Raw genomic sequence first — 1,039,438 nt, 5'->3', positions numbered from 1 at the left:
AAGCTTAGGGGAAACTAAATAAACGAGTGAAGAGCGAAGTTAAAAAAGGAGGAAAACCAGCAGCTATTGGTTATATATATATACACATATATCTTACATTTTACTTCCTTCCGACATCCGATATCGGATCGAACAATGTGAAAACGCTCTTAGCTTGGTCTATGTTTCATAAATAATTTAAAACTGGCAAGACAGCTAGGTACTAAAGAGTGTAGACGCCTACAACGCCGCACAACTTTCCCGAAACTAAACGCAACAGATTATCATAAATTTCACAAGTTTCGCGCGGCGTCTTATTTGAAAGGCGATCGTAATTTTAAAAATAATCCTTGTTTATTAGTGATGCCGAGCGGTATTATGTAAAACAGTTGCTTAATGAAATTCCCGGGACTAAGTTAGGTGAACTTTATCCTTCGCAACAGAGGAAAGACAAAAAAAAAACCATTTCTCATGTTCTGAAAGAGGGTTATTGTTGTTCTAAAAGGAGTGCAGGAAATGATACGTTTCTGCACTAGAGCATTTTGAATTCCAAGTACAATTTTCGAAGATATTTCGAAGGTTGTATTAAAACAAGATAAAACCATACCGAGTTTCTAAGACAAAATCGGTCAGATTGAGTCCATATTGACGTGTATAGTAGCCCAAAAATGAAGTGAGCCGATGAATGCTATCTCTAATGGCTCTTACAATAGGGCAAAGATAGATATAACCCCGTAATAGATGGATGCAGTCTAAGGAAAAAACGTGCCTCGAAAATCACGAAAATTTGATTCTCGATCAGATGGCGCCACTACCTTTGGCCTACTCTCGTATAGAGGGCGTTGACGGTTTCGTTTGTTATCTATAATTTTAACGCATATCAGTGATAGAACATGGGTCAAAATCATATAAAAATAATTAATGCAAATAAAAAAATAATTTATCCGTATTTAAATACATTTTATCGTATTTTTATAAATCTTCATTTTTAGTTTTAAAGTATGTCGATAGATGGCAGTGAATTTACTGTGGTTACAAAATTTACTATGACAGTACCGCTCTATCTTAATATTATATCCTCTTTGCAATAGGGCAATGAAACAATTAAAGTTTCCTCCAAAATCAGGCGAACTAAATGAGGGCTATCGCGTATGAATTCGCCGCTAGGGGCGCTAGTGTAGATGGTGGTCTTTTCCATAGTTCGAAATGTCAAATGTCATTTGTCACTTCAATGACTGACAGCTGTTCTATAGTCTTTTGGACCACCATCAACAGAGGCGCCAACTGGTGAGCAAAAAAACGATAGCCCTCATTGACAAGTCAATGTGCACAAATGATACAACAGTTTGGCCAGTGCTGTTCATATCGATATTTTCAAAAAAGTTTGAATTAGAGTATATTGCGAGAATTCACCGCTAGGGGCGCTACTGTTGCGCGGTCAGTTCAAATTTCAAATGTAACTAAGTATTTTTGTTAACCTTACAAGTGGTATACGTAATTTTTGAGTTAAAAAAATTCCGATTTTATTTTAATCAAATTCCAAATTTAAATTATGTAAATTGTCTGGGAGCCGGTTCATGCCACTTCAAGGGTTGTTATTTTACAAATGTTCCTTGGTATTTCGAAAATTGTGTAATTTCATAGTAATAGAGACAAGGATATTGGATAAACTGACAGGGGTATTCTAATTTAAATAAACGTCATTAATTAGATCTGGATACGATATGGATCGGATCTCAGTTTTGACGTTTATTAAAATCAGAATAATACGCCTGTAATGCTCAAGGGAGTGATTTAATCAGATTGATAGTAGGTGGAGTTGGAAATGTATTCGTCAACCTTTTTGACCCATATTGTCTTCATGAACAAAGCGAGAAAGATACATTAATACATATCCTTAAGAGTACAAGGTTATATCGTCATTTTTGTATCGAAATAAACATATTACTATTTTTTTCCCTAACCCTGGTATCAGTCTCAGCTGTCAGTTTTAGTTCGCCTAATTTTGTAGGCGACGTACGTTGTACTGTTAAGGGGTCCACTGACTATCAGTCCGCCGGACGATATCGGCCTGTCAGTTGTTCGAAACTGTCAATTTTTTGTTCTAACTGACAGGCTGATATCGTCCGGCGGACTGATAGTCAGTGGGCCCCTTTACATTGAGTTTTACTAAGACAGTATAAAATTATCACATGTATAAAAAAAACACAAATTTTAGATTTATGGCGACAACCGAGCTCTTGAAATAAACAACTTGCCCTCAAACTTGCATACTAACATCGAAATTTATCAATTTCGCGCCTACACCTGGGCTATAACCGCGAAAATCGAAGTTCGCAAATTGCGGGGATCTTTCTCTTTTACTCCAATGAAGGTGTAATTTGAGTGACAAAGAAAAATGCCCGCAATTTGCGAATTTCGGTTTTCGCGGTAGCCCCTCTGATTTAATCGGTAACGTCACAATCTTACAATCGAATCAACCACTTTTCTTGTCACATTCATATAAATCGAAATCGTTTGTGACCCCTTTATAATTATACTGGTTAGTAGTTAAGTGCAATATCTTACATATCGATATCATTTTATCGACATATACTCGTGACTATTTTTCCTTTGCTATTCCTGGTGTCATTTTATCTGTCAATCTCATGTCAATTTAGTTCGCTCAATTTTGGAGGCAAGTTTAACTCCCGGTATTGCTTACGTAACGTACCTATCTACTTGGACTAAACAATCTTGATCACACTTTTCTAAATTTTAATTACTAGTATTATATGTGACATTTTCAACCAAAAGGTACCACATTGTCGCTTGTCAATAAGGTTGATTTCAAATTGAAGCTGTATGGAAATAGGGCCTTATTGACAATAAGTACCCTTTTGATTGAAAATAGCACATATAATAATAACTAGTATTCCAACTTTTCAATTCGAAGACTATTGATTTAATAGTTTTATGTAAAATAGTAGTTTGTGTGAATAATAATGAAATTTAGAATAGCATTGTAAATTACTATGACGTGTAAAATTTTAATTTTATTAATAAATGATTGTATTGTATTGTATTGTAAAGAAACATTGATTTCAAAGTAATGACTATTTGTGTCGAAAAAAGTTGTCTCCAATATGATTGTAGCAAAAATAGTAAGGAAAGTTCTTCTTTACGGTTAAATTAAATATATAAAAAATTCAAACCATTAAATGTCCTGTTTTAGCGGACGGGAAGTTATTACTGTATTTTCTTACTTTAAAAAAATATGTATTTCAGCATTTTAGGTAGCCAACCAGTAAGCGGCATTCGGATACTGGTTGAATTTTATTTTTTCATCAGTTAAAACTTAAAATCTGTTAACGTAATTTTTAAACTAAAATTTTATGCAAAAATTCAACCCCCGATTTTCGTGAATACAAATAATTTCTAGAGAGTAATTGCCATAATTAAAGGGTTCAGGAGGCATTTGAGGGCCCTCGCAAAGGGCACAACCTTCACGAGGACCCTTACCCTCAACTATTGCCACTGTAGCTTTCATATTAACGAATTAAGCCTTAAGTGCATTGGGTAATTTGGGTACTTATTTTTATTTTTAGGGTTCCGTACCCTAAGGGTAAAAACGGGACCCTATTACTAAGACTCCGCTGTCCGTCTGTCTGTCCGTCTGTCCATCTGTCTGTCACCAGGTTGTATTTCAAGAACCGTGATATTAAGACAGTTGAAATTTTTACAGATGATGTATTTCTGTTACCGCTATAACAACAAATACTAAAAGTACGGAACCCTCGGTGGGCGAGTCCGACTCGTACTTGTCCGGTTTTTTTTATTAATTACATATAATATACATATAATAAAGCGGAAGACGGTCGAAAGTCTGTACATGGAAGATATTCTAAAAAAAATTGGCTGGGGATACTTAGAATCGATAACAGAACATATTCCAACAGTTTTTAGAATTTTTGTCTGTTTATCTGTTTGTCTGTTTATCTGTTTATCTGTTTATCTGTTTGTCTGTTTATTTGACCGCGCATAAAATGAAAACGGCTGAACGGATTTTGATGCAAACTTTACTAATCTGTCGAAAAAATCCACGGCCAGGTTATAGGCTATAAAAATTTGAGAAATTTTACCCCTAAGGGGGTTAAAAAGGAGATGAAAGTTTGTATGGGGTTCAAGATTTATTTTAAGCTAGCAATTTGAAACTTCGTAAGAAGATATATTATTGAAATACAAGAAAACTAATTTCAGCGTTTTTGAAAATTCATCCCCTAAGGAGGTGAAATAGAGGTTGAAAGTTTGTATGGAGATCAATTTTTTTTGAGTGCGTTACTTGAAACTGTATAATGGGCATATTATTATAATACAGGAAAAGTTATTTTAGCGTTTTCAAGAATTCGTCCCCTAACAGGGTTAAACGGGGGTTGAAAGTTTGAAACCATTACAAATGCTTTGAAACTTCTTAGAAAGGTATGATAGACGATTACAAAAAAACTAATTTTGACGTTTTTGGAAATTTAACCCCTCAGGGGTTGAAAAGGGGATGAAAGTTTGTCTTGGGGTGCAAATTTTATTTTGAGCTAGGAACTTAAAACTTTGCAAAACGTTAATTATATTAAAAAGCAAGAAATTTTTTTTCAGCGTTTTTAAAAATTCATCTCCCATGGTGGTGAAAAAGGGGTTAAAAACTTTATCTTGATAACTATATCAATTTAGCTACTAGGCCAAGTTAGGTATCGTATTTGCATAAATCGGGTATGCCGAATTTATTTATGATATCAAAATGACACCATTCCCGAGTGAAAACACAAAAATTATGAAAAAAACTTTTTTTAATTTCTCTTTACGCTTAAACCGATAAACCGATTTAGATAAAATTTGGTATAGAGATAGTTTGAGTCCCTTGGAAGAACATAGGGTGGTTTTTATCCAAAAAATGGAGACTGCGTTTGCATGGAGAAGCGGCCGTGCCCTTTCCTCTTAATAATGGTCACGAAGGTGGGTACTTTAAAAAAACATTTTTCAGTAAATGTCAAACGATTTGGGACTTATACGCGTTACCATGCCTTCCCGAAAAAAATCGAATCTTTCGCGAAAGTCTCGCAGGCAGGTCGCTTCGCTTTCGGCTGAAACGGCAAGCCAGCGCGAGTCTCGATTGTGATCCCAAATACATCGTACGCAATACATATGTAGGCGCAGATCCTGACGGAGTGTGGCGCCGGAGAAGCCGTGTTCATCCTGCGTATCCCCCTCATTCCGAGCAACTTCCCGTTCCGCTTCAAGCGCCTACAGGTCCCTGTGAGCGTCTGCTTCGCTATGACCATCAACAAGTCGTAGGGGCAGACGCTACGCAGTTGCATTTCCCACTCCGAAAACAAAAAAAAGGGGCAAACGCTGCCCGCCGCCGGCGTCATGCTTAGACTGATTTGTCTGGAAGACCGATTTTGATGACATGATTTTGATGGTAACACCCAAATATTCCGAAATACGTTTTTCCGATTTTTATAACCACGACTTTCATAATCCCGATTATTTATAAGTCCGAAATATCAAAATTACGATTTTTAAAAACACGATGGAATAAAATCACGAATGTGCTATTTTCGAAAACTTTAAATCCGATTGTCACTTGACAGAAAGCTTAAAGTTCCGATTTTAGAATTTTCTGAAAATATTTTTTTCCGAATTCCTAAATTCCGAAAAATCATTGTCCGATCGGAAATAAAATAATTCGGTATTCAGAAATTCGGTTTTTTACAAGATCGGAAAAATGAAATCCGTGATATTCAAATGAAGACTCACGTTTTAGTAAATATTACGGGTACCTGTCGTGCCGCGTCATGTTAAATTCGGCATAAAATATCGTTGACATAAAAATTCGGCATAAATAAATTAGACAGAACTGCGAACCCGAACTGTTGCTAGAAGTGGGTTAGGTTAAGTTAGAACTGCGACCCCCAAGAAAACGAACTGTTGCCAGAAGTGGGTTAGGTTAGGTTAGAATTGCGACCCCCAAGAAAACGAACTGTTGCCAGAAAAGTGGGTTAGGTTAGGTTAGAACTGCGACCCCCAAGAAAACGAACTGTTGCCAGAAAAGTTGGAATATTTAAAATAGGAATCACGTTAATTCGGAATAAGGGCAATTCCGAATTCGTGATTTTGAAAATCGTAAATGTTATACGGTGTTTGCCACCATCGGAATTGTTATAGTCGGAATTATGTAGTTCGGAATTTACAATATTCGGCTTTTTGGGTTTTCGGAAATATAAATCTTCATCATTCGTAATTATGACAGTGGGAATTTTGATGGGTCGAGCATTTAAAAATCGGAATGTGAAAATTCGACATTCTAAAATTCGGAATAAAAAATTTCGGAATTATGTAGTATTATTTGCATAGGTACAGTCAAGGACGTAAAAATACAAAAATGGTACTGTATCGTTCGATATACACCTAACTATGCCGTTTAAATCACGTCAAAAATTTGAATAAGGGCAAAAAAATATTCATTTTGGAGTGTAATTTTATTTAGTGGTAGCAAAGAGGATATATATTATAGAGCGGTACTGTCATAGTAAATTTTGTAACCACAGTAAATTCACTGCCATCTATAGACACACTTTAAAACTAAAAATGAAGATTTATTAAAATACGATAAAATGTATTTAAATATGGATAAATGATCTTTTTTATTTGCATTAATTATTTTTATTATTTTGATCCATGTTCTTTCACTGATATGCGTTAAAATTGTTAAATAATAACAAACGAAACCGTCAACGCCCTCTATACAAGAGTAGGCAAAAGGTAGTAGCGACATCTGATCGAGAATCAAATTTTCGTGATTTTCGAGGCACGTTTTTTCCTTAGACTGTATCCATCTATTACGGAGTTATATCTATCTTTGGTGGTAGGTACCTAATTGTAAAATATTTTATCTGGACTACAGTCCTCTAGCGTATCCATCTGTCAACTTTACTTTAAGTTCTGTCTCCAGGGGACAGGGAGATAAATTAGGGGTGAATTAGCCGCTTACTGACACAGACCGAATTCCACGCAGGCGAAGCCGCGGGCACAGCTAGTTACATATAAACCCAATATGTACTAAGGATTTTCGTATGTATAGGTTTTTTAAACCAGCTTTTTGCCCTGCGCTAATGAAGTAAACAGTTTTAATTATTTTCTCGAATATGTATGGTATTATTAGAATAATGTAATAAATGGTTCTAGATATTTTTAAGCGATAGCCTAGGAGGATATAACCAAACGGAGTAGCCATTAACAGGCATTCCCCTCTGTCGAAAACAGTCGGCGAATGGTCATACACAATGTATGGACTGACGTTTATCTGACATGGCTATTTTGACGTTACGTATACATTTGACGTTCCCCTCCCCCGTAAGAATTGGCAGACTTTTTTGTACAGCAAATTACAGACGTGGCGGCTCCGTTTGGTTATATCCTCCTCGATAGCAATGAAAATACCTTTAAATTATTTTTGTTTTTGTTACAGACATAATTGTATGTATTTCGAGTTTTATGGATATAAAACTTTTTATTAGTTTCTCGAATCACTAAATTGCTGTTCTGAGTTCATTTAGCTGAATACAATTTGCTAATTAAGGAATTATTTAAACAAGATTTGGAATTTCTGTCTCTGTTCTGTGTTTGTGTCTGTTGGATGTTCTGTAAACATTTGAATGTCTATAAAAACTCACAATGAAATGTGTTATCTATTCTAAACTCAGAATCTTGTTAGAAAGGCTCAAACGGAATATATTTGAGATAAGAACTGTCTTGCGAAAAAACTGACAGTTAAAGATACAGCGTCAGATAAAATGTCCGAAAGTATGATTCATCCCGGCGGGCACAAAATAACGTTAAGGTAGAGTCACACGGAGCGAGTGAGCGTGCGAGTGAGCTGGAGTAAGTACGAGTAACAGCATGTTGAGTTGTATGGGCGAGTGTCTTGACTGCCCGCTAATAAAGCATTGAGTTGATGTGTCCATCGGGTGGGATAAGTAATCCAAAGTCTACAATCAACGCGCATGTAAATAATTCCTCTGGAGTTGCAGGCGTACATAGGCTACGGAGACAGCTTAACATCAGGCGGGCCATATGCTTGTTTGCCGCCGACGTAGTATAAAAAAATGTAAGTCTTTTTTTGTTTTGTTTTATTTTTCTGATATGGATAGTTATAATCCGAAAAAAATATTTTTTATTAATATTTCATAATCATAATGCGGACTGTGGCAGACAGTATCTCTGTAAGATGGCGCTGAAGCCAAAAATATCACCAACTCAGGAACAAATATTTGTTATCAACACCGTTAATTACCTTTACCCGGATTCGAACCCAGGACGTTCAGCTTCCTAAGCAGGGTCACTAGTCACTAGGCTAGGAGCCCGTTCTGATTACTTATTTTACTTGCATATTAGCACAATAGCGTGCAAGTGAGGAAAGATGCACGCAGGTTGTACAGACTGATGTTAAAAAAACCGGACATGTGCGAGTCGGACTTTGGTTTGGCTCGGTCGGGCTTTTTTCAGATTTATCCTCTACTTGTAGTATAAGACGATATTATTTGCCAAATTTCATAGTTCTAGGTCAACAGAAAGTACCCTATAAAATTTGGATTCACTTCGCAGTGTCGAATTATACGTTTTTGCGGCATTTATGGGCCTCCATGCGTTCCGGAGATAAAGGGTCTTGACAGACAGACAGACGGACAACAAAGTTAGGTCCTATTAGGGTTCCGTTTTTTCCTTTTAAGGTACGGAACACTTAAAAGGGTCAAAAATTTGTGGAAAAGTTACTCAAAGGTGTATTGCGCACGGCAGTTTTCTGGAGCGACTATATTGCACACTGCGCAATAGTACTTAAGGAAATAGGTAAGGTTCCAGTGTTGCACAGTGCTGCATTTTACTACTGTACTTAAGACGAATTTTGCATCTGCAAGTAATTTACAATATAATACGAGTTACTGTCAAGATAGTAACTCGGCCACTGTGACGCGCTTTAACACACCCAGCTTCGCTTACCCACGCAAATTAATTTATTATTCCCAACAGTTTAGAGGTCTATTTTCTTGTTGCTCAGCATTTGGATTAATGTTTATCTCCAAAAATGTGATGGGGAGTTCACTATTTATACCGCCCTTTTTGAATCTGACTATTGGAAATTCAATTCTCTAGTGTATACAAATTTATTATTCCCAACAGTTTAGAGGTATATTTTCTATTTGTTCAGCATTAGGATAAATGTTTATCTCCAAAAATGTGGTGGGGAGTTCACTATTTATACCGCCCTTTATGAATCTGACTATTGGAAATTCAATTCTCTGGTGTATACAAATTTATTATTCCCAACAGTTTAGAGGTATATTTTCTTGTTGCTCAGCATTAGGATAAATGTTTATCTTAAAAAATGTGGCGGGGAGTTCACTACACCGCCCTGTCTGAATCTGACTATTGGAAATTCGGTTCTCTAGTGTAAACAAGTCTTTTTTTGCCAGCGCGATAACGAAGACACTGCTTGTGACATTTCTATACCGGCATCAACGTCAATTACCTTGATAAAAATGTGACGATCGTCGCCGCATTTCTGCCTCGATTACTACCTACCTACGATTATTGAACCTGATTACTAGCGTGCCGCATATGTTTTTGGGAACTCTTTCCGGTTTGGGTCCCCACAAGTCCCACGACCCACGATACAGGCTGTGCCTAGTGTGGGGATCACTGTAACTTTTATGTGTACAAATTGACTTTTTGGCAAATAAATAGATTTTTTGTTTTTGTTTTTGTTTGTTTTTGTTTTTGATTATGAAGTTCAATCCGTCGCTTATTTTATCAAGGCAATTGACACATACAGCGTCGACATCAACACCGCAGCAGTAATGTCGCATTTGTCGCAACAGCAGCAGCAGTCGACATCTACAATATCTGCATGTCACCTTACCTAATAAATATTTATCTAAATTGTTTAGAGATTTATTTTTTTGTTGCTCAGCATTAGGGTAAATGTTTCTCAAAAAATGAGGTGGGGAGTTCATTATTTATACCGACCTTTCTGAATGTGACTATTGGAAATTTAATTCCCTAAGGTAAACAAGTCTTTTTTTAGCCCGCGCGATAACGAAGAACGTGTTCTATTTTTGACACGTTTTTATTCGTGAAACATTCCTTTGGATTACTCGCAAATACTGGGTGGGTTTGATTATTCGGATATTTTCATATAAAATACAAAAAAGCAGTACCTAGTGGAGTCAAAAATGGTTAAAAAAGAAAAAATATATTATTTAAAAACCTACTACATTAAAGTTTTTTTTTACTGTTTCGGCCTCCTTCCTGGTTGTCATGAATAACCGACAATTTTTTTTTAGTTCTAATACTTCCTCACAGTTCTAGCACTATATGCGTAGGTGTGATTAAAACACTGAATTAGTAGGATATAATATATACCTACTTACAAATAAATTCATAGTTACATTACCACAATGGCTTTAAATCACGAAAACTAATTTAGTTTCCAGCTAAAACAAATCCGAGCCGCAACCGGTCCGCAGCGGTAAAAACCGGTTTAAATACTTAGCGAATTTAATTTAAGATGAAAACAGTAGAATTAAACCACAGATTAATAAATAGTTTGATTAAACGTACTGTCGCCCGCGAGTGTAATTAACAGGCAAATTGTAGTTTTAGTTATTAGACCTGTTTCCAATATGATACTAATTTTAAAGGGTCGGCAACGCGCATGTAATACCTCTGGTGTTGCAGACGTCCATAGGCTACGGTGACTGCTTACCATCAGGCGGGCCGTATGCTTGTTTGCCACCGTCGTGGTATAAAATAATAATAATAATATGAACAAGCCTGACACTCTTTGATAGAGAAAGATAGTCTTATTGCGATTCCTATAAGAGAAATACCGAAATTTATAAGAGTGAAAGAGAAAAGTCCTATGCTGCCCAAATTTTATATGAATATTATTTCTCTTACCCCCGGTCGCTCGGTGGCGCGTCTATAACTACTTGTATATACTATGTCTATGGATATGAATGATACTGATCTGTGTCAAAAGTGACGTTTTTGGTTGAATGAATAAATGTCACTTTTGACACACAGATCAGTATCATATCAATAACACAGTATTGGAATGTAATGCCTCATCACTTCATAAGTCTGACGAAGAATGCGGGTTCATGTCTGCATAATTGTAAATTTTGAAATTTTAAATTATTACGTACTGTAATGTTTATTTTGCCAGTGTGTAACCGCCATACAATAAATAAATAAACAGTTATACCGTAAAATGGTCCTACTTTGCTCCTTGGTGTGTAACTATGCTCCAATAGGTACAAAAACAGGATAACGTCTATAATATATTCAAACATAATATTTCTATAATATTATTTATACCTTATACTCATATAAAGGAAACCGCCTGTGGGCAAATCCGATCATGATTTCTTGCTACTGTCAATGCAAATAGAAAACAATAATACATTAAGTAAAAGTATAAAATCGAACAGGAAAAACTACTTCAAAACAGACACAGAGAGTGTAGACTCGGCCTTATATGAACGCAATCTTTTAAATTTAGTAAGCACACATAATACAACTAACTGCAAATGGGAAGCATTTGAATCCACCTTCCTCGAGGTGGCCAACAAGCACACACCGAACGTGAGGCCACCGCGCAAACCACCACTGAAACCTTGGATTGACAAGAATATAAAACAAAAAATACAGGACAAACGAAAGGCATGGGACAAATATGTACTTACAGGATGCAGAGATGATTACAAGCACTACAGAACACTTAATAATGCACTTTTAAGTTTAACTAGGCAGTCTAGAACTGAGTATGAAAGCCGCATTTTAAATCTCGGACCTAAGGCGTTTTACGCCTACATTAGAAAACAACTAAGCACAAAAGTTTCAGCTCCCCGTGTTATGCATGATGGAGACAAGACAGTAACAAGTGAGGTTGACATTGCGAATGCCCTCGCCAAACGTTTTGAAAGTAACTATGTTAAGGAGCCACACGACACGGTACCACCTATTGCATGCCCTCGGATCCAGGAATCCTTATGTGACGTCACTATTTCGGAAGATAAAGTTTGGAACAAATTGAAGAAGCTACGTGAAGACACTTCCATGGGCCCCGACGGAATCCCAGCAGTCTTGCTAAAGAAATGTAAAGCTATTCTACCATCTCTTACGCATATAATGAAGGAGTCATTTCACACATCAAGCGTGCCGCAAAAGTGGAGGAACGCTTTAGTGACACCTATCTACAAAAAGGGAGACAAACTTAACCCCAGCAACTACAGACCAATCAGTCTAACTTGTCTAGCAGTTAAGCTAATGGAGGCTATTATAAACGACGAAATAAGGCTATTCCTAGATAGGAATCATATAATTGTCGACCAACAACATGGCTTTATGAAGAGAAGATCCACTGTCACTAACCTACTAGGATGTGTCAAGGTCTGGTCTAGCCATCTGGATAAGGCAGAACCAATCGACGTGATATACCTGGACTATGAAAAAGCTTTTGACAGAGTGCCCCATCATAGACTCCTGGCCAAACTCGAGCACTTTGGCATAAGAGGAAAGCTTCTACAATGGATAGGATCATTTCTAAGCGACAGAAAATTTAGAGTACGTATCGCTGACAGTGTTTCTGACGAATTTGATGTCTGGAGCGGCGTCCCACAGGGATCGGTCATCTCAACCACAATGTTCAGCATATTTGTTACCGACTTACAAACCACCATCGAATCCAACTTCAGCTTCTTTGCAGATGACTCTAAGCTTTTTGTAAACCCCATGATAGACCATAGTAAACTACAGTCAGATTTGAACCGAATTAGGGACTGGTGCCTAGACTGGCTTATAAACCTCAACGAATCTAAATGCACAGTCCTCCACATGCACAACAAAAACCCAAAGTTGCCATACACTTTAAACAGCGTAGCGTTAGCAGGAACCATGACCCAACAAGACCTGGGAGTCATAGTGTCTAATGATCTCAAGTGGGAACCCCATATTTCACGAATAGTAAAAAAGGCTAACTCTATAATCTACATAATTAGAAAAGCTTTTCGTATCCTCACCACCGAAACAATGCTAAAGATATATAAGACCTACATAAGACCAATTCTGGAATATGGCTTTCAGATATGGAATCCATACTTCAAAAAAGATATTGACATGATCGAGCGAGTGCAGCGTAGATTCACTAAAATTCCCGCACAACTAAAGTCACTTTCATACGAAGAAAGATTAGTCAAGCTGGGCCTGACAACACTGCAAAAAAGGCGTGAACGCGGCGACTTGATCGAAACGTTCAAAATAATTAACGGATATTACGACTGTCCAGAACTAAGCGATCAGGGGTCGTAGCACGGTACGCTTATCACACGCTTATCACCATGCCTGTCACGTTCTAACAAGTATGTGAGTGCGAAAGTGACGGACTTAGTGATAGGGGAACCATGCTGCGCGGGCTGTTCGCTCGAAACTCAAACACGCGCACAAGAGGACACAACCTTAAACTAATAACAACAAAGCACAAAACAAATATCGGCAAACACTTTATTGCAAACCGAGTAGTAAAGGCTTGGAACAAATTACCCTCAGAAGTTGTGAACTCTGCAAGTGTTAATCAATTTAAAAATAGACTAGACAAACTATGCTAACTGTGCTAAGTGAACTATGATTTAGACGTACCAGCATCAGCTGCCTGTCTAAAATGAAATAATAATAATAATAATAATAAAAATTGTATATTTTATTTATTTATTTATTTTATAAATACGTTTACACGACTTTACAGTAAACCAATACGTCAAGAAACTAACTCATATAACAACATAGAATCATTACACTAAGTATTACATTACATTTTACACACGGATAACAAACATTATGTTACACTCGAGGGCCTAGATATATATATATATAGTTTGAATTGCTACGTAAAGGGGTCCACCCATTACCAGTCCGCCGGACGATATCAACCTGTCAGTTAGAACAAAGATTTAACAGTTCCGAACAACTGACAGGACGATATCGTCTGGCGGACTGGTAATGGGTGCACCCACTCCTTTAGTAATAAAATTGATCTCACTTTTTTGGCGGGACCTATTTGGCGCTAAATGGAGTAACTTTGTACCCCTAAGTAAACTATAGGTAAGAGCAAAAATACCCCAAACAATGGGTATCTTGTGTTCCTTATTCATAGCTTCGTTTTATATACAACAACATTTCATAAAGTGGATGTACCTATAAAATATCTTACATAACATTTTCTTCTTAATATTCAATTCGTCTGAATATTTAATAATTAACAGTTTAAAATTTCCTTAGTGGAGCAAAGTAGGACCATTTTACGGTATCGCCCGCACCAACGTTGCGGCAGTCGTCATACGAATGTCACCTAAATGCCAAACGGTCAAGAAGTTAAGCCTTTTAAAGTCCACAGGAGACCTGCCAACTTGTTAACTCCATTGACAAACATTTCGAGATCAGTTTGATCTCGCTAAGCTCCTCTAAACGAGCTTTGGACAGAACTTTAGACGGTAAACTAAATGTGTCGAGATTAGTGTTAAGTATGTTGAGAGAAATTGTTTGTGATTTAACGTGATTTTTTTTATAATAAGTAAGAAAACTTAATACTACACTTAAATTTAATTAAAAAAATTACATCAGACATTTTTTTTATAAATATAAATAACATTTAAATAGTAAGTCATAAGATGAGAGATGCAACGACTAAATGCCGGAGAACACCGGCTTCGTGTGCGTTGACGTACACGCAAGCGGTGTCTTATAAGAATCTGTATATATTACAATAACACACACATGTACAAACACATTTACGCACACGCATCCGGTATGCACAATTTGCGCTCTAAATTTCAATGATGTTTTTAACGATGAAGTTGAGGCATTTTTGTTACGGATCTCTTTACGCCGACCAGATCGTTAGCTGGACTGACTCCCGTTTGTGTAAAAAACAGAAAAACGACCAGCTTCCCATTCGTCAGACAGAACTACTTAATTAGGGCTACCCTATAGTTAAATGTGAAGTGAACCCCACTTCGAAGATCAGCTACGACAGCCATCTTCGGGCGCACGAGCGCCGAACTATCTAGGAGTGGATTTGGTCGCCATGGCCGAAATCGGCCAATCGGCCGCAATCGACAGAGCAAAATTTACAAATCGACCTAGTTCCACAGTAAACTCCATAAATAAAAATAAATAGATCTACAGGCAAATACAGTGAGCTGCGAAATTGCATGGAGAAATTATGAATGGATTCATTGATAAAGTCGCCATGCACTTTTACGGCTGATGGTACATAGAAATAATCCATAGGTAACTCTCGCCACAAACACACAAATAGTAATTGCTTATACCGGCATTCGAACCCAGAACAGGGTTACTTACTACCGACTAAGCTAGCAACTTTTGATCTTCTTTTAACATTCAGATTAGATATTGATTATGTTGATCTAAGTCACCTTATCCATAATCTAACTTTATTGTTGTCCTTTTTAGGGTTCCGTACCCAAAGGGTAAAAACGGGACCCTATTACTAAGACTCCGCTGTCCGTCTGTCCGTCCGTCTGTCCGTCTGTCTGTCTGTCACCAGGCTATATCTCGTGATCTGTGATAGCTAGACAGCTGAAATTTTCACAGATGATGAAATGATGATGTCGGTTGCCGCTATAACAACAAATACTAAAAACAGAATAAACAGGATTTAAGTGGGGCTCCCATACAACAAACGTGATTTTTGACCGAAGTTAAGCAACGTCGGGCGGGGTCAGTACTTGGATGGGTGACCGTTTTTATAGTTAATGGTACGGAACCCTTCGTGTGTGAGTCCGACTCGCACTTGGCCGGTTTTTAAATATAACTTTGCCAACGCCCGTTGTGCTCCTAGTTACGGCCCGGCCACGACATTGCGCGACCGGCGGCGGCGGCGTCGGCAACCACAGGTGGGAACGAAAGGTCCGATTGCTGTGTATCGCTCCAACCTATGGTTGCCGCTGCCGCCGTCAGTAGCACAATGTCGTGGCAGAGCTGTTATGGAGGGCAACATGTCGAGCAATCTTCGACTTACATAAAATGCGTGAGTCGCCTGTTTTATTATAACTATTACAAAAAAATATATCAAGAAATTCCTACAAAACCAAAAAACAAAATAAACAGCCGGATTCCGTCCGCATCGGAAATCAGAAAACTGGTAACCCTACTGTAAATAGACCCCCTAAGTCGTTTTAATTCGCTCCTTCGATTGTTTTATGGGGGAGATTCTGGAGATTTGCAGCAGATTTATGAGTTTTCGTTGTTGTTGTGTTTCTGATACATTTTAACAGGAAAACGTGCTAGAAAGGGTGGAAGAAGGGGGGCAGTGGTAACTGAGCCGTAACTTCATTTCGGAAGATGTAGGTTTGAACGTTAGATAGCGCCATAGCTATAAATTTCTCGAGTATCACCTATGTATGAAATCTTATTTGATCATTCATTTATTAGTCTGCTGTTTAAGGAAAACATTGCGAGGAAATGTGAAATCCATTCAGGTTTGCATTTTCCGAAACGCTTTAAATATATTCGAGAGACTTGCTTGTCAAAATATCAAGTCTTCCGAAAATTTGAATATTTTTAAATCTATTGCGATTTGCAAACTTAACCTGGACCGACATTCAAGCTACATCTGACCATTACATTCAAAATTACTTTCTTTCTCTAAAATTGTATCTATCTCTGTTAAATAAAATACCTAACTATGTCTATAAAAATCCCATTAATATCTATCAAGACCGAAATGGGATTATAAAACTTTAGCTAGAAATTAGCAACTAAGCCATGAATTGATTTCTTAAGACGCATTTAATATTAACCTTCAGGCTAAAAATCTAACTACAGGCCAATTCGAATCATGCACGATTCAAGGTTCATGAAATGATACAAAATGCACTATAACTAATAAATAACATGATTCAAATATCATTCTGATATTAGTGAAGCAGTGTAAGTACGTTCGAATTGACCTGCTAGTTTTAAATTGACGAAAATAGCTGAAAACTATCTGAAAACATTGCGAAAGTGTGACTTGTCTTAATCAAAATACTCTCAATGCGAAACACGTGACCATTAAATGTACATTTACATTCGCCTTGCGCTTGACATCCGAATTATTTTAATACAAATGCCTCGCATAGCGGTCAAGTAATTATATTCTGAATTTGACATTAATGAGAGGAATGCATTCCGAATTTTAATTTCATGCGGGCTGTGAGATAAGAGATAATCTGATGACCAAGATATTGTCAGGCGTATTAAGACATAATAAACTGCTTGCCGATGTTTACTTTGCATATGGGATTGGCGAAGGGCAAACTGACCAGAAATAGGAGCCCCGCATAGCGGGGCTCCATCGACTCAAGGAACGAGGCAAAAAATTTCACGTTTCACGATACGCCTGATCTTACGATCGGCCGCCGACACATACATCTGATAGGTAACGATTTCCATAGTATGGCCAGGCGTGGCTCACTCCACGATTTCGTCGCGTCGCTACAAGTACATGCGGCCCACACCAATTTTGGTGTCTAGCCATAGTAAATTGCCGCGCACCGTTACGGAATGGACGCTGCTCGCGCTTACGCCACCTAGCGGTCATATTTGTCGTAGGTAATACCTACGCGTTTTGTTAGAGAGATGGTGGTACAGTAACTACAGAGAATGAAGGATGTCACATGTCACATTGAACGTTTTTATTTATAGCTTGTCCATGTTAATTATATAAAATTGATTTGGGTGTTCCGAAAGATTCAATACCCCGCAGCTTCGATTGGGGAATACGTTCAATTTGGCCCGACAAGAAAATGTCCAATTATGTTAAAAAAACCATTTATTTTCGATTTACAGTACAAATTAGTTCTTAATAAAATAATAGCGCTGGTGGTATTAGGGCGTGCGACTTTCAATCTGGAGGTCGCGGGTTCAAACCCCGGCTCGTACCGACGAGTTTTCCGGAACTTATGTACGAAATATAGTAATTTGATATTTACCAGTAGCTTTTCGGTGAAGTAAAAACATCGCGAGGAAACCGGACTAACCCCGCTAAGGACGTCTACCCTCTGGGTTGGAAGGTCAGATGGCAGTCGCTTTCGTAAAAACTAGTACTACGCCAATTTTTAGAATTAGTTGCCAAGTGCACCCCAGGCTCCCATGAGCCGTGACAAAATGCCGGGACAACGCGAGGAAGATGATGATGATTCGGATCTATAAACTTTTTAAATTTATGGTACCTAGGTACCGGTGGATCGATGAGGTCCAGAAGGACCTATGTGACTTCCAGGCGGCTGAATGGCGTCGGATCGCACAGGATAGGAACGAATGGCGAAACCTAGTATCGGAGGCCAAGATCCACTTCGGGTCGCTGAGCCAGCGAAGTAAGTAAGTAAGTAGTAAGTAAGGTACCTATAAATAAGGAATTTAGAGTGTGATTACTATCAACCTTAACAAAAATATGTTACTATTTCAATCGAATCGTACCCTCCTCGCAATCGTAGTGAAGAGTGTACACTGTACAACTCGTCCGTAAAACTCATTTTACACTCGACTTTATATCCATTCTCGCTCGAAAATTCGCTCGAATGAATAAACGCCTCGCATGAAATGGGGCTTTTTGTGCATTGTTAGTTGTTGTACAATCTACTAATTTCTGGAATTCGTTTGACCATGAGCCGGATTTGACATTATAGCTTATTGGCAAGATTTGATTTCGAAATTGATTAAAAGATTAATTTAATTCTTAATCTAGTCAATAAATCAAGGTAATGAAACGTACTAAAAAATTACGCCGCCCATTATTAACCTCTGGCGTTTAATTAACCACTTAATTGCCATTTTGACTCGAATTAATTTATGACCGCTAAGGCCTCCTAAGTAGTCTCCAGATTTGTAATAAGAGGAATTATTAAGATATTATATTTCTTGCTGACAACGTTTATTATATGAGATACCCAACTAAGTAGAATACATATAGAAGTCTTATTAAAGCTTAAAAACCGGACAAGTACGAGTCGGACTTACCCACCGAGGGTTCCGTACTTTTTAGTATATTTTTTATTTTTTTATACCACGTCGGCAGAGGCGTATTTACATATTTGGCGCCCCGGGCCATTGGGTCTCTGCCGCCCCCCATGACCCATGAAGTAAAAACAAAAGCTTATTTTATTGTTGCTTTGGCACATAGAAGGTAGGATCCTATAGAAGTGGCGTACCGCGTGCGCCCGTGAGGGACAGAATTTGTAGCCCACCAGGCCACCATAAACCATACAAATCGGTGGGGAAAAGCATCTATATTTACTTCAAAAAGCACGTACGGCGAGGTTTGTTCTTATGAGGATGTTAAATGATGTCGGATCTTTAAGGTAAACGGTCAGCCAATGGGGTTGGCAACTGTCAAAGGTTTGCAGAGATGGCGCCATCATAGCTTGCCCCTTTTTCTATAAGATTTGGCTTAAAGGGCTGGCATCCAGGGCATTAAAAAAAACAAAAAATTGACACAATTCTAGGGATTGACAGGGCAAGCTATGCTGGCGCCCTCTGTTAATTATTTCGACCGGCCAACCCCATTTTCCGCATCGTTCCGCGCCCTTGGTGCAGTGCAGCATAATTTTTTCTGTGTCTTTCTGCAGAACTTGGAATCGAACATATAGCCAATTGTGAGCGAGGCCGAAGGCCGAGCTCTGCATAGGCCGGAGGCCCGGGGCGTCCGATTGCGATGTGCTGCCCTATGAGGCTGAAGGCCGAATTGCAAAAGAGCAGAGCTAAAGAGGGAAGAGGACGGCTGCTTCTCCATACAAACGTAGTCCTTATTTTCCTCTCTGGATATTGACATAATGGAAAATATTTTTGCGTAATTTGATGTATAATAGCCATAGCTATGCCCCTACGTTTGACTTTTTTAGATTTCTGATTATTGTGAAACTTAGGAGCAAAAAACTGATTTCATACAAATTTGTAAATGCTCCTAACTCCTAATCTTAGTAATTCAAAATTAGAAAAAAAATGAAACGTAGGGGTATAGCTGTAGCTGATAGGTATACAACCAATTGTGTTAAAATATTTTCAATTATGTTAATATCCAAAGAGGAAAATGATGACTACGTTGTATGAAAAGGCGATTTCGCGCAGGTCCTCCACTTTCGTCTTAAAGCACTGGTCGTGTCTAAGCAAAGCTGAAGGGTACGAACATGATTAAAGTTTACTGCGGGCCCAAGGGACTTAAAGGCCGAGCTAAGTGGACTTGACCTGAGACAAAAACCTATGCCCAAGACGAGCTCTGCATAGTGCTAAAGTCACGGATCGTCCAATTGCGGCGCTCTTCTGTGCAAAGCCAAAGGTCGAGGTGGGAAAAATCAATGTTTGGGATTGGAACAATGACCAAGTTAAAGTGACACCAAAGGCCGAGCTCCGTATAAAGCGCTTCCATGCAAGGCCGAAGACCGAGCTGGAGGAGGGGAGAGCTTGGAATTGGCTTGGAGCTTAGAACCAATGTGATCTCGGCTCTCTTGCTACTCGACCTTTGGCGTTTGCTTAATAAATGCGAAAGCGCGACTTGCTGGTAATGCTGGAATACTTCGGGTCTTCTGGAAGCGCGACTTTTAAGCTTATCAGGGCTCGCAACCTGACCTTTTGCCACAATTTTTTTGACCGAAGTGTTAGCGAAGGTCTTCGTTTTATTAACTTGGGCATTTTGCTTTCGTTTGTCCGGATGTTCTCCTCTACAGATCGCAATTATTAACCGATTCTCGTAAAATTTTGTGACCACATTCTATGATTAAATAGATTTTTTTATCGATCCAGTTTTGTTTTTTTTTTCAAAATGGAGAAATTGGCATAAAGAACTTACGCGCCAGAAGCGTCTATATGGCGCTCAGGACCATTGTGAGTTCACTGTGATAAGTTGATAACGACTCAACGAATGTATTAGGACGGACTATAATGTATTAACGATTCTATTAACAATTCGTCTGTTTCTACATTAAATCTCTTAATTTTGTGTGACGCGAGAGACTACCTTCACACTGAAATGGTCCGAAATGACTAGAGACGCGGCGCACAGTGTTTAGATGCCGCGTACGACGTCAAGACGCCAACGTCGACGTGTGGAAGAGACCACAACAATACATCTCTATAGTAAGCATTGTGACGCAGCGTACGACGTGATGAGACGTCGCGTATAGCATAAAATAGGAGACCATAGCCTTAGGGCGATGTGAAGAGCGACGTCACAGGGCAACATCATGAGAACTCGACGACAATCCGACGTAGGTAAAGAAGGTAGAAGGTAAAGGGGCGCAAACGCGCTGTAAAAATTGTAATGTTACCACTGGCAAAGGACAACGAATAATTCATCATCATCATATATTTAAGAGATACTCTTGTCGGTGGAGCGATTTCCATGTGTGTCGGTCCTCTGCCTTCTCCTTGACAGCCTGATACGACACGACGTTGAGTTTTTCCTTTACTTGATCTATGTATGTTCTCCTAACGAACCACGAATACCACCACCACTACCACGAATAGTTACTTACTTTAAATTAAATTATGTCTAATACCAGTAACACTACAAAAAAAAATAATTAGGGCGTCACTGAGGCACCCAAAACTGAAAGCCAGCGGCAGCCTGCGCCGCCCCCCGCAGCCTGCCGCCCCGGGCCATGGCCCCCTTGGCCCTAGGGTAAATACGCCCCTGCACGTCGGTGGCAATCAAGCATACGGCCCGCCTGCTGGTAAGCAGTTACCGTAGCCTATGGACGCCTGCAACACCGGAGATATTACACGCGAGTTGCCGACCCTCTAAAAACCTGTACACTCCTTTTTTGAAGAACCCCATACTGTAGCCCCTCGGGAAAACCTCGGCAGGGAGCTCATTCCACAGCCGAAGCGTACGCGGGAGGAAATTCCTCTTAAACCGCACAGTACGCGACCATTTCGTGCTAGGGTGTGAGGATGAACACCCTGCCGATGGCGAGCGGTGCGTTAATAGAAAGTGGCCGTTGGCATATGTTGTTATAGCGGCAACAGAAATACATCATCTGTGAAAATTTCAACTGTCTAGCTATCACGGTTCATGAGATACAGCCTGGGGACAGACGGACAGACGGGACTAAAGGAAACAATACCTTTTGGTTAACACATTAGGGCCCGAGCCCGGAAAAATCATCTGAGATAATTCATACTATACGAGTATACCATAGTTATTTACGATACAAGTGCGGAAAAGAGGAAATTCGAAACGAGTGGCAATAAATTGAAACACGATTGCAGGGAGTGTTTTAAATCGACACGAGTTGCGAATTGAAATTGAAAATGATAAATGGAGCATTTTCTATGAAAAGGGACCTTATTGTCGATGGCGCTTACGCCATTATAAACGATGCTCCGATATAAATACAATGCCGCGCGACGCTGTGCGGCGTAAGCGCCATCGACAATAAGGTCCCTTTTCATAGAAAATGCTCCATTTATCATTCAAAATCATCATTTAAGTCAATTCTACCAGCCAACATAAGTAAACAAAATTTGCATTTGATTACTTTGCTCCACATGTGGATAAAATGCAACTTTCTGATCAGTTTTTGAACAAGCAAGAGAGCCTTTCCCAGCTGGTGTGGTGAAAATATTTTCTCGGACATTGGGGGCGCAGGAAAGCTAACAAGGATTTAAAATTGATTAAAGGCTCGTTAAAAGCACTTTTGTCCAAAGCTCATTCTTTGCTCAAAGCTTAAATCGCAGTAAACCTGACTTGTTAACGCTCACAAAAAGCTCTACAAAGCGTTTCTGCATCATTCAGATAAAATAAAATTTTAATGGAACCTAGAGACCAATTCATACTTTTTCGACATCTTTTTCAAATCAAAATATACGATACGATACTATAAGTATAGTCCGACAAGAAATTGTAGAAAATTATCGAGGGCGCCACTTCCTACGTAACAGTCTCATGTTTGACGTAAAATGCTTTAACATGGCAACAATTTAGAATGGATTTGTTTTAGTTTAATTTTATTTAATTTCTACTATTTTATGTCGCACTGGCCGAATTGGCCTCCCGGCTGCTTGTATTATTTATTTTATTAGCGTGCGAAATTGAAACGCACGCCTTTGATGGTTACAATTCATTTTACCAAGCCTCCTTTGCAAAGCATGTGCGGTGGAATTGAGCGAATAAAACGAACAGCAGTCAGCGGAGCACGGCGCGTTAAGCGGCAAATCAAAACCGTTCATGGGTGTTTTCCAAAATAAATATTGAAAACCTGATTATCACAGATCCTGGTGTTTTGGTGAGAGTGAGAGAAAAACCTGAACCCACGAGGCCATAACGTCCTCTGCTACAATAATAAGCCATAAGTGGGAAAGGACGTCTGGAACCATGTAGGCCTTTGTTTAAAAACTCTTGACTCTCACTGGATTACACATTTTTGAAATCGCAATATTTGTATACACAAATTCTCATTTATATACAACGGTTAGTACACACCCTAGGCTCAGACCCAGAGATCCTACAAAATTAGTTATGTTGAGATGTAGAAGCGCGCTACAGAGGAAAAATTGTCACTCTATGTCAATAAAAATATTTAACAATTTACCTCTCCAAATAAGACAACAACCATCGATAACCCATTTTAGGCGGCATCTATTTAAATGGTTGAAAGAAAAATGTTTTTATACAATGAATGAATTTATAGAATCTTATAACGATGAATCAAATGTGTTGTCCTTATTTATTTATTTAGCATTTAGCATGAACAATATGTTTGAAATTTGTAATATAATGTTGTATTAACTTAATTTTTAAATCATGGCATGTTTGTAAATATTTTAAATACCTATAGTTGTTAGTCTGTACAGTATAGGCATTAAAAAAAAAAGTTTTTGCATGCTTATTATTAGCTAAGTGTGTGATCTAATTTTACATATTATGACCATGAATGTTACCACACTTAATGCAAATAAATATATTTCATTTCATTTCAATATCCACGCTCGCTTTCCTTACGGTGACAACAAGTCTATATTATTAACCGGTCTCTGCTCCAATCCTTATAAGCCTCCACGGCATAATACGAGAATTCTATTAAAGCATAGGTTCATAATTCCATCACGGGACACTGGTCTAAAGGGTAGGGTAACATGCGTGAAGTGACGCACTAAAACGGGCAAACCAAAGGGTCTCTAAGGAAAATGATGTATGTTGAATACCCTTATGATATTTTTTGGGATGTAGGGGCTACATTTTATTTTTGTCAGAATAAAATTTTACATATAATAAAGTGCCTGCTGAGAATAGATCACGGGAATCTATTACTTTCCCCGTGAATGGGTTCCAGCAGGCGTTCTACATGACATTAAACTTGTCTTAAAGGGCCTCCGCGATGTTCGCTTCGGCCCCACGCACGCCTCCCAAAGGTCCGGACCCCATGGTCCCGAGATATGGTAAGACATGCCAATATATACTTCCCACTGCTGGGCACAGACCTCTCATAGTCTCCACGCTAGCCCAATGCGGATTGGGGACTTCACATACACCTTTTGCACGATGTTTTCCTTTACCGAAAAGCTAGTGGTAAATATCATATGATATTTCGTACATAAGTTTGAAATGGTACGAGCCAGGATTTGAACCCGCGACCTCCGGATTGGAATTCGGACGTCATATCCACTCGGCCACTACCGCTTTTTTAAATGCAGATAAAATTTAATGTTTTTAGAGTTCCGTACCTCAAAAGGAAAAAAACGGAACCCTTATAGGGTCACTTTGTTGTCCGTCTGTCTGTCCGTCTGCGTCCGTCTGTCCGTCTGTCCGTCTGTCCGTCTGTCCGTCCGTCTGTCCGTCCATCCGTCCGCCCTCCGTCTGTCTGTCTGTCTAGAATCTTGGGAACGCGTGGAAATATCGAGTTGAAATTTAAGACCATAATGCTTAGGTCTAAATTTATAGGGTAGGTACTTCCCGTTGACCTAGTAGAACTATTAAATTTGGTAAGTAAGTAGTATCGTCAATAATACTCAATAATCGTCATACACAGTACAGGGAAAAATAAAAAAAATAAAAATTTGTAAAAAAAAAAGAGTTTTATAGATCTGATATTATTCATTAAAAAATCAGATTTAATTCATAAATGAGAATACGTCGCCTTTTTTGTTCGCGTCTGTACTTCCATAGAATAGCTTTCGTACAAAGATGTTGTCTCGATATCACGCTAGATGTCGCTGAACCGACCGTGCAACTAGATAACGATATTCTTATCGGGTTTGTATACAAGATTTAAAAATTATTTGTTTGTAATAATGTAATAATTTTTAGGGTTCCGTACCCAAAGGGTAAAAACGGGACCCTATTACCAAAGAGGATATAATAACATAGAGCGGTACTGTCATAGTAAATTTTGTAACCACTGTAAATTCACTGCCATCTATCGACATACTTTAAAACTAAAAATGAAGATTTATAAAAATACGTTAAAATGTATTTAAATATGGATAAATATTTTTTTATTTGCATTAATTATTTTTATATGATTTTGACCCATGTTCTTCAACCGATATGCGTTAAAATTATAAATAACAAACGAAACCGTCAACGCCCTCTATACGAGAGTAGGCCAAAACTAGTGGCGCCATCTGATCGAGAATCAAATTTTCGTGATTTTCGACGCACGTTTTTTTCCTTAGACTGTATCCATCTATTACGGAGTTATATCTATCTTTGCTATTACTAAGACTCCGCTGTCCGTCTGTCCGTCTGTCCGTCTGTCCGTCTGTCACCACCGCTATAACAACAAATACTAAAAACAGAATAATATAAATATTTAAATGACGACCGGTCTGGCCTAGTGGGTAGTTACCCTGCCTGTGAAGCCGATGGTCCTGGGTTCGAATCCCGGTAAGGGCATTTATTTGTGTGATGAGCACAGATATTTGTTCCCGAGTCATGGGTGTTTTCTATGTATTTAAATATTTATATATAATATATATCGTTGTCTGAGTACCCATAACACAAGCCTCCTTGGGCTTACCGTGGGACTTGGTCAATCTGTGAAAGAATGTCCTATAATATTTATTATTATTTATTTATTTATTTAAATGGGACTCCCATACAACAAACGTGATGACAGAGGATTCTTGAATGTTGGTGTTCTGGCAACTGGGTGCGTAGCCAACATGCCAATAGTTTACGGTACGTAATAATGTTCAAATATATAAAATGATGTTAGTTGCATCCATATACGTCACTTTATTTCCAAAACTAATATGAAACTTAGGATGAAATTTCAGTGGAAGGTATTTTAATCATAAATATGTAAAAAATTAAATTGTCACTTGCCTCAGTATACTTAGGTAACGAATTTTGTTGGAGCACAATCTTATAACTTATGTATGAAGGCTCCTCATCAACCTAGGCCCATTATAGCGTGAGAGTCAGATGCGGATTCTCATGCGCCATCATGTATATATCGTAAAATTTAAATGATAGGCATTAGGTATGTATGTTGATATAGAGGGTGTTTTTTAGTCACCTGCAATAATTGAGGTAGTGAATATATAGGTCATACTGAACAACTTTCACTATGGGAGCAACCCTGAAATCGCGAAAAATAAATTGTTTTTCTTTTTAAATACATTTTGGCTGTTCTGATATTGATATTTTGTATGGGAGAGTAAATTTTTTTTGGCGATTTCGCGGTTGGATCCGTAGTAAAAGTCGTTCAGTATGAATATTCACATCGTAAATTATGGCAGGTGACTAAAAACACCCGTATAATATGCCAATTTGAAGTAAACAAAACCTACTATGATTTGCTATAATGTTTTAATTGTAACACTCAAATGAAGTTGTGATATAGTTTTTATATATTATATAAATACTTTTAGAATAGAATATAATATTTTTTATTCGTAAACACACAGACAATAGACATACATTTAAAGAACATAGTGAAAATAAAGTGTCACGAAATGGCCCCATCTCAGCATGCTGCTGGCGACTTCCAGCGCTGATCATCCGATGAGACCATCAGGTGAGAATCACGGAAGGTAACAGACAAAAAGAAAGCAACATAAAAGAAAGAGACATAAAATATGGCGAAAAAATAAAATAAAATTACACATCGTTTACACAAACTAATACAAAAAGAGATACAATATGACGACATAAGAACATAACATGAGTACATAACATTAAGTAGACTTACACGGATCAACCGACCGAACATGTACCGGTCCGGTCGGACCATATCGGGCGCGACATTAAGCGTGCATGACTAGCGCCAGTGGTGGCTACATGACATTAAATTCAATGACAATGACAATGACAGAATTGACAAACATAAGGATAGAATAGAAGTGAAGTGATTGAATCTAATATTTTATTAATTCTAATCCGTTATTGATCATGAAAACCATAAAACAATGTTATAAAGTTGATTAACATAAACAAAACAAACAAGAAAACATATAATGACACACAGACAAAAGGATGGCATGTCTGGAATGATTCTACAATGCATCTCGGGCAGTCTTTTCGTCGTTCGATTGGTGTAGACTCCAATTGAGTGGAGCACAATTACTCAATGGGGAGCAAAATAGGCACATTTTATGATATTAAAATAATGTAATAAATGTATATAGTGTTTGAAATTTAAATAAAATAGATGAAGATTCTGAAGATTGGAATGTGAATAGATACATATTCGCTAGCGTGTGCGTAACTTACTTTCTATGTATCTCGCTCGTACTCGCTTAGTGCGAGTGAGATGTAGGATGTAGGTATAGAAAGTAAGTTACTCAGACGTTAGCGAATATGTCAATGCCAGTGCTGATGCCAGAGTGCAAGTCTCATTTTGAATCTAAGTCTACGGAGTAGGTTAGTAAACACGTAGTGATTTTTGATTTATATTTGGTGTAGTTTAAAATAGTACAATTTCTATTAGATTTTTTGAGAACAGGTAAACCAAAATGAGCTAGATCGAATCATTGTCATTACCTAATTGAGGAATAAGGTTAATAAGGGCAAACATCTTTTTTTTATATACAAGAAGGTTACATACAGCCTCGCCAATTGAAACATCGTCTCTCGGACTACACAAAATGTCACAGTCACCTGTTTCACCGATGAGTGATGGAGCCATTATTTTCTTGCTAGTGTAGTACCTACGAGTATATTGACAAAAATGGCTTGATGACGTAACCAAATGTGAATAAAAATACAATTTGAAATTTCGGAGACGTTTACAAGCTTACTTAGGAGCAACAGTACCCAAATAATGTTATTAATTGTAATTGCATATCCATAAAATTTATACGCGTGGCTTGCATAGGCAAATAATAATAAATAACGTATTGAAAGTCAAATAACGAATTTCAAGGGCAGCATCCGCGCGGTGTACCTCTTACAATTAGCCTCATGCATGAAGTTTATATTTAAACGAAATATGTTTTATTCGGATGTTTGTTACCGTTATATCATGTTACAAATGCATTTCCGTTTTTAAATTACCATTTAATTACTTAAAATTTATAAATAAAAAGCTAGTGAGCGAAACGCTCGAAACGCCACGTGACGTCACGCGTTCGACAGATGAGTGACATTAGTAGCAAACGTCAGTTGGACCGCCCAACGTGTGACGTCATCACGCTCTGTCGAATTCGCGCCAAAAATTATGAGCGTTTCAACCGCTCAAAAATTTTCAACATTTTAAATATTTTTTAATAAAATAATGTTAAGGTTTACAAAAGTATTTTTATCATTTCCGGTGTTCCAACGATATAAATTATGAATCCAAAAATAAAAATAAATTCATGCATGGAGCTAATTCAATAAAGTGTCAAAAGGGCTTCTACGTGTATTAGCCTCGGCTCCGCGCACGCCTCCCAAATATCCGGAACACCATTGTTCTTTGATGGGAAACAAAAATAAATAGTACTTAATATAATGTTCAAGATGATTGATTCACTTTATTCTAACATTGCCTTTGAAGTCTAATTGCGTTATTCATAATTAAATAATCACAATTCATAAACGCTTGTTAAGTTTAATTAGCTCTTGATAATCGTTTGTCCTAATCTGTCATTTTGACATTTGCGTGATTTGCGTTTTGTTAAATAGGGATAAAATTTAACGAAGGTTTGTTAAGTTTTATGAATAAGGGGGTAATGTAATGATGCATTCTCTGGCCCCGATTTTTTCAATAGCTTAAGCTATGTTATGATACAACGTATTCAAATTAAAAGAGTCCTAATTAAGAATTCAGACCTTCATCTCTGTTCCTCATGACCCATAACTAAAATAAAATGATAGAAAATCACCCCTAAAGAGGGTGAATGCTTCTATAAAAAAAATACCAGTTAAAAATAACTAAGGGGAGCATAAGCTACGAACGCAATATGGACTTGTCATTGGGTTTACGTGTCTGCCGAATGCATTTTACTGACATGATGGATGGTATCGTGATAGTTCTGTTATTGCAGCCATTGACGTTTGCGTTTCATTTCAATATTTATAGGTTTGATTCTAATTTGATATCGAGCACTGGTAGCAAAATAATGAATTTCTCAGACGTTTTTACGGTTCCGTACCCAAAGGGTAAAAACGGGACCCTATTACTAAGACTCCGCTGTCCGTCTGTCCGTCTGTCACCGCTGTATCTCATAAACCGTGGTAGCTAGACAGTTGAAATTTTTACAGATGATGTATTTCTGTTGCCGCTATACAACAAATACTAAAAGCAGAATAAAATAAATATTTAAGTGGGGCTTCCATACAATTAACAAACGTGATTTTTTTACCGTTTTTTGCGTAATGGTACGGAACCCTTAGTGCGCGAGTCCGACTCGCACTTGGCCGGTTTTTTTATCGGTAGCAATCAAGAATACAGCCTTATGGTATGTGGTTGTCTTAGTTATGGATGCGTGCAAATGGATGTGTCTGCGCTGCGGTACTGTGAGTGCGAGGTGATGGACGAAAGTTGATTGTGATCCGATTTTACCATTGTGTATAACTTACGTATTTTATCATTTAAATTGTACAGTAATTTAGTTTCGACTGTAATGCTGTATATTATGTTTTCAATAAATACTAAATAAAAATCTAGAGTGTGACATGACAATATACGCGTTACCCTTTAGAAACATCTTAGGTACGATAGACCCAAGAAAACCCCGGCAGGATGTTCTATTTGCGGATACAGAATATGAATAAGTAATAACATAGGTATAGTATAGTATAGCAGTAGGTAGTTAGTAAGTGAAGGAAAACATTGCATTGCATATTATTGTTTCTCTATTGGGTCGAAAGGTCAGAAGGACAGCAGGTACCGAACCCTCCCGGTTGTGTTAAGTTCCTTATAGGATTACGTTGTTAAGCGGATCTCAGGCTAGGTTGGAATGCAACTGCGGATATTTATGTTATTAATTATGTGTGTAAGTGACGCATTAAAAATAATATCACGTTGGTGTTGTTAAGAAAAACCTGAATACGCTTCTAAGAAATAAAAACGTTACGAAAGTCTTTCACAGCTTAATTTACAAGTTCCACGAAAAACGATATTTACCAGCGGTAGGATTTATATTTAGAATTCAAATTACTGAATTATCCTAAGCCATAAAGCTTCTTAACAAAGATTGTGAAAATACTGAAATTAGAAAGTCTCCGAAAACGCTAAAAAACTGGGCCGCAATACCTATTTTTTGTACTTTGTAATACTTATTTGTCTGAGGATCTTGTAAATTTCTTAAAAGAGTTCTTAAGGTACTGATATACATAGTAAATTTTCGAGGCTAAAAAAATATATTCAGGTGTTTATGGCTCAATATGAAGCACAAAAAAATGTCTGAAGGCCGAAAACAATGTAATATTCTCTACATACACGAAACAAGGTGCAGTACCGCGACTGTCTATGTCTATGGCGACTGCCTTAGCCAGTGTCAAACTGACATTTACACTAACGTCTGCGACATGGAGACTATATAAAGGAGCCAAATCTCTATGTATGAAAAGTGTCCATCAAAAAACAGTAATTAGGCGGCGCCACCATACACCGAAATACTACCAAAAACAACCTACGTAATTTGGTCGGGTTATTTGTAGCCTTATGTCCCAGAGCCTAACTAGCGCCACCGGAGAGATTAGGAACTATTTTTTAAAGCTAAAAGCGATCACTTTTGCAACAATTCTGCCTTAAGAGATTGGCATCCTTTCTATACCATCCATAGTCTGCGAGACTGCGTAATTGACTTTCTATACATATATTATCTAATATGCAAAGAAGCGAAATGCATATAGAACGTAAGTTACGCACACGCTAGCTATATTCTAAATTTAAAAAACAGCTTAAGAAATACGTACTGGATACACTTACGATTAAGTGACACCTGTATCACAAACAGGACGTTGCTTAAGGGGCTACCTGAGGTTTTTATCGATTTTTGACAAGTTCTCGTATCTCCTACTTTTTCACTACATAATTTTAGTATTATAAGACTAGCGGCTATCGGTTCTTCAATCTTTTATCTCCATTTTTGTCTACCGGATTGTGAAAAAAATGAATACTTATTTATTTATGATTGATTTAAACATTGTCTAAAAAAACACTTTTTTCGTATCTCGATTGCTGTGAAAGATCTGACTTATACGAAATCTACATATTTGGGTTCGTCTTAGACGTCTCTAAAAATTTGTTTAAGGTTTTAATTTTAAACTAATTAACACAAAAGTTATGGCCAGAAAACCAGTTTTTTGGACTAAAATTGTTCAACTTTGATGCCAAATATTTCGAATACAATGAACTTTGAAGTAAATATGGGATACTATATTGCTAAAATCCGTTGCTGTTAATATGATAAGCTACAAAAAACATTAGAAAACTAAGGGATTCAAATCGAAGGTCATTGGGGCATGGGATCCCCTTAAGTGTGGCAATAATTAACATTTAGCATAACAAGCAATAAGTTAAGTAGCATAGCAAGTAGAATAATTTAGTTACCTATCTTGCCTGCAGACAAACTGTGAAAACAGTTTTGCAGGAAACTGTATAACTTGTATGTATAACTTTTAAATAATAAATCTCTCTATCTATGTCAGTGTCAAACTGGTGCTGACTTTATTCAAAATTAACCAGCGGTGTCAGCATGGTTGCATTTTTATCACCTGTCACTATGCCTGTCACTTTCGCACTTACATACTTGTTAGAACGTGACAGGCATGGTGACAAGCGATAAAAATGCTACCGTGCTAAGCCCGCAGGTATTGAATACGCTACATTACATCTTCTTGTTCCATGTGCCGATTTTTAATTTTTTGGCGGTTTTTTCGTCGGATTTCGGTAAAATTTGGTGAATTGAATAAATAAAGTTCCCTGTTCCGTAGAATATACGCGCAGTTTAACCGTATGTACTAAAACTCCTAAACAATCTTTCTCCAAATTATAAAAAACGTGGGATTCATCGTAATCGTAACTCAATGGAAAATTACATACATTTGTTTGTTCCAAATTCGGATTCCGTGTTTATTCCGCCCAGAATGATCTTCAAACGAAGCCAAAAAAATTTACAACAAAATAAATATCGGCCCGATACCAGACCTGGAACGTTAGTCAACGTTGGTCAAACCAAATTGTCAGTAAATAAGAACAAGAAAAACCATACTCATCCTTTCCTTTTGGGTGCTAGTACTAGTGTAAGGCAAAGATAGTATGATTCTCTGTGTCTATGTTTGAAATGAGACAGTCCTTTGACAAACTATAGAATATATCATAGCAGCCACAAGTTGATTTACCTTTGTAGACTATGTAGTATTGTTTTTACTAATTCACTAGTCAGTACAAACCCAGTCGCCGTGGCCGAAACCGGCCAGGACAGGATGATGATGGGAATTCAGTAATTTTTCTAAACCAAAATAATTCAATTCTGCTAACCAGCTTTCTGTAAGCGCCTTAGCTAAATTGTCTCGTAAATTGAACCTTTTTATGCATAATTATATAATTTTTCAACTCCAATTACGCACTTTGGTCAAAGTTGGTCGGGTTTGGGCACACGCCGTATACATCAGGGTGGGTTTTCTCTAATTACTCGCATTAGCCTGGGATTGATGCCCGGGGTTTTCTGGAAACAGTTGTTGACGAAAAAATGCTAACGACCATATATAACCTAAGCGTTTTTATAGTAGAAGAGTACGGCCACCACGATTTTTTTTCTATACATCTCGCTCGCACTAATTTGCGGACAAGGGACTGACACTCTTTGATAGAGAAAGATAGTCTTATTGCGATTCCTATAAGAGGAAAGAGAAAATAGTGCCATGCTTTGTCCTTATCACCGACCGGGTTTTTTTTCATGGTCGGGTTATGGCAGCATAGAGGAGGCGATGGCGAAATACCGAAATTTATGAGAGTGAAAGAGAAAAAGGATTATGCTGCCATACATTAACCTGTCCATACATGAATATGTCTTTCTCTTACCCCTGATCGCTCGGTTTCATGTCTATAACTACTATACTATGTCTATGTTTGCGGACGATATCGGCCTGTCAGTTGTTCGGAACTATCAATTTTTTGTTATAACTGACAGGCCGATATCGTACGGCGGACTGATAATCAGTGGGACCCTTAAAATATTTGTATTCTCAACAAATCGTCATTCCAATTAAAATCGTTTCTCCAAATAACCCCGTTATTTTTCGAGCGGAACTGTAACAAAACCGCCATAAAGCTCTTTTACGATCGAGCTGAAAACAATCGGCAGAAACAATGGCCGAGGAGGCACATTTACAAGTTGTTTCTTCCAATATAAAACTCTGAAAGGCGAACTGAGGACGTATACGGCACATTTATTCTCCTAGTCTAGACTTAGGGTGGTATTTATAAGGTCAATTCGGATAAGTGTGGCATACTTGTAAGTGTCGCTGGCTTTCATATTTGGGCATGTTTACACATTGATTAGTGTTTGAGCCATCCCACATCAGCGTCTTTTAAGCGTCGGTGTGTCTAGTCAGCGCTATGGAAATTGGCGTCGCTGCGCAGTTGCGCCAACGTTGCGTCGAGCAGCAGCCATAGAACCGACTAGACGACGACGCTCGGGAGACGCTAGTGTGGGCTAGCTCTTTATTGCGGTTCATACAGTTGCTACTTGCGTTTAGTGGAAAATGTATGAACACGTAATAAACACTAATCAATGTGTAAATAGGTCCTAATGTGGAGGCCAGCCACCACCCAAAAGTGCCAAATCTCTAACCAACCTCTTTGCCTTTGCATAAGTTAAAAAAGGTGACATTTTATCAAGGAGATTGACAATGTTACGGCATTATAATATAATATAATTATGGTATAATACAAAATAAAAACCCAAGAAATGTTGATATAAACGTACTTTCTTTCTTTCGTAAAATAAAATCTTGTCTTATTAAGTATTTTACTTTATTGTATTTAAGCTAATACATAAAGTCGCCAACCCTATTTGAGGGTTGGACTAATTTTAATTTATGAATTATGATCACGGAAGTCACGAAACCCAACCCCGGTTCCACCTTTTGTAAAGAGTTTGAAGTCGCCTTAGCGATTCTCGTCACGTAGAGAGGGGCAAACAGATGCCCGGTTTACGATTCGTGCTGTGTCGACTTTCCGATTGTTTATGGTTTTCGCATCCCTGAACCTGATTCAGATGTAACAAGTGGTTTTGATCTTATTTTGATACGACCTTCATGGTCGAATTTTAACTGTCGTGAATCATACTAACATTAAGAGTTCCCGGCAAGCTCGGTTCTCCATACAAACGTAGTTACGCTCTCATTTTAAAACGACTAGCTAGATTGCTCTGAAACTTTGTACTTACAATGGAATAAGTTATATCTAGGTCTGTAATTAGTTAATGTAACTTTTTTTTTAAATTTATTTATATATTCTAATTTACAACTTACTTACTAAACATTATTATTCTCGCCAAACTGTTACGTTTGATGGCTTCAGATGCTATAGTAAAAAAAAAACCAGCTAATTTAAGTTTTCCATACAAAACTTGTTTTTGCTCTATTTAGTTTGTTTTATAAACTGGAGCTATATAAACTAATAATATACCTAGATATACCTCATGTCATTATATATGCAGTTTCGTTACAATCCAACACGTAGTTTTAAAATGAGAACGATAGTTTGTATGGGAAGGTGAAATTTGGCAGAACTTGCTGCGGACTCTTAAGCTAATTATACGGTTTAACTCACGTATATCAGGGCTCCTCTACACGATGGCCCAGCGTAGGCCAGTCCAAGGGACGCATTTATGCGTTAGAGGGAGCAAGTGATATTGCTACCTCATTCCACCGCATAGCTGCGTCCCTTAGACTGGACTACGCTGAGCCATCGTGTAGAGGCTACCACGACTGTCTTAGCAGTTTCAGGCTGACATATACGCTAGCGTCTGCGTAACTTACTTTCTATACATCTCGCTGCACTAATATGCGAGTACGAGTGAGATGCATAGAAAGTAAGTTACGCACACGCTTGTGAATACGTCAGTGTCAAGCTGGTGACTGATGGTAGCCGTTTATGTAACCATTTTCAAGCACTAATAGAAAAACATACACACAGCAGCAACGTTTTCACATTGTCCGATCCGATATCGAATGTCGGAAGGAAGTAAAATGTAAGATACGAGTATATGTGTTTCCCTGTATTTATTTATGCGTTTAATAAATCATTATTACAAAAAAACCGGCCAAGTGCAAGTCGGACTCGCGCACGAAGGGTTCCGTACCATTACGCAAAAACGGCAAAAAAATCAAGTTTGTTGTATTTATTTTATTCTGTTTTTAGTATTTGTTGTTATAGCGGCAACAGAAATACATCATCTGTGAAAATTTCAACTGTCTAGCTATCACGGTTCATGAGATACAGCCTGGTGACAGACGGACAGCGGAGGTCCCGCTTTTACCCCTTTGGGTACGGAACCCTAAAAATGAAATGAAAGTCGTGCGTGAGATGCGCGCCAATCACTAAGACGATCGTCAAGATCGTACTAGTATCAAACCCATAACAAATTGTTAAATTTGAATCGACCTCCCGGTATTCAAGGCGCGTTAGTCGTTTAGAATTCGGATTACGTTTTATTACCTGAAGGGATGATGCGGAAAAAGTGAGACTCTTTGCAGACTTTCTGACATTGATGTAAGATTGAGTTTCGCTCATTTGAGATGTTTTTTCCGTAAACGTCTGTTTGAAGTGTTAACACTCGTAATTGGAAGTCTTTATGGATCCTAAACTTTATTCTAATTTTGACAAGTAAACGTTTAATTCCAATTTGGACGACAAGACTTATCGATATCTAAGTATACTGTTGAAAGTGTGACGGAACGGTCCAAAGGTACAATGGTTTTGTTCTTACATAAGCTCCAATGGCAGTTTATTATATGTATAAGAATATTACGAGAAAATTTGAGCCAATTAGCGTTTTAAAGATTTCACGTCATGTTAAACATGTTATTTTTAGTACTTACTTACCTACTTACTATTTATCTACCGTAATAATATTTTCCTAAAACTTACTATCAGAGTCATGACCTGTAAAATGAAAAATACATTTTAAATGAGTGGAAATATAAATTTGTTATTTACTTACACGTAACTCCGATGCCTTTTAGAAATGAAATAGGTAAAAACTGTAAAAACAGAAATTACTTTTATATTAGGTTAGATTAGATTAGATTCACAACATATGATTACAGTACAAATTACATTATTGCTAAGCAAATAAAGCTTACTACCTATTTATAATTTATCGTTTGGTTACTTTTTGGGGTTCCGTACCCAAAGGATCTTAGTAATAGGGTCCCTTTACCTATTACAAAGACTCCGCTGTCCGTCTGTCCGTCTGTCTGTCACCAGGCTGTATCTCATGAACCGTGATAGCTAGACAGTTGTAGTTTTCAAAGATGATGTATTTCTGTTGCCGCTATAACAACAAATACTAAAAGTACGGAACCCTCGGTGCGCGAGTCCGACTCGCACTTGTTTACAATCAACAAACAGGCTAATTCGAACGTGCATTGCTGCTATCAGACTGACATCTCACTGGGCCGTGTTGCATAATAAACTACAACTAATAACAAGCGGAACTCCTTTTCTAATTTCACTATTAGAAAAGGAGTTCCGCTTGTAATATTAGTTGTAGACGTTGTAGTTTATTATGCAACATGCCCTGATGTCTTAGTAGGTACTCATAAATCATTAAAATTCTCGTAAGTTTGTCCCATCCATTTCTCTATTCACGCTCTTATTACTACTTTATAAAAGCACTGGTAGGTGATTGTGGTTTACAAATAATTAGAGACCTCAGCTTTATTCTGTTTTCGAAACTTTTTAAAATATCAAATAAAAAATTGAGAGGTTTGCATTTGAACGTTGAACGTAATATATTCAGGTGTGTTGATAATAATGATAATGATTATTTACGAGTATGAACTAGCCCAAAATACTAATATCTAACTAAACTTAGATCTTTTAACAGCGTCTTAATCGAACTCCTTTTCTAATTTCACTATTAGAAAAGGAGTTCCGCTTGTAATATTAGTTGTAGTTTGTTATGCAACACGGCCCTGATGTCTCAGTAGGTACTCATAAATCATTAAAATTCTCGTAAGTTTGTCCCATCCATTTCTCTATTCACGCTCGTATTACTACTATATTCATACTATTTACGCTTTAGTTTTTAAGTGAACAAGCGTTGAAATTTGGTATGTATTCCAATGTAATGAAGCTAGGTTGCTTTTTTCATGAATAGTCAAAGGGGTCGTTTGATAGTCGGCGGTGCGTGAAAATGCTTTGTAGAATTGTTTATTTGTTCAATTGTTTATGTGTTTGTTAACGTGTCGCTACCTGTTTCTTGCTCTAATAGGGATGTTGCCCGTATTTAAAATAAATTATTTCACACCATGCACACCGCAAAGAGCGGTTAGTTTTTGAAACCGGACAGAACTAGATTATTTTTTGACACCATTTCTATTTAATAAATCGGATAGAACTAGAAAAAGTAATTAACTTGACCGTGACCTGACTTGTACAGTTTTCATATAAATTTCATAGTGGCTAATCGTTTTGACAGTTCGAATTTTATGGACTAGTATGAAAGTACCCTATTGTTGATTAGGTTAGCAAGTGTAGACCTTTTCGATGGTAAATATTACCAAATTCAATGATTATATTTAGTATAGGTATTTGTAAGATAAAAGCACTGGTAGGTGATTGCGGTTTACAAATAATTGTGACATTTTCAACCAAAAGGTACCACATTGTCGCTTGTCAATAAGGTTGATTTCAAATTGAAGCTGTATGGAAATAGCGCCTCATTGACAACCGACAATAAGTAAGTACCCTTTTGATTGAAAATGGCACAATTAGAGACCTCAGCTTTATTCTGTTTTCGAAACTTTTAAAAATTTCAAATAAAAAATTAAAGATGTTGTCCAGCATTTGAACGTAATATATTCAGGTGTGCTGATAATAATGATAATGATTATTTACGAGTATTAACTAGCCCAAAATATTATCTAACTAAACTTAGATCTTTTAACAGCAATATCATAATTATTAAACAATTGGAAAAACTCGAGACATAAGAGGTATCAAATAATTTCACGGTTTAGACTCACTTGTTTTATTCACTCGCGCGACATGTTTCGGAGCGACGCGGCGCGCGGCAGTACGTAATACACGGACCGTGTAACACGGTCGTCGTGAACGCTGCCCGCACTATTAGTGTTTGAGAAAGGAGACCTAGGCTCTCCGAAACACGTCGCGCGAGTGACTAAAACAAGTGAGTCTAAGCCGTAAAATTATTTAATGTTAGTATGTCTCACAACAGTTTAAATTCGATAAGAGGTATCTATACGAAATATATAATGCCCTACCTAATGTAAATCGTTCGTCCCCTTCTCTTAACCAACTTGATATTGAAGAGTACCTACATATTGTGAATCAGGCATTCCAACCGCCTATTAAATTCAAATTGCATCAGTTGTCATGCATGCAGGCAATTTATTCGAGTCTAACAATCCAATTCGAACATGCAAATGAGATCAAACCGATATTTGAATCATCTTGAATCATATCAGTTAAATGTCATTCGCGCGGGCGTCTCGTTCGCACTAATACATCAACGGACGGTTGTCCGTCCGTAAGATTCAGACTCGTGTCTGCGCGAAATGAAATGTACGAAATGTACGAGCGATGAGAAAAATTGGTCTCATGTAATGGTTTTTTCATAGGTTTTTTGTGTATTGTATTTTTAATGTATTGCCAACTTATTTTTGGTAGAGATTTTTTAGTAATATGCTGTCTCCTATAAATCCCGTCGGTACAGTACAGTCTTTCATAATACAATATTTGTATAAAATGACTAGTAAAATATGCAATCTACAAACTAACCTATATTGTTTATTCTATACAAGCTCATACAAAAACACTCAAAGGTGATAGCTAATATTATTGGCCGGTAGATACTGTAATTAAAATATCGGTTTGATATCAGGTGCACGTTCGAATTAGCTTTCATACAGCTGCAGAATTAATTCACGCGGTCACATCGTTTACTGGAAATTATTGGTAATTTTGAACGGAATTGTCCATTGAAATAGCGTTTTACTGTCAAAGAGAGAAGGTGTAAATTGCGATAACAGATCGTTAAGTTTGTTTACTGACTAGTGATGTACCGCGGGAAAATTTAATTGTTTCCGGGAATATTTTCCACACGAAACATTAGATATGATAACAATATAGAAAACATGTGAATTTTCTATTTATTTTCATATAGGTATTACCAAAATTAACCTTAAATCAAATTTCTTTGTGTGAGGAATTCATTCTTGGACCTGAAATATCTTAAATTTTGTTACAAAATATTAGTTATCAAAATTGCTTCGTTTTGATTTACAAAGGCAAATATAAATTTTGTATTTCTCTTTATAATCGAATTTAAACTGTCGCGAGACTAAGCTAATTTTACTCTTTATACTTTTTTTTTCTTTTTTTTTCTCTTTATACTTATGAATTTTATTACTCTGTATGTTTTGTATTAGTTCAGTGTACTAAATAAACTAAATTACTATTACTGCTACTGTTATAGGCATTTGAAATCGTTCCAAATAAGGGATAGTGCCTTGCAATAAATAAGGGTGGGCTATTTTTTTAGGTACCTATGTTAATAGTTGTTATTGTTACTAATAAATACTTCATTTAAATACAAGTACCTTCAAAGCCCCTCGGTTCTTCTGAAGTACTTGAAAAACCATGCTGTTTTTGTATATTTTAAATTTCGACAACTTATGTTACAGCAAAAGTCACTAAGAAAAATTTGACCACACTAAAACTTCACAATGATCCGGAGGGTTTCAAGGTCAGAAACCGTCCGGTAGATTTAACAAGAGCATTTTGTCACTATTATGTTATAAAAAACAACGGCAAAAAATCACGTTTGTTGTATGGGAGCCCCACTTAAATATTTATTTTATTCTGTTTTTAGTATTTGTTGTTATAGCGGCAACTGAAATACATCATATGTGAAAGTTTCAACTGTCTAGCTATCACGGTTCATGAGACAGCCTGCCGACAGACGGACAGACAGAGACAGCGGAGTCTTAGTAATAGGGTCCCGTTTTTACCCTTTGGGTACGGAACACTAAAAACAGCCGAACCTTCGAAATGTAGCATTTCAATGATCTGTTAGTATTTCCTTGAGTTAGGAATATTCCCCGACTTACTGAGAATCCCCGGAGCACCACATCACTACTGCCGCCTCGAATAATGTCCTATACCTGGCTTCGAATTATTTTCCCATTTCTGGTTTAACAATGCCATAATCCGGCCGTGATTGGAAATTCTGGATTTGTTAATTCACGGTCCGGAAAATCCGGATTTAAAGGGTATTTTTATTAAGCCGTCGGCAGGGTGTTCAGCCTCACACCCTAGAACCATTTAGGTCGCGTACTGTACGGTTTAAGAGGAATTTCCTCCCGCGGACGCATAAGTACATGTATTATATTTATATGCACCCCTGCTAAGCTAATAAGTTTTGCTGATTTTACGTCATTAAGATTAGTACTATTCCAAGAGAATAAAAAAATCTTAGCGCTATTAAGATCATAATACGGTTCCCAAAAAACCGGACAAGTGCGAGTCGGACTCGCCTACCGAGAGTTCCGTACTTTTTAGTATTTCGAGTTTAAACTAGTATTATTTTTAGTATTTGTTGTTATAGCGGCAACAGAAATACATCATCTGTGAAAATTTTAACTTTCTAGCTATCACTGTTCATGAGATACAGTCTGGTGACAGACAGACGGACTTTCGCACTTTCAATTCAATTCAATTTTTCAGGTAGTATGGCTCCATCGATACTGTCGATGATTTCGCCAACGTCAAAGTGGGATCCACGTGGGATCGAATTAATATTTCTTGATTAAAACATATCGGCCATCGGCCATAGCCAGTGTACGGTCAACAATAAAATTATGGGCCTCTAGGGCTCTAGCCAGACACGGTTAGAGGTAGAAATACCAAATGCTCTAAGAGCACGACGTTGTTCGGTGGTTGTTGTAGTTGTCTCGTAAAACCGATAGCTGGATTTTACGAGAAGCACGTGGACTACCGGCCGTTGACTCCAGAATGGTGGTTAAACACGCTTTGAGATTAATTCTCCATTAACTGCACACTACCACATTAGATTACTGTATAATAAAGCTATCGATATTACACATTAAACAATATTAATGAGCAAAAAACAAAGAAATTAATCACGAGGCTACTATCAAGATGGCGATCGAACCGGAAGTCCCACTTTCGCACTTACATACTTGTTAGAACGTGACAGGCATGGTGACAGGTTATAATAATGCTACCCTGCTAAGCCTGCTGAACTCACGGCGCTTTAATATGAATTACCTGAGGGCCTAGCCAATATGTCAATCGTTTGCGCCGTAGCGAACGAAATTCTCTATCACTCTTCCATAAAACGACAGAGACATTAGCGTTTCTTACCCCCTGTTTAACGGAGTTCGCTCGATCGAAAAACCGCAACACGTAGGTAATAAATAAATAAACTTCAACTTTTCAACATGTTTATGCGCTGTTTATAAACAATTGTGTTTAGCAGCCTACACGCATGCAACAAAGTTTTTATTCAATTTTTTAACATGCAGATACGTCTGCGAGCGATACTCCAAAATTTATATTAAAGGGAAAAATGGAAAAAGTTACACTTCCGGCAGGATTCGAACCCGCAACCTCCGCAATCCGTGCGTTACTCTTAACCAATTGAGCTACGGAAGCCTTCCGTAGGCTCAATTTTCCCTTTAATATAAATTTTAAAGTTTTTATTGTTATTTTATTAGGCAATCATTTTTAGGGTTTCGTAACGAAAGGGTAAAAACATGATCCCTATTACTAGGACTCCACTGTCCGTCTGTCACCAGGGTGTATCTCAGGAACCGCGATAGCTAGTAAGTTGCACAGATAATGTATTTCTGTTGCCGCTATAACAACAAATACTAAAAACAGAAGGTAGTGGTTGAATTAAGATTTCGGATACCAAACTATAATTGCGTACTTTTCATGTATGGACTCCCAACTCAACTATAATATTTATTTCGATACGCTGTAGTGTAAGTGTAAGTGTATAAGACTTATAAATTATTATTAAAATTAAGTATAAACTAAGTAACTATAACTTCTATTAAAACAGAATAAAATAAATAATTAATTTGGGCTCCCATATAAGAAACGCGATATTGTTGCCGTTTTCTGCGTAATGATACGGAACCCTTCGAGCACGAGTCCGACTCGCACTTGGCCGGTTTTTATGTTTTGTATCGCTGTTATGATCATTGACCAGAAATTAGTTTAAAAGTTTTCAAATGATAGAATGATGAATTAAAACTTCGAATAATTTTTGGCCTTAATAATATAAGCCAAAATGAATTAACTTTTATATGTTTTACCAAAAAGTCCAAAAACCTTTATTTCAAATAACCTACCTTAACCTTTTAACCTTTGTTTAAAATCTTTATTTTTCCTTATAAAATAATTCAGCAGAAAATGTACCTCTTTTTTTTTCAAATTGAAAACGTCGCCTTTACTGACGCGACGTGACGTTACAACTGTCACAAGTGTTGTTTACTTATTTAACTACGCAATACTTTGTCGCTCGAAAAATAAAATTGGACTCTTATTCGTTAAGGCTAAATTAAAAATTTCTCTTAAATTTGTTTCATAGCACTGAAACTAACGTCTCGTTTCTATTTGCAGTTGTTATAAAAATACCTACACACTGTATTACACATTTCAAAATTAATTTTCACAGAAATAAAGAAATGTTAAGTTCATTTTGAACACATTGCCCGTTTAGCTACTTATGATGCTGACTATTCAAGCTGCTGACATGAAAAATAATTTTCTGCAGGCAAACACAATTTTGTAAAATAAAGTTTGAGAAACTCAGCGTTGACTTTAAACTTATTAAAACTAACTTCCCTTTGCAGGCTGACATTAATGAGAAAGTAAAAAAACCGGCCAAGTGCGAGTCGGAGTCGCGCACGAAGCGGCAAAAAAAATCGCGGTTGTTGTATGGAAGCCCCACTTAAATATTAATTTTATTCTGTTTTACTACTCGTATTTGTTCGTGTCGTTATAGCGGCAACAGAAATACATCATCTGTGAAAATTTCAACTCCCTAGTTATGAGATACAGCCTGGTGACAGACAGACAGAGAGCGGAGTCTTATTAATATTTATTTATTTATTGTTGGGGTGTTGTGGGCCTGTGAGTGTCACACCGACCACTTGATCTATTGTGACGGCGCTTTAAAGTTCGTTACTAATGCCCGTTGAGTCCAGAAAATTCCAGATTCTTTGGGCCGTAATGTTCTGTACCTCATAGGGTTGCAGTATGTGCCGCCCTAAGTGGATACTTCTTTTTGACATTAGTGGTCCACAGGAACAGAGAATGTGCATTGCAGTCTCCTCTGACTCCTGGCAGAACCTGCATGTCGCATCCTGTTGCTTCCCAATTCGGAACATGTGTTTGTTCAACTTATTAATAGGGTCCCGTTTTTAACCTTTGGGTACGGAACCCTAACAACTTCCATCTGACCTTGCAGCCAGCCCAAGAGGGAAATACGAGTAAGATATTATTGGCATTATTCTGGTTTCCTCGTGGTGTTAACTAACGTTAACAAAGACTTGTAAATATCGGACGATATTACGTACGCACAGTCGCCATCAGATATATCGGAGCGGCTAAGGCGCTCACAAATATCTGAACACGCCTTTATTGTCAGGGCGTTAGTGCGTGTTCAGATATTGTGAACACCTCGGCTGCTCCGATATATCTGATGGCGACTGTACATAATATACCTACACAGGTTCTGAGAAACTCATTGAGTATGAACAAGGGTTGAAACATATGACATGCGTGATATATATATACAGTGTGTAAATTCAGTACGGGCGAATATTAGCATCGTTAGCATAGGATCTAAAAAGACTTATTGAGATAAATTTTGCTTAAAAATACAACGAAAATATTAACGATACAAAATAATTACGGGGTCATAATTAAGTGTAACTTAAATAAAACTTCTTAATCAAGTCTTTCACTGCCGCGCCGCACATGTGACCTTTAAATAGTATGTAACAAAATAAAAGCGCGGCATTCAATGTGTTAATGACTACACGGATAATTCTCTTATTCTCTCTCTCCCTCAGTTGTTCGGAACTGTCAAATTTTTGTTCTAACTGACAGGCCGATATTGTCCGGACTGATAGTCAGTGGGCCCCTTTAGACTTAAGTTTCTATGCCGCTAGTGGGTTGCCATCCGAATGTCACCATTATTCGTCATGTGAATCATGTAGTAAAAAAGCACTTGCAAAAGATAAGCCGGTCAACAAAAAGCATTGTTCACAAATTAAGCCTTGACAGCTAGGGTTGCCACCTTTTTTCTATACACACATAGTATTTTTGTCAAAATATTGAAAAAATACAGTATTTACTGGAAAAAAAATAGGACGCCGATTTGAGGCGAATTAAAAATCCAATTCGCATACGATGTGATATCGGTGACATTTGTATAACCCTTTCTTGAGTTATGAAAATATAGTATTTTTCGTACTATATTGTTTTTGTATAATATATAGTACAATTGACTAAAATATAGTACGGTACTATATATTATAGTATGGGTGGCAACCCTACTTGACACCCCAGTCACCATGCAATATTTTAAATTAACAATTTTAACGAACTTCACAATTTTACAAAATACACACATTTGTTACTCTGCAGGAAATGTGACCCTAGTGGAATCGGCACTTACGACGAAAATCATCGTAATTATATTGGACCATCGTAAACATTGGCGTAAGTGCCAGCCTTTGGAAGGTTCCTTGTAGTATGAAATGTGACATATTGTTATTTAAATTAGCCTCATTCGTACATCAGTTAACCTTTATGTCATAATTTATGTCATGGACACTTCAAAACTAGTGGAAATGAACGATTCCCTTTCGTAGGCAACTGTACCCGCATCACAGGAGTAAAGAAAAGAAACAGAGATACATACAGCTTAGAATTTGTTTACTCTTATGATAATCAAAAAATGTCAAACGAAGGGGCATTGGTATGGTTAATATACAATAAATTGTGTAAAAATATTTTCCATAGTGCCAATAACCTAGGAGGAAAATGGGGACTAGGTTTGTATGGAGAAGTGGTCGTCCACAATCGTCTTACCTTATTCATAAAACTTTACGGGCCTGATTTAGTTATATTATGTTTCATCCCTTTCTTACAAATAAATAAGCCAAAATGACAGATAAAGATAAACGATTCATAGCTAATTCAGGCCAATAACGCGTTTATGAATAACGCTATTAATATGTATATTTAGTCACCCGTTAGAATCCTCACCGTTACTTACTCACCGACTTAAATGGAATTGTAATTACACTAATTACATAAGCAAGAATCGTTAGCTGACCAGAGTTGGACCATATGGTCCTGGTGGTCAAATATATATTTGACCGAGCGTTAGCAAAGGTCTCAGTTTCAGCTTGGGCAAAAATGCTTTCGTATGTCCGTCCGACCGATTCTTAGACCTGTACCGCTGGCTATATTTTGACCCCTAGGTTATAAAAATATTAAAGTCAATTCTGTTTTCGCTTATGAATACTTTGTTAAGATGTAAATCTTACATTTTGTTTTGTGTCATATATATAATTTGCTTTTCTAGTAATTTGTTATTTTGTGGTAATTATTTTTTATTTTGAATTATCTTGGAGAAAAAAATGTTCGAGAGAAAACATGTAACTGTGTTGCATTTAGGATAGTGTTTTTAGTGTGAAAACATAGTTTGTGTCAATTACGTCCACTGCAATCTGATACTATGTCATAATATTCTAAATGACACAAAAAAAAAAGTTAAAAAAAATTACTTAGGTCGAATTTAATCGTTTAAATAGGTCCATTAAATGATTTTGTGTCTTATTAAGGCATAACTTCATAAGATATTTGATGATTTTGTTGTAACAGGCTGTCACCGTTACAAAAGAATATTAAAGATATTAGAGTTTACATCTTATTAATTTGAAATGCGGGATAAATAAGATGTATGAATTTGTGTCACTTGCATCCACTGCATAAACAAATATTACAAAAATATTATTTGCGTTCAAACGAAGCTAGCGGGCGGTCTGAATGGGCAACGGAGGCCGTGCAGGGTGAGGCCGCGGCGTGACCTTGCCGTACGCAACGCATGTTTACTTCGCCTGTGCGCCAAATTAACGCAACTTATTCAAAGAAGTTACGCAAACAACACAACAACAAGCAACAAGCAAGCAAAGAATGCGTCGAATTATCTTTTACCTATTTAATACTCATAGATATTGTACAATGTCACCATTATGCAAAAGAACTGTAAGTACATGTTTGATTTGCGAGCGAGCTGGCAACATTGCGCAGGGAAATCTTAAAAATATCGCGTTTACGTGAACGCCACATACATTTGTGACAGTGATAGGGAAAAGGTACCACTAAAGTAAAATTTGGTTATTAATACCGTGACTTTCTTTCATTCTTTGATAAAAAAAATTGCTATTTATGCAACAAGTGCGGAAATCATCTTTACGCACGTGTTTCATACAATGTTTTACTATGCATTGTGCGAGTAAATAAAAAAACATGTCATGGCAAATAAGTTTAATTATTAAAAGGAGTGTTTTAAATCGACACGAGTTGCGAATTACCTATTCGCACGTGTATCGTACGTTTTACAGTACATATGGCCCTTTAAACTTTCGACATATGAACGGTAAGTGCTCTTTTCCGCACTAGTGCGAGAAAGTAGCACCATATGTACTGTAAAAAAAAATTGAAAACAAAAAGCACTAGTGCGGAAAAGCAGTACTTTCCGCACGAAATGGCTCCGTAGGAAACGCACTTTTCGAGCACATGCATTGTAAAAAAATATATAGGACTGTATCTCCTAAACCATGCGTCGTAGCGCAAAAATAATAAAATTTTCGTTCCCCTTTATGTAACCCAAAAGTAATACATGAAAAATACAATGAAAAAAAAAAGAAACAAAATCTTTATAGGGCTGTATTAGCTGTATCTCCTATATCGTGCATCGTAGCGCAAAAATAATCAAATTTTCGCTCCCCTTTAAGAAGCCCCTAATTAAGATTTAAAAACGCAAAAAAGGAAAAAAAGAGGAAAATATCTTTATAGGGCTGCATCTCCTAAACCGTGCATCGTAGCACAAAAATAATCAAATTTTCGTTCCCCTTAAGAAACCCTTAATTAAAACTTTAAAAAAAAAACAGGAAAAAAACTTTATAGAGCTATTATAGCTATATATATAGATATAATATCTCCTAAACCGTGCGTCGTAGCGCAAAAATAATAACATTTTCGTTCCCCTTTACGGAACCCCAAAGTAATATACAAAAAACACAATGAAAAAAAAAAAACAAAAAAAACTTTATAGGGCTGTATCTCCTAAACCGTCGTAGCGCAAAAATAATCAAATTTTCGTTCCCCTTTGTGGAACCCCAAACTAATATACAAAAAAAACAATGAAAAAAAAAACAAAAAAAAATCTTTATAGGGCTGCATCTCCTAAATCGTGCATCGTAGCGCAAAAATAATCAATTTTTCGTTCCCATTTAAGGATCCCTTAATTAATACTTAAAAAAAAAACCAAAAACAAACAGGAAAAAATCTTTATAGAGCTATATCTCCTAAACCGTGCGTGGTAGCGCAAAAAGAACAAAATTTTCGTTCCCCTTTACGGAACCCCAAAATAATATACAAAAAACACAATGAAAAAAAAAAACAAAAAAAATCTTTATAGGGCATCTCCTAAACCGTGCATCGTAGCACAAAAATAATCAAATTTTCGTTCCCCTTTAAGAAACCCTTAATTAAAACTTAAAAAAAAAACCAGGAAAAAAACTATAGAGCTATTATAAAGCGGAAACGCTGCACATCCCTGGTGCGCAGAGTGCGGGCTAGTTCCAGCGGCATCTTGAGGGCGTTTGCGGAGAGGTTTGATTGCCAGTACTTGAATCACTGTCAGATGATGCACGTGCTGGTGTCCAAGCCTTCCTAAGGCTCGACCGGGCGTTATTGTTTAGGTTAGATTTTAAGTAATTATTTGATTTAATTAATTAATTTAATTTTAATGTTAATTTTAACTGCTATAATTTTATAATTTTATTATTTAATGTAATGTCCCAATGTAATGTGATATGATCCTAAGTTGGTCGAAATAAATGATTTTATTTATTGATTATTTATTTATTATTATTATAGCTATATATATAGATACTAGTTTTTTGCGCGGTGCGCGGGGCCCGAGGGCCCCGCGGTCATCGTGTTGTTGTTGTTTGTGCTGTTGTTTTTGGTGTTGTTTTGTTGTTTGTCTTGTTGTTTTGTTGTTGGTCTTGTTGTTTTTGGTGCAGTTGTTTTTGGTGCTGTAGTTGTTGTTATTGGTGCTGTAGTTGTTGAGGTGTTGTTGTTGGTGCTGTTGTTGATGTGTTGTTGTTGTTGGTGCTGTTGTTGATGTGTAGTTGTTGTTGTTGCTGTTGTTGGTGCAGTAGTTTTGTTTCCCAAAGGGAAAAAGTAATGAAATTTTACTTTTGGTAGAAAGAAAAGATCCGCATGCGAGCACTTCATACCCGCAGCTCGGCCTTCGGCCTCGCGTGCTTGGGAAATGGTAAGGGACGCTTCGGGCCTTCGGCCCTACGCGGAGCTCGGCCTTCGGCCTTCGCTGGGTTTCGAAGCTCAGCGTCGGGCCTTCGGCCCGCCGCTTCGCTTATTAAAACACTTGGAGGGTTGGTTCTGCTTTGGGCGGTAAGCGGGAAGTTGGAGCTTAAACACGACCCAATAGTAAAAATGTCTTGACAAGCTCACGTCGGGCCTACGGCCTTCGGCCTTCGGCCCGCCGTTTCGCTCGTCTAAGACATTTTCACTATTGGGTCGTGTTTAAGCTCCAACTTCCCCCTCTCGTGTGACGCTTCGGGCCTTCGGCCCTACGCGGAGCTCGGCCTTCGGCCTTCGCTAGTCTCGACGCTTCGCCGTCGGGCCTTCGGCCCGCCGGCTTCGCTTATCAAGACACTTGGGGAGGGTTGGTTCTGCTTTGGGCGGTAAGCGGGAAGTTGGAGCTTAAACACGACCCAATAGTAAAAATGTCTTGACAAGCTCACGTCGGGCCTACGGCCTTCGGCCTTCGGCCCGCCGTTTCGCTCGTCTAAGACATTTTCACTATTGGGTCGTGTTTAAGCTCCAACTTCCCCCTCTCGTGTGACGCTTCGGGCCTTCGGCCCTACGCGGAGCTCGGCCTTCGGCCTTCGCAAGCCTTGACGCTCCGCCGTCGGGCCTTCGGCCCGCCGGCTTCGCTTATTAAGACACTTGGGGAGGGTTGGTTCTGCTTTGGGCGGTAAGCGGGAAGTTGGAGCTTAAACACGACCCAATAGTAAAAATGTCTTGACAAGCTCACGTCGGGCCTACGGCCTTCGGCCTTCGGCCCGCCGTTTCGCTCGTCTAAGACATTTTCACTATTGGGTCGTGTTTAAGCTCCAACTTCCCCCTCTCGTGTGACGCTTCGGGCCTTCGGCCCTACGCGGAGCTCGGCCTTCGGCCTTCGCAAGCCTTGACGCTTCGCTTATCAAGACAGTTGACTTGGTAGAACGCTTGGGAGCACTGCATTCACGCAGCTCGGCCTTCGGCCTCGCTTTAAATTATTTGGGGTTGGCACGCTTGGGAGTCGGGGTGAAGGCTCTGGGCCTTCGGCCCTCCGCCGGGGTCAGCCTTCGGCCTCCCGGCCCGAAGCTCGCCCTTCGGGCTCGCTTAAGACACTTTTTGTATAGGATTTTGCTTAGTTCGTCCTTAACGCAGCTCGGCCTTCGGCCTCGCCCAAAATTACTGGGGGTTGAGGGTGCCTGGCCATTCGGGGTGAAGCTCCGGGCCTGACGGCCCGTCGCGGGGTCGGCCTTCGGCCTCCCGGCCTGAAGCTCGCCCTTCGGGCTCGCTTAACCTACTCGAAAATTTGACTTTGCCCCTGTCCGCCGCCATTTTGGATTTTTCCAAAAAAATTTTTCGACATACTAATCTGGGGCCCCGAGGCTCGCCGCATGCCAAATCTCAGCGCGCTCGGACCAACTTGAAAAAAAAAAAAAAAAAAAGTCGGCCATTTTGAAAAATTTTAAATGCAGTTTTACTTCTCTCGGGGCCCTCTATGACATTTGGTCGAGCACCCCCCACCTATCTAGCACTATTGTTTTTGGTGCTGTTGTTTTGGTGCTGTAGTTGTTGTTGTTGGTGCTGTAGTTGTTGAGGTGTTGTTGTTGGTGCTGTTGTTTGTGCTGTTGTTGTTGTGTTGTTGTTGTTGCTGTTGTTGTTGCAGTAGTTTTGTTTTCCAAAGAGAAAAAGTAATAAAGTTGTACTTTTGGTAGAAAGAAAAGATCCGCATGCGAGCACTTCATACCCGCAGCTCGGCCTTCGGCCTCGCGTGCTTGGGAAATCGTAAGGGACGCTTCGGGCCTTCGGCCCTACGCGGAGCTCGGCCTTCGGCCTTCGCTGGGTTTCGAAGCTCAGCGTCGGGCCTTCGGCCCGCCGCTTCGCTTATTAAAACACTTGGGGAGGGTTGGTTTTGCTTTGGGCGGTAAGCGGGAAGTTGGAGCTTAAACACGACCCAATAGTAAAAATGTCTTCGGCCCGCCGTTTCGCTCGTCTAAGACATTTTCACTATTGGGTCGTGTTTAAGCTCCAACTTCCCCCTCTCGTGTGACGCTTCGGGCCTTCGGCCCTACGCGGAGCTCGGCCTACGGCCTTCGCGAGCCTTGAAGCTCCGCCGTCGGGCCTTCGGCCCGCCGGCTTCGCTTATTAAGACACTTGGGGAGGGTTGGTTCTGCTTTGGGCGGTAAGCGGGAAGTTGGAGCTTAAACACGACCCAATAGTAAAAATGTCTTGACAAGCTCACGTCGGGCCTACGGCCTTCGGCCTTCGGCCCGCCGTTTCGCTCGTCTAAGACATTTTCACTATTGGGTCGTGTTTAAGCTCCAACTTCCCCCTCTCGTGTGACGCTTCGGGCCTTCGGCCCTACGCGGAGCTCGGCCTTCGGCCTTCGCAAGCCTTGACGCTTTGCCGTCGGGCCTTCGGCCCGCCGGCTTCGCTTATCAAGACAGTTGACTTGGTAGAACGCTTGGGAGCACTGCATTCACGCAGCTCGGCCTTCGGCCTCGCTTTAAATTACTTGGGGTTGGCACACTTGGGAGTCGGGGTGAAGGCTCCGGGCCTCCGGCCCTCCGCCGGGGTCGGCCTTCGGCCTCCCGGCCCGAAGCTCGCCCTTCGGGCTCGCTTAACACACTTTTTGTATAGGATTTTGCTTTGTTCGTCCTTAACGCAGCTCGGCCTTCGGCCTCGCCCAAAATTACTGGGGGTTGGGGGTGCCTGGCCGTTCGGGGTGAAGCTCCGGGCCTGACGGCCCGTCGCGGGGTCGGCCTTCGGCCTCCCGGCCTGAAGCTCACCCTTCGGGCTCGCTTAACCTACTCGAAAATTTGACTTTGCCCCTGTCCGCCGCCATTTTGGATTTTTCCAAAAAATTTTTTCGACATACTAATCTCGGGCCCCGAGGCTCGCCGCATGCCAAATCTCAGCGCGCTCGGACCAACTTGAAAAAAAAAAAAAAAAAAAGTCGGCCATTTTGAAATTTTTTAAATGCAGTCGTACTTCTCTCGGGGCCCTCTATGACATTTGGTCGAGCACCCCCCACCTATCTAGCACCGTTTAAAAGTTCCCATACAAAAAAAAAGTGGCCAAGTTTTCCGCCATTTTGAATTTTTTTGAAATTTTTTTTTTTCATACCAATCTAGGGGACCCCGAGATTCCGTGACCGAAATTTCAGCGCGCTAGGACCATTTTGAAAATTGGCCGCCATTTTGAATCCGCCATTTTGAAAAAAAAATGGCGGCTTCAAAAACTGCCCAGGGTCCTCTATGACATTTGGTCGAGCACCCCCCACCTAGCTCTCACCGTTTGGCCGGGCCGTCCGACATTTTTTGACCCAGGAGCCGGAGCCAAAAATCCATATTTTTCTGGACCTACATTTTTCGAGCCCTATACAATACTTTTTTTTTTTTCGGTGTAACCCTTTTAGTTTCCAAATAAAAGGCGTATATGAGAAATGTATCGGAATGTAGCTATATATAATATTAACTAGTTTTTTGCGCGGTGCGCGGGGCCCGAGGGCCCCGCGGTCATCGTGTTGTTGTTGTTGTTGTTGTTGTTGTTGTTGTTTTGTTGTTGTTGTTATTGTTTTGTTGTTGGTCTTGTTGTTTTTGGTGCTGTAGTTGTTGTTGTTGGTGCCGTTGTTTGTGCTGTTGTTTGTGCTGTTGTTGATGTGTTGTTGTTGTTGGTGCTGTTGTTGATGTGTAGTTGTTGTTGTTGCTGTTGTTGGTGCAGTAGTTTTGTTTTCCAATGGAAAAAGTAATAAAGTTGTACTTTTGGTAGAAAGAAAAGATCCGCATGCGAGCACTTCATACCCGCAGCTCGGCCTTCGGCCTCGCGTGCTTGGGAAATCGTAAGGGACGCTTCGGGCCTTCGGCCCTACGCGGAGCTCGGCCTTCGGCCTTCGCTGGGTTTCGAAGCTCAGCGTCGGGCCTTCGGCCCGCCGCTTCGCTTATTAAAACACTTGGAGAATTGGTTTTGCTTTTGGCGGTAAGCGGGAAGTTGGAGCTTAAACACGACCCAATAGTAAAAATGTCTTGACAAGCTCACGTCGGGCCTACGGCCTTCGGCCTTCGGCCCGCCGTTTCGCTTGTCTAAGACATTTTCACTATTGGGTCGTGTTTAAGCTCCAACTTCCCCCTCTCGTGTGACGCTTCGGGCCTTCGGCCCTACGCGGAGCTCGGCCTTCGGCCTTCGCAAGCCTCGACGCTGCGCCGTCGGGCCTTCGGCCCGCCGGCTTCGCTTATTAAGACACTTGGGGAGGGTTGGTTCTGCTTTGGGCGGTAAGCGGGAAGTTGGACCTTAAACACGACCCAATAGTAAAAATGTCTTGACAAGCTCACGTCGGGCCTACGGCCTTCGGCCTTCGGCCCGCCGTTTCGCTCGTCTAAGACATTTTCACTATTGGGTCGTGTTTAAGCTCCAACTTCCCCCTCTCGTGTGACGCTTCGGGCCTTCGGCCCTACGCGGAGCTCGGCCTTCGGCCTTCGCAAACCTTGACGCTTTGCCGTCGGGCCTTCGGCCCGCCGGCTTCGCTTATCAAGACAGTTGACTTGGTAGAACGCTTGGGAGCACTGCATTCACGCAGCTCGGCCTTCGGCCTCGCTTTAAATTACTTGGGGTTGACGCTCTTGGGAGTCGGGGTGAAGGCTCCGGGCCTTCGGCCCTCCGCCGGGGTCGGCCTTCGGCCTCCCGCCCCGAAGCTCGCCCTTCGGGCTCGCTTAACACACTTTTTGTATAGGATTTTGCTTTATTCGTCCTTAACGCAGCTCGGCCTTCGGCCTCGCCCAAAATTGCTGGAGGTTGGGGGTGCTTGGCCATTCGGGGTGAAGCTCCGGGCCTGACGGCCCGTCGCGGGGTCGGCCTTCGGCCTCCCGGCCTGAAGCTCGCCCTTCGGGCTCGCTTCACCTACTCGAAAATTTGACTTTGCCCCTGTCCGCCGCCATTTTGGATTTTTCCAAAAAATTTTTTCGACATACTAATCTCGGGCCCCGAGGCTCGCCGCATGCCAAATCTCAGCGCGCTCGGACCAACTTGAAAAAAAAAAAAAAAAAAAAGTCGGCCATTTTGAAAAATTTTAAATGCAGTCGTACTTCTCTCGGGGCCCTCTATGACATTTGGTCGAGCACCCCCCACCCATCTCGCACCGTTTAAAAGTTTCCATACAAAAAAAAAGTGGCCATTTTTTCCGCCATTTTGAATTTTTTCCAAATTTTTTTTTTCCATACCAATCTAGGGGACCCCGAGATTCCGTGACCGAAATTTCAGCGCGCTAGGACCATTTTGAAAATTGGCCGCCATTTTGAATCCGCCATTTTGAAAAAAAAATGGCGGCTTCAGAAACTGCCCAGGGTTCTCTATGACATTTGGTCGAGCACCCCCCCACTAAGTGTTACCGTTTCGGCGTGCTCTTATGCGGAATCCTCGTCTTCCACTTGTCCAAAAAATCCATATTTTTCTGGACCTACAAATTCCGCCCTCTATACAAAACTTTTTTTTTTTTTGGTCCAACCCTTCTACTTTCCAAATAAAAGTGGTACATGAGAAATCAGTCGTAATGTAGCTATATATAATATTAACTAGTTTTTTGCGCGGTGCGCGGGGCCCGAGGGCCCCGCGGTCATCGTGTTGTTGTTGTTGTTGTTGTTGTTGTTGTTGTTGTTGTTGTTTTGTTGTTTGTGCTGTTGTTTTTGGTGCTGTTGTTTTGGTGCTGTTGTTGATGTTGGTGCAGTTGTTTTTGGTGCAGTTGTTTTTGGTGCAGTTGTTTTTGGTGCAGTTGTTTTTGGTGCTGTTGTTTTTGGTGCTGTAGTTGTTGAGGTGTTGTTGTTGGTGCTGTTGTTGTTGTGTTGTTGTTGTTGTTGTTGGTGCAGTAGTTTTGTTTTCCAATGGAAAAAGTAATAAAGTTGTACTTTTGGTAGAAAGAAAAGATCCGCATGCGAGCACTTCATACCCGCAGCTCGGCCTTCGGCCTCGCGTGCTTGGGAATTCGTAAGGGACGCTTCGGGCCTTCGGCCCTACGCGGAGCTCGGCCTTCGGCCTTCGCTGGGTTTCGAAGCTCAGCGTCGGGCCTTCGGCCCGCCGCTTCGCTTATTAAGACACTTGGGGAGAGTCGGTTCTGCTTTGGGCGGTAAGCGGGAAGTTGGAGCTTAAACACGACCCAATAGTAAAAATGTCTTGACAAGCTCACGTCGGGCCTACGGCCTTCGGCCTTCGGCCCGCCGTTTCGCTCGTCTAAGACATTTTCACTATTGGGTCGTGTTTAAGCTCCAACTTCCCCCTCTCGTGTGACGCTTCGGGCCTTCGGCCCTACGCGGAGCTCGGCCTTCGGCCTTCGCGAGCCTTGACGCTCCGCCGTCGGGCCTTCGGCCCGCCGGCTTCGCTTATTAAGACACTTGGGGAGGGTTGGTTCTGCTTTGGGCGGTAAGCGGGAAGTTGGATCTTAAACACGACCCAATAGTAAAAATGTCTTGACAAGCTCACGTCGGGCCTACGGCCTTCGGCCTTCGGCCCGCCGTTTCGCTCGTCTAAGACATTTTCACTATTGGGTCGTGTTTAAGCTCCAACTTCCCCCTCTCGTGTGACGCTTCGGGCCTTCGGCCCTACGCGGAGCTCGGCCTTCGGCCTTCGCTAGTCTCGACGCTTCGCCGTCGGGCCTTCGGCCCGCCGGCTTCGCTTATCAAGACACTTGGGGAGGGTCGGTTCTGCTTTGGGCGGTAAGCGGGAAGTTGGAGCTTAAACACGACCCAATAGTAAAAATGTCTTGACAAGCTCACGTCGGGCCTACGGCCTTCGGCCTTCGGCCCGCCGTTTCGCTCGTCTAAGACATTTTCACTATTGGGTCGTGTTTAAGCTCCAACTTCCCCCTCTCGTGTGACGCTTCGGGCCTTCGGCCCTACGCGGAGCTCTGCCTTCGGCCTTTGCAAGCCTTGACGCTCCGCCGTCGGGCCTTCGGCCCGCCGGCTTCGCTTATTAAGACACTTGGGGAGGGTTGGTTCTGCTTTGGGCGGTAAGCGGGAAGTTGGAGCTTAAACACGACCCAATAGTAAAAATGTCTTGACAAGCTCACGTCGGGCCTACGGCCTTCGGCCTTCGGCCCGCCGTTTCGCTCGTCTAAGACATTTTCACTATTGGGTCGTGTTTAAGCTCCAACTTCCCCCTCTCGTGTGACGCTTCGGGCCTTCGGCCCTACGCGGAGCTCGGCCTTCGGCCTTCGCGAACCTTGACGCTCCGCCGTCGGGCCTTCGGCCCGCCGGCTTCGCTTATTAAGACACTTGGGGAGGGTTGGTTCTGCTTTGGGCGGTAAGCGGGAAGTTGGAGCTTAAACACGACCCAATAGTAAAAATGTCTTGACAAGCTCACGTCGGGCCTACGGCCTTCGGCCTTCGGCCCGCCGTTTCGCTCGTCTAAGACATTTTCACTATTGGGTCGTGTTTAAGCTCCAACTTCCCCCTCTCGTGTGACGCTTCGGGCCTTCGGCCCTACGCGGAGCTCGGCCTACGGCCTTCGCGAGCCTTGACGCTCCGCCGTCGGGCCTTCGGCCCGCCGGCTTCGCTTATTAAGACACTTGGGGAGGGTTGGTTCTGCTTTGGGCGGTAAGCGGGAAGTTGGAGCTTAAACACGACCCAATAGTAAAAATGTCTTGACAAGCTCACGTCGGGCCTACGGCCTTCGGCCTTCGGCCCGCCGTTTCGCTCGTCTAAGACATTTTCACTATTGGGTCGTGTTTAAGCTCCAACTTCCCCCTCTCGTGTGACGCTTCGGGCCTTCGGCCCTACGCGGAGCTCGGCCTTCGGCCTTCGCTAGCCTCGACGCTTCGCCGTCGGGCCTTCGGCCCGCCGGCTTCGCTTATCGAGACAGTTGACTTGGTAGAACGCTTGGGAGCGCTGCATTCACGCAGCTCGGCCTTCGGCCTCGCTTTAAATTACTTGGAGTTGGCACGCTTGGGAGTCGGGGTGAAGGCTCCGGGCCTTCGGCCCTCCGCCGGGGTCGGCCTTCGGCCTCCCGGCCCGAAGCTCGCCCTTCGGGCTCGCTTAACACACTTTTTGTATAGGATTTTGCTTTGTTCGTCCTTAACGCAGCTCGGCCTTCGGCCTCGCCCAAAATTACTGGGGGTTGGGGGTGCCTGGCCGTTCGGGGTGAAGCTCCGGGCCTGACGGCCCGTCGCGGGGTCGGCCTTCGGCCTCCCGGCCTGAAGCTCGCCCTTCGGGCTCGCTTGACCTACTCGAAAATTTGACTTTGCCCCTGTCCGCCGCCATTTTGGATTTTTCCAAAAAATTTTTTCGACATACTAATCTCGGGCCCCGAGGCTCGCCGCATGCCAAATCTCAGCGCGCTCGGACCAACTTGAAAAAAAAAAAAAAAAAAAGTCGGCCATTTTGAAAATTTTTAAATGCAGTCGTACTTCTCTCGGGGCCCTCTATGACATTTGGTCGAGCACCCCCCACCTATCTAGCACCGTTTAAAAGTTCCCATACAAAAAAAAAGTGGCCATTTTTTCCGCCATTTTGAATTTTTTCAAAATTTTTTTTTTCCATACCAATCTAGGGGACCCCGAGATTCCGTGACCGAAATTTCAGCGCGCTAGGACCATTTTGAAAATTGGCCGCCATTTTGAATCCGCCATTTTGAAAAAAAATGGCGGCTTCAGAAACTGCCCAGGGTCCTCTATGACATTTGGTCGAGCACCCCCCCACTATGTCTTACCGTTTAGCCGGGCCGTCCAACATTTTTGTCGTCTTCCACTTGTCCAAAAAATCCATATTTTTCTGGACCTACATTTTTCGAGCCCTATACAATACTTTTTTTTTTTCGGTGTAACCCTTTTAGTTTCCAAATAAAAGGCGTATATGAGAAATGTATCGGAATGTAGCTATATATAATATTAACTAGTTTTTTGCGCGGTGCGCGGGGCCCGAGGGCCCCGCGGTCATCGTGTTGTTGTTGTTGTTGTTTGTGCTGTTGTTTTGTTGTTGTTTGTGCTGTTGTTTTGTTGTTGGTCTTGTTGTTTTTGGTGCTGTTGTTTTGGTGCTGTAGTTGTTGTTGTTGGTGCAGTTGTTTTTGGTGCTGTAGTTGTTGGTGCAGTTGTTTTTGGTGCTGTTGTTGATGTGTTGTTGTTGTTGGTGCTGTTGTTGATGTGTAGTTGTTGTTGTTGCTGTTGTTGGTGCAGTAGTTTTGTTTTCCAATGGGAAAAAGTAATGAAATTTTACTTTTGGTAGAAAGAAAAGTTCCGCATGCGAGCACTTCATACCCGCAGCTCGGCCTTCGGCCTCGCGTGCTTGGGAAATGGTAAGGGACGCTTCGGGCCTTCGGCCCTACGCGGAGCTCGGCCTTCGGCCTTCGCTGGCTTTCGAAGCTCAGCGTCGGGCCTTCGGCCCGCCGCTTCGCTTATTAAAACACTTGGAGGGTTGGTTCTGCTTTGGCCGGTAAGCGGGAAGTTGAAGCTTAAACACGACCCAATAGTAAAAATGTCTTGACAAGCTCACGTCGGGCCTGCGGCCTTCGGCCTCCGGCCCGCCGTTTCGCTCGTCTAAGACATTTTCACTATTGGGTCGTGTTTAAGCTCCAACTTCCCCCTCTCGTGTGACGCTTCGGGCCTTCGGCCCTACGCGGAGCTCGGCCTTCGGCCTTCGCGAGCCTTGACGCTCCGCCGTCGGGCCTTCGGCCCGCCGGCTTCGCTTATTAAGACACTTGGGGAGGGTTGGTTCTGCTTTGGGCGGTAAGCGGGAAGTTGGAGCTTAAACACGACCCAATAGTAAAAATGTCTTGACAAGCTCACGTCGGGCCTACGGCCTTCGGCCTTCGGCCCGCCGTTTCGCTCGTCTAAGACATTTTCACTATTGGGTCGTGTTTAAGCTCCAACTTCCCCCTCTCGTGTGACGCTTCGGGCCTTCGGCCCTACGCGGAGCTCGGCCTTCGGCCTTCGCGAGCCTTGACGCTTTGCCGTCGGGCCTTCGGCCCGCCGGCTTCGCTTATCGAGACAGTTGACTTGGTAGAACGCTTGGGAGCACTGCATTCACGCAGCTCGGCCTTCGGCCTCGCTTTAAATTACTCGGGGTTGGCACGCTTGGGAGTCGGGGTGAAGGCTCCGGGCCTTCGGCCCTCCGCCGGGGTCGGCCTTCGGCCTCCCGGCCCGAAGCTCGCCCTTCGGGCTCGCTTAACACACTTTTGGTATAGGATTTTGCTTTGTTCGTCCTTAACGCAGCTCGGCCTTCGGCCTCGCCCAAAATTACTGGGGTTTGGCCACGCCTGGCCATTCGGGGTGAAGCTCCGGGCCTGACGGCCCGTCGCGGGGTCGGCCTTCGGCCTCCCGGCCTGCAGCTCGCCCTTCGGGCTCGCTTAACCTACTCGAAAATTTGACTTTGCCTCTGTCCGCCGCCATTTTGGATTTTTCCAAAAAATTTTTTCGACATACTAATCTCGGGCCCCGAGGCTCGCCGCATGCCAAATCTCAGCGCGCTCGGACCAACTTGAAAAAAAAAAAAAAAAAAAGTCGGCCATTTTGAAAATTTTTAAATGCAGTCGTACTTCTCTCGGGGCCCTCTATGACATTTGGTCGAGCACCCCCCACCTATCTAGCACCGTTTAAAAGTTCCCATACAAAAAAAAAGTGGCCATTTTTTCCGCCATTTTGAATTTTTTCAAAAATTTTTTTTTCCATACCAATCTAGGGGAGCCCGAGATTCCGTGACCGAAATTTCAGCGCGCTAGGACCATTTTGAAAATTGGCCGCCATTTTGAATCCGCCATTTTGAAAAAAAAATGGTGGCTTCAAAAACTGCCCAGGGTCCTCTATGACATTTGGTCGAGCACCCCCCCACTAAGTCTCACCGTTTGGCCGGGCCGTCCGACATTTTTTGACGCAGGAGCCGGAGCCAAAAATCCATATTTTTCTGGACCTACATTTTCCGAGCTCTATACAACAGTTTTTTTTTTTTTGTCCAACCCTTCTACTTTCCAAATAAAACGTATATATGAGAAATCAGTCGTAATGTAGCTATATATATTATTAACTAGTTTTTTGCGCGGTGCGCGGGGCCCGAGGGCCCCGCGGTCATCGTGTTGTTGTTGTTGTTGTTGTTGTTGTTGTTTTGTTGTTTGTGCTGTTGTTTTTGGTGCTGTTGTTTTGGTGCTGTTGTTGATGTTGGTGCAGTTGTTTTTGGTGCAGTTGTTTTTGGTGCTGTAGTTGTTGAGGTGTTGTTGTTGGTGCTGTTGTTGTTGTGTTGTTGTGTTGTTGTTGTGTTGTTGTTGTTGTTGTTGGTGCAGTAGTTTTGTTTTCCAATGGAAAAAGTAATAAAGTTGTACTTTTGGTAGAAAGAAAAGATCCGCATGCGAGCACTTCATACCCGCAGCTCGGCCTTCGGCCTCGCGTGCTTGGGAAATCGTAAGGGACGCTTCGGGCCTTCGGCCCTACGCGGAGCTCGGCCTTCGGCCTTCGCTGGGTTTCGAAGCTCAGCGTCGGGCCTTCGGCCCGCCGCTTCGCTTATTAAGACACTTGGGGAGGGTTGGTTCTGCTTTGGGCGGTAAGCGGGAAGTTGGAGCTTAAACACGACCCAATAGTAAAAATGTCTTGACAAGCTCACGTCGGGCCTACGGCCTTCGGCCTTCGGCCCGCCGTTTCGCTCGTCTAAGACATTTTCACTATTGGGTCGTGTTTAAGCTCCAACTTCCCCCTCTCGTGTGACGCTTCGGGCCTTCGGCCCTACGCGGAGCTCGGCCTTCGGCCTTCGCTAGTCTCGACGCTTCGCCGTCGGGCCTTCGGCCCGCCGGCTTCGCTTATTAAGACACTTGGGGAGGGTTGGTTCTGCTTTGGCCGGTAAGCGGGAAGTTGGAGCTTAAACACGACCCAATAGTAAAAATGTCTTGACAAGCTCACGTCGGGCCTACGGCCTTCGGCCTTCGGCCCGCCGTTTCGCTCGTCTAAGACATTTTCACTATTGGGTCGTGTTTAAGCTCCAACTTCCCCCTCTCGTGTGACGCTTCGGGCCTTCGGCCCTACGCGGAGCTCGGCCTTCGGCCTTCGCGAGCCTTGACGCTCCGCCGTCGGGCCTTCGGCCCGCCGGCTTCGCTTATTAAAACACTTGGGAAGGGTTGGTTCTGCTTTGGGCGGTAAGCGGGAAGTTGGAGCTTAAACACGACCCAATAGTAAAAATGTCTTGACAAGCTCACGTCGGGCCTACGGCCTTCGGCCTTCGGCCCGCCGTTTCGCTCGTCTAAGACATTTTCACTATTGGGTCGTGTTTAAGCTCCAACTTCCCCCTCTCGTGTGACGCTTCGGGCCTTCGGCCCTACGCGGAGCTCGGCCTTCGGCCTTCGCTAGCCTCGCCGCTTCGCCGTCGGGCCTTCGGCCCGCCGGCTTCGCTTATCAACACAGTTGACTTGGTAGAACGCTTGGGACCACTGCATTCACGCAGCTCGGCCTTCGGCCTCGCTTTAAATTACTCGGGGTTGGCACGCTTGGGTGTCGGGGTGAAGGCTCCGGGCCTTCGGCCCTCCGCCGGGGTCGGCCTTCGGCCTCCCGGCCCGAAGCTCGCCCTTCGGGCTAGCTTAACACACTTTTTGTATAGGATTTTGCTTTGTTCGTCCTAAACGCAGCTCGGCCTTCGGCCTCGCCCAAAATTACTGGGGGTTGAGGGTGCCTGGCCATTCGGGGTGAAGCTCCGGGCCTCACGGCCCGTCGCGGGGTCGGCCTTCGGCCTCCCAGCCTGAAGCTCGCCCTTCGGGCTCGCTTAACCTACTCGAAATTTTTATTTTGCCCCTGTCCGCCGCCATTTTGGATTTTTCCAAAAAATTTTTTCGACATACTAATCTTGGGCCCCGAGGCTCGCCGCATGCCAAATCTCAGCGCGCTCGGACCAACTTCAAAAAAAAAAAAAAAAAAAGTCGGCCATTTTGAAAAATTTTAAATGCAGTCGTACTTCTCTCGGGGCCCTCTATGACATTTGGTCGAGCACCCCCCACCCATCTCGCACCGTTTAAAAGTTTCCATACAAAAAAAAAGTGGCCATTTTTTCCGCCATTTTGAATTTTTTCAAAAAAATTTTTTTCCATACCAATCTAGGGGACCCCGAGATTCCGTGACCAAAATTTCAGCGCGCTAGGACCATTTTGAAAATTGGCCGCCATTTTGAATCCGCCATTTTGAAAAAAAAATGGCGGCTTCAAAAACTGCCCAGGGTCCTCTATGACATTTGGTCGAGCACCCCCCCACTAAGTCTTACCGTTTCGGCGTGCTCTTATGCGGAATCCTCGTCTTCCACTTGTCCAAAAAATCCATATTTTTCTGGACCTACATTTTCCGAGCTCTATACAAAACTTTTTTTTTTTTTGGTCCAACCCTCGTAGTTTCCAAATAAAACGTATACATTAGAAATCAGTCGTAATGTAGCTATATATATTATTAACTAGTTTTTTGCGCGGTGCGCGGGGCCCGAGGGCCCCGCGGTCATCGTGTTGTTGTTGTTTGTGCTGTTGTTTTTGGTGTTGTTGTTTTGGTGCTGTTGTTTTGTTGTTGGTCTTGTTGTTTTTGGTGCTGTTGTTTTGGTGCTGTAGTTGTTGTTGTTGGTGCAGTTGTTTTTGGTGCTGTAGTTGTTGGTGCAGTTGTTTTTGGTGCTGTTGTTGATGTGTTGTTGTTGTTGGTGCTGTTGTTGATGTGTAGTTGTTGTTGTTGCTGTTGTTGGTGCAGTAGTTTTGTTTTCCAATGGAAAAAGTAATAAAGTTGTACTTTTGGTAGAAAGAAAAGATCCGCATGCGAGCACTTCATACCCGCAGCTCGGCCTTCGGCCTCGCGTGCTTGGGAAATCGTAAGGGACGCTTCGGGCCTTCGGCCCTACGCGGAGCTCGGCCTTCGGCCTTCGCTGGGTTTCGAAGCTCAGCGTCGGGCCTTCGGCCCGCCGCTTCGCTTGTTAAAACACTTGGAGGGTTGGTTCTGCTTTGGGCGGTAAGCGGGAAGTTGGAGCTTAAACACGACCCAATAGTAAAAATGTCTTGACAAGCTCACGTCGGGCCTACGGCCTTCGGCCTTCGGCCCGCCGTTTCGCTCGTCTAAGACATTTTCACTATTGGGTCGTGTTTAAGCTCCAACTTCCCCCTCTCGTGTGACGCTTCGGGCCTTCGGCCCTACGCGGAGCTCGGCCTACGGCCTTCGCAAGCCTTGACGCTCCGCCGTCGGGCCTTCGGCCCGCCGGCTTCGCTTATTAAGACACTTGGGGAGGGTTGGTTCTGCTTTGGCCGGTAAGCGGGAAGTTGGAGCTTAAACACGACCCAATAGTAAAAATGTCTTGACAAGCTCACGTCGGGCCTACGGCCTTCGGCCTTCGGCCCGCCGTTTCGCTCGTCTAAGACATTTTCACTATTGGGTCGTGTTTAAGCTCCAACTTCCCCCTCTCGTGTGACGCTTCGGGCCATCGGCCCTACGCGGAGCTCGGCCTTCGGCCTTCGCTAGCCTCGACGCTTCGCCGTCGGGCCTTCGGCCCGCCGGCTTCGCTTATCAACACAGTTGACTTGGTAGAACGCTTGGGAGCACTGCATTCACGCAGCTCGGCCTTCGGCCTCGCTTTAAATTACTTGGGGTTGGCACACTTGGGAGTCGGGGTGAAGGCTCCGGGCCTTCGGCCCTCCGCCGGGGTCGGCCTTCGGCCTCCCGGCCTAAAGCTCGCCCTTCGGGCTCGCTTAAGACACTTTTTGTATAGGATTTTGCTTTGTTCGGCCTTAACGCAGCTCGGCCTTCGGCCTCGCCCAAAATTACTGGGGGTTGGGGGTGCCTGGCCATTCGGGGTGAAGCTCCGGGCCTGACGGCCCGTCGCGGGGTCGGCCTTCGGCCTCCCGGCCTGAAGCTCGCCCTTCGGGCTCGCTTGACCTACTCGAAAATTTGACTTTGCCCCTGTCCGCCGCCATTTTGGATTTTTCCAAAAAATTTTTTCGACATACTAATCTCGGGCCCCGAGGCTCGCCGCATGCCAAATCTCAGCGCGCTCGGACCAACTTGAAAAAAAAAAAAAAAAAAAGTCGGCCATTTTGAAAAATTTTAAATGCAGTCGTACTTGTCTCGGGGCCCTCTATGACATTTGGTCGAGCACCCCCCACCCATCTCGCACCGTTTAAAAGTTTCCATACAAAAAAAAAGTGGCCATTTTTTCCGCCATTTTGAATTTTTTCAAAAATTTTTTTTTCCATACCAATCTAGGGGACCCCGAGATTCCGTGACCAAAATTTCAGCGCGCTAGGACAAACTTGAAAATCGGCCGCCATTTTGAATCCGCCATTTTGAAAAAAAAATGGTGGCTTCAAAAACTGCCCAGGGTCCTCTATGACATTTGGTCGAGCACCCCCCACCTAGCTCTCACCGTTTGGCCGGGCCGTCCGACATTTTTTGACCCAGGAGCCGGAGCCAAAAATCCATATTTTTCTGGACCTACAAATTCCGCCCTCTATACAATACTTTTTTTTTTTTCAACTTAACCCTTTTAGTTTCCAAATAAAACGTATATATGAGAAATCAGTCGTAATGTAGCTATATATATTATTAACTAGTTTTTTGCGCGGTGCGCGGGGCCCGAGGGCCCCGCGGTCATCGTGTTGTTGTTGTTGTTGTTGTTGTTGTTGTTTTGTTGTTTGTGCTGTTGTTTTGTTGTTGGTCTTGTTGTTTTTGGTGCAGTTGTTTTTGGTGCTGTAGTTGTTGTTGTTGGTGCTGTAGTTGTTGAGGTGTTGTTGTTGGTGCTGTTGTTGATGTGTTGTTGTTGTTGGTGCTGTTGTTGATGTGTAGTTGTTGTTGTTGGTGCAGTAGTTTTGTTTTCCAATGGAAAAAGTAATAAAGTTGTACTTTTGGTAGAAAGAAAAGATCCGCATGCGAGCACTTCATACCCGCAGCTCGGCCTTCGGCCTCGCGTGCTTGGGAAATCGTAAGGGACGCTTCGGGCCTTCGGCCCTACGCGGAGCTCGGCCTTCGGCCTTCGCTGGGTTTCGAAGCTCAGCGTCGGGCCTTCGGCCCGCCGCTTCGCTTATTAAAACACTTGGAGGGTTGGTTTTGCTTTGGGCGGTAAGCGGGAAGTTGGAGCTTAAACACGACCCAATAGTAAAAATGTCTTGACAAGCTCACGTCGGGCCTACGGCCTTCGGCCTTCGGCCCGCCGTTTCGCTCGTCTAAGACATTTTCACTATTGGGTCGTGTTTAAGCTCCAACTTCCCCCTCTCGTGTGACGCTTCGGGCCTTCGGCCCTACGCGGAGCTCGGCCTTCGGCCTTCGCAAGCCTTAACGCTCCGCCGTCGGGCCTTCGGCCCGCCGGCTTCGCTTATTAAGACACTTGGGGAGGGTTGGTTCTGCCTTGGGCGGTAAGCGGGAAGTTGGAGCTTAAACACGACCCAATAGTAAAAATGTCTTGACAAGCTCACGTCGGGCCTACGGCCTTCGGCCTTCGGCCCGCCGTTTCGCTCGTCTAAGACATTTTCACTATTGGGTCGTGTTTAAGCTCCAACTTCCCCCTCTCGTGTGACGCTTCGGGCCTTCGGCCCTACGCGGAGCTCGGCCTTCGGCCTTCGCAAGCCTCGACGCTTCGCCGTCGGGCCTTCGGCCCGCCGGCTTCGCTTATCAAGACAGTTGACGAGGGTTGGTTCTGCTTTGGGCGGTAAGCGGGAAGTTGGAGCTTAAACACGACCCAATAGTAAAAATGTCTTGACAAGCTCACGTCGGGCCTACGGCCTTCGGCCTTCGGCCCGCCGTTTCGCTTGTCTAAGACATTTTTACTATTGGGTCTTGTTTAAGCTCCAACTTCCCCCTCTCGTGTGACGCTTCGGGCCTTCGGCCCTACGCGGAGCTCGGCCTTCGGCCTTCGCAAACCTTGACGCTTTGCCGTCGGGCCTTCGGCCCGCCGGCTTCGCTTATCAAGACAGTTGACTTGGTAGAACGCTTGGGAGCACTGCATTCACGCAGCTCGGCCTTCGGCCTCGCTATAAATTACTTGGGGTTGGCACGCTTGGGAGTCGGGGTGAAGGCTCCGGGCCTTCGGCCCTCCGCCGGGGTCGGCCTTCGGCCTCCCGGTCTGAAGCTCGCCCTTCGGGCTCGCTTAACACACTTTTTGTATAGGATTTTGCTTTGTTCGTCTTTAACGCAGCTCGGCCTTCGGCCTCGCCCAAAATTACTGGGGTTTAGGCACGGCTGGCCATTCGGGGTGAAGCTCCGGGCCTGACGGCCCGTCGCGGGGTCGGCCTTCGGCCTCCCGGCCCGAAGCTCGCCCTTCGGGCTCGCTTAACCTACTCGAAAATTTGACTTTGCCCCTGTCCGCCGCCATTTTGGATTTTTCCAAAAAATTTTTTCGACATACTAATCTCGGGCCCCGAGGCTCGCCGCATGCCAAATCTCAGCGCGCTCGGACCAACTTGAAAAAAAAAAAAAAAAAAAGTCGGCCATTTTGAAAATTTTTAAATGCAGTCGTACTTCTCTCGGGGCCCTCTATGACATTTGGTCGAGCACCCCCCACCTATCTCGCACCGTTTAAAAGTTTCCATACAAAAAAAAAGTGGCCATTTTTTCCGCCATTTTGAATTTTTTCAAAATATTTTTTTTCCATACCAATCTAGGGGACCCCGAGATTCCGTGACCGAAATTTCAGCGCGCTAGGACCATTTTGAAAATTGGCCGCCATTTTGAATCCGCCATTTTGAAAAAAAAATGGCGGCTTCAGAAACTGCCCAGGGTCCTCTATGACATTTGGTCGAGCACCCCCCCACTAAGTCTTACCGTTTCGGCGTGCTCTTATGCGGAATCCTCGTCTTCCACTTGTCCAAAAAATCCATATTTTTCTGGACCTACATTTTTTGAGCTTTATACAATACTTTTTTTTTTTTCGGTGTAACCCTTTTAGTTTCCAAATAAAACGTATACATGAGAAATCAGTGGGGATGTAGCTATATATATTATTAACTAGTTTTTTGCGCGGTGCGCGGGGCCCGAGGGCCCCGCGGTCATCGTGTTGTTGTTGTTGTTGTTGTTGTTGTTGTTTGTGCTGTTGTTTTGTTGTTGGTCTTGTTGTTTTTGGTGCTGTTGTTGATGTTGGTGCAGTTGTTTTTGGTGCTGTAGTTGTTGAGGTGTTGTTGTTGGTGCTGTTGTTGTTGTTGGTGCTGTAGTTGATGTGTTGTTGTTGTTGGTGCTGTTGTTGATGTGTTGTTGTTGTTGCTGCTGTTGTTGGTGCAGTAGTTTTGTTTTCCAATGGAAAAAGTAATAAAGTTGTACTTTTGGTAGAAAGAAAAGATCCGCATGCGAGCACTTCATACCCGCAGCTCGGCCTTCGGCCTCGCGTGCTTGGGAATTCGTAAGGGACGCTTCGGGCCTTCGGCCCTACGCGGAGCTCGGCCTTCGGCCTTCGCTGGGTTTCGAAGCTCAGCGTCGGGCCTTCGGCCCGCCGCTTCGCTTATTAAGACACTTGGGGAGAGTCGGTTCTGCTTTGGGCGGTAAGCGGGAAGTTGGAGCTTAAACACGACCCAATAGTAAAAATGTCTTGACAAGCTCACGTCGGGCCTACGGCCTTCGGCCTTCGGCCCGCCGTTTCGCTCGTCTAAGACATTTTCACTATTGGGTCGTGTTTAAGCTCCAACTTCCCCCTCTCGTGTGACGCTTCGGGCCTTCGGCCCTACGCGGAGCTCGGCCTTCGGCCTTCGCTAGCCTCGACGCTTCGCCGTCGGGCCTTCGGCCCGCCGGCTTCGCTTATTAAGACACTTGGGGAGAGTCGGTTCTGCTTTGGGCGGTAAGCGGGAAGTTGGAGCTTAAACACGACCCAATAGTAAAAATGTCTTGACAAGCTCACGTCGGGCCTACGGCCTTCGGCCTTCGGCCCGCCGTTTCGCTCGTCTAAGACATTTTCACTATTGGGTCGTGTTTAAGCTCCAACTTCCCTCTCTCGTGTGACGCTTCGGGCCTTCGGCCCTACGCGGAGCTCGGCCTTCGGCCTTCGCAAGCCTTGACGCTCCGCCGTCGGGCCTTCGGCCCGCCGGCTTCGCTTATTAAGACACTTGGGGAGGGTTGATTCTGCTGTGGGCGGTAAGCGGGAAGTTGGAGCTTAAACACGACCCAATAGTAAAAATGTCTTGACAAGCTCACGTCGGGCCTACGGCCTTCGGCCTTCGGCCCGCCGTTTCGCTCGTCTAAGACATTTTCACTATTGGGTCGTGTTTAAGCTCCAACTTCCCCCTCTCGTGTGACGCTTCGGGCCTTCGGCCCTACGCGGAGCTCGGCCTTCGGCCTTCGCTAGCCTCGACGCTTCGCCGTCGGGCCTTCGGCCCGCCGGCTTCGCTTATCGAGACAGTTGACTTGGTAGAACGCTTGGGAGCGCTGCATTCACGCAGCTCGGCCTTCGGCCTCGCTTTAAATTACTTGGAGTTGGCACGCTTGGGAGTCGGGGTGAAGGCTCCGGGCCTTCGGCCCTCCGCCGGGGTCGGCCTTCGGCCTCCCGGCCCGAAGCTCGCCCTTCGGGCTCGCTTAACACACTTTTTGTATAGGATTTTGCTTTGTTCGTCCTTAACGCAGCTCGGCCTTCGGCCTCGCCCAAAATTACTGGGGGTTGAGGGTGCCTGGCCGTTCGGGGTGAAGCTCCGGGCCTGACGGCCCGTCGCGGGGTCGGCCTTCGGCCTCCCGGCCTGAAGCTCGCCCTTCGGGCTCGTTTAACCTACTCGAAATTTTGATTTTGCCCCTGTCCGCCGCCATTTTGGATTTTTCCAAAAAATTTTTTCGACATACTAATCTTGGGCCCCGAGGCTCGCCGCATGCCAAATCTCAGCGCGCTCGGACCAACTTGAAAAAAAAAAAAAAAAAAGTCGGCCATTTTGAAAATTTTTAAATGCAGTCGTACTTCTCTCGGGGCCCTCTATGACATTTGGTCGAGTACCCCCCACCCATCTCGCACCGTTTAAAAGTTTCCATACAAAAAAAAAGTGGCCATTTTTTCCGCCATTTTGAATTTTTTCCAAATTTTTTTTTTCCATACCAATCTAGGGGACCCCGAGATTCCGTGACCGAAATTTCAGCGCGCTAGGACCATTTTGAAAATTGGCCGCCATTTTGAATCCGCCATTTTGAAAAAAAAATGGTGGCTTCAGAAACTGCCCAGGGTCCTCTATGACATTTGGTCGAGCACCCCCCACCTAGCTCTCACCGTTTGGCCGGGCCGTCCGACATTTTTTGACCCAGGAGCCGAATCCAAAAATCCATATTTTTCTGGACCTACAAATTCCGCCCTCTATACAAAACTTTTTTTTTTTTTGGTCCAACCCTTCTACTTTCCAAATAAAACGTATATATGAGAAATGAGTGGTTTTGTAGCTATATATATTATTAACTAGTTTTTTGCGCGGTGCGCGGGGCCCGAGGGCCCCGCGGTCATCGTGTTGTTGTTGTTGTTCTGTTGTTGGTCTTGTTGTTGGTGTTGTTGTTTTGGTGCTGTTGTTTTGGTGCTGTTGTTGATGTTGGTGCAGTTGTTTTTGGTGCTGTTGTTTTTGGTGCTGTAGTTGTTGAGGTGTTGTTGTTGGTGCTGTTGTTGTTGTGTTGTTGTTGTTGTTGTTGTTGTTGGTGCAGTAGTTTTGTTTTCCAATGGAAAAAGCAATAAAGTTGTACTTTTGGTAGAAAGAAAAGATCCGCATGCGAGCACTTCATACCCGCAGCTCGGCCTTCGGCCTCGCGTGCTTGGGAAATCGTAAGGGACGCTTCGGGCCTTCGGCCCTACGCGGAGCTCGGCCTTCGGCCTTCGCTGGGTTTCGAAGCTCAGCGTCGGGCCTTCGGCCCGCCGCTTCGCTTATTAAAACACTTGGAGGGTTGGTTCTGCTTTGGGCGGTAAGCGGGAAGTTGGAGCTTAAACACGACCCAATAGTAAAAATGTCTTGACAAGCTCACGTCGGGCCTACGGCCTTCGGCCTTCGGCCCGCCGTTTCGCTGGTCTAAGACATTTTCACTATTGGGTCGTGTTTAAGCTCCAACTTCCCCCTCTCGTGTGACGCTTCGGGCCTTCGGCCCTACGCGGAGCTCGGCCTTCGGCCTTCGCTAGCCTCGACGCTTCGCCGTCGGGCCTTCGGCCCGCCGGCTTCGCTTATTAAGACACTTGGGGAGGGTTGGTTCTGCTGTGGGCGGTAAGCGGGAAGTTGGAGCTTAAACACGACCCAATAGTAAAAATGTCTTGACAAGCTCACGTCGGGCCTACGGCCTTCGGCCTTCGGCCCGCCGTTTCGCTCGTCTAAGACATTTTCACTATTGGGTCGTGTTTAAGCTCCAACTTCCCCCTCTCGTGTGACGCTTCGGGCCTTCGGCCCTACGCGGAGCTCGGCCTTCGGCCTTCGCTAGCCTCGACGCTTCGCCGTCTGGCCTTCGGCCCGCCGGCTTCGCTTGTCAACACAGTTGACTTGGTAGAACGCTTGGGAGCACTGCATTCACGCAGCTCGGCCTTCGGCCTCGCTTTAAATTACTTGGGGTTGGCACGCTTGGGAGTCAGGGTGAAGGCTCCGGGCCTTCGGCCCTCCGCCGGGGTCGGCCTTCGGCCTCCCGGCCCGAAGCTCGCCCTTCGGGCTCGCTTAACACACTTTTTGTATAGGATTTTGCTTTGTTCGTCCTTAACGCAGCTCGGCCTTCGGCCTCGCCCAAAATTACTGGGGGTTGGGGGTGCCTGGCCATTCGGGGTGAAGCTCCGGGCCTGACGGCCCGTCGCGGGGTCGGCCTTCGGCCTCCCGGCCTGAAGCTCGCCCTTCGGGCTCGCTTGACCTACTCGAAAATTTGACTTTGCCCCTGTCCGCCGCCATTTTGGATTTTTCCAAAAAATTTTTTCGACATACTAATCTCGGGCCCCGAGGCTCGCCGCATGCCAAATCTCAGCGCGCTCGGACCAACTTGAAAAAAAAAAAAAAAAAAGTCGGCCATTTTGAAAATTTTTAAATGCAGTCGTACTTCTCTCGGGGCCCTCTATGACATTTGGTCGAGCACCCCCCACCTATCTAGCACCGTTTAAAAGTTCCCATACAAAAAAAAAGTGGCCATTTTTTCCGCCATTTTGAATTTTTTCCAAATTTTTTTTTTCCATACCAATCTAGGGGACCCCGAGATTCCGTGACCGAAATTTCAGCGCGCTAGGACCATTTTGAAAATCGGCCGCCATTTTGAATCCGCCATTTTGAAAAAAAAATGGTGGCTTCAAAAACTGCCCAGGGTCCTCTATGACATTTGGTCGAGCACCCCCCCACTATGTCTTACCGTTTAGCCGGGCCGTCCAACATTTTTGTCGTCTTCCACTTGTCCAAGAAATCCATATTTTTCTGGACCTACATTTTTTGAACCCTATACAATACTTTTTTTTTTTTCGGTGTAACCCTTTTAGTTTCCAAATAAAAGGCGTATATTAGAAATCAGTGGGGATGTAGCTATATATATTATTAACTAGTTTTTTGCGCGGTGCGCGGGGCCCGAGGGCCCCGCGGTCATCGTGTTGTTGTTGTTGTTGTTGTTGGTGTTGTTTTGTTGTTGGTCTTGTTGTTTTTGGTGCTGTTGTTTTGGTGCTGTAGTTGTTGTTATTGGTGCTGTAGTTGTTGAGGTGTTGTTGTTGGTGCTGTTGTTGATGTGTTGTTGTTGTTGGTGCTGTTGTTGATGTGTAGTTGTTGTTGTTGTTGCTGTTGTTGGTGCAGTAGTTTTGTTTTCCAATGGAAAAAGTAATAAAGTTGTACTTTTGGTAGAAAGAAAGGTTCCGCATGCGAGCACTTCATACCCGCAGCTCGGCCTTCGGCCTCGCGTGCTTGGGAAATCGTAAGGGACGCTTCGGGCCTTCGGCCCTACGCGGAGCTCGGCCTTCGGCCTTCGCGAGCCTTGACGCTCCGCCGTCGGGCCTTCGGCCCGCCGGCTTCGCTTATTAAGACACTTGGGGAGGGTTGGTTCTGCTTTGGGCGGTAAGCGGGAAGTTGGAGCTTAAACACGACCCAATAGTAAAAATGTCTTGACAAGCTCACGTCGGGCCTACGGCCTTCGGCCTTCGGCCCGCCGTTTCGCTCGTCTAAGACATTTTCACTGTTGGGTCGTGTTTAAGCTCCAACTTCCCCCTCTCGTGTGACGCTTCGGGCCTTCGGCCCTACGCGGAGCTCGGCCTTCGGCCCTACGCGGAGCTCGGCCTTCGGCCTTCGCGAGCCTTGACGCTCCGCCGTCGGGCCTTCGGCCCGCCGGCTTCGCTTATTAAGACACTTGAGGAGGGTTGGTTCTGCTTTGGGCGGTAAGCGGGAAGTTGGAGCTTAAACACGACCCAATAGTAAAAATGTCTTGACAAGCTCACGTCGGGCCTACGGCCTTCGGCCTTCGGCCCGCCGTTTCGCTTGTCTAAGACATTTTCACTATTGGGTCGTGTTTAAGCTCCAACTTCCCCCTCTCGTGTGACGCTTCGGGCCTTCGGCCCTACGCGGAGCTCGGCCTTCGGCCTTCGCTAGCCTCGACGCTTCGCCGTCGGGCCTTCGGCCCGCCGGCTTCGCTTATTAAGACACTTGGGGAGGGTTGGTTCTGCTGTGGGCGGTAAGCGGGAAGTTGGAGCTTAAACACGACCCAATAGTAAAAATGTCTTGACAAGCTCACGTCGGGCCTACGGCCTTCGGCCTTCGGCCCGCCGTTTCGCTCGTCTAAGACATTTTCACTATTGGGTTGTGTTTAAGCTCCAACTTCCCCCTCTCGTGTGACGCTTCGGGCCTTCGGCCCTACGCGGAGCTCGGCCTTCGGCCTTCGCTAGCCTCGACGCTTCGCCGTCGGGCCTTCGGCCCGCCGGCTTCGCTTGTCAACACAGTTGACTTGGTAGAACGCTTGGGAGCACTGCATTCACGCAGCTCGGCCTTCGGCCTCGCTTTAAATTACTTGGGGTTGGCACGCTTGGGAGTCAGGGTGAAGGCTCCGGGCCTTCGGCCCTCCGCCGGGGTCGGCCTTCGGCCTCCCGGCCCGAAGCTCGCCCTTCGGGCTCGCTTAACACACTTTTTGTATAGGATTTTGCTTTGTTCGTCCTTAACGCAGCTCGGCCTTCGGCCTCGCCCAAAATTACTGGGGGTTGGGGGTGCCTGGCCATTCGGGGTGAAGCTCCGGGCCTGACGGCCCGTCGCGGGGTCGGCCTTCGGCCTCCCGGCCTGAAGCTCGCCCTTCGGGCTCGCTTGACCTACTCGAAAATTTGACTTTGCCCCTGTCCGCCGCCATTTTGGATTTTTCCAAAAAATTTTTTCGACATACTAATCTCGGGCCCCGAGGCTCGCCGCATGCCAAATCTCAGCGCGCTCGGACCAACTTGAAAAAAAAAAAAAAAAAAAGTCGGCCATTTTGAAATTTTTTAAATGCAGTCGTACTTCTCTCGGGACCCTCTATGACATTTGGTCGAGCACCCCCCACCTATCTAGCACCGTTTAAAAGTTCCCATACAAAAAAAAAGTGGCCATTTTTTCCGCCATTTTGAATTTTTTTGAAATTTTTTTTTTCCATACCAATCTAGGGGACCCCGAGATTCCGTGACCGAAATTTCAGCGCGCTAGGACCATTTTGAAAATTGTCCGCCATTTTGAATCCGCCATTTTGAAAAAAAAATGGCGGCTTCAGAAACTGCCCAGGGTCCTCTATGACATTTGGTCGAGCACCCCCCCACTAAGTCTTACCGTTTCGGCGTGCTCTTATGCGGAATCCTCGTCTTCCACTTGTCCAAAAAATCCATATTTTTCTGGACCTACAAATTCCGCCCTTTATACAAAACAATTTTTGGTTTTCTCTTAACCCTTGTACTTTCCAAATAAAAGGCGTATATTAGAAATGAGTGGTTTTGTAGCTATATATAATATTAACTAGTTTTTTGCGCGGTGCGCGGGGCCCGAGGGCCCCGCGGTCATCGTGTTGTTGTTGTTGTTGTTGTTGTTGTTGTTGTTTGTGCTGTTGTTTTGTTGTTGGTCTTGTTGTTTTTGGTGCTGTTGTTGATGTTGGTGCAGTTGTTTTTGGTGCTGTTGTTTTGGTGCTGTAGTTGTTGTTGTTGGTGCCGTTGTTTGTGCTGTTGTTTGTGCTGTTGTTGATGTGTTGTTGTTGTTGGTGCTGTTGTTGATGTGTAGTTGTTGTTGTTGCTGTTGTTGGTGCAGTAGTTTTGTTTTCCAATGGAAAAAGTAATAAAGTTGTACTTTTGGTAGAAAGAAAAGATCCGCATGCGAGCACTTCATACCCGCAGCTCGGCCTTCGGCCTCGCGTGCTTGGGAAATCGTAAGGGACGCTTCGGGCCTTCGGCCCTACGCGGAGCTCGGCCTTCGGCCTTCGCTGGCTTTCGAAGCTCAGCGTCGGGCCTTCGGCCCGCCGCTTCGCTTATTAAAACACTTGGAGGGTTGGTTCTGCTTTGGCCGGTAAGCGGGAAGTTGAAGCTTAAACACGACCCAATAGTAAAAATGTCTTGACAAGCTCACGTCGGGCCTGCGGCCTTCGGCCTCCGGCCCGCCGTTTCGCTCGTCTAAGACATTTTCACTATTGGGTCGTGTTTAAGCTCCAACTTCCCCCTCTCGTGTGACGCTTCGGGCCTTCGGCCCTACGCGGAGCTCGGCCTTCGGCCTTCGCTGAGTTTCGAAGCTCAGCGTCGGGCCTTCGGCCCGCCGCTTCGCTTATTAAAACACTTGGGGAGGGTTGGTTTTGCTTTGGGCGGTAAGCGGGAAGTTGGAGCTTAAACACGACCCAATAGTGAAAATGTCTTGACAATCTCACGTCGGGCCTACGGCCTTCGGCCTTCGGCCCGCCGTTTCGCTCGTCTAAGACATTTTCACTATTGGGTCGTGTTTAAGCTCCAACTTCCCCCTCTCGTGTGACGCTTCGGGCCTTCGGCCCTACGCGGAGCTCGGCCTTCGGCCTTCGCTAGTCTCGACGCTTCGCCGTCGGGCCTTCGGCCCGCCGGCTTCGCTTATTAAGACACTTGGGGAGGGTTGGGTCTGCTTTGGGCGGTAAGCGGGAAGTTGGAGCTTAAACACGACCCAATAGTAAAAATGTCTTGACAAGCTCACGTCGGGCCTACGGCCTTCGGCCTTCGGCCCGCCGTTTCGCTCGTCTAAGACATTTTCACTATTGGGTCGTGTTTAAGCTCCAACTTCCCCCTCTCGTGTGACGCTTCGGGCCTTCGGCCCTACGCGGAGCTCGGCCTTCGGCCTTCGCTGGCCTCGACGCTTCGCCGTCGGGCCTTCGGCCCGCCGGCTTCGCTTATCAACACAGTTGACTTGGTAGAATGCTTGGAAGCACTGCATTCACGAAGCTCGGCCTTCGGCCTCGCTTTAAATTACTTGGGGTTGGCACGCTTGGGAGTCGGGGTGAAGGCTCCGGGCCTTCGGCCCTCCGCCGGGGTCGGCCTTCGGCCTCCCGGCCCGAAGCTCGCCCTTCGGGCTCGCTTAACACACTTTTTGTATAGGATTTTGCTTTGTTCGTCCTTAACGCAGCTCGGCCTTCGGCCTCGCCCAAAATTACTGGGGTTTTAGGAAGCCTGGCCATTCGGGGTGAAGCTCCGGGCCTAACGGCCCGTCGCGGGGTCGGCCTTCGGCCTCCCGGCCTGAAGCTCGCCCTTCGGGCTCGCTTAACCTACTCGAAAATTTGACTTTGCCCCTGTCCGCCGCCATTTTGGATTTTTCCAAAAAATTTTTTCGACATACTAATCTCGGGCCCCGAGGCTCGCCGCATGCCAAATCTCAGCGCGCTCGGACCAACTTGAAAAAAAAAAAAAAAAAAAGTCGGCCATTTTGAAAATTTTTAAATGCAGTCGTACTTCTCTCGGGGCCCTCTATGACATTTGGTCGAGCACCCCCCACCCATCTCGCACCGTTTAAAAGTTTCCATACAAAAAAAAAGTGGCCATTTTTTCCGCCATTTTGGATTTTTTCAAAAAAAATTTTTTCCATACCAATCTAGGGGACCCCGAGATTCCGTGACCGAAATTTGAGCGCGCTAGGACCATTTTGAAAATCGGCCGCCATTTTGAATCCGCCATTTTGAAAAAAAAATGGTGGCTTCAAAAACTGCCCAGGGTCCTCTATGACATTTGGTCGAGCACCCCCCACCTAGCTCTCACCGTTTGGCCGGGCCGTCCGACATTTTTTGACCCAGGAGCCGAATCCAAAAATCCATATTTTTCTGGACCTACAAATTCCGCCCTCTATACAAAACTTTTTTTGGTTTCCTCTTAACCCTTGTAGTTTCCAAATAAAACATCTATATATGAAATCAGTGGTTTTGTAGCTATATATATTATTAACTAGTTTTTTGCGCGGTGCGCGGGGCCCGAGGGCCCCGCGGTCATCGTGTTGTTGTTGTTGTTGATGTTGTTGTTTGTGCTGTTGTTTTGTTGTTGGTCTTGTTGTTTTTGGTGCTGTTGTTTTGGTGCTGTAGTTGTTGTTATTGGTGCTGTAGTTGTTGAGGTGTTGTTGTTGGTGCTGTTGTTGATGTGTTGTTGTTGTTGGTGCTGTTGTTGATGTGTAGTTGTTGTTGTTGTTGCTGTTGTTGGTGCAGTAGTTTTGTTTTCCAAAGGAAAAAGTAATAAAGTTGTACTTTTGGTAGAAAGAAAAGATCCGCATGCGAGCACTTCATACCCGCAGCTCGGCCTTCGGCCTCGCGTGCTTGGGAAATCGTAAGGGACGCTTCGGGCCTTCGGCCCTACGCGGAGCTCGGCCTTCGGCCTTCGCTGGGTTTCGAAGCTCAGCGTCGGGCCTTCGGCCCGCCGCTTCGCTTATTAAAACACTTGGAGGGTTGGTTTTGCTTTGGGCGGTAAGCGGGAAGTTGGAGCTTAAACACGACCCAATAGTAAAAATGTCTTGACAAGCTCACGTCGGGCCTACGGCCTTCGGCCTTCGGCCCGCCGTTTCGCTTGTCTAAGACATTTTCACTATTGGGTCGTGTTTAAGCTCCAACTTCCCCCTCTCGTGTGACGCTTCGGGCCTTCGGCCCTACGCGGAGCTCGGCCTTCGGCCTTCGCAAGCCTTGACGCTCCGCCGTCGGGCCTTCGGCCCGCCGGCTTCGCTTATTAAGACACTTGGGGAGGGTTGGTTCTGCTTTGGGCGGTAAGCGGGAAGTTGGAGCTTAAACACGACCCAATAGTAAAAATGTCTTGACAAGCTCACGTCGGGCCTACGGCCTTCGGCCTTCGGCCCGCCGTTTCGCTCGTCTAAGACATTTTCACTATTGGGTCGTGTTTAAGCTCCAACTTCCCCCTCTCGTGTGACGCTTCGGGCCTTCGGCCCTACGCGGAGCTCGGCCTTCGGCCTTCGCAAGCCTTGACGCTCCGCCGTCGGGCCTTCGGCCCGCCGGCTTCGCTTATTAAGACACTTGTGGAGGGTTGGTTCTGCTTTGGGCGGTAAGCGGGAAGTTGGAGCTTAAACACGACCCAATAGTAAAAATGTCTTGACAAGCTCACGTCGGGCCTACGGCCTTCGGCCTTCGGCCCGCCGTTTCGCTCGTCTAAGACATTTTCACTATTGGGTCGTGTTTAAGCTCCAACTTCCCCCTCTCGTGTGACGCTTCGGGCCTTCGGCCCTACGCGGAGCTCGGCCTTCGGCCTTCGCGAGCCTCGACGCTTCGCCGTCGGGCCTTCGGCCCGCCGGCTTCGCTTATCAACACAGTTGACTTGGTAGAACGCTTGGAAGCACTGCATTCATGCAGCTCGGCCTTCGGCCTCGCTATAAATTACTTGGGGTCGGCACGCTTGGGAGTCGGGGTGAAGGCTCCGGGCCTTCGGCCCTCCGCCGGGGTCGGCCTTCGGCCTCCCGGCCCGAAGCTCGCCCTTCGGGCTCGCTTAACACACTTTTTGTATAGGATTTTGCTTTGTTCGTCCTTAACGCAGCTCGGCCTTCGGCCTCGCCCAAAATTACTGGGGGTTGGGGGTGCCTGGCCATTCGGGATGAAGCTCCGGGCCTGACGGCCCGTCGCGGGGTCGGCCTTCGGCCTCCCGGCCTGAAGCTCGCCCTTCGGGCTCGCTTGACCTACTCGAAAATTTGACTTTGCCCCTGTCCGCCGCCATTTTGGATTTTTCCAAAAATTTTTTTCGACATACTAATCTCGGGCCCCGAGGCTCGCCGCATGCCAAATCTCAGCGCGCTCGGACCAACTTGAAAAAAAAAAAAAAAAAAAGTCGGCCATTTTGAAAATTTTTAAATGCAGTCGTACTTCTCTCGGGGCCCTCTATGAAATTTGGTCGAGCACCCCCCACCCATCTCGCACCGTTTAAAAGTTTCCATACAAAAAAAAAGTGGCCATTTTTTCCGCCATTTTGAATTTTTTCAAAAATTTTTTTTTCCATACCAATCTAGGGGACCCCGAGATTCCGTGACCGAAATTTCAGCGCGCTAGGACCATTTTGAAAATTGGCCGCCATTTTGAATCCGCCATTTTGAAAAAAAAATGGCGGCTTCAGAAACTGCCCAGGGTCCTCTATGACATTTGGTCGAGCACCCCCCCACTAAGTCTTACCGTTTAGCCGGGCCGTCCAACATTTTTGTCGTCTTCCACTTGTCCAAAAAATCCATATTTTTCTGGACCTACATTTTTCGAGCTTTATACAATACTTTTTTTTTTTTCGGTGTAACCCTTTTAGTTTCCAAATAAAACGTATACATGAGAAATCAGTGGGGATGTAGCTATATATATTATTAACTAGTTTTTTGCGCGGTGCGCGGGGCCCGAGGGCCCCGCGGTCATCGTGTTGTTGTTGTTGTTGTTGTTGGTGTTGTTTTGTTGTTGGTCTTGTTGTTTTTGGTGCTGTTGTTTTGGTGCTGTAGTTGTTGTTATTGGTGCTGTAGTTGTTGAGGTGTTGTTGTTGGTGCTGTTGTTGATGTGTTGTTGTTGTTGGTGCTGTTGTTGATGTGTAGTTGTTGTTGTTGTTGCTGTTGTTGGTGCAGTAGTTTTGTTTTCCAATGGAAAAAGTAATAAAGTTGTACTTTTGGTAGAAAGAAAGGTTCCGCATGCGAGCACTTCATACCCGCAGCTCGGCCTTCGGCCTCGCGTGCTTGGGAAATCGTAAGGGACGCTTCGGGCCTTCGGCCCTACGCGGAGCTCGGCCTTCGGCCTTCGCGAGCCTTGACGCTCCGCCGTCGGGCCTTCGGCCCGCCGGCTTCGCTTATTAAGACACTTGGGGAGGGTTGGTTCTGCTTTGGGCGGTAAGCGGGAAGTTGGAGCTTAAACACGACCCAATAGTAAAAATGTCTTGACAAGCTCACGTCGGGCCTACGGCCTTCGGCCTTCGGCCCGCCGTTTCGCTCGTCTAAGACATTTTCACTGTTGGGTCGTGTTTAAGCTCCAACTTCCCCCTCTCGTGTGACGCTTCGGGCCTTCGGCCCTACGCGGAGCTCGGCCTTCGGCCCTACGCGGAGCTCGGCCTTCGGCCTTCGCGAGCCTTGACGCTCCGCCGTCGGGCCTTCGGCCCGCCGGCTTCGCTTATTAAGACACTTGAGGAGGGTTGGTTCTGCTTTGGGCGGTAAGCGGGAAGTTGGAGCTTAAACACGACCCAATAGTAAAAATGTCTTGACAAGCTCACGTCGGGCCTACGGCCTTCGGCCTTCGGCCCGCCGTTTCGCTTGTCTAAGACATTTTCACTATTGGGTCGTGTTTAAGCTCCAACTTCCCCCTCTCGTGTGACGCTTCGGGCCTTCGGCCCTACGCGGAGCTCGGCCTTCGGCCTTCGCTAGCCTCGACGCTTCGCCGTCGGGCCTTCGGCCCGCCGGCTTCGCTTATTAAGACACTTGGGGAGGGTTGGTTCTGCTGTGGGCGGTAAGCGGGAAGTTGGAGCTTAAACACGACCCAATAGTAAAAATGTCTTGACAAGCTCACGTCGGGCCTACGGCCTTCGGCCTTCGGCCCGCCGTTTCGCTCGTCTAAGACATTTTCACTATTGGGTTGTGTTTAAGCTCCAACTTCCCCCTCTCGTGTGACGCTTCGGGCCTTCGGCCCTACGCGGAGCTCGGCCTTCGGCCTTCGCTAGCCTCGACGCTTCGCCGTCGGGCCTTCGGCCCGCCGGCTTCGCTTGTCAACACAGTTGACTTGGTAGAACGCTTGGGAGCACTGCATTCACGCAGCTCGGCCTTCGGCCTCGCTTTAAATTACTTGGGGTTGGCACGCTTGGGAGTCAGGGTGAAGGCTCCGGGCCTTCGGCCCTCCGCCGGGGTCGGCCTTCGGCCTCCCGGCCCGAAGCTCGCCCTTCGGGCTCGCTTAACACACTTTTTGTATAGGATTTTGCTTTGTTCGTCCTTAACGCAGCTCGGCCTTCGGCCTCGCCCAAAATTACTGGGGGTTGGGGGTGCCTGGCCATTCGGGGTGAAGCTCCGGGCCTGACGGCCCGTCGCGGGGTCGGCCTTCGGCCTCCCGGCCTGAAGCTCGCCCTTCGGGCTCGCTTGACCTACTCGAAAATTTGACTTTGCCCCTGTCCGCCGCCATTTTGGATTTTTCCAAAAAATTTTTTCGACATACTAATCTCGGGCCCCGAGGCTCGCCGCATGCCAAATCTCAGCGCGCTCGGACCAACTTGAAAAAAAAAAAAAAAAAAGTCGGCCATTTTGAAATTTTTTAAATGCAGTCGTACTTCTCTCGGGACCCTCTATGACATTTGGTCGAGCACCCCCCACCTATCTAGCACCGTTTAAAAGTTCCCATACAAAAAAAAAGTGGCCATTTTTTCCGCCATTTTGAATTTTTTTGAAATTTTTTTTTTCCATACCAATCTAGGGGACCCCGAGATTCCGTGACCGAAATTTCAGCGCGCTAGGACCATTTTGAAAATTGTCCGCCATTTTGAATCCGCCATTTTGAAAAAAAAATGGCGGCTTCAGAAACTGCCCAGGGTCCTCTATGACATTTGGTCGAGCACCCCCCCACTAAGTCTTACCGTTTCGGCGTGCTCTTATGCGGAATCCTCGTCTTCCACTTGTCCAAAAAATCCATATTTTTCTGGACCTACAAATTCCGCCCTTTATACAAAACAATTTTTGGTTTTCTCTTAACCCTTGTACTTTCCAAATAAAAGGCGTATATTAGAAATGAGTGGTTTTGTAGCTATATATAATATTAACTAGTTTTTTGCGCGGTGCGCGGGGCCCGAGGGCCCCGCGGTCATCGTGTTGTTGTTGTTTGTGCTGTTGTTGTTGTTGTTGTTGTTGTTGGTGTTGTTGTTTTGGTGCTGTTGTTTTGGTGCTGTTGTTGATGTTGGTGCAGTTGTTTTTGGTGCAGTTGTTTTTGGTACAGTTGTTTTTGGTGCTGTTGTTGATGTGTTGTTGTTGTTGGTGCTGTTGTTGATGTGTTGTTGTTGTTGCTGCTGTTGTTGGTGCAGTAGTTTTGTTTTCCAATGGAAAAAGTAATAAAGTTGTACTTTTGGTAGAAAGAAAAGATCCGCATGCGAGCACTTCATACCCGCAGCTCGGCCTTCGGCCTCGCGTGCTTGGGAAATCGTAAGGGACGCTTCGGGCCTTCGGCCCTACGCGGAGCTCGGCCTCCGGCCTTCGCTGGGTTTCGAAGCTCAGCGTCGGGCCTTCGGCCCGCCGCTTCGCTTATTAAAACACTTGGAGAGTTGGTTTTTCTCTGGGCGGTAAGCGGGAAGTTGGAGCTTAAACACGACCCAATAGTAAAAATGTCTTGACAAGCTCACGTCGGGCCTACGGCCTTCGGCCTTCGGCCCGCCGTTTCGCTCGTCTAAGACATTTTCACTATTGGGTCGTGTTTAAGCTCCAACTTCCCTCTCTCGTGTGACGCTTCGGGCCTTCGGCCCTACGCGGAGCTCGGCCTTCGGCCTTCGCGAGCCTTGACGCTCCGCCGTCGGGCCTTCGGCCCGCCGGCTTCGCTTATTAAGACACTTGAGGAGGGTTGGTTCTGCTTTGGGCGGTAAGCGGGAAGTTGGAGCTTAAACACGACCCAATAGTAAAAATGTCTTGACAAGCTCACGTCGGGCCTACGGCCTTCGGCCTTCGGCCCGCCGTTTCGCTCGTCTGAGACATTTTCACTATTGGGTCGTGTTTAAGCTCCAACTTCCCCCTCTCGTGTGACGCTTCGGGCCTTCGGCCCTACGCGGAGCTCGGCCTTCGGCCTTCGCTAGCCTCGACGCTTCGCCGTCGGGCCTTCGGCCCGCCGGCTTCGCTTATTAAGACACTTGGGGAGGGTTGGTTCTGCTTTGGGCGGTAAGCGGGAAGTTGGAGCTTAAACACGACCCAATAGTAAAAATGTCTCGACAAGCTCACGTCGGGCCTACGGCCTTCGGCCTTCGGCCCGCCGTTTCGCTCGTCTAAGACATTTTCACTATTGGGTCGTGTTTAAGCTCCAACTTCCCCCTCTCGTGTGACGCTTCGGGCCTTCGGCCCTACGCGGAGCTCGGCCTTCGGCCTTCGCAGGCCTTGACGCTTTGCCGTCGGGCCTTCGGCCCGCCGGCTTCGCTTATCGAGACAGTTGACTTGGTAGAACGCTTGGGAGCGCTGCATTCACGCAGCTCGGCCTTCGGCCTCGCTTTAAATTACTTGGGGTTGGCACGCTTGGGAGTCGGGGTGAAGGCTCCGGGCCTTCGGCCCTCCGCCGGGGTCGGCCTTCGGCCTCCCGGCCCGAAGCTCGCCCTTCGGGCTCGCTTAACACACTTTTTGTATAGGATTTTGCTTTGTTCGTCCTTAACGCAGCTCGGCCTTCGGCCTCGCCCAAAATTACTGGGGTTTGGGCACGCCTGGCCATTCGGGGTGAAGCTCCGGGCCTGACGGCCCGTCGCGGGGTCGGCCTTCGGCCTCCCGGCCTGCAGCTCGCCCTTCGGGCTCGCTTGACCTACTCGAAAATTTGACTTTGCCTCTGTCCGCCGCCATTTTGGATTTTTCCAAAAAATTTTTTCGACATACTAATCTCGGGCCCCGAGGCTCGCCGCATGCCAAATCTCAGCGCGCTCGGACCAACTTGAAAAAAAAAAAAAAAAAAAGTCGGCCATTTTGAAAAATTTTAAATGCAGTCGTACTTCTCTCGGGGCCCTCTATGACATTTGGTCGAGCACCCCCCACCTATCTACCACCGTTTAAAAGTTACCATACAAAAAAAAAGTGGCCATTTTTTCCGCCATTTTGAATTTTTTCCAAATTTTTTTTTTCCATACCAATCTAGGGGACCCCGAGATTCCGTGACCGAAATTTCAGCGCGCTAGGACCATTTTGAAAATTGGCCGCCATTTTGAATCCGCCATTTTGAAAAAAAAATGGTGGCTTCAAAAACTGCCCAGGGTCCTCTATGACATTTGGTCGAGCACCCCCCCACTAAGTCTCACCGTTTGGCCGGGCCGTCCGACATTTTTTGACCCAGGAGCCGGAGCCAAAAATCCATATTTTTCTGGACCTACATTTTCCGAGCTCTATACAACAGTTTTTTTTTTTTTGGTCCAACCCTTCTACTTTCCAAATAAAAGGCGTATATTAGAAATGAGTCGTAATGTAGCTATATATAATATTAACTAGTTTTTTGCGCGGTGCGCGGGGCCCGAGGGCCCCGCGGTCATCGTGTTGTTGTTGTTGTTCTGTTGTTGGTCTTGTTGTTGGTGTTGTTGTTTTGGTGCTGTTGTTTTGGTGCTGTTGTTGATGTTGGTGCAGTTGTTTTTGGTGCTGTTGTTTTTGGTGCTGTAGTTGTTGAGGTGTTGTTGTTGGTGCTGTTGTTGTTGTGTTGTTGTTGTTGTTGTTGTTGTTGGTGCAGTAGTTTTGTTTTCCAATGGAAAAAGCAATAAAGTTGTACTTTTGGTAGAAAGAAAAGATCCGCATGCGAGCACTTCATACCCGCAGCTCGGCCTTCGGCCTCGCGTGCTTGGGAAATCGTAAGGGACGCTTCGGGCCTTCGGCCCTACGCGGAGCTCGGCCTTCGGCCTTCGCTGGGTTTCGAAGCTCAGCGTCGGGCCTTCGGCCCGCCGCTTCGCTTATTAAAACACTTGGAGGGTTGGTTCTGCTTTGGGCGGTAAGCGGGAAGTTGGAGCTTAAACACGACCCAATAGTAAAAATGTCTTGACAAGCTCACGTCGGGCCTACGGCCTTCGGCCTTCGGCCCGCCGTTTCGCTGGTCTAAGACATTTTCACTATTGGGTCGTGTTTAAGCTCCAACTTCCCCCTCTCGTGTGACGCTTCGGGCCTTCGGCCCTACGCGGAGCTCGGCCTTCGGCCTTCGCTAGCCTCGACGCTTCGCCGTCGGGCCTTCGGCCCGCCGGCTTCGCTTATTAAGACACTTGGGGAGGGTTGGTTCTGCTGTGGGCGGTAAGCGGGAAGTTGGAGCTTAAACACGACCCAATAGTAAAAATGTCTTGACAAGCTCACGTCGGGCCTACGGCCTTCGGCCTTCGGCCCGCCGTTTCGCTCGTCTAAGACATTTTCACTATTGGGTCGTGTTTAAGCTCCAACTTCCCCCTCTCGTGTGACGCTTCGGGCCTTCGGCCCTACGCGGAGCTCGGCCTTCGGCCTTCGCTAGCCTCGACGCTTCGCCGTCTGGCCTTCGGCCCGCCGGCTTCGCTTGTCAACACAGTTGACTTGGTAGAACGCTTGGGAGCACTGCATTCACGCAGCTCGGCCTTCGGCCTCGCTTTAAATTACTTGGGGTTGGCACGCTTGGGAGTCAGGGTGAAGGCTCCGGGCCTTCGGCCCTCCGCCGGGGTCGGCCTTCGGCCTCCCGGCCCGAAGCTCGCCCTTCGGGCTCGCTTAACACACTTTTTGTATAGGATTTTGCTTTGTTCGTCCTTAACGCAGCTCGGCCTTCGGCCTCGCCCAAAATTACTGGGGGTTGGGGGTGCCTGGCCATTCGGGGTGAAGCTCCGGGCCTGACGGCCCGTCGCGGGGTCGGCCTTCGGCCTCCCGGCCTGAAGCTCGCCCTTCGGGCTCGCTTGACCTACTCGAAAATTTGACTTTGCCCCTGTCCGCCGCCATTTTGGATTTTTCCAAAAAATTTTTTCGACATACTAATCTCGGGCCCCGAGGCTCGCCGCATGCCAAATCTCAGCGCGCTCGGACCAACTTGAAAAAAAAAAAAAAAAAAAGTCGGCCATTTTGAAAATTTTTAAATGCAGTCGTACTTCTCTCGGGGCCCTCTATGACATTTGGTCGAGCACCCCCCACCTATCTAGCACCGTTTAAAAGTTCCCATACAAAAAAAAAGTGGCCATTTTTTCCGCCATTTTGAATTTTTTCCAAATTTTTTTTTTCCATACCAATCTAGGGGACCCCGAGATTCCGTGACCGAAATTTCAGCGCGCTAGGACCATTTTGAAAATCGGCCGCCATTTTGAATCCGCCATTTTGAAAAAAAAATGGTGGCTTCAAAAACTGCCCAGGGTCCTCTATGACATTTGGTCGAGCACCCCCCCACTATGTCTTACCGTTTAGCCGGGCCGTCCAACATTTTTGTCGTCTTCCACTTGTCCAAGAAATCCATATTTTTCTGGACCTACATTTTTTGAACCCTATACAATACTTTTTTTTTTTTCGGTGTAACCCTTTTAGTTTCCAAATAAAAGGCGTATATTAGAAATCAGTGGGGATGTAGCTATATATATTATTAATAAAATAAAATAATAATAATATCTCCTAAACCGTGCGTGGTGGCGCAAAAATAATTTAAAAAAACCCCTTTAAGAAACCTTACGGGTTTAAGGATCCCTTAATTAATACTTAAAAAAAAAAACAAAAAAAACCAGGAAAAAAAACTTTATAGAGCTGTATCTCCTAAACCGTGCGTGGTACCGCAAAAACAATAAAATTTTCGTTCCCCTTTATGCAACCCATAATTTATATATAAAAAAACGCAAAATTTAAAAAAAAATCTTTATAGGGCTGTATCTCCTAAACCATGCATCGTAGCGCAAAAATAATAAAATTTTGGTTCCCCTTTATGCAACCCATAATTTATATTTAAAAAAAAACGCAAAATTTAAAAAAAAATCATTATAGGGCTGTATTTCTTAAACCATGCGTCGTAGCGCAAAAAAAAACCCTTTAAGAAACCCGTAATTAATACTTAAAAAAAAAACAAAAAAAAAACAGAAAAAAAAACTGTATAGAGCTGTATCTCCTAAACCGTGCGTGGTACCGCAAAAACAATAAAATTTTCGTTCCCCTTTATGCAACCCATAATTTATATTTAAAAAAACGCAAAATTTAAAAAAAAAATCTTTATAGGGCTGTATCTCCTAAACCATGTGTCGTAGCGCAAAAATAATAAAATTTTCGTTCCCCTTTATGAAACCCCAAAGTAATATACAAAAAACACAATGTAAAAAAGAAAAAAAGAAAAAAAACAATAAAAAAATCTTTATAGGGCTGTATCTCCTAAACCATGCGTCGTAGCGCAAAAATAATAAAATTTTCGTTCCCCTTTATGCAACCCATAATTTAAATTAAAAAAAAAACGCAAAATTAAAAAAAAAAAAAACATTATAGGGCTGTATCTCTTAAACCATGCGTCGTAGCGCAAAAATAATTTAAAAAACCCCTTTAAGAAACCCGTAATTAATACTTAAAAAAAAAACCAAAAAAAAACCAGGAAAAAAAACTTTATAAAGCTGTATCTCCTAAACCGTGCGTGGTACCGCAAAAACAATAAAATTTTCGTTCCCCTTCATGCAACCCATAATTTATATTAAAAAAAACGCAAAATTTAAAAAAAAATCTTTACAGGGCTGTATCTCCTAAACCATGCGTCGTAGCGCAAAAATAATAAAATTTTCGTTCCCCTTTATGAAGCCCCAAAATAATATACAAAAACACAAGAAAAAGAAAGAAAAAAATAATAACAAAAAAACTTTATAGGGCTGTATCTCCTAAACCGTGCATTGTAGCGCAAAAATAATCAATATCCGTTCCCCTTTAAGAAGCCCCTAATTAAGATTTAAAAACGCAAAAAAGAAAAAGAGAAAAAAATCATTTTAGGGCTGTATCTCCTAAACCGTGCGTCGTAGCGCAAAAATAATAAAATTTTCGTTCCCTTTTATGAAACCCCAAAGTAATAACAAAAAACGCAATGACAAAAAAAAGAAAAAAAACAAAAAAAACTTTAGGGATGTATCTCCTAAACCGTACATGGTAGCGAAAAATAATCAAATTTTCGTTCCCCTTAAGAAGCCCTTAATTAAGATTTAAAAACGTAAAAAAGAAAAAGAAAAAAATCTATATAGGGCTGTATCTCCTAAACCGTGCGTCGTAGCGCAAAAATAATCATCTTTTCGGTCCCCTTTATGTAACCATTAATTTATACAAAAAAAAAAACGCAAAATAAAATAAAAAAAAATTATAGGGCTTGATCTCCTAAACCATGCGTCGTAGCGCAAAAATAATTAAATTTTCGTTCCCCTTTATGAAACCCCAAAGTAATATACAAAAAACACAATGTAAAAAAGAAAAAAAGAAATAAACAATAAAAAAAACTATAGGGCTGTATCTCCTAAACCGTGCGTCGTAGCGCAAAAATAATCAAATTTTCTTTCCTCTTTATTCAACCCTTAATTTATATTTAAAAAAAAAAACGCTTTCACTAAACTGCTGTAACTCGGAAACTTAGAATCCACAAAGGGGACTTTACTAAATTATGACACATATTAAAGCCTGACCAGTAATATATGATCATTGTCAAGAGGGCGCTGTTCATTCTCATGTATAGGGTGACAGTTCAGTATAGTATGAAAAAATATTGTATTTAATGAACATCATCATCAATGTAATTAATGTTGCTTGCCACGCTTAAACATAACAAAAATCACAATAAATTGCGTCTTAAAATAAACTTAAAAAGTCTACTAAAAATCGAAACAAAAGTAATTTTTAAGTCGCTGATGTGACATTCTCAATCAAAAGGTAGGTACCACTTTGTCGTTTACCATAAAGACGAAATTTGATTATATCTTTATACAAATAACCTGTCAGAGAAAGTGGTACCTTTTGTTTAGGAACGTCACAAATGTTGGTCAGTATGAGGAGTGCAGCCTACAGTTTATTTTTAATTATATTTATATACCTACTACGGTAAGATTGATAAGACAATGTAATTATGCCTCCGAATGAAATAAATACACTGTATCGCAAAACTAAGTGGCGAGACAGCTCATAATGCCATCTCTTGGTTGGTCTTAACAAGGGTAAAGGAGATAGTATTAAGATCTCAGTCGCCAGCTGATATTGCGGCAAGTATAATAAGCACCCCACCCGCGTAGGTACCCTTCCCCGCGCACGCCCTTCTTGCTCAATTGAGTTTTATTTTGCCAGATAGTAAAAAAACCGTGGATCAAAATGACCCAAATTATGAATGATGTCTCAATGTGGTATGATAATATTGTAGACGTAAACTTAATAATATGATTTTTTTTTGTAGCAGATACAGGGTGTTAATTAGAAAAAAATTTTTTTTAAATAAAAGCGGTGGATGAATTTGACACAGATTTGTTTGAATAACATATAACAATGTTCTGTAAAGTACAACACTTCACTTACCGACTCTAATATTTTTTTAGGCGTTTTAGGATCAATATTAGGTATTTATTAAATGCCATTATACCCGTGGATGAAAATGACACAAAATGCGTGTGTACGTCGGAAGCCACTTTGCCTTTACAGGGAAACAAAGAATTTCGTCTCTAATATTTTTTTTACAGAATGCTGATTGAAAAAAGAAATACCTAAATTTCTACCTAAGCAAATACCTAGGATGACACAAAATATTATTTTTAGGTTTAGTATATGGTCTGGAAACTATATATAAAAAATAAGCAACATTAATATTCTTATAACCTCAGAAGTTATTGGTACAGGTCTATCTTGAGAAATCTTGTAAGCAAGTGCGATGATTAAATAGATTTGTTTGTCGATTTACTTTATGGATTTTTTACAAAATAGCGGATCCATACATTTATTCAGTCTACAGCTAACGGTGCCACTAGTAGCAATTAATTGAGCATTAGTGGGTCTCCTTTTCAGTTTGGGCAAAACTGCTTTCGTATGTCCGGATGTTCTCCGCTAAAGGTCGCAATTCTCAGCCGATTCTCGTGAAATTTAGTGAGCTGTACCCTTACAACGAGTTACTGACAGTGTCAATATTGACATATTACGCTAACGTCTACGTAACTTACTTTCTATGCATCTCGCTCGTACTGACATATTAGTGGGAGCGAGATGTATAGAGAGTATATTACGTAGATGTTAACGTATATGTCAGTGTTGACAGTGTCAGTTATTGGAAATTATTCAAAATGGCGGAACCATACATTCATTCAGTTTTAAATTATGCTCACGAGGTATACAGCTCACAGAGCCACTAGTTAACAGTAATTTATAACTATACTTACTATGCCCATTTTAAATAATCGCAGCATAGTTAGGTACAGCACGGTGGTATGAAGCTGTTACTCTGGTTTGTTTATTTACTCCAGTACCCGCATGCCTATATTAAAACGAATCAGTTTTTACCGCCTCATTACTTGTCGTGTCTCGATACGAAACTGCCGATATGAGGTGAGTTTATGATTTATACTTGATCGCTTTGAAGAGGATAATGATTTATGAGAATAATATATTTACATGTAAGGGCCAACATACACTAGCGTCTCCCTAGCGTCGTCTTCTAGTCAACTCTATGGCTGCTCCTCGACGCAACGTTGGCGCAATTGCGCAGCGACGCCATTTTCCATAGCGCTGACTAGACGCCGACGCTCAAAAGTCGCTAATGTGGCCAGTGTTGGCCGAACGTTCATTGCAATTTACCATTAAGCAGTACAAATTGAATCATAAACCGTAACGGACGGCACAGATTTATAAATAGTTACTACGGACGGTTACAGTTTACGGTTCAATTTGTACTGGTTAATGGTTAATTGCATTAACGTTTGGCCAACACTGAGTGTGGGTTGACCCTTAAACATACCAGTGTACAAGTACAAACAAACTGTATGCAATTGCAGTGTCAATATTATCGCTTCGTCAATTTGTATCATGGATAAATACGTAGGTAAGCTTAAAGTGCTCACTCCATAAATATCAGTTTCCTAACTTAATAAATAAATAATACGGGACATTCTTACACAGATTGACCAAGTCCCACAGTAAGCTCAAGAAGGCTTGTGTTGTGGGTACTCAGACAACGATATATATAATATGCAAATACATAAATACATAGAAAGCACCCAAGACTCAGTAACAAATATCTGTGCCCATCACACAAAAAAATGCCCTTACCGGGATTCGAACCCAGGACCATCGGCTTCACAGGCAGGGTCACTTACCCACTAGGCCAGACTATTCGTCAATTTATTGGGATGTATGATGGTAAAACGTATTATTAATAAGTAAAAAAAAAACATATATATTCAGGGGAATATGTGGCTTGGCCGTTTCGTTACTAAAAGAATTGTATTACAGAAAAGTAATGAACAGTGAATATATGTTTCACCTTGGCTCCCATGTAACGTAGCGAAACGGCCAAGCCACATATTTTGACTAAGGTGTGAAGCTAGGGCTTGTAGAGTTAGGGCGTGTAGAGTTAGAAGCTTGGCTTTTTGACAGTGCGAGCCATATGTGACGTTTTCAACCAAAAGGTACCACATTGTCGCTTGTTGATAAGGTTGATTTCTAATTAAAGCTATATGGAAATAGCGCCTTACTGACAAGCGACAATAAGTACTCTTTAGGTTGAAAATGGCATATATGGTTTTACAAGATTTACAGGATACTCTGGCACAGCGTCCTTGTCAGTAAAAAAGGCGGCAAATTTAAAAAAAATTAGGCGCGTAGAGTTGACTTCCAAATTAGAATTTCGCACCTTTCTCTAATGACAAGTTGGGTGTTTCAGTTTTATTTTATTTTCAGGTATCTACTGGGTGCATTGTTGCTGGCGTCTTCGGTGTTGTGTGATCGTAATGGTGAAGTGATTTAATGTATATTACGCATTATATTTAAAACAGAGGAAAAACGTACACAGAACATTTTACGACATTAACTAAAAGATAATACTTCTTACAATAAAAGTGCTATATTAGGACATCGATACAAAAACTTTTAAATTAAACAAATGGGAAAAGAATAATGAGGGGCCATTTCTTATGGAGGAGTGACCACGTAACAAATTACACGCAATAACAATATCATACAATCAAATTCGTGATGATTTCTTTTTTTGAAGTCAGTTGAAAAATGGACTCACTTCGTTTTCCCTGGGCGCTTAATAATAATAAAAAAAGCCTTTATTGATTCTCTAACGAGATTACAGTATGTTAAATGAATATACAACCTTATGTTTAAAGTTTGTTCGTAAAGACCCCTCTTTGTCATTGACATTTGTATTTTTGATTTTTAATGGTTTTTTATTTTTGACATTTGTATATATAACTATATTGTGTGTTGTGTATTTTTAATTTTATTTGTATTGTAATTTTTGACATGTGTTTTTGACATTAAAGATTGATTGATTGATTGGGTGAAGGCTTCCAGTTTTCACCAAGTTTTTCTATACTTGGCCTTCTGTGGCCAATCTTTGCCAGCTGTTACTAGTACTGCAGTAGCCACTATTTCATCGGTCTACCTTTCTTTGGGCTTCCCGTGTTTCGGTCCCTTCATAACATTTACTATAAACACAAAAATATTTTTTACATAACCACATTAAAATTATCGATTATATTTCAGATGTAGAAAACTCGAAATTAGGTAGAAAATATAAGTTGGTGTACAATGCAGCGACATGGCAGGACGCTAAGCACACTTGTTTGAGCAACGGCGGCAAGCTTGCGGTTCCTAAATCCCAGGTAGCAATGTGCAAATTAGCTGAACATTATCAAAATTTTCATTAGAAAATTCTCATACAAGTTTCCACTTAGAAAATTCCCGGTCAGATTAGGGATTATATACCTATATGTTCACGAGCAAGCTACACACAACAACTGAAAGCGAAAGCAAATGTCGTGTCTTACAGGGACCTAAAGAACCTTGCCGAGGAACGAGAAAACTGGCGCATACTCCACCGACAAGCCATCATGCTCTTAAATTATGATGATGATGATGTTCTTAACTGTTGATGACTGTTTCATTTAACATTTACGTCACTCATTCACCAATGAAATTTTACAGTACCTACCTGAGTATAAAATACAACTCAATTTCAGGATGAATTCAACGTGATCCAAGGTCAGATCCGGAAGATGTATTATCCCAGCATAATCGGTTGGACTGGCAGCAGACTGCTGACGTGGGTCGGCATCAGTAGCGTCGAGGAGCCAACGTGGAGGAATGTGGACGGTGAGTGTAGGCAGGGGTCACCAATGAGTTTCTTCAAGGTTCCGGTTTTTAAAATAAAATGACAATCGCGATCCGTGTCTACTTGAGTTTCTTAAATAAGCAAATATAATGTACGTCATAAAATAGGTCCGCCATTTGTTGACCCCTCGTTCAGGGCGTCCGCTATTGTGGGTGGGTGCTTGGAACTCGCGCGCACACGCGGGTGCCATTGTTGGTAAAATCCGTCGCACCCGTCCGCACTCGCGTCGCGTCGCGAAGGTTGCTCATACTCGTACTCATACTATATGCAACCGCGCCAGCTAGCGGACGCCCAAGGACAGTAATGCAGCTGCAGTTGATATCCTAATGTCACCTTTAGTGGTATAGATGTCGCAGGCATTTTGTAAGAATCCGCCGTTTACAATTTGCCTGCGACATAGACATTCGCTTTGTTTACTAACCGGTCGAACTTTGGCTCAACTACGATTATAGGTATACATTATTTGCTCTAACCGATATAATGTCGATAAATTGAATGACATTAAAAGGTGACATTCGGTTTTCGACCGTTAAGGTGACATACAGATGACGTTTGCAGCAAAAATTGTGTAACTGCCGGCTGCTGCGATTAGGGCATTCAATACGTGACTCATTTTTGCAAGGTAATTGATAGTGGCATCGCTATCGCTATATCAATCAAGACTGCAGCAGTAATGTTCCAATAGTAACGCTACTGCAGTCACCATCCGTATGCAACCTTTATAAGATTGTTGAGTCATTATAGTGAAATTACTAGAGATGCCAAGAATAGTGGTTTTGGCCGAATACCGAATATTCACCCCCCCCCCCCCCCACCCCCCTCCTCTCAGACGAAGTGCCGAATATTCGGCGAACGATTATTCGGCATAACATGCGCACATTTTGAGTCACAGAACAGGTTTAGGTAGGAGCAACAGATATTCGGTATTCGGCCGAATTGTAGGCAACATTCGGCCGAATACCGAATAGTTGCCGAATATTCGTGGCATCTCTAGAAATTACGATTTTAATGCCCTTTTGAAATGTTTTCAGAGTTAAGATATTTTTTTGTTAAAGTAAATGATACGTATTAACTTTTCACCACTCTTTTATTTGTACTTGGTTAGAATTTCATAATCGTAATTTTATTATCATTTGCAGGTGAGGACATAGAAAATACTGGTTTTTCGACGTGGGCTATAGGGAACGGCGAGAAAAGTAGGTAAGTGAGAACAGTATTGTTTTTAAATATGTTTTTTATTTTATAACTAATATTATTATTTAATCCAATCAACTGTTCTGTTCGGCCCTATAGCTGACGGTAGAAAATATCCTTTGGTGTGCGCTATTTGTACATAATAAATAGTATTTTGTGTTTAATAGAATTAAAATGGTTACAAAATTAGCATTATTCTTTATTTACTCAAATTATTCATATGGCTACTTAGATTACTATTTATGAAATATTTTTTACCATATATCTTGCGTGAAAAAATATTGTGGCTTAAAAACTCAAATTTCAAAGACACCCGAATTTCAAAGCCTCATTTCAAAGTATCGTATGCGTTATTACATTTGTCTGTGTATTCCCCGCTTGGCACAGATGGGAATAGGCTCTTCATATAAACCATTCCCATTTTGTCCCCGCCTCATGTATGGCGGCGGTCACATGGGGCGGGGACAATGGGATAATTTTTTTTTTTTTTTTTTTTTATGAAATAGGAGGCAAACGAGCAGACGGATCACCTGATGGTAAGCGATTATCGCCGCCCATGGACACCCGCAACACCAGAGGGGTTGTAAGTGCGTTGCCGGCCTTTAAGATGGGAGTACGCTCTTTTCTTGAAGGTTTGAAGGTCATATCGGTCCGGAAATACCGCAGGCGACAGTTCATTCCACAGTTTAGCTGTGCGAGGCAGGAAGTACAATAATACACCCATTTGTCGATCTAAAGGTTGAACACGCCAAAAATGCACACAGTTTTGCATTTTTTTTTTTCATGGATGGTATATTTTTTTTTTGTATACTTAAATTCTAATAGCTGTAACATGAGGAATTAATGGTACCATAATAGTAGATCATTCTCGTTTTCGTGATAACGAGTAACAAGCTTTAAACATTGACATAGCGATATCACTTTGCACGAATTGTCTTGTAAATTCAGATTAGGCTAAAGAAAGGTGTTGAAATTTTAATTGATGAGTTTTTTGTTTTTTAAAATGTTGTGGAGACGGTTAATGAATAGAAAGAAAACCAGAGAGCAGAAAAGTACAAGAATTAAATGACAAAACAATGGAAACTTAGAACATACAGCGTTCTTATATGAACATCGAAATATTTCTTATGTTATGTTATGTAGCAAAAAAGATACAAATATCGCAATTTTATGCACGAAAACTGAAATTATGTTAGATTAAGAGCTTGTAAAGGGCTTGCCTGTATATATGCCTGTATATTACGGTTATAATCAGGGCTCATACCTTTAATACCGGTGATGTCAAATCACACAGTCATAAGATGATTTCGAATAGTGTTTTCGTAAACAATTACCACTTTTCAACCTCTTTAATTAAAATATATCGCCACTAGAAATAAGCAGTAGGTATAGTCGTTCGATTTGTAACTGGCCCCGAACGGCTAATCCTTTATACATAACGTCTTTCACTTACATTTTCATTCAGATCAACAATAAATTGACGTTGTGATTGTTTAGTTGTTATATTTCCACAATTATGTGTATTATTTGTTTTTACTACCGTATTAAAAGTCGCTGTAAAATGTCATGTTTACAAGTTTCCGGTAACTTTCGCCTACGGTATCTTTTTTTATCCGGTAAGTTTCATAAAACTTATTTTATTTACCACATCGTCCTGTATGAAAAACGACATATTTTTTACGTCATTCGCAAACAGTTCGAGCCGTGCTTCGTATAAATCATAAAATATTTGTGCTAAGATATTGATTGGGTGGCGCTATGTTACAGCAACCCTAAAGAGCCTCATTGTGCTGTGATGGACGCCGCCAGCCCTGGCCTACGAAGCTTCTGGTGCCACTACAAACAACCCTTCGTATGCGAGTTTCATCGCAACCCTTAATGTATATGGAGCCAAATACTATACAAGTATACAAACACTGCATTATGCTATGATTGTCGCCGCCAACGCTAGCCTACGAAGCTACTGGTGCCACTACAAACAACCCTTCGTATGCGAGTTTCATCGCAACCCTTAATGTATATGGAGCCAAATACTATACAAGTATACAAACACTGCATTATGCTATGATTGTCGCCGCCAACGCTAGCCTACGAAGCTACTGGTGCCACTACAAACAACCCTTCGTATGCGAGTTTCATCGCAACCCTTAATGTATATGGAGCCAAATACTATACAAGTATACAAACACTGCATTATGCTATGATGGACGCCGCCAACGCTAGCCTACGAAGCTACTGGTGCCACTACAAACAACCCTTCGTATGCGAGTTTCATCGCAACCCTTAATGTATATGGAGCCAAATACTATACAAGTATACAAACACTGCATTATGCTATGATGGACGCCGCCAACGCTAGCCTACGAAGCTACTGGTGAAACTACAAACAACCCTTCGTATGCGAGTTTCATCACAACCCTTAATGTATATGGAGCCAAATACTATACAAGTATACAAACACTGCATTATGCTATGATGGACGCCGCCAACGCTAGCCTACGAAGCTACTGGTGCCACTACAAACAACCCTTCGTATGCGAGTTTCATCACAACCCTTAATGTATATGGAGCCAATTAATATACAAGTAAACAAACACTGCATTATGCTATGATGGACGCCGCCAACGCTAGCCTACGAAGCTACTGGTTCCACTACAAACAACCCTTCGTATGCGAGTTTCATCACAACCCTTAATGTATATGGAGCCAATTAATATACAAGTAAACAAACACTGCATTATGCTATGATGGACGCCGCCAACGCTAGCCTACGAAGCTACTGGTGAAACTACAAACAACCCTTCGTATGCGAGTTTCATCACAACCCTTAATGTATATGGAGCCAAATACTATACAAGTATACAAACACTGCATTATGCTATGATGGACGCCGCCAACGCTAGCCTACGAAGCTACTGGTTCCACTACAAACAACCCTTCGTATGCGAGTTTCATGACAAAATTTCCAGGAATCTCAATTGTAAACAGAGATACGTAAATATATATGCTTTTACCTTACCAATTCTAAAATAAATATTCGGTTTCCTTATACGTCGGAAAAACGAGCAAATAACGTGTGTTCTTGGTATTGTCTTCATTTCCTTCTCTGTAGCATTTGTCTTTTGATGGTTATTATTATTAAATATAGATACAATACAAGCACAACCAGCAAGTGCAAATATGTGGGGGCAAACCCCTTCTCCTAGCTTATTTGTCTACTTATTTCGAGCTCGCCGTATGCGTAATAGACTACAATAAAGATTGTAATCTACATATGTATTACTTATAAGAAACTTGTGATATTAGTTTACATTCTTATAGCAATATTTGACTCCTATTTATATTATGTGAACGTTAGGTAAAGGTGAATAAAATTATGATAGCTCTTTTTAACAATTTATTGAATAGTAATAAAATAAACACATGGATATAACAAAAACGAATCTGAAACTAAACTAAAACCTGTTGCGTGCGTGCGTCATGCTGGTTTATAATAGAGGTAATTTATTTTGATGCTTGTTGAGTGAAAAATAAAAAAACCGGCCAAGTACGAGTCGGACTCACACACGAAGGGTTCCGTACCATTAACTATAAAAACGGTCACCCATCCAAGTACTGACCCCGCCCGACGTTGCTTAACTTCGGTCAAAAATCACGTTTGTTGTATAGGAACCCCACTTAAATCTCTATTTTATTCTGTTTTTAGTATTTGTTGTTATAGCGGCAACCGAAATACATCATCTGTGAAAATTACAGCTGTCTACCTATCACAGATCACGAGATACAGCCTGGTGACAGACAGAGAGACGGACAGACGGACGGACAGACGGACAGCGGAGTCTTAGTAATAGGGTCCCGTTTTTACGCTTTGGGTACGGAACCCTAAAAATTATATTTCAACGAAATATTTTATTTATTAAAAAATACACAAATCCCTCCGTTTTACATGATTATGATAAATTAAGTCATTTCTAAGAACTCTTTGTGCCGAAGACAATTTAAAAGCCAAACATCTTATGTAAACCTCGTCGGCTAGGTACATTAATTTAAAAACTCTTTGGTAAAGCAACTCATTCATTCCCTGAGGTAGTTTCGTGTAAAATCCTGCACAAAAATGCCGAGGTTTCCAAGGGTAAAGCATTCCAACTTTGATATTAATAAAACACTGTCAACTTTGAGCGTTGTAAGTTTTTCAATTTCTCATTTTTCTCAACATCGTGGCGAGGACGATTCGAACATACAAATGTCAATTTGAACGCATTTTGACAATTTTATGGGCGCAAACGAGAGGAGCTGCGAGTAACATTTCAATATAATATTTTATTACAAATATATAGGTAATTATTATCTAGTATCAATTAATCGAGATGACGTTTTTTTTAAATGAAATATCAATTGCAAACAGTGTGATTATTTGCCGCAATAGCGATTGTAACATGTGTGTAGATAAAACGATGGATGTACGAGTATAAAGCTGTACAGTCGAAGGAATAAATATCAATCTAGACCAATGGCTCAAAAATGAACACGACTTTATTGTCTAAGGTGTAAGAGCGTACGCATATTTTTGAAATTTTGATGGGAATGAATATATATTTATGCCCTTGACTGTACATAAATGGGCAATTTGTAGTTTTTGACGATCGTGATGTGAATTCTTATAATTTTGGCTTAGGCAAATTTGTACTGTAATTTATAACATGAAATAAAATAATCCAATATGTTCTAATCATTAAATCACTCGTTTATTTTAATGCCTTTCATTATGTAACAGTCATACAAACGACTACCTATACATCTCAACATCATCATCATCTCATCTCATCTTATAAAACAAAGTCCCCCGCCGCGTCTGTCTGTATGTCTGTCTGTCTGTATATTCGCGATAAACTCCAAAACTACTGAACGGATTTTCATTCGGTTTTCACCTATCAATTCAATTCAATTTTTTATTCATAAAATTTTACAATTACACATTACTACTATTACTATTACAATCTAAATACTTGCAATAGAGTGATTCTTATCTTAAGAAAGGTTTAGGTGTATAATTTGTTAAGGCTAACCAGTGCGAAGCCGGGGCGGGTCGCTAGTATAATTAGAAAAGCGGCAGAATTGTTATAAAATATTTTCCAACTTTGTAGGTCAACCGTGTGGTCCCCTTTAACCGCGCTGCATATTTCCCGCGGGTACCTCGGCAAACACTGCCCCGGGGCACGTGTTTTCTGTAATAATAGCCTTGCATAGACTACCCGTTATGGCTCCTCTACACGATGGGCTAGGGTGTAGATAGGGTAGTGGTGTCGGATGGCTTATGGCGCGGCGGGATGGCGATGGAATGGCCACGGTGTCGGTTTTTCGTCCGCACATCAAAGGTAGTGGGCCAGTCATGGTGCGTACGCATCTACAGTGTAGATTCTACACGTGGCCCATTCCATAGTGCGTGCTCTCAACCATCGCATGGCCATCTCGCTTGTCCAGCGCTGGGCCATCGTGTAGAGCAGCCATGATAATATTTATGTAAATTCGATTTCTTGAATGTAAACAATATATTCAAGAAATCGAATTTACATAAATATTACTAGTAGCTTTAGATTACAAACAGGTATTAAGCTTATATTCGGTTCAAACTGGAAACTATTCTACACCCGAAACTTTGGCATTAGCGAAGTAATAAATCAAACTCGACTACCTTAAACTATCATGATATGTAGCATTAGGTTTCGATATCTATTTGACACGCAGAAAGATATATGGCTGCGATACTGCTGGTATTATTAAGAACACTTAGTGTCAAATACTATCAAATACTATAGCAGTCAAAGTGGTCAAATAGTTCGGTACACCACTAAATATATGGTGTACCGAACTATTAATGTTTCTTTGGATTCTAATGACGTTTTTTTTAAACGATTGCAGCGCCATCTGCGCTAAAGATGACTCAAGCTAGAACGGTGTGGGTCCGGGCCGAGGCATCCGACCGGGTGATCGGTAATCATGTGATGCTTTCTATAGAAACCGGCCAAGTGCGAGTCTCACGTACCGAGGGTTCCGTACTTTTTAGTATTTGTTGTTATAGCGGCAACAGAAACACATCATCTAAAATGAAATTAAAAAAAATGAAATGAAATCATTTATTACAGACCACAGGTAGAAATAAAATTTCTGTAAAAAAAATTAACTGTCTAGGTCTAGCTATCACGGTTTATGAGATACAGCCTGGTGACAGACAGACAGACAGACGGACAGCGGAGTCTTAGTAATAGGGTCCCGTTTTTACCCTTTGGGTACGGAACCCTAAAAAAAGTGTCGGAGGACGCTTCGGCTCAGACCCGGACCAATTTTATACAATAAACTTTAAATAAATAAATTACATGACGATTTACGCAGTGATCATTAAGAGTGAGGTACTTTCGCAAATTACTCATACAAGTTACTTATAAATCTTATAATGGTAATGGCATTATTAAATATAGTGCAGAGAAACAGGGTAAAATTACATAATGTAGTAATGTAGAGGTATTAAATATCCCAGCTGTTGAGTGGGTAGCAATAAACTCACACCTGAACTTTTACGTAAACTCGTTATTAGTATACCTAATTATAATATATACTTCTTTAGGACCACACATATCCAAATCATAACATTTATACACAGTTGAGCAATTAAGCCAAACTGTCGTGGGACAGAATTTTGGCGAAACGTTCGTATTAACCCCGGCCGGTGTATGCTGTGTGTGTGAGCATATATTACGATATAATGGCCCACCGGGCAACAGTGACAATATGGCTGTCAGTAAAATAACTACTACGAGTAATACTATACAAATACATACATCGGGGTTTTCAGTGCGGGGATGATTTGAGTAAGAGTAGAGATAAACAGACAGGTTAGTCTGAGTAAACATCATATTATGCCTAATGAATAATAACGACCTCTCTGTGAATTTTATACACACTATGATACAATTTTATTTTCATCACATAAGCTTGTAAAGAAAGACCTTCTTTATCTTTCAAAAAACGGAAGAGAAAGTTGCAATTTATCCAGAAGTGGCAAAGTAATTAAACCAATATATAGGTAGGATAGGGTTGTTAGGTTGCTTCAGATGCCCGAAGGGCAAACTGTCCAGGAATAGGAGCCCCGCGTAGCTGGGCTCCGTCGTCTCAGGGAACGAGACAAAGATTTTCACGTTTCACGATATGCCTAGGAATTTTACGATCTGCCTGATCTTACAATCGACCGCCGCAGTCGACATACGGTAGGTAATCCACCTGTGAAGATACGGTTGCCGCAAACTGCAGTCTGCACGATATACGGCTGTTAAGGGGAGTGGCGACTATTATATTGAAATATTAATTTTTCTATTCGTCGACTGTAATAGTTGAATTAAGATTTCGTATACATAAAAGCAAAGATAGATATAACTCCGTAATAGATGGATACAGTCTAAGGAAAAAACGTGCCTCGAAAATCACGAAAATTTGATTCTCGATCAGATGCCGCCACTAGTTTTGGCCTACTCTCGTATAGAGGGCGTTGACTGTTTCGTTTGTTATTTATAATTTTAACGCATACCAGTGATGGGTCAAAATCATATAAAAATTATTAATGCAAATAAAAAAAAAATTATCCATATTTAAATACATTTTAACGTATTTTTATAAATCTTCATTTTTAGTTTTAAAGTATGTCGATAGATGGCAGTGAATTTACAGTGGTTACAAAATTTACTATGACAGTATCGCTCTATCTTATTATATCCTCATTGATAAAAGTAATTGGGTACTTTTAATGTATGGACTCCCAACAACTATAATATTCAATTTGGTAGTCTGTAGATATTTTGAGAATCTGTAGGACCAACCGAAAATTTTGAGGAAAATGTGTACGTAAAATGGTTGTATGTATGCTACCCTACTTTTCTATAAAAACAGTTCTTTTCTGTGGAGGGTTGCAGTTCTAACCTAACCTAAACTTTCTTTTCTACTAAACAATTCATTTCTGTGGGGAGTTGCAGTTCTAACCTAACCTTTCTGTAGGTAAGTAGTTCCTACCACGGGAGTTAACGGGAGTTAAGGATTAAGTCCCGTGGTAGTTTAAAATTATGATATTATATTTCTCAAAAATAAATAATTCAAGAATAGCACATTATTATCTTGTCTCTGCAGAGCTATCAAATGTAAAAGATCATCACTACATAGTATAAAACAAAGTCGCTTCCTGCTGTCTGTCTGTCTATGTATGCTTAGATCTTTAAAACTACGCAACGGATTTTGATGCGGTTTTTTTAAATAGATAGAGTGATTTAAGAAGAAGGTTTATATGTATAACACATCAGCATTTCACCCTTGAGAAGGCGGGACGGGTCGCTAGTCAAGAGCTATTAAAAGGGGTACCTACATATTGGTATTAGGAGTACGTTTTCGATAAAAACTACAATAAAGCGTTTCAGTACCCCTTTGCTATTTAAATGCTATCCTCTTAACAGCAGATTGTAAGTCAGCTTGCCATTTGCGGCAAACGTATCTTCAAGCGGATTATGCTATCGACGTTGCCGTTTCGAGGCTTCGCTTCGAGTTCGAGGGCGGCTCTTTATCGCAAAAGCTGCAGGAGATATTAAGTATAACAAACGATTTACACACCAATTCATATCTCTATTGCATAGGAATTATTTCCTTTGTTGTATAAAGTGTAATCGTGGTGTAGGGTTTGCTCCCGGTACTGAGTTTGTATGGCGAGAACCGGGAATCGTGGTGTCAAGTATGATATCATACCATAGATATATGTAGGTAATATTATGATATGTCATTTGACGACCGTGCCTGCCTATGAAGCCGATGGTCCTGGGTTTGAATCCCGATACGGGCATTTATTTGTGTGATGAGCACAGATATTTTGTTCCTGAGTCACGGATGTTTTCTATGTATGTATTTAAGTATTTGTATATTATATATATTATTATCATTGTCTGAGTACCCGCAACACAAGCCTTCTTGAGCTTACCGTGGGACTTGGACAATTTGTGTAAGAATGTCCCTATAATATTTTATATATTTAAAATTTCTTTTTAAAAGAGTTTATATGTGGTATTTTCTATAAAAAGGGACCTTATTGTCGATGGCGCTTACGCCATTATTAACGATGCTCCGATATAAATACAAGTAAGCGCCATCGACAATAAGGACCCTTTTCATGGAAAATGCCCCATATGACATGTTTGATTATAAAATGAGAACCCCTAGGGTAAATTTCATTCGATAGCACGAGCGTTCGCGTTTGCGTTATGTCTCATTTTGTATGGGATTTTGAACAGCGCGCCAAGCGGGACGTTTTGGAAACTCAAAATCTCTTACAAAATGTATGAGCCACATTAGCGTCTTTTGAGCGTCGGCGTCTAGTAGCGCTATTTAAAATGGCGTCACTGCGCAGTTGCGCCAAGGTTGCGTCGAGAAGCAGCCATAGAGTTGACTAGACGACGACGCTCGGGAGACGCTAGTGTGAGCCTGTGAGGTGACTACGTCTCTTTTATTAGAGTTTATTTAAGGGTTAAAAAATACCTGTATAATTTTAGTCTGTGTAAGTACAATTAACCTAGTGTATAAGTAGCTGAGTAAAAAATGTGGACTGTATTGTCTTAATAAAGAAATTATTTATTTATTATTTATTACATATTTGAGATAAAATCAGTTTGGTACTCGGTTTCGGCAGGTTTCGACCAAAAAATCATGCTGAGACCAATTTCGGCAAAAAATCCAGTTTCGATCGGGAACATAAATCAGTGTCGTGCACGTAGGTAATTCACAATTTGTTTTGAAAAAGCGATATGATATTTTTTATGTTTCTGAAATACTCGCTTATTTGGGCCGATAAGCATTATTATTGTGATGACTGTGCGAAAATGAATAAGTACCTACTAGGAAAGCACATTTTTATAAAATGTACAATTATTTGCCAGTTTTTCAAGTCTTCTATCAATCAGTGCTTCAATCAAAATTAAACTATCGTGAGACATATTTCAAAATATTTAGATCAGCTCTATTTAATAGACGTTCATGGTTGAAGAAATATCACTTTTGACTTTGACAGATCAGATCCATAGCTAATCCGAAATCTAATTCATAACCTGTTATTAAGATCAGAGTACGCCTGTTATACATAAGAACGTCCTCAATGGAACAGGTAGGCACGAGATTTCCCCGCTTTAAGCTTGCGGATATAAAATTGAATGGCAAGCGACGTGGCGTACCGAAATGCAAAATATTTTACTTTGCTGGCCGGGGGGAAAAGGATTTCCAGGTGTGCTCTTGGTGCATGTAAATCACGTTATAAAATACTATTTGAAACTAGAGAAATACTCAAACCTTAGTACATAAATGCAGAAATCATAATTTATAAAATAATCGAAATATAATTTGAATTACTGATTTTGTAAAATTGTCTTGTCTTGTTTGGTTTCCTCGCATTCGATATGAAAAGTACGGATGAAAGGCACCATTTCCGTCTCAGACTATTGGCTACTACCTCGACAGAAACCACCACCATACAGCCGCTTTTTAAACGACATTGTCGCTTTGGCACGCGCTCAAGATGGTAGCCCACCGCTCACGCAAAAGAAACAATGGCTTTTGTTTACCTAACAGATTAGGATCTTAAGAGTAAAAATTATTTGAGAAAATTCAGACTATAACCTGTGAGTTCCTGTAAATAATTGAGTTTCAGTTTTAATCTTGTTGTCCTATTGTAAGTTTAAAGCTGTTGGTTCTCCTTAATAAATAAATATACATTAAATAAATACACCGTACTTTTTTAACAGGTGTCACAGACAGTCCCCTATGCAGAGGATGCATGGAGACAGAAGAAACAGCCTCTCACGTGGTGCTGGAGTGCAGCGGAGTGGCCCCATACAGGGCAAAACATCTCGGATCCCCGAGAGACCTCCCCGAGGTCCTACTCATCATCAAAGGTTTGATAGGTTTCCTCAAGGAGCTGGGCTGGCAGGACTAGCCCACCCCCATGTCACGCAAAATAGGCGCCAGTCGTCGAGTTGCGGAAAAACGCCCGAACTACAATACAATACACCGTACTTTTACATGTGATCTGTAGAATTTATTATTTATATGAAGTTTTTATTTCCCATAAAAATCCAATAATCCTGCAGTGCCAACATCCGGCAAAGGGGAAATATTTCAGTTGTCGGATTACTGTACATAGTTGGGCCGGGAAATAATTTCCAGCCTTGTATTGCAGAAGGCCTCGCTTCGCTCAGCTGGCAATTCCCTATTATTTGATCTTTGTAGTAACTTATTATGACTAATTGGTACGCGCCGGGGTTTGAACCCGCAACCCCCAGATTGAAAGTCGCACGCAGCGTGGCTGTCCCTAGGCTACCAGCGCCAAAATTTTTTTTTTTAGGTTGAATGAACTTTAGAAATTCGAACGTTTTAGAGTTCACCTTTTACTTAAACACAAAGTACTTAAAAACTATCAGAAAACTTCCCGCGTTTTCAATTGCACAAAACGCTGAGCTTGCATCTAAGCAAACTTACCTAGTTTCGAATGAAGTCCTTGAATTCGCCTTCATGTTCTCGGAAACGATCTGCAAAGAAAAAAAAAAAAGATTTTTTAGCCACCGTGTATAAATAAATCAGTGTGTAAATAAATTGGTCTATGTAACTGTACTTAATCACTCGCTTTTTATTAACCCACACTCATATTACCTCATTATGTAGCAGTTACATAAACTACCATTATTTAATAACAGCCATATGTTTCTAAGGAACATATTATTTAGGCAGTATCACAACTAATTCAAAGACAATTTGCAATTAGGAGGGTCTACTCGTATCCTGAACATGGTTGGGAAAGTTAAGGGGTATTTACATGTTACGTGTTTCTCGATTAAAAAATCGGATTATAGTAGGTACAAGTAGCACGGTTAATATTATAATAGGTATTCATAATGTAAATTACACGTACCGTATTGTACCTAGACGGAAAATAATTCATTTTTTTTAAGGCCCCGTGGGTTCGGTTCTTCTCTCATTCTCATTTACGGAATGCTAAATTTAAGTTATGATTTGCATGTTAATACTAAAAACACAGTGTATAATGCCATACGATAAATAAATAATTGAGCGTAAGCGTGGCGGTGCGTGCCCGAGATCGCGGATAGCAATGTTCTTGAAATTTTTTTTGTAAGTTAACAAAAAAAACCCGGCCAGGTGCGAGTCGGATTCGCGCACCGAGGGTTCCGTACTTTTTAGTATTTGTTGTTATAGAGGCAACAGAAATACATCATCTGTGAAAATTTCAACTGTCTAGCTATCACGGTTCATAAGATACAGCCTGGTGACAGGCCAGCGGAGTCTTAGTAATAGGGTCCCGTTTTTACACTTTGGGTACGGAACACTAAAAATGACCCACATTGTAAAAGGGTCTTTACATGGCATCCAGAAAGTTCGTACGCTTCAAGTTTGCGCCTATTTGTTAGGTTTCACGTGGGTTTAACTAATATGTTTAAAAGCCATAGTGATACAAGTTACAGCGGAGTAGCTTGAGCGTTACGCGAGTTTCAAGGCACGAGGATTAAACAAACTTTGCTCCCGAGTGAAACACAAAAAAATTTATCACACCAACGCGCGAAAATACAAATTGTAAAATATTACAAATCAAATCCAAATGAACGTCATTAGGTATTACATATTTATTATTCAAAATCATGAATTAAAAGTCAATTCCACCTGCTGAAATGAGGAAACAACTCAAAAATTCCAATCTGAGTACATATTAATTTGCCACTCATGTAAATAAAATGCAACTTTCTCATCAGTTTCTGAAATATCAGCTGTACCAGCGTAGGTACCAGCTGGTGTGGTAAAAAATATACTAACTCTTTTCTAACAAGCAGTCCTACTGTAATCGAATTAAAACCACAGGGCGGACACGCTATACATCAAAAATCACTAATTGCGTTTTTATATGTGAACGGCATGTCTGTACACGCGGCATGCGTCAATGTGCAAGTTGCTTAAAAATAGTACTGAGCGGTCGGCAAAAGCTCGTCAATCTGCTGCCGCGGGGCGAGGTAATTCGAATCGGGGCAAGGCGGTGTGTGGCCGTTCTGTTTGGTAATACTATTACTTATTCTGTGTTTAAACTGTCGTGAGACTAACATTAAACTAAGTTTACGTTTTACTCACGCGTTTTTAGTCAGTCCTACTGTAGCACCTAATCTGACTAGCGCTCCTCAGACAGACGCCTCACCGAAGCAAGGAAATTGAATAGTTCGGGATCCCGCTCTTTGGGTCCCCTCGTCACCCTTCAACCTGCGGACGTTTCCTGTGTGTGTGTATGGCTAATCCTAGCCCAGCGCTTGGTAGTGTATGTGTCGGCGGCCGATCGTAAAATCCGCCCGATAGTAAAGTTTCTTTGTAATGTTTTGGTAGTCACATTAAACCAATAGTTAGATAGGATAGGTTCGTTAGATTGCTTCAGATGCCCGAACGGCAAACTGTCCAGAAATAGTAGCCCCGCCTAGCGGGGCTCCGTCGTCTCAGGGAATGAACCAATTTTCACGTTTAACGAAATGCCTAGGAATTTCATGATCTGGCGGACATTACGATCCGCGGTATTAAAACTTCAAAAGATTGTTTGAACCAAGATTTAGGAATTAGGAGTAGGAACAAGATGCACGAGCGATGTCAAATTAAGAATAAATTTATCGAATTTAAAATGTCGTGAGACATAATACTAACATTAACCTAATTTGACTGTTTAACCCACGTGTTTTTACGGTTTAACTTACGTGTTTTCACGGTTTAACTTACGTGTTTTTACGGTTTAACTCACGTGTTTTTAGTCACTCGCGCGATATGGTTCGGAGATCCTGGGTCTCCTTTTTCGAGCACTAACAACACCAACACGAACACTAACAGATGCTCCGTAAACAACCAATACTAAAATAAGATTGCTCCGTGTAAAGGCGGGATTCCACCAGTGTGCGGCACAAGCATTTTTGTACTGAATATGCATGTGCCGCACACTGGTGGAATCCCGCCTTAAGAAAACACGGACACAATATCCGTGAGTAATAAACTAAGTGAGAGTGAGAGTAAAACAACCTACGTTAAGGAACTTTTTGTCAACCCCTATTAGTTGAAAGTTGGTAACCGTAAGTGACATTTTACGCTCCGCTTACCCTCGACACCTGCGAATATCATACATATAGGTAGTGTAATTCTGACTCTGATATTCGAATCTGTAATCCATTATTATTGTTATGATTATTTTATTTATATTTTTTGTTAATTTTATTGTGTACCATATTTATTTGGATGCATTTAAGTATGTTTTATTGCAAATAAAATGATTGATTGATATGGTATGAGTAACTTTAGTCGCTTTAAACCTAGATTTTGTTTGTGTATGGCTCGATTACTTCCAAACACAAAATCATCAAACGTGTTTTTGCAGGATTCAAACTTTATTCAAAAGTTTTTAATATCCAATTCAATTCGACACCTTCAAAAGTTCTAAATTTTAAGGGGGATTTTAGGGAAAAAGTTCATCAGCGAAGGTATTCATTTCAGCTTGGGCAAAAATGATTTCGTATGTCGTAGTTATTTATTTACAGACGAAACAAAGTTTTGTAAATAATGTTGCGTTGTTTATTGTCCGACATTTCCGATATTTTTTGCAAAACTAGTCCGATCATTTAAGTTGGTTAGAGTTTCTATTGAACGAAATCGCGGAAAACCTTTGTTGGATACGAAAAGACAGTGTTTACAATGTTTACAGTTCTTTAGACTCAGTTAACTTTTACCACAAATACAGCAATGGACAGGTTATACAGTCTTTGTGACCAGATAAGCCTGTCCCTGACGGGGATTCAGATAGCGTCGCTTCGCGTAGCCTGTGGTGGATTTTATCAGGTAACTGACAAAATATGCGAAAGATTGTGAAAATTGTTCTATGTAGGTATTGGACTTTTATTTTGTTGTCCATTGTTTTCCTCAGATTTCGATAAAGTTTGGTGGATAAATAGAGTTCCCTATTCTGTACATACTTCATCGTATATTCTAAAATATCTGCTACGGAGTTATAAAAACGTATGGTATTTTTGCTGCTAATCAAAAATTACATACGTATCTATCTTTTTAAAGTAATTAGGATTTCTTATTTATTTCACCTTAAATGAGAAGCTCTTCAAACTGACAACAAACAAAAAAAAATACAACAAAATAAAAATCGGCAGATTTATTAAAAGTGTTTAAAATAGAATATTAAAACATACGGCAAACGAACAAAGGCAAACGGGTGGACAGAACCCAGAGTTCTATTTGTGACTATTCGCGTACGAAACCGTAAAAAAATGTGTATTTTGTGATAATATTAACAAAATGTTTGTAAGTAACAAAACCGACAAATGCATAGCTATAGGTTTGATTACAAAATAGGTACTCTTAACTCTAAGTATACAGAAAACCCAACATTTTCGGATAAAAAAAGGCTAAATAAGTATCTAATTTAATAACTTGCAACTCAGTAAAGTTTCAAAATCCCATAATAAACAAGATACTTTGCTTATCATGACGGAAGGCCGCAAAGGGCTTACTTTGCCCTCCACATCAGTCACTCCACTCACACCATGAACCTTCAAACGTCTTAGCACACTAGGGAACAAACAAATAGTAATGCAGAAGAGTTAATCCTATAGCTACTGCGAATTTGATCTCAGAAAACCAGTGAAAGTGGTCTCGGATTGACATAAGTTGGAATATCCCACGCTGACATTTATACTGGTTTTGAGATGAATGCCTGGTGTAAAGAATTGCAAATGCCTTGGAGACCATAATAACAAAAGAACAGTCTACACAGTAGATTTGGGCAGCGCGTCTGGATATAACAAATATTTTATGGCTATTTTTTTTAGTGACGAAGCCTGTTGCGGATATCATCATTGGTATTTTTGGGACGAAGCATGTTGCTGATTTGCATTTGTAGCCACCTGACGAAGCCTGCGTTGCGGATTTTTTACATGTAACTAAATATTATTATTTTTTATGGCTTATCAGCCTGAAATTCTAGAAAAGACGTTCTACTAACATACTTAAGTTACATTCTACCATAAATCAGTTAAATCACCAAATTAAAGCTACCTATCACTTAATTGTATATTTGTACAAGCTTTTATTTAATGTGCAATGTTTATAGTAAGTAAGTAAATAAAAATTTATTTCAGAAACACACAGGTTATTGTATACAGATGACAGTGGATTGGTTAACTAAACCATGTGATCTACCATAAAGATGTGCAAATATTTTGTCTTAAAACTAACTTGTTACCCAGACAACATATTTTGAAGAAAACTTACATATGTTAGTTACCTAGTCTACAAAATTTGCAAATCGACAAATTGTTGCTATTCGAGTGAGCTGAAAATTCGATTAAATTGAAAATTGCACCTTATCAGTAAATCAATCTATTTATTTTGCATAAAAAGTGCTACATAGAAGTAATTAAAAGATATTTACAGGTTCACACAATTTACATATTCACAAATTCATTTATAACCAAATTTGAATTGCTTATCGTAAATAAAAAAATGTACAGTCGCCATCAAATATATCGGAGCGGCCAAGGCGCTCATAAATATCTGTACACGCCTCTATTGTCACGGCGCTAGAGTGCATGTTCAGATATTGTGAACACCTCGGCCGCTCCGATATATCTGATGGCGACTGTACTTGGAACGTAAAATGCTCTAGTGCAGAGACGTGTCATTTTCGGCACACCTTTTAGAACAACAATGACCCTCTTTCAGAGCATTAGAAATGAAAATATTATAATAATACTTTGGAGTTTTTCAAACCGCTCAGTTTTCTCAACCGGCTAAGCTCTCCAGCAAGCTCAAAGATAAACTTTCCCGAAAAAAAGAAAGCTCGAGCCTTGTTCAAATGATATAAACCACTTCGCAGTGGGCCCGTTTCATCATAATTTCGCGAAAGTACCAAACACGACGTGTACTCGAAAAATGGGGCCTGAAGTCGGCTTTTAACTTAACTGCAAGTGGGTAATATTCTTCGCGTAAATGTACTTGGTGATACAGCGTGTATTTTTAATACAATCACAAATTGAAATAATTGTATTTTTTTTTGTTTACGAAATAAACGATATGATATGATGATATGATAACAGCCTCCGTAGCCTAGTCGGTTAGAAACCCCCTGCGTACGAAGATTTCCTCGTTGAATCGCAATGCTGATACGTTGTGCGAGGAAGCCGCCAGCTCTTCGGTCATCAGTTACGTCAACCAGACGCTTCGCGATTTCTGCAAACAACTTGTGCGCGGTGGGACCCCATGGACCTAGTTTCAACTCCAAATGGTACAAAATGATACTCTCTACCGAGGCTCTTCTATTTATTACATTTTTAAATACAGAACAATTAGACTGTAACAGACTTTTGACCGCGACCAATATACATAGATATATCTATGGAAGAGTATTCCATGGTGGCAGATATTTTTGGTGCGTTGTTTCATCCGCTACTGTCAATCATAATTTAGTATGTAAATATGGGTCGATAAATTCATAATCTTTAAAAACTTAGGGCACTTGCACCATCCCAGTAACCCGGGATTAACCGGTTAAACCGTAAACAAAATGTCAAATTGTACTGGTTACCATGGTATCTCCAGGTTTAAAAGGTTAAGCCCGGGTTAGGGGAATGGTGCAAGTGGCCCTAAGGTATCCTTTAAAATCCCTATTTTTATTATATCCTAAAATGGGACTTAGTCACGTAGGTATAAAAAGCTTTTAAATTTAGCTCCGACGTTTCAACGTTTGATAAACAAGACCAAGTGCGGGAAGCTCGAAAAACTCGCGCAGCTAGAAGATGTTGATGTCAACTTTAGCCAGTGTTCTCCGAGACCACGGGGACAACGCCATCCTCGAAACGTCGGAGGTACGCGACCGGTTTCAGTAAATAATAATGAGTAAAAGCTCGGTAAGTTATAATCAGTGAAATTCCTTATTTATCAGACAATTCATCGTGCATTCTAGAAAATCTCTTAGAATTTTAACGTCGCTTCGACATTATCCTTCCAAGCTAAACCATTTTATTTTGCATTCCTTTGCAAAAGAATTGAATTTCATCGTAGCGATCGCTAGAGCTTTGTGCTGTCAGTGCCAGCATTCATTAAGGTTTAATGCAACCCTTGAGAATCTAAGGAAATGTAAGGAAATGAGAAGAATAATCGATATCGCTCGCCAGATAGACCAGTCGACCCATTGAATGCAGGTTTATACGCAAGAAAATGTAGATTATTATCCTTTTTTATGTACCCATAGGTGTAAATAACAAAGTTTTTAACCAAATATTCTCGAAGGTAAAAAGTAGACCCAAAATGCTCTAAACTTTTCTTGAATGTTACCCATTGCAGACATATTTCAATTGGTACGTCACAATCACATACTTGGCCTACGTTTTAGCTAGGTAGCCCATGTGCAAATTATCAATATAGTAGATATATTATGTACTAACGGCGCGATTCGGGAAATGAATTAGAGATTCACTAGATATTTATTTTATTTTATTTATTTTATTATTCAAATTAGTTACACAGCATTACAGTATTACTACTAAGGCACTGCGAACTACAAAACAAATAAAAATACAAAGATACAATTATACAATACAATTTAAGTATTTAAGATTTGGGCGACGACATAACAGCGTGGCTCCGTTGCGTCGTCTGACTTGGTGTAGAATTCGGCAAGTTGCCCCGGAACCGCCGAAACACCACACCTTTCGGCCAGAAGTCCGCGCTAGCGATGGTGTCCTGCAGCTGCCGCGGCACGCGCACCACAAATGAACTGAAGTGCACATAGTGACGCGACTGTAGCTGGTGCACCCTCAGCGTGTAGCCAGTCTTCCGGCGGATGTACTCCACCACCTCGTCGGCTCCGGCGGAGTAATGCAGTCGAGACACGTAGAGCGCCTTACTCGGTGTTGCAATCCGTAGACCGGAATTAACCGGCTCCGCAGTGCCACACAGAGTCTTACGGGGCGACCTGCTTGCCTTTCTCTTCCTTTCCACCAGTGTGAATCCCTCCTTATCCACATTGGCGCGGGAGGACTTCTCTAAAAGGGGAGCCCGTGATTTACACGCCTTAGAAGGCGCGTTGACCCGGTTAGCTGCGACAGACTGACCGGCGACGTCAGCATAAGCACGCTGACGTGACTTGGAGGAGACAGGAGGCGGTCGCACGCGCGGGGGGTGCGCGGGCGGTGTAGCGGCGCGTGCGACACTTTTTACAGTGTCAGCAGCACGTAAACTAACCGACTCGACACAAGTGTCAGGTCGATAATCGCTCTTGAAATTTGAAACCGCCGACCGAGTTGGAGCATTCCGCAAACATGTAATTTCGTCACGTAACTCGGCGATAGTGACTAGGCTAGCTTCAAACTTCATAATAACTTCGGCTAATCTTGTATTTAGTGCCACGATTTCCTTAAACAAGAGGCGAACGTCGAAATTATCCGGAGCACACGACGGAAGGATAGGGGCATCCGTCGCCACAAACTCCGGAATCCGATCCTTGTTTTCACTCAGGATTTTCTTTATGTCCTCAAGGGACTTCTCCCCGGCTTCGTCTCCTCTCCGGTGAGGTACATATGTGCCGATGATCCCAAGGGACTGGCACAAAACTCGCTTCGCTGCACAGATGTCTTCCACGGTGAAACTCGACGCACGCGAATTCATCTGGACAGCAGTCATCGCATCCATCGTTCCTTCCTGCACCAGCTTGTTTTTTAGTTGCAGGAAGGCGAGGAACTCATTCACGATGGGTTGAGTCTGTTCGGAGTCATTCATCGCGTAAATTTCCGAGCGGCGGCCGAGCCGCGCTAATTTCGCAATTAATAATTTAATTACATATCAATGCGTCTATGTCGCTGCGCGCATTATATGAAATAGTAAATATATGTGACGTTCCACGGCAAAAGGTAAGGTAAATTTGCGGCGCTATGCGACGTAAGCGCCATCCAATATTATTTGGAGCAACGTTAATAATAGCGTAAGCGCCAACCGCCATAAGGTACCTTTACCCGTGGGACGTCACGTATCTTTACTATTTCATATCTAGTGTATCTCTAATTTATTTCCCGAATTGCGCCGTTAATCTTATATATTATACTTTTGTGAAATGATACATAGATAGAAATGAAAAATGGGGTGTTTAAACGAAACGTTTGTGTCTATACGAAAAGTGAGGTAAGTAGGTACCAGTAAAGAATGTAAAGTTGATAACGATTTCATGGTTATAGCTCAAAAAAGAACAGAAAGACTGTATTTAAAATTTCTACGTGATCTAGTCTACTGTTGTGTACTGTAGCGTCAACAGAAAAAGTTAAGATAGGCAATACATAGGTAATGGACAATATTCTCGCGCCATTAGTTTTTAAACTGGCGCGCTGAAGCCATTCCATTTTATAACGCGTTGATGCCTTTTACGGGTTTCCAACTTACGGCCTTTGCCACATCTAGCCCATGTAGGTGTGTTTTGTAGATAAAATATTGCATTATTTATCAGACTTGTACAGTTTTGTTTATGTAAAGAAAGAACAGCAGAACAAAAAAGAGCCTTTTTTAAACCTTAAAATTGCATGTCTGACTACGCTTTTTTACAACATGCAATTTTTTCCTGAATAACTACTAGTAACAGTTACAATCAATACCTCACAATTTATAAAGTGGCCGTTACACATGAGGTTCACTTTCATACTGCATTTTGTCTTTACACTTTTTACAAAAATCAGTACTTACTGCTGTGGCGCGCCGACCCGAAGTGGATCTTGGCCTCCGACACCAAAGACCCCCATGCTACTCTGTCCAAAGCCGTTTCTAAGCAGTCGACGGCGCCGAGTTCAAAAATCAGTCCGATATTAGAATTATATTGGAATTATATCATTTAGCTGTCATTTGCGGATACATAAGTGGACAAGTCTGAGCGAAATGAACGCGCGAATGACAGCTAATTGATATGATCCTAATATCATTCTAATATCCGTTTGATGTCAGTTGCACGTTTGAATTAGCCTGATAGCCCAAAACAATATATTCCTGACTTCTGAAAACAATTCCAACTAGAGTGAAAACTCGATATTCCAGTATGTGATAGTTTTACCTCTAAAACGCCCCGGAACGATATTTCAGACAGCTGAAAACGCACATCGAGCACCTCCGAAAAATCCAGGTTTTCGAAAAACTAATATTTTTTTTGGGTTATTTATAGAAGAAGAAATAATGTTGTCAGTTTTGTGACACATCGTCATAACACACACATTCACACACATTTTAACGGCCTCCTAGTCTAGTGGGTAGTCACCCTGTCTGTGAAGAAGGAGGTCCCGGGTTTGAATCCCGGTCAAGGCATTTATATTTGTTTACGAATATTTGTTTCTGAGTTATGGATGTTTTCTTTGTTATCTACAAGCTTTACTTAGTTTGGGGCTAGGTCGATTTGTGTAAGATTGTCCCCAAATATTTATTTATTTCGTATGGACCGTCACAAGATGGACGTTTAAACGTTGTATGGAAAAATTGGGATTTTTTTTCCTTCTTTTAAATCAATAGTCCTTTTAATTTTGAATATTTTTTTTAGTTTTTCGTAAAAAAAAGGAAATTGTCACTTTTTTCTGAAAAATAAGGGAAAGTATCTTTCAGGACTGTCCCTTCGACACATATCTTACACAAGCTGAAGAATTGACTTCATCAAACTAGCATAACTTGCTTACTTCCCTTGATATCCTCAAAGCTACTTAGCGCCACTTCCACCATTCCACTAACCCGGGGTTAACCGGTTAAACCTAGAGTTACCATGGTTACCAGTACAATTGGACACTGGTTTAACCGGTTAACCCCGGGTTATTGAGATGGTGCAACTGGCCCTTAGAAAATTTAGAAAAATCGTTAACGGATACTAATGTGATGGAAAAGAAATGAATAAGGTGGTCAATTCAAATTCAAACTTATATTTAGACATCAAAGTAATATGTAAATGATATCATTTTGTTCTCATTCGCCCGTGCGTCTCACTCGCGCCAATACATGTACGGACAAGTACGAGCGAAATGCACGCGCGAGAGATAACTAACTAAATGACATTATTTTGATGTCTAAGTGTACAATCGAACAAATCGTTCCGTAGCGGTGCGCGGCAACTACTATGGCTAGACACCAAAATTCGTGTGGTCCGCATGTACTTGTAGCGACGCGACGAAATCGCGGAGTGAGCCACGCCTGCTCATGGTCAAGTTAAACTTTGAAATAGCTCGTCTCTAACTGAAAGCTCAAACAACAGTATTCATTGCTAGTTAGAAAGCTCAGAGCTACTTGCAGTTATAAAGTAGTTCGAACGACGTAGTCATTTCAACGATTTCAGTCTCGGGAGCACGAGCCAACTTTAACGGCGCTGCGATTGTTGAAAAAATAACTTGACTATTCTTTTATTTTTTAGATCTCGTCTTTAGTTTAAAAATAAAGGAGAGGGTTATAGAATGCTACAAGTTACAATTTTATAATTGACACGCGCTTGACCCGGAGCCCGATACAGGTTTAAGAGGACGACCGCTTTCCCAATTTTCCCATACAATTGTTGTCCCCATTTTCATCCCTAAGTACCTACTAACATTATAGAAAATATTCTATATAGCTATGCCCCTTCGTTTGATTTATTAAGATTTTTTAATTAGGGTGCGTTGGGGTAAGATTGAACGGGTTTTTCATGAGGGGTAAGACAAAAAATCATCCGTATGCCGAAGCATTACGGGCGACTTTTCACCTTGGCAAAATATCCATATATTTAAACTAAGTAACTAAATTTCACGATAGTCGTTTGATAAATGCGACCTGTAGAGGAGAAAAACCGGACATACATTACAAAAGCATAACATTTTTGCCTAACCTAAAACTAAGACGCCTCGCGCTAGCTTGATTAAGCTCGCTGAGCACTGAGCGGACGGCCGTGCGTGTCCGGGATCGCGTATATCATTCGATCAAAAATAACATCACGCATTTTTAGGGTTCCGTACCCAAAGGGTAAAAACGGGACCCTATTACTAAGACTCCGCTGTCCGTCTGTTCGTCAGTCCGTCTGTATCTCATGAACCGTGATAGCTAGACAGTTGAAATTTTCACAGATGATGTATTTCTGTTGCCGCCATAAAAACAAATACTAAAAAGTACGGAACCCTCGGTGGGCGAGTCCGACTCGCACTTGGCCGGTTTTTTAGAAGCAATTTTCATGTTAACCTGTTGTCTACAAATAGGTACAAATTTTTAATGGTGCGTTTAGACCTATGTTCATATTTTGTTTCTATCGAGTGAAAGTTGTTTTCTCAGGTTTCTAATGAAATTACTAGAGAAAGGCCTCAAAATTGTTATCCATATTTTTGGCAATCGTATTATGATCTAAAAAAAGCGCTACGATTTTTCAAAAACTGCTGGCTGAACCCACTCACCTTAATTTTAGGGTTTCGTACCCAAAGGGTAAAAACGGGACTCTTTTACTAAGAGTCCACTGTCCGTCTGTCTGTCTCATGAACCGTGAGCGACAGTTGAAATTTTCACAGTATTTCTGTTGCCGCTATAACAGCAAATACTAAAAAGTACGGAACCCTCGGTGGGCGAGTCCGACTCGCACTTCTCCGGTTTTTTATATTTCGCTAACTTTTAAATTGACCAAAGTGGTTATCTAGATAAATGAAATCTTTATTTACTCCATGCCCAAACTTGATCCAAGATAATTTATCGTATAAACTAGCTTTAATGGAATCTTGGCATCTCACCGGAGAAATGTAAACATTGAGTTTGAACAATTTAATTGATTTAAACGAACTGGATGGAATTCGGATTCAGTTTGAAGCTGGTAAATTGGTGCTAGACCACGACTGATTAAATTTAGAGTTTGGAGTTAGTTGTTTATTAACTATTTAGGTGCGGACTATTGATTTTAGTGTAGCTGAATAGAATATTAACATTTATGTAATAAGTTGATGTATTATTCTTAAAGATTTCCGAATCCCGGTAAGAACTGTTGAAACTGGACATTAGGTACATACTTTTTATATATAACTACTGTAGTTTTCAAATGTATATTTGACAGATCAGTGGCGTAGCTAGGCGTGGGCGAAGTTGGGTCGTCGCCCACGGCCTCGCGCCCCAAGAGGGGCCTCGCGCGAGACTCCTTCGGGCACAGTGAAAGAAAAGGGCTTCGCAGATGCGATTTCGCCCACGTCTAGATTAGTTCACGCTACGCCACTGGACTTCATTAAAATTGTTTCGCTTCTTAAGGGGCCCACTGATTACCAGTCCGCCGGACGGCCCGGACGATATCGGCCTGTCATTTGTTCGAAACTGTACAATTTTTGAAGTAAAACTTCTTTAGGCGCGACTAGAGGGTAACTCAGATTTTTTTTCTGACGAAAGTAATGCTCACTAGTGACACACGCACATTAGGACACACGTCAAAGTGCCAATATAGCGATAAACGTTATCGTCAAAGAAGTTTTACTTCAATCGCGCGCAAAGATTACACGCACACACTTTTTTTTGTTCTAACTGACAGCATAGAGTAACTTATACTAGAGCGGTACTGTCATAGTAAATTTTGTAACCCCAGTAAATTCACTGCCATCTGTCGACACACTTTAAAACTAAAAATAAATATTTATAAAAATACGATAAAATGTATTTAAATATGGACAAATGATTTTTTTTATTTGCATTAATTATTTTTATGATTTTGACCCATGTTCTTTCACTGATATGCGTTAAAATTGTTAAATAACAAACGAAACCGTCAACGCCATCTATACGACAGTAGGCCAAAGCTAGTAGCGCCCTCTGAACGAAAATCAAATTTTCTTGATTTTCGAGGCACGTTTTTTTCTTAGACTGTATCCATCTATTACGGAGTTATATCTATCTTTGCTGACAGGCTGATATCGTCCGGCGGACTGATAATCAGTGGGACCTTTAGATTTCTTGAGCAAGAAATACGCCGATCGCTTATGTCCGATTTTGTTGCAGTGTGTACATTTAACATTTGATCTGATTCATTCATTCTGATTTTTTCATTTGATTTGATTTAAATCGAATGTTAAATGTATATGAGAGCTTCTTCGGACATAGATGTAGAGGGATTAGTACCAAGATCTCCAAGTCACTGCTCGCTAGGAACCCAGACGTTTCATGAGGGTGGAGATATTTCTATTATATTTAGGCACTGACTCCCAAGCATTTTTGAACTCGAGGTATGTTGAAGATAAGGTATTCAATATCCTGTTCATAAGTAATAAGATAAGATAAGAGTTGTTGCCATAATGTATGTAGCTTAGACACGTGCATAGCAATATCATCAGCTTCATCCATGATCGGTAAAAACTGTAAGAGTAAAAACACCAGGGCACCATTTAAAGCAGGGGTCGGCAACTTTTTAGCAGCCAAGGGCCACATAGTAATTAACGAAATTGACGCGGGCCGCACTTTGCTGATATACGGAATCACTAAATATGAGAGTTTTAGTTTTGGATTATATATGACGCCGTCCGTTCACGCTCAAAACCGATGTACAAGATGGACGACGCCACTAGTGATGTGGCATTCCCGGTTACGGTAGTGATGTGAAACACCGATAAATGACGATTGCACCTTTTAGAACATACATTTGTGTGTCGTCGATATTTGTTTTTGAGTTATTGATGTTATCTATGTATCTAGTATGTGCGGAAAGAGTTATAGAATGTATTGGTTCCCATATATTCCATGACTCTTTCCTTCCGCACAGACTCTATATGTATTTATCTATATAAGTATATATATATTATTAATAATAAATTGTTCTATTGTCTATGTAATACCTAAATTTAAGCGTTTTCTAAATAAATTTCTTCTAGCAGAACAGCAGAGCGCTGGAGTATCGATACAGAGGCCGTGAGTTCAAGTCTCACCCAAGGCAGTAATTTTTCCACTTTTAAATTTATTCTAAGCTTAAATTTCTTCTATTCTATTCTATTCTATATTTTCTGTGAGTGTTAGGCCCTAATCTTGTTATCTTGAGATCTATCGTAGGGGTGTGGACTGTATAGGGTGCGGCATAGGCGGCAAGGATGGAGTAAAACAGCTGGAGCTCTTCTTAAATCAGATGCAGGAGGGTCGAGGTCGGAGAGGTCTTCTTTTTCTTCTTTTGGAGAGGTGTTGCTTGCTTGCTCGCCGGCGCACCGCCTTTTATTCCCTGCATATTTAAAGACCTCGTCCCCCGCGCCTCACCGGCGCGGGCGTCTGCGCTTCGCGCATGCGCAGACCTCTCTTTCCTCGACTCTCCTACGTTTCTCTTTATTTATTGAAATTATATATTAACAAATTACATGTTTTATTTATTTATCCTATCTATCTTATTAGATTCTAGTCTATTATCACAATTTCCTATTAGAACAAAGTAGCGCATACTTTTGCCCTATTTTCTTATACAGATCTACGTAATGAAACACAATAGGGAAAATTCTTTATTTGTTATAAGCCTATCTTAATTAAGTTATATTGCAATCCTAACTTTACCTAATTGGAATTCTCTTATTGGATTCCTTTAAGAGGTGTACCTACTACTACTATATGCTACTCATACTTTGTCCTGTTATGAAAAACATACTAAACACATTTTATTTCTATACGTGACGTGACTTGAAATTATTACATGTTAAAATGACTCTAAGTTACAAAATACTATGCGCGTCGTGTACATTTTCATTTGGCCTAGGTAGATCTGTGTAAGATTGTCGAAAATATTTATTTCATAATTATTTTTTCATTCATATTGCATTGGTGCCTGATTAATTTCCGTTTCCGAACACGACCCAAGCACGACACGATAATAAGCACTCGAGACGAGTGTCGTATTCACAGATATTCACAGATCATTTATTAGATGGCGCATATAAATGAGACTACTCGAGGTTCTCATGCGGCCGTAGCATGTAGCAGACGTAGCAGCTATAACAACTTCAAATAGGGATTGATGAGTTTTTTAATAGTATTCAATGAATAAATAATAAATGGACATGTAATATATGACTTAAAATGTGTATTAATGTGTTAATAATATAAAACTGTACATGTACCTTTGTAAATTTGACGTGTATTGTATATTTTTTTAATAAAACATTCAGTTCGCATTCAAAAGTATCTGCTTCAGTGTAATTCTTCTACACATAAAGACATATCTTTTTGTTATTTTATTAGACAATGGTATTTAGATATTATTTTTACGCGAAGTCTGATCCGTTACTTTTAATGTACTTAGACTTCTCATAGCAATGTTGTATGAGAGTTGAGAGCGCGATCGTTTATTTCATGAGCATCCACGTTTTCACCCTGTATTCGAATAAAACAAATATCAATTTAATCTTAACTATTCAGAATCATATGACAATAAAACTAAAATATGACAACGTCCTATAAAGTTCTATGAAGCACGACTTATTCTGACCCTTTTCGTCAAAGTTTTTTGAGTATGTACTTTTAACTACGTCTACACGGTAGCGCAACAAACCCTAATAAAAATGCCTTAATGCCTGATACATTTGACACATCGCACTAGTTGTAATTTTAAATAAATCACGAAATGTTATAACTACATACTACTAATATGCTCAGTACATAGATGACCTATTATGGAAAGGGCTTATAACTGTCTTAAAAATGTTTGTTATTTTCCATTACTAGTTTTAATAGTGACCCAGGAGACCATAACCATGGCAACGAGTCACTAGAAAAATTGATTCGCCCTTATATAGTAGTGTCTAACGGCGGAAGTCTACGGACGCCGTAATACAATACTACGGCATCCGGAGAGGAATTTAATATAACATGTTCCACCGATATATGTGTGGCATATCGGCGCACTCGTCTGGGCAACACCACTCTCACTATGAATATTAAGGCCGTTCCATCGGTTTGCCGCTGTCTTTGTCACATTTCGCAAGAAAGAACGGGAAAGAACATACGCGCCAAGTGTCAATTTTGATCGAATTTTGTCGGTTTTTATTTATTTTGAAAACGTTACCTTACAATATCGAAATTCTAAAGCTATGGAATTACTATTTACGTTAAGATTGTTTTTTCTTCTTTTTTTGTTTATAGTATCACATAATAAATAACCGAGTAAAGTAGGATTAAAAGTCCGAGTTAGAGGTTACTTTGGGAATTAATTGTATCGAGCGAAGTGTCATAATTCGTGTATCGGAAGCTATGTTGTTAAAGATAATATAGTCAAGAACTACATATATTTTTTCCACGTCTACGAATATCAACGCCTCTTAGAAAAACATGATCATATAAGGAGATTTTTCGCCTTCTGGCTCAGGGAACCGCCTTAATAGGTGTGTGTGTGTCCAACAGAGTAGTAAATTTTACGTGGAGAGGTCCCTAGATATAGGGTATAAGCCGGACGTTGACCAAGTCATCTAAACTCACCCACGTCATGGGTCCCACTGTCTACAATAAGTTGCCTAAAAACATAATTAATGCTCCAAGCTTGGGCAGCTTTAAATTCCACCTAAAGCAGTGGCTTATCGAGCAATCGTTTTATAGCTATGACGAATTCATTGCGTGTAAGGCATAATGCTTACTATTATCATATGTTAATTCCACCATTTGCGGTATACATTATTATATTGACAATTATTATTAAAAACATTTAGTTAATTATCATTAATCAGAACTGTTTGTACCTAATAACTAGATCACTATTATTGGGAAATCACTATTATTAATTATTTATTATTGACGTGTAAATTGGTTTTATAAATAAATTATTATGATTATGATTAGATATAAACCTAATAATAATAATTTTAATTTAATTTGTGAGTACTTTTGCTCCCACTCATCTCGCGCGCACGGTAAACAAGGTGCAGCGGCTAAAAGTGCTGCTAGGTTCAAGCACAGCAAGTACGCGAACCTTGAACAGGTGTACGATTTTGTCCCGGTTGCCGTCGAGACGGCGGGGGCTTCATTAAGGATATAGGGCGACGCTTAAGGGAAAGGGGCGGCGACCCTCGCTCTGGTTCTTTCCTCGTCCAAAAGATATCCCTGGCCATTCAGCGAGGTAATGCCGCCAGTATTTTTGGCACATTATATTTTGGGGTAATATTGTATTTGTTGTCATTTAGTATTACTTTTTCGTAGGTTTATTTTATGACACTTATTGTACCCTTTTTCATTATTCATTAAATATATGTTTCATTCAAGATATATACAGTGGTACTACGTAAACGAAATTAATAACTAGCTTAAATCTAAAATAGGCCCTTGAGGCATTGTACCAAGGATGCTGGCGGCATTCCCCCGCTGTATCGCAATGCTGATACGTTGTGCGAGAAAGCCGCCAGCTCTTCGGTCACCAGTTACGTCAACCAGACGCTTCGCGATTTCTGCAAACAACTTATGCGCGCTGGGACCCCATGGACCTAGAGTTTCAACTCCAAATGGAATGAAATGATACTCTCTACCGAGGCTCTTATATTTATTACGTTTTAAAATTTCGGCGCTTTCCGTCGCTCCGCCCGCTTTTACATTAGTCCGTTGGAGGTGGGACGGTGCCAGTGTGTCTACGCAGGTAGCATCCCACACTAACATCCGTCCCAAGCTCCAAGGAACCAAGGACATCCCATCGGGCCTCTTGCCATCATCTCTGATAATGCCAGTCGGCTCAAGAAGAGCGGGTATGTTCCATTTAATATAATATGTTCCACCATTGTGAGTCAGTGTTGTGAGTAGCATATCGGCGCACTCATTTGAGCAATACTTACTGGTACCACTATCACTAATCACTATGCATATATAACTATTATATGATTGTTTGCGTCTGTCGGTCAAGTAAATTAATCGTGGATAGTATAGGTGTGTACTGTCTTAGGAAAATAAGAAATCTTAGATTACTTACGACCCGAAGTGGATCTTGGCCTCCGACACCAAAGACCGCCATGCTACTCTGTCCAAAGCCGTTTCTGTCCAGTCGACGGCGCCGAGTTCGCTGAGGTCTTTCTGCACTTCGTCTCTCCAGCGGTACCTAGGGCGTCCAGACGGTCTTGGGCCACTTGGTACTCCAGAGTACGCCGTCCAGACTGCGCGAGCTTCCCCCATCCGGACTACGTGCCCGAGCCATCGGAGCCTAGCGGCTTTCGTTTCTCCGATGATGTTCGGCTCGGACACCAGATCTTCAATCTCCTGGTTCTTGCGGAGTCTCCAGGTTCCATCCTCTCGACGTGTGGGTCCCAATATCTTGCGGTAGATCTTCCGCTCGGCTACCAGCAGCGCGCGCTCCTCTTTTTGTGTTAGTGTCCAGGCTTCGCATCCGTACATAAGAATTGGCCTTATGATTGCTCACTCCATATACCTATGGTTACCGTACATTAAGTTGAATGGAAATTGGGAGATTTGGTATGGTAAGTACATATTTGCGTTATTACAGCAAACCATTATTGCGGCAAACGCGCGCTCTACCCTGCATTAATTTGCTGCTGTACTTACTTGGACTCTATTGCCTAGGTAATAGGGTGACGACATTTTGACTAAAATACCAATATCTCAGTTCTGCAATGGAATTCCGCTTGGTGTCCATAGAACGAAATGAAGTATATAGAAATACCTATCTAATGACCTCTCTCATTTCTGTTGGTTTTTGGACCAGGCTCCATACAAAGTTGCCCATGGTCCTTTATAAGTACTATGACAATTGAATTATATTTATATTTATTTATATTTATTCAACATTACATGTCATGTGCATTACAAAAGATGTTAGTTACAGGTAGTTGGTACATGACACCCTGATAGGGCACAAAATGCTAACAGATAGGTACTTACAATTCTAGCGAAAATCAAAATGATATGAATCAGCAGAGAATATAAACCGCTTTTGTAAAAATATCGGTTTGTCCTGCAAAGCCTGACCGAGTTCATAAATGTCAAACATTCAATTACAAAGAATATAGGGGCACTTATTTGTGACAATAATGTCCCATCAAAACATTACATGTAAAAAGATGCAAGTCTCGCAACGCAATTCTTTCAAAGTCGGTTATTTTAGTCAGTGCCAGGGGGTGTTAAAACCGTATCAACATCTCCAGTGATGTCCAATTCCGTAGCCACCTGGAAGGGAAGGCTGCACTGGCATCCAAAAAACTCGGTGTGCTCAATAAAGCGAGGCGATACTTTACTCCGGGGCAAAGACTGCTGCTCTATAAATCGCAAGTCAGACCCCATATGGAGTACTGCTGTCACCTTTGGGCAGGAGCACCTGGATGCTCGCTTGGACCCTTCGACTCAGTCCAAAGGCGCGCTGTACGAATCGCCGACGATCCCAAATTCACAAGCGGTATTGAACCTTTAAGTCTAAGGAGAGACTTCGCCTCCTTGTGTGTGTTCTACCGCTTGTACAATGGGTTGTGCTCTGAAGAATTGTTTGACATGATGCCAACGGCCGCTTTCTATCATCGCACCGCTCGCCATCGGCAGGGCAGGGGGGGGGGGGGGGGGCACACCCTAGCACCTATTTAGGTGCTAGGGTCCATTTGGTCGCGTACTGTGCGGTTTAAGAGGAATTTCCTCCCGCGGACGCTTCGGCTGTGGAATGAGCTCCCTGCCGAGGTTTTCCCGAGGGGCTACAGTATGGGGTTCTTAGGCTACGGTAACTGCTTACCATCAGACGGGCCGTATGCTTGATTGCCACCGGCGTGGTATAAAAAAAAAAAGATCTTTAATTTTTAATACATTAATGACTTGGCCATCGCACATAAATGCTTTACTCGTACCGTACTATATACTTTGCGACATGAAAGAGTAGAAATTCAATAAAATGGAACTAAATAATTTATATTATTTCCATACAAAATATGTGAAAGTTACGAAGAAAGTGGCGCCCTCATTTATTTTGTACTCTTTTATGCCGCACTGTACAGATGAGAGCAGCTGAGCAGACTATTCAAAATCATTCTCACGTGCCTTTTTTGCGTTTGTGCTAACTTTGTATAACTTTTAAGTACCTACTTGTAAAAACTGTTGAACATAGTAAACAACAACTATCAAAGGCAAAATAGTTATTTGTTATACAAGGGTGCAAAGTTGTATTTTACCCGCGAGTGTTTCAACACACGAGAAGTAAAATACATTTGCACCCGTGTGTAACACAAAACTTTTCACCTCACTATAGCGAGGAAAGTGCGACATCCACAGGCGTTAGATCATCTTCATCACTGGAATCACTCATTTTTTTACGATATTATAACAAAAAACTGGAAATTCTGTATTTTTACGTGAGAAGTTTTTAAGTAAAAATTTTGTTGACAATGTTGACATTTCTGACGTATGAAATGTCAATGATGCGTTTTGAAATTGCATCGATTCAACTTGTGCGTTCCGAATTATATTTAACATCATTATTAAAAAACAAACGTTTCTAATGGAACTTTAAAGTTTAAGACATAAAATCATTAAATAAAGCTAAATTTGGCATTTTTTATTAGATTCTCAAAGCATTTGTTTAATGATAATTAATATCGAACTAACCATTATTATGAGCGTTTTACGTTTTGCTATCTGTCAAGCTACTTAAACACGCTCCATCCAAGGTCAAATTACTTTCCCCACTAGTGGATAAAATGCGTTTTTCCCCGCTTGTTTTAAAGGATAAAAGACAACTTTCCGAGCTAGTGAGGGGAAAAATATCTAACATTACTTATCTCTCTTATTTAAAAAGAGACTCTATCGCAAACGTATTACAGTATGATTTGCTCAATTTTGTACTTATCCAAGCCTGAGAAGAGTGAAATTAAAAGTCGTCCCTGCAAAATTAACAGATAAAACTCTCGAAGCTTTGACTGCCAGAAATTAGCATTGATATAATTAGACATAATCTCTTGCCGTATAATGTTACAGGCTTTTAAAGTAATAATACTTATTAAACTCATTTTCAAGAGTGTATAGCTACTCGTATTTATACAATTTAAAATGTACACAATATTTTATTAAAAATGCGTCCTGAATTGATTTAGGTATGAGCAAGATACTTTTACCTTTTAAAATGGTTTAGGTATATTTTCAATAAGTACAGTTAATTAAAATATACAAACGTTTAAATGTATAATAAAATAAGAATACCTATTTTAGCACATAATCTTCCACAAAATAACCGTTTTTTTATTTATTTAATTATTTTCCAATTATATTCCGTAACCTTTTTTAACTATATTTTTCCAATTTCATTAACTTAAATAATGTTATTTCGGTACCGTACAAAATACTGAATTATTGGTTAAAAGCGTTTTAAAATTACGTCTTATATGTTTATTTTACCTCAATCTAAATTGATAACATCTATTCTTTCAAACCAACAGATCCTTTTACCGCATCAAACGTATCAAAAGAGAAGGTAACTCTTAAAACAGCCATCAGCATAAAAATGGATGTTATTCAAGCAGAATTATACCCACATTTGAGAGGTTTCTTTACTTTCTTTATATTTCCCGGCGAATTTGGGAAGAGTTAATGCAATTTGTGTGAGTGTTCCACTCGTTTCTCAATTCTCATTTTGCCGGTGCGAAGTAGAAATGTTTTTACAGGAACAATTCAACCATGTCGCAGACTACGCGCTTTTTATCTGTTTGTCTGAAACAAATGTTTGCATAACAATAGTACATTACTACAGAGGCCGGGAAGGAATGGGTTGCCGGCCGAATAGAATATACGGCCGAACGTAGTGCACTGCTAATAAGAACACTGCGCCGGCGCCGCGCGCGCCGCGCTTCTTATGAACTTGATTTAGATCTCACTAGCAGTCATTTAATCTATAAATAAGTGCTGGAGTAGAAAAACTAAAATTATCAACATTTTTAATTATTTAGCTCTACTGTAATGATGAAATTAAACTATGAAAACGGATTATATCGCGTATATTGAATTTATAATACATCCCGACGTTTAGAACCGTTTACAACGTTCGTGGTCAACGGTTGACTGAGGAAAAGCTACAATGTGCAAATACCCACATACAAAAATAATTAACTATAATAAACTATACACTTTAAGGCTGGTTGTACATGCAAAGTCGGTTCATAAGGCTAGTTAGTCTACTGTACTGTTAATTCTTAGCTACGCCAGTCTCGGTTTTCTGACAACGGTAGTAATTGGTTTTAGCTCACGTGCTGAAAATGTAATTTTTACGACGTGTCGGCATGTTCTTCAAGTTTCGTGACATATTAAGTGGATTTCGTAGATTATGTGAATCTTATCTGTTTATGGCGTTATTCATAAACGCGTTACTGACCTGAATTAGCTATGAATCGTTTGTCTTTATCTGTCATTTTGACGTATGTGTTTGTAAGAAGGGGATATAACATAATTTAACTAAATCAGGCCCGTAAAGTTTTTTGTAGACAAAAGGTTTATGTGTGTGTGTTTGATGCCGCTTTGAAATAATATGAAAGCTTTATTTCAGGCAACTGACAACCATAGATAAATACCTTAAAACTAGCACACACACACACACACACACACACACACACACACACACACACACACACACACACACACACACACACACACACACACACACACACACACACACACACACACACACACCACGTTTCGCGTTTTACACGTGTAAAGTGAATAAACGAAACTTCATAAAGATAAATAAATAATAAATACTATCAATATATAATTATATAATACTATTACATAATATATTGTGTGTGGTGTGGTTACTAAATATTAATGGAAGTGCAACTAAATATTTAAAATCAAATCAGTATCGTATTTGAGAATTCGAATACGCATCAGGGTATTCTAATAAAAAATAGGATTTAAATACTTACCTATCCCAAAATTATGAAGTATGAAAACTACATAATATAAATAATAAAATAAAATAAAAATAGTTTATTTACCAAAAATGATACATATTGTTTTATTAACCTATGATCTCCACACAGCTACTATACACGTAAAATGTTTGTAGAAAAGTTTCCAAAGTTTACACATTTATTTAGAAATATAACGTTTAAGTAATAATAATTCGGTTAAAACATGTTTTAAGTTATTTTTTAAGTTAAGCTCAACCAAAAGAGTATCATTCGACGCAAGAATGAAAGTATAATATTTTGAAGACCTAAATACGCCTTCGGGCATATACTTAATTAAAACTTTGCAAATTCACATGCTTGCTGATTGCAACATTAATTTGGTAAACGGCTCTTGTGCAAGTAATTTGCGTTTGTCATTAAACAAGTGGAAACCTGAGCGTAGCGAGGGATTCAAGGCACCAGATTCAAATCTTCTTAATATAAAAGAAGCAAATGCGAGGTGTGAAAACAAATTGTAACGCCTCAGATACATTGATTTTGAGTAAATAATAATTTAACTATATTTTTGCAAACGGCTTCTTTACAATGTCTTTAAACTATAAAACCAAAATAAGGGTGTGATCTTAGTAAGATTCATAAAAAAATTAAATCTGATCAGTATTGTCGCACCAACTATGCTTCTCTGTTTGGCCTAAAGGTTGACTGGTAGAGAATGCCGTGTAGCATTAAGTCCGCCTTTTGTCACTATATATTCTTCCTGTGCAATAAAGTTTAAAACAAAAAATAAAATAAAATAAATGTTGTCTAAATGATATCCGAAAACGCCTCTGCGTTTTTTTTTTTTCCTAGCCGGTAGGGACTCGCCTGCAAGCTACGAATAAGGAGGTCCCGCGGGTTCGAATGCTGGTAAGAGCATTTATGTGTTTTTTTTTATTGGTGGAATACAAGCATATGGCCCGCCTGATGGTAAGCATGCAGTCACCGTAGCCTATGGACGCCTGCAACACCAGAGGTTTTAGACTCTCGGGAAAACCTTGGAAGGGAGGTCATTCCACAGCCAAAGCGTCCGCGGGAGGAAATTCCGCTTAGTACGCGACCATTTAGGTTCTAAGGGTGTGAGGATGAACACCCTGCCTATGGCGAGCGGCGGTGCGGTGATAGAAAGCGGCCGTTGGCATTATGTCAAACAATACTTCAGAGCACAGCCCATTGTACAAGCGGAGCGGGGGGGGGGGGGCTGAGGGGAGAGGACTAGAACACACACAGGGAGGCAAAGTCTCTCCTTAGACTTAAAGGTTTAATACTGCTTGTGAGTTTGGGATCATCGACGATTCGTGTGCCTTTGGACTGAGACGAAGGGTCCAAGCTGGCATCCAGGTGCTCCTGCCAGAGTACTCCATATGGGGTCTGATTTGGGATTTATATAGCAGCAGTCTTTGCCCCGGAATAAAGTATCGCCTCTCTTTATTAAGCACACCGAGTTTTTTGAATGCCAGCACAGCTGGCATATATTTGTCTGAGTTATGAGTGTTTTCTATGTATTTAATTATTTATCTTTATCTCTCTATTATATACTCGTAGGCAAGGCTACCCATTATGCTATGACGCATTAAAAGACCATAATGCGAAATACGATATTAATGCAAGTGAAATTAATATTGAATTAATATCAAATCATTATCATATGTCTAAAATCCGAATACGCCTCAATGCTATTACAACTTTGTCAAATTTACGTGCATTAATTCGCACGACTTTATTAGCGGAAGTAATTCCGGTAAAAAACTGCCTCATTTGTCATGTCCGGGATAAATGGTGGAGATTTTATCAACAAGGACTGTGTCCGATCCGTGTACTATTATTTATTTATTTTTACTACGCCAGCTCGGAAAGGCTCTCTTTGCACTTCAAAAACTGATAAAAAACCGGCCAAGTCCGAGTCGGACTCGCGCACCGAGGGTTCCGTACTTTTTAGTATTTGTTGTTATAGCGGCAACAAAAATACATCATCTGTGAAAATTTCAACTGCCTAGCTATCACGGTTCTCGAGATACAGCCTGGTGACAGACAGACGGATAGACGGACAGCGGAGTCTTAGTAATAGGGTCCCTTTTTTACCCTTTGGGTACGGAACCTTAAAAAGTTGTGCAAACTGCAGTTGGCATCCGAACATCACCTTAATGCAGATGCAGTCGCAATCCGAATGTAACTCAGACTTCTTGACTCTTTTCTCAAATTCCAACTGTCTACGTCAATTAGTTTTGACGATCAAAATGGCAAATTTCACTTCGGAATAACGTAGGTAATTAGTATAAAATTACACTTCAAAATTTCTGTTGATGCCAGACAATGAAATCTACTCGAAATTTCTGTAATAAGCTTTTACTGTACATTTTGAATTTAGGCCAAACGTAACTCACGAAAAGCTTTCGTTACCTGAAACATGATTATGCCTCTACTGAGAATTAGAATTGGAATCCTTTCTCAGTTTTTCCTAATTAAAGTATTTAAATTTTAGTAATTAAAGTATGTACGTATGTATGTATGTGTGTGTGTATGTAATAACACTAGACCCTACTAATAGTGTTGTGTTCCTGCCGGTGAGTAAGGTTGCCAGAGTTCGAGGGAGAGGAGTGTTAGGGTCGGCAACGCGCATGTAACTCCTCTTGAGTTGCAGGCGTACATAGGCTATGGAGACTGCTTAACATCAGGTGGGCCGTATGCTTGTTTGCCACCGACGTAGTATAAAAAAAAATGTACGAGTCCAGTCCGGATTCATCCTGAGGGTCGTGAAGTTGGAATCTCGTCGCAGTGTAAATTTTAATTCTTTTGTCGTGAGCGTTCCGACTGAACATCTAGCGACCTTCACAAAGGAGGAGTTCGGGCCGAAGAGTGTCAAGTATCGCGGCTCCCTAACACTGCGGGGTTGCGAACTGTATCGCAGCCATAATTGTGTGTTTTTAGTTTTAGTTTTTATTTTATTTTATAATAATATGTATGCTAGTTTTAAGGTCAATAGATCTATGGGCCAATAGTTGCCTGAAAATAAAGAATTTTATTTCATTTCAAAGGCAAATCAAATCTCGACAAAGCGACGAATCACAAGCTTTATCTGAAGCCAATGCCATTTCCATACATTACGGGAATCACGCTGAATGACAAGATGAAGGGAAAATGTATATAAATTATTCAGTGGTGGAAACAATGAAGGAACAAACAGAGTAATCAATGAATCAATCAATTTATTTGAGACATTAATATCCATACGATTGTTAGTAATTACAGATTTACAAGACTTATCAACTATCGTGATAATATGGTATGGTAACTGCATGTGGTATGGTATTGTGGTACTTAATAATGGTGGTGGTAATGGTTGTGCATCGGGATTTGCTTTTTTACTTGAGCGGGAGCACTTTTAGTTCGTCTCCCTTTAGTCTTTAGGAATCTTATACCTAAAGGTATAAAAACGAAACGAAAACGTTTAAAAACAAGCAATTCTTGTACATAATATATATATAAAACTCCCGTGAGACTCAAACATATTAGATTATTCTAAACCGGGTCACTCACGCCCGCAGTACACGCCGCGCCCTCGACCAGTGAAGACGTGTCGTGTCTCCGTGAAGACGGTCCTCGTAAATTGGACCGAAACATGTCGAGCTATTCGACTTAATAATACGTGAGTGACCCGGTTTAAAATAATCTAATAATATATATATTTATATATTTCGGGGATCTCGGAAACGGCTCTAACAATTTTGATGAAATTTGCTATATAGGGGTTTTCGGGGGCGAAAAATCGATCTAGCTAGGTCTTATCTCTAGGAAAACGCGCATTTTTGAGTTTTTATATGTTTTCCGAGCAAGGCCCGGTCTCCCAAATATTATTTTATTTTTAGAGTATCCTTTGCGACTTAAAATACCAAACATGAAAATTTGAGATAAATGACTTAAACTTAACGAAAGAGTTTTTTCCCCAGTTCCCAAACACAACAGTCACATCTAATACTGGCACTTCATATGGCGTTGCGTGTTCGAGTAAAGGAGCCCACTGACTATCAGTCCGCCGGACGATATCGGCCTGTTAGTTAGAACAAAAATTTTACAGTTCCGAACAACTGACAGGCCGATATCGTCCGGCGGACTGATAGTCAGTGGGCCCCTTAACATATTCGCCGTGTTTGTCTTAAGGCTCTCCAGCAAGCTCGGTTCTCCATACAAACGTAGTTCCGCTCTCATTTTAAAACGACTAGCTAGATTGCTTTGAAACTTTGTACTTACGATAGGATAATTTGAAATTTGAAATCATTTATTTCATGTAACTGTGACACATACATTTTGTTAGTAAAAAACAGTTTCAAAAGAGTTAACCTCCAAGTTACCACTGTATGGAGCCCATTGGGGAATGTAGTCCCGCACAGTGTAGCATTAGCGGACAATATCAGGCTTATCCGCTATCATTCTTAAGATGATTTTGGGACTGTCCCGCACCCGGCGCACCAGGGATGCGGCGCGCCTATATCTGTCTGTAATTAGTTTATGTAGCTTCAGATACCATAATTAAAAAATACAGCGAATTTAAGTTTTTCATACACAACTAGTTTTTGCTCTATTTCGTTTGTTTTATATACTAGAGCTACATAAACTAATTTCCGACCTACACATACCTCATGTCATTGTATGTGCAAAGTTTCATTACAATCCAACACGTAGTTTTAAAATGAGAGCGTAACTACGTTTGTATGGGAAGGTGCAATTCGGCCGAGCTTGCCGGGGACTCTTAATATTGTCTATGAATTTCGAACATCACAAACACGACATCCACACTTGGGGTGCCAACAGAAATGCTTATGCAAATGTTTGAATTTACATCTTACTATGAGTGAGCCATGTGTAAACGGTGAACGGAAATATTTGCTTTAGTTGCGTCCTTTGATGTGTGATCAAAAACCGACAAGCGGGCATATCGTCGCTATACTTACTCAACCTCATATCTGCAACAATCATTTGATGGAAATGTCGCTTTTCTTTCATTCCGAATACGGGTGTTTTTGTCATCAAAAAAGTGTTGCAGATACGAGGTTGAGTGAGTATAGCGGCGATATCCATGCGTGTTTGGCTTATTCGAGGGAAATATAGACGAATAAATCCTCGTCACGTGGTTTTTTTTTGGCCGAATAAATAATAATAATAATATAATTTATTTATTCAGATTTCTATGATCCATTGGTTAGAGTACATAATTACTTAAAATCTATTGTTAATGTTTGTAAAAAATTAATAACAAGTACATTAAATTAAAATAATTAAATTAAAAATATAAACTTATATTTGACAAAATCAGCTACCCATGACCATTAAATTGTTAAGATGTTTGTGCATGGGAGAGTCAGGCTTTTCTACAAACATTTTTAGGATGCCGTTAGAGCTGCTCCGCATCCTACTAACTAGCGAGGCAGTTCTTTTACGCACTATGGCGAGAAACCCATCTGTGCGTGCCTCCGCAAACATTTTAGAAGCACTGCAGAAGCGGGGCAGCTTCAACAACGCCCGAAAGCCGTTATTATATTGAACCCTCAGGGCACTGAGCGCCTTCTGAGTGCAGTTGAACCACAGGCTGCTCGTATAGAAGCTCTGACAGAACGCTTTAAAAAGCGTGATCTTAACTTGATCCGAGCAACGAGCAAATACACAAACACGCAACGCCATGTGAAGTGCCAGCATACATATATCCCTGACACTCAGATTATACAGGGTGGCTAAAACATAAGTGCATTCCCGTTGCCGGGGAGGTTTTGCGATTATACTGAGCAACATTTACTATGGGACCAACCGCGAAATCGCGAAAAAAAAAATTTTGCTGTTTCATACACTGGCTGGACCATTTTCTATGGGAGGTTAATTTTTTACCACGATTTCGTGGTTGGTCTCATAGTCACAGTTACTCAGTATAATCCCAAAACCTCCCTGGCAACGTGAATGCACTTATTTTTTAGCCACCCTGTATAACTATAGATAAGTTATGCTCATACATAAGGAGTACAAATAATACTTCCATATTTATTTCTATACCTACAAAGAAATCTATTATTTTTGATTAAATTTCGCATTCCAATCATCTTTGTCATACTAGTTCTTAAACATAAGCTTGTCTCTTTCGTTGAGCGGGAGCTCGTTAGCACGTGCACATTTCTCGCTTGCCTGGGCGCGACTAAAGGCAACTTGTACAATTTGTCACAAGGTGAGTGCTTCTGTTTTGGATCTGTAGACGGGCCACATTTTCACTGCAATATGTGGCCGGCAACTATTGGTGTCCCGCTCTTACTCACATGTTAGGGAAAGACACCAATAGTCGCCGGCCATATATTGCAGTGAAAATAATAATATGGCCCGTCTACAGGCCCCATAAGATTAGCTGAAGCCTAAATCTCGCTTCTGCGACACCGTAACGGTCAAGTTCAATTTGAATTTAGAATGCTACGCCCTGTGTTCCGAAAAGGCACACTGAAAGGTTAGGACAGATGACGCCACTGCAACCGGACTTTGTTTACGTTTTGTTGTCAAAAGTGTCAAGAGGGAATTTTTTACTAACACTTGTGATTTATCAAGAAAAATATAAACATTAAGGTAAATAAGGTAGGTAATCGCTTAATATATTTGAAGTTATCTTTTGTATTTTTACCGTTTATTAAAATTTTCCAAGGCTCACGTGCAGATTTTTCCTCATATTTTACAATTGAACACAATCGAAAACAAAGCTTTGGTGTATACCTGGATGTACAAGGAGGCGTTTCGTATACGCCCGCCCTACGGCACTGTCACAGAATAAGTAATAGTATTATCATACAGAACGGCTGCGCACCGCCCCGCCCCGATTCGAATTACCTCGCCCCGCGACAGCAGATTGACGGCCGTTTGCCGGCCGTTCAGTACTGTTTTTAAGCAACTTACTCACACAATGACGCATGACGCGTGTGCTGTTCACACATAGAAACGCAAGTGATTTTTGATGTATAGCGTGTCCGCCCTGTGACACTGTCTAGGTACACAAAGTAGTGATGCGTACGGAGAACAGCATATGTGGCCAAGACATGCCCTAAATTATGTACTACTTCGTTAAAACTTAGCTTACCCGTGTATTTACTCTTTCCAAAATATTTATCTTTCTTAAAATGCAACCTATAAAATCGGTCTTTGCCATTTGCTTTAGTTTTTGTTACCTAAAGCTTTTTCTCACCGATTGAATGTGATAAAATGTCAGTTTACCTCCTCATACTAACCCAATAGTAGGTATTCAGTTATAGGTTTGATATAATTTTTGCTCCCAAGTTCCGAAGCATTGTAGTCGCATCTAAAAATATCCCTGACACCTGTATCCCCTGGCGACTGGCAACCCTCGTCAGGCCACAGCGTCAGTTAAATTTAATTTGAAATTGGTACGTCGAATCGAATAAGTACGGGGCGTGTGTTCTGAACCGGAAATATAATGGTAAAGCAATAATACCTAGTCAAATAGCTGGTTTCATACAATTTTAGGGTATTTGACTGTATTTTACGCAGACCTTTTTAGTGTTAATAGTACATTGTGATACAAGTGTGCTAACTTGGTCATAACACACGAGGCGATATTGTGCAATAAGAAATCCGATGTGTGTAATGACCAATGCACACGCGTTTCATACGACGTTTTCAACAAACTTGCGAGGAAAAAAAAAACTCATATTAATCAAATTATAATTGTTATAACAGTTAGTAATCTGTCATACTGCCTGCCGCCCGTCTCCCCGCCAGTCCGCCGTTCATACATATTATTAGCAATCAGTTACCTTTTTAAGTCAGTCGGATAATATAATGAAAAAGCAGTGTTTAATATTCTAGGATTATGAGCCAAATATCGGTGAAATAAAAACGTCGTTTTGAGCAAGTGTGTTGAATAATAATATTTCAATATTTTACTTGGGCGAAATTAGGCTTCCCTACGTAAATACGGTTTAGTGACTAGATACAAAATTGTACAAAAATCAATTTACTTGACCGTACATGTCCTGTCATGTGAATTATATTTCATCCAGATTATTTGTAAGTAATATTAGCAGGATGAGCTTTTATTGTATCCATGATATCTTATATTTTCCGCTCTATTGAGCTTGATTTGATCTGTCATTTATTCTTTTCGCTTCATTTCCCGTTTTTGATACGAGCTAGGTACGAAGTTTCTATTAGTGAAGACAATCGGAGTATCGTAGAAAACTCCGGAAAAGTATTTCACTAAGGAATGAATCCAAGCAAGATGTAACGTTTTCTCTGGTCTTTATAAATGAAACCATACTCATAGGTAAGTATCTGGGTAACTTCAAAAGCAGAATAATTGCGAAAATTGCAAATATCCACTAAACTATCCAGCACTTTCTACTGTACCAACAGTAAGAGTCTTATGACCGTATAATTCGCTTAGTGTTTACACTAAGCTAATTTTGCGGTATCACTCACGTATTTTTAGTCACTCGCGCGACATGTTTCGGGGAGCCTAGGTACGGCGTCGAACGTGTTTCGCGGTATTAGGACCTCTGGCCTTAAAACGGGACGTAATCGTAGAAACTGCAGTGGTATGACAATAAAATTATCGTCTTTTTGTTTTGTTTTGGGCACTCATAGATTAGATTAGATTACATTAGATATTTATTCTCATAATATGAAATTACATTATAAATTATGCTAGACTAATCTACATGAATTTATATTATAATCGTCATGACTAGGTATAATTACATAATATTATTTAAATGTACAATCCATTGAATGAGTCCTAAGTTCAGAAGATCCCAGTGACAACAATAGTAAATACCTGAAACAAATAAAATAAATATTATTTACATGTTTTTGTTCAACAAGCTCATTTAAAAATATCTAAATGAATATATTCGAAAAAAATCTGTTTTATTTACAGATAAACTGGGGTTTACTTAGATTCATGGGGTAACATTGACCATCGATTATTCAACTATAAGGAATTAGCTTATTTACCGTTTCATCATCGTGTATTTCTGCTACACTTGTGCGAACTATTAAAACTCATCTCCCTATTCCTCTAAAATCGATTATCAACCCTGCAAATCAAAGTATAAGCCCAGTTCACGGTACCTACTTAAAATGCTTTGTTCCAAATGCAAAAATTGCTATTCTTGTAGTTTTCCAAAATATACATCTCAGAACCATCAGTAATCAATTACGTAAAGTACAGAAAGTATTTCAAAGTCAAACATTTCCGTATGTTACGTTCTGAAAACAACCTAGTCAATTTTAATCACGTATCCAACTTTCTAAGCAAACAAATCTGACTTTAACTTTGACTTCGAAGTCGATATTAACCGCGAAATATCCGCTTCAATAAATGTATTGAAAGCTCTTTGTGAACTTAAATGTCCAATCTTGAGACCTTTTCTCGTTTCAGCCGTAAAGTTGGCGGTTCTTTGGAAGCGGATTTATGTATAGAATTGGAACAGGACCAAATAGTTTGGAGAAGCTTGTGATCAATGGTCTAATGGCAAGGAAGCATAGGAATGGACCAGGCCACGCCACAGGGCGGACACGCTATACATCAAAAATCACTTGCGTTTCTATGTGTAAACGGCTCGTCTGTACACGCGTCATATGTGTGAGTAAGTTGCTTAAGAATAGTATTGAGCGGCCGGCAAACGGCCGTCAATCTGGTGTCGCGGGGCGAGGTAATTCGAGTCGGGGCGGGGCGGTGCGTGGCCGTTCTGTATGATAATACTATTACTTATTCTGTGGCCACGCCTTGGGCGGATAGAATAACGTCAGAGGATAAAGGCTCATCACAGGCTAGCGTACACCGGGCCCAAGATTTAGCGGCTTGGAGAGCACTTGGTTAAGAGTGCCTACTTCGTCGGCTTGTAAACTGGCAATATATACTGCTATCCTCAGGGCCCAAAATTTTAGTGTTAATGACGCGAAACCACACATAGAATGATTTCAAACAGTCTTTTCGTAAGCAAGTACCACTAGGTAATTTTCTTTGATTAAACGTTATTGTTACTTGATTGAAATAAATATTTGATTGATTGAGCTTGAACACTGGTGACCCACCCTTCTTCTTCTTCCTGCCCTTATCCCACGTTATCGTCACAACATGTTTTTCTCTTCCATTCTCCTCTATCTTTCGCGGCCTCAGCACTCACTCCTTTCTTTCTCATATCCTCTTTCATACAATTCATCCATCGTATTTTTGGTCTAACATCCGCTCTCCGTCCATCAACATTCATCTCTACCATTCTTTTACCTATATGGCACTGATCACCCACCCTAAGACCTAAGAACATTCCACGCTACACCTTAATACCCATAATATTAAATTTATTACGTGAATAATCCTTTTCAAATGATTAATTCAGAAAGGACGTTATTACAGGATTTCGTGTAAAATACGCAAACGACCCGAATGAAATATTAATATTCTATTTCCAGAGATTCTAATCCAAAAAGGGAATATCCATTTCACTCGGGTACATATTTTACTTTCTTTGCCATTTTATTATAACAGTAGGTTTTATTACGAAATAATTTGATTTGCCGCTTTGTTCTTTTTCACTGGATTGTTTTGTTGATGAGATTTATTTTCGATTGCAAAAATAAGTTGTCCTTGGTTCCTTGGAGCTTGGGACGGATGTTGGTGTGGAATGCTACCTGCGTAGACACACTGGCACCGTCCCACCTCCAACGGACTAATGTAAAAGCGGGCAGAGCGGCGGAAAGCGCCGAAATGTTAAAACGTTATAAATATAAGAGCCTCGGTAGAGAGTATCATTTCGTTCCATTTGGTGTTGAAACTCTAGGTCCATGGGGTTCCAGTGCGCACAAGTTGTTTGCAGAAATCGCGAAGTGTCTGGTTGACGTAACTGGTGACCGAAGAGCTGGCGGGTTCCTCGCACAACGTATCATTGCGATACAGCGAGTAAATGCCGCCAGCATCCTTGGTACAATGCCTCAAGGGCCTATTTTAGATTTAAGCTAGTTATTAATTTCGTATACGTAGTAAAGATATACAATTATAGACAAATGGCGGACTTAATGCCTAAAGTCAATGTCAATCAAGTTAATGCCAATTTTTATGAGAATACGCCCCAGGGATCACGTATCAAATCGCACGATCGGCCACATATGTAGTCGATCCACCACATATGTGTTTTATATCTATTGCGATGAAACCCGATCACTTGTGATATTTCATCGCATAATTTCCCTAAGCGTGTCGTCAGGGGAACGCTCGGAATTTCCGCTACTTTCTTTCTAGGGACACGGAGTAAACGATTTTAAAATTTTAAACGGGCAGATTCAAAATATACATAAGTATTAGGTACTTACTAAGATATACCTATTTATCAAAACTTGCAGTTTGCATTGAAGATTTGATTGGAAATAATAGGCAAGATACTAATTATAGTATATTAATTAGTATTTACTTTGTAAATACTATATTAATTAGTATATTAATTAGTATTTACTTTGTAAATACTTATTTTGTAAATAGTAGGTAGCGATTATCGTTTTAATTTTTCGAGTATTAATCCTGCACCTAACAACCATCTCTTTTTAGCCCAGTGGTTGACTGGTAGAGAATGCCTTATGGCATTAAGTCCGCCATTTGTACTCATAATTTTATGTGCATTAAAGTTTAAATAAATAAATAAATAAAATAAATTGTGTTATTTTCGTAGGTTGTTACGTTTTTATAAGAATTTCCGCGAGGTAGTAAAAAAGCCGATTTTCATGAAATATTTTTCTTATACTTCCAATATTATTTAAGTAAAGTTTACAGTTAATTTTAAAACAATGTTAAGTATTGCAGGAGAATTATAAAAAAATATCCAATATAATTGATCTAAAGTTATACTGTGTGTTACACCGGCCGGCCAACAGGTCGGTTTGTAACAATTTAACATACTTAATCGGTTTTCGGAAATTATTATTTTTTGAAATACGCACTCAATGAGCTCGGCTTATTATTATTTTCAGTGCATCAAGTTTTTCAGCACATTTTCTTCCTTTCATTAAAAAGGTGTGTGCTTTAGATCTACGTATTATTGTTTTAGAAATACAAACTCTAAATCCAGTCAAAGTCAAATAATTTAATTTCAGCACCATTTAGTACCTTGTCAAAGTGACAATCTATATGAAAGTACAAAATGTTACTGAGATTAAATTCCTCATGCTCTGTGAATTCACGACGAATTCCTCCATATAAGATTTTGCGGATAAAACAATTTAACTTTTCTATAGGAAACTAGCCTATTCCCGCATTGAACCACTATCGAAGCTATCAAAGTGTCAACAGAATGACCGATCATTACGGCCGAACGCACGTGAATGGCCGCTTTATCTGGCCAAAGTGGTTTCAGCTCCTGTGAGTGCCTTTGACGGTGTAAAGCGGTCTGGATGGAGCGATTGCAATTTCCATCCTTGATGGGATAATAGGCACACGGGGTGTTGAATTAAAATGCTATAGCTATGCTATGCTATGCTAGTTTACGCTGTTATAGTGTATATTGCGCTCCCGCCATCTGTATTCCCTAATCAATATGACCTCGGTCTCTTTAAAAGAGTGAATAGGCTGTTACTGAACCGGTGAGCTCCATCTTAGGCCCTGTCTTCACTTTCCATCAGGTGTGACTAGGGCCAATCGCCTATCAGTTTATAATAAAATAAAATAAAAATATTTACCACAAGCAAAAGTGCGACCTTGCATTTGATGCCTATGAAAAAACTGCGCAATAAGGAACGCATTTTTTTTACATAAGTGTCATGCAAAAGGGGTCGTTTCTATGGAAATTTCTACATAAAGGGACCCGCTTTATGCTTTTGCGTGTACTTACTTATCTCTGATGCCGATTTGGTCTTTTAATAGTTTTGTTAATAATTGTACTTTTTTTGTTTGGTAGATTTCTGGTCGGAATAAATAACTTTTATGGAATTTCGTAACTCAGTGAAAAATTTTGTAGGACATACGATGAAGTTGCGCTTATATTGTACAGAATAGGGAACTATATCTATCCACCAAATTTTAATCAAATACTGACAAAAATGCAAAAATGACAACATAATAAAAATCGGCCCAGAGATGCTACAAAAGTAACGTGATACTTTACATACAATATTTAAGTTTAATTTGTCGTTTACGAACAACCGTTGTTTCATGACTAGGCCCCCAAGCAGCAAACAAACAAACAAACAGCAACACTCTTAACTGTCCATCGGTGGACCTTATGCATTTTGTAATAAGGCTTACAAACTGTCAGTTATAGTCTGCATCTTCTCAAATGACTAACGCTTAAGACGGTAATCTGTTAAAGATAAGCCGTTGTCTCTTTTAAGCGAGCGGTCGGCCTTGGTGTGCCATTTTGTGTTGGCGCGTGTTGTGCGGCGCTCATACACAATGGCCGACCGCTCGCATAAAAGTGACATTGGCTTTTGTTTAACAGATAAATCATTTGAGAAGATGCAGATCATAACAGTGTGAGCGATGGTTACCTACCAGTCATATGTTACCCAAGTAACTTGCCGGATTTACCAAAGCGTGGCTGTATCAGCGAAGTTCGTGTTCCTACTATGTCGTAACAGTAAGTAAATTCATCATCATCATATCAGCCCTTTATCGCCCACTGCTGAGCATAGGCCTCTCTTCCAGTACGCCACTTGTCCCGGTCCTGGGGCTAATCTCATCCAGAAGTGACCCGCAATCTTCCGGATGTCGTCCACCCAACGAGCCGATGGACGCCAGGGGCTTCTTTTAATCTTACCGTCTTATATGTGAATACCTGCATTTAAATATACAAGCCACGATAATCCTGTCGTGGTGGCTTGTATATTAATCATCCGATAATCACCCGATTACCGTTATCGTGTTCGTGTCATCTGTCGTGTGAACACCTCCATTAAAATATAGGTAGACGACTATCTGTCGTTATAACTTAGTAAAAACGCAACCGAAGGCAGTACGTTACGTAAATGCAAAGATAGATATAACTCCGTAATAGATGGATACAGTCTAAGGAAAAAACGTGCCTCGAAAATCAAGAAAATTTGATTCTCGATCAGAGGGCGCTACTAGCTTTGGCCTACTGTCGTATAGATGGCGTTGACGGTTTCGTTTGTTATTTAACAATTTTAACGCATATCAGTGAAAGAACATGGGTCAAAATCATAAAAATAATTAATGCAAATAAAAAAAATCATTTATCCATATTTAAGTAAATACATTTTATCGTATTTGTATAAATCTTCATTTTTAGTTTTAAAGTGTGTCGATAGATGGCAGTGAATTTACTGTGGTTACAAAATCAACAATGACAGTACCGCTCTATCTTATTATATCTTCTTTGGTAAATGTGAACGCAGCCTTTTAAAAATAATAAAACATTCTATATGAAAAACTAAGTAACGTGTTATAACCTAAAATAAAGTGGCAGCAAGTTTGCGCCGTAAGCCGTAAATAATACCGCGCCCGAAAGCTTTTGGTTAAGAAAAGTCTGTGTTTGCTGACTCAGAATATCTTATCTGAGACTGCTTGTAAAATCTACTTTATCTCAAGTGAAAAGGGTTGAAATTAAAATAACGCAAATTTGAGCATAGTTTTTATAAGCAAGGCATACGTGACAACATCGTTACATGGATGTTGGTTAAAATTATGTTTGAAAAAATCTAAGCGTATATCATATCGCCGCTATACTTACTCAACCTCGTATCTGCAACACTCATTTGATGGCAAAAACACCCGTATGCCGAATGAAAGAAAAGCGACATTTCCATCAAATTCTTGTTGTATATATATATATGAGGTTGAGTAAGTATAGCGACGATATAAGCCTTAGGCCTAAACAACGGTAATAACAATTTCATACATGACCTTTTTTGACGTTCCTTGCAGCAATGCATTATATTGCAGTGAGAGATGACTGCCGACTGCATTGCTGCTGCCAATGTCAAAATCAATGTTGCAGTAATGTTGCCCGGAATACGGCAGCGGTAACGCTGGTGCTGGTTCGAAATTGTATGGAGAAATTATGAATGAATTCCATTCATAATTTCTCCATACAATTTTGAACCTCACTGTACTTACTTACATACAAATTCGTAGTGGTATACCGTGCAGTGTGGGCGAAGTCGCATCTGCGACGCCTTTTTCTTTCAATGTGTATTCCCAAGATAACATAGAAGGTTGGCTTAAGGCCCCATTAAGTAATTAGTTGTAAGAGTAAAACGTGTCACTAACGAGATTGATCCTTAGTTGGTCTTAAATAAATGAAATTTAATTTATTTAAAGTGCGAGGCCGTGGGCGGGGGTCCACTTCGCCCACACCTAGCTACGCCACTAGCATAGACATAGTATAGTAGTTATAGACATGAAACCGAGCGACCAGGGGTAAGAGAAAGACATATTCATGTATTGACAGGTTAATGTATGGCAGCATAATCCTTTTTCTCTTTCACTCTTATAAATTTCGGTATTTCGCCATCGCCTCCTACCCTATGCTGCCATAACCCGACCATGAAAAAAAAACCCGGTCGGTGATAAGGACAAAGCATGGCACTATTTTCTCTTTCCTCTTATAGGAATCGCAATAAGACTATCTTTCTCTACCAAAGAGTGTCAGGCCCTTGGCCACTAGGGTCTTCAGATACTTTATGGCTTGCGTCCGTACACACCGATAATTTTGCCGAAAAGTTGTTGAACCCTCAAGGTTATTGAGGGAGGGTTGGTAATTCGGTTAGCGTGTTTTCAGAGGCCGGTCACTGATTATTTAGAGTCCTGCCGGGCTGATAATTCTCACTGCGAACGCGGGTGAGTTGTTCTTAGTTGAAAAATTATAATTTTTTACTTAGTTGATTCAAGGACAAATGCCACGAAAATACACACGGAAACAGACTCCAACTAAAATCTTAAAAGGTGAAAGTTGTTTAAATTCATTTTCTGTTGGACTGCTAGGGTATCCGGGCTCCTCATTGCAATATAATTCTAGTATAATTTATCTACTGTAAAAAGTCATTTATTTACATACAAGATATATACAGTGGACAGTGGTACTACTAAACGAAATTAATAACTGGCTTAAATCTAAAATAGGGCCTTGAGGTATTGTACCAATGATGCTGGCGGCATTTCCTCGCTGTATCGCAATGATGATACATTGTGCGAGGAAACCACCAGCTCACCAGTCACGTCAACCAGACGCTTCGCGATTTCTGCAAACAAATTGTGCGCGCTGGGAACCCTTGGACCTAGTTTCAACTTTCAACAAAATGGTACTCTCTACCGAGGCTCTTATATTTATTACGCTTTAAAATTTCGGCGCTTTTCACCGCTCCGCCCGCTTTTACATTAGTCCGTTGGAGGTGGGACGGTGCCAGTGTGTCCACGCAGGTAGCATCCCACACCTACGCAGGTACCTACTTATCTTTTCAGATTAATTTTGATTAAAAAAACTTACGGGATGACCATACCTTCTGTCGCATGTATCGCGTGGGTCGCCATATCTTTTGTCCCCTTCTAATTTCCTGACTTTACGCCCTCTTTACTCAGTGTTTGTGTTCCTTAGTAGAAGGTCGCTGGAATTTTCAGTGAGCCTGAAAACTTTTTTATACAGCAAATCACGGAGATCATATATAATGGTTTACCTAAACTCATGGCATCTCATTCTTAGTAGGCGTTTGGAATGAGTCCGGCTGGTGGGCAACCCCCCTAATTTGACTGAGAGTCCATTATATGTCCGGTCCATAGAGTATTTCGTAGAAGAGACAAATCTATATGTATACCTAATATCTATCTGTCAATTAATCACCGACTAAGCGAGGGTCCGGATTAGAGAGGCTCTCCTGTAGTTCTTCACTCTGTCATTCACCTCTCTTGCCACCACTGTACATATAAGTATACTTATAAACGGTTTCTAAGTACAATAAAATAAAACAGGATTCAGCGAAGCATGTTCGTAATACGTTCGATAAATCCTCGAACACACGCAGAGAGCTTATCGGCTAAGTAAAAGCATAGAGTAACTTATACTAGAGCGGTACTGTCATAGTAAATTTTGTAACCCCAGTAAATTCACTGCCATCTGTCGACAAACTTTAAAACTAAAAATGAAGATTTATAAAAATACGATAGAATGTATTTAAATATAGATAAATGATTTTTTTTATTTGCATTAATTATTTTTATGATATTGACCCATGTTCTTTCACTGATATGCGTTAAAATTGTTAAATAACAAACGAAACCGTCAACGCCATCTATACGACTGTAGGCCAAAACTAGTAGCGCCCTCTGAACGAGAATCAAATTTTCTTGATTTTCGAGGCACGTTTTTTCCTTAGACTGTGTCCATCTATTACGGAGTTATATCTATCTTTGGTAAAAGAGTATAGCAACTGTAGCGAACATATTAAATATATGTACTGTATTTTAAATATATTTACTCTGTGCCTTTATTGCTTTGCTGTGCCTTTAAAATGTAGAACAATATACCATTCATCCAATATCACGATATTCACGATGATGCTTTTTTAATAAAATATGTCACAGACCGTCTCTTAATTATGACGTTGCCGGTATTTTTAAACACCGTGGCCGTATCCTTACTGGCGTGGTCCAGAAGATGAAGATACGCAACATTGTCATCCGCCGCGACTACCTGCATTACCTTCCCAAGTACAACCGTTTCGAGAAGAGGCATAGGAATATGTCAGTCCATCTGTCACTGTGCTTCAGAGACGTGGAACTCGGAGACATCTTCACGATCGGCGAGTGCAGACCTCTGTCCAAAACTGTGAGGTTCAACGTGCTGAAGGTCACGAAGGGCAAGGCGGGCTTCAAGAAATCCTTCAGAAAGTTTTAAATTAAAGTTACTTATTAAGTAAAATACTATAAGGCTTGCAGTTCAGTCGTGTCTCAACGAAGCACTGTCGCGTCTGACACATTTTCTCCTCGCGCCCTATTAGGTTCGATTGCGACTTGCGACCCGCTTGGAAAGCCTTATTAGAACACATTTTTTTTACATTTTATTGGATAAAATCGTAGAAGTGGTCTCTCGTTTTTATTAACTTTCCTGTCCATACATATTTTATCACCGCTCGGTGGTTGAGGGAAAGTTCACTTTGTTCTCGATTCGAATGAAAAGAAAATGATTTAATGCTTATTGAAATAATAGTTTCACATGAATATTTAAGCAGAACGATTTTTGCAAGTATAGGGCCTATACATATGTATAATTTGCGCAGGATGGCCTATAGATATGTAAAAGTAGATATTATAGTAATATCTGGTAGGTACTTACCTACATACTAATTAATTTATTGGACCAGTTTTTGTTCCTAAATAATAAACATTTGATATCGCAACTGAATTTACACACCGGGCGTATTCGAATTTTAGTTATTCGATCTGTATCCGATATGATACTGATCTGTCAGTGTCTAAAGTGACATTTCTTTAATCAAAAATGTCACTTTTGACAGATAGATCAGTATTATACAAGGGCCTGACACTCTTTGATAGAGAAAGATAGTCTTATTGCGATTACTATAAGAGGAAAGAGAAAATAGTGCCATGCTTTGTCCTTATCACCGACGGGGTTTTTTTCATGGTCGGGTTATGGCAGCATAGAGGAGGCGATGGCGAAATACCGAAATTTATAAGAGTGAAAGAGAAAAAGGATTATGCTGCCATACATTAACCTGTCAATACACGTATATGTCTTTCTCTTACCCCAGGAGTCGTAGCACGGTACGCTTATCACCATGCCTGTCACGTTCTAACAAGTATGTGAGTGCGAAAGTGACGGACTTAGTGATAGGGGAAACCATGCTGCGCGGGCTGGTCGCTCGGTTTCATGTCTATAACTACTATACTATGTCTATGTGTACTTTTTGTACCGAGACTGACTGAAATAGCAAGATACGTTCATACGTTTCCGTGAAAATACGAAGGAAAATAATTATGCATTACATCTGTAAAATTCCACCTTATATTTTACGAAGCATTCCAATATTGCAAACTTTTAAATCCCGCACCGGTGATAGCTCTTGCAGCATCCAGATACAAACAGCAACACTCTTTTAACTGTCCATCGGTGGACCTTATGTCTATGTTAATAAGGTTTACGAACCGTCAGTTAACAGTGTGAGCGATGGTACCAATGAAGTCGGACAAGCTTTTAGTTTCAGAGCGTGTAATGGAATGTTTCTACTAGAGATATTCACATTTAGCGATAGACGTTGCCTCGTAACTAGTTCAATCCTTAGTAGGGCAAGGGTAATTGTAAAATAATTGCAAACCCCCTAAAAAACAGCCGAAATTAAATACTAAAAATCAACTTTTCCCCATTTTCCGCTATTTCGTCTTAAAACAAATGTAATTTTTTTAAATTAAAATACTGTGCAAATTCGAATAAAACAACGGAAAGTGTATTAAGTGTGAGACATTAAACTCGAATAAATTACGTTATTGAAATGCTTATTTTTTTAATAGATACTTTTAATTTAAAAAACTTTTCAATCCCACACCAATCTGTCTGTCACCAGGCTGTATCTCATGAACCGTGATAGTAGATATCAACTGTCTGAGTTGAAATTTTCACAGATGATGTATTTCTGTAGCCGCTATAACAACAAATACTAAAAAGTACGGAACCCTCGGTGCGCGAGTCCGACTCGCACTTGGCCGGTTTTATTTATTTATTTGAGGTGTGAATACTATTTTTCTGTTCGACGGAGCCGGAAAGCGGCAATTTCGTTTAGCGCAGGAGGGCGAAAATTGATGTTTTCCGGCCGTAGGGCAAAAAACTAGTTATCCATATCGCCTCAGTGAAAACGCGTTTTCATTAGTTCAAAACACTGGCGATGCAGTAACAATCACAATAAACCTAGAACACGTGCTCTTCCGCGGAATGAAACTGTTCTAATGTTTGTTTCCATTTACAAATGCTCCTGAAAAACAAGCTTCGGACGTTAAAAGGATTGCGACTAGCGTAAGTGAAGTGAATCGTTTTTACTGCCAAGAGTGGTAAATGGGTGCATTATGCGTAGAACCACAGAATAAATAATAGTACTGTACAGAAGGTTCACTCTCTAACAAAACGCGTCTATTCGGACAGATATGACCGCTAGGTGGCGCAAGCGCGAGCAGGCGTCCGTTCCGTAGCGGTGCGCGGCAACTACTATGGCTAGACACCAAAATTGGTGTGGGCCGCGTGTACTTGTAGCGACGCGACGAAATCGCGGAGTGAGCCACACCTGGTGAGTGTCGACCATACTACAATACGACGCAACGTATACGTACAAAACGTGACGTGCCTTACGCGCTATGAGTATGACACAGCGTTTTATGTAAGCGAACAACTCGCGAACGCGAAGCCCACGTAGGACACTTCTATACGTATCAAAAGATTGATTCACCCCGCGCCGCATCGCTTCGCTTCGCGGTCGCGTGTTGTTCGCCTACGTAGTACGCTGCGTTACAGTTTGCTTGATAAAACATTGTATTTATTGTCATGTTTTCTCCATGTCTCTATTTCAACCCTGGAGATTTACTCTGGAGTAGGGTGTCCCTTATTATACGATTTTCAGAAATTAATAACGTATACCCCCTAAATCGGTTTCTTTTATCCCAAAACACTGAAAATAAATTTCAGGTCATTCTTGTAACTGTAACCCGTGCCGACTTTCATGCGCTTCTCCCATACAATGTATTTTTTAAATTTTTATTGTTTTATCCATCTTGTATAATACTTGTATGTTGAGATGGTTTGGACACGTGGAAAGAATGAGTGAAAGAAGGCTAACAAAGAGAGTGTATAAGGGAGAGGTAGAAACGGGAGTTGGAAGGGGCAGACCTCGGCGGACTTTCTCTGATCAGATCGGGGAAATCCTGAAGAAAGGCCAGGTCAAGAGCACCCTAAACCGGCGAGCGTGTATGAGGAATGTTATGAAAATGAAGGAAGCGAAAGAGGTATGTCAGGATCGTAGCAAGTGGAAATCCGTGGTCTCTGCCTACCCCTCCGGGAAATAGGCGTGATTATATGTATGAATGTATGTATAATACTGCGAGTGATGTGATGTGTGATGTGTGTAATGTAGTAAAGCTTTTTGTATGATACGATATTTAGTTTTTTATTCTTGTCATGTGAAATGTAATCTACAGCTAAAATTACATTCAATAGCACTCGTCTTTTTTTCAATTTATTTGATAAAATACAGAAATACATGCGTGACAGAGTGGTCCCAAACAAGACAACGAAAATAATTTTGACCCGGGTATGCGTTGTTAATTTTAAAAATCGGAAAATAAGGGACACCCTACTCTGGAGTCAAGGGCAAGATTGTCATAATCATAAACAACCTTTTCCGGGTAAAATCAGAACGACAGAAAGATCATTCCATTTCCAGGCACTTACATCCGATCGAGCCTTATATTGTTCTGAAGCATTGACTACCCTCTTTAGACTTTTCATTATGAAACAACTATACATACGAATGACATATTTGTATAATGCGGTATAACAGGCATTTGATATAATTTCTTTCGACCTAAGGCTAAGGACTACCTTCTTAAGACAAGAACAGAACAAGAGAAGAACTTGTACCTACTCGCTACGCTCGTGGTTCGATTTTGGGATCTTTTGCTTGCTCGGTTATCAATATTAGCACGAGGGGTTAAACAACAACTTGTAAAACAAATAACTGTAATATTCTGTTGTTGGTATTCATATTGTAAATGAATAATAAATGCTTAATTACAATTTTACAAATGAAACTTACATTATTAAAAAAAATAGTAAATAGAAAATCCATGCATAGATCGTGATCGGCAACGCAGGCTTCGTCAAGTGGACACAAAAGCAAAACAGCAACAGGCTTCGTCATCTACTTACAAATGATGTAATCCGCAACTGGCTTTGTCAATCCGTAGCCGGCCCAAACTTCCCCATGACACTGGCAGCGTTGCCCCGTTGAATTGCCATGGAGATCTGTTGGACCAGGTACGATCCAGAGTATTGTAAATTATATTAAATATATTAAATAAATTATATTACCTAAGATCCTTCAAAATTATAATTATGGCATAATTATCATATTATATACCATATCATATGCGTTTTATTTAACGCGCCGTCAACGCGCGTTTATATCGTTACCCACATGATACGTAAATTCCTAATTCGAATTACCTCGCCCCGCGACACCAGATTGACGAGTGACGACCTTTTGCCGACCGCTCAGTACTGTTTTTAAGCATCTAACACACAATGACGCATGCCACGTGTACAGACGTGCCGTTCACAACTTCACACATAGAAACGAAAGTGATTTTTGATGTATAGCGTGTCCGCCCCGTGCTAGGTGTGGAGTGGCTCTAAATGTCAAGTAAAGTTAAAAGCTCCATCTAGTGTGTAGGCTCTGCCAAGAATCGGAAGAGAAGAATTCGTTTATTTATGAGTGCTTCCGTGCCAAATGGGTTCATTCATGGCGAACTTAATCGGTTAGGAAGAAAACAAGGACGCGGGGTCATCGGTCTGTTAGTTTGACAGTATAAATCGCCAGCGGACAGCCTGGTGACATTCGAGCTTGGAAAATGTCGTCTAAAGAGTTACACGAACCTATATAGCCGCCTTCATACAATGGAAGTTACGCTCTCATTTCATTTCAACTGTGGTTACTACACACTGTGGTGTGGTACGTCTGAATGGTGGTCATTATAAAATGACATAGCTGTAGGTAGGTATTATAGAGAGAGACGGGTTAGACCGCGGGCCAGGAACAAATTTCCATGACCAATCGCCTCCCGGGCGAAAATCGTATAGTGGTTAACGGCTATGTATGATGAACCCTCGTGAACGTCAGTTGCCGCTCCGTTGGTGGGTTGAGGAATGGCAGGAAATAAATCGTGGTCAAACGCCTGCCTATTCATCGTTAAAAAAATCTATAAAAAAAATTTAGTCATCGCCAACCCGCTTGATACTTTGTCAGATGATAGTTTAGATGCTATTGTGAATAAACAAAATCGTCAGCCGATTGTATCGCTGTGGAAAGACCGTCAGCTGGTCACATTAACATGTAAAAAAATCTTTTCAGTCATCGGCGTCATCGCCTCCCGTTTGATACTTTGTTAGATTATAGTTTAGATGCTATTGTTAATAAAACAAATCGTCAGCCTGTTGTACCCCAGTGGAAAGACCGTGTTACGCGATTCGGTGGCTGCCATTCCTCAACCCACCAACGGAACGGCAGCTGACGTTCACGAGGGTTCATCATACATAGCCGTTAACCGCTATACGAGTTTTCGCCCGGGAGGCGATGACTGACGAAATTTGCGCCTGGCTCGCGGTCTAGCTAGTCTATCTCGCGATCGAGATACTGTCACGCCACTCCTGTGCCAGGTGTACTGCAACGCTAACTTGAAGCGTTTGATATAATAAAAGCCTCCGAAAATTCTTCAAGCATAAAATTGACTAGAAAATAATAGGTCAATCAACCGGCTCCAATCTTCCTTTTGTTATTTCAGACGGTTGAAAATTTCAAACAAAGTAATCAGTCTCCTTTTTCGTATAGTTGATACGGACGTCGAGGTCACCACTGGTTAGCTCTGGTTTCAAAGGAAAGGAGAGAGTTTTGATTTTCCAGCGCTCGACTCGAAATAAATATAAAAAAAAACTTCATACTTTAGCAATATAATATATCTGCGCTTACCATTATGGCATCTTACTTATTGTTTTCATTTGCCATTTTCAAAATTATCTCATTTTCGAAGTTATCCCAATGCACCTTAGGCCCAGTTGCATTTTGCACTTTCCCATAACACGGGGTTAACCGGTTAAACCGTTAACCCAGTGTCAAATTCTACTGGTAACCATGGTAACTCCTCATATATGAAAAAATGTGTCCCAAGATTTCCTTTCCAGATCGTCACATTTTTGTATGTGAAAAATATTTTTTCATACAAAATTTTAGGACAAATTTTTTCATGTATGAGGCGTGAATTTACAAATGATTCTGAGTAAAATGAGCCCAAGAAGTTAATACTTCGAAAACATGAATGAAATGTATTTTTTTTTTAAAACGCTTAGTTATCAATTACTAGCTTTAAAAAAACCGGCCAAGTGCGAGTCGGACTCGGGCACCGAGGGTTCCGTACATTACACAATTTAAACAATGTATTTTTATGTGAAACGTGAGTGAAAGGTAAATTGCGGTGTACAATTTATGACGTATTAAAAAAAAAAACTACTTACTAGATCTCGTTCAAACCAATTTTTGGTGGAAGTTTGCATGGTAAGTACATCCTATATTTTGTTTAGTTTTATCATTCTCTTATTTTAGAAGCTAGAGGGGTGGGGGGGGACACACATTTCAGCACTTTAGAAGTGTCTCCCGCGCAAACTATTCAGTTTAGAAAAAAGTGATATTAAAAACCTCAATAGCATTTTTGTAGACCTATCCAATATACACGTATGGGTTTGATGAAAAAAATTTTTTGAGTTTCAGTTCTAAGTATGGGGAATCCTCAAAATTTATAGTTTTTTTTTCTATTTTTGAGTGAAAATCTTAATGCGGTTTACAGAATACATCTACTTACCAAGTTCTTATAGTATAGTATAGTTCCTATAGTTTCGGAAAAAAGTGGCTGTGACATACGGACGGACAGACAGACAGACAGACATGACGAATCCATAAGGGTTCCGTTTTTTGCCATTTGGCTACGGACGGAACCTTAAAAAATATACTTACCTATATTACTTTCGACCGCTCGCCTACAATTTCGAGCGCTCCGAAAGTACGGAATAGGAACCCTGTTTTATTTTCAGTATTCCACTTTTTTCCCCTGGCCAAGACGCCTCATTGATTCTACGCCACGGAACCTTTTTCTTGGGCGGTGACAGATGCATTTTTAAAGGTTTCATGAATAAAAAATGGAGAAACACGAGTTCCTTGTTTTTGTGTGCCTCAGACTTATGCTAAGATGGGAATAAAGTATTGAAGTAAAATGTGATAAGTTTAGTTAAGTCTGATGACGCGGAATTCATTCATAGATACACTATAATGTTACAGACACATGGTGGTCCGATATCAAGCGGGAGATGAAAAGCCCAAAACCTAACCCCTATGACAACCCAGGATAGAGCGTCCAGCCGTACAAGGAGGCCCGACCCCAGATACAATTGGGACTAAGGGAAGGAGGAAGAAGAAGAAGATATGATTCCAGGGTGCTCAATTTAACGACAGGCAGGGAGTTCCTATATCGATGAATTAAATTTTCGTTAGGTACTTTTCCTTATACTAATTGATCGAATATTATTTTGGGGTTAACAAACCATATACAATGAAATAAAACTATGAAAACGGATTATATCGCGTATATTGAATTTATAATACATCCCGACGTTTCGAACTCTTTACAGCGTTCGTGGTCAACGGGTGACTGAGAAAAAAATTACAAAGTGCAAAAATACCCACATACTAAAATAATGAACAATCATAGACTACAAACTTTAAGGCTGGTTGTACATGCAAAATCGGTTCATAAGGCTAGTTATACAACTACTACTACTACTACTACTACTACTACTACTACTACTACTACTGTGTTGTATAACTAGCCTTATGAACCGATTTTGCATGTACAACCAGCCTTAAAGTTTGTAGTCTATGATTGTTCATTATTTTAGTATGTGGGTATTTTTGCACTTTGTAATTTTTTCTCAGTCACCCGTTGACCACGAACGCTGTAAAGAGTTCGAAACGTCGGGATGTATTATAAATTCAATATACGCGATATAATCCGTTTTCATAGTTTTATTTCATGAGTAACTATCGCGGTAACCGAAGACAATATTAAACCATATACAATATATAGTAGGTACCTAACCGTTACATAGGTTATCAAAGAATGATGAGTGAAATTTCAAAAATCTCTCTAAAATAAAGAAGAACAAAATCGAGTTATTATTTAAATTCAATAATATTGGCTTCTTCCCGCGACTTCGTCTGCGTAGGATGATGATGATGAAAATTGTTTAAAACTATCCTTTCCTTATTCGGGCCTCGAACTGTCTTCATATCAAATTTCGGTTCGGTAAAATAAGGTAAATAAAATATGAAGAGGCAACAGATAGAATTACTTTTGCATTTATAACAAATATTATAGTAGACTATGGCAGGCTTCGCACGGGTTATAAAAAACTAAACAAGTTATACATCTAAACCGTATGAAAATATAGACAGACGCAGCGGGGGACTTTGTTTTATAAGGTGTAGTGATGGGGATGAAATTCCACTAAAATAAATCACCACGCCCGTTCTTATGTCGGAATTTTCTAATAAATTAAAGCCTAAAATAAATGATCGGGACCGGATTGTCAACATTCATCATTCCTTTATGTAATATTACGGCGGTTGATATCTCCGTTGAAAACCTTTCTTTTATGACGGATCAAGCTATTTTCATACTATTTTCGTTTAAGGCTGCGTTTTCTTCGTATAAGGATGTGTTTGTTAAGAACCAATAGAATCACTTCATTTGTTTCCTTCACTCAGCGTGCAGTGATACTATTGGTTCTTAAAAACACATCTCTCGCTACCAAAGACCTATGTAACTCCGTATTAGATGAATACAGTGTAAGGAAAAAACGTGCCTCGCAAATCAAGAAAATTTGATTCTCGCACAGATGGCCGCTACCACCAATACCAACCTTTGAGTTATTCTCGGTTAAATGGCGTTGACGGTTTTGTTTGTTATTTAACAATTTTAACACATATCAGTGAAAGAACATGAGTCAAGCTCATAAAAAAAATATATATTAATAATAAAATCATTTATCCATATTTATACACATTTATCAAATACATAATAATTAGACTAACTATATATGTACCTTAAATAATTAAAACCCAATATTGTCTTCGGTTACCGCGATAGTTACTCATGAAATAAAACTATGAAAACGGATTATATCGCGTATATTGAATTTATAATACATCCCGACGTTTCGAACTCTTTACAGCGTTCGTGGTGTCACCCGTTGACCACGAACGCTGTAAAGAGTTCGAAACGTCGGGATGTATTATAAATTCAATATACGCGATATAATCCGTTTTCATAGTTTTATTTCATGAATTAAAACCCGTTCTGAGCCATGCCGGGTCCAAAGGTCCCATCACACTAGCAGCGTTACCCTGCTGTATGGCGATGGAGACCTGTTGGACAAGCCATATATGACTCAGAACAGGGGTTTATCCTATATACATTTTTTGATATTTTTATTTTTAGTTTTAATCGTGTGTCGATAGATGGCAGTAAATTTACTGCGATTACAAAATTTACTATGACAGTACCCCTCTATTCTATATATTCTCTTTGCTCTCTACGCATTCTCGCTCATCTCTGGTCGAAGTCGAAACGCAGTCTAAATACTAACCAACGTTCTAGACAAATATTTCGGTAAATTCTTCGAAACCATTTTGCTGAACGTCGGTTAACAGGAAATTGGCCTTCCTTTGATTTGTACTGAGCGCGACATCGATATTGTACTCGTATTTTAACATCAATTGGTAAAAATATTTAGCAGCAGTTTCGTGCAGATGTAGAAGAAAAAGGAATAGTACATTGTGTGCACGACGTACAACCGCCGCGGAGACTCGTGCCTGAGGATGGATTCCCAAAGAATCCGAAACATGTCGCCAAAAGCGACTAAAAATAATAGTGAGTAAAAACCGTACTGTTAAATATTTTGAAATATGTTTTACGATAGTTTAAGTGCGATTAGTACATTGTGTATTAAGGGCGGTGAACAAGAATTTACGAACGTGTGAATTGAAGCCCGAAGCCGAACGCGAAGACTTAATTAACACGAGCTCATAATTCCTGTACCGCCCGTGACACACACAATATTTTACACACTGGCGAGGAAAATCATATCAAGCAATCAAGCATCAAAATACTGTGAAAGCCTTATTAAGATCAAACCGCAGTACTTAGAGCAAGTGAGCCTCATAAAATATATGAACATGATTGCTGGATTTTTATTCTCTCATAACTTTTTATCGCGCTTTCATTGGTCGCTCGTTTCGCCTTGTAAGGTCTGGTCTGCGGCTATTTTTACGCTCAGCTAATATATAAAAGTAGTAAAAATGGAATCCACGATAATATAGAAGTTTTATACGGAATCTTTTTTATTTTTAAGTGAAGTGAAGTTTTGAAAGTAATCTAATAACGACGATAAAATAATAGATTTTTACTTAAAGCTTATTTTAGTGAATGTTTCGATGCAAATCACTATCGCATTGACACGTAAATTTTTACATTCAATATAAGTCATATTATTTTGCATCCACGTAATAATTTTATTAAAATTAAAAACAATTTCAATTAACTATCTAACTATAAATTGTAAGTTTATTATAGAAGTAAGTTTCAAGTAAGAATTTTAGAAGTATGTAATATAAAAGTTTAAAAATGCAAAGATGTTTCTGAATATACCGGCTAATTTAGTTTTGTCTGACCACACTGAGGGGTGAAAATGTAGGTTTACCAGACTTATAATTTAAAATTCCAAGTTTCTTTTACCTAGATGCCATATTCTCAAAAAATACAACGCCATCTATTACACTAGCGCCACACCCTAATGGCAAAAGATTTGAACAGGGAACACCTTTCCTGCCTCCGTAACGTTTTAATCAAAGTTTTTACAAAGTTTCAAACCGCATAATTAATCATAAAAGTACTTTTCAAACGGACTTATTTTATTATAAAGTTTCAACCAATTAAGACCTTGGGGTTTTACGAATAAGGTCTACTTTAGAATAAACACGAGGCTGGATTTAGGTTGTTCTGTTGGTTTCTTTAAATTGTGAACAATAGAAAGTTCGACCTTTGAGTCTGATCCTTATTGAATTATTTGGACGGAAAGTCGGTTAGGAAGATGGACGAGGATTGGATTAATGATTTGACGTAATTTGTAATTTGTAAGATATCCAGCCCGATTCAGGTTTACAACTTGTTATGGTTTTCCGATTTTGACACGACTGACAATCGTCTTGGTGACTGGTGCGCATTTCACGCACAACTTATTCACATACACACTCACATGCACACTCTATTTCACATACACCAATCAGCATGAGCCAGCTTCAAGGTCGTGTCAAAATATGATCAAAACCGTTACAAGTTGTTGAATCTGAATCGGGCACTTGGTCAAATCTACTTATGGTTTTCATCTTATTTTGATAATACCTTGCCTTGAGTCGTTATAACAGGAGGCCCCTGCTTCGACTCCCGGTAAGGGCATTTCTTTGTGTGTTGATCACAAATATTTGTTCTTGAATTAATTTTGTATTACGCAGAAACGTCTGGTTGCTGTCATCGAGTGGTCTCGGTAGCTCAGTTGGAAGATCGATGGGCTAGTGATCCAGTCACGAGTTCGAATTTCGCCCGAGGTAGTGAATTTTCTTCTTTTTATTTATTCTTTTTCTATGATTTGTTCCTGAGTTATGGATGTATTATATGTTTAAAGGAGTTTATATTATATCTACATTATATGTTTATCGCCGTCTAAGTATACACAACACAAGTCTTTTTGAGCATACCGTGGGCCTAGGTATAGTTGTCTTATATTTATTCATTTATTATTTCATTAACACACTGAGTTACTATAGAGACGACATACCAGACAATGAAATTGTCGCAATCACAACCTGTACCACGCGACCAAACCGTCGAAAGCGCCGGTTTGATGCCAAAACGGCAGCAACTCATGGCGCAAAATACAGACAAAATACTGGTTCTCTGTGCCGGTTCTATACGTTAGTCATAATAGTAGTTCAATGCATCAACACGACTTACACGACCAATCACCATTAGCGGCTGACTGCATGCACACGATGACACGACTCAAGATCGTATCAAAATAAGAAGGAAACAATTCAAATTGTTAAAATAGAATCGGCCTCCTTGTAAGCCATTGTAAAACTGAAATGAGATTTGATTTTGTCCTTCTAAGGGCCACTTGCACCATCCCACTAACCCGGGGTTAACCGATTAAACCTGGAGCTATCATGGTTACCAGTATAATTTGACACTGGATTAACGGTTTAACTGGTTAACCCCGGGTTAGTGGCATGGTCCAAGTGGCGCTAAGGAGTTTACCTAATCCGATGGTACTGCCTCAGGGCGAACAGAACACGATACATTACAAAATCACTTGCGTTTCTATGTGTGAACGGCACGTCTGTACACGCGGCATGCGTCATTGTGTGAGTAATTTGCTTAAAAACAGTACTGAGCGGTCGGCAAAAGGTCGTCAATCTGATGTCGCGGGGCGAGGTAATTCGAATCGGGGCGGGGCGGTGCGTGGCCGTTCTGTATGATAATACTATTACTTATTATGTGGTACTGCTTAAGCTTGAGCCACCTTTATAACGCTACTACTGTATAATACATTGTTAAACAAAGTCTAAATGAACCCTAAAGGTAACTATGGCACGTTTTACTAGAGGGTTTTCCTTGTTTTATAAATCGTGTACATTTTCCGAAGGTAGCTTAGTACAGTGTTTCACAATAGCTCCATATATCTTGCAGCATATGTTCAGAAATATCGGCGAAAAAACCGAAGCAGTTACAGCAATTCCGTTTTACGGAACGTTCGATTAAGGTGGGTCGACAGGTTGCGGTTGCGGTCGTGTCGAGTAGGGGTCACAAAACCGGTTTCACCGAATTCGGAAAAAACCGGTAAATCCGGGTTTGCAGTCACATTTAAAAACCGGGTTTCAAGTTTGATAAAACCGGCTTTTTCGATTATACAGTTTCGTATTTACATAGTTTATATAAATACGAAACATATTGTACATAGTTTAATAGTCCCCGGCAAGCTCGGTTCTCCATACAAACGTAGTTACGCTCTCATTTTAAAACGATTAGCTAGATTGCTCTGAAACTTTGTACTTACAATAGGATAAGGTATATTTAGTCATGTAATTAGTTTATGTAGCTTCAGATACCATAGTTTAAAAATAGATTTTAAGTTTTTCATACAAAACTTGTTTTTGCTCTATTTCGTCTGCTTTATATACTGGAGCTATATAAACTAATTACAGGACTAGATATACTTCATGTCATTGTATGTGGAAACTTTCATTACAATCCAACACGTAGTTTTAAAATGAGAACGAAACTCCGTTTGTATGGGAAGGTGAAATTCGGCTGCGCTTGTTGGGGACTTAATCATTTTGATATGAGAAACAAGCACTTGAGTTTACTCTTTTATAGAACAATAAATACATTACACGTATTAAATTTATTATTTAAGGTATTTTCGCTAATAGTTCGAGTCAGAATGGTGCGTCACTCTAGTAAGTATGTCTAATATGTCACAAATCACTTGTCATAGTATTTCTTTTGAAAGTAAAGTGTACAATAATGATCGTAATTGCTTGTAGAAATTATGAATGAATTCCATTCATAATTTCTCCATTAATTAACGTGAATTGGGTAACGTTAAAAAGCCCTGTAATAAAAAGGTAAATTAGCGAGAAAAGTAACGTTAACTAGGTAGTTATATAATGTTATGTTATAAAGTAAAACGTTACAATTTACTACCGGTATTTAGGTATTTTTATGATATTACCGTTACCTAACGTTACTTAATGTGAATTTGGTAACGTTAACAAGCCCTACTTTGTACGGGTCTTTACTTAGGTAAGGTCCGATCGTCGAATTAAAATTTAATTTGTTCTGGTTTGTCCATTAACCTTGCTATTTTAGCGGGAGCGGCTTCTATGTCAAGGTCACAGACGGGCTACAGCGCGTTAATTAGCCAAAGTGTTTTATTGTTTCAATGCTATTTTCAGACATAGAACTATGGAGGGTAGGGGTAAGAAGAAAACTCTCTTATGGGAGAAGAGTTTTAAAAGTATCCAGACTGTCAGCTATAAATAACAGTTTCAAATTTCTCCACAGTGGCGCTAGACGCTTAGACGTTATTGATGGAGTGAAGTGCGCTGTCAGTGATTTGAACTTTTTTATCAAATATTCTAGGTATTGTGGCACCACCTATTTAAGGTTTTTTGACGAACCTTTTTTCATACAAGTGTTCTCCTTTGGAAGAGCTCTACACTCCATACATATAAATAACTTTTCCTTGTGAAAACGAATGATTGACAATTTGAATCGGTATACCGTGTTATGGTGCCGGGTGCCGGTAATACGGTAATCTCAGAATTTATGATTTTTGAGATTATTGCAGATTCGAGTTTAAAATTGTTTGACTAATTGAAAAAAAGCGTTTAGACTTTTTTTGTCCAAGTGGCCGTACGGTACAGTCGCCGTCAGATATATCGGAGCGGCCAAGGTGCTCAGAAATATCTGAACACGCACTCTAACCGCCTTGACAATAGAGGCGTGTTCAGATATTTGTGAGAGGCTCGGCTGTTCCGATATATCTGATGGCGACTGTACCCACATCTTTCCGAAAATAGCTCAATTCACAAATCGAATTTACCCTTTTTATGATTATTATATTTCAATTTAGGCTGTATTGCACACTAAGTAACTTTTAGAGTTGCATCTTCATAGAATATAAGTACCTAAATGTGATTCTAATTACATAAAATGCATCAGTTAAAAAAATTACGAAATAAAGGATATTTCATGGTATCACAATCTGCAAGTTCTTATAATAAGCAGTAGTACTAATACTATTAAGTTTTTGGCAAATTTTTCAGTTTTGGTACTTTACACAGGTAACAAATATTTATCGAGACAATTATTAAAAAACCCAAACATGGCCATGGCCACCTCCTGTCTCCATCATCAGATCAGCTCGACGGTACCATAATAATGCATTGTCACCCGACTTACATATTGTATGCAAATGTAAATTTGTTAATAGATTTGAGCCGTACAAACATAGTTACATAGGTAGGTATAGTTGAAGGCGAAAATATCGATCCAGACAAATGACTCAACTCAAAAGTATGTGAACACGAATTTATTGTCTAAGGTGTAAAAGCGTACACGTATTTTTAAAACTTTGGGAATGTATATTATATATTTATGCCCTTGACTGTATATTGCAAGTAAATAAAAAGCTTGTAAAAACTAAATCATCATCACACATCTAACAAGTTAAAAATAAATGGTCTGCTCATAAAATTTATGTCCCCGGAGACTTGCTACGCTAACGGATATTAAACGAGTAGTTAAATAAATATATTATGGACATCATTCGCTAGATGTGAACGTTAATCTAGCAGAACTATTATGTTAGCAAGTTTATAAATACTCGTTACTGAGTTCAAGAGAGGTAATTTTTAAGAACGGATGTTAGTGTTAGATCAAATTACTTGTTAAACTGATTTATACTACGAAGCATACGTAATGTTGAGTTTTCGGATTGGCCCATGCTTACTTAGTTAGACCAAACTTCTATGAAATTATGACGTATAAATAACACCTGCACTGCGTATGCTATCAAAATCGTTGCAGACTTATCTTGGTCTGACTCTAGAAATGTTAGCGTTAAAATGTAATATGTATATTATGCCATTTTATTTTTACTCAGACCATTAAAAAATACATGCAGCTGCGGAATGCCCCGTGCCCCCGCCACCGCTCTGTTAACGCGCGTGCAGTGCACGGAGTGCAGCTGTCGCAAGCACGAGCACCTGAAGAAGGACCCCGGACGGGCCCGATACATGTCGTCAATAGCGACTAAAAATTCCAGTGAGTAACCGTTGTGATCTAAATATTTTAAAATATGTCTCACGCAAGTTAAATTGCGATTTCATGCGGAGAGTTATAATAATTGACTATTGTGTGATTGTCGTGATCATTTTATACGAAAGAAAAAGTTACATCTTCTGTCACCTTAAATTTATCTATTTAACTTGAAACTAGTATCGTATCTAGTAGTTTGGAGGAAGTGGGGGGGTGTGCGCCGCGCCCGTACGTACAAAATGACACCACTCTGTCATGACGCCCAACATTCCTAACATTCCTCAGCCGTGCACGGAATTCGCGCGCGGACAGTACATTTGAACCTAGTATTTTTAACACTCATAAATCAAGTCCCTCCCTCCCTCCCCTCATCCCCCTCCCCTCCCTCTGGTGTTGCGGGTGTCCTTGGGCGGCGGTAATCGCTTACCATCAGGTGATCCGTCTGCTCGTTTGCCTCCTATTTCATAAAAAAAAAGTCCTCGTTTCTCAAGTTAGTTCATTGAGGCGTGACATACGCGCTTGCGGTTGCTGGCTTGGAAAAGGGTCCGAGTTCGATCCAGGAAATATTTCCAGGGACCTATTTTGTTTCTATGTGTGTTTAATGGAGTTGGGAGTTAAGTTATGATTGATATGGAAAGTTAGTTTTGGGTAACACCAAAAATAAATCGTAAATCGTGGTAAATCGGGTTTTGGGAAGGTTACTTATAAACATGTTTATATATCGTAGAAAGTATTCATTAAGTCCCCGGCAAGCTCGGCCGAATTTCACCTTCCCATACAAACGGAGTTTCGTTCTCAAAACTACGTGTTGGATTGTAATGAAACTTTGCATATACAATGACATAAGGTATATCTAGGTCTGTAATTAGTTTATATAGCTCCAGCTTATAAAATCAACGAAATAGAGCAAAAACAAGTTTTGTATGAAAAATTTAAATTGGCTGTATTTTTTTAACTATGGTATCTGATAATCTAATGATCTGTTCTTTATGTAGCTACATAAAGAATTACAAACATAGATATATCTTATCCTATTGTAAGTACAAAATTTCAGAGCGATATAGCTAGTCGTTTTAAAATGAGAGCGTAACGACGTTTGTATGGAGAACTGAGCTTGCCGGAGACTCTTAAGGTTACATTTGGATTGCAGCAGCATGACCTACTCCTACAGCTTTACTGGAAACGGGCGGTGTCACCTTCACGACTGGAATGTCGCGACTGGAACTGAAATGCTACTTAATGCCCTTCATTATGTAACAGCCACATAAACTACGATTTTGAACAAATATGTGACGTTCCACGGGTAAAGGTACCTTAATGCGGTACTACGTGACGTAAGCGTCAACCGCCATAAGGTACCTTTTCCCGTGGAACGACACATATTATATTATAGTTTAATACCGTTCGGGAAATGGGCCCCAGAGTTGCACCTCGCTTTATCCAGCTTTTCCATTTTAAGATGCATACTTTATGCACACTTTATTTGAATACTTGCTTAGAAAATGCTTATTTCTTGGTACAAATAGCTACTCTACAAAAGGCATAGGGTCCATCGATGGACAGATCAAAGTGTGGGCGATGGTACAGTCGCCATCAGATATATCGGAGCGGCTAAGGCGCTCACAAATATCTGAACACGCCTCTATTATCAGGGCGTTAGAGTGCGTGTTCACATATTGTGAATACCTCGGCCGCTCCGATATATCTGACGGCGACTGTACGACGTCGAAAATCTTATTTTCCGGTTCCGATCACGTAAAAGTCGCGTCGGCGTCGCAGAAAACTCTACGACACCTACGTCCCAGTGGTCCCAGGCTTTCCAATTTTATGCACAAATAAAATCTCCTTCCTAGTATTACTGCATATTGCTTACGAGTATAGTAAATATTCACCGTGTTTGTAGAAAACTCGTATAATTCTAGACAGATTTTAATGAACTTGGTTATATTGTATTGTATTTATTTATTCGTGAACAATATAATTGTATTTGAATATAATTACATGTTAAGTTCCTTAAATCTAAGAATTATACAATCTAACATGCAGAACAATATCAGACGTATTAACCTAAATTAATTACTACCAACATTACGTAGACAAATCACTAAAGTAGGTCGTGAACTCCTCTATAGAATAGAAGCACTCTTTCAGCAGCAGTGTTTTTAATTTATTTTTAAAGATAACAAGGCTATCGATGTTCCTCCACTCACTGGGAAGCTTGTTGTAGAGCTGCACACTTTGAAATTCTGCGCAATGTGTAACTATATTAAGTTTAGGTTGCAGTTTACAGTGTATATAGGTATTTCCTTCTAGTACTTACACATATCTCCCTCTCTTCATTAGTCTCGTACTCCTTTAGACTTTTGACTAGGTCAGTGAGGAACAGAAGGATGTACAGACACGGGACAGTTAGTACTTTAAGGTTTATGAAGTCCTTGCAGGACTCAGTTTGTGGAATACGCACTATAGTCCTCATGGCTCGCTTTTGGATAACAAAGGCTTTATTCATATTGAATATAGTGAAAGAGTAAAAGTTAAATAAGTCAGTAATATGTATTATACTATAGTTAATGTACGAAATACTCGCATTTGCAAGTTCCGTTTAATCCTTTAAGGCCTCGTAGGCCTCTCACTCTAAATAAGCGTAAGCGTGAGCGAGATAGATGTGCGTGCTCGGGACCGTGGAAATCATGTTTTTAAATTCAAATTTGTTGTAAGCTTTAACAAAATAAAGTAATCGATGAGTTCCCTCGAAAATAAAATAGCGCATTTGCATTTGTGCATAAATTGTTACAATTTTTTAAAGTGCGTTTTAGACCTATTTTCGTGATTATTTTCTATCGTGCAAAAGTACAAAAATCGATAAAGTTAATTACTAGAAAAAGACCTCGAGCTTGCTAATTAGATTTTCGGCAACCGTATCACCTGAATGAATTAATAAATGTTTATGTATTCAGGCAATATACCCATTACATTATTTCAATATACAAATACAATTATTTTTAAAAGATAAAATCATCGTCACTCGCTAAACGTGAATATCTAGTAGAAACATTCCATTACACGCTCTAAAACTAAAGGCTTGTCGGACCTCATTGGTATCTGGACGTCGGGATAGCTATTGGTGTGGGATTGAAAAGTCTTTTAATTAAAAGTACGTAATAAAAACCCGGCTAAGTGCGAGTCGGACTCGCCCACCGAGGGTTCCGGTTAGTACTTGTTGTTAGCGGCAACAGAAATACATCATCTGTAAAAATTTCAACTGAAGCTATCACGGTTCATGAGATATAGCCTGGTGACAGACAGACGGACAGACAGACAGACGGACAGACGGACAGTGGAGTCTTAGTAATAGGGTCCCGTTTTTACCCTTTGGGTACGGAACCCTATAAAAGGAAAACAGTAAAAATAAAAATGAAAAGATCTAAAAACGCTACGATTTTTTAAAAACTCCGCTCTGTACCTACGGCACCTTAAGTCAACCAGGTAACATTAAACTTGTTAACTGTCTGTTACATCAAACCAACTAACCTTGAACAAGTTAAGCAACTCGACTCGGCACTCGACTGGTTTGAAACTGAGTCAATTTTAAATGGACTGAAGTTGGCGAGTTACTTGCCACAACGGCCAACGGGGAAAAACAAAGTTATTGACTTATGTGAAAACTGGCATTTATACTGTAGATTTATACAATTTTTTTATATATAGAAAAGAAAAAAACAGACAAGTGCGAGTCGCACGCGCCCACCGAGGGTTCCATAATTTTTAGTATTTGTTGTTATAGCGGAAACAGAAGTACCTACATCATCTGTGAAAATTTCAACTGTCTAGCTATAGCGGTCATGAGATACAGCCTGGTGACAGACAGACGGACAGTGGAGTCTTAGTAGGGGTTACGTGGTACGGAACCCTAAAAAATGTAGACAAATATAGTCATACACGGTGAATGTATAACACAAGTGACAAAAGTCCTCTGTCGGGATCGAACTTGAACCCTTAAGGTCGAATGACAAAGTCGCACGTTTGGTAATTTATGAGCTATTATATTTTACGCACTAGGGATTCATAGAACACTGAAAAAAAAAACCGGCCAAGTGCGGGTCGGACTCGCGTTATCGTTCCGTACATTACACAATTTAAACAATGTATTTTTTATGTGAAACGTGAGGGAAATGTCTAAAACACCCGTAGGGTTTGGATCAAAAACTAAGTAATTAAGTCCGACTTACGCTTGATTGCACATTTCCAATAGGTTTTCCTGTGATCTATAGGTAAAGATCTATTTTGTGCATTTTGTTAAAAATTTTAGACCCAGTAGTTTCGGAGATGAAGAGGGGGAATGTTCATTTTTTGATATTTTCTTGAATAACTTCTAAATTGTTTATCCTAAAATGATAAAAAAAATATATTTGAGATTCTCACAATGAGCTGTTTCATTTGATATGTAACACGATATAGTTTGAAAAACTTTACTTTTTAATTTTCTCATTTACCCCCCAAAAGTGGCCCCCATGTTTAAAATTCATTTGTTTACGTTACATGTTCGTCTTCGGGTCACAAACTTACATATGTATACCAAATTTCAACTTAATTGATCCAGTAGTTTCGGAGAAAATTAGGCTGTGACAGACGGACAGACAGACAGACGCACGAGTGATCATATAAGGCTTCTGATTTTCACCTTTCGGAACCCTAAAAAGGGTAACTTTTTTTAGCTAAGACATGAAATATGAAGGAGATTATACGAACATTATTTTTTTCTGCAACGCAGACTAAATCAGATAATGTTTTACGAGTACAGTCAGAAGCAATAATTTCTTGCACGCGTATCAAAATTGATACTATGAGGAAAGGGGACGGCCGCTTCTCCATGCCAATGTAGTCCCCATTTTCCTCTCTGGATATTTACATTTTGGAAAATATTTTTACATTATTTGATGTATATTAACGATAGCTGTGCCGCTACGTTTCACAGTTTTGGATTTTTTGATTATTGTAAAAATTAGGAGCGATAAACCGATTTCATGCAAATTTTCAATGCTTCTAACTTTTATAATAATTAAAAATTCGAAAAAAATCAAACGTAGCTGTGTTTGATATAACAAATTGTGTCAAAATATTTTCAATTATGTTAATATCCAGAGAGGAAAATGAGGACTACGTTTGTATGAAAAGGCGATTTCGAGCGGGGCACTTTCGTCTTATTTGCAAAGCCATTTAGAACAAGTCTTATATTTTTTAACACACGAGCTACTAAAGACTTTATTCTTTAAAAACTAATGAGAAAGTTGGATTTTTATCCACAACAGTGGCAAAGTAATGAAACCTGCAAGCGGGTATACATAATTAAATAATAAATAAATATTAGGGCATTCTTACACAGATTGACAAGTCCCACGATAAGCCCAAGGAGGAGGCTTGTGTTATGGGTACTCAGACAACGATATATATAATATATAAATACTTAAATACATAGAAAACACCCATGACTCAGGAGCAAATATCTGTGCTCATCACACAAATAAATGCCCTTACCGGGATTCGAATCCAGGACCATCGGCTTCACAGGCAGGGTCACTACCATGTCACTACTCACTACCCACTATACTCGCCCTCAACCAAAATGACGACTGAGGCCATAAAACTCGAGGCAGGGGTAATAAAGCTCGGCGGTCGTAGTGATGGCAATGTGTCGATTACTAAGTGTTTTAAACGTCGATGTAATTCTACTCTGCACAAGAAATGTACCTATTCACTCACTCAACTTATCGACAATATCGACATTCCTTTATGTGGGTTTACTACCTGCACTAATGGTCTCAGCTCGCTCCGTGCAATACAATGGGAAACTGATAACGCGAGCTCAAGGGTTTTATTGCCCTAGTCGTCATTTTGGTTGAGGGCGAGTAGGCCAGACCGGTCGTCTAATTATAGAGAATAGTTATTTGTGCAACAAGAGAGGAAAGTTGGTTTTTCTTGCGAGTGTTTATTTTGAGTCCCGAGAAAGCGAAAGATTCTAAGGTAGAATCTTGAGCGTAGCGAGGTACTCAAAAACACGAGATGTAAAATAACTTTGCTTTCGTGTTGCACACATAATTTTTCACCTCAGTAGTGAGAACATATTAAAGGTTAAAATGTATTTCGAATTACACAGAATAAACAGAAAAAAAAAGTATTATAATATGTACGATACGATAAGATACGATACGATACGATACGATACGATACGAGACGAGACGAGACCGTACCGGACCGGACCGTACCGTACCGTACCGTACCGTACCGTACCGTAACGTACCGTACCATACCATAAAAAAAATGTAATAAAAGTATGAAGTTCATGGCCTTCACTAAATTAAAAAGCTACATTGTTTCACTCCCTGGAGTGAGGAAAGTCGCACTTTCCTCACTCCAGGGAGTGACGAAAGTAGGCTTGTTCGAGCTGCTGAGGTGAAAATATATGTTCGTGAGATATGTCAGATGTCAGTGATTCAAACCTGCGATAATTCGTACATCTCTATAATCCGAAGTTATCACCAGTTCCCTAGAACATCTCATGATATTTGGAAAAAAATCTACATTTTTAAGCATTTGGTAATTCGAACAAAAAAAACATCGCTACGGAACAAAACGACGCGTTAATTCGAATAGGCGTCAAACACTCGACAATTCAAAGTTATCAGATTGCAGAGGTACGTACCCTACATTTTGAGACAATTTTGTTATTGTAAAAGAATTTCAGACATTATTTCTAATTTAAAAAAGTTATTGATCAGTCTTAGCAATGTGCTTTGAAGCAAACTAATACTACAGACTTAATTCCGAATGATATGTACTCGTACCTCTAACCTTTTGATATTGTTAAAAAATTAGCAGTTCATAAATACTAATTGATTATTACTCAATGATTCGAACATGTTTTCTCTCTCAAAAATTTCGAACCATTTGATATTTCAAACTCTCCATAATTCGTAATATCTTTAAAGTCCCTTGAGTTTCGAATTAACGAGAGTCGACTGTACTTTAATTTTGTCACGTGGAACGTGGAACGTTTCTTGAAGTCAGAAATGTAATAGGTAAAAGCTTTGTCTTTATTATTTACAACGACGGGACTTAATCGCGTAAAATAAGTTTTAAATTTACCTCCGACGTTGGACGGCGTTGTCCCCGTGGTCTCGGAGAAGACTGGCTAAAGTTGACATCAACATCTTCTAGGCGCGCGAGTTTTTCGAACTACCCGCACTTGGTCTTGTTTATTAACTTGAACGTTACGTGCGCCTAGAAGCGCGCGCGTACGGTGCGCCTAGAAGATGTTGATGTCAACTTTAGCCAGTCTTCTCCGAGACCACGGGGACAACGCCGTCCTCGAAACGTCGGAGGTAAATTTAAAACTTATTTTACGCGATTAAGTCCCGTCGTTGTAAATAATAATGAGTAAAAATCGTGAAAGTTTAAATCAGAGCTTTGTCTTTACCTATGGTTTGTCGTTGTTGTAAGCATTTGATGTTCAGATTTACATGGTTGCTCACAAAACGCTTTTACTATCCAAATAGTTGTACAAGTATCCATTTCAAATATTAGACTAGGAATGTCGCAATATCCAAACCAATTAAAGTTCATACGCGCTGACATAAAGTAATTATCAACAACCCTTTTCTGAGCCCCAAACTAACGTTTGCGATGTCGTTTCTATATACATGAATACTAATTTTGCAGAATCTAGACTATTCGATATACAATTTCCGTGTCAGAAAATGCTTGCTCTTTTTAGGGTTCGGTACCCAAAGGGTGAAAACGGGACCCTATTACTAAGACTCCGCTGTCTGTCCGTGTTTCTATCTGTCCGTCTGTCACCAGGCTGTAACTCATGAACCGTAATAGCTAGAAATACAAACAAATACTAAAAACAGGATAAAATAAATATTTAAGTGGGGCTCCCATACAACAAACGTGATATTTTTGCCGTTTTTTGCGTAATGGTACGGAACTCTTCGTGCGCGAGTCCGACTCGCACTTGGCTGGGTTTTTTTAATGTTAAGAAGAGTCGTAAGAATAAGGCAAACTACCGTTAAATGTGCCTACTTAGCTCTAAATTTAATTTAAATTTTAAAATGACTAGATTCTGGTAGGTAAAGGTATGTTGATATACATGCTGGCCAAAAAATAAGTGCATTCCCGTTGCCAGGAAGGTTTTGGGATTATACTGAGCAACTTTTACTATGGGATCAACCATGAAATCGCGAAAAAAAATTTCACCCTCCCATAGAAAATGAAACAGCCAAAATGTATGAAACAACCAAATTTCTTTTCGCGATTTCGGGGTTGGTCCCATAGTAAAAGTTGCTCAGTATAATCCTTAAACCTCCCTGGCAACGGGAATGCACTTATTTTTTGAAGTATGCTGATTTAAAGTAGAGTGATGGTCTGGGACTTAACTATCGTAATGTTGTAACACTTAAAAAATGAGGTTGTGAAATTAACTCATAGCGTTGCCATGCTGTATGGCGATTGGAACCTTTTGACAGGTCTTTTTAAAATGATATGAATATTACAACCCGCCTACGGAAAACCGCAAAGCCGAAATGATGATTACCCAAATTTTCCTATATGAGTATATTACTAGAAACTTAATTTATACCTACCTACTCAAAAAATGTACCTACTTCTTGCTATATTGTCCAGATCGATACGATATACCTAGCTACTGTTGCTGATTAAGATAACATCATCTTGTTTGAGTTCTGATGCAAAAAAGTATGAGAATCTATAAAAAATGATATATTGTTCTACAAACTAAAAAACTGGTTAGATATCTAGTGCACTGGAGGCCAAGAACATTTTTTTGGTATATGTAATCTTTCTCAGTTTATAATGTATATATTGCATTGTGTTTCTTCAGCAAAAAACACAAAAAAAAGAAGTTAACTAAAATTTTTGATTTGTTCTATAATTCCATATTGTAACTTTCTGGCAGAGTAGAATACACCCAGTGATTCTGTCGTTTGTAAAGGTACGGTTCTGCCATTTGGTATTCTCTGTGGGATGCTAATACCAACCTCAATTAAATCCAATTATTCCTATAAAGCCTTTTATAGTCCATTAACAAATCTGTTTGGACGTAAAACTTGCACGGATTGGTATCGAATTAACTTAAAACTGGCAATATAAACTTTTCAAAGTTTTCGAGGCTTTCAAGTTTTTGAAAGTTTTTTAATAAGAATTGATAAAACTATACCAATATACATTAATAGGTACTTTCTACTTGCTTTCTACGTTATTATTTAGCCATGCCTATAACACCTATAAATTTGTATTCGTGGTTTAATGACTATTAAAAGATATTGACAATTTATTGGAAGTAAAAAAAAAACAAAGACTATAAATGAAAATGAAGAAGATTTTTTTTCGAAATATACACAAAATGGAGAAAATTTACAGTTGAACTGATGAAAAAGATAATGTAAAAAAAAACACTGTATTCATGATCTGATTTTTAGGGTACCTATAAGGGTTAAAACAAGAATGATCAATGCTATATTGTTTTTTTTTTTGGCAATTTTCGATGACAAACACTTGATAAGTATCATTTTTCTAGATTGTCTTAAGTTCATGTCAGCAATATTACTTGTAGAGAAAGTAGGTACCTAAGTCAAGTCTAGACATTAGTTCAAATTTCCCAAGGGCATGTGACATTTGCACTAAATAAATAACCTTTAATAATACAGGCCCTTACATACCCTTCTAACTGTAAAAATAAAATAGTTACAGGTGGTTAAACATAGTGTTTCAAACGTCCCCGTCCTACCCTACCTAATATCGTCAATGGTTATCTGATACATGTTGAATTATGTATCAAATTAAATTAGTAGAATTTAAGGCTAAGGCAATTTAAGGGGATCCCATGCCCCAATGACCTTCGATTTTAATCCCTTAGTTTTCTAATGTTTTTTGTAGCTTATCATATTAACAGCAACGGATTTTAGCAATATAGTATCCCATATTTACTTCAAAGTTCATTGTTTTCGAAATATTTGGCATCAAAGCTGAACAATTTTAGGCCAAAAAACTGGTTTTCTGGCCATAACTTTTGTGTTAATTAGTTTAAAATTAAAACCTTAGACAAATGTTTAGAGACGTCTAAGACGAACCCAAATATGTAGATTTCGTATAAGTAAGATCTTTCACAGCAATCGAGATACGAAAAAAGTGTTTTTTAGACGATGTTTAAAACATCATAAATAAATAAGTATTCATTTTTTTCACAATCCGGTAGACAAAAATAGAGATAAAAGATTGAAGAACCGATAGCCGCTTGTCTTATAATACTATATGTAGTGCAAAAGTAGGAGATACGATTCAAAACTTGTCAAAAATCGATGAAAACCTCAGGTAGCCCCTTAATAATACGAGTATCTATAAAGTCCATCTTCACCACTGATTGCTAGCAGTTCGCACCTGTGCGTTATTAACTTATTAGGGTTCCGTACCTCAAAAGGCTAGTACCATCCTGGCTACTGTAGCGGGCCGATACGACTCACCTATAATGCAGCATTTTGAATGTGTCATAACCGCTATTACGTGATAGTTAGCTATTGCTGTCTGTTTTTGTTTGTCGCTTTCTGTTTTTTGTTCCACTAACACTTAGTTTTTAATCTTAATTGTTACTAACCGTTAAGGGCCATTGTTGTCTTTTTAATTAATAAATTAAAATTGAAAAGGAAAAAATGGAATCCTTATAGGATCACTTTGTTGTCCGTCTGTCTGTCAAGACCCTTTATCGAGTTGAAACTAAATCCATAATACTCAGATTTAAAGCCCCCTGAAGCTGTGAACAAATCATGTAAGTTAACGTAAAAAAAGTACAGCCGTTAAAGACTATTCCAGATGGGATGATTAAAGCGACCGATTGATATTTAAGCGCTCATAATTTAAAAAAATGCCCCCAAACGCGAATACTAGCGCCACCGTATTTGGCGGTAGAAATCGGCAAGCCAAAATGGCGTTGCGTACAAACTTCGTAACATCTCTCATCCCATTACATTTTTTTCTTTTCGTTTAATAGCGATTGTAATCTTGTCTAGGCCCCCCCGTCACATAGCCATCACAGATCCCTTCTTGCTAACCCGGAAATTACATCAATTTGCTTTTTCGCTACCAAAGATAGTAAGTACCTATAAATATTTTATTACTTCACTTAGACAGAAAGGCAGCTAAATTGACTTGAAGGAATCCTCTCTCCCTGGTTTCCGCATTGGTCTAATCATGCATTATTAATTTGATTGTTCTGGTATCCACTGTATGTGTGTTGGAGTATGATGGGTTTGTTTGTGTATACGCACACATAATTTATTCATAATAGTATATTACGATATGTGCGAAAACACCGGCCAAGTGCGAGTCGGACTCGGGCACTAAGGGTTCCGTACCATTACGCAAAAAACGGCAAAAAAATCACGTTTGTTGTATGGGAGACCCACTGAAATATTTATTTTGTTCTGTTTTTAGTATTTGTTGTTATAGCGGCAACAGAAATACATCATCTGTAAAAAATTCTACTGTCTAGCTATCACGGTTCATGAGATACAGCCTGGTGACAGACAGACAGACAGAGGAGTCTTAGTAATAGGGTCCCGTTTTTACCCTTTGGGTCCGGAACCCTAAAAAGGGAAATTCGCAATGAGTGTCAATAAATTAAATCGAGACGGAAGGGAATGTTTTAAATCGACACGAGTTGCGAACTAATTATTTGCACGTGTATTGTTTTACAGTATACAGGGTGGAAAAAAATTGTGGGCCCTGTAGGGAAAGTGCCTTAAATCCTTAAGTTAGCTCATTTTACTTAAAGGAAACATTCTTTTCATCATCATCATCATCATGTCAGCCGATAGACGTCCACTGCTGGACATAGGCCTCCCCCTAGGCTCGCCACTCCGACCGATCCTGTGCCGCTCGCAACCACCGAATTCCCGCGACCTTCACCAGGTCGTCGCTTCATCTCGTTGGAGGCCTACCGGCAGTTCGTTTTCCGGTACGCGGATGCCACACATTCTTTTATTTAAAAAAAATAAACAAAACTTATATAGCCCTTTAAATTTTCGACATAGTCACGTAAAGTGCTAATTACCGCACTAGTGTAGGTACTGTAAAGATTTTTGTAGACTATACACAGTTGGGTGGTTTTACGGTACATAACATTTGTAGATTAAATAAAAACATATTTATCTCACGTATACTTTTTTCACGTTACGTCAACTACAACAAACGTTTTACCTTTAACAGAAATTGCACGTTACATTTTATTTCAGCACAAAGGATATTTTTTACCATCTGCTGAGACTGCTATAAAAAGATAATCGTTTTTTTATGTGTAAATAGTAAATACCCAATCGGGACAGAAACGTTCGAGAACGATGCCAATTTGTTTCTTGATACAATTACTAGTAACTGGAAAATACCAACAAAGACGACTGAATGATAAAGACTGTATCCGTTTAGTCCGTTTTAAAATAAAAAAAACTTGTCTGTTTCAGAGATTCAGACACTTCATTGGATTCTTTGCCTCTCAGGTAAACTAAACCTGTATTTATTGCTGTGTTAAGACGCAGTCTCTTACTAAAAGATAAAACACAAGCCTTATAACTTAAGGTTAACTGGAAGAGATCCCTGAAAGGGATAAGTTCGCCTTTGTACAAATGATGCGTTTTTCTATTGTTTTATGTTTCTTTTTGTACAATAAAGAGTTTTACTACTTACTACTACTACTTATTAGAGTTCTGGCGTAGCGGTAGCCGGCCGCTACCTACGTACCTACCGCGGCTCGCTTCGCTCGCTCGGCTTCGCGCGCTGTTTGGTCACAGTCAACCTAACACGCTCCTGCTCGCTTTGCTCGACTTCACACCTACCTATATTTTGATTCTGGAAGAATACCGTGAAAACTGGTTTTAACTAGTAAAAATTAAAGCTAGTTTTCACCAAGGCATTTCGGAAAACTAGTTTTGATTAGTGAAGCTTTAAATAGCAAAAACGCGTTTTCACTAAAAAGGTTTTTTACAGTAATATTTTTTTATAACTTATTATTGTATAAAAAGAGGATATTGACAACCGCAGGAAATCGGTAAAATCTAAATCTACTATTACTTTCAATCTCATGACCCATTTGTGTGGGTATTTTTTAACAATTTGCCTGGTAAATGTTATTGCTCGTTTTTATCCCTATTCACATAAGTATTCTTATAAATAGGTTGACTGCAGACTAACTCACACTGATGAGTGAACTGTAAGGCAACTTAAAAATGGTAAAAGCCAATTATGATGTTACTAAATTCATACAAATAATAAGACACTTTTACAATAAGAGAGTAAATACCTAAGTAGGCGACTTCTAAATTAATTTTGTAAACTAATTACCTGTTAATGCCATTGTCATTTATAAATTCCTAGTACCCACCGAAATAAAGAATAAGAAACGTGAATAGGTTAGCAATCTTTCCTACTAACTCGTCTCTCATATCTCACTACACTATTAGAAAGATAGAAAGGCTATTTTCGTGGTAAGAGGTAATTCGGCGATGTTTACAAATCCCCTTCAATACGACAATAACGGATTTTTATAACATTTATTGGGGTATCCTTTTATTAGTTAGACCGTGCCCGTATGCCATTATGATCCCGTATAAACTTAGAATACCCGCTACTAGATCCCGCGTAAAACAAACTGGGAAAATTACTGTAGCTGGGATACCCACATGCTAGAGTGACATTTGACAATCGTTTTTATCTAGTCCGTAAAGGTGACTGTCCGTTTCCAACCGCAGCTGCACTGCTGCTCCGACACTACTGCGGCGGCCCAAACGCGTCGGTGTTATTGTCAATTTCCATAGTAAAATGAATGACGATATCGACTGCACGTAATATGGTGATTTTAACGTTTTCCCGACCGCAGCTGCACTACTGCTCCGACACGTCGGTGTTATTGTCAATTTCCATAGTAAAATGAATGACAAGACCGACTGCACGTAGCATGGCCATTTTTGCGTATTTGGTGTATTATTGCAACTGCGGCTGCAGACCGCACGTCAAATCTGTCACCTGCACTGAATTGTCTTTGATCACAGATATTAGTAGTTTTAAGCAAAGAGGATATAACCACTACGTTCTAAGGAGTTATTACACCCACGGATAAACAACCCCGATGGTACCGTCGCCATATATCGCAGATATATCTTGGCGGCCAAGGAGCTCACAAATATCTGAACACGCCTTTATTGTCAAGGCGCTAGAGTGCATGTTCAGATATATTTAGCACCTCGGTCGCTCCGACATATCTGATGGCGACTGTAGTACTACTGTAAACTTTTTTGCTAATCTATATTGAGCCATACGAGTATCACAGAGCCAGTTAGGAAACTAGAATGATAGGTCCGAAAAAGAGAGTGTCAAATTCGGAAGTTAACTATAGTCTGGCAAACCCTTCGAGCAACACCGGCTTCCGACACGTCGGAAGGGAGGAGCCCAAGCGATATCTTACCGTACAAATCGTTCTGCCATTTTTTGCGGGGGAAAACGTGCACACAGTCGCACTTCTCACTCACTACTTGCAAAATCCAATCTCTAATTAGGATTGTTAATTTTTTTTTAATGTTCTATTTCGAAAACCATTTCGAGATATTAGGTTTTTAAACAGTTTCCGACATTTGCTGCGATATAATAATCGAGGATTGAAGATATTTCAACAAATATACTGATGACCTTAGTTTGACCTTCTCGCGAGGCTGAATATAATAATGTCATCGTATAGTAAAAGTTATCGAACCATAGTAAATAAATCCGTCACTCACGTAATTGTCAAAGATGTTATTGTCATCAATTTCTTACGATTTGATTTATAATTTTTAATACCTAAACAGTAGATTTTGATTGCTTAATATATCAAAAACCTTGTTTCCACTTGTGGGAATGATTTACAAAAATTATAGTCCGCGAAGACCTACGTGAAAGACGGTGTTGTCGTGAAGTAAATGTGGAATGGAATACTTCAAGTGTTACACACAATATTGCTGTGAGGATCACGTCGATGTAAGTATAAAATTAATATTATTTTACTACGAATATTTAAAAGTCCATTTTGGTGGTCGGGTCACTATTACCTATTTATTTTCTGTGATGATGTGGCCAGAATATCTAAAGACAAACCGTTTAACACAGCTTGTCCGCTACTAGCTCCGTTTTACTGATTTGAAGTTAAATTCAACAAACAGACATACATATATGTAACTTGCAAGCAATAAATCATATACATACAAAAATACATAGTTATATTCAAAATACAACATGAAACTGAAGATAATTTCTAATTTCCAGGTACCTACAAGTTGCAGTTCAAGGCTCAAGCTGCTGATATCACGATCATGGCGGACAAAACTAAAGTTAATAAAGAGTTGTGAAAAATAAAACATGTCTTATTTTTTACTTTTTTATTAATTTACGAAAAACCTGTTTCCCAAAAAAGTGTATACATTATATGTTCAACATGTTCTGCACGTAAGGTTGACATTGAGGGCTTTGTTTAGTAGCATTCAGTTGAAGTTGATTTAGGTTCTACTCTTGTTGATCCAGAAAATAATTGTATAGTTTATTATTAAATCTATGCCCACGCCCAGGCACTATTCTTGCTATAACTTTACATTCTCCGCCTTCTCTAGAAATTTGTACATTATATACATCCAATAAAACTAAGGTATATAACTTAAGGCAGATTTGTGGAATCAGCTTTCACAAATTTAGCGTATTTTGAGATTATTGATTTAGGGATTCAAATAATACGACGATACTATTTATAGATTCAAACTGTTCTTTTATTTTTTCGTAGTTTTGCGAGGATAGCTATAAGCTCGACAGGGCACGAGCGATAGAGAGGCAAATAGAATACCGAATATCCGGCAAAGTGGCCAAATACCGAATAGTTGCCGAATATTCCTGGCAACTGTAATTGTATTGTAATATATCATATTATATAATGTCGTTTATGGTGACAATTTCTCATTTTGTCATTGCAAAGCCATTCCTGAGCTAAATAAAAGAAGCAATCATTTATTTTTATTACAAGGGGCAAAGATGTTATTTAATACCTCATGGTAACATATTGATATCCAAACATACGAAACGATACAAAATTGAACCACGAGAGAAGCGAATGGTTTAAAATTTAGAATATTGACAGTTGCGGAGGTCTCAAGGCATGAGGGTTAAACAAACTGTGTTACAGTGCAACACGTAATTCTTCACACCAACACGAGGAAACCATTTATTATTCAAATTAATTTATTAAAAGTTCTTTCTATCGGCCAAGGCGAGGGAAATATCTTTCTTCATAAAGGATTTCTTGTCTCGCCCGTCAAGTTTTATATGGATGGTGCGGTCATAAAAGGCCTGCTAAAAGAGCCTACCTGGCATGGTTTTGAGGGGACGTTTATTACAGACTTCTAAATCCAGCCGCACGTTTCTGACGGCCGAGCCGACCTATACGTGATGCAGGTGGATCAAGTGCGCACTCCCCCCGTATATATCACGAACTCCATGGGTCCCGTTTCCGTCGGATTGCTGTGTGCGGTGGTCACGCATTTAGGCAAGAGGATGGGGAAGAAAATTTCACATTGTGAACTTACCTTAATGTTAAGAATAATTTTTCCTCTGCATTAATTTTATTTGAGTAATTTGATTGTATTTCGTCAATTATTAAGTCTCATTCAATGTTGAATTGCTTTTCATTTAATCGGCAATATTATCTGAATAAAGGATCACCATTAAATATCAGATTTTTTATTAATATTGCGTAGCTGCCTTCGTCGGACTCTGACTATTGTAGAAAGGCAAACTGGTCTTCTTTTTCATGTAGCATGTAGCATTATCGTCACTCGCTTCCTCACGTAAAAAATACAAAAGTAAATTAGTATTTTATTTGTACGTCTGACATTATATGACTTGACATTGACAAGCCATCAACGAACGCTGTCGCGACTGCACGCCGCAACAGCCGCAGTCGTGCTGCTACAGTAGTGCGGCACCGCGTAACGTCGCAACTGCAGTGCAGCGGCAGTTACAAATGGACAGTCACCTTAAGTATAAAATACTTATTTCTTCTGTAAATTTCTTATTGCATAAAACTATTAAGGTAGTTAATTATATTACATAATCTCCACAAAGTCTATAACATTCACATATTTGTATGTTAAATATCACCGCACATCAAAGGTAGTGGGCCAGCGATGGTGCGTACGCATCTACACGTGGCCCATTCCATAGTGCGTGCTCTCAACCATCGCATGGCCATCTCGCTGGTTCAGCGCTGGACCATCGTGTAGAGGAGCCATAACCATCGCATGGCCATCTCGCTGATCCATCGGTGGGCCATCGTGTAGAGGAGCCATAATCATCGCATGGCCATCTCGCTGGTCCAGCGGTGGGCCATCGTTTAGAGGAGCCATAACCATCGCATGGCCATCTCGCTGGTCCAACGGTGGGCCATCGTGTAGAGAAGCCATAACCATCGCATGGCCATCTCGCTAGTCCAGTGGTGGGCCATCGTGTAGAGGAGTCATAACCATCGCATGGCCATCTCGCTGGTCCAGCGCTGGGTCATCGTGTAGAGAAGCCATAACCGTCGCATGGAGAAAGCCATTATAAATGCGATAGAATCATTTTAAAAATACAACAAATTAAGTCAACACAACTAATGGAGGATCTTTAAATTCACATTAGCTAATGAAAAAACCGTGTTTTCATCCCGTTGTCAGAAACATTCTACATAATCTATGCATGTCACTGTACGAGGAACTGAGCTTAATTAGATGGCGGGGCCATTAGCAAGCGTAGCAATAAGGTTGTAGGAGACCAGAGACAAGGGATGACACATGTTGAATTTTATAACAAAATTGAGTTAAATAGACAGAAAATGAGCCATTTATCAGAAAAAAAAGGTGTTATAAAACTATAACTCACGATAAAAACACGACATTAGGTCAGAAGAGAGGGACGAAATGTTTGCAAAAAAGTTGAAGGCATTTCTTATTAATAAAAACTATTATTCTCGTACAGTTGACGATTTTTTTTCAATAATTCCGATGTTTGTATGTACCAATATCAACTAAATATAAACTATATAAATTATTATAATTTTTATTAATTTAATATTTAATAGCACTAGTCCTAGTTTTAAGTTTTAATTGCCATACCCGTTCTGGGTCCATGAGATACTTTTCATGAATCAAAAGACTGGCTCAGGAAAGAAAGGACTGGCAATTACTCCACTGACAAGAGCAAAGCTCTTAAGTGATGATGATGATGCTGAGATTTTTACCATGGTGCAACATAGAAATACAGAAATAAATAAAGAAGGTTGGTATCATTTGATTCCATACATTATGTTAAAAATAGATTATGAGGCAACTATAAACGTAATATTTGTCTTTCAAAACAGTTATTTTTTTGTTTTTCCATTATCAAAAACGCCTTCTACTCAAGCGTAACGTGACGTCATTATTGACTACCGTTTAGTAAGGGGCGTTTCTTACGTTTTGTACGATTGTCAGACTGACTGACTTTTGTATTGTCCCGTATACATATTTCATTCTCAAAACAAACAGGACGTGGACTGATACCATTAATAAACACTTGCCATCTAGCCTATTACGATGTTTTTTAGGCTCCGTAGGGGGAGGAACAGAAGATGTTTGTCTATCTGTCCGTTCGTCTGCGATTAACCCATTTTTTTTTATACTACGTCGGTGGCAAACAAGCATACGACCCGCCTGATGTTAAGCAGTGATGGTATGCTGATTTTAATGTACTCAACGTGTAACTGGATATTATTATCAAATAAAACTATAAAAACGATTATATCGCGTATATTGAAATTAATTATAATCCATCCATTTTATAATACATTGATATTATTATTCGGATCTATAAATTGACAAAAAAATGTCTTGGTCGCCAAACAAATTTAAACTTTATTCATTTTACTCTATCTAATTTTGAATATCACTCTAGTGGTGTCATCGTCATCAATATACAACAATAACGAAATAAGCGATTGACAGTCTATATCCTTTAATTGTCTCTATTGTTTGTATTTACGGTAATAAGTTTGTACGAAAACGACCGCTCTCTTCACTGGGCCTGTTGTCTCCCGAATAATTAAACAGGAACCCTAATAATTTGAAAAGGGACTTTACGGCATTTAGAATAAGGCTCAAAAATGTTTACTGACGACACTTAAAATGTGAGTATTTTGGCTTGGTTTTTAATGAGTGTTTTGATTTATTCACGCGAGTTTTACTCTTAGGGCCACTTGCACCATTCACTTACCCGGGGTTAACCGTTTAAACCTGGAGTTACTATGGTTACCAGTACAATTTGAAATTATTTGTTACAATTTTGCAACAGATCGTGTAATAAGGAAAATATAAATACCTGAATACTGTCCCTTTTTGCTTTTCCTCACGTATATCCCATTAAGTAATTGATTTGTGTCCCGTACCTGGAAAGAAAAACGATATTTAATGCAACTGTTACATTTATGACTACGTATTTTAGGAGGAACATTGAAAAAATAAAGATACAATTAAATGTTATTGGATCCTGACACAAATCGAAATGATAATGATGGTGAACGTAGAAAAAACTCATCAAAACATAGTTGTCACTATCCATTTTTTCTTCTTTTAAAAACTGGCTTTCATCAAATTTATGATGTTTTAGCCTATGTCAAAATTACTCGTGTAATATGCTCGTAAAACATGATGTTGTTTGGTAGTTGCCTTTAGTAAAGGTATAGCTGGACTATAAACTGAAATAGATATCATAAACTAAAGAAAAAGTGACCAAGTCAAGCGGTGGTCGAGGCGGGAATCGAACCCGCGTCTTTAACTTACGCGGCTAACGTCCTGACCACTAGACCACCCGGCCACGGCGGTACCCGTCCCAAATTCTCTGGTGACAGGTAATAGCTGGACATTACAAATAGCCACGATGGATTGCCGGGGTTTGACTAAAAAACCGGCCAAGTGCGAGTCGGACTCGGGTTCCAAGGGTTCCGTGCATTACACAATTTTTATCAATGTAAGAGTTTTGAATGATTCACGGTTAGTTTCACTAGACCGACTATATTGACCGGGATATAGATCGTGATTACCTTTTGAATTGTGTATGAGCTCCCGATATTTCGACGCAGTTACATGCATCTTGTTCACGGGTGACCCGACGGGTGAGGCTCCGAGGTGTAGGGTTGGAGCCCGCGTAGTTTTTATCGCGTATATACATATATATCTTTACTTGAAAAATAGTTGTATTGTATAACTAGCCTTATGAACCGATTTTGCATGTACAACCAGCCTTAAAGTTTATAGTCTATGATGGTTCATTATTTTTAGTATGTGGGTATTTTTGCACTTTGTAGTTTTTCCTCAGTCACCCATTGACCACGAACGCTGTAGGGTTCGAAACGTCGGGATGTATTATAAATTCAATATACGCAATATAATCCGTTTTCATAGTTTAATTTCATAAACTATGGAGACAGTTTGGGCCCCGAGGGTAGGTTTTATCAATCATCATCATCATCATTCCACGCAGACGAAGTCGCGGGCAGAAGCTAATAATAATTTGTCATTTATAAGTCAAACGTGAATGAGTTACAAAACCTCAAACCTAAAAGCATTTATAAACAGTATTGTACTCAAGGATAAAAAAAATAGGTCACTGGATATTTTTACAAATTCGTCTTGATTGATGATAAATGAATTAGTAGATGAACGTGGACAATCGTGGAGATTTTACCTTTAAATATCTTTTCAATTCCTTTGTCATTTTCAAGTGAACTCCTTTGTGATTCAGTCACAATTCAATCAAAAAGTAAAATCGCTCTTGTTTGATCATTGCGGGAACTTCGCAAAACCACGCAAAACTATCCGACTGATGAATGCGCATATATAAGTTCTAGATAGTGTTGGTAACTCATGCAAGCTTCTAACTTCTAACAGCCATATCCAGATATAAGTAAACTAGTGATGAAAAGACAATAAGTTACTATTGATCGAGCAAATCTCTTGATGGAGGCAAAAGGTTCATGTGGAACTCTTCAGAGGGTAGTAGGCCCCAAGATATTGGGCTCATATGATTCGTTTTGGCATTTGCCAATAACCGTATATTTGCAAATTATATTTACAATAACTTGAAAGCTTGAAAGTACAGTTTGCGATAAATAAGGTTAAAATTTACGAAACGCCAAAATCCACCAATCCACAAATCCTCCAATTTAATTTCCCTAAATAAGTTAACACTTAGGAATATTCAGGGCTATAAGTAAGGGATGAAAGTGTATACGACAGGCTTATTGGTCTTACCACTACAATTATTTTCAAATCGCGTGTAATTCCTACGTAAATCCTGCTCAACCTTCGCAATGACCTTACACTTCTTCGCTTTACCTACTATAAAGCAATAAGCGTGCCATGATTACAGACGAGGGTGTTATTGCATAGAATAACAGAACATTTGACTCTGATTAACCAAGTATTCTGGCCACAGTAGGGTTGTCAATGTGGTATACAGTCATGCTTCTTGCTTTGCAAGCCATATCAGAGCTCACGCTCGATAATAGCCAGGTTCGCCGTTGCCGATAACGGCATATATTCAATCCCCAAGAATACAGACTGAGCAAGGTTTGAAAACCAACGAGTGAGCCCAAACATGAACCCCTTGGTACACAGCGAGCCCTGAACCCCTTTTTAACCTCCTTAGGATATGAATTTTCAAAAACGCTGATATTACTATTCTTGTATTCTAACAGCATGCCTTTTTAGGGTTCCGTACTTCAAAAGGAAAAAACGGAACCCTTATAGGATCACTCGTGCGTCTGTCTGTCCGTCTGTCACAGCCTATTTTCTCCGAAACTACTGGACCAATTAAGTTGAAATTTGGTACACATATGTAACTTTGTGACCCAACGACGGACATGTAACGTAAACAAATTAATTTTAGACATGGGGGCCACTTTTGGGGGGTAAATGAGAAAATTAAAAAATTAAAAATTTCAAAGTATATCGTGTTACATATCAAATGAAAGAGCTCATTGTGAGAATTTCAAATATATTTTTATAATTTTAGGATAAACAATTTCGAAGTTATTCGAGAAAATAGGCAAAAAATTACCATTCCCTCTTTATCTCCGAAACTACTTGTTGTAAAATTGTGAAAAAAATACACAAAATAGATCTTTACCTATACATTACAGGAAAACCTAATAGAAATTGCAGTCAAGCGTGAGGCGGACTTAATTACTTAGTTGTTTATCCGACCCCTACGGGTTTTTTAAAGACATTTCACTCACGTTTCACATAAGAAATCTTTAAATTATGTAATGTACGGAACCCTTGGAACGCGAGTCCGACTCGCACTTGGCCGGTTTTTACTTTTAAAATGTCCGTTTCCGATACAAAAATACTGAAATCACTTTTCTCGTTTTCTCTCTTATTCAAATTAAATTCCTGATGCAAACTTTCAACCCCCTTGTAACCCCCAGAGGACGAATATTCCGCTGATCTCGCTTGTCTTGTTTTCTAATTGTATGTTTTTCTTCGACTTTCTAAGTCACTGACAAAAAGAAGACCGAAACAAACTTTCCACCCTTTTTAATTCCCTTAGAGTAGAGTATTAAGTATATGCAGATCCATGTAAGGAAGTATTTCCGGTATTTATTGATCATTGAGCAGCAGCTTTATCTGAACTGTTTTTTACCACGTATGTGGCAAACAATTATACGGCGTGATGGTAAGCGATCATCGCATTTTATGGACGCCTGCAACTCCTCGAGAAAATCTTATAATTTAAAAGTGCTTGTTGCTAGGCCTATTTGAATAAAGAATATTTTGACTTTGACTTTAATACCTTGGTATTCTTTAGGAATAGCTCTGTTGACGACCTAACTCATTATCAACCTGAGCCTTGACCTGACAATTTTTATATCATAATCACTTTTAAAGTGTGCTTTTACGTCATCATCATCTTCCTCGCGTTGTCCCCGCATTTTTGCCACGGCTCACGGAGGCCTGAGGTCCGCTTGATTACTAATCCCAGGAATTGGCGTGAGCACTAGTTTTTACAAAAGCGACTGCCATCTGACCTTCCAACCCAGAGGATAAACTAGGCCTTATTGGGATTACTGCGGTTGCCTCACGATGTTATCCTTCACCGAAAAGCGACTGGTAAATATGAAATGATATTTCGTACATGTTTCGAAGAACTCATTAGTACGAGCCGGTCGCACGCTCTTACCGCTAATCCACCAGCGCTTAAAGTATACTTTTACGTAATTGGATATTTGGGTAATCGTTAGTGTGGTGCTTATAAATTAATTTAACGTAAAATAAATGTAGAGTTCAGAAGTCATTACTAAGAATACCTACAAAAAGAAAACGTATTAAGAGGTATTCGGGAAACTCCGTATCCCTTCTGAGTAACTTCTGAATAAATATCTTCTGAATAAACAAGTTTGGGAACAAGTCAAATTATTTTTTTTAGTAAATATTGTGATTTGTTTTTTTTTTTTTAAGTAGTCACACTACTATATATAAATTAAAAACTGTGTAATAGATGTCATATATTATAGAAAAAGTGACGAAGCCCTCGAGTGGTGAAGGCCGGATTCGAACCGGCGTCTTTAGCTATCGCGGCTAATGCCATGAACCCCTAGGCCACCCCGCCCGCCGGGTCACTTTTTCTATAATATATGACATCTATTACACAGTTTTTAATCTTCTGAATAATTCAATCATAATCAAAATCCATTCATAGACTACTCGATATAATAGTCATTTGGAACTACCCGATTACACCTTGGGACCAAGTGAAAATAGTTAAAAGAAAACGCCAATTGAAAGTGATACAGGTACTTAATGTATAATAAGTTTTTGGGGTTACTGACGTATAACCGAATTTTTTTTGCCAAATTTTCATATCCCAAACTATCTTTCCCAAAAATTTAAAACCCAACTAATCATTTCCCAATGTCGCATATACTCGTATATATTTCCCAAAAGAACGTTATCCAAAAAAATATTTAAACATTCCCTTACTTTGGCAACATTTATTTTACCAAATTTTAATTACTTGAAATGATTAGTTGCCAAAGAATACAAAAACCATAACAAATCATGACAAATGTATCAGTTAAAAAAAATTTTTTTGCCAATTTTTATTTTACCAAATTTTAATTACTCGAAATGATCAAATAAAGTGTATTTTGTTATGTAACATTTTTCTCTAGGATCAATAATTATGAAGATAGGTGAGGTTGTAACTAACAATAGTAGGTACAATAACATGCCCGTTCTGGTTTGATCGCGGTCAACCTAACACACTCCTCCTCGCTTCGCTCATCGTCGCACTTATCTTGCCTCTGCTACTTAAATTTACTGTTTACACATTTTTTATAACACAAAGTTTTGGATAGACATAATTTGTCAAGTAGTGGTTTTGCAATACAGTTATTTGAACAAACATTTTTTGAGTAAAGGTTTATCATTTATTTGACAAAAATAAATTTGAGCGAACATTTATAGTCCAAGTAAAACATTTGGGAAAAAAACAGTTGGTCTTATAAAAGTTGCTAAGTAACAGTTAGGGAAATGATCATTTGTCGGATTGTAAGTTTGTCAAATGTTTATATGGGAAAGATTGAGTTGACAAACGTGCAGTTGGTAAAGTTTGGATGGGAAACAAAATTTGGTCAAAAAAAATTCGGTAAAATTAAGGGATCCCAAGTTTTTGGCATAAATTTCATGTTTGGTACAAGCTGTTATCGCTAACTGTAATTTTCTTTTTACACTTCTAAACACCCCAGATTCAATTAGGTTTCGTTGTTTTATCACAGAGTTCCTATGGCCACCTTCTGTCTAAATCATCAGATCGGCTCGATGGTGTCATAATTTTGCATTGTCACCCGACTTACATATGTATGCAAATTTTCAGCTTCATTGGAAGTCGGGAAGTGGGTCAAATTTAGCCTGCAAGATTTGACCCGTACAAACTTAGTTATACGAGTATACATAGATACATTGCAAGTTAATAAAAAGCTTGTAAAAATGATTAACTTTTCGTTGCATCTGTCATCCCGATACTTTTTTATATTTTCGATAGACGTTTTTCGATGTAAGATTGACATCTTGTCTAGGCCCCTTGATCAGACTGAGCTCAAGAACTACATAAATAAATACTGATAAATAGAAAACAACCACAGCCCAATAACATATTATCTCTTTAATGGGTTCCTAACCGACGCCTGAATAAGTATAAAATGTAAATTATTAATAAATATCAAAGATGCCTACTGCTATAAAATTAGGGCAACAAAATCATCAAGTCAAGGATACAATGTAAATAACTTGATTAATTGTAACAATTACCCTTTGAAACAAGCCATGGTAATGAAACATGATTACATCAGACTCCCGCCCGCATCAAATCCGTCGCAGTAATATCGCAACAGTAAGCAATACAGCTACAGTAAAGTTGCCATTTAAATGTAACTTTAGATTACATTTTACAAATGCATAATAGGCGTTTTTACAAGCAGCATAATGTCTAGTGTGAAACTAACGTTCAGAACAGATGCTTGTGTAAAATTGGGTCGACTATCGAGCGAAGTTCCTACAATAATCAGTGGGCAGAGCTGAGTTATTGACTTAAAACCGGCCAAGTGCGAGTCGGACTCGCGCACCAAGGGTTCCGTACCATTACGCAAAAAACGGCAAAAAAATCACGTTTGTTGTATGGGAGCCCCCCTTAAATATTCAATTTATTCTGTTATTAGTATTTGTAGTTATAGCGGCAACAGAAATACACAAACCTCTTATAGGAATCGCAATAAGATTACCTTTCTCTATCAAAGAGTGTCAGGCCCTTGATAGAAGGGAAATCTTATTTGTTTCTTGCGGGAAAAATGTTTGAAAAATACTCATTTTTGATTCTAGATTCCGGGTTGATGATGTAAACTATACTTGTACCAATATTTTAAGTTTGTGTTTATGAAAACAACCAACTTACAATAAATATTCCAAGACTTCACTAAACTTGTCCGCATTCGAACTGGCCACTTGTCACTGCATACCCGCCTTTTTGTAAAAATTAAAAATGGCGCGAACCAGTGATAAGTAAGAGTCAATTGATACTCTTTTATAAGCAAATCGTAAATCAAAGTAAGAATAATCAAAATATGAAATTAAATGAAAATAATTTATTTGCAACAACAACCTTAAAATTAACAGATATTAAATACCTATATGACAAAGTTTTGTAACTTGTTGTCTCAAAGAGGATACCACTCAACACGTAAGCAGAAAATATAAGCTATTAATAAATAATGAATGATCCTTAACATACCCAACTCCATAACCATGACATAGGCCTCAAACACGCCGTTGAGGTTGTACCTACCTATTGTTGAGGTTGTACCTGCCTGAGGTTGTATATCGGTTGGGGCTAAAACGTTTGCAAAACGATAACGCCATTACTACGTGGAGCGATCCATAATACGCCTACAGCAGGCGTATAAAACGTACAGTTTATACAGTGTGGAAATAATGTATGGGCCCTGGAGGACAAGTGCCTTAAAACATTAAGTTAGCCCATTTTACTTAAAGGAAACATTCTTTCATTTTTAAAAAGAAACTAAACTGCATTCACAGAATTTTTAAAATTCGCTTGTCTCGCCCGGATATCGAACGTCTAAAAAATCCAAAAAATAAACACTCGCTATTTTTTTCTACTGGTTGATACAGTTAATGTTAATGATAACATTTCTCCAAGAAATATTAGGCCTTTGTCGTACCAAATATCCATAAATTCGAATATTTAGTACTCAAGAACATTTTTAGACATGCGTAATTGACAAAAAAAAAAACAATCTGAATGTAGTTTTGTTTATTTTTAAAATTAAAAGAATATTCCCTTTAAGTAAAATGGGCTAACTGAAGGTTTTAAGGCACTCCCTCCAGGGCCCATAATTTTTTTCCACCCTGTACACTGTGGAGCGTGACATGTCGCATTGAATCCCATTGGCCTAGTTTCAGGATAATATTATCATTTTTAAAGCATAGATATATTTAATAGCCATCCGGGACCGAGATAAATGCTCATAACTGCATAGTCTGCATTCATGAACTTTCCGCTCTAGTGCTTTTAATTTGCAATTAAACCGAACTTTGGATGCCAATGTTTACAAAACTTTGAGCTCCTAAGCTATCTATTAATGATTTATATTATATAAGATATAAGAGGTAATATAAAGTCGTGCAATCGTAAATAAATAATATCGTAAATTACATAAGATTCAGCCGAAATTGAATATTATTTCCTGGTACAGTACAGGTATTTTGTTTAGTCATGAACAACACCTAAAGGGGCCCACTGATTATCAGTCCGCCGGACGATATCAGCCTGTCAATTAGAACAAAAATTTGCGAGTTCCGATCAGCCCTTAAGAGAGTGGTAGAATGCGGCTTAATATTTCAACTATACCTAAGTACGGCGTTTTTTTTAATTGTGTGCTAATATTCAGGGCTGCGGGGGCGTAGTAAGTATATTTATGTGTGTCAAATAAGTGTCAGTCATATGGTCCGTTTTTCGCAGTCAAAAATGTACTGTGAGCTTCGTCTATTTATGTATGTCTATAAACAAATCGGCTTCCTTTGCAATGGTTGTTTTAAAGCTATTTTATTTAGCTTTTAAAACCTTACGGAACAATTCATCTTCAGAATGTCCCTTGTCTAACTGTGTAATTAGCTCAGCAATTATTCTTTGTCCAAAGTAAAACCTTAAAAATCCCCGTTCCAACAGAGGCACAGAAAAATGAAGAGAAAAACAGTATTAAAACAGCCAAAACACGGTAATAAAATGGTAATGTTATAGCAGGAGTGTGCAATGCTTGGATTTACGTGCCTTCTTTCTTAAAAAATATAAGACCGAATCCAAATCAACTCTATTTTATCCTCAACCGAAGCGCTTTTAAATTAAGAATGAATTTTGAACGAATTCGTTTGACAGTTAAGTTTTTTCTCGTATGCGACATCTAGTTCATTGGCCAGGATTATTTTAGTGAGGCCCGAAAGTTTTTTGGCTTCTTGCAAAGTTGTTACTAATTTAGATAGAGGATTTGATCGGATATTTTATACTTTCACAGAGGTCATGTGATGTTTTTAACAATATTGGAGTTTGGCAATCTAAAATGGAGGATTTAGGTTGTCCTCGGCTAGTAGGTATTGTATTATTAAGGGATCAGCGCTCAGTACCCTTGATCCAGCCGTGTATGAACTTATTTACAGTTTTTTTTAGAATAGGTTGTGTTATTGAAACTTGTTTCTTTTTGAAAGAGAAATATAATATATTTGTAAAATTCTTTAAGGGAATTCTGAAATAACAATTTGTTATGGTTTTGATCCTGTTCCGATACGACATTGAAGATCGATCAAGATGATTGGTGCAAGTGAAATTAAGTGAGATCTTCTTCTTTTCGTGTCGTGGTTCCATTTTTATACGATGGATGCCCACCAGGCGGCGGTGTTGACAGCCCTGGTTGTCGCGTCCCTCAGATCCAGCTCCGAGAGGCAGTGGAAAGCCTAGAATCACATATCTGAGCCAAGTAAAAGAGAATGAAGTTTCTACTTAGTCGTTTTTAGGGTTCCGTAGCCAAATGGCAAAAAACGGAACCCTTATAGATTCGTCATGTCTGTCTGTCTGTCCGTCCGTATGTCACAGCCACTTTTCTCTGAAACTATAAGAACTATACTGTTGAAACTTGGTAAGTAGATGTATTCTATGAACCGCATTAAGATTTTCAAACAAAAATAGAAAAATACAATAAATTTTGGGGTTTCCCATACTCGGAACTGAAACTCATTTTTTTTTTAAATAAACAAATCTGCATTCAAAGTTTTTTTAGAGTTCCTTAGCCTAATGGCAGAAAACGGAACCCTTATAGATTCGTCATGTCTGTCTGTCTGTCTATCCGTCCGTATGTCACAGCCACTTTTTCTCTGAAACTATAAGAACTATACTGTTGAAACTTGGTAAGTAGATGTATTCTGTGAACCGCATTTAGATTTTTACACAAAAATACAATATATTTTGGGGGTTTCCCATACTCGGAACTGAAACTAATATTAATAAATATTTTTTATCAAACCCATACGCCCATCTATGGATAGGTCTTCAAAAATGATATTGAGGTTTCTAATATATTTTTTTTCTAAACTAATCTAATAGTTTGTGCGAGAGACACTTCCAACGTGGTAAAATGTGTCCCCCCCCCCCTGTAACTTCTGAAATAAGAGAATGATAAAACTGAAACAAAAAATGGTATACATTACCATGCAAACTTCCAAAATTGGTTTGAACGAGATCTGGTAAGTAGTTTTTTTTAATACGTCATAAATCGTAAACCGCAATTTACCTTTCACTCACGTTTCACATAAAAAATACATTGTTAAAATTATGTAATGTACGGAACCCTCGGTGCGCGAGTCCGACTCGCACTTGGCCGGTTTTTCTAATGAACGTGTATTTTACTTTTCCTCGAATTCGAAATGAAAAGTAGTATTTAACTCGGGTGAAAGCCACCATTTCAGTCTCGGACTATTGGCGCCTCTAAACTACCTCGACAGAAATAGGTGCCTTTCATCCCTTAGTTAACAATCTACTATTAACTGGACAAATATCTCCGGGTCATTATTATAGTAAACTGTTGCTTAAGGGGCCCACTGATTATCAGTCCGCCGGACGATATCAGCCTGTCAGTTAGAACAAAAAACCGACTTCCGAACAAGTGACTGGCCAATATCGTCCGGCGGACTGGTAATCAGTGGGCCCCTTTAGAGCGTGTCACAAAAGACTTCGTCATTCATTGCATTTTTTTTTGACGAGTAGAGTTACAAGGACCACTAAATGTAATTTACGTATTAGTCTATAAAGTAACCTAAACATACCTTTTAGAAAATTGAACATGGGAAAATTTACTTATTAGGTATTTGTGCATGTTAGTTTTTATGTTATATATAAGGATTACTGTCTAAGCTGTTAATTATTTTGTTCAGGTGCATGATTCCATTTTGTTATTGAGCGCTTCAATCGCCAACAAACTGGTTACAGTTTGGCGATGCATAAATTTTGTTTGTAAGCATGTACCCTTTGTGTAAATAAATTAAATAAAAATAAAAAAAACCGATTTCCGAACGCGAAAGAAACGGATCTGTCAAAACAATTTTTTGTCACGTCTTAGTTGTCAAACTTAAATTGTCATTTTTAGGGTCCTGTAGTCAACTGCTGTCTGGATGTCTGTCCGAGGTAATCAATATTCAAATGTAACTGTAAGGCCTGTTTAAGGGTTTAAAATAAACACAAGTTTCCACATAATAACTAAAACTTTAAATAACTAAGTCAAGTCCTGTAGAGGAAAACTCAAAATAATTCAGCAATATACAAAAACGAATATCATGCCACCTAAATAATCTGATAATTTAGCAATATACAAAACGAATATCAAGCCACCTAAATAATCTGATAATTTAGCAATATACAAAACGAATATCAAGCCACCTAAATAATCTGATAATTTAGCAATATACAAAACGAATATCAAGCCACCTAAATAATCTGATAATTTAGCAATATACAAAACGAATATCATGCCACCTAAATAATCTGATAATTTAGCAATATACAAAACGAATATCATGCCACCTAAATAATCTGATAATTTAGCAATATACAAAACGAATATCATGCCACCTAAATAATCTGATAATTTAGCAATATACAAAACGAATATCAAGCCACCTAAATAATCTGATAATTTAGCAATATACAAAACGAATATCAAGCCACCTAAATAATCTGATAATTTAGCAATATACAAAACGAATATCATGCCACCTAAATAATCTGATAATTTAGCAATATACAAAACGAATATCAAGCCACCTAAATAATCTGATAATTTAGCAATATACAAAACGAATATCAAGCCACCTAAATAATCTGATAATTTAGCAATATACAAAACGAATATCAAGCCACCTAAATAATCTGATAATTTAGCAATATACAAAACGAATATCATGCCACCTAAATAATCTGATAATTTAGCAATATACAAAACGAATATCATGCCACCTAAATAATCTGATAATTTAGCAATATACAAAACGAATATCATGCCACCTAAATAATCTGATAATTTAGCAATATACAAAACGAAAATCATGCCACCTAAATAATCTGATTTAAGTTTATGAAAACAAAATAAATGTTAAATGTCATATCACATTAATCGCATTCATTTTATCAATAAGCTCCGTGATATGCAAATTTAATGATGACAAGCGCATTATTTGTGCGAAAATGCCACGTTATGTCCGGCATTATATTTTAACAAAACATTTTAGAGAGCGGGGCTTTTTAATAAAATGTGTAGCTTAAAAAGTCGTAATCAATTTTTACGGCGATATAGGCACGAGTCCTCGAGACAGTTTTTTATTCAAATAAATACTGGTTAATAGATTATACAGGTTGAATTTTTTAATGGTACAATTTTTGGTACAAGCTTTTATCGCTGACTGTACTTTTCTGTCTACAGGCAACTAATACAAATGAAGACAATTCCAAAAACCCCAAACACAATTGTTTTATCACAGAGTTCCTATGGCCACCTCGTGTCTCTATCATTAGATCAGCTCGATGGTACCATAATATTGCATTGTCACCCGACTTACATGTGTATACAAATTCTCAGCTTCATTGGAAGTTGGGAAGTGGGTCAAATTTAGCTTGCAAGATTTGACCCGTACAAACATAGTTACATATATAGATACATAGGTACCTACCTACTGTGCATTATTGCAATAAAATATGGTATTACAGTAATATAAACTACAACACACACACACACATATAACTTACATTGGTGTCACATTACTGTCCTTAGTTTGCTTCATGTGAAACTTTGTTCACTGTATTACTTAGTAGCAGTTAATTTTCTGTCCGTTGAACCACTATCCCAAAAAAAATATCCGATACACACACGACACGATACACGTTATCCGTTAACACTTCACTCAAACACTTATAGGAGCCGTACGAGCAGCACGCTGCAGCTCAGCTAGAGCGACCTCCTGGCGCATCCATTTCTTGTGGGTTTTCTTACACCTTCTATACAGGGCGTAACCTCCTCCAATGAAAGTTCCTAAAGTGGAATCGAAGTTCGTCGGTGTCGCAGAAGCCTTATTGTCACCTCCGGCGATCATAACCTCTTCCTTTAATTTTGTAGCCCCCATGACGTAAGGTGAATCAGCAACATTTAACCGTGAGATGCAACATTACGTTATTTTATTGTTCTATAACTGTCCACTTGAGCTATGTTTTTACATTGTAATAATCGTCACTCGGTGACTGACCGCACGCGCGACACCGTATATGGCAGGGTCGCCATGTAAGGTGAGGATTCGGAGTTGAGTAGAAACGAGTGTTCAGCTTAAACGATGCTTTATTACTGCTCTGCATACTTATGTAAATGGTCCTTATATATATCCTATGAGCTACACACATAACTATGTCTAGTATACACTACAATAGGTAATCATTATATGTTTCGGTCTCGGTACTAAGCTGATCTCTAGGGGCAATGCGGATTACATATTACCAACTATGTACTGCACGAAGGCATATAGCGTACTTGAGTCGGTAACTCCGTAGGTATATACATTACATATTTTATTAGGTACCTATCTCATTTCACGATTCATGACAGACAGTTTATTCTATATATAATAAGTGCAAGATATATAAATGTACAAGTGTGGGTAAGAAGAACACGGGATTCCCATTATTTTTATTATATTTACCTTGTAAATAAATATTCTATATATATTACGGGACTACACAAATTGACTAACGGCGCGATTCGGGAAATGAATAGGAGATTCACTAAATACGAAATAGTAAACATATGTGACGTTCCACGGGTAAAGGTACCTTATGGCGGTTGGCTCTTACGCTATTATTAACGCCGCTCCAATTAATATTGCCGCCATAGGGTACCCTTTGCCGTGGAACGTCACATATCTTTACTATTTCATATCTAGTGAATCTCTAATTTATTTCCCGAATCGGGCCGTAAGCCCGCGTAAGGCTTGTGTTGTGGGTACTCAGGCAACGATGTTTAAAACATACAAACATTTAAATACATAGAAAACACCCGTAAATCTAAGATATGCAAATGAGTCAAGTAAAAAATCCTATATGAACAACGTCAGAAAACATGAATCTTAATAGATACCTTACAAACGACATACAAAACTACTGAGGGCCCAAATTATCAATAAAAACTCCCCGAGGGAAAATGTGCCATATACATCATTGATCCTATTGTAAAGGAAAATTTGCACGCAATAAACAATTGTCACAAAGTGTTCAGAAGAGGGATTTTAAAAGAAAATGTTACATATTTACTGTACTCTTTGAGATTATAGGAACCCAAGAAAAGGTGTGTAATAGATAGATATGGATAAATACTAAAATACATAAAAAAAAACATCCAAACTCATGCACCAATTTCTGTGATAAAATACGCAAATAAATGAGCGTACCAGGACTCGAACCCGGGACCGCCTTCTTTGTGGGCTTCTTCTTCGACTCTGCTAGGAGACCGTAACAACAATGCTTTTACTGCTTCCATTTCATGATTATGACATGACGATACCCTCTAAAGCGCACTGGCCGAATTTGAAGAATAACTTTCCTAATAATCCATTCTTTCCATTCCATTATTGGCCTCTACATTTAACTTAACGTTGCTTAAAAAGGGCGAGAACAAAGATTAAATCTAAAAAGGTAATTAATTAACTCACCACAAAAGAGACTGTAAATCTTTAATAGTCCTCACAAAGTCACAAATATTCATTATCAAACAATCAAAATTGAATCTTGTAACATAAAGCTTAGGTTCAAATTCATTTGATTTAATACGTAACTTTACGGCTAATGCACTCGTAAATAGAATGCCATAAAGTGTATTTTACTTTACATTCTAAATGCAATCTTATTAGTATTGAAATAAGGCTCAATGTCGTTAGTTTCTCATGGGACGTGAGTAGAATGGAGACTGCGTCTAAGATCGTAAGTAGAAAGAAAAGGCTAATAATTCAAGCAAATATGTCGGTGGGTATCTTTCGACTATTTTAGGATCTTTTTCATAAAATAACGAAGTATAATAGATATCAGCCGCATACTACATTATACTATTGCCAGTAGTCGTGGTACACTCGTCATCAGATATATCGGAGCGGCCGAGGTGCTCAAAAATATCTGAACACGCACTTTACCACCTTCACCCTAGAATAAATAGAGGTGTGTTCGAATATTTGTGAGCACTGGCCGCTCCGATATATATGATGGCGACTGTACCAGCAGTCATTTGAATAAAGGTTCAATTCCGGTTGCGCCTGCAGCAGCGATAAGGTGACTTTCGGGTTTTAATTGTGGCGTCGTTGTTGCCGCCGCTGTATCTGTCAATATCCTTGATAATATTCCTGTAAATGAAAGTTTCCTTTGTTTCCTGTGAAATTCTCCTGATATATCCGAGAAATTTGAGACTTCGAAACTTTACGCTACTTCGCATGCGCGTAGATGCATGTGTGGCACATATATGGCTGTACGTAGCTATACGTTATCTTACCTATACTAGGAGGATATAACCAAACGGAGTAGCCATTAACAGGCGTTCCCCTCTGTCAAAAATAGTCGGCCAATGGTCATACACAATGTATGGACTGACGTTTATCTGACATGGCTATTTTTACTTTACGTATACATTTGACGTTCCCCTCCCCGCAAAAATCGGCAGACTTTTTTGTACAGAAAATTACAGACGTGGCGTCTCCGTTTGGTTATATCCTGCTAGCTCCTACGTTATCTTATAACTAAGATTTCATTTACAAATATAGAAACGTGCAGAAAATTAAACCAAAGAATCTTGTCTGTTTGGTTAAATCCGCGGGATCTATCTAGTGTCAGTATGTTCTTCTTCGATAACAAAAGTGTGCATCTCTGATACCATACACGAGGTCCCTAACGTTTTAACAACAGTGAAAATATTTAATCCAGTATGCCAGTGCGTATATACATATTAATTATTTATTTAAAATTTGAGTCAAATATACAAATGATCACGATGAGGGACGGTCGAAGAAGATATCACGTGTTATTTTTTTTTCAAAGCGGAAAAGCTAAAAACAACAATATTACTCAAAATTTAGAGACACCCCAGAAGTTCTCTGCATACTTAGAGAAATCGATGGTGCTGTGGCAGATGTTATATCTGAAATAAAATACTGTGTATGCATGATATTGTTACCGTAGCCCACCCGGCAATCTGCCCTTTTTCCCACGATATTCTCAGAAAATATCGGTGTTTTCGCGCAAGCAAAGTACACAATCTATTGTCCACTACTTCAACCTCATATTTCTCTTACCACACTTTCGAAAGCAAACCTTATCCTATAAGGCGTAAGGTTGCTTATCAATTGTGCTTCAAGTTAATTTTACGATGTTAGAATTCGTAATGTATTATTTACTTTTTGGCTTAATAGCTTTTATAGACATTTGATGTATTGAGCATTTAAAAACTGCCATTTGTTTTTGTTTCAATTTATACGAGTAATGTTGTTTTTTGGTAAAAATATTTTACACTTCAGATGAAACCAAAATATATTTATTTTATTAATAATAAAACGTGTATCTGGGGGCACGGCCGTGCCCCCGCCAAGACGAGACAAAGGGCAAAAGGCAGTGCATATCTTTTCTCGGCACGTTTCGCCGTATTTTCGAACTCTCGTAGCTTCGTCTTGGACAATGCTAGAGAGCTGTAATTTTTTGTATACCATGTACTCAGTAGACTTATCAAAAACACCAAGTTTTATTAAGATACCTATTATACTTAAAATTTTATAGTACCTTAATTTTCACTGTCCGAAACACATGAAATTCGCGTCATAGATAATACAGACTACTTCCTGAAGTCTTAGAAGGCTGAAATTTGGCATGTAGGGATGGGTCTGTATGCAGACACATATGGTGACCAGAAATCTGTAACTTTCGCCTTGCAACCCCTTCAAATGGGGGTACCTAAAAATACCTCTAATCCTGAAAACATTGGTTCCTGAAGTCCTAGAATCGTGAAATTTTGTGTGGTAGCAGTGATCGGAATGCTATTTTGTATTATGCAACGAAACGGCCAAGCCGTACTGTACGTTTGACCAAGATGTTGGCTTTATACAGTTAGAGCTAATAAAGTTAGGACTTACAGAGTAAAAGTCTTGGTACCTACTACGGGATCTGATAGCTTTTGAGTGTAAAAGCTTATGCGCCCAGTCTTGGCAACACTTTACATGAAATGTTTTTGGTGGGATAATGTATTTTTCACGAAGTGAACGAACTTATTAATAGAACGCAACATATAAATGCTTTTATGATTTTAGGCCACATAATTTCAGGTTTAGGCATACGATCAATTAATCTAATAACAAGCATTAGCAGTAACTTGTCAATTGAGAAATAACACGGGCGTAATGTAATTATACACTTAAGAGTAGGTATAGTACTCTTAGAGCATTTTCACATTGTTCGATCCGATATCGGATCCGATGTCGTGTACGATCACAAAGAAGTAAAATATTTTTATTGTGTTACTCATTGTTTAAATGTTTCTCTTGAGTTTATTTTGCACAAAGTGGCCCCGTTTTCAATCACTTTTAATTTTGAGTGTAGTTGGAAACGTGTCACATGAACCTAGTCACTGCTATACAATCGGAGTTACGCTCTCATTTTAAAATTATATTATGAAATAACTTCAAATTTTACATTAATATTCTAGTAACATATTATTATTGTATAGGCTTTTTGGCGGCAGGTTCGTGGTTCGTGTGACTAGTATGCATGAGTACGGCAAGAGATATTCGCATCTAGTATAGTCAAGCTAGGTTCATTTTTCCCGTATACCATAAATGTACCTACGGGATTTTATTGAATACCGTAGTGACAGCGGAATTTGTATGGCAACGTTCAAAATCGTTCACACGGCTAGACGGCTTTCGCGCATAGACGCCGATGTGAACGATTTTGAACGTTGCTATACAAATTCCGCTGTCACTAGGGTATTCGATAAAATCCCGTATACTCGTACTCGTACGGTACACGGGAAAAATTAACACCGTGTGAACCTAGCCTCAACGACAAAGATTATGTTTACATTTTTCGCTGTATTACAAAGGGGTAAGGTGCAAAAGTGTAAACGTATTTTTGACGTCAACTGTAGGTACCTATAAGTACTAGATGCAAAAGTTTAAGAAGTATTTTGAACTATAATTTTCACCTCGACGAATAGATGAATACGGGAAAAATTAACACCGTGTGAACCTAGCCTCAACGACAAAGATTATGTTTACATGTTTCGCTGTATTACAAAGGGGTAAGGTGCAAAAGTGTAAACGTATTTTTGACGTCAACTGTAGGTACCTATAAGTATTAGATGCAAAATTTAAAGAAGTAGTTTGAACTATAATTTTCACCTCGACGAATAGATGAATGAATTGTTGTCGGTAGAGTGGAGAGACTAACCATTAACTAAGATAACAGAGGCTCAGTTTACCTTCCTAATTAGTTGGAAGGTGAGATGAAAATGGCTGTCGTAAAAATAAAGGCTTGGGCCCATTCTTGGGACTACATACCTACCTATAGGCACGAGAGTTATATGTTACCCATCTGAAGGGTCAATATCTGTACAAAACGTTTAAAGGAATTTGTTTAAAAAATATTTATCAGTACGGTTTTTACTCACTATTATTTTTAGTCGCTTTTGGCGACATGTTTCGGATTCTTTGGGAATCCATCCTCAGGCACGAGTGTCCGCGGCGGTTGTACGTCGTGCTAAATCGTCGTCGAGCGTGGTTGTGCGTGGTGGTTGTACTGATAAATATTTCGAAATATGTCTCACGATAGTTTAAGTGTGAATTTGTTTATGTTAAATATATTATTATTTATCGTATGGCATATATCTTTACATGTCACTGCATTATAAAATTAAAATAATAAACTAGAATTCTTAAAATATTCCACGGCTTTGCCAGTCAAAGTCTGAGCCCCTCAATGTTGCCACCGAATTTGGTGTTGGGGTATTCTAGCACTATGTGACGGATTGTTTTTTCCGGGTTTTCCACATCCGCATGCCGATTCACACCATCCCCATTTAATATATTAAGAGCGGGTCACTCACGTATTTTAAGTCGGAAAACGCTCGACATGTTTCACTACGTACCGAGAAATTTTATTGGTTTTTAGGGTTCCGTACCCAAAGGATAAAAACGGGATCCACGGGACTAAGACTTCGCTGTCCGTCTGTCCGTCTGTCACCAGGCTGTATCTCGTGATCTGTGATAGCTAGACAGATAATGTATTTCGGTTGCCGCTATAACAACAAATACTAAAAACAGAATAAAATAGAGATTTAAGTGGGGCTCCCATACAACAAACGTGATTTTTGACCGAAGTTAAGCATTGTCGGGCGGGGTCAGTACTTGGATGGGTGACCGTTTTTATAGATAATGGTACGGAACCCTTCGTGTGCGAGTCCGACTCGCACTTGGCCGGTTTTTTTGTTTACCCAATATCCTGGTAGATGGCGCTGTTACGACCGGCGAATATCCTACATCGCATGAACGGTTCATCGTAGAATCCATAGTGTTAACTTTTTTCTGTACGTGTGGATTCGTGTGGAGATTATTTAGCTTGCTTAAACATGCATTTTTCTATAACTTAACTCGTTGTTTGATTCTTGTTTCCCGTTTCCCATCGAAATCTTAGTACAATATTGTACAATGTCACAGAATTATTGCCATCCTATTTTGTTTAAACACGTTTTGACGAAGAAAAGTAAGTTAGGCATTTTGTTTTTTGGTACAGGTCCCTGACTATAACTACCAAACAGCCAGAAATGTCATCAATATGTAGAAACTTCGTCCATAATGTGTCCAAAGAAATTAGGCATTTGAATCGCCTGTGATATTGAATCCTGCGGCGGTAACATGGTAGGATTTTTATCACCTGTCACTATGCCTGTCACTTTTGCACTTACATACTTGTTGGAACGTGACAGTCATGGTGACAGAGGTGATAAAAATGCGACCATGCTACAACCGCTGAAAAGCGACAAGTTGATAAACTGAGTTCATAATTTTCTAGTTTAAACTGGTATCTTATTTGATAATTTTACACCAGAGCATAATTACGTCCAAAGGGCGCCGTTTCATAGCGAGCCTTTCTAAATTTAGTAATTTTATGCCTACCGGGGTGTGCTTAATTAATGTTAAATTCATGGTTGAATAGACACTAAATAGGTTAGAAATAATGGTATCTATTAATACAACACACTGTCTATTAATATATACACGAACTGAAAGAACTTTAAATAGAAATGTCGCTATATTCAGTTAAAGAATATCATCATCATCATCATGTTAGCCGATAGACGTCCACTGCTGGACATAGGCCTCCCTCAAGGCTCGCCACTCCGACCGATCGTGTGCCGCTCGCATCCACCGAATTCCCGCGACCTTTACCAGGTCGTCGCTCCATCTCGTTGGAGGCCTACCGGCAGTTCGTCTTCCGGTATATTTTTCTAAAGAATATAGCGAAAAATAATTTATAGTTGGTCAAACCCGTTTGTCAGTCAGTAACAACCAGGAAAATTATACTCATCCCTTTCTTTTGGACGCTAGTACTAGTGTAAGTCAAAGATAGTATGATTCTCTCTGTCTACTCGTATGTTTAAAATGAGACAGTCCTTTGACAAACTATAGATATCATTTTATATTGATTTTATACTTATTTTATTATTGTGACATTTAATTTAATTTGATATGAATTTTCATTGCCATTTAACATTTTTAGCTATTAAGATCGTTTACATAAATGTCAACGATCTAAATATATACTTAATATACAGTATGGATGGATATACAGGAATACTTTTTTCAAAAATACAGATACATATCTCAACAGGTCGCGTTTTAAAGTACTAATATGTCACAGTCTAATTGTTCCACATATAGAGACATAAGAGAGAGTCGGCTATATTGTACCCCCGGATTAATCGTACCACCTCTAATATTGTCTTCGGTTACCGCGATAGTTACTCATGAAATAAAACTATGAAAACCCCCACCCGTCACCCGTGACCCGTTGGCCACGAACGCTGTAAAGGGTTTGAAACATCGGGATGTATTATAAATTCAATTTACGCGATATAATCCGTTTTCATAGTTTTATTTCGTGCTACCTCTAGTTTTCCCATGTTTTCCTATTCATTTTATTTACACGAAAGGCAATATTCCAACAACTTTATGGTTATTTATTTATTTATGCCCGAATATTGTGAGGCAGAGTTTTTCATGCCTCTAAAATTTCATAATTTGGCAATTCTCCTTAGCAGTTAACTGAATTAATTTTGATGCTATTTGTAATGCTTTCATTTCAACACCTTACACCGTAAATTATCGCTAAGGGCCCATTTGTACGTGAGGAACTTTTAACAGCGCCCTAACAAGGTGTTAAACGTGATTAGGTTCAACTTGCTGACATGGACACGGACCGTGTCGAGTTTTATTTCTAGCCTGCCCGCGCAGCATGGTTTCCCCTATCACTAAGTCCGTCACTTTCGCACTCACATACTTGTTAGAACGTGACAGGCACGGTGATAAGCGTACCGTGCTACGACTCCTGGTCGGTTTTTTTAAAAACAACTTACATATATACAAGTTTCAAATATAAGCAAGTTGAAAAGACCCGTAAAGTACCTTTGCCTAGGACACATGTTAGGTACATCAAAAGGTAAATACTTGGTAACGCAACCCGTACAAAACATAGGTACCTAACCTACACAAGTATTTTGGTTAGATTTGGATAAAATTTAGCCGTTTTAAAGATCTGCTCATTCTGGGTGGAATAAATACCAAATTTCAATTTGTCAATCCCGATAAAAAATTAGTTAAGTAAATTATACATTCAGTGTGGAAAAAAATTATTGGCCCTGGAAGGAAAGTATACCTTTAAACCTTTAAAGTTAGCTCATTTTACTTAAAGGAAATATTGTTTTAGTTTTAAAAAGAAACGATACTGCATTCAAAGATTTTTTTTTAAATTCGCTTGTCTCGCCCGGGAATCGAACTGACTTAAAATTAAAAAAAGTACTAAATATTCGACTTCTTGGATATTTTGTACGATAGGCGTGTGTAAGACCTAATGTTTATTGGAGAATTTAAACTTTTAAAACTAATAGGTTCCTGAAAAACGATATTTAATTATTTATATAGTAAGCATAAAAATATCGTTTGTTTTATTTCCCATCACTATTGATATATCGACATAAATAAGGTATGTGCGTTACGGGGTTTGCTAAGCCCAGTAGTTTTTAAATTTTAGTGCGATACGGGGAGAAAATAGTCCTTTCATTTCTATATAATTTCATGCGTTTTTATCGTAGAAACGATGGGAACATGACGTAGGTAATTTCATACTCTTTAAAGAATTATACAATAAAATATTTCAGGACTTTATAGCAGTTTCAACAGACTTGGATGTACAGGGCACTTTTATACCCGTAACGCACCACGGTGTAAATTACTACGGGGCGGATTAGGCCTCGTAACGCACTACATTTTAGGTAAAGTTTTTGGCTTGCCGCAGTAAACGTGTTAACGGAGCGTTTTAATCAAAATTGATACATTCAATAACCTAAAGTAGAGCAATTTAGATGAAGAATTATTTCAAGTTGGCGAAAACTAATTTGAGAGTTCGTTGGCAATTATTTTAACAAGTCCGCAAGTTAGTGTTCAAAGGCCGTGGTTAATATTTTACGAAACCCAGATTAGGATTCGCTGGAAATGACTTAAAAAGGAGTTCCTCCAAGTCGCTTTCGGATAGGCTTAATTTAGAAACCGGCCAAGTGCGAGTCGGACTCAAAAGGCAAATAAATCACATTTGTCGCATGGGAGCCCGCTTAAATATTTATTTTATTCTGTTTTTAGTATTTATTGTTATAGCGGCAACAGAAATATATCATCTGTGAAAATTTCAACTTCATCACAAAGTAGCTATGGCCACCTCCGGTTTCCATCATCAGATCAGCTCGATAGTATCATAATATTACATTGACACCCGACTTACATATGTATGCAAATTTTCAGGTTCAATGGAAGTCGAGAAGTGGGTCAAATTTAACTTGCAAGATTTGACCCGTACATATGTACTTATACATAGTTAGGTACATTGCAAGTTAATAAAGAGCTTGTAAAAATACTTACACATGCTTTATTTATCTAACCGTGGGACTAGGTTAATTTGTGCAAAATTGCCCCATTTGTTTCATTTCCATTACATCTAATTCTCTGTTGAAAACCCTTCCCGAGGCAGTGCAAGTGGAAAACCACTTACACTTATTGAAAACAGAGTTTGATGGAAAACAGAGGCTTCTGGGAATAATATTCATCACAAAGTAGCTATGGCCACCTCCTGTTTCCATCATCAGATCAGCTCGATAGTATCATAATATTACATTGACACCCGACTTACATATGTATGCAAATTTTCAGCTTCAATGGAAGTCGAGAAGTGGGTCAAATTTAACTTGCAAGATTTGACCCGTACATATGTACTTATACATAGTTAGGTACATTGCAAGTTAATAAAGAGCTTGTAAAAATACTTACACATGCTTTATTTATCTAACCGTGGGACTAGGTTAATTTGTGCAAAATTGCCCCATTTGTTTCATTTCCATTACATCTAATTCTCTGTTGAAAACCCTTCCCGAGGCAGTGCAAGAGGAAAACCACTTACACTTATTGAAAACAGAGTTTGATGGAAAACAGAGGCTTCTGGGAATAATATGTCGAGTACAGTCGCCATCAGATATATCGGAGCGGCCAAGGTGCTCAAAAATATCTGAACACGCACTCTAACGCCTTGACAATAGACGCGTGTTCAGATATTTGTGAGCGCCTTGGCCGCTCCGATATATCTGATGGCGACTGTACAAAGGCTCCCATCAATCGCAGTTCGATATAAAAATTCGCTAGTTAAATACGTTAGTTTGAATTGGTAGTTGCAGTTAGTTTTATTTATTATAATTATAATTGTTGATGTATTATTATTATTTTCTTGTATGTAAATTCAATGTTGACGTGTAACTGAATAAATGTTTAAGTTTGAAGTTGAAGTATGGACGTCAAGTTCGAAATAAAGAAATCAATTTCAATTTCAATAATTATCTTTAAAGCTATATAAATACAAAGCGTTTTCAGATGATAATGAACCGAAAAAGCGAGTCTTTGTCTTTAAAACCTTGAGCGACAGTTTAATTAGGTCTGAGGCTTTAGGCGATTAATTTTATGTATTTTTAACGAAGAGTTAGAATAGAAATATAATTACAGTGAAACTAATTAAAGTTGAGTCAATGTTAGATGACAGATATTCACAGTTATACTAAGTACAAATCAAAGAGGTTTGCAATAATATTCCTCTTAATTAATAACATTCCATCAAGATGATTAAGATTTATAATTATTTAGAAATTGCTTGCTATCGATATAGATAACACGTGAGTCGATATTTAGTTAATCACTAGCACCGATATTATTACGTTTTTGCTCTGTAAAACCCGGAATTTGCTAATAACAGATATTTAAAGTTCAAATTCCACTTCTAAACGTATTGCACATTCCACACGACTGAATGAATGAATGTGTTAAATAACGCTTCGTATCCGTTCACCTTCCGGTTCGTTCACTCTTTAGCTCCAGAATGTCCCGGTTCAGTGGGTACTCGAAATTGAAGATTTACGGCTAAACTATTGACTATTTGCACGAAAATCATGCCTGCATCGCTTATTTGACAGTTAACAGATGTGAAATATAGGCGGACCCAAAAACACGTTAACAATAAAATATGGTTTCTTTATTGGAACAAATCCAAAATCCTTACGACGAAACAAATACAATTATAAATCACAAAACAGAGAAAGAGACAAACATTGACTCAACATTTATATAAGTCAATTCGTGCCTTATAAATTTGGTTATTTATTACTAGAGTTAAACCAAAAAAAGTCTGCAGAGATTTTGATAGCACACGCAGTGCAGGACAAGCGGTTCTTTTATTTAAATAATTTGTAATTATAGTACCTACTATCTACTAAAAATACAACCATATTACAATAAGTGGGCTTCTGTGAGTTTTTGCTGAATATATTCCATCATATTTTTAATTTTTTGTAGGTACAGCGTTTTTTGATAACCTTCACTCGCTTCCTGCTACCTACAATGCCACGATTTTATTTATATTTTTATAAACAGTTTTAAGCTCATTACAATGTCATCTTACCAAATACATAATTTTTGAAACTTTTTTCTACTTGAGGTAGTCAGGAAGACTCGATTCCAAGCACTGAAAGTAAGTTTTTATATGGGAGGCATTTTTTTGTCAAAAAGTCAAATTCACTAAAGTTAAAACACCTCAGAACTATCTCAATCTGAATACAATTAGAAAAGTTTTAACAATTGTGAAAAGATAATGTAAAGAGGTATAATTAGGCTTGTATAATTAAAAATAATAAAATGTTTTTAATAGCAGAATTTGGTAAAGACTATTAGAAGACCGTGTACAAAAAAATATAGGTACTGTGTAATATATAATGGTACAAGTCACAGCCAACCAAATGTTTGTAATTTTATTATATGTAGTTTAATAACCACAAATTATAAAAAAAGTGTTGCATGATAAAGCACATTCATTTAAAAGATTTACCATATCATGCATGCCCGGATTTTGTCCTGTACAGTCTTTACTTGTGACGTTCTCAATCAAAAGGAACCACATTGTCGCTTGGCATAAGGACGCTCTGTCAGGGTATTCGTATAAAGATACAAGCCTATTTCGTCCTTATGGTAAGCGACAAAAGAGCGTAACATTTCTCGATTTTATTTAAGTACAACTACTTATTGATTTTCAAATAGTGGACCTTCAGCAGATTCTTTTGTAACTGTGGAAAAAATTAATCTACTCTGTTGCTACGTGGTTGCTACGGATATATGTACTCGTACTTGTATTTCTTTCAAGCAATGGCAGGTCCATTCCACTGCGAGGGAACAAAAGAAAGTTTCCAATAGAAGGATTCTTTCGTTTTTTATAAGTACCCCTTGTGTTCTGTATTACTTTATTATTAACAATAACACTACAGTTATACGCAAAAATAGCTGTTAAATTGTGTTAATTAATAAAAAATAATAACAACTGTCATGATTTATTTATGTTTACATGACAGATAGCAGTTGAATAATAATTATAATGTGGCAACATCATTGCGTTACCCCGATTAGTACGGGGTAGCTGGGAAAATACCTGGCAACACGGTAGGTAGCTAGGTAGTGGGGCACGGGAGCCAGTTGGACCGGCTCGTGAGACTGGTTCACTTAGATCGAGGCAGTCAAAGAGGCCACATCGTGCAGGATCAGTCAGATCAGAGTACCTGCAAGTACCTCCATTGTTGTATAAGTAATAATTAGAGTAACCCATAGAAGCAGAATCTTCACACAACGTGTAGCATTCTTTTAACTTTCACTTGTTCGTCGATTAAGCTGAAATTTAGTAATGTAATGTACCTTTGCCCAGCAATTTCGATATTAATGTATATTTTTAATGTCATAAGAGTCAAACAAGCAGACGAATTACGCAGCGTACTACGTAGGCGAACAACACGCGAACGTGAAGCGAAGCGATGTGGCGCGGGGTGAATCAATCCTTTGATATCTATAGAAGAGTCCTTCGTAGCCGATCTCGTTGCGAACGCGAACGCCTTGGGCCCGCCGCGCCACGCCGCTTCGCGTTTGCGAGTGTTCGCCTACGCGATACGATGGACTGCCTACTGGCCATCCGGTGTTGACGACACGACACGAAAAAAGTGTATTGTTCGGTAATATATGTCTACAAACTTTTCCATTTCGTAACTTTCGTTTAGCTTTTTCCTGATCAACAAAATAGTTTAGTTTAGTTAGGCCGTAAATGTGGCCAATACGGCAATCAATATAACCGTTGTCGGGAGCAGCTCGGCCCCTAATCGGGAAGTAACAGATCGTGTTAGGTCCTACGCATACTGACGACTTAAATATATCTTAATAATGAGGTGGTACGCGGACGCCACTCCAGAACCTTCCGGCCCCACCGGCCATCAGTTCTGCGAGCAATGTGCCCTGCCCACTGCCACTTAAGACCGGAAGACGAACTGCCGGTAGGCCTCCAACGAGGTGGAGCGACGACCTGGTGAAGGTCGCGGGAATTCGGTGGATGCGAGCGGCACAGGATCGGTCGGAGTGGCGAGCCTTGGGGGAGGCCTATGTCCAGCAGTGGACGTCTATCGGCTGAAATGATGATGATGATGATGAATGAGGTGGTTACTTCATACGCGTGACTTACACTAGTGTCTGATTAGACTCATAGGCCCATTTTCCGTTATTTGATTGATTTGAAACTTAACATAGGTACTTAGGTCAGTTGCACCAAATCGTCTGTCATCGTTAACGCGTTCGCAAAATTTTAATGTATGGGAAGTTTCATAGATCTCTGCTGCGTGATGTTGATCAGTCTTTAACTATGGTTGGTGCGACTGGCCCTTATATAAGTCGGGTGACAATGCAATAGTATGGTACCATCGAGCTGATCTGATGATTGATACAGGAGGTGGCCATAGGAACTCTGTGATAAAGCAATGAAACCTAATTGTGTTTTGGTTTGTTCAACTCGTCACTGAGGTTTAGTTGCTTGTTGAAAGAAAATTACAGTCAGCGATAAAAGCTTGCATAAAAATTTTTTTTTAAGTAAAACTTCTTTAGGCGCGACTAGAGTATAACTCAGATTTTTTTCTGACGGAAGTAACAGTAATGACACACGCACAATAAGACACACATCAAAGTGCCAACATATCGATAAACGTCATCGTCAAAGAAGTTTTACTTCAATCGCGCGTAAAGATTACACGCACACACTTTTTTATATTATTTCAATGCGTCTCAATCGCATAATTTCAGTCGCTAGTGTGCAACCAACCAACGCCGCACACGTACAGGAAATGGAATCGTTTCGGTTTATGTATTTATTTTAATGTGGGGTGGCCAATAGAATACTAACGTTGGTGATTTGTGCAAAATACCTGGCTTTAACACATTTATAACTTAATACTATCCAAGGTCAACTATCCAAAAGGTTAGCAGAGGTCACCGGTGACCGCAGAGCTGGCAGCTTCCTTGCTCAAGAATTAGTCTAGCGGTGCAGCAAGGAAATGCTGCCAGGATCTACGGCACCATCCCGCAGGAGGATATTTTTTAGTATTTTATTTTAAGATTAGTATTATTTATTTTAAGATTTAGCTTTTAAGTTTTCTAGTTTAGTTATCTATTGGAGACTCCGATAGATTTGGAGTTGTGATAAATAAATAAGTAGGTACTTAACTGTTTTACTAGTGTACCCTTTACTGCACACCTCAAAAATCAAGAAATCTAATACAGACGATATGTCCAAGATTGCACTATATCATATCATATCATATCATATATTTATTCTTAAAACATAATATTCATCTCTAAACTGTCAGACTGTACATATACATTTTCTTTATATAAATGAATAAATAAATAGAATAGGGAATATTACGTGAAACTCTGCGCAGGGGGCGCCACTACCACAATCTGAGGGTCTATCGCAAAACAAGAGAATCGATATTTCGTTATCTAACATCTCTGTCACTTGCATATTCGTTTGATTAAGAGACAGATAGCGAAATTTCGGATTCGCGTTTCCCGGTAGGTTCTCTGTAAACAGACCGCCTTGGTGCATCAATGTCATATTTTATTTGAAAACTTGTCAAAAAACTGTTAAAGGCACTGTATAAGTTACTCTATGGTTTACTAACCGGGCTAGTGCTGCACTCTGGTGGCAGAAAATTGCAGTAATACCCCCTATTAAACATATTAATAACGGGTCACTCACGTATTTTAAGTCGTCACCGTCGACGCAAGCTCCTGATCACGCTCCTCGGTACGGAGTGAAACATGTCGAGCGTTTTCGACTTAAAATACGTGAGTGACCCGTTATTAATATGTTTAATATGTCTGTGTCTCACGGAAGTTTTGTTATTAAAATACCCCCTATTACTCAAAGTTATTAAGATGCCTTACATATATTATTATTTATTATATCCGTTATACAATATTCACTGTTTTTCACAAGCCTCTATTTTATTACTAAATCCTTTTACCATAAAATTTTATCTGATAAAAGTTTTAGAGTGTCGCGAAAATCCTCGTAAATCAACTCTATTAGTTCTTCTCAGCCAAGAGAAGGCTATAACGTGATGCTTCCGGTACTTTATCTTATGTTTTATTTATCTTATCTTTCGCTTTAAATGTCGCTTTTCTGCTTTTAACTAGAGCGTTTTCACATTGCTCGATCCGCTTTTAGTTAGGGGTCGTCCATTAATTACGTACATCACACAAAAAATCTATTTTTTAGACTCGAGAGAGAGACTTAGACGAACTCTTTCTTGACGATAAAGCGTAAAATTGCCACTAAAAATAATATATTTTTTTGAAATTTTAATTTTACCTGTGGTTGGCATCACACAGTCGCTTACGAAGACGGCACAACACAGAGTACTGATGGCCGAAGTTCGCAAATTGCGGACCTCTTTCTCTTTTAGTCCAATTAAGGCTTAATTAGAGTGACAGATAGAGATGCCCGCAATTTGCGAATTTTGGTGTTCGCGGTAGGTCGTCAGATGTGCAAGTTGCGGAAAATTTCCAAAAAGTTGGAAATATCCATATTTAAGGAAAATTCCACAGGAAACAAAGAACCCTTTCATTTGGAAAATATATTTCGATTCCCGTACAAAAATATGACAAGTTTATGAATTTTTTTCATGCGGGAATTTCACAATTTTGGCAACTTGCCGGCATTCCGGCATATCAGTAGTGCAGAGTTAGCTTAGACTGACTAGAAGCATTGTAAGCCCAATCTGTCGCAGATTCGAGCTCTGGCTTGTACCAATGAGTTTCTCGAAACTTATGCGAGCGATTTTTCGGAGAAAGAAAACTTCTTGAGGAATCCTGCATGTGAACTGTATAAATCACAATAAATTTGACAAATATTTTATTAAAAGCAATACTCACGACATCTCTTTTCTGTTCGCGGGAGGGAAAGGCAGGGGAAGTGGGAGTAAGATGGAATTTAAATCAGTCAGGAATTGGAAAGAGTTATGTAACTAAGGAAAAAAGTTTCGGTAAGTTATGTAGAAGTCGAAGCTGAAGCTATGTAAAAAATCCGACTTATCGTATTTCTTATTATTATCTACTCTATCCAAAATGTCTTTAATAATATTATTTAACTTGAACATGGGAATAGGGGTTAAAGTGTATTGTCGACTTTTGGCTATTTTTTAAGGGTTCCGTACCCAAAGGGTAAAAACGGGACCCTTTTACTAAGAATCTGCTGTCCGTCCGTCTGTCTGTCTGTCACCAGGCTGTATCTCATGAACCGTGATAGCTAGAGAATTAAATTTTTTACAGATAATGTATTTCGGTTGCCGCTATAACAACAAATATTAAAACAGAATAAAATAAATATTGAAGTGGGGCTCCCATACAACAAACATGTTTTTTTGCCGTGTTTTGCGTAATGGTACGGAACCCTTCGTACGCGAATCCGACTCGCGCTTGACTGGTTTTTATTTTCTTTTGACTAGTGCATTTAGCAATTTTATATGTGGCCCTGCACATATAGTCTTCAAATAACTTTTTCGTCTAAGACTCTTTTGTGCGAGCTGTCGGCCTTTGTGTGCCATCCTATGTAGGCGCGTGCGGCGCTCACACACAATGGCACACAATGGCCGACCGCTCACATAAAAGAGACAATGGCTTTTGTTTAACAGATTACCGTCTTAGACGAAAAAGTCATGTGAGAAGATGAAGACTATACGATTACATATGTAATCCGACTTTACTGTAGGCAAATCTACATCAACTCGCGGAATATTCTTCGATCATAAAAAATAACCTGTACTCATTGTATACCTAATATATGATAAAAATATCTGATTGAACCAAATTAAATATACGAGTAGTAATAGTATCGCAACGATTAGTAAAACCGCATTTCAATCTATCTAACTTTAAATCTTATTCCAAAGTGCTAAAGTCACATTTTAAACAATCCTAATTAAACAAATTCTCGTTAACATCCATTTATTCCAGTTATTTAGTATGCATCGTTCGGTAATTACATTAAATTTATAATCGCCATCAAAAGGATTAATATTCATTAGTAATGTAATGGTTTAATCCACTTGTTGGAGAATACAGTGACTTTCTGCTACTGAGTCGATTTGTGTTCAGTGTTTAATTAAATTTGTAATATTTATGATCAATTAACCAAACAACAAATATATTGTCACGGAATTTGATTTCTGCGCCACTTCGTAGGTACTTTGTCAAATTGTCTAGTGTCAATATGAAAACCGGTATCTCATAAATTATTGTTACTATTAAAAAACCGACCAAGCGCGAGTCGGACTCGTTAGCGTTCCGTACATTACACAATTTAAACAATGTATTTTTATGTGAAGCTTGGACGCTGACTCAGAAAGAAGAGAGCATCAAGCTCTTAGCGGTGGAGAGGAAAATCTGCCGGAAGATTCTGGGGCTCATTAGAGATGGAGATGGAACTTGGAGGCGTAGGAATAATAGGGAGAATAACGTTCTCGTTGCGAACGCGAATGCTGTGGGCCCGCCGCGCCGCGCCGCGCTCCTTCGCTTCGTGTTCGCGAGTTGTTCGCTTACGTAAGACGCTGACGTAAGGGAAGAATATCAGAAAATTTTATATGCCGGTCTACTTGATATTGATCTTATTTGTATGGCAAATCAAAGCTGATTGTGAAACATACAAATTTCTAAACAATTTCACACTGCAAAATTCTAATTCTGATTGTGAGTAATTTAATTACTTAGCAGCTTAGCACTTTTCTAAAGAAGTCGGTTTAAAACATAACAGTTGCTAATACCGGGAAACATAGCTTTTATACTATAATACCTAAGTACTTAATAGAAATGAGAATATGGCTCCAATGGCTTTGTGTAAGAAGTCCTAAAAACTAACGACGCCCATAGAGTTAAAAGAGCACGAAGTGGACTCGCTGAGCCCAAGTGATAGTTTTATCTGTGACCCAAACCACAGAGCACTTGCCAACCCCTAGTGTAAAGTGTAAATATCATTCGATAGGGTATTTTGAGTTTCCAAAACGTCCCGCTTGGCGCGCTGTTCAAAATCCCATACAAAAATAGACATATATATACTTATTTATTTATTGAATCAAGTTATATAACATTACAGCTTACGCCAAAGCGATACATAGATTCATGACTTAAAACTACTTATTTACTAATTATTTCTTTTTTAACCCTTAACCGCATGAAAAGGTACTCCTGTTATTTGGATAAGTATGCTAAAATCATTACCTACATGCCCACAGGTTGTTAACTATTGTCCACAGCAGAGAAAAGTTGTGTGTTCATCAAATCTGTAAAGTTGGAATAATGGAAAAACTCACTGTTTCCGGCAAGACCCGAACTTGCGACCACTATTTTCTGAGGCGGCAATCTAAACGTTCAGACAACGTCCTCAGCAGCCTGTTGCTACTGCTAGGTACGCGCTTTAGCAGAGACGCTATTCTTTTACGCCTAATGGCGTAAAAGTCATCCATTCGCGCCTCTGCAAACATGCATAATGCGGAGTGTACGAAACATAGTCTTTGCCCTAGCACTTGACCTCTTGACCCAAGAAACGTTATCTTTATATGGCATTCAATGGCACTTGCTATAAAATTTACTGCCAATAATAATCTCAAATCATCCACATCGTCTTAAGGGGATAGGGAACGATCGATTCTCCATACAAACGTAGTCCTCATTTTCCTCCCTGGATACTGACATTATATTAAGTGTAGAAATGTATGGCGAAGTATGCTCTTTTTTTTCAGGCGAGGCCGCTTGGCACGATTGTTGATTGTTGACCTTTTAACATTTGTATGAAACCCGTTTTTCGCTCCTTACTTTCTAACTCTAGCAAGATTGCGACAGTCTTTTGTTTTGCCGCAAAAATTCCGGGCTCTGATAACATCCTAAACACAATTTAAAAGAATGGCTCCGCGTAAGGCCATGTATTACCTGAAGCATTTAGATGAGAATAACATGGCAGGGGCCGTATTCAACTTGTTTAGGTGACAGCCCAAGCAACACAAGGCAGCTAAATATTTTTTGAATAATAGAGCATGCCTTACTGTAAGCTGAATAAGCTAGCTGAATAATGTCTGTAACAGCGCTGTTACAGACGTTATACAGAAGATTTGGGCACAAATTAAACAGCTTACAACTGAATAACAGCAATAAAATAGCTGTATAAGGTTGTGGCATAGGCTTGTAATGTTTTTTATCACAGATGAAAATTAAATTAGAATTCTAACGCACTAAATTCAAATAGTCGAAACCCGATTTTTCACAGTTATATAAGTTTATCTTTGAGATATTTAGCCATTATATTATGCCCAACTCAGCTACAAACAATTTTAAACGCGTCTGTACGTCTTTTTATAGCAAATTAGGATTAGGATAGTAGCACTTAAAATTTACCAAATTATATCAAAATCTGACGAAAACCTGTAAAAAAAACCGAGTCGGATTCGGCCACCGAGGGTTCCGTACAAATGAATTTTTTAGTATTTGTTATAGCGGCAACAGAAATACATCTGAAAATTTCAACCGTCAAGCTATCACGGTTTATGAGATACGGCCTGGTGACAGACAGACGGACAGTGGAGTCTTACTGATAGGGTCCCCTTTTTACCCTTTGAGTACGGAACCCTAAAAAAAGTCGAATCAGCCGTAAATAAGGGAACTAAACTACATGAGACTGAGCGTTCCATACACGTGAGAAGTATTTCCGGGGCTCGCCGATCCGCAATATTGGGCGGAAACCACGCGCAATATGTTATTTTGTTATTTAGTCAATGGATCAACTGATTCTACACCTACAGAGTGGAGGCAACATAGGTCCAATATAATTTTTATCGGGCGATTTTTTTTTTTGTCGCATTTCGATTAAATTTGGTAAATCGTTAGTTTCCTAAACTGTACAATATCAGCGGAATTTCACCTCCAAAAAAATAATCCGAGTTGCGAAAGCGGAAAACATATATATACATTAAATTTTTGTCCCAAATTGCGATTCCAAATACTGAACATTCTCGGGTATAGTCCGACAAGAAATTGTAGAAAATTATTGAGGGCGCCACTTCCTACGTAACTGTCATATTTTTGACGTAAAATGCTTAAACATAGCAACACTTTTGTATGACAATTTTTTATTTCCATTTTATTTAATTTCTACTATTATATGTCGCACAATGGACTGGGATGGAATTAAGGGTGATTTTCGGATTTACCCGACATTCTAAAATATTTGGGATTACCCGAATATACTTTATCTAATATTATTTATTCACGCCTAAATGATACTAAGATACTAGGAAAGAAATCTATACTTAAGGGGCCAACTGACTATCAGCAAAGAGGATATAATAGGATAGAGCGGTACTGTCATGGTAAATTTTGTAACCACAGTAAATTCACTGCCATCTATCGACACACGATTGAAACTAAAAATAAATATATAATTTTTTTTTTATATATGGATAAATGATTTTTTTATTTGCAATATTTGCATTAATTATTTTTATATGATTTTGATCCATGTTCTTTCACTGATATGCGTTAAAATTGTTAAATAACAAACGAAACCGTCAACGCCATCTATACGACAGTAGGCCAAAGCTAGTGGCGCCCTCTGATCGAGAATCAAATTTTCTTGATTTTCGAGGCACGTTTTTTCCTTAGACTGTATCCATCTATTACGGAGTTAAGGGGCCCACTGACTATCAGTCCGCCGGACGATATCGGCCTGTTAGTTGTTCGGAACTGTCAAATTTTTGTTCTAACTGACAGGCCGATATCGTCCGGCGGACTGATAGTCAGTGGACCCGTTAAAGTTGGTCGTTTCATTCGGTCCCATCCTGTATAGGCTCAGAATAAATAATAATACCGTAGAGGTCAAATATTGGATGGCAAGGAATATCGAACAATCATTCGTTATGATCGTATTGTGCGTTTGGTTTGGCGTAATACCCAATGCTTGGAAAAAAGACTGCGTTCAACAGTATGTTTGACTTGGTTTTTCTTCGAAAAAGTAGGTAGGTATACTTATAGTTTGTCGAAGGATTGGCGTTGTATCAAATATGATACATATGATTTCCCGAAACTGGAAAACCATGGATTTCTTTTAATAGTCTAGTATGCTCAATAGGTGACGAAAATATATATATATTTTTAATTTAAGGTATTTTCAGCCTTGCCAAGATAAGGGTCAATTAAAAGTGCAAGCATGATGGAATAGGTGACGTTCGGATTTACAACTGCCTCTGCATTACGCAGCGTACTACGTAGGCGAACAACACGCGAACGCGAAGCGAAGCGATGCGGCGCGGGGTGAATCAATATCTTAACTTAATTAACTTAACTTTTCCTTTTACACTAAGTCTTAATTTTACATTACAAAAATAAAATAGGTATGTGTAATATTTTATTGGAACAAATTAAACAAAAATATAGTAACAAAACTTATAAACTAAACGTAAGTAAAATATACTACCTATCCTAAACCTTAACTAAAATAAAAATTCACCCCTCGGTAAGGTGCCGTAGATGCTGGCAGCATTACCCCGCTGAATTGCAATACTAATGCGCTGTGCGAGGAAGCTGCCAGCCCTACGATCCCCAGTCACATCCACCAGCCTCTTTGATAATGCTCCGAAAAATTTCAGGGCACCGGGACCCCACGGGCCGAGTGTTTCCACACCAAAAGGGGTAAAAAGATATTCTTGGCCGACACAGCTGTACTTGGCCCTTTTTCTCCGCTCAGCCGCATCCGCAGCCGCACCCGATGAGACGGAAGTGCCATGAAGATGGGACGGGGCTAGTGTATCCACGCAAGTAGCGTCCCACACCAACACCCGCCCCATCTCCCACGGAATCAATGACATTCCGTCCGGCCTCTTACCATCGTCCCTGAGGACGCCGGAAGGCTCCAGCAAAGCCGGCACGTTAGCGCTGACGAGCGCGCGTCGCAAGATGTCGTTGAGAGACGAGTGCCTGGAGAAACGCCCTGCACTCTTCTGGCACGAAAGCCCGTGGTGGCCTTGCATATCATATAATTTTTTTAATATTTTATAATGTCAACTGCATTCTAAGAGCCCAAGTCACAGGCATAGCGTGTGTCCAAATAAAATTAAGAATATCTAATGTAACCACTTCCATTCTTAGATACTTATTGCTTTCATTCGAATGTTGTCATAGCTACTTATGTCTATTCTATAGGTATTGAAGTAATGCTGTTGAGATATAAAATACGGCAAATACAATAGCAAATAGCAGCAAAAGAAAATATCAAATCAACATATTTCCCCCTCAGAAATCACTACTGGAGCCCAATTCAGATTTTACAACTTGTTACGGTTTCGATCTTGTTATGATACGAACTTGAAGATCGCTCACGCATCGAATAGTGCAAGCGATGTGAAGTGATAGTCAAGCGTGAGAAGCGCACTAATCATGAAGACGGGATACTAAAAATAGGAATAATTTACTAGATATAAGAACTTCAATGCGTCCAAGTCAAATACAAATTTAATGGTGGTAAATGCCGATGACAGGGTGGCAGGTGGTTTGCCCAACAGTGGGACGCCAAAGTAGGTTAATAAAATAAAAAAAACTAGGCTGAACAAAGTTCGAAAATCATTTTTGGGGCACGTTATAACAATAAGTTACCGGACCATATTGTTAATATTACAGAAAATAAGTTCAAAACTTATCTACAGTTAAGCGTGACATATAAAGTAGGTGTAAATTAATGTAAAAAAAATCTTTTTCTACAATTCTTGACCTTCAAAAAGTGTTCTCTAGGGGTCAAAAGTAGCTTGAAATGGTGTTAATAGTATTTAACAGACAAACACACGTGTTGGTGGATGATTGAGTCACTTTTAATTAAAAGAAAACTATATATTTTCACTAAAACATTAAATGAACACAGAGCGATGTTAATCATGGGAATTGTTGAGAGAAAAGAGTGAGTGAATCGGTGAATGGAAACAGGAATTTCCATTCGGTCATATATATGGTTCAGAAACAACCTGCCTTATCCAGTTAAGCGTGACATATAGGTAAATTATAATTTAATGCAAATAGGGTCAAGGAGGAAACAGTGGCTCGGTAAAAAAATAATTCCAATACGAGAGAGGCGATATTTGGGCAACTGAGCCACTGTTTGAGCTAAGCCACTGTTTCCGCCTTGACCCTACATCTACCTTCAAAAAGTGTTCTGTAAGAATCTATTTTGAATAAAATATTATGACTATTATCACGATTGTCTAGGTAGTATCAAAACAAGATCAAAACTATAACAGACTTGTTGAGTCAGAATGGGCCTCCCGGTAATTAATGACCGTATCGACAGGATCAATTGGGGGCCGAACAATGCCCCTGGTGCCATCCTTCACCGGTTGTTTACCGGGGAAAGTGGGACAGGGGACTTTTTGGAGTGCCGTGATTATTTTTGATATCGTTATTATAACAGATTAGTAGTACTAGACTTATATTGTCCGGGATATATAGACCGTGATTACCTTTTTAATTGAGCTCATAAACAATTCAAAAGGTAATCACGGTCTATATCCCGGTCAATATAAGTCTAGTGAAACTAACCGTTAATCATTCAAAACTCTTAGTTTGGTAAACAAGTAGGTTACGGTCCGGTTTGCGTAGCCCATGGACTCCAACTTATACTGTAGTATGTTATTGAGAAAACCTCAACAATATAATTTGACCTACTTTGACAACACAGCAAAATTGAAAAAAAAATCTTTGAATGTACAGTTTTGTTTATTTTCAAAAATAAAAAAATGTTTCCTTTGAGCAAAATGAGCTAACTTAAGGTTTCAAGGCACTTTCCCTCCAGGGCCCATTCATTCTTTCCACATTGTATATTTATACGTATGATTTACTGGCAGAGAATGCCTTCTGTTCCGTAAAAGGTACAAAAGGAACCTTTATTTACAATGTGATTATAAGGAGTAATTTGTAAAGGGGCCCACTGACTATCAGTCCGCCGGGCGATATCGGCCTGTCAGTTAGAACAAAAATTTGACAGTTCCGAGCAACTGACAGGCCGATATCGTCCGGCGGACTGATAGTCAGTGGGCCCCCTTAAGTTCGAATAGGCGTTCAGGCATGTTCGATAGCTAGATCACAGATTATAGAATACTAGTATAGATTATCTACTAACGGATTAATGTAAGCCAATGATGAAAACATCTGTATCTAGATTGTTTATGCTACGTTGGTTGCAAACAAGCATACGGTCCGCCTATAAAAAATAACGCCACCTAGTCTGCATCTTTTCAAACGATATTTTCGTCTAAGACGGAAACCTGTTAAACAAAAGCTTTTGTTCCTTTTATGCGTGCGATCGCCCATTGTGTACCATTGTCTCTGACAATGGCATGCGCTGTAGCTAGCGCTCAGACTCAATGGTACACAATGGGCGATCGCACGCATAAAAGGAACAAAAGCTTTTGTTTAACAGGTTTCCGTCTTAGACGAAAATATCGTTTGAAAAGATGCAGACTATTAGGTGGCGTTATTTTTTTACACATCTGACAGCTAAGATGCCGATAGCATGATAACGTTTGATACCTTACACGGAGAGCTAACCAACAATGTATAGTGCGACATAAAATTGTAGAAATTAAATAAAATTGAACTAAAAAGTTTCCACAATTTCTTGTCGGACTATAATATATGCGTTAATGAAAAGTGTGTGAAAGCTTTGACTCATCGTGATGTCGCAAAGCGCAAGTTTCTTTGAATAATTTTATTTTTTACTAGCGACCCGCCCCGGCTTTGCACGGGTACAATGCTGATGTATTATACATATAAACAGTTAGCTGGAAGAGATCCCTTAAGGGGATAAGTTCGCCTTTGTACACATTTACTGTATCCTCTCTGTGTTATGTACTTGTTTTGTGCAATAAAGTGTTTACTACTACTACTACTACTTAACCTTCTTCTTGAATTACTCTATCTAAAAAAACCGCATCAAAATCCGTTGCGTAGTTATAAAGATCTAAGCATACATAGGGACCATAGGGACAGACGGACAGCAGGAAGCGACTTTGTTTTATACTATGTATGTAGTGATAAGAACTTAAGTAAAATATTAAAACAAATCTCGCTATTAAGATTCCATAGTGGCAATAACGCATTTTTACAGTAACAAAAAGAAAAAATTATTATTTCATTCCACAAAGCATACAAACACAGCACCAATTCGCAGAAATATTTTACACATATCACTGGAGCTATCCAGCAACGTATGCGTGAAAAGCTTTGACTGTGATATGTCGTGCATTTTGCAAGTAAGGATAATTACAACCCCGATATTCTGTCACAAGCCTCTGAAACCAGAAGCACGATGAGAGCACGTTTGTATTTTGTAGTAAGTATACATAGGTATGCTTCATAAATTTCATAATGAAAGTGATGAAAGGTTAATACTAGCAGACCAATTTGAAAGCACACTGGCATCAGAATTATATTTAAATCATGTTATTTATTTATCGTGCATTTCGCTCGTACTTGTCCGTACATGTACTCAGTGAGCGAGACGCGTAGCTGAATAACATGATTCAAATATCCTTCTGATGTCAGTGTACGTTCGAGTTGGCCTGTAGCTTACACTTCCAATTTTGTTTTACTCGCTCCGAAAGCTCACAAAGCTTAATGTGCACGTGTACAGGACTTAGACAAGCTTTAAGCTTTGTGCTATTACGAGTAGCTACATCACTTAGTGATAGAACAGTGGTTCGACCTTCTAACTGAATCATCCATGTGATTCCGAGCTAGCGAGAGAGATGGGGCTGCCAAAATTAGACCTATGCCGCCGTGGCCCGATGACCGAATGGCACAGGCCGCGATAGCAGAGGACACTGGTTCGATTCCAGCCTGGGGCACTAGAGGCCTTGATGACATTTATTTCAGTTTATAATGTATTTCTTTGTAGTTTTTACATGTATGTAAAAGAAGTATTTAGTTCTAGATTTATTTATATATTTAAATAACCTCTTAGGTATTAATATATAAACATACAAAACGTCAAATAAACCTATGAATACAAATAATTACATGAAGTAACTATTAGTCAACCCCGTTCGTTATCACTCCCGGTGCAAAAGTGCCCATAATGCTCACAGCATTGCCCCGCTGGATGGCTATGGACAGCCTCTGCACCAGGAACGATTCGGGTCGGGGGTCCTCTCCCTTTTGTCTAAGTCGACGGCCTATGTCACGTACAAATTGTTTTGCGTCAGCACCCCAGCAGCCCGCCCGTGTATGTAAAATGTATATTTTGGTGCAATAAAGAATATTTTCGTCAAAGTACAGTTTCTAACAAGTAAAAATATACAAATTGGTAGTCACTTGCACGTTTCACTAACCCGGGGTTAACCGGGGACGGTAGGGCTGGCTCGTTCCTATCCTCGGCGGCCGAGGTGGGATCGCAGGGGAAGAGAAGTGATGGTATTTCGATGCGCCACTCTCCCTATCCCCTGCGAACTTGGCGGGGCCGTTCCGCTGTAGCGGCGTTGGTGGGGCTGCAGAGGAAGAGGAGTGTCGGTGTTACGATGTGCCGTTTCCCTGTCCTCTGCAACCGAGTTGTGGTTTTGCGGCAGAACCAAAGACCTGATCTGTCGCCGGGCGCCGGGGTTTCTGGCGCCCGTGGCTTCCTTGTGGCGGGCTCGGGGAGGTCCGCTACAATACAGAATGGAAGCCGAGGAGGAAGGCGCGTCCTACCATCTGGCGCGCCTAGCGTGAAGGGCCTTCGGGCATTCGCGAAGGAGCCGCGCTCGTGGGCGGCTGCCGCCGGTGAGGTCGCGAATGAGTACGCAAGCGTTCCTGTAACCCCACCAATAGGGCGGCGAGGCGGCATATGGGGGGATTTTTAGTGGGTACACCGTGGGCCTCATTAGCCTAGACGGGAGTCCCACATAACCACTCGGGTCACCCCCCGCACCCGGGTGGTATGCGGAATGCATTTTTCCCTCCTGAAAAAAAAAAAAAAAGGGCTGGCTCGTTCCTCGCCCAACGGGTCGGCATAGCCATCCAAAGGGGAAAGCACCCAGCCTTATGGGAACCCTTCCGCAGGGATTGGACCGGGGTGATCTAGTAATTGGGCTGTCACCCATATTATGATATATCAATTTTTTAGGTATTAGTTTTAGTTTTGCAGCTAGTTTTAATTTTAGGTTACTTTTTATTGTAAGTTTGTTATTAATTACACAATAGGTACCTAGTTTATTATAGGGTTATTGCGCTAGTTTTTGTCCACTTGGCGAAATTTGAATATAAACCTACATTGATGCACAAATGTGGATTTATTGCAATCCTTAATGTCAGGACAATATAATTGGATCAAAAGGCGAATCGGATCACTATGAAAAATCTGATGATATCTGAAATATTGCATTGATATGAGCACACTTAAATTTCACCGTACGTCCCCTCTCTTAGCCTGCGACGTCAGTCGTAAGAAATATTTTCAAAAGCAATAGATTTTTAGTCTGATCTATTTCGCCCCATGATCCGATTCGCCTTGGTCTACCCTATCTACATAAAAATGATATATCCCAAGTAGCAAATTTAAAAATGAAATATGTGGACGTGGACGAAAACTAGAGCATGGACGGAAACTAGCGCAATGCCTATAGGTAATTCAAGAATGAAAACATAAATGTGGATTCCAAAGTGAAATGAGATATATCTGAACAGAATCCTAAGTACGTACGAAGAATACAAAGTACCTCGTTTGAAATCGAAATACGTAAATACCTACTTTAACACGCTACATTGCAATAAACTGTTCGCACGCGCGAACTATATTTATTCTTTTTTAGGGTTCCGTACCCAAAAGGGTAAAAGCGGGACCGAGAACCGACCTTGCCGGGGACTCTTAAAAGGTTCGTTCTAATTGCAGCAGGCTAAAAACCAAGCATCCGCGTCGTTTTATTGTAATTAAAAATAATAAAATGACAGCAGAGAGCACAATTAATTTCCGCCTTGTCGGCGGAGAAAAAATGGGGTAGATTTACCCGGAAATGACATAAAAAACGGTTTTGTTTTTTCCAAACAGGGTAGCAAATAATCACAGTGGGATTCTTTCGAACAACAGTAGGTAATGTTGGCTGTTTAATTAACCCTTAGCCAAATTTTGCAATGTTAGTAGGTATATAAATTATGCCGAGCAAAGTTTTGTCTCTGCTATAGAAAATACCAACATCAATAGGGTATTATTTCACACCGTGCACGAAATAAAGCACCAGTTAGAAAAACATAGACAGCAGTTACTTTTAAACACAATTTCTATTTTATAAATCGGATATAAAAAGTAGGTGAGTTGACCATGACGTCACTATACTCGTTTTCATATAAATTCCATATTAGCAAATCGTTTTGACAGTTCTATAAAGGAAGCTGATTTGACTAGTAGGAAAGTAGCATATTCAAAATGTATGAAACAGCTAACTTGTTTTTCGCTATTTCGGGGTTGGTTCCACAGTAAAATTTATGACCTTTATGTTCACGTCGCAAAATCTGAAATTCATTTAAATAAACATTGAGTGTCCATAATTTCGGGACCGGACCTTTGGTTGCCATTATTGAGGTTTCCCAATTATCCAGGTCCCTACTAACCAAGTTTGTTCTAATTGAGGCCAAGACTTTTATTGGGGAATTGGGCAGACGGTTGCGGGAGAGTGGTCAAGACCCTCGCTCCGGGTCGTTCCTTTTGCAAAGGTTGTCCATCGCTGTTCAACGTGGCAACGCGGCGAGCGTGATGGGCTCCTTTGCATCTGGAGGGGCGCGGGGCGCATTTTGTGAATAGTTTTTGTGTTTGTTAGGTTCTAGTTTAGGTTAAGATCTTTGTAATGTTTTATTTTGTATGACATGTGTGTTATAACTTGTAATTACTAACTATTTGTAAAATAAACTATAATAAGTTTTACAATATATATTATAAAAGTATCAAATGCGTGATGATAGCGAGTTTTCATAAGAGTAACTCAAGAGTAAGTATTTCATAATATCTAGTAAATTGTGGTGTATCTAGTAGTTTGAATCTTTTAAAACAATGTCTCGCAAAGAGTGCAACCGGTGGCGGCGCCGAGTGCAACTGACAAAGGATGTTGAATTTCTTAAAATTAAAATTAACTTCGAGTACCCCGTTTAATGTAAACCACTTACATTTTGATTAATTTATATTAAAAATTATTGTTCTATTGACTACTGAAATTCACAAAAAATTACAATAGTAGAGAATAAGTTAAACGTAAAAAATAATTCTAATCCACATAATTAGAAAGCATACCTGTTCACCAAATTTCACCAAAAACACTAGCACATTAAACTCCAGAATCACTTCACTTCACCACACTTTACGAAGTTCCGAGCGTTCGCTAGGGCGGGCGGCGCAAGCCTCCGTTCGTAGGGCGGGCGCGGGACCAACTGCCAGGGCAAGACTGCCGTGAGTACCTTTAGCTGCGATGGTTTGCTTAATTATGCGTGGTAAATTAGAGAGTGGAGCTACTTTAGATGTAATGTTTTTGTAAACGTTTCTGTGTGATAGAAATTCCGGAACTAATATATTTTCTGTCACTTGATTTTGACATCGACAGATTTTATTCTCTTTATGTAAAGAGATCGTCAGATACCACACTATACTCCTCGCAGTGAATGAGGAGACACACTGATATTTTATCACGCCAGGTGGCGCCTTCATAACAGGACTGCTGTCACTGCCAAATCACATACATTATTTCATAGAAATTGTAAACATTCTCCGTTTCCTCCAAAATACTTTAATGATGTGCGACAGATTGTGGAAATATATATATGATCTCATTTTTTCCAAAGGACCCGATATGCATAAATCAGTGAAAAAAGCTTTGGGTATCAAAAACTAAAGCAAATGCATTGGCCAATACAAACAAAGACAGCTTGTATTGGCTGCATTTTATGGAAGATAAATATTTTGGAAAGAGTAAATACACAGGTAAGCTAAGTTTTAATGAAGTAGTACATAATTTAAGGCATGTCTTGGCCACATATGCTGTTCTCCGTACGCATCACTACTTTTTGTACCTATCTGATAGTGTCGTAGGCCCCCCCCCCCCCCTTATATGATATATGTTATATGAATCGCCTTCTTGTACATCCAGGTATACAACAAAGCTTTGTTTTCGACCGAACACTTGTAAAATATGAGGAAAAACTGCACGTGAGCCTTCGAAAATTTAAATAAACTGTAAAAAAAACCGGCCAAGTGCGAGTCGGACTCGCGCACGAAGGGTTCCGTACCATTACGGAAAAAAACAGCAAAAAAATCACGTTTGTTGTACGGGAGCCCCATTTAAATATTTATATTATTCTGTTTTTAGTATTTGTTGTTATAGCAGCAACAGAAATACATCATCTGTGAAAATTTCAACTGTCTAGCTATCACGGTTCATGAGATACAGCCTGGTGACAGACGGACAGACGGACAAACGGACAGCGGAGTCTTAGTAATAGGGTCCCGTTTTTACCCTTTGGGTACGGAACCCTAAAAAAAACAGAAGATAACCTCAGATATATTAAGTGATTACCTTATTTACATTTGTATCAAATCAGGCTTTTTTCCACCAACTGTTGCATTCCTCCTTGAAAGCTCGGTTTGCAGTTCCCGTACAGTCATAATTGTCATAAATGAATAAATTTTTCTTGATAAATCGCAAGTTAGTAAAAAGTTCGCTCTTGACACTTGACAACAAAACGTAAACAAAGTCCGGTTGCAGTGGCGACATCTGTCCCAACCTGTGGTGCCTCCTCATTATGAAGGCATTAATAAGCGAAACAAGCCAGCAAAACTGAAAAGTTACGAATATTTGGAGTATATCACGCCTTATCAGTCTTATCACTAAACTTTATATGTAAGTCCCACGCCGCGTCTATCTGTATGTATGTTTGTTCGCGATAAACTCAAAAACTACTGAACAGATTTTCATGCGGTTTTCACCTATCAATAGCACAGAATAACTAATAGTACTACCGTACAGAAAATTCACTCCTTCACAAAAGCCAGATTTAGGTACAAATTTATACCTACACTCGCCGCCTGCAAGCAAAATTGAAACTTATAACTGCGCACGAACCGTGAATCTTCTTTGCGCGCCGCAGTTTTATGACCGAGCTGCGAGTGTCGGCACGGGGTTGTCACTTGACAAGTTTTTGTACCTATACCTACTGATTTATTATTTTTAAGATAAATATGTAAGAATTACAAACGTAAACATAAAATTTTTAGCTGGAGACAGTATGTCTGATTCTCACGGAAGTAGGTATGCCACAGAAGTACTTATTCCTTTGGAAATATGTCGGTCAATATAGTCCGGAATTTAAAAAAAATGTTTTTTCTGCTTCCTTGTTCTTCCGTTTATTCAGACATCCGTAAACAGAACATTATCTTTTATACAGATTAGATCGCGATTTAGGTTTCGAAGCCATTGCGTATTTTCAATTTTGCGCGAGCGGCAGCCCACTGCCATACACCTGCCCGGGCGGTGCGCCGGCCAAATATACCTAAACTGGCAGTGACACCCCCCCCCCCCCTGTCAATAGAGTGATTGTTGAGGAAGGTCTAGGTGTATAATTTGTGTAACTCGTGCGAAGCGTAATGATGATGACGTATTTCAGGATCTGTAGGATAATAGTACATTGTGCAACGAGGGGGGTAAGTGGGGGGAGTAAGCGAGATTTTGTAAACGAGGTCTATAATCAAAGGCTCGAGTTTACAATATTTTTACCCCCGGAGTTACACACAATGTTATTCATCACACTTGCAAACATACAAATGAAGTATTTTGAAACATAAAGAAAAATATTAAATTATAAACGTCAGTATTTTAAAAGTAGAACTCCCTTAACTTTTAACAATGTATTTTACTTATAACCTACTTGGTTCGTATATGAATTAGTAATATAATTAACATAACATATGGGGAATCAGTAAAAACCAGATTGTATAAAAGATGCCCCCAGATACACATTTCAGGATTTTTTTATAGTAAATCCACCCCCAACATTTAAATTAGGGGATGGAAGATTGTCATAAGCAACTTACAAAAAGAAGTGAAAACCCACCAAAAACTTTTTCATGTAAAATGTTACCAAGACGAAACCATAAGGCTCGCACTGTCAAAAAGTTATCAACTTATCATATCTCGTGTAGAGCCAAGCTTCTAACTCTACAAGCCCTAACTTCACAAACTCTACACCTTAGTCAAAATATGTGGTTATAACGGCAATATAATATAAAATGACCGATCCTTATATCAGTCTTAATTAGACTTGAAAATCGTCCTAATAGTGAGTGGTTAATTTAAATATTTAGATCTGATTGGATATTTTGATTGAAATGCGAAATTAAAGTGAAGTGGTCATTAGGAGTGTTGCCTTGTCGGTGGAAGGGACACTTAGCTGGATACATTCTGAAATTAAAACTGATATTTTGGTATTAGTGGACTTTTATGTTCCATAGTTATGACCATAAATGGATCATCAATCGTGGTGCGCGATGGTACGTCTTTCAACAGTTTAAAAAGTGCTTGTTGTCTCTTAGTGTGGTAAGCTGCCAATAAATTGTAACGCTTTTTGTACACATCCAGTCGACGGCGCCGAGTTCGCTGAGGTCTTTCTGCACTTCGTCTCTCCAGCGGTACCTAGGGCGTCCAGACGGCTTTGGACAGAGTAGCATGGCGGTCTTTGGTGTCGGGTCGTCGCGCCACAGCAGTAAATAAGTAAATAAGTTTTGTACACATCTTTTTTCTCTGTGCTGTACGCTGTACAACTATTTTGAAATAATAATTACTAGTGGATCTGTGAGCTGTAGACCTCGCGAATCCCCGTGCCACCGCCATTTATCGAACCTGCTCGCCAAGTTTCGCGAGAATCGCTTAAGAATCCGGTGCCGTACAGTCAATATCAATAATAGCATAAATAAATGTTATTATTATAAATGAATGAGTATGAGTATGAGTAGTAGCGTATGAAGCAACGCACAAAAAGTATCTGCCACCCTCCCAGGTAGCAAAATGACGTCAGCGACGTCATAATGACGGCATTATTACGTCATAATGACGTCGCTGACGTCATAATGACGTCGCTGACGTTATAATGACGTATAAATGCTACTGGGGCTAGAATACTTTTCCAAATAGAGATAAATCTCTAAAGTTCGCATTTAAAAGTATATATTACAGTCTAATTGTTCTGCATATATATAAATATTAAATATATCTTTCTTCTGTTAAGCTGTAAGAATGAGTACCTATAGTGCGACATAAAATAATAGAAATTAAATAAAATGGAACTAAAAAAAAAACCATACTAAATTGTTGCCAGATTTAAGCATTTGACGTCAAAAATGTGACAGTTACGTTGGAAGTGGCGCCCTAAATAAGTTTCTACAATTTTTTTGTCGGACTATAGAGACAGAAAGTCTAACTTGCAAAACTAAAGTTAAGTTAAATTACTTACATCATTACTGGACTATACTTAGATACTTTTGACGCATACCTAATAGTCTGATCCATTACTTTTGGCGCTGACTAATATCATAAACGCAATTACATTTGGATTAGATTGCGATAAGCAGAATTTAGACCCTTAGCAATTTAAATAGGATTATTTTAATTGTAAATTAAAGTGGATGAATTGGGGATGAATAAATTTAGTTGAAGAGCTTTATGGCCAATAAATGCAAAAATACATTGAAAAACAAACCGTAGCTTTGGTAATAACGGGCGATTTTGACCGGATATGAGATTCAAATTAGGACCTAAATACTGAAAACGGGAGAGAGGTAGAAAACCTTACAACAGAGAAATATAATCCCTCTGGTGTTGCGGGTGTCCATGGGCGGCGGGAATCGCTTACTATCAGGTGATCCGTCTGCTATATATATACTAGCGTTTGCCCGCGACTTCGTCTGCGCGGACTTAGTAACAGCAGCTATAGTAAGTATAGCGCCTGGAAAAATTCTCATAGCAATCATTCAATTTGAGCATATTATGCACACAAATTAGTAGGCACTTCATTAATTATCTCAATTTCACCCCGCTTTTGCCTTTCTTAAGGGATGATTTTCGGGATAAAAACTATCCTATGTCCATGGGCGGCGGGAATCGCTTACTATCAGGTGATCCGTCTGCTATATATATACTAGCGTTTGCCCGCGACTTCGTCTGCGCGGACTTAGTAACAGCAGCTATAGTAAGTATAGCGCCTGGAAAAAATCTCATAGCAATCATTCAATTTGAGCATATTATGCACACAAATTAGTAGGCACTTCATTAATTATCTCAATTTCACCCCGCTTTTGCCTTTCTTAAGGGATGATTTTCGGGATAAAAACTATCCTATGTCCTGGCTCAGGGACTCAACCTATCTCTATGCCAAATTTCATCTAAATCGGTTCAGCGGTTTAAGCGTGAAGAGGTAACACAGACAGAAAGACAGACAGACAGACAGACAGACAGACTTTCGCATTTATAATATTAATATCGATAGATATGTATATAAGTAAGTAAAGACCGTTAATTCCCGTCCTTGTTGTAGATGGCGCCATTGGCGCCACGACGGGCCTATCTAGTTTATATAGATTTCTTCTTCTTCTTTGTCGATCCCTCATTACTAAGGATCGTGACATTCATGACCAGTACAGCAAGCAAGTAGTGCGTGCACTGCGTGTGCTGTTAAAATCTCTGCAGACTTTTCTTGGTCTAACTCTAAGTAAGTACTATTCTAACAACCTAAGCATAAACTGTAGGTACCTAATTAGCGTAATATACACCGTATCGTCGCCTTATGCCGATGAAGCAAACAGCGTTAATATGCTTAGCCACGCTCAGCTCCCGAAGGATTATGCGATTAATCCGTAGGCAAACACGAGTCGTAATTACTGTCTAGGGTGCGTAGCCAACGTGCAATCGTTAACGCTCCGTAGCGAACGAAACGCAACTGTCACTGTCACACTAGTAGGGAAGAGCGATAGAGAGAGATGACTAGGGAAACCCTCCAGTGAGTGACCCCCCCTTGGAAGCCATGGAGTTCCACTAACCTTACATCAGCCTTGTAGTATACCCAGCGCTTCAACCGAAATTCAGACAGATCTTCCCTATACTTTGTCCAATCTTGCAATAGCGGTTGTGGTAATTTTCTCGTCCCACAAGCCATAACTTCTGAATGAAAATCTTTGCTTGAAAATTATACTCGGTGCTATCCAACCTCGTGTATCATAGAACTTTAAAATATCCGAGATAATCTTTATTTTTGTTACAAGTGCAGACATCCAGACAAACAAATAGTACGTCCAGGTAAGTCCCAATATCTTGTTAGTACTACTACACTAGTTTTATAAATAAATAAAATAAAATAAAATAAAATAAAATAAAAATTATTTATTTCACACTTTCAAAAAAATCCATATTTTGTTAGTAATACTTAAACTAGGGAACCTATAAACTAAGTGTTAGTCTAATTATAACATTTACAACATTTACTATACAATTAAGAGCTAGCCATAAAAACAAAAACAAATACAAACAAATACCCACTTACTTACTTACTTTATTAATTTGTACTGCCTATTACAATATTAGCCCAGTGCCTTAATATAGAGCAGTCGAGGCGTCCAGCTACCATCCTCAGGATGCTGTTACTGCTGCTGCCTCTCACTCGTCTCAGCAAAGAGGCTACCCTCTTGCGTCTGATGGCATGGAAGCGATCCGTGTGCTTCTCGGCAAACATGCCTGAGGCACTACAGCGGCGAGGCAGCTTTAGCAACATTCTGAAGATATTATTAAACTGAACACGAAGCGCGTTATAAACACGCTTCGTATGCTTCACCCATAGACTGCATGTATAAAAAGATGTACAATATGCTTTAAAGAGTGTGAGCTTAACTTCCCTTGAATATTTTGCAAATCTACGGATGAGCATTTTACTTCTATCAGAAATCGTTTGTCTAATTATCCGTCAGAAAGGAATAAAACAATTTAACTAAATCAGGCCCGTAAAGTCTTTGAATAAGGGGTTAATTATTAAGTATTTTGTGATAATATAAAATATATTCATCATCATTGGCCACAGCATCTTGACAGATGATTGTTGCAGCCACAGTTTATTATGAAGAAGAGGTCTGTGCGCCGTCGGAGATCGGAGGTGCGGCACATCTTTTGCTGTGGCTGTTTACAGCTGTGTGTGTGTGTTGACTGTGTTGTGTGTGGCTGTCCAATCGCAGCACGACACTTTCTGCCACAAAGATCGCAGGTGAAACACGAGTCTGTTGGTGGTTCCTGTGAAGCCCGAAGTCTTTTCTGCTGCGTTGGGCGGGATGATCACCCTGCAGAACTTCTTCGTGTTGGATACGTGTCTTCACTGCTGTTCATTATAATTTCACGTTGCTGGAAAGAAGGAACTACCACAAGACATGAGAGACGCCAATATAGTTACCTTGTATAACATATATTATAAACACAGTGGAAAAGAGTGCCGGTTATGGTGTTGAAGTTTGGCTGGTCAAAAGATTGGGCTATTGCTGAGAGGTCCGGACACCTGCCATAACAATGTTGTACACGTTATCGAGGCAGGCGGTGACTCGCCGCTGACTAGATGGGCCCCTGAAACTGCCGTCGTGAAGACGACCAGGAGCAACACCGGTGTGAGTGGCTCAGGGGTGTCGAGAGGTGTGCGCCGCTTTCTACCCAGTGGCTGATAGCAGCCACTGTGCCAACTCGCGTCTTATGCATCTTTCACTTCCACCCCTGGAGCATATAGCTCTAGCGACTCCTCTCTGGACAGCCAATGAAGGCAAGCCAGAGCTGAGAGTCCTGCGGGTCCCCTTGGGGTCCACTCCGACCGACAAAGACACGCCGGAGACGGAGACCCTGACCGACTCTCGGGAGCACTCGGGTCCGTGCGGTCGTTATATGTATTATTATTATCTTGAGTGATGCTACATATTTATTTACGAAAAACGACTTATAATTTAAATTAACTATTACAACTCATGTATACCTAATGGAAATGCGGAGAATCTATTTACACTCAGTGAAATGATTAATAACGCATAATTAATGATTCTCCAAGTCACATTAAACCTTTTTTCTCATTCCAAGATTTTTTCCAAACAAATGTGTCGATCCGCACGTCGCACTAAAATAAACCTTATAACTCTTATAAGATTCGCCGCTTAAATCACATTGCGTCCCACTTATATTGAAACATCGCTAAGAATGACTTAAGCTCCAATATCCGCTACGGTTCTTTTTTAAATGCAATAACAAAAATGACAAACGCATTAGGGTTTATTTTTTACTTTTACCTGGTGGCTTTTCATTGCTTGATTTATAGCAGGTAATATGTTTTGTTTCAACTTTTTTAAGCTGCTGGAAAAACCTAAGATAAGCTTTTATTGCAGCTAATTCATTAATTCTATTACATTTCATTTGTTTCATTAATTTAGATTAGGCATTGCAAAAAAGCACTTTAGTTGGAGCAAAGCGAAGCGCAAGGGCACTGTGACCTACCTTTTCTCGAAGCGCTTCGTCGTTTTTTTGAACCCTCATAACTTGGGTTTGGATTACACCAGATAAACAAAATTTTCGGGATATGATGCTAATAGTGGACTTATTAAGCATAAAAAATTTCAATTGCATAGCTCTTATACTTTAGATTTTATACATATCTAAAAAACCCCGATTTCGTCACTCGCTCACTCCCTTTAGGGTACTTCCTGAAGTCCTAGGAAGCTGAAATTTGGTATGTAAGATAGTCTTAGTACACAAACAACAAAAAAATTCAAATAATTGAAATTTTTAGCCCCTAAGGGGGTGAAAAGGGGGGTGGAATTTTGTATGGAAAATCAATAACCGCTGTACCGATTTAGTTAAAATTTGGTATGTAGATAGTTTTTGGTGGGATGGGAAATGATAACGAATAGTTTTCAACCCCAAAATCACCCTGTAATGGTGAAAAGGGGGTAGATAAGGGCGTAATCAGTAAAAAAGCAGATTGTTTAAAAGATGCCCCCAGATACTAAATTCCAGGATTTTTAATAGTAAATTACCCCCAACCCTTTAAATTAGGGGATGGAAGATTGTCATAAGCAACTTACAAAAAGAAGTGAAATCCCACCAAAAACATTTCATGTAAAATGTTGCCAAGACGAAACCATAAGGCTCGCACTGTCAAAAAGTTAATATGGTTAAAGTATAAGCATGGTGGCAAGAGCGACGGATTATTATATAAAATAATTAAGTAATGTTAATACGAGCATTCGTGTTTAAATATACGTAATACCTAAGTACATCTTTAGAAAGCTAGCTTTCACATTCTTCTTTATGAAACTAATTTTAAACTATTGAAATTCCAATTAACAGTTCTTAATTAAGTATTGGAAAACCTACAAATAAAATTTAAACCTAAGTGCTACACTTAAATATCTCATTTAATTAATTTCAAAGCGTATTACCACACCAATAAAATTTTAAATATACGTTCTAAATCTCATTCGTATTTAATTTACCCTAAACCCAAATTCAAACTGAGATAATTTATTTTACAAAAGCTGTAATTAATTTTTTGATATGTTATTTAATCTTTACAAATTAAATAAGGACTTATTTGCGACGACTTTGATAATAACTGACGTCATTGGTATGTACTCGCCAATTCGAACGTACACTGACGTCAGAATGATATTTGAATCATATTATTTAGCTATCATGCATTTCGTTCGTACTTGTCTGTACATTTATTGCGGACTTTTTTATATGGGGTAAGTCGGCCAAGTTGGCCAACCCTCCATACAAATGCCAAATTTTTTCCTCGTCAAAAAAATTATTCTTCTACTTTTTCCTAATCAGAACACGACACCGAATATGCCCTTAAACGGATCCCCACTACTTTTGCTACACCTTGTATAATACTAGAATTATGATATATCCGTTCAACTAAAAACTTTAGCTATTATTAATTAAGTATCACCAATTCGCCATATTTCCCGTGTGTAAAATCACTGGATCACTGGATCTACTCGTAAGTTGAAATGCATGTCTGGTAAATTTAGATACCATAAAAACAAAGTTTTAAAGTTGTCCAGGAGAATATAACCAACGAGTGACACTAAAAACTTGTTTCACCCTATTATAAACAAAAGTTTGGCACTGATACCACCAAAACTTGGGTAGTAAAAATTTTACACATCTGTAAAGAAAAACGCTTCTCCAAAAACTGAGATTGAAACTATGTTTTACGTGAAAAGTTGCAATAAATCTTCGAGTTTCGAAATTTCACGGTGTTTGATAGAGCTAAAGCGGCAACTTTAAACAATTGTTATTGATAATATTGTTATTGTTGCGCTTCTTACTTTTTAGGGTTCCGTACCCAAAAGGTAAAAACGGGACCCTATTACTAAGACTTCGCTATCTGTCTGTCTGTCTGTCCGTCTGTCACCAGGCTGTATCTCATGAACCGTGATAGCTAGACAGTTGAAATTTTCACACATGATGTATTTCTGTTGCCGCTATAACAACAAATACTAAAAACCGAATAAAATAAATATTTAAGTGGGGCTCCCATAGAACAAACGTGATTTTTTGCCGTCCGACTTGCACTTGGCCGGTTTATTTTATTTTATTTATTGAACACAATGCAAGCTAGACCAATTCACTTACACGCTAGTAAAACTGATAAAGTATCCAAAAAACATGCAAACTAATCAAAATTAGGCTTACTTAACATAACATAAATATAAAGTCATGATAAAGATGGCTGCCATCCGTCCGGGTTTCCCCGGATTTGTCCTAGTTTGGAGGCCGTCCGGGGGGTTTTCAAAAAGTGTCCTGGGAAAACCCGGACACTTTTTATGTGAGGAAACATAATTGAATTTAAGTGAAACCTAATTGATTTTAAATATTTACCGGCATTACTGTGTACAAAGTAGGTAAAACCGTATAAATAATACAAAGCGCAATCAATAAGGCACAAGCTTCATTCAGCTTAAGTAGCGTAACACGGCAAAATAGCATCTAGCCCAAGAAAAGTACGCTCGGCTAGTATGGCGCAATGGAAATTAGTAATAGCTGAACTTTTCGGTGCAAGGGACAGATAATAAATCTAGTGATTACGTCAACACACAATCCAAATAAATATCTCATTTAGATATTTAAATAAAATGTAAAAATATAATAATTCAGAAAATCGGAAATAGAGTAATATTTGCTTTATAACATTGAGCATGATTCCTACAACTATCTTTTTCTGTGTGTGTGATATCTTTCCACCATAAAATACCTATATCATATTTCAATTAATTCCTTAATTTAATATTCGAAGTTACTTAGAACTAGTAATATGGAGTTGAACAAACTGGAAACTTTGTCCTGTCTCACCGAAATTCCGACGGCGTGTTAGCACTTACGTGTAAGTTTGGTGTACAGTTAGCGCCGAGAATACCTATCGCAAAAAAATTACGCTAAATTAAAATACTTCCAAAGAGACTTGATCTCATTCCGTTTTTCGTCGTTGTAGATCATTGTAGATATGTGGATTATCGTGACAAAAGTATCTGCCACACTTTTAGACCTTTTAGTTGCACAAAAATGGCGGTATAGAAACAAGCCAAAAACAGGAGAGTTATGAATTTGACCAATGTCCATTCTTACGGGCCAATTCGAACAATGATCTAGATATCAACTAGATGTCCACTAGATATGAAACAGAGACGATAGCGAGATATTTAAGAAAGTCATGTCAAATTTGACATTTCCGCGATTTTGAATGCCCTCTTGAACGATCTCTAAGATTTGCTTAAGATATTACTTAGACATCCAGCAATAAGATAAGATAAGATTTAACATTTATTGATAAAATTGTACAAATTGTACAAATGACAATGGATATAATAATGGATATCCCAAAACGTCACAATAATTGTAGCGTGAAATGACAATTAGTTTCTCGAATCGAACTGCAAAAGATAACTAGTTGAGAACTAAACTACAACGTATCTATTAGATCTCGTATTGTTCTCGTATCTAGTAATTATCACGTTGTTCGAATTGACCGGTTAGTTTCTCTTCTACTACAAAGAAGAGCACAGAAATAACAGAATAGCACAGAAGCGGCGCGACAGTATCTCGCCCGCTAGATATATATTATGCTAGATATGCCGTATTTTTCTAACTGTATTAATTAGAAAGGGCCCGGTAGTCTATCTCGAGGGTTAAATACGAGCTGTGGCGCCAATCCTCTGTTAAGCCTGTACTGTACCGATTTAAAAAAAATGGTATGTCGTTAGGGTCATTTTCATTGTGCGATTGCCACACAAAGGTTTATTTAAATGTTATAATTATATAGGTAATCAACAAAAACTTATATTGGGTGGGGTACGGAAATAAACGGTTTTTAATGATGATTATATAAGAAAACATGTTCCGAAGCTTAAATATTACTTACTTATACATATATATTTTATCCATTTTGGCCTATTTGGATACTATTGCAGCTGACTGTTCCTATAGAGCTTACCTAAATTTATGTTATCCAAGGTACATAATACCTAAGTACTTTAAGACCCGTCCATCAATTGTGTTCTCAAATAAACTTCCAGACTTCGGATTTAGGGGACATGTGGGGAATAATTAAATGACCGGTAAAGAGTTCCTATATCGATAAAAGTTTATCTTATAAGTGCGTATATTTGTACCTATATATACGAATAAATATGTTACAAGCGTTGGTGCCCTAGCGGTAATCTAGAGCCTGCGACTTGCAATCCGGAGGTCACGGGTTCAAACCGCGGCTCGTACAATACATACCAATAAGTTTTTCGTAACTTATGTACGAAATATTATTTGATACTTTACCAGTCGCTCTTCGGTGAAGGAAAACATCGTAAGGAAACTGGACTAATCCCAATAAAGCCTGGTTTACCGTCTGTGATGGAAGGTCAGATGGGGGTCGCTTTCGTAAAAATTAGGGCCTACGCCAATTCTTGGGATTAGTTGCCAAGCGGACCCCAGGTTCCCATGAGCCGTGGCAAAATGCCGGGACAACGCAAGGAAGATGGTGATGATACTGATGATCCTATTAATATTAATGTTATACAGCAACATGTTATAGAGATCACATGTGATAAATTAAACAAAAATTAACAGGAATCTTGTAGAGATTGCTTTAATTTTATATAAATACACTCGAGAAAAAACACGTGTCACGGAGTACAAGAGTATGAAGTGACATTGACATATGAACCGTCAAGTGCGAGACGGATTCAAATAAGGCGCGATATTCGAAATTAGAAATGAACATTTAACACTCCCTTTGAATTCGAGCCTTTTCAAAATTACAATATTAACATAACAATAGCAAAATGTAGTTTGACAGAAGTGAACATAAGAACAATTTTAAACAAGTAACAATTATATAGATCCAAGTGAACGCATTCCAAGTTTGAATCTAAGAGAATTGAATTTATCTTTTGACAAAGCTTTGGTAAGAATATCAGCATACTGATTTTCACTGATAACAAATTTTAAAGAGATAATCTTTTGCTGATACTTTTCCTTAATAAAGAAGTATTTTACTTCGATATGTTTACATCTTTTATGAAAGTTCACATTTTTAATAACACTAATGGCACTTTGATTGTCTAAGTGAAGGCACAGAGTATCTTGTTGATATTCACCAATGTTGCTGAGAAATTGTTTAATCCACATTGCTTCCTTAGTAGCTGCGCATGCAGCCATAAATTCGGCCTCAGTTGTTGAGAGGGCCACGGTTTGCTGTCTTTGACGTCTAGTTGGACCATCTTGAGATTTTGTTGAACAGCCAAAGAGAGTAATAACCGAATTGAATCATACCTTACAGTTGGTGCGAAGGTTTCTTGGTAATCAATACCTGCAGTCTGTGCAAATCCTTTAGCGCACAGGCGTGATTTGTAACGCTGACCAGTTGGTTCTTCTTTGATTCGGAACACCCATTTACATCCTATCACTCTAGCATTTGGGGGTTTTTCTACCAATGTCCAGGTATTGTTTTTTTTCATGGGCATCTAATTCTTCTTTTATAGATTTTCTCCACTTTTCTGCAGCAAGTGACTTAATTGCTTCTTTATATGTTTCAGGAACATTTTCCATAGGTCCTTCGTCATAGCACAGGTAAGTATTTTCTTCTGACCTTTTAGTATCCATATTCTTTCTAGGTCTCAGCTCTATCTTATTGACTGCAGTTATATCCAGGGTTGTATCAGGTACATATTCACTGTAAGAACTGTTTTCACATATTGTATCATATGAGCAGTCTAGACTTGTGACATCTGTGTCACTGTCACTTTCATTTGATTCCTCCTGGATATCATTATTTTCTGCCGGGTCACTTGAAGATAATTCAACAGGAACGTAATCTCTTTTCACAGTAGACTCTAGAAATATAGCATCTCTGCTCTTTATTACTTTAGTGGTCCCAGGTACTATGAATCGGTAGCCCTTAGTATGATCACAATATCCAATGAAGATCATCTTGTGTGCTTTGGGGTCCCACTTCTTACGTTTCTCCTTGGGCAGGTGGACCATAGCTTCACAGCCAAATATGCGCATGTGTTTCACATTCGGCTTTTGTCCGGACCACATTTCTTCAGGAGTTTTGAATGATAAAGACTTAGTTGGAGAGCGGTTGATCACATAAGCAGCAGTGTGTACTGCATCAGCCCAATATTTTTTTGGTAAGTTGGCATTCTGAAGCATACATCTTGCTCGTTCCACAAGGCTTCTATTCATCCTCTCTGATAATCCGTTGCTCTCGGGGCTATACGGTGTGGTTGTTTGGTGTATGATGCCTGCATCTTTTAAGTAGTCAGAGAATTTCTTGTTAACATATTCGGTTCCACCATCGGTACGAATCACCTTGATCCTGACATTGAGCTGGTTCTCAACTTCGTTTCTATATTCTTTAAATTTTTCTAGAGCTTCTGACTTGTTCCTGAGAAAGTACACATACACTTTCTTTGAGTAGCCATCAATAAATGTAATGAAATATTTTGCTCCGCCGAGCGATTGAGTTTCCATAGGTCCACATAGATCAGAGTGAACCACTTCAAGTAAACTTTTAGCTTTGGGGCCTTCACTTTTAAAAGGTAATCGGGTCTGTTTACCTTCTTGGCATGTTATGCATGTCAGATTTTCTGTTTTCGCTGAGAAAATTACATGATCAGTATTTTCTGTCATTTTCTTTAGACTCTGAAAGTTAAGATGTCCCATCCTCTGGTGCCACAAGTAAGTATCTTCTTGTTCTTCAACGTCAGACATGCATGCATAACCTTTTCCAGGTATATCTAGCCGGTACATGTTGTTGATATGGGTGCCTGTTGCTACTATCTGACCTCTATTATTTATAATAGCACAGCCTTTGTTATCAAAATTTACTTTGCCACCAGTTTTTGCGATCTCACTAACTGACAGGAGATTGTTAGCAAGATCAGGGGAATACAGCACATTTGTAAAGAGCACCTTGTTTGCTTTACCTTTATCGTCATATGTGTCTAAAGTTACTTGCCCTGAGCCATGCACGGATAACACTTCTTTGTTGGCAACCTTTATATTATTTATTGGAGGGGTTGTTTCATTCTGTAACAAATTTCTGTGTTTCGTAAGATGATAAGCTGCTCCCGAGTCTACATACCACACATCATCTTGACTTGATGTAGCTATAAACACTGCAGCATATGATGCACTGCTTGGCTTATGACGCTGTGTATCCTTTGTCTTCTCCTTGCATTCTGGGCTTTTATGGCCATATTTATTACAGGAATAGCATCTTGGCCCTTTAGACTGCTTCTTGTAGCTTCTGTGCAACTTCTTGCTAGCGACAAATACTGAAGGTGAAGAATCAGTGTCAATACATCTAACATCTTGCAATAATTTTGCTTTTACAGAATCTGAGGTTATTTTCACGCCAGAGCTTTCAATAGCTATGATCATAGGCTGGTATGACTCAGGTAGACCGGAGAGTAGCAATGTCCCGAGCCATTCATCATCTACCTGGAAGCCTATGTTCCGGAGCTTATGGGCAGTATTCATTATTTTGCTCACATATTCTTCTACATTTTGACATCCCGTTAACGAGGTATTACAGAGATCACGCAGTAAGCCGACTTTTCGTGTCAGCCCAGAGTCGTCGAACACTTTTGACAGGTTATCCCATACTTCTTTGGCGGTGCCGGCCTCTTGAATATGTACGTAGTTTATAGGATCTACAAGAAGAATTATCTTTGTTTTAGCTTTTGTGTCTCGTTTTGTAGCTATTACAGCGTCTGCAGCCGGTTCAACACAATCCCACAAATCTTCGTGTTGAAGGTAAGTTTTTACCGCAAATCGCCATGTAGCATAATTTTCACGGCCGGTTAGTTTTTCAATTAATGCCATTTGATTATTTGATGCCATTTTTCAATAGTTTTTGGAGAACACAAACGAATATTCACTTTTTTTACGACGAAACAATTAATTGCAAAGTCATGAAATTTTCAAGTACAATTTTACACTTTTGCACTGAGAGTTTTGCACTGCCTTCTTTTCTGGGCTTTACTGGGCCCTTAACCTGATAAATTAAACAAAAATTAACAGGAATCTTGTAGAGATTGCTTTAATTTTATATAAATACACTCGAGAAAAAACACGTGTCACGGAGTACAAGAGTATGAAGTGACATTGACATATGAACCGTCAAGTGCGAGACGGATTCAAATAAGGCGCGATATTCGAAATTAGAAATGAACATTTAACAACATGTCCTAAATTTTTAATTTAAGCGTTATGTTGTATCTTCTTGCTGTGTACCTTTTTCTAATTTAACTATTTGTTCAATGTATGTTATTTTATGTATCTTTTCTTCTTGTCTGTTACCTTCCGTGATTATTCTTACCTGATGGTCTCATCGGAAGATCAGCGCAACATGCTGGGATGAGGCCATTTCGTGGCACTTTCATCTTATTTTATGTTTTCTTTTATATTATGTAATGTCTTGTTTGTTTGTGCTTACGAATAAAATCTTATTCTATTCTATTCTATTCTAAAATGTAATATGCGTTACCCTGACTGACTGACGTAATTTAATTTTCTAGCAACAGTTCGCTTTCGTGGGGGACGCAGTTCTAACCTAAGTTAACCCATTTTTCTGGCAACAGATTTTTTTTCGTGAAGGTGGCAGTTCTAACCTAAAGGCTCCGTTACATTGACGCGGTAGCGGAACCGACGCGGATTGCGCGCGGTACCGCGCAACTGGGAATGCACAGAATGTTACGAAGCGCGGCACCGTTTTGAATCCGCTCTGTATACGCCGACCGAATGCGGAACCGACGCGGAGCGGTCACGGAGCAGAAGCGACGCGGTCGCGGTCACTCGTCCGTCACATTGGCGCGAATCGGAGGCGGAGCGGTTGTGCTGCCTGCGCCCGCCTACCTGTAGCCGTAGGTAACCGACAAGGCGGTTGCAACGCGGGTCCGCAATCAAAACGCTTTCAATCCGCCGACCGCGCTCAATGTGACATCACCGTCTTGTGACAGCGGCCGGCGAAAAGCCAGCAATCTGGTGTCGCGGGGCGAGGTAATTCGAGTCGGGGCGGGGCGGTGCGTGGCCGTTCTGTATGATAATACTATTACTTATTCTGTGCCGCACCGCGCCGCTCCACGACCGTTCCGGAACGCTTCCGCGTCAATGTGACGGGGCTTAACTCAACAGACTTTTCTGACAAAAGTTTACTTTTGTCGGGATCGCAGTTCTAACGGTCCTAACCCACTTTTCTTTCTGGTTTGTTTTTGATGTTTGGTTCGTGTTCATGGAAGCCGCAACATTAAGACAAAATGTCTAAGGCCAGTTATTTCAGGTCAAAACAGTTAGGGCAAGTGATTTAAGGACTAAAGTTATTAGGAATTGCGAGGAGGATCCCACCACAATATACACACATACATAATATATCTACATAGTACATAGGTGCCTAATACATCACTTTCCCTTTGTCCTTATAATAAAGGGACCGTACCATTACCATTATGTCAATCGCCGAGCTATTCATTACGCCCCTGATTTGATTTTAATGGAATGCATACCAGAGTATAGGGCAAGTACAGTAGCTCTCTTTGTCGAGGCTTTCAACCTTCGTGACTGAGTGACTGGCTGGAACATAGGACATCATAAGTACCACAGTGTAGATCAATTACAGTAGTGTATTGTCAACTTGCTAAGAGGGCAATTGATGCAGCACCTGAAACGGCAATTATAAGTCTCTTTACACACTGCACTACAAGACGTCAAACGAAGTGGTTCTATTTAAAAAAAAAAATAGTTATCCAGGCACTCATATTCATAGTTGTGTAATGAGTATTTCTACCGATTTATGTGTACAAAGGAAACAACGAAATCACTGCGTGTGTAGATTTCTCCGATTCAAAGCATGCAGTGTCTGTTAAAGATAAAGCAAAAACCATTATATTTTTCTTATACAGGATGTCTAAAAAATAAGTGCATTCCCGTTGCCAGGGAGGTTTTGAGATTATACTGAGCAATGGGATTATATTGGAATGATCGAAGCAATATTTATTTATTTATTTAATAAAATACAGAGTATTCATACAATAATCATAGCCCCGCAAAACTCAATAAAGGTATGTTTTTTATGTTAAGTATTAATGACGTTCCTTTCGGGAGTCGGGTAAAAAAGACCTGATACTTACAAGTTTGTGGACGCATCGCCGCCAAGCAACAATTTTCCCCAGTGTATAATCCCTTAACCATGTGCGTTTAAGACGAAGGCAGATGTTTACATTTGGAACTACAATTAGGGCAAAGTCGTGGTTGCGCATAATCGGGTGGGATCAACTTTATGGTTTTTCGGATAGTGAAAAGGTTGGGTATTACGTGAATGACATGCATAAACCCTTTTACGCTCGTAGCATATCGTCGCTATACTTACTCAACCTCATATCTGCAACAATCATTTGATGGAAATGTCGCTTTTCTTTCATTCGGAATACGGGTGTTTTTGTCATCAAATGAGTGTTGAAATACGAGGTTGAGTAAGTATAGCGGCGATATGAAGGTTTGTAACCAAATAATCGAATTTAAACCTCTCGTGCCGAATGATGGGATGGTCTCTATGTAATGTTTGCACAGATGTAGTGCATAATTATTTCCCATCGTATTTTCACGGTAATGCACCAACGTGTCTTGCTATTTCAGTCAGTCTCGGTACAAAAAGTATGGAGGTTGACTGAACTAAGTAGCATGACTAATACGAACGTTTCGTATTTGATGGAAAACAATGAGGGCTATCGTTTTTTTGCTCACCAGTTGGCGCCTCTGTTGATGGTGGTCCAAAAGACTATGGAACAGCTGTCAGTCATTGAAGTGACAAGTGACATTTGACATTTCGAACTATGGAAAAGACCACCATCTACACTAGCGCCCCTAGCGGCGAATTCATACGCGTTAGCCCTCATTATACGCTACATCTGTAGACCTAAGTAACAGAGAAAATACAAATTTAAAACGGGTCTCAAGTAATTTTCGGTACCTAATTTAAGTCAAATATTGCTTAAGATGTGTTGATCCCTCTAAGATTTACAATAAGCGCTTCACGTACGACCAAAGACTCAATAACAAGTTTCAAGTAAAAAAAATCCATTTTCTTTGTTATCTGTCACAAGCTTTGCATGTTTGATGTTATGTTTTTCATTCAAACATTTTCCGTAAATGAACAACGTAAATTGCTCCACAGCAGGTTCAAATACCATCACACAAAGGGGTTGGCGGAGTTATCCTTATTTTATTCATACTCGCACATTTTCCGTGTGCTAAAGGCAAATTCGCGGGCACAAGACCCGTGCAATTCAGGGTGCAATTTGAATTCCGCCCTGGAAACATTCTTGACAGTTATAAATTTCAGTGACGGAGGTTAGCAATAAGTGAAATCATTTAATAGGTACTGTTATATTCATAAAAACATACTACAGTCGTATTGAGATCCTTCTCAAAATAGGATTAAAAGGTCAAACGGTGTACTTTGTGATCAAAGTAATATATTTAAAAAGCGTTTAAAAGGTCGTATTTTATTGAGATAATTGTCGACTTTTCGTTTTTTACTTTTTGGGTTATCGCAGCCGATCTGATCAATGAATGTTTTGTGTTTTTTTCTGTATATCATGATTAAATAAACGGATGGGCAGATTATAATATGTCCTAACTTTATGATTTATTTTCCTTTATGAAGCAGATTAAATTGCTGGCTACCTATTTGTGTGTAAATTTATTTTTAATTTTACATTGTAAGTACCTACATACGAACATCGCAAATTAAATTAAAGGTCACCTAAATAGTATGGCAAAATATTTAGCCCAGGAATATTAGGTTTTAAACATAAAATCCGTCATAATTAGCTAAAAATTTGCATACGAACTCATTAATACTTAAAAAAATAATGTGCGATCCTAAATTCCCCCTTTTTCCTTACTTTGGGGGAAATTCAATCTTTCAACCCCTTTTTAACCCTGTGAGAGGGTCAATTTTTAAAAACGCTGTAATTACTTTTCTTGTATTCTAATAATATGCCTACAAAGTTTCAAATCCCGCACTCAAAAAAAAAATGATCTCCATACAAACATTTAACCCCTTTTTACCACCTTAGGGGATGAATTTTCAAAAACGCTAAAATGAGTTTTTTTGTATTATAATAAAATATTTTTTACGAAGTTTCAAATTTCTAGCTTATAATAAAATATGAACCCCATACAAAATTTAATCCCCTTTTTAAACCCCTTAGGGTTGAATTTTTCTAAATCGCTTTTTATCTCTTGTACACGTTGTAAATATATCCTGGTGTGCAAATTTCAACTTTCTAGCTTTTGTAGTGAGGAGCAAAACGGGGGAAATAATAGTGTCGATTGTGCTCACAAAAAAATGTAAACCTTCATACCACGAGTTTCTGTCAACTGTTAAATAAATTATGTGTTCCATAACCACCACTGTCGCACACACAGCCAAATTTCAATAAACTTTGTGAAATGCATATAAAATTCTCATCAACATTATCCTTTAACCCCCTGTATATATGGACACCGTCTTGGACAATGCTCGTCCTTTGTTTATCGCTATTCATTCCCTTCCAACAAAACAGTCACATGTCTCAAATGTCATCAACTTATTCCAAACTCTAATGTTTGTAATTAAGTTATATTTTAGAATGTAGTTGAACAGACTAGTCGTGTTTGGTGTTGGAGAGGGTATGTCCTACTAGCCTTTGACTTAGGGTCCGGAATGTCAAAGAAACTTTGTTAGGAATAAAACGCATTAGGCGCTGTAGGGAGGAGTTCGTAGTTACTACGACGTTTTGTTTTATAAAAGTTAATGCTGACTTTGGTAGGTATTTCTAGTTCATTTACTTTCATATTTTAATATATTAGATGGTATACTCTTAAAACTTTATTTAACGATCTAATAGCGAAGAGTCTCGACCAACATTTTGACTCGCTAGGTGGTTGGATCAAGGGTCAGATGCAGAAGGCGGTGATCTTGGACACGGAGCGGCTAGTCCGGCGGTTTCTCTCAGTGGCTCTGACCACCGGCAGCTCGGACCTTGCCCCGCTGCTGGCGGCACCCTAGGTTAGGTTTTTTATAATGTGTTTATATGTATATTTTAAGTGTTTTTATATTTTACTTTTATATACATATTATAAAGTGCCTAACTTAAGAAGAAGAATAAATAAAGAGAATAATAATAAGCTGGGCTGAGCTGTTGGGGAGTAACGACCCCACAACGAGTACTCCCCAGAGTCGGTCAGGGTCTCCGTCTCCAGCGTGTCTTCGTCGGTCAGAGTGGACCTCAAGGGGACCTCTCAGAACTCTCAACTCTAGCTTGCCTTCATTAGCCGTCCAGAGAGGAGTCGTTAGAGCTATATGCTTCAGGGGTGGAAGTGAAACATGCATAAGACGCGAGTTGGCACAGTGGCTGTTATCATCCACTGGGTAGAAAGCGGCGTGCAGCACCTCTCGACACCCCTGAGCCGCTCACCGGTGTTGCTCCTGGTCGTCATTATGTTTCTTCAACCAGAAACGCCACATTTGACACTGACAGATCTAATTAATCCATAACTGATCCAGTAGGGCTAAGATGGTCGGCTCTTTATCATTTGTCACCATGCCTGTCACGTTCTAACAAATATGTAAGTGCGAAAGTGACGCATGGCATGACAAGTGATAAAAATGCGACCATGATACCGCTGCTGATTTAATTGATGACCTGTTATTAAAACCAGATTAGGTACGCCTATTTATCTCTTTGCTATGAAATTTCCTGAGCTGAGCTGCCTAAAAAAAACCCCCCAGTTTTGGAAACCTCTGGTAAACAAAGCAGTATAATACACATATACGTCACAATTTATTATTCCCTCTCCCCCATATTTCATCCCTCGGGATTGCTTGTAGTATAATGTAGGTAGTAGGTAGGTCAGCTTAGTATTTAAGCTCTAGCGTTTAGTTCATGCTTTCTAGGATTTTCATAGAATATCTTATCAGCGAAGTGATTCGTCTTTAGCCAGCTGTATTGCATATTCGGAGCATTCCAGAAAATAGCCGGGTATATGACGCTATTTTTTAACACTTTAAAAAAAGCTAAGAAGCCGATATTTGATAACTTAGCTTTAAATTCAACTGTATATAATACAGATTTTGCAGGTTGTTAAGGTAGCTGTCATACGCGTTACGTCCCCGACAAAGTAGACCTTCATGGAACGCCCCAATGGGGGATATTTTTTGTGAGTATGTCTAACCGCACTCACACAACAGACAGATTAATTTATCTTTTCGGCGGAAGAAAACATGAGGAAATTGGAATTATCTCTATAAAGCGAGGTTTCCTTTTGACTTTAAAACCATCTGAGGATTCTTAACATTATGTTGCCAATGATAACGAGGGCAACTTTTTTTTTTTATGTGATAGTCAGCAAACGAGCAGACGGGCCGTCTGATGGGAAGCAGTCATCGTCGCCCATGGACATAAGCAATATCACAGGAGCCACTTAAGCATTGCCGACCCTTGAGAACCCTAAATACCCGCTTCTTGAAGAATCCCATGTCGTAGCACAAAGGAAATACCTCAGGAGGCAACTCATTCCACATTCTGCACGTTCTGGGAAGAAACGAGCGTGATGCCCGCTTATTCTTGGTGTGCCATGTGTCTAAGAAGTGAGGATGAGCTTTGCTCCTTTGGCGGGAGGTGCGGTGATAAAAACGAGACGATGGCATTAGATCAAAAAGTTCTTCGGAACATTCCCCATTGAACAGTGAGGGCAATGGAGCATAACTAGTTCCCCTCTAGGCTCGAAGCTAACTGGCAATCGCTAGCCCAAATTAGAACGATCCGGGTCCAGGCCGAGGCGTCTGACACTTCAGTTTTCTATAGAAAGAAATCGTCACGTGATCATCCGATCATCTGTGATAGAAAACGAAGTGTCGGTCATCTGGTATCCCAATACATTTTTACTTTTTGTTTGATGTTTGTTGATGCACGATTGTCGTCTTGACTAAGCCCCATGGGCTTATTCTTGAAATAAGGTTACTTAGTTAATTACCAGTGTAAAATGGGGAGTTCTTTAGATGAGAAGAAAGTAATAACATTGTACCATTTTGGTTTTAGTAAAAGTGACACATCTTCTTTCAATGTACTCTGCATTTACGCCCCTAGAGGGCTTCCGTTGAGTTAGATTAGAACAAACAATTACAACAGAAATACGGACGGACAAACATTCCCCTTTCACCCACACTAAATACTAGCTCGTTACGCCGATGTTGTGTAGTACAGAATTCCTGTAGGGTTTAGGAAAAGGATTCTTGCTACACCGTATTGTGTTCGATGTAGAGGTAAGGTTTGAGAAAACAGAGATATTTGAAGTGCAATGCAACTAAAGTGCGCTTGGTAGCATATTTCAGTATGGTGCTGAAACTTGCTCAAAAAGTGTGACGTGGCAAGTCATACTTAAGTATTTGGTATTAATTCCAGCTTGATACCTGACGACCGGTTTGGCCTAGTGGGTAGTGACCCTGCCTGTGAAGCCGATGGTCCTGGGTTCGAATCCCGGTAAGGGCATTTATTTGTGTGATGAGCACAGATATTTGTTCCTGAGTCATGGGTGTTTTCTATGTATTTAAGTATTTATATATTATATATATCGTTGCCTGAGTACCCATAACACAAGCCTCCTTAGGCTTACCGTGGGACTTAGTCAATCTGTGTAAGAATGTTGCTATAATATTAAATATTTATTATTTATTTACCTCCAGGAGTTTCTAAGAAAAAATGTCTTGATATAGTCATACTTGTTATGAACAAAATGCTGCACTTCATGATAAAAGCAAGCCGCTCTGCACAGTGATAGTAGGGACCAAACTGAGCGATTTGACCCGCAGCAGCGGCAGTTTCACCCCTTAGGAACAGAGATGGCGCCACTTCTTTAAAAAAATATTTCAAAAAATTCTACAAGCTAAACCAATGAACCGATTTAAATGTTTAATATCTCAAATGAAAGCGCATTATATACATTACTTTTAAAAAAATACTCAAAAAATATATACTCAATACTTTTGATAAAAACGGGAATTTTAAGTTTGTTTTTTTACTCGATTGATAGTTTTTACTTGATTTCTCAAAAAAATTGTATGGAATATGAATAGTTTAATGCATGTATATATTACTGAATAAATAATAAGTATTATAAGTAAAGTAAAGTTTGAATGTGAGTGTAAATTTCTTCAAGATATATTCCAAATAATTCTACAAGCTAAACTATTCGACCGATTTTAATGTTTAATATCTCAAATAAAAGCTCATTATATATACTACCTATAAAAAGATATTCAAAAAACATATACTGAATACTTTTGGCAAAAAACGGCAACTTAAGTTTTTTTTCTTACTCGATTGATAGTTTTTACTTGATTTCATTAAAAAAAATATGGAACATGAATAGTTTAATAAATATATATATAGTACTGAGTATATAAAAGTATTACAAAAAAACCCGACACCGATACCTTTCATTCTTCACGAAATATTTAAGTTCAATTATGCACGTTCTTACAAATAAATTCTTTAAAAGAAATCTTCAACCGCAGTAAGTGCACTGATTTTAATATGAAAAGTGTCATATGAAAAGAAATCACCCAATTTATTTTAATAAATAAAAAAATTAATAACTAAAAACTGAATAAAGTTTTTTCCTGGTGCTGAATTACAAAAAAATATAACAAATCTAAAATTAGGAATTATTTTTATTTAAAGTGACTACATTTGTAAACAAAAAACTTAAATGTCCTCTTCGGGTTCACCGGTAGATGTAGAACTGAAAAAAAAAGTCGTTTTGAGAAGTACTCGTACCATTTCAATACTACAAAATCACCGATCATACATGAACTGGTTGCTGTAGATTACTGTTGGATAATTTTTGTGCCTGTAGATTTACTGTTGAATTATTTTTGTGCTTAGTTGATTACCATTAAACCTATAATTTTGTGCCAGACCTATAATCAGTGGTCAGCATGCAAAATAACTCTGGATTGAAAATTACATTAACTTACTTTTGATTTGTACAGCCACCTTTGCATGATTTACACTAGGCTGTGCATGGTAAGCTGACGCGACGACACTCACAACGCATAGTTTCGCAGCCAGATTTGCAGCCACAATGGTCCAAGAGGCTTAATTGCGACCAAATCGCTGTAACTGCCGACCATTCCGGAGTCCAACTCTCTTTTTCCTTAGTCCATCCCCAAGAAGATGGACATGGTATGGAAACTTCTGGTTTCATAGCGTTTCCCCATATATGACCCTCTTGGTAAGCTGCTCGAAGTGCATGTTTATACAGAGCAGCTGATGTAGGTGGCAGGCTTGTCAGAAGCTTGTTTTTTGAAGCTAACAAATATTTGTGAACTTCATTTACGTTTATGTGTTCCGTTTGGCCAAACAATAACACAAATCTAGGGTAACTTTATACTAAAATTAAAATATGTAGTTACACACCTGACAACTGACAAATTCAAAAACTTAAAAGTTGACATACTCCTATTTTCCCGTCTTTTTATAGTGGCCAGAGAAAGGCAGCTTGATCTGAACGAATTCTTCCAGTACGAAAACCAAATTTGTCCACCTTCGTTGTCAGTCAATGGAGGGCGTCGTTCAGGGAACAAATCTGATTTGGCCGAGAAATTAGAACCTGCCAACCCTGCCACCTACATCAGCTGCTCTCTATAAACATGCACTTCGAGCAGCTTACCAAGAGGGCCATATATGGGGAAACGCTCTGAAACCAGAAGTTTCCATACCATGTACATCTTTTTGGGGATGGACTGAGGAAAAAGAGAGTTGGACTCCGGAATGGTCGGCAGTTACCGCGATTTGGTCTCAATTAAGCCTCTTGGACCATTGTGGCTGCAAATCTGGCTGCGAAACTATGCATTGTGGGTGTCGTCGCGTCAGCTGGCCATGCACAGCCCAGTGTAAATCATGCAAATGTGGCTGTACAAATCAAAAGTAAGTTAATGTAATTTTCAATCCAGGGTTATTTTGCATGCTGACCACTAATTATAGGTCTGGCACAAAATTATAGGTTTAATGGTTATCAACTAGGCACAAAAATAATTCAACAGTAATCTACAGCAACCAGTTCATGTATGATCAGTGATTTTGTAGTATTGGAATGGTACGAGTACTTCAAAACGACTTTTCTTTTTCAGTTTTACATCTACCGGTGAACCATATAATTTGACATAGAACGTAGTGATTATATGCTCTTTAAAAACACCTATTAATAATTAGTTGCCCGTTTATTTTTGTATTTAATACACTGACAATTATCTGACAATTATCTGATTCAATTCGGCTTATATGTATAAAAACTACTAAATTGACCTACTTTTATATTATACACATAGATTTAAGATTAGATCCTAAGTAAATTAATTTTTAACAAGCAGAAACGTCTGCGATCGATGCTATTAAGCTTAGAATAAATTTAAAAGTGGAAGTGTATAGATGAGGTCTTGGTGGCTCAGTTGGCAGAGCGCTGGAGTATCGATCCAGAGACCGTGAGTTCATGTCTCACCCAAGGCAGTAATTTTTCCACTTTTAAATTTAGATCCTAAGTATGCATGTAATATTGGTATGCCCCCACGGGGTCCATGTGGAACTACCAAGAATTTGTAATACCTATAAAACCATGGTTGCAATAAATAAATATGAACCCGAAGAGGACATTTAAGTTTTTTGTTTACAAATGTAGTCACTTTAAATAAAAATAATTCCTAATTTTAGATATAGATATTTTTTTTGTAATTCACCACCAGGAAAAAACTTTATTCAGTTTTTATTTATAATTTTTTTTATTTATTAAAATAAATTGGGTGATTTCTTTTCATATGACACATTTCATATTAAAATAAGTGCACTTACTGCGGTTGAAGATTTCTTTTAAAGGATTTATTTGTAAGAACGTGCATAATTGAACTTAAATATTTCGTGAAGAATGAAAGGTATCGGTGTCGGGTTTTTTGTAATACTTTTATATACTCAGTACTATATATATATTTATTAAACTATTCATGTTCCATAATATTCTTTTTAAGAAATCAAGTAAAAACTATCAATCGAGTAAGAAAAAAAACTTAAGATGCCGTTTTTTGCCAAAAGGGTTCAGTATATGTTTTATGAGTATTTTTTTGTAAGTAATGTATATAATGAGCTTTTATTTGAGATATTAAACATTGAAATCGGTCAAATAGTTAAGCTTGTAGAATTTTTTGAAATATATTTTGAAGAAATTTATACTCACATTCAAACTTTTATATTTCGTGAAGTATGAGAGGTATCGGTGTCGGGTTTTTTTTATAATACTTGTTATTTATTCAGTAATATATACATGCATTAAGCTATTCATGTTCAATACATTTTTTTTGAGAAACCAAGTAAAAACTATCAATCGAGTAAAAAAAAAAAACTTAAGATGCCGTTTTTTGTCGAAAGTAATCAGTATATATTTTTTGAGTATTTTTTTAAAAGTAATGTATATAATGCGCTTTCATTTGAGATATTAAACATTTAAATCGGTTCATTGGTTTAGCTTGTAGAATTTTTTGAAATATTTTTTAAAGAAGTGGCGCCATCTCGGTTCCTAAGGGGTGAAACTTGCGCTGCTGCGGGTCAAATCGCTCAGTTTGGTCCCTACTAGCACTGTGCAAAGCGGCTTGCTTTTATCATGAAGTGCAGCATCCGGGCAAAAAATGGCCATAACAAGTATGACTAATAGATGAACAGACTAACAAAAAAGGTAAGGAATCCCAAAAAATTTAAAAATAAAACACAATGACATCCAATTATTTTTGTGAAAAATGCGTCAAAATTTAAATTAAAACTTTGTATTGCGTCAAAATAAGGCGTCGTCGACCCATAAATAACCCACCCATTAATATTTAATAGAGTGCCAGATGACCTCAAAATTCTACCGGTGTCAATTTGAAAAAAAAAATGTTTCAGTGGATGCTTGGAAAATGTTTTTACTCTGTAGATGATTTTTTAAGATGATATTTATTATTAATTGTTAATTAAGTTTGCTAATCTCATACTGACTGCATTTTCATTTTTATGTTTAATTTTACGCCTCATGTAAATAGTTATGTAAATATTTCTACGCCGATGCATGCCGGCAGAGTATGCTGACCTAACACCTTTTAATAACCAACATTGTAAAATAAAGTATTGAAATTGAAATTGAAATAATGTTTTACTAAAAGTACTATGAATATAGAAAGCATCGTACATTTTCGCGCATGGCTGCGCCCGACGAAATTAACTACTTTGCCCCTTATATTGACCCTTTCTAAACCTCTCATGTGAATAATATGAAGAGAAGTATATTTCAAAAACAGCTGCATCAAAGTTATTATGTTCTCGGGCAATCTTGACTTGGCTATGGCTTGGTACTGTGGGGTAATTTTACATTACATTATCTAAGTCAGCAACCAAGATGTAGCAGTCGCAATAATGTTTTAAGTTGGTATTTTAGTTAACTATACATATTTTTGTCATCATGGGTTTTTATATCCATTAATTTAGTAAAGGCCTCATATGAAGTATTAAAAAATAACTGAAAACGACACCATAATCTTATACCAATTTAAAAAACATTCGACAAAATGATTCAAATGAAACTCAAATAATGACCGACGAGCAACGAACTAGAATAATAGATTACTATGAATGAAAACTAGAGCTCCAAAATGACCCCGAGTAAATTGTCCCGCGAACGACTCAGCTGTACTGCGCGCAACTTAATATCGTCAAATATTGTAATGCCGTGCCGCGCAAGATGATATTATTTTATTTCATCCAATCAAAAATTTTAGTGAGGGAAATTGTGTATTGGGTAATATGCACAGCTGCTGGCGGGTACAGTCATGTGGACCGCGTTTTGAAGTCAAAAATGTACTAAAAGCTTCGTCTATATAATAATATATGTATTCCATCGCTGCCCACGAGCAATTTCTGTTATATCAAATATCGATTGCTCTCAAGCACGTGGCATGCATATTCATAGAGATATGCAGAATGCATTGTACCACGCCTGCCTGCTCTCTGGAACCACTGACAATGTCGTGCTGACCGTCATTAATACAGGGTGACCTTAGCCATTAGACAAACCCTGAAATCCCACGTAGGGTTACTGCTCCGGAATGCTCTAACGTTAATATTTTTTTTAATTAGAACAAAAGATAAAAAAAAATTCAAACTAAAATTAATTCCAATGATCGACAATAAAATCATTGGCAGTGTTTTTGACAACTTGTTCGAAAATGTGCGGCAATGATGACATTTGTCAAAAGTCAGAATCTTATTAATGTCATAAATAAAAAAGATAATCAATAAGGTCGAAGGTTTCATACTATTTATTACCTCAGGAGCTGTTAACACATACAGGCTGCTCCAAAGTAAAAAGTGGTAATTTGTTAATTTCTTCGTAACCGCTGCACCGGTTGTTATGATACTTAGTATACTGATTCTAAATACCCTAATTCATATCTACATTTCGCCTTTGTTCAATGGCTAAGGACACCCTGTATAACCAGTTTGCTACGCAATATTCATGAAAAGTAAAACTCATAATTTATAAATGAGACTACGTTGGTAATAACAGCAGTAATGCGAACTGAAGATTTTTTCAATTTCGCTCTTACTTATTCATATCAGTAGTTAGACATTCAGCTGTATTTAAGTTTATTAAAGCTTCATAAAATTTATTACTTAGGTGTATATTAAGCTGATAAATCTTCTAGGGACCACGGCCACTTGCACCATTTACTATTAACCCGGGGTTAACCGGTTAAACCAACTTGACACTGGGTTAACGGTTTAACCGGTTAAACCCGGGTTACTATAATGATGCAAGTGGCGCTAAAAGATTATTCGCACTACTCTTTCATTGTCATTGAACATTCTGTGCAATGAATGAGTTGATGCGTTGACAACAAAGATTTAACTCCGTAATAGATGGATACAGTCTAAGGAAAAAGCATGCCTCGAAAATCACGAAAATTTGATTCTCGATCAGATGACGCCACTACCTTTGGCCTACTCTCGTATAGAGGGCGTTGGCGGTTTCGTTTGTTATTTAACAATTTTAACGCATATCAGTGAAAGAACATAGGTCAAAATCATATAAAAATAATTAATGCAAATAAAAATAGTTATACAACAAGGGCACAAAGCGAGTTACTTCTATATGAGGCAATTTATTGGTCCAAGCGGCAGCGAGGACCAATATAGCCGAGGAAAAAAATAGGCGTTTGTGCCTGAGTTATACACTCTGCTTTTCACTTCGATTGTGAGTAAAATAAAACAATGGCAAACAAATAAAATACATTTTTTTCTTTTTTATTTATTTTTAACATGTGATATTTACCTTAAGCCTCTAGGCTCAAAGCCGCGAACGCGAGTGTGGTGTCGATTTCGCTGATTAGCGAACTGTCCACACTCGCGTTCGTGGCTTCGCGCCGCAATTCGTGTGGAGGGAGCTTTAAGTCTTTATTCATACTGCCAAATTATAACTACATTTTGTAGTTTATTTCTATAATAACTATGCTGTATTGTAAGATTTTAATGATTTAGTAATATATAAAACACGGATTATTAAAAAAACGGGCCAAATTAAGTGGAATAACAATATTATCCGATTATGTTTTATTGTGTACTATGGCAGTGATTTGATTGTGGTTACAAAATTTACTATGACAGTACCGCTCTATCCTATTATATCCTCTTTGGTTGACAACAAACCATAGAAACGGAGCGTGAGTCTCGCGATTTTCACCACTTTCATTGTTTGGTATGGCTTATCTATAGTAATAATATCTCAATATTCATTGTCTGAATTTTTAACTGTGTTCTGTCTTATAGCAAAGATCTATGAAGTGTATAAGATAAATAAAGTCTAAGAAAAAAAGAGAAACATGTATGCTCGAGAAGATGGCGCCATTTTTTTGGCCTATACTATTGTAGATGGCGATACCGTTTGATATTTAATAATTTATACACATATTTCAGTGAAAGAACATGGGTTCAAGTCATATGGCGTTCAAACAAAAAAAAACATTTAACCAAATATAATTAGTTTTAACCCAGTGTCGAAAGATGGCAAGATATTTACTATGACAATAAGCCTCTATACACGCAATTCTCTTTGATAATAGGTAAGCAAATTAGGTTCATTCTACGGTAGGTATTTCAACGAACAACGGAACTAAAGCCCGTTAAGACCCAGACTGTTTACACCAGTATAATTTATAGGTACCCGGTGTAGGAACTAAACATAACCTAGAATAGCTGGTAACCTGAATCGCTTCCGAAGCGGACATGAAATGCATCCTGTGAGTACTTCACAAAGCTAACAGACTGATATGCTGTAAAAGAACCAATATTATCAGAACTTGATTAAAGCTTGGGTGTTAATGCATAGTGAAATAAAAGTTATAAATAAGCAAAGGTTTTTGTTGCCAAAGATCATTGTTGATTTTCTAAACATGGAGTTTGAACTCACGGAAGTGTGACTGATAGTTATAACATTTCTTTATGCTATTTATCTTTATTAAGGTAAATATGGGGAAGACCATATACCTATATATGAATACGTACTACGTCGCTCAGACACAGTAAGAAAGGAAGAACTTCACTCCTTCTGCTCTACCGACCTTTTAATTCTTGCGTGTGTACAAAAAGAATAAAAAGCGACGTAAGTCTCGGGGTTTTTTTATATGGATTTCCCCGCTTGTGGGTTTTGGCAGGAGGGATTTTGCCAATGACGACGTTTTATGAGTTATGAGTGTTATGACGTACCACTCACGATAAGAATGTTCGGTGAAAATTTTTGATTTGGTAGAAGTAATTGTGCTGGGAACCTAAAACAAAAACATTTATTATTATGGACATCATAAACAACACAGGACATTATGAAATACAGAATTACACAACACATTACATTATGAATTGCAGTTTATTAGAAAAAGAGCGGGAAAGGAGACAGTTTCGACAGTTAAGAAGCATGCCAACATAAAGAGAAATGAGAGGATAAGAAATGGACAATAGATATTTTTTTTTATATATAAGATAACAAATACCAGAAAGTGTAGAGCCGTTGTATTGTATTGTATTGTAGTTCGGGCGATTTTCCGCACCTCGACGACTGGCGCCTATTTTGCGTGACATGGGGGTGGGCTAGTCCTGCCAGCCCAGCTCCTCAAGGAAACCTATCAAACCTCTGATGTTGAGTAGGACCTCGGGGAGGTCTCTCGGGGATCCGAAGTGTTTTGCCCTGTATGGGGCCACTCCGCTGCACTCCAGCACCACGTGAGAGGCTGTTTCTTCTGTCTCCATGCATCCTCTGCATAGGGGACTGTCTGTGACACCTGTTATAAAAAGATGTTTGTTAAATAGTCCAGTGTGGCCGTTAAAGCTTAAATTATTTACTTGTATGTGTTGAACTGTTGAAGTGAAGGAAGGATTCATGAGAACCAGAAGCGTTTAAAAATTGATAGGCCGCGTTTAGCAAGAGTTAAAAATGGCGGTCGTCTTGAGTTTTTGTTGTTTTTGCTCATTCAAGTTGTTTTAAGTGTAATATTGATAGCTTATTATATAGTTAACTACGTGAAAGTGTGCAACTAAGAAGAATTAGTCTAGAAATGCGTTTAGAACCATTCTATAGTCCACACTCGGCATTCCATCGTGGCTATTTGTAAAGTCCACCTATCAGTTTACTAAAAGCAAGAATCGAAGCCATTTTTAGAAGAAGAAGTGTATTTAGATTTTGATTAATTGCTAGTTTATAGATAATCGTTATAAATTGTATTTTTTTTTTATTTCCTAATAAATAAATTACCTAAGCGCATTGTGCATTTATTCGTCAAAATGTTTCCATTTATTATGTGACGGTAGAACAGCGGTAGAATTAATGGAATTTAATCAAAAAGCCTATCGCGAACCACGTTCGGTGTGTTGCGCACCTCTCTGTCGCACTTGTAAATTCGTACGTAAGTGTGACATCGGAGGCAATACCTCGAACGTGATTCGCAATAGGCCTTCAGAAATCTGAATATACTAAGCGAACATATTACTAAAGTCTTTGTGAGTGTAACGCTTGCAACACGACCTGCTGCATGAAATAACAATTTATTATTCAAGTCCATTTAGTTTTGCCTGAATATCGACACCGAAACTTTACGTTGTACTTAGTTTAGGAGCAAACTATCAGTCAAAATCAAATATTTTCATTATAATCGAGAACGCAGGCAGCAATCGTTTTTAAATTATCCATGATTGGGTGGTTACACGTCGCTGGCCCAATATTAACAGGGTTCTATGTTTCACTTTTATCAAACTGAAATTTGAACTTTATCATAGTGACATTAAGTCGAATTTCAACTATCTTGAAAATGTAACATAGAACCCTTTAATATTGGGGCAGCGACGTGTATCCGTACTCTCCAACAATGTCCTTATTCCATGAAGGACAGACGCATTGTTGGCTTTACCTCTAATTATAACTTTTTCACTTAAAGACGTGACTTGGACTACTATTTTCTGATTTGAGGACCCTCCATTTCCTAATTAAAGTAAAAAGGAAAGTTGGACGCAAACAATGGTAAATAAATATCTCCGGTTCAGAAGGTATTGGAGGGCAAAGTTTATCCATTGATAAATCATGGACCTACAGACTACTAATATAAAACCCCGGTTTAACGCACTGACTTATTATTACTATAGTGACGACATACCAAACAATGAAATTGTCGCAATCACAACCTGTACAACGCGACCAAAATGTCATAAGCGCCGTAAAATTCATGGCACTTACGCGTTTAGATCGCGAGATTCACGCTCCGCTGCTATGGTTTGATACCAAAACGGCAGCAACCCATGGCGCAAAATACTGGTTCTCTGTGTCGGTTCTATACGTTAGTAATAATAGTTCAATGCATACAGAAGGTTAAATAAACCCTGGTGGACGGATGCAATTTGGTTTGGTGTGAAACTTAGGTGACGTTCGGATTCTGACCATTTAAGGATGACTCACGTTAGACCGGGCCGTGTCCGGGCCGGAGCTTCCGGCGCTTCGTTTTCTATGGAAAGCATCACGTGATCACCTGTCATGTCATAGAAAAGTAAGCGCCGGAAGCTCCGGCCCGGACAGGGCCCGGTCTAACGTGAGTCACCCTTTACTGCCGCAAATGTCAAAATCGATGTTGCTGCCTGGATTTTTGGCATTCCTAGTCTCTTGTTTAAGAGTCCCCGGCAAGCTCGGTTCTCCATACAAACGTAGTTATGCTATCATTTTAAACTGAAACTTTGTACTTAAATACAATAGGATAAGGTATATTTAGCATAATAATAATGTCTGTAATAATGCAGCCTTAAGAACTCGTTACTTAAACCTGACCTAACAGGTTTAATCAAGTTACCGCAGATCCTGGCCGATAAGAAAGATGGATACCGACTTTCCATGCAATGTTTAAAGATCGGGGAACTTTACACTATTTAGACGTCTATTTGGCTAAATTTGGTACTTACAGTACCTAGCGACAAAAAAATCTATTATAAGTACTGCTGTTTTTTGCAGTCATACATAAATAGACATAACGCAAACGCGAACGCTCGTGACGCTATCGAATTAAATTTACACTAGGGGGTCTGGTAGTTAAAATGTGGCATTTTCAACCAAAAGGGTACTTATTGTCGCTTCTCAGTAAGGCGCTATTTTTCCATATAGCTTCAATTAGAAATCAACCTTATCGACAAGCGACAATGTGGTACCTTTTGATTGAAAACGTCACAAATAAACAACGGTTGAAAACTTTATTCAAAATGTAATATTAAGTTCTTTAATTTTCCCACCGTTTCAGTTCAATGTGCGCGCTCCCGGTGATCATTAAAAACCTTTTAAAGTACAATTAGTTACCATCGACGTGTCAAAAACGTCCCCTGAATAATTTATATGACGTCATACGCAAGATTATGATTTATGGTCCAATTCGCCCTACTTTCCCCTTGGTATCGGAGAATTTACCTTAGTTTTTCTGTTATCGAATTTGCGTAGGTTTTTATAAGGAAATGTCGTAGGATCAGGGAAGACTGGGAAATACGTTTGTTTTGTTTTGCCATGGTTAGTGATGTCTTGTTAGGAAAAAAAACTAATAAGATTTGAATAAACAAGTAGCCTAGCTAGCTAGCAAAGATAGATATAACTCCGTAATAGATGGATACAGTCTAAGGAAAAAACGTGCCTCGAAAATTAAGAAAATTTGATTCTCGTTCAGAGGGCGCTACTAGCTTTGGCCAACTGTCGTATAGATGGCGTTGACGGTTTCTTTTGTTATTTATCAATTTTAACGCATATCAGTGAAAGAACATGGGTCAAAATCATAAAAATTATTAATGCAAATAAAAAAAATCATTTATCCATATCTAAATACATTTTATCGTATTTTTTAAAATATTTATTTTTAGTTTTAAAGTGTGTCGACAGATGGCGGTGAATTTACTGGGGTTACAAAATTTACTATGACAGTACCGCTCTAGTATAAGTTACTCTATGCTAGCTAGTATCTTTAGGGTACCAAAGAGAATAGATAGTATAGAGGATTATTATCATAGTAAATTTTGTAGTAACAGTATATTTACTGGTATCAGCTTACCCGTGATATGAAGCGCATGAAAAACCAAATGAAAGGGTTTTAGCTAGCAACTGCTTTAGTAAGAGAAGCCTTACGAAATACCCCTTCCAAAACCCTCGAAGGGGATCTCGGGCGGGTCCCTGACCTCTGTAATGTTTGCAACCGTAACCTCTGTAATGTTTGTAAAGCGTAGTCTGCTCTGAAATGAATGAATAGTTAAACCGTTTGTGTCAACTGTCAACTCTCAACACGTTCAAATAAATATTCCGAATCAACTAGACCACAGACTAGACGACTAAATAACTAGCGACTCGTGTTGCGGGACATTTGTCCCCAAGTGTATCCCTGGCTTTATGAATTTGCCAAAATATTCATTGCAGTACGTTTTGTAGTAGATTGTATCGTTACATTAGCGCTTAATTACACGAAAACCGCAGCAGTTGTGTTTCATCATTTTGTACACGTGCAAAAGTTAATGTTTGAGAGATTATTGTGAAATAGCAGAATATAATGTAAATTATTGTGTGTGTTAATGTGTGTGTGTGTGTGGGGCGAGCCGAGGTAGGCCTAGGAGAGGTTGGCGAGACGACTTTGACACCTTCCTTTCTGGCCGGTGGAAGCACACAATCGGGAGTTATGGAGAACCAGGGGAGAGGTCTTTGCCCAGCAGTGGGAGAAATAGGCTAAGAAAAAAAATGTGTGAAAGTTTTATAATGTTATATATGGCACAGAACGCCAATCTGCCTTGCGGGACTAATCAAGTTACAATAGTATATTTATATGAAACGCCACTCGAAACGTAAATAATATATGGAAATAATCACGTCACTTCTGCCACCCCGATTAATTTTTTACAAGCTTTTATTTAACTTTTCCTGTAGGGCTAAGATGGTCGGTTTTATATCACCTGTCATCATGCCTGTCATATTCTAGTATGTAAGTGCGAAAGTGACGCATGACATGACAAGTGATAAAAATGCGACTATGATACCGCCGCTGTTACGTATGTTATGGTGGGTGAAATTTTGGAAGCTAAATTTTGTTCCACTTCCCGATTTCCGATTGCATACATATTGTAAATCGGATGACAATTTAATATTTTGATGTCATGGAGCGGATCTGATGATGGAGACAGGAGGTGGCCATAGGAACTCTGTGATAAAACAACGCAAACTAATTGTGTTTGAAATTGTTAGGATTGTCTAGATGAGTATTAGTGGCCTGTGGAAAGAAAAGTACAGTCAGCGATAAAAGCTCATACCAGATTTTTTTTTTATCAAAAACTTATTTCAATTGTAGTCTGCCTCTTTTACACTCATGAAATATTCATATACATCATATTCATAGTGATGGCTTCCCTTTTACGTCATTCTTAAATAAGAATCTCGATTTTTAGCACAGATCTAGAATACTAAATACTGAAAACAAGTATTTACTTGTTTTCACATTATCATACTATTGATGTAACTTACTGCTTCTAGTTCAATCTATGTCTGTGCCAGAGATAAAATTGGGTGCCCGCTAATAGCCGTGGGTGTTTATAATTAGTATTTTTCAATTAAAATCTCGTAATTACTCTGAGTAATTTTAATTAAACCGGCCCGTATAAGTATTAGTAAATTGTTTACAAAATAAATGGCTGGAAGCCATTTAGGGTATTTTGATTTTGAAAACGTGTATAAAATAGCTGTTAGTCATATTATAAATTATTTATTAATTAGGTAAATGTTAATGTGGTGTATGGTGTATGTTTTAAATGCCATTTTATAAACCCCAGTAATACTTAAGCGGCAGCTTAAGTATTACTAAGGCGAGCACATCTTAGATACCCGTCTTTTACTAACTGTATGAATTAATGGGGGACGGGTAGTCTATGTCGCGGCTAGATACTCTCGCGCCAATCATGTGCTAGCCCGGCGGGGCTAGTAACTGATTAACAGTAACGCAGTTCTTTGGTATAATTTTAGTAACTTTTAAAAGTAGATCAAAAAGGTTCACGTATTAAATGTCATAATGGCGGCAGTAATGCGGCGACTAACGTCACTAATTTTATCAAGGTCATTGACAATTGCAGCGGTAGCGTTGATGCTGCAGCATGCAGTAATGTGAAAACGCTCTAGTGCGTTAACTAAACTTGACATAATATAAACTGTGTCGATTCTAATTTAACAATTTGTTACGGCGTTGAACTGGATTTGATACGACCTTATTGATCGTCTTGATAATGGGCCCTGTTTTTTTTTTGCAGATTTTGATAAAAATTGGTAGGTTTGAAAAGATCCTTATTCTGGTCGGCATAAACATGAAATCAAAATTTGGGCCAAAAAAATGTATGAAAATTCCCATTGAGTTACGGAAAATACCATACGTTTTCCGTAAGTCAGTGGAAGATTTTGTTGGACATACGGTGAAATAGCGCTTATGTTGTACAGAATAAAAAACTCTATCTGTCCACCAAATTTTATACAAATCTGAGAAAAATTAAAAAACGACCAAAATAAAAATCTTTTATCTTATAAGCAGTCCCAACAGCTTTCTGAAAGTATTATCCGATAGGTACGACTGTCGAATATGGAGGCACCTGGTGGTTTTAACTGGGCGACCTGTATGTTGACCTGTATGGTGTTTAGTTCTTTTTTAGTTGTAGGTTAACTTATTAAATACTAACACTAGTTATTAGGTACTTGGCTTAAGACAAACTAACACTGCAATAAATGATTATTTAATTTAACTTTAATTTATCACATCTTACGCACGACTTTTACATCATTTAGCATGCAGCAATCAGCGTGAATGTTTTTCAAAGTCGCCGAATCAAAACCAGTTCAAAACCATAACAAATTGTTAAATTCCCTGCAGTGTCATAACCTGATAACTAAACTCGTCATTATATAAATTAGACCAGCGACTCGTTGACATTTCAAGCGGCTGGTTAAGGCGGCTTTAGGGAACGATGCTGGAAAGATACTCACCAACTTTTATTTCATTCTTAAGAGGGCACTTCATACTTAAATTTTAGATAATATTTTTCCTAGAAAGAATTGGTATTATGAATACGAGTATATTTTATAAAAAAAAAAGTGAAATTTCACCGATTGATGCAAAAAACAACGTAAAAGTTTTAAAAATATTTTCAGAGCTGTTTTTGCATGTAAATGATGTAAGTACTAAAAATACAGTATGAATTTGTCATACGATAAAAATAAAGAAATCAATCAATCATAAATTGGTAATTCAAGGTCAAAATAGTGAAATTTTATATTACCTAACTATTTTTTTTCAACCTAGTGACGTCATATCCTTTTTAGTCGAAGCCTCCTTAAAAGTCCCCAAGTACCTTAACAGTTATCGTGACTCGGGGATTAAAGGGCCGGTGATAACGTCGTTTAAGGGTTAAGGTCGAGTGCAAGGGATAACGCGACACGGCCCTTTAGATGAAGGTTTTAAATTAACTCCCGGTAATTGCTTGCCAGCTTTAGTATTCTCAAAGAGAAGATAAATTATATGACTTAAGTCAAAAAATGTTACTTTTGCATTAAAAAAAACCGGCCAAGTGTGAGTCTGACTCGCGCATGAAGGGTTCCGTAGCATTACGCAAAAAACGGCAAAAAATCACGTTTATTGTATGGGAGCCCCACTTAAATATTTATTTTACTTATTCTGTTTTTAATATTTGTTGTTATAGCGGAAACAGAGTGCCATTGGCATTAAGTCCACCTTTTTTCGTTATTTATCGTTTTTCAATAATAATAAATTGTTAAATGCATGCATGCAAATATATACAGAGAAACACATATATCTTACATTTTACTTCCTTCCGACATCCGATATCGGATCTGACAATGTGAAAACGCTCTGAATCTGAACGGTACCTTTAGACAACCTTTTTTCAGTCATTTTTCCTTTCTCATTGCTATACCAAATTGAAAGTTTCTTTGACTTTAAACGTCCATTTAACCACATTAGTCGGTGATGCGTTTTGCCTGCGCTAGCAATTAGGCAACTAAACTACTGGAACTAAACTACGTCGGACTGTCCCTAAACTAGTTAGCTTCACTGGACTGCGCCACAGAACTAATACAACAGTACAGAACTTGTAACTTTATAGTATATTTTTAAATATACAAAGAAGTCCTCAGCTAGGTAAACCAATTATCAAAGTAGGCAATAAGGAATATTACGCAAAACTCTGCGTAAGTTGCGACAGTAGCACAAACAGTAAACAAGCCGCCTTAATGCATCAATGATAAGATATATTTATTCGTAACAATTTATCTGTGAAAACTTGTCAAAAAACTGTTCACGGCATAGTAGTTACTCTATGGTTTACGGTTTGTGCTAGTGCTGCACTCTAGCAACAGAATATTGCCCATATTGAATATTGAATACTCCCTATTAGTTTGATCACTTCACTACATCTCTTCTTTGAAATGGGCTAGATAACTAGTTTTATTAATTGCATCTGTCGATCGTTTGTTTTGAGGATCAAATGTCTGTATGGGACCCATTGTCTTAAAGCAATACAAAAGTCACAAATGATAGTCAAAGTCTGGCATCGCTACTTTACTGAGCAAACGCTCTAACACAAATAGCAACACATCGTGACGTCACTCTGTCACTTTGCTTAGAAGCAGTTTCGATGGAAAACAAGGAAATTGCGATTTGTCGGTGAAATGTTGCGTTTATGTATATTGTTGCCATACAATAATTTTTTAAATAAAATGAAAGGAATCTAATGGTACCATTACTTTTTTCCTATTTGAAAGTTAAGAAAAAAGTTTTTTTTTCGAAACAGATCTTCCAATATATTTTTGAAGTTTCCATATATTGTGATAAATTGCTCATTTTCTATCTGTTTAACTAGATTTAGTTATAAAATTCAACATGTGTCCACAACCCAATTTTCTTTTAATAAGCAATATGGACTGTACGTTGTGAGCTGGGATTCTCGTCTGAAATTCAGTTTGTACGGATAGTGCAATGGTTCGTCAGTACCAATGACTGCATTGTTTATTTGTGCGGGGAGCAGTCCCGGACACTCCTCAACAATTTTTTATCTTTTGCACCTGATGGCGACATGTTTGCCGACAAAAATCAAATTCTTTAAAGATTTTTTTACGTTTTTGTGAATCAACATAGGTAGCTTATTAATTAATATCATATTTATCGTATAATTTTATTACCCATAGCTTTAATTACTTAATTTTACAATGCATTAGCGCTGTAATGCTGTAAAATTTAATTTCAATAAATATTAATATCAATTACTTAACCTTAAGTTTTTAAAATAATATCAAACGTAGTGCGCCCAGACTACGTAAGATGATGTATGGAGCATCAACTGATTGCTCCATATATGCGCGGCATTCATCACGTCAAATATCGAGAAAGCTCAATACATCGCGGGGAAGTGTATTGCCACAGGGCGGACACGTTATACCTACATCAAAAATTACTTGCGTTTCTATGTGTGAACGGCACGTCTATTCACGCGTCATGCGTCATAGTGTAAGTAAGTGCGGCCGGCAAACGGCCGTCAATCTGCTGTCGCAGGGCGAGGTAATTCGAGTCGACGCGGCGCGGTGCGTGGCCGTTCTGTATGATAATACTATTACTTATTCTGTGGTATTGCACACAACTGATGAAATGTAAACACGTGTTTTTGAGATGATATGTTTGACTGTATATTATATAAATAAGTGGGTCATACAAGGACGTAAACCTAATTGGTTTATGTCTCTTCTAAATACTAAGTTTAAAGCGCGGAAATTTTCATTGGAAAAAGCAAACTTTCAGTTTCGATCCCCATACAAAAATATGAGAAGTTTCCGAAACTTATCAATGTGGAAATTTCTCAATTCGGTAGTTAACTATGTACGTAGTACCTAATTCTATAATAGGTACCAAAATAATAATATTTGAGGATTTATAGGTACATTACCTAGATCCATTAGTCCATTACTATATTTTCACGCCTCAGCAGCCAAACCTAATAAGAAAGCGTTATACCTATATTCTGATTCAAATCACGTAATATAGGCCAATTCGAGTTTTAGTTATTCGATCTGTTACCAATATGATACTAATCTGTCAGTGTCAAAAGTGACGTTTTTGGTTGAATAATGACACTTTTAACACTCACGGATCAGTATTATAAATCAGAATCAGATCGAATAACTAAAACTCGAATTGGTATGTGAGCCACATTGATCAATTAATTAATCGCGCCAATTTATCCGATACAGTATCAAGATATCCAGTAGTGACCTTTATACGTGAACTTTGACATTTGCGGCGCGATCCATCACTCTGTAAGTAATCATACATCCAATCATTAATTATACCGCTCATTCACTCCACGGTAATGTTAACAGCAAGTATTAATTTAGTATGCTCGCTCCTGTGTCGAAGAGGTATTTAAATAAGAAAATTCACCTTTGAATAAACGCTCTCAATATAAATATAGAAACATATTATACGTGTTTTCTATGGAACATTTATAAGAGTATCTAATATACTACTTCACAAAATAAAAAAATATCAACTCAATGATTTACTTTTTTGAAATTGTTATTACCTATAAAAATTTGTTTGCTGGCGAATGAGTCCTGAAATTAATTAATGTAAGGCTTTACGGTAACTATTGTATACAACCGATTTGTACACTGTAAGCGTTTTTCATACCCTCAAACTTCGTATAGAATCTTTTATTTTTTTACCACGACAGCAAATAACAGTACGACTGGTGCTGAAGAGCTATCGTTGACAAGTATTTTTATAGAAACTCTTTTTTTCGGAAATGAGCGTTTATGAGCCATTTTATTTAAAGTTGTACACTATACTTTTTTCCGATGCAGGATATTACTTAGAATTACAAGGATTTTTTGATCCTAATAGAAGAGAAAAAGTATCCCAAAATGTCTATTCATTTTTCGTTCTTTCCATTCCGTATACCGTTATACAAAGTCTATGAAAAATAGCAACGGAATGGAAATAACAACCTTGCGAAACCATTGTTTTCCTATGAGGATCGAAAGAGCTTGTAATTTTGAGTATTTTTGAGAAGGAATAATATAAAAATTCACGTACTTAAAAAATAGTTGTGTATAATTTTAAATCACTACATACTATAAAACAAAGTCGCTTCCTGCTGTCTGTCTGTCCCTATGTATGCTTAGGTCTTTAAAACTACGCAACGGATTTTGATGCGGTTTTTTTAAATAGAGTAATTCAAGAGGAAGGTTTATATGTATAACACATCAGCATGGCACCCGTGCGGAGCCGGGGCGGGTCGCTAGTATAATATATGATCCAAATGCGCGTTTGTCTCACAAAACGAACTTTCTTCTTACCGACTATTCTGTGCAACTATCGGACTCGCATCAATAAGGTTCCGCTCTGAAAACCTAAACGTCTCGGAAACGGAAATGAAAGCTCCGTATTTTTGGTCACAAAATATTTAGTCACAAAATGTCTACTTACAAAGTTAGTCGTGCAAGTTTGTTTAAATTTTATTTTTGTGAATTCTTAGCAAGATTTAAGTAGTCTCGACGAAGCATAAACAGTTTTATTGTTCTGAAATTTTGTAACCTTTTTTTAAGTCCCCGGCAAGCTCGGCCGAATTTCACCTTCCCATACAAACGGCGTATCGTTCTCATTTTAAAACTACGTGCTGGATTGTAACGAAACTTTGCATATACAATGACATGAGCTATATCTAGGTCTGTAATTAGTTTATATAGCTCCAGTTTATAAAACAAACGAAATGGAGCAAAAACAAGTCGCGTATGAAAAACTTAAATTCGCTATATATTTTTTACTATGGCATCTGAAACTACATAAACTAATTACAGACCTAGATTTATCTTATTGTAAGTACAAAGTTTCAGAGCAATCTAGCTAGTCGTTTCAAAATGAGAGCGTAACTACGTTTGTGTGAAGAACCGAGCTTGCCGGGGACTCTTAGTCTTACGAATTCGTCGCCAAAAAAGTCGCTTACCAGTGTGGCTACCACCAGTTTGGCACTGACATAAACGCTGTCGAGAACGTAACTTACTTTCTATGCATCTCGCTCGTACTCGCATACTAGTGCGAGCGAGATGTATAGAATTAGAATTAGAAAGTAAATTACGTAGTGTCAGTTTTGACACTGTCAGTGACTCATGGTACGGGTACAGTAGAAGTTCTGAGTTTGTTATGTTTGGTATCCTTATATTTAAATTAGTCAAATTTAAAATATTAATTGTGGCATATAACATTATCTTTGTAAACCATATATTAAAATTAAAATTAAATAAACTAACTAATCTCTAAAACTAAACTAAACTTAAAATAAACTTATAAATAAAAAATGCTCCCCAGGTCGCTATCATGTGTAATGGTGTCCAGAAGACTGGCAGCGTTACCTCTTTGGATGGCCAGACTTAGTCTCTGGCCGAAGTAGCTGCCAGCCCTCTGGTCACCAGAGGCGTCTACAAGGCGCTCGGAAATATCCTTAAATAATGATTTGGCACTGGGCCCCCACGGTCCCAGAGTTTCGACTCCGAACGGCGCAAATATGTAGCCCTCGCCGAGGATAGCATATTTGCGCCGCTTGTTTAGTTCTGCCGTTGTGGCCGCAGCACTCGCCTTGACGGAGGTCGCCTGTAGGTAGGACGGCACGAGCGTGTCAACGCAGGTGGCGTCCCACACAAGCGTCCTCCCCAGCCTCCATGGAAATTATCTTTTAACATTGATTTTATGTGCTTGAAGCCTAATATATGTGCCGGTTTCAACCAAAAGGGGACTTAATGTCGGTTGTCATTCGGCGCTATTTCCATAAAGCTTCAATTTGAAGTCAACCTTATCGACAAATGACAATGTGGTACCTTTTAGTTGACAACGTCACAATTATAGTGTTGGAAAACTGCATTGAAATTCCAAAAAAGAGTTTAATTTGTAAAAGCGTCAAAAGTTTATCTGGGGCGAGCTTTAAAACGATTGGAACGATATTGAGTTGTTATCAATAAATAAATCTCTTTCTATGGGCGACGGTAATCGTTTACCATCAGTTGATTCATCTGCTCGATTGCCACCGATATCATAAAAAAGTTAAATAAATTCGTAGCCAATCCAGACGAAAACAGAAAAAAAAATCTTATTTCATCATCATCACCAGTTACGATAGTCGATTACGAAACCAGAAAGTAAATTCTTGTTTGATAATTAGTAGTAGTAGTAGTAAATCACTTTATTGTACAAAACAAAAATTGTTAACATGAAATTCATATAAATTTAGGTACAAAGGCGAGCTTATCCCTATAAGGGATTTCTTCTAGCTAACCTTAGAGTAAATGAGTGGAAAATTCGAATTAGATAGATAGACAAACTTACAGAACGTACAATAATATTTAAAAAGGAAATAAAATACATCAATAGCATTATGCAATAAAATAAATATGTACTAGCATACATAAATATATAGTACTAAATAAATATTAAATAAATAAATATATTAAATAAAATATATATATTAGCACTCAACCAAATCAATCAAATAATTAATTATGAAACAGACATAAACCTTCTTTGGCAGCCAGTTACGAAAACCATAGTTATGAAAACGAACCAAAGGCAAATAACACTTCCACTGAGTGTGCTATCAAAATTATTGCAGACTTATCTTGGTCTAACTCTAGACCTTGAATCAATAAATGATTTATCTTGATCCGATTCACCCTGTGATCCGAATCGCTTCGGTCTACCCTGCGTCTATTACACTAAAATTTAGATAATTAGTCATACCACGAGTTTGACACTGACCTATTCGGTAATGTCTACGTAACTTTCTTTCTATACATTTTGCTCGCACTAATATGCCAGTACGACCGAGATGCATAGAAAGTAAGTTACGCACACGCGGCACACGCTAGCGAATATGTCTAGGTCAGCCTGTTTGCAGCAACTACTAAGTATGAGCGTGTTAAACCGCTAATACAAGTAAAGTCCTAACAAGTAGGAAAGCTGTAAAATATTAATTGCGCTGAAAACGCGGCGATATTACTTTGTCGGGTTTTATGAAAGGATCCAGAAGTTATGGAGGGTTGTAAACCGAACTATACACTACAAAGTTGGTGAGTGACGTACGGAGCGAAAACACGAGTAGGAACGTTGCTGAAGAAGCTTGATACATTTATAACCAAAGTTAAGTTGTTATTTACGAAGATGGGACTTAATCGCGTATAATTAAGGATCTCCGGCAAGCTCTATTCTCCATACAAACGTAGTTCCGCTCTCATTTTAAAACGACTAGCTAGATTGCTCTGAAACTTTGTACTCACAATAGGATAAGGTAAGTATATCTATGTCTGTAATGAGTGCAAGTGTTATTGATACGTCATAACTTCATAGAAATTTGACGTTTATAATAACACTTACACTGCGTGTGCTATCAAAATCGTTGCAGACTTTCTTTCTTTCTTCTTTTTTCTTTCTTTCTTGTTTTCTTGGTTTTCTTGGTCTAACTACACTGATTCTCATTTCTGATTTCCGTATAGCTTTAATGCAATCATCCCCTATAACAATTTGACATAGAATGGATTGACTTCTTAGAAGATCGAATTTAAACTCATTGAGATTATTACTATAGACGACATACCAAACAATGAAATTGTCGCAACCATAACCTATACCACGTCCAAAACATCGTCAGCGCCGAAAAATTAATGGCGCTTACGCTTTAGGTCGCGAGATTCACACTCCGCTTCTATGGTTTGATGCCAAAACGGCAGCAACTCATGTTGCGACAATTTCATTGTTTAGTATGTCGTCGTTTCTATCATAACTCATGAGCTGCGGTCACGATAGCCACGCGCCGCATATCTTAAAATATCAAATCATCATTGAAAATTTTGTAGGTAACCTATATCGCGGCGTTCCCTTCCACACTTTTCACGGTATATTTTATTCCTTGGAAACAGAAGGTTCTTCTATATCCCAGGTAAAGCTCGCTCTAAATGCTTCACCTCCATACTTTGTAAACGAAATTAAACAACAAACAAAGTTTTAAGAGTCTTCTTTAAGTAGTCTTGCGCTGAACGCGTTTTATCGCTGATTTGGCGCCAGAAGCATCAATTTTCTTAATGATTTAGAGGAAAGGGGAAGGCCGCTTCTTCATACAAACGTAGTCCCTATTTTCCTCCCTGGATATTGACATAATGTTTTTTTTTTATAATTCGGTATTAGGTATTAACCATAAGTATGCTCCTTGCTTACAAAATCAAAAAATCTAACGAAGGGTCATATAGCCGCCGAAAAAACCTCGCGTTATTTGTGCACAAGCCCATATAGGAAACAGATCGAATAACTAAAACTCGAATGGGCCTGTATGCTAGGACTTGTTGTAATCAATTCCTTTGCCTTTTGAAGTGTATCGAAATCCACTTAATTACGCTTGAACCAACGCGGTTTTATTAAATTAAATCGGCGGTGATAGTTAAGTAGGATAGATCGGCGGCAATTGTAACACCCTTAAATAATTAGCCTATGGACGTCTGCAACTTCAGGTGTGTTACATACGCGTTGCCGACCCTTTAAAACCTAAATACACTCCTTTTTTGAAAATCCCCATACTGTAGCCCTTCGGGAAAACCTCGACAGGGAGCTCATTCCACAGCCGGAGCGTCCGCCGGAGGCAATGTGTTTAAGTATTATGTGAAATCTTTAAATAGATCTCCCCCTGATTAACTACCATGGCCGGTGCAGTCAAACTTATCCCTCTTGGTAGCTCAGTTGTTAAGGGCTGCTGACTATCAGTCCGCCGGACAATATTGGTCTGTCAGTTGTTCGGAACTGTCAAATTTTTGTTCTAAGGGGCCCCTTTAGGGTGGGCGACCTATCCTGGAGTCGCGAGCTCTAGTCTTGCCCGAGACCGTTAATTATTCCACTTTACCTGTTTCTATTCAGTGTGGTATCATTAATGAGAATCTTTTCCTTTTCGAAGTCGGTTAAAAAAGATAGGACTTAATACTCGCAATCTTTACATCAGTATTAGGCAGAACACGTATTAAACTGAAACCGTCTATAAACTGACACTAAACTAATTGAAATCTGGTTTTACGAGCGACTGACACTACCACAGGTTCGCATAATCGTTGCGACCATTAGAAACTAGAGTTTTGAATGATTCACGGTTAGTTTCACTAGACTTATATTGACCGGGATATAGACCGTGATTACCTTTTGTATTATTTGTGAGCTCCCGATATTTCGACGCAGTTACATGCATCATGTTCACGGGTGAGATAAAGGTAATCAAAAGGGTGACACAAAAGGTAATCACGGTCTATATCCCGGTCAATATAAGTCTAGCATTAGAAACTATTTTATTAGTGAATCATGAAACTGATAATTACATACTGTAGAGCGGGGAGGTGAGGGCGAAAACGAAAAGCCGGGGTTAGGTACCTACTTAGCGCGTGTATTTACAAGTACAGGGAGGGTTTTACAATAGTGTGATGTGAGCACTTAATTGCCGAGCAAGACCTAACTAGGTAAGCGCGAGCTAGACCAGTAAGCTGTACTACGGCACAGACACTAGAATACCTACTTCAACAAAGGTGAAGGTATTGTAGCGTGCGGTATCGAAATCCCTACTTGCTTTTCATGTTTTTCATCTCATTCAATGCAAGAATTGTAAGATAAGAGACTTTAGTTTAGACTTTTAGAGGATACCCCTAAATTTGTATGTAGTAATTCTGTAGAGCGGTCACCACGATACAGGCCTAGCCTAGTGTGGAACCACTGAGCTTGTTGTGTAATTTTAAATTCTTTATTTTAATAAACAACTTTATTTTTTGATTTTTTTATTTGCATTTCTCCAATAATCCTCGGTCCTCGGTCGTGGTCCGAGTGTCATGATCCTACTTTGATTTGAACAAACGTTAGCATCATCTAACTCGATCGCGGCGCCATCTAGCGGTAGGCGGCGTAACTGGCATCCATAGCGTAGTTGTATCGGTGCGGCGGCTGCGCTGCACCACGAGTTGTGTACATTACGGTACTAGTAGCGCCATCTGTTGACGTGTATTGGTAGTGGTGTTACAATTCTGATTTTGAATATAATTTGAGACGGTAGGTACCTATTTCATTAGTGAATCATGAAACTAATAATTACATACTTCATTTTAAACTAAAGAGCTTTGTACGTTTTTCTACAAAATAGATACGGCCACATTATGGCATTTCAATATTTTCCAAATATTGCTAAAATCCTCAATCCCACGTCAAGACTGTAAAGTTTGTTGGATAGTTTTTAATTTAAAATTTAAGATTATTACTAAAACAGACGTTAAAAGCAAACTTGGTACGGGCCGCACGTGGCCTATAAAGTGCGCTTCATCATAAAGTTCTGCATTTTTATGCACCGCTCATCCCGGACAAGATTTGCTAAATTTATGGCCAAGCGTGCTGTAGCTCGATATAGGTACCTTTATTTTATAGCTTAGGGAAGTGAATGAAATGGCAGGAAATATAACCCCGTAGCCCGTAGGCATTTATTTATTTATTTATTTAATCTTTATTGCACAAAAGAAAACCTTACAGTACAAAAGGCGGACTTAATTCCATAAGGCATTCTCTACTAGTCAACCTTAAGGCTAAGCAGAGAAATTGTGGGCGGTGCTACAAATACAACAGCAAAAATAAAATAAAAATAACATATAATCACATATATACAAATATAATATACATATATACTATATATAATATATATATAAATAACGACGAGACTCATTATGAAACTAATAAAAATACACTAAGAAACTTTCTTTCCGCTAGCATAGAAAGCACGTAAGGATTTTTTGAACGCGAACTTATTTGGCGCATTTTTTATTATTTGGCATTATTTGGGTCAGACTATTTTTTCTTGTGGCTTGTTACCATGGATAGTGGATATATTTCGGACAAATGCCTGAGCATTTTTTGTGCTCTAGTATGAGTGCAATACAATAACATTCTCTATTTAACAGTCATTTAATAATATCAAAGAGGATATAATAAGATAGAGCGGTACTGTCATAGTAAATTTTGTAACCACTTTAAATTCACTGCCATCTATCGACATATTTTAAAACTAAAAATGAAGATTTATAAAAATACGTTAAAATGTACTTAAATATGGATAAATGATTTTTTTATTTGCATTAATTATTTTTAAATGATTTTGACCCATGTTCTTTAACGGATATGCGTTAAAATTATAAATAACAAACGAAACCGTCAACGCCCTCTATACGAGAGTAGGCCAAAACTAGTGGTGACATCTGATCGAGAATCAAATTTTCGTGATTTTCGAGGCACGTTTTTTCCTTAGACTGTATCCATCTATTACGGAGTTATATCTATCTTTGATAATATCGACGATGAGTCCTTTGCAACACAGTTTCAATTCAGTTGCAGCAAATAGAAGACAGACTTTTCTTTGACCAGAGATATGTAAATAATAAAGATAAATACTTTAAGTGTTTTATTACAAACTGATCAATGATAGTCTAGTCTTGATTGAAGGTCTTTAATATGAAGCTTACTGGTACAGTCATAGCCGACCCACTGTAAAATACGTATCTGGTACAGACCGTATCAGTCAGCATCAATAGTAACGAGTGAAACAATGAGCTAAAAATATCTGCCATCCTGGAAATACTTAATTTCAAATTTTGAACAGTGCGCCAAGCGGGACGTTTTGGAAACTCGCAATACCATACAAAATGAGACTTAACACAAACACGTACGTCACGTCACGTCACGTTATCGAATGAAATTTACACTATACACACTAATTTATACTATTTACACTGGTCTAAATTTAAACTATCCAAATATCTAACGTGCAACTCAACGCAAAAACTGCAAAGGTGGAAAATCAAATTTTATTACTTAGCAGACATTATGCTGTTAAGCAAAAGATACAGGCAATATCTGTTACACACTACATATTTTTACCTAATTTTTTTTTTTTTTTTACGAGCCTATTGTGTCCCACTGCTGGGCAAAGGCCTCCCCCCTCTTCTTCCACTCCTCCCGGTTTTGAGCTACATCTGGCCAGTCGCTCAAAAAGGAGTCCAAGTTATCTCGCCATCGCCGACGAGGTCTGCCGGATCCCCGGTTTGACTCATGGGGCACCCACTCTGTGGTTATTTTGGCCCACAAGTCATTCGGCATAATAATCAACCTAATAATCTTAATAAATAATGTAATGTGTGTGTGTGTGTGTAATGTATGTTAATGGAGATAGAAGGTCTTTATTCGTTATATATCTTTTCTTTAACCTACAAATAGGACAATTTCGAACCTTTGCTTCACAAAGCGAAGCTGTACGATGCAACTATTTGTATTCTAACGTAGAATATCACGTAACCGTGTGTGCAGGAAAATTGAATATTTTTATGAAAAATAATATTTTTCCGGACGCGAAGATATTATTGTCGTTAGACATCTTTTACTGAATGTGATATATTATGTTTTGAGAATGTTGTAAATATTCAAATTGAAATATTATCCAGAAATGAAAAAAGGCTATACTGCAGTCAAACTCCAGCAATAAATAAAAGTACAAAAAGCTGTCAGGAACATAGCCATAACTCTCCCGGTTTGACGCTTCCCTCATAAGGTAAACTTATACTTGCAGATATGGCGGTTAATAAATAACATTTCTTATAATGATATGCGGCGTCAGATCATTTTGCGTGTTCCGGTGCTATTTCAGCTACGTAGGCTGAGAGACGGACGAAAACAAGGCTACCGTGTTTACTACCGACAATCTGTATTAGGTATTTCAGTTTGAATTTGGAATATTACAATCAGTAATGAGTTTTCCAATGGATGCTATCATTATCATGCAGAGTATCATTATGCAATATTTTTAAAGTTCTACAATCAAATCATAATAACAGATTTTCTTAATTTAGATGTTTTCTAAAAAACCTGTCATACGCTCGAAAGTAACGTAATTTCTTGTCACGCTTTGGGTCATTAATAAGGACGACGACATAATTTTGATCCTTATTGACAAAACACAAAATTTACACTTTTTCACGAAGAAATATATTATTCGTGAAAACCCCTTATCACCCTTACCACGAGTCAGTCAGTGTCAACACTGACATGTCAACACTTAGCGTCTACGTAATTTACTTCCATACTGACACATTAGTGCGAGCGAGATGTATAGAAAGTAAATTACGTGGACGTTAGCGTATATGTCAGCGTTGACGCTGTCAGTAACTCGTCGTACGGGTATAAGTCACTCTCAAAAGTCTCAAAATTTAGTAAGAGAATGTTACGGTATCTAACCAATAATTTTTTCCCTATCCCAGGTAGCAGTGACGTCAACGACGTCTTAATTACGAAACAATGACATCATTATGACGTCATAAAGACGTCGCTGACGTCATCATGACGTATAAATGCTGCCTGGGAATATTCGACGACTTGCCAATATTCTCATTGACTCTCGTATCGTAGGCATTCCCAAGGCCGCCAGCAATGAGGATTTATGCTTCTCAGTTCAGAGTCTTCCGACCGGCGACACGCTTTCAGCCACTGCCATATTTATGTCTTGTGGGAAGCGGTCATCTTCACCAATAACCCAGGGTTAACCGGTTAAAGCTGAAGTTACCATGGTTATCAATACATTTTGACACTGAGTTAACGGATTAGGCCCACTTGCACCATTCCACTAACCCGGGGTTAACCGCTTAAACCTGGAGTTACCATGGTTACTAGTAAAATTTGACACTTAACCGCTTAACCCCTGGTTAGTGGGGTGGTGCAAGTGGCGCCAAGTGAGGAACTTAAACGAGCAACCGTTGTCAAACTGACAATCCAGTACGGCTACCACCAGTTTGACACTGACATACCTACATATACGCTAGAGTGTGCGCAATTTACTTTCTATGCATCTCGCTTGTACTCGCATATCAGTGCGAGCGAGACGTATAGAAAGTAAGTTACGCATACCAAAGATAGATATAACTCCGTAATAGATGGATACAGTCTAAGGAAAAAGCACGTGCCTCGAAAATCACGAAAATTTGATTCTCGACCAGAGGGCGCCACTAGTTTTGGCCTAGTCTCGTATAGAGGGCGTTGACGGTTTTGTTTGTTATTTATAATTTTAACGCATATCAATGGAAGAACATGGGTCAAAATCATATAAAAATAATTAATGCAAATAAAAAAATCATTTATCCATATTTAAATACATTTTAACGTATTTTTATAAATATTCATTTTTAGTTTTAAAGTATGTCGATAGATGGCAGTGAATTTACAGCGGTTCCAAAATTTACTATGACAGTACCGCTCTATCTAATTATATCCTCATTGCGCATACGTTATCGAATATGTCAGTATGACACTGCTAAGGCACCCGTGGTAAGGTTAATGAATGACTAGCTTCTTACGAATCCTCAATTATGCAGGACTTATATTATGGCTAGGCTCTGTATGAAGATATAGATAAATGAATATTTTGTAAAATCGAAGAAAGCAAACAAAAACATGTATTCGAGATTCGAGGTCACCCCACCGGGATTCTAATCCAGACCCACTAACTTCTAGATACAAAGAGATGTTAAACTTTTTATAATAATTAACCGGCGGAAACCTATCGGAACCAAGAGCATTTCTTGCACAATTTGCTTCTATATAATTTATTTCCTTACTAATTATGCATTGCCGTATGAAAATAACGGAGTGGTCGATTAACGCAATATAAGGACTAACAAAAGCGCGACCTCGACAAAAATTTCCATTCTTCACCAAATAGCGGAATCGCGTGCGCCCGATGAAGCGGTTTAGAACGTTTTAGGTGCGCGCATTATGGCCATTTAGGTATTACTTTCAAGGAATTGCCACACTGGATGCGTTCTGCGGTCAGCGGTCAGGTCAAACCCGCATTATGTATGAACAACATTGACAGCAACCTTTGAAGTTGAAGTTTGACCTGACCGCTGCCCGCAGAACGCATCCAGTGTGGCATATCCTTCAAAGATCAATTCGGTAAAACGTCATTATTTAGGATTTTTTCAATATATAATACATTAAATTCCCAAAATACCTAGGCAAATAAATAGTACTATTAGGTTTTTTATTATTTCGATTCATAAAGAAATAATGTTCTGTGCATAAGAACAAAGACGCTACCTACGCTAAAATACAATTACATATCTGTATTTATTTACTTGACTGGTATCAGGAACCATTTTAAAGTAATTAATAGTCCTTGTTTGGAATAGCTACCATCGAATTGATTTGTGTGAATAATACGAGTAGTAACTTGCAATTTGATATTCTGGTTGAACTCAACGTTGGTCAATTATTAAACATTCAAGCTTACTTATTTATTTATTTTGTTTTTACGTATGAAGACATACAAATCAAAATCCCTGTCCTAATGAAAATTCGTCAAATATATCATCTTATATATCGTAGAGTAATGCCATATAATATAAATCTCAATGCTGCAACGAAACCCTGGAAAATATTGAATATATCTCATTTACAGAACGATATTAATTCAGAATCCCTACCAAATTGCCCGAATACGAATCTAAACTACCACTTACACTATTCTCTATTAAAATCGTAACACAAAACGTAACCTTAAAACATTTGTCTCTTACGCCCTTTTCCGCTGTATTGTACAGTCTCCAATCGCCATCAGATATATCGGAGCGGCCAAGGCGCTCACAAATCGTCGCTATACTTACTCAACCTCATATCTGCAACAATCATTTGATGGAAATGTCGCTTTTCTGTCATTCAGAATACGGGTGTTTTTGTCATCAAATGAGTGTTGCAGATACGAGGTTGGGTAAGTATAGCGGCGAAATATCATGCATACGCCTCTATTGTCAAAGTGTTTGTTGAAATATTTAGAGTAACTTAGCCGCTCCCATATATCTGATTTCGACTGTTGAGGCATTTTAGAAGGTGGTAAGTGCCAAAGGCGTTAGTGCCTGAGCTAGAGGGTAATATTTTTGAGGGATACAGTAATAAATTCCCATCAAGGTGGTTACTTCGACCGTCATTTATCATAACTCGGATTGCATCCAGCGGCGAAATCGGATCTGAGACCGAGGTATTATAGGTGCCTAAATTTATTAAGGGTAGTTATTTACTTGTTCGGTTTAAGAGACCAACCTTCTAAGGAAACGGTGACGATTTAGTATTTTCATGCGTTCTCAATATGTTGGGTACCTACAATATTTGTATGGAATAAATGGAACAATTCTTACTCTAGGTATTTTTACTTTAGGTATTTTTAATTTTAAACTATTTCATATTCCCGATACTAAAATTACGTTGCGATGAGGCATTTTGCTACCTAATTTTCAAGCTTTTCTACTTATTTTGTACTAAAAAGGCAGATTGGTCGGACTAATTGAAACGGACTAATTGGACCCGGGTATGTCCTTAAACTACGTCCGGACTAGGGTGTGTCCTTAAACTACGTCCAAAAGAGAGGTATGGGCACTGTGAATGACATCTCGCTTTGTGTGGTAGGGCACAGGACAGCGGATATCATTCTAGATCTAGAGCAGAGCCCAACTGGGAAAGTACCTCCACCTTACAGAAAACCGCAGCCAAATAACAATAGACCCTACTCATAGTGTCGTGTTCCTGCCGGTCAGTAAGGTTGCCAGAGCTCAACGAGGGAAAGGAGTGTTAGGGTCGGCAACGCGCATGTAACTCCTCTGGAGTTGCAGGCGTACATAGGCTACGGAGACTGCTTAACATCAGGCAGGCCGTATGCTTGTTTGCCACCGACGTAGTATTTAAAAAAAACAAGCGGCTAGGTGGCAAAATTAACAGGGCTGACAGGTATAAAAACTTATTTAAAGTATTCCTAAGGAATGATAGAGATGTGGAAAGTTTCCTGAAGACAAGGGTATATAAATAACCGGCCATTAGACCCTTAACCGACTTCAGCTAAATGGGTTCTTTAATTAACTGTCCTTTAATAGAGCTTTAAGGCGACTGATATCTTAAGAGACCTTGGACAGGAGACGTTGGGCCGACACGTCAACCACACCCTCAAAATTTAGTGCTTCTCTTCGAGGTACATATAACTGTGTAAATTCAAGATAATTTAGGCAAATCATAAGTTTATTGTTATTTTGTTTAAATTATTTTATTTTATTCATATGTTTTATTTGAATAACGGAGTTTTCAAAGCCAAATAGTTTTGGTAAAAAAACCGTTAAGGCGGTATTCCATCAGTGTGCGGCACTGTGCGGTACAAGCATATTCAGTAAAAAATTTTTTTTACAAAAAAACAACGGTCTAATAAACGGGCTAATCATCACAAAAAATTTAAATTATTGTATGTAATTTATTTCAGAATTTTCTGTTCGTTGATTCCTTAGAACTTTTCCGAATATTCCTTAGGCTTCCAGAAATGAATATAACTAACCGCCTTAAATTGAAACTATACAGCCTGTTGGCACAGTAAGGCCAAACTTTAAATTGTTTTTCAATGCATTCAGTTTTGTTTGTCTAGTATATACAGAATAAATAATTGTCTATATAAAGAATAAATAATTCATTAGATGTGACATACTTTTCGATTTTCTTTCGCACTCTTAAAACCTTAAAACCTTATTTGAATCGAAAGATATGTATGATATTCAATGTTTGACTTTGATGCGAAATTTAAGTACGAATTTATATTTAGAGTTTTGAATGATTCACGGTTAGTTTCACTAGAAAACTAAAAAGGAAACTAGAAAGGTAATCACGGTCTATATCCCGGTCAATATAAGTCTATGAATTTATATTTTGAGTCGTCCATACAACTCAATTACCTACGGCTTACCTTATGCGAGAACGGCTGAGGCATTGGCGTTTTCTATCAACAATTATCATCTAGGCTAGGACTCCTGTAGATAGTAACTTAGCTCGCTACTGATAGGTACCTAAGTAAAACATTCTGTGCAACGTACTATCTTACGTCTTTATGCTGCGTACAATCGGGGACATTCCCGGTGAACCACTTCAGAATTTTTTTACCTCGATCCTCACGAGAGAGCTAAACTCCGCCTCCCATAGAGATAACCAATTACCATGCATTTAGGAGGAAAAGGGTAAAAACAGGAAATGAGACAAACAATAGGTTTTTAGTTGTTGTTTTTTAGGCTAAACTTCGCCTCCCCGTAAAGATAAACAATTAGGATGCATTTGGATTCCTTATCTTAGTTTGCAAATGCCGGCCGTCACAAAGACAATGAACGGCAATTAATTTTACCTGAGCTAACCTTTTTTTTCAACACCCAGATTTTTAAGAATAAGAATAAGAAAACACATATTGCCACACAAACAAAAGAGAGATTACAGTATTATATTTAAAAATAACATTAACAATACAACAACACAACAACAACACCACCAATAACAATAACAACACCAACACTAACATTAACATTAACAATTTTATTGGCATGCGCGACAAAAGGAACGGGCTCAGCGTATGCTGCGTCAGCCATTTCATTAAGAATTGACTGCACAGCGCTGATTTTCAGTCCGCCCCCTGAAGTGCCATGGTATTGGTCATCACTTTTATGGTATCGCCTGACCGTCTGCAAGACGTTTAAACGATTTTTTGCCTTTGAGGTAGTTCACCGGGAATGTCCCTGATTGTACATTCGTAGAATATATAGTGACTTATGGGGCCGCGTTTGTGGTTCTAAAGCCAGAGAAACTGCTGAATCCGAGTTCAGTCGGTTATTTATTGGTTTTACTAGCTCTAGAATTGCTTTTCTTGGTTTACATAACGCAAGCTTTTGTTCTTCTAGAGCCATGTCATTTGTACAGTCACCTTCAATAGTATTTAACTTATACGGAGCTGTTTTTTTTTTAAGATTAGAAGTTATGTAATCTTCATTGTACCTAAGTAGTTTTAAAACAAAGTCAATAGTAGATTCATACCTATCAAGTAACATTAAATTAACCGTAGATATATTATAATTAATATTATATTGTATCTACATATAGAGGCAGAATTACCGTTTGTGGCCACTGCACCCTTTGTGGCCATTTATTGTCTAAACTTAATTTAAAATAAATTTATTCATCATATATCATTACAAACTCAATTCGTTACCATATAAAGCTTTAAAAACACAAATATATGAAAGTTTTCTATAAATTTTTATTATGATTTCAACTGGCCAAAAAGAGTGCTCAAGTGGCCAAAAACAGTACTAGGTGCTGCTACTCAGGTATACATATATTCACAATGACGCCCAACTCCCAAGTCTCAGATAAGACACTAAATAATTACCGATAGACATCGATTGGCTCAATTATCGACGTCGACGTAATAACCGCCCGTTCCGTGAGATTTCATTACTCCGATAATGGGGGACGATCACGAGAATAGTGGAATATCCGTGTTGAGTGTTACGGGCGATTTGGGTTTAGAGCGGATTTCGATGGGTGATGATGTTTGTGAAGTTTGTTATACTATACTTTCAACTCTTTAAGTATAGGCCAATCAAATTAGATCCAAAAAAAACTGTTTTGAGGAAATAACTCTCAGCAAGCTGAAATTCTTTTCAATACCTTCATTTGGTCCTAAATGCGTGTAATCCGAGTTTGCGCAATCCCACGTGTGCATAAATTTTGGTAGCATTGGGAGATACCTACATTGTTCCGTGGATTGCCAAACCACACAATGTAGAAGGAACCCACCATCAATTAGAATGGCACTACCAGCAAGGTTTTGTGGATCAGACACTGGTAAAAAGTTTTCGGATTTTAACATGTCTATACCAAAAATAAAGAAATTCAAAATGGCGGCCAATTTTACAAAGTTTGACTAGTACGAATTAAAGGTAAGGTACCTTTCGGATCCTCAGATATCAATTTTCAATATTATTAGAGCAAATTCTCCGTCGCTCTTACCGTTTTGGAGCTACAAGCTAAAAAACTATAAAAGAGCAAAAATGTATGCAGGCACCTCCTGGGATTTCTCAAACTCGGAATATTCTCAAACTATGATTACACGCATTTAGTGATTTCCAGCTTGCTGGAAATTCATTCTTCGAAAAAATCTAATGTGATTGGCCTATTCGTTTTCAATCTGATATCATTTTATTATATTTAAAACCGCGAACCGGAGCGGAGGCGCCATGAAAAAAGTTTATCAGTCACGCATGGCTCAAATAACGGCTACACTGGCTTTTTATTTATTTAGTTTATATTTTATTACACAATTTAGATATACTGTAGTTTCCTCACCAATCTAATTACTCTTGGGATAATTAGGTATATTGTTTGTAGGTAAACAAAACCATTTATTATTTCTCCATACAGTGCCCTCGTAACACACATAGCCGGCCGCCATGCCTCTCTGTCACTGACTAGTGTTGCCAGAGCATCTGCCTATTTATTCCTGAACACCACATATACCTATTTTTGTTTCGTTTAAGATGTACGAGTATCCCCTTTATTTACGTAATTGTAAATACATATATCAAAAACTTTTTTTTTAATTAACTTTAACGTAACCGGACAGGTGACCTAGCCAAGATGACATGATGATAGTTGATAGAAAACGGCAATCAAAACTAAAATAATGTACCTACCTACATATGAAAATAGTCACGTGACTTTTCGTAGCATCTTTCTTCCTGATACATTTTTAGGGTTCCGTACCGAAGGGGTACAAAAGGAACCCTTATGGTACGACTATGTCCGTCTGTCACATTCTAACTAAAACAAATATGGACAGTTTTATAAACGACTGAAATAATAGGCACTGGTTTTTAGGAGAAAACAAAATGTAATGTCCAAATAGTAAAAAATAGACAAAACCATAAACATAAAATGCATAAAAAAGGTAAATTTGTATAAAAAGGTTGTGCAGTCTTGCACAGACAGCATAAAAATTCTACTTCTTACGGAGCCCCCGTCCCGTCAGCTGTCGGACCGATAATATTTGTTTGTGTGCGTATGCATATTGTTTATTGTAGTGTGCGTGACCGCTAAATACGGCGCCCGGGTGCACCCCCGCGGCCTGACTACGCGGTTGTAGGATCCTACATCCGATATCGGATCGGACAATGTGAAAACGCTCTTAATCTAAGAATATGCGGGGGTCCGCATTGTCCGCAATACTTTGTTTTTTACATACACGGAAAGCTTGAAGCTAGAAATCGTGACAACAAGACTTTTATAGTTCCCGGTTAGATTAGGGCTTAATCCGGATCCCGGCATAAATGAAATTATTTGTGATCTAGAAAGTGTGTAATGTGTAGGCGTGACAGTAACCGAGACTTATTGAATTATGGCTTTTATATGCCCAGACAAAAATACTTCTCTGCGCTTTCTATTTCCTGCATTTCATAATTGCATAGATTTCAAACGAATGGACTATATTTGCATTTGTAAGTTTCATCCGGATAAGAAATGTTCACATTATACGCACACAATAATATATATTGCATTTATTATATTTTGATCTGTCAGCGAAAATGCAGCAAATTTTGTGTTATTTCAGTAATTTACGATACTTTATAGCTTAACCCTTATTTTGGCAAGGCTGAAAATACTTTAATTAGTTTTTCATCATCTATTGAGCATACTAAACTATAAAAAATAAGGAAAAAATTCAGGGTTTTCCAGTTTCCGAAAATCATATGTATCATATTTGATACAATCCCAATCCCTCGACAAACTAGATATATATTATATATCTACTTTTTAGAAGAAAATGTGTATTTTAATAAAAATGAAAATGGAACAGAAATCATCATTTATTGGTAATAAAATGCAATTTAAATAAATTATATCTACGAATACCTGACTACTTAGTAGATTTTTTTTATCCCGAAGAGATTCAAAAAATCACGTCAACAAAAAATTGTGTGAAATAGGAGAAGAAAACAACAAATTAAGAGTAGAAAATGAATATTTTTGGACAGGGGGCCTTTTTTGCCATAAATATAATTTTCTGCGCTACGGTCTACGGTGTATCAATAAGGCTACAGCGTCTACGAATATACAATTAAATATCATCTATTACTTAAAAAAAAATAACTAAATAATCATGGTGTATATTTCATATGTCATAGAAATCGAAACTAACAGTAAGGTTTGGCAATAAACGTGTAGAAAAAAATAACGAAATCATTTCATGAGAGCTTTGCAATATTAGAAAATTCTCTTAGGCACATTGATAATTGCAACGTATGTAAAAGCTTGTAAAAAATATCTTTATATTTAAAAAAAAATGTTTTCTTGTTCAAATGAGAACGTCTAACATATATGTTTCAACTTTTGGCATTCAACAAGCAGGAAATTGCGCCGCTCGCTCACAGATGGCGGTAACCTCATCACGGTAACTTTCACGGCCTTTGATAAAAATAAGTTACACTTCAAAGTGGAAAGTTAAATGTAATTTATTTTTAACTAAGTTTAGCGGGCAGCGTCGTTGAAGCGTACAATACTTACGTATTTTTACATGCAGGATATTTATTTAGTTTTAATACCATACTCTTCGGAAGGCATCCTCAAAATTATTTCGTTATGCCACTTTTGTCATCTCTTTCAATCTCAACGATACGATACGATACGATCATTTATTGATAAAAAATATTTTTACATGTCATTATGTCTCAATACTAGGTACTTAAATCTATTACAGTATTCATTATTTGAAAATTACTTGGTTAACTAACCAGTTTCTATTTGTCATAAGGATCAATTTTTATTACTTAGTCTGGCACTCGAAAATAGGCGTCCAACTTTTATCCTATATATTTCCTACTATATATATATCTCGTTTGGGGCATGCGCATAACACAAGCAGAAGCCAAAACAAAAAGAACTACATTTGAATTTGATGTAAAAAAAAGACAGAAGAGAGAAAATGTCACAGAAAGATTTGGTGCGGTGAATTTTATGAAAAGCGATAGAATTTTGTTATTTAAAGAAAGTGAGACTTGCGGCTATTTTGGTGTGAAGTGAAATTATACGTACGTAAAGCAGAATATCTATATATATATAAACGTAAAAGGCCTGACTGACTGACTCACTTAAATCAACGCCCAGCTCAAACCGTTGGACCTACAGAGCTGAATTTTTCACAATAGGTAGCTTTTATAACGTTAGTATCCACTAAGAAGGGGTTTTTCAAAATTCATCCCCTCATCTCATCTTCCTCGCGTTATCCCGGCATTTTGCCACGGCTCATGGGAGCCTCGGGTCCGCTTGACAACTAATCCTAAGAATTGGCGTAGGCACTAGTTTTTACGAAAGCGATTGCCATCTGACCTTCCAACCCAGAGGGGAAAACTAGGCCTTGTTAGGATTAGTCCGGTTTCCTCACGATGTTTTCCTTCACCGAAAAGCGACTGGTATAAATATCAAATGATATTCCGTACATAAGTTCCGAAAAACTCATTGGTACGAGCCGGGGGTTTGAACCCGCGACCTCCGGATTGAAAGTCGCACGCTCTTACCGCTAGGCCACCAGCGCTTCTTCAAAATTCATCCCCTCAGATGGTGCATTTTAATTTAGACCATCTGTAGCCGCCATGCAGGTCTCGACGACAAATAAAAAGACTTCGATTTGAAGTAAACTTATAATTAATAGGTGCTGGTTAGTTTACAAGGTACAGTTGACGTAAACGGTTAAAGGTGTAGAAGTGGTGGTAATAGTATGGAGGCTGATGCGAAAGTGATTAAGCTAATTTTGAATGGTAAAAAGGTAGTCTAAATTTAGGTGCCTCTAATTGGCCGCGATACAGGTTATGTGGAGCGCTCCTATTGGTGCATTTAAATAAGCCTCCGCATAGTAAGCGAGCCCGACGGCTGCGTTTAGCTACTGCATTATATCAATAAAAGGTTGCGTTCGCAACAGTTTGAAACTTCGTGAAAAGGTATTTCATTAAAAGAGAAGAAAGCTAATTTCAGCGTTTTTGAAAATTCATCCCTTAAGGTTGTGAAAAGGGGTAGAAAGTTTGTATGGAGGTCAAACATTTTTTTAAGTGCGCGACTTGAATCTTTGCATAAAGGCATGTTATTACGTTATTAGAATACAAGAAAAGTTATTTCAGTGTTTTTTAAAATTCATCCCTTAAAGTGGTTAAAAAGGGGTTGAAAGTTTGTCGTGGTCCTAATTTTATTTTAAGCTACTTGAAACTTCATAGAAAGATATATAATTGAAGAGAAAAATATTTATTTCAGCATTATTGAAAATTCATCCCCCAAGGTGGTAATAATGGGGTTGAAAGTTTGTATTTAGATCAAATATTTTTTTGAGTGCGGGACTTGAATCTTTGTATAAAGGCATATTATTAGAATACAAGAAAAAGTAATTTAAGCGTTTTTAAATATTCATCCCCTAAAAGGGTTAAAAAGGGGTTGAAAGTGAATCTATTACAAATGCTTTGAAACTTCTTAGAAAGGCGTTGTATAAGATTCCGAAAAAGTTTTTTCAACGTAAAAATTCAACCCCTAAAGGGATTAAAAAGGGAATGTAAGTTTATATGTGGTACAAATTTTCTTTTAAGCTAGGAACTTAATTGAAACTTGGTAAAAAGTGTATTTATTTATTTATTTATTTATTTTAAACTTTATTGCACAATATAACAAATAAAGTACAAATGGCGGACTTAATGCCTAAAGGCATTCTCTACCAGTCAACCACCAGGCTAAACAGAAACAGTGATAGGTGCAGGCATTGAACAAAAAAAAAAGCAGAATAGGTAACTTAAAACAAAAAATATAGCGATAAATAATACACACTACCGAAAATAAACTTACATATACATACTATACATACTATAATGAAATAAACTTACATATATATTACTTTATTTTATGTACCCAGTGCAAATAATACTATGCCTACGATTATATTAAAATAGACGAAAACTGATTACTTACACCGTTTTTGAAAAGTTTGTATTAATAGTTTCGGGAGAGTTTTTTTTTTAAATAGTGGACTTGTAAATCTTCTAAGAGGGTCGAGAGGGATTATATCGGGAATATCTTTTTTCAGTTAGGGTCTTGAAACTTCGTAGTTTGTGAAAGACAAATTTCATGCGTTGTATAATTATTAACAAATGATTAACCGTCCCTACCAATATCTTTCGCTGCATAATGTTCTATATTATGCTTATGTAGAATATATAACCAACAACAAACAAATCCACGCGTACGAAGTCGCGGGCAACAGCTAGTAATAACATATTCATCAAACATTGCACAAGAAGCAAATTTAACCGAAGACCTGCAAAAGCGCCACGGGGCCCGGGGGTGAGTGTGTAGGGCCTTTATTTATCTTTATTTATCCTTTTGAGTTTACCATCCTGGCACAAGAAACGGGTATGGATTTGTCCGAGGTGCTGAACAGATACCGTGTAATTGAACCAGCGCAATCATCAAGGTCAAAATCCATGCTAGCCGGGCGGTTGGAAGGCTTTGAAACCAATTTATTACTTTCTTTATGTGAAAAAGGATATAACGTTTATATCCAGAAAAGAAAATCTGACTACGTTTGTAAAATAATCAAAAAAATTTCAAAAATTTCATCGCCAAAAAATTTTTTTCCATAATGTCCAGGGAGGAATATGGGAATTTAGTTTTAAGTTTATCACAAACAAAACATTTGATTCTTGATTCTTGAAAGAAAATTAAATGCATGTTTTTTTTATAGGTACATTATAAACATATATTTTACCTTGTTCGTAAGGTAGAGCGTTGATTTAATTTTAATCCTGAGAAATAAACAGTCAACTCCAATAACGATGCTATAAATCTTGGCGTCAGTCTGACGTGGTACAGTTGGCCACGGGCCAGCAATGTACCTATAGTGATAAAATTCAGGAAACTTTATTTTAATTCTTAGCACATTAATGATTAAAATTCTGCTAAAAGCAAGGAAAAGCTATGGTTACTAGTGGCACTATGAGCTGTAGGCTTCGCGAACTCCCATGGCTTGGCAATTTTAAAAAAACCGGACAAGTGCGAGTCCGACTTGCCTACCAAAGGTTCCTTACTTTTTAGTATTTGTTGTTATAGCGGCAACAGAAATACATCATCTGTGAAAATTTCAACTGTCTATTTCACCGGTTCATGAGACACAGCCTGGTGACAGACACACAGACGGACAGACAAACAGACAGACAGACGGACAGTGGAGTCTTAGTAATAGGGTCCCGTTTTTACCATTTCGGTACGGAACCCTAAGAAAACTAAATTGACGGGACCAAGTAGATGACCGATTATGTAAAGGGTACCATAAAAATATGTATGTACACAAGGCATCCGTACCAAGGCTCGGAACCGGTTTTTTCAAGACCACGAAATAGCCCAATATTGTTAAGTATTTTTTGCTCTTTACGTAGATTTCAATCATATATTTAGGTAACCACTTCGTATTATCATTAGATTGTCCCATTAAAAATTAAATAATAAACCAAAGAATGAAAACGTACGTAATAATACTGGTATTTTTTGCATGAAGAAAAAACCGGTTCCGAGCCTGGATAGTTGATACGTACCAAGTTAGGTATTTCACACGAGTTTTACTTTTAAAATACTAACGTTAATTACGTTAACATTTTTTTGTTTATGTTTAAAAATATTTTATTTGACGTGCAGTTTATCTTTTAATTAGTTTGTAAGTTAAAAAAAATATTTATTTTGTTATTTTTAAAGTAACTCTAGCAAAAGTTTCGTGTAAAATGTGCGATAAAGATATTTCGGAGACGCCACCTCATATCCGCGAATTCCGCCAGAGAGCAACTATGCCCCAATGTCGGCTGTAATATGAGGTTAGTGAATATATCATAGAAAGTTTATAATATGTGTGTAGATAAAGCAGTGTATGTAACTGTACATAATTAGGCATTAAAACACTCGTGTGATTCTATTATGAAACTCACTTCGTTCGTTTCATAAACCCACACTCGAGTTTTTATACCTTTGATTATGTAGCAGTCATATAAACTACTATTACGTTTACGTTTACTGAGAAGACAAAGAAGGGTGTTTCTTTTTTTTAATAAATGTATTGCTATTAACGCCATCTATATGTCAGTGTCGGCATGTGTTACAAAAGCGTACCACGACGAGGACTTCAGTCTTACCAAGTTTCGCTACTCGCCCAGAGGTGGCGCGTTACTTAATAATTCACATTCATTAGGAATATCCTGTCAATTTACGAAAATCCGGCATCTAAAGTCGTCGTCAATAGAACTTGCAAACAATGTAAACAAATCTTTTTACCTTCATTACTTCGCAATCTTGCTTTTTAAAAGGACAACCATGACCTTATCAACAGTCTATATACTTAAATATTTTATTTATACAAATTTTTATTTAAATTAAATGTTAATTATTAATATTTCAGCGAAAATAACCTTCGTAAAAATGTTAGGTTATGTGTCAAACGCTAACATAATCTGTCATATTTGTTTACATGTTTACATTGTTTGCAAGTTCTATTGACGACGACTTTACAAGCTCTCGTCGTTTCTTATATGAGTTATAACTAAGTTAACATACATCTACATGTGCATATTGTTTATCGCGCATGTTCAATCGAGTGCTTACACTCGGGTGGAAGTGGTGAAACATGGAATGAGTTTCTTTGTTCTATCCATCAGCGTAATAGTAGATTGTTAACCAAGGGATGAAAGGCGCTTTTCTTATCTTTTCATTTCATTTTGAATACGAGGAAAGTAAATGCATGTGTTTTTTAAAAACATTACTAAGTATACATTTTTTTAGTATTTCTTGAGATTTTCAATTAACAATTTAGGCAAAAGTATCGTTATTTATGGAATGGGAAGTTAAATATCAGAATGGAAATTTTATAACAAATTCATTTAAACCCAAATTTCAATTTCATATCGTAAAAATAAAAATAAATCGTACTTGGAACGTAAAATGCTCTAGTGCAGAGACGTATTATTTTCGGCACAACTTTCAACACAACAATGACCTTCTTTCAGAGCATGAGAAATGAAAATAGTTATTTACTATACAAGTGCGGAAGAGGAAATTCGAATTACCTATTCGCACGTGTATCGTACAACGTTTTACAGTACATATGGCCCTTTAAACTTTCGACATATGCACGAAAAGTGCTCTTTTATGCACTAGTGCGAGAAAGTAGCACCATATGTACTGTAAAAACATATTATTATGTAGTTCAGGCAAAGAGTTCACGATTACTTTTTTTTAAAGTCAGATTGTTAGAGCTAGATTTTGGTAGTAGATGATATGATACCAAGATAATGCAATAATATTCATAATTAAACCTAATGTGTTTTATTCCGAAGCAGCTGATATAACATACGGTGTTTACGTTCGTCAACCTAAGTTTGCTACCTGAGTTCCCATTTCACTAGAGTGCGATTTGGTGCGATCTAACTAGTCAAGCGTTAGTTTGTCCCAAGTTTGCCCAAACGCTTTAAGTGTCATTTCTCAACTTTACGCGTACCTTAATTTACCTCTGTCATGTATAATATTATGGTCATAGGGTTTAGAGCAATAGGTTACGAACCTAATTATGAAATAAAACAACAATATACATGAACAGATTTATTCGTTGACCTTCCATCAGGCAAACTTGATTGGTCCACCTTTATTGCTTCTAACTAGAGGGTTGATGCGCGGTGCGCCGGGGGACCACTTGTGACTTGACATGTTGTGACATGACGTATCATGATGTTGTGACGTATCGTGTAGGTGACGACTTGACGTCGTGATATTCGTCATGAAATCACGACGTCATTGGGCAGTGTAAGGATAGTTCGTGATTGTGATGTTTGTGAAATGAAATTGTGGATTCAATTTGATAATTTAAGGTCAGAAAACTTGGTTGGCTAATGGTTACACCTACACATTATATTTGTATTGGCTATATGGACATTAGGTTATGTCATAAATACTCTATTAACGACTAGGCATATGATATATCCCACCGGGCACATCGCACACAGCCAATAGGATTTAAGAGTAAGGACAAATTTCCTGCCGAGGTGTTATGAAGTAGGTGAGTCGAAATTATTTAGGCGTCATGGTTTTTTTGCCTAAAAATTCGACCAGGCGGAGTTTTCGGTAAGAGAATATATGCCGTACTACGTAAAACAAAAATCATACTTTAACAATGGCTTCTTAAATTTGTTTTCAGTCAAACTGTGACAAAGCGATCAAAAATAAGACAACAAAAATAATTTGGACCCAAATGCATTGTTTACCTACTGACTTTTTCTGCTTATATAAATATGATTATTTTGTTATAACATAAAAGTTATGTTGAATGAGTTGAATTACGTTCATGGTAATGACTATTTTCAAGATATATTATAAGTAACTATTATACTTATTGCTCTGACAGTTAAAGCCAAAAGGTTTGACTGCTAAAGAATTTCTTATGGAACTTATTAAGTATTTCTTTTGTACTCTAAGGTTCTTATTTATGCAATAAGCATTGACGATAACTTGGAAGTCAAATGGTAATAATCGGAATGTATAATGACAAGCACTTGACTTGATGACTGAAATATATGTATGTCATGTTGTGTACCGCCCGCGTTCAAAGGCGTTGATTGTGACTAAGTGTGTAGTGACATAAGTCATGACGTGCGTTGTAGTGACTGTTTTGTGTAGTGACATATCGTCGTAGTGACAAGTTTGGAGAGCGGTGGACCAGTGAAGTTGCCACGGCGCACCTACTTACCTTAACCTAACTATATACAAAATTAGTACCCGTTTAAATTAATTAATATTATACTGAGACTATTTACAGGTAGGGTCGTTATTGCAACCCATTGGCGGTTTGATCCCGACCTGGGCACGACTATATATCAAGACTGAAACATATAGCTAGCTGTGTGCGCTATGCTGGCTCAATTTGGTCGTCGTCTTAAAACACAGTTAAGAAACTGTGTAGTGACTAGATGCCCTTATAATGTACATATATTTATGGAATCAGTATCTGTGATTTACCGATTCGAAATATTATGTAACAATGCTCAGATTTTTGGGTTTTGTTTTTTGTCATTCTAACTTTATGCACATGGTGCCAAAGCTTTATCTAAACCAGACAACGGTAAAGTGACAAATTATCTTAAATACCGATCTTTATAATTCTGCATCATCGGATTTTACTCTATGACGGTATCTGAGCATTGTTAAATAATATAGGTAGTATATGAACAAGGGCTTAGACGAGACATTGTACTTTGCTGTGTTAGACCCGATGCCACATGTTTCTCGCCGTTACTTTACATAAATTGTTTCAAGTTTTAATTTACAATTAATACTTAAACTAAAATGCTTAGAACTAAACAAATTTCCTTCCATTAGGTACTATAGGGTATTTCACTGTATTTGAAATAAATTATTTTACACCATGCATGAAATAAAGCACCAAAAGATTAATAGAGTAACATAGTCAGCAGTTATTTTAAGATACAATTTCTATTTTAGAACCGGTATAAAACTATAAAGAGTAGGTAATTTGATTGTGACGTCACATGCTAGTGTTTCATATAAATTCCATAGTAGTGCCAAGCAAGCAAGTTGACAGTTCGAAAAAGAAACTGGTTTGACCAGTAGTCATATACCCTATTATACGATAGAGATAAAAAATGGCGGGTCACTGTATGATATTCTTTGTGCTTACTTTACCAGTTCGTGCACATCATTTTATTTGTACTTTTTTACTTGTCCCACAAAGCAGTCAGTTTTCAGTTGATAATAACAATATTTAAACAGTTTGCACTTTTAATTTTAAACTAACTTGGGACTTAGTCGCGTAAAAAACTAACGTTTATTTATAGCCTGACGTTTCGAACGTCACGTTACGTTCCTGGTCACAGGCAGACTGGCGAGGAATTGTATCAACATCTTCTTGCTGCGTGGGTTTTGCGAACTACCCGATCTTGATTATTAACTTCTAGTGCTTGTCACTTTGCCTACACACAACACTCGCGATATCCGATGGTATGTGATGGGATGTTTTTTCTCCCTTACATTTGCTAATCCCTTGATTCCACGAAGACGAAATCCCCTGTCCCTCAAGTGCGGGTAGTTCTCAAAACCCGCGCAGCAAGATGTTGATACAATTCCTCGCCAGTCTGCCTGTGACCACGAACGTAACGTCACGTTCGAAACGTCAGGCCATAAATAAACGTAAGTTTTTTACGCGATTAAGTCCAGTGTTAGATTAAAATTATGAGTGAAAATCGTGTTAGTTTAAATCAATATAGTTCGCACTTTTTTGTTACTTTCCTAGTCTTTGGTTTAAATTTGAATTATAAACTAGGTCAAATATAGTTTTTCTTATAATGACTAGATTACATTTTCGGGCATATTGCAAGTAGCGGCGAGCTTACAAAGGACATCTCCCTGTTTAAAGGTTTATCCGGTCATGGTCGTACCCATCATGAAAAACCGTACAGTCTTGAAAACAGTGCATTATAATTACATTATATTAGGCCTATTACTATGTGCTATACTACTGAGGCCTAAATAGGACTGGCCGGATCCCGGATGTCTTAAAAAAAAAGTACATATAAAAGTACAAGATTACAACATTTAAAAAGGGTTCACTAAAACTTGTGCACTATTCGTTTGTGCTGAGAAATTAATCTTAAATCTGAATCTCATGTCGCAGTGAGAGAAAACAGACATTGAGCCATCATTTTGCCTTTTCTATAATCGGAGTCCGAATACCTGAGTCTAACACAGCCACGGCACGAAACTGAGCAGAGCACAGTGTGGTGGGTCGGGCACGGTGGTTATTACAAGACCCAGTTGGCCAGACCCATCCCAGCGTCCTGGACGACCCAAGACAGCCGAAAAATTACTCTTGAACACCAGAAGGCCTACCGCGAACCGCCTCTCCGTCGCACTTGTAAATTTGTACGCAAGTGTGACAGGGAGACAACACGTCGAACGTGGTTCGCGGTAAGCCCTCAGCTCTACATACATGGTCAGGCGCTACATGCACTCTGATTGGCTGCTTGGGTGACACTTCGACACACAGTCAAGTGCAAGATGCGCAACGGCGAACTGAGACAAGTAGACGAAAGGTGTAGGGGCCCATATGTACTTTTAGCATTCCCAAGTTGAGGGAATATTGACTAGAATAAGTATAATTTGATTAATAGAGGCCTCTATTGTCCTTTTCATTCGGAACATAAATTCTTAAGTGATAGTGCTAGTGGTCGAGGCTACGTGCACGTCCAACACGCTGTTCAGTTTTACTATTCATGTGCCTATTAGTTTCTATAATAAATTTTAGCTTTAAGTAAGGTTTCAGTTAAAACTTACATAACAGGAAGATTGTATTTAGAGATAGAGGCCTCTCTATACTTCATTGGTCGATTCAGTATGATCCTCAAAGTAAACTAAGGTTTTATATACAAAAATCAGGTCCCATGTTAAGCTCAATGACTGCAAACCAGTTATCTGACTATGCTAATACGGCCCCTACACCCGTTTCATGGGCGTCTACTGTTAATGCAACGGGTTTAAAGACAATACTCATTGACGCTGTCCTGCGCTAAGAATATCTTCTTTACTATAGCTTATTATTGCCGTTTATAATGGGGTTATGAATTAGGACTCGATAATATACTAATTGCAAAAATTTATGACAAAAGACGATTAAAACGCTGTCATAAATTAGCTAGCAACTAGTAGATAGTAAACCCGCTACATTATGCTCAGTTGTTAGTCCAATTGTACACCAGATTATCTTATCGTAAATTGTTCGTTGAATCAGTCTGGGTGCCACGAACTTGTGGCATTTCACTGGCCAAAGTCATGTAATGGGTTGTTACAACTTTATAGTAGATGTCGAACCCGAGTTCGGAGCTGAAACCAAGTCAAAAATGATACGCCTGGATGTGTACTCTGAAGAAAAATATGCGTCACATTTATGTACCTTAAAAGATCCACCTGGCGACAAAAGTCCCGCGACATGTGTCGCCAGTGACGTCGAATGTAGTGGCGCGACATTGTCGAACTTATCTCGACATGTCTGGCAACACACGTGTCGCCAGCGTATGTCAATGTCGTGCAATGTCGCCAAGTATGTCAGGCGAAGTTTCGCGAATTAGTACGACTTCGCCTGTGGCATGTCGCCGACACGTGTCGCGAGACCATTTGTTTCCTAGTGTGTTTGGATTAAAACAAAACAATACCGAGATATGTAATTATTATCTTGAAGAAGAAGAAGAAAAGACAACAGACAAAGAAGACGAAGACAGTGTTAAAGAAGACGTATCAGAATGACTAGTGTTTCAAAGTGGCCACCCACATACGAACTAGCAAAATTACAGATTAGCGTGATAAAGATTCATCAACGTAAATTTCGTATTTATTATATGAGAGCCACTTTATATTAAAATAGCCCCTTGTTTGTCCATAGAAAAATTTAAGACCATAATAACTGCGCTTCGCTTTTCGTACCTCATCCCACATACATACATGTTTAATCGATAAGTTGTCTTTATTAGCAAATTAAATTATGTGAAACAGGGCACTCTATATCGAACCTTAGATCAGAAGATTGAAAAATTCATCAGCTAGAAACTTTCACAATAAAGCTGCCAATCTCAATCATAAAATTATATACGCTGAAATCTATCTCAATCCCTTCTTTATCTACGATTATGACTGATAGCTACAGGGGGCCTACCGCGAAAACCGAAATTCGCAAATTGCGGGGATCTTTCTCTTTTACTCCAATGAAGGCGTAATAAGAGTGACCGAGAAAGATGCCCGCAATTTACGAACTTCGATTTTCGCGGTTAAAGCCCAGGTCACAAAGAAATTTCAAGACTAGATTGGTTTAGGGACGGATAACCTAACGATGGTCTCAAAACCAAATGCTTTAACTGACCAGAAAGGCTGGCGCAACTAGGTCAAAAATAGATTCATTTCATGATCCCTATCGTTCCAGAAAGTCATAGAATTGAGACTTGGTATTCCTTCTTTGGATTAATTAATTTAGTAACTACTCTCTCAACAGCTCATCTTAAACAGGAAAATACCTAAATTACCTACATGACCCATTTAGAACTACGCGACGCGCAGCTCATTTTAACATCTCTCCCGCGCAGAAAATATGGAGCATCACCTGTGTCACATTCTCGAAACACAAGGTTATTTCTCTGGCATACAAAGATAATAATATTATAACCAGTTGAGCCAGCCTCGCTTTTCGTTCAAACGTAAGTCCTTATATTTGATTCCAGTGATAAATACGCATGTATAGAATTACCATTTAACTGAGACGGATCGTGATAAGTTAAGCGGTTGATTACAGTGGGTTTGAAGGTTATTCTGTGTGATTTGTTTTATATAAGTTATATAACCGAGCTACACCTACTGAGGATCACGGAAGTTGTTCACGGACCGTATGAGTTAAGTGGTAAAGCTATAAATAAATACGCTCACGAAATAATGCATTAAAGGTGTTTTGTATGCACCATCATGGAATCATCCATGAATGAGTTATTCGGGCTTTGTACGAAATCATTTTCGTGGACACATTTTAAAAGGAGTTAGTTTTTATGACTTCTCCGGTTATAAAAGCACAAGACTCCTAATGCCGGAGAACGCCATCAAAATCTACTGCCATTTTTATTCAGAAATGTATCCACGAAATTAAAGTTATCGAAAGACTCGAATCTGTCGTATAATGAACGCTTTAATATACAGCCTAAGTGGCGTGCGTCCAACGGAACGATCGACGGGGCGGGCAGCGTATCGTCAAGCGGAAAAGTGCGAGCATCGTGCACTAAGCCGCTCGGATACGTTTGCATTTGTTGAACATGAACGCTCTACTCGAAAGTCCACTCAGTACATAAACATAGCTTCACTGCGGCGATGCGGCCGGCGAGCTAGGCACATGTGCAAGCATCTTATACAGAGGTGAGTTGACGAAGCGCGGGTAGGAATCTCGATGCATCAGCGTGTAGATCTGCAGCTGCGCTTCGTCGAACGTGTGCGGGGTGGGTTCCACCATGTTGCGGTTTACCACCTCGCGCACTCGAGAGTCCAGGGATACCTGGAATTGATAAGTTTTTTTAAGAAAAGGATAACAAAAAGATGCTGGGAAAGAAAACAGAATACGATTGATAGATTAAGGAAGGTCAACAGTACCTCTACCTTCCATAGCCAAGTTTATGGGAACTCTACGTATTTGCATTGCATTTTCAGATTTCTGGAATATCACTGTTCCGTATACGGAGAAGAATAGAAGAGTAACAAAACGTGACTACAGTTACCTATATCATATCAGTTCCTGAGCCGTGAAAGGGGGATCTATTCACCTAAGTGTGGACTCTCCTTTTTATGTCCTTAAGTCATGAGAGAACGGTTAGAGAAAAGAAAGAAACTGACCTCTTTTGGTGAAAGTATGGAGATGTAGTCCTCGTATATGAAGCGAGCCTTCTCCTCTACAGCATCAGGGTCCGTCTCCCGCTTCAGCTCCTCACACGCCAGCCAGAACATGATGTTCTCCTCCGAGTACTCGCCACGCAGAAAGTCGCGGAACACCTTGCGCCCGGCTGAAACACAAGGAATATAAGGATTTTATAAATGTGACGTTTTCAACCGAAAGGTGCTATATTGTCGACTGTCATTGTCCTTAAAGAGATAGGCGTAGACAACACCGTAGCCCAAAACCGGCAACAGTGGAGAAGGCAGACAAGGAGAGCCGACCCCAGATAATGGGGTAAGGCTTAGGACAAGAAGAAGAGATTGTCGATTGTCGATAAGGTCTTTTTCAAATAGAAGCTATATGAAAATAGCGCCTTATCGACAACCGGCAATGAGTACCCTTTTGGTTGAGAATGGCACAAATAACTAGCCTTATCGTTAAATTTTAATCACATTTCTGTAGCCCTAGTGAAAAAGGGTAAAAGGGCATAAGTGTTACGTGGAATTTACACCCTTTTACACCTGCGCTGCCCGAGACTTGTACCAGTAGTACCCTTATTAACTAGGGCCACAGATTTAAAAACTCCCTTCGGAGATTTGAACAATATCTTTTCTTAGTGGAGCTCTTGTCTAACGGTCTACCGGTATCTAAGTAACTGAACTGAACGGTATCTAAGTAACTGAACTGAACGGGATCTAAGTAACTGAACTGAACGGGATCTAAGTAACTGATCTGACTTTATTATAAATTAAAAGTGAAAAATTCACTGTCTCAGGCGGGGCATGAACTCATTACCCCATCGCCCTGCCAACTGCTACCGGGACTTCACTCAAGGACAGCGAGCGAACGAGTCAGTAATTTTCCAATTTTAACCTTTTGGACGCCAATGACCGATATATACCCACCGTAGGTTAAACGTCAAAGACCGATTAATCGGTCATAGACCACAGAGCAACATAGACCTACGTGCATGCGCATAAAGTTCAATTTCAGTTTTGACACTTCGGTGACGTGGCGTTTGGATGACAGCTTCTGTGTTTGACACGGCGTCGAAAAGGTTAATTTATTTCTAAGCTTATAACATTGTATGCTGACATTTCTGCTTAATACAAAATTAATTTGACTATATTATTTTCAAAATGAGAATTATCAGTGGGATCGAATAATTATAGAAAAAGTACACACAGATTAACTCGAAACGGCACAGGAATTGGTTTATACGAATGTGACCTATCCCAGAAAAATCCCGATTTCCTCAAAACTTTACCGAACACCGTAGCACTGGTATGAAATGATACTTATAGAGTTAAGAATGACTTACGATAGAACGGTCTGGGTCCGACTTCGTTTTCTATGGTGGATGATCGATGATCACGTGATGCTTTCTATAGAAAACGAAGTGTCGGAAGCCTCGGCTCGGGCCCTAACCGTTCTAGCGTAAATTACTCTTAAGGGTTATTTTATAACTGCGTACACTAGTGTACAGTGATGTTGACAAAGATATTATTAGAACCAAATGTTTATACAGAAGTTCCATGAAACTCATTGGCACGAGCAATGGTTTGAACGCCTGACTTCCCGTTTAAAAATCGCACGTTAGTGCTTTTCTAAACGAAAACTTTCCCAGGTAGCATTATCACGTCATTATGACGTCGCTGACGTCAATTTGCTACCTGGGTTAACAAGTCATCATCATCTTTCTCGCGTTATCTCGGCTTTTAACCACGACTCACGGAAGCGGGGTCTGCTTGGCAACTCAAGAGTTGGCGTAAGCGCTATTTTTTACGAAAGCGACTGACATTTGACCTTCCAACCCAGATTGGAAACTAGGCCTTATCTGGATTAGTCCGGTTTCCTCACGATGTTTCCCTTCACCGAAAAGTGATTGGTAAATATTTTGATATTTGCTAGGCTACCAGCTACCAGCGCTCTTTGTAAGAAAACTAATAAGTAAAATGTAATAAATTATATATTTCCTACTGCACAAGTAAACTAAATAACTAGGAAAGTCGCAAACGGTAGATCACTTGGACAAGGTTCATATTGTTACTGGAACTTAAGTATGTGGCTCAAGCGTTCATTAGGGGTCCTATCTTCTCCCTAGAATATTATGGTCTCTGATAATTCAGATCGTGAAACAAAACCACATTTCTCGATCAAGCTTTCGAAGAAATTCGATCCGCTTTAAATATCTCACTTTAATGGATCTCGGTAATCTATAGTAGTGTGTGTGAATATGTTAATATGACAAACGCGAAACGTGATGAACTGTGACTAAGAATTTTGTGGTAGGTACTGATAGTTGGTAAAAATAAATTATGAAATAGAAATGAATATTTTCAAAACCGATTTAATATGCATTGGTATTTTTGGGACGAAGCATGTTGCTGATTTGCATTTGTAGCCACCTGACGAAGCCTGCGTTGCGGATTTTTTGTACATGTAACTATATTATTTTTTAAGAAAAAAAAAATGTTAATATGCATTGACTTCGAATACGGAGTAATTTTGCAGCAAAAATAAGCTAGTTGTCCTGATAAGTACTGCAGTACCTAGCGTAAGGGTTGTTGAAGTATGAAGTGCGTCTGGTTAAGTATAAGCGACTTTCAAAATTACGATGTTCAAACTATACATATAAAAACAGTAACACACACCTGCGCTGCGCATGAGTCTGTCAAACGACTGCCCCCAGCTCTGGATCTCCTCCAGCGACGGCCTGGAAACGGAAATTTACACATATACGTTATTAAGAACCATCGGAAATCGAAATGTGAAGGGGGAACAGGTTGGGACACCTATTACGACACGATGAATTTATGAAGACTATCATAGCCCATATAACCATTCCGGTCGCAGAATCGCAGAAAGTAGTAACTGAATTAAGATGTGTCGTAACAGTTACTAATACACTTTGCGACTGTGTACAGTTATGGTTACTTAGGGTCGAAACCTTTTTCATACTTTTCCTCTTACTAAATTAATTTAGTAGTGGATAGGAATTAATTTTTAAATTAATTTAGTATGGGATAGCGCATCGTTACTGGTGAATTTCCAATATGACTTGGAACTCCAGTAACACTCTTACGATAGATGTCGCTAGAACCTCCCAATGGCTAATATATGGTGGAAATTTTCGCTGCATTGGGTACGGTCTTGGTGGCTCAGATGGTAGAGCACTGTACTAGTGATCCAGTGGTCGTGGGTCCAAGTCCCACCCAAGACGGTGAATTTTTCCACTTTTAATATTTTTTTCTTTTTGTTTTTATCTGATGTCAATGCCATATAATGTGGGTATGAATAAAAAAAACCGGCCAAGTGCGAGTTGGACTCGCGCACCGAGGGTTCCGTACTTTTTAGTATTTGTTGTTATAGCGGCAACAGAAATACATCATCTGTGAAAATTTCAACTGTACTACCACGGTTCATGAGATACAGCCTGGTGACAGACGGACAGACGGACAGACAGACGGACAGACGGACAGCGGAGTCTTAGTAATAGGGTCCCGTTTTTACCCTTTGGGTACGGAACCCTAAAAATATCTATATATCTAAGGCTCATGTGGCTTGTAGATAGACTCACGGCGCATCTCCGTCGTTGAGCAGTGGGTCCTGCGGGCCAGGCTCCCGGGGCTTCTTGCCGGGACCTCCTTCCGACCCGCGCGCAGCCAGGCTGCAACAAAAAATATTCAATCTTTAACCATTTCTAAGATAAACGATATTTACCTGCGATAGGTACGACTTACCACAATGATTACCTATTAATTTTAACGGGACTTATTGCGCATGGTTAAGTTTAAAATTACCTCCGTGGTTTTGAAAAAAGACTGGCTAAGGCTGACATCTTTCACATCTTTGACATGGTCTTGATTGTCAACTTAAACGTTTTGGCCGTTTTGCACACTACTTTAGAACTTAAGTATACCCGAGCGAGTCCCGTAAAAGTAAATAATACTACAGTATTGACTGCCGCCGGAAGGTATCGCCGGAATAATATAGGTATATTTAGGTTTAGTTAATTATACAGTGTTTTCACACTATTGTTTCCAAACCCGGAATGACTTCTCTTGTATATTTCTGCACTCACCACTTTGCCCTGCAACAAAGACAAAATTATCTCAATTTATGTACGTAAAAATTAAAAAACGTTTTGCACGGTGATGTCACTCAGTCTACACACAACACTAACGATAGGTATTCGATTTTTTAACGGTCGATATTCGTTCGATATACTGGATTCCAGATCCTTAAACTCTGTTCCCGATTAAAATTGTAATGTTTTTGATTTCAATTCATTTTAAAACATAATTAATCCGCGATTAAGTCCCGTTTTATAATAAAATAAATAATGTGTAAAAATCGTGAGAGTATATCAGATTTGAATTTGTGTTAATTTACACTACTACGTAAATTATGAGCTGAAATATTGAAATTTTAAATAGGCTACAATCGTACTACCGTCCACCGCATACGCGGCAGATGCCTAGACCGCTTGGCCACCCGGGGTCGAATTTTCTCAATTATTATGCAATCTCTTTAAGGCTTTCGGCGCCCTCTGCCCTGGACACTGGAGGCCATCGCTTTTTCTTTTTAGTTATCTTTTGTACTCACCAGGAACAAGAACAACAGCAGCACCAGCAGAGGCAGCACGGCTTGGCGGCGGGCCGGCAGCCGCGCGCGAGCGCCGCCAGGCTGCACATCTGCCAACATTAACAACACTTTATGGCGCTAAGTGAAAAAATAAGGCAAATGTGGAGAAGACATACATAAGGTTGGGATGACCGTCATAGAGAAAGAACTCTCGTATTTGTATACGTACGTCGCACAGACAGTCAGAAAGAAGGAGCTTTGCTCCTTCTGCTCTACCGACCTTCTGTGAAAGGAGTTTTAGTATGTATATATACAAGAGTTAGAACCAACGAAAGATTATGTGTACGGTCTTACCTTATAGACGGTTTTTTCCACATTGACCTTAAGCAGGATAAATATATCTTATAAAGGATGGGCGAGAAGTTATTGATCCAATTCAAAAATTGTTTGCTAATCTTGCTTACAAATCACAGGGGAGCCCGAAGTAAGTTGACTCAACACCGAATCATTGTCTTCAGTTAAACTGTCTACTAAATTGATTACATTATTTGGAGGGAAAAGGGTTCTAAGAACTTTAAAAAACTAAGTATATAGTTTCAAAACACGATGTTGTGTCAACTTACCCCTTTTACAACTTACCTCGGCCTCCCCTACCATGAACATCTAGATAAACGGTCACATTTACATTTAGGTCGTTATTTCAGGACTAATTTATTAATCGATAGTTGAGTTCCCTGAAAAAAAGTCACTTTATAATTTTTAAGCACAAAAACTCACTCAGCGAATAACGAAATGCTCTGTCTATGTTGTTTTTATTAAAAATGTAAGAATCATTATTCGCTCGCTCTTTCTGACGAGTCTGGCCCTCGCGAATAAAACGCGGGTAGTAAGGGGATGAAACGCGGATGCTACGGGGATTATAGGCGGATGCTACGGGGGTTATAGGCGGATGCTACGAGGATTATAGGCGGATGCTACGGGGATTATAGGCGGATGCTACGGGGATGATACGCGGTTACTATGGTCACTAAACACGTTATGCACGGTTATGAAACAATGTCAATACATTCTAGTGGGCATAGTAGCCCGTGCCACGTTTCATTCCGTGTCTGATACGTTCATAGTACGGTCATGTCTGTGTCACGGTGGTACGGTGTAATGGGTATAGAGGCGTAAAGGTAGGTTTAAGTCAGAATAGAATAGAAATTAGGGTTAAAATAGAAAGAAGGAAAGATTTTATTTGTTACTAATGACATGACCAAAAAGTGGTAAAGTTCTAGACCAAGAGAAGTCTGCAACGATTTTGATAGCACACGCAGTGCAAGTGTTATTTATACGTCATAATTTCATAGAAGTTTGACGTTTAAAATAACACTTGCACTGCGTGAGTTATCAAAATCGATGTAGACTTATCTTGGTCTAACTCCATCTATCAGGTCAATACGGCTAAGTGTAGCATACGGGCAAGCATGGCTGGCCTTCAAATTGGAGCATGTTTAGAATAGAATAGAATACATTTATTAACGTCACATGATATTAGGTTACATAAGAAAGTGTATAAAAGGAGCGGACGAAAAAAGGATGCCACTCAGCGTAATGCCACGGCTAGCCGCAGCGTAATGCCACGGCTAGCCGCAGCGTAATGCCACGGCTAGCCGCAGCATAATGCCACGGCTGGCCGCAGAGCTGATTTTCGCTGGTTTACAGAATGATTAGTGTTTATTGTGAGTTCATATTTGCTACTACCTACTTGCATTTAGTTGTTTATGTATGAACTCGCAATAAGCACTAATCAATGGCTAAACACGTCCTAATGAGAATGCCAGCCACGCTTACCAGTATGCCACACTTACACATATTGACCTTATCAGAAATGTGGCTTGGAGAGGGCTCGACAACCTTGCTAAAGTTGTAATCGTCCAGGAGGCATATTCTGATTATAATACAAGATTATGTCTTTGATCTGGATTGTTGTGGATAGGTAGGCTGTCAGTGTCTAAAGTGACGTTTGTAGTTGAAAAAATTTCACTTTGACACTGACAGATCATATCCATAACAAATCCAAATCAAATACATAATCTATACTTATTACACTCGTCTACTGTTGCGAATATGTAAAACGAAAGACTAGACTAGGTAGGTACTGCATACGTATACCTACCTACCTATAATGTTTTTTGCAACCTGACAAGGTTGAAGTTTATCTGCAATTGTATTGTATTGACAATGATCCAAAATCATGTTTATAAAGTTTAGAGATGCAACTACATGCGCGGCTAGTGTGAATAAACATTTTCACACCTACATATTTATTTCTTCATTTATTTCATTTTGGTTTTCGCATTTTACTAGACTAAAATTACAAAACTCATGCCAGGCAGCTACAATAAAATCTATAAACATTCCCCAGTAACACCGAGTTAAACCCAAACACAACCCATGACCCGACATATATTTGAGCCATACATTGACCCACATTGCTAGTTTCGACACGACACGTTTGTATCTAACACAAGTGCAGTACTTGCTCGCACCAGGCCGATTCTAATGCAGCAATTTATTCACTGATAAAACTAATAAATAAATATTATAGGACAATTTGTGTTGTTGGCTCTAGTCGTCTCTTAGCGCAACTTGCGCCATCTCACTAACCCGGGGTTGATCGGTTAAACCGTTAACCCAGTGTCAAATTGTACTGGTAACAATGGTAACTCCAGGTTTAAACGGTTAGGTAACCCTGAGTTAGTGGGGTGGTGCAAAGTGTGTTAATAGGTATAACTAAATAATATATATAACTATACATGGTGGCTAAAAAATAAGTGCATTCCCGTTGCCAGAGAGGTTTTGGGATTATACTTAGCAACTTTTACTATGGGACCTATCACAAAATAGCGAAAAAAAATTTACCCTCCCATAGAAAATGGACCAGCCAAAATGTACGAAACAGCCAAATCTTTTTTCCGCCCCATAGTAAAAGTTGCTCATTATAATCCCAAAACCTTCCTGGCAACGGGAATGCGCTTATTTTTTTTCCACCGTGTATTTAAAATATTTATACCTATATATAAATACTTACATAAATAGAAAACATTGATAAAACAGGAACAAATATTTGTTATAAACACAGAAATAAATGCCCTTACCAGGATTCGAACCCAGGACGGGAAGCTTCGTAGGCAGAATGACTGCCTACTAGGGAGGCCGTCAAAATAAAAATCAATAAGTGCGAGCGAGAGAGACGAGACGACTGTGATATGACATGACATGGCTCAAGGTTGTATCAAATGATGCAAACCGTATCAAATTATGACATCAAAATCGGCCTCCAGTATTACTAACTACGTTATGACGTTTTCGGTTGAAGAAAGGTCACTTGACACTGACAGATCCTGTCCATATCTAATCCAGATCGAAGTCATATATAATTCAAATTAGAATATGCCTGTCAGTCTAATGCTATAGGTAAAAAACTTTACTAAAGCCCTTCTCGCGTGTGTGTGTACAGCAAAACACGCAAAAGCGTAATTAATTATATAAATATTTATTATAAGGGGTCTCTTTATTGAATTCGGCTAGATTTATTTATGGGTGTTTATAGGAAACAGTGTGCAGGAAACTATATAAATTGTATGTATAATTTTGGAATAATAAATCTTTCTATCTATCTATCTAAAATGTTTGTTTTGAAAACGTTTGGATATGCAGTGGTCGTCTTCTACCGAGTTCAGAAAAAGTTAAGAAGCCATATTCATTTGCCTAGCTGAATTTAAATTCGACGTTTTTTAATTTAGGTACTTCTGTGGTAAAAAATATTGTATACATTTTTTTATATGCTTGTACTATGTGTGCTAGGCGACGATATACATGCTTATATAGATAAATACATACTTATATAGAAAACACCCATGACTCAGGAACAAAAATTTGTATTTGTGTTCATCACACAAATAAATGCCCTTACCGGGATTCAAACCCAGGACCATCGGCTTCACAGGCAGGGCAGACTAGTCATCGACTTGCGTCGAAAATGCGCAGCATTGCCATATTTGACGTTGTCACCATGCGCTGCATAGTTGAGTTGTTCGCGGCACAATTCTCATGGGATCATTTTAAGCTCTAATCAGATTTATATATATATATATATATATATATTCTAGTTCGTTTGTAAAAGTAAATAAAAAAAGGAATCAATATAGTCCAGCAGAAATAGAAGTTATTACATGGCATCGATATAGCCTTTTTTATTGCGCCCCCACGCATTAAACCGAACCACCCTGAAAGACTCATTAGATGACGCACACTCGGTGCCAGGTTCGTCAACGCATTTTAACTGACTTATTAAATATCGTCGCTATACTTACTCAACATCATATCTGCAACAATCATTTGATGGAAATGACGCTTTTCTTTCATTCGGAATACGGGTGTTTTTGTCATCAAATGAGTGTTGCAAATACGAGGTTGAGTAAGTATAGCGGCGAAATATTATTACCTACCGCCGCAATTCGAACAATGCTTATGAGTTGTCACATTTTTGACACTGACAGATCGTTATCATATCTTCATCGCTATCTTATAAACAGAATCAAGCACCATCTTGATTAATTACTTTGTTTTTAGGGTTCCGTACCTCAAAAGGAAAAAACGGAACCCTTATAGGATCACTCGTGCGTCTGTCTGTCTGTCTGTCTGTCTGTCTGTCCGTCTGTCACAGCCTGTTTTCTCCGAAACTACTGGACCAATTAAATTGAAATGTATACATATGTAAGTTCGCGACCCAAAGACGGACATGTAACGTAAACAAATGAATTTAAACACGAGGGCCACTTTTGGGGGTTATATAATAAAATCAAAAACATATCAAATGAAAGAGCTCATTGTGAGAATTCCAATTATATTTTTTTTATAATTTTAGGATAAAAAGTTTAGAAGTTATTCAAGAAAATAGGCAAAAAATTACAATCCCCCCCCCCTTTATCTCCGAAACTACTGGGTCTAAAATTTTGAAAAAAATACACAAAATAGATCTTTACCTTTAGATCACAGGAAAACCTATTAGAAATGTGCAGTCAAGCGTAAGTCGGGCTTATTTACTTTGTTTTTGATCCGACCCTAACGGGTTTTTTAAAGATATTTCACTCACGTTTCTCATAAAAAATACATTGTTTAAATTGTGTAATGTACGGAACCCTTGGAACGCGAGTCCGACTCGCACTTGGCCGGTGTTTTTTGCTCATTAATATTGTTTAAAGTGTAATATCGATAGCTTATGAATCTTATTATACAGTAAACTAATGTAGTAGTGTGCAGTGAATGGAGAATGAATATTGAAGCGCGTTTAACCACCATTTTGGAGTCAACGGCCGGTAGTCCACGTGCTTCTTGTAAAGTCCAGCTATCGATTTACAAGAGCTAAATCACCGTACACTGTCTTGTACTATTTAACCGTATAATTTTTGTCGTATTTAAAGCTCCTAAGACCGTGCTACTGGCGAAATAGTCCCACTGGACTGAAGCCATAATTTTAAATGAATGAATGAATGAATCTTATAAGTATTGTTCGAATTGGGCCGTTAGTTTCCATGACATTGTCATCTTCTTAGCGTTATTCCGCTCGACAAAGTGAACGACAAAGACAATCTTGCCATAAAATAACATTTAGCAAATTTTACCAGGACAAAGCAGGAGATTCCTGATTCAAATCCTGGTCAGGGCATTTTATTTGTGTGTTTATCACAGATATTAAATCACATTTACAATCAGGTCTATCCGCCGTCTATCTATCTATCTGTATCTGTTAGCCGCGACCACGACCAGTGAAATCTGTGTCGAACTGTCGATAAAAAGGTAACAAAATAAATTCGCGATAGACCCGATTGTAAATGTGATTTATGTGTTCAAAACGCGAAAGTTTTAAATGTGTGTTTATCACAGATATTAAATCACATTTACAATCGGGTCTATCCGCCGTCTATCTATCTATCTGTATCTGTTAGCCGCGACCACGACCAGTGAAATCTGTGTCGAACTGTCGATAAAAAGGTAACAAAATAAATTCGAGATAGATCCGATTGTAAATGTGATTTATGTGTTCAAAACGCGAAAGTTTTAAATGTGATATTTATCACAGATATTAGTGCCCGACTTCCCCGAGTTATGGACGTTTTTAATGTCTACCAATTATTTATATCATCGTCTGGTACCCACAATACAAGCTTTATGAGCTGTGGGCCTAGGTCGATCTGTGTAAGATTGTCCTATAATATTTATTTAAACACCACGCTGCGCTCTAAAACCCAAATAATAGATGTAGCTCGGAAAGCGGACAAGTTAAAGTGGGACTGGGCTAGTCATGTCTGCCGCATGCCGAATGACTTGTGGGCCAAAATAACCACAGAGTGGGTGCCCCATGAGTCAAACCGGGGATCCGGCAGACCTCGTCGGCGATGGCGGGATAACTTGGACTCCTTTTTGAGCAACTGGCCAGATGTAGCTCTAGACCGGGAGGAGTGGAAGAAGAGGGGGGAGGCCTTTGCCCAGCAGTGGGACACAATAGGCTCGTAATAATAAATAATAATTTATTTAATAGTTGAAGCTCTAGGTCCATGGGATCCCAGCGCGCACAAGTTGTTTGCAGAAATCTCGAAGCGTCTGGTTGACGTAACTGGTGACCGAAGAGCTGGCGGCTTCCTCGCACAACGTATCAGCATTGCGATACAGCGGGAAAATGCCGCCAGCATCCTTGGTACAGTCGCCATCAGATATATCGGAGCGGCCGAGGTGCTCACAATATCTGAACACGCACTCTAACGCCTTGACAATAGAGGCGTGTTCAGATATTTGTGAGTGCCTTGGACGCTCCGATATATCTGATGGCGACTGTACAATGCCTCAAGGGCCTATTTTAGATTTAAGCTAGTTATTAATCTCGTTTACGTAGTACCACTGTATATATATCTTGTATGTAAATAAATTCTTTACTTAGTTTTTTTTTAATAGTCCGCTCAATGTGCACCAAAGATAGATATAACTCCGTAATAGATGGATACAGTCTAAGGAAAAACGTGCCTCGAAAATCAAGAAAATTTGATTCTCGTTCAGAGGGCGCTACTAGCTTTAGCCAACTGGCGGTTAGATGGCGTTGACGGTTTCTTTTTGTTATCAAACAATTTTAACGCATATCAGTGAAAGAACATGGGTCAAAATCATAAAAATAATAAATGCAAATAAAAAAAATCATTTATCCATATTTAAATACATTTTATCGTATTTTTATAAATCATCATTTTTAGTTTTAAAGTGTGTCGACAAATGGCAGTGAATTTACTGGGGTTACAAAATTTACTATGACAGTACCGCTCTAGTATAAGTTACTCTATGATGTGCACTAAACATTACAACCACGGTGTGTGCAGACACTGTGTTACACAGCCTACATGTTTTAGGCTTTTAAAAAGAACATGTAATAAGGTAAAAGACCTTTCATACCATTATTGGATCACCCGATCACCCCGCCTGCTCTCTAGGGGTGTACCCCTTCCAAGGGCGGTTTCCACCCCCTAAGGCCAGTGGGTCGCCCAATATGCCACGCTCGCAGTACTTATTCAAATGATGATACTTTCAATGTGTGATAGTTTGAGACCCTTGAGATTTTTTCAACTTCAGATTTTCTGTAGCCGAGCGGCGCCCCAGATATGCGAAAAAACATCAAAGAAACCCTTTAATTAATCTTTAGTGGCTGAGAGATATTTCGATCTACGCATCAGTCAATTCTTATTGAGCACGAAGACATGGTAATTGTGAAATACCATCAGGGACATTCCTTGGTAATTGTATTAGATCTATGTGTATAACTAAAACTTATTTATGATTACGAGTAAATAAATAAGTACAACAATTTTTAATTTGGCCTTATCGTATACTAATAGGGTAATAAATTATAACACAATCTAACGATGTTATTTAACACTTTCATCGCCATAAAACGCTTAAAGTCGTCGATCGTGTCGTGTGTTGCCCAGAGCGTCAAAAACGCGTTTAGGTAAGTGTTTCATAGCTATACACTTTGAAAGTAGCTGTAATGTTTAGTGAGAATTATAATCGTTAGCTTATACCGATGATGTTAACACGTGAGACTATTTTAGAAATAACTGGTGATAATAATGGCGGCCATAATAACCATTTGTTTCCTCGTTAGAAGGGACATTTTAGAAGAGTGTCTTACTGGTTATTTTTTACAGCTTGCCCTGTTAGTGTGTATGTTAGTTGGTTTGTGTCTGAGAGCGTGCCACGGCGCGTGCCATTGTGTCTAACAATGGCACACAATGGCCGACCGCTCGCATAAAATAAACAATAACTCTTGTCGAATTTAAACTGTTCTGAGACTCACTTGTTTTAGTACGCAATACACGGTCGTCATGAACGCTGCTCGCACTATTAGTGCTTGAGAAAGGAGACCTAGGCTCTCCGAAACATGTCGCGCGAGTGACTAAAACAAGTGAGTCTAAACCGTAAAATGATTTAATGGCTCTTGTTTAACAAATTAGGGTCTTAGACGTAAAAGTCATTTGAGAAGATGCAGACTATACCAAAAATGATATTTTTGGCAAAAACTTATTTACCATTTCTGATAAAGCTAAGAAGCCCATATACATTTGGCATGATAATGTTTGATAACTTAGTTATCAATTTAACGGTATATACGGATTTCTTTAGGTTATCAAGGTAGCTGTAGTTCCCAAGACTGTAGACCTTTTTGTGAAATGCCCCAAAATACAAATTCATCACGAAATACTCGACAAACAAGAGTCTATTTCTACACGTTCCAGTAGTAAAATCGTCGTGTTTCTAATCTATTTACATATGTATCTATTTAATTACAATATCAAGGCCTGGGCTATCAATCGACTGATTTTATTGCCTCAAATCCCACTCATTATATCGATTTAACCCAGTTTGCGCCTGTCTGTCCCTTTCTACGTGGTTGATCTTTTTCTGTCCGGTTCAGTGATTTTCGTAATTAAATCTCGTATGGCGTTCGTCACATAAAGGAGTCTTGAACATCAAAAGATGCATCAATTTACTTGAACATGTATTCACTGGTTCAGCTGGTCTAATTTGTTAACGTAGTACTTATAGGTCTACCACTTAACTGAGACAGTTGGTAAGAAGCTGTTTGGTTAAAGACAGAGTGGAAGAAACTAGCTATTATTTTAACTTTTCACCTATCTGATAAGTTTTAATGTAACTCTCTGTACAATTTATATCAATATATAGATTAAAAGAAACTAGTATAACGAAACTGGGTCCTGTAACACAGACACAGATCCCCCACGATTTTTGTTATATCTTCTATTGCATTAAATTGCAACATAAACTGTGGACACTAGCGTCGCCTAAGTTTTGTTTATCCCCGAACGAATGCAGCGTGCACCGCGATGGCGGAAGATCAAACATCGTTAGTGTGGTACTGGGTGAGGGTCGGGTATTTATAGTCTACATCTAAACAGCGGCGTCCGAACTCCACATGTGATTATTACGAACTGTACGGATTATGGGCGGTCATATGATGTAGATCAAAAATTCCAAATTCAAATTGGTGAGTTTACACAGGCTCAGTCTAGTCTGGGGCTCACCGGACACCATTTGTATATTTGACTACTGTATAGTGTATACTTGGTTATTATACTGTACTGTACCTACTGTACTGTACCTAGTGTGTAGTAGGTGTGTAGTATAATATTAGTTGGTGGTGGTTATGATCAATAAATTTATTCTTATTCTTAAATTGTTTATCTAGCAGTAGACCTGAATGGTGACATGACAATAAATTGAAATAAATGTCCAAGGCCTCTAATGCCCAAGGCTGGAATCGAACCAGCGTCCTATGCTATCGCGGCAGGCGCCTGAGCCATTCGGCCACCTAGCTCACGGCAGCATAGGTAGATTTTTTCCAAGTATATGCATTTCTTACTGACCGCTTATGGCTTTAGCTCGGACCTGAGTTAATTCGGTTAGAAGGTCGAACCACACTGTTCTACCTTAGGGATGGCCAGGGGATGCCATGATCCTTCATGTATTCGGGCATCATAAACGATTGGCATGTTGGCTACGCACCCTGATGGACACATTTATCCGTAGGTATAACGTTTACAAAATAATAGTATGACTCACACACAGTCTGCTCACAAAAACAAAGCAATCTTAACATGTAATGTTATGAATATGATACGGTGGCCGTATGTTTACAGGGTTACAATTATACTATCAATATACTATGGTATGCCTACGCATTTCAGGAATAGATTTAAAGTAGGAATGCAATTCGGTTTATAAATCGGTTCGGTTCGGTATTGGTTATAATCGATTATTTTGAAAAAATTTCATAACCAAATATTGGAAATTCGAATAACCGGTTATGGTTATTTTCGGTTATTTATTTATGACTTAATTTCTATGATTACAAAATCCTGCTTTTTTAGCTGTGACGCCTGTGACCATACTTTTTGTCATTCGTGTACTTTATTAACGAAAATATACCTTTACTTTCTAGGGGAATTTACTTCCTATTTACGAAATATTTTGATTGAATATTGTTTATTGTATCATGTCAAAGGTCATATTTTCACTTTTGCTGTATTTTGTGTTTTATTAAGAAACCGGCCAAGTGTCAACTGTCTAGCTGTCACGGTTCATGAGATACAGCCTGGTGACAGACGGACAGCGGAGTCTTAGTAGGGTCCCGTTTTTACCCTTTAGGTACGGAACCCTAAGAAGGCCCCTGCGGCATAGTACCGATAACGCTGGCAGCATTTCCTCGCTGGATTGTTAAACTAATACGCTGAGCGAGGAAGCTGCCAGCTCTTCGGTTTCCTCTGTGGCGTCTTTGAGTCTCTTCGACAGGTCTTTGCCGCTGCCGCTGCCCTCACGGAGGTTCGGTGCATATGTGACGGGGCCAGTGTGTCTACACACGTAGCATCCCATCTCAAACTACCACCCGTCCCAGACTCCACGCAACCAGTGACATCCCATCCGGTCTCTTGCCGTCCGTTCTGGATGCCGGTCGGCTCTAAAAGTTCCGGCACATTAACTGACGCGTGAGACCGGCGGATAACGTCATTGAGGGCAGCATGCCTTAAAAGCGGCCAGCGCTTCGTTGGCAGGAGAGGCCGTGGTACCCTAGTTGGTCAACATCATTTCCGCAGGGACAGCGATGGGGAGCGCAGACCGGGACCCCGAGACGGAGACATACAGAAATTCAAAGGGTGTCGGGATTTAAAAAGTAGTTTGGGGTGGGGTGCGCATGGAGCCAATGCCCTGCTTCCCTGGTTCCTACTGCTAGGAGTCTGGCTTGTCCCTCAGCGTCAGATTGGTCTAGAACGGAGGTTACGATTTTGCACGCAATGTCGTCCTAGCTCCTTTGAGAATTCGGGTGTTCGGGAAAAGTTTGACCGGGGCCAGCGATGGACCAAGCATTTTTGGCGTCAGCCAAGCCCGCAACCTCACAGTTTGTTCGTAGGATTTTTCCTATGAGACTAGATGAGCTATGGGCTGACGACAAAAAGCTGATAACGCCACACTGGAAATTTTGCGGATCCCTAACCCACCATGCCGAATGGGAAGGGAACCGTCACTGATCTTATTTTCAATTTTGGTCGGATTCTGGGTTGACGGACGGCCCGGGGCCCTCTCGTACAACCGGCGGGACAAAATGGGGTGAGCAATTACTTTGAATTTTTTGCGTCAATGATCTGATCGTCGTCTTTAGCATACAATATCGTGGAAAAACCAGCAGGTTGTGCCAATCTTGAGTCGAGTTTGACTAGAAAATGGAAGAGAAGAAAAAATAATTTCTTTACTTCCATTCTGATTTACGTGATTGGGTTTCATCTGAATTCATGAAATGTTGTCCGGCTGAAACGGAAAGCGACTTGCCAAGTTGCCAGCCCAGTAAGGACCGTAGTCGCGCTGGCAGTTGACGGTTGCAGAATAGCTCCTGGAGTCCTGTGGCTCTCTTTGGTGTTATTATGTAACTGCGCGCTGGCTGATCGCAGATGCGTAAGTGAGCATGAACAGAGGCTTAGCCGATTAAATTCGTAAGCTTTTAAGTTATATGTTGATATAGACGATGGTCATAACTCAAGGTTTCGTTGCTTGACGTGTAGTAATATAATCTAGCCCAAATCTAAATAAATTATTAGCACTGTGTATTAGTTGCAGTACATGTTTTTAAAACAACACACAGCTGATTTTAAATATTTTTTTCGGAGTAAAAATTCATTGCTTTAATTATTTACACGACGACTTTATTATTCATTTTTTGTGGAAGTTAGTAGTTTCTGTTATTTTCAGTTGTCTAAATATATATCGTACATTAATTGGGCCAACTCTAAGTGTGGTTACATAATTCATTGCCGTATGTCCGCTTAGATTTACATCTAGCTGGAGTCGGATCGCATTTTACTAGTTTAATGATTTTGAAGTTTATATACACATGGTTAAGCTCCATATTCGATTGGTAGCGTCGATGGTCGAGGAGCAGTCGTGAGCGAGTTACAGTTATGGTTTTTCATTGAAATATGTAGCATAACTACAGTATACAAGGCTGATTTTTCTTTCACTTAGTAAAATGCGCCCCGACTCAAGCCGGTATGCGATTCGTATATTTAAGAGTTTTCACGGTCAGTTTTTTTAGCGGATTGGTGACAATTCTTATTTATTTTAGAAAAAACGGTTCGAATCTCAATCGAGTACTTGGATCATACACATTACACATTTAACTGTATGCTTAACTCATTCGCGTCTTTCGTGTTGACAACTTGACATCGCAAAGAGAATCAAAAACTATTTTTTTACGCTGGACAATTTAGTTAGGTTAGGTAAATAAATGAGATTCATGTAACATATGTACTTAAGTCGTTAACTTTTATTGGGTTGTCCACAGAAGTGACCTTTTTCGAAAATGTATTTGACCCACTTGTGATCTGACCGCGCTCCACAAATTATTTTGAAAAGAATTATAGGAAGGTCAACGTTAGTAGGTATCAGTTTTTAGTCTAAAGTCATTTTATATGTGTATATATATATGTATATATGTTACACATATATTATATAGTACGTACGTTACGGTTATACATATTGTATACGGTTCAATAACTTATCTTCCACAAACAAAGACAAAGTTCTATTGATTTAAATTTGTCCATAATTATAGTCACTATCAAACAAGGTCAAAGATAATCGAAATTAAACTATCGTGTGACATATTTCAAAATATTTAAATTTAGACTAAAAATAATAGTGAGTGAAACCGTACTGATCTAAATATTTTGAAGGTCAAAGATAGTTGGTATGGTATGTCCTAATAATGTGTCAAACAGATCCTGTAAAATTGTAAAATTATATTCACGTGGCAGTTTATCAGGGTTGTTTTTTAGGGTTCCGTACCCAAAGGGTAAAAACGGGACCCTATTACTAAGACTCCGCTGTCTGTCTGTCTGTCTGTCTGTCCGTCTGTCACCAGGCTGTATCGCATGAACCGTGATAGCTAGACAGTTGAAATTTTCACAGATGATGTATTTCTGTTGCCGCTATAACAACAAATACTAAAAGTACCTACGGAACCCTCGGTGGGCGAGTCCGACTCGCACTTGGCCGGTTTTTTTATGTTGTCCAACATATTTTGTGGAAGAACCATGACTTCATACAGGTATAATCAATAAGTTTTGTTAAGTTGTCCGAGAATAGTAGATATTTTTGACGCGTAGTCTAATTCGCTACTTTTGATGCTGAACTGCACTTGTATCAAATGTATCAGAGGTAGCAAAACGTGATGTCCCTAATAACAATGACATCAATACCGGGGAACCAATAATGTACAAATCGGATACCTGTTGCTGGCCCTAATTCACCGCCTCCTGTCCGCCCTTCCCCTCATTCCCTGGGGCAACGCAAACTATTTGAATTTAGAACACCTCAGTGGTACTATTAGTTTTGACACTGCATACGTTATGGCGTAGCTGTCAAGTATAATGTTTGTAGACATTATTTTAAAGTTTAGCACATTAATTTATTTCAAAATAAGTTTAAGTAATAAAAATACGGTAATATTTCTTCTTATATGCTCTAAATTTAACGCAGCCAAAAGGGATTTGAGCTAATTGTCATAGGGACCATCATTCGACTCAAAAATGTAAAATAATGAAATTTAATCGCGTTAGACCCGTTAATGAAATTAATTATTAGACTCAAGTTTATAGTCTATTTTGGTCAAACTAGTATTTACTTATTGCGGTCTTTATGCAGGTAAATGAAATGAGAACTGAAACGAATCAGTCGAAAATTGGAATGGAATTTTTTTATGCCATTAGGCATACAGACAGCTGCAGAGAAAAGGTGCATAGAAATTTGTATGCAAATGTGCTAATGCTAATATTAAAAAGGCGCCTAGCCTTTTAATTCTTTCATAGATAGCATACACCAGAGAATTTGGGACGGGCAGGGGTCGGAAACCGGTATTTGCTCCATACAAAAATACCGGTATTATTACGTTCTTTTTCGTTCTTTTATTTATAATTTCATTTTTAATGGGACGTTTTAATAATGCAAAATTGTTTCCTAAATACATGATTCAGTCCTACGTAATGAGCATAAAAAAATTCAAAATATTGGGCTATTTCGGGGTTTTTAAAAAATACCGGTTCCGAGCCCTGGGGACGGGTACCGCCGTGGCCGGGTGGTGTAGTGGTCAGGACGTTAGCCGCGTAAGTTCGATTCCCGCCTCGGCCACCGGTGGACTTGGTCATTTTTTGTTTAGTGTATGATATCTATTTCAGTTTATAAGCTAATAGTAGTAATAGTATTGCATCTTCACCTTCATCCATTGCAATAAGGAAAAAATGTATTCATATTTTTTGAACTCGAATGTAGAATGTTTACTGTGTATGGATTTAGCAAAAACAGAGTAAGTGCCAATCGCACGATCCGCACTTGACAGACTGATTAACGTCACCCGGCGCGCCGCGGCGGTTTACTATAAAACCTTCCATACACAAAAAATTTGCGAACTCTTTAACGGCGACAAACAGTTTGGTGCAAACGACCCTGTCATTAAATTCAAAAAAAAAACAAAAAATGGATGCAATTGTAACTTTTCACTTTTTGTTTGCCTTTAACAATGTTCGTACCTACTGTCGTAAAAGATTGTTTTGTTCGTAATCTTTATTCAGAGCAACATTTTCGCCTCAATTGTCTCGGATAATGAACAAAATATTTAAAATCAGATACTGTGATATAATTTAGGGACTTGCATGCGTTCAAAATCAAAAATAGTAGCTGATCCAACTCTGTTACTTCGGATTTGAGTGGTGGAAATCACGTGTCAGTTCAGTAATAAGTTCGGCGCCTTCATCGGAAGGAAGCGATTCCTCTGAAGGGGGGCCTAAATGGGTAACTGGGTTAAACGCAATAAGTCTGCCGGATGGCGAATTACAAACGCATCGAGGAATTCGAAGAATATTGACGCTGCATCTTAATGTACTCAATAAAGTTGGATGCCGATTCTAAGTTTAAAATCATACGTATCAATCGTCTCATGAAAATAAAAACAAATCAAATTGCGATTTGTTTTTGTTATAATACGATTTTGACAGAATTCGCAGTGCAACTCGCACGTACGAATAAAGTCGAACGCCAAAAAACTTTCCTCGAACCTCTTATCATTTTGAACCTTGTTTGTTTGAGAAAGCAATGACACAAAATAAGTGTTATTTGGTTTTTGTTTTACTCCCTGCTTCGTCTTAAGGTTACCTGGTATAGAATGCCTTACGGCTCCAAGTCCGGATTTTGAAAATTAAGATTTTATTTTCTTACTACATTCTTCTCTCTTACAAAATTTACTCAAAGCTCTACTTTTCTGCTCATTATACTTAAGCACGTAATTAATAGAATAATCAATACATAGTATAAAACAAAGTCGCTTTCCGCTGTCTGTATGTCTGTCCCTATGTATGCTTAGATCTTTAAAACTACGCAACCAATTTTGATGCGGTTTTTTTAATAGATAGTGTGATTCAAGAGGAAGGTTTATATGTATAATTTGTAAAGGTTTTGTGTTAATTAGTTGAACTACCCGTGCGCAGCCGGGGCGGGTCGCTAGTTTGACTATAAATTTCATATCAAACAAAGTTATGATCATCCCACCAACAATGATTTGCGATTCTATTCACAATTATAACCAATAATTACTATCATCGCAGTCCAATCGAGCTGTCATGACGATTAAACCATTAACGATGGTAATTACAAGGACGAGAGCACTTAGGCAGTCATTGTCTTGGATCTTGCTTGCGAAATTGATACATTTTGCTTTTTTTTTTAAAGTCATTTATTGTCGCAGTAAGGGCCTGTTTCACAATGTCCAAGTAAAGTCCTGAATAAGCTACTTGCCACTTATCTGACGAATAAAGTCATCGTTGGCGTTACATAATCTCCAAATAAGCTTTATCTGCTGGATAGTGCTTTTTTTGTAGGAAATTTTATCTGGCAGTTAATTTATTTGTTAATTACATGCCAATGTACATTTAATGCCAATACACACGAATTACTATAGGTTTACCGTTTAATTGCATGAGATCAACTACAGACTGGTTTAATACTGCCTTTCAACTGAGATGAGACGATGTGCGGAGATGAGACGATGTGCGGAGATGAGACGATGTGCGGAGATGAGAAAATACTTGCGGGAATCAGCAAATAAATCTGCCTGTTTCATACACCCGTTTAAATTTTACGTTTAAATTAGTATTTTTTTGATCTAATTTAATTTATTTAACGGCTTAGCCTAGTCGGTAGTGACCCTGCCTACGAAGCAGGCGGTCCCGGGTTCGAATCCTGATAAGCGTATTAATTTGTGTGTTTATCACAGATATTTGTTCCTGAGTTATGGATGTTATTTATGTATTTTCATGCGGACTTCACCTATCAATAGCTTGATCACTCTATTGATCTTAGAGGATAGAACCAAATCAAATCTGCCCATTTTTGCGGGAGAGGGGAACGTAACGTAAAAAGAGCCATGTCAGATAAACGTCAGTCCATACATTGTTTATGACCATTGGCCGACTTTTCGACAGAGGGGAACGCCTGTTATTGGCTACTCGGTTTGGTTATATCCTCTAAGATTACTAGAGTGATTCTTGAGGAAGGTTTAGGTATATAATTTATTAAGGTTTACCCGTGCGAAGCTAGTAATATTTATAAATTTATTTCGCGGTCCAATCACTTTGAAATCAGTTTGCCACAAGGAAGACTAATTTCTCGTACTAAAGCGTCACAAACTCATGATTGTGTTTATGAATGGGAGATTGTATCAAGTGCCAAATAAATGACGTCAGAGACGGGTATCAATGAAAAGTGGATCGCGGGCTGAGAGAGATGTTTAGATGTGCTAAGTACTTATGCTGTCAGACTAGCTTATAAACTAAAATAAATGTCATAAAAAAACCGGCCACGTGCGAGTCGGACTCGCGCACGAAGGGTTCCGTACCATTACGCAAAAAACGGCAAAAAAACACATTTGTTGGGGAACCCTACTTAAATAATTATTTTATTATGTTTTTAGTATTTGCTGTTATAGCGGCAACAGAAATACATCATCTGTGAAAATTTGAACTGTCTAGCTATCACGGTTCATGAGATACAGCCTGGTGACAGACGGACAGACAGACAGACAGCGGAGTCTTAGTAATAGGGTCCCGTTTTTACCCTTTGGGTACGGAACCCTAAAAATTAACGCCGTGTGAACCTAGCCTGTGGGGACAACAATGTCAATAACGCGCAGTACAGTTGAGTCACTCAGCACGCACACAATTCCTGTGGGGTCACTTTTTACCTCAAGTCAGACTATACATATACAGGGTGGGGCTTGTAACATGAGCAAATAATTAAAACTTAGATTGTACTCCTCAAACTCACTTTTGTTAAATGACTTTTGAAAATTATGAATTCTTTAGACTTTCTATGTTTCCTTAGAACATATAATAGTACTAGGTACAGAACAAAGACAGATATAACTCCGTAATAGATGGATACAGTCTAAGGAAAAAACGTGCCTCGAAAATCAAGAAAATTTGATTCTCGTTCAAAGGCCCTACTAGCTTTGGCCTACTGTCGTATAGATGGCGTTGACGGTTTAGTTTGTTATTTAACAATTTTAACGCATATCAGTGAAAGAACATGGGTCAAAATCATAAAAATAATTAATGCAAATAAAAAAAATCATTTATCCATATTTAAATACATTCATAGAGTAACTTATACTAGAGCGGTACTGTCATAGTTAATTTTGTAACCCCAGTAAATTCACTGCCATCTGTCGACACACTTTAAAACTAAAAATGAAGATTTATAAAAATACGATAAAAAGTATTTAAATATGGATAAATGATTTTTTTTATTTGCATTAATTATTTTTATGATTTTGACCCATGTTCTTTCACTGATATGCGTTAAAATTGTTAAATAACAAACGAAATAATCAACGCCCTCTATACGAGTGTAGGCCAAAACTAGTGGCGCCATCTGATCGAGAATCAAATTTTCTTGATTTTCGAGACACGTTTTTTCCTTAGACTGTATCTATCTATTACGGAGTTATATCTATCTTTGATACATTTTATGGTATTTTTATAAATCTTCATTTTTAGTTTTAAAGTGTGTCGACAGATGGCAGTGAATTTACTGGAGTTACAAAATGTACTATGACAGTACCGCTCTAGTATAAGTTACTCTATGGTACAGAAGATTCACTCTCTAACAAAACGCGTCTACTACGTGCATGGCAGCGCAAGCGCGTGCAGGCGTCCGTTCCGTAGCGGCGCGCGGCAATTACTATGGCAAAACCCCAAAATTGGGGCGGACGCATGTACTTGTAGCGACGCGACGAAATCGCGGAGTGAGACACGCCTGATGTTTCATACAAATTTAATATTATCTTTAATGTACATACGCCTTCATCATTATAATTGACGTTGCTTGTCACGCCTTAAACATAACAAAATTCGCAATACATTGCATCTTAGAATTAACTTTCTCTCTCTGTGGTCGCTCCCTCATGACTGAGGATCGTGGTCATCAGTGGATGTGGATGCTCCACACCTGGTTCTTGTAATCTGCCTCCATCGGTGCCTGTCCATTGCGTCTCTGACGACCGAGCCAAAGCTGGTTCAGGATGGGGCCCCCTTTTACTTGATCGCTCCATCTAGTTGGAGATCGTCCCCGGCCTCGTTTGCCGGCTAGTAGTTAGAATTAACTTTAATGTGAACTAAAAATCAGAACACAAATTGTTTTAAAAGTCGCTGAACAAATGTTGGTCAGTTTGAGGAGAACAGCTAACAGCTTAAGTTTTTGCTCCTGTTACAGGCACCACCGGCCCCTATTTCACCACTGTGGCACCTGTCACCGTGGTGAAATAGGGGCCGGACAATTGTCATTAGCTTCGCAAAATAAGTACTTATATAATGGATTTTTTTAAATTAAAATGTTGATGGCAAACAAGCTCACCGCCCGTCCGATGGTAAGCGGTTACCGTAGAATATAGAGGCCTGTGACGTCAGTAACAGTGATGTCGACAATTGTCGCACCTGTCACCGTAGTGAAATAGGGGCCTGGTATATAGTCAAGTCTATAGTTAATCTACTCGTAGTTCGTTGAATGTAAGCAAATATTGACAATTGGGGGCCTAGCCAAGATGACAATCGTTTGCGCTACAACGAAACGCTAGCTGTATCTCTATCACTCTTCCATATTAGTGCGATGGAAAGACAGATAGCGTTTTGTTGTCCCAGTCCAAATGATTAGCCCCTGTTGTACATGGCGCTGTACAGTTATGTACCTACATTATGCAGTAACTCTGGTTGTTGAACAATCTGATTGTTGAAACTGTACTGTTCTGACGAACACACAAGTTTTCTCTCCTGTGGACAATAGTTAACAGTTTGTGGGCAGGTAGGAAATGATTTTATCATACTTATCCAAATAAAAGGAGTACCGTTTCATGTGGATAAGGTTAAATATGAAAATTAACCTTTATAGCCCTTAACTTTTGGGTATGTCTACAGGAAAGATGTGAACACAATTTAGTGTTTGAACCTTATCAACGATTTTAGAGTTCCGTACCCAAAGGGTAAAAAAAAAAGGGTCCCCCTATTACTAAGACTTCGCTGTCTGTCTGTCTGTTTGTCCGTCTGTCACCAGGCTATATCTCATGAACCGTGATAGCTAGACAGTTGAAATTTTCAGATGATGTATTTCTGTTGCCGCTATAACAACAAATACTAAAAAGTACGGAAACCTCGGTGGGTGAGATTTTAAATTTTACAAACGTTTAGGAATAACGAATATCTGGGTAAACTCAATTAGATCAAAGGTACGTATCTTTTAGACGAGCATACTAATATTTTGATATAATCACGTTCGCTTATTTCTGTAAATATGGATATGTTATATGCAGTCTTGAATATCGCATTAGTATTTGTGTGTACTTACTACCTTTCATATATTAATACCATACCCAGAACTCTTCCACGGCTATGCTACGCTCGTAGCCGATAGCATGGTTTTCCCGCTATGTAGCGAAACTCCTGCAAGGCGTAACGACAACGATTGACGCTGAGCTGGCCATGATATACGTACTGTTTTACAGATCAAATGGAGCATAAAATATCGCGTCTGTCCGTGTTTCATATAAGTATAGTTTGGGCAGCTAACCGTCAGTATACTAATAGTAGAGACGCTTGAACCCTGAAAAGGGATTCAGATATTAAGTAAGCACACAGCCTGAAAAGATTTACAAGGTTGAGGGTTTACTAGGAAACACAGACAAGATTAAAAGGGGATTGAGGGTTTCAGGGTTTAACAGAGATACGGTTGGACGAGGCACCAAAACTCCCGGGCATGCGACCAATGCGGCGCCATGCGCCAATGCAGGTACACAGACAGAGCACTTCACTTCACTGACTCCACGGCACGGGTCCGTCAGGGTTGGCACATTACCTGCCCGCTAGGCGCCGGCGTGGGCCATGCCGACGCTAGCGCGGGCGCCTCATACGAAGAAGCCGGTCGGTTCGGGCGCGGCCACGGCTGGGGCGCGACTGAGCCAGCGATCGACCGCGGGCTCCGCGCAAGCGCTAGGGCTGCTGAGCTGGAAATATTGGGTTTGAATGGTTTTCTTTGTATTGGTGAAAAATGAATGATTTGATTAATATTTAGTTGTTAAGTTTGGGAACAAATAAAATTATTTTAATAAATATTTGGATTTGTATCTTTTTAAGTAGACACACTAGGTGTGTATTATACCTACAGTGTGGAAATAGAGAATGGGCCCTGGAGGGAAAGTGCCTTAAAACCTAAAGTTAGCTCATTTTGCTCAAAGAAAACATTCTTTTATTTTTTTAAAGAAACAAAACTGCATTCAAAGATTTTTTGAAATTCGCTTGTTTCACCCGGATATCGAACCGATTAAAAATAAATAAAAAATACTCGCTATTTTATTCTACTATTCTATACAGTTAATGTTAATGAATTCTCCAAGAAACATTAGGCCTTAGCAATGACTCACGTTAGACCGGGCCGTGTCCGGGCCGGAGCTTCCGGCGCTTACTTTTCTATGACATGACAGGTGATCACGTGATGCTTTCCATAGAAAACGAAGCGCCGGAAGCTCCGGCCCGGACACGGCCCGGTCTAACGTGAGTCATCCTTTACACTCGCCTGTCATACAATAATGTAAATTACTTAAAAGTACTGTGTGTACTTGTGCATGTACACAAAATTCCTAGTAAATAAATAAATAAAAAAAAATCATGTCAAATTCATCCAATCATTCAATTTGAAACCATTCCATGTTTATCAATAAGAAATAGGTATAAATATTAAAGTATTAGCAACTACACCTGATACACCAAGAAAGTAAGTAAGTATATATAAAAAAAAAATTCCAGATCTGTAATGCATAATTAAGAATCAATTACAATTATATATATAAATTACATTTGCTGGTTTCTAGACGTCCATTTCGGGAAATCTTTTAGTTACAATAGCAAGTAGGCGACATATATAATACATGTAATTGTATATATTATATTATATAATAGCATGCAAAAACCTAAACATTAACGGGTTTGAGTATTTGCTTTACGTTCAGTTATATCCATACTAATATTATAAATGCGAAAGTGTCTGTGTGTTACCTCTTCACGCTTAAACCGCTGCACCGATTTAGTTGAAATTTGGTATACAGATAGTTTAAGTCCCGGGGAAGGACATAGGATATTTTTTATCCCAGAACTCACCCCTCAAGGGGGTGAAAAGGGGGGTGGAAATTTGTATGGGGAATCAATAACCGCTGAACCGATTTAGATGAAACTTGGTATGGGGATAATTTGAGCTGTGGGAAAGGATATAGAATAACTTTTATCCCCGAAATCATCCCTTAAGGGTGTAAAAAATGGGGTGGAAATGTATAGTGTGGACCAATTTGGGGGTGAAAAAGGGTGGATTAAAAAGCAGATTTGTTTAAGAATTAAGGTACCCAAATTACTAATTCCACGCAGACGAAGTCGCGGGCAAAAGCTAGTACTGTATATTTGCATGTAGACTTCTAAAACCGATGAAATTATTCAATAATTAAAACGAATAAAAATATTACTAATTTCATTATTTATGTCTTATTTTGTAAAACAGTAATCACCAGAGTAACATGATCCACTTGAACAACCCCTTTCAAATAAATGAAATAATACAAAATTTTGAATGACTTCCCTCCAAGAAGATTCTCATGGGTACTGGGTAGTCGATGTTACTCTTTACGGCCACCCGCATCAATATTTATATCCGTATCCTATGAATCCTATCACAAAACCAGTAATCTCATTAAATCAGTCCTATTTTCACATGACTTCTCGAACAACCCTTTTCAAATACATGAAAATACCAAAATTAAGTATAATTTTCATAATCGAATTTAAACTGTTGTGAGACGTACTAACATTAAATTATTTCACGGTTTAGACTCACATATCGCGCGAGTGACTAAAAACAAGTGAGTCTAAACCGTGAAACTATTTAATATAATTTTCTTCTAAGCAGTTTAGTTTCATAGGAATTATTTTTATAGGTACAGGGTAGGCAATGTTACCCTTTACATCAATATTTCCATCCTGTAATTCCTACGTGTCATAAAAACAGTAAAGTCCTATTTCCGTGGCAGCCCTACGGTCCGCGCACCGATCTTTACCGAGGGCGCGCGAAGCGCCGCGCACGCGCGCTGTCGCCGAGGATCGCCGGCCGCCAACTAATAGGCGAGCGCGGATATGCGACCTAAATTGATAGAGCGTAGTTTTAAACCACGAATTAATAAACTAGTGGATGTGAAATGACTCCTATTTAGTATGAAAACCAGTGTCGCTAAACTCACACATTCATAGCCACGTTAAAATACGTCACACACTTACAAAATTGCTCTGATTCGTAGCAACTTTCCATACCAAAAGGTTATTACCGGTGGACATTTCTCGAACGAATATCAACTGTAGGCTACATGAATGACGGTTTAAAATATAATGTCAAAGCTATATGACATACGACTCTTTCATTATCTCATTCATCTCACAAAAGCTCGCTCAACGTTCACCTAATACAACTACTCAACACCAGATGGCGTTATTTTATATAATTTTAAATCACTTACTTATTACAGGCGAGAAAAGGCCTAAAAAACCAGTATAAGTAAGGTCTAATTACGCATGGTTTGTTACGGATCTCACGGTCACGTTACACTGGTGTTTTCGAGATCTCTACACGCCTGCGAGTAGCTAACCGTTGGAACTTCTTTCCATTCGACGATATAGGGAGGAGACAGTGTAATCGGAGTGTTTTATCGATATTTGTGTGTTCAGTTAGGTATTGATATTTCATTACCGTATGTTTTAACACGTTTAGATGATACTTTATTTATGATTATAATATAGGTAGTGATAATCGTGATTGTATGAAAAATAATATGTAGTACAGTACAACAAATATCTAACTAGAAATTTGTTTCTTATTAATTGACCAACTAGGTTGTTAATGTGAACATTAAATATATCTTAAAGTCAAACAGATAAATTCATAGTTCTTTAAAGGTCTATTCACTCGGTATTGCTGTTATTTTGTAATCACAAATCTGCAATTACTTACATAGGTAAGTATTCGTCTTTAACAATATATTCACTTGTAGCAGCATTTAAGGCCAGTCTAGACGGGGCAACCTGATTAAATTGTCAAATTAATTATATGGTGTGAAAGCATACATGAAACTGGCTCATCGATCCCACTTGATTTCCTACTCATCAAATCAGGAAGGGGGGCGGCAAAATTCCAATATTTGACGCTAGTTTGCGTGGTACGGAACACTTTTTATTAATTTCGTGAGCCCGAATGTCACTAATAATTACTAAATTAGTAACTAAGTTTTAGGCGTGTGGACTCTAGATGAGATGTATGGCAATTTTATCCCCAGAAATCTTTCTCTAAGAAATGCTCCTAGCAAATGGTGCTATATTTTTGCGGAAACTAATTTTCTTGTCCAGTAGCATTGATCCATTTATTTTTAATATCGGCATCTTGTGGTAACCTACAATAATTAATAATAAAGAAATAGAAAATATAAAACGTTTATTCATGGCACATTGCATGCATTGTACGCATAAGTGCATTAAGTACCTAGTCTAATTATATTAACGATGAAAATATGATGGGTGTAAAAAACAAAAACGTATGTAAAGGAATACGAAGGTTTGAAAGGTTGCCATGAAATGACCCCGACTTAACTTAGTGCTTGATGACCAGCTGCCATATTTACTAAGACATTGATTATCCCAAATAATAATTAGAAACGTGTCTAAAATAATAATTTATTACCGAACCAAACATCAAACTTGAAATATCGTAACTTTAACTTTATCGATATAAATATCGACATTGCGCAGCATCTGAGTAGCGAAGTTATTTGACATTTAGGATAGCGAATATTCCAGATAAACGTAAAGAATAGTGACAAAGGATTGTGAACTCTAAGTTCTAACTGATAAAATATAGATTTACTTAACGAACATTCGTAAATAATGGAAAATAAACAGATTTTTCGTATTTATCGGATTATATTTAAATAAATAACCACCGGTGATAGGAAATACCTCCACGTGAAAGATTTTTTAAACCGCTGTGATTTCTGCAGCTTAATACTGCACAATACGGCATTTTAAATTTAATTATCAATTTTTGTTAGACGAGCGTACGTACGACGTGAATGTCATTCGAGCATGAAGTTTACACAACAACTGAGCATAGTCTGTGCATAAAGTGAGTCGGTCGCTACTAACTGTCGGATAGACGGGAACGCCCACTTGCCATCTCCATCCTACTCCGTGTTTTAAACCAACTCTGAAAACTCGAGAGTAAAAGGGTGGGTAACTCAAGTGCAGTAAAAACTGATCAATTTGTATGAAAATGACCCCAATAAAGTGTACCTTCAAAATAGTTGTGATTTTTTTCAAATGCTGCTATTTTAAAATGGGCAATACAATTAATATCTATTTACAAGTCAAGAATGGCTCACGAGCCGCATGTGACTCTTTGGACCTGCAATAGCGGCTCGTCAAGTTCAAAAAATTAAGATTCTCACCCACCTTAGTCTCTACAAACTAATTGTAATACAAAGAAATTAGAAGTTTTACGTACCAAAATTTCTACCGAGCGATGCTTTCTATGTATATATACCATTTTATAACAACGAAAACTAGTACTAGACATAGATATTTGTTACGTAAATGTTATATTGGGCACCGCAAACAGCTCCCTTAGCTTCATATTCTTTCTACGCCTCCAACGTCCATCTTCATCTCTGATAGGTCTCAGAATCTTCCGCCAGATTTTCCTTTCCGCTACTAAGACCTTGCTTTCGTCTTTCTAAGAATTCTAAGTAAGCGTCCAAGCTTTAGGTACATACATCAAAAGTCGTCTAAATATTACTGTCTTGTAGACTCGAATCTTGGTCGCCTACTGCATCTTAGGGCGTTTTGGATTCGAACATCAGTCTAATTGGCGAGATCGAGTGGGGCGCCCCCGCTCGGATGGAAACATTCGTCCAGGCGTCATAGATACCGCTGGAGTGACGACGCCGAAGCCCTAAAAGACCCCAGGGAACCCAACTGGCGTAAAGTGGCGCAGAATATGGCAGAATGGCGTTCTCTTCTGTCAGAGGACTCAGAGGCCAAGATCCATTTTCTGTCACTGAGCCAGTGAAGTAAATGCTCATTCAGTTTAATGTAATATTAGCATGTCGCTTTAAAATTAGAGCGTAACTTCGATTGTATGGAAGCTTTTTTCGGAGGGTTTGTGTGACTCTTAACACTTAATTATAGCATGTCAAATCAATTTCTGTGGGTCTTTGACATTACTAAAAGTGAGGATTTCTACCATGGTTGTCTGTTCGCTTCAAACCGGGCTCTTAAATTGAAAGCATGCGTTCTTGCTCTAGCCTAGCGATCCGATTCCGATTCGCGGCGGGGCATGAATGAACGCCGGGATCGTACCGATCGCGATGCGACGTCATCCTGCAATGCGTAGGGTTTATTATGAGTACATACAATTAATACAGGCAAGGAATTTGATTTCTGTGCCATTTCGTACAGTCGAGCTCACATCTTTAGAAACCAACCTTACAAAAATATATTTACACGCCTCAAAGACACTGACAGTAATCGTGTAAATATATTTTTGGAACGTTAGCTTGTAATATAGCTGTAGTATTATATATTTTTATTATTTTTTTATTTGATTTGTATAGCTGTTATATTATATTTAAGTTGTATTTGTTGCGCTCTCTCGGAAAGGTTTTCACGGAAGACCAGCGTCGGGGACCTCAAAGGTTCCTTGACATGAAGCTGAGTGGAGACCATTTCAGGAACGCTTTATAACCAGCAATCTATGTTAGCGTCATTAGTTAAGTCTAAATTAAGCGTTTTTGAATAAAGCATCTTCTATTCTATTCTATTCTATTAATACCCCGGTCACATACTCGACGAGTGGCATTGGGAAGTAGGCGGAGACGTAGTGTGGCCGCGCTACTCGTCATCGGCCGCCATACTGCCTTGCATACTTCCCTCACTACTTCCCATGTCACTCGTCGAGTATGTGGCCGGGATATATAAAGATGTTTGTGAACTCGACCGTACCTTGCTACAGTGACAATATGAAAGACGCTAGGGAGATTATATTACTATGACTGCGATTCAAAGTGGCACGAAATCGAATTCGTTGACCGTACCGTGAAACCGTCTAACTTTACCCCGAATAGGGTTGCCATATGGAAGAACTAAAAGTCCTGATAAAAATCTTGACATCACCCTAAACATCCTGACACTTGTAACAGAGATTTGGCGTAGCTTGAATGACGTCCCGGCGGCGCGCTGCGCTCTGCAGTGGGTCATTCCTAAAAATCCTGACACTTGCCAAGTCCGGCCGAAATCCGGACAAAGGGTCGAAAATCCTGATATGTCTTTTTTTATGAAATAGGAGGCAAACGAGCAGACGGATCACCTGATGGTAAGCGATTACCGCCGCCCATGGACACCCGCAACACCAGAGGGGTTGTACGCACTTACAACCGGCCTTTAAGATGGGAGTACGCTCTTTTCTTGAAGGTTTGAAGGTCATATCGGTCCGGAAATACCGCAGGCGACAGTTCATTCCACAGTTTAGCTGTGCGAGGCAGGATGTCTCGACAAATCCTGACGTAATGCAACCCTAACCCCGATGGAAATATCACTAATTACATAATAAGGAAAAGGGGCTCAAGTGGCAGGGGAATCAAAGCATGAATTAATCCAGTACCCCTACCATGAGTCACTGACAGTGTCAACACTAACATATACGCCAACGTCTACGACCTACGTAATTTACTTTCTATACATCTCGCTCGCACTAATATGTCAGTACGAGCGAGATGCATAGAAAGTAAGTTACTGTCCGTCTGTCACAGCTCTTTTTCTCCAAAACTATTGGAACAATTAAGTTGAAATTTTTACACGTATGTAAATTTGTGACCCAAAGACGGACATGTTGCACATATGTAAATGTGTAAAGACATTGCTCTAGAGTCTAGCCCGTTTTACCCGCTCTTCTCTGATTTAATATTTCTCACAAAGAATACGAACAAGGAGCACTGCGAGTAAGTTGAAATCAATATTTTTAAAGTTCAAATACCTATACGTAGGCCTCCATACCTAGGCAAAAGTTAATTCAAATAAATGCAAGCGTAATACGACATTACTCAACTAACCAATAGCTAACGCCTTAAGCAGAATTAAAAAGAATATAAAAGAAAATCCATTAAAACAACGATCCAATATTCTCAGAACGACGCAGCTAATCTGTACCTATCACGCATTCGACTAAAGTACATCAAAAAACGACTCTATTTCTATAGAACTACGATTCAAAATCACTTGTAAATACATGATATATGACAGCTAATTCACAAGGAACGATCAAATTCCGACAACCTCTGAGTGCTGTCGACTTATTATAAAACTTGAGAAAATAAACTCTATTTCTTTTGAATACAGTCTAAATTCGTTTGGCCGGCTGGGAAGGGTAGAAACGGTAGTTACGGCTCTTTAAATATGGTTGGATTGGATCAAATTAAAAGCTCATCAGATATAGACGTGCATCTCGCTCGCACCGATTATTGGAAAGAGATGCACTGAGACTTATCAACTTTCCTATTTCCCAGAGTTACCAGACTTCGTAGTAATATACTTTACAGTACATATGGTGCTACTTTCTCGCACTAGTGCGTAAAGAGCACTTTTCGTGCATATGTCGAAAGTTTAAAGGGCCATATGTACTGTAAAACGTTGTACGATACGAGGTAATTCGCAACTAGTGTCGATTTAAAACACTCACTACGATCGTGTTTTAATTTATCGCCACTCGTTTCGAATTTCCTCTTTTCCGCACTTGTATCGTAAATAACTATTTCACCACACCAGCTCGTAAAGGCTCTCCTTATTCGTCATAAACTGATGAGAAAGTTGCTTTTTATTATGTATTACTAGTATTTGTAATTATGTAGTACTAGTATTTGCCCGCAACTTCGTCTGCGTGGAGTTAGTAATTAGGTTAGCTTATTTTTATCCAATCTGCTTTTTATCGATTCCCCATATAGATCGTTGTCTGAGTTCCCACAACACAAGCCTTCTTGAGCTTACCGTGGGACTTATGTCCCTATAATATTTATTTATTTTAATTAATAGGCAACTAATACTTATCGAGACGATTCTAACTTATTTAAGAATCGATGAGTATTAGTTGTCTATTAAAATAAAAAAATTAAACACAACTAGGTTGCGTTGTTTTATCACAGTTCCTATGGCCACCCCCTTTGTCCATCAGATCAGTTCGATGGTACCATAATATTGCATTGTCACCCGACTTACATATGTATGTGAAGTTTCAACTTAATCGAATAATGGAAAGTAAGTGAATATAATTTAGCTTGCAAGATTTGACCCGAACAAACATATTACAAACATTGCAAGTTAAATAAAAGCTTGTAAAATTTTAATTCACATAAAAGTCGTAGGTATCATATTAAAATTTATATCAAATCATAAAAAATGGAAATACATACCACTTTCAGGAGTCAAAGTTATGAAAGTATTTATAGGCATTATAGCTAATCTACGTTAATACCTAAGACTAAAATAAAACCTGATAAGTGCGAGTCGGACTCGCCCACCGAGGGCTCCGTACTTTTTAGTATTTGTTGTTGTAGCGGCAACTGAAATACATCATCTGTGAAAATTTCGACTGTCTGGCTATCACGGTTCATGAGATACAGCCTGGTGACAGACAGACGGACAAACGGACAGCGGAGTCTTAGTAATAGGGTCCCGTTTTTACCCTTTGGGTACGGAACCCTAAAAATAACTTGATGAATAAGTGAAATACAACACAGTAAAAGCTGTAGGCGAAACGTGGGACGTAACAGTTTACGTCCCACGTTACTAATCATATTTCTAACGTAACAAATATTATACTTAAACATGTTTTTAACAGGATATTTGACTGTATTTAAAATAAATTATTTTACACCATGCATGAGGCATGACATAAATGACAGAATGACCAAAATATTAATAGAGAAACGTGGACAGCAGTTATTATTAGACATAATTTCTATTTTAAAACCCGTATAAAACTATAAAGAGTAGGTAATTCGATTGAGACGTCACATGCTAGTGTTTCATATAAATTCCATAGTACCAAAATCGTTTTGACAGTTCGAAAAAAGAAACTGATTTGAGTTGTAGTCAAATACCCTATTGTCAAAGAGTGGAAGCGTAGCGCGTAGCCTACCGCGTAGCCCGTAGCATTGCTACGGGTGACCTACAAGTTTACAAGGCAGAATAGATATGGGGCATTTTCTATGAAAAGGGACCTTATTGTCGATGGCGCTTACGCCGCACAGCGCCGCGCGGCATTGTATTTATATCAGAGCATCGTTTATAATTAAAATAAAAATAAAAAAAAAATTTAATTAAGAAAATTTCCAGTGTTATGTATAACTATAGAAGACTGTTTGTTTCTTAAATAAATAAATAAAATAAAATAATGGCGTAATCGCCATCTAATAGACAATAAGGTCCCTTTTTATAGAAAATACCACATATTATGTTCTTAAGTGAATTTTGAACTTTTATTACTTGAAGTACATTGGGGTAAGACGAAAGAGAGTTAATTTTCAAAATAGCTAATGTCTTCTAAACCAAAAGTATTTTATACTTTAGCAGCAGAGCTCTTAGAGCGTTTTCACATTGTCCGATCCGAAATCGGATGTCGGAAGGCGCCTATGACAAAAACAACTACAGGAGAGTGGCATTAGCATTAAGTCCGCCTTTTTGCGTTATTAATCGTTTTTTAGACACAATTTCTATTTTAAAACCCGTATAACTATAAAGAGTAGGTAATTTGATAGTGACGTCACATGCTTGTGTTTCATATAAATCATAGTAGTAAAATCGTTTTGACAGTTCGAAAAAAGATAGTCAAATACTCTAAATGCTTTCTGCATAAAAAGGGAATCCCGTGAACAAACTTTACATTGTAATCAAATTACACAATGATGATCGGCGCGATTCGGGAAATGAAATAGAGATTCACCAGATATGAAATAGTAAAGATATGTGACGTCCCACGGGTAAAAGTACCTTATGGCGGTTGGCGCTTACGCTATTATTAACGCCGCTCCAATTAATATTGGATGGCGCTTACGCTATTATTAACGCCGCTCCAATTAATATTGGATGGCGCTATGCGACGTAAGTAAAAACGATCTGGTTTGTTTTATTTCCAATAACTTTACAATTTACGCATGTGAAAAAAGTACAAAATTTTAAAAAACTTTTATTAAATATTCTATGAACTGCTATATTCAATAATCATAACCTTTCATCTGTGGCTTGTCTGATCTGCTATTTAAATAGTGACCTTGAAGTTCAAATTTTGAATTTGAAATTGCCGCAAAAACTGATGCCCGATTCGGGTCTCCCACAGATGAAAGATTAAGTGAAATTCTAAGTTAGTTTCAGTGTAATATGATATGTGTAACGATTAAAGACCTAACGTTTCCGACATTTCGAATTTAAACGGCCCACCCCTATCTTAGACCGAAACTTATCCTATATAACAAATAGAATAAAAGACTCAATAATTCAGCTTCCCTTGTTTTTCCTTTTGAACCCCGGACCTCGAGACCCGGAAAAATGACGGACCATCGCGGCCCCTGGGGAAATCAGCTAACCCACCAAGAAGCTTATAGGATAGTGGAGGTTGCTTGTATAACAAATATTTGAACCAAGTAATGAAGACTTAGCTTATGAATAAGCTTGTTTTTCAATAGAAATATTCAATTATTCTACAGCAGTCATGAACAAACCTCGTTATTAATGTTGCAATTCATTTAAAATTAGTTGGCAAAATTATCTACCTACTGTAGGAAACCCTAACTTCACCGTTGGTGAAGTGAAATAATAATTTTAACCAAAAAATGGATGTACATTGAATTCACAAAAAATAGAGCAGCAGAAAAAAATATTATATATTTAAAAAAAAATACCCTACTTCGCCGCCCGTCGCTAATTTCGCCTAATCTTTATTTTTTGTTCCGAATATTATACTATTATTCGTTCTAAATCCCAATGTTGAATTACTAGATAAACGCCCATACAAGTCATAGTGGAGTTATAATTTAAACGTTAGCATATTTACACATATCTTTTTATTAAGAGTATTTGATTTCATTTGTTAGGAAACTGGCTTCTTATGTCACTGGATAAAAACTTCCAGGATAATATAGTAAAAGTACAGTAAAAGGCTCTTGAAAGGAATAACATGCTACTTACAGGGGAATCGTTCTATTGAAAGAGGCAGAAAATTTTGACAGTCATATTTTCTTACCCCGAAAGTTTGTTAATTCTATTCTGCGAATTTAAATTATCGTGAGACATACTACCTTTAAAAATACGTGAGTGAAAACGTAAAATGTGCTTAAAATTCCATTGTTCGTGTAACCTCCATTATTTTTATGCTCCGTGCCGCTGGCCCTAGTTTTTGCTATTTCCCGACACTTGTCATCGACTGATACTCCTTCGATATTACTCACAAAATCCTCGTGTGAGTGGAGAGAAGAAACTGCATCAACCTTCTACTTACGGTACTTACACCAAATATTCCTTCAATGTGGCGTATTTTTTTTCAAAATTTTAGACCCAGTAGTTTCGGAGATAATGGTAATTTTTTGCATATTTTCTTGAAGAACTTCTAAACTGTTTATCTTAAAATTATAAAAAATATATATTTGGGATTCTCACAATAAGCTCTTTCATTTGATATATGACACGATATAGTTTGCAAAACATTGTTTTTTAATTTTCTCATTTACCCACCAAAAGTGGCCCCTAAGTTTCAAATTGATTTTTAGACGTTACATGTCCGTCTACACGTGTGTGCCAAATTTTAACTTAATTGGTCCAGTAGTTTCGGAGCAAAGAGGCTGTGACACACGATTATATCAGAGATCCCGGGCACGCACAGCCGTCCACTCAGTGCTCAGCGTTTGGAGAAGGACCTGAACTCACTTCACCAAAAAAGTTAAATTGAAGTTACTACCGTGAACACTAAGATGTACACTTAGCTAATTACATACTAAGTAAGCCTATTACTTAGTATGTAATTAGCTAAGACTACCCATCTGTTTTAAGGGAGTCCCCTCTGCCAACAAACTGTCTTGCAGTTTGGCAGAATAATTAAATGTAAAATAGGGTTTATTTCGCCAGAATAAATGTTTTTTTTTTATAGTAACAAAAAAAACAGAAATTAAAAAAGAAGCCGTGGCGGGGTGGCCTAAGGCCTCATACTCACGAGCGCTTTTTCAACGCGCGTTAAAAAAGTGCTTGAATCTGCCCGCACGCTAAATTCGATTTAAAGACCAAGGCTGAAAGTTGAAAATCCAACAACGCTTGATGAAAAGCGTTACCGCCATCGTGTGAATAAATATACATGTTTCCATTTGTGTCATTCAAACGCTTTTTTAACGCGCGTCGTGCGCTCGTGAGAAGCGCATAAAAAGCGCTCGTGAGAATGAGGCCTAAGGGTTCAAGGCGTTAGCCCGGATTGCTAAAGACGCCGCGCCGGTTCGAATCCGGCCTTCGCTACTGGAGGGCTTCGTCACTTTTTCTTTAATATATGACATCTATTTCAGTTTAAAAAGAAGCTTTTTCTTTCATTCGTATTGTGTAAAAAGTATTACTTTTATATCTGTTTTCCCGTGGGCGCCTTAGAAGTTCAAATCATGACAGTTTATAATATTATTTCATTAAATATTGTATGTTTATTAAATTATGAAGATTTTCTTAAGAATACAATGTCTGGGCTCTGACTAGTGGGCGATACACCTACAGTAATCGTAGGTGTATAATAATCTTACTAAAACTTGGAGGATATAACCAAACGGAGACGCCATGTCTCTAATTCTCTACAAAACAGTCTGCCGATTTTTGCGGGGGAGGAGCACGTCAAATGTATACGTAACGTAAAAATAGCCATGTCAGATAAACGTTAGTCCATACATTGTGTATGACTATTGACCGCCTATTTTCGACAGAGGGGAACGCCTGTTAAAGGTTACTCCGTTTGGTTATATCCTCTAAGTACTAAAAGGAGCTACAGAAGGTGGAGGTCGATTTGAAATAAACAATTTATAATTTTGAACTGGTTTTGATAAGACCTTGACGATCGTCTTGGTGCTTGGCGCGCATCGCTTAGCTGCATCCTGTCGCTATATTGAAAGTATCGTTACCACTAGCTCCATCATTTAGCATTAAGTTTATGGTATAATATTGGGAATTTAAAATAAATAGCTATTGTTTTTTCGATTTGACATTTTTACATTCTTAATAACAGATTAATTTAAATTTAATATTGAGTGTTTTAACATTGGCTATTAATTCGTTTTAATTGTTTTTTCTTAAAAATTATTATGAAACAAATGTAATATGTGTTTTGTATGTGACATTTATTCCGGTTTAAATTAACGAAATCTTATTTACTTAAGTTGCAATTTGTATGTCTATCTTTTTGTTTTTAGCAATTAATGCATGTTAGCCATTAAGTATTAATTATAATGCCACGTAAGGTTTAGCTGTTAGTGCTTATTGAATGAAATAAATGAAATGAAATGAAATCTCACGCACGACTTTCACTTCATTTTGCACGTATCAATCAGCGTGAGCGATGTTCAATGTCGTATCAAAATAACATCAAAACCGTAACAAATTGTTAAATCTGAATCCGGCTATCTTCAATTTATCATTCCAATTTGTTGTCGCAGTTGGCCGTAATATACATACGCACCAACTCGAATACGTTTTCATTCAGTTTTGATACAATTAGGTATACAGTGTGGAAAAAATTAATGGGCCCTGGAGGGAAAGTATACTTAAAACCTTAAGTTAGCTTATTTTACTTAAAGGAAACATTATTTTGTATATTTAAAAAGAAACAAAACTGCATTCAAAGATTTTTAATATTCGCTTGTATCGCCAGGGAATCGAACCGACTTAAAATTAAAAAAATACTAAATATTCGATTTTGTGGATATTTTGTACGATAGGCGAGTATACGACCTAATGTTTCTTATAGATATTTTAAGACTAACATGAACTGTATCGAGAAGTGAAATAAAATAGTGTTATTTTTTAAGTTTCAGTCGGTTCGATTCCCGGGCGAGACTAAGCGAATTCGAAAAAAAACATGAATCACTAAACATTTAATACCTTTCCCGCCTATTCAATCTCAACATTAACATCCCCCTTTAAACTAAGCCAACGTCCAGGCCTTATCTACATTAGGAGTATGCGTGGGCAAGTATTTAGTCAATACCGTGCGGGGGGCGCCCGATCGATCCCTCAGTCGGCGGCGGCGCGCCGGCCTGGCTTGAGCTCCATGCTACTTCAGGTAAGAAACCTATTATTTGTAATCCTATATTTCTTACCACACCTTGCCTTTGTAAAACATAATATTTGAACTAAAAAACACGCGTAGTGTTTGATGCACCGCGCGTGAAGATTTCTCCCGCCCGCCTTGCTAACATGGTTCAGATGTAATGTTTCTGTTATTGATTTTTTTAATGGTACTGTAATGGGAGATTATCGAGCCATTTTGGATTTTCTTTGTGCCTAGTGAGTGGTTTTCTTTGTGTTTTATGGTGGACTAAAAGTGAAATTATTGTTAAAATATGGACAAAGGTTTGAAAGTAAGTTTTTAATCCCCACCCGCCATCGCGTTAAATTTGGTTGTAATTTTATTTTAACATTAAGGTTGACCTTTAGAAAACGAACAAAAATAATAATGTTGATAATTCACCAAAATTACATTCAAATAAAATACTAGTTCACTGTGTCCAAATAATTACTCTGTATTTTTTTCCATACATAATTTATTTGTATCAAACGTATGAATGTGTATGAGACGTCAAATGTTTTCAATGTTCGGTTACTCTGAGGTATCTTTGATATTTATATTAAGTTGAAAAAAAATATTACTTTACTCTCTAAAGAACAATATATAACTGTTTAAAAATCTTATAAAAATCTGCGAAAATTAGAACGTAGCTCTAAAAAACAACATAAATAACATTATTTTAGATTTTCACTTGCTTGCAAATCGTCATACCTCCAATCTGTAAAAGTCAAACTTCCCTCTACGTCCGCCTTTTGTCACCCCTCGCCGCCCCAGGGGTGGGGGCATATCTGCACGCGTTCGGGGAAGCCCGGGTGACGCGTATCAGATGGTCGAATGTAGGGAAGGAAAAGTAGCGATTTAGGCTATATAAAAAATAAATTGCTAGATGGCGTGGCGATCGCTGGTCACTGTAACCTTTGCTTTCCTTTGTTCAATACGTGTAGTAAACTGCAGATTGAATTGAGATCTAAGGAAAATTACTCAAAAAGTTATTAAAATTAATTTTATCGGATATGGCGTACTAATGACAGTGAGATATATTTTAGAAAGTTTATAAAATTTACTTGTTTTCAATATTCACTTAACCTCCTGACGACCAGCGTCCTACGCATAGTACATAGACCTCCATTAAGCTTTGACTCTTTGTCAATTTGACAGAGTTCAGTTTAGATTGGCAAATTTTGAAACCGGGTCTTCGGAATATTAATTTATATTTTAATATAACTACAATTAAAACGTCCAAAATGCTTCGAAAAATTCCTTTCGGTAGTCAGGTTATTTTTTAAGTTTTGTTTTCGTATCTATTCTGCCCATAATGTCCATATTCATTATTTTTATTAATAATTTTGTACGTTCTGAACTAGCTAGATTATTGTCAATGTAATTTTATTAAATATTGTAGGAGTACAATGCAAAAACAGGTAAAAACAAACTTCAATTTGCAATGTGGGTTATTAACGTTCGGGAAAATGGGTTGAATAGATTTTACTTAGGCTTTCATCGCATAGTTTTAGGAATTAGAAGCATTCAGGAAAAAAATACCTAAGGCTTTAAGTCCAGTTATTTTTAACCACAGGAACGCATACCCACTTGTATTTTGCATAATAATAGGGCAGAATAGGCTCTTTTAGGTGGTTATTCAATAGAGTTGACACAAATTATAAACTAATATTTATAAATTTCATATATATATATATATATACACTAGAAACATTAGTAAAGTCCTCAAGTGGCGGAGGCCAAAGTCGAACAGAAGTCTTCCGCTTACGCGGCTATAATGCCTTGGACCTCTAGGCTACCCCTAGTATATAACTACTTAAAAAAACATATATTAAAATAATTTGATTTGTTCCCAAAGTTGTAGGGTTGACACAATTCGTTTGTTGCAGCGCAGCGTGTAGCGCGGAATGGAGAGCACAGTGTCGAGCGTTGCAGCCCTCACCATGGACTGCGAAGATATGTTTAAGGAGATCACTAAGAAACTCTACGGGGAGGAGGTACGACATATTAATACCTAACTTTTCACTAGGGCAGGATGGCAATGAAACACAACTCACGGGGCTTTTCAAGCCCCTTTAAACCTTTCAGACTTCCATGAAATAAACACTACTACTACTAAGTACTACTATATTTATTACCTTATTTCTACTACCTCTAGATTAAAGTCGTTTAGATCAAATTCATATTTGTGACTCCTTTAGGTTGCTATATTTCGCTGTTGATTTCTTTCTCATCAAAAAATTGCCTAACCCTGTTTAAATCCAAGAAAGTGACTTCATGACAGATCCATTCGAACTTTTCAACTTAACATGTTCTTAACGAATTAACTATGGGTTTTGTTGATATTTTTAGTTCTTTAGTGGAAGTGGAAGGCCTGTACATCTACCAGATATCTAAAAATGCCACCAAAATATACTAAAGGAACAGTCAGAACAAACACGTCAATTATAATTGTCCTAACCCAATCCAATCTGCAATACTGTTTTCATATTTATATCAACATGTGATTTATTTACTAGCACCGAGTGCAATTATTGAGAAGAATCAGGCCTTTTAGCTTCAACTTATATAGTGTTAGTTATGTGTGATACCTCACCACTGTTAACATGACCTGTATTTAAAACGCACATCCATTATACAAGCCCTCGGGGCGGCTAACTGTAACCAGACGTTGGTGTGGCAGGCGACCGTGGGTGGCGGCGTCATCGGCGTTGAGTTCCCAGCTGCTGAGAGGGATCTTGAAGAGGAACTGCGCCCTGAGGAACACATCACTGCCTGGGGCCTTGCTGCGTTGATGCAGAATGGGTTCCCGCCTCCTGGGATCTTGCAAGTAAGTACTTCTCCCAGAAAATTCTATCCAAATCCTCTGTAACTTCAACAAAAATGTGTCACATGCGAGGCTAACGTGGGCGGCGGCGCCTTCGGTGTGGGGTTCCCAGCTCCTGAAAGGGACCTGGAAGAGGAGCTGCCCCCGGAGGACACACTTAAACGCTCAAACAAAACCCTACAATGACTTAACTCTATAGGTATTAGGAATTGTCTGATACTAACAGGCAGTACTTTCCAGACGCTGGAAGGCAATTTTTGCAAATCACAATTTAGGGAACATTGCAAGCTTCAAGTAATACATAAAAATAGTCATTATCGTTACCTGTTCCTTGACCCATGCCCCATTTGCTCGGAGTTGGCATTTCTTATCTTTTTCTTTACGGTTCCTAACATTTTCTGCGTCAGCATTTGGATCTTTCTATTCTTTTTTACTATGACCAGTCAGGAATAATAACGAAAATTTTCTTGTTTCTAGGCTAACTTCACCCCCCGAATCGACCCAGCTGCCGAAGACCGATGGACGGCAGCGGAAGAACCTTTGGCCTGGGCCCATTCCCGAGTGGCTTCTTACAACCCTGCCCAGAGACTATTCAAGTGTACGGAATGCGAATGCGTCGGCTTCCTGGCGAGGGTGGCTGAACACTGGCTTGGGACTCATTCACATGCCCGGGTGTTCCATTGCCCGCTGGCTCAGGTAATTTTTACAGACACTTATGCTAAATACCTTAGTTTACAAGAACCTTTAGTCTGGGATCATTCCCGAAATGGCTGCTTACAACCCTGCCCAGAGACTGTTCAAGTGTGTCGGCTTCCTTGCGAGGGTGGCTGAGCACTGGCTTGGGACTGATTTACATGCTAGGATTTTCCACTATCCGCTGGCTCAGGTAATATATGTTTCTGTCGCCTGGGCCTGCCTAGTGCCTGGGTATCTTAAGTAACGACAAACAAACCTGACCAAAGAAGTGATTAATGTACGGAATGCAGTGTTTACAAAATAACCTCTTATTACTGTGTTTGTTTACAGTGTGGCTTTGCAAGCGGATGGGCGCGAGCAGTGAGACAGCATCTCGCGCGAGACCACCACTCGGACCCCGCGGCGGCCGACCAGCTGCTACGGGAAAACCCGGCTCTCGATGACGTTACCCGATACCTGCAGCGACTGAAAACAAAGGTACAACATGACAAACTTGCAGATAAATTCAGATATTTATACTTTCTTCTTGCTCGGCCATTAACCGGTGTCTTACATCAGTCGTAACTTTTGAACAGTTACTCTACTCTTAGTTAGACAGGACAAGCAAAATCTTTTCTGAAAAAAGTATAGTTACATCCTTTAACTCTCTCCAACACATTCCTAACTTTTTTCTCCAGGTGGAAAACCAACGTAACGAGCGCCGAACCAACCCCGTGCCTGTCGCAGTCGCCGTGGAGCCCCCGGCGCCAGAGCCCGCGCCCGCAGCGGAGCCCGGCAAGCGCTACGCCTGCCCTGCCTGCCCCTACGCCACCGACCGCCGCGACCTCTTCACCCGGCACGAAAACATCCACCGCGACGAAAAACCCTTCCACTGCTACCTCTGCCAAAAACAATTCAACAGAGCCGACCACGTCAAGAAACACTTCCTACGCATGCACAGAGATCAACCCTACGACCTAAATAGAATAAGACGACCGACCAAAAACCAACCAGCGACCACGACTAACGTCTATTACAATTCAAAACCTCCGGCAGAACCTCCACCTATCCAAGAGTATCGGGCGCCAGTTAAAATCGAACGCGCGCCGCTAGCGAAAGCAGAGGCGCCTGCGACTATACCGCAACCGAAAACTGTAGCCAATACCACCCCTGTAGTAACTAATAGCCCGACAGTGACCAATACCACAGCGGGTGTACGACGGAAGGGAGAGAGACGATACGCGTGCTGCTATTGCACGTGGTCAGGGGTGGATAACTGGTGTCTGAAGCGGCATCTAAATACGCATTTGAAGCCGTTTGCGTGTGCGCTCTGCGAGTATAAGGCGGCGCGCGCTGAAAGGTTGGCGACGCATGTGCATAAAGTTCATAATAAGAAGGCGTGCGCTAAATGTCCGTTTTTGGCGGATGATCAGCATCAATTGGCACTTCATTTGCGAGAAGCCCAGTAAGTACCTACTAACTCGAATATAACATTTATTGATAGATTTATTTACATACAATATATATACAGTGGTACTACGTATAAATTTTCTGTATCATGAAAGGAGTATCTCTTAGTCTCTGCATGAGTTCCAACATTGGGGCGTAAGCTATCAGCTTGTAATATTTTTTAAGCACGTAACGTACGTAAACTGTCGTGATCTTATTCACTTAGTAGCCTTGATAGCGTGAGCTTAGGTGATAACCGTTTAGTTGGTAGGGGTGGGTAATCTCTGGGTGTTGGGAATATGTGATCATTATTTTTTGGCAATAACTTACTCCATTCCAGTCATATCGAGAGCCGCAACCTCAAAGTGCCGACCGGCGTGCGTAACTTCACCACGCCGACGCAGCCCACAGAGGACGCCACTACGTCCGCTCAGGGACGCCGGCGCGAACAACGCGCCGCCGGCGCCGCTAGGCTCTTCGGATACTTGGAAGCTTCAGGTATGTTTAAACTCATATTGAGAGCCGCAACCTCAAAGTGCCGACCGGCGTGCGTAACTTCACCACGCCGACGCGAACAACGCTTTTCGGCTACTTGGAAGCTTCAGGTATGTTCCCAGTTATATCCAGACCGCAATCAAGGTCGGTGTGCGTGAGTTCAGCTCGGCACAGCCCATAGGCCATTACGTCGGTCCAGGGACGACGACGCGAACAATGCGCCGCCGGTGCTGCTAGGCTCTTCGGCAATTTGGAAGCTTCAGGTATGTCCCCTTTTGCTCTTCCCTAGCTGACGCACATACCAATCGCGGAAGCATTGTTACATAGGTACTGGCTGTTTCATTACTTTAGAAAGAAAGAAGTCTCCACCGTTCTTTATTCTAGACAAACTTTTTATGCATACACTTTATTTCCCCATATTTAGGCTTGACAAACTTGAACAGTGTTCGGCGTTGTTTTTCACGGTATACAGTGGTATATTACTTACCTTATCACTATTCTCCCTTCTTGTCCTCGGTTCGTGTGCTAGGAGAGCGCAGACTTTCGTTATGCGTAGCTCTTACGTAGTTTTGTCCACACGAAACTACAATAAAGAATGGTTGCTCTTTGTCGCCATTGATTGGCCCTGCGGCTCTAAGCTCAGATCTATAAGGATACAAAGAGCCGCCTGTCAATGCACTTCAGCCAAATCTCTACTACGATGTTCAACATATTTTTATTACGTTTCCAGACAACTCCGGCGACGAATACGAAGCCCCGATCCAGGACCAGTTCCCGACAACGGTGGCGGCGGCGGTGGGCACCGCGGCGCCGCACTACGCGCGCGACAAGGAAAACGCCGCGCCCATGCACCACGCGCACCACGACCACTGCCTCCGATACTAGCCGCCAGATTATATATCATTGTTGCATATGTTGACTTTTATTTACAACCCCGAAGAATGGTCGGCTTTAGGCTGCGAAACGCTCCGTCATCAATATGTCTGCCTATAGCCACTAGCTAATGTTACACCGAGAAACGCTAAGAATAATTATAGACCGCGGGCCAGGAACAGATTTCCATGACCAATCGCCTCCCGGGCGAAAACTCGTATAGTGGTTAACAGCTATGTATGATGAACCCTTGTGAACGTCAGCTGCCGCTCCGTTGGTGGGTTTTGGAATGGCAGCAAATAAAGTCTATAAACAAATTTTAGTCATCCCTCCCGCTTGATACTTTGTCAGATTATAGTTTAGATGCTACAGTGAATAAACAAAATCGTCAGCCGAAAAAGAGAGTGGAAAGACCGTCAGCTGGTCACATGAACATGTAAAAAAGAAAATTATTTTCAGTCATCGGCGTCATCGCCTCCCGTTTGATACTTTGTCAGATGGTAGTTTAGATGCTATTGTTAATAAAAACAAATCGTCAGCCAGTTGTATCGCGGTGGAAAGACCGTTGTGTTACGCGTTTCGGTGGCTGCCATTCCTCAACCCACCAACGTAGTGGCAGCTGACGTTTACGAGGGTTCATCATACATAGCCGTTAACCGCTATACGAGTTTTCGCCCAGAAGGCGATGACTGACGAAATTTGCGCCTGGCTCGCGGTCCATTAGAAATGTTAGCATAAAAAGGTGAAAGTTAGTGAGATATTTAGAATACCTCTCGCACTTATTGTTCCATCTGTGCTTGTCGAGGACAAAAGGGTATACGGGAGTAGCAGGAAATTAAGATAAAAACACACTAATACGCGGGTAATACTGGTTTATTGTGAAAAGGTTACAGAGGTACAGATTCGATACAATATATCACAGACGACGGCCGCCGCTCTCAACCTTAACTCACTACCTCATTACCTCACTTCCATCTCACGTGTATACCATACCCTCAAATGAGGCAGCCGACCGTTATTGTTAGTTATAGGCCTAATTTAGAATATGACCGTTGCTTAATAACTTAATAGTTTTGACGCTCAATCTTTACATTTAAATTGTGCGCCTTGTCACATAGGTAAGTATTTAGACAGTGGTCGCAAAATGATTAATTCAACATTGTATGATCAATTCTAATTGAGCACATTTTTGGTGGACTAACAAATTAAGTAGAATCGGACCATGTCAACTCTGCATAGACTTTGAAGCGACAGAATATCAAAATGTCACCACTCACCATATATCAAAATACTTTTAAAATATGACGTTCGTACTACTTCCTCACTTTAACTAATGTCGATGCAGTTAACTTAAATTGATTTTAAATATTTATTTGTTTAATCACTGGTTACTTTTGCGCCTCTTAAAAATAAAACACAAAAGTAAAAAAAAACGCTATACCGTATGCAGTTTTAAAGGAGCTACCCAATATTACTTATGTATCGTATTAGCATATTATTTTTCCTGCTTTCATTCTACAGCTTCCTAATATACTAGACACCATAAAACGCTTAATTTAAATAGAATTTACCTAATCTTTAGATCGACTGCCGCATTCGAGAAGCGTATAAAAATAATGATATATAAAATAGATCTTGTGTCCATATAAATACGATTTAATGTCCCATACACGAGCAGCGGCCGGCTAGCCCGAGGGCTGGATATAAGAAAGAGAAATAACTAATTCGCGATCTGAGAAAAAAAACAAACTTGACAATTGTGATATGACACTAAAAATTCACCGCATATTTCTGAATTAACACGTTGAGTGCCGGAAACCCGCTCGGCGGTTTCTCGGTGTTCGTAGTCGCTTTCCTATAGGTACAAAGCCGGAAAACCGGGATCGGCCACAAGCGTAGCGCTTAAAAAAACGTTGGCAGAGAATGTGTTAACAAGTAAAGACAATCGCTAATCGCTATGTACTTTAGAACTTTATTTTTATAAAGCCGTATGTACGACAAAGTATTAATGTCAAATGACAATTGTCAAGTTTATAAAAGAGCCTAGTTGAATGACAAATAATGCCATGCGCACTTAACCGAGTAGTTTAAAAGTTTCATTTCTCAGGTCACGATTTCAGGGGGGTTAAAATGGTCAAATCTTTTGAGAGAAGACCAGTTTTTTGAAGTTTTTTACGAGACGACTCTGCAATTTCTTTTTGGTGTTAAAAGTATTATTTTTCCCAAACTGATATTTGCTGCCATTTCTGAAGGAAGAGACCTCCATTTTGTAAAACAGGCAGTTTATACATATACAAGACTAGGTATAGAATTTCAATCTCGTTCTAACCTGTGGGATGTTAAACCCATTTCTTTCTTACAATACGTATAATTATGTTTGACCATTTTAAGCACCACAAGCTTACAGACAGGGACCGCTAGTACGAATAAAACTTACCCTAGTAGAAATTGAGTACATGAGATGAGCACACAAAAATACATCCATCCATACAAATTTGACAACTATTGATAATAACGTTGTCAATACAATACAATAATTATTAAAATAGCAATACATTTATAACTACATTCTGAACTCGTATAAGTCGAATTATTATGTCAATATGTTCTAGAAAAATAATTATGATTAAAACGCTGTTTTATACTGGATCAACAAAAATGTAAAAACGTCTTTTAAGGAAGGTAAGAAAGATCTTACAAGTGTAATGTAACCAGTTTTGCCATAAGTTTGTTAACTTGTGACATGTCAGATTAATTAAAACATTCTTTTAGAACGAACATTTCTCTAGTCTGCAGTCTGGTTGAACATATCGATCTCTAAAAACGCAGTGAAATTCAAAATTTGTCACCGTAACGCGTCAAGATTAAAACCCTACAGATTAAAAAGGTTCCAACTGTATTTTATTATTTGGTTACGCTTAAGTTAGGTAATCGATTGCAGTGCTATCTGTGCGCGTTTATCCTCTTCTTTCTCGGATTAGCCGGCATTTTTAGTGGCGTAAATGTCTAAAAAGCACCCTCTCACACAAGCTCAAACGTTTTTCAGACTTGTCGATCCAGCAAAACCTCAGCGATAAGACATCGCAACATAAGAACGTTTGTCGGACGACATTGTGACCAAAAGGTCGATGATTTTAAGCCTCTTATTCATTTTCGACGATTGCATCTTTAAAAAAAATACTCAAAAACATTTCAATGAGCAATTAGGTTTGTTTGAGCACTTTGCTTGATATGTAACTGAGCTTTTTTAGTAACTTGACGATTGACACTGACAATACACTGCTACGTACACTACGTACGGTTGTTACTTGTCATTTTGACAAATTGCCAGTGTCAAGTGACAATTGTGATGTTGGTGTAAATACGTGACGGTCATAGTCGCATCAATAAGGTTTATTTTAGGGCAAACTGGACGTATATATAAAATTATTTCTAAAATATGAATCCTCATTCACGCAACCATGAGTTATATATAGGTATATTATAAAGATTATTATTCACAACGACGAGACTTAATCGCGTAAAATAAGTTCGTAAATCGTGAAAGTTTAAATCAGTATTATAAAGATTAACATTGTAAGTACATTCAAGGGTGTAGACGATAAAAGAGCTGATAATATCGATAGATGCAATCGTCTCTAAGCGCCATTTTAACCAAACAATTATGGTCCAACAAGACCCAGTTATAGTTCTGAATAGTTTGCGATGTGTGTGCTTATGCAAATATTACGTTACAAATTATGTAGCAGTCAATCGGTAGGTACGTATCAGATTGAAACCAGACATAACTACTACAACACAAATTGATCTTCGACTTCAGCATTGAATACCAATACTACCAATTTCCTTAAAACAGGTTCGCATTCAGAAATTTCGAACTACAATCGAGTCCTGGAGACCTATAACTGTCAAGCTTTAAATGACTTCATCAGGCGGCCAATGATACGGCTTCAGCAACGCCAGTTTCGCCAAAGCCGGCTTGGGCGTCTCAGCCGAGGACCACGGAACGCACGCTACGAGAGTGCACGTTCGACTCTTAAGCGGGATTTACATTACGAAATTAGTGGCGTGAAATTAATGTCGTGACAGTAGTTTTACCAACAGTTTCACGTGTAATTTAATACTTTCGTAATGCATGTTATAAATTACGCGTAAAACTGTTGGTAAAACTACTATCACGACATTAATTTCACGCCACTAATTTCGTAATGTAAATCCCGCTTTACGTCCTGGCCACGATATTGGTGAGCGACCGGCTTCGGCTAAGGCGAAAACCATAAGTGGGAACGAAAGGTCCGATCGCTGTGTCTCGCTCCAACCTCTGGTTATCGCCTTAGCCGAAGCCAGTCGCGCAATGTCGTGGCCAAGATGTTACGCCAACGGCATTGTTTTTAGCCAATATAGCGGTCGACGTCAGCGCCGATTGTGCGTTTCGTGCCCTAGGCGTCTATTTGTACCCTAAGTGGTTTCGTCAGGCGGCGGCTGCGGCCTCGCATGTTGCGGATGTGGCGTAGGCCTCCTCAGCAAGGCCGGTTTAGCGGCTAAAGCCGGTTTGAGCGAGCCGCCGGTAAGCGTCAAGTCGGCGAATTTGGCGGCGACGCGGGCGGTGTTGCGTGCGGGTACTGGGCTTTCAGGGGCCGCCGAGGCCGATGCTGAGGTTTCGGCCTCGTCAGGCTTGTCTGTGGGGTCGGGAGGGTCGTCGGGGGCGATTGTGCTGTCTGATGATGATGGTCTGAAATAAAAATAATAGGTAGGGTTAAAGTAATGATGACAATCTTTCACTTTTTTTTTTTAATACATAAGTATTTAATCAAGGCGATTAACATCAGATCTCATCCAAGTTATTTCTTTGCTTCACCGCTATCGCTCTTCGCACACATATGTAAGTACTACCTAGGTACTTTTATATACAAGTCAGTCTTGTAACACCCATCATGTAAATATTTTGTTGAAGAGTAATTTCGGTCGAAATTCTTATGATCGAATAATTTACAAAACAAAAGAATCGTTAATATTCTACGAGTATCAAAGTTTCGATTTCCATTCATTTGGAGTTTGCATTGAACATTTTCAATTGCCAGAAGAGCTTGGCATTCCTGCATACCTACACATTTGTATGCAGCGGCGCTAAGCTAATAGCTTTGCTGATTGTAAATATGTACCTACATAGGTACCCTGTAAGGTGTGCCCATGCAAAGGAGCTCGGTGAACATTAGGCTTTAGGAAGGAAAACGTCCTTCAGCTTATATATATGGATGGACTTACTTACTTCAGTCCGCGTCCGTGTCGGTAAGTTTATGAACTTACTTGTGCGAGGGCCGCTTCTTGAGCGTGTCGCGGTTGCTAGCGAACGTTTCGGCGGCGTCGGCGGGCAGCGCACTCGCTTCAGTCCGCTTCCGTGTCGGTAAGTTTATGAACTTACTTGTGCGAGGGCCGCTTCTTCAGCGTGTCGCGGTTGCTAGCGAACGTTTCGGCGGCGTCGGCGGGCGGTACGGTGGCCTCAATCGGCGCCCGTGCTGGTAAGTCCAGCACTAGGTCCGGCGTGGCCTCCGCTAGCCTCCTGTAGAGTGTCGAAAAGTGCATTTTGTGAAGGTACACAAATATACAGGATATTGAATAAGTGGGTCCAAAAGAACGTTGACGGATATTTTAGTTAAGTGTACCATGTACTTTTTTCCAACAACAGCCAACTTTTAGATTATTTCTTTTCAGAATCACGAGGACTATTGATTTAAAAAGGAAAGTGTCCGAAAAAAAGAGAGTTTTAAGACGCATTTTCACATACATTTTGTATGGACCGTCACAAAACTGATACCCAAAATATGTATGAAAAACTGGGGACAGTTTTTTTTCTTTGTTTAAATCAATAGTCCTCTTGATTCTGAGTCATAATAACCCAAAAGGTTAATTTTTTCCAAAAAAAGTACCTACACTTTTTTCTGAACACCCTCTGACATCAGATCAGACGATATGTATTAAACTGTAATTTTTGCACGATATTGTGTTAGACTCATAGCTACTCTCAAGAGAATCACTCAAGAGAGAGATGACAATTCCCACGTGACATCATTGGAGATTTCGCGCCACAAATTTTATGCCTCGGCTATCCAGGTTGAATACCTAATGGTGTTTATTTTGGGCCCTAGTTTTAAACGGTATTAGGATAACTGAAATCGTACGGGTTTCAATGAAAACAGAATTATATTATAATTTTAGTGCGAAGAATGTGCCCTTTTTATCGAAGTTAGCTTAAAACGCAATATGAATGTCAGCCATGGTGCGAATATTCTGTGTTACAATTGGCTTTAAGCAAAAGGCTTACGACACAGGTTATATCATTATTGTGCTTAGCAATATATAATTAGTATATTATTATGCCATTGCAATCTTAAAACGTAACTAGGCGCGACATTTTTAACTTTAGGGTAAGGCAGAACAATGTCTATAAATTAATGTCAAATTATCGATTAAAAATTTTCTTAATCGTATTAACCAATGTGTTTAGATTTGCATGGCTATTATTGATATATAGGATAAAGGATGACTCAAGTTAGAACAGTCCGGATCCAGGCCGAGGTGTCCGACACTTCAGTGTTCTATAGAAAGCATCACGTGATCACCATTATCACTAATCACCATTCATAGAAAACGGTGTCGGAAGCCTCGGACCCGGACCGTTCTAATGTGAGTCATCCTTTAGACGATTACATTCGTAAAGCTGTGAAAATTTAACATATAGGGTGCGTTGGGATAAGATTCGACGGGTTTTTCATGCGGGGTAAGATGAAAAGTCGCCCGTAGTGCTTGGGCATAAGGACGATTTTTTGTCTTACCCCTCATAAAAACCCGTTCAATCTTCTCCCAACACACCCTTAAGGATGACTCACGTTAGACCGGACCGTGTCCGGGCCGGAGCTTCCGGCGCTTCGTTTTCTATGGAGAGCATCACGTGATCACCTGTCATGTCATAGAAAAGTAAGCGCCGGAAGCTCCGGCCCGGACACGGCCCGGTCTAACGTGAGTCGTCCTTAATTTGTTGACTAAAGGAATAGTATATAATGTGCAACTAGTCATATTTTAAGATATTATCCACATGTATTGTTGTTGCATTTCGCGAAGGCAAGAAGATTTGTCTACCGTCATAATAAACGTCGGTACGCACCGAATGCAAGTACCCAGTTCACATGTAATGTAAGAATCCTAATAAGAGACGTCACACTGCAACACACACGGTACGCAAGCGGTCTAAAGCCTCTTATGAGGGTTCGAACATTACAATGCGAACGTGCACGCATATCATGTGCATCAAATCTAAAGGCATGCCACACCGCGTGTAATGCAGCGCAGCTCTGGCTATCTTGCTTGCGGTGCGTGCATTTGTTATTAGTACGCAACGCAAGCGATGTAGTCTGGCAAACCAATCATCCACTAGCAAAATGCGCCAAATTTAAAAATAATAGATCGATCCCAAATAGTACATTTTAATTTCACGTTTTTTTTTTCAACCGACATCGGCCAGACTATATTGCACCGGAGCAGTGCTGCGTTACGCACGCGTGATGAGACCTTGAAGTCAGAATGGCCTTCGTGAAATGCATGTAGCAACACTTACCGGCATTGTGCAGAGGTGGAAGGGGCGGGAGCGGCGGGGGACGGCTCGCGGACCTGCGCGGGCGGACACCACAACATTTAGGACTTTCATTCACGCAGTCAGAGCTACATACGAAAATTGTCTTCTTCATCAAGCAAGAGCGATTGAGATAGAGATTAACTCTTCGAATTCGAATTATTTTTTTAGGGTAACCGTCCGCAGTGGCCTAGCGTGAACCAATCTAGCCGTGGGCGAAAACCACATCTGCGACGTCCTTTTCTATGTGTTTTCCCAAGGTAATGAAAAGGTTGGCTTTTCGATGCCCCCCTAAGTGCGAGGCCGTGGGCGAAGACCCCATTCTCCCACGCCTAGCAACGCCACTGACCGTCCAAAAGTTCTTACGAAGCTTTCATCGAAAAGGAAACCGTTTTACAATCATTACGCGCCGGTGAAACAACTAGGGTTGGCTACGATTCGATATGATTTTATTTAAAAAAACTGAATGAAGAAAATTGTGTATTTTTAAAACTATCTTAGAGAAAAAAAGCTAAATGATTTTACACGTTACAGTAATCTCAATATGGGTATAGTTTGAATCTTCTCAAATGATTTTTACGGCAAAAACCCTAATCTGTTAAACAAAAGTAATTGTTTTTTTTAAGTGCTTGGGCATTGTGACTGAGCGCGTGGCCATTGTGCCTGAGCGCGTGCCACTACTACTACTTGAACTATTATTACTAACGTATAGAACTGGCACAGAGAACCAGTATTTTGCGCCATGAATTGCTGCTGTTTTGGTATCAAAAACCATAGAAGCGGAGTGTGAATCTCACGACCTACACGCGTAAACGCCATGAATTTTACGGCGCTTACGACGTTTTGGTCGCGTGGTACAGGTTGTGATTGCAACAATTCCATTGTTTGGTATGTCGTCTATACTATGAATACGTATGAAGTATTAGGAATTAAAAGCATAAGTAGAATATAGGTACTACTGTCATCCGCAACCACTGCATTGCTAATTTTAAACAATAAAAATATTCCAAAATTGTCTTTAATAATATTAGATACTTAACATTTATAACAACCGACCTATCCTAACTAAAAATAAATGAAAATCGATTCGCATACGCCGAAAACTAGTTAGTTTAAAACCTTTATATTGGAAAGACTAAGATCAGAGCTACCACCATATGAAGCAAATGAACACACAAACATAGAAAGCGGATGCGAAGCGACAAAATAAAACACACACATGCAAGAATACGTTTATTGAGTAAACAGCACCATTACATACTTAGTATATGTTCATAAAAAGCTAGCTTCAGTCTTATATTAATCCAGTAACTTTGTCGCCTTGTGTAAGGGGGTTCTTTTGCGTCAAATCTGGTAGTTCTTATATTTTACAGACTTGTTTACGATGTTGGCTTAATGAATAATGCAAGTTTATGACTTTGAGCGCCGAACAATTTTGTCAAAAATCGAAAAAACCGCTAGTTTCGGTTTTGTTTTTTAGATTTGGGTAATTATAACCCTAAAGGACTAGTTTTTAATGGTAGGGCAAACCTTGGCTTATCGGTGATACTTGGTAATTCGGTGATACTGCGTTATTATCTTACGCTAAGCTCACACTGGTGAAATGTAAGCAATTAAATCGCTGCCAACCCGATTGCAAGCATCAAAACTGATAGCTGCCATCGATCTTATAGCTTGTATTTCCTCATGGTGAGAGTTGTGTAAGATAATAACGTAGTATCACCGAATTACCAAGTATCACCGAAAAGCCACAAAGTTTGCCCTACCTTCTCAAGACTTCAGATACGAGACTAGAATCGTCTCTGTAAATCTAATAGTTTCCAAGATTAAAGCCTTTCAAAATTAATTTATATTTGAAATTGAATTCGTAGGCTAAGTGAGTGCAGTGAGTATGCAGTTTAGTCTCAGGCGATGCCGCTTGGCACGATTGTTCCTAAGGCCAAACAAAGCTGATTTGGCCCGGTAGCCACGAGATTGTACCGTGCCTACCCCCCAAAAAGGGAGGGGAAAGGGTCGGATCCCGAGGTCCAATCTATGCTATATTTCTTCCTGCTCTTAGCAACTAGGGCAAGTGATATATCGTTTTCATATCCAACATCATAAACAAGTCAGCAAAATATGAGAACTACTGGATTTGACGCAAAACGAAAATGTCTAAAGTTACTGTATTATATAGGCAATAACAAATATTAATAATGTTATTTTCATGAAAAGGTACTTAAAAGAGTAAGTGTAAATACTGTGTATATTATGTATTATGTATGTGTATATTGTGTATCAATGTACTTATAGCATTTAGTGAGTGATTATCTATATATGTAATCTCAAAATAATAGTTATTTATTTTACAAGGGGGAATATGTGTTAACTGAACGTTCTATAATTTGATACCCGAGCAAGCGAAAAAATTCAAAATTGAAAATTCGAAAAGTGGAATCTTGATTATTACGGTTTCAAGACACTTTGCTACCGAATGAACGCAAAATTTGTCACCACACGTGTGGAAAATACTAACCGTAAAATATTACAAATCAAATCCAATTTAACAATATTAAATATTTATCATTCAAAATCCACTCGTGTGGACTAGATGTAACTTTCCCGTCAGTTTTTGAAGAAAAAAGGGAACTTTTACGAGCTGATGTGGTAAAAATTATTATTTGTGAATTGTGACTCATTCTTACACTTCGAGTTAATGTAATACTACACTATGTACGTGCAGTGCATGTACTACATAATCTTTTAAATACCTTTTTATGTTTATTACACATCACAACCAAACCAACAAAATAGCAAAACAAATGTATAACAATGATATGTTTTGATGATAATTAAGACCACCCACCTCTTGATTTAATAGATGACACTTGACACAGGTGTTAGAAATGAACTCTACCTTATTAACATTAAAAATATTTTAATAACAAAACTTCCGTGAGACATAGACATATTAAATATATTAATAACGGGTTACTCACGTGTTTTAAGTCACTTAAAACACGTGAGTGACCCGTTATTAATATATTTAAAACATTAAAAATTATAAATAGTGTTGTTGGTGAATATTTTAAACATGAAATGAATAGGTTAAAAAGTTAAAATAACGATACCTAATCAAAGCTTTAAAAAATAAGTATGAGAAGTAATACTAGTCTATTCCACGGATTTAAAAAAATGTAAACAGAAAAAACCACCGTGGCTCAGTTGTTCGGCCAATGACATTATTCCATAAGTATAATGTTCCTTCTTATTTGTCAGATTAATAATTTCACCCCCTCATTTTACCACACTGTTATAACACTACATACATGCAGTAAGCTTAATATAGTCCCATTTCACGGAAGATAGATGCTATATCTACATTGCACTATAATTAAATATTATAAAGTACCCACATTAAATTTTTGTAGGTATGTATTTGTATATCAAATACGTTACGTTAATAAATAGTTAGTTTCGAGATCTAGATCGCCCTCGTTTTTTGCAGTCAATATTTTATTATCTTAAAAGACAAGTTAACTAATAGATGTGCAAAGATTTTACCTCATTACTTAATACATATTCGTGCTTAATATATAATACATCTTCCGACAAATATGACAGTTATAACTGACACCAACATAAAACATAAACGCACAGACATCACATATTGTTTGTAGTAAAATACTTTAAATGCAAAGCAAATCTCAATAATCCCAAGCAAGTTAAAGAAATAGTTCAGATGAATGAATTTCCCACTTGCTTCTTAATCTACATACTTTAAATAAAATAAAAAACCTAACTTAATGATTAAACTACTGGCAGTTTTAGGCTAAGATATATTTAGGCGTTTGTATTCACTGTTTAGTACTATTTTTTTAATGGTCATTAGTACTAACGAAAACCATTTATGCCACCATTAGTAAACCTATATGAATTAAATTAAGATTTACTATTGTCATTAAATGGACTTACTAAACCAGAATCAAATTTACAATGATTTAAAATATTTGCATTTTTATCATTGTTACACTTGAAGCTGGTATTACACACAGAGTGCAAACCGGGTCCAAAATCTTAATAGTCGGGTCCACACAGAACAAGCAGCCTCGCAAGGGAATTGCCGCGCGAAGCAGCTCGGTCGGTGGAGACGTGCCTCGCCCGAGGCAATGCGGCCGAGGCACGTCTACACAGACCGAGCTGCTTAGCGCGGCAATTTCCTCGCGATATAATCATGTAAATTATGTGAAGTGGACTAATCGATAGGCATATTTAAATTATCGCTAATAGCTATCTATCACTTGACGTGGTTCCCAGATTTTCCGAAATGCAGTTTTCGACCCAATTTACTCTAAGTGTTTGCACTCATAAATGTCTAAACAGCCGTTTCGAGCGGTACCTGAGGAGCGGGCACGGACTGTCGCCGCGGCAGACTCTCCGATCTGAAACAAACATCAAAACTATGAGCACTTAATCCTTTTACCGCGGCCACGTTACTCGTCCTGCCCACCGCTCCCTATTTTATCGGTTTTTTCGCGAGTCAAAGGACCGGCAATATGAAGTATGGAACATTTATTAATCTGTGATGGAGCGTCGCGATTAATCCCGCCAATAGAGCAGTATGGCCAGAGAGGGCAACATCGCGGCAACGCGAGGAGCAGAGCGAGGAGTAGCGCGAGGAGCATGGTGTGGCCGTATTTGCATGCCACGCCTATCGTGTGCGGCGCGTCATCCTGAACCTTATCGAAATGCACGAAGGTTGATATTGAGCTGTAGCTACTAGGTCAAAAGATTTACGACAAAAGCTCGTGAGATCATTCATTTATGAGCAAATTTTATTCTATATATATCTTATGTGTTGGTAAAGGTTACGAAAAACTCGTGCTTGTTTGACAGCCGAAAAAGGTAGTATTTTGTAGTCAGTCTGAATATTCAAACGACTAACCGAAGCGCCTAGGTTAGCTCGCTTTGAAGCACTGTCTTTTACGTGATACATCTAAAACAATCAATGAACCTTTATCCATTTAAAAAGTGACTAAAATAATCTCAGAGTAGCTAACTTAAGTTGAACAGGTACTTTAAAACGATTATGTATTATGTAGATATTACCAAAGATAGATATAACTCCGTAATAGATGGATACAGTCTAAGGAAAAAACGTGCCTCGAAAATCAAGAAAATTTGATTCTCGTTCAGAGGGCGCTACTAGTTTTGGCCTACAGTCGTATAGATGGCGTTGACGGTTTCGTTTGTTATTTAACAATTTTAACGCATATCAGTGAAAGAACATGGGTCAAAATCATAAAAATAATTAATGCGAATAAAAAAAATCATTTTTAATACAGTTGCTCAAAAAGTGGTACTTTTTGTGGCTGCGTAGCGTGCGAGAAGCTCAATTTCTCGAACTAGTGCTTTTTACTTTTTAGTTCCAAACTATAGTTTCGAAACGCAGTTTTTATGTAATTTAGCTTGAGCAGGTACTGGGGCCTCACTCGTTACTCCTCGGTGTCGTTGAGCAACCCGCGCCGGGCCCGCGGCGGCCGCGGCCGGGGCGCGCATGAGTATGAAGGTATCGCGGGCTGTATAGCTTGAGCAGGTACCAGGGCCTCACTCGTTACTCCTCGGTGTCGTTGAGCAACCCGCGCCGGGCCCGCGGCGGCCGCGGCCGGGGCGCGCACGAGTATGAAGGTATCGTGGGCTGTATAGCTTGAGCAGGTACTGGGGCCTCACTCGTTACTCCTCGGTGTCGTTGAGCAACCCGCGCCGGGCCCGCGGCGGCCGCGGCCGGGGCGCGCACGAGTATGAAGGTATCGTGGGCTGTATAGCTTGAGCAGGTACTGGGGCCTCACTCGTTACTCCTCGGTGTCGTTGAGCAACCCGCGCCGGGCCCGCGGCGGCCGCGGCCGGGGCGCGCACGAGTATGAAGGTATCGTGGGCTGTATAGCTTGAGCAGGTACTGGGGCCTCACTCGTTACTCCTCGGTGTCGTTGAGCAACCCGCGCCGGGCCCGCGGCGGCCGCGGCCGGGGCGCGCACGAGTATGAAGGTATCGTGGGCTGTATAGCTTGAGCAGGTACTGGGGCCTCACTCGTTACTCCTCGGTGTCGTTGAGCAACCCGCGCCGGGCCCGCGGCGGCCGCGGCCGGGGCGCGCACGAGTATGAAGGTATCGCGGGCTGTATAGCTTGAGCAGGTACTGGGGCCTCACTCGTTACTCCTCGGTGTCGTTGAGCAACCCGCGCCGGGCCCGCGGCGGCCGCGGCCGGGGCGCGCACGAGTATGAAGGTATCGTGGGCTGTATAGCTTGAGCAGGTACTGGGGCCTCACTCGTTACTCCTCGGTGTCGTTGAGCAACCCGCGCCGGGCCCGCGGCGGCCGCGGCCGGGGCGCGCACGAGTATGAAGGTATCGCGGGCTGTATAGCTTGAGCAGGTACTGGGGCCTCACTCGTTACTCCTCGGTGTCGTTGAGCAACCCGCGCCGGGCCCGCGGCGGCCGCGGCCGGGGCGCGCACGAGTATGAAGGTATCGTGGGCTGTATAGCTTGAGCAGGTACTGGGGCCTCACTCGTTACTCCTCGGTGTCGTTGAGCAACCCGCGCCGGGCCCGCGGCGGCCGCGGCCGGGGCGCGCACGAGTATGAAGGTATCGCGGGCTGTATAGCTTGAGCAGGTACTGGGGCCTCACTCGTTACTCCTCGGTGTCGTTGAGCAACCCGCGCCGGGCCCGCGGCGGCCGCGGCCGGGGCGCGCACGAGTATGAAGGTATCGTGGGCTGTATAGCTTGAGCAGGTACTGGGGCCTCACTCGTTACTCCTCGGTGTCGTTGAGCAACCCGCGCCGGGCCCGCGGCGGCCGCGGCCGGGGCGCGCACGAGTATGAAGGTATCGTGGGCTGTATAGCTTGAGCAGGTACTGGGGCCTCACTCGTTACTCCTCGGTGTCGTTGAGCAACCCGCGCCGGGCCCGCGGCGGCCGCGGCCGGGGCGCGCACGAGTATGAAGGTATCGCGGGCTGTATAGCTTGAGCAGGTACTGGGGCCTCACTCGTTACTCCTCGGTGTCGTTGAGCAACCCGCGCCGGGCCCGCGGCGGCCGCGGCCGGGGCGCGCACGAGTATGAAGGTATCGCGGGCTGTATAGCTTGAGCAGGTACTGGGGCCTCACTCGTTACTCCTCGGTGTCGTTGAGCAACCCGCGCCGGGCCCGCGGCGGCCGCGGCCGGGGCGCGCACGAGTATGAAGGTATCGCGGGCTGTATAGCTTGAGCAGGTACTGGGGCCTCACTCGTTACTCCTCGGTGTCGTTGAGCAACCCGCGCCGGGCCCGCGGCGGCCGCGGCCGGGGCGCGCACGAGTATGAAGGTATCGTGGGCTGTATAGCTTGAGCAGGTACTGGGGCCTCACTCGTTACTCCTCGGTGTCGTTGAGCAACCCGCGCCGGGCCCGCGGCGGCCGCGGCCGGGGCGCGCACGAGTATGAAGGTATCGCGGGCTGTATAGCTTGAGCAGGTACTGGGGCCTCACTCGTTACTCCTCGGTGTCGTTGAGCAACCCGCGCCGGGCCCGCGGCGGCCGCGGCCGGGGCGCGCACGAGTATGAAGGTATCGTGGGCTGTATAGCTTGAGCAGGTACTGGGGCCTCACTCGTTACTCCTCGGTGTCGTTGAGCAACCCGCGCCGGGCCCGCGGCGGCCGCGGCCGGGGCGCGCACGAGTATGAAGGTATCGTGGGCTGTATAGCTTGAGCAGGTACTGGGGCCTCACTCGTTACTCCTCGGTGTCGTTGAGCAACCCGCGCCGGGCCCGCGGCGGCCGCGGCCGGGGCGCGCACGAGTATGAAGGTATCGCGGGCTGTATAGCTTGAGCAGGTACTGGGGCCTCACTCGTTACTCCTCGGTGTCGTTGAGCAACCCGCGCCGGGCCCGCGGCGGCCGCGGCCGGGGCGCGCACGAGTATGAAGGTATCGCGGGCTGTATAGCTTGAGCAGGTACTGGGGCCTCACTCGTTACTCCTCGGTGTCGTTGAGCAACCCGCGCCGGGCCCGCGGCGGCCGCGGCCGGGGCGCGCACGAGTATGAAGGTATCGCGGGCTGTATAGCTTGAGCAGGTACTGGGGCCTCACTCGTTACTCCTCGGTGTCGTTGAGCAACCCGCGCCGGGCCCGCGGCGGCCGCGGCCGGGGCGCGCATGAGTATGAAGGTATCGCGGGCTGTATAGCTTGAGCAGGTACTGGGGCCTCACTCGTTACTCCTCGGTGTCGTTGAGCAACCCGCGCCGGGCCCGCGGCGGCCGCGGCCGGGGCGCGCACGAGTATGAAGGTATCGCGGGCTGTATAGCTTGAGCAGGTACTGGGGCCTCACTCGTTACTCCTCGGTGTCGTTGAGCAACCCGCGCCGGGCCCGCGGCGGCCGCGGCCGGGGCGCGCACGAGTATGAAGGTATCGTGGGCTGTATAGCTTGAGCAGGTACTGGGGCCTCACTCGTTACTCCTCGGTGTCGTTGAGCAACCCGCGCCGGGCCCGCGGCGGCCGCGGCCGGGGCGCGCACGAGTATGAAGGTATCGCGGGCTGTATAGCTTGAGCAGGTACTGGGGCCTCACTCGTTACTCCTCGGTGTCGTTGAGCAACCCGCGCCGGGCCCGCGGCGGCCGCGGCCGGGGCGCGCACGAGTATGAAGGTATCGTGGGCTGTATAGCTTGAGCAGGTACTGGGGCCTCACTCGTTACTCCTCGGTGTCGTTGAGCAACCCGCGCCGGGCCCGCGGCGGCCGCGGCCGGGGCGCGCACGAGTATGAAGGTATCGTGGGCTGTATAGCTTGAGCAGGTACTGGGGCCTCACTCGTTACTCCTCGGTGTCGTTGAGCAACCCGCGCCGGGCCCGCGGCGGCCGCGGCCGGGGCGCGCACGAGTATGAAGGTATCGCGGGCTGTATAGCTTGAGCAGGTACTGGGGCCTCACTCGTTACTCCTCGGTGTCGTTGAGCAACCCGCGCCGGGCCCGCGGCGGCCGCGGCCGGGGCGCGCACGAGTATGAAGGTATCGCGGGCTGTATAGCTTGAGCAGGTACTGGGGCCTCACTCGTTACTCCTCGGTGTCGTTGAGCAACCCGCGCCGGGCCCGCGGCGGCCGCGGCCGGGGCGCGCACGAGTATGAAGGTATCGCGGGCTGTATAGCTTGAGCAGGTACTGGGGCCTCACTCGTTACTCCTCGGTGTCGTTGAGCAACCCGCGCCGGGCCCGCGGCGGCCGCGGCCGGGGCGCGCACGAGTATGAAGGTATCGCGGGCTGTATAGCTTGAGCAGGTACTGGGGCCTCACTCGTTACTCCTCGGTGTCGTTGAGCAACCCGCGCCGGGCCCGCGGCGGCCGCGGCCGGGGCGCGCACGAGTATGAAGGTATCGCGGGCTGCGGCAGCTCAACTATCAAGGGCTGTATACGTACTTTTGGTTTTGGTTTGGTTTGGTGGTATGATTCTACTAATGATATATTAATTTATTATTTTTTCGCAATTGTATTAAAAAACGTCGTTTACAACACGTTTGAAATGTCTTTTCACACTAGTTGTAAAATGTACTATTATCTATATTTAAATACATTCTATCGTATTTTTATAAATCTTCATTTTTAGTTTTAAAGTGTGTCGACAGATGGCAGTGAATTTACTGGGGTTACAAAATTTACTATGACAGTACCGCTCTAGTATAAGTTACTCTATGATATTACAATGCTAATTTTTAACTAAACCAGGGACCACACATTCCTTACCTCCTTTCTATTGAGTCCCTGTCCCGTTCTCTCCATTCTCCGTTCTCACCGTCTTCGCTTATTTCATCTGCCGAAAAAAATCACTGTCAGGAGATTCCGTATGACATTTTATTGATTTTATGGTTAAAGTTGGTCGGGTTTTTCAGGCACATTGTACACCGTGTCCAATAAGTCCGAATATAGTACAAATATTAAATAAAATAAATGTATGAATAGTTACTACAATTAAAATTATATTTTATTAATGGCACACTCATATAATAAATATTTACAACAAATGTTTTTCAAACGCTTCTTGACTGAATCACACGCAGCACGCAACATTTCCATTGGCATTTTGTCCCAAAAACGCTCGATAACCTTTTTGAAATGTCCAGGTTTAAGGATTTTGTAATCATGTAGTTTCGTAAGCATATACGCCCAAAGAAAAAAAGCTAATACGTTCCAGTATGGAGAACTTGTTGGCCGGCCATTCATGTTTCGGCAAAAAATCTGTCAAATTAGCCTGACACCAAGGTTGTGTGTGTGAGGTGTGTGAAGAACCTTGGTTTTATAGTAAAGTGCGTTAATTTTAACGCCTTTATCTATAAATACTAAAGGCATTCTTCTCCCTCTTACATACTGCACCCCATATCATGACCGATGGTGAGCTCTGGAACCTAGGAACATTTTTCTGGTTGTCCGGAATGTCTTCTATCCGTGGTGCCCACAATCGATCATTTTGGGCATTATGAGGCTGTTCTAACACAAACAGTTTCTCGTCAGAAAAAACAAACTCGTCACCTGCGTGCCAAGAAAGTATTATGTTCGATTTTTGCACTCTTTTTCTTGGTCGCTTCGGAAATGTCATGTACTTTGCGTTTTCTATAAGCATGGCATAAAAGATCCACCCTAAACGTCAAAATACTTTTTTACTTATAATAAGAATTTTATGGCCTATAATCCCTGTCTTTAGAGCCAAGGTAAAAATATGTGTATTCGAACTTATTGGACACGCTGTATGAATTTTAAGGATTGGTTGTGGTCGAGTGTATGGTACTGACAGCTAGATGAAAAGGAACGATGGAATATGGTTGGGATGGTTCTGGAACTTACGCATTGAAAAAAACATGCGAAAGGGTGAACACACATTATAATTAGTAATTACTGTCAATATATAGTAGACATTGAAGGTAATCTGTTTGTATATCTGCTGGAGTTCCTGTAAAGGAAACAATCCTGAACTGTCAAATCCACAAATTAATTTTTGTTTTTGGACTAGGCTTTAATAACTTAATTGAAATCCACGTGCCATTTTTTTCACAGAATAATAATCTTTATCTGCTCTAGCGCTTAAATCTGTCAATTCAATGATTGACAGCAGTATTCGTACAATAGACCTTAGACGACCGGTCTGGCCTAGTGGGTAGTGACCCTGCCTGTGAAGCCGATGGTCCTGGGTTCGAATCCCGGTAAGGGCATTTATTTGTGTGATGAGCACAGATATTTGTTCCTGAGTCTTGGGCGTTTTATATGTATTTATGTATTTGTATATTATATATATCGTTGTCTAAGTACCCACAACACAAGCCTTCTTGAGCTTACTGTGGGACTTAGTCAATCTGTGTAAGAATGTCCTATATTTATTTATTTATTATTTATTTATATAATAAACTTTTTAGTAAACTATGAATACTGGTAACAGTGTTCTTATATACATTAGAGAATAGTTTCATGTTTTATTTATAACATTAATTAATGCCCGTATGCTGACATCATTTGTTTGCCGACAGATAGTCTCTGATCGACGTACAATCAAGAGAAGAAGTAGCTAAGTCAGTCAAAATATTTTTTCCCCTCACTAGCTCGGAAAGCCGTCTTTTATCCTTTAAAACAAGCGGGGAAAAACGCATTTTATCCACTAGTGGGAAAAGTAATTTGACCTTGAATGGAGCGTGTTTAAGTAGCTTGACAGATAACAAAACGTAAAACGCTCATAATAATGGTTCGTTCGATATTAATTATCGTTAAATAAATGGTTTGAGAATCTAATAAAAAACACCAGATTTAGCTTTATTTAATTATTTTAAGTCATAAACCTTAAAATTCCATAATAAACGTTTGTTTTTTAATAATTATGTTAAATATAATTCTGAACGCACAAGTTAAGTCGATGCAATTTCAAAACGCATCATTGACATTTCATACGTCAGAAATGTCAACATTGTCAACATAAATTTTACTTAAAAACTTCTCCCGTAAAAGTACAGAATTTCCAGTTTTTTGTTATAATATCGTAAAAAAATGAGTGATTCCAGTTGATGAAGATGATCTAACGCCTGTGGATGTTGCACTTTCCTCGCTATAGTGAGGGGAAAAGTTTTGTGTTACACACGGGTGCAAATGTATTTTACTTCTCGTGTGTTAAAACACTCACGGGTAAAATACAACTTTGCACCCTTGTATAACAAATAACTATTATTCAAATAGGCCTAGCAACAAGCACTTTTAAAGCTAAGCGGGCGAAGTAATTGAAATGAGAATAAGTCTGTGATTTATTTTAAAATACATTTGAACGCGTCATAGGGTCAAGATTCAAACTTACGAAGAGCTATTGACAGTTCTCACTCAAGTTGAGTGCATATTAAATTCCCGCCCTCTCAGTGTTACCGATGTTAATGCTTGTCAGTATTCATTGGCCCGATTCTGCTCTGTTTTACGATACGCACCGTCATCGTTTTCATCGTCGTCGTCGTACAAGGACAGGTCGTCGTTGACGTCGGGCTCCTCGGCCGCGTCGACGTCGTCCGAGCCGGCCGCGCTCTCGCCTTCCTCTGTGACGGTCTCGTTCTCTTCACTGTGAAAACGAGTTATGGTCATTTTATATAAACGCTTTTGTTGCCGTATTTTATCTAGAGCTTCAAGACGTAGTGTTGTAGAACTAAAATACATTTTCTTCAATGCTGAGTTTTTCTAGAGAGGAATTAAATTAAACAAAATCAACAAAACTCATAAGTTGAGGTGGATTCATTACGACACTTCTCGTTATATATTTTTACGTTTGTATCTACGAATAAGGTACTTCTTATCAAAGATAGATATAACTCCGTAATAGATGGATACAGTCTAAGGAAAAAACGTGCCTCGAAAATCAAGAAAATTTAATTCTCGTTCAGAGGGCGCTACTAGCTTTGGCCAACTGTCGTATAGATGGCGTTGACGGTTTCGTTCGTTATTTAACAATTTTAATGCATATCAGTGAAAGAACATGGGTCAAAATCATAAAAATAATTAATACAAATACAAAAAAACATTTATCCATATTTAAATACATTTTAACGTATTTTTATAAATCTTCATTTTTAGTTTTAAAGTATGTCGATAGATGGCAGGGAATTTACAGTGGTTACAAAATTTACTATGACAGTACCACTCTATCTTATTATATCCCTCTTTGTTGTTATCTAACCTTGGTCGCTTATAGAGCGCATGCGGCGCGAGGTCCTGAGGGAAGATGGCGGCATGGTGTATGATAGTCCTCTTGACTAGCTCGTTGACGAGGTTCTGCGCCGCGAGCTGCGCGCCGCCCTCGCCCCACGCCGCGAGCAGCGTGGGCCCCACGCAGATGGCCAGGTTCCACGCGTCCATCATGTTGTATTCGCTGTACTCTGTTAAACTGATACATAAACGAAGGTTATCATAGGACGTTACCTCAGAACGGTATAGTTTAAATCATTTCAACTGAGCTCATTCACTTACCTGTACTAACAATGGCATTGTATTATTACAATACTATTATCTGCTTCTGTTCTCGTAGCCGCCAACCAGTTACTTACAAAATAAGTTAGAAGTGCATTGCATGTATATTGAATTTTTAACCTTATTCCTTGTTGAATGGGGTTAAAATGGTCTAAAAAGATAATATCATATTGAATCTTTTGTGAAATCATATGCACCTTAGCCACTTTGAGTGTCGACGGTTGTAAAATTATTTAGTTAGTGTATTTTGTAGTCTATTGTTTAAAAAAAGAGTCATTTATCTATACTAACATTTTAAGGCGGTTATAATCTGCTTACACTACAAGGTAGTTATCCTAGTTTGTGGTTTACCGCTCAATGGTATTGAATTCTTAAGACTCTTTGAGTAAACAAGCTCAATCCAAAAATTAACACTATACTAACGTTAGTCAAGTAAACTTTCCTATAAATTAATTTTATTCGACTTGACAGTCTGAAATCCTGGTCACTGGCAGTGATAACATAGGAGGCGGAGCGAATATTTTGGCTATAAACTATATGTGTAGACGCAAGTTTTGAGTATAACTTGATAGCCAAGTGCAGCTAGCTTCAGCGATCACCTTCAAAACCAATTTGAACCCTAATAGCATAGCTATAAGACTCACTGTGCCAAGAACGCCAGCAGATACCGCAACACCAGCACAGACGAAGCCGGCAACGTCGCTAACAGTTCACGCATGCGCCGTACAAAGTCCGCGTCGCTCGGTAAAGCGGCTAAACGTAGTAGGCGTTCTTGTAGTTGTGGCGGTAGAAGCGGTGGACGGAGCTCACGGAGGTATAGCTTTAGGAGGCCACACACCTAGAAAGGGTATCTGGATTAATCTCAGGGTATTGATAATGATACTTCTACCATTAACTACAAATAAGAATTGACCAGATCTGATCAGTGTAGCGAAAAACGATTTTTGTTGGTGTTTTATTTTTCATAGATCAACGAATAATACCAATGCACGTCTTTCGCTCAGGCAGGATTTACATCACCAGGTGCGTTTCTTGCGCTTTCTACAATCACTTTAGGCTAGGTCAGGGCCGCACTTGCAAGGTTAAATCTTAATCTCCGTGCCCTAACCTGGTTAGGCTATTCGAAATAGATATGTACATGCTGAGGAGGCTTGCCTCATGGCAAGTTTACTCCTTCCTCATTTACTGTAGACAGTAAAGAGGAAACCCCTGGGCTAGGTAGCAAATCGTTAAATATTATAAGTTACTGAGTGGCATGGTTTCAACCATATTACAACAGAAGTTAATTTTACCCTAGCGGTTATTTGCAAGGTGCGAAGCCGGTGGATCCTTCCCAAAGTAGTGCCGATTGTCACAAATACACGTATCCTTGTGGAATGTCGCACAATAATAATAGCGGCAGCCATTGCAACTAATATCACTAAATAAGATTTAACGTAGAAAAACCCACAAAATGAGGGCAGTACCAGTCGTACACCTAGCGAATAGAACACGTTAGTTATTTGTCAAATAGTCCCACTAAAGCTTAGATTAGTTATTGCCACTAATAGATTAGGTACTCACAGAGTTGATATCGGAGGCGTCCCTCACATGTGCCAGCGGGTCATCCCCCCTCTCGAAGGCCGCGCGTAATGCTTGCATTTCCACTTGAGACCCTGACACGCGGAAGATGCCTTGGTGTCGCAGACCTGGGAACAAAACAGTTGATGTGAGGATCAAATACGCGTTGCCTATTAAAATTTAACTTAACAATAAAGCGTGGGAGAAGCGCTGGTGACCTAGCGGTAAGGGCGTGCGACTTTCAATCCGGAGGTCGCGGGTTCAAACCCCGGCTCGTACCAATGAGTTTTATTTATTTATTTATTTTTCGGAGAACCAACAGCTATCAATTATACAATAGTTATATAAGAAGTTTTTCGGAACATAAGTACGAAATATCATTTGATATTTCCCAGTTGCTTTTCGGTGAAGGAAAACATCGTGAGGAAACCGGACTAATCCCGATAAGACCTAGTTTACCCTCTGGGTTTGAAGGTCAGATGGCTGTCGCTTTCGTAAAAACTAGTCCATTGCCAATTCTTGGGATTAGTTGCCAAGCGGACCCCAGACTCCCATGAGCCGTGGCAAAATGCCGGGAGAACGCGAGGAAAATGATGAAAGCGTGGGACTTTCAAAATCAGGCCTAGATATCTCTAGGTTGGAAAAGGTTGGAAATCCGACTCACCGTAGCCGGATGACTCGCACACACGACGTCAGCACTCTTGGTAAATCTGCTCTCGCCGCAGCCAGCTGATCATCCAGCGGCGCGGCGCGGGGTTTGAGGGAGACGACCTACAGTTAACTAGCACACACGTAGACACCGGAGCTCGATAGTACTGTCCTCTTTCCAGCCTAGGGTCGAGAGAAAGACAGATAAGTTACCGTAGCTGGATATGACGCGCACACACGAGGTCAGCACCCTCGGCAGGTCGGCCCTGGCGGCCGCGAGATGGTCGTCGAGCGGCGCGGCGAACTGTCCGCGGCGCAGCCGGGCGGCGGCGCGGCGCGGCGGGGAGGGCGGGGAGGCGGGCGCGGGGGCGGGCGCGGCGGGGAGCGCGGCCAGGCGCACGAGGCGCGCGCGCATGCAGGCCGCCTTGCTCTCCAGCCGCGCCAGCCGCCCCGCGCTACACACGTACGACCGGAACTTCTGTCCAACCATACAAATTTACTCGTAACTAAAAAGCTTACAAAAATATGTAAAGTCGCTTGCATGGAGACTGTATAAAGGAGCCAAATCTCTATGTATGAAAAGTGTCCATCAAAATACAGTAATTAGGCGGCGCCACCATACACCGAAATACTACCAAAAACAACCTACGTAATTTGGTCGGGTTATTTGTTGCCTTGGTTCATGTTATACTCATGTCCCAGAGCCTAACTAGCGCCACCGGAGAGATTAGGAACTATTATTTAAAGCTTAACGTGGTCACTTTTACAACAATTCTGCCATAAGAGATTGCGATCCTTTCTATACCATCCATAGTCGCTTGGACAAAAAATTGTCAATTCCAAATGACACGTCGCTTTTTCACGCACACATACGAGTACTTTTCGGGTTTAAGCTGTTCACCGCTCAGCAGCAATATCATGGTCGCATTTTTATCATCTGTCATGTCATGCGTCATATTTGTTAGAACGTGACAGGCATGGTGACAAATGATAGAGAGCCGACCGTCTTAGCCCTACAGCACTCGAGTCGTAAATGTGTGCAGCCGTGCTAAAAAAAACGCAGTTTTGTCTTAGTGACCCTTTCTACCTATCCCTCTAAATGTCTGTTCGATTCCCAGACGAAGCAAGTAATTTTTAGAAAATCTTTGAATGCAGTATTACTAACTTTTAAAAATAACAGTCTTCTTTCAGCAAAATATCCTATCTTCGATATTTAAGGTACTTTCTTGGGACTGCCTGTATATATCGACCGCTGGCACTTTGAAGTTTAGACATCGACCAGTATTTACACTGGCGAAGTACAGAGAATGGACGCTCCGTACAGCGTTTAAGTGAAAACCTTGTACTAACCGCGAGATAGTAGTCCTCCTGCTCCTTCCTCGGCCCCTCCTGCTCGTCGGGCGGCGGCGGCGCGGGCGCGTCCGGCCCGAACAGCCGCGCCGTCTCCCACTGCGCCCCGCCGCCTTCCATCTCCAATACAAACGGATTCTAATATTAGCCGTAATGTAACGTGCGTACTCTGCCGGATATTAAAAGGCAGTCTTCTGAAGAATACTGCCTTTTAGTATCCGACGACAATACTCTAATAGGCACCTAAACAGAACAAGCCGTAAGGAAATTACCACATGAAAAGGCTTTTGTTGATGTGCCTCACGCGAGGCATTGCACAGCAGTCTTCACAGACCGATCAACTCCACGCGGAAATTTCTTCACGAGTCGTGTTCTGTATGCTCGCCTTTTCATAATAACATTTGACAGTTATTAAGAATAAGAATAGTTAGAACAATTCATTTATTCATGGCAAACTGCATTTCATACAAACGTATTACAAAGAAAAAGTATATTTAAAACAAAAATTAAAAGTATATAATGTACCACAAAATGGTCCCGCCTCAGCATAATTCTAACCCTAAAGTCCGCGCTGGTCTTCCGGCGAGACCATTTGTGGGCCACGAACGCAACAAGTTTTTGTTCAATAAAAGTTACAATCTAGTTTCAAATATCTAACTAAAAATTTAGGTACTTTGTGGAATGTGACCTGTTTCAGTCGTATCTAGAATTTCGTCACTTTCCCGACACTTGACTGAAAATCACACTCTAGAGCTCTTGCGTATTGGTATCATACTTATCCTCTAGTCATTTGTATAACATGCTCACCTCCTGATAAGTTTTAAAAGCTGACTACTTTTGGTGACGTTCTTAAAGATCTGGACATACAGTCATCTGACTCTGTAGTCTTAAACATACCTGTTTAACAAGTTCAGCTTCAGCCGCATCAAGAGTTTTAGCACTCTCTCTACATTCAGCTCTAAGCGCCCTCGCACCGTTCTCAAGTTGCTGCAATCTTTGCGCGAGCTCTGCTGCCACCGCTGCCGCCGCTGCGTCCTGTTCTTCTGCTGCCCCGTTTACTAGCTCACGCATTTCTTGGTCCTGGAAGACATTTTTATGGTTTTTAAGGTTAATTTTGCGTCGAGGTGAACAACTGAGGATCCTACCGACTACGCCAGTAAGATTATAACGGATTTTCTATTTTAACCCCTATTTTTGCACAAACTCATATACCCACGCACACGTAAATACGATTCTGCATTGGTATTGTATACGCATAACTGAGAGAAATATAGAATGAGATAGTCAACAACAGTAACAACACTAATTACTTGTTCTTCAGGAGGTGTCCCTTGATAAGGCAGTGGCCGTGGCAACGCGAAAGTCGGCGCGTGAGCGTCCAGCGTCGTTTGTCGGTCCTTCAAAGAGTCCAGAGCCGAGGCCGCGCCCCGCAGCGCGCCGGCGGCCGCGCACAGGGCCGCCGCGCGCGCGGCCTCGGCCTCGGCGGCGGTGCGCACGCAGCGCCCCACTACGGCCTCGAAACCCACCTCCATGCACTGGGGACAGCAATGAGTTCGTTTAGATTAGAGTGACACCTTAAGGCCTAACCGATTGTTAATAATTTAAAGATTAGGTAATTTGACCGTAACGTCACAGACAAGTAATTCGTCTCAACTATGGAGTTTCCTAATATTACTTGAAAGTTCGAAAAAGGGTGACCCAAGATGACAATCGTTTATCGACCAACTCCAATCGAAAAGTAAAAATGACAAGATGAGAACGTAACGTCACGTCTCCATTTCCTCATATTAAAGTGTCGTTTAGCTTTCTCTATATACATACATCTGATACATCTCTATTATCATGCTATAAAACAGTAACTCACAAGCATGATATCGGGGATGTCGTCAAGGTAGTACCGCTGCAGAGTCGCGTTCGCAGCTTCCAGACTCAATACGTAGTCCGCGCGTGCGCGCAGGGCCTTAGCGCGAGCCTCGCTGTGCCGGCCGCGTCGCTGTAATGGTAACAATTAAAATGATTAGACAACTGGATTTTTAAATCATTTTAATAAATTATTGTTTATTTTACGTTTAGCCATAGTTTGCAAGGTGAATAAGTATACCATCAACAACATATGTATGGGACCAACCCCGTCATCGAGAAACAAGAATTACCAAAATGAGGGCGATCGTGGAATCAGAGAAAGCAAAAATTTCTTTGATTGGGATTTGGGATACGAGCACGGTATGTGTTTAATGTCAAAAAAAATACAGATGAAAAAGGAAGAGGAATAGGAATAGACCATTGTAAAACTGTATCCTCTGCCTTCACAATATTCCTTCCTCTTCCTTTTTCATCTGATTTACATGCGGTGTGAGTCAGGAAGACTTTCTATAAACGCGGGCGAGCTGCTGGACCACTTGACTAAGTGAAATGCACCAGCTTTGAAGAGAGATATTAACTCCATAAGATAAACTTAACCGCGAATGTAGTAATCACCGCATTGAATGGAAAAAGAATTGGATGTTTCATATATTTATGGCTGAACAGATGATCGATCATAGTTCATTATATAGGTAGATGAGTCACGTTATACAGATCCGGGTCCGCACCGATGCTGCTGCCGCTTGGGCCTTGTTAGGCTAAAAGTGTAGCCTACAATATTCCTCTTTAGAACTGTCCTACAGAATGCAACTAACCTTCTCTAGCTCTTTATCCAAAGCCTTCAGCTTCTTAACCCTAGGAGGGTCGGCGGCAGCCAGCCGAGTCTTCTGATCATGGGCGTGTCTCAGCTTGGCTGCTGCGGCGCGCCATTCTGCGGCCGCTGCAGCTTGCGCCTTCCCCGCGGCTGCCGCGTCGGCTAAGGCTGCGCCTACTTCTTCATGGCGTTCCAGTACTGAAAAAAAAATGCCAAGGTTCTAGTGTTCCGTGTTTGGAGTGATTATTAGGAATCGGATTTAGGTATTAGAAGTTATTGTTATGAAATCAGATCCGATCAGATATTATAAGGCCTGAGTGGACGCTCGAGTTCGGCGTGCAGCGGGGCGGGGCGTGCGGCGTGCATGTTAAACAAATGCAAACGTATAGGAGCGGCCTTAATGCACGCTGCTCACATCCCTTGTGAGCCCGACGCCACGCTGCACGCCCCGCCGAACGCTCAGCTACGAGCGTCCACTCAGGCCTTTGCGTTGCGTTCAGTAGCAGTTCAGGGCGTCCAGCAAAGACCTTACATATATCTCTTGTAAGCAATATATTTATACGGCGCACAGAGGTTTGCTACAGAAACACTCACCTATGTCCCGGCATTTCCTATGTAACCTCAACGCGTCGTCAGCCGCCCTTTGCAATCTTGACGCTAGTTGCCCTCCGTATAACGCGGCCAACGCCGCATGGTCTTTGGACAGCGAGCGCGTGCTATCCAGCGCAGCCTGCCAACACGCGTAGGCGCCCGTTAGCGACCATTGCTCGCGTCTGGAAAAGATGGTTACAAATTAGAAAAGGAAAGATTGCAGATGACCTTCTTGGAGTTCTAGGCTGGTTTCATCCTACAGCATTAAGGGAGGAACTGTCTTTAGGCCGGGTTCTTTTTTTTTTACAGCCTATCAGGCCTGTTTGCTAAAAGAAGTTGACCATTGTAGAAGACTTTATTTATCTCCCTTGAATTCGACAATTATCTTGTAGTCCCGCCGCGTCGCACTTCTAATACCAGCAGTCTGTACAGTAACCTACAGGTACCATATCATCTAAATACGGACTTAATTTTTCTTTTTCTAGTGCTTGAAAATACCTACACTGCTTAGATTCCGGGCATGCCGGCTTACCTAGCTACGGCAGTACCGTGTAACTCCACTGCGAACCCTTGTAATACCAGCTTTACTGTAGCACTAGCTACCATCTATAAGTATATCTTACTTGTGTTTCTGCTCCTTGTGTTGCTCGGACTAGGTGGTCAAGTGCTCGAGAATACTCTACCTCTAGTTCGGCCCGTCTCCGGCAGTAGTCGTGTAGTTCTGCTGCGGCACCCTTTTACTACCGGCCTGGGTTATTAGGTAACTTTATATTCTATCTATATCTTACTTGTGTTTCTGCTCCTTATGTTTCTGATGCGCGGCTCGGACTAGCTTGTCAAGTGCTCGAGAATACTCTGCCTCTAGTTCTGCCCGTCTCCGGCAATAGTCGTGTAGTTCTGCTGCGACGCCCGCTGCCGCTTCGGCCCGTGCTTCTAGTATTCGCGTCTGTTCTGTCAGTTGTACGCGAATATCTGGAAAACACAAATATAATTCAATTTGAGGAATTAACAGATTCATGTCTATATCTAAATAGATAAGTGTTAGTTTATATTCTTAGATAAAGGAAAGCATTTTAAGTTATCCAAATACGAACCTCAAAAGAATGAGGATTGAATACATCTTTAGTTTTTTTTTTATCAGGTAGTCACCCTTGTGCTTATTTCATCTATTATTAAGGTTGCCTACTTAGTTGTACGGCCAGTTAATAAAATTACAAATCGTTAAATACTTAGCAAAAAAAAATATTTTCGGTGGGGCAGGTCGCCTAAGTCGGCCAACCCTACATACCTACCTAATACACAGACCAATTTTTTTTATTAAATAGATAAAGAAAATGCGGTCTAGGATGGAGCATGCTTACCTAAGAGATGTCTATTCACTATCAATTTTGAAAAGATCCAAGTTATAGTGGGCTGCGTAGTTGCTTTGTTTTTAGTTGGTTAGATCTAGTCGCCTACGAGTAGATACTGAATATGGATTGGAATAGACAAAATACGAGAAAGAATAACAAGCAGGTACCAGGAACATAATACCTATAGTATAAATTTTACAGATTCAGGCAACATACGAAGCAATTGCTCTCAGCTGCAATCTCGAACCAAAAGCACATAGTCAAGTAGTCAACTACAGATATTATAAATGCTAATAAATAAATAAATCGACAACAAAAAAAATCCTAATACCTAATACTCACACATGTTATGTATTCGTCTAAGGTCTTGCTTTTACAGCGAATAAACAGTTACAAAAATCATTTTTTACAAATAAAATTAGTCAAGTGAATCTCCAGCCACAGCAGCCACTTGAGTGGCAATTTCGTACGCATTTATGGAAAATTAAAGCGATTATTCCGAGTCCCAAAGCGAGGCCAACGGAAATTGGTCCTTAAGGGTACAAAACAATATAACAAGAAAGCCTCTTGAAGCACATATTGTTTGATCTTTAGCTTTACATGTACAAGGTTGGCGGGAAAGGGGGCAAGGTTGGTATTGGTAGCTGTTATTAAGATTTCCTTCTTAGTTGTAGGGCCTGTTAATAAAATTGCAAATCGCCTTTTAAGTTTAATCAAAAAAATACATAGCAGAAGTTTAATTTTCCGTGTAACACTCTTAATCCTACAAGGCGTAACAAACGTAGTAGGAAGCCGTTTAAGGGCATATTCGCAATCGTATTCTGATTAGATAAAATTAGAAGAAAAAGTATTTTCCACGCAAAAAAAAACTCTATGCCTATGGCCAGTCCTTTATACAAAGACCAAAATTTTGTCGCGTCAAAATATGTTTCTTCTACTTTTTCCTAATCAGAACACGATATCGAATATGCCCTTAAGTGGATCCCCACTATTTTCGTTGCACCTTGTATAACTAAAGGAGCAATATACGGTTTTTGAAAAAAGCTCTAACTATTTTGATGATGCTTACTTAAATTGAAATGAAAAGATTTGTCAACTAGGCTTTATTCTTGGGAAAAAATCTTTCCTATGTTACCTACCCGCACAATATATAAACAGTTTTATTTTTATAACTTTGAAAGTAAGTTCCAATCATAATATTACATAGGTAACGGTATAGAATAATCATAGTCTCCTTCAATAGAAATCCATATAAAAAATATCGCCCATTTGTGCTATGTGCCAAATATGTGGTTGGATTACTAAAAGTTACATCAACGCACGATAAAATAGTAAACATAGCTTGCAAAACAATACGCTCAAATAATACACAAACAAAAATAAACTATAAGTTTACACGCTCCAGACAGTTAAAGCAAAACAAACGGCCATTTTCCTTTAATTACCAAAGTTCATTGACCGGCTCCCACAGTCCCTCAATTCCCTCAAATCCCCCTCAATTTTATGTCCAATTGATATTGACAATCGGCAATGACGACAATTTGACGCACAAATGCGTCAAATTATTGCACTTTTTGTTTCCGTGCTAAATTTGTCTCGACGATTTTCACGTCTGGCTGTATTCCCATTGGTCGAGCTCTGGGTATAAACCAGTATATCGTGAACTAAAGCTGATATACAATTGTTCGTAATTTGACAGAGAAGAGCACCAAAGCTCCAAACCACCAAACTCCTGCGTCAATCCCGCAGCAGTAACATTTCAACAGTAATACTGCTGCAGTTGTCAAATGTGTGAACTAAAGCTGATATACAATTGTTCGTAATTTGACAGAGAGGAGCACCAAAGCTCCAAACCACCAAACTCCTGCGTCAATCCCGCAGCAGTAACATTTCAACAGTAATACTGCTGCAGTTGTCAAATGTTGGGATCCGAAATAAGAGACATTTATTCGTGACAGTCACAAACGTACAGACAATAAAAACAGAGAACCATGTCACCTTTATACTGATATTACCGATTCACCTGTCCTCGACTCCTGAATCGATTGGAATAACCATACTGTCAACGTAAAATAAACGAATGCAATTCAAACCTTAACCGCGTTGACATAAAATTGTATTTACAATGTGTTATTCCAGCAAGCTTATTGTGGTCTCGCGGAGATGTTTATTTTACATTGTGATGTTATTTATAGAATAATTTGAATTTTGTAGAGTAAAACCGTTATTCGCGTTAAGTGGGGTCTCGACATGCAAATCTAAACCATAACACAATGGTATAAAAACTAAATTTAATAAGTAAATATTTTTAGAATTTTTGTACCTACCTTTTCTCGCTCTATCTGGTAAAATAGCTTAATATGCATAATTTGAGCATTAGTGGTTCCATTCTAATAAATAATAATGTTTTTTTCTCTAAAAGTAGATCATATCAACAATAGCAAAGCCAACTAGGTACATCGTTATTTGTCTCTGTCTGATGCACTAGTACTAGTATCTCGCTCCTTTTCTTTTATGCATCCGTTATCTTATCTCATTTTTGTTCTATAACAACAGTTCTATTTTTAAATATTTTCATCTCAAAATGGATGTTGATGTGGAACGGTTTACAAAAACGTTCTGATTTGTCATGCTAAGGGGAATCTTTGTTATTTAATTCAAAGTATTCGAACACTAATAAGAAGACAGCAATATTGTCTCAGTTATAAAAGAAAAAATATACATCCATTGCCTTAAATGCATACTTATTTCTTATTTACTTAAAAAAAATACCGATTTGCAAGACCGAAGTGATCCCATAAGTGCTCCGTAAACAAAGTTTTGTACGGAGCATTAATAACCCTTAAGAATCATACTCAATTAAATCTTTTGATTCAGACTCAATTAAAGCAAAATATTAAATCATTAAAAAAATAAGCCAAACGTAAACCGCAAACCAATCCAATTATTTTTTCTTTTTAAGTCATACACGTCATACATCACATAGAACACGAACAACACAACTCAAATCTACTGCTAGTTTCATAATAGACTCAACACTACTTAGTTTAAGGTTCAATTTAGAATGTGTAAGAACTTAATTTTAATCCCTAACGGTTTAGTAGTTGTTATTTTTGTTTACAGCCAGAACGAAGAGTCCTCAGATGCGAGGTTGCGAGGGGAGCACGCGACGCGACAATAGGTAGGTCATAAGTCGTATGGATATCCTATTGAAATTGGACCATTTATGCTTGAGGTGGATAAAATGGGGTCCGTGGTGCTACTACCGACCGTAATCCACACATATATCAATAGATGAGTGAGTGCGTTTGTGTGTATGTTTATTGGTAAAATATGACCTTTACCAGTAAGATTAACAGTGCAAAAGAACTTAATTGAAAAAATGATACTTGACTACTAAGAGGGGCTACCGCGAACATCGAAATTCAATCATTTTATATCTGAGACCTTGTCACTCGGATAATACAAGTTCGACAGAGATGCGACTTAATTCGATTTTTTGCGGTAACCCGTACGTCTCGGGTGTACCTATAAATAGTTTTTTCACGTCAGCAGCTCGAACAAGGGTGCTTTATGGTAAAAACATTGCGCAAAATTCGATTTTGCTCACTGTATGATTTTTGGCTTAGGTAGGACCCTCTCTACGCTAAAGGTTCTAAGTTAGAATCAATTTATATGAATTTCATGTTAACAATTTTTGTTTTGTACAATAAAGTGATTTACTACTACTACTACTACTACTAGTTCTTCCTCTGGACTCAAAATTATAACTGTAGCAAAAACTTCTCTTTGCTGTTTTGTTGAACAAATAACTATTATTGGTGAAATTATAGCAATTGACATCAGTTTTTATATAAAATGATAAAAGAAAAGCATCTAATCGTTATAACTGCAATAATATTCTGCCAAGGCAATAATTTTTAGTAAAATTTAGGCGGTTTTCATACTGGTGCCACACCCGGAAACCTCATCAGTGTATTAACCGCCTAAGTTTTTAATTAATTTTACCCATAGACCTAGCATTACATAGACCAGCTATACGCGTGCGCCCGTAAGGGATAGACATAGATGACGTCATAAACGTGGGGATACCATATTGGTAAAAATTACCCCAATATTTGATATCACGTTGGGGCGATTACCCTGGAGGCAAAGTTAGCTTGTTTGACGGTATTAAAAAATTGTTAAATAAAATGTCAATGGGCCGTTCTTTTTAGGCGTATAAACAATGATATACCTCCTATATGGTACAAAACTAAACATGTTTAGTAAATAAAACGTAAAATAAAATGTATTATGGGTTTTAATTTAAAGAAATCACAAATCGCAATCACACCAATTAATGTACACCACATTTAATCTTCACAACATTTGTTTATTTATTTTTTGGAATTAGAAGTACAAAAAAACTTGGAGGTCAAAATTACCCATAAAATTATGATATTTTCATCTGGTATCCCTAACATGATTGTTATGCAGCTAAATTAAGAAGAAGTTTAAAAATGGCTGACCTCAGACTCCTACCTACCTACGTAATTTGGGCGGATAATTTTACAAATAATGTTTTGTTAATTTGCGTAAATAATTGTGATATTTTTATTGAAATCGTTTGATTCTACATTGCTTTGAGTGTAACGTAATTTTACGATGTTATTCTCACATATTGCGTTAGAGCAAGGTGTAAAATACCGTACTTACGTGTGAAAGGTTATGATCTCATATTTTTGCTCAGAGCGGCTATTACAGCCGATTACAGAACAATTCACCAGTATTTTATCAAAGTTCAACCATTCAAAACGCTAACCATCACTATATTTCATAAGAGAAAGCACAATTTTATACAAAACAACGATAATTAAACAAGCAACGAACAAACATGACATGTCACGTACTTATTTGTTTGCCACAACCTCGGTTGTGGCAGCGGTGGAAAAGTGAAACTATGACAAGGACAAACAATAACAGCGCTTTCTCTGCTACTCCTACTGAAAGATACATAAGACTATCCCGTTCGGTCATTTACCCCCACCCCTCATGACCGATCCAGTTATACTAGATTCATGATTTTACCTAATATTGTCTTCGGTTACCGCGTTAGTTACTCATGAAATAAAACTATGAAAACGGATTATATCGCGTATATTGAATTTATAATACATCCCGACGTTTCGAACCCTTTACAGCGTTCGTGGTCAAAACGGGTGACTGAGGAAAAATTACAAAGTGCAAAAATACCCACATACTAAAATAATGAACAATCATAGACTACAAACTTTAAGGCCGGTTGTACATGCAAAAACGGTTTATAAGGCTAGTTATACACTACAATTATTTTCAAGTAAAGATATATATTTATACGCGATAAAAACTACGCCGGCTCCAACCCTACACCACGGACCCGAGAAGATTTAATTCCCTCCTAAATTGTAGGAAGGTATCCCAATATGGGACCGGCAACAATTAATTTTAATTTTACCTGTTTTATTCGGCCTGTCCTATATGCTACCAATCCCTAACTACCAATACTTAAAAGGGACAGGTTACTTTAGATTAAATTACAATTTTCCAAACGAGAGCATCCACGGGCCGAGCGTTCGTTATATTATAATCTCATTATCTTCTGACTGACGATAAATCAGACCAGTTATAATGCTTCCGGAGTTTTCGGCTTTAGTTATGATTTATTTGAACGACTTTAGTCTTTTAAAAGACATGAACGATTGAAAGACACTCTTTTCTTGATGGACTTGAGGGCGGTGTTGCCCGTAGCCAATGTCACGTAAAAGGGTAGGAACAAAATAAATGCTCTTAGAGCACGACGCTGTTCGGTGGTTGTTGTAGTTGTCTCGTAAAACCGATAGCTGGATTTTACGAGAAGCACATGGACTACCGGCCGTTGACTCCAAAATGGTGGTTAAACACGCTTTGAGATTAATTCTCCATTCACTGCACACTACCACTTTAGATTATTGTATAATAAAGCTATCGATATTACACTTTAAACAATATTAATGAGCAAAAAACAAAGGAATTAATCGGCGTTCGAACCGGAAGTCTGAAAGACACTTGTGTCTTTAGCTTTTCGAGTAAGTATAAAGGATGCCTCACGTTAGACCGGGCTGTGTCCGGGCCGGAGTTTCCGGCGCTTACTTTTCTATGACATGACAGGTGACGTGACGGTCACGTGATGCTTTCCATAGAAAACGAAACGCCGGAAGCTCCGGCCCGGACACGGCCCGGTCTAACGTGAGTCATCCTTTATAAGACGAAAGTGGAGGACCCGCGCGAAATAGTCTTTTCATACAAACGTAGTCTCATTTTTCCTTTGTAGATATTAAACATTATTGAAAATATTTTGACACAATATGTTGTATATCAACCACAGATATGCCCCTACGTCTGATTTTTTCGAATTTCTAACCATTATAAGAGTTAGGAGCATTTAAAAATTTGTGTGAATTTTCTTGCCAAGTTTTTAACAATTAAAAAAAATCTAAAAAAAATATCTAACGTAGAGCTATGGTTAATATACATCGAATTATGTAAAAATATTTTCCATAATGTCAATATCCAAAGAGGAAAATGGGGACTACGTTTGTATGGAGAAGCGGCTGTCCCCTTTCCTCTTAAGTTGTCTGAAAGTTTTTTGCCTACCTACTACCTACCTAGGTCGCGACCTACCTACTCATTTCACTACTAACTTCTCAATTTATCATCTTAATGGTATTACATATACTCATTGTCGTTAATTCCATTTTATGGGTTGTTCATTTTAATTATAGTCCCATAATTTATATCGAAGCATACTCAGTCACTTTCCGATACTAATTCACAATAATAATCGTTAATTAAATTTGCTATTTCATTTTATTTTAACCATTAATTTACTAAATTACGACTACAGTAATGAGAATTACGTAAACGTATGTCAGCCTTCACAGTTTCTCTGGTAATTAACATAAATATAATAACAAACGATAATGTACTGGACACCTTTTAATTCACATATACACGTAAACTGGGCAAACTGGCCAACTAAATAACTTTAACGTGAGAACAGTGAGAAATCGTAGTATACCTATACTTTTATGAAAAAAAACCGGCCAAGTGCGAGTCGGACTCGCGTTTCATGGGTTCCGTACATTACACAATTTTTAACAATGTATTTTTTATGCGAAACGTGGGTTTTTTAAAATCCGTAGGGTCGGATCAAAAACTAAGTAATTAAGTCCGACTCACGCTTGACTGCACATTTCTAATAGGTTTTCCTGTCATCTATAGGTAAAGAAGTATTTTGTGTATTTTTTTCATAATTTTCGACCCAGTAGTTTTGGAGATAAAGGGGGGGAATCGTAATTTTTTGGCTATTTTCTTTAATAACTTCTAAACTATTTATTTTAAAATTACAAAAAATATATATTTGAGAATTGAGATTCTCAACCCCCCCAACTCTCTCTCTCTCTCTTACCCCCTCTCTCTTTTACCCCCCAAAACTGGCCCCCATGTTGAAAATCATTTGTTTACGTTACATGTCCGTCTTTGGGTTACAAACATACATAATATGTGTACCAAATTTCGACTTAATTGGTCCAGTAATTTTGGAGAAAATGGGCTGTGACAGACGGACAGACAGACGCACGAGTGATCCTATAAGGGTTCCGTTTTTTCCTTTTGAGGTACGAAACCCTAAAAAGGACGGACGGACACCGGAGTCTTAGTAATAGGGTCCCGTTTTTACCCTTTAGGCACGGAATCCTAAAAAAAGCTTATTACTCACTACTCTCACTAGGGAATAAAATGGGCTATTATTCTCGCTACTCGTGTGTTACCAAGATTACCAAGCTTTATAATAATAAAGTGTTCGCACTTAAACTATCGTGAGACATATTTCAAAACAAACCAAAACACCAAAAGCCAAAAGCGACTAAAAATAATAGTGAGTAAAAACCGTACTGATAAATATTTTATAATAAAGTGTGTTGAAAATCACTATCGTGAAAAATGAGATCTTATAGTTACCTCGCAATTATCGAAAAGGAGTAAATATTTTATATTTCACAACACAACGATCGTGGATAAACGAATCAAAGGCAAAAAACAGCATTTAAGCCCTTTATCTACCAAGAGTAATTTTCTAAAGATCCCATAATAGTTCTAGCAATAAAAGCAGATTTTTAAAGCCACGTCCAACCTCCCCCATCCATAGATTCAGCAAAGCTTTTAATCTAATTGTTTTAAAATCGGGGGGACCATGGAATGTCGTGTACGGCTTTACAATTTTAATTTCAGACAATGGGCTTAGATGGTATACCGATTTGTAAAAAAGCTTGCGTAGTGTTTGAGATACGTTATATTTTAATTTGAGTATGTTCAAAGCTATTGTGGACTTTTTATAATTTGTGTGAAAATAGTTATTTACGATACAAGTGCGGAAAAGAGGAAATTTGAAACGAGTGGCGATAAATTAAAACACGACCGCAGGGAGTGTTTCAAATCGACACGAGTTGCGAATTACCTATTCGCACGTGTATCGTAAAACGTTTTACAGTACATATGGCCCTTTAAACTTTCGACATATGCCCGAAAAGTGCTCTTTACGCACTAGTGCGAGAAAGTAGCACCATATGTACTGTAAATATATTTTCGTTGGTAGTTTGTGAAATCATTTTTTGTATGGAACTATGTTATGTATCTTAACTGTCATTTTTTGATTACGAAATGTAAGCAGGTAAAACATATCATACTAGTTGTTTTTTGATGTGTGATATTTTGTATGTATGTAAATGTTTTATAAAAAAATATAGATTTTATGCATTCGGGTTTTCTTTATGCTAAGTAACAAACAACTAACGATACACTTATTAGTAAACTAACACCGTAGTCTGTGGACATTTGCAACTGTAAAAGTATGAGGATTCCCTACATTTTGAAAATAGTAGCAGTAAACATTCAGTTTCAATCTACTAAAATGTTTACCTACAAACATCAGTCCCCCCATACGTATTAATATGAACATTGACTACCTCCCACAGATTGCGCATTAGGAAGCGCTTATTACTTTCATCACCTCTAAAGTGGTGCCGTTCTCGATAACCTCCATTTACTATGGGTAATATTTTCGAGAGAGAACTTCCACGCAAAACCGAGAACGTTCTCGAGAACGGCACAATCCTAATCACCTCACATATGTGACCTTTAAAATAGTACGACTCCACGAGGCGGTCGTGTTATAAGTCCACATTTAGAATTCAATTCTGGCAGATTGGGGGTTACATACATTTCAGAAACGCTCAGTTGCGCTTTCATACCTAGTCATAAGAAGATCAGCGCTGACTTTCGGGTTAGTATTATGCTGAGGCGAGACCATTTCGTGGTAAACTTTAACTCTTACCTATTTTATGAATGTTTGTAGTTTTAGATATACTTTTGTATGTCATTTTAATTTTAGGTTTATCACGAATAAAACAATATAACTATGTCATAAATATCAAAATGTCTCATATAAATAAATAAATAAATAAATAAATAAATATAGGACATTTTTACACAGATTGACTAAGTCCCACAGTAAGCTCAAGAAGGCTTGTGTTGTGGGTACTTAGACAACGATATATATAATATACAAATACATAAATACATAGAAAACACCCAAAACTCAGGAACAAATATCTGTGCTCATCACACAAATAAATGCCCTTACCGGGATTCGAACCCAGGACCATCGGCTTCACAGGCAGGGTCACTACCCACTAGGCCAGACCGGTCGTCAAATCGTCATATGAGGATATAAAGCAGCGTTTTCACTTAGTGCTCTGAACAGTTCTGAGCGAGCAATCTTTCGTTCGTTTGGTTATTGGAAACACTTATTCCAATAGTAAATAGAAATGGGAAGAGCAACCATTTGCACAAAACAAAATGTTTGCTCAGAACACTAAGTGAAAACGCGGCTTATGAGTGCCAATGAATGATGATCGTGAGTTTCGTGAGTCGTGTTAAATGCTCTATCTACCCAGGTGATATATGATCATGAAAGATGATCCCAGGTGCTCCCCCATCAACAAAGCGATCCACATGACAGACAGATGAATTCCCTTTCGACCCTTTTCACCCCAGTATTCATCAGTCGCATTTTAATAGGATACACACCTGAGATGTAATCTTTTGTCGACAGAAAAATTGCCCGAAAATATAGGGCCATCCATGAACATCGAAATTTCGTTACTGCCTATCGATCGATAATGCAAGAGCGATTGAGACGCACATAACGAAACCTCGATTTTCAACTTTCGTGGTAGAGGCCCTTTGAGAACGCTTTTCAAAAAGTATTCATCAGTAGGCACCCTAGGTAGGGTAGGTAGGTTAGGGTAGGTGTCCTATTAAATAGGACAAACACCAGGGGGGCTAGCCAAGATGACAATCGTACATCATCAAACGCCGAGACAAAACGAGACGAGAACGAAACGAGAAAAAATGTGTCTGAACGAGAGGCCCTCTAAGATACAACATTTTGTCGATGGGATAGAAATAGAACCCCAAAACCGTCGTACGTTACTAGAATAGACATCTCAAATACAACCTTCTGCACAGAAAAGGATGCCAAATGATGGTCGAATTCTTTGCATTGACGGGGGGTGAAATTTAATAAGCGAGAAATTTGCGCTTTCTCAATTATTGGAAGGGTTCCCAACCAAAAGGAACAATGACATTTCGTTGAAATCGGAAAATAAAAAATTATCAAGGTAAAATTTGGCAGGATTTAAGATTAACCCTTAAATGCATAATGATGTATATATGCATCGTATATTTGATGGTCCGTGGCTCAATATGCAGCTATCCAAAATATTATTCCCTCAATCTATACAACATGACACATCTATTTCAATTTATTAAAAAGTTATACAAAAAATCATGCATTTAAGGGTTAAAGGATGACTCACGTTAGACCGGGCCGTGTCCGGGCCGGAGCTTCCGGCGCTAACTTTTCTATGACATGACAGGTGATCACGTGATGCTTTCCATAGAAAACGAAGCGCCGGAAGCTCGGGCCGGTCTAACGTGACGTAAGTCATCCTAAAGGGCAGCGACGAAACATTAAATACATACATATATAGAAGTAACTTTTGGTACATTTTTGACTTCGACAAACGGTTCACATGACTGACACAATATCACTGTCCGTTCTCCTTAAATATACCCAGCCCGCAGCCTTGATTATTATCTATGTAATACACAACTTCCCGCTATTAAAAAAAAATATTTTTGTTTTATAAAAGTTCTGATTTACTTTTATCTTATTGCTAAAACTATGAAATGTTTGTTTCAAAAATCTCTCAATATTTAACAAACAATACTCCGTAAAGTCCTACGGCTGCAATGGCTGCAATATAGTATAGTTATACCATAGTATAGAATAGTTCCTATCGCCACAAATCCGATTAAACACACCATACACCACCATACAATACAACCAGCATCCTTTCAAAACTAGCCGGTTATAAATTCATAATTGATAGCTGAAAGCCATTTTGCATTACAATGAACGACATGGGTACTTCTTTAAAAAACAAAAACGCTTCAACTAAAACCTTCACTTACTTGCAATTTAGACTATTTTAAATAGATTAAGGTTGCATTTAGATCAGGAGGGTTTTGGCACTTAGTGCGTTTTAAGTAGTTGATACAAGCTTGACAAACTGCAGGTATTTGAACACCCGCATCCCGTATGCTCCGGTGCAATTAAATTATTTTCATGCTATGCAGTCATTAAATAAGGATTTCAAGTGGAATGGGATAATTGCCTGTCCAGATGGGAAACATGGCGAATGTATATAAGTACATACATACATAAGGGTGAAAAAAAATTGGGCTCTGCAGGGAAAGTGCATAAAACCTTAAGTTAGCTCATTTTACTTAAAGGAAACATTATTTTATTTTTAAAAAGAAACAAAACTGCATTCAAAGATTTGCTTTTTTTCTTCAATTTCGCTTGTAAATATAAATTGTAAATATTCTTGAGTTCTAAATGTTCGATTTTATGGATATTTTGTACGACAGACGAGTGTAAGACCGAATGCTTCTTGGAGAAATGTTATCATTAACATTAACTGTATCGACTAGTAGAATAAAATAACAAGTGTTTATTTTTTGGAATTTTTAGTCGGTTCGATTCCCGGGCGAGACAAGCTAATAAAAAAAATATTAAAAGCAGTTTAACGCAGCTAACTTAACGTTTTAAGGCACTTTCCCTCCAGGGCCCATTAATTTTTTCCACGCTATATTGCTATAATATAATACAGTTGGTGTACCTATGCAAAAAAACAAAAAAAATGTCGAGTTATTCTCATTGAAAGTCTAAAAATTACTGACATAAACGAAACACCATCTAATAACAAATACCATATATTAATAGCTATAGATAATTCCAAATGTCATTCCACCGTCATCATAAATAGCTTTGTGAAGCCTGACCTAGCCCAACATTATCGTCGCCAACTTCCGTCGACAGACAAATAGAGCCATAGACAAGAGGAGCAGACAAATAGAGGGCTGGTTTTGTTACTTGGAAGCGGGTGTTTTGAATCATATACTATTAGTAGAACGATCTTAATGGTAGGTATGGCTGCGAATGTTGGACACTGACGCTGAAGGAAGAAAATCTGCTTGTCGTTGAAATGAAAATATTCCGGAAGATCTTGGGGCCAACACAACGAGATGATAGCTGGAGAATCTGGAAAAAGCAGGAGCTTAAAGACCTAGTGTCCGAGCGGAAAATTATAGGAGCGTTCAAGTCAGGATGCCGCTGGCTTGTGCATCTCGAGAGGATGCCAGCAGATAGGTGGACAAAAAGGGCCGACGTGGGACGACCATCCGGTCGACCCAAGTCGTCTCGTCGTAAACGCAGAAAACTAGGAGGAAATCGCAGAAGACAGGGCTCGCTGTTGCGAACTCGTATCGGAAGCCAAGACCCACTTTGGGTATGTAAGTATTTACTCGTAGTATACCGAGATTTTACTAAAGTAAATTTTAATTACAGCGGGTACAATTTTGTAAGTACAATGTTTTGACTTTCATTCATTTGAACAAGTTTGAGAACAAATCAAATTCTTTTATTAAATATTTTGATTTGTGTTTTTTAAAGTAGTCACACTACTCAAAGACGCCTAGTCTTACTAAGATGGCATATAGTCGAGAAATTCGGACGGGCACCGCCGTGGCGGGGTGGCCTAGGGGTTCATGGCGTTAGCCGCGATAGCTAAAGACGCCGGTTCGAATCCGGCCTTCACCACTGGAGGGCTTCGTCACTTTTTCTTTAATATATGACATCTATTACAGTTTTTAATATCATTCATTTGTTTGACAATATGCTGTACATGATAATCGTGGTTAAATGGATAATCGGTAATTGGTGCCTCAGTTGCGTAAATGCAATTATTTGTCATCTCCATACTCAGCCCTAAAGAAATTAGTAAAATATTCTAGGTTTTCTTTTTCAACAGTACTTATTTGCGGCGATACTAAATTTACTTTCCGAAAGCTCAGGCGATGACTGATGGCCGTCTCTGGGGTGGTTTTCTAGTTTCTACACAAGTTACCCCCCACACAGGGTGGCGTCTAGTCAAACATAAACACGCTGTATACACATCTTTCCCCTAATTTGTCAGGAACGAGTCAAAAAGTCTGTGATGAAATATAACGCGCGGAAGTAATTACTAGGTATTGTCGTCAATATCTGTTTGATGCTGACTGTATGATCGGAGAATATTAGTATAAGGTCAGGGGCCCCTTTCTCGAACGGTATTAAACTAATCGTATGGGTTACCATGGCAACACACTAATAATATTAGTCTAATATCGTTCAAGAAATGGGCCCCAGGTGGGGTAAGAGAAACATTTAAAGTTTTTATAATCTTATGTTAGTGACATGATACATGATTGAATTATAAGTTTAATGTTAATTTAGTTATAAAATTGTATAACGCTATATAGATTCCTTACTGTACGAAATAAATGAATTTTTTTTTTTGCTCGGCGCAAGAGAAACAGTATGAGGATTCCCTACAAGTGTTTCTCCTGCCTCGGTGTTTCTCTTAACCCATCTAACCGGTGTTTTCCCATTTATCCCCGCCCACGTGACCACCGCCGTACATTAGGCGGGGCAAATGGGAATGATTTATATGAAGCGCATATTCCTATCTGTGCCCGGCGGGGACAAATGGTAATACTCAATGTTACCTTGCTCTTGTTTGGTTGAATTGTTGCAATAAAGCTTTCACAAGGTCGAAAGTTTTATTTAAGGCAACAGGGCAACGCAGCTAAAGTTTTCCCATTATTCATACTTACGTTTTCTATCCAACCAACAATGAGAACATTACTTCTTATACTCGTTGCCGCCAAAGTTACAGAAAGCGTTGTTTCGCCTCTAGGCCGGAAAGCCTCAACAATGTTGTACCATAGTCGCGTTGTCCAAAGAAATAATATGGCCGACTAATTGATAAAACCATATCAGTAACCTTTGATAATTATATCACTAGGTCGAAAGTATCATTTGGAGGAACTTTCGACCTTTATGGAGAACAAAGTACATTTTTTCTTACAAGCAATGGCAAATAGGCGCCAAAGTCGCAAGCGTTCATTTTCGCCTCTAGGCCAGCTTCAATAATTTCAATATTCTACCATGCCTTTTATGCCTGTAAAATTTGCCTTTTTTATTACCCAACTAGCTAATTGTGTTCCAACAGTATTTTACACAATATAATAATTTTAAGAACAAATTTCTAATTTTGGAGCTATATAGGCACATTTTACTTTAAAAGTATTAAGTCTAAAATTTCCCTGGCAATTGCCTCTAGGCCGTAAAGTTTCGATATTCTACCATAGTATATGTCCGAGGATTTTATGTCCCGTCCGGAATCTGGTTTTCCAGCTTCGCTATTGTAAGACGTGTAGACGTGTGTGTTGTGTGTGTGTGTGTGTGTGTGTAGTTATCCGACTATTGAATGATCATTAGTGTCCTTTCATGATTTCTCCATAAGGATGTGTATGGTTTTTCTCTTGTTATGAATATGTATCTAGCTTAGGGTTTATTTTTCTTAAAAGGGCAAGTTAAATGCGTAAACAGATTGTTATTAATACTAGTATGTAGTTTTTTCTTCCTAAAGTATATCTTTTTCAAGTGAATATAGGAATAAATTGCATTAATGCAGAAGTACATTTCTGCAATAGCGGTTTTTAACCGGTTCATTCCTCAGCTGGATGTGAGGGTTTTTAGGGTACCGTAGTCAACTAGAAACATACATATTAGGTATTATTTCCAAATATACCTAAAGTTCTTTAAGAACCCATTTAACTTCCCAGTTTAAGATTTAGCGCCATTACATCATTTGAATTTAACACACTAATAACTGTATATTTATTTACTTATGTTATATTTCAATCATAAATCATAGCGCAATAATTATATCACTAATACAATTGCGTGCCAGTAAACATTCTACTTTCTCTAATCAAAATCAAACCGTACATATAATTAGTTGTTTACAAAACTATGACGTCATTCCTTTGTTTCCTTCTGACCACTCATCAAAAATTTATCTTAAACGTCTAATGTGATCCGCTTTATCTCAAGTTATAGGTCTGACATGTGTTATCAGTTCCTCCTAGTGTGAGTAACTATTTTTAAACCGATTTCGACTCTTATCATAATTTGACCCTTGTAACTATGATTATTCGTTATCAGAGCAACAGATAAAGGATGATTTTTCAACGTTTAGCCAAAGACATATGTAACTCCGTATAAGATGAATAGTCTAAGAAAAAAACGTGCCTCGGAAATCAAGAAAAAGTAATTCTCAATAAAGAGTAAAGAACAAGAGGGTGTGCAATAAAGAGTATTTGTATTGTATTCTCGGATAGATGGCGCCACACCTTTGGCCTATACTCGGCTAAATGGCATTGACGACACCGTTTGATATTTAGGAATTTTAACACAATCAGTGAAAGAACATGGGTTAAAATCATATAAATATATTAAATAAAAAAACACATCCATATTTATACTATACATTTTTTGATATTTTATACATTTTCATTTTTAGTTTTAATCGTGTGTAGATGTCGATAGATGACAGTAAATTTACCTTGTCTACAAAATTTACTATGACAGTAACCCTCTATAATATCTATTCTCTTTGGTTTAGCTATCCCCTGCGAAGTGGATTGTTTTTTTTTATATTGCGCATAACTTAATAAATCGCTAAAAAGTGTATATGTTTAATACATTTCTTCGGATGAGATGTCCCTGATATAAAACAGTGATTCTTGACCAGCAATGTTCCATGGATCACTGGCGGTACCACATAAATAAATATACCATAGAAGACGCAAATGCATCTACTTCGCGTGTCCGAACCCCGACCAAGCGTCGAGGTTGACCGTCGCTCTTTACAGTCCACGCTGCCGGTTGTTGCAGCCGGACGTCCGTGAAAACTTAAAAAATGCTTCGTTGCATGATAATTAACTGCAACAGCCCAAAAATTGCGAGCACCCAAAGGCAAGAACATATTTCCTATCACAGATAAGTAATTTCAAAATTATATTATGCGTAAATTTTGTATAAAAAAGTCGGCACGCTTGGTTTCAATACAAATCGTGGTATTTGCGTCATCTAGCGTATATAAATATATATGAAATCTGTGGGCGGTACCATGGGCACTGGGACAATCTGAAGTGGTCCGCAAATTTATCAATGGAATATCCCTTTGCTGACTATATTCGTTATAAACTCATAATGACGGCCAATACCACCATGGATGACCATTTTTACCATATTTTAAGCAAATAAAGAATATTTATTATTATTATTATAATAAGACCAAATATATCGAAAAAAGGATGTTTTTCGATATAGGTATTTGGCTATTTTGGTCGACAGGTCGTCACTAATATGTATTTGATATTCAATCTCAAATTGCACTTGTGGATTGAACAAAATATATACCGTAAAATGGGGTGAGTAGGAGCAAAACTGACATTTAAACCTCGATAACATTTTATTTTTACATATGCAAACTGAATGGTGTATATAATAAGTGTTCCGGACGTTTGTATTTTAGCTTTTATTTATTTTGGGTAGTTACATTTCATAACTTTGACGATAAACAGGAAATCCCACCTCACCCCGTAGTCCCTCGTAATTAGGGTGAGATGGGTTTTCATACAAAGGTGATTTTGGAAGATTGTTGGATCGATTTTGTTTTATTATGAGTATTACTATAGCTCCATTTTCAATTGGAATACATTATTTTTTTAGCAGTAGCCTTAAAATCCTATCTCACCCCCCTTTCATCCCTTCTGTCCCCATTCATAACCCAACTCTCCCCGCGAACCCTACTTACCCCATTTTACGGTATAGGTATTTGGCTATTTTGGTCGTCACTATGTATTTGATATTCAATCTGAAATTGCACTTGTGGACTGAACAAAAATATATTTATAATCTTTAAGCGAGACGTAACGTAAACACGTCTTGAAATAGTGAAGCTAGAAAACCAGATTCCGAACAGGCCATAATATATATCGAGCCTCAGACAAAAAGCAATGGGAACGGAATACCTATACAATATTTACGGCCTAGAGGCGACAATGAACGCATTCTGCTACTTCGGATGCTACAAGGAATGTTTGCTTTTTGCCTTCTTATTCTGTTATGTTTTGTACTGTTTGTTTATCTGTATTACGTACATATATTGTCGCCTAGTGCCCATGTAAAATCTTGATTATTGATCTTACTGCAGGGTAGAACTAGGCCGATTTATGTTAAGATTGTCCCATAAGCATTTATAAGGCAGAGGAACACAATGTTCATATTTCCCACATGAACTTTGTTCAAAGTGATAGTGTGTCCAATTTCGCATAATTTCTGATACCCTTATGCCTTATAGTGTTCTTTATGTAAATTGACTTGACGTGGACTCCCTGTATAATCAAAACGTGGAACTCATCTAATCACCGTGATTGATGAATATGCCAAGCCGTACTGTCCCAAGCAAGACGTAATGACTTCTTCGTTTACCAGCAAAAAACTCGAGCAACAATGTTAGTTTGTTTTTGTACCGTGCTGTCTGTGCTACCGTGATAACGGGTATTTCTGTCCCTCTCTTTTAACAGCTGAGTGAAGGTGAACGATAATAAGAATCGGTATCGAAAATCGACCGCTTACGAGAACCGTTAGGTAATTTTGAAACGATAAAAAAACGGTAACATCTGCCGGCACACGTGTGGATTACAATACAAACACGTGCAAAATGGAATGGACAAAGACATCTTGAATATGTATTTTGCTGTAAGCAAACCACATATGCTTTATTATTTAAAATTCGATCTAGCAGGTACCATCTCTTTGTTGGTACATAGTGCGCTTGCAACACTTTTTTAATTCGCAATCACTAAACGACACTCATATTACGCGTTCTGCCAACGTTCCCACAAAACAAAGCACTTCGCGGCTTTCCCAGGCATCTTCTCACCAAAATAAAAAAGTAAATACGTAAAACAGTTATAATTAGTTATTGGCATTTACACAACGTTTTTGCTACTAATAGATCATAACGGCGCGATCGTTGCAGAGTGAACCGGTTTTGCGTGCACTATGTCGATCAAAAACTTTCGAGATTTAAAATTTGTTTTTTTTTCGTACCAGGGAAGGCATTGGCGTCGTCCGGAGGTCCCCATTCATGGCGCGGTTGCACTATACAATGGAACATCGCGGTACCGGCGCTCGGCAGCGCGCGGCGCGGACTGCCGCGCAGCCTCCGGGGATCCGGGACCTCACCCCCCTCCCCTAACGACCCCATAGACGTTTTTCGGGAGCCAACTAGAGTGCGTTCGTAAACAAAAATAGTTTCATTACTTTCATTCATGATTGTGACTTCGGTGTTCGGTGGCTATTTTGAATGCGATTCATTATCGATTGGGCTTGTCCGCGCTCGCTGTTCAAGTGTGTTCGTTCGAATGATCTTAGATAGTGAAGGTATGTTGTGTTTCCTGTTGCACCAAGCTGTGATATCGAGATGAAGTTTAACGCGAACATAAAATCATTATATTACATTTTCCTCTCGGTAATACTCTCACACAGTCGTAACAATAGTCGGATACAAAATAATTTTCATCTCGTTAATAAGATAAGATAAGATAAGATAATATTTATTCATTTAAAACTTATGCTAATTGGTTTTATACAATGGTAAATATACAATTTATACTTAAATACTAGTACATTCATAGATTCAACTCAAAATAGGTACAGGTCAAGTTAAAAACTTTAATACAGAACGAATTTGTATTTTCTGTAGCTCATGGAAATTTGATAACAATACCTAAACTAAGTAAACATTTACTTGTAATATATATGCGTAAGTATAAAAATGACAGGTCTGTGTTAATACTACACCACCACTCACGAGAGTCATGAGAATCGTAATTGATATCGGAAAAACAGTTTGAATTTAGAATTGAATGCGAGACATGCGAGATAATAATTACGGTAAACAAAATGAGTTTTCCAGTGAGTTATGCTGGTTAGTGTCAGACCGAAATTTCGGTTTCGGCATAAAAATCATGTTTCAGCAACAAAACTGCCGAAACTTTCGGCCGCGCCGGTTTCGGTTTCGGTATCAGTTTCGACAGGTTTTGGCATAATAATCATGTTTCGGCCGATACTAGAACTACTAGAGCAAAACCGAACGTTCGGTTTCGGCAAAAAGTCTTCGGACACAACACAGAATATTCATCAGATGTGATAAATAACTGTTGAAATGAAAATAAATTGGAACACAATCTTTAGCGTGTACCTTTGCTTCTCTTCAATACCTACTAATGTTTAAAAACAAACAGCAGTAACAAAAAAAAAACATTTGACTTTGAAGCAACAGTTATTTTCGTAAGACCGGAAGTCAGAGATCACCACGAAAGCTCGGAGAATGCTTTCATTGTCACTACGGGTTTGTACTACTTTGTACGGCAACAGCCAAACGAAGAATGACGTATAATATTGATATTACAACTGTCAATTTGACATACGGCTTTTTAGCGCAGGCCGATTGATTTAAGACAAAATCAAGACAAAAGTACAGGACAGTATCAGCATTGCGATACAGCGAGGAAATGCCGCCGGCATCCTTGGTACAATGCCTCAAGGGCCTATTTTAGATTTAAGCTAGTTATTAATTTCGTTTACGTAGTACCACTGTATATAAATAACACTGCACGGCACTGTATGTAAATAAAGAGTTAAAAAGACAAAAGGCCTTGGAGGATATAAAGATACCCAACGGAGTAGCCATTAACAGGCGTTCCCCTCTGTTGAAACTCTATGACCAATTTTTTTTTACACATTGTATGGACTGACGTTTATCTGACATGGCTATTTTTACGTTACATATACATTTGACGTGCCCCTGCCCCTCCCCCGCAAAAATCGGCATTGTTTTGTACAGAAAATTACAGACAAGGCGTCTCCATTTGGTTATATCCTCCAAAACAAAAGGCACACTAACTCGTTAACTTATAAGCCTATAATTAAGAAAAGTTGGCGTTTTATGTATCAACCTATACATATATCATCTGTAGACAAAGGATTCTGAGGTGAAATTGCAAATCGTTTGTTATGAAGGCCAGAGTGTCCAGACAGTGTGATTCATGTACAAGTTAATGTACATATAATATTATTGATTCATCCTATGATCGATTTAAACCTCTCCATCGTTTTTATGCTAGTACGGTAACTAGGAAGCTTGTCATATTAACTTAAAACTGACACCTAATTGAGAACTATCTACTCTTAATGACTGCCTCAAATACTTATATTAGGACATGCATCACCCCCAACCCCCATTCTACCCCGAGATAGGTAACTAAGAAAAAGTTAATGTTTGCTTTTCATCTCAACAAAACATAAAATGTGATGTGATACATGCTTGAACTACAAATGCCGTCTTAATTTAGACAAAAGACCCACTATCCCGTTAGAATTTGGGATTTGTTTGAAAATGTGTATAGAAAGCGTTGTGAACCGAAACTGATTGTAAATAACAGATCTATTGAGGCATCAGCACCGTGAAAGAGTTTTGACCTTTACGTAAGAATCGGATGTTTTTGTTTTTGTATCAAAGCCTTTGTTGGAATCAGAACTACGTCCGTAAAATCGGCAATTAGTCGGTTGTATTTGCTTAAATATTCTTGTTGATTTTTTTTTTGTAGTTGGGTTGTATAAAGGTCGATAGGTTTTAGATTTTAAAGAATCAAAACCCCATTTGTTTAACTACGAATAAGTGACTTTTAGTACTTGATTATTGCTAGTTTACTTATCACTAATAGCTTTCTGATTTAATTTCATTTCCTTTAATAAAATACAAATTTGTATTTCGCTTTCTGTATATTTTTTTTAACTTTATGGTGCACAATAAAGAATATTTACTTACTTACTTACAAATCGATGTTTAATCAAAATAAAAACTACGTACAATACGGATACGATTTCAACCCTGTTAAGTAAATTAAAACATCAATCTAACTTTAAATTGCTTACAGTCTATATAACCCGCATACTCGTAAAGTCAAAAACTTAGGGGCAGAAATGCATTTTCTGAAGCAGAAATTCCCGTCACGTTCTTGACTGTTTACTGCACTTATGGATCGTATTTTTATTCTAATCTAAAAGGCCGTAAAAGTCTTAGTACCAACAGTATATACGCCCATTTGGTTATAAAATTGGAGATGCAAGGGGCGAAGTGCAGGGTAACGATCTTGGCCATGTATTCTGCTTCGCAGCGCGCGACAGCGATTTCCGGAGCTTTCGGCCATCCAGTGTAAGATGACCCAGAGATCCCTAACAACTACAAACGCTCTTAAACTGGTTTGTGGGAATATTCATATCGTCCTTGCTTGCTAAGATGTTGGAATGAAACTTAGACAGCTATAAACATGGCTAGCCGAACGTCCGCCTTAGGCAAACCAGTATTATAAGCGTGACTTCGAGGTTCAGCAACAGTTCGTAAGCGAAGATCACATTTATATCTGTTTGTGGGCATCACTCGCTTGTTGATAAGATAGGAATAGCAGCTGTAAATATGAGCGATAAATCGGGAGACTCGTCGGCGGATGGATCCGGACGGTGTATTAGCATATCAGACGGTGGAAGTTTAACGAGATCGAAGATTAGATTTGGAGGAGCAGGATGAAGTCGTGGAAATTAGCTTCAGGATTATCTGATGCATATCGGAAAGTTGTTGGTACCTTCATTTATTTATTTACAAGCGCGATTTAACAGTCTACATCAATTACAATTGTATTGTATACAGTCGAATTTAAACTGGTGAGACATACTAACATTAACTAAAACAAGTGAGTCTAAACCGTGAAATTATTTAGTATTGTATACAGCTTTAAACAGTCGGAATACTTCTTGTTATATCCTGTGACGTTGCTGGAAAACAACTTATACCAGATGGGTATATTTTGCTGTAACAGCATTCAACAGTCGGAATAGTTATATTTCATGTCTTTTTGTATCATATTATATGACTGTTAGAAAATAACTTTATTTAAATGAACTTACACCAGAATTACCAGATGGGTATATTTTGCTGTAAGATTCCCTAACACTTTTTTTTAATATTGCCAAAAACAAGCCACAAATATGCAGATGCAGACACGAGTTAGGAATTCCACCATTTTGTTTTATTTTCGCGCAGGATGTTGTGAAACTCTACGAATATTTTGCCAACATACAACATATCTACTTGCTATATTTCAACTTTGCGGAACGAAGAAATATTTCATAGGCATACTCCGGTCTGGAGGATGCATATAAATCTTTTGAACGCGTTTTTCACATTCCTATTATGAAAACTGCTCCATCACAGTTTTCATGTCATATTTGATTTTACTTTGCTAAGAGGAAAGTTATTAATAAATTAAAAATACAAAATCCCAAAACTGTAAAACGAAATTGGAATAAAAATATTTCATACTTATCCTCACCAGATTTCTTGTCAAATATGTGTTAGAAGCTCAGAAGGACCAAATGCAGAACTCATTTATGCGGAAGAAAGTCAAAGTTTGAGATTCAACCATCATGTGAATGCATCATCAATATCATCATAAATAATAATAGGTATACAATATACATATTTATGTATAATGTTGGCAACTTATGTTCAACGACCCCAATTATTTTCTACTCTTTTTGTGGCTGTATCAGGAAACCCAATTTTACTATAAAAAAGAAAGTAGCAGAAGGTGACGTTTCTATCGTATTCCCACTGTAAAATTTCGGTTCCAGGATTAAGTCCTCGGCAAGCTCGGTTCTCCATACAAAAATACAAACGTAGTTACGCTCTCAATTTAAAACGACTAGCTATTGCTCAGAAACTTTGTACAAATTCGGCCGAGCCTACTGCGGACTCTTAAGTAGGTCGGCAGAACATTTATGATACCTATATTAATAGTTCCACGCCCTATCACGAAGTCCTGTTTTAATTCAACGATGTGTGAGTTTTCCATTAGCACCAGTTCCATAATTATCCAGCGCTCCAAGCGTTTATAATCCGTAGCGCATAAAAATTTAATTACTCGTTAAATGCAGTTAATGCCACATCAACAGCAACATATATATGTATACAGATTATCGACCAAGCGTTTGCGAAGGTCCCCGTTTTAGAGGGACTATCGCGAACAACGTCCAACGTGTTGCCTCTCTGTCGCACTTGTAAATTCGTCCGTAAGTGTGACAGGGACGTGTTGCCTACGTCCAACGTGGTTCGCGGTAGGCCCTCAGCTTGGACAAAATGCGTTCGTATGTTCTGATATGCTCCTCTACAGGACGCAATTCTCAACTGATTCTCGTGGAATTTTGTGAGCAGCTTTGATGATTAAATAGTTTTTTTTTCTTTCAGTTTTTGGAAAGTTTTCATAATGGCGGAGTCATACGTTTATTCAGTTTTAACCTTTTCGACGCCGTGTCAAACGCGAAACCAGCCATCCAGACGCCACGTCACCGAAGTGTCAAAACTGAAATTGAACTTTATGCATATGCATGTAGGTCTATGTTGCTCTGTGGCCTATGACCGATTAATCGGTCTTTGGCGTTGAACCTACGGTCTTGGGTAACGTTGATAATACAAAGGACGATGATTATGGCGACGATGATGATAAAAGGGACGATGATGATGATGACGACGACGATGATGATAAAAATGACGATGACGATTATAAAAAGGACGATGATGACGATAAAAAGGACCATGATGATGATGACGATGATGACGAAAAGACTAACGTGTTTAATATTGTACGCGGATAATAATATTTTCGAAGTAAGTACTATATAAGTAAGTAGTATTAGTATTAGAATTTATATTTAGAAAAAATTTTTTCGCATCGCACTGCACTCACCTTAACTAATTTCTGTTTGGCCCAGTGGTTGACTGGTAGAGAATGCATCAAGGCATTAAGTCCGCCTTTTGTACTTGTTCTTGTGCAATAAAGTTTAAAATAATAAATAATATATAATAGCATCTACGTGCATGGTTGTGGGGTGAATATTTTTTATCTAAAATACATGGAATGTTCAAATGTAAATTGTAAACTTACGATTTTAAAGTGTCTCGCGTTACAACCGTACTTATGAAGATGCATTTATTAGCTGAACTTACCTGTAACAAAAATATCTTATTAGTATACAATAGGGGAGACAGGGATCCGAATTACCAAAATGTATATTTTCAGCTGTAACAACCGCTTAAACAATCATCTAAGTTATATGTGGTAGACCCTACCTAATATGCTCGTGAAATTAGTTTTAGAGTTCGTAAGCTACATAATCTATCTGTAATTCAGAAAAATTATAGGTTATAGGAAACACTTGTAGATTGCCTCATACTGTTTCTGTTATCCCGAGCAACATAAACTATGTTTCTCTTACCCCACCTGAGGGCCTAGTCAAGATTACAATCGTAATCGTACATCGACAAATGCCAAACGCAGAGAAAAAATATCGGAATGACAGTTGCTACTAAAAGTCACGCGACTGTTTCCGTAGATTGTTTAACCCCTCGTATGGAGCCTGTCAAAATTTGATCATAGAAATAAAGTTCAAACAATAGATTTAAATTTCCCAAGCACGGATCCGTGTGTAAGCATACGAGGGGTTAAGTTTCGATTGCTGTTTTCCAGCAACGATTATTATCTTAGCTAGGCTTAGTGCCAGTTGCACCATCCGCACTTGACAGACTGATCAACGTCAACCGGCGCGCCGCGGCGGTTTACTATGAAACTTTCCATACAATAAAATTTAGCGAACTATTTAACGATGACAAACAGTTTGGTGCAACCGACCCTTAACCTTGCAATGATTCAGTGCTCGTTGCAATGAGAATATCAGCCATGTAATGACATAAATCATACGCCAGATACATGTGCAATCATTCACTAACCACAGGGAATTACTAGCAGACACCGACGGTGACTCATATAATCGACGATCGATCTAGTACTAGTATCATTGTAATATAAAGGTAGTGATTGACTTGACAGATGGTTCATCCATTTGATTTTCTACCTCAACACAAACATAATAAAGACGATATTTAAAAATATGTTAATGGTTGTAATATTGACAAAAAGCTTGTCCACGTACCTGACATCTACTCGAATTCAATGTGGTAAGGCTAAGGGGCCCTCCAGTCCGCCGGACGATACCGGCCTGTCAGTTGTTCGAAACTGTCAAATTGTTCTGACAGGCCGATATTGTCCGGCGGACTGGTAACGGGTGGGCCCCTTTAGTAAGTAATTTTATTTATTTATTTATTTATTTATTTAATCTTTATTGCACAAAAGAAAACCTTACAGTACAAAAGGCGGACTTAATGCCATAAGGCATTCTCTACCAGTCAACCTTAAGGCTAAGCAGAGAAATTGTGGGCGGTGCTACAAATACAACAGCAAAAATAAAATAAAAATAACATATAATCACATATATACAAATATAATATACATATATACTATATATAATATATATATAAATAACGACGAGACCCATTATGAAACTAATAAAAATACACTAAGAAACTTTCTTTCCGCTAGCATAGAAAGCACGTAAGGATTTTTTGAACGCGAACTTATTTGGCGCATTTTTAATTTTAATGAGTTCCTACGTTCCTACCTAATTTAATCCTAAAACTAAGACTAATCTAATGCTAATGACACTTCACACACTGTAATCCGTCAAACGGTAGGTATAAGGGCGTAATCGTACCAAAGACATTACATAGATACATACGCTCGAAAAATACAGCCCTGCTTCGCCAGTCGGGTATATTTCATATGCATTAAAAACCATCTGTTTCTCAAACATATACATATAGGTATTTAAATTAAAAGCATGCACGGCTATACGTAGATAGGTTTACAGATAGAAATAGATCGGATTTTAAGATTTCCGGATGCATTTGGCACTAGATTTGAAAGGAAAATGTTTATTTTACAATCAATCGCTGCAATATACATTGTACATTGTTTATTACTTCCGAGTTGTAAACCATCTTGTGACTGCGATGACCGTTCTCGCAATAATATTAATTTAGTAGCATATAAAATTATTAATTAACTAGCCTTAGCCAAGCCGCTTCTTCTTCTTTGTTTGCCATGCCCTAACGGACGTAGGCGACCACCTTTGCCATCTCTCTCCTGTTCCATTTGAACGTAGCCAAGCCGCTTAGAAATTGATAAACGCAGTCTCGTACAAATTTGCAACACGTTTAATCCCAATAGGAAATGGAAAACGGAACTTTCAGGAAAAATAGGATTCTATATTGATATTGCGTCATTGAGTGATAAACATACAAAGTGAAGAATTTCATCGATCTGATGCGATAATGCAAATAAGAACACTTCCACTAAATTCTTTTAAATAACAAGGCACTAGAAGTTAGCTTCACCCCCACCCTCCGGTAATTCAAGTATGTTTTTTAATACAATGGTGTATTAAACAACATACTAGCAAGCGTGTTTTGACAAAGTTGTAGTAGGGAATGGTCCCTACTACAACTATGGCAAAATACGCTTATACACGAATTATTTCCCTCGATTGGCAATTTTTCTTCGGTCGTTTGGTGAGCTAAACAATTATGCTCCCATATTGGTAACCAGTTACCGCCTATATCCAAATAAGACACGTTAAAACCTTAAACCTGTGGTTTGAGGACAATCTTGTTATATAATTTGCATTATGTAACCCTTGTTTATTTCTCTCGGTATTAAATATTATTCGCGAGTGTGTATGCATAAAAAACCGGCCAAGTGTGAGTCGGACTCGCGCACGAAGGGTTCCGTACCGTTACGGAAAAAACGGCAAAAAATCACGTTTGTTTTATTCTGTTTTTAGTATTTGTTGTTATAGCGGCAACAGAAATACATAATCTGTGAAAATTTCAACTGTCTGATATAGCCTGGTGAGTCTGGTGACAGACGGACAGACAGTTATTTTCCTAACATACATAGGTATGTGAAACTCATCTGGTCCACCAGTCCACCCCATTACAATAAACTTTACTTTTACTTATGGTTGATACCATTCATATTGTTTTCAAAGGGTTGTTTTTTATAAATTATATGTAGAGCAGTGTTGCCTATCCATGCCGTAACAGCCAATGAAAAACCAGTTTGAATTTGGAATGTATTGCAAGAGAATACGATAAACAGTTGAAGGAGTTTGCCAATGGCGGTTGCGGCTTTCATGCGTAGTAAGACCAACTGTTCAACGTATGCCTGTAGCAAGGAATACCAACCCTAATAAGGCTTGCAGATTTAAACTTTGCGTGTAACTCAGACTGGTTGCCCCCTTCTCCCCTTTACCCCCATGACGAACCATAAAGTTGTAACTAGCCGAGGACCGTTTGGACATACGTCGTTTTAGCTTTGACGCGGGGAGCCAGATGTTCGGAAAGTATATATCCTTTCCAATATCCTTATTAAACCAAGGTTTGGTAATGCACGCTATTTGCATCAACTTTTCCTTTTCAAAACGGGTTTTGTAACGTTATTCAAAATGCTCTCCTGTTCTTACATACTAAAAACCCGGATCCAATGGCCAAAGCATGGTGGCCTCAAAGCACGAACTTCTGAGTATGAAATAGTGCAAATTGCAGGCAAAACACAAAACAGGAAAAACATTGGAAAATCAATCCTTACTCAGACAAAAACTGAGTCAGATGCCTTGTTATTTTGTTTTAGTCTATATATGAACTTAACTGATACGGAAATAATATTCAGAATAAACTTTTATAATAATAAATGTGCTCGTTTTCTACGTTATGTCTATTCAATTATAATATCAACCCATGTTATGTATCAACCCTATTATTAACAACTAGAATGTTAACGCTATCGTCAACCCTAATTTCTTCCACAATATGAAAACAATTTCGCGATGAATCCTTGCTCAGCTAAAAATACTCGTAGTTAGCTAGGGTTGTCAACGTCTATAAATTCCCTTAGACGAGGGTGTCACTAATGAACCGTCACGAGGGTCCGCTGTCACCGATAAATAAGTTTATAAAGATTCACTTGAACGGGCAAGTGTGATGTATCGAGTGGCATGCGACATGACGACAAATCATTAAATTTTATTGTAGGTTAAAATGTAAATAAACTATGGACCAGTCCCTATAACTAAGAATTTTAAGGATGAGGAAGACAACACATAATGAAGAATAAGCAAAGCAAGTTATTTTCACTTTGTACGACAATCTCCGTTTAGTGTAAGTTTTTTCAACTTTTGTCGACTTAACTCTAACTTTAGACATTATGACTAGGTTTCATACGCACTTTCACGTATATTTACATTACAAGTCATTGACTATCGATTTGTTCAACGTTAGATTACAGCGAAATTGCATCAGACCTCTCACTTGACCGGTTGGGCTCACTAGAACGGTTTCTAGGCCCCATAGGCCCTATAATTTCTTTATCTGCCTCTTTTTCGCTCGAATATGCAAGAAAAATAGAGAGGCAAGTAGCCTCAGGACGTTTTGTGGCACAGTGTAAAGTTCTTTTATTGTGGCATTGTAGGAACGTGTAGCGCGGCTTAACGCCCCCTTGTATCGTATAGCATGCAGCCTTGAGAAAAACGGTTGAAGACTAGCGTAATGAACCTTCAATTCGACGCAACGCTGGCGATCCAACGGGCGAGGATAATAGGAGCGCTGCGTCATCTATTCTGCTCTAAAAGGCTGTATGTTACTTTGAAACTGGTGTGAAATAAGACTTAAGCTTGTTAGGGCATTATCGATAAACTAGGCTCTTGGGTTTCTTATTTTCTTATTTATTACCGAGCCGTGTCGTGAGGTTCTATAGCTAGTTGAAAATTGTGAAATAAAAATGTTATGTACCTCTGAGTGAGTCTGAATTTAATACAAGTCCTTACCGTATCTATCGTATAAAAAAACTGAAATTGGGTCACCAACGAACGACCGAAGTTTTCTCGTAACATTAAAAAAACTAATCTAGTTAAGAACCCTGGTAAAGGAAGTGACCGACTCCTAATTATAATTATGTGCTTTTGAAACATAAAACTGTTGATGTAAGAACTTATAAATTGATTGTTCCTTCTCCAAGCCACACACAGTTTAAAGTTCATTGAACTGAGAGAAACATCAAAATAAATTCTTTAAGTAGTCTCTAAATTGAATATAATGACAACTTAAATATCACTCTCAAACTCTCCAGGTATTTTCGGCTTTAAAACAAAAAATGCTGCAGACTCGAGCGGTTCGGCCAAATTATGTAAATTTGACAGGTGCGTGGCACCCCGACGCCCCCCATTGGTCCGTGACCGTATTAAAAAAAACGTTGGCACCTACTTGGAAAAATATCGGGACTGCTTAGTTGCATTAGTTGTCCTTTTCGGTTATCATTTACATTAATGCAGTATGAAAAAGATAGGACGATGCTTGTTTTCTTTTAAATTTTGTTTATGGTCGTTGATATTATCAAAATAATTAAGACGTGGTTTATTTTTGTTTTAGCGACTTAAGGTCCAAAGAGATTGCTAACAAATCGGCTATAACATTTTAATACTTTGTCAGTCGTGTCACATATTTCTGATATCTTTGGGTTACTATCAGCACACCTGCATTCGCCGTGACTTTAAACGTGTATTTCGACAAAATTCAAAGCAAAAGTGCACGTACTTTACTGATAAAACATTAAAACAAGTATTTAGCCCAATAAATTTTACGATAAAACAAGTTTTGTCGCTATCACACCAAGAATATAAACCGTATGTTTGCAACTCAAGTTTTTTTTTTATATATCTTAATTACAGATGTGTAAAGCAAGAGTATTAAATTTTGTGACTAATATACTCTGGCAAACCAACTGTCAGGAGAAAAAGGCACGAAATTAAAAAAAAAATATGGGTCTCGCGCCTACAATGTTCAAATTTGCCGCCTTTTTCTACTGTCAAAGCTGGCTTGCCATAGTATAGTTTATTAACACGTACTTACCAACCAGCATTTTTACAGCCTTAATCATTAAAAAACCTTAATCGAAGAATGATCAGTAGGTATAGTTGGTTAAGCAAAAAATATTGTCAGTAGAAAAAGGCGCGAAATTCAAATTTTCTATGGGACGATATCCCTTCGCGACTACATTTTTTAAATTTGCCGCCTTTTTCTACTGACAAGATTTGCTTGACCAACGGTTGCTAAAACAATTTATGTACTTTTTTAATGTCTTAATCTTAGATCACAGACTTAGACCGAGCGACAGTCTACGTTTGGAAAAATTAATGTTTTTTTATTTTACTTAATGCATACCATACCAGCTTGCGAAGAAAATATTAAATAAGACTTCCTATTAAGGTTAATAATTACCTACTTGAAAAACAAGACAATTTAAATTTGTACACTGTTCAAGGAACATTGTACTGGTTTAGCAAGCCTGTCCAAAATCTCGATATAAACCGCCTTCGACATTGACCAAACGTAAGGTAGGCTTTACACGGACGACTTTAAGAAAAACGACTGTTGTTGATACCTATATTAACAATTACCTATACAATCGTTCGTTCACGATCACACACTTTGAAAGTAAACAGGCTATATGCAACTTGGCAGCATCTTCTTATGAACGAGGAAGCTTGCTCGAGGAGATGAGTTCAACGAACAAGTGTGCGAACGCCCTAAAACCCTCATTAGCAAGCTGCAGAAAGGTAAGATTGCTTCAAAGAGAGTTCAACGATTAGTCGGCCGTATGCGAACGCCCTAAAGCCCTCATTAGCAAGCAGCCGGCGCGCCTCGACGGAAGCCTGTAATCGCGACCATTGTTCGCGGCCAGCCTTATTGTTCTTCTGAACTTGACTGGAAGATGGCGGCGAGAAATGGTGAATCGATGCTTAATCGATTTTCTTGCGCTGCTTTGTTTTAGTTTTACTGATATATTTACTTCAGCTTAATCCAAAACAGACCAATTCGAACCTGCACATGACTTGATGTCATGTGCAGGTTCGAATTGGCCGATATTTAAATCATAGGAAACATATCAGTAAGCTGTCATTCGTGCGGGCATCTCGCTCGCACTAATACAAATACGGAAAGTCCGAGCGAAAATAACCACGATCGAATTAGCCTGAGTGGTCGCAGCAGCAGAAAGGATAAACAATAGCAACTTATTCTTACTAGAACTATGAGGTTGTGGTAGGTGTAGAGAGGGCCAATAGAGAGTACTCTCTCCAGGCGGGTGTTATGCCTGGGGACCGAAGTCCACTGAGAGTTAGTCAGAAGGAGTATATATAGTAAGTGACATTTGAAACTTCGTAAGCGCGATGTAGGTTTCTAGCTAATTGCGTTCTAAGCTCCCTAACGCCATCTGTTAGATGACGTCGACAGTGGCAGCTAGTGGGGACGCCACAAGGTCTAAGGCCAAGGGCCTGACACTGATAAAGAAAGCTAGTCTTATTGCGATTCCTATAAGAGGAAAGAGAAAATAGTGCCATGCTTTGTCCTTATCACCGACCGGGTACGTGGCATCATAGGTAGGAGGTAGGAGGCGATGGCGAAATACCGAAATGTATAAGAGAGAAAGAGAAAAAATCCTATGCTGCCCAAATTATATATGAATATTCTTTCTCTTACCCCCGGTCGCTCGGTGGCGCGTCTAACTACTTGTATATACTGTCCATGGTCAAAACAGTTCCCAATTTCGTTTTGATCTGTACTCAAATTCTGAGCATTGTTCAAGTTTGCCGAATCTTAACCTAGAACCTAGAAAGTCAATAGGGAATGGTCTATATTTAGTTCCACATTCCACTAGCCCATTGGACTTCGTACGCTTTTTGCCTCGTGAAAAAAAACATTGCGAAATATTTTTCCCTGTCACTACCGTGTTACGATCAAGTATGATTCACGTTTGTTATAATGTTCACGTTTGTGGTCCCCCTCTCGCTACCTAGCCGTGATGAATGAGTCAATAGGTACAGGAATAAGAAACGGTTAATTAAAGTAATTACCAGTTATTCGTAAACCTCGATAACGGTATCCTAGTGACCTTAATTGTTATAAAACATTTCGATTCTGTTCTTCGAAACCGTAATAAGATTACTGAGAATCTTGCATAAGCAATGAGTTTATTTTTGACTTCGTTTATGTACCTACTTCGTTCGAATTTCGATAAACGGTTTTTTGATCCGAGTTTTGCTCACTTTACCAGTTTTGAATGCATTATTTTGGGATTTATATCACATTTTATTTGCTTTGCAATCTGTTTTTGGTTGGTGTGTGTTAACTTTAAAATTCTGTCATTTATCCTGGCTTTTAATCTTTACCAATAAAGAGAACACAGATTTGTTGGTCCTTAACCATTAGTTTTCATACGGGGGGCTTCTTTGCCATTAAAGGGTGAGGCTTGATGGAAAAAGATTGGAAACTCAATAACAGAAACAAAACGATGTAGGAACCATTTCACCCAAACGCGTGGAGGTAAATCGGGAGCAAAAGCATGTAATGTAGTGTAATGTTTACACAGCGAGACAGGAACTTGGCATCATGGACGAATTATAGCGGAAGCTGCGGATAACATTTTAGTGAGATCAAAATAGGCGTCAATGTCAATCTTTAATCGATACTTCTGCTTTTAATTCTCAAGATAATTCTCCTTATTTTTGCGCTTTCTTGGTTGGATCCTCAAAGCCCTGCTTCTCTTGGTAATCTAATGTAAGTGTACGGAACCCTAAAAAACCCATCTGATTATTGATAGAACAGCCGATTGCAGATTTAGTTTAAAAAAAGTTAACTTGTTAGTAAAAGTCGTGAAAGTTCAAATCAGTAAAGATATAGTAAGGTTCTTTGTTAATAAGATCCTTAAAAAAAATGGTTTACTTGCAATTTAATCCAACGATGTAACGTTATCAAGTGTAGCAACAAGAACCTTTTGCCAAAAAAGAACACAATGCATGGATTTAATTTGATCTAAAGCAAAAAGGTACAAAGGGCTTACGCCTGTCAATTCTGAAAGGCAGTAGTAAGTTATGTCCTTTTAAGTGTAAAGAGTCGCGCAGGTAGCATGGCATATTGTCGATGACGTCGATGTGGATACATCGGCAACGGCCACGTATGTATTTCGCAAGGATATGATGAGGCGTCATACGAATGGATTTGATAGTTCAGTGAAGGTAATAAAACATAAAACTTATTTATTTTAACTATCTCGCTCGATTTAGCAGTAGCCGAACTGGAGAAGTGCATTATTGCAAACCAAATCAAACACAACACTTAGGTACCTACTCAAGTGTTAAACAAAGTTACTTCTACGATAAATATCAACACCACCACACTATCACCTTTTAAAGAAAATACTGTATTCCACCGAAATATTTTAGTATAAATGTAAAGGTCTGTATTAGGTATATGTTTTAGATGTTTAAGTGTTTTGATGTTTATTGCTTAATCAAACAAAACCGGTAGAACGAATTCACATGGATGTGGTACCTACAGACATACGTATTTTATAACAAGCATGTGCATCATGGATGGTTTTATCAACGTGATAAAATAAGTGTCACTTTTTGACACGGTTGAAAGAGGCATTGTCATAATAAACCATCATATTCGTACTGCAATGAGAATGGAAATATTTTGAGAGAAACATTTGTAGGGGAAATAAACAGTTATTGATATTTAAAGATATTAAAAACTAAATTAAATGAAAATACATACTAAAAATTAAACGAATGCAAAATACATAAAAATACTTACGTAGAAGGACATTCCTCATACGGTTTCACTTGCCCCGAGCAAAATAAACAATTTTTGTCTCACGCCACCCCACCTGACTATATGTAGGTATTTAATTTACAACATAACTGCATCTAGTATTTTAACACGAAATGACTTCGAATGCAGTTCGGAGCGGTGTCGGGACAGCAATTACACAAATTGCATGACAGCCAGACGGTGTCAATGCCGCTTCTTCAATTAAATTACGCCGTTTTTTTGTGCAGCCTGTGAGCCGGGCCACTGACGTTTATAGACCGCTTTGCTACTAGCATAAATTTGTAAACTGAGATTAGGGTACAGTAGGATCTCGCCAATCCGAGCTGGCCAAAAACAGGCCGTTGACGGATTATCCCCAGGTCTCGTGCGGGATTTTTACATTAGAGTAAACTAATAAAAAATCCATTAACAAATTGTTTAATATTTGAGTGATAAATAAATAGGTTGGTGTACATATGTACCTAAATAATATTATTTAATGGTACAGAGAAATGTCGTTCATAAAGGAAATGCCAAGAATTTACGACGTTTTTAAGACGTGACAAGTGCTAGGAATCCAGCGTGTTCGGAACTCTTGTGGGATGTAATTTATGTTATGATAGATGTTTCGTACGAGTTTAGCTTTCAATGTATAGTATACATTCTATTTTTTATTAGGTACTGTTTGGTTTTACATGTTTTGATCATTTTTTATTGTAAATTGTTCTCATCAATTCAATTTATCTATATAATTATATCAAAGCTCCCCTGCAGGTGTATTAAGGATGGCTTTATCCACAATCCACATGATAAAATAATCGTCACTTTTTAACTCGCGCGATTAAAAGTGACGGACACCGTTTTATCACGCTGTCACGTAGACAATCACAAGCATCGTATCCTATACTAGGAAGGTCAAAATTTACAGCCATTTCTACCACGACACCTATGGCGGTTGCCATAGATACAATTAAATATAAGCTGGTTATTAACTTATTAGATACTAACCAAAATATTAGCGGTAAGGCTGCGAGCCCTTAATATATGGTCCAACATCATAGGAGCTCTTCACACAACTTGCCTGGATAACGAATGGATGACGAATTTCCAGTGCTCAATTCGGGCACGGATCGGATTCATAAACAAGCTATCTTCGACAAAAGGTACAAAATACAGTTATACGAGGACGACAATTACGAAGGACTCAATCCTCGGGAGCTCAGAATCTTCACTGATGGGTCCAAAACAGACAACGGATCGGGCTCTGGAACCTTCTCAGAAGACCTGAACATGTCAATCACCACTCCGCTAGGAGCCCATAACTCGGTATTCCAGGCTGAGTGCATGGGCATCATAAACGCGGCGGCTGCCATCACTGCAAGGAAGGTAGTAGGATCCTCCATCCGCATACTCTCCGACAGTAGAGCAGTCTTGATGGCTCTAAAAAGCCATATAGTCACATCCAAACTTATACACGAATGCCACGAACGACTAATGGAGGTATGTCATAACAATAAGATCACCCTACAATGGATCAAAGGACACAGCGGATCCCGGGGTAACGATGCTGCGGACGAGCTTGCCAGGCAAGGATCGAGTGCGGGAGCGATTGGCCCAGAACCGATCCTGTCGATACCGTTTAGCAAGGTACGCTCAATGCTGCTGGCACGTACAGGGAAACTACACACAGAACATTGGCTAAACCAGACTGGATGCAGACAGGCCAAACAAGCCATGCCTGGCATCAACGGAAAGCTCACAAGGGTGCTCCTTCAATTAGGAAAGACCCGACTGAGCATGGTAACCAGTGTCATAACAGGTCATGGACTATTTAACAAACATCTTTTTATAACAGGTGTCACAGACAGTCCCCTATGCAGAGGATGCATGGAGACAGAAGAAACAGCCTCTCACGTGGTGCTGGAGTGCAGCGGAGTGGCCCCATACAGGGCAAAACATCTCGGATCCCCGAGAGACCTCCCCGAGGTCCTACTCAACATCAAAGGTTTGATAGGTTTCCTCGAGGAGCTGGGCTGGCAGGACTAGCCCACCCCCATGTCACGCAAAATAGGCGCCAGTCGTCGAGTTGCGGAAAAGCGCCCGAACTACAATACAATACAACCAAAATATTTAATATATGTCTCGCAGTTCAACGTTGCCAATTCCCCTAAATAGTAAGCACCTTAAGAAGGGCCTATAAGGTAAAATTTTAGTTTTTTTATTATCACGGGCAAATGCTTTAAAATGCACACGGAACTATATTATATTGCAGACTTCAACGAAAACCTTAAAAGTTGACCAGCAAAATGTTAGACAAAAGAATATTTTTAGAGTTATTGAAGTAAAAACCGGCGGAGTGGCCATAATCTTCCGTCGTAAGTTTCGCGTGGACCGCCATATCTTTTGATCCCTTATTATTAAAGCCTGACCAGGAATATATGATCACGCGCCATGTTGCGGAATTTTAATGGAACTAATTTTTTCATACTATACTGAACTGTCACCCTATACATGTGAATGAACAGCGCCCTCTTGACAATGATCATATATTACTGGTCAGGCTTTAGAAAATAATAAGGCCCAACCTTCAATATTAATTCCGGTGAGGTGACCAACAAGCAGTCAACTACTGAAATTAGACTCTAATACTAGGACGCTTTTAACTTATCTATTCAAATTACTGTATATCATTGTTTAAATTATTATCTTCACTGGTAAACACGTTTGATAACGAAGGTTATCGTTCGTCTTAAAAGTTGATAAGATCTTCATTTATGTTCAAAAACAATAATTATCATGTATTTTTATTTTATTCATTCAGTGATTTAATAGAATGTTATGCTATTCCAATTTTTACGAGTAACTATGTACCTATCGTAATCGTTTTTCGGCATTTTTTTCGCACAAAGCGTTTTTCATCATCGTCTTTTTTAATGCAAACTGCTAAGAAATGGTATTCGAGACCCGTGAGTGAATTATGAACTATGAAATGAATGAACCAGTCGTCGTCTTAGACCTTTACTATACTTATTACTAGGATCAATCATTTCTTAAATATGTAAAATAATCTTCCATAAACTTACTGGGAACCATATTCTTGTGTATTTTAATTTTTTCGCCAGACCTCGTCATCCTTGATCACTATAATCACATCTCATACCAAAAATCTATAAACATCAAAACACTTCACAATTTTCTCATTAGTAAACACTTCACTAGTCAAACTATCAGAAACCGATTTCGCGACCAGAATTCAAATATGGAACACTGCCTCTTCGAAAAGACAATGGCAAACTGTCAGAGCACCGCCAAACGAAATGCTATCTTCATCCAAACCAGTCGATTATAAATCTCAAGACAACGAATTAAGGTACAATTTTATAACAGCAAAAAAAAGTATGATAACGGGGCGATAACGTGATAGATCATAATCTCATACATCACGCACGTGTGTTGTTTTACAAAAGGTAGTATCTTCGTATAGAACTTGTATGAACTTACGAGGTTTTATTAGCAACAGTCGTCTTAGTTCGGAAAGTGCCGCGCGGTGTTACATCACTAGCTGATGTAGAAACGGTGTACCTACTGGCTAATTATGTGATTTAGCTGAGTAGTGTTGAATTACGGTGTTATAGGTTTGCTATTGCTATCCCTATAGGTATCTATAAATTGGCTATAATTTTCGTAAAAGTTTCTATACGAAGCGTTCTCTTGGATTGGATCCATGGAAGGCAACTTAACATCAAGCTGAGTGAAAACTGTGTTATGGTAGCTTTCAAAGTTACTTACCTACGTTTATATTAATAAAGTGTTTTATTCTTAAGTTATTTGGTTATAATGTAGGTCTCTTGAATTAATTTATTATTTGTCTTCAAAAGTAGAAAAATGCGGGGGCGCGATATGTTACGTATTTCATTGGTAAATAAACTTCAGCTTGTAAATAAGTAACCTGCTCTGCTGAAATGAGCCCTAGAACTACTAAAATAGCTACATCTACACTACATTTTGTTGCACATTATCATTTAAACATCCACGACATTAAATTTTGTTTGCTTTCCGTATAATCTGAAGTTGATATATTTATGTTTCCTGTTATTTAAATCATAGAAATTTCATCTCACTTCGAGCGGATTCACTGGAATTAAACTTTAACCTCATAATAATAAAAGCCACATTAATTTACTGTTGTTTCGTAGCTCCCATTTCCAAGCGGCCTTGCCTTAATTAAAGCTAGAAACTCAAGTGGAAAACACAAGACTTTAATCATAAGCTACGACACACAAACCAGACATATTCATAATATAATTTGTACTGTTCCTATATCTTTGTACTGTACGTAGTATAGTCTCGTTTCTACTAGGGCTCGCGGTCGAATCCGTGTTTCGTTTACACGTTTCGAATACCCGTCTCCGAATAATACGTAAACGGTTTTCTGGCCCGTTCCGCACGTTTAATTAAGAAACGTGTAGTTAAGACCCGTGTACACGGATAAACGGGTATTCGAAGATACGTATCTTATTTATCCGTGGCTCCGGACACGTCCTTGACGATAGTAGCGAAGGAACGAACGCCAGCTACAAATGAATAGACAAAAGATTCATGACGAGTTTCTGTCATATTTAACCTTATTCCGTGGGGTCATAGAGTCGAAATTTAATAAACGGTTTAGAAAACCCTTTCTTGAGCAGGTAGTTTTTGCTTGCAATAGGTATTACGAGTATTCACGCTTCTTATCAAAGTAGTATTTTATATAGCACTTTAAATTGCTACTTTTTTTTACGTTGCGGGTTAGCAATAAAATAAAATAAAAAACTGCTAGTACCTATTTTAAAAAAAATTAGAACCATCGAGTTCAGTATGTAGGCAGGAAGTTAAACTAATGTTCGAAATTGGCATTAGGTAAGTATTTATAAAAAAATAAATTTTTAACTTGCTTCTTCATTTTTAGTTTAATTTGAGAACATGATATGTGTTAATAACTATACTATCATAAACCCCATGTTCAGGCAAATACACATCATCAACTACACAAACAAATAACACGGTAATTACCTGTTGCTAACCGCCTCGAAGCCGGCTTCAATGGGGCATGGGGCAGAGCCCCCGCTCTCGTTGGTTCTTAAATTTAATGTTCCGAGTTCCTTAACACCTTTTACACAAACACAGAACCGCCACAGGTCAAATGTACAGCATTTTCACAATAAAACAGTTTTTATTACAGCGCGACAGCAAAAACGTGCCGCCCGTATTTTGTTTTCTCTTGCGACTTGATTCCCTTTTTTAGCCACGGGCGGAGCTCACCGGAGAGTGGCGTGACTGTCGCGCGATCGGCGCAAGGGCGGCGTTTTCCCGCGTCATTTGAATTATGTAGCCGATAGACATGTTTTATTATGCCTGAACATACACTCCCCCCCCGAACCAAGTAGAGCTTGGTTGATCTTAAGCGTCAAGTGGAAGTCTAGCTAATTTAGCAACGGGTCTCATTAGAGTCCCCTTTTGAGTACGAAGTTCTACAACTCTTATTACGTTATCATTACCCGGTAGTAACTTAGTTATTCGTCCACGTCTCCATTGTAAGGGAGGATAATTATCTTCCTTAATAAGGACTAGGTCCCCGATTTTAACCGAGTCTGTCGGATCCGACCATTTATGCCTTAACTGTAGGGTATGTAGGTATTCGTTACGCCAACGTGACCAGAAGTGTTGTGAGAGACGTTGTAACAATTGAAAACGATTAAGTCGACCGATATTTGTCTCCTCAAAGTCATACTCAGGCAGGGCCGTCAAAGGCTCAGTTATTAAAAAATGTCCGGGAGTAAGGACATCAAGATCATTTGGATCCGAACTTAAGGGTGTCAAAGGTCTAGAATTCATAACTGCCTCCGCACGGGTGAAGAATGTACTAAGCTGTTCGAAAGTCAGGTTTTGTTCGCCGAGAACTCTACGCATAAGCGTTTTAGCTGTTTTTACTGCTGCCTCAAAGAGACCTCCCATATTAGGACTACTCGGAGGATTGAATAACCAGGTTATTTCAGATTTAGCAAGTTCCCGACTAATATCTGTATTATGATTCCGCAGGTACACATAAACGTCCTTTAAATATTTATCAGTGCCAGTGTAGTTAGTGCCACAGTCGGATCTAACGAGAGATGGTAATCCGCGTCTCGAAACAAAGCGTGTAAAGCAGTCCACAAAAGCTTCTACGGAAAGTCCAGAAACCACTTCTAAGTGTACAGCTTTTGTAACCAAACAGACAAATATGCATAGATAACATTTTTCTACTCGAGCATTTCTTAAAGTGCTGGTCTTAATGTTAAAAGGTCCTGCAAAGTCCGTGCCTACACCTTGAAATGGACGTAAAGACCTAACACGATCTGGTGGTAAATCGGCCATGAGTGGTTGAGTAAAGCGTGGACGCACTCGAAAACACTGAACACATTTAAACGTTACACTTCGAGTTATTCGCCTGACTGTCAGGATCCAGTATTTACGTGATAATATTGATTCGAGCGTATTAGCTCCAATATGACAATATGTGATGTGATAATCTTCAACTAGACATTTAACAAACGAACCCTTCCCCGGGAGCAATATTGGATGCTTCGCATCAAATGGCAAAGTTGAATGTTGGAGGCGGCCACCGACCCTGACAATACCTAAACTGTCCAAAAAGAGATTTAGCTTTTTTAAGGGTGATTTTATCCTAGTTTTTAAGTTAAGTGAGTTTATTTCATCGCTAAACGCATCTCTTTGAACCAGAATAATAAGTTTTCTTATAGCATTCCTACGTTCGTTCACTGTAAGGTAAGTCCTTGAAATTCGCGAATTAGGGTTACGGATATTATGGAGAAAACGCAGTATAAATCCCGTAACATTTACAATTTTTTTAAAGGAGCTATATCGCTCAATTATATCGCATTTTTCGTCTATAGTAGGCATAGTAGCTGCAACATTTGTGACAAATTTAGATTTCAAGCCAGGAAGTAATATTTCAGGAAATTCGGGTCCTTTACTTGGCCAAGTGCTGGGTTTACCGGTTAACCATGCCGGGTTCCACCATAACGAATGGTTTAACAAATTAGCAGCAGATGTACCACGTGAGGCCACGTCTGCGCAGTTTTGATCAGTTGGAACATGTCTCCAGGTAATTTTTACTTCAGATGTTATGATTTTTGATACACGATTACCTTCGTAAACCTGCAATTTGTGAGGTTGTGTCCGTATCCAAGAAAGTACAATGGTGCTATCGCACCAGCCAATAACGTCATTGATCTCTATAGACAATTCGTTAAGCAGTGTGCTGTATACATGATTAATAAGGTTAGTCAAAAGCAAAGTACCGTTCAATTCCGACTGAGGAATTGTCATCCTTTTCCGTAGGGGAGAAACTCGCGATTTTGCTATTAAAAGTCTAATAGTAACTTCACCACTTCCGCTAACTGTGCGTAAGTAAACCACAGCACCATAACCTACAGCAGATCCATCACTGAATCCGTGCACTGAGTAGGTATTATTTTTACTATCCGATAATTTCAAACATCGAGGTATTGAAAGCCTCGTTATGTTAGGTAGATCCGAGAGGAGTTCACGCCATTTTTGTACAAGTTCTTCAGGGGCGGGTGAATCCCAATCGACGGCGTTATTGCCATCTCCATTACTGAGTAGCTCTTGTAATAGCAGTTTGGCCCGAAATATTACTGGACTGATCCACCCGAGTGGGTCGAATAATTTTGCAGTAGATGATAGTATAGTGCGCCGAGTAACTTGTTGTTTTTCGTCGGGCACATTGACCTTATAAGTGAAACAATCAGTTTTCGGATCCCACTGTACACCTAAAACCTTGATACATCCATATTGGTCATCTTTATCGAAATTGTTGGGCATCTCACAATGGTCTCGCGGAAAGTCCTGTATTAACCGAGCATCGTTAGCTGCCCATTTACGCAGTTCGTAACCCGCAGTGCTCATCAAGGCAATAAGCTCGTCACGCACGCTTAAAGCCTCCTCTAAAGAATCACCTCCACCGTTCAAATCGTCTACAAAACTATTGTGACGTAGAATTTTAGCCGCTCGGGGAAAATCTACTTCTCCGTCATTCGCTAATTGTTGCAAGCAACGATTCGAGACATACGGACTTGACTTCAAGCCATACGTATTAGTGGTAAGCTCGTATACAGTCAAGGGTAACGAACTGTTTTCTCTCCATAATATTAGTTGATATTTTCGATCATCGGGGTGAATCCATGTTTGCCTAAACATCATTTTTACGTCCGTGGTGAACACAAATTTATGGTATCTAAAGTTCAAAATTATATTAACTATATCGTTCTGCAGTTTTTCACCAGCGTATAAACAGTCATTTAGAGAAACACCGTTCGACGTTTTTCCACTTCCATCAAACACCACACGAATTTTTGATTTGTCATTGTCACCACTGTCACCAGATTTAAAAACTCCATGATGAGCTAGGAAATAGTGTTCATCAGTATAGTCACAAAAGTCTGACTTCTTCATATGTCCCAGTTGTATATATTCCGTCATAAATTGCATATATTTTTCCCGGAATACAGGCTGAGCCTTAAACCGACGCTCTAAAGCTTGAAATCTCCGATAAGCCATTTGTCTAGAATCGCCTAACCGAGGATGTGTAGGTATAAGTGGCAGACGTACCGTGTATTTTCCATCAGACCCCCGATTTGTTGTTTCAATAAATAAATTCTCACATTCAATATTCATGGGGTCCTTAATTTTCATCATAGGTGGTTCTTCCGAAGACCAAAACCTTTCAACAGCTTCGACAAGTGCGCTTCCCGAAAACAAAATATTATCAGCATCTGTATTATTATTTAAAACCGTAGTGTACTTATGAACCGAATTTAAACCGAATAAAACCGAATTGTCATTGACAGAGGTTGATGTATTCACCGAGACCGAATCAAATAAAGCCGCATTATCACTAACCGAATCAGAACCGACTAAAACTAAATTTTCTCCAACCGAGTTAAACATATTACCCGAAACCGAACCGAATGAAACCGAATTTTCATTAACTAGGTTATGCGAAACCAGGTTTTGAGCCGAAAAACCACTATTAAATGGCCCGAATACCGCATAGTCGAAAATCGTATTTAACGCATATGGCCCACCTGGCCCTAACGTTACAATTTCGCCGGTTAAAATCTCGCCTAAAATATCACATCCTATAATAATATCGATCCTTGATAGATGTAATAAATCCGTGTCTGAAATCGGAACCTTATTTATGAATTTTATTATATTCGCTAACCTGCACATATAGGTTGTAGGAATATTCATAACAATGGCCGTGCAAGATAAAACCTTATTATCATTACCTTTAGGCTTCAAATTCAATACTACCATTTGATCATTAAGCCTACCTTTTCCGCCAACACCGTAAACAGAGGTTTGACAGTTATGTCGCTTTAATAAAAGTAAATTACTAAATGCACTTCTAATTATTGTTAATTGTGAGCCAATATCTAACAAGGCGCGTGTAGGTACAAAGTTACCGTAAGCAGATTGTGCATAAACAATGACAGTAGGTAGTAATATGTTATCCGGTAACTTAGGAACGGATGAAGCGACACGACTGTCAATTAGTTGCTATGCGTTTCTATTCTGCCCAGCAGTGGGCGAAGTCGAGAAATGAGAATCGTTATTCTCGCGTACATTTTGCGTCGCCGGCGCCGGCGCCGTCAAACGATTGTCATTTGAGTCGAAACGGCACGAGTACTCACGACTCGTCTCAAATCGCCCATAAGCCGAATGCGGGGCGTTATTCTCAAATCTGTCGATCGACCGATTGTCGAAATGATCGTTATCATCGTTACAATAAGTATTGCGTTCACCATTGTAATCGAATACACCTGCGGATACGTGACGCGTGTTTTTATTTATTTTTTCATTTTTATTTAACTTGTCGTTTTGGGTCAAACAAATCAATTTATGATGACCAACGTTACCGCAAAAGGCACATGCTACATTACGTGTGCATGAAATAGCCGAATGTCCACCGAAACATCTAAAACAATACCCCTTTGTCTTAACCCACGTACGCCGTTCATCGGGAGTCGAGCCTAGAAATTTAAAGCAATCGAATACCTTGTGACTCGCATTACTACAGAATAGGCACCCGACGGATTGTTTACGTTGCTCATAAGTATTTAACTTTCGAGTCCGTTCATCAGGTTTCACTGTAACCGAATTGTAATCCGAGGCAGTGTCAATGAAATGGCATTCATTTTGAATAAACGTTATAAAATTTTTAAACTCCGGTAATCCATTATTTAACCCACCGTGTTTTTGTTCAAATCTAGTTCTTAACTCTGTGGGTAACTTCCCAAGCATCATATATAGAACCATGTAGTCTTCGATAGATAATCCTAGATTTTTTAGGGACCTGGTACATTCTAATAGCGGATTAAGTAACCCTACGCGAAGATTTCGCGAATTCGTCAAGACGGGCAAATTAATCAAGCGTCCTAAATATCGGTCAATCATCATCCTTTTATTATCATATCTACTCTTTAAAATTTCTAGGGCGGTATCTAGTGACTCGTCCGTCATAGTCAGGTGTTGTATAAGCGTCCGGGGCTCATCATAGACATGACTAAACAAATAGTGATATTTTTGCGTCTTGGAGAGATCATTTCTGGACAATATTAGCGAGTTGAACAAACTAATAAATCCGAACCATTCGAATGGTTCTCCGTGATAGTTTTGGAGATCAATATTAGGCAGACGGCCATGCACTGAACTTTCCGTTGTCATGTGTGAACCATCAGAATTCGGTAATTTTACAGAAAAAGCTTCAAGTTCATTGTAACAGATATTAGCCTTCTTATATTGCTCATCATATACCGACACGCGTGCCTTATCCTTTTCATCATCTAATTTTGTTAACAAGTTCTCATAAGAGTCCGATAGATTCTTATAGTGGTCTTCAAGTTTACGAATACGAGCCGATAATATCCCTGATGAGTAATCCTTTGATTTAATCATAACAGCCGTGTCCGTAAACCACTCGCATTCAATTTTAAATTTTACTTCATAACTTTTAAGCGCCATCTTGAATCATAAAACTTTTCACAACACAACAGGCACGCCGTAATAACAATACCAATACCTATGAATTAAATATGCACCGAAAGCACTATATTACCTACTTAACAACAATCTTAGATAAATCTACTAAAAACCGAACTAACCGCCGATATAGTAATGAATAGGTACTTAAATCAAATGTTCGCGCCGCAATCGAAGACGCGTCTACTAATAGGTACCTAGGTCGATCTCAAATCCGCGCTCTTAGGACCAAAATTTATGTTAATAACTATACTATCATAAACCCCATGTTCAGGCAAATACACATCATCAACTACACAAACAAATAACACGGTAATTACCTGTTGCTAACCGCCTCGAAGCCGGCTTCAATGGGGCATGGGGCAGAGCCCCCGCTCTCGTTGGTTCTTAAATTTAATGTTCCGAGTTCCTTAACACCTTTTACACAAACACAGAACCGCCACAGGTCAAATGTACAGCATTTTCACAATAAAACAGTTTTTATTACAGCGCGACAGCAAAAACGTGCCGCCCGTATTTTGTTTTCTCTTGCGACTTGATTCCCTTTTTTAGCCACGGGCGGAGCTCACCGGAGAGTGGCGTGACTGTCGCGCGATCGGCGCAAGGGCGGCGTTTTCCCGCGTCATTTGAATTATGTAGCCGATAGACATGTTTTATTATGCCTGAACAATATGAAATTATATTTCTTGTCATATAATGTAGTGTAGGTACACCTTATAAAACAAAGTCCCCCGCCGCGTCCGTATGTCTGTCTGTATGTTCGCGATAACCAGACCTCACCTATGAATGAAGTTTTTCTTTGGGAATGTTTATGTGTATATTTTGGTAAGGTTTTGTTTAAATTGGTAGAAATATGACGATGTTTGCTAATGAAGTTAGAAAAAATCACGCTGGCCAGGAGCTTAATCGGAAACGCTGCCCAATCTATTTGAGATATAACGACACAATGTATGGTGGAAAAAAGTCTACAAAAAAGTGCGCGATGGCTGTCTGTCTATATTTTAAGAATAATTAACCCATTATTAACTTCTAAAAAAACCGGACTAGTGCGAGTCGGACTCGCCCACCGAAGGTTCCGTACAAAATTTAATTTTAAATTTTAGTTGTTATAGAAATGAAATAGAACAGAAATACATGTGTAAAAATTTTAACTGTCTAGCTATCACGGTTCATGAGATACAGCCTAGTGAGTGGTGACAGACAGGTGGATGGAAGTCTTAGTATTATTGGGCTTCCGATGTGAATACTTGTTACAGAATGTATTTTATTATGCTTGACTCTCCATGCGAAGCCGGGGCGGGTCGCTAGTTATTAATAAACATTTTAAATCAACTTGATAAAATTGCAACTTCTCAATAAATTCTAATTGTTTTTGCTCTAGGTACCTCTTACCATAATAAAACGCTTTTTAGTGCGGCGCGGCTACAAAACAATGGAAAACATTTTCTTGTGCAGATGTTTTGACCTTATTACAACGACATAAAGCTTATATTTCGCGGTGACACTTGTGATAATAGTTTGGGAACCTACATGTTTTCGACGATGACAAACAAAAGGATATTGGAAAACAATGGATGGATGGACCATTTAAGTTTATTACCTGAACGCTAGTGAGAAAGTGACCAAAGTGAATTATGAATGATTACCAATTTAAAGATCTATCTTAATGTAATTAGCAATATTATCGCAAGTTATCCAAGGTAGTATGGGTTTTTATGGTTCTTGGGTAAAATTCTGCTTTTCATTTGAGCATGATTACTCGATAATCCCGCTTTTGTGTACCTAACTTTTTATGCGCCGTTGGCAGGTTTGTTGTTTTCGCAAAGCAGTAATACACCTGAGATAAAAATAACCACGAAATAATTAAACTGTTATTTTTAATGAATATTGTATTCTGTCTGCACACCTATTATTAATGAAAAAATACAATACCATAATGTAATTATAAAAAAAAAACTATGATCGATATCAAATTTATGTAATTAGCTTAGAAGCAATCGGTTTTATTAAATGATATAAATAGTTTAAAATAATAATTATATATACCTACTATTAAACATAGGATGATGGCTCAGTACCTATGTTTTATCAATACGGTTAAAAACAATTAAAAAAAAAGTAATTGTGCGGTTTTATGAAACCACGATGCAAGTGAAACTTTTTTCGGATTGTAGGCATTTCACTAAAAAATTTCGGAAATTAATTCGAATTACGGTATTAAAATCGCGGTTTTAATGTTAACTTAATAAATTGGGGCGATAGAATAAAAGTTTTACTTTAAAAATCGTACGACAAACGAATTCATCTGAAGTCAACATAATAATAGTGGAAAGTGGACCTTGTTACCATTGTACATTGGCTCAAACTGGTTCGGAGTATTCAGACCCGTTCGGAACGGTCTTAAGTACCCGTGTAAACGGAGATACGTGTCTGAGATACGTTTCTTGGGAACGTTCCTTCGAAACGTTTTCGAATCCCGGCGGTTCCGTGTAAACCGGGTTCTTAGTACCGCCGGGCTTAAGAACACGGGTATTCGTTTCGGCGTGTAACACGGATACCGGGAGCCCTAGTTTCTACGTAGTTTAATTAGACGTTGGCGCTGTCTGTAGCAGCGGCGGCCTCCATTACAAAAGGCTTCGGGCCGCGGGCGGCAGATTTTTGCTAGGTTCTTTGTCTTTTATTTAAAAAAATCTATTCGAGTAGTTGCGCGAGGACCCTGCAAGTAGGGTTGACATAGAGATCCTGTACTTATGTGATCTCCTAGTACACATAAATGCAATTTCTACGAATGTGTCGAGTGTAGAGGTCAAATTAAACTTGTTTTCTTGTGACTATTGTGTTGAAAGCGATGGTAAGAGCCCTGTATTATTGCAGTATAATAATAGACCTCATGGCTAATTAATGGATACTACGGTTACCAACGATGAAATCTTCGCTATAAGAATCATAAAACATTGAAAGATAGATTGTTAAGATTCATAAATATGTTGTATGTGTGTAAAACAAGAAACATGTTTTAACCAATTAGAGATTTTCATGGATCAAGTAATTCAAGTAGAGAAGAATATAGGGAACCTCCACCCTATTCTCAAATCATTATATACATATATTTTACAGAATACAGTATACCTTTACAGAATTACCAATTCAAGGTATACAATCCAAAGTCCTAAATTAAAATAAAGGTACTCGACCTCAAAGGTTACGAAAAGTGGGCGATTAATTAATTCAGATGTTTATTTTTATGTTAAAAAGTACCCACCTACTTTTTAATCCCATTTACGGCTCACCTACTTATTTCCATTACACTTTCGAACGCTTCCACCTTCATTTGTTACAGTTAGTAACGTCCAAACTTTATCGCCAGTAATTAGTTGGCCATTATTTATCGTACAGGGTGCGGTTACTTAATTGCCGGCCGGGGGTGCGGCCGGGAAACCTCGCGGGGCCGTCTGCCAATTATTGCTGGACAGGGGATCGTATCGGACAGAAATTGCCAATTGTGTAGGATAACGGGCAGCATTGTTATGCTGTGCAGTTGCACAGTATTAATACCTAGTTGATTTAAGGACCATAGATAGTTAACCAAAGTCCCCCGCCGCGTCTGTCTGTATGTTCGCGATTAACTCAAAAACGACTGAACGGATTTTCATGCGGTTTTCACCTATCAATAGTGATTCTTGAGGAAGGTTTTCGGGGCCGGTCGCTTGTAATAAATAATAATAGGCAGACCTATGAACGTAAAGTGCGGACTGCGGAGTAGGGTCATACACATTTTATTGTATGCTTACCTAACTCTTAACGTCTTTCCTGTACACATCACAAAGTTAAGATAATAGGGTAGTTGACATTTTTTTTATGGTATCAGTCGAACAGGTTTGTTTTGAGGATCAAATGTCTGTTCGGGACCCATTGTCTTAAAGCAATAAAGTCACAAATGATGGTCAAAGTCTGGCATCGCCAGTTTACTGAGCAAACGCTCTAACACAAATGGCAACACATTGTGACGTCACTGTGTCACTTTGCTTAGAAGCCGCTTTGCTTAGAAGCCGCGTTTCGATGTATAGAAAAACAAGGAAATTGCGATTTTGTCGGTGAAATGTTGCGATTATGTATATTGTTGCTGTACAATATTTTTTTAAATAAAATGTAAGGAGTCGAATGGTACCGTTATTTTTTTCCTATTTGAAAGTGATTTTTTTTTTTTCGAAACGTATTTTTTTTAATTCCCATATATTTTTTAAGTTTCCAATTTATTGTGATAAATAGCTCATTTTCTATCTATTTAACTAAATTTAGTTAAAAAATTCATTATGTGTCAACTACCCTATTAAAAACGATTTTTTACGCTGATACTTTTTTCAGGTTTTGAGACTCAAATAAGATATGTACCTAGATGGTTAACTTCTATTCTATCGTCCACAGAAGAAACCTTTTTCTGAAATTATATGTATTTATGATTTTCATATACAGTTATAGCTGAGGAATTAAAATCCCTGTACGTATACTCGTACAATACAACTCAATTAAAGCGACGGTAAGAGCCATGCAAGTGGATTCATAACAGCTGACGACATGAAAAATAAAACCAAACTTCTAATAAAGTATGGGTCGGTAACGTTTCCCTTGACTTTGACCCCTAATTAAATCAGTGATTCATACCTGATTAAAGTGATTAAGCGATACAAACTGAACGTAACAAGTCACAAGTAAAAATAAACTTCGCGTGCAAGAGCAAAGGATAAAACAAAAAAACCTATACTCATCCTTTTCTTTTGGGTGCTTGTACTAGTGTAAGACAAAGATAGTATGATTCTCTCTGTCTATGTTTGAAATGAGACAGTCCTATGACAAACTATACAACGTAGAGCGATTGCTAGAGCGACTTCACATTTGTCCGATCCGATATCGGATGTAGGATACATTCGCAGCAGTATCACAGTATTCCGCAGTATCGGATGTAGGATCCTACATCCGATAACATGCATCCGATGTCGGTCCGACAGCTAACAGGGGTCCGACATGGCTGATATTATCGGAAGTGCCTCTCCAATGTCGGATGGTGCCTATGAGAAAAACAGCTGCTATATAGAGAGTGCCATATGACATCGAGTCCGCCTTTTCTTGCATTAACATTTTTTGTATAATAAAGATTTCTTATATGAATAAATAAATACAGGAAAACACTAATTTTATACATTTTACTTCTATCCGATATCGGATCGGACAGTGTGAAAACGCTTTTAATGTAACAGCATTCTTAATTGACCAATCATAGTCCCTATTGCTTTGTAATACGGTTTACGAAGTTCCAAATAACTTTAGTCCACACACATGATGATGTTGATGAATATACGGCCACATTATCGGCCGAAGTGCCGAATATTCGGCTAATGAACCATCGGCAAAGCAAGTGTACACTTTGAGTTACATTTATTTTCGCTTTCAAGGGACTAAGTAGAGCTAAGAAAATATATCTAAGTAAAATTATAGGTAACTATGCTATTCGCAAATGCTAAAAAAGGTCTTTTGTTCTTTGAAAGTACACAAGTACTTACATTTTCTTTAAGTAGGTATAGTGCGCAATATTCGGCTGAATACCGAATACCTATTCGATGAAGTGGCTTAATATACCCAATAGTTACCGAATATTCGTGGCATCTCTAGTACGGACAGTACCTACTTCAAGTCGGGACCTCAGTGAACTCATCGCATCTGGAGCTCTTAATAAAGCCACTGTATTAGTTTTTTTGCGATGTTCTATCGGGCCGAACAGATGTGTTTATAATAAAATGATTAAGTATTTTTAGGGCTATCATATCAATCACAGACATCTGGATTCAGAGCCGGACTGTATTATCTTAGTTGGTTCTGGTCTCGGAAATCTTTTGGGTGAAATAAATCATCATTTCCACGACCATGGAAATTAGATCTAAAAACTTAAAAAAATCAAAATTAATTGTGTACGGATGAAAACATTGAAAACGGTTTATGATTGCTATCAAAAATAAAATTATAATACAGCATACCACTAAACAAAATATCAGTGACGAAAAGAAGTTCAAGCGAGGAGTCCAAGATTTTGTGATTTTCTTTGATTCACCTTTTAAGTGTGAACGACTGAACATCATAGAATCGGTGGTAAAACGACTATTTTTATATGTCCTCGCCTCATTTGCCGATGAAAACGCATCGTTAGACGATAATGTAGATCACATTTCATCCCGGGTTTCCTTTCCTCTACTCCATTCGCAAACTGTCCTCCTAATAACCTGCTCTTTTCAAAGTAACACCTCATATTTCCACATCAGTCGGGCTGCGAAATATTTTGCTAAAATAAATTGGCGTGTGCTTTCCAAGTTAATTTATACCACAGTACTTAATAAACCCACGACGAGGAAGTGTCTGTGAAATAATGTATTAAAGCATGGTGTGCGTTTGGAGTGCGTAAGGCGTGGCTCCATTCTGGCGCCACTAAATATAGCTTGTTGAATCACAGCGACAACCCGCCACAGACAGCCACAACCATCGAACATAAAAACCGTTTTATGCGTTCTGAATTCAAAACACAATTGAGAGCCTTTTGGATCGGCGCCATATGCTGATAATTGAGCTGATTGTGAGGAATACGTTATGCGACAGACAGGTTGAATAAGGGAAACTTGTGGTAGAAATTGTTCTGTGTGTAGATGTAGGTCCAGAAAAACAAATCTCATAATTCTTCTATATGTACTTATTTTTATAAAATCAATACGTTCTAATATACACAAAGGTATTTTAACATAACGTCTAAATGTGTCATTTTTTCAACCTCTAACATGTCTCTTTAATTTTACATATATTTTTGTTGGCACTCTTTTTAAACCACTAACATTCATTGAGCTATATCTATTGTTTACCATGATTAATCAAAGATGGACAAAGATTGGCCACAATAATGAAGGAGAGAAAATTTACTATAAAAAGCTTGAAACCCCCCAATCTTCTCACACACATTTTGAAGGACCTCCATCTACACTAGCGGCCCTAGCGGCGCGAAATTAAACGCGGTAGCCCACATTGGATTTACAACAATTTAAACAACTTCTTGACAACAATTTAAATTCAATAATAGAAGTCTCAGCTCTGTTGATTTGTTTCTAGTAATTCTAGTATTAGCTAAATTACGGAAGCCTCAAGGTTACCAGTGAACAGAAATGTAAATGAAGCAATATTTCTCTTTACAAAGATAACGAGTGCTAAATGATAGCTATTAGACACAATCGAAGTATATATTTCAGCATGAATATTCAGATTTCTGAACAAACAACTTTTGAGGAAGCCATCAGCGATCCATCTTAGTGCTGCATCACGAAGAGCAAAACTACTAACAAAATTCATATGTGGTCACGGCTTTAATAAGTTTGCAAAGCGGGAGTTGGATTCTAAGCCTAGACCTAGTAATGTAAGTTCTTACTTAGTTCTCTCTAATACTTCAAGAGTACTCAGACAATTCCTTTCGTTTCTTTCTTCGGTAATAAATATTATGTGTAGTGTGACGTATTCTGCTCTACTTCTGTAAATAGGTTTATATACGATACGGTTTATATTATTATTTTATTTATACTTTGTTTTAGAACCATGTATGTCACTGTAAAAAGTTGAATACCATGGCAGTCTGAAAAACATCCTCGTCAAACCAAAACCTATTATTGTAAAATTTTCCCTGTAAATATATTTAAATATATTATATATGTGCTTCGTTATCAAATCGTTTCTTCTATAGCGTGGCGTATCTGGCGACACTTCGGCTATTCATTGTATTCGTACTAATGTTAATCAGAAAATTTTAAATCTTGAGGATGCTCTTTTTACAATTTGAACACGATCGAAGCCCCCATCGGTACATGCTTTTTTTTAAGGAATGGTAGTAGCTAGTAAACGGACACCATAGAATCCATAGATACTGGTGTGCCATCGGAAAATCTCAAAATTGCGTAATTTCCACACGGGACAAATTCGTAACTTCTTATTTTTGTATAGGAACCGAAATTTTCCATTTCCATAATGAAAGTTTCCCTTGTTTCCTGTCAAATTTTCCTAGAACTTTTCCAACTTTTTAGAAACTTTTCGCACCTTGCACTTGTGAAATAAGAAACGTTGCAGATACTCTGCAGCTGCAGTTAGCAATATAGCATTCACTGTGCTAACAGCTCAAGACAAATGCATACATGCTGGGATCAGCACATTTCCACTTCATTACCCCCGAAACAGATTTACCGACGTGCTGAGGGGGATACTGTGTTTGGCAGGAATACAAATTATAGCTGAACTGAAATGGCTAAATTTAGAGAATCCAGATGAGTTCACGGCCGCTAGATGTGATCTACAGTGTTTTGATAATCGGAAATCTTGGGACTTGAATCGATGTAAACTATTCTGGCTCTAAAATGAGATTGTTTATATTATACTCGTTTAGTCAGAGAATCCGTGTTCACATTTATGTATTAATAGCAAGTACTTATACCGTAAAACGTGGATATACGAGTACCATTCTGAAAATTTTATTAAATACGTGGATTACTGAATCGTCACTATTGTCGACATCCCAATAGTAAATACAGGAATACTAACTTTTATTTTATAAACGTATAGTCGTTTATGCAAATACCTAACAAATACTTATACGGATTGGAATAAATTTAATTTATTCTTGTTATCTTAAGTGATCATATATTAACCTATTCAAAAACTAACCTAACCGGCGTATAAAAAAACCGGCAGTTTAGAAAAAAACAAAACAAAGTATTTAAAAAATCAAAGCCTCTCAACAAATATCCGGCAAGCGCAAGACATGCCATGTTGTTATGGTAAATTCTAAACGTAATGGCGCCAAAAGTCTCGAGTCATAAATTCGAAAATTGTCTATGACCAGACGTCCACAGAGGATGTGGATTAACGAGCTCATTATCACGACGCATTTATTGTTAACATAAATCCTGTTTGTAAAACAAATGAAGAATGTAATAACAGCAAAACTTTTAGGTGACCATCGATGGACTATGTTACATTGCAATAAGGTTTAAAACTCGTCAGATAACTGTGAGAAGGATTGAATAAGGTTCTTAGCGCTTAAAGCGTTTCGGTTTTGGTATGTAAACGGCGTTATAGCACGATGTAGCGCCACAAACTGGCTTGACCCCGGCGATCATGAATCGAGCATCGAAAGCCCTCATGAAAGTACCATAGAGTAACCTCAATGCTTTCTTTGGCAATCTGGAGCACGATGTCATCGAGAATGTATTACTGACATTGTTTAAATAAAGTCAGGTACCTACATACTACATTTGTTGACTTTATTGCACAATAATAATAAATTATTTATATTTATATATAGATTAGTCTCCAAATGGCGATTGGCAACGACAATTTATTTTAGTTTAAAATGATCTCATCGCTAAAGCACACAAAATACATAGAACGTTGAAAGTATAGTCTGCTGAATATTCTAATTAAACATTTTACTTGACCTACCACTACCACATAGAGTGTGTGCGGTAAGAGTCGTAGAATATATGGGAACCAACTCTACACTGCATATCTCACTTCTTACAAATTGTATGTAAACTTTTGACCACTGTACTGAATAATATAGTATATTATTCAGTAAGTCCGTACCTAAGTAACGGGAGCTAACTTAGAACCAAAGCCTGTGAAGTTTTAACCACAACTGAATTAGTTAGTGTCATGGTTGGCGCCGTTATACGGCTTCGGATTTAACTCGGATCGATCCGGAACGTTAAATCAAAGGGTTAAGTCTGTCTGAGTGGTTATTTAAACCAGTTAACTGAGGTTATGTGTTTAGTAACCTTCTAGACAACCAAGTGACATCATAAAATGTTTATATGCTCCTAAAAGCTTGATTACGTTGCTTTTACTTCACCATTATTTTTAAAACCTTCAAAATGTTTTCCCTAAAAAAAAAGGATTTCGCTGAAACTATACTTAGAATTATAAATCCTTCCGAAATGCGAAAGTGTGTTTGTCTGTGTGTCACGCTTAAACAGCTGAACCAATTTAGTTGAAATTTAGCATAGAGATAGTTTGAGTCCCGGGGAAGGACATAGAACAGTTTTTATGTCGGAAATCATCCCTAAAGAGAGTGAATCCACCCCCCTTGGTGGATTGAGAGAGTTAATGAATTGCCTGATAATTGTTGTAAACAATCAAGCTTATGCTCAAATTGAATGATTGCTATTACACTTTATCCAGGCGCTATACTTACTCTAGCTGCTGTTACTGATTCCACGCAGACGAAGTCGCGGGCAAAAGCTAGTTTAATATAAGGACGATTGCGCAGCAAATCAAACTTTAACTTGTACTGTGATGATCTTAGAGTAAAAATAGTCTACAACTCTTTTAAAAGTAAAAATAGACACAAGATCAATTTGTAATGCAAACACGCTTACCCATACAGTACAGTATTACATTATCTGTGGCTGCGACGTATTCATTTCACGCCTCATCTTTAAAAGCGTCCAGTGACACCAATTTCCAGAGAATTTAAATTTCGAATCCCATTTGCTGGCCACATGTGTGTGATCGTCTGGAACTCAACTCCTTTATCACAGTTGAGTTAAAATTAACGGATTAGGACATAAAACTCACAAAATCCGTTGCGTTAATGGTTACAGAAATACCAGAAAGTGGTGTAGCCTATAGAGCTCTCACGGGAGTGTTTATCTTGAATTTAAACACTTACGCGTTTAAAATAGGCTGTGTATTTTGGTTTAGCTTTACCTGTGGATACAGCTATATTATTTATAGTTTCAAGACTTTCAAGAAGAGAGCACGTGCAAACCGCGAAACTAACTAGTCACCATGTTGGTTACTTGATGTACAGTCCTGCATAAATAGATATTTTTTATTTATAAACAATTACATTTTATGTTAAATATGTGGCGGATCATCTATAGAACTCGGTTGCATGTTGTATTGTATCTAGCACGTCTATTTCAAAATGATACGCTTAATTTGTCCAAAAAATCTAAATTTAATGTGGCCTGCCCTGTTTGACGCGCGGCCACTGGTTGGCAGTAGGCAGTCTATGATCTTCATCATCATCATCTCAGCCTTTAATCGCCCACTGCTGAGCATATAGACCTTTTTTCGTGTATGCCACTTGTTCCTGTCCTGAGATAATCTCATCCAGAAATGATCCGCATTCTTAAAAATAATATTTTGAAAATAAAATCAAACTTAAAAAAAATACGAAATTACTTAGCTCTAATTTGTATGTGTAATTAAATCACTAGTTAACTTCACTTAAGAAACCGCGTAGCAATAATAAAGCGAAGAAGCAGGGGCACTAACATGCTTAATTGATATTCTTGACAAGCACTGAGCAACTTACAAAAAAAATTAGAAAGAATCTCGAATATGCCTGCGAGATTTCGAAATTGCGAGATCGAGATTGCATTCCCTACTTAACATTTTGGCCATCCTGCCATAATCCTGCCTAGCAACATGTCCCACCCCAACTCCATTTTAGTTTGGTAATGACGTATCTCAAATTTACACCTTGGTCTATAATATCATTATAATATAATAAAACCATAGACCATATTATGGATTATGGATATTGGATAGCATTTTGGGAAAAAAAAAGAGAAGAAGCCTTTGCTCAACAGCTCAAAGACTAGTACGTAAGAGAATATACACGGAGTTAAGGGGCCCACTGACTATCAGTCCGACGGACGATATAGGCCTGTAAGTTGTTCGGAACTGTCAAATTTACGTTCTAACTGACAGGCCGATATCGTCCGGCGGACTGATAGTCAGTGGGCCCCTTTATTTGCTAGTACACAAATAAATAAAAACTAAAGGGGCCCACTGACTATCAGTCCGCCGGAAGATATCGGCCTGTCAGTTGTTCGGAACTGTCAAACTAACTGACAGGCCGATTTCGTCCGGCGGACTGATAGTCAGTGGGCCCCTTTATCCTAAGGAAAATCTCTGAATAAACAGAATATCTTTACTGCCTGTTTTATTATGCATAAACACGTACATGTGAACTTATGCAATATGCGTAAGCGGATCGATTATTATTCAATGGTAAAGATTTCGCAGAAATCCGGCAAAAACAACTCAACTTGTGGGAAACTGCATTTCTTGAAGAAATCTCAAAACAACAGTCGTACCGTAAAGGATGACTCACGTTAAACCGGGCCGTGTCCGGGCCGGAGCTTCCGGCGCTTCGTTTTCTATGGAAAGCATCACGTGATCAACTGTCATGTCATAGAAAAGTAAGCGCCGGAAGCTTCGGCCCGGACACGGCCCGGTCTAACGTGAGTCATCCTTAAGTCTGACAAACAAGTTTTTTTAGTAATAGTTGAATAAAACAAACCGGCCAAGTGCTAGTCGGACTCGCGCACCGAGGGTTCCGTACTTTTTAGTATTTGTTGTTATAGCGGCAACAGAAATACATCATCTGTGAAAATTTCAACTGTCTATAGCTATCACGGTTCATGAGATACAGCCTGGTGACAGACAGACAGACGGACAGCGGAGTCTTAGTAATAGGGTCCCGTTTTTACCCTTTGGGTACGGAACCCTAAAAACTAAAAACCCCTAAAAACTATATTTATATGAATTTCATGTTATCAATTTTTGTTTTGTACAATAAAGTGATTTACTACTACTACTACTACTATACTTATCCCTGTTATTTTTAGGGTTGTAATAAGAAAATGACAGTTATGATTCTCTCTGCCTATAATATGAGCTACTGGCAAACGCCTTATTGCCAATTATAATAAAATGGTTGTTAAAAACTAAAGGGGCCCACTGACTATCAGTCCGCCGGACGATATCGGCCTGTCAGTTGTTCGGAAGTGTCAAATTTTTGTTCTAACTGACAGGCCGATATCGTCCGGCGGACTGATAGTCAGTGGGCCCTTTAAAATAAATATAAATAATGTTTAAGGCAGTAATGCGTATTAGTGTAGGGTAACCGTAACTAATTAAATGAAAGCACTTGTACCTTAAGTTATTAAAGTCAAGAATACTCAGAATCGACAGTTTATATAAGATGCACTTTTTGTTTGTCCGGTTTATATGTACAATATACAATTATATATTATTTATTTTATAACGACTAAATTAAATTAAGATTATTGATATAAAACAAGCATCGTACTCATAACACTGTATCGGTCCGGTCCAACCATACCTTGGCTGACCATTACAGCTACATATGCAACTAGCGCCAAACGAAATAAAGGCAATGACAGACCAAACTAATCAATTTTATAAGATTGCAGCTATTGATCTCTCAATTGACTGACTAGTGACTAGGTCAATCGGACATGCGAATAGTGAAGTCAAATTGACTATGGGGTCAATTAAAGGATTGAATTACACCTGTGGCAGTTGCGCATATTTTTCCCTTGTTTGATTGGCGATAGTTTTGGCGCTACACATCGAAACTCATTGAAACTGTTCCTTTACGTCACACTTTGAAATCTTAGGGCGGTTTCAGACTAGAGTATTTTCTGCGCGTCGTATACGGTCGTTTCGACTTTCGGCGGTACGAGCTTACACGCGTGTTACATTTCCCTACATTTGGGTTTTTACGAGCTTACGCGCGCGTTACTTCTCCCTACATGGTCTATACGCTTGTATAGACCATGTACACGCGCGTATAAAACGCTAATCTGAAACCGCCCTTAGTCCATATAAAGTTTTTTTTTTACCATCGAGTCAGTTCTGCGAAATGAGTGTTTGTGTGTTACTCAACATCTCTCACCGTGGGATTAGTTAATAAATCGCAAACATTTCAATGATTTCATACATTTCGGCCGATCTGATGCCCAAAAAATTCCTATCTAGTCACTTAGTTTGAAGACCCTACGCTTGCCCAATACAAAAATAAACAAATATGTAAGTACATTATTAGGCACAATTAAGAAAACTCAAACGATAATACACGCGAAATGGCCAGTTGTGTTAAATAAACGTCCGTAATCGCGTGTTAATAGACAATAAAGTTCACGTGTAGCAATTAAATAAATAAAACATGTCTAGGTCCCGAGGTGCCTCGCATCGTAATGAGATCGTGGATGACCGTCGAACGCATTACGCATATCCCTTAAGACGAGTGGGGTGCAGTTAAAATGTACTCTGCGAATTGAAAAGGGATATTTTTAAAATCATTTGAGTTTTGCGTGACATATTATGCTTCCAAAAAAAATTGCCTGATGTGTCATTTAAACGAAATCGTTTCTTTTTCAAACATTATTTTTAGGCGTCCTGTAAAAGCGGTTAGTATATTATTATTAATTGTCACTTCTGAAAATCCGATTTTTTTTTTTAAATAAACGCGTAGATTAACCAATTGTCAGTTTTAGCAAAGGGATATACATATATATCTACTCAATTTGTACAAAAAATAGGCGGCCGCGGTTATCACTTATGACACTAATGCGGTTATCGGATGCACCAGTGGGACAATGATAACCGCCGTAGACTAAAAAACTATAACAATAAGTTTCCTAGATACGATCGTGAGCGAGTGTTCGTACGTATCTATGTAAACAAATAGTTTGGTACATTTTGCATTTTAACAACAGTTATTCTTACAACATTTCGAAATCATCTGAATAAACGAGTCAAAACGATTTGATTGAGCAAATGTCCAACCCATCACAATAGCTAAATGTGTTGACAACTGCCATTTCCTTCGAGACGTGGAAGGCAGTGCATTATGCATTATGCGTTTATGCATCATTCATTGATCAAAGGTGTGACAATGATGGAATAATCTCTACCATGCACCACAGTCGGATTATACAGTTACAGTTGTGTTCAATATGGAATTACGTTTATAGAAAGTTGTTCCTAAATGAAATATGTTACCTATAGATCATTAAGTCCGTCGGTAAAATATGAATCCCTCCCTACGACTATTATAAATCAAGATTAAACCGTTGAACCTATTTAACCCATGTAATTCGGTTATTCGGTATGAAGATATTTAGTTTGAGATCTGGGGACGGACATTAGTTTTCGTCACGGAAATCATCACTCTACTGGAGTGAAGTCACGTGAGTCACGGACAAAGTTAGTGGAAAATAAAATTACCTACCTATCTAATATATTCTAATGTCTTTTTCTTACACTAGTAGGTATTATCACCAAGAGTAAGTATAGTCAGACCAAGAAAAGTCTGCAACGATTTCGATAGCACACGCAGTGAAAGTGTTATTTTAAACGTCAAACCCATGGAGACTATATAAAGGAGCCAAATCTCTATGTATGAACAGTGTCCATCAAAAAACAGTAATTAGGCGGCGCCACCATATACCGAAATACTACCAAAAACAACCTACGTAATTTGGTCGGGTTATTTGTTGGTTCATGTTATACTCGTGTCCCAGAGCCTAACTAGCGCCACCGGAGAGATTAGGAACTATTATTTAAAGCTGAAAGCGGTCACTTTTGCAACAATTCTGCCATAAGAGATTGGCATCCTTTTTTTAATTTCACTGCTACTGACAGCTTTAGTTTATTTTATAGTCTTGACTGGTGCAGACTTTAACTTTTAAAAACAACTTTACCAAACTTTAAACAACAAATGGCCATCTTTTCAAGTGACATCGCACCGCAAAGGAAATAACCGATCCTCCAAGTCTTTCACTTACAGAGTAACAAACTTTCGCATTGCATACAATGGCAAAACAAGTTCCAACTTTACATAAACTGCGAATAAAACGCAAACACAGAAAAAGATAGCAAATAATATTCAGTTTACAGGTTTATGCAAAAGAAAGTTCTATCGCGTAGGCGATAAGGGTGTATCTACACGATTATGAAAGTGACATACGATTTTTTGGGTTAGGTTGGCAGACTGCACTCCAAGCTTGGGACCGTAGGCGTGAAACGATTTTAGCGCAGATGCGACCTCAACATCCCTGTTCATGATTTCTCGTCTGAGAGCCCGTCTCTAGTATAATCTGACCTCTGATAACTGGCATATTAGACTCGAGAATGTGGCTACGTGTAACGTCTGCGGCTCTTTGAGATTCCCAAAAATGGCGATTTCAATTTCTTCTGCGGTTTGCTCTTCGTCCCAAAAGTTTGTGGATTGTGGATCCCTAGTTTAGCCAATTCGACTTGCACTGACCATAAAAGTAGCCATCAGTAGACCTCTCTAATTAATTACAGTTAGATAAAGACGGGTAGTCTGTCTCTCGGGCGAGAAACTGTCGCGTCGCTCCTGTGCTAGGCCTACTAGGCCCACTACGGTAGTCGGTTAGTTATGCCGGTTTATTATGTTTATGTGAGCTTTGCGAATAGCCCAGGACATTGGCTTGGTTATCGCTGGTCAGTTACTCAGTCAATAACTGTACTGGTATAGATTCTAGAAATCTAGAGTCCTAAGCTAACTTTATATTTTATACCTGACAACACGACATTTCTTGTTGTGCCATTTTCAAGCACATACATTTTCGCTTGCCATAAGGACGCTCTGACAGGTTTTTCGTATAAAGATACAAACAATTTTCGTCCTTATGGTAATCGACAATGTGGTAACTTTTGATTGAAAACGTCACATGTATTGTAAATATTGTAATATTGCCTGCTTACGCTTAGTGGCGCCCTCAATTATTTTATACTCTCTGTTGTCAGACTATTAATTATTGCTGTGTTCTCATTTGTCCCCGGCCCACGTGACCGCTGCCATACATGATGAAAACACCTATCCCCTTTTGTTCCCGGTGGGGACAAATAGGAATGCACCCTCTTAGTCAGTGTCTTATTAGCGTTTACAGGTTTTTAATTATCCCACGGTAAGTTTAACAGCTATGTAACTATACTACCTTTAAAATTATTCTACTTATACCGTTAGAGAAACGGGCCCCCGGCAGGAAGTCTGGTTATTAATAAATAAGCCCTTATTAGACAGCTCCGTATTCAGGGTCCCTATCCCTAATCCTAATCAAGGTAAGAGCCGGCGGCGCGCTCTTTTTGGCCACGGGCCACGGGCTTAAATGCAATTTGGGCCTGTAATCATTAAATCCGTTTTAAACTTCCAATACACATTATGTACCTAGTAGTTTTGAATGATTCACGGTTAGTTTCACTAGACTTATATTGACCGGGATATAATGGAACGCGATTACATTTTGTATTGTTTTCGAGCTTCCGATATTTCGACGCAGTTACCCGTGAAAGATGCGTCGAAATATCGGGAGCTCGAAAACAATACAAAAGGTAATCACGGTCCATATCCCAGTCAATATTCGCGAGCTTTTGTGAATCAACCTATACATTTAAAGCCTGACCAGGATATATGTGACGTTTTCAACCAAAAGGTACCACATTGTCGCATAAGGTTGATTTCTAATTGAAGCTATATGGAAATAGCGCCTTACTGACAAGCGACAATAAGTACCCTTTTGGTTGAAAATGGCACATATCATCGCCATGTTGCGGAATTTCACTGGAACAACAATTTTCATACTATACTGAACTGTCACCACATGAGAATAAACAGCGCCCTCTTGACAATGATCATATATTTACTGGTCAGGCTTTACATATGAGATAAGACAAATGCCTTACAGAGCACAATAATTATGAGTTGTGTCCATTCGGTGTTTCGTGAATATAAACTAGTGTTCATAAGAATAGGTCAGGATTTGGCAAGAAAACTGGCACAAATCTCTTGGCAACCCCGGCCTAATAGTGTCTGCGATAATGTTTCGACTGACTTATATCGTCTCGTTTTAGTATAGTTGAAAAAATATCACATCACCTATTCGAAAAAGGGCTTTTTCTCCCCCGCTATAGGAGGGATCAAAGTGGCATTTTTCTTCCCTGCTAGGAGGGATCAAAGTGTCACTTTTCTGTTCTATAGGAAACGTTATTTTTTGCTTTTTTGCATACTATTTTTTTAGATTAACATAATTTCCTTATAGGTGAGGTGCAAAGCAATATGTGTCACATGGTAGCAAAATTATTTCCACCTTGGGCGTAACACTTGAATCCCTCGCTACGCTCAGGATTCAATGTACGCCCTAATAATTACACCCTCCCAATCTACTAATTTAAATTGTTACAATTTCACACTTTATAGATCAGATATTTATTTATGACCGTTCACCAGACCAGACTACACAGAGCAACAATACGATATAGGCAACAAGGGGGAGCTGGGGCAGTAACGAGGTGGTCTTACTTATGGAATTTTCAGTAGGAGTAACAGAATAAGCGATATTATTGTTTGTCCTTGTCATAGTCACTTTCATTTCTACCAACGTCTAAAAAGTCCTAAGTGCTACGTCAAATCGGTAGACGTATTCTTGTTACCCACCAGTGCTTGGTGGGCAACAATGAACCCGACTTAATTACGCAGGTTGTTTTTACAACGTGTTTATAATTTCGTCGCGTTGCGTATGATTAGTGTCCTTCATGGGCGCACGCATGTGACAACTTTTTAGTAAACTTGTTTTGAGCCAAACTATAATATAGTTTGTCAAAGGACTGTCTCATTTCAAACATAGATATAGAGAATCGTTCTATCTTCGTCTTACACTAGTACTAGCACCCAAAAGAAAGGGACGAGTATAATTTTCCTGGTTGTTACTGACTGACAAATTGGTTTGACCAACTATGATAAGTATAGTCATTTGTCACAGGCATGCTGTGCGTACCTACACGATATTTATGAACTTTGTAACTGAGTATACCTTACTGACCAACGTATTTTCCCTATAACTTGGCTATCTTCCGTAATTAAAAGTGCAAACCCTGTCACATTAACATTTCCAGTTATTGTATAAAATGTTTTGATTAATAATTGATTGTTAAAATCTTGATAGAAAAATACCGCCGCTTTATCCCCTCTGGCAACCCACGCAAATTATTATTTAAAAAAATCGGCATCGCTCTCTCTCTAACATTCCCAGTTAAAGCTTCGTGAGACAGGGACCGCTGCTTTATCCCAGAGGGGGAGCCCAGGCCCACGCAGGAGCCGCGGAAGTGGCCAATGCCGACCACTCACACTACATTAGCATCATTTATTCATTACCCGAAGGAAACAACTCAAAACGGAAATATTACTTATGAGACAATGGACGTGAGTGCGGTGTGCTTAATTTTTAACGGCTTAAATCGGTGCACTTTTTTGATTGTCAATACTGTGACGTATTACAGGAAGTTAAAGCACGGTTTTGAACGACAAGAGTTCTGGTGTTAATACGTTTGTCTATGATTTTTACATGCGTTACATGCAGTCTGTAATTAGAGAGTTAATTTGATGATTGTTTGAATTAGAGATTAGAGTTTCATATGATAATGATAAGCGCTGGTGGCCTAGCGGTAAGAGCGTGCGACTTTCAATCTGGAGGTCGCGGGTTCAAATCAAACCCTGGCTCGTACCAATGAGTTTTCCGGAACTTATGTACGAAATATTATTTGATATTTACCAGTTGCTTTTCGGTGAAGGAAAACATCGTAAGAAAACCGGACTAATCCCAAAAAGGCCTAGTTTCCCCTCCGGGTTGGAAGGTTAGATGGCAGTCTCTTTCGTAATAACTAGTGATTAGTTGTCAAGCGGACTCCAGGCTCTCATGAGCCGTGGCAAAATGCCGGGATAACGAAAGGAAGAAGAGAGTTTCATATGATGATCCGTGTAGCTGAATTTCTCGTTTTATTAAACATGAAGGTTAAGTGGAGTCCAGACGGGACAGTTTTTCGCCAATCTGATTAAATTATCCGATCAACTCAGGCACGCACACTGACCTGACATGACCACTTTTTCCAATTTCATCGCCCTCAAGTCCATACAGAGAAAAAAAATGTAGTCGTATCTAGACTATTTATAAGGTGTTATTACTGTACTTGACATGTAAAGTTCTGTTTTATGAAAGGGTTACTTACTTACTTGGCTGGCGCGATGACCCAAAATGAGTCGGCCTCCAAAACAAGAGCACGCCACTTTGCTCGGTCCAGAGCAGTATCACGCTCCAGCTTTATTTTATAAAAGAGTTAATGAATGAAATGCATATCTGTACTTATAGCGGCTGCCTACTATGTTAACTTAGCTCTTATCTTCAAACAATTAGTAATCCATGCTAAGCAAAACTGGCTTAACTGGTAGTAGCTATTTACCATAAGTAAACCACATTGAACCAGGAAATACCGCGAGTGTCAGTCAACTTACCTAATCTGGGATCTGGCTGAGATCGGGAATATTCCGCGTAAACCAATTCATAATTTATTAGCAAAGCGGGACTGGCGCCTGCATTCTAGCTACTTGCGAACGGTCGGTATTGCAATTTATTACAATGTTATTCAGCAAGAGTGCAGCTGTTTTTCGCAAGTACATTTTATTGTTATGCGACGAGTTTTACTTCTTGAATTCATAGTAACTTCGTACCATTTTCGTAGACACAGATGACACAGAACAAGTTTACTAAGGAAGTTGACATGAATGGAGATGGTATAAGTAAATTTGTATTGATAAATGTGAATTATAACTTGGCATTAAATTTGCACTCTCTTACGTGCGCGAGCAAGCGATGGTGTGGTGTGTACCTACCACGTACCTACTACCTACCTACCTACCTAAACACATAAATACAAAAAGACAAAAATATAAAAGGCTTTTGGCCCTTTATTAACTTTCTTCAAAAAGCTTGTGACTGGTCAAAAGTTCGTTATTGGCGCGAAGTGTAAATGTCAAATTTATAGCCTGTCAAACAATTTTGTCAGTAGGTCAGTAGAAAAAGGCGCGATATTAAAATTTTTTATGAGACAATAACCTAGCGCCTACATTTTTTAAATTTGCCGCTTTTTTCTACTGACTGAAATATTTTCTACTGACTGAAATAGCTTGACAGACTATAACTTTCCATACACCGGCTACAAACTGTCAAAAAAGGCTATTGTGTGCCTGTTTTCTGGGTATTTTTTTCTAAAATGTTACAAACGTGAAAAATACTCTGGATTATCTATGGCATCTAAAATGGCGCCAGAAGGCCCACAACCTCAAGTAGTTAAGCTCATCACAGACGGAGCGATAATATATCGGCAGATACGGCATCTGTCGATATCTTTTACGTACTATTTGACAGAGTCCACACACGAAGCTGTTATATATATTTTGGTATCTGCCGATATCTTATCGGGAAGCATCTGCAGATGCCTTAAGATTCCATGCAATGTATCGGTCGGTATATTTCGTCTCTCTCACAATGTAGGTGCTAGAGAGAGAGCGGTATATATTTTGGTATCCTTGGCGTGTGTGGCGCTTAGTGGGTGCTTAGCAATACTCTAAACTCTAAGATATCTGTCGGTAGTTGGTCAAGCAAATCTTGTCAGTAGAAAAAGGCGGCGAATTTAAAAAATGCAGGTGCGAAGGGACTGACTAGATTTGCTTGACCAACTATATCTGCCGATATCGGCCGATAGAGGTATTATCGCTCCGTCTGTGACGAGTTTTAAACGTCGATCGTACAAAGCATAGGTATTTTCCTAATTCCCACACCTCACTGTTTCCAATCCATCCACAATACGAAATTAGAGGCATTCGCCGGAATCGAACATGTAGTGTAAACAGCAGCTGTGCACTGTCAGCGTATGTGGAACGGAACTCGTTCGTTTATAATGTATTTTTGGAGCCTTTGTTATAACAACAATTATGAAATTTTAAGGTTAAGGTGGTTATGATTTTTAATTTATGAATTTGGTTATCATTAATCTAATTATACATACCAGTGTTGGGCCATAAAACTTGATTGTTACTGGCTAGTCTATTTAGCACTTCTTATTCCTTAAGCTTACTCTTATGTAGAAAAGGCATGCCAAATTAGCTGCAGTTTACATACATTTTTTTTGACATGCCTCCACTTACAACCCTAATACTAGATAATTTAACTACAATACCTATAATTTACACAGATAATGAATACCTTCCTACCACAATCATTCTGGATGTCATGTTAACTTTAATTTTATTTCGAGGTCTTACAAGAGAATAGTAAGAATACACACTTTAAAGGGGCCCTATATTTTATATTTAGGGGGTGATATCAGCCTGTCAGCTAGAACAAAAATTTGACGGTTCCGAACAACTGACAGGCCAATATCTGGTAGATAGATAGCCTAATTCTGAATTCACATTATTACATTAGCATTGTTTTCAGCCAGTGTTCTTTAACAGAAGCAAAGTTCTTTCATCCTGACTGCATGTGAGCAGCATGTGTATATAAATACGAGACATCTTGACCCAATGACGATCTTCCTAACAAAAAAAATTGTATGCCGATCTTCTTCGCATTAACCAAATAACCATACTATTTGCACTATACTATACATAAGAGCTACTTACATACATCACAGGAGTACTATTTTTTCTAGTTACTCTTCTAATCATAAGACAAATTAAAAGTATTGAATTATCATTGAATATAAAGAAATAGAATTGAAGGGAAGAGGGAACAGACTGTAATCAAGGAATTTTAGTTGAGATCTATACTATGCTTCCTCAACTTTTTTTAAATATTAGCCAAGCATCACCAAGAAATATGAAATCAAATTTAACGTTATCTAACACATTAGCTTAAGACTACAAGCGTAAAACACACGGCTACTGATAACACTGTTAACTGAATATGATTTGCTAGCCTTTGAATTATTATGCTGTATTATGTATTTCAAATATTTGACTAAAATCATGAAGTATTCTTCTTGAGCCTATGTATAATATCTATCTTAGATTTACTGTTTAGTCAATAATATGTGACGTTTTCAACCAAAAGTTACCACATTGTCGCTTGTTGATAAGGTTGATTTCTAATTCAAGCTATATGGAAATAGCGCCTTACTGACAAGCGACAATAAGTACCCTTTTGGTTGAAAATGGCACATATAAGTATTTATTTTAATAATTTCAAATAATTGACAAAAGGGCAATGTGCATAAAATATCTTGTAATTTATAATTGTGACACATTCATTTTTTCCTCATAAACACAAGCAACCATCTCTCCATTTTCCTGTTCTTTAAATGCTTCATTGAAAACAATACATGTAGGAAGGATATTGTGCTAGGATTCAGGAAAGGTTCGGTCATCTAAAATGTCTTGGAACTTTGAAGGACCAGGCATAGGACAAACTGAAAGAGAAAATACAAATAAATTTTAAATTCTAAAAATGGAGTAGTGAAATTGTATAACTACTGGATTTGATACTTCTGACACAAAGGAGTCAAATAAGCATTGCAGGTCTATACAAAAAACAGGACTATTTCGGTAGATACCTAACCTAAGCTCATCAAATTAAGAAGTCATTGCATCCTGAACTGAAAAAAATCTTTAAAAAACAATTGCCTGAAGCATGGACAAACTTCCATCAGAGTAAAGTTTTACCAATGTTGGCACTGTATGCACATTCCAAATTTGAACTAAAGCGCACCTCCTAGGAGCAACCAGCCAGTAGTGCTTAGTACATCAAGTGAAAGGTTATTGGGACTCACTGTTGAATGCAGCCAGCTTCCTCGTGGAGCCGAGCCGCTTCATCGGGGTCCGGGGCTCCGCGTCCCGGTCGTCCAGCTCCAGCACGGGCGCCTCGCCCGTCGGCGTCGTCGCTTCCGACATCGTAGGAGCACTAACCGACCACCATCACCGACAAACGAACACTAGCCTCACAGACTCCAGAAAAAATAAATACACCGAACGTATTCCACATGTAAAGTATCTCTTCGCGGTTACGAATGGTAAAGCTATGCGCGCAGCAGGCGAACGAAAATATAAATAACGGCGCGTAATTTACTATCAAAATTCACGCGCCCGCCGGCGTAAACCAAACAAAACAATATTCGAAACGAAAGTGCACGAACGCCGACCGACGAACCAACGACAATAAAAATATGAACAACAAATGCACCCCCCTCGCGTTTGATGTTTAGAACCGGGCCAATCACGGCGCTTAATTCTACCGCCGTTATTGGAGTTGAACCAATCAGTAGACTGCCGTGTCAAATGTCAAAACGAGCTTTATAAGGCTGCTTACATACTTCAGAGAGAGTTGTCAATAAGCGGAAATTTTAATGCCGAATCTAATATATTTTAATCATTAGTATTTTATATTAAAAAACACTGCAGAAAATATTCACTTTTCAATTTTGTTAACATTAAGCTCTTTGTCAAATAATTTGCATGTTATAAAGTATGTCTTGTAATTGTACTCTTTAACATTAGTTTTTTTTTTACGTATGTAAGTTACTAACACATATATGGGTTGTATTATGCCTGAAATAAATGATTATTTAATTAAATTTACTTTGAATTCCACTAAAAAAAATTGAATTTATAGTTTTTCAACGGACTGTCTCATTTCAAACATAGACAGAGAGAATCATACTATCTTTGTCTTACACTAGTACCTAGTACTTGCACCCCTCTTGCACCCAAAAGAAAAGGACGAGTTTAGTTTTTTTGTTCTTATTTACTGACAAGATTTGCTTGACTAACTATAAATTGTTTGAAAACGCTTTGAGTGGAGACCAAGCCTTATTTGGTAAAAATAAAAAATGTTGCCACATATATTGCAAGGCACTAAAATGGTAGTTTTTAAGCGTAGTTTACATTAAAATTAAATTCTACTGAAGACTTCACCGTTCAATGAGATTTATAATGGTACTTCCACATTGGCTGTTATAAAATGTTATATAACATTGTGTGACAGGGATAACATGATAGTATTCATAGTGATTAATAAATAACTAGTGACACGGTTTAAACTAGCATGTAAGTAGTGTCAAATGTGATTTAGAGAAAATATTTATTTTTAAGCAGGATAACTACAGTAGTAAGACTAAATTCGGTAATCATCAACCAGGTAACCGTGAGGAATTCTCAAACTGCTTCTCTAAAAGGAATGTTTTGAAATGAAATTTGAAACTACGCTTAGTTTTCATAACACGAATAGGTGGAGGAATATTGTTCCAACACCTGGTTGCGAGATACTGCGAGAAAGCAGCCTGTAAAAGCAACGGTTTTGTGAGGGTGTGCTTCTAGGAGACATCGTCTGGTAGAACAAGTACGTAGGATATACGAATTTTGGTAAACAGGTATTCGGGCTTTTTGTCATTCAACTACGAGAGGACATGTTTAATATAAGACGTTATCACGTCAAAAAATATTGATTATCTCCGCAATGGACTTAATTAGAATACCGATGTCTGAGAAAGTTACTTGATTTAAGGCCTGAAATGCACCCTTGTAATTAACGGAAATAAAAAAACAGCATATATATGACTATTAAAACAAACATTTATTCAAGTATATAGTCGTAGAGTAGAGTCAGCACCCGCAGCAAGTAGCCAGGGCTGCGTCGGGTGGAAGCGGATGTCCAGCACACACAGGTCCTCGCGCTTTTCGGGGCCACGGAGCTGTTTCAGCGGCACCAGGAGAGGGTTTTGTAGAAGGTCACTGGTACAAACAACAACATTAATTACGTATGAATACGCTGCTAATTTAGGCAAAGTCGATTGGTCAATATCAAATCTACATCCATTCATGTTTCATGAGTCAACTTGTACCTAATTTAAAACAAAGTACTAAAGCCTTAATTAGTAAAAAAAATAAAGCAAAATACTAAGTTTTTTTGATACAGGCTTTTATTGCTGGCGAAACGATACCGCTTGTCTCTTCCTCAAGAACTTTCTAATGAGCCTTTTTCTCGTTTAGAAGTTCCTTAGACACCTTCCGATTGTATCATAGTCATAAGATCAGACGAGACGTTCTGCTCAGCGATGGAGATCAGGGGCATTAGGGCTATAACTATAACCGCGAACACCTTGGTTCGGTTTTTCGTCTGTTTGTCTCTCTGTCGTCTGAATTCGAATCGTAAGAGCGATAAAGAGGTAAACAACGAAATTTCGATTTTCGATTTTGTGGCATTCCACTTGTACCGTACAAACGCATTTTTCGATTTTGTGGCATTCCACTTGTACCATACAAACGCATTTTACTTCGTATTTCACTCATTTTTTTTTCATGGTTCAAGTCGATGATTATTTTACTGAGCATTTCTCACATCCATTGTGCCAAAAAAACTCCTTCACGTATGTACGGGGCAAAGGACAAAGGTAGACAATTTCGTGGAATGCGCCTTTTCGTAGTAGGTGCTTAAACTAGCAGACTAGCAAAGATACTAACTTGTAAACCATGCCATGGGAGACCACGATGTTGTGGTCGTCGCCGGCGGTCGCGAACAGCGGGTAGCGGCGGTGGAAGGCCACGGCGCGGACGGCTCCGCCGTGCAGGCGGAGGGTTTGATACGGTTTGGATGACAGCTCCAAGTCAAACCTAGAAAAAAAAAATTGGAGTCTAGAGAAAAGCTTTAGATTTACGGTTGAATTACGGATGGATACTTAGGATAGTACTGAATTCAAAGTTTTTAATAGTTTAATTCAAATATTAATTTCCTAAGGTATTTCCTTTATTGAAACAACGGTATAAAAGAAAACATTATTTTTTCATGTTAAAATCAAACGAAACCAAACAAATATAAAGCTGTTTATAATTCTTAACATGGACGATAGCTAATACAACAAAAACAAACAGAAAAACAGAACGATAAACAAAATTCAGACAAAATAATTTTTTTTAGAAATGGTCAACATTATTTTCACAGGTAAATTAAGCAACAAAGGTTACCTAGCCACTAGAAGTAAATTAAACAACAAAGGTTACCAAGCCACAAGAAAAAACACTAAAATTAATTATGTAAATAATAAATACTCACCACATGCATTTTCGATCATAGGACGCGACGAGCAAGTTGTCTCCAGCAGGGTGCACGGCCATTGAGCTGACCCACTGCGCTCCAGTCAGAAGTTTCTTTATCAACTCTTGTTTCACAAGGTCATAAATTCTAACCACACGCTGAGTCTGTAATAGATTTATTTAATTAATACAACGTTTAACGGTTTTCAATCGCGTTTTATGCGAAGATGATAGGTTACATCTGCTAGCAAAATAACTCTTTTTAAAGTGGAAGAGTAGGTATGATTCATTTATCTAGTCAACTCCGATCTATTAAGTAAAATTACCTTGCAGATTTAGAGAAATGAAACTGTTGTATCCAATAGACATTATTACTATAGCCGATTTCGTTATATATATTTTTATTTTATTTAAATTTTCCCATGTACACGAGGGCCAAAATGTATACCTTCATCCTAAAAATTTTTTTATTAAAGTGTAAAAAAAAACAACTAGAAAAGGGTACACACTCCATTAAGTACTCTTAAATGATACACCTTCGAAAAACGAGCATCGTCTTATCAACAATACACTTAATAAAATTGTCGTTTATTTTTGTGCCTTTTTTATTTAACACCATAACTGTTATTATTACTCAATGTTATTGTTAAATTCAACTTTAAATTCAAAATACCTAATAATTGTACTTTTTTTTCGGAGCAAGGAATTTTGTATTAACTATAAGTGGAAACTCTTTTGGCCTATGTTCAAACTATATCTTTTACCTTATTGTATTATTATGTGCTGTATGTTTCCCAAATAAAAAAAAAAAAAAAAAACTTACAGCAACAAACAGCCTCGGCGTAACCGGATGGAACAGCGCACACTGCACCAGCCCCTTCGCTTTAGAGAACGGCAGCTGACTCCTCCGCCTCGACAGCTGGTGCACGATCACCGCGCGACTAGCGCCATCTTGTAGCGTCACTGCGATGTAGTCGCCTTTCCCGTGCCAGGCGAGCTAGAAAATGGTAGATTTTTATAATTTGCTATTGCAACCCTAAAAACTAATACTTGTTTCAATGCTCCACATCAAACTAAAAAACTTTCGTTCTTCATCCCAAGTTAGCCAAATTTGTGAGACCGATCTGTCATTTTTAATACAAAAGCAAGTTAATTAGTGACCTGTCTTTCCTTATATAAGGGTGGTATTCCATCTCTCCAATTTCTTTGTCCAATGTCTATTGCGTTGCGTCGCACATTTTGCTTAATGAGTGTGAGACGCAATGACTTTGACAAACAACATATAACTTATTGATATTTCGCGCCGGTAAATAGGCGCTGGCCTATGAACAAGAAAGTGACGACCATGCTAAAAACATTTCAAATTAAAAAATTAAGTTATGTTTTAAATTTCAAGTTTAAAAGTTATTGTAGATTTCCTATTTATAAAAGGCAATGAGTTCAGGTTCATCTCTTACTCTTACACTGCGTAAGCGTGAGCAAGACGGCTATGCGTGACCGGGATCACGGATATCATGTTTTTAAATTGTTATTTTTAGTAAGTTTTAACAAAAAAAAAAGGAATCTACGAGTTCAATCAAAAATAAAATTGCGCATTTTTAGAAGCTATTTTCATATTTTTAGCTTTTATACAAAAATGTTACATTTTTTTTTCTGTCGACCGAAAGTCAAATCAGATTTCGAATCGATGAAGTTACTAGAGAAAGGCCTCTAAATTGCTATTCATATTTTTTGGCAACTGACTAACACGATGGTAGAAAATGGTAGATTTTTATTACTGTGATGGCAACCCAAACTTTGAAGACTTGTCGTTATCGTTTTGTTTTCGAATTGTTAATCCAAGGTCATTGCGGTTGTCCGTTGAATTCGTAATTACATGGTAACAAATATGAAAACAATTCAAATGAATCAATTTAGCAGTTACAGTTTCGATGTAAAAAATATCTTCCTACTTAAACGGTTACCATGTACGTATTTTGTACAATCATCATGAAATAAATAGTGACAGCCAATGTGGCCAAATATAACGTAACACACTTTTGTTTCAATAGAAATGAAGATGGGTTTGATTTATTTGGCCAATTTTGCCGTCACTGTCTACATAGCGCTAACTGTACAGCGTCTATATAACACATCACTATAAGTCAGTACTAAATGGAGCATATAAGACAACTCAAAATATGGAATGCGACTGACTGGTTGCGTCCACGTTTCGACTCATTTTATATAAATTACAAATATCGACAAAACTCTAGTTCTAGGAGTCAGTTGTAGTTTTATTTGATGTAAAATGGTACTGACATTGACTTATTATATCTAAGGACGGGCCTTACGGGCAATCATGGGCAATAATAACCCCGCTGAACTAGTCAACTAACAGTCCTCAGACATACGTCAATGGTTACTGAGCATTAGTACAAGACCGAAATCGCTGTTTAACCTCTAGCGGCACACTATACAAAAAAACTTGTCAGTCAAATTTGAAATAATGGTATTAGAAAATAGAATTGAATTGGCTTCGTTTTTAAAGTAAACTAAAAAAAACAAAAGCAAGTTTGGAAACAAATCAATTTTATTTATTAAATATTATTGATTTGTGTTTTTGAAGTAGTCACACTACTATTATAATGTGACGTTTTCAACCAAAAGGTACCACATTGTCGCTTGCTGATAAGGTTGATTTCTAATTGAAGCTATATGGAAATAGCGCCTTACTGACAAGCGACAATAAGTACCCTTTTGGTTGAAAATGGCAATTATAAACTGTAATAGATTTTTTTTCTTTAATATATGACATCTATTACAGTTTAAAACAAAAGCAACTCTGTTCCATTTAATAATTATACAAATTTCATTGGAGGTAATTTATACTACTATTAATTAGGAATTTGAATACGATAAAGTGGCATCCGTGGGACTAAGCAGAGTATGAAGGACTCACGTGTATGACGGGCTTGAAATGCGTGACAGCGACACGGACGCCAATGGCCCACTCTTCGGGCTTCACCTTGTCCCACTGCACCGCTGTGGTCGTGCGCTGGTCCACTGTAAAATGCGCATTATTGTTAGTATTTTCATGCTGGCAATTTATTTTAGGAGTTGGTGCGTTGTATGGTTGCGTCATTTTCGTTTGCCGTATACCTAGGTGCAACAAAATTTGTTGAAGTAAATTCCGATAAGGGTTCATCCATTAATTACGTCACACGAATTTCGAGATTTTTTGACCCCCCCCCCCACCCCTTGGCAAACCCCTCCACCCCTGGTGTGACGTCACATTTTTTCAATGAAATCGGCGAATCGAATTGAGTATTATTAAGATTTTATCAAAATATTTTTGACAAGAGAAATGTTAGTAATTTTATAACCCAAAACAGATTAGGAAAGAAAATTAAACGATTATCGTTCCAAAAACTTGTTATTTAACTGTACAGCGAATTAAATAATTTAAATAGTTAATGTGATGTCACAAAGTTTATGACTCCCCCCTCCCCCTTGTCACATTTTCACATCCCCCCTAAACGTGTGATGTAATTAATGGATGACCCCTAATGGCAGCATTAAATGTATCATCGTTGTGCAAAATAATGCGAGCTAATAAAAGTTTTAAGTAACTAAACCGAACGTTTTTTTAGTAGTATACTCACTGACAACATCATGTTGTGGGGGTGGTTCCTCAAGTAACTCATCGGTTCTAGCAGCCACCTTATGAGCTCCAATATCTTGCCCCGGATTAAGCAGGAGCAGTCTGTTCCCCACAGCGGCCGCCACGAGACTGAGGCCGAGCGCAGGCGTCCAGGCGACGCGCGCGACGGGCGCGGGGAGGGGGATGGTGCGCAGGCAGCGCCCGGTGCTGGTCTCCCAGACTAGAAACAAACAAATATTATATACAATATACAGGGTGGAAAAAAGAAGCGCTGGTGGCCTAGCGGTAAGAGCGTGCGACTTGCAATCCGGAGGTCGCGGGTTCAAACCCCGACTGGGTTCTGAGTTTTTCGGAACTATGTACGAAATATCATTTGATATTTATACCAGTCGCTTTTAGGTGAAGGAAAACATCGTGGGGAAACCGGACTAATCCCAACAAGGCCTAGTTTCTCCTCTGAGTGGGAAGGTCAGATGGCAGTCGCTTTCGTAAAAACTAGTGCCTACGCCAATTCTTGGGATTAGTTGCCAAGCGGACCCCGTGCTCTATGAACCGTGGCAAAATATCGGGAGAACGCGAGGAAGATGATGACAGAGTGGAAAAAATTAATGGGCCCTGAAGGGAAAGTGCCTCAATAACCACCCCCACTTTTATATCCCCATTTTTAAGTCTTATAAATTTTCATGAAAACTGTGAAAGCTGCAATAAAAATGTCTTGAAGTATATTCTCCATAAAATTCTAGGTTTATAATTTTCAAATTATGCTTAATTTGTCCTTGTAATATTTGCGATTTTCATAGATTGTATGGAAAATAAACATGACAAATGGGGGACAAAAAAGGGAGGGAAACAATAACTTCTCGGCTTGTTCCTACTTCTATTCATTCTTATAAACCTAAAAGCTATATGTATGCCAAGTTTCGTGCTTTCTGCCAGATGGGACCATACCTCCATACTAAATCGAGCTAAGGAGCCCCACTACAAGCTTTTATTGATGCCTTTTTAATTAAAATTATAATATATACGTTAGCTTAAGTCGAATCTTGAAAGCTAAATTACTATAATCATGTTTTGAATCTTTAAGGTCTTTTAAAAGTTCTTACAAAATACGATTGAAAAATAAAATCATAGAAACTTATACAATTTTAAGGCTCTTAGGACTTACTCTTAACAGTGCCATCATCGCTTCCGGATACGGCATATTGCCCTGTAGGGTCGAAATCAGCACTCCTCACCAGACCGCTGTGGCCCTTGAACATCAGGGCCTCGTGGGTGGGGAAGGGCTGCAGCTCTCGAGGAGATGGCAGTTTGGGGATTAGGTCTTCAGGGCTGATCGTTAGCTGAAAGAATAAAAAAAAACATTGTTTCAGGCAACAAAGGCCCATAAGGTCACCTTACAGACTAACAATTCTACTACTATTGAATACTGTACACCATATTTTAACAAAACAATACCTATATTTTAGAATTAAGTATTCTTGCAAATAATAGTACATTATGATACAAGTGTGCTAAGTTGGTCATTACACACGAGGCGATATTGTGCGCGCGAGCTGTAAGCGAGCGCGCAATAAGAAAGCCGATGTGTGTAATGACCAATGCACACGCGTTTCATACGACGTTTTTCAACACACTTGCGAGAAAAAAAAGAAACTCATATTAATCAAATTTTAATAGTTACAACAGTTAGTATTGTGTGTTGCATCTGTCATACTGCCGGCCGCCCCTCGCCCCGGCCGCGGGCGGCGCAGCGGTCGGGCGCGCCGGTGCCCGCCAGTCCGACCAATTAAAGAAGGCTCCCTTTCTATGCATATTATTAGCAATCGGTTACCTTCTTAACTCAGTCGAATAACATAATAAAAACACGAGTGGAATAATACACTGAAAGAGCACGCGTGTTTAATATCTAGGATTATGAGCCAAAAATCGGTGGAATAAAAACGTCGTTTTGAGCAAGTGTGTTGAAAAGAATCTTTATATAATTATAGCGTTAGAAACTAAGAGCAATTTTGGAGACAACAGTTTTTAACTTAATAATAGCAAAGTGAAGTAAATTAATAAAAGTAATAGACTGTTTTTACATCGCCGCGCGTCTTAGCACTGTTGTTGATTGCGATAAATGTTTGCATTTAGGATTGTGTGTATAAAAACTTAATATTAGATTTGCCTGTCCACTCGCATAGATACAATGCCAGTAATTACTCTACACTTGTAATCCTCTAATATTGGCACAGAATAACTAATAGTACTACCGTACAGAAAATTCACTCCTTCACAAAAGCCAGATTTAGGTATAAAATTATACCTACACTCGCCGCCTACAAGCAAAATTGAAACTAATAACCGCGCACGAACCGTGAATCTTCTTTGCGCGCCACAGTTTTATGGCCGAGCTGCAAGTGTCGGCACGGGGTTGTCACTTGACAAGTTTTTGTACCTATACCTAGTGATTTATTATTTTTAAGATAAATATGTAGGAATTACAAAAGGTGATTCTGTAAACATAAAATTTTAAGCCGGAGATAGTATGTCTGATTCTCACGGAAGTAGGTATGCCACAGAAGTACTTATTCCTTTGAAAATATGTCGGTCAATATAGTCCGGAATTTAAAAAAATGTGTTTTTTCTGCTTCCTACATTACCTTTTATACAGATTAGATCGCGATTTAGGTTTCAAAGCCATTGCGTATTTTCAATTTTGCGCGAGCGCCACGTGACACGACTATCGTGCGAGCCGAGCGGCAACCCACTAACCCACTGCCATACACCTTCCCGGGCGGTGCGCCGGCCAAATATACCTAAACTGCGCAGTGTCACCCCCTTGATATTGGGCTAGATTAGAAAGTACATAATTAACTGGATTCAACAACATTTTTTACGTGTTTAAGAATATTTCATGAATTACATTACGCGCCAAACAATCATAAATATAGGTAATATTAAAGAATGCGTTATGCGACTGTCTCATCAAAGGTGATCAATTATGAGATCGCTTTGCAGAGTATAACCAGGGGTGCGAAACTCCTCGCTTCGGTCAAACTCGGCTTCGTTCGGCAGCATTGCTGCGAGGAATTATTAGGGTTAGCACAACTTGACGTCCCTTTGCGTGCACGAGCACGACCACAGATAAGATAATGACTTGAATTTTGACAACCCTAAATAGCCGAAAGGGATACTGCCATATATTAGAAAGGGATAGCATGATTCGACCCATGAAGTCTGAACCGCTGTCAATCTTCGGTTTTGTATGAAGTTTACTTTCTGTACGGTAGTACTATTATTTATTCTGTGGTATAACATTTACTTACCCTCATATGTATAGAGCGTGGCGCCAAATAAAGATCCAAGCATCTCAGGAAGCGTATATTAGAAAGGGATAGCATGATTCGACCCTGAACCGCTGTCAAACTTCGGTTTTATAGGAAGTTTCCTTTCTGTACGGTAGTACTATTATTTATTCTGTGGTATAACATTTACTTACCCTCATATGTATAGCGCGTGGCGCCAAATAAAGATCCAAGCATCTCAGGAAGCGTTCGCGAATGAAGCGAGGGTAGGCGGCGACAGACCGCAGGTTGTCGTGCTTCGACGGTAAGAATGTGTATTTGCGCTTCCACGGGGTTTCTGCTAGCTTGTTCCATTCTTTCATCTAAAAAATTTTAATAGTTAGACACAGCACAGGCTATTGCTATGTCTAGCAGTCTAGTCATGCGAAAAGTGGTGAAAATGTAGGTCATTCTAAGAAATTTTGCTATGGAAATAAAACCGAAATCGAGAAAAACTGGCTAAATAACAATATCACTGTATACATATGAATGTATAATATTTTATGAAAGAACTCGCATATTACGGTGAGTACTGATAAAACCAATTAAGATTCAAGCTAATTTGATTGTCCAATACTTAAGTTATTAGGTTATTCAAATCATTCAACAATGGGGTCGAAATATTTAGCAGATGGCGCCAGAATAGCTTGCCCTGTCAGTCCCTAGAATAGTGTAAAAAAAATTTACGAATTTTATGCCCTGGATGCCAGCTCTTTAAGCCAAATCTCATAGAAAAAGGGGCAAACTATGTGGCGCCATCTATGCAAACCTTTGACAGTTGCCAACCCCATTAAAGTCCGATTGTAGCTCATGAAATAAACCAAATTTACCACAAAATAACTGCATTAAAATCAACAAACCTCTTTAGCATCGAGCAAGTACTCCGGCGGCGGGTTGTAGCTTTCTGCGTGGGACGGCAGGGCTCGTTTAGGCGCCGGGATGTGTTTGTGGATGCCTCGGATGTTCTCATCTTCTGTAGTTGAGCCCCACAGGTTGTAGAATTGCTTTGCCTGATTTGGAAAATTTAATTTCATGGTAACTGAATATAGGTTAAAATCTTTATTACATAAAACTACGAATATGAATTAAAGAAACACTTCAAAAATTCATATTTTTCAAAATCTGACGATCAAAAACTTTTTTTTGATTCTTAAACACCATTTCATTATTGCTTGCATTTCCTCAGAAAATCACACCGTCTCTAAAATCGGTCGTTACATGTGCGTGGTAAACAGACACGGTATAGTAAGATATTTTCCTCAAACATGCAATGAAATATTGATATTATGTTCTACAGGCTGGGAAGTATCACCTTTCGGGCGTAGCTAGACGAGAGGTATTTAATGAAATGTCATACAAAATTGCAGGCCTAGGCCGGGAAGTACCTCTTTTTAGGGTTCCGTATCCAAAGGGTAAAAAAAGTCCCGTTTTTACCCTTTCGGTAACTAATTACTAAGACTCCGCTGTCCTTCCGTCCGTCTGTCTATATGGCCCGGGCCTGATCTAGCAGATGTAGGATCCTACATCCGTTATCGGTTCGGACAATGTGAAAACGCTCTTAGGTGGTCTGTACACTTCAGATGGAAGTTTGCAACTCCAGCGGGGTCACAAGACAAGCGCGTTAAATAAAAGAAATCATTATAACTTAATGTTTACCCGTTTCTTCCTCCTCTCCATTGCGATTTGTCGCCTCGTCTTAGTCCAGCCCATTTTCAACGCGTGAACTATCTTGGAGATGTGTTTCTGTTCCTCACGAGATGGTAGGAACGATCGTTTGTGCTCAGGGAACGCGCGAATTGGCGTCGCTAGGACTTCGCGGGAGAACCATTCCACCCACGGCTGAAAAAAAAAAGTATTATAACAATTTTATGTCTCTACAAGGATTTGGGAGGCGTGCGCAGTCGAAGCCAACATCAGGCCCTTTCGCCAATTTAATGAAATTTAACCGTGTATTGTAACGCAAACTTCGGCAGCGTCCATCAAGGTGTAGGTAAGGACTATTTTGTACGTAACTTTTCCTAATTGTAAGTGACTTTTATTGTATGTTTTTGTACAATAAAGAGTTTACTACTACTATTACTATTTATAGTACCTAATATAGAATTGGTCAAGCAAATCTTGTCAGTAGAAAAAGGCGCGATATCATCCCATAGAAAATTTGAATTTCGCGCCTTTTGATTTGCTTGACCAACTAGTTATCATTTTATTAAGGTATGTACATCATAACATCACACAAGAGCATACTCATCCAACGGAGTTTCGAAAAAAATATTTGCTGTCCGCCCTTTCGAAGGCTTTTCTCCTATTAGAAGAATTATTTCCTTGAAAACGATTATATGTGACGATTTCAACCAAAAGGTACCACATTGTCGGTTGTCGATAAGGTTAATTTCAAATTGAAACTGAATGGAAATAGCGCCTTATTCTTAATGGACAATAAGTACCCTTTTGGATAAAAATGGCACATATCCTTATTAGAAAGTGTACATACACATGCCCTACATCTTGTAGACCCTACCTCATACTCATCATGGTCAGCATTGGGCACTTGACCGTGGCGGATGCGGGAGATCAGCTCCAGGTCCTGCTTGCTGAGGATCACGTCCTGCCCGGTGCTGGGGTCGCGGACCGTTCGCCAGAAATCGGGGTCTTCGCACTTCCTGTACAAATAAACAATATTTTGGTATTAAGCTAGTCAAAAGGGAACAAATTAAAAGGCATTGGAGATGGGAAATAGGATAATAAAGCTGATAAAAAAGAAAAAGAAATACAAGTTACAAACACAGGAGGTTACGATTTTTTAGGGTTCCATACCTAAAGGGTAAAAACGGGACCCTATTACTAAGACTCCGCTGTCTGTCTGTCTATCTGTCCGTCTGTCACCAGGCTGTATCTCATGAACCGTGATATTAGCTAGACAGCTGAAATTTTCACAGATGACGTATTTCTGTTGCCGCTATAACAACAAATACTAAAAACAGAATAAAATAAATATTTAAGTGGGGCTCCCATACAACAAACGTGATTTTTTTGCCGTTTTTGAGCGTAATTTACGGAACCCTTCGTGCGCGAGTCCGACTCGCACTTGGCCGGTTTTTTTATACTCAGGTGTCGTCATGATGAACAAAGAGAATTTATGCCATGAAAAAGTATATCTATAAAATAAAAACTTGAAAGATATAATTTTTGATTAAATTTTAAATGTCAGTGTTACCAAATCAATCAAGAAATCTTAAAAACAATTATAGAAATAAATTGTGACAATAATTCTTTCCCTAGCAATAGCATACATAGTAGCAAAAAGTAACAACCAGAGAAGTTGTCATTTAACCATGTCAAAATGGTACTTACTTAAGGAACTCATCAATCTGGTCTCTCTGCGGCGGCTTGATGATCTTCCGTCCGTCCAAATCGTAGCCAACATGCTGGTACTCATTGTACCACCACATCGGGATGTCACCGACCGTGTTGCGGCGCTCTTCTTCATCTGAGGTGTCTCCTGACTCGTATTCATCTATGGAGAAAAGTTACATAGATTTTACATAAATATGGTAAAATGTCAGTACGAGTAAGCAGAATCTATAAACAATGTAAGTACTGACAATAATAACTATTCTGACTGAATTAATAGCATTACAGGAAAATGTTTGCTGTCTGGCACAAACCTGATTTTTTTAAAGAGATCCAGACAAATATTTATATGACAAGGGGACTAAAACAAGCCCAAACAATAGCCATCATTGTTAGAAGAAAAAACTCTACAACACACTACAATGCACAAAATCCTGTCAGAAAACATACCAATTAACCATGCTGCAGAATAAATTAAGTAAAGTAAGTAGCGTTTTGTGTCTTAAATAAAATATTAAATATTCTTTATTTGACACACAATATGAACCTTCACCTTTTTGAGCTACTGGCTGCATCTTAACACTATTTTCCTTAATTTTATCAGCTAACACATCCACACTGTCCTTGGTCTTTCCTTTTACTTCTTTTCCTTTCACCTGCTTTTTTTTCTCTTTCACTTGTTTTTCTTTTGTGTCTTTTTGTTTAGTTTTCTTTTTAACTTTCTGGTTTATCTCTTTGTCTGACTCATCACTGGAACCGGAGTGTGTTTGTCCGATACCAGACTCTGCACCACTGTCTTCTTCACTCTGTTGTGATGCTTCGTCATCATCTTTATCATCATCTTCTGATTCATCATCAGCTTCTGAATCTGTTAGGTCCTGTGAAAGATAACGAATATTGGTGAAAATGGATGAACAGGTTTAATGAGTATGATCAGCTATGTGCTGTTCAAGTGTATTTGTTGAGCTAAACAATTTTTAAATTGATTGTGAAACATATAACCTGTGTACTACGTGAATGATACTTGTTTAAAGAATTTTGGCAGAAAAAAATTGGTAATAAAGAAAAAAAAAAAAGTTGCACAAATATTTGTTCTTACAGTAAATTGATAAGGATAAGGCTTGATTTGTATCCACTCACAATAACATAATTATGTGATGAACAACAGTTATAGTCTGTCAAAGGACTGCCTCATTTCAATCATAGACAGAGAGAATCATACTATCTTTGTCTTACACTAGTACTAACACCCAAAAGAAAAGGATGAGTATAGTTTTCTTGTTCTTATTTACTGACAATTTGGTTTGACCAACTATAGATAACATGCAGTGAAATGAGACAATAGACTAAGGGCCAGGTGCACCGACCACTGTTAACAGACTGAACAATGTGACACAGCAGAGATCTATGAAACTTCCCATACAATAAAATTTAGCGAATGCTTTAATGGTGACAGACAGTTTGGTGCAACCGACAGTAAGTTACAATTATACAATCACATAAATAGATTTTGAACTTAATGCTATCAGCTTCAGAAGATGGGTCTATGTACTCATAAAACAACAATAGGATGCTTACTGATGATGCATCTGAAGCATCTTCAGGCTGCTCTTCGTCTCCGAAAGTAGAATCGGCATCGTCATCAAACAGTACCTCCTAAAAATATACATACCAAATAGTTAAGGATATTGTCAGTATTGTAAGTAAACTGAACTTTGTAAATGTTTCTACTACATTTACAATGCTTACCAGCAAGATGTAATATTGAATATTAATATATATTATTGAATATGTGGCTTAAATAGTGACGAAAAAACTATTAAATGCTTACATCTTGTTCTGCATCAGAGTTAGCGCCTTCTCCTTCCTGTTCCGAGTCTGTAGCATCTTCTGTCCCATTCAAAACACCGCGGATCAGATCCTCGCTTGCCCCAGAGTCACTTCCCTACGACAAACCACAAATATAATTATGAACAAAATAACACGCTAAAACTATCAACTAACACTACGAGTCTTACCTCGTCTTCTGATGAATCTTTGGCACCTATTTTCTTGGCATTCTTTGCGTCTATTTTTCTTTTCAGTAACCCAGCTTTAAATGGTGGCATTTTGTACAATATCTATATCATAATTCAGAAAATAAAGCGCCTTGGATTGGAAACTCCGAGCCACCAACAAACACGTGTTGTAATGTTCATTCACAGCAGTGAGCTGTCAAATGTCAAAGTGACATGACATTGACACATTGAATTTCAACTATTTTAGATGAGTGAATCGGAACGCAAATACAATTTATTTGTCTTAAGAAAGTTAATGTGAGCCGCAAACTAAAATGGTGCTGAACAGATGAATGGAATAGTTGAAAAAAATATATCAAAATAGAGAATGCATTTGAGGTGGAAAAGGGTAGGGTAGTGGCTGAATGACCATCATTACTTTTGCCAGAGAAAACTACGATTGTCTATGGATGAATTCCATTATACGCACAATTTTAAGTACAAATTTAGTTTATGAAATAAGTGTTAAAGTTGAAACATAAGAAATTGACAAATGAAGTGAGGTTATGTAAAAAATTTAAGATAAATTTGTCATAATAAAATACGTAAAAAGACCTAATAAAAATATTGAGTAATACGAGTAATATAATGACGCAGAACTAAACAAGAAGTGATTAGTTGAGTAGATTCAGTACAATTATAATTAACTACTATACAAAATGTTTCGTCAATTTTTAAGGGCTTTAGAACCAGTTAGAAATAGTTTGGTGAGTACAATAGCCTTGTGCCTCGAACTTAATGTATGATTTTATATCCCTGTACTAATTGCAACATTCTTTTCATTAGTCCCGAAGTGTAGTGGGCAACGGAGCCGGAGCAACCGGCAGCAAGTTTGAACAAAACTGCGTATCTAAGGAACAACAGCTCACTGAGGCCCTCAAAAAGTCGCTGCCAGGGACTACTTATGTTAGCGTGGAGGACATTTCAGGTGGCTGCGGGGCTATGTTCGAGGTACTGTATAGATGAATAAACTATTTAGTTGTTTGCCACAATACACACATATAAAAAAGAAACAAAGAGCAACACTAAGATTTAAAAAAAACAAAAAGCATAAATGAATATAGTTATCATAAACAAGTAAATAATCGAGAAAACCATATAGTTTGGTATTTCTCATGAGCCTTTATTGTGGCTTTCTCTAAATATTAGCATGAAATTACCATAGTTCTGTAGAAAGCAACCAACTTTTTATTTTTCCAAAATGACTTACACCATAACTCGGCGGAGTTGGTTGTTTTCTGCATAACTTCTGTCAAATAATTAACTGCTTCAGATGATGTCATCTAATCATATGTGGTTAAGAAATATCAGTAAATCATCTGTTCATCATTTATTTGTTGCAGATCAGTATAGAAGCTAAAGAGTTTACTGGGCTGTCCCGTGTCAAACAACACAGGCTTGTCACAGACTCGCTGAAAGAAGAAATCGCTGGGATGCATGGGATCCGCATTCATACCAACCCCACACCGGACAGCAATTAATTTATGCATACTGTTTAATACCAATGCAAAGGATAATATGTGCAAGTCTTAAATTTGTGAACTCTAAAATATAGGAAAAAACAAGACAAAGAAGCTGGAATAGCTATGAGTAGTTTCAAATGCTATTATAATGTCCATTAACCTTTCATATGTGCATGTCAAAAAATTGCCATATAAATAGAAATCATGACAACTTCATGTCTAAGTTAAATGTTTATTGAGTAGTTAGGAGCAGATCTGCTCCTAAGCATATGAAAGGTTAACCCTAAAGACAGAAACAAACCTGCAGCCCAATATTAACCCTTGCACATCTTGACAAGGTTCGCAAGGGCGCATAACACACAATAGGCACAGTCTGTGTGGAAAGAGAAGTCGTGGAATATAAGGCAACCCATACATTTTATGACTTCTCTTTCCATACAGAATAGCATTCTATAGGTTAATCCCAGCTTCTGCACTCTAGTCATAAGCGAGGTTTAGACTAGCAAGAACTTGCATGCAATTTACGTTACATTGCTGACTACTGAGGTACACTGCATTGAAAAGTTTGATCAGATACTGCAATGTAATTTTATTTATTGATTAAAAAAATTACACAGCATTACAGTAGGTACTAATGCACTGCGAAATTTAGGACAGAAAGTAATACATACAAACAAGGTACAGTATACAATCTGGGACTAGGTATGACAATTTTTATTTATTTACACAAATTCAAAGAAACGAGGTATATACACAAAATAAAACAATATACAAAGAAATATTAATAACTGAGGATGGACCGTCATCCATTGCCTCAAAAAGGTTTTTGAATTCCTCACAAATTAGCCTCCAACTACCAGCAAAAACGTCACAGTCCGGAGCCGACTTGAGAAGTGCGTTGATGTAGATTGTAGTGCAAAGCGCGAAGCCGTGGTGATTGCCTGTACGCCACAGTGCGCGCTGAATGAAAATTGCATGCAAGTTCTTGCTAGTCTAAACCTCGTTTTAGATGGACTGAATATCAAATGAAATGAGTTTGCTTAAATAATCTACACATTTCATGTACTGCAGGTACCCATTAACAGATGTTTCAATATTTATGAATAAAATTAAGAAAAAAAAATGTAAATAACAAAACATTTACATTTCTGTTGTTTATTACTTTGTTGAAACTTATATTTGTTACATTATTTTGGTATTAATTAATAGTTATGTTAACTATACTGAATTAATTGTAAATGTAGATAACAAAGTAATATATGGGTGGTCAACCAAATCTTGTCAGTAGAAAAAGGCGCGAAATTCAAATTTTCTATGGGACGATATCCTTTCGCGTCTACATTTTTTAAATTTGCCGCCTTTTTCTACTGACAAGATTTGCTTGACCAGCTATAGTAGATCACTATATTTTGGTTGTTTGATTGTTAGTTTCTCACTGGTTTTACCAGATATGCTTAGGTTTATGTAGTTATTTGATATTTAAAAAAATTGAGAAGGTAAAGATTTTTTGTCCTTATTTATTTATATTTTTTATGAGTTGGAAGGGCCCTCCACACCTCAGCTCAGAATAATGACTAAGTAAACATGTTGTAAACAAGAAAGATGGCGATCCACATTCCACAGACAGGACATAGATGACACACGATTTTGGAATTATTCGAACACAGTGTTGCTAACCCGCGATTTTTCAAATTTGCCGCCTTTTTTAACTGACAAGATTTGCTTGACCCACTATATAAGCTGATGCATTTTGGCGAGATCCAAACTGCGAAATCGCCGTGAAGGCGTGAAGTTTGCGAACTTTGCGAGTGTGGAGTCATAAGGCCCTCAACACTCGCGTTCGCGGCTTCGCGCCGTGATTCGCCCATGAGTGTGGAGGGCCTATACGTCAACATTGCGACATGTTCTCTCCGCGAAGTCGCGCCGTGATTCACTCACTTAGTCTGGAACCTTTATATTATGCATTTAGCAAGCAGAATATTTCATCACATTCATTCCAGTCTCACTAGTACAAGCACCCAAAAGAAAAGGATGAGTATAGTTTTTTTTGTTCTTATTTACTGACAATTTGGTTTGACCAACTATAGTTCCCTTGAACATTCAAGTTTAAACGATGAAAAACGCTTCTGCATCTGTCAACTTACACATGTGGGACTGTGGGTTGTAGGAGGTGAAAAACGGCCTTAGTTCCTTTCAAACGAGCCAAAATGGCGCTCAATCTGGTTGTCAAGGTTCATCCCGTAGTATTATTTCAAATAGTGGATGCTTACGAGCGCCGAAATGCGGACTCACACCGGGTTATCGGGACTTTATTGGGTAATTGTTTTCATCGGCCAATGTTTCTTAAAGTGAAATTTTTGATGAGTTGTTGTGCCGACGTCATGCCTTCAATCTTGCGTGTTATTACTGATTTCTTAACATTTCAAACAACATTCGTATAAAAAGTTACTTCTATAGTGCATATATTGTGTTTACATAGGATTTTCGAATGAAATCCTAGTACATTTTTGTAATTTTAAGTATATATTTGAGGTTATGATTGTTGGTGTGTAATTTCCAGGAACTTGTGACAAAGGGGTGGTGGAAGTCACAAACTGTTTCTGCGTGCCACACAAAGAGCATGCAGACCAGGTGGAGGCCGAGCTCAACTACGCCATGGACGTGTATGAGCTAAACAGGCGTGTAAACGCCACAGAGAACATTGTTGGTAAGTGCTTACTAAACAAAAACAATTCATTATTTATTGCCTGTCATACAGAAACGAATATTACAATGATTTATTTATTTAAACTTTATTGCACAAAATGTACAAGTGGCGGACTTGATGCCTAATTGCATTTTCTACCAGTCAACCTTAGGGCTAAACAGAGACTAAAAATGGTGTCAGAAGAAAGGTAAGAAAATTTAATTGTATTTTCAGATATGAGGACATGAGAAGTAAGAAAATATGATTTTTTTGTTTTACCTAATAATTTGTGACATTTTCAACCAAAAGGTACTACATTGTCGCTTGTCAGTAAGGTTGATTTCTAATTGAAGCTGTATGGAAATAGCGCCTTATTGACAACCGACAATAAGTACCCTTTTGATTGAAAATGGCACATTTAGCCATGGCTAATCTAATAGTTGTCAGAAGTATTGGACTAAATTAGAAATAGGATATGGAGGGCTAGCAGGCGTCATGGAGGATGTGTGAGATGAAATATACACAAATCATGTCTCAAGTATCCAAACCATCCCCTAATTTGCACCTGAAGTATCAGCAAACAAACACACATCAAGATTGTTTACCCTTTCTCTAATGCTAAAAAAAATAAGTATGATGTGCACAGTTGTAGTGTAATATAGACTGCATTCCTAAATTAAGGTTTATGATAGTGCGGTATTTTAGATAGGTGTGACGTTCACAGAGGGTGCGATGTACTGTACAAATACAAATTTCTTTATTGTGATAACAAATGATCCATTTTTTTGTTGGTACATTAAATGGTTTATAAGAAATCTTAAAAATGTGCCAGAGCACTGGTTATTTTTATAGGAAGCAAGTAAATATAGGCCCTCATAGGCTTTAGGGTCAATGTTATTATTTCATTTTAGACAGGCAGCTGATGCTGGTACGTCTAAATCAAATCTTAGATAACTTTCACTGTTTTGTATAGTTTATCAAGTCCATTTTTAAGTTGATAATGATTTTAAATGTCTGAATCTTTGCCGTGTTGTCAATTTACGGTCTATTAACCTCCATCAGAGTTATTGATTGTAATAGAGAGGTAAACTTGAAGTAAAAAACGTGCCCCCTAATTTGACAGCTGAAACAGATGGCGCTGTACTGCGCCATACGTTTTGTGGTCACTTAATTGTCAAATGTCAACTTTTGACAATCAGAGTAACCGCATATTTGTACAGCCATACAGCTTTATCTCATTTAGCTGTTAAATTAGCACGAAATGTATCTTTGCCTCCATTGACATGAAAATATGTGCCATTCTCAACCAAAAGGGTACTTATTGTCGCTTGTCAGTAAGGCGCTATTTCCATATAGCTTCAATTAGAAATCAACCTTATCGACAAGCGACAATGTGGTACCTTTTGGTTTAAAACGTCACATATTAAATAAATTAAAATTCATTTTTTTCGAGTATCTGTGACTCATAAGTACATAATACAAACATTAAACAAAACACAAACATTAACACGATAACATTAAACAAAAACTACAAAAATTACATTACATTAATTTACATTAATTACAAAAATTACATTAAGGTAGTAATTACAATAAGGTATACATTGACACCCTTCACCTATTTCTCAATGTGTTTACCACAGTGCTGCTGGGCGTATGAAGTCCGCAGCAAAATGTGATATACGGACAAAACTTGTCCGCAATCATTTCTAGGACGCTGTTGGAGCTGGCGCGGACGCGTCGCACCAGGGACGCGGCTCGCAGGCGCATAGTAGCTTTAAAACACGCCACATGCGCTTCCGCAAACATCCCTGACGCGCTGCAATATCGTGGCAGCCCCATCAGCGCTCTAAACGCGTTATTATATTGTACTTGTAGGGCCTTATACGACTTCTAGGTGAACTTTCGCCACAGACTGATATGTTAAACAAACTTATTTTAAAATGAAACTTATATTCCAGGCTGGTGGGCTACCGGCAACGAAGTGACCAACCACTCATCCGTCATCCACGAGTACTATGCACGCGAGTGCCGAGAGCCCGTGCACGTGACGCTGGACACGTCGCTGCAGGGCGCGCGCATGGGGCTCCGCGCGTACGTTTGCGTGGCGCTCGGCGTGCCGCGCGGGAAGCAGGGCTGCATGTTCACGCCCATCGATGTCACACTCACTAGCTATGAGCCTGAGGTAGGTTCACTGCAGCACTATCCATGAATGTGGCACATAATGGTCACTGATATATAGGCACACCGAGAAAACAAAAAAGACCAAATACAAGATGGAGAGATGAGCTAGGGAACTTTGACAGATACTGGTGGAGAATAGCACAGATTATAAAGGAATGGGAAAAACTGGGGGAGGCCTTTTCCCCACACGCGACATGCAAATAAATACATATAATAAAATTGTAATTTAGTGTATCTAAAAAAAATATACTATTCAAGGATAGTGTTTTAGATAGCTGCAGTTTAAAAAATATAATTCGATAAAATTGTGTACCATTAACTGTCAATGCACAAATTCATTACTGCTTCACTAGTGACGCCCTTGTAATTGATCGATATTTCGCTACAATTTATTAAATTTTCATGTATCTTTCCAGATTGTAGGTCTACAACTGTGCCAGAAAACGATGGGTCCCGGCGGGCGCTCGCGGCAGGTGCAGCCCGCGCCCGACCTGGCGCTGGTTGCTGAAGCGGCCACCAAGCTGGCCTCGCTGCTGGACCAGGTGTGTGGAAACGGTTCAAAATAACGTTACACGTTACTTTTATAATTTTAAACTAATACAGGACTTAATCGCGTAAAAACTTACGTTTATTCCTTTCCTTCCTTCCTCCTATATGGAATATTCGGTATCTGGCCGCCGAATATTCAGCCGGCGGAACTGTACAGGCGGCACATCGTGCAGATTTTGACCTGTTTCGTAGTGAACATTCGCGCGGACTTATTTCTAGGTTCGAAATAAGAGAATGGAATGTTTCAATTGTTTTAAAATAATAAACGAGTACGATTATGACTATTTATGATCATGCCTGTTTCTTAAATGCAATTTGTTTACTCCGAAATCAAACAAAGTTACTATCTGGTATCCGGCCGGGTAGTAGGTAATATCCGGTGCAACTCTAGTCAATTCGTACGCACACTGACATTAGTATGGATATGATGGTTGTTCTTGTCTATTTGACAGCGTGATAAAACGATGTCCATCGCTTTCAATTCCGCTGTAGTAGAAATTGACTGTTGTTTTATCACGTAGATAAAGCTATCCATCCATACTAATATTATAAATGCGAAAGTCTGTCTGTCTGTTTTCCCTCTTCACGCTTAAACCGCTGAATCGATTTAGATGAAATTTGGCATAGAGATAGGTTAAGTCCCTGAGAAGGACATGGGATAGTTTTTATCCCGAAAATCATCCCTTAAGAAAGTAAAAAGCGGGGTGGAATTGAGATAATTAATGAAGCGTCTGCTAATTGGTGTACAAAATATGCTCAAATTGAATAATTGCTATGAAAAATTTTCCAGGCGCTATGCTTGCTTTAGCTGCTGTTAGTAAGTCCGCGCAGACGAAGTCGCGGGCAAAAGCTAGTAATACCATAAATACATACGTTTGTAATGATATTTAAATGATGTCATTTAGTTGTCGTGAGTCTCGCGCGCACCAATATATATACAGACAAGTACGAGCGAAATGCACGATAACTAAATGACATCATGTACATATCATTCTGATGTCAGTGCACGTTCGAATTAGCCCGTGTCAGGCGTGGCTCACTCCGCTATTTCGTCGCGTCGCTACAAGTACATGCGGCCTACAACAATTTTGGTGTTTAGCCATAGTAATTGCCGCGCACCGCTACGGAACGGACGCTTGCTCTCGCTTGCGCCACCTAGCGGTCATATCTGTCATAATAGGCGTTTTGTTAGAGAGTGAACCTTCAGTACCTAGTATTATTATTTATTCTGTGCCCGTGTGAATCCCGCTTACGAGTTTAGGGTCTCGGACGAGAGTTATCTTATCTTATCTTATAGTTTCGGGGGCCCTTACGGATACACTTCGACCCATAGGGATCTTTTGTGCAGTTACCCCCTAGGAAAGATCCGTCCGCTACTCAACGGACGAGAGTTAGTAAGAAAGGCATTTGTACAAAATGTTCCAGGTGCTGGGCTACGTGGAGGACGTGCTGGCCGGGCGGGCTGCACCACACAACGCCACGGGGCGCGCGCTGCTGCAGCTGGCGCAGGCCGTGCCCGGGCTCGCGCAGGACTCCTTCGCCGACGCCTTCGCTAACAGCGTCAAGGACCTACTCATGGTACGGCTTACAGTATTAACTTCTTGTCACGTTTCACGTTGCCAAAACGCCTGAATCACTATTTAAGCCTTTATGAGGCAGAGGGAATATATTATTCCCATAAACTTTTTTTATTCAAATCTTGTGGTACAGAAGATTTGAGATTTTAGTAGAAATGGCTTCACCGTTATCAAATAAAACGTTCACGAAACTATCGACACCCAGGAAACCGGAGCTTGATCGCGAAGTGCATCCGTACTGACGAGCGGACGACCTTAAGAGGCCGGTGTCGATTTTAGTCGCATAAATGTAAAATTGATAGATTTAGTCCGTGAAATTTTACACCTTTTGTTGCCTAATTGAAATAACAAGTACTGGTTTCTATTAGCACGTCTTCTTATCTTACCTTTTATCAGATCAGTTTTTTGAAAACATACTCACTAAATTAGAAATGTTTGCTTTTCTGATGGACGTTTAGGTAAACGCGCGTAAAGCACTGATTTTGTCGCTCTTATTTGTAAATTTCGTAAAGTTTGGACTGCTAAACATGGTAATTTTGTATTACACATATCCTGTACTTGACGTTTATCAGACTACATTTTTATTATTATGACTTTGAAGTAGTGTAAATGAAAGTTAGACGAAATCGATTTTCTCCAGAAATTACTTCAAAACAAGTGACAATTTCTCTGTAAATCGAATTAATTTCAACGTAATTTTGATACTTAAACAATCTACAACATTTGCTGAAACTATTCTTATACATGAATTTGTATAATTTACCACCATGATTTTTTGATGAATTTTTATAAACTGCCCCTTCTCTTCATGCATTACCGGTGACGCACGGTCGCGAGCTCATTATTAAAAGGCAAGATGAGAAGACGTGCTAATATAAATCAATACTTGTTATTTAGATATTACGTAACAAAACGTGTATAATTTCAACGACTAAATCTATCAATTTTAAATTTTTGCTCCAAAATCGACTACGGCCTCTTAAAAAAAATTGTTTATTCGGTAAATATTCGGCAGTTCGAACCGAACTATTCGGCCGAATACAAATATTGAAATATACGCCGAATACCGAATATTTTCTTTTCACATAGATTTTACAACAATTATTTATTAACATTATTTTAATGTAAACTATTTCTTTTTTCAGGTGGTGACCCTAGCCCAACTAATTAAAACCCAACTTCAACTCAACGAGAAACTTACTCTCCTCACCTCACAGTAACGTCTCAAATTATTTCTTGTCCATTGAAAATACAATTTTCGCGATATAATATAAATAACCATACAAACGTGAAGTGTAATTGAAATAGCGGATAAAAAACAATCATTTTATTTGTCAATAAATTGGTTATTATAATAACAGTTTTGTTTTGATTATCATTGCAAATCTCAATCCTTACGCGGTTAACACTGGCGCGGACCCGCACGCCCTTACGGTGTGTGAGCGAGACAGCGCTCTTTCCGTCTTCCTAGCATAGTCACGGCTTCAGCCACGGCTTATGTGAGCCTGTGGTATGCTTGGCAACTAATCCCAAGAATTGGCGCAGCCATTAGTTTTTAGAACGACTGGTAAATATATATCGTACCGAAAAACTCGTTGTTATTATCGCTCCGTCTGTGATGGGCTTTATTGTTTCCATACGTCGGATTTTATGGCTTTGACTTTCCATAATCAAATAACCAAAATTAAATTCTTAGTTTAAAGCTTATATTCTTCCACATCAGCAAGCTGTTTGTCCTCATGGCATCGCCACAGCCAGTCCGCGCGCACACGGAGTCCATTTCTACTGTTACCGGCGCCGAAGCTCAGGACGAAACTGATTTCGCTGTCCGAGTCGACTGCGGACGCCTGCAACAGTTATAAAAAAAATATATGAATCTTCTCAAATGATTTTTACGCCTAATTAAACAAAAGCCATTGTTTTTTTTCTGCGAGCGGTCGGCCATTGTGTCTGAGCGCGTGCCATTCTTAGGCGTAAAAATCATTTGAGAAAATTCATAAACATGGTTGTTACAGTTGTCGGTAGTGAACGGTCATCTAGTTTCATTTTCATGGCGGCGTAGTTGAGTTAACGCTGTCAAAGGAATTAGTAAAGCTAGTTGTAAGGCACTTTTTAACATAAAACTGCTTGTAACTTTGCTTTTAAAGTTTTAATCAACTACTAGCACGAAAGAAACTGAAACGAGTGAGAAACGATTTGACCATGATTAAAGCAATTGTAAGAAAAAGTTATCAATCCGGCGCTCCTGCAATGGGGTTGGCCTGTCGAAATAATTAGCAGATGGCGCCAGCATAGCTTGCCCTGTAATTGCCCTAGAATTGTGTCAAATTTTTGTTTTTTAAATGCCCTGGATGCCAGCCCTTTAAGCCCATTCTCATAGAAAAAGGGGCAAGCTATGATGGCGCCATCTCTGCAAACCTTTGACATTTGCCAACCCCATTCAACAAGAAATCGCCCATATGGCTAACCAATAATATGTTAAGTTATTTCCCTAAAACGTGACACGTATGAACATATTCCGGAGAATATTAATCCTATCCTGATTTGTATTTATCGCAGACGCAAAAAAAACTAGTATACTTACATCCATAACAACCCCACCATACGCCTTTACATATCTGCTCAGTAGCTCCTTATCAAACCCAGCATCCTCCACACAATCATCTATCAAAAACGTATATCCATCGAAGAAGTCTGGCAACACACGCGACTTATCTATCTTCTCCTTGACCACTGGTTTCTCTTCATCTGTAGAATCTCCAGAATCTATAGTAATATTAGCTTGGATTCTTTCATCTTTAACGAAAGCCACATCCGAATCTGAAGACATGTTAGAATAGTTGAGGTTTTGTTTCGCTGATTCTTTATCTGACCGTTCTCTGCTACGTTTTCGTGAGTTGTCTTTACTAGAACTTGATTTTGGTGACTTATCTCTGCTAGTATGTGGTTTTGGTGATTTTTCTCTACTAGTATGTGGTTTTGGTGATTTTTCTTTGCTGGTTTGAGGTCTTGGTGACAAGTCTCTGCTTGAATGGGGTTGGGGTGGATCTCTACTGGTGGTTGGTTGTGGAGAGGGTGATTTATCTGTGCGTTGTTTTTTTTGTTTTCGTAATACTTTCTCGATTTCGTCGTCAGTATCGCATTCTGTAAATGAAAATGATTCGTTGGGTATAGTTGAATTTTATCGAAACCGGCTTATTATTACTGTGATAAACAAAAAAATATGAATTAAAGCTTTTAGTTATCGCCATTCCATTACTGACACAGCTGATACTTCTTCGAGTAGTTTTTATGAGGGTTTTAAAAAGAAAAATTGTCATTTTGTAGTATTTCTCAAACAGGTAGCTAGCAGTTATACTGTATTGTACTGTAGGTATAAAGATAGTTTATTTTTCAAGTAGGCATATTACAATGGGCTTATGAACGTCAAATAAAGCTACGCCGGCTCTAACCCAACACCTCTGACCCCAGAAGATTTAAATCCCTTCTACTTATAGGAGGGCATCCCAATATGAGAAATGAAATCATTAACTTTAGTCAATGGATTATTCGCTCTTTAGGAGTATTTGGATGTCTAGTGGCAATTACCTGAAGCAGTCTTACCAACGTCATCCCATCCAGCAGGGGGCTGGACTTTCTTCTTAGGTTCCGTGGCGAACCATTGCCACGGAAGCAGCCTTCTCTTAGTTCTCTTCTCGCAGCACTGTTTGATCCACTCTCCTACCATACCGTTACGCTATGGCGCCCCAACAATTTCGAACTTTTACTTGAATTTAGTCCGAATGCTTGGATATGTGTAAAAATGTTTTTTAGTTACCTGAAGCAGTCTTATCATCGTCATCCCACCCAGCAGGAGGTTGAATCTTCTTTTTGGGTTCCGTAGCGAACCACTGCCACGGAAGCAGCCTTCTCTTGTCGCAGCACTGTTCTATCCACTCTCCTAATACCACTATACAGTTGCCGCCAGATGGGGAGCTACGGACTGTTCGAAGTTTTGGCGTGTTTGGGAAGGCGCATCTGTATGAAAATTCAAGAATAAAAAGTTCAGTAGGACCAAGTTAACTCTGCATGGCATTTGTCATTGCAAATAATAAAGGGATATTAATAAAGGGAGAGAATATTCTAACATACGAAAATAATATTAATGATGCCTTGGCTGACATACATAATTGGACATTTCATAATAATTTAAACATAAATATGACAAAGAAATTTTTTATTCAATTTCATTCATATAATAGTAATCCATTGCAATTAAATGTTAATCATAATAACTCTTCCATATCGAGTTGTGAAAGTATAAAGTTTTTGGGATTATATATTTACCAGCATCTTAATTGGAAGGAGCAGGTCGACTTTGTCTGCAGCAGATTAGATCGATTCGTATTTGCGTTAAGAAAACTGAGACACACTATGAATACTGCGGCGTCGATTACAGCCTATCATGGTTATGTGTCCTCGGTGCTAAATCGGATTGCTACTTTGGGGTAACTCCGTAGATGCCGAAAGAGCCCTCCTGTTACAAAAGAAATGCATCCGCGCAATAATGGGAGCTTGGGTACCCGACAGTTGCCGACCACTCTTTAAGGAATTAAACATACTACCATTACCTTGCATGTATATTTTAAAAGCGGTTCTATTTGTAAAAAATCGCCCAGACATATTTAAAATGAGATCTGAGTTCTTCTCAGGGACTCAGAGATCTCAATATCAAAATCTAATATATCAGCCAAGATGCAACACGGCTATATACAAAAATAACGCGTATAATATGTGTATCCTACTATACAACAGTATGCCTGTCAATTTAAGAAGTCTAAACACAACTGAATTAAGGAAGAAAATGACAAGCTTTCTATTAGAACATTGTTTTTATAGTGTCAAGGAGTATATTGAGCACAATAATGCGAATAATTAATATTACATACTTATAATAATCAAATTCAATATAAATTTTATGTAACGTAGTTATAATCAACCAATGTGATGTATTATATGATACTAGTCCAAGTGAAATATATTAATCGTAATTGTAATTGTTATTGCATGCATTAAAATTAAATTCAATAATAGAATTATTTTCAGTCTAACATATGTGCTAGACTGATAATTAATTGTTATGTAGGGACTATAAAATTTGCGCATCGTTTAATCACGATAGAATACTGTTCAATATACTACAATAACATCCTGTAACTAAAATTAAGTATTCTTGCAAATAAATGATATTGATTGATTGATTGATTGAATAACAAAGTGTGGCCATGTCGTCATTTATGTCAAATTTCTAGGAAAATATGACATATAATGAATTAATGACACGCCTTAACTTTTGTTTTATTAAAATCAGTGCAAATTAGTTTAGACGGACTCATCATTCATCAAATGATTTCTAAAAGTATGGAGTTCTACTTTTTACTTGTGGTTAATTGATGGTGAAGCTGCCTTCTTAGACAACATAGTGTGTACCTAACCAAGTCCGAAACCTCCTTGATGGCTTAGATGGCCCAACATATGCTCGAAACTTGGGTTATTTTGCTTGTATAAAAACAGATAGAGTATTTAGCTATGCGAACTTACCGTAACATGGAAAAAAATATCACTATGAAAACTAAACGTATAATACCGCACCTCTCGAAGGACCATCATTCGGGCTAGTCATTTCCTCCCGCGGGAAAGTGGTTAGGTTAATGTATCTTCGTGTACGTCAGCTACCGCTCCGTTGGTTTATGGATAACTTATCCAGGATAAGCCAACAAAACACGTCAGCTCTTTTTTGGCCAGATACTAAAATGACCGTCAGATTGTGATTGCAGGACGATACTCTAAAAAAGTTGTCCACCCTCGGAGTTTGTATGGCGTGGAGGGGCGCAGAATAGGGCAGAGTGGCGTTCTCCTGTGTCAGAGGCAAAAAAGTAGACTCACATAAGATGTGTGCAGGTGGGGCTCCAGTCGCGCTCGAAGCGCGCCCCCATGGCCACGGCGGCGTCGCGCAGGCTCGCGCGCCGCGGGTTCTCGTACCCGCTCAGCGCGAACACCACTCCCGACAGCAGCGTGTGAGGAGTGGAGCTTACTGGCCCGGGGCGGACCACATCTAATTTTATGAATAAATTATTAGATTAGTAGCCAGCAGAAAATAAAACATGATTTTTAAAAATTTATGAAAAATTGAAATTTCATTGAAGTTTGGCCGCCTCAAAGCGAGAATTTGTTGGAAGTAATCACCGCAATCGGCCAAGTTTCGTTAGGACAGTACTTAGCTGTTGTCCAGTGAATAGGGCGGTTGGTTGGTATACCAAGGGCCATAAGTTCGAATTTTACCGGAGGCATTGATATTTTTCTTTATTTTCGATGATAGATTGGTAATAATTCAGAGCGCAAATTAAAAAAAAACTATCTCGCTACCCTTACGAAAACAAAATAAAAAAGGCTTTGATAACAAAATTCTTACCTCATCAACAAAATACTCATCATCAAATACTTACGCGTATTTTTTTTAAAGAATATTGAATATAAAAATTAAAATTGTTTGAAACCTCACCTTTACCTTTCTGCCGGTCATCAGAATGTCGTCTTTTTCTATTATCTCCGCTCGCTCCTGCATCTTTTGTCCGCGATTGTGAACTATTTCCATCGTCTCTATTCCTTCTGTCATTATCTCTAGAACTATTCAAATTATCTGTATTTCTTTTACTGTCTTTAGAACTTTCTTGACTTCTAGAACTACTCAAATCTTTGTTTCTTCTGTCATCATGTCTAGAACTATCCTTACTTGTAGAATTATTTAATTCTTTATTCCTTCTATCATTCTCTTTAGAAGTGTCTTTACTTCTAGAACTATTTGAATCCTTCTTATCTTCTTTGTCATCAAGAAACTCTTTAAAGTTCTTACTGGCTTGTTCTAATCTGTTAGTTTTTTCCTTATCTTTTCTAAACAGATTTTGCACAGCTTCCTTCTTTTTAGTTTCTTGTTCTTTCTCATCCTTATGCCTCTTTACTACAGAGTCTATTTTCGCGTGCGGTTGTTCATCATCATCAGTATACATGAGGTTGTCTTTTTGTCTGCTTGTGTTGAAGTCATTGGTTTGGTTGGTCCGATGGGTATTAGTTTTAGCTATGGGAGTTTTAACTAGTTTTGTTGAGGAGTCATTTATGTTTCGGAGTGCTTGGGATGATGCTTGTCGTATTTGGGCTTCTGCAAAAAAATATAAATGACATATGTTACATTGTTGTTGTATCTTTAAATAGGAGGAAGTAATTTTTTAAATTAACCGAGTAATACAATTCCAAACCCTAAAATAAATATATATGTATTGCTTGCAAAACAATTTTACATATGTTTAATTAGACTTCATATCAATATTTTTAGTATCGGCGGCTTGTTGCACTCCAACCGAAAATGTAGACAAAGAGACGATAGGTTATTGTGTTTGTGATTTGTATCGTATGGATGCGATTCGCAAGTCGCTCCCATGTTTGAGCGAGACGACGCTATGCACGTATTATAGCGACATCCCGCATGTACATCGGAGCGACGTGCGAATCGCATCCAGTGTGATAACCGTCATATTGGAACGAAACGAAACACGTCGTTAGGTATTTTGGTCCTTACCAGTATTTTTACTCCCTTCACTCAGTCGATGCTTAGCGAACAGCTCCCCCGGCCTGAAGTCATCCTCATCCGAGGAGTACTGTCCCACTGGCACGGGCACTGTTACTCGAGTAGGTACGGCCGGTGCTGGCACAGGCTGCGGTGATGGCGGCTTGTCAGACTCGGATTTGTCTGTCTCGAATATGTGCACGAAGGAGAGGCCGTACTGGAACAAAAATATATAAATATCCAAAAATAAGTTTTTTAAGAATTTTAAGGAATATTTTTCGTACTTACACGTCTTTCATAAAATGTCATTAAATATTATAACTAAAACAAAACGTATTATTAGGGTTCCGTACCGAAAGGGTAAAAACGGGACCCTATTACTAAGACTCCACTGTCCGTCTGTCTGTCTGTCCATCTGTCTGTCACCAGGCTGTATCTCATGAACCGTGATAGCTAGACAGCTGAAATTTTCTCAGATGATCTGTTGCCGCTATAATAACAAATACTAAAAAGTACGGAACCCTCGGCGGGCGAGTACGACTCGCACTTGTCCGGTTTTTCTTTCAAATATTTCCCTTTAGCTTTGATACATAAACATTAATTTAAAAAAAAATATTGGTTATTATATAAAGTTATTTATAAATTAAATCTATGAATACAAATAATAACATGAGGTAACTATTAGTCAACCCCGTTCGTTATCGCTCCCGGTGCAAAAGTGCCTATAATGCTCACGGCATTACCCCGCTGGATGGCTATGGACAGCCTCTGCACCAGGAACGATTTGGAGCGGGGGTCCTCTCCCTTTTGTCTAAGCCGATGGCCTATGTCACGCACAAATTGTTTCGCGTCAGCACCCCAGCAGCCCATCATAAAAATATTTAACATAGTTCAAATTTAACATTTTTAACTTTCGCGGTTTGAACACTTATTAAATCACATTTACATTTATGTGTAGTGGATGGTTTGAAAATGTGATGTCTACCTCAAACTTTAAATGCACTTTTCGTGGGGTAGTCACACAAATCTCTGTTTTGACATTTTGCTGGGACGTCAGTTAGCCGCGACCACGACCAGTGAAACCTGTGTCGAAGCTTCGGTAAATAAAGGTAACAAAATAAATTCGCGATAGACCCGTTTGTAAATATGATTTAACATATAGTTCAAATTTGATTATGGAACAATAATATATAACACAATTCGACCTAGTCTGACAGAAAGTTCAAAGCTTATGTTGTGAACTAGCCTGAGACTACTACGATTTATTATAATAGAAAACATCCTTAGCTCAGGAACAAAATCCATGCTGCATATTATTGAGGTAATCAATAAAGAACAATATGAATGCCAGTTCAAGGCCAAATGATAGTTAGCATACCTTGCAGTGCTTGTTATAAGGCTGCGAGCACACAACTCTGACTCGATCCCACTTCTGAGCTTTAGCAGCTGCAAGCTGCTCAGCGCTGAACGAGCGCACGCGCTCCACGCCGGTCCCGCGACGCGAGTCCATAGGCGATAGGAACACGCTTGATGGGACCAGTACCTGAAAACAATACTTGTTATTTCAATGCAAATAATTGTGTGTAAATTAAATAAATAAATTCTTAAGGTCTTTTAATAGTTACAACGGTATATAAAAATATTGCTGTTTTTCAGTTTATTATATAATACTTTAGTTACTAAAGATATTTATTGAAATAGAATTAGTGAAATGCTAGGAATGTAATTTTTTTTAATTTTATCAATAAAAGGAATATGAATTTGAATGGCTTGCTATTGGATAAGTAATAACTTTTTGTATGATTTTATTTATTAGCAGTCTGTATATAATATTGTCTTCGGTTACCGCGATAGTTACTCATGAAATAAAACTATGAAAACGGATTATATCGCGTATATTGAATTTATAATACATCCCGACGTTTCGAACCCTTTACAGCGTTCGTGGTCAACGGGTGACTGAGGAAAAATTACAAAGTGCAAAAATACCCACATACTAAAATAATGAACAATCATAGACTACAAACTTTAAGGCTGGTTGTACATGCAAAAAAAAATCGGTTCATAAGGCTAGTTATACACTACAATTTTTTTCAAGTAGATATATATATATATACGCGATAAAAACTACGCCGGCTCCAACCCTACACCACGGACCCGAGAAGATTTAATTCCCTCCTAAATTGTAGGAGGGTATCCCAATATGGGACCGGCAACAAACTCGGCGGGACACATCTTTTCAAAACATCAGAATGTCCAGCATCATCCAACACTAAGGTCTCACAGTCTATGTCTCGCTTGCTCCTTTATCAGATGGACTACAGGATCCCAAGCTGGTGGTAGAGAAAAGCCATCTTCCCTATTAAAGGTTGGATATTTCTTAGTCTCAATGGCCTCGCGCAGCATTCTGGGTATGTAACGCTTCTCCTTGGCAAGAACCAGAGGCTTATCAAACTTGATTGAGTGATTGGCTTTATCCATGACATGCTCACAGACTGCAGACCTAGGTCGACGGTGCTTGACATCAGCTATGTGTTCCTTCACCCGAGTGGAAATGCTCCGTTCATATGTCGGGCAGACGAAACGGAGCATTTCCACTCGGATAAATTCAATATACGCGATATAATCCGTTTTCATAGTTTTATTTCAGTCTGTATATTTTTAGAAATCGTAAATTCTTAATGGTTATGGCGAAATATTGGTACCATTTATGAATGTATACTCAGACACACTCACTTTGTCAGTAGGAAAAGGCACGAAATTCAAATTTTCCACGAGAAGTCAACTCTTCGCACCCAATTTTTTTAAACTTGCCGCTTTTTTCTACTGACACCAACATGGGTGTGCCAGAGTTTAGAAAAAAAGCAATTAAAACATTTCCTTGCAAGTACTTACTTCAAATTGGTCATTTGGAGTCTCTGAGCGCCCCACCAGGACTTCTACTAGGGCTGCATGGTATGCACCAATGTGAACTGTAGAAATCTGCAATCAAACATACATCTAAAATTATTTACATTAGCCTAAATTATTTATATTATAAAGTATGCCATTTTGAGTCTAGTAACTGAGTAAAGTTGAAATAAATTAGAGATGTAGTTATTATGTAACTATACGGTATTTGTCAAGTTTTCCAATGTTCGTATTTGGCCGAATTATTCAGCTAAAGTGCCGAATATTCGGAAAATACTTTAATTGTCTATTATACCTGAACTGCATGTTTGAGCTGCAGCACAACTGAGCAGGACGCCTCCCCCGCTTTGCATAGCCATTTCTTCTTGCTCACTTCGTATGCTAGCAAATTGCTTGCTGGATTCTCCTGTTATCAATAAACATACATTTTAGGATTTTTTTTGTAAATAAATAATATTATAAATTATAAATTTTCACAGATTGACCTAGTCCCAAAGCAAGGCTTGTGTTGATGGTACTACTTTACCAAATCTCTCGTAGGTAAACTGGACAGTAAGCTTCACTGCTATGGAATCTTCCTCGACCTATCTAAAGCTTTTGACACCGTCTCTATCCCCATTCTCGTTTCGAAGCTAGAAAAATCGGCATACATGGCGAATCTCTCGACATTATTTATTTATTTAAGCCTTTATTTTTCCTTAAATAGTTTTACATGATAAAAAAAAGTTTTCTAATATTATTGTTTTCCATTTTTACTATTTTAAGGACCCCTGTTGGGTATAGGCCTCCTCCATATCTTTCCACCTTTCTCGGTCTTTTGCCTTGATTAGCCAATTTTCTCCGGCTGTGGCTATAATATCCTTGGACCACCTTGTTATGGGTTTTCCCGCCTTCCTTTTGCCATGGGGTCCTGGCCACTTTGTGACTTTGTTGGTCCATCTGTCATCTGTCAATCTTCCTATGTGGCCGGCCCATCTCCATTTCTGTTTCAGCACAAACTCGAGGGCATCTATGATGTTTGTTTTGGATCGTATGTACTTGCTGTTGTCCTTTAGTTTTATACTGAGAATGCTCCTTTCCATGGCTCTTTGGCAGGTTCTTATCTTTAATTTGTTCTTGTTTGTGTGCACCCAAGTTTGAGAACCGTATGTAAGGCATGGTAAAATGCACGTGTCCATTGCTGTTTTCTTATGTTTTAGATTGTAATTTCCTTTTAGAAGCTCTTTTAAAACTCCAGTACTTCCTCCAGCTGTTATGGATTCTACGGTCTATCTCCTGGCTGTTGCTGTCAGTGTCGAAAGATATTCTCTTGCCCAAGTATATGTAATGGTCTACATATTCAAGTTCTTTGCCTTGTATGTGTATTTTTGTAGGGGCTCCGTTAGTCATAATTTTTGTTTTTGTATGGTTCATTTCTAATCCGACTTTACAGCTTTCCTCGTTCAGCTCATTTAACATTATTTTTAGAATGCTGGTATTTTCTGAAAATATAGCTATATCATCTGCGAAACGCAAATGACTTAAGTGTTTATCGAATACTTTAATTCCTTTTTTATCCCAGTCCAGTTGACAGAATATGCTTTATAGCACAGCTATGAATAACTTTGGTGATATTGGGTCCCCTTGTCGGACTCCTCTGCCTATTTTGAAGTCTTTTCCTCTCGTTTCGAGTTTGACTCTGCTAGTACTGTTTTCATATATATTCCTTAGAGTGTTGATGTATTTAGAGTTTATCTTGCAGTCATTGAGGGCCTTCCAGATTGCGTTGTGGGAGATGCTGTCAAATGCCTTGGTGTAGTCTATGAAGGCTACATAGAGAGGTTTGTTGTATTCTTTGTATCGTTCTATGATTTGTTCCATTGTGTGGATGTGGTCTGTTGTTGAGTAGCCTGACCGGATCCCCGCTTGCTCTACTGGTTGGAGATTGTCAACCTATCTAATCGCACTCAATGTGTTAAAATCGGCACTTACTGTAGTAATGACGAACCTATTTGCTACGGGGTACCCCAAGGAAGCATCCTTGGTCCAACTCTCTTCCTTGTATACATTAACACAATTTAAAATATCATTAACATCCATTTAATGATTTTATAAATGTCATCATCGTCCAAATATTCTTTATAAATTGCTGTTCTGTTTTAATTTAATTTTAATTATGATTTTTTACATTGTGATGTGTGGACCTATGTTGTCTTTTTAATAAACGGATTTATTTATTATTATTAAAAGTGCTTGTTGCTAGGCCTATTTGAATAAAGAATATTTTGACTTTGACTTTATCAAGCTATGCCAAGTTTCTATCCCTAACTACGAGATATTTACATACGCAGACGACACGGCTCTGCTTGTGTACGATAAAACCTGGGAAGGGGCCAAGATCAACGCTGAAACCGCACTAGTCAAGGTCATTAATGCCCAAAAACGACAGGGACACCCTGTCTGTAAAATGGTTTAATTTATTGAGCTATATCTATTATTATGAAATTATTAATCAAAGATGGACAAAAATTTACCACATTTATGAATAAGGAGTGAAAATTCCCGATATAAAATATAAAAATTTTTACATTTTGAAAGACCTCCATCTACACTAGCGCCCCTAGCGGCGAAATTAAACGCAGTAGCACTCATTCTAGGGATTGACCTCCATTAATATTGGAAGCATATTAGTATGATTATGATTCCGTTAAGGGCTTATTACACTTTGCTAAATTTAGTGACTAACAAGGGGGACGCCGCTATACGTGAGACCTGAGACGCGATAATAGATACATCCTATCGTTTACCCTCTTGTTAGTCACTAAATTAGGATAGTGTCAAATTGTAAACAAAGTCCTAACCTGTAGAAACACGTTTATGCATTTGCATTTTATTGCACAATACCTTAAGGTTGTAACCTTGAACGTAATTCCGTGATTCTCGCCTTACTAATAAGGATTAGTTTTACGAATGACATTACGAGATACGATATATAACGACGATAACATGTACTAACCGAATCTTCGCTGCTAAAACTCACAACGTAGTCTAGTTTTACTCGAGGCATGCTGTCTGTTTCAAAGGTAAGCGCGAGATGAAACACTGAAGGAAAATGTTACTTGACGTTCCAATAACGACTGTAAAATAGTTGTAATCATAATTAACTTGCTGTTAAGGAAAGAAACAAACGGGCGGAACAAGCGCGTAATTTTACAAACATTTGGCTGTCAAGTGTCAATGTCACTATGACAGTGACATTTCGATTACGCTTGGTTTTACGCATAGGATTTAAAGCGGCGTAAAATGCGATTCAGTATTTTTATTTTTCTGCTAGGCTAGCACATGATTGGCGCGACAGTATCTCGCCCGCGTCCTCTTTAATTAACAAAAATAGAGAAAGTCGGGTAGCCTATCTCGCGGGAGGAATGAGACATCATTTTAAACATATATAGACAGAGAAAATCATACTAAAGTTGGTCAAGCAAATCTTGTCAGTAGAAAAAGGCGCGAAATTCAAATTTTCTGTGGGACGATATCCCTTCGCGCCTACATTTTTTAAATTTGCCGCCTTTTTCTACTGACAAGATTTGCTTGACCAACTATATCTTTGTCTTACACTAGTACTAGCACCCAAAAAAAAGGATGAGCTAGTTTTTTTTGTTCTTATTTATTGACAATTTGGTTTGACCAACTATACATAATAACGGTGTGTGTTAGTATTTTATTTGCAAATGTATGGGTGCTGGACCAGATTTTACTTTTACAATCACATATCTTTTTACTAAAATCAATGGAGTATAGACTAAGTATGCTTATTCTACTGTTACACTGTTAGTGACAAAATTGGTTTGCCAGACCATATCAAAGATTTATGCATAAAGTTGGTCAAACCAAATTGTCAGTAAATAAGAACAAAAAAAACTATACTCATTATTTTCTTTTGGGTGCTAGCACTAGTGTAAGACAAAGATAGTATGATTCTCTCTGTCTATGTTTGAAATGAGACAGTCCTTTGACAAGCTATAGTTGGTCAAACCAAATTGGCAGTAAATAAGAACAAAAAAAATTATACTCATCCTTTTCTTTTGGGTGCTAGTACTAGTGTAAGACAAAGATAGTATGATTCTCTCTGTCTAAGTTTCAAATGAGAAAGTCCTTTGACAAACTATATTAAGGCTATATATAGGGTGAAGTTGGGTAAGTAAAACATACTTTATTTTGCTTGGGGCAAGAGAAACAGTATGAAGATTCCATACAAGTGTTTCCCTTGCCCCGGTGTTTCTCTTACCCCACCTGACATATATGTGCCCTTTATGTGCCTATGAAAATTGAGAAGTTCGCTTAATTTCCACTGCAACACAAATCTTTATTCCGGCTTTACATGGTGTGCTGTGGTCACTTCCTTTAAAGGCCGGCAGCGCACTTACAACCCCTCTGGTGTTGCGCTTGTCTATTGGCGACAGTAATCGCTTACCATCAGGCGATTTTTGTCTGCTCGATTGCCTCCTATAACATAAAAAATAGTAGGAGTAAGTGAAGGGTACACGGAAAGAACATGTCTAGTCACTTTAACAACATTTTGAGTTATCGGATGTGGGTAATATTTTCGTGTATAGGTGTTTTTAAAGTGAGACAAAAACGAGTTATATTTATAATTGCAGCGGGAACAGAAGTTGTAACTAATAGTTCATTAAGGGCTCTACATTTTGAGATTAAAATCTCATGTTCCAAAAAAAGTGACTAGACATGTTCTTTCCGTGTACCCTTCAAGTATATTGACATCTAATTCAGCTTATTATTCCCATTATTTCCCTCTTCTTCCACACCCATCCATACTAATATTATAAAATAAATTATATAAATGCGAAAGTCTAGCTGTCTGTCTGTCTGTGTTACCTCTTCATGCTTAAACCGCTTAACCGATTCAGTTGAAATTTGACATAGATATAGTTTGAGTCCCGGGAAGGACATAGGATAGTTTTTTTCCCGGAAACCATCCCTTAAGGGGGTGAAAATTATCTCACTTCCGCCCCGAAAGTGAGATAAGTGATGCATCGCGCATCGCCTGACAATTATGTAACTATTATGCACAAATTGAATTATTGATTTTACATTTTATGAAGGCGTTAGAAGTTAAAGGGTCGGCAACGCGCGTGTAATATCTCCGGTGTTGCAGGCGTCCGTAGGCTACGGTAACTGCTTACCATCAGGCAGGCCGTATGCTTGATTGCCACCGACGTGGTATAAATAAATAAAAAAGTTAGAATTGTCTCTCAAGTGTGCCCTTTTCGACCAAAAGGGTACTTATTGCCGGTCGTCAATAAGGCGCTATTTTCATATATGGCTTCATGTTGTAATAAACCTTATAACAACCGACAATGTGGTTGAAAACGGCACAAATCCACAACTTCTACGGCGCCCAACATTAAGAAATTCGTATTTGATTAGATCCAGGTTGTTCAACCATACCTTTAATAGCTCGCTAACCCACGTTTTGCTCCCTTATTACCCAAATCAGAGTCTCATGTTACTTAGTATAAGAGCTAGCTAAATTTAGACGTTTAGTAAGGGAACGGTGCTCTTAAGGCCCAGTTGTAAAAGCAGTTTGTTCTTAATAAAAATTGTTACAGTATTGTCTGGTTTCCCTTATCTCTGTATTCCACAGTGATTCCACACCCTCAAAATAATACTTGTAACAGGAATCTATAAAAAGCAGTTTGGATAAAAAATAAGCTACCCAAAATACTAATTCTACGCAGACGAAGTCGCGGGCAAAAGCTAGTTTCTTATAAAAACGGAATTAACAGTAGGTTGATGATAGATGTTTAACGCTTTAATAAATTCAAATTGCGTGTCAATCAATGCGTAACTGCTTAATAAATTAATTAGATTTCAAGTAGCGGTTAACAATGTGTTGTTTCCTGTCAGACAAAAAGCGCGGGAATTTAAATACAAGACCGAACCGTGCGTGTAACATGATCGTAACTATAATGCTTCCGTAGGCAGCAAGCTGTTAATTTAAATAGCAGAACGTAAATCATATCATTGCGTATCTAGAATACTAAATGTGATAATTTGATTTTCTATTTTTTTTTTTATAAATAATGGTGCTGATTAACTGATTACATGCATTTTGTTTGATGCCTTTTTCGAAGCGTCCACCCAGTGGTGCATTTACCCCAAGGCCCAGTAGGCCCGGGCCTAGGGCGGCGAGATAAATGCGGGGCGGCAGTCTATATGATAGGTGCGGTGAAAGGACCGCCTAGTGCCCTAATAGTAATAGGAGGGCTGCGGCCCGCAGTCTGCGCCGGTCCGTCACCGTCAACGCAAGCTCCTGATGACACTACTCGGTACGGGGTGAAACATGTCGAGCGTTTTTCGACTTAAAATACGTAAGTGACCCGTTATTAATATATTTAATATGCCCTAATAGTACTTATTACAGGGTCTGGGGCCTAGGGCGGCTAAGACTGCAAATCCGATTGTATATATTATGTACTTGTACGATGTACGATAGAAAAGTCTTTTACAAATGCTCCCGCGTATGAGTTTGCATGTAGGGGCCAGATTCAGCTGAATTCTACTTTTTCATGAATTTTCCACCCCAGACCCAAAACTCAGTTTAGACGATCACACGTAAGTGAACCAAGGTAACTCTGCATGGCATTTCCAATGACAAAGTGTGGCTATGTCATCAATGTCATCATTGATGTCTTATTTCTATGAAATTACATTTCTAATGTCACCTCACTTTGTTCTGTTCAAGTTGAAAGGTGCAAAGTTAGCTTAGTCCGACTACTGATTTAACATGATTTGGTACTTACGCGGTAAAAAAGTAATTGAAATGTACTTAATAAAGCAATGTGGAAGTCTGTATACAGCTGTTGTGCCGTAAAAAAGCAATACATCAGCAACCGGTAGCGAGCCGCGACAGGCGGAGTGAACACGCGACGCGATTACCATCACATTATACTTACTTACTTACTTACTGCTGTGGCGCGACGACCCGAAGTGGATCTTGGCCTCCGACACCAAAGACCGCCATGCTACTCTGTCCAAAGCCGTTTCTGTCCAGTCGAAGGCGCCGAGTTCGCTGAGGTCTTTCTGCACTTCGTCTCTCCAGCGGTAACTAGGGCGTCCAGACGGTCTTCTATTTCTACGTTCTCATTTATTCTGGGCCTGCGTTTGTTGTTGAAATAGTTATTTGTTATACAAGGGTGCAAAGTTGTATTTTACCCGCGAGTGTGGAATTGATACACGAGCAAGCGAAATGATTCTATAGTTGAACCACGAGCGTAGCGAGTGGTTCTAAAATAGAATCCTGAGCGTAGCGAGTGTTTCAACACACGAGAAGTAAAATACATTTTTGCACCCGTGTGTAACACAAAACTTTTCCCCTCACTATAGCGAGGAAAGTGCAACATACACAGGCGTTAGATCATCTTCGTCACTGGAATCGCTATTTTTTTAACGATAATACGATATTATAACAGAAAACTCTGGAAGTTGTGCATTTTTACGTGTCGGAGCCGGTGAGCAAAATTTTGTTGACAATGTTGACATTTCTGACAATGCGTTTTGAAATTGCATCGACTCAACTTGTGCGTTCAGAATTACATTCAACATCATTTAAAAAACAAATGTTTCTTATGGAATTTAAGGTTTATGACTTAAAATCATTAAATAAAGCCAAATTTGGTATTTTTTATTAAATTCTCAAACCATTTATTTAATGATAATTAATATCGAACGAACCATTATTATGAGCGTTTTACGTTTTGTTATCTGTCAAAAGCTACTTAAGAGCCAACAGGAGTGGTCAATTCTCCATACAAACGTACTCGACTGTTTCCTCCTTGGTCTTTGAAGCTAGAGCAATAATTTTTTCAGAATAGATTGATATTATCAATATCTGTGTCGGGCTGTTTTGCTTTTTTTAATATTTTGTTTTTTTTAGGCGCTACAGCCCTTCAAACATTACCAAAAACGGCCTAATTGACTATGCCGCAAAGAAAGGCGTGGTACACAAATTTGATAACGATTATCCAAAAAAGCAAAACAGTCCGACACAGACAATTTATTTATCATTCAGATTTCAAAATTTCATTACGATTGGTTAAGTTTTGGAGGAGGAAACAGTCGAGTACGAAACCTCGATTTTCGAGATTTTTACGCATGATTTTTCACCTAAGCTGCAGTTGTCCTTATCGCACTAATTTTAGGGGCGGGGTCAACTTTCTAAATACATACACAGAGCAAAAAGTATTGGACAATAGTCGACATTAATAGTCGATAAACTAGTGATGTAAAAAGTTATCGATATATTATGGTCTTGTGTGGAAATATCTAGATCCTCCTAAGACACGAGACATGAGGGGTTTTGGGTTGAGAGGGAACACACTTTTGTAGTTACATACCTATACCTACAATCTATTTTAAACTTTTTGATTCTAATATTTCAAATTAGAAATCAAAATGAAAAATATTTTATTGCATGGCTATGGGTTTACAAAGTTTTTAGTTACAAGTGGTTCATGTTCTGTATGTTATGTCATGTCTATCTATACTTCGTTTTTTAGCATTATTAAAAAAAAAGTACATAACCATTACATAACTATTACTTATTACTTTATTAAGCAAAATAATGTAAATGATCGTATATGAATATGTTACATATTTGCCGTGACTTATTTTTCAAAAGTGTTTTTCTATAAAAAGACACGTCAAGATCGCTTACCTTCATTCTGATGCTAATAAAACCGGCCAAGTGCGAGTCTGACTCGCGCACGAAGTGTTCAGTACCATTATGTATGCCGTATAACGACGTTGTATGAGAGCCCCACTTTTTTTAAATTAATTTTATTTTTGTGGTGCAATAAAGAAAATTTAACTTTACTTTTTACTGCACCAAATAAGGCCCGCCCATCAATTTTATTTTTCTTATGTTTAATTAAACTTGATATTTTGCCTATATTATTAGCGGACATGGACTTAAAATTTAAACTCATTAACACGTTTAAAAACTGGGCCTTATTTGGTGCAGGTACCTTACCTGTATTGTATAGGTATAATTATACAATACTACCTATAGAAGCACTGTTTGACTAGACAATGAACAGTATTTTTAAAGGGCAACGGTGGCAATCTTTTACGGTCTGTATGATAAATAAAACAAATAAAAGTAACTATAAAATAAGTGTATTAATAAGATACCGATCTTAAATAACGATATCAATGTTAGTGAATGTTACTATGACTAGCAAATTATTCCAAAAAAATTGTCTTTCTATTTTAGGGTATTAATTTTTTTATACGAATAAAATAAGCTATCTAAGTAAAAACAAACAAGTTGATAAGTTACCTTACCTGTATTGTATAGGTATAATTATACAATACTACCTATAGAAGCACTGTTTGAGTAGACAATGAACAGTATTTTTAAAGGGCAACGGTGGCAATCTTTTATGGTCTGTATGATAAATAAAACAAATAAAAGTAACTATAAAATAAGTGTATTAATAAGATACAGATCTTAAATAACGATATCAACGTTAGTGAATGTTACTATGACTAGCAAATTATTCCAAAAAAATTGTCTTTCTATTTTAGGGTATTGATTTTTTTATACGAATAAAATAAGCTACCTAAGTAAAAACAAACAAGTTGATAAGTACAACCAATTTTGCTTTATATCTTTTAAACATGCCGTTTACAGAAATATAATTTTAAAGGGCAATTAAATAACAATCAAACAAATGCGACAGAATTCGCCAGCTAACATTGTAACATTCGGACAGTTATATAATCTGAAATATGAATTATTTAGTAATATTTTAAATAGGAAAGTAAACCGAAAATTTTGGCTTTTTTCAAGACGCAAGACACAGTCACAAATATGGTTGATTATGATCTTTCCCGTACAGTTCGTTTTTTTGGAATGCGGCCGTCAATTATTTCGGGCATCAAGCATTGATAGTAAAATCGTTCTAACGTGGGTTCCTTTTTTCCCAGAAGGCGTCGTCTTTTTACGTTTAGCATTCATATACAGTCTCTTTTTCGGTCCACTTCTTCCTCCCCTCCCCATGGTTACTTATTCAACCTACCTGAAATTATACAAGTAGGTAAGTGAATTATATCATTTTATGTTATGAAGTTAAATGTTTAGGTATCTCAATCAACTCCTCGGTCAATATTTTGTGTGCTTGGGTGTTAATAATTTAATGAGGTGTTAAACAACAGCTACGCCCTTGTTAAAGAAATAACTGTTACCTACTGTCATTCTTAAGAATTGCGCTTACTTATTGAAAAATACTTAAATATTTGTTAGATATAGGATACCTGCATCAAGTAAGGCCCATCGTTTTTTTTCTTACTTTTAATACTTACGTTAAATCTTACTTGCAGTTTTCTTTACAGGTAGTACTAGTGGACATATTAACGCATTTACACTTATAAAAGTTTGAAATGTTGAAAGTTAGCACCTTAACCGGGCCTTATTTGGTACAGCTACCTTAGTAGGTACATCGAATATTCGAGGCCCGCGAGTTTTTACGTAAATAACAAAATGGTGACATGTGTTAAGAGCTGACACTGTTGAACTATTAGTTCTGTGCGATAAGTATAAAAAATAAAATACTTCCTTCAATAATTATCAATTTATCACAGCGAACTCATAATTGACTCTAGAAAAGAACCTACACCCTACTGCCACTGAAATCCTTTAGATCAATTTCCGTAGTACTATTACTACTACTACTAAGGTATACTTGAAGGTAATAAGGCCTACATTACAATAAGGCCTAACTGAAAAATAATGTATACAGAGTAGGTTCAATTTTCTCGTGCAAATATCGGATTGGACATTTTTCTTGTATGGCTGGGCTGGGCCTTAGGAGGATACAGTAGGTGTATTGGGCTTATAATAATTATGTGCTTCTTAAAACGAAGTAGGTATATTAACGTACACAGGCATTTTACAATACATATATGTATATTATGTGTGTAACTAATAAACACGATTTACCTATACCTACCTGCACTTTGGCAAGCCATCTTTGACATTAGAAAAGGGCGGCAAATTTAAAAAAAACCCGGACAAGTGCGAGTCGGACTCGCCCACCGAGGGTTCCGTATTTTTTAGTATTTGTTGTTGTAGCGGCAACAGAAAAACATCATCTGTGAAAATTTCAAGTGTAGCTAGTCATCACGGTTCATGAGATACAGCCTGGTGACAGATAGACGGACAGACGGACAGCGGAGTCTTAGTAATAGGGTCCCGTTTTTACCCTTTGGGTACGGAACCCTAAAAATGTAGGCGCCAATAATCGATCTCCCATAATAAATTAAATTTCGCGCCTTTTTCTAATGACAAAGTTGGCTTGCCAGAGTAGGTACATACATACATATGGTACACGGTTTATATTCCCTTTTGACTAACAATTTTACAAAACTAACCTAATAACTTCATTTCGTTATCATAATTCCTTTATAAGTACTTACCTACTTATTATAAGTAGGTACCCTTACCCTACATACAACACATGACATATTGTAATATTATAACGAGAAGTTTTGTAAGATATAGGTACTTACTTGAATAAAGGCAGATGAATTGCGTACGGTCCAATAGGTAACCACAACTCACGGAGTCCAAAACAATAAGCTGATCCGCAAAGTCAAGTAAACAAAAGCCAAGTCACAAGTAGTAGAAAGATATCGAGTTCCGTAAACGGTAAGCCGGGTCAAAAATTTCAATCGCACGATTTAGGAATAGACGAAAAGTGACATTGCAAATTGCGAGCATTGAGGTGCGCTGCGCGCGGGCGCGAGTACGAGCGCACTCGTCTGTGTGCGTGCATTACACACACAAATACAGTCTCTTCTGTCGCGGTGACGCCCCGTCAGCGCGACGGGTATATTCTCTTGAAAATCTCAAATCTGAAAAGGCGCTCAGCTCCTGTTGGCTCTTAAACCACAGAACTAGGATGACATAAGCATAAGTTTTAGGACTGTGACTTAAACACGCTCCATCCAAGGTCAAATTACTTTCCCCACTAGTGGATAAAATGCGTTTTTCCCCGCTTGTTTTAAAGGATAAAAGACGGCTTTCCGAGCTAGTGAGGGGAAAAATATAATACTAATATACTAGCTTTTGCCTGGCACTTCGTCTGCGTGGAGTAGTAAGTAATTTGCGTAGCTTATTTTTTATCCAATCTGCTTTTTAGGGTTCCGTACCCAAAGGGTAAAAACGGGACCCTATTACTAAGACTCCGCTGTCCGTCTGTCTGTCACCAGGCTGTATCTCATGAAACGTGATAGCTAGAGAGTTGAAATTTTCACAGATGATGTATTTCTGTTGTCGCTATAACAACAAATACTAAAAAGTACGGTGCGCGAGTCCGACTCGCACTTGGCCGGATTTTTATGATTTTCCATATAAACTACCACCCCCATTTTCACCCTCTTAAATGATGATTTCTGGGATAAAAACTACCCCATGTCCATTCTCGGGACTCAAACTATCTCTATACCAAATTTCAACTAAATCGGTTCAGCGGTTTAAGCGTGAAGAGGTAACAGACAGACAGACACACTTTCGCATTTATAATATTAGTATGGATTTTATGTCCATATAGTCTAATGTGTTCGTACACATCAATGCCCTGCTCCTCTCACTGTTAAGTATTGTAGGTAGAGTCAGGCTAAGCTAACTTTGCATAGTGTTTGATAGCACAGTGTGCAATTGTTATTTTAAACATCATAACTTCATAGAAGTTTGACTTTTAAAATAACACTTCCACATTCTGTGCTGTCAAACACGGTGCAGGGCCTACCGCGAACACCGACGTTCGCATCGCAAATTGTGAAAAAAAAACCCGGCCAAAGGCGAGTCGAACTCGACAACCGAGGGTTCCGTACTTTTTAATATTTGTTGTTATAGTGGCAACAGAAATACATCATCTGTGAAAATTTCAACTGTCTAGCTATCACGATTCATGAGATACAGCCTGTACTGACAGACAGACGGACAGCGAAGTCTTAGTAATATTAGGGTCCCGTTTGTACCCTTTGGGTACGGAACCCTAAAAACATAAACATGTTTTCTTGATAAGGTTCTGACATCTTGTGGGCTACATCGGAAGCATGAACTTCACTTTACGCCTCGCGCCAAAAATCTGACGGCTCCTATGCTCCCTATAATGTTTAGGATGGATTTTAAAATTTTACCCATCCATCTTCCCTCTCGTGGTGAAGGCCGGATAATTTTTTTTAATTTTTAATTTATATATGTATAGTCACTACTATACATATATAAATACTTAATATATATATATATATATATATATATATATATATATATATATATATATATATTTAATAAAATAATTTAATTAGTTCCCAAACTTGTTTACTTTGTATGGAGTTTTTCATTGATCTTGAAGTTAGAATATGAGCAGCTGTATACGTGGTTGATGGCTTATACACTATTATTGTTACCTTAGTGATAACAAATTATTTTATTGTACAAGTTTCCAACTTTGTGTGTGTATAGGCGAGGGGTCGCACAGGACAGGACCGAGAAAAGTGGCGCTGTCTTGTGTGGGAGGCCAAGTCTCATTTTGGGTCGCTGAGCCAACGGAGTGAGTAAAGTAAGTAAGTACAAGTTTCCATGGGGTAGGTATTTTTTTCGAAGTCGTTTCGTGTCACAAAAATAGGTATAAAAGTTCCTATTTTATCTAGGTTTGGATCTGGACTTAGTAATTACCCAATTACGTTTCAAGATGTATTTTATAAAACGAAATGCAGTAGTTTTTGAGTATACATTTATAATAAAACAATGATTAACATCACTTTCTATAATACTAGACACAACCGCAATAAAAACTGCCCAGGTAGCATTTATACGTCATTATGACGTCAGCGACGTCTTTATGACGTAACAATTACGTCATTATGACGTCGCTGACGTCACTTTGCTGTCTGGGTGCGTTCGATTATTTATAACAAGATAACTATTATGCTAGTAAATTAGATTATACAGGTAAAAAAGATTATTTAGTCTACTTATAAGTTATCAGTCATTTTACTTGAAAAAATACTTTGGTGAAGTACCTAATTAGAAAGTAGATTGTTTAATCTAAGACTAGGCACATTGTTATAAATGCATACATAAAAAATTAAGTCTTAAATTCATTGTTAAAACTAGAAAAACTTTTTGAATGTTTTAAAAAGCTGGCTTACATTTTGTTTCTTTTTGTTTACCTACATTTTAGATTTTTGCATTGGTTATTTTCTGTTTAAACTTTTTGCTAAACAGATAACGGTTAACAAGTATTTATTATGCAATCTTAACTAACTGTAAAGATCAAATTGCTAAAAGTTATCAGTAGGTACAATGTCTCGAAAATTCTTTAAAATATTATAAATATACGACTCTAGCAAGTTTAATCCAAAAAATTTACGGATTATCCTCTTGCGTCGAATAATATGGCCCCTATACAGTTCCTTCAAGTGTCTTGGTTGGGCTTCATTTTGAAAATAATCGGTAAATATGATTTTACCGTATTTTTATTACTTAAATGTTACATTTCTAAATAAATGAATGTGTTTAACTTCCAAAAGATGACTACAAACATCAAACGTGACAGCTACTCCATAATAAAAACCGTACAAGTACGTGCGAGTCGGACTCGCCCACAGGGTTCCGTACTTTTTAGTATTTGTTGTTATAGCGGCAACAGAAATACATCATCTGTGAAAATTTCAACTGTCTAGCTATCACGGTTCATAAGGTACAGCCGTAACAGACAGACGGACAGTGGAGTCTTAGTAATATGGTCCCATTTTTAGGGTTCCGTACCCAAAGGGTAAAAACGGGACCCTATTACTAAGACTCCGCTGTCCGTCTGTCTGTCCATCTGTCCGTCTGTCACCAGGCTGTATCTCGTGATCTGTGATAGCTAGACAGCTGAAATTTTCACAGATGATGTATTTCGTTTGCCGCTATAACAACAAATACTAAAAACAGAATAAAATAGAGATTTAAGTGGGGCTCCCATACAACAAACGTGATTTTTGACCGAAGTTAAGCAACGTCGGGCGGGGTCAGTACTTGGATGGGTGACCGTTTTTATAGTTAATGGTACGGAACCCTTCGTGTGTGAGTACGACTCGCACTTGGCCGGTTTTTACCCTTTGAGTACGGATACGGAATCCTAAAAATGAACTGTCATAGGGACCATCCATCGACGCGAGAGGTATAATATTCGGCCATCATGACGTGAACCGCGTCTGACTCAGACCATGGTTTATAGACAGATAGATAAAAACAAAACGCCACTCGAATGCTAAATTACACCTTCACTTTTTATCTCATTGCGGATCAATAACACAGTGTAGTCTCATCACATAAGCCACCACATTATGCAACTCTTTAAAAGCAGGTAAAACACTAAATCACAAAACACTTTATAAGTTGATATCAGGCTCTGATCTGCGACTCCTAACCACCCTGTACTTATGAACCCTTATAATAACTGGCTTTTGTTTCTGAGGCCTCTTCACATTCCTTTTCTTTAAAGGCCTTCTAGAATACGTGTATCCTCCATCCCCATTCGGTCTCGCGTATAGTATCGTCGGTTTTTCTTCTGTTGCAGTCGGCCTCTCGCGTACATACTCTTCTCGGTACGGCATGTCGCGTACGTACTCTTCTTGGTACGGCTTCGTGTATTCTGCAGAACGATATGGGTATTCTACAGTATACGGCTTAGGGTATTCCACGGGGTAAGGCTTAAGGTATTCTACGGGGTATGGCTTAGTGTATTCTACGGGAGGGGCCGGCTTATTGTATTCCACAGGATGGTAGGGCTTCGCGTATTCCATAGTAGGATACTGCTTAGCAAATTCTATAGATGAATAATACTTCGGGTATTCCGGGGGCAAGTACGGCTTCGATTTTAGGTGTTCGTAAGGTTTTTGGTATTCTTCGTAAGGTTTCGTGTATTGGCTTGGATACTCGGTTTGGTCACTTATGAAGTTTTGTTGATAGTCTGGTTTCGCGTATGCTTGCTTGAGGGACGTGGCCACTGCTTTCTGGAGCTGCTTGGCTTGTTCTAGTGGGTTTTCTGAGAGCACGGCTATTATTGGCACTGGGCTGCCGAGGGGGACGGCAGCGAAGGCCACGGGCTCGTAATCCTGGATGTACTCGTTGGCGTATGGGTCGAAGGCATCGCTGCGAGTTTTGAGGACTTGCTGGAGGGGCTTGAGAGGCTCAGGGGCGTCGTTGGCCCCCGAGAGAGGCTCTGCGTAGACGACGCATAGCGCGAGGAGGGCTAACGACCGCTATAATAAAAGGCAACATGTTATAGCTTAGGAAATCCCGTTTCTAAATCGAATGCCTAAAATGTTATCATATTAAATCTCATTAGCTAGCGGTTACTTTTATCGCTTGGATTATACAATTTACACCTAATCAAAACAAAACTGGCTTCGCCTGGATTGAACGAAACTTTTGAAAACTGTAGAAACAGTTCAAATTCAATGATGTACGGCGTACATTATAACGCTTTGCCAAAAAGATCATTATCTAGTGTGTGTAGATTTTTTAAGTACATAGATGCACATATTGCGTTGCGTATAATTCGTAAAATCAAATTTATTTATAAGGTAAAAATAGAAAATCTTATACCCTATATTATTTAGCAATTAAAACTATGATATTATACAAGATAAAAACAACATCATTTTGAAAACGCGGTCAATACGTTTTCAGGGTTTCGTCCAAAAATCGTCATAAATACGTCATCACACTAACTTTTTCAAGCACCACTAAATCTATTCTAATAAATGTATGTAAACGAAAGTGCACTCACAGTTTCCATGTCGATGTCCGCGGCGCGCGTCGGCGTGGGCGCTACTGATGCGCACGCGCCGCTTCAGTTTCAGGACGATGTCTATAGAGCTACCACTACCACCTAGACAGTACCTAGTGCTGTTGCATCATGATTACATGAGTTATTGATAATGTATTGATTGACGTTTGTTGTTAGTAATTACGTGTAATTTCTATTATTACTTTTTCATTCTTGAAAAAGTATGAATTAATCATACCAAAGCATTTATAAATTATTAATTAAAATTAAAAAAGCGAAGTAAGTACGAAGTAAAAAGTGTAAATAGACAAGTTTCAATGTTTATAAATTCAAATGTCAATATGATTGATATTAATTTGTCTCGCAGTGCATGCCACTCGTGCTCGCATTTTCAATTTTAATTCCACTGAATTAATGAAGTCCAGGGGACTTTATTTCGGCCCGAGAAATTTTATTTGTGGGCCAAATATAACTTTTCCCCTCACTAGCTCGGAAAGTTGTCTTTTATCCTTTTAAACAAGCGGGGAAAAACGCATTTTATCCACTAGTGGGGAAAGTAATTTGACCTTGGATGGAGCGTGTTTAAGTAGCTTGACAGATAACAAAACGTAAAACGCTCATAATAATGATTCGTTTGATATTAATTATCATTAAACAAATGGTTTGAGAATCTAATAAAAAATACCAAATTTAGCTTTATTTAATGATTTTATGTCATAAACCTTAAAGTTCCATAAGAAACGTTTGTTTTTTAATAATGATGTTAAATATTATTCTGAACGCACAAGTTGAGTCGATGCAATTTCAAAACGCATCATTGACATTTCATACGTCAGAAATGTCAACATTGTCAACAAAATTTTTACTTAAAAACTTCTCACGTAAAAATACAGAATTTCCAGTTTTTTTTGTTATAATATCGTAAAAAAATTAGTGATTTCAGTGATGAAGATGATCTAACGCCTGTGGATGTTGCACTTTCCTCGCTATAGTGAGGTGAAAAGTTTTGTGTTACACACGAGTGCAAATGTATTTTACTTCTCGTGTGTTGAAACACTTGCTACGCTCAGGATTCTATTTTAGAACCACTCGCTTCGCTCGTGGTTCAACTATAGAATCCTTTCGCTTGCTCGTGTTTCAATTCCACACTCGCGGGTAAAATACAACTTTGCACCCTTGTATAACAAATAACTATTATTATATTATAAAGGGGCATACATATACAAACATATTATACCTACCTACGTAATAAGCGGCATCTTTTTCAATCAATAACTGTATTTTTATTTTATTTTTTTTCGACCACCGGTTGAACATATTCGGCAGTGACTCCTCCTATGAGCAACAATGTGATAGGCTGAAACCCCGGTATAATCCCCGGCCTATCTATTGCAAAAGCCTTCTTTTTTTGCTTGCTGCAATTGCATATATGATTTTAATAATATAACATTTTGCACCAGCAAGAAAATGCTGAAAAGAATCTTGAACGACAGGAAACAGGATTAATTCCAGCAGCCTGTCCTTTATACGATACTCTGGAAGGGGCAAAGTTTTCTATAATAATATATAATAATAATAAATTCGCCTTTGGAATAATTGCGAAGATTAATTGCGGGACTTATGACTGATTATCTGAAAATGATGTAGGGTATTGCGCTATTACCTTTTCTTACATATGGAAGAGCGGTGCCTCCTAGCACAGGTTATTTTGTAAATAACTTAAAAGGAGATACCAGCCACTGTAATATTTGTAAAGTTTTTGAATGCAATAAACAATTTTGATTTTGATTTTTTTGATTACCTACTCAAAACGTAAACGCTACTTAAAAATCACGAACTGTAAAATATGGCATTCGAGTCCAATTAAATTAAAATTAAATTAAATAATCATTTATTGCAGATCATAACAATCCATAGATTTTGTTAGTTTGTCTTAAGCTAAGTACCTAATACTAGTGATAATTGGCCTCGGTGCTGGTGGTCCTTTATTTTCTCCGTGCGTCATCGCCGGCGCTAGTTTAGTTTCAAGCTGGTGGTATTATCAGCTCTATACAATTCTAATGTCATTGCGCTTCCTTCCCGGTACGGCGACATACTAACAGCAACAATTAACTGACTACCAGTAGTCTTTAAATCATTGCAATAAGGTTGAAAATGGGTTTTTAATTGTTGATGGTACTCGACACAGTGATCCATTGCCCGTTCCTACTACTAATTGCTCAGTTTCACTTTATAACGCGTTCTGCTTCCTCTTTAACATAATGTACATGTCAAATTTCATGTTATTTAAGATTGCCGTTTTAACATGAGAGCGTGACGTCGATTGTATGGCAGCGGGCAGGTTCTAACACCTGTTTGCCACCATAAAAATAAATCTTAATTAAACATTGAAACAAATTTTATGTGTTTGTCCGACCTCCATAAATGTGGATGAACTTGACACTGACGTAACAATTTACATGCAACAAAACTATACCCGTACCATGAGTCACTGACTAGTGTCAAAGTCAAAACTGACATATATACGTTACCGTCTACGTATTTTACTTTCTATACATTTCGCTCGCACTAATATGCGAGTACGAGCGAGATGCATAGAAAGTAGTTCTCGATAGCGTTTATGTCAGTGCCAAACTGGTGGTAGCCACACTGATCCCCGTTAAGAAAACTGCACGTTTTCTTACAGGCCTATACTAGGTTTGTACGTTTGTACGTTTTACGAATAGTTGCGTGTTCGGGGGCCCATTGCGTCGTAGACGTGTGTACTAAATACATGTCATTGATGTCCTGTGAATGAGAATAGGTATACTATGAGATGAGTGTTAAAACACTTTAAGGCTAAGAAGTGATATCGTGATTATATGAAAGTAATATAATACATATTAATATATGTTATTTCTGCACAACTATAGGTTAGCTGCTGGTTTTGCTGCTGTGTATAGGCGAGCCTTGGGGGAGGCCTATGTCCAGCATTGGACGTCTATCGGCTGACATGATGATGATGATGATGATGATAGGTTAACTGGACCACAATAACAAATACAGAATCAGAATCAGAATCAGAATGCTTTATTTGTAAAACATAGGTATACATGGGTCTTAGGTGTAGGTATACATTGAGCACTATGTTTTACATAACAAGAGATAAACCTTGTTGGGTTGAGCTTGTTCTAATCGACCCTTTACAGAAGGATTTGATTTTATTATTGACTTGACCATGTCGCTATGTAAAATAAAACTGATCTAGTTAAAATTGCGCAAGCTACCCCGCGCATACCTTTTAATAAATCATAAAGTCTCATATCTTTTTCAATCGTATAGTCTTAAAAGCAACCTTGATGCGTATAACATAAAGTTCACATTTAAAGCCACCGTCAAATAAGATACGAGGTTGATTCTGTGTATGTATGTAGATTTGCTGAATGACCAGGGCCGCGAATGTGTATACATATAAAAAGAAGGGGCGACATGTCAAAAGCATCAGTTGCTCTGTGTCTTCAGACGAATCTACCAACATGAAATCTTTCGTAAGTTTCAACTATAAGATCATGTCGGAGGCACAATTCAGCATTCTTTTGACAGCTCGTAACATTGATATCATTCGTTTACTCGTAATTCACATTTTGTATGGAACTTCTAGATTAACTTAATGACATTTCTGACGCTTTCAAACTGCTTCCAAAATTAAAGGCAGGTGGCATCGTCACCAGTAATTAACTAATTAAATTCAGTTTGCTTCTGAACTACGTTAATCACTCCGACTCCGACTATTTTCCTTGTCATACCCTTACAATTTCCTTCTCTCTCCAATAGAAACATCTACTGTACTCTATTTTAATATCCTAGAGAAAAAAAATTTATTATGTATCCAATCTATTCGGTTCTAAAAACATTCTGTAGGGCTAATATGGTCGGTTTTTTATCATCTGCCATCATACCTGTCACGTTCTAACAAGTATGTAAGTGCGAAAGTGACGAATGACATGACAAGTGATAAAAATGCAACCATGATAGCGCCTCTGCATCAGTTAGATAAATTGGGGAAATCGAACTTAGAACTATCATTTTAGTGTCAGGTATAAAAACAATTGCACGAATATAAAAAAAAAAAAAAAAACAGGGAGCGTCGTACTTAGTGCACGGTGAGGCGCACACCGTCCTGCTTCCTTAGGTAAAAAATGCACGGAGCACTTACTTGGACTATAGGTCCATATGCTTAAGTATATTTACTTTAATTCATCTTTCCACCACCAGGCTTGCGTTGTCCTCCTCGCGGCCGCCGCTATGGCCGCCCCCGGCACACAGGGGCAGCGCGACAAGCGCGGCTACCTGTCCGGCTGGTCGTCGCTGGACCACCACGACTACAGTTTGGACTACGCGCCCGCCGTCTCCTACAGCCTGCACGAGCCGCTCCACAGCCTGAGCATCGCGCCCGCGCACAAAATCGTATCATACGACAAGGTCGTGCATGAGCCTAAGGTCAGTATTCACAAAAAAAAAGTGTGCATGAATTTCAAAAATCTAGAGCTAATTGCAATGGTAAGTCCGTGGTTGAAAATTAGTGACGTTAAAAAAATGAACCAACTCATTTATGAGATGCATTAATAGTTATTTGTTATACAAGGGTGCAAAGTTGTATTTTACCCGCGAGTGTGGAATTGAAACATGAGCGTAGCGAGTGTTTCAACACACGAGAAGTAAAATACATTTTCACCCGTGTGTAACACAAAACTTTTCCCCTGACTATAGCGAGGAAAGTGCAACATCCACAGGCGTTAGATCATCTTCATCACTGGAATCACTAATTTTTTTACGATATTATAACAGAAAACACTAGAAATTCTGATTTTTTCGTGAGTCGGTGAGAAGAACAGTAAAAATTTCGTTGACAATGCACAGAAAAAAAATAGTTCTCCAGCCAAGTAAATCCTCTTGTGTCAAGATATTTTGTGTTTCCTATATAAGGAAACAATAAAATTCTTGCGTCAAGATATAAAAGGTTTCAAATTTTATTATTTAAGGTAAAAAAATCAATACTTTATCCGAGCTATAAAAAGTTTTTTTTTTAAAAAGCTCAATATTCCCACCAAGAGCGTTTGCGTTTTGTTTTATGTATTGTATTTTTTGAAATTGAACCTAAGTGTCTTAGTGCAATACTTAAAGAACTTGTGTCAAGAAACTTTGTTTCTTGGGGTATAGACTCATAATTTCAATCGAGAATTGCATTTCTCCACGAAAACAAGAAAACGCATTGGCTTAAGAGTATGTTACTCAATGTAATTTTTTTATTTTTTCACACGAAGAGCCGAAATTTCTTAGCGTATGAAACCGGTAACTTAAGTCAAATCATAGTATTTTCTGAATTGAATCTTAAGTGTCTCAGGGCAATACTTAAAGAACTTGTGCCAAGAAACTTTGTTTCTTGGGGTTAGATACTCATAATTGAATTGAGAATTATATTTCTCCATGAAAACAAGAAAAAGCATTGGTTCAAGAGTACGTTACTCAATGTAAAATATGATATTATTTATATCTAGAGTAGAAATTTCTTAGCGCAAAGTTTAGTATGTTTTGAATAAAGAATTAATTTTCTTAAACCAAGATGATTTTCGTGATTCGTTGAAGATGTAATGTTTGTAGTTCTAAACTTTTCCATATTTTGAAGCGAGATACTACTGTTGCTTATGACAATTCAAAAGTTACTTGAGGTTAATAATTAGAATGTTTTAAATCAAAAGTTGTCCTCTTCATCAAAGATATTAATATTATTTCATGTAAAAGCTTGAATATTTTAATTAAGATATGTTTAACTGATAAACAAAACAGCTTTGTTCGAAATAGGCCATTGTTTATGATTAGTTTTAATAAATACATCATAAGTACGCTTGTTTGTTATTTAGGCATATAATGTCGGTTTTCCTTCAAGTACGTAATCATATGGCGTATTTCGATACAATACTGTTTTGTTTATCAGTAAAACATCTTGATAAAAAAATTCAAGCTTTTACATAAAATAATTATCCTTGATTAAGACAATATGTGATTTAATTAATTATAAACATTTATTTCAAGTAACTTCTGAATTGACGTAAGCAATATTAGTATCTCGCTCTAAAACATAGAAACAGTAGACTACAAAGAGATGTATCCACTTTTGGACCTTATTACAACGCAAAAAGTGGTTACATCTCTTTGTATTCAAATAAACAACAAACATTACATCTTCAACGAATTACAATAGTCATGTTGGTTTATAAAAAATAATCCTTTACATCAAAAATCTTGTCTACGTTAACATGACTCAAGGGCACACAAGGACAAACAAAAAACCCAGATTATAATGTTAACGTACACAACCTCTACCTACTTTTTTATTATTTTATGTAGGAAAAGTGGGTAACCCTAATAAATAATATCCAAAATAATTAACATGTATTTATTTATTAAAAGTCATAATATTATTTTGCCTCTATCAAGGTTGTACCTATTGCAATTTAAAAATTCACAACATAAAATTAAACTTCTAAAGTAACCCCCTCATTCATAAGTCTCTCAGGTCTCAATTACTTAATTTATGCTTTGTGTCGTTTTAATAAAGACAACTGTCGAAGTGAGAGATAAGGACAAAACATAAATTAACTAATTGAGGCATGAAAGAAGTTTATAAGGGGGTAAGTATATTCAAGTAGGTACCTATTTAAGGTGAACCGGAATAATTGCGCCAGTTGAGGTAAATGCGTCTTTTTACAATTACAAGAAAATGTTATTTAAGTGTAAAGGAAATTAATTATACTAAAAGCGGTCTTTCATCGGTGCCTGAAATGGCCTAATTGTCGCCTTGGTAAAATTTCGTCGAAACCTATCCATCTTCTTGTAATTCTAAAAAGACTCACTTACCTCAACTGACGCATTTGTCCCAGTCGACCTTAACCATAAACAGCTGACAGAGTGACGCCATTTTAGCGAGCAAACTGCCGCGCGAGGATGGGTCGTTTGCTTCGCGCGGCAATTTCCTCGCGAGGTTGCTCCCTCTGTGCAGAAACCCCTAATTTTATAACTACAAAGTGTCATATTTAATTTAAAGTAATTTACTGTACGTATACTTAAATATGTATAGGGTGTTAGGCACCTGCCATATTAGGTCATATACTTAATCATCTAATACAACTATGTATTTATACAATGAAATGTACAATTTATTTATTTATTAAAAGTCTCATGAATATACATTTATTTTGCCTCATTAAGTTTGTACTTATTACAATTTAAAAATTCACAACATAAAATTAAACTTACAAAGTAACCATAAACGTCTCTCAGGCCTCAAATACTTAATTTAAATACTTAATCAGTAATCACCTAAAGGTTCGACCACACCGCTGCTTAAAAAACGGTGAGGGTACGGAATCGCAGTGACGCGTCGTAAGCGTAACGATTTTATCGCATGCCCTTGCCCTCTCTAAAGTAAACCAAGAGTTTTGACTAATTGGCCATTAATAATATACAAAGCACTACATACCTAATTAAAATTTGTATTTATATACGTGTATATGTGTTTGATGATAATGTCCACCAGTATATTGCGCTTCTTTGCATTGAGTATCTTAAATGACTTATAATAATTAAGCACACTATTGCCATGGGCCGATGTTTGCAACAATGTGTGCATATCAAACTCAGGCAGCGGGGGTAGACATTTATATCTTCGAAAATATTAGTGATGTCATTGAGTAATGAAAGACTTAAATTTGAGTCGTCTAATCCTAAGTTACTCTTGGGAGAATTGGCATCCTTATTCATGTCCATAGTAGTGTCTGTTGTTTCTGTTTCAGCAAAAGAATCCAGCAACTCGTGGTTGTGGGTTTACTCAGTTTACAGCTCAATTTACGGTGCATCTGCGTCACTTAAGAAGCGGCATGGTCGAACCTTGATACAACTATTTATACAATGAAATGTACAATCTTTCGCCAACTGAGCGGAGTGTCATAGGCAATTGGCTATGACAATCGGTCAGGGACACTAACTTACAGTTATAATGATCATAGTCTCGTTCGACCTGATAAGCTTTAAAATGGTTGCTATAACCATAAACTTGTATTTTTTTGCAAGAAAATAATACTGAGTTCAAATCATTGTTTTTCACAAAAATGTTATTAACCATTAAAAAATCCGGGTTATCGTCTACGCAGTCAAAGAGCAATACACTATTTGTGTTGTAAATAATGCCGTTGATTTCATAAGTTGGAACTGAAAGATAATCATCCTCTAATGCTTTTGGAATGTTAAGACGGCTCGTTTTACCAACATTGATAGCGTCGTTAAAGCCAATTTTCGTTATATATCTTGAGCTGGTTTTCAATTCACACCGCAACGCGATTGAATAACACAAATTTTTGCGACATGTTATAGACTGGGCCACTCGTTTCAAATCTTTATGTTTAGCTTCGAATTTGAATGCAGAGTAAAAAATAGGTGGACCGCATTTTTTGATTACTGAAGGATAATGTAACAAGAAGTGATATTTCGGCTTCAAGTGAGTCTGGAATAATTGACAATACATTTCGTGATGTTCTTTGATAACTTCTTTTAAATTTTGTAAATGTTCTAAGGAAATTACTTGACTTGTTAACACATCAGTTATTTCTAGCAACATCAAATAGTATTTCCATATCTCATCGTTATCAGCGATCAGGTCACCAATTATATACCGAAAATTTCTTACTAAACATAGCATTTCAGAAGCTGACATAATGATTGATCCATTAGTTAAATGTTTGTTATTAATTGGCGGTGGATGATTATCTTCCGAACTGCTGTAATTAAAATACTTAATTCTCGAATTTAGTTGTTCTAGTGAAAAAAAGTTTTTATTTATTAATGATTTTATGATAGCAGCCATGCTATATCTATGAACGCCTTCGCAAAGATCGTGCATGACGTCTACACTAATATTGTCACAAATATGAAATCGTTCCAACCTATTCCACAAACAATTTTCTTTTACGCCGACATTATTTTCTAAATAGTAATCGTAGTCTTCTTTTTTACGCATTTTCTCTTGGTTTTCAATAATTTCGGTTTGACATTCTTGTTTTCCCATTGTACAAATTCTACAAAACACATTTGCTGAGAAACTTTCTACACAACCTAAAATGGAATTTAGGCCTAAGTTGTCTCCACAAAGTACTATCAATGTAAACTTAATATTGAGTGTCTTGTTTTCATAACAAACGTTAATGCCAGTAGCTTCTAGAAATAGTAACTCACTAAGTAGTGGCTCAAAAACTTTTTGATTACCAAACTTTGTCCGCTGGCTAGTATAGAAAAGAAGAGTTAAAAAAACATTTTCTAACCTGCTAGCATACTGAGGAGGAACAGTTCCTACAGATGAATAAACTGCGCCAATTTTGTGCTTGCCTGCGTGGCTGCCGAGAGGGTTGCCTGCTTCAAAATCATCGTAGTACACATATAGAGGAAGAACTGTATCTAAACAGTTATCCATTTGTTGTCTCCACAAAGAGCCATTGACTACATTACGTAATATACCGTTGCCACTAATGGAGATCTTTTTCTGATAGTCTAGTATAGTGTTTAAAACGTTCGGTAACTCCAAAAAAAGTTTTAATGTTTTTCTCAAGGGTAAAATATACACATATTCGTCTTTGAGGCTCATTAAAACTGTATCTTTTTTTTTCGGCGCTTTAGAGACACCAATTTTTTTTTTTACCGGCGCTACTATTTTCCCGTTCGTATGTAATAAATTAATAATTTTATGCTCTGTGTCAACCGAGTTAAAACAGGTCTCAAAATTATCAACTGCTTTTTTTATTATTTCAAAAGAGTTTTCATCAAATCCGTTATTGTTTTTTATAGTTTCAATCAGTTGTTTCAGTGGACACAGACTTTGAGTAAGAAATAATTTAAAGTTAATAATTATATCTTTAACTTTATTACGAGGAATCGCAAGGGCACTGTACAGATTAACTATAAGCCCTAGAACACCTAAATTAAGAGCATTTTGAATTTCTAGTAATTTATCGTCTGCATTGCTACTGACATTGTAAGTTGACTGTGTTTCTTTTATGTCAGAATTATCTTTGTCGTGTTGAGTCGACGAAGACGCGGCATCTGATTGGCTCTGCGTGCCTTGTGATCTTAAGGTCACTACTTCATTCGTTTCATTACTGTCGAGCTTACGCTCTTTAAATAATTTGTGAAAACCAAACAAATGATCTTTCAGATTATATTTTGTATCATAAGTCCGGTTACAATTTTCTATAGGACAAACAAAATAATTCGTGATGCTATGAATTAATTCCAAGTGTAAAATATACCTTTTGAAGTTTTGGATGTCTAGCTTACATTTAGGACACAACATAATGACAGGTTTGCACGATTCTCAGCAATACAATGTGCTTGCTTATATAATATATCAATTTTAAAGAAGAAATATTTTAAAGCAGACCTGCTATTTCATGTTTAAAATTTCTACAACATGTGGAGGAACCCTATCATACTTGGTTACTATTCCGTAAACTTTCCTTTGTATTGTTAAATATAAATATTCAGAAGCATTTGGGTATCGCACATGAAATACATGATACATTTTAAATAGTAGGTCAAATGCTTTGCTTGCGCAATCGAATACATACTTTATGTCATCAATGACCATGTACAAACAGGTGAAATTATGTAAGCTGCCCTGTAGTAAGACGTACGGCTGCACTGACAGTTTCCGCGCCAAGTTCTTAGATTTCTGTTCTTGTATCTTCTTGTCGATATCTCCGGCGGTCTGAAATCAAATACATTATAAGTGATATGCTAAGCAGACGACGTACAGTAGCGGCGATAGTAAGAATTATTAGTTAAACAATTCGTTTGAATAACAAGTTTGCTATAAAGTTCAAATTACCAGTAATACAACTCCCATGATATGATATAGAAGTAATTTTTTTAACTGATATTTCTATTATTGAGAGGTCTTTCTATAACATACCACATAAAAAAGTACTCAAATAGATAGCCTACAAGGGTACACTATTTTCTGAAAACTCCCATTCAAGGATTAATACGCATAAATAGAAACAAACGCATTATGAGTGCCACTTGCACCATCCCACTAACCCGGGCTAACCGGTTAAACCGTTAACCCAGTGTCAAATTATACTAGAAACCATGGTAACTCCAGCCACTTCAGGTTTAACCGGCTAATCCCAAGTAAGTTGGCTTAAGAGTCTCCGGCAAGCTCGGCCGAATTTCACCTTCCCATACAAACGAAGTTCCGTTCTCATTTTAAAAATACAATACAATACTACAAATACTCTTTATTGTACACCTCATTACAGGAAACAATACAAAGAATACAGTAGAGAAGAGGTTACGTGTTGGATTGTAATGAAACTTTGCACATACAATGACATGAGGTCTGAAATTAGTTTTTCACCTCAGCAGCTCGAACAAGCCTACTTTCGTCACTCCCTGGAGTGAGGAAAGTGCGACTTTCCTCACTCCAGGGAGTGAAACAATGTAGCTTTTTAATTTAGTGAAGGCCATGAACTTCATACTACGGTACGGTACGGTACGGTTAAAAATTGTTAAATAACAAACGAAACCGTCAACGCCATCTATACGACTGTAGGCCAAAACTAGTAGCGCCCTCTGAACGAGAATCAAATTTTCTTGATTTTCGAGGCACGTTTTTTCCTTAGACTGTATCTATCTATTACGGAGTTATATCTATCTTTGATAATACACATAGGTAACTTACGTCTGTTTGTACGATGATGCCTTCAGTTGCTTCCGTCGATGAGTATTTGACAGTTCTTGAAAGTCTGCCTTTTGGAGGGATTAAGTACGCCAATAAGCTTATTTGTACCGGAATCCTTTTATCTATTAACAAAATATAGAATTAGAATTTGGAGAAAACTATTAATATTAAAGGAGCTGATATGTGGCAATACATTCGTACATCATACAGCTTTACATCATACATCTTACAATACAAACTTTAAACTCTTTCAGAATTATAATACCTGATGTTATATTAATAATGTACCTAATAATATTACACGAAAAGGTAAAGGGAACCGCTTACCTTCATCTGTTATGGCACTCAATGTTTCGATTAGAGAGAGTGCATTTTTATTATTTATTTGGCCCTTCTTTGCTATAAGAAGCTTCTGAAAAAAGTCATGCCAATTCTTATGGAAATTCAACGACTTTTCTTTGAACAGTTCTTCAAAATCGGAATTAATCTAAAAAAAAAAATATTAACTATTAAGTAACTTCAGAACCAATTCACACACTATGGAGATGGAGCATACATGGTCGCAATCCTCAGCAGTGAGGGACCGAGGAAGAAGAGAAAATAATTTTATGAAAAAAAAAAACCGACTTCAACATGTCAGCCCAGCCCAGCGTGTCAATGACAGTAGGTAAGGTACGCTCAACAATAAAATGGGCCTAATCTGGAACCATTTTTTTTTAATCGGTAACAAACATAAAAAACATTTCCTCCTCCTCTTGAAATTTTGAAGTCAGTTGAAAACAGTTTTGTTTGAGTTCAAAATGCATAAAGGACTTACCAGGACATGTCCTCTATCACTTTTTAAAATGCTCCAATTTTCAAGAAAATCATGGACTGTAGATGAATTGGTGTGCCTCCTTCTCAGTCTGAATGTTTTCTTCCATTTGCTAATGACATCTTCCCAAGGCTCGTTATTATTATTCAACCATAAAACGTCATCGTCATCTGAAAACAAACACCACATTTTATAAATCAACCTGTCATACTTACAATACAAATAATACAAAATATTGTAGTCATTGCATTTTTTTTTTCTTAACTAATGTAAGTAATAAAATAATAAATTGGAGTCTCCCGAGAGATACCTAAGTAGAATATATTGAATAAGAATTTATCACAAACCTAAACATTCAGTTTCAATTAATTCTTCTCCACTCGCAGTTAATGTGTCAATCTTAGTAGCAGAACTCCTTCGTTTTTCTCCAGAAATGAACAAAAGGTTTCGTACTTTATCAACTAGCTTTCCTTTTGCAGGAACGTATTTTCCTGTAAGCGACTTACAAGTGGGGATGGCTTTCACGTAGTAAGTTTCTAGAGTCTCACATGGAAAAAGTGATATTATTTTGGCACCGAGTATATTGTAGTCCTCGGGTTTCAATTTGCTGAAAGCAACATTTTTATATGTTTAAGTAAAACACAGTTAATAATGGCAAAACAAACAAAGGTAACATAATAATATTATTATTAAATAAATATGTATTTTGTACTGATTTAACATGCACAAAGGGGAACTTATCTCTTATACTATTTTAGACTAAGAGCTGGCTACGTCAGAAATGACATAACAATGAGAGCAACCAAACCCGTATAGTTAGATTACTATACTGTCCTTAATACTAGATTCGGAAACCTGGAAGCTTTTAATGGGTGGAGGTCAGAATAACAGACAAAAAAAAATAAGTTTGGAAAAAGTCTTATTTATATAGGACGGCCTATATTTTCCCATTGTAACAAAAAACATTGCATATTATTTCAGAATCCAATACAGGAGGTGAGCCATTTGGCACTACTTCCTCCCAACAGAAACTTCTGGAAATATATTAAAATGCACTGCCTTTTGCCCTTTGTCTCGTCTTGGCATTTTTACTTTTTATAAAATAAAATAAAAAGTAAAAATGACCCGCCCTAGTAGCCAGCTCTCCGGCTATATGCCATCCAGTTAAAGTAAAATGTGTTTTTTTTTACAAAGATGGGCCAAAAATCGTAATATGCCAAATAACCCAGGAAAGATTGTTAGAAAGAGGCATCGGTTTGGGCATCAGAGGTTTAAATATTAAAAAGAATTGTTTGCTCTAAACTAAGACTTGACTACTAACTAAGCCTTTAATAATCTACAAAGCACTACATACATTCTAATTAAAATTTATATTTTTACTTGTTGTCAATATATGTATATAATATACTAGGCATTCTCAAAATGTGCTCCGCGGAGCCCTAGCTTCTGTAGGGGCTCTGTGAGAAATTTACTTTTACTAAACCATTTTAATATACTATAGGTTTAATATACTAAACTATCTCTATAATAAATTTCACTATGATAAAAGATAGACAGACAGACACACTTTCGCATTTATAATATTATAATGAATGAATGAATGTTTATTTATTCTGGCAATAGACCCATTACATAATTTTACAATACAAATACAATAAATTTAAAAGACAAGAAGAAATACAGTAAAAATAAAATAAATAACCACTTAAAACTACTAAAATAATGATGTGTTTGATGATAATATTCACCAGTTTAGGTTGAAATATAAAAATCTTTTGTTTGCTCTAAAGTAAACCAAAAGTTTTGACTACTTGGCGATTAATGATCTACAAAGCACTACATACAAACTAATTAAAATTTGTATTTACTTGTTGACAATATATGTATATATGTGTTTGATGATAATGTCCACCAGTATATTGCGCTTCTTTGCATTGAGTATCTTGAATGACTTATAATAATTAAGCACGCTATTGCCATGGGCCGATGTTTGCAACAATGTGTGCATATCAAACTCAGGCAGCGGGGGTCTATTTGTATCTTCAAAAATATTAGTGATGTCATTGAGTAATGAAAGACTTAAATTTGAGTCGTCTAATCCTAAGTTACTCTTGGGAGAATTAGCATCCTTATTCATGTCCATAGTAGTATCTGTTGTTTCTGTTTCAGCAAAAGAATCCAGCAACTCGTGGATGTGGGTCTTTAATGTTATTCTTTGTCCAATATGAGGACACAGTTCTTTGAGATATGCATCAGTCAAGTCTTTAAATTTTTCGATTGAAAGATCATTATCTAAAATACAAAATAACATTAAGTAACGGCACCAGTGGTAGCACACGGCACACAAAGGGTTCCGTACCATTATCTATGAAAACGGTCACCCATCCAAGTAGTGACCTCGCCCGACGTTGCTAACTTCGGTGATTGGACGAGAACCTCGAGATTGGGAAATATGGGTCAGACTATACCAAAGGGGGGCCGGCTTGTCCAATATTTACAAAATAGGACAACAAGACACACAAGATTAAAGAAAAATATAGGTAATCTATCTTTGCTTAGGCTTTACCACGGAAATATCCACGCCGCCCACGCCATTGATAGTTGATAGGCACAACCTAAAACTTTCGTCCAAACAGATCGGGTGACATTTAGATATAATTATTTATAATAATACTTACTTACTACTACACGTAAATGAATTTATAATTACTTGAATAACTGACTAGGTACTTACCAAGAAAACTTTTCACCACTTCGGGTGGCATGCCCCACGAATGAAGTAACACGCTCGTTTCTTCCATTATCTCTTGTAATGCACTCGAGTCCCCTGTGGCCACGTACAGCAGCAGATCACACACAAATAATAATAAACTACTATCGTGATATTCGTGATATCCATAAACAGATAAACGGTAAGCGGCGCAAGCGTTGAATATGTTCCGGAAGAGATTGGAGAGAAAAAAATAACGATAGGAAAGGATACTATCAGTTGAGTGTTGCCAATTTACAAATTTTATTTCCCGGTTCCCGGGAAGTCTTTTTATTAAGGGGCCTATTTTTTTGTCAAAATAAGAACTTTAAAGGCTCCTCTACACAATGGTCCAGCGTAGGCCAGTCTAAGTGACGCAGCTATGCGGTGGATTGAGATAGCAATATCACTTGCTCCCTCTAACGCATAAATGCGTCCCTTAGACTGGCCGACGCTGGGCCATTGTGTACTGGGGCCTTAAGGCCAAAGACATTCTATATTAAATAACAAGACAGTGTACTGAAGATTTTTGACTAACCATATTTCAATATAAGGCCTCATTAGCACGATCGCTTTTAAAAAAAAAGCGTTTAAATGACACAAATGGATACATGTGAAAATGTGTGTGTGTGTGTGTGTGTGTGTGTGTGTGTGTGTGTGTGTGTGTGTGTGTGTGTGTGTAATGTGTGTGTAATGTGTGTGGAATGTGTATTTATTCACACCACAGATTATTAACTAGTATTCACACGATGGCGGTGGCGCTTTTTATTAAGCGTTGTTGGATTTTCGACTTTAAGCGCTGGTCGTTAAATCGAATTTAACGTGCGGACGGATTAAAGCGCTTTTTAACGCGCGTTGTCAAACGCAACTTGTCACTGTCAGTATGTAAGAACAATGAAAACTATACTGATCCCCTTCTTTCGGGTGCTAGTACTAGCGTAAGACAAAGACAGTATGATTCTCTCTGTCTATATGCTTGAAATGAGACAGCCTGGCTTGACCAAACTATATATATTATAGTCTGGCAAACACAAATTAGTTGGTCAAACCAAATTGTCAGTAAATAAAAACAAAAAAATCGGCCAAATGCGAGTCGGACTCGCACACGAAGGGTTCCGTACCATTATCTATAAAAACGGTCCAAATACTGACCCCGCTCGACGTTGCTTAACTTCGGTGATTGAACGTGAACCTCGAGATTTTAGTATTTGTAGTTATAGCCGAGCAGCAACAGAAATACATCATCTGTGAAAATTTCAACTGTCTAGCTATCACGGGTCATAAGATACAGCCTGATGACAGACGGACGGACAGACGGGCAGCGAAGTCTTAGTAATAGGTCCCTTTGGGTACGGACCCCTAAAAAGCCGGCCAGTGCGAGTCGGACTCGCACACGAAGGGTTCCGTATCATTATCTATGAAAACGGTCACCCATCTAAGTACAGACCTCGCCCGACGTTGCTTAACTTCGGTGATTGGACGAGAACCTCGAGATTGGAAAGAAATATTTATTTTATTTTGTTTTTAGTATTTGTTGTTATAGCGGCAACAGAAATAGGTACATCATCTGTGAAAATTTCAGCTGTCTAGCTATCACAGATCACGAGATACAGCCTGGTGACAGACGGACGGACGGACAGCGAAGTCTTAGTAATAGGGTCCCGTTTTTACCCTTTCGGTACGGAACCCTAAAATCTATACTCATCCTTTTCTTTTCGGTGCTTGTACTGGTGTAAGACTAAGATAGTATGATTCTCTCTGTCTATGTTTGAAATGAGACAGTCCTTTAACAAACTATACAAACTAAACGGATAATCACAATTACCAATTTAAAGACATTTTTTGTGCAGTGGCAACACCACGAAAAGTGTAAGAAACTCTAATGTTTTTAATATTCCGTTTAAGATATGACTTTTTTATATGGCGTATTATTCTTTTATTTAAATATCTTGAATCTTCAATGTAGTTTCAAGAATATCAAACCAAGAATTAGTAAAATCAAGCCAAGAACGTATTAACTCTTGACGCAAAACTTTGTTATTATTCGATTTTAACTTGTTGATTCTCGAGTGGAGATTGTAGACATTAAATCAAGAATATGGGATATGAAGCCAAGAATGTAATAAATCTTGACGTAAATCCGTGTTAATTTTTGATTTAAGAGCTCTTTGAATTTTAAAAGGAGTTTATAAGCATCAAACCAAAAGTTGTTAAAATCAAGCCAAGAATGTATTAGCTCTGGACGCAAAACTTTGTTATTATTCGATTTAAACGTGTTGATTTTCGAATGGATCTTGTAGACATTAAATCAAGAATTTGGGATATGAAGCCAAGAATCTAATAAATCTTGACGTAAACCTGTGTTAAGTTTTGATTTAAGAGCTACTTGAATTTTGAATAGAGTTTTTAAGCATCAAACCAAGAATTATTAAAATCAAGCCAAGAATTAACTAAATCTTGGCGTAAAACCGTGTATTTTTTTATTTGAACTTCTTATATCTCGACTGTAGAATGTATATGTCAAACCAAGAGTTAATCGCTCTTGCCTAAAAACTTAAAAGTCTCAAAGCAAAACTTTGGTGCTTCTTCTTTGAAATAGCTTTGGCTCTTGACTATAGGTTGAAAACATCAAATCAAGAATTAATCGCTCTTGCCTAAAAACTTAAAAGTCTCAAAGGAAAATTTTGGTGCTTCTTCTTTGGAATTGGGTAATATTTTTGGTTTGATGAAGAGTTACTCAAGCTAAAACCGTTTTTTAAGAGCGTGCAATATCTCTTGCTAAGACGTTTTTTTATTGCGGCGAATAATTAATATCTTAACTCAAATCACTACCTTTAGCTTCAAAAATGTGTAAAGATAAAACTAAATAATTTTTATTCTGCTTTAAAAAATCATGATGTTTTTAACTCGAGACATATTTATTGGACCAAGCAATTTATTATTTTCTTTAAGCAACCGTGCGCAAGAGAGTTTTGCGTTTTGAGTTAAGATATCTTTTTTATCTGTGTGTTGACATTTCTGTTCTGACGTATGAAATGTCAACGATGCGTTTTGAAATTGCATCGACTCAACTTGTGCGTTCAGAATTATATTTAACATCATTATAAATAATCAAATGTTTCTTATGGAATTTTAAGGTTTATGACTTAAAATTATTAAATAAAGCTAAATTTGGTATTTTTTATTAGATTCTCAAACCATTTATTTAATGATAATTAATATCGAACGAACCATTATTATGAGCGTTTTACATTTTGTTATCTGTCAAGCTACTTAAACACGCTCCATCCAAGGTCAAATTACTTTCCCCACTAGTGGATAAAATGCGTTTTTCCCCGCTTGTTTTAAAGGATAATAGACGGCTTTCCGAGCTAGTGAGGGGAAAAAATATAAGTTAATGCTAAGTTTAAAAATGCCAACGCTGTACAGTCAGCTGCAGAGAAAATGTAGCCCCCCCCCATCTGAATAATAGTTTGTATGCCCTTGCATACTGAGAAATGGTATTTCCTTAAGTACCATTTCTCTGCAGCCGACTGATGTTTAATAGTATCGTTTTTCTAAAAATTTCTTTTTTTGTCCCCAGGTTGTGAGCGTAAAGAAAATAGTGTCTGTCCCGAAGTTGGTTACCGTGCCCAGGGTGGTCTCCGTCTCCAAGATCGTAGAGGAACCCCACATCTCCTACAGCAGCATCGGATCCAACGGCTGGTGGTGAACAACTCAACCAAATTATAGGATAATTTTAAGTAATGCAATTAATTAATATATTTTTACAAACAAAGTTTCCCTTTCTTTCATTTTTATCGCCTAACGTGTAGAAAATAAAGGTCGTCACTTCATTAAACCCGTGACTGTGACTTAAATAGATCGCCTAAAACTGGTCCCGTGTGCCGACGTAGTTTTAGGGTACACTAAAATGGTTGACATTTACTTTCACTAATAAATGTCAGAAAATATGAACAAGGTACTATCATTACTATTGAAATAAATGTTTATCAAGTACATCTCGAGACCTTTCTAATGAAACTAAACTGTGATAAATTTCTATTTATTCATCAAGGAGTTCCGTTTGCTAAATGAAAGTAAATAAAAGCGTGTAAAATTTAGAATCTAAATCTATCTGTAAAGGCCCAATCTTAACTTACTCGCAATGAAGAAATATTGTTATGTTTTATCATATTTCTAAATATTAAAATTAGAATTTGATTTTGGGTGCAAGGTATCAAGATTTCAAAATACAGCAACATAATAAGTAGTGGATCAAAAACGTTCGGGAAAACGCATTCCTTGTGGAAATATTTGGGTACAATTTATTAAGGCTTTTATCATACAATAAAAAAAATAAAGGTCTGAACATGGCTATAAGAAAAAGGCTAAGTCCATGTCCATATTAGGTAGGTATTTTAATAGAATAATAAGTAGGTACTAAAAAAGTTTTTGACCCACGAATTGATAGGCCCAAGCAAGTAACTTGGTCCGGCCAATTTTTGATTAATAACATCCAGTTTAATTACAACATAATGAAGATATTGCAAGATTTGCAAGCCGTCCGCGTCCGTGAAGCGATATTGACCTTGCAGTAAACGGCTAGGTCAGAGTTACGAGATGCGTACGAGTGTGTGAGATGTTCACGTAACTAATGTGAGCTACTTTCGATAGGCAACATTTTATCGGAACGGCGCTTCTTTAGGTCTACCATTTAAATCAGACAGTTGTTGTATTTGCATGGTGGTTTTCCAGTAGTCGGTAGCTCAATTTTTACACTAAAGTTAGTTAAAACAAATTTCCTACTTTTTTTGGTACATATTCTCTAGTTAGCAATGTATATTGTATGCAAGTTCTTGATCCGTCTAAATGAGGCTTTATACATAGCCCGCACCTGAAATCCTATTCGAACCTTAAAAATCTTACCTTAATCGGTTTTCGATACCCGTATACCTCATTTGCACCAATAGTGCGTACGAAATTAACATATACATATCAATATAAGGTATGATGAGATTTTTAAATTTTGCTTACTTTTGATTTGATTAATGATTATGTTATTAGAATTTTGTAAACATTGGAAACTCATGTCCGTCCGTATAACGTCATGTAAACCGTATTTAGATGTAAAGCATGACCAGGAATATATGATCACGCGCCATGTTGTGCGAAATTTCATTGGAACTAATTTATTCATACTATACTGAACTGTCACCCTATACATGACAATAACAGCGCCCTCTTGACAATGATCATATATTACTGGTCAGATTTTATACTTTTCTAAAACTCATGTCAACGTAAAAATGAAATGGTATTTGGCAATTCAAAGTAAGTATGTTGCTCTGTGTACAGTGTGTACTCGTAATACCTACCGAGCACTTGTTTTTTATTAGGTTACCGTAATTTGATGCAAATCTTGTAAACTAAACAGTATAATTCAGTAATTAATATCAATGGCCGAATATTAGATTTAATTTTTTCCAACAATGACTGCCGCTTATCAGCTTGCGATTCACCACTCACGCCGGAGGATGCGCACCACAGGGCTATTTGTTTAGACTTAAAATTTAATACTTTATCTCACTTAAAGCCGGCGCCGCACTTCGTTTATAACTTTCATGCTGGTAATTTTGAAAAAATTAATGCTGAACTTTCTGTTATTAATTGGATTAATTTCTTTAGAAACTTGAACATAGATGATTGTCTGACAAAATTTAATGACTTGATTAAAACTTTAATTTCCAAGTATATTCCACAACGAATTGTTCGTCAGCCTACTCGTTCTGCCCCTGTCTGGCATAGTTTACCCCTACGTAAGATATTAAGAGAAAAACGAAAATATCATAAACGTTGGAAACTATATCGCAACCCCTTGGACTATCAGACTTTTAGTACTCTGCGTAAACGAGCCAATAAATTAGAGCTGGAATGCTATAATAAATATATATCTTATTCAGAAAGTAAAATCAAAAGAAATCCAAATTTTTTCTGGTCTTACGTAAAGTCTATATTTTCTAAAAATAAACCACCTCAATCAATGCACTATAAAGGCATAACTAGTTCTGACGGCGAACAGATATGTAATTTTTTCAATTGTCATTTTCAATCAGTTTTTGAAAAACCTAGTAATCTAGACCTGGGCGATATAATAAAAAGTCCAACGCCTGATTCTATTATCGATCTAGGTACCATAAAGATTAATTACAACACAGTTTTACAATATTTAAAAACAGTTAATGTCCATAAAGGTGCTGGACCCGATGGCATTCATCCGCTACTAATTAAATCCTGCAGTTCTGCTCTTGCAACTCCTGTCACCTTATTATACACTAAGTCAATTAAAGACGGCGTTGTGCCCAAAACTTGGAAACAAGCATGGGTCACTCCTATTCCCAAGGGTTCAGTTAGTAGTGATGTTGTAAATTACCGTCCTATTTCTAAATTATGTATTCTTGGAAAGTTGCTTGAAAAAATTGTTACTGACCAATTTTTTAATGTTGTACGTCGCCATATCATTCCAAATCAGCATGGTTTTTATAAAGGTCGATCTGTTGACAGTAATTTACTAACTTTTACTGATGAAATTTATAGTGCAATGGATGATGGTCATAGTGTGGATGCTATTTATACTGATTTTTCCAAGGCATTCGATAAGATTTGTCACTATAAGCTATTGTCTAAGCTTTGGAGGCTTGGTATACATGGCGACCTCTTTCGCTGGATCAAATCCTACATTGAAAACAGGAGTCAGGCGGTTGTCTTGTTGGGCTATCAATCTAAATGGGTGTCTGTTAGTTCTGGAGTCCCTCAGGGCTCTCACTTGGGTCCTTTGCTCTTTACTCTTTATGTAAATGACATGTCTAATTACATCCAGAACTCTAAATTATTACTTTACGCAGATGACACAAAGATTTTTAGGACAGTTAAAAATATTGGCGACTGTGAAAAATTACAAGATGATTTAAACAACTTAGTTAGATACTGTGCAATAAATAACCTGTTTCTTAACTTAGAAAAATGCAATGTCATCACTTTCTCTAAAAAGAAAAATGTAATTAATTACCCCTACACCTTATCCGGTAAAACCTTAAACAGAGTAACCGAAATCAGAGATCTTGGTGTGATTATGGATACCAAACTCACATTTATCCCACACATTGATAAAATGCTAGCAAAATCATATAAACAGTTAGGTTTCATTATGCGCGTTGGCAAACCATTTAAAAGCCGCCTAACATATAAAATTCTCTACAACAGTTATGTTCGAAGCCATCTTGAATTTTGTAGCTCAGTATGGAAACCTTTCTACAAAGTACACATTGACAGAATTGAGAGACTTCAAAAAAGATTTATTAAATCACTGGCGTTCAGGACTGGACTGGCCTATACTGCTGACTATACCTATATCGACACTTGTAAACGTTTTAATATTCAAACTCTTAGTGACCGTCGTGATTCCACTGATTCCGTTTTGCTCTTTAAAATTTTCCATTCTCAACTAGAAGCCCCTATTCTTTTACATAAAATCTGTTTTAGAGTTCCGCGAAGACGAGAGCGCCGTTGTCGTAAAAGAAACTTATTTTCTATACCATTCAGTAGGACTGGTTACGGTGGGAATGTATTCATCAAACGCGCATGTAAACTATTTAATGAGAACCTTAAACTTAATGATATAGACATTTTTAACTGTACACTAACACAACTTAAGAATGCATTTAAATAGTAAATATCTATAACTAAATTTAAATCTTGTTTAAACTCACTTACAATTTTAATTTTTACAAAGGTATCAATTCATTGATTTACATATTTTAAGTATATTTATAGTAATTGTAAAATACAAACTAAGTCTTTCTCTTATGTAGTTAATAGCCACGAGCCTATTTATATGTTATTTTGTTATGAAACTATAGGTCTGATTTTCTTGTCGTTAAACTAAGTTCATAAACTATGTATGACTGTTTGTTTCTGAATAAAAAAAAAAAAAAAAATTTTTATTGCGTTGACATTTTATACGGTCATAACATAAACCATTTGTAGCAAGCAACTTCAATTAATGATTGAATAGAACATTTAAACTCTGAAAATACTTATGAAATTCCTAGAAACATTACTTCTGGGTCGTACACGCGGGCGCTGTCACTGTCAATTTGCTTGATAGAATGATTGACCGTCATAGCCGCATTACTGCCGCGATTTGAACGTTCAATCGGTCACTCATTGGTATCTTTGTATCAAGGAAATTGACAGTGACAGAACTCGCATCAATATTGCAACAGAAACGCAGTTGCAGTTGACATCCGCATGACACTTTGTGAATGTTTTCTTTTAACGGCACTTTAGACAATTCTGAATATTCTTAGATACCCTTTAGCTACTTAGGTACCTAATTACGTAAGGTAGGTTAGGTATCATAATCATCAAAAGGGACGGGGCCGTTTTTGGTACTCATGGTGTAATAAAAAAATATTATTTAATCTCATCCTTTTCCTCAAACCCAAGGTAACCGTGGTCAATAAAAGTGCTAACATGTTGAAATATGCAAGTGATACCAGCACAAGGCTATATTTTATTATTTAGAACGATTTAAACTGGCTGTTAAGTTAAACTACAGCCTATCTTATTGCAATAACTAGTGGTTTAGACCAGAATTAGATAACCACTAATAGAGAATCGTAATTATGGTAATAAGCGTTGATTATGCCTTATGGGATCTCTTTAGTATGAAGGATTTCGGACTTTCATTCAGACAAGATTGTTTTGTCAAGAGTTTGTCAAGCCTTAAAAATGTTTTCTTAATATTGTACCTAGGTATAACGCTTAGTATAATATACAATTGTATGGACATCAAGCTGTAGATATTATGCATGGGTCGCATTATGAACGAATTCATTTATAAAGTAGCCATTCAATTTTTCGGCTGGGTGTACCTCCATTAAATAAAATGGATAAAAATACTAGTTCTATAGATCTAAAACTTACAAGCATGCAAAAAAATATGTTAAACTATGTATATTCAATAAATTTTTGAAGTTTGAAGTTGAAGTTTGAAGTCATGTGCTTATCACATGTAACTTTTAGGGATTTGCGGTTTCTTTTTCTTTGTCGAATACTTAGTTTTGCACTTTCCCAGATTTCTTCATATACGAAAATTCACTAAATATCACACACAGTCAGAATCAAAAGTAACGGAAAAGACTACGCGTGCCAAAAGTATTCTCTAATAGCTTAATAAAAAAGAGACATGTCTCTGATAGTGTAGAATTAGACTGTATATAGGTAGCAAATAATTTTGAATAAGGACTGTTCAGATTTATCTCTAATTGGAAAATTATTCGTCGTAAATACTGATGCTGACTATACAATCAACATCTGACAGACCAAAGTGAACAAATAATATCGCAATATGTCATTATTCCTACGTATTTGATGCTGATTGTACCATGATCTAAAAGCACGTCTAGTTCGTATCAAGCTTTGAATCAAGATGTGCTAAAAAGGTGAAGTCATTGTTTAGGTACGCCAATTTATGGGATAATGTTGTCAAAGCGAGCCCGGGCTGCTAACGCCACTAGGAAAGCCTGCAGGAGGAAAGGAGAAGAAAGACAAAAGCTAAATTAAACGTAATATATTAAATTGTCCTATAATTAGTTGGTTGTTCACCACCAGCCATGGGATCCGATGCTGCCAAGGGATCCGATGCTGCCGTGGGATCCGATGGATCCGATACTGCCGTAGGATCCGAAGCTGCTGTGGGATCCGATGTTACTGTAGGAAATGTGGGGCTCTTCCACGATCTTGGAGACGGAGACGACCCTGGGCACGGTCACCACCTTCGGGACGGAGACTATTTTCTTTACCTCCACGATCTAAGGAAAAACAAGGTTATTTTATAATTGGATTTCCATAGTATCTGATCAGTACTATTTGTAAAAAGTGAAGACTGTAACTCTTTCAATTTTCAGGTGCAATCGGGAAAATTCTAAAATGAGAATAGAGTTGCCTCAGAAGAGTCAGAAGCTTTTGCTTCGAATTTCAGTTTGAAATCATTTCTTGTCTAAAGTTCTGAACAAGTTTTGAAACACTTGAATAAAACTCAACATTAGGCTAGCAAAAAGTATTTAACTGAACCTTATAGATAAACTCACTCACCATAATAAGTGAATAATAACAATATCATTTGAACACTCATTTAATTGTCTCAGCTCACTAAAGTGCGAGTAGGTACAAAGTTGTCGTACTGTTTTAATGCGCGGTGGAGTAGTGATCACACCCATCGTTAGGAACTGACCTTAGGCTCATGGATGACCTTGTCGTAGGACACGATCTTGTGCGCAGGCGCGATGCTCAGGCTGTGGAGCGGCTCGTGCAGGCTGTAGGAGACGGCGGGCGCGTAGTCCAGACTGTAGTCGTGGTGGTCCAGCGACGACCAGCCGGACAGGTAGCCGCGCTTGTCGCGCTGACCCTGTGTGCCGGGGGCGGCCATAGCGGCGGCCGCGAGAAGGACAACGCAAGCCTAAAGGTAGAGAAAAGGTTGATTTTGGGAAATGTGATCAAGCATAAATATAGCAAAGGACAGTAGTTAACCTTTAAATTAGCAAAACTCAAGGAGACAGGGTCCAGTCTACAGCTCCTGTGAGACAGGAAATCTCACATGATCTATAAAGGGAATGGATTTTTACTAGTCATAATATAAGTAATTTAGTTTAGAATCTGTCGAGAACATTTTTTTTGTCTTGTTCACATTATTGCATGTTTTAATAGGTACTCAAAAGCTTTTCACAATTTCGTGGCGCTTCGTTTTACCACGTTGAATTGAATCCAGTCACAAGCAACTTCTATATTATTTGCCAGTACGTTCAAATCCACTGTATGATGTTAATGTTGAAACTTACGAAAGATTTCATGTTGGTATGGTAGCCAGAAGACACCGAGCAACTGATGCTATGACCATCTCGCCCCCTCCTTATATAGGAATATACATTCGAGGCCTCGGTCATTTTGCAAATCCGACTATCACTTACTCAACCTCGCATCTACCTTCAACGACGTATTGAAATGTAAGCTCTATTTTCTGCAGATTACAGTTACTTTTAAGAGTGTAGAATGGAGACAGATGTGAGTTTAGGAGATGGATCATAAGATATGCGCAGGGTGTCTTGCGCAATTTTAATTAGATCGGTACGAGTAATACAGTCACATCGTTAAAAGTATGGCCAATGAAACGTTTTGGCTACTTGGGTTCAAGTATGGAGAAGTTATATCCTGTATATACCTTAGCCATTGGACAAACCCTGAAATCCCACGTAGGGTTACTGCTCAGGAATGCTCTAACGTTAGTATTTTTTAATTAGAACAAAAGATAATAAAATAAATTTTCAAACAAAAATGTATTCCAATGATCGACAACAAAAAGAAACGTAATGTACAGTACGTTTCTGTACAGTACGTTTCTTTTTGTTGGCAGTGTTTTTGACAACTTGTTCGAAAATGTGCGGCAACGATGACATTTGTCAAAAGTCAGAATCTTATTAATGTCATAAATAAAGAAGATAATCAATAAGGTCGAAGAAGGTTTCATACTATTTACCTCAGGAGCTACTAACACATACAGGCTGCTCCAAAGTAAAAAATCGTAATTTGTTAAATTTCTTCGTAACAGCTACACCGGTTATTATGATACTTGGTATACTGATTATAAATACCCTAATGCATATGTTTATTTCGGCTTTGTCCAATGGCTATAAGGACATCCTGTATATGTTACTTTCAAATAACTGATAAAGTACATAAAACATATTGTAAAATAAACACCTCTTTACAAATCGCCTGTAAATGATTGGAAGGGGTGTGCTTTATGAGTCATAAAGCATCCTGTATGTGTGTGTGTGTGTGTGTGTGTGTGTGTGTGTGTTAGTCCTATGGGTGTGCTAAATATTTTCATGCAAGAAATAGACATAAATTAGGTACTACTATTTTAGGCACAAACGAGGCAAATTTAAACTCACAAATTTTGCTGATTTTTGCACTACAAAGTACCTACAGAATGAGGTCTGAACTTACATACTTTTTCTAATTTCGAGAAAGGTTTCAATCTACTTTCAATCCATCGCACTTAAACTATCGTGAGACATACAACCGCCGCACGACGTACAGACGCCGCGGACACTCGTGCCTGAGGAAGGATTCCCAAAGAATCCGAAACATGTCGCCAAAAGCGACTAAAAATAATAGTGAGTAAAAACCGTACTGATCTAAATACTTTCAATCCATTGAAGCGCAACTACTGAATTCAACCTTCTTAATGATTTTGGTTTGGAAAAATTTAAAAAGAGTGCCTATATAATTGATTAAGGTACATTACGTAATTAAAAGGGTAAAGATGGGTCAATAATAAATTAGTAGGTAGAGTAAGTCTAATCTAAATTGCACCAACTTTAATAGAAGTGAGGGAGTGTCATTACAAATACAAACACCATATTCTCATAGAAATTTCACACTTTATTATTGTAACTGAAATTTGCAAAAAAAAGCTCATTCATTCATCATTATTGACATATTGAACCATATGGTATCTTTACCACTAACTCATCTTGATTGAAACCTTCAAATAAAATTAAACCTTATTGCAATATCCGTAATGTTGTCTTTCGGCCAGTAAAATAGTTTTAAAATACCTTATGAATGAATATTTTGACCACATAATCGGTATTGGCTCACGGCAGAGTATATAAACGAGTTCAAGGGCACGATTTGTTTACAAACTAAATTAAATACATAATAATGATTAATGACAATCCATGCTGCATTATGCGATGATCATTATTTATTATACTAAGCAAGCACGCATAGTTACAACATGCTAGTACTGTTTTTTTATTTGTTTTTATAACTTGTGGTTAAGCATACTAGTTAAGAAAGGATCTAATTAGTCATAAGTTAATTCCATTGTGTTACGAAAATTAACTAAGTATATGTAAATTGTATTACTCGTACACATAATAATAAGTCTATAGCATATGCTAACACGCTTTCATGCATATAACTTAGGTAAATAGAAACGGCTATTGTGGTACTAAATACAGGTCCTTAACTATGCACTTTTTTTTGCAATTCACTTTTACAACTATTTTCTACATATATATATATATATATATAGATTACTAAACTTTATTATTTTTCTATACGTTACGTAATATTATTACGTATTATTTGTATCTCCTCGGATTTCACGGGCCTATAAATCCCGGTCTTTTGATAGGCTTGCGTGGGGATATAGATCCAACACGTAGAGGCCCCTTGGAGAGCTTTAATGTCATGTTATTACGTATTATTATTATGAAAATTACGTAGTATTATTGTTATGAAAATTAGAGAGAGACACATACCTACGTATTTGAAAATTCCTACGCCCTTCAACGTGTAGGGAGCCTTCCCACGGTCAGCGTACGACCATACAATTCATACACTTACCATCAAGATCCTTCACTTGGTTGGTGGTCGGTTAACTTTTCTCACGATAAATCTGATACAGCCAAGAGTTTTGTTAAATAATGTTGTTAACAGAAAAATAACCTGAGGGCCTACCGCGAACCACGTTCTCTGTCGCAATAGTAAATTCGTACATAAGTGTGACAGGGAGGCAACACGTCGAACGCAGTTCCCTCTAGTCTGATCTTTATCATTTATAATATATTTTTAATATTGAAAACTTGCCGCCTCAAGGCGAAAATTTTAAATATCGCTTTGCCGCCCGAGTGGATATTTGAAGAGGTCCCTGAATTTCTCCCTTATCCCATGATCGGATCCTGACTTGATAACAATGGGGTAGCATATGTAGGCGGAGCCTTAGTAGGAGTTGCCATTGTGATAAGAAAACCAGGAATTACTTTGACAAATTAATCGATGACCCCGAAAACCCCGATGTACTTATGCCCTAGGAGGATATAACCAAACGGAGTAGCCATTAACAGGCGTTCCCCTTTGTCGAAAATAGTCGGAAAATGGTCATACACAATGTATGGACTGACGTTTATCTGACATGGCTATTTTGAGGTTTATACATTTGACGTTCCCATCCCCCGCAAAAATTGGCAGACTTTTTTGTACGGCAAATTACAGACGTGACGTCTCCGTTGGTTATATCCTCCTAGACTTATGCCATTATAAAATGGGTCATTTTCTATGAAAAGGGACCTTATTGTCGATGGCGCTTACGCCGCACAGCGTCGCGCGGCAATAAATACAATAGTATTTATATCGGAGCATCGTTAATAATGGCGTAAGCGCCATCGACAATAAGGTCCCTTTTTATAGAAAATACCACAAATATAGCCCTCTTCTGAAATCGAATATCATACATATATAAGAAAGAATACAACGAAATAAGAACTTCCTCCCTTCCTTTTTTAAAACCAGTAAAAAAATTAAACAATGCCGTTTAATTGAAAATCGAACCGATTATTATACAATTAAGCAGTTGTTTAAGAATCATTTGGCTCCGTTAATAAAAATATACGTCTTTAAGCATAATTTTAACGATAACTACGTAAAGTGTTTGGTAATGGTGTTATTTACACTTTCTGAACTTGTCATGAATGCGTATTAAAATAATAAGGAATGTACGAGTAAACAAGGAATCGGTACAAGGTCGGTGCTATTGACCTTTTCTTTAAACTATTAAAGTTCATTGTTTAAATTAAAGTTGATTTAAGTTGGGCATGTAAGGCGTATATATATATTAATCGTGTATTGTCTTTATTGATATACATAAATGTGGGATTGAAACATTACTATAAGCTAAAAATCATGGATTTCGAAAAACTCCACGTAATTAAATAAAAACTTTAAAAACGTTTCAGTATTTATCATAGACTTTGCATTACATAGATCAGCTATACGCGTGCGCCCGTGAGGAATAAAACATACGCAATGCGACAATATGATTGGTCGAGAAGATTTGTAGCCCACCATAAACCATACTAAATTTACGGTCTCACATTTATAAAAAATGTAAGACTGTGACAAGGACAAACAATAATAGCGCTTTCTCTGCTACTCCTACTGAAAGATACATAAGACCAAAGAGGATATATATATTTGATAAGAGTATCCCGTTCGGTCATTTCCCCCCGCCCCTCATGACCGATCCAGTTATTTATAACTAGATTCATGACTTAAATAGTGTTTTTAAATAACTAAATAAATAAGTAAATTTAAATTTAAACAGTAAGTAAATCCGTATTAATAATAAATTAATAATATTTACAGTTTATTTTTAAGGTTAGTATGTAATTTTTACTTTAAGGCCTAATTTTATTGTTTGTTGTTTATATTGCTTGTATTTGGAATATGTTAAGTAAAAAAAAAGTGGTGAAAGAGCAATTATTATTTAATCCGAGACGAGTCGTATAAAATCGCCGCAAATCCAGCGTTCGTAAATCGTTCGTCTCTCGTATTGGTATTAGGTAAAGACATTTTTATGAGGGGTGCCTACTCTTTAGATGTCAATCGTTTGCGCCGCAGTATATTTCGCTCGCACTAATATAAAAGTATGAGCGGGATGCACGGTAACAAAATGGAATAATATCGGCCTCCAGTTCGGAAACAGTCTTGAGATCGTCGTGCGTCGTTTCGAAATCACTAATCATGCATAATAGACCACGCGATACTAGAGCGTGTTGTGGCCTTTGGGAGTTATGGTAGGCAGCGGTAGCACCATGGTTCCATTTTTATCGCCTGTCACTATGCCTGTCACTTTCGCACTTACGTACTTGTTAGAACGTGACAGGCATGGTAACAGGCGATATAAATGCGGCCGTGCTTAACCCGCAGTATTGGAATATTGGTGGCTAACTTTGACTTCTCAATTAAGTCCTAATTAGTATTAAAATATTTTTACAGTAACAAGCAAACACGCATGCGTTAAGTTTTGAAATAAATGAAAAATGCAAAAAAAATTGAGCTTGGGTGAGACACGGAAATGTACAAACTTAAAGGTAACATTTGGATTTGGACTGAACCAGTGTTACTGCTGCAGTATTACAACTAAATTGCTGCTACACATGTCAAATCAATGTTGGTTTATTGACATTTGCAGCGGCAATGCACGACAATATGCCGAGTTTATTGCTGCAGTTAACCATTGAACTATTATTACTAACGTTAGAACCGGCACAGTGAACCCATATTTCGCGCCATGAGTTGCTGCTGTTTTGGCATCAAACTATAGAAGCGGAGCGTCAATTTCGCGACCATGAATTTTACGGCACTTACGACGTTTTGGTCGCGAGGTACAGGTTGTGATTGCGATAATTTAATTGTTTGGTATGTCGTCTTTATAGTAATAATAAATCAATACTCAATGCAGTCAATTCGACATTTCCTGTAGTAATCCAGTCGGCAGCATTACTGCTGCAGTCGCATCGGTGCCGTAATTAATAAAAGTGTATAATTGCGCCTGCGGTTATTGTCAAATCGGCTTATTTATCACTAGCTTCTCACGCGACTTCGTCTGCGTGGGATGATGACGAAGATTGATTAAAACTATCCTATTTCCATCCACGGGCATACAAAATTTCATATAAATCGGTTAAGCGGTGAGGGCGTGAAGAGGTAACAGACATACAGTTACTTTCGCATTTATAAATACCTACAATTAAAACCGAATTTTGGTGCCTTATCATTAGTTCTTATTGACATTACCATCGTAAAATCAAACATTACAATAAAATTTACTGCATCCTCAAATTCTGTAGCATTTAATTTGGATGTTTTTATAAGGTTGTAGTAAATTAGGAGGTATCAGTGTAAATAATGAAGGATTAAAATCATAAAGAATGATGTTGGACGGTGCAATGTTTTACGCGTATTGCACAAGATGCAACGCGTGCAACATGTAATGCACTTTAGTGATATCTCGCAATTTAGCTGCAGCTGCTCTGGTTTTAAAGTCACGTCTAAAAATAATATTTAACTTTGCTGTTTCCAAATAAATAGACGCAGTTACTTAACCTCGTGCCGCACAATGCAATTCATTGTACAAAGTGACACTTAGCATAACTGCCCGGACTTTAGAATTCAGATTAACGCCCAGTGTACAATACGCTGTACATAAAGTTTTATCAGTTGTCAGTTTTAAATTTTCGCGCTAAATTGGAATTTACCTAGAGGTCGTGAATGGTATTCGTAGACAATTGTTTCAACTTCCCATGCCACTCGTCGAGTATGTGGCCGGGGCATAGGTCCACCGATAGTAATGTGAAATATGGATGGTATAGAAAGGATGCCAATCTCTTATGGCAGTATTGTTACAAAAGTGACCGCTTTCCGCTTTAAATAATAGTTCCTAATCTCTCCGGTGGCGCTAGTTAGGCTCTAGGACATGAGTATAACATGAACCATATAACGCAACAAATAACCCGACCAAATTACGTAGGTTGTTTTTGGTAGTATTTCGGTGTATGGTAGCGCCGCCTAATTACTGTTTTTTGATGGACACTTTTCATACATAGAGATTTGGCTTCTTTATATAGTCTCCATGTGTGAAACTTTACGCCACATATGTAAAGTGTCACATTACGTTTCATAAGCTCATGCGACATCTGTCAATGTGACGCTACAATTGCGACGATATTGATCTCATGGACATGGTTACTACTTCTTTTGGAAATAAAAAATTAGGCCATTTAAAAAACCGGTTAAAAGATTAAATTTTAATTACGGTGCAAGTGTAAGTTAGGAAATACCTACTGTATTCAGTAGTGTATATGGTAAGATTATCATTCTCACTTTATATGCCTACTTAAATAATATACTGTCTTTACCTTTTCAATTAGCACTCTATGTATATGTGTGTGTACCATCCTATAGGATTTCTGCCGACACCTAAATATTATTAATATTACGTATATATTCTATGTTATAGAGGTAAAAAATATCCAAATACTTATGATTTTCCTATACATACAATAGACATCAACGGGTTGTCGTTTGCGTTTTGTTTTATTAAATTAATAATTAGCCAAAAATGTTTCATTATTTTAGAACATAAATTTAACGTTTCGTTATATTTCGTCATGCAATTTTAATCATTACAATGATAACAGACGAAGCGATAGAGATATAGATGTACAATGTTTTCTTCTCGACTTGTTTTGACTCCTGACGAAAAGCTATTTGCAAAAACACGATTCATCTACACGTCTATGTTCCTTTTATTAAACAGTATTAAATTATGAATATCAGGGAAAATAATAAGAAACTTTTGTAAATAAACACGTATAATTCAAAAATAAGGACGAAAATACAATATAATGAGTATCACATATTAAAATATCAGTTAAACACAAGTATAATAATTTGATTCTTATTAAACTGTTGTGAGCAAGTCTTAATAGTAAAGCACTTTGACTAGATTTAAAAAATAAACACATCACCACCATCCCCCGTAGCTTCTCCCGCCATAATGGCCCACTGATTTTTTATACGTCACCACTTTCGGTACCGAAACGTATTTGGTGACATGAACCACTTTAGGAACGGTGATCGCTTTCTGTACGTGTACCACTTTTTTGGCGGTGACGTAGCGACGGCCGCCGCATCCGTAACCCCCACAGCTGGGCTTATGGATGATGATGGGGGGGTGGCAACCACCGCCTCCGCAAGGGCTGTGGCTAATGGGTGCATGGCTTATAATGGGCGCAGAATAACTAATGGGTGCAGAATAACTAATGGGCGCGGAATAGCTAATGGGTGCAGAATAACTTATGGGTGCGGAATGGCTAATGGGTGCAGAATAACTAACGGGTGCTGAATGACCGCATCCGAGACTACCGCAAGGACTAGAACTGAAAGCTGGTGCGTAGCTCGAAATGGGAGCTGATGGAATAGAGATCGGTGCAGAAATTGGTGCAGAGATGGCGGGTGCTAGAGAGTATGAAGATACGGGAGAGGAAATTGGGGCGGACCATCCGGAAGAGATCCCAGACGAAATAATCGGAGAGGATATGGCTGGAGACGACCAGCCAGAGCTGCCGGCATAGCTGGTGCCGTACCCGCTTCCGTAGCTGCCATAGCTGGTGCCGTAGCTAGGGGAGCTATGCCAGCCGCTAGCACCACGTTTCACCCTCTCCCCTGATGCGGTCACCAGTAGAACGCATATTGCTATCTGAAAAGTCATTAAATGGTTAGTTAGGTAAGATTTATGGGTAAAGTGATCTTGAAATGTTAATTGAAAAGTGTTACCAAAATATACTAAAATTCGTTAAAATAATCTTGAGTTTTCATCAAACTTCTATGAAATTATGACGTTTAAATAACACTTGCACAGTCTGGGCTATCAAAATCGCTGCCAACTTTGCTTGGTCGCCTAATATTGTATATGAAGTTGAATATTGTTTAATTGAATTTTATAATACGAATTATAAATTATTCTATTTATTCTTGGTCTTTATACAATGTGCCATAAAATTAAGTAATTAAGTAAAATTGACAGTTAACTGTATCTTAAGGGTTCTCAAGCTCGGTTCTCCATACGAACGTAGTTCCGCTCTCATTTTAAAACGACTAGCTAGATCACTCTGAAACTTTGTACTTACATTAGGATAAGGTATATCTATGTCTGTAATTAGTTTATGTAGCTTCAGATACCAAAGTTAAAAAAATACAGCGAATTTAAGTTTTTCATACAAAATTAATTTTTGCTCTATTTCGTTTGTTTTATAAACTGGAGCTATATAAACTAATTACAGACCTAGATATGCCTCATGTCATTGTATGTGCAAAAGTTCATTACAATCCAACACGTAGTTTTAAAATGAGAGCGGAACTGCGTTTGTATGGGAAGGTGCAATTCGGCCGAGCTTGCCGGGGAATCTTAAGATATTATTTAATGAATACTTACTAGAGACCTCATGGTGGCGTTGTCCTGCCTAATGCCTCTTCCGACACATCTGTCTCCTTTATACAGTTTATACATGGTGCGCTTGCGCAACCGGCCTCCAACATATTATTATCATATTATAATACACTGTTAATATTCGATAAACTGAATAATTTCCAAATTTACCTTCGTTTCTTTTGTCGATGGTCGCAGATGGAAAAATTACGGAGTTTGATGTAGTGGGACTGGAAAAATATAAGAGACTAGCTTTTGCCCGCGATTCCGTCTGCGTGGAATAAGTAATTTGGAGAGCTTATTTTTATCCAATCTGTTTTTTATTGATTCCCCATCTAAACTTCCACCCCCCTTTTCAGCCTCTTCAAGGGTGTGTTCTGGGATAAAAACTATCCTATGTCCTTCCCCGAGACTCAAACTTAGATATCTGTACCAGAGATATCTGTACCAAATGTCAACTAAAACGGTTTAGCGGTTTAAGCGCGAAGAGGTAACAGACAGACAGACAGACACACTTTCGCATTTATAATATACATACATACACATACATACATATAATCACGCCTATTTCCCGGAGGGGTAGGCAGAGAGAGACCACGGATTTCCACATACCTCTTTGACATACCTCTTTTGCTTTCGCTTCCTTCACTTGATATACGTATAGCATTATTGACCGATGACAAAACGCGAACTTGACTTCATTCGACCTCACCCTTCATTATGTAAATGCGTATTTACATGCCCTTTACGGAATTCAGTATGATGAGAGTAGGATGATATTAGCACCTTACCTGTTAACTCAGTGTAGCTGATGCATATATATTTTAAAACTTATGTTTGGAAGCAATTACAGTTGACAGTTGCCAACTAGGCTAGGTTCCTAGGTACTTAATGAATCAGATAAAAAGGTGCGGGTAACTTAAGGCAAAATATGCCTCAGACATTTTTAACTAGGTGCATATATTTTGTATACTTACAGTCATTACAGAGTATATTATTATTTTTGGTAATGTAGCGTGTATTTGAATCCAATAATTGGTGTAGGTAAGTGTGTATTATCGCAATTATATTGCATTCAATTTACTCACTGTTATAGCACAGAATAAGTAATAGTATTATCATACAGAACGGCCACGCACCGCCCCGCCCAGACTCGAATTACCTCGCCCCGCGACAGCAGATTGACGGCCGTTTGCCGGCCGCTCAGTACCGTTTTTAAGCAACTTACTCACACAATGACGCATGCCGCATGTAGGTACAGACGTGCCGTTCACATATAGAAACGCAAGTGATTTTTGATGTATAGCGTGTCCGCCCTGTGGTTATAGTGTGTGTTTTAATTGCATTCAATCAACTACTACTACTACTAACATGAAATCGCGAAGCGTCTGGTTGACGTAACTGGTGACCGGAGAGCTGGCGGCTTCCTCGCACAACGTATCACTCGTATCAGCATTGCGATACAGCGAGTAAATGCCGCCAGCATCCTTGGTACAATGCCTCAAGGGCCTATTTTAGATTTAAGCTAGTTATTAATTTCGTTTACGTAGTACCTACCACTGTATGTAATTTATTAACTTGCTTGGTTTTCTAATGACAGTAATCAAGTTATGCAATTTTTAAACAACTACATATACATAACATACATAGTACTTAAATACCCTATTGTCACAAATAGTCAACAGGTAACTGTCGAATATTTTTTTTGTGACACACTTTTATTGCTGACAATGAGCCTAAACTTAATGTGTTTGTGTTTTTCCATCGAGGAGTTCCTTTAGCTACCTACCAGCTGCATCATCAGATCACCTCCATGTTAGCATATTATTGCATTGTTACCGGAATTACGATATATAGTGCTCTAAATTTCAACTGAAGTGTTTCAAATTTTAGTTACAAGATTTGAAGCACTATACATATATACAAAGGTATACAAAGGTACACTACACGCATTACAGTGAAGCCAAATAAAAGTGTGTACTAATAAAAAGTGTAATAATAACAATAAATATCGCAATGCACACGCATCGAAATGCAAAAAAGGATTATACGTAACACTAATCTGTATGGTCATACCTTGCTTTAAAATGTAACCGATTTGTGAACTTGTTTGCTTATCAAGCACATATAAGTAGATAATGAATATACAAGATTTTATGGTGACCGAAACTGGTATCTACGACTACCGGTACTACGACATAAAGTATCAAAAATATATTCATTTCTCATGCTCTGAAAGTGGGTCCCTGTTGTTCTATGAATTGTGCAGAAAGTGATACGTTTCTGCACTAGAGCATTTTACATTTCAAGTACTTTTTTTACGAATAGCAATTAAAATTTCGTTTTAATCGTCGTTTCGTTTCGTTTGTCGTTGGACAATTTCCATTTTGATATTAACTACCCATTATTGATAATGATACTTTTACCTAAATTGTTAGGTAATTGAAGTATCCTTTAAGTAAGCTTATACTTAATCTTTTTTTAATACACGTGTATTTTACTTTTCTCGTTTTCGAAATGAAAAGTAGTGTTTAACTCTGGTGAAAGGCACCATTTCATCCCTTGGTTAACAATCTACTATTGTTGATTTGCCGTCTAATGTTCAGTACTTAAACTTTAACCAGCCTATTGCTTAAGTTATTAACTTATTGGATTTATTCGTAAAATATACAAAATGTCAATAATTTAATTAATAAATTAACAGTTAAATCTACGAATACAAATAATTACATGAGGTAACTATTAGTCAACCCCGTTCGTTATCGCTCCCGGTGCAAAAGTGTCCATAATGCTCACGGCATTACCCCGCTGGATTTATTGGATTAAATAAATATAAATTAAAAAACGGCACACTTGAAAATCAAAAAGAAAACCAGTAGGTAGATAAAAACAGCATGATAATGACAAAGTTTTAAATAAACCTTTTTCAGTATCACAGTTGATTATGTGAAACAGTTAAATAACTCAATGAAAGCCGATTTTATACTGCAAAAATATTTATTTCCTATATTTTACATCACAGAAAATACAACCATAATTCGCTTAAAAAATAGTTTTTATTTTTCTTACAACAAAGAAAAATATTGCTTAAAGTAATACAATTAAACAGTTGATGCCATAAACCATTAATGAATTTTCTTAACATTAATTGTGTTTCTATTTCTAAAGACATTTAAAATACTGTAAGAATATAGCTCTTCTCATCCCATCGCAAGTAGGAAATGATAAATAAACTCAACATTTTCCGCAATAGATGGCGTTTTAATACATGACTGACAAAAGTGATCGCACCAACAGAATTGTTCAAATCTATTCTATTTCTTTTTCTCCATAGAAATGTTTGCAATAGCCTGTAGAGAAACCTCACCCGATTGGTATGGAATGTATTAAGCGTGATACATTTATTTGGTCTGTTCGGCGTCGGCGACCGCATTCGAAGTAGTGTAACTGCCGCATTACTGTTGTAAATGACTTGTCTGTAAAATTTGATGACATATATTTGCTCGTAGTCCAAAATTCTACGAGATATCTACGAGAGTTCGGTTTAAACGCCGAAAAAAGACTCAATCATACGTCAATTTGTTCTTTCCCTAAATTGCTACAGTATAATAAAAGTCACAGCTACTTTCCCATTCAACTCCCAAATCCTCAAGATTACCACCATCCGTTCCAGCCATTATTCCACCCTCTGTTCCATCCACCGTTATAGCCACCGTTCCAGCCACCGTTCCAGCCATTGTTCCAGCCACGGTTACCGGACCAGCCGGAATAGCCGGATGAGCGCCGGATGATTATTGGTCCGGAGGAGCCCCACCAGACGTTGCCTGCTGCAGCCAGGCCCAGGGCTAGGAGGAAGATGAAGGCCTGAAAAAAAAAAGGAGATAATTCTCAAATTATTACAGTAGGTACATGGGCGTCGCCAGGGGGTGGCAGGGGGAGTCAGCTGTCTCCCCCTAGATAATAAAATTTGTAAGTAAGTAATATATTAGATTTTCCATTGTGTTAAAAATAAGAATGTTTTGATACAAACTTGTGTCACACGTTTAATGCATTAACGAAATTGAAATGTTAGGCCTCATTTGTAGCCAATATAGCAAAAACAATTAAGGTAATTAGTTAATTACCTATGTAAAAAATACAATAGAGCATCTAAGTAACTATGTGTATCTATTATGATTGTCAACGAAAGGGTTAGGAAGGAAGAGGTAATTGTAAATGACATTTTATAAATTTTGCCAGAATATAATTGTTAAACTAGGTCATTATGAATATGAAGGTACTATTCGTAAAAAAAAAACAAAAAAAAACAGTATAAAAATAAAACAAAGATTTTCAAAAATAAATTTGAAAATTAAAAAATTTTAACACTTACAATAATCTTCATGTTGACTCAGGATTGTTGTGCATCGTAAGCGCATCCTCGCGCTTATATAGCAAAATCCTGCGCGCAGGACCTTGCCAAACACATTAAAATTAAACTGACCTAAGTACAAATGGGCTTAAGTACACACACTTTCTTACACACATACGATCTTTTAGATAAGAGCCTTTATAAGTTTATTCATGCAGTGCATTATACGTTCTGCAGCTAGACGACTGTCACTTGTTTTTACACATTTTCGTATTATCACCATTTTCTACTAGTTAGTAGCACTCTTATCGCTTTACTTTAAAGTTCAGTTTTGAGCGAGAGACACGAAATGTTACTAGTAGTGGACAGCGTACGAGCCCTATTCCAAAGAAAAACAGCAAATCTATGTACAGTTTAGCCATTTGGCACACGCATTAGAGGTCAAAACAAATTTTTTGAAAAAATCCCTTAGAAGGGATGTCCTGCTGTCATAATTTTTTTTGTATGCGAAAATTTTTTTCAGTTACCAATCGTGTGTTGTATCTTATGAAAGGGCTTTTTGAGGCGATTTTAAAAATATTTCATTCAGCCATTTTTCCATTGAGACATTTTTTTTAAATTAAAACAAAACAAAACGAAGTCCTTTCATAAGATACCACAAACGATAGGTTTCTGAAAAAAAAAAAAACATTTTTCCCATACAAAAAAAAAAATTGACAGCACTCCTAAGGGATTTTTTTAAGAACTGCGGGTGAAAAATTTTGTTTTGACTAATATGCGTGTGCGAAACGGCTAAACTGTCTGGACAACAATTTGCGGTTTTTTTTTTGCGTAGACCTTCCACTATAGTAGTTTGCGCATTTTGGGAGTTCAGAAGGTCAGACCTAGATATTTTTAAACAGCGCTCGAGTATGTGTCCATATTTAATGTTGAATTTTGCAAACCATGATCAAATGTGACATGTTGTACAAGTTGTACTAGTTTCAGAGTAAAGTGGTCTGATTTGGACATGTTGACGTGTATAATTGGGCAGTTGCGAGATGACCCGAGAGATAGCAGGCTTGTCAGTGACAATCGTTATAACATAATACAGCTATTTTTAATTTGGTAAAATCTCAGATTTTGATGATGATGTATCTATTTCGATACCCCCTTTTTGGAGGTATGAGTGGTTATGTCCCTGTTTACGCATTTACAGCTGTTGTTATAGATTCTAATGGCAATGGGGCTAGCTGGAAAGTTTATACAAAAAATATTCTCCAAAACTGTAAACTGTCCCATTGAAGAAATAACATGCCATGAAATAAAAGTATGAAAACGGATTATATCGCGTATATTGAATACATCCCGACGTTTCAATATACGCGATATAATCAGTTTTCATAGTTTTATTTCATGAGTAACTATCGCGGTAACCGAAGACAATATTATGCCATTTATTTTTATCGTCTGACTAGGATGCGTTCGTTGTAGTTAAATGTCATGGGCAGCAGTCAGACAAATCTAGTTTTACTAGAAGTTAAAATGCAAAATACCACCTACGACCTACAATTAACTGTTATATGAAACATTTAGTCTGTATATTTTCTTGTTCCTGGTTTTGTAAAACCTTGCCAGAAGCAATAAATTTTTAGAAGTAAAACATCTTTAGGCGCGACTAGTCGCCCTCTAGAGGGTAACTCAGTTTTTTTTTCTGACGGAAGTAACGCTCTGTAGTGACACACGCAATAGGACACACGTCAAAGTGCCAACATAGCGATAAACGTCATCGTCAAAGAAGTTTACTTCAATCGCGCGTAAACATTACACGCACACACTTTTTTTTATACCACGTCAAACAAACAAACATACCTACGGCCCGACTGATGGTAAGCAGTCACCGTAGCCTATATATTTTTCAACTCAGCAGCTCGAACAAGCCTACTTTCGTCACTCCCTGGAGTGAGGAAAGTGGGACTTTCCTCACTCCAGGGAGTGACGAAAATGCGACTTTCCTCACTCCACGGAGTGAAACAAAGTAGCTTTTTAATTTAGTGAAGGCCATGAACTGCCACTTCATACTTCTATTACAAATTCGTTTTTTTTCTCTGTATTATTCTGTGTAATTCGAAATACACTTTAACCTTTAATATGTTTTCACTACTGAGGTGAAAAATTATATGTGCAACACGAGAGCAAAGTTGTGTTTATTTTGAGTCCCTGGCTACGCTCAAGATTCTAACTTAGAGTAACTCGCTTCGCTCGTGATTCAATTATAGAATCTTTCGCTTTCTCGGGACTCAAAATAAACACTTGCAAGTAAAACCAATTTTCCTCTCCTTTTGCACAAGTAACTATTAATTGCATATGTTAATTGTAAAGGGCTGTGATCTAGATATTTCGCCATGTACCACTTAGGAATTATAAAATATGTGAATCACGAATAGCACAATGCACATTCCTTCGTGGATCTCCGTTACGTAAACTTAGTAAGTACTTTGTTTTACACGTCTTGAAATTAGAATACATGCCACATTAAATCTGTGGTACATAAGTTATTGCTAGGTTCGACTTTTTATTAAGTATAATTGAGTAGAATTATATAAACGTCACACATACCTACCTTACTTCAATTTGTACCTAAATTATAGGTACCTACATTTCATCACTACCCGCAACTCGGCTGGACAACTCCACTGTCCACTGGTGACCGCATCTTCAAAACAAAGTTTGGTTTTGCGAGCCACATTATGCCTCCTCTACACGATCGCCCAACGTAGGCCGATCTTAGGGACGCATTTATGCGTTAGAGGGAGCAAGTGTTATTGCTTTCTCATTCCACCGCATAGCTGCGTCCCTTAGATTGGCCTACGTTGGGCGATCGTGTAGAGGAGCCATTAGAGCGTTTCATAGTCCGGAAAATAACTGTTGATGGAGTCGCCATTGCCGGATACGGCAAGGAAGGAACAGGAGAGATACCTACATTTATATGAAGGTAGAGCTGCTCATTTTAAAAGAAAGATGAAAATGAAATTTTAAGCTATCGTTCGGACTCGGACTACAACGCCGCAAGGACTACAATGCCGCAGCGTCGTAGGCTTCGTAATGCGGCGCGATATTAATATTATTACCATAGAGTATATTAGATATCAAAATAAGGGCCGGATACTGGATAGTAACCGAATATCCGGTGCATCTCTACCGCTAAGGCAGTCGTTGTAAGGCTATTAGTTCTAAACTCAAACTCAAACTTCAAGTCAATTATTGGAATCCTAATTACGTATTTAATAAATGCCATATCGGTCTGGCGATCAAAGCCAGGATCGCCTATCCTACACTAGAGGAGTTTAGGCGCGTACACGATGACATTAATGACTGTTTTTAGATGCATTTAAAGGTTAGTTTCATAAGTTTGCTTGGTTATAGACGAATTGATAATGTACTCATTATATATTGATAATACTGAAGTGCAATGCAAATAATAATAGGTTGCTGTGTATCAAATTTTCCGTACAAATTGACCCGTTTTCATTGATCTTAAGTGTACAGTCGCCATCAGATATCAGGGCGCCCAGGGTATTCACAAATATCTGAACAAAGTCTCTATATCAAGACGTTACAGAGCATGTTTAGATATTTCTGAGCACCTTAGCCGCTCCCATAAATATATTTATCTGGTTGCGACCGTACATACAAATGTGATTTGATGTTGGCATGGTTTGCATCATTTATTAATATTTAAAATACAATAGTGTATTTATTAATATTTAAAATCGATTTAAAATATGTTAGCAGGCCTTGCAATAGCCAAGAATAGGTTGTATACTAAATAAATAAAAAATAAATTATCCTTAAAAGTATATTTTCCGGCAGATATATCGGAGCAAACAAGATGGTTATGTTTATTCACATTCGAAAACGGCTCGTAGATTAGGACGTTAGAGTGCATGCTTATAGAATAAATATTTTTTAATGGACTGCATAATCAGCATACTTAATGGTAACTAAAAACTGTGGATCATGGTCGATCGCATCACATTTGTCGGCTAAGAGTTGTCACCTTTGTGTTGTTTTTAAAGAACTTATTTAAATGTCACTGAAATAAAATATCTTTACCTCTAATCTCTAATAAGTTCTCGCGTGTTTTCGTTAGTTATCGCTTGCTATCCAGCGCGGCAATGCCGCAAGTATATTTGGCACGTTTGGACAGGGTGGGGGTCGGAATGGGGTTTATGTTTAGTATAGATAATGTGTATTTTCTAGTTAGTTTTAGTGTTTTTCTTTAGTTTTATGTGTACGTGTTTGTTTTAGTTTTTAACATTTGATAATGGTTAAAATCTATAATATGTGGAATGTGTGACAAGTTATATGTTATTTGCTTATAATAAAAATTTGAATAAGTTTTACAACTGTTGTCTTGCCTGACTTGTCGAATTTTGTCTGGTGTCAGCACTATCTGCTTTTAGAAAATCTTGTTTGATTGACCGGTTGATGTGTGCGTATATATTAGGTCACTCTAGACTCTAAAGTACCTGATTGCTACCTTTGAGACCTCAAAGACCTAAAGGTATTATTCACTTTGTGTTATTATCTGCTTATGATTCAGAAGGTTGAGGCGAGGCAAGGCAAATAGTGCACCCATCTCCAAAATACCAATCGGTTCGATCCGTTACCAAGGAAAACCAGCTAATCGTATTTTCTGATAACGTCGTTATTGACAAAATGGAAGCGATCGCTTTGCGCAAGAGTGGATCCGATTCCGGTGGGCGATACATTTTTTCTGATTTTTCGTAAACCTTATTTCCTTGTAATAAGGTTAAATATTGGTCAGTCTGTGTGTTGGTTTAATACCTAAAACCCATTTAAAACCTGTTCATAACTGGGCTAATGATATGAGACAAGGTCAATTTTTATGCTGATTTAGGCTTATTTTTGTGACAAGTATTTAATTATCAAGTTGGAGATGAGATTAAGGCGGTTCCCTGAGCCAGAAGGCGAAAAATCTCAATTATATGATCATGTTTTTCTAAGAGGCGTTGATATTCGTAGACGTGGAAAAAATATATGTAGTTCTTGACTACATTATCTTTAACAACATAGCTTCCGATACACGAATTATGACACTTCGCTCGATACAATTAATTCCCAAAGTAACCTCTAACTCGGACTTTTAATCGTACTTTACTCGGTTATTTATTATGTGATACTATAAACAAAAAAAGAAGAAAAAACAATCTTAACATAAAAAGTAATTTCATAGCTTTAGAATTTCGATATTGTAAGGTAACGTTACGTAAAATAAATAAAAACCGACAAAATTTGATCAAAATTGACACTTGGCGCGTATGTTCTTTCCCGTTCTTTCTTGCGAGATGTGACAAAGACAGTGGCAAACCGATGGAACGGCCTTAATAATTATTTGATTTGGTTTTATTGATCTGTTGGATTGCAACAAACAGACTGCATTTCAACTGCATAACGACTGTGCCGTAGTCATGCTGTTCCTTACAAGTTGCAGTATGCTTCTGCTTTTACCTGTGTAGATAACTTTGTAGTGTTACAGAAAATATTTTTTCACTATCTTGTTAAGGTAACCATCTACTGCTATGGTTCGCAAACTTTTGCAACGATTGCACATAAATTCGCTTATTCAACTAAAATACGTCAGAGCAAAATTTAAGGATGACTCACGTTAGACCGGGCCGTGTCCGGGCCGGAGCTTCGAGAAAAATTAGTAAACGTTTCATTGCACTTAATTCAAAAGGAAAATGAAAAGGATAATTGGGGATAAAAAAACAGGAGATAAATTAAAGCTTTTTTATTTGGTATGTGCAGTTTACCACCCAGCGGCGTACCTCGGGGCAGCGATCAGTTGGGCGGAGTGTAGGGGTTCGTGCAAGGACGTATGCAGGGGGGCAGAGTGGAGGAGTGGGGAGGAGTGGATCTGGGGCGCGGAGTGCGCGGAGAGGAGAGGGGCGGAGTGGAGGGAGTGGGAAGAAAGCAGAGGAGCTGAGTGGAGGGAGTGGGAAGAGAGCAGAGGAGCAGAATGGGAGATTAGAGGAGCGGAGTGGGAGAGCTGAGGAGCAGAGTGGGAGAGCAGAGGAGCGGAGTGAAGAGAGTGGGAGGATAGGAGAGGGGCAGAGTGGAGAGAGTGAGAGGAGAGGAAAGGAGAAGAATGAGCGGAGTGGAGAGGGGCAGAGAGTAGGGAGTGAGCGGAGAACAAAGGAGCGGAGGGGAGAGAGTGAGAGGAAAGCTGAGGCGCAGAATGGAGGGATGACGATAGCAGAGGCGCGGAGTGTAAATGGGCGCTAGCGTACGGAGACAGTGAGTGAGCGCTCAACAGCGGTGTGTGGCTCAGCAGCGGTGAATGAGCGCTCAGAATGGGCGCTGACTCTAGGGAGTGAGCGCTCAGGATCGGCGCTGAGTGGAGAGAATGAGCGCTCAGGGGCGACAGCAGGCCTCCGGGCTCGCCGTAGATTCCACGCTTGTCGCGGGCGGAGGCCGAGGCCGCCAGGCAGAGAAGGGCGCACACCTGGAATTACACACACATTCAGCAGATTATATAGGTATATACTTGAATTTGTAGGTTGAAATATGTTGTTTTCGCTACGAATGATATTAGTGTTAGAGCCGTTGTCAACTAATTTTTAAGTTGATGTTGATGCTCGATTATCGTGTATACTGTATAGTATACATTTTAGAGCTTAGTATTCAGACTCAGAAAGTTCTCATGACGATAATTAGTTGGAAAACTACTAGGCAGTATTAAGGATGACTCACGTTAGACCGGGCCGTGACCAGGCCGGAGCTTCTGGCGCTTACTTTTCTATGACATGACAGGTGATCACGCGATACTTTCCATAGAAAACGAAGCGCCGGAAGCCGGCCCGGTCACGGCCCGGTCTAACGTGAGTCATCCTTTAGGTAGGTACAAAAGTAGTTTTTCATGTGTGGAGAATGAAAAGAAATAACATTCCAAAATACTAACGACTTGACAAAATCCGTGTTTAAATATTTATGAGCACCTCTCTCCTATGCATAGGTACTTATATTTAATAGCAATTAACTGAATACGTGTGAGAACAAGAGTTTAAAAGGTAAAAACATTGATGATTCATGGAATCGTTTTCTTCAAGTGAAAGTTCACTTCGATAAAAACTTAGCCCTTGATTCAAATAATATGTCACATATATTTCGCGTATTATCCTCCAAATGGCAAGCCTAATCAGTTTGTAATGATCAGTACCGTAAAATGGTGTGGTGTGGTGTGAGTAGGTGCAAAACTGACATTCAAACCTCGATAACATTTTATTTCTACATATGCAAACTGAATGGTGTATATAATAAGTGTTCCGGAAGTTTGTTTTTTATTTTGAGTAGTCCCATTTCATAACTTTGACGATAAACAGGAAATTCCACCTCACCCCGTAGTCTCTCGTAATTGGGGTGAGATGGGATTTCATACAAAGGTGATTTTGGAAGATTGTTGGATCGATTTTTTAATGAGTATTTCTATAGCTCCATTTTAAATCGGAATACATTATTTTTGTACCAGTAGCTTTAAAATCCCATCTCACCCCCCTTTCATCCCTTCTCTCCCCATTTATAACCCAACTCTCCCCACGAACCCTACTCACCCAATTTTACGGTAATGTACCTAATAACTTCACAAAAAAAAATTCAACTTACGAAAAATTTCATTTTCACCGTTTTACTCGACGTTGTCCGAAACAATGTTGCCATGTGTTGAATCTGCCGTAGTTTTATAGTAACTTAGGCTCTAACGGAATGTCGCAAGGGCTTACATCCCTTCTTCTGATCCAGTTGTCGAAACCGTGTCGACACCTTAAATTCAATGCTACACATTCAAATTAGAATATATTAACGTCACATGGGATGACTGACTTTCGAAGAATCGAGATTAATTACCGACAGTGTTTGTACAAAACGTCATGCTTGAGCGATAAGTCCCTCTGCAAGAGGGTTTGCGTATCAAGTAACTAATTTATATTTGTGATATTGCGAATGTCTTATTCACTTAGGTGAAGTAATTATTACCCATATTAATAACCTCACTACGTAGTATCAAAATACGATTTTATATTACATTTTAGGCCTGGTTACCCTGCGTAGAGAAAATTATGAGTTGATAGTGTTTAATATCACGAAATATGCACAACTGAGGATTTAATTAACGATTGCACGTTGGCTACGCACCCAGTTTATCCATTAAATATTCTCGGCCCGCGAGTTAACATGTCCGCTTAAAATTGATCAAATTAGTTACATTGCTTTTAATGACATTCGTTTAGTTAGAGTTATTCGCTAATGTTGCGAACTAAATAATAAAATGAAAAAATAAAAATCATTTATTGCAGACTAAAAGGTCCATACATGGTTAGCAATCATTACAATCTTATTACTAGTGTTAGTAGCGCATAAAAACTAAAACTAAAAACTAGACGGCGAGTGCATGAAGCCCCTGCCAACGGTTGAGCATGGGGCCATTTTCGCGCTCCATGAACACGCCCAGAATGCTGTTGGGGCTGCCGCGCAGGCGACGCATCAGTGAACCGCACCTCTTGCGCATTATCGCCGCAAAGCTGTCAACTTGTGCCTCCGCAAACATACCAGAGGGCCCAGAGGCACTACAAAATCGATGAAAAATATCTATCTTATATTATATGTTTGTAACTTTTGTAAGTTGTTTGTGTCTAATCAGATCAATCCGTAAATGAGGTTTGAAAGAAAAGTATAGTCAGAGATAAAATATATATGTACTTAATTGAACATTTTGACAATACGCTTGTCTTACAGGTTTTGATGTCTGGCGAACTATACGGCTACTATCATCAGTTTTACACTGACATAAACCGAAAACGCTGGCGTGAACGTAACTTACTTTCTATGCATCTCGCTCGTACTGTATATAAAGTAAATTACGTAGACGTTAGAGTATATGTCAGTTTTGACACTGTCAGTGACTCATGGTACGGGTACTTGTTTATTTTTGAGGATCGGTTTTGTCTATATCATGTGAAGGGTTACTAATATCTAATATAAATTCGGATTTGGTACAAAGCTTTTTACCAAAAAGCTTGGAAGTCAGCCTACTGGCTGCCCATAAAAGATTGTTGAGAATAGTCCAATCAGAAACATAAATGTAAAATGAGAGCCAAGTTCAATATTATGAATATGCGTCGTTGTTGACTTCGCCGGAAAAAGTATTTGAGATCTAAGTTCTAGTTCGCTTAGGATGTAATGAAAGTTCAGGATTTGTCTTGGCTAGTTTTTCTACCAACAAACTAAATTTTTGAAAAGTAATATAAACAAATATAATACAGCGTGTACCTACGTAAAAACTAGCCAAGTCAAATCCTGAACTTTAATTACATCCCAAGCGAACTATAGAACTTGTCACCCATATAGAACTCAAACCTTTTTCCAGCGAAGTCTTGATTGGATATAATTACTTTTTGTACAGAAATTATTAGTATTAATATGTAGTTGATTTCGAAACTAATTTATTTTTGCTATTCAAATTCGTTAGGCGCTTAGTGTGTAAATAAAAACTGTTTTTGGAAATATTACAAATCGCAAGAAAAACACTGTTTCTTTATCTTAGTTTGGTAACCACTCAATTACCCATCTGGATGCCAAATTTTAACCTGCTAGGTAATCTGTTTTTGATGTTAGGTTAGTTAGTCAGTACATGAGTCAATAAGTTAGTGACAAAACAAAATCTTAATAATAACCGATTAAGCTATATTCACGAAATTTGGGGTTCTAGTTAGCCTTAAGGGTCTTGATAAATGAACCAAATTTTATATTTTTATGTTAAATAGATTTTGAGTTACGTAGGGGTCAAAAGAGGCTCTAAATGATTCGTGTAACACACGGCCGCTGCTTCGCCAGTTCTCTTCTTTTGAACTTGGCCTGACACGCTGCCGCGTGTCTCGATATTTTATAATTTATTTATATAATGTCATGTCAATTAATAACATTGATAATAAATAAATGCATTGAATAAAACATTGCTTTTTGAAGACCGTACAAGCAATACAATTTAAATAATAACGCGAGGCTGTCTTTAAATTTGGTATAAGACCGATGAGACTTGTGGATATGGAGCCAACCAACAAGGATTACAATAGCCAATTTTGATGACTCATAGAGGAGCAGAATTTGAACTTAGGAATGAAACACAGCCATATTTAGAGAGCTTTTATTATAACCTACAAGTATTCAGGTCACTATGTACATAACTACGCACTACAATTACACTTTAAAACAAAAGTTCACACAACCTTAAATGCCACACCATAAAAATACGTTTGTACAAAATTTGCGTGTTGTTTCAAACGCTTGCCAAGCGCGGACGAGTTGATCGCTTAGGACCGAACCAGTGAAAAAGCGTTCTGTTATTACACAAAGTTGTTATGGGTCTCGAGAAAACTTTGCACTAGATCGCTGGAGATCTTGACTCGCTGTAGGCCTAGCACAAGATTGGCGCGACGGTATTTCGCCGCGAGATAGACTACTCGGACGGGAAGTCTATCTCGCGGCGATATACTGTCGCGCCAATCACGTGCTAGCCCGGCTGGCACACGCAACTATTGGAATCGTAGGTACACGTGAAGAAGGAGCTACCGCAAACATCAGAATAAAAGGTCGCCTAAATTATCTGCATCTCTGTCGCTCAATGATGCAAGAGCGTTAGAGATAGAGTCGGACCAAGATAACTCTGCAGCGATTTTTATAGAACAGACGTGCAAGTGGTATTTTAAACGTCAAACTTCTATGAAATTATGTCGTTTAAATAACATTTGCACGTCTGTGCTACAAAAATCGCTGCAGAGTTATCTTGGTCCGACTCTAGACGATTTGTCCAGGAAAATAATATTGTATAATATGACGTAAGTATATAAAAAAAACTTCTGAGACACAATTGCAGGAGCCATTTATATAATAAGAAAATGTAAGTCCCTGAAGATTAGTTGATCGTGAGACATATTTAAATAATTATCATCACATGAAACCGTGTGAAAGTTACGAAATTTCGTTTTAGTCATAAACTCATAAATAAATGCACGAAACGTCATTGGCAAAGTACTAACATCGCAACTCGTTTTATCTGCAAATTATTCCAGTAACATTCCGTTCATTTTAAATGTCACTTTGTCACCGATTTGTACTATCCTCCTATTCGCCTTTTGTACTGTTAGGTTTTTTTAGTGCAATAAAGAATAAGTAAATAAATTGTTTATCACAATGTGACGTAAAGGTTATTTCAAAATGGCGGGCGGACACAGAATCTTAAAGTCGAATTTGCTAAATATTCCGAGTAAACACCTCATCACTTGACATTCCAAATGAACCATAAATACACTTAGGTACGATCGAGTAACCATTCATTCTTCACAAGATTAGGAATGGTCCACAGGTGTGTAATGGGGTTGGCCGGTCGAAATATTTAGCAGATGGCGCCAGCGTAGCTTGCCCTGTCAATCCCTAGAATTGTGTCAATTTTTTGTTTTTTTAATGCCCTGGATGCCTAAAGGGGCAAGCTATGATGGCGCCATCTCTGCAAACCTTTGACAGTTGCCAACCCCATTTGGTCGCGCTCGATTGACATGATACATCTTAGACATCATCAGATATGATGGATGGACATTTAATTAACACCAGGTACTAGCATAACGTCGATAAGGCCAAGGAGACACGACGTTACTGTACACCGTCGGGCTATACACTTGCGGCGTATAAAACTGAGATGTGTACTGCGGTACGTTATACACTGGCGTCTGCACCGTGTTATAGCCGTTGTAATACGTGGTTGGCGGGTTGTGGTAGATGACCTGCCGCGAATATTCCGGCTGTTCCAAGTGGACTGTGCGTGTGATGGGCACGGAGACGGAGTAGACGGTATTGGCTTGGGTCTGGATCTCCGTGGATTCGGGGTACTCGTAAACGGGCAGCTTAAAAGAAAAAAACATATTTAATTTTTATTAGCAGTGGCGTAGCTAGGCGTGGGCGAAGTCGGCCGTCGCCCACGGCCTCGCGCCCTAAGGGAACAGTGAAAGAAAAGGGCCTCGCAAATGCGATTTCGCCCACGGCTAGATTAGTTTACGCTACGCCACTGTCTAATAGCCATAATGGCCTTATGCATAGTGTACGATTAGCGGTTATGGGACAGAACAGTCATTATCTCTGACGGCAACCTACCGGTCACAAATGTAACCTAGATGTCATGCGCAAACCATCAAACCATGAATGTCGGTGGATATATACGATATGATTTTAAAAATCAAAATTTAGAAGTAGATTAAGGACAAGCTTGAGCAATAATAAAGTCACAGACAAGTATTTTTAGTTAAATCAATTTTTGTGCAGGGCCTGCCAAGTTTGATTTGATTGTGATTCGAGATTAGTAAATAGTGGGAAAATAATTTGGACCAATGTCTCATTTACTTACACGTACCTACGCATAGAGATTTAGTAAGATGTGCATGTGTAATATTCGAATTAACATAATGCATGGACCGTTAATTCATTACCAACGTCGTATTCCTCAAAAAAACTGGACAAGTGTGAGTAGGACTCGCCCACCGAGGGTTCCGTACTTTTTAGTACCTATTTGTTGTTATAGCGGCAATAGAAATACATCATCTGTGAAAATTTTAACTGTCTAGCTATCACGGTTTATGAGATACAGCCTGGTGACAGACAGACGGACAGAACTGTCGGTACCAGCCCGCGTCTAGAGCCAGCAGCGTGCACATGCACAATGCGTGCAGGCAGACGAGATTGAGCTCGTGGTGGGGGGCGTGGAGTACCGTGTTGGAGGGGTGGACCACGGTGTGCACGGAGACAGGGTAGGAATGCGTCCAGCTTCGCTTGTCCCGCACGGCTGATGAAGTTGCCAGCGTGGCGCAGGTCAGGACTAGGATCTATAAGAAATAATAAAGTGTTACTGCACAGTTCACATAAGTAAATTCATAAGCATGTTATTATAAGCCAAAACTGAAGCTCCCCCGAACTGATATCCCGGTCAATATAAGTCTAGTAAAACTGAAGAATACGGTTTTTGAAGTAAGACGTCTTTAGGCGCGACTAGAGGGTATCTCAGTTTTTTTTCTGACGGAAGTAACGCTAAGTAGTGACACACGCACAATAGGACACACGTCAAAGTGCCAACATAGCGATAAACGTCAAATGTTTTACTTCAATCGCGCGTAAAGATTACACGCACACACTTTTTTATCCTTGTTTTTGTTGTGTAAAAGTAAAAATAACATGTTTTTTATTGTCTGTGTTTTTGTTTATATTAAATTGAATTCGCTGGTGGCCAAGCGGTCTAAATATTGAAGCTTCCTAACATTAATATCACTGTTAATGAAATATTGTCATTTAGTATTTTATCATTATTTTATGTTACATACATACCAACATGAATAATTAGTATTTAACACGGTTTTGCAGTAAAGGTGTTTTTTTCTTTCTTTGGGGTAAAGGCACAAAAACCATTACTCCTAAACCACCTGCGAACGGATTTTTTTTTGATGTTTTGATGTTTTATTCCTTATCAAGGTCTCTATCAAATTCCATCAAAATAAACGAGGGTATCAAAAGTAACCTCAATATCACTTAATAGTTGATTACCAACTTAATTTTTTTCAACAGATTACACTAAGGGCCACTTGCACCATTCACTTACCCGGGGTTATCTGGTTAAACCGAGTGTCAAATTGTACTGGTAACCATGGTAGCTTCGGGTTTAACGTCACGTTAGACCGGGCCGTGTCCGGGCCGGAGCTTCCGGCGCTTACTTTTCTATGACATGACAGGTGATCACGTGATGCTTTCCATAGAAAACGAAGCGCCGGAAGCTCCGGCCCGGACACGGCCCGGTCTAACGTGAGTCATCCTTTAACCGGGATGGTGCAAGTGGCGCTAATAGATACGGAAATATTTCTTAATATTGTAATCGATACAGAAACAAAACCCGATATTGTAATTTTTTCTGTTCTTATGGATAATTACAGCTGATTCTCAAAATGATTTTAACCGTATTGTAATAAACTCATAGTATAGAGTTACAGAACTACTGAGCGTTGAGATAAACAAATAAATTTCTAAAGATTTGTTTTGGTAAGGCGCCTGTGAATAAAATTGGTGAAATCTGGGTACCTAGTGAAGTTATTAGTCTAAGATACGTTATATATGGTCGACCTTCACCCATACGTCTGACGGATGAAACTTATATTTTATGAAAGAAAATATGTTCCTGAACATAAATAAATAGGGTTGCCTAATGAAATATGGTCAAGGCTATTTTTAATAAATTTTTGAAATTTTTTTTTTTAAATTTCACCGATTTGTCTGACGAACGAAATAAGTTCCAATGGAAAGTATACAACTTCTATAACATGAATAAGTAAATTAGGTTGCCTATGCCTATTTCCGGTCACTATTATGAGGTTGCCGTGTTTAAACAGGTGAGTTAAAATGGATAATTGCACCCATCTGTCTGACGCTTGAATTATATATCAAAATAATGGTAATTTTATTGCGAATACAATGGTATAGGGTTGCCTGCAAAAATCCGGTCACAAATAAGGGTTGCCAGGCTTTTAAAGAAAATAAGAAGGAAAGACTTTTAGCGATAACTCAAAAACGGCTTAACTGATCACGATTATTTTAACTATTTTCGAATGTGTTTATTAATCACTATTTTTGTGATTTTTTTCATAATTTTTGGATCAATGGTTCAAAAGTTAGAAGGAAAAACCCTTTTTTTTCTTTCTAAATAATTATTTCCGCAATGATTCACTTTATCAAAAATGTTGTTCGAAGACCCCTATTTATTTTGAAAGACCTATCCAACGACACCCCACACCATAGGGTTGAAACGATAAAAAAATGGTCACACACATTTTGTTCCTTTCAAAGCGTTTATTTCCGAATATATTCACTTTATCAAAAAATGTTTTTTTTTTTAAAACCCCTATTTATTTTAAAAGACCTATCCAACGCCATCCTACATCATATGGTTAAAACGAAACAAAAAATCCTTACATACATTTTGTTTCTTTCGAAGGGATTATTTCAGAAAATATTCACTTTATCTAAAATTGATTATCATTTTAAAAGACCTATCCAAGAATACCCGGCACTGTAGGTTTGAAATGAAAAAAAAAATCCTTACATACATTTTGTTTCTTTCGAAGGGATTATTTCCGAAAATATTCACTTTATCTAAAATTGATTATCATTTTAAAAGACCTATCCAACAATACCCGGCACTGTAGGTTTGAAATGAAAAAAAAAAATCCTTACATACATTTTGTTTCTTTCGAAGGGATTATTTCCGAAAATATTCACTTTATCTAAAATTGATTATTGAAGACCCCTATTCATTTTAAAAGACCTATCCAACAATATCCGGCACTATAGGGTTGAAACGAAAAATTTTTTTAGGCAATTTTTTTTAAAAACTTAGGCAACCTAATTTATTCATGTTGTAGAAGTTGTATAGTTTCCATTGGAACTTATTCCGTTCGTCAGACAAATCGGTGAAATTTGAAGAAAAAAATATATTTTCAAAAATTTATTAAAAATAGCCTTGACCATATTTTTTTAGGCAACCCTATTTATTTATGTTCAGGAACATATTTTCTTTCATAAAATATAAGTTTCATCCGTCAGACGTATGGGTGAAGGTCGACCATATATAACGTATCTCCTACTATATGGACACAGAGCTTTTAGTCTCTTCGATATCACTCTTGTACGGATGATGGTGGCTAATCCATTTGATTTGAATAATATTTATACTTCGTTTAGATAAAAAATTGAAATTAGACAATCAAAATTTATTAAAAACAATCCAAAAAACAGGAACATATGAAACACTATTTATTTTGTTTTCTAGGTATGTTTATGTAAGGGTACTTGGATGGATATTGGTCATTTTAGTGATCATTCGGTGTTAAAATATACAAGACTAAGGGCAAATATTCTTAACCTTTTCTAAAATTCAGAATGGCTAAACATAAAAAACCAGCAACGTACCACAGTCTTCATATTGCAGTCTATCACGTTCAGGTGTCCGTTTTCTTTCGAAATTCACTATCAACCTTGCGTCGGTCCGTTTTATATAAAAATGCGGGCACGCGGACCCAGCGCCGCGCCGACAACATCGAAACAGGATTTGGCGACTCGAATAACAAAAATATAAATCCTTTACCTAAATGCTAAAGGCCATGATGATGTGTGAATGAGTTTTCCTGCAAAGAGAATATATAGGATAGAGGGGTACTGTCATAGTAAATTTACTGCCATCTATCGACACACGATTAAACTAAAAATAGCAAAAAATATCAAAAAAATTATATAAATATGGATAAATGATTTTTTTTTTGTATTTATTATTTTTATGATATTGATTTGACCCATATGTGTTAAAATTGTTAAATAACAAACGAAACCGTCAACGCCATCTAAACGAGAATAGCCGCAGTGGCGTAGCGTGAACTAATCTAGCCTTGGGCGAAATCGCATCTGCGAGGCCCTTTTCTTTCACTGAACCCCAAGGGGCCTCGCGCGAGGCCCCCTTGGGCCGCGAGGGCGTGGGCGACGGCCCACTTCGCCCACGCTTAGCTACGCCACTGAGAATAGGCCAGAGGTATTGGTTTAGGCAATGAATTTACAGTGGTTACAAAATTTACTATGACAGTACCGCTCTATCTTATTATATCCTCATTGAAGTCATTGGTTTAGGATGGTTTAGGTATTGGTGGTAGCGCCATCTGTGCGAAAATCAAATTTTATTGATTTCCGAGGCACGTTTTTTCCTTAGACTTTATTCATCTTATACGGAGTTATAATAGGTGTTTGTTTCCTGGGACAAATGGACGCAGTTTAGCGCAAAGCCTACTTATTCATACTCAAAAATAAGGAGTTATCACGTCTTTGACAGAAAGTTTAAATTGTATCGAAATAATTTTGGAGCTGCATCCTTTTCCCTCAATTTTATCGAAATGAGAACTAAGCAATATTTAAGAACTCATTTAAACTCGACATGCGGTTTTTATCTTAATGCACCTATATATAGTCTTACTTCACAATTAGAATTCTAGGCACTTTTTGGCGATAGAAAGTAGAAAGTCATATTCGTACTAAGTAATGTAACAAATTTTAATTAGACCGGCTTATCAATCAAACACACAAATCGTCGGTGCGGTTATCGTAGGTACCCTAAGGACGCCTGCAACTTCAAATGTTAGTATGATCATATGATGTATCTGAAGTTTTAATTTCTAGACCGGTATCTGCCCAGTCTATTCCTATGTTTTATCTACCAATGGCTCGCTTAAGCGGCCCCACCCTGTCATATTCACCTTTAAAATTAAGATAGCACTGGTAAACAAACTGATACACGATGCCGATCCGATGGCACTTAGACCGGGAGCGGTTCCATAAATAATAACAGAATATTTTATAGTTTATCAAGCAAAAGTGGCGCTTAGAGAGATAAGATAATAAGATAATAATAATAAGATCTTCCCGGAAAGGTCTTCAAAGGTCTTCAAAAGCCATACTGGGTAAATAAATAAATCATAGTTTTTATGCATTGAACTATTTTTACTAACGTATACATACATAGATATATCCACCATCGACGCAGAAGAACATTAATACAGTTATAGGTCAAGCTTAGATATAAATAACATGGGGTTATTTTAATACAAAATGAATGACACACATACACACATACACGGTCTAACGTGAGTCATGCTTTAAGGATGACTCACGTTAGACCGGGCCGTGACCGGGCCAGAGATTCTGGCGCTTACTTTTCTATGACATGACAGGTGATCACGTGATGCTTTCCATAGAAAAAGAAGCGCCGAAAGCTCCGGCCCGGTCACGGCCCGGTCTAACGAGAGTCATCCTTAATCTACTACTACTTAAGTTACGGTATTTCTTGTTATATTGCATCCTTTCGCTTATTCCGGTCTCAGATCTGGTATAATTATAACTGTGATGAATGTGTTCCACTTAAATGGGTATAGTGACGCAAACTCAATTTCAAGTTCAAGAATTTGATAGATATGTTTGCCTACGCAAGAGCATCGTATTAATAGTATAAAGTATGAGTATGTAAAAATAAAATATATATTTTATCGTCAGTCTGCTCCTTGTTCTAGATGAATTTTTGGTGTGACCAGCTACATAGCGAGCGTACCTACCTATCTACCACTTACCTCCTTTCTCCTTTACCTTCAATTTAAAATTTTCGAAAAATTACTAAATAAATCCGGTCGGATTTTAACATTACGTGCCCGCGCTAATATTCTACCGAGAACCTCAAAGTTCTTAACGTCCTTGCGACATAAACCATAAAAAGCATATCTGTATAAATCAATTCTAAAACTGGACTAATGTTTACGAACGCGCGAATTTTTCAGCGGTTGACTGACCGATTTATATAATGGCTGTTTTCTATACTGCGGTTAACGGTACACCTTTAACGTAAAAGCTATTAAAGTTGTTTTTGTAACAGATAAGCTAGAAGCTTCGACTTTAATATCTAACTGTCAAAGTTTATGAGAGTACATAAAGGGAAACAGGTTATAGAATATACATATTTTAAATATATATTTTCAACATAGTCTGTACTTTTTGAGATTTTACCATTTGAGGACATGTTGTAGGTAGGTATTAGCGACGTTATACACTTATGCAAGTTATGCAAGGCCACTTTTTCAAATAGTGGAATACAGAGCATTTTAAAGGAGGTTTTGATGTAAGTATGCATATGGTCACGGCGAGGTCAATAGACCTCACACGGGTTTTTGGTAATTTAATCTTTGCCCGAGTATGTTTTGAAAATGACTGCGCAAAAAAAACACTTGAGAATGACTATGCAAAAAAGCACTTGTTGTTTTTGATCTTAGGTATTGATTAAATTAATGGAGTGTTTCATCTACATTTCATCATAAATAAGCTCAGAGCGGTATCGGTACCACGGTACCTAGGGTGCGGTACTTTCATGCCTGAGGTCGTGGGTTCTAACCCAGGCTCTAATTAATTCCTTCGTATTTTTAATTTTATATGCGAATATTATATTATTGGAAAGTTCATCCATTCGCCACGTCACTATGCACCTAATTATTGGAGAGTTCAATCTAATTGGCACATCAATTGAAAGTGATAAGGTTGATATAGTATACTCATGGAGTCAAATTTAGAGGAACGCAAAGAAAGGTTTAATTATTATTAAAGGTAAGATTGAAGTAATTTCAAAATTTGTTAAAATAAACTTTTTTTTGCGTTCTTTGAAATTTGTCCTTGGTGAGTGTATTATTATTAGAATATGGTCGATAAATAGTGGGTAGAAAGGTACAAATATTGTTTAGCCTTGGACTGTCTCATTTCAAACATAGACAGAGAGAATACTGTCTTTGTCTTACGCTAGTAGGGGAAGTACGGAAGTACAAAAACTACAAAATGACAGTGTTTTGTTTATGATTCATGTCTCTTTATTTAAAGTAATTATATTATAAGCGGTTTTAGGTATAAAATATTCACCATTTGCTCATTAACTAACAGCCCTTTAATTGAATAGAAACCATATTAAAATATATATTTTGAAAAATATACAGGCATGCCAAAAACCATTTTGTCCATATATATGGGTAAAATGACCAAGTAACGATATAATGGCATACTAAAATTGTAAGGACATAGTTCACATAAAAAATTTGGTGTTTTTAAAACATTAGCACATGAATCCAGAGCCCAACGAGACCGAGTAACCGGCATTCTACCAGACTTAGAACGTCATCATATACGTATCGAGAAGCAATGGTTCTGGGGGCCTGGCCACGATGACAATCTCATATCGACAAACGCCAAACGAAAATAAAAATGTACGGATGACAGATGCTACGATAAGTCACGTGACTATTACTGGAGGCACTAATAGGAACCTTCGATTTACCTGCACAATCTGAAATGCTACAATATATAGTTACGTGTGTAGCCGGCATATATACTGATTTGTAATTAAATTCCAAAAAAGTTACCTCACTCAGATCCTTCTTCTTTCGTAATAATGGAAAATATGTAAAGAAGTAAACTCAAATTACCCTTTTGCATACTCTAGCATTTAAAATAAACATAGATGTATCCTTTTAGCTTTGTTTAGTTTCTTAAAACATACGGAAAAGAGAAAAAGTGAGGTTAGATTATTGAAATTTAATTATAAATCAGAGTTTAAGTAAGTTGCGATTGGCGTCTATCAACGATTGTCACCGTGGCTAGGCCCCGATATACGAAGCAGATATATTTTGTGCTATAAGGCGGACTTGTCAGTTATAACAACCGTCTAAAATTAGCTCTCTATCAGACGGGAGTGATTCTTGAACATCGCCTCTCTGCCCAACTTCGTGTAAGTCTTGTATACTAGTACGAGAAACAGGCACTGGACAACTGAAAACAGAAATACATGATGTTAAAATCAGAAATACGTAATCTTAAACATTGCATCTGCCTATAGTGCCTATACGGCGTGAGCGGTGTGAATTTGAGAAGTTGTATCATAAATTCATCTCAATCATATATGTGCCTAACAATGTAACCTGTTATCCTGTCGCATACTTCTGTTGTTTCTCGAATACAAATAAAAAAAACTATATATTTAGATATATCATAGAGTAACTTATACTAGAGCGGTACTGTCATAGTAAATTTTGTAACCCCAGTAAATTCACTGCCATCTGTCGACACACTTTAAAACTAAAAATAAATATTTATAAAAATACGATAAAATGTATTTAAATATTGATAAATGATTTTTTTTATTTGCATTAATTATTTTTATGATTTTGACCCATGTTCTTTCACTGATATGCGTTAAAATTGTTAAATAACAAACGAAACCGTCAACGCCATCTATACGACAGTAGGCCAAAGCTAGTAGCGCCCTCTGAACGAGAATCAAATTTTCTTGATTTTCGCTGCACGTTTTTTCCTTAGACTGTATCCATCTATTACGGAGTTATATCTATCTTTGGATATATATATACATAGAGAAAAACATAGAGGCCAATTAAAACTTACATGTTATTTTGTTATCATTTGCGCGTGAATTCGCTCGTATAAGTTTGTACAAGTATGGGTGACATCATTTTAATTTAGACAACAAAATGTACGTATGAATTGGCCTAATTGAAAATACGTACAGTTGAAAGAGAGATTATAATTAACATAATTCTATACAAAAAACTGTTAATAAAGATAAAAGACAATTTTTTGATGACAGTTAACTCTGTTACTCGCATAAAATAGCTGTTTTATCTTCTGGAGGTTTTGCTTCTACTTACTTACTTACTTTTCTGTCGTTATCACGCGGTAGATGAAGTAGGCCTTCACTCTGTATTACTCACCACAACCAAGTAGCGACAGAAGGCCGGTCTGCAGGTCACGACCGTCGAACAGTACAGCGGCTGTGACGTGGGCCGCCATTGCTGTCGTTATCACGCGGTAGATGAAGTAGGCCTTTACTCTGTATTACTCACCACAACCAAGTAGCGACAGAAGGCCGGTCTGCAGGTCACGACCGTCGAACAGTACAGCGGCTGTGACGTGGGCCGCCATTGCTGTCGTTATCACGCGGTAGATGAAGTAGGCCTTTACTCTGTATTACTCACCACAACCAAGTAGCGACAGAAGGCCGGTCTGCAGGTCACGACCGTCGAACAGTACAGCGGCTGTGACGTGGGCCGCCATTGCTGTCGTTATCACGCCGTAGATAAAGTAGGCCTTTACTTGCCCTGGCTGGCGCTGGAAAACGGGTTATAATTTATATGACATTCTAGAATACCTAAATGAATTGTTACCTCATGATCAGATCCCGTTATCAATGGAATACGTTAAGACAAGGGTTGGCTAAAATATTTACCTTCATTCGTCTTTGGTGCCTAATTTCGGTTGAATAAAAAGTTTATAAACCAATCAACCCTTAAATGCCTCACATTTAACTCAATATTTCGGCTTAGCCCATGATTGGCTAGTAGATAATGTCTTCTGGCATTAAGTCTTAAATAAAGTAAGTAACCTTGTCTTTGTTATTCCCCAATTTTGCCTGTTCAAAAAATAAATAGCAAAGTGCCGGCCGGACTTACGTTGCAAATTCCGTTGCAGAGGAGCACAGCAAAGATGAAAGAGATAAGCGAAGCCAGCACCAATATGGCAATAAAGGTCCCCAAAAACGTGTTGAATACGGCCTCATCTGATACGAACATCCTTTGATATATTTCTTGACTGCTGCCATCAAATATTTGTTCACCTGCCCATAAAAATGGTGTGGTAAGACAAGGATATTATTGCGATACTGTATGTACTGTATATTGCTTAAAATAATTAAGAAAGACAGTCAGTCTTTAAACGGGGGAAATTTTGACTACATTTATTTAGGTAAGGACCTATATTAAAGTATTTAAATAAGGTTTAGATTATATGTGTTAAAAAGTTTAACTGACCTAGATACTTCGTCTCGCTTAGAGCAGTGGCGATAAATATGAACATCAAGACAGTGCTCCCCAACAGGGCCAGTCCTGTGGTGATCTGAAAATCAAGACGTCGTGTTATTAGTTAAGTCTAAATTAAGCGTTTTTGAATAAAGCATCCTCTATTCTATTATAGTCTAATCATTTTGCACAATGTATGTATTCTGTTCTAAAATCAAAATTAACGCTAAAAGTCTTTGATTGCTCTTTAGTATCACGACCAAAGACCGAGTCCACGAGGCCCATTTTCGTTGTAATAGCTGATTATAAATCTGATCTCTGGATTTGTTAAGGAGGATTGGTTAAAGAACATAGCAAATCCAGATAAATTCAAATCCTGACATTACAATCAGAATACGCCCCCATAGGCCGTAGCCAAGATAACAATCGGATATCGGTTCGAATGCCATCTTGATAGTAGCCTCGTGATTAATTCCTTTGTTTTTTGCTCATTAATATTGTTTAAAGTGTAATATCGATAGCTTTATTATACAATAATCTAATGTGGTAGTGTGCAGTGAATGGAGAATTAATCTCAAAGCTTGTTTAACCACCATTTTGGAGTCAACGGCCGGTAGTCCACGTACTTCTCGTAAAATCCAGCTATCGGTTTTACGAGACAACTACAACAACCACCGAACAGCGTCGTGCTCTAAGAGCATTTAATTTGTTCCTACCCTTTTACGTGACATTGGCTACGGGCAACACCGCCCTCAAGTCCATCAAGAAAAGAAAGAATCGGATATCGACAAACGCCAATCAAAAAGTATAAACATTCTGCATGACAGACGCGATCATGTCTCATGTCATTGTTGTATGGAAATATCATCATTTTAGTAACGAATGTTAAGATTGGCGTTTATAAAAGACTAAGGTAAATTGGCTAGGCCTCCGGTTTCCAGCAGTTGAAATTACCAACAAAATATTTTTAAATTAAATTAAATTAAAATTCATTGATTTCGAGTATCTGATGTGACTCATAAGTACATAATACATAAAACATTAAACAAAAAACTACAAAAATTACATTAAGGTAGGTAACTGTGGTAAACACATTGACACCCTTCATCTATTTCTCAATATATAGTATATATATATTTTTTTATTTTTTTTTATTTAAGAGGGCCATAATTTTAATAACTATTCTGTCACTATCTGCTAAGACCGCCTGAAATGAACATTCAATTTCTAGGTACTTGCTAGAACAATAAAATAGCACTCATACCGCATTTACGATGGCCAGGGCAAGGCAGACATCTTCAATGCGAATCTTCATCTTAACCCTGAAAACATTTACATTTAGTTTTATTGTATTTAAATGTAGTTCAAGTGAATGACACAATCATATTTTACTATACGTACACATTATAAACTGAAATAGAAGTCATATATTAAAGAAAAAGTGACTCCAGTAGTGAAGGCCGGATTCGAACCGGCGTCTTTAGCAATCCGGGCTAACGCCATGAACCCCTTGGCCACCCTGCTACGGCGGAACCCGTCCTAATTTCTCAACTATATGCCATCTTACTAAGACTAGTCATCTTTGACAAGCTCTAAGGGCAAGCAGTAAGCATCTCTTTGATTACAAGGATTGCATAATTTTTATAATTTATATACCTATTCTATTAATCATAAAAAGTACCGATCAAAATTATGCCATCCTTGTACTTAATCAAAGAGCTGCCTGCAACAGATTTTTTGAAATTGTTGCGTTTTTCCAGGTGTCTTTCATTAGCCAGACTACATATAAACACATGTGGGAGTAGAAGAGGCGTCGTAATAATAGAAAGTACTCTCTCCAGGCAGAATTGTGCCTGTAGACTGTAGACCGAAATCCACTGAGAGTTGAGTGGGAGTAATTACTCTATACTCCATGTTGTAAATATATTTTAGAAACTGGCTTGTGACCTCGTCCGTACAAACTAAATGAAACTCTAAGCACCAGCTTAAGCACTAGTCCCTTTAAACAGGTGCATTTTTAAACCACTAATTTAAATACGCTATGAAAAACCTTTGATATATTTCAAATTACACACAAATACTACCACACACACAAACAAATACTAGTCCTTATTAAACCGATTATAAACAAATAGCCCTTACCTAAATATTAAAAAAAGTACTTACAGTTTTGTAGGGCACAATTTTATTTTGTTTATCACGATTCACAACTGACATGCGTTGGGACAAACTCCGGAGTGGCGACTGGTATAAATAGCTCAATGAGACTGCATATGTGTCCAGTGATAAAAAGGGGAATAACGTTTGAGCTTGTAGGTAGTTTAAGTTTATTATTTATGAATATTGTGTGTGGGGACAACACATTTCAGATATCTGGTTGCAGAATTTTGCTGAAAGTGACGCGATCGATTTTGTCTGATGATTACATTCAATTCATAGATGCTATAGAGAAATAAGTAAGCTTAGAGTGCTAACACCACACACGGCCATCCTTACTTGTTTAATACCTATAATAAGTTTTTAACTCGCTTAAAAGGAAATGGGGACTTATTAAACTTAAATCTTATTATTAAATAAGTTTTGGCAAAGGTCACTTAAAACTAGGTAATTCTAAATGGGTTTTTGTCTATGCATGGAGTCTGCCGAGTGAGACTTTATGCTTATTAAAATGATGACCATTTTGGAATCCAAGATGGCGGCTACATACTTCGACAAAAAGTCGTCATGGATGTCGTTTTATAGGTTTTAGGGACTGCCGGTTCAATATATTATATGACAAATTATCAATTGGGAGGCGATGATTAACGATATATGCTTCAGGCTCGCGGTCCATGTACCAATACAAACTGTTAACATGAAAATCCTGAAATCAGTTTTTAAAATTGTGACACTTTAATTAAGTCAACTGAAAGGTCTGAAAGTCTCTGTTATTTTGTGTATTATTTTTAATTTATAATGTCAGCATACAGCATACACTAATAATAAAGAAACAATGTATTTTATGGTTAGTTAAGCACCAGTTAGGCCAGTTATCAAAATTTAGTTTATTCATTTTTTTCATTAATTTGAAATCAAGCAATCAGATATGGCTCATATGGCCAAAAACAAGTCAATTTGGTCAGTGTGGTTTCGAATTTGAATTGTCGCCGTTGACCTATTTAACTCGGATAAACTTGTAAACAACTTGTTCAAGTACAAGTAGCCTTACCACGAGTTTGACACTGACATTTTCACTATCGTGTGCGTAACTACGTACCTACTGAATTTATACAGAAATGAATTGCCAGCGCAGTCTTAAACATAATACTACGAATAAAATAAAATAAACATTTGTCTTGAAATTTATTTTCTATACTTTTCGATACAACTTTAACAACTAATTTATTTCACTAGTTATTCATCTAACACAGATATAGTTAAGGACAATGCCTATTATAGGATAAATAACGATTAAATAACATTTCTATACCATTCATATATATATTTATTTGTCTACATTTAAAATATCTAATCTTTACAGAAGTGTAAATATACTACAAAAGAATGTTGTATATTGTAAAGATTTTTTTAAACTATTAAATTATTTAAAACAATAATGTTATTGTATATATATAGACGCAAAGGCTTAATCACATTTAAAATGTGCTCAATTAAATAGTATTATTCTTTGCCGATAAATAATGTTTAACCAAACTATTGGTTTAAAAACTATAAAATAATATTTATTTTTAAAATATAAATCTTCCACAAGAGATTCGTGTTAAAAAATGACAAATACATACAAAATTATTACAATTAATATTGTATATTCAAGAAAAGTACAAAATATTGTGCATATAAGAGTAAGAGCGTACATATATTTTTGAAACTGGGAATGTATATATGTGGTATTTTATATAAAAAGGGACCTTATTGCCGATAGCGCTTACGCCATTATAAACGATGCTCCAATATAAATGAAATGCCGCGCGACGCTGTGCGGCGTAAGCGCCATCGACAATAAGGTCCCTTTTATAGAAAATGCCCCATATTTATGCCCTTGACTGTACCTATCTAAGGTTAGCTCAGATAATAAATATAGTGGTACCTACATTATTGTCGAGGCAGGGAAGGGAAGTTGCTGGTTTTTGCAACAAACTTGCAAGTCTTAAAGACAATATGAAGCTAGAGCATTTACCACTCTAGCCAAGTCAAATAGTTTTTTAAAGAGGCAAAGGAAATACAATAACGTGAACTTTGGTAGACATTAATCTATTTCATGTGATATTGGAAAAAAGCAGTTGATCAATTTGTAGGTGTTTACCATACCTAAACTGATTTTGTTTCGTGTTATATAATTATTACGAAAAATATAATATTTTTTAGTCTATATAAACAGCAATTATGTTTCCTTTCCTGTCTCTTTTTATTTTAACTCCATATTTTATATATTTTATGCATTATTTTCTATTTTGATTTAATACTTAACAACTTCACAACTTAAAATAATTATCAATGGACAAGAATTCGCACCGAACCTTAAATGTTAGACAGCAACACCAGTGCAGGTATTGACGAGATTAGCACAAAAAGCATAAAATGTTTGAAAGTTCACATCCTCGAGGATCTTACAAATTGCCTCAACAAATGCTTAAAATATGCAGTTTTTCCGGACGAATTAAAAGTGGCAAAGGTCAGCCTAATTCACAAATCAGGCCCAAAGACCGACCCTGGGAACTACCGTCCAATATCGGTTTTTCCGGTGATTTCAAAAATCTTCGAAAGGGTTCTATACAATCGCCTGGATAAGTATTTGAATGGTATAGGTTTTCTTTTTGAACGTCAATACGGCTTCCGCAACAAATCTAACACATTATCTGCAACTGTTGACCTAGTGACTAAAATAAAATCTAGTATAGATGCTAAAAACATTGTTCTTGGCGTATTTATCGATCTTAAAAAGGCCTTTGATACGGTAAGTCACCCGATACTACTTCAAAAGCTTTCTAGCATCGGTGTCACCGGCAATGCTCTCAAAATGTTTGCGTCATATCTTTCCAATCGGCTTCAAGTAGTTAAGAGCCAACAGGAGTGGTCATTTCTCCATACAAACGTACTCGACTGTTTCCTCCGTGGTTTTTGAAGCTAGAGCAATGATTTTTTCAACACAGATTAATATTGTCAATATCTGTGTCGGTGTGTTTTGCTTTTTTTGATATTTTTGTTTTTTAAGGCGCTAGAACCCTTCACACATGGCCAAAAATGGCCTCACTGACTATGCCGCAATGAGAGGCGTGGTATTCAAAACTGGTATCAATTAGCCAAAAAATCAAAACAGTCCGACACAGACAATTTCATAATCATTTAGATTTCCAAATTTGGTTACGATTGGTTAAGTTTTGGAGGAGGAAACAGTCGAGTACAAAACCTCGATTTTTGAGATTTTTACGCAGGATTTTTCGCCTAAGCTGCAGTTGTTCTTATCGCACTAATTTTAGGGGCGGGGTCAAGTTTCTAAATACGTACACAGACAGAAAAGTGATGGGCAATAGTCGACATTAAATGTCGATAATCTAGTGATGTGATAAGATCGATAAACCTTTTCAAAGTCGCGATTTGCCTCTTAGTAGGCGAAGTAAGTAAAGTGAGTATGCACTTTGGCCTCAGGGGATATCGTTTAACACTATTTATTATTCCTTGGTTCATACAAAGCTGAGCTGACGCACTAGCTACGAGATTAAGTCCTGGTAACCCGCGAAAAAGGGAGGGGAAAAGTCGGCTTCTGCGGTCCAGTTTGCTTCTATTTCTACATATCTGTTGCTATGAGATCAAATTTGGTATAATTATTGTGTAAATTAGGGACGAATAATTTATTTTAGAAATAATAGTTTCACATTTTCATACACAAATCTGAATATATGAACGAAACATTAAAATCATATATAATTTTTGGTCACTGATTTGCTCTTTAGAAGCAAATTGTGGTGATTTGCACTAAAAATTAATTACACAATTGTATGTATTTTGCGTGAAAAAACAATTAATTCTCGTGTAAGTGAATATTATGTATTCTTATGAGAAAATAAAGATCTTTAAACCTAACTGTGTCACTTTGTATTTAAAAAAAAACTAAATAAAATTATTTTTAAAATTCCTTTTTTTGGGTTAGATATGAGGAAATCACGTATCATTTTTGGTATATTGTACAAAAAAAAATCAGCCATATCGTATCTGGAGGAGCCCAAACTTGGTATGTTTTGAAAATTCTTTTTGTTTCAATTTAAGAAAAATGGCTAAAATGTAATGATGTGATGTGATATATTTTCAGAATCGCTTCAAAAAGCCCTTTCGTATGATAGATAAGAGAAGAATACGATAGGTTTAAAAAAAAAAGTTTTTTATACAAAAAAAAAGGTTAAGTTTTGGAGGAGGAAACAGTCGAGTACAAAACCTCGATTTTTGAGATTTTTACGCAGGATTTTTCGCCTAAGCTGCAGTTGTTCTTATCGCACTAATTTTAGGGGCGGGGTCAAGTTTCTAAATACGTACACAGACAGAAAAGTGATGGGCAATAGTCGACATTAAATGTCGATAATCTAGTGATGTGATAAGATCGATAAACCTTTTCAAAGTCGCGATTTGCCTCTTAGTAGGCGAAGTAAGTAAAGTGAGTATGCACTTTGGCCTCAGGGGATATCGTTTAACACTATTTATTATTCCTTGGTTCATACAAAGCTGAGCTGACGCACTAGCTACGAGATTAAGTCCTGGTAACCCGCGAAAAAGGGAGGGGAAAAGTCGGCTTCTGCGGTCCAGTTTGCTTCTATTTCTACATATCTGTTGCTATGAGATCAAATTTGGTATAATTATTGTGTAAATTAGGGACGAATAATTTATTTTAGAAATAATAGTTTCACATTTTCATACACAAATCTGAATATATGAACGAAACATTAAAATCATATATAATTTTTGGTCACTGATTTGCTCTTTAGAAGCAAATTGTGGTGATTTGCACTAAAAATTAATTACACAATTTAGTCCATTTATTCGTTATTTAGAAAAGTATCAGTTCTAAGTACGTATTCATACATTTGATTGTAAAAAGAATTAGTAATACTTTGGTTAAAATATTGTTTTATATTTTACAATTTTCACTATTATTCTAAAATTTATTTTAAATAAAGTATTACTTTTATTAAATCGTTTATGACGTGATCTTATTAAGTATGTATATGAAACGGGCTCCACGAGGCGAAATACTTTTTACGCCAATTATTTTCTTTTTTTTTATTTACAACAAAGACGAAAGTTCGAGAAAAATGTGGTTACTTAATAATTGCCTAACTTATTGAAAAAATAACTTTACATACTATCAACTTATAACCGTAGTATATTCCATGATATGTTTTAAATGCACCATATTTTTTTCTAATTTTTATAAGAATATTTAATACCTTTAAAATAATATCTGTCTGTCTGTCAATCTATCTGTCAGTCTGTCACCAGGCTGTATCTCATGAACCGTGATAGCTAGACAGTTGCAATTTTTACAGATGATGTATTTCTGTTGCCGCTATAACAAGAAATACTAAAAACAGAATAAAATAAATATTTAAGTGGGGCTCCCCAAACAACAAAAGTGATTTTTTTGCTGTTTTTTGCGTAATGGTACGTTTGCGTTTTTTGTTAATAGCTTTTGAACTTTTTTTATGTGGGAATGCTTCGAATACATTTTTCTAGACATCATTCCGAATCTAATGAGGTATCAAACGTATTTTTTAGGAGTTAGTATCTCTATTAGTGGCAGCCGTACAAGCCCAATTTCAAAGAAAAACCGCAAATGGATGTACAAGTTAGCCGTTTGGCACACGCATACTGAGGTCAAAACAAAATTTTTGACCCGCAGTTCCTAAAAAAATCCCTTAGGAAGGGTGTGCTACAACATTTTTTTTTTTGTATGGAAAAAAACATAAGTGTGCGCTCACCGATAAAATGTATTTTGCGTGAAAAAACAATTAATTCTCGTGTAAGTGAATATTATGTATTCTTATGAGAAAATAAAGATCTTTAAACCTAACTGTGTCACTTTGTATTAAAAAAAAAACTAAATAAAATTATTTTTAAAATTCCTTTTTTTGGGTTAGATATGAGGAAATCACGTATCATTTTTGGTATATTGTACAAAAAAAAATCAGCCATATCGTATCTGGAGGAGCCCAAACTTGGTATGTTTTGAAAATTCTTTTTGTTTCAATTTAAGAAAAATGGCTAAAATGTAATGATGTGATGTGATATATTTTCAGAATCGCTTCAAAAAGCCCTTTCGTATGATAGATAAGAGAAGAATACGATAGGTTTAAAAAAAAAAGTTTTTTATACAAAAAAAAAGATTTTTTATACAAAAAAAAGTTTCAGCACTCCCCTCCCAAGGGATTTTTTTTTAGGAACTGCGGGTCGATAATTTTGTTTTGACCTCTAGTATACGTGTACCAAACGGCTAACCTGTACATCGATTTGCGGTTTTTTAATGCGAACAGCTTACACTATATTTTTAACCACCTTGAACGTTTTGTAGACTAGACTATTGTCCCAAATTGGGGTTTCTTATTCATTCCGACCAGGATTAGGAGCTCTTCAAACATACCTATTTTAATTAAAATCTGACTCATAAATAAAAAACGGACCATTAATAAAACTGTATAATTACATCAACGTAAGAAATATCTCATGTCACATGTTTCTTTGTTATGATAATTTTATCTAACCTGAGGCTTTCTTTTTTTCTAATCAACGAAGCCGGAGAGCGACAAATTTGTTTTTCATCACACTTGCTCGAAAAAATCTTATTTCATGCAGGTGTACTGAAGGGAAAACAAAAGGCCTATATTGTTCCCGCGGGAGTTATAGCTTTCTTTTTTTAATTAGATATGTCACTAATTCATACGAAGTACGAACCAAGTAAGTTATAAGTAAAATACTTTGTTTAAAGTATAATTTAGTATTTTTGTTTATAATATTTAATTGGATTAATTTAATAGCCGTTTTTACACAAAATCTTCAATCGTGGCTGAATGCCGAAGGTCTGTGCCTTAGATGCCTAACCTGTCAAGAAATGACAATATGGCGGACGAATATTTGAAATGTCACCGTATTTTATAATTATTTCCCTGAAAATTTAGTTTTTCATCACAAGTGTAACGAAAACCATTGTGTAACTCCGGGGGTAAGAATATTGTAAACTCCTCCTTTACAAAATCTCACTTACCCCCCTCGTTGCACAATGTAGGTACTAATAGCACAGCGTGTCGAAAGTTGATACTTTCCGCACGGAAACGAGAAAAGAAATGATTGTTTTTTTACTCTCCTGTAAAAGTCAAAATGTTATTTGGATTGCAGGTTGTAGAAGGATATTGAATTCAGCTACCTAAAATCAAGAAGTTAAATCACAATAACAGGAAATAAGTAAACGCTCAGTGGTGGTAGCGAGCTAAGCTAACAGAAAAAGTTTGTAAGAACTAGCTATAGCCTATGATATGCCTATATAGCGGGCCGCGACCGCGACGCGACTTGCAGGCATAAGGTCCGTGAGCGCAAATGACGTGCGCGTCTGTGTGCGTGCACCACACACACGGGGATATGGCGGCGCCGCCCCCGTCAGCGCGACGGAGATAATCAGTTTGAAATCTCAAAATTGAGAATTCGCTCAGCTCCTGTTGGCTCTTAAAATAGGTAATTACCAAAGCACAGCACAACCAATTACCTACGGCGTGCCACAAGGATCGATTCTAGGACCGCTTTTATTTCTAATATATATTAACAATATAAGCACGCTTAAACTTAACGGTGAGATATCGCTTTATGCGGATGATACGTGTGTTTTTTATTATGGAAACTCAATTACTGACATGGTAAAACTAGCTCAAGATGATCTTAACGTTCTGCATAATTGGTTTCAATATAATCTGCTTACAATTAACACTTCTAAAACCTCATACATCATATTCAAAGCTAAAAATAAAACAATACGTAATCATACCCCATTATCAATCAACAATATTACCATCAACCAATCAACACAGGAAAAATACCTCGGCTTGATTTTGGATAGCGGTCTAACGTGGAAGGCACATATAGATAAAATAAAATCAAAATTGTCTAGCATCATGGGTTCAATAAGAAACATAGTCAAATTCATTCCCCCTACTGTTAAATTTAATATATATAACTCACTAGTCAAATCGCACCTTAATTACCTGATTGAGATATGGGGCTGTGCCGCGAAAACAAATCTTCATTCTCTCCAAATTGCCCAAAACAAAATAATAAAACTATTGTTGAATTACGACTACTTAACCCCGACTAATACAGTTTATTTCAAATCTAAACTAATGAGCCTCAAACAACTATACACTTATAATACTATATTACTAATTAAAAAAATCCTCAATAAAACCATGCACTGTCAAACTGCTTTCAAAACAAATGAGGAGAGCGGCAAGAGAAACCTGCGTAGCGCAAATAAGTTATCCCTACCATTTATACGAACAAAAAATTTTGGCACAAAAAACGTAACATATCAGGGAGCGCGCATGTACAATGATTTACCACCAAATATTAAGAATGCACCGACTCAACATTTTCAAAACCAAACTAAAAACATTTATTTTAGATAATATTTCAGCCATCTAAATCCGGCCCTGACAAACGGCAACACGTTATCGCCTTAAGCCGGGAATAAAAGAATCTATGCCTACCCGCCACATGTTTTAGAATCGCACACTTGGGAATATAAAAACACCACAAGAAGTTATTATCTGTTAATTAGCTTATGTCAGTTTTTATTGTTTTGCTCATTTTGTTATTACTGTCCCTCTAAAAAACATAATATGTATTTTGCATTACTGTTAACGCTCAGTAGCCAACATAATTTTTGCATGTATTACTATATCATTAAGTGAAATGTAATATTTCTTTTGAGACAAATAAAATATCTTTAACCCGAAATGTAATCAAAATAATTCTCTAACACCAACTTCTCCTTGTTTTCACATCTTTAGTAACCATTTGTTTTTTTTCTCAAACATGTGCGGAAATATTATTCTTGGGGTAGATTTAGTTAGATGAGCCGGAAATTGATTTAACATTACTAGTAACTAGCCTAGGACGGCCATGCTGAGTCGGGACCATTTCGTGGCTAATATCGGTCGTGTGATGTAATGTAATGTTAAATATGCGTTGTAATGTTATGTGTAAGTTTGTTTTTGGTTCTTCTTGTGTTATAATGTGCCACGAATAAACTATTTCTATTTAAAAAGTCTTCAAATTGCTCGTCAAGTCGTCACGTAAATCGGCTGTCAGGCTGTTTTTCTCCATAGGTCGCATTTCTCCATCGATTCTCGTGAAATTTTGAAAGCAAGTTCAAGTATTATATGTGGCTTTCCATCAGAGAAGGGTCCAGCTTCATGTGCAATGAGGACGTTTATATCACAATTTCTTTAGGTCTTTATTGCAAATGAACCATAAGGACCCTTCTGAGCTGGAAAGCCACATATGTCGATCTATATTCTGGAAATTATTCAAAATAACGGAGGCAAAAGTAAAGAGTACAGTACACATAGTAAAGTGTACAAGTCTGTGAGCCACTTGTAGGTTATTTGCTTCTAGGTGGTATTAGGTATGTCCGCTTATGTTAGGTATTTTGAGAAATATACTATACCTACATACCTATACAAAAGGGATTGCCAGCCTCGTATCCCTAAATCCCTATACTATCCGTAACTATGTACTTTGCCGGTAATCTCTTATTTCCCGGCTGCTAACGCAAGAGTTAAATAGTCCTATCTTCTTGGTTCCTTGCTTCCTTGTGTCACTCATCGAACACAATAGTAAATAATAAGTTAAATACGATTAAGCAACATCCAATCAAATTAAAATTACATTCTGCATATTTTAATAGAGTTGGACCAAGATAAGTCTGCAATGATTTTGATAGCACGCACTGCGTGTCATGCGTGTGCTTATCAAAATCGTTGCAGTCTTTTCTTGGTCTAACTCTAAGAATAATTTTAATAAGTAGGTACCCAAAAATAAAGTTATATTACAATTATTGTATTAATTAAATAATTAAAGCAAGAAATGTGATGTAAATAAAATAGGTCGAACAGGCCGAAATATTTTTCTTCTGGATCATAATTTGTGCAATATGATAAACATGAAACATCTAACATTATTATATTACATTAAATTATTAGCACATAATATTACATTTTTATAAAAGCTCATATAATTATTACGACAACAGAGCAGTTATAGTTTAATTTTGAGCGATATCACAGAATAAATAATAATACTAACTACGGCGACATTCACAACACAAAACATTAAAGTATAGTAACAATAAAATAGGTATAAGTATTCCGCCTTTAAAGATTCAACACCACGTTAAAATAATACTTCAGATCGGTATTGTACAACTATGTAAGGACCTATGGGGAATAAAATTACTCTACAACTTCTTCGAGTACTTCATACTGACAGGTAACACAATTAGTCGGATCAGCACATTCCAAAATATATGAGAAATCTACATTATTTCGCAAATCGGAGATTTTTTATAGATGTGATTACCTATGTTACAAATACTATATATTTTAAAAAACCTCCCAAAATATGTCATATTTTATTAATAAATCCGAGTTATTTAAATAGAAAAATAAATCAAAGCATTAATACCCATACGACATTTTTTAATATGCTGTTCTCAAACATATACTCATTATGTATTTATATTTTTCTCCCAGCTTGGCACCGAACCCTGCCCCCAATAATTTTCTTTGTATATATACATAACAATTATAAAGGTTTTTTTATCCTTATTTAAAAAGCTTTGTCACTTTTGTCGCTCTGATAAAAAGGTAAAATGCAGCTTGTCTAGAGAATTTATACAATGATATTGTAAAATTTTGGTAGATAATTAATCAGTTAACAAACGACTTCTGAAACTCAGGCACAATCTAAATCTACTTTCGATGCCCTTCTAACTCAAACCTGCTAATTTTGATTCATTACCTATCCTCATTTAACCCGCAAAGTGTTTGACCCAATGTAACATTTTGTAATTTTTTACATAAAACAGTGACAAACTTTTCTAGAATATTGTAAACCTAACTTAAATTAAAGTTCTCGAGAGCTTTGAATGGGATTAACACAAAGGTTTCCACTTCATCTCGAGCTTTTTAGTCGCATCATGTGTTAACAAACTCGAATTTAGTGAGTGGATATGTAAGAAAAGTACATATAGGTTTATTTTCTGTAACAAAACGCCGAAAAAATGTGACGTTTACAACCAAAAGTTACCACATTGTCGCTTGTTGATAAGGTTGATTTCTAATTGAAGCTATATGGAAATAGCGCCTTACTGACAAGCGACAATAAGTACCCTTTTAGTTGAAAATGGCACAAATAGTCTTTAATTTACAGCGCAGAATCCAACTCTAAGGGCCGATACAGACGGACTACAACCCGACTGCAATTCGTATGTAAACTGCACGCTAAACGCAACGTCGGCGCCGGTTTCTTATTAGGTCCGACTAATAAGAAAAAAAACTTTCGACGAAAAATTGCATTAGATCAAGCAATTTTCGGTCAACGTTAGGAATCGTTAATTCAGGGTATCTCTAAAACCATGATACATAAAGAGTCGTGTGGTGGAGGCACGTTGAACACGGGTGCTCCGTTGGCGTCGCAGTACTCCGCGTACGGAACTCGGCGCAGCGTGCGGAGGCCTAGGCTCAGGCAGATGCGCTGGGAGAAGGCCCCTGTTGCGTCCACTTTAAAGAGCTGAAAAAATTGAAAAATGCTTTTTTAGTAAAATCGGTTTTAACATTGTTTCATTCAATTTTATTATATAAAAAAGTAGTCGTTTGTAGCTTAATTAGTTGTGTTCGGTCATATTATATAATCTGTTGGATAATGAATTCAGAAATTCATTCATTTAATACTATATCTACCTATATCTTTGATACTACGGAGATCCTACGGAGCTAATAGTGTCCTGTTTGGGCTGTTTGCACCGTCTTGGCAGAAATAATGTATGGCCGCAGTATACTTGACAGGTCTTCGCAAAAACGGACGGTATAAAGGTAAGCAACCCGGGTGCGTAGCCAACGTGCCAATCGTTTACGCTCCGTAGCGAACGAAACTCAACTGTCTCTGTCGCACTAATATGGAAGAGTGATAGAGAGAGCAACGCTACGCCACGGAGCGTAAACGATTGGCACCCAGGATATGACAGTAAATACCTTAAATCCATTATCCTTAGCAATCTCGGTGCTCCTCCTCATTAATTCTTTGGCTAATCCTTGTCCTCTGGCCTGCTCTGACACGGACACTATGCGGCACTCGAGGATTCTGTAAGACCCCACAAGCTCTTAGTAAAAATTGCATGTAACTTAGTTGGAAAAATGCCGCCGTCACCTACACCGTTAGGTGGCCGATTGGCTGAGACACCTGCCACGATAACAGAGGAGAGGACGCTGGTTCGTTATGTATATGACATGTATTTCAGTTCTGTAAGAGGTTTAGACATTTGGGACCTAAATATTTAACAATCGCAGTCTCACGCGATTGCCAATCAAAATTGACCGTTCCCAAACCCGATTAAACACATTATCAAATACGGTTATTATGTTATTGAAAGTAATCAAAAATGTACTCAGTGGCCTATTAAACCGCCTGTTATTGTTTTGGTTTCGTCTACTCTCGATTTTTGTAGGATTGAAGTTAATAAATTGAAAAATATAGACAATTTCATTTAAATTGCATCAATCATTCTTTTATCAAGATTGCTAATAACGTACCGTTTCAATGACGTCGATGATGGACGTCTCATATTGGGTCAACAGGTCAATCTAAGGCACGCAGCTACTTATATGTAGGAATAAGATCTCTAACGTATGTATGGAGCTGGGTGGGACATGTTGCCAGAGTGATGGCAGGTGGGCCAAAATGTTAACGGAATGGTGGCCGCTTTTACATGAAAGGAGTGCCTGGCGTCCGTTGGCTCGTTGGGTGGACGACATTCGGAAGAGGTTAAGTGGCGTACTCGAAGAGAGGCCTATGATCAGCAGTGGGCGATAAAAGGCTGATATGATGAACGTATAACCGCGTTCCTTAGATTGACCCAAGTTGGCCCAATATGTCTATTCGGCATACTTTATCATCAATAAACGTTTTCATTGGTCTTGAGTATACCTGTCGACTTGGAAGCTCTCGAAGAGGTTCAGCTCGTGGCTCACATTATACAGGATTGTGAAGATCTTGTTGTATTTCTCGTCTGATGATTGCTGGATCATGTCGATGGACTGCTCGATGTCCCCTGGTCATAAGATGCCGTTTAAGGCCACGCCTAAAACCTGAAAGGTAAGAAATATTGAGGGTGTCTGTCTGCCTTCTGGTCATCTAGTGATACATAGTACCTACTGGACCTCTACCGAATAACTGGAGATGTTATGGAAACCCACAAATGTATCGTTAAAAATATGTCCACGGAAGTTTAAAATATTGAACTAGATGCCTGTACCGTTGTAGCTTTGATATAATAACTCCCTGATAAACATAAAAATCAAATTCAGACATACCTAATTTGCTGTCAAATTATGGGGGATGAGATTAGTTACATGTCTATCTTGTTGAGGGTCGCGAGTCGCGAGGTCAGCCACCGACAACCCATCAGCGATGGGGCAACACACAGCCGCTCGAGCGCGGCGTGGGGCTGCCCCCGCTGGCAAAACCCGAAAGCTTTACTGAGGGACTCATCTTATTGACAAACTTACCGTGTCTCCGTTCACAGCAGCCACCGACAGTCCATCAGCGATGGTAGCGACACAGAGCCGCTCAAGTGCGGCATGAGCCTCCCCCCGCTGGCACAGGCCTACCGCCTTATTGAGGGGCTCATCTGCGAAGAAACTCTCGCGCAGGTGCTTGAGCACGCCGTCGCGCATGTCCTGGGTTATTGTCACGAAGCGCGCCATCTCTGGAATTTCATGGGAACTGTTCTGAATTCGTAAAGAAGACAAACTGGAGCGCTATTTGAGTGGATGATAGGTAAAAATGGTAAAATCAACTACGTATTAGACTATGAGTAGAGTCTAATACCTAGTCGTTTTGTTATTACTGTTCACAGGGATACGTTCCGGGTACAATTTTTATTATGCATGGATGCCGCATGTTAACTGCATAAAAATTCTCTGACGCGATTTACTACACTGGGGCGAGTGCAGCGACGTACGCATTGAAAAGGATTGTTGAATAAATAAAAAAATTGGATTTATCAGAATGATAAAAGCTAACGCTAAGCAAGTTATAATTTATATCTGTTTGTGTCTGTTGATGCTCCAAAAATTGTGCCGAGACAATAAATAAACATTTCAAATAAAGGATTAGTAATTTATGTGACTGCTACGTAATTAAAGGCATTAAAATACGAGTGTTGGTTTATGAAAAAAATTAAATGAGTTTCATAAAAGGATCACACGAGTCTTTTAATGTACAGTTACATTACATATAGTGCGACATAAAATTGTAGAAATTAAACAAAATGGAACTAAAAAAAATCCATACTAAATTGTTGCCATGTTTAAGCATTTTACGTTATCGATAACGTAAAGTTAAAATTACGATGCACCCACAGATTTGTTAATATAGCTTATCTTTTCTAAATATGTATATATGTATATTATATAGGTAGGGAGGTTATGATATTGATGTAGATAAAACAATTAATTATGCAACAGAAGCGGTCAGAAGCGACCTTCATAACTAATTCTTGTTTGTAATTATTTTTAACCTACTTTACAGCAGGGTATTAAATATCCATAGACAATACGTATAAACAATAATAATAATAAATATATAAACTGGCCTTGAACTGTCCTGCCAACACTAGATAACCGGCTACCTATCCGGCCTTGACCGGTTATCCGTGTGTCGGAGAGCAGACTGATGGGCCGCTCGATACCGATCTAATATAAAACAAGTAGACCGATACGATATTAAAAAACCGGCCATGTGCGAGTCGGACTCGCGCACGAAGGGTTCCGTACCATTACGCAAAAAAAGGCATAAAAATCAGGTTTGTTGTATGGGAGCCCCACTTAAATATTTATTTTATTCTGTTTTTAGTATTTGTTGTTATAGCGGCAACAGAAATACATCATCTGTGAAAATGTCAACTGTCTAGCTATCACGGCTCGTGAGATACAGCCTAGTGACAGACGGACAGACAGACAGACAGCGGTCTTAGTAATAAGGTCCCGTTTTTACCCTTTGGGTACGGAACCCTAAAAAGAAAAACAGAAAATGTCTTGATTTAAGGGAAGTAAACCGGTAAATATTCAGTACGAAAAATACCTATCGTTTACTAGTTTACTGGTAACTATACAATTTTTTACCGGTTTGTATCTACCTTGAACCGCTTCTACCTATCCGGCCTTGACCGGTTATCCGTTTCGGAAGGGAGGCTGGGCCGCCCGATACCAATCTAGTTGCTCTCAGCGGGACATTTATTTTCATTTTCCTGTACTACTGGGGGCACTGGGGCATACTGGGGGTCACGTCGCTTATTTCACGTTCCGAAAAAACACTCAACTAAAGTCCAGTACCAAAACTATAGTTCGCAATTTCAATACGTAATTTAGTGCCATAATCTATGTTCTTTTTGTCTAAAAATAATTTTTTGAAGTGAAAACTTCTTTAGCGGCGCTGTGCACTTTTTGTGATGGAGAAAAAAAATTGCTTTAGGCTACGACATTAAAATAAGATTCAAGAAGATTTGCTTTTACGGCTAAGCTTTTGGTTTTACGGTTCTTTATCTCTAAATACTATAATGGTATTAGTAGCGTTCAGTAAGGATCAAACATTAAACGATGGCCAATGATAGCGGACAGTAAGTAGATTGATTTGAGCTGCTGTCCGGTTTTTTGAGCTGCTTGTAGAATTAGCATCAAAAGAAGTTGATGAAACAACGCGCCAAATTTATCTGCCACCCTGGTTTTTTTTTCCAAATAAATAAATAAGTATTAGGGGACATCTTACACAGATCAACTTAACCCCAAACTAAGCAAAGCTTGCACTATGGGTGCTAGCAGGCGACGATACTTATATAGATAAATACATACTTATATACATATAAAACACCCATGACTCAGGAAATAGAGATTAATCTTCATACAAATTCATAATTTTTTTAATTCTTTTTTTTTATATAGTTCGCATTTAAAAGTATTTGTTACAGTTTAATTGTTCTACATATAGAGAGATATCGACGAGTAGTCTGTCGATAATAAGTTATTACCTGTACAGCAGCAAAATTATGGGTTTTAGTACTAAAACTATGACGTATGTGTATGTCTGTTATCTCAAACCGTATAGACATATGGATGATTGATGCGGTCCCCGGTCGACCTTGGCCGGATAATCTGGGTATTCGGGAGGCTGGGCTGATACGAGTATTCCAATCTCTAGCCGAGCGTAGGCAATTCAAGCTCTCTGTCAAAATGTATGGCGCAATCTTCAAAAATTCTCCACTTAACTTTTAGAACTAACATCTTCCAAATATGGCCACCATGTTTTAAATTTATTTATTTTACTATGGACTAGCGTTAAAAAAACCGGGATAATTTCAAAACGGTTCTTTTTTTTCAAGTTTCTTTCGAAAAAAACAATGTATTTTTCAATATATACTTAATTAGGAATTTAAACAGGTAGGTGGCATTGTGTGTGACGTATTTAATTTTTCTGAATAGAACTGGAAAAAAACCGAAAAAAATTAAATTTTGTAAAATTCCCGAAAAAATAACTTGATTTTTTCCGGAATTTTCATCCCTACTACGGACGTCTTTGGGTCACCGAATTACATTAGTGTACCAAAAACTCAACCGGTTCAGTAGTTTCGAAGCAAAATGGACTGTGACAGATGTAATACAGACATACAGACAGACACACGGGTGATCAACGGGTTCCGTAGTCAACTAGGAACCCTTATCGTTTCGCCTTGTCCGTCTGTCCTTCCGTCCTCGGCTTTGCTCCGTGAGTCCGTCTTTAGTGGTAGAAATTTGCAATTTGGCATGGATACATAAATCATGCATGGCGAAAGCAAAAGGGGCGTGGCACAGAAGGGCGTGGCTTGGCGCCAAAAGGGGAGTGATCAAAAAAGGGGCGTGGCCAAAAGGGCGTCGCTAGGGGCCAAAAGGGGCGTTGCCCCTCCCCAACCTCATATTTACCCTACTACGGTCACAATTAAATTTAAAAAAGCTGGAAAAGTAAAAAGCACTAGTTCGCGAAAACCGAAAACCAACTTTCCGCACGCTAAACAGCTACGTAAAGTAGCACTTTTTGAGCAACTGTATTAAAAAAATAGTTTTGACAAAAAAGTCGGAAATCGAGAATTACACTGGTTCCACTGAAGCATTCCAGCTCGGGACTCGGGAGGCAAAGGCATCAATATGGCTGCCACGGCCAAATTGCTTCCAAAGGGAATTTTTATTGAGCCCTTCGTGAATTCTCGCTTGATAGACGTCAGGGACATTTTAGATTATCGTTATTGTCTTTTTGATTTGCATTACATGCTATATGAAGTTTTTTTTTTGTTTGAGGTATTTAGTTGAGGTTAAGGGAGATTATTAACGCCAAATGAATAGAAATAACTGTCAATTTTTTTTAGTGACACACACTTTTATTGCTGACTGTACTTCTTTTCATTTGCATGTCTATCGAGTACTTCTTGAGACCTTTCTAATGAGCCTAATCTTGATGTGTTTGTGTTTTTCCATCGAGGAGTTCCTTTGGCTCCCTACCGGCTGCATCATCAGAACACCTCCATGTTGGCATTGTCACCGGAATTACGACAGTACTCCAAATTTCAACTGAATCAGATAACGGGAAGTGGTTCAAATTTTAGTTACAAGATTTGAAGCACTATATATACAAAGGTATGTATATACGCAGTGAAGCTAAATAAAAGTGTGTAAAAATGTAAGTAGTGTCATTAACACGATGAAATTTCACTATTTTACCTTTTTTCCGACTTTTCAGCTATAGTTTGTCAAGGGACTGTTTCATTTCAAACATAGACAGAGAAAAATCATACTATCTTTGTCTTACACTAGTACTAGCACCCAAAAGAAAAGGATGAGTATAGTTTTTTGTTCCTATTTACTGACAAGATTTGCTTGACCAACTATATATACAAAGTGCGTTTTGTACAGTGTACAGTGTTATATAGAGTTAGACCAAGAAAGGTCTGCAACGATTTTGATAGCATACGCAGTGCACGTGTTAATTAAGTCAAAATTATACGTCATTTATACGTCATAATTTCATAGAAGTTTGACGTTTAAAATAACACTTGCACTGCGAATCAAAATCGTTGCAGACTTTTCTTGGTCTAACTAGAAAAAATGTATCGGGATGACAAATGCTACGAAAAGTTACGTGACTATTTCCGTTTATTATATATTAGTGTCGATTGGCGTTCTTTATCAACGATTGTTATCTTAGCTAGGCCCCCTGGGGGCTAGCCAAAGTGCCAATCGTTGACGCTCCGTAGCGTAACCGTCATTATCGCCAACTTTGCCGCTTTTTTTGATTAAACACAAAATTAGATCAAAGAAAATTTTATGGCATCAATAGGTATTACTTTTTTTTCAGCTCAGCTCAGCACGTCCATTGTGATATTTGTGATCAAACGCATCAGTTTATTGGAAGAAAAAAAAATTAAATCATGTTTTTACCCACTTTTTTGGAGTTTTAAATGGCGGGCCAAGATATCCGGAGTTATCGTCAACATTGCCCACTTCAATTTGCAGCGCATGAGATGCCCGCTGTGTAAGTTCACCAAATTCAATTGATTGATCAAAAGCTGCCATGTACTCGTACCTATTATGCTACGTAATGCTACGTTTCCACAACTAATATGCGGTGGAATGAGATAACAATATCGCTGGCTCCCTCTAACGCATAACTACGTCCCTGTAAAATGACATCTAGCATATATTATTCGTGTCAGTGTAGGTACGTTCTCTGAATAGGAAATATTACGCGAAACTATGCGCAAGTGCTGTCACTACCACAATCTGAGGATCTATTGCGGAAGAAAATCGAAATTTCGGTATCTAACATCTCTGCCACTCTTGGTCTTGCATGTTCGAGCGATAAAGAGGCAGAGAGCGAAATTTCGGATTCGTGTTTCCCGGTAGGTCCTATGTAAACAAACCGCCTTGATGCATAAATGTCATATTTTATTATCTCTGAAAAGTTGTCGAAAACCTGTTAAAGGTACAAGTATATACAAGAGTTACTCCATGGTTTACTAAAAAGGCTAGTGCTGCACTCTGGTGGCAGAACATTGCAGTAATATCCCCTATTAGCCTGACTGTCAATATTAATTAATACGGTTCATTACTGTTGTGAAAGTGCAGTCTACGAGCCAAGATCAAAGAGGGCGGACGGAGGCTGAGTTGCCAACTCAATTAGTGGAGTCTTGAGTTCCAACATGTCGTGAACAAGTTGGGAAATAATTAAATTTTGCCCTTCGAGGCAAACAAAGCATGATTAAGCATTTATTATGGTACGGACAAATATACTTAAATTAGTTGAAAGTTATTTAGGGCTTGTGCCTTAGTTAGAGGAAGAGAATGTCAACAATTGTTATTTACAGTACATATGGTGCTACTTTCTCGCACTAGTGCGTAAAAGAGCACTTTTCGTGCATATGGCGAAAGTTTAAAGGGCCATATGTACTGTAAAACGTTGTATGATACACGTGCGAATAGGTAATTCGCAACTCGTGTCGATTTAAAACACTCCCTGCGGTCGTGTTTTAATTTATCGCCACTCGTTTCGAATTTCCTCTTTTCCGCACTTGTATCGTAAATAACTATTGAGCAACAAGAGAGGAAAGTTGGTTTTTCTTGCGAGTGTTTATTTTCCTCGCTACGCTCAAGATTCTAACTTAGAATCTTTCGTATTCTCGGGACTCAAAAACATGAGATGTAAAATAACTTTGCTCTCGTGTTGCACACATAATTTTTCACCTCAGTAGTAAGAACATATTAACGGTTAAAATGTATTTCGAATTACAGAGAATAATACAGAGAAACAAAAAAAACTGTAATAAAAGTATGAAGTGGCAGTTCATGGCCTTCACTAAATTAAAAAGCTACTTTGTTTCACTCAGAGGAGGAGGGAGTGACGAAAGTAGGCTTGTTCGAGCTGCTGAGGTGAAAAATTAATTAAACATTATTAGCAAGAGAAACAGATCTGTCGGTTGAAACAATGAAAATATACAATACAAACCAATGCAAAACACACAATGAGCCCATTTACTCGTAACTGAATAAGTCACTTCCGTAGAACCGTTTTAATGATACCGCTGGCTGGCTGAAACCGGCTGGATAAAAAGTTGTGAGTAATCTATTATTATTATTAGGTACCGTAAAGCGGGGTGGCTTTGAAATGGGGCGACTTTGAAATTTCTATTTTTAAAGCCAAAATTTTTTACAGTACGTGACTGTCAATATATATTAATCTAACTAGTTACACGAATAGTTTCAGTAAATAATGTATAATGGTAATTTTGTAGCCATTTTAATACTATCAAAGTAACCCCAAATTGTCCTAAAGCCACCCCGTTTTACCGGTACCTACTTAAGTACTACCTACAATAAAACAGAGCCGGAAACAAATTGTTGTTATAAGTTTAACGTGTGTATCTGTGTCTGTCTGTGGTTAATACTCCCGAATGGATGAACCGATTTGAGTGCGTTTTTATTTTTAAATAGGTTTTTGTGCTCACAAAAAAGTTATATAAGTTTCTGTAGCTAGTGTATCATTGTGAATAATAGAGGGAATAATGTTAATTCACAGTGTTTTTTTACCTTGTTTACAATGAAAGGTACTGCCTTCCTTCGCTTGTACCGGCCTTGATCTAATAACATTTTCTTCTCTATCCATTTTTTCACACGACCTTCACCCATATTAGGCGAATACGCTTTTCCCTTAATATTTTCTTCAAAAGTTTTATTATACCAACAACATTTCCTCGCCTCTTCTAGTTATACCAAAGATAAAACTCTGTAATAGATGGATACAGTCTAAGGAAAAAACTTCTCGAAAATCAAGAAAATTTGATTCTCGATCTACTCTCGTATAGATGGCGCGGGCGTTGACGGTTTCGTTTGTTATTTAACAATATTAACGCATATTAGTGAAAGAACATGGGTCAAAATAATATAATATAAAAATAATTAATGCTAATTTTATATACCTATTTCATACCTAGCAAGGGCAACATCCTTTCCTAACCTCCCCCCCCACTCCCCTCACCTTCAACCGCCAGTGCAAAATAAAATCTCATCGACGGCGCGCCCAAATTCGCACTCATCTAATTAAACTCAAAAATCGAGTAAAGAAGTACTCGAAGAAGATCAGTGACGTCCCATTTAACCCTAGCCACAGAATAAGTAATAGTATTCCCTAGCTGTGCATTGTGAATCATCGAAGTGTCGTGTTTGTGCCGAAATACGAACCCAAAAATTGGAGTAGACGGTCTACGAGCTATAATAGAGGTTAGTCCCTGTCCCTGGCCCTCCACCGTCCATTCATCACAATGAACAGCTGAAGCAAATCAATACTTCATCGGACAAACTTTACTCAGGTTTAATGAAAAGAAAATGCTTTCAACGGGATTGGATTTACGAAGAAACTGCCACGGCCTTGAGCCGATGACCGGAAAAGTTAAGGTACCATTCGGATTAAGACTGCACCAGCACTACTGCTGCTGTATTGCAGCGCGACATTACTGCAAATGTCAAAAATCCGGACAGCAACCTCGATTTTGACATTTGCGGCAGTAATGCAGTCGGTAGTAATGTCGTGCTGCTGTCAAATTTCATATATTTTTTCCCCTCACTAGCTCGGGGAGTTGTCGTTTATCCTTCAATACAAGCGGGGAAAAACGCGTTTTATCCACTAGTGGGGAAAGTCATTTGACCTTGGATGGAGCGTGTTTAAGTAGCTTGACAAATAACAAAACGTAAAACGCTCATGATAATGGTTCGTTCGATATTAATTATCATTAAATAAATGGTTTGAGAATCTAATAAAAAATACCAAATTTAGCTCTATTTAATGATTTTAAGTCATAAACCTTAAAATTCCATAAGAAACGATTGTTTTTTTATAATGATGTTAAATATAATTCTGAACGCACAAGTTGAGTCGATGCAATTTCAAAACGCATCGTTGACATTTCGTACATTAGAAATGTCAACACTGTCAACAATTTTTTTACTTAAAACCTTTTCTCACCGACTCGCGTAAAAATACATAACTTCCAGAGTTTTCTGTTATAATATCGTAAAGTAATGAGTGATTCCAGTGATGAAGATGATCTAACGCCTGTGGATGTCGCACTTTCCTCGCTATAGTGAGGTGAAAAGTTTTGTGTTACACACGGGCGCAAATGTATTTTACTTCTCGTGTGTTGAACCACTCGCTACGCTTAGGATTCTATTTTAGAACCACTCGCTTCGCTCGTGGTTCACCTATAGAATCCTTTCGCTTGCTCGTGTTTCAATTCTACACTCGCGGGTAAAATACAACTTTGCACCCTTGTATGACAAATAACTATTTTCTGATTATGACATCTCATGTCTCATGTCAACGACGGATTGTAAAGATCAAGGGCCTGACCTCTTTGATAGAGAAAGATATATAGTTTTATTGCGATTCCTATAAGAGGAAAAAGAAAATAGTGCCATGCTTTGTCCTTATCACCGACCGATTTTTTTTCATGGTCGGGTTATGGCAGCATAGGTAGGAGGCGATGGCGAAATACCGAAATTTATAAGAGTGAAAGAGAAAAAGGATTATGCTGCCATACATTAACCTGTCAATACTTCATGTATGTCTTTCTCTTACCCCTGGTCGCTCGGTTTCATGTCTATAACTACTATACTATGTCTATGGTAAAGATGAATCGTACCATGAGTGAACCTCCTTTTTCTTCACGAGTTTCACGACCGAGGATTTTATTTCTCCAACCTACCCTAATTAGGGTAATAATGGTGAGAATTAATTAATTTGAGCGGGTCGTCGTCAAGAGAACGCTGGAACAATGAGTGGCTTAAGCTTCCCTTTCTGACATGAAGTCACGAAGATAGCTTTTAACTATGATCAGACTAATTCAAACTTACATTGTGATATTAAAATGACATCACAATGAGATACAATTTTTTTAACCATCAGACATTTCTCTATCTCAAACATACCTCTATGTACCTAATCAAATATTATATAATCTCGGACCGCGCATATTATTCAAGACAAAAGTATATTGTAAAACTTCAGCTTATATAACTTTAGCTTCAGCTTGTTTGTTGCCTAAATAAATAAAAATAAAAAATAAATATATATCGTTAGTATTGTCTTCGGTTACCGCGATAGTTACTCATGAAATAAAACTATGAAAACGGATTATATCGCATATATTGAATTTATAATACATCCCGACGTTTCGAACTCTTTACAGCGTTCGTGTTCGTGGTCACCCGTTAACGCGATATACGCGATATAATCCGTTTTCATAGTTTTATTTCATATATATCGTTACTTTCCGAAACGCCTGTTAATACAAATGGAACTCTATTTTCAAGCGTTTATAAAACGTCCCCCAGGGACAAAAATAAGCAAGTCACGTAATGAGACTAATACATACATACATAGCACTGGTAGTGTTACAAAAGTATACATAACTTACAGTGCAACTCGTGTACGGTTGAGTTCACAAATATCTTTACAAGCTAACGTTTCGAAAATATATTTACACGACCTTATTGTCAGTGGCTATAGAGGCGTGTAAATAATAGTTATTTGCTATACAAGGGTGCAGTTGTATTTTACCCGCGAGTGTGGAATTGAAACACGAGCAAGCGAAAGGATTCTATAGTTGAACCACAAGCGAAGCGAGTGGTTCTAAAATAGAATCCTGAGCGTAGCGAGTGTTTAAACACACGAGAAGTAAAATACATTTGTACCCGTGTGTAACACAAAACTTTTCTCCTCACTATAGCGAGGAAAGTGCAACATCCACAGGCGTTAGATCATCTTCATCACTGGAATCACTCATTTTTTTTACAATAATATGATATTATAACAGAAAACTCTGGAAGTTGTGTATTTTTACGTGTCCGAGTCGGTGAGAAAATTTTTGTTGACAATGTTGACATTTCTAACGATGCGTTTTGAAATCATGCATCGACTCAACTTGTGCGTTTAGAATTACATTCAACATCATTTAAAAAAACAAATTTAAGGTTTATAACTTAAAATCATTAAATAAAGCTAAATTTGGTATTTTTTATTAAATTCTCAAATTATTTATTAATTGATAATTAATATCGAACGAACCATTATTATGAGCGTTTTAAGTTTTGTTATCTGTCAAAAGCTACTTAAACACGCTCCACCCAAGGTCAAATTACTTTCCCCACTAGTGGATAAAATGCGTTTTTCCCCGCTTGTTTTAAAGGATAAAAGACGGCTTTCCGAGCTAGTGAGGGGAAAATATATTTGTGACCTCGACTATTCACGACATACTACCTACTTATACAGCTAAATCATCATTTACACGACCATTTCGGGCCTTTACGCCGTCAGCGTTCATTTAATCGGAATATCTTCACCTCCCTCCCCACCCCTATCCCGACTATCCCCTATTGATGGGATCCCTCCCTTGTAATGAATTCGGTTCAGATGGAATTGTGTAGGTTTATATTGATAGAATTATCTCGGTAAGCTGTCTTGGGTACAAGTATAGTTTTCGAGTTTAAATTAGCATGAATTAAACCGACAAAAGATTAACATTAAAACACTTAAATTAATTTCGAATTTATTGTTATTATATTCAACTATTTGTCGAATAAGAGTTTTTTATTTGAAGTTGAATCAGTCAGATGGGCACAGAAATGAGGGCAGTAAGTGCAGTCCGTTCGACACACATTTTGAAATAGACCGGAGAGAAACGCTCCAGGATCTATGTACTTACCTATTTAAGATAAAGCGTAAAAATGTATGGTATTCGCAATAAGTACACATATATCTATCTATTCTAAGTCCAGTTTTATGTGCGAAGAAGCTATGATATGCTGCTTATTTTATGTCTCACCTTCCGTGTTTCCTATCAATTAAGCGATCAAGTCACGCACGCCCCGAAAAGCAACATAAAAAAAAGAAAACGGAGCCCCTTAAAATAAATCTGTCAAATCGTTGTGTAAAAGTCGTACTTATACGTAATTACGGCGTGAAGTAAAGGGGGCGGCACAGTGGTTTGTATATTGGCGCGAAGTACTTAGTAGGTAGGTAGTGCTAAGTTTAAGTTACCGTTTTAGGCCACAAGGTAATGGACCTCCTAGGTACCTATTCATTTTCATTCTACCAACATAAAAAAAACTCTTTCCCAATTTCCCAAAAAATACTTCCATGCATGAACCAGTGGCTCTGAAGTTCTGAACTAAATCAATGATTTTTACTCGTAATACGGTGCATAATGTATTGGCTGGGGCCAATTTATCGAACCATAATAGTCTAATATGATTAGTGTGTTGTCATGGCAACCCATACGATTTGACAGTTCGTGGCATGGAGACTATATAAAGGAGCCAAATCTCTGTGTATGAAAAGTGTCCATCAAAAAACAGTAATTAGGCGGCGCCACCATACACCGAAATACTACCAAAAACAACCTACGTAATATGGTCGGGTTATTTGTTGCCTTATATGGTTCATGTTATACTCATGTCCCAGAGCCTAACTAGCGCCACCGGAGAGATTAGGAACTATTATTTAAAGCTGAAAGCGGTCACTTTTGCAACAATTCTGCACTAAGAGATTGGCATCCTTTCTATACCATCCATAGTTCGTGGAATAAGAATATTAAGGGGGCCACTGACTATCAGTCCGCCGGACGATATCGGCCTTCTTCTTCTTTTAAAATTATGGCTTCAGCCCAGTGGGACTATTTCGCCAGTATCAAGGTATTGAGAGGTTTACAAACGACAAAAATTGTACGGTTGTACAAGACAGTGTACGGTGATTTGTTAGCTCTTGTAAATCGATAGCTAGTCTTTACAAGAAGCACGTGGACTACCGGCCGTTGACTCCAAGATGGTGGTTAAACGCGCTTCAAAATTAATTCTCCATTCACTGCACACTACCACATTAGTTTACTGTATAATAAGCTATCGATATTACACTTTAAACAATATTAATAAGCAAAAAACAAAGTAATTAATCACGATGCTAACTATCAAGATGGCGCTCGAACCGGAAGTCCCCGATATCGGCCTGTCAGTTAGAACAAAAATTTGACAGTTCCGAACAACTGACAGGCCGATATCGTCCGGCGAACTGATAGTCAGTGGGCCCCTTTAGTCTAATACCGTTTGAGAAATGGGCCCCTGGTATCACAATAAGTAAAAATCGATTAAGTAAACGTCATAAGTAATTACACAGAAGTTACACCCTCATTTTGTTTGTTTAGAGCATTTTTTTGCTCTATCGAGCACAATCGTGGCTTGAACTAACGATTTTTTTTTATTTGCCAAGAAAAGGGTAATTTAATATTTTCGCCAAGATACTTTATGTAAGGTCTTAATAAGATCATGTTATAAAGTTTGAACAAGGCTGAGGATTGAATGAGAAAAAAATATAAATAAGGGCAAGTAAAAAAGAGGATCACTATAGCTTACACTACACACGTTCCATTTTCCAATTTCTTTAAAAATAATTATTCTGAAGTTTATTGTAGACCGACGCGCGCTTGACCGATTTTCGTTAATTATATAGGTCTACCATTTAACTCAGATAGTTGGTGGAAGTTACCTAAATACTAACTATACTGTATGGGTAACTACGGTGAGGTTTGGCCCCATAACCATGGGAGTGATTTGTTGTTTTTTACTTAGTATTTAAAGATTTACAAACAGCTGTTACATTGAGATTTACGGTAAATAAATAAAAATGTAATAGGTACTAAAAGTATGATTAGACAAAAACAAACTACCTACCTACCTTATAGGAAAAAAAAACCACATAACTGTCTCACCAACTAAGTAATTTAAATATACATAATTAGTGTCATTAACGGGTCTAATGCGATTTAATTTCATTATGTTACCTTTTTCCGACGTTTCAGCTATGTTGCACTAGCTGTGGTCACGGAAGACTGACATCTCAGCAAAATGTCAATTGAGATATTGGTTTAGTGTTGTTTACCAATATCTCAATTGACATTTTGCTGGGACGTCAGCCTTCCGTGACTGTACTGTAGTGCAACCTAGCTGAAACGTCGGAAAAAAAGTAAAATAATAAAATATAATCGCGTTAGACCCGTTAATGACATTATGTGTACAAAACGCGAGAGTTTAAAGTGTTAATTTAAATATACATACATACATATAATCGTGGCTATTTCCCGGAGGGGTAGGCAGAGACCACGGATTTCCACTTGCTACGATCCTGACATACCTCTTTCGCTTCCTTCACTTTCATAACATTCCTCATACACGCTCGCCGGTTTAGGGTGCTCTTGACCTGGCCTTTCTTCAGGATTTCCCCGATCTGATCAGAGAAAGTCCGCCGAGGTCTGCCCCTTCCAACTCCCGTTTCTACCTCTCCCTTATACACTCTCTTTGTTAGCCTTCTTTCACTCATTCTTTCCACGTGTCCAAACCATCTCAACATACCTTTCTCAATTTTTGTCACTACATCTTCGCTCAGTCCACACTTTTCCCTTATAAATATTTTATCTTATCAATATTTAAATATACATCTATAATAAGCGACACAATTCGATAAACATATTATTAATCTACTTATTAGGTACCTCCGTAGGTACTCCTATCTTAATTACAATCACCAATAATGAGCTTCATCAATACTGCTTAATATCAGAACTAAAAGGTTCCTTATTACATGAGTATCTTAAAGCTTCAAGCTGTATTAAATCAAATAACATTGATACAAATGGAGATTTGTATAAAAACCTAAAGCACGGACTTTAACGCTCTAGTAGCGTAAGTAGATGGTAGTAATAGGTAGTATAGTAGTAGTAATAATAGTAGAAATGGTAGGAACACTCACCGCGTGCGGCTGGGCGGGCGCTCGGCTGCGGACTGATAAGAGGGCGGCTTGGAGGCCCGCCCGCCCTGCATAGAATATTCGAACAGATACGTAAGGCAATTCTTATTAGAGTCAGCCTAAAAATCAATGTGTTATTTTTATTTACCTTAGGTAGTCATATTAATCTTTATAGTCGCGTTTTAGCGATAAGATCGCCTGTAGTTTACCTCTACTTGTGTTTCTGTTTTCTTTTATTGAGCTGTGCAATAAAGAGTAGTTGTATTGTATTAATGTAATTACGAGCAAAATTCTAACTTTAAAAATCTTAACCTAATTTGATTCAATACGAGGGATGCATTTCCAGCAAATGCCAAATCAAGTTGGGATTTTTAAAGTGAAAAGGCATTCTAGTTGAAGGATTGTAATTCTTAAGACGATTTGGATCTTTAATTAGGATTTGACTCTTGCTTATTCAAAAAGATGTCAATTTGACGGACATTATTAAGCAAAAATAAACGAATACTAAAATAGGAAATTCACTAAAATAGGTTTAAGGCGCAATTTCGCCGCTCATAAAAAGGACAGGATATGACATGGGACATGGCTCTCATAAGGCTACTTTTTTTGCGCTAAATTGAAAAATTGTCTTACCGTCTTATTGTCGTTTGGTATCTACGTTACCAAACTATCACCCGACTAAAAGCTTTATTTTGATCTGATTCTTGAACATCTCTGAACTTAAACAGCCGACTGTATGTCGCTTCTGCCACAGCATTCCTATATTCTCTGCCCTTCTCGGCTTAGACGAGATCCTCGCCTCCGTCCTCTGTCCCATTATTGTCCGCCTGCTGAGCTCTTTTGTACAGTACTTCCCTTATACCGTATCTATTGCGTACCTACTAGGTTTATAATCCTAAAGACTATTGCAAACAAACTAGCATAGGCCATATAACATATGTTAGAATGAAAATGTGTATTATTTGAAGGATGGCTATAACTATGGATGCTTTCTACCGCACAAAACTCCTTGAACACTGCTTTCATCGTCACACCGTTTAACCTAAATGGTTACGCACTGTGAGGTTTAAAAGAAGTTTCCTTTCGCGAAACGCTCCGGCTGTGGAACGGACTCTCTGTCGAGGTTTTCTTCTAGAGACTTTGTACCTATAGGTTTCTCAAAGAGTATACAAGTTCTTAAAATGTCGGCAAGGTTTATGTGACACCGCCGGAATTAAACGTTAAGACGTTAGTTGGGTACGGTAACGGTAACACTTGAAACACTATGAAAGTCAGTCAGAAGTCAGCAGGAGACCAGAATGTCATCTAGAAGGAAAGACATACAAAACAAGATAGTGCCAAGACTAAATATTATGAAACACGCGGCTTGTTATCAGAGCGTCTTATTGCTCAATAGTCTGCCATTACAATATAAAACTATTACCAACCATCGCGTTTTCAGTGCAAGACTAAAGGAGTTTCTTTTAGAAAAATGATATTATTCTGTAATAGATTTCATAAATGATAAAAATAATTAGCTAATTATGTATTTTTTTTTCTTGTATTATAACTGCCTGTATGACTTAAATGATCTCATTAATCTAGACATGTAAGAATTATTAATAATTTTAACTACATATAAAACTCCCGTGAGACTCAAACATATTAAATTGGATCGAAACATGTCGAGCTATTCGACTTAATAATACGTGAGTGACCCGTTTTAAAATAATTTAATATGATTATAATTATTAATAATACCTAAATTTTATGACATTATTTTTTATTGTAAATTTTATGAGTCATATTTTTTATTGTATTTTTTTTTATATTTAATGTTAATTAAGATTGTAAAATATAATGACATTTAAATACAATTTAGGTATATTACGTTAGTGAACAAATAAATAAATGAAATGTCACTTCATTTATTGAATAAATATTTTTTTTGGCCACTACCAAGTCACTATTGGAACTTGATCTCGTTTACGACACACAAAACTTACAATTTTTTTTTGCAGAAACTGTTTTCGATTTATGAACTTGCATATCACAGGATACCAGACACTCGGCAGGTTAAAATTCAATTTATCATTATGGAGAATTCAATTTATCATTTATCACAAAGGAGAATATCGCCGCTATACTTACTCAACTTTGATGACAAAAACACCCGTATTCCGAATGAAAGAAAAGCGACATTTCCATCAAATGATTGTTGCAGATATGAGGTTGAGTAAGTATAGCGACGATATCTTACAAAAATTAAACGATCATAATGAAGGTTAACGAGTTTTATTACTAGTTTTGTGTAAACTATATAAACTTATAATTATTTTAACTTAACTCTTATTTCTTTAGCAACAATCTTAAATGTGTACCAGGGTATTTAGGTACATAGCAGTCGTGGCTCACTCCGCGATTTCGTCGCGTCGCTACAAGTACATGCGGCCCCGCGCGGCGCACACCAATTTTGGTGTCTAGCCATAGTAATTGCCACGCACCGCTACGGAACGGACGCCTGCTAGCGCTTGCGCTACCTTGCGGTCATATCTGTAGTAATAGACGCGTTTTATTTGAGAGTGAACCTTCTGTACCTAGGACTATTATTTATTGTGTCCATAGGAAAAATTTGACCGTTTAAGACGTCAACTGACGCGCGCGGCTGTGCAGCCCAATGTCAACCTTCCAGCATTAGGGCAAGGTTCATGAAAACGCGGCACACGACACGCACCATTCAAAGGGTTTAAACAATTTGAACTTTAGAAGGCCAAAATAAAATAAGGACATCTTTACTATTTCGCTTCTTGACAACCATTGGCACTATACAAAATGTCTCTTGTCTGTTGGCTCTTTGAAAAGCGAGCTTTTGCGTATCCAGGCATAATTTAGCATGCAGAAAACGACTGAGGTGCTGTGAGGTCGCATGTAGCAACAAGTACAGCAGCCAATAAGTTTGTTGCTCGTCTAGCGCCACCCAGGGGACACGTGTAGGGCGTATGTGGCAATCTCCTACGGACGTGAGCAACGGTCAATCCCCCTATCCATCCAGAGTGCGATTGCGGGGCTCCTGTGCAGGACATCGAGCACATCATTCAGTACTGCCCACTTAGCAAATACGACGGAAACCCTGCAGACTTGTTTACCCTCGACAGTGACGTAATCCAATGGATACAGAACCTTAGAATATCCTTATAAACGACTGAACAATTATGCCATACAAATAAAAAACATAAAAACTATACAAAATGAACACACATTTAAATAGTGACAGTTCGATTTTTTAAAGGATTTTGAATCACAAATGATTTTGTATAGTGCTTCTATGGTTCCCAAAGAGCGATTTCACAATTGCTATTTTAAGCAGAAAAATATATAATAAAAGTAATGGATGACGTATTTGTTAAATCTCTTTTTTATAAAAAAAATCTCCTATTAAAAGAAATCTTTAGAAAAATCTTGTTTGTATAGGAAACATACTGTATAATTTTTTGAGGAATGCTTTCAATGATCACTTGAACCCATTGTATCGTTTTAAATATCTTTAGTAACAAAATCATCACATTTCCCTCCCACGTCATTCATCTCTCGAATTTCCCTCGTGTAGTCTTGGACAGGCTTTTCCTTCGACTCTAAGTTGCCAACCACAGATGCTAGTTGTGTCGCGAAGTGTTGCGAGATGTGATTCTGGAGTTCAGCCTTTAGACGGAAACTTTCTGGACATTGCGCACACCTGGGAACAAAATTAAATATTCTATAAGAATGGGACTCTATTCTAACGTACGTCACACAAGAATTATCATGGATAAGGAAAGATCCCGTAAACATAGAAAACACTAACTTGTACCTAAAACATATCGTGATAAGTCTGCCTGTGTTTGGTAAGAAGTTACTCTGCGTAAGCGTGCGTGCACACAGTTCGCAGTCGTATGATTTCTCCCCACTGTGTATATTCTGTAGTATTGCTTGAGGTGGTCTTAGTGAATGGTTTAGAATAATAACCTAGTGGTTTAGATGAGACTGCCTGTGTTTGGCAAGGTCGTTGCTCTGTGTAAACGCGCGATCACACAGTTTGCAGCGGTATGGTTAACTTTATGTATCCTTTAGTAGCGCTTCAGGTGGTTGTTGTGAACTTGGATTGAGAATACTAACTTTTAAAGTATGTTGCCGAGATTAGTCCGCCTGTGTTTGTTAGTCGTTACTCTGCGTAAACGCGCGTTTGCATAATTTGCAGTGGTATGGTTTCTCCCCACTATGTATCCTGTGCGCTTCAGGTGGTCATGAACATGGATTTAGAGTACTAACTTGTAAAGCATGTTGCAGAGATGAATACGCCTAGTTTGGCAAGGTCGTTGCTCTGTATAAATGCGCGGTCACACAGTTCGCAGCGGTATGATTTCTCCCCTTAATGTACTCTGTACTGGCGCTTCAGATAGTCTTGTAAACCTGGGTTTAAGATACTAACTTGTAAAGCATATGGCCGAGATGAATCCACCTGTGTTTGGTAAAACAGTTACTCTAACGCGCGTTCGCACAGTTGGCAGTTGTATTATTTATCTCTATGTATCCTGTAGTACTGCTTCAGGTGGTCCTTGTGAATGGTTTATAATACTGACTTGTAGAGCATGTTGCCGAGATGAGTCCGTCTGTGTTTGGCAAGGTCGTTGCTCTGTGTAAACGCGCGATCGCACAGCTCGCAGCGGTACGGCTTCTCACCAGTGTGTATTCTGTAGTGACGCTTAAGGTGGTCCTTGCTTGTGAACCTGGGTTTAGAATGGACTTTAGTAGTTAGTATGTAGACTATACTTATGCCAAATGAGTGCCCTATTTGCATAATATTATGTAATCTGCTTTTTGCATGATTTTTTGAAGCCTATTTTTTAAGACTGTATTTTAGGATTAGTAAGAACTTCACAGAACTAAGCAAGTGACTATTCATAGTATTGTACAAATTTTTTAAACTTTACAGACTTTACTGCAGAAAAAAGTGATTATTGATTTATTTACTTACTTCATGGGACAGGCGTCGCACTGGTGTGGCTTGATGCCACGATGCCTCAACATATGTTTGGCCAATGAACTGCGCTTGGTAAAGGACCCTCCACACTGCTCGCAAGTGTACGCCCGTTCACCGGAATGTGTGGTGCCGTGGGACTTTAGTTCACCTAGAATTATGTGGATTAATTAATAAACTAAGTGTAGAAGTTGTTGTATACTAGTGATGTCCAATGGCCTGCCAGTTTCAGCCCGTAAAAAGTTTTATACAGACCCACGAAATGTTATTGTAGTTCTGGCTGTGGCCTTTTTTGGAGACCTCTGTTGTAAAGCATAGACTAATAATAACTGTGCTTGTAACCAAAATACTGCTTATTTTCGTAGTCGACATCAAGCCTCAAGTAGTGGGTTTATCAGTACCAAAGTCAAAGTCAAAGTCAATATAATCTTTATTCAAATAGGCCTAGCAACAAGCACTTTTAAATTGTCAAGTTTTAAATATTACCTTAGTCTAAATATCAGAGCAATTTACCACCACTTGACACTAGATGTTGCGACAAACGAAAAGTGTTTTGCTCAACAATTTACAAGTAATATTATAACCGGAACTCTATTTTCAACTCCTTCCGGTATTACTGATAAATCCGTTACTTGACGCTAGATATCGACTACGAAAATAAGCAGTATTTTGGTTTCAAGCAAGTCAAGGGGATAAGCCATCTATGTATTATTAGTCTATGACTACAGGAAAAATTTAATAGGGCCACTAAAAGTGTTGTTCCAGTAAGGTATTAAGATTAACATAGTTTATTTTGCTCGGGGCAAGACTAACAGTATGAGGGAGCCCTTGCACATGCCTAAGTACCAAGCAGTAATTAAGGCACAGTCTGGCGAGCCAGAAACAAAACATGTCACAGACAAAATAGACTATTCTGTAGTAAAGACAAGGTCAGGCACTGGCGCTGGGGCATTCTCAGAGGATCTAAATATACACATCTCGACACCACTTGGTACTCATAACACAGTCTTCTAGGCAGAATGTATGGGCATCATAGTGGCAGCACACGCAATCGTCTCAAGGAAAGTACTGGACTACCCCATCCGCATACTCTCCGATAGTCGGTCAGTACTACAAGCCCTGCAAAGTTATACTTTGACCTCAGGGCTAATCTACGAATGCCACAAAGCTCTGTCAGAGGTATGTACCACCAATAGCGTAACTCTGCAGTGGATTAAAAGACACAGCAACTCGCGAGGTAACGATGCAGCCGACATATTAGCAAGAGGAGGCTCGGAACTGAAGGTGGCAGGACCGGAGCCAATCCTACCTCTGCCATATGCCTGGCTCCGGAACATGCTGCGACACAACAACAAGGTAAAACAACAACAGTACTGGACTAACCTAGGTACTGGCAGACAGGCGAAGGAAGCCCTCCCGACGATCAACCCAGGTCTGTCACGGAGGCTGCGACTGCTGAAGAGGCCACAGCTCCGGCTACTAACTGGAGCCATAACTGGCCACGCCCCACTAAACAAGCACTTACTAACCATGCGTGTTACAGATAGCCCCCTTTGCAGGGCATGCATGGAGGCAGAAGAGACAGCCGCCCACGTAGTCCTCGTATGTCCAGGGGTGGCAGAATACCGGGCACAATACCTCGGTTCGCCGGGGTCTCTCCCAGAAGTCGTCGGCAACATCAAGGGTCTGCTAGGCTTCCTGGAAGAGTTGGGTTGGCAAGAGTAGTGCCGTCAACCCATCACGCAAAATAGGCGCAATATATGACGTCGAGTTGCGGAAACCAAGCCCGCAAAAACCTATAACCTATAGTATTTGGAAAATTGTCTTCAAAATTCATAATGCCATTTAAAATCCAGCCTTGATCACTGGATGCCTTTAGTCACTTTTTCCTTGAGTTTATGAAATTTGTTCTAATATAAATTAAAAAAAATACATATTTGATTTTTATTTTATTATAAAGAATCATTCAATTGTCTTACCTTTGCTGACAAATCGTTTGGGACACAAACTGCAAGCAAACAGCTTCAAACCTATATGCCTCTTTGTGTGTTCATTTAGATTGGTATTAGAGTCAAATTTCTTTCCACAGAATGGACACAAATATGACTTCTCTTTGGTATGTATTTTTACATGTGTATTCAGTGTTGATAAATGTGAAAATGCCTTAGAACAGAATGGACAAACATGACTCTTCACACCCGCATGCTTGTTCTCATGTTCCTTATAAATAATTTCTGAAGTAAATGTCCTCGGACAAATAGAACACTTGTAAGGCCTATTCATCTCATGGATAAGCTCATGTCTTTTCAAGTGACTCATTTTCTTAAATACTTTCTGGCATACCACACAACTAAGTATACGGGCTTTGTTACTATGTTTACGCATATGCCCGGATAATGATTGCGTGGACTTAAAACCTGCCAAGCATATATTACAGTCAAAGCTTTGGTTCTCATTTTGGTCTACAGTTTCTACTTTATTTACTTGATTGTGTTGAACTAAATGCTTTACGTACGTGGAATGGTATTTGAATGTTTCCGAGCACAAATTGCAAGTGTATGAAAAATTTTCATGTGTGCGTTCGTGTCTCTTTAGTTTTGATTTTTTTGTAAATTCTTTGTCACAAATATCACATTTATGTAATTGTTTTGTATTATGTTGTACATTTGACAATTCCTGGAATGATTCTGAAGTCATACTGCATTCATATGTTGAATCCTGAGCACATTCCTGTTCAGACTCAACTTTAATATCTAAATGTTGAGGTTCTTCAAATTTTATTTCAACTGTCTCATGTTCTATTTCTTTGGTGTGAAATTTAAAATCAACTTCTTCAGCATGTTTTTTAAACTCATAAAAGTTTATTAAAGATTTGTAACAACTATCACAAATATTCTTCGGTAATACATCTGTATAGCTTATCTGAAATAATAAAAAGCAACTAATTAAGCACAACTTTGGGAACAAATCAAATTATTTTATTAAATATTTTGATTTGTGTTTTTAAGTAGTCACACTACTATATATAAATTATAAACTGAAATAGATGTCATATATTAAAGAAAAACCAGCCAAGTGCGAGTCGGACTCGTGTTAGAAGGGTTCCGTACCATTACGCAAAAAACGGCAAAAAAATTACGTTTTTTGTATGGGAGCCCCACTTAAATATTTATTTTATTCTGCTTTTAGTATTTCTTGTTATAGTGGCAACAGAAATACATCATCTGTGAAAATTTCAACTATCTAGCTATCATGGTTCATGAGATACAGCCTGGTGACAGACGGACAGAGAGACAGACGGACGGACCCTATTACTAAGACTCCGCTCTTAGTAATAGGGTCCCGTTTTTACCCTTTGGGTACAGAACCCTAAAAACTGACGAAGCCCTGCAGAGTGGATTCGAACCGGCGTCTAGCAATCTGGGCTAATGCCTTGAACGCCGGTTCGAATCCACACTGCAGGGCTTCGTCACTTTTTTTTAAATATATGACATGTATTTCAGTTTATAACTAATTAAGTATAATTTTTTTTTAGAAAGTAGATTCAGTCAAAACCATGTTTCGTAAGTTAGTTTAAAAACTATTGTAAACTTATTAAATGTAAGTATTCAAACATGACTAAGTTTTCTTACCTTAATTGAAGTACAAGTTGTTATTATATCAGCTGGACTCACTGAGTTTTTAACAGCAAAAATATTAATCATATTAGTTGCTGAATTGGCCATGCAGGTTCGACAACATTCCGTAAAGATTGTAGTGTCCTCAATGTCCGTCATTTCAGAAGCTTATTAATCTTATGAACAGAGGAATTATTTTCATTAAAGTATCACGAAACAAAGTTTTCAGGGGAATCAAACAATAATCATCGACAATATGATGTGACACATGTAGAATGACATTATTATTTGTTTCACATTAGGGCTCTCCACACTCGTGCGCGAATCACGGCGCGAAAAAAAAAATCTTTTATTTGCACAAAATATGGTACAACAAGGTGATATTGGAAAGGTTTTCCCGTACAGTGACATATTTTGGTGGTTAAGCATGCAAATGTTATCTTAAAGCTATACGTCTTAATCTATTACATTGTTTACTTAAAACTATAATTTCTATTTAATATTACTATATTTGGAGGACCTCATTTAAAGAGTAAAACACCTGTTTTTTGAGCCAAGTGTATAGTTTGGCTTTGAATGGATTTAGAGGCAGGGGTTTGATATTTTTAGGAAGGGCATTAAATATTTTCATACATAAATAATAGCTATTTTTCATAAAAAGTTCGGAACGAAGTCTAATACAAGTTTGTTAGGATATCTTGTATTTCTATGGTAAACATCTATGGCCTTTTTAAAAAGATCTGGGTATTTTTTTACAAAAACTGCTGCCTCGAAAATGTACATGCATGGTAGTATCAAAATTTCATGTTTTTCGAATAAAGGTTTACATGAATCCCGAGTGTGGAGTCGATTTCGCTGATTAGCGAACTAGACTTGGCACCAAAGAGTAGTATAATACTTGGCACCAACTCACAGACACCAACTCCACACTATAAAGGGCCCTCCATACTCATGCGCGAATCGCGGCTTCGCGCCGTGATTCGCGCATGAGTGTGGAGGACCCTTAATAATTTGTAGAGTTGATAAAGTACGACCGTCTGTAGAACACTTAAGTAATTATTTAAGATCGTGTCGGACTGCCTTTATTTATTGGTATTGTGGTGACTAGTGGTAACCCTAATAATTTACAGATGGCAATGGTACTTTTTCTGTCAATGTCATTTCAAATGTTTCAATCAATACTGTCATTAGTGTCATTTGCGTAGCTTACCTCGTTTTGTAAAGTTCAAATCGTGTTAAGTAATCATTCGGAATATTAATAAAATATAGTAAAATACTAACGATTAAATAGTTCTTTGTAAGAATAAGGTGTTAGTTTACCCTGAGGTGTGGAAAAGTGACCATTTGGTGAGTTTTAAATAGTTTTATGATTAAATATTTGCTTATTTATTTAGCCCAGCACTGTGCACTCGCAGTCGCGTTGTTTTATTAATTTTCGTGTTCAGGTTCGTCGTGAAAACGGATCACGACTATATACTCGTTAAGTAATGAACTACAAATTAAGTTTCTAAATAAGAAATACATATTTAAACTTCTTTTTATAAGTATTTTCCGTGCTCTAAAATAAAGTAAAAATATATATATTTAAATACAATGGATAACACTAGGGCAATAAAATTTATTTGTATTTGTTGTTTATACATTTTAAATTATTTATTCGAAATGTTCATTTGTAATTATTTATATGAGGTATTTTAAAGCACCCAAATATTTACTACCGATGTATAAACTACTAATTAATTTAGTCAAAGTGACACTACTATTTGGACGCTATTCAAGGAAAAGGATCCATAGGATCCATCCTCTAAATTTTGCCATTTAAATCAATGACTTTTCTTTTTCACAGAAATTTAAATCAATGACTTTTCATTTTGACAGAAAGTTCAAATTCTATTGACAGTTCCTTTTCCTTAAATGGCGTCCATTTTAAAATTTGATTATTTAGCAAATATATTTAAAAATCTTTCCTAATATAAAAATCAGTACAAGATAAATTAGTAACATTATTTAAATTACTATTTCTTTACTGTGATGAATAATATAATGGATTAAGCAATACTTTTCCTGATTGGCAACAGTGTAAACAAACACAGTTACTGACGTTCAATGCCATGAAAAGTACTCAGTAACAGTTAGTAGATCAAGGTTTACAACTCGTTCAACTGTTTGGATTGGGATCCGGTTGTTTGACATAATTATTGAAAGTCGTAATGTAATGATTGTCAGATTATCATTAGTCATAATTCTGAAACTGTTAACATATCAGGATTTTCGTAAGGTTATTCTGTAGATAGGTTAGGTTAGGCTTGTTTTATGGCAATCCTGAAAATTTACGTGTTTCTGAGAAAAAACAAATTATGACTAATGAAAATTCGGACAAACAATACAATGACTTAAAACTTTATGAAAAACAGTAGAGGCCCGTTTTGATTTACAGTGCAACATAAAATTGTAGAAATTAAATAAAATGGAATTAAAAACTTCCATATTAAATTGCATTTTACGTCAAAAATGTGACAGTTACTTAGGAAGTGTCACCCTTAATAATTTTCTACAATTTCTTGTCGGACTATACCTTTATTTTTACTCATGGGCAGATTTTATTGATCTTATTTATTTATTTGAACTTTATTTAACACAAAATACAACAATGTATGGTCTTAATGCCAAATGGCATTGTCTACCAGTCAACCATATGATGAAACACAGATACAGCTTGACCCAGGACTGTCTCATTTCAAACATAGACAGAGAGAATTTACTGTCTTTGTCTTATGGTAGTACTAGCAACCAAAAGAAAGGGATGAGTATAATTTTCCCGGTTCTTACTGACTGACAAGTTGTGTTTGCTAGACTATACATATAAATACAGAGTAAAGTGAATGAATAAATGAGTTTTTGATCTTCAGGTTTTTTTTGGCTTTACCTGGTATTAAAAATACAAATTTATTTATTATAGAAAATGTTTTATTTTAATATTGAAATTTTCGCATTTTGAACATATTAAAACATTTAAAAAAAATTATTGCCTTAATGTCCTATGTTTTATTTACACACAACTTGAATTTTTGAAAATTACAATTGTGAATAATATGCAATAATAAATTGTTTTTTAAGTAATACACAGTAAAAATAAGTAAATAAAAAGCTTTTATTTCAGGCAGTTACCCATATTGCATACAAAAGTGATTTAAAGCTACTTAAAAACTAATTAACATGTTATACCCACCATATGATAAATTAATAGAAAATTGTACATATATTTATATATTTTTTTAATTACAGTGCATGTAATACAGAAATCAACCGGAAGGCTTAGCAAATATATGTACAGAAGTTACAAAGAGAAAAAAAAGAGAAAGTTATAAAATATAATTATTTCAATTCTTTTTTTAACTCGGGGATGTATTTTGTTTACAAAAGAAACAATGGCTTTTGTTTAACAGATTAGGGTCTTAGGCGTAAAAATCATTTGAGAAAATTCATACTAGGTATATTTGATATTATTAATATATATCACCATAGAGTAACTGACTAAGCACTAGTAACTAAGAGGTACTGTCATAGTAAATTTTGTAACCCCAGTAAATTCACTGCCATCTGTCGACACACTTTAAAACTAAAAATAAATATTTTTAAAAATACGATAAAATGTATTTAGATATGGATAAATGATTTTTTTTATTTGCATTAATTATGTTTATGATTTTGACCCATGTTCTTTCACTGATATGCGTTAAAATTGTTAAATAACTGTTGGCCAAAGCTAGTAGCGCCCTCTGAACGAGAATCAAATTTTCTTGATTTTCGAGGCACGTTTTTTCCTTAGACTGTATTCATCTATTACGGAGTTATATCTATCTTTGATATCACTCAGGCCCCGCCGACGCGACTTATTGGAAGTTCCGGCGGCTCGCACTGTTTCGCGTAAGAACTCGCCACTTCTTCGTACTCTCACACTATTGAATGCGCTCCTGACATCAGCTACTGACTGCGATATGTTTGCGTGGCGATGGACGGCTGTGTGCAGTGAATATATGTCTGAGGTTTTGTGAGAGGATGGATGATAGGTGCTCAACTGTAGTAATTTAGTGTTGTAAATATTTCATAGTAATAGTTGTAATTTAAATGTAATTAACTTCATGGCGCACTAGTTTTACACTGTAATGTCATGTAAATGTGTTTTCAATATATAAAAATAAATAAAAAATAAAAATATACCATGCTATTAATACCAACTAATAATAATACATATCTTTGTTTACAACTTCCATAATGATGCAATCGATAACTATTAAAGAATTTCGAAATATGTGCCGTAAACAAACTTTCACTTGACTGTGTCTGATAACGCTAATAACGCGTGGCCGTTCGTGCGTCCGAAAATTAATGATCTACTTAAATAATTTAGAAACTATATATAGTCTCAGGTGGTATGGCTATTAGTTCATAACTTGCCATAGATAATCCTTAACCTAAGTCACTATGGATATCCTAGACTTGGCCTACCACGGGGTAGGGTTGCCACCTTTTTTCTATACACATATAGTATTTTTGTCAAAATATTGAAAAAATATAGTATTTACTGGGAAATTTGAAAAAAAAAAATAGGGCTTATTTGAGGCGAATTAAAAATCCAAGTCGCATACGATGCGATATCGGTGACATTTGTATACCCCATTCTTGAGTGATGAAAATATAGTATTTTTCGTACTATATTGTTTTTGTATAATATATAGTACAAGTGACTAAAATATAGTACGATACTATATATTATAGTATGGGTGGCAACCCTACCACGGGGCCACTGTGTGCACCTCATCTCGCAGTGTGAAAATTGGGGGTCGGCAACGCGCGTGTAATATCTCTGGTGTTGCAAGCGTCTATAGGCTACGGTAACTGCTTACCATCAGGCGGGCCGTATTCTTGATTGCCACCGACGTGGTATAAAAAAAACCGCGTAGTGTGCAAAGCCTCCACACAGTTCTAATACTAGTTCCATTTTAGCACGTAATTGTAGTTTATTCATTTGTCTTAAGGGCGAAATCAATGCGTACATACTACTAATGCATAATTTATTATCACAACTACCAGTTGTTTACTATTGAATCAAATCCTTATTACAATAGGGATTAAGTCTTAATTACATTTCATTTGTTATTGTATAATAATGAATACGAAATGAATTTAAACTCCAGACCAGTGCCAAGGTTTGCACATGTGTATACAAAAATAAATTGTATAACGCGTTTTGGCATTTGTTACACTAAAAATAGCTGAGACTTCACGAAATCTTGACGTGAACTGGCAGCTTTGTGAACTAGAGTTAATAATTTTTTTTAAATCTTGTTTCTCTTAATTGTAAAAAGTTTCCGAGAAGAGTCAAGAGTAAAGCAAAACTTCAAACTTCAACATTTATTCAAACAATAAACATTTATTTACATACAAGATATATACAGTGGTACTACGTAAACGAAATTAATAACTAGCTTAAATCTAAAATAGGCATTATTTAGCAAGTAGGCCACAAGGGCACTTTTACACGTCAATATTGAATTTACATACAACCAAAAAAATTCTAATAATACATCAACAATTATTGTATACAACTAACTGCAGTTCTACCAATTCAAACTAACGTATTATAATTACTTTGAGAAACCGGACAAGTGCGAGTCGGACTCGCCAACCGAGGGTTCCGTACTTTTTAGTATTTGTTGTTATAGCGGTAACAGAAATACATCACCTGTGAAAAATTTCAACTGTCTAGCTATCACGGTTCATGAAATACAGCCTGGTGACAGACAGACAGACGGAAAGTGGAGTCTTAGTAATAGGGTCCCGTTTTTACCCTTTGGGTACGGAACCCTAAAAATAAATTCAGGTAATGTTACCTCGTACCTCCCTAAATATTATTCCAGAAGGTTGACTGGTAGAGAATGCCTAATAGCATTAAGTCCGCCTTTTGTACGATTGTATTTTATTTTGTGCTATAAATATTAAATAAATGTGACGTTTTCAACCAAAAGGTACCACATTGTCGCTAGTCGATAAGGTTTATTTCAAATCAATTTGAAATAGCGTCTTAATGACAGCCGACAATAAGTACCCTTTTGGTTGAGAATGGCACAAATAACTTCTAAGGCCCATCAACACAAGATACAAGAAAAAAATAACAATTTATTAGTGTGGAAAATAAGGTAGATTTTTTTTAAAACACATCTTTTGAACAGTTGCATTTCATTTAAGTACCTATTTCATTAGATATGAAATTTAAAATGGTTTAAACTTTCATCATTTCGCATAACTCTCCTGACATAGTTCTGGCCCATAACCAAATTAATCAAATTATACTTGTGTAATGCGCTGTCCACGACTATCAGAAAATACATTTTATCATACGAAATAAGCAAATAAACATACGTGAACTGGAGACCTTTCTTATAAATTCCGATGAATAAACAACAGTTTTACTTAATACGCCCATACAACAATACTTTGTGGTTACTGGTTACTAGATAGTCGATGATGCGTCATTTAATAATTTTCCTTACCTGTGTTGGACTTTGGTACTGTTATTAATGCTTGTTCTATCCTATGATTAGATTAGATTATTAGAAAGACAATTACATAATAAGTTTGCATTGATGTCAAAGATATAAGAATTTCTATCATGATCGTCAAAGTAAATTAATTTATAATAACAATTACTAAATACTAATGAAATAAAATTATAGCTCCAATAAGAATTGTCGACACAGTTAGAATACGAGTAAGTAATTAAGTGAGAAATTTCAATTCGCTGGGAGTAAACCCTAGTAGGTTACGGTCCTGCGGGCTAAGCACGGTCGCATTTTTATCGCCTGTCACCATGCCTGTTACGTTCTAACAAGTACGTAAGTGCGAAAGTGACAGGCATAGTGACAAGCGATAAAAATGCAACCATGCTGCTACCGCTGGTTGACTATTGAAAATATCGCAATGCAGAAAATACCGATTTGCGTCCGAAGAAGCGATTCAATTTTCGCGGTACACATTTTGATTGCAGTCCTTAATGTTCAATAGAAGATTATAGGTATGGCATTTAGAGTCACTTGCACCAAACCCCCTCTCACCGTGAAAACGTTTGCTAAATTTTATTGTGCTCGATGGCATTGATCAGTCGGTCAAGTCTAGTTGTTGCAACAGTCTATACTCTAGCAGACTGGTAACGTCCATCGGACATAACTACAAGCTCCCACTTCTTACTCACGGTTACGCAGCGTAGGTACTACGTAGGCGATTAACACGCGAACGCGAAGCGAAGCGGGGTGAATCACATAGAGTATATTGAATGTGAATCAATACTTTGATACCTTACAGAAGTGTCCTACATGGGCGATCTCGTTGCGAACGCGAACGCCGCGCTGGGCCCGCCGCGCCGCGCCGCGCCGCTTCGCGTTCGCGAGTTGTTCGCTTACGTGACGCTGCGTTATGGTTATGGCGGAGTAAAGCCGCTACCGCAAATGCAATCGTAGAAAAGATAATTAGTAGGTATCGCGTGTATAATACAGTGCAATAACTCCTTATTGCACACCTGAAAAATTAAAACACAAGAGAAAATAATTGCTATTTTAAACTTATTTCTCATTCTTATCTATTAAGACGGCAGTGTTAACAGAGATGAGTCGTTAGGTCGTTACGTTACGTATATGTATCACGTACGTAATGTAACCACGCAAAAATACCGCCACTTTCACCAAGGGATTTATAAGGTCTTTAACTTTGACATAAACTTGGCAAGACACCTACGCAAAACGTCAAAGTGGCGCCTAATCGTAAGTGACATCTTGGCTCCATTTCTAACGTATTGAACACCGATTGGCTTTTATTTGAAATCTACGCATTGTGATAAGACGGGATGAGTTGTGAATGGTCTGCGGTAGTGCCAAATCAAATAGCCAAATCATTATACTTATAGTTACAGCTTGGCAGATGTCCCATTGTAATATCCCGTCGCGACGGCCTCATGCATCCGCATCACTCTGGCTTTCTGCATAGTACATCAGTCATTACTATCGTTGCGTACCCTACGCATTCGATAAGAGTACGCAACGAAAGCGATGTACAACGCAGAGAGCCGGAGCTAGTGTTGGTTAAAACTCAACTGCTTTGAATCCTCTGCTTTAAGACTCGACTTTGTTTTTCAGACTAGTCCTTTTCAACTAATTAGAGACCCGATAAAACTCAAATAAGATTTTTTAGCGCCATCTCTTAAAAACGAGTCGAATTCTTAAATTTTAGACTCAAAAGTTGCTACTAACACTATAGCCGGAGCCGTGTTGCATGTTCATTACGCATGCGGTGTGTGTGGTCCCACCCAAGACCACTAACAATGGGTTATCCACTTTGCCACAATACCTACCTTTCAACGCGAAAATCCTGTGACAGAATGTGATGAGAACGATATCAGATTGTACATGTATATTTTTGCAGGTAGAAGGCACGCATTTATTTTGCCTTTTTAAATCGGATCATGTAGGGCATATATATGGTTCGCATGCGAGCTCAGGTTGTGGCATAATGGCATTATGTATCCCATGGCTTCCTCTTTTACTTTAGCAGCTCCACAATCAATGATCACCATCTTCTTCATTTGAATCTGCTAATAACTTCTAATGGAAATGACGACTGTATCTCGTTGACCAAATTAAAACACCATCTGTTGACTTCGCAAATATCACAAAATGTCCATTTTTGGACTGAACTGCCGTGGCGATATAAACGTAAAATCCAGCTACTGACTCATGTCCCTGAAATTGAACTTGCATTCATTATATACTGAGAGCGTATGTTCACGACTCGTGAATCGTGAACACACGCCTTTCAGTATCACGAGACATAAATTAAAATAGTGCTCGCACTTGCTTGAGGTTAAGTGGATTAACAAATGTTTCGCATGAGTCAAAATACGATGAGTTTAATAGATGTGTTTTTCGTATTATAATATGACATTGTGGTCACCACCGTAGTTCCTCAATTTCCTATAGTTTCCTGTTAACTATGTAGACGCCCCACAATCGCAGTACAATCGTATATATTACGAAACCTGGCCTGCTATATAAGCATGAGTTGCGTTCTCGCGGAATACATCTTGCGCGACTTCAAGTATGGACTAGCGCGCACGCTACCTGCTACCACGAGAACGCAACTCATGGCAGCAGGTCAGAGGGTCTACCACAAACCACTTCGTTCGTTAATTTGTTCGTCTGCTTATGCAATGCTCTTCAGTACTTATGCAAGAGCGATAGAGAGGCAGATAACGAAATTTCGATATTCGCGGCCGGTTCTCAGGATCACCTTCCACTGTCACTGAAACCCTTGGAGTTCTTCTTCTTCTTTTCGTGTCGAAGTTTCTTTTTTCATACAAGGGATGTCCAGTAGGCAGCGGTGTTGACAGCCCTCAGACAGTCCCTCAGATCCAGCTTCGAGCATGCAGAGTACGCTAGTAGATGCGCCATGGTTTGCGATGCTGTCGCAGATACATTAAGTCGAGGAGCTACGGAGCAGTCTCCATTTGGCCATGTTTTGCTTACAGCGGCTTGGAGTTCAAGTTTCATTACCTTGCATTGGTCGCATTGACGCATCAAACTTTTCGAGCTATGGCTCATATTTGTCACCACCGTTCCTGTGGGATCGATTGTGGTAAAATTATGAATCCCCAGTCTTCACAATTTTACCACAGTCGTACATATTACGAAACCAGGATCACGCTCCACTGCCATTGAACCTCGCTGATAACTTAGAGGTCGCTTTGACCTGCTTACAAACGTCAGTGTCGCGGCGACCGCGACCGCATATACCCGTACGCGTGTGCTCTGTTCAAACTAATCTAAGGTACGTTTGTTTTAACGTTTTATTACAGGGATTTAATCGTTTTAAAGTACTTTCTTATCACATGCATAAACTTGAGGTAGTAATTATCTTGAGTGTTATATTGCACTTGAGCCTTTTTGCAAGAAATTATCAAATATTTTTTTGTTTTGCAAAAACTTTCTGCTGATCTTAAAGTACGTGCCTAAATGAGATACCTACTAATTTTGCTGTTGCTTCGTCATTCTAAGTTATAACCATTTTGCGATTTGCTATTTATCTACTATATTTATATGTATATTAATAAAAATATGTACAAATTTACATGAATACTTGAGGTCACCTCTATCTCCAATATTAGTGATATGAGTGGACAGAAAGTGAATAAGATTTTTTACTTTGTATTAGTGTGTGTTTACTTTACATCATCGTGAACTCTGGACCTGTTATTCTGTTGGCAATAACGACGTCCCTGTCCCTACCAACAGTACCAACATAACGTGGTCTTCTCGAGACGACACGTATCGTTCAGCGTAACGTATAGACGCAGAACCCCCGGATTTTGACGTGATAACATCTTATAAATCGATGAACATCGGTACGTAGCATGCACGAAAAAGTGTCACGTTGTGGACAGATCTCCATGGTAACGTTGTGGACAAATCTCCATGGTAACGTTACTGCCATGTTGTGGACAGATCTCCATGGTAACGTGACGTGACATTCTTATGTCGTTCTTACAGACAACCATTTATTTTTACTCTTCTTCTTCGTTGGTCGTTATTAAGAAAGTGGTCGTGGTCATCGTTTCTGCCATGGTGACTAGCTTCGCAACACGCCGCCATTCTCTGTTAACTACCTTCTTAGCATATTCATATGCCGACCCATTCATTGCAGCTTTAACCTGATCCGTCCATCTGATTGGTGGTTTTTGACATCCATGAGTAATTGGACTTCTGATACATTGGTTCGTCCAGGCCTGAGGCAGACCTAGGGGCATCGTTGGATTTTTTGTAAATTGCCCTTTTTTTTGCGAATGCTTTTACGCACCGTCCCCCGGCCGGAGAAAGCCGTTGATGGGGGGGTGTGTGGGACTCGCCGCTCCTATCCCCTCTCAACTGGCGAGAGGGGAGGGAGAACCCTACCCACTAAACCCACTCCGGCGTTTCATCCTCTTTGCCGTTTGTGAGGGCGCCATGGGATCGAGTACACTCTACCATATTTGTAAATTGCCCTACTGATATAGGGATCAATGTCAACCAAGACTGATAATAACTCAATCTTGAAATCTGTGATAACACTAACCCAGATGACGCTTGAATCCTAGATCTATACTCGCTCAGACGACCTTTCATTATCTTATTACGTAAGTTAACTCTGACTTGTGACTATATTTTATTCGTTGTTAACCGTGATCTGCTAAGACTAAGAATATCTTATATTCTATTCAATACTAAACCAAACCCTTAAGTTGTAGTACCTGCGTACAGTAACAACCCAATTCGAACGTGTACCTGACATCAAACCGATATTTGAATGATATTGTAATTAATAATATATATAGCTACATCCCCACTGATTTCTCATGTATACGTTTTATTTGGAAACTAAAAGGGTTACACCGAAAAAAAAAAAAGTATTGTATAAAGCTCAAAAAATGTAGGTCCAGAAAAATATGGATTTTTTGGACAAGTGGAAGACGAGGATTCCGCATAAGAGCACGCCGAAACGGTAAGACTTAGTGGGGGGGTGCTCGACCAAATGTCATAGAGGACCCTGGGCAGTTTCTGAAGCCGCCATTTTTTTTTCAAAATGGCGGATTCAAAATGGCGGCCAATTTTCAAAATGGTCCTAGCGCGCTGAAATTTCGGTCACGGAATCTCGGGCTCCCCTAGATTGGTATGGAAAAAAAAAATTTCAAAAAAATTCAAAATGGCGGAAAAAATGGCCACTTTTTTTTTGTATGGGAACTTTTAAACGGTGCTAGATAGGTGGGGGGTGCTCGACCAAATGTCATAGAGGGCCCCGAGAGAAGTACGACTGCATTTAAATTTTTTCAAAATGGCCGACTTTTTTTTTTTTTTTTTTTCAAGTTGGTCCGAGCGCGCTGAGATTTGGCATGCGGCGAGCCTCGGGGCCCGAGATTAGTATGTCGAAAAAATTTTTTGGAAAAATCCAAAATGGCGGCGGACAGGGGCAAAGTCAAATTTTCGAATAGGTTAAGCGAGCCCGAAGGGCGAGCTTCAGTCCGGGAGGCCGAAGGCCGACCCCGCGACGGGCCGTCAGGCCCGGAGCTTCACCCCGAATGGCCAGGCACCCCCAACCCCCAGTAATTTTGGGCGAGGCCGAAGGCCGAGCTGCGTTAAGGACGAACAAAGCAAAATCCTATACAAAAAGTGTGTTAAGCGAGCCCGAAGGGCGAGCTTCAGGCCGGGAGGCCGAAGGCCGACCCCGGCGGAGGGCCGAAGGCCCGAAGCCTTCACCCCGACTTCCAAGCGTGCCAATCCCAAGTAATTCAAAGCGAGGCCGAAGGCCGAGCTGCGTGAATGCAGTGCTCCCAAGCGTTCTACCAAGTCAACTGTCTCGATAAGCGAAGCCGGCGGGCCGAAGGCCCGACGGCAAAGCGTCAAGGCTCGCGAAGGCCGAAGGCCGAGCTCCGCGTAGGGCCGAAGGCCCGAAGCGTCACACGAGAGGGGGAAGTTGGAGCTTAAACACGACCCAATAGTGAAAATGTCTTAGACGAGCGAAACGGCGGGCCGAAGGCCGAAGGCCGTAGGCCCGACGTGAGCTTGTCAAGACATTTTTACTATTGGGTCGTGTTTAAGCTCCAACTTCCCGCTTACCGCCCAAAGCAGAACCAACCCTCCCCAAGTGTCTTAATAAGCGAAGCCGGCGGGCCGAAGGCCCGACGGCGGAGCGTCAAGGCTTGCGAAGGCCGAAGGCCGAGCTCCGCGTAGGGCCGAAGGCCCGAAGCGTCACACGAGAGGGGGAAGTTGGAGCTTAAACACGACCCAATAGTGAAAATGTCTTAGACGAGCGAAACGGCGGGCCGAAGGCCGAAGGCCGTAGGCCCGACGTGAGCTTGTCAAGACATTTTTACTATTGGGTCGTGTTTAAGCTCCAACTTCCCGCTTACCGCCCAAAGCAAAACCAACCCTCCCCAAGTGTCTTAATAAGCGAAGCCGGCGGGCCGAAGGCCCGACGGCGGAGCGTCAAGGTTTGCGAAGGCCGAAGGCCGAGCTCCGCGTAGGGCCGAAGGCCCGAAGCGTCACACGAGAGGGGGAAGTTGGAGCTTAAACACGACCCAATAGTGAAAATGTCTTAGACGAGCGAAACGGCGGGCCGAAGGCCGAAGGCCGTAGGCCCGACGTGAGCTTGTCAAGACATTTTTACTATTGGGTCGTGTTTAAGCTCCAACTTCCCGCTTACCGCCCAAAGCAGAACCAACCCTCCCCAAGTGTCTTAATAAGCGAAGCCGGCGGGCCGAAGGCCCGACGGCGGAGCGTCAAGGTTTGCGAAGGCCGAAGGCCGAGCTCCGCGTAGGGCCGAAGGCCCGAAGCGTCACACGAGAGGGGGAAGTTGGAGCTTAAACACGACCCAATAGTGAAAATGTCTCAGACGAGCGAAACGGCGGGCCGAAGGCCGAAGGCCGTAGGCCCGACGTGAGCTTGTCAAGACATTTTTACTATTGGGTCGTGTTTAAGCTCCAACTTCCCGCTTACCGCCCAAAGCAAAACCAACCCTCCAAGTGTTTTAATAAGCGAAGCGGCGGGCCGAAGGCCCGAGCTGAGCTTCGAAACCCAGCGAAGGCCGAAGGCCGAGCTCCGCGTAGGGCCGAAGGCCCGAAGCGTCCCTTACGATTTCCCAAGCACGCGAGGCCGAAGGCCGAGCTGCGGGTATGAAGTGCTCGCATGCGGATCTTTTCTTTCTACCAAAAGTACAACTTTATTACTTTTTCCATTGGAAAACAAAACTACTGCACCAACAACAGCAACAACAACAACAACACATCAACAACAGCACCAACAACAACGACACATCAACAACAGCACCAAAAACAACTGCACCAACAACTACAGCACCAAAAACAACTGCACCAACATCAACAACAGCACCAAAACAACAGCACCAAAACAACAACACCAAAAACAACAACACCAAAAACAACAGCACAAACAACAACAACACGATGACCGCGGGGCCCTCGGGCCCCGCGCACCGCGCAAAAAACTAGTTAATAATATATATAGCTACATCCCCACTCATTTCTCATGTATACGTTTTATTTGGAAACTAAAAGGGTTGGACCAAAAAAAAAAAAAGTTTTGTATAGAGGGCGGAATTTGTAGGTCCAGAAAAATATGGATTTTTTGGACAAGTGGAAGACGACAAAAATGTTGGACGGCCCGGCTAAACGGTAAGACTTAGTGGGGGGGTGCTCGACCAAATGTCATAGAGGACCCTGGGCAGTTTCTGAAGCCGCCATTTTTTTTTCAAAATGGCGGATTCAAAATGGCGGCCAATTTTCAAAATGGTCCTAGCGCGCTGAAATTTCGGTCACGGAATCTCGGGGTCCCCTAGATTGGTATGGAAAAAATTTTTTTTGAAAAAATTCAAAATGGCGGAAAAAATGGCCATTTTTTTTTTGTATGGGAACTTTTAAACGGTGCTAGATAGGTGGGGGGTGCTCGACCAAATGTCATAGAGGGCCCCGAGAGAAGTACGACTGCATTTAAAAATTTTCAAAATGGCCGACTTTTTTTTTTTTTTTTTTTCAAGTTGGTCCGAGCGCGCTGAGATTTGGCATGCGGCGAGCCTCGGGGCCCGAGATTAGTATGTCGAAAAAATTTTTTGGAAAAATCCAAAATGGCGGCGGACAGGGGCAAAATCAAAATTTCGAGTAGGTTAAGCGAGCCCGAAGGGCGAGCTTCAGGCCGGGAGGCCGAAGGCCGACCCCGCGACGGGCCGTCAGGCCCGGAGCTTCACCCCGAATGGCCAGGCACCCCCAACCCCCAGTAATTTTGGGCGAGGCCGAAGGCCGAGCTGCGTTAAGGACGAACAAATCAAAATCGTATACAAAAAGTGTGTTAAGCGAGCCCGAAGGGCGAGCTTCAGGCCGGGAGGCCGAAGGCCGACCCCGGCGGAGGGCCGAAGGCCCGGAGCCTTCACCCCGACTTCCAAGCGTGCCAACCCCAAGTAATTCAAAGCGAGGCCGAAGGCCGAGCTGCGTGAATGCAGTGCTCCCAAGCGTTCTACCAAGTCAACTGTCTCGATAAGCGAAGCCGGCGGGCCGAAGGCCCGACGGCAAAGCGTCAAGGCTCGCGAAGGCCGAAGGCCGAGCTCCGCGTAGGGCCGAAGGCCCGAAGCGTCACACGAGAGGGGGAAGTTGGAGCTTAAACACGACCCAATAGTGAAAATGTCTTAGACAAGCGAAACGGCGGGCCGAAGGCCGAAGGCCGCAGGCCCGACGTGAGCTTGTCAAGACATTTTTACTATTGGGTCGTGTTTAAGCTCCAACTTCCCGCTTACCGCCCAAAGCAGAACCAGCAATCTCCAAGTGTCTTAATAAGCGAAGCCGGCGGGCCGAAGGCCCGACGGCGGAGCGTCAAGGCTTGCGAAGGCCGAAGGCCGAGCTCCGCGTAGGGCCGAAGGCCCGAAGCGTCACACGAGAGGGGGAAGTTGGAGCTTAAACACGACCCAATAGTGAAAATGTCTTAGACGAGCGAAACGGCGGGCCGAAGGCCGAAGGCCGTAGGCCCGACGTGAGCTTGTCAAGACATTTTTACTATTGGGTCGTGTTTAAGCTCCAACTTCCCGCTTACCGCCCAAAGCAGAACCGACTCTCCCCAAGTGTCTTAATAAGCGAAGCCGGCGGGCCGAAGGCCCGACGGCGGAGCGTCAAGGCTCGCGAAGGCCGAAGGCCGAGCTCCGCGTAGGGCCGAAGGCCCGAAGCGTCACACGAGAGGGGGAAGTTGGAGCTTAAACACGACCCAATAGTGAAAATGTCTTAGACGAGCGAAACGGCGGGCCGAAGGCCGAAGGCCGTAGGCCCGACGTGAGCTTGTCAAGACATTTTTACTATTGGGTCGTGTTTAAGCTCCAACTTCCCGCTTACCGCCCAAAGCAAAACCAACCCTCCAAGTGTTTTAATAAGCGAAGCGGCGGGCCGAAGGCCCGACGCTGAGCTTCGAAACCCCGCGAAGGCCGAAGGCCGAGCTCCGCGTAGGGCCGAAGGCCCGAAGCGTCCCTTACGATTTCCCAAGCGCGCGAGGCCGAAGGCCGAGCTGCGGGTATGAAGTGCTCGCATGCGGATCTTTTCTTTCTACCAAAAGTACAACTTTATTACTTTTTCCATTGGAAAACAAAACTACTGCACCAACAACAGCAACAACAACAACTACACATCAACAACAGCACCAACAACAACAACACATCAACAACAGCACAAACAACAGCACAAACAACGGCACCAACAACAACAACTACAGCACCAAAAACAACAAGACCAACAACAAAACAATAACAACAAAACAACAACAACAACAACAACAACAACAACAACAACAACAACAACAACAACACGATGACCGCGGGGCCCTCGGGCCCCGCGCACCGCGCAAAAAACTAGTTAATATTATATATAGCTACATTACGACTCATTTCTAACCTCTCCCTATTTCTCGGAAACGGCCCAACCGATCGGGACGAGTTTGACGGTTTCGTATAGAGGGCCGCGGGAGACGTATGGGAAAAATATGGATTTTTGGCTCCGACTCCTGGGTAAAAAAATGTCGGACGGCCCGGCTAAACGGTGAGAGCTAGGCGGGGGGTGCTCGACCAAATGTCATAGAGGACCCTGGGCAGTTTTTGAAGCCACCATTTTTTTTTCAAAATGGCGGATTCAAAATGGCGGCCGATTTTCAAGTTTGTCCTAGCGCGCTGAAATTTCGGTCACGGAATCTCGGGGTCCCCTAGATTGGTATGGAAAAAAAAAATTTTGAAAAAATCCAAAATGGCGGAAAAAATGGCCACTTTTTTTTTGTATGGAAACTTTTAAACGGTGCGAGATGGGTGGGGGGTGCTCGACCAAATGTCATAGAGGGCCCCGAGAGAAGTACGACTGCATTTAAAAATTTTCAAAATGGCCGACTTTTTTTTTTTTTTTTTTTCAAGTTGGTCCGAGCGCGCTGAGATTTGGCATGCGGCGAGCCTCGGGGCCCGAGATTAGTATGTCGAAAAAATTTTTTGGAAAAATCCAAAATGGCGGCGGACAGGGGCAAAGTCAAATTTTCGAGTAGGTTAAGCGAGCCCGAAGGGCGAGCTTCAGGCCGGGAGGCCGAAGGCCGACCCCGCGACGGGCCGTCAGGCCCGGAGCTTCACCCCGAATGGCCAGGCTTCCTAAAACCCCAGTAATTTTGGGCGAGGCCGAAGGCCGAGCTGCGTTAAGGACGAACAAAGCAAAATCCTATACAAAAAGTGTGTTAAGCGAGCCCGAAGGGCGAGCTTCGGGCCGGGAGGCCGAAGGCCGACCCCGGCGGAGGGCCGAAGGCCCGGAGCCTTCACCCCGACTCCCAAGCGCGTCAACCCCAAGTAATTTAAAGCGAGGCCGAAGGCCGAGCTGCGTGAATGCAGTGCTCCCAAGCGTTCTACCAAGTCAACTGTGTTGATAAGCGAAGCCGGCGGGCCGAAGGCCCGACGGCGGAGCGTCGAGGCTCGCGAAGGCCGAAGGCCGAGCTCCGCGTAGGGCCGAAGGCCCGAAGCGTCACACGAGAGGGGGAAGTTGGAGCTTAAACACGACCCAATAGTGAAAATGTCTTAGACGAGCGAAACGGCGGGCCGAAGGCCGAAGGCCGTAGGCCCGACGTGAGCTTGTCAAGACATTTTTACTATTGGGTCGTGTTTAAGCTCCAACTTCCCGCTTACCGCCCAAAGCAGAACCAACCCTCCCCAAGTGTCTTAATAAGCGAAGCCGGCGGGCCGAAGGCCCGACGGCGGAGCGTCAAGGCTCGCGAAGGCCGAAGGCCGAGCTCCGCGTAGGGCCGAAGGCCCGAAGCGTCACACGAGAGGGGGAAGTTGGAGCTTAAACACGACCCAATAGTGAAAATGTCTTAGACGAGCGAAACGGCGGGCCGAAGGCCGAAGGCCGTAGGCCCGACGTGAGCTTGTCAAGACATTTTTACTATTGGGTCGTGTTTAAGCTCCAACTTCCCGCTTACCGCCCAAAGCAGAACCAACCCTCCCCAAGTGTCTTGATAAGCGAAGCCGGCGGGCCGAAGGCCCGACGGCGAAGCGTCGAGGCTAGCGAAGGCCGAAGGCCGAGCTCCGCGTAGGGCCGAAGGCCCGAAGCGTCACACGAGAGGGGGAAGTTGGAGCTTAAACACGACCCAATAGTGAAAATGTCTTAGACGAGCGAAACGGCGGGCCGAAGGCCGAAGGCCGTAGGCCCGACGTGAGCTTGTCAAGACATTTTTACTATTGGGTCGTGTTTAAGCTCCAACTTCCCGCTTACCGCCCAAAGCAGAACCAACCCTCCCCAAGTGTCTTAATAAGCGAAGCGGCGGGCCGAAGGCCCGACGCTGAGCTTCGAAACCCAGCGAAGGCCGAAGGCCGAGCTCCGCGTAGGGCCGAAGGCCCGAAGCGTCCCTTACGATTTCCCAAGCACGCGAGGCCGAAGGCCGAGCTGCGGGTATGAAGTGCTCGCATGCGGATCTTTTCTTTCTACCAAAAGTACAACTTTATTACTTTTTCCATTGGAAAACAAAACTACTGCACCAACAACAGCAACAACAACAACTACACATCAACAACAGCACCAACAACAACAACACATCAACAACAGCACAAACAACAGCACAAACAACGGCACCAACAACAACAACTACAGCACCAAAAACAACAAGACCAACAACAGCACCAAAAACAACAAGACAAACAACAAGACCAACAACACAAACAACAACAACAACAACAACAACAACACGATGACCGCGGGGCCCTCGGGCCCCGCGCACCGCGCAAAAAACTAGTTAATAATATATATAGCTACATTACGACTCATTTCTCATATATACGTTTTATTTGGAAACTAAAAGGGTTAAGTTGAAAAAAAAAAAAGTATTGTATAGAGGGCGGAATTTGTAGGTCCAGAAAAATATGGATTTTTGGCTCCGGCTCCTGGGTCAAAAAATGTCGGACGGCCCGGCCAAACGGTGAGAGCTAGGTGGGGGGTGCTCGACCAAATGTCATAGAGGACCCTGGGCAGTTTTTGAAGCCACCATTTTTTTTTCAAAATGGCGGATTCAAAATGGCGGCCGATTTTCAAGTTTGTCCTAGCGCGCTGAAATTTTGGTCACGGAATCTCGGGGTCCCCTAGATTGGTATGGAAAAAAAAAATTTCAAAAAAATTCAAAATGGCGGAAAAAATGGCCACTTTTTTTTTGTATGACAACTTTTAAACGGTGCGAGATGGGTGGGGGGTGCTCGACCAAATGTCATAGAGGGCCCCGAGAGAAGTAAACCTGCATTTAAAATTTTTCAAAATGGCCGACTTTTTTTTTTTTTTTTTTTCAAGTTGGTCCGAGCGCGCTGAGATTTGGCATGCGGCGAGCCTCGGGGCCCGAGATTATTATGTCGAAAAAATTTTTTGGAAAAATCCAAAATGGCGGCGGACAGAGGCAAAGTCAAATTTTCGAGTAGGTTAAGCGAGCCCGAAGGGCGAGCTTCAGGCCGGGAGGCCGAAGGCCGACCCCGCGACGGGCCGTCAGGCCCGGAGCTTCACCCCGAATGGCCAGGCGTGATTAAACCCCAGTAATTTTGGGCGAGGCCGAAGGCCGAGCTGCGTTAAGGACGAACAAAGCAAAATCCTATAGAAAAAGTGTCTTAAGCGAGCCCGAAGGGCGAGCTTCAGGCCGGGAGGCCGAAGGCCGACCCCGGCGGAGGGCCGAAGGCCCGGAGCCTTCACCCCGACTCCCAAGCGTGCCAACCCCAAGTAATTTAAAGCGAGGCCGAAGGCCGAGCTGCGTGAATGCAGTGCTTCCAAGCGTTCTACCAAGTCAACTGTGTTGACAAGCGAAGCCGGCGGGCCGAAGGCCCGACGGCGAAGCGTCGAGGCTAGCGAAGGCCGAAGGCCGAGCTCCGCGTAGGGCCGAAGGCCCGAAGCGTCACACGAGAGAGGGAAGTTGGAGCTTAAACACGACCCAATAGTGAAAATGTCTTAGACGAGCGAAACGGCGGGCCGAAGGCCGAAGGCCGTAGGCCCGACGTGAGCTTGTCAAGACATTTTTACTATTGGGTCGTGTTTAAGCTCCAACTTCCCGCTTACCGGCCAAAGCAGAACCAACCCTCCCCAAGTGTCTTAATAAGCGAAGCCGGCGGGCCGAAGGCCCGACGGCGGAGCGTCAAGGTTCGCGAAGGCCGAAGGCCGAGCTCCGCGTAGGGCCGAAGGCCCGAAGCGTCACACGAGAGGGGGAAGTTGGAGCTTAAACACGACCCAATAGTGAAAATGTCTTAGACGAGCGAAACGGCGGGCCGAAGGCCGAAGGCCGTAGGCCCGACGTGAGCTTGTCAAGACATTTTTACTATTGGGTCGTGTTTAAGCTCCAACTTCCCGCTTACCGGCCAAAGCAGAACCAACCCTCCCCAAGTGTCTTAATAAGCGAAGCCGGCGGGCCGAAGGCCCGACGGCGGAGCGTCAAGGTTCGCGAAGGCCGAAGGCCGAGCTCCGCGTAGGGCCGAAGGCCCGAAGCGTCACACGAGAGGGGGAAGTTGGAGCTTAAACACGACCCAATAGTGAAAATGTCTTAGACGAGCGAAACGGCGGGCCGAAGGCCGAAGGCCGTAGGCCCGACGTGAGCTTGTCAAGACATTTTTACTATTGGGTCGTGTTTAAGCTCCAACTTCCCGCTTACCGCCCAAAGCAGAACCAACCCTCCCCAAGTGTCTTAATAAGCGAAGCCGGCGGGCCGAAGGCCCGACGGCGGAGCGTCAAGGCTCGCGAAGGCCGAAGGCCGAGCTCCGCGTAGGGCCGAAGGCCCGAAGCGTCACACGAGAGAGGGAAGTTGGAGCTTAAACACGACCCAATAGTGAAAATGTCTTAGACGAGCGAAACGGCGGGCCGAAGGCCGAAGGCCGTAGGCCCGACGTGAGCTTGTCAAGACATTTTTACTATTGGGTCGTGTTTAAGCTCCAACTTCCCGCTTACCGGCCAAAGCAGAACCAACCCTCCCCAAGTGTCTTAATAAGCGAAGCCGGCGGGCCGAAGGCCCGACGGCGGAGCGTCAAGGTTCGCGAAGGCCGAAGGCCGAGCTCCGCGTAGGGCCGAAGGCCCGAAGCGTCACACGAGAGGGGGAAGTTGGAGCTTAAACACGACCCAATAGTGAAAATGTCTTAGACGAGCGAAACGGCGGGCCGAAGGCCGAAGGCCGTAGGCCCGATGTGAGCTTGTCAAGACATTTTTACTATTGGGTCGTGTTTAAGCTCCAACTTCCCGCTTACCGGCCAAAGCAGAACCAACCCTCCCCAAGTGTCTTAATAAGCGAAGCCGGCGGGCCGAAGGCCCGACGGCGGAGCGTCAAGGTTCGCGAAGGCCGAAGGCCGAGCTCCGCGTAGGGCCGAAGGCCCGAAGCGTCACACGAGAGGGGGAAGTTGGAGCTTAAACACGACCCAATAGTGAAAATGTCTTAGACGAGCGAAACGGCGGGCCGAAGGCCGAAGGCCGTAGGCCCGACGTGAGCTTGTCAAGACATTTTTACTATTGGGTCGTGTTTAAGCTCCAACTTCCCGCTTACCGCCCAAAGCAGAACCAACCCTCCCCAAGTGTCTTAATAAGCGAAGCCGGCGGGCCGAAGGCCCGACGGCGGAGCGTCAAGGCTCGCGAAGGCCGAAGGCCGAGCTCCGCGTAGGGCCGAAGGCCCGAAGCGTCACACGAGAGGGGGAAGTTGGAGCTTAAACACGACCCAATAGTGAAAATGTCTTAGACGAGCGAAACGGCGGGCCGAAGGCCGAAGGCCGTAGGCCCGACGTGAGCTTGTCAAGACATTTTTACTATTGGGTCGTGTTTAAGCTCCAACTTCCCGCTTACCGCCCAAAGCAAAACCAACCCTCCAAGTGTTTTAATAAGCGAAGCGGCGGGCCGAAGGCCCGACGCTGAGCTTCGAAACCCAGCGAAGGCCGAAGGCCGAGCTCCGCGTAGGGCCGAAGGCCCGAAGCGTCCCTTACGATTTCCCAAGCACGCGAGGCCGAAGGCCGAGCTGCGGGTATGAAGTGCTCGCATGCGGAACCTTTCTTTCTACCAAAAGTACAACTTTATTACTTTTTCCATTGGAAAACAAAACTACTGCACCAACAACAGCAACAACAACAACAACTACACATCAACAACAGCACCAACAACAACAACACATCAACAACAGCACCAACAACAACACCTCAACAACTACAGCACCAATAACAACAACTACAGCACCAAAACAACAGCACCAAAAACAACAAGACCAACAACAAAACAACAACAACAACAACACGATGACCGCGGGGCCCTCGGGCCCCGCGCACCGCGCAAAAAACTAGTTAATATTATATATAGCTACAAAACCACTGATTTCTAATGTATACGTTTTATTTGGAAAGTAGAAGGGTTGGACCAAAAAAAAAAAAAGTGTTGTATAGAGCTCGGAAAATGTAGGTCCAGAAAAATATGGATTTTTTGGACAAGTGGAAGACGACAAAAATGTTGGACGGCCCGGCTAAACGGTAAGACTTAGTGGGGGGGTGCTCGACCAAATGTCATAGAGGACCCTGGGCAGTTTCTGAAGCCGCCATTTTTTTTTCAAAATGGCGGATTCAAAATGGCGGCCAATTTTCAAAATGGTCCTAGCGCGCTGAAATTTCGGTCACGGAATCTCGGGGTCCCCTAGATTGGTATGGAAAAAAAAATTTTTGAAAAAATCCAAAATGGCGGAAAAAATGGCCACTTTTTTTTTGTATGGTAACTTTTAAACGGTGCTAGATAGGTGGGGGGTGCTCGACCAAATGTCATAGAGGGCCCCGAGAGAAGTACGACTGCATTTAAAATTTTTCAAAATGGCCGACTTTTTTTTTTTTTTTTTTTCAAGTTGGTCCGAGCGCGCTGAGATTTGGCATGCGGCGAGCCTCGGGGCCCAAGATTAGTATGTCGAAAAATTTTTTTGGAAAAATCCAAAATGGCGGCGGACAGGGGCAAAGTCAAATTTTCGAGTAGGTCAAGCGAGCCCGAAGGGCGAGCTTCAGGCCGGGAGGCCGAAGGCCGACCCCGCGACGGGCCGTCAGGCCCGGAGCTTCACCCCGAATGGCCAAGCACCCCCAACCTCCAGTAATTTTGGGCGAGGCCGAAGGCCGAGCTGCGTTAAGGCCGAACAAAGCAAAATCCTATACAAAAAGTGTCTTAAGCGAGCCCGAAGGGCGAGCTTCAGGCCGGGAGGCCGAAGGCCGACCCCGGCGGAGGGCCGAAGGCCCGGAGCCTTCACCCCGACTCCCAAGCGTGCCAACCCCAAGTAATTTAAAGCGAGGCCGAAGGCCGAGCTGCGTGAATGCAGTGCTCCCAAGCGTTCTACCAAGTCAACTGTGTTGATAAGCGAAGCCGGCGGGCCGAAGGCCCGACGGCGGAGCGTCAAGGCTTGCGAAGGCCGAAGGCCGAGCTCCGCGTAGGGCCGAAGGCCCGAAGCGTCACACGAGAGGGGGAAGTTGGAGCTTAAACACGACCCAATAGTGAAAATGTCTTAGACGAGCGAAACGGCGGGCCGAAGGCCGAAGGCCGTAGGCCCGACGTGAGCTTGTCAAGACATTTTTACTATTGGGTCGTGTTTAAGCTCCAACTTTCCGCTTACCGCCCGAAGCAGAACCAACCCTCCCCAAGTGTCTTAATAAGCGAAGCCGGCGGGCCGAAGGCCCGACGGCGAAGCGTCGAGGCTAGCGAAGGCCGAAGGCCGAGCTCCGCGTAGGGCCGAAGGCCCGAAGCGTCACACGAGAGGGGGAAGTTGGAGCTTAAACACGACCCAATAGTGAAAATGTCTTAGACGAGCGAAACGGCGGGCCGAAGGCCGAAGGCCGTAGGCCCGACGTGAGCTTGTCAAGACATTTTTACTATTGGGTCGTGTTTAAGCTCCAACTTCCCGCTTACCGCCCAAAGCAGAACCAACCCTCCCCAAGTGTCTTAATAAGCGAAGCCGGCGGGCCGAAGGCCCGACGCTGAGCTTCGAAACCCAGCGAAGGCCGAAGGCCGAGCTCCGCGTAGGGCCGAAGGCCCGAAGCGTCCCTTACGATTTCCCAAGCACGCGAGGCCGAAGGCCGAGCTGCGGGTATGAAGTGCTCGCATGCGGATCTTTTCTTTCTACCAAAAGTACAACTTTATTACTTTTTCCATTGGAAAACAAAACTACTGCACCAACAACAACAACAACAACAACTACACATCAACAACAGCACCAACAACAACAACACATCAACAACAGCACAAACAACAGCACAAACAACGGCACCAACAACAACAACTACAGCACCAAAAACAACAAGACCAACAACAAAACAACAGCACAAACAACAACAACAACAACAACACGATGACCGCGGGGCCCTCGGGCCCCGCGCACCGCGCAAAAAACTAGTTAATATTATATATAGCTACATTACGACTCATTTCTAACCTCTCCCTATTTCTCGGAAACGGCCCAACCGATCGGGACGAGTTTGACGGTTTCGTATAGAGGGCCGCGGGAGACGTATGGGAAAAATATGGATTTTTGGCTCCGACTCCTGGGTAAAAAAATGTCGGACGGCCCGGCCAAACGGTGAGAGCTAGGCGGGGGGTGCTCGACCAAATGTCATAGAGGACCCTGGGCAGTTTTTGAAGCCACCATTTTTTTTTCAAAATGGCGGATTCAAAATGGCGGCCGATTTTCAAGTTTGTCCTAGCGCGCTGAAATTTCGGTCGCGGAATCTCGGGGTCCCCTAGATTGGTATGGAAAAAAAAAATTTTGAAAAAATCCAAAATGGCGGAAAAAATGGCCACTTTTTTTTTGTATGGAAACTTTTAAACGGTGCGAGATGGGTGGGGGGTGCTCGACCAAATGTCTTAGAGGGCCCCGAGAGAAGTACGACTGCATTTAAAATTTTTCAAAATGGCCGACTTTTTTTTTTTTTTTTTTTTAAGTTGGTCCGAGCGCGCTGAGATTTGGCATGCGGCGAGCCTCGGGGCTCGAGATTAGTATGTCGAAAAAATTTTTTGGAAAAATCCAAAATGGCGGCGGACAGGGGCAAAGTCAAATTTTCGAGTAGGTTAAGCGAGCCCGAAGGGCGAGCTTCAGGCCGGGAGGCCGAAGGCCGACCCCGCGACGGGCCGTCAGGCCCGGAGCTTCACCCCGAATGGCCAGGCTTCCTAAAACCCCAGTAATTTTGGGCGAGGCCGAAGGCCGAGCTGCGTTAAGGACGAACAAAGCAAAATCCTATACAAAAAGTGTGTTAAGCGAGCCCGAAGGGCGAGCTTCGGGCCGGGAGGCCGAAGGCCGACCCCGGCGGAGGGCCGAAGGCCCGGAGCCTTCACCCCGACTCCCAAGCGCGTCAACCCCAAGTAATTTAAAGCGAGGCCGAAGGCCGAGCTGCGTGAATTCAGTGCTCCCAAGCGTTCTACCAAGTCAACTGTGTTGATAAGCGAAGCCGGCGGGCCGAAGGCCCGACGGCGGAGCGTCAAGGCTCGCGAAGGCCGAAGGCCGAGCTCCGCGTAGGGCCGAAGGCCCGAAGCGTCAGACGAGAGGGGGAAGTTGGAGCTTAAACACGACCCAATAGTGAAAATGTCTTAGACGAGCGAAACGGCGGGCCGAAGGCCGAAGGCCGTAGGCCCGACGTGAGCTTGTCAAGACATTTTTACTATTGGGTCGTGTTTAAGCTCCAACTTCCCGCTTACCGCCCAAAGCAGAACCAACCCTCCTCAAGTGTCTTAATAAGCGAAGCCGGCGGGCCGAAGGCCCGACGGCGGAGCGTCAAGGCTCGCGAAGGCCGAAGGCCGAGCTCCGCGTAGGGCCGAAGGCCCGAAGCGTCACACGAGAGGGGGAAGTTGGAGCTTAAACACGACCCAATAGTGAAAATGTCTTAGACGAGCGAAACGGCGGGCCGAAGGCCGAAGGCCGTAGGCCCGACGTGAGCTTGTCAAGACATTTTTACTATTGGGTCGTGTTTAAGCTCCAACTTCCCGCTTACCGCCCAAAGCAGAACCAACCCTCCAAGTGTTTTAATAAGCGAAGCGGCGGGCCGAAGGCCCGACGCTGAGCTTCGAAACCCAGCGAAGGCCGAAGGCCGAGCTCCGCGTAGGGCCGAAGGCCCGAAGCGTCCCTTACGATTTCCCAAGCACGCGAGGCCGAAGGCCGACCTGCGGGTATGAAGTGCTCGCATGCGGATCTTTTCTTTCTACCAAAAGTACAACTTTATTACTTTTTCCATTGGAAAACAAAACTACTGCACCAACAACAGCAACAACAACAACTACACATCAACAACAGCACCAACAACAACAACACATCAACAACAGCACAAACAACAGCACAAACAACGGCACCAACAACAACAACTACAGCACCAAAACAACAGCACCAAAAACAACAACACCAAAAACAACAAAACAACAACAACAACAACAACAACAACAACAACAACACGATGACCGCGGGGCCCTCGGGCCCCGCGCACCGCGCAAAAAACTAGTTAATAATATATATAGCTACAAAACCACTCATTTCTCATGTACCACTTTTATTTGGAAACTAAAAGGGTTACACCGAAAAAAAAAAAAGTATTGTATAGAGCTCGGAAAATGTAGGTCCAGAAAAATATGGATTTTTTGGACAAGTGGAAGACGAGGATCCCGCATAAGAGCACGCCGAAACGGTAAGACTTAGTGGGGAGGTGCTCGACCAAATGTCATAGAGGACCCTGGGCAGTTTTTGAAGCCGCCATTTTTTTTTCAAAATGGCGAATTCAAAATGGCGGCCGATTTTCAAAATGGTCCTAGCGCGCTGAAATTTCGGTCACGGAATCTCGGGGTCCCCTAGATTGGTATGGAAAAAAAAAATTTGGAAAAAATTCAAAATGGCGGAAAAAATGGCCACTTTTTTTTTGTATGACAACTTTTAAACGGTGCGAGATGGGTGGGGGGTGCTCGACCAAATGTCATAGAGGGCCCCGAGAGAAGTACGACTGCATTTAAATTTTTTCAAAATGGCCGACTTTTTTTTTTTTTTTTTTCAAGTTGGTCCGAGCGCGCTGAGATTTGGCATGCGGCGAGCCTCGGGGCCCTAGATTAGTATGTCGAAAAAATTTTTTGGAAAAATCCAAAATGGCGGCGGACAGGGGCAAAGTCAAATTTTCGAGTAGGTTAAGCGAGCCCGAAGGGCGAGCTTCAGGCCGGGAGGCCGAAGGCCGACCCCGCGACGGGCCGTCAGGCCCGGAGCTTCACCCCGAATGGCCAGGCACCCCCAACCCCCAGTAATTTTGGGCGAGGCCGAAGGCCGAGCTGCGTTAAGGACGAACAAAGCAAAATCCTATACAAAAAGTGTGTTAAGCGAGCCCGAAGGGCGAGCTTCGGGCCAGGAGGCCGAAGGCCGACCCCGGCGGAGGGCCGAAGGCCCGGAGCCTTCACCCCGACTCCCAAGCGTGCCAACTCCAAGTAATTTAATGCGAGGCCGAAGGCCGAGCTGCGTGAATGCAGCGCTCCCAAGCGTTCTACCAAGTCAACTGTCTCGATAAGCGAAGCCGGCGGGCCGAAGGCCCGACGGCGAAGCGTCGAGGCTAGCGAAGGCCGAAGGCCGAGCTCCGCGTAGGGCCGAAGGCCCGAAGCGTCACACGAGAGGGGGAAGTTGGAGCTTAAACACGACCCAATAGTGAAAATGTCTTAGACGAGCGAAACGGCGGGCCGAAGGCCGAAGGCCGTAGGCCCGACGTGAGCTTGTCAAGACATTTTTACTATTGGGTCGTGTTTAAGCTCCAACTTCCCGCTTACCGCCCAAAGCAGAACCAACCCTCCCCAAGTGTCTTAATAAGCGAAGCCGGCGGGCCGAAGGCCCGACGGCGAAGCGTCGAGGCTAGCGAAGGCCGAAGGCCGAGCTCCGCGTAGGGCCGAAGGCCCGAAGCGTCACACGAGAGGGGGAAGTTGGAGCTTAAACACGACCCAATAGTGAAAATGTCTTAGACGAGCGAAACGGCGGGCCGAAGGCCGAAGGCCGTAGGCCCGACGTGAGCTTGTCAAGACATTTTTACTATTGGGTCGTGTTTAAGCTCCAACTTCCCGCTTACTGCCCAAAGCAGAACCGACTCTCCCCAAGTGTCTTAATAAGCGAAGCCGGCGGGCCGAAGGCCCGACGGCGAAGCGTCGAGGCTAGCGAAGGCCGAAGGCCGAGCTCCGCGTAGGGCCGAAGGCCCGAAGCGTCACACGAGAGGGGGAAGTTGGAGCTTAAACACGACCCAATAGTGAAAATGTCTTAGACGAGCGAAACGGCGGGCCGGAGGCCGAAGACCACAGGCCCGACGTGAGCTTGTCAAGACATTTTTACTATTGGGTCGTGTTTAAGCTTCAACTTCCCGCTTACCGGCCAAAGCAGAACCAACCCTCCAAGTGTTTTAATAAGCGAAGCGGCGGGCCGAAGGCCCGACGCTGAGCTTCGAAAGCCAGCGAAGGCCGAAGGCCGAGCTCCGCGTAGGGCCGAAGGCCCGAAGCGTCCCTTACGATTTCCCAAGCACGCGAGGCCGAAGGCCGAGCTGCGGGTATGAAGTGCTCGCATGCGGAACCTTTCTTTCTACCAAAAGTACAACTTTATTACTTTTTCCATTGGAAAACAAAACTACTGCACCAACAACAGCAACAACAACAACAACTACACATCAACAACAGCACCAACAACAACAACACATCAACAACAGCACCAAAAACAACTGCACCAACACCAACAACAGCACCAAAACAACAGCACCAAAAACAACAGCACAAACAACACCAAAAACAACAAAACAACAACAACAACAACAACACGATGACCGCGGGGCCCTCGGGCCCCGCGCACCGCGCAAAAAACTAGTTAATAATATATATAGCTACATCCCCACTGATTTCTAATATACGCCTTTTATTTGGAAACTAGAAGGGTTACACCGAAAAAAAAAAAAGTATTGTATAGGGTTCAAAAAATGTAGGTCCAGAAAAATATGGATTTTTTGGACAAGTGGAAGACGAGGATTCCGCATAAGAGCACGCCGAAACGGTAAGACTTAGTGGGGGGGTGCTCGACCAAATGTCATAGAGGACCCTGGGCAGTTTCTGAAGCCGCCATTTTTTTTTCAAAATGGCGGATTCAAAATGGCGGCCAATTTTCAAAATGGTCCTAGCGCGCTGAAATTTCGGTCACGGAATCTCGGGGTCCCCTAGATTGGTATGGAAAAAAAATTTTTTGAAAAAATCCAAAATGGCGGAAAAAATGGCCACTTTTTTTTTGTATGGTAACTTTTAAACGGTGCTAGATAGGTGGGGGGTGCTCGACCAAATGTCATAGAGGGCCCCGAGAGAAGTACGACTGCATTTAAAAATTTTCAAAATGGCCGACTTTTTTTTTTTTTTTTTTTCAAGTTGGTCCGAGCGCGCTGAGATTTGGCATGCGGCGAGCCTCGGGGCCCGAGATTAGTATGTCGAAAAAATTTTTTGGAAAAATCCAAAATGGCGGCGGACAGGGGCAAAGTCAAATTTTCGAGTAGGTCAAGCGAGCCCGAAGGGCGAGCTTCAGGCCGGGAGGCCGAAGGCCGACCCCGCGACGGGCCGCCAGGCCCGGAGCTTCACCCCGAATGGCCAGGCATCCCCAACCCCCAGTAATTTTGGGCGAGGCCGAAGGCCGAGCTGCGTTAAGGACGAACAAAGCAAAATCCTATACAAAAAGTGTGTTAAGCGAGCCCGAAGGGCGAGCTTCGGGCCGGGAGGCCGAAGGCCGACCCCGGCGGAGGGCCGAAGGCCCGGAGCCTTCACCCTGACTCCCAAGCGTGCCAACCCCAAGTAATTTAAAGCGAGGCCGAAGGCCGAGCTGCGTGAATGCAGTGCTCCCAAGCGTTCTACCAAGTCAACTGTCTCGATAAGCGAAGCCGGCGGGCCGAAGGCCCGACGGCAAAGCGTCAAGGCTCGCGAAGGCCGAAGGCCGAGCTCCGCGTAGGGCCGAAGGCCCGAAGCGTCACACGAGAGAGGGAAGTTGGAGCTTAAACACGACCCAATAGTGAAAATGTCTTAGACGAGCGAAACGGCGGGCCGAAGGCCGAAGGCCGAAGGCCGAAGGCCGCAGGCCCGACTTGAGCTTGTCAAGACATTTTTACTATTGGGTCGTGTTTAAGCTCCAACTTCCCGCTTACCGCCCAAAGCAGAACCAACCCTCCCCAAGTGTCTTAATAAGCGAAGCCGGCGGGCCGAAGGCCCGACGGCGGAGCGTCAAGGCTTGCGAAGGCCGAAGGCCGAGCTCCGCGTAGGGCCGAAGGCCCGAAGCGTCACACGAGAGAGGGAAGTTGGAGCTTAAACACGACCCAATAGTGAAAATGTCTTAGACGAGCGAAACGGCGGGCCGAAGGCCGAAGGCCGTAGGCCCGACGTGAGCTTGTCAAGACATTTTCACTATTGGGTCGTGTTTAAGCTCCAACTTCCCGCTTACCGCCCAAAGCAGAACCAACCCCCCCCAAGTGTCTTGATAAGCGAAGCCGGCGGGCCGAAGGCCCGACGGCGAAGCGTCGAGACTAGCGAAGGCCGAAGGCCGAGCTCCGCGTAGGGCCGAAGGCCCGAAGCGTCACACGAGAGGGGGAAGTTGGAGCTTAAACACGACCCAATAGTGAAAATGTCTTAGACGAGCGAAACGGCGGGCCGAAGGCCGAAGGCCGTAGGCCCGACGTGAGCTTGTCAAGACATTTTTACTATTGGGTCGTGTTTAAGCTCCAACTTCCCGCTTACCGCCCAAAGCAAAACCAACCCTCCAATTGTTTTAATAAGCGAAGCGGCGGGCCGAAGGCCCGACGCTGAGCTTCGAAACCCAGCGAAGGCCGAAGGCCGAGCTCCGCGTAGGGCCGAAGGCCCGAAGCGTCCCTTACGATTTCCCAAGCACGCGAGGCCGAAGGCCGAGCTGCGGGTATGAAGTGCTCGCATGCGGATCTTTTCTTTCTACCAAAAGTACAACTTTATTACTTTTTCCATTGGAAAACAAACCTACTGCACCAACAACAGCAACAACAACAACTACACATCAACAACAGCACCAACAACAACAACACATCAACAACAGCACAAACAACAGCACAAACAACGGCACCAACAACAACAACTACAGCACCAAAACAACAGCACCAAAAACAACAAGACAAACAACAGCACCAAAAACAACAGGACAAACAACAAAACAACAACAACAACAACAACAACACGATGACCGCGGGGCCCTCGGGCCCCGCGCACCGCGCAAAAAACTAGTTAATAATATATATAGCTACATCCCCACTCATTTCTCATGTATACGTTTTATTTGGAAACTAAAAGGGTTACACCGAAAAAAAAAAAAGTATTGTATAGAGCTCGGAATTTGTAGGTCCAGAAAAATATGGATTTTTTGGACAAGTGGAAGACGACAAAAATGTTGGACGGCCCGGCTAAACGGTGAGACTTAGTGGGGGGGTGCTCGACCAAATGTCATAGAGGACCCTGGGCAGTTTCTGAAGCCGCCATTTTTATTTCAAAATGGCGGATTCAAAATGGCGGCCGATTTTCAAAATGGTCCTAGCGCGCTGAAATTTCGGTCACGGAATCTCGGGCTCCCCTAGATTGGTATGGAAAAAAAAAATTTGGAAAAAATTCAAAATGGCGGAAAAAATGGCCACTTTTTTTTTGTATGGCAACTTTTAAACGGTGCGAGATGGGTGGGGGGTGCTCGACCAAATGTCATAGAGGGCCCCGAGAGAAGTACGACTGCATTTAAAATTTTTCAAAATGGCCGACTTTTTTTTTTTTTTTTTTTCAAGTTGGTCCGAGCGCGCTGAGATTTGGCATGCGGCGAGCCTCGGGGCCCGAGATTATTATGTCGAAAAATTTTTTTGGAAAAATCCAAAATGGCGGCGGACAGAGGCAAAGTCAAATTTTCGAGTAGGTTAAGCGAGCCCGAAGGGCGAGCTTCAGGCCGGGAGGCCGAAGGCCGACCCCGCGACGGGCCGTCAGGCCCGGAGCTTCACTCCGAATGGCCAGGCACCCTCAACCCCCAGTAATTTTGGGCGAGGCCGAAGGCCGAGCTGCGTTAAGGCCGAACAAAGCAAAATCCTATACAAAAAGTGTCTTAAGCGAGCCCGAAGGGCGAGCTTCAGGCCGGGAGGCCGAAGGCCGACCCCGGCGGAGGGCCGAAGGCCCGGAGCCTTCACCCCGACTCCCAAGCGTGCCAACCCCAAGTAATTTAAAGCGAGGCCGAAGGCCGAGCTGCGTGAATGCAGTGCTCCCAAGCGTTCTACCAAGTCAACTGTCTTGATAAGCGAAGCCGGCGGGCCGAAGGCCCGACGGCAAAGCGTCAAGGTTTGCGAAGGCCGAAGGCCGAGCTCCGCGTAGGGCCGAAGGCCCGAAGCGTCACACGAGAGGGGGAAGTTGGAGCTTAAACACGACCCAATAGTGAAAATGTCTTAGACGAGCGAAACGGCGGGCCGAAGGCCGAAGGCCGTAGGCCCGACGTGAGCTTGTCAAGACATTTTTACTATTGGGTCGTGTTTAAGCTCCAACTTCCCGCTTACCGCCCAAAGCAAAACCAACCCTCCAAGTGTTTTAATAAGCGAAGCGGCGGGCCGAAGGCCCGACGCTGAGCTTCGAAACCCAGCGAAGGCCGAAGGCCGAGCTCCGCGTAGGGCCGAAGGCCCGAAGCGTCCCTTACGATTTCCCAAGCACGCGAGGCCGAAGGCCGAGCTGCGGGTATGAAGTGCTCGCATGCGGATCTTTTCTTTCTACCAAAAGTACAACTTTATTACTTTTTCCATTGGAAAACAAACCTACTGCACCAACAACAGCAACAACAACAACTACACATCAACAACAGCACCAACAACAACAACACATCAACAACAGCACAAACAACAGCACAAACAACGGCACCAACAACAACAACTACAGCACCAAAACAACAGCACCAAAAACAACAAGACAAACAACAAGACCAACAACAAAACAACAACAACAACAACAACAACAACAACACGATGACCGCGGGGCCCTCGGGCCCCGCGCACCGCGCAAAAAACTAGTTAATAATATATATAGCTACATTACGACTCATTTCTCATATATACGTTTTATTTGGAAACTAAAAGGGTTAAGTTGAAAAAAAAAAAAGTATTGTATAGAGGGCGGAATTTGTAGGTCCAGAAAAATATGGATTTTTGGCTCCGGCTCCTGGGTCAAAAAATGTCGGACGGCCCGGCCAAACGGTGAGAGCTAGGTGGGGGGTGCTCGACCAAATGTCATAGAGGACCCTGGGCAGTTTTTGAAGCCACCATTTTTTTTTCAAAATGGCGGATTCAAAATGGCGGCCGATTTTCAAGTTTGTCCTAGCGCGCTGAAATTTTGGTCACGGAATCTCGGGGTCCCCTAGATTGGTATGGAAAAAAAAAATTTCAAAAAAATTCAAAATGGCGGAAAAAATGGCCACTTTTTTTTTGTATGACAACTTTTAAACGGTGCGAGATGGGTGGGGGGTGCTCGACCAAATGTCATAGAGGGCCCCGAGAGAAGTAAACCTGCATTTAAAATTTTTCAAAATGGCCGACTTTTTTTTTTTTTTTTTTTCAAGTTGGTCCGAGCGCGCTGAGATTTGGCATGCGGCGAGCCTCGGGGCCCGAGATTATTATGTCGAAAAAATTTTTTGGAAAAATCCAAAATGGCGGCGGACAGAGGCAAAGTCAAATTTTCGAGTAGGTTAAGCGAGCCCGAAGGGCGAGCTTCAGGCCGGGAGGCCGAAGGCCGACCCCGCGACGGGCCGTCAGGCCCGGAGCTTCACCCCGAATGGCCAGGCGTGATTAAACCCCAGTAATTTTGGGCGAGGCCGAAGGCCGAGCTGCGTTAAGGACGAACAAAGCAAAATCCTATAGAAAAAGTGTCTTAAGCGAGCCCGAAGGGCGAGCTTCAGGCCGGGAGGCCGAAGGCCGACCCCGGCGGAGGGCCGAAGGCCCGGAGCCTTCACCCCGACTCCCAAGCGTGCCAACCCCAAGTAATTTAAAGCGAGGCCGAAGGCCGAGCTGCGTGAATGCAGTGCTTCCAAGCGTTCTACCAAGTCAACTGTGTTGACAAGCGAAGCCGGCGGGCCGAAGGCCCGACGGCGAAGCGTCGAGGCTAGCGAAGGCCGAAGGCCGAGCTCCGCGTAGGGCCGAAGGCCCGAAGCGTCACACGAGAGAGGGAAGTTGGAGCTTAAACACGACCCAATAGTGAAAATGTCTTAGACGAGCGAAACGGCGGGCCGAAGGCCGAAGGCCGTAGGCCCGACGTGAGCTTGTCAAGACATTTTTACTATTGGGTCGTGTTTAAGCTCCAACTTCCCGCTTACCGGCCAAAGCAGAACCAACCCTCCCCAAGTGTCTTAATAAGCGAAGCCGGCGGGCCGAAGGCCCGACGGCGGAGCGTCAAGGTTCGCGAAGGCCGAAGGCCGAGCTCCGCGTAGGGCCGAAGGCCCGAAGCGTCACACGAGAGGGGGAAGTTGGAGCTTAAACACGACCCAATAGTGAAAATGTCTTAGACGAGCGAAACGGCGGGCCGAAGGCCGAAGGCCGTAGGCCCGACGTGAGCTTGTCAAGACATTTTTACTATTGGGTCGTGTTTAAGCTCCAACTTCCCGCTTACCGCCCAAAGCAGAACCAACCCTCCCCAAGTGTCTTAATAAGCGAAGCCGGCGGGCCGAAGGCCCGACGGCGGAGCGTCAAGGCTCGCGAAGGCCGAAGGCCGAGCTCCGCGTAGGGCCGAAGGCCCGAAGCGTCACACGAGAGAGGGAAGTTGGAGCTTAAACACGACCCAATAGTGAAAATGTCTTAGACGAGCGAAACGGCGGGCCGAAGGCCGAAGGCCGTAGGCCCGACGTGAGCTTGTCAAGACATTTTTACTATTGGGTCGTGTTTAAGCTCCAACTTCCCGCTTACCGGCCAAAGCAGAACCAACCCTCCCCAAGTGTCTTAATAAGCGAAGCCGGCGGGCCGAAGGCCCGACGGCGGAGCGTCAAGGTTCGCGAAGGCCGAAGGCCGAGCTCCGCGTAGGGCCGAAGGCCCGAAGCGTCACACGAGAGGGGGAAGTTGGAGCTTAAACACGACCCAATAGTGAAAATGTCTTAGACGAGCGAAACGGCGGGCCGAAGGCCGAAGGCCGTAGGCCCGATGTGAGCTTGTCAAGACATTTTTACTATTGGGTCGTGTTTAAGCTCCAACTTCCCGCTTACCGGCCAAAGCAGAACCAACCCTCCCCAAGTGTCTTAATAAGCGAAGCCGGCGGGCCGAAGGCCCGACGGCGGAGCGTCAAGGTTCGCGAAGGCCGAAGGCCGAGCTCCGCGTAGGGCCGAAGGCCCGAAGCGTCACACGAGAGGGGGAAGTTGGAGCTTAAACACGACCCAATAGTGAAAATGTCTTAGACGAGCGAAACGGCGGGCCGAAGGCCGAAGGCCGTAGGCCCGACGTGAGCTTGTCAAGACATTTTTACTATTGGGTCGTGTTTAAGCTCCAACTTCCCGCTTACCGCCCAAAGCAGAACCAACCCTCCCCAAGTGTCTTAATAAGCGAAGCCGGCGGGCCGAAGGCCCGACGGCGGAGCGTCAAGGCTCGCGAAGGCCGAAGGCCGAGCTCCGCGTAGGGCCGAAGGCCCGAAGCGTCACACGAGAGGGGGAAGTTGGAGCTTAAACACGACCCAATAGTGAAAATGTCTTAGACCAGCGAAACGGCGGGCCGAAGGCCGAAGGCCGTAGGCCCGACGTGAGCTTGTCAAGACATTTTTACTATTGGGTCGTGTTTAAGCTCCAACTTCCCGCTTACCGCCCAAAGCAAAACCAACCCTCCAAGTGTTTTAATAAGCGAAGCGGCGGGCCGAAGGCCCGACGCTGAGCTTCGAAACCCAGCGAAGGCCGAAGGCCGAGCTCCGCGTAGGGCCGAAGGCCCGAAGCGTCCCTTACGATTTCCCAAGCACGCGAGGCCGAAGGCCGAGCTGCGGGTATGAAGTGCTCGCATGCGGAACCTTTCTTTCTACCAAAAGTACAACTTTATTACTTTTTCCATTGGAAAACAAAACTACTGCACCAACAACAGCAACAACAACAACAACTACACATCAACAACAGCACCAACAACAACAACACATCAACAACAGCACCAACAACAACACCTCAACAACTACAGCACCAATAACAACAACTACAGCACCAAAACAACAGCACCAAAAACAACAAGACCAACAACAAAACAACAACAACAACAACACGATGACCGCGGGGCCCTCGGGCCCCGCGCACCGCGCAAAAAACTAGTTAATAATATATATAGCTACATTACGACTCATTTCTCATATATACGTTTTATTTGGAAAGTAGAAGGGTTGGACCAAAAAAAAAAAAAGTTTTGTATAGAGGGCGGAATTTGTAGGTCCAGAAAAATATGGATTTTTGGATTCGGCTCCTGGGTCAAAAAATGTCGGACGGCCCGGCCAAACGGTGAGAGCTAGGTGGGGGGTGCTCGACCAAATGTCATAGAGGACCCTGGGCAGTTTCTGAAGCCACCATTTTTTTTTCAAAATGGCGGATTCAAAATGGCGGCCAATTTTCAAAATGGTCCTAGCGCGCTGAAATTTCGGTCACGGAATCTCGGGGTCCCCTAGATTGGTATGGCAAAAAAAAATTTGGAAAAAATTCAAAATGGCGGAAAAAATGGCCACTTTTTTTTTGTATGGAAACTTTTAAACGGTGCGAGATGGGTGGGGGGTGCTCGACCAAATGTCATAGAGGGCCCCGAGAGAAGTACGACTGCATTTAAAAATTTTCAAAATGGCCGACTTTTTTTTTTTTTTTTTTTCAAGTTGGTCCGAGCGCGCTGAGATTTGGCATGCGGCGAGCCTCGGGCCCCGAGATTACTATGTCGAAAAAATTTTTTGGAAAAATCCAAAATGGCGGCGGATAGGGGCAAAGCCAAATTTTCGAGTAGGTTAAGCGAGCCCGAAGGGCGAGCTTCAGGCCGGGAGGCCGAAGGCCGACCCCGCGACGGGCCGTCAGGCCCGGAGCTTCACCCCGAATGGCCAGGCACCCCCAACCCCCAGCAATTTTGGGCGAGGCCGAAGGCCGAGCTGCGTTAATGACGAACAAAGCAAAATCCTATACAAAAAGTGTGTTAAGCGAGCCCGAAGGGCGAGCTTCGGGGCGGGAGGCCGAAGGCCGACCCCGGCGGAGGGCCGAAGGCCCGGAGCCTTCACCCCGACTCCCAAGCGTGCCAACCCCAAGTAATTTAAAGCGAGGCCGAAGGCCGAGCTGCGTGAATGCAGTGCTCCCAAGCGTTCTACCAAGTCAACTGTGTTGATAAGCGAAGCCGGCGGGCCGAAGGCCCGACGGCGCAGCGTCAAGGCTTGCGAAGGCCGAAGGCCGAGCTCCGCGTAGGGCCGAAGGCCCGAAGCGTCACACGAGAGGGGGAAGTTGGAGCTTAAACACGACCCAATAGTGAAAATGTCTTAGACAAGCGAAACGGCGGGCCGAAGGCCGAAGGCCGTAGGCCCGACGTGAGCTTGTCAAGACATTTTTACTATTGGGTCGTGTTTAAGCTCCAACTTCCCGCTTACCGCCCAAAGCAAATCCAACCCTCCCCAAGTGTCTTAATAAGCGAAGCCGGCGGGCCGAAGGCCCGACGGCGGAGCGTCAAGGCTTGCGAAGGCCGAAGGCCGAGCTCCGCGTAGGGCCGAAGGCCCGAAGCGTCACACGAGAGGGGGAAGTTGGAGCTTAAACACGACCCAATAGTGAAAATGTCTTAGACGAGCGAAACGGCGGGCCGAAGGCCGAAGGCCGTAGGCCCGACGTGAGCTTGTCAAGACATTTTTACTATTGGGTCGTGTTTAAGCTCCAACTTCCCGCTTACCGCCCAAAGCAAAACCAACCCTCCAAGTGTTTTAATAAGCGAAGCGGCGGGCCGAAGGCCCGACGCTGAGCTTCGAAACCCAGCGAAGGCCGAAGGCCGAGCTCCGCGTAGGGCCGAAGGCCCGAAGCGTCCCTTACGATTTCCCAAGCACGCGAGGCCGAAGGCCGAGCTGCGGGTATGAAGTGCTCGCATGCGGATCTTTTCTTTCTACCAAAAGTACAACTTTATTACTTTTTCCATTGGAAAACAAAACTACTGCACCAACAACAACAACAACAACAACAACAACAACACAACAACAACAGCACCAACAACAACACCTCAACAACTACAGCACCAAAAACAACTGCACCAAAAACAACTGCACCAACATCAACAACAGCACCAAAACAACAGCACCAAAACAACAACACCAACAACAAGACCAACAACAGAACAACAACAACAACAACAACACGATGACCGCGGGGCCCTCGGGCCCCGCGCACCGCGCAAAAAACTAGTTAATAATATATATAGCTACATTACGACTCATTTCTAACCTCTCCCTATTTCTCGGAAACGGCCGAACCGATCGGGACGAGTTTGACGGTTTCGTATAGAGGGCCGCGGGAGACGTATGGGAAAAATATGGATTTTTGGCTCCGACCCTCGGGTCAAAAAATGTCGGACGGCCCGGCTAAACGGTGGGAGATAGTGGGGGGGTGCTCGACCAAATGTCATAGAGGACCCTGGGCAGTTTTTGAAGCCGCCATTTTTTTTTCAAAATGGCGGATTCAAAATGGCGGCCAATTTTCAAAATGGTCCTAGCGCGCTGAAATTTCGGTCACGGAATCTCGGGGTCCCCTAGATTGGTATGGAAAAAAAAAATTTCAAAAAAATTCAAAATGGCGGAAAAAAAGGCCACTTTTTTTTTGTATGCCAACTTTTAAACGGTGCGAGATGGGTGGGGGGTGCTCGACCAAATGTCATAGAGGGCCCCGAGAGAAGTTCAACTGCATTTAAAAATTTTCAAAATGGCCGACTTTTTTTTTTTTTTTTTTTCAAGTTGGTCCGAGCGCGCTGAGATTTGGCATGCGGCGAGCCTCGGGGCCCGAGATTAGTATGTCGAAAAAATTTTTTGGAAAAATCCAAAATGGCGGCGGACAGAGGCAAAGTCAAATTTTCGAGTAGGTTAAGCGAGCCCGAAGGGCGAGCTTCAGGCCGGGAGGCCGAAGGCCGACCCCGCGACGGGCCGTGAGGCCCGGAGCTTCACCCCGAATGGCCAGGCACCCTCAACCCCCAGTAATTTTGGGCGAGGCCGAAGGCCGAGCTGCGTTAAGGCCGAACAAAGCAAAATCCTATACAAAAAGTGTCTTAAGCGAGCCCGAAGGGCGAGCTTCGGGCCGGGAGGCCGAAGGCCGACCCCGGCGGAGGGCCGAAGGCCCGAAGCCTTCATCCCGACTCCCAAGCGTGCCAACCCCAAGTAATTTAAAGCGAGGCCGAAGGCCGAGCTGCGTGAATGCAGTGCTCCCAAGCGTTCTACCAAGTCAACTGTGTTGATAAGCGAAGCCGGCGGGCCGAAGGCCCGACGGCGAAGCGTCGAGGCTGGCGAAGGCCGAAGGCCGAGCTCCGCGTAGGGCCGAAGGCCCGAAGCGTTACACGAGAAGGGGAAGTTGGAGCTTAAACACGACCCAATAGTGAAAATGTCTTAGATAAGCGAAACGGCGGGCCGAAGGCCGAAGGCCGTAGGCCCGACGTGAGCTTGTCAAGACATTTTTACTATTGGGTCGTGTTTAAGCTCCAACTTCCCGCTTACCGCCCAAAGCAAAACCAACCCTCCAAGTGTTTTAATAAGCGAAGCGGCGGGCCGAAGGCCCGACGCTGAGCTTCGAGACCCAGCGAAGGCCGAAGGCCGAGCTCCGCGTAGGGCCGAAGGCCCGAAGCGTCCCTTATGATTTCCCAAGCTCGCGAGGCCGAAGGCCGAGCTGCGGGTATGAAGTGCTCGCATGCGGAACTTTTCTTTCTACCAAAAGTACAACTTTATTACTTTTTCCATTGGAAAACAAAACTACTGCCCCAACAACAGCAACAACAACAACAACTACACATCAACAACAGCACCAACAACAACAACACATCAACAACAGCACCAACAACAACACCTCAACAACTACAGCACCAATAACAACAACTACAGCACCAAAACAACAGCACCAAAAACAACAAGACCAACAACAAAACAACACCAACAACAACAACAACAACAACAACAACACGATGACCGCGGGGCCCTCGGGCCCCGCGCACCGCGCAAAAAACTAGTTAATAATATATATAGCTACATTACGACTCATTTCTCATATATACGTTTTATTTGGAAACTAAAAGGGTTAAGTTGAAAAAAAAAAAAAGTATTGTATAGAGGGCGGAATTTGTAGGTCCAGAAAAATATGGATTTTTGGCTCCGGCTCCTGGGTCAAAAAATGTCGGACGGCCCGGCCAAACGGTGAGAGCTAGGTGGGGGGTGCTCGACCAAATGTCATAGAGGACCCTGGGCAGTTTTTGAAGCCACCATTTTTTTTTCAAAATGGCGGATTCAAAATGGCGGCCGATTTTCAAGTTTGTCCTAGCGCGCTGAAATTTTGGTCACGGAATCTCGGGGTCCCCTAGATTGGTATGGAAAAAAAAAATTTCAAAAAAATTCAAAATGGCGGAAAAAATGGCCACTTTTTTTTTGTATGACAACTTTTAAACGGTGCGAGATGGGTGGGGGGTGCTCGACCAAATGTCATAGAGGGCCCCGAGAGAAGTAAACCTGCATTTAAAATTTTTCAAAATGGCCGACTTTTTTTTTTTTTTTTTTTCAAGTTGGTCCGAGCGCGCTGAGATTTGGCATGCGGCGAGCCTCGGGGCCCGAGATTATTATGTCGAAAAAATTTTTTGGAAAAATCCAAAATGGCGGCGGACAGAGGCAAAGTCAAATTTTCGAGTAGGTTAAGCGAGCCCGAAGGGCGAGCTTCAGGCCGGGAGGCCGAAGGCCGACCCCGCGACGGGCCGTCAGGCCCGGAGCTTCACCCCGAATGGCCAGGCGTGATTAAACCCCAGTAATTTTGGGCGAGGCCGAAGGCCGAGCTGCGTTAAGGACGAACAAAGCAAAATCCTATAGAAAAAGTGTCTTAAGCGAGCCCGAAGGGCGAGCTTCAGGCCGGGAGGCCGAAGGCCGACCCCGGCGGAGGGCCGAAGGCCCGGAGCCTTCACCCCGACTCCCAAGCGTGCCAACCCCAAGTAATTTAAAGCGAGGCCGAAGGCCGAGCTGCGTGAATGCAGTGCTTCCAAGCGTTCTACCAAGTCAACTGTGTTGACAAGCGAAGCCGGCGGGCCGAAGGCCCGACGGCGAAGCGTCGAGGCTAGCGAAGGCCGAAGGCCGAGCTCCGCGTAGGGCCGAAGGCCCGAAGCGTCACACGAGAGAGGGAAGTTGGAGCTTAAACACGACCCAATAGTGAAAATGTCTTAGACGAGCGAAACGGCGGGCCGAAGGCCGAAGGCCGTAGGCCCGACGTGAGCTTGTCAAGACATTTTTACTATTGGGTCGTGTTTAAGCTCCAACTTCCCGCTTACCGGCCAAAGCAGAACCAACCCTCCCCAAGTGTCTTAATAAGCGAAGCCGGCGGGCCGAAGGCCCGACGGCGGAGCGTCAAGGTTCGCGAAGGCCGAAGGCCGAGCTCCGCGTAGGGCCGAAGGCCCGAAGCGTCACACGAGAGGGGGAAGTTGGAGCTTAAACACGACCCAATAGTGAAAATGTCTTAGACGAGCGAAACGGCGGGCCGAAGGCCGAAGGCCGTAGGCCCGACGTGAGCTTGTCAAGACATTTTTACTATTGGGTCGTGTTTAAGCTCCAACTTCCCGCTTACCGGCCAAAGCAGAACCAACCCTCCCCAAGTGTCTTAATAAGCGAAGCCGGCGGGCCGAAGGCCCGACGGCGGAGCGTCAAGGTTCGCGAAGGCCGAAGGCCGAGCTCCGCGTAGGGCCGAAGGCCCGAAGCGTCACACGAGAGGGGGAAGTTGGAGCTTAAACACGACCCAATAGTGAAAATGTCTTAGACGAGCGAAACGGCGGGCCGAAGGCCGAAGGCCGTAGGCCCGACGTGAGCTTGTCAAGACATTTTTACTATTGGGTCGTGTTTAAGCTCCAACTTCCCGCTTACCGCCCAAAGCAGAACCAACCCTCCCCAAGTGTCTTAATAAGCGAAGCCGGCGGGCCGAAGGCCCGACGGCGGAGCGTCAAGGCTCGCGAAGGCCGAAGGCCGAGCTCCGCGTAGGGCCGAAGGCCCGAAGCGTCACACGAGAGAGGGAAGTTGGAGCTTAAACACGACCCAATAGTGAAAATGTCTTAGACGAGCGAAACGGCGGGCCGAAGGCCGAAGGCCGTAGGCCCGACGTGAGCTTGTCAAGACATTTTTACTATTGGGTCGTGTTTAAGCTCCAACTTCCCGCTTACCGGCCAAAGCAGAACCAACCCTCCCCAAGTGTCTTAATAAGCGAAGCCGGCGGGCCGAAGGCCCGACGGCGGAGCGTCAAGGTTCGCGAAGGCCGAAGGCCGAGCTCCGCGTAGGGCCGAAGGCCCGAAGCGTCACACGAGAGGGGGAAGTTGGAGCTTAAACACGACCCAATAGTGAAAATGTCTTAGACGAGCGAAACGGCGGGCCGAAGGCCGAAGGCCGTAGGCCCGATGTGAGCTTGTCAAGACATTTTTACTATTGGGTCGTGTTTAAGCTCCAACTTCCCGCTTACCGGCCAAAGCAGAACCAACCCTCCCCAAGTGTCTTAATAAGCGAAGCCGGCGGGCCGAAGGCCCGACGGCGGAGCGTCAAGGTTCGCGAAGGCCGAAGGCCGAGCTCCGCGTAGGGCCGAAGGCCCGAAGCGTCACACGAGAGGGGGAAGTTGGAGCTTAAACACGACCCAATAGTGAAAATGTCTTAGACGAGCGAAACGGCGGGCCGAAGGCCGAAGGCCGTAGGCCCGACGTGAGCTTGTCAAGACATTTTTACTATTGGGTCGTGTTTAAGCTCCAACTTCCCGCTTACCGCCCAAAGCAGAACCAACCCTCCCCAAGTGTCTTAATAAGCGAAGCCGGCGGGCCGAAGGCCCGACGGCGGAGCGTCAAGGCTCGCGAAGGCCGAAGGCCGAGCTCCGCGTAGGGCCGAAGGCCCGAAGCGTCACACGAGAGGGGGAAGTTGGAGCTTAAACACGACCCAATAGTGAAAATGTCTTAGACCAGCGAAACGGCGGGCCGAAGGCCGAAGGCCGTAGGCCCGACGTGAGCTTGTCAAGACATTTTTACTATTGGGTCGTGTTTAAGCTCCAACTTCCCGCTTACCGCCCAAAGCAAAACCAACCCTCCAAGTGTTTTAATAAGCGAAGCGGCGGGCCGAAGGCCCGACGCTGAGCTTCGAAACCCAGCGAAGGCCGAAGGCCGAGCTCCGCGTAGGGCCGAAGGCCCGAAGCGTCCCTTACGATTTCCCAAGCACGCGAGGCCGAAGGCCGAGCTGCGGGTATGAAGTGCTCGCATGCGGAACCTTTCTTTCTACCAAAAGTACAACTTTATTACTTTTTCCATTGGAAAACAAAACTACTGCACCAACAACAGCAACAACAACAACAACTACACATCAACAACAGCACCAACAACAACAACACATCAACAACAGCACCAACAACAACACCTCAACAACTACAGCACCAATAACAACAACTACAGCACCAAAACAACAGCACCAAAAACAACAAGACCAACAACAAAACAACAACAACAACAACACGATGACCGCGGGGCCCTCGGGCCCCGCGCACCGCGCAAAAAACTAGTTAATAATATATATAGCTACATCCCCACTGATTTCTAATATACGCCTTTTATTTGGAAAGTACAAGGGTTAGGTAAAAAAAAAAAAAAGTTTTGTATAGAGCTCGGAAAATGTAGGTCCAGAAAAATATGGATTTTTTGGACAAGTGGAAGACGAGGATTCCGCATAAGAGCACGCCGAAACGGTAAGACTTAGTGGGGGGGTGCTCGACCAAATGTCATAGAGGACCCTGGGCAGTTTTTGAAGCCACCATTTTTTTTTCAAAATGGCGGATTCAAAATGGCGGCCAATTTTCAAAATGGTCCTAGCGCGCTGAAATTTCGGTCACGGAATCTCGGGGTCCCCTAGATTGGTATGGAAAAAAAAATTTTTGAAAAAATCCAAAATGGCGGAAAAAATGGCCACTTTTTTTTTGTATGGTAACTTTTAAACGGTGCTAGATAGGTGGGGGGTGCTCGACCAAATGTCATAGAGGGCCCCGAGAGAAGTACGACTGCATTTAAAAATTTTCAAAATGGCCGACTTTTTTTTTTTTTTTTTTTCAAGTTGGTCCGAGCGCGCTGAGATTTGGCATGCGGCGAGCCTCGGGGCCCGAGATTAGTATGTCGAAAAAATTTTTTGGAAAAATCCAAAATGGCGGCGGACAGAGGCAAAGTCAAATTTTCGAGTAGGTTAAGCGAGCCCGAAGGGCGAGCTGCAGGCCGGGAGGCCGAAGGCCGACCCCGCGACGGGCCGTCAGGCCCGGAGCTTCACCCCGAATGGCCAGGCGTGCCCAAACCCCAGTAATTTTGGGCGAGGCCGAAGGCCGAGCTGCGTTAAGGACGAACAAAGCAAAATCCTATACAAAAAGTGTGTTAAGCGAGCCCGAAGGGCGAGCTTCGGGCCGGGAGGCCGAAGGCCGACCCCGGCGGAGGGCCGAAGGCCCGGAGCCTTCACCCCGACTCCCAAGCGTGCCAACCCCGAGTAATTTAAAGCGAGGCCGAAGGCCGAGCTGCGTGAATGCAGTGCTCCCAAGCGTTCTACCAAGTCAACTGTGTTGATAAGCGAAGCCGGCGGGCCGAAGGCCCGACGGCGAAGCGTCGAGGCTAGCGAAGGCCGAAGGCCGAGCTCCGCGTAGGGCCGAAGGCCCGAAGCGTCACACGAGAGGGGGAAGTTGGAGCTTAAACACGACCCAATAGTGAAAATGTCTTAGACGAGCGAAACGGCGGGCCGAAGGCCGAAGGCCGTAGGCCCGACGTGAGCTTGTCAAGACATTTTTACGATTGGGTCGTGTTTAAGCTCCAACTTCCCGCTTACCGGCCAAAGCAGAACCAACCCTCCCCAAGTGTCTTAATAAGCGAAGCCGGCGGGCCGAAGGCCCGACGGCGGAGCGTCAAGGCTTGCGAAGGCCGAAGGCCGAGCTCCGCGTAGGGCCGAAGGCCCGAAGCGTCACACGAGAGGGGGAAGTTGGAGCTTAAACACGACCCAATAGTGAAAATGTCTTAGACGAGCGAAACGGCGGGCCGAAGGCCGAAGGCCGTAGGCCCGACGTGAGCTTGTCAAGACATTTTTACTATTGGGTCGTGTTTAAGCTCCAACTTCCCGCTTACCGCCCAAAGCAGAACCAACCCTCCCCAAGTGTCTTAATAAGCGAAGCCGGCGGGCCGAAGGCCCGACGGCGGAGCGTCAAGGCTCGCGAAGGCCGAAGGCCGAGCTCCGCGTAGGGCCGAAGGCCCGAAGCGTCACACGAGAGGGGGAAGTTAGAGCTTAAACACGACCCAATAGTGAAAATGTCTTAGACCAGCGAAACGGCGGGCCGAAGGCCGAAGGCCGTAGGCCCGACGTGAGCTTGTCAAGACATTTTTACTATTGGGTCGTGTTTAAGCTCCAACTTCCCGCTTACCGCCTAAATCAAAACCAACCATCCAAGTGTTTTAATAAGCGAAAAAATAAAGCTTCGAAACCCAGCGAAGGCCGAAGGCCGAGCTCCGCGTAGGGCCGAAGGCCCGAAGCGTCCCTTACGAATTCCCAAGCACGCGAGGCCGAAGGCCGAGCTGCGGGTATGAAGTGCTCGCATGCGGATCTTTTCTTTCTACCAAAAGTACAACTTTATTACTTTTTCCATTGGAAAACAAAACTACTGCACCAACAACAGCAACAACAACAACTACACATCAACAACAGCACCAACAACAACAACACATCAACAACAGCACAAACAACAGCACAAACAACGGCACCAACAACAACAACTACAGCACCAAAAACAACAAGACCAACAACAGCACAAAACCACAGCACCAAAACAACAACACCAAAAACAACAAAACAACAACAACAACAACAACAACAACACGATGACCGCGGGGCCCTCGGGCCCCGCGCACCGCGCAAAAAACTAGTCATATATTATATAACTACTACAAACAGCTTGTTTGGTTAATTGAAATGCCATAAAACCAGTTTTGTTTTACACATTGATATTTTATTTTATTTATTTCACGTACATACAAGATTAAATCAATACATAATGATTTAAAAAATGGTACTATTTACACCTAACAAAACAAAACCTTAAATGATGTATTAAAAAAAATCTTAACCAAATAAAACTTAACCACATAACTTATACAGATTTAAAGAGTGACCTAAGCGACCGTAACTATGGAAACGAGTGACGAGAAAAGGTTGATTCACACATTTACCATAAACACTTTTTATAAAATCACAAATTAACACATTGTAACGCAGCGCAGCGTACTACGTAGGCGAACAACGCGAATGCGAAGCGAAGCGATGCGGCGCGGGGTGAATCTATCCTTTGATACTTATAGAAGTGTCTTACGTGGGCGATCTCGTTGCGAACGCGAACGCCGCGCCGCCGCCGTGGGCCCGCCGCGCCGCGCCGCACTGCTTCGCTTTGCGTTCGCGAGTTGTTCGCTTACGTAAGACGCTGCGTAACAGCACAAACATTTAGTTGTTATCTTTCACTTAGATACGTGTAGGCATGTTTACTTATATGATAATAGAAATTACGATGTTAAATTATATCTAAATGTTGCTTCCTTAAAATATTTCTTAGATATTATTAATATGTAGGTATTTTTTTTATTAAGTGTTTTTTGGCGTACGCCTATGTAGGTACTAGGGGCTTAGTTATTTAATCAGGGAAACAGCCTGCAACCAAGATTACCAAGAGCTTACTGGCACGCCCGAAACGTCAAGAAAAACAATAAAAGAAGTCACACGCGATAAGGTCCCGTTTTAGTTTTATTATAAGTTATAACGTAGAATTTCTTCTTTTCCCAACTTGAACTGTTGCTCGCGGCATTCTTAAACCGAAAGTACTTTACTTTAACTTTTACATTTAAGTATTAACATAGTTTTTAAGCCTTATAATAGTTATAATATGTATTACTAATACAGTGGGATTACTGTTATCTTGAAAAGTGGGTACTACTAAAGTCCTAATCTTAAAGACCGGCAATACACTTGCAACCCCTCTGGCACCTTCAGGCGGTTCGTCTGCTCGTTTGCCTCCAAATCCTCCTTCTCGCGTCGTGTTCCTCGCCGCGGTCGTGAAATCCCCGTGGACTCAGAGCTATAACCGCAAAAATCGAAACTCGCAAACTGCGGGCATCTTGCTCTGTTACTCTAATTACGCCTTCATATGCAGTAAAACAGAAAGATCCCCGCAATTTGCGAATTTCGGTTTTCGCGGTAGGCCCCCAGTTTCTCTTTGACGATGTCCCGCTATCTCTGTGCCTGTTTTTGGCGCCGTGAAGCGCAGACGTGCAGTTGGGTGTCCAGGGTAGAACGGACTTGAGGCGCTACGGCCTAAATATATCATAAATGATAAACTTGCATCAAATTCTTCTCTCAGGGCAGTGAACTCCAATAAGACTGCAAAACACTTATCTTTATTGTTAAACAATACCTTCTGTAAGTCTTACTGATACGGTCACGAATATAAAGCATGAGCATGAGTACTCCATTGTCATGGCAGTTTGCACCTTGACACTTTTATCACTTAAATGTTACGGGCAATACTAGAAGGTTATGTAAACTTAAGTTTACCTGGGTATTCCTAAGGATTACCCAAGCCTCTTGGGTAAATCCTGGAAATTAAATTGAGGCATTTTCTATGAAAAGGTACCTTATTGTCGATGGCGCTTACGCCGCACAGCGTAGCACGGCATTGTATTTATATCGGAACATCGTTAATAATGGCGTAAGCGCCATCGACGATAAAGTCCCTTTTTATGGAAAATATCACAATTAACCTTCTAATATTACCCGTAACATATACTGCAGGGTGGCTAAAAAATAAGTGCATTCCCGTTGCCAGGGAGGTTTTGCACTGAGCAACTTTTGCTATGGGCCCAACCACAAAATCGCGAAAAAAAATTACTCTCCCATAGAAAATGGACCAGCCTATGAAAGCCAAATTTTTTTTCGCGATTTCGGAGTTGGTCCCATAGTAAAAGTTGCTCAGTATAATCCCAAAACCTCCCTGGCAACGGGAATACATTTAATTTTTAGCCATCCTGTATATATTACACACTGCGAAATGCTATCTTGAGATTAGATATTGCGAAACAACAAATAAAACGAATATTATCTTTGACCGATAAAGGATTGTTTATAGTTATGTTCGTAAAATGTTTCGCATAAGCTGTATTATCTGTAGCCTTACCAGTCTGACCACGCCTGCCTTAGCGGTGTCAAACTGACATATTCCGTATTATTACGTAACTTACTTTCTAATACATCCCGCTCGCGCTCGCACTAATATGCGAGTACGAGCGAGGTGCATATATATGTCAGTGTCAAACTGGTGGTAGCCATACTGTTTCTTATCTTCCATTTACGACACTAGGAATTTTCATATTAAAAGAAATATGGAAAAAATTACGCTTCCGGCAGGACTTGAACCCGCAACCTCTGCAATCCGTGCTTAAAAAAAAAATTGTTTTTTAAAATTTGTAGTACCGGCCAAGTGCGAGTCGGACTCGCGCACGAAGGGTTTCGTACCATTACGCAAAAAACGGCAAAAAAATCACTTTTGTTTTATGGGAGCCCCACAGAAATACATGATCTGTGAAAATTTCAACTGTCTAGCTGTCACGGTTCATGAGGTACAGCCTGGTGACAGACAGACAGCGGAGTCTTATTAATAGTGTCCCGTTTGATTCCCTTTGGCTACGGAACCCTAAAAGTGGTTTACTTAGAGACCAAAATGGTTGTAGTATTTTTTAAATTGTGGGTTAAATTGGAACCATATCAAACATGTGCATCTCGACACCAAACAATCCCGACATACTTATTACTCTTATTAGTTATAACTTTACAATGAATATCTCCCGTTGCCATTTTTAGGTAAAGTCCAACACAAAGTAAAAAAATAGACATTGTGACCTAAAAAAATATTATCTCTAGTTTCAGTTAATAATCATATTTTACCAGTCGAAATAACACCACAAGAAATTACCACCACCAAAACTCCCGAAAACTCGTTTTACCATGAAATTTTGTCTACCAAGGAAACTAAAGCACAGAATAACTAATAGTACACTAAAGCAACATTACCATTAATCGATACCGCTTGGATATTAGTTAGTATGTCAACAAACTCGGGTTCGTTGCTCGCCAACACCGGTTGTTGCCAAACAGACGTCAGGTGTAGGTATAGTTAGTTACCTATTACGCGCGCGCAGCGGCTGAGTTCACGTAGTGCCAGCGTAAAATGGCCCCCTCTGTGTACAGGGTGCCTAGCCAACATGCCAATCGTTAACGCTCCGTAGCGAACGATGACGCAAATGTCGCTGTCGCACTAATGTGGAAGAGTGATAGAGAGATGATTACGCTACGCTACGGAGCGTAAACGATTAGCATGTTGGCTAAGCACCCAGATATATAGTATGTATAGCGAGTTAGAGTTACCTACGCGCGCGCACACCCCTGTAATATGACCCCTTCTGTACTGTACCCTGGCCATGAGCACATTGAGCACAGAATAAGTAATAGTATTATTATACAGAACGGCCACACACCGCCCTGCTCCGATTCGAATTACCTCGCCCCGCAACAGCAGATTGACGACCTTTTGCCGACCGCTCAGTACTGTTTTTAAGCAACTTACTCACACAATGACGCATGCCGCGTGTACAGACGTGCCGTTCACACATAGAAACGCAAGTGATTTTTGATGTATAGCGTGTCCGCCTTGTGCCATGCTACAGCGGCCACAGGTTATATAAGTAATAGTTCTGGCTGTATTCGCTAAGGGTGGTATTCCATCTGTCCAATATCTTTGTCAAATGTCCTACACTGAGAACAAATTAAATTACTTTCTTATGAAAATATTTTCATTTGTGTTTTTTTACAAATTAAAATATTTTCATAAGAAAGTAATTGAATTTGTTCTTAGAGTATTAATGGCACCGCCATCTCTCTTCGCTAGCCCGTAATCACCTGAGTTTGATTCGGTTAGGAGGTCGAACCATACTGTTCTATCTCAGGGATGGCCAGGGGGCGCCACAAGCCTATGGAAATTGTCATATACTTGCGCCACCTTACCTTGCGGTCATATCTGTCGTAATGGACGCGTTTTGTTAGAGAGTGAAACTTCTATATAGGGTTGCCACCTTTTTTCTATACACATATAGTATTTTTGTCAAAATATTGAAAAAATATAGTATTTACTGGGAAATTTAAAAAAAAGGCACGATTTGAGGCGAATTAAAAATCCAAGTCGCATACGATGCGATATCGGTCACATTTGTATACCCCATTCTTGTGTGATAAAAATATAGTATTTTTCGTACTATATTGTTTTTGTATAATATATAGTACAAGTGACTAAAATATAGTACGATACTATATATTATAGTATGGGTGGCAACCCTACTTCTATACCTAGTAGTCCTAGTACTATTATTTATTCTGTGACTCTGTATGCAATTGGAATGATATCTCAGGGCCACTATGTACAACAAACTTACCTATTTTATCATTGTGCGCACAATTTTAAAGATAGCCACATTGATTAGAATCCTGTCACTTAAGCCTTAAGGTCTGTATTTGACTTAACCTAATAAACTTGTTATGATTCGGCCAGAATATTTTAGATGTTTAAAATGTTTAATATTGTTTAACCAAACTTTCTTCTTTCTCTGTTATAAATCGAAATCAGGTTTTGCCTGTTTTGTTGGACTTTGAGCATTTTAATTTTATCTTGTGTATAGTTAGTATAAAATGTACTTGATCACCGGAATTGGATAAAGAAAACTTGAACATTTATAACTATCAATTTTAATTACCTTATATTTTTGTTTGTTTTTATTTTATTCTTATCACTAACATAGATTTATAAGTTTTGCTGTGCCTTGTACTAAGTGGCAGCTGGCGTAAGTGGAATAATCCCTAACAATACAATAATATTGATTTTTTTATTCGAAATAAAAATATAGATTGATTGAATTCTGTTTTTCAAAGTTAGCTCCGAGTTTGCATAATTTGTACTAAACACCTAAACAGTTTAATTATTACTTAATGTTTAATATTTATTTTTGTTTTATTTTATGCTTATTTATTTACGTCCGCAAAAAAAAACAATTTGAGCAACGTAAATTTTTCTTATTCTTTAAATTAAATAATTACCTTTAGGTTTATTTGACTTGCTACAGACTTAATATTTCCAATTTTCTTTTAGGCTGATTATAGTGTCACGGGGAGCAATCCGCGCGGACGGTCCGCGTGACACTAAAATTAGCCTTAATGCTCGTCAATTACGTAGGTTAAAGGACGAGGCGTCCGACATGTCATTTTCTATGACGGCTGATCGGTGATCACGTGGCACTTTCCATAGAAAACGTAGCGCCGTAAGCTCCGGCCCGGCCCCGACCCGGTCTAGCGTGAGTCAGCTATGATGGTCGACTTTATAAACGATATTGTTGCATGAATGATGATAAAACTAACATTTTATCGAGTTTTTATTGATTTAACGTCTTTTCCACTTTTGACAGCGATAGTCGTTAAACGATTTACTTACATGGTCGTTGGACAATATGTCATTTGTCTATATTTCTAACTTAAACTTAGTTGATATTAAGTGGATGTTAAATGATATAAATGACACTTGTCTATACATACCGTTTTATAGCATTCATGCCGTTTTGACAGACATAATACTAAGTCGACTTTTGACGGCTAGACTTTGATTATTTTATCGTAGTCCTCATTAGGCGACGATAAGCTTAATCGAACGCTACAACGTTCAATTCACGAAGGCTGATATTTGTTTGTAATTTCATTCAGCATTTTAAGGACAGTATACGTTTCGTTCATTCTTTTAAAATTATGGCTTCAGTCCAGTGGGACTATTTCGCCAGTATCAAGGTCTTAGGCGCTATAAATACGACTAAAATTGTACGGTTAGTACAAGACAGTGTACGGTGATTTTATTAGCTCTTGTAACAAGATAGCTGGATTTTATAAGGGCCACGTGGGGCTACTTGGCGTTCACGCTAGAACAGTGGATAAACTCGTATCTAGATTGATTCTTCATTAAGTATCCACACACTTCCACATTAGTTTACTGCATTATAAGCTTGTAACACGTAAATTACCGTGATAGCTTATAACGTATTTTCTATCTTGTGCCTTCTCATAAAATACTGTTATTTACTTAATTGTAATAAAACAATCAATGCTTATGTCATGCTTTGACATAAGTTATGGAACATTTTATGTGGTCCGAGTGATATGAAAGCGATAACCTTGTAACAATGAGTACCAATCATTGTGTCCAATGATATATATGTAGTTATCATGGTTTGTGTCCATGTTACGCCATTGTTACGCAGTTTAAAGATAATTAGCTCGAGGGCCAAATTCGCTTTCGAATAAAAAAAATGGTTTTTCATAATAATAAAATATGGCCCGGATTGGTTTGAAGCAATTAACAATTTTAACGCATATCAGTGAGAGAACATGGGTCAAATCATCAAAATAATTAATGCAAATAAAAAAAAATCATTTATCCATATTTAAATACATTTTATCGTATTTTTATAAATCTTCATTTTTAGTTTTAAAGTGCGTCGACAGATGGCAGTGAAATTTCTGGGGTTACAAAATTTACTATGACAGTACCGCTTAAGTTCCTCTATGGTTTGAAGCTAAAACTACAATATCACTAGAGAGTATTAGAATTCAAAATCTGTACTGTATTTGAAGCCTGCTCATACCTACGTATGAGCTCTAAATCTAATATTTTTTTATAAATTAAAATACCTAACCTTTCATAGTTATTTCAAAAAATCAATGACTTAAGAATAAAATAAAAATATGATTTATTTACAAACAGCCGCCGTCTAATTACTGTAAATCTGGTCAAAAATTACTAATACCTACTGATGTTAGTTTAGGAGGTAAAATTCCGAGTTAAACTATAATAACGTTAGACAATAGTGATAATAATTGACCAATAGATAATAAATTATTAAAAACAATTGCAAGGGTTTCATAAATGTGTTTTATTAATATAACCTTCACTCTCTTGACCGCAGTTTCTAACCAAAATGCAATAAGAGATCGACAGATTGATTGAAACCTCGTAACAACTCGTAAGGGCTTCGCACAATCAAATGAATCAGTAAACAACGTGATGAGTTTTCTTTTGGGTGCTAGACTAGCATTCACTGCTAGTACGTAGTAGTAGTAGAAAATTAAAATATTGAGTATTAAATATAATTCAATATTGAATATTACTATTTTATTACTAATAATATGAAATAACCGCTTAATACTTAGTACTTCAGGCGCAACAATCAAAGTAAATAAAAGGCTTAGTTCCGGCCTCGCTATAAATGGACTACATATGACCAGATTAGATAAAACGTGTAGTTATCGTTCGTTATTTAGTAAAACATTGCGTAGGTACTAAAATGCTTCGTAAAAAAACCGGCCTAGTGCGAGTCGGATTCGCGTGCGAAGGGTTCCGTACCATCACGCAAAAAACGGCAAAAAAAAAACGTTTGTTGTATGGGAATTATTGAGTCCGGTCAATTATTGAGTCTAAGGGCCTGTTTCACAATGTCCAAGTAAAGTCCTGAAGAAGCTACTTGCCACTTATCTGACGAATAAAGTCATCGTTGGCGTTTCACAATCTCCAAATAAGCTTTATCTGCTGAATAAAGTGCTTTTTTTGTAGGAAATTTTATCTGGCAGTTAATTTATTTGTTAATTAACTATCCAATACTTTACTTGGACATTGTGAAACAGGCCCTAAGAGGGGTCTAGATTATGCAATACCGTATCTTGAACTTACCCATAGGTTCTCATTATCGATTATCGATTATCGACATCGACATAGTGTTTCAAAGTCATTCAGGTCATCGCGTTCCACTCGTTGGCCGAGGAGATTACTGTGGCTATCATCGTCAACGCACCTGACCATTTTTACACCTTAATGCAATGACTTAAGGCTTACCCTTGGTCAGTTAAATGTGTTGCTGTTAATTCTTATCCTTAGGTTATTTGTTTTCCATTTGTTTTATTTTTTAATATTATTTTACATTGTAAAATATTGTACAATCTAGTACAACAAGGGCATAAAGCGATCCATTTTTATCCGAAGCGCAGCGAGGACCAATATAGTGGAGGATAAAACTGGACAATTATGCCTGTTTTTCACTTCGATTGTAAGTAAAATATACATACAAAAATATCCAATATTTTAGGTAATTTTACAGATTCAAGATTGGTGATTCAAGACTAAAAAAAATTTTACTCGGGCCGGTCGGGGGCGCGGGGCACACCGGTCGGGAGCGTATCGGTCGGGGGGCGCGCCGGCAGGGCTGGCCGTTTGCATTGCAGATTTTGGACTTTATTGCTATGTCAATAAGGGTCGTAATAGATGATTTTACTTTATGCTCTAGAACATAATAAGCAACTTTATGTCGTATACGCACGACCTATAGTCGAACTTTACGAGCATGAGAAGTATTAAGAATATTAGTATCAACACTATCAACTTACATTCTGTTATAACTTAATTATTTGTAAAATGGGATCTAATCGCGTATAATTAAGTTAAAAATTACCTCCGACTTTTCAACTATGGCATTGTCTTCGTGGTCTTGGTCTTGTTTATCAACTAGAACCTTTTGAACTAGGTAGGTACCTTTGTTACTTGGTCGACACACAACACTCACGATGTAGGTATGGTTTTTCATTGGGCAATATTCGTTTTCGCTTACATTTACTAATGACTGGATTCCATATAGATGAGATCCTAAAACCATCGTCCCGATTGTAATTGCTGTTTTTTTATTTTCAATGGCTTCTTGAACTTTAAAAAAACATAGCAATTTCATTCGGGAATCGCATCCAAAGAGCAAATATCGCCATAAAAGAACAATTTGACACTGAAGGGACAATATTACGGAGTACAAAGTCCTTAATGGACATATATATGTGCATATTACCTTTTAAAATTGCGCTAACCGCTTCAAGTATGCAAGTCTAATTGAGCTAATCATCTACGTCGCTTACTGACTATCGTTTACATTGATATATGTAAATATACACACATCATACACTGTACCTATGTGTAAACCGTTACAAGATATTACGTGTCCGCTATTGACTTCATGTGCAGACTAGATTATAATGGTTGCTATCTTTAGATCTTTAATCTTATTCTTGATTAACTTGCAGCAGTTGCAGTCTCAAATGCCCTATGAATTCTATGTTTTGTATATGAATATCTGAGCTAGCTTCTTGTTTTTTTTTCGATTTGTAACAAACAACAGCTTCATAAAATAAAACTATGAAAACGGATAATATAGCGTACCGGGTGTCACCCGTTGACCACGAACGCTGTAAAGAGTTCGAAACGTCGGGATGTATTATAAATTCAATATACGCGATATTATCCGTTTTCATAGTTTTATTTCATGAGTAACTATCGCGGTAACCGAAGACAATATTAACAGCTTCATAACATAACAAATGAATTTCAGAAAAAAATATACACATTAACACTAACTTTTCTTTGTTTCAGGAAACGGAACGATACGAAAACGAAAAATAGTCTAGTCATTTTTTTTATACAATGAATTAATTATTATCTTAAGCTATAGTGCTATTTACTTAGCGCGGTGCTTATTGTTTTTGTAACTTTTTTTATTTCGATAAGTGAAGATGCAGATTCTCAAAGTGCGCCATGTTTATTTGACGGCCAATCAGTTTCAAGCATGGAGCTGCGCAAGGGCACGATATGCGAGCTCGGTAAGTACTTCATTTCATTTCATTTATCCACTAACAATATACATTTTGTTTGAATGTCATTCTATTTTACAATCTTAATTAACATAAAATATATAAAAAAATAAAATAAAAATATTAACAATATAAAAAAATATTACAATTCTAACGTGTCCACATTAATGAGATCATTTAAATCATACAGGTAGTTATTATACAAGATTTTTTTGTAATAACAATGTACATAATTAGCTAATTATTTTTATCATTTACAAGACGACCCGCCCCGGCTTCGCACGCGTAGTTCAACTAATTTACACAAAACCTTTACAAATTATACATATAAATCTTCCTCTTGAATCACTCTATCTATTAAAAAAAACCGCATCAAAATCCGTTGCGTAGTTTTAAAGATCTAAGCATACATAGGGACAGACAGCGGAAAGCGACTTTGTTTTATACTATGTAGTGATGAAATCTAATACGGAATAATAACATTTTTCTAAAAGAAAATCCTTTAGTCTTGCATTGAAAACGCGATGGTTGGTAATAGTTTTATATTATAATGGCAGACTATTGAAAAATAAGACGCTCTGATAACAAGCCTCGTGTTTCATAAATCATAATATTTAGTCTTGGCACTATCTTGTTTTGTATTCGTCTGTGGTGTCTTTCCTTCTACTCAGACTACTAACAACTATAGTTGAATTAAACGCTCGCTGCACACGAAAACGTAGTGTGCTCTCTGTCACACCTACCTACGGCGGGTAGGTGTGACAGACACAAAGACACACTACCTATTCGTGTGTAGCGAGTGTTTGATTTAACTATAACATCCACACATTTAATTGACTATTATTAGACCTTATCTCGTTGTATTAAGGTTCATAAATAGTTAGTTAACTGTGTCTGCGAGGATACTAACTAGTTCTTTCCAGTTAAATGGTTAGATAGAAAAAGTGAAAGTCACATAAGCTCCCTAGCGTATGTGACTCACTTTTTCTATCAATTACATGAAAATCAAAAACTCGCTAAAATCTAAGACGTAAATAATTAACACCCCCCTTATCCTAGTATTTATTTTATAGGTATGCCAATTCGAACACACTGACTCAGAATAATGAATGTCATTAAGTTACAGTGCGCCTATACATGTACGGACAAGTACGAGCAAATTGCACAATAACTGAATAATCCTGAATTCCAATGGGCCTGCCAGTCTAGTCTTTTTTTGTATCCTAGCCACGACTAACAATTAACAAAATACTAGAATAGGATTCGACATCTAGTTCGTTTCTAGTTTTCTATAAAGGGTATCTTTATTGTCAAAACAACGCCCCCGATGGAGCAACACACGATCTCAATATTCTGAATTGTATCCTGCAATGCATTATGTGTTATATTTTCATGTGAAATTCTTAATTACAATTTAATATATATCATCATTCATCTTTCAGAAAGCAAACAAACCGATCGAGTACAAACCAATAAGGAGTGTTTTGGTAGCAAATAGAGGAGAGATTGCCATCAGAGTGTTTCGAGCATGCTCCGAACTCGGCATACGGTCCGTCGCCATCTACAGCGAGCAGGACAAGCTGCAGATGCACAGGTGAGAGAGGGAGACAGTAAATATATGCTTTTCTTAAATAACAGAACACGAAACAAGGTTCTACTTGTGTGTATAAAACCGCTGTACGTCCCGCAATGCTGTATGGGTCAGAATGTTGGGCTACTACCAAACAGCACCTCAACAAACTACACACAACTGAAATGCGGATGCTTCGCTGGTCTGCGGGTGTCACCAGGTTAGACAAAATCCGGAATGAGTTTGTCAGGGGAAGCTTTAAGGTTCTGCCTATCACAGAAAAAGTTAAAGAAAACCGCCTCCGCTGGTACGGCCATATCCAAAGACGGCCAGAGGACCATATGGTAAAGCTAGCCCTAGATTTGCCAACGACGAAACGGGGACCTGGAAGGCCACCCACCACTTGGCTTACGACGGTCGAGAAAGACCTAAAACAATTAGGATTGGACGCCTGCACAGCTCAAGACCGAGCACAGTGGAAGAGAAGGATAAGGAGGGCCGACCCCAAGTAGATGGGAAAAGGTCGCGACAAAAGAAGAAGAAGAAACAAGGTTCTACTTTATCAACCAATGTCGGATGGTGACAGTCTGGTCCAAAATCTCCAAGACAAGCCTAGCATGCTTTGGCATTACTTTGTAGAATGTAGAGGGAGGGCAATAAAGAGTACTCGCTTCAGGCGGGTGTAGTTCCTCGGGACCGTCCAATGAGAGTTGGTCAGGAGTTGTTAGTAACTGTCATTCGGAACTCCGTAAGCGTGATGTAGAAAGTGCTAACGCCATCTGTTACAATCTTGTGGCACGACGTTGTCAGTGACAGAGGAGACGCCATAACTTGTCTCTTTGCATAGGTATGGAGACCTCAGCTGCTTGGCTTTGTACCGTAAACTTGCTCAACATTGCCAGCCGCGCCAAACTTTCTCTGGTTTGACGAAACATTTCTCTACCAAACATAGGTCGTAGCCAAAATGATAATCGGCTATTGATAAACGCCATTCGAAACGTAAAAAAATACCACGTGAAGCTTCACTTTTAAAGCATTATTTAAATTTCGACTGGGTTTTCTATAAACGACTAGCTTGCTAGGTGTCTATCTCATCCCCAATCATTGAAGAAAAGTGACCGAGAAAAATGACAAAAATTGTGTTATTCTTTCAGACAAAAAGCCGACGAGTCATACCTGGTCGGCAAAGGTCTGGCTCCCGTAGAAGCGTACCTTAGCATCCCCGAGATCATCAGAGTAGCTAAAGAGAACAATGTGGACGCTGTTCATCCCGGTTATGGACTGTTGTCAGAAAGGTATGTGGCTTCACAGTTTTTATAACAAAAGCCGACGAGTCATACCTGGTCGGCAAAGGTCTGGCTCCCGTAGAAGCGTACCTGAGCATCCCGCAAATCATCAGGGTAGGTAAAGAGAACAATGTAGACGCTGTACATCCCGGTTATGGACTGTTGTCAGAATGGTATGTGTCTCATAGCTTTTATAAAAGCCGACGAGTCATACCTGATCGGCAAAGGTCTGGCTCCAGTAGAAGCTTATCTCAGCATCCCCGAGATCATCATCGTAGCTAAAGAGAACAATGTGGACGCTGTTCATCCCGGTTATGGACTGTTGTCAGAAGGGTGTGGCTTCACTGTTTTTATAAATCCCTTGTGTGTAAAGCATATTTTATAATCTTTATGTATATTTTACAAAATCTTGACGCGTATCATCAGTTTTATAGCCGCATTAGGGTCCATTTTTACGTATCTTGCACAACTTTGGGCTTCCCCCTTTGTATCCTTAAGACTTAAGAGGAAAGGCCAGCTGAGCCCCTTGTCCGATTTGAAAATTTTAGGTAAATATCTCCGTCGCGCTGACGATGGCGGCTCCTAAAATTAGTGCGATAAGGACAACTACAGCTCAAGCGAAAAATCCTGCGTAAAAATCTCAAAAATCGAGGTTTCTTACTCGACTGTTACCTCCTCCAAAATTTAAACGAATCGTAATGAAATTTTTACTTAAATCTAAATGGTTATGAAATTATCTGTGTCGGACTATTTTGCTTTTTGGGACACCTAATTGATATCAGTTTTGAATACAATGCTTTTCATTGCGGCCTAGGTCAATTAGGCCGTTTTTGCGATGTTTGAAGTGCTCTAGCGCTTAAAAAACAAAAATATCAAAAAAGCAAAAAAGTTCGACACAGATATTGATAATATTAATCTGTGTTGAAAAAACCATTGCTCTAGGGTCAAAAACTACGGAGGAAACAGTTGAGTACGTTTGTATGGATAAATTACCACTGGTCTTGCCTCTTAATTGGCAACAAATGAAACTCGAAATGAATCAATGATCATTCATTTCATATTATCATTTATTTCATTCATTAATTCGAATGTTCAAATGAATGAATGATGAAATAAAATGAAACTCTGTACTGTATAACGTATTGTACGAAGTTGTATATGTTCACAGGTCAGATTTCGCGCAAGCAATCGTTGATGCCGGCATGCGTTTTATCGGGCCGCACCCCTCCGTGGTGCAGAGAATGGGAGACAAGGTGGCCGCCAGGAAAGCTGCCATTGAAGCCAGTACGTGTTTGAATTTGAAATGCTTAAATTAACAGGGTAGACTCGCAACTGATGGTGGTTTGCGTGCGGTTTATCGGGCCGTACCCCCCTTGGTGCCAGGGATCGGAACTGGTTTTTAGCAAAAACTTCGAAATAACCATATATTTCGAATTATTTTATACTCAAAATGCCTCAGTTGTGATTTTAGGTAACGACTTCGTATTATTAGATTGCCCATTTAGAAATGAAATAATTAACAAAGAACGAAAAAATACCGTTTTCGTTCCCATACAAAAAATACCGGTATCCGATCCCTGCTTGGTGCAGCGTATGGAAGACAAGGTGGCTGCCAGGAAAGCCGCCATTAAAGCTAGTACGTATTTGAAATGTTTTCAGTTAATGATAAAAATAAAGAAAAGGAATAGATTTACTGCTATAGTCATTCATGAAAACTATTTTAACGGATTATAAAGCGTATAATAAAACCAAAATACATCCCGACATTTCAAACCCTTTACAGCGTTTGTTGTCAACGCGGACACCACCCTGAGATATGCATTTAATGTGACTCTTAATAGGCTGTCAATACCTAATGCGCGCACACTGTCTATTTATAGCGGAGTAAATGAGATAGCACTGTCGTTGTTACTGGGTCTGGGCAAGGGAATAATAAGAAAACTATTGTAATAAAAAATGTGGAATATTTGCGTAATATTACTCGTTAGCGGTTTAGGTATTAATGTTTTGAAATTGTGATTTTAATTGCAGACCCATAAGTCAAACAAATAAAGACATAGAACCGGTTAATGGTGATTTTAAGACCAATCTTTGCAATTATTTTCTATAGAGCCTATTTCGTTCTATCATGTATCGAATACGGCCACGGTCTTTGAAATATAATGAATATTAACACATTATTTTTTGCTTTACTAAAACAAAGAGTTTTCTTAAAAACTGCTTTAGTCTTTAGTAACATCGATTTCAAGAACATTGGGTGTTGACAGCCCCTTAACAATTTCTAAAATGCGGGGCCTAAATATATCTGCTTTTTTTGTTACCTAATGTAAATGAAATAAAACTATGAAAACGGATTATATCGCGTATATTGAATTTATAATACATCCCGACGTTTCGAACCCTTTACAGCGTTCGTGGTCAACGGGTGGCTCACCCACCCGTCAATCCGTGTTCATAGTTTTATTTCATGAGTAACTATCGCGGTAACTGAAGACAATATTACCTGTAATGTTTATATATTCCAGAGGTCCCCATCGTACCGGGCACGGACGGTCCTATTACAAACAAAGAAGACGCCGTGGACTTCTGCAAGAAACATGGTCTTCCAGTCATCTTCAAGGTATTGTGTAATTCGACATTTAGAGACTGGATACACGCAGCGCACGAAGGGTTTCGTACCATTACGGAAAAAAACAGCAAAAAAAAACACGTTTGTTATATGGGAGCCCCATTTAAATATTTATATTATTCTGTTTTTAGTATTTGTTGTTATAGCGGCTACAGAAATAAATCATCTGTGAAAATTTCAACTGTCTAGCTATCACGGTTCATGAGATACAGCCTGGTGACAGACAGACAGACGGACAGCGGAGTCTTAGTAATAGGGTCCCGCGTTTTTACCCTTTGAGTACGGAACCCTAAAAAGTATCTAATATTTCATCGATTCCATATTTGTATTTTTTTTTGTAATTTTGGTTATATTTATTGCTTGTAAAAATTTACATGTAAAAGTGTCCCTGTGGCCTATTTGCTGAATAAATGTTTGATGTATTCAATTATTTTCTGCAAGATACAATGCATTTTAATATTATAGTCATATAGTTGACAATGACGCCCTATAGAATCTCGTGAAAGTCTCCACTCACCACTAAAAGTACTCTTAAAAAAAGGGTTTTAAACGCAGAGTTTTGTAAAATTTGCGAGCCTTTTCAACTAAAGACTCATTTAGACGCTGCTAAAAGTCAAATGCAAGTTTCGTTGCATTGCCTTCTGACGTACAGTACTACTGATTCAAGATATCGACTAAACATCTCTTTGTGAAAAACACTTTCGCATGCGGGTTCTCGCACCGTGTAAATGAGCTGTTAAACTCATAAAAACCGAGTCCTACAACATCTAACATTTTCCTCTTGCAGGCAGCGTACGGCGGTGGCGGTCGCGGTATGCGAGTAGTACGGGACATGTCCGAAGTAGAATCAGCCTTTGAGCGTGCTTCCTCAGAAGCGTTGGGCGCCTTCGGCAACGGATCCATGTTCATTGAGCGCTTCATAGAAAGGCCGAGGCATATTGAGGTCCAACTGCTTGGTAAGTACCTCTTGCTATGTTATATAAGTCAGCCCATGGAATCCGAGTAGTACGTGACATGGCTGAAGTGGAGTCAGCTTTCAAGTGTGCTTCCTCACAAGCGCTGGGCGCCTTTGGTAACGGGTTCACGTTCCTTCTTCAGGAGCGCTGGACGCCTTTGGCAACGGGTCCACGTTCCTTCCTCAGAACCGCTGGGCGCCTTTGGCAACGGGTCCATGTTTCTTCCTCAGAAGCGCTGGACGCCTTTGGCAACGGGTCCATGTTCCTTCCTCAGAAGCGCTGGGCGCCTTTGGCAACGGGTCCATGTTTCTTCCTCAGAAGCGCTGGACGCCTTTGGCAAAGGGTCCATGTTCCTTCCTCAGAAGCGCTGGGCGCCTTTGACAACGGGTCATTGTTCCTTCCTCAGAAGCGCTGGGCGCCTTTGGCAACGGGTCCATGTTCCTTCCTCAGAAGCGCTGGGCGCCTTTGGCAACGGGTCATTGTTCCTTCCTCAGAAGCGCTGGGCGCCTTTGGCAACGGGTCCATGTTCCTTCCTCAGAAGCGCTGGGCGCCTTTGGCAACGGGTCATTGTTCCTTCCTCAGAAGCGCTGGGCGCCTTTGGCAACGGGTCATTGTTCCTTCCTCAGAAGCGCTGGGCGCCTTTGGCAACGGATCCATGTTCTTTCCTCAGAAGCGCTGGGCGCCTTTGGCAACGGGTCCATGTTCCTTCCTCAGAAGCGCTGGGCGCCTTTGGCAACGGGTCCAGTTCATTGAGCGCTTCATAGAAAGACCTAGGCATATTAAGGTCCAACTGCTTGGTAATTAGATTTCTCATTGACAGAACTAGCGCAAAACGCGACCTATTATGTCTCCATTTCGTCTTGGCTAAAAGTTCTTTCTGTATGTCGGTTTCTGTTCTTCTCTACGGGTCGCCTTTTTCGAGAAATCTTGTTAGCAGGATCGATAATTGTATGGATTATTTGTCGATAAGGTTTTTTGGATTAAAAAAACCTGAGCCACTTGTAATTTCTCCTTCATTCATTCACTTTGGTAAATTGACCTAATACCATGTTTTAGAGAAAATTACCCATTATGAATCGATATGACACTGGTTCATTTCATTGTCAATGATATTAATTAAAAAGTAATTACTTATATGCAATTGGAAAACATATCCATTAAGTATAATGACACAACAGACGAGCCCCCGATACTTATCGTTCATACAATAAAATGATAATTGTTTTGTTATCAGAAAAAGGACCTTATTGTCAGAGGCGCTCGCGTCGTTATCATTTATCAACGAGACGTTAATACAAAATGTGACTCCTAAAGATACAAGTGGCATTGAGTATGAACTCCCTTTTGCCTGTTAATAGCATATTTAATATCTTAGCGGACCTAGCATATTGTTTATTCACTGTTACACTTTGCATAAATAACATAAACACTTTTGAGAACTCATAAAATTTGATGCCTTGTTGTCGTACAATAAAGTTCACATTTGGTTACTTAGTCCGTTTTAAATTCATAATATATTTGTGTATGACATTATTGTTTGCATTGATTTTTTTTTTAAAGTAATTTTTGTACTTTGGATTCCATTATTGTATTACTTGCACGATGTTTGTAGATATATCTATATGTGGCTTTAGCAACATTATTTGATTTGTGATTGGAAAAATGATACGTCTATGAAATGATACACTCGTTCCCAGCGGGGGTAGCATGGTTCCATTTTTATCGCCTATCACTATGCCTGTCACTTTCGCACTTACATACTTATTAGAACGTGACAGGCATGGTGACAAGTGTTAAAAATGCGACCTTGCTACGGCCGCAGGATAGTCTTACAGTAAATTCACATTGAATACACCAATGAAATGATCGCGTTATGATATCCATATTATACTTATAATGAATGAACCTACTCATTTGTATTATTACAATATATTTCTTCTCTTTCAAACTTCAGTTTATTTACTGTAGTTCTGGTCTGGATACGATTAAATTTGAACTATGGCTTCGTTATAGGTAGAGTAAATTAGCAAACAGCGCATACAAACACAATTTTATTCTAGAATTTGCTCGTCAGTTCGTCTTTTTAGATGAGAATAGATCTTTGTGATGCTGTAATACAATGCGTGAAAGTAATATATGTATTTAAAAAAACCGGATAAGGGCGAGTCGGACTCGCCCACCGAGGGTTCCGTACTTTTTAGTATTTGTTGTTATAGCGGCAGAAATACATCTGTGAAAATTTCAACTGTCTAGCTATCACGGTTCATTAGATACAGCCTGGTGACAGACAGACGGACGGACAGTGGAGTCTTAGTAATAGGGTCCCATTTTTACCCCTTGGGTACGGAACCCTAAAAAGTACTTTACAGTACATATGGTGCTACTTTTTCGCACTAGTGCGGGAATGAGCACTTTTCGTGCATATGTCGAAAGTTTAAAGGGCCATATGTACTGTAAAACGTTGTACGATACACGTGCGAAAAGGTAATTCGCAACTCGTGTCGATTTAAAACACTCCCTGCGGTCGTGTTTTAATTTATCGCCACTCGTTTCGAATTTCCTCTTTTCCGCACTTGTATCGTAAATAACTATTTGATTGCTTGTTACTAATGTCATGTTTTGTATTTCAGGTGACAAGGCTGGCAACGTGGTACACTTGTATGAGCGCGACTGCTCGGTGCAGCGCCGGCACCAGAAGGTCGTCGAGGTGGCCCCTGCGCCCGGTCTTGACCCTGAGGTACAAAATGTTTACAAAACATTTACATACTCTTCTTTGAAATACTAGAAGTATAACACTTTAAACTCTCGCGTTTTGAACACATATTTAATTAAATAAGGCAGTACCCGTTCGTATAATTATACGAACGGGTCTACCGCGATTTAATTTCATTTTTTTTACCTTAAATTCCGACGTTTCAGCTGAGTTGCACCAGCTGTGGTCACGGAAAGACCCTCCGGAGTCTTTAAATTAAATTGCGATAGACCCGTTCGTATAATTAAATATGTACTAGAAGTATTTTGAAATGTTAAAATACTTTTTATAGGTTCGCAAAAAGATGACCGACTGCGCTGTTCACCTGGCCAAGCATGTGGGCTACGAAAACGCCGGAACTGTGGAGTTCCTCCTGGACAGCAAAGGCAACTTCTACTTCATCGAGGTCAACGCTAGGTCAGTTTTGTCCCCTGTAATGTTCTGTTACCACAGTAAATCATACGATGTAATGTATTTCCAACGGCTCGCCAACACAAACATCACTTGACACGACTGCTCTGCTCGCGGTCTGTTATCGACTGACTCCTAACCTAACTGTCAGTGACGTCACTATGACGTAAGCGCTCGAGACGACACACTACATCTTAGGCCCTGTCTTCACTTTCCATCAGGTGTGACTAGGGCCAATCGCCGATCAGTTTATAATAAATAAAAAATAAAAATAAAATCCCCTATTCATTGTGTCGTGATATTTTAAATTTAAAATTTTCATCTCCATGTTTTTACATGTGTGTGAGAGCTACTCTACATCTTTCAGTCCATTGGCCAAAAGATACAAGAATCACTACATCTTATAAAACAAAGTCCTCCGCCGCGTCTGTCTGTTTGTATGTATAAAGGGTTTTAAAACTCAAATATTAATTATTGATTGAGCTTGCAGTGTGACTAATCTTATTTGTGTAAGATTTTCGTATAATTTTTTTATATTATTATTGTATACCTCAGGTTACAAGTGGAACACACAATCACAGAAGAAGTCACAAGCATCGATTTAGTCCAATCCCAAATCAGAGTTGCCGAAGGCATGACCCTACCAGAACTGGGTCTGACACAAGACAAGATCAAGACGCAAGGATTCGCTATTCAATGCAGAGTCACTACTGAAGACCCAGCCAATAACTTCCAACCCAGCACTGGAAGACTTGAAGTATTCAGGTAAGCTTATAGTTAAGTGTCTTGGGTGGTACTACCAGAACTGGACAACATCAAAACACAAGGATTTGCTATTCAATGAAGGGTAACCACTGAAGACCCGGCGAATAACTTCCAACCCAGCACTGGAAGACTTGAAGTATTCAGGCAAGCTTGTGTCTTGGGTGGTACTACCAGAACTGGATCTGACTCAAGACAACATCAAAACACAAGGATTTGCTATTCAATGCAGTGACCACTGAAAACCCGGCGACTAACTTCCAACCCAGCACTGGAAGACTTGAAGTATTCAGGCAAGCTTGTGTCTTGGGTGGTACTACCAGAACTGGATCTGACTCAAGACAACATCAAAACACAAGGATTTGCTATTCAATGCAGAGTGACCACTGAAAACCCGGCGACTAACTTCCAACCCAACACTGGAAGACTTGAAGTATTCAGGTAAGTAGGTACCGTACAGAACCCCTGGGGAAAAAACTGCGAACCAAAGACGGACCTAAAGTCGGTCTTCATACTGGCGCCCTATGATTTATTATAACTCAAGATGGCGTTATAGGCGTTTCAAAATTGAAGCGCTTACCTTGTGACAAATTGTACAAGTTGCCTTTAGTCGCACCTGGGCAAGCGGGAAATGTGCACGTGCTTACGAGCTCCCGCTCACCGAAAGAGAAAGAGACAGCTCATGTTTAATAACGAGTATGACAAAGATGAATGGAATGCGAAAATTAATCAAAAATAACACATTTCTTTGTAGGTATAGAAATAAATATGGAAGTATTTGTTGTGTTCCTTAAGTATGAGTATAACCTATCTATAGTTATATGATTAATAATATCATTGCTGGCGCCACAATCATTAACTGCGAAACAAAGAGCGATGATCAGGTTAATCTGCGGCAAAAGTGCGTTATTCCCAACGATATTATTATAAATAAATAAATAAACAGTTAAATTTAGAGGGACTTAGCTTTTTCATTGTATGTTGTTGGATTTTTAGTGCACTACGCATTAAATTCTACTTAACTATTGCTTTGCGTAGTCGCAATCATAGACGGTGACATATCAGAGCGCGTGTTAAAACGTATCTGTACACCTGCCTCAACAATAGAGGCGAGTTCGTAATTAAATAGGGATGTTGACTATTTTTTTGAACTGTTTTCATTTTATAGATACACACGTAATTATTGCAAAAAATATATTTTTTTGATTCAGATTTATTTATTTCAGGATAAAAATTACACTATAAATTTACTTATTTACTATTTATTTTTATTCATTAATTTTTAATAAAAAATCGACGTTAATTAGTGTTGAACGCGCAAAAACGCTCCAAGCTGTCACGTGATCTGGATGACGTAACGAGGTGATAAACAAACGATTGTCTTGTCTGTGCGTGTTTCTCACTCCGTGACGTCACGCGCTCCGATTTGCGTTGGCAGTCACGTGATGCTGGGCATTATTTTAAATACTTTTATTATTTTTAATTAATTTATTACCCATATTTATATTTACAAAATATGATTTTCAGCATTCTAATATTACCTGCTATGGTAAAAACATAAAATTTTATATATTCACGATTCATGTCAACATCCCTATTATTGCCTCGAATACATCTTGTTTTGTTTTTTCTTGTACAACATATTATTTTGTTGCAGGTCTGGAGAAGGTATGGGTATCCGTCTCGATTCGGCGGCCACTTACGCTGGAGGCATCGTCTCACCATATTACGACTCCCTGCTTGTTAAAGTAAGAAAACACAATTTAGGTTAATCTGAAGTATAAGATCCAGATGTTAATAATAATTATGCATCGCCACTTGACACTTTACTACGTGTACGGTACGACTGTACTCATTTCAATGAAAAAAACCGGCCAAGTGCGAGTCGGACTCGCCCACCGAGGGTTCCGTACCCAAAGGGTAAAAACGGGACCCTATTACTAAGACTTCGCTGTCCGTCTGTCACCAGGCTGTATCTCGTGATCTGTGATAGCTGAAATTTTCACAGAAGATGTATTTCGGTTGCCGCTTATAACAACAAATACTAAAAACAGAATAAAATAGAGATTTAAGTGGGGCTCCCATACAACAAACGTGATTTTTGACCGAAGTTAAGAGCCCGGTTACGATTTTAGTCGCAAAAATGTAAAGTTGATAGATTTCTTCTGTGAAATTGTACACCTTTTGTTACCTAATTGAAATAACAGGTACTGGTTTCTATTAGCAAGACTTCTTATCTCTAGGTTTATCAGATCATTTTTTTGAAAAAAGGCTTACTAAATTAGTAATGAATTTTTTTCTGATGGACGTTTAGGTAAACGCGTGTAAAGCACTGACTTTGATGCTCTTATTTGTAAATTTCGTAAAGTTTGGACTGCTAAAAATGGTAAATTTGTATTACACATATTCTGTACTCTAGGTTTATCAGATTACATTGTTGTTATATGACTTAAAGTTCGAGGAAATGAAAGTTAAACGAATTCAATTTTCTCCAGAAATGACCTCAAAACAAGTGACAATTTCTCCGAAAATCTACTTATTTTCGACGTAGATTGCATACTCAAATAATCTGCAATGTTTACTTAAACTGTTGCTGTACTTAATTTTATTTCAATTGCAACTTTTATTTTCTGACGATTTTTTAAAAACTTCCCCTTTTACTGCTATAACATCGGTGACACGCGCCCGCGGCCTCAGTCCCGCGCGGGAGCTGGTAGAGGCAGGACGTTTGTTGATCGGCTCCGCACGTTGCATCGACGACGACGAAGTTATTTATCATTGTGTGCGTCGCTCGCCGTGTAAAAAGTTATATTTGTTTGCGTGTTTGGCTGTACTGTGTGCGTGTAAACTGCGACCAGAAACTTTAATCCTTGGGTTGTAAGTACTTGTTTATTAACCGCCTTCAAAAAAAGGAGGTTCTCAGTTTGACCCGTATGTTTGTAGGTATATGTATGTATATGTATGTATGTATGTATGTTTGTTCGCGATTATCTCGCATTTGGCTGAACCGATTTTGATGCGGTTTTTAGAAAAGTGTTTGTTACATTCTGGAGAAGGTTTTAGTATACATAGAGCTCGGCTGATGCTGAACCCTGGCTGTACCTAGTGGAACGCAGGTTTTGTGCAACATAGGCACACGCTGTTTTGGTCTGTCTTGATGAGCAATTAGGAGAGCAGTACCCAAGATGGAGCTGATGCTGAACCCGGGCTGTACCTAGTGGAAATCAGGTTTCGTGCAACATAGGCACACGCTGTTTTGGTCTTCCGACACGTCTTGATGAGCACTTGGGAGAGCAGTACCCAAGATAGAGCTGATGCTGAACCCTGGCTGTACCTAATGGAACGCAGGTTTGGTGCAACATAGGCACACGCTGTTTTGGTCTTCCGACACGTCTTGATGAGCAATTAGGAGAGCAGTACCCAAGATGGAGCTGATGCTGAACCCTGGCTGTACCTAGTGGAAATCAGGTTTCGTGCAACATAGGCACACGCTGTTTTGGTTATTCGGCACGTCTTGATGAGCAATTAGGAGAGCAGTACCCAAGATGGAGCTGATGCTGAACCCTGGCTGTACCTAGTGGAACGCAGGTTTGGTGCAACATAGGCACACGCTGTTTTGGTCTTCCGACACGTCTTGATGAGCAATTAGGAGAGCAGTACCCAAGATGGAGCTGATGCTGAACCCTGGCTGTACCTAGTGGAACGCAGGTTTGGTGCAACATAGGCACACGCTGTTTTGGTCTTCCGACACGTCTTGATGAGCAATTAGGAGAGCAGTACCCAAGATGGAGCTGATGCTGAACCCTGGCTGTACCTAGTGGAACTCAGGTTTCGTGCAACATAGGCACACGCTGTTTTGGTTTTCCGACACGTCTTGATGAGCAATTAGGAGAGCAGTACCCAAGATGGAGCTGATGCTGAACCCTGGCTGTACCTAGTGGAACTCAGGTTTCGTGCAACATAGGCACACGCTGTTTTGGTCCTCCGACACGTCTTGATGAACACTTGGGAGAGCAGTACCCAAGATAGAGCTGATGATGAACCCTGGCTGTACTTAGTGGAACTCAGGTTCATTTATTGTTATCAGAACTTCCACCCCCTTTTAACCCCCAGTACCTACTGCATGTTAAACGTGTGGTAGCTCTGGTCAGGTGCTTGCTTCATCTGGCAGCCCTCCAGGTGTTCCAGGTCTTGAAGAACTTAACCTGCCTACAGCATACTCTACCAACTTCAGATTAAAAGAGTTTTACCCCTGACCCTTTGCACTCAGCAGCACTCCAGGTGTTTCAGATCTGGAGCTTTCCCCATCATACACTACCAGCGGCACGTTGAGCGAGTGTTACCCGTTACCCCTGACCCTTTGTACCCAGCAGCACTCCAGGTGTTCCAGGTCTGGAGCTTTCCCTATCATACACTACCAGCAGCACGTTGAGCGTGTGTTACCCCTGACTCTTTGCACCCAGAAGCATTCCAGGTGTTCCAGGTCTTGAGCTGTATCCATCGTACACTACACACTACCAGCGGTATGTTGAGCGAGTGTTACCCCTGACCCTTTGCACCCAGCAGCACTTCAGGTGTTCCAGGTCTTGAGTTTTCCCCATCATACTCTACCAGCGGCACGTTGAGCGAGTGTTACCCCTGACCCTTTGCACCCAGAAGCACTCCAGGTGTTCCAGGTCTTGAGCAGTATTCATCGTACAACCAACAACACGTTGAGCGAGTGTTAGAAGAGTGGAGAAGAGAAGAGGATGACTTTGGAAATAAAAATTATTATACACCCTTCCCAACGATTAAGACTATCTCCATAATATCAAATTCCATCCAAATCGGTTTTATTGGAGCCCATACAAATTTCCATTACCCCCCCCCCCCCGTTTCTGGGGTAAAACCTATCCTATGTCCTTCCCCAGGACTCAAACTATGTCCATACCTCATTTCATCTTAATCGGTTCAGCGTTTATTGATTCCCCATACAAATTTCCACCCCCTTAAAGGGTGAGTTCTTGAATAAAAAGTATTCTATGTCCTTCCCCGGGATTCAAACTATCTGTATACCAAATTTCAACAAAAGGCTAGTTTCCCCTCTGGGTTGGAACGTTGGAAAGTCAGATGGCAGTCGCTTTCGTAAAAACTAGTGCCTACGCCAATTCTTGGGATTAGTTGCCAAGCGGACCCCAGCAGACTTCTATGAGCCGTGGCAAAAAGGCTGGGATAACGCGAGTAAGATGATTATATATATATATATATATATATATATATATATATAAGATATTGCCTTAGTGCAAATCATTATCATCATGCTATATAATTTGTATGTATTATATGAATACATAGGTAAATTGTTAACAGTAATAAACGATTATATCAAATTTACCGAAAGTTTTATTTTAACCTAATTAAAGTTATAAAGTGACGCATAATGTTGCGAAAGTATCAATATTGTTTAGGCGGTCGCGTTATTTCAAGCAGCGGCCGGCGTTCGGTTACTGTGTAAAAGTCGTATCTTCGCGCGTTTTCAAATCGACTACGGGCTCTTAAGCAACGTCGGGCGGGGTCAGTACTTGGATGGGTGACCATTTTTATAGACAATGGTACGGAACCCTTCGTGTGCGAGTCCGACTCGCACTTGGCCGGTTTTTAGTATTTGTTGTTATAGCGGCAACAGAAATACACCATCTGTGAAAATTTCAACTGTCTAGCTATCACGGTTTATGAGATACAGCCTGGTGACAGACAGACGGACAGAACAGACAGACGGACAGCGGAGTCTTAGTAATGGGATCCCGTTTTTACCCTTTGGGTACGGAACCCTTAAAAGGAAATTCTAGTTGTAAACGGGCTGTTCTAGTACAAAACGCTTTAGGATGCAACTGAGTTTTGCGGCTTGTGGCGTAGTATTTTGTAAGAAAAAGAGTCGTATTCTGTTTGTTAGTTGTCTATGGTCGCCATAGACACATTTTTTTTCATGTCAAAATGCTAGATTTCTTATTGTAAATCAATGTGTTCTTCAAGGTAATCTCCCACGCTAACGACTTACCAGCTTCAGCCGCTAAGATGACGCGCGCTCTCAGAGAGTTCCGTATCCGCGGTGTCAAGACCAACATTCCTTTCTTGCTCAATGTAGTCGGCAACCAGAAGTTCCTCTCCGGTAAGTTTACTAAGTTTAGTCCAGTATTAACTTGTGTGTTCTAAGATCCTTAATTAAGGAATCTATACCCCCATTGGGTAATATAATATCCCACGCCAACGACCTACCAGCCTCAGCCGCTGAGATGACGCGCGCCATGAGAGAATTCGGTATCCGCGTTGTCAAGACAACATTCCTTTCTTGCTCATTGTAGTCGGCAACCAGAAGTTCCTTTCCGGTCTGTAACGAACGAAACGCAACTGTCACTGTCGCACGAATATGGAAGTGATAGAGAAACAGGCTTCGTTATCGCAGTGCGAACGATTGTCACATTGGCTAGGCACCAAGGTATGGGTGTAGCTGGTGTAAGATCCATTAATAAATGTAGTATATCATCGGCTGTTGTTTGAATTTGACAAATAGTAAATTGACTGTTATGTACAGTCGCCATCATATATATCGAAGCGGCCAAGTCGCTCACAAATATCTGAACACGCCTCTATCGTCAAGGCATTAGAGTCGTGTTCAGATATTTTTGAGCACCTCGGCCGCTCCGATATATCTGATGGCGACTGTACTCCGGACGTTAAGAAAACATAAAATGGGTGGGGGTAATGACTATTCGTCCATGACACGTGTACATTTTTGATAAAGTCACGTTTAACTCAAATGTCCCTGACTCGATATCGGATCAGTAAAGAGCCTCAAAAATTAACTCTCATGATCGTTTTAGCTGATATTGAGCATGGAATTATTTTTTTGAAAGAATTAATCTTTCTGGTATATTTTTGTTAGAATTTACTCTTATTTCTCAGGCGCCCTGGACACGTACTTCATCGACGAAAATCCTCAGCTCTTCATGTTTAAAACTTCGAAGAACCGTGCTCAGAAACTGCTCAATTATCTCGGACAGGTACCTATATATACTTATACTAAAAATAATGGTTACTTTTACTAGTTTTTTTAGGTAACGATACAAGTAACTATGTATTTTATTGAATATGTACCTATAATAGCATTCAATAAGGGAATTATGTAAAAAACGAAAACTATAAAACTAAACTAAAAAAAATACAATTCTAAAAACGTTTCTTTAGGTGTACACATGACCTTAGGTTGTTAAAACATTTTTCTTAAATAAGTAAATAACAAACAAGTGAAGAAATACTATCATCTTTTTTGATATTAATTAGCTATAAAAATAACATAGGTCGAGTCTCGTTTGTTTGTTTACTTATATGAAATATTTATTATTTCAAAATATAATCTTTTATTACGCAAATAATTGACCTACAACAGGCGTGACTCACTCCGTGATTTCGTCGCGCCGCTACAAGTATAATTGCCGCGCACCGCTACGGAACAGACGCCTGTTCGCGCATGCGCCACCTAGCGGTCATATCTGTCGTAATAGACGCGTTTATTAGAGTGAATTTTCTGTACCTACTACTATTATTTATTCTGTGGTACAGGTGCTTGTGAACGGCCCAGCTACGCCACTGGCAACCTCCATTCCTCCCGCGGACATCACGCCATACATTCCCCCAGTTCCTTTAGGTAAGTCATCATATATGATTATACTCTTAAACTTGCCAGCCAAAACAAAATTGAGGTTATACTTATATCTCGTGAGTGACTTGGCCTGATTCGAACTTCAAAAGTGAAGTTTCTTCAAACAAAAACGTCACTTGACACTGACATGTCCGATCCATATCGTATCTTTAGCAAATTTTTGGCGTATCTTAAAGTTCGTATCAGGGTGAATCAACTTTTAGAACACTTAATTTCGTGTCCCTAGACTAACTAATCAGATTTTGTCTGATCAAGTTGTTAATTTTAATGTGTTAAATTAATACTTCAGGATCTAATGATGCCCGTGTAAACAATAAAGTAAAAAAATCAACATGGTTTTTGAAAAATCGATTTTTCTTTGCTAGGGAGTCTAAAACACGAAATCAGTGTTCCAAAAGTTGATTCACCGATCAGCGGTGGCAACATGGTTGCATTTTTATCACTTGTCAATATGCCTGTCACGTTCGCACTTACATACTTGTTAGAAAGTGACAGGCATGGTGATAAGCGATAAAAATGCTACCGTGCTCAGCCCGCAGGCCGCTAGTTTCACCTTACTTACCGTAAAATTTGCCTACCCAGCTCCCCACAGGGTAATTGTGCTCTAACAGTTATTATGTATGAAAACTATATCACAACCTCATGTAAGTGTTACCCAATTATTGTAGTGATGGTCTTTGAATCGGCATACATATCAACATTACCGCAATAACAAGTTTTAAAATTAAGTATCGAATATTGAAGCACAGGAAGCAGATTTTACTGTATACGTTTTTACCTTACTTATATACACATACCTACTAGAATTCATAATTCACCTCGATTTTTTTTATATTAATTCGAAATTAACCGAATGTCTATTACGAAAGAAAAACTGTTTTTCATTCAGTTGACTGTTGAGAAGTTGCATGGATAAAAATATAAAGATTTGTTGGTTTCTTGCAGCCCAACCTTGGTGTGGTAGGTAATATATTTAAATCCCGGTTATCGCTTTCCGTTGGGGTTTAACTCATTTTTATTTATCACCCTACACACACTTAGGGTTACCAGCAGGGCTCGGAACCGATTTTTTTATAAACCCGAAATAACTCAATATTTTTGAAAGAAAGGAAGAAAGAAAATACATTTATTTAACGCCACAACATAACACATAAAAAAGAAAGGAATGCAGACATAAAAAAAAACATTTAGACGCTAAATAGGATCCCCACTCAGCATAATGCCGCGGTAAACCGTGGCGCTGGTTTTCTGTGGGGACCTGACTTAATCTAAATTTAATGGCAACACGTACGCCAACGACACACAAATAAAATTAACATTGACATTTTTTGATTATTTTATGCTCTTTACGTAGGACTGAATCATGTATTTAATAATAAACCAAAGAACGAAAAAAAAAACGTAATAATACCGGTATTTTTTTGTATGAAAAAAAAACCGGTTCCGAGCCGAGCCTTGGTTACCAGTACGGATATGATGGTCGTTTTTGTCTACGTGACAGCGTGATAAAATGGTGTCCGTCACTTTCTATCCCGTGGAGTTAAAAAGTGACAGTTATTTTGTCACGTGGATAAAGCGATCCATAATACGCCTGCAGGTATACTTAGATATAACAATGAGGCCCGGGCGATCTGCTACATTTCAAACCGGGATTTCAAAAAGGCTGTAAAAAACTGTACTTATAGTTTGGTTGTATTTATTACATTTTTCTAGTTATAGAAATAAAGCTTTATATCTACTCATACTCATTCGTCATTCCTTATATTTCCGTAAACCTGGCACAGTCCCAAAAATCCTGAAGTTTAGTAACTATACACATCAAATTTATAATAGGGCTGCACGCGCATTTTGCACACGGTTATACATAATATATGTGTGTAAGGTTGAACGGGTTTTTATTGCGGGATTAGATGAAAAGTAGCCCGTAATGCTTCGGCATACGGACGAATTTTTGTCTTACTCCTCATGAAAAACCCGTTCAATCTTACCCTATATGTAATTAATTAACATAACTTAAGTACATATCCTTACTTTACAATAGTACTTTATCCTGGTAAGGCTCAGCCATACAAATGAAAAATCCAAAATTTTGCACTGAAATTTGAACCTATAGTGTAGGAAATAAAGTTGATTTTGCGTTGTTGTAAAATTAAACGAAACAAAGCTAAAGCGACTCTGTTCTAATTGAATAGGGTTTGAATTTCATCGAACTGAAGAGGTACTATAGGTAGGACCTTGGGCCTTAGGAGGATATTAGTATTTAACCCCCAACGCATAAAGAGGCTTGTTATATGTTTGATGGCAATGTCTGTCTGTCTGTGGCATCGTAGCTCTCCAACGGATGGACCGATTTCGATCCGTTTTTTTACGTGAAAGCGAGTTTCCTTGCAGTGCGGTTGCAAATCGATCCAGCAGTTCGAAGAGTATCAGCTTATTTCCAAAATTATGTATAGCATGAAATTGATTTTTTTGGCATATAGCGTAGGTTTTAAAATAGTACATTTTACAACTAGTGTGAAAAGACATTTCACACGTGTTGTAAACGACGTTTTTTAATACAATTGCGAAAAAATAATAAATTAATATATCATTAGTAGAATCATACCACCAAACCAAACCAAAACCCGGCGCGGGTTGGTCAACGACACCTCCTCATAACTCATGAGGCCCTGGTACCTGCTCTGCGCTAAATTCAATTTTAACTGCGTTTCGAAAGTATAGTTTGGAACTAAAAAGTAAAAAGCACTAGTTCGAGAAATTGAGCTTCTCACACGCTACGCAGCCACAAAAAGTACCACTTTTTGAGCAACTGTATTAAAAAAAATTAATTTAATAGTTATATAAGTACTTCTACATATAATAATAAATCATTAATGTAGTAGCAATTTCCGGGAAGCGTTATAAATTTTACCCCATAACCAATTTTACATGTACCCTTACTATGGAAAAAAACGTTTGGCCGTCACTATATATTTGATGCTGACGTGACTGCTGGGCGGGACCGAATAACTCTTACATTCCCATGCTTATTGAGTAAGAAAAGTTTTGTAAGTTTCGTTATTGTAAAGTATGTTATAATATTTTTTACAGTACATATGGTGCTACTTTCTCGCACTAGTGCGTCAAATAGCACTTTTCGTGCATATGTCGAAAGTTTAAAGGGCCATATGTACTGTAAAACGTTGTACGATACACGTGCGAATAGGTAATTCACAACTCGTGTCGATTTAAAACACTCCCTGCGGTCGTGTTTTAATTTATCGCCACTCGTTTCGAATTTCCTATTTTCTGCACTTGTATCGTAAATAACTATTACTCGTAACATCATCTGGAATAACAGGTGTAGATTTAGAGTTTTGAATGATTCACGGTTAGTTTCACTAGACTTATATTGACCGGGATATAGACCGTGAATATCGGGAGCTCATAAATAATACAAAAGGTAATCACGGTCTATATCCCTGTCAATATCTAGGTGTAGATTATTCGGGTTGTTTGCTGCCATCCTGTATAGTCAACAACAAACAACGCACCAAAAGTATCTGCCATCCATACTTTCCATGATATATCTTTACATCAGCATCAAAAGTAACAGTTAAATTGTTCTACATATCATATTAGCGCAGCTCAAATAGGAAAAGGAACCTAGACTATCCACCATCTGTCTTCAACGAGTACTGAGATACTTCGGTCACATAACTCGCAGAGACCCTGATAGCTTGGAGAGACTTGTGGTGATGGGAAAGACGGGTGGACGGCAGACGGCCTAGAGGACCAAGTCCAACGAGATGGTGTGACCAAATGTCCAGATGGACATTACTCTAAGCAACCAACAGGGAGGTGGAGAGCTGCCGTAGGGAAAATTAGCAAGCGGAGTCACGATCCTCAGCAGTGAGGGACGGACTTAGAAGAGAAGATAGAGACATGTCCCTTTTGTTAAGTTATTAGAGAATGTTAAATACTTTTGACGCGTAGTTTGATCCGCTACTTCATTTTCTGACTGTACCTACCTATTATTGTCTGAAATTCATTAGAATTGTCAATGTTCGGTATCTGTTATTCATTTCATAACAATGTTCACGTGCCATGTGTACAGTTTCCTCATTTTACTAAACCTATTTTCAGACCTTTCCCCAGAGGCTGTCAAGAAATTTGAACTAACCGGAGAAAATACAGGTAAAAAATTAAGAATCAACTTTTGTAACTGCTATAATTATAAGTATTAATTCACATTTGCCCTGAATTTATTTACAATATTTTTGCACTCGCAATGAATTTTTTATTTTAATATTTTATTCATTATTTTGCAATCATAGAACTACATAAAGGATTCGCATCTTCCTATTTAAACATCAGTAAGGCATTTCAATTATTTTTCATTTTCAATGTTTTACTTATTGCGCAAATTAAACGAACCGAGTTTATTAGCGACATACTCATACCTGGATGTAAAACTTGAGGCTATTAAACCGCTGTGGGTTCAAATCCTGGCGTGTTATGTACAAAATATACCAGAAGCCCAATAAAAAAAGAATGTCAGGTGTCAGTTGCTTTCAGTCAAAAGTGGACTGTGTGCTTAACTATTTAGTATTTATACGGAAGACGATCTAAAAAGAAATAAAACAACAAACGTTCTTTTCTTACAGCCATCCAGCCTCCAAAAGGCTTCAAACAGATCCTCCAAGAAGGGGGTCCCGAAGCCTTCGCCAAGGCCGTCCGCCAACACAAAGGTCTCCTCCTCATGGACACGTCGTTCAGAGACGCTCATCAATCCCTCTTAGCCACCAGAGTTCGGACACATGACTTATTGGCTGCCTCGCCATATGTAGCGCATAACTTTAGCAACTTGTATTCTATGGAGAATTGGGGTGGAGCTACTTTCGATGTTGCTCTGAGGTGAGTAGTTCATATTGTTGTCATTTACAGATCTTTATATGATATGCTCAACAGTCTCTCTTAGCCACCAGAGTTGGGACACATGACTAATTGGCTGCCTCGCCATATGTAGCGCATAACTTTAGCAACTTGTATTCTATGGAGAACTGGGGTGGAGCTACTTTCGATGTTGCTCTTAGGTGAGTAGTTTATATTCTTGTCATTTACAGATCTTTATATGATATGCTCAACAGTCTCTCTTAGCCACCAGAGTTGGGACACATGACTTATTGGCTGCCTCGCCATATGTAGCGCATAACTTTAGCAACTTGTATTCTATGGAGAATTGGGGTGGAGCTACTTTCGATGTTGCTCTTAGGTGAGTAGTTTATATTCTTGTCATTTACAGATCTTTATATGATATGCTCAACAGTCTCTCTTAGCCACCAGAGTTGGGACACATGACTTATTGGCTGCCTCGCCATATGTAGCGCATAACTTTAGCAACTTGTATTCTATGGAGAATTGGGGTGGAGCCACTTTCGATGTTGCTCTTAGGTGAGTAGTTTATATTGTTGTGTCATTTACAGTATCTTTATATGATATGCTCAACAGTCTCTCTTAGCCACCAGAGTTGGGACACATGACTAATTGGCTGCCTCGCCATATGTAGCGCATAACTTTAGCAACTTGTATTCTATGGAGAATTGGGGTGGAGCTACTTTCGATGTTGCTCTTAGGTGAGTAGTTTATATTCTTGTCATTTACAGATCTTTATATGATATGCTCAACAGTCTCTCTTAGCCACCAGAGTTGGGACATATGACTTATTGGCTGCCTCGCCATATGTAGCGCATAACTTTAGCAACTTGTATTCTATGGAGAATTGGGGTGGAGCCACTTTCGATGTTGCTCTTAGGTGAGTAGTTTATATTGTTGTGTCATTTACAGTATCTTTATATGATATGCTCAACAGTCTCTCTTAGCCACCAGAGTTGGGACACATGACTAATTGGCTGCCTCGCCATATGTAGCGCATAACTTTAGCAACTTGTATTCTATGGAGAATTGGGGTGGAGCTACTTTCGATGTTGCTCTTAGGTGAGTAGTTTATATTCTTGTCATTTACAGATCTTTATATGATATGCTCAACAGTCTCTCTTAGCCACCAGAGTTGGGACACATGACTTATTGGCTGCCTCGCCATATGTAGCGCATAACTTTAGCAACTTGTATTCTATGGAGAATTGGGGTGGAGCCACTTTCGATGTTGCTCTTAGGTGAGTAGTTTATATTGTTGTGTCATTTACAGTATCTTTATATGATATGCTCAACAGTCTCTCTTAGCTATCAGAGTTGGGACACATGACTTATTGGCTGCGTCGCCATATGTAGCGCATAACTTTAGCAACTTGTACGAGTATTCTATGGAGAACTGGGGTGGCGCTACTTTTAATGTCGCTCTTTGGTGAGTAGTTTGTATATGTTAATACGGTTTGTTTCGTTTATTGTATTTAGTTATGGACTGATGTTCGAAAAAAATATATATAAAATTTTAAACTCGTCATCAGGACCATCTCAGCCCTAACTTTATCTAAGCAAGTTCTAAATCTATATTCTGTTTTTTTATTCCGTAGACTAAAATGACATTTCATGTGGTACTAAGAAATGTCATCACACACATGTGTACACATAAAACGTCATTTTAGTCTACGGAATAAAAAAACAGACCTTAGTCCTTTCATTTCGTGAGTGTTAAATCGATTTACACTATCGCAATCTCTTTAAGTAACACATTTCCCATTTGTCTAGGTTCCTGCACGAATGCCCTTGGGAGCGACTAGAAGACATGCGGCGCCTCATCCCCAACATCCCGTTCCAAATGCTGCTGCGTGGCGCCAACGCCGTCGGCTACACCAACTACCCCGACAACGTGGTCTACAAGTTCTGCGAGATGTCGGTCAGCGCCTTATCATTTATATACAAAAACTATATCATGCATGCATCTTGTCATGCTCCGGCCATTTTAAATCATATAATGTCCGCCTGCGGCCGATCTTGTCCTGCTCCGGCCATTTTAAATCATATAGTGTCGGCTTGCGGCCGATCTTGTCCTGCTCCGGCCATTTTAAATCATATAACGTCCGCCTGCGGCCGATCTTGTCCTGCTCCGGCCATTTTAAATCATATAATGTCCGCCTGCGGCCGATCTTGTCCTGCTCCGGCCATTTTAAATCATATAATGTCCGCCTGCGGCCGATCTTGTCCTGCTCCGGCTATTTTAAATCATACAATGTCCGCCTGCGGCCGATCTTGTCCTGCTCCGGGCAGTTTACATCATATTTTAATCATTTAAGCCCCTTATTCGTAAAACTTAGCAAACATTTGCTAAATGTTGTCTCTTTGTAACAAACACAAATGTCATATTAATTGTGGAACAAATCATTATCAATATATTGTTGAAATTGATAAACGTTTATGGTTAACACTATTAGTTTTATTACAGGTTAAAGCGGGCATGGACATCTTCCGCGTATTCGATTCTCTAAACTACCTCCCCAACTTAATTCTCGGCATGGACGCCGCAGGCAAAGCCGGGGGCGTGGTCGAAGCTGCCATCTCGTACACGGGCGACGTGTCCGACCCTAGCAAGAAGAAATACGACCTGAAGTACTATTTGAACCTGGCCGATGAGCTCGTGAAGGCTGGGACACATGTGCTGTGTATTAAGGATATGGCGGGGCTGTTGAAGCCCCAGGCGGCTAAGTGAGTATCTTAATTTTCTTAGGTTTCACATTTTTCACAACCTGTTCGACAAGAATCAGTCGAGCAATAGTAGTACTGATGCTTTTAGATCGGGAAAGGGAGAACGGAACAAGGAGATTCTCAATTTTGCCAATGACAGATTTTTTTTAGGTATCTTAACTACATATAATTTCGGATTATTTTAGGTAGCTAATGCGTTTCCCAATTTCTCGAAGGCTGGGTCTATTTGCATAATTTTTTTTGTATGTACGGTATTCTTCAGTCAGTGCCATCATTTTGTAGTGCTCAGCAATATACTCGGAACTGAACACTTTAAAACGAAGGCACACTGTTTAGTGAACTTGTTTGTTTTTTGATAAAAGTAATCTCTATACTGGGTGGAATTTCTATGTATGGAAAAAGTTTTTATTTTATTTCTGGCTTTTTAGTACATTACCTTAAGTTGACCCCTAGGAAACTATTATACTGGATAGCAATAGAATCGATTGGCATAAAAAAATAGAATGTGAAAAATAAAAGTTAATTTTCATACAAATTGTATGGGAAAAGTTTTCCTCGATTTTTGGCTTTTCTAGCCGTTTATTATTTTTTGATCCCATACAAGCTTTTGATCCTGGATAGGAATGGGATCGATTGGCATCAAAAAAAAAAGTTTGTCAAAAATGACCTTTTTCTCGCACCCTGTATGTTTTTTCCAAAATCTGTAAACGCCAATCTTCATTAATTTGAAATCGAGGGAAGGTCTTCTAAGACCGATTTCGCGTAGCAGCACGGGATCTGTAGCTGCCTTCACTGACCCGTTTAGAAATTCCACCCTGTATATAATGAATATTCCCAGGCTCCTGATCTCTGCGATCCGCGACAAGCACCCCGACGTGCCGCTGCACGTGCACACGCACGACACGTCGGGCGCGGGCGTGGCGGCCATGCTGGCGTGCGCGCGCGCCGGCGCCGACGTGGTGGACGCCGCCGTCGACTCCATGTCCGGCATGACCAGCCAGCCCAGCATGGGCGCGCTCGTCGCCTGCCTCATGGGCACCGACCAGGACACCAGTCAGTACACTATACAGTATACACACTACAGATGCAACCAATATTCGGTATCCGACCTATTCGGCCGAGTACCGAATAGTGGCATAGTATTCGGCCGAATACCGAATAGTACGTTAACACGTAGATAACGGTAAACGAGGGGTAAAAAAAGTAACAAACTACAGGTAATCAAATATTAAAATCGGTATCAATCTTTCAGACTACCTTTATATTCGAATTTAAACTGTTGTGAGACATACTAACATTAAATCATTTTACGGTTTAGACTCACTTGGCCCTAGACCTAGGCTCTCCGATACATGTCGCGCGAGTGACTAAAACAAGTGAGTCTAAACCGTAAAATGATTTAATACCATAGATAGTACAAAAATATGAGAAAAATAATATAAAACAAAATAACACATGAATTCCTGACACCGCTTATAAAGGGTTAACGTAGGTTGGTAAGCAATGCTTTTTTATGTTTTTTTTTATTGCAGACTAAAAGGTCCATACATGGTTAGCAAACATTACAATCTTATTACTAGTGTTAGTAGCGCATAAAAACTAAAACTAAAAACTAGACGGCGAGTGCATGCAGCCCCTGCCAACGGTTGAGCATGGGACCATTTTCGGTACTAAGAGAGAGTATATCTAACTTATAATTGAAACTTATTGAAAAACAATGTTTCCCACAGAAATCCCCCTCCAAAAGGTATCGGAATACTCAGCGTACTGGGAGCAAGCTCGAACCCTGTACGGGCCGTTCGAGTGCACGGCCACGATGAAGTCCGGCAACGCGGACGTGTACCTGAACGAGATCCCCGGCGGACAGTACACCAACCTGCAGTTCCAGGCCTTCTCGCTGGGGCTGGGCTCGCAGTTCGAGGAGGTTAAGAAGGCTTACAGGTGAACATTATTATATTATTTTCCTTTAACACATCCACCCCGGGATTAGGTCGAAAGACCCCATGCTAAGTATGTATAATTCCAAACCTACACGTAATGTCTATATATGTTAGCCTCATTATTTGCGCTTTATAAATCAGGGAGGTTGCGGATGCCGATTTTTTGACATCCGCGGATGCGGATTTTTAAAGGCTCACATCCGGGGATACGGATGCGGATGTCGAGATTAGGCACATAAAAAACGTCAAATATTACCTACACTTTAGTAATAAATAAAAAAAACTTAGTATTTGAATAAGAATATAGGTGCCCCACAATCGCATTACTATACTAAAGTCCAAACAAAACAGTTTATTCACTTCTTGCCGCTGTCCGTCATAGGCTAAAGTGCTCGATCGTCGAATCACAAAAACGAAACGAGATTCCTATTGGCTAATGACGAGATTACCTAGCATTTACGCCGGCGCTAAAACGTTCCTATACCTACCTGTTCCACATTCGCATCCGCATTAAGCTCCGCATTGATTTTATGCGGATGCGGATGTTCAAAATAATGCGAAAGTTCCGCGGTTGCAGATGCGAATATTCGCAACATCCCTAGTATAAATAAAACAAGTTATCAACTTGAAATAACCATTTTACTGGGTTTTAGTTACAATAAATGTATGCATAAGTTCTTTAATTATTTAGGACACGCGCATTCTGTGTGAAGGTTAGATTGCAAGAGGCTGCTGAGAGCGCAGCGCTGCCCGACGATGCGTCATATATGCGAAACTCTGGCGCTAGCATCGCGCTTTCTGGTTGGACGCCGATCCCGCCGTCTATGTTGGCACCTTGGAGCTGCAGGGCGTTTCCACACATCATTGGTTGTGACGAAGATAACAGTGTTGCCACAACGCTAACAGTCTACATAATCTTGTTCAGCACTCGCGCTTAATTATGAGTTACACTAATTGCCGCAGCGAAGGTGTTAAACGACATTTATTAACGTGTTTATTTGAAATATCTGTGTGGTGGGTAAAAATAGTGGCGTAAAAATCGTTCTTGAAAAAAAAAATGCAAAAAAGAGGACAAAAATTCGGCCAGAAACTTTATCATCCACAGACAAAAGGTTAACGCCTTAGGTTGGTATTCCACCTGTACAATATCTCTGTCCAGTGTGCGTTGCGCCTCACTCTCAATAAGCAAAATGTGAGACGCAAATACACATTGGACAGACGGAATACCACCCTTACACACAAATACTAACTACCTATTTTCTTTCACAGAGAAGCGAACCTCCTCCTCGGCGACATCATCAAGGTCACCCCCTCGTCCAAGGTCGTTGGTGACTTCGCTCAGTTCATGGTGCAAAACAAACTCACCGCCAAAGACATCGAAGCTAAGGCTGAAGAGCTGTCCTTCCCGAAGTCCGTTGTGGAGTTCCTGCAGGGAGCTATTGGGCAGCCGCATGGAGGATACCCTGAACCTTTAAGGTTTGTATGCCTTCATCATCATCTGTTATTTGACCTTCCAACTCAGAGAAAACCAGGCCTTATTGGGATTTGACCGGTTTCCTCACATTTTTCTTTACCAAAAAGCGATTGGTGAATAGCTAATGCTATTTCGTACATAAGTTCCGAAACACTCATTGGTACGAACCGAGGTTCGAACCCGCGATCTCCGGATTGAAAGTTGCACGTACCGTTAGGCTACCAACGGTTTCTTTAAGGTATGTATGCTTACATGTAAGCTCAGTTGCTGGTGCAAAATAAACTCACTGCCAAAGACATCGAAGCTAAGGCTGGAGAGCTGTCCTTCCCGAAGTCCGTCGTGGAGTTCCTGCAGGGAGCTATTGGGCAGCCGCATGGTGGATACCCTGAACCTCTAAGGTACGTGTGATTACAGTGCCTGTCTTGTTGATCGAGCGTTAGCGAAGGTCTCCCTTTCGACATAAGTAAAACTGCTTTCGTATGTCGGAATGTCGGAGTCGGAGCTAACGCTCGGCCAATAACTTGTTTTACGTCATGTCTAAAAAATTAATGAGAATACAGCTAATTAAAGCTATTTCTCCACAGATCTAAAGTACTTAAAGACATGAAGAGAATAGACGGCCGGCCCGGCGCTGAAATGCCGCCACTCGACTTCGACAAACTTAAGGCCGACATCCAAGAAACCTACCCGCTGGTAAACAATATTATTATTATTTATTTAACACTATATGGTAAATCATATGATGTAACTGAACAATGAGTTTGTCTGTGGGATCATCAATCTCTAGTTATTTGTTTTAAAACAATCGGAATGTAGGATTATAGGACGACATAATAAAAAATCTTACTTGGCGTGTTTTATTACCTATCTATGTGTATGCTCTTTACATTGATGATGTTTTCAGAACTTTGTGACCGGTGAAATAGACTATGTGGTAGGGAGAAGTTTTTCCAAATGTCAATATTGTTTACAATGTCATTAACCGAATTTTTTATTGACATGTTTTTGAACCCCATGTTTTGGATCTGTTGTTTGAAACCTTTTGTAATCCTTTGGTACTGTTAAGAGTTTATATGTTGTTTGGATCATTTATTATAAGTAATTTCTTAAACCGTGTGACCTCCTGTTAGTCTATCCCCTAAGTTACCAAGCTGAAGGATTAGGTCCGACATCATTATGTCATAAAACATCAAGATTTTTCCAGTTTGTGAATTTAAGATGTATTGTATTTAACCCATTTAGACCCAACTAGTACCCAAACCCTTACGCAGCGTACTACGTAGGCGAACAACACGCGAACGCGAAGCGAAGCGATGCGGCGAGGGGGAAACAATCCTTTGATATCTATAGAAGTGTCCTGCGTGGGCGATCTCGTTGCGAACGCGAACGCGAACGCCGTGCTGGGCCCGCCGCGCCGCTTCGCGTTCGCGAGTTGTTAGCTTACGTAAGACGCTGTGTAAATCCTTTGACCGCCAGTCTTCAACTGACTCGTGCCGCTTCAGCCCAATATCAACCTTCTTGCATTCCGACAAGGTTCATCACGGTGACACGCCGCAAATGATATTCCAACATACCGCACATTGCCATCTCATCGAAATTACTTACAACTACAATTGCGTTAAGCAATAAAATACGAAAAGCACTATCATTCATAATATCGCGTTTTTATAGTTAAAGTAATTTTCATTTTAATAGTGTTTATTTTAGGCAATATTGTGAGTTATCATTATGTCAAGCAACCAACAGAATATAATTGGTGTATACTAGCAGCCCATATGCCCATACAGTTGCTTACTGATTTTAATTACAATGGCACCCGCCCACGCGACTCGGACGCCCCAAAGGGTTTGGTCATGAACAATATTCCAAATTATTCAAATATTTTCACATTTATGCGTAAGCTAATTTACCCGTTGTGTCTCACTGACGGAAAGAGCAACCCATCTTCTCTGCTGTTTTATGCAAGCCAACGATCCGCAACGTTGAACAAAATGTTAAATTATATCTACCGCCAATTATTTTTTTCTTTAATTCTGTAATTTGTATTTGAAGTTTGTGTTGTAACTCGTTTAGTTTTAGTTTAGTTGTAGCTTAGATTTAAGTCAGGTACCCACTGAAAATCAGCGTCACGGCTTGGCATTATGCTGAGGGGGGATCCTGTTTTAGCATCTAATTTGTGTTTTATGTGTTCTTCAAAGTTTTGTCTAATGTTTATGCTGTTAAATAAATGTATTTTCTTTTTCTTTCTATTTAATGTCCACAGATCTCCGATTACGACGTAATGTCAGCAGCCATGTACCCGCAAGTTGCCAACGATTTCTTCCGCATCCGCGAAAAGTACGGCCCCGTCAAACATCTTGACACTAAGACTTTCCTTGTTGGACCCACGGTGAGTACAATACATGGTTCCTATCCTAATGTAAGGATAACGAAACGAGATAAAGAATGTACCTAAACAATCTGACTGAGTTAAGTTACGATAGTCGCATACAACTTCCGCATCCGCGAGAAGTACGGCCCCGTCTAACACCTGAACAGTAATCTGGACCTTCCTTGTTGGATTTAGATTTACTGTGAGGGTAATACATGGTCCTATATCCTAATGTTAAGGCTCACGAAAGGAGATAAAGAATATGAACGATCTCATAACTGGTAAAACTTGATGCGGATGCTAATAACCTCCAAAAAAAAAACCTTAAAAAAATCCAAGCATATGGGCTAACTTTTTATAAGAGCACACATGTGCTTCCCTAATGTGTTTCAATTTCTCGCATATTGGGCATATTATTGTCACTCTATCACGTGATTTTTATTAGTCATTTACCTTGTACCATTACGAAACTCCTCGCTTCGAGCAATCTCGGCTCCGTTCGGCTCAGCATTGCTGCGAGCAATTATTAGGGTTGGCACAACTTGACTTCCCTTTGCGTGCACGACCACAGATAAGATAATGACTTGAATTTTGACAACCCAAAATAGCCGAAAGAGATAGTGCCATATATTAGAAAGAGCTAGCATGATTCGACCATGAACCGCTGTCAAACTTCGGTTTTGTAGGAAGTTTCCTTTCTGTACGGTAGTACTATTATTTATTCTGTGCCATTACTTACCTAATTAACCTAATACATTATATTTTTCAGGTCGGCGACGGCATCGAAGTGAAGATCGAGCGTGGAAAGACGCTAGACATCCGCACATTAGCCGTCTCAGACGAGATGACCGCCGCGGGCGAGAGGGAGGTGTTCTTCGAGCTCAACGGACAGCTTAGAAGCGTCTTCATCAAGGACGAGACTGCCAGCAAGGTAACTTGGCTACCATTATTGTATTAAGCGGGATTTACATTACGAAATTAGTGGCGTGAAATTAATGTCGTATAAATCCCGCTTTAATGGGCGTTTTTAAAATTCCGAGAAAACAACTCGGCGTCAGGAAGCCGGCCGCGAAACCGCCGAAACTTGACACCTTTCGGCCAAAACTCCTTTATACCTATGTCAACATTTGATTTGATTTCTATGAAGTTTGTTATCGTTTTAACAACATTAAAGCCACGATATTTTCTCTTTATAGGAAATGAAGATCCACCCTAAAGCCATCAAGGGAGACAAGAACCAAGTTGGAGCCCCGATGCCAGGCACCGTATTATGTAAGTAAATGTAGTACTTTTTCCATGGTGAAATTTCTAAAATAGCCTTTTGGACGCCAATGACGGATATATCGGTACCGCAGATCCAACCCCAAAGTGGGATTAAACGGTCACAGACCACAGAGCAACATAGACCTACGTGCATGTGCATAAAGTTCAATTTTAATTTTGACACTTCGGTGACGTGGCGTCCGAGTGACAGCTTTTGTGTTCGACACGGCGTCGAAAAGGTTAACTTTTGTAATATTTTTCATAAGTTGTATAAGTTTCGGAGACCTACCTACAACTTCCTGCAAATTGTATAATAATTCAGCAGCGCAACCGCAAAAACGAACGAACGTATAAAATAATAAATCACAATTTATTTCCACAGCGGTGAAAGTGAAGGAAGGCGACAAAGTAGAAAAAGGCCAAGCCATCGCAGTCCTCTCCGCCATGAAGATGGAGATGATCGTCCAGGCGCCCAAGGCCGGCACCATACAATCCGTACTCATCACGAACGGACAGAAGCTCGAGGGCGACGATCTGATCGTGACCATCGAGTGAACTACATAAGGTGCAATTTTGAATGACTCGTTTCGTTTCTTTGATATTTTATTGCATAAACGGTGGGAGGCCTGGACAAATCGTTTTTAAACGCCGATCGATACTTAAATGTATGGAAATAATGTGCCGTTCTTGAAAATGTTCTCCGTTTACTATGGGAAATATTCTCGAGCAAGAACATTCTCCATACAAAACGGAGAACGTTCTCGAGAACGGCATAACTCTACTTCAGTCGAATCATCCACGTTTTTTCGATTAGCGTTTACGATTCTCATTTTCGCCACGGCTCCTGATATTAATGTTGAAAATCGCTATAAGTTGGAAAACTGAGAGATTTTAATACCTAAAAAGTTAAGTGCGATTTTATAAATCGAATTTTTATGTATTTAGGTTTACCAACAGTATGTTTTTTGTTGAGTAATTTATGAAATTATTTTTACTGTTGTTAAATTAGTTTTTTTATAATTGTTTTAATATCTAAGAAACGCAGCGATTCTAAGAGTGATAGTTATACGTTGAAGTCCGAATGTTACTTAATTTTTAATGATCCTGTTTTTATTTATGTATTTTATTAATTATTTGGCACAAGCATAAATGTTTGCAGCATTTTATACGAAGTCGATACTATTGTATGTATGAAGTTTTAAATCTTTTTTTACTAATGTATTTTGCGATTTTTTAAACTGTTTCCTTTTTATTCGAATCATTGTTATTAAAAAATTATGTATGTACTTAGTAAAACATTCGGCGAAAACTGAAAAATAAATAAGCATTTTAAGCATTTTTAATCAAATCGCGAAATACTTGTAGCTTAAAATCTTTACCCAACCGCGGCATGGCCCAGAAGGGTAATGTTAATTGAACTGTGATATCATCCACTAAGTGGTGAAGTGACTTAATAGCATCACAGTACAAAATTAAAAAAAGCACTAGGGACCGTAACCGGTATTGTTTAAAAAAACCGGTTACCGCGAGTGGCCCTTTTGTCTGATATAATCAGCGAAAGTATAATAAAAGCCTATACCAAACAGCTATCTCAAAAAGAAATTATTTTGAAAATGTGTCAACTATAGAAACTAAGTAACTTTTCAATGGATTTCTATTTTTCTATTTTCTCATAATAGAAGTTACCATTACATTTTCTCATTTAACTATTTATAGTTTTCGGTTAAACCGGTATCGTTTTTAATAAAGGTTTTCGGTCTCTGAGCATTCGCTTGTTCATATTCAATTCAATTTGCTCCTAGTAGTTTTCATTCCATACAACAGGGTTAAATGAAAAAGTATGGGCATATCACAAACTAAAAAGACTACCTTTAGTTGTAAAATAAATTAAACCGTTAGATGTAAGGTGATCTGTCTGTACTTGAAGCTAAGTTTAAGTGTTTTTGTATGTTGGTGCTAATTTTGTTATCATTTTGTAATATTATTGTTATTTTCATTTTTACGTTTATGCAATATATTGATTTTATCATATCGTTTTTTTTTTTCATCGCTGTTTTTTTTTAAGCCTTAGTCTAAAACCGCATTCACTGTTAAAATTATCTGTAAACAAAATGGATGGAAGGTAATAAACGCAAGATAACAATAAGATATATATGTATTTTATGAAATCTGAAAAAATAAAACGGCAACTCTTATTAAAAAGTATATTTTGAAACTAGTTTACTTTCAGTGCTTACTTACTATTAGATCCTAGCGTATAATTAATACTAACGAATATGTACACAACACCCATGCGCGAACGCTTCCAATTTAACCCATCAGTGATTTTATAACAACAATTAAGAGGGCGCCGACCGTCCAGTAGTATGAGGGCGTCATTAGGGGGATTGTGGTTTTCTAATAAACCAATCCATTTTTGTATAATCCATCAGTGATTAGTTGTAGGCCTACTAATTCATTAGCTTTTGGTCTTTGTCACATAGTTTTATTTGCTTATTATTTACTTAATTATCTAAACTACAAATGGTGGCCACTTTTTTCCATTTAGGTGATGAAGTGGAAAGTAAGCAATATAACACTATTATATCACATCTAGATCAAAAGTTGGGGAATAAGTAAGACTAAAACTAATCACTGGTGGATTATACAGAAATGGGTTGGTTCATTAGAAAACACAATCCCCCTAATGAGGGCGCCACTGGACTGTCGGTGCCCTCTTAAGTAAAATAGACAAATCATTTGTGGCTCTAATTGCAATCATATCAATCTTGTGATCAACAAAAAACTACATTGGTTTGGTTTGTTTTACGTAGTCACATGTACAAAATAATGCCTATAAGCACGCATAGAAATAAAACTTTTAAGTACTTACGTCTTTGTTTACAATAATTAATGAATATACGTTCTTAGTGACATTTCAGTGCTAATAAAATATGAAATAAAACGAACGGCAAATATGTGACAAACATTGAAGATGGTTAATACTTATTTTAAGACCGCATAATGTTTCTGGATTCGCGTGTATTGTTTGAAAATAAAATAAATAGTGTAATGTTCAATATAGTCGTCAAATAGTAGAATTTAGTAACAAACGTCCATTATCAATTACGTATTTTCAATCAATTTCACTATTGAAAGAAGTTAAAATTTGAGTAAACTTTATGATATGATAAATATATAGCGCCTACCCGGTCTACCTATCTAATCACCTACCTGTGAAGTTCTTTTCCTTTTGTACAAACAGCTTTAAGGCACCATGAGTTCAGATGCAACTCGTTAAGCACTGAGCGGACAGCCGTGCGTTCCCAAATTCGCGGATATCATTGTTATTAAATCGTTATTTTTTAGTAATTTTTAACACAAAAAAAAACGATGATGTCGATCAAAAATAAAATTGCGCATTTTTAGAAGCAAATTTGATATTTATAGGTTTTGTGCAAAAGTTGTTACAAATTTGTAAAGGTGCGTTTTGGACCTATGTTCGATTTTTTTTTCTTTTGAGCGAAATTTGTTTAAAGAGGTTTTGAATCGATGAAGTTACTAGAGAAAGTCCTCAAGATTGCTATATTTTATGGCAACCGTATTATGATCTAAAAAAAGCGCTACGATTTTTCAATAATTGTTGGCTGAACCCACGGCACCTTAAGTTATCAAGTGACATCTACTTTCTACGCCCGAACCAGCAGGCAATTGTATTCCCTATATCAACATTTGTGCAATTCTCAACCAAAGGGGTACTTATTGTCGGTTGTCAATAAGGCGCTATTTCCATATAGTTTCAATTTGAAATCAACCTTATCGACAAGCGACGATGTGGTACCTTTTGGTTGAAAAAGTCACATTTTAAATGTTTATAACAGTATGTAGTATGTTCACTTGACGACTCCATCTGCGGACTGCCCCGCGCCCCCCGCCCCCGCCCCATCAGCGCGTGCGCAACGAGCGACGAGGCGGGCGGCGCGGGCAGTGCACGACGAACAACCGCCGCGGACACTCGTGCCTGAGGATGGATTCCCAAAGAATCCGAAACATGTCGCCAAAAGCGACTAAAAATAATAGTGAGTAAAAACCGTACTGATAAATATTTTGAAATATGTCTCACGATAGTTTAAGTGCGAGTATGTAATCCTTTAACAGTTTTACAATGTTATTAACAACCTTTGCTGTAAAGCAGTGAATACTGCATAAAAACGACATCTTTTATATATAAAGTTACATATGTTTTTACCTACTTAAACATACATATTTATTTGACATGAGTATTTATCTCATGCATAAGGTCGACCGGGATGGATGCGGTTATGGGGTTATCGCGTCTATTTGAGTTATTTTTTAAACAACGCGAATTACAAGAGCTCTCGGCATCTAGTGATAAAAACCTGAGCTACTTGGATATAAGCGTAACATAGAGGGCGTCCCGACCAATCGTACTCTAAAAATAACAGACGTAATAATCCCACAGTTTCAATTACCCCGGTTGATTTTTACTAATATTCAATACACTTCTGAGTATGTCAAAGACCTTTCATAGGGCCCGTTTTTTCGCATAAGTACACGGTCTTGCCATGCCAGGTTACCTACGAATAATTTCATACAAAATGATTTGGTTTTATTAACGGATAGAAACAAACACATAAGTATAAATGAAAAACATCAAAACCTCGTTGTAAAATCATCACAACTATGTATACATGAAATCAAATCCTTGGTCCCTAAAAACTAAACTCCTTGTGCATCAACAGTTAAATATAAATAGGGAGTAGAAATACCTAGGTATATAAATAAAGAAAACTGATATGGCGTACCCACAGAAATAAATATACCATAGAAGACGCAAATGCATCTACTTCGCGTGTCCGAACCCCGACCAAGCGTCGAGGTTGACCGTCGCTCTTTACAGTCCACGCGCGTCAGTCGTTGCAGCCGGACGTTCGTGAAAACTTAAAAAATGCTTCGTTGCATGATAATTAACTGCAAGCAACCAAAATTGCGAGCACCCAAAGGCAAGAACATATTTCCTATTACAGATAAGTAATTTTAAAATTATATTATGCGTAAATTTTGTATGAAAAAGTCGGCACGCTTGGTTTCAGTACAAATCGTGGTATTTGCGTCATTTAGCGTATATATTAAATCTGTGGCCGTACCAAACTGCGAGCGAATTTTTGAAAAACTTCATGGACCTCATGGTGTCACAGATACCAACGGTTTTGTTATAAGAAAAGACTTCTGTGAATGCACTGGTACTAAAATAAGCCACCAACTAACAGTTCATTTTTGTAAACAGTTTCAGAAAGCCGTTAGTCATATTATTTATAAGTTCATCAATTATACGGTTTACAAAAGTTTGAACCGGAACATCACGCAAAAATGCATAGACTTGCAAGAAAAATTAACCGGTATAGCCTTAGAGATTTTAACAACTGGAGACGCCTTGTCTGTATTTTTCTGTACAAAACAGTGCCGATTTTTGCGGGGGAGGGGCCGGTCAAATGTCTGGCTATTTGTACATAACGTAACGTACAACAAAAGAGGATATAATAGGATAGAGCGGTATTGTCATAGTAAACTTTGTAGCCACAGTAAATTCACTGCCATCTATCGACACACGATTAAAACTAAAAATAAAAATATCAAAAAATGTATTTATGTATGGATAAATGACTTTTTTATTTGCAATATTTGCATTGCTCATTTTTATATTATTTTGACCCATGTTCTTTAACTGATATGCGTTAAAATTGTTAAATAACCAACGAAACCGTCAACGCCCTCTATACGAGAGTAGCCAAAGGTAGTGGCGCCATCTGATGAGAATCAAATTGTTTTGATTTTCGAGGCACGTTTTTTACTTAGACTGTATATCTATTACGGAGTTACATCTATCTTTGCGTACAAATAGCCATGTCAGATAAACGTCAGTCCATATAATGAGTATGACCATTAGGCGAGGGTTTCGACAGAGGCGACTCCGATTGTTAAATTCTCTATGGGCATTAATATAAAATTGTAGAAGTCATATAACTATTCATAACTGACCGGTTAAAAACCGTCATTTATAGTTTGCGTCAGACAGAAACCGGTTTACAAAATTAATCAGTTTCTAACTCTCAATCAATTTTACCTGGATGCAGCAGCGATCGATCTACCGACTAATGCGAGAATGAGTCTGCAACAATCTCTTTCTCTTGATCATTCAAGTTAACCGAATCACTGAGACTCGAGTCCTGATGTCATAATCTCATTATCAACCGGTTAATAACCTAAACCGTCGTTTATAATTGACGTCAGACAGTAACCGGTTTCCAACTCTCAATCAATTTCACCTGGATGCAGCAGCGATCGATCCACCAACGAATGCGAGAACGAGTCTTCAGCAAAGTCTTTCTCTTCATCGTTCGAGTTAACCGGATCACTGAGACTCGAGTCCTGGTCTTCGCCGTAGCAACGTCGTTTGTGATCAGACGGGAAGTTGTGGTAGGAATGCTCCACTCTTATAGCTTGCATTGTGTTGCTGGAAATAAGGAATATAAAATTAATTGAGTAATTTTTTGCATCAGCACACGACATCATACTATTTGGCAGCTGCCAACTGTTATTATAAATGCGAAAGTGTCTGTCTGTCTGTTACCTCTTCACGCTTAAACCGTTGAACCGATTTAGTTGAAATTCGGCATAGAGGTAGTTTGAGTCCCGGGGAAGGCCATAGGATAGTTTTTATGTCGGAAATCATCCCTAAAGAGAGTGAAAAGGGGATGGAATTGATTTAATGAATTGCTTGATAATTGATGTCAAGCAATTAAGCTTATGCTCAAATTGAATGATTGCTATTACACTTTATCCAGGCGCTAAACTTACTCCAGCTGCTGTTACTGATTCCACGCAGACGAAGTCGCGGGCAAAAGCTAGTAAGCAATATGTCTCACACCCACTAGGGCGACGCCACTGTCAAGCACGGAGCGAAAATTTTGACAAGCATATTAGAGTGGTATTCCACCTGTCAAATTTATTTGTCCAATGTGTATTTGCATCTCACATTTTGCTTGAGTGATACGCAATGCACATTGGACCAAGATATTTGACAAGTGGAAATACCAACCTTAGCCGAAGGGAAACGGCATTTTTTTCTTGTTCATATAAAAAAGTTATGGTTTAAATTTCTTAGTTTTTCTATAACGTTTAAAAGTACGAGAATTTTGAAAGTAGGTACCTAAGCTTAAGAACCAGGCCTTTTTTGGCAAAAATCTCCTTAATCGCATAGCGGCACTATGTGTTGTAAACAAAGACGAAATGTCTTGTCTGACCTTGACGTATTATCGAATGAATACAGGTTCGTGTAACTATCGGTCACTCGGCCGAAACAAGCGCTTTACGCAATTATGATAATGTACTTATTGTTTGCAATCCAGTCTTTTACCTGAAACTAGTAAACTAGTTTCTTTTTATCAATTTTATTGCGACACATCAACATGTCTTTAAACAATGCTCAATTTTTTTTTAACGTTTTACATTTGATTTACACGGTAAATGTCAAAGTTCAGACACGTGACGGTAAAGATTGTTATAAGTAAAAATCACAAATAATGTATAAATACTAATACACTTATTATACCAGTAAATAACCCAAGTTAAGATTAAGAAATAATCAGTAAAACTTTTATCATGGCATTGACATGATGAATACCTACCATACCAAATACCAAAGATAGATATAACTCCGTAATAGATAGATACAGTCTAAGGAAAAAACGTGCCTCGAAAATCAAGAAAATTTGATTCTCGTTCAGAGGGCGCTACTAGTTTTGGCCTACAGTCGTATAGATGGCGTTGACGGTTTCGTTTGTTATTTAACAATTTTAACGCATATCAGTGAAAGAACATGGGTCAAAATCATAAAAATAATTAATGCAAATAAAAAAAATCATTTATCTATATTTAAATACATTCTATCGTATTTTTATAAATCTTCATTTTTAGTTTTAAAGTGTGTCGGCAGATGGCAGTGAATTTACTGGGGTTACAAAATTTACTATGACAGTACCGCTCTTAGCAAATACCTATGCCTTTGGCAGATACCTATGCCAAATTTCAAGCTGACTGTGACGAGATAAAAATTGATACCGTCAAGTGGGATAACTGGGGACAGGAAGGGTTACATTAGATAAAGGATATATTCCACAATTATAACGTGGACGTGGTTAACAGCAGTGTACTTTTTACAATCTTTGAATCAGGATTTACCAGTCTTAGGGTAAAATTTTCAGCTCTAGATTAGTTTATACTATAGTAAAAAAATATTGTCTAGTCACCCCTTTTCCCCAGTTACTCCACTTGGCGGTAATTAACAAGCAAAACATTCATACCTAGTTTTCCTCAATACTGGCCGTCCCATTTCCACCTGCAGCTCAAGTGAATACAGCTTCGCTAGTGATTCTAGCTTCTCCTTCTCTTCAGGGTCATTTAAACTTGGCAACTTCAACTCTGACTGACAGGAATCCTGAAGGAACTTTGAAAGCTGCTCATTGGCTGCACTAAGAATTAAGAACCCTGGCCTTTCTTCTCGGATCCTCCGACAGCCTGCCCTAATTTCTCTGACGTCGGCCACAGTGGCTATGCCCATGGAATGTTCGCTGAAATAATGATCGCTCTGTGGACTTCTCTCACTCACATTTAGATCACTAGAAGAAGTCTTTTGTAAAGAAAAATTCGTTCGCGGCGTTTGGAACCCATCCTGGTCGCCAGTTTTTTCTTGAAAAGCTAAAAATGATTGGAAGAAGGATTCGTTTGCGCTCTGCCCGGATATGCCTGCATTTTTGATATCACTGAATGTGGAAAAAGAAGAGTGAGGTTGTAAAATATCTCTGTTCTCTTTCAAGATCCCATCTTCGAGATCTACTACGGTTTTCGAGTCTGACATCATAGCGTCGTCATCGTTTCCCGAGTCTATGTTAGCTCGTTTCTTCTTAAATCTATTCTTGCAACTGGCCCAACCGCTTTTGACTAGACTCTTTTCTTTTTTCAGCCGTTTTGGAGGTGGCATGTTGCTGACTGATTTTGGAGAGTTGTTGTTCACGGATTTGGATGATTTGAAGGTTAGACTCTTGTTGAAGACTTTGAGTTCCTCAATGCCCGGCCAGTCTGTTAGTTCATCGTCTCCCTCTCTGTCACTATCATTAGTTACGACTCCATCTGAATCGCTACTGCTTAAAGAACTAGACTCGTTTCCGGCGCAGTCCATTCCACTATTCTGATCATCAAACAACAAGGGATTTCTTAGCGAATTAGGCGGGTGACTTTTGTTCAGCATTTTTGATTTTCTGTACATCTTTCCGTCAAACTGTTTCCCTGTACTTGTGGTTGGTTTGAAAAATGGGGGCAAGTCTGTGGCAATTTTATACCCGGTCATTTTCGATAACGTTGGCGTGCCGTTTTTAGAGTTCTTATAGACAAAGTTAAAACTAGAGCTCCCGGGGAGAGATGGAGTGTTTGTAAAGCTTGAGGGTTTAGTTCCTTCTGTGTTCTGGGATTTGAGGACAATCTTGCCTGGCTGTAAGACTGGTTCTTTCCTCTTTTTGTCTGTTTCATGCTTTTTCGACTTAAAGTCGTTTTTGGAGAAGAAAGTGGATTTAGACGAGCACCCGCCACTAAACGATCTCTCTCTCATTTCACATACATCTCCTTTATCTCTGTGCGACCATTTCCTTTTGCCACAGAAAGCGTTTCTGAAATACAAATTGCAACATTACTTTTTGTCTGCAAGAGGTTATAAAAAATGGCTTATCTAACTGAATTAAAAGGGGCTGGGATTGGATGATGAAGACATACCTTTCGTGTTTTAAAAACGATTTATGGCGGTGCATATAGACGAGTGGCGCCAGACCCTGTGATTGCAGCATTATTGTGGATGGTGATGTATTAGGCTGAAAAAAGACAAATAAATATAAGGCTATGCGCTATAAGCAATATCCGACCTTCACCACTGGAGCTTCCTCACTTTTTCTTTGATATATGATATCTATTTCAGTTTATAATTTTATATATAGTAGTGCGATTCTCGCCTCACCCCTAGAGAACGCGTCCCCAGGTGGCGGATAGGGGAACACTCACCAGGTTCTTTCTCTAAAAATGAGAAAAGTGTGCATAAAGATAGTAAGCTCACCTCAGTTGCAATAGTCAAAATTTCCACTGGGGGAGACCGGTTTCCTTCTGCATATTCCACCGGCATCTTCTTATACTTCCGTTTTCTTCTCGCATTTGAGGGCCGGGTGGGTGAAAAGTTCTCATTGAAGGAGTCAGACTCAAAGTTGCCAATCTGACAGTAATGTCGGGACTTCAGGCCCTTGTGGGGGTTGAGTTGGGGGTCATCGGAGTCCGACAGTGGCTGTGTTATTAGTGGTGCTTGTGGAGGGCTACTGGAGCTCCCATCTTCTGTGAGTAGGCTTACTGCTACTGCGGCCGCTGTCAATGATTCAAAGGTAAAGCGGGATGGAAATTAGTGTCATGCATGTTGAAATCAGTTTCATGAAAGTAGTTTCGATATATGTGAAAGTGATTTCGTGAAATAATTAGTGTCGTGAAATTCACAGTATCGCAGTGACCATGGCCCCATCAGCATCGAAGCTACACGTCCGCATAGCGCAGGCACTTTCGCGACCCTAGTTTTTCACGTCGCATTTACACTACGAAATTAGTTGCATGACACTAAATTCACCAAAAAATCGCACAGGGCACGAACTTGATTTGCTTTCATGAAATTAATGCATGCATTACGAAAATATTAAATTACACCTGTTGGTAAAATGTATGTCACGAAATCAATTTCACGCCACCAATTTCGTATCGTATTCCGGTTTAAATACTTAATGCAAGACTTGGTAGTCTAGAACCAATAGGGATGATGACACATGTTGAATTTTATGACAAAATCTGGTAAAATGGATAGCAAATGACCAATTTATCACAATAATGTGGATGTTAAAATAATATATGGAAATAATACAAAAATACAAGACCTGAAAGTTTCAAACTTTAAGTTTTATTTTAAACTTCCAAAAAGGTAAAAAGTAAGGATACTATTTGATTCCTTACATTTTATCCAACAATTGAACTTAATAAATGTAATTTGTTTGCTTTCTCTATAACAATTTATAAGGTGATTAGACTCAGCTAATTATATAATCTTTCACTAAAAAAAATCTAGTATTTTTGTTACTTCATGGGTGTAAATAAGTAGTGACCATAAACTAGAAAAGTTTAAATCCCGACTACAAATGAAACCCCCGCCCAGACACTGAAACAGGACAAATCTGGGAAACCCGGATGGATGGCAGTCCTGCTTTAAACTGAACAATGGCTAAGTATGCAAAGTAGGTTATAGGTTTTCACGGGCTTGGTTTCCGCAACTCACAGCGCAGGCACTTTACACTACACACAACGTCATATTATTGCGCCTATAAGTATGCAATGTAACAAGTCATTTACCTATTCTAAATAAATGTTCTTAATATGATTACAATTTTTACTTTGCTCTTCGAATGTGATAATACTAAGTTTATGTTAGTATTGGTATCTCTATGGCCTATATAAGTTCACATCCTAAACTTAGTGCTATTGTTAACAAAACAAGATTTTGCTGAAATGTAGCGTAAAATACGAATTTAACGAGTTGTAAACATAAAGTTATGCAAATTCTGTACTGAACGACTAAGTTAAAAATACTTACGCAGGTTCCCCGCCGAGCGGGTCCGTCGCCGAAGGCCTAACTTGCGTCGCTCCTGCCGGCCGCAGTTACTCTCCTCTAGGGCCAGGTTTAGGTCATGATACAAACGCTCCATACTCCCTAAACAGTCACAAATCTTCCCATGGTGGCGTGCAAAACGTCTAGAACATACGATCGAACCGACTGTTTCTTTGTTTATTTACACACGCTCACGGTGCCCCACTTTGACGCAACATTTACAAGGTGTTTATTGAGGAATGAACTACGACGTGTAGAAGTATTACTTAAAAATAACATATGTTTTCGACGATAAAATGAGCGTGTCCACTTTGCACAAGGTCTTTGCAAATACAAGTTCAATGAGAGAAATACAAGTTATAAACTTTATCCGCAACGCAAGACCGTAAACACATTTCCGAATGGTGAAAAGTTGAGACGATTTTTAGTCAGCAGTTCTTGAAAATTATAGCTAAACACTCGCGTTATTTTTCTTTTGTCAGCGTATTATTTGACATTTTTAATTGACACAAAAATGATGAATGAATGACAGCTTGACAAATGAATGGATGTCTTCGATTTCGACTCGACTTGCTATTCCGTTGGTGTTCCATAGACTAAAGAGTTGCAGCTTAAAAAACATTTAGAATACGTACACACGATCTGACAATTCAATATTTAAGTGCTTAACACACCATCGCACCGCACCAAGGTCATTGTGTGACACAAACATAAGAAAAAGCGAGAAAGCAATATCTCTTTCTCGCTCTCTCATAAGAAGTTTAGATACCGATAGGATATAACCACAGATTATTAACTAGTTACTTCGATATAACCAAACGAAGACGCCTTGTCTGTAATTTTCTGTACAAAAAAGTGCTGATTTTTGCGAGGGAGGGGAACGTCAAATGTGTAGCCGATTTAAGTCTGGTTTACATTGAAGGAGTCAGATCGAGCCGCGAGCCGACCACGAGACGCGAGAGTAAGCGGTGGGCTCGTGGTTCGTCTCGCGGCTCAGCTCGCGTGGAGGAGCGGTTATTTGGGCACGAGTCAAAGCGGCTCGCGCGGGACGCGCGCTTCCTGTTTACATTCACGTTCGGCTGTCATTCGGATACAAACCTTATACCTTACCGTTTGCGTTTAAAATCGATTAGCTCGACGAGCTTACGAGCTGTGGCCGAGACACGAGGCGAGAGTGTAATCATTAGCTTACGAGATCGAGGCGAGACGAGCCGCGAGCCGAGCCACGAGCCGCGAATGTAAATCGATTATCTCAAACACATCACTATTACGCACGACCGTTGGATGGCGTCTGTCAGATCGCGTCAATTTGTGCGCCAATTGAGCTAAACAAGTTTATTGTTTTTCTTTATTTTAAAGAGTTTATTAAAGGTTTGGGTGTCAACAAACATCGAATATCACGGTAATTATTTACAATAAACACATTCTAGCGTTGAAATAATTTAAATCATTGTTTTTCAGTTTAGTGCACCTAACGATAATTTATTTTGAGCGGGAACCTAAAATGTACAAGTTTTAGGGCGTTTTAATACACCATGAGCCAATAAATTTGTTGCTTTAATATCATAGAACATCCTCCAATAGCAGCGTCGCGACTGTATGCATTTTCCTCTATGAAATTGATAAAATACTTATGTAGTATTCAGACGTATCTTCCTGTAATATTTTCGTTATCTCTTAGAGATCGTGAATTATGTAATAGATTCTTAAATGGGTTGATAAGCGTATGATTACCCAAGTAGTCCAATGTGATTAAAACCACATTAAATTACCCCATAATGGTTTTGGATGTATACTCTGCTCAGACCTTGCGATTTTGCGATGAAATAAGTACTTGGCGGGTGTGGCAGTTGTAAGCTTGTGTTTTATTATTAAATCTAGCTCCATATATCTGGTAAGATTTCTGGAAACTGCTAAATGAGGCAGTAGGTCAGTTGTTATTGGGTCATTATCATAATTCATAAGACAAATTCACACTGGTGTTAGTGCAGATACCGCTGGGGAGACAGTGTAGAATCGGATCTGCGTCAGCTTCAAGCCGATAATTGGCAGGAAACGGCGCAGGATTTTTTTAAATAAAAAAAAAGTATACTGTTTAAGCGGTTTATTATTCATGCTGATGCTCAAAACAACTACCAATGCCAGCAAACCTGGTTATTTGTTTCAATGACAAGTGCAATGTGGCAAGCTTTTAAAAGCGAGAATTTGTTTTGAGCATCAGCATGAATAATAGACTGTTTAAACAGTATACCTTTTTTCAGAAGTCACTAAACAAAATGTCTGCACAGCACAAGTAAAAATCTATATTTTTAATTTAGGCATAAACGGATCCTTACCTATAGCAGCTGCATAAAATCACGTTTGATATGGAAGACCACATTTTTTGCGTAACTCCTATAACTTTATTACTGTAATAATAATAACTGTGGCGAGTGGTGACACACACAGAGTGGAATGGCAAGAGCGGGACCTATGCTCCAGGTTGGAAGTGTAAAATGTCATAACGCCGGCGGCCTAATGAGTTCAGCAGGCGCTGAACGGATTACCAGGAACTGGCTACCGCAGACTCACCTCTCGATAACCTCACAGCCACTTCAAAGTGTTGCCCTGTTGTCGCACTGTGCGTGCGGCCATTGCGGGGCCCAATCAATGAGTTGGCGTGGTGACTCGCCTGTCTTTTACAATTCTGAGACTAATTGTCACGGCAGGTGTCCGCTAGTCTCCTCCCATAGCCCGATATTCAGTCAATCCAACATACAAATCAATAGCCTATGACCTTAGTTCCCATCGCAGCACAGAAGTGCTGCACTACAATAGTCTTTGCACCTGGCGGGGACCATCTCTGGATGTATCATATTGTGCGCTCGGGGATGATCAGCCATGCGCTGTTGGCTTCGTCCTCACGCACGCCTCCCAAATGTCCGGGGTCCCATGGTCCCGAGATATGGAAAGGACGAACAAATAATAATAAAATGCTTTAAGGTGCACAGTTGCACACTACATAAAAAAAAAGATACAGAAATTGAGAAAAGATATAAATTGGTAGGTAACAACTGTAATTAATTTGCACTTAGCACAAATGGAGCAGATGCCGGCCGGCCGCACACGCGCCGCGCTGGCCGAGATCCCGCTGCGCCTGGACCGCCTGCGCGTGTCGCCTCCCCCCGCCCCGCCGGCGACCGCGGCCGCCCTGGCCGGCACCCGCACGCCACTGGCGCCCCGCACGGCGCCGCTGCAGCCGCTGGCTAACACGAGGCTGACCCCTAATGCGAGGGAGCGCTCGCCGGCGCTGCCGCCCGGGTACCTCAGCCCGGCGGCTTCGCCGGATGAGCTGCTGATACAACAACGAGGTCGGTTTGGGTTTAACTTTTTTGATGTTTTTATTTAATATTTATTATTATTTATTTACCCTTTTTTGCCCAATACATGAAAGTACAAATGGCGGACTTAATGCCATAAGGCATATTTTTTTGTCTTTCAGTTATTATCAATATATGTGCCATTCACAACTCTTTTGTTTGATAATAGTGTCGGTTGTCAATAAGGCGCTATTTCCAATGGAAATAAACCCTATCGACAAGTGACAATGTGGTACCTTTCGGTTGAAAACTTCACATATATATTTCTTAGAAACAACTTTTTAAGTAACTGGTTTTTTTTTTTCAAAGTTTCAAGCGGGACTGAGTCCCTTGCACATTTCCGGTTTTACGTATCTTTGTTTTTGTTTATTAAATAAAGATGCGAATATTCAAACAAATACGATCACGAAGTCACCGGTCTTCATGAATCTGACCGGTATTTGAATGACATACATATACTATGACCTCTTCTATTGGCGTCTACCTATCATACTTTAATAGCACGCAAACAATGAGAATGATTTGCTTAGTTTCAATCTGGCAGTCAAAAATATTACCAAAATTGTAAACAAATAATCTACCTTGGTTCAGACATATCTAGGTTACTAAACCATATTGTTTTATTTCCAGGTCGCAAGCGGCTCCCGGTAACATGGTCTCCCGACATCGATCTGAAGCGCCAATCCTTCCACTCAACAGTCCGCACGCCACCCAAGGTCCTCCCCAGCCGTCTGTCCCCGCCCAGGCTCGGCGTCACCCTCCGCTCGACGCCAAGGAAACGCCTCATCTTAGACGAGAGGATCCCGCTCACGCCAGAAAAAATAGATTTCAGTGACATCAGCACCCCTCAGAAATTCAAAATCACCAGCCCTATTAAAGGCACACCGCCTATCAAGCGTCCTCGTATAGAGAAAACTCTTGAAGCTGATTTTAAGAGCCCGATCGATATGGCTTTGAAAGGATTAAGCCCGACACAACTGATCAACGTCATTAAAACTATCACTTACAAACACCCAGAAATCGAGAAGGAGGTTCGCATGGAAATACCTATTCCGGATTTAGCGCCGCTCGAAGAACGTTTAAGCTACTTGAAATCGAACATATTTAAAAGCTTACCATCTTCACGTTTGTCATCCAAAACTGATTCGCCGGCGTATTCGAGGGTTGCTACGCATTTAGGAGCGTTTAAGAAGTGCGTTATCGAGCAAGGGAAGACTTTAGTAGAGTCTCAGCACTGGAATAGTGTAATGGATTACGTATTCCTCGCATGGAGTTATGTAAAGGCGACACCAGTGTGGGACCACCAGCCGCACAATGCGGCAAGAAAACAGTGTTTCAAAGCACTGATTAACTTTTGCATGAGTGCCTTAAAGAAGGCTACGTTTGATAGAGAATTTCTGGTGGATGTGCAGGACAAACTGCAGGGCATGGTTTCTGATGCTGAGGAAATACAGTCTTGCCTCAAACATGTTCAAGGACAACTGCAGGAATTTTAAGCTGATGATATAGGTACTGCATAGAGGAGCCACGCACACAATCGCACGTCATTTACCGTCAGCAAACCTATTAGCTTAGCACCCTAGCATATATTTTTATATGCAGGCAGCTAATCGGTTTGCTGGCTGTACATGGAAAAGGTCTTTAAAATGTAGAATTTTTATTTCCATGTTTGTTTACTTATGCGTGTAATATTCATTTATCATTCGTTCCATACACGTCTCTGAATAGCGAGGACCTATACTTGTCTCTGCTTAAGTTGTCTATAATCTATTTCTTTTAAGTTTATCGATTTAATATCTTGCATTTATTCGTTCGGGATTTAGTAATTGGTCAAAATGTTTAGATAATTATTTGATTTTTCATTAGTTAATTGAATGTCGCGATTAAATGGTTTTATTATTATTGAACAATCAATTTGTATTATCTAATTTTAACTGCCATATTTTTGTATTGTGTTATTCTTTCTAAACGACTGATGGTGATAGGAATCAATAATATTTTTATGTGTAAGATTGTCTTCCATAGGCGGAAGTTTTATTGTTTGATTCTTTTCGAAGCTGTGAAAATGCCAAATCTTCAGTCTTAGCAATAATCATAATTTAGGTTTTTCACAAGATGGCTCTTACATGCATGATTTGCAAAATAAATTTTTGTAACAGTTTTGACCATCAATAAATATTAGATGCTCAAGTAATATTTGTCATACAATTAAGACTGAAATATGATTTTAATTTCAGTTTTAAGTAAATGAAATTGAAAAATGTGCCTTAATCTTAATATTCTTAATTAATGTTTAAATTGCCTTAATATGACGAAATATCACTTGATATTGTGTAACGGTTTTGTGTTCTAGTGTTAAGTATTTTTTACGCTTAATAAATCGTATTAAAAAAAAAGAAAATGGTTTTTTTGGTCACGCCGTTCTGTTGCTATAATAAGCTAATAGCGAAGCAGTTTTATTTCTTATGAATATATTTATTTATATATATTTATTTCAATGTTAAATCCCTTGGTCATCCATAAATTACGTCACACGAAAATAATGTTTTTTTTACCACCTCTCCCCCCCTTTGTCACACTAGGTCACATTTGGCAACCGTCCTTATGGTGTGACGTCACATAGAATTTATTTTTAATATAAATATTTTTTTTTAAATTAAAGCAGTATCTGAAATTTTATGACACGAAACCGATTAGGAAAAACAAATAATGAATAAAACGATTTGTCATTGCAAAAACTAGTTATTTATCTGTAAAGCGAATTAAAAAAAAAACATCAGTTTTCGGTTACAGGTGAAGTTAAATTAAATTGTCATTTATTTCAGGCCTAATACACCCATATGTGTTAGTAACTTACATAGCTAATAAAAATAATGTTAGTGCAATTACAAAACAAATTAACATGCAAACTAACTAATGACTAGGAGCTAACTTAGGGCTAGGACATACCGGATGATCCTTATAAATCTAACATATCACCACAAATTATCATCATTTTTGACTAGAAAATGCAACAAATAATTAAAACTCAACACAATACAGTTCAAATTAAATAATTAAATTAAAAATTCAATAATAATTAAAATTACAATTATTACATTTAAAATTACAAGTATTCACATTTGTCAAATTTTATAAATTAAAAACACAAAGAATATTCAATAGATAATAAATGCTAATTAAGACAACGCAATCCGCAATAAAGTGACGTCATAAACCCTGTGACTCCCCCCTCCCTCCACCCTCCCTCACAACATGTCACATTTTCTTGACCCTTTCCTACCCCTAAGTATGTTTGTTACACATATATATATTCGGTAGGTAATTGAGGCTATTTTATTTCCTTATTTATATATCTCGTTATCTAGTTCAAACGGAGGACTAATAAAACGTAGGTAACTAATAAACTTACCTACACAAATATGTGTGTTAAAAAAACACATGCATACTTTCATTTTCGCAATAATAACATTAATAACCGAATTGTAAACAATGCTCGTTATCATTAAAATTTAATGAAAAGTGATTAGAGCGCTACCTGCTAATTTGTTTTCGCTCAAAGGGTTATCAATTTTCACGGGGCTTGATCATTAACATATTCAGATTATTTAATTGGTATTTTTGTTTTGTACCTTGAATATAAAGATGCGACAGGTTATCGTACGATTTATTGTTAAGCAATATACTACAGAGAGCACTAGTCGAATAGTCCTTTGTAACGGTTTAAATAAAAATTCTTAATTTCAAAAGTTCGTCGTCATACTTCGTAGATCCGTTAGTGTTGTGATATTTAATAAAAATATTGACAATGAATCATAAATCAACAGTTTCGGTCGTGTTAAACAATTATATCGTACAAATTACTATGGGTAAGTAAAATATTTTATTACTTTAAATTGGAATTGGATATTTATCGTATTCAACTGATTTATTATTATATATGCCGTACATTCCTTATAGTTTATGATCGATTTTATTATTACACACGCACGGGTTACACAAAACCTTTACAAATTATACACTAAAATCTTTCTCAACAATTACTCTATTGATAGGTGAATCATCATCAAACGCATCAAAATCCGTTGCGTAGTTTTAAAAATCTAAGCATACACAAGGACAGACATACAGCGGAAAGCGACTTTGTTTTATACTATGTAGTGATTTTCCCAAGGTGGGTCAAACTTTTTTTAGTAGGTAGGTATGAGTTATGGGTCTTTCCTATAAAATAAACGGACTACATCCTAATTTCCTACTTCATATTATTTGTATTATGTCTCATAAAATCTACATAGAAACATATATCTAAGAGAATGGTGACTTTTGACGCGTAGTCTTATCCGCTAGTTTTGAGGCTGACTATACCTCAGTACCTAGGTAGGTGCCTACTTACCAAGTCCACCTGAAATTGTATATATACTTACCTTTATTTATTTTTACTTACAGAATGCAACGTGACCTGGTCTCCAAACATAGACTCCTCATCGACGCCACTTCCCGCCAAGTCTGTGTCACAGACTCAGGAACACATTCCTATCCACCCTACCCCGAAAAGCCGTCGGGACCGCAACGTGTTGGCTATGTGCAGAAAACTGGACTTCAGTCGGCCGGAAGAAGATTCGGAGAATATTGGATGAACTGCATTTAACATAGGTACTTAGTATGACTTAGTATACTTACCTATAGGTACCTACATAAAGAATGACACGCTAGAACAGCCCAGGTCCGGGCCGAGGCGTCCGACACGTCAGTTCTCTACATAGAAAACATCACACTTCACGTGGTCACCGATCACCCATCATAGAAAACAAAGTGTCAGCCTCCTCGTAGCGTTGTCCGGGCCTTTTCGCCATGGTGTGCTAAACAAGCCAAAGGAGGCGTGATGCTACTTATGCTTCTGGTTAATTTTTGGAAACCAAATATATAACTATTAGGTGTATGTTAGGATTAAGTAAAAAAACCTTTACTTAAGTAGAAACTAAATCACTGCTTTATTTTAATTATTTTTATCTTTATGATGAAAGCATTAGTAAAATGTACCCTAACCAAATCATTAACTACTTATTACCCTCAGAGAATATTGGTAGGGTAGTACCTTTATTATTCACAGGGAAAACGCCCGTTTTCTGGAACGTTTCCCACCGTCAAAAGTGGTATCAATGTAATTTTAATAATTTTTGGCATTTATTTCCAGTTATTCACGGATACGTCCTACTGTTGTTACGCAGCGAGACCTCAGGGTAATACCAGAACGACAGAGGTGAAACTTATAACATTGAGGAGATAACCCCATTTTTGGCCGGACCTCATCCAACCAACCTCTCTTTTTCTTGAGATAACGTTAGTGAATTGAATGTGGAATAAACATTTTTTTATTGAATTTGTGTTATTCTTATTTTAAAGAGATATACGTCTTTTATATTAAAGGAAAAGTATAAAAATTTACGCTTCTGGCAGGACTTTTACCTGCGATCTCTGCAATCCGTGCATCGTAACCAACTGAGCTACGGAAGCCTCTACCAGTCAGTAGGGCTAAGATGGTCGGCTCTTTATCATTTGTCACCATGCCTGTCACGTTCTAACAAATATTTAAGTGCGAAAGTGACGCATGGCATGACAGGTGATAAAAATGCGACCATGATACCCCTGCAGAAATGCGCAAATCTTTCCATTCCTTCCTTTATGTGACTACCTATTGCATTTGTCTTTGTAAGTTTTGATTTGCGGAGATGGTTGGACGAGCTTAATGCCTGAGACAGAGACTGGTGGGAGGTTTCCGAGGATAGGGATACGTGGAGAAATAAAAAGGGAGGCCTTTGCTCAGCAGTGGGTGTTGAGGGGCTATCCTGGTGTTTGGATGCTAAATCTGAACTCCATAATAATTATGCTATGAGTTTAATGACATAAAATATCTACAAATGCAACCCGCGGTGGCTAGTAGGCAATAAGTCATCGGTCACTTGGCTGCCCCCCCCCCCCCCCCCCCCGCTCGCACCTCACCCCGCGGTCGCCATGCTGGAGTGGTACGCGACAATATGGGCTCATAATGATAATAATGAGTTTTAGCCAGGCAAATGCCTAAAATTTTACCCGTCATAACGATTCGTAAAATGGTACGAAGCACTTACCTGCTTATCACCAGTCGTGACCCGGGCTTGGCCAATCATTTATCAAACATTCACTCTGGAAATCCCTCCAACGGGGCATCAAAATTATACAAAACAGGCCATAAGTACATAGGGTCGGTGGTACCAAACTGTGTGTCATCGTTAAAAATAGCAAAATTTTATTGTATGGAAAGTTTCATAGTAAACCGCCGCGGCGCGCCGGGTGACGGGATGGTGCAACTGACACATAATCTGGGAATACCTAGTGTTTATATATTATGTATTTACTAACCTTTATAACTGTACACAATCTTATCTTTGCGGTTACAAACGGCGCGCAGGCATCGCTGCCGAGAGCTAGATGTGATGCGGTAACTTAGTTCGAAATGTTACCGCATGCAGAGTTATGTTTGTAATTGTTTTATCTATCTGCTTGGTTTCGCCGGGCTGCATCAGCTGCATGCTATAATTAATAACAAAAACTGAGCCACGCCAGTCGACAGTGGGAAGTGTGTGAATAGAGGCGCGTGCTAAATTATATTGAAGTGTTTTTATTTAGTGTTTTGGTTGAACAAAATTTATAAAAAATTGTGCAAGATATAACATTTCATAGATGTTAATAAGACTACTTAAAATTTGTTGTAGTTTTTGCATAAGTGCCCAGGATTGAACTTGTAATTTCGGCGTGTATCAGTTTGGTGAGTAATCAAAAGTTGCGTTAAATATTTACAAGTTACGCGTAAAGTTTGACCTACTATGCTATAAGTTCGCATAGGTACCGTCAAATGGGGTGAATAGGGACGGCGGGGGGAATAGGAACGAGAACCGGGAATGACATTTACCTGATAATTTAAAAGAAAATGTATATCACAAATTGTATCTTGCGATTGAAAATAATAGCAGCGTTTTACCTGAAATAAAACGCATATTAAAACACTTACCTCTAGGGTAAGGTAGGGTAGGTGTCGCCACTGTTGCCGGAAACAAGAGTCAAATAAAGCACTAGACTTGTGATAATTCGACGGAAACAGATATGCTCTCTCAATTATAAAGCTTCCAGTGACGGTCAAGTAATTTAATAGTATATTCTTTTGGTAACAGAAACACTGGAAAAGCATGAGTCGTGATATATTGTCAAATTAACAGTTTAAAATTGAGTCTGTCATCAATGATTTATTATTACTCAAGAATATGTTATAGGCGTTCCAAAATTGAAGCGCTTACCTTGTGACAAATTGTACAAGTTGCCTTTAGTCGCCTGCCTGGGCAAGCGAGAAATGTGCACGTGCTAACGAGTTCCCACTCACCGAAAGAGAAAGAGACAACCTCATGTTTAAGAACGAGTATATATGTAATTTATTCAGGCGTTATTATTGTTTTATTACTGAATTATTTATTTAATCACAGCAATTTATGGAGGATACATAAAAAATTATAAAACGTAATATATGTTTAAATAGTTGGTCAAGCAAATCTTGTCAGTAGAAAAAGGCGGCGAATTTAAAAAATGTAGGTGCGAAGGGATATCGTCCCATAAAAAATTTGAATTTCGTGCCTTTTTCTACTAGCAAAATTTGCTTGACCAATTATATATAATCATATTACATGTTTTTTTTCTGTCTCCCCCATAAATTGCTCTAATTAAATAAATAATTCAGTAATAAAACAATAGTCTAACTATACCTACTGTATATAATCTTGAGGGCTCTTCAGTATAATTTTCAGTACAGGATTCCTGCTCCGTCTTCGCATTCGAACGCTTTGATATGTCTCTCACTCTCTGACTCTTATAAAGAGTCAGCTCTTATTACATAAATTTGGACTCGGCCAGAAAATTATTTGTGAATATGCCTTTCCCCATTTATCATTTAATTTCCATGTGTTTTCTTTAAGAAACTATTGTATTCAGTTCCTAGGGCTCCATCGCATGACATGAGTGGTGTAAAGGTGTCTTAGGTCCTCTGTTGCTCTGTCGTATTTTAGATGTTTCTGTCGGCTGTGTCTCTGTGCAGTTTTTTGCCAGGTGAGGGTACTGTAAGAAGCGTCAGTATTTACTATGCTTTCCTTTCCCACACACTGTTTAGTAATAAATCCTCTATAAGGGCACCAGCCCAGTGACGCAGTGGCATCGCTCATTATGGGTTCAATTGTTCCCGTCTACCAGGCTCGGCTCGGCCCAGTGCTTAGGTCATCTGCGTGTTGGTCATGGCCTTGTTTTATTAAACCGCCTTTTTTACAGTTTAGTGCGTGGTTTAGGTCAAAGTTATCTTCCGTGCATCCATCGCATGCCTGAGGGAGACATGCAGGTTGGTGCGCATAACGAATGGCTAGCCATCTTTAACTTGAGTTGCTGTGAGGTCAGTGTTGTTCGCGGTGGAACGGATTTCTGATAACCACGAGTTTATTTCATCGATCCTTTGGACACTTCTTTTCATTTTGTTTGGTAGTTTGGATTTCTTTTATTCGTCTCGTTAACTTTTCTCCTTTTTTTAAAAAAAATTTATGGTGTCCGCAGCATGAGTATGGTGAGCTAGCTAGGTTTTCAGCATTTGTATTGCATTAATAAGTATTTTGTTTGCTATGGAAGTCTTGAAGCAATCAATATTTTGTTGGAGTACCTATTAATGCCGAGGCCTCCTAGTTTCACTGGCAGAACGAATAATACATGTTCTAATGATGAGACTTCTCTGTCTATAGCATGGGTTCCTCCTTCAATGCCTGATTTTATTCCAGCACAGAGCTGATCGGATCCACATGCTTGTTGGACGTCTAACCCTGTTGCCCCGGTAGCCATTGTTTTTGCAATAATGCGTTGCAGTATTTCGCCGATTGCGATTGGATGAACGCCTGGACATTTGTTTAGTGCTATGCCTCTTCTAGCTAGTTGCTCTAATGCAGTTACGCAAGTTTTCTTTTCAGTGCTGCTATTGATTCTCTCAGATCGGAGCTGTGGTTTCCAAAACGAAGGAGGAGTGACTTCCATTTTTCAGAATCTGTACCGCAGGGCCCTGTTCCCTCAGTCAGCTTATCTTTTATTACTGTTTCAGAGTATCAACACGATGTTCTTGTTTTTCCTGATTTTTGGGGTGATGTTCGCGGATGCAATGAGAGGAGGTGGCCATCGCTACGCCCCTGAGGTTTTGATAATATTGATAATCTCATTGGTTTTAATTGCCGACGTCGTGCACAACGTACTCATCATAGGGTCTTCTCTTGGGGTGTGTATGGTATTACCCGATTGGAGAGATCATGGATTTAAAGATATGTAGAGTCTGTACGGAAAACGAAGAGTCGTGGAGTATAAGGAAACCAATACATTCTATGATTTATCTCTTTCCGCACAGACTGTCTATAGGTATATAGGAGAGAGTGGCTTTATTGAAGTACAAGAAAAACTCGTTTCCTTTATGCAATGGCCAAAGAACAAAAGTTTGGTGACAAATATCAGTAATGTTACATATTTTAAATATATAGTTACATATTTTAAATATATAACTTTATTGTTTAGTTGAGTCCGTCTAACTCACCACCATGTTTGATAGCACAGATTGTGTAAGTGTTACTTTAAATGTAATTATTTCATAGAAATTTTACGTTTATAATTTCCCTTCCCTGCTTTGTGCTATCAAACATGTTGCACTTAACTTAGACGAACTCACCCACTATGTTCGCGACAAATACTATCTCATTAACGGCGTCAATAAATGTGTAAGAGCTGAGAGACGTGCGGGGAGCCGCGGTGCATCCAGATTCCAGGCATTTCCGAACAAACCCAAATTGGTTCCGATCTAGATTCCGCGCCAGCTGCACTTCTCTTGCGCTCATTTTTTATATGTGTACCTACTATCCTTTTTTTAAATTAGAATAATATAATATTGTCTTCGGTTACCGCGATAGTTACTCATGAAATAAAACTATGAAAACGGATTATATCGCGTATATTGAATTTATAATACATCCCGACGTTTCGAACTCTTTACAGCGTTCGTGGTCAACGGGTGACTGAATAATATAGTTTTTGCGCATTTTTCGGATTTTCAATGGTGTTTTAACTCCCAGCCGTTACAAAAGCTGGCCTTCGAGCCGGATCGTTAATGTTTCATAGGCCTATTAAGATGTCAAATGTTAAAACACGCAGTGTTGCTAAGCGGGAACAATTGCAATTGGAGGGTCCAACAAAGAAGCGACCGGTATCGACATGCCGCAGGATACTGAAGCTAAAGAAGAACAAAATGAACTTTCAACATCACACAAGCGGATATTGGATACGACATCAGTGATCGCGAGTACCGTCAAGACAGAAAATAATCGCAAATCTGAGCGCGCTGTTAGTGTGTCGAAAACAAAGAAATCTTCTATATCTTCTGTAGATGCGCGCAGAAAGAAGCTGGAGCTAGAAGCGGCGGAAGAGAAAGCACGAATTAGGATAGAGGTAATTGACAAGCGATTGAAATCCGAGATAGGTAGCGAAATTAAATAACGATTACCGTCCACATTCATCGGAGGCCGACAGTTTAGTTTCCAAACGCAGTGAGGTTGCTAAATGGGTGGAGCGAAGTCAGCAAGAATTGGAGTCACGGCCAGTCACTGAACGGAACGAGGGTTCCGAAGGGCCAGGCTTGCCGTGCCCGCTAGCGTTTAAGGCTAATCCCACAAGATGTTTAAGAACCTGAATTCTAAACAAAACATCAGAGACCATAGAGAAGAGTCGTGGAATGTATGGGGCCCAGCCCAATACATTCCACGACTCTTCACTTTCCGAACAGACTCTACATAATTTGTTCAGTATATTAGTATAGTCACAGTATTGGTCACGGTATTGTTCTTTCTGGTTCCTCGCATTGTCCCGACTTTTTGCCACGGCTCATGTTCTTGGGGCCCATTCGGCAACTACCTAGGTAATCTCAAGAATTATCGTAGGCACTAGTTTTTAACCGACGAAAAAACGGAGGAGGTGTATATTTTTTTTTGTGTGACCACGCATAACTCTTTCCAGAGTAGTCCGATTTTGATCATTATTTTTTTATTTTAAAGGGTATACCCGAAGTTGGTGGTTGGATATAAATTTGAAAAAAAAAAACCAACCCTAAGAGTAGGAAAATAGGGGATGATTGATTGTTCACTCACTGATTGTAATGTATGATCACGATTGGCGTTGACTCAAACTTACTTAGGTATACTTACATTAGTTTAAGAACTTAGTTATTAGGGTTTAATAAAAAAAGGTTTATTATTTTTTGCTTTTCAGTTTTTCCGGCGGTTTATTTTTTTTGTCAAAAAGCTTTTATTACGAAAGCGACTGCCATCTGGGGCCTCTTTCTCAAAAGCTTGTAACGGATGTCACTTATTGACAGCTTTTGTTAGAAAGGGACTTCCAGTTGTAATACAAGTAACAAGCTTTTGAGAAACGGGCCCCTGACCTTCCAACCCAAAGGGTAAATAAACTAGATCTTATTGGGAGTAGTCCGGTTTCCTCACGAAAACCGACTGGCAAATATCAAAGGATATTATTATTCGTACACAAGTTCCGAAAAACTCATCGGTAATCGGTACCCGATCGGTACGTACAGTCAGCAGCAGAAGTTGCTAAGCGGGCGAGGTGTTCAAAATTACCATGACACGCTCTTATTCTCTTAACAATAAAGTCGCGTCAATATCATTATGAACACCTCGCCCGCTTAGCAACTTCTACTGCTGACTGTACGAGCCGGGGTTTGAACCCGCGACCTCCGGATTGAACGTCAGACGCCCTTACCGCTAGGCCACCAGCGCTTCTCTCAACGGTTTTGACAGTATTGTTATTTATTTATTTTATTATTGTTACAGAGACACGCGAAGCTGTTCAACATTTCCTATTACCTCGGTGCCGTGCTGCTGTTCGTTCTAACAGTAAACCTAATTTTGGGTTTTGCGTCTGCAATAGCGATAGGACCATTAGATGCTTCGGCGCGATTTTATAGATATTCGGCAATTTTTGTCTTACTGATAAGTAAGTATTTTGTGCTTTGTATAACCGGGATAAGTGCAACTATGGGATTATTGCGTCTCTTTCGTTCTTTCTCGAAAACGATTTGTCAAACGCCCTCTATGTTCGGTTCTATTATCCAAGTACCTCGGGCCTTTATCACTAGATGACAGAAGCTCTTGTATTTCACGTTGTTTAGAAAAATCAATTACATTACAATTAATAAATGTAATGAAAATAACTCAAAATATAAGAAAAATAAGTAAATTTTGGACACAATAAACCCATAGTTGCATTTATCCCGGTTGGCCTTAATGAGGTGAAATAGGTTTAAAAAGCTTCCAAATTCACTTTGTAAATGGGTGCATCACTATTTCTTTAACTGTTACTCATTGACATGGTTACAATCCAGGTCCACACTTTTAACATAATTTTATGGTATTTAAATTTAACAACCAAACCATGCATTTTTGTGGTAGTTAAGACATTTTAGAGACTGAAGCCAAGTAAGTGCGTAAATAATGTAACTTATCCGTTTTTGAATCTTTTTTTATTCACAAAAAAAATCTGAAATATTTTAATTGCATTCTAAATCCGATTTCTTCCAACCGTTTATGCTAGCGACTGACAACTGACTGATGCGGCCTCGGTGCAATCATTAAAAAAACTTTTTATTAGCTATGCTAAATCCAAAGCACAGTGGTCTGTCCCCCCCCCAAACCCCAATTATTAGACAGAATACCACTACACGTAAGCGCTCTCATACAAATTTTGTACAAGAGCGCGACCGCTTATTTTAGTTGTGTTTACAAATAAGGCCATTACTCTTAGTAGGAGATAAGATACGTTATATATGGTCGACCTTCACCGATACTTCTGATGGATGAAACTTATGTTTTATGAAAGGAAATATGTTCCTAAACATAAATAAACAGGGTTGCCTAAAGAAATAAGGTCAAGGCTATTTTTAATAAATAAAACTCACCTGTTAAACACGGCAACCACATAATACACACACAATAACAGTGCGTCGGGTATGTTCGCAGAGGCGCGCACTGATGGCTTTCACGCCATCAGAAGGAAGAGAGTAGCGTCTCTGCTGAACAGAGTGCGCGGCAGCTCCAACACCATCCTGAGCATGTTCGCTGAACGCGCGGACTGCCCCATGACTAAACACTGGGTACAAATCATCACTGGCCAAACAAAGTGATGATTTTTACCTAGTGTCGATTCGTAATTTATTTAGTAAGTAATTAATTAATGTACATATATATAAAAAGCATGTTTGTAGGGTTAATAATGATAGGGTTAATATTGTATAATTTTAATTTTGAATTTTTATTAATGTTATTTTATATTTTTCATTTTTTTTTTCTATTTTTCTTTTTGTAATTTTTGTAATGTGTTAAAATATGGGTTTGTAAGACCTGAAATAAATGATTTTTATTTATTTTTATTTATAATAGTGACCGGAAAAAGATAGGCAACCTAATTGATTCATGTTGTACAAGTTGTATACTTTTCATTGGAACTTATTTCGTTCTTCAGACAAGTCGATGAAATTTGCAGTTTTTTTTTTCAAAAAATAATTAAAAATAGCCTTGACCGTATTTCTTTAGGCAACCCTATTTATTTATGTTCAGGAACATATTTTCTTTAAAAAAATATAAGTTTCATCCGTCAGACGTATCGGTGAAGGTCGTCCGAATGTTGTCCTAAAATGTGTTACTAGTAAAATACTAGTCTAAAAAATATTGTGATTATTGTTATATTATTTTCAGAATGTTATTGTAATTTTTTGTAACTAAGTGCATTTCACAACACACTACCTTGTATTGTTGATAAATAAATAATGATGAAACAAACCATAGACTATACATACTTTTGGTTCCAGTTAGAACCAGTATATAATTTATGGGTTTACCTTGTCAGATGATTGAACCAGCTTTTGTTTTTCAGTTATGCGAGGACTCATGCTCCTGATGATGCGCGGCGTAAGGTTGCAGCTACAAAGCCATGGACACATTGACTTGGACATGGACAGGACCATTTAAACATTTAAATGGGGAGGGACCAGGAACCTCCAGTTCGACGCGTCTATTAGTTATGCTTCGGCAACGGAACCCACGCTCCGAGCGTCACGAGCGTGCACGCTCGCCGACCGCCATACGTGGCCAATTTGGAATATTACGCGAAACTGCGTAGGGGGCGCCAGGGCGCCACTACCACAATCTGAGGGTCTATCGTGAAACAAGAAAATTTATTTATCTAACACCTCTGTCACCCTTGCATATTCGAGCGATAAAGAGGCAGATAGCGAATTTTCGGATTCGCGTTTCCCGGTAGGTCCTCTGTAAGCAAACCGCCTTCATGCATCAATGTCATATTTTATTATCTCTGAAAAGTTGTCAAAAACCTGTTAAAGGTACAGTATGTATAAGTTACTCTATGGTTTACTAAAAAGGCTAGTCCTGCACTATGGTGGCAGAACATTGCAGTAATACTAATATCCCCTATTGGCCATACGTTACATTTGTGGCGTCGAGCGTGCACGCTCGTTGACGCTCTGGGCGTGCGTTTCCAGGCTCTCGGGTAATCTTTTGTAATAGAGGCTCTGGGAGCTGCACTTGGCGAACCCCCATGATTCCGCCATTTTGAACATGTTTTAATAACAGAATTGACAAAACAATCTATACTTGATGGGCACTTTGCCAAGAGGTCAGGGTTTGTTATAGGGATTTTTTTTTAGGTAGGTTTAGTTTTAATCGTTTTATTTTATAAGTAGTCTTAATTTTGTTTTATACAATTAATGTAAATTTTATTTATTATCTTTTCAATAAAGTTACAATCTATACGTATTTATTTAATTACGTAAAGGTCTAAAGATTAAGTCTGATTAATATAAGTTAAGCAGTAAAGACATAAGACATTAAAACTTAAAAAATTAAAACATAAAAAAAATGTTGTTTTTATTTTATTCTAAGGGCGTTAACATTCAAATTAAATGATCAAAGACTTTGCATTATGATGTTATAAATATGTGGCTTGGCCGTTTTGTTACATACAAAATAATGTATAGTGAATACATTTTTCACCTTACGCCCATGTGACAGTAGCGAAACGGTCAAGCCACATATTTCGACTAAGGTGTAGAGTTTGTGAAGTTAGGGCCTGTAGAGTTAGAAGCTTGGCTCTACAAAAGATCTGATAGCTTATTGACAGTGCGAGCCTTATGGTTTTGCCATGGCAACATTTTACATGAAATGTTTTTGGTGGGATTACATATTCTTTTAAAGACTAGATCCATTACTGGTTTATTTTGGAGAGCATTCTATATTAGTCCGGCTGCGCCGATATGTTTGGTGATAACATTTGTTTTTACCACAACAGCTCGTCTTAGGCTCTCTTTATTCTTAAAAATGAATGAGAAAGTTGCATTTTATCCACGAGTGCCAAAGTAGTTTGATACAAATTTTGGTTTATTTCTAATAGTATTACCTATAGCAAAACCGAGCTATACCTGCATATTTAGCAGCAGTTAGTATTTTCCTCATATTGGAGTGTGAATAGTTGTGTTTCAGTCGGTCGCACCGCTTAAATTTTTCACTTTTCGAAAAACTCACTACGCTCGTGGTTCCCCTTCTAAAACAACTGTTTTATTAGCAAGCAGGTCCGAAGAGGTATTCATAATTGTTTCTTATTAGAAACACTTAGTATTATGGAGTATCCTGGTGTTAGGCCATATACTTAATGGGTAATTTTTTCCATCGGCCACGGCCTTAGGCCTCATTCGCACGTTAGTTTAAAAAGCGTCGCGTTAGAACCTGACTGACTGACTATTCGGTAGGTAATAGAGGATATTTTATTTATTTATGTCTCTCGTTATGAAGTTCAAACGCAGGAATAAAAAACGTAGGTAACTAAAAAAAACTTACATACACAAATATGTGTGTTAAAAGAACATACATACTTTTATTTTCGCAATAATAACATTAATAACTGAATTGTAAACAATATTCGTTATCATTTAAATTTAATGAAAAGTGATTAGAGCGCTACCTGCTAATTTGTTTCTCTCAAAGGGTTATCAATTAGGACGGGGCTCGATCATTAACAAATTACATTCAGATTATTTAATTGGCATTTTTGTTTTGTACCTTGAATATAAAGATGCGACAGGTTATCGTACGATTTATTCTTAAGTAATCTACTACAGAGAGCACTAGTCGACTAGTCCTTTGTAACGGTTAAAAAATATTCTTAATTTCAAAAGTTCTTCGTCATACTACGTAGATCCGTTAGTGTTGTGATATATAATAAAAATATTGACAATGAATCATAAATCAACAGTGTCGGTCGTGTCAAACAATTATATAGTACAAATTACTATGGGTAAGTAACATATTGTATTATTTTAAATTATAAATATGACATTTATGAGAGCTTTGTCGGCACGGCTGGTCGATTCCACAGGGGACCGTAGGGCCGGTGCGTACCTCTCTCAGCGTATCGCCCTAGCGGTACAGAGAGGTAACGCCGCCGGCGTAATGGGGTCCATGCCGCAGGCCGACCTGTTGGACGGGGCATTTTTTTTATGATTGGGTTTTATGTTTTAGTTAGTTTAATTTATATACTCTATGTTTAGGTAGTTATTTATTTAATTTTAAATTGTATTTCAGTAATAAAAACACTAAATAACTGAAAAAAAAAAATTGAAATTTTATATAATTAATATAATATTAAATCAGTTGAATACGATAAACATAATATCGTATTCAACTGATTTATTATTATGGCGTACATTCCTTATAGTTTATGGTCGATTTTATTGTCAGTGAACTAAATATAAAAAACCGGCCAAGTGCGAGTCGGACTCGCGCACGAAGGGTTCCGTACCATTACGGAAAAAAACAGCAAAAAAAATCACGTTTGTTGTATGGGATTCAAATATTTATATTATTCTGTTTTTAGTATTTGTTGTTATAGCGGCAACAGAAATACATCATCTGTGAAAATTTCAACTGTCTAGCTATCACGGTTGATGAGATACAGCCTGGTGACAGACAGACGGACAGACGGACAGTGGAGTCTTAGTAATAGGGTCCCGTTTTTACCCTTTGGTTACGGAACCCTAAAAAGAAACAAATTAAAAAAACTAATCGAACAAATTAACAATCATTAAAAATGTTTAAAAACTTTTTTAGTAGGTATTTATGAGTTAAGGGTTCTTTCCTATAAAATAAACTAGACTTTACAGCCTAATTTTCTACATACTTCATATAATTTGTATGATAAGTCTCAGGAAATTGTATCCAGATAATCAAATTTTGCAACGCGAGATTTCCCAAACGTTTTTGACCCAAGTATAGGTACAGTTAGCATTAAAAAATAAATAAATAAAATTTAATATATCTTTATTTCATACCTAGAAGTCCAAAATTTATATCTTTATGTATGTTTACTTACAGAATGCAACGTGACAACCTGGTCTCCAAACATAGACTCCTCATCGACGCCACTTCCCGCCAAGTCTGTGTTACAGACTCAGGAACACATACCTATCCACCCTACCCCGAAAAGCCGTCGGGACCGCAACGTGTTGGCTATGTGCAGAAAACTGGACTTCAGTCAGCCGGAAGAAGATTCGGAGAATATTGGATGAACTTCATTTAACATAATTTGATGACGTTACCCGGCTCTTTCGCCACGGTGTGCTAAACGAGCCAGCAGGAGGCGTTATGCTCCTGGTTAAGGCCCAGTAGATTCGTGTTTTCTCACTCTCTGAGCGTAAGCATGAGCGAGATGGATGGGCATGCTCGGGACCGCGGATGTCATGTTTTTATTTAAAATTTATTGTGTGTTGTAATAATAAAAAAAGTAATCGCTGAGTTCCCTCATGCATATTTTATTGTTTTATTTAGAACACAAAATAGATATATACATACTTATAGTATACATAGAAAATTCCCATGACTCAGGAACAAATACTTGTTTCATCACACAAATAAATGCCCTTACCGGGATTCGAACCCAGGACTAATATCGCCTTCACAGGCAGGGTCACTCCCACTAGGCCGGTCGTCCTGTTAATCATTATGTTGTCTTCATAATGAGATTAATGAGTTTCATTTTAACTCGAACACTTTTATGGGCATAAGTTTTTGAATTTCGAGCGCTCGATTGTGTGTGGCTCCCTTCAATATATCTCTATTTATTACTAGGCATAAAATTCTACTGATAGAATTGAAAACGAGTGGTCAATACCACTAGATTCCGAATTTCTATTGCTTGTATTTAAAAAAATATCAATTCGCCGACCACAGATCAGACCACCGATTTTCGAGTGATGACGTCGAGAGCTCGAAATTCGAAAATCGGGGAAAATGACAGGGGAGTCACAACAAAAAAACTAATCGCCAATACTTGTTGCTAAGCAGTTCCGTTCTGGGCCGTGTTGCATAATAAACTACAACTAATATTACAAGCGGAACTCTAATTTCACTTATTAGAAAATGAGTTCCGCGTGCAATATTTCCCTAGTAGTTCCATTTTAGAGACCAGGGCGCGTACCTAACATGCCAATCGTTAACGCTCCGTAGCGTATCGTAGTAATTATCTCTATCAGTCTTCCACACTAGTGCGACAGTGACAGTTGCGTTTCGTTCGCTACGGAGCGTTAACGATTATAAATAAATTATAATATGTTAAAATCATAACAGTTATTTTGGCATTTTACTTCTAGTCGGGACAAAAGGCATTTTTGTGAAATAAATTGTGAAAATACTGTACAGTAATAAGCATGTTTAACAAAAATTGTTCATGAAATAAAACTATGAAAACGGATTATATCGCGTATATTGAATTTATAATACATCCCGACGTTTCGAACTCTTTACAGCCACCCGTCACCCGTTGACCACGAACGCTGTAAAGAGTTCGAAACGTCGGGATGTATTATAAATTCAATATACGCGATATAATCCGTTTTCATAGTTTTATTTCATGAGTAACTATCGCGGTAACCGAAGACAATATTAAAAATTGTTCAATTTAGCGCCCTCTGGCGTTTAGTATCCACCCTCCGTGGTTGAAACGGTATGTAAGTACGTGGCTACGTCGTGCTACAACCTCCGCTACGCACTGCTCTTTTCTGACGATCTCCGCCAGGTGGCGCGTGGAATAACCGGGTTATGGGGTGGTGGGGTGGGGGGTTATCTTCCCCTTAAGGCCCTTAAGGGTAGATTTTAGCTATTATTTGGTCGATCGACTGAATTCATTGTACTCTGTAGTTAGCAAACGTATCGAATATTGTATGCAAGTTCTTGAACCGTCTAAATGGGGCTTAACCCTGTGACCGTCAAGCCTAGGTCCCTAAAAATGTTACCCAGATAAATTAATTAAATTTTGTATATTTAAGCTATTCGTGGATGCAAAGAAATTAATATTTATAGACGTCAATTATGACGTCAGCTATAATATTTTTATTAACTAAAACGTGTACTTTTGAATCAAAAATAAAACAAGTTTAACCCGGGCTGCCATTCCACCATTACCATGATTACTTATTTGTTAAAATCGTCTGGATGAATAGTTGAAGAATAGAGTTGGCTCCTGTTAAAAAAATCGCCGAAAAACTTATTGTAATTAAGAAATATTAATGTAAGTTTGTAATATTTTAAAGTAACAAGTCAAAAATAGCTTAATAACATTAAGACTAGCACTAAATGAACGGGAGCGCCGCTAGACAATGGTTCCCGATTGGCTTAATCGACTACCAGCTTTTTAGTTCGATTAATTAGCTCTGACTTGGACCGACTTGTTCGTTAGTTGGTCATTTGTTTTCAATGGAAACTGGAAAAGTCTTGTGATAAGGTTTTCTTGAGAAATAAAAGGCATCTTAAGAGACAAAACAGTCTTGGGAACTGATAGAGTGACTCCTGACTTACTCTAAATAGTTTTAGGCTTTTTGGCGTTAAATGGAGTGAAATTAAGTAGGTAACATGTTCCCAAAAAAATTACTATAAATTGAGTCGTAACACGGAGAAACAGTTCCGTCACGAAATCGCCACCTAATTGTGAAGTATCGCTCGTACGTGTTGTAAATCTTTCGACACTGTGACTACCTTTACCAATAAGTCTATATGACTACTAAATATATGGATGACAATAATGGTTGTCTGTGAAGAGCGGCAAAACTTGCTAGGCCTATTGGTCTACAAAACGTTCAAAAACACATTTTTAAAATATAATATTTTTATAATATATATTTTTATTTTATTTTTATTTTTAAACCGTAAAATGATTTAATGTTAGTATGTCTCACAACAGTTTAAATTCGATTTTAAAATATGGTTTACAAAGTTATCAATTAATATGATCGCCTTGTGTTTCACGTAGCAGTGTCATTAACGATACGTGTTGAGTAATGGATTATACGTGAGAATCTGCACCTTCTGCTGAGGAGCCTTATTCAGGATTATTAACCTCTAGCTACTTCGCGATAGAGATGAAAATAAACGCATGTTCATTTTCATCCCTATCGTTGCTCTCGCATATTCGAGAGACAAAGATAAGAGCTAAATGCAACAAATGCAATTTTGACTCAAGATAATTGACATTAAACTGTCGTGAGTCATACTAACATTATGCTAATTTTACAGTCTAACTTACGTATTTTTAGCCACTCGCGCGACCGGTTTCGCAGAGGCTCCGGGGCTTAGGTCTCCATCGTGAACGCTACTCATACACTGTTAGTGCTTGAAAATGAAGACCTAAAAAATTAGCTTAATATTACCCGAGATAATAATTCACATCCTCACATTCCTCATTTACAGAGCTATTTAATTATTTGTGCATATTGGCCATTAAATAAGTGCATAAGGAGTATCAAAAATCTTCCACCGCAGTGGAACGTGTCTCAATATTTTAATTTCATGTAAAATTGTTCTTTCAATGGCGTTTCATACGCACCCACGCTCTGTCGGGCCACTCTTTCATACATAAAATATGTGCCGAAATAATATTTATTTAAATTACTGTTCCCTCGAGCTTGTACCCTTTTTACGATTGGGTATTTTAGCGGATATTTTATGGATAGGGTTACCTGTCTTAAATGATAACAACAAGCAAAATTTAATTGAGGGTCTTCTCGAGTACCTATATTTGAATTTATGGTGCTGGTGTTGAAAGCTCTCTATTACACTAAAGTACCTACATCACGATTACCAAGTTATACTTTCATCATATCAGCGGAAACGCGTCTATTGGACTAAACTGTCAGATCTCCCTCAAGGATTTCCACATATACCTACATGCATGTTTAATTGCTAACGCCCGCACGCACGAACGTACGCATTGTACGCAAGCACCTGCGTGTGCAAGTGCCTGACTTAATAACTAACGCATTCGCAAACATTTGACATCAACAGCTTTATATCTATACTAAGCTATGCTGTAAATACTTGGTTAAACTAGCAAACGTTACTACTAGAAAACACTTTAATAGATAAGTAAAACAAAAAGATGAAAAAAAAATATAGGCATAGTCTCAACAATTAAAACTTGTTCAAACAAACTTGTTTTCAGCAGATGAAAGTTTAAAGGAAAGTTAATTTAAGATACTACGTTGAAAATCCAATGTTAAAGTTACATTAGATCTTCCTCCTTATTTGGTCCTTAATTATCGGGGTTGTGGCCAGCAGGGAATTGGAGTGGACATTTGGACAACCTGCCTCCATCGGTTCGGGTTCATTATTGCGTGCGCTTGACACAAATTAGGGATAAATGCGTCTGGCCACTGTACCTACTTCCTACATACCTTTTTGTACAATAATAGGAAAAAGTTTGAAGGATTAATACGTTTTATTTTAGTAAACCGTGCTAAAGAATAAATTTACCTAAAGTACATATTCAAACATCAAATAAATCCTCTTATTTACTCTTAGTTCGTTTTAATATATATATTATTTTGCATAATTAGGTTGTAATTTCACAGAGCGTATTCTACGTGGAATTTAATATATAGGCACTAAAATAACAGAATAATAATAATTAATAAACATTCACTCAATAAAAATAAAGTGAGCCCCCTTCGGGCTATGTAATTTTTTGGTGTTTTAGGGATACATAGCCGAAATGGCAAAAACAGAACCTCACAAGAAATCATTTTTGTACGATAGTGTTCATTCTGTACAACTAATGTTCATTGTGTAGACAAACCTTACTGGTTTAAGGATGACTCACGTTAGACCGGGCCGTGACCGGGCCGGAGCTTCCGGCGCTTCGTTTTCTATGGAAAGCATCACGTGATCACCTGTCATGTCATAGAAAAGTAAGCGCCGGAAGCTCCGGCCCGCTCACGGCCCGGTCTAACGTGAGTCATCCTTTAACGATATTTCTGTAATTAGGTTTAGATATTATGTTGTAATTACCTAAAAATCTGTATGATCACGTTTTTTATACTTCTATTTTAACAAACATTTTTTATACACCCATTATACCTGCAACATCCACGCCACACTCGACACACCTTCAATAGTTTCGGGATTATTTTTCCAATGCATTTCCGAATCTGAACCAGCAGTGATGGATTGGCGAGGAAGCGGTCGCGACGGACCCCTGACGTGCCCCTGGATTGAATTACACGCGTCGATAGAAAAATACAGGTTGCTGTGTTTCAAGATACAATAAAAAAACGCTTTTTGTTTAGTTTAATATAATACTAAAAAGTAAAAAAAAAAAAAAAAAAAACAACTTTAGACTTGGTTTAATTACTAGCTAACACAACTCTGTTTAGTTTAAGAATCTGTTTATTTCACCACCCTGTCCGTTAGTTTCCGTATTTCACCTCCGTCTAGCGTAGAAACGAGATCTCATCTCTAGCATTATAATTTTACTTAATGTATTTTCAGATCTGAACTGTAAGCCAATACTGTAATTTCTGCAATTGTCTGTAACTTGTTTTGTGAGCAAAATTATTAAAATTAAATACATTGTTTAAATGTCCATTGGATTTCCAGAAAGTTATTGGCATCATAAAGCCTGTGCCGTCACTACTCTTTTCGTAAAAAGCATTAGAAGGATATCACTGAGGGCTAGTATTCTAGTGCATCCACAAAAAAAAACACATTTTCTTAGTAGGTCTATTAGAGTTTCACATCGCTCTATTAAAGTTTCCAATAAGTTGTTTTAATTATAACTTGTGATTATATCTACTAAGTCACACCAAGTTTTATGGAGCCCTACCAACCTGCAATTACTTTACACTTGATTATAGATCTCTCTTATCACCGGCCCCTTCAGTCATTAATAATGGAGTAAATAATGGCATAATTCGCAATAGAGACTAACGAACGAATTGTACCGAACAAGGCTATTGATTAGTTGTGCTGGAATCTGGGTGCACTACGTGTGACTTGCATACAGAATTACATCCGAGCGACTTATATATTAGGGTATCAGTTTCGTATTTTGGAGAAAACTTTTACCTTTGGAGCTTAGAAATATTTACGGATACACTAAATTTTATTGCAAATCTTCCTGATTTGTTTATGCTTTGGTATTTTATTATTTTGGTAGAAATAGTCCAATTATATGTGCACATTTTGAAAACGTGGAATGATGTTAGAAGCACTCAAAGCTATTTAATTTTGTAGCTTAAATACTCACGTTCTTTTAGAAAATTCGAAGTCTTATTCTAGTCTATAGGTAAAGTACGATATTGGCACCGTAAAAAAATTGCAACACAAAAATTTAAAAAATGTACAAAAATAATTACGTTACGTTTATAGAATGTCATTAAAATCATTTAAAAATTAATTAAAATATCACTAAAGCAATTGTGCTGCACCTGGCCATTGAATCCGTCCAATAAATGCTCCAATAGAAAATACCGCTGCAGTCTGCGGAGTTCAATTAACATACAAATTAATTTCCATCCTGATGCGGCATTCGGACGTTAAATATTTATGCGTGATTTGATACTAATCTTACATTTTTGAAACCGCGCTCGCTATCTTCAGATCCGCAGCGCAGGCTTCCAGGCCAATTCGAACGTTGACATCTGATTTATATCTGGGTGCGTAGCCAACATGCCAATCGTTTACGCTCCGTAGCAGACGGAGCGCAACTTAGATCAGGCACCCTGAGTGCCTAGCCAAGGTGATAACCGCTTGTGCTACGAGGTAAGAACACGAAACGCTTAGTGTCTCTATCAAGTAATAGACGTAAGTCCGTATAACCGCGTAGCGTTCCGCAATAGTGACGTAAACGATTGGCATGTTGGCTACGCAACCAAAATGATGTCATGTACATATGTAGTGCATAATTATTTTCCATCGTGTTTTCACGGAAACGTACGAAATAAGACACGTTGCTATTTAAGTCAGTCTCGGTAAATAAAGTACTGAGGATGACTGAAGTAGCAGGACAAAATACGAACGTTTTCGAGAAAATACGATGGAAAATAAAGTTATTGTTCATTTCGCTCGTACTTTATAACCAGTGATCGGAATAGGCAGCGTAACTATAAATACCTAAACTTGGTAGAACAAAGGCTAGGTATTTATAGTTACTCTGCCTATTCCGATCAATGTTTATAACACCGCGTCGGCAGCTGTCACCCCAAAGAGGTTCGTCAGACTTTTTACAATTAAGGAACCACTATTAGTAACAGATGGTTTAGTTAGTAAGATAGTAATTATTAAGTTTAAGAATCAATGATAACTAAATTATTGCAATCATATTTACCTTCGTCTCAAAACTGGAAATTAAACTGCATTTTCACGGTTGTGATTTATCGTCAGGCTAAATAGTAGCAAAAAGACATGAGTCACATGGATCCGCCGCCGTTTGCTAGTCTGAAGTAAAGCGAGTTTTTAGATTTTTTATACAGCAAATCTGCACGAACTACGAAATATCCAGGCGGTTTGTTGCTCCAGCCCTAAAGTTTACTCACCTTGAAATTACATTCATATTTCTCTCACAACTCAGAAGTAACACATTAAGTGCAGGAAACCCGCTCGGCGGGTTTTCGACCTGGAGTTATAATATCATTGTTCGACCCTATGTTTACTCACCGGAAAATTATTACAATGAAATTCATATGCGTAACACATCTCAAGTTTAATGAAATCGCATTTTCACGGTATGATTCATCGTCAGGCTAGTGACTCGGAGGCTGCCGAGGCGCCGCGCCGTCGCGACGCCTCGTTGCCGAGCAACCCGGGAGCCAGCGGCGTGTTGATGACCCTTAAGTGACTAACAGCGTGGTACGGCCTTTATCATTATGTTGTGCTTTATTAGTAGCAAATGTTTATGAAAGTTTGTGTTAACACTTTGTACTTAATTATGAACCTGGACAGAAGAAATGTCAATTATGATATTGTCATTAAGAGGATACACTTCGGCCGCTTCTCTTGTACAAACGTAGTCCCCATTTTCCTCTCTGGATATTGACATTATAAAAATGTTTTAACGTATTTTGACTTTTTTTATGTGTAAACATTAGGGGCAGAAAACAGATTTCAATACAAATTATTAAGTCCCCGGCAAGCTCGGTTCTCCATACAAACGTAGTTACGCTGTCATTTTAAAACGAAACTTTGCACATACAATAGGATAAGGTATATTTATGCCTGAAATTAGTTTATGTAGCTTCAGATACCATAGTTAAAAATGATACCATAGTTAAACGCAGCTGGCCAACTTTATTGTCACGCGTGCAATAGAACATTTAAGAACAAGTTCGGCCCGGCCAGCCACATTAGGGCTCACGCTAGACAACGTCCATAATGTTTATTTGGGGTCGCCGTCATCGAAAACGATGAGGAGGACTATATATATATAAAATACAGATAATTTAAGTTTTTGATACAAAACTTGTTTTTGCTCTATTTCGTTCGTTTTGTAAGCTGGAGCTATATAAACAAATTACAGGCATAGATATACCTCATATATCATTGTATGTGCAAACTTTCATTAGAATCTAACACGTATGTTTAAAATGAGAACGAAACGCCATTTGTATGGGAAGGTGAAATTCGGCCGAGCTTGCCGGGGACTCTTGAACGCTCCTAACTCTTATAATAATTACAGATTCGAAAAAAATCAATCAGGGGCATAGCTGTGGTTGATATACAACAAACTGTGTTAAAATATTTTTAATTAATTCGATTTTTTGATACTTTTAGTGTCGATTTGTATATAACAGCAAATAAGAAATAAAATGGCTTGTGAAGTCGGTACACGGCTTCTTTGTGAACAAATTAACGTGTCATTTAATGCAATTATTAAACATTCATTAAACAAATTATATGCGCAAAGTAAGGTCTAAATCGAAAATGTCATATACCGTCGCCTTAATATTCAGAGAGGGGAATTAGAACTACGTTTGTATGAAAAGGCGATTTCGCGCGGCCGCGGTCTATAGGAATGTTTCCATTTCAACTTTCATATTTATTTCAGAAAATCATCAGTACTGAAACCCTAACAAAACAGTAACCGGACTCAATTCTCTCATCTTTCCCACTCAATGAGTTTTTAATGGATTTTTGTTCCTATTTGAATATATTTGCATCTTCAATGTCCCGCCAGTAATTTAACACCGCTCGCAGCGCTTTGTTTTTTAATTTGTTATTGATAGCTGTATTTTTATATGACTTTAAGGGAGAAAATTAAGAAAATAGCTCGAATGCTAGTATTACATCCCCTCGTTTACATGGCTATAATTTCATTTCAATAGACGAAACGATATGATTGATTTTTTCCCACAGACGGCACAGAGACTATTCAGATTGGAAGAGTGCGAGGTCACCACGTGCAAAAACATGGAAAATGCTAAGCCGCAAGTAGCACTACTAGATCCCATTCTACACCACTTAATACTACAATAGCCTATAATATATGTGTGTTTGGTTTTGAGTTTTGCCTGACTTTTAGTTAACATAAGTAAATAAATAAATATGGCAAACGTGGACAAAAAATAGATAAGCGGCCGCGACCACGTAATACATTATAGTTGAAATTTTCCGAGGTGATTTTTTGGGCTTAAACCACTAATCTGTTAAACAAAAGGTATTGATTATAATTTTGTTACCACTGCTACTGACTCCGTCATAAGTGAACGGGAACAAGCTCGTTTAAAAAGCAATTTTACTATCCTATTCATATAGTTCTAAATCATGTATGGATCATCATCATCATTAGACTTATATTGACCGGGATATAGACCGTGATTACCTTTTGTATTATTTGTGAGCTCCCAAATCACGGTCTATATCCCGGTCAATATAAGTCTAGTGAAACTAACCGTGAATCATTCAAAACTCTCATCATCATCATATCAGCCGAATTACATCTACGGCGGACATAGGCCTCTCCAAAGATGTCCACAACGATTTGCCGTGCGCTGCTCTTATCCAATGGTTTCTTGCGATCTTATTATCTTGCAATTAATTTAGTAGATTGTTTTCAAAAGGCGCTCTTTGCATCTCTTTCTTCAATGTGCTAATCGAAAGTGACACAGCGTTGCATCGCGAATCGCGACAACAAACCGCGAAGCTAATTGTAAAACGCCGTAGTACCAGTATTTTCTATCCCGTTCCTATGTAAATCCATTTCCTAACAGAAGGCAGGTAATGTTGAGCAGTTTAAAAGATTGCCCAGTTTTTATCTCACACGTTGTAGGTAAAATAAAGTGAGATGCGAGATGAAAAATATGCGTTATTACCACGGCTGAGAGACTTCGTGTCAGGATGATAGCCTATTCTGACTAGACCGTGCGTGTACAGTACATTTGAACACAGCAGAACATTTATGCAAAATTGGCGGATGAGATTACCTCCTGACCTACTTAAGATATGCTTAATACCTATCTTTATTACTATTACGCCTTGAACTATGGAAATATAAAACAATTTTTTACCATCTTAATAGTGGGAGCAAATACGATACAAATAGTTAATGGTGCAATATAAAACTATTATAAGTATAATATTTGTAGGTAGTAACTTCATACATATCCAAAAAGGGTTTCTGAAAAGTTAACATTAAACTTAAGCTTGCTGATAAAACATTTGATTCTATCGTTTCACTTATATTCATGGGCTCGTTCGAGCGATCATAACCGCGTTTTTTCCAATTTGCCATCCGAATTATTGTTTCGTCGCTATATACACCGTCATATGGGCATAAGGTGAACAAAATATTCAATGTTCATTACTTTTCTGTTATACAATAGTTCTTGCAGTAACGAAATGGCCAAGCCACATATTTTGACTAAGGTGTAGAGTTTGTGAAGTTAGGGCTTGTGTTATAGTGTAGTAACGAAACGGCCAAGCCACATATTTTGACTAAGGTATAGAGTTTGTGAAGTTAGGGCTTGTAGAGTTGGGGCGTATAGAGTTAGAATGTGTAAACTTAGAAGCTTGGCTCTACATGAGATTTGATAACTTTTTGACAGTGCGAGTTGTCTCGTCATGGCAACATTTTACATGAAAATGTTTTTGATGGAATGTATGTTTTCTACATCACCTTGCCCGCTGTGGTCCGCGTTAAGAGCATGTTTTCCGAGCGGGCGGGCCAGGAATTTATCGCAGTCATCGCTTGCTGGTCCCTGTGGAACAGCGTATGCGAGAATGCCTTCAATCTAAAACTAGGTAACTACGAGTATTATTTCCAAAGGCTTTTGATCCTGGAATTGAACTGATATTTCTCGTACTAGGCAGAACGTAACTGCCAAAGAAATCATGTAAAATATACTAATAAAATAATCTTTATTGCAACTTTAAGTTATTTGTACATAACATTGGTACCTCTCTCAAAGTTGGTTTAACTGTGTCTCAAGAGCCAGTTCCTTCCCGATTACAAGCGTAATGTAACCTTACGCTTGTGACTTGTGACATTGTAATGTTAGACATTTTATAATACAATTTTAACAATATTTAATCACGTTAATAAGTTTAATGTTAAAATTCATTATAATTAGCTTTGAATGGAATTTAGTATCTGACATTCTGGGCCGGTCGCTACGCTCCCTGTGATACCGGAGACGTGCTTGGTGAATTTTTACATATTTTAAAAATTAATTTCCCGTTTATAGACGTTTTTATCCTTAAGCATAAAATAAATTCAGGATAAAATTTAATATCTACCTATAAGCCTGATGTTCCACGCCGCAGACTAATGCCAACATAAATATTTGTCGTATTCTTTAGGATACAGCAAGTATTAATGTAATCAAAGATAGATATAACTCCGTAATAGATGGATACAGTCTAAGGAAAAAACGTGCCTCGAAAATCAAGAAAATTTGATTCTCGTTCAGAGGGCGCTACTAGTTTTGGCCTACAGTCGTATAGATGGCGTTGACGGTTTCGTTTGTTATTTAACAATTTTAACGCATATCAGTGAAAGAACATGGGTCAAAATCATAAAAACAATTAATGCAAAAAAAAAAAAAAACATTTATCTATATTTAAATACATTCTATCGTATTTTTATAAATCTTCATTTTTAGTTTTAAAGTGTGTCGACAGATGGCAGTGAATTTACTGGGGTTACAAAATTTACTATGACAGTACCGCTCTAGTATAAGTTACTCTATGATGTAATACTTGCATACATCATCCCGGTGTATGTTGTGTGCAATTTTCTCGAAATATAATATTAAAGTAATCTAGTTGTTTAAGTTACATGAAAGATTATTTCGAAGCGTGAGAAAATTAGTTGGTAGCGTTACTTCGTACTCTTCGCAGTCTCAACAGCTTAGGGCACCGAAGCGGCAAAGAGGCTTCTCTGGGCGTGGAGATTAAAACATACGAACATAATTTATTTGTACTGAATAAAGGAAGGTGTTTACCTTAAGAACTATATTTATGAAATACAGTATTAAGTTTATTACTAAAATATGTTTTATTTATTAGACAAAAATAGCACAAAGGGAAACAAACATAGACTACCCGCGCGTTTAAAAAAATCCCCGTCGCAGGTAAAAACACGAATAACCATCACGCGAATAAACATCATAATGAAGATAATTTGGCTATAAACGGCAATCACTACCTTAGAAACGTTTTTTTTTATTTATTTCCCAAAACATATAACGTACGTAACACACATCGTAAATCCTCACAATACTGGCCATCGGAGGCCATAAACTGGCGGGAAAGTGGAAAAATAAAAGCATTTCTGGCCCCGACGCACGATTCGGGCCCTCTAATTGTGCATTTCCCGCTGTTTCCGTTAGACTTTCGTACGGGTATGAAATGGATTTACTTGGAAATCTTGCTGAGGTGTAGTAAAATAGCTGTGTTTCCTTTTTCAGTCAAAATGTTTTAGGGTTTTACTGGTTATTGAGGATTAACGTAGTTGGAGAATTTATGGCTAGACTAGTATCCTTAAGCTTGTCACTGACATGACTGACATATTCGCTAGCGTGTGCGTAACTTACTTTCTATGCATCTCGCTCGTATAGAAAATAAAAGTTACGCGTTAGCGAATATGTCAGTGTCAGGTCAGTACCATGAGTCACTGACAGTGTCAATACTGACATATTCGCTAACGTCTACGTAATTTACTTTCTACACATCTCGCTCGCATCGCACTAATATCCCAGTACGAGCGAGATGCATAGAAAGTAAGTTACGTTCAAGCTAGCGTTTATATACGTTACACGTTAAACGTTAGCGTCTTTAGTGCCAAACTGGTGGTACCTAGCTGTAAAGCTCGTAGTAGCTGTATACGGTGTATACTTACTTACTTACTCCTCTGGCGCAGCGACCCAAAGTGTGTCTTGGCCTCCAACACGACAGTTCGCCACTGATCCCGGTCCTGTGCAGTTTCTCGCCAGTCTTGGACCTGGAGCTCGCGCAGATCAGCGTCCACCACATCCGCCCATCGGTACCTAGGTCACCCGACCGGGCGGCGTGCTGTCGGTTTTCCCTCAAACGCTCTTTTCACCGCCCGATCGTCTCCCATTCGCTCCAGATGGCCGAGCCACCGAAGCCTTTGCGCCATTGTCACACCAATGATGTTTGGTTCAGCAACTAATTGTTCAATTTCGGCGTTTTTGCGGATTCTCCAACTGCCATCGGGTCTCTGCGTTGGACCGAGGATTTTGCGGAGAATCTTCCTCTCAGCCACCAGGAGCTTACTTTCCTCCTTCAACGTTAGTGTCCAGGCTTCACATCCGTATGTTAAAATAGGTCGGATTACGGTCTTGTAAATTCGGATCTTAGTGTTTCTGCTGAGAAGCCTGGACACCAAGACTTTGTGCAGAGCTGCACCGTACCGCAAGGCATTCTGAATGCGAATGTCGATTTCCTCGTCGCGGGTATTGTTGTCGTTGATCGTACAACCTAGGTACGGTGTATAGGAATATCTAAAGTAAACTACATGGTTCACTTAAATACTCAATCTTTGGTAGTGAAAATTACCAGTCCAAATGCACCTATTTTTGTAGCAGTCACCATTGCTGCTTCGTTACAAGGTTTCAGGTGCCAACCGTTGGTGGATTAAATTTAGCCTTTCCTGTGTGTTGATAGTAAATTAAATTAATGGTGCTATTAAAAAAAATATTAATATAACATTGTGTGACAGGGACAACATGATAGTAATGGTAGTATTTTATTATATTGTCCCTGTCAATGTGGGAGCACCATTAGGTAATGAGCTAGAATTATAATAATATTACTTATAGGTCTCGGTTTATATTTAGAATTCACATCTCCATACTTTTTACTTATGTCTTACCTGTGTGTGTCTATATATTTCCACCGCCGCTCTTTAAATGGCGAGCCGTTTATTTTCTTAAGGAAAATAAAGGAGCTCGTTTTAAAAAACATTTAAAAGAACTACTTATACCAGTAGGTACACCTCTAACCTGATTCACATTTATTATGTCTAGGTATGTAAGGTGAAATGAAAGTACTCCGTACTTTCTGCCAACATTCTGTCGAATATGCAGACCCCCGCGCATTCGTATTATTTTTGAAAAACGAACGAGGACTGGAAACACATAACATGACAAGTTGTAAAAGCTAAGCATGAGATGTGCACATAGCACAAATTAAATCAAAGAGACCGAGTTACCTTTAGTATTCACGGGAGCCGAGCGAACAGAATCCAAGCGTATGACAAATTGAGTTTACAATTTCTCAATTTTTTACAATTCGAGTCTAAAAATTAATTCAACTGCACCAAAACTCATTGGTATGCGCGCAACGGTCCGAAAATCAACAACTGAGTGAGCATTGTCTATTCAGACCGCGTCCGATTCAACCCTTTCTCCTCTCAGTTCATTTCTTTCCAAAAATTGTGATTTTATTTCCCTCAGTAAATGCAATGAAATGTCCTTTTGTCAATGGCTCCCCCTTTTGCAAATATCTCTTTCTTGATAATGCTCAGTCTTTTTGTACCAATACTTGTCGATCAACAGTTTTATTGTCTGAAACAAAATAGATATTGTATTTCACAGTTAACAATAACGTTTGTTTTTGCGTCTTCATTATTTCAACTTTCCTTTACGATTGTATTTTCGTTATCGATTTCCAAATTTCAGTTCGGAATCTTTGATATTTTTATGTTTTTCCTTTCCAATTTCTCGCAGGTCCAATGTCAAAATGGTCATTTAATGATGGCATTTTAAACTGTTTTGTGAAGACGGTTTTTTTTGTTAAATATTACTATTATTTAGCCAACAGAAATTCGTTTGTTTACTACTGGCATTTAACTGTTCCTGCCTGACAAATAGACGCACTCCCATTTTTCTTGCTTTCTGGATTTTACAAAAACGTCAAAAACAAATGCCAACTCCACTCGACTGCACTCTGTTACAACAGTTTAGCCACCAATTAAAGCCTTCTTTTTATCCGACAGTGTCACCAGGAGCCGACACTATCCCCCGAGCCCGTTTACGTTGGCGACCGCCGAAACAGATTAATTATGGAACCTTGGTTCACTCAGCTCGTATGGCACGGTAAGCGTCACGTCAAACGCATTTAAGCAGTAAAGTAACTTAAATAACATTTAATTATATCCAACCTACCTTCCTAAATTTAGGATTATTTATATTCTCTATAGAATTCTTTTTACCACCAATACCAATAAGGTAAACTAACCTCATGTAAACAATGGATACTTATAAATAAACCCAAAGCTAGTATTCATTGAACTACCTCTACATATACATTGTCAAACAAATAGACCGCTCGTTTCCGCGTAACGAAACGTCCATGTTTAAAATTACCATAAACGCTTATATGTATCTCATTTTGCTGCATTGTTTGCTGTTTCATTTGAAATTCAAGTATCTCCGCGATTATTTTAATATGTACGTTTTAGTTTAAATAAAGGAAAAAATTAACTGCTATTTATTTATTACAAAAAACCGGTCAAGTGCGAGTCGGACTCGCGTTCCAAGGGTTCCGTACATAACACAATTTAAACAATGTATTTTTTATGTGAAACGTGAGTGAAATGTCTTTAAAAACCCCGTAGGGGTCGGATCAAAAACTATAGAAGTAATTAAGTCCGACTCACGCTGGACTGCACATGTCTAATAGGTTTTCCGGTGATCAATAGGTAAAGATCTGTTTTGTGTATTTTTTTCAAAATTTTTGACTGTAGTTTCGGAGATAAAGGGGAATGGTCATTTTTTGCCTATTTTCTTGAATAACTTCTAAACTGTTTATCCTAAAATTATAAAAAAAAAAATTCAGATTCTCACAATAAGCTCTTTCATTTGATATGTAACACGATATAGTTTGAAAAACTTTATTTTTAATTTTCTCATTTACCCCCCAAAAGTGGCCTCCGTGTTTAAAATTCATTTGTTTACGTTACATGTCCGTCTTTGGGTCACAAACTTACATATGTGTACCAAATTTCAACTTAATTGGTCCAGTAGTTTCGGAGAAAATAGGCTGTGACAGACGGACATACAGACAGACGCACGAGTGATCCTCTAAGGGTTCCGTTTTTTGCTTTTGAGGTACGGAACTCTAAAAATCACTACATCTTATAAAACAAAGTCCCCCACCGCGTCCATCTGTCTGTATGTCTGTATGTTAGCGTTAAACTCAAAAACTACTGAACGGATTATAATGCGGTTTTCACCTATCAATAGACTGATTCTTGAGGAAGGTTTAAGTGTTTAATTTAATAACCCGTGCGAAGTCGGGGTGAGTCGCTAGTAAACTATAATTTGTAAGCTTAAGCACTTTATGGCTGTTATGTGCTTCTCGGCGCCGTTTCAGAGCGTAATGAGACCTTTGAAAAGATTTGTATGTTTCGCCGTAGTTTATGAAGCGAAACATTTTCATATATATTTTTGTCAAGCATTAACTTTTGAAAGAATTTCATGTAAGTCATCTTTTGTCAATCGTATAGAAATTACATTTAATTATAAATTATAATTTTCTGTATTAAATATAGGTTTTGGATAATTCGCAAAAAATAATCACATCACCATTCATGCCGCCCACTACTGGACACAGACCTCATCAGACTTCCACATTGGCTAGATAAATAGAGGCAATCCGCATCCAGCGAGTCCCTGCCACCCTAACCAGGTCGTCCTACCATCTTGCCTCGATATGTCCTGCGCTTGCCAGTACGAGGTCTCCACTCGAGAACCTTTATGCCTCAACGGGCATCGATTCATCGAGCTATATGCCCTGCTTAGTCATTGCCACATCAGCTTACTTGCCGGGTTTGCTATGTCGGTTTCACGTCACCACTTGTCACTTGTTCCGGTCACGTCATTTAACTGCAATATGTATAATAGATGTAGGTATGTAATATGTAAATATATTATATCGCTGTTAAGGAAAGCAATTTATTGACGATTCTGTCAACTTTCTTACTGTTTCGTGATTGGATTTTTTTGAGAAATACAATACAATAGAAATCCTGTTTATTGCATAATCTCAGAATAAATGTACATGGAAACACAAATAATATACGAAGACAGAGGTAAACAACAGGAAATACCTATATATTTTACACGTATCGTAAAGCCAAATTATGTAAGACTTCCTCGTAAAATAACATGTAAAATGATTTATACATAACTTTGCTTAAATATAATGTACCTATTGAAATATTCCTTTGTTTGACTCTATACAGGTGATCCGACAAAAATTGTACGCCTACAGGCCAATTTGAACGTATTTTTAAATTATAATGATGTTATTTAATGTATTTATAGTGCTTCTCGTCCGCGCCAATACATGTACGGACATGTACGAGCGAATTGCACGATACTGAATGACATCAGTTAGATGTCATTCTGATTTCAGTGTACGTTCGAATTGTCCTGATAGTTCAAGAACGATGACAACAGCAATACGGGCTCAGCTCAAGTAAACCGCCACAAAAAGGGTAGAAACACAGATTGGCATGTATCGAACGTATGATATTTGAATATTGAGGATTTCAGCAATACGTGCCTGCCAAAATATTACCACGATTTTATTCCAAAAAGTTTTAGCAGGTTACTGAGTGGGGCGTGCGGTAAACCGTTATACCGGTATATTTTATATCAATAAATAATGATCGCAGGTGTAGGTTTGAACAGATAACGTCTGGTCTGAATATTTATATTTTTTATTAAATATTACGAGAATACATAACACTGAAATAAATTATTTTTCCCCAGACCAGCCAAAGCTCTCTTTATTCTTAAATCTTATCCAAATGTTTTTTTTTACAAAAAAATCTCCGATTTTAATAATAAAACTATCATTTTATATCTGCTACCTTCTGGCGAATTTTAAGATATAAATGTGATGTACTTGACAAATATGCCTTCAGAAGACTACTTTATCACGTGCAACTGCAATAAACAAAGCACAAATTAAATAAAAGTCTTCCATGATTCATTGTTAGCGCCCTCAAATCTCGATACTCGTAGTTTGGGGGCAGACCCCTCGTAAACGGAGATTGGGTGAGATGACCAAATTTACTTAGACGCGAGTACTGTGCCAATATACCACGGCAGTACTATCGTGCGCGAAATATCGCACGCCCTTTTCAAATACGGTAACGAATCGGTAAAAAAATTACCGAGCGTACTTTACTGCACCGATACCGTACCGCCAAGTCAGGAAACGGGCTAAGACGTGCTATGAAAGTCGATGACCTTGCGAGAACGCCTTTCCATACACACGGACGTCGGAGATGGCGGGACGAGCTTTTGATAGAGACTGGTGGGAGACTTCAGGGGATTACGTGGAGGAATAGGAGGGAGGCCTTTGTTAATATCATGACGAATAACTACCGGAGATATATCCTGAAGGACGGCACGGTCGACATTTGCCGGGCATGTGAAAAAAGAGTATTGGGATGACAGATGCTACGAAACGTGACTATTTCCATTCATTATTTAAAATAAAATAATAATAATAAATAAAAAGTTTTTATTTCAGGCATTTACCCATATTGCGTACAAAATTAAATACTACTTAACAACTAATTGACACTGTAAAGGGGTTTATGTTCGCGTTTTCTATCAACGAGTGTCATCTTGGCTAGGCCCTCAATCAGAGTGTTGCCGTAGTACATTACGTTAATGTAGCCTTGTAGCATCATAAACGCAAACCGACGTCAGCGGCACGACCTGTGTGAATAATATATGCATCATATCATGCATTGTGGTCAAACATTTGCAACAGTAGTAGCTATTTAGGTTATACATAGGTTTTAGCTCGCGGCCACCTCCTGTGTAGGACATAGGTACAGTTAGAATTTTAAAAGCAGATTTTATTTTCAATATTTTTGTTGAGTTGAGAAATAATTATAGTTTCTTCGTCTGTTTTACCAGTGACAATGTGACCATTGTCACTGGTAAAACAGAGGCTCACAGTGACAATTCGCCGTTCATTGCTGGTACAACAAGTATGTAAATATTGACGCTGGGTACCATCGCTTCTTATAAGAAAAATATCTGGGAAACCAAGCTTTGCTCGGAAAACATATAAAAACTCAAAAATGCGCGTTTGCCGAGAGATAAGGCCGATTTTTCGCCCCCGAAAACCCCCATATAGCAAAATTCATCGATATCGTTAGAGTCGTTTCCGAGATTGCTCGTTTAAAGGTATAAGATTATATACAAATTTAATATACATATTAGACAAGAAACGAATTAATAACCTAACAGATAAAATGATTAGAGAAACATAGAAACGACTACATCCGTGACAGCCTCGCGGAGAAGCTCCAAGAATGTCGCCTTCGGTGGTTCGGCAACGTTTGTCGCAGGCCAGCTGCCTACGTGGGAAACATATGCATTAACCTAGCCCAAGGGCTAGACGGCAAGACGTCAAGACGGCTCCCGACCCCAGGGCAGACCAAAAAAGCGATGGTTCGATGTCGTGAAGGCGGATATGAGCGCAAACGGCCTTACGCTAGAGGACGCCCAGGATCGAGCAAAGTGGAGAAAGGCAAGTAGGAAAGCGGACCCTGGCAAAGGCCGGGATAACGCTAGGTAGAAGAAGAGTTCTTATAAGTACGTTTATTTGTAGCAGAAGTTCTGAAGTGGCTAAATGGCTCAAACAGGCAACTAGGGATACTTTAGCAAATCATGTTTTTATAATAAGACAAAATACTGTACCTACACAAAGTGACTTGCGTTGTCGACTGTACAGTGTACACTTCCACACCTATCACAATCTTTCCGCAGTTCCACTCGTAAGGGTCTACAAACACAGGAGATGAATCATAAAAATGAACAATACTTCAGCACGCACTGAATTTTATGGCCGTTGCATCCCAGCGTTTTATTTTGCACTTGACAAAACTTTCGTGATGAAATGCCCGTAAAATTGTAGGTTGGTGAAAATGACTTTTTCACCTCAGCAGCTCGAACAAGCCTACTTTCGTCATGAACTGCGACTTCATACTTCGGGGTCTATTACAAATTCGAAATACATTTTAAGCTTTAATATGTTCTCACTACTGAGGTGAAAAATTATATGTGTCACACGACTCACACGAGAGCAAAGTTATTTGACATCTCGTGTTTTTGAGACTCGCTTCGCTCGTGATTCAATTATAGATTCTTTCGCTTACTCGGGACTCAAAATCATTAAAATCAACACTCGCAAGAAAAACCAACTTTCCTCTCTTGTTGCACAAATAACTAGTGACCAGTCGTAAAATAGTAGACTTTTAAAATCACTAAAATCATAAATTATTTTTCTATAATATGGTAGAGTTGGACCAAGTTAACCGCACGGCATTTGCAATGACAAAGTGTGGCAATGTCATCGTTAACCCTTGCATGCATGCATGTTTTTTTGCCCGAAATGATATATGTGTTGCATTATGTTTGCTGATTATGGGAAAAATGGTAAAAAATTATAACCTCGATTTTCACTGCGAAATCAGTGTTAGAAGTTGCGTAGGTGCCAATCATATTTATGTAAATATATAATTTTCAGTAAGATATATACGTATGAAAAATTTTACTACCATCAGAAAATTACACTATTTGTGATATAACTATTATAAAGTTTTTAAATATAAAATAATTAAAAACCCCGAAAAAACGCTTATAATCACATACTAAAAATCACCAAATTTTGGATATTTCCAAGTTTTCGGATATTTAGTCTTAAAACACTGAAAATTTAAGTAAAAAATCGGAAAACTGATTATTTTAATTACTATTGTAATAATATATCCCTATATAAATAGATTTTATCTAATTATGTATACAATTAGATGTTTTTGTTGTGTAGGCTGCATCCATCACTATGCATTAAAGGGTTAATGTAAAATGTATATGAAAGTATGACGTTTCATAATAACACTCACTCACTTTGTTCTGGCCAAGTCGGTGCAGAGTTAGCTTGGATGGATTCTATGTATTTTAATCAGAATAAGCTAAACTATTTCGTTAAAAATCCTAAGCATCATTTAGTGACGCCATTTTACTGCGGTTTCTACTAAACTTTTAATCTGTATTTTTTTTAATGATGAATTTTTGAGTTTGACCACGATCCCACCTGATGGTAAGTGATGATGTGGTCTACGGTGGAACATGCTTACCTATGAGATACCTATTAACTCTTGCCTTGAAGAGCCCCAAATTGTACTCATGCGGAAACACAGACTCGGGCAGGGCGTTTAATGTATTTTAGTTTTTATTTAAAACTCACCCTTTTGACAAGTTTCTAGAACTGAGTTTACATTTAAGAGCCAGTGGGGAACATGCATATTTTATCTGCTTTTTACATTTAAATACATGTCCCATGTTCAGTTCGTTTTGTCGGGAACCCCCAGTGGGTTGACCGAATTTGTATGTTAAAATGTTTCACGGAATATTTTGCACAAATTTCAAAATACCCGACACATTAACAAGAAATAAATCACGAAGCCGCCAAGGATATAATCCTTATGACAAGACAAGGATTCGACGAATTTATGGATAATGGGGATTTAAATTCTGCTTTTATAATTTCCGTCCGTGTGCACCCTTTTCGTAATCCTCGAAAAGACAACAACTCAGTAAAGGGTTCCATATAGCTTAATTCCAATAAAACTTGGACGTGCAACGAATAACGCTTTCGGCTCGGAGCATAGAGAAATAAGTAAGGATAGAGTGCTAACTCCATGCATCAGTTTTCTTACCAAAACGCGGGTTATTTCCTAATTATCAGTACCGCTACTTGACACCAGATGTCACGAGTGTCGCGACTGACGGAAAACGTATTGCTGAAATTATTTACAATACAACTAATATTACAAGCAGAAGGAGTTGAAAATGGAGTTCCGGTTAATCCGGTTATAATATTAACTGAAAGTTGTTGAGCATTAGACTTTTCGTTCGTCGCGACATCTATTGTCAGGTAGCAGTACTGATCGTTTTGGTAAGAAAACTGATGTATGGCACTCTATCCTTACTTATTTCTCTATAGTTCGGAGGTTTTCCGTACGAATTCTGTAGGGGGCCAAATCTGCATCAAAAGACAAAACTTGACAATGTGTTGCGAATAAAAATGTTTGAGAAAAGGCTTTTTATGGAACTTTAGAATAGGTTTATGGATTTTGTCTTCGTATGGAAAATGAAGTTATGCCAAGTGAGCGAATACACGATGTTTTCATTTTAAGCCAACTATTCTGCCTAAGATGAAAAATAAAATACCTAAATGTGGGTACCTACTTAGGTTTAGGCATTCTGCAAACCAATAACTATTTAGAGACCTATATGTAAACTATAAAAAAACTTAAAATAGAATCGCATATATATATAAATGCGGTTATCGATAACAATTTTTATGAAAAGGGGGTTAAAGAGATGACAATTGGACCTAGCTTTGAATATTGAGTACTGGAGTTAGGTATAACGGTGTTGGTGGACAAATATGTTGAATTGATGGAATTAATAATTAAAATGAGTTTATTTTATATGAATACCTCTTTAAAATCAGCGAGCTTTTCATTTAGAATCTCTCTACATCCACTAATGTTAACGTAGAATGCTTCAGAATTTGACGACTAGAATTGATGTCTTCGCTATATGTTATACAAGTTTATGATATGGGTCAATCAACTGCAAAAATTAGTAGAGAAGTATTATTATTTAATCTTGGAAGTTACGTCGAAGACAACTCGAAAACTATGTGTTATTCACTTCCTACAAATTAATGAAACTATAATTTGTGAGAGTTGTCTTAATTAACAGAATAAAAATATCAAAGAGTTATTTGCAGGGACTGGTCAACCAAAAAGGTAAAATATTTAACAAAATGTTATATGCATTAAAAAACTTACAATGTTGTTACCATTCAGTAAATAATGTTTTCAACAGTTCAACAGTTTTCTCCGAGACCACGGGGACAACGCCGTCCTCGAAACGTCGGAGGTGGGTTTAATACTTATTTTACGCGATTAAGTCCCGTCGTTGTAAATAATAATGAGTAAAAATCGTGAAAGTTTAAATCAGTGTTGTGAATAACCAATAGTCACAAAGTTTCAAAAATTAGGCCATTTTGTATATTCTCACAAAGTGTTTTCGTTTTTAGCCTAGAGTTGGTATACCTTACGTATAGGTATACCGGTTTGCAAGCCTGCACTTCGCTCAGCCCCCCTAACGGCTCCGTAATGAAATGCTATAGGTATTCATGTCGCCTCAGCGATACACCCCCGGCATACTGATACTGTAAATTCCGGACGAAGTTTCCTTGACGGATATATATTATCGTGCAAGAAATTCGCTTTTATATGATTTTTGAGAGCATAAGCAGTGTCGGGTATGATGCTGAAATTTTGGGAATTAATGGGATTGAAATTTGGCTGAAATCGGCGTTTTTTTGCAGTACGTGTTCGTATCGGCTGCTTACAGTGCTTACTCATATTGAAATACTGACGCTACTAATAAAACACTAGAAATTGGATAGTAATTAATTTGAAACGATTTTAAAGCATTACCTAAACGCATTTAAACGAAGCGATTTCAGATATAATTAGAACAAACTAAAACTAAAGACTGAATATGCCTACTAAGTACAGGTACATGGAGACTGTATAAAGGAGCCAAATCTCTATGTATGAAAAGTGTCCATCAAAAAACAGTAATTAGGCGGCGCCGCCATACACCGAAATGCTACCAAAAACAACCTACGTAATTTGGTCGGGTTATTTGTTGCCTTATATGGTTCATGTTATACTCATGTCCCAGAGCCTAACTAGCGCCACCGGAGAGATTAGGAATTATTATTTAAAGCTTAACGCGGTCACTTTTACAACAATTCTGCCATAAGAGATTGCGATCCTTTCTATACCATCCATATACAGGTACTTTTTAAGAAAACGAATCGAAAAGAAGAATAAATATACCTACTGACATATCAGACCCATACCCATACATATATTATTTTTTCTATACGACCTCAGTGGTAAACAATCGCAGGGTCGCTCTTAATTACAGTGGCGCGGAAATGGGAGTTTCTAAACTGTTACAACTTTACTTTTTGTGGCTGATGACTAAAGTATATAGGTACATAATATAGGTATGCTCCCTCGTTTCACGCAAAATAGGCACATTGGATGTCGATTTGCGGAAAATGCCCAGCAAAACTAACTAACTAACTAACTTTAGGTATGTATAAAGAAAACTAGTACTTACATCTAATTTCAATCACTTTTATTGAAAAAGTAGTAAATGACTCTATACCACTGGAGCGTTCTAAGGCCCCAGGTTACAAACCCTTTAAAAATCTGTGCAAGTGTTCAATGTGCACTCTTTTATAAAAAAATCTTATTCATTGTTTTCTCGAGAAAATCTCATATCTAATACCACGATAAGCTCCGACGCTGGTTTTTCGGTATCCATTTCTATATGTATATAAATTTTAATTTCGGTGCGTACTTTGACTCAAGATTCATTAATAAATTATATATAATTTACGCAAATCTTTATCAGTCTGGTAATTGAACAAATGCTGAAATTAATTAGCGTCAAAGTCTCGGTCGTAAATTACACGCCGCTGTGTTAGTCCTCTCTGATCTGTTTTCTCTAATTAATGGAACGAGAACTTTCTTTCCGAACCTCTGAAATACGGTTGTATTAATTTTCCATTTATTATTAACGTTATTAGTGTTCCGTGAAAAACTTTGTTTTGACAAACGGAACACTTATGGGATCACTTCGGTCTTGCAAATCAGTTAAATGCGTTTTTCTCAGAGACCTGCATTTGACGTAGATACCTAAAATTTGAAACAGTTATTGCAATTACCACCACTAACTAAGCTTTTCGTGGGAGCTTTAGGTACATGGCAAGCCGCTGCTGGAACAACATTCCTCCACCTCTCAGGAACCTACAAAGTGTAGTAAGTTTTAAAGCAAAGCTTAAATTATATACACTACAACACCAGCGGCAACAGGAGACTTTAAGACACGATACTAGCTTCATTTAATGTAATTTTTTATCCCAATAGTTATGTAGTTATGTGGTTTATTACTTGTTTTGTGAGCAAACCAATAATATAAATATAGATACCTGATTTTTTCTGTCCTATCCTTATGTTAACTCAATGAGACTGTATAATTTTGTTTTGTTGGCATTTCTATCTCTGTCGCTGCCTTGCAATTCTTACTTCACTATTGTGTGTTATATTTATATCTATATGTGTAATTCATCTTCCTCGTGTAACAATTGTAACAAACTTGGAGACTTTCATTGTCAGTCGTATGTACGAACTTTCACTTTGGCAAAGTAAACACATCCACTATTTTATATTGTAAGATTGTATTTTTAGTTTTTGTTATGTAATCACGTTGATTTTCTTTTGCTTGTACCAAATACTAGTGTTATATATTATCTTCTTCTTCTTCTTCTTTTAAAATTATGGCTTCAGCCCAGTGGGACTATTTCGCCAGTATCAAGGTATTGAGAGGTTTACAAACGACAAAAATTGTACGGTTGTACAAGACAGTGTACGGTGATTTGTTAGCTCTTGTAAATCGATAGCTAGTCTTTACAAGAAGCACGTGGACTACCGGCCGTTGACTCCAAGATGGTGGTTAAACGCGCTTCAAAATTAATTCTCCATTCACTGCACACTACCACATTAGTTTACTGTATAATAAGCTATCGATATTACACTTTAAACAATATTAATAAGCAAAAAACAAAGTAATTAATCACGATGCTAACTATCAAGATGGCGCTCGAACCGGAAGCCTGTTATATATTATTTTTTTATATAAATAATACATTAATCAGCACATGTACGACATGGCCCTCTATGTCATCATGACATCTCACCGGCAGATTAGATGGCGCTGATCGCCGCCCATTCGCCGCCGCAAAGTCGCGTTCTGTGTTTTAAAATAGGGCCGTGTCGTACAGCTGCGTTCGTTCGTGGCCCTCAAAATGGTTTCGCCGGAAGATCAGCGCTGACTTTTGGGTTAGCATTATGCTGAGGCGGGACCATTTCGTGGTAAACTATTTATTTTTATGTTTATATTTCTTTGTTCTTTTATACTTTTGTATGTCATAGTTTATCACGAATAAATGCGATGATTCTGATTCTGATTCTAATATTGTAAAAAAGTCAAAATCGCTTATTTCTTATTTTAGGGGGAAGTTTAGGGGTAACCAGATTTTTTATTTCATTTGTAAGAATCGTGTGGGATACCATTAGAAAGCTTGCAAAAAATTGAGTCGATGGACTGATTTTGACTTCATTTTAGACTGCAGTAGATTCGATAAAAATGCATTTAAAGTTGCAAGTTTTCATACAAAAATATTCGCCTCTGTCCCGGGGATTTTCGCTAAAACTATAGTTAACAGGCAACTAACCAAACAATAACCAACTAAAACGAGCATGAAGACGGCGGGAAAATTATCAGGATAACGTAACCTTTACTAGTTTTTTGACTGCAGCCTGATCTTAGGTTACTTAGGGAATCAGTACTTGGTAATTCTGTACTTTACATTGGTTGCCCTATACCTTAAAAAAATAACCTTATTGGAATAGAAATAAGTTTAAATTTGGAACGGGATATTTCACATACTTAAGTCATTTAGTTACTTTGTTTGTGGAATTTATATGTGCACAGAGTTACTAAATCGTAGATACTAGCTATCTATTAATTATATTATATTATAAATTAATTTAATATTTATTTAATAGTGTTGATGATTTCTAATTTCGACTATGACTGACAGTTCAGTATCTGATTAGTCAAATTACTGTCGAGTTAAGTAAACCTGAATAAGGGTTGTGTGATGAACAGATAGGAACCCAATATATATTACAAATTAATGGTCATTTATGGTAATGGTACAACACAGTTTCATGGTAATAATGCATGTGCTACTAAAAAAAGGCGTTTTCCCTAGTTAAACTAATTTTATTAAAGCCCATTTTCACGAGTAAAACTAGTATTCCAAAACGCATTTTCACTAGTTGTAACTCGGATTTTTCAAAACTAGTTGTCGCAACAACACACTGGTGAAAACAAGGCAGATTTCACTAATTATTTCAAATTGATTGCAGTTAAAACTAGTTTTGACTTTTCGGGAAAACGCATTTTCACTAGGTGAAACTAGTTGTCACTGTAGGTATTCTGCCAGAGTTAAAGGATAGGTGCGACGATGAGCAAAGCGAGATCCTTCTATATATGTTAGGCTAACCGTGACCAAACAGCGCGAATTCGAGAGAATGGCGAGAAATTGAATGTCCCAAAATTTAATAGCTACTGAAACAGGATTTAATAGAATGCACTTATTTTTATCATTTTGGCCTGACGTTTTGAACATCACATTACGTTCGCGGCTACAGGCAAACTCAATCAATATACCTACCTAAATGTCTCAAGTTTTACCTCATAGATAAAATGTATTTTTTGTCTTATTGCTACTTTCATATACCTCTTATTAAAAATTTTGGGAAAGGGGTATTTGTAAGAAACGAACCTAAAAATGATTTTCCATTTTGAGTCGCGTCCAGTCTATAAGTTTCAAATACGTACAACAATTGCGACTATGTAAATAATTGTCATAGGTTATCATAACTTGAGGTTTTAAACCTACTTACTGTTTTTGACGTATTTAGTTTCTCACGTACGAAGTTGTCATGTTTATTGTCAACTTTGACGTACAAGTATATTACATTGTAATTTAAGGTATAATTTAAGGTTATAAGTGTTATAACAGTGCCAAAGATTGTAATGCAGAGAGTGAGGGAGAATGAGGTGGACTCCGTGGTGGCTCCGTCGCTGCGGGTAGCGAAGCCCCGCCGCCCTGTCGTAAAAAAGTGCGGCACCAACGCTCGCCTCCGCAGCTTCTCCTTTTTGGTCGCCTTCGGCGACCAGCCTCAGCCGCTTCGGCTCGCTCGGTGCCTGCACTTTCTAACGCGGGCGGGGGCTGCCCTCCCTCCGCGCCTCCTGGCTTTTATATACACTCTAGGGGTAGGGACCACAAAGATCACGTGGGGTCGGGGCTGACAAATTCGGTTCCATTACAAATTTGAACTTTAAAACAGAAAATATGCTCGGCTCAAGATAATTGAGTGCTCCGATTCGATTTTTGGTATGTATGGTGTACAAAAGTAGCCACAAAATATTCAATGAAATCAAAAAATAGTAATATATAATAGGTGATAGTAGATAGATTACCTACGCACGGGACACTTGCTACCGCAGTTATGACTGCGGGCTTAGCCAATTTATTTTTAGATATTATTTGGTGTATAATATGTTTAAAGACCTTTTTCCGCTGGTAAGCGAAACGAAGTGAACATAGTTTTTTTTATAAGTCGCCCAGTCAGTTTAAGATCAGCGGGCTTAGCACGGTAGCATTTTTATCGCCTGTCACCATGCCTTTCACGTTCTAACAAGTAGGTAAGTGCGAAAGTGACAGGCATAGTGACAGGTGATAAAAATGCTGACACCGCTGGATAAACAATATGTTAATTTATCAGTCTCGGAAGAACACTACTTGCATGTGATACAAAAAATAGTTAAGTATAGGCGAAAGTGTAAGCACACTTCAGTCGCATTTACTTAGCTAGCGCCACTTGAATCATCCCACTAACCCGGGGTTAACCGGTTAAACCTGGAGTTACCACGATTACCAGTACAATTTGACACTGGTTTAACGGTTTAACCGCTTAACCTCGGGTTAGTGGGATGGTGCAAGTGGTGCTTAGTGTTATATGAACAAGTTACCATCCCATTTGTTGTTCCATATTTTTTATCAGACGGTTAACTTTCACTAAAAACGCGAAATTTCATTTAAGTTCCAAAATAGATTACCTACTTATTGAATAAATCTAGAAATAACTATAACTAACACACTACCCCACAGCCACACCCACTAACAGCACAGCGTATTGTCTCAATTAATAAATAAACAAAACAAATAAGCTATATTCAGAATCAATAATAAATTAACTCTCAATAAATCCCAATAACGTTAATAAACCCAAATTTTAATAAAGCTTTGCTCTTTGTTCGCACTGAATATTAAATAATATGTTATTTATTGATTGTTAATTAATTATCATAATCTATTTTCGAAATTGGACAGTACGCAAATGAAAAAGGAATAAAATTGTTTCTACCGACTTGTTACAATTGTTACAGTGTGACGGAAAAATATTAATTTAAAAGCTTTATGTGTATTAAATTGATAAAAATATATACAAATGTGATTTAGATTACAACAAAGAGAAATGTAAAACGACTTTTTGTTTTGTACATTTGCTAATGCCTCCAGAGTCCTCTCCTCAACCGAATTTTATTTTATTTTATTTTATTTTATTTAAAAGGCACACTAAACAGACAACATTCAACATAGTTACAAAGAGTACATGAGTGGTAGGTATTGCATAAGAATGCCATCCAAAGCAAGCATGCAAAGCAAGAAAGAAATATAAGGAGCAAAAACTATCCTAAAACTATAAAAAAGTATCCTAAAACTACTCAAAATTATAGTTATACTCGAATTCCAAAACCTGGTAACTACTTCGTCCCCTAATCTGGCCTCTAATAAACCCTGTTCCCTCCTTCACTTGCTAAATATACTCTGGCACACCCACATTGTCAGTAGGAAAAGCCGGCAAATTTAAAAAATGTAGGCGCGAAGACCTATTGACCTCCTAATCTTCTCCTCACCTTAGAAAATATGAATTTCGCTTTCTATTGACAAAGTGGGTGTGTATATACCTACTTCTAGAAACTTATTGTTACGAGCCGGGTTTTGAGCTTGAACCCATAACCTCCATGATTACAGTATGGGCACCTATCTACTAGTTAGAGCGTAAATTTATTTTCAATGTTTGTTTATTGTTTTAATGGTTTATTTCATTTTTCCGAAGACCGAAGTTCGCAAATTGAGGGCATCTTTCTCTGTCAATCTAGTTAAGTACTTAATTGGAGTAAAAGAGAAAGATGCCCGCAAAAAAGAGAAAGCAAGAAAGAGAAGTTGTGAAGTTTGGTGTTCGCGGTAGGCCCTTTGTACGGTATGTACCTATTTACCGCTATGCCGTTGCGAATTTTACATAAGCTCAATAATTTTGATGACGCCAAATGTCACATTCTCCTAATATTATTTATCAACATTAAGTAGTATATGTATATTAATAGTGACATCTATTGTTGGAATGAAATTTATTTAACCATAATGTTGTTTTGTTTTTTTTTGTTACCTATTTATATTTTAATTTAATTTGAACTAATTTAATTTATTGTAATTTTATTTTATTTTAGTTATTGAATTTAATGTCCTTTCTTTTTATTTCCTTTTCTTTTAAAAATATTATAACATAGTTCTTAAGTAAAGAGACTAGAGTTAAACCAAGAAAAGTCTGCAACGATTTTGATAGCACACGCAGTCCAAGTGTTAAATTAAACGTCAAACTTCTATGAAATTATGACGTATAAATAACACTTGGACTGCGTATGCTGTCAATATCGCTGCAGACTTTTCTTGGTCTAACTCTAACCATATTATAGAACCTATGTTTTCTGAAATAAATGATTTTTATTATTTTATTTTTATAATGCATAGCTTACATTTTTCATAGAACGATAAATGGTAGAAAATTTCACAAGTATCAAGACTAGAGCCTATTCGTCCACTTTGCCGAATATTCGGTATTCGGCCGAATGTTGCCTACTACCTTAAATGAAAAGTAGATATTAAAATAACCAAAAACTAGGTATATTTAATATTTAAACCATATTCATGGAAAGTTGTTAAATACGAGGACCCTTTTTTGAGCATTTGTTAATTACGAAATATTTTATTTATATCATGAGTCTGACTTGATTGACTAAACATCACTAATTAATTCTGACATTAATTAATTCTGTTCAACAAAAATATATCTTAGCAAACGATGTGGTTTATTGGCGAACAGTTTTCATAATAATTGTGACTCAAAATGTTCGCATGTCATGCCGAATATTCAGTGCTTCGGCCGAGAGACGGGCCGAATATTCGGTATTCGGCAAAAACCACTATTCGGGGCATCTCTAATCAAGACTATTCTCTGGTGTTGTTACCTACTGTTTTTTTTAAACTACTTTTTATCGAGCGCTGCTGACTTTTCTTGGTCTTACTTTAAATCACATCTAAATAAAACCTAATATAAATTTTAAAACAAAATATTGTCACTTGTTTATTTTTATTTTACCTGTTGGCACACTTAACGGATTGCATTCAGTAACAGTTCCGAACATGGATTTTCCGCGCTCATAAACAAGTATTTATACTGGCACATTATTTTTATTTCCATACTAAAGAAAGCGGGAGATTTGCGATAGGAAAGTACAATAAAATTCATAAGCAATATTTATTATTTTATCGTGAACGCGACTTTAATAGTGACTCTGATTTATGGGTGAACAATTTTGGGGCGGACGCTATTTCCGATTTTACGCATCGCAGACGCTTCCGCAAATCTTCTTGGAGTTTTCTAAATATTGTAACTAATAATAATTTCAATTGTTCATGGCAAACTACATTTTATTAAAACGTATTACAAAAAAGTATATTAAAAACATAAAGTAGATATATAGTTTACCACGAAATGGTCCCGCCTCAGCATAATGCTAACCTTAAAGTCAGCGCTGATCTTCCGGCGAGACCATTTGTGGGCCACGAACGCAACCGTACACGGCCCTATCAGTAATCTGAACGCTTCCACTTTGCGCTTTGCGGTAGCGATCAGCGCCATAACTACTTTTCCAAATATCAATAATTCGGAAATCTAACTGGCGCAGTACGGGCTCCGTACCATCCGTACGGTACCATTACATATTTTTTTATACCTATTTTTACTCACTCTCGCTTTCTAATCGCAACAAGTTGAATTAGCAGGTAGGTTTTATCGTTCTGAAGGTGCAACAAAAGCAAAATAAAATCATTATCCCCTTTTTGGAGGGAATTCCTTATATAAAATTAAAATCTATTTGTATTAAGTCTTCTTTTTGTTATGCGGCAATTAAAACACATCTGTGAAACTCTCTATTAGCCTCATGGAATCCTTCGAGTACGGAACCCTAAGAATATTTTTTCAGCCTGCAAGCAGTTTAAAGTTACTGATATAATGCCGATATAGAATAGGTATAAGAATACCAAATATATATACATAAGAGGAAGTTTTGATGAAATAAGTAGATTTCGTAGTAACAAGAAAAGTTCGCAGCCAAACTCTAGGAAAAGGAGAAGCATTCGGGAACATTTCGAAAACAGAAAGTTTTGGGAAAATATTTAATTTGGAGTATATACGAATTAAAATATATTTTTAAATACGTAAATTAAACGACTTAAGCTTAGCTTTTGAAACTGTGTAAAAAAAAGAAGCCAGTAGTTTGACACCTAATAATATTTTGGATATAAAAAGTTAACATCACATGATACACAATATGATGATGATTTTGGGTGTATATCAAGAAATAGATATTGGATGAAACACAAGTAACATAAATTTCGTACTCCCATCAAAGCCCACAAAAAAACATAAAGATTCTCTTAACTCGAAAAGATACACGACAAGTACATAGTTTGGCGCATTTAAAATTCTGTTTGGTATGAATTGTTTATCTTCAGGTAGGTTAGTAAACTTGTTTCGGCGGAGTAAGACCCGGCTTTACTGTTCCCTTAGCAGCCATTCCTGGGAGCCTGGGATCAACATAAAATAAAATTGAAGTATCCATAGAGAAGGTGCGGTGCATTACGAGTTTGAGACTGATTTCCTTGCGTTATTTGCTGTTGCGGGGTTCATTTGGGCGTAAAAGGTTGGTTTTGAGTAATATTTTGTTACGCGTGGTGAATTATATAAGGAATGGAATATAAATTTGTATATTGTTGCTTGAATACACTGCTTTATTTTGCAAGTTAGGATTTCGCATTCGGCAAACAACTATAGGTGCATCCACACTATAGGTGCATCCACGCCGTAGTTAACTTTTGTGAAACAGCACTGTGTATATGCAATAGAAAGTACCTATTTTGTAAATTACCTAATGTTACCGTGTTGCTCCAAAAAGGATAACTGTGGTGTGGATGCACTTTATTGTATTGGTACATATACTCGTAGGCTACCCAATCAACGTCAGGGTACATAAATATAGGTTAGGTTAGGTAGGAAAGAAAGGACTGGCAATTACTCCACCGACAAGAGCAAAGCTCTTAAGTGATGATGATGATGATTATAAATACAGATATTACACAATAAGTGGGTGCCTATAATAGCCAAGGTGACAATCGTTTGCGCTACGATAACGAAACGCTTTGTCTCTCTATCACTCTTCCATATTAGTGCGACAATGACAGTTGGCAAGTTGGCTTCGCACCCTGGACGGAGTGGACCGACGTAGTTGTAAGTTTTCAAAACTTCTCGTAAGTATATACAATATTAACGATTTTGATTTCTGAGACGGATTTCATGGGAAAACGATGTTTCCTAAGAATCAAATCTAGTTAAATCAATTTTTCTTACGATCTACTTTGGCTTAAGTTTCAATATCGTAAAGTATTTAACCGTTAGGAACAGCTGTATTCGAGAACCAATTTGCAAGAAAAATAAGCAAATACGAGAGCCTAAGAGAGGTCGTTAAATTGCATCGGTGTACACAGTTACAAGCATCTAGCCAATGTTTTTATTACTTTATTTTCTATGTAGTTGTACAGTTTCACTTTTGGCTTCGAATCAAACAGCACTTAACTAAATACAGGTACCCCTAGTGACAACCCTTTGACTTTTCCGATTCCCATCGGCTTACCAGAAATTTTTGGCTATGTTTTCGCTCAAAATATAGATTTACTAAAGTACCATTCGGCAAGCAAAGTACTAAAATAGTAAGGTAATAAAGCATACTCGTATTTGCTTGACGAGTATGCAGTTGCAGATTCAGATAAATAACTGTTCAATAACTTGTTTAAAAAAAGTAGGAGGATTGACTATACTAAAAAGACAGCTTATAGCAGAATTATTTTGTTAAATAATAAAGTGGTATGAGCTCGGTGGTGACACGGGTGTCACAATGCCAAGATAAGGGTTAAGAACGTTTACACGGAATGTACCCTTAAAATTGACGTAGTTCAAAAAAAACATGTTATATGCTCAATTTAGCAGAATATAATACCTACAATAAAATGGTGTTTATTTAAGTAGCGCAAAAATATTTACACTGAAAGCACACATACGAAATAGATAAAACAAACAAATAACAAAACATGTCCACCCTAAATGCCTCCACTCCATTCGCCGGTTCGTTTGTCAAGTCCAGTCATAACATGGGATATATACGTATGTATCTACGTAGGTACCTATAGAGCTATCAAAAAAAATATACAATTTAGTTCGCCAACTTCAAAACACACAAATTTACTATAAAAATAAAAAACACAATGAACTCTTAAATCGGAGTACCTGTAGAGCGTGGAAGGAATCTAAAAAAAACCGGCCAAGTGCGAGTCGGACTCGCGTACGAAGGGTTCCGTACCATTACGCAAAAAAAAACGGCAAAAAAATCACGTTTGTTGTATGGGAGCCCCACATAAATATTTATTTTATTCTGTTTTTAGTATTTGTTGTTATAGCGGCAACAGAAATGCATTATCTGTGAAAATTTCAACTGTCTAGCTATCACGGTTCATGAGATACAGCCTGGTGACAGACAGACGGACACTCGCACTTGGCCGGTTTTTATATTTCAGCTCCATTTGTTCACTTTTGCGGAAAGCGATTGGATGAGTAAAAGCGCTGCGAGTACCGACCGGCATAGTTACGTACCTAAAATGAAAGACGAAATATGCTTACCCACACATTTGTTGTTCTGGATAACCCAAACCTAAGCTCATTACCGTGTCTGGCGGACAAAGCATCAAAAACACTCCCTCATTATTGGACGAACAAACCACGCTCTCATCTCATGTGACCAAAATAACAATTTTAGGGAGGAGGGGGAAAAACAACAAGGTATGTTGTCAATAAAATCAGCAGGTGTCCGGAGGGATGGGGTCGTTCACCTTTGGACTGTACTTAGCCTTTATTACGAACTGTGGTTGGGGTTAACAAGTTACAGTTTGGGTTTATTGAAATGTATGGGTGTTTGCAAATTAACCGTGTGATATTGCAGAAAATTAAAGTTGGGTAACGAACTTTCAAATTGGTTTTCGATACCGCTAGGGAACTTTTTCTTTTATTTTACGTGTCGAGTATAAATTTAAGACTAAGAATTCAAATGTACTTTTAATTAGTAAGAGTGCTATGTCCTCTATAAGTGAAAGTGCTATCCTCCCAGAGACCTATAAAAAGGTATCCGTTCCATTTCATTTTGGATTTTGAATTTTGACAAATCATACCAAATTGGTATTTGCATTTGTCTTGACAAGTTTTGACGTGTGCGGTGAAAAAAAACCCAGTTAATTTTAGTAGTAGTTAGGTATAGGTAGGTATTATTTAAATCGGCAGTGTGAGTAAGTTAAGGTTAACGAATTGCGATTTTTACGGCAGTGTTTTTGTAACAAATTGTATTCCAATTAATAAAAAAAATCATTTAATTCAGAAAACACAGGTTCCATAATATGGTTAGTAACTCTTTACTTAAGAACTATGTTAGAATATTATTAAAAGGAAATGAAAACTAAACTAAAATTAAATTAAATTAAAATTACAATATATTACATAAATTACATAATATCTTGAAGTTCCAAATAGCAATGGTAGGTGATTATATACCAGAAGAATTATTTATGAAGCGATCAGTTTATTGAACACGAATAATACGAAAAATAGACCAATTGCAGTTTCAAATGAGCAAAATATGCATTTAGTTCTAAACGCTGAAAAATAAAATATGTGCTGTGTCATCCTTATGGGCTCTCGCAGAAGTATCAGCGCTATAATAAAATTGTTGTATTTATACAATAAAAACAAAGGGCAGTAGGTCCCGGAGGAGCGAGCGGTGCCTGTCCGTTTTGTCCCTTAATAAATTCTTTATTCCCTCCCAGATCTCTATTGCTGCCATTATGTGGGTGTTACGAAAGATTCTCGTAATCTTCTCGGCTTTTTTGGATTTTTCTCGTAATTTTTCTTGATTGAGACGATCAATGTTGTTACTGTATCAATACTGTGTCCAAGTTTTTTTTTTTAGGGATTTTTAAAGTATGGACTCAAAATTTTAGTCTAATAACAAGGTAAGATAGAGGCGTACAACTATACCACTATTTACAATACCTTTATTATAGATATTAATGCTACTAAAATGATCAAAGTGTCCGGATGTTCTCCACTGCAGTCGCAATTCTCAACCTGTTGTTTTTTTTAGAGAGCCACTATGAGGGTGGCATTTGTTTAAAACTTAAAACCCTCTATAAATAAATAAAGATTAAAAAAAAAAAAAAATATAAGGAGCAAAAACTATCCTAAAATTATAAAAAAAATATCCTTATACTACTCAAAATTACACTAAATTACAAATTACAATATTTCGCAAATACTTAATTATTACATGTCAAAATGCGTACTATTATTGGGAAGTGTGATGATCTGATGATGGCCGAGAACCCTAAGAACCTGCCTCCTAAATACTGCCTGCCGTGAGTCGAAAATGTCAATATCTCTGTGTTTAAATACCAATTCATTACACTGACAATTACAGTAAATAAGTATAAAGGGAAAAAGTCAACGGTGAAGTTATAATTATGAAATGGAATTAAAATAGACAAATTTAGAGGACCGCAAAAAAAGTTTAATTACTTATTTTGAAATTACTTAGGTGCTGTAGTATGTTTTAATGTTTATTTGGGCACAAACGGTACATGTTTCTTATAACTAGTGTCTTATACATAATTCATAAACCAGGACAGTTGCCACCACTTAATAGCTCATTAAAGAAAAACAAAATACGGGATAACTAAACTTAAAGATTAACAACGAGGGTCGAATTAGGACAAGGGCTAAATTAATGAAGATAAATTATAATATAATATATAGAATAAATTATAATATCATCATCATACAATTTCATAATATACTTTTTTGTAACATACTGTAGATGCAGGAGGCTGACTTTAAGGTTTTTAAAGCTGCCAAGCTAACCAAAGGTATGTAATTTAGGTAAACAAATAAAAGATGATTATTGATTCAAGTACTTACTGTTTATTATCACAAATATCAAATGTGTCCTCACACTTAACTCACCAATGCAATCATAGAACGCTTGCTTTACTATATTTAAAGCATAAGCTTTAATAAAATAATTTAACCATACAATTCACAGATTAGTAAATACCTACTTTCTTTCTAAATCTCCTTTCCTGTTGGTGGTTAGAACAAGACTCGCTCACGGCCGTTGCCACTATTTCCGCTACTTCAGGCGTCATCACTGTCGGCCAATCAGAACGCCGCGCCACCATTTTAGCAGCGCCCTGATTGGTCGACGTGCCAACTGTCAGTCTTGGTTTAATCATTACACTAACTTCTTTTACGAAATAAATCAGAATGTTATTAATAAAAGTACAAATGTATGTAAATAATATGTTATTAATTTATATAAAGCTAACAGTCGGCCATCCAAATCGATGCAACGACCTCGTAAATCTCATGATATATAATATATGAAACATGTTGAAGTTCACAATACATATTATTAAGACAAAGTTTAGTACAGATTGACTAATTAAGTATAACCGATCAGTTAATAAGTAATAGGCTCTATTGACTTTAGGATATTTAAGCAAATCATTGTTATTACATTGTAACAAATTAATATTAACAAAGACTAATAATACACCACAAAGTTAATAAAATAAACAATAGTTCATGGCACATCAAAAGTACTTTAGGTAATAAATTGATAGTTATATATATAAAAGGCATTATTTGGCCTTGGCTTAGTCAAAAACATTATTACATAGCCCATGTAGGTAAAAAAGAACTATACTTATCTTATCTTAGCAGGTATTATTTCATGGCCTGCAAAGTACATACGAACAGGCGTTATTTCATGGCCTGGATTTATATATGAATAGGCATTATTTCATGGCCTGAGAGCATTTGCAAGCAGACATTATTTCATGGTCTGTGCAAGCTATAATAAAATTATTATTAGTTAGCAGGCATTATTTCATGGCCTGGATTTATATATGAATAGGCATTATTTCATGGCCTATGTGTATAATTTGCAAACAGACATTATTTCATGGTCTGTGTAAGCTGAAAAGAAATAATAATTAGTAAACAGGCATTATTTCATGGCCTATGTGTATTTACAAACAGACATTATTTCATGGTCTGTGCAAGCTGAAAAGAAATAATAATTAGTAAACAGGCATTATTTCATGGCCTATGTGTATTTGCAAACAGACATTATTTCATGGTCTGTGCAAGCTGAAAAGAAATAATAATTAGTAGACAGGCATTATTTCATGGCCTATGTGTATTTGCAAACAGACATTATTTCATGGTCTATGCAGGCTGAAATTAAATAATTATTAGTAATATTGTCTTCGGTTACCGCGATAGTTACTCAATATACGCGATATAATCCGTTTTCATAGTTTTATTTCATAATTATTAGTAGACAAGCATTATTTTATAGCTTGTGTATTTGAAAACAGACATTATTTCAGGGCCTGTGCAGACTAGATAAGACATATGAAATATTCTTGATTTAAAATATTGTAATTAATATCGGACTATAGTAATATTATAGTAAAATAAGTATTTGTGCCATTAAACACACAACACAACGTATGTTTCACAACAGTTTAAATTCGATTATTTGTGCCATTCTCAATCAAAAGGGTACCTACCGTCGGTTGTCAATTAAATAAGGCGCTATTTCCATATAGCTTTAATTTGAAATCAACCTTATCGACAAGCGACAATGTGGCACCCTTTGGTTGAAAACGTCACATTTATTATCAGTTTTCAAACACTGGCAACATTTTACCATAAACAAAGCCATCGGGGTGCTTACGATGGATGTTTCATTCATTTTTGGATGTTTTAAAATTAATAGCGCCATACTGCCTATGACTAGAGCAAAAACGTAGTTTTAATTTGTTAATAATATTAAAGCCAATTGATGTATCTTTCATTAAATTGAAAACATAAAGGACGAATAGTAATAATATAATATTCAACTTTTAACGCATAAAGCAGTAGAAAGTGTCGGTAAAATATCAAAAATACTCCAAATTTACTCTCAAATGTCCCGTGATTAGTGCCGTTAATGCCTTCAGTCAAATATGTCATACCTAATACGACTCACAAGACCGTTGGCCCTGGATGTGAAAACGGAATTTAATATATAATAAGAATTTCCTAAAGGATTCGCTAATGAATGAAGTGCTACTATCGGTAATAATTCGGCGAGAAACACTAAAAATTTCAAAGTACTTGTGAAGAGTATTGATAGTTATTTGAGACTTGGTGTTCCAAACAGATTTGAAATATACATAAGTATGTAGGTATTTATTGAACGAATCTATTATGTAAACGTAACCCTTCTACTCCTAACAAATGATCCAACCGATCCAACTTGATTAGCATGTACTTAGCAAGTATCGACCTTCCTAATTGAATGCAGATATTCAATACCTCCGCCTAATTTAGATCAGGCGTATTGGACTATTATATATAATTGGACTTAAAATCAACAACATTGTTTAACAAAAGGTTATTTAGGCTGCCAATTATTCCCTGCACCTCACTGTTTGCGTTCTGAATGGTAGCTAACCAATATACATTCATAATATTTATTAGTATTCATTATATTGAAAGCATACTATGTGATCTGATAACTAACGGCAATGAATCAAGGACACGGTTGCGGCTAAGTGAATCAACTGGAGGTACTACTTAGCCAAGCCTGTATAATGTTAAAATTGTGCTCTTGCATTTGCTCCAACCACCTAAGAATGCGAGGCAGCGAGTAACAGTCATTTACGATCTTTAAACGATTCTTACTAATTAGGTATACTATAAAATCTATTAATTTATGTAAAGACGCTACAACATCGAGCATGATACATGATCATGGAACCAACAATTTCGCTCCTCTGGGGCTTGGATGGTCTATTTACTGGACACGCCACACCGGCTTAAGAGCGTATAATAACGTCATCCAAATAGGAAAAGGAACTGATTACCCGCTAACACATGTAGGTGGCTCAGGCTTTGGCTTAATTAGACTGGCATAGGGAGACGTATAATGACAAACAACAATGTTATTGTCCTCTACGCAGCTAATTTGTAACTACAAACCACGGGTGATCATCTTAAAGGTGTATGCATGGACCTACTGACGTGATACCCAGTTCTGATAAATCAAAGCGAAGCAAGTCCTAAATTCATATAGTAAATCCAAAAGTTGGATTCTATCATGCGGATTGAGGTGAGGTCTTCGCCACATTTTAAATCAAAGTTGATATGCCAGTCTTTCTCTCCGTTCCGAGTGTTGACATTCATAAGTGGTCTCTTCCTAAACTATCCGCCCACGTGCAACCAAAGTATCTTTGACTAGCCAACAAGCATTATGAACGGAGCAATTTTCCATAACCTGATCTATCCCACCAATACTACTCGAAATACACCGAACAAAATTAAAATTGGGTCAATTGCTTAAACCCTTTATCGATAACAATCGGCATCATCTTTATTAATCAGTGTGCATCTTAACGATGATCGAAATCACTATCGCAACGTAGTTTGTTTTTATTTTTATTTATTTTTTATTAACAGTTGACCGACCTGAATTAAATCTAAATGAGACAATCAATATGTAAGAATAACTAGTGGACGTATCTACATAGCAGCAACAGCAACACTATCCAACGAAATTTGAACATTGCGCCTTTCCAACGTTTGCAGTGCCCCATTTCAAAATCCGTTGAGTACAGTTGAGTAGTGCCTTAGCATTAGTTATAATGATTTGTTTATTAATAAAAATAATTTTCCATAATTTTCTTCGGACGGAAAAGCTGATAATAGTCGTCCCTGCCATTCGGCCCATGAAAAAAAAAACAGATGGGAGACTTTCGTACCACCTCTGTGCAATACCTTTCAATTGTTATTTTTTTTGTTTATTTAGAACACAAACAGTCACATATACAAATGGATATGGATGAATTTTGGCAATGCAAAGTGCACAATCTGCTTTTCTGTCCAGTTGTAGATACTGGCGCATTACCTTATGTAGCCACATAGTCATAGTCTGTTCCTTTTTACATGGATCGAATTCAGGTACAGTATTATTCATAGAGCCAAGTTTATCTAAATTAACATTAGAATTACCAAGTGTCTTCAAGGCTGATACTAGGTCCGCAATATTAGTATTACTCAATGGCTCACCAGTATCCCTTGTTCTTCGCTCGTAACGACTGCGTGCCCTGCGTCTGCTCTAGTTGCTACGTCGAGAAGTTGAGCGGCGCGATGGGCGGTTGCGCTGGCTCGGTGACCGACTTGTCAGGCTACGCGAGCGGTGCCTCGACGGCCTCGGAGCAGCCGCGTCAAGGCTGCCGCTCACGTGGCTCTGCTGAATGCCAGGGTCCCGGCTGCGCGTCCGTAGGTTCCGCATCCGACGGCTGCGCGACCGTTGACTGCTCGGGCGTCGGCTGCGCCTCTGGCCCCGCCGACGCTGATCTTCTTCCGGAGAGCAGCGGCTGATACGCCCCCGCGAGCGCCAACTGGTGCGACTGCACGAGCGCCAGCTGGTGTGGCTGCGCGACCGCCGCGGTGCCCGACTGCTCGTTCGCAGCCTGGCTCTGCTGCACGACCGTTGGTGCCTCGAAACCTCTCTCGTAGGACTCGAGGGTGTATACAGGACCCGTCTATGAGCTCCAGTATCCATAACAACCTGGAACGTTCAAGTTATTCGCGAAGATCACAGCTGGCGTGAACGGGTGTACATGATATATTACGTTAAGAAGTAGATAAGCATAAGTAAAGTTAAGCACAAGTCATTTATAAATAAGCTATTTATACGACCTTTACGCGACGGTAACTCAACTAATGTAAAGTTGTATAAATATCTTATTTCGCTCTTCCTTAAGTCGAATAGGCTTTATTTATGCGACGAAGTGTCGAATCGGCGACGCATGTACAACTAAATAGGTATTAAAACGACCATTACTTAACATTTTTTTTAGTCTTTAAATTGAATAACATGCGCCCAAATAGCTCCGTATTAAAGTATATGCGACGTTTGTACGACCACAAAATTTAGTTGCATAAACGTTCATTCTACCTCAAAATTATTAATAAAAAAAATATTAGCAATAATTACATATGAACAGAGAAAGAAATATGGGTTTTGCTACTACGATTGTAATTGGACCTATGATAATAGATTTTAAGTTGATTTTATCGTTTAAGAAAGATCACAATTAATTTAAATTAGCACAACACACACTATTCAACTCTTTTCCAAAATAACACATGTACTGTGTCAACCAACACTTGTTTTTTTGATTAATTAACACTTGCAGCAACTCATTTGCATATATGACGTAATTTCTTAACAAGAACTACATACCTTTGTTAAATTTGTAAGCAATCGGTTAAGATAAAAGTTTATAATTCAAAATGAAGGTAGTGGACGTAGCGGTTTAACGAAAACAAAAGAATAAAGTAGAAAAGAAAAAAAAAGTGTAATTATATTTATCACTTTAATGGTTCATATATCCCACTGGCTGAGATGTAGATGCAGGAGGCTGACTTTAAGGTTTTTAAAGCTGCCAAGCTAACCAAAGGTATGTAATTTAGGTAAACAAATAAAAGATGATTATTGATTCAAGTACTTACTGTTTATTATCACAAATATCAAATGTGTCCTCACACTTAACTCACCAATGCAATCATAGAACGCTTGCTTTACTATATTTAAAGCATAAGCTTTAATAAAATAATTTAACCATACAATTCACAGATTAGTAAATACCTACTTTCTTTCTAAATCTCCTTTCCTGTTGGTGGTTAGAACAAGACTCGCTCACGGCCGTTGCCACTATTTCCGCTACTTCAGGCGTCATCACTGTCGGCCAATCAGAACGCCGCGCCACCATTTTAGCAGCGCCCTGATTGGTCGACGTGCCAACTGTCAGTCTTGGTTTAATCATTACACTAACTTCTTTTACGAAATAAATCAGAATGTTATTAATAAAAGTACAAATGTATGTAAATAATATGTTATTAATTTATATAAAGCTAACAATACATTATACGTTTGCATGAAATGTAGTTTGCCATGAATAAACGAAATTATTCTTATTCTTATCATTAAAAGCTTTTTTTCGTACACAACACTTCTTTGGTAATTTTACATAAATGTCATGTTATAAATCTTACAAAAATCAAAACTTTTCATTGATATAGTTCATCCTGAAGCTTGTTTTGTCAGATCCTAATTTAAGTGTGCAATTTTAAAAACCGTTAATAGGTTCTAACAGTCTAAATCACATTTTTGATAAATTCTTTTGATATGAATTGCCGAGTTATATAAGCCAATAAGTCCTGTTTTCCCAAAGCCGTGAGTCCGATCAATATTTATTATCATTTCCAAAGTCACTTACATCTCAACATACTATACGACACTATTACTAATACATATACGCAAACATCGCGCTCGGTCAATTTGGATAATTAAATTTTGGTAGCCAGATAGATCCGTCTGGCTTTCGCCGTAGATAATTAATTAATTGGCAGGACAATGGAGGGGCAACTGTTCGGGGTCACTCCGCTATTAATAACGTTTGTTTTGCGTGACTAATCACCACATGTCACGGCCCGATTATATTTATACGATATATCGATTTCGATTGCGTGCAATAAATAAATTTGATTCCGCAAATGTTGCTTACTTTTCACACCTCGTATTTCATTTTCATCCTTTTGAAAAGGCAACTTTATTATGTGGTTACATGGTGGTGATTGGAATTTTAACGAAATTATAAGAGATTTGAAGAATTATTTGTAAAAATGTGGGAGCAAATGTCCGAGGGTTGTCCTATAACTGTCAATAGTTCGCGTGCTCAAGTAGTAATATATTGGGCTTCAATCTGGCACGTATTATATTTGAAATCTGGCGAATTGGTGACAGAATACGGGAAAATGCTGGCTGTTATTGCAGAACAGTGCTGTACCCCGCATAACAGTCGTAATAGCCACTGAAAAATCAGTTTGAACTTGGAATTTATTGCCCGAAAATACGGTAGGTAAGTACCTTTATTGCATTTTCCAGTGGTTCGAGTGGAACACCGCGATTTTCCCTGACGCATATCAGGCTGCCACTATTTATTTCGTTTTATGCACTATTTATTTTATTTTCTATTGTGCATTTTATGCACTTGTGTTGCAATTTAGCTAGGTATAGTTTAACGTAACAAGGTGTGGGGCGGAAGCCGATATGTACAATTTTGCATTCGATTTTCTATCGAGTGAACTTTATATAATCCTTTATCGATGTCACTATCGCTGATTTACATAAATGTTATTACTTTATTACAACATGCAAGTTAAAAAATACTGATGATTCGTTTAAACCCATATTTAATCGGTATTTTACTCTAATAAGATCTTGTAAGTACTTATACAAAGTTTTCCTATTTTCATGATCTGCTACACAATAAAAATAAATCACGTCAAACGTATCCTATATTTTGTGCTTGAAATACTATTATAAATCATCTATCTACTAGAATTGTAGTGGTATAAGCCTCAAAACTTTTATTTTCGTAATTCCTAAAGGATGACTCACGTTAGACCGGGCCGTGTCCGGGCCGGAGATTCCGGCGCTTCGTTTTCTATGGAAAGAATCACGTAATCACCTGTCATGTCATAGAAAAGTAAGCGCCGGAAGCTCCGGCCCGGACACGGCCCGGTATAACGTGAGTCATCCTTAATAGCGTAATATCTACCACACAATAGCCCAAAAAGATGGTATTGGTACTATAAACTCTTGGGTTTAAATTAATATTGCTACCATAGTTTTTTTATAGATTACAGACTACAGACATACTTAATAGAACAAAATTAATTTAGCTAACAAATGATTGCAGATACAGTAAATTAGTACACTTTGGAAACTGCTCGTAAATACTCCAAAATGCAGTAAATACCTACAGTAAATACTGTCACCAGAGACAATAAATAATACAGACAGTTCACCCAACAATTTCTCAATATTATGAACACCTGAAACATCTGAAAATTTCAATATATTTATGTTTACTTTATATATGAGTTTGTACTTCGTTGAGCTTTTGACCATCTACATATAACAACAAGGGCTCAGTTCCTGCGACACTCCGGCTCGTAGGTACCTATGAGTTCTTCGGAACTTATGTGGGATATATCATTTGATATTTACCAGTCGCTTTTCGGTGAAGGAAAACATCGTGAGGAAACCGGACTAATCACAATAAGGCCTAGTCCACTCTAGCTTGGCTTGACGCTTTCGTAAAAACTAATGCCTACGAATAACTCTTGGGAGTACTTCACAAGCGGACCTTAGGTTCCCATGAGCCATACCAAAAAGCCAAGAGGTATCAGTTCCATAATGTGTAATTTGTCAATTTTTGGAAGAACACTATGCGAAGGCGAATTATGATAGTCAGACCATTATTTTCTCGTCTTTGCCTGTGGTTTAATTTAAATAGTACCGTGTAGTCGTAGCGTTCACGCTTTACCTGGAAAGTTTGCAAACTACGGGCTCAGTGTTTTGTTTAGTTGTTAAACCTTAACTATGTATCACAGCTACTAACTTTTGTGTTATAGGTAAGCGTGTGCCTATTTATAATGTTAATAATCGTAAAGAGTTTCACATAGAGACTGAACTGTACAAATGTCCACGCTAAAAACACGTCGCACGTCATTGTAGTCGTAGACACTAACGCACATTAACACTCACTATAACTGAATGATCTATCTGATTCAGTTATCGTGCATTTTCATCGTACTTGTCCGTACATGTATTGACGCGGGCGAGACCCACGATAACTAAATAACATCACTCCGTTATCATTCTGATGTCAGTATACGTTCGAATTGTTCTCTCTAGTTTCACACGTAACAATTTTTATGCCGCCTATATCCTTCAACAATTGCTCTGTCTACCTACCTATATATATTTTTAATTTCCAATATATTTTAAAATATTACATACTTAAAGGGGCCCACTGACTATCAGTCCGCCGGACGATATCGGCCTGTCTGTTGTTCGGAACTGTCAAATTTTTGTTCCAACTGACAGGCCGATATCGTCCGGCGGACTGATAGTCAGTGGGCTCCTTTAGGCGGCCATACGAATTTTCTATTTTGCGATAGAGGCAATAACTTTTTATTATGTCAACAAAAATCTGTGTGCCGTGTGTCAATAATTTCGGAATTCTGGAAAAACTGTCCTTTTCAAATAGTTAACGCCGCAGATGTAACGTTCTATTTTTTTAATAAATGTAAAACTAGCGATGTTAAAACAGCAAAAATGTCTGCTATTTTTCACATTGCACCAATTTCATAAAGGAGCAGCCATCATAAAACACTAATACGTCGAGGCGTTCACTTGTTATCCATATCGGAACATTTAAAGCCAGCCTCGTTAGCAGGCCTGCTGTGCAGTAGTTTCATTTTTGACAATATTACTGAACTGAACATATTATATATAATTTGTAAAGACAATTACATAATACAGTATGTTGAGTGAGATTGTCGAGTCTACTATTTCACTAGACTTATATTGATCGGGATATAGAACGTGATTACCTTTTGTATTGTTTGTTTTGTATTGTTTTTTGTTGTTGAGTCTACTATTTATCTATCCTTTGGTGACAGAATCATGATAAAGCGAGAGGAACTAGGACGAAAATATCGAGACGAAATTTATTGGAAGAGTTGCATTGGTAAGCTTTAGAATCAGCTAATTTTTTTTTTATTACAAAAAGGCAAGCATTTGACCGCAATCTCACCTGATGGTAAGTGCCGATCTGCCGATGCAGTCTAGGATGGATCATGCTTACCTAAAAGATGTCTTTTCACTCTCGATTTAAAAAGAGGTTTTAGTCCTTTATAAAGGATACCGGGCACTCAATTCGACTTATTTAGATAAGGTAAATAAAATAGAAGTAAATTGCATACACACGTTGCCGGGTTTACCGTGCTAGTGCTAGGTTGTGTCGTTTCACATATAGTCTTACGGATTATGGCGTTGTTCATAGTTTATATGCATAATGTGGTATAGTATTATGACGGTGCAAATTCACAGTAATTATTAGCTCTTTATCTTTGTTATCTGTATCAAATGGTGCAATATTGCCCCGAACAAGGCAAATTCTCGGCGTGCACCAGGATCGCATAGTTGTAAACAACGTTAAAACAGGATGGATGCAAGCCTGTCGTCTAGCAGAGTAACTTAGCCGGCTATGTAATTGTTTTATAATTGAGTGCCTTAGAATATACTCTGTTAGAATTATCTTAGACTTGATGAGAGTATGTTGACGATCTCTGTAGAATAATAGTTAAGTAGTGACCCCGCCTATTGCTTATGTATATGATATGAATATAGCGCTTTTTGTGACCGAATTCAGTAAGCCGATACACCTTCTATAAATATCCCTAAGGTTCTCCTAAATTTTAAGTCTTTGAGACACCGAGAATTATAAATAAAATAAATAAATAAATAAATAAACGTTTATTCAAAGATCTTACTTACAACTAAATACCTATTTTCTTCTGCCAAACCACACAGTGGTTTGTTGGCAGACGAGGCTCCTTTGCGTTTGTGTTAGCTGTTGATATGCAACTTAACTTTATCTTAAACCTAAACTTACCTACTTAACCCTTTACTGCACGCGCAGCCTTATATGGTTGTTATGTTTTTAGCTATTAAAGTTTACTTTTAACCAAATACTTATTTTATTTTTGACATGAAGTAAGGGGTTAACTTTCCAATCTGAGCGTACAGTTTACAAATGTAATGTATTATAAGGGTTATGTATTGTAATGTATTTGACCCTTTATTTTATTTAATAAAAAGTAACTTAATTTCTTTTTAAATGTTTGTTTTGTCATCCTTGTGGTCTTTAAATCCGACGGCAACTCGTTACAGATCATAGGGATTAAATATTTTCTACATCTTTGGCCAAAGTAATTCGTAAACCTAGGTACCAGCAATTTATTACTATCTCTGTTTCTCGTTAACCTTTGGTTGACAATAGGTATTTTAAACTCATCATTACACATTTGTTCCAAAGCTAATAATAATGTGACTTGTTCATGGACTGTTAAAATTTTACATTCTAAGAAGAGTTGTTCATAGGTAGTACTTTTACATTTAAATTTAGTTTTTTCGTCAACCATTAATTTCATGAATCTAATCTGCAATGCCTTTATCTTATCTAGATACGTTTTAAATGTACGGCCGTAGCTTGACAGCCCATACGACAAAAGTGAGTCCACTAGAGCATAGTACACTGCATACATAGTAGCCCTATTTAAAACGAACTTCAGATGGTGGAATTTTTAGTTTTGTTACCACATCATAATCCTTAACAGCGGGAATGTATGTGAGTTGTATCTTGACGCAAATTATAGAAAGAGCATTAAAACTAGGTGGGTAATCTTCTTACGTTCCTTGAAGGGAAAGAAGCCTAGTAAAAACAAAAGAACGTTCACAATATTTTTAACAAGCTCAGACGCTCAAAAGAAGCTGAAAAAGGGTATAAAAGTCGCTTTAGCTACATCAAGAAACGTTGAGAAATTCTAAGCTTGCTTTGTTAAATGAAAATTTCCTAGTTTTTTTTTTTTTTTTTTTTTTTGGCTACACTGTTTGGCCTCTCCTGGGGCCAGTTACAGTTTGTGGTGTGAGTGAGATCAGTGTCACGGCCTGAAGGGCCGCGATACTGCCAAGAGGAAAGGAAAGAGAGAGAGAGAGTATGGAAGAATGAAAGATGACAGAGATATGAATAGAGGAGAGTAGGTAGAAAATTTCCTAGAGATATCGTTGCAGTAACAAATCATGCTTTTGTCCTTGCTAGCCCCCTCGCGGGGACGTTTTCCACTCCATAAAATTAAATATTGCTCTGAGAAAGAATAATTTTATTACAGGCATTACGCTGTGAATGAACGTTGGTTATTATTGTATTCTTCTTTTTGTTGTATTGTTACGGCCAGATACGCGTTAAGAGGAAACTGTTTATGTTAAACAAGGCCAATTTTGTTTTATGAAGTTTTACGGGGTTTTAAAATGAGCTTTAATATTTAAGTTTAATTTGATTCAAAAGAGCAAGTGAATAACATGTTTTGCTATACTCATAGGGTCCATTATGGACCTATGCTACTGGTATGCAAATAAAGATCTCTATCTATATCATATTATAACAACTAACAGCACTCGAATTATATTCTCTGTTAAAGGTCGTGTTTATCAACCCAATTAAAAAACTACTTCCTTATTGAAAGGATCAATATCGAACTAATGTTTATTATAGAAAACTGTTATTAATTAAAATAAAATTAGGCTATCGTATACAGGAAGGTACGCCATCAAGTAGGTACTTTATTGTTATATCGCTACAAAATTAACAAAGCGCCTGCAAAATGTATATAGCAACGAGTTTACCGCACAAACATTTTCCATTAGCACTTGCTGTGCATCGGACAAGCTTAATAACTTCCACCTTTAATGCACTTAGGTACACTTACCGGCTATATTATCTAAATATACACCTAAAACTGTGCAGCCTTTCCTAAGGGGCTGTCCGCATGTCCACAGCACGGCGTCGTTACTGCGAAACGCTGTGGTGCAGAAGAAATTTCCGCAGAAAATATCCACGACGCATGAATTCCATTCATAAAGTGGATATGCACTTTACATAGAACCGGATAGTAATAGAGTTAGAGCAAGATAAGTGTGCAGCGATTTTGATTTGAGCCTAGACTATGCAAGTGTTTTTTTAACCGTCATACTTCTAATATGAATTTATGACGTATAAATAAAACTTGCACAGTCTGTGCTGTCAAAATCGTTGCAGTTACCTTGCTCTAACTTTAAAGATTACGGTCTTAAAGAGACGATCTACCTAGAGGATTATGCCTCACTGTCACGAGTTAAACTACCTAGTAAAATTATACATTGACATATTAACTATTGACAATTAAAACGAGATACGATTTTGTTTGTTCACTTTTTTTAGTGTACTGGCAAAGATAGATAGATAGATATATAACTCCGTAATAGATGGATACAGTCTAAGGAAAAAACGTGCCTCGAAAATCAAGAAAATTTGATTCTCGTTCAGAGGGCGCTACTAGTTTTGGCCTACAGTCGTATAGATGGCGTTGACGGTTTCGTTTGTTATTTAACAACTTTAACGCATATCATGAAAGAACATGGGTCAAAATCATCAAAATAATTAATGCAAATAAAAAAAAACATTTATCTATATTTAAATACATTTTATCGTATTTTTACAAATCTTCAATTTTAGTTTTAAAGTGTGTCGACAGATGGCAGTTAATTTACTGGGGTTACAAAATTTACTATGACAGTACCGCTCTAGTATAAGTTACTCTATGGTACTGGGTACAGGATCTGTACAGAGGGCCTACCGCGAACACCGAACTTCGCAAATTGCGGGCATCTTTCTCTTTTATTCTAATTAAGGCACAATATTTTTCAATATATATGCCCTCAGGCCCGCGCGTGCCACGACGTTTCACAGCGTTTCACCATGACGACGCTACGCCGTGGACGTGTGGCCAGGCCCTTAGTTCTTGAGCTTTCTGAATATCAAGGGTGGCGACACACGTAGCGCCGCTTTAAATAAAGAGTGCAGTTTAGTCATAATGGACAATTTTTCATATAAATTGAGCTTTTGAAGTTTTAGCAGCGTTGGTGAAGAATCTTGGAAAGTATTGTGTTTTAGCGCACAGGGTGAATTTTTAAGACGTGATCAGAAATAACAAAGAAAATGTGGAAAAATTCTGTGGGCTCGATGAAAGTTAAATTTTAACAAACAGACTAAGGTATAGTAGTAATTATTTATTCAGAAATCAGAAATCAGAAATCATCGCATTTATTCGTGGTAAACTATAACATACAAAAAGTAAAATAACAACAAAGAAATATAAATATTAGCTGTTGCATTTATAAATTTCGCTATGTATTTTTCCGAATCCCTTTGTTCGACATAATTATTGATAGTCATAACGTAATGGTAGTTAGATTATCATTAGTCATAATTGTGAAACCGTTAACTTTCAGGATTTTCGTAAGGTTATCCTATAGATAGGTTAGGTTAGGTTTGTTTTATGGCAATCCTGAAAAGTTACGCGTTTCTGAGAAAAACCAAATTATGACTAAGGAAAATGCGGACAAAATTATGAATTGAAACTTTATGGGAAACAATAGAGACCCGTTTTTTTCATGTCACTATATGATGTCACTGTAAATGTATTGACTTGTGAAAGAGCCCTTGAAAATGTACACCTCGCAGACTTGTCACTAGTCTCGTTTGCAGCCGCGATAAAACAAGCGCAGCTGCGCTCAGCGGGTGAAAGTGGAGGGAGCCATTTAGCCGGCCCTAGTGAAGCACTTATCGAACCTTAGCTTTACCTTCCCGCAGACTTGCCCAATGTTGCACATGACGACTTTATGCGACAGTGCGCGATGCTAAACCCAATAATGTTATACATTTAACTATAGATAGATACATAACATGAGAAACACAAAAACACTTCCGTATTTATTTTTACAGTACATATGGTGCTACTTTCTCGCACTAGTGCGTAAAGTGCACTTTTAGTGCATATGTCGAAAGTTTATAGGGCCATATATACTGTGAGACCTGCGGTCGTGTTTTAATTTATCGCCACTCGTTTCGAATTTCCTCTTTTCCGCACTTGTATCGAAAATAACTATATTGTTATAATGAATCTGTTTTTGTTGGTTGATTTTCGCATAACATTTATCTTTCTTACACTCGTTGAACATAAGTTTGTCTCTTTCTTTTTCGGTGTGCGAGAGCTCGTTAGAACGTATATATATATATATATATATATATATATTTTTTTTTTTTTTTGTTTGTCCAAGTGCGAATAAAGAGCAACTGTGCAATTTGTATAATTTAAGCGCTTCAATTTTGTGAACGCCTTTAATCTATCTGGAGTTGTAATATCATTGACTAAGCATTTTGAGTCACATATATTTATGTATCTCCATGCGACGCGTCACATAACCACATTCCATACAATTTTGCGCACAGATTTCTTACGTAAAGCTCACCTGATAAAAAATATTATCGAAAATACCGATCTCCTAGGTACATGAACATATTACTTGTACATTTAGTAACAATTGTGTACAGGGGTTATACAAACCAAAGTTAAAACTAAAACTAAACTAAACTTAATATTTATATCCCATATGCCGCTGCCGCTGCCACTTAGTAGCCCATAAGACTGGCTGCGTTATTATCTCGCTGAATGGCAATGCCAATATCTGGGTTTAAATATATATATATATTACGTAAGTATCTATGATACATTCTGTCTGAGATTTCCATATTCACTCCTTTATATTGTGCAAATGCGAATCAATACTGGTAGTGTCATTTTGTTAGTGCATCAATATGGCTAGACTTTTAAAGCTTTCATCTGCTATTGTGACCATATCGGATACCTTTAAGTTTTAGATACATACATACATATAATCACGCCTATTTCCCGGAGGGGTAGGCAGAGACCACGGATTTCCACTTGCTGCGATCCTGACATATCTTTTTCGCTTCCTTCACTTTCATAACATTCCCCATACACGCTCGCCAGTTTAGGGGGGTTTATTAACTTTATATTATTTTACTGTCCAGCGACAGATATCCGATTTCTAAAATTTTATTAGTCTGTCTGAGCTAACTCTGTCATTAGAAAACAAAAACATTTTAAACCAAATCTATATTTTTTTTGAAAATCACATCCCAATGTCGCTTCGCTTCGTTGTGTACGCCCTCCTTTATCATTTTCCGCATATTCTGGAATTAATGCAAAACTTACGCCTTGCTAAATGAAAAGAGTAACCTAAAATTAAAACTACCTACAACACTAAAACTAATACCTAAAAAAGAAATAAAGCATAACATGGGTGACCTAGCCTAATATGTGAAAAATGAAAAGGCTTTGGTAGGTACGATATTATATATTCGCTATCAAAAATGTTTTTAAGACCGACCTTTTAAATTTCACCTATCTCAGGCGTAAAGCGAAAATATCATGCACCGCTAAAATTAGCTTATTCGCATATTACCTACGTTCGCCTCATTCATATTTACCCTATTCTTATTCAAAGGATGTTCATTATATTTATAACTGACTATCCCAAAATTAAGCTTCTAAATTCAAATTATTATTGTTAGCCAGGCGGCGGCGAGAGGCAAATTAAAATTTACATTCTTATATCAAAATGATGTCATTTTGTTATCATTTGCGCGTGCATTTCGCTTATAAGTAGGTACTTGTATAGGTATGTATAAAGTCAGCATCAGTTGTAGCGGATGAAAAACGCGCCAAAAGTATCTGCCACCCTCTAATACTTTTAAAAATGTAAATAATTCTTTAGTTCTCGTTCAAAAGTATTTTCTAACAGTAAATATTCTACAGTCATATAATATATGTATTATATCATTTTGTTAATTAAGGCCCCGTAGGGTCAGGTTCTTCTCTCACTAAGCGTAAGCGTGAGCCAGATACGGTACGTGCCCGGGAGCGTGGATAACATGTTTATAAATTTTAATTTTTTGTACGTTTTCTTAAACAAAAAAAAGTAATCGATGAGTTCGATCAAACATTTCATGTGCTCATTTTTACAAGCATTTTTAGATTTTGTGCAAAAATTTATAAAAAATATATATTTTTTTTAGTCATTTATTGGGTAGATAGGGTGGAGGCAGACCTCTGTGTCGGCGTAAGCTGGCGTGATACTGCTCTAGACAGTCTAGATCGAGCAAAATGGATGGCGTGTTCTTGGTGGCCAAGACCAAGACTCGTTTTTGGTCATCGCGCCAGCCAAGTAAGTAAGTAAAAAATACCTATATTCGGGATTTTTTTCGATCGAGCACATACACAAATCAAGATTCGAATCGATGAATTCACTAGAGAAAGGGAATTTTTTGCCAAGCGTATTGTGATGTAAAAATATTTGTACTAGCTATTTCAGAATGGCAGCTTCTTTTGACGCGTAGTCTGATGCATGTATTGGCGCGATGGACGGGCGAATGATAACAAAATTTCGACAGAATCATTCTGATATCAAAATGTAAGTTCGAATCAGTCTCTGGCTCTAGCTCTGTATGCAAGATTCGCTAGATAACGACTCCTAAGGGCGTTGTAATTAAATTATAAACTTTTCTAGCTACGGGCGGAGGGTCAACTGGACCGTTAAGTAAATGCTATATCGTAAAACTTTATTACGTGCCAAATAAAAGGGTTGTAAACTTTTACATTTTGTTCTGTACGCGGTAAGATTGTAAAAGTAAATTGCTAAAGTAATTGCCGCTTTAGATTCCGGATACAAAAATCGTTATCACCTCCATTGTTGTGTTTTTAAATGTTATTGAGTGAAATTTGACTTGGTATATATTTTTTTTTTTTTTTTTTTTATTATAAACTGATCGGCGATTGGCCCTAGTCACACCTGATGGAAAGTGAAGACAGGGCCTAAGATGGAGCTCACCGGTTCAGTAACAGCCTATTCACTCTTGTTTTAAAGAGACCGAGGTCATATTGATCAGGGAATACAGATGGCGGGAGCGCATTCCATTCCTTAGCCGTCCGTACCAAAAAGGAGGAGGCAAAACGTTTCGTCCGAACGAATGGAATGTGGACCACGAACGGGTGCATACGCTCCCCGCGCCTGGATGTCCGATGATGGAAAGGGGAAGGTGGGATCAGGTCGTGCAGTTCCTGTGCGCACTCCCCGAAATGTATCCGATAGAACACCGATAGGCAAGCGACTCGACGGCGATGCTCAAGGCTCTGTATCCTTGACTTGACCGATGGATCATCACCAAAGAGTCTATGAGCCCGGCGCTCTACCGAGTCCAGGGCCGCCAGCTGATATTTGGCAGAACCGTCCCATAGGTGGGAGCAGTATTCCATGCACGAGCGTACCTGTGCTTGGTATAGGGAGAGAAGCTGATTCGGCGTGAAATACCGCTTCACCTTAAATAGGACACCAAGTTTTTTGGCAGCAGTTTTAGCCCTAGACTCAATAGTCGACCCGAAGTTTAAGTTATGATATGAGAATGTTAAGATATGAGCCTTTACACCTCCAAATCTTATTAAAAGTTAAAGTAAAGTTTTGACCATTGTGAATTCACCCTTATATAGGCTATTAAGACCTACTTGTCTAACTGATAGCTTTAGCTTCATGTATATAAGGAACAATTCATAACTGTCATAAAAAATCTATTCTTGCGCTATACTTGCGCTGCTTCAACTAGTTTTAGAATATTCTCTGACATTAAGGACCTTTTACTTCCTAAATATAATGTATTATCAACCATAGAGATCGTACGCTGTAGTAGTTGATTTACTTTTAAAATTATTATAATGTAATTTTTAACCAAGTATGGCTGTTTCGTTTGTAAATGTTGCTATATTTAAGTCTGGTAAGCCAATTTGACAAGCGAAAGGCGGGTTTGAAAAATGTAATCGTGAAGGGTCGATCATCAATGAATATCACGTCTTTTCTACTAAAAAAATTAGCTTGCCAGACTATATGTATTTTTTATGCCAGTATATGATGTCGATATTAATTTTGTATTGACTTGTGCAAAAACCTCTGGGGCCTTTTGCAGAAGACATTTTAGAATTTTGAATTTTTGAGAAATTTCAGTGCAACGTTTGCGTTTTATCTCTGTGTTAGTTTATTAGGAAGGTTATGGTGGGAGAACAAAGCGTACTACACGTACCGTACTCGTATCCTATGTAGTAACAGCCGTTAGTCAGAGCTAGTGCTGCGGTAACTCGCGCACACGTTTTTATTACTTTTTATGCGGCTGACGTGCCATTACTATCTTTGTAAAGGTATCTTGGTTTATAACCGGTATAGTTTGTGGATAATACGGTATATCTCTGTATGAATTTTAGACGACCGGTCTGGCCTAGTGGATAGTGACCCTGCCTGTGAAGCCGATGGTCCTGGGTTCGAATCCCGGTAAGGGCATTTATTTGTGTGATGAGCACAGATATTTGTTTCAGAGTCATGGGTGTTTTCTATGTATGTAAGTATTTATATATTATATATATCGTTGTCTGAATACCCATAACACAAGCCTCCTTTGGCTTACCGTGGGACTTAGTCAATCTGTGTAAGAATGTCCTATAATATTAATTTATTTATGAACGTGACCTGTTTTCTCCCCGTAAAAATGACAAAATGGCAATTATAATTATATTATTTTATTCATAGTTTGTATGTAAGGCCATATGTCTCCATTTTTGTTTTTTTTTTCTTGATATTATGGATTATGGTGCGTCCAAAACCGCGCAAGGTGCACTAAATAATCAACTCTTAAAGTATTTCTTATTTGCACCAATATAATATTAAGGAATCCAAAACATGGGTACATATTCGGACATATCGACACCTTAAAATATCCACAAGAAAAAACGTAACTATGAAAAAATGCTGGAGAAAGCTTTCTGAAGGCCATTTCAATGTCACTCACCTTTTCAATCCAAAGAAATCTTTTACCTTTTCAAATGATTCTTCAGTTATTTCCACTCAAACGAAATGCCCAAAAGCCTTCGCTAAATACCGAAAAACTTTTCGGACGTGACCCCAACAACCTGCTCGAGGGACCCGAAGGTTTTTTCTTACTTTTATTTACCTAGTAATATATGTGCCCTACTTTTTATATTTTTTGTAGTTATTTGAGATAAGTTTTATTTTATAGCGTTCGAAAACATACGAAACTATTTAAGTACAGTCCATTTTATGGAATCCAGATAGTAAGTTTTACTTTTTAAAATACGAGTTTGGTTGTTGTTATTCCCTGGGTGCCTACCGACATTATTGAAAAGGACTTTATGTTAGTCATATTTTTCTATGCATTTTGTTTAATTTAGTTATTCATAATATTGTCTTCGGTTACCGCGATAGTTACTCATGAAATAAAACTATGAAAACGGATTATATCGCGTATATTGAATTTATAATACATCCCGACGTTTCGAACTCTTTACAGCGTTCGTGGTCAACGGGTCACCCGTTGACCACGAACGCTGTAAAGAGTTCGAAACGAGTGTAAAGAGTTATTCATAATTCAAAAAAATTAAGACATTTCCACCAATTCATAGCTTAATCAGCACAGACGTCGAAAATTGTGCATTTCTGTAGACTAAATTAAGTCTAGTCAGCGGAATGCCAATGCGAGTGTTAGAGTTAGAGAGTTAAGCGAAAAATGGCAGGTTTCAAGACACTTTTGGTCGAGCAGCTAGTACCTAATTAATTGCTAATTACGGTTCGATTTCCTTTCTAGCGAACTACATGAGTTTGGAGCTTTAGAGTTTCAACTAAATGATTTTGCGATAGAAAATTAAAAAGGAAAAAACACAGGCATAGGCTTTGTCAAACCACGAGCATCATGGGCAGGTTGCAAAATTTCTAAAGAGTTCTTCAAGGTACTTATTGTCGCACACTATTAGTTGGATTACCAACAAAACGGTCGCAAAACCTATTTATACCGACATAATAGGAATCCATCTTCATTCAGTATTGAGTATGTATGGGACGGCATTGTTATTGGATCACAAAGCGAGTGAAAAGCCTATTGATATACTCGTCCGTACAGTCGGTATTGAGTATTTGTGACATTATTACGCGTGATATGACAAAATATCTCATGGAACAAGTATTGAATGGGCTTAAATATAAAACAGGTAAGGTAATGAAATTTAATTTTCACCGCTAATCTCTACTAAATTAATATTTACTTACGCACTAATTCGAGTAAAATTGTATTTCATCAATAAGTTTCCTCTTCCTACTCATAGTTTAAAACGTGTAACAATATAAAAAAACCGGCCAAGTGCGAGTCGGACTTGCGCACGAAGGGTTCCGTTCCGTACCATTACGGAAAAAAACAGCAAACAATCACGTTTGTTGTATGGGAGCCCCATTTAAATATTTATATTATTCTGTTTTTAGTATTTGTTGTTATAGCGGCAACAGAAATACATCATCTGTGAAAATTTCAACTGTCTAGCTATCACGGTTCATGAGATACAGCCTGGTGACAGACAGACAGACGGACAGACGGACAGACGGACAGACGGACAGACGGACAGACGGACGGACAGACGGACAGCGGAGTCTTAGTAATAGGGTCCCCTTTACCCTTTGGGTACGGAACCCTAAAAAATGCAAGCGGCAAACATATGTATATTACTTACCTAGGTATACTCGAAATATCATACTTGAGACATCAATTTTCTCATTTTTATAAATTAAACTCTGAACATTGTTACTTCAACGGTACTTCTCAAAAAATAAAAAATAAACTAGTTTTACTTTATTACTTAGTGTTGCGGCGTACTGTACACATACTATTCAATACATGGAAAGTTTAATGTATCGTAATAGTTAGTAGGTATACTGCGTATTGAGTTGCGTTTGATCAGACAAAATGTTTTGGCTAAAGTAATTCATTCATTGAAGTACCTAACTAGTCACTAAATTCCGACAACCCAACGCTTAAAAACTAAAAGTATCTTTCGTCATGTTATTTATTCGATATCAAGAACCAAATTTTGGTTCTTGTCTCGTTTTAAAGATAAGTCAAGATAGTTTGAAAGAGTGTGATCAGATGTTGAGTAGTTCATGATAACAGAAACTTATCTACTAGTTCACAGTACCTACAGAACGTATAGTATGCCCACTATAGTTTTACTGCCCAATTTTATTTCTCGTATGAACACTAAAAACTGTGCACCAGATAATTTATAAAGCAGTACATAGTAATAGTAAACAATCCAGTGCACCTACTGATGAAAAGTTTAATCCACGATATTCAAAGTGATGCTAGATAAATAATATTACTGATCGTGGAAGGACTTACTAACCAAATATACATTAACAAGGAAAGCTCGGCTACCGGCTACAAGCGGTGCACCAAACTTTGACGACGCGCCCTGAGTGAAATTTAAACCAACAGGCTCGCCAGTAAACTTCAATTATGATGGGTTTATGATACTTATCTACCTGAATAATTACTTACCAACAACCTTATAAATTCTTAACGACGGAAAATTTGGTTAGCAAAAAATAAAGGCGGATGTTTAAACCTGTGAAAAAATCATCGTGTAGTCATTCGGTTAGGTTATACTACACTTACGTTTGCGACCTACCGTTTTTGAAAAAAAACTCGTTCTCTGACTAATTAAACTTTGCTAAACACCAGAGAGGTGTATGCCAAATTTGAATGATCTTTCGTGACACCTACATTTCGATAACAAGAGCAGATAAAAGCAGGTGTTCTTTGCTTCCAAGGCGGCTACGGGTGAGCATATAAAATCGTTAACACAAAATCAGCTTCCAAGTATCACAGTATACGCAAAGCATTGCAATAGTTTCACACACTTCTTGCCGTTAAGTAACCACTTTAAAGTCGGTGAATCCTTGCGATGCGTTAGTAGCTTTCCCGGCAAGCTAACTGTCGTTAGTTCCAGGATTTATGACCACCCATACAAGCCTGCACCAGTGGGTTTCTATAAATTATTTGCCAGCATGCGTTCTCTTACATAACTCCAGTTATAGTAATATTTGGTTCATCCCGGTTAGATACTCATAGTATTTATTACAAAAGCGATGGTTTCAGTTATGTGACCACTGATCAGTACAAGTCTTGTCATGTACTCGTGATTCTGAGTCTAAATAATCCAAATGGTTTTTCGAAAAGAAGTAAATGGTACGATTTTTTCGGAAAATAAAGAATGACAACTACCTACAATCAACCAATGACAATTTTTTTAATTGTTTATAAATAGATTTATATACAATTCTGCGAGATATGTTGGTGACCCTAGTTCTACTGCGGATATCATCATTTCTGATTCTATCACGCAGAGAAACCCCGAGCATAGCTCTCTCCATTGCCCTTTGCGTGACCTTGAGCCTTCATAACCTTAAGTGGCAGTGGGCGGGGCACATTGCTCGCGGAACTGATGGCCGGTGGGGCCGGAAGGTTCTGGAGTGGCGTCCGCGTACCGGAAGACGAACTGCCGGTAGGCCTCCAACGAGGTGGAGCGACGACCTGGTAAAGGTCGCAGGAATTCGGTGGATGCGAGCGGCACAGGATCGGTCGGAGTGGCGAGCCTTGGGGGAGGCCTATGTCCAGCAGTGGACGTCTATCGGCTGACATGATGATGATGATGATGAGATTTAGATAAAGATTTATTTATTTCAGGATGAAAATTACACTATAAATTTGCATCAATGTAATAATACTTCAACTGAGAGTGGTACCTACGTACTTACCTACTATTCCTGTCCAAATATCTACACAAAACCATTGTTACCGTTCTATCGGAATCGCAGTGATAATCTATTGTGTTGAGTGATTGAGTGAATGAGAGATGAACAATTGGTAGTGAAAGTCAGGTGGTGCCTTTTACTCGCGCCGTAAACATTGATTAGAATAAAATAAGGTGTGAATGATATGCTATGTTTGGGTTATCCTGTCTATACAAAGGCCTTTATATTATTCGTAGTTGTATTTCCAAATTGGACCTTAGTGACCAGTGAGAAGTTTTATTTTCAAGAATCACTTGAATACGAATAACCGCTTTTTGACAAGTTGTTTCCTATTTGGTGCCTTTTGAGACGTTTTTTTCTAAACCTCGTATGTGGAAAGTATTTATTTATTTCATTGTCCGAACAATGAAATATGCACTTTATGTTAATTTCAAATAAAGCATATTGTGCTATGGTAAACATTGCTGAAATAGGTGAAATTCGTACTTAGCTTACAAGTAATATACTCGTATTATAATTTTTAATAATTGGTATTCTTTTTCTTAAAGCACCATACAAAACTAATAACCTACAACCATACAACACCAAACCATCACAGGACAAACAAAATTGGTAAACTATCGAACAACATCTGTTGCGAGCAATATTCGAGAGTTAGGTGAGATTTTGTACAGAAATGAATCCGGTCAATTGGCTCGCCATCTGGCGGTGGCTGTAGTGTGATAATACTCACAGTAGACTAGGTTCATTCGGTTCGTTTTTGACTCCATTGAAGACTCATAAAATTCATTTATTGGTAATGAATTTTATAAGTCTTCAATGGATAAATCAATATATAGGTACTTACTTTTTTTAAAGATACAGGCAAGCTATGCTATAATATAAGGTAGCTTAGAACATAAGTAGTCTGTGCTTAGACCGATCTGTGGTAGGTATCTTCGATTCGATTTTGTATCACTGTTGACATTGTTAGTTCGGAATTTACCGGTGGCACGGCTATGTTTGAGCTCTTGATTGAAATCGAATCAAAAATACAGGCATAGCCTGCATATAGAAATCTTCATCTTTGGGAATTATCAGATTGGTGAGGCTCTTATTTAATTAAACTAATGAATAAACAGATAATAAAAATATCTTAAGCTCAACTGAGTCTGTAATTATAGTTCGACAAGAAATTGTAGAAAATTATTGAGGGCGCCACTTCCTATGCAACTGTCACATTTTTGGCGTAAAATGCTTAAACATGGCAACAATTTAGTATGGAAATTTTTAGTACCATTTTATTTAATTTCTACTATTTTATGTCGCACTATAATAGCTATTTATTTACTGAGTAATGTCTCCCTAGTAGTTCTTCAGTAGTACTTATAGCATTCATAAAACTATTTCCATCGACCCAGCTATTATTGAGGACCCTCTCTTACAAATCTCAAAGGAAAATTAAGCAAATTATTTCCGGGTTGCCCAATGGATGCATTTGAAGCTCCGGCACTTCTAATCTTATGGATAAACATTTGCTTGCCCACTGTAGGTATTTTGTTCTATACGTCACAGGGGTCCAACTGGTCACGAGTCTGATAAATGTGTGGTCACGCCGATTTTCGAACCCCGACCGGCGTGTCGTCCGGAGCCGAAGCTAATGAAAGCCAATCGATTTGAACTTGCTATTCTAAATTCTAAGGGTATCAACAACAATAAGCTTTGTGCCTGTGTGATTTTGTGTACAAATTTTATACATACGATATTTTTAATCGTGCTGACAAGCCTGGGGTTAATTAAATCAATCGTTTTGAACTTGCAATTTCACCTCAGTAGTGAGAACATATTAAAGGTTAAAATGTATTTCGAATTACACAGAATAAACAGAAAAAAAAGTATTATAATATGTACCATACCATACCATACGATACGATACGATACGATACGATACGATACGATACGACACGACACGACACGACACGACACGATACGATACGATACGATACGATACCATACCATACCATAAAAAAAATGTAATAAAAGTATGAAGTTCATGGCCTTCACTAAATCAAAAAGCTACATTGTTTCACTCCCTGGAGTGAGGAAAGTCGCACTTTCCTCACTCCAGGGAGTGACGAAAGTAGGCTTGTTCGAGCTGCTGAGGTGAAAAATTATAAGGGTAACATTAACAATAAGCTTTGTGCGTATGTAATTTCGTACAATACCTGTATTTATTAGATATGATAATGTAAGGCGTGCTGGTTCATCTTGAGCTAATGAAAACCGATTGATTATATCGCTCTAATGAAAACGGGTATAAGTCTCACGCAGTTCAGGTGAAAAAGGGTGTAAGTATTATGTGAAAATTATACCCTTTTTTATCTGCGCTGCGATAGACTTGGACCCCATTCCATTGAACCACAGAAATTTATTTTAAGATTCTAAGGGTTTGGCCTTAAACAATCAACAAGCTTTGTGCCTGAGTAAATCTGTAGGTATACACACAATTTATATGATATAGGGTCGTGTCAGCACTAATCTAAGGCAAATATGAAACCGATCGATTTGCACTTGCTATTTTAAATGTAATCTAATAACACCAACAATGTGTTTCAGCCTGTATTATTTTGTTCTTAATTATTATGAAGGTCATCGCCGATAGACCAGATAGTTCCATCCTGTGTGCCATTGTCAGACACAATGGCCGACCGCTCACATAAAAGGAACAATGGCTTTTGTTTAACAGATTACCGTCTTAGGCTTAAAAATTATTTGAGAAGATGCAGACTATTACCTACTTACATAGTGTCCTGTAATCCCTCATCAGGGAGCCCTATGGCTCTCAGAAGGGATTTCCATTTTTCACGGTCCAGTGCGGCCTCCTCTAACTCCGCCCAGCCGAGGCCAACTGGTGCAGCCTCCATTTCCACTGTGCACCTTCAGGCACCTTCTTACATATTCATTAATAAACAGAATTTGATGATATATCTGTTTCATATAAGTAGGTTACATTAATTCTAAATTGATTGACACATACCTAGTACCTAATAAGAGATACTAGTGTAGGTTAATGTAATTAGTTGATCAAAGCTTTGGCGATTTAATCTGATAGGTAATAATTCTGTATATCATAAATTAATTGATTAATTTTAGAAATATTATGCGTATAGTTATTTTATGGAAAGTTTGACATCTTGTTAGAAGTGGTGGAGGTACTGGGATCAGTGGTGAATTACTCGTACGTTAAACAGTCCGAAAAATGCGCTCTGCGCTACAAAAAATATATATTTAAAATTCTTCTACACACAGAAGTATTTTACAATGTAGCTTAAAATAACATACCATGGTATAGCGTGACATTTTTCAAAGCGCTGCGTAATTTTCAGAACAACCAGATGTTTCATATACCCACTGATGTGTATCTCACTGTACAATTAAATGCCTACTATTTCGTGTAATGTTATTTTGTGTATTTACCAATATTTATCCAAGATATAACAGGACTACACCCAAATTGTAACAACAACTGGCATCCCGACACGGAGCGAGGGGCTTTGTTCCAAACGGTGTCAATTAAGCCAACGTCATAATCCGGCCCATGTTTGCCGAAGGCCGGCCCGCGAATAAGGTATTGGATTAATACGTTTCTTGACATTGATACGTCACGAATTCGGGAGCTAATATGTTTGATTTATTAATGGAAAATATAGTACTCGAATCAAAAATATCAGTTAACTACGGAAAGTCCATTATTTGATTTTGATTATTGTTAAACTCTTGTGTGAGAGCTAATGTGAAAAAATTAGTAGCAATACCATTAGTAGGTACGATAGTGCGATAGATAGGAACAAGCGGGTCAATGTACGGAATACTTCATGGTTAGTGTCCATACTTTAAAAGCGTTACGAACGTCAAATTCCTTTAAAATAAGTTTTTGGCAAAAATTTCATTTTTGGTGCAGGCTTTTATCGCTGACTGTAATAATAATAATAATATATTCTTTATTGTGCATAGTTAAAACAAATTTAGATACATTATAATTAACATAGCGAACTAAGCAACAACAGGCGGTCTTATCGCTAAAAAGCGATCTCTTACAGACAACCTTCAGGTAGTAGAATTTACCGTATGGAAGAAATAAATGGGTAGAAAAATAAACGGATAACAAGAGTAGGAGAATTTTTTAAATGAAATCAGCACAGATAAATATATAACAATATACATACATAAATAGTTAGGTACATACATATTAAAGATCATACTAATAAATATTAAAAATAAATACATATATAAATATCTATACATATACATACATATATAATATAGCAGAGATAGTAATCGAATGGTTAACAAGCTTAAGGAAGTGACAGATAGTGCATTTTAAGTTGAGCCTTAAAAATAGGAAGCGATTTAGCATGTCTTAGATCAGACGGCAGAGCATTCCACAACCGAATCGCTTGGAAGGTGAAAGAATCCTTATAGAATTTAGAAGAAGTAGTAATTTGGGCAAGCAGATAATTCTTGGAGCATCTTAAAGAAGAAAGGTATTTGAAGTGCTCTTTTAGGTACAGGGGGGTAGTGGGGTTGAAGAGTATACCATACAGGAGGGCTAGAATGTGAGAATTGCGTCGCAAACGTATGGGAAGCCACTTGAGCTGCGAACGGTAATAGGAAACATGATCATATTTTCGCAGGCCATAAATGAAACGGATGCATAAATTTTGAAGACGTTCAAGTTTATTAAGTTGTTCTTCACAAAGATCGAGATAGCTGATGTCCGCATAATCTAAAATGGGAAGGAGCAAAGCTTGAGCTAGCGCAATTTTGGTTGAGAGTGGTAAAAAGTTACGAAGCCGCCGTAGAGATCCTACAGCAGCAAACATTTTCCTACTAACCTCATTGATCTGAGGGATCCAAGACAGAGTACGGTCCATAATTATGCCTAAATTTTTGACTTGACTTGAATAGGGAATCTCTATGCCGTTAAAAAATATTTTAGGTATGTTGGAAAAATCTATTCGGGAAATTAATTTAGAACTACCTGTAATGATAGCCTGCGTTTTAGATGGATTAACGTTAAGTCCATAACGATGACTCCAATCTAAGATCGATTCTAAATCATTATTCGTAGTATTAATAACTTGTGGCAAATCGTCAAGCACACCCTGCGAATAAATTTGTAGATCGTCAGCATACAAATGGTAAGAAGAGACAATATTCCTAGTAATAGAATTAATAAACACTGAAAAGAGAAGTGGGGATAGGACGCCACCCTGCGGAACGCCGGCAAGAGTGCTACACCATGAGGAATGAGAACCTTCTACCTTAATTCTTTGCCGACGGCCAACAAGGTAGCTTCTAAACCAATTGAGAACCGGAGGAGATATATTAAGTAAACACAATATTGCAACTAAAATGTCAAAATCGACGGTATTAAAGGCGTTACTGAAATCTAACAATGTTAACACTGTCACCATCCTTTTGTCCATCCCCGCTCGGATGTCATCAGTAATTTTAATAAGTGATGTGGTCGTACTATGACCGGAGCGGAAACCAGATTGGAAAGGGTTCATGAGATTATTTCTATTTAAATAAGAAGTCAGCTGTTGATGGACTAAGCGCTCAAGAACCTTGGAAAGAAAGGGAAGAATAGAAATAGGACGGTAGTCAGAAAAGGATGAAGGTTTGGACTTTTTGGGTAAAGGAATTATATATGCTTCCTTCCAAAGCGTTGGGAAAATACTAGTAGAAATTGAACTATTAAGGATGTGGGTAATGATAGGAACAAGGAGGTCAAGGAGCGGGAGGATCATATTACGGCTCACATTGTCAACGCCAACAGCATTGGAGGATATCGATAGTATGTTCTTCCTAACATCACATTCCGAGAAATCAGTAAAAGAAAATTGAGAAGAGGTAGAAGCAGTGAAGTTAGAAAGAAGGTTTAGAGTCTGAGTCTTGACTGGCCCACTGAAGGTGGCAGAAGCGGAGAAATGTTGGTTCAGTAGATCAAGGTCTACATCATTAGTAGCGGATTGCTGAGATTTCCCTACTCCTAAAGTCCTAAGAAACTTCCAAGTCTTAGAAGGTTCGCCATTTTCGATAGAACAATGAATGTGACGTCTTTGGGCGTCACGACATACTGTGCTACATCGATTACGCAACGTATGGTATTTGTCCTTGTTCCTGTCTGACGGGTTTATCCTATATTTTGCTTTAGCTAGATTTTTCTTAGCAATCAAAGATCGTATGCTGTCGGTCAGCCAGGGAGCCGGGAGATGCTTAATCTTAACGGGGCGTATTGGTGCATGAATATCATAAAGCTGTGATAAAAGAGAATTAAACAAAAGGAGCTTATCATTAATGTCACTAGCCTCAAATATCACACTCCAATCAATCTGAAGAGCATCATCACACAATCTTTCAACACTCATTCTACCAAAACTGCGCTGCAACAGGATTCTAGGCTTAGGTTTTGGCGGCCGAATTTTATAGGACAAGAGAAGCAAATCGTGGTAAGAGAATTCCACCGCCGGGTATTGCTCGTATTTAACAACATGGCTTGGAGAGGAAACAAGAGTGAGATCCAGTAAAGAAGGAGAACAGTTAGGAAAGTGGTGAGTAGGCCCAGAAGGAAGGATGGCTAGGTCGCAAGCGCGTGCTAAGGAATTCAATGAATTAGATCGGAAATCATTTTTTAACAAACAGGTGTTAAAATCGCCCATAATGATATGGTGATTGAATGAAGGCTTAAGGTCTTCGAGAAGTTTCTCAAGTGAAGAAAAGTAATTTATATGCATAGAAGGTGAATAAAAAACACCTAGAAGAACCTTTGTGTGGGATAAGGAAATATCAAGAAATAAATACTCGGCTTCGTTGGAACAAGGGGGTGACATACTAATGATAGAAAAAGGAATGTGAGATCGAAGATAGATGGCAACCCCACCACCGCCTCTACCAGAGCGGTCGTTCCGCACCAACTGAAATCCTGGCAAGGAATACGAGGTGGTCGGTAAACATGGTTTGAGCCATGACTCAGAAACAAGAATGGCATGTAAGTTATTTAAATCTAGAGTTAATAAAAGGTCATTATAATGGGCGGGAATACTCTGGGCGTTGATATGTACAACATTAAAGTTTTTAGGCACGTTATTTAGTTGTCCGTCAAGTATGTCATGAAGGGAGGGAGGGAGACTGTGAAAGCTGTCGTCGTCGCTGCCGGACGAAAATGAAATATACTCATCACTACTATCACTGTCGCAAGCTGAACTGCATAGTGTCATAAAAATAAATAGTAAAAAATAATATGTATATAATTATAATATAAAATGATAAAATACGGCTAAATAACATTCTACTACCCGCCAGCAGTACATACATTTACATTATAAGATTTACTAAAAGATTCCAACACAATGTAATACAATAAGATGACAACGGAAACGATCTAAATAAAAAAGAAACGTTATTAGTAACGAAACGTTACTTTAAGCCCTGGCAACATTATAAAACTTAATTAAAAAGAAACGTCAGTACTGTCGGTCTGTCACTGTCAAGTGTCAGGTCAAGTTCAAACAACAAGATACCTTAGTTTAACAACATAAAATAAGTAATTACAATATTTAGATAAGAGGGTAAGAAACAAGCTACATTATACGACTAAGGATAAAAGTCACACTAAAATGAATCGTGGGAAGACTTGTCCAGGGTTACAAAATATGGAAGAAAGATGAAATACCATGACACGACTAAGTGCGTAACTTCGCTGCTTGCCTTCGGAGCCTTTTAGCTTCTTTGTCCGACTGGTTTGAAGAAGTCCCAGACTCCGCCGTAATAGCTGATCCGTCCACTTGGATTTTATTCACGTCCTGTACTTTTTTTCCGCAGGTAACTAATACTGATCGTGACAATTCTAAAAACCCCAAACACAATTAGGCTTCGTTGTTTTATCATAAAGTTCCTATGGGCACCTCCTGTCTTCATCATCAGATCAGCTCGATGGTACCATAATATTGCATTATCACCCGACTTACATATATGTGCAAATTTTTATCTTTATTGGAAGTCGGGAAGTGGGTCAAATTTGACTTCCAAGATTCGACCCGTACATACATACATAAGTACATTGCAAGTTGATAAAAAGCTTGTAAAAATATGACGGCCTATCACTTGAAGGGTTGTCTCTGCCAAGTCGATACAGAGATAGCTTAGTTCCGACTATCACTTACAAAAAAATACATACTATACGAATAATAGTCTATAGCTAAATCTATATAAATCTATTTCTGATATCTAAAAAACAACAAACTCTCCAAAAACTTGCCCCATTTTATCTAAACCGATCCGCCATTTCATTACAAAATTGGTACAAAAACAGGATTATACTTGAAGTCGCGCAAGATGTATGGAACGCGCGCTTGAACGCAACTCATGCTAGGAAGTCTAAATCAATAAAACATTGGTAACAATCTAACAATACCACATAATATTCAAAAGTCAATATAATTTTATACGACACTCAAATAAGTAAAGAAGTAAACTTTCTTGGCTGCTACCTAGTAAGAAATTTATTGTCCAATTTTGCGATTGGTTACCGCTACTGAGAAAATAAAGGCTTAAACTTTGTTCACGTGAAATGTGCCACGGCATTGTTAATTTATTATTGTCTTACTTGAATTGGCGGTGGAATAAACTAGATTGGAGAAAAGTAATTAGAGTATAGCACCCGCTTAACACATTGATTGCCGGGAACCCGCTCGGCGGGTTTTCTCTGTTCGTAGTCGCTTTCCTGTACAAAGCGGGAAAACGCCAGAATCGGCTACGAGCGTAGCGCTAAGAAAACGTCGGCAGTGATTGTGTTAATAGGATCACCGATTTAATACGATTTTTCGCAATAAACCATTTTACACTGCTTAATTTCTTAGAAATAAAGGTAAAAAGTGAACTCGCAACTTAGGATACCAGCCCATCGCTCTGCCAACTGAGCTACCGATACTTAACCGTTGATAGCGAATATTTCCACCATATCCTTAGTATGTACCTTAGCGAGGCATTTTCTAAGCATTGTAGTATCGTTTGCAGACGTTTTGGCTTAATACAAATACTATTAATTTATTTCATTACTTTTTTTTTATTACTTTTTACATCTGTTTTTAGTTATACAAAATAAATTAGCTGTTTAAATTTTATTGAACACGGGAAATTCACCTTGTTTATTTGTTATGGTGAGCTCCCGATATTTTAGCACTATATACAACTTCACAGAGTAACTGAACAAATAATCCGTTTTCAAAAGTATTTATTATAAATCGTAAATGTTACACTGATCCCTGCAACTCGTTTTATACATTTTTTTACGGTTATACCTACGCTTTCCCGATTAAGATTGGTTTTTGACGTGGTCGCCTCAGAATCGTCAAGCTGGTTTTATAATAAGGACGCGATTGGAGTAATATTTAAAGCGAGTTAAGCGAGTGGAGTAATATTTACCATTAGGCAAAGCAATGGGTACAACGATAAATTGATTGATGAGAATTAAATAGGACCGACAAGTCCAAAATGAAAGCAATTATTTGTGGGCGCAGTATACTGCCAAACCCCCTAACTGTAGTAGTAACGGCCGATGAAAAGGTAGTTTGAATTTGGAATTTGTTGCACCAGAATACGTTATACAATTGTATGATTTATCCAATGGCTGTTTATGTGGGGTGGAGTATCGCAATATGAGTTAAGGCGCCTGTTGACGAGTTGCGAAAACCTGCCCGTGCTACAATTAGAGTATTTGACTACTAGTCAAATCAGTTTCGAACTGTCAAAACGATTTTGCTACTAGAATTTATTTGAAGCACTAGCATGTGACGTCACAATCAAATTACCTACTCTTTATAGTTTTATACGGGTTTTAAGTTGGCAGTCACAAGCAAAGCAAGCTTATAGCTAGTAGGAATATGTTCGAAGTTAAGGTATTTATTTCCTGCGCCATACCTCAAATATTCCTTTAGTAAAATCCCACGTTTCCCAGTATCTCGTGTCACGTTGTTTGATTTTGAATCTGTATGTTGATTGATATCAGCGCCTCTGTGCGACGGTATTGGAGGAAGTTGGTACAGCTACAGTGCAAGTTTTGCTAGTTTGCAGCTTGTGTGCCGAACATATCACGCTATGCCAAAGATCACACTCCTACTAGATGGAGTGTAGACGATGACTCGCGGATATAGTATGAATTTTCTTAAATGATTTTTACACACACCCTAATCTGTTAAACAAAAGCCTTTGTTTCTTGTGTTCAGCGGTTAGTCGGTTACCAATGCTACCGCTACTGACTGAACTGGAACGAACTCGTTTAAAAAGAAATTTTACCGTCCTATTTATATGGTTCAAATATATGTAACAGCTGTTCGAGCGCAACCGATCGTCCTTCATCACCCATTCTCGTTATCTCATAATGAGCTGTTACATTAATTTGAACCTTAATACTATCACGATAGTTGTTTTTTAACGACATGGTTGCTTAGGCACGCGCTCGGCACGCGACTAAGGCGCCTCTCCATAAAAGAAACATTAGGCTTTTGTTTAACGGATTAGGGTCTGAGGCCTAAAAATCATTTGAGAAAATTCATACTATACCCAACATTGATTTCTGTATGTTGATTGATATCAGCGCCTCTGTGTGACGGTATTGTAGGAAGTTGTAGTGCAAATTTTGTAAGTTTGCAGCTTGTGTGTCGAACATATCACGCTATGCCAAAGATCACACTCCTGCTAGATGGAGTGTAGACGATAACTCGTACATTGATTTTTGTATGTTGATTGATATCAGCGCCTCTGTGCGACGGTATTTTAGGAAGTTGTAGTGTAAGTTTTGTTAGTTTGCAGATTGTGTGCAGAACAGATCAAGCTAAAGACATAGAGATAGGCATTTCTGGAATGTAAAATGTAACGTGACAGTCGAAGAAACAAATCGTTATACCACTTAAAAACTTAAAATTTAACTAACTGAAATAAACTAGTTTCAAGGCAGCGCCATCTCTCTCGCTAATAGGCATATCGTAATCCCATCAACTGAGTTGTATTCTACACCATTTTATACTAAAATAGCCCAGGTACACCCGTAAAGCTTCAAGCTTTTTTTTTGTTAAATGTTTTCAATTACACAAGTGGTCGTAATTGTAATTGCTTGTGAAAAAAAAAACCGGTCAAGTGCGAGTTCGTTTAACTCGCATACCAAGGGTTCCGTACTAACTTTAAATTTTTTCATGTACTCGTAACTATATTCACGAAAGACTACTAAGCTTAATTGTGTACAGCGCCATCTATTGGCAAATTGGCTAACTAATTTGCGCGACATGTATGTAGGCCAAAGCGGTACAGACACGGTAGCCCCCACCCGCACAAAAGAAACAATGGCTTAATTTTGTTTAACATATTATGGTCTTAGGCGTAAAAATCATTTGAGAAGATTCATACAAATAAGCATTTCTATTTATATTTGAACACTTCATATAAATGAGTCTGTAGGCGGTAGTCTGTGTTGTGCACCCTTCAGGTAGTTCTCCAGTATAATGTGAAAGCGAAACACGTAACAAAAGTGCGTAGTCAGGGGTCGCTCGTAACTGGTCAGCTATTGCGTTCGATTCGTTATTGGTCGGCAAACAATTTAAGTAATGATGGATGCAGAACTTGTTCGAGGTTGTTTTCTCCTACAATTTTAATGACCGAGCAAAAGCGAAGGTCTCCGTTTCAGCTGGGGTAAAAATTGTCTTGTATGATGTTCTCTTTTACTCGTACAGGTCACATTTTTCTAGCAATTCTCGTGAAACTTGCTAAGCAGTGAGCAGATATAGAATTTTTGACATTTTTCGAAATGCCATGGGGTTTCGCGAGCTCTACAACTCACATAGCCACTAGTAGGTAGTAAAGTAGGTAGCTTTTTGATGTGCGATACGAGGTACAAATGGTACAATACCTAATACATATACCGCAGCAGTTCAACAATTATGAAACGAATTATATATTTCCGAGGACCATCCAATTCAACATCCAAATCATGAATTAGAAGAAATAGAAATTAATGTTCTGAAAAATAAAATAAACAAAAAATATTTTATTTAAATTTAACAAATAAAAAATATAAAATAGAAATTTAAATTATTTCAAAAAGAATTTAAGTTCTTTACGGTATATTTTAGTGTATGATGCACAATAATTTTTGAGGTTTTTAAATTACAGGCGCAAGAATTTACGAAATTTAATCAAAACTAATAACGCAAAACAAAAATATCAGTAAAAGTCAAACTAATGTTAGGTACTTACTTATTTCTTTGTAAGGCGCGTAAAATACTAACTATTTTTGATCAGTGATCCAAAAATAATCTTGGCCTCCGAAACCAGAGCGTGCCAATCCTGCGCAACTTCCTGCCAGTTACTGACGCTAAGCTGAAGCAGATCCGTCGTCACACTGTCTTCCCAGCGATACCTGGGCCGACCCAACGGACGACAACCGGACCAACCGGACCGGACCGGACCGGTTGGACCAGATAAAGTGTTGGTGTGTCCAAAATACCCACGCTTTTATTTTCTTGACAATAAAGCTGTCTTCATATCATTTTCACCACCATGGGCTCAATGCTCACTTCTACTGTTATTCCTATCCCAAAAAGAAGAGTGGGCAACAAGTATGTAGTCGCCATCACATATATCGGAGGCCAAGGTGCTCAAAAATATGTGAATATGCTCTTTAACGTCTTAAAGAGGCTGTTCAGATATTTGTGAACACATTGGTCGCTCCGATATATCTGATGACGACTGTACCAACACTGAAATCAAAATACCTATACAACAAGTGCAGTCTTCTTATAAAATTGTTCCCCATAAACTAAATAATAATACGTTACAAAAAGTTTAATCTGTATTGAGTGATGGCGGGCCACTGGCAGGCACACGCCGTATCGACGTTACACAGAGTTAATTAAATAGGGTAGTTCTTAGTAGTTACCCAACAGCTGCTAAATATCAACGAACTATAGTTAGAATAGATATAGTCAGTCAATATTTTGTTTTTAGGGTTCCTTACCTAAAGACATTCAGTCGAACTTAAGGCGGTTCCCTGAGCCAGAAGGCGAAAAATTTCCTTATATGATCATGTTTTTCTAAGAGGCGTTGATATTCGTAGACGTGGAAAAAATATATGTAGTTCTTGACTATATTATCTTTAACAACATAGCTTCCGATACCCGAATTATGATACTTCGCTCGATACAATTAATTCCCAAAGTACCATCTAACTCGGACTTTTAATCCTACTTTACTCGGTTATTTATTATGTGATACTACACAAAAAAGAAGAAAAAACAATCTTGACTTAAATAGTAATTTCATAGCTTTCGAATTTCGATATTCTAAGGTAAGGTAACGTTTTTAAAATAAATAAAAATCGACATAATTCGATCAAAATTGACACTTGACGCGTATGATCTTTCCCGTACTTTCTTGCGAAATGTGACAGTGACAGCGGCAAACCGATGGAACGGCCTTAAACATAAAAATTGTAAATATGGTGTAAGTAATAGGTACTGTTACGGAACCCCCAGGGCGCAGGTCCGACTTGGCCGATTTTTAAGGTTCCGTAACCAAAATAGTTTGTACGTATCACAGCTATTTATTATGAAATTCGAAGGATTAAATACCATTTAAATTGTATGTACAGGGTGTACGCGCAGTGCGAGCGAGACGCCGGGGACTGTTTTAGTTTCGTGAGTATTGCTGATGCTATTAGAGTTTAACAAACTCGCACTTGACTGGTTTATTTTTGTAATCAGTATCACGTAATGAAGACAAATGAAAATTGCCAGTTATTACAGCATTTTCCTTCAAATCCGCCGGGAATAATGGCAGCTATTTTTAAAAAGTTCCAGCGAGCATTATTCTTCGTTCGCATTATCGTTAAGTTCGCACTAGAAGAGTGATAGCTTCAGAACTTGGCCGCGCTCATAGATCTCAACCCACTACATAGTAACTATTTTGTAGAAAAGTTTCTATTTAAGTTGAACTCGGAGTTTGGTTCTGACCGCGGCCGGGGTCGGTTGTGTTCCGGGAGCCCTTTACAATGGCATTCGCAATTGCATCTTGTCGCCAGATGTTGACCGGACCGTGATAGTTTTTACCGACGCGAGCATCTAGATAGATATGCAGTTAACGTTTTTCTAGAATATCTGCTTATCTCGAAAAACGTGGGTTGGTTGTATGTGAAAGTGAAACAGTGAGTGGCAATGTTAACAGTGCAATTTACCGGTGAGATTTTTCCATTTCACGTCTTTTAAATAACGGTCCGTTCTTAACAGTGTTTGTAGGTACAACTACATTAGGTATTGTTGGGGTTAAGTTAGTTTAAAAGCAAACGACTTATTAGGCTACAAATTGTACGCCTGAGCCTTCCTCGGGAGTAGGCCTGTCGCATGGGGGTCCGCTCGGTGGTTTTTAGGGTTCCGTGCCCAAGGGGTGGAAGCGGGGCCCTGTTGCTGGGACTCCGCTGTCCGTCTGTCTGTCGCCGGCCTGTGTCTCGTGAACCGTGATGGCTGGACGGTTGAAGTTTTCACGGATGATGTGTTTCTGTTGCCGCTGCAACAGCAGATGCTGAGGAGTGCGGAGCCCTCGGTGGGCGGGTCCGGCTCGCACTTGTCCGGTGTTTTGAGTTTATCCCGAACGTGCAAGCCGACGGACGCGGGGGAGGGGGCTCAACGAACAAAGAACTTAACGAAACCATCGTATTATTACTGACTGCGAGTGGTCAACGTTACGCTTCAAAATTCCTTTTGCATTGTCTACACGATTTCCTGCATGTGCAGTCAGTGCTACAACATGTGCAGTGACAAAAAAAGGGTATCGCCACTTCACTACGCGGAATTAGAGGACTCTACCACTCAAAATTGATAGCTATGCAATTCAAGTAAGGTGCTATTTGTGTGTTTTTTTGTGGTGCTATTTGTGTATGAATTGTTTAAATGAGTGTTGTTTAAGTGACAACGTGCCGTCCTCTTGTGCTCGAAGTATGGGCATTTTGGTAGACTTAGTTTTTTATAATATAGGAGGCAAGCGAGCGGGGAGAATCGTATGATTGGGAATTGATGTCACAACGGCAAAACAATAAACAAGAGGATAAAATGCTACCTAGGACATCCTAAGACGCCCAAAACCTCATCTCTTCGAAGCCGCATAAAATATAGCTACAGAGCTCCATCCCGGAATCCACATTGAGGAGAAACTCGCTGAAACCCGTCTAAGCGAGGATCATATGACCAGAAAGGTCCTCAGTATAAACACCGGTCCGAAGAATCCCGGTAGACCCCTTCAAACTTGGATGTCTGTCATCAACAATGACCTAAAGAAAGCCCAAATCAACGACACGACGACCCAGAACCGAAGAGTGTGGCGAAGATTGACGAGGAGAGCCGACCCCAAATGAAATGGGACGTGGCTAGGCAAAGAGAGAGAGCTCCATCCCGGAATCCCTCTGAGTGGCTCAAATGGCAGACGATAAAGGCGAATTCATCAAAGCAGCAAGAGAAATATATCAACTGGACGATACCGACAGCGAATCAGACGAAGAAGAACCAACACCTCGAATCGACGAGCAAACGGCATCTCAAGATGATATTGGCCTCGCTTGGCACAAGATGTTACGAAGACCGAAACAAAAACGACGAGAAGCATATCACCAACGCTCTCCCTCGACGACATAACCTACCCCACCTACCTTCCAATATTGGCTTAAGGCTGCATAGCCGGCTGATTATAACTATCCCTTTCCCATCCCAGAGCGTGTCACTCCCCATAAAATTACGTCCCCTGGTATGCCGGCTAGTCCGGAGCAGGCATGTTCCTGGCTGGGTGTGGCGTCTCTTGTCTTGTCTTGTCTTGTAAGTTTCTATTTAAGTTGAACTCGTAGACTTATATGTACTTACATAAGTAGGTAAAGAAAAGAAAAGAAAACTTACCTACTGTAACCCGCCCCGCCCGAGCTGTTTATGTTTTGTAAAATAGATACTTATTACGGAGACTGCTTAACATCAGGCGGGCCGTATGCTTGTTTGCCACCGTTTAAAAAAAGATATTTATTTATACACGTATAACTGTCAAATCCTACATTCCTAAACCTACTACCGAAGCTAAACATGTACCTAAAATCAGTAGGTATGCTAAGAGATACGGGCTTAGAAGTGGCTTCAATATTTGCTAGTAGCTTGGTTGTCAACTGAAGATATCAGATTGACCACGAGGACATTTTAAACAGTCTAGCGGTAAGAGACTAACTTACCCGCAGTTCACGGGGTAAATTTTATCGCGCTCCCCAGCGATGGGGTTGGCTGGCACTTTGATGGATAACATCGGCGGGGTGTCAATAGGCGAACTAAATTGATAGAGCACGTATGAGCATAAGCTAATTGAGGCCTACGTGATCGGAAAGTGCCGTGGGGACAGTTCTGCTGGTTAGGTATATGCACAATATGCACTGACTGTGGCACTGTTTAATGTAACTGTTGAAGTGTGTTGAAAACACTGCTTAACGCTTTCGTGTTAAAGTTAAGTTTAGATTGAAAGCCGGTTTTGAATAGGATGACACATTCATTTGTGGTGCTTCTTGACATCACTACATAGTATAAAACAGACGCTTCCTGCTGTCTGTCTGTCCCTATGTATGCTTAGATCTTTAAAACTACGCAACGGATTTTGATGTGGTTTTTTTGAACAGATAGAGTGATTCAAGAGGAAGGTTTAAATGTATAATACATTGTACCCGTGCGGAGCCGGGGCGGATCACTAGTCTTTAATATATTTAGAATCTAGAATATAATATTTTCTGCATTTAGACAAACGCGTATAGTACGCGTCGGTGCACGTATTATGCGAGGTTTTAATTTAGGTAATTGCAAATTTAGAAACAAACGTCGGTACCGTAAGTCCGTAACCCGTAACGCTTCTCTTTTAATAAGTAGGTACCTCTAAAAAGGCTAGGAAGCGAATTAAACCTATATCTTATGTTTTGATATTTTATTTTTTAAACTGACGACACATTTGCTGAAGACTGCACCAAATCAAGACGACTAAGGGCTAGGGGCTGAGACCTTTCTTATACATAATAACGCACTACTTAATTAAAAAGCTTAAACCACATCAATGTGATAGCCACCTAAACTACAAAGATGCGTGAGTGACCTCTTCGCGATTCGCATCTACCACCCTTGTAAACTTCTGTGCATTAATCATACGTATTTGTGTGTCTAGTGATGATGACAATCGTTTGCAGAAACCAAACGCTATTGTCTCTCTATCATTCTTTTATATTAGTATGATAGAGACAGATAGCGTTTCGTTTCGTTTCTCTGCAACCGATTGTCATCTGGGCTAAGCCCCTTGTTGCTGACTATATAAAAATATTCCAATCCACTCATACAACGATAATGTAAAACTCGCAACCGAAATGCAAACGTTAACTTTGCAAATTACATACAAATAGGGATGTTGACTATAGAACTGTTTTCATTTTATAGATAGACACGTAATTATTGCAAAAAAAAATATGTTAATTTTTAATAAAAAAAGTTTAGTGTTTAAATTTCGGACAAAAATGCTCCAAGCTGTCACGTGATCTGAATGACGTAACGATGTGATAAACAAACAACTGTCGGTGCCAGAGGACCACGGTTTGACAACTTGTCTGTGCGTGTTTCTCACGCCGTGACTTCACGCGCTCCGATTTGCGTTTGCAGTCACGTGATGCTGGGCATCATTTTAAATACTGTTAATTATTTTTAATTAATTTATTACGCATATTTACACTTACAAAATATGATTTTCAGCATTCTAATATAATATTTAAACCTACCTCCAATACCTCCTCCTCCTTTTCCTTTTCTGTCTGCTCTCTTTTATTTTACCTGCTATGGTAAAAACATAAAATTTTATATATTCGCGATTCATGTCAACATCCCTATTAATTATACAAACAGTGCCATTTTCAGTAAAAACAACATCCGACCCATTTCATCGTGCTCTAGTTTCTGTAACGTGTTATAAGACTAATAATTAAATCATTCCCACTAACGTAAACTAGAACACCTTATCAAGAATGAAACTTGAAAGGGCCTAACCGATGCATATTTTGTATAAACATTTGTCATTTCATGTAAACAAGGTTGAGCACGAACCCTAATTAACATTACCTTTTGAATTTCATTTCGTATCTAACTAGTCCGACCGGGCCACCTTAGATTAAATATAATCATAGATACGTCATGTGTTTATCCTTTACTCTAAAACTATTAGATAACTTATATATCTCTAGCGTCTAATGATGGTCCCTAAGATGACAGTTCCTTCAAATCTCTGTTGGTTGGGCTTAGTAAAAAAAAATGAAGATGTATTTTTTAGGTACCGTATTTTAATTAAATGTTAAATTTTAAATGTTCTATTTCTAAATAAATGAATGTGCTTCCAGAAATTGTCTACAAACTTTTACGTGACAGCTACTCCTTATAAAAACCGGCCAAGTGCGAGTCGGACTAGCGTACGAAGCGTTCCGTACCATTATGCAAAAAATCACGTTTGATTTATGGGACCTTAATATTTATTTTATTCTGTTTTTAGTATTTGTTGGTATAGCGGCAACCGAAATACATCACGGTTCATGAGATACAGCCTGGTGACAGACGGCCAGACAGACAGACAGCGAAGTCTTAGTAATAGGGTCCCGTTTTTACCCCGTGGGTACGGAACCCTAAAATGAACTGCCATAGGAACCATCATTTGATGAGAGACGTATAAAATATCCTTTGAGATCGAGATTCTTGTCTAGGCACTGTGCACTATGTTTGAAGTTCAAAGAAAAAGTAGGTACTTAACCTCCGGCTTGCCACGCGAACATGTTTCAATATGTTACGCCACTGAAACTTGTTATAACTTTACTCACGCTGCAAAAAAAATGAACATTTTAAAACTTGCTCGAACAAGTTTAGAAGTTTTGGAACATTTTAGATTATGATTGTGATCATTTTTTAGTGATCTCCACCGTGTGGATCAGGACTCAGGAGGGAAGAAAATAAGTACATAGTTTTGTATACATTTTCTCTACATCACATAGGTAGTAAGTACTTATCTATACTTACACGTGTTTCTTCGTTTAGATAAATTACTGTCTACTCTGTGTTACGATGACAAAAGATATAGCCACTTAGTATATCATTAATAAAACGTGAATAAAACGATCATTATATATATAAGTAGGTAATAATAGGCCAGTAAATGAATGCCCAAAAAAGTTATAGAGGGAAATGCTTGGAACACAATTTTTTTTTGACTTCGTAGCTTTGTTTGGGCTAGTTAGAAGGTGAACATATCAAAAGTCCCCGGCCCTAATCCTGGTGCTGGGGGGGAGTGGGGTTTGAAGGTTAATTTTTTCGGTTTTTCGATTATATCTCGGAAACTATGCGTCAACAATTGTGTTCCTAACATTTCCCTGTATTGCTTGGCCTATAAGACAAAAACATGGTAGGTATACATGTACGCTGCCTAATCTAAATTATAGGTTTTTAATCTAAGTTACTACATTTTATTTTTCATACACCAGGGGTGGTACACTATAGTTAATCCGTATCATCTGTTACCCGGGTAATTATTTAAAAGGGAACAGTATGAACCGCACTTAAGCCCCAGCGCAGCGCGTGCGAGACCCTAATTGTTGCGTCCGATAACCAATATCGTGTGGGGTGACCTTATGGACATTTGTTGCGAAATTACAATCCTAGAAATTATAAGGTTGAACATACGACTAATATCATGATCACGGATTTAACTAATAATGTGATCATATATTTAACTAATAAACAGGTAGTCAGTATGATCGGATATCGTTTGTAAACTATAATTTGATTATTACCTAGTTTTTTATACTTAATTTAATTATATATTATGTATATGTATTTTGGACTGCTCGAATTTGTTTTCTTGTTTCCTCAACAATAGCACTTTCCTGTTTTTAGACATATGTAGTTATGAATATATTTTGCCTGACATATTCAAGATGATTTTACTACTTAATAAATGAATTACTAAGATTGTAAATATTAACCCCCTTATTCATAAAACTTTATATGGGCCTGATTTAGTTAAATTATGTTTTATCCCTTTCTTACAAATACATAAGTCAAAATGACAGATAAAGACAAACGAATCATAGCTAATTCGCGCCAGTATCGCATTAATGAATAACGCCATAAATAGGTAGAGTTAGATCAAGAAAAGTCTGCAGCGATTTTGATAACACACGCAGTGCAAGTGTTATTTATAAATAACTAATTAACCGTGTTCACTTATTTTTATTTCAAGAAAGTGATTATTTGTGTCTAAACTCGGTTATTTCAACTTGCTTGGCAAGATCTTACTCACGACATCGAGATTTGCAATAACAGGAACTCGCGACTTTCAATACAGATTGCAGTCCATATTGTCTTTGACATTTGTAGCTCCTAATAAAGTTCAAGGCACTATTTTGTTCCGTATATAGTCAGTAACATAAACCCTAAATAAATTTATTGTCAAAAAGTCTTACAAGCTTTTATTGTTAACTGTTATTTTCTTTCAACATGTGTAATAATGTCCTATAATATTTATTTATTATAACAGTCAACTACAATTCTGACAAACCCAAACGGATTGTGTTGTTTTATCACATACTTCCTGTGCCACCTCCGGTCTCCATTCTCCAATCAGCTCAATGTGGCTTTGGAGTGGCAGGTGTCCATAGGCTACGGTAACCGATTGACATTAAGCGGGCCGTATGCTTGTTTCCCTCTGTCGCGGTATAAAAAAGTAGAGAAAGCTACCTAATTTATTACCTTTATGAAAAATGCCCGAAGAATTCCTAAATTACAAATAACTAATATACCGGATGTTTTTTTTTTTCAATTTAGATTTGACCTTTATACCAAGACATTTTACTTGCTCTGGTGCCATTGTAAAGGACACGGGTGGTTCCCCGCCATATTATAAATTACATGCGGCGTGGGGTGTGTCATTGTTGCGTCCATTTCTCAAAACATAACCCTCACTAGTTTATAACCGCGTATAATAAGGTTGCCAGTATTTTAAACCCAATCCCTTTTCACTTACGACAGTTACGACTGACTGACACTGTAAGTACGAGTAGGAATGGTGTTTTCCCATTTGTCCCCGCTGGACACAGATAGAAATAGTGTGTTTTGGGAGCTAATAATAAAAAATAAAAATTAGGCGCCAGATTTGGCTGTAAAACTCGGAAGCACTATTTATTCTTATCCCCACCTTAGTCATTTATTTATTGATAACGTTAAAATACTGGTATATAAATATTTTAACTGTCGCAAAATGTATTAAACTGCATCGATTGACTGCACCCTGTGGCTTCGTGACGCATATAGCGGTAGTGGCGGAACACTCCATACATTTAAACGATGTTTTCTTTTGGGATTACTTTTTTGGATCACTTTATCAATGTCACAAAGTTGACATTACTGTTGATAAAATGATGATAAAAGCCCAACTTTTATTACAATTTTGTTATTTTTTTAAATCTTATAATTAATATGTGTTAGCATTCATGTACATAATTATTTTTTAGACGAATGAAATTGTAATAAAACTACTTACAAAAAGGTACTTTCATCTAGATATTTCCGTTTTTTTTAACTATTTAAGCGTTTTGGACTAAAGTTTCCAATCAAAAAATTGTAGCTAGTCGATTAAACCCAATTGGAAACGCCAATAAAATACCCTATTCATTTTGTAAGCTCCTAAATATTGTTACCACAGATGTACACGTATATCAGGATGTTATACAACATAACCTATTGTCATTGCTCTCGCGCATCTTCGACAAAAGCCAACATAATTAACTTCAAAACGACATTTTCGTTTTACAGATCATTCGAAAGTGTATCTTGTGTACATAACCCTATGGTTGAAATTACAATAAGCGTTACAAGTGGGTTAAGCTCGGCATTCTACCCCTCGATAATCAAAAAGTCCGTAAAAAATTACATTGTAATAAGGAAGGCGGTAAAAGAACCATTGGTCTCACTAACGAGTATAAATCATCATATTGTCGTATTTTCACCTTTAATAGCTGGTAATTTAAACATCAATGGAATAAATTAATATTAATGATCCTTAAAGTTTTATGGTCACCCTAGTTTAAAGGTGCGATATGGTGGAAATGGTGTAATTATTAAGTTTAACGAACTTGGCTAGTCAGGAGAGATATGAGCGAAACTCCAAAATAAATGATATTATAAAAGAAAGTTTGTAATGCTCGACTTGAAAGCTTTATAGGTATAGCCAACAGCAGTAGCGCCGCGGGTGGATTGTACAAAGTTATTTGCACAAACGCTTACTCCTTTATCAAGAAATTTGTTCCCAGAACAATTAGAAAACCTCGCCTAGCAACTTGCTCTGATGAAATTTAATCACCTGTATAATTTTGTATATAGATATAAACCCCAAGCACACTATTAAGACTGATATTTTCTGTCAGTATCAGTGGCAATAAAAAAAAACCTACATTTATACCTAGTCAGCATCAAATCAAGTCGCGCGGATGAACCAACGCGCCAAAGGTGCCATGCTGGATAACTTTTCCAAATAGAGATAAATCTCTAGAGTTCGGGTTCAAACCCAGGTAACAAAGTGACGTCAGCGACGTCATAATGACGTAATTATGGCGTCATAATGACGTCGCTGACGTCATAATGACGTATAAATGCTGTTAGGGAACGCTATTAGAGTAGATACTTTTGACGAGTTGATCAAAATCCGCTACTATTGATGCTGTATGTACCTACCTGGGAACTATTTTGTCTTAATTTATAGTTATAGAACTGATCGGAAATTTTACCCGAGTTCTAATTAAGCGTACCTACCAGGTAGGTACCTAATTTACTTGGGTTTGTTACTATCAATACAATTTGATACTAACAGCGTATCCACTACCTACTTCTTGAATAGCAAAAATTTTGTCCGCCAAAATTTAAGATCAGCCCTGTACGAGTATGTTTTGATGACACAATTTATATCTTAGTAGTCTGTCTGTAGTCTGTCAAAGGTTGAAAAAGAAAATTGCCCAAATTCAGAGGCCCCAACATTGTTTTTTTTTGCAGTTATGTGGATATGGCATAAAATTAATTGGCTTTATTGAAAAATGCTTAAAAATTAATTTCTTATGCCTTCGGTTTCGGTTAAGCATTGCGTAGGTATATTCTATTTCATTTTAATAGTTTTCAGCCGACTTTAACCTAACTCTTGAAATACTTGTCTGTGAAATTCTAGGATTAGTAATTTGATGGCAGAAATGAGACAATCATTAATTTTGAGACATTTATTTTTTATAAAAATGTGCTTCAGTAATATTCTTCACCGATATCCGTCAAGCCGACATACATACATCCATACAGACAGACATTACATGCGATAACGTATTCAAGCTTCGACATTATAGGTAATTAATATAATTTAAGTAGATAAGGTAAGGTGGGATAAGACTAACAGTTTATTTTTCTCGGAGGAAGACTAGTGGGTATGAGGTTTCCGTACAAGTAATAGTCTTAGAGCATTTTCACATTGTCCGATCCGATATCGGATGTCGGAAGGAAGTAAATTTGTGTTTCTCTGTATTTATATATGCATTTAATAAATCATTATTACTACAAAACGTTACATAACGCAAAAAAGGCGGACTTAATGCCAATTCCACTGTCCTGCAGCTGTTTTTGTCATAGGCGCCTTCCGATATCTGATATCGGAAAGGCGCTTCCGATAAATTCAGCCATGTCGGAGCCCCCGTCAGCTGCCGGACCGATATTTGTTTGTGTACGTAATGTGTAGGCATAATGTTTATTGTAGTGTGCGTGATCGCTAAAGAAGGCGCCCGGACGCGCCCCGGCGGTTTGAATACGGGGATGTAGGATCCTACATCCGATATTGCATCGGACAATGTGAAAACGCTCTTACAGTGTTGACTGATTTACGGTTAGTTTCACTAGACTTATGTATACGTCTAAATATCGGGAGCTCGAAAACAATACAAAAGGTAACCACGGTCCCTATCCCGGTCGATATAAGTTAAGTGACAGTCTTACCCCGGTTAAAGTCTTACCCCGCCTTAAGTTAATTCGATTTTACTTTCATTTGCAATTTTATGAACAACAATCTTGATAAAAAATAATATTATAAATCTGCTTTCAAACTACACGTAACTAACTAAAAATTAAACTCAATACAAATCCAGTTTTAAATTGAGAAAGAGGTATGAATCTAGTTTTTATTTTAATATTTATGATATAATTAATTCCGGTATTTACTTCAATGAAGATAATAAAGCTTTTACAGCAGATGTACTCGTTTTAACTTAATCAAAAAAATTCGTAGATTAAGTATTTTCCATACCTTGTCAGAATGCTTAAATTTTCTTTTGTGTATCAAAATGTTTACCTTCGAATTTTTTATTTCATTCTTAAGTAACAATTATGACTGAATAGTTTTTTTTACTGTTTGTTCCCGGTTCTCGACCACATGTCTTCTACTAACATTTATTTGTGAATTGCATTATGTTTATAAAATTAAACACAACATGACTTATAAAAGCTTACTCGTAGTATAAGCAAGTAGTTTTGCATAACATTGGGGCCACTAAATGCAAATACATGGCTCTAATTTGCATATTCAACTTTAAGTAGTTGTATTTACTATTTCATGACCCCAAATACCTAAATCTAAAAAATAAAACAATTAGAGATATAGATATAATATAACCTAGAAAATATTTACAGAACTTAACATTTATATATTTACAAAATCTAAAATAATAATAGCGGCTATATTTTCGTTAAGCTAAAACATTATTTGTGACATTTTTAACCAAAAGGTACCACATTGTTGCTTGTCAATAAGGTGGATTTCAAATTAAAGCTGTATGGAAATAGCGCCTTATTGACAACCGACAATAAGTACCCTTTTGATTGAAAATGGCACATTTTGTTAGAGGTATTTTTCGCTGACTATAATACCAAATCATGAGACTTCAAGGTACTCAGCATTATTTGATCATTCTTTAATGTTTTGCTAGCGGTACATTTTGGTCATAGCAAAGCACTAAAGGCATAAAAAAATTAATAAACATTATAAGATTAGAGAGACATACATGTATAACTGATAAATAATTAATTTTAATAGTAAATATTAGGTTACATAATTAGGTACTTTTGCATCCGTGATGTAAAAAATGAAAAGGTAAAAAAACTGGTTTCTAATTGTGTAGTAAAATCCTAATTAACTATTGTGTATGTACACTTAAATATAAAAATACCCTCATTTAAAAGTACATACTCTAGAAGGCACGTTTTGTACCTTAATAAACGGCTATAGTGTATAAAGATCGAAATTTTAATTCTAATCTTGAGAAATTCGCGTTCGGTGGATACAGATGCGTATAAAATGCGAAATATAAGCGATATGATGTAGATAGTACAGTGATAGGTAATAAATAATTATATCTAAGGACATAAAGCTGCTTACGTATGTACTTAATAATAAAGTAACAAATTCGTTTTGGCAGTTTCAAAATACTGGTCACGCTCATCACATCTACACAAGCTTTATTCTCACAGGTAATACGACAGATTCAGGAACTGCACACAATTCATTAATCTATTTATGTATATTCCAGATTCCAGGAGGGAAAAGGCCGAAAAGAGTCAACCGATGGTTCACTTTGTTATAACAAATAATAGGAATATATTCCTAAATATTAATTTGCTACTCACGTATGTTATTCTTATTCACTTCAATAAGAGTAGGTACTCAGTTACTAAGTGTCGCACGAAGCTAGAAGGCTATAATAATAAAATATTCCATAGCATCAGAACTAATCACAGTCAACTTTAGAGCTTGTCAACTTTTTCAACTCGACAGCACAAAAACATTGACATACCTATATATTATGTTTTAAATTTTGGGCATTTACCGCCATGCGAACATACATGGATAAAACAATTGTAAAAAAAGCAACTTTGTTAAAGTTGAGTCATACAGAAGACTGTGTATATAGCCTGACTAACCAATTTGATGATTTGAAGTGAAGCCAAACGTGTACAGTCCCACATTCGCGGAGATTATAAATAGAGCTTAACGTTATATAAAACTACATGAGATGTCTCCAATAAAGCCTAGAACGACATAAGTTTCAGCGTAAAACAAAAAGCATAGCTGCGCGTTTTCTAAAATAAATATTGATAACCTGTTTCTCACAGGTCGTGGTGATTACTTCTTTCAACTCAGAATCACTAGCATATTCAATTCTGATGATAAAAAAAATGTGCCAAAAATTTGTATGAAATTTTTACGTTCCACTACGTCACGCACATACAAGTGAAAAAATTGTTCACGCTAAAACGAGACGTAATGGAATGGACATTTTGGGACATCTTTTTTTAACAGTGGGATGGAGAATGCTGCCGATTCAGAGTAGAATGAGCCCAAGAATGTCCAGATTTGAAAGAATCAGATTTCAACATTTATTTAAGAAAACGCCCAGCTATAAAACGATATCTTTTGCCAACTCAAAGTCAAAGAGTCTTATTTTAATCTTATAGCTGTTTCTAAGCCAAATAAGTCGTTCTTGGCACAATACACGTATCCAATTTTTAAGTCAAATTGATTATACAGCGGAGTTTTTGCCAATGATTGTGCCTCCGCTTGTGGCATAAACTCGCCGACCATCAAATTCTACAGATGAGTTCCTCTTTAACGCATCTTCAGCAGTGTCTTTAAGGGGCTCCTTTTCATCTCTGTAAAAATATAAATTGTTAATATACTATCTAGCTTTCTAGCACGACATATTTTCTACGTGAGCCACTATATGGCGATTAGATTATTAAATTGAGTCCTTGTGCGTGGATAATCACGTATTTAATAGTGTAGTTGGCTAGGTTTTTCAATGCGTCCCTAATATACAAAAATAATATTATACTAGTAGGTACTTTACTTATTTACAAGCTGCAGAATAAATCAGGTTTTCAACAAGAATGAAACTGTATTACTCGTACTTAATCATTTTTATTGGACATGAAAAAAGGCGTCGCCTGTCGTTTTTTTGGCTTTATAGATATTTAAGTATGTTAGATGTTTCCAATACTTCTTTAATAGTAGCTTTTCGTACTTGTTTTGTACATTAAGTTTACTCTGAGCATAGAGTAACTTATACTAGAGCGATACTGTCATAGTAAATTTTGTAACCCCAGTAAATTCACTGCCATCTGTCGACACACTTTAAAACTAAAAATGAAGATTTATAAAAAAACGATAGAATGTATTTAAATATAGATAAATGATTTTTTTTATTTGCATTAATTATTTTTATGGTTTTGACCCATGTTCTTTCACTGATATGCGTTAAAATTGTTAAATAACAAACGAAACCGTCAACGCCATCTATACGACTGTAGGCCAAAACTAGTAGTGCCCTCTGAACGAGAATCAAATTTTCTTGATTTTCGAGGCACGTTTTTTCCTTAGACTGTATCCATCTATTACGGAGTTATATCTATCTCTGCTCTGAGTTACCGACGAAATTTCCACGAATGTCTTATCAGATTCTTATTTACCGTCAGGAGTAGGTATTAAAACTTATAATTTAATACTTGTTAACAGTCTCAACTCAACAATCAACTTTTATATTAGATACTTATAGGGTAAACTATTACTGCCCACCTTATACTAAAATGGCCAAAATAAGAATTCTATCTAAATATTCACACAACATTCGTTCTGAAGATTCACTTGGATTGTGTCAATATTAAACAGAATCCTTTTTAGTATAAGGTGGCCAGTAATAAACGGTTTACCCTATACATACTGCGAGTTATGTCAGTCAATATCATATCTAGATGAGGTTATGAAGGTTTGAATGCTGCTCCTGATTTTTAAGATTATCCCAAGGATATCTTTATAAGGATATTTTTGTTTAACATATCTGACACCTTTTCATATCTTCTATGCTATGGCTGTTTGTACTAACTACATGAAACTACCGAACGACAAGCAACATCAAATAGACAGTGACAGGCAAAATACTTATATTTACCAACATTTTTAACTTTCAAAACTTACATAGAGTTAGACTTACATAGAGCACACGCAATGCAAGTGTTCAAAATAACACTTGCACTGCGTGTGATATCAAAATTGTTGCACTTATCTTGGTCTAAACTCTAACTCTACAGATCTTGTATCATCATTACAGGAAAAAAGCTCATCGAAAAAGCGTATTTTCAATCTACTCTTTACAAAAGGAAATATTATAATCCATTTGAAAAGCTACACAACAGAATTTGGCTTTTATCTTTACCATATCGTAATAATTAAAGCAAAATCCGTGCTTCAAATCAAAGTAATTATTTAGATATATTCAAGTAACGTCATGCAACCTTTCAAAAGGGATTATGAGATTTAACGAAGGGTGAATTCTCAAAGCATATAAACAACATCAAGCATAAAATACAAGGCCATTTACTACATTGCTAAGCAGTGTTGGTCGAAACGTTAATGCAATTAACCATTAAGCAGTACAAATTGAACCGTAAACTGTAACCGTCCGTTACGGTTTACGGTTCAATTTGTACTGGTCAATGGTTAATTAACGTTCGGCCAACACTGTTGCTAAGTCATTTCTGTGAACTGGTGTGAAATTGTTAGGAAAGTTTTCTTACACTGGCGTGGTCGGGACATAGCTATGGTGGCCGGAAGGCAGCGTGAGGGAGAGACAATTGTCATTAGTTTTCAGTGCAATTTTAAACAAGGTGCATTATTTAAAATAGTATTAATAAAAAACAAACCAAACTTGAAATTAGAATGAAAGGTGAACGGTCGCAAGAGATGTTCCAGGCAACTGGCACAACAAACGTATTTTCACGATTCAGACAAGAACATTTCCGAAGCTTTAATTAAGTTTCAAGTCTCGACATTGATCCTACATCTAAAACAAGACGTATTTACACAGATCTCTAATTACAGAACATAATTAAATCAAGCAGAATTAATATGTACGCAATTTTAAGTTAAATCTAAATCCAGAGCTGTATTTACACGAGGCTTGGGCAAGCGCAACGCTTTGGTCAATATTTACAAAGGCCAAGGGCTAATAATAACTTAGTTATTAGCCGGTGGCGGCATCCGCACAAACAAAGCATGCAGACAAACTAAAGCCTTACGTCGGAGTCGGTACGAGCTTGACGGGCGGCGGCAAGGGCGCGGGGGACGGAGGCGCGCGCGGCTTCGTGCTGCAATAAGGGAGCGGGAAACGCCAACCGTACAGACTAGCGGGCAGAAACATCTCTCATCGACACTAACACTTAAGAAGGAAACTAAAGGAATCACGTAAACACAAGAAGGAAATGATTGTTAAAATGTCGACGGACAGTGATGTCAATGAAATTAAACTATTGATTAACGAAATATAATAATAAAAACTGACAAGAAAAATAAATTGATTCATTACCTTCCCAGCTTGGCTTCGTCTTCCTTGTGCTTCTTGCCACGTCTGCCACAGAGAGTGGCGATAACGCCCTGGCGCCTGAAGCAGAGGAGCAGGAGATCCACGATGAGGAGGCAAATGAAGACTCCGGCTAAAGCCAGCCCGATGATGGCGCCGCTTGATAACATTTGAGAAGGTGCATATCCGGAAAAGGGTACACCTGCAAGATTACAATAATTTAAAAAAAAAGACTCCTATATGCTTTAGAAGGAGCAGTAGACGCTAAAGTAAATAATGACATAAGTGTAATACACAATAGGTATCAAGGTATATTCAAAGATAATAAGAGTCTACTGCTCCTGTCACGGTTAGTTTGTGCATCACGTCGCAAAAGCTGTAATGTTAATGACATGAATGTGATTGTAATAAATGAAAACGGAGAATTGGTGCATAAATATACCTACATAATTATTAATTTGGTACGAATTTGTGAATATCTCGAAGCAAACATTCATTACAATCTCAATGGTGACAACAGAGGAGTGCTTTCTGTCGAGGAACACGTGCACCCAATCACCATAAGAAGAGAAACTTCAACAACATACTTTTCAGATAGTTAACAAGAAAGCTCTCCGCTAGAATGAAATGGGGTTTGAATGAATGAAAAATGATGATATTGAAAATGATAGACAATGATGCACAAATAAAAATACTTATAAGTACTTCATAAAAAAATTCAAAAGAAAAGTTGTCAAGATGCAAACATTCCAATTAATGTCAATAAACGCAACATAAATAATGTTCAAACCCCATCACAACTTTGAACGATTGAAGCGAATGTCGAAGTCTAAGTTTTAATCGTTAAGAAAGACGTGTATAAAAACAACATTGATGGGAATCTATAGAACCATCACCGCAATAAACACCCTACAAAACATTTAATTAATGGTCATTAGCCATTTGAATTTATCAATCTGTTTCATCTAGGTGTTGCTAAATTTGATAACTTCAAACAACAATGAACTACCGTCAACAAAAATTTCAAATATGTATGCGTAATGAAACTGCCAGATTACGGGAGATTATGTAAATTTTGGATAGCGTAACTTGCCCAAATTTAGTTTATATAATTGGCAGTTTCAAGATCTGAGCTGAGCAATCCATGCCTGGATGTAAATAAAAAGGGAAACTACATGATAACCTACAGACCCAGTAATTTATTCAATGCTACATTGATATCCTCTAAAAGGCTTAATAAGAAAAAAACATCTTTATGAAATGGAAGTATGGTTGGCTATGTTATTTATGTTGGATAATATTTGAATACAGAGGTAGGTAGTTACAATGACCATGCTAAGGGTATATTTGAAGGTGTACACAGCTAAGTGGATCATGCAGTATAGTAATTAGGTCATTCCAAGGGAAACTATACAGCAGAGTTGTTAACTATTAACTATTTATCAATACAAGGTATATTTACCCGGAGGCAGTCAGGGCGACACAAACACTGGTCGAGTGAACGACATTCAAAGGTTAATTAATTAATTTCTTGATAAGCATCTTGACAGCTTTCTTTGGGAGTTTTTCTAGGGTTAAGGGATCCTTCAAACTAACACAAGTCGAGGTGGAACTTAGGAATGAATTACGGTCGGCATAACAGTACTTCATTTGTTACATTAAACAAAAAATGAGAGGGTATTTTTGTTTTGGAAACATTTATTATTTTTGACATTGGTCGTTTTTTCTAATAGATCACATTCCAATCCTTCATTTTTAAATATCTTTTGCCTAGCTGATATCTTATACTCTACTACTTTCAATAGATCATTTCTACCTAAATCTTTCTGCAGGACGACATTCTTCACAGTATCACTACTAAATATAACTATCGATTTTCACAATATTCTAATAAAAGATAAAATTGTTATCAAAAACTCGTACACACATATTTCAAACTCACGAAGTTTCAAAACCTTAAGATTACGCATATTTATTAATGTACACTGATACGACATACGTTATATTTTGGCAGTGTTAATTTATTAGCAATTATTCTATCTAATTCAGTACTTAAACTTCTTTGACACATAATATTAAACAGTCAACGAAGGTCAAAAATCATTATTTTTTAGTTTTGATTTCGATAATCATATTATTTACCTAGAAAACTTTATACCAAATCATTTGATGATATTTAACATAAATTATACATTTATTTACAAACCAACGTATTGCTTATCACAACGAGTCTTTTTCTAGTTATATAACAACAGTCGTCTTAATTAAATTTTAAGCTGATGATTGACTACATATATTAATGTTTTTATACTAAATACTTTGTTAGCAATATAGTGATCAGGATTTCCGTTTTAGTCCATCTGATTTTTGTTGGACTTCCATTTGGATTACCTAGAAAATATTTGTTATGATAATATTGCATATAATAGGTAAATATTATGTGGCCAAAAAATAAAAATTTATAAAAATAAGAAAACATAACTTACCAGTTACAATAAATTAACACCAACATAATATAAGGTCCTCAATTCTAAACATAAGGAAAACGTTCTACATACAAATCATAATTAATGTACTAATAAACCAAATCAATCACTTACAAATGCAAAATCATTAATACTCACAGTCACAAATAAACACATGCCAACTTAATTAATTTTCAAACAAATCACATAAAAATCATGGTTATTATATATTTGTACCTTTAATGACTTATTATAATAGATATGTTTGTATATGTATGATATAAGGCAAGATGTCAAAATGTCATAATAGCAGAATAAATTGTTAAATACAAAAACATGTACAGAACTTGTAAAAAGTAAAAAATAAACAAACATTGAAATGAAAAACACATACTTAATCTTAAAATCAAAAGTTCTTTACAAAATGAGTAAGAAAATGATTGTACTTACACAAAATAAAATCATTTGAAAATCTAATTTCAAACAATAAACAACTATGTTGCGGCGTCATAGTTTTCAAAAGTTACGTGCACTGAATCAAATTATGAGACACATCACAAAAACAAAGACACTAAAGCAAAAGTGATCAGTAAAGAAGATGCAGCAGAGGATGCCGCAGATGGGTATAATGGGTTAGGAGCTGTATAGACGTCGTAAAAGCCAGCTCGGAGAGGCACTTCGTTAGTCTCTTGGTACTCACCGAGAGCGGTCTGGACATAAAGAGTCGCGTGCTTAGAGTAGCCCAAGATATTGTGGGCGCGAACACTCATGCGGTAGCGCGTGTCGGGTTGCAAACCGGTGATTTCGTAATTAATAGCTTCATAGGACTTCAGTTCATGCGTGACGCACAGAGATTCAGATGATTCACGCCATTCACCGCTCACTTTCAGCACCTGGTAATTAAAATAACGGATTCACTTATGTTGTCAAATTAAAACATGCTGGTTTTTTCGGGATTGGACTGTTATTAAATTAAACTAATTAATTACACCATTTTGCTAGCTGAATACTTACTGGACAATAGCTGACTTCATACATATCGATGGGTTCTCCGTTATGAGCTGGAATTTTCCATTGTAGTTCATATCTGTCAGCATATTTCCCGTGCTGCAGTGATTCCGGACTGGGTGTGGGTGGCTGTCTCCATTTCGGTTGCTCAGGTGGCGACCTAAATATAATTAAGTCGTTTTAATTTCGCAGCAGGAAATAAAATGCAAAAAAAAGACTAGCGAGGGGGATTGAAATGGAGCAATTAGACTGATCTGGAGCGAGGCAAAACATGTTGCTGAAGATAGAAAGGTTTGGCACCATTTTATGAAGAGGAACTTAATGCACACTAGAGGTAGCCTTAGGAAATTAACAACAAAAATGGAAGAGTAAAGAATTGGAGTGAAAATGAAAATGAGAAGGAAGGAGGAAAAAGAAAGGAAAAAAGAAAACAAAAATAGAGCTTTGAGTTACCTCCTCGGCATGACGACAGTAATTGGTGCTCCCCAGCTACCGCCTCCGACTATATTTACTGCTGCGAATCTAAAATCGTATGAAAACATCGGTTTTAAATCCTCCACCACGTACGGCGAGCTCACAGACCAAGTTCGGTTCTTCGCAAAGTTCCAATCATAATTGCCGTTCTCTTTGTATTGAGCAGTAAAAGCCTGAATCGGTGGATTCATTTCTTCAGCAGGTCCCACGATATTGAATGTTACTGATGTAGCTGTCAGTATTTCTTGACGCACCTGCGGGCAAAGAGAAAAGAGAAACATAATTACCCTTAATTTAGTAATAGCCATGGTAATACTCGTAACATTTTTAATAAAAGAAATGCATACTTGAGTCACAGGTCCTGGCACAAAGGCTTCCCTGAGTTCTGTGGAATGAACGGCTTCGCCGTGTCGGTTGGTGGCGATGCATTTGTAATGTCCATACAGAGTTCGTGCAGTTGGAGTTACTCTTACGGTGCTGTAAGGCCCTGCTCCATAGATCCTCACATGGGGAGTTTCTACCAAGTCCAGCTCGTGGAATCTGATTAAGGAAAATAAATATTGTTTAGTTTGACTGACATATTAAATAACAGAAGCGAACCCTTTGAATACCAAAACCATACCTCCATTTAATAGTTGCGTTGGGGATACTCTCCGCTATGCAACTGATATTACGTGATTGGGAATTCCAACTCCAAACCAATGGTATATTTTGATTGGGGTTAAATACAGGCTTGAATTCTACCATAAGATGTCCATTCTTCCTTGCCTCGCCACCTTAAAATATTTTTGAATTATAATCCGTTAGGTACTTAATTTTTGTTATAAGATTTTATTTGGTTTCTCTCTTAAACATGAGAAAATCAAATTTTTGCTAAGTACTAACCGTCATTATTTGCTATACATTCGTATAAACCATCATCTGTTCTATTTACGTTTGAAATATTAATGACTGCACTAGTTTGCATTTGATCACCGGTTTGATGAGAGCTAGTTTCAATGTTTATTCTGAAACAATACAACACTAAATCAATATGCCAGACAAATAAAATAATAGAAATTTAATATGGATTGTGCTGTTAGGTTTGACCGTGAAATCTTGTTCCACAACACACCGGAAAATAAATAGAGAAAATGTTATATGCGACACCTTCTGTGCTTTGTTCGTATTCGTAACCGAGAACAACTTATGGCGACGTAATTTATCTCATTTAAAAGCTATTTGTTAGATTTTTATAGTGGAATTCACTCATGGCGTTGACATTTTCCGACAAATATGATCTAGGTAGATTTAAATTTCACACTTTTCACAGACTGAAATTGAATAGACTGAACATAAAAGTCTGGTGTTAATCGCTGCTAATAAAACTTTTTTTAGGTCAAAGCGGTCGGGTTACACTTACCTTCCATCATCGTTAGGTCCATTTACAAAAGGTTCTGTCTTAGAATGTTTACGGAACCTAATCCTAGGTGCAGGTCGTCCTGTAGCTTTGCATTCCAACCGCCCTTCGGCCTTTTCAGCGACAGTCATATTTTGCAACTCGAATATCTTCGGCGGAACAAGTACTTCCACTTCGATTTCAGTTTCGTTTTGACCAGCCTGGTTGACAGCGCTGCATATGTATTTACCGTAATCTCCTGCTTCGACTCTATCGAACGTTAGCAGTCCGGTGATTTCGTTTACACTAAATCTAGATGTACTGGCCAAGTTCTGTAAAAATAAACAGATTGTTTTTAACAACTGTCGACGCCTGTCCAGCCTTGCCAGCCTTGGCAGCAGCAGGACCAGAGCAGGCAAAATCTTCTAGCAAGTTTTTCACTTGTATTTTCGTTTAACTGAATCGTCGTTTTAATACTTTGATAATTTGGACTTACATATTCGTTTATTTCCTTTTTTTTGGGATGGTGTTAAACTAATCAGTTTATAATTTAAAAGTGCAAGTCACAAGTTATCATTAGAAACTTACCTCTCGTGTCGATGCTTTAATCCAGGAGTATTTCGGCGGGGGTTTGCCTCTAGCTTTGCATGTGATGGCAGCTGATCCGCCTTCTTTAATTTCCACTCTTGGCTCACGTTCTTCCATCTCTGGTGCAGTGTAAACCTAGAATCAATTGATTCAATAAATACTTGTATCCATATCCATAACTGCATTAAACTACTTTGTATCTTTTCTGCCACTTACCTCAAGTTTTATATTCCTTTCTGCGAGTTCACCAGTTTGGATGACAACAGCTCGGCAAGTGTATGTTCCATCGTCACTTTCTTCGATGTTTTTAATCATTAGACCATTGGCATGAATAACATATCTGTCGCCAGTCGAGATCTAGAAAAAATAATTCAGTTGTAAACTATTATATTAGGCTATTCTCTGCCTTATCTGTGCCTTTACAATCATATGCTCAGGGTAAAATCTTTAAAAGAATTTTGCATGCGAAGGTACCTAATCTATGACATATTTAAAACTATTCTGAGTAATTTTACCGAAGTTCCTTCTTTGAACCAATCAACAGACGGTGCAGGCTCAGCAGCTACCTCGCACATTACTTTGAAGTCCTTGCCTTTAGTTGCGAATTGATTCTCATTAGCGTTGATCCATGTAATGGCAACTGAAATAAAAATAAATATTAAAAATATATTATATGTATTGTAAATACGTTTATCCATAATATCAACGACAAACGTGTAGTTATAAATATATGATACTATACTTTGAACTTAACGACCTATATCAGATGGATTTTTAATAGAACACCTTACGAACATCTTACGTTATTTTCTTCTGTAAGCTCCCATGTCTCATGTTTGCCTAGTTAACTATGTTACGAGAGCACTCTGTGATGAAGCACTATCTACTTTCTCTACACAAGTAAAATATTAAAATAAAAACGTACCAAACGTGTCTAAGACGACGCTAGCGCTCAGGGGCTCGTTAGTGTAGGCAGACACGCAGGTGTACTTGCCAGCCATGGCAGGCGTGATCGACGATATGTACAGCGTTTGCAGCTGCTTTGTGGGGCTCGACTCCGTGTAGATCTCTGGTCGAGTGCTCGGGCTGTTAAATAGTTAAATGATTTATGAAAAGGTACGACGAATCGAAATATGGAAACGGATCGAGAAATACCGCAACGATTGGCATGCATTAGGAGGTAGCCTATGCACAACCTATGTCTTTGAATGAACCTGCTGATAAAAAATTGAACGGTGATGAATCTTCTTGTTTCAGAAGATAACCTTCGATTGAAATATTGTATTTATAAAAAAGACTCGACTTTTTCCGAACGCACTGCACTGCGCTAAAGTGTATTAAATATCTTCTTAAAATCTTACGACCCTCTTCATAGACTTGAATCATCATCATCATCAGGGGATGAATGATATAATATAACAGACCTGAATAATATAATATAGTAAAGCTAGCCCTAGATTTGCCAACGACGAAACGGGGACCTGGAAGGCCACCCGCCACTTGGCTTACGACGGTCGAGAAAGACCTAAAACAATTAGGATTGGACGCCTGCACAGCTTAAGACCGAGCACAGTGGAAGAGAAGGATAAGGAGAGCCGACCCCAAGTAGATGGGAAAAGGTCGCGACAAAAGAAGAAGAAGACCTGAATAATATAATAACATAGGTCTTTCCACCTGCGACTGCCAGTCGAGTGCGGAATTGGGTGCCTTGACATGGCACTTGAAGAACGTATATCTCCAAGCAGTCCTAGCATACTGCTGTTTAGTTAGATAATCTACTTTTTGGTCCTTTTCGGATCCAAACCACGAGAAGTTTACGGGCGGCTGGATCTATAAGGCATGTGGCTAAAAGATAATCTAAGTACTAAAAATACTTACGAAGCCGCATTGATGACCTGACCCTTAGGGTCCTTCCACTGCGGCTGCGTGACGAGCGCGGGATCCGGCGCGTTGGCCTGGCAGGTGAGCACCACCGACTTGCCCACCGCCACCGTCTGCTGCTCTTGCTTCGGGAAGATCTGCAGGCTCTGCGCTGAACATCCTGGGGACAAAAAGAATATCGTTAGTTTAGAAGTTTAGTTTTCTTACCGAAAAGGTGAAAGTAAGAAGTGGACACGTTAATCTCGAAGGACTGATACGCTTCCCCTTTTCACGCATAAACACAATAGATGTCGACTCTCAGAAAAAAATCAGGAAAAACTAACTAACTAGCTGCGGAAGGAAGGATGTATTGTTTTTTTAACTTGTTATTGTGTTAGTCTGCATATTTATACAAGTATTTTTATTTAAATTTAAACTGCAGGTATCCTGCACTTAAATACAGAATTTTAAAATCCACGCTCATTATTTCGATGGTATATTTTAGGAAAATTTTGCCGTATCAAAAGAAAACAGGAAAATTGTTGCCTGCAGCGGAGCAATGTTTAATTAACTTTACTGCTATTTATTTCGAGGCACGTGACGCTGTAACTCTTACGAGTAGTTAGTTAGCCCTCTGACTCAGTACACAGATTACTGACAGCGATGTAACTTTATACAAAAGACTAAAACTAATTGTAAACTAACAGGCTAATTTGAGTTATAGTTATTGGATCTCATTCCGATATGATACCTACTGATTTGTCTGTGTCAAAAGTGACGTTTTTGGTTGAAGACATGTGAATGAGATCCGATAACTAAAACTCGAATTGGCCTGTAGTTCTAAGGCATAAAGCGTACTTAGTGTATTTACATACGTACTGGTAAAAGTGACTTAAGATTGGCACTATACAGCACTATTGGCACTATAAATGCATTTTTTAAGACCTAGGTTTGTAGTCTAGGCTTGAATATGAGTTGTTTTTAAATAACCAGACCAGTCAGTGAGTCTTAGAATTTGCGAAGTATGTCGCTCGTGTTTTCTAACCTTAATCTTTACTCGAGAATGGATTTCTTTATCGATGGGGGACATAAATAATTCGTATACCAATTATACCACTCGTATTTTGCTTTGGGAGATTTCACTGCTGCGACAATGCCACAAGACAATTTCGCAACTAAAATCAGAGTTCTGTGCAGCCCTGTAAGTTATGTCTAGCCGGGAATAGCTGGCGGTTTCAGTTGCCTGAAAAGTTTGGTAATAGCAGAGGTTAACTAACATACACCTAAAGTTACATAAAATAAATTCATTACTAAATCATAGAACTGAAAAAGCATTATATTACTGAAGACCGTTGGATTAGTCAAGTCTTTTCACTTATATACTGTCATAAAAAAAAGATCCGTCAGTATGTGGTAGCGCATGCATTTTACCACATTGATGTGTGGTCTCTATAAAACTTTTTCTCACAATAATATGTCAACAGGGAGCGCGTCTGGCTTCTCCGCATAGCGAATTTTATACAATTTTCAATATAAAGTTGGAATGAAAAATTCCATCATATTTATTCAAAATAGCATGTTTTGAGATAAAACGTTATCCCTAAAATAAAGGGTTGATTCCTCCCTCTTTTGAGATATCGTGTAATTAGTGTCAACTTTCCACGGACGAACATCGTTCACTGGCAGGAGTCTTACTTTATCAAGACGGCTACCAAAACGACAATTGTTTCATTAAGTAAGTAAATATTCTTTATTTGCACCATGAGGAAAACCAATTCAAAAACAGATTTACAATTAATATTCGTTTTCTAGTAGTATTTATATATTTTGCTGTTATTCTTTGGCATTACATTATTTGATACCGTGTCTTTTTTATTATTAAATATACTTTTTGAGTGTGTATAATAAATTATGTTTAAATAATATTTAGGTTTATTCAAAAATAAAAAACACAAAAAATAAAAAAGTAAACTTTATTGATGTGGGCACAACGTAACAGCAAAAAGGTCTGAGAGCTCGAGGGTATCTGCCTCATTATACTCGTATGCTTAAATACATAATTATGCCTGCGTATTACAGGTGGATTAAGAAAGCTTTGTTAACGTTAAGACGAGAGAATAATAGATACTCGTATATGGCTTAGCGATATTCATTAAGTATAAGTGTATTTTAGTTATTCGTAGACGTTAATATTGTAGTTTTCCTTTTTAAATATTATTGTACGTTCTGTAAGTTTGTCTATTTATCTAATTCGAATTTTCCACTCATTTACTCTAAGGTTAGCTGGAAGAAATCCCTTATAGGGATAAGCTCGCCTTTGTACCTAAATTTATATGAATTTCATGTTAACAATTTTTGTTTTGTACAATAAAGTGATTTACTACTACCACTACTACTACTAAGTTTGTAGCTTCAATTTTGGAGCGCCTACCTATCTATAGTTTTCTTATATCATGGGTTTGTAGCACTTGTAGTATAGATCGACCACACATATGTTTATCACATTCACTGTCGGCGCAACCTACGGCGCTACGAGCGTAGCCGAGAACACCAGTATCTCAAAAATGGGTTAAATAAGTATAATATCAATTAATTTATGAGGGACATTTTAACTTATTTTTTACCTGACCATGACATTCGATTTGATTTTAGTTTATTTGAAATTTTGTATTAATCATACTTTATTTATTCTTTTATTTTTGACATGTTTCCTGTAAGTTAGCTAATATTTTAGTAATACATATTTAAATTTTTATGTTTCAAAGCTTTTATGAGCCATGTAACTTGAATTAAATGAATACAATTACAATAGGAAAACCGTATGTAGCGAAAAGCACCAAATAGAGAACCCGAATGAACGTGTTAAAATATGTTTTCACCTATAGATTTTTTTTATGAAAATAAAACGCATATGATTCAAATTCAGGTAATGATCGATTTTAACCTAAAGCGAATACCGCATGGTTCTGATTGCATTTTTTAGTGTTAATTTTGCAATCTTGAAACCATTGGAAAAGGAGATTATGTTGTTGATGCAGTCGTAAATTTTTTTTTTATGAATTATTAAAGTAATAAAAATAAAACAATTCCTACAAGAACATAATCAGGGAAAGTTTAAACAACTACAGTTCATAACTATGTTTATGTCACGATACTAAGGCAAATCTAAAGCTTTACTCTCTTTACGAGGGTTTATATAATATAAGATACAGTACATTTTAAATTCAAATGAAAAACTTTATGAAACGTGTAGCGTTAATAAAATTTCCATACGGCTTACGAACCCTAATATCTATATCATAATCATATTCTCCGTGCGTAGGTCGTCACATCTTCAGCTGTTGACAAGTATCGCGGTATCGCCCGCCGGGAGGCTGCGGGTGCGGAGGCTCCGAAACTTATTACGACGCCATTTGTTCAGAATCACAAATGTATTTTTTCTGGCTTCATTGTACTTACCGATTACACGCTGCAAAAGAGTATTTGCCTCAGGACAACCCTAGTAAGCTTACTCTCTGGTTACAATAATATTAGGGAACTCAATTTTAAAGTTTTCCTGGTCTGCTCGAGTTGAAGGTTTGTCTATGTTCGTAAAGCAACAGGAATAGCGCTTGCATCGGAGACGCATGGAGTTTTTTTTACAATGTTTTAAGTATGCAGTCCGCGTTCCATAGACCCTTCCCTCCCTCTTTTCCAACGAGCCGCATTTTATACGGCACTAGCAAAATTACGTCTACGACAAAACAACAAAATTATACAGAATCGAAAAAGTCATTTCAGCAATAAATTCTCTAGATAATTTCTTAAATAAGAGCTTGTCAGTGTAGATGAAAATAAACGACACAGATAACAAGATTCATGTTGATTTAGCAATGATGAAAACCGACGGACGAGGGAGATGAACTTTTATTATATAAAAAATAACTTGAGGAAAACCTCTGGCACACAGGCATGCAAATTGGCTGGGGGAATTTGTATTGAATTCCCATATGAAAGAACCATCTCGTCGGCTTTATAACCGTACGAAGTGAATTTTCAAAACATGGACTGACAAGAGTATCATTGCGATTTTGTTTTTGAGTAAAAATATTTAAGTATAAAACAAGTGTTAATCTCCATGAATTCACAATTGGATTTAGCGATCCCCAGAGCAGCATTTAACAAGAAAACTTTCGCAGTACGGAAAGAGGTTATATGCAAGATCGGCGCATCAAAGCCTTCTATGAATTTTGCAGACATTATACCTGGGAGGCATAAGAGAATTGAACTGCTTGTGAACGCTCTCATTGCTCTCATCTCTATCCCACTTTACATTAAACTATGAGCTTTACCATTTGTAAAACAAGGTTGCTTTTCTAGTTGCATAAATGCATAAGATACGCGCTTGGCAATGTAGACGGTCATGAAATTAGACGAACAGGCATCGGGGAGAGAGGGGAAGGACCAATTCGCAAACGAGGGGACAAGTGAAATAAGCGAGCGGCGGATTAAAGGGTTTGCGGAAAATTTGTATGCTTCATAACGGCTCCCCACTCGGTTTTGTATTACCAATTATGTTCATTTAATTCCTAACAAGCTCTTCGGTCGGATTTGCGGATGCGTGACGGAAAATTCATTAACGAGCCTCTGTTGTTCTGCTGAAATGACTGTCGGGATGTGTACAGATGTAGAATTAAATTTGCTAAACCCTGGCACTGAGGCGCCACGCCGGTACAACAATAAAGAGGAGAAAATTGCGGGCGCCACTGGCTGTAAGCAGTCAATATTATCACGCTGCGTTTATATTATGGTTACAAATAGCATATAGACATACATCTATGTCGTATATTCATGTTACGTGAGTATGTTAGTTGTTTGCCACCATGTGAATGCAAGTTTATTGACAGATACTTAGCAAGAACTTTGGTGTTCTGAACTATTTTAGTTCTTCTTTATTTAATTTCTACAACTGTTTATTGTTTACATACTAATGAAAACTTTTTTATCACGCATACAAGATTATATTTACAATTAAAAATATCTAAATCTAAAATAAATCAAAAATAAAAAGGAATACCAAATAGACATCTAGTTACTTCTATAGTGTAAGCCAAACCCTTTACGAGACAGAAAACGGAATGATGTAAAAAACGACCCTTTCCCCCTAAACACCTTTTAACATCACCTTTGACTCGTACAATAGGTAAATCGTAATACGGCGGTGCAACGAACCGAGACAGTTTCAGGTCTACCGGAGACGTCCCTCGGCCCCATTGGAAATCAGTCTCAAGACCGCACGGCGATCCACCATGTATATATAGGTACTTACATACAGTGTATAAGTATATCTGGATAACTCAAGTGCGACAAGTAACATTGTTTCAATACTGCAATGTTTATTCTTCGGGAATAATAATTAAAATTTGTTTAGTAATTAGCTTTTTTGTACAAGACGAATTTCATCTCGATACGGTAATAATTGTAATAAAATAACAATTGACTGTTAAGAACTAGCAGCATAGGTATGGCATTAAATTGATTAAGATATCAGGGACCCTAGCCAACTGGTTTATAGAAAACATCAATCGAAATATATAAAAAAAACTTTCGATTAGCATTAGCATTAACTATAGGGTATTTACTGTATTTAAAATAAATTATTTTACACCATGCATGAAATAAAGCACCAGAAGATTAATAGAGAAACGTAGACAGCAGTTATTTTTAGACACAATTTCTATTATAAAACCCTTATTAAACTATAAAGAGTAGGTAATTTGATTGTGACGTCACATGCTAGTGTTTCATATAAATTCCATTTTGACTAGTAGTCAAATACCCTATTGTCATTTTGGATACGGCTCTTGTGATCCTAAAATCCCTAAGCAAAGCTTTGAAGATGTTTGACGTGTTAAAGAAACTAGAAATTATTTCTCAAACAAAACGTTTTTTGCGTTAACGTTCTTTCTTTACTTTGATCAGACACCGGAATCTTTAGCTAAAGGTTGAGTTTTGTTATTCAGTAGAGAATTTGAGAATAAAACATAACAAATACGAACAGGGTATAGTGATTAATCGCGTGGGCATTATTTCCCAATTAAGCCCACCTTCCCCATTGCCAGGGGAGCGTCGGCGAAGTTGGAACAAACAGGATTGTGCTCCGTCGCGTCTGTTGCCGAAAACCCCGAAATCTGTTGACGATAGAAAAGCCGAAAATTAACGTTGCGCGCATAATTAAGGAACTCGGCATGTTAGTTGGTTCTAAGCACACAAGATGTTGCCTAAGTCTGTTTGTTGTACTCGAAGGATTTCCAATATCTTCTAAATTTAGCAGAATAACAACGGCGTTGTTAGGTATGCTTATAATGTTGACCAAGACAAGAATAAGAAGGTAAGCATTTGGGTATATTATTTTGACTTTTATTTCCCCTGAGCTTTAAGATTCGTTAATAAATAGATTACCTATGATTAAACAATCTTCTATTAGGGCCCAGTGGCCTGTAAAAGCAGTAATAACAATTCCATTTTTAAATTTCGGGTCTTTGGTTAGAATTTTGAGGTCTATTTCTAAGCAGACCTCTAAATTGGTTTCTAAAACAATCTACAAAACAAAGAGGTTGCAAAATAGACTATAAAAAATAAAATAAAATTCATTTATTGCGGAAAATTCGGAATCCATATATCACATACCTACAATCTTATATACATACAACTACATTACTAAATTACATTAACATTAAAATTTTAAAATTAAAATTAAATCTACTTTAAAATTAAAATATGCATTAGACTTATATTGACCGGGATATAGACCGTGATTACCTTTTGTGTTATACAAAAGGTAATCACGATCTATATCCCGATCAATATAAGTCTAGTGAAACTAACCGTGAATCATTCAAAACTCTTAAAATATGCATTGTTTATATTACAATTAAAATGAATTAAAATAAATAAATTAGATTATAACCATTACAATTTTAAAATTGATAAAACGATCCTATTATAATTAAATGAATCAATAAACTCGGGTTAATCAAATATAAATATAAAGTATTGTAGGTGTATATATTATAACGTATCCATCATAATTTTTCGGTACGCTTGCTAAATCCATTCCTCAATCAGGCTAACAATATGAAGCGTCTGTTTTCCTGTGTTGTAAACAGATGACAATGGAATCAGACAAGCCAGTTCACCCCATTTGACATGTGACTCCTCAGGCTCCGAAAAGGCCGTCTGAGGGAAATTAGATAAATTACAGCTGTGGTTTGTGTGTTCAACGAAAGGGGCCAAACCACCTGCGGCGGAACGTTACTCATCTCACAAAGCTCTTGTAATCGAAGAAAAGCGTAATGATTCTGCATAAAAGCATCGTATACTTATACAACCTAACTCGAACCAGGTGGTCGAGTTCCTGGGATTACCATTAACGTGCCTATTTAGAGTAAACGAACATCCGTAACAATAAATTTTCAAGGTAATGCCGCTAAACTTGGCTAGGGGCGTCGTCATTATCAGTTTAGCGGGAGGGTCTGAAAAATATAAAAAGGCCGATCTCCGTTGAGTGCGAGGGCGTAACGAAGTGTGGCCCACTTAAAACAATAGCTGAATGCGAGGGTCGATCCGCGAGCCCATTGTGCTCAAAACCGGCGACCACTCAATATGTGCTGAATTCGTGGAATTTTTATGGGGAGCGTTGGAGTCCGTTATTGCTTCGGATATGTACGGCGTCCCGCGGGCCATATAAATTTGAGTCGTTTTTGGAAACTGCTCAGCCTGTTGCGTAAACCGTAAATATAAAATTTATATTGTATGAGTTATTGTTAAAGTTGACTTGCAAATACAAGTAATATTTGTATTCGGTAGGATAAAACTACCTGCAAAGGTAACTCTATTTTCCATTAACATTACACTTAACATTTATTTATGAATACATAATGGAAGGGCCTGTATTTTTATCATTCCTAACGTAAATTTTGCGGTAAGCGCCTTTAATGTTCTTAAGAGGCAGTGTAGAAAAAGAAGTCATACTCGTAGAATGTATTGTTTCCTTTATATTCCACAACTCTTCTCTTTCCGCAGATACTTTAGTATAGATTATATTGATAACACAAGGGTTATTAACATCAAGTTTTAAATTCATTTTGCAAAAAAATAAGGATTTCACCTCTCCAAAAACATAAGATATCGCAAATTGATCTAATTACACCCCTGTCTTTGTCAGACCATTAATTACTACTTGATGCTTACCCCCGCACCCCTTGCACCCCCAGTGCAACCCCGGTTTATTGGCCGCAAACAAACCGAACCTTCACCCCGCATTTGTTTATTACCTTTGCGAACTTCAACTGTAATGGACTTTTACGAAAATATTTCGGTTTGTTTTAACGAAGAATCTTCACTGGCAAAGAAACCTGTTTTGTTTGTAGTTTGTGATTGGGTAAAGATACCTACTCGTGTGTGATCTAGTATGTTTTTGAAAGGGTTCCGTACCCAAAGGGTAAAAACGGGACCGGTATTGGCCGGCCAACCCTATATTATTTAATTCACTGTTTGTTGTAACTAAGGCAATTTGTGTCAATTTGCCGTCAGATAATTATTCATCATTATTTTCCATAAATGTCAACCTTGGTCGAACGCAAATGATGTAGGTATCAATCTAAAAACTATACCTCTAATACTTAAAACCGACGTTTCAATGTTTCTGCTATAACTAAGCTTCTTACCTTAATTCTCTACTAAAAATAGGTAACTATTAACTCAAAAATCCGTGACGCAGACCGAAGAATTAATGAAACATAATGATTGCGGTTTGTCTTGCTATCCAAAGAATGTGATGACGTCACGATCCGGTGGAGTCGAAATGAAGCTTTGATTATTGAAAGGATGTAAGTGCATAGTATTTGCTAGACATTCATAACATTCTATTTACGGAGTCCTCGGACCACCTACGAGTCGATTACAGTCAATTCTCAACCGAGGCTAATCTCACTTTAGTCGTGAAACTTATTCATGTAGGTAAAGATGTTATGTACAAGTGTTAATTACTTTAATCTGTACCTACGCTATTAAAGTTATAAAGAGGAGTATTCGTGGCAACTTGTCTGATTGTGATTAACTACATAGTACACAGTGTTTTTAGGGTTCCGTACCCAAAGGGTAAAAACGGGACCCTATTACTAAGACACCTCTGTCTGTCTGTCTGTCACCAGGCTGTATCTCATGAACCGCGATAGCTATAACAACAAGTACTAAAAACAGAATAAAATAAATATTTAAGTGGGGCTCCCATAGAAAGAACGTGATTTTGTTGCCGCTTTTTGCGTAATGGTACGGAACCCTTCGTGCGCGAGTCCGACTCGCGCTTGGCCGGCTTTTATAGTATCTATTTAAAATGAAATAATTTAGATGGCCACCCTTATAATTGCAATAAAACTTGTGTAACTTCAAAGGGAAATGCCGACCCGCGAGGAATGCCAATTTGTTTTGGCAAGATAAACGCCCCGATTTCTAAGACGCGTAATTAAAATTATTCGGTGAAATATTGATTAGAAACAGCTTTGTAAGATCCATGCTGAATTAAATAATAGGCGAATTATTGATATTGAAATTTGTTGCAGAGTCGGTTTTTTCGGTCACTGGTTAATCAGATTCTCAAGACAAAACATTAAATGTTGGCTTTTTGAGTGAGTTAAAGGTTTTAACTCAAAGACAGACAGCTAATAAGCAGCATATGGTAGCCCATATGCCTACCACATAGCTGTTTATTTAAATAAAAACCGGACAAGTGCGAGTCGGACTCGACCACCGAGGGTTCTGTACTATTTAGTATTTGTTGTTGTAGCAGCAACAGAAATACATCATCAGTGAAAATTTCAACTGTCTAGCTATCACGGTTCATGAGATACAGCCTGGTGACAGACAGACGGACAGACGGACAGCGGAGTCTTAGTAATAGGGTCTCGTTTTTACCCTTTGGGTACGGAACCCTATAAATGGCGATGTCACGCACGGCCAAGTTGTCAAACGTTGCAATTTCAAATATCGCCTTTTAAAAATTCTCAACTTTGCTACTTACTTGTCACAAAGTTAGCGATATGGCAGCTTTTTCTATCGTATTGGGCCCTTTTAGCTTTTATGAGGACTTTATCTACTTCACAGTAACTGCACAGAGCTGCTCACAACAACTGTAGTCTGACAGCATTAGTGTGGCTACCACGAGTTTGGCACGGACATAAACGTAACTCACTTTCTATGCATCTCGCTCGTACTGACATCGAGCGAGCGAGATGTATAAAGTAAATTACGTAGACGTTGGCGTATATGTCAGTGTTGACACTGTCAGTGACTCATGGTACGGGTACAGGTGCTCTTTTATTTACTCCACAAAAGTAGTGGCCAAGAGCATGTCAGGCCATGCTCAGTGTAGGGTTCCGTAGTTACCATTCTGTCAGAATAGGCTTAACGAGAGCTATTTAGTAAGAATCATGTACATTACAAGCAAAAGGGAGTACTTTCGCAGCGCTTTGTACGTATTTATACTAAGAAGACTTTTTTTATTGTAATATGTACTTAACTCAAAAACGGTTGGACCGATTATGTTCGCTATAGTTTTCATTGAAAGTATTTATTGAGTTTTTGTTTTGGCATTTTTTTTTGGACCCATGGTTCAAAAGTTAGAGGGGGGGGGGGACACATTTTTTTTTCTTTCGGGGCGATTATTTCCGACAATATTCACTTTATCAAAAAGTGGTTGTTGAAGACCCTTATTCATTTTGAAAGACCTATCCAACGCTGCCCCCCACCATTGGGTTAAAGCGAAAAAAAAAAAACATTTTGTACCCAAAAAAACATTTTTTTTTTTTACTTTTTATTTTATCGTTCTCTCGCAATGCATGTATGTATTTATGTATCCATGCCAAATTGCAGCTTTCTACCACTAACGATCATGGAGCAAAGCCTCGGACAGACGGACATGGCGAAACTAGGGTTCCTAGTTGACTACGGAACCCTAAAAAGGAGCGATATGGTAGCCCGGCACTTTCTATCAAATTACACTCTAGCTTTCATGACGACGGGTCTGCATATAAGTCATTGCCCAGATTATATATACTTTGATAGGCACCAAATGCATTATTTATGTCACATATTTATTAAATTGGCAGGCGTCCTGCAATTTCATTACCATGGAAATAATAACGCGCGGCCCTTGAAAAGAGGCGATGTCGGGCCAAGCTGTCAAATTTCTTCATTTGGGTCGCCTTTTAATAGTTATCGTCTACCACTTATCACAATCCGATACGGTAGCCCTTTCGGTCACTTCTTTCTAAAGAATTGCTATCAGATACAAATAACTTTATTTTGCATGAAATATGGTACAAAAGGTGGTCAGACAATATTATACATAACACATATTTCACCAGCATCTTGTATCTATTACGAGGACAGGTTTATCTGCATAACATTAACTGTATAGACTAACGCAGTCTGACAGCATCAAGTGCATTATTTACGTCACATACTAAATTAGCAGGCGTTCTGCAATTTCATTACCATGGCAATAACGCGCGTCCCTGCGCGCCCGTGATTTGTATTCCGTTCCTCGCCGCGTCTGACCAGATTAATTACCAGCCCTATGTTTGCCAATAAGCCTGACTTTCTAATCTTTGATGAAATGCAGATTTACGTGCTACCTGATAAGGTTGAGATTCAAGCCGGTAGGAAATAATTTGACTAATTGAAGTTACCTAAGATTTAGAACGAAATGAACATATCATCAGATCGTACCTATAGAGATGAAGGATCTAACTTAAAAAAAAAGGATTGGAGGCAACTGTACCGACAATAGATAGGTAATTTCTCAAATTAAACAAAATAAAAGAGACATAATTAAATTAATTAATTGCGTAAATTATTAAAGAATTCATAACTTTTCTCAAGTAAAACTCAGAAAAGCAAGCCTAGTAAAAACTAGTCTACGGTTTTTTTAAACTTGTTCAAAATTCATATCCGCCATGTATCATTATAGAAACGATTAGTGTTTTGATTGATTGTTGTGTTTACAAAAATGTTTTGACATTTAAGCTCAAAGCGCCGTGAGTTTTCTTTAATAAAAACTACGGAGTTAAAGCCATTAATTTTCGAGATATTTACGTTTAACCATTGGCTATTTTTCTTATTTACTACGTTCTTTCTTCACAAAGAACTTCAACGGACTTTCAAACAAACTTACTACTTACTGTTTGTTTGAAAGTCCGTTGAAGTAAAACCTTGATATTTACCAAATAAAAACCTTAATATTTCTCTTAAGGAAATATATTCCAAAATAAAAAATTCTAACAAACCAAAAACGCAGAAGTTACACAAACTCGCTACAAGTCACCATCATATTTACCGAAATCTTACCGATATTTTTTCGCATCCATAATCCAAAGACAAACAGGCAAGCGTGAGCAAAGCAAACGCGTGTAGCTCAGAAAGCTGATCACTCGTCCTCCGATCACGTGTTGTTTGCTGAACATTTACTACACGTATAACAGCCGTAAGAGACATTGGGAAACGCACTGAATCATTTACCTTCTTACCGCGCTGTAAATTTTACATTCGCACTGATTTTACAATGGGTGTGAATACTTATGCCTTATGGTAGTTCTGTTGTTACAGGGGACTGAGAAGCGTGCCTCACACTTCTGTTAAGATATTAAAAGAAGATGCTTAACCTTATTGGTAGTTGACAAAACTAAGTAGGTACACATAAGGTTTGAAAATATATACATATTTCAAATTTCAAAAATCACAGTTTACGTAGACTTAAAGAATATTTAATTTAATTTTTTATTTTATTTTATTTATTTATTAACCAACTTTACATTTACAGTTAAACCAAACATGCAAGTTATGGGTTATAAACATATATGTACTTAAAACTAAAATAATATGCTTATCACTAAATTAATTAATATTAATAGTTGTGGGCGTGGATATTGATTCTAGGTAGCGGGCTGCTGTGGCTAGGAATTTCGGTTCTGATTGAGAGAATATGTCAAGGGTGGGATTATGTAAAATTATGTTATTAATATGGTTAAGTGCGATAAATAGAGGACTACTGACTAGTGTCATTGTGCTGGTCTTGGGAATTACGAACATGGGTGAAATGCGAGGTCTGAGAGTACCTATAGCTCTAACGAATGGTGTCGGTACCTTAAAATGAACATATTCTAGTAGCAATGGATTAACTATTGATCCACGTATTACTCTAAAAAAGTATTTTACTGTTGCAAGCTGCCTACGTACTTCAAGTCTTTGATATGAGACCATTCCTAATACAAACGGCGTGGGATACATGTAGGGATAGTACCCATGTGTTTTCCAGTAGAGATACCTAATAAATGACTTTTGGATTTTTTTCAATAAGAAGAATGTATTTTTTTTCGTGCGGGTTCCATACAATACAGTTAGTTTCCAGTAGGCTTAATAATAACTTAACGTAAGGGAGGTTAAAAAAATATTTCATAATAGAGTGATTTAAGACAGCTACCTACTACGAAATATATTCTAAGCAGTCTTGGAGATTTTGAGCAAAGCAAAATCGCGAAGAAAGCAAGTTTGGTGCAATTCTTTTTAGTGTAATTTAATAATTTTGGACTAAGTCTTGAAATCTTTTGGAAAAGTTGAACAATATGACCTAACATCGGGTTAGGAAGGACCAAATATGACAAAAATCCTCTTCACGTGGGTAAGCAACGAATAGCCCCTAAATAACTTAAGGTACAAGTTTAGTTCTAACCCGACACCGACACCCGTAAATTCTACGTAAGATACCACCCATTATTTAAGGCGAAGTAGAACCCACGAATCTCTTGAGACAGATATTGTAATTGTGGCTGGCAACATTTCATTCTCGTAATGTGTGGGTGTTTTAAAACTATTGCGGGCGAGTTAGTTAATGTAATTTGTAGAGCTTTGAGAGCAGGGTTTATTTGGAGGTGTTTTGGTAGGGGAGATCGGGGCTAAAAGTGCCGGGGATAAGTTGGTGCTATGAGAATAGGAACACAAGTAAACAACGGAGCGAATCGTATGATATTTTTTGTCGCGAATAAAGGTTGGGATACTATGTCATTGCAGGAGCCGTTTTAGTTGCTTCCGTTATAGTAGAATAGTAGTTACGGAAAAAAACAAAAATGACGGCTCAACTTACCCCACGGTATATATTTTCTTACGTTTATTTTATTTTATCAACTGTTAATAAAATAGTACACAAAAAATAATCACGTATTTCGATGAATTGCAAAACACTCGTTTAGCGTATGGAACCGAAATTTCAATTTTTGAGGGATGAGTTAATTTGAATTGACGGAACAACCCGCCCAGCGGGTTTAGTTGTTCCATTCCGACTGATCTCATAAAAAATATTCTGGTAAGAAAACTGTTTAACGATGAACAAAACAATCACTTTGCAGAAAAGCATATAAACATGCCTTAAAGTAGCGCAAGCCCGTCTAAACACAGTGTTTTCATATCCCAATTTTGTATTTTATAAAAATCGTAACTTCTAGACCTTTCCTCCCCTACATTATACCTCTAAGTCGCGTCATTACGTCTTAACAGAATACAGAATACAGAATACAGAACTTTATTGGTAAAAGCAAATTTTACACGTCACATTTTACACTTATAAAAAAATATATGTACATATGTTCGTTAATATAATTAATTACATATTTCATAACATTTTTAAACTTAAAAAAACATTATTAGATTTAAATATAACATGAATATATTTTTTTTTTAAATTACCATGCAGAAGTCAACGACCTCATCGAGTATTTATAAATTCGTCAATGCTGTAGAATGCTTTTTCTATAAGCAGCAGTTTAAGTTTAGATTTAAATACTTGGTTACTATTTAAGTTAAGTATATCTGAGGGTAATGAATTGTAAATAGTTGGTCCCATGACGCTGAGTGACCGTCGTGATTTGGCGAGTCGGCGCCTCGGGGCAAGTAGCCGGGGACGTCGCCGTCGCTCACTACTAGAACGTTTATAGTTCTGTATGTTTTGCCTAACGTACATACACGCGGCCAGTATGTATACACAGGGTAGGGTAAGGATCTTGTGTTTCCTAAACAACTGTTGTGCCGGATGGTCCACCGGCTTTCCATCAATTACACGAATGGTGCGTTTTTGCATTTTGAACGCTCTGTCCCTCTCCGCAGCCGTGCCGTAGCCCACAGTTCCACTCCCTGAACTAAAATCGAGTGAAAATAACCATAGTAAGCCATCTTTAGGTTTTCGATTGATAGACTGCCGGCTAACCGGGACAGGGCGTAACATGCTGAGGCCAGTCTGTCACAGATCATTGAAATATGAGACGCCCAAGTCAGCCCAGAGTCGATCATGTATCCCAAGTACTTAGTAGTATCAACTTGTGGTATTATTGTGTCATTTAGTACTATATTAAGTTTATTTTTTATTGAATTCCTTAGTTGAAAATGTATAATATTGGTCTTTTCAGGTTTTAACTAGATTCGATTGGCATTTTCTATAAGTTTACGTTCCTTCAGTTTTAGTAAGAAGGCAAAGATAAATAGATACACACACATATATTATTAGGTACGCTTAAGAGCTATAAAACGGATCACTCTGTATGGAAATTTTCATTGAAATACCACGTTTTCTCTCCTTATGAGTGTAGAACCAAATACAACCCTTCTGTAGCTCCAACCCATTTAAACATGAGGCGATAAATATATCACTTGACTTCGTTTAAGCAAGCTGGTAGCATGACGCCATCGTTGGATTCTAAAGTGAGCAAATAGTTAAGGAAAATTCCTACCGCTTTGTCGTGTGTGTATAATGGTATCCTGTGTTAAATACGTTTATCGTATAATGCGTTGAGCTTTCTTCCACTAGTTATATTATTTAGGTTAGGGTTCATATATTAGCTAGTCATGAATAAATCCCTAAAATGTCGTAGAACCTAGGCCCTAGTTAGACGGACAGACCAATTTGAAGGTACACTGACATCAGAATAATATTTGAATCATGTTATTTAGTTACCGTGTGTCTCGCCCGCGCCAATACATGTAGGTACGGACAAGTACAAGCGAAATTCACGATAACCGAATGACATCAGTCATTCTGATATCAGTGTACGTTCGAATTGGTCCGTGAGCATCTTGTTAAATCATCATTCGTTACGAGTGCTTTAGCAGTTCATAATTTCATCAACAGTATTCTTTAAATCGAAACAAGTATAAATAACTAGTTATTCTCAGTTAAGAATGTACATAATGGTACATGAAGTAAATAAATAGTGTCAACTTGCTAACAAAAGTACTGATAAACTCAGTAAAATTCAACTACTTAAAACAAGTCGTTGATAGAAGCGACTCAGGAAATTTGGGACTTGTTGAATATTTTCGTAATCAGCACAGGACTGCCGGTGTAAAACAACCCATCATCAAGACTTTCAATAAGCCACTTTTTCAAAATTGCCTCATGTGTGCTCAGAAACGCATAAAAACGTCAAAGCCCTGCCCGAAGGCTCATATGATAAACGAGATATTACCTAATTAAATTCTCAAAAGATTCTTCAAAGTGACGGGTTGATTTAGGGCGAGTGAAATTGGATGAAGAGCCGCAAACCGCTTTATTACCATTGCGACTTTATTACAAACTCCAGCGACAAATGTGACAACGACAGTCGGGAAATTGGAAACTGTGACGTGTCAAAAAAACAGGAAGTGGCTGTGCGACGATGGAAAGGGCGGGTCTTTCCGTCTGGGCGAGAGAGATGTGTTCATTCGAAATGACGACTGACCGCTTTCCGATTGGTTTGATGAGGGTGATGTAATGATGTTTTGTAGCTGGGATTCCTTTTACGATTTCAAACTAACATTAAAACTAGGTACTATAAAAACGGGATATTTACTACAAACATACCTAGATGGTAAATACCACGTTTTTTATTTGTTCTAAATATGTCAATAGACAGCAAACTAATTCAAGCGCATTAAAATGCAAGATATTATTTAATGATATGCATTTTACGAAGCACCTTATTGGAATGGGATTTGATGGGAGTTTTGGTGTATGATCGCAAAATTATGAACGTATCTAATATCAGAGTGCGTAGCCAACGTGCCAATCGGTTACGCTCCGCAACGCAACGCAACTGTCACTATCGCACTAATATGGAAGAGTGATAGAGACACAAAACGTTTCGTTATCGTAGCGCAAGCGTTTGTCACCTTGGCTAGGCAACCAGTATAGCATTATGATTTCGTATATTTTTAGCTACAACCTTTTCTTGTTGCTGTCAAAGCTTTAGTTCCAAAATTGCGAATTCCCCCAAGTGAAAGGAAAAGCTTATTGACAATAAACTGCCAATCATTTGTTGTCGTGAAGGCACGTTTCTTCGCGGGATACGAAAACACTTTTACTACCTTCAATAGTGACTAATATGGGCGGAGTGCGCTGCGTGGGAAAAATGTGAACTTTGGTGGGACATCTTCATACTAATTGACAGCTGTCCACTGTGAGATAGCTAAAGGGCGGCGGTTATACACAGAGCGCATAAATAAAAAGGTCATAGTTTTTAATTCAGAAAAATATTGTAATAGAGTATAAATACCTAAACTTGGTAGTACAAAAGTCATAAAGTGAAGACTGCATTGCGATAACATTTTGTTCGTTATAAGTAACTGTGTCAAAAAAAATGTCGGAACAAAACGCGCATTATATACAGGGTGAAATTTTAACTACCGTTCATACACTGCGTCTTGACTTTTTAGGTCATACCGAGCAACTTTTATTATGGGACCAATGCCGAAATCCCGAAAAATTTTTTGGCTGTCCCATAAAAATCTGCGGCATCACATCAGCCAGAATGTATGAAACAGCAAAATTGGTCGCATAATAAAAGTTGTTCAGAATGACCTATAAAGTCACTACGAGGAGTATGAACGGTTAAAATTTCACCCTGTATATAGAGATAATCATGTAATTGTTTACGTATTAGACGAGAAAACTAATTCCAAACTGTTACGCATTGGCAGTAACAACAAGTGGAACAAGTGGAGTTAGATTAATTCTTACTTCGTAACAATTTTATTCGGCAGTCTAGTTAGATTGAGCAAGTTTAGGATCAGTTCGGAAGTGCTCTGTATGGTGGATGGCAGGATGTTGGGAATTTAGGCCCAACATAATTAATTGGCCCTTAATAGCAATTGTTACACTTAAGGCATTATCTTGTATATTAACCTATATTTTTTCGAGTATGTAAATAAACAAAGCCTGACCAGGAATATATGATCGCGCGCCATGTTGCGGAATTACACTGGAACTAATTTTTTCATACTATACTGAACTGTCACCCTATACATGCACAACAACAGCGCCCTCTTGACAATGATCATATATTACTGTTCAGGCTTTAAAACAGTATCTATCTATAAAATAGGTAAGCTAAATAAAATGAGTGACGGATTGAACGTTCTTATCGCGGTAGTAATGCGGTAACAGTAATGAAGCTGCTATCCGAATGCCATCGTGATTCTAAAAGCCACGTTTATTAAAGCTTTGTTTGCAACCGACGTGATATAAAACAAGTGTTCCGTGAAGTTTTGTACGGAACACTAAAAACTCGATGCGTTCTTTTCCGGACATCCTTATGGACATCCTTTGCATAAGAATTTGTCTGATTTACATATTTAGCATTAATAAAAAAATCCAAATGGCAAACTCCTAAAATGGTTCAATGTTTTTGCATTTAATTTCGGGGCCGGTAACACAATTTAGGCTATATAGTGTACGCTTGACATCAAGCAGAGTGTACCTACGCTCGTAATGCCACTGTGTATGTATAAAAAAATACCGGTGAACAGGTGAGCTCCATCTTAGGAGTGAAGTAAAGACAGGAACACTTTCCATCAGGTGTGACTAGGGCCAATCGCCGATCAGTTTATTAAAAAAAAGTAAACAAAGGCCAAGGATAATTTTCATATAAAACACCTGTTAAATTTTCAATTTAAAATCCCCTTATCCGGTTAAAGCTATTAACACACGCGAAAACAATATTTACCCCGGGCACTCCGGTAGATGCACTAACTGGGAAGTGGCGCCCGCATAATTTTCCAATTATATTTCCCTTCCAATTTTCCGTGGTGTCGCCCGCGGCACTCGTCAAGTGCAGCCTTACGGAACCCTACGGACTACGGAACCCTAGGGTTCTACGGAACCCTCGTAGTTTATAATGTGCAGAAGTCAGGTGCACCGCAATTACTACTCTTTTGTAAGGTTCGAGATCGAGTCAGCGGAGCGTTGTGGGACTTGTGGGTAATTTGATTCCGCGCTTGGAATCTAGTGTTAATTAACGGTTTCTTGTAAGGTTTCTTTGGTAATTTGTGGGGTTGACTGTTCTGTGTATTGTTTTGATTATTTTTTTGAACAGGCATTAGGAGAAGTTGGATACCGAAGATTAAGAAAAATTGATTTTGTACTTTCGTATTTCAGGAAACTTTTTCAGCCCAATGATTACAAATTTCTCTCTCACCTTAAATTTATTGCAAACTTTATATCGTTACCTAGAATAAACCGGCAATAAAACAACTGACAGTCATTACGATTAATTGAACTATGAAAGTGTAAGTAGTAGCAAAGCGTAGCCGAGATAAGTAAATGCCTCAGTGATCCAATTTGTCTAATAACTACTACTGTGTATTGTATACCTGAGAAAATCGAATCGATATTACTTGATGATCAAGTAAATTATTGGTTAGGCACCGCAAGCTAGATAGCTTGCGATGCGGTACAGAAATATATGTAACGTTTTTAACCAAAAGGTACATTGTCGCTTGTTGATAAGGTTGATTTCTAATTGAAGCTATATGGAAATAGCGCCTTACTGACAAGCGACAATAAGTACCCTTTTGGTTGAAAATGGCACATATCTAAAGTACGCATTAGATAAGTAAAGTAAAATTTAAGTGTTTAAGGCGACTAAACTCAAAAACGTCGATTTACAATACTCTGGATTACATTTTTTTGAAGTAATTCAGAATTTTTCCTAAGCAGTTAGTGACTAAGTCAGTTAAATAAAACTCAAACTTAAAAGCTTCGACTTTATGCGAAAGTGACAGGCATTACATGCTCAGCCTGCACTACAACGCTCCGCTACCTCGGTAAGTACTGGTGGTTGGTCAGCAGCAGTATCATGGTCGCACTTTTATCACCTGTCATGTCATGCGTCACTTTCGCACTTACATACTTGTTAGAACGTGACAGGCATGGTGACAATAGATAAAGAGCCGACCATCTAAGCCCTGGTCACTACAAATCAATTGTCTCTTAGCGAAATTATTTATTTAGTCACTTGCTTTAAGGAAAACGGTCGAAAAGATAAGTACGGGTGTGTACCTAGCTGTGTACTGTGTTTTCTTGAAATCGGTTTTTCCAAGTTGCGATTTCTACCATTCGCAATTTTTACCACTATTTTTTCTCTCAATGGCTTCCTTTCCCGAAAGTACTTCTAACCATTCGCATATTTTGCCATTATATTTGTTTTTCAATACCTATTTTCCAAATAGGTTTTATAACCATTCAATTTGGATATATTTTCTTATTATAATAAATATGATGAGAAAATATGCGAATGGTTAGAAATGCATTCGGGAAATGAAACTATTGAGAAAAAATTGTGGTAATAAAAATTGCGAATCGCAACTTGGAAAATACAGAACAAGCTCATAAGTACACCCATTAGCATTACTTAATAGCTACTACTAGCTCCTGTGTTTCTGGAAATGTAATAAAACTGTGAATGAACTGTAAAAAGCAACTCCTTTTAAAACGTTCTCTTCTTACACTTGTTTAAAATAAAATGCAAGTGCAACACAATTGTGCGAGCAATTCCTTCGAGTACGATTTCCCTAGTATAATGGTGTGCGCGAATAAATGGATGTCGAGGAAGCTTCGTTACTTAAGTCGGTCGTGACACCTCGTAGCATTTATTTTCCAGTTTGCCGCGTGCGCAAAATGACGTGCCGTTGTAATAATTATAAATGCAATACAATATTCAGATACGATTTAAAAAAATTATTACCTCTTAATATTGTCTTCGGTTACCGCGATAGTTACTCATGAAATAAAACCATGAAAACGGATTATATCGCGTATATTGAATTTATAATACATCCCGACGTTTCGAACCCCCGAACTCCCGTCACCCGTTGACCACGAACGCTGTAAAGAGTTCGAAACGTCGGGATGTATTATAAATTCAATATACGCGATATAATCCGTTTTCAATGTCTGCGAGAAATTAGTAATTTGGGTAGCTTGTTTATTATCCAATCTGCTTTCCCCATATGCTTACGTCAATTATCAGGCGATGCATGTCAATTATCTGAAATATCTCACTCCTACCCCGCTTTTCACCCTCTTAAGGGATGATTTCCGGGATAAAAACTATCCTATGTCCTTCCCTAGGACACAAACTATCTTTATACCAAATTTAAACTAAATCGGAAGAGGTAACAGAAACACTTTCGCATTTATAATATTAAGTATGGATAGTATGGAAGTATTATGGGTTAATTCTAAAAATGTTTTTCGTGAACAAATGGAGATACCGAGGTAGCTTCGTTACGTCGGACGTGACATCTCAGTTTGCGACGTGTGAACAAAGAATCGTGTCACTTGCGTAAGGAGATTGGGTCACGGTTTTACTTTTAGAACAATTCAATTAACTTAATTGTAATGAGTTCTTCGTTCAAGAAACATTTTATTAAATAACGAGGAAACTTATAATTTATATTACTTATAATTTTATATTTTGTTTTCGACTTTAGAAGTTTCTTTACAACTTTTTTGATTGGCTTTTAATTGCAATAATTGTAATTTTAATTATTATTGAATTTTATTTATTGAATTTTTAATTTAATTATTTAATTTGAATTGTATTGTGTTGAGTTTTAATTATTATTATTATTTATTATTCAGAGCCCTATATCTGGCCAGCCTGCCAAGAAGGAGTCCAAGTTATCCCGCCATCGCCGACGAGGTCTGCCGGATCCCCGGTTAGACTCGTGGGGGTCCCACTCCGTGGTTAACTTGGCCCACAAGTCATCCGGAGTTTTAATTATTTGTTGAATTTTCTAGACAAAAATGATGATAATTTGTTGTGGTATGTTAAATTATAGGGCTCATCCGGTGTGTTCTAGCCCTAAGTTAGCTCTTAGTCATTAGTTAATTTGCATGTTAATTTGTTTTGTAATTGCACTAACATTATTTTTATTAGCTATGTAAGTTACTAACACATATGGGTGTATTAGGCCTGAAATAAATGATAATTAAATTAAATTTAATTCTTTCGTAAACTTTACGTATTTAACCTGTAATAGCTCCTCTACATGATGGGCCATCATACTGGCCCACTAAGACGGGCCATTGTGTAGAGAGGGTAGTAGTGTCGGATGGCTTGTGGCGCGGCGGGATGGCGATGGGATAGCCAAACGGTGTCGGTTTTTCGTCCGCACATCAAAGGTTGGGCCACTATGGAATGAGCACACACTATGGAATGGGCCAGGTGTAGATCACGTGGCTCATTCCAGTGCGTGCTGGTACGGAACCCTAAAAACAAGTTTAGATCTAAATTAAACAATTCCAAGGCTTTGTTTGTAACTCAATTCCTCCAAATACCTCTCCTCAAAATTAATTTTCGCGCACGTGTTTCGTAAAAACAAGAAAATCTTAATAACTTTTCTTTTTAAAACGCGACCCACTTTTGAACGAAAACTCTTTGCGAGTGAGCGTTTTCACGAAAAAAAAAGCCGAAGCGGGTCTATTCACGATTAACTTTATTTGAATTCATTTGGACGGACGCCTGCGGCCTGCTGATGACCGCATTATGCATAGATTCGGGATTTGGATAAACAACTTGGATAATATAAATATCAATGAGAATTGGACGCTTTGAACGTTTATTCAAAGGCTTGAAACTATGATAATATTTATTCATAAAAACAAACATATAAACAAACACAATAAAACTTACTATTTAAGTACAAAAAAAAACCTACTGATAAAAAAATTGGCCCAGATCGCCGTCAACGGGCAAGAAGGCTGGCCGTATTTCCTCGCTGTACGGTAATACTAATACGCTGTGCGAAATCGTGGCCATCAGCCCTCTGGTCACCAGAAGCCTCTATTAGGCGCGGCAACAAGTCTTTGTACCTACCTACAGTCGACTTGGCCCCCATGGCCCCAGTTTCATAAGTGTCAGTGTGATAATTAAATACACATTATGTGTGATATGAACTCAATGGTATACATAAACGAGTACATATAGGTTACATTCGGAGGGTGACTGATTGTTGGATTAATTATTAATTACATTTTGTAAAAGACGTGTAGGTAAGTAGGAAAAATATTCCAAAAAAATATTTCTTACCGTCTTTTTGGTAAATAGATTTCCTAAAGATTTCCAATGGAAGCCTACGTTCATTTGTAATGTTTCACGTGTGTTACAGGCACTCCAATTACGAGCAACCCAAATGTGACTAGACTAGACGCATATCAATTCATCTCACATGACGGACAGTTTACATTATCTTGCTCAACCCAATTTAATGTATTAAAGGACGTCACCCCTGTACTAACAACACTGATCTAACCTGCACCTTATGTGCTTGTAATAAAGTTGACGAACTGTCAGGGACATGCGTGGACGATGGAACGTTTAACTGATCATCTATGGACTTTATGTCGTTGTAATAAGGTTAAAAATGTGTCAGGAACTGTGGACGTCACGGTACGGTTGGGGCTCAGGTGGGCATCATTTGTCAGATCACTTTACGACCGAGATCAAAACTACAGGCTTAGTCGGGTTTAGACACATGTTTACGCCAGCTCTGCATATGAGACACATAATATATATACTTGTTCAAACAAGGAATATTCCCGTATAAAGGGTCATATACATCCTGGCTTAGACATATATGTTACGTCAGCTCTGCAAATGAGACATAATACCTACTTATTCAAACAAGGAATAAATCATATAACAAACTACAACATAGCCTAATAAGAGTATAAAACTAGACCAAAAAGTTTATGAAATACATCTTGAAACCGGCAAATGTTATAATAAAAATTAAAAATATAATAGCGATTTTTATCTTTAAAGTATCTATCAAATATGCTATCCAAACTAATTTAATTTGTTACCTTAATTCAATGCATCATGGTTTGATATTTCAAGCTTTTTGTTTAAGTCGCGATTTCAGCACAGTTAGTCCGCATTTATGAATAAACATAAAGGTCACAGACAGTAACAGCTCGGTCACTCCGAACAAGGCTGGCTCATTGCATTGTTCACCAATTAGTGAATGAACGTTACTATTGACGTTTGTCGTTTCAGCTCATCACAAAGAGGGTTTGCGAAACTAAATAAGGCTGTAAACAGAGGCTGTAGTGAAATCACTGTGCTGTGGTTTTTGTTACCGGTTACTAAGAATGCTATTCTGTAGGCGTAACGCGCTGTAGGCCTAGCAGATGACTGACGCGACAGTATCTCGCCGCGAGATAGACTACCCGTCTTTTACTAACTGTATGAATTAAAGGGGGACGGGTAGTCTATGTCGAGGCGAGACACTCTCGCGCCAACCATGTGCTAGTCCGGCTGGCCACGAAATTGTGCGACTGGCTTCGGCTAACGCAGCGTACTACGTAAGCGGACAACACGCGAACGCGAAGCGAAGCGATGCAGCGTGGGGTCAATCAATCCTTTGCCTAAAGGATTGGTTGACCCCGATTTAAAATTTCAGTTTAAAATAACTCGATTTTCCATATAACACTACCTGAGTACAAACAAATAAAACCAAGGTTCTGTTTACAAATACGCGGACCGCTTCAGACGAAACGAAACGTTTCATTTTCTGCAAGCGATTGGTCATCTCATCTTAGCTTGGCCCCAGGTGCTACCAGCGACCATTGGACCGCAGGCCGCCGCTTAAAACCACTGACCTAAAGTCAATGAACGGCACTATCATCTTTTGTAATAGTATCAAGAAGTCGCGCTTGAACAATCGGATTTCTTCCGTTACATTAAGTCATTGGACTTGAAATGTTCAGTTGTGCTACCTACATTAGTAATTTCGATTACTTCGCAATAGTAATCATAAACATTAATCCTCTTTTTTCATTGGACCGTTGGCAAAAAATTGACAAGTAGGTTAGAGAACTTTAAATCTCACGCTTCAACAAGAATACTTTGTAACTTACAAAGACATTTTCTTGTCACAGTTTACAATTAAATTGAATTAAATATCACTTATTATCAGGCAACTAAGATAAATACCTTATAAACTAACATACATACAATAATAAAAATCTTAAAGGCTAATAATAATTTTGGCGAAATTTTCTGTTGTGTCGCGTACCCCGGTGTAGGATTTGGTGGACTCCCACGGAACCGCCGGATTACCACATCCTATATACTTCTTTACTCTGACCACAGCCTTCGGAATACATTACAAATATAAACAGATTAAATGAAACAGGTAGGTTTTTATTTGGGTACACACAGCTGCAAAAGTGCATAGGTACTCACTTTATGAATGAATCCATTATGCACTTTTGTAGCTCGCTGTACATAATTCGTATGTCAAAATTAATTTTCTATGATTTACTTCATTGGACGTTGTTTGCTATTTAACTAACTAAACGAATAATATACGGCATCACGTTTTGTACGAAAAACAGAAAAGGGATAAAGAATTGAATGACCTAAAATGGTCAAAAACAGTATACCAGAAAACTTGGACGCCTCAGAAGAATTCAGGTCAGAATGCATTACTGTAGTTAAAATGGTGAGTTTTGTGGTATCTCGAATTTCCCGTTCCCATTTTCCTTTCAGCCTGATAACAGCAAAAACAAAACGTAGTGTTGTATCGGCAGACGAGCACGGGCAGCTGTTCCCCGCAAAGAACCGGCACATCTGTTGCTTGTCAATTTTTTGTCCGTTTCCGTTTCTCTAAATCGGCAAAACACAGCGTGCACAATCCTATTTGTGGAGATTAGGCAAGATTCAACTTTTTGTCGGGGAGATAAGAGCTTTGACGTGTTATAGGTAAGTTTGTAGGCGTGTATACTGCTGACGAACGTAACGCACGTATTGACGTTTTGTTTCTGTCATAGTAAAACACGATGTCTTGATTAGTTTCTTCCGGTTTAAGCTTACATTGCAATTGAGATACTTATAACATTTCTGATGACTTGTAATTTTGTAGTTTTTGCATGCGTATTTGGTCACAATATGCAATGGTCAAAATCGTTCACCAAATTTTACGTGAAGTTTAGCGCTACCATACATTGTCACTTTTCAGTGCCAAGACGGTGTCGGCCAACTAAAATAGGGCAGTTATCTGCGTACAACTTGGATATATTTAAAGAGTTTTTCATCTATTATAACGAGATCGTTTTTTAGCGATAGAGACGTCTTCCTTTTTAACCGACTTCCAAATCTCAAAAGGAGGAGGTTATCAATTCGGTTGTCGGACCCGGACCCGGACCCGAAAATGCTACTAAAAAAGTGGGTTAGGTTAGATTTAAACTGCGATCCTCACCGAACCGAACTGCTATCAGAAAATTGGGCTAGGTTTGAACTGCGAATACTGCGATTCTCACAAAAACGAAATGCTACTAGAAAAGTGGGTGGTTTTACCTCCTTTTCTACATAATTAGGCAAACAATGCTGTCTTTATCATTTCATTGTATGGAATCGTGCACCATCAACAATAATCTTTCACCGGCGTCCCACATGGAAGTCCGCTTTTTTTTTCTTAAAAATTATAATTGTTGTATTTTTTTTGTCGCCGGCCAGAGAAATTTCGCGAGTGTAAACTCACACAGCCTAACTAGCTAGCACGGGGGACGCGGCCCATTTCCCTCCTGTTGGCCCTGTTGTATCGTAGTACGCCGATGACAAATAGCAGCCCAGTCAATGATGCATGCTAGGCGGGCGCTGGAATAATAGACCTTGACGTTACGAAAATGTAATGGTTTTATTGTGTTTTTGGAAACAGGATTTATTTGGAACTTGCTCCTGCCTGCTGATTGATAAAAACTGTCCTATGTCCTTTCTGGGCCCCAAATTAACTCGATACCGAATTTCATCTAAATCGGTTTATGCGTGAAGAGGTAACAGACAGACTAACACGAGTTACTTTCGCGTTTATAATATTAGTAGGGATTTGTACTATAATTAACGGTGATCAGAAATTTCTCCGCAGACTTTTTCTTGTGGAATAGCTTCATGGGGAAGACTGTCTAAGACGGCAATCGAATTCCCTACAAAGAAAAATATAACCTACGAGAAAACTACAATTGGCTTTGATCAAATGTAATAAAAAAGTACATAATTAATAATAATGGTGTACCCCTTACATCTCATTAGTGTCAAAAGGGTGACGTGTTGGCTTCGGCTCCGCGCGCGCCTCCCAAATGTCCGGTCCGAAACATCATTGCTCGGTGATGGGTAAAGATATAGACGTCAATTTCTAGACAAAAAGATACTATCACCGACGCCATCTACGATTAGCGTCGATTAGTGTTTACCAGCCTTCCCCATTGTTTAAACTCTCTTATCTAACCAACCGTAAAGGCTACCCGTTAATTTTCCGTTAACAGCCTACAGACCTCATTAGTATCAGGAATTAGATCAGCTATTGAGCTTGACGAATAGCGTCGGTTGTGGGCAATATAGCCTTACAAATTATTCACGCGGTTGCGGATCCGCATGCCGCCACGGTGTGGGAGCGAGAAAACGCTATGCGCGTAGCTGTCCCGCTCGGAGCTGCGTGAGGATCCGCATTTAATGTAACGGCCGTCTGCCTCCAACAGGACTATTGTGCGGCCAAAACCAACGTGCCGGTAGGGCAATAAAATCGAAGAGAGAAAGCTGTAATACGCATTGCTAGAGATCGCGAGGGCGAGCGAGACAGCCAGCTTAATCATTTACGACTGCAAGCACGTTCGTTTTGGCCTTACAATAACAAGAAGCAATCGATACAGCACATTTGCAGATTAACAAAAAAGTTACCTTTTAGATTTCTGTACTGCCCTAACAGCTAACACGCACACAAATGTCAACAGGAGAATTGAACTGAATGTTTACACACACAGCTACTAAAGTTAAGTACTCGTTGCAAAAAAGGTAACGAGTGGAAGGAATGAGTGAATTTTTTGCATTGTAGTTCCAAGTTAAAACATTTTTAAACGTGTTTTTAAATGTCACAATCGTTTTGCGTGGTGAGGCAGGAATGTCAGCATATTTCAAGGGACCTAGAGTCGGACCAAGCTTACTCTGCATGGCATTTGCAATGACAAAGTGTGGAAATGTCATCGTTAAAATTCTATAAAAATATGACATTATCTCACTTTTCTGTTAAAGTCGGTGCAAAGTTAGTTTAGGCAGAACACTAATGGTGTTATTCATAAACGCTTGTCAAGGCTAAACTAACAAGCTCTTGATTAATGAATCGTTTGTCCTTATCGGTCATATTGACATTTGTGTTTGTTGGAAAGGGACAAAATTTAACAGAGGTTTGCTAACTTTTACGAATAAGGGGGTAAGACTATACAAACATTTTAGTGATGGTATAAAACCCTCAGTGTGCGAGTCCTACTTCAGTTGGTCCGAGTTTTTGCATTAAAAAAAAAGCTTCTAGCAGTTGTGCGTCACTCGTCCTTATCTCTTTTTCACAGTCCAGCTTTTAAAACCACGAAACTTTATCTCCGCAATTTGTTGTTTTAATGGGGTTGGCAACTGTCAAAGGCTGGCATAGATGGCGCCATCATAGCTTGCCCCTTTTTCTATGAGATTTGGCTTAAAGGGCTGACATCCAGTGCATAAATTTCCATTAAAAAAACAAAAATTTTACACAATTCTAGGGATTGACAGGGCAAACTATGCTGGAGCCATCTGCTAAATACTTCGACCGGCCAACCCCATGGTATCCGGCGTGCTAGGGGCAATATAAATTTTACACTCGTTCGCGCATGAGGCAAAAACCGGAGTTTGAAAATAGTTTGTCTACTGGAGCCGATCCCATATTCGTTTATTTGCAAATAGAGCTCGGGAACCGGGAATATTTTGGCGTGTTTTTGCGATTTCTCAAGGGACGCGTAGTCGTGCAACTCGCTTTATTGTACAATACACTGTGTTAGACCATTGTCCTGCCTCCCAGATCACTTGCTGCAGACGCAGCATATAAAACGAGTAAGGACCACCCTACCACAGAATAAATAATTATTATCATACAGAACGGCCACGCACCGCCCCGCCCCGACTCGAATTACCTCGCCCCGCGACAGAAATCTGGCCGACTTCTGGCGTGCTCTCAGTACTATTTTTAAGCAACTTACTCACACTATGACGCATGCGCATGACGCGTGTACGGACGTGCCGTTCATACATAGAAACGCGAGTGATTTTTGATGTACAGCGTGTCCGCCCTGTGACCCTACACTAGTGTCTTTTGAGCGTCGGCGTCTAGTCAGCGCTATGGATTATGGCGTCGCTGCGCAGTTGCGCCAACAAAGCGTCGAGCAGCAGCCATAAAGTTGACTAGGCGCCGACGCTTAAGACGCTAGCGTGGGGTGGCCTTAAGGTAAGACAACTAGCGTCGCGTCGATACCTATGACACTTCATTTTTAAATGGAGTAACTGTCACGTAAAATGTTTGTTTGGAACTTCAGTATAGTATGTATGTCTGTGTCTATTATATTTATAGTGTGTATTGTGTATGTATGTTTGTATTTATATAATACTCATATATGTAGTTTTTAAGTATATTAGCTTGCTTTTCTTTTAATTCATTGTTTTTTTTCTGCACCAATTGTAAGTGTCTCTGTTTGGCCCTATGGTTGACTGGTAGAGAATGCCATTTGGCATTAAGTCCGCCATTTGTACATTATTGTATTTATTTTGTGCAATAAAGTTTAAATAAATAAACTTCAGCACATACATTTACTTAGACATATATTTTTTACGTAATAAAAACACGGTGATAATATATTTCTTCAATATTTTTTTTTATTTAAGCCTAACCAAAAGAGACCTTGAAGGAACTGTTATAGGGATCAAATATATCTATACTCCGTAATAGATAGATACAGTCTAAGGAAAAAACGTGCCTCGAAAATCACGAAAATTTAATTCTCGATCAGAGGGCGCCACTAGTTTTGGCCTACTATCGTATAGAGGGCGTTGACGGTTTCGTTTGTCATTTATAATTTTAACGCATATCATTGAAAAAACATGGGTCAAAATCATATAAAAATAATTAATGCAAATCAAAAAATCATTTATCCATATAAATACATTACAACACATAAATACATTTTAACGTATTTTTATAAATCTTTATTTATAGTTTTAAAGTATGTCGATAGATGGCAGTGAATTTACAGCGGTTACAAAATTTACTATGACAGTACCACTTTATCTTATTATATCCTCTTTGTAGGGACCATCATTCGACGCGAGAGGTATTAGTGTGACTGCGAGTCTTCAGGTGCTTGCTTCATATTGAGGAGTCTAGTGGAGGTAATCTATGACATATCCATGTCCATTTTCGGCGCTACGTCCGTACAAATTTAAACTGATGGTCGTCGTGAAGCGTACTGGACAATGGATAGGTACTCAACTACTCACGTACTCACGATTTTATGTAGTATTTCACAAGAGATGAATGTCATCCATTTGTTATCCGTACCTGAAATATAAGAAACATTGTTGTTAATAACTTTCACGATCACTGTAATAGTACATTACTACAGAGGCCGGGAAGGAAGGGGTTGCCGGCCGAATAGAATATATAGTTATGAGCGGCCGGATAGTTATGAGGCCGACAACCCCTTTTCACGCCGAAGTAAGTATAGTGCTTTTCTCAAACGTTTAATAAATCATTTTCAATCATACTATCTTTGTCTTACACTAGTACTAACACCCAAAAGAAAAGGACGAGTATAGTTTTTTTTTGTTCTTATTTACTGACAAGATTTGCTTGACCAAATATATATATAAATCAAATATCGTTTATTGTTTTTTTAATAGGCGTATTGGCAGAATGTCATAAACGAACCAAAAAGCAAATATTGCTTATAGTTTTTTTTTATGGCTGAATGCCATGATGCTGTGTCACAATTATATGTGAAATAGAAATTAAAAAAGAGCCACTTCCCGGCCTAGGCCTGCAACTTTGTATGAAATTTCATTACAGGCCCCTCGTCTAGCTGCGCCGGAGACGTGATACTTCCCAGCCTATTATAAAGAACGTAATATCAATATTACATAGCATTTTAATCCTCGGTACGGACATGTCGAGCGTTTTCGACTTAAAACACGTGAGTGACCCGTTATTAATATATTTAATATTACATAGCATGTTTGAGAAAAGGTATTTTATTTATGTTTATTTTTTGTAAAGTTTGTCATCGATTGTGAAATAACTTCATATTATCACTTTTATGAAAATCTTGATGTTAAAAACCGATACATGTTGTTGACGAAATTTACTCATAATTTGCACCGATTCCCTTTACAAGTTGTTCAAAAAATTATTTTGTCAACTGGGTATAATCCATAAAATTAATAATTATTTTAATGCCAAAGTCACGATGTATCATAACAATATAACATTTAATAGTATTTTATGCAATCGTGATATAATAGAGAGCTTTTTAGTCGAGTACCGTGTTTAAGCAACGAAGCTTGCTGAGTTGCTTAAGTTAAGGTACGAGATTGAAAAGTTTCATAACAAAATAACCCGAAAAAGTATTGCAATACCAATAGGGTTTCACAATATATCAAATTAGAGCACTCGCACACATTCCTATACATTCCTATAGTGCCACGAAAAGACAAGCAGCAGCAAAACAAAAGCACCTCAGCGGACCAGCGACGCGTCCTGAATGCCAAATGATGGTCAAATAATCGCATCCAGGGGTAACAAAGTACGGGGCCCTTGCGCTCAACACTGACTAATACGGCGCTCTGCGACTAACGTTTGCTTTCACAGACATGTTAAATCGCTGGCTTTAAATCCGGAAAGGCATCGGTCAAGTGGGAAATGCAATTTCTGGCATCAATGTGAGCCCTTGGGGGTTCTACGCAAAATGTAGGTACGAATATCTATGCTTTTATAGAACTAAGCAACTCACTTTCGCACTCGTGAAATGTTCATATACACGATGGCTTCCCTTTTGCACACTTTCATTGTCTTTAAGGTGCAGTGAGTTCAGACAACAGTTTTTGAAAAATCGTGGCGCTTTTTAGGGTTCCGTACCCAAAGGGTAAAAACGGGACCCTATTACTAAGACTCCGCTGTCCGTCTGTCACCAGACTCATGAACTGTGATAGGTAGACAGTTGAAATTTTCACAGATGATGTATTTCTGTTGCCGCTATAACAACAAGTACTAAAAAGTAAGGAACCCTCGGTGCGCGAGTCCGACTCGCACTTGGCTGGTTTTTAGATCATATATATACAATACAATTAGCCTTTAATCACTGACTATTTAAAACTATGTTTAGTTTCTTTATAATTGATTATTAATTTTCACTAGTCAGGTTGTCGGGGTTTCCGACAAAAGCCTCCTAAAGCTTTCCAGTCATTCATAGAAATATGAATAGTCATCTTTGTTTCGAGCGGTTCTTATCCATTTTGGTGGGGAATCGTCCTCCCATCTAATTTTCGGGTGTCCCTTACCTCTCTTGCTGTACGTAGGGAACCAGTTGCTATATTTTGTGTCCATTTGTCTATTTTCGATCTTGACATGTCCATGGACAGGACAGATCATATATGTACGGTTGCCAAAAAATATAAATATCAATCTTGTGCCCTTTCTCTAGTAACTTCATCGAATCGAAACTTGATTAAACTATCGCTCGATAGAAAAAAATCTAAAACATAGGTCTAAAACGCACCATTAAAAACTGTATTTTTTTTGCACAAAAAAAAAAACAAATAAAGAATTGCCTCTAAAAATGTGCAATTTTATTTTTGATTAATTTTTTTTTGTTAAACAGTAACTAAACATAACAATGCGATTTTTTTTTTGTTTTGTTTTTTCTGTTTTTGTTTTTGCTATTATTTTTATATTCCCTTTTTTAAACATCTTTTTTCTTTCATTGCATTGTCCTGTGTATGTGTGCTTTATGGAATAAATGTCTTTCTTCATCTTTCTTCTTCTATCCGTGTTCCCTGGCACGCGAAGCCGTCTCGCTTACTCTCACGCTCAGTCAGAGAGAAGGGCCTGAACTCACTCAAAATCGATGGCCTAAGCTAAGCTTTGAAGAGCCTGTGTGGACGTGCCAATATAAAACGTCAACATTCCAAATCATGTCACTGCAAAGTCAATGCCGAGTTAAATTGGTCCGACTATTGATATAAGTAACTGACATAAATGCTTCTGAATGAAGCTAGTGTTTCAAATAACCTATTGAATTGGAAAACAAAACGAATGCGTAAATTCGACAGAGCGTACGCTTGTTTCGGTGGGGAGTTTCGGCAGAATGGAGTGGAAATAGGAATACCACGCGGATTTTCAGTTTTACTGTCACTGCGTTAGTTTTACAACGATCCACCATGTGAAATTTTGAAACTGTGGTCGATAATATAGTTTGAACCTGCATGAGCACTTCAGTTGGTTGGTTGTATGAAGTATAAATAGGTGCGGTGCGGTAATTCTCGGCGAATAAAGGAATACCTACATATCGAGTTAGTTAGGTATGGTGGTTTATATGTGTAGCTAATGAGTGTACTCGTATTTTATGTATCCGTTTTAATATTACTTTAATGATGAGATAGGATAACACTAGTAATATTTCATTTTTAGGGTTCCATACCCAAAGGGTAAAAACGGGACCCTATTACTAAGACTCCGCTGTCCGTCTGTCTGTCACCAGGCTGTATCTCATGAACCATGATAGCTATATAGTTGAAATTTTCACAGATGACGTATTTCTGTTGCCGCTATAACAACAAATACTAAAAAATACGGAACCCTCGGTGGGCGAGTACGATTCGCACTTGACCGGTTTTTTAAAACTTAAAAACCTTTTTTTATAACTGTAAATTATTTAGCAAAATATAAACAGGTTTATATCAATTCAGCATCTATCATCGCTCTCCAAAATTCACTCAAATGTATACAGAAAGGGGAATCGCTTAAACAATCAAGAAAGCAATATGAGCTATTAGGAAAGTTGGAGGAACCCTTTGTTCATTTTATTTAGAGTACGTACAATTTGCCTCCCCTAAAACTAATTTATATTAAGGTATTACCGTTGAGGTATGAGGTTCATATCGAGTTAGTTCCAGATGGGATTGTTCGCAACCCCTTCATGTCAAAACCGAGGTTTGTTACACATGGAATGATTATACGTTACATGGGCACATTGACTAGTATAATACCTCATTAGAATACGTTATGTTACCTATCATTATGATTTATGATTTACCATGTTTTAAGTGATAAAATGCAACTTAAGGTTGCATATCGGCAGCAGCATGAAATTCCGATGTAGATGAACATTTTGAACGAAAACAAAAAAAACCGGACAAGTGCGAGTCGCACTCGCCCACCGAGGGTGCCGTACCCAAAGGGTAAAACGGGACCCTATTACTAAGACTCCGCTGTGCGTCTGTCTGTCCGTCTGTCTGTCACCAGGGTGTATCTCATGAACCGTGATGGCTAGACAGTTGAAATTTTCACAGATGATGTATTTCTGTTGCCGCTATAACAACAGATACTAAAAACAGAATAAAATAAATATTTAAGTGGGGGCCCCCATACAACAAACGTGATTTTTTTGCAGTTTTATCCGTAATGGTACGAAACCTTTCGTGCGCGAGTCCGACACGCACTTGCACTTGGCCGGTTTTTTAGTATTTGTTGTTACAGCGACTACAAAAATGCGAAAATAAGAAGCTTTATTTTTTTATTCCTTCCGTAGCCCACTGTAGCTTTTGTATAGCTTTAAAATTCCTACATAATTTTTACATAGGTACCTACTCAAGATGGTTATATGTATATAACTAAAATATTATATAGCTCATGCTTACTCATGCGTAAGAGACGGCATAAGGGTTTCAAAATTAAATCTCATAATAATGTAATTTTATTAAAACAACTACGAATAATGTATACAGTAATTTCTGTTGTTCCTTGTCAACATTTTCCCATTTTTCTCCACCTGACTCGCAATCCTTTGCTCACCCAGTCACGTAAACATTTTTATCTTTTTTTGCGACAATTTGAAATGCCCAAGCCGTAATTTAGGAGGGAAATTTTGATGCAGATAATACCGTAGTACGGCTTAATTAAGTTTATTAGAATTTATTTTGTTGGAACGTGCCCCGAAGCGTTACTGAGCCCTTTATCCAACTGGTGAAACCTGCTTTCGGGACGTAAATGCGTTAATGCGCTTAGGCGTACATTTGCTATCTTTTTTAATTGGTTTATGATTACTGAGTTATACAATATTTGTGTTTTTCGCAAATTAATGCAATGATAATCTTGTTTTCGTTAATTTTGCTTTATTAATTAGCACGTTTAATTAAGATTATCAACATATTTAATTATTTACTCGCATTCTGCCGACGTCAAGTACAGAATTCCAATTTATTAATAATATTCTTATGTACATACAACAGGTAATTATTTTATTCTACCTTTTAATAAACTAATTGAGTTAAATACGTAATACTCGTACATGCGAAAGTAGTCTCTCTCTGTTTGTCTGTGTTACCTCATCACGCTTAAACCGTTGAACCGATTTAAATTAAATTTGGTATGGAGATGGTTTGCAGCCAGGAGAAGGACATAGGGTATTTTTTATCAATCATTATCATCAGAGTCGCGGGCTTCTGCCCGCTAGTAGTGACAAAAGTACCAGCACGGTTACAGTTAGCAATGACTAGAATCGGAGAAAGCTAACTCTGCACAGAATTTGCAATGACAATGTGTGGATCTGTAGATGTGTCCACATAAATGTCAAATGTCTATGAAAATATGACTTTTTTTTCAGTCTCTGTTCTGTCTAAGTTGGTGAGAAGTTATCTCAGATGGACTCTAGTATTGTAGCCACGACACCTGTCACTTTTCAAGTCAAATTGAGAAGTTGCCAACGTGCCATGAACAATCAGTTCTGTATTTTGAATTTTTGGCTTAAAGTCCCTCAAGTGTTCTTAAGGCGGCTGGAAGACGTTGGAGGCACGTTCTGTTTACATTGAGAATCACTTTGCATTGGGGGCAAACAGTTACGTAGGGCTGGTGTCAAACAAGAAGAAAGTTATATGAGATGTACCCGCTGGATTGTGTTACTCGTAATCTGTGTTTATCGGGGATTAGTCTGACAGTTTGATTGGGATTTGATACCTTTGTTTTAATTAAATGTTAAGAACTAATCCGCTAAGATAGAAGCACTCCTACACATATTGGTTCGCTAACAGTCCTAAACGAAAAGTTTTTGTTTGGCTGTTTGTAACTCAAAAACAGCTTAACATATTTGGACAAAATTTTGCTCACATTTAGTTTAGACCGTGGTTAAACATAGATACATTTGAAGTGGGGGGAGAGGGGTTATATGTTTGAATAGGAGTTCTATTAGGTACCAAGTTTCACGCGAACAAAGACGTATATAGGTAGAAAATAAAGTTATGATAAATTAAATGGCTCAAACATTAAAAGTTAAATGAAAACGCTAACTTCTATAACTTGAGGAAATTCAAGACCGACTTCGTAAGGAGTTTGAACAGATATTATTATTTAAATACGAAAATATTTACTGAAGCTCGCGATAGAATTCCGACTGACAGTACTTCAAAGAGTAATCTCTCCGTTAAACATACTTGTACAGTTAGCGTCATATTTAAATACACGGAGTACTTTATTTCATAGTAGTAAAATAAGGTCCTAAATGTATACATGTAAAAAAACAGTTTAGGTATCGTTGGATTTTTGAAGTGTCTGAATGTTACTGAAAAATTGTTCACAACATTCAGTCATTTTAAAAATATTATAATAATTATAAAATTATTTATTGTGCACTACTAAAGAAATGACAAAGAAGGCGAACTTATCGCTATAAAGCGATCTCTTCCAGACATCGACAATATTATATTTACATCAACAATGTAATGATTGAATGATATTATTTACCATATAAGATAGATACTTAATTCTTCTTTGAACTGCCAGCAAAGAAATCACGCACATATTTTTTAAAAGCTAATTTAAACTATAATTATTGTCCCATACTTCGACATGACGTCAGTCCTTGGCATTAATTTCTGCCCTGTTATTAAAATATCTAGTTATTCCTTTACAAAATGTCGCAGGCTATCGTCGTTAACTTGTCATAATGACAGGTTCAACCCTCTTCGAGTGAGAAATTGACACTTGTTAGAAAACAAGCCTTTGCTTACACTACTTAATGATTAATAGATCCAACCCTTTTCATTATAAACGATTTATTCAATAGCAATAACATTGTAATTTTTATGCCATTTATTTTAACCACAACGGAACAATGTTGTTCCGGACATTTAGGACCGAAGTCACGTAGAAACTTATTACACTTTAATGTGATGGTAGGGTATGCCTAGCGGATGCTGCTCTTGCCCGTGTCGTGGGACGCACGCAGAGGCAGCACCCGCCAGGGTGTAAGGACTATTGAGAGCTGATAAAATTTAAAATGAACTAGGGTATTAGGTGAAAGCGATGTACTAGATACTGGGCTACTTATGTGCCGGAACCGGAAACCTGCCTAATGATACCTAATTATAAATGTACATACAGTCCGTGAGCTCTTAGAATGATATTCGGGTTTTAGTATTCATCATCCCTAGTAGTTGTCGTGTAAATTGGGGATACATACCACGGGAAATCTTTATTCATTTTACATAACTGACGAATAAATAGCAATCAAGTTAATTTTACTTCGCCTCTTTACTAAGATATCTACAGGGAATTGAAGCAACTTCAACAACGGACACAAATAGTTAACTTTACGACCCAATACATTTCTGTACGCCCCCCGATTCAAACTCATTGAAGCAAGATGCACTGCACAATTAAGTTGGCAACTGTCTCAGATGCAGTGACGATCAACTAAGTTACTTGTACCATTCCGAACTGTACTGTAACCAAACTTACCTGCTCTATCTCTAATGTTGATCTCAATACAAACTAGGGTTCAAGTAACCTGGTTGTCTTATTGGTCTAATCCAATCTAATTTTGTGCAAAGTTTTCCAATAACCTCGGCTGTGGGGTCATGACATGACGCATTCCTTCAACCTGTGTCATAAAACGTAGCTGATCTCGTAAAAACTGATGTTCCGGGTGATTTGGTACGTTTGAGGTATGATTGGCTGTGATTATATTTTTCTTATCCGGGTATGAGTTTGGCCAAAATAAACTCTTTGTAAGTACATACAGGACTTTGAGTCTATGTAAAGAGGAGAAGGTTAAATGTGTAAGCTTCATTTAGGCATTAGATATTTGCGATTAAAAAAATAACATATTTCACTCTTTTGCATCGCGCTCCCCGTTTTTGAAGTAATTTTAATGCATTTCACATTAATTTCTAGTGTTAAATTTTAACGTGTAGGTATCTCAACACTTTTACATTCGATAAATTGGAAGTTAGTGACAGTTTAAAATTGCCGACAATAAAAGTATCTGCTTCTAATTTACAATTACATGTTTCATTAAAGAACCCTCTGGTGGTGGTGGAATTTTGACCACTCAGATAAGCCACTGTTCTAGACATATTTACAAAATAGGCTGTGACAGACAGACATACAGACGGTCAAAGATACGCACGAGTAATCCTATAAGGGTTCTGTTTTTCCTTTTGAGTTACGGAACCCAAACAAAAAAAAAACACATGACTAAATGAAATCACTTGAATACCCACTATATACGCACACTTAAACATGAAAAGTGAAGCAGGGAATTTAAAATTAACACAGCCATTAGCTTTAAACAATTCTCCGCAAAACTTCTCTTTTTCCCAACCCTTCCAAAAAAGACGCTCAAATTCACAAGTCGCCGTATTTCTCGTCGTCTAGACGCACCATTTAACTAATGAGATAAATCTTCTTAGGGGTGATTTTTACCCCAGACAAGTGAAGTAATCTTTCAATCTTTTAATGACATAAGTTTGGGCGTTTGGATTGTTCAGTTGGCTCGATCGAGCGGTGTAAAAATACTTGCCGGGGGTGTGTACAGATGTACAGATTAATTGGATGTATTTATTGTTATTGTATCATCCTACTTTATCTTCTTCTTCGTCGTTTTACTCTTTGCAGAGTGTCGTGGTCAACTGCTGACATCAGGCACAGATGTTGCTTGCCGTACGATTTCTCGCCATTTTCCGCGGTTGGAAGTCATTCTGGCAAAGAACTCCGTATTAAGCAGCGCCTTTCGACTCTCGTAAAGACCCGCATGCTCAGTTTCTTCGGTCACGTCTCAAGGCGAAACAATGACTCCATCGAGGGTCTAGTGGTGCAGGGTAGAGCAAACGGAGCAAGACCGCGTAAAAGGCAAAAGGCCACCTATGCGATGGACTGACCAAATCAAATCTGCCATGGAAGGGCCCCTGAACGCATTACTTTATAGATGTAATTATAATTAAGTATATTTTCATTTGTTTTTTCTGTACGAATATCATCGGCGCCGAACTTAATACCATCGGCGAAACGAAAGCCCACAGACTTGGCTGGTCTGGTCACCTACTCAGAATGGGAGGATCGGGCTGCCAAGAGGGCGTTCTTGGGACGACCGACTGGTAGCCATCCGGTGGGTCGGCCCAGGTATCGTTAGGAAGACAGTATGACGGATCTGCTTCAGCTTCGCGTCAGTAACTGGCAGGCAGTTGTGCAGGACAGGTGGTACGCTCTCGTTTCGGAGGTCAAGATTCTCTTTGGATCACTAAGCCAAAACAGTTAGAGGAGGGTAAGCGGAAACTTGGCGGACAACTCCTCCGATACAAAGATGTTCATATATACGATTATCTTATGTAAGTTAGCATGTAAAAAATATTCAAACACAATACTGTATTGTTAATGAAAAAAAAGGGTGACATTTTTACCCTTTGGGTACGGAATCATAAAAAGGTGCTGATGATTTGTCTAAGAATGGGCTGTAGTTTATTTATTTGTTACACTAGACTTATATTGACCGGGATATAGACCGGGATATAGGGGGGTTATATATCTCGAGCTTATAAATAATACAAAAGGTAATCACGGTCTATATCCCGGTCAATATAAGTCTAGTGAAACTAACCGTGAATCATTCAAAACTATTTATTTGTTAATTCGTAAAGCCAAATCTGAAAGCTCCTATATTATGTAGTTAAAAGTTCTTCCCTTTTACAAAATAACAGCATAGAATATCAAGGATTGCATTACACGTATGATTACTCTTATCAAGAACAATTTATTGGTACCTATTAAATGTAAAACGCGTCCGTTTTTCACATAACTTCTTTCTCTCAGAATTAATATATTTAAATAACGACCGGCTCTACCAATCCGCAATTTGTTTGCAAAAAGAAATTACAAATTTAATCTAAGAAAATAACCTCCAATGGGTATCATCAGTCAAATTGAGCCCCCAGCGAACGGGGGCAATGGAATGGAAACTCAAAAATGTAATCCATTTCTCAGTAGATGAGTCACGAGATAATGACGCTGAGAAATATATCTTGCGTAATGATACTTAGCTATTCGGAGTCTAATTATTTGTTATCTGTAATCGTAAGATCTTGGAACTTTTAAGTGGTTTTCATGGTGGTGTGAAAAATGCGTGTGGGTATGTAAAAATTATGCAATGCTATATGCTTAAATGCGTTTGTAGATAATGCAAATAATAGGTACAAAAATGCATACAAGGGTAACTTACCTATAACCTATTAATGTGTAAATAGTAAAGTAGGCCACACATTATGGGTTTGTACACACAATTTTTATCGAACAGTGTATACTGTACTCGTAGGTAGAAGCGTGAAAAGGTAGTATAGTGTAAATAATGTTAAAACTGATCGCTTGTTTCCGCCTTGATGAAATGGAATGTTGTACTAAGTCAAGAACAAGTTTAAAAGTAGCAATATGACTAACTTTCAATAAACTTAGTTGAATTATGAGTAATACAACTTCTATTACGAGTTTGTGACAGAAATGGACTGTATTGATTCCAAATTAGCCATTTAAAAAGCGGCAGCGGAATAACACATAGGTTTACAATATAAGATGAGAATTCTAAATTTAAAATAATACTAAATGCATCATACGCCATATTGTTGTGTACGTGGTCTGGCGAGACCTTTATCTGTTAAACTTTTAACAAGACCAATCGAGTCCAAAATTATTGATAATTCGTCTCGACGCAAATGGCATCGTTACTTAGGTTTCGAGTGACTCAGTGAATTAGGGGAGCAGACGGCACTCGAGTCGACTTATTTTCTCTACCTCGTATGAAATGCAAATATTAGCTAAAGCATAAACAATTTTATCCACAAACTTTTAAAGTTAAAATTCGCGTAGCTGAAACGCATTACACAGGACACCACGCGATTGGGCTCATTGTTCCTCTTAACAAGTCATTCAAGTACGGAGTTGGAAAATGTTATTTTATTCTCTTTTTGAAAAAGTTAAGAATATGCAGTAGTTTTGTTCGGAGGTGTCGGTGAATTGCTTTTACATATATTACGAGCAATTTCTTTCTGGGTTGCATTTTTAAATCTTATTTTGTGCTAAGAAAAATAATACTTAACTGATATTTTCTACGTAAAGCTGAGTAAAATATACATACATACATACATATAATCACGCCTATTTCCCGGAGGGGTAGGCAGAGACCACGGATTTCCACTTGCTACGATCCTGACATACCTCTTTCGCTTCCTTCACTTTCATAATATTCCTCATACACGCTCGCCGGTTTAGGGTGCTCTTGACCTGGCCTTTCTTCAGGATTTCCCTGATCTGATGAGAGAAAGTCCGCCGAGGTCTGCCCCTTCCAACTCCCGTTTCTACCTCTCCCTTATACACTCTCTTTGTTAGCCTTCTTTTACTCATTTTTTCCACGTGTCCAAACCATCTCAACATACCTTTCTCACTTTTTGTCACTACATCTTCGCTCAGTCCACACTTTTCCCTTATCACACTGTTCCTAATTCTATCTTGTAATCTCACACCACACACACTTCTGAACGCTCTCATTTCCACTGCATTCACTTGGCTCTGATGCCTCTTCTGCCATACCCAACTTTCGCTACCATACATAAGTGTAGGCACCAGCACCCCTCTATGCACAGCCAAGCGTGCCTTTTGCGACACCTTCTGGCTGCTCATAAAAGCGTTAAGTGCCCCATTCACGCGATTTCCAGCACTCACTCTCCATTCAATATCTGTATCATGCTTACCGTCCCTAGTGAATAATGTTCCCAGATACACAAACTCTTTCACTTGTTCTACTCTTTCTTGACCAATCAAAATTTCACAGTTTGTCATATATTCCTCCTTTTCAAATACCATAACTTTCGTCTTACTTACATTTATTTTCATTCCTTTCCTTTCAAAAGATCCATGCATTCTAGTTACCATCTCCTGCAACTCTTCACCCGATGACGCTAGCAATACCAGGTCATCAGCGTAAAGAAGACATTTGACGGGTAACCCACTCATTCTCAGCCCACATTCATCATTTCTCAAATCATGCAAACTACTGTCCATGAGTAAAATATGTAGCAACAATATGAATATGGCACCATTCATTATCATGTTTAACATTTAAAGATAAAGATTTAAGAATTATATTAAACAATAATTTGGATTTCATCACACAACTTACTAAATAAATAAATAAATTAATATCACTAATTTCCACCTCTTTTGTTCAGCGGGAGAAACAAAAGAATTAACTGCACCCAAATGCAACGTAAATAAATTCATACAACGAGCTCAAATTAGGCAATTGATGCTTCCTGCACCATACATCATGTGGCGTTAGCCCCACTCTTGCACAAATTGATTGAAAGAGACACTCGTACCAGAAGGTCTACCGCGAACATCGACAATTCGTTATCTGCTTCTCTATCACTTGCATATTCGAGACTCGAGAGAGATGCAAACAGATAAACGAAGTGGCTCGCAGTATGCTCTCAGTTTATGCTATAGGACGCATTTATTACTGGTCGTCTGCCGGGTACGACAATTTCTGTCACTCAAATATCGCAAGAGCGATAGAGATAGACAATGCTCGCTGAAACTTCAATGTCCAGAGACGTATATACCTAGTATGAATCTTCTCAAATGATTTTTACGTCTGAGACCCTAATCCCTAACAAAAGTCATTGTTTCTTTTGTGCGAGCGGTCGGCCATTGTGTCTGACAATGGCACAATGGCCGACCGCTCGCATAAAAGAAACAATGGCTTTTGTTTAACAGATTAGGGTCTTAGACGTAAAAATCATTTGAGAAGATTCATACTATAATAAATTGCCCCGTCAACTGTTTTATGCGATTTTATTTTGCGAGTATCCAGTGTTTTCTGTAAGTCATCCATCACCCGCTGTTTAAGGTAGGTACATAATTGAATAAACACCCTTATACATTACGAAATTGGTCGATATGTCTTCTTATTTAATTTGTCTTTAAACTGCAGGGAAACCTAAATACTCAGTCAAAGTTATTTCAAAAGCCGGATGCAAGTCTGTGAGGAATTTTCTCTTCTTTCTCTGTTTGAATTGAACTTTGCATTTTTATAGAGATTTGCATTCTACACAGCAATTCAAGCCATGTTATAAAATAAAATTAAAATAATCCTCCAATTTTTTCCACTCACAGCCAATTAGCGCACTTGTTAAAATATGACGAAAAACATTGGTAGAATTTATAAACAATTTCCAGAAATGGTTTCATTCCAGTTTACAATGTCCGCAACTATTTTTTGTTAACGCAGATACTAGGTATTTCATACAAAAATCTCTGTTGTAAAATATTATTGTTATTTCGCAAGTTTCAACAAACAACGGTGTCTCAATTTCAAAATGCATCACCTCCAAAACAATTCGCATACAGTTAGCTATCAGATCAACTTTTGTTTAAAATTCGAAACCTTTTGTTTACAGAATCCGCAATTTTTCATTGCTGTCGCTTTCATCTGTTTCCGACAATGTATTGTGTAATGTATTGTTATTTTTTAACGAAAGTTTTTATTAAAAAACCGCTATTAACGACGGGTGGGTTCGACACATCATGAAAACAAAAGGGCATCAAATCGTCAGGGCATCAATTTAATTCTAGATTAAAAATTACACGCAATATGGTTGAAATTTGCTTGACATGTATATACAAATTGAGTTATTTTTAGTTGTAATGTGAATTGTGCTGATATTTAAATGTTCACGCGATGTTGGACAGTATGGTCGGAATGTTTGATACGCCGGTTGAGCGACGTGGGAATCTGTGTGATCTTTCATACACATCGTCTTGGCTAAAAATAGAAACGCCGTTATAAGGATGTTGGTTTTCAGTAAAAATGTTCTGAAAATGTTATGGTTATGAAGATATCCTGGTAGTCGTTTTAGTTTTGCCGCGCGTATTTGCTGTTTAGTAAAATAATACACTGAACCCAGTATCGCTGCAAATATATGTTCCTCAAGTCCATTAAATAAATAATTAATGTGATATATATTCCCTAAGCCAAACTGGTTATTACTCAGCTAATTTGATCTGACCACCCCTAGGTTCCTATACCAAAGGTGCAAGAAACCAGTATAAAAGCGCTCTTTGTCTACGTACAACTGCTAAGAATCTAGAGGTCATGTTGTACAGGCCAAGAAACTTATTTCGTGCTAATAATGGGAATTGACGGTTCTGATTGCGGGTCAAGACCTCGTCCATTACGTCTTAGTCGGATTAAATGCCCTGTCAGGTGACTGGCAATATTGGCATGGAAAGTCTATTAATTGGTTAATTGTTTCCATTAGATGAACATCAAGGAAAGGCTATTTTAGTCAAATAGTGTTCTAAGTTTGCAAGTTCGATGTACGACGTGTGTGTTGTTTATAGTATTAAGCACTGTAGTCTGTGGCTGAACGTAAACACGGGAGTTTCTCTTCTACATCTTCGAGTCCCGGGTTGATCAAGTCCATAAATGAGGTAAATGTAAAAGATAGATCGTTTCCCATATTTGCGTAGGTTTACTATTGTTCTTTACTCACAAATACATAGGCCATTCAACTCATTCGAAGCAGTCCAGAAAAAGTAAATAAAAGCGTAATAACAACGGCTTGTGATTTAGGTTCAGCACTTGTAGCCTGTGGCTGAGAAAATAAACACGGGAGTTCATCTCCCGACTTTGTGAACCAGCCAGATAAATTCAATACCAAGTGAGGTGAATGAAAAGGAAAGTGTAATAACAAACGCTTATGATTTAGGTTCAGCACTTGTAGCCTGCGGCTAAACGTAAACACGGGAGTTCCTCTTCTGCCTCTTCGAGAATCAACCAGTTCGAGTCTAAATGAGGTAAAAGATAACTCGTCATCCCATATTCTTAACAAAAATATGTTGCTCTTTGCTAGCAAATACATAGGCCATTCAACTCACTCGAAATAGTCCAGAAAAAGTAAATAAAACCGTATTAACAAAGCTTGTGATTTAGGTTCAGCACTTGTAGCCTGTGGCTGAGTAAACACAGAGTTCCTCTAAACTGCGCGGTTATTTGCGGTTAGGATAGCGTAGGATTTGCTCGGCCACCATTTGATACAGAATTTCCGCCTATTGAAAGTAGTGAGCTAATAACCCTTACTGTGTTGTATTATATTTTGTTTTTGTATATTACTTACGAATATAGTAAAGTAAAGTACGTCATGGAGAAAATATATATTGCACCGTGTCATGCTAATTAAGACACATTAGTTTACCTATACATATTTTATGCCTACAATTTGTAGTTTTTTTGGCAAATATTCTCATAACACAACATCAAAATACACTTAAAAACGGATGTAAGTGTATAACAATTCTTAAACATAATATACTTTCACAGTTTTTTTAGTTTATCATATTTATCATCCCTAACTTCTAAGAACAAACAAGGCAGGTGTAGTATATTCGAAATTAAATAAACTCCCAAACAACATTTAAAAATGCTCTATTTTTATTACGAATCATCAAAGCCGAAAAACTCTAGCAGATTTAATCGAGCACGAATACCTCATTAATTCGATTAGGGCACCGAGTGAGCTGAACAACAAAAACATTTTAGCGCTGGACTCTAAGAGGGCTGTTTTAATGCTACTGATGGCGAGACATTACGATTTTGATCGTTCGTGAAATGGAAAATTGAGAGGCTTTTGCAAAAGGCATCGAATTATTTAGATTTTTTCAATTGAACGTTGTTATAAATTAACAGTCTTTAGATTAAATAAATAGGTTTTGTTTTTAGGTATAGTCAGAGTTACGTTAGAATTGATTTTTGTCAATTAAAAATTTAACCTTATAAGTATATAAAGGTAAGACCTACCGTTTAACTGATAGCCTTAGCTTCATACAGAAATTCATTCCTACCTACTATGGAAGTTATTCGTACCTAGTACATTATATAAAATAGAATTAGACTCTACGTTTAACTGATAGCCTTAACTTCATACAGAAATTCATTCCTACTATGGAAGCTATTCGTACCTATTTAGTACATTATTTTAAAAATAATTAGACTTACATACATAAATACACGTGCTTGATATACCTATAACCCTTCTGCGGCATCCGGGTAAAAATGGTAAAACGCGTGACATTACTTTTTGATTTATATACTGTAACAATGCCTTCTCGAAAAAATATTAGGTAACATTTATGGCTGTTACGTTTTCAAATTAAGCAGGTTTGGTGTAAGTACTTAAGAGCATTTGGTTACATCATCGCATCACTCGAAAGGGATTAGATTAGATTAGTCTTTAATGCTTTATCGAACCAAATCCCCTTATTATGTTATAAACCAGAACACGATATTATATTCCATGACAACAAAAATCAAATATAATACCGAACATAAAGAGCCATAAAGCATAAACGGCTCGAAAAACTCAATGACGGGTGACATAATATAGCTCACAATGGAAGCTCGTTCGATATCGAGTCGACACAAAAGCTCTCGGAAGCCTCTCGTACACCCGTTCTAATAAAAACCGGATATGGTCGGATACAGGATGCGATCACCGCAAACTCCCTTACTATAAAAAAACTCCCCGATAAAAAAGGAATCCTTAAATTCGAGCGCACTTTGTCAAATGCACTCTTCAATTTAAACTTCTCCACAAGTTTTTAACGACGAGTTTTTATTTCGCGCGTCCTAAACGTGAATCATATTTTCGCTCCGGGACGCTTGGAAGTGTCGATAAGTTGATTTTACGACTCGATGAATACAGAGTGTGGAAGCGAGGGCGTCTGGGCAAACAAAGGCCGAGAATGTTGCTCTTCTAGAGTATGCCTGAGATGCATCGAATATAAGCACAAAAGTAAGGCGATATGTCCCGGGGTAACCAAACAAGCAACCCCAATAGAAAACAAATTGACATTTCAATGAAACCCGCCCAAGGACTAGCCCATTTGCAATTCAAAGAAGCACTCTTCAAAAACATGCCCAGAGCGTATGGAAATAAGTACCCGTGTTTTGAAAAGGACCTGATTTCTGAATAGATAGCCTTCTTGAAGCCAAGTATTTGCAGATTAGGTGAACGGCACGATAACTTGGAAATAACCTGGTTTACATCGATGTAAATTCATTGATGTTTATAGTTGGATGTGAACGACGTTAACCTTTTAAATTGACGTGTTAGTATTTGGTTCAGTAGAGCGGATGATTAGGGATGAGCAACGAGCTAGTAACATTTACTTGCATTCGAATGACTTTCCAGAGTAACGAAATATTAACGTCACTTAACATATACATCATAAGTGCGAAAGTTAGGTTGTTTGGAACTAGTAATTAAACAATACGGTCTACCTATGGCTATCACGCCGCTATAAAACCAGGCACACATAAGTAAAGTGCATTAGCACAGCGTAAAATAAAGTAAGGAACCCCATAAATGTACCCCAAGAGACGCCCTACTGTGCCCCCTGTCTGTCTAACTTTACCCCGCTGTAATTGTTATTTATGGTGATTTTCTGTGACCAAGGATTCCGTATAGAGGTGACATTTGGATGGCAACTGCATTACTGTTACGGCGTAAATGCTGCGGCTTTGTCGCGGGGGCTGTCAGTGATGTTCGTTGTCGCATTACTGCCGCGATTAGAACGTTTAATCTGGTCACTCATTTTGTAAAAGAACTAGCGACCCGCCCTGGCTTCTCACTGCTTACACAAAACCTTAAAAAATTATCCACCTAAACCTTCCTCAAGAATCACTCTATTGATTGGTGAAAACCGCATAAAAATCCGTTCGGTAGTTTTTGAGTTTATCACGAACATACAGACATACAGCAGACAGACGCGGCGGTGGACTTTGTTTTATAAGGTGTAGTGAAGTGACAGTGACACTTACACGCCGCAGCAGTAGCGCCGCAAAAGTAATGCAGCTTCAGTCGTCATCTGAATGTGACCTACCTTAATTCTAACACTAAGACTTATTCATACGTGTATTCGGTTTTGTGATATATGTTTTCTGCGCTGTGGTTTGAGCATTAGGCAAATCGACTGTGCAATTTGCCCGAGTTTTGGTTGCGGGAGCCAAATGGTTTCTGTTATTTTTCTAATAAAAGGTAAAACTGTATATTACCATATAATACTGTATGTACACTGGACAAAAAAGAGTTCAAGTGTGTATAATATTTTAACACTCGATTTGAACATACCGCATTACAATCTAACCATGTGTTAGAATCATGTTTAAAATCCCATACAAATCTTACAACCGGAATGAATCTCCTGGCGATGACAGTTTAAATATATTCACATGCCCTGTATTCGTCCTGAGACAATAATTCTTTCTGTACGTCAACGGTATAGCATTCGAACTTTTAAAATCTAATCTTGATTTGAAATTACCCTACACAAGTGGAGATGGGGCAAGTCGGACTATCTAAAAAATTCATAAAACAGCAAACCACGGTCACCCTCAGACAACCAACAAGTTTACGTGGACACTACTGAGCGCACTAACAATTTGCCTTCGGCAATTTGCAAATGTGAAAACGTTTGTAAAATGACGATGCCGTTTGTAAAATGTCGGATCTTACAATTTGCCTGCGACATATACACCACATAGTATTCGAGTGACCCAGCACCAAATACGACGGACCTGCTGAATATTTAAAAAATCTGACGAAGAATGCGAGTTCATATCTGCAAAATTCATAATTGTAAATTTTGAATTCTTACTGTAATGTTTTTTTATAACCAGTGTAACCGCCATACGATAAATAAATAAATAATTACTCGCTGTGCATTGCTTATTGCTCATGACAATACAAGCGCAGAAGAAATTCAGTCAGAGTTGTTGTAACAAATGAATACCAAATCAAGATGTGATTTTTAAAGTCTTCATGCGTCTCAGGAAAGTAAAGGAATGACGTCAAATTGTTTCCGCCAAGACCTATTTTAAGCGAAGTCAAGAATTGAAATCATTTAATTATAGTCTAGCATTTAAGTTAAGTACCTATATAAAAAGTTTTTATAACTTAAAAAGCATACATTTTAACATAGTTTTATTTAGTATTAATTTAATTTTTATGTATAATATTGTCTTCGGTTACCGCGATAGTTACTCATGAAATAAAACTATGAAAACGGATTATATCGCGTATATTGAATTTATAATACATCCCGACGTTTGAACCCTTTACAGCGTTCGTGGTCAACGGGTGACTGAGGAAAAATTACAAAGTGCAAAAATACCCACATACTAAAATAATGAACAATCATAGACTGTAAACTTTAAAGCTAGTTGTACATGCAAAATCGGTTCATAAGGCTAGTTATACACTACAATTATTTTCAAGTAAATATATATATATATATATATATGTATATACGCGATAAAAACTACGCCGGCTCCAACCCTACTCCACGGACCCGAGAAGATTTAATTCCCTCCTAAATTGTAGGAAGGTATCCCAATATGGGACCGGCAACAAACTCGGCGGGACACATATTTTCAAAACATATTATACTTAGAATCCAACATCATCCAACACTAAGGTCTCACAGTCTATGTCTCGCTTGCTCCTTTATCAGATGGACTACAGGATCCCAAGCTGGTGGTAGAGAAAAGCCATCTTCCCTATTAAAGTTTGGATATTTCTTAATCTCAATGGCCTCGCGCAGCATTCTGGGTATGTAACGCTTCTCCTTGGCAAGAACCAGAGGCTTATCAAACTTGGAGCATTTCCACTCGGGTGAAGGAACACATAGCTGATGTCAAGCACCGTCGACCTAGGTCTGCAGTCTGTAAGCATGTCATGGATAAAGCCAATCACTCAATCAAGTTTGATAAGCCTCTGGTTCTTGCCAAGGAGAAGCGTTACATACCCAGAATGCTGCGCGAGGCCATTGAGATTAAGAAATATCCAAACTTTAATAGGGAAGATGGCTTTTCTCTACCACCAGCTTGGGATCCTGTAGTCCATCTGATAAAGGAGCAAGCGAGACATAGACTGTGAGACCTTAGTGTTGGATGATGTTGGATTCTAAGTATAATATGTTTTGAAAAGATGTGTCCCGCCAAGTTTGTTGCCGGTCCCATATTGGGATACCTTCCTACAATTTAGGAGGGAATTAAATCTTCTCGGGTCCGTGGAGTAGGGTTGGAGCCGGCGTAGTTTTTATCGCGTATATATATATATCTTTACTTGAAAATAATTGTAGTGTATAACTAGCCTTATGAACCGATTTTGCATGTACAACTAGCCTTAAAGTTTATAGTCTATGATTGTTCATTATTTTAGTATGTGGGTATTTTTGCACTTTGTAATTTTTCCTCAGTCACCCGTTGACCACGAACGCTGTAAAGGGTTCGAAACGTCGGGATGTATTATAAATTCAATATACGCGATATAATCCATTTTCATAGTTTTATTTCATTAATTTTTATGTAGTTGTATATAATGTAAATTTAAATTTTAGTTAGTTATTCCTGTCTTTAGTGATCCGTACAAAACTTAGTTCACGGAACATTTATGGTATCACCTTGGTCTTGCAAATCGGTTAAATGCGTTTTGTTTAAATTCTTGTTTGTATTTAGTTATTCGTTTAATAAAAGCACTATTTAATAATCTAGCATTTTGTACTTTGTTGATATATCCTTAAATGTCCGTATAGATATACACTGGTAAACCTAGCTTAAAGCGAGCCACAAACAAAGACGATTATATAAAATATATTAGAGCCCACAGTACAGTACCTATTTTTTCCTAAGCAAAGCTACGACAAAGCTAATGCTTTTTCTGAAACAGGAATAAAATATAAATATGTACTTATATCATAAATAAAACTTGTAATACTTTTAAACATACCTAAGTAGATAGAATTTTTTTAACTCTTTACTTACTTACTTGGCTGGCGCGATAACCCAAAATGAGTCGGCCACCAACACAAGAGCACGCCTCTTTGCTCGGTCTAGAGCGGTATCACGCCAGCTTTCGCCGACGCCGAGCTCACGGAGATCTGCCTCCACTCTGTGCCCAACGATATTTAGGATGACAGTTCAAAAGAGACGATGGCAGTTGGAGGATCCGAAAGAATGCCGAAATACAACAACTAATAGCCGAGCCGAATATAATAAGTGAGACCAAAGCGCATCGTCTCCGCTGGCTGGATCGGGCAGCCAAAAGGGCCTACATGGGTCGACCAACTGGACGCCGTATTTTATAAAATTTCTTAACCAGTACGTATTTCGCAGTTTTTAATCTAGCCTTTCAAATCTTAACGCTATAATGATACCTAGTCAAGTCTTATCATTTAATCGCCTTACATCAAAAAGCAAAATATTACATCTTCATAAAGCAATTTAGGCTGAAATCATTAATTACTTACGAAATACATCTGCTCTATGGTTGCACAACCAACGTCAAAAATGTAACACGTGTTTCCTGACGATCGGAAAAACAATAAAAATCAAATATGCCACGCAACATGGTATATGAATTTTATGATCCCCGAAATGTGTGACATAATTTCTGGTTCGTAATAACTTGAGAGCATCATAAAGAGCCGAAAGAAAAAAGTAAGTATCAGATCCTCGAAAAAAGGAACAAAACTTTTTATGAGAGGTTATTACGGTCGGTGAATTACTGGGTTTTTTTACATTAGTGGCGTAACTGAAAGTCATTTTGAATGACTTCGCGTAATTCGGAATTCAAAAATTTATGTCCGTCTAAGCTAACTCTGCATCGACTTGGACGTGACGAAGTGAAAGTTTATTCTTCAATTTAAGCATATCATGCACTTGTGAATGTCAAAAACTACCACCAGGTCTATATAACCCTACAACACAGCCCCGAGAAGATACCGGCTTACCGGTGCAAAAAACTCGGCGGGACGAAAAAAAATACATCAAATCTTATAAATACGTACTTCTTCCAGAAAAAGCGTGGAAGTGTGAAGCGTGGATTACACATCATGTTTTCACAGAAATTGTGGGTTTATGGTGACATTTTGTGATTGCAAAGTCCACTTCCACACTGTGATTGCAGTCTGTGCAGAGAAATCTTGGTCCGATTCAAATGTTCTCTTCTAGGGCAACGATTAAATATTTTCTTCTTTATAGTGAGGTGTCAAGAAGAACAATAGAAGACTAATGTTAATTTGTTTTCTCACAAAAGTGAAACTAGTATATTATTATGATCTCTTTTGGCAGATTTATTTTCTGCACCAGGTTAAACAATGCTTTATAGCCGTAATAAATCGGTAGACCATCGTCCGCGCCATATTTCAGACCAAGTCCCTTTACGACACCCACGGGGACGACGAAACTACGTTCTTATGAAGTGGGAATCAGGTACATCTACCTAGATAAGATGTTAAGAAGAATTCATTCAATACTGATATTGAGAATATTGGATGCCCTACTTGAAATCGTATGTTTTCTAGACAACCTTTTGGTAGCGATTTAACCAATGCGAGCAAGAACACATCATCAAAGTGTATATGTAATGTGTGACATACTAAGCTCTCAAAATTGTGTATGGCGTAATAAGAGCTCACTAATCACTTAAGAAATGATTACTGCCGCGAACATGTGCGTAACGAATGTTAATTTCATAGCTTTCGTTTGTTTATAACTCCCTTGAACAATACTCTTTGTCCAGTGACGTAATCACGTAACGTACCGAACGGGCCACATTTCAAAAATAGAACTACTCTTTGTTCTATTCCAAAAAAAAACGGTATTTTATTTTTAATTCGTGTTTGGACAAAAGAGCTATTGAACTTTGGCAAATGCTCTAGTTCTAGTTTGACTCGAATTAAGTTTTATTGATGAATTGAACAATAAGGTATTGTTTAGTTTGATTTGGTTTTGTTATACTCAATTTTAAATTACTGTAGGGTGTCGGTTTAATATACCACATGGAGTCGTAATTATGAGGAAGTGTTAATTAAAACTGTTTGAACTTTTTAATTTGGGACTACATTGCAATAAGCAAGGCTATCAAGCCAACCGGCAATTTCCTGTGTAAGATGTATGTTTTTAACGGTAAGTTTATTAAGGTTTATTTATACTGATGGGTTATTTGGGGTTTGCGGGTAGTTTAATATGCAGAGGCCTAATTCGTAGTGCTTGGACCTGTTTAGTGTTTGGTGCGTTTTTATACTTTTTCTACGTAGGTAAACAGGCTTTTTGGTATGATGTTGGGTTTATGCAAGATATGTGGAGGTTAATGTCGAACGGGTTGGTTAGTTTTGTGATCAAGCCGTTGATTATTTTAATAGCATATTTCAGTTTATTTAATTGTCGTTTTTTTTATTTTATTTTTTACGACAAAAAATAAAACGATAAAGACCTTGAAATCGTGTAAGTTTAAAACAATAAAACGATGAAGAGCTTGAAATCGTGTAAATTTAAAACAATAACAAGTACTAGGTAGCTAGGCATTAATTTGTTTTAAATATAGTCATAATTAAATATCTTCACTCTTAATAACATTTTATTGTTTTTGTTAATAATATTTATAAAAAGACAGAATAGTGTTTTCTAAGGCTTATGTATATGTATGATTTTAAAGCTTTAAAATCATACATACCTAAGTATACCTACATCATTTGCACAAAAGTTGCCAGGATCCAAGATTACCAACCACGTCATACCTGTAACAATAAGATATATTTTGTTAAATAGCGCTTAAGTCAGATCAATCTTAATCTAGAATCATACCTACATTTAGCATAAATCATTCGTCCTTCACATGCGACTCATTTTTCGTTCGGAGGTTCATCAACATAAGTAACAGGCCAATTCGAACACTGACATCAGAATCACATTTGAATCATGTTATTTAGTTATCGTGCGTCTCGCCCGCGCTAATGCATGTACGGACAAGTACGAGGGAAATCAGTTAGATGTCATTCTGATATTAGTATACGTTCGAATTGGCCTTTAAATCATATAAAATCCATCCAGCCGGAATCCGGATCGCGTCCGCTCGCGCCTTATCTAAATCATCAAATAAGTCGGCTGGAAAATTGAAACCCCGCAACCCCAATGCCAAAAACTAACTTTGATTAACTTAATTCATTCACCTGATTAAATAATTCGAATTCTTCGTTCAAAGGAGAGTAGAAAATTTGCTTTCATTTACATTTGGGGTTGTGTGGGATACATTTGCATTATTTCTCTCTATTTCTCTCAATAACGTCACAAAGCGTCCGATCCCTTGAGTGTCTATACTTATAGAATTTACACTTTTTAGTTTTTAATTTGATCTAACTAGAGTCTGTGCGGAAAGAGAAGAGTCGTGAATGAAAGGGAACCCATACATTCTACGACTCTTTCCGCGCAGAATCTAGAAACCTGATAATGCGTGATGGTTTAGACTAGATGGCTTTAAATTTTATATTAAAGGGAATAAGTGTTCCGTGAACAAAGTTTTGTACGGACCACTAAAAATGGAAAAACTTACGCTTCCGGACATTGGAGGATTGCGGAGGTTGCGGGTTGAAGTCCTGCGCGGAAGCGTAACTTTTTCCATTTTTTCCTTTAATTTAAAATTTTGAGTATCGCACGCAGACGTATCTGCTTGTTAAAAAATTGGTCTAGATGCCTTTATAATTTTATTATTTAATGTAATGTCCCAATGTAATGTGATATGATCCTAAGTTGGTCGAAATAATTGATTTTATTTATTTATTTATTACGCTGTTACAATACGTCATTATAAATTAATAACGCATAAACCTTGTTTATTCTCTATGCTTTCAAATGTATGCTTTTCTCATTTTGAAGTTAACAAGACCCACCACCCAAGTGCAAAAACAGAAAATAAACCTATAAACAGCAAACAATATAGCGAAACAATTGAAATACGTATAAGGAATCATAAATCAATGTAATCTACGCGATAAAAACTATTGGGTCTCAGGCATTGTGAGGACTCCTGAGGAGATGCTATCGGGGGCCCATTACACTTATCTTGTCGTTGCTTGTCGATATAAAACAAAATTGACTTGCAGCTTGACAGTTTTTGTACAAGTATGGAGGCGCACAGTGTATGTTTTCGTTGGTTGGTAGTTTTTAAATTGAATTACTGAATAAGTAAGGAATCGTAGAGGTATTAGTGTAGGTATAGAAACGCTAAAGCTAAACGATAGTATGACATATATTACCCCTTAATAAGCTCATTAGTATTGTTTAAATCTTAGAACCTTTATAACAATTAATTCCTGGGCGGATATGGTCGTTCTTTTCTACGTGACAGTGTGATAAAACTGTGTCCGTCACTTTTAATTCCGCAGTGTTAAAAAGTGACGGTTATTTTATCACGTGGATAAAGCCATCCATAATATGCCTTCTATATATTTTAGTGTAGTGTATTAGTTTCGTTAATGTTTAAAGTTACAAAATATTTTTATAAAGCAATCATCCCTTATGAGGGGCAAATTAAGCGATCAGTTTAACAACTTCGACGCAGGCTAAGTCGCGAGCAGATGATAGTATGTGTCATTTCAACGTTTGATAGATTATTAGGTATAAGACAAAAAAAAACGTTATACCAATACAAAAATGGTAAAAGGCAACCTAGTTATATCGACTAGGCAAAACGTATCAAAATATCGATATAAAAGTGACACTCATCGCATCGCAACCCTATAGACTAAGAAAAACGCAACAAACTTCCATTGACCGTCACCTCAGAAGGTATCGACTATCAAGCATCTTAGGAATCTGCGATTCCTAAGATGAAATTAAGATAAGCGTGCATCCACACTGGCACGTTCCGTAAAGAAAAACGCATGCTACACAACTTGCTTTGATGATTATAAGACAAAGCAAACGTCTTATGAAAATATCGATATCAGTGATAATCGCAGCCCTACTGACTAAGAAAAACGCAACAAACTTCACCCCAGATGCTATCGACTATCGAGCTGCGGGTTGATTCCTTAGATGAAATTAAGATAAGGGTGCGTCCACACTGCACGTTCCGTAAGTAATTGGACGGGGGCTATCGGGGCTCGTCAATCGTAATAAAACTCTGCAAATCGTCGGGATGCAGCGAAATGGGGCGTTCAGATGCGTTTTTGTTTCTAATGGAATGAATATTGTACATATGTGAATGCAGTATTCATAAACGCAATGTTCATTTATCTAGTTCATTTTTGTTAGTCAAGACGAAGTTTTCCAGGCTGATTTTCATATTTTCTATTGAGTGAACTTATTATTATGTATTCATCAATGGCTCACTGCCGTGAACTATGATAATTCCCGTAGGATAAGATTTAACGAACGTTTTGACGGTGACAGAAAGTTTGGTGCAACCGACCTAATTATTACATAATTTTATAAGTAGGTATTAGTTATTTACGATACAAGTGCGGAAAAGAGGAAATTCGAAACGAGTGGCGATAGATTAAAACACGACCGCAGACCGAATTACCTATTCGCACGTGTATCGTACAACGTTTTAACATCGTCGTCATATGGCCGTTTAAACTTTCGTCATATGCACGAAAAGTGCTCTTTTACGCACTAGTGCGAGAAAGTAGCACCATATGTACTGTAAAATTTATTTACAATTAGGTACATAAAGTGAGCTCGATAGAAAATGGACACGAAAATAACTGCCCTGGGATGGCTGGTATAATATGACAGATGCTACATTATTTAAGTTTCGGCCCCCATTTTCTTTATTTATTTACCTAAACTTGTTGGCACACCATCATTCTTTTAAATTTAGGCAGATCAAGATATAACAATATTTGTGTCCATTCGAGGGATCAAGAATAGCATTTATCTGAGATTAGCACATGAAATTATGAGACTACTCTATCTATCACTATCTCAGATAAATTTCTCATTACGATTTGATCAAACAGTCTTTGTTTTAAGTGATCACTGCCTTTTTGTTCCCCTTTTAAAACCCTATTATTATTAAATTGAGTTCCATTATATCGCGATCCCTCGCTGATTTCAAAAATACATTATCTCCGAGATCCGGATACCGCTGTTACCGCTGTACAATACTTAATATAATTATCTTAATCCCGGACAATGTAATATTTTGTTAAGTATCTATAATATACTTTCACTTAATATCTAATATATCTCTTAGGAGAAAGCATTTAGGTGTAAAAAAAGCAATTGTCTTAGACATATCTGATAATACGTAATAAAGCACCAATAAATCCATGTTTAGGTTTCCGGTAGTTTCGAAAGTTATTGACGTTAAGGGGCCCACTGATTACCAGTCCGCCGGGCGATATCGGCCTGTCAGTTGTTCGGAACTGTCAAACTTTTGTTCGAACTAACAGGCTGATATCGTCCGGCGGACTGATAATCAGTGGGCCCCTTTAGTTTCAGCATGGGCAAAAATGCTTTCGTATGTCCGGATGTTCTCCACTACAGTAGGCCGAGCACATGATTGACGCGAGAGTATCTCGCCGCGAGATAGACTACCCGTCTTTTACTAACTGTATGAATTAAAGGGGGACGGGTAGTCTATGTCGCGGCGAGATACTCTCGCGCCAATCATGTGCTAGCCGGGCTGGTCGCAGTTCTCAACCGATTCTGGTGAAATTTTGTGACCAGATTCTATGATTAAATATAATTTTTTTGTAGATCCGGTTTTTGGAAACTTTTCAAAATGGCGGAGTCAAAGGTACATTTATTCAGTTATAAGCTATGCGCGTGAGGTCTACAGCTCACGGAATCACTATTCTAAATATTATCTGTACGTGTTTGCAATTATTCCGTAAATATAACAGATATGAAAAAAATAACTAAACTGACACTGAAAGTACGTAATCCAATGAGTAAAACTACATCAATAATATTTTTTAAATAAAACTATTATTATTATTCTCTTTATTTATTATTTTTCTTATTATTATTATTCTCTTTATTTATTCTTTTTCTTATTATTATTATTATTTGGAGCCTTACGTGTCCCACTGCTGGGCAAAGGCCTCCCCCCAATTTCTCCACAGATCTCTGTCCAGTGATGTGTCTGGCCACTGTCATATAATCCTTCAAAAAGGAGTCTAGTTCATCCCGCCATCGCCGGCAGGGTCTGCCATGTCCCCGATTTGAGTACTATAAATATATATACTAAAACTATAAATATCCAAAATAATCAAATAAATAAATAAAATAAAATAATCAAACGAACGAAATTCATCCCAATTTCGTTTGTTTGAAAAAGCAATAAAACAAAAATGCTACTTTAATTGGTTCGTGAAAGGTTCTAATTAGATTGCAACGGATATGTACATTGTACCTATATCATGTTATATCAACTATATTATATATAACTATAGAATTAGCGCGTACGAAGAGCGACAAACATTTTGTAAATACCAATCGTCCCTATTAAGTACGTTTTAAATACAGTCGAAGGCAAAAATATCGATCCAGACATGGAAAATGGCTCAAAAATGTGAACACGACTAGGTGTAAGAGTGTACACATATTTTTGAAACTTTGGGAATGTATATATATTTATGCCCTTGACTGTACATAATTACAGAACTTCCATACCAAGGCCTTCCACGTCTATGTAATTCCTCTTTCAGAGTATAACTATTACATAAATTAGATAAACCGGGAACGAGGCCCCGGGGCCCAACAGCGGAATCCAATTAAGTGTTAACAACTTTCAGAAGCAACAGAACCGATTTAAAGGTTTCACATAAACCTGACACTGGCAGCAAATAAAACACTTGTTTGAATAGTTGTGCGATATTCGTTTTAGTGTAACTTTACGGCTGGGTCATACAGTCAGCATTAGTGTAAGGCCTGAGTGGACGCTCGAGTTGGGCGTGCAGCGGGGCGGGGCGTGCGGCGTGCATGTTAAACAAATGCAAACGTATAGGAGCGGTCCTAGTGCACGCTGCTCAAATCACTTGTGAGCCTGACGCCACGCTGCACGCCCCGCCAAACGCTCCGCTTCGAGCGTCCACTCAGGCCTTACACTTAGAGCTCAGAAGTAACAGATTAGACTATGCGTCACCAGTATCTGCCATTCTCTGACCGCTTAAAAAAAAAAGAGATATATCTACCTATTTATGTAGAATAAACTGTAACAATAGACCGCGTACCGGCAGAAGTAGCGTAGGACGCCCTCTTTTTTTTGTGTATGTTGCATTTCGATACCCTTTTGGGTGGGTGTGAGGGGTCTCGACCGCATTCCTGCTGCGGAGACTGTTTCCATTTGCGCCCCATCTTCGTGGGGCGGTCTTCCATCGTCATTTTGGGGACGACTGCGTAATCTGGTGCGGGCCAGCTTTTTCGCTACCGGCCGTTATCCAACCCCGCGACCACTAGCCTGGTGATACCGTTTGAGCGGGGCCAGGTTTCGGGGAGGACGCCCTCGAACTAGATGGAGCGATGACCTTCGCAAGGTGGCTGGCAAGAGCTGGATGAGAGTTGCCGCAAATCGTGCTCAATGGCGTGCAATAGGAGAGGCCTATGTCCAGTAGTGGACGAGAGTAGGCTGATGATGATGATCAATTGTATTCGTAATGTAAGTAATGTGTAAGTTGCTTATGTAAAAAATATTTTACAATGTTGTTTGCCTGCATTATGTTATTGTACCTATCAAAATAAAATAAAATAAATAAATATAATGTAACAAATACTGTTGAACGCGAACTGTAGAGATTTATCTCTATCTGGAAAAGTATTCCAGCGGGCTTAGCACGGTAGCGTTTTTATCGCCTGTCACCATGCCTGTCACGTTTTAACAAGTATGTAAGTGCGAAAGTGACAGGCATAGTGACAGGTGATAAAAATGCAACCATGCTGACACCGCAGGATAGCAGATACGCGCGATAGCGCGTTGTTTTATACGCACCTATTGAAGCTTACCGTACACAGCATTATAATCACGGCTCTCTTGTAGACATAACAAAAGTTAAAGGGCTGTGAAGCATAGGTTACTTATCCAATTACACACTTAATTCACATAAAATCATTACTTATATGCGCACACAAGCTGTTAATTATTGTTTCAAAATCAGTATGTCACTTGCCCAGCTGCTATATTTGAAACATTTTTCAGTAAGCCTACACTGGTTAGCGTTAAGAACGACTTAACAGGCCAATTCAAAACGTATACTGATATCAGAATGACATGTAACTCTCTCAGTTAGATAATATGTCATTCAGATATCAGTATATATTTAAATTGGCCTGTTACTTTATCTGAAAGAAAGCCTATTTGAAAATATTTCATGAAACCTGTAGAAGCTGAAGTGTTTTACATACTTACCACATAACAACGTGGTTTTGCGGACTATAAATTAACGAACTGACCGGCCTAATTCGAACACCGTACAGAGAATTTATGATCAGTGAAATTATGCATTGGACCACTCGAATATAAAATGTATGTACTTCTGTACTACACCTGAATTGGCGTTTAAATTAACCGCTAATAATGGATTGATTATATGATTATGGTTTGCATTCAGATTCAGATGGTTTATTGGTAAAAGCAGGCATGTCTCACTCCGCGATTTGGTCGCGCCGCTACAAGTACCTGTGACCGCCCCAATCTTGGGGTTTTGCCATAGTAATTGCCGCGCACCGCTACGGAGCGGACGCCGCCTTGCGCGTAGTAGGCGCGTTTTGTTAGAGAGTAAGTCTTCTGTACCTAGTACTAATATATATTCTGTGGTAAAAGGAAGTCATTTTACAAGTCAATTAGATTTCAATATTTGTTAAGTTCATATTAAATAATAAAACAAAGCACCAATGCACCTGCACTAATAGCACTGTAGATAGACTAGATAGTTTTATGATATTTCTAATATGCCTTAGATGGCGATTTTAACTTGTTAGTAGATAATAATTAAAACAATTGTAGTTTTTCAGACACAGGTTACAGTTTAAGCTTTCGTTTTAGACATGTACAAAATACATATTGTCATTATCATTTATTTCGTAAATGCACACAAAACATTACACGTCAGAACAGTTTGAAGTAAGGAAAAATACATTTTATATCATTAAAATAAAGAAAATATTCCCACATTCAGATGATGAGAGCGATATATTTGGATAAAGTTAGGCAGTCAGTAGCTTGTCTTCTGAATGAATCTGTATATAAATGATATTCAATTATCTGTCCGTTATTGTCATTTTATTTTCAACAGAATATTTACTGTATTTTTTGTTAGCTATCAACCTCTATAAAAATAAACATTTTGGTACGAAATTCTCGTCAGCTATTATGAATAAACCGTACATTTCGATATTTGATCTGATTTATTAAAAAATTTCAATATCCAAATTCGCGTTCAGATTTGATTCATCATAACACAATGAGATCCGCAATAATGGCCCAAGCTTAAGATTACAAAGCATTTTTTACATTTCTTCGACTGTGCGGGGGATTCGAATATTTGGAATATTTAATCAAGGACTCTTAATCAGGCCTTCTGATTCTGAATAAATAGCAGGGCAGGTATGGGGCGAATTTAATTTTCCATGCCAATAATTTCGGATACATTGGATGGGCTGACAAATTTATTATTATTGGGTATTAAAGGGCACCCTGCATTTACGGCTTTACTTGTAATCATTGAATTTTTTGGGGATCTAAATGCAAGGGCGGTGGTAATGTAGGTGGGAACCTTTTGGGACACTGAAGAATTCGTTACATTTGTCTAACTATGCATGCAAATCTATTAGTGTAAGTTAAAATTACATTGGAGGTCGGTGGATTTTAATCTCTTACCATACCTAATATTACCAGTGAAATATATCCCACAAAAATGGATTACTGAAAAGATGTTTTTTTTTTACTTGGCCATTTTTGTGGGATAATTTTCACGGTTTTTATATGTTACATTTAATGCATCATTGCCTATTAAGAAAATACCATCATGTCCATCATAGTAGGTTTTATTGCGATTTGAGCAGGAAATGGAAAATTCGTTCAACAGGAATAATCTTTATTTAATTTTCCGCTAGCATTACAGTAAAGCACCTTTTTGAGAATTTCAAAATACAATTGTAAAGGAAAATTCAATATTTTAGAGCACAACAGCGCATTGTTGGGCGGACAATGCGGGAAGACATGATATTGGTTGAGACTGAATGAAGTGAAAAATATCAACTCCACGTTTTCAACGTTAGGGATAATGGAAGTTGAATTCAATGTGGTTTAATAGAAAGCAATCATATAAGTACAGTATTAGTTTCTATTATCACCCCTAAAGTGTTTTACTGTTAGCCATTATAGGGATTTTTTTAACACCACACTACTTAAACCTAATGCATAATAAAATTCCAATCTAAACTAATCCAATTGCTTTTTAAGTTGTCTGACTATCTTTATGTAATTTTGCTTTTCAGTGGGCGTATAATAAAGATTATTCTACCTATCTAATACAAGCGCGACAACAATAAAAACAATTAGATAGTTTTTGGCATTTAAAAACCATAATTTCACTCCTCATTAACTGCAATAGGATTACGCACCTCGAAATAGCTTCAAACACCTCTCATCACGGTACATCGCATTCCAAAAACTTAATAAAAGTCCATTTGTATTTTCTTTCAACGTCTCATTTTGGGACAATACGCCTAATGTAATGCCACAAATGAATACGGAATTCCGGGAGGGTTCCGTAAACTGGGGAGAGGTATACGAAAGCAAAAGGTAGTAAGTGTCAATGCGCTTAACGCATTTTCAAACATTTTTTCTCTGCAAAACTGGAGAGAGGGGTAAACGGAAAGGTCGTAAGCGCCAATGTGCGTAATGCATTTACTGTCGTTTTCCTCTGAAATACGGCAGTGTAACAGCGGAAGCGACTCAAAGTGAATCAGCTCGAAGCGGACATGCCTGGATTAATTCGTTAAGACTTTCACAGAAGAACAAAAATAGTATCGGTAATCGCTTGTCCTAAACTAATTTGCTTTTCTCGATTGTTGATGTTCATTAGGACATAGTTTTTTACGCGCCATTTGGTAGTTTTTCATGTTTTTTTTTGTGTTAACGTCTTTATTAGTATCATTGTTTTATAGCCAATCGAATCCGTTATGGCAAGATAATGTAAACATTCTAACTTAATATAGGCCATTGAGTTTTATTACCTCTCTATGGAACGGCTTCTTATATTCTGATGCTGGCGAAGTTACATTACGCTGATAAATACTATACTACTACTAGAAAGTATAGAAACTATGATAATAATATAGAGAATCAAATATAAATAACTTGCAATTAGAAAAAAAAATGTTTTTTGTTTACCACACGAATCAAAAAATTCGTTTTATAAAAAAAATTAAGCTTACTTAAAAAAAATCTACTTACACGGTTAACACACATACCCAAAGAACTAAAATAATAATAACGTTAGCTGCTAGCACCATCATCGATTTCTCAAAAGGAACGCCAAAACAGCAAACATGTTTTCCCGGCGAACCGCGAACATGGCTAAATTCACCCACACGTCGCTTATTCAATAGCATTTGATGTAGTATCTCCGCTATATTTCCACGGCTTACTGTTTCCCCGGCCCGGAATATAATAAGCGGGTTATAACATTTGCATATAGATCACCGTGTTCCCCTAAAAGTACCTATATTGTTATTTCCAGAAGTTTCTTATGAAGAGCCGTGAACAATGCCCAAGTGTATGATAGGATCTGTGAAGCATTAACTGTGTTGTATGTTCATGAATATTGATTCGAACTGAAATAATTGCTCTTTGCTATTCAAATACGTCGTTTATGTGTTTTGTTATCTGTTTTCTTTAATGTGTTTCACATAGCATAAATATGAGGGAACAATATATCTTTCGCTACCTCTTCAAAAGTATCGTAAAATAAATACTCACATCAGTGTCTCAACAAACGCAAAGCAAAAAAGGCGACACGCCAGCCATGGGTTATATTATTCGACACGCATAGGCAGTACACATAAATGTCCCTGTCTATGTGGGTACATTACAACCTACTAACATATGTAAAAATATTTTCCTATGACAAAATAGTAATTTTAGATATGTGTTCGAAGTAAAAAGTAAGCAATTATGGGAAGTGATTAACAACGACACGAGTTGGGAATTACTTTTACTGTTCTCCGTACGGAAAGCGTCAACTTTCGGGCCGCTGCGCTAAACGAAGTTGTAGTTTTTCGGCTCCGTCGAACAGAAAAATAGAATACACACCTCGGCCAGTAGGTAAATAAGAAAGTCAGACCACATGTTTGTCGACCTCGGCTTCGCTTCGACTTCAACATTTCTTTCTTTACTGCCCTAGGTAATGTAATATACTATTTCGCTCGTACCTATATACAAAATACAAATACAAAATTCTTTATTTAATAAATTAGCACTACAAAATGATTTTAAGGAATGGAGCCGCCCAGTAAGCATAAAAATGCCTGTGTCGGGAGACACTGCTCTTCCTTAACTATGTTTTTAAATAGAGACTAACATGACTAATACAAGTAATTCTAAATTTACATGCTAACTATAAACTATAACTATGTAAATAAAGTAACCTAAACTAAACAAACATATAGATTCATCTAACATTTTAGAATTTAGATTTATATTACATTAAAATTTAAAAGAAACTCAATTAAAAAAGTTACATGTAGATGTATGAAATAATACGAGCGTAAAGAGAGATCTTTTCTGTGTGTGTGTGTGTGTGTGTGTAAGAGCGTGTGTGGTATAGAGGTGCACATTATTACAAATCATTATTGGAATGCCAATTAAGGATATTAGGTTTATTCTATTACATTACACTCTCAATAGGGTATTTGACTGTATCTAAATTCAATTATTTTACACGATGCCTGAAATAAAGCACCAGAAGATTAATAGAGAAACGTAGACAGCAGTTATATTTAGACACAATTTCTATTTTAAAACTTGTAAAAAACTATAAAGAGTAGGTAATTTGATTGTGACGTCAGATGCTAGTGTTTCATATAAATTCCATAGTAGCAAAATCGTTTAGACAGTTCGAAAAAAGAAACTGATTTGACTAGTAGTCAAATACCCTATTAAGGACACACGATCGAAATCAGCTTCGAATATATGAAAAATCATTCGTATCGATGTAACACGTATCAAATTCTAATATCCGCTCCCCAAAACACGGCGCACCCGATCTATTTCAGTTTTTTGGTTCAATATGTACGCACTGGTTCGCCAGGGCTTATAAAAATTCAGCAAGTGTCGCTGGGGGCCCGGAGGAAGGCCGGCTATGGAGTATGGATGCACCGATGCGCCACACACATAGTAGAGCATAGCTAATAGGGTATACATACTATACATACAGTAGCGGCAAATATATATTTTCAGATACATTTGCATATATTTTTTTAAGAATTTTTCAACAACGGCTCCAGCGATTTCGATAATATTACAATATGGGGGCGTATGACAACGACAATTCGATTACGCTAGGGTTCACTTTGAAAATAATTCGTTTGCCCGAGTTTTCGCGTTAGCCGGTGGGTACTAAATTGTAAAGTAATGATGCGATTTAATTTTGAAAGGCTAACGAGGCAGAAAAAACGATCCATCTAGGTTTTATTGTTGGTAAGATTCGATTTTGAGTGTTTTTTAAATAAGAAATACAATATTAAATAAGTTTTACAACATACATTAATTGAGGTGTGTAAATCCGCATTGTGCTAACGTGATTGCCCGTTGCCACGTGCAGTGGGACGTAAATATATATAATATGGTCGTGATGATGATACAATCATTGTTTACATGATATATATAGCCTAATTTGATTATAATCTAATGATATATATGTAATCTTTTTGATATTTTTAGTTTTAATCGTGTGTCGATAGATGGCAGTAAATTTACTGTGACTACAAACATGACAGTACCCCTCTATCCTATATATTATCTTTGCTTAAACCAAACTATAGTCACATCACATCGCATCCGATTGCCGAAACATTCACCAAGAGCCAACGCTAACTTATTCATTCTCAAATGATGTACGGACTGCCACTGAAATAGGTTTCGAGAGATGCAATTTCCAAAATCCAACAAAGGCTGTTGTAACGCGACTCACGTAATGTCAGATCAGGCGGACAATGTCGGGATTTGGAACGTCCATTCGAATTGTTTGGATAAGTGCCGCTTGGTTGACAGTGTTACGGCAGTGCGTAAACTGCTGCAATTAGGTTGATCTGTGTATTCGCTCGGAGCACTGTGGCACAGGGCGGACCCGCTATACATCAAAAATCACTTGCGTTTCTATGAACGGCACGTCTGTACACGCGTCATGCGTCATAGTGTTAGTAAGTTGCTTAAAAATTGTACTGAGCGGCCGGCGAACGGCCGTCAATCTGCTGTCGCGGGGCGAGGTAATTCGAGTCGGGGCGGGGCGGTGCGTGGCCGTTCTGTATGATAATACTATTACTTATTCTGTGACTGTGGCGCCACCCTAGTGGGTGTGGGACATATTACTTACTTGGCAGCTGCCGAATAGTATGAAAATGTCCCACGAAAATTATTTTTTTCACCACGTCGTGAACAAATATTTGTGATAAACACACATATAAATGACCTTACCAGGATTCGAACCTGGAGCCGTAGGATTCGTAGGCTGGGTCACCATAGATTAGGCTAGGAGGCCGTCAACTTATAATAACTTTGAAACAAATCAAACATATTAACATATAAGAAACGTAACATTTTATACATATAGAAGAAAGTTTATTTTTGTACACTACATTACATATTGCAAATTAAATCTGAAGAAATAACGAAATTTTCGTATCGAGCATAAGCCAATTAATAACGCTAAACTTAATTAACAATGAACATTATGCCAAATCCTTAATTAAATGAACAATAATGCGATAAAGTACGACTACAATTCAGCCTAATTTGCTTTTTATACAGTCAATTGATTTAACAATAAATACTTCGAGTCAAAACGCGGTCGGTGCTGACTGAATTCTTGCAAACACGATTCAATTCACAAAGCGAAATCCAATAAAGCAAACCCCATTTTAATCACAGAACAAAACCCATAGCATTCCATGTCAAAACAAAAGCGGTACTTTCTAACTCGGGGTTGTAGGCTAAGAGCTAGCCCCGGAAAATGGTACATGATAATGAGAGCAAGGAGAGTCGGACCACGCTTTTTTCTATGCCAAGTGCTACGTCAATTATGGAGCTTGTAGTATTATGTATGCATTCTTACTGCCAAGTTTGTGCAAAGTAGCGTGGTTAGAGTTTAGACAATTAGTTGGCTATACTATCCTTATAAAAATACTAGATCCGGGTGTCCGGCAGCTGTTCATTGGTGGAGGTCAGAATGATAGGGCTGCAAAACTTTCTGTTGGAGAAAAGAATTGCCAAAGTGAGAGAAAAGTGCCGAAGTTGTCTCAATTTTAGAGAATTATATCTCATCATTAGAAAAAAATCGCATGTTGATGATTACGAATAACGTTCGACATCACTTCTTTCCCCAACAAAAAACGTCTGGCAATGTTATATTCGTATTTAATTGATTCGTATTGAATTGAACCAAACCCAGAACTCTAAAACTAGCATCCTTTAAATGGTCTGCATTATCTGTACCTACTTTTATTGATGAACAACTGCCAGACGCCTAGATCCATAAGGACAGTATAGTAAACTAACTGGAATAAGAATGTTAAGCCAAAGAATTTCGTACATTGACCCACGATCAGGCGCTCGAAACAATGTAAACTTTACACGATCGCGCTTTACATCTCGATAACTGAGTTTGGAATAGTCTGAGAGCTAGCCCCGGAAAATCGTTCATGATTTTGAGGGCAATGAAACTAAAACAAGGACGCTAATCACGAACACTTTCGTACATTGACCCGCATGTTCCTATCTCTGTCGCACGCACGTAATTATACAAATTATATAGCTGTCCCGCCCATGATGCCGGCGGTGAATGCCACTATGCGAGCGGTACAGCAATATAATTATGAACGTGCGACAGAGATAGGAACATGCGGGTCAATGTACGAAAGTGTTCGTGATTAGCGTCCTTGTTTTAGTTTCATTGCCCTCAAAATCATGAACGATTTTCCGGGGCTAGCTCTCAGACTATTCCAAACTCAGTTATCGAGATGTAAAGCGCGATCGTGTAAAGTTTACATTGTTTCGAGCGCCTGATCGAAACAAATTGATTTTTAAAGAGAAAGTGTATTAAACCAGTGAAAGGTCCGTCGTGATACTGATTACTGATTACAGCGCTTGACAAAATACTGCGTCATTTTCATTATCCACAAACATTGTTATCTTTATCCTGAGACATATTTTAGAAAGTTGTTGAAAATTTATAACTTTGCCGATAAAAATATTGACGTTTTGAGATAAAAGTTAAGTCACGAACGGCGGGTATTGTAAATAGGTTTATAGAGGTATCGCAAGACAGACACATATTTAGTACTAATCGTGGCGTACAATCTTATGAACTTATCATAACTATTTTAACTTATACAACGTATTAATGGGGCGATTTTTATTTTATAACATTAAAACTTTCGCGTTTTGAACACATATTAAATCGCATTTAAAATCGGGTCTATCGCGAATTTATTTTGTTACCTTTATTTACCGACGTTTCGACACAGGTTTCACTGGTGGTGGTCGCGGCTAACCAGCACCACCGCCGCTGCCGCCACCACGTCGCCGCGACAACGACCAGTCAAACCTGGCCCCGTAGACAACATGCCAATCGCTATCGCTACGTAGCGAACGAAACGCAACTGTCACTGTCACACTAATATGGAAGAGTGATAGAGAGACACAAAGCGATTCGATGGCGAAGCGATAGCGATTGTCACCTTGGCTAGGCCGCCTGTGTCGAAACGTCGGTAAATAAAGGTAACAAAATAAATTCGTGATAGACCCGACTTTAAATGTGATTTTTATTTTGATGTTTTTTTTTCGTCAGATTTGAATAATCTTGAATAATATGTTTTTCTATTATATTACTAGTGATGAATGGACTCGAACGTCTTGCGAAATATGACAAAAATCTATTTAAACTCAAAACTCAAAATCTAACAAGCAATCTAACATGAAAAAATTCTGTTTGTGGTAAAAAACTAATGACCCTGCATTAAGTTAATTCATTGAAGCGTTTCATTACATTTTATAAAAGTTAAGGGCAAAGCCACAAAGCCGCCCTTGGGAAGCCCTAGCAGATCTGACAAAGGGCTCGCTGCTACGGCTTCTGCCCTCTGATTTGCCATCACGATATAATTACGTCTGACACCATACTTAAATGCTTTATTGGTTGTCTTTCAATAAATGTACAGTTATCTAACTTATCTAATCTACTACCTACTATGGTAGCAATTACAGATGTAGTGCATAATTGGTTTCCATCTAATTTTCACGGAAACGTACGAACGTGACTTGCTATTTCAATCAGTCTCGGTACAAAAAGTACTGAGGTTGACTGAAGTAGCATGACAAATACAACCGTTTCCGAGAAAATACGATGGAAAACAATTATGCACTACATCTCTAAGTATCTAAATAAATATTCCCTTGAATATCTAGACAACATTATGAGAAGTCAAAAGTACGAGTTCTTACAGTTGATAATACGAGGGAAGATTCACGGTAAAAGAAGTGTCCAAGGAAGAAGGATATCGAATGGTTCCAAAAAAGCACACGGTCACTTTTTAGAACTGCTGTGTCGAAGGGTCAGCTTGCTATGGTGATTGCCAAACTGCGACAGCAGACGGCACCCGAAGAAGATAAATCACATCCTTGTACGGGTGTTATAGACGTAAACAATTGCTTACAACTTACTTATATTCCTCATTTACATCTCAGCCAGGGCAATTTAGATATCCTAAACTGAATTCCAAGTCAAAATTCTTTGAAATTTATATTATAAGAGGTTGACCCAAGCTAACCCGAAAATGCGCAAGAAACTTACCACGAAACTTACGAATCTCGTAAACGGAGGTCGTCAAAAATCGATGGCGGCGGATTAAGAAGTTTCCCGTAAATTGTTTACGTGTGTTTACTTTCTCCGGAGTTCGGAGGGACCATCAAAATGCGCATAAATCAAAACTTCCACTCGGGGTTGCTCAAAGAACTGTCGTTTTCAATTTCCGAAAACGTCTCAACTTTATCCTGTTTTTGTTTGCTCTATTTGATAATGGACATTTTTAATGTGTTTTCTTCTTTAAAGGCCACAAAGTGCCAATACGGAACCGGGAAAACATGTCAAAGTTGGTAATTAAATTTTCTTTTGAATGTTCTACCTACTTTCTTTGCAAAAATAAGGTTTTTGCGTAAAATACCCAGCAATAAATGGCGACGCGAAAGAACGGAACACAATAGGTAGGTAATATTATTATAACTTCACACGTTTATTAACACCCAACCTTGGCCTTGCTTGTTCAAATAAATTCTTAAATACACAGGCGTAAGTTTGAAAACTGTTATTCATTTTACTTGAAATAGTTTTAACAATGAGCTTATCGTTTGACTTCTATTGTTCAGGTACATAAACGTCCAAGCAAGTGCTTACACCGTAAAAACTTAAAGCGCAACGTTCAAGTGCCAAGCAAAGAGGAAAAGTCTTTGTTCTTTGCAGCCAAAACAAACGGTGCGTTTGGGCGTTTGTTACAATAACAAACATTGGGGGAAAGGGGCACGTACTACCTATAACAGCAGCACTCTTAATTAACCATAGGTGGACCTTATTACTGTGCTATAAGGTTGTTGTCAGTTGAATGATGCGGGCATACACCACGTTATAGGTTTGGACAATTAGGTAGGTCAATACAAAAATAAAGCGGGTAATATGTTTGGTGTTTGCTGTCTTTAGCACGGCCGGAACTTTGAGATAATTGCCAAAAAAACAATTCCGTGCCTTTTATTAAATAAAAGATAGAAAAGCTTTAAGGCCAATGCTTTGAGGTTAAAACATTTGTAAATCATTGGGCTTTAAGTTTACAAAGACACAAGGTTACCTAATTTCGTTCCATGCAAATACGTGCTTAAAATATATAAATAATATGAACAGTTATCTGGAATGGAACAGACCGCCCAGTTTGGGGATAATAACAATACAATACGAGCACATTTAAATGTTTCAGTTGACAATGAAATGCATGTTGATATACACTTACCTACGCTACGAGTATATTGAGGCAACACAGCAAGTGATTGTACGACCATTGTACTGCGTAGTTTAAAGCATATAGGGGTAAGTAGTAAGTACTCGCTGTACACGTAAAAATGATTTACCGATTGTTATGGTAATAAAAATACCGAATGCCTAACTATTTTTACAATAGCATCTAACCAATAGCATAAACTAAAGTTTAAATACTTTCAAGTTTACTAAATACTGATACGAAATTGCGAAAAATCTAGCTCGAAATATGACATAAGGCTCTTAATACACTACCTTAGTACTCTTACTAGTGTGTGTGCGAAGCTGTTTGGTGTAGCTTGGGTTCATGGGTGACAAACAATGCACCAACAAGCCGAAAAGTATAAATGTAATGTACAAAAAAGAGGCAAAGTTTTGGTTTGGTTCTTGTCAGTAATTGGATTTATTACACAGTATTTTGTACTTGAGTACGGCAGTATTTTCTATATTTCTATCAAATGATATTGCGATCTAACCATGGTCTCCAAGCAACTTCTTCTCCAGTCTTCCGTACCTATGTATTGTTATTTATATAATTTGTCAACTTTTGTGCAGAGATCGAGACAGACCAACGGCTCAAAGCGACATCGCTACAGCGGCTGGGCTCAACGGGAATCACAATCGCGAGACACAGCAGCCATTGGTATGCATTAGATGAGACAGGCCTCCTAAGATGTCTTTGTCAATGTCCTCTTAAAGCTCGGACTCTTTCCTCTTGCAACGCATTTAAGTTAAGCCAAGGCTAATATTCTATTAAGAGCATTTATTTTGTGAATGCCTTATTTAGTTTATCAATTTGCCGAGTTATGGCTCGTATCAATGAGTTTTTCCATCTTAAGTACTTCTTCATCTTCAGTCGGTCCCTCAATGCTGAGCATCGTGACATCATGTACTTCTGTTGAAGATCAGGTTCCTCCTAGGAGGAGAAGGAGGAGGAGGAGGATCTTAAGTACTACAGAATATCATTTGATATTGTTCCGTTTAAGGAAAACATTTCGAAGAAACCGGCGTAAAACCGCAAAGAAGTTAAAAGGTGTACCTATGCCACGCACGTACGCACATTTTTGGCCAGCACAGGAGGACTATAATTATAGCCTAGTCCCTCTTGTGCATGTGAAGAGGCCTAAACCCAGCAGTGGGACGTATATTGGCTGAGAATATTACTATCTATTTTATGCCCTCATTGTGCTCCAGCTTGAAGTAGTGTATTATGCAAACAGCTTAATCCGTACAGTGCAGAATGCCAACTTGATGCAACGCCCTGACTCCGGTATCCGTGAATGTTGTAGATATTCGTGGAATATTCGCAAATTGAAGGTGTTAGCTACGTGTTTCTGAGAATGCTTTATGCACATTTGGTGTGATTTTACTTGGTTTGGTTGAACATGTTTGAACGTTCGTTTTGGTCAAAGAGAAACTAAAGTTATTTAGATGTGGATAAAAGCAAGGGAATAACTTAGACTACACTATTGACAAAGTCTTAGTATTTAAGACTTCATTATAATATATTTTCATGCAAATGGGCGTAATGTTAGGAAAACATATAATTGGCTTATAGATATTTCCTGTTGGGTATAAGTAAAGTGTAAAAAGATATTTTAATTTATATGTGGCTATAAGTGTCCTCAAAGTTAAATAAGCACAGTTTACGCCTCTATTGCGCAATAGAGTCTAGTTTAAGTAGTTAAAACGCTTGGAGTGGCTATAAAGGTCACATTTGCAATTTACGCAGACAAAGTATAAGCAATTATCATTTTTTATAATTATTAAAAATCAACATGAGTACAATAATCGAGTTCACTTCAAAACTCTAAATTGTTCCCATTTGTCAGAGTAAATCGGGAGAGAAATGCGTGACGAGAGGCGTTATGATTTGTCGACGCGCTGACACGGCAATATCGCACTGTCGGCGTTAATTGTGCAAACAAGAGGGACAGAAAGATGCAGAAGGGGCCTAATGGCAAAATGCATTTATTTAGGCCTAGAATACTTGGCCGCCTACATCAAAAACGAAGCGATTGCTAGAAATGATTCGTCTTCCCACTGTTATTGCTGGTATGCCCATCAGGCATGCCTAGGTTGTTTTCTGGTATATTCGGTTCGATTGTTATTAGGCAGGCTCACTACAGACTAGGCTAGGTCCAAACTATGTCAAACTATGTGCTGACAAAGTTGTCGTATTATTAATATGTACCTAACACTATTTGCTAAGAAGTGAGATACCAGAATCGGTACAGGACAGTATTGCTGTAGCCCTAAAACTGGTCTCAAAACTACCTGATAAAATTGTATTTTATGCTGAAGATAATCGTCCTCACGAACGTACCTGTAATAAAAAATATATAGTTAGCAAATCTATTAAAGTACTACTACACGGAAAAAAAAGCTTCGGGGATATTCTCAATCCGAGACATCTTGAAAATATTTTCTGGTGGCAAAAATTTATTTTCTTTATCAAAAATATGATTCTTCGCTTAATACGGTCACGTTTTCTTAACTTAGAAATACAAAATTCTATTGTTTCATGAGTATTTACTTAAGACAAGTCGATGGAGTTGGAGTGGAGTTTCATTCAAATAATTCAAATCGTATCGGGGCCTTTTAATATTGTTTTCACAACAAAATGGCTTTTTTTTTTCAAAATATGTTTCTGTTTGAACAACAATTTTTCTTTTCGATAGATCGAATAACTACTTTCAAATAATATTTTAAATTATTAGCACAAAGCTATTTTAATTGTAAACTTACAAATATGATAGTGTATTTTTATGTTCCTAGTAAATCCATCGATAGTTAGTGTCTATTTCTAGTATGTTTAGAATTAGCTAAATTTCTATCTGCCATATTCTGAATCATGTTTTCACGAAGCTGATTTCTCCTGTTGATTTAACAAAACGTTTACGGAAACTTCATCGAGCTCGAGAATTGACTCGTTTCAGTCAACAAGATCTGTTTCTCCTAATGAAAACAAGTCGTCTGCTTCCATATTGTTCTCTTTATCCGGTCTTTAATTACTTATATTAAAATGGATGTTTCTCAGGTCAATTTTCATAGTTTTTTCTAACTTTTATGAATACTTTCGTTTGCTGCGTCATAATTTAATTTCTTTTTTTTTTCTTGAATTAGTTGGCGTCAAATGACGGCGAAAATTATTTTATATTTTTCACACTTATTTATATTTATTAGGTTGTGATTTTGACCGGCATGTATTTAAACTACTCTAGAGATTAGTATTATAAATAAGGACCAACACCATCATGAAGCCATACAATTTCTTGCAAGCCTGTCACGTGTTCACTCATCTTATCTTAAACCCATAAACCGCCAAACATGACAAACCTTAAAATAAAAACACACAAAAACCACATCGAACTGAAGAGGTCTCAAGTACTTCAAACAGCAGTTCAAAGTAGATAAAATTAGAGCTCATGGACTACTTTAAAATGTATATGAAAATAGTAAACTAGTTCGCGTTTACTTTAGCAGGTACAAAAGGAGTTGATGACAGACAAGTGTCATTATACCGCCCTACAATAAGGGTAAACGTTGTGCTTAAGGCAAAATAAGTAGTAGTAGTAAAAATAACATACAAATAATAAGATGTACTTACAAAGGCGAACTTATCCCTTTGAGGGATCTCTTACAGTTAATCTTTGAGTAGACGAGAGGAGAGAGTGAAAAGAAGGTGACAAATGTAACAAAATGTACAACAATGGTACCAGAAAGACAAAAGATATTTTATACATACAAAATTAATAGGACAAACATATATTACACTAAAAGGAATGGGGAAATACACTAAAAATTGGATAGAAGTAGAAAAATATAAAGCAACTATACAATAGAAATATAGGCAAATTAATCAGTCAGATAACCATAGCTTCTTTAACCTCTCCTTGAGCGACGCAATCGATTGTGCCTGTCTGAACGTTACATGTTTTTATTAACTAGCTCTTTTTGCGTTCCATCTAAATTCACTACACAGTTTAAAATGCCCTTATTGTATAGTCTTCATCAATAGTCCCTTTTCACCAAATATGACTTTTCGAAAGCCAAAGAAATACCCGAATTACTTACTATATGATGTGTGCTAATAAGGTCCCGAGTGTCCCAACGAAAGGTTCTAAATGGTGGAGACTATTTAAAAGTTGGTTTAAATGGTCGGCAACGCGCATGTTATAGTAGTTCAAGTCGTCATAGGCTACGGCGACTGCTTATCGTCAAGCGGGCCGTATGCTTGTTTGCCGCCGACTGGGTATTTAAAGAAAAAGCCTGAGCGTATTTCGCCTTAAATCGACGTGTCCGCAATGTCACAATTCAAACAAAGAACACTTAGTAATTTATAGACGCCATACCAGGGGAAAACCATGTTACTTAGTTCATAATCAACATCCTAAGTAGTTATTAGAGGGGTGAAAAGCCTTTTCTACTTGGTCAGAATTACAAACTGATGACAGTGCTTATGTGTATTTCGGAATTCGCAACGCAAAACTCCTTTTTGGAGAAAGACTAGAAGGTAGGAGGGGGGGGGGGGGGGTGAGTCTGGCAAACTTGAACCGTCGGGAAAGTATCAAACATAATTGTAACTAGCGCTATAAAAAGGATAATGGAGTGTTTAATGACTATCAGCAGTGCAAGTTATAACAGTAGAAACCGAAAAACTCGAACGCCAACTAATAAAAGTCGAGCCCCCACCTGAGCAATCACCCAGACGATCTCTACATACTAAAAATAGGTAAAAAACCTAAAAAATAGGTAGGTAGGTAATTCGCCATAACACCCACAAATAAATTCCACACTAATTTAAATAAGCTAGGTAAAATTAAATTCTTAGGCGAACAAATCCAAGATAATAAACATTTTATTGAAAATACAAGAGAATGTCTAAACAAGAGGTGCTTCGCTTGTACCCAATATATCTTGTACAGGAATCGAGAGCAGTACCGACTCGAGTGCCTTTAGTAAGTACTTTTATATGCGTGCGAGTATTTTCATACGTGTAGGTAATGTACCTATGTATTTTCAAACTAACAAAATGTGACTCAAATAAATATAGTGTTTATCTTATAATTTAATATTCTAAGGGCTCGAAACTATACGTATTACGTATACGTATATTGTGATAGATCTATATACCATTGCATATTGACTCCTCCTAAACATAAGAATACTTAATAAATTGTAATTGAATTATTTTCTTTGTATCCGACGATCGCTATAGGACAAGTAATTGCTTAATTGTATTCTCTTACATTAACAACGAATATTGTATTGCGAAATAAATAAACTAAACTAAACTATTCTCATAGCTCGCATGGCTCCTTCAAAGTTCGAACAAATATTGGGTACATAAATAATAGATTTTATTCTCGTTTAGTTCTCAACAATCTCAACTCTCTATCATTTGCTCTTTATTTTACTAAATAAACGCAGAACTATGTATTGAGTAAAATTGAGTAAAACAGCATAAATCAGTTTAAAATAGTCCACTAAAGTACAACTTGAGCGATTCAGCCGCAGTTTGTGCGAGCCCGGGTTCGCGTTAAAACTTTATTTATTGCAATTTGCTCGACTGGAATGATTATTCATTGTATTCTGGAATGTATATTTTTTTACGGAGCGAAAGCCAAAGGTGTATGATACTTATGATTGTATCCGTTTACATTGTAACCAACAATTAGCGCCATTAACTCAGTAGTCTTCTCACTATCCCATTGGCGCATATTCCAATTCGTAGGTCGTCAATTCGAATTCGAACCCTTGGTCGTATCCGAGACTTATGTTTAAAATATTTTAGTAACGGGAAACATAGTGCGAACCACTTCCAATAAGACCTAGTTGCTTCTGGGTTGGAAAGTCAGATGCCAATCGCTTTTGTGAAAACCAGCAGCCAATATTTAGAATTAGTTTGTCAGCCGGTCTACTTTAGGATCCACCAGAAAAAGCGGTATTTTAATCAGCTTTAATAAAACATGAAGTTATATAAACCGAAAATAAATGTCATATTACGAAGAAAAGTGACCAAAGCCCAGGGCTGGAATCGAACAGCGTCCTCTACTATCACGGCAGGTGCCTAAGCCCCTCGGTCACAGCCCCTGGGTCTAATTTTTCCAAGTAGGTATATGCTGAGGACTTATGGCGCCCCTTAACCATCCCTACAAGGACCTCTTACACCTACACCTCTTACAAGGATAGGTTAAAACGTTTTAAAATGATATCTCTTGAGAATCGTAGAGATCTACTCGATCTCAAATTTCTCACTAAGCTTATAAGAAATAGTATAGATTGTCCACAACTCCTGAGTAGCTTTCGATTCTCAGTGCCTAGAAGAACACCGCGTTTTGCTATCAAGCCACTGTCTCGCCCCCAGCGCCGAACTGTTTTAGGGTCAAACTCCCCGGTACCACGCTTGAGCATTTTAATAAATAAATATAGTGACAAGTTCGACATTCACTTTGACTCCTTGTCCAAAATTAGAAATTTATTCACTAGTAGTTAGTATATTTAGTTTTAATTCCATATTTAATAATACAACTTAAACAGTCGACATCATGGTTGCGCTTTGCTCCTTATTCTACAATAATAAGGTGTTCAAATGTGTCGGCTTTGTCGTTGACTTTGCTTTTAAATTATTCGCATGTGGTGTTTACCAGTAATTAGTTATACATTTAGCATGTAATTAATGTTTGAATAGATGTAAGCCTCAATGTAATAACTGTCGGTGAACCTTAAAATAAAATAAAATAAAAATAAAAAAAATAAAATCCCTAAAGTAGAACATTTATTTACTAACTAGAAGTAGAATATTTATTTTCGGTTTATAATTTATTAGTAGTAATTTTCTACTTAAAATAACACAAATTAAAATATTAAAAAAAAAAAATTGTATTTGTTTTTATAAAAATGAAGTTCTATACGAAAAATCCGCAGTCCAGTAAATATTTTTTTACAGTTTCTACCCGACTGTTCAATGAAGGATTGTAGACAATTTTAAAACTTTTGTCATTGTTAAAAACGTTCATCGGAACATGACGGCACCTGTCGATATTTTAATACAGTAGCTTTAACGGTTACTGCGTATGAATTTGGAATCACAGATTGCCGTATAAAATGAAAATGCGCCATCGTTGATACAATTCATTGACCATTCGTAAACTTTCATCCGATGGTATTAAAGTATATAAACGGCCATGTAATGTGTATACGGTCTATTAAGTGTGCTGTTAGTATTAGTACATGCCAAAGTGCGATGTAATTAACTCGGAAGCCAGGTAATCAAAATATGGTGACGAAGGTTTAATCGTGTTCGGATTTGTAGTGGGGAATAATTTCATTGTTTATTAATAATATGAAATATTACGCCTGCTTGCCGAATGATATTACATACATAAAACTATCTTTAATAAATGTCAAAATTACGCATTTAATTCGTGATAGATTCTGATGTACCTTCGGTTGCAAAAGGTATTTAAAAGAATACTTAATCTTCTTTTATAATCTTAGATTCATATTTATAACCTTAATATGAAAAGAAAACTAGCATACATACTAATTAGTTTAATCAGTGCGCTTTTATGCGGTACCGGTGCGATTTGCATTAGAGCATAAAATAATTACTTAGCACCATTAGACAGTAACTTAACACTAATTACCTAACCAGGGCCCCACGGACCTGGCGCAAGTGGTCGCATTATACCGTAAGCTCATATTATAATGCTAAACGTACATGACAATATGCAAAACAACACTAATTTTATTCCACACTCTTATTTTATGTTCAAGACTTAAATCATCCCAAAAAACATTTCATTAAATTCGATCTACTTTCATTATAACACTTGCCCCAGTAATAAAATCTTTGTACTAAGGCGGTCGTTTCGGATTTAAGAGTCCCCGGCAAGCTCGGCCGAATTTCACCTTCCCATACAAACGGAGTTTCGTTCTCATTTTAAAACTACGTGTTGTGTTGGATTGTAATGAAACTTTGCACATACAATGACATGAGGTATATCTAGGTCTGTAATTAGTTTATATAGCTCTAGTATATAAAACAAACGAAATAGAGTAAAAACTAGTTTTGTATGAACAACAAATTCGCTGTATTTTTTTAACTATTGTATCTGAACCTACATAAACTACCTATTGTAAGTACAAAGTTTCTGAGAAATCTAGCTAGTCGTTTTAAAATGAGAGCATAACTACGTTTGTATGGAGAACCGAGCTTGCCGGGGACTTAATAATTTGTTATTAATGTCATTAGGCATCTCACGCGCTCTAATAATTGAGAGCGACTTGTCTAATGACACGAATGATTGCATTTCGCATACACTAATCGGAGCGATCGTCAAGGTATCAAAACAAGAACAAAACCGTAACAAATTGTTAAATGAGAATCGGCCTCTCTAAAATGTTTAAGAGAAACAAGTCCATACATGTAGCGTGATTAACCAATTTCGCCATCAGAAACTGCTAAAGACGCGTTAAAATATTACCAAAGGGTACAGAATGCATACACGAGTAAATTTTGCACATAAATCAAAACAAGCTTCAAACTTGTAACACTCAGATTTATAATTACCAACCCCACTTGTTATAAGTTCATTTCAGCAAAATAATTATAATGTACTCCCCTAATTATAAAATGTTCGGTGATTTTGCAAGTTTCGGCGCGAGATTTAAGTCGCGGAGCGTGCCGTAAGGCAGAATTGGAGTTTAGGAAGCTGATTTTGCAACTGTTTGTTGGATAACAAACAATTATGAACATTTCTGTCGAGTTTGCATAATGTTTCACGGTGAAGATGTGAGGATTGTTTGGAATTCAGCTCAATATGAAGTTGAGTGTTTCACGGGTAAAGATCTGGGCATTTGGCTTTTAGCTCAACGTGAAGTTGTCCTGGCAAACAGATAATATTTTTTTAGAATCATTATGCTGAACAGAGTGGGTACCCAAACGCCTTCCAGAAGGCCGACCGGAGAGCCGCAGAGGTAAAGGCAGGCCCAAGCTCAGATGGTTGGACGGCGTCGAACAGTATATCAGGACCTTAGGGGTGACAAGTTGGAGAAGAAGGGCCACGAATAGATGGGACTGGAGAGATTTGCTTTACCAGGCTAAGGCCTACCCGCGACTGTAATGCCTCAGATGACCAATGCTGAACAGTCCTTGCAATTTACGCAAGTTGTGAATTATTGTCTACTGTTACCTATACAGTTCAATAGTTAGAATCTTTTAAGATGGCTAAATGTTTCTTAACAACATATTTAATTATACGAACGGGTCTACCGCGATTTAATTTGATTGTTTTTACCTTAAATTCCGACGTTTCAGCTGAGTTGCACCAGCTGCGGTCACGGAAAGACTAACGTCCCAGTAAAATGTCAACGGACAGAGTAAACAACACTAAACTACCCGAAATTAGTTTATAAAAATGTTCGGGGTAGACACGGAAATTGCAATTTTAAGAATTCAAGGTCAAAACCATGAAATTTAATCGCGATAGACCCGTTCGTATAATTAAATACGTGTTCAAAACGCGAGAGTTTAAGGTGTTATGTTTTTTAACAACTCTCCCTGCTTTTCGCTACAAAGCGGAAAACAAGTGTTATCGGCTACGCTTCCAGCGCGACGGCTCGCGCTGACAGTGAATGTGTTAAAAATATGAACATTACGAACTATACCAGCGGATTCAGCCAGATTTAACTTTTTTTAAATATATTTTTTTTATTATCGTAAGTTTCAGCAGCCTTATGAAGTATTTCCTCCTTGCTGCTGCATTACTACTGCCGTGATTAGAAAGTTCATTGCGTCACCTTTAAGACTCCCAAAGTCAAGTAGCGAAAAGGAATAATAAGAATTATAACAAAATAACAAGCACTAATTAAAAATTCGAGCGTTGAAACTTAACGCGAATGTTTCACTTAGTTGCGCCGACAACTTAACAAAATGTATTATCTCTAAAAAGTTTCAGGGAAGCGCCATTGTTCGTAGCAGCGTGTGAAGTTGCAAATTTAATTTACAGGCTAAATAGCAGAAATTCGTAAATTCTCGCCGTAAGTACATATATAAATAAAATACGAATATATGCACTGTACGTTTCGGTGCTAAATGAATTATATGGCATTGGGTGCATTTATATTGCCGTGTTCCGGTCTTCCGGTCGTAATATGTAAAAGTGCACGCATAATGTAACATTAAATAAATAATAATAAATAAATATAGAAATATTATAGGACACTTACACAGATTGACTAAGTCCCACAGTAAGCCCAAGGAGGCTTGTGTTATGGGTACTCAGACAACGATATATATAATATAAATACTTAAATACATAGAAAACACCTATGACTCAGGAACAAATATCTGTGCTCATCATACAAATACCCTTACCGGGATTTGAACCCAGGACCATCGGCTTCACAGGCAGGGTCACTACCCACTAGGCCAGACCGGTCATCAAAACAATAAGCAATAAGGTTTTCTCAATAAATTGTTCTTATTATATCATCCTCCGAACGCAGCTCGCTGAGCACTGAGCGGACAGCCGTGCGTGCCCGGGATCGCGGATATCATTATTATTGAATATTTGTTTTTTAGTGTTTTACAAAAAAAAAAGGAATCGATAACTTCGATATAAAGAATTTAATAAATATATTAACTATGAACTCAAAAAGCGCTTCAATGTTTCAATAACTGGCTGAGCGCACTGCACCTTACTTATTCAAGCAAACGCAGCAAAATCCAACCTATTAGGAGGGGTGAATGTGGTCAAGTTATGTGTGATAAAATACCGGAGATATAAATTGTATAGAAACTAAACTGGATATTACGTTTCAAGTATCAATTTTACATAAGACATGACGACACTCACAAATCTCATAATAAGCCCAAACCCAATCTCATAATGCGATGACTGCTTCCCATCAGGCGGCTCGTCTGCTCGTTTGCTTCCTATTACATAAAATAAAAATGTTGCAGTTTATTCAAAATATGTACTTACGTATCATTAATCCGCCTTTAGTGGGTACATAACTTCGCCTGAACTATTATTAAATCATTGGGCGTTTAGTAATTAAGTAAGTAACATTAAGGAAAAATTACTAGGCGAAGTTGGGGATCAGGTAATTTGGATGTTTTATTTTTTTAATTAAAAATGTATGAGATAACGGCCTGAAAAGGCCCTCAAGTAATATAAATAGTTAATGTACGGAGTTTCAGAAACAAGTTTTAAGTAGCCGGTACCGGTCTTTAGTACTTTGCCCTTGAACTTTGTAAAACTTCGTTCAATACCAGAACACTTGATTGTGCCTATTTTTAACATTATCTACATCGGTCGGTAGTTATAAGGGGATCGTTCAAAAACCAATAAGTATTTTTTTTAGCTTGAGTATGTTAAAGAAACGAATGCATATATGCCTAAAGTGTGTTTTAGATGTCGTCCTAATACAACGCAACTACGCGATTATCGCAAGTTCTTGCGAATTTGACTCGTGCAATCACTTGATTAAACACATAGAACTCGAATAGGTGTCCTAATTGATAATCGCACGACGACCCCTTGCTGTTTTGAGTGTTATGTATTAGTTTAGTCCGATAAAATGACCAACTGAAAACTTATTGAATCACTTTACGTGCACCGTGCATTTGTCGGAGACTTATTGTAACGAATGGCGAACAATGCAGAGCTGAGTGTAGAGTTTAAAAAGGGGGAAAATACGCAAAATGAAAAATGTAAATTTCAAAAGCGGCACGGCGCGTACGTGATAGAAGTAAACCGGGCCTCCACTGTGGCGTCAGAATGTATGTAATAGCTCTATCTGTCTTTGTCTCTATGCCATATAGTTTTGCTCTCCGACCTAAATAAATGTGTTTAGCAGTTATAGCACTTCCTCAAAACTTAATTCTTAATTATTTTCAATTTATTGATTATCGAATCACTGCCCTGAAAGTGTGGCGTCTCTTTTAATTTAAGCATCGTGTCACAAGCTAGAAACAGATGGCGTCTCTGCCTACTTGCCATACTATATGAGCGCCTTGAAGCCTCCTACATCTAGGAACCGAAACTTTGATAATGTATGGGAATAGTCACGTGACTTTTCGTAACCTGTTCCTACAGCTGACGCCTGACGCTGTGCATGGTTTGCAATCATTAGATGTTGCTTAACATAGTTGGTTAAGCAAATCTTGTCAGTAGAAAAAGGCGCGATATTCTAATTTTCTATGAGACGGGACGATATCTCTTCGCGCCCACATTTTTGGACTCATGGAATGTTCATATAGGTATACGTGACGGCATCCGTTCCGCATACTTCAATTATATTTAAGCGTTCTAGCCATTTTAGTATCTGTGATTCAGACTGCAATCGGGATGCGTAGGTATGTCCTAGTTTATAGCTTTCACTAAATGCTCTAATCATTCTTGATTGTCGAGGTTGACGATCTTCCATCATCGTGCATCGCACAATGTAGCGTTCTTAGAAATCGGGATAGCGACATTAAATACGAGTATAGCTAATATTAAAACGTATTTTTGTATGTGTGGTAAAAAGGGTTCGTATCTACAGTCAGCAACAGAAGTTGCTTAGCGGGCGATGTGTTCAAAATTACCTCGACACGCTCTTATTCTCTTAACAATAAAGTCGCGTTAAGATCATTTTGAACACCTCGCCCGCTTAGCAACTTTTGCTGTTGACTGCACATGTACATGCGAAAAAGTTTGTTAGATTCTGAAATATTTTTTACGTCGATATTTAGGAAAAAATTCAACCACGTTTAAAATGTTATTAAGTTATCAGAACTTCTGCTTTACACAAGCATGAGTAATAGCAAAGTTACGAGTATATCTAGAACTGGGAAAAAGATAAATACCATTAGCGTTCAATTCCGAAAGTTAAAAGTAAAAGTGGGTTTCTTATATTGATATATACAGGGTGGCCACAAAATATGTGCATTCCCGTTGCCAGGGAGGTTTTGGGATTATACTGAGCAACTTTTACTATGGGACCAACCACGAAATCGCGAAACCAAAATCTCACTGGCAACGGGAATGCACATATTTTTTGGCCAACACAACCTGTGCTGAATTCCAGACAGTTATTAAATAAGTGAAGTCACGTAGAAGTCTCACAAACCCTCAGGTAAATATCCACTTACACTACATCCATGACAAATTGTAAAGGACGCGCCACGCTCGCGAAAAACCTGAATGATTTATCATACTCCCTACAAAGCCAGGGAATACGTTGATACACAGCATCACTTCGCATCAAAATACGCGGGCCTATTGTGTTTTCACAATTTTATATGGTTTTCATCTTATTTTTTTTTTATCGAATGGCGTAACATTGTAGGCAATATCACTTTAAGCAGAAAGTATTATAAGCACCCACCCAGACAGGCATCCAGACTAAGCAGCCAGCCGATCGCGTCTGGTATCAGATTGGTATATATGTGGTATTTTCTATAAAAAGGGACCTTATTGTCGATGGCGCTTACGCCATTATTAACGATGCTCCGATATAGATACCATAAGGTCTCTTTTCATAGAAAATGCCCCATATGTTCAGCAAGTATTTGTAACTACATAAATAACGATAATTAATAAAAACTAGTGGCTCTGTGAGCTGTGGGCCTCGCGTTGGGCTTGGAAAGTGTGGAGGTGAAAAGCGCTTGGTTCGGTGAGTTGGTATCACACTGAACTCACAATTGTCTTAAGCGCCATAGACGTTATTGACGCTTGAGTCCTTTATGCAAATTTCCGCATTTGGGAAAAATCCAGACTGGATCGGCAAAGGAAATCTATTTAATTATGGAATCTGGTCAACAACATTTAGCGAGAATAGATCGAGAGTTGCGTCCGTAGAGGAGAACGTCCGGACGTGCGAGGTCCTGTAACGTCGATTTGGTTTTTATCTTATAATTCGACATTGACCCGTGTTAGTTCAAGATCTTCTTTCGTGCACCAGAATCGGCCTTAAGATTCTCAAGAGCCTTCAAAGGCTAGGCGGGCTTTATTTATGGGGCCTTTTGTTGCGAAATATAAATAGTTCTCGCTGAAATATCGAATGGGGTGCTAAAATTAATGATGTGGTCAGTCTGGATTGGATTAGGGTGATGGCAAAAGGGTGTAAGGTTTTGTAAAACAGCTAGGTTAATGGATGTTCACCCCGGGTCTCAAGTGTTGCATTGGTTGATTGGATGAGTGTGGGCATTGCTTTTGAATAGGGAGCAATGGCATGCCATACGTCAAGACTTCAAGAGGGCAATCAGGAGAAAGCTTTTGCTCATTATTGCGCTTTTGCATATGGACGGCAGTATAACGATTCCTGCTAATTTCAATTAGTATTTGACCACTTGGCTTGAATAGTCTAATGTTTATTTTTGTACAAGGACTTAAAATTTAACACCTACCTAAGTTTACAGTATCTGACAAAGCTGTATTTACATATCTGTGATTAATTCGAGTATTCATCAAATTGCGTATTAATATTTTCTATAATGTTAATCTCCAGAGAGGAAAATGAAGACTTCGTTGTATGGAGAAGCGGTCACATTCGTCCCCTTTCCTCTTAGCATTCAATACCCATAAACGCGAGCAAGATATACTGCGAGTCAGGTCAACAAATCAAATCGAGCTTTTAAAAATTTCGAATTGGCCGCTCAGGCGTATTAAACCGTGACTTGAAGGAACAATAATTTGTTAGTTATTGTTCAATTAAAAACGTAATATTAAACGAGAATGAGAACTAATATTTTTATGCACTTACAGAAAAACGAATCATATAAAACAGGGCCGTAGCGAGAAGCCATAAACTTTTATTTGTATTACACCCTCGTTTGAATACATTTTACTACTGCTCGTAAATATTACCTACTTGAATTATACGAAATGTTAACAATGCCAGTGCATTCGGGGAATCGTTTTTTGTAAATACCTAACGAAATAAAAATATTTATTTATTTATACTTCATTGCACGAAATAAAAATAATGTACAATTGGCAGACTTAATAGTACCTGCGTTTATTTATTAAATACAATTTCAAATTTAAAAAGCCTTGGTAGTTATTTTATTATAGAAGTTAAGTAATGTTACCAAATTCCAAATGACATTAAACTTCATTTATATTTTTAGTGGAACACCACTTTTTCAGATAAATCAAAGATGTGTGTTGTGTGTTTGGTTGTCAAATAATAGCTAGAGTACTGACGACCGACAACACTTGTTTTTTTGGAAACTTTCTGTTAATCAAATCAAATAATTACAAAGGAACAAGCTATACTAACTATACCTATGAACCCTAGCAGCATTGGTAGGCATTTTGTTGGGCCTCTGTTTACTTACAGAACCAACTACGGCGAAAAAAACAAGCCCGCCGTGGCACATTTTTGTAACATTCACCTACATCCCACTATTCCCACCGATCAGTGTCATCCCATAACCTGAGTCATAATCTCACATTATGCCACGGGTCGGCGACCGCAAGATGTCCGAGATACGAGTATCACACGTGCATAATTCATACTACGTCCCATTTGAGTTGCGATAAAAATTCTCCGCATTTCTGCTTAAGCCGGCGCTTAAAGCTAGGACGGCTTTTCTCGATAGACGGTCTGATATGTACATTAGAGGCTATTTTCTTGCTATCGAGAATTCCAAGCAAGACATCTAGCCATTTTCTAGAATAAGTAGATTCTATACTCGTACAAAGCATGCTTATTTACAAGTCGTCTTAGTCCTTCTATAATCTGATACAATCCAATGGTCGTAAGTATGTTTTACTTACTTAAATGACTCCTATATAGAGGCTACGACAACATTTTTTACGAGTAAATAAAATAGAACTAATGAAAAGATCACGAAAAGTAAATCTGTTGGAAAAACAAAAATAGATACACTTGAAAGTCAGATACAAAAATAAACCTTGAAGATCAAAAAGAGAACAGAGATCCCAGATCAATGTAATGGTATCAGATTGCAGAAACAATATCCATTGTCTACGGTAATCAATTTTGACAGCCACCAGACCTGTACAATAAAAGTATAAGAACCTGTACTGTAACTCTTGTTTTTTTTTGTAGAATTGGAAATAAGACAACAGAAGTAAGCACCAGGTATTTTAACATATATCGTTTCTGACAATATGTACTTTTTTTTGTTTTGATGCTAAAGACACTTCATAAACTAAAATTCATACGTTTATTTTGTGTGCAATCAGTTGCTTAATTGGCGAGTATAGATTGATTTTAACTATTAATTTTATAAGGTTCCGTTCAAGAAATACTTATGGGATCGCTTCAGTGTCTGTCTGTCTATCATGGACGTTTATTTCCGAAGCTTTTTAAATTCGAAACCAGCGCCATGGCTAAATAAATATCTTAGCCATCGGCATATGCTGAGTGGCATCCATTCTGGTGTTAGAATATACATATATTAGAATAAGATGTATTATAGGTTTTATGTTTTACACCAAACAAAGTATTTCTATTTCTATATATAAATCTAATTTCACTCGATTAGTGTTTATTTAATATTTACTAAACTTTGCGACAAACGAAATAAAAATATAAAAGGCATATTCTCAACTTCACAGAGTTAATAAGTTGATACATGTATTATTCACTACATTGAACGATAAAATAATAACAGTTACTTTATAATAGGCTCCCATGACCGTTTTATTACACATACTCTACTTACACGAACAATTAACAACAATGCTTATTAACACTGTTCATAAAATGATTTTATGTGCCGATTATTAAAAACTTACTTCAATTGCTCACTTCGAGATAAATATTTTTGTTTCTCCTTGTGTTTAAATAATTTTCTTAAGTGCAATGTTATCTTTTAAAATTTAATCATAAATATATGGCGTAGGTATGCGTGGTTGTAGATAGGTAGGTAGGTACTCTAAGGGATTTTTTCAAAAGTTTGTTCCAATTTCGAAAATGTATGGTACTCATTAAGAATCAAAACGAAGCTTTCCACTGTTTGTTTAGTTATTGTAATTTAAAAATATAACCTAAATTTTGTTGAATACAAATGCAACCAATCTGTGTAAAAGCTCTGACAGGCCAATTCGAGTTTTAGTTTTTAGATCTGTTTCCAATATGATACTGATTTGTCAGTGTCAAAAGTGACATTTCTTCAAAAAAAAACGTCACTTTCGACACTGACAGATCAGTATCATATTGGAATAATAATAGGCCTTTATAATCTGTGTCATATGTTTTAAGCAGCATCCCGGTTACGACACTTGCATTCGTGGCTGTAAAGCCCTATACGAGAGAGGATCTATCGGCCACACACGGAGCAGGTGTATGCTCCCCCCGGTGGGCGAGGTTGGAGGCCTGCTCTGAAACATTTGATTCTGATTCTGCTCGTGGCGCCTGATGAGTTTCTCTTTTAATGAGGTAAGCCAGGCATCTTCGTGCTTGGATTGACCTTCGTGAATAACACGACGCCACACGGTCGGACGGTCGGTCTTCGGCCAGCTTCTGCCATTGGTTGCATGAGATGTTATAACAGATCTAATGACTAAAACTCGAATTGGACTGCGAGATTAACATTTTATAATTATGTTTCTGAACGGCACCGTCGATTCTTTTGAATTTGTATTTTGCTTTGCAACAGTCCGTTCATACTTTTTCATACAGAAACTAATCAATATTTCATTATAAAACTGTTCAATATTAAAGTTTCTATCATGGAAAAGCTTCAGATGCCTGAAGTTATTGACTTAATTATGTTTGCATTTTCTCGTAACTGCCGAAGAAAAATCTATGGCAAAAGTGCTTTGCAGCTTGTTTTACAAATACTAGTATTTGCTGCAAGTTGTACAAACAACTTGCAGCAAAGAATGTTTATCGAATGTATGTCGAATCTAGCATGTTTATTTTATTTTTATTTATTTTATTTTTTAAGGCGTACCAACAGCTACAAAAACATTAGGCTTATTTAGGTAACTAGTACAAAGCCAATTACAGGTACTCACAGATAGAAATTAAATAAATAATACATCAAACTTTGCGCGCAAGTTCACACAATGCTATCACGATTTATAAATTAAAAAAGTATGCAAAAAAAAAGAATACAATATTATACAACTCAAAGTTTTATAGGTACATAAAACTGCTAATAATACTAACAGTAAAAATAAAGGTTACGTAAATAAAGCACTCAGACAAATCTCAGACCTGTTACTTTTGAAAACAAAACAATTAGGATCAAAGTGGGTTAAAAAATAGATTCGCTAATTTTCGCTTCACTGAAGGAATGGAACTATTAAAAAAATCAATGTGCAAATCTCTGGATAGAATATTTAAATTACGACTAGCACGACATAAAAAACTATTTTGTCTGTAATTACATGAAGTACGTTTGAGCAAATTGGGGGAGCGTAACGTTTAGATTGGGCTTATTATAAATGAAAGTTTAAATAGCAGTTCAGGGCAATCAATATACCCACTGGTGATGCTTCACCATCATCATCATATCAGCCTTCTATCGCCCACTGCTGAGCATAGGCATCTCCTCGAGTACGCCACTTATCCCGGTCCTGAGCCAATCTCATCCAGAAGTGACCCGCAGTCTTCCGAATGTCGTCCACCCAACGAGCCAACGGACGCCAGGCACTCCTTTCGTCTGAAAGCGGCCACCATTCCGTTAACATTTTGGCCCACCTGCCATCACTCTGTCTGGCAACATGTCCCGCCCAGCTCCATTTAGTAGGCATTTATATAGGCAATATCACCAATCTCTCGCCGTTTATTTAGTGGATAAGATGGTGCTTCTTGAATATGCCTAGGTAATTAGAGGAGTCATATTGTTTCTTATTGAAATATATGTAATAAACTAGAGAAAAAGTGACCAAGTCCACCGGTGGCGGAGGCCGGAATCGAACCGGCTTCGTCAGCTTACGCAGCTAACGTCCTGACTCTCCTGACCACTAGACCACCCGGTCATCAACAAGAGAGGCACCCTATGGGCACTGTGAATGTCATCTCACTTTGTGTGGTAGGACACAGCACAGCGGATGTCATTCCAGATCTAGAGCAGAACCCAACTAGGGAAGTACCTCCACCTTACAGAAAACCGCAGCCAAATAACACTAGACCCTACTCATAGTGTTGTGTTCCTGCCAGTGAGTAAGGTTGCCAGAGCTCAAGGAGGGTGTGGGGTGATAGGGTCGGCAACGCGCATGTAGCTCCTCTGAAGTTGCAGGCGTACATAGGCTACGGAGACTGCTTAACATCAGGCGGGCCGTTTGTTTGTTTGCCACCGACGTAGTATTAAAAAAAACTGCTGGGTGGACGATCTAAACCTTAAACTTTTTATTGATTTGTAACCTTATCAGGTACCTAAATATTATTAACATACTTTATCAGTTTTAGTAATACAAATAGCTACTTAGTTGGCTAGTATAACTATCCACACAATGTATTTAAAAAGAAACAGCCCAAATGTGGGTTCTGTCAAAACATAAGCCACTTGTACCATAAGAATATTCCATTAAATGAACAGAAAAATAAGGGGAAGATAAGCTTCTTTATACATTTCTACTTGCTCGAACAAAAGATGTTTCCTTTGACGTTTATTTACATTGGTACTTTATGCTAAAGGAAAATGTTATGTACTCTATAATGCAACTATAGGTTTACTGTTTAACTGAGCCGGTTGGTAAGAAGTTATTATGTAGGTACTCTACTCGTAAATATATTGCTATACGAAACGTCCGATAAGTCATACATAACTCAAAAGTTAAACTTCTAGTTGACCAGTAACAATGCGCTATAAAATATTTAGATCAGTACGGTAGCGCGGGGGCGGGCGGCGCGGGCAGTGCACGACGTACAACCGCCGCGGACACTCGTGCCTGAGGAAGGATTCCCAAAGAATCCGAAACATGTCGCCAAAAGCGACTAAAAATAATAGTGAGTAAAAACCGTACTGATCTAAATATTTTGAAATATGTCTCACGATAGTTTAAGTGCGATTAATGCGCTATAAAATCAAAATAAAATAGGAATTCCTTCACTATATTTCGAGTAAGAAGTTTTTACTTTCAGGAAAAGTAAATAATAACGACTGCTAATTTCCAGCCTCGTGACTCATTGTTCTATGCTCACTAGAGAGGTATCGGGCATATAAATAAAAGCGAAACGCCATCGCTATACTTTTAACGATAATTACCTTTACCTATACAGGATGATTTCGGGATCGTGTATTTTGCATCAAAAATAATGATGAGGAAGTAAGTAAGTAAGTAAGTAAATATTCTTTATTGCACCAAAATTATACATTTTACATACATGTAAAACTACAAAGAAATATTTAAAGAAAAAATAGAACCAGGTAACAACAGGCGGTCTTATCGCTAAAAAGCGATCTCTTCCAGACAACCTTTGGGTAGCAGGAAATGTAGAACTCATACAAAAGTCAACAGGTAGTGCAAAGAGCTTAAATATGGAGACTATTAAACACAAACACACATACTACAATTACTACTTATACATATAAGTATTAAAACGAAACCTAACACACAAATAAATATACAATACAATATATATATATATAATATATATTTATACAAGCATATATACAATATATAAAATGGCAACTTAAGGCAGAGATAGAAAGTATAGTTTTAGCTGATTTTTGAATATGGGGAGAGATTTAGCTAATCTTAATTCTACTGGTAAAGCATTCCACAGCCGAACAGCCCGGAAGGTAAAAGAGCTATTATAAAATTTAGAAGTAGATGAGGGAGAAGCAAGAATATGAGTCTGAGAACATCTGATAGAAGAGAGATACTTGAAACGCTCTTTGAGATAAGGTGGTGTAGCGGGGTTAAAGAGAATGCCATAGAGAAGGGCGAGAACATGAGAGTCACGGCGAAGACGAATAGGAAGAAACCTATAATAGGGATGTCTTTCTTTGTATTTGTCTGTTACTTTGTACGTACTAACAACCGCAGGCCAGGCCCCTAAAGATTTCAAAGTTCTACAAATAGAAACTTCGAAGGTTCTCTCTGGGGACTGAAAACTTAGAAAATGGCGGCTTTTAGTTGAACTGCATCCATCTTAAATAGGGTCTGGTTAAAACTACCTTTGTAATGGAAATTTGTAGTGTTTTCTTATAACAAATGCAGGCGAGTTGAAATCGAGGCGAGCGCGCAGCGAGTTCGCCGCGGACGCACACACTCGTGTAGTAATAAAACTGAAGTGGGTAGAAGTTAGCTGTACTTACGTGAGTGTACTGCTGTACGTAAGTGTGCTGGCGTCCCGGAACTAAATTGTGACGAAACGTTGCGCGCTCGCGGTGAACGCACTGCGCGTTCGCTTCGTTCAGCTCTCCCGCAAACCGCCAGTGTCATAAGGCTCTAATTCCTTATAATGAGAAACAAACGACCATTATTTGGAATTAGCTATAGACAGTTGTTTGGTAGAGATTTACTGTCTTTTCACGCTAGGCAATATTTGGGATGGACATAGTTACTATTATTTATAGCACTATGTGCTTAGAAGTGAGATATCAGAGTAGACCCAAAACACCTGCTGTTGTATTTGCTGCAGCTCTAAAAAACTGACCTGATACAATTGTTATTCTTGCCCAACACAATCGTCCTTACGAACGTACCTGTAATAAAAAAAAATTGGTTAGCAAAACTACTTAAGTATGTACTAATTACATCTTAAAAATATGATATGTATATGATTAGATATTGATAAATAAAATATGATTGATTGAATGAAGAATTACATTACCTCGCCATGCGCGTTATAGCGTAGCAATAAAGAGATTAACAGTCTCTATTAATTAATTGTCTCTGGTTCAGGGTCCAGCCAACGCACTAATAAAGGCTTCGACACACTTGTTAACGCTCAATTTCTTAAACAAGAGAACAACGACCGCAGACGTGTTAATCACCTCAATAAACACAGCACATAAACAATTTGGTACTATTTGTTTACACTCAGTTTACAGAGAACAGTCATGAAAACATTTGACTGCATATTGCGACTACCGTAAAACATATGCTTTGCAAATTTTAACCTTAAATCTGAAAACAAAGATTGAATTTGCAGTGTACGTAGCAGCACATGTGCAAGCGTGATGAGAGCGTTTGTCGTTGGATTTTGAACTTTAAACTAATAAATTTAGCGTGTAAAATAGCAGAACGTGTCATATAGATTATGTAAAGGACTCGAAGCGTAGTCGGTGCGTATAAGAGACGATAAATTTGGAATAAATTTCACGCTCTGCTTCTTGCATTGTTTAGAGAAAGTTGGAGCAAATCCTTATTGTCTATGGATTCTTACAAATTTGAATCTTAATCTGGGAAAGTTATTGTATGGAATGATTCATAGGTTACCTACACTTTATGTACCTACCTATAGGTTGTAGGTATGTGGCCAAGATATTTTATGCTCATTACCTATATATTATGTAGTAAACATTGATTATTTATATAACAATCATCTTGTCCATGAGTTTATATCTATACTATATTAATGAGATTGTGATATCCTAACGAACCCAAAATTAATTACTTATTTGCCAAACCATCAAAATCCATTTCATAATATAAATTACCTAGAAATAAATAAATTAAACACCAAAATTTTAATAAATAATGAACAATACAAAAATAAGCAAAAATCTTGAAATGTTGTGACGCTTTCATTAAGATATTGTACATTTAAATAATTTCTTAATTAATTAATATCTTTAAACAAATGAAAGCTGCACTTATAATGTGCAATAATAATATTAATAAACGTTAATTAACAGCAGACGAGTCGTAATTTTTTTATGTGAGTCCTCAATCTACGGGATCCATACAATCAGCCGCTTATTTTAGAGTCAGGGCTGTCCCCTAAGTCTCATTTACGCGGTTAGCACACTGATGAATCCAGACGCCGCTCCGTTGTGTGAGCGAAATAGCGTTATGCACGTATAGATGTCCCGCTCGCACATCGGAGCGGCATGAAGATCTGCGGGCTTAGCACGATAGCGTTATTATTCCAAAAAGTAGGTAAGTGCGAAAGTGATAGCCATAGTGACAAGTGATAAAAACGCAACCATGCTGACACCGCAGCATTCAATGCTGGATGTGTTTAACTCGCATAAGACATTCAAAATTAAGCAGGGCCTTCAGCCTCCGCCGAGGGCCTACTGCCAACATAGAAAGGTCTCAAAGCTCACCAAGTCACCATGTTCGGTTTTAAGACACTTGACCATATAGTCGGGTATCCCGCTGAGACGCTTCCTACTCATAACTTTACATATACATTTACATATACATAGGTCACTATAGTTGGTCAAATCAAATTGCCAGCAAATAAGAACCAAAGAAACTATACTCATCGTTTTCTTTTGGGTGCTGTACTAGTGTAAGACAAAGATAATATGATTTTATCTGTCTATGTTTTAAATGAGATAGTCCTTTGACAAACTAAAGATAAGTTTTTCAATATTTTCAGTTCAAATAATAAAAAAATAAGCAAATTTAAGAAGAATGTAAATATTTTCCCGTTAAACATAGTCTATGGAAATTATTATTACTTATAGTTTTTAAAAATATGTAGTAGGCCACCTCTTTTTGTTTCATTATTGTCTATTGCAAAACTTATCTATAGTGACTGTACAGACCTCTCTATCACTTTTAGAGTAGAGATAGAGAGGCAGATAACGAAATTTCGATTTTTCTCAGGACTGCTATTAATTAAGCCTTTTAAATTATATTTTAAAGCAGTGACAACCCTAGCTAAACTGTTAATTGCATTAATTTATGAGCACTGTGGGTGGGTTAGACAATGATTGGGCTAAAAATAACGTTATTTAAATTTAGAATTATTCAACCCTTATATGGTTTTGAATTGGAATTAATGGGTTAATAAATCGGATGTACGCAACGATGGTGACTAAAACAGAGACATTTATTTATGGTTTCATAATTTATATTATTCTCCATTCTTCTATTGTTTAGAAGTAAACAATTGGAGATAGTAGCACTAATAACTAGGAAATATGACACAAACCACAAAAACAATACAGAATATTTTTAGTATCTCATTTGAGACTTAAATTTAATAGAGTTCAAAATAAATACGCTATTATGATAAAAGTAATTTAGAATTTTAACCGTTTTCAGCTTCCTGGTCGTATTGGGGCCTCTACTGACCTTGCAACAAATCGCATGCGATTTAAGATAATTGCCGGCTAATTAAGTAGCTGTACTGCAACGAATTCAACCGATCGATGAAATGTCGCAATGTAACGCAAAAATCATGCAATTATCAGTACACCCACAACAACAAACCTGTAGAGGCCCTTGTGCATTGGAGTAATTTAAAAAATGGCAAGTATCTCCTAAACTACTTAGAGGCAATTTCTACTGTAGCAACATAAAGCAAGATGCCTTAGTAAGCATATTGCAGTAGCGTCAGTGTTGCAATGTAGTGCATCTGGCTTGATAGGACGTTTTCAAAATTATCCCGTTTTCGAAGTTACCCTATTGATGCATAATTATTTATTTACCTGTAGGTCCGGAGTATCACTAACAAGCGCTGGTGGCCGAGCGGTAAGAGCGTGCGATTTTCAATCCGGAGGTCGCGGGTTCAAACCCCGGCTAGTACAAATGAGTTTTTCGGAACTTATGTACGAAATATCATTTGATATTTACCAGTCGCTTTTCGGTGAAGGAACACATCGTGAGGAAACCGGACTAATCCTAACAAGGCCTAGTTCCCCCTCTGGGTTGGAGGGTCAGATGACAGTCGCTTTCGTAAAAACTAGTGCCTACGTCAATTCTTAGGATTAGTTGTCAAGCGGACTCCAAGCTCACATGAGCCGTAGCATAATGCCGCGATAACGCGAGGAAGATGATGAGGTCTGGAATATCACTAACAGTTGCTAAAATAAATATCCACATAGATACAAAAGTTATACTCACAGCATTTAAACTGCTCTCTGTATATTGTTTTCAAACAATTTTTTCTTTTATCAGTCACATATTTATTTCTACATCAATCCAATAGAATAATAGTAAAGTCTATATCCATAAAAGGCTTTATATTGCCCATCCGCTTAAATTGTGCATCGTAAAATTTTAATAGAATTATCCTTCAATGACTTTTATGATACATTATGAGTAAATTGTTCATAAAAGTAGGTATTTTATACGATTTAATACACGGAAGCACTTTTTAATGTTTATTAAATTATTATTGCGTTTTATATAGGAATAGATAGGTAGTAAAATAATTAAAACACTAATAACAGTAATAACTGTATACCTACACTTGTTTCAGTAGAGAGACTAGAAGACTATAATGAGTATTCAATTCGTCTTATTTCATTCAAAATCTATTCAGATACGGTGAAGATATAAAGTCAGCATCAATAGTAGCTAATGAAAGTAATGAGACTACGAGACAAAATGATCCACCACAATGATTTACCATATTAAAAGCTCTAAAAAAATCTCTTTTCTATTCTCTCTCTAAAAAGTTGTCAAAATCTAAGTCGTTTAGGAATTGAAATGTGTTCGTGATTCTCTGAATCACCGACTGGATAAGCGACACAAAAGTCGTCAGATTGGTACGAAACCTAGTCCATTAGACGCAGAAAAATCTGGCGATTCCAACGATATAATTCAATATCTCTAAAACTGTCGCTTATTCCATTTCTCCTTTCCAGCGTCGATATTATGAAACAAAGTCACCCGTATCGTCTGTCTGTATATTCGCGATAAACTCAAAAACTACCGAATGGATTTTCATGCGGTTTTCATCTATCAATAGTGATTCTTGAGGAAGGTTTAGGTGTATAATTTGCAAATAATTTGTAAAGGTTTTGTGTAAATTGATTGAACCACCCGTGCGAAGCCGGGGTGGGTCGCTAAATAGTAAATTATAAAACACTTAAACGAAGTCAAGATTAAAAAGTACCGTTTCCGAATAACGTCAATTGTGCTGTCATTAATAAGAGCTAAGTAAATACCGCCGTTTCGATGCGGCCCGTACAAATTGCCCGCAATAACTGACTCGAGCAACTCATTATGCTTATCGATTTGCTGTCAAATGAAAAGAATACAAAGGAAGCAATTTTTCAAGGAAATGATCCTGTATGACGACGGTTGCGGTTTGAAAGTCTATCGTTTCATGCATCACTCTTTGCACTTACTTGTTAGAAAGCGACGACTACTTTGTCTAATGACAAAAGTTCGACCATCATAGTTGGTAAGCTCTCATAATCCTTGACATGACAATTTTTCTCTGCATTTTCTTTCCTAACATAATTTGTTACGTTACAGAGCAAACCCTATTTACCTTCGAAATTAGATTGGTAGTTCTTGGCAGTGGTCTTTAATAACTAAAAGAACACGGGACTGAATAGAATTGATTTATCAACGTAGTTTTGTTTGTATAAGACTTCTCAAAAGGAAGGTAAAAAAAGGTTAGGTACATTACGTCCCGAACATATAAGACAAATTCGTTTACTCGTTTGTTACTTGTTATTTACTTGTTTGTATTTACCAGTAGGTTCCTATTACTAGTTGTATATACTCATGTACAAATTTAGAGAAACGCACAAAAAGGTTTAAATACTTACTGGATTACAGCACCTAAAGTAATTTCAAAATTAGTAATTAAACTTTTTTTTGCGTTCCTCTAAATTTGTCCATGAGATATAATTAACAAAATACAAATCCGACACGTTAAATACCTACCGCATAAGTACATTTTGATTAACGTATACAGCAAAAACGGGAGCGGGGCGACTGCCTCAATAGTATTCAACGTCATAAAACCTTTTACCAATTATATCGAATTTGAGAACCAAAGCTCTGTTAAATTACTGTAATCCCAAAATAACTGTACCAACTTACTCTTCTCGAGTGCACGGTAAACGTTATCACAAAATGTAATAAAAAACGAAATATAAACCAAAAAGGGAGCTCAAGTCGTCATAAAGTGGCGTAGACAAAAAATCAGAAACACTTGACCGCCTTGGCTTCGAAGTCCCATAAAAAACAAAGCACTTTGGACTAAAGCCAGCTTCCAGTTCAGCCCCATTCAAGAGTATTTAAACTTAATATTGAAGCCCTTTTCATTTTAAGCAAAGATTCTTTGCCTTAAAAGGATACTCGAGATACGGACAAGATTTCAGTAAATAAGCCATCAGCAAAATGAATTTACACTGATCTTGAATTTTCGCTGTAGAAATTTTCGTTATCGATTAGTTTATCTAGTTTTTTAAAGGACCAAAGAGATTGTTATTTAATTTTCACGAAAAAATATGTATTACACTGATTTAAACTTTCACGATTTTTACTCGTTATTGCTCACAACGACGGGACTTAATCGCGTAAAATAAGTTTTAAATTTACCTCCGACGTTTCGAGGACCGTGGTCTCGGAGAACGAGTTATTCGAACTACCCGCACTTGGTCTTGTTTATTAACTTAAACGTTTTGCGCACTAGGGATGTCACCGGGTCGACACACAACACTCACAATATTCGATTTTTCAACTTTCGTCATCGAAACGTCGGAGGTAAATTTAAAACTTATTTTACGCGATTAAGTCCCGTCGTTGTGGATAATAATAATAAAAAAAAGGCCAAGTGCGAGTCGGACTCGCCCACCGAAGGTTCCGTACTATTCAGTATTTGTTGTTATAGCAACAGAAATACATCATATGTGAAAATTTCAACTGTCTAGCTATCACGCGGTTCATGAGATACAGCCTGGTGATAGACAGACAGACGGACAGCGGAGTCTTAGTAAAAGGGTCACGTTTTTACCCTTTGGGTACGGAACCCTAAAAAGGGTATTTTCGTTTATTGAAGACGTCGCGAATAAAAAAATGTTCAAGGGACGATAAAAGGACAAAAATACGTAGGTATATAACTCGTGACACGCAAACCGGGGATTGCCGCAAATCATCCGAGCCATAAAGAAATGAACAGTGTCATTACAGTTATGTGATTCCGCATTGCGTTCCGATAGCGGTCGTTCCGCAGGGTCTCTGAACGACCCTTTGTGTTGCGACATTCTTTTGATTCACTGCCTTTCTGAGAGGCATAACAATTCTTCACTGCCTTTCTGAGAGGCATAACGTTAATAGCAAATGTAACACGTTATTCAGCCACCCAAAACTGCTTATCACGAATAGTTTTTACCCTAAAACCAACTTATCGCTCGACGAGTTTAAATTACGACCCCGTCATTCTCCACACTCAACATTAAATTTATGAAACCACTTCATTCCGGGCTTTCATGGCCTCACAAAAGATTAATTCTAAAGGTTGCGGGATGAACGCGAAGAATTTCATAGAGATTTTTAATTTTATTTAGCTCGCCGAGGCCAGCGGGACGGGTCCTCCGAGATACCTGGGCTAAAAATAAAATGCAAGGATAAAGAGCTCTACTTTTCGCAGCCGTAACTCTGACTTAGCTTTATTGTTTGTTTTTAAGAACAGTTCTCTTGCGTTCTTTTTCTCACAGAAACATGAGTCAAACGAAACCTGACCGTCGCTTGACCGTGTTACTGAGTTAATACTGCGTTTAAGTGCGTGCCGGTGAATACAGTCGAGTCATTCATTAATAAGATTCGCAGGCTTCAATTACAAATGGTCAAGAACAAGATCTCGGGATGCACTTGAAATCTGATCGCATCAGTAATTTATCTTGTAGATAATGGGTATTATGTAAATGGATGAGACTTTAGCTCACACTTGAAAACATTTAATTCTGATTGGAATCAGAATTAAATGTTATATTATTTAGGTTGCGTAATTTTATCGACTCTTGGAGATAAAGCAAGTGAAAATAAGGTTTATGTGACTTTATAGTGCAATTAATACATACATTATGAAATACTCAACATTAATATAAACAATAACATTAATTTATAAAATAATGCTCTTTTTAGAAATTCAAGATATGCGTTGAATATTCAATAGTTTCATCGTTACTGTGCATTGTATATTTTTATTTAATATAAGTATTAGTATATTTTTGTAATTTAACATTATATTTAACAAAGGAGAATTTAGGGAGATACCTCATCAATTCGAAAAACATTTTTAAAGTAACTACCCCATTAAACATTGATATATTCAAAGTAAGGCGTTTAAATATGGGTTTTCTAAAATCAAATTACCATTAGCAAGACAACGGGACAAAGAGGGATCCATCAAATAGATGCACATAATTCATGGAAGGCATTATAAGCGTGGTGGTCATAGTAAAGAAAACAAAAAGACGCATTAGGGAGCCGAAAATCGACTTGCAACGGAGGGACTAGGGATTGCGTCCCAAGGGACGAGAGCTCACGCTTTTAAAGTCAAGACAGAATTAGCTTGACTATTCAACGATGCGTAAGAATTGAATAGCGAAAATAGTGTTCTGTAAACAAAATTTTTGACATTAAAGTCACGTATCATTTTCTGCACACCTTTTAGAACAATAATGACCCTCTTTCAGAGCATGAGAAATGAAAACATTATACATAAACAGTCGAGTCGTACGTACATCTGAATCGACAATACAAATTGCCGAATTATAAAAACACCTAAAACTACAGAGAAAAAATCGTTTTTTCCTTTACATCAAAGTATGGCGATAGAAAACTACTTAGACGGGCCCCTCGCTTCCCCGCTGTCTTATGGGGATATAGGGGCACAACCCGCACAACAATACCAGCCGCACGGCTCCTGAGACGCCCTCTACATCACGCGCGCCTTTGTTACGTACCTATTGTTCTTTTCTGTTTTAATTTTTAAACAATTTAGCAGCAACCGCGGGTGATTGGTCGTGAAATAGGCAATATAAGTCGTATTTAAAATTAATACCACCACTTTTTTTATGTTTATATTTCTACTCAGAAACACGAGCACTTTCGATCCTAATAGGATAAATAAGTGTCGTGATTTTTTCCATTCTGTTACCATTTTTCAGACTATTTTTATGACGGTAACCCAATGGACGGATTTCTTATAACTTTTTATTTCACTTTTTTTCTCAGAATCGAAATCGAAGCGAAAGAGCTCGTGATTCTGAGTACAGTTAACACAAAATTTTGCGTCTAAAAAGGTTGTGTGTACAATTTGAAATACAAAGGCCCAAATAGACCATTCGTAAACAATTTAAATTTCAAATTCAACATATGCAACGCTCATATTTATGCTATGTAAATAGCACCATGTAAATATGTTTATTTAATATTTATGTGATGTGTTCAGTTGTAAGATAAATCCCTTGAGTGTATTTATCGGGGCTCTGGTTTGAATTTACAATCTTGATCGTGTTGAACGGTTGATCCTACAGTCTCGGTTTCCATTGCTTAGCTACATTAATTGTTGACTTGAATTACGAACGATATTAATGGCTCTTTGAGATGATGGAAACGTTCTAGTGGAATACTAAGCTGTGATATTTAGTTAAATACTTACTTTTAAGGCTAAAATTAGAACAGAACCTATTACAATTTAATATTAATATTTTACATAGTACAGTATCCTACCATTTTTAAAATGTGACAGATGAATGTGAACCTAATAAGGTGAAAATTTACAGTTCGCGCGATGGTGACAGACCAATACGAGTGAACTTGTCACAATCAATTATTCTACATCGAATTTTTCTTTTTGTTAAGTTATTTATTAGGGAATTCGAACTTTTGGCCGCGTAGTGTTATCCGCTACTTTTGGTGCTGAAACTCTGTTTAGATAACGATTTTTGTAGGTATTATGTAGTTGTACATTCATTTATTCATGGGGAGGCTATCGAGCGCAGCATTTTAGGTGTGAAGAGGAACGATCGTATCCGGAACACCACGCTGCGCGCAAAAACCCGCATTGCTGACGTCGGCGAGAAGACTGCTAGGCTTAAATGGGACTGGGCCGGTCACGTCTGCCACATGCATCCAGACAGTTGGGCTAGCGTGGCTACCTAGTGGATGCCAGAAGAGGGGCGCGGACCCGGCAGGCCCAGACGGAGATGGCGGGACGACCTAGACACTTTCTCAACAACTGGCCGGAGGAGGCACTATATCGGGAGTCGTGGAAGACAAGGGGAGAGGCCTTTGCCCAGCAGTGGGACACCATAATAGGCTAATAAAAAAAAATGTAGTTAAGTTAACATGAATAACGGAAGGCAAAGTAAACAATGACAGCCCTGTGCGAAAGTGTAACGTGAACATGACACGAGGAAAGTGATTGTATTCAATTAACTTCATTTCTCAAACCTAAGAAGTCGTCAAAAGCGATGATATTTCGAATTCTGAACCTGAGAACAAAAGTTAAAAATTTGTCGAAAGCCAAGCTAAGTTAGCAACTAACTATATTATTACTCTACTTTTTATAATAGTAGCGGATTAAGAAAATGAAAAACGTTAATCAGGAAGTAGTCTGGAGCCTTTAGGTGCAAATAAGTACTGTGTTATAATAATAGCAAACTTGCAAAATTTTTCTTTACCGTTCTCGATTCTTCAGTAATACGTAGTAGGTACTTAACAAGTACTATTCGTGAATTAATTTGGCCATACAAAATTCTTTACTTATACCATAGTTAGTTAATTCTGATTTTGCCAAAACGGTTTGTTATAAAAATAAAACCTAAACAAAAGAAACTGAACAATCGCATAAAGATTTAAAAATATGACATTAATTTTATTTTAATCTTAGTGCATTATGCTCGCAAATAATACAGGGTGTAACAAAAATAAGTAGGGACCCGTTTATCGTCATATTAGATATCGTATTCTGATTTAGGAAAAGGTAGAAGAAAAAATGTTTTGACGCTAAAAAAAATTTCTATGGGGCACAAGGGTACAAGTCGACCAACCCTCCATACAAAGGTGAAACATTTTTCGCGTCAAAAAAATATTTATTCTACATTTTCCTAATCAGGACACGAAACCAAATATACCCTTAAACGGATCCCCACTATTTTTGTTACACCTTGTGAGACATGCAAGTGAGACGCATAGAGAAAAAAACTATCGTATATTAAAACTCCGAATACGTCCCCATATCCGCGGCGCCAAACAGATAAAATACACAGAACACGTTACTATCAACAAATACAATGCAATAAACTTTAATTGCACTTTTTGTTAGTTAACAGCCATTGCCACTGTCAAACATATTCCATTTTATTGTGATCGGAATATATTTAACTGCATTTCGGTTTGTGCAATGTTTTAGTTCATGCGGATAAAACGTGCGATTTCAGTCACCGTCATTCAAGGAAGTTTGGTGAAAAAAGTACGAACATGCAAGATACAGTAAAGGACCACGCTAAAAACGCGTCTTAAGCGGAAAAGCGTATTTACTTAGAAAATAATATATGAAAATTTAAAATAAGCAGGGACTGGTGTAAAATGGCATATTATGTGGGGTGGGAAAGCGTATCCAACGTGATCATGTTAAGCGGGTTGTGATGTAGTTGCAACGGATCTTCAGCTTGTGTTCTTGAATCTGTCCTTAAAGTCCTTATGCGTAGGCATAGTGACAATGCGCTTTTTCCCCCTAGCCAACATTAGTCATCAATGTATCTTACTTGTACTACAAGTAAGTACACTTTGTAGGACCAGTTTTTGCATACTTTACGATTTATTTAAAATTTAATGCCAGCTAGTAACGGTATGTACTGGCTAACTATACTACTACTCTATATACCATTGTCCAAAACACGTAGAATTCATCCAAACACCTTTGGACATCTACCCTTCCTTCTGTCCATTCCATTTGATATAATGTCCAATTACTCAACTAACTAAGCAAATACAAGATATAATTGTTAGTTAAAACTGAGTGGAGTTTAAATAACATCTAAATAGAGGTATGTGGCCGTGCCGCGCCAGTAATTGTGCCTATTAAGCCATGTCTCCGTTAATTTAGTCCTAAGCTCTGACTGAATCCCATTTAGACGGCATGACTGATATGGCAGACATTCAGATTAACTAGTAGTTACAGACCTACATAACCGGTAGAGTAATGCACAGGCTGGCCCAAAAATACGTAACTAGACAAATTGTATTACTGCGGCATATGGTGGATAATTGAAGTAAAACTTCTTTAGGCGCGACTAATAGTGGATAACTCAGATTTGACACACGCACAATAGGACATACGTCAAAGTGCCAGCAGAGATAAACGTCAAAGAAGTTTTACTTCAATCGCGCGTAAAAATTACACGCACACACTTTTTTTTAATATTTGCGTTTGCGTATTTTAAAGATTATACGTTTTGTTTTAGTTAAATGATCCCTTATTCATCAATCGAATTTTTTTATCTCTAAAATGCGTGAAGGCTGCAAAACTCATATTTCCAAGTAAACACAATCAATGGCTCCGTGTCATAACATCCGTTAACATCACATATCTCATACGAAAACCAACATTTTAAAAATCTACACCGCAAAATGTGCGTACTTTGCTCCCTATTGGGTAATTGTGCACCAACAGTTTTTTTTTATCAACATACCTACACACAACCTACCACAATATAATAATTTCAAATTGTGGAGCAAATTTTGGTGCAATTTAAGCACCGTTAACGGTACTGTACTTTCCGGTGACCTAGATATATAAATTTTGGCAAGTAAGTAGCAATGTATGTGTTAAATAGTGCTTAGTTTTTAAGTTTATAAAATGCATATATGTATATAATGCATATATGTTAGTCTGTAAAGTATTCGTAATATGGGCCTTGTTGCCTAATTTAAATAAATAAATAGCACAACTAAAGAAAAAAGTTTAAAAGCTAAATATGCATACATTTTTTGATAACAAATATATTTTGTATAAGGTAGGTACTAAAGGTAGAGTCCGATTGCTGGTCACTGTCCCAATACATGTCATATTTAAACTTAAGTCATTGTCAACAAACAGCAGGGCAGGGTGTCATCTATTGGGCATTAAAATGTTGAGTACTAGGACGTTTATACAAGTATTCAATTTAAGTCAAAAACGAACATCACAATTCTGTAGAAAATGTTAAAGCTTCTGTGTTGTGGGAAACAGAATCACATTTTGAATCGGTTGAATCGGATTCTCAGCTTTCGGTCGAAGCAACAAAGCCAAAGCCAAGTTATTGTTACTTCTTATCTTGCAGTTTCACATCATCCTTACGCATTTCTACGAATGCAATCTTGTAATCGTTAAGAGTATTCTTAAGTCCGTCGTTTATGTAGGCACTATACTGGAGATAGTACATGAGTTATACAATTTTCCATATCTTTTGCATTCCAACTTACTCGTGGACCTCGTGGTTTGGTTTCTTGAAAAATGAGTCGCGCGGTCAGATAAAAATATTAACCTCATAAAATACAGACACAAAACTCCTACCTCCCTGGTCATCTTTTTTAATTTAGGGTGGTGATCACACGTAGTTTTGTCACGCCATCAGAATACTTTTTACATACCATATCATACACACACTACAAAGTATTAATTAAGTTAGTAGTACTTAGTACAACTAGTAAGTAAAAGTTTGAAGCATAAGTAGGTATGAGAATCTCGGGAGGGTGCAATGTTTATGTTTAAACACAGAGTTCCCAATCTTAAGTCATCAACTTCAAGCAGGGAACGGGTTAAGTGCTCGGGAAACAGCTTTACAGAATAAAATATTAAGTTCCTACACTTTGTTATAAACAGTGGAAGTTCGGGTTCACAATTAATCTTCTGAAGTTTTAAGAATATATTTGATATTATAAAATGTAGTGCAGTCAGCAAATATAACGAGCTCTTTTATAGCTAAACCATTTTAAACTGCGCAACCCTTCAAAACACCTACGTTACGCTCACAAAAACAAAACTCGTTTTTTTTCCACATCGTTTGTGTTTTGATTTGACTCTCGAGTCTATAAGACTTTAGAAAAAGCTTTATCCCTACTTGTGTGTGTGTACTCGGTTCCCTAACATAAGTATCCACTTTTCTATACAATTAGTATGGCAACTTGGTTACTTAAGTTGGGGCACCGACCGTACATCATTTGCATCGGGTTTTGTTATTCGCAATAAAGAGTTATTGCGTTGTTGTATAGAGACGTCCGTTTGCAATATAAGAGTATCCATGGCACCTCAACCGGACCTCGTTACGAAAGCAAACACAGCTGTAGAGCCAATAGCGTGGGTGTAAATGAAGATTCCTCTTTCTTAATTGTTGTCCCCTTTATTTATTCAGAGTAACGCGATACAGCATGACACCAACACGGCACAGCTAAAGTTACCACTGTTTCAACCTGGTGAAATATGTCGGCTAGTGCGAATAATTGGGTCAAGTCAAAATATGATTTTCATTATTTATTAATGAAATTGTACAGAAATGTTATTGACAAAATAAATATTGTTGAAAATAACTTTTTGTCTTACTTCTGCTCTCAATCACAATTTTTATGTCCTCTACCGGACATGCGTCTCAGTGTTATATCACTTTCGTTATAATTTATAATTATTTTGTCATATATTCGAATATACGACAAAAGAATATATTGGGTCAAAATGCCCATGAGGTATATGGTTGCGGTGCCCAATATAATTGGCGAGATCAAAGCCATACGACTCCGCTGGCTTGGTCACCTGGAGAGGATGGGAGAGGATCGTGCTGTGAGAAAAGCGTATGTGGGGCACCCGGGCGGACAGCGTCCGTCTGGGCGTCCCAGATATCGCTGGAGTGACGAAGCCCTAAAAGACCTGTCCGCCCTCGGAATACCCAACTGGCGTGAAGTGGCGCAGAATAGGGCAGTGGCGCTCTCTTGTGTCAGAGGCCAAGATCCTTTTTGGGTCACTGAGCCAGTGAAGTAAGTAAGTAAGGGTCAATATATGTATAGTCTTGTATTGATATAAGTTACATGACTACGTATTTTGACACAATTTTATGTTCATGCTTGAAATGCAGGTTGTAATTATAGGTATGTTTCAAAATACCTAACTTTTACTGTGATGCTCAATCGAAAAGACAATGTCATTTATAAACGCGTATCAAATATAATATCTAACGGACATTCAGGGTGAAAAATAGATTCTTAAAACCCAATGTAAGATAATAAATTATGAGTAATATGCATTAGAGATTTTCAGTAGGTGCTTAGGTTACATTTATTTATTACATGCGACTCTTGCTACTTGCGTTTAGTGGAAAATGTATGAACATGCAATAAACATTAAACTACATGTAAACATGTTACAATGTGAAGGCCAGCCACACTTACCCGAATACCCGTATGCCGTATTACACGTACATATTTACCTCACCTACTATACCGAAGGAAAGTAAGAGTACTGCTTGTGCTTACGCTGTGACGCCGGATGCATTACTCGTTAATGTCAATAAACGGTGCCCAAAACTCAGCCACTTAATAACGGTTGAGTCAGCTAATGTGTGAAGTCATGAGACCATTGTTTCGTTGTGCATTTAAAAAGCGTCTAAAGTTCATTCCTTTTTATCCGTCGTAACTACAAGTGGTGTAATACAATGATATATTATACCTAACTCTTATAAAACGATGGAGATTTTTAATTGCTGTGCGATCGTAATGGCTCATTCTTGCATTATATACGTTGTCTTTTTAGCACATTGGAGAAGCTTTACGTTCAAAATTATACATGTATCTCATAATGAAGAAAGTGTGTGTGTTTTTAAAGTAAATACAAGGAAAAGCTATTTTGAAAAATTTACTCATGAACATATTATGCTTTTATCTTGTAACGAATTGGAAGTGAAACTAGAGAAAATAAATGACGATTTAGAAATTGCGGAAGTAAGGAAACCACATCCAGGTGATGCTCATTATCATAGCGTTTAGGACTTCCCTTTGAATGAAACCTAAACCACTAAGTTCTAATTAACAACTGTTGATGTTTATAAATAATAAAGACAAGAAGATTACATAGAGAAAAACAGATAAACATAATGTAAAACACGATGCGACACTTCTGTCTCATGAGGCAATAATAATGGTTTTTGTTACTGTTTCGTTACGCGCGGAACAAATTAAATTACCCCACGGGGCGATTAATGAAATTTAACAAAGCTATCAAATTGAATATTATTTTTATACCCGTGGAAGATCCAACAAAATCTTGGAATTTAAGGTGAAGCTGACAAGTATTCTCTCCAAAATTGGATGTCTAAGAAGGTAAAGAATTTCAATGAAGATACTCAAAGGTACGAGGCTCTCGTTTTAAACTTTTGTCTATTTTAGACGCTATCTATCGTAAAACATTTAAACACATTCTATAAAGACTACGTGGAAAATACGAGTATAAATTGAATTTGTGCATGTAAAAATCCCAGCTTCAGAACGAAGCTAAAGAAAAGTAAACCAAAAACCGTTATAAAAAGAAACTGTCTATTAATCATTCTTTGTAATGAATTGAGTTAATTAGTCTCTTTTTCTGTGCAAAGAACGTTTTGTATATTAATCCTAATTGCCGCTGCTTTTCAATGATCTGCAGGATTGAAAAGAGGAATTTTAGTACATTTTTTTTTCATCACACTATTATATACCATAATTGGTAAAGGCCCTCTTGATTGTTCAAAAAGTAATAAGAAGTTGCATTTTATCCACATGTGTGGCAAAGTAATCTGATCCAAATTTGGAGTTTTTTCCTTATGTTAGCTGGTAGAATTGACTTTTAAATTATGATTTTGAATGATACATTTTTATAATGCTCATTTGGATTTGATTGTTTTTTTTTTGGTATTATACAATTAGTATTTTCCTCGCGTTGGTGTGGTGAAAAATGTTGTGTTTCATTCGGTGCCAAAGTTTACAAATAACTATTAAAATCGGATAGTGATAGATTGTTCGATCTATTAGGCCAATAACAAGGTGTTAGTTTTCCGCTGGGACCAAACTTAAATGTATTTTCCTACCACCATATTGTTTACAAAGTAATCTCCTCTACGTCGAAGCATTCTTTCGAGACTGTTTAACAGTGTAACTGAGAATGTAAATATGTGACTCACACTTAACAACACTCATCTTATTTCTTCACATGGGAATCATCTTACATATGTGCAGCTAAGAGAACAAGTAGTCAGTCAAATAAATAGTGACGGCCAAAGTGGATGGTATAAATATATCGGAACAGATTCTTATTTCTATGATAACGAAGGCTTATATATATTTTGGCCACTTTGACCGTCAATATCTATTTGATGCTGATTGCTGACAATGCTGACTGGACTGTACTTTAATTCAAAATTTTACTCGTGAATTTCACTTATAGTTCTTTTATTCTCTCTGTTTGTGCACGACTGATGCGCCGTCCTGGCGACTTTGGAACACATTAGTTATCTGCCTTTTGACAGATGTCAAATAATCAGAAAATGTCAACCCATGAAAGTTCACAAAAGTCCCACACCATGTGACACCGTGCGTTGCGATCAGTTGTTTCTTAATATGCATATGCACTATGCGCCAAAATCAACCAAAAACATAACTTCTTCTTCCTCGGTCCCTCATTGCTGAGGATCGCGACCATGTATGCTCCGTCTCCATAGTGTGCGGTCATAAGCCACATGAGTCACGCACTGCATGTTGCCGCCAACCACCCTCTTCACACCATCAGACCATCTCGTGGGTGCTTTTCCTCGCCCGCGCTTGCCATCCATTTGACCCAAGATAATCTGCCTTTCTAGGTCATGCTTCTTAGACCGCATGATATGTCCAAAAAAGCTGAGTGCGCGTTCATGACATATTGTAGAGAGCCGCGTGGTGATTTTCAGCTCCTCTAGGATGGACTTATTGGTTCTCATAGCCGTCCAGGGTATGCGTAAGAGTCTTCGCCAACACCACATCTCAAAAGCGTCGATTTTTGCCCTGTCGTGACTTTTCAAACTCCACGTTTCGGCACCGTATACGAAAATCGAGACTACTACAGTATAAGAAAAACTAAAAAAAGTCTACGTTTATTAGTCTCGACGTCCCCTCCAAGGATGTTCCTAATTGCCGGATTTGTAACATCGTAAACTTCCCACAGCTTGACACATTTAACACTATTTGTCCGTAAACATATAATTTTTTATGACAACTAGTTAATGGACGAACTCGACTTTTACTACTTTTAGTAGCTTATTCTTAGTAAATTTGACCTGAGTTGTTTCAGAAACTGTAGGGACTTTTGTCACATTTTTGTTTTTTTAAGCCTTTTTTATGAATCTTTTTGAACAATTTCAGATATGTGGAACTGATTCGTTCTGAAAACGCGCGTCTTTCCTGCGCGCGTGTTTTAAAAACACTTAACTTCTTTTAAATAGTAGATTTAAACATGCCTGAAAGAGTCCAGAAAGACAAATAAGGAAAACTCATGCTAGTTTTTTAGTTTAGACACATTTACAACTCAAAAACAATTCAATTAAATACATGTTTTTTATAACGATGATAAATCATGTTCTCAATATCCAATCGTAAAAACCAGATCAAATATAATTGCACATCGTGCGCACGCGTCGAGTCAATGCCCTGATATGATCAACACAAGTAGATCACGGTTTTAGTGGGTGCACAGACGATCAAGCATGTTTGACAAGCACATGTACCAGACAACGTAAGAGACTTACCTTAGTTACGTAATTGATAAAATGATAAGTGCTTGAAGTATATTATACCTGCGATTTCAAGCCAAGCGTCAGTCATTTGGCCTCCAGATCTCGAGTTGGTTCTCAAAGTGTGTGGGTCAGTAGTTTGAAGTCAATCATAGTTCTTGAGCTTGACAATCGATTCAAGCTAGGTAGTAAATGATCAATCGCGATTGTCAATCCTGCGTGCTCGTCAAGCAGGCTTGATCGTCTGCGCAGAGCAACAGACTGCAAAATAATCAATACCATTGAAGATAATTTCATTTTAATCGTCAATCGACTACACGTCCGGAATGTAATCAGCGATTACTAGGAAACATGGAAACGCGAGTAAAGTAAATTGATGTAGACCTGATTGAAATTCGTACGGCTTGCTAGTTCATTGTAAGCAAGTGTTAAACCGAGTAAGACTCTGCGAGTCGCTTCTGAATACTAAGTCAGGTTTTGCTGGAATACAAATTGAATCGTGAATCCTCTTCCTAACATTAGTAGGTACCTACTTCTACATTAATGAAGGTATGTTTATTTATTTATTTAATCTTTATTGCACAAAAGAAAAAACCTTACAGTACAAAAGGCGGACTTAATGCCATAAGGCATTCTCTATCAGTCAACCTTAAGGCTAAGCAGAGAGATTGTGGGCGGTGCTACAAATACAACAGCAAAAATAAAATAAAAATTACATATATACACATATATACAAATATAAAATACATATATACTATATATAATATATATAAATAACGGCGAGAATCATTATGAAGCTAATAAAAATACACTAGCAAATACACTTTCATTCCGCTAGCAAAGAAAGCACGTAAGGATTTTTTGAAAGCGAACTTATTTGGCGCATTTTTTTTATTAAAAGGAAGTCCGTTCCTCTATAACTTACTAGAATAGTAAAGAAAGAACCTTTAAATTACTTTTGAGTGCGTCTTCAATCTTGCTAGTTTTCGTCTCATTTGTTCTCATTCTTATACTTCTTAAGGAATGATATCTGTAAAAATATGTATGACCAATTTCACCCAAATCTGTTCAACGGATTTGTATGATTCAACCTTTTTATTATTTTTCAAATAATAAAGGTCCAATTCGTCGAACTGATCTAACTATAATTTACTTACAAAATTTATACAAAAACAGGTTGTGAATTGGCTGAATAAAATTCATTTTAGTATCTGGGATACAAAAACACAAATTAAGTAACAAACATCCATACTTTCACAATAATACCTATTATCACAAGGACATATCACATGTCCCGTATTCCATCAATGACGGAGCATATTGTATTACCAGTTAAAATTATCGCGACCGAGCCAGCGGGTGCAAGCAATTGGTGACATTCATTTTAATATCACAAACTTACAAGTGGGCTTCATTAATATTTATGAAACCAAGCTGACGAGAGTGACGAGGCATTACAATGAGATTCTTGACTTTCCAAGCCAAGATAATAAGAATAATTGTTTGGAATATTTAATAAAATCACCTAGCCGCTTTGTGGCGCTCGAGTTGCTCATTTTGTTGAGACAATAATAATTAAGTATAAAACGCTGGAAAAAGGAATTTTTCATTTTTCTTGAGGAGCCCGTCTCAAAGCAAACTTCGGCTTTTTGTTAAGAAATACTGAGCTTCAGAGTCACTTTTCGTAAGTTTGACAGTCAATGTTGAGCGTTAGAAATCCTAATTTACTAAACACTGGCACAGTAACCCTGATATCGTTCACAGGCACGTTCTCACCGCACCATCCTTTAGCTCCCTTAATGATATCTTAAGTACTTCAGGTCAGCGAAACTTGCAACTATGGTAAGTTGTGGGGTCATTAGCCCCACATTAAGCATAGAGCAGTGGCTGCTGGCTAGTAGCCAAACTGCCTTCGATTTGATATAGATAGATTTTGTGAGAAAAAATTCTGAGGAAGTATTAGCATAGCGATCCTATTGATCGATAGAGGTTCTATGATATTCGTGTTTATTATAAAGTTACCCTTTTTGACTTTAGCTTTGCTTCTTCAGGAAATAATCGAAAGATTTGATTATCGAACTTGAGTAAATAAATAATAAATAAATGCTGCTTAGAAATTGAAGATAAAATATGTTATAAAACTATGAGCACGGATTATATCGATTAAATAATATTTCCTACAAAAAATCTGAAAAATAATTTACAAATGTACAGTTCACTAACTAACTTATCTAAAAGTCTAACTACAGTTATTTTACCCCAAGACCACACAACAACGCTATAAGAACATAAGGTAAACTCCGGGGATTCGTTTTTTGCCCAGCGGGTTTGATTTTTTTGCAAATGGCGTCAGTGGATGGCCACATCGGCCACCTGCTGCGACGGCGATGGATCAATAAACACCTGTGGCATAGAAAAGACGTGGTTTTTGTCGGTTTCGACTTATTTATCTATTTCAATGGACACAATAGACACATCATGTTTAGCAAGATTCAGAGTAATGATGGCAAAACATTTATTTTACTGCGGTAAATTCTGTAACAATACGTTAAATCATTTCTTCTGCCTTACTTCACAGTTAGAGTCCTTTAAGATTTTTAAGTAGTTGGGTAAAGACTTGTAATACTCATTAGCTGTGCTTATGTAAATAAAACTTAAAAGAAATTTGTTAATCGTAAGTAACTTATCCTTGTTTATAAATAACCTCACCTTTGGCAACAACATCGATTGCCTCTTGACCGATGTAATTTTAGATCTAATCCAAAGTTTAATGTCCTATCATTATGCTCCTTCAGAGTTATGAGCTCTTATCGTTGCACTTATGACCGAAATAGCACCGTTTACGATTAATGCATCATTACAAACGTATAAGAGCAAAGATGATATTCTTGTATTAATGCGGTACAGTTAATTTGGCAGTACTTAATCTAAAAATGGTCAGTGCAAATGCCAATGCCGATTAATCTAGCTAGAAACACGATAAGTAGATTTACCAACCAATTTTAAAATCGACGCCCCTCCACTAATCGACACATTAACCTACGACAACCCGGAGTAATTTTTGCAGTTTTGAATTCCTTCTTTTATTCCATTATAGTTCAAAATTTGATTCGAATTTGTCCTTTTAAAAGAACATCGGGACTTGAAAGGAGGTTAAGGTACAGAATTTCCTCTAACACACTGTACCGTGCGAAAAGAAGTTTCCTACCATGCTTCAAATTAAGTCTCTAATACTTCAAGAATTTTCCCTAACAAAGTAAGAAATCTTCAACATTTAATTTAGATACTTTGGCGTTATTAAAAAGTTCATAGCATAGCGGGCACTGGGATCACAAGGCGAAACGTAGATGAAGATAGACAGCCATTATAACAATGGTGGGAAATAACTACAACGAAATTCATGCTTGTGTGAAAAAACAATGCAAATTAATGCATTTCACCTGTGGCTGGGCGTTTTTGCAATAGTTAGCAATTTACTCGGAACGTGTAGAGAATGAGTTGTATGTTTATTGTAGGATTCTCACATGGTTACTTTTAATTAAGTTGAAATTATTGACTACCTAACAAGTTCTAACAGACTCCGCAGGAGAGTTTATTAAGACTATCACCACCACACATAACGTAAGCGCTCTTTACTCGTGCAATACTTGTCCCCGAGCCACATTACATACCATTTTATACAAACCCTTAAATTGTTTATATTTGTAATTTCAATGTAGATTCGCCGTTTACATGATGCAAAATTCGTAAAAGCAGACGCAAGTGAATAGTTTTGTTGCGACCTCCAACGAACTAAAGTAGTATGGATTACTGAGATCGCGATTCGTCATGTTCCATCTGTCATTTACCTGAGAGCGCATTGGTAGAACGCAGTCGCAGTGGCCGAAAACGGCTAGGACAATCTCACAAGCGATACTGAACCTTCAAGTCTAAGGAGAGACTGCCTCCTTGTGTTCTACCGTTTGTACTACAATAGGGTGTGTTGTGAAGAATTGTTTGACATGATGCCAACGGCCGCTTTCTATCACCACACCGCTCGCACTCCCCAGGGTGTCACACCCTCCTAGCGGTCCAAGAATTTCCTCCCGCGGACGTTCCGGCTGTGGAATAAGCTCCATGCTGAGGTTTTTTTGAGGGTTTTTTTTTTGTTTCTTCAAAACAGGAGTGTACAGGTTTTTAAATTGTCGGCAACGGCCTCTGAGTCATCCATAAGCTACGATGACCGCTTCCCATCAGGCGGGCATGCTTGTTTGCCACCAAACTGGTATAAAAAAGGAGGGACTATGATGAGAGCTAAGTGATCAGTGATTAAATATATTTTGTGAAATTAATTTAACTATATTGCCAAAACGATTTTCATATATTTTCAAGTATATCCGCTAAATATCTTAAAGCTTCTATCCGACTATGCTTTCGAAAAGGAAGTACAGGGCATTGAGAAATCGCTGCGACGTGAGCAGGTAACTGCAGCGCTGGTGCAATTGGTAACACTGATTTTGTTGAAATGGTTTAGTTTCCAGTTTAGTAATGGGTAAAAAGTTATTTGTCTAATAGGAAACAATGTACCGAAATTGTAAAAATTGAAAAAATAAGAATAATTTTGTTAAGGTCAGATATCGGTCAAATTTTCGAGAAATTAAGACGGGTGTTCCTCAAGGGAGCAACTTGGGCCCCCTTTTATTCTTGGTATATATAAACGACCTTCCCCTTACTATTCCACATAAGTGCATATTATTCGCGGATGACACTACAATATTAATAAAGGGAGAGAATATTCTAACATATGAAAATAATATTAATGATGCCTTGGCTGACATACATAATTGGACATTTCATAATAATTTAAACATAAATATGACAAAGACATTTTTTATTCAATTTCATTCATATAATAGTAATCTATTGCAATTAAATGTTAATTATAATAACTCCTCCATATCGAGTTGTGAAAGTATAAAGTTTTTGGGATTATATATTGACCAGTATCTTAATTGGAAGGAGCAGGTCGACTTTGTCTGCAGCAGATTAGATCGATTCGTATTTGCGTTAAGGAAACTGAGACACACTATTAATACTGCGGCGTCGATTACAGCCTATCATGGTTATGTGTCCTCGGTGCTAAATTATGGATTGCTACTTTGGGGTAACTCCGTAGATGCCGAAAGAGCCCTCCTGTTACAAAAGAAATGCATCCGCGCAATAATGGGAGCTTGGGTACCCGACAGTTGCCGACCACTCTTTAAGGAATTAAACATACTACCATTACCTTGCATGTATATTTTAAAAGCGGTTCTATTTGTAAAAAATCGCCCAGACATATTTAAAATGAGATCTGAGTTCTTCTCAGGGACTCAGAGATCTCAATATCAAAATCTAATATATCAGCCAAGATGCAACACGGCTATATACAAAAATAACGCGTATAATATGTGTATCCTACTATACAACAGTATGCCTGTCAATTTAAGAAGTCTAAACACAACTGAATTAAGGAAGAAAATGACAAGCTTTCTATTAGAACATTGTTTTTATAGTGTCAAGGAGTATATTGAGCACAATAATGCGAATAATTAATATTACATACTTATAATAATCAAATTCAATATAAATTTTATGTAACGTAGTTATAATCAACCAATTTGATGTATTATATGATACTAGTCCAAGTGAAATATATTAATCGTAATTGTAATTGTTATTGCATGCATTAAAATTAAATTCAATAATAGAATTATTTTCAGTCTAACATATGTGCTAGACTGATAATTAATTGTTATGTAGGGACTATAAAATTTGCGCATCGTTTAATCACGATAGAATACTGTTCAATATACTACAATAACATCCTGTAACTAAAATTAAGTATTCTTGCAAATAAATGATATTGATTGATTGATTGATTGATAGTGAGTGTATACTAAAGCTAAAGTATGGTATGGAAAACCACGATTGGCTTATCCATTCAGTATCTTTTTTGAGTAATAAAAATATTAGTAATAGTTGGGAAAAATACAAAATCTTGTATCAAATAAAAGCATTACTGTTACGTATCACATCTGTGTCGCGACATCGCTGTTAAATTTCATAATTTTTCTTAAATCATATTTTTACCAACAACAGAAAAGTTTCAGCTCAAGGTATAAACTTTCTTACAACAAGAATCATGTCAACAATTATCCTAAATGACATTCTTTAGACAGAGAACCGAGACGGTACATTTATATACTTCACACGTACCACACGTAGACTACGCTGAAATTTACTTTAGAGGTTGGCTATAGTAAACATTGACATAAATATGTACTAAAAACTGAAAGATTCTGCAAGGTACAATTCTACGTTACAATTCTGGTACAGTCAGAAACATTCCTACCTAAATGTCATATAGGTACTATTATCACATTATCGAAGTAGGTATGCTATAGAACTGTAAACGAATCGTAAACAATTTTCTTTTGTGAATAAATGTGGAATTGCGAGTTAATACTCATAAACGTTAGTCAACATAGTTTTACTGTAATCAACTGTTTGTTTAAAAAAAACATTTATGGCGATATTTATAAAAGTTTGTCAAATCTAACAAACCGTTGATAATCGTTTGTCCCTATTCGTCATTTTTACATTTATGTTTGTTAGGAAAAGGCAAAATTTTACAAAGGTTATAAACCTTTGGTAAAATTTAACAAAGGTTACAAAGGTTGCTAAGTTTACGAATAAGAGGGTTAAAGTATAACGAGCTATATTTAAAAAATATTGCTACCATTTCCCATTAAGGATTGGGACCTACCGTAGGTGACCTCGTTTGATTAGGTACTTATAGTGTTTTAGCTTTGGTTTAATGTGTTTTTACTATAGGTTAGTTTTTATTTGATTTCTTGTCAGGACTAATTAAGTGTTAATACAAAATACCAGTCTTATTTTTGGTATGTATCTCAGAAGTCACAAAAAGTGATTAAAATATTTTAATTAGAACAGAGTAATTACGCAAATTTTCGATTTAGACGCAAAAATGTTCGCTTAATTTTCTTCAAAGAGTCCTATTCTTAATAAAGGCTAAAATTAGAATGAAAATTGTCCGACATAATTGGTAGTCAGTTGGAACAAGTGGTTAGTCATGCCTTTAATAAGTCAAGTCAAATGACTGCGGTAGGTTACTTATTACTAAGTCAACAGAGAAAAATGTAACTGAATAAGTTTGAATGTTATTCACAGCCGTTAAGATTATATTTTATTATGCTTAAACATACAAAGTACCTAATAGAATACAATCAGCGTCAGAGTGTTCGAGTGTTCATGGAAATATGACGGATGTCAGTTCTTAAAAACACTTGACAAGAATAGTTTAACGGGTGGTTACAGTTGTAAGTTTAGGCTAGTCACACACAAAAACAGAAATTATTTATATGGCTTTGGCGGCAAAACAGCATACTGCCTGCCCGATGGAAGCCATCGCCGTAGGCTATGGACGTCTGTTAAACCGCAAAGTCTTCCCAAGCGGAAGGAAACATATTTATTATCTACCAAACAATGATGTTTAGAAACCGTTCCCCTGACTGAGTTAGTCTCAACCTTATAAGTCTTATAGCAATTCCATTGACGCACTTGCTAAACCTGCACTCAGTGCAATTAAACAAAACTAAGTGTAAAAACCAGTATAAGTCGGACATCCCATTATGCATAGTTGTCAAATGTCTTCAGGTAAAGATATACTGGAGAGAAGCTAACACAAAACGATTTATGAATAGATGAACTAGTGTCCATGTGGCTAGTAATGTGAAGCGGGTATTCCCTAAACGGAACATTGAATTAAAACTTTTCATGCACCGGTTAAGTAAGAGTGTTAAATCCCGCTTAAGAAATTATTAAATTAAGAAATTATTGTAACGATAAAGCTTGTGTAAAATATCGTACTTATCTATTTGGCCAAGGTAAGAGAAATATGCGTTTCATAATTATTAGAACGTAGCTTTTGTATATCGGGCTCGGGGAATAATACTTATGGGCTATATGGGTTCCGTAATATTTCAATATTACCGGGCACGTTAACGGGAATATTCCCGCAATTTCCGGTAACTGCCCATCACTACGTAACCTCGTCAAGGTCCAAGGCACGGCCAGTCTGTTGTCACACTCTGCTTACCCGCGGACCCGCAAACCCGTTGTGAATGGGCTTGTGCGAACTATAGTTAGCTATTTGACCAAGGTAAGAGACGTTTCATTATTATAGTACGTATGCAGTTCCGAATACCGGAAGACATATATAAAACAAGGGTCTCCAAACAATGACCCACCCCAACGATTCCTGCCCGCAAGGCATCCAATGTACCCCGTGGGAACGGGAAAGACAAAGATTATATCCGCGAAAAAACGGAGGAGTAGAGGGCATGGCCGTAGCCTTCGGTTCGAAGTTTGGATTTGAAGACACCCTTGACCCTGGGCTTAAACATTCGTGGGTGCTAGTTAAGGCATACAGTCTTCATCAGATATATCAGAGCGGCCGGGTTGCTTAAAAGTATCTGAACATGCATTCTAAGGCCTGGACAATAGAGGCGTGTTCCTATATTTGTGAGCACCTTGGCCGCCCCGTTATATCTGATGGTGACTGTACAATGGTGACGATAAAGACACGATGTTAACGCATTTTTTGGCTGTCTAATAAACTGCACAAGAAAGACGAAAGCCTTTACTAGCGTTTAGCGTTATAAGTTATAACATACATATAGTTGTCGAAGTACTCACAACACCAGCCTTATTGAGCTTACTGTGGGGCTTAGTCAATCTGTGTATAATGTCCTGTAATATTTATTTATTATTTACTTAGCAGAGGGTTACTGACTCTTAAACAAATACAAAGATACGTTATGAACAAACTAGAGGTTTGCTAGCTATAGCTTCACCTTTGCATTTATAATTTCCCAAGGGTTTCCAACGGTAAGTATTTTTTTAATTGTTAATTCAATCAATTAGCAATCAGCTGTTTCATAAATTTTGCTGCTAAGCTATTTGGCTGAAATACATATACAAAAATAAATTGTATGTTATCTTAGAGTTTTGAATGATTCACGGTTAGTTTCACAAAAAAGCAAGGTTAGTTTCAAAAGGTAATCACGGTCTATATCCCGGTCATTATAAGTCTAGTGTATGTTATCTTGTTTATTATTGCGTTGTGTTTTTGTTTCCTTTTATATACGGTTAATTTATAAATCAGTTTTGTATTTTACATCCCGCTAAGAACATTGGGTGGCCTGAAATGTGTCACACAGTTTCTTTATGTGGCTTATCGTTAAAAATTTATCACGCCCTCTGCATAAACCAGCCTTTTAAAGCGCATATTTTTATTGCGAAGCATTAAATATTTATGACCTCGAAAGTTAGCTGAGAAGATTACAAATGAAGGGCCGTTCCTTTACTTTGTTTTTTATGTATAAAATACCTAAAGAAATAGTATGTTTTCGCTCCGTGCATGACTGTGGCGCCGCGCCGCCCTCGCCCTTCTGGGTGTGGGACATGTTGCTTATTTGACATTGGGCAGCTGTCAAATAGTATGAAGATGTCGTCCCACGAAAGTTCATATTTTTCACCCCGTCGTGCGTTGGCGTCGCTTGTATTACCTCCACCACCAACTTCGCACATAGCCAATATAATAGAGTCATGAAAGCGGTTTCGTGCTAGGTAAATTACAGAACGCAATAACCGTTTCAAATCAGACTAAAGACCATCTGACTAAAGAAAGGTAAGGATGGAAGACAGTGTCCAGACCGAGTCTGATTCTGACCAGGTTTGCTGTCAATTTGATCTCATTTTGATACTACTCGCCCGTGCATCTCGCTCGTACCCATACATTGATAAATATCAACTTTTTTTAAATGTTCCAATGCCATTTTATCATTTTTGTAGGGTAATTTTCATAGTTAATAGGCGTACTGGGCTATTGTTTGACCGGTTAAATCGCTCATAAACACACTTCCAGTGAATTACATGGTATGGATACGATTGTAATTTTAGCAACACATCAAAAACAATAGTTTAGGTATACGATCATTGAGCAGTTTAGTTATAAAGTATAAAAAGTTAATCAATGATTAAATTTTTAGGATAGTTACTGATGAAACTGTTACTCGTCACACGCTACTGCCCTCACTGTTCTATTTTACATAGACATAATTTTACACGTATTTTTCTAGTTTTTTTAGTGACAAATAATAACTACGCCTGGACATACAAAGGTAGTCAATGATTACATATTTCGGATAACTGTTAGACGACTTAGACGCCATTCCGTGAAACTCTCGATTTGCAAGTTGTCTCGCTCTACTGCCCACACTGTTCTCAAGAAGCGTGTTACCGATGTTCTACTTTACGTAGATACAATTTTACATGTCTTTTTTCTGATTCTTACTTTTGACGTAACAATGATGTTATATTATGGTATTGACGATTATTTGATATTGCATTGGTAATAACAGTTTTACGAATAAACTTTAATAAAATTATTGTCTTCGGTTACCGCGATAGTTACTCATGAAATACAACTATAATCCGTTTTCATAGTTTTATTTCATTTAATAAAATTACTAAACCATTCAAATGTCAATATTTCAGCATCTAATATTTATCAAAAGTATCAAAAGATTCAAAACCCATAAAGGGTGAAATTAGTCAATATGTAAATCGGTAGGTGTATGTCGATGTAGACAGTAGACTACCTCTTCAAAATACCTAGTCGCTGCAACTATCATCTGTAAAGATGATGTGGCCAATGATGATGATGATGTGTATAAATGTTGAAAGTCAACTATTAAAATATATAACAGTAAAACTGACCAATTTAGTGAAAGACGTGTTATTATAAGGTTTAATGATGATTTACAGGATATTCTGGTTGATTGCGTCAATTTAAAATGTCGTAAAACGTTTATGTTCTCAGCACGAGCCAACTCGTTCCGAATGATACTGTAATATTACATGAGTTTAATGAGCTTTCATTTGTTGCCAGGTTTTAAATGTCTAGTGAGAGAATAAAAAAATCTACTCAAACGAAGCTGCCATAAAAACTATAGATAAAACCAGAATTACAGTCTGTCAAGCCATTGCCGTAAGTAGAAAAAAATGAAAATGAAAAATGATTTATTGGGTACACAACAGGTTTCAACTAGGATCAAAACAAGAACCTTCTTTTAAGTAAAAAGATACTTGTGCCAGAAGGCTCCGCTCTTCTATTAATTACAAGGTTTACCAAAATTATCTTAAATTAAATTATCTTAAAATCTTAAGTAGAAAAAGCGGCAAATTTAAAAAATGTAGGCGCGAAGGGTTATCGTCTCGTAAAAAATTTTAATTTCGCGCCTTGTTCTGCTGACAAAGTTGTTTGACAGACTATATAAAATATATAAAAATAAGTATAAGTACCTAATACCTACATACTATAAGTATATATGTAGGTACTCGCACAAACTTTAACAAAGTTTATTTTTTTACATAATAAATGGATACAAGCACGTATTGTAGATTATGAATTCCGATTCGCTGTTAAAATTAATCACTCATGGTGAGTCGATGAATATGTTTCTCAAAAGAATAGTCAGAATAAAATATTACATAAAAAACATTAGAACACCAACAGCGCGCGGCGCTATTATGAAAAAAAAAACTTCCATCTCATAGTAAAAGAAAGTCGAAATTATGACATCAAACTTACTGGCGATCCGTCACACTCTGCTGTCGGCATCAAAGGGAAATCATTGTAGCGTGAAACGCCGCTCGTTTTATACAAAAAACGTATAGTAACTATAGTAAGCTTGAACCTTGCACACCTTTCAGATAGAAAGCTGACGCAATAGTAAAATTTGTGACTTACACGTCAGAGGACCTACCGCGAAAATCGAAATTTCGTTATCTGTCTCTCTATCGCTCTAGCATATATGAGTGATAGAGAGGAAGATAGGGCGATTTCGATGTTCTCGGCAGGTCCACAGATTGTGCAAGTGTGGCGAATTATAACCTTTTTCGCCGTAACGATTTCACGAAGATTTAAATGGCTCATTTGCTGCTGAGTGAGCGTTACTGCCAGAGTTCAAAGTTTTATTACGTTGAAACTTGTCGGAACTATGGAATTAGTTCGCTTGTAATTTTCCCAAGCCAATTCGAATGGCGTTCGTAATTCAAAAACTTTGAGACGGTTTTAGTGGTGAAAGATGCGTGTATCGGTCACTTGGTTACTTGCCATAGGTACTTGAAATTCTAAATGACGTTATTGGATGAAAAGATAGATTTTTCGCAAAATCAACCGGCCAACAAAATATTTTTTGTGGAATATGACGAAAAGCATCTTGTCCTGATCAGAAACAGAATCAGTACGGCCTGCTATAGAGGTACTACAAAATTTTTAATTTCGACGTTCAGGATGAAAAGATTTTTTCGGCCGAGCCAACAGCCGAGCCGAGAATTAAAATTTCAAATTTCGTCGTTCAGGTGGGAAATAGGATAAAGAAAAACAGTTTAAGGCATAGTATGTATATTTGCATAAGTTACTCTATGGTTTAGGATGCGCACTAGTGCTGTACTCTGGCGGCAGAACATTGCAGTAATATTCCCTATTCAACGCACCGCACCTACAAAATCTATTATTCCGCAGAATCTGATGAAAAACACATTAACTTCACTTTCCCCGCGAATAATCAGAAACAAAGTCAGTGGGGTGAAGTTGCGAATATTAGATGCAATTCCTGGCGACTGCAAATTGCAAAACCAGTCCGAGGAAGGCAACCGGTTCCACCGGTCCTGCTTGAGACGAAAGCGAACATAGTTTTGTCAGCGGATGCTAAGGGAAAACGGATATAGGGAAAACTTTTTAGATATGCCATTTTCATTCACGATACCGTATAAAGCTACATTTTTATATCAAACGACGTGCCTAAATATATTAAATCACATTTAGAAACGGGTTTATCGCGAATTTATTTTGTTACCTTTATTTACCGACGTTTCGACACAGGTTTCACTGGTCGTGGTCACAAATCTCTGTTTTGACATTTTGCTGGGACGTCAGTTAGCCGCGACCACGACCAGTGAAACCTGTGTCGAAACGTCGGTAAATAAAGGTAACAAAATAAATTCGCGATAGACCCGTTTCTAAATGTGATTTAATATGTGTTTAAACCGCGAAAGTTTTAAGTGCCTAAATATTTCTATCTTTTGATTCCTTTGTATTTATTCTATATAATGCCTGACAAAACTAGAGCTATTTGGTTCTTTGGCGACACGAATAAATAAGATTTTTTATAACCTTTAAGTTTTTAATCCTATGTATAAAATAATCTATCCTGCCTGACAAAAATATAGCCTTTAAGTGTACTGTTAGCATCAAAAGTAGCATTCTCTAAGAGGTCAACAAAAAGAGATTTTTATAGAACAATTAGACTAGCAGTTACTTTTAAACGCGAACTGTTCAAATATTTAGAGATTTATTTAGAAAAGTATTCCAGGGTAGCAGATATTTTTGGCGCGTTGTTTCATACGCTATTGCTTGTTGCTATTGCTCATTGATGCTGACTGTTGATTGATGTAGATATCGAATTTACCGAAAATACGTATTTTCGTATTTTTTTATTTATTTGGAGATCCAACAGCTGTGACATTAACATAAAAATTATAGTTGATACAGGAAGCCAATTATAGGAACTCACAGGAGGAGGAGGAGGAGGAGTATTTATCGAAAATACGTGAGTGAAACCGCTAAGTTAAGTTAAGTGATGTAGATATCGTGGGAAAAAGTTACATGAACGTTGAATTTGTAATTTTTTGATAATTTATATTTAGAAGTTTAGGAATTGATAAGATTTGCAGTTTATTAAACACTGAAGATAACTTATCTAAGATATCAGCTGTGGAACAACAACGTCGGTTATTGGGCACTACCTGCATCTGATAAGATAATTGTTATCAGTAACGTATAACTACAAAGTAAATAGGTGTAACCCACTAAAGCATAGACGCCTTCAATGACATTGCCGATTTAATGCAACGGAAAAATCAAACCACGTGTTAACTTATTAACAAAATCTGTTTCATGTATTATTCTTGCATGTTTGTATACATAATGACAACTATAGGTACTTTATTTATTTAATCTTTATTGCAAAAAAGAAAATACAATCGTCTAAAAGGCGGACTTAATGATATGCTTAGGTATCAGTTTCGTTTAAGTATATAATTTAGCCAGCACGTAGGTTGTTTAACAAGTCTAATGGCAAATAAAAAATACCAGAATAGGTAAGATGCTCTTAAGTCTGGGTCAAGACTCGTGACTCATTCAATTTAAATCACACAGAATTTCCTAAGTATTTTTGCATGACTTTGATTCTGTTGTCCATGATCTTTCAATTTTCTTGTCATCTCGTGATTTCTAGTCATCCTGCAATATCATCGCTAATGTCAAATTTCTATGAAACTATGTCGTTGATACACTCCCTCCCTCTCCTAAAATGACACCCTCATTTTGATCTATTGAAGTCGTTGAAAAGGTTAGGCCATGAATCTAGTATAAAACTGGATTAGACATGAGTGGTGGGGGGAACTGCCAGAACGGGATAGTCTTACGTATCTTTCAGTAGGAGTAGCAGAGAAAGCGTTATTATTGTTTTTCCTTGTTGCAGTCTCACACTTTTTTTAATTCCCCACCGTAAATCTGTATGGTTTATATTGTCGCATTTCGTATGTCCTGTCCCTCACTGGCGCACGCGGTAGGCCGTTTCTATAGGATCCTACCTTCTACGGCTTAGGCGGACTACATGACTCTGATTTTGTTCTATTTGATATCTTAATTTGATATATAGGTACAACCTTCAAAACATTGCCGTTTCTAGTTATCTCGTCCACCTGCCCACGAGATTATGTTGTCAGCATCACAACGCGTGTCGCCACAGGACGGGTCGTGTGATTCATCATGGCGACCCATATCACGCATTTTACTGCTACGGTATATTATGAGACGTGTGCTCAAACCCACTTTCCAAATTGTCGTTTTACGGTACGTTTATGACATAGAGATTCCGTGTCCCGTGATACAAGCATAAACATATTGCATTGCAAGAGAGCTCGCATTTTACCGTATTTGCATTTCTTAAAGGCGAATAGACTAGAAGGATCTCTTTTTTTTTATACCACGTCGGTGGCAATCAAGCATACGGCCAGCCTGATGGTAAGCAGTTACCGTAGCCTATGGACGCCTGCAACACCGGAGATATTACACGCGCGTTGCCGACCCTAACACTCCTCTCCCTCGTTGAGCTCTGGCAACCTTACTTACCGGCGGGAACACAACACTATGAGAAGGGTCTAGTGTTATTTGGCTGCGGTTTTCTGTAAGGTGGAGGTACTTCCCCAGTTGGGCTCTGCTCTAGATCTGGAATGACATCCGCTGTCCTGTGCCCTACCACACAAAGCGAGATGTCATTCACAGTGCTGCCCATACCTCTCTGTTGGACGCAGTTTAAGGACATACCCGGGTCCAAAAAGCATTTGTAATATTGTACAAGTTAAATGTATAGTTCCGTATTATAAATATTTATTTATTTAAACTTTATTGCACAGTAAAAATTGTACAAAAGGCAAACTTAATGCCAGAAGGCATTCTCTACCAGTTAATCCTCGAGCCAAACAGAGATCAAGCAGTGATAAGCGCAAGAAATATTTAAGTACGAAAAATGGAATATTAAATATAAATGTTTATGTTGAACAACATCACCATCATTCGCTTGCCCTTGTCCCATTCACTTGGGTACGCCGCAGCATGTCTTTTTCTTCCATACCTCTCTGTCAGTGTCACCCGTCATCTCATCATTCACTTGCGAAATACTGAGTTATATGTCTGTTAGTCTGTTCCCTTTTCACGCTTAAACCGATGAACCGATATTTTTTTTAGATGGAATTTATTATAGTAAGAACATAGTTTGAGTCCCAGGAAAGGACAGGATTTTCATCATGGAAATGATCCCTTAAAAAGGTGAGAAGGGGATGGAATTTACTATGGAAATACTATGTTTACGTAGTATTAACGCGGGCAAAAGCTAATAATATCTTCTATGCGACTAAACAGTAAACAGTACAAGGATCTCGAGAGCATTTCTAATATTGCACAAGTTAAATTTATAGCCCAGTGCATAATTCCGACTATCAATCTCTCTTCAGCCTGCATTTAGTATTTATAGGCGGTTGCAATGTTGCCTAATCGTCGACACGTTCAATCGATCAGTTACTATTTGCGTTAACGGAAGCTCATGTAATAATTTCTAATGGACTTAATGTGCTCATCTAAGGATTACGGATATGACGGTGATAATGACAGTGCCGTCTCTTTCAATCGCGTGCTGTTAAAAAGTGACACTTATTTTATCACGTGGATAAAGCCATTTCAAAATACGGCTGTGCACTATTGTAAAGAAGGGATAGGAATCTTGTACTTCGACCCGCCTGTCTCTATCGCACGCGCGTAGGAAATTAATTATATTGCTGTCTCACTCATGATACCGGCGGTCAATGACACTGTGCGAGTGGGACAGCAATATAACCATGCGCGTGCGATAGAGATAGGAACAGGCGGGTCAATGTATAAAATTCCTTATGTTAAGCGTCCCTTCTATTTAACATTTAAAACTCGCGGTTTGAACACATATTATATCACATTTAGAAACGGGTCTATCGCGAATTTATTTTGTTACCTTTATTTACCGACGTTTCGACACAGGTTTCGCGGCAATTTTGCTGGGACGTCAGTTAGCCGCGACCACGACCAGTGAAACCTGTGTCGAAACGTCGGTAAATAAAGGTAACAAAATAAATTCGCGATAGACCCGTTTCTAAATGTGATTTAATATGTGTCCCTTCTATTGTCGGGAAGTTGAAAGGATATACAAACTGCCAGAACATTACGAGCGTTGGTCACACGTGAAAATTGCTTGACAGTCTTGACACTGATATCATCTAAACTATCATGTAACATGTAATGTTTCCTAGAAACACGGCCATAACACTCATAACCTAAAACGACCGCTGAAGGGCCGCCGACGCCATTATGGCAAGCGCCGGAGTTAACAGGCTTAAATGACTGAGGCTAATGACACGGCAGATGCGCTGACTTCGTGAATATAATTTTATATCTCAGTTAATATTGCCAGTGATGTGGCTTGATGTGATCTCACGCACGTAGAAACAGGAGTTGTTTTTTTAAAGTAAAGTAGGATTTAGAAATTGAGTGTGGGCATTTGGCAAGCGAATGGGCATAGTTGCATGCATGGTCCAGCTTTTGCAAAGCAAAACTATTTAAGAAAGATTTTCGTCTTTGAAACTTACATGTTTTTTATATTCTCGGCCTTCTCGAGTATAAACGTCTAGTACTAATTCAATGAAGTTTAAGTAGCTTTTATTCAACCAAGTAGATACTACCTATGATCTCAGTTTATCCCTCTTGCACTAATACATGACTGGCGAGCGAGGAGCTCTGAGATTGTTATGATACTTATCATACATTTTTTTCTCTTTATTATTTCGTTTCCTATTAAACTGACTGTTGAGAGTTATTACACTTACAAATATGTTTAACCCAACAAGCTAGTTATTTATCATAAAAAATTCTCACGCATTCAAAATACCAACGAGTAATGAGATAGGTAAATGAGACATCCGCGTCTTTTTAAGCAGTATTTGGCTTCCATTAAAATCTCATCTTTCGTTCGTAAAGAAAAGGAAGTAATCATAGCTACATTTGGCGAGCTTCCGATAATTGTTGATTTAAGACATTCGTAATCTCGACCACTGGGCAATTCGGGCATTGCTTTTAAATTAAATTAATATACTAGTGTAATTTAGATGATAAGAGTTTGAATTGTGTTGTTCATTACGTATCCTTTAAAAAGTCCGGTTATACCTACTTTTTACAAGCTTTTTATTAACTTGCAATGTATGTACCTATGTATGGTATGTATGTGCGGGTTAAATCTTGCAAGTTCAATTTGACCCACTTCACGACTTCCAATGAAGCTGAAAATTTGCATACATATAGTATAGTAAGTCGGGTGACAATGCAATTTATGGTACCATCGAGCTGATCTGATGATGGAGTCAGAAGGTGGCCATAGGAACTCTGTGATAAAATAACGAAACCTAATTGTGTTTGGGGTTTTTTGAATTGTCTCGATAAGCATTAATTACCTGTGGAAAGAAAAGTACCTACAGTCAGCGACAAAAGCTTGTACCAAAAATGTTTTTTTTTTTCAAAAATGTATGCTCTTTCCAATCACAAGGTAGGTAGGTACCGAGGTAGATATGAACTATTTTAGGAAAAGTCAATATTTTATTTTCGGTCGTATACTTATGTATTATTTCATTGTTACTATTTTTGAAAACATTGGCAAATAAAGTGTATATTATTATTTACATTATGTTCCCATATGACAAGTGTTGGCTAAATTCTTTTAAACTTGTAGTTGCGTTTAAGATCGTTTAAGTCACGTCGAAATTTCCGTTGTGTGACGAAACGGATGGCATTTAACCTTAACTTACGGTTTTGTGGCGACTGTTAAAACTGGCCATTAAAAATAGTTACTACTTGTATATACTATGTCTATGAAAAATAGGTACAATCATAATAAAAAGTTAGGTTATCTGTGAATTTAAACTTTAGGTATGTATAATTCCATCCGTTACCATATTTTTGAACACAGATTTTATGGTGTACCTACTGTACGTACACACATTATTCAAAACCTCTATATTATAGCAACTAATATTCCAAAACACATAGTAGCAAATAAAAACTGAAAAGCGAAAATTATCTTTCAAGCATCTGGCAAAGAAATTTTGAATAAAAACGAGTTTAACTAAACCTGTGTAGTGCACACGGGCACGGAATTTCCATTTGATTGATTTGCTGGCGGACGAGTCGGATGAGAACGTAACGCACGAGTGCGCCGAGAACAAATGTAGCAGAAATGGCGGATTCTGCTATTATTTCTGTTACTTAAGGGTGAAGTTCGGAAATCAACTGGTTGTTGCCGAAATTGTTCCCTGATGAAATGTGTGAGGTTCTCCGCCACATTACTGCTGCGATTATGACGTTCATTCCGTCTCTTAAAGGAAGTTGACAGATACGGCGACAACAGCGACGCCGCAACAGTAATGCATCGCAGTTGACATCCGAGGGCCTACCGCGAACCACGTTCGACGTGTTGCCTCCCTGTCATGTCATAATTACGTACGAATTTACAAGTAAGACAGAGAGGCAACACGTCGTACGTGGTTCGCGGTAGGCTCTCAGAACCGAACGCCGCCAGCCGCCACGCTTCGGAGTTCTTTAGTCTCCATTTTCAAGCACTAACAGTGCATGAGCAGCGGTAACATGTCGCGCGAGTGACTAAAAATACGAGTTAAACCGTAAAATTTGCTTAAGAGTCCCCGGCAAGCTCGGTTCTCCACACAAACGTAGTTACGCTCTCATTTTAAAACGAGTAGCTAGATTGCTCTGAAACTTTGTACTTACAATAGGATAAGGTATATCTAGGTCTGTAATTAGTTTATGTAGCTTCAGATGCAATAGTAAAAAAAATACAGCGGATTTAAGTTTTTCATACAAAACTTGATTTTGCTCTATTTCGTTTGTTTTATACCTATATACTAGAGCTATATAAACTAATTACAGACCTAGATATACCTCATGTCATTGTATGTGTAAAGTTGCATTACAATCCAACACGTAGTTTTAAAATGAGAACGAAACTCCGTTTGTATGGGAAGGTGAAATTCGGCCGAGCTTGCCGGGAACTTAATGTTAATATGACACGAGATTAAATTCGTTCATAATTTTTGTTGATTTTTAAATGCTAATCAGTAATCACCTTACAAATGTAGCGGAAATCTTTGTATCTTTTGTTCCCGGTTCACCTGTGCACATAACGGTTTTTGCGCAACTAGGCCTTGTCGGTGCTAATTTAGTTCAGTCTGCGGTTGCTTTGTTTTAAACAGACTATACTTAAGAGCAATGTAAAAGGAACATTTTGTATACAATATCCTTAGAAACAAAGGTGACCCGTGTTTATTGTATTATAATATTTAAGTACGAGTATCTATAACATTATGACTGCGAGAGGCTCGGAAACTTATTGTCGGATAGTTTTGCTAAATGCATAAAAAATGTAACTGGTAATTTTTGGTTTTCAATACGTGTACATTTAAATTTACATGTTTTTAATTCGGTACCCAATACTGAACAGGTTGGAAAATAATGAGTGAGTATGTTTGTTTTCAATACTGTCATTTGATCATGACTTAACGCAATTCGGCCTCGTCCCTCGTCGTATTTTTTTTAGATTTAGGAGGCAAACGAGCAAACGAATCGCCTGATGGTAAGCAAACACCGTCGCCCATGGATACCTGCAACATTAGAGGAGTTGCAAGTGCGTTGCCGGCCTTTAAGATGAGAGTATTACGCTTTTTTTCTTGATGGTTTGAAGGTAGTATTGGTCCGCAGGACGACGGTCTATTCCACAGTTCTGTTCAGCTGGTTGTTAATTATTCTAGATTAGACCAAGCACGATTGTGTTTATGTCAGATATCAAAAATTCGTCCCTCGCACTAACACACACAAAGAATGCTTTATGACGGACATAAAAAGAGATCGTGCAAGCTTGGCGGTTGAATATTAAATTCATAAAAATGTAGGCGCCGCCGTGAGTCACAAAGAGAGGTCGTGTAGAACTTGTCCTGGAATTTGAACACTAACGCGACATTCCACCTTAACAAGATGGAGCATAGATTTAGGGTGACCAGGGGCCCGTTTCTCGAACGGTATTAGTCTAATATTATTAGTGTGTTGCTTTGGTAACCCATACGATTTGACAGTTCGTGGAGTGATAATATTAGTCTATTAGTCTAATACCATTCGAGAAATGGACCCCAGCGGTAGATTTCCGAATTCAAATTCAAATCATTTTCGAACGCAGAGTACGAAAAGTACACGCGGTGTAGTGAGTGTTGCGGATTGTTATGTAAATTAGAAAAATCGGCAAAATTTATGTTCTAGGTGGTGGGCAAAGTACGGCCCGCGAAAGGATTTTATCTGACCCGCCGGTCCTTCTAAAGAAAATAAAAAACTACTAATATGGCCCGCGAAATAATAAAAATGCATTTTTGCTGCAATTCTGGTCCTCCTCTGAAATTTATTAAACTTTCTAAGGTGTAGGACAACTCGGTAGCGAAAAGTAAAATTGCACCTTATTGTTGCGGTCTTCGTAAATGCTTCATTATGTATAATCTTTTGTAGTCTAAGAACCATCAATATACCTAATTAGTGAATTAATCCGAACTCTGGCTGTCAACCAGACATTTTTGGCTTAGCAGTTAGAAACTGCGATAAAGTTAATAATACGTATATGGAAATTTAATAAAATAAAATAGTGATAGCTAACTAACTTCGAATAAATAATAATACCTATCTGACGAATCTAAATTTATTTTTGCCTGTATTGCGTTGCGCTCTCTCCCACGCTATCGATGCAGGCAGTAAATTGAACATTTTTTCTTATATTGAGTTATACCACGGTCTGTATCTCTTGGGACACTACCGGATTTTTGTCTTCAACATTAACTTGTTCCTGTTTTAGTTTGGTGGGTAGGTAGGTAAGTATTTCAGTTTTTTTTTTGAGATAACAGTTAAATTGGTCGCAGCTGTTTGCACATTTTATTGATTTAGGTAGGTACTGTAATATGGCTATAAACTGGTTAGCAGTAGCTAACTAACAAAGTAATTAACCAACCTACATTATTAACAAAATTAATTAATTATAAATCATCATCCTCCTACCGTCGTCCCGACTTTTTGCCACTTCTCATGGGAGCCTGGGGTCCGCTTGGCAGCTAATCCCAAGAATTAGCGCCGGCACTAGTTTTTACGAAGCGGATGCTATCTGACCTTTCATCCCAAAGGGGAAACTAGGTCTTATTGGGATTACTTCGGTTTAATCACAGTGTTTTCCATCACAGAAAAACGAATAACATAACCGCCAAGACACTGATTTACTTTTACGATTTTTACACATTTATTTATTTAAACTTTATTGCACAATAAAATTAAGTACAAATGGCGGACTTAAGGCCTAAATGCATTATCTACCAGTCAACCATTGACAAATACGTGCCTAGTAATGTGCAAAACGTTCAAGTTGATAAACAAGACCAAGTGTAATGTCGATGTTGATGTCAACTTTATTTAGCTGGCTCTTCAAGACCACGGGGACAAATGGAACAATGCCGTCCTCGAAACGTCGGAGGTAATTTAATACTTAATACATGATTAGTTAACTCCCGTTTTAACAATAATAATAAGTTCAGTAAATTCTTATAGGATTCACACACGCACCAAACAGGTACAGTGATAAAAGATTAATAACCGGCAGGTAGGTAATTACAATCAGGTACGCTACCGGGCGCCCACCTTCGTTTATAATGACATAACCTACAAACACAGTCATTGATATCAAATGACTCATGCACAATACGCACATGAATGACCGGTTTACAAACACTTTAGAATCACACAGATTTCATTTGTTACTTTTGTTAGCAAACCCGCTGTTACTAAACTAACAACAACCGACAAGTTAAATCGCTTATAAAAAAGTTACCTGATAAAGTTGCCAGTAACACCGCTAACACCGCCACACCTGTCGCTCCAAGCCGATGGGACCTCATTATGTCTCTTTTCAACACGCTATTCGTTCGCGTCCTCAAGAAAAACAACAGAAATTCAAAACTACAACTTCAACGTCTTTGTTTCAAAACAATAAACAATTTCACTCGCGTTTTGTTACACCTTTGTCAAAGATAAAGATTTAACCACAAATTTCACAGTAAACTGTCTTTAAATCAGTTTGCAAAGCAGTCTTGTAATGATTTCACAGTAGTTCATTATGACGTTTGTCGGTAGCGGGTTGTTTGAACAGTTCAAATTCGGAAAAACTTGTTTCGTGTATTTGATCGAGCGGGGATGCGGAGGAACGTACGTCCGCCTCCGGCGAGCTCTCAGCGATACTGGGGCTGCGATGGGAGCGACACGGCGCGGCGGCGGCCGAATGCGGAACTACGCGGCGTCGGAGCCTCGTCCTGTAGGCTAGACTGGACTGCAGGCACGCGACGCGATGTGGACGCGAAGACGCGATACATCAGCGGCCTTTACAAGACGAACCAACAGGCTAATTCAAACGTACCCGCCCTGACATCAGAAATATCTGAATGATATTATTTTGAATCATGTTATATAGTTATCGTGCATTTCCGTTAATTGATCGTTCATGCATTGGCGCGGGCGAGATCTAAATATTAAATTATTACATATGATTTAAATGTCAGTGTACGTTCGAATTGGCCTACGAAACAAGTTTTTAGAATAATCGGCTTGTATGTACCTACTATTAATTTCATAATGTACATAGTACAAACTACCTATAATGAATATTTTTTTTTGCTTTTAAATTTCAAACGACAAACCGTGTTTGATTGGTTCGTTAGGTTAGGTTATAACTGAAGGATTTTTTAAATAAAATTTGGTGACCAGTCACGACTCACGTCGTATTACGTGGGCAATGTTGTCAAACTTGTAACTTTGGGTAACTTTGCCCACTACCTATCTAAATTAGTAAAATTAGCAAATAGGCATGTAAATTAAATGAAAGTCTAAAAATGATTTGTTTATGTTTATATGCATATTTCGATAAAAACCGGCTAAATTTGATAAGTAGTTACACGGTGAGTACAGTGACTAAACAAATGTTAGGCACATGCATAAAAAACCAGACAAGTAAGAGTCGGACTCGCCCACTAAGGGTTCCGTACTTTTTAGTACCTATTTGTTGTTATAGCGGCAACAGAAATACCTACATCATCTGTGAAAATTTCAACTGTCTAGCTATCACAGTTCATGAGATACAGCCTGGTAACAGACAGACAGACGGTCAGTGGAGTCTTAGTAATAGTGTCCCGTTTTTACTATTTGGGTACGGAACCCTAAAAGTAGTTAACTTACCTACCTACTTACTTTTCTTGTATTATTTTTACTGGGTACTCTGTTTAGTCTGTTTATCCCTATAGTTGTCTGATACATCAGAATGCCATTAGGCATTAAGTCCGCCGTACATTTTCCTATCCTATAACTGGGCTGGGTACTTAGTTAAGTAATATTTTATTAATAATCATTGTTGACATTCTTTTTGTATTGTATTTTAAGTTTGCTTTTATTATTATTTCATTATGTCATTGTGTCGTCATGTGTATGTATTTGTATTATGAGCTAAAAGCCTAAAATAAACGTTTTTTAGGGTTCCGTACCTCAAAAGGAAAAAAACGGAACCCTTATAGGATCACTCGTGCGTCTGTCTGTCTGTCTGTCCGTCTGTCACAGCCTATTTTCTCCGAAACTACTGGACCAATTAAGTTGAAATTTGGTACACATATGTAAGTTTGTGACCCTAAGACGGACATGTAACGTAAACAAATTAATTTTATACCCACTTTTGGGGGTAAATGAAAAAATTTAAAAAAAATAGTTTTTCAAACTATATCGTGTTAAGTACATATCAAATGAAAGAGCTGATTTTGAGAATCTCAAATATATATTTTTTATAATTTTAGAATAAACAGTTTAGAAGTTATTCAAGAAAATAAGCAAAACATGACCATTCCCCCCCCCCCTTTATCTCCGAAACTACTGGGTCTAAAATTTTGAAAAAATACACACAATAGATCTTTACCTATAGATCACAGGAAAACCTATTAGAAATGTGCAGTCAAGCGTGAGTCGGACTTAATTACTTAGTTTTTGATCCAACCCCCTACGGGTTTTTTAAATACATTCATACTCTCACGTTTCACATAAAAAATACATTGTTTAAATTGTGTAATGTACGGAACCCTTCAAACGCGAGTCCGACTCGCACTTGGCCGGTTTTTTTTTCTTATATTTTGTACAGCAAAGTTTATAGTAGTTTATGTGACTGCTACATAATGAAAGGCATTAAAACTCGAATAATAGAATCACACGAGTGTTTTAATGCCTAATTATGTACAGTACATACACTGCTTTATCTACACACATAGTTTAAACTTTCTATGATATTTATTTACTAACCTCATATTACAGCCGACATTGGGGCATAGTTGCTCTCTGGCGGAATTCGCGGATATGAGGTGGCGTCTCCGAAATATCTTTATCGCACATTTTACACGAAACTTTTGATAGTTACTTTAAAAACAACAAAACAAATTATTTTTTACCTACAAACTAATTAAAAGATAAACTGCAAGTCAAATGGCGGCAAAGAAAACTTTTTTCACGCATGTCATGCATCCGTAGTTTTTTTAAATTCGGAGACAAACTAGAGTGGGGGTCGATTGCCATATCGTTCGATACCAACTAACAAGCGAGATTTGTCAAATTTGTATGCAATTGACATTTCATTTCGAATAAAATGTCATCTCGACTGATATTAGAATAGAGGTCAAATCAAATTTCTTTGTTTTTCAGAGATGTTCGAAATTTGAATAAAATAATATTACCGAAATCGATGTTATTATTTAGCAATAATAACATTTTTACAGATAAAAAAATTGCTGTAACAAAACAGTTTATCTTAATGTTGGCCATTATTTACGGATTTTGAAGGCATCATAGAGGGTTTATGATATGTGTGTAGATAAAATAAATTAATACTCAGATACTCACCTATATATCTTTAATGACAAAATAGAGTAAAATAACATTAATATAACAGAGCTGTACATTTCGATTCATTGTAAGAATTTTGAAAAACAAAACAACGGCCTCAGCCACAAATGAACAGCTTCATCAGTCGCTACACGTCCGCGGTGATTATTAACACCGTGTCAATTTGGTTATTTTCATCGCTTCATTTCTCTCCGATGACTGATTACAGCATACATAATTAATTTCATCCACGATACGGTGAATAAATAACAAACGGTTGTTCTTTCATAATATGTGGATGTATAATAATTAAAAAGGTTTTCATTCAAAATTTCAGGTTTTTTGTTACCCAAACGAACAAATATGTGATCAGTATTTTTGGCCAGTAATCCGTGGAAAACCAAACATCGATTTTATTATCATTTACTTTTATACCAACATTCAAAATGTAATTTATTCACATCATTAATGAATTACATTTATGTTGAGTTTATAACAGTTTAACCCATAGACATAGTATAGTAGTTATAGACATGAAACCGAGCGACCAGGGGTAAGAGAAAGACATATTCATGTATTAACAGGTTAATGTATGGCAGCATAATCCTTTTTCTCTTTCACTCTTATACATTTCGGTATTTCGCCATCGCCTTCTAGCTATGCTGCCATAACCCGACCATGAAAAAAACCCGGTCGATGATAAGGACAAAGCATGGCACTATTTTCTGTTTCCTCTTATAGGAATCGCAAGAAGACTTATCTTTCTCTACCAAAGAGTGTCAGGCCCTTGGTTTAACCGCACAATAAATTACATAAGCTGATCTAATACTTCATTACGATTTTCTTTCTAAATTTTAAATATCAGAAAGAACCCCGATTGTTCCAACTTTAACCTCTAAATTCCCACAGCCGTCAAATTCTTTTGATAACCAAAAATATTGATGGGATTGCCTCACGCTGTCACTCACAGCTACGAGATTCGGTGAAAGTTTTTTAATCTACACAATTCGTATTAAAATCTGTGTACCCGGGATCCAATCATAGAGTAAATTGGCTTTTAAAGTTTCACAACGACCTTTTTGCATTTAGTGGTTGAAATTAGATGCTCATTTTATCTTATACGATATCAATATCATTCAATAGGAAGATAGAGGTTGTAAGAGCTTAACTTTGCTGTTCTGTATTAAAGAAACATTAATATTTTCTGCACTTTAAGTACCTACTTACTTAGGTACTAACATCAGCAAACTAGTCAAATTAAACCACCGAAAAAGTTAGCGCAAAATAGGTTTCTTACTTTTTAGGTTTGGAATTTAAAAAAAGTCTGTGCGTGTAATCTTTACGCGCGATTAAGGCGCTTCGCGCAGTTTTTGGCCAAAAACTCAAAATCAGCGAGAATCGTCTTAAAGTAAAACTTCTTTGACGTTTATCGCTATGTTCGCACTTTGACGTGTGTCCTATTGTGCGTGTGTCACTACTGAGCGTTACCGTCAAAAAAAAGAACTGAGTTACCCTCTAGTCGCGCCTAAAGAAGTTTTACTTCAATAAGTAGTTATAAATAAACAAACGATAATCAGATTGATTTGGAATTAAAATTAGGGTAAATAGATTACACAGGCATGCGTAAGTCAATCGGCCAAAGTAAGATGATACATATAACAACGAATAATAATTGATACCGTATCTAGGGGACGGGACGGATAGGAAATTTTAATTAGCTTAATGTAACGAAATTTAAACAAACAGTTGATCGCAACGGGGCCGTTGGGTTGTGCGGGTTCATGAATTACGTTGCGACACTTGCGGCTAAAACACTCGGTATATAGGTACATTTAATTTAGGATTGGGACGACCCGAATCTAAAAGAAGTATAGAAATATTAGTCATAATCATATCATAATCAATATTTTGGCCACAAACAACTACAATCTAGTTCATGTCTATACTATATAGGTATTTATCACATTACCTAACGTTCGTTCGTAACAATCGTAACGTTCGTAATATATTGTAAAGTTTTTACGGGTATTTGCGTCTGCATTTATATTTGTCTGGATTTACACAGGTACCTAAATGAGAATTTGAGATTTAAAATTATTCTATCAGTGTTATGTAGTGTATAAATTATTCTATCAGTGTTATTTAATTTATCTTAATTGTTCAAGTGATCAATGAAAACAAAATTCTGAATTGAGAACAGATTATAAAGGAGTTCTTAACACCAACCGAACTAGCAAGATATATGTTCGAGCAATGGACACGAATAATCAATTATCATGTTTCATGATTGAACCGCCACAATCCAATACCCGCGCCAAATGCACACATATAGAGATATCATAATCAAAACCGATACCGACATGGCGGCCCGACCCCTATTTGCTATGTAACCTTAATAGATCCGACCATTCTCGATTTAACTCGACGCGAAATGGAATAAAAAGCATGCCTCGGGATGCTCGGATAAATTAATTGAAAGGGGATCAGGCCCTTGTTTTGACTGAGCAAATAGAATTAAAACATTCCCCATAGGTACGATAATAAACGCGCTATTGACCAAAGTCAATAAAATATGATAGTCGAATTTCATTTCGGTGTGCTCAGTGCAGTAGGGTTGTCAACTGACCAACACACTGAAACTTAATGCTTCGTTTCCACAGTAAAGTGAATTATGCGTTTTTATATTAAAGGAAAACTGAAAAATTTACGCTTCCAGCAAGACATGGGCAAGACCAACTGAGCTACGGGAGCCTACCAGAAATGCGCAAATCTTTCCATTCCTTCCTTTATGTATACACGCCTTTGGGTTGGGCTGCCGAAAGCGTCATTTTTTAAATTTTTCCTGTGATATATAATTTGTAGTATCGCTTGCAGACGTATCTGCTAGATAAAAAAAATGGTTATGCGTTTGTTATACAATCTGCTGTTTCTAATATTTTAAGTGCCGCTGTGTCATGTGTAGTTTCTTTATACAAACAAGAGCAATCCAGTTAAATTTATTAGATGTAGCTATCTTCAGTTTTAAACATAATATTTAAGTTTTAAAGTAGAAACTTTCTAAATACCTATTCGTATTGATGACGACCGGTCTGGCCTAGTGGGTAGTGAGTGACCCTGCCTGTGAAGCCGATGGTCCTGGGAATCCCGGTAAGGGCATTTATTTGTGTGATGAACACAAATATTTGTTCCAGAGTCAAGGGTGTATGTATGTATTTATCTATATAAGTATATGTATATCGTCGCCTAGCACCTAGCACCTAGCATTAAGCTTTGCTTAGTTTGGGGCTAGGTTGATCTGTGTAAGATGTCCCCTAATATTTATTTTATTATTATTTAGTTACTGATTGTCAATGAGTGTCAGGAGTTTGACCGAATCTAAAGTTTTGCCAGGTTTATCAATCCTAACAACCCTAGCTAATCCGGAGCTCAGTCTACCTAGAACCTAGACCAATGCCTAAATAAATAAGCACTCTATCAAGTGGAAAACTGAAAACGTTTACTTTTTAGTTCAACATCAAAGCGTTTGAGATTGTAATATTTTTATTGGTGATTGCGTAAAGTGAGCTTACGAAAAACCTTTTTGGTCTTTTAAGTGCTTGATGCTTACCTACGTAAAAAGCTCTCATTTCTTGTTTAGTACTCGGTTTTATTTTTAATATGTTCTTTTACCTACTTATTTAAAATGTATAAGATAAATGAATGGGTTTATGTTTCGTAAAAAGGAAACTACTTTACAGTACATATGGTACTACTTTCTCGCACTAGTGCGTAAAAGAGCACTTTTCGTGCATATGTCGAAAGTTTAAAGGGCCATATTATGTAATGTAAAACGTTGTACGATACACGTGCGAATAGGTAATTCGCAACTCGTGTCGATTTAAAACACTCCCTGTGGTCGTGTTTTAATTTATCGCCACTCGTTTCGAATTTCCTCTTTTCCGCACTTGTATCGTAAATAACTATTTTACGTAAATCAAAGATACTTACAATGCAATGAAAGATTTTCTGAACTGGTTTTACAAAATAAAAATGAAAATGTAGCTAGCATCATAACATTACACGTTACCAACACATTTGTAGTTCTCCTAGTCTTCCTACGTAAATTTTTAATTAGGCACGAAAATGGAAAATTACTGGCCACTGGATGATGAACTCGATGCGATACGAGAATAATGATTTCTTTATAATGTAAAGATTTTAATTTTAAACTAACACAGGACTTAATCGCGTTTCTTACGTTCATTTATTTTATGGCCTGATGTTTCGAACCACCTCTCCACCCTGCCGTCTGCCTGTGACCACGAACGTTACGTCACGTTCGAAACGTCAGGCCATAAATGAACGTAAGTTTTTCACGCTATTAAGTTCCGTGTTAGTTTAAAATTAAGAGTGGCAATCGTGTTAGTTTAAATCAATATAAAAATTTAAGTACATCATTGTAAGATTATTTAATTAAAAAGCATTTAAGAAGCTTTGCTAATATACGCCAGTTATAAAAAGAACGGGAAAACACACAGGCTTACATCAAAGTATCATATTTAAAAATCTCTGAATATATCTGTCGCTCGAGACGAAAGTAGCAAATATTTTGTAACAAATTCTGAATCGGACTCCTTCGCAACTTTTCCCTAAGGCATTCATGAACAATTGTCTGAGAATTTTCAATTTAGAATTCCGTTCGATATTATAAAAACGAAAAAAATATTTTCAAGTTCGTTATACCCGGCTACTTTGCCCGCTTTTTGCATTTTGTGTAGTTTTTCGCTTCATATTGAAGAAACTATAACCAGACACATTAATTAGCTGGGCAAAGTCGCAAAAGAAAACGTAACTCAATTCATGTTACTTAATTACGAGTACCTAACTAGTTATCAATCTGAAGTTAGTGGTAAAAAATATAGAGAGAGACAACAAAAAAGATAAAGAAAATATTAAAATATTAAAAAGTGTTTAGATATTACGTACAATCAGAGAATCAGACCTAATGATACGTATTTTTGTGATCCTTCACTAATCCTGCTCAGCACCATTATAATCCAACGCACGACCTGCAAATTTCAGAATGAATCTCAACTCGGTATCTAAATTTCACGCATGATTGCGGGCCCATATTGCTTTATTTAGATTTTCGCCGGTAACATTTTCACCTCACCTTAACGATATCGCTAGGGCAGTGGGCTGTGAGTAATCCGTCGGGACATTGGGGTGCAAAAATCCACCCTAGTCAGTGTCATGGAGACCGGGAGAGCGTAAGACAGTTTGAGAATGATTGGAGAGCTGGCTGTTTGGCGAAACACGAGTTTAAGAGAAGAAAGAAAGTAGGCAAGATATACATACTTTCGTTGTTTGTTTTGTCGCCATTTGTATCGAGCGACACAATACGATTGATATTGATCAGCCTGCCAATAATATCCAGTTAAATACGAGTTATTATAGAACATTCTGCAAAGTGTTGGCACGATAACTTAGAAGATATGTTGCTAAAATAGAATAAGATAAAAAAAAAGTAATAGAAATACCTAGTTGCATCATGCCACGATCCTCAGCATTGAGGAAACGACTGAAGAATAAGTGCATTATACAGTACACCTACTAAATATGTCAGGTCAAACCCGCATTATCTATGAACAACCTTGACAGCAACCTTTGAAGTTGAAGTTTAACCTGACCGCTGCCCGCAGAACGCATCCAGTGTGGCAAATCCTTAAATGTTTTATAATATATTATATGTTGTATGCAACTTATTATATAATAAGTACTGCAACTTAGAGCTTAACAGATGGAATAACATCTTATTTTGAACTATAGACATGTGTTCATGAAAACAGATAAAGTAATTAATTATTAGGTACGTTGTTAAGTTATCATCTCGAACACAACGCCAAAAGTGTCACTTTCTAAATATCACGGTCTCTACGAATCTACACGCGTAAGTCAATTTCATACTTATTCTAAAGATCATTAGTCATGTCACCGCACGACATGCGAAAGTACCTCCGCGAAGATGACTTGGCTTGAAGCGAGTTATATATTTTTTTGCATAAAAGACAAGAATGCACCGATATTTGCCACGGGTGGATGGATTAACGTTGAAGTCATTATATTTTAGAAAATAAGTTTCTTACAGATAACTACATAGGTACTAAATCTTTAATATAGCATTGACATCTTTATATATAATTGTAATATAGTAGATGCTTTTAGATTACATACATCTTATCTATATGTTTGCAATGTAGGATTGTAGGTAGGTTGACGTATGTGTCTTCTACATATATTTAAGTTTTAGTACAGCTTTATCAAATGGATAGAGTTAGTCCAAGCTAAGTTGACACCGATTTTGATAGCCCAGACAGTGCAAGTATTTAAACGTCATAAATAATCTTATAGAAGTTTGACGTCTAAAATAACACTTGCACCTTCTGGGCTATCGAAATCGCTGCCAACTTAGCTTGGTCTAACTACCTTAGCTTGGCCTACAAATAGGCATTTGGGTTCCTTTTCCTATGTTGAGCTTCTGAGTTGGAGTACTAATTTTATCTTTACTTTATTTATTTTAATAAATCGTACAGCTATCTTTTCAGTTTCCCAATAAGAGAGTAAAAGGTGACCTTGATTTTAAAAAAAATCTACTATGTAAAGCTTTAAGAATAACACAACACAAACAATGTAACCTTAGTAAATATTTTGCATGTATAACCAGCCTTAAAGTCTATAGATTAGGTTCATTATTTTTGTATGTGGGTATTTTTGCACTTTGTAGCTTTTCCTCAGTCACCTGCTCACCTGTTGACCACGAACGCTGTAAAGGGTTCGAAACGTCGGGATGTGTTATAAATTCAATATACGCGATATAATCCGTTTTTATAGTTTTATTTCATGAGTAACTATCGCGGTAACCAAACACAATATTACTTAGTAAATACGTTAAGATGGTTGGTTATAACATTGACTGTACTGACTGTAGGTAACTACACTTAATCTGCTACGTACTTAAAATGGTGAATTAAAAAAACACTTAACACATTCTTTAAAAAGTCATGCGACTAAATAACGGTAACTATTTGGTGAAACCGTGGAATGCTCCATTTGTTACTGGCCACTCACTTTAATGGAATATAATTTCTCTCGGCACATTTTTAGCATAACTCTTAGCCGCCTAGAACACCTACCGGACTAAGATTTTATTAAAGCAATTTATCAAAATTAATATTAATCGTAAAAAACAAGTGCAGTGGTATACACGCATCAGCCTTTATCTTCTAGTGTATTAAATATTATAAAAAAATCTAGGTCACTTTTATTAGACTAATTTACATTTGAGGTATGGTTAGAAGCATTTTTAGTGGTGGTGGGCAATGTTATATTTTATTATATTTTTCGACAACTTTGCCCACTCACTACGTTAGCGTTTTCAACCATGATGCGACACCCTCTCTCCACGCTGGCCCATTTTAGTGGGCCAGTGTGATGGCCCATCGTGTAGAGAAGCCATCATACTGTTATACGAGTAATGTGTAAGTACATACTTAGAGAAAGAGTATATTATTCGCATGTCATGTCATGCCATGCACTCCCTGCACAAAGGAAGTGTTACTTACCAGTAATGTAACATGACATTTGAGATCACTTATCATTCGGAAATCTCGCATATAACTCGAGTCAATGAGCGTTACTTTATTCATATCGCCAGTTCAAAGCGACAAGGTTCTACGTTACAGTAACTAGATACTGCGTAAGACTTTATGAATTTGATGCTGTCTTCGCTGTAGGGATGGGAAAATCATCGATTTACATTTTGAACTAATGTGCTTCAAAAATCGTATATTTCTCACTGTTGAATTTCGAGAATCTTAACTGCTCTGTTATTGCACTTCTCGTAACTTTATAATTAAGACACCGGAATTTTAAATGTTTTTTTTTTAACAAAGGAATTTTGTTAGTTCGTCCAAGCTAACTTGCACCAATATGAACAGAATCAAGTAAGAGTATCATCATAAACATCATATTTTCTTATAAATTTGACATTAATGATGATATTCCCACACTTGTATGTGGTAATTTCAAATGCCATGCAGAGTTGTTCTAACTTTGCATGGCATTTGAACCTGTCGGTTTTAGAGTTAAGTAACTGAGTAGAGTTGTTCTAACTTTACTCAGTTACTTAGCCCAGACTTAATTCTAAAACCGACAGGTTCAATAGCTTGACCAAACAAGGACATTTTTAGGCGTTCATTTTGAAATCTTGACAAAAATAAAAACAAATCAATTAGGTAGGTGTTTTTTTTAAATAAATAATTTCATTTTAATCTAGCAAGAAAATCGATGTAAAAAAAATATTTTTTGCGGAATTTCCATCACTGCTGCTGAGTCATAAGTTGGCCGCAGCGTCACTGTGCACTGGTAGGTACCTAGACAAAGAATAACAAAACGTCTCAACGCAGGGGTGGTTAGGCAATAAATCAACAGACATCATAAATACTCCTCCCCTCTTAGGGTAAGAAGTGTTGCATTTTCCAACTCATAACGTGGGACTCTAATGCAGTCTTAGAATGCGATGTGGGTAAGAGCTCGGAATTCCTTATTGAGTTCAATTATAACTGAAATGTGGTAACGATATGAATAGTTTTTTTTATTCAAAATCAGAAATGTATTTCCTTGAAAGCAGATAATAAATGCTGTTAACTTAATGATTGGGTGAATCAACAATTTCTTCTTGTTATTCTGTCCCATCAGCCAGGCGAAAATAGTAGGAAGCGCAGATTGTTAAGAGCCCGTAGTCGATTTGAAAACGCGCGAAGATACGACTTTTACACAGTAACCGAACGCCGGCCGCTGCTCGAAATAAATAAACGCGAATCGAAGCGGCGCGGCGGGCCCACGGCGTTCGCGTTCGCAACGAGATGGCCCACGTAGGACACTTCTATAGGTATCAAAGGATTGATTCACTTCCACTTCGCGTTCGCGTGTTGTTCGCCTACGTAGTACGCTGCGTTAGAAGAACTCTTGTACCATGGTACATAGGTATATTATCGTGCTTGGTAGCTAGATGGCCCATTGTGGAAAGGGATTATAACTAGCAATACAATTATTATCGTGCTTGGTAGCTAGATGGCCCATTGTGAAAAGGCTTATAAGCTTATAACTAGCAATACAATTATTATCGTGCTTGGATGCTTGGTAGCTAGATGGCCCATTGTGGAAAGGGCTTATAACTTAACAGACGGACAGACAGACAGACAGCGGGTCCCGTATTTACCCTTTGTGTAAGTAATTTGTGATATGACAATAAAGCGAGGACAGCGACTACATGCGAACAAGTAATCAGGGGTCAAAGCAAACGTATCATTTAGTTCGGAAATAGATAATTATATGATTCTTATCAATATCAGTTTTGTTGATTTTCCTGGACGAAAACACATGTAATTAGGAACACCGGGCAACTACAATAAAAAATACAGAATCCAAAAAACGCGAAGAAATCGCGAGATTTGAACTATTATTTATCGTGTCTATGCTTAAGTGGCTCCTGTGATGTTGCTTACGCCCATGGGCGACGATGACTGCTTCCCATCAGGCGGCTCGTCTACTCGTTTGCTATCACATAAATAAATAAAAAAGTGTCGGTCATTTTGTATGAATAAATAAAATAAATAAAAAAAGCCTCTTTATTTCCTTAATTTTTTAAACACATGCATCATTTCATATTTCAGTCTGGTTTATGATATTATTATTTCAATTTATATATCTAAGTAGTACCTAACTCTAGTCTGATAACTGGTATATAATTCATGTCCTAAGCATAATTGAAAATAATAATTAGAATTAAGAAATACAAAGAAATTTTTTTATAATAATAAGTATTAGCATAGAGTAACTTATACGGAGTTATATCTATCTTTGGTATTAGATAAAACGTTACAATAAAAATAATTCATTTTTTTTTAATGTAATTATTATTGTTTAGATATTGAATTTAAAGTAAGTATATATAATATATTTATTTATTCTAGTTAAATTAAGGACCCTTAACGAGTAAAGGCCTCCTCCAAATTTTTCCATACCTCTCGCTTTGCCTTTTTAGTCCAGTCTTCACCTGCAACTTTATAGATCTCGTCACTCCAGTGTTGTTTTGGTCTCCCTTGGCCTCTGTTACTGATGATTTTGTATGAATATGGGGGCCGAACGTTACTCGCGTCCGCAGGAGCTATCATCACAAGTATCACAACCCTGCACGTGTCCCCTAGGCAGTGCTAATGAGTGACAAACCAAAAGGCAAATCAATAATATCATAGAGTAACTTATACTAGAGCGGTACTGTCATAGTAAATTTTGTAACCCCAGTAAATTCACTGCCATCTGTCGACACACTTTAAAACTAAAAATGAAGATTTATAAAAATACGATAGAATGTATTTAAATATAGATAAATGATTTTTTTTATTTGCATTTATTATTTTTATGATTTTGACCCATGTTCTTTCACTGATATGCGTTAAAATTGTTAAATAACAAACGAAACCGTCAACGCCATCTATACGACTGTAGGCCAAAACTAGTAGCGCCCTCTGAACGAGAATCAAATTTTCTTGATTTTCGAGGCACGTTTTTTCCTTAGACTGTATCCATCTATAACGGAGTTATATCTATCTTTGATAATATGCATGATCGCCAATATTGCGATGAATACGAGTACAGTCAAGTGTAAAAATATGGGGGCATATATCTTTTCTTTCTATGCAGAACTATGGGATATATTTTTGGGTAAGTTGTATGCAACCATATTTTTACATTTGACTGTATGATTTACCACTTTACCTATTTATAGACCGCCTGTTAAATTATTACCTAGTTTTAAACTTACTTTTCATTTTGTTTATTTTTTAGGGTTCCGTACCCAAAGGGTAAAAATGGGGCCCCTATTACTAAGACTCCACTGTCCGTCTGTCTGTCTGTCTGTCTGTCCGTTTGTCTGTCACCAGGCTGTATCTCATGAACCGTGATAGCTAGACAGTTGAAATTTTCACAGACGATGTATTTCCGTTTCCGCTATAACAACAAATACTAAAAAGTACGGAAACCTCGGTGGGCGAGTCCGACTCGCACTTGTCCGGTTTTTTTACTTTATGGTGCACAATAGATAGGTAATATTAAAGATTTACATTTAGTTATTTTACCATCGATTTTTGGTTTTGGTTGAACTGGAATTCCTGGTATTTTATTACGACCCTCGTCTATATACGATTGCTAATCGAAATCTTTAGGCGTTGAACAATTTATTCTGTTAATTTTTGCAGTCTGATCAGGGTGCGTAGCCAACGTGCAATCGTTAACGCTCCGTAGCAAACGAAAAGCAACTGTTACTATCACACTAACGTGGAAGAGTGATAGAGAGAGATGACTACGATACACTTGGCACGTTGGCTATATGCGCCCTGAGCAGCGAAACCTTTATGTATATTTATAATATATGCCTCACGAATATTCATCGAAGCTCAGAATCAAATTCGTTTCTTATTTAAAGATGTGTGATCCCATTTCTACCTCAAAAATGACGTAAAAAATGTACGCCATTTGGATTTCACGATGAAAGTCACGCGATCGCTAGCACGGCAGCAGAGAGAAAATGAGAGAGCTTTTTCTTAGAGGTAAAAAGTAAAAACTCAAAGTAGGTAAAGTAAATATGTCAGTTCTCCTATTATCTTATAAGTTCAGAGGCTGTGAGAATTAGGAAAGATCTTAAATATACTGTGAAGAAGGTTAGAGCAAGAAAGAGTTGGTAAACTTCAAGTAAATCCAAATAAATACTTTAGTACAAAGAATTTAATTTCATTAGGTACCATTTCGTACCTTGTCAGTGTCACAATGGCATGCAATATGAAAGTCGCTAGGCATATCATACTATTGTCACTGTGACAAGGTACGAAATAGTATTGAAATTTAATTCCTTAACCGTACTTCCACTACTTACTTAATATTGGGCTCATGTAAGTTGGAAATTTTAACGCAGCATACTACGTAGGCGAACAACACGCGAACGCGAAGCGAAGCGATGCGGCGCGGGGTGAATCAATCCTATGATACCTAATACCTAATAAAAGTGTCTCGTGGCGTGGGCGATCTTAAGTTCTCGCGGTGTGAAGAAGTTTAAGCCACGCTTCATGCTTCAAATCATTGTGTTCTCACAAATTCTCTCTCTAAACTTACGGTTGGTTCGCGAGCGAAGAGACCTACCGCAAAGGGTGATCGATCAATAATCGGGTCATTGCCGGCGAAAAATGGAACGGGCTAATGCTTAAACCTTACCCCACGTCAGCGTACCACATATGGGCACCTGATAGATCACTGGGACGCAAGAAAGAAGATTTGTTACTTTATAATAATTAGAAAATTAGTCGTTTCATTCATAATATAATCAGGAAAGTGGAATCTTGAGCGTAGCGAGAGTTTCAAGGCACGAGGCATCTTGGCCAAGCACCCTGGTGTAAGTCGCGCGGCGCGACTAAATCGTGGAGTGATTTACGGCTGCCAAAATACGATATATAGTGCAGGAGCCAACGCGATAATTGATACGTTAATAGTACATTTTGATGCGTGTACGCAAAGTATGTCATTATGTACGACTTGTCGTGTGTCATGTCGTTATGTAAGTCGTAGGTAAAAGAAAAACATGTGACAAGTACAAAGTACAAGCGTAGTAAGTGGTTCGAAAAGTGGATTCTTGAGCGTAGCGAGGGTTTCAAGGCACGAAGGTTAAACGAACTGTGCTACCGAGTGAAACACGTTTTTTTTTATTCTTCACAACGATGGGACTTAATCGCGTTGTCCCCGTGGTCTTCTCGAACGCCGTCCTCGAAACGTCGGAGGTAAGTTTAAAACTTAGTTTACGCGATTAAGTCCCGTCGTTGTGAATAATAATGAGTAAAAATCGTGAAAGTTTAAATCACAATTTTTTTCACCACACCAACGCGAGGAAAATACTAACTCTAAAATATTACAATTAAAATCCAAATAGGTAAACTCTTTTTATTTTTATTCAAAATTATCACTTAAAAGTCAATTCTACCGGCTAACACGAGGAAAAAACTCAAAATTTGCATCAAATTACTTTGCCCCTTGTAAATAAAATGCAGTTTCTTATCCGTTTTTGAAAAAATAAGGAGAGCTTTTTACGATCTGGTTTGGTGAAGCATAACTTATTTATGTAACTTATGTTTATGGTTAAACTATTTACTAAATACAAAAAAACTAATTGTAACACCACAGCAAAGTTTGTGAAAAGATGTGTTTCTGTTACAAAACTATTAGATACTTAATGAAATGCAGTGTGGCGTGGTAAACCACAGTTAGAAGCAATCCAATCGCCATTTAATAAAGTCCTCCGACAGCCAATTCCCATTTTTTAGGGTTTCGCCGGCCATATTTTTCTAAAACATCAAGTATTTCTAATTGCTTAGAAAGAAACAAGTTAAAAAAATAGTCACAGGCGAGGCTCGAACTCGCGACTGGATCACTAGCCTATCGCTCTGCCAACTGAGCTACCGAGACTTCAGCCGCATCAGGCGCATTATAGATGGCTTTATCCACGTGATAAAGTGAAATTTTTAACACCACGCCATTAAAGGCACGGACACTATTTTTATCATACTGTCATATGTGTCTACGACCGTGTGTCCGATGAGTCTTGTTTCTCTGTTTCTCTGTTGTCGAACACTAGTTTTATTTAGTTTAGTTTAGTTTTAGTTTTAGTTTTGCGTGAATTCACGCAGTCACCCTGCTCAAATCTTACCAACAATCAATCAATCATTATATCAATCAATTAATCAAAATATTAAATACAATAAAAGTGCATGTCAACAACAATTAGACAGACGGAACCCGGAAACGAGTCCCGACATTTCCATTCTTTACTGCAGTTTAGATGCGTTTTCCATGAATGATAGGGCGGGGGAGCTTAATTGCATACCCGGCGCGCCCATTGGTGCGTTCATGTGTGATTTATTCACGCAACTACCTAAAAAATCTCGTATTTCAGTTACTACTGTCTTGCAAATAACACCCTTAAAACTTAACAATAAAGTTCAACTTTAAGCTAACTAAAGACTGGAACTGGAGCTTACAGAGGTTAGGATACAGCAAACCACAAACTCGCATAATTCTTGCAACGAAGTTTCCTGTAACATGTTAGTAAATGTAAGATAGGAAACTTATTTTTTCTTGAGTTGTCTTTATATTCTGAAAACGGGCTTTGAGAGTCGATCGTTGATGTAGCGTAGACATAGCATAGCATAGCAGAGCTAATATATCATAGTATAGGGCCAGTGACAGTACATATAGCTATCTTCGAAAATTTGGGAAATGTATTGACATGTCCCTTCTTAAAACATTCACTGTCAATGTTTTCGTAGCGCTACACTCGTAGCTGATCCCAGCGTTTTCCCGCATTGTAGCGGAAAGCGACTACAAACAGAGAACCCGCCGAGCGGGATCCCGGCACTCAATGTGTTGACTCAATATACCTTAGAGCGTGTATAGTCTATGCGGAAAGAGAAGACAAGACTTCTCTTTCCGAACAGACTCTCTATTATCATTAATCAATTTTGAAAGCTTATGCAAATTTATTATGAAAATAGGCTACTCTATCTGGCTATTCTTATTCATCACTTTCACCAGCTTTTGCCGTTCCATTTTATAGTTCTTAAGACGAACTTACGCAGGGTACTACGAAGGCGAACAACACGCAAACGCGAAACGAAGCGATGCGTCCTACGTGGGCGATCTCGTAGCGAACGCGAACGCCGTGGGCCCGCTGCGCCGCTTCGCTTCGCTCCTCCTCCTCCATCCTCCTCCTCCTCCAAATCCTCATACAACGCAGACGAAGTTACGGACAGAAGCTAGTCAAGTATAAAGTTATAAAAAAACCGTCAGACATTGTCATTTGCACCTTGAAACACAATATTGCAATAAATTGACTCAGGGGGTTGGAAGTGCGTGTAACAGACAGCGTCAGAAATACGAGTAGGAATGATTTCAACATTTTGAGCTTTATATTTAGGCAATAAAATGAGCCTGTAGGTACATAATATAAGTGTGGGATGAGGAAAATACAAGGGACGACAAAGCATGGCGTGAGGGAAATGTGAACTTGTGATGACATGTTTTTATAAAGATGTAGCCACCGCCACAGACAGAGAGCGAATAGGTAAGTACCTAAAGCAGTGGGAGGACACTCCTCCTTTCGGTCAAACTCGGCTCCGTTCGGCTCAGCATTGCTCCGAGCAATTATTATTAGGGTTGGCACAACTTGAAGTCCCTTTGCGTGCACGACCACAGATAATGACTTGAATTTTGACAACCCTAATTACCCGAAAGGGATAGTGCCATACATTAGAAAGGGACAGCATGATTCGACCCTGAATCGCTGTCAAACTTCGGGTTTGTAGGAAGTGTCCTTTATGTACGGTAGTTATTACTTATTCTGTGCCTAAAGCTAAAATAAAAGTGCAACTGAGCGGTAATAGCGTAATTTTATTCAGAAAATGTAGACATTAGGTTATTTTGCCTGTATCTCATATTGTTAATGTTTGATGTGCTTATGAAATATGCAAAATTTCACATCGTCTACTCTATCCATAAAGTAAGACAAATACCTCACAAAACATATTAAAATCCCTCAAGCCAACCGCTAGCATGTAATTTCCATAGCTGATTGGTACCAGCACCAGCCGATGTACATTAAGCTGCAGAGATAACTGACCCCCTGCAAACAAGTTTCTGTGCAGTGGTCAGTTATCTCTGCAGCTTACTGTACGAAACAGAAACTCCGGAAGTCGCTTGCCTTACCGCTACCAGTGCTTCATACATATAAAGTAGGTATTTTCATTTTTAATTCATTTCAATATGCATGAACCCATTCCAATTCTCATTGAGCAATCCATTCGCGCCGCCATTTTTTGCCATAACGTGCCCCATCACATTCACCCTAACTGTCATTCACATGTCAACCGATGACAAGTAGCACGTGGTGTTGTCATATCGGCTTACTTTTATAAAAATCCGATTCCATTCTTTATTAGATTACTTATCACTGTTAACATTTCGAGCTAACTAGGCTGTTCAAATGTTCACGTCTGACAATTGCTTTATTGGAGGCTAATTTTAGGCTGCGCCATCCCTAAGGACCTATTTGACTCGATTGGCTCGTGAATGTTATACTCGTACTACTATTATAGAGTAGTTACGGAAAACCTATAGAACTCCGCCACCTATCTAATGCGGTAGCCGTAATATTATATGCTGCTTGTCAAGCATTTTCACTTTTTTATCCACTTTCGTGTAAATCTATGTTGTGTAAATATATATTGTAAGTGTAAAGCCACGTGATTACCTACAGCTTTTGACCAAATATTACCTCAACAGAAGAACTTTATAACATAGTTAATAAGGTGAATTGAACGATTTTGTGGTAGGTTACCACAGTCAGTTAACAAAACAATTCGCGACATATCATTTTTTTGTTGTTTACAGACCTGAAATATATTACTTACAGAAAATATACTACTTCGTCAGTCCGCCCAATGTGTCTATGTATTTGAAAATAAAAGAAAAACTCCAAAATAAAATTTCATTGCTATAAAATCGGAAGCCGCTTTTACTGCCTGTTGCGTCCCGACATTTCTGCAAAACGTTTTCCCATCAAATCAAAACTGAATGGCGTCACACAAAATCGTGGGGCACAGAAATGGTCTCAAATTTAAAACTTTTGTTGCCAATTGTAGCACATAATACTTTCCCCTAAACGATTTAGGACAATAGCAGTTAAGTCGAATGCTAAACACGTGTCAAACGTCGTGACATCGCTAAGTTGAAATAAAATAACTGTTCATATTTAATGTTATAATATAACAATGTTCTTATTGGTATAATTTTAAGGTCCATTTTTGATAAGCACAAGGGTTATCAGTGTCACAATGCTTCTATAGATAGGAATAGGGGATGTTACAATAAGCTCGCGATGTGAAATACGCGTGACGAATCATTGCATTCTGTATATGCCATATTCCCGTTGATGTAAAAAAATGAATTAAGCGCATCAACTATTGGGGCATTTAATGGGGCAATGGTAAAACGCTTGTTGGCCCACTTTGGCGACTTTTTGGAATCCGGGCGCTACCGTTTAATCTGAAATGATACGGATTACGCGTATACGTAAGCATTTTATAGGGAACAGATAAAATGTATTACATTCGCATCGTATTAAAATACTGTAGGTAAGTACTTACGCATCGCTTTATTCTAGAAAATACAAAATGGGAACGCAGTGCTGTTTCATAAATGCCAGTTGTAAATATATATGTGCATGATGACTAGTAAACAAATAATGTCGACGACGACCCTTAAGTAAACCCTGTTGAGATCCCTAATATGGCTGCCTAGGCCGAATTTGGTATTAAAATGTCACTAAATCAGGTGTAGGTATATAGTTTGCTAGTCATGAAAAAATATTTTCCAAAGAAACTGATATTTTACGACGGTAAAGCCACAACTTCGGTTTAAAAAAATGCAAAACGGGAAATCGTTAGGATGAAATAAACTATATAATTTTATTTCCGACCATACCCATATGCATAAATTTCATAATTGTGCATACATGTTTGTTGCCACAACCTATACTAGTGACGCCCTGAAACCAAAGTTCACATCACGCCCTTGTTCCGAGATGAATATGCATGTGGCCAAGTCGCCAAGTCAATCGAACCGACTAATTGGTTTAGAACTTGCAGACACAAGTCTGGAGCACTACTCAATGCAGATTCTCTTTGGTGACCCGAGAGCAGAGAGCCATTAACTAAAGCTTTATTACCTTCCTTTGATGAGACGCTACACCAAGAAAGGCTGAACGTTACATAATAATAGCAAAAAGAAATCTTGCCACAGGCTATCCGTTTTGTTGCACGTACCGTTCTCCATCTTAGTGTCAAATGGTTTTTCCCGTGGTATCGGCTACGCTCGTAGCACGTAGATAGCTGGCGCTGCTGTCAGTGAATTACAGTGAATGTATTAAACATTGCGATGTCTACAGGAAATAAAATGTGTATGACCCATGACCCATGTATCCAGCCATTTTACTGTATCAACATCGAATTTAGTACCTCAAGTTTATCTAAAACAGTATTTAATGAAATAGGTATTGATTTTGGATTACGACACACGCGCCGAGTTGATTTACTCGAAATTAGAAATTTATGAACGGCTCCCCACGGCCGACTTACAGGTTATGTACGGCGCGGCGCCTTATTCTAGCACCAAAATGTTTCTTAAGTACTTCAATATTTTGGGTATTCGGTTTACGCATGGTTTACGTGAAGCAATGAAGAATAGCCTGAAGCAGTTTAGGAAAAACGCAACTACTGATTAGGGTTGCACCAAACCGTCTGTTACCGTTAAAATGTTCGCTTATTGCATGAGCAAATTTCATAGTTCACTGCTGTGATCAGTCTGCCAATATTCTGGTTGGTGTAATTGGGCCTAAGTCGCTATCAACATGCGTGTAGGTACCTATCAAATTGCAGAAACGTTTATCTTGTGTGGCTCTGTGAGCTGTAGACCGTGAACCCCCTATGGCTCCGCCACATACATACATGTCTCATCTAAAATAGCCCTATAATCTAACAAGTATACTGTTCCTATTACCTTTCTACTATTATCCACACTCGCTACTCGTCATTAATTGATTGAACAAGCGCTCACTCGATTCTCGTGAATTTTTTTTACAGATTTGGGATTATTTGGAGCCATCAGGGTTCGCAACCTACAGCTCACAGACCTACAAGCTATTTTGTCCTCTATCTATAGCAATGGAAAGTAATAAAATATTCCAGTATAATATTCCTATGTGCAGAATATTCTCAAAATTCCCGAAATTTCTGGAAACTCATGAAAAAGTTCTCATGCAAGTTTCTACTTTCAAAGTTTCCGTTCAGATTAGGGAATATTACCTATTATTATTCAATGTACTTAACTGTTGACTGTTTCCTTTAATATTTAGATCGGGTGCATTAAAGTTGTTATAATTACTTTTCATATATTATAGTTTGGTATATCGTTACTTTGAATAACGTAATAAATGGCATACTACCGTAATACCTAATTAACGGTACACATAATGTAATTATTGGTATAATGGTCATAAGGCATATTTACACTTCGTCTAATATATATATGTATATATATTACATACTCTTAAGCATATTATTTGTTATAACAAGTGATATCACATAATTATTTGTGTGGCATAATAGTTGCATGATATAAATTGGTTAGTTTAGGTTGAAACTGCGAGTCCGCACAAACCAATAACTACCTAGCAAAAGGAGGGTTAGGTTAGGTTAGAACTTTGACCCCCCGTAAAATGAAATACCTAGGACAAAAAGTGGTTTAGGTTAGGTTTGAACTCCAGCACCCACAGAATCGAAATCCGTGAATAATTTGGTTAGGTTAGGTTAGAATCGTGCTATTCTTTTTCGTCAGGCGTGTTTACACTAGGATAATTTGTATTTAATTGTAGGGCCTGCGTACTAGTTATAAAAAGTATGTAAAATGTTACGTTATTCTTAAATAAAATATGCTAAAAATGGTTAAACAATATATGTATTTATAATTGATTAAATTATATATAGTACTACGTTATATGAAAATATAATATAACAAATGTCATTATAAAACATGTCCATATACTATTTAAAAATTATATTACAATAGGCATTATATCAATGATAGTTTAGATGAAATCACAATATAACAAAGGAAACGTATAATAAAAATTACATTTTAACATATAATAATATATCAAATGGCGTTATAACAAATGTATGTTATTATATATATATATTTATATTAAACATTACATACCCATTTAGATCGCTCATTGGCGTCTATCTCAAGTGTCATAGAAATCGAAACTATGTAACTTAGCTGTAAGAAGATTTGGCACTAAACGTAAAGAAAGCAAACCCGAGAACATTGCGTGGGAACTTTGCCATTTTTTTTTTGGCACATTGCTATTTTGCTATTCCTATAGGACTAAGCTAGAATCAGGATGTAAGGGATGATTCTTGTCATTTGCCGGGCGACAGACTCGCATATTCATGAGTCTCAGCGGCGGGTAATAGTTTTTTAATCTTGACATTCTGTTGGATATGAGCAAAGTTTGGTTCCAAACTGGCTTTTGAACTTCGAAGTTTAGGGCCCGATCACAGGTTTGTACCAATACATTACTGATTAGGATATTTATTTGAGCTTATAGGTACTGTTACGGGCAAGTTTGATCGAATTAAGTAGCTTTCGATTTTGTTTGCATTTCATTTGGCAGAGACACTTCTACCATAGTCGTAAAACGTCTTCAATGTTTGTATAACTGCACTTTTTAAATAAAGTCCATAAAAGTGAGCCGAAAGTTAGTTGCTGGATTTTTGTTGTGGATAATTGAACCGGGTAATTGAAATTTTGTGGATAAAGATAAAGTTAATATTTACGTATATCCATTTATTTATTTACTTATATTCATTTGTGTATAATTAAAAGATCTGACAATTTTTTATCATAATTTTACCTACGTAGTACGTTCATACAAAGAGGCACATAAACTTAGAGATTAATGTATGCAGTGTGTGATTACAAAAAAAATTATAAACAAATTTCTCGCATAAATTTTAGGCTACCAGCATTACCAGGATGCTGATGTGAGCATTTAATCATAATGTAAACGAAATTAATAACTAGCTTAAATCTAAAATAGGCCCTTGAGGCATTGTACCAAGGATGCTGGCGGCATTTCCCCGCTGTATCGCAATGCTGATACGTTGTGCGAGAAAGCCGCCAGCTCTTCGGTCAACAGTTACGTCAACCAGACGCTTCGCGATTTCTGCAAACAACTTATGCGCGCTGGGACCCCATGGACCTAGAGTTTCAACTCCAAATGGAACGAAATGATACTCTCTACCGAGGCTCTTTTATTTATTACGTTTTAAAATTTCGGCGCTTTCCGCTGCTCCGCCCGCTTTTACATTAGTCTGTTTCTCGAGCACATTTACTCGTTAAGCCTTCCTTTATGCCATGAATAAACATTTTTTAATTAGGTATAGGTAGGTACATCCTACGGTCAGAATCGGGATTGCTGGGCCGTCCTCATGAAATATGCAAGAATCAACACGTGGCTAGACAATGGCCCATGAATGTTACATCTCTGTTTGGTCCTAATCCTAAATACTACTGAGATCTAATGCTAACCCACTGGTTGGTGCCAACACGGCGTACTATTACTTATTCTGTGACGGTATATTATAACGGGTTACTCACTTTTTTATGTCGATTATATTCTGTCACTACAGTGAGTAACCCGTTTTAATACACTGTGTTTTTTACATACATATAATCACGCCTATTACCCGGAGGGGTAGGCAGAGACCACGGATTTCCACTTGGTACGATCCTGAAATACCTCTTTCGCTTCCTTCACTTTCATAACATTCCTCATACACGCTCGCCGGTTTAGGGTGCTCTTGACCTGGCCTTTCTTCAGGATTTCCGCGATCTGATCAGAGAAAGTCCGCCGAGGTCTGCCCCTTCCAACTCCCTTTTCTACCTCTCCCTTATACACTCTCTCTGTTAGCCTTCTTTCACTCCGACCGAGGACTCTGGAGGACTCTGTCCGAGGTTGTTTTTTTAACTCCGTTAATAGGTAGTATTACTGCAAAGTTCTGCCGCCAGAATGCAGCACTAGTGCACATACTAAACCATAGAGTAACTTATACATACTAGGCCTTAAACAGTTTTTTGACAAGTTTTCAACATGACATTGATGCGTCAAGGCGGTTTGTTTACAGGTGGCCGGCCTACCGCGAAACGCGAAAATCGAAATTTCGTTATCTGCGTCTCTTTCGATCGAATAGGCAAGAGTGATAGAGAGTCAGAAACCGAACTTTCGATTTTCGTGTCTTGCGGTAGGCCCTGTGATTGTGCTAGTGATGCCCTCTACGCAGAGTTTTGCGTAATATTCCCTATTTCTAGGGTGCATTCCTGAGCTTAAAATAAGTTGATTTCCGAAAGATAGTGGTATTCTAGGACAATGGTATTCGAGTTAACTCCATTTTGAGGATAATCATTCATTAACTTTTATCTGATACCTAATAATCATCATAATCTCACGCAGACGAAGTCGCGAGCAGAAATAAAATATAAATAAATATAAATAAAAAAAAAAAAAAAATATAAATTAAAAAAAAAAAAAATTATAAATTAATTTGGTATTCTCTAGACCACAATCCTAAAGTTACCAAAACCAATGCAATTTTGATTCGTTTGATTCCAATGCCAAGTGTTAAAAAGTACCTACTTTACTTTTCCTGCATAAATTCCGCAAGTTTCACGCCTGCCTAAAACTGAAAACAAATAAAAGTTTATAAAAAAATAAAATATTGCAAAATTATCTTAGAAACATTACATGAGTGGAATATCTTTATATCTTTGCATCTTTAGCAAGATTTTGCTAAAAATATGTGAAATACAGAGCAATTAAATATATTCGGTTTTATTTTCGTTACCTACATGTATCACAAGATACAATTTCCACTCATTATTTATTTCACGTTCCTCTAATAAGTCTGCATCAAAATGCACTTTACCCTAACTTCATATTATGCTGAAGCTAAAATAATTAAGATGGAGATGCTGTCAACAACCAAAATAAGCAATTCCATTCGCAATATAAATAATCTCGTAGTATTTCTTTTAATGTGTCTCTCAACATTAAAATAAATTTCCATTTCAACACATTCTATTTTATAGTGTGATGCATTGGAGTCAGAGAAAGGGGAAGCTGGGGACATTTGTATCCATTATTGTCGTCAAATTAAATCTGCGTGCCGGCTCGCTGCGTCGATTTGCTAATGGATTGCACTAACTCGAATTGATGTGTGGTAAGTGGATAAAAATAATTCTTGGGCAGAAAGTTGGCCGGTACTATCGGTAGCTTTGACGGTGAATCACCTTAAAGGCGAGAATCGTTTAAAAACGTCCTGCAGGTGGTCAGACGATAGTGAACAATCTCGTTATTCATTAAATATTTACATATAATTATAACAAAATTTAATCTATTGGTTGAAGCACGGTTGAAGGTTGTTTGTAAACATCTTTTAAGAGAGGTATGGGCACTGTGAATGACCTTTCGCTTTGTGTGGTAGGGCATAGGACAGCGGATGTCATTTCAGATCTAGAGCAGAGCCCAACTGGGGAAGTACCTCCACCTTACAGAAAACCGCAGCCAAATAACACTAGACTCTACTCATAGTGTTGTGTTCCTGCCGGTGAGTAAGGTTGCCAGAGCTCAACGAGGGAGAGGAGTATTAGGGTCGGCAACGCGCATGTAACTCCTTTGGAGTTGCAGGCGTACATAGGCTACGGAGACTGCTTAACATCAGGCGGGCCGTATGCTTGTTTGCCACCGACGTAGTATAAAAAAAACATACGGCAACAACTTTAATTTGTACAAATAACAAACATTTTTATCGAATTTTATTTAGTCACTAGCTTGTTTGATGTATCTGATCTTTGGTAATGGATTGCTTTAACTAGAAGAGTTGCCAGGGTGAAGTGTCAGTACCTACAGGTTTACATTGTTCATAAAAAGGGTTTTGAGCGACGTATTCGTAGTCGTACGGTACGACTTTAGTATCCTACTTAATTTTTAACCCAAATACATATATTCAAATTCAATTTCAAGAGAAATTACGTAACCCATATCTATAAAATGGCAGTTAAAGAACATTGTTTCTCAGCCTCCTCTTTTCCTTTACGTTCACATTCAAACATGAACTCTATTCCGTAAGACGCAAAGTTGATTTTGACAATACCACGTCCTGCCAAATAGGCGTTATGGAAAATTGGCAATAGTAATGTAACATTGACGACGTTGATCTAGTAATTTCGGAGTTACGATCGAGTTTATGGCGTATACTTTGCATACTTTATTGTCAACTTATGACGATAAAGTTTTTATTACCGTGTGTGACAGCTTAAGGTAAGGTAAAATAGTTAAGTATGTAAATGGTTGGTAATTGACCGGAGAAGGCGAAGGTCTAGGTTTCATTATTTGACAATAATGCCGTAAACGAGGGTAGTTTCTCGCCCCCCCTACCGCCACCGGCGCCCGAGCCGTCACCGGGCGCGGAGGGCTGCGGCCCGCAGTCTGCGCCGGTCCGTCACCGTCAACGCAAGCTTCTGATGACACTTCTCCGTACGGAGTGAAACATGTCGAGCGTTTTTCGACTTAAAATACGTGAGTGACCCGTTATTAATATATTTAATATGTCTAGGTTTCATGTTGGGCAAAAAATCTTTCGTCCCTATTTCCCCATGTTCTCCTCTACAGGTCACATTTCTCAAACGATTCTCCTGAAACAAGCAAGCTAACACTAATAGAAGTAACAGAAATAAAAATATACATAAAAATAAAATGCTTCAAATTCAAAAGAACCGGTTGGACTAGATGGATCAAACAAGATCCTTTCGATATAAGCAAATTTCCAAAGCGAAAAGCCTTACCCGACAGGCGCAAAGCAGTTTCTGTGTATTCACATACTGCTAATGCAAGTATCCGAGTAACGCTATAGATCACTTACAGTAGATAGAGCATAAGACGACTAGCAAAGATCCCTGAATTTTGTGCTTAGGTTATTTCAAAATGAATCGAAATAAATAATTGAATTGAATTGAATTTTATTTTATTCGTTTAGAGTTCGTTTTCCTTGGTTGCCCTGAAGTGAATACGTTGATGGGGATCTTTAACTAAATAAAGTCTTGACTATTTAAGTAATAATACTTATGTAAAAATCGTGAAAGTTAAAATCAATGTATTTTTTTTACTTTACTCGAGCTTAATACGGACAAGGACTTACTAAAGTACTTTTTAATTATCTAGAGCTATTTTTAACCCTTTTTAAAACAAATAAAATTTTAAATATTAAAGGCGCAACCACACTATTTTAAAAGTCACCGATAAGTTTCAAATTTAAGATTTGCCGATAACAATGTCGGTTACTTGGCAGCTACAAAATCCCGACGACCCGGTGAACGACCCATCGTGACGTGCTAACTCAGTACAGCTTGAAATATGGCTGTAAATATACTTTTCACAGACGAGTTAAATTCAGCTATATTTCACCTATATTTTTCGATATCGAGCTATATTTATCGAGGGTACGTTACTATCTATCTGGTCTAGAAAATCAAGACACCACAATACAGAATCTATTGGAGGTAGTCTTCGAGAAACGCGAGATTTTGTCGGCGGTCCCACGCTAAGAAGATTACCTTTAATATTTCAGACTCCAAGTGCATCTTTGCCTAGGATTTGCATTATTGAAAGAAAGATCAAACGGATGAGAAGTTTCGTTTCAATAAAACTTTGGTAGAATATTGAGAAGGTTTTTTTTAAGGAAGTTTTATAATACAGTTTAGGAATATAAATATTATATTAGGTACTTAGGTAAAAGATAGTGATGATATGATGTATAGTCGCCATCATATATATGTATACCTGAGCGGCCAAGTTGTTCACAAATCTAACCAATTCCTCTGTTATCAAGATGTAATAGGTGAATAGCCGAGGCGGGCATTACCTGGCCCCTACTTCACCACGGTGACAGGTGCGACATTTGTCGATATTACTGTTACTGACGTCACAGGCCTCCATAGGCTGGGCGGTGTACTTGTTTGCCACCAACATTTTAACCCTTAACCATTGACGTACGAATGAGGTACGTCGCGTAAATAGGTTTTCACTTATATATTTTCTCCGGCGCTGTGATCGGTCTATCAGCACGATGAGGCTTATTGGCTACAATAGTCCAGTCAGTGATGATAGATCGATCCCAATAGAGCGTGGCACGACCATTTTCGAGAACTGGCGCAGATGAGTTTTTTTTAATACTACGTTGGTGGCAAACAAGCATACGGCCCGCCTGATGTTAAGCAGTCTCCGTAGCTTATGTACGCCTGCAACTCCAGAGGAATTACATGCGCGTTGCCGATCCTAACACTCCTCTCCCTCGAGCTCTGGCAACCTTACTCACCGGCAGGAACACAATGAGTATTTGTAGTACAGCACTTCGCGGTCCACAAGGCCGTATAGGAGAGCAAGCTGCTGGTGAATAATTCTGGCTACGAGATTATGTCTGTGCAAGTACTCGCCGTTAGCAAGATGAGAACAATCGGAGATAATATGCCTGAGTGGCTCTCCGGGACGGCGGCATGCCCGACAAATGTCGACCGTACCGTTAAGGCTTAATTATTATGAATAGTGCTAATTCAAATATTTTTGAGCACCTTACATCCACAAGCTGAGAAAGAAATCCAACATCATCTCAACCCACCTAAAAATATCCGAGACAGCCGAACTCACCTTATTTCAAAAGTTAAAATTAAATGTGTATTAAAACACCAACGGAGCCAATAAAATAGTGTATTTAATAAATAATAATATATATAATCTAATAACATTCCTTTACAATTATTAATCGTTGTTATGAAATTACTATTTATAGATACTTCAGTCAATCGAAACGTATGGTTTAGGTTGCTGATACGCATCAATGTGTCAACCCACATCCATTTTGCAATAAGATGTCAACTCAAAAAATACACGTTTAAAGTTGACATCTTATTGAAAAAATAATGTGGGTTGACAGCATCCTTTTAATACCAATAACTCGAATAGAGACGTCAAAAGCTTGTAGTTGAAAAATAATGACGCACTCAAGTTGTTACTCAAGTGTGTAGAATATGCTCAGTTATTTCAAATTCAGAGAGGTATGGAGCGCAGCATATTAGGTGTGAAACTAAGGGATCGCATCCGGAACACCACGCTGCGCTCTAAAACTCAAATAATAAATGTAGCTCGGAAAGCGGCCAAGTCAAAATGGGACTGGGCTGGTCATGTCTGCCGCATGCCGAATGACATGTGGGCCAAAATAACCACAGAGTGAGTCAAACCGGGGATCCGGCAGACCTCGTCGGCGATGGCGGGATAACTTGGACTCCTTTTTGAATGACTGGCCAGATATAGCTCAAAACCGGGAGGAGTGGAAGAAGAGGGGGGAGGCCTTTGCCCAGCAGTGGGACACAGTGGGCTCGTAATAATTAACTGATATGAATAATGTGCCTGAATTATGGTCCACAGGAATTAGTCGCAAAGTATTTACATTTTTCAACACTAAGCTAATTATATGGTTTAACTTAGGTACGTATTGTCAATAATACATGAGTTAAACCATAATTATTATAATTTGTGGGTCTTTATGAGTACGTCGACCAAGCAGTGATCTATTGTGGCGGCACTTGCACCATTCCACTAACCCGGGGTTAACCGGTTAAACCTGGAGTTACCATGGTTAGTACAATTTGACACTTGGTTGACGGGATAGCGGGAAAGTGCAAGTGGGCCTTAGTGGGTTAATCGTATAATTAGCTTAGTGTTAGTATGACTCCCCGCAGGTTAAATTCGATTACATTCCTCAAGTTTAAAGCCGATCGAACTGCGATATCTTTGTCATATTTTCCGCAGCAGATTGTCATATTGTCACGTTTTTCATAACCGAAGCAATAACGGGCGCGTGCGTGCTCCTTACATATCCCATTTATGTGGCGGGAAATAATTACGTTTCTATATCGTGCAGACAGTTTAATGTATTATGTATTTTTTTTATAATATCCTGTCTGAATACCGAGATGGGAAAAACAGATTTGTACCGTTTACTAAACAAGTTAGACAATGGTCCTCGGAAGAAACAAAAGAGTACTTACTTTACTAGTTACTAAATAGATTAATATACGATTATATTAAATATATTAATAACGGGTCACTCACGTATTTTAAATCGAAAACGCTCCGTACCGAGGAGCGTCATCAGGAGCTTGCGTCGAAGGTGACGGACCGGCGCAGACTGCGGGCCGCAGCCCTCCGCGCCCGATGACGATGATGATGGATGTCGAGCGTTTTCGATTTAAAATACGTGAGTGACCCGTTATTAATATATTTAATATGTCTGTGTCTCACGGAAGTTTTGTTATTAAAATATACGAGTAGCTAACACGAACTGGATTAACACGAACCTAGCCGCCGGCATACAATCAAAGTAGGTAACTCTCATTTTAAAACGAATCCTGAAATAACATAAAACTTTACATGCCGCCCAAAATCTGCTCCATTTTGGGCGGCGCGTCCGTGTGAATAGTAATAGTAAAAGTACGAGTAGTAAAAATTTTAAGTAGCTCAGTATAATATTAAATAAATAAGCTTTTGATTTTTTTTGTGTTCGGTTATTTTTTTTACTTTCGCTTAAAAACAACCCTCCATAAAGAAATACGTCTGCGTCGTGAAAATATAATACCTTTATTTTTTAATTATTCTCACACATATTTTTTTTGCATATCATATTAAGGCATGGGATCCTTCATAGTTCGTGGTCGGATGTGCACATGGCCGGTTTTCTTTACAACAAAGCGGTTACCTACAGATAAAGAGGGTTAAAGTCGAGGCATCCCTGCAATGAGAATATTCGACAGAACCCAAGGGGTATCGAAATATCCCCGCTGCGTGGGTTCACCTGCGGGGGTCAGTAGTTGTTCACAACTACTCACCAGCCATAACCAGCTATAGCTATGTAACCATGTTTTTGTATCAATCAAGTGGTTTGTAAGGGGGTGTTTTTTCAACCCTTAGGCAACTTCGGTGAGGTGAATATAGGTCATACTGACCACCTTTTACTTCAGGATCAACCCCGAAATCGTCACCCAAATTACATTATTTATGTAAAGTTTCGGCTCTAATTTAGGTTGCTAATGGGTCTAATTTAGGTTGCAAGATTTGACGCGAACAAACATACTCGTATTACAAACAAACATTACAAATTAAACAAATGCTTGTAATTAACACCCTAAATGTCTGATTCCCCAAAGTGATAACGGTAGAGAAAATACTGAAAAGGATTTCGAATTCAATGACCAGATTCGCGTAATTATGTTTGTTGGAGCTGAATATTTTACAATGGAAAACAATATGTAGGTACACATATATACGATGTATATTTTATATATGTAATACAAACCCGATTCATTTTGTTAAAAGTAGGTAGGTATTCATACTTCGAATTTTACTTATTATCATCTTCCTCGCGTTGTCCATTTTGCTACGGCTCATAGGAGCCTGGGATACGCTTGGCAACTAATCCCATGAATTGGCGTGGGCACTCGTTTTTACGAAAGCGACTGCCATCTGGCCTTCCAACCCAGAGGGTAAACTAAGCCTTATTGGGATTAGTCCGGTTTCCTCACGATGTTTTCTTTCACCGAATAGCGCTGGTACATAAATATGAAATAATATTTCGTAATACATAAGTTTCGAAATACTCATTGGTACGAGCCGGTTTTGAAGGTTTGAACCCGCGACCGCCGGATTGCAAGTCGCACGCTCTTACCGCTAGGCCACCAGCGCTCCTATTTTGAATTTCTGTGATTACTTAAAAACCGTATGTAAGGCGGGTGTAACATAATACGTAATGAAGCGTTATTAAACAAAGAACAATATTTGCTTCAATAAATATATTTGCTGCGTAAATAGATTATGTCAGCCAACTGAGAGCTCACAAACGTCGCTCTCAACAGTCAGTACAAAACAGTCGCCATGGTCGAAACCGGCCAGGAGAGTATATGATGATGATGATGTCTCATTCGCAACTTTGTTTTAATATTAGCGCCCCCAGCGGTACGAAAATCGAAAATTTCCGCTTACGATAATACCTACAGCGGAAGCGGTGATGGCCGGGTGGATATGACGTCGATCTTCAATCCGGAGGTCGCGATTCAAATCCCGGCTCGTTTTATATACGTATTTATCACTAGCTTTTCGGTGAAGGAAACATCGTGAGGAAACCTGCATACATCTGCGAAGAACTTCAAAGATGTATGTGAAGTCCCTAACCTGTATTGGGTACTTACCTTCAAGTCGTCTCGCGCGTGAGAGGAGGCCTGTGCGTGTGCCCAGCAGTGGGAGCTATGTAGGCCGAGTTATTATTATACCTACGGTATAGTAAAAAGTCAAGGCATTGCGTTGTGCGACAAGATTCGTTATTGAATCGTCGCCAAATCCACTTAGTTTTATGACGTGGAAAATGCGATACGCGGGGCGGTAATGGCGACCCTACAAGGAAGTTCTGATATTTCTGAAAGAAATGTGCACTTTTACCAAATATTATGAAATTACAATTCGAAAAACTATACTTAAATATATATACTACGACGACTACGTCTTATATCTAGATTTTTATAAGTGAATTTCACTTACCTAACTATAGTACAGTTACAGTACCTAAAAACCCTTCGAGGCCTAGAAAGGCCTTCCATTAAATGTAAATTGTATTTTTTGTCTGATAAATTAAAACTCCATTTATCTTGATTTTTGTACACAGATGCCTTACAGGGCTAATTTCAACTTTTTTTACCTACTCAAAAATCCTTTATCACTTTTAGGGTTCCGTACCCAAAGGGTAAAAACGGGACCCTATTACTAAGACTCCGCTCTGTCCGTCCGTCTGTCTGTCTGTCCGTCTGTCCGTCTGTCCGTCTGTTACCAGGCTGTATTTCATGAACCGTGATTGAAATTTTCACAGATTATGTATGTTGCCGCTATAACAACTACTACTAAAAACAGAATAAAATAAATATTTAAGTGGGGCTCCCGTGCAACAAACGTGATTTTTTGCCGTTTTTTTGCGTAATGGCACGGAACCTTCGTGCGCGAGTCCGACTCGCACTTGGCCGCATTTTATTTCATTTAATATTACTTTTTAACAACACACTGCCAAATGTTAAATGTAACAGAAAACGAACTGCCTTTATCACTCAAGTCACGCATTTAACATCCTTACAGCAGCCAAAACTGAGATATAATAGATATAATGTTGTTGGAAACTACAATCGGCAAAGCGCAATTTGGCATAGACTGCGAATATTTTCATTTTCCCGGCAATTACATGATAGCGTCCGCACTATTATCTAACAAGTCTCAACCTTATCGCATACATTATAAGGACTACAAATGATCAGTTTAATATTGTTGCTGGTAATACTATTCCGCCATCTTAGAAAGACGCAAACACGTGAAATATTATTTTGAACTTGTGACCTTTTACAACGTAGCCTTAGGGGAATGACGTAACAAACCAAAGTAACTAGTTACCGAATGGAGTAGCACTTACTGTGAACTATTAAGAACAATTGACGACTTTATTAAATTGTAAAACGGGACTTTGGTTCTGTTTGTCATCGTTAAAGAGTTCGCAAAATTTTATTGAATGGAAAGTTTCATAGTAAACCGCCGCGGCGCGCCGGGTGACGTTAATCAGTCTGTTAAGTGCGGATGGTGCGACTGGCACTTAATCGCGTATAAGTTGCGTAATTGATGACTTCATTTGGAAACCGCTTTTGTTTCTAAGGTTATGAAGATTGGGATGATTATGTAGTAGGGTGTCCAACGGCTGATTTCCGATTTCAAATTCAAATAATTTTCGAACACGAAGTGTGTGGGAGACGCGGGGGTTGTTTTAGTTTCTTGAGTGTTGCGGATTAATTAGGACAATGGATCACTGGCCAGCAGAGCAGCAGACATTAGGTACCAAAGACAAAGAGGCAAAGAGGATATAATATTATAGAGCGGTACTGTCATAGTAAATTTTGTAACCACAGTAAATGCATTGCCATCTATCGACACACTTTAAAACTAAAATGAAGATTTATAAAAATACGATAAAATGTATATATTTAAATATGAATAAATGATTTTTTTTATTTGCATTAATTATTTTTATTATTTTGACCCATGTTCTTTCACTGATATGCGTTAGAACGGTTAAATAACAAACGAAACCGTCAACGCCCTCTATACGAGAGTAGGCCAAAGGTAGTAGCGACATCTGATCGAGAATCAAATTTTCGTGATTTTCGAGGCACGTTTTTTCCTTACTGTATCCATCTATTACGGAGTTATATCTTTGGTATTAGGTACAATGAATGCTATTTAGGTGTATCGTATGTACCAAAGACTTTTCATTCACCGCAAGGTGAAAGTTTTGCATTAATTTCGGAACATGCGGAAATTTCATTCCAAAAGCTCTTACGTAAAACTGATCAAAATAATAATACGGAAAGTCGAACTAGACCAATTCATCGTTCAACCGCAAAATTCCCACTTATCAATGCTCAGAACGCGTAAACTTTCACGAAAACTGTAATACCTTAAGATAGTTCAAGCACAAGTTGAAATTTAGGCCACAATTTGAAGTTTGAAACGTTTCAGTGGAGGGATGTTCGATATTTGATCAAGCTTTTAACGTTTAACGCTAAAGCTGCTCAAACTGACGGGTTCAATTAAAGGGCAAGTATTTTCGTGTCGGAAGCTCTTAACCCCGTTTTCTGGTTACTTGAAAATTTCAACCTACAATATTTCCTTAGACTACGATTAATTGAAAATTAACGAATTTTTCGCTTGGCGAGTAGTTTTCTTTTATCGTACTGCTGTTAAATGAGAATTTAGGAAATTTGTGTTTTAAGCCTAGGTGTGTATTTGCGTATGCCTCTGCTTTTACCAATGAATTAATGAATAATTGTTGCGGAATATAAGATGTTACAATTTAAATTACTCATCATTATTCACAACGGCGGGACTTATTCGCGTAAAATAAGTTTTAAATTTACCTCCGACGTTTCTAGGTCGGCGTTGTCCCCGTGATCTCGGAGAAGACTGGCTAAAGTTGACATCAGCATCTTCTCAGCTTCTACTATTAATTTTAATTACATACTCTACTAAAAAGTATGCAAATATAAAATCTGGATTTCGCTGCTGAAAGTCACACAAAATAAAAAATCCTTATTACTACTAAACTAAATGTACCTAAATGCTAAAATTAAACTATAACTAACTCCTTATTACTAAACTTAGCATTTAAAAATTCGCTTACAGAGTAAACACTTAATTCACATTAGCCAAAAGCCAAAAGACAGCCAATAGACTCGAAATGCAATGCTAATTCTGCAAAGCACGTAAATGATATAAGCTGAAGTTTCTTAAGATGGAGCTATCGCAAAATTGTAGTTTACATATTGAATTAGTTACTGTTAATTATATATTACATATTATATAAATCAAGTGCAATTAAACGTCACGGAAACAAAACTATCGGGCCAATTCGAACAATGATCTAGATATCCACTAGATATGAAATAGAAACGATAACGTGATATTTAAGAAAGTCATGTCAAATTTGACATTTCCGCGATTCCGAATGTCCTCTTGAACGATCTCTTTAAGATTTGCTTAAGATATTACTTCCATCCATCCAATTGATATCTAATGGATATCCTACAACATCACAATAATTATAGCGTGAAATGACAATTGGTTTCTCGAATCAAAATGCAAAAGATAACTAGTTGAGAACTAAACAATAACGTATCTATTATATCTCGTTTCATCTACGATGTCTCTGGGCAATATTACGGGTGAGGTGGCAGGATCGTGTTCCAAACTCGGAGGTTTTATGTCGAACGGGCATACCAGGTATGGAGTGTCTGCTCATGAAAGGCCAATCGCGATGGTGTGGGCACCTTGTGCGTATGACACCATCGAGACTGCCTAAAGCAGTGTTTTACTCTGAGCTAGCCTCTAGTTTGGTAAACGCAAGGCTGGCGGGCAGTACCTGCGCTACAAGGATGTGGTAAAACGCCACCTGTCGGCCACCGGCATATCATGCGAGTCGTGGAAGGAGCTTGCAACTCGGAGATCGGACTGGCGAGCTGCTGTCAATACGGGTCTTGATAACTTTGAACGCACCCGGCTTGAATATCTTGACGCCAAACGACAGCTCCGAAAAACTCGGCCCAAGCCCTCCTACAACTACACCTACAACTCATCTGGGCAGCTCTACTGTGCTTCGTGCTGTAGGACCTTCAAAAACAAATTTGGATTTGCTAGTCACGATCGCGCCCATGCGCGTAATAGTTAATAAAATCCCTTTTAGAAATAATAATATTAATAATATACAAATAAAACGCTTGTCGGGATGTCGCTGTCGACGGATACGTCTGGGAGGGCATCATCATTATCATTATATCTCGTATTGTTCTCGTACCTAGTAATTATCACGTTTGAATTGATCGGATACTTTGCAAGGGCGGACTCCAACCAATACCTTATTACATTCAGTGCTTGCGCTTGCTACGCGCTACGAGCGTAGCAGTTAACATATGAAAACCTGTATGTAGCGAAAAGCGACTACGGACAGAGCGCCCGCCTGAGGCGGCAGTGAATGCGTTTGACCCTTAGAGTTGGTCAAAGGCGCCTAGCCTTTCTAAGATAGCATACACCAGAGAATTTGGGACGGGTACCGACGTGGCCGGGTGGTCTAGTGGTCAGGACGTTAGCCGCGTAAGCTGAAGACGCGGGTTCGATTCCCGCCTCGGCCACCGGTGGACTTTGAGTGACTTTGATCACTTTTTCTTTAGTGTATAATATCACCCTAATCTACTATACAACAAGGTTTAAATTAAAAATAGGGAAACTCTGTATGGTGGGCCTAACGAGGTAGCAAATCACGAGTCACGTATGATCTGCGGATATAAACTTTCAACTTTACAGTAATCTTCAAAACTGTCTTAACCTAACAAACTATCTAGAGATAACTAGGTAGATATTGCTTTTTAGCGATAAGGCCGCGTGCTGTTTATCTCTGCTTGTGTTTCGGTTTTCTTTTGCATTGATTTTATTGGTGTTCAATAAAGAGTACGTATTTGTATTGTATTGTACTGTATGTACTGTATCTATGAAAGTTGTCACTTTATTTCCTCCCAAACTGCAACACAGGCTGAAATCGAAACAAATGTAAACATCATAAAAAATTTCCATCTTCGCAAGTCGGAGATTTACGCAAGAGGATTATTTTTATCATTTTCCTTTGCAAAGAACACGTTTTGTCAATAAGGAACGTTTCCCCGATTGCTTTTTTCAACGTCATACCTAATGCAAATATGGGGGATTGGGGGAACATCGGGTTTGGCTTGTTTCTTCCTTGTTAAAAGCTTGTCTTAATAAGACTTCCTTTGACAAGCTTAGAAATAAATTAAATTAAATTATTTGATTTTTAGCACGCTTCTTTATTGATGGTTAATAACAAGTTAAAACATAATTATCAAAATTCTACATTTATAATTTAAAAAAAAAAAAAAATATTCAGAAAGGTATTCTGCAATTAGACTTTAAGTGAATAAAACATTTACAGTGCCATGAAAATTTAAATTTACAAGTACCCAGTGGGAAGGAAAGTAGGCACATTTTACGGTACCTAATTGTTTATAAATATGACAGTTGGGCCCACTTGCACCATTCCACTAACCCGGGGTTAACCGGTTAAACCGTTAACCCAGTGTCTCTAGTCGCGACTAAAGAAGTTTTACTTCAAAATAGTCAAGTCACTTCACCACCTTCTAGCATGAAGCATACTACGTTATTGCAAAGGATTAAGGTGAAGAAATGTATACATATTTATGAACTCGACTGTACTTCGCTGCTATGCCTAATTTATTATTCCTTCTATTTCAGACACAAACTTTGCATTTCGAACACTAAAACCAATAACATTAAGCAATAAATAATTCAGCCACTAATACATTTTCAACACAACATGACCTGAGTGCCTTACGCGAAATACGAAATGGGAAATTTCTTTATCTGCCTCTCTATCGCTCGAATATGCAAGAGCGATAGAGATGCAGATAACAAAGGCCCTCTGAGCCGTGAGAGGAAAACCACATTTTATAAATACCTACACCTGCATTCAGAGTTCACTCGAACTCAACCCATTACCTCGATACGTTCATCCACAGCTAAAAGATCTTAAGAATATCAGCAAATTTAGCTTATATGACCGTTTCTTCCTAAAAGCAAACGCGAATAATACGAATGATAAAAGGGTATATGTATGTCTCAATATATCGCTCGTACGCTTTTTCGCCTCGCTTTTATAGAGGTGAGAAAATACATTTTCGATTCTCTCAGCCCGTTATTTCAGACTTTTTGTCGTCACCAATACCGAACAGATTCTCGCCTAATGTTGCGGAAGTCACATTTTTGCTCGTTTCAAACAAAGAGAATCTGTCGGAAGCGGCAGTGTGTCATAGTTTCGAAATATATTTTTGCGGACGTTCGACTTTTTCTACGCTTCAGCAGTTTATGTAAAAGGATAACTATGCAGCCTTTTAAAAGTTGGCATTTCATACTCTGGTAAACCAACTTTATCTGTAGAATAAGTTTTTGACAAAAATTTCATTTTTGGTACAAGCTTTTATCGCTGACTGTACTTTTCTTTCCACAGGCAACTAATATTCATCGAGACAATTCTAAAAACCCCAAACACAATTTGGTTGCGTTGTTTTTATCACAGTTCCTATGACCACCTCCTGTCTCCATCATCAGATCAGCTCGATGGTACCATAATATTGCATTGTCACTCGACTTACATATGTATGCAAATTTTCAGCTTCATCGGAAACCAAGAAGTGAGTCAAATTTAACTTGCAAAATTTGACCCTTACAAACATGTTTCATACATATGACATACATAGGTACTGCAAGTTAATAAAAAGCTTGTAAAAAGGCGCGAACTTCAAATTATTTATGGGAGGATAACCTTTCGGGCCTGCATTTTTAGGTTTTCGTACCCAAAGGGTAAAAACGGGACCCTATTACTAAGACTCCTCTGTCCGTCTGTCTGTCACTACTGTCACCAGCGTGTATCTCATCAACCGTGATAACTAGACAGTTGAAATTTTCACAGATGATGTATTTCTGTTGCCATTATAACAACAAATACTAAATAAAAAGTACGGAACCCTCGGTGGGCGAGGCATTTTGATTTTAAACGTTATGCAAATTCATAATTATACTTTATGAAATGATGAAAAAAGTGGTTATGCATTTTATCACTTAAGTATACAACATGAAATGACTCAATCCGTTTGTATGCAAAATTAAAATACTTATGCTTTTTTTGTTCGCCTGTCTACAACATATTGCAAACCCTGTAAATGGTAATTTATAGATATTCCGTAGGTATACTGGTATACTACTTTAAAAAACTAAACAAAAAAAACTGAAACAAGGATAGGAACCCACAAGTTCGTGACGTAAAATAGCATGCTTAATAACTGCCATACCTACATAATACGTAAGCTTTAACTTCATAAAATACCTACACTAGAAAATTCGTTGCAAAACTTGTGGAAATTATAGAAGTTGCGCTGTCTTCTAAGTATTTTGCCAACAAATCGTCGAGCATTCTTCCAAGCTCAACACGTGCTTCCCCAGTCTAGGGTTACCACAATCTGAAAATATGTGTGTGGTGGCAAGATAGCCTTGCTACCACGCCACACGCCACGCCAGTGGTATATCATTGAGCTTTTCAGTCGTTAAAAATTTGGAATTTGTGGATAATTAAGTAGTATAAAGCTTTAAAGAGCACTTACGATCAATGGAATGGTGGCTAAAAAAAGGGAATTCCCATTGCCAGGGAGGTTTTGGGATTATACTGGGTAACTTTTATGGGACCAACCCCGAAATCGCGAAAAAAAATTGGCTGTTTTATACATTTTGGCTGGTCCATTTTCTATGGGAGAGTAATTTTTTTATTCGTATAACATTTCTATACAAAATAAATACTGTCATTTTTAGTTTTATTTTTTACAAAAATCTTTAGTTTTCTACGCACTGTTAAATGGATATGAGAGCGGTCATTTCTCCATACAAACGTACTCGACTCTTTCCTCCGTGGTTTTTGAACCTAGAGCAATGAGTTTTTCAACACAGATTAATATTATCAATATCCGTGTCGGACTGTTTTACTTTTTTGATATTTTTATTTTTTTAAGCGCTAGAGCACGAGCAGTCGAGTACGACACGTCGGTTTTTGAGATTTTTACGCAGGATTTTTCGCCTAAGTAAGCTGCAGTTGTCGTTATCGCACTAATTTTAGGAGCCGCGCCTATTCAGGTAAAATTCTCGAATCTTAGCACCCTCAGGTCCCACATCCTCTTTAAAATGCCCGGCAATTCCATACTCCAGCCACTAGAAAACAACCCAAAATTCCTAAACTGATAACCCTACCGTTCCAACTAGTTTGTGCTCGTCTCAAATTATAACAAATGGGCTCATACATCACCCGGCTCGGGCAGGTGCCTTCCTTACCCTGATACCTTACGTAATTCCATTGCCCCTTTTGGGGCTTCGTGGTTAAACATTTTTTGGTCTTTTGTAGATTAAAGTAAATAGGGCTTGAGAGAATGACAGAAAAGGGTTTTTGGTGTGTGTTTTATAACTTTTATTAAATTCTATTCATGAAATATTTTACAATGCATTTGCTTTTAGAGTTTGATTGATGGATGTAGGTATAAAGCATTTTGATTTTAAATTAAATGTTAAGTATCATACAATCACATCAATCAAAACAATCGAAAAAAAAACACCCCAAAAATATCTTCTGTCACTTGAACTTTTAGGATACATCTCAAAAACCCTGATTTACATATTATTAAATTAACCCTCGTTTCGCAAGTAAATCGCAGCCAATTAAGTATAAAAGTATCTCCAGCTAACGAAGGGTAATCAAGTAAGGAAGTCTCATTCGCCATGTTGATTGCTGTCTCGTTACTAAAGTAAATACGGCACTTAAGGGTACGTCTAGGATCACTTTTCATACCAACGTTTGTACGGTTGAGTTCACAATAGCACATTACGAAACGAGTGGCGATAAATTTTAAAACGACTGAAGGAAGTGTTTTTTAATCGACACGAGTTGCGAATTACCTATTCGCACATGTATCGTACAACGTTTTACAGTACATAAAGCCTTCTTACATTTTCGTCATGGTTACGTAATGTGCTAATTATCGCACTAGTGCGGTAAAGTAGCACCATATGTACTGTAATCATCTTTACAAGCCAGCGTCCCAAACATACCTACATCATAATGTTTCTATTAATTTCATGGCGAAAAAATACTAGTATCTTTTTTTTGGCGTTTATCTAGCTACGCAACCGAGTATGAATGGCTTTACTATTTACGAGTGAGAATATGGCAATGGTGAATGTTCTTTTATCATGCCCGTATTCTGTATATATTAGTGCTTATCCGTACATTAAAAAGACATTTTATTGTCATTTGTAGTCGGCGTGGGAAAAAAGAAATGCAGCTATTAGCTATTTTTATTTGTATGTTGACTAATCACTGTTAGTTTTGATTAAAACGGGGTTTTACGATAAGTAACATATATAAGCAACTGAATACATATAATAAGCAGTTTTTTGTTTACATACCTAAATACATTATTTTATTAGAAGCTGACCAATCACAAAAAACTGACAAAAAAATACCTGGCAGTTGCAGTTAAAAGTGACCCTGCCTTGCAGCATGCAGTAGTAACACTTGCTTTGGCACTTGTTGGACACTCGAAGCTCCTCCGATAATTTGTATTTGGCTTGGAGTCTGAATTTGCTTGTACTGGAGGTTGCTAGCGAATCACGACGGGAACTCCATTCTTATTACATACAAATCAAAGAGGATATAATAAGATAGAGCGGTAATGTCATAGTAAATTTTGTAACCACTGTAAATTTACTGTCATCTATCGACATACTTTAAAACTAAAAATGAAGATTTATAAAAATACGTTAAAATGTATTTAAATATAGATACATGTTTTTTTTATTTGCATTAATTATTTTTATATGATTTTGACCCATGTTCTTTCACTGATATGCGTTAAAATTATAAATAACAAACGAAACCGTCAACGCCCTCTATACGAGAGTAGGCCAAAGCTAGTGGCGCCATCTGATCAAGAATCAAATTTTCTTGATTATCGAGGCACGTTTTTTCCTTAGACTGTATCCATCTATTACGGAGTCTTTCATACAAACTCATTTTCTGGACATCTTTGTGATCTTTGATACAAATTCTCCTACCTTACAGCTTTACGCACTGTCTGGTTTAAATTTAAATAACGGACATTCAGAAGACTGTATAGATATAGAGAATATAGATGTAGCGATGTTAGAATAAAATGTGGCCGGTTTTAGTTATTTTGGGGGATTTCTTAATGCTCTTAAATAAATAAACCAAAAATTCTTAACGAATAAGTCCTCGGAACGATCCCACCGATTTGTTGGCGGCTTAGGACACCAGCAATCTGGCGACGAATTAGGTGAGAATGCCGCCAGCATCCTTGGTACAATGCCTCAAGGGCCTATTTTAGATTTAAGCTAGTTATTAATTTAGTTAAATAGTACCACTGTATATATCTTTCATGTAAATAAATGATTTAATTAATGGTGAGAATTAATTTGGAGATGATAAATAAATGTCGCTTACGGACGAAATTACTAAATGTTCCAAAAATATATTTACACGCACTGATACTCAATACGGTCGTGTAAATATATCCTTGGGACGTTGGCTTGTCTATGTTTATGAACTCGATACTTAAATTAATTTTTCAACATCACCAACTTTTAAACGAAACACTTTTGAACCCAATTATGTAAAAAAACGGAAGCTATTTTAATAAATTTCGGCAGATCAAAATTAAATGTCGATATAGGCAATTTTCTTACGATTTCGCCATTGCTCCCATATTTCAGTAAAAACTGCATACCCATCTTAAAGAATATAGCTGAATATTGAAAATTAATACCCGTTGATTTAATAGCCGTAATTAGAAATCGACTCTTCTACTTAGGTGTACATGAAAACATATTTTCAGTTTTAAGTTGATATTATAAAATAATGGTTGACCATAGATGTTTTACGGTAGCCCCTATTCAATTTACCATAGAGTAACTTATACTAGAGTGGTACTGTCATAGTAAATTTTGTAACCCCAGTAAATTCACTGCCATCTGTCGACCCACTTTAAAACTAAAATTGAAGATTTGTAAAAATACGATAAAATGTATTTAAATATAGATAAATGATTTTTTTTATTTGCATTAATTATTTTGATGATTTTGACCCATGTTCTTTCACTGATATGCGTTAAAATTGTTAAATAACAAACGAAACCGTCAACGCCATCTATACGACTGTAGGCCCAAACTAGTAGCGCCCTCTGAACGAGAATCGAATTTTCTTGATTTTTGAGGCACGTTTTTTCCTTAGACTGTATCCATCTATTACGGAGTTATATCTATCTTTGAATTTACTCAAGACATGACACGTTATTAGTGTGTGCTGACACTGCTGACGTGATTTTACTAAGAAAACTCGAATGTGAGTTAGAAACCTATCACGAAGTGCTTTCGTGAGGTGGCAAATCTACTCACTCGTACCACGATAACGACCGAAATCGAGGTATCGACATGCCTCGCGATTAGGTGATGGAGGTGCGAAGCCGACGCGATCTCCTGCCTATTACTCTCGCATATGTTGGATGTTAGATTAACAGCTAACATTTAATGCGTTATGTGTGTACATACAACGTACGGCGAGAGTTTAGCATATGTCTACATACATTCATTATTAATGATTGCTGCGCCTAGTTTGCTAAAATAGGGGAAAGGATGACTCACGCTGGAACGGTCCGGGTCCGGCCCGAGGCGTCCGACACTTCAGTTTTCTATAGAAAACATCACGTGATCACCGATCACCCATCATAGACAACGAAGTGTTGGAAACCTCGGCCCAGACCCGGGCCGTTATAGCGCAAGTCATCCTTAACAGTTACGACTAAAATGAGGATAATTATTATTTACCCTTGTAGGTATAAATACCTACCCACTCACCTATAATTAGCTAAAAGGAAACATAAAAACCGGCCAAGTGCGAGTCGGACTCGCGCGCGAAGGGTTTCGTACCATTACGGAAAAAAACAGCAAAAAATCACGTTTGTTGTATGGGAGCCCCATTTAAATATTTATGTTATTATGTTTTTAGTATTTGTTGTTATAGCGGCAACAGAAATACATCATCTGTGAAAATTTCAACTGTCTAGCTATCACGGTTCATGAGATACAGCCTGGTGACAGACGGACAGCGGAGTCTTAGTAATATTAGGGTCCCGTTTTTACCCTTTGGGTACGGAACCCTAAAAACGAAATAAGCATCGCGGCACTCATTTTATTAATAAAAAGACGAAAGTCAGTGCTCTCTGCTCATTACAAAAGAAACAACCGTGGACCGTACTTTATGGAACGGAACCAAAATGCTCCGTTATATGACGAATATTTTAAAGAACAGAGTTTAATTTTAAAACTGGGGAAAGATACCGGAGTGCAGTAATTTATGACGTCATTACGGAGAATTAAATGAAAAACGTTCGCCATTACGACCACATGCAGTATCGCCCTGGATGGTTACGGTTTTATAGTCTGTCTTGTCATGCGTCACTTTCGCACTTACGTGGTTAGAATGTGACAGGCACAGTGATAGGATAAAGGGGCAGCCATTTTAAGCGGCCCGAAATAGATATATACAGTGAATTGTTTCGTCGGAATTTGAGTGTTTTAATAAAACGCCATTTAATGGACTGTAATCTCGTTTACATTTTTGCCGTTAGTCATAGCATAGAGTAACTTATACTAGAGCGGTACTGTCATAGTAAATTTTGTAACCCCAGTAAATTCACTGCCATCTGTCGACATACTTTAAAACTAAAATTGAAGATTTGTAAAAATACGATAAAATGTATTTAAATATAGATAAATGATTTTTTTTATTTGCATTAATTATTTTGATGATTTTGACCCATGTTCTTTCACTGATATGCGTTAAAATTGTTAAATAACAAACGAAACCGTCAACGCCATCTATACGACTGTAGGCCAAAACTAGTAGCGCCCTCTGAACGAGAATCAAATTTTCTTGATTTTCGAAGCACGTTTTTTCCTTAGACTGTATCCATCTATTACGGAGTTATATCTATCTTTGGTCATAGCTAAATGTCTCCCATTTTATGTAGGTACAAATGCCTTCATTCGCTACGTCTGTATTTAAAGTTTTCCTGCAGGTAAGTGTCTACAAATATTACTTAATTTTAAGTAGGTAATATATCATATTTAATTTAAATCCACACAAATGAGCGACTTTTCCACGTGTGCAATTATCACTTAAATGTTTGCTGTAGGTGTATACAGTTTAAAGGCGTTTTTAAACATTATCTTATTTGTCTCACGCCGAATATTGGTAGACTATTCAGGAAATACTTTGCTTAGTTCTGTCTCCGAAATTACATTACGGTACACTAGCTGCAGATATCTGACTCCTCTGTATACAAACCGCTGCTGCAAAAAATCCATTTATATTTGACCTCTATAAATATTAATACAAAAAACAATTATTTACCATTCAAGATTGCAGAAAGAGAGTAATTCTATATGCTATTACAAAAAAAAAAACTAAGCAAAATTATATTTATAGTTAAGTATAGACATGAGTGGGGTCCCAACTCAATTTACTTTCTATGGCTTTAGTCACCCTTCTGAGATGAAATTACAACTGATAGAAACTTGCCCGCCTTATCTGTACGAAGAAAACTACTTTTATGCTGTTAAGATTACTTTATTGAGGCTTTATTTCTTTTCTATAGGGACTGACGTATGTTGGAAATAAAATGTTATTTATGGACTTTGTTTTATACATGACAGTTCTGTTCTTCCAATTCCCGTTTGGTTGGGCTTAATTTAAAAATTAATTGAAGAAATAAGTAATTACCGTATTTTAATTACTTAAATAATATGTTTCTAAATAAATTAATGTGTGATGGTTAAAAAAATGTAATCAAACATTTTACGTGACGGCTAGTCGGCTACTCTATATAAAAATTTAAAAACCGGCCAAGTGCGAGTCGGACTCGCGCACGAAGGGTTCCGTACCATTAAGCAAAAAACGGCAAAAATATCACGTTTGTTGTATGGGAGCTCCACTTAAATATTTATTTTATTTTGTTTTTAGTATTTATTTAAGTTATAGCGGCAACAGAAATACATCATCTGTGAAAATCGGACAGACAGACGGACAGTGAAGTCTTAGTTATAGGTTCCCGTTTTTACCCTTTGGGTACGGAACCCTAAAAAGGACAAGATATAAAGCAGCAAAAAATTAGAACAGTTCAAAGTTAAATTTTGATTCAACAGTGACATTTTTATAACTTTTTACGGCAGCTGCAGGATAATTGTAAATTAGAATTATTATATTAGGAAATTTACTGTCCTGGATGACGATCTGGATGTCCGTCATAAACAAAGACCTTAAGAAAGCCCAAGTGGATGTCTCGACGACCCAGAACAGATACGCCTGGCGAAGAATGGCGAGGAGAGCCGACCCCAAATGATATGGGAAAAGGCTAGGCGAAGAAGAAGAAGATGCTAGGAAATCTACTATTTAAAGATTTAAGCGTAGCTCTCCGTTGAAAAAATAATAATTCACTCCAATTTCATAATCAGAATAATTTACGAGGTACAAGTAACACGGCGGGTATTTATGCGTTGACCACGAACGCTGTAAAGGGTTCGAAACGACGGGATGTATTATAAATTCAATATACGCTATATAATCCTTTTTCATAGTTTTATTTCATGAGGTACAAGTAACAACAAATATTTTTCCCAATAAATGTATGGATTTTACAACCCGCAATATTTAAAAAGCTGCAATATTAATAGCATTTTATAATAAAAGCTTAGCTCCGGTCGCATTCAATAAATCATGCAAGCAGCCAACCATCGATGTTTTGGCAGAAATATAGTTTACATTTTGATCTAGTGCGTAGTGGCCGAGTGTAATATTTTCCATGTAAGCCTTTAAAGGGCTGCATTTATTTGCTTTAATATTTACGGACATGCTCATGATAGAATTCTCTGGATATCTGTAATACTTGCTGTATTTTAAAGAATCATATTTTTTTGTTCTTTATTAAATAATTTTACGGTTTAGACACTTGTTTTAGTCACTCGCGTTGTTTTAGTTATTTGTTGTAATTATTTAATGTATGTATGTATGTCTCACAACAGTTTAAATTCGATTTTTGTACTTCATTTCAAATAAAAATAACCGTGATCGCTTCACTACTAGTTTTTTTTTATAGTATAAAACAAAGTCGCTTTCCGCTCTGTATGTATATCTGTCCCTATTTATGCTTAGATCTTTAAAACTAGGCAACAGATTTTGATGCGGTTTTTTTATTAGATAGAGTGATTCAAGAGGAAGGTTTATGTGTATAATTTGTAAAGGTTTTGTGTAAATTTGTTGAACTACCCGTGCGAAGCCGGGGCGGGTCGCTAGTTTATTATAAGAGGTACTAGTGTCGCAAAGTTATAAATAACATCCCCTAAGGTGACAGTTTTTTTAAGCAAACTAAAATGTAAAAACCGGCCAAGTGCGAGTCGGGCTCGCGGGCGAAGGGTTTAGTACCATTACGCAAAAAACGGCAAAAAAATCACGTTTGTTGTATGGGAATTTTATTTTATTCGGTTTTTAGTATTTGTGGTTATAGCGGCAACAGAAATACATCATCACATTCAACTGTCTCGCTATCACGGTTCATGAGACAGACGGACAGAGGAGTCTTAGTAATAGGGTCCCGTTTTTACCCTTTGGGTACGGAACCCTAAAAATTATATTTAGCGCCATCTATGTACTACAATGACGATTCTTTCAGCGGCTTATATATAGGTTGTCAGTCTTCTCTATTTACTATGATCTACCATGATACATGTAGGTAGGTATAGCAATATTTGTGCCATTTTCAACCAAAAGGGTACTTATTGTCGCTTGTCAGTAAGGCGCTATTTCCATATAGCTTCAATTAGAAATCAACCTTATCGATAAGCGACAATGTGGTACCTTTTGGTTGAAAACGTCACATTTAATAAACTCATTATAGCTACCCGCGTCTTTTGATGTCAAATGTCTTTCCCCATAAAAAAATTAAAGTTTCCGCCCGAACATTCATGAGAGATCCACAAAGCATTTCCTCGTCGCGTCGCTCTCAGGTGGTCCGGGTCATTTTTCTTTGTTGTGGAAAGCGTCATGAAAAGCTAGCACATTTCGCCCAGCTGAAATACGACGTAAGCCTCATGGAAACTTCTCAACTTTACATCTTTCTAAGATAACGCATATTTCCTTTGACTCAACCATGCTCGGTTTCACCCGCTTCAAATTTTTTTCAACAGGTTGTAATGCTTCCGAACATTTTTCAGTACCTAATAACAATATTATGATTTGTTGACAAACACATAAGAGGTTTTTTTAAATATACTAAGGTGTTTTAAATAACAAAGGAAAAATATACTTGTTGCTATAACAGCGTTAAGATTAGGCACGAAACGTCTGTAGATTAAATTTATTTTCATCACACTTGTTCGAAAAAGATCTAAATCCATGCAGGTGTACTGAAGGACAAAGGCCTATGTAGTTCCCGTGGGAGTTATGGATTGTGTTTTTTTTATATGTCACTATTAAATACGAACCAAGTAGGTTTTATTTATTAGTAAAATACATGTTTAAAGTTAAGGTATAAATTAGTTTATGTTTCAAATATTCAATTTGAATAATTTAAGTAAGTAAGTGAATATTCTTTATTGCACCAAAATTATACATTTTACATACATGTAAAACTACAAAAAAATATTTAAAGAAAAAATAGAACCAGGTAACAACAGGCGGTCTTATCGCTAAAAAGCGATCTCTTCCAGACAACCTTTGGGTAGCAGGAAACGTAGAACTCATACAAAAGTCAACAGCCGCATTTAATAGCCGTTTAGTTTTACACATTTTTCAATCGTGGCTGAATGCCGGATTGGTCTGTGCCTTCGATGCCTAACCTGTGAAACACACACAATATGGCGGACGAATGGCGGTCCGACTGGGACTGTATGTACAGTCACCATCAGATATATCTGAGCGGCCAAGGTACTCAAAAATATCTGAACACGCACTCTAACACCTTGACAATAAAGGCGTGTTCAGATATTTGTGAGCACCTTGGCCGCTCAGATATATCTGATGGCGACTGTACCTATATGTTGTTAAACTACTCTGTTCGTGTCAATCCAAGGCTTAAAATAACAGAATCGATGAACGGCATCCTGTACAAAAAACTTACTCGTTTTTTTCAAGTGTAAAATAAGTATTATCCAAAGCAACATGCGTAGTTATACCTAACGATTATATTACGGACTTTACTCAACAACGAACGGTGTCGGAACATTCTAGCAAAATGTTGAAGAAACTAGCAATTTATATTTAAGAGCCCAGAAGCCGAGTAAACAGCGACTGAGTCAAATTGAATATAAATCTAAGCTCCTTAGCACACTGGCGTTTTTCTCGGTTGTTACGTGGGTGGGGGGTTACGTCTTTTGTAAAATTGTACATAACTATTTTTTATTTTATAACAATTTTATTAACTATGGTTTGATTAGCTGCCAAGTTTGTGCAGACTTATGTCAGACAGACTAGTATGTAACATACACATTGTGTAGGTGTTACAATTTCCTACAAAACTGTCACAATTATAATTTAAAGAAGGGCCGAGAAACTAAAATGATACAACAGTTGACTTTTACAATTTTCAAGCCGGTTGCAAAGTTGATTGACCCACATAGTCTGCGACAAAACCTGTCGCAGTGTTAAGAAAATTCCAAATTCAAAAATGTTTTCTGCGAGTAATCAGTTCTCAACAGTGAACAAAAATGTTCTCGAGGGCTTTCACAAGTCAGTAAAATATTTACAGTGCAACATAGTAACATTTAAAAATACAACGCATCGGCGGATTTCGTGTGAAACTATTGCCTTCGGAAAAACGCTAGTGTTCCAAGCTGGACACCGATATCACGCAGTGTTTGCAGTTGAAATATCACAATTGTATTCGTAGGCTAACTGAATAACATCTCTTTAAAAGGATAAGTGGTGCTTGTGAATTTGGTTGACATTTTGTATTTTGTGTAAACGATATACATAGATAACATATAGCACAATCGGATTAGGAGTATTAGGACTAACCTCGAAATCTCTTCCAAAGTTATGAAATTTGGTATGTATGTTAATTAAAGGTCTCTTTTTCATGTCCACACTATTTGACATTTGGGGACCTCGAGGAATCGCAGCCATCTTGGAAAGTGTGTACCATTCTGGAGAAATTTGGTTTTTACTCTAAATCTACGTTCAGGAGTTGAAAAAACATTTTGAATGTTAAACCACAATTTTCCGCTTTAATCGTTGTGGCACAAAACATTGAATTTATTTTAATCTATTTCTTTCAAAAAGCAAAGAATAAATCTCGGTCTTAAAGTAAACTTACTCAACTATTAAACAGTAATCAACTAACCGCGTTCCCAGAAAACAAAGTTGACAATAAAAATAACTCCTTTTGTCCTTTAAATCCAGAAAGTAAATTCAATCTAGAAACGCCCTCAAGTTCTCTTTGAAAAACAACCCACAATTCGAAAACTAAATACTTAAAAGCTGTTTCTGTTTTAACAATTTGATATGGTTTTCATCTCATTTTGATACGACCTTGATTCATGCCATCAGGCATCTCACATATACCAATAAGTGCGAGAAAATGCCTTATCTGACTACTTTACTCCTGATTGCATTTCGTCAGCACCAATCAGGGAATTTTTATTATAAAGCACTTTAAAGCACGACGTACGTTGTGTATAAGTCACGTCTTACTGTCACTTTTCTGACAAAATGTATGGGATTTGATATTGACCGTCAGTTTTGTGATGATTCCTAACCGGCCGTTAATGGTACATAAGTAAATAAATAAATAAATATTACGTATAGGGAACATTCTTACACAAATTGGCTAAGTCCCACGGTAATCTCAAGAAGGCTTGTGTTGTGGGTACTCAGACAACGATATATATAATACTTATACAAATACTTAAATACATAGAAAACGTCCATGACTCAGGAACAAATATCTGTGTTCATCACACAAATAGATGCCCTTACCGGGATTCTAACCCAGGACCATCGGCTTCACAGGCAGGGTCACTACCCACTAGGCCAGACCGGTCGTCAAACCGGTCGGTTACCGGTCGGTAAGTAAGTGAAAACACCCATCAGCGTGAGAGTGTCGTATCAAAATAAGTTGAAAACCATATCAAAATAGATAGAACAGAATCGGCAGAGTCCTCATGTATTTGGGGATCCACTTAAAACATCGTTAAAACTTGACCGAGGAATTTTATTCCAAAGACAAAGGTTTAATTTGATTGAAGTTTCTGCACTTCCTCAGGGATTTGTGCATTAATAGGAATCCTGTTTAACTTTGGAACAGCCAAAGTTTTGCTGATTTTAACGGTAATAAAAACTTTTTTAGGATTTACCTTTTATTATGACCAACCTTACCACGAACTTGACACTGATCTGACACTGATATATTCGCTAACGTATCTCGCTCGTACTGGCATATTAGTGCGAGCGATAGAAAGTAAATTACAGTCAAATTGGTGGTAGCCTTACTAATGCAAAATGTAAACTCACCTACTTATACAGTTATAAATATGTACATAATAATATAAAAAAACTTTAATGCCGTTTAAGCAATAAAAAAAAAATCAAATAAGTACCTACGGTAAAATTATTAAAATATTTCTCGTACAATTATCACTCATCAAACAGTAGGATTAGTGCATTTGTAAAATGCATAGCCAGTCCGTTAAATATTTAATGATAATGAAGCTTTTAGTGATAATGAACTTATTATTTTAGTTCAGCAGTAAATAATACAATATGACATGTAATCCAAGTAAATCTAGTAACAATAGAACAAGCAAAGTACATCAGCAACATAATATTGAATATTTATTGCAATGTTATTTCGAATAAATTTACTTGGCATTGTTCCCTGTAATCTGGTAATGTATTTACTGAACGTTATTGACTATTGAACCATTTCAAAGTGAATGTTTGAACGATTGTCCTATAAATATTTGTATATATTTCACTAACTTTGATGTTCATAAAATATGCTGTCTTATTGCATACTTTTATTAATTTTCACAATTTTTATAGCGTTAAGGAATATTTAAATGTAGATTTTTATTAATATTGTGACATTTTATTTATTATTATTTATTAATTCGTCTATTCTTGGCTCTATTCTCATTGTAAATATTTAATAAATTATTGTAATTGATTATGTAAATAATATATGTAAACTTAAGTAAAACTTAAGTAAAACAAAATTAATAAAATGGCGGTTTGTGTCCCTCCCCTCTTCAACTTTTTCCATACAAAACAATCGCCAATATACTAAAGCCCACTTGCACTATTCCCCTTACCCAGGTTAACCGGTTAAACCTGTCGGTCTAGCATACATAAATTACGTTCTCGAGCGCTAGATGTATGGAGTCGCGCACGAGAACGAAACTCATGCTAGCAGGTCTGGAGTTACCATGGTTACCAGTACAATTTGACCTAGGTTAACGGTTTAACCGCTTAACTCCGGGGTTAGTGGGACGGTGCAAGTGGGCCTAAAGGTTTACACGTGCAAGCAACTCGGCAGCAACTTTATATTTTGCTTGACTGCCCACAAAGTCGCCGTCAGCGGCGATCCCTAAACAATCAAACTGTAAGTCGATTTTGACCGACTTCTGTCGTTGTTGGCGGATCGACTTTAGTTTTGATTGTGTTGTATTATTATACAGATTGCTATCAATTAATGGTTAAGGATAGTTGGACTTATGCACGCATTTACATACATATTTGTTACTTCTCCTCGCCTTATTGAAAACAAGTTTTAAATGTTTTTTTCAAAGTCAAAATAGCTAAAAGTGCCTTGGGGTAAATGAATTTGTTTATTAGTGTGATTGTGTGATTTCATAACTTTAAGGTCTTATTAAGAAGACCGCACAAAATTACTATAAGTGGATTATTGAACTTAATAGTCATTTTATGTTTACCCCTTCTTGATTTTACAATGCCCTACAGGGTTTCATCCGCAAACAAATAAAATGTATCATATTGTACCTATTGTGTATGAAAGTAATAAGCGCACTGATTAATTACTGATATTATTATAGTTTAAATAGTTATTTTGTTAAAGCGTGTCGCGGATTATCCTTGTACATTTTTGATGATGCGTGAGGGCTGCGGCTGAATTCTACTTTTGTGAAACCATCGACGACTTTTACTACGGATACTCTTTGTGCACTTTGGACAAAACCTGCGTTGTGGATTATGATCAGGCCATTGAATAAAACTATAAATAGTGCATCTTACTCTGTGGTTTTGTGTTGCTTCCTCTCCAAGAGTAATCTTTTTATCTAATACATACTTTTCATATAGATTTTGTAAGTTTAAATCCTGAATAAAGCGTACATGCTCCTCTTTTTAATAAATAAAGAAATGCCTGCATTATGCTAATTAGACTGCCATAAACATGCAAATGAGAATAATTAAAAAATTACTTAAAACCTGTGTCTGTAATTAAAATAACACTAAACTAAATTAATTTAAACGAGGAGTACTAGCATGAAGCTTCACTATACGTACATATAAATACATTGTACAGAATAGGTACTTACGATATATTATACAGCTTATAACTTTCACTACCTCATATCTTAGCTACTGCAAAACCGTAGAAATCTATTTTATCATGTACAAAATAAGATTCACATTTAAAAGTGCCGCTGATGTCAGATAAGCGACTAAGGCAGTAATTTGTATTGTCGTATACAGTGCACCTTCGGCAAGGGAATATTACAGAGACTTAATAAAGACAGTCTGTGGTATAATTGCGGGGGTGGTTTAATGGACTTTAAAAACGTGATGCTGCCTTTAATCCAGTGTTCAGAATAAGGGTTGCTACCAGTGTTATGTATTTTCATTATACGGGTGTTATTCGGAATTCGAACTACATTTTGATGTGATTTTGTTATCACTCGCCCGCGCCAATATCATGTACTAACAAGAAGCTAATTAAAACTTGCATTTTAACAACAAAATGATATCATTTTGTTGTTATTCGCCCGTGCTTCCCGCTTGCGCCAATAGATCCATGTACGAGTACGAACAAGTACGAGCGAAATGCACTTTAGATATCATTTTGATGTTTGAAATGGCCTGCATGGTCCACCTAATATGGTTTTCCTTCACCGAAAAACGCCACAATCAAATAATATTCCATACATTCCAAGAAACTCCAATGAGTCGCGGCTCGTCTGATTACGAGCTGGGGTTCGAACCCGTGACCTTCGGTTTGAGTGCAAATAAATTCCAAAAGACTTAGATTGAAAGTCGCACACTCTTACGACTTAATAACGAGGCTACCAGCAGCGCTCATCAAAATCTATCAAATAACGTTATGTAAAAATTAAAAGAGACAAATCAAACATCAACTTCTATCAGAATGCAACAAGATAATGATGTTATTTTAATAACAAAACTTCCGTGAGACACAGACATATTAACTCCTCGGTACGGAGTAAAACATATCTCGCGTTTTTCGACTTAAAATATGTGAGTGACCCGTTAACCCGTTATTAATATATTTAATAAGATAATGATGTGTATTGTGTACCTATTTATGAAATACGGAAGATACCTATATTATAGTTTACTGCTCTGTGTGCTCAGGCTAATGGGGTATTAGCCGTTGATAGCAGCACTTAACTTAAACGCCTCACATAATTATTAATACGCTAACCTAAATCACAGAATTGCCTAAATTGTGGAGCTTATATCAAGCCTCCTAGCCTATTCGGTAGTGACCTTGCCTACGAAGCAGCAGGTCCCGGGTTCGAATCCCGCTAAGGGCATTTATTTCCTTGTTTATCACGAATATATGTTCCTGAGTTATGGATGTTAAACTATTATATAAGTAATTGTCAAGTGTGTGTAAGCTATGAAATTTTATACTTTAACTTTTGAGACAATTTTCTATTATTATTTGCTATACGAAGTTATAAAAAGAACACCCCGTCCAAAAACACCCCCTGCGTATGATCCTATAACGCTGGCTGCGTTACCTATCTACGTACTGTCAGCGATATACGCTGAGAGAGGTATAAGCGCCAGCCCCATCATGGTCTCCTGAAGCATCGACCAGCCGTGTCGACAGTGATTTCATATCCGCCGACCAAGGTCCCATTGTCTCCACTCCACTGCAAGCGCCGCGAACCCGTAGTCTTGCTGTAAAGATGAGTATTTGCTGCGCTTGCTATACTGAGTTATTCGAATTGTTGTAAAATTAAAATGAATACTGCGATCTATAAGGATCGACAAGGCGATGACCAATATTAGTTTAGTTTGATAAATGTACGGTCAAAAAAGCATTATATTTTTCAACTCATTAAGGAACTCAGGATCAAAATTGATTTCAAGGGGGAAGACCAGATTTATGGTCATCCCGATTCAATTTAGTCTTTCCAACCTTCTACAACGCGTTTATAAAGGAAAATTCCCTCGCCGTAGCTTGTCCAATGAGCGCCCGTGCTGAAACGATTCTATACACCCGACGCCACTCGCCCTATTAGTGATGTGACTCTTCTAGAGAACATTCCCTAATTAAGAGAGCATATTCTCAGGAATATTATCCTGCTTGCTGATAATTCCACATTTAAAACTTGACATGCACTTGTTAAACGACTTTAGCGCCATCGTTAGCACCATTCGGAACCTAGAGCGCTTACGTTACCCGTTTACGTAAAATGGTAGTTCAAGATTGATGGTATACAGACTTGGAATCGAACTGACATTTGTAGACAATTAATTACCCCCCTGTTCATTTTTAAATTTTGTCTCTTGCTAATAAACAAAAATATCAAAATGACGGTTACAAAACAATTATGATAAACAAACAAACAATTATGAAGGGTTTGTTCGATTTGAGTTTGTCAGACCATTTTTTAATAATGATTAATGCTATTAGTCAATACCTACTAAAGCGTGCATCATGCATGTTTGTCCACGACAATTACTGAATGAGATTATCTCTAAAAGTTAACTCCCAATGTTACCGGGAATATTGAGTACCACCACAATAATTAGCCTCATGCATGAAGTTTATATTTGAACGAAATATGTTTTATTCGGATGTTTGTTACCGTTATATCATGTTACAAATGCATTTCCGTTTTTAAATTACCATTTAATTACTTAAAATTATAAATAAAAAGTACAAAAATTTGCCCGCGAAAAGCTAGTGAGCGAAACGCTCGAAACGCCACGTGACGTCACGCGTTTGACAGATTAGTGTCATTAGTAGCAAACGTCAGTTGGGCCGCCCAACGTGTGACGTCATCACGCTCTGTCGAATTCGCGCCAAAAATTATGAGCGTTTCAACCGCTCAAAAATTTTCAACATTTTAAATATTTTTTAATAAAATAATGTTAAGGTTTACAAAAGTATTTTTATCATTTCCGGTGTTCCAACGATATAAATTATGAATCCAAAAATAAAAATAAATTCATGCATGGAGCTAATTGTCGTGGACCAACATTTTATTTTTATATTTTATTTCTTTACATGCATGCATGCACAAACCACAAACCAATATACGCAGTATTTTCTTAAGTAATGAATCGCAACTCAACTCTTTTTTTGGTGCGCGTGGCGCGAACGCTGCCGTGACCTTCTGACCGAAATGTGTCTGCAAGAATGGAACGTACCTAATTATGAATTTATCTTTTTCAGTGCAAAACACAGATGTATTTCACTGAAAAAGATAAATACATAATTAGGTACGTTCCATTCTCTATATTCCCAGTCATATAGTGACGTTCCTTTTTTATATTCCTAATCTGGAATATTTCCGGTAGCGTCCCATCACTACGCTTACCCATTAAGATCTCGACCTGATGATAACGCCTCAGCTTGATGCTTCTTTACCTCGCTATTGTACGGAATATAATCAAAATTCTAAGGAAATATGTAAGTTATTCGGTAATTTTAGTAAAATCTGCTATGAAGTTTGGTAATACGGTCTTCCAGAGGTTAGATTAGATAAGATACCGATAACTAAAGAAAGGACGAGTATACGTGGAATTTCACGCCTGCCCATGATGCTGGCGGTCAGTGCCACTGTGCAAGCGGGACAGACAATACAATTACACGTGTGTGATAGAGATGGGAACAGGCGGGTCAAAGTACGGAATTTCTCGTGCAAAGCGTCTTTTCTTTAATATATTTTTTTTTATACCACGTCGGTGGCAATCAAGCATACGGCCCGCCTGATGGTAAGCAGTTACCGTAGCCTATGGACGCCTGCAACACCGGAGATATTACACGCGCGTTGCCGACCCTAACACTCCTCTCCCTCGTTGAGCTCTGGCAACCTTACTTACCGGCAGAAACACAACACTATGAGTAGGGTCTAGTGTTATTTGGCTGCGGTTTTCTGTAAGGTGGAGGTACTTCCCCAGTTGGGCTCTGCTCTAGATCTGGAATGACATCCGCTGTCCTGTGCCCCACCACACAAAGCGAGATGTCATTCACAGTGCCCATACCTCTCTTTTGGACGTAGTTTAAGGACATATCCGGGTCCGGACGCAGTTTAAGGACATACCCGAGTCCACTTTATATATGCACTGACCATGGCCTACCTTAAAATTTACTAGCTTTTATAATTTGTGACGTTCCACGGAAAAAAGGTACCTTAGGGCGGCTGGCGCTTACGTCGCATAGCACCGCAATAGTATTGGAGCGGTGTTAATAATAGCGTAAGCGACAACCGCCATAAGGTACATTTAGCCGTGGGACGTCACATTTTATCAATAGAACCACAGATCTACAATGACGCCTATTACCCTTAAGGATAATTGAAGTGTGCATAAATATAAAAAATATTAGGTATTCCTTGCTAAATATAGTATTTAGGGCCGACAGTTAAACATGGAAAATAATGTCAGACACTTGTCAGACAAATGTCCACCTGTTACAGCATGGCAGATGTAAACCCTTTTCATCACATTTTCACACATTTCCTGCGTTATCTCAGTGACTGTGTCTCGAATATTTTGTTTTAATTGCTAAAGGTTCGTTGGCCTGTTAGCAATGTTAGCATAGACACGTCCCTTTAGATAGCCCCACGGAAAAAAGTCAGGAGCTGTTAAATCAGGCGATGGTGGGGGCCAATCAAAAACTTCTACCAAAAATTGGCCGCAATTTTCTTAGAGTTTCCGCAATACATGATTGGGTTGAGTAAAACATTTTAATAATTAAAACACGTTGTTCCGTCATAAAACGCTCCATAACTAACAAATTTGCCGTATCCTCCTTTTGCTCCTTTGGAGTTGCAGGCGTACATAGGCTACGGAGACTGCTTAACATCAGGCGGGCCGTATGCTTGTTTGCCACCGACGTAGTGTAAAAAAAAATCTACACAAAGTAATATTCATGCAACAACAGACAACTGTCATATTAACCGCCAAAATAAAATGGTGGCAGAAAAAAAATGTATACCTCCAAGTTGGCCATCCTGTACCCTAAACGTGTAGTCGGTCAAACATGTTTGTCAGTAGAAAAAGGCGAGAAATTAAAATTTTCTACGGGACGATAACCTTTCGCGCCTACATATTTTTTATTTGCCGCTCTTTTCTACTGACGGAAATTGCTTGACAGAGTATAATAGTTGTTTGTTTTAGTTAAAGTTTGCATGTAAAAATCAAGCAAGCAACCCCAGAGCGAATTAGATACAGCTGTGAAATCGCGGCCAGTACATTTACATCGCGTATTTTTTTTGTCACATTAGTCATATCACTTATGTTTGGGAACTAAGGTTCAGAATGGCATGTGTATTTTTTTTATTTGACTATACGCCGGGCATACGGAAACGATTCTATTTCTTTGAATAATGCATAAACGACCGCAAGCGAGCTGGAAAACGCAACCAAATATACATCTTCTACTAATTTTCATGAGGCAGTAACTAGTTTGGTTTGACTTTGGAAATGTAACCGTAAAGTATTAGGATAAGATTGCGATTCATTTGTATGTGGACTCATACAAAAGAACGAAAGTTATAATATTCGTTACGTGTGCGACCATACATTTTGAGAGATATAAAAATGAAACAGCAAGATTATGATTAAAGGCCACGTTTCTTTTATAAACCTCTGACAGATTAAGATGATTATATTCGAAATAGTTTATTATCGTGACACATATTAAAAATATTTAGATCACTACAGTTACATTCACTGGTATTTTTAGTCGCTATATTGGCGACATGTTTCAGTCCCGACAGAAGTCCTTCCTCAAGCTCGAGTGCCCGCCGCGGCTGTACTCCGTGCACTTAGATCATTAGAATACTAGTGAGTGTAACCGTAGTGATCTAAATAATATTTTAATAATATTGTTAGTGTTATGTCTACAGAGCATCAAGCTTAAATGTGTGCGTAGAAGTTGTCGTAGCGCTTGCTACGAATCGTAGAACTTGGGAGACAAGTTAATATTAAGATAATCTCTTTCAATAACATATGGCATATGTATTTTTTTAGATTTTAGATACATCGTAACATGTTGATAGTTTTATTATCATGCGTTTTGTACAAATTCATAAGGCCATATTATTTAAAGTTGTATTGTACCTACACACTACCTTTACACTACACTTTTTTTCAGATATGAGTTTTTTTTTTAATTTCTACTCAAAAGTATTAGTGGTGTACATGTATGTACCGCGATAGTTACTCATGAAATAAAACTATGAAAACGGATTATATCGCGTATATAGAATTTGGGAGACAAGTTAATATTAAGATAATCTCTTTCAATAACATATGGCATATGTAGTCACCCGTTGACCACGAACGCTGTAAAGGGTTCGAAACGTCGGGATGTATTATAAATTCAATATACGCGATATAATCCGTTTTCATAGTTTTATTTTATTAGTGGTGTACTTATAACTATATTATCGCTTGCTCGCAATAAACCAAGTTAAGGTTTATTTTGTTAATGTTACGTTTAACTGTTACCTACTGAACGAAAACTTATTGTTCCAATACTTGCATAGTCAGATAGCCACATAATCAAGAAACAATGTTTACCGTTGCATTTAGATGCATGCCGCGCAATTTCCGGACCGATACGATCTTCAAATCTTCAAGAAAAGAGCGTACTCCATCTCAAAGGTCGGCAGCGAACTTGCAACCCCACTGGTGTTGCGGGTGTCCATGGGCGACGGTAATTGCTTACCAGCAGGCAAATCGTCTGCCCGTTTACCTCCTATATCATTAAAAACCGGCCAAGTGCGAGTCGGACTCGCGCAAGAAGGGTTCCGTAACATTACGCAAAAAACGGCAAAAAAATCACGTTTGCTGATGTATGGGAGCCCCACTGAAAAAATATTTTATTCTGTTTTTAGTATTTGTTGTTATAACGGCAACAGAAATACATATTCTGTGGAAATTTCAACTGTCACGGTTCATGACAGACAGGCAGACAGACAGATAGACAGACGGACAGACGGACAGTGGAGTCTTAGTAATAGGGTAATAGGGTCTTAGTAAAGGGTTTTACCCTTTGGGTACGGAACCCTAAAAAAATGCAAAATATATATAGGTATGCTGGGCCCCGAAAATCTAATAGATTTTATCCATGTTAAAAAAACTACAATGAATGATGCGTACCTGCTAGTATATTCCACGTGAAAATTATATTAATCCATTTATTTTCAGAAAACGATACGTTATTACGACGAAATAAATATAAATACCTGAAACGACAAAATGTATTAATTAAATTACTGTAAATTAACTACATGTAAAAAAGGACGCTGAGCACGACGAATTCTGTACAGTCAGCTGCAGAGAAAAGTGACCCCTCCCGCATATAAGTTTGTATGCAAATTTGCTAAGCTAATAGTATGACTGTATATTGACGGCAGATTGTTTTGCCAACCCCTATTTTCAATGATTTGGAACATTGATAACGGGAATTTAAATTTCAAATTTTTCACACATTATTATAACGGGGTTTCCTTGTAACCCATTGATTACCTTGATATACAAAGACAACGAATGTAGCTGACACCGCCAGGATATACCTCCCTGCTGTCAGCGACACGGCAAGCTCTAGTACATAAAGCCCCCAGTACATCGGCAGGATGGTGAGGTGGGACATGTACCACACTGAGATCATGTACGTTATTTGTACGCAACGGTTCGACTGTAAGCATAAGAAATTTTGTTTAATCTTTTATTTTTGAAACCATACATCTTATGATTAAAGGATGACTCACGTTAGACCGGGCCTTGACCGGGCCGGAGCTTCCGGCGCTTCGTTTTCTATGGAAGGCATAACGTGATCACCTGTCATGTCATAGAAAAGTAACCGCCGGAAGCTCCGGGCCGGGTCCGGACCGGGTCTAACGTGAGTCATCCTTAAGTCGGCTATTATAAGTGTCATTTTAATAACAAACTTTCAGACACAGACGTATTAAATATGTATATTAAAACGCCTAAATAAATGTCCGCGTTGGTCAGCCAACGCATGTGGCTCCTTTTGAAGCTCCTCGTTGTAGCGCGAATGTCGAGCGATCTTCGACGTATATCTTAAAAAACGTAAGTGAACCGTTTTAATGTATTTAACAAGTCATTAATATATTAATATTCTACTTAGGTATTTTTAATCAAAAATCAACCATTTTATCAAGCCAGTCGTAACAAAAGTACAGTTGGCAATAAAAACTTGAAAACAATAGGACCAAATATTATTATTATTATTCAGAGCCCACTGTGCCCCACTGCTGAGCAAAGGCCTCCCCCCCTCTTTTTCCACTCGTCTATGTTTAGTGCTATATCTGGCCAGTCTCTCAAAAAGGAGTCCAAGTCCAAAAGACCAGAAAACATGTAAAAACATTTTTCTAAGTTCAATATTTATAACTCCTTATCAACTTCACTGAAAAAATAATTGAGATCTAAACGGTTGACAAATAGCCAAGCTCTGTAGATAATCAATATACGCAGATTACTAGGGAAAAATAGAAGCTTAACTTGAATGTAGGCTAGTAAAAAAAACTTAAATGTAATGTAACACACGCTTTCTGCGTCGCCATTTTCTTCTCGTACTTGGTTGGCTTGGGTATCTAGATATTTGTTATTCATACTCACCGATAACGATATCAAAGATGGACGATTAACAATCGGCTTTCTAGTCGCCATAAACAGCATCACAGATAACATCAACTGGTACGCGGCCAGCGATAACACTATCAGGGAGATGAGGAAATTGGTGGCTAAGACAGTGTATCTCGAGCAGCCCAAGTCGTGACGCTTAACGTAGATTATATGCCCCATGGCGCTGCAGAACAGTCCCAAGGAAACTACCTGTGGAAAAGTACAAGTCGATCAATCAATCAATCTTCAACAAACATTGAACTATTCTTATTCTTCTTTGCCATGTCCCGTTATTTGGGGTCGGCCCTCCTCGTTCGAAGGCTCCAGAACTATTATTATTACGTAAAATAAGCACATTCTCGTTGCCAGGGAGGTTTTGAGATTCTACTGTGCAACTTTTACTATGGGACCAACCACGAAATCGCAAAAAAATGTACCCTCCCATAGAAAATGGACCAGCCAAATGTTTTTTCGCGATTTCGGGGTGGTCCCATAGTAAAAGTTGCTCAGTATAATCCCAAAACCTCCCTGGCAACGGGAATGCACTTATTTTTTAGCCACCGTGTAGAACCGCCACAGAGAACTAGTATTTAGCGCCATGAGTTGCTGCCGTTTTGGCATCAAACGGCATAGAAGCGGAGCGTACGTGGTACTGGTACTGGTTCCGATTGCAACATTTTCAATGTTCGGTATGGCTTCTCTATAATAATAATATCTCAATGTCAACAATTTTTTTTTGTCAATGATTTCATTTTTTATATAAGCTTTTATCGCTGACTATACCTTTCTTTCTACAGGCAACTAATACTCATCGAGACAATTCTTACAAATCCAAATTTAAATTAGGTTGCGTTGTTTTATCTCAGAGCCCCTATGGTCCATCATCAGATCAGTTAGATGGTACCATAATATTGCATTGTCACCGTATGGCTCCTATACACAATAGCCCAACGTAGGCCAATCTAAGCGACGCATTATGCGTTAGAGAGAGCAAGTTATATTGCTATCTCATTCCACCGCATAGCTGCGTCCCTTAGATTGGCCTATCTTGGGCCATTACATATATTTGGGAAGTTTCAGCTCAATCGCATAATTAGAAGTGGATCTTTAGGTTGCAATATTTGACTCGAACACAAATCCATATTAGTACACGGCAAATTAAATAAAACCTTTTAAAAACCGGCCAAGTGCAAGTCGAACTCGCGCACGAAGGGTTCCGTACCGTTACGCAAAAAACGGCAAAAAAATCACGTTTGTTGTATGGGGCTCTCTTAAATATTTATTTTACTGTTTTTAGTATTTGTTCGTATAGCGGAACAGAAATACATCATCTGTGAAAATTTCAACTGTCTAGCTATCACGGTTCATGAGATACAGCCTGGTGACAGACGGACAAACAGACAGACAGCGAAGTCTTAGTAATAGGGCCCCGTTTTTAACCTTTGGGTACGAGAGATTGAGATGACAGTGTTTAAATTATACTATAATTCATGCTATTTAATATGTCTATTAGCCAAGTTTTCAGCTCTATTTTTAATCAGAGAATCTTTCATTCACAGTCAAGTGACGAACTTACTACACTACATACAGCTACTTTAAAAACTTGCTTCTGAGGCGTTTGCACATCGATTTGTGGAATATGCATTATAAACAACAAAATGCAGCTACTACTACCAATATAATATCGGTATCACTCAACCAACTTAGTCCTATAAATATAAAAGCATAAACACAGCAAACACAGCATAAAATCAATAACATACAACATGTCTGTATAAATGTCAGTTATCTGAATAATGTCAATCAAACTAAGTCCGCAAGGGCCAACCCGTGGCCAGCCCTGAGGCCAGCCCCAAATAATCTTCAGACCAAACTTCAGACAGTTTAAGTTTATTTCATATATCTATTGTCTGTCTCTTTCTTGCATTGCAAAGGTACCAGACCGAAGTAGTTTATTAAAGAAGGAAAAATATATGATAAATAGAGCGCAATGCAAGTACAACATATATGTCATATATAGAGATTATAGAGTTAATTACCATATCCGTGCGCTCGTAATAACGGACAGAACAACATACGCAATGCGATGAAATGACGAGTAAAGACACGTTTAACATTCCTGACAACATACCAAAAACAACCTACCTATACTTAATTACCTAAGTCGGGTTCATGTTTTGCCCATTTATTTTTTCACCAAGCTCTGATAGGGAACAACAAGACATTCAAATCGATTCGAAACGTCTACTGTTTTGACGTGGCACAAAAGTCAGACTGCTAGTTTCTCTGCTACTCTTAAAGAAAGTTCCATAACACCATCTCCTTCAGTCATCTGCCTCCTCCCCCTTGTCACCTCTATAGTATTATAAATCTAATAAAGATTTAGCGAGGACATAAATAATTCAAACTTCATGATAGCAGGATTTGTAGTCATGGGTGTTGACACAAGACGTGACAAAAAGTGTCATGAAGTCATCCAGATGTGTCGGTGGTTTTAATGGTTGTTTAATAATAACGGAAGTACAGAAGAATTGTATTACATATTAAGTATACATACTTACAGTGATTTATCACAAATGACCTTGAGGTATGTAAATTACCGTTAAGAGGGAGTTAACGCCAAATTGTAGTTTTTATATTGAATTTTTACACGTTATAAACATATAATCAAGGGCAAATATTATGAAAAAAGTCACACGGAAAAGAAATAACTTATTTTGCAAGGACAGACCAACGAAAACCTTACGCGCATAATAGACATAGTATATACAAGTTACGCGCCACATCTTTTGCCTCTTCTATTTATTGGCATTATTTTATTTCCTCTCATACACAGTACCCCTCATACATAGTTACCTACACAACTGAACAATTTCGTGATTAGTCTTATTTCCTCACAGGGTTCCAAGGTTCCAACACACGACCTCCTTGGTAAAAGCAGCTCGGTTAACAACTTATAAGAAATAAGAGAAATCAAAAATAGTTATCAAAGTGTTCATACCGACAATAAACAGAAAATAGTAAATAAAGTATGTACCTATACAATAGAAACCCATTAGTTGTCTAGACATCTTCCCATGTTAGTCAGTTTAAGGAACTGCGTTTGCTCACTTAAAAGCAACTGAAAAGCACCCGCCCCGCGTGTCAGTGAGAGTCAGGATGGCGGGTGGATCTCTGCTAATTTCAACGAAATATTTATAAACATTATTACATACATTTTACATTAATTTTTAACAAGCAGAAACGTCTGCGATCGATGCTATTAAGCTTAGAATAAAATACAAAAATAAAAAATAAAAATAAAAATAATAAAATAAAATAATAATGTATAAATTTATACATTTTACATGAAATTAATAATGCAAGATTTAATGGCCCTTATTTTTAATCGAAGTTTAATATAGGGATAGGTAGGGTAAGCGGGCCCAACGCGGATAAGCTAACAACAACCGTCAAAAAATCTAGTAGCGAATATGCAGTCATTAGTTAGGAAATTTATCGAATTTCGATTTAGAACATCGTTTTTAGGGTTCCGTACCCAAAGGGTAAAAACGGGACCCTATTACTAAGACTCCGCTGTCCGTCTGTCCGTCCGTCTGTCTGACTGTCTATCTGTCCGTCACCAGGCTGTATCTCATGAACCGTGAACGTGATAGCTAGACAGCTGAAATTTTCACAGATGATGTTTCTGTTGCCGCTATAATAACAAATACTAAAAACAGAATAATATAAATATTTAAATGGGGCTCCCATACAACAAACGTGATTTTTTTGCTGTTTTTTTCCGTAATGGTACGGAACCCTTCGTGCGCGAGTCCGACTCGCACTTGGCCGGTTTTTTTTAATTTTCCGCTTAAAATCTACATACAATAGAAGAAACGCAATGGGTCTGCTAAAACCCGCTTTGCCCAGACTTGGGCCTAAAGTGGGTTGGTGCTTTGGGCAGAACGGGTAGTGGTTGGGCAAAGCGGGTATTTTTAAAATTAGACGTATAAAAATTATATTTAAACTAAATATATAATCGCAAAATTGTCACATAAACAATTATTCTAAAATGTTTATAAATATTTCATTAAAATTCGCTAATGTCCACCCGCCATACTGACGCTCACGCGATTCCCACCCAAAGATAAATATCACAAAACTTTATGAAAGTAATAATACGAAATAAATGGCTTTAATAAAAGCGTGTATTTCGCATAGCTACGTTTTATTTACATACAATATAGGCAATAGTTCGTTTTCTAGCAACACAAGGTGTAATTAAATGGGGTCATTTGTAGAAATTATGTATTAATTACTTTGCTAGATAAGAGGCTTTTAACTTGCAGTAGGTAATTAAGTTTGTATGTTCGTATTTACTCGTTTCAAGTTTTTGGCACAGCCAAGTAGCACAGACCATTTAATTTAATTGCCAAGATAAAATATTTCTATTGGTCTTGGGTTGGTAACTGGGTATATCGCCGCTATACTTACCTCGTATCTGCAACACTCATTTGATGACAAAAACACCCGTATTCCGAATGAAAGAAAAGCGACATTTCCATCAAATGATTGTTGCAGATATGAGGTTGAGTAAGTATGGCGACGATATGCTGCTGCATTTATGAGGAACTAAAGCTATATTTGCACCAAAATCATCAGTTTCATGCTGGTAAATATATATTTCCAAAACCAATCTTTTTACAAAATAATATTAATAATGAGGTGAATAATGCGTTAGTACCTATCTAATCTATTATTTGTTGTTATAGCGGCAACAGAAATACATCATCTGTGAAAATTTCAACTGTCTAGTATCACGGATCATGAGATACAGCCTGGTGACAGACAGACGGATAGACGGACAGACAGACGGACAGCGGAGTCTTAGTAATAGAGTCCTGTTTTTACCCTTTGGGTACGGAACCCTAATAAAAAAGGACCGACATTAGGTCAGGAACTACACAGTTCACATAAAATGCCTAATCAGTCCAGCATCGTAATAATAATTTGTTACTGTCACCAAATTATATTGTCTGTTTCATACCTACGTAGGTCCTATGCCGTACTCATATTTCTCATATGCCGTATTTCAGTTCAGTGGTTTGCAAATTTCGGAGAAAACTTACACATACGAACATTGCAAGTTAATAAAAGTTGACCATAAAGGGGTTCCCCTCATCTGGCAGAATATTATACCTATATATAGTTTATATTAATTTAGTCTTGGTTACAAATTCATTTACTTTAAGTCACTGCACCTATTTAATCTTTCTGGTTTAACCCATTGGTTGACTGGTAGAGAATGCCTTAAGGCGGACTTAATGCCTTTTGTACCTTATTGTATTGTGCAATAAAGTTTAAATAAATAAATAAATAAATAAATATTATTTGTCAGAAATAAACTTCGCATAACACGTATCGCAGAAAACTTTTAGTCGAATGATACTTTCGCATAAATATATACTTGCCATAATAGTCATTTCGCATAATATTAATTTGGCAGAATGTTCTAAGTGGGTTAGGTTGGGGTTTTCTGCCAAATAATATTATGCAAAAATAAATTCTGCAAAGTAATATTACGCGAAAAGCAGTATGCGTAAGGTAATTCTGCCAAACATTTCTGCCAAGTAACATTATGCAATACAAAAATATGACAAAAAACTTTCTGCAACACAATACGGAACCTACATAAAGGCCTTACCTACTTTACATTTTTTGCCTATGTTGTTTATAAACAACTGTTTACTGTCACGAGGCCCAAATAGCACTATTTAAAATTTAAGAATTCCCTGTACATTCGTACAGAAATGTAGAGTAAGTACAACCGCCACGCCAGTATGCACGAAATTTTAAGCACTTATTATGCAGCCTGGAACTAACTTACGTCGACAACCGTAAACCGCAATAACACATATTTTGATATCAGGATAGCGAATCTTTAACACATTATTGACCATGAATGGTAGTTAAAAGTGACGAATTATAGGGTGCGACCAACCCGACCAATTTCAGCCATGAATTCCTAACGATTGTACAAATTAATAACAATGGTATTTAAACGTAAATCTAATTTTGCCAATTTAGTTTTTTTTTTGCAAATTAATTATTTCTGTACCGTAAAATCAGTTCCTCCAGTCCTTAAGTACAACTATGGTCCAGTTTTTAACGTTTATTCTAAACGAGCTTTTATGATTTGTACTCGTTAGATTTATTTTGGAGCTTAGATACACTAATATAGTTTTAAAAATAATTATACGTATTTTACTGGAACTTTAATTTGGACCATACTTGTGTTGTGGACTAAAGTTACCTGATTTTACGGTACCGTTTTAAAAACGGCGCTTTAAGCCGATTCTACATTTGTATTAAATATTATTGTAGCTTATCCGATCTCCGTTGCGTAGCACCAACGCATATCAATCATTGTTTTTAAATTAAATGGTAAATCATTAATTTGAAATGGTAATGTGTTTTGCACTCTCAAAGTCAATATTTGGACCATATTATCAGATGTTTCGTGCTGAAGTAGAGTGTTAAATTCTATGGAACTATTGATCAATGGTCAGTAACTACGATTACGAGAATAATAATGTACGAAAATTCGTAGGAATTCGCAACTCATAACTGTTGACACTCATAACAAATGTATGTACGTAATTTGTGATATTTACAGTCGGCCCAACCTAAAGGGGCCCACTGATTACCAGTCCGCCGGACGATATCGGCTTGTCAGTTTTTCGGAACTGTCAAATTTTTGTTCTAACTGACAGGCTGATATCGTCCGGCGGACCGATAATCAGTGGGCCCCTTAAGGTCAGATTTCATAATATACGAGGGTCAATTCATAACTGTCAAATCGGTATTTTTTTACAAGATTGCCAATCCTAATACCAAATACCTGTGGCCCAGACCACAAAACACGACAAGGCTCGGAAAACATTCACATTAAAATAAAAATGCCTCTCTTGTACGGTTTTTAAAGGGAAATATTTCCGCCATATTACCTCAAACTCACTGCCACTTCGTTATACGAAACCAGGTTCGTTAAAACAGATTTTTCAAAGCAAGTCTGAATAATTAGTGTATTTACTGGATTACGTTTCGATCCTAAATTTGGTGAAAACTGGAGTAGATGCTGCGCTTACATTTGGGAATGCATTCAATGATATGACATTTGAATGAGAATATAGCTGTGTAAAGCGTAATAAACTACTCACAGTAGACCATATAAATAATAAATCTGCGATTACAAAAGACCACGCTTTTAATAAAAGTGAAATGGTCGTGAATCTACCAACTGAACTAATAAGGCCATTCGTGCATTCGAACCAGCATCTGGCCGCGTAGCCAACGTGCCAATCGTTAACGCTCCGTAGCGTATCGTAGTCATCTCTCTCTATCACTCTTCCATATCAGTGCGACAGTGATAGTTGCGTTTCGTTCGCTACGGCATAGTATAAACAGGGCAAAGTATGTTATCTTCATACAAGTCATACAACGCACCGCGCGCGACTTGCATTTGTGCGCGACTTGTATCTATGGTCGCCGCACGCACACTCAAACAAGATCTCGACGCGCGTTTCTCAGTGCGCAGGTCGAGATCTTGTTTGAGTGTGCGTGCGGCGACCATAGATACAAGTCGCGCGCGGTGCGTTTGTATGAAGATAACATACTTTGCCCTGTTTATACTATGGCTACGGAGCGTTAACGATTGCACGTTGGCTACGCACTCTATCAAAACGATATTTGAATGATATTAAAATCAAGTTAGACCAAGATAAGTCTGCAACGATTTTTATAGCACATGCAGTGCAAGTGTTATTTTAAACGTCAAACTTCTATGAAATTATGACGTATAAATAACACTTGCACTGCGTGTGCTATCATTATCATTGCAGACTTACTAACTAAGTAGCTGTAGTAGTTAAGTAGCTGTCATTCGTGCAAGGAAGTCTCGCTTGCACTATTACATGTATGTACAAGTCAGAGCGAAATGAACGCGCGAATGACAGCAAACTGATATGATTCCAATATGAATCAAATATCGTTTTGATGTCAGCTAGTTGCACGTTCGAATTGGCCTGTATTGGACGCTCTCATAATCCAACGAATTTTTATATAAGTAGGTATAGCATTACTCCGCTTGAAAATATCATCTACTCGTACTGTCCCCATTCCATATGTATTATCAAAGAGAATGAAGTAGACATAGACTGCTCACTCCATATATCAGTTTTGTTACCAAAAGACTATTCACATATATACATCTAGCGTCAAATAGCGGAATTATCACTACTTAACTGCTACTCGACAATAGATGACGGAAAGTAAAAAGTAAAATGTATTTAAATATGGATTTTATATGATTCTTTCACTGATATGCGTTAAAATTATAAATAACAAACGAAACCGTTAAGGCCCTCTATACGAGAGTAGGCCAAAACTAGTGCCGCCCTCTGATCGAGTATCAAATTTTCGTGATTTTCGAGGCACGTTTTTTCCTTAGACTGTATCCATCTATTACGGAGTTATATCTATCTTTGCCGGAACTCTATTTTCAACTCCTACTGCTTATAATATTAGTTAATAGTTGAGCAATACACGTTTCGTCAGTCGCGACACGAGTGACATCTATTGTAGAGTAGTAGTACTGACAATTTGCTACTTGACGCGAGACTACGAAAATAATAGTCGTTTTATTTTATTTTATTTATTTATTTGGAAAGCAAACAGAAATAAGTGAGCAGGAGATGAGTTTACAAATACACGTTAAGGACATTCACTTTTTTCCTAAACAGCTCTCACTAAAACATGTAATGGAAATATACTACACTTAAACTACTCTACAGTTACCAATTTACTGACACTAGGTGCTAACAAACAAAACTAAATTGTTTTGGTAACAAAACTGATGTATGGAGTGAGCACTGAGCACTCTATGTCTACTTAATTCTCTTTGGTATTATATATTCCAAGCCACAATTTCATTAGAAACACGTTTGAATCAAGCAACGGAAATGACAACAGATGCATTAACACGCTGTAGTTTATATTCATGCACTATAGTTAATGCGCGTATTTACATTGTACAGTCGCCATCAGATATATCGGAGCGGCCGGGATGCTCAAAAATATCTGAACACGCACTCTAGCGCTTTGACAATAGAGGCGTGTTCAGATATTTTTGAGCACCTTGGCCGCTCCGATATATCTGATGGCGACTGTACATACATTATTATTTAGTGTTTCTCGCTTCAATTTTGTCTGTGGTTCGTATTTTCATTTATCATTTATTTATTCATCGACTAACTTACATTAACAGTTATACCAAACATGTAAGTTATAGCTAGGTTACTATACATTGAATTCGTATAGCCCGTTTTACTAATTAGCAATTACAAATCTAGGAAAACCGACAGGTGGTATAATGCCCCTAAAAGTATAGGTACGGTCAAGGAATATAGGTAATATTGTTTTAACTAACACGATTTTCACTCATAATTTTAAACTAAAACGGGACTAAAGGGGCCCACTGACTATCAGTCCGCCGGACGATATCGGCCTGTCAGTTGTTCGGAACTGTCAAATTTTTGTTCTAACTGACAGGCCGATATCGTCCGGCGGACTGATAGTCAGTGGGCCCCCTTTAATCGCGTAAAAAACTTACGTTTATTTATGGCCTGACGTTTCGAACGTGACGTTACGTTTGTGGCCACAGGCAGACTGGCGAGGAATCGTATAAACATCTTCTTGCTTGCTTGCCGTATAAATTTTATAAAATTATTAAAAAAACCGCAATACGCCTATCGATATAATCCGTTTTCATAGTTTTATTTTATTAAACAAAAAGTTTATAAATAATTTTTTATTATTATTTTTTTATTTTTCCTTAAACTTAATTTAGGTTATTTTATAATATGGATATAGAAATAAAATACAAAAACACGTACAAAACAGTACAAAATACTTATAAACCCGGCAGTAGCGGGGCCAGGCCCAAGCTGCCGGTGGTCATTATTATTATTATTCAGAGCCCACTGTGTCCCACTGCTGGATAAAGGCCTCCCCTCTCTTTTCCACTCGTCTCTGTTCGGTGCTAAATATTTTTAATTTAACGATAATCACAAAGAGCTTTTTCAATGTTTCACCGTTTTCGTAAATAAAATTTCACTCAAACCCATATTAACAGTAAATTATTCCACACCAACACCTCGCTAGGGTTGTCACATTGTCACATTATTTTAACACTAAACCCGTGTACAGTCGTCATCAGATATATCGGAGCGGCCAAGGTGCTCACAAATATCTGAACACGCCTCTATTGTCAAGGCGCTAGGTGCGTGTTCAGATATTTTTTAACACCTCGGCCGCTCCGATATATCTGATGGCGACTGTACTAACACACTTTAAACTGATCATTTGTGTGCCTTATGCCTTTGTATTAAGATTTATTTATGATCAGTTAACAGTGATGGTAACCGCGCATATAAATAATGTACCTGAGGGACCAGTTGGGAACACTCCCTTAGACCCTTTTACAGCCTGGCGGTGGACTGGTATTATGGGAATTGTTTAGGGTTAGTGAATGATACGACCTTTATGCTTAACGTGACGGGTGTAATGTATAGTTTGGACAGTTTCCTCATTCCTATTATTATATTGAGGGTAGAGGTAAGGAAAACACTATCTGTGTGTATGAAAGTGTCAAAAAATCTTAAAAAGGTGGCGCCAGATTTGCTTGAACTATAGGTATGTATACAATGTGTATACATCATCTTTGATTTCAACTGTCTTAGCTATCACGGTTTATGAGATATAGCCTGGTGACAGACAGACGCACAGAGGAGTCATAGTAATAGGGTCCCGCTTGTACCCTTTCGGTACGGAACCCTAATAAAACATGAGCACACCGCCACACGTTAAATATTTGTATGCCTCATATGGCCAAAAGTGGAGCACTTAATTATATGTATGTAACACCTGTTTGTAACACTACCTGCTTTTCGACAAATAAACGTATTGTATTGTATTGTATTGTAAAAACAATTTGTAAAATCCGAATAAACTACCAGTAATATTAAAGTATATTTAAGCTAATTCTGCGGATTCACTCATGTATAAAAATTAACTTAAAATTAGCTTATAGTTAGTATGTCTCAGGATAGTTTAAATTCGAATATTTAAGTAGTTCAATGTCCAATACACTGAAAGTCACACGTAAAACTGATTTCCATGAAATTGCGAATACAATACCCGGAGCAATTTCCTGAATATCACTGATGAGATGAGACAATGTCAATGAACAAAATCTGTCAGGGCTTTAACCGCGAAAATCGAAACTCGTGAATTTTGTGCAACTATCTCTGTCACTCTTACGCCTTAATTGGAGTGAAAGAGAAAGATGCCCGAAATTTTCAAACTTCGGTGTTCGCGGTCGCAGTAGAGTAGGCTCAGACAAAGCAATCCGATAGTGCCTACGTCAAACAGGATGATTGGCATCACTGAAATACGAATGAGTGAAAATTCAAAAATATACTCGTGATAAAATTACACTGATGGAAAAATACAGTAATACTGCTAATTATTCCAGGTTATTCGAACGTTTAATTCGTAAAATTTTAATTTATTAGGGCCACTTGCACCATCCGACTAACCCGGATTAACCGGTTAAACCTGGAGTTACCATGGTTACATTACATTTTGACACTGGGTTAACCGGTTAAGGCGGTTCCCTGAGCCAGAAGGCGAAAAATCTCCTTATATGATCATATTTTTCTAAGAGACGTTGATATTTTGTAGACGTGGAAAAAATAGGTATATGTAGTTCTTGACTATATTATCTTTAATTGATAAGCTTCCGATACACGAACTGATGACAAAATGTGACAGTGATAGCGGCAAACCGATGGAACGGCCTTAACCCCGGGTTAGTGGGATGGTGCAAGTGGGCCTCACTGTCATATTTATAAACAATTAGCTACCGTAAAATGTGCCTACTTTGCTCCCCACTGGGTACATGTGCTCCAACAGTTTTTATATGGGTACCTAGCAAACAACGTCACAACCTCATTTAAAATAGGTATATACATAGTACCGCTGAAATCCTCAACATATTTGTCCTCGTAAAGCAATAAAAATCACCCACCAGAGTTCTTAAGGATTTGCCACACTGGATGCATTCTGCGGTCAGCGGTCAGGTCAAACCCGCATTATGTATGACAACATTGACAGCAACCTTTGAAGTTGAAGTTTGACCTGACCGCTGCCCGCAGAACGCATCCAGTGTGGCAAATCCTTTATAGTTAGATATCTGATATGGCCACTTGGATTATTCACTAACCCGGGGTTAACCGGTTAAACCTGGAGTTACCATGGTTACCAGTACAATTTGACACTGGGTTAACAGTTTCACGGGTTAATCCCGGATTAATGGTTCAAGTGGCCCTTAGTGTAGTTGTAGACGAAGGGTTAAACCCGAAGTTTGTATTTGTGCGGCACTACGCAACTTGCATCACTGTATGTTGTACACTCGGCGACGTAATGCATTTTATTTAGGGATCTAATTTCGTCCACGTAATACAAAACTATTGACATGTCATTCTACAAGGTAGGTACCTATTTTGTAAAATAAACTAATGAGTAATGATTTGAAATGTCTAAACAAAAGCAAAAATTTTTAGGCTTTTAGGAATAATATGTGTCGTTTTCAAGCAAAAGGTACCACATTGTCGCTTGCCATAAGGACGCTCTGACAGATTTTTCGTAAGAAGATACAAGCAACTTTTGTTCTTACGTTAAGCGACAATGGTACCTCTTGATTGAAAACCTCACATATATACACGTCACATATATACGTACGAAAAAAAGGCACATACAAAATTTTATATTATTAGTAAAGAAAATAGTGTTGTTTTTTTTTGTTTTGTAACATAAAAATCTCACAATTTTTTCAGCCTTTCATTTGCATTTTCATTACAATAGGATGTATAACTCTATAATTAAATTAGACATAGGCATAATTAATTTAATAATAAGCATATTTCTACACCAGTAACACAGAATTATAAATGTATTTATTTATTTATTTCAAACATCAGTCCATTTGGTATAGCTAGGTATATATTATTATTACAATAACTTAAATTAAACTAAAACTACTACTTAAATAACTAACTCAGCCCAACAGCACTCCTGTTGTCCATGTGCATGGCGTTCCACTTTTTAACCATTGGACAATCTAAACTGTCCATAACAGTATTCAGAAGGCTGCTGAGGCTCTCCCTAACACGGCGCATCAGGGAGGCCACTCTCTTGCACATTATGGCTTGGAAGCCATCCACGCGAGCTTCGGCAAACATCCCCGACGCACTGCAAAATCGAGGCAACCCCAACAACACTCTGAAACCGTTATTATAATGAATGCGTAAAGCATTAAGGGATCTCTGCGTACACTTGACCCACAGGCTGCACGCATAAAAAGACTGACAAAATGCCCTAGAAAGAGCTATTTTGAAACTTCCCGTACAATTATGATTTTGTAAATTACTTACCGCACTTATAAATGAGTCTCTTAACTTCAAACTCGCGTATCCATCTGTCAGATTATTCGATTTTGGTATTAAGAAAAGGTAATATTATAGATAGATATTTAGATTTAGGGGTAGATATTTGCTGAGAGGGTCGAATGGATGTACCTATACCTATCCGACTTTGAAGTTAAGCGACACAAATACTATGATCATAAATTAATTCCATAACTTCCTTCTAATCCAAGTCTATAAGTACCTTAATTTTGGATTAAGCAGAAACGTCTGCGAAAAGTACCACAAAGCTAAGAAATATTTAAGGCCGTTCCATCGGTTTGCCGCTGTCACTGTCACATTTCGCAAGAAAGAACGGGAAAGATCATACGCGCCAAGTGTCAATTTTGATCGAATTTTGTAGATTTTTATTTATTTTAAAAACGTTACCTTACAATATCGAAATTCGAACGCTATGAAATTACTATTTAAGTTAAGATTGTTTTTCTTCTTTTTTTGTTTATAGTGTCACATAATAAATAACCGAATAAAGTAGGATTAAAAGTCCGAGTTAGAGGTTACTTTGGGAATTAATTGTATTGAGCGAAGTGTCATAATTCGTGTATCGGAAGCTATGTTGTTAAAGATAATATAGTCAAGAACTACATATATTTTTTCCACGTCTACGAATATCAACGCCTCTTAGAAAAACATGATCATATAAGGAGATTTTTCGCCTTCTGGCTCAGGGAACCGCCTTAAATGAAAAGTGGAAAAGTTCACTGTCTAGGGTGGAATTTTTCCACTTCATTTATTTCTAAGCTTTCTTTAGTATGTTTCTACACAAATATTAGCAATTCAAACATTTTGAACTGACTGTACCAACATCTGAAACCGAGTCACGTTTGTCATTTCACACCAATCCGTCCTGCGAGAATTTTCACACTCTATAAATTCGCGGCGGCAATCCCCCGGCTTATCCCGAATCCCGATCCATCTCCTGAAGATAACGGGTTTCTGAGCGAACATTTGTGGCTTTCCACACAGAAGGGTCCTTATGTTTCAAGTGCAATAAGGACGTTTCCATCTGAAATTCCAACAGAAATTCTACGAAACAGAAATTAAACGTCCTTATCGAAGAAGAAGCATAAGGAAATAAGGACCCTTCTCTAACGGAAAGTCACATTTTAACACTGAAACCACAAAGATTTGGTAAAACTATAATGAAGTTTACACTAACAACAATAATGAATTTTAGTACTATCTACGAGTCTACGAGTAGACGGCCTGGCTCCGTTCAATCAACTGTTCTTGTGTCTTATTCGGCAGTTTGCTCTGAAACCTCCGTAATATTGCATATGCAAGCTAGGTTAAGTATCTATTTCGAAAAACCTATCTTCGACCGTTTTGTTCCTTCCTTTTGAATATCCCCGGAGCGACTAGTAATATCCGGAACGAGAGCTCGAATCTACGTTGTGCCTTACATTTAAAAAGTTTAAGAAATATTAAAATTCAGTTTAGCAATAGTTTTAGTGTTGGTCATCTTAACTATTTGGATTGTTTCAAAGATTTTTCAAAGGATATCGACTAAATCAACATCCCTAAGAAGTGAAATAAAACTATGAAAACGGATTATATCGCGTATATTGAATTTATAATACATCCCGACGTTTCGAACCCTTTACAGCGTTCGTGGTCAACGGGTGACTGAGGAAAAATGTTTGTGTGTTTTATTTCATGAGTAACTATCGCGGTAACCGAAGACAATATTATCCCTAAGAAGTCTTACGTTATAAATTCAAGAATAAAAAGGAAAATGATGATAGCAATAAAAATAACGCGATTGGTGACGAAATCGTTTGCGATGACACTCATAGTTATGAACTATGACACGATAATTTAAAAGGCAATGATGATGACATCGAAAAAAATACGATGATAATTAAATTGGTGAAAATATATGGATATATAAGTATATAAGTACCTATATATGGCAGTACACTGCACCCAATGCATATGGAAGTACATAATCATAATCATTTTATTGGTAAAGCTAATTTACATGTCAGTCTGGGTACAACTTAAAAAAATTACTGGAAATAAATAATCCTTAAATAGTAAGCGCAATCACATTAAATATCAGTTTAAAACCAAAAACTACCACTACTATACTTACTTAATTATGAACCTACCTATATTCCTATATTCGACCGTTTTGTTCGTTCCAATTGAATATCCTCGGAACGAGTATGTAATATCCGGAACGAGGAATAGCCCAGGCTCGAATAGTAAATAGTTTCTTACATTTTATAATTTTAAGTTACGCATGAAACTTGGCTTAAAATTGATATACAATAAAAATCTAGAAACGAACACTAGTACAGTCGCCATCACATATATCGGAGCGGCGGAGGTGCTCAAAAATATCTGAACACACTAGCGTCATGACAATAGAGGCGTGTTCTGATATTTGTGAGCTCCGATACATCTGATGGCGGTTGTACCTGACATAGATATATGGTAAGTTGAATGTTCATGTCAAGTATATGTTGTTTCAGAATAACCATTTAAAAAATTAAAAATAAAATAAAAACGAGAGCGTAAAGTAACTTCAATTGTATGGCGGTGGCTCGTTCGTGTGACTCTTAAGGAATATTAAATATCAGTTCACTATGAAAAGTTGTCTGTGTAAAACTTCTACACGCTCTAATTTTTTTGTATTGCAATTTCAACATAATTAATTGCGACATAATTTAACATTTAAATTATTCTTTAGTTTTTTTTAAAGGATTTCAAGCTTGACTTTTGTTGTCTTGTGTCCAGTGGTTTGTTAGCTAAGGCCAAATTTAATTTAGGATTTTATGTGGAAAACGGCGTTGTTTTAAATCTAATGTATTTAAGTAGCATGTTTATACATATAATATAAAGGTAATAAGTAAATAACATAATTTTTTTTTTATACTACGTCGGTGGCAAACAAGCATACGGCCCGCCTGATGTTAAGCAGTCTCCGTAGCCTATGTACGCCTGCAACTCCAGAGGAGTTACATGCGCGTTGCCGACCCTAACACTCCTCTCCCTCTTTTAATAATGTAAATAACGTTCACTTTGTATATCATACAAAATATACACGGCACTGCATTTATGAACTGGCCTGCATCTTATTAGATGCCTAAATAAATAAAGCCAACCCCTGTTACAGGCTTATTTAAAATTTCCGGGAAACCTACTTATTAATGTACGAAAACTTAAACAGTTTCTTTATTTTAGTTTACTTCGCTTCAGTACTTCCGCAAGTTTCTGGAATTAAAGCTGTTTCCGAAATTGTATCATATTTTTTGTAGTAGTTTTTACCCTTACCATGAGTTCGAAGTAGCCGTAGTCACTATCGACTATGTCTCTGGCAGTGCCTCTCACTCGTAATGTATTGATACAAGCGAGATGACTGCGAGTGAGATTACAGTGGCCAATAGCGATGGCTTGGAGCAAGGTCCTTTAACTCACAAGCAGCTCAAGCTGGTTATCCCGTCTATATTTGCTGGATACGCCGTTGCTGAGACGCAAAACCTTGAATGGCGTAACATCAGTTTTGCATCTCTTTCTGCGGAATGGTTCTCTAAAAAGTAGCCCAACAGCTATTTATCATACCAATAGCGGTTCCAGTAATTTTAAAATTTTAACATGTGCATCCTGCCCATCCTAACTTACGGTGCACAAACTTGGTCATTAACTGAGGCCCTAAAATCGAAACTCAAGGTTTGCCAGCGAGCTATGGAGCGTAGTATATTAGGTGTTCGTAGAACTGATCGAATCAGAAACACGGAACTACGCTCCAGAACTAGAGTTGCAGATGTAGGCGTCAAGACCGCTAAGCTTAAGTGGGACTGGGCGGGACATGTCTGTCGCATGCACCCGGAAAGGTGGGCCAAAATGGTTACTGAGTGGGACCCACGGAGCACCATAGACGGTGCAGGCCGGGGTTCAGGCAGACCAAAAAGGAGATGGCGGGACGACTTGGACGCATTCTACCCCAAATGGTGGGAAAATGGCGATGACAGGGTCGAGTGGAGAAAACGAGGGGAGGCCTTTGCCCAGCAGTGGAACACCAAAATAGGCTAATATAAAAAAATATATATATATATATATAGTTAACTCTAGGTACTCACACTCATGGTATGGCCCACTCCGTGCGGCTCAGATTTACAATTTCCTTGCGTAAAATTCGCCCGGGCGGACACAAATTATGAAACTGAATTCCGGATCGCGGCTGAAATATCGCCGCTTCGCCCTGGTTTCTACAATATTGTTGCTTGCAAGTTAAAATACATTTGAGAACTAACTTTCCTTATAGACCTTGCAACAAATGACATGCGATTTGTGATAATTGCTGGTTCATTAGGAGCAAGGGCCTGACACTCTTCGATAGAGAAAGATAGTCTTATTGCGATTCCTATAAGAGGAAAGAGAAAATAGTGCCATGCTTTGTCCTTATCACCGACCGGGTTTTTTTTCATGGTCGGGTTATGGCAGCATAGGTGGGAGGCGATGGCAAAATACCGAAATTTATAAGAGTGAAAGAGAAAAAGGATTATGCTGCCATACATTAACCTGTCAATACATGAATATGTCTTTCTCTTACCCCGAGTCGCTCGGTTTCATGTCTATAACTACTATACTATGTCTATGATTAGGAGCAACGAATTCAATAAATCTATTTATTTATCCAATGGCAATAATTTGTATAGCTAGAAACAGTATTATACTAGTGATGAAATGTCTACTTAAAGACAAGTCAGCCACTTTTATTGCGTCGTCATCGATCGATCAAATGCCGCAAATGCCGCAATGTTTTGAAAATCGCATGCGATTATCCGTGACGTTTGTAGAGGCCAATAATGTACCTAATCTTACCTTTTTCTCATCCATTTTCAAGGACTTTTTTTTAGGTATAGCACTATTATTTGCGATTTCTTTGGCCGTACGTTCCAACACAATGGGGACAATCAATGATGCCTGATTAGGATTAATGAGCGGGTCGTTTATCGGGATTCCTCGGGGCAAAACGACCGATCTGGATAAACGTCTCGCAATGTGAACGTGCCGTGTTCTAAATTACAAGGTAGGTAGAATATTGGCGTATTTTTTTGGAATGCTAGTAGAATGTTTATAAATGTTTATCTGATAATATTCCGTACGTAACCGTACGTTCCGTTCCGTAGAAATATTTATGTTGTTCAAGTTCATTAGTAACGACAATCGGCCTCGAGAACAGTATGCTAACTTATTTTCTGTCAAAGCAATATTCGATTTTTAGTCAATTATACCAAATAAGGTTTCTGCTACATTACACATTATGCCAAATCTGCTGTGCAAAAAGAGTTTCGGACAATCCAAGATATACCAAATAGAGAGAACTCCTTTTGACTGCCCGAGACTTTGAAAGTCATAGTACCTAACACTTTCAATAATTATGAATTACAAATAGGTAGTACGAGTAAGCTCCAAATGTACTTACAAATGTTAAAATTGTATCTGTCTTTACAGTTGTTATATTTTGGCTAGTAAGTTTAAAACATTCCCTTAGATGACTCACGCTAAACCGGGCCAGGGCCGGGACGGAGCTTCCGGCGCTTCGTTTTCTATGGAAAGCAACACGTGATCACCGATCTGCCGTCATAGAAAATGACGTGTCGGACGCCTCGGCCCGGGCCCGGCCCAGTCTAGCGTGAGTCATCCTCTACCCAAAATCCCGGGGTATGATTATGATAATCTAAGACAACTACTTGCATGTAAAATTTCAGCCTAGTCTTCTTCATTTATTTAGTAGTAAAGTTACCAAATAGGATTATGAGAATGGTAGAAATTTCTTTCGAAACGGTATCGTCTTTCTTCGGCTAAAAGTTAAAACCCTAAAACTAAGAAACAATAGGTAGGGTAGGACAGATACCTAATATACCTCTTTCTAGGCATGCATATTTTACAATGTTCGCAACATTTCTTCGACAGTTAAAACAAACGGCATTTTAAGAAAACCGATACCTAAGAAAATTTTAACGCTGCTGCCAACTCGCGAACTTTCTGAACGAAAATATTTTCCAAACAGCAAGCAGTTTCCGAATTCAATATCTGGCGGAATATGGGTCGAACAAGATCAGACATTTCGATTCGAGACGCCATTAAAGTAGGGTTAAGTTTGTTTTCACGTGTAGGTTAGGTATAAAATACAAATCAAGCATACGGCCCGCCTGACGGTAAGCAGTTACCGTAGCCTATGGACGCCCGCAACACCAGAGGTATTACATGCGCGTTGCCGACCCTTTAAAAACCTGTACACTCCTTTTTTGAAGAACCCCATACTGTAGTCCCTCGGGAAAACCTCGGCAGGGAGCTCATTCCACAGCCGAAGTAGTAAGTATATGGTTTTTTTATATTATTATCTATAATTACGGTAACAATATGTCTTGAATTTAGTCTGTATTAGCAATTGTTATAATAAATGAAGGAAATATAAAATAAACACGAAAATGTAAAAAATATATACAAAGAGAGATAGCCATGGGCTTCTAAAAAGTTTGAGAATTATTTCTCAAATGTGGGGGAAACGGTAATTTAGTACTAGATGCATATTATTACTGTTTTATAAATAAAATTATTATAATTTAATTAAAAGGTATTAATTTATTAGACAGAGGTCAAAAATACAATAAGCATGTTACATAATAAGCATAATTTAATTAAAGGCTACTTTTTATTAATAATAAATGAAGACCGAAACCCATGTACTTATATACGACTATCACAGTATAATAATCATTTTCAGATGAGTAAACTTTGACCAAAAAGTCATCTTTAATCGTCGTAGCTCATTTATTTAAATGGAAAATCTTGACAGCTCTCTACTAGCATACTTATGTGTATTTAATGAAACTTAGACACTTAACACTAGACTATAATCCTTCTTGTTCCGTCTGCTTTAGTTTAGAATTCCGTATTTATCGCAAGAACACAGTTTCCAAACTGCCCATTAAACAAGGAGCCGTGTGTTGGCTTGTGAGAAGAAGCACTTGAACTTAGTACAGTCGCCATCAGATATATCGGAGCGGCGAAGGCGCTCACAAATATCTGAACACGCCTCTATTGTCTGGGCGTTAGAGTGCGTGTTCAGATATTGTGAACATCTTGGGCGCTCCGATATATCTGATGGTGACTGTACATTAAGAGCCAATCAACGTGCTCACTAACGCCACTGCTAAATAATGATTATTTAAATTTAACGATAGATATTTATAAAAACCGAACAAGTGCGAGTCGGACTCGCCCGCCGAGGGTTCCGTACTTTTTAGTATTTGTTGTAGCGGCAACAGAAACACATTATCTGAAAATTTCAACTGTCTATCTCTCACGGTTAATGAGATACAGCCTGGTGACTGACAGACGTACAGACGGACAGAGGAGTCTTAGTAATAGGGTCCCGTTTTTATCCTTTGGCTACGGAACCCTAAAAAGGGGGCCGCTATGTAGTGTATTTTGTATTTAAGTATCTTTTGAATACATCAAACTAGTATGTGTTTGTGTTATGTTATGTGTAGCTATGTTACACAACGAAGGCCACAAATCTGACACGATCTTATTTGTAGAGCCGTAAGAGCGTGTCACATGCTTTTGCGGCCTTCGAAAAGTAACATACGTATTATTGCAGGTATACTTGAATTTCAATAACTTGCGTTCCGCTCACTTAGTACGTATTTTTTAAGTGGAAAGCATCTACTCTACCATTTAATAAAATCATGCAACTTCGAGCACCATCCAGACATAAATATACAGTGTGGAAAAAATTTATGGGCCCTAGAGGGAAAGTGCCTTAAAACCTTAAGTTAGCGCATTTTACTTAAAGGAAACATTCTTTTATATTTAAAAAGATACAAAACTGCATTCAAAGTTTTTTTAAAGTGGCTTGTCGCGCCCGGGAAAAAAGTTCAAAAAATAAACACTCGCTATTTTATTCTGCTAGTCGATACAGTTTATGTTAATGATAACATTTCTCTATAAAACATAAGGTCTTACACTCGTCTGTCGTACAAAATATCCATCGAATATTTAGTCCCAAAGAATATTTTAAGATAAGCGAAATTGAAACAAAAAAATTAAAAATGTGAATGCAGTTCTGTTTCTTATTAAAAATAAAAGAATGTTTCCTTTAAGTAAAATGAACTAACTTAAGGTTTTAAGGCACTTTCTCTCCAGGGCCCATTAATTTTTTCCAACATGTATAAGCAGACAAAACAAATACGAGAATTTAAAAATCCCATTAGTGTTTCAAAAATTTCAAAATACGTCAAAAGTTTGCTGCATTAATTAGGATACGCTGCGAAGTTGCTAATCCCAGTAATCCTGGACGTGTCGCACCCTAATGTTGGTGTCCGAGGCTTAGGCCGTTGTCCAATTTAGAATAGGTTTGATCACGTCTGCGGCTGCTGGGGTTACAATCGGTTTATAAGGGGTGGAATTTGTAAAAAGTTTTATTTTTAACGAGTAGGTAAAATCATAGGCGGTCGATTCATAGGTTAAAAGTTATCCCTTCTAAATAAATATAAGCCTTCAGCTCGATATGCCATTTCCCGCTATTAAAATAAAAGTTGTGATTGGCTAAATAGAAATAAAATAAAATCACTGACTTCACTTGACTCAAAAGTCGTAGGCTATTGTCAGTGTAGATAATGATAACAATGAAATGAAATAATATGAAAATTTAAAGGAAGGAATATTATCCATACCAACAAAGCGTCAAAACCACATACGATAAAGTAATAATTTAATTTAAACTAATGTTTATTATAATACAAATAAACATTTAAGGTACACAATGTTATGAATACACGTTTCCTTACGTCCGTCGCCATTCATCTCTGAACCCGCTCGCTCGACATAAGCGGATCAACCTCTTTGAACTCTGCGGGAAACAGGTCAGCTAACATATTCTGAATACAGGGTAACATACTGTGTAAAATCGGAGACTAATCTAATTATAAGTTTTTGAACTTTTCCTAAAGTAAGACATATCCATTTTTTTGGCTATTTATTAGCTGACAATTGTTGATCATTAGGCTTTTCGTTCGTCGAGACATCTATTGTCAAGTAGCAGTACTGATAAATGCGCTAGTTGACCCTAGATGTCGACTACGACAATAATAAACGTTTTGGTAACAAAACTGATATATGGAGTGAACACTATATGCTTACTTATTTCTCTATGGCTATGATTGAGTGCACATTATTTGGCGCCTGATTTCCGGGCGGCCATTAAAGCTCGATGAATAATAGCGTGACGTGACGTGCGGCTACGTCATTGTCATTAACACTGGGGCGCCATTTTGCATTATGTGGACACTTGAAAAATAACTACCCATTGTTATTTTTCAAAAAGCCATTCTTTTTTACAAGCTTTTTATTAACTTGCAATGTACCTATGTATGTAACTATGTTTGTACGGGTCAAATCTTGCAAGTTAAATTTGACCTACTTCCCGACTTCCAATGAAGCTGAAAATTTGCATACATATATAAGTCGGGTAACAAATGCAATATTATGGTACCATCGACCTGATCTGATGGAGACAGGAGGTGGCCATAGGAACTCGGTGATAAAATAAGGAGACCTAATTGTGTTTGGGGTTTTTAGAATTGTCTCGATGAGTATTAAGAAAAGTATAAAAGCTTATACCAAAAATGAAATTTTTGTCAAAAACTTTTTATAAAATGTGGACCCACATTTTATAGAAGCGCAAATATTTTACCTCAGAGCCCGTTTCTAATTTCTGTGGCCCTAGTGAATGAGAGTACAAGTCTCGGGCAGCGCAGGTGTATAAGGGTTCCATTCCACGTAACACTTATGCCCTTTTACACCGGAAACCGGAAAGTGGGTTAAATTTAACTTCAAAGATGTGACCCGTACAAACATACATACATTGCAAAAAGATGACTTGTAAAAAGATGCCTTGGTGATTGCTATATAGCGTGTTTCCAACGTATGTAGTGCTTATGGTTTAATAGATATTAGCGATTTAGCGAAAATTACCCCGTTTTCGAAGATACCTAAATGCACCTTACTATTCTTACTAATAATAAGTTATTGGCAAAAATTTCATTTTTGTTGCAAGCTTTTATCGCTAACTGTACTTTTTTCCACAGGCTAATACTCATCGAGACAATTCTAAAAACCCCAAGCACAATTAGGTTGCGTTGTTTTATCACAGAGTTCCTATGGCCGCCTCCTGTCTCCATCATCAGATCAGCTCGATGGTACCATAATATTGCATTGTCACACGACTTACATATGTATGCAAATTTTCAGCTTCATCGGAAACCGAGAAGTGGGTCAAATTTAACTTGCAAGATTTGACCCTTACAAACATGTTACATACATATTACAAACATACTTACATAGGTACATTGCAAGTTAAATAAAAGCTTGTAAAATACAAGTGACAATATAATATTATTTTTATTTCACACAGTTTTTTGCATCATTAAGTAAGTTTACGGTACCTTATTAAATCGCAATATACAATCACAATTCACAATAAACATAATTAGAAATAAATTTCAACATCAATAAAGCTCACAGATAATGAATATGGAGGAAAGCCAACAAAGTAAATTAAATAAACAATGATTAATTCGGAGACGGGAAAGAAACGTCATTAATCAAATGCTGGACAAATTAATGGAACCGGGATGTTTGTTCGGCTTCTCTGCAGGAGTCCGATTCTAATTTTATAAAATTTATTTTATAAACTGAAATAGATATCATACACTAAAGAAAAAGTGAGCACCGGTGGCCGAGGCGGGAATCGAACGCGTCTTCAGCTTACGCGGCTAACGTCCTAACCACTAGACCACCCGGCCACGGCGGTACTCATCCCAAATTCTCTTGTGTATGTTATCTTTATTATATTTCATAAAATAATTTGATTGGTACCCTTGTTGGAAATTTTATTTTATAAATTTTCAGCTTATTTTGACATGAGCTTGACCTTGAGCACTATGTAATCAGCGTTGGCGGATTGGTGTTGCAAAATGTCACTGTCACTGACAGTGTCAAGACTGACATATGTATACGATAACGTCTACGTAATTTACTTTCTATACATCTCGCTCGCACTAATATGCCAGTACGAGCTAGATGCATAGTAAGTTACGTTCTTGCTAGCGTTTATGTCAGTGCCAAACTGGTGGTAGCTGTACAGGAGTCGTCTCATAGTTAAGGCATTTCGCTTGCACTTATTAACTATGCTATTTTGGATATTTCATAAAATAATTTGATTTGTTCCCTAGTTGGAAAATTTATTTATTTTGACACGAGCTTGACCTTGAGCACTATGTTATCAGCGTTGGCGGATTGGTGTTGCAAAATGTCACTGTCACTGACAGTGTCAAGACTGACATATGTATACGATAAAGTCTACGTAATTTACTTTCTATACATCTCGCTCGCACTATATGCCAGTACGAGCGAGATGCATAGTAAGTTACGTTCATGCCAGCGTTTATGTCAGTGCCAAACTGGTGGTAGCTGTACAGGAGTCATCTCATAGTTAAGGCATTTCGCTCGCACTTATTAGAGCGCGTGAGATGCCTGATAAAACGAGTCAAGGAGTATAAAAAAATCCGAGTCTGATTAACAAATTGTTAAGGTGTTGGTATTGTTATGATACGACCTTGACGATCGCTCATGCTAATTGGTGCGCGCAAAATGCACTGGGAGTCATTCGGCACCTCGCTTGCACATATTCGTGCACGTGAGAGGCAATGTGTCAAGGTCGTATCATTATAAGATAAAGATTGTCACATGTCACTTGCGATTAGATGGATCATAGACGACTCGCGGTCATCACATATGTGTGATGGTGGTACCGGGGAACCACCCCACCACATTATTAAAATTCAAATTGCACCAAAGATTGCAAATATA

General features: G+C 38.5%; 20 protein-coding genes, 3 long non-coding RNA genes, 1 other non-coding gene and 1 pseudogene across 37 annotated transcripts; 10 read left to right on the top strand and 15 right to left on the bottom strand.

Moving 5' to 3' along the window:
- The first annotated feature begins 89,751 nt into the window (after positions 1-89,751).
- On the top strand, positions 89,752-95,627 carry LOC134747945 (lactose-binding lectin l-2-like). The gene is made up of 6 exons (XM_063682622.1): positions 89,752-89,756; positions 91,107-91,159; positions 91,920-92,038; positions 92,396-92,528; positions 93,687-93,747; positions 95,509-95,627. The coding sequence occupies exons 1-6, from the start codon at positions 89,752-89,754 to the stop codon at positions 95,618-95,620; spliced, it is 483 nt and encodes a 160-aa protein (XP_063538692.1). The 3' UTR covers positions 95,621-95,627.
- Positions 95,628-146,310: 50,683 nt separating this feature from the next.
- On the top strand, positions 146,311-146,602 carry LOC134747757 (small ribosomal subunit protein uS17-like). Its single transcript, XM_063682391.1, has one exon. It carries the CDS (start codon positions 146,339-146,341, stop codon positions 146,576-146,578), a length of 240 nt encoding a protein of 79 aa, XP_063538461.1. The 5' UTR covers positions 146,311-146,338; the 3' UTR covers positions 146,579-146,602.
- Positions 146,603-292,786: 146,184 nt separating this feature from the next.
- LOC134747600 (uncharacterized) lies at positions 292,787-296,514 on the bottom strand. Its single transcript, XR_010128348.1, has 2 exons — positions 295,482-296,514; positions 292,787-294,986 (listed from the first exon to the last, which is right to left on the bottom strand). It is a non-coding gene; the product is annotated as an uncharacterized LOC134747600 (long non-coding RNA).
- Positions 296,515-296,524: 10 nt separating this feature from the next.
- Positions 296,525-325,385, bottom strand: LOC134747599 (regulator of G-protein signaling 20). Its single transcript, XM_063682191.1, has 6 exons — positions 325,300-325,385; positions 304,270-304,358; positions 303,242-303,331; positions 302,316-302,377; positions 299,622-299,788; positions 296,525-299,286 (listed from the first exon to the last, which is right to left on the bottom strand). Exons 2-6 carry the CDS (start codon positions 304,356-304,358, stop codon positions 299,095-299,097), a joined length of 600 nt encoding a protein of 199 aa, XP_063538261.1. The 5' UTR covers positions 325,300-325,385; the 3' UTR covers positions 296,525-299,094.
- A 14,348-nt stretch (positions 325,386-339,733) lies between these two features.
- Positions 339,734-346,230, top strand: LOC134747564 (zinc finger protein 319). Of its 4 annotated transcripts, none has more exons than XM_063682133.1 (8): positions 339,734-339,867; positions 341,768-341,870; positions 342,542-342,703; positions 343,178-343,396; positions 343,727-343,873; positions 344,074-344,840; positions 345,165-345,322; positions 346,050-346,230. In XM_063682133.1, exons 2-8 carry the CDS (start codon positions 341,781-341,783, stop codon positions 346,202-346,204), a joined length of 1,698 nt encoding a protein of 565 aa, XP_063538203.1. In that variant the 5' UTR covers positions 339,734-339,867; positions 341,768-341,780; the 3' UTR covers positions 346,205-346,230. The 4 variants fall into 4 exon arrangements, with proteins under 4 accessions (XP_063538203.1, XP_063538205.1, XP_063538204.1 ...); XM_063682135.1 differs by having other exon boundaries at positions 339,735-339,867; positions 342,557-342,703; XM_063682134.1 differs by having other exon boundaries at positions 339,768-339,867; positions 341,763-341,870; positions 342,557-342,703.
- Positions 346,231-347,047: 817 nt separating this feature from the next.
- On the bottom strand, positions 347,048-444,778 carry LOC134747567 (SLIT-ROBO Rho GTPase-activating protein 3-like). Of its 7 annotated transcripts, none has more exons than XM_063682147.1 (19): positions 444,392-444,778; positions 374,898-375,081; positions 374,113-374,291; positions 373,520-373,716; positions 372,706-372,834; positions 372,152-372,376; positions 371,739-371,921; positions 370,842-370,961; positions 369,705-369,969; positions 368,847-368,971; positions 367,928-368,121; positions 366,994-367,200; positions 366,254-366,381; positions 364,693-364,746; positions 363,546-363,612; positions 358,198-358,240; positions 353,805-353,857; positions 351,615-351,752; positions 347,048-350,924 (listed from the first exon to the last, which is right to left on the bottom strand). In XM_063682147.1, exons 1-19 carry the CDS (start codon positions 444,510-444,512, stop codon positions 350,651-350,653), a joined length of 2,886 nt encoding a protein of 961 aa, XP_063538217.1. In that variant the 5' UTR covers positions 444,513-444,778; the 3' UTR covers positions 347,048-350,650. The 7 variants fall into 7 exon arrangements, 5 of the variants coding, with proteins under 5 accessions (XP_063538217.1, XP_063538220.1, XP_063538216.1 ...); XM_063682150.1 differs by lacking the exon at positions 444,392-444,778 and adding an exon at positions 412,849-413,065; XM_063682146.1 differs by lacking the exon at positions 444,392-444,778 and adding an exon at positions 394,156-394,338.
- On the bottom strand, positions 415,064-417,127 carry LOC134747754 (uncharacterized). The gene has a single exon (XM_063682379.1). It carries the CDS (start codon positions 416,702-416,704, stop codon positions 415,205-415,207), a length of 1,500 nt encoding a protein of 499 aa, XP_063538449.1. The 5' UTR covers positions 416,705-417,127; the 3' UTR covers positions 415,064-415,204.
- Positions 444,779-446,176: 1,398 nt separating the features above from the next.
- LOC134747563 (ribosome biogenesis protein BOP1 homolog) lies at positions 446,177-460,166 on the bottom strand. Its single transcript, XM_063682131.1, has 16 exons — positions 459,986-460,166; positions 459,799-459,912; positions 459,546-459,623; positions 458,521-458,845; positions 457,968-458,130; positions 457,135-457,276; positions 456,273-456,455; positions 455,477-455,626; positions 454,772-454,939; positions 452,456-452,630; positions 451,292-451,510; positions 450,589-450,692; positions 448,471-448,644; positions 447,667-447,812; positions 447,078-447,227; positions 446,177-446,348 (listed from the first exon to the last, which is right to left on the bottom strand). Exons 1-16 carry the CDS (start codon positions 460,073-460,075, stop codon positions 446,195-446,197), a joined length of 2,535 nt encoding a protein of 844 aa, XP_063538201.1. The 5' UTR covers positions 460,076-460,166; the 3' UTR covers positions 446,177-446,194.
- Positions 460,167-460,505: 339 nt separating this feature from the next.
- On the top strand, positions 460,506-461,609 carry LOC134747753 (bolA-like protein 3). The gene is made up of 3 exons (XM_063682378.1): positions 460,506-460,731; positions 460,811-460,975; positions 461,368-461,609. Exons 1-3 carry the CDS (start codon positions 460,684-460,686, stop codon positions 461,503-461,505), a joined length of 351 nt encoding a protein of 116 aa, XP_063538448.1. The 5' UTR covers positions 460,506-460,683; the 3' UTR covers positions 461,506-461,609.
- Positions 461,610-463,644: 2,035 nt separating this feature from the next.
- Positions 463,645-469,841, top strand: LOC134747562 (eukaryotic translation initiation factor 3 subunit F). The gene is made up of 6 exons (XM_063682130.1): positions 463,645-463,803; positions 464,048-464,194; positions 466,135-466,358; positions 466,774-466,899; positions 468,332-468,484; positions 469,629-469,841. Exons 1-6 carry the CDS (start codon positions 463,695-463,697, stop codon positions 469,701-469,703), a joined length of 834 nt encoding a protein of 277 aa, XP_063538200.1. The 5' UTR covers positions 463,645-463,694; the 3' UTR covers positions 469,704-469,841.
- Positions 469,837-482,203, bottom strand: LOC134747561 (DNA repair protein XRCC1). The gene is made up of 10 exons (XM_063682129.1): positions 481,989-482,203; positions 479,289-479,399; positions 478,979-479,065; positions 477,462-477,626; positions 476,096-476,300; positions 475,025-475,678; positions 474,409-474,577; positions 472,301-472,500; positions 471,068-471,627; positions 469,837-470,330 (listed from the first exon to the last, which is right to left on the bottom strand). Exons 1-10 carry the CDS (start codon positions 482,037-482,039, stop codon positions 470,181-470,183), a joined length of 2,352 nt encoding a protein of 783 aa, XP_063538199.1. The 5' UTR covers positions 482,040-482,203; the 3' UTR covers positions 469,837-470,180.
- Positions 482,204-494,300: 12,097 nt separating this feature from the next.
- On the bottom strand, positions 494,301-495,916 carry LOC134747751 (uncharacterized). Its single transcript, XM_063682376.1, has 2 exons — positions 495,844-495,916; positions 494,301-495,313 (listed from the first exon to the last, which is right to left on the bottom strand). Exons 1-2 carry the CDS (start codon positions 495,850-495,852, stop codon positions 494,441-494,443), a joined length of 882 nt encoding a protein of 293 aa, XP_063538446.1. The 5' UTR covers positions 495,853-495,916; the 3' UTR covers positions 494,301-494,440.
- Positions 495,917-499,244: 3,328 nt separating this feature from the next.
- LOC134747750 (uncharacterized) lies at positions 499,245-514,901 on the top strand. The gene is made up of 3 exons (XM_063682375.1): positions 499,245-499,370; positions 500,098-500,322; positions 514,757-514,901. The coding sequence occupies exons 1-3, from the start codon at positions 499,266-499,268 to the stop codon at positions 514,883-514,885; spliced, it is 459 nt and encodes a 152-aa protein (XP_063538445.1). The 5' UTR covers positions 499,245-499,265; the 3' UTR covers positions 514,886-514,901.
- Positions 514,902-520,771: 5,870 nt separating this feature from the next.
- On the bottom strand, positions 520,772-522,139 carry LOC134747749 (uncharacterized). Its single transcript, XM_063682374.1, has 4 exons — positions 522,054-522,139; positions 521,450-521,674; positions 520,866-521,027; positions 520,772-520,829 (listed from the first exon to the last, which is right to left on the bottom strand). Exons 1-4 carry the CDS (start codon positions 522,063-522,065, stop codon positions 520,818-520,820), a joined length of 411 nt encoding a protein of 136 aa, XP_063538444.1. The 5' UTR covers positions 522,066-522,139; the 3' UTR covers positions 520,772-520,817.
- Positions 522,140-541,221: 19,082 nt separating this feature from the next.
- On the bottom strand, positions 541,222-543,109 carry LOC134747912 (pupal cuticle protein G1A-like). Its single transcript, XM_063682589.1, has 2 exons — positions 543,075-543,109; positions 541,222-541,917 (listed from the first exon to the last, which is right to left on the bottom strand). Exons 1-2 carry the CDS (start codon positions 543,084-543,086, stop codon positions 541,222-541,224), a joined length of 708 nt encoding a protein of 235 aa, XP_063538659.1. The 5' UTR covers positions 543,087-543,109.
- A 1,646-nt stretch (positions 543,110-544,755) lies between these two features.
- Positions 544,756-951,127, bottom strand: LOC134747569 (fasciclin-2). 5 transcript variants are annotated; one of them, XR_010128344.1, is made up of 17 exons: positions 950,663-951,127; positions 816,566-816,728; positions 815,613-815,773; positions 815,203-815,327; positions 814,904-815,044; positions 814,688-814,822; positions 814,124-814,431; positions 813,607-813,728; positions 813,344-813,497; positions 813,069-813,261; positions 812,701-812,975; positions 812,254-812,407; positions 811,940-812,132; positions 808,781-808,976; positions 808,494-808,598; positions 804,561-806,072; positions 544,756-544,768 (listed from the first exon to the last, which is right to left on the bottom strand). XR_010128344.1 is itself a non-coding variant. In XM_063682151.1 (16 exons), exons 1-16 carry the CDS (start codon positions 950,727-950,729, stop codon positions 805,943-805,945), a joined length of 2,622 nt encoding a protein of 873 aa, XP_063538221.1. In that variant the 5' UTR covers positions 950,730-951,127; the 3' UTR covers positions 802,592-805,942. The 5 variants fall into 5 exon arrangements, 4 of the variants coding, with proteins under 4 accessions (XP_063538221.1, XP_063538223.1, XP_063538224.1 ...); XM_063682151.1 differs by lacking the exon at positions 544,756-544,768 and having other exon boundaries at positions 802,592-806,072; XM_063682153.1 differs by lacking the exon at positions 544,756-544,768 and having other exon boundaries at positions 802,592-806,072; positions 808,494-808,562.
- LOC134747748 (uncharacterized) lies at positions 554,910-560,246 on the bottom strand. The gene is made up of 6 exons (XM_063682372.1): positions 560,090-560,246; positions 559,188-559,245; positions 557,936-558,020; positions 557,579-557,742; positions 556,841-557,237; positions 554,910-555,884 (listed from the first exon to the last, which is right to left on the bottom strand). Exons 2-5 carry the CDS (start codon positions 559,236-559,238, stop codon positions 557,097-557,099), a joined length of 441 nt encoding a protein of 146 aa, XP_063538442.1. The 5' UTR covers positions 559,239-559,245; positions 560,090-560,246; the 3' UTR covers positions 554,910-555,884; positions 556,841-557,096.
- LOC134747586 (uncharacterized) lies at positions 570,125-573,936 on the bottom strand (annotated as a pseudogene).
- LOC134747573 (zinc finger protein 660-like) lies at positions 590,359-596,951 on the bottom strand. Its single transcript, XM_063682161.1, has 6 exons — positions 596,726-596,951; positions 595,073-596,015; positions 593,091-593,244; positions 592,696-592,842; positions 591,334-591,812; positions 590,359-590,917 (listed from the first exon to the last, which is right to left on the bottom strand). Exons 1-5 carry the CDS (start codon positions 596,867-596,869, stop codon positions 591,614-591,616), a joined length of 1,587 nt encoding a protein of 528 aa, XP_063538231.1. The 5' UTR covers positions 596,870-596,951; the 3' UTR covers positions 590,359-590,917; positions 591,334-591,613.
- Positions 652,594-687,596, top strand: LOC134747594 (pyruvate carboxylase, mitochondrial). Its single transcript, XM_063682189.1, has 25 exons — positions 652,594-652,820; positions 654,254-654,405; positions 655,536-655,676; positions 656,836-656,951; positions 658,193-658,287; positions 659,084-659,252; positions 661,883-661,989; positions 662,297-662,421; positions 662,971-663,180; positions 664,835-664,925; positions 669,190-669,325; positions 670,120-670,217; positions 670,777-670,861; positions 675,002-675,052; positions 675,523-675,772; positions 677,564-677,711; positions 678,258-678,517; positions 679,356-679,570; positions 680,248-680,458; positions 681,727-681,933; positions 682,516-682,624; positions 684,195-684,320; positions 685,072-685,233; positions 685,499-685,574; positions 685,948-687,596. Exons 1-25 carry the CDS (start codon positions 652,734-652,736, stop codon positions 686,118-686,120), a joined length of 3,600 nt encoding a protein of 1,199 aa, XP_063538259.1. The 5' UTR covers positions 652,594-652,733; the 3' UTR covers positions 686,121-687,596.
- LOC134747572 (uncharacterized) lies at positions 687,753-697,834 on the bottom strand. Its single transcript, XM_063682160.1, has 5 exons — positions 697,288-697,834; positions 695,725-696,023; positions 695,391-695,485; positions 693,929-695,287; positions 687,753-692,079 (listed from the first exon to the last, which is right to left on the bottom strand). The coding sequence occupies exons 1-5, from the start codon at positions 697,397-697,399 to the stop codon at positions 691,878-691,880; spliced, it is 2,067 nt and encodes a 688-aa protein (XP_063538230.1). The 5' UTR covers positions 697,400-697,834; the 3' UTR covers positions 687,753-691,877.
- Positions 698,566-703,056, top strand: LOC134747560 (uncharacterized). Its single transcript, XM_063682128.1, has 3 exons — positions 698,566-698,704; positions 700,377-700,652; positions 701,292-703,056. Exons 2-3 carry the CDS (start codon positions 700,382-700,384, stop codon positions 702,155-702,157), a joined length of 1,137 nt encoding a protein of 378 aa, XP_063538198.1. The 5' UTR covers positions 698,566-698,704; positions 700,377-700,381; the 3' UTR covers positions 702,158-703,056.
- Positions 707,277-715,551, top strand: LOC134747596 (uncharacterized). The gene is made up of 4 exons (XR_010128346.1): positions 707,277-707,466; positions 709,816-709,986; positions 712,595-712,757; positions 714,693-715,551. It is a non-coding gene; the product is annotated as an uncharacterized LOC134747596 (long non-coding RNA).
- LOC134747597 (uncharacterized) lies at positions 739,722-1,037,879 on the bottom strand. The gene is made up of 3 exons (XR_010128347.1): positions 1,037,799-1,037,879; positions 990,128-990,352; positions 739,722-739,792 (listed from the first exon to the last, which is right to left on the bottom strand). It is a non-coding gene; the product is annotated as an uncharacterized LOC134747597 (long non-coding RNA).
- Positions 988,237-988,308, top strand: Trnat-cgu (transfer RNA threonine (anticodon CGU)). Its single transcript has one exon. It is a non-coding gene; the product is annotated as a tRNA-Thr (tRNA).
- Positions 1,037,880-1,039,438: the final 1,559 nt, after the last annotated feature.

This window comes from Cydia strobilella, chromosome 15 (genome assembly GCF_947568885.1).
Source record: "Cydia strobilella chromosome 15, ilCydStro3.1, whole genome shotgun sequence".
In the NCBI taxonomy this organism is placed as follows: Eukaryota; Metazoa; Arthropoda; class Insecta; order Lepidoptera; family Tortricidae; genus Cydia; species Cydia strobilella.
This window is presented reverse-complemented; position numbering and strand designations above follow the sequence as displayed.

Bases quoted from the DNA above. Each gene is read 5' to 3' on its own strand.
- LOC134747563 (XM_063682131.1), bottom strand. From the start codon at position 460,075: ATGCCACCATTTAAAGCTGGGTTACTGAAAAGAAAAATAGACGCAAAG. The intron at 455,627-456,272 runs GTAAACATTAAG...TTTCCAAATCAG, and splicing joins TGGAGAGGAGGAAGAAACGG to GCAAAGCAATTCTACAACCT. The intron at 452,631-454,771 runs GTAAGTAAATGT...TTATTCTTTCAG, and splicing joins CACGCGCTATACATATGAGG to CTAACGATCAGCCCTGAAGA.
- LOC134747569 (XM_063682151.1), bottom strand. From the start codon at position 950,729: ATGAGGTCCCATCGGCTTGGAGCGACAGGTGTGGCGGTGTTAGCGGTG. The intron at 816,729-950,662 runs GTAACTTTTTTA...TTTTGTCCCCAG, and splicing joins GTTACTGGCAACTTTATCAG to GATGTTCAGCGCAGAGCCTG. The intron at 812,976-813,068 runs GTATGCATTTCT...CTTTGCCCGCAG, and splicing joins TGCCAGGACCTGTGACTCAA to GTGCGTCAAGAAATACTGAC.
- LOC134747562 (XM_063682130.1), top strand. From the start codon at position 463,695: ATGGCGCTCAATCTGGTTGTCAAGGTTCATCCCGTAGTATTATTTCAA. The intron at 464,195-466,134 runs GTAAGTGCTTAC...CTTATATTCCAG, and splicing joins CGCCACAGAGAACATTGTTG to GCTGGTGGGCTACCGGCAAC. The intron at 468,485-469,628 runs GTACGGCTTACA...TTCTTTTTTCAG, and splicing joins GCGTCAAGGACCTACTCATG to GTGGTGACCCTAGCCCAACT.
- LOC134747757 (XM_063682391.1), top strand. From the start codon at position 146,339: ATGAAGATACGCAACATTGTCATCCGCCGCGACTACCTGCATTACCTT.
- LOC134747748 (XM_063682372.1), bottom strand. From the start codon at position 559,238: ATGAAGATTCGCATTGAAGATGTCTGCCTTGCCCTGGCCATCGTAAAT. The intron at 558,021-559,187 runs GTATGAGTGCTA...CTTGATTTTCAG, and splicing joins CCCTGGCCATCGTAAATGCG to ATCACCACAGGACTGGCCCT. The intron at 557,238-557,578 runs GTAAGTCCGGCC...CCCGTTTTCCAG, and splicing joins TCTGCAACGGAATTTGCAAC to CGCCAGCCAGGGCAAGTAAA.
- LOC134747754 (XM_063682379.1), bottom strand. From the start codon at position 416,704: ATGCCTACTATAGACGAAAAATGCGATATAATTGAGCGATATAGCTCC.
- LOC134747594 (XM_063682189.1), top strand. From the start codon at position 652,734: ATGCAGATTCTCAAAGTGCGCCATGTTTATTTGACGGCCAATCAGTTT. The intron at 664,926-669,189 runs GTAAGAAAACAC...GTGTTCTTCAAG, and splicing joins ACGACTCCCTGCTTGTTAAA to GTAATCTCCCACGCTAACGA. The intron at 679,571-680,247 runs GTCAGTACACTA...TGTTTCCCACAG, and splicing joins GGGCACCGACCAGGACACCA to AAATCCCCCTCCAAAAGGTA.
- LOC134747561 (XM_063682129.1), bottom strand. From the start codon at position 482,039: ATGCCTCGAGTAAAACTAGACTACGTTGTGAGTTTTAGCAGCGAAGAT. The intron at 474,578-475,024 runs GTGAGGTTTCAA...TCATAAAATTAG, and splicing joins TGACCGGCAGAAAGGTAAAG to ATGTGGTCCGCCCCGGGCCA. The intron at 470,331-471,067 runs GTAAGTATACTA...TAACTGTTGCAG, and splicing joins ATGGTGGGGTTGTTATGGAT to GCGTCCGCAGTCGACTCGGA.
- LOC134747599 (XM_063682191.1), bottom strand. From the start codon at position 304,358: ATGTGCAGCCTGGCGGCGCTCGCGCGCGGCTGCCGGCCCGCCGCCAAG. The intron at 302,378-303,241 runs GTGAGTCTATCT...TTCCGTTTCCAG, and splicing joins CTCAACGACGGAGATGCGCC to GCCGTCGCTGGAGGAGATCC. The intron at 299,287-299,621 runs GTCAGTTTCTTT...TATCAATTCCAG, and splicing joins CCATACTTTCACCAAAAGAG to GTATCCCTGGACTCTCGAGT.
- LOC134747573 (XM_063682161.1), bottom strand. From the start codon at position 596,869: ATGACGGACATTGAGGACACTACAATCTTTACGGAATGTTGTCGAACC. The intron at 596,016-596,725 runs GTAAGAAAACTT...TTATTATTTCAG, and splicing joins CAACTTGTACTTCAATTAAG to ATAAGCTATACAGATGTATT. The intron at 593,245-595,072 runs GTAAGACAATTG...ACATAATTCTAG, and splicing joins CAAACGATTTGTCAGCAAAG to GTGAACTAAAGTCCCACGGC.
- LOC134747749 (XM_063682374.1), bottom strand. The intron at 521,028-521,449 runs GTCAGTTCCTAA...GTTTTTCCTTAG, and splicing joins AGGTCATCCATGAGCCTAAG to ATCGTGGAGGTAAAGAAAAT.
- LOC134747750 (XM_063682375.1), top strand. From the start codon at position 499,266: ATGACCAGGGCCGCGAATGTGTATACATATAAAAAGAAGGGGCGACAT. The intron at 499,371-500,097 runs GTAAGTTTCAAC...TTCCACCACCAG, and splicing joins CTACCAACATGAAATCTTTC to GCTTGCGTTGTCCTCCTCGC. The intron at 500,323-514,756 runs GTCAGTATTCAC...TTTTGTCCCCAG, and splicing joins AGGTCGTGCATGAGCCTAAG to GTTGTGAGCGTAAAGAAAAT.
- LOC134747560 (XM_063682128.1), top strand. From the start codon at position 700,382: ATGGAGCAGATGCCGGCCGGCCGCACACGCGCCGCGCTGGCCGAGATC. The intron at 700,653-701,291 runs GTCGGTTTGGGT...TTTTATTTCCAG, and splicing joins GCTGCTGATACAACAACGAG to GTCGCAAGCGGCTCCCGGTA.
- LOC134747753 (XM_063682378.1), top strand. From the start codon at position 460,684: ATGTTTCGTCAATTTTTAAGGGCTTTAGAACCAGTTAGAAATAGTTTG. The intron at 460,732-460,810 runs GTGAGTACAATA...TCTTTTCATTAG, and splicing joins AACCAGTTAGAAATAGTTTG to TCCCGAAGTGTAGTGGGCAA. The intron at 460,976-461,367 runs GTACTGTATAGA...TATTTGTTGCAG, and splicing joins GCTGCGGGGCTATGTTCGAG to ATCAGTATAGAAGCTAAAGA.
- LOC134747567 (XM_063682146.1), bottom strand. From the start codon at position 394,312: ATGGGGTCGTTAGGGGAGGGGGGTGAGGTCCCGGATCCCCGGAGGCTG. The intron at 368,972-369,704 runs GTAACTTATCTG...TTTTGTTCCCAG, and splicing joins GCGCGTCATATCCAGCTACG to GTCTGCGACACCAAGGCATC. The intron at 364,747-366,253 runs GTGCGTATCGTA...TTTCCTTTACAG, and splicing joins CGACGATGAAAACGATGACG to GAACTCCAGCAGATATACAA.
- LOC134747572 (XM_063682160.1), bottom strand. From the start codon at position 697,399: ATGGAGCGTTTGTATCATGACCTAAACCTGGCCCTAGAGGAGAGTAAC. The intron at 696,024-697,287 runs GTAAGTATTTTT...AATCATTGACAG, and splicing joins CCGCTCGGCGGGGAACCTGC to CGGCCGCAGTAGCAGTAAGC. The intron at 692,080-693,928 runs GTATGAATGTTT...CCTTATTTCCAG, and splicing joins CCAGTATTGAGGAAAACTAG to CAACACAATGCAAGCTATAA.
- LOC134747564 (XM_063682133.1), top strand. From the start codon at position 341,781: ATGGAGAGCACAGTGTCGAGCGTTGCAGCCCTCACCATGGACTGCGAA. The intron at 341,871-342,541 runs GTACGACATATT...AACTGTAACCAG, and splicing joins AGAAACTCTACGGGGAGGAG to ACGTTGGTGTGGCAGGCGAC. The intron at 343,874-344,073 runs GTACAACATGAC...TTTTTTCTCCAG, and splicing joins TGCAGCGACTGAAAACAAAG to GTGGAAAACCAACGTAACGA.
- LOC134747945 (XM_063682622.1), top strand. The intron at 92,039-92,395 runs GTAGCAATGTGC...ACTCAATTTCAG, and splicing joins TTGCGGTTCCTAAATCCCAG to GATGAATTCAACGTGATCCA. The intron at 93,748-95,508 runs GTAAGTGAGAAC...GCTATGTTACAG, and splicing joins GGGAACGGCGAGAAAAGTAG to CAACCCTAAAGAGCCTCATT.